This window comes from Phascolarctos cinereus, unplaced genomic scaffold, assembly GCF_003287225.1.
Source record: "Phascolarctos cinereus isolate Bilbo 61053 unplaced genomic scaffold, phaCin_HiC Scaffold_1;HRSCAF=81, whole genome shotgun sequence".
NCBI classification, from domain to species: domain Eukaryota; kingdom Metazoa; phylum Chordata; class Mammalia; order Diprotodontia; family Phascolarctidae; genus Phascolarctos; species Phascolarctos cinereus.
This window is the reverse complement of record NW_027555514.1, coordinates 70,974,070-72,127,502: the sequence shown is the minus strand read 5'-3', so window position 1 is coordinate 72,127,502 and position 1,153,433 is coordinate 70,974,070. Positions and strand designations below refer to the sequence as shown.

Genomic DNA, 1,153,433 nt, shown 5'->3' with positions numbered 1-1,153,433 from the left:
AGGGGAGAGATGGGGAGAAAATTGGAGACTCAAAATATTATGCAAGTGAATGTTGAAAACTAAAAATAAATGAATAAATTTTGAAAAACAGATTTGCTCATTTTAAAATTCAATGTGTTGGTCTTCAAAGGCAAGTCTTGGTTTTATCACCTCATTTCTAATAATCTAACCTATTAGCTTAGTCATTTCTCTTTTTCTGTATACTTTTGTTTTGTTGCTTTGTTCCTTTTAGTTTAGCTCCTTTGGTTCTCTTAACTTTTTTTTTTAAAAGCCAACTATAACCCACTAAATTTTTCTTTCTTGGTCATACAAAGCTATAAAATTGAACCTAAATACTGCTTCAGCGGTATCTCAGAGCTTTTGCTATAAGGCATCTATATTGTTATTATCTATGATGTCATTGCTATATATTTTTTTAAAAATTTCCTTTTCCACCCAGGAGCTACTTAGCTATTGTCTTTTAGCCACATTCATCATCTGCTATTTATTGTTTCATTTCTTTTTTGACTACAAACTTGATTGAAAGCTGATCTGTGCATGTGGTATATAAAATGTTTTGTCTTTCTATATTTATCTAGATCTTTTTTATGACAGCATAGGATTGTTTTTATGTACATTCCACATGGGATTGAAAAAAAAACTATACTTTGCTTTGCCTTTGAATTCTCCTTGTTTATCTCTTAGCTGTTCAGTCATAATCCCCCAGATGGTCACTTTAGTTCTTCAGACAAGCATGTATACCAAATGTCAGAGCTGGCTGGTGGCTCCTTGATATCATGCAGGATTGCTATGGTAACAGCTGTGTCAAGGGCTGACTCAGTAGATCACAGTGAGGTGACCTCTCTACTCTGAATGAAATTCCAATGTAAGGGTACAGCTGTCTACATGTGATATAGCACCAGGTTCTTCAGGAATTTGTAATGAGTCAGAAGGATCCTGGGAAAGGCAACTCCATTTCCTGACTGTCTTGTCTTGAGAAGCTTCAGCTTCTGCACTGACAGACGTGAGAGAAGCAAGGCGAAAGAGCCAGGTTGAGACCAATGAAGGCTCTTCAGCCCTGGGACTTCATACTTAGTCTTCCCCAAAATTCCTTCTATATTGCTTCATGGTGGAATTCTCACATGTAATCCTGGGCAAGTCACTCACAATAAATTGCACAACATTCTGTAATTCTTATCAAAGTTTTTGATCTGTGTACAGAGCTAGATTGCACATCTCCTTCAGTCAACTTCTCACCAGAGAATTCAATCAGAAGGCAAACGTGATTCTTTCCCAAACATCATTGGGTACAGAGCAATTACATATGCGTGCATTGGAAACACCATGTGCTGAATCCAATAAGCCTTCTGCTTAGGTCTGACTTTAGGCAATCATAAATGTGGTAAGACAGAGGTGGCAGACTGGTTGCATGAGGCTCACAATACTCCCAAGTGAGGTCTAAAGTAGGTGAAAATGTAATTGGGAAATGTGTAACAAATGTGTAACAATAAATAAAAATACCATAAAACATAGATAATATTACATTTTAAGACAAACTCGACATGTGATCTGCATGGATCCTTATGTATGGCTCAGTGGCCCCTGCTTCAATTTGAATTTGACACCACTGTGGCAAGGTATAGTATTCAACTTCCTCATTCCTGTCAAAACTAGCTCCTTTTTGAGTAGATTGCTCTCAAAACATCAACCTTGAACAGAATGAATGGATCTTGGAAGAGATTTTTTCCAATATTTTTGATTACTATCACTATGGATGAGGTGTATGTGTAACGATGGGGTTGATACTTACTCGTCACCCCACCCCACTTGAAATGAGTGATAAGATGCTAAATCAATTAAAATACCTCAAATTAAATGTCAAAAGTCTTTAAAAGTCATTGGATAAAGTAAGTGATGACAGAGAGGACTCCTGTTCCAATAGGCTGAGAAACTTGGTCATGCCTTCAGGGATCATCTACAAATTATCAAAGGAGTTGGGCAAGGATAATCTTGTGCTAAGCTTCTTCCTCAGAAGATCCTTTTATTCTTCAGGCATTGGAAAGTCACCAAAGTTAACCTTCTCTGGAGTCAACTTCAAGGTGAGGAGTTCAGCCCTTTTTTATGCTCTCTGATCCCAAAAGTTTCTGTTTTCTTGCAAGCTGTCATACATGTGGCATGATTTGTCAGAGTGTGCTGGTATTAATCACCAGTTCACTTTCTGTAATAGGCTGCCCAGTACTTTAAATATTCTGGAATTGGTCCCAATCCATACTGACACTCCAGAGATGTTTTCTGGGCTTGGACATACCAGGGCTATGGTGTCCACTTTCTTACTAAGGCCAGAATCTTCCCTAGGGAACTCCAAGCTCACTCTAATAGAACCCAAATATGGGTAGTCCTCACTCAGTCCACAGAGGCCTCGCCCCTCAATAGTCTGTAGAGTCACACGTTACAGGTATCCTCCATCAAATGACATGAATAGAATTGTCACCTAGGATCTGCTGTTCAGCAGAATGTGACACAACACCTCTTGGATCCACACTGTCACTGCTTCCTAAGGTCTGATGAGTACAAAAAGGAAAGGTTAATGGGTCAGGGATTAGGTTTTTGAAGAACTGGGATGGCCCCCATCCCAGGCCTTGGCTCCCTTTCCCAATGTCAGTCTCTTGAAATTCAGCTTTTGGCATGCCAATTCCACATTCCTCTCTCAAGTGCATCCAAGACTCATGTGTCCACAGTTGTAGCAAAATACAAAGCAACCTCTTTTGCTGTTCTCTGTTGCTTCTGTTCCCGAGGCAGCCTGCCTCAGACTCTCAATCACAGATGGAATTTGAAAAGAAATTTGAGTAGTTGTCTGTTAAACACCAAGAACCTGGCTTGTACTGTGTCTGAGTTTACAAGCTTAGCCTTTACTTAATTTCTGCGTTTATACTCAATAGATCCACCTACATGGAATCCTGAGTGGCCACTTTTGTTGTCTCAATATATGCTCTCTGTCCATATATTTTCGGTCAATCTGTTAAATCAATTGTATAACTTCTAAGGAACTAGAGCAGAGAGGGGTTAGGGGCAAGGGGAGATCATTCCCTGTGCTCATACCTTCAGCAGTCATGTAGTTCAACTTGTCCCTGAAAGGAATTATCTTCGCATGACAACCTCCAAAGGGAAAAACTTGTAATCTCTCAAAGCATCTCATTCCACATTTGGACAGCTCTAATAGTTAGGAAGTTTCTTTTCTGACATCAAGCCTAAATATACCTATTTACAACTTCCATCCATTGCTCCTGGCTGGCCTCTGGAGCCAAACAGAACAAGCTTAATCCGTCTTCTGCACAACAGGCCTTCAAATGCTAGTGATCATGTTCCTCCTTAGCTTTCTTCTCTCTAGCCTAAGCCCTTCCAAATCCTTCAAATGATACTTATATAGTATGGACTTAAGGTTCTTTACCATCTTGGTTGCTCTTTTCTGGAAATTTGCCAGCTTATGAATGCTATTCTTTAATGCTGATGCACAGAACTAAATATAATACTCTAGCTATAGTTGGACCAGGATAGAGTAAATAGGGACTATCTCCTTATTAAAAAAAAAACACCATACTTTTTTAAAATTAAAATTTCATTTTCCTTTCAAATGGAGAACTTTTCCTCTTCTACCCACCTGTCGTCCTTGTCTCCTCCCTCCACTCCTGCCATTAAGAAAGCAAAGGGAAAAAACTCGGAAACAAAAAAAAACATGCTATAAATATGAATAATGAGGCAAAACAAATACCCACATTGTTCATGTAAAAAAAACCCCACAAAACCTCAATCTGCATTTTGAGTCTATCACTCTAACAGGAGCTGAGCAGACTTTCATAATGAATCCTCTGGAATCGTGATTGGTCACCATGCTGATCAAAGTTCCCAAGTCTTTCAAAGTTCTTTGTCTTTACAATGTTATTGGTGTTCCATAAATTGGTCTCCTGGTTCTGCTCATTTCACTCTGTATCAATTTCTATAACTTTCTAGCTTTCTCAGAAGCCATCCCTTTCATCATTTCTTAAAGTACAATTTTATTCCATCACACTCGTATACCATAATTTGTTTACGCATTCCCCGATGGATACATACTGCCTCAATTTTTTAATTCTTTGCTACCATAAAAAAAGAACTACTATAAATATTTTTTGTAGTATGGCGTTTTCCCTCTTTCTTTGATCTTTTTAGCATTTTGGGCATAGTTCCAAATTGTTTTCCAAAATGGCTATACCAAAGTTCACAGTTCTACCAATAATGCATTAATTTACCTGTTTTCCCACAGCTCTTCCAGCATTTGTGGCTTTCCTTTTTTGTCAACTTTGACAATCTGAAGTGTGTAAGGTAGAACCTCAGGGTTTTTATAATTTCCATTTCCACAACAATTAATTTATAGCATTTTCCATATAAAGTATATGACATACTCATAAATTATGTAATATAAATATAAATTTTTGTTATATTATTTTATAAATTATACCTTTGTCAAAGAAACTTGCAAAGATTTTCCCCCTAATCACTTGCCTTTCTTCTGGTTTTATCTGCATTGGTTTTGTTTGTAAAAAAAAATTTTAATTTTTTGTAATCACAACATCCCATTTTATATGCTGTGATCCTTTCTATCTTTTGTTTGGTCACAAACTCTTCCCCTATCCATTGATCTGACGTGCAATTTCTTCCTTGCTCCTCTAATTTGATTATGGTATCAACCTTTATGTCTAAATTTTATGCTCATTTCGAACTTATCCTTGGTATATGCTATGAGATGTTGGTCTATGCCTGCTTTCAGCCATATGGCTTTCCAGTTTTCCCAAAAGTTTTTGATGAAGGGGCAACTAGGTGGCACAGTGGATAGAGCTGTGGCCTTGAAGTCAGGAGGACATGAGTTCAAATCCAGTCTCAGACACATGACACTTACTAGCTGTGTGACCCTGGGCAAGTCACTTAACCCTGATTGCCTCACCAAAAAACAAAAAAAAAAGTTTTTGATGAATAGTGAGTTCTTAATCCAGTATGTGGGATCTTTGGGTTTACCATTTAGTTACTGTGAAGCTAAACCATTTTTAATGCATCCCAAGTCTGTATTATTGTTTTTAACTGATATACCATACTGTCAACTCACAGTGAATCTTTGATCGAATAAAACCTCAACTTTCTTTTTTCTAGAACAACTGCTGTTGAACCCATGCCTCCCTCATCCAGTAATTGTGAAGCTGATTTTTGAACCCCAGTCTGAAACATTTGTTTCTGTTGCATTTAATCTTATTAGATTTGATTCAATGCTTTAACCTGTTGAGATCTTTCTAAACACTTGAATCAGCCTTTGTGTTTTAGTGGTAGTGGATCCCTGATCATAACGCCAGTATACAGCAGTAACTCCAGCATTAGCAGAAGGTCAGAGGCTTTCTTTCCCACTGGTCGGGAAATAATTAGGAACCTCCCACCAGTATCATCAGTGTTTCCAGAAATATCTGTAACAGTTGATTAGAAGAGCTCCTGATCAATTTGCTGTATTTCTTCCACCCCAATCAATTTGATGAATGCAGAGTTTATTATAGGCATAAGAAGAACATCTCCCATGGATGTTGATTTGCTCACTGACACCTTACTGATCAGATGTCAAAGATTTGGACTGTCTCCTGATGACTGGTTGGTTGAGGCTCAGTAAGATGGATTCTTGTTGAAAGAACTTCTTCCTCTGCAATCTATAAAAGAGAGAGGAGAAATGGTCTCCCCCTTGTTCTTTTCTCATGCCTTTATTTCTTGGACTTCCAGACAAGTGCAACAAGAGGGAGCAGGGATTTCTCTCTTCTCCTCCCCCTGTATCTCCAGCCACAAGCATAAAATGATAATGAGTAGGAGAAACACTGCACTTGCCTAGGAAAGCCTAAGACATGAGTTTCTAGAAGTATTCTGCCTCTGTTTCCTTTCTGAGTTCAGACTAGCAATCTTGGAAATGAGTATGTCTAGCCTTGGAGTTTATCTCAGGTGTAACCTTGAATTTGAGAGTTCCCAAGTTCTAATGTTCCCAAGAGACTGAAAGTTCTTAGTTTGAGTATTTAGACATTGGTACCCAGAAGGAAAAGATTTCCTTAAAAATTTACTTCTTAGAAAAGAAGAGGATGCTTCACAGTACTGAAGGACTAAAGTCACATCATAATTAAGTTGGTAGATCTGGACTTATTGGTCTGAGTTGAATAAGGAATATTTGCTCAACAGTCCCACAAAGTGTCTATTTTCCACGATAAATCAAATCTAACGAGTTTCATGGATCACATAGGTGCCCTATATTTTTCTATTTGACCATTGACTCCTGTGAGCCCTTTACATCTTAGGCATTTTCTGTGGTGGGTGAAATAAAAGTTATCCCACACTTGATATTAGTATTGTAAGAATATGTGGAAGAGCTGGAGATCTGGTTATTCACCTTTTGGGAATACTAAAGTATTTAATACTAAAATTTTATTCAGATTTCTCTAGTTTTATTCCAGTGAGAGCTTAAGCGTGATAAAGGCATGCCCTTTTTTGTGCTTTGCTTTATTGTGCTTTGCAAATATTATATATAAATGTATACACATGTTTTATATATGTGTGTTTACATGTATATATATATATGTATATGTATATGTATGTATTACAAATTGAAAGCATGTGGCAACTCTGCATTGAGAGCAGCACCATTTTCCCAACAGCATGTGTTCCCATTGTGTTTGTTACATTTTGGTAATTCCTGCAATAATTTTAACTTTTTCATCATTATTATTATTATTATTATATCTGTTATGGTGATCTGTGATCAGTGGTCTTTGATGTTACCATTGTAATTGTTTTGGGGCACCGTAACTATGCCCACATAAGACAGAGAAATTAATCGATAAATATTGCATGCGTTCTTACTGCTCCACCAACTAGTCATTCCCCCCATCTCTCTCCCTCTCCTCAGACTTCCCTATTCCCTGAGACCCAGCAATATTGAAATTAGTCCAATTAATAACCCTACAATGGCCTTTATGCGTTCCAGTGAAAAGAAGAGTCAATTGAGGCAAACTTCATTGTTGTCTTATTTTAAGACACAGCAACATCCACCCTAACCTTCAGCAACCACCACCATGATTAGTTAGTAGCCATCAATATTCAAGGCAAGACCAACCACACAGAAAGATTATGATATGTTGAAGGCTCAGATGATGGTTAGCATTTTTTTTAGCAATAAAATATTTTTAATTAAGGTAGATACAACTTTTTAGACACAATCCTTGTACTAGGAAACCAAAAAATTTGTGTGACTCACTTCATTGTGTTATTCACTTTATTGTGGTAGTCTAGAATCAGACTTGCAATATCTCGAAGATATGCCTGTACTGACCCCTTCAGATTAGTGAGTCCCTCAGTAAACATTTACTGAGTGCCTACTGTGTGCTAGACACTGTGCTAAGGGTTACGGATACAAAGAAAGGGAGGATAACCAGTCCCTGCTCTCAAGGAACTTATAATTTAGTAAAGACAAACACACCAAGGGAAGTTGAAAGGGGAGGGTGTTTATCTAGCCTGGGCGCGTGTTGGAGAAATCCAAAGTAGTGTTATAGGGTGGGAAATAAAGAGATGGCTGGCCTTGGTGCTCTTTTTTTTTTTAAACATAAATTTATTTATTTTTAGTTTTCAATATTCACTTCCACAAGTTTTTGAGTTCCGAATTTCTCACCCCTCCCACCACCCTAAGATGGCATGCATTCTGAATACCCCTTCTCCTGGTCTTCCTTCTCTTCTATCTTTCCCCCCTCCTTTCTCTTATCCCCTTCCCCTTCTATTTTCCTATACAGCAGGATAGACTTCTGTACCCCATTTCTTGTATTTCTTATTTCCCAGTTGCATGTAAAAACATTTTTTTTAAAACATGTGTTTTTAAAACTTTGAGTTCCAAATTTTCTCCCTTCCTCCCTCATTGAAAAGGCAAGCAACTCAATATAGGTTGTACATGTGCAGTCATGCAAAACACTTCCTTAGTAGACATGTTGTGAAAAACTAACTCTGTTTCCCTTAATCCTATCCTGCCCTCCCATTTATTCTATTCTTTCTTTTGACCCTGTCCCTCCTCAGAAGTATTTGCTTCTGATTACCCTCTTTCCCAATCTGCCCTCCTCTCTATCATCCCCCTGCTCTCTTGTCCCCTTCTCCCCCTATTTTCCTGTAGGGTAAGACAGATTTCCATACCCAATTGAATGTGTATGTTATTCTCTCCTTAAGCCAAATCCTATGAGAATAAGATTCCCTCATTCCCTCTCACCTTCCCCTGTTTCCCCTCCACTGTGAGAGACTTTTCTTTTCTGTTTTTTTTTTGTGAGATAATTTACCCCATTCTACCTCTCCCTTTCTTCTCGAGTATCATCCTCTCTCATCCCTTAATTTTATTCTCCAGATATGACCCCTTAATCTTCAACTCACCCTGTGCCCTCTATCTATCTATCTATCTATCTATCTATCTATCTATCTATCTATCTATCTATCTATCCATACATATAATTTTTTCCTTCAACTACCCTAATACTGACAAAGTTCTCATGAGTTACAAATATCATCTTTCCATGCAGGAATGTAAACAGTTCAATCTTAATAAGTCTCTTATGATTTCTCTTTCCTGTTTACCTCTTCATGTTCCACTTGAGTCCTGTATTTGAAAGTCAAATTTTCTTAGCTCTGGTCTTTTCATCAAGAATGCTTGAAAGTCCTCTATTTCACTGAATGACCATTTTTCCCCTGAAGGATTATACTCAGTTTTGCTGGGTAGGTGATTCTTGGTTGTAATCCTATCTCCTTTGCCCTCTGGAATATTATATTCCATGCCCTGCGGTCCTTTAATGTAGAAGCTGCTAAATCTTGTGTTATCCTGATTGTGTTTCCACAGTACTTGAATTGTTTCCTTCTGGCAGCTTGTAATATTTTCTCCTTGACCTGGGAACTCTGGAATTTGGCTACAATATTCCTAGGAGTTTTCCTTTGGGGATCTCTTTCAGGAGGAGATCTGTGGATTCTTTCAATTTCTATTTTGCCCTCTGGTTCAACTATATCAGGGCAGTTTTCCTTGATAATTTCTTGAAAGATGATGTCTAGGTTCTTTTTTTGATCATGGCTTTCAGATAGTCCAATAATTTTAAATTCTCTCTCCTGGATCTATTTTCCAGGTCAGTTGTTTTTCCAATGAGATATTTCACATTGTTTTCTAATTTTTCATTCTTTTGGATTTGTTTTACAGTGTCTTGATTTCTCATAAAGTCACTATCTTCCAATTGCTCTATTCTAATTTTTAAGGAAGTATTTTCTTCAGTAATCTTTTGGACTTCCTTTTCCATTTGGCCAATTTTTCTTTTTAGGGCATTTTCTCCTCATTGGCTTTTTGGACCTCTTTTGCCATTTGGGTTAGGCTGTTTTTTAAGGTGTTATTTTCTTCAGTATTTTTTTGGGTCTCCTTTAGCAAGCTGTTGACTTGTTTTTCATGATTTTCTTGCATCACTCTCATTTCTCTTCCCAGTTTTTCCTCTACTTCCCTTACTTGCTTCTCAAATCCCTTTTGAGCTCTTCCAAGGCCTGGGACTGATTCATATTTTTCTTGGAGGCTTTGGATGTAGGAGCTTTGACTTTGTTGTCTTCTTCTGGTTGTATATTTTGATCTTCTTTTTCACCAAAGTAAGATAATGTAGTCTGACTCTTTTTGCGCTGCTTGCTCATGATCCCGGCCAATTACTTGAGTTTTAAACTCTTTGTTAAGGTAAGAGTCTGCTTCCAATGTGGAGAGTGTACTGTCCCAAGCTTCGGGGGTTTATACAGCTGTTTTCAGAGATACTTGTAGGGACCTGTAAATTTTCAGTTCTTCCAAGGTGGTATGATAAGGGGAGAGGTGTTTACTCCTTTCCTGGCCTGTGACCACAAGTATTCCTTTCTGTCCTGTAACTGTGAGGAGGGGTTCTCCTCCACAGCCACTACAAGCTACACCAGGCCAGAGCTCCTCCTCACCCCAGCACTGCCGCCCAGAACTGTGACCCAGATCCAAATATGGGCAAAGCAAGGGATTCCTGCCTCAGCATTGGCAAAGAGATCCCTGCAGTCCGTCTCTGATCAGTCCCTGGATTCCCCCTCAGTCTGTGGGCTGGAAGCTCGGGAAGCAGCTGCCCCCCTCCCCAGGGCCATGCTCTTGGGGAATGGAGCTGAAACCCCACCTTACTCTCTGAGCACCAACAGAAATAGAATTTTCCCACTGACCTTCTAAGTTGTCTTTGGCATTCATGGATTGAGGAGTCTGGAAACCTCCGCAGCTGCCCGTGATTCAGTCCTCTGAGGCCTGCTCCAGGTTTGCTGCGGCCCGTGTGCCCACGCAGCACTGTGCTGCGCTCCCAGCCTGGTGCAATACACCTTTCTGATCAATCATCCAGGTTGTCTTGGGCTGGAAATTTGTTTCACTCTGTCTTTTTGTGGGTTCTGCTGCTTCAGAATTTGTTTAGAGCCATTTTTTTTTTTGTGTATTTGGAGGGATTTGGGGGAGAGCTCAAGCAAGTCACTGCTTTTACTCCACCATCTTGGCTCCGCCCCACCTTGGTGCTCTTCTTAAATAGAGATTATAAGAGGAGCTCTTGGCTCCCCATTCTCTATCTTCCAATCAGAGAGAGGGAGGGGCTTCAGGGGCAGAAATCACTGGCGATTGTTAATCCCAAGGTTGATGGATGAAGAGGTTCCTGAGGCATGATGGAAAAAACCAGAGTATTCAGCCCACTCTGTGTGAGCTCAGAGTGAGGGAGGTGCAGAGTAGGGGTGGGAGGCAGGACCTGGTTATAAGACAATATATTAACTATTCGGCATCTGCAGACATTTAGACACTCTAACCAGAATGTTACAGCTTGAAAGCATGTACAACATTAATAGCAAGGTCCTCGAGAAACTTTTCTAATAATCGATCACATCTATATGTATTATATATCACATGTATGGGATGAGATTAACAGAGATAATAGTATCGAAGTTTACCCAATTGGTAGGCAACAATACCTCCCTGAGAAGGACTGTAATTTTCTGTGATGAGTTCCATATTTCAGTGCTATTCCACTGAATTAGTCCACCCTCTGTGAGTCCTTGTCACTACAAGTTCTCTGGTTGCTTAGCAAGTCATAAACATCAGGTCACTGATTGGTGAGGAAGGGGCTGCTCCTCTTGAATGATAAGCTGCTGAGATTGGGGTTGCCATGTAGTCATTGGTCTCTAAATCATTTGTGGACACCACGTCACGGACAGTTGGGCATGGTGTTGCCGAGATTGGTGTCCAACCCCCACTCTACCCCAGATCCAGCTGGCCTATTATATAGTCTTCACTTAATCCTTCTTTCGCCAGGAAGCTTGTAAACTTTCTCATTATTTCTTAGTCAACAACAAGGAATTTAATAACTAATTTCCAAATATTCCCATTGACAGTTACTCTTTAGTGAGGATAGAATGTCTCACCATTTCAGGTAGTTTACATAACCCAGTCCTTTCTTCTTCATTCCTGCATACCTTAGCCAGTGCTTCACATGCCACCCAATGTTTTCACAACGATGTGTAAAGCTTTCACGATATCATTAAAATCATGGCAGTCAATGGGTATCTTTACAATCTGTAGTCCCTGATGAGGATCAAGTCCTATTGCTGCTCATTGCACCAATTTCCCAATAATTGCATAACCATCGCAATTATTCAACCCCAGTATTCAAGTATGCGATGTATAATAACAATTCAACAAAGTCACTTCAGCAATAAACTTCATTGCAAATATGACACACAACAGTTTAACAGTCATGTGAATCAAGTTGCCTATAACAAAGTTGACATTGGAGAACTTGCTGTCAAATATAAAAAAATTTGCCTTAATAAAAAATCCACAAAATGGAAACAGCATGAAAAATACTAATGTGCATGAGGGTAAGCACCTTACACCTTGAAGTATTAATACCTTGACCTCCCTTTGCCTCAACTCATTTTATGGATTCCTACATTTCTAAAACAATTAGTCTTACCTTGACCCACTAATCCACAGTAGCCATAATTCAAACCATAAACTTGATTCCGGATGAACCCTCCAAAAATATAAACTGGGTCTCTCCCAAAGGAAACCTGATGTGCATCCCTCAGACCTAGCCCCTTATACAAATCTGTAGAAAGCATGACACATAAGATTCAAGTAGATCAGATCTTTGCAAGAGCCTTTATAGATGAAAATGGGAGACCAAATAATGAAAAATGAAACAAATATGCCAATAAGGCATAAAAAGTAGTGAAGTATGCTCATGAAAAGTATTTACTCTGCCATGAAAGATGCTTGTGGAAATTGTGAAGAGACGAAGCATTCTTTTTTTATATTAATGGGAATGGTCCTCCCAATTGCAGCCTCGCTCATCTGATGTGATTCCCTGTACTCCAGACTCATCTGTTGGCAAATGACATTTTGGTGATCACATTAAACCTTAGAATACTACAGGAACTCATCAACAAATTTCATGATTCCTAGAAATATATCAACATAAGCAATCCACATAGAAAGAACTAATGGGATAGAGAATGCTTTTTGTTCAAACTGTCAGAAAATTGGCTATGCAACCTATCAGATTAGTCCATGAGTACACCTTGGACGAGTCCTGCACATTGGCAATGAATGGGTTCCAGAAATGATTAGGAGGAAAAGAATAGTCTGGACTGCATTTTGGAAAGTGTGCTATGATTCTAAAGTCAGGAGGAAAGCAGAAAATTGGGGGGAGGAGGTATGGAATTTATAGATAGTTTCTCAGATAAAGGTCTCATATCTCGAAATACATAAAGAACTTTGTCAAATCTATATGAATATGAGTCATTCTCCAATGTATAAATGGTCAAAGGATATGAAATGGAAGTTTTACAATGAAGAAATCAATTTATAGTCATATTAAAAATGCTCTAAATCATTCTTGATTAGAGAAATCCAAATGAAAACAACCTTGAGATATAACTTTACACCTACCAGATTGGCTAAAATGATAGAAGGTGAAAGTGACAAATGTTGTAGGAGATGTGGAAAAATTAGGACACTAATCCACTGTTGGTGGAACTGTGAACTGATCCAACCATTTTGGAGAGCAATCTGGAATTCTGCACAAAGAGTTATTAAACTACCTATACCCTTTGACCTAGCAATACCACTATTAGGTCTGTTTCTCAAGATGATTAGGGAAAAGGAAAAGAACCTATGTTCTAAAATATTTAGAGCAGCTCTCATTGAGGTACCAAATAACTGGAAATTGTGGGGATGTATGTCAGTTGGGGAATGGCTAAACAAGTTATGGCATATGATTGTAATAGATAACTGCTGTGCTGTAAGAATTGATAACCTCATTGATTTTTTAAAAAACGTAGGACTTACATGAAATAACAAAGAGTGAAATGAGCAGAACCAAGAGAATACTGTACACAGTAACAGCAATATTGTTTTAAGAACAACTTTGAATAACCAAGTCACGTCAACTATTATAAATGCCCAAGTTAACTACTAAGGACCTATGAAGAAAGATGCTATCTGTCTCTAGAGAAAGAATTGATAAATAGAAGCATATATAGTATGGTTTTACATACGCACACACACACATTTATGTCCAATGGTAGCCATTTTTAGGGTGATGGGAGGGAGAGGGGGAAAAAGTCCATAGTAGAGAATAAAAGAAAATGTAAAAGGAAGCATAGACAGCAGAGTAGCTTTGTAAATGATGAGTAGTACTTATATAGTTTTTAAGAAATTAAACAGAGGCAGCTAGGTGGTGCAGCGGATAGAGCACCAGCCCTGGAGTCAGGAAGACCTGAGTTCAAATCTAGCCTCAGGCACTTGGCACTTACTAGCTGTGTGACCCTAGGAAAGTCACTTAACCTCAATTGCCACACACATACACAAAAAAGTAAACAGTGTGAAATGTGAATTCATGGTTTTATAGTGAATCCTCTTTTTAGATTGAGCTACATACATGGAAATGTTCTTTTTTTTGTCTATGTATTTAAGTTCAAAGTGAATTAAAAATTTTTTAAAAAGGAATTGTATGATAAGATGAAAAGATAGGTTGGTCATATGGAAAAAAATGAGGGATGGCAGGGGGCCATCCAGAATGTTTCATTGGTACCCTCAAATTGTGGAGAAATCCAGAAAAAAAACCTCAAGGCCATTGGGGAAATATTCTCTCTTCCCTTTCAATGAATTTTTGGGAGGACATGGATAAAAGTTGTACAGAAGGTGCAGTCGTGGACAAGTTGTAGGATCTGTATCTTTGGAAGGAGCTAATTAATTGATGACATCACAAATTCATTTGAGTATTTGAGTAATGCCCTTGCTTATTACTTTCAATGTTTCCTAGTTTGAATTTGATTATTTTAAATATCATCAGGGCTACTCTTGCTTTTCATGAATTCATTTAAAAAATAACATTAATATATAGAGTAATGTTTTATTTTGAATCTATTCAAATCTTTTTGGTGTATATAGATTTCTTGTAAATAACATATTGCTAGATTCTTCTTTTTAATACATTAAGAAATTTTTTCTTTTTATTGGCAAAATCAACACTAAAATTTTTAATTAGTATTTTCTTCTATCATTTTATTAACTTTTTTTGAGTTGTTGGAAGGAAAAAATATTTCTTACAACCCTTATCAGCCCAAACTAAAAATTAAACAAAATTTGTCTGCTAAAGATTTAACTATATAAGTTTCTTTAACTCATAATTTCCCTTACTTAAAAGATAGGAACTTCCCTTTGGAACTACTTTGTCTCAATGCACCTTTCACCTGTTTTTTTTTTATCTTCTTTATTATTTTTATCTTTGTGAAAAAATTTTGCAATTTTTTAAATCAGTTTAACCAATCAAAAAACTCTTAAGGTTTTCATATTTAGTTAGCAACTGGCTTATATTTATTTGAAAAAGTTGAGTTATTTTAAAAACTTATCTTTTGGTCTTGAGGGCTTCATTTTTGTTTAACAACTTTGAAGTTCACATATGCCTTTTCAAATTTGCCAGAATCTAAATGCTTTGGAAATGTCCATCTATTGCCTTCATACAGAATACTGTTTTCTGGGGCAAATGATTCAGGGTTCGTTGCCTATCCTTCTTATTTTGTATACTTCATATTCCAAATCCTCATTCACTGTTTGTTTTCTTTGAAAAGTTTGCTATGATCGTGATAAGTGTCCATTGGCATGTTCTTTCTATTTTCTTATATAGTACAGGCTTTTTACTTACCGTTTTAGTATTCAACTATACTTCTATTCAGTTTGTTAAATTGAATTTCATTTTCCTTGTCAGTGTACTGTTGGAGGTTATGTATAGTATATCTAACAGAGTTGAATGTGGAATTTTCCCCCCCTAAACAATCTTGTGAAATATAAATATGGTTTTATTTTTCTGGGATATCAATTATCTTTGACTTATTTTCCAGGTATGTCACCTGTATCTGCATATTTTTAATCTCTTTAATAGTTTTTTTCTTGTTCTCTTGTTTCTTGCATCATCCATAATGTATTTGATTTTATTTTCTTTTACAGTAAATGTTATACTGTAGTGAATTAGGTTTTTTGTTTTTAGGGTTTCTATTATATTCTTCCTAATGGTTATTTTTTCCATTATTTCTTCCTGGTATTTATAGGATTCAATTCAGTTCAATAAATATTTATTAAGCATCAACTATATGCTAGGCACTATGCTAAATCCTGGAGATACAAAAAAAGACAAAAGACAGTCCCTGCCCTCAAGGAGCCTATAATCTAATGGATAGGATAACAGATTTAAAATTAGGAGGGACTTTGAAGATTATCTAGCTGAGAAACTGAAGTCTAGATAAGTTAAGTGACTAATTCAAGGTCACACAGTAAGTAGCAGGTTAAAATTTTAACTCTTTTTAATATTTCTATTCATTCCAAGATCTTCCCTTTCAATTATTCTACATTTTATTATGCTAACATTTTTAATTCATTTTTTTTATTTTGCTGAATTTTTATCTCGTGTGGGGTTTTTTAAATCATTTTTATTCTCTTTGGTTTTGTTTTGTTTTTAGGGTACATGGGAAGGCTGACTTCTCTGAATCTCTCACTCTGCCATCTTGATGATGAATTTCTTTAATTCCCTTATCAAGAAATGTTGTTCTTTAAAGGTATAGTACCTACCCTCCACAAAAGCCCTGCTCTGAAGCATATTGTATGTGGCAAGGGTCTCACTTGACTGGATCCCAAGTTGTTCTGGGTAATCACAATTATCCATGTGTGACTGCCTTACCTTCTTCCTCTTAGAATCTTTAGTTTCTTCAAAACTCAGCTTAAACGTTACTTCCTGAATAAAGCTTTTCTGATCTACCAAGCTAGTACTTCTCATTCCAAGTTACCTTGTATTAATTTTATTAATATGCTCATTTTGCTTATACCTATATGTGTATGTGTTGTCTCCCTCCTACAGATTGTAAACTCCTTGAGGGAAGGGATTATTTCATTTTTAACCTTATTTCCCAACACCTAGCACAAGGCCTAGCACATAGTAGGTACTTAACAAATGCTATTGATTGATGGATTCATTGCTTGAAGTGCCCACTAAGAGACCAGCCAGGAACTGTTAGTAAATAACAAAGTATTTCATTAGGCAGAACAGCAAAGTGCATAACAAAGGAAAACTCTCAGTGTTTCAATTTCACCAGTCACTTTGTTTTCACACAAGATCACAGGAACCTTCAAGCCTTGATAGAATTATAGCTTTAGAGCCGGAAGGGACCTTGTTCAACCATCTTATTTTACAGAAAAGGAAACTGAGCTCCAGGGAAGTTGAAGGACTTACCTAAGAGCAAACAGTAAGCAAAATCATTCTTGGCACCTCCTCCTAAGGGAAAGTAGACTCTCAGGTCAGACAACTCAGTTGCTTAGGGTTATGTAGCAGGTGAACACCTCTTACGGCTGCAACTTCTTGAGTCTTACTGTTGTTTTATTCTCCCTTTCCATAATAATTATAGCTAACTTTTATATAGTGCTTATGTGTCAGGCCCTCTACTAAGCACTTTACAATTATTATTTCATTTGATTCTCGAAACAACTGTGAGAGACTGATTTTTTTTACCCTCATTTTACAGATGAAGAAACTAAGGTGAATAGGCGTTAACTGACTTGCCCAGGGTCACACAGCTAGTGAATGGTCTAAGCTCAAATTTGAAATCAGGTCTTCTTGATTCCAGCACTCTATTTACTGCTTCACCTGGCTCTCTACAGTGGTCATTCCTCTCTGCCTCCAAACCTGACATTTGCGGTCTTCCTGCCAAACTGCTTCTGCCATATTCTAGACCTGGCATCTTCTGCTGAAGCTTCTTCCTCAAGGGGAGTATTTTCTCCTTTTTTGTAGAACTGTCTTGGCCAGTGTGCTTGAAGACTAATCGACAAATTTTTCAGTCAGTCAAGCACAGAAGAAGAAAGTGTGCCTTGGATAGCTGTATCTTTTTCTGATTTCAGTCACACCCACAACTTGCCTCCCCAGAAAGTTCCCAAGGCCCCTATCTTAGCTGGATTAGGGTGAATTAATTTATTTCAACTCCTATCATGCCTTTTCCAGGCAGTGCTTGAGTCATGCTAATTACCTTGAATGTAATAAACTTCAATGAAGCACTTAATATTAGAGTGGACAAAGTAGATCATAGGATCATTGATGTAGAGCTGGAAGAGACATCAAAGGTCATCTAGTACAATTCTCTCATTTTACAGACGAGGAAATGAAAGCCCAGAGAGGCTAGATGAATTACCCAAGGTCATCCCAATAATAGGCATCAAAAGTGGGGTTTGAACCTTGGTACCCTAACTCCAGAACTAATGCTCTGTCTGCTGTACCCTGCTTAGCATACATTCTTCCACTACAACTAGATTTCTTCCTTCCTCCTTACATATTTAAGAAGTGCAGTAAAATACATCACCAAGGAAATACATGTTCAGAAGAGGAAGGAACAGGCACTGACAGCTAAAGAGGCTGAGAAAGATATTCTAAGAGGTGGAGGTGAGGAGGGCAAATTCACTTTAGGAATGGCAAGACAGCTTATGCAAAGCCATAGAGACTAGTGATAGGAATAACAAATTTAGAGACTAGAAAGTAAATTGTCTTGGCTGGAATACAGAGCATTTGAAACTAAATTATACACAATGAGCCTATTTTGTAGGTATATTAGACCCAGATTTTGAAGATGTTAAGGTGAGAAATGTGTATTTTTCCCCTAGAGACAATAGGGAGCCATTGAAAATTTTTGAGCAGGAGAATGAAACAATCAGATTGGTTCCTTGGGAAATTTATTTTGGTAGCTGAATAGATGATGGGTAAGGGGAAAGGCTGAAAGTGAGAGTAAAATTAGAAGGTTGTATTAATAGTTCAATAGTGCCTAAACTAGGCTTGTGGCCTAATGAATGGAGAGAAGATGACAGATATGAGTGATGTTATAAAAGCAGAACCAACAAAATTCGGCAACTCATTGGATGTGGGGGGATGTGGTGAGGGAGAGGGAAGAGTCAAGGTGGCTATAAGGATGGCTGCTGCCCTCAACAGAAAGAAGGGAGAGAAGAAGAGGTGGATTTTGAGGGGAATATAATGAGTCCTGTTTTTGACATGTTGCGTTTGGGGTGCCTTTGGGACATCCAGGTAGAGATGTACAACAGGTAATTAAGTTGTGATGCAGGCCTGGAGGTCCGGACTATGACTTGGCTTGACATATAGATATGAGAATCTTCTGTAGAGAAATGATCATTGAACCTGTTGGAGCCAATGAGGTTGCCAAAAGAGGGTGTAGAGAGAGAAAGGGGCCTAGGATAGAGCATTGGGGATAAACCTATGCATAAGGGGAGAGACATGGATAATGATAAAGCAAAGAAGACAGTGCCTATTTTTCTTGCCTATTTGGCTCGTGTTTTCTACCTGAAAATGGCATTGGATTCTAGTCAGGCTGGTTCAGTTGGCATCTTCAGACAGGGTGATGTTAAATATCCTTGTTTCATAATTCTTACATTCCTTAGTTTGCATATTGACCTTAAGTATGCCATGGCAGCCTAGGGCCTGAATAACTAGGCATTCTACTATTGTTTATTGATGGCTTGTTGATAATAAAAAATGCCAATTGACACTTATTCTCTTAACTGGAAAGTAATTAGACAAACAGGGAGGACCTTGAGAGTAGGGCTAAGAAAGCTGAGAGAGAAGATCATGTCCAGGAAGAGAGGGTTGTCAATAATGTCAAATATTTCAAAAAGGTCAAGAGATGAGTCTATAATTTTCTTTCCAATCCTGGGAAATCAGAGATTTGGAGTCAGAGGAGTTTGATTCAGGTGGTTCTGACATCAATGTACGGGTGTTGACTGTCATCCATTTGCAATAACTACCTATTGATATGTGAGACAGGGCAAAGAGTGCTATGCTTGGAGTTATAGGACCAGTATCACCTTAAGTGAGTCACTTAACTTTTCTGGGCCTCAGTTTCTCCATCTATAAAATAAAGGGGTTGGACTACATGACTTTCGGGTTCCCTTACAAATCTAAATCCTAGATTCTATGGCCTTTAGAATACACTTATCACGTATGATTTTCTATTATACTGATTTGAAATATATGATGCATTCCTAAATTATATGTAAGTTTTATGAGAACAGGAAGAGTGTCTTACTTAAACAAAGTCTCTAGTTCCTTCTCAACAGCAACAACTAATAAGGTAAAAATGTGATTTTCTTTTTCTTATCTATTTGGCTCTTTCTTTTTTAGTTCTTGGAAATGGCATTGGATTCTAGCCAAGCTGCTTAACTTGGCATCCTCAGATAGGTTGATATTAAATATCCTTGGTTTATAATTCTTATATTCCTTATTTTGTACCTTGTCCCAGAGCACATCTTGATAGTCTAATGCCTGGTTGAGTAGGCAATTAGCTAATATGTATTGATGGCTTGTGTAAATAAGCAACAAATCCCAATTGACATTTATTCTATCAATTGGCCTTGAGATCATGTGTATTTGTCCCTTTCTGTTGACCGTCTCCTTCAGAAATTAGTATAATCAAATTTTATTAGTCCTACCATCTTTCTCCCATTTTTACTTTCCCCTGGTTGAAGACCTCAGAGCTAATATTGGGGAACTATTTGCCCTAACTTCCCAAACCAGAAACAAAAGTTGTTTGGGCAACAAAAATTGTAATCTCTTCTTAACACCACAGATTCTTTTCCTATTAATTAAAGAAAACAGCATCTCCCCTAGGTTACTTTTGTTTTCTTTCATTACATAATCCAAATCCCTTCCAAATTGGATCTCCTTTGGCTGAGAAAACTCTGGCTGAACACATCACACCCTCAGATGAATTTTTGGTATAGTTCTTAAAAACTGTTGTTCATACAGTCAAATTTGACCTTGTTGAATTACTTTTACTAACACAACTACAAAGTAAACATAAAAATCTCAGGTGGGCAGATAATCCAGTTTGACCTACAAGTAAATTTTCTGACGACGTAGACAAGTTTTGGTTCAGCTTTAACCAAAAGCTTTTCTTTTTCACAGGAAAAGAACAGCATAGCTTATTAATTTGGTTCCAACTTCCTGAACTAAGACTTTGGGGCCCCACCCTTACTTTTCTGAGTCAGTTGCACCTCTGACCTTTTCTTTTGTTTTTAAAGTGAAACAGCATGTTTTACAAGTATAAAGCATGCAGTTGTCAAAGTCCTGCCTTCCTTTCCTGATATGTTGAATGGCATGGTATCAGAAATAAAGGTAAGGAGGTATTTAATAAGAGACCTACCCAGGCATTATAAATTTATAGAAAAGATTAAAGAAAAAATCTAGAGAGGCAAATGCTACAAACACAGAAACAGATAATATTAGGTTTGGAAAACTTAGTCTTTGAAAGTTATATACACACATACATATGTACATATATATCTATATTTATGGTATAAATATGCACATTGAAACTAATGACAATAGATTAATAGTTAGATAGTAAGAAAATTAATCTGGCACAGTAGATAGAGAACTAGTCTCGAAACCAATAAAACCTGGATTCAAGTCCTGTCTCTGATGCATATTATCTGTGTGATTCTGTGCAGATCAATTAACCTCTTAGCACTTTAAATAACTTTCTAAAATTCCAGTTGTAAGGTGTTGACTTGTATTGGGGAAGGGATAAACCTCACTGAGAGTTCCCTACTACAATGAAATTATAGGCTCAATCCCTTTCTTTACCCCTGCTTTATTCAGTGATTTCTCTATTGAAGTTTTGAAACATTTTAGCTGAACATGATTTTCAAATATTTTCCTCTTGGACTAAATTTTTATACGATAAGGCAAATTGACTCAAGGAAGTTTAAATAAGATTAATAATGCTATTTAGAAATGCAAATTATGGTTTCATTTGGATGACTCAGAAGCTTTTTAAAAAATTCTTAATCGTACTTATTATTGTTGCTAAACTGGGGGCAGGAGAAAAGTAGGTGTTGAGCGCTGGTATTAGATGAAGCACATGGAGTTAAAATGAAAATTTTGGATGTTTGGCTAATATGGCAATATGTTTTGCATGAGTTCATATGTAAAATCAATATTATATTGCCTGTCTTCTCAAGGGGTAAGGGAAGTAAAGGAGGCAGAGAATTTGGAACTCAAAGTTGTAAAAAAATGAATGTTAAAAATTTTTAAAGTATAATTGGGAAATATTTAACAAAAGAAAATTTTAAAATAGTTAAAAGGGAACTGTGGATGTTGCAATTGCAGACTAATGTGATGTTCAAAAAATACTCAAGGGTACACATATCCTGCAAGGATGCAGTTAGGTGGCACAGTGGATAAAGTACTAGAGCTGGAGTCAGGAAGATCAGAGTTCAAATTCAGACTCAGACACTTATGAACTGTGCTTGCCAAGAAAGTCACTTAACCTCTCTGTGCTTCAGTATCCCCATCTGTAAAATGGGAATCATAATAATACCTAACTCCCAGCATTGTTGTGAGGAGCAAATGAAATAATATTTATAAAGCACTTTGCAAACTTTAAAGTGCTATATAAGTCCTAGCTGTTGCTCTTGTTATTATTACCAATAATTATTATTGGTAACCAATATTATTACCAATTATATTATTGGGAACCAATATCATTACCAATAATAATAATCTCAATTTGGTTTAAATGGAGTATTTACCCATTTAGAAATATAATTTCCATAAAAAGTTTAGTTGGTATAAAGGTTTTGCAGGTCCTCTGAACATAGCATGGTATGTCAGTCTTTCAGAGCTTGCCATCCAATAACAGTCTAGAGAGGGGATAAAGTAAGAAGTAAGTAAGAAAAGGTAAGGGTTGGGAACAGCTAGATTCAGTGGATAGCATACCGGCCCTGGAGTCAGAAGGACCTGAGTTCAAATCCAGCCTCAGACACTTGACACTTACTAGCTGTGTGACCCTGGGCAAGTCACTTAACCCTATTGCCTAGCCCCCCCAAAAAAACTTTTTTTTAAAATGTAAGGGTTTTAAGAGTTAGAGGAACATTTTTTCCCATCTAGTCATCATGGTAGAAGCTTCGCTGCCATCTCATCATCACATCTTCCCATAAGACTCTCAGAATGAAGAGTTTCCTTACCAAGAAACAGATATAAAATTGTTCCATTCCTCACTGGATTCAAATGAAAACAAGATGTAGTTGTTTGTCCTTTGTTTTTGAAGAGGATCAATGACATTGCAAGGTGATGTCTTGACTCATATGTGAATGGGATTTAAGTGAGGCAGAGTTGCACAAAGTTGTCAGCCTCTCTCTTTCTTCCAGTCACTAAGTCCAGTGGTAAAACAAAAGTCAGGACAACTGGCAACGTCCCGGGATGCAGTGGATGACCTTGACATCTTTGATGTCTGACCAAGCTCTAAGCACTCCACAGCACCTGCTTCAGTTACCTTTGTGGCCATTGTAATAAATTTTTCTCATCTACCCATTCCATCAGGGGAAGTCTTCACATGTTTGGGGGTGACACCACATTAACTCACTGACGGGTTGGTGGCCCATCAGTTACCCTCAACCTGGCTTAGCCCATTTGCTGAGATGACTTACCAGGGTATGACCACTACATGTACTACAGCTTGTTGAAGCCACAGATGAGAGATGAATATCAGGTAGACACCAAAAGTGGGTGAGTAGCCCTGGAAAGGACTTAGCAAGCCCCCTCACACCAGAGGTGCTAGTCTTCCTTGAACACCCATATACCCCAATAAGATAAAGTACAACTCAAAGAGGAGATAGTGGAGAAAGGACCAAAATCGATTTATAGAGAATGGCTGGCACAATGATATATATCTTCTATAACCAATCCAGACCCCTTACCATGCCATCCACTCATCCGTCATCCTTAACAAGAAGTAAGTGCTATTGCTCTCACATTTTGGAAGTTGCCTGCTAAGTTGCAAGTATTGTTTTAAATTATACTTTACTATCTATAGTCATATGAAAAAAATGCTCTAATTGATTAGAGAAATGCAAATCAGAACAACTCTGAGGTACCACATCACAGCTACCGGTGTGGCCAATGTGAAAAAACAGAAAAATGATAAATGTTGGAGAAGATGTGGGAAAACTGGAATACTAATGCATTGTTGGTGGAGTTGTGAAGTGATCCAACCATTCTGGAGAGCAATTTGGAACTATGCCCAAAGGGCTATAAAATGTGCATACCCTTTGATCCAGCAATAGAATTTCTAGGGCTGCATCCCAAAGAGATCATATGAATGGGAAAAGGACCCACATGGACAAAAACATTTATAGCAGCTCTTTCTGTGGTGGTAAAGAATTGAAAATTGAGAGGACGCCCATCAATTGGGGAATGGCTGAACAAGTTGTGATATATGAATGTAATGGAATGCTATTATGCTATAAGAAATGATGAGCAAGTGGACTTCAGAAAAACCTGGAAAGACTTGTATGGACTGATGCTGAGTGAAGTGAGCAAAACCTGGAGAACACCATACACAGTAACAGCCATGTTGTGTGATGACTAACTTTGATAGATCTTCTCAGCCATACAAGGACCTAAGACATTTCCAAAAGTCTCGTGATGGAAACTGCTATCCACATCCAGAGAAAGAACTATGGAGTTTGAATGCAGATTGAAGCATACTATTTGTTCTTTATTTTTTTTTCTGTTTTGTTTTGTCTCCTCTTTCTTGCGGTTCCTCCTATTGGTTTTAATTCTTCCTTATAATATGACTAATGTGAAAATATGTTCAATAGGAATGTATATGTAAAGCCTCTATCAGATTGTACACCATCTTGGGGAGGGAAGTGGGGAAGGAGGGGGAGAAAAATTTAAAAGTCAAAAGCTTATGGAAATAGTTATTGAAAACTAAAAATAAATTAATAAAAAATATATTTTAAGAGTTTGTTCCTGTCTTTATGTTATCATAGATTGATTTACTGAATTTATTAATAAATAAGTACATGATATCTTAAAGATGACTGCCATCTATTTCCCTGTTTGTGTAGTAACCATATGTTTGACACTGACACTATTAGAGGCACTGTCCATAATGAAACAAGTTACTATACTTAAATCAAGAAGACCTGTATTCATATCCTGCCTCAAACAACCTAAAAATCAAAAGTCATTTAAACTACCTGAGTTCACTTCCTGCTGTATAAAAATGGAGCTAAAAGAGAACACTTACTCCACAGCCTTGTTGTAGGCATTAAATAAGATATTACATAACATGATTTGCAAATGTTCGGTATAAGCCTTTGGTACTACATGATTGGGAGCTGTCTCAGCCAGATTACGTGAGGCTGACACTGTGTAAAGATAGGAACAGTCAGACGTAATCAGTCTACCCACTGCTTTGCCGGGAGGTTGTGATTCTTAAATGTTGGCAACTTTGAAGTTGTATGTTCAGGAGAACTCAACCTTTGTAGGAAGTGGGTCAGGGCAAATGCTTTCACGAGTTGTTTGTTGAAGATGTAATTCTGCTAATAAAAGTCTTTTATTAAAAAAAAGAGTTAAGTGAAAAAACAGTGAGAAATTAAGAAAATATTGGAGAAACGTATATAACAAACACTAAATAAGCAAGTATTTATTGAGTACTTACTATGTACATGGCATTGTGCCAAGTCTCTGTGGTTGGTTCCACATAATTACATGGCATGGTCACACCCACCAAGTAGCTTCCTGTGTTAGAGGGAGACAAGGCAAGATACACGAAACAATTAGAAAACGAGGCAATATCTGATTTACATGCCAAATTGAAAATAATCATTTGCTAACATGTGGTTACAAACAATCAGTACTGTGGAGCCAGGACTAAATTCCTGTCAATTTTAATGATGACAGTACAGTTCTTGGAGGAGGCAGGGCTGGAGAGAGATTCTGAAGAATTGTTAAAATTTTGAGGTGGGGAATAAACAGAGCCATGGCTAGGATATTTATCGCTTGGGTCTCATTTATTAAGCATTATGCATAAGCATTATACACTGTGCAAGCATTACAGATAAAAAGAAAGAGAAAAACATGGTCTCAGACCTCATGGTTCTTATTCTAATGGGAGAGATAACATGCAAATATATATGTATATATATATATATATATGTGTGTGTGTGTGTGTATACATATATATGTATACACACACACATACACAAGATATATAAGGTAAACAGAAGGTTATCTCAGAGGGAAGACACTAGCAGTGGAGGGGACTTGGGAAGGCCTCTTGTAGGAGGTGAGATTTGAGCTGAATCTTGAAGGAAGTCAAGATTAAAAGTGAGGAGGGGCACCTTTCCTTTCAGGTATGAGGGGCACCCAGTGAAAAGGCACAGAGTCAGAAAACATCCTGTTCTAGAAACAGCAAGTATAGTTAAATCATAGACTATGTGAGAGAGAGTAAGGTATATCAAGACTGGAAATGTAGGAAAGGTCCAAGTTCTGATGGACTTTAAACAGCAAGCAGAGGGTTTTACCTTTTAACCTGGAGATAATAGGGAACCACTCAAGTTTACTTATGTGTGACATGATCAGATCAGAGTTTTAGGAAAATCCCTTTGGTAGCTGAGTAGAGCATGGATTGAAGTAGAGAGAGATTTTAGGCAGGGAGACCAAATAGAAGGGTATTGCAATAGTACAGGCTAGAGGTGATGAGAGTGATAGTTGTGTTAAGTAAAAAAAAAAAAAGAGGGGACACATAAAAGAGATGCTCTGAAGGTAGAAAGGATAATACTTAAAAACAAATTGTACATGTAGAATGAGGCTGAGTAAGGAATTGAGACTGACACTAATTTTGTGAGACTAGGTGGCCAGGAGAATGATGATGCCCTCAACAGTAATAGGAAAATTGAGAAGAGAGGAAGGTTTGGGGTTTGGAGGGCTTATAGGATACTCATTTCAAGATGTCCAAAGGCAGTTGGTGTTGCTAGACTGTAATGGGCTGGATATGTAGATATGGGAATCATCTGCATAGAGATGATAATTGAACTTACTGGAGCTGCTGAGGTCACTAAGCAAGACAGTCTAGAGGGAGAAGAGTCCAAGAAAGAGCCTTGAGGAACAACCAAGGTTTATCACCATAAGTACCCTGGATGAAGATCCAGCAAAAGAGATTGAGAACAGTCAGATAGGTAGAAAGAGAACCAGGAGAGAGCAGTCGTGAAAAATTAGAGAGGAGAGAGTATCTAAGAGGAAAGGGAAAGTGACAATATCAAATACCACAGAGAGGTCAAGAAAGGTAAGAATTGAGAAAAGACCATTAGGTATGGCAACTAAAATGTAAAATGGTGACTTTGGAGAGAGTAGAATCCATCAAATGATGAGGTTGGAAGTCAAATTGTAAAGTGTTTAGAAGTGAATGAGAGGAGAGGAAGTGGAGTCAACTAATGTAGATTGCTTTCTCCAGGAGTTTAGCAGAGAGGAGGAGAGGAGGATAGTTACAGGGTAGGAGCTGTCAGGGATGATTAAATTAAATGAGGGTTTTTATTTGTTTGTTTTTTAAGAATAGGGAGACGTGGGTATGTTTATATCTGGCCAAGAAGCAGTCAATAGATGGAGACTGAAGATTAAAGATCACGAGGAGGAGAGAAGGGCATAATGTGCTAAACAAGATGGGAAGGGGATGGGATCAAGGGTGCACACTGAAGGATTTTCTTTGGCAACAAAAAGAGCCAGCTCTTTATGTGAAAGAAGGGTCACAGAGGGGAATGGTGGGGAAGATTTCTAAGTGATGTGGAATTAGAAGGAGGAAAGAATAAGAATGATTTTTTATTATTTTTCCGTTTAGTGTTAGGCAAGGTACTTAGCTGAAAGAGTGAACAGGTTTTGTAGGATGAATGCTTGGAATAGCCATTGTGGTGAGTGGGATAGTGCATTGATTAGGAGTTGTATAAAGATTGCCTTGTTGCAGTTAACTTTGATACAAATTTGTAGTGGACTCAGACAGCGTGGTGTTGTGATTTCCCTTAACTCCTTTCTGCTATGTGTGAACAGGAGCAAAGGAGGCAGATGGTGAGAGTAATCTAAGGCTGGGATTTGACAAGGCATGATTGGTGTTGGAGGCAAGATGTTCAAGTCTAGAGGACAGTATACAGTTGAGCTGATTTGTCAAAATAGGGAAGGGAAGACAGTGTGACCAGTACAGGGATGATGGCCTGTGGAAGACATGAAAGGTAGAGAGGTGTGCCATGAGAAAGGGAAGTCTACATCCCTGAGGCACAGCTAATGGTCTCCTATCTTCTACCCTTCAGATGGAGATGGAGAGGAAGTAAAGTGAAATGTGAGGGTGAGTGGGGAGGGATTGTGGAAATCCTATCCCTGAAGAGGAGTCCAATAGCAACAGGACCCTGGCAGGAGAATGGGGGGTGCAGTTAGGGACCGCTAGTCATGTTAATGGTGCTTCTTGGAGCATAATCTAGAGGATTACTGCAAGGAGGAAGCATGTTACCATCTCCACCCTAGGACAAAGCTCTAGCTACATTACTTATAGCTATGGGCAAGGTTCTGGACTTTGGAGGCTAGGAGCAACCTGGTGAAGTCACGAATTTGAAGACTAAATTACTTCTAAGTTACTTCTGATATTGCTTTAAGGGGCAAATAGAGTAAAGGACCTCTAAGAGTAATTGTTCTCTTAGGGGCACCATGGAAGTAATGAGATTAGGGACATTATATAATGAAAAGAATACTGGCCTTGAAAACAGTCTTGTCTGGTACTTACTAGTTAGTCTAGTTAGTTACTTAACCTTACCTATTACTCAGTGTAGTATCCTTTTGGAGTCTCAGTTTCCACCTCTGTGAAATGGGGGTAGAACCAACCTTAGGAAGCTGAAAATCTGGGGGGTGAGGGGAGGAAGGGAACAGAGGAAAAGATGTTCTTTGCATGTGGTCATGATGGATAAAGAAGTCCAGTGAGTCAGGATCAGAGCCAAGAGGAAAAAAAAGTTGTGAACATGGCTGGCTTGGGCTTTTCCTTAAAATGGAGGTTCAGAAATCTTGGAGTTTACTAAGGGGTTAACTCCTTAAAGTTAAGCCAGTTATTCTGGATACACTTTTTTTGTATTGTAGGTGAAATATATAGATCATATGTAAATATATAGCATATAACCTTACATTTTGTGGTTTGTACTACAGTTATCCATTCTATGGCATGACTTTCCCCATCATAGTTTTGATGTATTGTGGGTTGGCATAAGAAATTAAATGAGACTTTTTGGGAGTTTTGCAGAAGCTACAGATGACATGCAAAGGCCAGTATGTTTAGAAAAAGTTTAGGAACTCAGAAATGCATAAAATATTTGTATAGTATTGTATAACATCAACATATTTATCCTTTCATACCATAATAATTCAGACTTCTTTTCTGGTACAAAGGGAGGGCCAAAAAATTTTGCACCCCATAGTGGGGTGCTGCACCCCTAACCCTGGAGATGTGGAAGGGATAACTATGTAAAGCTATGCTGCATGGAAAGTAATAGATACTTAATTATGTTTACTGTCAGTTGTACTATATATACATGGTGTGATTTGCAGAATTAAAGTTGTTGTTTTAAAGTGGGGGAAGTATCAAGAGGACATGGCTGAGGAGAGAAGTCTCTAGGATTTATTTCCCATGATACTTTGGACCCAGAAAGCATCTCTTATTAGAAGAAATTCCCAGGACTTTTAATTTCCCAGGAAGGTGTATGTCAACAGTCATGTTTGGGTCCAGAAGGATGTCATTACAAGGTAAAGTATGTCATTAGTAGGGAGTCTCCAGAGAGGTAAGAGATATAAAAATCGGTATGGCTATTGAATAGCCTTCTCATGGTGGAGGATTCCTCTGCCTCTGCAGCCTTTTCCTTGGATTAGTCCTTCATCCCTTTCTGTGCTCTGATCCTGACTCTTCAGACTTCTTTCTCCACCATATTCCATGGAGGCATCTCATTTCCTACCTTCCTTTTCTGTTTCCTTTTATGTGTTGTCTTCTCCCATTAAGCTGTTAAATTCCTTGAGGACAGGTATTGAATTTCTTTTTGTTTGTATTTGTATTCCCACCACTTAGCACAGTGCCTAGCACTTAGTAAGTGCTTAATTAACACTTGTTGAATTGAATTGAATTGGATAGTTCCTCCAGGAACTTCCGTTCTAGGGAAAGGCCCAGGTCAGTCACGCTCAGTCTTCCTTCTTCTCTGGGCCCAATTACTTGACCTTATATCTATATAACAGGTGTTATATATCTAATATATCTATCGGTTACATCTAATCTGTCTCTATATCTACATATAAATTAATATTTAATTCTATTTATAATCTGGAGACATACATACATATAACATAAATACACATATATATGTATAGATACATATGTAGTATATCTGTATATATAGACATATATACATGTTGCTTGTCCCTTCTACTCCCCTTCAGTAAAAAAAATACCAAATGCCAAGTCATGTAAATACTGTCACATTCACGGCATAAATATAATATATGCATTGCACACAAATATGTATACATGTATGTATGTCTATTAAGCCTGTGGCCCCAGAGATTGTGGTTCTTGATTCAATCTTGGGTACTAAAACCACATCAAGTTTCTGAAGCTCTCCTGGTTATACCTTCTGTATATTGTAGACCAAAATATATGGCTAAGATAGAAATCCACAGTATGTGACATCATATATTATAGTTTTGTACCAAGTACCCAATACATACACACCTTCAATGGGCACCATCTGGTTACATTTGTATGTTATTAAGGAATGAAGACCAGTCAAAGAGAGGAGTAAAGCTTAAACAAAAGGTTGGTCTAGGCTTAGGAGATAAGGAGAGGACCCCACAATGTAATATATAATTAACCTAGCTAGTTAGATGTTCAAGATAGGCTATCTAAAAATATGCCATCTTTAGGATACAAGTGTGACAGGATGAGAAAGAGAAATAGAGTCTTTATCTTAGGTGTTAACACGTGGAAGGCCAGACACCTGCAAAGAGGATGTTAATGAAGAGATGTTTCCCTGAACCCATGTTGTCTGTTCCTTTTTTTTTTTTTCTTTGCTGATTTTAAGTGAATGTGTATCCAGGGATGGATTAGAACATGTTATCACCTTGTGAGTTTCAAAAGGTTTGAAATGCTATCAAAGGTCCAGCCATAGGAACTAGTAGCAGGATCTTCTAATAAAGGAAGAGCTAAGTTTTTTGAGGCACCAGCCCTGAGTAATGATACAAATGATGTATCCTAGAAGTTAATCAATCCAGCATAGGAGAACCATGTCCTGCAAGCAAGTGACCGCCTCCTTCATTTTTATGCAGCACTTGTCTGTGAACTTCATGGGACCCCCAAAATGAAGAAAAGGATGCAAGTGCCAGAAAGTATTCCTCTCACTAAGGAAATGAGTGAAATGTTTTATTTCAACCACTTTAAGTTTGAGCTCACTCTTCCTAAGGGTTGTATAGGAGGAAGAGAAGAAAATATAAGCATTTATATAGCACTGTGCTAAGCACTTTTTACAAATATTGTCTCATTTGATTCTCACAGCAACCTTGCAAGTGAAGTGCTATTATATTCCCCCATTTAACAGTTGAGAAAACTGAGGCAAACAGGTTAAGGAACTTGCTTACCATCATGTGACTAGTAAGTGTCTGAGACTGGATTTGAACTCACGTCTTAGTCTAGGCTCTGCACTCTCTCCATTGCACCATCAGTTCCTTGTAACAGGTGCAGGTGAGGTAAAGAGAGTGTACTTCCCAGTTTAGGGGGATATTTTTGTACTTTTGTCCTTACCATAGCTTCTTAGTAAATATCCCTTTATAAAAGCCAATTAATGTCAGCTGATTAATTGAAATTGATGAGATGTCAACTATTAATTGCTCTTGAGGAAGCACACTGAATGAGGGTTTGTGAAGGATAGCACTAAAATAAATAATCCCTCAAGGTTACCCCTAGAATCCTAAGGGTAGCAGTGGTCATTGCCCTCTGGAGAGTCAACCTGCTTATGCAGCTTGGGAGAATGAACCCAGATAGGGGCCCAAAACTTAAAAACTAAGATTTTATAACCAGACCCAATACACAGGCTGTGGCTCCTAATAGCACTTTAGCACCATTCATCTCTGAGTTCTTCTGAACTGAAATCATGACTAGATAGTAGGATTCCTTCTAGTGATCTCAACCAAGAGATGAATTAGTCTTATATGTCCATCTTTGTTTAATCTTCTGAAATTCCAAAGCACAGATTAATAGGCACCTGTGGCCCTAGCCCAAATGGCAGTAGGTATGGAGTACTGCCCATTATGTTGTTCATGATGGCAGTAAAAGCATTGATCAGAAAGGTTACTTGATGACACTACTGAAATTTAATAAACTAATGGTCATTATAACTGGAATGCTGTGATATGGAGTGAACAGTTCCTACCAGTGAAAGTACCTTTATTTCACATGTAATAGATGCAGGTGTCTGGATAAATCCTTACACTATAGCCCCTTGACTAGGGTGATCTGCTCTTTCTCTAGGCTAGCTCTCTCACCCTAACTTGTCCTAACACTATAAATTCTGGGTTCCTAGAGAAGTACCACAACCAAGTGGCTACAACTTAAACTCTCTGGTGGTACTAAGAGTAAATCTGTTGTGCAGGGAATGAGGGATAAATACCCTCTACTTGTTACTGTAGTTCATTAGCCTTCACCACTGTGATTCCCATCTACACAAAATAAATCTATCACAATGATGACACCATTAACCCTTTAACATAAAACATTTATTTAATGAGAAAGCAAAAAAAATAATAATTAATACTTGCAGTTACTTAGTATAAGGTAATGCATGAATAATCAATACATCAAAATTAACTCATAAGCTTGAGTAATATTCTTCCACTACTACTCATAGTGTTCGTGGGAAAGAGTAGGCACATAATAACAGAAACCTAGCAGAGAGACACATGAGTGAGGACAGCCATATGCTTGGGGCAACTTGAAATTCTGGACTGCCAGCCTTGATGTTCTTGATCTTTTAAGGATCAATCTGGCTCACAAAAAGATACTTTTGCAAATGATTCTCCTTCTGGTCCCTATCACTGAGCAAATATTCTCCTCGTTTACTTTGGAATTGATGAAACAATGACAAGCTCCTTCAATTCACAATCACCCCTTAAAAAAGACACTGAGAAAGTATCATGCAAGCATCATAAAGTCTAAAGACAAGCAGTTCTCTTTCAGTCAGAAAACTGCAAAGCTCCACACTTTGGATCTCTAGGCAATGCAAACAAGCCCAGTCTATCCTTTTTTCCACAAAGTGTTGCATTTTCCTATTATCATCGAGTCTCTTTTTCTGCCCACCAGAGATGGAGGAGAAACTAGCTGGACCTTCAGAGAAGTTTCACCTCTTTCTAGCTGTAGATGGCAATAGAGAGCAAGAGCTAAAACTACAGTCTAGTTCAGCTCTCCTCCAATCAGAAGGCTCCCAGTCTTCAGCCAGTTCTGCAAAGTAGGTTCTAATACTAACCCTGAGAGACTGTGAACCCCAAGTGATGTGTACCTCAACAGGAATTAACCACTAGTACTCTAATAGCTTCTAAAAAGGGCATTTACTGATAAGATACAGCAAGAAGTTACAAAGCATTCTTCCACCCCAACTCCCAAACCTGGGGACGTACTTTCCCCTTGCATGTTTTTCTCTCTGGAGAGAGGGAGTTCAAACTCTCAAGGGAATGGGGCACAATAATAATGATGATAATTAACCCTTATATAGTGCTTACTTCGTGCCAGGCACTGTGCAAAGTGCTTTACAATTATTATCTCATTTGATCCTCACAACAATCCTGGGAGGTTGGAGCTATTATTCCCTTCATTTTACCGATGAAGAAACTGAGACAGGCAGAAATTAAGTGACTCACCCAAGGTCACACAGCTAATACAAGTGTCATAGGCCAGATTTGAACCCAGGTTTTCCTGACTTCAGGCCCAGTGCTCTATCCACTGTGCCACCTAGCTGCCAAAGTAAGTGTAGAGAACATATGGGATCCTTCCTATCTCCAGAAATCTGTACTACTCTGGCAGGTTCTGTTGTTGACTCTGGTTGCCAGTGAGACCCCCTCTAATTGTTCTGATGGACATCTCCAATTTATAGTTCACTGAGAGATTCCCATCTCAAGAGATTCATTCATCAAAGATCAGGAAAGAAACAGAAGTCTTACTATTCTGGGAGGGGTAATAAAGAGCCAGTTATCTCTTGCTTGGTCATCCCCACTACCAATCAGCTTAAAGAAATCCTCCTTATTTAAAAACCATCAAGGAAGAGAGAAAGATCTGCTGCACTAAGTTCTGATGTATACTCCCCTGAGTCATCTATCCCTCTGGTTTTTCAGTCAATGAGAAGACTGTCACCATATAGGACTTGCCACCCATGTCTGGAAACTAGCTCCCATAAGTTCCATATGTTAGACTGGAATTAGGCAAGAAATATCTATGCCTGTTCTATGTAATTCACCAGGAAGGGAAAATCCAAACCATGATTAAGAAAGGGTCCTTACTGGCCAGTCCCCCAATTACATAATACAAATAATTTAGTAATACACATATATTTTAAAGCTAGGTCTACTATGTTTTTGACCTGTCATCTGTAGAGGAAATTCAGCATTTTAAATTACATTTAAAGAAGTATTTGTGCCAGAAATGCTTGCCTTTAATCTTGCTCTGCCCTTGAGTCTCTTAACTACTTTTCTAACTCCTTTTCAGGGACCTTCTCATGTTGCAGACCCCTTTATCCCTGTGGCCTCTTCCTCTTATGGGTTCTCTTGGGACCCTCCATTTGAGGGGGTGCCTACCAATGTCAGCCATGGGTTGTCTTCCCCTATTAAAGTGTAAGATTATTGAAGGAAGAGACCACTTTTTTTTTTGGCTTTTATTTGTATCCCCAGGGCTTAGCACAGTTCCTGGTACGGGGTAAACATTTAATAAATGCTTTGTCTAAGATAAATTTTAATGGGAAAACTTCATGCTGTTTAAGCACCAAATTTTTACAAATTGAGATTCACTGCAGATTCAGTGTATTTAGGATACACCTGGCCCTGTGGATTAGGACTGCAAGGTAATATTGGAGAAGACCGATTGTGAAAAGCAGGTGGCAGCCAAGAACAAGTGTCATGATTGGGTTAGAGTCTCCTCGGGGTTCTCTAAAGATTAACAAAGAGGGACTATAAAATTTAGACCCAGAAGAGACCTGCAAATCCAATCTCCTCATTTTACAGATGAAAAAACATGGAGACTGTGAGAGTTAAGCGACTAGCCCAGATTCCCTTATTCCTTTGCTCAAGAGTTAAATGAAGAAGTTACATTATATATAGCATGCATGCCAATTATATTGGTGAAAGGGGGAAGAACTGCTATCTTTTGGCTGTGGGCATCAGGCTATATCTGTATGTAGTTTTATATTTGGGAAAGAGCTTGTTGGCATGATTTTGTCATTAAGTATATAAGAATGCATGTAATGATGTTAAAGTGAGAAACATTAGGTATGAAAATTCATATAAAGTTTGTGAAGATTGCTTTTTAATTTATTTTAAAAACTTAAAGAAATAGTTGTTCCCTTAGAAGGCATATACACTCCCAGCAGGTAGAAACAATGACGAGACGTACTCATGAAAAGAGGGCTGGACTTGAAGTCAAGAGTACCTGTGTTTCAAAACTGTACCCATTTTGCCAAGTCATTTCCCCTGCCGTGGGCCTCAGTCTTTCATCTGTAAAAAGGGAGGCTTGGATTAGATGATTTCTAAGAAACCATCCGTCCAGATCTGATCTAAGATTCCAGAACTGATTCTAAAAATAAAGGTAGCCATGCTTCGATGTCTTCTTTAAGATAATATTTGGAAAGCGCTTAATGGCTGGCAGAGAGGAGGCGCTTAATAAATGTTTATTCCTTCCCCTTTCACGGTGGGTACCAAATCACCCCAAGTTCTGCGAACTGTGTTTGCCCCCGTTCTGGGGCAGTGAGGATGGGGAGTCCACGCTGCAGGTGTTTTTGGAGGTGAGAGAGAGGGACCTTTGCAGGTTTTGGGAGTTGGTGAGTTTCAGTGCGTGTGTGTGTGTGAGGGGGGCGGGGTACGGTGCAGGAGATGCAAGGTCCCCCCCACCCATGTGGGATCGCTGACTTGGGGTCTTAATAGGGCGTCTCTAACTTCCGGAACCCTAAAGCCCTGAGTCATGGGCTTGTAGAGCGTGTGGGGGGCCCGGGGGCTGGGGAGTGGGAGGAGGGCAGCGGGAGACACCCCCCCGCCCCCTTTCCGGTCTAGGCCCGCTAGGGACGCCTCGCTCCCTCCGGCTCCCTCGGTCGGGACAGCCGTCTCACACCTCAGTTTCTCGTTATTTATTTATTTATTTACTTAGGGCGGCCTTTTGCAATCGCACTAAGTTGCTCCCTCCTCGCTCGCCGTACCTCGGATTCTACCATCGCCTGGAGAGCCGGGAGGGAGGTCGGAGTCGGGAGAGACGACGGGGGTGGGGGGGTAAGAGAGGAGGAGGAGGAGGAGGACGAGGACAGCGACCAGCCGACCCAGCCCGCGGCGGGTCCTCCCCTTCTCCCTTCCCCCTTCCCCTCCCCCTCTCCGCGCCGGGGGCATCCTCGGACCGTGGAGACCCGCATCTAGTCCCTGTGCCCGCGCGGGAGGCCTGGTGAGTGGCGGGCGCGCGGGGGGCGCCCCGACCCCGGCGGGCCGCCGGCCGCCTGCCCCCTCCCCTGGCACCAGATCCCCCCTGCCCCGGGGGGCCCCCTCCCCACCCCCTTGCTCGCGGGCCCGGGCCTCCGGGGCAGCGCAGTCACGGCAGCGCCGTGACGAGGGGGCCGAGCTGACAGCCCGGCCCCGGCCTGGCCCGGCCCGGCCTTCCCGGCTCCCCGCCCCTCGCCCGGCCTTTCCAGACAGGTAACCCTGCCGAGGGCCTGGCCCTGCGGCGCAGCCGAGCCGGCCTTCCCGGGCGGCGGCGGCGGCGGCCGCGGCGGCGGCGGCGGCGGCGGCGAGGTTCTGGGAGGGGGCCCTTGAAACCGCCCGGGCCCAGGCCCCAGGCCCCAGGCCTCCCCCGGCCGGCGGCCTTGGCCGCCCCTTCCTTGGCCCCATTTCCTCCGGAGGGAGGGAGGGGGAGGAGGAAGGAGAGGGTGTGGGGTATAAATAAAACGCGCATCTGTGTGCATGTGTGTAACATACACATGTGTGTGTGTGGGGGGGTGCCCCGAGGTCATCTTCTTAATGAGCCCCGCGGCAGGCAACGTTTTCACTTTGTTCCCTCGAGCGCCCCAAGAAGATGGGGCGCTCCTCATCCTCCTCTGCATCCAGGCTCCAAGGAAATGCACGGCACCTGGGGGCTGCACCCCATTTCCTCCCCCTAACACAGCAGAGGTACCCACAAGATGTCTATCTGTGCACGAGACTTGCCCAGTCACTCATTCGCCTCAGTTTGAGGACCCACAAAGTGGGCTTTGCTGGGTTAGGCTTCTGCCCTCTGGAAATTTACATTGTCCGAAGGCTGTATTAAATTACTGCCGCCCCCCTCCTTTCAAATTTAGCATTCATGTGTGCCTCTGGCATACCCAAAACACGGAGTCAGATTAAGTACCAGGCACTGTGCTAAGTGGTGGGGGTACCAAGAAAGGCAAAAACAGCCCCTGATATCAGGAAATTCACAGTCTAATCGGGAGAGACACCTTGCAAACAACTGTGTACAGACCAGATAGAAACTGGATAAATTTGAAGGAAATCTCAGAGCTATGCACTTAAATTGAGGAGGACCAGGAAAAGGCTTTCTATAGAAAGCGGGGTTTTTAGTTGAGACTTGAAGGAGGCCAGGAGAAAATGAAGACCAATAGAATTCCAGGCATGATGGACAACTATTGAAAAGGCACTGAGTCTGAAGATGGGGTGTCTTATTTAGGAACAGCCAAGAGGTCAGAGTCTGTATTGTAGAGTAAGTGGAGGGGAGAAATAACCTTGTTATTGTACAAGCACAACATTGAGCATATGCTGGATATTGGAAGACATGTCTTACTTGGTTTATTGAAATGTAGATTTTGTATTCCTTAAATAGAATCTACTTTGTGAGAAGGGCCTTTTTTAAAAAAATTAGATCTATGTATCACCATTATCTAAGACGGTACTTGCAGCACATAGTAGGTGCTTTATAAATTGTTTGCTGAATTGCATTGAATTACAATAACGTCCAAATTTTGAAAGATTATGCCTTTTACTTCAATTGAAATAAATTTCTCCAAGAAAGAATGAAGTGTAGGCAAAATATTAGACTCTATCCCTAAGACAGTCACAGTTCTTTGAGGAATATATATTTACTGATGGTCAGTAGAGGCTTGTGAAAGAACATTCTACAGCATGCACACAGTATTTTTTTTTAAATTCTCTTTCCTATTTGTATTTCTACATGTATGATATAGTCATACATGTCTCTGGCCCTTGTGAGACTTTTAAAATTAACTACCAGGCATCTATATACCATTTATTTCCATATATATATGGAACATAGCAATATATATGGAATATATACATACCAACACATCAGTGAGTGTGACTCTTGTATATCTTTATTTCCATAAATGTCTTTTACTTGATGCCTACATTACTACTTGAAAAGCTGCTATATTTACTGATGCTTTTTAGCTAGTTGTTACAGTGTTCAACCTTTTTTTCCCCCTAGTCTCTGTATCTTTTAACAAGTGAATATACTCTCTAGACTGATTAGATGGAAGGTCAGATGGACAAAATAACTTTAAACTGTATATGCTTTTGGTTCAAGGTTAAAGTATTTTGATAGGTTAAAAAATTAAGTAGATTTTGAAATATCTATACCAAGATTAATAAATAGCTTAAGTGATTTTTAAGAAATTACCTATTGTCTTTAACAGGTTATTTGGAAGACATTTTTATTCGTTGTTATTTCAGGTAATGATTTAATTTGGCATTATTGGCCTCAAGATTGGTCCTCTAAATCTTATAGTAGGCATACTTCTGGCTATTGTTAACTCTTGAAAGAAGCAGCAGACATCTGAAATATTTTCAGTAAATTAGCACTGTTGTTGACCAAAGATTACTAGCATTTGAAATGGGTGGTTGATAACCTCTTTAACCACAATTAATGATCCACATTTTTGTTCAGAATTCTCTAGCTACATTAAAGAAAACAATTTATGCTTTAACTTAAGTACATAGGTTGTTCTCCATAGTTAGTTTAATGCTTGAAGATTTATTATTGATTCCTGCTTTTATTACTACTTTAAACTTTGTTTTGAATTGGAAATGATCTATTGTAGAATGTTGGACATCATAGATCCCCTTATTAAGTTATAACACACTGACGAGGAGACTGTAATTATGGACATGTGAAACTTTTTGGGATGATTTTAAATTAAACCTTTGATTATATAACTTGAAGGTGATATTTCTTGAAGTTGCTCTGGAATAGTTTTTGAAGACGGTTCCTTATTCAGGGAAAATAGTCCTGAAATTATGAAATAAAACTGAGGGTTAAAAATTATTATTTGTCATATCTGGTACAGTTCAGGTGGAGTTGTTACTAGTTGTTTGATGCTTACAATTTTCCTTTGACTATATTAGATGGTAGGTTTTTTAGATCACTATCAGGGTCGTAATATATTTATCTGTGATTTAGTTCAATTACTTGGTTTTTCATCTTAATTAGCTGTTAATTTTTCTTGCTTATATTGACTGGCTACTCTGTACAGCTTGTGTCCTTTTTACAGAAATATTGATCTTTGATAGAAAATGAGTACCTTTTGAACTGTAATTTATTGCATCTTTGCTACAATGTTTGGAGACCCACATTATTTTAGTAAACTTAGAGTAGGCTTAAAGGAATGGATAATGTTCTGATTATCTTACCCTTCTTACTATTCATTTCAAATATTTTAATATAGAAGATAATGAGGTTCATTGTGGTACAGTAGAAAGTGGAAGTGATTTGGAATCAGAGGATCTGGGTTCAAATTTTGACCTCAGTTAACCTCATCTGCAAAATGGAAGTGTTAGGCTAGATCAGTGGTTCTCAAACTTTTTGTTCTAAAGACCACTTTATAATTTTAAAAATTATGAAGGACTGCTCCCAGAGACTTTTGTTTACATGGGATATATCTATTGATATTTACCCTATTAGAAATTAAAGCATCTTAATAGTATTATGAAAACAGTTTTGACCTCATGGACCCCCAACAGAGCTCCTAAACCATACTCTAGATCAGTTGTTCTTAACCTTTTTTGCGTCATGTAGAGTTTGCGTCAAACTACTCTTTGGTAGTCTGGTGAAGCCTATGGACCTCTTCTCACAATAATGTTTTTAATTTCATAAAATAAAATACACAGGATTAAAATGGAAGTTAATTATATTGAAATACAGTTGTCAAAATATTGAAAATTTAAGTACATGAGATTAATAACACCTAGTGTAGATGGTCTTTGAGGAGGTCTCTTCTAGCTTTAAATTTATTATCCTTTCTTACTGGTATTATTCAGTTGTTACATTACTGGTTGATCTTTCTTGTTTATTGCATGATCTTATCAAAACCAACAACAACAACAAAAATGTCCTCATTAATTAGTTGTAAGTGGAATTTTTATTCTACTTACTTCTTCCTTAGATCTTCTTAATTCACTGAAGCAGAAGTAAAACATTTACATTTCTAATAGCGATCTCGTTTTAGAGAAAGTTATACGAATGTTGAATTGGGTGGCTAAATAGGGGGAAATCATCTTATAAATAGATATTAGCTAAACATTAACATAAAAAAAACTAGTTCCCCCAAATTTCTTTGTTTCATTTTCTAAAAATATACCTCTGAACTTTGGACAAGGAAAACTTGGGTTCAAGGCCCATTTCTGATACATACAGGCTATTTGACCCTGGGCAAGTCACTTAAATTCCCAAGACTATACCATCTCTGTAATACTATACTGTAAATTGCAGCAGAAGTGCTGATTTGTTTTGGTAGAGGGAGTCTCATCATTCATGTCTTCCCTGTTTCAGTGAAGTTCCAGGGTCGGTATTCCTTAAGAAATGACCATAAGAATTCAGAGAAATTTGGAAAGATTTGTATGAATTAATTCAGAACAAAATAGACAGAAACAAGGCTGCAATTAAATGATTACCACAATGATATAAGGGGGGGGAAGTCTGAATAACTTCAAAACTGATCAATTCAGAAATGAATCATGACTTTGAAAATGGCATTCCTCCAGTTTCTCAACAGAGGGTTGACTAGAAGTTTGGAATAAGGTATAGATTTTCAGAACTGGTCAAAGCCGTGATTTGCTTTGCTAGACTTTATTGATTATAGGAGAGGGCTTTATTTGGGAGGGAGAAAAAAGTGGGAAATGACAACGATTTAAGAAATGGAAAAAATATAAATAAAACATTTTTAAAAGAAAAAATAATATACTTACGCCAAAATGACACATGACATTTTCCTATTTTAGCTAGTATTACCATTAAAAAAAATTTCTAGAAAAAGACTGCACAGAAATTTTAATAGCATTTATAAGAAATTTGTTGTCTCCTCTTATTAGAATGTAGACACTTTGAGGTCAGGGACTGTCTTTCCTTTTGTATTTATATCTACAAGGATTGGAAAATAAGAAGTGTTTAATGTTTTTTTTTCTTTTATTCATTCCCTGGGACCTAAATTATAAGGATTTAGGGAGGCATCTTTTACCTTAATTATTAATGGAATGTTTTATGTTGTTCATATTCATTGTTATCTTACATGTACATACTAAAAGATCTTACTGGATCTGTGATTTTGTATATATGGGTATCTGGGGACAAATACCAACCCATCCATCTGTACCTTCTAATCCTATATGTTTCTTATCTATATTCTCACATATATCTTCTACAGAGCTTTATTTACTTAGTGTACTAGAGGCCTTCCTTTACATATTTTAGCATTTTTTAGCCACTAGTGTAGAAACAAGGATTTTCTATAAGCAGACCACATCTTTCCAGTCACACTCTTGATTGAAAAGTTTAGCAAATGGTACTACTGTCTTTATTTATAGAAGAAGGCATTATAAGGGTGGGTAAAAGCCCGAGACCTCCCTGGAGTATTAACTCTACCCTGGCAAGGTGAAATCATTTAACAGGTGAGCACTGTCTTGATTGTTTACTAGATAGGGACCCACTGAGGTGCTGAAAGTTTATTGAGCTTAATTGGAAGATTTGATTTTGCCCTCCAGGACCTTTATAAAACCACTGGGCTAGTTGGAATCAGAAAGTTGATTGCCTGGCTGTGGCTGGGAGTGTTCTAGCTAAACTTCTGAGAAGGAATCGCTTCGGGGGAGGAAGGGAAAGTGTCCTAATCCCTTTCGCCCTCCCACATGTCCTTTGTTTGGAGGAAGACCTTATAATATTTAAAGGGGCTGAAGAATTTTGGACTTCCCATCAGTATCCTAATAAGGTCCCTGGGATAGCTGGTGTTAAGGCCTGCATCGGGAGCCAAAGAAAGAATGGAAGCAGAAGAACTTCCCCATGCCTAAGGATATTATTCTGAGGACTCCAGCAAAAGAATCCCAGGAGTTGTGTCACCTCTTTGGTCATATGTATTCTCCAGACTTCAGCCCACTTTTTCTTGGACTTTAGGTACTAGGGGGAAAGTATGTCATTTTTTTGAAGGGCTTATTTTTGCCAGTTATTCATGCTGTAAAAATTACCCTTTCTAAAAGCTAGTTGGGTAGCTGGCAGTGCAGTGAATATAGTGCCAGGCCTGAAGCGAGGAAGACTCAAATCTCTGAGTTCAAATCTAGTCTCAGACATTTATTAGCTGTGTGACCTTGGGCAAGTCACTTAACTCTGCCTCACTTTCCTCATCTGTAAAATGAGGTGAACAAGGACATGGGAAACCTCTCCAATATCTTTGCCAAGAAAACCCCAAATGGGGTCCCAAAGAATTGGACAGGACTGAAATGACTCAGCAACAACAAAAGCTAGTTAAAGCAGACTAATTGATTTCACTAGTAATCATTGTAGGAAGCCTTGTGAGCTATAGATTTAAAAAGACAAGCCCTGACCCCCCAGGAGTAACCCTAGAGCCTTGAGGGGATATGGTAGCCATACACTGGGGATCCAGTTCCTTTTTTTGAGTTGAGGTGGCAACTCTAGAGCTTTCCACTGAGCCCAGCTTCCCACAAACTCCTGTCACTGGGCTCCTGGTGGCTCCCTCTTTCACCCTTTTGAAGCCCACAAAGTCATAGCCTGGTGCATCAGTCCTCCTTCACTTATGACAGGGAATAATAGACACTACTTACATAAGCAACAGCAGGGCCACCTGCTTATGATTTCATGTTGATTTGGGTGAGGGTAATGGGATTCTTGTGCTCTCTTTATCTGAAAGCTGTGTCTCCATACTTGCACATAACCTAGCAGAAAGCTGATCACAGTTGAGTTAATGGGGTCTTGTATTTATGCCCAAGTCCAGCTCAGAAGCCAATTGAAAAGCCTTTCTTTCATTGCATGGCAAGTTGATGCCAAACAATCATGGAATACCTGCTTCTGCTCTGAATTCCACAGGAGGGATTGCATCACACTTAGCACCCTGTGTATGCTCCTAAAAGCTGGGCTCTCACTGGCCATTTTCCTGTTATGTATAATCGTGAGCACTTAGTAAGAACATGGACTGATGGGCAGAGTCCTTCATTTCCCACCAGCTGCTCGGCTTGGTTTTGATTCCATGAACTTATTGTTCTGGAGGTGGGTATCCGCTGGCTGCCCTTCCCTTTCTGGTTTTTCTGCTCTTTGTGTATTATCTTCCCCCATTAGATTGTAAACTCCTTGAGGGCAAGGACTGTCTTCTTTTTTAAAAGAGTTGTGTAGCACTTAATCTTTATTGACCAAGACTGAAAGGGCATTTACTAAGTGCTTGGGATACTGGGGAGACCACATTTAGGGGAGTGGTGGTGTAAAAGGGTGTTTTGGTCTAGGAAGTCATAAGGGTGTTCTGTGACTCAGTAGAGCAATGACTGTTGACCTACCCTTTTCAGAAGTAGTAGTTGTGTTTAATTATAGTTTGCATTGCAAGAAGTTGAAAAAATGAGCTGGCTGTACTCAAAAACCTTGGAGATCTCTTCAACTCTAAATCTGTAGTCCTATAAAAAAGCATGATCTAGTTTAGGGAGAGCCACAGATAGTATGAGGTGTCTCCAAACTGGATAGTTGGTGAGACTTTCAAAGTTCCAGGGGTAGGGGCTCTCAACTTGAGATCTGTGAACTCTTTAAAAAATTTTTTTTATAAGTGTTTCAATATAATTAATTTCCTTTGTAATACTATGTATTTTAAAACATTATTCTGAGAAGGGATCCCATAGGCTTCATCAGATGGTCAAAGTGGTCTGTGACTCAAAAAAGGTTAAGAATCCCTACTCCTAGGGCAAAGGTCCCTGGAGTTCTGGTGGGAGAAGCAAGCATCTCTAATGGCAAGTCAGAAAATGGAGAGTAATGAGCAGTTTTGGGAATGTTGAAGACAGCAAAATTGTAAAATCTGTCTATTGAGAAAGATTGTATACAATGTAACAACATATTTGTATAATGCTTTTAAGATTTCCAAAGCCCAATAAATACTATCTAATTTGATGATAGCAACTCAGTGAATGAATGAAAAGCAAATGGAAGATAATTACCAACTTCCAAACTACGTACACACTTTCTCATCAATGTTAATGAATGATTAAAAGAAAGCTTCTATTAGGTGTGTACCAGGTACCAAATAACTGTGGTACCACTAGAGATGCAAACTAGGTCTTGATTAGTACTAATAATGAACTTCTTGAAGTAGTTGCATATATTTAAAATTGCATTGTATTTTTCCATTGGGCTGCTTTTTATGTGATTATAACTTCAAAGAATACAAATTAAAATACAACCCACTTCATAGGATTTATTATTTACACTAATCTTTATACTAGTTTTAAAAGCAAAAACAGTCTCTGTCCTCAAGAATCTTATGTTTTATAAGAATTCTTATATTCTAATGGCATAATAAGACAATACATATAGGGGGATGGTGATACCATTTCATCTGGATAAGTAAATGGGGCCATATCAGGATAGATTGACACATCCTTTCCAGGAGCAGTGGAAGAGGTGATTTGATCATGATTCTAGAACTAGAAGGGTGGGGGTGCTAATCAAGGCACCTCTTGAAAAGATGGCCAAGGAATTAGGAGTGAAGTGAAGCCTGGCTGTGGACTGTCTAAAAGGCTATGGCAGGGGTGGGGAACCTGCAACCTCGAGGCTACATGTGGCCCTCTGACTAAATCCAAACTTCACAGAATAAATCCCCTCAGTAAAAGGACTTGTTCTGTAAAACTTGGACTCAGTCAAAAGGCCACACCCAAAGACCTAGAAGGTCACACGTGGCCTCGAGGCCTCAGATTGTCTGCCCCTGCAGGACAGTGGAGCCTGAGGACAGGAGCTCCAGAGGTAAAAGGGTTAAAACTTGTTATCTACATTTTACAGATAAGGAAACTAAGTTTCAGAAAACTTAGAAGAATTACTCATGGTTCAGAGAGGAATTAAGTGTTGGAGGCAATATTTGAATCTAGGGCTTCCTGATTCCAAGTCTAGCACCTTATTTACTATGGTATGCTCTATCATCATCAAATAGCTTTCTTACATTACATATTGAACAGTATTTGGCACTTAGGGATTTAATAAAATGAATTTAAATTGAGTCGAGAAGATAATATAACCTAAGTCCTAGGGCCTGGATTTTTTAGAAGTGACAAAATAAAGTTTTCTGATTTTTCATTCTTATAGAGAAGTACAGACCAGCAAATTTCAGTGAACATTCAATAAACACATACTGTGTTCAAAGGACTGTACTGGGCTGTGTAGATACAAACAAGAAAAACAACTTTAGAGTTTCAAGGAATTTACAATCAATTTGAGGAGAGTGTCAGATATGATATACAAAATAACTATGATGTGTAGAATGTGATCAAGGGCAGAGATCCACCCATTGTTAAAAAAAAATTGAAAAGGGAAACATTCCTTTGAATTTGGAAGATTGGAGAAAACTTCATGGAGGAGTTAGTACCTGAACTGACACTGAAAGGAAAAGAATTTCAGCAGGTAGAGATTCTGTAGAAATGGATTCTAGTCTTTGGGGAAAGCCTGCTTAGATATCAGATAGTACCTAGTGGAGTCAGTATGGAAAGCTAAATTGGAATCACACAATAAAGGGCTTTAAATGCCAGACTAGTTCACTGGAATTTTTAGTCATGTCCTATTCTTCATGACCTCATTTGGGGTTTTCTTAGCCAAGATACTGGAATGGTTTGCCTTTACCTTCTCCAACTCATTTTATAGATGAGGAAACTGAGGTAAACAGAGTTAAGTGACTTGCCCAGGGTAACACAGCTAATAAGTATCTGAAGCCAGATTTGAACTCAGGGAGATTGTCTTCCTGACTCTTGGCTTAGCACTGTATCCTCTGTGCTACATGCCAAGCAAAGGCGACCATATATTACACTTGAGGCAGTGTGTAGTCATTTGAGGTTTTGAGCAGGGAAGTGACATGGTCAGACCTATGAGATTTTTTAGCAGTTTCATAAAAGAAGGGATTGGAAAGTACAGAGACTAAAGGCAAAGAAATCAGGATATTCATGGAATGTGAGTTGGAAGGGACCATGTAGGTCTTCCAGTCCAAGCTGTCCCTAAATAGGGAACCCCTCTGCCACATGATAAATTGTCCCACACCTGTTTCTGGAAACCTCCATTATGTCATAATGCACTACATTTAAAGGCTTTTCACTTTCAGGCAGCTTTAATTGAGAAGTTTTTCTTTACTTTGAGCTTTTCTAAAACTTCTGCTCCTTGCTTCTGCTTGTACTTGTGGGCCAAGCAAAAGTCCCACCTTTCATATTTTCTTTAAGCACCTTGTTTCTTCTTTGTCCTTACTACATTTGACATTGTATACTTCTCTTCTGTATGTGTCTTATACTTACTAATAGATTATAAGATCTTTGAAGATAGTGACTGTTGTTTTTCATCTTCAGTAACTAGCAGAATGCCTTAGACTGCTTTTCAGAAATTGAAGACAGCTTTGTGTCCCATTCAAATCTTCCTTATACTAAACATCCCTAGTTTCCTTTAAGTGAAACTTGTATGACATGGTTCTATTCCCCCTTACCAAAATGCAGTTAACCAATGTTAATTCCACTTTGACATGCTGTAGCTTCTCTGTGCCCTTACAATATTCATTGAATTGAATATACGTCAGATCTGGAATGACTAGGACAGCATACAGGATTCATTCTAGCCACTAAGTCTCAGTCCTAACGTTGTGTTAGCTTTTTTCACTCCTTTATCGCACGTAAGTATCACACTGTATCACACTTGACTTGTGTCAAACTTGCCATCTACCAAAAGCTGTAAACCTTTTTTTTTCATAATCTCTTTCTTGTTTCTAAACTCAAGTATAGGGCTCTATGGTTATTTCTTTATTATAGTAGTTCAGGCCAAAAATGTCAGTTTGAGTGGCATCAGTTTGAGTGAGAAGAGAAGACAGATATTTGAGGGAGGGAAGGAGAAAGAACATTAAATGGATAAGACTTGGAGAGTGATTAGATTGAGGTTCCCAAATTTATTTGGCCTACTGCCCTCTTTAAAAAAAAAATTACTTAGCACCCCCCTGGAGATCTTTAACCCTTTTAAAAAAAATACATCGCTTCAAAAAAAATGTAAAAATTTTAAATAATGCATCTTAAATGTAATAATTTATTGTAAAATGAGGATTTTTTCCTGCATTGAAATTTTGATGATGCAATATTACATCATGTGACTATATAGTATCGTATTATAAACAAGTCATTACATGTACGTATTCCTGCCAATGCATGCTGGACTTTCTAAGACTGTATGACAAGCTCACCTGCCAACACTTGATTGTTAAGACCTGTCAGCAGACTTGACCTCTGATCAGTTATAACTTGCATTTTGTGTGTTTATTTGGAAAATAATGTAATCACCATGATTTTAATTCTGTTGCACAACAGATAAAGCACGTATGAATGGTTTTTCAAAATTTTTCATATCTTCTATTTCTTTATGCTTCTACCACCTCTTTATTTTTATTCAATGCTCCCCCAATTGTACTTGAGGCTACTACTGCTCCCCTGGATCATTCTAGGGCCACTCTAGGGGTGATATTGCCCACTTTGGGAACCTCTGGATTAGATGTAGAAAGTGAAGGAAAAGGAAAATTGAAAAATCAGGTTTGTTTGACTGGGGATGGGGTGAGGATGGTGGTGCTATCAATAGGAATTCGGAAGTTGAGAGGAGGGGAGAAGATAATGTGATCAGTTTTGGACATGGTGGGTTTGAGATGGTGTTAAACATTTAGATGTAGGTGTCCAGGAGCCATATGGAAATGTGTTACTGTTGTTCAGAAGTTTTATGGATGATGAGATTATGTGTGTTACATGCATATCTGTACCCATACATATACACATGTGTGTATGTATATATTAGTATCTATGTATACATGTACTTGAGAGTCATCTGCATGAAGGTGATCATTGAAGCCGTGGGAGTGAATGAGGCCATTAAGTTAAAGATGGTAGCAAAGAAAAGGACAGAATACTGAAGCCTCCCCTCTTAGGCTTAGAAAAGGAAGATGAATAGTCAAGGAGAATTGGAGCAGGCAGACAGTTTGAAGGAAAAATCAATATTGAGTAATAAAAGAAAATAGGAGAGAATAATCAACTGTGTCAGTTAGTATAAAAAAGTCAAAGAAAATGAGGACTAAAAAAAGGTTGTTGGTTTTGTTAATTAAGAGATCACTGGTGACGCTGGGAGAGAGAAAGTTCAGTAGAATGATGGGAATATAAGACCATTAGAAGGCGGGCTGATCATGTAGCCAGGACGGCTAGGTTGATAGAGTCCTGGGCCTGGAGTCAGGAACACCTGAGTTCAAATGTGACCTCAAACACTTAATAGCTCTGTGACCCTGGGCAAGTCACTTTACCTCAGTTTCCTCATCTGTAAAATGAGGTGAACAAGGAAATGGCAGACCACTCCAGTATCTGCCAAGAAAACCTGAAATGGGGTCACAAAGAGTCAGACTCAACTGAAACGACTCAACAACAAGATCATGTAGCCAGATTGAGGGATAGCAGACATATTATCTCTATGCTCCATTGGTACTCATGTGTTATTGTGAACAGAGCTAGAGAAGACCTCTAGCATTCTGTATAGACCTTTTGGAAATGATTTTATAAAAAGTTTTATTGATACATTTTATTTTTACATTGCACATATTTACAGATTACTCCTGCTTAATGAGAGAGCTCTTGTAACAAAGTTAAAGTTAAGTAAAACTACTAATAAAGTAACTTCATCTGAAAGTTCATGCAACATTTCAGTTCTGTAGTACCTCCCTACCTCTTTATTTTTTTTTAATTGGCAGAAATCTATTTTCTTTCCTGCCTCATTACCAAAAAAAAAGGAAAAAAATTTCTTCAAAAATATACATAGTTAAGCAAAATAAATTTCCTCAGTGACTGTGTACAAAAACACACATGTATGTATACATACATGCATATTTATGTGTGTAAATATATATACACACACACACACACATAATTCTGTTATATTTCTCTAATGGATAGTATGTTTCATCATCAGCCCTTTGGAATTCTGAGATTAAGTCCCCCAAATTATTTATTTTATAATACAAGGTATCCCAAAAATTTTAGTGAAGTTCTAAGCTTTAACAGCTTAAGATAGTATTAAGAATTTTGAAGGAAAAAAAAGATTTTTGGAACATTCAGTATTGTTGTTAAATAAATGGTTCTTGTGATTCTGCTTTGCTTTGTATCACTTTATATATGTTTTTTGCATGTATTTTTGAAATCATGGTACTACATCATATTCACATGCCACAACTTATTCAGTCATTCCTCAATTGTTGGACATTCTCTTAGTTTCCAGTTTTTTGCCACCACAAAAAGAGCTGCTGTAAATATTTTTGCACACAGAGGACCTTTTTCTCTTTATTATCTTTTGGCTAAATGCCTAGCAGTGGTATAGCAGGGTAAAAGGGCAGGTACTGTCTATAATTCCCTTTTGCTTTTCAGAATGATTTTTTTCTGTTCACAGGACCACATAATGCATTATTGTGCCTACTTTCCCATAGTTACAAAAGTATTTGTCACTTTCCTTTTTCATCATCTTAGCCACTCTGATGTGTATGAAATGGAATCTCAGAATTACTTTAATTTTCATTTTTCTAATTAGTGAGTAGAAGTATTTTTATATGCTATAAATAGCCTGGGTTTCTTCCTTTGAAAACTGTCTGTTCATATCCTTAGACCATTTATCAGTTGATGAATGGATCTTTTTCTAATAAATTTGAGTATATATCTTTCTTATATTCTTATATCATTTCTTATATCTTGCAAATGAGACCTTTATCAGAGAAACTTGCTGCAAAGATTTTTTTCATACTTGTGTTTCCGCTTTAGTCTTAGCTTTATTTGATTTGTGCAAAACCTTTTAAATTTTACGTAATCAGTATTATACATTTTTCTTATGTGATTTTCTCTATTCCTTGTTTGTTTATAAACTTTTCTCCTATCCATTGACCTGATAAGGTAATTTTTTCTGTATTTCTCTAATTTATTTGTGATGTGACCTTTTCTATCTAGGTCATGTGCCCATTTGGAGCTTATCTTTTGTACAAGGTGTGAGACATTGATCTAAATCTAATTTTTTCCATACTGCTATCCAGTTTTTGTGGCAGTTTCTGTCAAAATAGTAAGTCCTTTGCTTCTGTATGTTGTGTGCCTAATCTGTTCCACTGATCAATCTATTTTTTAATCAGTACCAAATTTTTTTTTTTTTAACAATTACTACTTTATAATATAATTTGAGATCTGGCACTGGTAGGCCCCCTTCATTCCCATTTCTTTTCTTTATTTCTCTTGAGATCCTTGACCTTTTGAAAAATATGTAGAAATTTTATTATTTTTTCATGGTCTATAAAGTAGTCTTTTGGTAGTTTGATTGGTATGGCATTGAATAAGTAAATGAATTTAAGTAGTATTGTTGCCTTTATTAGCTGTTTCTATCTATGAGCAATTATATTTTTCTAGTTATTTAGATCTGGCTTTTATTGTAAATAGTGGTTTGTAGTTGCTTTCATATACTTCTCATGTGTTTTTTGGTAGGTAGAATTCCAATTATTTTGTATATTCTGTAGTGATTTTAAGTGGAATTTCTCTTTCTATCTCTTCCTGCTAGGTGTTCTTGGTATTATATAAAAATGCTGGTGATTTTGTGGCTTTATTTTCTGTCTTGTAGATTTGGTAAGATTATTGGTTCAGTTTTTTCATTTACTCTTCAGGGTGACAGTGCTAGAATTGCTTGCTATATAATACAAGAAAAATAAAATGAAGGAATAACTTTTTTGCAGGTAATATGATGGTGTATACTTGTGAAGGTTTTATGGGAGAGTATGGACAATATTTAAATAATTTAGGAAAGAATAGATGGGTTGCAGTCTGTGTATGATTGAATACTTGAATGGAGTGCCCGCATGGATGCATCTAAGTATTGAGAAATTGTGATTTTGAGATAGGAAGGACAAGATATTTTTTTTATTTAAATTTTTTTTTTGAGGAACAAAAATCTATTTTCTTCCCCTGCTACCTCCCCCACCTTTTTTTTTTCTGGCTAGGCAATGGGGTTAAGCGACTTGCCCAAGGTCACACAGCTATTAAGTTATGCGTCTGAGGCATCTCCAGAGGCCTCGGGATGGAAAATGCTGTGGAAAGAAAGAACTGTGGAAGTCAAATCGCTATCGCTTATTTTTACCTTCTGTTGAGTTTTGTTTCATCTTTATGATGGTTCCTCCTGTTGGTTTTAATTTTTACTTAACAGCTTCACTAATGTGAAAATATATTTAATGGGTATGTAAATGTAAAGCCTATATCAGATTGTGCGCTGTCTTGGGGAGGGTGGGGGGGAGGAAGGGGGAGAAAAATTTTCAACTCAAAAGCATATGGAAGTGATTGTTGATAAATCAAAATAAATTAATTTTAAAAAAAAGAAAAAAAGTACCTTGAAAAAAAAATGTTATGCGTCTGAGGCCGGATTTGAACTCAGGTACTCCTGACTTCAGAGTCAGTGCTCTATCCACTGCGCCACCTAGCTGCCTCTCTCCCCCACCTTTTTGACAAACAAACAGAAAACTAAAATCAACACTGCTAACAGCAAACCAAAACCAAAATCCTTGTTTTGCATAGCCAAGCAAAACAATTGGTCAAGTCCAAAAAAGTAGCTCTCATTTTGTACCTTTCTCTCAGGAGTGGGTAATACTTTTCATCATTGGTCTTCTGGACTCTAGTTGGTGATTGTATTGATCAAAGTTCTCAAGTCTTTCAAAGTTGTTTGTCTTTACACTGTTATTTTACAGCTTCTTCTGAACCTGCTCACTTCAGTCTGCATTAGTTCATACAACTCTTCTAGGTTTCTCTGGAAACATCTGTTTTATCATTTTTTACGTCACAGTAATATTCCATCACTTTCATAAACTGTAATTTGTCCAGCCATTCCCTAATTGATAAATGTCTGTTACCAGTTCTTTGCCGTTTCAAAAAGAGCTACTCTAAATATTTTTGTATATTTGGGTCCTTTTCCTCTTTCCATGGATGACCTATTTTTCTTCGAAACTTAATGTTAGAATGAGATACAGAATTGAGAGATATAATGGATCTTAGAGGTTCTCTAGTCCAGTTCCCTCATTTACTATTGGAGGGATATCTTGAAGGAGATAGTAGGGTCAAGGGAAATTTTTTTTTGAGGCTGTAAGGGGGCTTGAGTATGTCTGAAAGCAAAAGGGACGGATTAGCCTAGAGGGAAGAGATGGAAGATGGATGGGCCTGGGATATTAGTGGAACAGAATCCTAAAAGAAATAGAAGGGGCACTAATGTTAGTGATAAGCCATGGCAGCAGCAAATGCCACTTCTTCCTTAGACTTGGAAAGAAAGAAAAGATGAATAAAGAAAGATATTTTCTTGTATGAATGAGTGGAAATGAGGGAGTTCAGGTCAGATGAACACAGGATTGATATGATTATAACAGAACTGTTGATCTTTCTTAGGAATGTTGAGTTGCCCTCCAAAAGTGAATTTGAATTCTAGTATAAATCATCAAATATTTATGAATAAATGATTCGATTATGCTAAAAAGATTTCTTAGATGGCAGATCTTTTTGTTTTATTTTTTAATTATACATTATACTCAAATGGATGTGTGATCTTAATGATTTGGGCGTTCGTTTCTGTGATGCAGATTATACCTCATCCATACTCAGTCCATGACTCTATCCTTCTACAGATGTGCCACAGGGATTCTCCACAGTGTTCTGGAGGCCTTCTTCATTTTATCATGACATTGTTAGGATACCATTGGAAAATGTTTAATGGTGGTCTGTCATTCCTTATTCTTGTCATATGATCAGTGTGTCTTCTTTTCCTAATATAAGTTTTCTTTCTTATACACCTTTTATTCCTATTCTTCAGAATTCCTTGCTGGTTATATGTTGTAGCTTATTCATACCCACCATATACCTCTCCTTTGCCTTCTGTGTGATAGCAATTTTTAGTTCTTCCAAGGGAGTTGTAGTCCATGTCTCACTACCATATAGAATGACAATAGAATCTTGGGTTTGAAAAGATAGACCTTTGCTTTCCTGAAGAAATTGGGGTGAGTAAAGGAGTCTTACAATTTACTGAAAGCAGCTAAGCCAGCTTTCCTTTTCCTTTTCAACTCTGGGGCCAACTCACTGTCCATCAGTACTGTATCCCAGATATTAAAATTAATACTTCCTTAGGATTCTTAAGTCCCTTAAATTAAAATCAATAATAATTTAAAATTTGTATCATTAAAGTGATTTAGAAATCAACTATAATCTAGTTGTATATTGGTTTTTATTATTAAAATTGAGGAGTTGCCTGTATATATTTATAAAATAAATCAGCAAAAATCATCATTTAGGTTTCTTAGCTTCATAACTGCCTTAACTATTTGTTTTGCAAATTAGTTTTCTATAAATAAAATGTCAAAATATGGAATACTACCATCCCAATTTAAAACCAGTTTGTTGAATTGGATAACACTTTATCTTTTACTTTTTAATTTACTGTTAACCTTAAGATGATCATCTAGGTTTTTAACATTTTAATATTGTATTAATGACGTTCTGTACTTCTGTGAAAATCTTTGTCATGCTGAAGGAGTTTTCATCTTCAAGAGAATAGGGAAAAGAAGAGGCAGGTTTTGGCTCTTCTCTTTGTGGATGATGTGCTGATTACATTAAAAAATCAGAATATTGCAGAACCAGCTGGAAGAGATCTGGGCTTGTCTGTGCACACAAAAAAGACAGCTTGTCGCAGGATTGCATTCCCTCATCTCCATAGAGGTGATAATTGATGCCATGGTTGAGCTTTCTAAGGAAGCAAATATAGAGAGGGAAGAGAAGAGAACCAAGGTTGGAACCATAGGGGTTATCCTTTCTTAAAAGAGGTGGAAGGAAGAAGATGAATTACGAGATTCATCAACAGGTCAAAAATTAACATTTTCAGACTTTTCAATTTTTAGAATCATAAGTTCCAGAAAAACTTCCCTTCATTGAAGAATTAATTGCTATAAAAAAAATTTAGGGGAATATAGACAATTACTTGATGATTTAAAAATTGCTAATCATTATTTTTCAAGTGACAAAAAATATCAAGTGACAGTTAAAGTTGTCATAGATAAAAATAATTGGCACTATTGTGCTTTTTAGATCAAATCTAATCATTTTGAATAGAAGACAGTCAAACTTAAGCATCTAAAAAGGAATTTAATTGATTTTTTAAAAGTCACTGAGTGAATATTTAAAAAGTTGTTTGAGTTTTTCGGTCGAATGGTTATTACATTTAGGTTTGGCTACTAATTAAAATGCAAATACAAGTAATTCATATGTTTCTGGCTTGCCATCTATTCAGTATGAGAGAATATTTCAGTGAAATGGTTAATTATATAAACTGTGAGCATTTTAATTTTCTCACCAATTTATAGCTCATTCTCCCAACTATTAAATATCTTTTGAAATTTGGCCCAAAGAGAGAACTGCTTAGTGTTCTAAGTGTAGGAACTGACAGCAAATGCTTCACATCTTTAGAGATGATTATGGATTTAAAGCTCTAATTGACCTTAAGGTAGAGTTTGTCGTCCTAATTTTATAGACAAGGATGCTGGAGTCTAAAGAAGTGAAGTGTAGGATAGCTAGAAATCAGACTTAGGCTCCAGGATACTAGAACTTGAAATTGCAGCCCCCACAACTCCTACTTCTTTTCCTCAAGTCCAACCACCCCTCCCCCATCTTTACTTGTGAAAATGAGGAAAATCTGCAATGATCACTTCGTTTGGTGCCTGAAGTATGCTTTGTTTTTGTTGATTACTTCACAGTACCTGACATTTAATTACTTTGTATTTTGTTGTATTTTTCCACTTTATATTTATTCTGTATATACTAATATGTTTATTTGTCTTCCCTATTAGAATGTAAATTCTCTTTGATTTGGAATTAGTTCTTCCTATTTGTATCTCCATTGCCTAGCATAGTGCCTGGCATGCAGTAGGTACTTCATATGTGCTTTTTGGTTGATTGACTGATTTGTAGGACCTGCTAAGAGCTTATGTTCTGCTGGCATAAGAGGCAAGGTCCATTTGACAGGTAATACATCAGAATATTAATTTGGCGAATGTAGAGATCGTATAGACCATATAAATTGAAAAGGTTTAGTGAAACTTGATTCTTCTTTCAAGCGACCAGCTTTAAACTCTTCTTTTTTCTGAGTACAGAGGCAAAGATTGGCTTCTTTTGCCTGAAAGCCACAATTTATTTATTTTTATGTATAACCAAGTTGTCTTGGATTGGGTTTTTAGTTCTGGTTAAAAGTGTAGGAATTTTAGTCAAGTGAGTATTTTAACAATGAAGAATACTTGATATTTATTCACATAGGTTGGAAAAAGTGCTTCATCAGTCATTAAAGATTTTTTTAGTATTGTTTTATTGTTACTGGAGTGAAACTTACATAAGAGAAATACTGTAGTATTTGTTGGAACACTGCTCTTACATCCGCACCCCTGCCTCTTTTTTCTGCTTTTTTTTCTTTTTTTTTCTGGGTGGTGAGAATAGCATGTCCTAGTAGTTAAAGAGACTGCCATTTTGTTATTGGTGGTCAGTTATTTCAGTCTTATCTAATTCTCTGTGAACCCATTTGAGGTTTTCTTGGAAGAGATATTGGAGTGGTTTGCCATTTCCTTCTCCAACTTATTTTGCAGATGAGAAAACTGAGGCAAACAGGGTTAAGTAACTTGCCCAGGGTCACACAGCCAGTAAGATTTGAACTCAGGGAGATTGTCTTCCTGACTCTAGAGGGCTTAGCACTCTATTCATTGTGCCATCTAGTTGTCCAAGAGCCTGTCTAGGAGTGTGGAATACCTGGATTCAAGTCCTTCCTCTGACACCTATGGGCTGTGTGACCCTGGAGAAAGTCACTCAAACTCATTGCTCCTAGGCAGTTCACACTATTTGAAGAAGTTTTCTCACTGGGAATTCCCTGTGTCAGTGATTATCACTTCCAGACTAAAAGCAAAAATAACAAAGAAAAAACCTGAAACCTTAGGCCCCTCAATTATTGTTTTTAAATCTAGTACATAGTTTTTTTTTTTAAAGGCAATTGGGGTTAAGTGACTTGTCCAGGGTCACACAGCTAGTAAGTGTCAAGTGTTTGGTCTGAGGCTGGATTTGAACTCGGGTCCTCCTGACTTCAGGGCCGGTGCTCTATCCACTGCGCCACCTAGCTGCCCCTACATAGTTCTTCTAGCGTAATTGAAATGAAAAACATGTAAAGTTAGAATTTTCTCCCCTAAAGCATTTTTTTCAGTTCCTATTTTTATTTTCCATTTTTTCCCTCCCCTCCTCCCCTCCTGCCTTAGAGATGGGAATGGCTGAAGAAGTTGTGATGGAATGCTACTGTACTGTGGGAAGTGGTAGTCGCTGATTTTATCTATATTAAGAGAAAGAACTGATAAATAGAAGTATGTATGGAATAATTTTACACATATGTATATCTACAAGAATTTGCTTCTTGAGGAGAAAATAAATATGTTTGTTTTCCCCTTTTGGTGTAATTTATCCTCTGATGAGCTGTGTTTGTTTGGTGGGAAACTCCCTGAAAATTTTTAAAGAACATAGATAACAATAAGACAATTTGATTAATTAAGATATCCAAAATATCACTTTCAAAATATATATTTAGAGACAATATACTCTTCATGGTAAATATTTGAACTGAAAGCATATCATTATATAGGGGTTTGTATTTGAGGAATGTAAACATTGATTTGGAAATTTCTTGGAATTTTAATTGGAAATTCCAGACAGTACTTAACAGAAGATAAGCCGTTTGAATTAAGGGTGAAGTTTAAAATGAGAGGTAAATTATCAAGTGTCCTGAAGGATAAAAAATTCAAATAGATGGATTTGCACAATACAAAGTCATCCTCCATCTTGTTAAAAAAACAAAACAAAACAGTGGGGTTGATCCTAACGTTGTTATTTATTCTTTTAACAGATTTCAACACTAAACTCCCACAATGTCCCTGAAACCAAGAGTAGTGGATTTTGATGAAACATGGAACAAACTCTTAACGACAATCAAAGCTGTTGTCATGTTGGATTATGTTGAAAGAGCAACTTGGAATGATCGTTTTTCGTATCCTTTAATTAGAAGATTGACTTTATTCGTTCGGAATATTAAGCATGCATATATAGTTTAGAACAGGTTCTAAATTTTTTAAAAAGGTCAAGTATAATTGCTTACTGTAAAGGTTCACAGGTTTTATTTTCAATTTACAAATGCTTTTTTAGTATATTTACTTAGTATTTTATTATATTTACTTATATTTTGTTTATTTGCTAAGTTTATCACATGGATGAATGAATGAATGAATGAACAGAAAAGCAATGTGCCAGACCCTTTGCTAAGTGCCAGAGTTACAGATGTAAAATTCCCTCAAGGAGCTAACATTCTAATGTGGGAGAGTACTGGTTTGGGAGCAGTGCTTTGAGCTGGGAAATTAATGTAATATAATGTATATGGATGTTATGTCATCACTTATGGTGAGCGAGGCCAGAGGGCGATAGATTGATGTTCCTCACCCGGGAACAGTGGCAGAGTTTTGATCATGGTTCGTGGTTCTGGGTTTTTGTTGGGTGGGTGTCATGGCAAAATCAGCCTGTTTCATTGCCTTTGATAGAAGTTGTTGGATTTCTTTCTGTCCTCTCAGAAATGTGAGTTTAGGAATTGTTTGCAAACTTGACCCCATTAATTATTAACGGACTAAAAGGCTTTTATGCTAAAATATATTCACTTTTCTCAACAGTTTTTCCCATTTATTCCAAAGAATGAGAAAAACTTAAATATTGAATGCAGTAGCAGTATTCATAATTTTTATTTTTTTTTCAAAGCAGTTAAAGCTTTCTACCATAAAATCATTTCTTTTTTAAAGAAGGCTAATTGACTTAAAAGGTCAGGAGAATGTTGTAGATATAGTCTACCAAGATTTTAACAAAACATTTGGCAATCTGTTATTCTGATCTGATAGACAAGATAAATAGATGTGGAGCAGGTGATGGTACAGTTAGATGTATGATGAATGATTGAATGACCAGTCTCAGAGAATAATCATTAATAATTTCATTACCTTGGGAAGTTCCTGTTATAGTAGAAAACTCCAGGGATCTATTCTTGATCTAGTACTGTTTAACGTTTTGATGAACTATTTGGTTAAAAGTATAAATGGCATGCTTATCAAATTTAAAGATGATATAAAAATAAGGATAACTAATATGTTGGATGACAGAATTGGAATCCAGAAAGATCTTGACAAAACATTGGACCAAATCTTTTCAAATGAAATTTAAAAAGGATAAGTAAGCTTGAAATTAAAAAAACAAAAAACAACCGTAAAGGTATAAGATTGTGGAGATGTGGTTTTACATAGCCATTAATTTGAAAAGGATTTGTGTTTTGTGGCAGTCTAGAAGACTTGTGAGATCTTAGGTTGTTAAGATGTTAGGATGTAGCCAGGATGGCCAGTTCTAGAGTACTGTGTACAATCCTGAGCACCATATTTTAGAAAGAACGTTAATATACCGGAGAGTATTTAGGAGAGGGCAAGCGGTATATTGAAGGGCTTTATGATTATACTTTATAAGGTTTGATTGGAGGCATTGTGGATATTTAAACTGGAGAAGAGAAGACTTGGGGAGGATGTGATCACTATTTTAAAGTATTTGAAAGGATATCAACTTGAAGGGAGATTAGACTTGTTCTAGACCCCACAGGGCAGAACTAAGATCAAGGGTTAGAAAAGGCAAATTTGCACCTGATATAAGGAGAAATCTAATGACAAGTAGAGCTATTTCAAAGTAGAATTGGCTTCTTTGGAAAGTAGTGGGTTCCCCCATACTTGAGACCTTCAATAAAGGCTGAATGTCTACTTTTTAGGAACATTATAAAGGGATATTCTTTCTTAGATGTGAGATGGACGGGTCAGCCTCTCAGGTCCCTTCTACTGAAATTCTGTGATTATTTTATTTGAGATATATGAAAACACAAATGTAAGCATAGTGGAAAGTAAATTGGACATAGTGTCAGAAGACCTGGCTTTACTACTTCTTGTCTGGCTAGTTATTTTACCAATCTGACCTAGTTTCTCTCTCTACAAAATAAAGATGATGATTCCTACACTACTTAGCAGTGTCATTTTGAGGATCCAGTATAATAATAAACGTAAAACACTTAGCAATGATAATAACTCACATCTATGTAGCATTTTAAGGTTTGCAGAGTAATTTATTATCTTATTTGTTCCTCACCTTTGTGAACTTTTGGTGCTATGATTATCCTCATTTTATAAATGATAAACTAAGTCTCTGGGAGGTTGGGTGACTGCCCAGAATCACAGAGTTCCTATGTATATGAAGTGGCATTCACATTCAGGTTTTATTAGCTCTAAGTCAGAACTCTCTGCCAGACCAACTCCCCTAACTTAAAAGTTGTATAGGAGAGTTATTTTCCTAGTTTCTAATTGCTTTCACATTGCCTCTCCATTTCTATAAACTAGAGAGCATTTTAACATCCTTATACTTCTTTTTCTAGAATACCTAGTGCACTTCCACAAAAGTCTGAGTTCCCCAAGGACAGGGTCTGTGTCTGCCTTCTCTGTACTTGTCTTCAGGGTCTAATGTAGTGATTGCTACAATAAATTATTAATTATAAGTAGAATATCTATATTATAGATATATGATAACCCAATCCACTATGCCACCTACCTGTCTATTAAAGAAATATTAATAAATATTTCCCTATTTGTCTTCCTTAAGCCCTAAACGCATAATAAAAAAGTGACTTTGATTCTGGGGACCTTAGATCTTAGTTTCATAAGTCAAATCTGTTCTAAATGTTTGGATTAAATAAAATCATTTGCTAAAAATGAAAACTCATCTGTCTACATAGAAAACATTTTTAAAGTAAAGAAATCATAAAGGTAACTGTCATCAAAATAAGTAGAGCTAGAATAAAAAATAAAAAAGCAAAGAGAAAAAAGAATATGTTATAAAATTAAAATCAATAAAAGATACCTGTCCAACAATTAAACTTCAAGAAATGTTTGAAAATAATTTCCATCAAGACTCAGATTTTAAATCAGAGATACTGCAGAAATACCACTTTTTTAAATCTGTGACTGTTTATCTATAGTTTAAGAAGATTAATTTTGACAACTGAATAGTGAACAAACTGGAGTGGAGAGAGATGTAAAGCAGGGAGACCAACCTTCTGGCTGTTGTACTAGTCTATGCATGAAGAATTGATGGAGGGCTGGCACCTAGGTGGTGGCAGTGTCAGAGGAGAGAAGAAGGCCTATATGAAATTGTTTCAAAGATAAAATTGACAGGACTTGGTAACAAATTGGATGTGGAGCATTGAGAGAGATTGAGGAGTCAAGATTGGAACCCACATTGTAAACCTGAGTACCTTCAATAGTAATAGGGAAATTTGGAAAGGGAAAGTGTTTGGGAGGAAAGATGAGTTCAGTTTTGAACGTACTGAGTTGAAGATGTTTACAGGACATCCAGTTGAAGATCCAAGTCTAGAAGTTAGAAAAGCATTTAAGTTGGTATAAATAAATCTGAGAATCATTAATATAGAGATAACTAAAACTGGGAGTGAAATTGTGTAAAGAGTGTGACCTGGATAAAGATCCAGCTAATGAGACTGAGAAAGAGCCTTTGGAGGGGTAGGAGCAGAGGGAAGATAAAGTAGTGTCTAGAGAAAAAACATTATCAAGAAGAGGATGATCAACAGTGGTGGAGGCTGCAGAGAGGCCAAGAAGTATAAAGGTTGGAAAAATAAGAGGTTCAGTAGTCAGGAATACTCCTCAACTAGCCTGTGATGTGGTACACTTAAATATACATATTGCCTATTGGTAGATTAGGTTGTTGGCTTACTCCTTTAGTCAAAACTTCAGAGAGAATGATTTTATCCTTTGTTGTTTACGAAGTAAACATCCCAATCTTCCCTTGTGATCCAGGGACTAATTGAAGTGATTATTTGCAAAGCTTCATATTGACTATTATTAATATGTGAATGCAGTACTTTTTGTAAAGTTAACCTTTTTATACGAAGAATACCTAAACTGTAGTCATTAACACACATTTCTCTTTCTAGGAACCCAGACTCTTTAAACAATTGAACATTATAATTTTCTATTGTTACTTTCCAAGTGTAGGTTAACTCTCTTCTCAGCAGAGGTTTCTCTAAGCAAAAGAAACCCCGAGAGCATATTAAAAGAGTAGTCACAGGAAGAAACATGCATGGTGAGTGCAGACTGAAATATATACACGTATATGTATATGTATTTTGGGCATGGGTAATGTGGGAATGTATTTTGCTTTACTCCGTATGTTTGTAATACATTATATATTCTTGCTATCTCAAGAGAGGTAGAGGGGAGGAAGAGAATGCAGACCCGAAAATAAAATAAAATTGAATAAGAAAAGAATGGTCTATTTTTGCTACTTGCTACTGTGTGGAATTGGGGGAGGAAGAAAACTTTCTCTCCCTCTTTAAATGATCTGTATATTCCTTTAATTGATGCTGAGCTGCAAAAGGAAGGCTGTTAGAATCTCTGCTGCATCTTTGTTGAAGTCAGTGTCCTTAAGCCTGAAACTTGAGACTTAAAGTAAATGTCTGAATATGAAGAATCTCCTTTGCAAATTAACTGTTTCCTTGTCTCTGCCATATGTAGAATCTTTGCCCAAAGTGATATGTTTCTGGACACTCTTCATAAATTCAAGAACCTAGTGATGGGAAAAATGTCTCAGTATATCAGTTCAAATTGAATTTGCCTTAGTTGCTGGGTAACTAGATGAATCCCTGTCCTCAGTAAATAGGAGTAAAAATTCCCAATATGAATGATTTGCCAGTATTAGGGCCAAGATACTCTTTTGATTCTTCCCCTACCTTACTTTTTGTAGAAAATATTTTAGATGAGAGAGAAATTATATGATTAAATACACTTCTTCAATGTACTATATGTAAAATATGTGTGCATTTTTTGGTTTATTTTTTAGAGGTAAACTAGTCATCCCATACTTAATAATGAGCAAAAAATATTATCTCTGTGAACTTTCTTTTAAATTTTCATTAAATTTCATATTTCACTTTTAGCCTGGTCTCTTTTAGAGTAAAACGGTCTTTTTTGGCTCTAGAGCTATAGGTCTAAGATAATCATTATCAATATATGAGGACTTCTATTGTTTATCACATTTATATAGAACAAATGTTTTTAATTGCCTAAAATGGAAATATAATAATATAATATAATCCCATACAATATAATATAATATAATATAATAATCTATATAGCTTATCTGAACCATTATTATTTGTGACTGATGCTTGTTCTAATGACATGGTTTATTTTGAATTTGTCATGGCCTGTCTATTTTTTTTTCTAACTTGTGATATCTAGTTAGATTGCCCAAAGTTTAATTGGCAGCCTTATATCTAATTGTTTTTTAAAGTTTTTCTTAGAGATACTATTTAGTACCTTGATATTACTCATTTTTATCACATGACCAGTACAATGAATCTGTCTTTGTAGTTATCAAGAAAGCATTCTTGTTAGGGACTTTGGGCGTTTTATTGGATGTTCGGGTTGAGAAATTATGGTGACTTCCCTAGTCAAATACTTATAATGGCATTGTGACTAAGAATTACTTCTATTTTTCATTCCAGATTTATTTCCTTTTGTTGAAGAATATATTCTTTATTTTTGCAGCTCTTCAGTGGTTAACTATGCCTTCCATATAATAGGAATTTAATAAATTGAATAAATGTTTTTCTTTGGATAGATTTTTTTTTTCATTTGGGTAAGTAGCATTCTTCATTTAAAGAAATCTTTATGTAAAGAAATGTCTCTCTAAAATTGGGTTACCATTTGTTTTTCTAGAATTTAGAGAAGGTGGTGCAGTGGATAGAATGCTGGACCTGGAGTCAGGAGGAGCAAAGTTCAAATCCGGCCTCAGACACTTGACACTTAACACTTACTAGCTGTGTGAACCTGGACAAGTCACTTAACCCCATTGCCTAGGGCCTCCCCCCCTCCAAAAAAAAAAGACTATAAAGAGGCAGCTAGGTGGTGCAGTGGATAGAGCTCTGGCCTTGGAGTCAGGAGGACCTGGGTTCAAATGTGGCCTCAGACACTTGACACTTAAACACTTACTAGTTGTGTGACCCTGGGCAAGTCACTTAACCCCAGTTGCCCCACCAAAAAAAAAAAAGGCAATAAATAAATGCTTATTCCTTATAATTACAATGTATTAGGGACACAAAATATTAATGATTTTTTTACATTAAAATATGATATTAATGTAGCCTAAGTTGAGCCAGGTATGTAAATGTTATTTTCATTATTAACATATTGTGTTTATAATGCTGGTCCCAGTCTTACACAATTTTGATTTGGTTAACTCTTTCTTATCAGATTGAGAGGCAACATACTGTAGTAGGAAGAATATTGAGCTTGGAGTTATGAGAGACCTAGATTTGAATTCTTCCTGTAGCACATAACTAGTTATATGACTCTGGACCAGTTAACAGCCCTTTTCAGCATCAGTTTCCTCATCTGTAAAATGAGAATAATATGCCTGTAGTGACTAGCTTACAGGACTGTGAGGGTCAAATGAGATAATGTATATAAATTGTTTTGAAAACTTTAAAATGGGCTATAGAAATGTCTATTAATAGTAATAATAATGATAACTCTTAATCCATCTTATAAATGAGGAAACCAAGACATAAAGTAATAGGAGGACTTCCTTTTTGGAAAAAGGCATCATAATTAAGTCTTGCAAATAACTATTAACACTTAGTATTTATCTCCGTATTGGCTTGGTTTTGTAAACATGGCAGCCATTTCTGAGGAGACGTGCAGAGAGAAAAAGTAAAATTAGTAACTTCGTACTTACTCAGCATCAGTTTATACAAATTTAGGGATTCTTCACCAGAGTTTTGCTCCACAGTTTAATCATGATGTGGAGTGACCTGTGCTTCTTAAAGATTGTGCCAGCACAATACAAACTCTGGCACATCATCCTAAGCTGGAAAGGCCTTAAATCATGAATAGAAATTTTTTAAGAGAAAAAAAAACAGAAATAAAAGATTCAAGTATGGTGCTATGTCTGTAGGCTGGGGATGAACCTCACCGAATTGGGAGAGACATGACTAGGTTAGCTGCAGTATGAGATCTGAGCGTTTTTCTTAACTGCTCAAGAAGATTCAATGGCTCCTTCCCACTTTTAAAATGCTGGTTGTGGTGTTTTTTTTTTTCCCCAGTTTGGGCATTTAATCGTTCTGACTCCAGCCAACCCTTGCAGGCTTATAGTATGCTACTCTACTTACATCCTCTCTTTGCATCACAGAGATTTCTTTGCTCTCTTCCTATAAGTGACATTTCATCTCCTATCGCTGTACCTTTGCACAAGCCATCTTACTTTCCTGGAATGCTCTTGTTTTCCACTCCTTCACCTCTAAAAATCTCTGGCTTCCTTCAAAGATTAATTGGAGGGGCAAGTCCTGGAGGGAGCCTGACCTGATCTCTCAGGAGAGATCCCTACCCTCACATACACATACTACTGGAAATAGTGTGTATCTACCATGTATATATTTTGTATTTATTTTTCTTTGTGTAAATTGTTTCTCCCTCGGGGCAAATGCTGTCTTACTTTTGTCTTTGAATCCCCAGAGCCTAGCACAGTACCCACCATATTAAGCCCTTAGTCAGTGCTTGTTGAGTGAATGCTGAATTGAAGACCTTGCACTAAATTTTAGAAGGGTTGCATAGGTACAGGTAGCCCTTGAAGGTTAAATATCCAGGGGTGTTTATAAGGACATTTTATTTAATAGATGCTTATCTAATTTAACAAGAATTGAGATATTGAAAACAATTTGATAAATTTGAGATACTGTGAATTCTCATATTAAGGTCTTGTAGGAGAGGAGAGTGGGAATTAGATGTTGCTCTATTTAAATCATGAACCAACTTTAACTAAAAAGCTTGAGAGCCTTCTTTGAATCAAACGTCTTTTATCTCGGATTACATGACATGTACTCTGTAGTTGGTGAAATAAGCAGTATTTGTTATTCAATGACTGTTGTTTCCATCTCTATCATAGGTCTTAGGAATACAAATACCAAAATGAGATAGTCCCTGTCCTCAAGGATCTTACATACCATTTAGGGTGATACAATATATTCACAGATAAATAAAGAACATATATGTCTGGAGAGAGTAAGATAGAAGACTGGATATGCAAGAAGGGAGTAGATTTTGGAGGGCTTTGAAAACCAGCCAGAAGATTTTATATTTGATTCAAGAAATGATAGGAAACCATTAGAGTTTATTGAATAGAGGAGTGACGTGGTCAGACTTGTACCTTAGAAAGATCAGTCTGATAGCTGAGGGGAGGATGGGCTGTAATGGAGAGACATGAAGCATGGAGACCAAACAGTAGGGTATTGTAGTAGGACAGGAGGAAGGTGACAAGTGCCTGCCCTAAGATGCTGGCAAGGAGAGAATGGGACACATATAAAATGTAATGAAGGTAGAATTTACAGGACTTTAGAACAGATTAGATATTGGGGGATGGTGGGCGAGAATGAGGAAAATACCTAGGTTATGAGCTTACTATAGAGGAAGTTGGTGCAAGTGACAGTAGGAAAATTCATAAGGATCAGGTGGTGAGGGTGGGGAGGAGATAAATTAGTTCAGTTTTGTACATATTGAATTTAAGGTATCTTTGAGACACACAGTTCAAGATGTCCAATAGGCAGTTGCAGATACAAGACTAGAGTTTATCAGAGAAATGAGGGCTGGATAAGTAGATCTGGGAATTATCAGCATAGAGATGATAATTAAATCCATGGAAACCAGTGAGATCACCAGCAATATAATATATAGAGAGAAGAGGACCCAACACAGAATCCTGAGAGACATCCATATTAATGGGTGGGATATGGATGAATAACCACTAAAGGAGACCAAGAAGGAGAAAGAGCAAGGAGGAGAACTAGGAGAGAAAACATAAAAGTGAGTATTAAGAAGAGGCTGATGGAGTGTCAAAGGCTGCATAGAAGTCAAGGATGAGGATTGAGAAAAAGGCCTTTAGATTTGCCGCTAAGAGACTTGGTAACTTTAGAGCTGTTTTGGTTGAATGATGGGGTCAGAAACCAGACTGCATAGAATTAAGGAGAAAATGAGAAGTAGAAGCATTTATTTTAGATGACCTTGATGGAGCTTTCAATTGGCCTCTCCTTTATGATAAGCAAATTGGAATTATGTGAGGAAAGTGACAAATGTTCATTCTCTTTGATCCAGAAATTTCACTGTTAGGCATACACCCCAGTCAGGTCACTTAGAAAAAGATGGGCAGTATATACAAAAGATGGGCAGTATTTGTAATAGCAAAGAACTGGAAACAGTAGATGCCCATTGATTGTAGAGAAAGTAGAAATAGAAGTTAGGAAGACAAAGTCAATATAATTGGCTAGACCAGACCAATTACAGAGGGAAAATCCCTGCTGAAAGAGCTGTCTTAAACATATTGAAGAATTCTTTTGTAATGTATCTCCAGGACAGAAAGATATCCCCCCCCCAAAACAAAAGGAAAAAATGTATGAGAAAAAGGTGATCAGGAATATATTTTAACAGCTGCCTCATATATCTAATTTCTCATTTCTTTAAGATGTTCATGGGAATGATCTTTTCATCTTTCTTTCTGCCTTCATGTCCTTATCCCATGTGATCTCCATTCTTCCAAACTTTAATCTCCATTTCAGCCCCCCTCCCCCCATTGGCTACACTTCATTCCTTTCCCTATGTTACCACTTGGTGAACCAGCTCAGCTGTACAGTACCCTTTTTTTTTTGGAAATCCCTTGTCCTCTACTTTTATCACTGATCACACCTTGCCAAACCCCAGTCCTTGATTATGTGTGCCCTTTTCTTCTGTATGCCCCTTTTCACCCTTTTCACATGCTGCCGAACTGAGCTAGAGTGAATCGTAAAACTAGACTGACTGGATTCACTACAGATTTGTTACCTAATCTTACTTGGCCCTCTGTGCAGCATGGCAGTTGTTGTACTCATCCCTAATTGGGATTGCTACCCTACTCAGCATAGCAGCTGCAAATCTCATCTCTCTCTCCTAGGCTCTGATAACACATCCTTGCCTCCTAACTCCTCCCAGCCTCATAGTTGAAGACCTTGTTTCATGCGTCCATAAAAAATGGAGGCTATTTGCCGTAATCTGTGCCTTTTTATCTCCTCATCTCACTTTGCTCAAGTATCTCCTTCCCTTCTGTCTTAGATGAAGAGGTGACCCATCTTGCTAAGGCAAAGCTCTCTACATGTGTCTTTGATCCCATCAATTTCTGTTTTCTCCAACAGATTTCCTCTACTGTCATCTTTACTCAAACCCTGACATAAGCCTGCTGTCCCCTTTAGCCATTTTCTTGTAGCTTTCCTCCCCTTCTTGGCTAAATTTCTTGAGAGTTGCATTTATACTTGGTATTTCCACTTCCTTTCCTCTTACTTCCTTCCAGCACCTCTGTGGTATGATTTCTAATCTTATTATTTAACTGAAACTACTCCACAGTTTCCTGTGATTTCTTAATTGCCTTATCTAATGGCTTTTTCTGAGTCCTCATCTTTTTTTTTTTTTCCTGAGTCCTCATCTTACTTGACCTCTTTGAAGAATTAGACATGGTTGATCACCATCTTCTGTCTGGATTCTCTTTCCTTTCTGGGTTTTCATAACAGTACTTTCTTTTGATTTACCTCTTACCTGTCTCACTGCTCTGTTTCAGTCTCCTTTGCAGGAGCTTCATCCAGGGCATGCCCACTAACCATGAGTATACTTCAAGGGTCTGACCAAGACTCTCTTCTCTTTTTAATCTAGACTATTTCACTTGGAGATCTCAACAGCTAATATGGATACAATTTTACAATTATCTCTATGCAGACGATTCCCATATCTACATATTGAGCCCTAGTCTCCTCAGCTACACTGACATTTGCCTTTTGGACATCTCAAATTGGATATCCTGTAGCACGTACCAAACACCACACATCCTTAAATTTTTTTTTTCTGTCTACCTTTTCTTCCTCCCACTCCCCCCCCCCAATTGAGGACAAAAGAAAAACAAAGCTTGTGTTTATTTTTCCTTCCTTTGACCAGTTCAGATGGGAGTAAAGGTCAAGTGTCAGCGACTCTATTCACACTGTGATTATGTAAGACAATTTCTCCCCCTCCTCCCTGTAATATATTTCTCTTTCCCTCTCTTTCTCTTCTTCTAAGTTCGTAAGACATAACAAAACCACTCCCAGGCCTTGTCTAATTAGACTGTTTTATTTCACCAGCCTCCCAGTCATCCTGGCTCCCAACACCAATGTAATCCTTAAGTCATGTTCACCCTATATATGCAATCCATTTCCAAATCTTGTTTCTGTCTTTACAATTCCTCTTTTATACATCTCTCTTCACTCAATACAGCCACCACCTCTCACCTGGACAGTACCATAACCTAAATGGCCTTCCTGCTTCAAGTCTTTTCCACATTCTTTTCCATCCTCCATTCTGTTCCTAAGGAGATTTTTCTAAAGCATAGGTCTGACTATATTACCCCCCCCCCAAGTCCTCTTTTTAATAAAACTCCAGTGGCTTCCTGTTATCTTCAGGATCAAATTTAAAGTCCTTTGGCATTTAAAGTTCTTCATAACTTAGCCTTCTACTTTTCTAGTCTCATTACAGTTTGTTCCCTTCCATGTTCATTACATTCTAGCCACACTACCGTATTTGCTGTTCTTTGTACATGACACTTTATCTCCAGTCCCTCTGCCTTTTCACTAACTGCCCCCTGTACTTGGCATGCTCTGCTGCCTCACTTCCACCTCTTAGCTTTTCTGACTTCCGTCAAAACTCAGCTCAAATTCCACTTTCTGTTAAGAAGGCTTTCATGGTCTTTCTAGCTGTTAGTCTTCCATTCTGAAATTATCTTCCGTAATTTGTATGTACCTAGTTATCTCCATGTTGTCTCCCTCAGAATGTGAGCTTCTTGGGAGGCATGGGCTGTTTTTGCTTTTCTTCGTGTCTTCAGAGCATAGCACAATGTCTGGCTCATAGTAAACCCTTAGTAAATGCTTATTGACTTGTGACATGTTGACATGTGATCTGTACATGTGTTGAAGGTATGTTTGAAGATTTGAGAGTATAACAGAAACAATGTCTTGCAGCAGCTCACACAATCACACAGTGGACTAAAAGATACAAAGGATTTAAGATCCTGATTTTTTTTTAATTGATTATCTCACCCTTCCAAATTGACTTGGTTAAGCGAAAGGTAGCCTTGAAACCTTCCTAACATGGAGTCCTTTTTGCATATGTTAAGTTCACACAAAATTCCTTGATAAATACAATCACAGAGATAACTCCATTTATTGGTGCCCTGATTACTAACATCAAGCAAAGCATAGAAAAGGAGGATATGTTTACCAACATTGATTGCCAAAATGGAAGAATTCTTTATAGGCTGTGAGCTTCTCCAGATGTTCATTCATGTTGACAGAGTACTTTGTGCTGAGTTTTATCAATTCCTGAAATATTATAGGGCCTCTCTAGTGACTGATGATTCCTCATAAGATAATGTCCCAATAAGCCATACAGGCTGGATAGCAAAATATACTTAGTCATTTGAATTGAGCATTTGGTAGAACTTGTGGAATGTTTTTATGGGTGTATTTTGTTTTCATTGGTAATTTTGTTTTCATATTATTTTGATTTTAGAATCTATCTTTTGTATTCCCATTGAGTTGTCTCACGTAAACAGATTTTAAAAGATTTTTTAAAATTCCAGTAAACCAACCAACACATCAACTGTGTCTGCCAATATTTTCACTGTTCTATTCCTGTAGTTGTCTCCCACCTTTTCAGGGAAGGGGAATTCATTTTCTCAGCTCTTCTCCAGGGTCAGACTTGATCAACATAATTACATAGAATTACATTGGTTTTATTTTTTCTCTATATATTGTTGTAGTTATTGTGCATTTTTTCTCCTAGTTCTGCTTATTTCACTCTCAGTTCTTATAGCTATTCCCATATCCCTGAATTCTTCTGATTCATTTCTTATAGTGTAGTAATACGTGAATGAATTTTAAATTGGATAGATTCTTATATTCCTGGCAAACTTCTAGAACACAGTATTAAGAGATTAAATGTTAGCTTTTTGAAAGAGAAGGAAATACAGGAAACACTTCCTTTTAGTAAGGAAACTTAATAAAAACCATTCATCAAGAAAAGATCATGCCAAACTAATGTCACTTCCTTTTTTTGATACAGAGATTAGATTGAAAAAAACTTTGCCAGAATCTTTCATACTATTTTCCCCATGAAGTAGAAAGATGTGGTCTTGATCCTGGTGACGTTAGGTAGTTCTGGAATTGGTTGGGTGACTTGGCCCAAAGAATAGTCATGGCAAAATGGTATAAACTTATACCATAACTGTGCTATTTGGTAAGTCTAAGTAATTAAGTAGCATGTTGATGGTATAAATATGTTTTATAATTATTTTCCAGAGTAAAGTTTTTTAGTACAACTTGTATGGGTTTTAAGTGATAAATTAAAAAAATAGGTATACTTTTGGAAAGGAGAATTGTATGAAGAGTAAGTTAACATCATAAAATGGAAAGAAAATGGGTAAATATGCTTGAGGGAAGTCTCTAATGGAGTACCTCAGGAATTTGCCCTTTGTGCTATGCTGTTCACCATTTTTATCGCTGACTTGGATAAAGGCGTACAATGTAAGATATGCTTATGTAGTTTACAGATGATATTGAAGATAAGAATAGGTCACATATTGGATAAATCAGTATCCATAAAGATCAAGGATCCCTAGGACTGATTGTGTAAGATGAAATTTAATAGAGAAAAGTGTCAATTTCTACATTTGGATTTGAAAAATTAACTTCATAAATATAGGCCAGTGGGGAGAGGTTCAGGCAACGGTTCACTTGGAAAAGTTCTGAGGATTTTAGCATACTGCAAACGCAATAGAAGTAAACAATGTGTCATAGTGCCCCCCAAAACTAATGTTGTCCTAGGCTGCTACCTTAAGAATAGATAGAATAAGGGAACTGTCTTTTTATTCTGTCCTAATCTGATCAGTTTTAGGTGATTAATTTTAGGAAGACTATTGACAATCTGACAAGATGCCTAGAAGAGAGCATCTGGGGTGGTGAGAGGACTGTAGATCATGCCATATGAGTGTTGATGGAAAGAACCTAGGATATGTAACTTGGCAAAAAAGAGAAGTTAGGGGCAGCGTGTAGATGTGTTCAAGTATTTGAAGAGGGGTTGGACTTCTGCTTGGCTCCAGATGACGGAACTTGGATCAGTGGAATAGAAGTTGCAGACAGTCAGATTTAGGCATTTGGTAAGAAAATTTCATAATAACTACAGCTGTTTCAAAGTGGAATAGTTTGCATGATGAGGTAGCTTCTCATTAGAGACTTTCATATAGAGTCCAGATGGTTGTCTACTGAGCATTTTGTAAGGGGGATTATTATTGAGGTACTGGTTGGGCTGGGTGGCCACTGAGATACCGTCCAACTCTTGTATTATGTGATTTGCTGTAGTTTAAGATGTGAGCCGGTATGGGGTAGACGACATTTTAGGGTCCTTTTTAGTCTAAAGATTTTTTTTCCTGCCCTGACGGTAGTTGCTGTACCTCTAGCCTGGGCAAGACAGGGAGGGGAGAAAAAAGATTAAAAGAATTGTATATACATGCCACTAATTTTCTTTGAATACTATATGTTCATCCTGTTTTCTTATGTTGATTTAAGTAGGTTAGATTTCCTTGGTGAATTTTCAGTTTAAACTCATTTTATTTTTTCATCACAGATTTGAGCACTATATTTCCATTACTTGCGTGTAATTCCAATGAAGCCAAGATAATTGATTCTAGTTCTCTATTTGCGGCATTACTTGTTTACAGTGATTGTTATTTGACCATCTAAAGATAAGGTGAAATCCTATCAACATGCTAGCTGGAAGTGATTTTTCCTTTCACTGAATTCCCTGTAGCTCTCTGTTAATGAAACTTTAATAGTACTAATCACTCACTACCTTGTAGTATAGTTGTCAGTGTACATGTTTTATAGTTACTATACTGCTAGCCCCTTTAGGGCAGGTCCTGTTGTCTTGTTAATTTTTTTGTGTTTCTTTCACTGAATGAATCTTGTAATAATTTCCTTTAATAAGCTTGGCTAATGTGTTTTATATTTTTCAGTGAGAAGCAAAAGTATCAATTTTTCTTATAGTGAAAAAGCTAAACATATAAATGTATTAAATTTATTATACATATACAAAGATTGCCTTTAAAAAAAAGTATTTACAACGAATATGAAAAACCTTGACAACAGATTTAGAGACATCTATGCTTTATGTGTGGCCTATCCTGAACCTCTTGGTGAAAGACTTTACACAGAGACTAAAATTTTTTTGGAAAATCACGTACGTCATTTGCACAAGGTAATTAAGTAGCATGTTGGTGGTATGAGTATGTTTTGAAACTACTTTCCAGATTAAAGTTTTTCAATACAACTTGAATGGGTAGTAATCAATTAGTGTTTTAAAAACAGGATATATTGTTGGGAAGGAGGTTGTTTGAAGAGTAAAATTAACTGATTAAATGAAAAATTATAATATTAGTAGCCAAGGCTGAAGATATTTTTCTATAGGACTGTGTAATACAAAATATAATTTTAAAAAGTGCTCAGCATCCTCATCCTATAGAGGGAGAGTAGTACAGTAGAGAGATTACTGCACTTGAAATTGGGAGACTTGGGATTCTGTCCTGGCTCTGACAGTTACTGGGTACATGATCCTAGGTAAGACACTTAACTTCCCAGAGCCCCGTTTCCTTACCTGTGAAATGATGATGATAACATGTGCACTTACCAACTCATAGGGTTGTTGTGAGGAAAACACTTTGTGAATCTTAGATTGTTATGTAAATGTGAGTAGTTATTATCCTACACTTTTAAAATTATGAACTTTTGTATTTCTTTTACATTTCTTTTCTATTTACAGTTGCTTTCTGGGTTGAAAGAAATAACAAAAAGATATCCTGGACAGTTGGTTGTGAGGAAGTAGCAGTGAGAACCTTCTCTTCCCTGACCTTTTTAGCTAAAGCCAGTGTGAAGTAGCACCAGTCTGGGTGGTAGTTCTTAAATTCTCGCGGTGTTATTTAACCTTGAAATAGATTGGCTGAATAAAATATTTATTTAATTTGTGAACTAAAATGTGTTTTGACTTCTGATTCTCACCTTTATTTTTCGGTGATTCTTAAATAGTCAGCCACTACTTGTCTCACCTAAAGATTTTTCCGGCTGTGTCTGGTGAGTTCTTTTGATGGGAACATGATTTGAATGCAGCTAGCGCCCTTGGTTACTGCAGATGAGAAAGTAAACTTCTTGTAATGAGCAAGATTGAAGTCTCTTTCATCCATAAGAAAAAAATTCATTTTGCTTTTGAATACCACTTGTAGATTGTAGGTTATTTCTATTAAATCTGACCTTCAAGTTGCTTGAGTTAAAAATTAGGTTAAAAATTTAGAAATCTCCAAGGATTTATGGATTGCCTGTTATCTAACTCATAAGAAATTTTATGAAGAACAGTAGGTCCATATTAATGATAAACTTAGACAAGCAAGTATATTTTATTGTTATTCAGTTTGACAAAGTGAAATGTGGAAATTTGAGAAAAATAATTATTTTTGTGATGAGTGAAGATTTGTTACGTGATGTTACTTTACATATAGTTTCTAATCTAAGGCTATTTTTCATACATGTAGGAGTATGTTATCAACTATGGTAAGATTATAAAAGCAACAAATACATCCCTTTTTTAAAAGGAAAAACAAAGTATTTTGAGTTCATCAGTATTAAGCATTTATTAAGCATATACTGTGTTCCAGATATATTGTTGATTGCAAATATATGAAATATTTTGGGTTCTAGAAATTGGATGATTTAGTAGAAAGTCCTGATGTAGAGACTGAACTTATTTGATGTTACAAAGTTTTGGAGTGGCCTTTGTTAACCTTGACTGACACCTTAGTTTTTACTTAAAATTACTTTAAGGAAATGGCAACTCGAGAGAAAAGCGTCAGTCTAGGTAACTAACTTGGGGTTAGTAGAGCTAGGTAATGATGTTATTTACTTATTATTAAATCTTTATGTGTATATATAAATGTAAAATATTAAAAAGTATGCAGTACTGCTTTAAAATTTCTGTTAGAAGGATTGAGTTCCTGTCTCTCATCCATTCTTCCTTTACCATGATTATCAATTAATTTTTCACTTTCTGGAAAATAGGTACTAAATTAATTTGAAGAAACTTTACTTTTTTTTTTAATTTAAAATTTTAGCTGATCAGTATTCCTAATTATAAATAATTTTTATATGAGATACAGTTACAACTTACTTTCATGAGGAGCTATATATGCAGTTGATCAAAAATTGATTCATAAGAGCAAATTTTTACTTTTTATCCTTTTTAAAAACTGATTTCAATAAAAATCCTAGCTGAGGAACAACAGTGCCTTGTATTATATTTACTGTTTGGGAATTATTCAATTTAGTTTCTTTAAAACATTTCACTAATTTTTGAGCTAAGTCAGAGTTTAGAGGGGTTTTTTTGAGCACTTGTAAAGAAGTCTAAAAAGTAAGTGAAATGAGTATTTTTCAAAATAATTTAGAGTTATTATAATGATAAAATGATATACTTAAAAAATACTATTAAAAAAATAAGCCTTATGGTGTAAAGGAGGAAGGCCTGGATTGAAAGTCAAAATCCTGGAATTCTGGTTCCCACATTGCAGCTTGCTTGTCATGTGATCTTGGACCAGTCACTTCACTTTTATATACCCCAGTTTTCTTAACAGCACAATAGAGGAAGTGATATTTTGTCTGCCTCCTTACAGGGTGACTGTGAATGTCAAATATAGAAGTGAACTCTATTCAAATATGAAGTAGTACTACTTGTATGAAAATAATATTTTCCTTGTAAAGTGACTTTTTTTTCTTTTAGAGAGTTCTGGAGTCTGAAGAACAAGTATTGGTTATGTATCATAGGTATTGGGAAGAATATAGCAAAGGGGCAGACTATATGGACTGTTTATACAGGTAAATATACTTTTAAACTATGATCCCAGAAACTATTGCATAAATTCAAATGCTTAAGATGATGGTTTGTGTTACTTGGTACCTATGTACTAATAATACAGATAATTTTCTATAGCAAATTACCTTCTACCCATTTGGGTCAATCCTGCTTGCCAACAAATTTCTCTTTTATGGACTGAACCAGGTAGGTGGTATCAGTGTATTTTAGTAGGAAACTCACCTGTGAGAAGGGAAGAAAGAAAGCCTGTACCTGAAAGAAGGGTTTTGCTTTTTTTCAGTGTTGGGGCCATAGCACCACTGTATACAGTGATTCTTTATACTTCATAAAATGAAACTTCAGACCTGATAAAGTTTGGGAAATAATCCAAACCAATGTTTACCTTCAGTGCTGTTGATAATTGAGACTTGATTATACTTTTCATTCAAAATATAAAGAAGGGATGTACTAGATAGGTTTCTAAAAACATGATCAATAAAACCACTCTTTCAACAGAACAGAAAGTGTGGCAAATATATAAGAAAACTGCCTTCTCTCTGTTCCTTACTGTAGCACTTAACAGTCAAAATAATTCTTGCAGCTATCTCTTTATCCCACTTCCATTTTCCCCATGTTCTTAATAATCCTCTCACTTAGTCAGAGTTTTACCTTTTATTGCTCTGTAGTTATCATTAAAGAAAAGAAAGTTTACAGTGCCAATGATCTTATAAAACTCTTGATCATTTTCATAAAGAAGCTTGTTGCACAAAAATAATTTAAAATTTGTGAAATTGGAGTTTAGTGGCAGAATGTATTAAGGAACTTCAGTACTCTTACTTAGCCTGATCTGTAAAATATAGGGCTCATTTTATTTATAATGACCCAGAAGGACAATAAGTCAGTAAGGTTTTTATCAATCCTATCATAGTTTTATATGTTATATGATGGCATATTACAGCTAAAGAATTTTTTAACTTGGTGTACAGATAATCATTTGATATCTAAGTGTTAACTTTCTCAACTCTTTAGCTTCTATCAAATAGACAATAATCTTTTAAATAACTGAGAGCTTGTATAGTAATTCCTTTTGTAAATGGAAGAATACAGTTGCTCCCTAATTTATTGTTATTGTAATCTTAGGTTTTCTTATACTGCATTTTCTTAAAGTGGGGCACATCCCTATTTTCAAAAAAGCTTTGTTGTTGTTGTTCAGTTATGTGCAACTCTTTGTAACCCTACTTGGGATTTTCTTGGCAAAGATACTGCAGTGGTTTGCCATTTCCTTCTCCAGCTCATTTTATAGATGAGAAAAGTGAGGCAAGCAAGGTTAAGTGACTTGCCTAGTGTCGCACAGCTATTAAGTGTCTGAGGCCAGATTTGAACTCGGGGAGATGAGTCTTCCTGACTCCAGGCCCAGTGCTCTGTTTATTGCACCACCTAGCTGCTAAGCTCAATAAAAGTCTACATTACCTCTGTCTGTATCATACAATATGGGACCAATGATCAAAGACCATAGATAAGCTTAACTCACTATTTGTATTATAGTTATATTTGAATCTTATGTCAAATGATTTGTTAAATGATTTTGGAAAAACACCAAATCTCTAAACTTATTTTTCTTTATATAATTTAAGCCATTTTATAACATTTACGAAGACAAAATATCTCTAAAACATAAATTCTCAATTTAAGAATAATATGTAGTCTTGGGTAATAAAGTTTTGTCCTTAATATGTACAAATGCTTATGATGAATTAAAAGTTAAATTAATCTACTTCTGATCTGAAGTGAGGAAAAGATCTTCTCTAGCAATAAAAAAAATCATTTAAAATAGGTTGATGAGAAGTACATTGCACTTACAAGTATTTGTGAAGGTGTTTGTGGCCACGGGATAAAGTTAAAATGTAATTACATCCACCACATTTATTATGCACCTTCTATGTGCAAATCACTGCTAAGTGCTAGGGATCCAGTGATAAAAAATGACACAATCTGTCATGAAGGGGTTTACAGTTTTAAAAGGGGAAATATGCCATGTGCATTATCATGACACAAAGCATTATGTTATAAAGGTGAGGAAAGATTCTGACAAAATACCCAAAAACTATTGGAGGTGAAAGATACCACTTTCAGATGAGGGGTTCAGCGAAGGCTTGGTAGAAGTGGCATCCTCGAGAACTTTTAAGGACAAGTAGGGTTTCAGCAAGTAGAGATGAGGAAGAAGTACTTTTCACCATAAAGTACAACCTGTGGGAATGTTGGAGGTGGAAAATCACATGTCCGTCTGGTATGTTGTAAAGTGGAATATTATGAAAACAAGGCAGGAAAAGTTGATCTGGACAGTCTTATCATACAAAAGCTGTCTTTATTAACACCATTTTGGGGGAGTGGTGTAATGTCACGTGGGTGTGAATCAACAAAGCATCATAATCTCCGAAGAATCAAAATTAAAGGTGACTCACAGGATAAATTAAGTGCTATATGATGTGCATAACTAGGCTATAACTTGAATGATCAATGATGTACCCATTCATTGATAATTAATCTACCTTCTCCATGTAGACAACCCTTTCTCCCACTTCTCCCTAACAAAAAAAAAAGTGATTTTAGTCCCTGTTGGTGAGGTAGCGATAGAGTGTTCCAAGAGTCTTTGTTAAGTAACTGTCTACTATGTTTGGATCTAACCACACCTTCCACATGGTGGGAAGAAAAACAATTGCTAATGAACTGTCATTTTAGAAAAAATAAAAGCAAAATATTATGAGTCTCTGCTGAGTAAAATACTTTTTGAGTAAGAAAAGTATTTGGGCCAATACTCTGCCAACACAAAAAAATCCTAATTTATATGAAGTGCTGACACAGAAAGATTTACATAATTTTGTAAATAATTATGTAAGTACAAAACTTTTCATATTAGTGATCATATGATTGTAATTTATGTTTTATGTGTATATTACTTTCATCTGAGGCATTCAGGAAACTCAGACATGTATGTGCGTTTCTTTTTTATAAAGTATTTAATTTCAGACCAATCATGCTAACTTTGTGACTGATCATTGTTCATAGTTGAGTCATTATCATTAAGTTAATCCTGCATTAAAGTCAGTGTCCTAGAAAAATCACCTTACTAGGTAGTCAAGTTACCTAGGATATCCCTTGTTTCTAGTAAATCTCTAGAAATTATTTTAATAGTGAAATTTGGAGAAACAGTATAATGTAACATTATCAAGAAAATTGTTTTTGTTCATTTAAAATAACTTTCATCCTGACTTGGTTCAAACACAGATTCTATCCAAATGCTTTGGGAACTTTTTGATCTTAATCCTCCATGCCAATAATCCCATTTAACTTCTTAGGAAACTGGAAAATGAAGTAGAGAACAAAGAATTCTTTCCACATGGTGAAAAGTTTTCTAAACTAGACTAAATTATTAGTGAATACTCAGAATTCCTTTCAGAGAAAACCTTCCTATATATTTTTCTCATATTTATTTTGTTTTTCCAAGGTTCCTCTTAGATTTTGTTTTCTGCACTGTTGTTATAGGAACATAGGATTTAGAGACTCAGAAGAAATGTTAGATGATCTAGTAAAAAACCCTAATTTAGATGAGAAAACTGAGGCCCCAGAAAAGTTGTGTCTTGATCTAAAGTCATAGAAGCAGTAAATAGTAGTTCCAAGATTCAGAATCAGACCCTCTGAATCCTAATTCATTGTCCTTTCTTGTACAACACAATACTTTCTCCTACACTATGACATCTCCTTAAAAGTTTTGTAATTCTGTAAAAAAAAGATATATTGTTTATTATCACACTTTCAATGCATATATACATCTACAATCCATTCAAAATCATTATTTGATTTTTATTTTTTCAGTCACAAAATTTATGTAAATATATCTGAACTTTTACCTGTACATTAGACCCTTAATTAAACCCTACTATGGTTTTGGGCTATCAGTCCAAAACCAACAATACTTCAGGGAACCATGATTTCATTGCTGTGAATATTCCTTCTCTGTAGATCACAATCTATTTATGATTAATTATTTTCAAGAAATTATTTTCAAGAAATACTATAACCAAAAAATTCATCACCTTCTATCCATTCTGGTGATGTGGCTGTACAAACTAGTCTAGGCTGATCCTCAGATCAAATATGTTTAATCACTTATATTCTCCTGGCATACTCTTTAAGAACTTAGTCAACCTACACATTAAGTGAGACATTGGAGTAGGATTTAAGTGGAGGTCTATTAATATGGAATGTCATTATTTAGATTTAGCCATTTTAATATCTTGGGATATCATTTTATTATCAGCGGTTTCTTTGTCATAAACTGGTGATCTTATCAAGACTTGATAGTCCATGTTACCTATGATTCTTATTTTCTATATTAATTGTTTTTTCTAGGGAAGGATTTCAATCAGAAATCAATTCTGTTTTCTCAGCAGTTAATAAAATTGTGATATGTTTCTATTAAAACTATAGAGAGATGCATTTTTCTCTTATAGAAGTGGAAGTAGGATAAGTTAGTGAATTGACTAAGCAGTTTTCTTATAACAAAGGTTATCTGTAAAAAAAAATCTGTAAAATTCTATGTAGGGTAACTATTGACTTATCAAGGACGTCATGATCTCAGACTATAATATCAAATCATCAGTTCCCCAAAATGAGGGGAGGAAATCATCCAATTTTTAAGTATTCATTAACCAAGCAAGAGTGTATTGAACATGAAGCTGTATCATTCCTAGCATACACAGTCACTTAGAGACTCTTATCTGCTCATCAAGAAATGAATATCAAAAGCACCAGTAGGTATTGCTCAGGTCTCTTTGATTTAAGTTGTTTTGTCTCAGTCAACTCTCCACTGGGTAGTTTCTTTTTTAAAAAACTGGTTGGATTGGGGAGAGCCTTTAGTAGTATCTTTTTCAAAATGCTTTCCTCACAACAGTTCCTTGGGTAGCAAAAACTAAAAACTAGAGATGTGATGCCCTTTACCCATGCTCGCCAAGCCATGTTGTCTTACTCCAAGAATAGTGCTCTTTACATTAGATCATACTGCATCTTTTTTTTAAACGATAAATTAGTGTTTATTGGAGAAACTTGAATACATAGTAGGAGTAGCACAATCATTGTTCAAATCACATTCTGAAATTGGAGAAAAAATTTGTTAGCTTTCCTTATATCCCTGCCTGTTGACTTTCATTTTCATTTGTTTGGTTGGAAGCTGGGCATGAATCCTGCTGTATGTTATTATTAAGTCATACTCAGGGATTATATTATAGGTATTTTTAGTGCCCCCCCCATTTAACTCATTGAAAATCTTTTAAGGTGGCTTAGTGTGGCCCATTGCAGTGGTTGGTTATATAGTCTTTTGTTCTCTTTAAATATGGTCAGATGATCTTTGACCTTCCTTCCCTCTGGATATGGTGACAACAGGTGATCTGCTAAAAGTGTAGGCCAGTTGGCCTTAGAAGAACTCTCGCAGATTAAGTGACCTACAGAAAAGAATAGGAAGCTTGCTGTTTGGTCAGAATGAATGTCCAAATAGGCTGCATGTGTCACTGAAGCATTATTTCTTCAGGTAGTGACAATCAGGTATAAAGGGTTCATGCAAACGGTTCTGTGTTCTGCAGCTAATTAAGTTTTATCCCTCAATCTCTCAGCATCTTCCTGTCACTTCCTTGTTCTGCTCTCCCAAATAGTACCATTAATATTGCCTCTGGTCTGGGTTTTTTTTTTTTTTGGTTTTGCTTTATAACCTGATTGTTACCTTTCATATAGACTAAGAGGAGCACCCTGATATATTGGAAAGATGCACATAGCATTGAGATCTAGGTTTATATTCTGCTTCTAACAGTGTGTGACCATGAATAAGTCACTTAATCTCTCAACCCTCTTTTCCTCATTTATAAAATGGGAGTGATGATATTTATAGTACCTACCTCACAGGTGTGTTGTAGAGAAAGCACTTTGTAGAACATAAAGTACTGCATCGCTATTAGCTTCTGTTATTGACTAGTGTTCACACAATTCTCACATCAGTAAAATTAAATCAGACAATCTAGCTTATGTTTTTTTCTCCATTTATTATATTCATTAATGCAGTGTTGACTTTAGTTTATTTTTACAGGTTGTTAATGTGTCAGTGGTTAAGTTATTGCCTACTATAGTAAAGCACATGGATAAAACAAAATATTTGCTAGATCTTATTTGGCCTGATTTCCTGAGCCTTGGTTTATTGATTGGGTTGCTTTAGATTCTTGGATAGAAAGACTTTGCTGGATTAAATCGTGGTGGGTTAATAGATTTTACTGTGCCAGGATATGTATTGATATTTATTTTGGAGCCAGGCAGGCAGAAATGGGGTGATTACTTTTCTTAGGGTTTTTTAAATAGGCTTATTTACTGTATTAAGATTTTCTTGTGGACTATGCTACTACTTAGCTCATTTTCACAGTTTGGTTTTGAGTTTTCAGTAAATAATTTGCTTTACCTATGGCTTTTCTGATGAGAATGTGTTTTTCTTTCAGGTATCTCAACACACAATTTATTAAGAAGAATAAATTGACGGAAGCTGACCTTCAGTATGGTTATGGTGGTGTAGATATGAATGAACCACTTATGGAAATAGGAGAGGTAGGTAATTTCTTAGTAATTATAATGTGAATATGTTTATAGAGATTAGGAAACTTATTTGGATTGAACAATCCTATTAAATATTAATTTTTAACTGAAAGATTCATTAGAATCAATATTAAAGAAATTGAATTATTTGTTCAGTAATACAAAACCAGATAAAACTTGATACGTGTGTGTGTAACATAAATATGAATAGAAAATAGATGCATTTATTTACATGAAAGGAAATCATGTCCCAAATAAATATATTAGTGTTTTTAATTGGGAAATGTAGTCAATCCTCTACTTTCCTGGGCCTAACATTTCTAGAAAACTGTGCTAAAGTCAATAGCACAAAAGTAAAAAATGTGAATGTCAATACATCGAACCTATTGGAAATAGAGGTTTAGGTTCCCATGACCACCAAAAACTGTAAACTTTTGCTAAAGATTGCTGAAAATATACTTTTCTGCATACAGTTCTTTCAGACAAAACATTAATTCTGATATGTGCTTTTCCTAACACAATAACCATGAAATAACCCATAAAATGTAGCACACAAAATAAAATTGGTAACATGCAAAACATTTTTCTCACTGATAATTCCCTAGAATTCTGTGACCTTTTGTGCCGACATCTCAATAAAAAAAAATTGATTTCAGACAATATTCACTTTTCATAACACATGAAATTCACAGTACCACAAATACTGTACAGCAGATAAAATTCTTAAAAGTAAAATATTTTTTAACCTGCATTTACCTTCCACTGTGTCAGATGGTGGTGTGAGGGCGTTGCACTGTTTACCGTATTGCCGTAAACCTCTCTGCCTTGGCTGCCCTGTGAAAACCAAGGGGAAAGTTGTTGGGACTTTAGTTGCTGCTGTCAGTATATGACTAGACTGGAAAGTTGATTCGTTAACACCAAAGTTGCTGCTGACAGCAGCTGGAGGCATGAAGTTTATCTAACACCTTTATTTTCTCACTAAGCCATGCTTGGGCTTAAAGCCCAAAGGACTCACACTATGCTTTGGGGGCATAACTGCAATACAGAACTTGAGTTTTTATAGGCAGATGATAAAAATATGCAGCAAATGCCCAGTGAGTTCTTCACAATGGTAGAGTGAAGGGCCGAGTTGGAAACCAGCCACTCTACAGACTTGAACCTGTCAAGCCTCTCATTTTCTTCCTCAACTTCACATAGCTGCAAATGTACACAGTTGCCAACATGAAAGTGAAAATGAAGTTACTAATAAGATCGTGCTAATGCTTGAAGTCACAAAAGTTAAACATGCAAATGTTGAAGTCAACTGTATGTATATGTGTGTGCATATATATATATAAGCATGCACACATATATGCATGTAATATACAAACACATACACACACATGAACTTATTTGCATTCGAAAACTAGATTTACAGTGATTTTCACTTATAATGTATATATTGTTCCTGGCAGCTAGCATTGGATATGTGGAGAAAATTGATGGTTGAGCCGCTTCAAGCAATCCTTATACGAATGCTCCTCCGAGAAATAAAAAAGTGAGTATTTATTTATTTTTTGCGTCTGTGCTATTTGTCTTAGGATATACAATATTGTTTTGAAGGGCTTAGTTGTAATAGCAAATGAATTTTTATGTAAATGATTAGCTCTAAGCCAGATTTACTTTAATGAGAACTTTTTCTGAATATTAAACATTATTGTGGTGAATGTGAAAGCACTTAATTTTTTTGAAACCTTTTACCATATACATCTTAGAATCGCAGAATTGGAACACAGACCTCAAAGCCCATCAAGTTAAACTTATACTAAGAATTCTTTCTACATCATACCTGACAAATAGTCGTCCCACCTTCACTTTGTCCTCCACCAGCTACTATCTTGTGGAGGTAGGCTGGCTCCATTGGGGGCAGTTCTAATTTTTAAGAGTTTTTTCTTTACACCAAGCCTAAATCTGCCTCTGAAATTTATACCAATTGCTCCCTTTCTGTAGTAGTTTGCTAAGGAGAACAAGTCTGATAAACATAGCACATTGATGTAGCAAAACCCCAAAGCTTACAGCCTTTTTTCTCCACAATAACTTTGTGAGGTGGTTGATACAATGTTATCATCCTCTCTTACAGGGGAGGAAATTGAGTCCCAGAGAGGGGAAATGACTTGTTCAGGATCACAGGGCTAGTAAACCTCAGAGCAAGGACTCCCACCCAGGTCTCCTGACTTGACATTCCATTACAGTACTTTGTTTCTACCTCTTTAGAAATGTAAAGGCAGCAATAACTATTGGCGTCTCCAGGGTAAATATCTCCAGTTTCCTTTGTTCTCCAGTATATCCTTAGTTATAGGATTATAAATGAGAGCTGAAAGGAGACTTAGGAACAACTTAGTCCAATACCCTTGTTTTATAGAGGGTGGCACCTTGGCATACATGGTATAACCTATTTTAACTGGATAACTGAAGTCCTTGTTATTTTCTTCATGACCCTGTGGACATAGCCTGCTGGTACTGTCCATGGGGTTTTCTTGGTAGAGATACTGGAGTAGTGTGCTATTTTCTCCAGTGGATTAAGGCAGGCAGAGGTTAAGTGACTTGCCCAGGGTCACACAGGTAGTATCTGAGGCCAGATTTGACATCAGGTCTTCCTGACTCCAGGCCCAGTTCTCTCTGCACTGAGCCACCTAGCTGCCTCTAATTGAGGTCCTAGGAAGGTAAATTAGGAGAATTAATAGTTTTGTTTTCTGAAAATACTTTTGACATTATAGAGTTCTATCTATAGAGTATATTAATTTAAACCCTGGTCAGGTACCATGGTGACTAGATTTGGAATCTGTTTGGGTTCAAATCCTAGCTCTACCTCCTTTTTATCTGCATATCCTGGATAAGACATGTAACCTCTTTTACCTTGTTTCATCATCTAAAAGGAAGATGTTGAACTAGATGATTTCTAAAGACCCTTCCAGCTCAGTCAATAAACAGTTATTAATTGCCTACTATGTCCAAAAAAATGTGTAAAGTATTAGAGATTCAGAAACAAAATTGAAGCCATCCCTGCTATCAAGGAGCTTACTTTCTATTGGGAGTGACAACATGTGTATAAATAAGTATATGCAAGGTAGATGTGAGAGAAGGGATTATAAAAGGTTCCATGTAGAATGTGTTACTTAAGTAGGGTTTTGAAGGTAACAAAGGATTCCAGGAGTTGAGGGTACATTCTAGGCATTGGAGACAGCCATTGGAAAGGCATGGAAATAGGATAAGGAATATCAGGTGTGAGAAACAGCAAGAAGGCCTGCTTGACTGGACCATAAGGTATGAAATGGGGAATAATGTGAATAAATTTGTAAAGATAGGTTGGGGCTAGGTTGTGAAAAACTTTCAAAGCTGAACAGAGGGTCTTACATTTGATCTTAGCCATGGAGTTTTTGTAGTGAATATGATCTGTAATTTAGGAAAAACACTTTGACAATTGTATTCAGGATCGATTGGAGAAAAGAGGGACTGAGGCAGGGAGGAGACCATTTAGGATGCTGTTGTGTAGTAGTCCAGTCCAGAGGTGAGGAAGACCTGAACTAGAGTTGGCCTTGTACGTAGAGAGAATAGGACTGATGTGAGGTGTACTGTGGAGGTAGTGATGACAAGCATTGGCAACTAACTAAATATATGGGATGAGGGAGAGTGAAAAATCATGGATAAAGCCATTGCAGCCTAGGTATTGGAAGGAGCTCCCTTTTGGATATGTCATTTGAGATACCTATGGGACATATAAATTGGAAGTCAGTTCAGTAGTGCTCGAGTAAATTTAATAAAGATAGACAGAGGTACAGACTCGAAGCAGGATCAGTTTATTGACAGTGGTGCTTGTAATTAACAATCCCTAGGGAAGTTTCAGTGCCTTTAGGTATTTTTGTATCCTGATGAGCCAATTCTGAGAGGCAGATAGATTTGATACCATTTGATAACTGGCATATCAGTTAGTCATTCACTGAGGAAGTGATCCTGAGTGAATCAAAGGGAGGAACTGAAAAGATCAAAAGCAAAGTCACTTCATATTTGACAAGTCTCTGATCTGAGAAGGCTTGAGTCTGGAGTAAGAGGACCTCAACTTCATGAGGACACTACACTGTCAAAGTAGAACCCCAAACCAAATCACAAGCCTGCTCCATCAAAAGAGCAGTGGTAACTATGACCCAGAGACAGGGTGGTGCTCCAGTAGTGATAGCATCCAGCTGAGCAGAATACTAGACTACTGCAGAGTGGGTCCTAGCGCTTGAGTTAGGACACCAGAAGCCAACCTTCCCCCCTTTGCTCATGTACAAAAAGAATGAGAGACTTACCATAACCTGGGAGTCCCAGTGCTGATGCAGATAGCAGGGCCGTTTTGAGCTCTGCCGGAGCTGAGATATGTTGATGATCTAGCTGCAAAGGTTCTGGAAGAAACAAGGGACTTGATAATAACTGAACAAAGGTATCCACTGTTTGCAGTGCTATGAGGATGGCACCCAGCTGCCACTTAGTGGTGAGTACAGAGAGTTGCTGGAAGGCCTGAATGAATTTAGAAGAAATAGAACAAGTCTCAGCAACCAGGATAAACCAGAAATAGTCCACCTGTGGAAGGTGCTATTGGACTTTTGCTTTAGACTTTATGGCCTCTCTGGTGAAACTTCAGCGGTAGATGATGGCTATCTTTCTGACAAATCCCAGCATCCAGTGCCCCTAGAAGGATATCATCTATGTACTGGGTCAAGGAGTCACCTTTAAAAGTGATGGAAAGGGGCAGCTAGGTGGCACAGTAGATAGACCACCAGCCCAGGAGTCAGGAGGACCTGAGTTCAAATCCAGCTTCAGACACATGATATTTACTAGCTGTGTGGCCCTAGGCAAGTCACTTAACCCCGATTGCCTCATGCCACCCCACCCAAAAATAAAGTGCATATTAAACTTTAAAATTTATCCTGCATACATTCTCCCCTTGGGGCAGCTAGGTTGTATAGTGGATAGAGCACTAGCCCTGGAGTCAGGAAGACCTGAGTTCAAATCTGGCCTCAGACATATAACTCTCACTAGCTGTGTGACTGGGCAAGTCACTTAACCTCAATTGCCTCACCAAAAAAAAAAAGGCAAAACAAAATGAAGAAGTGATGGAAAATTGAGAAAATAAAATGAAGCTTTCTACGTACTGTGAATATTTCTAGGTAAAGGCAAATAAATACTGGGACTATGGATGTATGGGGATTGAACAAAATGCTGGGCAAAAGACCCACCACAGTAAAAGAGGTTGCCTTACAAGAAATTGTGGAAATGATAGTGGCAGGGTTGGGTACCACAGGATGTCAAGGTATGGCAAAAGCATTAATTGTGTGCAAATCCTGAACAGAATGATAAACAAGCTTGCCATCAGGATCTAGCTTAGATTTTTTTAATACGGAAAATTGGCATGAGGATTTACAAGGAATAATAATACCTTGATCTTTTAATGTGTCAATAATAGATGAGATACCCTCAGTGGCTTCCCAGAACAAGGGATACTAGGAGATAGATGATGGTGGTGGTGATGGTCTTCCTTTGGTTTTAGTAGTAACAGGGGATAGCAGATTTTAGGAGACCCAAGATGAAGAGAGCTAGAGGAAGTTGGGGATATCAGAGACAATGCTGAGAATGCTCCAACTGCCTTTTTGTTGTTTTGAATAAGGATTGGGAACAAAGAGAGGGAACCTTGGGCAATTGTAGCAACAGAGTACCATTGGGGAAACAGGAAATAGTAGCCCTATGTTTACATAGGAGATCTCATCCCAGTAGGTTTACAGGGGATTTAGGCATAAGGCATAAGGAGAAAAGAATGTTCCTTAGAAAGGGACCCATGGAAACTATCTGAGACAACAGTTTAGGAACATGCTGAGGCTTCCTTGAAACCCCAACATTTAAAGACTCAGTTGAAGCAAAGTTGGAATTGGGCTAACTCATTATAGCTGAATTTGAGGCTTCACTACCTAGCAAACAATCACAGGATATGTTCCCAACCTTAAGGGTGACATGAGGTGAGGTTCACTATTTTGGGAAGAGGAATGGGTTGGGGTAACTGGGGCCAGGATATCAGGTTCTGGAAAAAGGAAAGTCCTCTTTAAGGTTCAAAGTCCTTCCCACTCCCCTGAACCTTCGTGTATTACTGCTTCTCTGGGAACCTCTAGAGTCATTCCACCTTTTATTCTTGAAGTCCCATTTTTTCCTCCTACAGTCTATGACATCATAATCCTTCCATCCACAGTAAAAGCATTAATGTGAATCTTAAGGTTTTGATATTGCCCCTGATGCTTCCTGTGCAAGGGCCTCTGAAACAGCCTGTGAACAAGTAAGAATGGTTTGAACTGAAGCTGCCTGCACTGGAGCAATGGCATTCTGTTTCTTCTCTTGCTTTTCTTTCTCCTGTTTTTCTCACTCTCTGCCTTCATAAACAAATACCCTTAAGCTGACCTATAGGCATCTCATATCAACCAGGACATCTTCTATGGAAATGCTTTCTATTTCAGACAATGATTCATTAATAAAGTGTGTGCTAATAATATGTGCATCTCATGAGTTGATGGAGTCTAATCTTGCTTATAGTTTAGCACTTTTGTATAATGTATCATAAAAATGATTAGGGACTCATTCTCCTCTTGCATTATCTCCTGGGACATATTCCAGTTCTTTGGATGTATTGTCAATCATTTATACCCTTAAGCAGAGATTGCCTGGTTTTTTGTAATCTGGCATAATCAGCATAATGATTGGGGTCCCATGTGGATCTTGTAAAGGCCAACTGGGGAGACCCTTGGGGTTGGGGACCTCCCCCTCCATTGGACCCAATCTGCTTATTGCTTTTATGATGGCTTGTCTTTCTCCCATGGAGAGAAGGGTTATCATTAAATCAGCTACATCTCCCCAAGTTGGATTATAACCTCTAAATATGGCTTGAACAAAATCTATAACTGTTTCCTGATCCTCATCAAATCTAGGAAATGGTTCTTCTCCACGTGGAGGGTCTAAATGGTTTATGTCTTCTGAGAAGAACTACATTGCTCCTGTGGTCATGACTGATAGTTTCTTGAAGTGGGAAAGTGCCTGTAGATTTCCCCTTTTCTTTGGAAGAACTTGAGCTTCCAGTTGAGATAGGAGGAGAGTGGGATGGAGATGCAGAAAGCAAAAGAAGGGAAGGAAGTGGTGAAGGAGGAGCTGCAGCTGGCAGAGAAAGTACAGAAATAGGAAAGGTAGCTGAAAGAGGTTGCACCAGGTCAGAGGATATAGAAACAGGGGGAGAAGCTGGAAAGGCAGGGTAGAGAGAGTTGAGGGTAAGAACAAAGGAGCAGGAGGGGATGAAGGAACTGGAGAGAAAGGTGTTAAGACTGGGTGTAAAGTTAGGGTGAGGACAAAGGAGTAGGACAGGAAGAAGATAAAGCAGGGTAGAGAATGGGGGGGGTTTGGTGAAAGAAAGGACACCTCGGGTGTTAGGACAGATGCTATCAGATGACTTAGATTTAAAGGATCATTTAATTTGCTCCACAAATACCAGTATGCTAGTTGCTTGTTTTTTTTTTTATCTGCTGTGACTGACTTTAAATCTTTTAATTTATGATAATCAAAGGTACCAAATTGAGCCCAAAATGATTCATAGGCTAAATTTGCCCCCATTTTAAACCAAGTATCACAAAACCTAATTGCTTGTTTTTTAGTCATCCCTGGATCAATTGACAGCTCCCTCTCATACAAAACTTTAAGGAGTTCTCAGGGAGTTCCTTTTGTAATTTTTATTTTTTATTATTTTTATTTTTATTATTTAGCAAGCTCTCTTTCTCTCTCCCCCTCTGTCTATAAATTTAAATATACACACACATATACATACTATATATGTATGTGTCTATATACATGTTTATGTTTATATTCTTAACTGTGACCAAAGAAAAATTTGTGAGACACACACGCAGGTAAACAAACGCAGGGTTAATGAACTTTTGTGGAGTATGTTTATAAGTCTCAGTTAAGACAATGAATGTGAGGTTTCCTCACTGGTGTTAGTTTGAAACTTCAGTAAAAGGCTCTGCTTCTTCCATAAAGACTAAATTTTACTTCTTGTCAAGTAAGGCACCTCTCTGTTTGAAGAAGTCAAAAAGATCTTTTACCAGTCCAATTTCCAGTTAAGATACTTGGGTGGTTAATAGAGATACACTCTTTGAGAATGCCCTTCTAAGGTTTAATCATTTTTCAGGAATCCCTTTGAAGGGCCACATGGTTTAGCTGAATGTTTAGTCACAGACCTGGATCTCAGTTTATAGGTCTTAATAAAGTTTCACGAATTTCTAGCAAGAGTCACTCTGATGTGTTCAAGCTGGAGGTCAGTTTATGTTCGTTTGTGTTTTTGTTTTGTTGCACCAGAACGGTTAGTCAGTTAATGGCTAAGGAAAAACCTGTGGGTTATTCAGAAATGTTGGTACTTCTGGTACAAGTGAATTCCTTCTGGGAGGACACATGTTTCTGCTGTTGACCCTTGCCTTCTACGTCTGGGTTCACAGTGCCATACTCCCTCAGCATAGGTGTGGCTGCCAGTAGGTTCAGTCCTTTTGTCTGGAGACTCAACTTATAAGCTAATAGAGGACAGTATTAGGGCAAAACCTATAGACTGTCTCTCTTCTTAAAGGGATGTTGTCATACAGCAAATACCAAATAGTGATGAAACTGACAACAAAAGGAAACAAAAAACAAAAGACAAGCATGTTGCTATTCCCAGTTCAGTCACTAGGTACCTCCAGAGACCATGCTACACAATATTTCCCAGACTGATCAGGCCATAGGAAGAAAACATCTTGATTAAAACAGAAATACTTAGTAATGGAGCTCCAAGGAGAATCTGTGTGCACACAGTTAAAAAAAAACCAAAAACCTTTTCAGGCCAATAGTGGGATTTAAATTAATTTGTTTTATGTTTTAGTTATCCTTTGTATGACTAGGAAGACAACTCCATCAACTCTCCAGGCTCTGAAGAGTATCCGTGGTGGGCCCCCTATGCCTACTTTCCATCTATGAAGATAGGGCTTCCTCAGTTCTTAAGGTTCTGAAGAGTCAATATGGTGTGTACTCTCTAATTACCCTCCAACCTTGATTGGAGGTCTTCATTGAGGGGAAAAAAATTCCTTCAATGGATTGTCCCCAGAGGATTTATCCAGGCTTTATATTGCCAGTTATTTCCAAATTATCACACTCAAATTAGCACCCTCAGGCAAATGTAGTCTCAAAATTGTCCCCAATGATATGCTTACCTTCTAGCTCAGAAAAGATTTGGGTTGGAGGGGAGAGCTAGGTCTCAACTACAGTTCCCTAGAAAAAGCCCTTCCTTCAGGTGAAAAGTTCTGTTGGGACCCAAAAGAAAAGAGAGAGGTTTCACTAAGCGTATCTGGGGAACTAGGCTCCCTCCTCCAATATTGGTGGGACCTCCAAAATATCTTGAGTAAATTTGATAAAGATAGACTGAGGCGCAGACCCCAAGCAAGATCAGTTTATTGACAATGATGCATATAACTGTTAACAAAGCAGATCTGACTGCCATTCTCAGCAAAGCCAGAAAGCCCAAGAGGAGGAGGGGACCCTCTTTATTGAGACACAGCAAAGAACAGATCTTGGTAGGCATGGAGAAGGTGATAGGTTGCACGGTTGGGGCAGGAACAGTAGAATTGGCTGTCCTGGGAAAGGTGGGCTGGCATTCAGGTGAAGTTAACTATGTCCCCCCAACAATTAAGGAATGATAATTGTTCCATGGGACCCACCTGCATCTTGTATTCCTTCCTAGGGAATCACTACCAACAGACTTGCTATTTCCTTGGAAGAGATTAAAAACTCACTCAACTGCACAAAAACAGGAAAGGACAGATGACAGATCTTTTGGCGATGGTAATTCTGTGAGACTTAAACAGATATCCAGGAAGTTATCCCAGGAGATACTGGCATGAGACATAACAACTTTTCTTTTGAACTAACATAAAGCTAACTCAGAGGAAAAGCTAAATTCTTGAACTCAACTCAAAGATATAGATATAGATGTAGACTCAATTATAAAATCAACACAGCATAAAATCAGTTACATTGTAGAATCAGTACAGTAGATATCCATGCAGTAGAAAGTAGAGGTGATATTACTTTTGATCTTTCCAGTAAGTAGTTGGAGAAGCAAGATTTGAATTCAAGGGAGAGTAGAGATTGATATACAGAATTGGAAGTCATCTTCATAGAGATGATAATTATACCCATGTGAGCTGATGAGGCCACCAAGTGAAGAGTGTGTAGTGACAGAATAATCTAAGAAAGAACCTTGATGGGACCTTGATGTGGAAAATGAACCAGCAGTGAGAATGAGAATGAGGAGCCAGACAAGTAGGAGAGGAGAACCAGGAGAGAGTAATGCCACAAAAACTCAGAGAAGAGAGTATGTCTAGGAGGATAGGTAGTATATAGGTCATGAGTGTTAAACACTGCAGAGAAGTTAAAAAGGATTATGAAAAAGCCATCAGGTTTGATTGATAATTAAGAAGCCAAGGTAATTTAGACAGCACAGTTTCAGTTGAATGATTATATTTGCATCCATGTTGCAAAGGATTGAGGAATAAATGAGAGGAGAAGAGAATGTGATTAAGTGTAGACAGCTTTTTCTAGGAGTTTAGCTGAGAAAGGGAAGAGAGATATAGGATAATACACTGAAGAAATGGTAAGGGATTATTTATGGATAGAGAAGAACTGAGTGCTTGTAGGCAGCAAGATAGGAACCAGCAGATGGGAGAGGAAGATTAGAGAATGAACAATTTTAAGGACAATCTGGCAGGGAAGAAGGACGGAATGACATCAAGCGTTATGTGTAGAAGTGACTCCCTTGGGAGAAATGCTGCTTCTTCATTACAGACTAGAGTAAAAGGGAAGAGAATGATGGCTAATGGTAAAGAGTTTTGTGATGTAGAGGAGAGAAAAGGGAGCTCAGGGAGAATAATTTTTTTTTCAGTAAAATATGAAGTATGGTCCTTAGCTGGATGGGAAGGCATATAGATAAAAGCATATAGATGCTTTCATAAAGAGAATATTTGGGATGGCCTCTTTGGGGAGTGGAATAAACAATCCAGAGTTGAAGGAAAAGGATCATTTTGCTGAGGTGAGGGCTCAGTTGAGATTAGATAATACAGCTTTTTAGTGTACCCAGTTGACTCAGTTGTATGATTTCCTTCTGCTCCTCCATCAATATGGGATATCTTATTTATGAGTCTTACAATCTCTGACAAGGGTAGTAATTTCACCTCTCTGGGCTTCCATCTTCTCTCATTTGTAAAGTGAAATTATGTGCAGAGGAAGCACATGATGGGAATAATCTGGAACTGGGCTGGGCAAAACGTGAGCGTCAGTTGGCCAGGGAAGCAAGGATTCGTGAATAGAAGGTGTTGTAGAGTTGTAGTGGTTCACTCTGGGGTAGAGACTGGGAAGGGAGGAAAGTCAGGCACGATCAGAGAGGGAGCCTGGGAGCACAAGTATTAAGATCCCAACGATAACAGCTGGACTGTCCCTGTAATTGATAGTTGAGGGAAGTGATGAAGGTTAAATGACTTACCCGTAGTGAACCAGATGGTAAATGTGAGAGGCGTGGTTTGGACAGAGTTCCTCCAATTCTAAAGTAAGAGCTCTTTTCACTGTACCACCTTGTCTCCCTCCTCTACTCTGCCTCTGGAGTCAGAGGGCTTAGATTAATATCTAAGTCTCTTTGCAAGGTCCTCATGGACCTCAGTGTTCTCATCTCTGAAATAAGAAGACTGAGCTAGTTGTCTCTTGAAGTCCTTTCCAGCTCAGGATCTGTTATCTTGTGATCCTCTTTTATGTGCACAGGTTGTTTCCTTCCAGTAGACTGTAAGCTCCTTGAGAATAGGAATTTTAGTTTTCATTTTTCAGTACATCCCATGTTATTAATTATCTTTGTTGAATCAGACATCCTTAATAAAATATTATATTAAAACTCTCATTTCTAATTGTCATGCCTTTTATTTTGTAATTAACTGCAATAATAGTATTTTCCAGAATTTTTCATTGTATATTTTTTAACTACATCATAAGTAATAGATTCTTGTAGAATACTGTGAGGGGAGTTATTATGGTGGGACAGTAGAAATATTTAATATTCTCATGAGAAATATACACTTAAAGGTTCAAACGTGTGATCTACAGATGCATTTATGGAATGTCATCCAGAATACAGTTTTGAGAGAGGTACAATGAAATGCTTGCAACAGAGGATTGTTTACAGAGCATGTGCACTGTTATGATCATTTCAGAGTAACAGTACCATCTCTGCCAATTTGCTGGTATAAGGTGAAACTTGAGAATTCTTTTGGTTTGTATTTTTCTCATAATTAATTATTTAAATAATTTTTTCATATATATTATAGAACTCTGAAGATCAAAGAGTCATCAAAGATCATCTAATCTAGGTTTTCCCAAGGTCATTTGGCCACAAACACTGCTGGGTTTGGAATATATTGAATAGAACTTGGAAATGCTGGGATATAGGAAAGGGAAGGGAGGTGGGAGTACCTCCAGAATAAATCAAATTAGACCAGTATTAGTAGAACAGGTAAGAAATTAAGCATATTTTCAAAGTGAAAGATTTTGTGAAGTATCTTCAATGCATAATTTCACTTTTAGTATTTTAGAGGGAAAATTATCATGATCGTAAACATTTTCTCATGGAACTCCTATTCATGTCACTCAGAAGACCCCAGGGAACAATTTAAGAAATTCTCATCTAGAATGAATGAATGAGTAAAACATTTATTAAACTTACAGTGCAAAGCACATAATTTCACTTTTCAAATGAAGGTGAAATGACTATCATAGTTAGAGATGGCAGGACTCTTAGAAATAAGTCCAATTCCCTCATTTTATGGATAAAGAAAGGGAGGCCTAGAAAGGAGAAGGAACTTTCCCATGATTTGTGCCTAAAATTACACAAATTGATAATGACAAAGCTGCCCAGGTCTTCTGTCTTCTGTTCAGTACTCTTTCACTTCATCATATTACTGATCTGTGCACTTCATAGTTTTCAAAGCCTCTTAAGTATTACTCATTTGGCCCTACAAACTATGAATTAGATAGGCCAAGTATTATTATACCTATTAAACAGGTAGTACCAAGCATACAATCTTTTTATTAAGGGGATTTGTTCTGTGAAATTTGGATTCAGTCAGAGGGTCACACTTGAGGACCTAGAGGGTCACATATGGCCTTGAGGCTACAGGTTCCCTGTCCCTGCTAGTATATCCTGAGACCTTAGGGATCTCATACAAATGATCATTTCCACGTAAGCCAAAAAATACTCAGATGTCTCTCCTGCTACTCCAAGAACTTGTTCAGAAAGCTTATAGAACTCTGTTTCTTATTGTACAGACTCTACAGGAGAAGCATGTTCTTAGTAGTTAAAAGCAGGGCTTCACTTTAAAGCCTACTTGGCTTCTTACAGGAATAGGCCAGCAGGGGACCTTGACAAAAAATGATCTGGTGGCCTTTGTTCAGTTCTATACTTAAAAGAGTAGAAAGAGCAGAGTCTATATTTTGTGATTAAGCCTATAAGCCTCATGACCATTTTTCTTGGATTGGTATCTAACTCAGCCCTTTTCCAAACTTCTCTATTTTTCTTGGTTGTACCACCATCTTGCCAGTCACTTAGGTTCACAGTCTTGGAGTCAGCCTTGACTTTTCCCTCTCCCTCACTACTCATATTCTTTTGATTCCATCATCATAACACCTGTTTATCCTACTCTTTCCATTCATAAAGTCATTACTCTAATTCAGGCCCTCATTACTTCTCATCTGGACTGTTGGCAATTACATTCTAATTGGTCTCCCTGCTTCCAGTGTCCCTCCTGTTTGTCCTTCATATAGCTGTGAAAATAATCTTCCAAAAATGTAGGTGTGACTGTCACTCACCTGCTCAAGAATCTTCAGTGGCACCATATTTATCACCTATAGATAAAATACAAACCAATTTGGTGCCTTTCACAACTTGGTTCTAGCTTTTCCATCTAGTCTTATACATTACTTTCCTTCACACCCTTTACTGGTGTGTGAACTACTTGGGACCAGCAGTATTTCTTCATTTTGTGACAGCAGTGATTGTGTGCTTCTGCCAACACTGGGCTGACTCAGAATGTCTGATCCTGACCAGATGAAATTGGATTAAGCTGGATTCTCCACCTTTAATTAGTTCTCTGTCATTCAAGTGCTGGATTTCAAGCAATACAAACATATTTCATTGCTCTCTTTTCTTAAGTTTTTAATTCTGTGGTTTCTGAGAATGGATATTACCTCTAAGATAACATGGAAAAGTTGTAGTTCTTAAAGAGCACACTTCAATGACTGTTGAAGATTTTGTATAAGCTGTGGTGGGGAACTCAAGAATTTCAAAAATCGTTAGGGGCAGCTAGGTGTTACAGACCTGAGGTCAGATCTGGCTTTAGACACTTCCTGACTGTGTGACCTGGGGCAAGTCAATATAATGTTAGCTATTAATATTATTATTCAAGCCCATAATCAAACAGGATTAGTCACTCCAAAATGCAAAGGAAGATATAGTCAAAAAGAAAGTGTGATGCCAAGAAAACTGATAAACAATTACAGCAAAACCACCTAATTATCTCTCAGAAAATAAGCAAAGACCTTCAGACTGGGAAACATGCAGCAGTTGCCTGGGGCCCAGACCATTTGATTTTAATATTAAATAATAATTTTAATCCATATTAAACTTTTGGTCTAAAGGCTATCCAGCCCTTTAAAAAAACTGGCAAACAAAATTAACCTCCTCTTTATGAGACAGCTTACTTATTCTCAGCTATATTAACTAATAAGAAATTACTTCTTTTCTGTTCATGCTGAGGCCATCACAACCTGATTTGGGACATTAGCCAAGTAGTAGGAATAGACAGTGAAATAGTAGTCTTAGTGAGCTGCTAACCTTATAAATTCAACTAGAGCTGCAGTGTTCCTGAATCAGAGTTCATTGGTAACATTTTGTAAAGATGGAGTCCCAAGAACTGTATTATCTATTCCTGGATTGATCTTTATTTCTTGAGAAACTCATAAAGGAGACCAGAATTATTCCTAGGCTTATTTATTCTGAAAATTATCTCTCTTGAAAATAAAATTTCCACCACTGTCCAGAGAAAAGGAGGGTATTTTATCCTAATGCCCAATTTTTTCTCCAGATAAGAATAGTCTATCTGTCTCACACTTGTAAATGAGTCTTTTCCTCCTTGAACAGGTAGAACCAAGAGAAGGGGAATCTTTTCATCTTTCATCCTTTGTAGGGTTCCCTTAAAGTCTCCCTATTTAAATTAATACAACTCCTAGCTTTTGAGCATTAGAGTACAGTATAAAGTCCATCTTTTAAGAATTCTGTATGGAGGAAATAATTTAAGGCTTTCCAGAATTTGCTTTTAAAATTTTTTTTATTTTATTGATTTTTAAACTGCAAACAGTTGTTAGGAAAATATTTTTTAAACATGTACTCACAAAGGAAAAAATGAAAAGTATTTGTCATGAATAGTAATGAGGAAAAGTAATAACATTCATCCTTGTTGGGGTTGGAAGATAGGGTGGGGAGAGAATTCTATTTGCACTAACTTTGGAAAATTTCACACCCAGAATACAGAACCACGTATCTGTGCTAAAAATGTCTTGAGAAGCATGTGGAAAGGCAAAGAGTTTTATTTTTTGTTTTTCCCTTCTTTAAAATTATTAAATATTTTAAAAAGTTTTCTGTCTCACATACATTCTGAGTCCTGGCTGTGTATGGTCTAACTAAAACAACAACCCTCAATATATAGTCCAGTTAAAGGGAGGAATTTCTTAAAACAAATAATCCAACAGAGTTTTTTTAATTAATTAAATTTCTTCTTAAATTTTGCTCTAAAATACTGTTAACTCTTGGTTGCTCTTGTGTGGTTGTTTGAACATGAGACTTCATTGGTATATAGAGCTTAATTTATGATTTTATTAATTATCAGATGCTATTTAACTTTGTACTTCTATCATACATGGTTTTTATGAAGAAAGATGCTTTCAATGACTATGTCTGTTTCTATATTAATAAGGAATAGCTTCCTTCACAGTAGGGAACCATTGTCCAACCTCTTGCCTTAAGTGTAAAGTCCAGGTTTTTGGATTTCTTAGAGCTACCTTAGCCAAGTTTAGGACCTATACCAGCTAGCCTCATTCTTGGAAGGAGACTTGATCAATTACTAGAATTGGATTCATTCTTATTCATTACAACACATTGACTCCAGCCATTTTTTTTTTGTGACTCAGTGTTTTCCTGACCTACCTCATGTGCTTTGGACTGCTCAAAGGATTGAATCTATGTAGTATACTAATTTGTTCAGAAATCCTCACCAGTGTGTGAATTCAGCTGGTATGTGGGTAATTTTATTGGCTAGACCTTGGTTTACAGATGTTAAAAACAACTCCATGTGTCTAAATGGCCTAGGGATCAGAACAAAGAATCTTTATAATTTAGAAAATGTTAATGTCTAAAACTAATATTAAATTTTAGAAAAACAAAAATTCACAACATTGCAAATTTGCACAATTGAAGTCCAGATATCACTAGCATTTCAAATATGTGGATGATTCCTATGTTCACTTAATCAACAAATATTCTATACCTGCTACTTACAAAGTACTGTGGGTTGAGCAAACCCTCTTCTTTTTGAAATTTGGCAAATACCCAGTTGAATCTGAAGCGTCAGTAAACTGGAAGATGAATTATAGAAAAAGGAAGTGAATTTGTGCTCAGAGTACAAGATTCAGTAGCTCTGAATGGTTGTAATATATTAACTCATGGGAGACAGTAAATATTGAAATACTTCTTGACTAAATCAAAAATGCTATTAGGATAAATGCTAAATGAAAGAATGAGAAGCGCAGTTAGTAAAAGAGAAAAGTATGGTAGTATAGATAAGAATATTCCTGTTTTTTAATATAACTGAACTTACTTGCAGTAGATTAATCAAGTAAGCCCTGAAAGCATTGCTTTAAATTTATAAAATTCAGTATGTACCTAGCAAAGGTGTGAAATGCTACAGCTTGGAAATGCTATGGTCATTGTGAAAATTTTATAGATGACTATGGACTTAAATTTTTAAAAAATTACATGTGTTTGACTTTGCTTTTTTCTCCATTGATGTCACTTTTCTTATGATATTCCACTAAGAGAACTTACCCTTATCCCAAAAAAGTAGAATTAGGCAAAGTGAACTAATACCTTTGCGTTACCCGACAGCATATACATCATTTAATTCCTAGAGTCTGCATAGAGGAGGAAGTATACTTCACTATCAGTCTTTCAAAGTCAAAGAATTCTTAGTTTAGTATGTTTTTCCAACTCAAAAGTAGACAAGAAGTTCTTTTTCTAATGTAACTGCAAATACATAAGCATAAACCCTTAAACTGTAGGTTTCATAATTTAGTAATTTTGTAACAATATATACCCTAAAAATTGGCAGGTTGCTGATTCATAATCCATATGTGTGATGGGCAAAATCTGAAGTAACTGAGGAAACAAAGGTTCAAGCTTCTGAGCATATCTGTTTATTAAGCCCTTGCATAACAAATTGGGACCAGGCTCCTCAGCTGGCATTGGACCCTAAAAACAGGGGAGACAGAGTTTTATGCATTAAAAGAAAACAATTAAGAAGATAATAAACCAGGATACAAAATTAGGTAATTTGATGTCTAATTGGAGTAAAGATTATAGACTTTCCAAGTTGGGAGAGGGATGAGTGATTCAATTCCCAGAATTAGCAAGCAGGTGGAATTTTACAGGAAAATGAAATTTAAGTTTCATAATGGAGTCAGTTTTACAAGATGGAGTCAGTTTGATTGACACAATTCTCTTAATTCCCCCACCTTTGATTCTGCCCACTCCCCCCATGAATCACTTATCTATAAGCCAAATTTGTAAGATTTTTAATGTGCTTATGCTCACCATCAATATTATATACCAAGAAGAGACCCTTGAGTAGCATCCTCTCACATAACTAAGCATAATAGCTAATTAAAAGCCTAAGAACAATAATGATGATATTGCCTAAAGAAACAAACCTTGTTTAATACATTCTATGGGTAAACTAAGTCAGGCTACAGATCACACTACTTAGAGGGCTCACAAAGGACTAATTTGGTAGGGAGATTTACATGTCACCAAGGTAACCAAGAAGACTCAGCAAACATAAATACCATGAAACAAAAGACCAAAGCAGTACAATAATGATTATTAATATTAAATATCAAGTCTCTTTGTATCCCAGTAGCCCACATCCAATGTCCATTTTATCAGCACATTTTGTCGTGAGTCCCAGATATCCCATGTAGTCTCCTAGCCCTTGAAAATATCTTCTCTTGAATATTCTGGAATAGGCCTCATTCTCAGGACAGCTATGAAGGGGGCTCTGCTCTGATTCCAAGTCGCTTGTAGAGACTGCTAGATAATTCTGCTGTAATTTACCAGTAACAAGACTTAATACAATTTAGCACAACTTACTAAATTTGATTTTCCAAACCTGAAACTTTGGAGAATTTCAGTTTTTATATACCACTTGCTATTTCTTTCTTTACCTAAATCCTGTACCTGATATAAGAACTTAAAAAAAAAATTCATGAGGGGCCTAACTTGTAAAATGAACCCTTCTGTCTTTTGAAAATATCAGTTAGATACTTTAAAATGGGAATATAATTTCACTTTCTTTATAATTATCTTTTAAAATAATTTAATATTTTATTTTCCCCCAATTACATGTAAAAACAATTTTAGCATCTCTTTTTCTAATTTTGCATTCCAAATTCTCTCCCTCCCTCCTTTCTCCCCTCCCCTCCTCATTGAGAAGACAAGCAGTCTGACATAGGTTATACATGTACAGTCATTCTTTACAATTATCAATACAATTTTATTTGTAAAATCCTTAATCCAGTTTTGAGAACTTGTTAGTAAAACATACTCAAAATCTGAATTTCCTGTAAGAAACATTTGGAAACTAGTCATATTGTCATGATTGAATTTTGACATAAGAGTAAACTGAGGTCATTCTTCAACCCAGATAACATTTATTAATAGGGACATACTGCCTGTCAATAAAGGATCAACGGCTTGTCTCCATTTGTGCCAAAGGCCCCAAGCAAAATGACAGTTCCTCTTTTATAAGTTTTAGGGAGTACAGAACAAGAACAGAACGGGATAGATAACACCATGGGATTGAGGGCAATATAATCGGTTACAGAGCTGAGGTACAGGGTACATGATTGGTTGGAAGTTTGGTAATGGGGGATAACAAGGACTACCACCCTCTTCTTCTCTCATGAGACTAACAAGTGCTCATTGTCTGAGTCCAGGTGTAAGATAATGGGCTAGACATTTGGACAGTAAGCTGAACATCTTTGAAGGATAGCTTGGTGGCATAAAGATATCAGGCCTAACTCCCTTGCATTTGCACACATTTCCTAAGGTCAGTTAAATTCCTTGAGGCAGGAGGGCTTGATTTTTAAACTTAACCTATTATAGGCCAGCAGAATTCTGCACCAAGTTCAGAGATAAAGAGCCGTGGGTAAGCAATTACAGGACATAAACAAAAAATTACTTATAAATAGGGTCAATAAGAAAATAATACAGGATCAGTCTTAATCTTTTTCAATATACATATGTATATATTCTAGTTATTAGATAAAATAGTCTAATCCTGATACTTTCTCAAAATTTGCTGTTCAATTTAATTAGAAAACTTTTACATCTTATTATTTTGTCCAGTTCCTGCTTTAGAAGTATGTTATCCCTGTATCATAATTTGACCACAGATAATTCAGATGTTTCAGTATTAATCTATTAATTAATATAATTTTTTTGAACAACAAATCTTCTTCATAGATACTTATGGAAATTTGCATTGAAAGGAAAAGAGCTATAAAAGATTGCATAGCTATAACAGTGTAAAGACAATCTGTGCCTCAAGGGCACAGATTGACTTGACGTATACCATGACAGGGGAAAAACTCCCTTAGTTCTGTTTAATTCCAGGCATGAGTCATATTTAATAGCAGTCATGTAACACAGCTCCACATTTTTCACAGAGTAGTTGGCCAGGATCAGAATCGACCAGGTGAAAAAATTTCCTGTTCAGAAGGAAATAGCTTCATGGGGAAACTGAATCAAGAGGATTCTACCTTAGGCCATGCCAAAGTTGTCCCCTCATCATTTCCCAGGGACAGACAACCACCTGTAGCAGTTCTCAGACTGCAACACGTGCCCTTTTCTCCTTGAATGGTGGACTATTGGCTTCATGACAGTTCAGACAGTCATCCCTCAAAACAATATCAAGTCTCAAGAGTCTAGAGTTATCTCAAATAGCAAAATTTCACTAATCACAGCTTATGGCTATGACATTACTATTGTTGACAATTACCATTGGAATTACCATTAAAAAATAAGCACACATAGGCCATACTAGTTGAAATCATTCTTAGACTATTGTTATTTCTTTCACATGTTCATTGTTAACTATTATTTCTCCCTTATTCCGATAACAGCCGACAATGGACACATTTAAGAACAGCTGCATTCTGGAGTTTTAAACATAAAGTGAAAATAGTTGGTTCAAAACCCCCCAGAAAATTGCTGGCTACTGTAAACCTCCAACCTATGTTGCTTGTTCCAAGTATTTCCGGATAAAAACTTGTTCTTCATTATAATAAACTTGTAAATTCCACCCCCCCCGCCCCTTTTGATAAGAAGTGGGAGAAGGGATCCTGTTTTCTCAGTCCTGGTTTCTCAAACTTCAGTATTTTCGAATTTTTACAACATGTGGTCACCAGGACTAAGATTTTATGATCCTACAGAATCTCAAAGGACCTTGTAGATAAGGATATCTTAAAGGATCTATGCAACTTTTCCCCAAAAGAGTAAATTAAAACAAAATATACCCCATTGAATATTTAAGTTTTTAAATATCTATTTTTATCACTTTTAAAAGCTCAATTCACAATCTAATAGCATGCGGATTAAAACAGAAGTTATTCATCTTAATAACATTTCTGATACAATGGTGTCTCAAGTTTCATGATATAAGAAAGATTTTAAAAACATAATAATAATGTACATAAAACCGTATTTAAAACATGAAATAAAACTTATTACTAGTGAGATGACACTAATTCAGCCAAATGAATTTCCAAATTATCTTACATAGAAAATCATTCATTTTTTTTGATCACCTTTGGCATTTTATACTAATCACATCTAAAACCTGGTATAGAGTTTTCCAGTATAGAGCAATTATATTCAATTAAAGAAATAATAACCATAGTCAACATTTATATAGTGCTTACCATATGCTCAGCACTGTGTTAAGCACTTCACAATCATTATGTCATTTTGATCCTCACAACAACCCTGAGAGGTAGGTGCTCTTTACAGAGGTTAACTGAAGTAGGCAGAGGTCAAGTAACTTGCTTAAAGTCACACAGCTAATAAATTTCTTAATGCTAAATAGCAAATGTAGTTTGTATTAGATTCAGATTTACCACAACAATTTAGTTTCAGAACAAAATTTCATCCAAATCAAATCAAGAATGTCCTTATTGCTAGTCTAGATTATTCTTATGAAGCTTCTATAGAGTTGGGAAAGTAGGTTTCTGGTTATTGATATTTTCTTAGTTGGCATTTTTTGGGTAATTAGCATAATTGACTTTTGGAGTGGGAAGAAGGAAAAAGCATTGGTAATTTTCTCAGTGATTTACTTCATTTCACATATGTAGATATATACTGAGAGTCTAGTAAATAAAAGAACAGAAGATTTTATTTAAATGTACCAAAAACAAGGCTAAAAAGAAAATTAGACATAGCGAATGATGTTTCAAAAGTTCATTAAAGTTCTATTAAGGAATTAAAGTAATGTGATCCTTAGTCATACAGGATAAAGATCTGACCATTCCTTCAAAGGAGAAAAATGCAAAGCAGCCAGGACTGGTGTTAAACATTTAAGCAAAGATAAAGTGGATTTCGACTAATATTATTTTGACCAGAAAGTGGTCTGACATAGGATCTGGGTCATAGAATCCTGAGCTAGAGTCCAGCCAGGTCGCTGAATTGCTCATGACCCTGAGAGAACCCACTTAATATCTCTGCTTCCCATTTCCATGATAGTAACAGACACCCACATTTTTACTTGATTGATTAAACTCATGTAATGATTATATAATATTTTGTATATGTAAAGAACTATAAACATTTTCGTTGTAATTCTTATCATAACGTACAGTATAAGAACAAAAAGGTGCCTTTGCGTTTCTACCCTTATGACTCTATGGAAAAGGGCAAGATAGCTGAACAGCCCTTGCAGCCTCCGGGAAAGAGGAATAACAACTATGATGAAGACAGCGATGATGGAAAGTATAACCACAACCCTGAGGAGCGATGCTGTGATGCTGCCAGTTCAGCTCCCTGACGTTCCAGCTTTTGGTGTAGGAATGTTAGCGTACTGGAAAAAGCTTTGGATTGGGGAAGCCAAATGACCTGAGTTTGCATCCCAGCCCTTCTGCTTGTGTGACCAGGGGAAAGTCACCTAAACATCCCTGGGCCTCAGTATTTTCTCTATAAATCTAGGGCATTGGACTAGGTGGTCTCTAATATCCCTTCCAAATCTAAATCTATGATTCTATGATCCTGAGGGGAAAACACTTAGTCTGCTGTATTTGTGTTGACAAGCATATTACACGTGACTAAGCAACAATATTTTTAAACTTCTTGGGAATTACTGGACTCCCAGCTACTCATCAGTGTTCATTCACGCAGATTAGGTTTGTAACGTGTGCCGTTCTTCGTCTTGGTAGTCCCTTTATAATTCTTAGTAAAATTAGATGTTTAAACAACTTACTGTTAATGGAGCTGTGTTCTATATGTAAAGGTTTAATTGTAAGCCAAACACTGACGCACACAGTACTTGATACTTCTTTTCTTAATTGAATTTAAAAAGTGTCACAGGCAGCCACAGACTTTGTTGTATTTTTTTAAAGTTATTTGCATTCTCATAAATATTTTATGCTGTTGCTTATTTTAGTGATCGCTGTGGGGAAGACCCAAATCAAAAAGTAATCCATGGGGTTATTAACTCCTTTGTTCATGTTGAACAGTATAAGAAAAAATTCCCCTTAAAGGTAAAAGACAACTCATTCCTTTTTTAAAAAAATTATGAGAACTTTAATTTAAAAAAATACTTGTTCTTGTTTTTTGCTAATATTCTTTTATTATTCTATTTAGTTTTATCAGGAAATTTTTGAGTTGTCTTTTCTGACTGAAACAGGGGAGTATTATAAACAAGAAGCTTCAAATTTGTTACAAGAATCAAACTGTTCACAATATATGGAAAAGGTAAGCATTAAAAAGTATGTTCTATTGAAGATACATTTATATAATAAATTATTACTACAAATGCCACAATTTAAATTATTCTTTTTTTTTTTGCTTCTGAGAAGAAATGTTCTATTTTGTTGTTACTCAAGGTTTGAATTAGTATCACATAGTGCTGTTACCAGTAGTATTTTTCCACTGAAAAATTTTTACTGTTTTGTCAGTGTTGATTTTTTATTGGTAAATTTTGACAATTTGGCTAATAATTATAAAAGTACCAAAAGCATATTCTTTACCAAGTAGAAAACTGTATGCTCATTTGTAGCGATGAAGACAGTCTTAAAAAGTTTTGTTTTAATACAAATAAAGGGAAAGAGGAAATTTATTGCTTTCTAGAACAAGACCTTATTTTAAGCTTGTTAAATTTTTGGAGCACTGAGATAAAAGAAGAAATGAATGGCTATTAAAAATTCGAGTCTTATTTAGTTGGTCATACAGAGTTATTCAATATGTGCCTGCTCAGTAAGGGCTATGTGTAAATTTTCACAATAGTATAAATATTGTGGTTCATTCACAAATTTCCTAATACTAATGGAATGGTCATATGTAGAGTTTTTAACTAATATTGTTCAGCTTCTGTAGATGGACATTTCAATATTGCATAAAATAATGCCTTATGCAGGTAATAAGGGGATTGGGGATTTTGTTTGAAGAAAGACTGTACAGTCTAACTTACAGTTTCATAGGAGTAGCCATTTGACATACTGAAGTGATCACTAGACTAACAGTCAGAAACGAGGCCGAATTCTAGTCCTGGCTTTACTGCTGTTGACCTGTGATAACCTTGGGCAACCATTAGTGAGAGGAGTTTCCGTGAAACATAAGTGGTAGCATAGGCAAAACTGCAAAGTTAGTGGACGTTGTATTTGGTTTCCTCATTCTTTTGCTTTTTGAACCTTTATTACACATTATAACATCCTTTTCTGCTGCTTCCCAGATTTAAAGTGCCCTTCTGTTTCACATTTATCAGTGACTCTGTGGCATTCTTGCCTTTTTACCATGTCACTCTAAGTTTCAGGGCAGTCCAGTGGGGCAAATGGAAGCTGTGGGCCTCCCCTTGTTTTTAGGGCTCTATTTTCATGAAAGGGGGAGCTGTTTCCCGTGTGGCCTCTGAGAGGTGACCAGGGCTGGCCTTAGATGCCCTTCTACCACCTTTTTGCCATAGTTGTTTTCAACTTTCTTGTATTTCCTCTCCCCCAGGCACCCAGTAATATTCCTTATCAGTGTCACGTATGTCATAACCACTAAGGATCATATAAGCTATATGATTAGAGTAAATGTAAGTGTTTTTCAGGAATGAAAGACTCATTTAAATCAGGGTCCCATATAATATGCCCATATTTGTCCAGAAGAATAATATGAGATGCTGGGTCAAATGGTTTTCTTAAAATCTAGCTAAACTATATCTATAAAATTTTCCCCAATCTATCAGTCTATTATTATTATAAAGAAAAAAGGAAATAGAAGTTAGTCTGGCATGATATTTTTTAAATTAAGTTGCCATTTGTTTTTTTCTAAGTGATACTATGTGTTTTATTCTTCATTTGTTCCTTTTTTTAAAAAAAAAAGTTCTATTGTTGCCATTGTTTTTATGTTACAATCATACCTATCCCTTTATGTATTCCCTATACACCAAAGGAAAACATTTGTACAAAACCAACTCAAATGGTGGCCAAATCTTACAGTGTATCCCATATTCCATGGCCATAGTTCTCCACCTCTTCATTGAAAGAAAAGATAGGAGTGTTTGTTTACATCACTGTGTGACTTGTTCTTTTTAAATTTATTCTGAGCTTTCAAATCAACTAAAATAAGCATTTCCATATACATAGTGTAACAGAAAAAAATCTTTATACATCCATCTGTGAATCTCTATTATGTACAGCCTGCTTTTCTTTTTAAATAATAAATTCCAGATGTAGCTTTCAAAGCTGTCTTGCTTGTCTGTGTCTTTCTGGTTTTTCTTCTGTTCTCTTTTGCACGTTTAAAAAATGCTTCAGTAATCCTTTTTAAGAAATGACTTATTGTATGTCTTGAGTCCATCACCTCTCAGCCAGGAGATGGGTAGCCTGCTTTGTCATAGTTCCTCTGGAATTGTGGTTGGTCATGGCACTAATCAGAGTTTTTAAGTGTTTCAGAGTTGTTTTGCTTTTTAATGTCTGATAAATTGTTCTTTTGGTTCTACTCATTTCACTATGCATCAATTTATACAAATATTCCCAGGTCTTACATTGTGTTGCTTCCAAATGCCATAATTTGTTCAGCCATTCCCTAGTTCATGGGCATCCCCTTAACCTGTTCTTGAGGAAGCCCTGCTGACTCTTTGTGATCACTGTTTTTGTTTCCTGGTATTCATGACCACTGGTTCTTTCAGTACCCTGAGATGTAATTATTCTAGATTTAGGGCTTGAACTCATCAGAGCAGCTAGCTACTCTCTCACAGTCTTCCTTCTTATGTGAGATATTACCTCCGTGTTAACTATTTCTGTTTTATCCTTTCCAGTCCAGGTTTTCTCTGTGGTCTGTTATCATCAGTCCACTTAAACAGAGTAGAAGTCTTAACCCTTCTTTGAGCCTTTTCTTTTCACCAGTATAGTAAAAGCAGAAGAAAATAACAGAAGCCTTTTAATTGTCCTTAACATTCCTCACCAGCCTCAACTCATTGGTAGTTTTAACACTCCTGATATTTTTCTTACAGTACTCTGCCATGCTTTTTTAGTCATGCTCTATAATTTGTCCTTGTTTTAATCTTATGTGTGTTTTTAATCTAAATGCATCAATGAATTTCTTACTAATCACATTACATTCTTTTAGATACCTCATTTTCTTCTTCACTGAAATTGTTTTTAAATCTTCAGAATTTATTTTTTTCATTCAATTTTATTTTCATTTCCAGCTTCTTCTCTCCCTCACATTTTCCCTCCCCTACCCATTGAGAAGGCAAGAAATGCAAAACCCCTTATAAATATGAAGTTGCAAAACAAATGTCTGCATTAGCCATGTTCTGAAAGATAAAAAATAAATAAGAAAAGGAAAGGGAAAAAAATATGCTTCAATCTGCGTTTTGTACCCATCAGTTCTCTCCCTGGAGGTAGATATTTTTCTTAGTGAGGCTTTTGGAATTGTTATGGGTCAGTGTGTTGATGTGAGTTACTAAGTCTTTCAAAACTGATTATCTTCGCAGTATTTCTGCTACTGTATAAATTGTTCTGGTTCTCCTCATTTCACTCTGCATCGGTTCATATAATTCTTCCCAGGTTTTTTGGAAACCATCCTCTCCATCGTTTCTTACAGCAGTAGTATTCCATCACATTCAGATAGCATATTTGTTCAGCCCTTTCCCCACTTGATAGGGATCTCCTCAGTTTTCAATTCTTTGCCACCACACACACAAAAAAAGCTGCTATAAATATTTTTGTACATATGGATTCTTTTCCTTTTTCTTTGATTTCTTTGGGAGTGTAGACCTAGGAGTGAGATTGCTAGGTGGAAGGGTATACATAGTTTGATAACCCTTTGGGCATAGTTCCAAATTGCTTTCCAGAATGGATGAACGAGTTCACAGCTCCACCTGTAGTGCATTAGTGTACATATTTTCCTACATTCCCCCTCCAGCATGTTATCTCCTTTTCTTTCATCTTAGCCAAGCTAGTAGGTGTGTGGTAGTACCTCAGAGTTGTTTTAATATGCATTTCTCTAATTGTTGGTGATTTAGAACATTTCATATGAATATTGATAGCTTTGGTTTCTTCCTCAGAATTTCATTCTCAGCGGTTTCCATCCTTCCTGTGTTGAATTTTCTTGTGGAATTTTAGTCAATGGGACCCTACCTATCTTTTTTCTTGAAGTAAATTTGGTTTATCTGTAGCATGGATATGTGAATGGTCCTTGGATTCTGTAGTCCCCGCCAAATCTCCCATTATTCCTATTTATATCCTCATACTACAGATGAGAGAATTTGCCATTCATTAGACATGACCTCTGTCCTTCCTCGATTTGCCTTTCATGCCTTTCCCTCTACCTGGAATTGCCTTCTTACTTCAATATCTACCAATCCAAATTCTACCTATTACATAAATGTGTACTGTTATTATTCATATAACATGAGGTTTGGTTAGGTACTAGTTCTAACTACGGTCATAACTTTTTAGATGAAAAGTAAATGTAAATTGGTTTTACGATCCCATATCCTTTTCCATATGTGTATGAATACTTGATAATTAATAGCTTCCTCACCTTCATTCTACCCCACCACTCTTAAAAAAAAAACTCATTTATTACCCACCTTTTATAATTATATCTCCTTTCTCTCTGTCCAAAGGCATTTGGTGTCTTTCCTACAGCATGTATATCTTAAATTAAGCTATTTATGTTCTGTCACTCCTACTAGAATAAAAGCTTCCTATAGGCTTATAAGCAGATAGAACCAGGGCCTGGAGTCAGGAAGACATGAGTTCAAATCTGTCCTCAGATACTTATTAGCTGTATGATCCTGGGCAAGTCACTTAACCATGTTTGCTTCAGTTTCCTCACCGTAAAGTGAGGTGGAGAAGGATATGCCAAACCACTCCAAGATCTTTGCCAAGAAAACCCCAAATGGGACCATGAAGTGCAGGACATGACTGACAACAGCAGCAGGCTTGTGCATAGCTATATCCCCGTCTAGAGCCCCACAGTGCCTTGCACACAGTGAGCATTTAGTGAATGTTTATAGAATTTAATGGACTGAGTGTACATTTTGAGCCTTGACTTATATGAAATAATCTGTTTGGGTTTTTAAAGAAGTGGCATTGTTTAGATTTGGTAATGTGACAGGATGGTTGTGGGGAAGTAAATGGAGATGATATTTAAAACCATCACATTGTATTTCTTTGTAAGTGGTTTGTGGCATAGTACAAAGAATGCTGGACTTGAAAGTTTGCTCTGTGAACATCGGCCAGTTACTGCCCACTCAGAACTTCAGTTTTTGCGTCTGTAAAATGTGAATATTAATAAATAACCATTTATCTCACTGGTGTTTGTGAGTTAAATGTTTTATTAACCTTAAAGTTATATATAAATGTGCACTATTATTATCCATATGACATGAGGTTTGGTAGGTTCCAGTTCTAATTCCGGTCATAACTTTTTAGATGAAAAGTAAATTTAAGTTGGTTTTAGTACCCCATATCCCTTTCCATATTTGTATGAATAGTTGATGATTGATAACTTCCTCACCTTCGTTCCATCCCGCCACTCTTAATTTAAGTTTTCCTTTATAAAGCAGAGGTCAATTTCTACGGTTCTTACTATACAAATATATTTCTCTAGGTCCTAGGTAGATTAAAAGATGAAGAAATGAGATGTAGAAAATATTTACACCCAAGTTCATATAGTAAAGTGATTCATGAATGTCAGCAGCGAATGGTGGCAGATCATTTACAGTTCCTACATGCAGAGTGTCACAACATTATACGACAAGAGAAAAGAAGTGGTAAGTAAATACCCAAAAAATGTAAGTAAAAATCAGCAAACCAAAATTAATGGTTTGTAGTTTGTAGAATTTAATGTTAATACATCTCTCATTACTTAACTTTTACATCATACATTTGCAAAATGTTCTTTAAAGTACTTCATAAATGCTTTTGCAGATATTGTAGGAAGTGTAGAGTTTTATATTGTGAGGTTGTTTTGAAAAGGTGCATTTAAAAAGCATATCTTAAATACCAGGAATTAATATATTTAACTTTTTTTTACAGACATGGCAAATATGTACACCTTGCTTCGTGCTGTGTCAAGTGGTTTACCTCATATGATTCAAGAACTACAGAACCATATTCATGATGAGGGTCTTAGAGCAACTGGTAACCTTTCTCAGGAAAATGTGAGTTTTATAAGACCCCTTGGAAAGCTTTTGTTTTGATCACATTTGTCATTGAGTCTTAATTTGCTTTCATATGTACCTTCTTCCTCATCTTGTTGCTTTTTTTAATCATTGTCATGTAATAAAAATAATATAGTAACATTATAAATATATAATAACAATAATAATGATAATAATGTATTTAGATCAATGATTTTGAACCTCTTTATAGGAAGAGTTCTCCTTTTTTAAAGAAACATTGGATGATCCAGGCTTCTTGTTAATATTGATTTGGATTTCTCAGCAACTGCTAGTCAGCTTTTGTGGAAGTAGATTAGACTTTGAATAATAGTAATAAAAAACAGGGTGAAAAGAGAACAAAGGGTTCACACTGTCACTGGTCATCTGTGCTCTGTGATCCCTTTTACCAGCATAGTGGTCCTTGTCTCTATATAGGCAACTAATAGTTCGAGAATTGTTATTTTGATTTATGCTCTCAATTTAGATAAAAGAATCATATCGTAACAATTTTCTTTGATGTTTAGGACATTGTACAAATTGTATCTACACTCTCTTCTAAGGTTTTCTTTTTTCTAGGATGTATGCTATTAGTTGATTATGGGCCCAGCTTCTAGAGACTAGGCTTGCATGATTACCAGGTTTTTGTCTATAGTAATAATATCCAGGTACTTCCTTTCTCTTATCTCTGCTTGACTCCTAGTCAGGTATCCAGCTGCCATCCTCCATCAGAACAGGAAATCTCTTCTTAAATAGCTGTAATTGAGCAGTGTTGGTCTTCTCCTGCTGATGCAGGAAATATTGAGCTGTTTTTTCCTTTTAGAAAGTATCCTTGTGAATTAGATGTTCTCTGTTCAATTTGTAAGCGCTTCTCATATTCACCATGACATTTAGGGCTTGCACTTGATGTGCATATTTAACCAAGATAATCAAGCTCTTGTGTAGTTGTGGCTATCCTAACTCCCTATACCCAGTTCCCATAGTTAGAGCTACTTATTAACCATGCCCAAGTTTCTGGAACTTTGGGCCTTAGATAGGGGAAATGTCAGAATCCATTGCGTGGTTGACTTTAACATCAGTTCAGTATTGCTGCTATATACTCTGACCTCCTTTTGTCAACCAGCCTTCTGCCTATACCACAGTACTAGTGCCTCTTTTAATAAATCTCCCTCTTATTTCCCTGTGTCGTAGTCCCTGCCCTACTTACATGCGCAGTTTCCAGTTCCTCCAATGCCTTTGGTTTAGTTCCTGATGTTTGTTGTCAGACTTCCTTAGTCCCAGCTGCCTTTCCTTCTCCTGTTTCCTACTGCCAGATTTCTCTCATGCTATGAATACCTACCTGCCTGATAAAATTTCTATTTACCAGGTCCTTTGCATTTTCCCTACAGGAAGGCTCCTAATGCCATTTCTGGCCACTTTTTTAGCCATCTTCGTGTTGCCCAGGGGATAATCAGTGGTGAACCCTCCTCTTCCTTCCATTCATAAGGTGGTGGTAGGTAAGGGTGCCCTTGGCTGAAAGATAAAGCATTAAAGTTCTAGTCCTATCTTTGTGCTCTTATCCTGCATGATTCACTCTACTTCTTAGAACGTCAGTTTCCTCTTCTGTAAAATAGTTGGTTTGGATGATGTAATCTCCAAAAATCCCTTTTGCCCTTACCTTCTGTAATTCTAAACTTCTTTGCTTACCTCATCCTATCAGATGTTGGGATTGTCATCATCCCTGGTTTGGCCCATCCAACTTAGGACAGATTCCTGGTTCGAACAGTAAGTAGTCTCCATACAAATGGCCAGCTGTCTATACATGCAGAACTTGTCTGACTCGCCCCTTGGTGGTCATCTTTTTATTGCCCTCTCTGTGAAAATAAAAGCCCTTCTCCCATTCTCCTCGTGCCTTCCTTTTTCCTGAGTGAAGTGTCTAGTTCATTTACAAAGGAAAGTTTCTGCCTCTTAAACATAGTAAACTTCTGGATTTATTCAGAAAATTATTATTCCACTTGTGGTCAAGCCTTCAGTTTACTTTTGTTCTCCCTTTTTCTTGACACCTCTTTCATCCTTGCCTCCACTCTATCAACAAGAATACAACAGCAGTAAAAACAAGCATTTACTAAGTACAGACACTCTGCTAAGCCCTGTGGATAAAAAGGCAAAACACAATCCCTACCCTTAAAGACCTCCTTCTATTGAGGAGCCCACATTCTAATTAGTTCCCTTCTGTATACTTTTTGGATATTTGGGTCAGCAAGAAACAGACTTTAGTCAGAGTATCCTCCTCCAGTGTCTCAGGCAGAGGTTCTTAACCTTTTTCATGTCATGGCCCCCTTTATCAGTCTGGTAAAGGGTTTGGACCCTTTTTCAGGATGTTTTTAAATGCATAAAATAAATGACATGGAATTTACAAGGAAAACATTTTTTGAAATGGAATTTTCAAAACACTAAAAAAAATCAGGTCTGAATGTTGCTACAGTTTACCAAACTAATTCACCTAGTATCTTCTTATACCCCCTAAACTGTTGGCACTCTTCCTTTGTTCGGATAAAACTTAATGTCACCTCTTTAAGACTGATATAATTGAGTGTCTTAGTCTTTCTCAGGGACTTTAATACTTTTTGTCCTGGATCTGCGGGAAATGGAGGCTTAGGACTGGGTTTCAGTTTCATTTCTGCCTCTTCTTGCCTGCTATGTGCAATGCACTGTATAAGTGCAAGGGATATGAATTATGAAAAAAAGATAGCGAGTCCCTGCCTTCAGAGAGTTATAACCAAATGGAGGAAGACAACACACAAAAGAAAGCTGAACAGCAGGGAGAAGGGGTGTGGGGCTAGGGTATAGGAAGTGCCTGACTGGAGGGCAAGGAGGAAAGGCCAAAGAGATCCGAAGGTACACTCCTGGAGAAGTTACAGAAGTGCAAAATGAGTGTGGCTCGGTAAGAAATGAGGCAGTATCACATGGTGACCAATGTTTGTAAAGTGTTTAGCACAGTACCTGGAACACAAGAGATACTTAATAAATGTTTGTTTCCTCCCCTTAAACAATAAGGTAGTTTATTATAACTGTAAATCTGACCTTAGGAATGCATCCACTTTATATTCAGCTTTCATTTTAATTTAATTGTGGAGAGTTCCCACATTTTGAGGAGTGAGTTGAAGGCACAATTTTAGCTTCTTTCTAGGGAACTGTCCTTTGTGAAAAATGCATTAACTCAGGTAGTAATAAGGGAGGGCTACAAGACTAAACTCTAAAAAGTTATAACCATATTCATACTTTGGCTGCTTGCTTTCCCTGACCTTGGTATAGGACTTGGTATCCTAGGAGCTGAACTCTATCTCTTTCATATGTGTACTAGGCCTTTTAAAATCTTGCTTACTTTAAGTAGCTTGTTGTCTTATTTTATGGTGATTTTTGTTGTTGTTGTTGTTCTTTTGGTGCTATAAAACTTCAAGATGCTACCCGTTAGCAAAATACTGTGCCCCTGATTTTTCAGAGAGCTTCAAATCATCCTGCTGTTCTGTATTCCATGTAGGGGCATACTGATTATATTAAGTGACAACTAGATGGCATAGTGGATAGAGGATTAGGTTTAGAGTGAGGATGACCAGAATTCAGATCTAGCCTAGGACTCTTAATAGCTATGCAACTGTGGGCAAGTCACTTAACCCGTTTTCTTCAGTTTCCTCAGCTGTAAAATGGGGATAATAATAGTGCCTACTTCCCATGGTTGTTGAAAGTATCAAATCAGATTATATTTGTAAAGTACTTAGCACATTGCCTGGACATAGTATATGCTTAATAAATCCTCCCTCCCTCCCTTCCTTCTATCCATCTATCCATCAAACAGAATTTAGAACATGGTAGTTGTTGTAGTTCAGCACTCAGTACTATTCATTCATGCAGTTGAAGTGAATTTCATAGCTTACTTTTGAAATATTTTTAAAATAGTGAGATTTATGTTATCTTTGTCATGTAAGACAGAGTTAGTAGTTATAAGTTTATACTTAGATATCCACAATGAGTAAAATGAAGGGAGGGTACAGAGGCTTCCAGTTCTTTCCCTTTATGTTCTAGGTTGATGTTGTATCTTTTTTACCTTTATCATGTAGTAAAGTCACTTATAATAGATTATCAGGTGCAGTAGGTGTTGCCATGATAACTTTATTTAACTCCTTACAGAATTCTTTTTTTCCTTCATCATTATTTGTTGTGCTTTTGGGTTTATATACACTGTAATTGGTGGGTAGCACTTCTGTCTTAAGAGTTGAATATAAAATTATCAAAAATGTCTCTGGACAAGCTTGATCCCAAATAAGAAATAAGAGAAGACAACTTCTCTCACTCTTCGCAGAAGTGGGAGGTCCACAAGTGTGGAACATTGCATATTTTTTTGATGTATTGGTTAATTTTACTAATTGCTTTTTCTGTTCATTCTTTTTTTTCTTATTATTTTTGTTGTTGTGTGGAATGGCTCTCTGGAAGGGAGTGTGAGAATTAGAGAGAAATTTCAGCTCTGTAAAAACGAAAGATAGCCATCTCTAGGGCAGGGTTGGGGAGAAGAAAAAAGAAATTTACATTATAATTTTGTTGTTTATTTGAAATGAATAGCAAGTTGTTTATAGTAGACTTGCAGTTTCATGTACAATCATCTTATTTTATGAAAATGCTTCTTTTATTCTGTAAATTAAAAATAAATTTAAAAATATATCAATAAAATTTTATTTTAAAAATGCATCTTTAGATGGGGAGACTAGAAGACAAGATCTGTAATAGTAAAACAGCTAATTTTGTGCCCTTGATTATTGTAGCTTAACACTTTATTGTATCCTCTTCTTGACCACTAATGTTAGAATCATCAAATCATAGCATTTTAACAATTCATTCAAGCATTTATTAAGTTGCCTACTATGTGTTAGGCACAGTGCTAAGGAAAGAATTTAGAAGTAATCTTGTCTAATTCACATATTTAAATTTATCAACAAATATTTGCCTAGTGCTTGCTGTGTGAAAAGCATTACACGTGTATATGGGATACAAGCCCATGTGACTTTTCTCAAATCGTATAGCTAGTTAATGGCAGAACTGATACAATAATCTTGGTCTACTGAATTATATAGTCTGATGTTCTTGCAATTAATTTATTAGTTATTATTTTATAGTATCCATAAGCATTCTTTTTTTAAAAAATATTTTATTTTTCCCCAATTATATGAAAATACAATTTTTAATATTTTTTTTAATTTGAGTTTCAAGTTCTCTTTCTCCCTCCCCTCCCCTCTTCCTGAGACATCAAGCGATCTGATATAGGTTATACATGTGCAGTCATAGAAAACATTTCCATATTAGTAATTTTGTGGAAGAAAACAAGAAAGAAAGAAGGAAGGAAGGAAAGAAAAAAGAAACGAAGGAACGGAAGGAGGGAAGAAGGAAAAATAGTATGCTTTGGATACTTTGCTCTGTATTCAGACTCCATCAGTTCTTTCTCTGGAGGCGGACGGGATTTTCACCATGAGTCCTTTGGGATTGTCTTGGATCATTTTATTGCTGAGAAGAGCTAAGTCATTCACAATTATTCATTATACAGTATTGCTGTTACTATGTACAGTGTTCTCCTGGTTCTCTTCCCTCACTTCACTCTTCGTGAGTTCATATAAGTCTTTCCGAAATCATCCTGCTCATCATTTCTTATAAGACAATAGTATTCCATTACAATCATATACCATAATTTGTTCAGCCATTTTCCAGTTGATAGGCATTCCCTCAATTTCCAGTTCTTAGCCACCATAAGAAGAGCTGCTATGAATACCCTTGTACAAATAGATCTCACCCCCCCTTTTTTAAATCTCTTTGGTTTCTGATTACCCCCTCCCCCAATCTGCCCTCCCCTCTGTCATCCCCCTTCTTTCTTGTCCCCTTCCCCCCCTATTTTCCCATAGGGTAAGATAGATTTCCATGCCCAATAGAGTGTGTATGTTATTCCCTCCTTAAGCCAAATCCTAAGAGAATGAGATTCGCTCATTCCCTCTTACCTTCCCCTGTTTCACCTCCACTGTAAGAGCCTTTTCTTTTCTGTTTTTTTTGTGAGATAATTTACCCCGGCCTACCTCTCCCTTTCTCCTTCTCCCAGTATAATCCTCTTTCACTCCTTAATTTTATTCTCCAGATATCACCCCTTTGTCTTCAACTTACCCTGTGCCCTCTGTCTGTCTGTCTGTCTATCTATCTATCTATCTATCTATCTACATATAATTTTTTCCCTCCAACTACCCTAATACTGACAAAGGTCTCATGAGTTACAAATATCATCTTTCCATGCAGGAATGTAAACAGTTCAACCTTAATAAGTCTCTTATGATTTCTCTTTCCTGTTTACCTCTTCATGTTCCACTTGAGTCTTGTATTTGAAAGTCAAATTTTCTATTCAGCTCTGGTCTTTTCTAAGAATGCTTGAAAGTCCTCTGTTTCACTTAATGTCCATTTTTTTTCCCCTGAAGGATTATACTCAGTTTTGCTGGGTAGGTGATTCTTGGTTGTAATCCTGTCTCCTTTGCCCTCTGGAATATTATATTCCATGTCCTCTGGTCCCTTAATGTAGAAGCTGCTAAATCTTGTGTTATCCTGATTGTGTTTCCACAATACCTGAATTGTTTCTTTCTGGCTGCTTGCAGTATTTTCTCCTTGACCTGGGAACTCTGGAATTTGGCTACAATATTCCTAGGAGTTTTCCTTTGGGGATCTCTTTCAGGAGGTGATCAGTGGATTCCTTCCATTTCTATTTTATTCTCTGGTTCTAAAATATCAGGGCAGCTTTCCTTCGTAATTTCTTGAGAGATGATGTCTAGGCTCTTAATTTTGATTATGGCTTTCAGATAATCCAGTAATTTTAAAATTCTCTTTCCTGGATCTATTTTCCAGGTCAGTTGTTTTTCCAATGAGATATTTCACATTGTTTTCTAATTTTTCATTCTTTTGGATTTGTTCTACTGTGTCGTGATTTCTCATAAAGTCACTAGCTTCCAATTGCTCCATTCTAATTTTTAAGGAAGTATTTTCTTCAGTAATCTTTTGGACTTTCTTTTCCATTTGGCCAATTTTGCTTTTTAAGGCATTCTTCTCCTCATTGGATTTTTGGACCTCTTTTGCCATTTGGGTTAGGCTATTTTTTTAAGGTGTTATTTTCTTCAGTATTTTTTTTGGGTCTCTTTTAGCAAGCTGTTGACTTATTTTTCATGATTTTCTCATTTGTGTTCCCAGTTTTTCCTCTACTTCTCTTACTTGTTTCTCAAACTCCTTTTTGAGCTCTCCCATGGCCTGGGACTGATTCATATTTTTCTTGGGGGCTTTGGATGTAGGAGCTTTGACTTTGTTGTCTTCTTTTGGTTGTATGTTTTGATCTTCTTTGTCACCAAAGAAAGATTCTATGGTCTAACTTTTTTTGCGCCTTTATTTGCTCCTGATCCCAGCCAATTACTTGATTTTTAAACTCTTTGTTGAGGTAGAGGTCTGTTTCCAGTGTGGAGAATGTACTGTCCCAAGCTTTAGGGGTTTTGTGCAGCTGTTTTCAGAGGTTCTAAGAACCTGTAAATTTTCAGTTCTTCCAAGGTGGTATGATAAGGGGCGAGGTGTTCACTCCTTTCCTGCCTGGCCTCTGCTCTGGTCTGTGAGTGACCGCAAGCACTCTTTTCCGTCTCGCTACCACTGCAAGCTCCACCACACCAGGGCTCCTCCTCGCCCCAGGACCGCCACCTACAACTATGACCCAGATCCAAGGACAGGCAAAGCAAGGGAATCCTGCACCAGCAGAGAGATCCCTACAATCCCCCTCTGATCAGCTACTCGATTCCCCCTCAGTTTATGCTTGGAGGCTGGGACCAGTCTCTTTCACTGCAGTCACAGACTTTTCCCACTGACCTTCTAAGTTGTCTTTGGCGTTTGTGGGTTGGGAAGTCTGGAAACTGCCACAGCTGCCTGTGATTCAGTCCTCTGAAGCCTGCTCCAGGTTTGCTGGGGCCTGTTTTGCCTGCACGCCCATGCCAAACCGTGCTCCTCTACCTGCTTGGTGCAATATACCTTTCTGATCAACCATCCAGGCTGTCTTGGGCTGTAAATTTGTTTCACTCTGTCTTTTTGTGGGTTCTGCTGCTTTAGAATTTGTTTAGAGCCATTTTTTACAGGTTTTAGGGGAGAACTCAAGCAAGTCACTGCTTTTACTCTGCTATCTTGGCTCTGCCCCTTCTTTTTAATCTTTTTGGGATACAGACCTAGGAGCACTGGATCAGAGAGTATGCATAGTTTTATAACCCTTTGGGCATAGTTCCAAATTGTCTCCAGAATGTTTGGGCAGTTTACAACTTCACCAGCAGTGCATGAGTGTCCCAATTTTCCCACATCCCCTCCAACATTAGTCATTTTCATTTTCTGTCATATTAGCCAACCTGATAGGTGGGAGGTAGTACCGCAGAGTTGTTTTAATTTCCACAAACATTCTTAATTAAGTCAGTGGTCAGTATTAATTTTATAGCCTTTGCAAAGAGGTATTTTGTCAGATACTAATGGTTTGGTGAAAATGCCTACTAGAGAAATTTTGAAGTGCTTCTCAAGTATTTTAATATATTGTTGGCTAGTCACATAAATATTGCTGAGATAATTTTTTTGGGAAATATTAATGTGTCTTTACATAATATGTTTTTATAATAGCTTGCTTAGAAAAATTTACTCTTTAAATTAGTTGACGTAGAGTCACATAAGTTTAATTTATATTTTAAGTTTTTTATATCTAATTGTTTGATTTGTATTGAATATTTATAGATGCCAACTCAATTTGTGGAATCAGTTTTGGAGGTGCATGGCAAATTTGCCCAACTTATCAACACTGTTTTGAATGGTGATCAACACTTCATGAGTGCCCTGGATAAGGTAATTTTTATAATGTATAAAACAAAATTGTATAATTTTATCATCTGTCATACTGTCCTGGAATTGTGGATTAGTGTTCATATATGGAATAGCTTGATGGTGACATTGTTATGATGTTTTGAGTAAAATGATAATGTTGATATAGTACATAATATTGAGATTACTTGGTCTGGACCGGTCATGTAAATTAACAAGTTAAAATGTTAAAAGTCAAAGAGACACTTTAACTTGTTAACTAGCTTTTAGATTTGTTCAAAGTTTAGAAACTAGAGTGATCTGTTTGACTCTAATAAATTAAATAATTCATATCAATTTTGAGTTAAAAATTCATAGTTTTTCTAAATAACTATCCGTCTGTAACTTGATAACATCAGTTTTCTTTTGGTAGCTTCCATGATTTTTCTTTGTATTTTGGGGCTTATTGTCTAGCATAAATAAATACATAAATAATAAATTTAATACATAAATAAGTTTCTGGCCAGTACATAGACCTGTGCCCATTTGTATATAGATTTGACTGTCTTCAAAATGACCAAATTTTACACTTTAATGGGATGACAATCATTTACATTTCTATAGCACTTTGAAATTTAAAAAATCTTAGAAATCCTTTGAAGAAGTATTATCCACATTTTATGGATGGGGAAACTGAAGCTCAGATAAGTTAAATGATTTGTTCGTGGTCACATAGCTAGTAAGAGTGAGATTTGAGATTTCAATTCTAGTCCCTTTAGTCCAAGGTCTTTCCATCGTGCCACACCTCCTCTTTAGTAAACCTTTGTGGAAAGGGTATAGATTTTAGATAGAATTTAGTTCATTTTTAGTGAAATATGATGTTTATGGAATTACCATAGATATGTGGCTTGAACAGTTAAATTATAATGATTTTAAATGAATAAATGAAATTTGATTTTCACTTAGGTATTGATTAGGCATATGAAAATATATAAAATGTTCTTGTAAATGTGTGCGTATGTATATATATGTACAATATGTATATATAAAGCATTTTCTTCCAGTGTTTATTGCTGGATTTGATTCCAAAGCACTGTGTAAGCTCCGTAATGCATCCATCAGCCCATCAGACAACAGGCATTTATTGAACACTTTCTATGTGGCAGACGTTGGGATATAAATACTTATAATAAAACAGATCCTATTCTCAAGCAGCTCACATTCTAACAACTCTCTTTCAGGGTCCTGGCAGTAACCCTTTTGAGGGGCATATACTTGTATTACCCACTGGTATTCACATAGCTCTTGAGATCTCCAATCACTCTACTTCCCATTTAAACAATATTCATGAATTTAAACAATAATCATGAAATATTTACTGACAGAAAGAAAACTAATAATTGTAACAGGCTACTCATGAACCTAGGTTACACTTTCCCACCAATACATGACGTGTCCTTGAGGAAGATGGGACACAAATTAGAGAAACCTAACCATGAAAGGCATGAGTAGGAGTAAGTGTGTACCTGGGGCAGCTTACCACTCTGGAAGGTAGGCCTGGGCATCCTTGTTCTCTTTAAGAAACAATGCTAAGCTATTTGCTTCTCTTCTGGGCCTTTCTACTCTCCTGCCAGACCCTGCTTCTCTGCTAGCCTCAGAAAGTGGTGCTTAGCTATTTTAGCAAATAGCATTTTCAAGCCTGGCATCTGCAAAGCTTTCCAGGTTGGCTCCTTTGGCTGTATGCTGGGGCAGCGTTACCCTTTTTTTAGTAAAGAGCAGTTCTCTAACAAGGTGTAAAGGCAAAAGTGGGCAACCGTAGGCAGACTGCTGAGGGTTTTACTCTTTCTCAAGCTGTAGATGGTGTTAGAGAGCAAGGCAACCTTTCTCCACTCAGCTCTTCACACTGCAGCGCATGCTCATTGCTCCAGCCATGTAGCCTCTCTTTCTGCGGGCAGCCAGGCTCAGTTCAAAGATGCTACTTTGGTGTCTGTCTCTACTCTGCTTTTCTGCCTTTGTTAGTTTCTGGGCTTTGGTCTTTTGGCTTCTCTATGATACTTTTTAACATTGATTTTGACCTGCTGGTTCTTTTGCCTCTCCTTTCTCTCTTGCTTTGCCTCAGAGCCTCCTCCCACATAGTGACTCACCTTTAGATTAAATTGAGAAAACCAAAGTCCAAATTTCCATCAAATATGACTCAGTCAGTATACAATTTTACTGTTGTCCCCAAACAATTCTTTGATTCATAGTCTATTGACTATAAATTTCAAAGCCCTAAAATGTCACCATCAGTAATTAATTTTATCCCTAAAAAGCTGTTTTCACTCAGATCCTTTCAGAAAATATGATATCTTTCTTCAAGTTCTTTCATCTGATGGTCTGGTTTTCTTCAATAGTCAATAAGCATTTATTAATAATCACCTAATATGTGCCAGGCACTGTGCTAAGCCCTAGAGATATAAATCTAATGGGAGAAGCTGAAAGTGTGAGTGTGTGTGGGTGTGGGTACCCAGCATGGGGGCATGCTCATGATAGAGTACCATCCAAAGGGCTGTAACTGGGTGAGAAATGAAGAGATGGCTGGCTGTGGGAGCCCTCTTAAATGAAGACTGGGAAGATCTTGTTCCTTCTTTGCTCCACCCTCTAATCAGAGGTGAAAAGGGTACTGAGAATACTGATAAGGTGGGAGTATCAAAGGTATTGCAACCTCACTGGATGATGAGGTCCCTGATGGTGGTGGAGTCTACTAGAAAGGAGTGTAGCCAAGTGGGACTTTTCAGATCTTCTTAGAGAAGACACCAGTACTTGGGATCAGTAAAATCTTCATGTGGAAGGAGTTGCTGAAGCTCCAACTTGAAGGAAGAGATGAATCCTGTGAGGCAGCAGTCAAGAGGAAGTATATTCTAGGCTTAGGGGGCAGACAGTGCAAAGGCACAGGAGTGGAAGAGGGAGTGTCATGAGTAAGAAAGAGTGAGAGGGCCAGTTTGTCCAGATTGCAAAGGGTGGGAAGGGAGGCTGAAAGGATAGGTTGGGTCAAGGTTATGTTGGGCTTTGAAAACTACAGGGAGTAGTTCATATTTTATTCCGAAAGTAATAGGAGGCTACTGGAGTTAAAGTTGGTCATGTTTAAGGAGAATAATCTAGCGGGTAGGATAAAAGGGAGTAAAGAGACCTGAGGCAGGGAGATTAGGAAGCTGCTGCAACAATCTAAGAGCCATGATGAGAGCCTAAACCACAGTTGGAGCAATGTGAGTGGACAGAAGGGCTTGGATGGAAGAGATATTGTAAAGGTAGAGACTGCGAATTTTGGTGTTTGATTGAATATGTAAGATGAGGAAGAGTAAGGAGTCGAGGATAATGCTGTTTATAAACATGAGACACACTGGAAGGATAGTAGGGCCTCTGACAGAAATAGGGAAAGTTTTGATGATATTTTTAAAAAAATTAAACATTTATTTTCTCTGTTGCCTGTAGCCTACTTCTCCTACCCCTACCCCCATATAAGAAAGAGAAAAAGAAAACCATTTTAAGGAATAGGCATCTACAGCTTGAGAAAGAGTAAACCCCTCAGCAGTCTGCCTAGGGTTGCCCACTTTTGCCTTTACACCGTGTGATGGGGAAACCCACCCGACCTGGAGAACACATCTGAATAGCTTTGCAGATCCCAAGTCTAAAAATGTGTGTCTTCTTCTGCATTTTGAATCTGTCATTTCGCAGCTGTTGGGTAGCATTCTTCATCTTTGATCCTCTGGAGTAATGGTTGGTCATTGCATTTATAAGAGTTCTCAGATCTTCCAGAGTTGTTTTCTTTGTAGTGTTATTGTTACTCTAGAAATTTTTTATTTTAATTGCCTTCTATCTGGTCTCCCTGTTTCCAGTCTTTTCTCCCCCTCCAAGCAGTCTTTTGCATAGCTGCCAACATAATCTTCCCAAGGCACAAGTCTTAACTATGTCAATCCCCAGCTCAAAATCCTTCAGTGGTATCCCATTGCCTAGAGACTAAAATACAGGCTTCTAAGTCTGACATTTCAACTTGTCTGCAGACCTCCACCTCCTCTACTTCGCCAGCCATTGTACTCCTTATGTCCCTTTCTAGTCAACCCAGGTTGCTAGTTTCTTAGCTTTATCATGCTTTCTTCTGCCTTCATCCTTTAGCAGAGGCAGTCTTGGCAGGAATAAACTCTTTCCATATCTCTGTCTATTGAGATTCTTAATGTCTTTCAAGGTACAGGTCATAGGAAGTAGTAGAGCTGGAATTTCAATCAGTCAGTCTCTAAGCACATGTTTACTAAGCACTTACCATGTGCCAGGAGCTACTGGGGACACAAGTGCCAAGAATGAAACAATTCCCACTCATGATGAGCTTACATTATAATGGGGACACAGGAGGCACATAGAAAACCATATACAGCATCAGTGTGGAGTTAATAAATATCCATCTGTGCAAAGGAACCGAATGTGGAATAGTTCAGGCAGGAGGGCCCTAGCAATTTGAGGGATTAGTAAAGACTTCATGGAGAAGGTGGTATGTGAGCTGCACCTTCAAGGGAAAGAGATACTCTGTGAGATGGCACTAAGGAGGGGGAGTGCCTTACAAACATTGGGAACATACAGCACAAAGGCACGTGGGATGTCATGAGTGAGCAACAAAGACCAGTCTGGCTGAATCAGAGAGTGTAGGAGGGGAAATAATATCCATTGAAGCTGGAAATACTAGTTGGAGTTGGGTTGTGTAGGGCCTTAAAAAAGAGCTCAACAGAGGAGTTTATGTTTGATCCTGGAGACAAGAGGAAAGCAGTGAGAGTTGAATGATTAAGGGCATCACATGGTCAGATCTGTGCTTAAGGAAAATGCCTCTGGCACCAGCATGTAAGATAGACTGGAGTGGGGAGAGACTTGAGGCAGGCAGACCAATTAGGATGCTGCTGCCGTAATCAAAAGGGATGGCGAGGAGGCAAGATTTGTCAACTGATTGGATATGTTGGGTGAAAGAGCGTGAAGTCCAGGACAGTGCTGCGGTGATGAACCTGAGATGCCAGAAAGGTGATGGTACCTTGCAGAGAAATAGGGAAGTTTGGGGGCGGGGGGCTTTAGGGGAAAGGAGATGAGTTCAGTTTTGAACATGTTGAGATTAAGATGTCTCTGGGACATTCAGTTTGAAATGTCTAGTAGGCAATTGGTGATATGTGACTGAAGCTCTAATAAGAGACCAGGGCTAGATATTTAATTCTGAGAGGCATCTGCATAGAGATATTTAAACCTGTGGGAGCTGGTGAGGTTACCAAGAAGAACCCCTCTGACACAAAGTCCAGTGCTCTTTCCAAAACACCACAGTAGTTCTGCCTTAGATTGTAAACTTTTTCATTGTTCTTTTATATTTTTATTATGATAATGAAAGCAAATAAATGTATACTTTACATGAATTTTCAAATTTCTCTGGTATTTCTCCACATGTTAATACTTGTGCATAGTGCCATTTAATCAAAGGATTGTTAAAAAGAAAACTTGATTGCAATTGCATTTAAAATTAACATGAATTTTCATCACTTTTATTCTATATTTCCATATAGGCTCTGACATCAGTAGTAAATTATAAAGAACCCAAAGCTATTTGCAAAGCACCTGAACTGGTAAGGAAGAGAATATTTCATTATGCTGAAGGCCAACAGTGTGACAAAATTTAAAATGTCAGTATTAGAAATATTAAGTTTTTTCCCATCATTTTAGCTTTTTGAGATAAAGTAATCAAGTAATACATTAAGAATAGAGACCAGGACCTATGACTTTCTTTAACCTCTTGTTCAGAGCAGATGGATTTTGATATCTATTTCATGTGCACTTCTGTGCTACTATACCATATTCACAAAAGGAAACTTAAGGTGTTTATTTTTAAAAGTAGTCCTGACTGACTTTGAATTAGTTTTTTGCATAGTCCCTTACACATAACAAACTTAGCTCAGTAAACTTATTTCATCTTAAAATTTTGAGTTATTAAAAATATGGTAAAAAAATTTGTTTATTCTTTGATTTACTTTTCAAATATGTGCTTTGGGAAAGTGAAGAACATGTTTTTCTGACTTATTTTATATTATATCCTGTATAATGCCTTCACAGTAGAATGTGTATCTCACTCATAATCTTACTTATGAATAAAATTTGATGTATGTGTTTATTTACTTAATTGAATAATAAATCATGCATTTTCAATTTCTTTTTTGAGTTGGCCAAGTACTGTGACAACTTGCTTAAAAAATCAGCAAAAGGAATGACTGAAAATGAAGTAGAAGACAAGCTCACCAGCTTCATCACTGTTTTCAAATATATTGATGATAAAGATGTTTTTCAAAAGGTGAATAACAATTTGATAGATAAAAGATTGTTGTAAAGTTTCTCTGTCATTTTTACAGTATGCAAAAATTTGAAATGACCATGAAATAACCTCTTCTTTTCCCTCCAATAGTTTTATGCCAGAATGTTGGCCAAACGTTTAATTCATGGCCTATCTATGTCTATGGATTCTGAAGAAGCCATGATCAATAAATTGAAGGTAATGTAAAAACCACCCTTTTTGAACTACGTAACAGTGCTATATTAACTATTTTGCATGTTGCCTAAAACCATTTTCAAAATGCATATATTCATGTTTGAGAAGCTAAATTGTGAAACAAATTTTAGATGTGTATTCACTTTATGTAAGACTTCTACAATCTATAAAAAAATTCACCTAAAGATTCTTTGAAATTGCCTCCTTTTAGGGTGCAATTCAGTTAATACATTTCCCCCATTCATTGCATAATCATTGCCATTGCTATTAAAAACTGATATCTTAGTTATTCACTTTTTGTTTGTAATATGTCTGAAATTTTTAAAAACAAAATTGGATGTGATAGTTTACTAACTATTTTTAATGGGATGTAAAGAATGACTTTGAAAATAGGGATTATTTCCTTCTTTGTATTTGGAACACCAGCAGCTAGCATGTAGTAGACACTTAAATCAGTGCTTGTTGATTGATTCAGTGGTAACTATTTCATAGTTAGCATTAGTCAGAATACTTTACAAAGTAGAAGAAAGTTAGAAGTGATATTTATATACCATCCTTCATGTGGAAATGCTGCTATTCATCCCATCCACATGATAGGTGTTTATTTGTTCTAGGGAACAATGGAGTTCACTTATTCATTCATTCTCATTTCATTCCTTTTTACCATTGTGGCACCTCTCTCTTAGCTTAGGGATTCAGTGGTATGGCCTCATAGTAGCTTTGAAGTTTATTGGATTTAGAACAATTTAAAACAGATTTTCTCTTCATGGCATATTGATCATGGCAGTTCTTAGTAAAAGTTACAAAAATAACCATTCCATGTAACCCAGTAATTCTGTTATGTGTTTTGTTCCCTAAGTATATTATCAAAAACAAAATGAGCTCTCTATTCAAACATTTTTAAAAGTATTATTACTAGTAATTATAACTAGATTCAATTTCAGTATCCAACAATAGAAGAACAAATAAAATGTATGTTATGGAAATCTTATAAGTCAATTAAGGTTGGCATGTATGAAGAATATTAAGAAACATTGTAAGACATTTATTAAATGGGCAAGGCAGAAAAAGCAAAGCCAGAACGAGATAAAAAGTGAATGAGAATGGATACAAAGGATTTTGATGGAATCACAGAGGGAGTGACTAAAAGATTAAGGAGTTGTGCATTGAACTTCATCAATTTAAATGGAAATTGATATAAAGCAAGTCCACTTGGTTGTATTATTTTTTAATATTAAGATCATAATAAATCATTTAAAGAATTAAAATGTTTTGCACTCTGTTTTGAAAGACATTGTCTAATGTACTTTTTTATTGACTGGAAATATGATACTTTTCCCAATTTGCTTGCGTCTATATTCAATTCAATAAACATTTTTTAAGCACCTGTATACTACAGAATATTTATTTCTCCCCGGTAATTGACATTTTTGTTGGTAATGAATGTGATAGACTGACATACTTGCTTTTTTAAAAGTATATAGTGATCTATTTCATCTATTTTTTTTTATTACATCACATTTCAATTTTGTTAGATTAGCAGAGGAAATAGTGTTTGAGAAGTAATAACCTTACATTAGTTTTGAAAATTGAGTATTTTGGTTTGAAAGCAACTAATATGGCAGTTCAGAGAATGTTTCTTTACTAGAGATATACTGTTCATCTTTATGACCTAACAGCTTTTCTTATTAATCCCACCCACATCTTTTCATGTTGAATAATATTTTTTAAATCTATCATTATAGCAAGCCTGTGGATATGAGTTTACAAGCAAACTCCATCGAATGTATACAGACATGAATGTCAGTGCTGATCTCAACAACAAATTCAACAATTTTATAAAAAATCAGGACACTGTAATTGATTTGGGAATTAGTTTTCAAATATATGTCCTACAGGTATGAATAGACTTTTAAACTGTATTAATTTAAAATATTGTGAGTGATTGCATGAATGAATGAAAAAGTATTTGTTAAGCACTTTCTATGTGTGAAGCGCTATGCTAAGCCCTGGAGATACAAATAAAAAAATGCCAGACATTTCCCTACTCTCAAGAAGTTCATATGCTAATTGAGGAAGATATCACATGTAAAATGACTCAGCTATAAGGCAGATGAAAAAGCCTGATATTCCATAGGGTAGGGTTGCAAAGGCAAATGGCAGAGGCTGGGGTCCTTAGGAGCATAAATAGGTTAGATGGCAGTGCTCAGCAGTAATCAGAGGAGTGTAGCAGGAGGGCAGATGGTGAGATCTAGTTAGTGGTCTTCCATCTTACTGAAAGGATTGTGACTCTTTTCTCATCTAAGTGGTATGAGTAACCGTGTGTGTGTGTGTGTGTGTGTGTGTGTGTGTGTGTGTGTGCGGCCAGTTAGATGCTGTTTACTTTTGAACGTAGGATGGGCCAGTGTCCCTGAGGATTGAAGTGAATTAGGGGGCTTTCTGTGTTCTCTCCCACAGGCATAATGATTGGGGGTTTGGGAATAGTGTCCAGTGGTAAAAAGGGAATGGAGGGCTTTGGGGAGAAGGGTTTCCTGAATTGTCTGCTCCAGTGGACCCTTCATCACTTATAGAATCTGGCAGCAGGCATCTTTGAGGGGGGAATGAGAAGGGCTTTTTCATGTCTAGTCATGCAACCAAGAGCAGTTATGGTGCAGAAGACTACATGCATTTAAAATCAACAGTGTATTAGTCTTTTAAATTTATGTATTCTTTATTTAGAGTGTATTATGTTGGGACAGATTTTGGCTTTTTACCTTATTTGGAAGAAATGCTTTATGGTATTAAGTAATATTATAATGTCAGGCTTTGGAAGGGAGACAATTTTGATTGCAAATTTATCTTGGCATTTACTTTAATGATAGATTACAAATCATTCAACTTTAAAGATGATTTTCTTTTTTCTTCAGGCTGGTGCATGGCCTCTTACTCAGTCTCCTTCTTCTACATTTGCCATCCCTCAGGAACTGGAAAAAAGTGTACAGATGGTAGGTTAGCCGGAAACTTGTTGGAAAACTCAGGAAGTTTTAATGATTTATACCTTTAGAGTTACTGCTCTTTTAATTTACTAGACATACTGTCTTCTGGGGAAAAAAAAGATAAATCATAATTACTGTTATAATGAGAGTAAAAAACAGCAGAGAGCTTTTTCTGAGGAATTTCTTTAATATACATACATTGTAATTTCCATGCAACTTGATTTTGATATCAAAAATTCTAAAACAAATAAACCAATGGAAATTACTACTCCTCTATGAAATCTTTCTTGTTAGGATATATACCATTTACGTTGCATATCAAACATTTAATCTGTTGAATATAAGAAAATTTCAAAAATCACAACTCATGTTTGCCTTACCTTCTGTGTTTCAGTTAGATTATCTGTACCATTTTAGGGCCTCATTTTCTCCTATTTTAGGTTATTGTATTTTATATGTTTTAATTTTTGGGTAAGTAGATATTGAGAAAGTAAAAAAGTTTTTCTTTTAATAGATTGATCAGAGCTCTTAAAACTGTTAAAATTGTTTTTAAATGCAGTTAAGAAAAGCAACTGAAACTTGGTACCTGAACAATGCATCTTGATTCCTTATTTACTTCTGGCATTGAGTGGACCTATTGAACACTCAAAGTATCAGGGAGGATCTAGGCAGTGGGCAGGTTTTGTTAGGGGAGAGGAAAGGCACCCTTCAGTGCTGGCTTCTGTTGGGCCCTCCAGTGCCCTGTGGTAGACAATGAGTTTCCCTCAGGAGACTTTGTGATGTTTAGGGAATCTTTGCAGGTCAGTGAATAATAATGTGCCTTACTGGGTACTTATATAAACTCAGCATAACTGAGCAAAGTTATCTTTTGTAGTTGCCTGTCTCAGATAAGCTCACATGAAAATTGTAATACATAAATTTAAGAGCTACCTTTTTGAGGAGAACCTTCAAGCTTCATTGTGTTTTACTCAGGAAATTTGTTTTCATTTTTAAAATCTTCAAACATTAGATGCAGCAGGTTTTTATACTTTCTATAACCTTTAGTTGGTTGTGTGACTAAAAATATGAACTATAGTAGAATATAATTTGTAAAATTCTGACTTCTCCTTCCTTATGTTTTCATTAAGGATACCATCAATGCATGTAGAAACCATTCTCTTAAAAATAATACAAAAAAGAACCCAATTGAACATTACTGTGGCTCATTAACTATAACAGTTCCCTATGTTCTGATTAAAAGATTAGTTTTAAGTATACACTTTGTGTGGGAAGGTGATGGAAAATAATAAAATGCACTAGTGGCTCCCGGTGTCTTCCTCTTCAACCCTAAATTAGACATCAATGAGATTTTATTATTCAAAGGCCTAAAATAATTGTTACTGTTCCTATTTCAGTTTCACCTGTGGCGATAATAATAAAATAAATACAGAAACAGCTCTTTAACCTTTAGACTGTGCACATGGCATAGTCCAAGCCACTTGTTTCTCTTCCTTCCACCCCACTCCTGCAACTCTGAGAAAGCACGGAGGACTTGATGCTGGTCACAGCAACCTCTACTGTAGGTGGTGGTCATTTGTTGTTTGATGTTTTTTGAGGGGTTTCATGCAACAGCGTGGGGGGAGAGTAATAGCAAATACTTTAGCAGTCATGACTGCTGTGATGTTGGAAGAGGCTGGACTGTGAAAAGGCTTCACTTTCTTGTCTATCCTAACTAAAAAAAAGATTTTCATCCTTTGATGTTTTGTGTTTCACAGTGAGGTTGCCATCTACTTTTCAGTAGTTCTTTTACTTGCCCTTCTATCAACCCTGTGTGTTATGTCCACCTATTAGAAGGTCTTTGAGGGCAGAGACTTTCTTAATAGTGTATTTTTATGCCCAGTGCCTGATACATTATCTGACACACAATGGTTGTTTGATAAATATTTGTTCATTTTAGGTAGAACAGTTCATTGCAGATGGTTGGATGTTTTTTTTTTTTTGAGGAAACATGTTGACTTACTTCCTTTATAAGAATGGAGTATATCCAAGATTGTGATAAGTTGTACATCCAGCAGTGCCGTGTGATGTAGAATGTCATGTGTAAGACAGGGGATTCGAATGTGATATTTTTGATGTCCAAAGGGAGATGCTCCTAATTAAAAATACTAAGAAAAAAATACTACTCCTAAGGGCATTTGTGGATGCCGTTAGAGAAGCTTAAATAGATGATGAAAGTACAGCCAGGTTCTGTTCTTAGAATTGACAGAGAAGAGAAATAAAGGCAGGAATCTCAAGCCTTCTCATGGACTGAGCCTAGGACCATAGACATGCCCCAGTTTTATGCTCATCTTTTAAATTTGCAGGCTTTTTTTTTCCTTTAAGAATTTATCCCACCATTACTAGATTACAGTAAAATTATTCTTCACATAATACCATATTTACTTGCAAATCTATTCCTCATATAATACTATATTTACTTGTAAATCTAATGTTTCATTTTGCAGGGGTTCTTAAACTGGAATCTTTAAAAAGTCTTTTAAAAAAGTCTTTTAAAAACTTTTTAAAAAAGTCTTAGTAACTATTTCAGTGTAATTGGTTTCCTTTTGAGTTCCTATATATTTTGATTTATGCATTTAAAGATTATTCTGAGAAGAGATCCATACTGTTAAGTAAACTGACAAAGGGGGTCCATGACACAAAAAAGATTATGAACCCCTGCTTTAGAGTTTATCAATTTTCTTGATTTCTGTATCAAAGAGTTTTGTTTTTAAACTTGAAAGAAAATTTTAGCATGAAAAAATGTAATTATGATAATTTATAATTTATCAAATACCTAGTTTATTAAGAGCACTATGCTAGTTCCAGTGAAACAGGGAGATTATACTGCATGGTAGGTAGCTTCAGGGGAGTTACAGTATACAATTTTAAACCTCCTTTTTCTCACTTAAATTATTTTTGAAGACAATGTTTTAAAATTGTCTTCAGACTTTTGATAAAGAATTCTTTGTTTTGCTAAGATTTTTTTGAAATATGTTCATTTAAGGCATTTAAATTCTTGGTGCTATAGTCAGCTTAAAAGTTTCAAGGTTAAAATGTGTCTGTTCACACTAGAATACAACATAAGTCCTTAATTGAAGGGTTACAGCTTAACTTCATCAGGACCGTTAGACATTTCTTAATGTATCATAGTCAGAGACTTGGGCAGTTTTGCAAATGTGTGATCTAGTAGAAAGCTGCTTGTCCTTGTGGTATTGATTTTCCATTTGTTGTAGAATGGGTAGGCATGCTGGTCGTTGACTTAGGATAGGAGATGGCGAATACTGCCTCAGCCAGGGGATTGGGGGCATGAAGGACTTTGGGCTGCACACTTCCATTGTGTGGTTGACTTACTGCTAAACACTTGTCAGTAACTTGAGTAAGATCGGATGGGAAAGCACACAGTTAGCTGACCCACCTACCAGTAGCATTTCTCATTTGCAGGAGAAAGCAGATTTCAGCAAGGAGCAGTCTGAGGAGAATTTGTGAGCTTGGTATTCTCAATTCTTGGAACTGGCAACTTATTCATGTTTCTGTAATGCTTTTTTGAAAGTGCAGATACTTAGCAAGCTGTACATAATAGAGATTCCAAGCTTACATATAGGCCTTTTTCTGTTGTACTTTGTATATGGAAATGTTGATACAAAGTACTTTTTTTGGTATTTGTGAAGTTCAGAATAAAGAAATATTTTTGTGTTGATAGTGATGTCTGGATTTGATTCAAGAGTAAGTGTAGGACTGGTATGTAGATTGCATTTATCACATTATTCGTGTTCAAGTAATATTGATTATATCATTGAATGTAATAATAAATCATGATTTCATGATTTTCAGTGAAATAGCAAAGATGAAATTTTGTTTTCAGAAGTTACTTACATTTCTATTTCATCTGGGTTATTAGGTGCTGTCTCATTTTTAAAAACTATACTTGCATGTTTTTTAATTGTGGTCAAGTTATTTTTAATAAGAAATATTTAAAATGTAATTTTTAATTTAAAATTTACATTCATACACTGTTACAGTTGATCTTTAACTTTAGGGTCTGTAATTTCATTGATTTGTGTACCTGATCCACAGGTGAAGGTGATAATCTCTCTGTGCCTTAATAGATGGTTTTTATAAGTTGTCCCCTGCTCCCAAAAAGAGTTATGCCAATCCTTCAACAGAAGACATAGAATCTGTTACCCATACTTATAGTTTTTGTAGCTTGATAAAACATGCCAGAGTTTATGCTACATTGATATTGCCTTCAAGAACCCATGATATGGTATTGGAATAGGACTTTATTCAAGGATAAGGTTGGTAATTCAAAATCATTGTAAAAGGAAGTATTCTGAAGCATTGGTTTCCTTTTAATAGAGATTTACTTCAGTACAGTACTGAGAAAAGCTAGGTGTTACCTTACAAGTGACACCAACTGTAGAAAAAATACGTGTAATCTTTCTAATTGTATTGATTTATATGTTATTTCTTTTTTATGCATTTTAAAAGATGAGCTGTAAACACAAAGTAATGAGAACTTAATTACAGCAGAAATATTTTAAATTTTTATTCAGTTTGTAAAAATCATTGCCTATTAGTTCTAAATTAAAGGAATAACAAAGTTTAAGACACTAATAGCAGAATGAAAATAAACTTATGTCTGTAACTTTCAGTCCCTAAAATTCACTTGAAATTTTATTTTGTTTTACAGTTTGAATTATTTTACAGTCAGCATTTCAGTGGAAGGAAGCTTACATGGTTACATTATCTTTGTACAGGTAAAGTACAAATTATTTCTGACATAACAAACTCGCAGAATCTCTGAATTGGAAGGGGCCTCAGAGGACAGTTAGTCAAACCTGTATCTAGGTGTCTGCTGCAACATCCCCAAATTGTCCTACAAACTTTACCTGAATACCTTTGAAGAGAGGGAACCTCCTGAGACATCCCATTCTCCTTCTGGATGATTCTGATAAGTTTTTCTTTACTGCTAATCTAAATCTGGCTCTTTGAAACTTCTGCCTGTTGTTCATTGTTCTCATCTCTGCTCTCTGGGGCCAAATCAACTAAGTCTTATCCTTTTCCGTGTAATAGCATTTCAGATACTTAAAGGTAGCTTAGGTCTCCCCTGAGTCTTCTATCTTTGTACTAAATATTGCCACTTCTTTCAGCACCCCCTGTTACATTATGATGTCTAGTCCTCACACCCCAGGTCATACTCCTCTGGACAGACTCCCGCTTATCATTATCCATTCCTAAATCCTTCTTCTAAACTTTAATATATATGAATGGTTTTTGTCAAGAATTTTTCCTAGATATTATCTTCAGCCAATTAATTGCCTGTGATTTTGGTGTATGTAGAAATTATTCACATTTGTAGAGTGACATTTTCATATCTGATCATAATATCCAGATTTTTCTTTAATTATCTTTTAAAATTTAATTCCTTTCAGTGAACAAAAAACTATTTTCTCTCTCACCCCTCCTCCTTTCCCACTAAACTCTAACAACAAATATTCAAGGTCAATCAAAACAAATTCCCACATTTTTCAGGTCCAGATATTTATATCTCCGTACCTTCAATCTGTCATAAAGGGTTTCCCCTTCAATTATATGTCACTTTTTCAGTAATGAAATTGAAGTATAAATATAGTCAACAAGAATTTTAAAAATAACTTTTGTATACCAGGCACTGAGCTAAGCACTAAGGATACAAAGAAAGGCAAAAACCAGCCCCTGCCTTCAAGGAGCTTACAGCCTTTTAGGGATGGGATAGGGACTGACTCTGATTTCATCAGTATTGGGAACTGCCAGATAAGGAAACTCCCTCTACCAAAGCAATTTCTTTGCAACTTACAGCCTTAGAGAGTGGCCTAGAGCAGTGATGTCAAACTCAAATTGAGTGGGATACTGACCCATCCTAAGGATCCGGCTATTGATTTAGAAAACCACACATTAACATTAACTAAATTCTATTGTATTTTTATTTGTTTTGTAAAATGTTTCCCTATTATATTTTAATCGGATTCCAGCCTTATTACAATCAATGTGTGTTTAATACCAGTGCCTTAAAGCATTAATGGTTAAGTAATTTCCCCAGGATTACACAGCCTGTGTGTGTCAGAGGAGGCACTTGAACCAAGGTCTTCCTAGTTCTGAGGCCAGCTGTCTATATACTGCAGTATGTTACAGTGGGCTCTATGAAGTGTCACGAGTGCTGATTGGCTTGTCCTCTGCCTTCCTGAAGCCTTCAAAAAAAAAGAGTGCAATATCTGAATTGCCCACTAGGTGGCACCCTCCTTAAACCAACAACCCGAGTAGCCACCTTATATTCTACTTGGCTGCCAAAGAGCATTTGCCTGCTAACTGATAATCAGCAGTTCAAACCCATGCCAGCTGGGTTCAGAGCTACCTAGGGGAAGAAATGGATATTCAACATATTAAAAATATGGAATATATCTTCAATAGTTGTAAAGCTATAACTAGCCTTTCGTCTCTGGTCATGTTGACCAAGCTCCCAACTTCTTCTCTAGCCATCTTCCTCTTCCTGGTTGCCCTCTCAGATCTTCAGTTGTGGCCAGGGTAGCTCTTGAATGACCTGTGCCTTCACATCCTGGAAAGGGAATGAGGACAGCTGTTTGTATCCCAAAACCCAGCCACTGTTCAGACTCTGAAACAGGAAAGATTAGGGGGAGATCAGTGAAAGCAAGCAGCCTTTTTGGGCTACTCACCAGCCCTGCCAGATTCATGGTAGCAGCCAGTGGCTGTTACTCTGGCATACATACGTGATTTCATTGATCCTGAGCATAACCCTAGGATGTAGGCTCAGCAAGGTTAAAGGCCATGCCAAGGACCAAACAATGAAGCAGCATTTCAAACTTAGGTCTTCCAGATTCCAAGTCCATCAGTCTACCCCCCTACTCTGTATACTGCCATTACTCCCTTACCATGTGTTAGCCACATGGAAAAGTTTTACCTTTTTTTTTTTAACCCTAAAAGTGTGTGTGCCATTTCAGCTATGTATGGTATTGTAATGGCTTGAAAAAGTGATTGCATCTTTCAGAAGTCCTTGGCTTTAGCTTTGGAAATAACAGAAAAGGTTAGGCAACCACATACATATAGCATATAATTTACAGCAGTACCTACTCTCCTTCATTCCTTCTCGCCACCAGTGGCATATATTAATTAATTAATGCATCAATGTAAATATTCATATTGACTATGTGCTTCATGTTTTCTACTTCCTCTCAAAAACCTCATCATGAGTTATTTCACCTGTTCCTTGGCTTTAGAATGCTGTTAATATTTTAGATAAAGTACATAGGTGTTCAGTAATTTGTTTGAGAATAAAATTGTGTTGGGGATCATCCATTAATTTGGAAAGGAAAGATAGAAAGGAGACTATAGTAATCGTGTCCTCTGCCTACTCCACAAGGTGTTACACAAACAGGAACACCTAGCTTCAGATGGATTCATTGGATGACATTTACTTAGCATAGAGAACCCTAAAATTAGTTCTTGTTTTGAACCACTAGGGGGCACTGCAACAACTTGTAGTTTGCCAGTCTTTAAACCACAGGTGAGAGTGATTGTTGTGACTTTGGTACTGACTCCTGGGGCTGAGTTGGTTCTGAAGTACTTGAGGCCATTGTAGGGTCCAAGGACCATTTTTTTTTTTGATACTTCTGATCAATTGTAGGCTGCCTGTAGTGATTCAGTGAGTTTGCAGTGAGTCATACAATACTGACCCAGAATTGACCCTCTGTAGAACCATAGATCTCAGAGATAATCTAGTCCCACAACCTAAATTTACAAGTGAAGAAACTGAGGCCATAGATTTGGTGAAATAATTTGCTAAAGGCCACACAGCGTCAAAGTTGGGATTTGAACTTGAGTGCTCTGACTCCAGATCCAATTATCGTTCTGCTCTGTGTTCTCTTGAAAACCCTTTATCTAGGTCACTGGATTTTTGAGGTCCAAAATGGTACTTTGACCTTGAGTTCAAACCTGTAGTCACAGTGCATCTATAGCCCAAGAACCAGTCTGCTTCTGGGGATTATAAGGGGGAAAGACCTTGTAACATCCTGGCATGTTTATGCGTTATCTTTATTTATTTGTTTGTTTATTGTGTTTGCCGCAATGAAAATTTTCAGATCAGAGTTTGTTGTAATTTTATTGTATGATTCTTCCTCCCCCTCAGGGCCCTCCACAAATATCCCTAAGACCTCTGTAATTAGTAGGAGGCTCTCATGGCCCCAGGCAACTCTCTAAAACTGTAAGTTGCAGGACAGTTGCTGATCTGTATTGGAAGAAGGGGTTTCCCTGTGTCTTTTATACCTATGAAATCATAGATCTGGATCCCACTTGTTTTCTCAAAGAAGTAATAATGAGAAAATCATCACTGATTTTGATGAGATGACCCTGAACAATGCTTTTGATACTCCAAGGGATAGCCTATGTAAATTGTTTGTTCATGATAGAAAGCAAACTTTACAGTCACAGGAGGGAAGTACAGGTGTCATCTTAAGTGTATTTTATGAATTACTTTGAACCATTCTCTTGGAATGTTTGATGGTATCTACTATTTGATGACCCTTGGGGAAAAAAACATTCTGGAGGAAGAAGTTAGCCAAATCATTATATGAAAACTATAAATTATCACTCAGTTGATTTGGGACCACTTAGTACTTCATAACAGTGATCATTTTTGATTGCAGGTGAAGTGAAAATGAATTATTTGTCCAAACCCTATGTGGCCATGGTGACGACATACCAAATGGCAGTACTACTTGCTTTTAACAATAGTGAAACCGTCAGTTTCAAAGAGCTTCATGACATCACACAGATGAATGAAAAGGAATTGGCAAAAACTATCAAATCATTACTTGATGTGAAAATGATTAACCATGATTCAGAAAAGGTATGTAATATGATAATCAAATAGTTTATTAATCTAGGTCACAGTTGCCATTTATGTCTATCTGGTCTTGTCTTTTAAAAAGCTGGAAAATTAGAATTCTTCAAAGGTGTAGATGAAGTATTATTTTTTCATAGTGTTTTCACAGGTTTTATAGCATAAAGCTTTAGTTCTCAAAATGTTGATTGGCACTTGTACATTTCATTAATATATTCATCTTACTTTGCATCCCTCTTTATTCTTGTATTTTATTGGTATTGAGTTATAAACTTTATTGATTTGCACAGTTTAGGCGCAGACTGATTGTTTTAGCCAATGGGACAGTCCCTATAGGCACTACTTTTTTGTAGTTAGCACAGTAAAAAGTCAGCAAACCAAAATGTTCAATAGCAACAACAACAACAAAATACAATAGTGAGTAAGAGTGCTGGACTTGGACTCAAGAAGGTGTGAGTTATTTACTAGCTGTGGCAAATCATTTAATCAGTCTCAGTTTCCTCATCTGTAAAGTGGGGATAATAATAGCACCTACTTCACAAGGCTGTTGTGAGGATCAAATGAGATAATATATGTAAAGTACATTAGAAACCTTAAGGTTCTATATAAATGTTAACTGTTATATTCTAGCTAATTAAATTTTATAGACAATTTAGAGCACGACCAGAAATTTTCTGTACATTTCAGACGTTGTGCATTTCTACTAAAAACTTACTTTGTTACCTCATAATTCATGTCTTATAATTTAAATGTCAGAGCAAAGTATTCTATTTAAAGAAATCATATTTGCTGTTTAAAAGAAATTACTTTTATAAGATGAGTAATCTTTTGCTAATGTAACTTTTCTGTAAGAAAAATTTCTACTAAAGTTCTACATATATGTTTCCTCATGCCATTGAGGTGCACCAGGGTTCATAAAAACTATGTCATTTGAGCACAAACTCTAGGCATATATTACCATGCTGTAATGATCTTGATATTGGACCAAAATCAAAGACCACACAGCTTTTGGCCAAAGACCTTCCTAGATAAGTTTGGAGAGACTTATCATTTGAAAGTTGGCCAACACATGATAAATTTTGGGGCACAATTACTTGCAAAAACCATTTCCAAACTGTTTCAATTTACATGTGAAGTAGAAGTAGCCATGCAGTTCTATGATAAATTGACTTTATAGGCCAATTTTAATTTGTATTCCTATTTGTATTTTGCCATACGTTATATGGCAAAGAAAGAAGATGGAGGTGAACTAGTATGTGCAAATAACTTGTAAGAAACTTAAATTGATAGTATAGCCTGCCACTCTTTTTTCCCTCACAAAAAGTAACTTCTAAGTTTAATATGATTGTGTCTTCATAGCTTGGGGGGAAATGTGATACAAGTGCTCCATTTTTATGACAAAATTAAAAGCTGAAAAATTAACTTTTCCCCTAGATGCATTTTACTGAGGTCCAGAATACTGTGATGACAGTTTGTATCAGATAGTTATGCATATCTATATAGTACACATTCTGTAATTAGAATTTTATTTTCCATAATCATAAAAATGGAGAGTGACACTTCACAACTTTAACACAGTGTCAAATATTCTACACTACTTGAAATAAAATTAATGTGAGTTGTTTCTTTTAAAATGTTCCATTGTTATTGCTGCCTTGGAATAGTATGTAAATACAGATTTTTGTTTGCTTATTAAGCATTTAAATATGATTCCAACAGTAGCTTGGCAGCACTTATAGACTCTTAATGAGAAAATTCCATCTGCTAATGCTTGTTTCCCATTTTGGCAAAAGTTTTGCTACATCAACTTGCCTTTCTTGGACTTTAAAGGGCAATTGGCATTCTCAAATTGGTTTAATGACTTTCATCTGAGAAGAGATGGCTTGTGCTTAAGCTGTTGAAAAAATGTGATGGCTGTCACCAATGAAAGGGACAGAGCATGAAGGAAAAATTCATGATGGGAAGAACCAAATTAAAGTAGAATGTGGTATTGTTTATGGGAGTATTAGTGTGCCCATATAGTTATGATTATAATTTATAGATATTTCCTTATTATAATTATTATTTAACATTTTTATGCAGCATTCAGAATGGTTGTGAAAATAAAGTTTAGATCTTTGGCATTTAATGTTTTATATGTGTCAGGTGTCTGAAAATATCTCTTACCTAAAATCCAAATGTTGGTTTTAAATTCAGTAAAAATAAAATGAGAGAATCAGCTGAAGAGAAAATGAGTTTTAAGTTAAGTCATTAAGGTATCTTGGACTGTTAGTTTTAGTGTTTTTTTTTTAAATTAGTTTTATTTGCCAGACTCTTTAAATTGACATGTAAGCACAAGAAAGAATAAATGAAATAATTTGTTAAGTTAAATAAGCTAAATAGAATTGATAACTGGAAGAGTTAAATAAATGTTATTTGGTGCTTAGTTATCATGTTTAATTTTTATGATTTTTTACCATGATTGTTATATGGTGATATTATTTGTAAATTGCCTTCTTTCTAAATACAGGAAGAGATAGATGCGGACTCTACTTTTTCATTAAATATGAACTTCAGCAGTAAAAGAACAAAATTTAAAATTACCACATCAATGCAAAAAGACACACCACAGGCAAGTGTTCTTTAATTTTTCTCAACTAGTCTGTTAATGTTGACTTTCACAAATGAAAACACAAATCATAATGCATAACCTTTTTTATTTATACTCTAAAATTGATGATACGTTAAGTACACCCTTTCTGTGTAATTAACATCATTAGCCTTATAATTTGAGCTACAAGTGAGATACAGCTGTCTCTTTTGGTAATAAATGGCTAGTTTTTTGTCACATTAAGTTTAAAAAGTGCTTGTCCTATACATTCTCCCAAGAAATTTTTGCATTTTTGGAAGAATAATTTCATAATTCATCTTCTTTATCTCTTAATCCATGTTTAATTTTATTACTCAGTTCTTTCCAAAAAGAGTTGCCACCTTTTATATTATATTTATTATATATTATACATTATATTATTATATTTATATGATACAAATGCTCTTTAATCTCTAGTAGCTACTTTTTGCTTTAAATAAAAGCATTTTGTTGAATTGCCATGTGTAAAAATCTTATTGGTTAGGCCCTGAAGACTTTAAAGAGTACATTTTTTTCCATCCCACTGATTCATGACATGTAGCTCATGAGCAAGATGTTGTTATCTAAACTGTTCAGAGAGCTCATGAGACCCAGGGAGCTTGCCATTACCACTTCTCCTGCAGTCAGCATGTCATCATACCTCACGTGACTACAAGGAAGTGGAATTCCATTGTTATAGATGAGTGCTTCTCAAAGCCAAGGTTTTGCTTTTGGATTGTGATGGAACTGTCATAAGGTCTTGGAGTCAGACCCTTGTGATTGACTTAGCCAAATGGTGCGGTAGATATAGCACTGACACTGGAGTTGGGAAGATCTGAGTTTAAATCCTGCCTCTGACACTACTGTCTGTGTGACCCTAGGCAAGTCACCCAACCCTCTCTCAGCCTCAGTTTCCTTATCTAGAATGGGGATAGTGAGGTGACCTACTAACAAGATAGAGGGAGAAATATGATCACACTGCCTACCTCCCAAGGTTTTTGTGAGGATAAAATGAGATATTTGTTATGCACTTTGCAAACCTTAAGCACTATGTAAATGCTAGTTATTATTATTATTAACAACAGTAATAATAATGGACTACAACTTGGAGCCCTTCTTAATCCCTGTTAGAATGTGAATTCCTTGAGGGTAGGAACTGTTTTTGACTTTCTTTGAAGTGCTTAGAACAGTGCCTGGCACATAGTAAGCACTTAATAAATGCTTATTGACTTAGTGCTTTCCTTTTTTCATGAACCACAACATGCCCTACTTTGGGAGAGAGTTGCAAAAGAGGTATATGTGTTGTGATGTTCAGATACTTTGTCCATTTTAGTAGGAAAGGGGAGAATGGGGTGTAAGGAGCATCTTTTAGAGCTAGCTACACCCATCTCTACATACATTCAGCCTCAACCCTACTTCAGGACCGTCTCACCTCTCACTAGGACTGTTCTGTCAGCCTCTTGATCTGTCTCCCTTTTCCCAGATGTTTCCCTCTCCAGTCTTTCCTCTGTATAGCTGTCAAATAGATATTCCTAAAATATGGATTGCACATTATCCTTTCACTCAATGATCTTCAAAGGTTCTTTACTGCCTCTGGGATAAAATGCAAACTCCTTAGCCTGACATTTAAAGCTCTGCACAAAGATTCCCACCTGTGTTTCCATTCTTATTTCATATTAGCCCCATTTCTATACTCTCCATTATAGTCAAGCTGCCCTGGTGGCTGTTCTTCCTAACATTCCATCACTCACTTCTGTACCTTTCTATAAGTGATCTTCCCTATCCAAAAACACTCCCTTTTCGTCTCTATCTTACAGAATCTCTGTATTCATTCAAAAAAGAATTTAGGTTTCATATGAGACCTTTCCTAATCTCTTACTCACCACCCCCATTATTAATACTTTTTCTCTTGAAATTATTTTGGATTTACTTGTTTGTATACAGGTTGTATCCCTCGAGTTGAATGAAAGCTTCCTGAGGTCAGGAACTATTTCATTTTCATCACTATATCTCTAATATAGTACCTGTCACATAATATGTGCTTAATGTTTGTTGAATGAAATTAAATTAAATTGAATGGATCCACCAGCAGGAAGTTGGAAAATTATTCTTCCAAGTGATAAAATACAGACGTTATCTATAGGCAGTATTTTTTGTAACCAGAGAATATGGCATTGGCAGTTTGTGGAGGCGTGTAGTAACTATTCAATAATTATTAGTCATTAATTTAAATTTTGAATTACAGTTAAATATATGTTGGAGTATTTACTGACTTTACATCTATTATCAACTTTTTTTTCCTGATGACATAGGAGATGGAGCAGACCAGAAGTGCTGTAGATGAAGACAGGAAAATGTACCTCCAGGCTGCTATAGTCCGCATCATGAAAGCTCGAAAAGTGTTGCGGCATAATGCTCTTATTCAGGAGGTAAAGAAAAATGGAAATGTATGATATAAGATTGTTGTAATATGCTAATTCATTTTCAGTAATTGCTTGGCTACAGTATAATATGACTGAATCAATTAGGTTTTCTTCTTTAAAATATTATTTGTCTCAGTAGTGTCTTATTAGCATCTTAATGAGAATAATCCTTTTTGTTCACATATATTCACAGATGCTTATTCTGAATGATCAGGATTACTATACCAATAGTCCTTAATCTCACCAAATTATATTGGTCCTTTTTGTCTGATTAATTATTTAAGGAGGGTTAACCCCATAAAGCACATTATACTAGGCCAAGTGCCAGATTTTTGTGATGGTCATGAATGATTTTTTAATCCCACTTATCTCTTCCACTTAATCCATCTTTTCAGTAGGTCTCTCTATTTCTTAACATCAAAATAATGAAATATTGCATTCATAATCATTTTGGTCTTGTTTATATGAAATTTAATTTAGAATAAATTTCACGTTTGTTTAAATGTCTGCCTAGGTATTAACAATTTTCCTAATTGGGGTCTCAGAGTCACTATGACTGAACTCATAACTATTTGTCTAAAATTAACACCCTAAACATGAAGAGGTGTGAACCAGATAGAAAATAGGACTACCCATTCCCATCATATTGCCTCCTAAACTTAAAACAAGCCAGCTACTTATGTAACAAAGTATAAAAAATTGGTTTAACTTTGTGCCATTCATTTCTGAGGTGGATAGAAAGAATGATTATTTGAAAAATAAAGTGAGATTTTTTACCAGAAGCTGAGATTTTAACAAAATAAATTTTAAAAATTTGAGACACTGTATGTTAATATGGCTAATTACCTAACTTTAAATCTTTTTTTCTTCCATAGGTCATTAGTCAGTCAAGAGCTCGGTTTAACCCAAGCATTAGCATGATCAAGAAGTGCATTGAAGTTCTGATAGACAAACAGTACATTGAAAGAAGCCAAGCATCAGCAGATGAATATAGCTATGTGGCATGATGATGCCAGCCGCCCTGCAGGTGTGCTTTTAAGAAGATCATAACAGTCACTATTTGGTGTGTTCCTGTGGGAAGAAGCAGGCTTGTGCCTCCATAGTTGGTCACTTGGCAGCCCCTGTTTTTCTGCTGTTTACAACATCACCAGTGCCACGTCATGAGCGTCAATGAAAATGCCTATAGATATTTCAAGCTCATGTCATTATGACATTTCTTAAAACTTTACTAAATGAATGAGTGAAGTATTGCTGAAATGTGGAAATTTGGTTGGGTACCATGCTTTTTTTTCTCCCTCACGTTTGCAGTTGATGTGTTTTTTTTAATGTATCTTAAAGGACATAAAGTAAAAACCTAAATATTGTAATATGACAGATAACCTAATAATTGTATCTACATTAAAATGACAAACATGATATTGCTGCTTGTCGAATAAAAAAATAAAGAAATGGAATGCCTTTTTATGTTGATGACTGCCAGGTTGACTATGGATTAATATAGAAATGTCCATGACTCTTCAGAGTATTTAATACAGCATCATTATATTTATATCATTTAGCTCACCTCTACTATATGTTCAGACTCTATCATAAAAAGAAATCCCAGATTTCCAATTCATAGGCGTTGAGACATATGTTTTGTTTTAATTGATTAGAACACTTATGAAAAGCATTTGGTGAAATTAATTAATTATATACACACACACACACACACACACACACACACACATACATATTTAAAATATTTTTAGAATAAAAACTAGGCAGCTCTGAATTAAGGGGCTATAATGTCTTCAGGAGGGTCTGATGGTGTCTGCAATCACAGAACCAAAGCTTGAGTGGTTTAGGTGCTCACCACAATGTGTCAGAGACTGATTCCATTTGTTTAAGCAATTTTGTGTTCATAAAGATCAATGTTAATCTAAATCCATACCTTTATTCTGCTTTCCTTTTTCCCCTTCTATTCTCCTCAACTGCTTAATGTTCTTACAACCTACATTTCCCTTTTTCCTTTAACATTTCAGTGGCATAAGTTCAGTCTCATATTTCATGGGTGTGTTTAGAATACGTGACATACAGAGCCTTTTCATTTTCCAATATGCTGCGTCATGTTTTAATACCAGATACCACTTCTATGTCAAGACATGAATTTCAGTCTTCCTGCATGGATTTTGTTTATTGCATGTAGTGACTAACAACTCCATTGGAATTCTGGAGGATTTTAAGTCCATGCATTTCATTTTAAGGAGTTAGTGTCTTAAGATTAACCTAGGCTATGTGTATTAATTTTTTTGGTCAATGGGTGTATTTTCAAATCCATACACTGCTAGTGTAGTTACTATCTTGTTACTAGTTTGCTCAAAAGACTTCTTAAATTATTCTATTGTATTTTTTAAGCTTACACTTTGAAATACTCTGCAATAAATTTTAATTTTCAAATTTACACTTTAAAAATATACTAGCTTCCCTCCAACATAAAAAAGAGACTAACAGACAAATTAGGTATTGCTATATGTTCATTGTTATATTTAGAGACCACTATTGTTTTCTGAGATAACTCAATGGCCAGTTTTTCCAAACTGATTCCTCTATAACATTCTTATACATATAGCTTAGAATCATAGAACTGGAGAAACCTTGCTGATCATCTTATCTAACCCCCCTGTCATTCTGCAGAGGAAACTCATTTTATATTAGGAAACTGAAGCCCAGAGCAGTGAAATAATTTTGCTGAAGTCAAACCATTCAGCACCAGAACTCAGTTCTTCACCCCTAGTCCACTACTGTCTCCAACACATCACACTTCCTGGTTGCATTACATATTTTTAAAAATGTTAAATATCATGGGGCAGCTAGGTGGCACAGTGGATAGAGCACTGGTCCTGAAGTCAGGAGGACCTGAATTCAAATCTGCCCTCAGACCAAATACTTGACATTTACTAGCTGTGTGACCCTGGGCAAGTCACTTAACCCCAATTGCCTTAAAAAAAATAAAATGTTAAATGTTTTATTGGTACAAACTGTCCTAGAAAAAGTTTAATGGAAAAATAAGTATTTAGAAATCATGCAAAAGACAAAATCTGTCCTAATGTAGAAAAATGTTTGGCAAAATTTTCACCACCCTCTTTTCTGTATTGAGGCAGTTAGGTGACATGTTGGATGAAGTGTGGACCTGGAGTCAAGAAGATGTGAGTACAAAACCAGTCTCAGACTCTTACTACTTTTGTGACCCTGGGCAAGTCATTGGTCCTCTGCCTCAGTTTCCTCAGCTATAAAATGAGAATAACAATAGCACCTACCTCACAGGGTTGTTGTGAGGATCAAATGAGATAATATGTGTAAGGTGCTTAACACAGGGCCTGGCACATAGTAGGTGCTTAATAAAGGCTTGTTCCCTTCCCCCCACCTTTCTTTGCCCAGAACAAGCACCAGATATATCTCAACTGAATGAATGATGGTTGTGAAGTTGGGGGGAAATAAGCTAGATAAGTTAAGAGCAATGTTTAGAATTAATTTCAGCACACACCCTTCCCCAAGGAAAATAGAGGGAAGAGTTGCAGCCTTGTCAAATTGGGTTAGGCAACTGAAGTCATCATTGGCAGATGGGTATGAAATACAGTTCAGTGCAAAAACCTGACTGCTGCCAAACCTGAATAGCGCTATTATGCAACTCCAGAAAGTGCTAGTGGGCAAAAAATACAAAATAGAAGGAGAAGAAAGGATTTTAAATGCTATGTATGTTAGGTACAATCTCAAAAGGTTTTCCTTCGATAATGAGGCAGTTAGTATATGTGTTTTCTAGCCAGACACCATCTGGCTTTCGTAAGCAAACAATTTATTCTGCATTTTTGTAATGATATTTTCATTGTTATTAGGGTTGCTGTTTTGCTTTAGGTTTTAGTCCAGTATTTTGTGAAACTGCTTAATATAAATCAAAATTTTATTTAATAATGACTTCCCATGTGTTGGCTTTTATAGGAATTTTGTTCTGATGCTGTGGACTTCCACGTCAAGAAATTCAGCTTTCAAATACTATATATCTGCCATAATGATAACTGTTACAATAATGTCTTTTGTTGAGAGCTGCAAGTTCAGATTTTTATCTTGTCTAATTCCTTCATAGCATTTTTGTTTTAGCCATTACTCTGAAGGATGTTTGTTGGACCAATTTTAAATATTTCAAATGATGGGAAAATATGTGGTTTATAGATTTTAGGAAAAATAAGATGTGATTGCTGAACTACTGTTGGGGATCTTTGAGGAATCATGTGGAACAGGAGAAGTATGAAACCAAAGACAGGCAGGCATCTCCTTTTTCAAAAAGGGGAAGAAGGTGGGTACCTTAAACTGCAATCCACTGAGCTTGATTCTAGGCTTTTGTACTTTGGGTCAAAATTGGAACAGGTGATATCTGAGTTTTCCATCCCGAGGTTCTAGGAATCTATGATTCTGATTTGCTACTCGTAATTTATTTTTGTCCTCAAATCATGCGCTTTGCAAGAAAATATCAAGACCTTAATTTTTTAAGTTAAGAAACTAATTCACAGAAATGTTAAAAATTCCTGGACCCAGCTCATTCATGACAAGAAGTGTTTGACAACACAATGCCTTATGTTTGATTTTTAAAATAGAGTATAAAATAAGTTTTTGTGAATATGTGATGTTTAACAGTTTGAATACTAAAAGTAATCTTGCTTTATTGATAAAATTATGAGAGCTCTTTTGTAAGCAACAGAGAGCTTGCTGAGACTTTTTTTTCACTTTAAAAGTACTTATAAAAAAGTCTCAATTGAGTCTATAGGAAAGATATAGAGTGCCTTAAGACAATGTAAAGGTATATTCCTAGAAGCTTAACACAAATTAATCTCTAAATAGGAAATAACCTATGGCAGTGATAACTATCAATTGCCAAGTCCATATCTGAATTACAAGGAAATGAAATAGAAATGTCTCTTTACCTTAAGGGTGAAGATTCATTAAGGTACGATTCATTGTGAGGGAAACTAATAAGTTGATCCAATTTTTAGATGCTAATTTCAGCTGTCTAGGGGACACTTGGATCAGGCTCTTGCTCTTCCTTATGACTTGGGAGCTAAGAACCTGACTCCAACTCCTACATAACAATGGTAAATTTGATATATAAGTGGGGTGTATATTGAGCCAGCTCTAGATCGCATGAAGCATATTTTATGAAGCATCAAGCAAGCAGTTATGTTAGTTGTGCATGTAAACTTTCTCCCAAAGCAGCCTAGCTGAAAACTAGAGTGAGTCTTCATTCCATTTACAAAGGATACTACACTTGTAGGCACACAATATGGAAAATCAGAACCGGTTCTATAAAACCATCCCATGCTTCTATTCTGGTCACTGGAAGCGTATTCAGTAATTGTATACTTTGCTTCAAAGTTCTTTAGTCCCTAAGTTCCACCCCACTCCTACCCCCAAATCGTCATCAGGGAAGTGCAATGCAATAGAATTCAAGAAAAATGTCACCTAACGACATAACTGCTTTTATTGATAGAAATTAAATATTTCTGTGGAAGAGTGAGATGTATTAGTATTGTGCATTCTCATCCTGATAGACTTTAAAATGTCCGCGTTTGGCAAAAAAAAAAAGTATAGAGAATTAAAACAGTCTCTAGAAAAGAAGTTGAATAAGAAAGGTGATTCACTCTTCTTGCTGGCTGTTATATCCCTACAGTTACTGCGGTTGAAGAACCATAGTCTGGACTTCGAAGTTAGCAACTTGTGAAGTGGTTTTATGGTAGAACTGGTAGGTCATTCATTTTATCGTGTGTGCCTGATGCTGTTGTCCTTTGGGGGTTGTTAGAACAGAAGGAAAAAATATGAGGACTCTTAGCAGCCTGCCTTAATTGACTCTACTTGAGGGAGCTGCTAGCTATGCGTGTTCCCTTGGATGAAATGAAACCATCATGGCCCTTGGCAACTTGCTGAGTGGCACCCGTACCAGGCCCCAAGTCACCTGGCTGTGCAAGGACATATTCAGTTCCAAATCCCCCGAACAGTATTTTTCTATATTCATGCTATATAAAAGCAACGACTGGGGCCTGAAGACCTGGGTTCAAATCCCAATTCTGCTATTTTCCTTTGTCTGTGACATTGTAGTCACTTAACCTTGACTTCAGTATCTTTATCTGTTAAATGACAGGTTTGGACGAGATGGTCTCTGAGGTTGCTTCCAGCCATAGATCTATGACTGTAGTCCTAGGACCTATGGAAAATGTCTTTCCTTTTTGAATTGACCCTGGATTTATCTTACTATCTTCTTCCTTTTGACCCTTGGAGAGTTTCCCTCCTCCTGGTTTTTGTTTTATATAATTTACTCAATTTCACTTTTCCTTATTCAGCACTTTGTACTTTTTGGAGGCAAGATGCTAATTAAATCTAAATACTCTGGGCCTTAGTATTGTCATCCACAAAATGAAGGGGTTGGACTATATGGTCTCTGAACTCCCTTCCACCTCTAGACCTATGATTCTTGAAAGTGTATAAGACATCTCAGAGAGAGTTCCTGCAGCAGCTAAAGTACATTGGGAAATTCAGTTTTTTTATGTGTTTTTCTTGGTTTTCTAGGGAAGAAATGATAGACATAGCTAGGAGATAGGCAAAGAACTACTTTGAGCTGAAACAAAACAGGTTTAGCATAAACCATACCAGGCATTTAGCCAGAGGAGGAGAAATGATGCAACAGAAGTACTCTGACATGAAAGGAGGTTGAAGAGCAAAATCCTTGCTTTTAGTAGCTTAGAAGTTCTTGCAGTGATTGCAAGTTATACATTCTTTTCTTAGGTGTGATAAAATGAACGTTATTCTAAATGACAATTCTTGTCATTTTAGCAGTGTATTACAATAATAATAATAGCTAACATTTCTGTAGTGGTTTTATGTGCCAGCGTTATGCTAAACACTTTACGGTTATTATCTCTTTTGATACTTACAACCACCCTAGGAGGTAGGTGCTGTAGTTTCTATTTTACAGATGAGGAAACTGAGACAAACAGAGGTTAAGTGATTTACCAAGGGTTACACAGCTAGTAAGTGTCTGAGGCTGGATTTGAACTCAGGTTTAGTCCTGACTCCAGCTAGTTAAGTGCTCTATTCATTGCTAATGAGCATGAGACACTTTCCCTAACTCCAACCACTGTGAGAGTGAGTCAGCTCAAATTTAGAGCAGTAGCTAATGGTGGAAAACTAGGGCACTACATGGCCTCTCATTCAGTTATGAAGGAGAACACAAGGTTGATCTTACCAACTCTGCTTCTTTATCAAATAGGAGGCAAGTTTAATTAAGACTGAATTTTTTCCCCCTAGGGCCTATCCTTCCTGTACATCTGCTAGTCCTCCCAAGACACATCCTTCAGTTGAGGAATTTCTTGGCCTACTGACAGTCTTAGGAGGTCCATCTCAGCCCTAGAACGTATCTCAAAAGTTTAGGTCTAATCTGAAATAAACCAAAAGGTCTGAATAGGTCTGGAAGATCTTGGATCACTTGAAACAAGTGTTAACAGTCATAATCATGGAAGGTTTTCTTGGCAGTGTTGAAAATTTTTAACAACCTCTCTGAAAAACAGGACACATTTTTAGGTTTAATCTGCATTATCAATATTTTCTCTATCACTTTCTTAAGTATGTACATAAAACAATAAATCAATCCCTCATTTGTAGCATTTGCTGATTCCCAAGGTATAAATGGTCACACTGAAAATTTAATAATCAGCTGGCTCCAGCTCGCTTCTGCGCTCTGGGAACCTTTGGATCTTGTTCTGTAATCAACAGGGTTGAGAAGGATGAGTGTCAGGGACTGGATAGATGACTATTTAGTTACTTTGTTTTGTTTCATATGAAACCATTCTTCTTCTGGAGGTTTCTCATAAACTGACAATTGCAGGGCCCAGTGAGGTATTTAATGAGGGATGCCCACCGACTGACATTCTTATGATCTCTGAAAATTATTGTGAGGGGAGTAAGTGGGAAGGCTGAATGATGCAAACTCAGATGCACTGGTGAGCTCATTCCTGCCTGAATTGTCTGCAGAGTGCATGCTACTTTAGGAATCTCCCAAACTTTCCCTCTTTTTGTTGTAATGGTATGTTTATTTGTATGAGAATCATCAGATGCTATGTGGTTATATATTGATTATTATTTATTTTTTCTTTATATGGCTATTTAAATGGGTAAGTGTAATAATCTCTGTGCAGAGGCTTTTTCATACAACCTTGTCATCTTTTTTTATGTTGGAAATTAGATTTCCTTTTGGCCCAGGATTCAGCACTACTCAAGTTTTTCCCAATATCCCTTCATAAGATTGAGACAAAGTATGCTCTTAAAGTATTATTTTCAAAGAGAAAATTGAGAAAATCATAAATAAACCAGAGGCACTGTATCTATAGACACACTATTGTTGTAACTGGTTGTCACAGTTGGACATGTGGATTCATGGATTCATTTCTGTGTTGACCTGATTAGCATCACTTTGTTCTATGACCATAGATCTTACTTCTAATTTTGCCCAGTTAAATAGATGGGTGTAGTTTTTATTTTAATTATTATCCTAAAAATGCATTCCATTGGTCTCAAGGAGCACCAAGAATGCAAAGACAAATCCATTACCTTTGCTGTTCTGATTGCATGCATGTGTGTGTGTGTGTGTGTGTGTGTGTGTATTTTATATATATATATATATATATATATATATATATATATATATATGTACACCAAAAAGTATATAGGGCATAAAACATATAAATAAATTTGTGTTACCTGTAGAGGACATCTGATCAAATATTACAATCATCATTCAATTATATTCACTAATTTGGTGCAATAACCGTCTGAGGAAGGTTATCCGTGTCATTCCCATTCTGCAATTAGGAATCACCACTGATCTGAACTTGTCTGTCGTAAAGAGGGCCCTTCTATTTGCAATGACAATTCCATGCAAAGAAATCACGACATCCTCCCCATTCAACAAGACAGAGATTAAGAATGACACAGGATCCATGAGGTCATAGCCCCCAGCAGCTTGTTCAACAGCCCTTCCCATGGACCTTCATACCTTTCAACTCTAGCCCATTGGAACGTAGAGGAAATGCATCCTCCTGGGCATAAGTAAGGCTGTCTGTGGACTGTGTGTCTCCCTCACCCCTCATTCTGATACTTTTGGTAGTGTTTTTGTTTTTAATTACTATGTCAGTCTATTTTTTGGCTTCTTTGACTCTCTTTAACTGTGCCTTTTCCTCACTACCATCCCTTGGTGATGAATGTTTGTCTCTACCAATAGCTTCTGTCAATCACCTGTTGGCTTTAATATGGGGTTTAATGATGTGACATATGAGACCTAATGCTCCCTAAGTGGCATTGTTTGTGCTCCCCTACCAGTGTATTGGTGTGTCTCTATATTGTTCCTTGTACTTAATGCATCTTTGTCATTTTTCTATGCCAGCAGTGCCAAAAAAGAGCTGACTTCTATGAAGCATAACCAAACTAAGGACATTTTCCGTCTTTATGATGAAATACAGATATATTACTTTAAGGCAAACCTTCCATTTCAAAAGATTAAACTGTGTGGTTTTTAAAAAGTCATTCCCAGCTGTTGAAACTTAAGGCATTCCATAATAGTTGAGGAAACTGAGGCAAATGGAAGCTAAGTGACTTGCCGAGGTCACACAGCTAATAAGTGGCTGAGGTCATATCTGAACTCAGATCTTCCTGAATCCAGGCCCATTAAACCACTAGCTTCCTGGAATGAAACACCAAAGGTGTTAAAAATGCATTGCTAATTGAATACTGAACTTCTAAGTTGTCATTCTATCCCCAAGTAGAAAATCAAACAAGGTCAGGGAAAGTTAGTCACTTAGAAGAAATGAATGTAAAGGTAATGAGTAAATTCATCTGTCCATAGCCATTTTAGGTTGACCTTATTGACGTCAGTACCATAGTATTCCACAGACATTTCTTGATGCCAATATCAGATGCAGAATTCTGGGCTGTATGGACTTTGGTTCTAAGTTTGCGTAGCATTTCTTATATCCTCTGTTTTCTCTGTTCCCCTGTATTTCTCTTCCTAGAAACTCTACTACTACTCTAGGCACAGAACAGAATGCCAAACAAAGACCTAGGGAAGTAGTTAAGTCCTAGGCAGACCCCATCACTTGCCTCCCTATTACAGCCATAGCTCAGTCCTCTCACTTCCTCTTGTGCTGCTAACAGATTCTGCTTTGGGCCCAGGCAAATGGGAAGTAGAAGATTTTCTCAATGGGGCAGGAAACACAGCTGATTCCTTCTAGGGATGGAAATCTGAGGCAATTCAAGCTCCATCAACCCTTTTTTCTCTCTCCTAAATATTTCTATTCCCTTCTAACTGAGATGGAGCATGTTTCAGTACATTTGTAGAGGTCATAGAGTATGTACCATCTCTCTAAATTTTCACAACTTAGGTGCCTTATTAACCCCTGCAATCTGATACTTGAGTGAGCATTGAGGTAGACTTACCTTAAAAGAGATGGGGAGAGAAATAAGAATAGTTGATATTTATACAGTACTTGAAGATTTGCAAAGTGTGTTACATATGCAAGGGCATAGAGCATAAAATCTAATTTTAGCCTTATAACCGTCCTGTGAGGTACACACCACAGAAGTTATCTCTGTTTTGTGGGTTTGGAAGTTGAGGTTCAGTGACATTCCCATTGGAAGATGGTGATTAGGTATCACAAGTAGGATTTGGCTGCAGAATTCTAAGAAGGCAATCATCTCTTCCCTCTCCTCCCCACCCTCTGGCCCTGACACCTTTCTGTTCTTCAGACTAAACATCAGCAGTTCCTTCCCTAGTCCTCTCACTTGACTTCTAGACCTCTTGAATTCTCACTTAGATAAGTAGTAACCTGCCAGTGTCCTTCAGAGCACGAACTCTTAGGATGTAAGCATAGTGTCAGTCTTACATTTTGTTGGAATCAGAAGCTGCCATCATGGTAATGTCAGTGCTTTGGAAAGCACTGAAACACCACACTGATGAAAAATCCTTGGCTTGCTAATTTACCTCAAAGCTTGAAAATGCCTCCCTAGTTACTCCTTTGGATTTAGGCATAAAGTCTTTTATGAATTTGCAAGTATGTGATCTGGGAGGGGACACAACACCGAGTTATTACCATTTTAGCCAATCAGGTATTACCAGATTAGCCTGTGGATCAGTTGATAATACCCTGAGAGAGTGACACTACAGAGGTAAATTGTGAGTGCAAAATTAGGTGAGGTCTGGAGCATGGAGAAGGGCAAGCCCTGATGTAGCATAAAGTGGGAGGCCTTGAATTTGGCATCCAAAAGGAGAAAGAGGAATGGAGGGACCTGGAAAAAAAAATAAAACCTTTATTGACTTGACAGTTTTTCCAACAGACAGCCCTAACTGGAGATAATTAGTTCTCTAAATTCTGGTACATATAACCTTTTATTTAGAAACAGCTGACTTTTTCCTTCTCTTATTGTATGATTTCCCCTTGTCTTATTTAGAAATGAATTTCTGTGTTGTTTAGTGAACTCAAGCACAGGAATGTTCTTAAGAAAGCCGAGGTGTTGAAGCCACTCATTAGAAGAGTTTAAAGTTCTGTTCTCAGATTTACTCACCACCTACTTCAGATTGAGTGATACACACCTGCCCCAGGTAGAACACAATGGTCCTTCCAGGCTCCACAATTCTGGAATAAGAACTTCTCACCCAGTGCTTTAAGGTTTATAAAATGTTTTCTCACTAACTCTGTGAAGTAGATAGTGCAATCATTTTTATCTCTGTTTTGCAGATAAGGGGCCTGAGCTCAGGAAGATGAAGTGATTTTCATAGCTAGTCAGTGTCAGAGCAAGCTAGGCCTCCTGACTTCAAGTCTGCTGTTCTTTCCACCATGCCATAATGATGCTCCAAATACATTTGGCCTTTCTGCAGTCAAAGAATGAACCTTTTTTTCCTATGCCTTTGATGGGCCCATATCTTAACTATAATAAGTAACGAGATTATATTAGGCTTGATTTTTATAAAAGTGATGGTTCTTACTAACAAAAATATCCCGCACTTGCATAGTTCTTTGCACTTCAATGTATACTATCTCATTGGAGCTTTGCAGCAAGCCTGGGATATAGGCAGGGCTGGTGTTATCACCGTTTGAGGCTCAGAGGAGTGAAATGAGTCACCAAAGCTAGTGAGGGGCAGGGCTGGAAGTTGGGCACTTGTTTCCTGACTCAGCTACCACCTTCCTCACACCTTTCTAGGTGCTTTACTAAGAACACACAATCATAAAATCCCAAGGTTGGGAGGGATCTCAGATGTCATATTGTCCATCCCATTAATCAGAACAGAACCTCCTCTACAATCTCTCTGACACAAATAGTTGAACAAGAGATCCATAAGTTTTCTTGGAATATAAAGAGGCCTCCAGGAAAGCCACCAGCATCTGGAGAGATCCTTTGTGGAGGGCACAGGGAAAAATTGCAAAGAATGAGAAGGCGTGGATGGACTGTAATTTGTGCCCATGAAGGGAATACTGCATTGGCTATAACACATACCCATCAAAGTACTAAAGAAATTGTATCTTATTAGACTCAGCACATCATTGCTGTCTTTCACAATCTTTTTGACTAAATCGTGTGTCATCCAACATATTAGCTGTCCATCTCAGCTTTATGTCGTCTACCAATTTGATCAATATGCCATATATGTGTCACTGATTGAAAGATTGCATACAGCAAGGCCAAGGATGGAACGTGACACCTTACTGGACACCCCTGACTTTATTCTTCATTGGGTCTGATTGTTCAACCAGTTCTGAATCCACCTAACTGTACTCCCAACTTCACATTTTCCTTAAGGATGTCACAAGAAACCTGTCAAATGCCTTGTTGTGATCTGGGCAACTATATCTATGGCTTACCCTGTAACCTTTTTAGTAATAATCCTGTTGAAAAAGGAAAGAGGTTTGTGGCATGTCTTAATTCTTAACTCATTTAATCTTGGTAGGCCTCAGTCTTCTCATCTATAAAATGAGAAGGTTGGATTGAGGTCTCAGCTCTAGAGCTTTAATTCTGTGTTCATCTGAACTCATACTTGTTCATAGTAATCACTGCTTTGCTTTTTAAGTTCTCACAAATTATGCAATAATAATGAATTCTAGCATTTTGCAGGAGTTAAATTTAACCTCTGTGGCCTATAGTTTGAGTAAAACTTAATTCCTCTTTGGGACCTTTACCTCTTTCCAGTCCTATAATGACCTTCATGTCCCCTGTGATTTTTCAAAGACATCCTAACTTACCAAGAACTGGGTGAAGAAAATCATACTCTGTTGCTACAATTGCTGATATTTGCCTTTCTTTCCATCTCCTTTTCAAGGCATGGAGTTATAGCTTTATGTTGTACCAAGAGACTGGGTCAAAAGTTTGCAGATCTTAAGCTTTATAAGCATCCTAGTTGTCCTTTGTCTGCACCCCTACCTTATCAGAACATTCCTGTTCTTGGTTCCTACCAGTTTTACCTGGGGCTGGCTTCATGCTTTGGAGATGAATGGAAACTATCAACATAGACACAGACACAGACACACACACATGCACATGCACACACACACACACACACACACACACACAATTTCTTCCATTTAATAAAACAACTCAGAAAGAACATGTTGGAATTCAAGCTACATCCAACAATATACTACTTATACCTTTGTTCATTTGATTTTGTCTTAAATTTTCTCCAAAGCCCATGATTATTGTACTGAGACTGAAGAGAAGGAAAAGCAAGGCCTAGATTTTAATGATGACTAAAGATTGATGTACAATAACACTGGTCAGTAAATATAGTAATGATGTTTCATATTCCCTAAGATCACGTGAGGTTATTGAGTCCTCCCAACTCTTCTTTCTGTGCTTCCATGAGCCCTTTGCTGGAAAGACCATGACCCAGCCCAGACTACTTAAATAATTGGGGCCCTACAACTAAACAAATATGTTACTATCAAGGAGAATGCAGAAGGGATAAATGAGAAACACAGACTGGAGGTGAGAAGGAAGAGGAGAAAGGAGAATGCATTTCAAGGTGAAGGGATATTAATATGAAGCAGATTAGATCTCCCAGCCCAGGATTAGGTATCCCATCTAAGGTATCCATTACTCTCCTCTCATCCTTATCTAGCTTTTATTTAAAAGAGCAACTAATGCATAAAGAGGTAAAGTGGAGGGGATTTCTCAGCTGGCAGTTCTTTCCATTCCCTTCCCCATTTAGAGAATGATAAATACTATAATTATCAGCCTCCTGATAGAAGGGAATTGCTGTAATATGCAAAAAAAACCAAAACCAAACCCCAAATCCAACTTCTTTTGTACAGCTGTAGGCAGAGGGCCAGGGATGCCAGCAATTAGCTTTTGAAATGCTTCTTCCTCTCTTACCCCTTTCCCATCTTTGAAGGTATAGCAAGTATTGAATCATTGTTTAGAGCCAAGACCCATGACTTTTGTCAGTCACCTTGATTAGGTATCTCCTACATCATTTGTTCTGAAGCCCTCAATTTTTCATATTAGATTAATTAGCAAATATTTACCAAGCACCTACTAGTTCTGGGCATTATGAGAGATTCGAAAAGAACTCGGTACATTAAAATACATTATCCTTCGGCCTTTGCAACGCTTATCTAAGATGTGTTCCTTTGCTAACTGATCTCTTCCCTTACCTGCTTCCTGGTAGGTTGTTTCACATGGGATTAGAATACCTTTTAAAGAGTGAACCAAGACCATACTATATCATTCAGGCCATTCTAGTAAAAAGATAGGGAGGAGAGAGGGTTGTAGCTAACTTCTAACATGAGGTTTAAAAGATGATTTATGGATTTTACTCATCCTTGTTGTCTCTTCCCCAGTACCACATTGGCCCAAAGAACTAAGGCGTGACCTTCTTCCTAAATCCCATGCCATGACTCATGTCTTCTTACTCTCTGAAAGATTTTCATTTCAGCCTAGAAGAACAAAGATGAAACCAAAGGCAGGGTAGAATCTGATATACCACACTTAATTGCTAGAAGACTCAGATATGCAAAAAGGTCTCTGAGTCAAGAGATCTATAAGTGATTCCGGGGACTCTCCTTGAGGTATCTTAGAGACATTTACTTTGCATATGCTGGAAGATTTAGGACATAAGGTAATTCAATCTTAAATTAAGTTATTTGACTGTTAGATAACTTTTCAATGAGCAAGTGAAGACAATGTGGTCCAAAAATAGGCCAAAATCATGAATTAGATGAATTGCCAAGTGGGTTTGGGAATCCCCAGACTCTTCCTATTGGGAAATCCAATATAATCTGGTTCCTGTTAAGGCAAGCTCCTTAGCATTGGACAATACTTCTATTGAATAACTTCTGTTGAACTATACTTTTTTTGGCTTGTAGTAGAGGTGTACCCTCTGTCATCTCTCTGTGGTATCTTTGGCATCTAAGAGAAACAAGACTAGACTTGCTTACTGCTAATGTTGGGTCACCAAAGGAACTGTTTTCTGTATCACAACTCAATGTTGCTCAAGAAAAGAGCCTTCAGTGACTCAGGGCCATTTATTTCCATGGAGAAGTAACCCAAGCCTGGAGCTACAGCAGTGCCCCTCACTAAGACCTTCATTTTTCCTATTGAGTTTTGAATTTGTGTGTCATGAAGATGCTTTGAAAGTCTTTAAAAAAAAGCAAAACAACCTTGGCACTAGGAACCAAAATGGTAAAGTAAAGGCAGCAACCCAGCCAAACTTTCCCCAATATTCCCCTCCAAACAACTTTAAAATATTGTGTGAAATCAAATTCTGGAATGGCATACCAAGAGAAGGTCAGAATGAGACATTTTTCCAGCCCAAGACAGCTTAGGAGGTTAGAAGAAGTTTGTGACACTAGGGTAGGGGCTGGCCCAGAGTATATATGGTGATAGCACCAGGGGTGGACCTTGGAGGTGGCTGTTACAACAGCAGCAGCAGCTGAAGGGGAACAGGGGCCCTCCTCAGTAAAGAACAGAACACAGACCAGGGGAGCAGTGACCACACCTCTCCCTGTAATATACCACCATGGTAGCCCTGAAAAGTTACAGAACCCCACACCTACCTCTGAAAAAAGCAGTGTGAAAAAGCCTGATGCTTAGAATAGTGCTCCACCCCCATCCCCAGGTGAGTAGAGCCCATATTTAACCTGAAGTTCAAAGTCAAGAAATGGGCTGGAATGAGCAAACAACAACAACAAAAGAACTGGGCCATTAAAAGCTATTATGGTGACAGGGAAGATCAAGACACAGAGGCAGATGACAAAGTGAAAACAGCTGTAAGCAAAGCCCCAAAGAAAAATGCAAGTTGGATACAAGCTCAACAAGGATTCCTAGAAGAGCTAAAGAAAGAGATAAGAGTGGTAGAGGAAAAATTGGGAAAAGAAATGAGAACAATGCAAGAAATTTATAAAACAGAATTAACAGTTTAGTAAAAAAAAAAAAAGCACAAAAATACTGAAGAAAAGAATTCCTTAAAAAGCAAAATTGGCCAAATGGAAAAAAGGCACAAAAATTCATTGAAAAAAAGGACTCCTTAAAAATTAGAATTGTGGGGGCATCTAGGTGGCGCAGTGGATAGTGCACCGGCCTCAGACCATACACTAGACATTTACTGGCTGTGTGACCCTGGGCAAGTCACTTAACCCCAATTGCCTAAAAAAAATTTTTTTAAAAATAGAATTGGGCAAGTGGAAGCTAATGACTCCATAAAACATCAAGAACCAATAAAACAAAGTCAAAAAGAATGAAAAAAAGACAAGAAAATGTGAAAATCTCACCAGAAGAATAATTAAATAATTTAAGATACTGGATTATGTGAAAGTCATGATTTTTTTTAAAAAAGAGCCTAAATATCATATTTCAAGAAATTATGAAGGAAAACTGCCCTGATATCTTAGAACTAGCTCCCATAGTTTCATTAGCATCTCTCATATTTACTTGACCAGCCCTAACCTCTCTCCCAGTCCCTAATCTTGCAGCTTCAACTGCCTTTTAGAAATCTCAAATTGATTTCCTGTAGACATCTTAAATTCAACATGTTCAAAACTGAATTCAGAGGGCCCGGGCACATAGTAGACACTGTATAAATGTTGTTCCCTTTCTCCATTCCCTTCCCTTTCTACCTAAAGCCTCCTAACTTTCCTATTACTGTCTAGCTATTACCATCATTCCATTCACCCAGATTTGAAACCTAGGTGTCATTGTTATCTCCTCACTCTGTCTCATACCCCATATCTAATCAGTGGTCAAATCCTGTGATTTCCACCTTCACAATATCTCTCCCCTGACAGACCCTGTCCATATCTCCTTACTCTTAGTGCCTTCCCTCAGAGACTACTCCTAATTGATCCTGTGTATATCATGTTTTTATGTATTTGTTTGCATGTTGTCTCCCCTTTGGACTTGAACTCCTTGAGAGCAGTGGGGTTTTTTTGTTTGTTTTGTTTTGTTTTTGCCATTGTATCTCCAACACTTAGCACAGTGTCTGGTACATCTTAAGATAAGGTGCCAGTTGACTGACTAACATGCCCATAGTCCCCTGTCTCACTTGTGAGAGGAGAGATTTGCATTGTGAACTCTGTTCTTTGAAATACACAATTATTCATTTCAGTATCCTGAATTTAGCTGCCTTTTAGTGATGTTTTCATTAATATTATTATAATCATTATAGGTATTATTCTCTTGGTTTAGCTTCTTCACTCTTCATCAGTACACATAAATCTTTTTCTGAGTTTTTCATGTTTGTCATTTCTTATAGTATAATAATGTTACACTACATTCATCTGCCATATTTTTTAAAACATTCCCTGATCAATGGGCACCCATTTTGTTTACTTTTTTTTTTGCCACTATAAAGAGTACTGAAAGGAGTATTCTGCCATATATGGGATTTTTCTGTCCTTGATCTTCTTGGGAGTATCTGTATCTACTAGAGATACACATGGATCAAATGGGATTAACAGTTTATTGACTTTTCTTGAGTCATTCCAATTTGTTTTACAGGTTGGTTGGACTAATTCATAGTTCCATTGTATTAGTGGAAGATAAGAGTTTAGAGTGCCTTCATAATAATTACCTCACAGCATCCCCCTCAGGGAAGTGAGCATTCATTAGCAAATATTTACTACTAAATATTTGCTATAAATATTTACTTACAGGGAAATACTAAGTGCTTGAGGGACACAGAGTTGAAAAGGAGAGAAAGGAAGAGAGAGTAAGCCCTTGCTCTCAAGGAGTGCCTTTCACATAATAGGTGCTTAACAGATGCTTACTAGATTGGAAAATATAATTGGGAAAAGAAGCCAGACTGAGATTATGGTAGAATCTCTATGTGACAGGAATAAGGATGTACAATATAAGCCATTCAGTCCAAACACACTCAATTCTAGATATCCCTGTAGGGGAACAGTTACACAGATAATTCAAAACACCAGGCATGATTTAACAGAAATAATTTTCTACTCAATTTAAAAATTATTCCTACAGTTAATGTTTGGTGATAACGTTCCTAATTATGCTTTTCTTAGGTTAAAATTCCTTGATGTTTTCCAAGTTTGTCCTAGCTGATGGGAATAGCTAGTAAAATATTATACATGGTTCCTGCCCTCAAGGAGTTTACAGTCTTGAAGGAAGATCAGCAGACTAAAAATTTCCTTTTCACTTTCTATTCTGAATCCACTTTCTCTCTAGATACAGGATTTGTCTGTAGTCAGCTGCTTTGAGGGTCTTTTTGTTTGGATACATTGCTTCAAGAAAAGCTGAGCATTTTCTGGGATCATGTGAACTGGCAAATTCCACTTTTCTTCTTTTGAAAATTCTCTATGTCATTTTCAGATTTATAAGTAACCCCAAAGTTCAATCCATGTCTGAACCAGGAACCCCTTTATAATATTCCAAACAATGAAGCAACTATTTATTTAACACATACTGAGTCCTGAGTACTGGAGATACAAAGATGGAAATGAAACAGTTCTTGTCCTCAAGGAGTTTAGATTTTAGTGAATGGAGACACATATAGGTACATACAAAATAAATACAAGATCTTTTTAGGAAGAAGGCACAAGTATCTGGGGGGGGTTAGGAAAGGATTCATCTAGATAGTAACACTTTAGGTGAGTCTTATAGGAATTTCAAGATTCTAAGACTCAGTGGTTGGGATAGGGGAGATACATTCCAGGAATCATATTTCATTACATTCATATACTACAGTTTGGTCATTCCCTATCAGTGGGCATTCCCTTTTTTTTCCCAGTGGTTTTTTGTTTTTGTCACCACAAACTGCACTCTTGTAAGTATTTTGTCATACACAGGACTTTTTTGTCATTGACCTCCTTGAGCTGTAGACACTGAATACAAATATATAGATACAGATTATTGAGTTCTCTGTGTGAAAAAGTAAGAAAGCTATTTTGGCTGGACAATAGTGTATATAAAAGGGAGCCATGTGCAACAAATCTGGAAAGCTAGGATGAGACCAGGTTATGAAGGGCATTAAATGCCCCATAGAGGGGTTCATATTTGATATAGGTAATAGGGAGCCACTAGAATTTAATGAGTGGGAGAGTAACATAGTTGGGGAAAATCCCTTTGGCAGTGGTATGGAGGATGGATGACAGTGGGGAGGCTAATTAAGAAGCAATTGTAATAATTTAGGCAAGAGGTAATAAATAAAGGCCTGAACCAGTATTATGGCCATGGGGTTAGAGAGAAAGAGACAAATGTAAGACATGTTGGAAAGGGAGAAATGGATGATTTGACAACAGATTGTTGGGGGGGAGAGAGAGAGAGAGAGAGAGAGAGAGAGAAGAGAGAGAGAGAGAGAGAGAGAGAGAGAAGTTGAGGATGATGCCAAGGTTGTGAGGGATTTACATATATATATGACAACATGTACATGTACATAGAGATTTGAGAGTCCTAAGTATAGGTGAGAACTAAGGCCACATAAGTTGCTAAGGTAACCAAGAGAAAATGTAGAGAAAGAAGAAGAGCTTTGATGAACATCCACAATTGGGGGTGGGATGTGGAAGATAATTCATCAAAGGAAACTGAGAAAGCCCAATCAGACCTGTAGGGGAGAACCAAGAGAGAGATGAACCCCCAAAGAGGAGATAGTGCATAGGAGAATGTGATCAAAAGTATAAGATTTTACAGAGAGGGCAGAAGGATGAGGATTAAGAAAGGATCATTAGATTTATTGATTAAGAGATCACTGGTGACTTTGGAGACAGCAGTTTCAGGTCAACTAGTCTCCAATTGAAAACCTACAGTGATGGGAGACTCACTACTTCCCAAGGTAATCTGTCACATTTTAAAGCTTCTTTATGGGCCAAAGTCCTTGGTCCACCTCAGTTGCACCTTGTCTAGTCATACCCTAATATAATTCACTTCTTTCCGTGGACACAAACTTAATTTTGTGATTTGTTGCAGTTTTAGTGGTCTCTTTAAAATTAATCTCAACATCTTGGATAGCCAGCGTAGACAGAGTGCTGGACTTGGAGTCAGAAAGACCTGGGCATGTATCTCACCTTAGATATCTACTAGCTTTGTAACCCTGAGTAACTTAACCTTCCTAAACCTTGTCAAACTCAGCTGCAAAATGGGGAATAAAATAGCACCTACCCCAAAGACTTGAGAAGACCAAATGAGATAATGCATGTAAAAACCCCTTTGCAAACCTTTAAGTGATACATAAGGGTAAGCTAGTGTTATTACTAGTATTATTAGTGGGCAGGAGTTCAGTATTCTCTTTCAGGGACCAGATTGTATGCATTTTTTTTTTTGTGAAGGACTTGATGAATAAACTAACTCCCTGGGAAATGTATTGTTCTTCCTTCACCCTGATCAGGTTTCTACTCTGCTTCAGTAAGGGTTTGCTGTTTCTGGGTATTCCTGCTTTAGGTGGTCAGGAGGAAGACAATGGAAGTTTTTGCTGACTGGAAGGGAGAATACAACCTGGAATTACATTTTTATTTTGAACTGTTCACCAAGTGGATAATCGATAAAGAGATAACTGTGAATTATGAGCTGAATGGTAAATTTGACTTGAGTCCTTTGAGAAGAGGGAGAATGGTGACCATTTCCTATGTTGACATTGGGCCGTGGTCACAGAAAGGACTTTGAATAGAAAGACCAGTACTGTGGTCCCTTCTCACGTGGAGAGAGGGCTTGAGGGCTATGCATAGTGATCAAGGATTGCGGACCTGGTGACTCAGGCTCCTTTGTTTCCTGTACTGTTTTTCTTCCTTCAGAGTTTGAAAACAGGCAAGGTATTGATTGAGATGAACTTAGTTTATGGGTACTACTCCAGTATTGTAAAGCTTTGGAAGGAAGAAAGCAGCAAGGATATGGTGGAGCTTCCCAATATTTGGGGCTAAGACCCCATTGAAGCACACATGGTTCTAGGATGTATCCAATCAGTTATGAAGACCTCTGTTACAGGTCCCCTCTTTTCCATTCCTACTGCCCTCGGTTAGTAAACCTCTCATTATACTCCTAGACTTATGAAAACTTCCTTACAGGTCTTCCTATCTCTGCTTTCTCCTTCTGTCAATCATTCTTCATACCATAGTGTTGGAAACTAACATTTCTTATATATTCTACATTGAGACTTTCTTAAAACTCAAACTGTTGGTACATCCCTGTGAAAATTACCTTGTATATATTTCATATGTTCTTACATATGGACATATTTTCTCTCAATCTACTAAATATATTTCTGTTATAGAGGTAATGCCTGAAGAGGTAAAGGTACTCACTCCTGTTGGTAGCCCTTCATACTTCCTCAAACTACTTTAGAGCACATTTGCTCTCTTCTCTTCTTGACTTTCCCACCTCCTTTCCTCTTTCTTATTTTTCTCTTGTCTTCTTTTCTTATCTTTCTTCCATACCACCCTTTTGAACTGCTTTCTTCTTCTCTTCACCCATACCAAAACCCAAAGTGGCTTAATAAAGACTTATTGGTTGACTGGAGTTGAGTGCTGTAGTGAGCGTTGGGATGGCACACATTATACTTCTTTTTTCCTACACTTAATCTCAAAATAGTTGCTCTGTGACTTAATTAGAGAACTTCACTTTTTAAAGTCAGTAACTTTCTAAGTTGTGAGGATTCCTTGAAGTGAGAAGGCTAAGAGAAGGGCTATTGGATTATTCTTTAGAAGTCTAGTAGAACTGTTCATGAAGGCCTCCTAACCCATATGTCCCTGACTTGTAAGGACCTCCCCAAAGCCTTAGCCCCTGTCTTAATCCATCTATGTTTATGGGGCTGTAGTGCTCTTACTCAGTAAAAACTAACCCCTGCCTGCCTCTCACAAAAGAAAGAATAAAAAAACCAAGGTAGAGGAAAAGAAGGGAGGCTTAAACTTTTAGATCTTCAAGGTTCATTCAGCTCAAGTGCTACCTCTTAAAAGATGCCTTTCCCTATTCCTCCATTTGTTAGGGCTTCTTTCCCCCCCATCCCCCACCAAAAAAAAAATCACTCTCTATGTATTTTGCAATTACTTATCTGTGTACACACTGTTTTCCACCAGTAGAATGAAAGCTCTTTGGGGACAGCTATTGTTTTGCTTTTGTTTTTGTAGCCCTAGCACCTAGCAGAATGTCTGGAACCGAAAAAAGGGATTTAATAAATGTGTGTTGACTTGAATTGAACAGCTTGTCTGCCTTGGTTTAATTTACTTGAATAACTTGTGGAATGAGCCACTTTTCTAGGATCTGGTTATTTCAAAGCAGCCAGGAAAGTTGCTTATTTTCCTGACCTTTCAGCTCCTTCACTCATTCCACGTAGAAGAATATTTTGGGTCAGATTTAACATTTTCAATCATAGCAGAGCCCAGTTTATTTCATGACCTCTTCCTTGTAATAGCTCTGGGGAAACAGCATTGGGCTTTCTCCCAAACCACATTGTTGGCTTCCCTAACTCTACTTTCAACATGGTGTCCTTGAGGTTATAATTATAAAATGTAAAATTCTTGAAAGCTACTTGGGTTTTGGTCTAGAAGAAGGAGAGGAGGGTTGCCTAGATTGATTTCTAAAGGTCTGGCAGTCCTCTCACTCTCAAGCTGTCTGAGGTAACAGTTTATTTTGCCATATTCCTCCCCGTTCAGGAAACTCTGTTCTGTACTTTCCTCCTTAGTGTTGATTTATTGGAAATTAACAGGATGTATAACATTGAAGGAGGCGTTTCCTGTGGCTCACGTGAGAGACACCTTGAAGCCCTTTATTTAGTTCAGCTACAGAGACATCTCTGAGACCCAGATCTTACCGGAGATTCAGTAATGAGCAAAGGAACATTTAAGATCAGGTTGGGTCCTGTTGTCTACAAAGTATAACTGAATTTTGTTGACAACAATGAAAACTCCCTGTATAATAATACTGGATCTGATTGAACTAATTTATATTTGGGGATGAAGGGTAGAATGTGTATATTAGTTTAATTCTGAGTCATAAATGTAATTTTCAGTGCAAACCAAAAAGAAGTTTCTGTAGGATAGAAATCAAGATCCAGATAATAGTCATTCAACAAACATTCAAGTCAAGTCAATTCAACAATAGTTTACTGAGTACCTACTGTCTACTAGGCACTGGGCTAAATGCTAGGACACAAAGAAAGGCAAAAAGCACAGTCTCTGCTCTCAAGCAGCTCATATGTGTAATATGGTAACATGGAACATTTTTGGACACTGATAGCTGGGTTCCCTAATTAAAGTGTATCATCTATAATGTTCTCCATTATCCCATATATTGATTGACGTGATAGGAATGTAGGAATATGGATTATAAAATGAACTTTATTACCTATTTATATATGGAAAATGGCATACATCAATGAGGCCCTGGTGTCATAGGTTAAGATGGTAACCAAAATTCTGAGTATTTAATGTACTACCAAAACAAAAAAAAAACCAAACCAAACCCATAACCTTATTTATTTTTGAGAAGTCCTTTGTAATCCTTAAATAGGAGTCCTGAGGAACCATTACTTTTGCTTCATTCTATGCCTCATGTTGCCCCCACTTTCAAAGACCTAGAAGAGATAAGTGGCAGGGGATGGGGATGAGTGGAAGCCAAATGTGATTTTTTTGATGCGTCATGTTCGTCTACTGGATTCCAACTCCACAAGGGTAGAGTCATATCTTAGTAACGCTTTGTATTTCCCCAAAACCCTTTTAGAGAAGATGCTTGGTAAATGTTTGGTAAATGAATGAATTAAACTAAAACATGAGTTATCTCTCTATGAAGAATAAGAACATTGGGGATAAGAGCATCTGGAAAGTCCTTAAAAACCCTGATATCCTTCCCTTGCTTTCTCCTCTAGAATCCTGTGGTAGCTTCTTCTCTTAAAGATCCATATCTGCATAAACCCATGCATCTGATTATCCTGAACACATTCATATGAAATCTGGTTTTATCCCAATGCCCAAAAGTCAACCAAGGCCATTCTTCAGGAGCGGTTTAAGTGAAAATAGCTGATGGGAGGAAGAAATTGCATTGCTCATTAACCATATACTTGCAACAGTTGAAATTGTTTTTTGTAATTCAGAACTCTGTGTTTAGTATGGAAACTTTGGTAATGAAAGAAACCTGGAGTGCTAAGGGGAGTACATAACAGGAATTGAAAGATGGGGCCATTTGTCATAGGTAGCTGTAAGCAATGGCATCAGCACAGCAGGGATCAGTGTTACCTATGAAAATGGGCATAGTCATCATTAACTGGCCACAGGCAGCCTGGAGTCCTTTCAGCTGCAAAGTCTGGCTTCCATGCCAATTGGTCTGCAGACTGAGCAGCTCTGAGGGAAAGCTCAGAAGAAGCTATAGGAAGGCACAAGAAAAAAATTAATGAAATCTGCAGAGCAAGCAGCTTAGAGAATGATTTTTCTAAGGAGATTCACATTTAATTAGGTTTTGAAAGTCATGCATTTTTTTATGGTTCAGCAATTGGTGATAAATGGGAGATGTCTTGCAGTATCAACTACATAATCTTTTTTCTTTTTGGTGGTTGTTTCTTTTAGCGGAGAATATATTTCTCCCTTTCCTCTAGGCTGAATAAATAACTCAGCCTAACTCCTTTGAGCTAACAGCTGAGAATTGCCCCCAAACAGACCCAGGGTCTGACCTCATTCCATTCCTTCTTTCATTCACAATTGAATCCTGGCAGTTTGTCACTGATGTTATTTTATCTATTGAAATGTACTTTTTGGAACAGAAGAGAATATCAGTTAAAATGGCTTCCACACAGACCATCAAAACCACTTTATGACGGAGGAAGGGAAGAAGAGTGAAAGTTAGAGGAAGTCAGTCCTGTGACTCAACTGTAGGCAAATGATGTCGCTCCCAAATCTAAGAATAAAATGGAATGACCGTGGCTTTGTGTCGAACCCAGATAGGAGCTGGCAATTAATTAGAGTATTTAAGTTGCTGTGTCAATCAAGTCACCGCATGAGCACCCAACAAAAGGACAGAATTTGGCCTGGCATTTTAAAAATGACATCAACATACTTAGTTAATTTCCATTACTGTTCAACATTGGTGAAATACTTTTGATGGCAAACTACCCCATGGGAGAGGACCACGAATGCAATGAATGTGATGAATGCACTCGATCACTGTGCTACATCTTACAATAGAATCTCAGCCCTCACAATTAAGACACCAGGCAGGTGGCATTTTGCCATTGAGAGGGAGGATGAGGAAAACTGATGAGAGGAGGGAGTCAGGGGTGGAGGAGGGGAGCAACGCTAGCAACAAAAAGTAGTCATGAATTTCTGGTACTTGGGATCCAAGAAAGAGGAATATCTCTTTGGACAAAGTGAAATATTCACATGGAAGCCAGGAATGACCAGTGTTTATTCCACTTGTCTTCCCCCAGGTATCTTTGGGTTAGGCACATTTAATTAAATTGGTTAGCTATGGTTACTGTGTTATGCTTTCCTGGGAAGCTGACCATCTATCCTACTCACTGCTGCCAAAGAGACTCTCCTTACGTGAAAATGTGGCCATGGCATTCCCCTCCACAAGTCAACTTCAGGGGTTCTGTATTGCCTCTAGTATAAAACATAAACTTCTCTGTTTGGCTTTTAAAGCCCTTCACAGCCAGGTCCCAATCCATTTCTCCAGCCTCATTGTGCATTATCCCCAGTCTCAAACTCTTGGATTCAGCCAAACTGACCTTCTCTCCGTTTTTCCCCCAAGACACACCCTAACTCCTCTCTGTGCCTTTGCATCCCCATGGCTGGAATGCACTTCCTTCTTCCCTCCACATCGCTGAGTTCCAGTCCTTCTTTAGGATGCAGCAAGCCTCTCCTAATGCCCCCAGCTGCTAGGCCCTTCCCTCCCAAACTTCCTTGGATTTAGACATTTTGCATTTCTTCTCCTTATATTTATTCTGTATGCATTTGAGTGTGTGCTTATTTCCCCTGTTTGATGAAAATTTATTGTAAGTCGGGAGTATTTGCTTCCCTAGTACCTGGTACCTAGTTGGTGCTTGCTACATACTCTTTGATTATTTGATGCATATTGTACATTAGACTATCGGCTAGGTGCAATTCAGTGAGTGCCTTTGGCATTCATTCATTATGTCCTTCTTATTGTTTGCTGTGCAGTCATTTTCAGGCATGTCCGATGGCTCATGACCCCTTTCTGGATTTTGTTTGGCAAAGATACTGGAGTGGTTTGCCATTTCCTTCTCTATTTCATTTTACATATGAGGAAACTGAGGCAAACAGGGGTAAGTGACTTGCCCAGGGTCACACAGCTAGTAAATGTCTGAGGCTGGATTTGAACTTAGGTCTTACTGACTCCAGGCCCTGTGCTCTATCCATTGCACCACTTCCCTACCCCTGTGTCCTTCTAGGTTGCTATAATTGAAGAGGAAAACAGACACTTCAATCAAGCTGGCATTGATAAACGATAAATAAATCATAATTAAATTCCTCCTCCCCCTTTCCTACCCCTCAAAAGAATTGTGAGATCATTGCTGCAGTGAAGAACTGTGACATGTCTCTCCTTACCCCACCCACCCCAAAGGAAACTTTGAAAGGAGACAGGTGATTAACTTACAGTTGTAGGTGTGTAGGCATATTTCAAGTTAGATGTTCTAGTCCTCCTGAATACCAGGTCCTATTTACACTATTATTTCCTAATGGTTGGAGTAATGATTCTGTACTCTGGTTTTGGAACACCCCAAGGTGTCTCTTAATTATTCCAAGATGTTAAGAAATTCTCATTATAGAAATAAATGAAATTGACTTCTGTTAAAAAATAAAACAATGCCATACATTCAGGGACTCTGTTCCCCAAACCTCAAATCAGGACACATTGCCTGACAAAAGGTTATTTCTTTTGCAAAACCTCATTAAAAACGTAATTTGTTTTCTTGAAATTGATACTGTCCTGAAAAATCTGTGAAGTGCCTTTCTCATAATATATGGCTACTTTGGAGTAGAATGAGGGAAAGAGTTAACTCACCCAATACTAGGATGGCCCAACTTCACCAGGTTTGGGAAAGAGCATGACAATAATAATGCTTTCTTGTGTTTATGAGACTTGCTTGATTGATTTTCACAGTTTTCAAAGCCTTTCTGATGACCAGGTTAGAGACTAACATGGGAGTTCAAGAGAAAGAAGCCTTCTCTAATGTTTCCATGTAAGCCCCTCTTGCTCTGGCTCTGGCACTAATCCTGTAGTGAGTGAGTGGCTCATCCATGAGTTTTCACTTGGAAAGAAGAGCTTGTAGCTGATGGCCCTGACAGTGGAAGGATTGTGCGGCTTGTGTGAGACTTGTCTCGGGGCCAAGCAGTTAGGTGATAAAGGACATCCCTTCCCGGTTGAAATGAAAGGAGTGGAAGGCAGCTCTGCACCGGCTTTCCTATTGAAACAGATTCATTTGGTAAAGTGAAACTCCAAAAGGGAGCACAGTTCATTTTGCCAAGTCCCAGGAGGCCTTGCATGCTACTGCAGCACAGTCGAGATGCTGCCAATGTAAATTTGGACTCTTTCTTGCCTTTTGTTTTATGATGGGGAAGGGAAGTCATCAAACTTGTATAATTAAGTGTCTCATTCAAGGACTATGACTGGCAGCACTTAACTAAACTCGGTGTTTGGGTGAATCTGTTGGTACGCTCTGCCTGTCAACCTCCTCTCACTCCCACTTCCTCAGCTGCCTGTTTACTTACATGGTTTTTATTCAGGAGGTCATTTAATCAAAGGACTTGGGAGCTAAGAGGGACTGTAGAGGTCATCTAGTTCTATCTCCTCATTTTACAATTGAGGAAACTGAGGCCATAAAGATGAAGTGACTTACCCAAGATTACACAGGCAGAAAGTGGCAGAAAACCCAAGTCACCTTGCTCCAAATCCAATGCTCTATCTATCCTCTGGCTTTGTGTATTCTATTTGTCTTTTGGATGCTGGCAGATTTGAAGTGGCAAGTGGCCCATAGCCAGGCCACATGAGAAAAAATACTTAGCACAGCACATTACCAAGCCTAGAGGAGTGGTTGTGTAGGTAAAGGAAAGAGACTGAAATCTCCTGAGAGAGAAAGCTAACAAGGAATATGAATAATGAAAATGAGGTGAAAGGTCTTGTTTCTATAACCCTAAATAACTTAGTTTATGTTTCTCATTCTAGGCATATAGAACAAAAATTGTAGTTGGTTATGGAATGAATACATATCAGATGTGACTGATGTGACTCTATGAGTGTAAGTGATTCATATGTACTATAACTAGAGTTTAAAACCCAAGGATAAAAACAATTTTGCAGACATGGAGAATGATTGTGATAGCGATAGCTAGCTTTACAAATCATCCAATTTTGCCCCCAGTATTCTGCTTACCATTTGGTTATCTGCATTTTTATGCATCTCAGTTCATTGCTATAGATGAATACATCAAAATTGCTCTTTGCACATCTGGCATCATATTGCTGTATTGCATTTCTTATTGCATCAAGGTACCCTGAGAGAGAAACGGGAGGACATAAACCACTTCTGGCACCTTGACCACCACATCCCCTCTGATCTCAATAGAGACAACCTCGGTCCCTGAACCTAAGACCCCTGGGAATAGCAGTGGCCTCAGGCCACTGACCCTGCTTCCAGCTATCATCTCAGGAAGTACCCCCTGTGGAAAAGGGTGAACCATCCCCAACAGCTATCAGCCAACTGACACTTATGATGCAGGCAAGCGAGCTGAAGAAGCAAGGTACCTTTGGGGAGAGACAGAAGGCCAGCTGTGCCAGCTGAGTCCAACCACAACTACTACCTTGACCACTGCCTCCTTTTCCTCGATGAAGGTGGTCCAGGACCTTGAATCCAGGATCCCTGGGAATCACGCTACTCCCCAGACCACTAGCCCAGCTTCTAGCCTGGGTCACATGTCCATCATTGAGGTGAGCAATCACTGTGAAGAAGGGGCTCACCTTCCTCACCCCCATCAGCACCAACATGACCAACTGCCTCTAATGGGAAAATGAATCCAAAAAATGTGGAAGTGGCAGCACACCCCTAACTACTAGTTCTGTTCAGACATAGTTATTTTCATGTTGTCTCCCTCTTTAGAGTGTGAGCTTCTTGAAGGTAGGGACTGTTTCCCTCTTCTTTCTATCCCCAGTGACTGGCAAATAGAAGACATTTAATAAATGCCTGTTACCTGGCCTTGACTTTGACCATTACCCATCTAGCCCCTGAAACCATCATCCTGGGAGTGTCAATCCCTGTATAAATAGGACTTGGTGACTGTTTCTGAGGGTACTTCAACCCATATCTTCTTCTTTTTTTTTTTTTACTTTGCTGGGCAATGGGGTTAAGTGACTTGCCCAGGGTCACATAGCTATTAAGTGTTATGTGTCTGAGGCTGGATTTGAACTCAGGTCCTCCTGAATCTAGGGCTGGTGCTCTATCCACTGCGCCACCTAGCAGCCCTTCAACCCATATCTTCTCAACCACCACAACTATTGAAGACCCTGAAAAGAAAATTCTCACCACCAAAGTCCTTGGCACTGTCAAATGGTTCCACGTCAGAAAAGGATATGATTTTATAAGTGGAAATGACAGAGAAGATACATTTCCATTTGCTTTGCTACTGTATCTTAAGGGTCTTGGGACCTTTCCTCCTGTCTTCCATGTAAAACCTCTTATAGTAATCTCCTACTAGAAAGCAAATCCCTTGAGAGCAAGGACTACTGTCTCCAATTTTTCTATTTGTACACCCAGTGTGCTTTGCAAACAGTAAGTGACTAATCAATTCTTTTGCTTTCATTTTTTTAGCTCTCAAAAATACTTAATTTTTAAGCCTTCAGAGTAGAAGAATATTTGAGAATATCTTTAATCTGTAAATATTCTAATATTTATTATATCTTGCTGTAGGCTTTAATCTGTTCTAATATTTTCACTGTGCATGGCTAGGTTAGAATGAGAAGGAGCTGTTACTCCCCAGGGCATTATACACATTAAATGAAATTACTGTCATTCTGCATGCACACTAAATATCTTCTCACCAAATGACAGGCAATTACAAACTCAGTAAAATCCAGAGCCTGAATTTTCACTTTGGGGTTTTAATGACATTATCATATAAAGCAACAGGTTTTTTTTGCTTTTAAATAATTGTATATGTTTTCTGAAAAAAAAAATGAAGAAAGTTAGATAATTCAGTGGCCATAATATGCTTCCCAACATTGAAGGAACAGCTGTACTGTGGGAGGGTGGAAAGAGCACTAAAATTAAAGTTTGAACACTTGGAATTGAATCCCAGCTCTGCCACTTTCACAAAGTCATAGAATTTCAAAATTCAGAGTGACCTTGGGGGTCATCTAGTCTAACCTATACCGGGAAAAGGATTACGTCTACAACATTCCCAACTGAATCTACAGCTTTCTAGTGATATGACCTTGGGCAGGTCATTGCCTTTCACAAAACCTCCAGTCAGGGCAGCTAGGTGGCACAGTGGAGAGGGCACTGGTCCTGGGGTCAGGAGGACCTGAGTTCAAATCCAGCCTCAGACACTTGACACCTGCTAACTGTGTGACCCTGGACAAGTCACTTAACTCTGCTTCACTAAAAAGAAAACAAACAAAAAAGGAATCCATGAACTTAAGGCAGAGAATTGGAAATTGAGAGGAATGCCCATCAATTGGGGAATGGCTGAACAAGTTGTAATATATGAATGGAATGGAATACTATTGTGTTTTAAGAAATGATGAGCAGGTGGATTTCAGAAAAACCTGGAAAGATATACATGAACCGATGCTGCGTGAAGTGAGCAGAACCAGGAGAACATTGTACACAGTAACAGCCACATTGTGTGATGACCAACTTTGATAGACTTGGCTCTTCTCAGCAATGCAAGGATTTAAGACAATTCCAAAAGACTCATGATGGAAAATGCTATCCATATCCAATGACAGAACTATAGAGTCTGAATGCACATGGAAGCATACTGTTTTCTTTTTGTTGTTGTTGTTGTTTCTTTCTCGTGGTTTTCCCCTTTTGTTCTAATTCTTCTTTCACAACATGACTAATGTGTTTAATATGATTGTACAGGTATAGCCTGTATCAGATTGCTTGCCAGCTTGTGGAGGGGGCAGGAGAGGGAAGGAGGGAGACAAAAAATTAGAACTCAAAGTGTTATAAAACTGAATGTGGAAAACTATCTTTACATGTAATTGGAAAAAATGAAATACCGCTAAGTGGGAAAAGAAAGCTCCAGTCTCCTCATGTGTAGATGTACTACCTACTTCACCAAAAGATGAGACTTGAAGGAAGCCAAGAAATCCAGTAGGTGGAGATGTGAAGGGAGAGAGTTCCAGGAATGGAGGACAGCCAGTGAAAATTCCCAGAGTCAGAAGATGGAGTGTATTGTTAAAGCAACAGCAAGGAAGCCAATGTCACAGGATCATGCAATATGTGGAGAAGAGTACAGCATAAGAAGAATGGAAAGGTTGGAAAGAGCCATGTTACGAAGGGCTTTAAAAAACAAATGGAAGATTTTTCTATTTGATCCTGGAGGTAATAGGGAGCTACTGGACTTTATTGAATTGGGAGAGGGGTAACATGATCAGACTGTGCTTCAGGAAAATCAGTTTGACAGATGAATGGAGGAATAGAATTGAAAAGCTGGATAAGACATCCTAAAGTTCCTCTTCCCCTCACAGACAGGACTGTACCTCAAGGATGACAGATGTTGCTGTATTTCATGCTTACATAAGATATGATCCATATTTTGATTTCTTTTTCCAAGATGTTCTGTTGTCTTTCATGAAAATATTCAGGAATGGAAGAAAACAGTCGTAACTGACCTGTTCAAGAGAAATACAAGTTGGGGCAGCTAGATGGTGCAGTGGATAAAGCTCTGGCCTTGGAGTCAGGAGGACCTGAGTTCGAACCTGGCGCTTAACTAGCTGTGTGACTCTGGGCAAGTCACTTAACGCCAATTGCCTCACCAAAAAAAAAAAAAGAGAGAGAGAGAGAGAGAGAGAGAGAGAGAAACATGAGTCCACCATGAGATGGAATTTATTCATCTTCTCTCCTATCAAAGGAACCAGGAACACAAGTGAACAATATTTCAGAGCACACATTACTTATCAGAGAAACAATAAAAACTTATACCAAAGATTTCAGGGGGAAAAAAATCACCTTTTGACAAAGAGAAAAATGGTGTGATTCCAAACCAAATGGAGATTTCCCTCTGAGTCATTTATGAATAATTGACAAGGGAATGAATATTAAATTAATCATCTTACCACCAATTTGAGGCTCAGTGTGGTTGTTCAAACCTCATTCAGAACCCTAATCAGGTCAAAGCCTCACCTGCAGGTTATATAAAGTTGAATCCTTAGAAATATGAAAGATAGAACTGTGTAGTCAAGCACCTTAAGAATTGCACCATGAGACTGTGTATACATATATACATATATATATATATACATATATACATATACATACATATACACACATATATATATATATATATCATAGAAAGCAAAAATTAATGTGGAAATTTTACCTGTTATTGAAATATGTAAGTTGAAAAATTACTGTTGCTTAACTTTATTTATCTTTTATTTATTTCCCTATTAAGCTTAATTGACTTGTGAATAAGGATTGTCAGTCCATATTGTCAGAGGATGATAGGGATGCTTCTTTCCATGACTTCTAGTGACATCAGAAACAATACTGTTCACTGAAAGTGCAAAGGACCAAACCAGTGAAAGGGGATTAAAATCTGCTTTGCCCATCTATGCAATTCTGCCAGGGTACAAACTAGACTGAGCCCTGGCTCCAGAGACACTGAATAGCAAAGGCTTCACACAGTAAAATGCCCTCCCAGTATTTGTCTTCTCTCTGGCTCAGGAGTTATATTAAGTGTGATAATACAGAAACAGTGTTTCTATTGTTTCTCTTTACTTGGTGGCCCTGCTTGGTCCAACGTAGGCATGAGTTTCGTGGTTTGGTTCTGGTTCCTAATTGCTTCATTTCCTTCCCTATCTCCCTCCCACCATTGCCCACTAGTCTTTTTCCCCAGTTGATATCAGCTGAGGTATCTGTACAGCACTTAGCAAGGTGCATAGTAGGTACTTAGTAAATGCTCTTTCCTCCCCCTTGCCCATGCTCACTGCCTAATCTGTTTACAACTTGATAGCCTTTATTCGAGAGGCTCAGAAGCTAAAGAATACTTGCTATTTACACTAATATAAGAGGGTGAAGCCACAGCCATGAAGGATCTCTCCCTGTGCCTAGCTAAGGCTTTTTAGCCTATTGCTTTTGTGAGGATAAATTTCCCTTAGAATTAAAAAAAAATCCATCCTTTATCGAGTCAGGGGTTATATAATCATGGGGTTGTCACGTCCTAACGGGCCAGGGGAAAGATGGGCATTCATTTGTTCATCATATGGGACATTTTCCCTTGAAACAGGGGTGGAGGGGAGAAAGCTGGAACAAAGATAATTGTATAATGGGGCTGCATGAAACCAGAACACCCACCACAGGAGCCACAAGGCTAGAGAAGTGCCATGACACTCAGCATGGGGCCCTTTTGTTACCCAATGGATTTAAAAGCCAACTTAGCATCTTTTCAACCAGTAAAGGGGCTATATCCTGTCCTGTAATTAAGCACTGGAATCATTCCAATGAAAGAGAGTTTTCACTTTCACGGGTCCTGGGGGATTGTTGTTCAAACATTTATTGAAGAAAATATTACATTTGGAGAAGGGTAGTCATTTACAAAACCTGCTGCCCTCAGATATTGACATCTCCATCCCGTCTCCTTGCCATTAGGTAGCAATTTTTTTGGTCAGGAACTGAAACCAAAATGCATAGCCAAGGGCATAGAGGGAGTTAGATGTGTCAGACAAAAACATTTTTCTTCAAAGCAGATGCCTTCTGGGTGACTGCACAAAAGCTGAGGTGCAGATTAGAACAGTCCTTGTTTGGTACCATTGCTAGTATGTGACGGGATGTACAAACATCCCTGACCCTGCTGGGCGATGGTGAACAACTAACCTCTGTTTCCTCTCTTGGAGGTCTGTGCCTTTAGGCGCAGGGCAGGAGGAGGGTAAGAGGGCAGGGACACTGCTGGGGAGGCTTTTGAAGGAGGTTCAGATCAAACTAGGTTATGCAAAGAAACCTAGAAGCCTAGTCAGGGCTTATTTCTCAAGGAGAAATAGGACAACTTTTCCCCATCACCAACTTTTTTGCTTCTCCACCACTTGAGATTAGAATTCGGGGTTGTATTCCAGATTCCTAAAGTAAAGAGTAAACTCTCTGGTTCACTCTTCGAGAGTCAGCCTCTCTATATCACCCCTTCAGGGTTCTAGGGTACCTAGGGAATTGGAGAGTATGACTTGAGCCCTGATTGCTTACTTTTGACCCCATCCTTAGAGGCCAGACAGGGACTAGCACCTCAGTTCACTTAACCACTTAACACTGATTAGCTCTATAACGGGACATTCACTTCAAAAATATAGCAAGAGAAAACATACAGAACTTTCCCCCAATACCTAGGGAGCAAACTTTCCCTCACATCTATCTCTGGTCTCTGTGGGGAGCAGGCTCAAAGCTTCAGTTTCTACTAGCATTGGTTCCACCAAGTTCACATCCTGTGATGGTATTTCTGCAGGATGAGTCTTTGCCTCTGGGGTCCCAAAGGTAACTCTTGAAAGTCACTTCTTCTTCCTCTGGGCATTGATACAATGCTAGCTCTGGCATCCAGATTGTGGAATACTAGGACACTAGAGTACCCACCTGAGAATTTATGGAATTCACACCATTGGAGGCTCCGATCTCCTTCACCAAAAAGAAGAAGGACAAATGCAGAAGTCAAGGACAGATTTTTTCACAGGACTATATAGCCCGGAAGGAGAGAACACCGCATGGCCTCTTGTCTTGCTGCATTATATCTCAGAGTGCCATGAAAAAAGGTGTCTTGGAATGAAGCTAAGAGAGGCAGCCAAAGCTAACTCGGCCTTTTTTGAAGATGCTCCTAGTTCTGTCTATGGAGCCATAGGAAACAAAGGGTTCCTCACAACCACCTGGTTAACAGACTAGAACCAGTTATAGAATACCTGCATGTACTCCATGGTCTTTCTAAAACATTTTCCTTACGTGCCATCATGACTCTCCTGGACTCGGGCTTCCCAGCGGAAGTTGCATCAATCAGGCAAGCTGACTGGGTCTGTGCCTATGCCAGTATTTACTTTATGCCAGGCTCTGTGCTAAAACGCTGAGGATACAAATACAAGCAAAAAAAAGTGCCCTCAACGAATTTATGTTCAAATAGAAGAAAATAATACATAAAAGAAATCTGAGAGTAAGGGTAGGAAGTACTTGTTCAGGGGCATGATGTTGGCCAAGTCTGGATGGTCTGAGGCCCTTCTCCAAAATAGAGATTCTAGGGGAAACTTGCAAATGAGAGAAACCCCCCCCCCACAGGAACAGTTAGGAGGCAGCTGAGACATGGTGGCTAAGTCTGGAGAATGAGGGGTGGCTGGCCTGGGGCCTTTCCCCAAAATGGAGGATCTGGGCAGAACTCAACAAGGGCAAAGAGGGTCCCTAGAAGCAGCATCAGGGGGCAACTGAGTCATGGCAGCCAGACCCCACTTACACCAAAGTTTTTTAATGTGAAGGCAGATTGTTTCAGATCATAGATCAAAGATGTAGAGTTAAAGAGAGTTCTGAGGGGTCATCTGGTCATAGAAATGCAAAATCTTAGCAGTGGACCAGAGGACCTCAAACAATATATGGACCAATCTGAACCTGAACTCAGCACCGAATTATTAGGAAGCTCTAATGGTGAGAAAGTTCTTCTGATTTAATTGCCTCGTTTCAATTTTCGCCTGTTTCTCACCTAGTTGTGTCTATTGGGTCCAAGCTGAACAAGTCTATTACTTCTCCTACATGACAGCCCTTTCAAACACCTGCAGTTAGCCATCATATTTAAGTCATCTCTTCCCTAGCCCCATCCCTGGTTCCATCAACCAATACTAATATAAAGGAATCTCAGTGCTTTTGACTGTGGTGCTTGTCTTCTTCTGAATACTCTCCACTTCATCAATATCCTTTTCTGGTCTGGTCTGCTCTGGTCTTCTCATTTTACCAACGAGGAAACAGACCCACAAAAGTTAAGTGACTTGCCCAAGGTCATGCACGTAGTAAGAATGACAGGGACAAAATAAGAAATGTCCTCAGTCATCTAAATATAAACTTTTTCCAGATAAGTCTATAACTACAATTCTGTTTTTTCTTTTCAAATATTGTTTTTCTTTTCATCACTGCCCCCAGATTCCTCCCAGATGGAAAAAGCCTGCCAATCCCTAAGTTTCTTCCTGCTGCCCAGTTAGAACCAAAATATTTGGCAAATGTAGCCAAGGTAAATATTTTTTAAAATTCGAAGATGTACCAAATAACCTATGCTTATAATTAGCCATAATCCTCCTTTACAACATCCAAGGTGTAGTAAATGGTATCTTCTTTCTAGGCTGGGCTAGATGACTTCTGAGGTCCCTTCTAACTCTGAAATTCTGTGACTATGTAATTCCATGAACAGCTGGCAAAGATTATAGTAAATCAGTCCGTCAGTAAACATTTATTAAGCACACATGATGCTTTGGGCACTGTGCTAAACACTGAGGATACAAAGAAAGGCAAAAGGCAGTCTGCTCTCAAGGATCTCACAGTCTAATGGGTAAGACAACATGCAACAACTATATGCAAACAAGTGATATACAGGATAAATCTGCAATAATCAACAGAGTGGAAGTGCTAGAATTAAAGGGGGATTGGGAAAGGCTTCCTACAGAAAGTAGGATTTTAGTTGGGATTTGAAGGAAGCCAATTAAGCAATCAATAGACATTTCTTAAGCTCATACTTTTTGCCAGGCACTCTGCTAAGGGGCTGGGGAAACAAAAAGAGGCCAAAGATAGTTTTTGCCCTCAAGGAACTTAAGAGACAATATGAAAACAAATCTACAAAGCAAGCTATATACTGGATAAGCAGGAAATAATTAACATAGAGAAAGGCACTAGAATTATTAGGGGATGGGAAAGGCTTCCAATGAAAGAAGGGACTTCAGTTGGGACTTAAAGAAATGAGGAGGGGCAGTGTTCCAGGCATAGAGACAGCCAGAGAAAATGCCCAGAGTTGAGAGATGGAGTGTTTTGTTCATGGAACAGACAAGAAGCCAGTCAAAGGATCAAAGAATATGTGTTGGGGAGTAAGGTGCAGAAAGGCTGCAAAGGTAGGAAGGGACTAGGTTATTAAGGGCTTTGAATGACAACAGAATATTTTGTATTTGTTCTTAGAGTCACTAGGGAGCCACTGGAGAGAGACAGAGATGGAGACATAGTTGGACCTGGGCTTTAGGAAAATCACTTTAGTGACTGAGTGGAGGATGGTTTGCAGTGGGGAGAGACCCATGATCAGACTTTTACAGTAGTCTAGACAAGAGATGATGAGGGCCAGGGAAGGCAGCAGGTAGAGATGAGAAGGCAGAGAATTATAGGTCACATTTTGAGTAGACGGTTTTCCCTAAACGCGTGGTGATCACATAACAATGGCCTTGAAAGCATTCCAGAAATGCTCAGTTGGCATTTAAAGAAAATTATCTTCATTTTCCTCATTTAACTTTTTTTTCCTGTGTTTTGAGTTTTTTTTGTTTTTGTCTTGGAATGCAGTTGATCCCACTGGAGTTGTTCGGAGGGGGGAAAACTCCCTTTCTTGTAATAAGGTGATAAAGATTAAGATGCTTATTAGTGTTTGCCATTTGCTGCAATCTAAAGTGCATATTGCCTGGGATTCCTTGGTGAGAAATTCGAGAAGAAAACAGCTCTTCACATACAGTCGACTTTCAGTTTTATTCAAGGTAATGGGATGCAAGGTCACCTGGGTAACTGAAATAATAACCAGCTAGCATTTACATAGAGCTTTAAGGTTTGCAAAGTGTTTTTCATGTGTTACCTACTCTGTTAGCTGGGTACTATTATCTCCATTTTAGAGATGGAGAAACTAAGACTGAAAGCATTTATCTGACTTGTCCAGAGTCACACAACTAGTTAGTGTCTGAGGCAGAATTTGAACACACTCTTTCCTAAGCCCTGCACTGTGCTGACTGCATCACCTAGATGAACACATATTCATGGAGAATCTGAATTCTTATTTTGTCTGTTAGCTTAGTTTCTTCCCAGATTCAATCTTTTAAAGGGATAATAAGAATAACAATTTTGATTTGAGTTTCTTCTCCTCTTCTAACCTGGAAGAAAAACAGTGAAATAGATAGCCAAGTGAGAAATGAGGAACCGGATAAGCCACAATTGGAGTGGAGTAGATGATGGATACCTATTATAGGTCAAGGGATAAACTAACTGAATCCTCCACCAAGGATGGGATTTATTGTTTTACACAAAATTTCCCAGACGCTATTCATCCCATAATGGGATTTGAATATAATCCTTATAAGATTAGTGTGTCTCCCTGGATGTCGTCAGAAAGGAGTCAACCTAAAATAAGGTGTAACTTTAGGAACTGTGACCTTAAAAAAAAGATGCTAGGGTATAAGAAGGGTAATGAAATGGCATACTCAGAAACAAGGTACTCAAGGAGTCTTGAAAAAGAAATGGAGAGTAAGAATTTGTCGGTATGTCCAGCACTGTTCAGAGGGAAGGGAATGCTGCAGAATTGGTCCAGTAGAAATTGTGCTTGGAGGGTATAGCTCTGGGCTAGAGAAGGGGGAAATAAGTACCACTGAAGGACAATCAACTTCATTTGTTCTGGTTTTGGATTTACCAAGCAAACTTCTGATCTTAATTTGGCTTTCTGGGTGGGTTTTCCTAAAGGACTTAAAGTGCGTTGACTGGTCAACATGTGTAACTCACAATCATTAGTAACTTGGCATTGTGAAATAATTAAGTCCTATGGGAATTTTCGAAATATGAGCCAGATTTCTTAGGGAGTGATCATCCCTGGCTAATCTGAGTTTTCAGGGATGAGGGATCCAACTGTAGACATGGGGTGACCCCACCAAAGTGAAACCACTCCATCAAATCCAAAATGACCAGCGTGTCAGTCTCTTATTTATATTAGCTCATCAGATAATTAGACCTAGTATTGATTAAGAAATCCAAGTATAATTGTTCTATAAGAAATGATGAACAGGCTGACTTCAGAAAAACCTGGGAAGACTTATATGGTCTGATGCTGAGTGAAGTGAGCAGAACCAAGAGGACTTTGTATACAATAACAGCCACGTTATGCAATGACCAAGAATGTTAAACTGAACCCTTCTCAGCATTACAAGGATCTAAGACATCTCCAGAGGCCTCGGGATGGAAAATGCTGTCCACATCCAAAGAAAGAACTATGGAAATTGAATTGCTCTCACTTATTTTTACCTTCAGTTGAGTTTTGTTTCATCTTTCTGATGGTTCCTCCTATTGGTTTTAATTTTTATTTACAACTTCACTAATGTGAAAATATGTTTAATGGGTATGTAAATGTAAAGCCTATGTCAGATTGTGCACCGTCTTGGGGGGGGGGAGAAAAAGGGAGAAAAAATTTTCAACTCAAAAGCATATGGAAAAAAAAATTTTTTAAAAAATAAAAATTTAAATTAAAAAAAAAAAGAAAAAAAAAGAAATCCAAGTATAACAGAAATAACACTGACTTTTAGGAAGGAGATCTGAATTCTAATCCTGGCTCAACTGTGTAACCTTGGGCAAACTAAACTCCTCTGGGCCTTGGTCTCCTCACTGGTAATAGTAGTAGTGGTAATAATAGCATAGATAGTTGGTAGATAGACATATAGATAGAGAAATAATATACATATACATATGTCTATATGTGCATATACACACACACACACACACACACACACATACACACACACACACATATGGTCCCTCCCTCAAGGAATTCACATTCTAATGGTAGAGACAGCATATGAACAAGTATATAGCACTTTAAGGTTTTATACATTTATTTTAATTTATCCTACCCTGTGAGAAAGGTATTATTATTATCCCCATTTAACAAATGAGGAAACTGAGGCTTAGAGAGGCTAGGTGACTTGTTTAGGGACACAAAGATAGTACATGTTTGAGACAGAATTTGAACCAGGTCTTCCTGACTCCAGGAGCAGGATTCTTTTCTACCTATCAACTTCTGCAGTCTCAGTAGAATGAAAAGGCTGGATCAAACGACCTCTGCTATCTTTTTCACTTCTAAAACTCTAGCGCTGTCCAGACTTGAGGGCAGTGATTTTGTGCTTCCATGACTATATCTGCATGACATTATCCAGCTATCTGCTTAAAGACATGCCTAACACCAGTTAGTGTGCTGTATAGGGTCAGTGACAGAGCCTTACCTGGAAGGATTTAGCTCCCTTTTCTCTGGTCTCCCCCACCTGTATGAAGCATTCTTCCTATAAAGACCGAGGAGCCACGGAAGAACTGGGAGGGAAGGGGCTCCCACTTTTCCTTCCATGTGCTATGGACAGAGCTTTGCAGCTTCTATCACCTGGCCCTTGATGATGCCTCAGCCTAGCCTTGACTGCAGCAACAGGGCACCCTGACTGGCGAGTGACCAAGGAAACCCTGTGCTCTGGTGAGAGACGAGCAGCATTTGACTCTGTGCCAGGAAGTACTTTCTGATCTTGACAACTGTGTGAGAGAAAGAACACGACCAAGAACAAAGGGCGGGAGTTAGAACAAAGGTAAAGGTATCAAGGCAAAGACACCAAAATGACGGGTTATGTATCCAACATGCCCCGTCTTCCCCTGGAATCATGTCTTCTCCAAGGCTGATGGATGACACCTGCAATTATAGCACAGCCCTTAGTGACAGCTTCAGAGACAGCGCCCTTGCTGGAAGATTTGGGGCCTTTCAGGAAGAAGGGTTCTGTACGTATTTCCAGGGCAGGCTTTGGCTGGCAGTTTAGTCCTATGAGGTCAGAAAAAAATAGCTTGTGATGAGACCACTTTTAATTATTGGTTTAAAAACTCGATTTAAGGTTAGTTTTTTTCCCCCCTGCTTAAATGTTTTAAGTGGTTTGTCCTGGAATTGATACCGGCCTTCTTAGAAAATCACTTTTGGCAAATGCTCAGACTTTCATAATTATAGGTTTCGTGTAAGAGGCAAATTGTAAAAAGTTGCTGTTTGCTAAAGAGACAATGGTATTATAATTCCTGTCCCCAGTACATCCAACTAAGGGAATTAAAAAGTTCAGATATCTCAGTTCCCTTCCCCAAAATATAAATAATCCTGAAAACGTCTGAATGAGAAAACAGTCATAGGCATGTACATTTCGGAGGATACCTCTGAGTGATTGTAAGCAAAAAAATTTTCATAGCATCTTATTTCTTTTTCTATTGCATGGGAGGAAAAAGACACCAGAAGAAACTCTGAGAGAAAGTTGAGGGGGAAGAGTTGCTATAACTTCCATTCCATGTCTTTTGAAGATCTTTTTGCTTCGCTGCCTCAGAGTCAGAAGGACTGAGATACAAGTCACAGCTGCAGCTACTTATGGAACCGTAGCAGGGAAGATCTTAATGGTGAGTGAAACTTCAGAGCTAATATTTAAACAACCCCTGGAAAAGAAAAAGAGCCAGGAGTTTCTCTCTTTAAAGGGTAAAGAAAAAAAAAAGAAAATTAACTGGTTTGCTCTTTACAGTTGAGGATTAGTGAGAAAAGTACCAAGTTGTACCTGCTTATTTATTTTCATAAATGTTGCTCTGAATGTCTGTAGTGGTTTTTATGATATCGTTCTGCTGTGATTCCAGAGCTCATTAAAGAGCATAGCCCTCTCCAGTTAGGTCATGCTTAGGAAATATGACTTGCAGTGAAAAATTAATCTAGTAAATTGTTGTACCAACTGTGTATAATCCTCTGAGACTGTACTCTAAGTCCCAATGACTCCTGTTTTCTGAGACCCCAGTGTTTTGTGGAGTAATCTACCAGGCAAAAAGACTGCTGCTCAGAGCCCCGCTCCACTGGCCCTGCTGGCTTCTGTCATCCAAAGTCCAGCCTGGATACAACAGTTTTTGGCCTGGCGGCAGGGTACCTTATTCACAAGGGAGACAGCATGGTGTGGGGAAGATATTTGTGTTCCAGATGCTTCTCTAACTCTGTGGAGGTAAACAATCGTTTGACCTCTCTGGGCCTTGATTACATCATCTGTAAAATGAGGACAGATTTCCTTATAATTTTATGTATTTACAAGCATATTTAGTCATTTAAATAGCCTTCTTTAAAACAAAAAAAAAGAATACTAGTGGAAAGTCATGCTGATTTCTTTCACTTTGCCATGTCAACAGTTAAAACCTATTTCTTGAGAATACAAAGCTGTAACTGAAATACTACCAATCACGTAATGGCAGCGTATCCCATTTGTGAAATATGTAGGAAAAAAAAGACTATTAAGTTCTACACTTGCAAGACTGTTCCTATAAAATATCACACACACACACACACACACACACGTACACACGCACACAGACAAAATCCTGCTATGAATTTCTTATTACAAAAAAAAATTGGGATTGTCTTTTTGATCATATCAGGAAAATTGAACTGAGATCATTTAAAGATATTAGTTTCAGGAGTATTTCCCCTAGGAAATCCCAGCCTCTCAACTCCTCCTGTCCAGTGACTGCAAAGACAGATTTAAGGGAAGTAGGATTCCATTCTCCTAGGGTAGGACTACTCACTCCTTCCCCACCTGCCATGACCATTTCAATTGAACTAAACAAATCCGGGTGACCACAAAACCTCAGCAACCCTTGAAAAAGTGGCTTATTGAATGTCCTATGTCCCTAAGGTCCCACTTGACTTATCCTTTGATTTTCCTTTAACCTGGAAAAATCAGTATTTAAAATGCATTTGCAATCCCAGGGCATTTCTTCCTTTATTAATCCTCTGATTGTGACCTTTTTCCTAGCTGACCGTCCCTTCCCCTCTAGTATTCTGAATGGCTGCTTCTTCATCTCCCTAATCCCCAAAGCAATACCTGATAGACTTCCTTGCTGGAGACAGTAGGTAGTATTAGGATGTCTCATACTGTCAACTTCCTGTGAAAATAGCCGTGCCTTCTGTTATCTTTGTTCTGTCCTAGAAATCTTTCAGCAAAATAGATTTAAAATGACATGATAAACACCGAGGCAGGTTTCCTTGTCTGACTGCAGACTCTATGATCTAGTCTTCCTCTGTGTCTTTCTCAAAAGGAGGCTGTCCAAATCTAGATTCTAATAATAACTAATATTCATACAATGTTTGAAGGAAGTGCTTTGTACATGTTATCTTATCTGATTTTCATAACAACCCTATCAGGTAGATGTATTTTCATCCTCATTTTACAGATGAAGAAACTGAAGCTTAGAGAATGTAAATGACTCATGGAGTATCATGCAACTATTAAGTAACTGAATCAGGATTTGAACTCAGGTCCCTGATACCAACTAAAGTGCTCTATCCTTTAGAAGGATATACCCTACTCATCAAATGGAATTCCCCACTGACCAGCATTTGCATTTAAAGACCTTGGAATTCTTATTTTTCCCATTTCTTCAATCACAATGTTGGATAAAAGGAAGATTAAAATGCTTAGCAGGATATTTTTACCATGTAACTACCTGAAACCTAATTATGGCCACCAAACCATATCATTGGTAGGCCAGCTGACTTCCAGCTGATTTAATTTGTGGGGGAGCCAAATCATTTATTGTGCAAACAGACTAGGTCAGGCCAATCTCTTCATTGTACATGCATATACCTAATCTGATACCAGGTTCACATGGCACAACCCATAGACTTAGGCAAGCACCCTGATAATTAGTGTCTAGGCTACTGCCTTACAATGAAAATTAGTGAGAGGTGGAGGAAGCCACAGCCCAATTATATTCAGGTCAGTAGAAGCCTTGAAGGCAAGTCTTCCCTGTGATCATGATTTTGGTAGAGATATTAGGGGACAAAATTTCAAAAGGTCTCTCCCTACTTCTCTGTGCATGTATATATGAACGTGAGTGTACTGATACCTAAGATTTAACACAGATCTAAAACAAAGCTTGCCTTTAGCAGTCCCTGCCCTTTGACATGTCTCCTACAGCAAGAAAAGGATTTTAGAAAATTTTTGCTAGAGAGGTTCAAATGAAAGAATCTTGAAATCGGCTTCATCAGATAGTAATAGTAAGCACCCACATTTTCGCAAAAGGATACATGTAGATAAAATGGGAGTGGTCTCTTCTAAGAGCTTGTTACTCAGTTTCTTCCCCTCCTTGAAAATTGTCATTGTTCACCTTACCTCTTACAAGTTTGACTTATTTCACCATGGTGTAGATCAGCAACTTTAAACCAGTCTTGTCTACACATTTGTTTTTCTAAATTAACGCCTTTAAATTTTTACATAAAATTCATTTCTGACTAAGGGCCCTTCCAGTTCTAAGCTTATGTGACTCTCATCCTACGAAAGATATTTGGGATGTCATTCATTTTTTCTTTCAAATGAATTAACAATAGAGTTCTCTCCCTATAGTTTGCCTTTGTTGGAATGAAAAATTAATCCTTTCCAGCAGTCAGAATATGTTGATTTTAAAAATATAGCTCTATTGGTATACTGTGCTAGTGATCCCATACAATATTGACAGTGATTCACTAATCACAATTCTTTGGGTCTATTCATTATGCCAGACCTCTGATCCCCCCAACTATAAAATAAGGTGATGTTAAAATAGTTTTTTGAACCCTCCTCCAATTAATTTCTTTTCCTTTACAGCCAATTAAATGTTGAAGGCTAGAACTGTACTATCTAGTGTAGCCTGAAACTTTATTATTTGTAGCCCTGTCAGGACTTGAGAGTAGGTCAAACTGAGTCAAGATATACAGGGCTGTGAAAAGTCACTCTTGAGAACACAGTCTCGTAGACCATCAGGGGAGAGACTTGGGAGGTATTATACCAGGACTTAGATTGCGATAGGGTAGGGCTGGCCAGAAAGGGTCAAGATTAGATTGTCATACGTGAAATATCACAGAATAGCTAGTGTCCACATTAGGTGGACTAGCAACCATGACAAGAGAAGTTGGCAAAGTTAAGAAAGAATAGATCGCTGCCGTGGATGCAAGCGAGAGGTCAAATCCAGGACAGTTGACTAGGAGAGGGAGGAGCAGCTCAAATCTAGGACAGTCAGCCAAGACATGTCTAAGCAAGCAAAGTCCAGAGTCCTGGGAGGTCGGGAAATAGGGATTAGGCACTCAAACTAGGAGGCTGAGAAATAAGGGTTCCTAGACTATGACTATGGAAGGAACAAATGAGATTTGTTATAGAAGCATGTTATAAGCTGTTATAGAAGCATGGTGTTCGAAACTGGGGAACTTACAGCCCTGCTGTCCTTAGCCCTGGTTGGGTCACTTGTTCTGTGTGCCACAGTTTAGGAAGAAGTTCACCCAGATGATCTCGGGTGAGGCAGCTAGGTGTGGCAGTGAATATAGAGCTGGGCTTGGAGCCAGGAAGACCTGAATTCAAATCTGCCTCAGGCACTTACTATCTGTGTGTCTTTGGGCAAGTCACTTAACCTCTGTTTGCCTCAGTTTCCTCAACTGTAAAATGGGGATAACAATAACACTTACCTCCCAGAGCTATTGTGAGGATCAAATGATAGATATAATATTTATAAAGCACTTAGCACAGTGTTGGCACATAGGAGGTGCTATATAAATGCTATTATTGTTACTATCATTATTATTAGGGCTACTAATATGGTAAGAAGACTTGAACCCATGCCCTACTGCTACTACCTCCTACTTAAGACCTTTCCTCATCCGCTCCCCCCTACACACAAAGTTGCTGGCACACTCCCCTTTCTCAAATAACCTGGTTTTTATTTATTGGTAGACATGGTGCAGAGGCAGTTAGGTGGAGCAGTGGGCCTGGAATCAAGAGGACCTGAGTTCAAATCTGGCCTTAGACACTTACTAACTGTGTGACCCTGGGCAAGTCACTTAACCCTGTTTGCCTCAGTTTCCTCATCTGTAAAATGAGCTGGAGAAGGAAATGGCAAACCATTCCAGTGTCTTTGCCAAGAAAACCCCAAATGGGGTCACAAAAAGTTAGACATGACTGAAAAATGACTCAATCAAAATAACAACAACAGCAAATACATGGTACACCTCCCAAAAGAATGGAAGGTACTTGAAGGCCAAAACTATTGATAAGTTTCTTTTCGTATCCTCAATGCTCAGAATAGTGCCTTGCACAGATTGTGTAGTCATCATAATAATAACATTAACAATAATCATAACTACAGTGTTTTAAAGTTTGCAAAGTGCTTTACAAATGTTAACTCACTTGATACTTAGCACAACCTTGGGAGGTAGTTGCTATTATTATCCTCATTTTGCAGATATGGAATCTGAGGCCAAGAGAGGTTAATGATTGACCAGAGTCACACAAGCAGGAAGCATCTGAGACAGGATGTGAACTCAGATCTTTTCCACTTGAGGCCCAGCACTCTGTCTAATACACTGCTGGAGTACTTCCTATTGAAACTGAAATGTATTGAAATGAATATGTAGATCAATTGAGGGAAGCAGGGCTGTCTACCCTGGAGAAGAGGATTTATGTGGCCATAGTGGCTATCTTCAACTACTGGAAATGCTGCCATATGGAAGAATTAGATTTGACTCCACAGGGCTAAATAAGGGGCAATGATATGGCAGTTACAGAAGAGCAGGTTTTTAAGAAAAATAAGAAAATACCCCCCTAACAATTAGAGTTATCCAAAAGGAAAATCACTTGTTTCTGTTGGAAGATAACTGCGCTCCCCTTCTCTAAGGGTTTCCAAGCAGGAGGCAGATGAATGCTCTCCAGGATATTGGAGTGGGGATTCCTGCTCAGGTGGCGACTGGGCTAAATAATCACCATTTTCATAGGCCTATCAAAGGCAGCCTTATTGATCATTCCTTTTTTTAAGCTTTTATCAGTCATTTAAAAATAAATGCAGAATTTTATTATTACTGCTCTCCCAAATAACACACAGCACTCTCTAGCGTAGAGTTAGAGATATATAGAGTTAGAGATAAATCATGTCTAGAAAGAGGCGTGTTGAAATGCAACTCCAACCCCAAGCTTACTGAGAAAACGGCTCATATTTTTGGGTGACACTGTTATTGCTGGCTGCAAGAGTATCTACCTCTTAATAAAGTGTTTATTACTTTTTTAAAATGATGATTCAAATGAGATGAATAGCTATCTCTTGGGTAGCATTTTAAAGAATAAACCACTCTAGGGTGTAAATGATGGTGTCATAACTCATGCTTAATATATTGTCTAGGGCAAGTCCAAAATCATAGCGAGTCTATTAGGAATGAATGATCAGAGTCTGACTCTCACCCTGGAGTCACCTTGGCTCTTTTTTCTTTCTTCTTTGTAAAATGCAGTGCACACTACCAAATCTATGAGAATGGCAAAAAATAATTGCAAGATAGAGTGAAATCCCTTTATAAAACCCTCACCAGATCACGGATTAAGTTATAGCACAGACCATGTCACAACTACTTTGGTCAGTGATGCACTATGACAAACAAAGTTTACAACGCTGTGTTATGCTCATCCTCAATGATGAATTTGCAGACATCTTTCAAGGAGGGAGATGCAATTCCCATTTAAGCCCATGTTGACACGAGAGAAAACAAATACCTGGGCAAGGCTACTTGCAATGGGCCTGGACCTTGGTCTCTTAGTGAGGAAAAGTGGATATATTCAACATATATACATACACGCATACACATATACACATGTCTATGTATATATGTGTATATATAAGTATGTATTGTGTATAATGCATTATATACATTTGTATATATATATATGTGTGTGTATACATGTGTGCTGTGTGTATTTGTAGGTATGCATTATGTATATATACATCCATACACATGCAATCAACATTCATGCATATACTACATACACATACATGTGTGCTTATATATGTATTGTACATACACTCATAAGTATGTATAGCAGCTAGGTAGTACAGTGGTTATAGAGTGCCAGGCCTGGAGTCAGGAAGACTCATATTCCTGAGTTCAAATCTGGCCTGAGATACCTACTAGCTGTGTGACCCTGGGCAAGTCACTTAACCCTGTTTACCTCAATTTTCTCATCTGTAAAATGAGCCGGAGAAGGAAATGGCAAACCACTCCAGTATCTCTGCTAAGAAAACCCCAAATGAAGAATCAGACACAACTGAAAATAACTGAACAACATATATATGTATATGTATATGCATATATGTGTATATATATATTTGTATGTGTGTGTCTATATACACACATATATGTGTACACACATACATACATACACACATTTCCCCCAAGAAGCATAATCTGCTGGATTGGAAGCAGGCTTTCAGTAAGAATGTTTTATTTGTGACTATTCAGAATAGCTGAAATGGCCTGGCAATTCATACTATTGTCCTGCTGCAGTGTGTATCCCATGAATTGAAGAGTGACTTATATAAGTTTTGCCTTGCAGACAGCAGTCTGTTGTTAAGGGGCCATTTATCATTATGACCAGACTAACAAATCAAAATTAAAAAAACAAACCCTGAGCTATTGAACCATGCCTCACTCCTCTAGATCCACTTGTATGTTAAAATATTAAAGTCAATACAGCTTGTGGGATAGATAGAAGGACCTTAGATTTAGAACTAGAAGTGACCCTAAAAGTCAGCTAGTCCAACGTCTTCATTTTGTTTTTCCACCTTGGCTCAGCTGTCTTCTCACCCTGAAACATCCCTCCTCCAAGTAAGTCCACTCCTACTGGTGAGTTCTTCCAGATAGCCTCCATTTGGGGGATGAACCTAGGCTGGCCATGCTTCATTCACCTCCCATTTGGGCTTCTGAATATTTCCAGACTTTGCCTCCATGCCCCACATCCCTCCTTCCCTGCCCCTCTGCTTTTCAGCTCTTTTATGTGTTGTCTTCCCCATTAGAATATAAGCTTCTTGAGGGTAGGGACTGCCTTTGTTTTTGCTTGTATTTGTAGCTCTTATGTTTAGCACAGTGCCAAACACACTTGTGGCCTGCCTGCCTTTACAGAGGAGTAAACTGATGCTAAAAAGGATTGAGTGCTTGCCCAAAGCCAGAGTGAAATAGGCAGGGTCAGAATTAGAACTAAGGTCCTCTTGGTGCCAAAGCTAGTACTTTTTCTGCTGTACCACACTGACTTGCAAGGGTCTACTTCAAGCACTCAACTCAAAAGAAAAAAGGTCACAGGGGAGAAAGAAACTCAGATTTTCTTTTCAAGAGCTTCAAGAATACTTTTAAATATACTGATATGGATAGAGTTACACAAGATGCATGTTCCATCTACTTTTTGTTTTGGTAAATAGAGTTCTATTTCCCTATTGATTTCTAGTATGAAGTTAAGCTTGTTCCATAGAAAATATTCCTTAATGAACTGAATTAAAAACTTCTTGTAGAGAAAGGGTTTGGTATTCTCTTATATCTGTGTACTTCCAATTGCCTGCCCTGTGGAGCAGACATGACAACTTCCCTGTTCTGATGAGCAGAAAGTCACCAAATATAATCATTCTAAGAAGATGAAGGCCCACCAGGCCTTATCATTTGCACTGCTGATATGCCCCTCAAACCCCCAGATACTACCATCTGACCTGCTAACGTAGCCAAAGATGGCACCCTGGACCTTGCCATCTACACTGTAGCTGGACCTCTTAAATGTTTTGTTTCACCCAGTGAGAGTATGAGTTCCCTGGGAGCTGGGATTGATGTTTTCCTATTTGTATCTCTGGCACTTAACACAGTGTTTGGCACAACACAAGTACTTAATAACTGCATTTTCCTGCCTTCCTTCATCTCTAATACAAATTTTCTGCCAACATGGATACTTCTAAATTTGAGGCTTCGGGAATTTCTAGAATGTTTCTATTAATTACTTCATTAATTCTACCATTGAAAAGTCAAAAAAATGAATTTAGTTAAGATGCTCTATACAAGTAACACTTTCCTTTTCCCTGCCTCCCCAAGGAAAACATTTTTCAAACAATATTATCATTGATTCTTACAACAATCCTTTCAGATAAGTTATCTCTAAGTTTCACACAGAGAAACTGAGAGGGTACTAGGAAGAGAGACAGAGAGAGGTTAAGCGGCTTCCTTAAGAGCTGGAAAATGAATCCAGAACAGTGTAGTACATTTATTAGAATCACTTTTTTTCTTTTGGCCTGTTGACCTTTCAAGCCCATGCATCATGACAGCAGCTGCAATGACGTGAAGCTGATAACCATACATCTGGGTGTTGTTAGGGCACCTGTTAACACGATGCCATAGATACTTTAATCAACTTGCCATTTTCCCATCTTTGTCTTCTAAATACCACATAGCAGGTTTAATGAGAGATCTAAGCCCGTAACTCATGCCATCACATCCAAGCTGTAGCCATCATTCATTCTTAATAACAGCTCACATTTACATAACACTTCAAGATTTACGAAGCATTTTTCTTACAACAGCCCTGTGACGATGATTTCCACATTCCTAAACTCATCTTTTTCATCCTTTCCCCTTTTGTTTTTTTTTTACTGATTTCCTTTTTTATTTTTAATATCACTATAATTTCACAAAATATTCAAATCAAGTCAATAAGCATTTATTAAATGTTTACCATGTTCCAGGCACTTTTCTAGGTAATGAAAATGCAAATAAGTAAGTGAGAAGAAAAGACAGTCAGTCCCTGTTCTCAAGGAGCTTACATTCTAATGAGGTGGGGGTGGGGGAAAGAAAACACCTAAAAGGAAGATGAAAAGGGTTGGGGAAGGGGGGGAAGATACCCACATAGTGTATAAAGAAGTCCAGAGTGTAGTGGATGGAACACTGGGCCTTAAGTCAGGAAGATCTGAGTTCAGATTGTGCTTCAGACGCTTACAAGCTGTGTGACCCTGGGCTGATAACTTAACCTCTTCCAGCCTCAGTTTCTCAGTCTGTAAATGGTAACAATAATACTATTAGCATAACTCACAGAGTTTTTGTGAGGAGCAGTTGAGGTGGTGTATGTAAAGTGCTTTGCAAACCTTAAAATGCTATATAAATGTTAGCTACTATCTTCATCTCCATTATCATGTGATAATGACTAGGATGAATGTGTAACAAGTAATAGGAGAAAAAATGAAGCCAGCTTCCCCCAGGTCATAGATTCAAAAGCTCTGATTGCTCCCCTCTCTGATTATCCTTTCCTCTTTCACTTATGCTGTTGGCCCTACTAGAGGTGAGATTCTACCATAAAGAAAAAATATAGCCACTCTGAGTCAAGTCTCTGAACTCAATATAAGATAGGCTGCCTACATTACACAACAGTTCTCTTTCTTATTTGGTTGTCCTTCCTAACCAATCTGTTCCCTGCAGTTTCCCAGCTCTCAGTAAAATAATTCCCCATATACAGCACATGAAAAACATTGACTAAACAATCTCCCTTGGATCATTCTAGCTGAATTGTTTTCTTCCCCAACAACTAATCTCTTGAAGATGTCTTTGTCTCATACTCTCTGGGAAAAGCATCATGGGTTTCCATGCACAGTTAATGACAAAATTACATGCAACAGTGGACCAAGGAATGGACCACTATACAAAGCTCCCTGTTGTTTGATTAAGACACTGCTCTCAGTGAAAATCATGCTGGGATTGAGAGGCATAGAGCCAAACTCGGTATCTTAGAGTAAAAAGGAAAAGTGCAGTAGGGAAACCTCAATGCCAGCCAGTAGGAGGAAGCACATATATGCTTAGGACAACTGTGTACCTGGGATGGAGTCTGTTCAGCACCACAAGTATTCGATCTTTGACAAATAATAGAATTTTCTTCACCTCCGAGTTGTATGAAATAAAACCCAGTTCAATGAATCAGGTCATGAGGAAAAGTACTTGTCTGGAAGTTGGGAGCCTTGGTTCTATTCCATACTCTACCCCTTCTCATGGAATGATTAGAGCAATGTACTTCATCTCAGTCTCCTCACCAGTAAAAATGTGGGAGTTGCCCGAGATGATTTTAAGGGTTTTTCCAGCTCTGTGAATGTATGACCTTAGGTCATCATTGTCTTTATCACCTCATCAAGATGCTGCATCATCTTCATGCTCTGCTATCCTTAGTTGTAAAATTAATATAAGCGTATCTGCCTTTTGTCTTACTCCGTGGTATTGCTAAAGTGGATGAATCACTGAGCTAGATTTTCCTGCATTTTAAAAGGCAGGGCCATGATTAGGGCAGGGCCATTGGGACTTTTCCCAAGGGTACCAACATCTTGGGGGGGAGGGAGGCACTTCCTCCAGAAATTCCTATACCTATGTCTCAAGATCATCAATTGGCAGACACTTCCTCATCCTCCTGTCACCATAGCACCCTCCTTTGGAACCCACCTTCTACCCAAAGTTTCAGTGGATGTATAGGTAGGTCTCTCAGGGTCAGGCCACCCCCTCTCTTAGCATGACTGCACTCTATGTTGTCACTCTCCCCACCCCACCTGACATAAAAGAAGACCCCACCATACCCCATAGCACCATGAAAACCACCTAGTTGTGGCTCAACTGAAGGGTGAACATTATTCAGCTCTTCACTATTCCCTTTAAACCAAATCTTTTGTGCTTTCCAAAATATAGTCAGATCTAGTGGCTGGGAAAAGAAGGTCTCGGTAAATGAGGGTATAATTGTTGTTTTCCATTGACATTAGAATTCTACTTTAATGTTGACAGACTGATTAGAAATTGAATTCTAGAAACCAGACCATTTTGGTTATGAACCAAATGGAGAGACGACCACATTTGGCATTCTCAGTTTAGTCAACAATAAGCTAAAATGTGACTGCAGAGCTCCTTTCGCAGATGTGCCTGTTACATAACCTCAGCCATGCCCAGACTGTGTGCAAAGCTCCTTCATGATAAAAACCCACAAGCCAGCAGGATTTGGTCCCTAATCTTCAGTATCGATCAGAATGTTCGCCAAGCCAACGCAGAGCTATCCAGGATTTGTTCTACCATGTGCACATTCAAAGAAAGAGGGGGAGAGAGACAAAAACAAACAGAAAATTGGAAACCATCCTTAGAGAGAGTGTTAGGGTGAAATTACAGTCTTCTTTGACACAGCCGTCTAGCTGTCTACTTCCCAAGCTATAATGACTGATTGGGTATTTAGAAGAGGCTGCTTTCTCTGTGTCTGGGCTGATCTAGCTACTTCAACAACCTTCCTGAAAGTGAAAGGCAAGCTTTTGGGCTGTAAATATCCTCTTGGCTGAAGAGTTCTGTTTCAAAGGACCTTCAAAAAGAAAATCAGAAAGCAAGCACTCTACTCTGATTCCCTATTTCCTCAAAGGTATCCACTGACTATGTCTTCCTATCTTCATCAAAGCCTATAATCTTGCTATTTAGGCAAATGCAATGGATTGAGCCCAGCACTTGGAGTCAGAAGGACCTGAGTTCAAATCCTGTCTCTGTCTCAGACACTCATTAGCTGTGTGACCCTGGGTAGGTCACATAGGCTGTCTGGGCCTGCATTTCCTCATCTGTAAAATGAGAAAGTATGGACTCAATGGTCTCTAAGGTCCCTTCTGGTTCTAAATTTATGATCCTAAATGTCTATCAGTAGTTTCTCTACCAGCTTGCTACAATGCCTGAAATTCCCACCATTCAAGCAACTTCTTAGAGTTAAGGCTGCGTATTCCTAAGAAGGACCCAGTTGCCAAGTGCAATGGTGCTCACGCTTGATCCCTGCCTGGGAGAGACTGAGGCTGGTGGATCACTTGAGCTTATGGGTTCTTAGTTATAGTAGGGCTAAATACATCAGGTGTCTGAACTAAGTCTAGCACCAATAGAGGGAACCTCTAGGTTGGCTGGGTGGGGGGCACCAGATTACATAAAGAGAGACAAAGGGGCCCTAGTGGGAAGCAGAGCAAGTCAAAGCTTCAGTGCTGATCAGCAGTGGGGCCAGACCCATGGGGGTTGACTACATTTCCAGATTGAGAGGGATAGGGATATCCAGTTGGGGGGTGGGGGAAAGGTCTCTGTTAAAACACAAATAGGAGTGGTTACATTAAATATTTAGGGCACATAGCACAGGTTCAGTTATTGGGTTAATCAGCCATAACTTGCAAAGCAGAAAGCAGGACCTGAGAGAATGAAATCCGTTATATACAATAAATTTTGAGGAGAAGACTGGAAACGGAAGAAAATGAAGATTCAGAGCATGGTAGGGATGGGTCTGAAGCATGCATGGATCCTGTCAACTTGCTTAGCTGATGCAACATCTCTCTGCTGGGGGTGCTGGGGAGATGGCTTCTGGGAGAATCATGATGAATGTATAAGGAAAGTGACTTGGAAAGACAGTGGAGAGTGTGTGGACATTCTGTAACTGGCTCCTGTTGGCCAGCCACGTGGTTGAGAGGTATCTTTTTTGATTGGCTATGTAGCTAGAACTATCAACGTCTTCAAAGAGGTTAAGTCAGCATTGGTTTCATGTGGTAACTCCTTCACCACAGGTTTGATGAGAGTCCATGCTATAAGGAAAAAGGTCTTAGGGTCTCCTCCCTTCCCTGAAGCCATATGGCCCTAAGAAATGGGCCTTGGTCTTTGGCCTTTTCTTTCTTTTCCATTCTAGGTAAAGAGAGTGAGTGAAGTCTCTGACCTTCCTCAGGAGAGAGGGCCATGGGAATCTGGGAGTCAGAATGCAAGCCAGTTCAGTTTAGATACCTTGAGGGGCAAGTAGTGATCTTCAGGGATGACCTTGGGAACTCCAGCCCTGGAAGTGAACTCAATGGGTCTAGTGTTTCACTCAAGAATGAGCTAAAATATAAACCTAATCCTTTCTAACCCACACTCCCCTCACCAAGGTAGCATGGGGGAGATTATGCCCCTGAAGTATAAAGAGGAAAATGTTTGCTTGTTTGTTCTTGCTATATCTTTGAAGTAAATATCCCTTTGTAAAGCCTAATTGATGTTAAGTGGGTAAAAGGAACTGGTGTGCTAGTCACTGGCCCTCTAACATTAAAGAGAATATAGACAGTCAGTGTCCAAGCCAATGGCATTAGAGAAGAGAAACACCCCAACTCTTCTGGTACCTCCAGGGGTGATATAGCAGGCCTGGCTCAGAGAGAACCAGAACACAAACATATCCCATCCCATTCCTGTTTCAAAGACTGTGTGTGATCTTGGAGGGTTTCTGGAGCCCAATGTATCAGGGAAGCAGATTACTAGAAAGCAGTTGTTTTTTCATTAGGATTTCTTGTTAAAGTGCTTCGGGTCATTCTAGTCATATTTGGTAGGTCACAGCTGCTGGCCTGTTTTCACAGTGAAGCTGAATTTATTCATTTCTTCCTAACATTCCTCACTTTCAAGGGGAATCAGTAATCAAGGTTGACTGGAGGTCAACAGGTCCTGTGAAGGGACTACTTTCCCTTTAAACCCCCCAAGCTCACTGACCTAATAAAACCTGCAGTTCTGTTTTCCAACCACTCTTGGAAGGCATTGTATTGTGTTACCTTGTGTTGGTGAGGGAATTTTGAAGGTGGAGGAATCTGGAAATACAACATCTTTATTCTCATTTTTGGGATTTGGGGAAGGGGTGGGGAATTTGGACTTTCCACATGTTTATCCTCATTTAGAAGCCTTATGTCAACTTCAGTTCCTTAGAGTCCATCTTGTTTCACAACAAGAATCTGTGTTTGTTACTCTGCCAAGCTTCAGACCTCCCCTCCCCAAAGGATGAAGTTATAAGTGGATGAGTTTCAATTTTTTTTAAAAAAGGGATTGTTTTTATGTCCCATGATACCATCTTAAATGATAAGAAGAACTTCAATTTATTAACCAGTAACCAAGCACCAAGGGAAAAAAGGCTGCTGTGCAGTAATAATAACAACCACAATAACAGTAACTGCTATTTATATAGTGCTTTAAGGTTTGCAAAGGGTTTTATAAATATTATCTCATTTTTATTCTCACAACAACCCTGAGAGGGAGGGAGGTGATGTTATCTCCATTTTACAGATGAAGAAACTGAGGTCAAAAGGTTAGGTGACTTGACTGCTTTCCAAGTGGACACATAGCAAACAGAGAAAGATGACTGATAAAAACTGTATTACAAAACAATCACCCTTTCTTCAAGTTCATGTTAATAGCTTTAAACCAAAAAATGAAATGCCTCCTTCTGCTGTGTCTTCCAAAGTAGAAGGTTTCCATTACTCAGAGGATGGATCTCCATTCCTAGAGACTACAAATATTTATCATGTGCTTCTCATATAGCACTGAACATGCTGGAGTTTGCTTTTGTTTCTGAAAAAGAAATACAGCCAAAGAGTCTGCTCTGGCAGCCACATCAAGCATCAGAAACCAATGGGTTCATGTAATTGTGCACTAGGAGTGGTATTTGCGCTATGAGGAGAGAGAAGAGTCAGAGGATACAGATGTTGTAATTAGGTATTGGGTGCTGTTCAGTTGTTTTCAGTTGTGACTGATTCTTTGTAACCCTGTTTGGGGTTTTCTTGGCAAAGATACTGGAGTGGTTTGCCATTTCCTTCTCCAGTTCATTTTACAGATGAGGAACTGAGATAAACTGGGTTAAGTGACTTGCCCAGGGTCACATAGCTAGTAAGTATCTGAGGCCAGGTTTGAACTTAGGAAGATGAGTCTTCCTGACTTCAGTCTTGGCACTCTATCCACTGTGCCACCCAGTATCCAGGTAATTAGGTATTCTAAATGAAAATTTTTTGGAGCTAGAGGAGATATATATATATAGATATAGACATAGACATAGATATAGATATAGATATAGATATAGATATAGATATAGATATAGATATAGATATAGATATAGATATAGATATAGATATAGATATAGATATAGATATAGATAGATATGGATATAGATGTAGATGTAGATATAGATATAGATGTAGATATAGATATAGATATAGATATAGCTATAGATATAGCTATAGATATAGATATAGATATATAGATATAGATATAGATGTAGATGTAGATATAGATATATAGATATAGGTATAGGTATAGATATAGATATAGATATAGACGTAGATATAGATATAGATATAGATATAGATATAGATATAGATATAGGTATAGATATAGATATAGATATAGATATAGATATAGATATAGATATAGATATAGATATAGATATAGATATAGATATAGATATAGATATAGATGTAGATATAGATGTAGATATAGATAGATATAGATAGAGATAGAGATAGAGATAGAGATAGAGATAGAGATAGAGATAGAGATAGAGATATATAGAGATAGAGATAGAGATATATAGATACAGATATATATATAGATATAGGTATAGATATAGATATAGATATAGATATAGATATAGATATAGATATAGATATAGATATAGATATAGATATAGATATAGATATAGATATAGATATAGATATAGATATAGATATAGATTTAAAAGGCTTTTCAAACTTTCAAGTACTATGCCTCATTTTCTTATTTGTTAAATGAGTGGGTTGAAATTGATGATCTCTAAGACCCCCTAACTCTAAATCTATCCTATCACTTAAGTAGCATATCAATCAGAGGGAAGATTAACCAGTTTAAACAGTTACAGCAAAACCTCCCAGGTGGATGTATATGACCCTAATAAGCATTCTGGTTTCAGAGATTCTAGGCACGAAGTGGTTATGAAGAAATGTTATGACGGTAAAATCGACAAAACTTGGCAAGAGAGTGTCAAGGTTAACACCAAGCTTGTGAGCCTGAGTGACTTGGAGGCTATTTTTTTTTAATGATGGTGCCCTCAACAATAAGAAGGAAGTTCAAAAGCAGGGAGGATTTGGCGGAAAAGAATGAGTTCAGTTTTGGACAAGTTAAGTTTAAGATGTCTGTGGGAAATCCCATTTGAGATGGCTAATAGTTGGAGATAAGATTCTGGGAGTTAGGAGAGAGGCTAGGACTGGACAAATAGATCTGAGAATTATCAACATAGAGATGATCATTGAAAGTAAGGGAGGTGATGTGAGGCTGACAAAGGTTGTGACTTGTCACAAGGGAAGTATAATTATTGGTAGGAGGCAGGATAAAAACTCAAGTCTTCTGACTCCAGAGCCAAGGGTCTTTCCACTCCTTGGATGTGACCAAAGAGGCATGAAGTCTCTCCTAACTTTAGAGGTAGTGCTGGAAGCAATCCCTTAAAGGAATTGGTAGGTAGAAGATCAGAACATAGGGAAAGGTCTTATTTCTGAGATTTCTCCCAAAGACCAAGGGTTGCATTTAACTTGCATTTAGCAAGCAGGGCTAATTTTGAAGTAGTAACCATTAATTTCATTTTTTAATTTAATTTAATTTTTTCAATGAATAAAAAAACGTTTTTTTCTCTCCCTACACCTCTCCCACATCTCCCACCCTCACTGGAAAAAAGAAAGAAAAACAAAACACTTGTGACAAATTTGCATAGTCAAATAAGACAATGAATTGGCCATGTCCAAAACGGTCTTAGTTTACACCCTGAGTCTTCTAACTGCTCTCTAACAGGAAGTGAATAGAATTCATCATTATAGGTCCTCTGGAATTATTGTTGGTCATTGGATTGATCAGAGTTCTTAAGTCTTTCAAAGTTGTGTGTCTTTACAATGTTTTTTGTTATAGTGTAAACTATTCTCCTGGTTCTGCTTACTTCATCCTTACAAGTCTTCCCAATTTTTTTTTTCAAACAGCCCCTTTCACCATTTCTTAGAGCACAATATTATTCAATTAATTTTTGTGTAACAATTTGTTTTTACCATTCCCTAACTGATGAGCACTCCCTTAGTTTCCAGTTCCTTGCTACCACAAAAAGAGTTGCTGTAAATACTGTTGTATACGTCAGTACTTTTCCTCTTTCTTTGATCTGTTTGGACATAGGCCTACTAGTGGTATTCTTGGATTTATTGTCTTTTGGGGAAAGTTCCAAATTGCTTTTCAGAATGGCTGTACCAATTCACAACTCCACCAACAATGCATCAATATGCCTATTTTCTGACAGCCCTTCTAACGCTTATGATTTTCCTTCTTTGTCACTTTTGCCAATCTAATAGATATGACGTAGAAGCTGTATTGCTTTAATTTGTATTTCACTAAACATTAGTGAATTGGAACATTTTTATATGGCTAGTGATACCTTGGATTTCTTCCTTAAAAAACTTCCTGTTCATTTCATTTCTAAATGAAATTGTTTCAAAAATCTAGAAAAGAGAACCCATCTCCCAATCATTACTCTAAATATATCCATTTGGCCTTCACTACCTAGTTATACTCCTGTGATCTTTTCAGTATTGGTATTCTCTATGCAAGCCACAATCCATTGGTGCCTATCTACTCTGGCCCATATCCTCTTGCAAATTTGCCTCAAAGAGTCCACCCAGCTGGATGGAGGACCATTCATTTATCACTTAAATTTAGAAGTTTGACCAAAGGTAGGGGGAATGGACTAACTTGGCTCATTCCTTCCCCAGCCTAAGCATCTCACTGTACAACGTGAGATAATGGATTCTGAGAACAAGATGTCAGTAGCCACCATGTGAAACTTTGGCATCAGTGGTAAGAATGCTAAATCTGGTATCAGCAGATACCTAGGATTGAATCTTCCCTTTGGTTCTTACTAGATGTGTAACTTGAGGAAAGTCATGGAACATCTCCCAGCACTTATTTCCTCATCTGTAATATGAGATTACATAATCATATCTACAGTACTCTTTTCTCAGGGTTGTTGTTGTAAAAGGCTTGGAGACCATAAAGTGCTGTAGAAATGTCAGCTTCTTACTCAGAAGAGCTCAAGCCATTTCAGTGCTGCATCCCTAACTTCCGATCGAGAATTAAATGGATGTGAATTGCTTCTCATTTGAAAAAAGCCAATGCTTCAAACTGGGGTGCCAGCTGCCATTGGTCATAATTAAAATGGAGTGTTAGAGTATTATAATTCTGCTAAATGCAAAGCAGTTTTCCAGGGACACTAAGCAAATGAAGGTTGCATCTCATTAGCCACAAGTATATCCTCCTAACACTTTATCAGATGCCACTTACTCTGCGCCTGGGAGACCTGCCCACTCTCCCTCTGATCTGTGCCACAACCTTGAAGTTGCATAAATGGGAAAAAAACCCTCAAAATCTTGTTTTCCAATCTTTTTGGGTAGTGATGTCAAGGAATAAAAAAATGAAGGAGAAACTGGAAGGGGTGTGGCCAGAGGTAGGTAGCATAAGGAAGAAAGCATTAGGCTTGAATTCAGGAAGACCTGAGTTTGCATCCTGCCTCAAATGTTAGCTGTGCTACCCTGGGTAAATCATTTAACCTCTCCTAGCCTCAGTGGCCTCATCTACAAAGTGATGGGATTATATTCAAGGGCCTCTGAGTTTTCTTCCAGATAGAAGTCTTTGATCCTAAGGTTCCAATGGCACAGCTGAGTTTCAGACCAATGAATGTTGTGGTATGGCAAGGGGTCCAACCTGAGTCCATCAATATATGACAGACTTCGTAATGATTAGGCGGGATGGCTTCTTTCACAAAAAAAAGAAGTTGGAGAGAAGCGAATGAGGATGAAAGACTCCTGCCTCGAGCCAACTGTAATGTTCATCTTGGGAGGCTGAAACTGCAGAACAGCTGATTGACAGCAGCAGAAAAGCCTCCTAAGTTCAAAGGAAACCCTTCCCCCAATAACTGCCAGCCAGTCTAGGAGCAAGGAAGGGAGGTAAGGCATTGGGCAGGGATGTGACCCAGAAGCTGCCAGGTGACAGCTGCAGCAGCCAATAAACCCTTCTCCACTCATTTGTTCGTGTGGCCCATGCTGAAAAAGTGCTGATCTGTGCCCTGATTCAGCTGTTTGGGTAATTGGGAGCATTTGGCAGCACATCTGGTGTCTGTGATTTGGTTACTGTTTTACATATTTCAATCTTTCATTCGCTATTATCTGATGTAGGCAGTTCCCCTCCCCCAAGGTGACAGGGTTTCCCAGAATGGTGGTGGGGGTGGGAATGGAGGGGGCTCTTCAGATCTGTTCTTCAAACTGCCTGTCTCAAGGTTAATATTCCACGACAGCTGTTGTCCAAATCACGTTAATTTGGGGGCACGGGTAGAGGCACGGGATATCTGAACCATCCATTTCCTGATTACTGCTGATGCTCTAGAGCTCATCGGGCCTGGCATTTAGTCTTGCACAGGCCTGGACCACCTCTGCAGGTCAAGCAATGCCGGGAAGAGCTTCTGCCAAGAGACATGTCTTCAGAAAAGAACAGGGCATTAAAACCTAAAGCTATTAACATCACTCATATAATTTAATGCTGGTTCAGAGAATTTAAGTTAAATTCACATACAGTTTAACATTTAGAAAAGGCATATGTTTGAATACAAAACAATAGGTAAGTATTCAGTGGTAGCAATGTCCACTATTTGACAAGCATTTATTAAGCACCTTCTGTATGTAGAGCATTGTAGGAGGTAAGCACTGAGGGAATGCACAAAGTTTGGATAAAACATGGCTCATATTAAATTCCATATAGAAGCAGGGTTTTTTCTTTTAATGTTTTATTTTTTTCAGTGAACAAAAACCTTCTCTCCCTTCCCTCTTATGCCCATTTAAAAAGAAAGAAAAACAAAGCCCTTGTAACAAATATTTGCAGGTGTTTTTAACCTGAGGTCCTTGAACTTGGTGGGTTTTTAAAAATATGTATTTTATAACTATGTTAGTATAATTGGTTTCTTTTGTAATCCTATGCATTTAGGGACAGTTAGGTGTGCAGTGGGTAGAGCAGTGGGCCTGGAGTCAGGAAGTCCTGAGTTCAAATCTGGCCTCAGATAGTTTTACCAGCTGTGTGATCCTGGACAAGTCACTTAACCTCTGTTTGCCTCAGTTTCCCCAACTATAAAAATGGGGATAATAGAGTCCCTAACTCTTAGGGTTATTGGAAGTAAGAGAATTATAAAGCATTTACCATAGTACCTGGCACACAGTAGGTGCTATATAAATGCTAGCTGTTATTTTATTTTATGCATTTAAAAACGTAATTCTGAGAAGGGATCTATTGGTTGCACGAGACTGCCAAAGGGGTCCCTATCAGAAAAAAAGATTAAGATTCTATGAATAAAAATATATATGTATTATGAGACTGTAAGAGATGACAGGAGGCTTGTGAAATCCCCACAATATAACTTACTTCAAACTCATTTCACAATTTAAAAAAAATACATTAAAAAAACCCAAATTCTTGAACATGTGCTTTCTGCTCCATCAGATTCATCTCCTCATAGATATCCCATGATCATTCCCATCCTGTTTTTGCTCACTTCCCTTTTCTCCCCACTTACATCTTTCCCTTATCAGAGGAGATAATACTTATAATGTGCCTGGTAGGCACTATAGAAATGCTTATTCCCTTCCTCCTATTGCCCCCCAGGTCCAACTGAAGTCGCTTCCAACCCCTTCATTTGGGTTTTCATGATTATTCCCAGGATGAAATCCTCTACTCTCTGATTTCACACTCATTCCTTTAGACAATTTGGCATTTAATTGCGTGCTGTTTGGGCACTTCTTCAACTGACTGCAAACACTCTGAGGGGCAGGGACAATGGCTTTCAGATATGATATACAGCTACGGGCTGGGTCCCAACCCAGAGCAAAAGACTGAGCCCTCCTTAGGTGCTCAGTAAATACTTGGTGATTAATCAATGGTAGGACTGAAATAATTTTCTTGATACGATGCAATAGTTTTGTAATTCTCATCTTCAGCACTGTTCTCTTTCCCAAGATAAAGCATTCATCAGCACACCCTTTAGCAAGGGTGTTGAAGTTGGCCTTCTCCAGAGAAATGTAAGGAGAGGAGAGATATGGACCACCTGCCTGCATCATAGCCTAATGTGATCTATTGATATTCTTCTTACCTGGGCTAGGAAGTGGGAGTGGAGGGGCCACGGTAACTGAACACAGAAAGAAAATGGACACTTCCTGCAGGTGGGGGCAGATACTGAGCTTGGTCAAGTTGTGAGATGAGGCCTGAGAGTACTACAGAGTTTTCTTGTTTTTCAGGAAAAGAATTGTTTTTTTCCTGGTTTTAAGTAACATTTACTAAACTCTCACAGTGTGCTGTAAACTATTTACAGGACAGCTAAAAGATCACCCTAGTTTGCCCTAGATTTAAAAACAAAACCAAAAACATTGCATTTTGATTTTTCTAGAAAATGTTGTAATTTGTATCTTATGGGTTTTAAGTAAGGGAAATAAGGCCGTTTATCAACTTCACCCCATACTCCAATTCATTCTGGGTTATCCCTACTATTAAAAGTTGTCATTTTGACATAGTGTTTTACAGTTTACAAAGCACCTTAAATTCCTCCCACTATTTAATCCTCACTGTAATTCTGTGAGGTGGGTAGAAGAAACATCTCCATTTACAAATGAGGAAACTGAGGTTAAATAACTTGTCTGTAGTCATATGGCCAGAAAATGATCGAACTTAGACAGAACCTTCGGACTCCAAAGTGAGGGCTGTTTCCATTATTACATGTTGACTCCTACTTTTGGCAAAATGCCCACCTCCAGCTTTCAGTTTTTATCTTCCTCTTCTGTCATTCCTTCTTCCCCTGAGGTCCTCAGCACCCTTGTTCTGACCCCAGGTAGCCCACAAACCCCTCACCAAATTCTCACATCCCAACTGTCCTTTCCCAATCCAACGCAAACCAGCAAGCACTTAATAAGCCCCTACTATATACACTGCAGGAATTTTCATTCTGCTGACAGGGTACAAAAGACACACAGCTAAGTAAATATATGATAATATGAGGAGGGATACAGCATTAACAGAGAGGGGGTTCAGGAGAAGCTTCTCACTGTGATGGGGTGATGGGACCTGGAGCTGCCCTGTACCCTGACATTTCAGGGTTCCCAACAACCTCAAACCACATCCATTAGGGAGAGCACATGTGTTGAACTTTTAGTAAAGTTCAGGATCCTAAAAGACAGATGTGAGGAACCCACACTCATTCCAGGCATAAGGGACAACCTGCACAAAGTCATGAGAGATTGAACACCAAGTTCAGAGGTCAGAAAGTAAGCTCATTTGGCTAGAACAGAGTTTGGGGAATAATGTGAAATATGCCTGGATAGGTTGGCTGGAACCAAACAGTGAAGGGCTATAGATATTCAGTTGAGGACTGCATTTTATCTAGAGGTAGAAGAGAGTCATTGGAAGTTCTTGGGCCAGAGAAATGCTACATGGTCATATTCGTGCTTTAGGAAGATTATTTTGGCAGTTGCGTGGGAACTGAATTAGATAAGGGAGACAGGAGCTGGGGTTCCAATTAGGCCACCATAATCCAGGAAAAAAGCGAAGAGGGCCTAAATCACGGTGGGTGACTATTTGAGTAAGCCAGATGCCAGATTACAAGGTGATGAGAAGAAAGTAGGATATGAGAAAGTGCAGGCAAGTAGAGATTTTTTTTTCTAGAAGTTGGGTTAGGAGAGGTATAGAATGTTATGTTGAGGGATAGTAGGGTCAAGTGAAGATTCTTTGTATTTGGGCAAGGAAACTTATTTGAAGGCAGAAACAAACGAAATTAGGAGAGAGTGAAAATTAGAGAAAGAAAAAAGTATAATTGAAGGGCAAGTTGGGGAAGGGGAGGGAGGGTGGTGAGCTAGGATGGGATCAAGGGCACAACGGAGGTTTTGACTTTGACAAGGAGAACCACCCCTTCGTCAGCGACAAGAGCCAAGGAGGAGAAAATAGGGTATGTTGTTAAGGGGTTTTGAAATGTAGGAGAGGGAATTCACTATTAATAGAATGCCAGATTTTGTCAGTGGAATAGAAGAGGAGGAGAGGGGAAAGGGGCACCAGAACAGGCCCTCTAGCCTTCCCCAATCAAAACTTTTCCACTGTGTATCTCATTAAGTTCATCTTAACTGGTTGTCAAAGGAAAGGGATCTGATAAACTCATTCATGCTAAGGTATCAATAACTGATAAGACTTGTTACCTAGTCCCTAAAGTATTTACCCTGCATCCAGGACACCAGCTGGTTGGGGGAAGATCTCTCTGGGGGAGGGGGGTAAGACGGGGCTCTTCCTGCCCCCACCTCCCAAATCTCAGCATTTTGTCACCCCAGCTCAGGTAACCTCAACCAAAGTTTGTCAGGCCAACACTCTTGATCTGTCATGAGCTCGTGAGCAAAGGGTGTGTGAGCGTTTGCTCCGACTGGGAAGCCACACGTGAATAAGTCATAGTGATTAAAAAAACGACAACAACAACTCTCTGAAATCGAGAAAGTCAACATACGCAGAAGCATCAACACCCCAGCTCAGAGGAACTCTCCAGCCGCATCTGAAATTGAGCTAATAAACACAGATGCTCAGTGCTGAAATATTTATTCTGTCCTGAATTTTGTATTAAAGCACCTCAACTCAGGATGGGTAAGTTTGCCACGCATGGCAAACCACGAGTAAAAGACCTAGGATCTGGAAGAGGAAAAACTTAGGAGAAGGAAGTGGATGGGACAGAGAAGGAGGAGGGTTTTTAATAAAAATTGACAATGCAATTCCAAAGCTGGCCCCTGATATGAGGGCAGCTCACTGGCATCAGGAATATTCTTGCCCTGACACTGATACGCGTGTGAAGAACTGGTCAAAATGTTTACAAGTAGAGAGGCTGTGTGTGTGTGTGAGCGCGCTTGTACATGCTATGTATAAGGAGCCTCAAGCAGGTTACATAAGGAGTCTGTTGAGTAAAAGCTCTTTAATTATCTGTGTTAAAATCTTGATTCAAGGTTGATTCAATTACAGGATAGCATAACTCACTTCACAGCCCACTATCTTTCCCAACAGCCTCTCCCTGCCTTTTCTGTCTATGTTAAGCGTACTTTTCATCCCTATCCCACTCTTTCTTGTGGTTGTTAATAATAATTATAATAATAGATAATAATAGCAATGCTAGTAAGAGACAGGACAATGGGGATGACATATACCTTATTCGGTTCCCACGTGGTTTTTTATTTTCTCCTACGTGTCTATATTTTGAAATCTTTTCAGTTGATGTTCTTTGGGAGCAACGTGAGTATTTGGCATGGCAACATCATAAAAAAACATTGTGTTTAAATCGTTTTGGATCAGTGTTATATTGGGGTGATTGGGGGAGACAGGTTTTTTTTGTAACAATGCTCTGGTTTAAGTATGGTTTCTTTATTGAATTCTCAAGGATATTTTGGGTCTATATTTGGAATATGGGGATTAATCATTCATTGTTTTCATCAAAAATGGCAAGCTTCCAGTGTATAATTCTTGCCACCAAGTTATGTCTTTCTACATATTTGGTTGGTCTTAAATTTTTGCATCCTGCAGTCACATACAAATTGTATTGTTCTTGTATGATCTTCATCAATCATGAAGCCTGGGCTCCTTAAGGAAAAGTTTTCTGTTGTTTTGAGGAGGCAATGACCTGGTCTTGAAATGCTTCTGCTATGTGAGTATTCCTACTACTACTAGTGGTGGTGGTCATTGATAGAAGCTTCCCATTTCTATGGCACTTTTTGGTTGACAGAGTGCCCCACTCTCCACAACTATGTGAACTGTGTCAAATAAGTGTTATTATTCCCAACTTACAGATAAGGGAATTAAGGCTTGCTTGACAAGCACAGAGACTTCTTATGTCAATACCCCTAGTGATAATAACTGTCATTTCTATAGCACTTTTATGGTTTGTAAAGCTCTTTTAAAAAGTTCATATGAGCCATTACCAATTTACTATTTACTTATGATACCTATATTAATCAGAATTATAAAATACAGTTTTATTTCTCTTAAATAGATACTTACATTCTAAGACAAAGGTAATAAAATGTTTTCTCTGTTTCACTCAGTTCAGATATTTTTAAATAAATGATATTAATTTCAAGAGAAGGTGAAATCAAAGATCTAATCCTCACAAGTTGACTATTATCACCGATCTGCAGAAGGCAGATAATGAAGTACAATTGTCTTGATATAGTAATGATGATTGTTAATTATTTATTTGTGATATAGGTAATATGGTGTAGTTGATAAAAATCAGGAAGATCTAAGTTCCAATCTTTCTTCTGATACATATAGTCTGTGTGATACATGCAGAGTCAAACCAAACAAATTCCTTCAATGTATGTATGTGTGTGTATACACACACACACACACACCTCTAGTAGAAAATAAGACAAAGGGGATAGCATTATCTAATTTGGTCCTAATGACAATCCTATGGGGTAGATATTGTTTTTCTCCCCTGAGTCTAGAAAGGGAAATGAGACTCAGAGATGTGACTTGCTCAAGGTCACACAGCTAATGAGAAAACCTTCAAACCTAGACCTTCTGGACTTCAGTTCCAGGGCTCTATACCATCTATCATACTAAGCTTTCTCTGAAAGCAAGATGTATTCTCGAATGCAAAGCAAAAATAATAAGGTCTTACAATTCTCTTTCTTTTTTCTCTGATTAAAGCAGCTGAAAAGAGCATCAACGCAAGCAACTCCAGAGATTTTCTTTTCTTAATGGGTGCTTCAGATGCTAGCCAGCCTGGACTAAACATTTGCTTCATTATGCATATTTTACTAGAAAGCTTTTTGCAGCTGGTATGTTGAATGTTCCCTAAGAACCAATTTGATTTTGTTTCTATGAGTAACTCATTTTTTTCAAGTGGAGAAGAGAGCACAGAAACAGCTCAGAGCCTTTAATAATCTTTTTAAAAGTATTTCATTTCTATGTGAGATCTGAAATGGTCTAGGTGCTGGGTAGTCAGCCTACATTTTGGCATGAATCAATCAGTCAATCAGCAAGTGTTCATTAAGTACATCCTATGTGCCAAGCACAGTGTTTGGCATTGGGATACAAATACAATAAATAATACAGTCCCTGGCTTCCAAAAGCTTCTATTCTCTCAGTGAAAGCAACATATCCACACATAAGGATAGTCAAGATATATACAAAATAGAATTTGATGTTGGGAGTGAGGCACTAGTGGACTGGGGATCACGATGAGCATCCTGTGGTCTTTTGTCTAAGTTTTGATGAAAACTCAGGATACTGAGAGGCAGAGGTAAAGAGGGAGAGTTTTCCAACCATAGGAGACAGATTGTACAAAGACTCGGAGACAAAAGATGGAATATTGCATATGAGACCTTTTCTAAGTATTCATTAGTAAGGGAAATAAACAATCCTTCACCAACATAGAAATAAGGGGAGCTGCCATGTGTAATTTCTATTTTCTCCATACAGACTTCTACATTTTCACACCATGACTCTAATAAAGATTCCATACTCAAAAAAGTTTATAGCTTCTTTCAGCCACAGTGCTATTTATATTTTAACTGAAGGAAAAGTATGGGGTGACTTTTTTAAGTTAAAGAGATTTTCAAAAGAAAAAGACAATCCATTGTATGGAGAAGTCAGAACTCATTCATTCTACATGCCTAAGGTTTTCACTATTGGAAAAATGGGAGCTAGTTTGAAAAATACGTTAAAATTCATGATTATAATCTTTAATTAACAAGGGAAAATGACTATTTCCTCTGTCACTCTTCCAAATTTTCACATAGACAAAACCTCAAAATGAGGGGTCAAGAAGTCTCTGACACACAAATTTGGAGCAGCAGCTTGAGATTTTAAGCCTACTTGCTAATCACAATCTCCTGCCCCTCTCCTTAGGAATTTAGTCTGAATAATGAATTAAGTGATGGGTAAACCCTTATCATTAACTGTAATAAAAAATACCTTTAAAATGGAAATATCAAGGCAATTTTCCAAACACCTGTCTTTTCTTATCATTCAGTCATGTCTGACTCTTTGTGATCTCATGTGGGTTTTCTTGGCAAAGATACTGGATTGGTTTGCCATTTCCTTCTCCAGCTCATTTTATAAATGAGGAAATGGAAGCAAACAGGGTTAAGTGACTTGTCCAGGGTCACACAGCTAGCCAGGGTTTCAGGCTATGTTTGAACTCAAGAAGATGACTCTTCAGGACTCCAGGTCGTGGCACCCTATCTGCTGGGCCACTTAGTTCTCCCTGTTCCTTTTCTGCAGATTCATTTCTTTTGTGTATGAGATGGATCTCAGTATCTTCCTGCTAAGTTCACACAAACTTTCCTCATCTGTAACCCAAACAGTGCCTCAGACTGTTTTTAGCTGACTGAGGCATGACTATGGAAAAAACAATGTCTTGCTGTCTCTGACATCTTATTTTTCCCTAAAAATATTTTGTGAACCTATAAGCTCTTCATCCTGAATGGATATGTTTCAAGCCTCAAGGAGTATACTCTATTTCTGGTATTCCAGAATTTGAGTAATAGGTCTATGCTTATCTTATCCCTTCCTAGTTTCATAAGATTTCAAACATTTACTCTAGAATGAATGATTTTTGTTTCCTTAGATTAATGAATCCCAATTTTTTTTCATCTCAATGTGGAACAATGGAAAGACCATTAGGCTTGGTTCAAATCTTGCCCCTTCCACTAACTAGCTGTGTGACCTTGGGTAAGTAATTTCTCTTCTTTGGACCTCAGTTTCATCATCTGTAAAAGAAGCAGGTTTCCCTTTGAGAAGCTTTAAGGTCCCTTCCAGCTCTGAACATCTACGAATAGTCTCTTTTTTTTTCATGTAAAAACTGCGTTCTCCTTATTCTGCATACTTTAATTTTAGAACACAAATAACAGCCCATAATACACAATATCCTACTCCCCAGATCAGGAGAGGGGGAACAGGGACCCTGTAAACCCTGCCCCCAATACACTGGAAAACAGGGCATTGGCAGATGGAGCCAGGCAAGGACAGGGCCTCTACTGCTACTGTGGGAAAACACAGGGTGTGATGCAGAGGTTCACCTAATCTACCTCCGCCATGCAGGATGCATCTTCATCTTCTTCAAGTGCAGGGAATCTCATCAGGAACAGCAGCACTGGTGCTTCTGCTGTCACCTCATCCTCATCAATGCCAAGATCTAGCTTAATCATACAGTAAATTCAATTTGAGTGAGTAGCAGCACTACCAGGTCTTTTACATCCTCGAAAAAAATTAAGATACTCAGGAATAAGCTCATCACTTTCCATCAACTGTCCATGATGAACCCACACCATACATACAGCTTAATGTTGTTCTTTTTGTTTTCAAAGAGATCAAAAAGAGCCCGGTGGGGGATGAAGAGTACAGCTTTGAATTGCAGCTGACCTTCCACAGAGAAGTGCTTTACTGCCAAGTGATCTTCCCAAACATTAGTGAGGGAAGCTCTTATAAAACTCGCCATATTCTTCTTGGCTGATGTCATCAGGATTCTGTGCCCAGATGGCCTTCGTCTTGTTCAGCTCTTCCTGATCAATGTTGATCTTCTTGGTTTCCTTCTTCTAATCCTTGCCTTCATCTTCTTCAGTCTTGGGTTTCTCCTCATCTCTGGCTGGCTCTTCCTCTTCTTTCTTTTTGTCTTCCTCTGTCTCACCATCACTGATTTCCTTCTCTCGTTCTTTCTCCAAATAAAGTGTGATGGGATAGCCAATGAACTGAGAGTTCTTCTTTACAACCTCCTTGATCTGCCTCTCTTCCAGATACTCTGTCTGGTCTTCTTTCAGATGTAAGATCACCTTGCTGCCCCTGCCAATAGGCTCACCATGGTCAGCACGGACTGTGAAAGAGCCACCAGCAGAAGACTCCCAGGCATACTGTCTATTATCATTGTGCGTGGTGATGACAACTACCTTCTCTGCCACCAAGTAAGCAGAATAGAAACCCACACCAAACTGACCAATCATGGAGATGTCTGCTCCAGCCTGCAAAGCCTCGATGAAAACATTGGTGCCAGACCTGGCAATGGTACCCAAGTTATTGATCAAATCAGCTTTTCTCATGCCAATGCCAATGTCCACCAAAATCAGAGTATGCTCCTGAGGGTTGGGGATGATGTCAATCTTCAGTTCTTTAGTGCTGTCCAATTTGGAAGGATCTGTCAGACTCTCATAGCAGATCTTGTCCAGGGCATCAGAGACATTGGACATGATCTCTCGAGGGAAGATTTCCTTATTAGAATAAAAGGCATTGATAATCAAGGACATAAGCTGGGCAATCTCTGCATGGAAGGCAAAGGTCTCCACCTTGTCCTCTCCATGCTCTCTCAGGCATCTTGAGTAGTTGTGGATAAGAAGGCTGGTTCAAGGAAGTGTTGAGCCCAGTGGCTCCAGAGACCAGGTACTGTGAGGAGCTTGGCACAAGAGAACCATCTATAAAGCTTCCCCTATGGAAACCACCTAATCTGGATCATTTTAGCTGTTCTTTGGAGAACCTCTAGCTCCATTCTATCTATCTTGAGATCACAGTGGGGAGTACCAACCAATGGACACTTAGTTGCCCTTCACTGTTCCAGAACAATAGGACTGGGGACCACACAATCTGATGAGTCATCCTTGGGTTGTCGTACAACCTTGGGTCAATTTTGGAGGTCTTCGGGGCTGTAGATCTTGTATGAAGCCATTTCTGCTTCAGTAGAATAATCACTCTGAAGCAATTTTGATTCTTAAAGAAAAGGCACACAGGAAATTTGCAGCTCAGGGAAGAGTCCACTGATGGCCTGATGTCATGCCACAGTTAAGAATATACTCTATGCTTTTCAGTGACCTGTTATGGAATGGAGCCAGCTATAGAGATGCTTAACTAATGGTTCCATCCGATGTGATGTGCCGCTCACAGCGGGATTCCTGAAGGCAACAGCTCCTCAGTGCTCCATTTTGCATTTCTAGGCACTATCATTCTCATCATCATCACCATCGTTGTTATTGACTGAAATTCATACATATAGTGATATCTAGTTTATTGTGCATCTTAGATAAATTATTTCCTTTGGCCCTCACCACAACACTGTGGGTTACAAAGGACAATTTAATAGTTGTACTTAAAAGTAAGTAGATGAGGAGACTTGGGCTCAGAAGAGTTAATTGACTCGCCTTAGGTCACAGCTATTCAGTGTTGTAGCTAAGACAGGAACTCAGAGCCTAGGTCTTCTTTTAAATCTATTCAATTCAGCAAACATTAATTCAGCACCTACTGAATGTGAGGCACTACTCTAGGTCCTAGAGATCCAAAGATAAAAACAAAACAATCTCTCGCACTCAAGGAGCTTAAATTCAACTGGATGACATAACCTAGAGGTAAAAACCGGGTCTATACTGAGTAATGCAAAAGAATATCAAGAGGGACAGAGTGTGTAAATAACTCAGATCTAGAAAGGCCTGGGAATTAAAGTGTCATCTGAGCTTTGTTTTGAAGGAAACTAGAGATTTGAGAAGTAGAGGGAGAGAGAGAAGGCACTGTAAATTCTGGGGCCCAATTTTACCCTAATTCTAAGGTACAAGGGCAGGAGATAGACTATTCATTAGGGGGACAACTAGTAGGCTGGTTTCACTGCGACAGAAAGTATAGAAAGGGATGTGACAGGATTAAGAACTGGGCGCATAAAGGTCCTCCACAAATGCTGTTGTTTGATAGGGTGAATAAGCTGCCAGGCCAAACTTGGCTTCTCAAACCAAATTGACTTTACCCCCTTCAGAGGAAGCAGTAGACTAGCAGGTCCATGTAAGGAGGGAGGGTGGGGTGCAATCCCGGAATCCCAGGCACAGCTGAGCTTGAACCTGCTGGTAGTTACTTCAGAACCCAAGTCTAAAGAACCAGGTAAAGATTCCAAGAGAGCCTGCCCCTCAGACCCTGAGATTCAGATGATTAAATCCAAGAGGAGATTTGAAAATCTCAAGGCCTCAGGATCAAAATGCTCAAGGGGGGGAAAAGAGTTCGCTTGCAGGAGCTCCCAAGCCGCTAGACAATTTTGTGTGGGTCAAGGCCATGCATGACTAAACAAAACCAAGTGTTATGGGCCTGGCTAGTCTCTTCTGGATTTAGGATTCAGAACTATGCCTGTTCGTGTTCTCCGTGTCTCTCTCCTCTCTCTTCTCTGTCCCTCTCTCTCTCTCCTGCCCTCCCTCACTCTTTCCCCTTCCCTCTCTCTCCCTTTCTCCCTCAACTCCATAGGCTTCCGCACAAACATATGAGCAAATATGTGCATTAAGAGGGCCAAAAAGAATGTGGTTGCATTGGTCTTTTCTAAAAAGGCAAAGCTTTCCTCCCATATGTAGGTCTGACTTTGAATAGAGAGTGGCAGGATGCTATTATGAGTCAAAGGCATTTCCATCTGCATTGCCTCTACCTATTTGTATGTATTTAGTTGTTTTTTAGTCATGTCTGACTCTTTGTGACCCCATTTGGGGTTTTCTTGGCAAAGACACTGGAGTGGTTTGCCATTTCCTTCTCCAGCTCATTTTGCAAATGAGGAAACTGAGGCAAACAGGGTTAAATGACTTGCCCAGGGTCATACAGTGTCTGAGGCCAGATTTGAACTCATAAAGACAAATCTTTATGATTCCAAGCTCTCTCGGCTGCACCACCTAGCTGCCCCTTGCAATATGTAATAGGTACTTAAGTATAGGGTATTGTATTTCTACATTCACTGCTCTCAGGAAAAGTAACCTAACAGAACATATAGACTACATTATGACTTTTCTTAGGTAATGAAAGGTAATTTTGTCTGTGCTAATTGCTGAACTGAGCCACATGCCTACCCATGCTCACTAGGATATTATACACGTCTGTAAACATTTGCAAAGCACCTACTCAACACTGGAAAAATTAAGCCCGAAACAATCCCAGTCCTCAAAATAATTTCAATTCTGCTGGTCTATCAACATACAGAGGCAGAGGGCTCTGTACTGGAAAGGATACTGGATTTCAATGACAGGCCTTGAGTTTGTATTCTGATGCTGCTACTTATTTATTACCTGGATGATTTTGGGTAAGTCACTTAACTTCTCTGGCCTTCAGCTCCTCATCTGAACATTCGGGGGTAAGATCAGGGGGCCCTGATCTCTTCTAGCTCTACAGAGAGGATCCTATGACCCTACTAGAACATACTGCCATGCAAGCTTCTCTGCTTCCCTGGTTGGTAGCTTTGTGTCCTGGGGCAACTCAGTTCTTCTCGCTAATCTCAGTACCCTCTCCTATAAAATGAAGGGTATGAAAAAAAGGACAGAACATTGGTCCATGTGATCATTGATAAAGGAAAGTCTACCAGCTGCTAAAGTTACTGACCATCCAGCTAGAAAAGGACAGATTATGGCCTAAGTATAGATCTCCTTTTAGCTGAAATCCTACAATTTTGTGGTCAGTGAATTTTAGGGTAGGAACAAATCAGGAAAATGGTTTGGGCTGTAATGTAATTTTAGTGATAAGGGAACTGCAAGTTAGAAACCTTAGCTACTCACTCAAATCTAGCTTTCAAGGCATGAAGTGTCGGGAGATGACTTTTCTGGATTGTTTAATAAAACTAAGCACATGCCCTCTATTTGCCAATGAAAAGAAAAATACCCAAGCCCAGAAGGCACAGGCCTATGTTTGTAAGCAAAGCACATGGACATGCTTTAATCCTACATGTGCATTTCCTTTGTTGGCAATTCCAAACCCTGCATTTCACACACCTGAAAAATGCATGTGTCTGCTTGGCGGATTTCCTTTTGTGATAATGAAAAGATCTGCTAACTTCTCTGTTTCGTTATTGGCATGAGCCTGGTTGCATTCTAATCAAATCAAGAAGGCATCTGTTAACAATTTATTCCAGTGAGCTGGTGTCTCAGAGTGGCCAGCTGCTTTTGAGGCCTTCATTGGAAAACATACTTGACCCATTAAAAACATTAGCCAGCATAAAGGAGGGGGAGCAACCATCTAGATCTCGAGTGGGGGAACTGTAATGCAGCCCAGCAAAGTTAGAGAGAATTTGGTTCCCGAAACCATAGGAATAGGATGTCATGTGTTCAGGCTTGCCAGAAGCCTCTGGTGCCTGTGGGATGATTGCAGAGACAGGTGGGGACATTAACACTGCAGAGAGAGCTGATGGCTGGGCCTTATAGTAGACAGCTTGATACAATGGAAAGAGGGCAGGATTGAAGTCCGAGGACACAGATTTGAATCTTGCCTCTGTCACTTACTTCCTGTCACCTTGGACAAGACACAGAACCTCTTTGGCTTCTGTTTCTACCTTTGTAAAATAAAGGAGTTGGTAAAAAGTTTTCTTTGGTTGCTTCTAATTCTAATTCATGCTCTTGTGTAGGAAGATATTTAGCTAATTTTCTTATCTTCCTTCCACGAGGCTGCACGCATAAGTGGAAAATATTTATGATATGCCAACGATAAAGTAGAATATTGGATTCAGTGGACTTGGAATCTGAGGAGCTGGGTTCAGATCTGAGCTCTGCTGTTTACTTCCTCTGTGACCATGGGCAGCTGCTGCACCTCTCTGGGCTCCATCTTCATCTGTAAAATGAAGGAGCTGGATTCTATCGCCTCACAGGCTCCGTGAAGTTCTAGGTCAGGTCAGTGCTGCTGCTATGATCTGGCTGGGCCTTCTGTCCTCTCTTCCCTCAGGAAGGAGCATGTTCAGTTTGGGTGCAAGAACATCCCTCAAGGCAGAAAACAAAAGGCAGATGGTCTTAATGATGTCAACCTGGGGAAGGTTTCCCCTTAGCGATAGAGAAGGCTAGAAGAGGAACAAGTCTGGGAATGATGAGGCTGCTTTGGGGACAGAGAGCACTTCACCTTTCTAGGCATGGATGCTGTCGTCTGCCATGTGAAGTTTGGAACTGGATAAATGCTAAGGTCTTTTCCAAGCAAAGCTGGGTTGGGCATAGGTGCAGGGAGGTATCTGAAATTTTCTCTCAGGGGTTTCATGTATGTTTTATATTTCTCTTATCTCCCAACAATGCCTAGCACAGTGCTGTGTCAAGAGAATAGGTTGAATGAATCTTTTTGATTAGTTATAAAAAGAAAAAATTAAAGTAGTGTTTTTGCTCAGTTGTTTAGTCATGTTTGACTCTACATAATGCCACAGACATGGTTTTGTTGTTTTTTGTTTGTTTGTTTGTTTCTTTTTTCAGCAAAGCTACTGGAGTGGCTTGTAATTTCCTTCTCCAGCTCATTTTACAGATGACTAGGTTAAGTGACTCGCCCAGGGTCACACAGCTAGTAAGTGCTTGAGGTCACATTTGAACTCAGATCTTCCTGGCTCCAGGCCCAGTACTCTATCCACTACCCCACCTAACTATCCATTATTAAAGAATAGACTTCCAAAATGAAAATAGGAACTAATATCAGTTTAGCCCTAATCAATCCCTACCTCCTTCCCAAATAAACATACCTGATTTTTTGAAAAGGAGAAACAGTCCTCAATCATCTACATTTTAATTATGCTGCAGTAGTTTTCTGTAAGGAATTGAGATGAAACCTTAAAAGTAGCCAGTGACTCGTTATGGTCCTGCTTATAGGCATCTTTCTTCCTCCTCCCTTTCCCAGAGAGGTAGCGTATATGGCTGTGTGTGAGTGTGAGTTTGGGGGGGGGGGGTGGAGGTTGGTCTTGACATTTTCCTTATAGAAGCTGAATATGGGCTGAACACAGCTGATCTCTCAAACCTTCTTGTAGTGAAACGGTGCTGGGAGAAAACTTTGCCATCAAAAAGATGGATGTTTAATGGAGGTCTTTCCTCAGATTCATCACCACATGGGGTGGAGAGCCAAGGAGAACACTACATCAAAGGCCTAGCAAACAGTGAGTAATGCCTGAGACAAGGCAAGCTGGGATCTGCACGGGGAATGGTACATCTGCTAACCTCTGGGAAAGAAATGGGTTACAGTCTGGGCAAGATGGGCAGAGGGGTGGGAGGACGCAGATAATGCTGAAACACACTCAGCCTTTCACTGAGGAATTCTGACTCTATTAAGACTTAGGACCCCTAGAAGGATACTCTAGCTATGAAGAGAAACTTGGACCCCTGTCCAAGAGGAGCTGACTTCCTAAGGTGTTCTAGAGGGGAAGGCTAGGACACCATGCATTCAGAAAGGCGTGTTCATGTTGTTTTGTTGTATTCATAGTTATTTCTGTCCTAAATAAATGCTTTACGTGACGACACTCCCCAGACACAAGGCATTGGAGAACACTTCATGACGTGGAGTTAGATTTGGTTGACAGGCCTGAAAAACAGTGGTGATGTTGGTGCTTTGAAGTAAAATAGACGGGATTGGGCACAATAGCATCTGAGGTGACAGTTGTAACCTTGCTGCTGCTGCTGGCAGTAGTTTCGTGACAGGTCATTCCATGTGGATGTCAGCTTCTGGGGGCACTAGAGCTGCATCCCATTTCGGTGCTAGAGATATAGGGACAATCAAAAATACAGGACACTATAGAACAACGTTCCTAGGAGCCTCTACCCTGCCGTCCTATTTACCTAATAGCCATGACCATGAGAATCACTGTAATTTTTACACTCCTTAATAAACTACGTATGAGTTAACTGAACGTTTCTCCTTTTCACGAGGAAATAAGAAGTCTAGATCAAGACAGTGAATTTCCAGGTTAGCTATTTTCTCAGGTCCTTCATTGTGGCTAGGAAACAAGAAAGAGAGACCAACTCCAGCCTAAAAGAGGTTTCTGACTCTGAGAGGTGCTGGGTTCAGGGATCACCCAGAATATACATTTGAATAATGTTTCTTGCTACTGTTCAGTCATTTTAGTCATATCCGACTCTTCATGACCCCATTTGAGGTTTTCTTGGCAAAAATGCTGGAGTGGTTTACTGTTTCCTTCCCCAGCTCATTTTTTACAGATAAGGAAACAGGCAAACAGGGTTTAAGTGACTTGCCCAGGGTCACACAGCTATTAAGTGTTTGAGGCCATATTAGAACTGAGGTCTTCCTGACTCCAAGCCTGGCATTCTATCCACTGCTGGCCTAACTCAGCTGCCAATACTTCTTTTTTTATCTAATCAGATTAAACAGTTTACTAAGATAATGCCACGGGCTCATTCCTTTAGAATATGGAGTAATCCCACATGGGGGCCAGAGACACTGTCTCCCTGAAGCTTCTGACTGAGAGGAATAATCTCTGTGAGGAGCACCCTTTTGTAGTTACATACTGTTTGATCGGTGCTTGCTTACCTGAGTGTAGGCAGACTAAGTAACTGCACACCTGGATGTGAATTCATTTCAGGTATTTCCGGATTTTTTAAAACTAGATTGGAGAGTACAGCCTCCTCAGTTCTGTAACTGGTCCGAAGCTGCCAGCATCCAAGGGCCAATTAAAATGTCAGGCAAAGGCACTGCGGTTCTTGTCTACTGAGGAGAGGCCTGGACATATCCTGTATCATGGTGTGGCTCAAGGAGAAGGGCTATGATGTTATTGCCAACCTGGTCAACATTGGACAAAAGGAGGACTTTGGAGAGGCCAGTAAGAAAGCATTGAAGCTTGGGACCATAAAGGTTTTCATCAAGGACATTAATTAGGAATTTGTAGAGAGGGAGTTCCGACCAGTTCTTCAGTTTAGCGCCCTGTATGAGGACTGCTTTGTCACTAGTAGAAGAGGTCAACAAGGAGGTGGGGACAGGGTGGGATAGGAGCAGAAATTACAATGACAATAGCAACAACAATAATAAAAGGCTACTTGGGGGAGAAAAGAACTAGATGAGAGAAAATGAGCCAAGAAAGGTAGACTTACCGTCAGTAGTACCCAGGATTCTGAGAGGTGGGGTTCTACGGACACAAGAGCTATGTTTTCACATGGGTCAGAACCCAGAGCCTTAGCCTTATTCAGGAGGAAGAGCAGCATATCTGCTGCTCTTTTCCCAAGAGGAACATCCTCCATTTCTCACAGCCTCATGTTTGTCCTGAACACAGGCACATTTCCTGCCGAGAGGCAGAGATTACCAGAGGTGGAAGGACCTTAGAAGTCATCTAACCCAACCTAGCCATTGTGGGAATCCCTATTATAATGGTAGACTAAGAGATTGCAATGTGGTCTGATACTAAGACTGTTAGGTTTGGAGTTAGAATCCTATGTCTGGCACTTACTATCTCTGTGACCTTGGGCAAATCATTTAACCTCTCTGGATCTCCATTTCTTCATCTCTAAAATGAGGATATTAGACTAGACGTCCTCCGAGTTGGCTTGGAGATCCAAATCTGTGGCAATCGTGACGCATCGCTATAGAGCACATATACAGTATATGCTATAGAGCTATAGAGTAGAATGTAAGTTCCTTGAGGGCAGAGCCTATTTCAGTTTTCTCTCTGTATCTCATGGCCTAGTGCATAGTAGGTATTTCATAAACGCTTCTTAAATTGAATAAACGTGGCTCCCTAGAACATAATAGATACAGTAGAAATGCATATTCCCTCCCCCCCAACTTCTACCAAGAAGTCACTGTCCTTCCCTCTGGTATAATAAATTAACCAACCCTTCTCTCCCATGACAATTTTTGAAATACTCATCAACTTACATATCACCTTTAATTCTTCCTTTATTCAGGCTTGCCATATGCAGTTCTTTCAAGTCCTCTTAATAAGGCATGGAACCCAGATCCTCTCCTTACCCCAGCAGCCTTCCTTGGTATACAGTCCAGTATGTCGATGCCCCTTGTAAATCACGGCCCCTCTAACTGAAGAAAAGTGGTTTCACCCTTACAGAGCAATACAACAATTGCTTCCTTGTTCTGGATACTCTGAACCTAATCATGCCTCCACAAAGTACATGAGTTTTTTGGGCAGGCATGCCAAATTATTGGTTCATATGGAGTTTGCATCAACCAAAGCTCTTTAGGCTTTTTTCACCTAAACATCTGCCAAGCAAGTCTTTCCCATCTGGTACTTATATAGTTAATGCCTGGAACTCAAGTGTGGGACTTTACATTTATCCCTATTACAATTCATATGATCATCGGATTTGGAACTGGAAGGCACCTTAGAAGTCATGTCATCTCATTTTATAGTTGAGGAAACTGAGGTGCAGAGGGGACTCACTTTGCCCTCCAGGCACCTGTGGTTGGAGTCTAAGACTGGTTTGCCAGTAGAGGGAGGAAGACAAGTTGGAGGACTGACAACTATACATAAAAATATAATAAATAATAATAAATTAAAATATAACAAATGAACTCACTCTCTCTCTCTCTCTCTCTCTCTCTCTCTCTCTCTCTCTCTCTCTCCCTCCCTCTCCCCCTCTCCCCCTCTCCCTCTCCCTCCCTCCCTCTCTGAGGATTTATAATGGAGAGAAAAAACAACCACCTCTACCATAGTCTAGTTATATATGTAAGCATTCAATATTTTCCCTGTAAGTAGCATAATGATGTTTTTATTCTTGTTCCATTCAAATATTAACATTTGATATCATTAATAAATTCAATTTGCCTTTTGAAAAAGGAAAAAAAAAACTTGCCCAAGGCCACTCAAATAGATGAAATAAATAGCAGAACCAGGATTTGCATCAAGGTCTTTCTGGCTGTAACTCTAGTGATCTTGATGACTTTTGAAAAATTGCGGCTTGTTTGTTTGGCCCATTTTTCCAGCCTGGTGAGATCTTTTGGAATCTGGCTTCTTTGGTCAGCCAGAGCTACCCCTTCTTGCTTTAGTGACCTGTAAATCTGGAGTAATTAAAATATTCACTAAGAAAAGGTCAAGGATAGAGCCCTGTGGCACCTCATTAGGAAACCTCTCCAGGCTGATGATGATTTCATCAATCAGAGTTCTTAGACTATGTTTCTTCTAGCTATAACAATTAATCAACCAACCAAGAATATATAACATGCTTTGTGCCGTGCTAGGGGCTGAGGTAGACAGAACAAAAGAGAAAGAGAAAATTTAAATGGTCTCTATACTCAAGTAAGTTATCCTATATCAGGGAGGCAGCTTGTAAGTGAAAAAAAGTATATATAACATAAACACAACATAATTGAGGCAGCTAAGTAGATAGTCTGGATAGAGTGCCTGGCCTAGAGTCAGGAAAATCAGAATTCATATCTGGCCTTAGACACTTAATAGTTGTGTGACCCTAGGCAACTTACTTAACCTCTGTCTTCCTCAGTTTCCTCAACTGTAAAATGGGATAATACCAGCACCTATGTCACAGGGTTGTTGTGAGGATCAAATAAGATAATATTTGTAAAATGCTTAGCGTGATGCCTGGCAGATAAGAGGCATAATAGAACTGGAGCAATTAGGGGGAGATTGGGAAAGATCTTTTGGAGAAGGTGGCATTTGATCTTAGCTTTGAAATAAACTTGAGATTCTAAGAAGCAGAGGTGAGGAGGGGTTGCATTCCAAGCATAGAAGACAGACAGTGCAAAAACACAGACACAGAAGACAGAATGTCCTGTGTAATGAATAGCAAGAAGCCAAGTCTGGCTAGACCATACAACAAGTGACTGGATGTAATGTATGTTGAGGTTGGAGCCAGGTTGTGAAATGTTTCAGTGCCATTGAGAAGAATTTGTATCTGATCCTTGAACTACTGGAAGTAATTGAGTAGGGGAGTGACAGGGTCAGGCCTGCGCTAAACAAATATCCCTTTGGTGGCTTCGTGGTAGATGGAACACAAAAGGCCTGAGGCAGGAGAGGCTAATTAGGAGGCTATTGCTATAGTCCAGGCAAGATGTGATGAAGGCTTACACTAGAGTGTTGGTCACGTGAGTAGAGGGAAGGGGATAGTTGTGGAAGACACTGTGGAGTAAAAGTTGATAAAAGTTGTCAGTTGATCGGATATATTGGATGAAGATTTGAGGATGATTCTAAGGCTGCAATCCTGAGTGCTTAGAAGGATGGGCAGTAATGCCTTGGACAGATGTAGAGAAGTTTGGAAGAAGGGTGGGATCTTGGGAAAAGATCATGAGTTCTATTTTTTTTAGAACAGAATCATCCATTTTATTTTCTGTGATTCTCTCTGTGACTTGTTATTTTTTTTAATTTTTAATTAATTTATTTTGGAGTATCAACAATCATGTCCATAAGCTTTTGAGTTTTAAATTTTTCCATGAGCTCTATTTTGAACGTATTGGCTTTTAGATGCCTATAGGGCATCCAATTTGAAATTTCTGATAGATTATTGTTGACTCAGGATTGTAAGTAAAGAGAAAAACTAGGGCTGGACATAATGGAAGTGAGAGTCATCTGCAGAGAGATTATAATTGAACCCATGAGAGCCACTAAGGTTACTGAGAGTATAAGAGAGAAGAGAGGAAGTCCAGGAAAGAGCCTGAGGGTATACAACCCCTTGGGAGGGGGCAATATAGGTGAAATCAAGGGAAGGAGCCTGGGAAGGAACTGTCAGACAGGTAGGAGGAAAAACAATTATGAAAACCTAGAGCACAGAGAGTACCCAGGTTAAGAGTGGTCAGTAGTATCGTATGCTACAGAGAGGTCAAGAAGAAAGAAAACCAAGAAAAGCCTATCAGACTAGCCCATTAAGAGATGACTAGTAACTTGGGAGAGAACAATTTCACTTGGGTGACGAGGTCAGAAGCCAGACTGCAAAGGGTTGGGAAGACAGTGAGATGAGAGGAGGTGAAGGCAGTAAGAGCAGACACGTTTTCCTAGGCATGTGGCTTTGAAAGGTAGGAGATATATAGGTGAGTAATTTGAGGGCTGGTAGGGTCAAATAAGATTGTGTGTGTTTTAAAAAAAATTTATTTGTTTTAGTTAGGGGACACTTGGATATGTTTATAGACAGCAAGGAAGGCAACAGTAGATGGGGAGAAATTAAAAGGGAGAAAAAGAGAGAGGGAGAAAGAAAAGAGAGAGAGAGAGAGAGAGAGAGAGAGAGAGAGAGAGAGAGAGAGAGAGAGAGAATTGTGGGAACAATCTGTCAGAGGATATGGGAAGGCATGCAATCAGATGTACAAGTGGATGGGCTGGTCTTGGAAAGAAGAAGGGCCACCTCCCCTTCCAAGCCTCCACCTAACTGTATTATTACCTAAGTAATAGGCTACAGTGTCTTCCCCAAATCCAGACACAGTACATCAACATTCTGCGTGTGGCAGCCTAGTGACCCAATTGAAGATCATAGGATTATAGATTAAAGCTGGACAAGAGCGTAGAGAGCATCTCATCCAACTCTCATTTGCCAGATGAGGAAACTGAGGCCCAGAAAGGTGAAATTGCCAAAGGTAGCACTGGGAGCACCAGGGGCAGGATTTGATTTGAACTCTGTTCTCTAACTCCAAAGGCAACCCTCAAAACAGCAAGCCCTCACACTGGAGTGTAAAGCCACCGGAACGAGGCTGCCTCGGTACCTAAGATACGAATCAACATTTACAGGAAAATATTTTTGTCTTTTGAATACTATTCCCACCTCTATCACATGCTGAGTAGCCTTAGCAAGTCATTTAGGGACAAACATTGAAAAAAAAATTGGCCCAGCTTCCTTGTGTTTGCAAAGATGTTGAAGAAAATATGCAAGCGTACTTGACTGGTGCCTGGCGTCTTGATCTATGCCCAAAATAAATAGCAGTAACTCACATTTCTATAGCACTTTCTGGTTTCTAAAGCAATCTCTCCATAACATCCCAGAGCACATGTTGTATAAGTGCTGTTGACTTTATTTTACTAAGGAGAAAACCGAGGCTCAAAAAAGTTAAGCAACTTGTATATCATTATAGACGGTTAGTGTGGGGGCCAGTATTTGAATCCAAATCTCTTGACTCCAGATCCAGTAGAAGGCTGCCCCTATGTTTGTCCTTTGGTCCTATGGTATACTGATGGAATTTAGTCCAAGGCACTCATATTAAATCTCAAGGTTTGGAAGAAGACTCAGGTACAAAGTTTGGCATTCTTGATGTCCGGGTCAGAAGGTTAGGGGAGGGTTTCTAGGATACAGCTTGGTTTGGAAAGCTTCATGAAATTCTGTAATGATGGAAGATTAAACCATAAAAGCATCAGAAGGTCATCACCTCATTTGAAGTTTATTTCCTTTTTTTTTTTTTTGGTTGGCCTTTGATTTGCCAAGTCGATGTTCTGCTTAGTTCAGCTTTACAAGTTCTGATAGAATTAAATCATCCAGAAATGTTTTGGAAGATTTACTTTTCTCTCAGTCCGTCCTCTTTTTTTCTATCCCATTCCCACATCCCCAAGTTTCCTCCTGGAGGCAGCCCCACTTGCTTCTCAGCTCTGCAGATCTCATCAGCATGAAGAGAGAGATTCCCACTTTGGAAAGCAAGTGGAAACCTGCATGATTCAAAGTGGTTTTGGTAATGGTTCCTTCACCTTTTCTTTGCCCCTGCAGTCATGAGTGCACCTTACCCTCCCCCCCTTGCACCAGGTATATGTCTGCTATCTTAAGAGACATTAAAGGAGACACTTTTTCCCACAGCAAGCCTGAAAACAGCCCAGATCTGTGCCTTCTGTCTAGTTCTTCATCACAAATTGTGTGCTTTGATTTTTCATTCTTGTAACTTTCCCATGTAACCACACCCCTGCTCCACCCTGTTTTTGGCACATGTCATTTTCTTCTTGCCTATGAATTGCCATATCCCTACATGAACAGGTGAAAGAAATGAATAGAATACCTAAAAATAGCTCCAAGTGGTGATTATTTCAAGATAGACAGTTTTCCACACCCAAGACTTGGCAGAAGGTATAAGCACTGGGGAGTGTCTAGAGCAGTTTAGTGAATGCTTGAGAACCTTGGGTAGGGATCAGAGTTGACAACAGTTCTCTGAAGGGTGATCTGACCCAGCTCAAGTAGAGAAAGGTACCTACCATATACCAGTAGGCATTCATTAAATGTTGAATGAATGCCTCATGCAGTGAGGAGTGAATGGGGAAGAACTATGACTGTAAAGCAAGGGTTACCTGATTTTAGAAGGGGAACACATTCTGATTACTTGCAGGTCAGGAAGAGAGAGTATGTTGGGAGTCCCAATAAGCCTTGGTGGTATCTGACTGGGCTCAAATATAGAAACGTTATGTAATTGGACAGAGATGAACACATACAAAACAATTGAGTATGTGCTGAAAGTCTGGCAACTCTCTATTACTGGAGTGTGTCCCAGAATATTCTTAATTTTTTGCCAAATATCCCATCCTGAGACAATAGCTAAAATATATAAAGCCACAGAAGATTAGAAGTGGAAGGGATGTGAGAGATCGTCTAATTCCCTTCATTTTACATAGGAGGAAACTGAGGAGGTTCATAGAGGTCATGTGAATTGCCCAAGGTCACACAGCAAAGGAAGTAGCAGAGCAAAGACTCAAATTCAGGTCTTCTGATTTCTAGTTCAGTAGTCTCCACCACCTCAGACTGCTCCACAGCCCAGTGCTACCAGGCAGAGCTCATCCTACACACTTAAGGAAGTCACCAATGTGGTATGATATGAGGGGCTTCAAAGGGTTCATCCCTGGTGCAATTTTGAAATAAAAACATTTTGCATCAATGCTTTTATATAGATATAACTTAAGAGAGAGTTTTCTGGTATGACAGTCCTAGGCCAATAGATGTCTTATTGACATGAGATTTGGGATTATTGCATTATTTATATTTTTATCCTCAGAGCCTAGCTCCTAGTAGCTAATAAATAAATCCATAATAAGTGAATTAACATAGATTCTTAAGTTTAAACCAGGCCTGCCTCTCCAAAGAATTTTGGGCTACCTTTGAAAAATGCAGACATTTTTTGCTGGCCACCTGAAATCCTTTGGCGAGCCATAGGTTGTGCAGACCTGGTTTAAATCATGTGTAGGTATCATACGGATACGTGTTTGCATATGTATATATAATATACACACAAAATACAAGTTTGTGTGTATTAGGCATGCACAAAGACATGATCACACATCATGAATGTATAGACACAGAAGTTCAGAAAACTGAGTCTAGGTATTATTTAGCAAAACTATACCTAGCAAGTCTGACACAATTTTGTGGGACAAATACCACAAAATGCATCCCCCTCCTCAATAAACAGAACAAAAATGTACCCTCAAAGAACTTTTTATTACAAATTCTCTTAGAGAAGAGGAAATGGAATTTAACTTAAGGAGAGGACTCCAGGTCTGATGAGAAAGAGGCCATGGAACAATAAGAGGCCATTGCTTGGGAGGCTAATACAGAGGCTCTCTTTCTCTCTATTCTCTCAGCTGAGAACTTTGCCTCAGATTTCACTGAAAAATAATTGAGATTATTTGCTAAGAGCTCCCTCTTCTCCTGTCCTCCTCCTCTTACATCACAGATGTCTTTTGTGGCTGTCTCCTCCTTCATCCATGTCACATGAAGAGGTGGTCCTTCTTCTTGCCAACGCAAACTCCTCTGTGATACACAGATGATCCCATTCCATCCCCTCTTCCCCAGCAGATTGCCTCCTCCATCATCCCCACTATCTTATCAGTCTTCAAACTCTCCCTCTACTGATTTCTTGTTGCTTTCCTTGTGACCACAAATATGCCTATGTCTCCTCCATCTTCAAAAAACCCTTACTTGATCTATCCATGCCCCCTAGCTTTCCTCTGTCTCTCCTACCTTTCAAGCAAAACTCCTCGTGAAGACTGTGCATAATAGGTGCTTCTAATTCCTTTCCTCTCAATCTCTTCTTAACTCTCTGAAGTCTGGCTTCCAACTTCATCATTCCACCGAGATTGCTCTCTCCAAAGTTACCAGTGATCTCATAACTGCCAAATCTAATATCCTTTTCTGAATGCTCATCCGTCTTGACCTCTTGGTAGCCTTTGGCATTGTCAATCACCCTCTTCTCCTTGATACTCTCTTCTCTCAAGGTTTTTGTGACACTGTATGTTGGACATCTTGTCTTGAAGGCATCTTAAACTCAACATGTCCAAAACTTAATTCAGTTTTATTTTCTCCCCCTCAACCCTCTTCCCAAACTCCCCCGTTACCCTGAAGGGCATCACCACCCCCCAATTATTCACACTCCTAATTTAAGTGGTGTCCTTGACTCTTCAATCTCTCTATCCACCCACCCCCATATCCAATCTGTTGCTCAGGTCTATTTTGCCTTAGTCACATTTCTTTAATGCTCCCCCTTCTCTTCTCTGACACTGTCACCATCCTGTTGAAAGCCCCTTATCACCTAACTTGTCAGACTGTTACAACATCTGCTAGCTGATCACCCTGCCACAAGCCTCTTCCCTACTTCTAGACTGTCTTCCATTCAGTTGTCAAAATGATCTCCCTAAAGCTTGAGTCCGACCGTGCCATCTCCCCTACTCAGCAGGGCTCCCTATCACCTCCTGGATGAAATATAAAGGGTCTTTTAAGTGTTTAGTATGTACACTATTGTTTACAGCTAGGTTGTATTCTATAGGCCTGTTGGTAGGGTTATTATAGCAGCTAGCTAGCTTTGCTCTGCTACTTATCCACACTTACTGCTTTTGATCGATTGCTGTATGCTACAGCTATGCTTACGCTTTTGAAATATACATGTGTTACGTCCTGCATGAAGTTAGGCATGTTGTCACTGTAGTATCCTCCCAGATGATGATACCATGTCTACTGCATGTACTGTTACTATGCATTTGTTTTATTTCAGTTTCAGTGGTACCAAAGTGTGGTATGCCAGGAAAATAGATCTTGTTTTAAAGCAATGATGCTTTTATTTATTTGGCATATTTATAGGTTTTTGACTTGCTCCAGCTGATCTTTGTAAGGGATTGAAAAGAGTTTAACCCAGGGGAGGAATGTAACCCCAGTCCCAAAGCCCACTGGTATGAGATTCTCTCTTTATTGATGGAGATCAATGTCCCGCTCCTGTGTGAAGGATAGGGCAGAGTTGCTGAGTGTGGGAAAGAAGAGAGATCTTCAGTTTTCTTCAGGTACTTTTGGCTTATGGATGATGCCAACCTTACTTCAGAATGCTGAAGGAAGGGCAGTTAGGTGGTGCAGTGGATAGAGCACCAGCCCTGAAGTCAGGAGGACCTGAGTTCAAATCTGGCTTCAGACCAAACACTTGCCACTTACTATCTGTGTGACCCTGGGCAAGTCACTTAACCCCAATAACCTAAAAAAAAAACCCAAACAAACAAACAAAAAAATCAGAATGCTGAAGGAAGAGATTCTGGGAAGAAGCCAAGATTGCAAGAGCTGGCAGTTGTCATCATGTTCCTATCCCCAGCTCGCTGTATGAGAAACTTCAGGGAAATTCTCCATGGGTAAGATCTAGAATTCTCTCTCTTGGTTAAGCTGAGTTGTTCAGTCATTTTTTCAGTCATGTCTGACTCTTTGTGACCTTGTCTAGGATTTTCTTGACAAAGATATTGGAGTGGTTTGCCATTTCCTTCTCCAGCTCATTTTACAGATGAGGAAACTGAGGCAAACAGGACTAAGTGACTTGCCCAGGGTCACACAGTTAATAAGTGTCTGAGGCCATATTTGAACTCAGGAAGATGAGTCTTTCTGACTCTAGGCCCAGCATTCTATCCATTGCTCTACCTAGCTGCCCCATGAGCTAAATTACTTCACTCCCAATGGGAGAACTCCTTCACTCTATATTATCTGATATATATTCTTCTATAAAAACTTTCTCAGACTTCTGTTTTGCTATTGAATTGGATAAATGGTTTTCTTTGATTGAAAAAAATCCTCTGTTTGGCGTTCAGAGTTCTCAACAACCTTGCCCCTTCATACCTTTCTAGTCTGCCTGTGGTTTATACCTACTTTATACTCTCCTTTCTCCCTGCCCCATCTCCCAACTCTGGGCATTTTTCCTGGCTGTCCCCTGATGCCTGGAGTGCTCTCCCTTTCATCTCTGCATCCTATCTTCCCTGGCTTCCTTCAAACCTCACCTACCATCCCACTTTCTGAAAGAAGCCATTCCTAGTTCCTCATAATCTTTGCGCCTTTCTTCTGAGACTATCCCCGATTTATCCTGGACATATCTTATTTGTACATAGTTATTTGCGTACTTTCTTCTCCATTAGGCATCGAGAGCCGTGGTTGGGGTTGGGGGAGGGTGGATTTCTTTTAACCTTTCTTTGTGTCCATAACTCTTAGCCCATGCCTGGACTTAGAAGACAATTAATTAATGCTTATTGACTAGCTGACTGAGGTAGCAGGGTAGGTAGGGGCAGGCAATGGAGCAGCTCACCTGTGGGAAGCATGAAATCGAAGAGGATGGGAAATTATGGCTGGGATTAACTGTAGCACTGGATAGTTTCTTATTTGAAATAATTCAGCCAATAGGTATTTATTAAGCACCTACCATGTACCAGGTACTGTGTTAGGTATTGAGAGCACGACAATAGAAATGAAGCAATCCCTGCCTTCAAGGAGCTTCCATTCTGTGGCGGAAGTGGCAGGGAACATTCACGCGTATAAGTGGATACAAAATATACACAGTGTAAATACAGAGTGATTTTTGGCAGGGACGTCCCACCGGGGAGGTGACCGGTGGTGGTCAGGAAAGGTCCCGTGCTGGCAAATGGTGCTTGATCTAAGGTTAATGAAAGCTAAGGGTTACAAGAGGCAAAGGTGAGGAGGGAGTGAATCCTTGGCATAGAGGACTGTGCAAAGGGACAGAGACAGGAGACTGAATGTTGTGGGGGAAGTACAAGCAGGCCAGTTAGGATTCTTGTTAATTAGGTGCTAGATGTAGTTGTTGTTTCACTATTGAAAGAGGACGCTCGCTAAATTTCTACACCCTAGAACAAAGTCCCAGACACCCTGCCCTAGTTAGGCATTGCCCTGTTGTTAGGCATTGAAATAGAAGGCTGATTCTACTTGGGGAGCACAGCGACTCTGGACCCTGCAAACAGAGCTAAAGCTTTTAAGGATGATGGAAGAAAACAGAACCCAGAAGCCCTAAGCCCCAAGGGAGTTAGCATTGCCACATCTAAGGGGGCAGAGAAGAGTTGCAACTAATGTGAGGAGTGGCAGAATCAGAGGAGGGGCCTTTGGAATGCTTCTGTAGTCACAGGATGCTAAAGCTACAAAGGGACCTTAGAGATTAATCGAATACCCTCATTTTTACGGAGGAAGACATTGAAGAGGAAAAGTGTCCTTTTCCATGACTTGTGTAAGGTCATGTAATTAGTTAGTGGAGCCCCTGACCCCTTCTTGTTCTTTGTCTATCCTACCAACTTACAGACAGTAAATATAAACTGAATATCAATTGGGAATGTTGTTGTTCAGTCATTTTCCAGTTGTGTCTGACTCTTCATGACCCCATTTAGGGTTTTCTTTGCAGAGATGCTGGAGTGATTTGCCATTTCCTTCTCTAACTGGGAAACTGAGGCAAACAGGGTTAAATGACTTGCCCAGGGTCACACAGTTAGGAAGTGACTGAGGCTAGATTTAAACTGAGGTCTTCCTGACACCAGGCCTGGCATTTTATCCCCTGTGCCGTTATTAGTTTTTTTCACTTTTCCTGATTGGAGTGTGTGAATAAATTCCCCATGATCACATTCACCGTCCAGTTACTTTCCTGACCAAACTTCCTTCCTTTACCACCTTCTCCATGTGTATTGCTTCCCCCATTAGAATACAAATTCCTGAGGCAGCTAGGTGGCACAGTGGATAGAGCACCGGCTCTGGATTCAGGAGGACCTGAGTTCAAATCCGACCTCAGACACGTAACACTTACTAGCTTGTATGACCCTAGGCAAGTTACTTAACCCCACTGCCTAAAAAACAACAAACAAACACAAACAAAAGAATATAAATTCTTCGAAGGCAGGAATTGTCTTTGCTTTTGTATTTTCAGAAACTGTTGGATTTGACATTAGTGTGCTAGAGCCAACCAATATCAGAGAACTGATAGTTAAAATTTCAATGTCAGCCTTTAAATCTTGAAAATCAGCAAACATACAAATCAAGTCTTGATTTATTGTTTTATTAATTGTCTGGATTTTATAAAGAGCTGAAGAAGATGTTAATAATGAAGATTAAACTTAAAAATGTGTCATGCCAACATGAATTGAAAAGGGCCTTAGGTAATGCCTCAAACATCTGGAAATCTCAAGGAGTATATCATTCTGGACGGGTGAGTTTCTTAAATAGCTGAAGGTTTATTCTATTATATACTAAAATTTTGTGAATTATATTATCTACTTCCCTTCCTTAAATATGTAAAATGATTTGCAAACCCTAAAAAGCACTATGTAAATGTTAGCTGTGTTCACAAATAAAATATGTATATATTTTTTAAAAGTGTGTCATGAATACATTCCCCACCCCACTGAGAGTTGGTTGTTAAACATTTGCCAGCACAACACTGATATGACATTTACAAAGTCAGTGGTAACATTAAAGTTTGGGCAGACCACGTTTTGGAGTTTTGCATGATGCAAGATCATTTGACAAACCTTCTATTAACATCTCTAGCTCTAGAGAAATTTAAAATAGTTCCCATTTATTTGGTTAGTGAGACACCACAGTAGTTATTGGCTTGGTGAATAATTTTGTTGTGTGGAAATCCTGAAAATTTACTTCTTTTACTCTGATTCTCTTTCTACAAGAACCCTCAGAGTGAAAGTATTCATGAGTTTCCAGGTTAGACAATAGGGTTTAAAAAGTCGAAGAGATTCGTGGCATGATTCCTTTTTTCCATTGAGTCTGTCCTTCTGGCAGGGACTAGAAAAAGTAAGCCAAGAGGGAGGGCTGGTCTTTGTTGTAATCTTGGACTTGTCTCATTTATTCTCTATAACCCTCAGTTTCCTTATTTGTAAAAGGGAAATAATAACACACTACCTAGCTCACAGGGTTGTTGAAAGTGCTTTGTTACCCAGCTCATCAGGCTGTTGAGAGTAAAGTGCCTTGTTAAATCTTCAAGCTTATAAGTAAATGTGAGCTACACACATATTTTATTAGTATATGTTGTTATTTTACTGTGGGAGAGACAGTCTGCAATAGATGGTAGAAGACTGATGCTGGAGTCAGGAAGAGTTGAGATCAAGTCCTTCCTTTAATAATGCTAGAAACTTAGACAAATCATTTCACCTCCTAGTGACCCAGACAACTCTGAGACCAAGTCACCCAGAATGGGAAGATCTCTGACATCAGAGGACATCTCCCATGCCTATGAAAGCACAGGTTGGGATTTCAGACCCATACTAACCCTACTGTAAACAACAACAACAACAATTCTTCTGCAACTGGTTGGGGGTGGGGGGGAGTGGTAAACAGAGAGGACCTGAGACACTGAGGTAGGTGGGCAACCCAGAACTTTTCAGTGGCATATGAGTATCTGGAACATTTTTTTTTCTTTTTGTAAATTGCTTGGCTTCAGAGAAAAGCTTACCATAATGTAGCATCTAAAACATCTGTTTTTCATTACTGGAACCATTGTACATGTAATTACAGCATCAGTCAACATGATAATGAAAGAGAGAAATTCTAGACTTTTGAAGTCTCTAGGAGGAAGACAGAATCATCTGCTCTTAGGTAAAGTTGGCCACTCCGTGGCCAAGAACTGGTCTGCTTTCTCCAGCTACACAAGGATGTGGCAATTGGAGTTTTACTCAAGGAAGAAAGGAAATTTGACCTTGACTTGGGGCATGTATGACCTCGGGCAATTCATTTAGCCTCTTGTCTTCTTTATCAGTACAAATGTAATCCAAGTGGTTATTGTGTGGTTAACCTAATTAAGGCTACTAAGGCACCAGCTAAGATCTTGTTTTTTGTGCCTCTTTCCTATTGGCTCCTTTTTCTCTATTTCCTTTGTAACTAGCCAGGCCCTTATTAGCACCTGCTAGAGTATTTCAGTAGTATCCTAATAGGTCAATTTCATTTCATTCAGCCCCCTACGAAGTGCAAAGAACTGTACTAGCTGCTGGAGATAAAAAAATGGTGTTTTGTTTTGTTTTTAAATGACACAATCCCCACCTTAAAGGAACTTTCGTTTTATTGAGGAAATCTGACAAATATCTTACAAAATAGGATGTGATAGAATTCATGGAAAGATCCAAAGTACTGGGAAATTTGGAGGAAAAAGAGCACTTGTATCTGGAGGAAAGAGGGAAAGGCTTCATTGAGAGCCCTGAAGGAAGATTCAACTTGATTTAATTCAATGAACATTTGTCAAATGCCTGTTACATGCCATGCAGGGTGGCATATATTGGGAAAGCAAAGAAAAAATTATCCACGGTCTCTGCTATCTGAGAGCTCATATCTTTCTGGGGAGAGGCAACACAAACATAGGCAAATAAATATAAAATGAGTTAAAGAAAATAAAAGTAATTAGTAGCACTGGTAACAGCTAGGGAGATCAGGAAAGGCCTCAAGTAGGAAGGGGCAGTTGAGCTAACCTTTGAACAGAGGTCAGAGCTCCAAGAGGTGAGGATGACCAGGGAGGACATTCCAGGCAACAGGAACAGCCTGTGCGTGCAAAGGCAGAGGTGGAAGATGAAATGTTTTCTATCCAGAGCAAGGAGTAGGCCAGTTATTAGATTGTAATAATAATAACAATAACATTTATACAGCACTACTATGGTCTAGGCACTATGCTAAATGCTTTACAATTATCTCCTTTGATCCTCACAACCCTAGGAAGCAGATGCTAGGATTATCCCCATTTTACAGATGAGGAAACTGAGGCAAACAGAGGTTAAGTGATTTGCCCAGGGTCACACAGCTAGTAAATGTCTGAGGCTGGATTTGAACTCAGGTCTTCCTGTCTCCAAATCCAGCACTGTGTCCACCTACTTGCTCCTAGAAGTCAGCCCTGGGTCCTATGGACTGAAAACTGCATGAGGGCACACCCAAAAGGCAGAAAAGGTCTCTTAGAGGGGACTTTGCTAAAGACAGCTTCCATTCCCTACTTTTGCTTAGCCTGATCTTGATGCTGTCTACCAATCTCCTTTCAGCTCCTCCTCCTCCAGCATATCTCCCCAGACTCCCATCTCCTGAGAACTTTCTTCTTGCATATGTTTTAAAGAACACTTTCCCTTTTCTCATTGTTATGCCAGCCATCTAATGCTCATTGAATGTCCATACCATCCTTGTGGAACACTTTACCACTTTGAAAAATATGAATCATTTACTCTAGGAATGCTATTATGTGACCATAAAACCATATGGATTCAGGTAGTTCATTTTTATCCTAAAAGGCATAGCAAACTTAAAAATGATCCCTTTGTAAATTCCTCTTTCGATCCCTAGCTGCTCTCTGAGTTGCTTTCATCAATCAACAAACATTTATTAAGGACCTACTACGTGCTAGGCACATAGTGTGCTAACCACCAGGCACTGTGCTTTCCAAAAAATACAACACAGCAGCCATTTATTAATTTCCTCCAGTATCCAAGGCACTGTTCTAAGGGCACTTAGCAAGATGCAAAAGTTTAGATCAGACTTGACTTCTTGCCTTCAAGGAGCTCACAGTCTATCGAGGGGATAAGATACCAATTCGAACAGCTATAAAACGCAGCATTGCACTATAAGTACACCAGAGAGTTATAAAACAAAGCTCTTTATGAGATAAAAGACTTAGCCAAATACTTATGCTAATTCCCTTTCCTTATTTAGTTTTCAAATACCACTTTTTTCCCCCTGTGATTACTTTCCCTAGATTGAAAGCTTACTGGGGTTAGGAAGCATCTATGGCTATAAAGCTACAAGACTGGTCTCAAGAGTATAAAATTTGGAGCCAGGAGGGCCATTAGAGGTCATCTGTTCCAATATCCACACTTTTCAGGAGAATGAGAAAAAAGAACACATAGTAGTACTTACCATGTGCCAAGCACAGAGACGAGCACTGGGGATCTAAATAGCCTAAGAAACCCGAAGAGGCTGACTGGCCCAAGGACACACAGGTAGTAAGTGGCAGAGTCATTTTTGAACCTGGGTCCTCTAACTCTGAACCTAGCCCTCTTTCCATATCACCATACTCCTTTGACTTGGTTTTTAGACAACTGTTTTGAAAGGCTCTTGGTGTCAGAAAGACCCAGATTCAAGTTCTGCCTCTGATGTATGATGACTGTGTGACTCTGGGCAAGTTAATTAATGTCTCAGTGCCCTAAACACTCTTTAAGATCATCAACTGTAGACTGTTTGCCAATTGGAATTGGTAAAGAAATTCTACAAACTCAAACAGAATTCCCATACCCTAAAGATCTGGATTTCCCCCACCTCCCCCACTCCCATAAGAAAATTATTTTGTGAATTTGTCGCAAATGAAAATTTTATTTGTGTCCCTGCCCCCATAGTTGATAACAGAGTACTATCTACATGCATAGTAAGTTCTCTTGGAATGAATATTGGATGCCTTTCTCTAAGTTTATAAGAAATCAACAAAAGCATGGGACTGGGACTTAGAGCTGGTTCTACATCCCAACTACCATAATCTATTGAGTGATTCTGGGTCAGTCACTTTGAGGCTTAGTTCTCCTCCTACTTGCCTGACTACTCCTAAGTTTTCTTTGTGGCATCTTCACGTAACTCATGTCCATTAATCATGGGTGTTCACTATTTCATGCAAGTCTTTCCATGTTTTCCTACGATCATTGAGCTCATCATTGCATATAGCACAGTAGTACTCCTTCACAATCATATACCACAACTTGTTCTGCCATTCCTCAATTGATGCAATTTCCAGTTCTTTGTCACCACAAAGAGAGCTGCTATAAACATTTTTAGAATACATGGGTTCTTTTCCTTTTTCCCCAATCATTTTTGGAAATAGACCTAGTAGTGATATTGCTGGGTCAAAGGGTATCAACAGTTTAATAACTCTTTGGACATAATTCTAGATTGCTCTCCAAAATATTTTATTCCATAAACTAAAAATAAAATGAATAAAATTTTTAAAAGCATAAGTGTTCCCAAAGGCTCTCTAGAAATGAAAAATATTTATTTTCTAAAATTTAATACAAAATGACATATGCTGAGATTACCTCTTCTCCCTCTACACTAGTTCATTTGGTGATTTAATCAGCTCCTTTGGATTCGATTATTATCTCTATTGTCATGATTCTTAGATCTCTTTATCCAGCCCTTACCTCTTCCTGAGGTCCAGTCTCACATAACTAACTACCTACTGGACATATGGAACTAGATGTCCCACAGAGCCTTCAAACTCAACATGTCCAAAATAGATCTCATTATCTTTCCCCTTCAAACCCTCAACTCTTCCGAACTTCCCTATTACTTTTCAGGGCACCACCCTCATCCAAGTCTCCCAGGCTCATAACCTAGAAGTCATCCTTAATTCTTTATTTCCAATCAATCTGTTGCCAGTCACCACCCCGGTGGAAGCCCTCACTCATCACCTCATGCTCAGATTATTGCAATAGCCTCCTGATTGGTCTCTGCCTTGGGTCTCTCCCTGTTCTAGTCCATCCTCTTCTCCACTGCCAGGTCTAAAGCATAGGTCTCACTATGTCACCCCTCTACTCGGTAAACTTCTGTGGCTTTTTGTTAGCTCCAGGATTAAGTATAAAATCCTCTGTTTAGCTTTAAAGAAAAAAAAAACCTCTTCATACAGAAGGAACATGAATTGTGGAAATTAACTGATTGTTGTTGTATTCTGATATTTTTTCCATTTCTATTACACTTGGAAAATGGGCAAAATGTAAATGTGATGTCTAAGGAAAAAAAAATAACTTTGTAATCTAGCCACTGAGCTCCCAGTAACTCAAATCTGCAACTCCAAACTAACACTGGTTTTTATCCAAACCCAAGCTTCCAAGTGCCTCAACCAATCTGACCAGATTTCCTTCTTGCTTCTCATTGAAATGCCTTTAAATGACTGATTGGTCCAATGAAAGCATGCAGGACTTATTTCTACCTATTCCTTTCCTTCGATCATTACATTACACCAGGCAGCAAGGTTACACCATCTCCTCTGCTTCCTCCTCTAGCCAGGGTGTCACTTTGTGGAGGGGGTACAGGGAAGAAGGAGGGGGGCACAGAGGCTAGAGCAGAAGGACTTCAGCATTGGCAGCCGTGATGGCAATGACCATGTGTTTTGGAAGGACTCAGATGGTCCTACAGTGCAGAGATAGGAATATGCAAGTTTCCAACCTCATCGAGCAAGGGATGACTGGTTACAAGAAGGCCATGGCCAACAATCCACATGACTGGATCCAAGTTCATTGTCTGGAGCATAGTGATGGCAGATCCTCAACCTTGATAACCTTCTGTGATGTAGCTGATGATAAAGACAGAGAACTTAATCATTGGGAAATCTCATTACCCCACAAGATTAAATCTTCCTGGTACTCATCTCATTGGTACTCTTGGCCCCTCTGATTGGAGGGCAGGGCCTCTAAGAAAGGGGCTCAGCAGAGTTTTCTCCTCATTTCCCACCAGCTGTTACTAATTTTGGACTTCTCTGGGTTTCTTCATCATCCTCTGAAAGGGATACCTCTGCCTCCTTCTCCCTCTCCTCTTTCAGCTGTGTTTTGTCTTCTCCCATTAGATCGTAATCTACTTGGGGCTGGGGCTGTCTTTTTTTTTTTCTGACTTGCATTTATATCCTCAGCACTTAGCACAGCGCCTAGCACACACATAGTAGGTGTTTAATAAATGTTTGTTGACTATTTGTTGACTCTGATCAATCAATTCAATAAAAATGTATTCTCATCTTATAAAACTATTATGGTTGAGTGGGGATGGCTTGGGGTGATTGACAACTGATATCCACACTTAAACTTAACTTTATGGTTTGTTGGTTTTGCCTAAGTAAACCTTTTAACTGAGTAGACTGCTAGAGGTGGTCTCAGTACATAAGGACAGACATGTATCACTTTGTATTGCATTTCAGAAAATAATTTTTTTTTTCCATTTCTGGAGGCAATGGAGCAGGCTTTCTCTCCTAAAAAGTTACTGAGGGTTGCTGCTCAACATGTGGTCCAGAAAATCCATGTCTCAACCAGGCCATCAGGCAAGTGCCACTATCACTGAGCCACTAAGACTCATCAATTGGAAATGCAGGCAGCCTAAGGAAGGGTGAATATTTCAGGGCAAGGATTACAAAATAAGCCACAGGAGTGTGACCATCAGACTGGAGTGACCCAAAGGTGTAGGTTGTCATTTTTTCTTTCCCACCTGTTAAATCATTTCTAACTTCTTCCCCTTCCCTTTGCTAATTTCATTTGGTAATAAATACATTAAATTATACTTTAGTACTTGCTATAGATTTATTGTTTTTGGTTGGGACCTTTAATTAAATTGATTTAATAAATTTATTATATAAGTTATATATTATATAAATTTATTATAGTTAGTGCCTGGTATGTACTAGCTGTGATCCTGGGCAAGTCTCTCCTTCTGATAGACTGAAATTGTCCAAGAAATTCTATTTTAAGGATAAGGCCCAGGTAGCATCTTCATTCCTCTCCAGGCTATACTCCTTCCTGATTCTTCTGGACTTTCTCTACTAAGGTCCAGAAACTTCTTTATCTATCTCTGATCCCCGTCATTTCCAGCTCCCTTTTCTGTGTTATCTTCCCCCATTTGAATATAAACTCCTTGAGGGAAAGAGTTGTCTTCCATTCTGTTTATGTAGCCAGGTTCCAATTAATATGAGTAATGAAATGACCGAGCTGCATATTTCCATTGGGGTGGAACCCATGTCTATATTTTACATAATACTAACTTCAAATAACTCGAATTCCAATACTTGTAACCACTATCTTGGGATCCTTATTCTCACTAATTAGGACTTGACTGTTTTGTTTGTTTGTTTGTTTTTTTGGCTAGGCAATGGGGTTAAGTGACTTCTCCAGGGTCACACTGCTAGCAAGTGTCAAGTGTCTGATGCCAGATTTGAACTTAGGTCCTCTTGACTCCAGGGCCAGTGCTGTATCCATGGTGCCACTTAGCTGCCCCTCTGACTGTTTTTTTATTCCCAGAGCTAGGCCTGACACATAGTAAGCGCTTACATTAATGCTGTCTGATTTGACATCCTATGTTACTGGTCAGAGGAGGGCTTGAACCCAGCTCTTTCTGACTTCAATGCTAGACCTTAAGCCACTGTGTTATGCTGCCTTTCGCTTAGATTCATATCTATGAATAAATGAAAAGTATAGATATAGTATTATAAAGTATTTGCTCATCTTTTTTGACCCAAAGAATGGTCCTTAAATCGCCACTATGTCATGTTGCCTTTCATTTACATTCAAATCGATGAATAAATAAAAAAATATAGTTACAGTACTTATTTGCCTTTTGTGAACACACTGTAACCCTCTAGTAGTGCCCTTCCAGAGGTACTAGACAGCCTAGTGTGAATTACTGTATGTCTCATTTTTATAATTATATTACACGAGCTTAACATAGAACCTGGCACATAGGAACTGCTTAATAAATGCTTGCTTGTTTGAGTAGAAGCACTAGATATAATTTTGCCTACTTTCTACATTTTTTTGGTAATAAAAAAAGTGTTGTAGGGTTTTTTTTAACTTTAGAATGGAATAAAAAAGTTTCATGAGGCGTTATAGCTTTTTTAGAGTTGGTTGAGTTTGAGAGTGATATTTTCTCCCAATTCCTAAATGTGTAATTCAAATTATGCCATCTGTTATACTACATATACTTTTCGCGATACTATTATCAAAATTAGAGATGGAAGGGGTTATAATGGTATCTGTCACAACCTCCAGTCTTCATGGTACAGCAGTGCTCAGAATACCACGCGCTTCACTCTTGGGAGTTTTAAATCTCCTCGGCAATTGGCCCACCCTCTCCATCCCTGGGGATACTATTTTACTATCTTCTTTTCCAGTTCTAAGTACTAGGAAGCAGTTTTCTTTTCTCAGTGATCCATCAGCTGCCTCATCTTGCTTCTCTGCTTGCACTTAACCACGTGCAGAATGTGATGCTTGCAAATGTTTATGCTTTTGAAATGTATTTTTTAAGTGACTATGTTAGTCTGTCAGCTAGAGGCTTCAGGGAGCATTAGCTGCAAAATTATCTGCTTCCTCCTCAAAAAGTGTTATCTAGTGATATTAATATTAGTATTATTTTATAAACTATAGCATTCTTGATATGCTAGAGTATGTATGGATTTAAAAAAATACTTAAACATTCATTACTCCAGCAAGCTCTACCTTTTCAAAGTAATTAAGTGTTATAGAATCAGGAATCAAAATGAACGAACACTAATTTGCATGCACTATCGCTAAATCTGGTTTGGTGGATAAAGGGATGGCTTTGGGGCATGGAAAACCTGAGTTCAAATCCTGAAACCTAACACATTTTTATAGCGGATAGGGTCATAGATTTAGAATTGGAAAGGACATTAGAGCTCATCTAACCAGCCCTCCAGCCACTCTGCACTGAGGGGCTCCACTCAGTTCTAGAACCTGCCCTGAGCAAGCTTGACAGAGCTCCCCTAGATAGGAGGGTGAGTCAGTCTTCACCCAGTCCTTCTATTTCTAGTCAGCCCCAGACTCCCAGATCACATTTCATCCAATCTAACCATCCATAAGACGCTAGACAGACAGACAGGTTGGGGCATCTTGCCATCTGCCCTTTCTTGTCACGCCCCTGCTTCAACTCTGGCTCAAAACAAAAACTGAATCAATATTAGCATTGCTACTCCAAAGGAGATGCCAGCCCATTCTGCCAATGAATCCTCATGATTGTCAAAACCAAAGCCCCCCTTTCCTGGCCCCCACTCTTCTTTGTGTGTTGCATTCTCCAGTAGCATGTAAATTCCAGGAAAGCAGAGACTGCCTCACTTTTGTGTTTCTATCCCTAACGCTTAGCACAGTTTGAAGAAGAAGAAGAAGAAGAAGAAGAAGAAAAGCTAACATTTATATAGAGCTTACTATGAGCCAGGCACTGTACTCTGTGCTTTACAATTATTATCTTGTTCGCTCCTCACAACAACCATAGGTGCTACTATTGTCTCTATTTTACAGATGAGGAAACTGAGGCAAACAGAGGTTAAACGTCTTGCCCAGGATCATACAGCTAGTACATAGCAAGTACTAGCTATAATAAATTTACATAATACATAATTTGTGTAATAATTTAAATTTGTTGATTATAAAATCAATTAATTAAAAATAAAATAATAAATAAAATTGATTGGTTAATTAAACTTGTATGATATGTAATAAATTGCCATTGATCGGTTGACTTAGTCCCACCCCCTCATTTTACAACTGAGAAAGCTGAGGTCCAGAGAAATGAAGTGACCTGTAACCAACCAGCAAGTCACAGAACCAAGATTCAAACCCAGGTCCTCTCCGGCCAAAGCTTGTGCTCTTTCTAGATGAGCTGGGTGAAGCTGAATGAGTCCCTTCACTTCTCATTAACCCATGGAACACTCTAAGACTACTAGTTGCCACCTAGGGACTTCCCTATACCCATTAAATGACAAGGCTGGTCACTTCCCCAGCCCCAATGCCCCAACCCCTCAACAGATATATTGCTAGTATGTTAACAAAGTCTGCAGCACACCTAACCAGAACAAAACCAGTGTGTTTTGGGAAACTATTATCCAGCAACAAAGAGAATGGATCTGCTTTTTCTTTTTCTTCCCTTTCTTCTTTTTCTTCCATACCAGATTTATTCTCTCCACTTCTCTTTCATCTGCTTCCCCTGGGCTTTTCTAAATGGAGCAGCATTTCCCAGCACTACCTGGAAAGCAAGCAGCCTTTGTTAAACCCACTGCCACCGGGATGATCTTCTTCATAAAGCATCAAATAGCACTGGCCTCCCTGGCTGCCCCACTCACTGCTCATGTTGCAACTCTAAAACCAGCCCTTGAGGGCCAACTGAAGAGGTTTAGGAAGACACTTAGGACACTATTTAGGAAGACAATGGTTGTGCAATGTTAATCAAATGCTTTGGCAAGAGGAAAGCCAGGGCAAATGGTTGTGAGTCCCAATGGGTACTGACCCCACTAACTTTTTCATCTGTCTCAGGGTGAATCTTTTGGACACAAATCTTGGGTGGTCCAGGGAGAAAGCAGGTGGTGGGAAAATCAAATTCTGTAAACTATCAGTGCTCAATACTGCACTCCCTTAAAACAATGACCTGAGTCAATATTCAAGTGTTTTTCTCCTCCCTCTCACTCCCCTCCAATCTTAGTGATTTTGCTCCCTGCTTTTAAAGTCTTGAACTGAAAGAAGAAATCAAGTTAACAGTATCTGTCCCACGAGCCCCAAACCCTCATGCAGGTCTCTTTGATTAATGAGGCAGAGAAACAAGACCAGACCTGAGCTGGTCCCAGCCTCTTGGCGCTACATGCCTGCTTTCAACTCGGATCCCCTCACGACTTAAGAAAGTTCTTGGAGCATGAAGCATGTGGCTCTTTAAACACATCAACAAAATAAATGCACTTCTTTGCTGCCTTTGGAGTTCAGCTCCTTAAAAGCCTATGTCCTCGCTGGCATTGGCATGACCAGGTTTTAAATACCTGAGAATTATTCTGCTAATGGGAGCTCACTGAAATGTGCAGGATGTTGTAGTCTGTTTGGAAAAACTGTCAGACCAGTGCATAGTAGGGGGTTCATTGAAGTTTGTTGACTGCATCCTCAGCTCTAACCGTCTCTAATGTTGCTGCACCATCCATCTTAAAACCCTCATCTTTCTTTGTTGCTGCATCATAATTCATATTTCCTATGTATGCCTTTTGCTTTTGTACCATCATTTCTGAATATATCCTTCCCCCATTCACACTCAGGAAACCATTTCTTGTAATTAAAATGTTAAAAGAAAGAAGGGGAAAAAAAGCAGTTTAGCAAATCTAAGCAATACATAAGCCCATTGTGACACTCCATTCAATACAACTCACGTTTTGGACTCTAGCAAGGACTTTCTGGAAACTTCTTTCTGTTAGATCCATCCTCTCCTGTTTCCAGACTTTCCTGTGTAGCCCTATCTGTGACTAAGAATTCTTTTCTATCTTGTTTTTGTCTTTAAGATTGCAGAACAAGTTCCTGAGTGACTTTTCACTCCCACAAAGCCCTGCACCTTCTCCTTCAGAGAGAACACCATGGGGTGGGGGGGGCGGGGAGGCAGCTAGGTGGCATAGTGGATAGAGCTCTGGCCTTGGAGTCAGGAGGACCCGAGTTCAAATCCAGTCTCAGACACTTGACACTTACTAGCTGTGTGACCCTGGGCAAGTCACTTAACCCCATTGCCTTACCCCCCCCCCAAAAAAAAAGAATACCATGTTCAGTGTGGCCTAGGGGTTAGGCTTAGTGGAGATGTGTATGCTATCTGTGAGGGAAGCAGGGATGGCTTACCCAGTACATTCACCATCAATAGCAGACAAATTAGTTAAATAATTTGGACTATAGCAGAAAAATATTTTAACTAGCAAACCCTCCTGTACTATCAATCAATAAGAATTTATTAAGCACCTACTATGTACTAAATGGGGCAGCTAGATAGAGCACTAGGCTTGGAATCAGGAAGACTCTTCTTCATGAGTTCAAATCCAGCCTCAGACACTTACTTCCTAGCTGTGTGACTGGGGGGAGGGAAAGTCACTTAACCCTATTTGCATCAGTTTCCTCATCTGTAAAATGGGCTGGAGAAGGAAATGGCAAACCACTCCAGTATCTTTGCCTACAAAACCCCAAATGGGGGACAAAAAATTGAACACAACTGAAACAACAACAAAATGTACAAAACACTGGGGATACAAAGACAGAAGTGAAACAATCTTTGCCTGCCCTCAAGGAGCTTACATTTTTTGGGAAAGAGACATCATGTACATATCTAAGTATATATATAAAAGACATAAAAATACTAAGGAATTTGGTGGGAAGGCTGCTAGCAGGTGAAGGGATTTGGAACCTGTAGAAGGGGATATTTCAGGAGGAGGAGGAGACTGATTGTAGGTAGAGAAGGGTGATGGACTGTCACAGATAATGAACAATTAGAAGGCTGGTCTGAGTAGATGGCTGAATTCAGGAAAAGGAGTCATATATAACAAGGTTGGAAAAATAGTTTGAGGTCAGATTACTAGGTGGCTTTAAAAGTCAAACACAGGAGTTTACATTTGATTCAAAAGACAAGAGGAAGGCACTATGGTAGAGTGAAACAAAGCATTGAATATGGAGGGGAAAAAATCTGGGTTCCATTCCTGACTCCTCTTCTGAACGGTAAGTGTGTCTTGAACAAGCTGTTTTTCCATTCTGAGTCTTGGTTACTTCAAATAATAAATGGAAATAGTAATACTTACCAAGATCACAGGATCATTGAGGATACAAAAAGATAACATATATGACATGTTTTGAGAGCTTTAAAAATGTCAGTTATTATTATTAGCAATGAAGAACCTTTTCACTAAAGTTTGCTTCATCAAATATCTGGGCTCTTATCTTTCTCCCTCCCATGAGCTGCTTCGGGCCATTTTCACAGCTTATAACCAAATCTGTTCCAACTTGTTCTCAGCTGTTATTTAGAATACAGCTGTGATTGCCTCTGTGTAGGCAATGCCCCAAAGAGATTTTTAGGTTTTTTTCTCAGCTTCGAAATTGCTTCTCCCTGCCTCTGATGACTTCAAACCTCCTCTGCCCCTTCTCTTCTTCTCTCATTCTGGAATGGATCTGAATAGTTTTTTTTTAAAGAATCTGCATGTCACACCAGCATCTCCCTTACCCCCAACACATCCTACTTGTTTTTTTCAGAGCTACTCTCTCTGGGTGAATGATGCCATCTGGCTTTTGGACCTTTTCCAACCCCGTTGGAACCTTTTCGTTCCCATGGTTTTGATCTTTCCAAGTCACTCTGTTCATACTATTGGAATTGGTTTCATGTATACTGGGGCATCAGTAATATTTGTGTCTTTAGTGTTTTTATATGCTATCTTTGTTGTCTGTCCTAGAAGCCTTTTCTCTTGACTGGATTGCAAACTACTCAAGGGAGGACCAGGTTGGGAATATCACCTCGCTATTTAATCACCTGCTTGACCCTTGTTATCCCTGTTTCCTTCTGTAAGTGAATGGTTTCCTCCTCCTGGGGCTACTAACAAAATGATTACTGGGTAGCTTGTGAGATGCTGTGAACATCACATGAAAGGTCCTATTTAGGACAAAAATGCCATTTTGAATGGTTGCTAAGGGGAACCCTGAGATTCATGCTGTTAAAATTCTGTATTTCAAAAATTGTGTATTTACCAGCTTATCAAATGCTGTCCTGCTTTTTGATTTTTGGAGTCCATCCCATCGTTCCTTTTGTGAGCTATGACATCAATAACTGTTCTATATGAAAATTAAGAGGAGACCTCAATTCAGCTTAGCACTGCTTCAAGATCTTTCTTTGCTTGTTAGACTGAAAAAGAAAACTAGACATTAATAATAATAATAATAATAGCTAGTATTTGTATAGCATTTAAAGGTTTGCAAAGCATTCTACGAAGCTCTTTTTTTTTAAACTTCCCAATAACCCTGGGAGATAGGTGCTATTATTACCTCCATTTTACATGTGAGGAAACTGAGGCAGGCAGAGGTTGACTGGCCTATGGTCACATAGCTTGTTAAGTATCAAAGGCAGGATTTAAACTCAGGTCTTCCTGAGAGTCCAAGATTCTATGTACCATACTACCTAACAGTCAAAAGAAGGAAATGAGTCAGGGAAAGAGAGAAAAGGAGGAAATGAAACTTTTTGTAGAGAAAAAGTGAGAAAGGTAGGGTTATCTATTATCTTTTTTTCATAAGATTTAGGATTCAGTACTCCAATGCTCTTATTGGGTCTTTGTTTTTACCCATACTGGTATTCCTTCCAACCAAGCAGATCACAACTCATCAATACCTACCCACACTCCTGTTCATGTCATCTCATAAGTTTAAGGAATTATGGAAGAGAAACAGTATAAAGGATGCCATCAATAAAATGTATGCTTCCCATTCCATCCAGCTCTGTACCCCAGCCATCTTCTTGCCATCTTCCCTTCAACTGCATCCTCCAGACCATCAGACCTCCAGACATCATTCCTTGAAGAACTTAATCTACTAAATTTTGGAACTCCCACTTGACCTGTCCTGATTGATGAGTCAGTGAGCATAAATTTACATATCACAGTTGTTCAGCTTAGTCCTCTGGTAGTTTAGGTATAATACTGAAACAAAATGAGATACTCCTAGGCCATTCAGTATTTAACAAAATGAAATTGTTTTAATCAAAGTAGGAGGAAGACATTCAACAGCGATTGGCATTGAGGAGCCCTTAAGTTGAGTTAGCTAAGCAAGTCTCCTAACACAGTCCACCAGCCAAGCTTCTGAGAGTCCCTCTAACTAGATCCCCATGGCTGCTTTGTATTCAGGTGATGAGGAAGTGACATCAATAGTCTAAACCCTTCCTCCTTTGAACCAACTAAGTCTTGAGGAATGACTCAATGCCTTTAAAGGAAAAACTAGCCTGACCTGCATGGGGAGAGGGGTTAGGGTATTGTCCCTATCACAGCACTATATCTTGCTGGCAACTCTCTAAGTCTAAAGATTTAAGAGATTAAATTAAAAAGTGAGTTACTAATTTACATAGTAGGCATTTAAATGGATTAGATTAAAGATTTGGGAAGGAGAGAAAAAGGAAATTTAATGGAAATGATAAGAATCAGAAAGCAAAAATAAAAGGAATGGAAAGGAGATTAAATAAAGGAGACTATTATAAATACTCAAATTAACTACAAAGGACCTATAAAGGAAATGCTACCTATATTCAGAAAAAAAACCTGATAATTAGAAGTATATATAGAATGATTTTTACATACATAAATATATACATACCTATATGTGTGTATACATATATACACACACACACACACATACATATACATATTTGTGTCTAATGCTGGGGGGAGGGGAGGAAGAAAAAAAATTTACATGAAAACTTAATCATATATTTAAAAAGAATATCCTTGCAGTTTCATATGTAATCGTGTTTTTTATTATACTATGTTATGGAAATGCTTATCTTATTCCAGAAATTAAAAATAAAATACATTCTTTAAAAAAAGAAAAAATAAATAGGGGGAGAAGGACAAAGCAGTAATTACAAGAAGAAGTGGTATAAAAGTAGTAAAATGAAAGGATAATAAACCCTTTACTTTTCTGTTTTAGATTCTCTCTCCCCCCTCCCTTTTCTAGTCTTTTGCTCAAAATTCTAAAGGGAGGATTATCAGTCAGAAAATAAAGTTGAAGGAGACTAAGGCCACCACCAGGTGGCAAATAGCAATGAAATTGACCTTGCCAAAACAACTAAAGACTTGGAATGATGTTTTATTGGATTACTGTGTTGAGGCGGGATGACAAGGGGGAGCTGACCAAGTTAGGATATGAAGAAGAGTGTTCATTAAGGATGTGTCATGAAGCAGGAGCCATGACGGCTGTGTCAGATCATTATGAAAATTCTGCTAATACCTACACTAATGCTTCTTTTTACCTTACCACCTGCTGGAGGGCAAGTCAAGGTATTTCAGAAATATTCTCTGGCACAAATATTTACACAGGAGTACCTGTGTTTACATTGTGTGGCTTTGGGTTTTGGCGAGCCTATTCCCGCCTCCCAGGACGAGTAAGCACAGAATATATGCTTGACACACCCATGAAAAGGGATCACTCAGGAAAACAGTGACATTCACAAATAACTGGAACTATCTTCTGCCCTTCAAGTAGGATTAAGAGCTGATGCCTTTATTCTGATGAGACATTAAATTGTCAAGGTTTTAGGTTGGCCCCATGCATGGCAGATGTTTTTAGTATGCATCCAATTAGAGAATTCCATTTTCCCGGAGCCCCAGAAATGTAGTGCTTGGGTTTTTCCAACTGTTACCTTTAATGTGATAATGATGCTTTGTTTCATATGACAAAGAAAGTACCTTTTAAGCCTGAGGTTGTTTCTATTCTTCACATCCATGCAGGTCTCTGCTTCTTGTTCCTTTTGGGAAACCTTTGAAGTCTGTCACAATCTAGCCCTCATCACTCTTGCCAACGAGGGATTGGAAAGAACTATCTCCTATGGTGCCTTCTGAAGTTGAGGTCATGGCTGCATACCATTAAGGCTGATTCTTCATAATTAGGTGCCAGAGATAGTACCTATCTGGATGTTTTCCATTTATTAAAATGATGCATGATTTTCTGTGAAGATGAGATGCGAACCAAAGAACCCAGAAGATGAACTTGTATAGAGGAAAGACAAAGAAAGCAATAAACAGGAATATAAATGATAATATTTTTGTCCAGGAAGTTTCCCTGAGCCTAAAAAATGAACTGGATGTTTCATGGGGCCCAGAACAGAACTATTTTCCTTAAGGTTCTTTATTATAGTAATGATGCAGGAAAAATTTTGACCTAGCTGCTGCTTGAAGAAAAGCATCAGAGAATGTCTCCTTCCTTCCTCATGCACTCACATCAGTAGATCAGGTCAACCCTAAGTAATCGAGGGCAACTAAGCTTGAGGGACAAGCAGCGAAATGGACAAAAGCCCTAAAGATTTTCTCAACTTGTGGCCTGATTTGAGGCTTCTTGCAGACAGGAAACAGATCCTCTGGACTGTGGTTGAAAAGCTATTCTGGTATACTTTAGTTGTGGCTTGGAAGGAAGGAAAGAGAACCAAGTGAGAGACTGTGGTCCCCTATCTTAACCAAGCTGCAAACAAAGGTGCCTCTCATGAGTTGGATTGCACTACTCCTTGGCGTGGGAGCTTTGACCCACTCCATTTCTAACCTGGAATGGTTTGCTGTCAGCCTGGTGCACCCCACTTCTGCTTTCTGGGGTTTATCATATTGGTGCTAGACTTAGTGTGGACACCCAATCAGTTCAGCATTGCAGCTCAGAACTCCTGAACTCCGGTGACCCTTTGGCCTCAGCTTCGGCAGTAGCAGGAGTCACAGCTATACACAGTTGTACACTGTGAGACTTGGTGTTCTGATATGCCCACGTGGCTTTTGCTCTATGTCTCCATGTTACCATGATTCTTATCCTTCTATCTCTCCCTGTGTCTGTAAGGAAGTGAATGATGGGTCCCTGGAGAAGTCTTGTAACTTGTAGTTTTGCATTCTGAAAATGCCTGAGGTCTGGGGCACAGGGAATGCCAAAGGTTTGGGGCAGTGATGAATCTGTGTCACATGGTCACCCACAGCTGCTTCTTGGACATTACCTTCTGAGACTTCCCTCATTCTTTTGGTCAGGCCCATGTCAGAGGTGGCTAGACCCTGACAGACAGAGTCTTTGAAATTAGATTAAAAAATGAGGCCTTGGGTCCCCTCACCAGGTGATGGGGAATCTCTGTAGCCCTTCTCCCATAGGCAAAAGATACCAAGACATTGTGTTATATCAGCTGTCTCAGAACCCTGACCTAGGTTCTGAAGAGGTTGCACTGTTTTCTGAAAGATGATTATTTCCCCTCTCCTCCCTCAGTCCTCCCCAAAGTTTCACATTATAATGGATTATATTATAGCAAAGCTCCACTGTTTTTCTTAAAGCTTTCCTTATCATTGGTTTATTTTATAAGAATTTAAATAAAACTTACTCTGTATGTTATTGCTATACTTCAAATAGTGATACATATAGCGTATGAATATCTGTTTTGCTGTGTGCTGTAGTTGAGCCCTTTGTGATGGAAAAACTGCCTCTAGAAATAGGGGAAAGGCGCCACATTTGATTTTCCTAAAGAATTGTATTAGCAATAACTACTACTACCATTCACATTTACCATATAGAGTATTTTAAGGTTTAAAAAGAGCTTTCCTGGCAGCAACCCCTTGAGGTAAGTAGTACAAATATTATTGTCCCAGTTCTATGATTTAGAAGACTGAGGGTCAGAGAATAGATAATATTTTATACAATCTCATAAAAGTTTTGTATCATTTTAAATTTAAAACTTTATATTATAAAATCTTAAGGTTTGCAAAACATTATACTTTATCTCATTTGTTTCTCACAGTAAGCCTCTGAGGTTAAGTGCTGATTGCTATCTCCATTTTACAGGTGAGGACAGTGTGGCTGAGAAAGGTCAAGTGACCTGCCCAAGATTACACAACCGGTAAGCATAGATGGTAGGATTGAAACTCCAAGGCCAGGGCGCTATCCACTGTGCCAGTTGGCTTCATCGGAGAAATGAAGCAACTCCTCCACAGTGTCAGAGCCAGGCTTCTTCCTCACCGAAGACACAAAGTTGTAATAGCCTTTGAATTTTGCTGATGTGAGTCGGAGTTAATTCAATAATTGACTTAGAATTTTCGGACTGGAACCTAAAGTCATACTGTTCTCAAGGTGCTGAGAGATTGAGTTGTCCTCTTTGGTTTTCAATCGTACTATCACCATTTATTTCTTAAGGAAGCTTAACTGATGGGAATTAGTCACCACAACAAAGAGACCAAAGAACATAGAAACCGCCTCAGCCAGAAAATTCTCCTTCTCCTGGCCAAGTAAAGAGACATGATAGCCAAAGGAAACACTGGGTTTAGAATACATTCATTTGTAAAATCTTAACAAGGGGGATGATAGATTTTAAACAGTATCACCTCATAAAATAGCAAGAAGCAGTGGAGGGAAAAACCAGTTTACTGAAAGCTTGATAAAAGACCTAATTAAAACAGGCACTCCCAAGAATATTTGAGGATAAAAACAAGAGGAGGATCGCAAACGTTAAAAAAAAATGTAAAAGATCTGTTGAGGTTGCTAAAATGAACTTTTTCTCTATTGATCACAGTGGAGTCAACACATTTGGTTTTTTTATTTGTTTGGTTTTTGGGTTTTTTTGGCTAGGCAGTGGGATTAAGTGACTTGCCCAGGGTCACCCCTCTAGTAAGTGTTATGTGTCTGAGGCTGCATTTGAACTCAGGTCCTCCTGAATCCAGGGCTGTTGCTCTATCCACTGCACCACCTAGCTGCCCCCAGTCAGCCCATTTGTACTCCAGCATCATAGTTCCTGTTATGCTGAAAGAGGAAGTAAAAATGACATTAAGGAAAAAAAAACAGGAAAAGTACTAGACCAAGTATATTCGGAAGAAAGGTAAGATGGAGGCAGCACAATTTTTACAAATGTAAATACCTTTTTATTTGTTTTGTTAAAAAATTTCCCAATTGCATTTAACAATTATTGACATTCATTTTAAAAAAATTTAAGTTCCAAATTGTCTGCCTCCTTTTCACCCCTCCCCTTAACCTCACCCCTTCAGAAGGCAGATGTTAATTATATACGTGAAGTCATGTAAAAGATTTCCATATCAGCCATGTTGCAAAAGGAAAAACATACATGCAAACAAGAAAAATAAAGAAAATGAAAAAGGATGTTTCAATCTGCATTGAGTTCATCAGTTCTTTCTCTCTCTGTAGGTGGATAGCGTTTTTCATCATGAGTCCTTTAGAATTGTCTTAGATCATTATCTTGATTAAAATAGCGAATTCTTTCATAGTTGATCACAGTCACAATAGCACAGCACAGTTATTTTTAAAAGACATTAAGAGTGATTCTGAAGGTATCTAAAAGAGCAGAGGATACTAAATGCTTAGGAGAAATAATGCAGTTATTATTATTATTATTATTATTATTATTCCATCCTAAAGATGACATAATATCAATAACTACCAACCCATATGTTTACTTTCCCGTCACTGCAAAAATCACAGGATCTTAGACATAGCTGGAAATTATTTCAGAGGTCTCCCCCCACTCTGCTTTTTTTTTTTTACGAGTAAGAAAAAGAGACCAAGAATGATTTGTGTTTCATCCAAGGCCATATTCATAAGAGACACAGCTGGGATTTCAACCCCAGTCTTCTGACCGCAAAGGGAGTATACCTCTCATGAAACACTTTTCTTCTTTATGACATTAACAATCACAATAATTGAAGGCATCCTTGGTGACAGAATGAAAAGAGAACAGGTAAGTTTTTTCAAGCAGTAGTCCCCAGCAGATCACATATTTATAGACACTTAAATGACTTAAAGTGACCCAAATTACAAAATTCTTTTATTTATTGTTTATTAATTATAAAAAATAATATGATTTGGTAGAACAAGATGCTACTTTAAAGACTCTTCCATCAAGGTACATCCCATGTACAAGTCAAAATCATACAGGAATTCTTCAAAGAGGTAACAGCAGAGATAACCTTGTGTGATGATCTCCTAAGATCAAGCAAGGCATAAGACAGTAACAGCATCCTGACAAAGGATTTTTGCCACTCTCATGGAGGACAATCCTATGCAGAATTCAGATGAAAGGCTTACTTAGAGACAGCCTCAAAGGCCAGTCTTTAAAGCATTCACAGACATCTGTCTGGTTTTAGTCCTTTACACGTGTACAGATATTATTTGCCTTCTTCCAATCCAACCACATGGAAACTTTGGTGAGGCAATTTCTAGTCATGATGATTCAGGGGTCAGCACTATAGGATGCTTTTTAAAAAGTCTTCTAATTGGCTATGGAAGCAGAAGAAATGATAACTCAGGAGTTGCTGAACTGGGACTGCGTGACAAGACAACAGGTGTGATGGGCCTGATTCTCAATCTTTTTTTCTTTGGATGAGATTTAGAGTAAGGAGAGTTGTTTTGAACTTCCAGGTGGGGGGGGAAGCAGTGATCCCATCTCTTACCTTATGACTTTGCGTCCATGCCCACATGGCACCTCTATTTCTTGTGAGTTTATTTTTTCCTGTTTTGGAGTGAATTAGTATTTCAAGATGGAAGTGCTGAGCAACTTGGTAAGGTCAAGAGATCCAAAGTCTCCATCAGGGGACCCACTGGTCATTGAAGTCAATAGTGGAGCCTGTAGCAGTGGCAACTGGAGCAGTAGTGACTATGGGCAGTGGGAAAGGGGCCTGGTCCCTGAAGTAGCCAATCAATAAAATTTTTTATTAAGTACTTACCTTGTGCCAGGCACTGTGCTAAGTGCAAGATACGAAAAGTGGCAAAAGACAGTCCTTGCTCTCAAGGAGCGCACAATCTAATGGAGAACACAATAAGCAAACAAGTACGTACAAAACAAGCTATATGCAGAATAAGTAGGAAATAATCAGAAGAGGGAAGGAACTGGAATTAGGAGGGGTTGGGAAAGGCTTCCTATTGAAGATGGAATTTTATTTGGGACTTGAAGGAAACCAGGAAAGCTAGGAGGTTGAGATGAAGAGGCATGAGGATCAGCCACTGAAGATGCCCAGAGTCAAGAGAAGGAATGTCTTGTTCATGGAACAGCAAAGAGGCTAGTATCACTGAGGACACTAGCAGGGCACATGGCAGGAGTGAGGTAAAAGAAGACTGGAAAGGTAAGAGGGGGATAGGTTATGAGGGGCTTTGAATTCCAAACACAGGATTTTGTATTTAATCATGGAGGCAATAGGGAGCCACTGGGGTTTACTGAGTAGAGGGGACTGACATGGTTGGATCTGCTCTTTGGAAAAATCACTTGGTGGCTGAGTGGAGGATGGATTGAAATAGAGAGAGATTTGAGGTAGGCAGACCCACTTCAGGCATGAAGTGATGAGGCCCTGTAGCAGAATGATAGTAGTGTCAGAAAAAAGAAGGGGGCATATTTGGGATGTTACAAAGGGAAAATCGGCAGGCCTTGACAACAGATTGGCTAGGGGAGGTGAGAACAACCTAGGTTTTGATCCTGAGGGACTGAGAGGATAGTGTGGCCTTCTACAGTAATAAGGAAGGTAGGAGGGGAGAACTTAGGGAGAAAGATAATGATTTTGGCTTTGGACATGTTGAGTTTAAGATGCCTAGTGGACATCTACTGTGAGATATCTGAAAGGCAGTTAGAGATGAGAGATTGGAGGTCAGCCCACACTAGGACAGAATAGGTAGATTTGAGAATCATAAGCATGGAGATGGGAATTAACTCTGTGAAAGATGAGGTTACCAAGTGAAGTTGTTGCTTGTCCTCCGTTCTAGAAGAGGACCATGATGTCATTAAGGTGATGCCATGACTTGCAAGTGAATTGGATTGAAGTGAGGGAGAATTGTACAAGGTCACCAGCCTCACTTTCTCCTCTACAGCCATCTGGGTCCAATGACAAGATATAGATCAGGATGCTTGGAGATGGCCGCCAGCACAAGTGAAGAAGGCCCAGGAGAGAACCCTTTGGGACACTTACAGTTAGAGGTCATGGTCTGGAAGAGGATACAGTAAAGGAGACCTAGAAGGAGTGGTCAGTTAGGTAGGAAAAGAACCAGGAAAGAATGGTGTCCCAAAAGCCTGGAAAGAAGAGAGTATCAAGGAGGGGATGATCTACAGGGTCAAAACTGAAGAGAGGTCAAAGAGAATGAGGACTGGCCACTATGAGATCATTAGTAACTTTGGAGAGAGCAGTTTTGGTGGAATGATGAGGTTCAAAACTGAATGGTAAGGGTTTTAGAAGAGAATGAGAGGGGCAGCTAGGTGGTGCAGTGGATAGAGCACCGGCCCTGAAGTCAGGAGGACCTGAGTTCGAATGTGACCTCAGACCAAACACTTGACACTTACTAGCTGTGTGACCCTGGGCAAGTCACTTAACCCCAACTGCCTTAAAAAAAAAAGAAGAGAATGAGAGGGGAGAAAATGGAGGCGCCCATTGTAGATGACCTTTTCAAAGAGCTTAGCCACAAAGTGCAGAAGAGATATAAGACAATAGTGGTGATGGAAGAACCAAGTGAGGGTTTTTTTGAGGCTGGGGAAAACATGTATGTGTTTGTAGGCAGCACGGAATGAGCTAGACTGTCTGCACATGCTTCAAGAACTGGGATAGGCAAAGAACATCTTGCATGCTTCAAGGACTGGCCTTTATAATCCAATCCACCCACTTTACAGATGATGAGGGCTGTCAGATATATCTGATTACACATGATATTTCATGGATTTAATTAAGTCCTAGAACAGCGCAGAGCCTCCCACCTGAGCCCTGTAGTCATTCAAGAAACTGTGAGCTAACCACACAGAACAGAAACATCCAAGTAAATGAAGAATGCTTATTATCCAGACTCTACCGTGGAATATAGAGATAGAACAGTACAGAGGAAAGAGTGCTGAATTTGGAGTCATAGAATCTAAGTTCAAATCCCAATAGACATATTGGAATGTTTTTTACCTACTCAACTCACCTTCCCTAGTTGCGTCTTTTTGTAAGAGATAGAGTAGGAAGAGAGACAAGGAGTACACACAGAATGTTCTGTGACTGATATGGAACTGGTAAAAAAAAGAAAGGAAGGAAGGAAGGAAGGAAGGAAGGAAGGAAGGAAGGAAGGAAGGAAGGAAGGAAGGAAGGAAGGGAGAAAGAAAAAGAAAGAAAGAAAGAAAGAAAGAAAGAAAGAAAGAAAGAAAGAAAGAAAGAAAGAAAGAAAGAAAGAAAGACAGACAGGAAGGAAGAAAGAAAGAAAGAAAGAAAGAAAGAGAGAGAGAGAGAGAGAAAGAAAGAAAGAAAGAAAGAAAGAAAGAAAGAAAGAAAGAAAGACAGGAAGAAAGAAAGAAAAAGAAAGGAAGAAAGGAAGGAAGGAAGGAAGGAAGGAAGAAAAGGGAAGAGAGAAAGAAAGAAGGGAAGAGAGAAAGAAAGAGAGAAAGAAAGAGAGAAAGAAAGGAAGGAAGAAAGAAAGAAAGAAAGAAAGAAGAGAAGAAAGAAAGAAAGAAAGAAAGAAGGAAAGAAAGAAAGAAAGAAAGAAGAAAGAAAGAAGAAAGAAGAAGAAAGAAAGAAAGAAAGAAGAAGAAGGAAAGAAGGAAAGAAAGAAAGAAAGAAGGAAAGAAAGAAAGAAAAAGAAAGAAAGAAAGAAAGAAAGAAAGAAAGAAAGAAAGAAAGAAAGAAAGCAAGCTACTTACTGTGAAGATGAGGCTGTTTGGCTTGATTTGGAAGAAGGAAGCCCTGAGATAAGGTCCAACTCTAAATTAGCCCTTATAATGGTTGACACTGGACAATAGAAGAGCTGGGAATGCTATTGGTACTGTCTAATTTTTTCACCCTAGGGGAAAATTCTGTGGTCCTACCCCAGTTAAAGCTCTACTCATTATTGTCCTAAAAAATGCTTCCTGTTCAAAAACCTATGGAAATCTTGGTTCACTTGCAGGAAGAATTTAAATCTGGCCTCAGGCATTTACAAGCTGTATGAGCTTGGTCAAGTCTCATAACCTCTGTTGGCCTCAGTTTTTTCATCTGTAAAATGGAAATGATAATAGCGCCTACTTCCCAGGGTTGTTGTGAAGATCAAATGAGATAATATTTGTAGAATGCTTAGGCCAGTGTCTGACACATAATAGGCACTATATAAAAATGTTAGCTATTAATTATTATTACCTCTAAGGGTAAGTTAAAATGAGTAATATTATTAGAATTTTTCTCAGTAAGAGATTCTGGTTTAGAGGTAGGAACTAAAGAGATGAGCTATTATTGATAATCCCCAACACAGAACTTAGTCCAGCTGTCAAAAATAGAGAGGTTTAAGGGGCTCCCTTGACACATTCTGGTTAACTTCTATCTATCTATCTATCTATCTATCTATCTATCTATCTATCTATCTATCTATCTATCTACCTACCTACCTGCCTGCCTAGCTATCTGTGCACCTATCTATCTGTATTTATATTTATGCTTTATATAATTTTCAAAGTGCTTTCATATGTGCAGTCTCAATCCTTGCAAGAATATAGGCAGGCAGTCCCCATTTCACAGATGATAAAATTGAGGATCAGAGAGATTAAATGATTTACTAAGGTTCACTTAACTCCCACCCCATTTCCGCCTCTCCTATGGTTCAATAAATATTCACTGAGTATTTAATAATTTTTCCACTTAAAAAAAGAGAGGATTTCATTATAAAGTATGTCCTGTTAAAGGCAGGAATTTGCCACTGATTAGCAATATGACCTTAGGCAGTATACCTTATTTAGGCCTCAGTTTCCTCATTTGTAAAATAAACAAGCTGTACCAGATGATCTATAAGGTCCTTTTTGGATCTAATAGTACAGAGATTCTTTTTTTGTTGTAATCGGCAGAAGCTGGAAACATATTTTTCTTATCCCACGATAAATGAGAGAAATTGAAAATGGCCTGTGCAAATAGCAAGAATACTGCTTGTATATGGGCCAAAATCTTTTCCTTTCTTTTTTTTTTTTAATTCTGAATTTTAAATGTCTTTTTGGCTGACTCCTTTTGGCTTAATTCTTTCTTTCTTTCTTTTTTTTTTTTTTTGGTTAGGCAACGGGGTTGAGTGACTTGCCCAGGGTCACACAGCTAGTAAGTGTTATATGTCTGAGGTCAGATTTGAACTCAGGTCCTCCTGAAACCAGGGATGGTGCTTTCTTCACTGTGCCACCTAGCTGCCCCCTCCTTTTGGCTTAAGTAGCCTGGGGGCATGAACTGTGACTGCCATTTGGTTAACATCAAGAGAATCTTTAGCTAATGATTTTGAGTTTTAATTGCTGAGTCTCCCTCTCCCTTGATGTGTGACTACATACAGTTTCATAAAAATTCTGACTGGCCTGTGTATTTTGTAGCTTGTTTTTGAAATGAGCCTTTTCAAGTTGCAAGAGTTCTGCTTCGGGGTGGATATTGTGATTCACAGTTTCAAAAGAAGAAAAGGAATACAGATCTCAGCCAAGCAATTTGTAAAACTGATGCTTTGACAAAAATCCAGGAAGGCAGGAAAACAGCCCTGCAAAAAGGCCTCATCTAACATCTTGATATAACAGAAGTTAACACAGTGAAACAAGTCCCAGAGTGAAGTCAACTTATGATATTGAGGAGGTAAAGGGATTTAAAGAAGTCAGTCTTATCTCGAAAAGCTAAATTAGAATGAACAATCGAGTTTTAAAAATACTTAGCTTGGCTGGATTTAGCATCTTGTCTGACATTCTGGTAAATTAGCTCACATTATCTCTTCTTATTGTAGGTCTGTTTAACAATGGGAAAGAGGAACAACAAATTTCCTGTAAATGGAATTTCATACTTTAATTAATTTCCTTGGTTCAATTAAATTCTGTGGCATCACTTAGCATTGTTCCAGACATATGTTTACCTGTATGTGCATGTAAAGATCCACATAATTTCCCCTTCATTAACAATAAAGAAAACCTTAATTAAAAGGGAATTGATTGTCAGTTTTTGAGTGGAAGGTTCAGCCATCTTGTTTTAAATTTTTCAATACGTTCTCCAACTTATGCTGACATTCTATTTACATGCAAAAGAAAACCATTTCTTACATTTTATCTCCATTTATACAGTTTATACCAAAGCTCCCAGGATGTAAGGAGTGCTCAGAAGGACTAGCATCTCTGATGTGAGGGTTTGCTGAGCTCTTTTCAGGGCTACTCATTCACACTTGGCGTCTGCACTGCACTCAGCTCTCGCCTGTGGCTCCAAGAAGCTGTAGCATTGCACAGCAGCCATATCCCAGTAAACTGATGGGCTAAACTAGGTTGAGTGTAACTGAGAGGTCTCAAATCCATCAGTGAGTTAGGGGATGTCTACCCCAAGCATGTGAAACTTTTCCTGGTGGAATAAGTTGCTAAGAATAATTTATTCCAATGGCCATGAAGGCAGCTGAAGCAGGCACTATGGAGTGCTTAGAGCTTGGTAGGCATCAAAGATGTCAAGGTCATCTACTGCATCCTGGGTCATCAGCAGGCATCTTGACTTTTATCTTGCCACTGGACTTCAGTGACACTGGAAGAAAGAGTGAGGCTGACAACTTTGTACAACTCTGCCTCGCTTAAAGCCAATTCATTTGCAAGTCAAGACAGCACTCTGTGATGTTATTGGTCCTCTTCAAAAATGAAGGATGAACAACAATACTAACCAAAGCTTCCTTAATTAGTTTGAAAAATTAAAAAAATTAAATGACCGGTGAAGGGAGGATTAACTTTGATGGGAAGTGCAACGTTGTAAAGTGGAGGGATCCCACAATTTGGAGTGAGAGGACCTCGATTTTAAGACCAGCTCTGTAACTGCCTACCAGTGTGAACTTAGGTTAGTAATTTTAGATCTCTGGACCTCAGTTTTTTCTTTGAACCATGAAAGGGTTGGACTAGGTGGTTGTAAAGGTCCCTTCTGGAATAAAATCTGTATTATTAGATTTAAATCTAAAGCTATGCATAACTCCTTTTGATGACAATTGGCTAACATATAGTGACTTTTACTCATGGTTACCAAATGGATATACAAACAAAAATTATTAGCTTTTTATTGTGTTGACAAAAGAAATTACAACTAAATGGAAGGATGGTTAACAATTTCTCCTTAGAGAGACAGAAAAATGAAAGAAGATGGCAGAGTTGGCCTTGCTGTGTGTCCAAAGACAATGCAAAACATATTTTCATGGGACATTTGATCACTTCATTTTGTAATACTCATGATGAACACAAGGAAAAAGAGCACCATGGAACTGACTGCAGATAATGTTCCAACATCTGTTGGAAGAGGTAGAAAAAAATCTGTGAAATCATACCCTTTGATGAATTGATCCCATTACTTGGCATGCCCAGGTAGGTCAATGACAGAAAGTAAAGCTTCATGTATATTAAAATATTCATAGCCGCACTTTTTGGAGGAATAAAAAACTGGAATCAAAATAAATTCCCATCAATTTGTGAATGACTAAGTGAATTGTGGTATATGAATGTAATAGAATATTGCTGTACCATATCAAGTGATGAACATAAAGAAATCAGAGAAACATGTGAAGACTTAAATGTGTGGAATGTTTGGTAAATTTTTTTTAATAAGAGAGGCTTCTATGTGTGTGAATAGGGTTGGGCATTGGCAAGTGATGAGTAGAAAAAAATTTCAATCAAATATTTTTTAAAAAGAAAATTGTTGGCAAATATGACTTAAGTTTAAGAAACAAGAGGCCAAAAGTTTGGAGACCATTCAGAAGACCCATACCTATATATTATGATTACTTTCTTCTAGAAGAGAGTCAGAAAGGTCTGGGCAGGGCAAATACCAAAAATATTTTTTAAAAAAATGAAATTCACCATATTTTAAAAGATAGGAAATGACTATTTACTGATATGGGAATTGTGTTAAAATTAGTTGTCTGGATGCAATCAGACCATGGATTAGTTAGAACAAAGGTCAAAATCCATATTTGTTCATGTTGTTCAGTCATGTCTGACTCTTTGTGACTCCTATTTAGGGTATTCTTAGCAATTATACTGGAGTGATTTGCCATTTCCTTGCCAGCTCATTTTACAGATGAGGAAATGGAGGCAAGCAGGGTTAAAGGACTTGATTGGGTATAGTCAGTACATACATAGTAATACAGCTATTAAGTGTTTGAGGCCAGATTTGAATTCAGGAAGATGAGATTTCTTGATTCCAGGCCTAGCACTCTAAATGCCCCCAAAATCAACATAAAATGAAAATAAAGGTTAACATCATAGACTGTATCCATATTGATCTAGACTACATGTCTCTAGTCCCTCAGCTGTGCATTGAACTCTCTTACACCACCTTTTCAACTTCTAGAGGAACAGTACAGGTCCAAGCCCCTGAACACTTAGCTTCCTACTAGATGCTATGGCTGCTGAGGTGGGGAGAGTAGAGAAAGAGCACCCCTGGTCCCATATAGATCTATCTCAACTACTCCCACTTTTGAACTGCTGAATTACCTCCTTTTTTAAAATATAGGACCAAGAGGAATGACTGACTCTCTTCCTTTTTGTCATCAGTTGCCTTCATTCAATGGCCAAAGTCCCATAATTTGATCAAGTTGGTTTAGGAACTCCATCACAACCTGTAGGATTATAGGAAAGCTCCTTAGCATTTTCTTTACCTACAGATGATTAACTAAGGACTGGAGAGTGAGTAGCCCACGGTCACATAACAAATGCCAGAGGTCTCTAAGCCCAGAGCCAGTGATCTTTCCATTACAGCAAACTGCCTCCCCCCAAAACAGTCCTTATTAAGGCTCAGAGAACTTACATTCTGCTAAGGGATATAGTATGCAAATCTTTTGTTTAGTGAACCCATGGTTTTATTGGTGTAGAAAATTCTTGTTGAGAAAATTTCTATTTCACCATCAGAGAAAGAGAAACCACAATATTTGGACCCTTGTATCTCAGTCTCTGGTATGTTATATAAAGAAATTAAAACGGTACTGGTGAAGATGAAGCTGGTATTAGTATCTAGACCAAATCAAGGAAACACTAAAGAAGTCTGGGTTTGAGCAGAAGTGATTTTGAGCATGTTGAAGTATTATTTTACAATCTCGGGAAGAGGAAACTATCAAAATAATGGGGGAAAATGTCATAGGCCACTCAGTAAACATCAATAACTACTGTTCCAATTCCATGTCTACTTTTTCATCTTTAGAAAATCTTTGAAAAGCAGCATGGCATAGTTTTGGGCTGAGAATCAGGAAAGTCCATGTCCACATCCCATCTCTGATATACTCTCTGTGGCCAGAGACAAGTCATTTAATCTCTCATTGCTCCTAGGACACTCTCCAAGGCTATAATTTGTAGGCAAGTGCCTAATCTAAAACAGCAGGGGAAATTTTCCTCCTGGGAATTCCCCATGTTGATGAACTTAGAGGTCTGGACCAAGAAGAAATAATTACAATCTTTATGAGAATGGTCTACCTTTCTATCAAGGCCATTTTTGGATGAAAATACAAGAATGGAACAAGCAGACCTTTGCAAACAGTTCTTTGTGTCAGACCACATCTTTTAAGTCATACAACTGAGTGAAAGATACAAAGAGCACATGATCCAACCATACTTGATATTTGTTAACTGTAAAAGTAAAAATTAACTTATTAGAGTTTTAAAGGAACCCTTCCAGCAAGGATCCTCACACATCTGTTAAAGTTACAGAAGATTCTTTGATGAATATGACCACAGGGATAACTGTTCAATAACCCTTAAATTGTAAATGCCAAACAAAGCATAAAACAGGGAATAGCCTAGTTAAAGTTACTCAGCATTGCCATTGAGGATGTCTTGCACAAGGTCCAAATGGAGAAAGGATTCTCTAAAGATAATGAAGTCTTCCTGGTTCTCCTGTTTGTGAATATTATTGTGCTGATTTCATTAGGTTCCAAACAAGATAAAGTATCCTTGGTGAGATCCGTGATTACTTAAAAGTAATAACAAAATAACATATCACAACAACAAAACTAAGCAGAGAAAAAATGGCTACTGTCAAAGCTATAATATGCAGCCAAATGAACAATGCATTGAGTTAGTTCATCAGTATGTATATTTGGGAGAGATATTGCAAGTGGAAAATGAGTTGGATCAAGAATTGAAGAGGAGGATGAGAACAAGGTCAATTTCATTTGGGAAATTGCTCAGTGCTTTTAATGATCCCAAGTTGCTCCCTGTTGCAAAAATGCATCTTTTCAACACAAATCTTCTCATGGCAATGTCCTATAACTGCAAGTTTTGAACCATGACCATATTTGAGGAATTAAATTTGCAAATAACCCACAAGGCAAATGCTAAGGCACAAGTAAGCAGTAGCATGTGTCCAATGCTGACCCATACTCAAGAAATAGTATAAGGGGATATCAATAAGGAAATGTATACATTGAAAAGGAAGTAGATCAGTCATGTGGTGCAAGTGAGAGAGGATAGATGAACAATCCACATGCTCCCTTTGTACGTTCAAAATGTAAAAAACCGAAGCAAAACACAAAAACCCACATTAGAGAAAGACCACCAGCACAATGAGTTGATCTTCTTTGTAGTTTCTAGAAAGCCATGAATGCATTGGGATCCACAAGATCATATATCCATAAATGCAATGATGTGTTATTACAGATAGACAAAATAAGGCAAAAGTTGCTCAAAATCAAATACAAATCTAGGCTCGTAGACCCATCAGTCCTTTATGTAGCCTAACTTAGGGCAATTCAGCACCTGTTCCACCCCCAATAGGCTTTAATAAAGAGGAGAAAGTCTATCAGTATAATGGTTAATTGTGGCCACTTTTGATCATTAGGCCAAGGAAAATTAAGCAATCATCATTCAACAGTCACCTTCTGGGTCAAAAAAATCCAGATGCTATCTCAAATTCAATTTTATAGACATTAACATTTAGTATAAAATCTTCAAATATGATAATGCAACTCGGGCTCAATTAGTATGACTAATGAATCCTCCTACAATGGTATATTATTTAAATTCTCACTGTATTTTTCCACTGGGATGAAAACAATTATCATATTTGACAAAATTATAACTTCAAATAGTGAAAATGTGAGTACATGCGGCCACTTTGGGTGAATTCAGAATTTGAAATTGGTTAGGACCTAGCTATACTGATCTATACTTCTTCATCCTACTCCTAGTCATCTCCCAACACTGATACCCTTCATATCCATTTCACACCACCCTCTGGTGCTCCTGCCATATCCTCCAGATGGGACGTTAATATAGCCCTTTAGTGAAGATTTGGGTGTAGATGTTAGAGCATGGGAGCTTGCTATCTCAGTAAATCAATTCCCATGTCTCCTCAATTCCCATGTCTCTTGACTATGGAAGGGGGAGGGAATAGATATTTATTTAGTGCCTACTATATTCCAGGCATTGTGCTAAGTGCTTTAAAAATATTGTCTCATTTGATCCTCACAACAACCTTGTGAGATATCATCTTCCTGACGTCATGGTCCTCTTCAAGAAAGAAGGACAAACAATGAATGAATGAACAAATGAATAACAACCCTGTGGAGGGTTTATCCCCATTTTATAGTGAAGGAGACTGAGGCAAACAGCAATTACATGACTAAGGTAGTGCCTAAGGATGTATCTGAACTTGAGTCTTCCTAACTCCAGACCCAGGGCTGAGCTACCTAGATGCCTACACAGAGATTCTTACCCTAGGGTCCATAAACTTAAAAAAAATTAATGACTAAATTTCAATATTATTGGTTTCCTTTGCAATCCTGTATATTTTATTTTATGCATTTAAAAACAGCTTTTTGAGAAGGGTGCATCTGTAGGCTTCGCCACACTGCCAAAGGTACCCATGACACAAAAAAGTTAAGAACTTGGGCTCCAGAGGTATTTTTTAAAGTTTTCCAAGGAGCAGCAAGCACCTGTGCCATCTTAAGAGGCACCACAGCATAGTAATAGAGTGACTTGTCTGGAATCAGGAAGATCTGAGTTCATGTCTTACTTCAGGCATTTACTAACTGTGTGTGTCACCCTAGGTAAGCACCTCTCTGCTTCAGTTTCCTCGTAAGTGAAATGACGGTCTTGGACTCAGTGGCCTCAAGCTATCTTCTAGTTCTGATTCTATTATGCTATCTATGAGCCTGTGAGTTCCCATGAGCATCAGATAAGACAATGTATATAAACTACTTTATAAACTTTTAAACACAGTGCAAATCAGTTAAAATTATAATCATTATTATTATTATCTTAGCCTCACTATTATTAATGGAACTTCTGAAAAAGTAAACTGATTTATCAATGTTTATTCTAACCTAAGCTAGGGAACTGACCAGAAATGTTGCCTTTCCTTAGCTATGCCTTAACACATTAGCCCATTAGCTATTTTAGCAATTTCCTTACTGAAAAACTATGCCATATATATCTGCTTACTCCTTACCAAACTCTATTAGTAAACAAACATAGCAATAATTTACTTTTGTAGGCTTTTTTTTCTCCATCATCTCTCCTATAGGACCTATAGAACCTCTCCTATAATTTTATGACAAGCAACAAAGCCAAAAAAAGTTGGTATTATTTGTTTCCATCTCAAATTGAAAAATTTAAGAGGATAAATTAACTGAATCAATGGGTGAAATCCTTACTGAGTTATGTAAGATAATTTTTCCTTCGGGTAAATCTCCCCACTTGATTAGATGTTCTGAAAATGCAAATGTGAACTGTTAATCTGATTCCAATCTTTGGAGAAGAGGCCATGAATACATCATATCCCATAGCATACAATTATATTTTTGATTTACAATTCCTACACAGTAACTTGGAAACATCACCTATGAGAAGGAAGTTTATCTCCAGTCTAATTTTATCAAATATGTGTCATTAACCTCAATAGATGACTCATATGTAGTTTTAGGAACATGTTTTTCACATTTACTGATTTTTTGTTGATGTAGAATGCTTACAGCAAAATAAAGAGATTTGTCTAGGAATTTTTATTCTATTTTTAATCAGACAACTTCAAAAATGTGTTTAATATTCCCTTTACTGTGCTCTTGAATATTCAACTTCAAAATATAGAATATAGGGATTTTATTAGACTTAATTTTCAATTGGATAATTTTATTTTCCTTGGTCTATGCCAATTAACATGTCATTGTATACAGATCACATTTTCTAATTCAATTTTCACTTGTCATTTTTTGTAGGAATGCCCTACTCCCTTAATGTAATTCTATGATTGCATGCTCAACTCTATCATCTCTTGTATGGAACAGTTTTATGGTTTTGTCAACAGTTTTTCACTTTAAGGAATCATCTTATTAATCTGTTAGGATGCTGGTACAACAACTGATATTTATTTACCCTTGTATATTTATAATTAGGAATGGAAACTTTGAGTCCTGCACGAATTCTTGATAATCAAGGCATTTTTTTTCCATTTGGCATATTTTCACCAGTTACTGATTAGTAGATTCTCCCTGATCTATGTACTTACTTTTCTTTTTTTTTTTTTTGACTTAAAAAGGTTACTATAAACTTAATACTTATTGACAAAAATGAGTATGATCAAATGAATTGTGTTGAATAAAGAATAAAATCTGACACAAAGTTCTTACCATTTGACAAAATAGTCCTTAGTTTTAAAAAAGTATTTAACTAGACACATGAACAGGTAATAAAAGCACCATAAAGGCCTGGTTCCCTTTCCTATAAAAATGTTTTTTATCTGTCTCTTTTATTTTACATCACCTACATTTCTTAGTATATCTCTCCCTTTCCCTCTTCTAGAACCATTCCTTATAACAAAGAATTTTTTAAAAGGTAAAACAAGTTTTTCAAAACTAACCAATGTTTTGAAAAAATCTGGCTTATATTACTTTTCAAAGGTCTTTGAAATTGAAATTCGGGAGGGAGGGAGTGAAGGAGGGAGGAAGAGAGAAGAGGGAAGAGGGGAGGAAGAGAAGGAAGGATAGATAAGGGAGAGGGAGAGATGGAGAAATAGATAGGTAGATGACAGATGAATATCATTTATAGATGGATAATTTTCCAGCTCATCAGATAGGTGAACAGATAGATTATAGATAGATATATAGGTAGATGGTAGGTCAGATAGATGACATATCAATAGATAGATGATAGATGAATAGATGATAGCTAGATAGGTGAATATATGTGTACTCAATGTACATACAGTTATGGTTCCATTTTCTAGCAATTTGTGGAGATCTTTCTACATTTACCTATGTGGTTCATATTTAACATTTTAATAGCACTATAATATTGCATTAATATATCATCAATCATTTTCCAACTGTTGGACATCTAGATTGTTTTCAGTGCTTGCTATTACAGATCAAGGAGCTATTAACATTTTTTGTGCCAATTCTAAGTTTTCAATGGACTTTATTATCTCATCAAGGTTGGTATGCCCTACAATGATGTAAGTTGGAACCTATCCGTACCTGCCTATTCTGTGTGAATCTTGTTCCATATGCCCTGGGGTCTCCCTCACTTTCTGTTAACATTACAAAGATACTAGTGGAACATATAGGCTGTTCATGATTATCCCTTGCTTTCACTACGTGACTGACTTCTTTCTGGGGTCTTTTCATCACTCTAATGACATCCTTTATCCCACCACTCATGCTTAGTTCCTTGTGATGCATTGTAGCCTGCTCATGCTTACCATGCACCTCTTCACTCGCCTTAAGGTGATTATCAACTTCGGAGATTGTAGTGTCCAACCTTTCACAGCTATACAATATTTTTTTTTAAAAAAAAGTCCTTTTTTCCCCCTTTTATGATATCTTTAATATATAGTTTTAGCAAAGGAAATTTTAAGTCAAAAACATGATCAGTTTTGAAATTCTTATTATATGCTTTGGTCTTTGGACTTTTGTGATACTAGTATAATAGTGGAGCTTCATTTCTTATCCCAACTTAAAAGTAATTGCCTTTGTCAGGTAATAATAGTCTTTGATTGAATCAGACAACCATCACCAAGTGTAAATAGGGCCTGTATATTTACCTGCATCAATCAAAGCCATTGTGTGAGAGACTGAGTAAACTGTTAGAAATTTATATAAATGGAAGAAACTACCTTAAGATCAAGGGGAGAGAATCTGCAAGTCTGGAGGAAGCGTGACATTCTGGTATTCTCCTGAGCAGCAAAGAGAGGACAAAGCTATTGCAGAGAAGGAAGATTTAGAGGATAATCATTAACTCTACAGGTGCCTCAAAGCAGATGACACAGACTGAGGAAAGAGAATGTTCCTCTTTGCCAAAAGATTTGCTAAATTAAGGAGAACAAATATTAAAGCTGGGAAGGGTAGCGGGGGTGGGACAGGGGAAAGTATAAAAGTGGGGTCAAAATTAGCCACCCCATTTTAGCCTCTTAACTAGATTAGAACACATCGCAATCAATTAATCAATCTACCAAAGTGGGTTAATAAACCCACTTCATCACATTTGAAGGAGTAAGATGACTCCAGACAACAGGTCTGTTCCAACTGGTGGTAGGACTTTGTTTTGACCTCTGGGTCCAGTATAAAAACATCACATTAGTTGGAATAGTAAACTTGTTCAGAAATGGGAATGTGTGGCTTCCTAGCACATTCCTAAGAAGGAACTGCCTGAGTGAGAAGCTTCAGCTTCAGCCAGGTCTCTTATCTTTCCCACCCCATCCTTTGATCAGAGGTGGAATTTCTAGCTTCAGAAGGGTCCAGGCAGGGGTAGGGAACCTGGATGTGGCTTCAAGGCCACATATAGCCCTCTAGGTCCTCAACTGCCCTTTGACTGAATCCAAACTTCACAGAACAAATCCCTTTAATAAAAGGCCACACTCAAGGACCTAGAAGGCCACATGTGGCCTGGAGGCTGCAGGTTCCCCACCCCTGGTCCAGAGGATGTTGGACTTCCTGTAAGTAACCTAAATAGCATCCATTGATCAGTTGGTGGAATCTACATCATTGGTAGCCAAAGAGAATCTTGACTCACAGCTCTAGAGGAGTCCAGCAAAGAAAGAACACCATTTCTAAAGGGAAATTCATGAGCACTCCACAAATGAGATAAAAGGACTTCCAGAAACTAATTAGCGTGAGCCCACTTTTCCCTGGATTCTGTGTATACTTGTGAGACAGTGTGTCACAGATGTTTGGGGGAATGTTTTGTACTAGCTATGCTTGCTTTGGTGAGTATTCTTTTCTAAAAGCTTCTTAAGGCTGGCTGACTAAATCATTTTTAACTGATTATCTGGGGGGGGGACACTAAAGGGGGCTCAAGCTCCTGGTGTTAGAGGCCTCTTAGGACCACCCCTGAGGGGCAGTTGTAACCAGCCTAACTCCAGGAACCCAACATGTTAGAGTAGGAGTTGGAAGAAGAATGTGTGTCTGTGGGCTACCCTAGAAAACTGCGTCCTTAAAGTACCCATAACTTTACCGTGGCTCATTTTAAATCACAAAAGCTCAAGAAGTCTTCAATTAAATGAAGTCTGTTTCTGAAGTTCTTAGGGATGCTTAATGGCTTAGTGAGCTGCCAAAGAGCTAGGGGTTCTATTTCTGCTTCTCTAAACCTGCTCTGGTTTATAATGAACTCTTTCTTCTTTAGTTTCCCTTGGGCAAAATAGATAACAATACTTCTTAGGCTTCATTTTCCACAGCTAGTATGAAAATTCATCAATTAAATTCTGTAAATGCTGTACTTTGAAAAGCAACTACTATATCGTCCTGCAGGCAGTGGTTTTGAAAATAAGAAATGGTGATGACAATGATTGCAGTATTGGAATACAAATGACAGGTTTCAAACAAAATTCCTTCTATGAATGAGGAAATCAGCCCAGGATTTCTCATATGCCAATACTTCAGTAATATGTAATTTTGTTGGTATGGCCTCCACACAGATTTCAACCCTTCTATAACTCAGCAGGCAATCCTTAAGAATTATATGGACAAAAAATTAACCACCCTACAGCTAACCTGATGGTGAACCTCTCTGAACCTAGCTAGGCTATTTCTCAAGCAATGGACATACAGTCCACTACCATGTCTGTACCTGAGATATCTGCCAGCCCTTGTGCTCTACTGATATAATCTTCAAAGACCCGAGGTTAGCTCCATGCCCCCACAAGGTATCAGGCAAGGAAGTTAATGGAAGGTAGTTTATCAAAGTTATGCTAATGTACCCATTCACTGTTTAAAATCTTTTTTACTTAATCAGTATGACCTATCAATCAATTGACCAACAAGGAAATAAAGGCAGTGTGGAGTAGTGGGTAGGAGACCAGGCTTGGAGTCAAGAAACCCTACTTTTTTTTTGTTTTTGTTTTTAGCTAGGCAATGGGGTTAAGTGATTTGCCCAGGGTCACACAGCTAGTAAGCGAGTCTGAGGCCGGATTTGTACTCAGGTCTATCCTGAATCCAGGGCTGGTGCTCTATCCACTGTGCCACCTAGCTGTCCCAGGGAATTCTACTTCTAACACTTACTAGCTGTGTGACCCTGGGTAATTCACTTCACCTCTGTGCTTCATTTTCCTCATCTATTAATGAAGGAGTAAGCGGTCTCTGAGGCCCTTTCCAGCTTGAGATCATAGACCCTAGTTGTCCTGATCCATATGTGGCCACTGGACCCAGACGGCTCAGGAGAAAAAGTGAGGCTGATGATTTTGTACAGCCCTCTCTCACTTAAATTTAATTCGCATGCAAGTCATTGCATCACCTTCCTGATATCATGGTCCTCTTTGAGAAAGAAGGACAAACCCCGTAATGACACGATGAACAAGGATTCCTTATATGCTGACCATTTATCTAGCACTGAGTTAATAGAGGGGAGCAGAGGCAAAGATAATCCCAGAAAAACAGAGGGATCCTACCACATCTGGATGTGGTACCACAGTGGGGGACAGGGTCAGGATTCAAAAAGACCTTAATGGGCTAGGACCCTGCTGAATTAAATAAGATGAAATGTAATAGGAACAAATAAAAAGTCTTACCCTTGGGTTACAAAAACCAATTTCACAAGGGGAAGAGGGGAGATCCAGTTAGACATTTGAAGGTGTTAGTGGACTACAAACTCAAAGTGAGTCAACAGTGGGATATAGTAGCCAAGAAAACGAATGCTGTCATAAGCTGCATTGAGAGGCATAGCTCCCAGGATTATTATTGCCTACAGTACTGAGAGAGCCTTCTGATTGCCTCTCTACCCTCAGCCTCTCACCACTCCATTGTGCCCACTGTTGCCAAAGTGTTTTTTTCCTTAAGTGAAGATCTAAACACGGCACTCACCTATTCAATCAATTTCAGTGTCTCCTTACTGCATTTAGAATAACATATTAACACTTTACCTTTTAAAGCTCTATACAAGCTGGCCCCAGCCTATCTGTCCAGCCTCATTGGAGCCTCCCCCTCCCATGCTTTGTGATCTAGCCACACTAGCTGTCTTTGTGCTCCATCTCCCTTCTCTGTGACTTTCCACCGGCTGTCCCTCAGGCCTGGCCTGCTCTCCCATCTCAGTCTGGCTCCACAGAATCCCTCAACTGCTTCAAGACACAGTTCAGGCATGAAAACTTTCCTGATTTGCCCACCTGCTAGCACCTTCTCCCTCAAATGACCTTGTATTTAACTATTTGTATTTATTCTCTTCACATTTATTCTATACACACATATACGCTTATTGTCTTCCCCAGTAAAGTATAATCCCCTTTTGAGTAGAGATGATTTCTTCATTGAATTTGTATACCCAACGCCTAGCACAGCCCTTGGCACAAAGGAGATTCTTAACAAATGCCTGATTATTGATTGGCTAGGGAGGTGAGAGATCTACAATTCTTTTTCCTGGTCAGACCATTTCTGGAGACTTGTGTTCTGTTCTGGGTACCACATTTTAGGATGCGATAAGCAGTGGGGGGGCGGTGTCCAGTGAGACAAACATAATGGGGAAAGCCCTCAAGATCATGTAATGGGAGGATCATTTAAAGGAACTGGCCTTGTTTAATGTGGAGGAAAAAAGGTTTGAGGGGACATGATAGCTGTCTTTAAGTATTTGGAGGGTGTTCATGCGCAAGAGAGATCAGGCTTGTTCAGCTTTACCCCAGAAGGCAGAAATAGGAGCAGTAGATAGAAACTGCAGAGAAGTGGATTTACCCTTGGCATAAGGAAAAACAATTAGCAGCAATGCCAAAGTGGGACTGGCTATATGCCTTGGGGGACTTACTCTCATCAGAAGTGTTTAAGCATGTGTTTGACTCCCTTGTGCCAGTTAAATTGTAGAGGGGACTCTCTTTCCAGCAGTAGTTGGGTTAAGATGGCCTCTGCCATCCGTTCCAATTCTGAAATTCCATGAAATAGTAAAAAATTCAGGAATCATTTACATTTGACATGGGGCAATGAGGAGACGATGAAGGAACAACATATATTAAATGAGTTTGCATTAACCTAGTCACTGCTGCATGAAGCTGATCCCACCCAGGTGCATGCAGTATAGCAAGTGAATATTAACCTCAAAAGTGAAGCAGTTTTAAGATTTTATCCAAAACATAGGTTTATTTTTATCATCGCATTAAAATGTGATTTAGAAAGCTCTTATTCAGATGCCTCTGCACCAGCTGTTTTTCGTATCCAAATGCAGCCCAAACTCTTAATGCATTATACACCTGCACACCAATGTGAGTGAGATTAGAGGGTCAAGAAGAGCATTCAGGTGCACTGTCTCTCAGGATTTGAAGAACTGTCTTCAAACCAACCTTCTTCCCCCCCATCCCCCACCCTCACTCCACCCCCTCCAGGCCCAGCCACTGCTGCTCCTAACTTTCCAAACTGCAAAACTAAGCCTCTGTTGCTTTCTTCTGGAAATTCCCTTGGCCTCCTCACCCTAGAACATTCCACCCCCTTCTCCCATTGGTGAATTCCTGCTGGGGCCTTCATTTTGTGGAGTGGCCCAGGCCAGGCAGCCTTCATTCAAGCTCTGTTTCTGGCTTGGTTGTTGCTTTTCAGTCATATCTGACTCTTCATGACCCCATTTGGGGTTTTCTTGGCAGAGATACTGGAGTGGTTTGTCATTTTCTTTTCCAGATTTTACAGATGGGGAAATTGAGGCAAACAGAGTGAAATGACTTGCCCAGGATCACACAGCTAGTAAGTGTCTGAGGCCAGATTTGAACTCAAGAAGATGAATTTTCCTAACTCCAGGCCCAACACTCTATCCACTGAGTGACCCCATTTCTGGCTTTCCAGGCTTCAAAACCATACCTATACCCTGGGGGTATCTTCATCCCTCCTCCCTTCTCCGCTCTCTTTTGGGTTGTTGTCTTTCCATATTAGAATGTAAGCTCCTTGAGGGCAAGAACTTTCTTTCCTTTTGTTTGCATTTGAAACCCCAGTACTTAGCAATGATTAACATAACACATAACACATTTTTTTTAAAGGAGCCATTCTAATTTCTTAAAAAGGGCCTAATCTAATCATTGAATTGGCTTGCCTCAGTCAAATTGAGAACTCAGTTTAAAAAACTTAGCTTAAAAAGGCCAAGGTCTCCCACTGCATCCAGGGCCATCTCCAGTCATCCTGATCTATATCTGGCCACTGGACTCAGATGGCTCTGGAGGAGAAAGTGAGGCTGGAGACTTTGCACAGCACTCCCTCACCTAAATCAAAGTTAATTGCAAGTCATGTCATCATCTTCCTGATGTCATGGATCTCTTTGAGAACAAAGGACAAACCACACAATTGGTGCTTAATAAATGCTTGTTTTCTTCCTTCCTCCCATCTGAATGGCTTTGACCTTGTGTTCACATCTAGAAGTTTCACTATGTCACTTGTGTCTGAGGATTTCACTTGATTTGGGAGTATTTTTTGAAGGGTTTCTGACCTCTCAGACTCTTGATTTGGGAACTTTATGACACCACTCAGTATTGTTGGGCAGTTAGGTGCCCTGGGCTCTGTTGAGCATTTCAGAATTCCCCTTCTTGAGACCAATACCAGACCAGTGTGTCTTCGCTCTAAAGTTCATTTCTTGTATTACACTTTCCACTGACTTCTGGCCTCGTGCAAAAAATGTGTCTTGGAGTCCAGAATATACCTTGACACTCTGCTCTTTGAACTGATCTGTGTCACTGATGCCAGCTTTGAACATGGTTACTCCACACTCTGTTGTCTAGTTTTTGTGCTTCCCACTTGTAAATTAGGAGTTTAGAAGGGTGACAAAAACATCCCAGTTTTGACCCTGTCTGCCAAGTACCTCTGGGGATTACTTCCTATCACCTCCAACATCACCTTATGCTGGGAAAGTGACAGGAGGGGAGAAAAATGAACAGTCATAACAATACTTACTTTTTGGAATTGAAATGATTAAAATTTCACTCACTGTGTCTAAAGTGACAGCCTACTATTTTTCCTAGGTGCTATTATAAGCATATATTCACTTTCATTTTCAATTTGTCTTCCTTTGCCTGAAAAAAGAATACTGCCACAAGCCCATTTTCCTCTGTAGTCTGTATGAGTAAAATATAAACTCCTTGAGGGCAAGGACTGTCCTGCCTTTTTATCTTTTTATCCCTAGCACTTAGCACATTACCTTGCACATCTAATTTTTTTTTAAGGCAATTGGGGTTACGTGACTTGCCCAGGGTCACATAGCTAGTAAATGTCAAGCGTTTGGTCTGAGGCCGGATTTGAACTCAGGTCCTCCTGACTTCAGGGCTGGTGCTGTATCCACTGTGCCACCTAACTGCCCCTTGTACACGGTAATCTTAACTTTATTCATTCATGCCAGTGTGAAATTGTGCCCCACATTTGTACCAACTGTTCTTACTATAGCACTTTGATGAATAATACTGGTTTATAAAAGCTAATTAATTCTGGCTGGCTAATTGATATCAATTGTCAGTGGGGCAGCCCCTCAATGGAAGCTCATGAAATATTTGGCCAGATAATCCCTCCCAAAATCCCTCCTGGTTACCCTTAGTACCCTGCAGGATGAAGTAGATAGCCTGCCTCTGAAATCCAAACAGCCAAAGAAAATGGGGTTTGGAAGAGTAATCCCAGAATCTGTGCTACACATATATGCAACACCAGAAATGAGTGGGAAGCAAGTTTCCTGTCCTACGATGCTTTTGAACCCTAAAAAAATGGCATGATTTGTGTACAATCCCCAGCCCCCAAAAGTAGTAGGATTGCATCCCACTTAATTCCCCATTCCATGAAGTGAACTCTGTACCAATGGAAGAAGGGTGTGGACCAGCAAAGAAGCTGCTCTAATCAGAGTTCTACAGGGAATGCAGTCCTACTACCTCCAGGGCTGCCACTGCCCACCACCCATGGCTATCATTTCTGCCTATTCCCATGCCCATCCCCACACCCACTGAATACTTTGCCAGCACCGATGAAGGCCAGCAGCTAAGCTGACATTACTATGATTACAACACAGCCAGGTAGTTCTAACCATGTAATTATGAGGAAATGTAGTTTTGCATCAATATTATATGTGCTCTCTGAACTTATTATAATTGCTCGTTGGTTTCTCAAGGAAGAAGATATTTATTTAGTACCTACTATGTGCCAGGAATTGTGCTAAGTGTTTTACAAATATGATCTCATTTAATCCTCTCAATGACTCTAGGAGGTAGGTACTATTATTATCCCCACTTTACTACTGAGGAAACTGAGGCAGAGGTTAAGTGATTTAAGAAGAGTCACAGAGCTAGTAAGTATCTGAGTCCAAATTTGAACTCAGGTCTTCTGGACTCCAGGCTTAGCACTATATCCACTGTGTCATCTAACTGCCTCTCTAAGATATAAGCAATAAATTTGAGGAGAGAAAAAGAAAATAAAATTGTAGGTATTATTAAGTAGTCAAAAATCTGTTCCTGAACAATTCCCGATGAGGGACACTTTGGTGACTTAATGGAAACAAGATAACAAATATTGATGAATTAGTAGTTCCTGGCTTCAGTATTTCTTCCTTCAAAGATGGTTGTAGTTCCTCCCATTCTAGGACTATATTCCTACAAAGATGACTTTTACTTTACTTCTTGAACACAATGCATGTTTGGTAATATGCTATAGTTTATTTAATAAAGTCTAATACGTGTCCCTTTTTTCAATGCCCTTTGGGTTATCAGTTTTGATTGTTTGGAGATGGATATGCTTTATCAGTAGTGTTAATAAAAAAAAAGATGGGTGTTTATAACAGCAAGTAGCTTTGGATCAAAGAAAACATGGTACCATTTCCCAAATGCAATCCTGCCTGACGGCTTCCTATGAAAATGTGGGCCCAGTTAATTGTCCTTCTATAAAATCAGACCAAGATGTCTTTGTGTGTGTGTTGAGGGACTTATTGAGTAGATAGCCATTCAACTGCTTGTCAAGGTGTTAGAAATATGATTTTTCATCCACTTTGTTTTTTCCCTGTGGATGATCCAGTCTCTCACTTTAGCATTGCTATGGAGACCAATGAGTTTTGGAGGTTCCGCACAATTAGTGCAGTGGCATCTTTTAATTGAGAAAATTTGAACAACTTTGACATAGAGGATTCTTCTTTTGTTCGTGCCCTGTGTAGGACATCCTCCAGGTCAGGGCTGAATGCTTTAGTTGAATTTATGTCTCCCTGATTGATGGCTCATTTAATGTCAATATGTAACAGATCATTGGACATCCCGTTTTACTGATAAGGAAAATGAGATTGAGCGGTTAGGTGAGCTGCTCAGGTTCACACATTTAGTAAGTGTCTGAGGTAGAATTTAATTCAGCTCTTCCTATAGCTCTGTCCAGCCCTCTACCCTGCACCCTCCCACTGCCTACTCAAGGGAGACACTTTATTTGAGGAGAACTTTCAAGGCTGTATTTTGTTTTTACCAAATCAAATGCTTTGAAGGAAGGGGAAGGAAATGGCACCAGCATTTATGAAGCACCTGCTATGTTCTAGGCCCTAAATATAAATGCATAATAGAGACATCAGGATCTTATTCCCATTGTTATGATTACACAACTGAGTAACAGGTATAGAGAATACAAAATCATGCAACCATGACAATATAGACTGTATTAGCAATTTTTGTTGTTGTTGTTCAGTCTTTTTATTCCTGTCCAACTCTTCATGACCCCTTTTGGGGTCATGGCAAAGATACTAGAGTGGTTGACCATTTACTTCTCCAGCTCATTTTACAGATGAGGAAACTGAGGCAAACAGGGTTAAGTGACTTGCCCAGGATCACACAGCTAAGTGTCTGAGACCAGATTTGAACTCAGGAAGATGAGTCTTTGTGTCTCCAGGCCCAGTGCTCTATCTACTGTGCTTCTTAGCTGCCCTATATTAGCAGTGCTATCATATATTTACATGACACTTTTATCTAACCCTTCTTCTAAGTATAATTTATACTGTGCTTTCCCTATTGATAATATAATACTTTTATCTTTAACAGGGAAAAATTATGCATGAAGGTGCACATACTCCCAGCCTGTCTTTAGCTCTTTGTTCTTCTGCACTATTTCCTTGTCTGCTGGTTTCTTCTATCACTTCTATGCAAATCCCCAAATCTGCTTCTTCATCTGGAACTTGTCTCCTGAGTTAAAATCCTGAAATTCCAGTTGCTTTGCTGGAGGCACTGTGGAAAGGATATTGAACTAGCAAGTGTAGAGACTTGGGTGCTAGCCTTCCCATTACTTAGCAGTCTGACTGTATGTAAGCTATTTACTTATTTTCTTCATTTGTAAAGTTAGGAATTAGACTAACTAACCTCTAAGGTCCTTTTGTGGGGGTAGGTGGGAGGTGGCCTAGTGGATAGAGTGCTCAGATAATTCTACTCATAAGATTTTGTGACAACTGCAAATTGTGTAAAAAAAAAATTAACTTGGCCTCTCCTACCAAAAAACAAGCAAACCCCACACTAGCTCCAGCTCTTGACTTCTGTAGTTTTACAAGTTTTCTTAGACATTCATGCTTGCAGTTGGAATTATCCTTTACATAATAATAGTAAATGATATTTATCATGCTTTTTGATTTTAGGAGTGCTTAACATTCATGATTTCATTTGATTCTCACAGCAACTTTATGAGATATTCTATAAATACTATAATCCCCATATTTCAGATGAATTAATTCAGGTTTAATGAAGTTAACTGAGAGTGCAGATCAGAGGCAGAATTGGGGCGCTGGTCTCCCCTGACTCTAATTCTAGTACTCTTTCTACTGAACTACTTTCCCCTCTCTATTGGTTGTATATCCATTCACCAAATTCTGTTGATACTTCTCTTTCCACACCACCATGCTCTGTAATATCAGTTCCCTTCCATTCATATAGCCCAGCCAAATCCTCACCATGATACCCTATGCTCCAACCAACATCCTAATCTACCCCATCAGCAACTTTGGTCTCTGTCCCAGGTCCCCTGGCTCTAATTCCTGGCTACCATGTACTCTAAAGCTTTCTACTTGTTTACCAAAGAAAATATAAATATTTTGTCCTGATATCCAAGATCCTTAACAGTCTATCCCTTACCTAAATTTCTAAACTTATATCCCAGTCTTCCCCAATAACAATCCTATAATTCAGCCAGACTAATCTAGCTTATTATTCCCTCTTCCCCAGACAAGGCCTATGCATTCTCATTTCTGTGCCTGGTATCATGTTATTACTCTAATTTGTAGAAAGCTCTTGAAGCCCTATGCAGAGTACAGAAAATCAGGGTGATTTCCCTGAACTCCTCACCTTGGGCCTGGCAGAAGGTAGGAAGGGAAAAAAGAAAAAAAATGTTGCTCAGCAGTGTTTTGTTTTGTTTTGTTTTTAAAAAGGCATGAATTTCACATCCCTAGGAAGGAGGGCAATTCCACACCCCCACATTAATAATTACAGAAAGCCAAGACTTCTCCATCAAATTGATCAATCAGAGGTATGAACTATGTGTGAACAAAAAACTAGACATCTGAATTAAATCAATCAATCAGTCAATCAAAGGCATAAGCAAGGTGCCAACAATCAATCCAAGTAGAAATGAGATGTTCTGGAGTCATTTGAGGAAAGCAAATTATACCACATGGAAAATGTCTTCGTGTTAGGAGAATCAGTTGTAGCCTCTGGGGCTTGGCTAAAAACATTAAGCTGGTTCACAATCCTCAGATTCGGGTAGCTGTAGGAGAAGTGGAGTAGCTTCAACCAAGCCCCTGAACAGGAATTCCTTTGGAAGAGGAGTGTCTTATTTTCCCCTCCCCCATGATCCTTCCCATCAGGGGATGACTTTGTTTACCATGAAAGATCAAAAGATTCGGGTTTCCCATAAGGTATCCCCAGAACAGCAGAGGCCTGAAAACAAACTAGACTACCTGAATAGAGATAGTTTCAGGATTCTGAATATCAACAGTTACATGTCACAATGGATGGAGTGCCAGTCCTGGAGTCAGGAAGACCTTGGAGTTCAAAGCTAACCTCAGACATTTTACTTGCTTTGTGAAAACTGGAAAAAGCACTTCACACTGTTGCCTCAGTTCCTCATCTGTAAAATGAGCTGGAGAATGAAAAGGCCAATCACTCCAGTATTTCTGCCAAGAAAATCTCAAATGGGGTCATGAACAGTTGGACATGACTGAAATGATTCAACAACAGCTTGAACAGCAAACCAAACACATCAGAACTTCCTGAGTACTCCACAAAAAAGGAGAAAAGGACAAGCATTCATCCAGGAGCTATGAGTCACCCCTCTGCCTCATGTGCTCCCTAAGGGTGAGCCCACTTTTCCCTGACTCTGAGTGCAGTTGTGGGAGAGTGTGTCCCAGGTTTTCAGAAACATTTCCGTACCAACTGGTTTTATTATACTGCACTAGTAAAAACCCATTCTAAAAGCTACTGATATCAACTGATATCAGTATCAATGGGGATCAATGAGGAGCAGTACTAGAACCCCCCCTCCAAATCCTTAGAGTTACACCTAAAACCCTGAGGGGAAAAGTAGTTAGCCACCCTCCAAGGACCTAAGGTGCAGGAAATGAGGTGAGCCAAGACCTGTGTGAATCATCAGTCTATTGTCACCAAAGAAAAATGGATCAACTCCTCCACAATTCTAAAAAAAAAAGTCTTTAGCTGCCCTTCATGTTTGTTTAAACATAACTTGACCTGTTTTAAAAGGTTTAGGGAGGCGATTCCCTATTTTACAAACTGCCCTTGTGTTTGCACTTCCCTAAGAAAGTGATTGTACTTGCAGCAGATTCTAATTCTGCTCCACCTATCTGAATCTTACCCACCTTTCACTGCCTGGCTTAAGCCAGGACACCTTCCTTCACTAAACTAATCCACAGTGTTCTCCTCTAAAAGCCTATAGAGGTTTTTGTTGATAGCATTTATTCAGCACCTATCAAATACAGCCTTATCTCATTAGTTATCTTTTCATGTATGTAACTGGGGGTTACAAAGAACCTTTCCAGAGGTCGGCATTGAAGAGTGCTTTGAGGATGATATAAAGCAAATTGTCCATTGAGCAGAAAATGCTCGATACTCAGAGGAACTTTAGAAGGGAGAGACCTACTCTCAATTGCCTTTAACTCTTCACATCTGCAAAATCTAACTGGAACCTTGGAGCCTCTTCCTGAGACGGATGGTAGTGAAGGCAGACATACGATCATGAACATATATCAAAGCAAAAACATGTGTCTTGCTTATGTAAGTGAGCCCTAGCTGGCTCTTCTGCTTTGTGTTTCTTTACCTGATCATAAATGACTGATCTGTGATCTTGATCTGGACATGTCCAACCTGGGAAGTAAGTGAGTTCAGTGGGTTGAAGATCCTAGATCTATTGGGTGAAGCTAACTAATAGAAAAGATTTTTTGTTTGTTTTTTAACCCATTTCATTTCTTTAGGAGGATACAACAGGACTAATGTCTTTTTAAAAAGGCACATACATACATACATATATATATGTTGTATCTATGTGTGTGTATTCCACTTATCAAGCATTTTTTTCCCTCCCACCTTCACCCCACCCACTGGGGGAAAAAAAAGAAATACAAAACTCTTATAATATATGAATATTGTCAAGCAAAAAAAAAATTCCCACTTTGGCCACATCCAAAAATGTACGTCTCATCTTTCATATATTAGCCCATCATCTCTCTTTCTCTTGAGGGCAGCAGTCTTCATCACTGCTCTTCTAGAATCATGGTTGATCATTATATTGATTGGAGTTCTCAAGTCTTTCAGAATTGTTCATTTACTACAATATTGACATCATAGTATAAACTATAAATAAGCAAGACACTTGTTCTAGTTCTGCTTACTTCAGCCCTGCATTCATTTGTATAGGTCTTCCCAGCTTTCTTTGAAATCATTCCTTTCCTCATTTCTTACGGCACAACAGTAGTCTATAACTTTCATACAACATAATTTGTCCAGACATTTACCCAATTGACAGGCATCTGACAGGACATTTCTACATCAGAAAAGATAACCAGTGTCAGGAGATTGAGCCTAGGACCTAGCTTGACTTGCCAGAAGACAGATATCTGGAGTTACTTAAATAAGTGTTCTCATATTTACATCTCAACTTTTTGGCATAGTATAACTAGTTAGTATTGCCATTCATCTAACTTGTTTAAGTTACTGTGTATAATAGTAGGCAGAAGTTACTGAATCCTGTTTTAAATCATTCTGTCAATGTGAGCTGGTGAGAGCATATTGTATGTAGCATTTCTTTTGTGTGTGGAAAATAAGTACCTGTCCAATATCTGTATATTGTACAGAGTACCTTTCTATTCCCCAGTAGAAATATCCTAAACATAAGCCAAAATGTAATATTTTAGTAATTTCCCCCAAGGACACTGGTTTTGGAGTGTAGCAAGCCAAAGAGTTGGAGGTCTTGAACCTTCATATTAGGTGGTCAGTTTTCCCAATTCTGAATTTCATCTGATTGCCATGCATGCGTAGGTCCAAAGTAGAAGGTCCCTTGGTCGAGAAGGAGAGGGCACAGTGCCTTACTTAGCCCCTTTGGCCCAGCAATGATTATAACTTTTGGATGTGGTGACTTCCTCTGATGTTTGAGGAGCTGAATCCAAACAACCCTGAGTGCTTAATCCTGAAGGAGCCCTCTGAATGATCCATACATAGGACATGTAGTAGCTCTGTGGGTTGGCTATTAAAAAAAAAGGATGATTAGGAAAGGTACTCAGTCTTAGGTGGCTCCCACATTTGGAAATAGTATTGCTGGTCTTTTCTAGCCACTCCCTTTCTCCTCCTACCAGGGTGACCTATTTTCTAGTCATCATCCTTGGCTCCACCTCCTATGTGCTCTTTGTGAACATGAATGGAAGGGTACCATGGGGAAAGGCAACTTGGTTGATGTGGTGGCCCAGCATGGTTTTCTCCTCTGGGAAGAAGGATCAAATGCACATGGTTTAATCTCTCTCTGCATCTGAGAAGTTTGTCAAGTATAACAATTGATAAGATTCTTTTATAGTGCCTGAGTCCCCAGTTAGGAAGAGGAAAGAAAAACTCTGGCCTGATAATTCAAATAGCTTATCTGTTCTCTGTTTCTTCTGAATCTCTGTCAAATGCCTGCTACCATCCTCCTTCTTTTTTCCTCCAATTCTTTTTTAACATTTTTATTTAAAGTTTTGAGTTCCAAATTCTATCCTTCCCTCCTTTCCCTTCCCTGTCCCAAGACAATAAGAAATCAGATATAGGTTATACATGTGCAATTATGTAAAACATTCTTATATTAGTCCTTTTGTGCAAGAAGATTTGGATGAAAGAAATAGAAAAATAGCATGCTTCAGTCTGTATTCAATCAATGTCAGTTCTTTCTCTGGAGGCAGATAATATGTTTCATCATTAGTTCTTTGGATTTGTCTTGGATCATTGTATTGCTGAGAATAGCTAAATCATTCACAGTTCCTCATTGAACAATATTGCTGTTATCGTGTACAATATTCTCCTGATTCTGCTCACTCCACTAAGCATCAGTTCATGTAAGTCTTCATAGGTTTTTCTGAAGTCAACCTGCATCTAATTTCTTATAGCATAATAATATTCCATTTTAATTATATACCATTGCTTGTTTAGCCATTCCCCAATTCATGAACATCTTTGATTTCCAATTCTTAGCCACCACAAAAAGATTTGCTATAAATATTTTTTGCACAAATAGATCCTTTTCCCTTTTTGGGATGTTTTTGGGATGTTTTTGGGATGTAGACTTAGCAGTGGATTAAAGGTAAGCACAATTTTATAGCCCTTTGGGCATAGTTCCAAACTGCCTTCCAGAATGGTTGGATCAGTTCACAACTTCACCAACCGCAATTCTTGTCCCAATTTTCCCATATCCCCTCCAACATCCAACATTTTCCTTTTTTGTCACATTAGCCACTCTGATAGGTGTTAGGTGGTACCTCAGAGTTGCTTTAATTTGCATTTCTCTGATCAATAGTGATTTAGAGCATTTTTTCATAGGCCTATAGATAGCTTTGATTTCTTTGTCTGAAAAATGCCTGTTCATTTTCCTTTTTTTTTAAAAAAAAAACTCATCAGTGATAAATAAAGCACACAAACCAGTAGTTATGATCAACCAGCTCTATATCTAAGCCAGTCATGATGCTAAGTAAAAGAGGAAGGATATCTGAATTTTTTAAAAATTAGGAAAACTCTAGAATCAACCTGTACCCCCTTGGACTAAGAGAGGGAATGATAAAACTTCCTCATCTGCCTGCATTCTCAGAAGGGAGAAGTTCAGCCCAACAAGACCTGCCTCCTTAGTTAGCTCAAGGCATATTCCATCTTACTTCCGCAAGTGATGTGGCATATGTTTCCCAGAAGCCCCAGTTGCCACCTCTATACCTCACTTCTGTCTCTTCAGGTCTCTTTCCCCTTCATCACTCAAATCATGCTGCCTCTTTCCACCTTACTCAACTTGCCAAAATGAAACCTGAACCTCTACTGCTCCTGCTGCTGTGCTAAGTCCTCTAGTTCAAACTGTTGTACCTTTTCTCACTTCTCACTCTACATGACAGTTCTCCCTCTCCCTTGCAGTTAAGGTGGTGTGGTAGACAGAGAAAGACCTGAATTCAAATTCAGACTCAACACATACTAGCTATGTGACCCAGGCAAGTCACTTAACCTCTGTTTCTATTTCCTCAACTACAAAAATGGGGATTAGTAATAGCACCTACCTCCCTGGGTTGTTGGTGAGGAACTAGTGAAATAATAATTGTAAAGCTATTAAGTACAGCACTTGGCCCATAGTAGGTGCTTAATAAATGCTTATTCCCTCCCTCCCTTCCCCTTCTCTTTCTTCTTCCTTTAAGAGGAGAAAAAATGAGACTATCTTTTCCTAGGACAGTGACAGCTTAGCTATTTCCAGCAGACTGACACTGAAGACCTTACTTCTTTCAATAGAAACTGGTTTCTAAATACTCTGCTACATGTTTCATTTCCCCAATGAGATTATAATCTCCGTAAAGGCAGGGACTATGAGTTATCTTTCTTTGTATCCAGCATAGTAGTGCCTGAGTCTATAATCTTACTGGTTTAACTCATTCATGGACATATCAGCAAAGGGAAAGGAAAGCTTTCAGTAGCCATAAAAAGACTAAAAGCTTTGGGGAGTTAGGTTAATTTAGAGAAAATGGTCAACTCCTCAAAATAGTCTGAGTCTTTCCCCTTAATCCAATACTGACCTCCCTTCCTCATTCTCCATTCTTAGAACTGACTGTTTGTGGCTCAAGCCTTGGGTTTTGACACACTGAAGAAAACCTGGCACCAGTGAGGACTGTCCTTTTGTTTTTTGCTTATTCAGATACTGAGTCAGGCCCTCCCTCCCACCCACCCCCATTACCCCTCCCTCCCACTCACCCCCATTATCCCTCCCCTTTAGCTCTTGATCTTTTCTGTGAGTGGCATATGATTGTAAAACATTTAGCAAATATTTGTTGATTGGTTAATGCTATCTTTCCTTCCCCACTCTACCCCACCCCCATGTGAAAGTGGTGTCCCTGATCTAAGGTCAATGTTATGTAGGCTTTGAATTGGTATGGGTTATGAATGTGAACAAAGCCTTTCATTCATTCATGTGTCTTATCCTCTACTCCCTAGCCCCACCCCAGTGCTTGTGATCAAGGGTACATATTTGAGAGAAAGACTAGCTCAAGTTAAGATTAGAGTCTGTGACTCGTATTTAGTAGGTTTTCCCCCCCTCGTTGTGAAGGGGGATAAAAACATTTAGAAGAACTTGTAAGAGTTAAATAGTTAACTGTGTGACCTTAGTGACACTTGACTTACCTGAGCCTTTGATTCTCTAAAATAAAGAGACTGGACTAAATTTTCTCTGAGAACCTTTTCAGTTGTTCTATGAACCTGCTGTATGTCTTATGAAATAATCGTTAAGTTACTTGGGAAAAATGCAGGAGAAAATAATCATGACAGCTGGATTCTTTAGTTTTTAGTTCAATATACCTAAGTTTCTTCATTCAGATGATTTCATGATGACCTTGGGTGGTCAGGACCTTGGGGTCAGGTTTCATTGGAAAGTCAATGCCTCCAGCCCCAGAGAATCTTCCAACATTATTCTGCAAGTCTCTGTGCTGACTGACTCATAGAAGTGGACTCAATACCTGAGTCACTCCCTCACTTCCTGTAGGTTGAGGTGCTTCCTGGACAATCCTACTCTAGCAAGGACCAGAGTGTGTACAGCCTGGGAGACCTCGGAACAAATGAGCAGGACTGGTTTTTTAATGCTTTTTTAATTGCTTCCCACTGTCCCAGCTAAGCTTTAGGGGACTTTTGCATTACTAATCCCAATTGTTTTAAGAATTTAGAGATTTCAGTCATTTGGAACTGCATCAGGGCAGGAAGTATGGCATTGCAATTATCAGCTTTAATGAATTTTTACTCCCTGGGCTGAAAGTGCTTGTTCAAATCCATTTGTGTTTATTGGTGATCTGATCAGCCTAAATCCCTTTATTTCTTAGCTTGAGCTAATCATTCAGATCAGGTGAATTGTTTTTCCTCAGTTGTGTGGGTATCCCTCTAACAATGCAAATCAGGACTTAGTTCTATTCCATTCTCATCCACATCTTTCATGAAGGACTGTTCTGTTGTTCTAAAAGCCCATCTCTAGTTCTTTTGTTTCTTGGAAAATAGTACAGCATGAGCTGTGCATCTCTTCACCTTCCCTTTCTATGCAGTGCTGGCCCACTTTCCTTTCTGGTCACATATTCTTGATGATGTCACTTCCGCTACATAAATCATCATTATAGCAACGTAAAAGCAGCTAGGTAGTACAGTGGACAGAGTACTGGGTGTGGAATCAGGAAGACCTGAGTTCAGATCCAGCCTTAAACACTTACTAGTGCTGTGATCCAGGGCAAGTCACTTAACATCTGTTTGCTCCAGTTACTTTGTCTGTAAAATTGGGGTAACATAGTACCTACTTCTCTAGGGTTGTTGTGAGGTTAAAAGGAGCTATATGAGTAAAATACTTAACATAGTATCTGGCACATAACAGGTACTACCTAAATATTTGCTATTATTACGTTAATGTGCTGCCATCTACTTAGACCTGCCCTAGATCTTTCCATTAACTCTTTGATTCATATGCATTGGTGACTTTTCCAAGATTTAAGGGGTTTCAAGACTAGGATTCAACTAGTATCACTAAGAGAATATATTTTGCCAATCTGTCCTTGACACTCTCCAACTTCAAATATCAGCTCCCATGAGTCCAATTATCAACTAGGACAGGTCATTACAACATCTGCCACAAGTGGTCATCTAACTTCTAAACACAATGGTCTCCAGTATTGAGGAATCCATTATTTCCAAGAGCATCCATTCCACTTCTGTACAGTTCTGACTGCTTACAAGGGTTTTCAGAGTCAATGAGTAAAAACATGTAGCCAATACAGATTTGAAGAGATAATGCCCTATAGCCTGATCTATAATCTATTATATTCTAGCATTTTAAGAATGCTATGCTGATTTGTTACAACAAAAATGTTACCATGGACATGGAGGACGTTCTAATCACAAAACCATACAGAGCATTGCACATGCATCATCCACACCTAAACCTTTCTTTCTTTGTGGAAACAATTATTTCAGTATTATTCTCGATACAATGATCATTTAAATCCAAAATATGTTGTCAGGGGGCAGCTGGGTGGTGCAGGTCATAGAGCACTGGCCCTGAAGTCAGGAGGACCTGAGTTCAAATCCAGCCTCAGACCAAACATTTGACACTTACTGGCTGTGCGACCCTAGGGAAGTCACTTAACCCCAATTGCCTAAAAAAAAAAATTAGAACAAAATATGTTGTCAGATCTACCTACCAGTAATTGATCATTAGGAATAATTATACCTGACCTAATTAAATTAGTTAGCTCTGGATTGAGAATTATTGTCAACAGAAGTAGACATTTGTTGGAAGATGCCCAGGGAAGATGCCCAATTCCAATAATAGAAGAACATTAGAAATTATCCTCTTTTAAAGATGCCACAGAGTACCATAGGCAGTGACCCTCTTTTTCTTACATTTTGATTTTTAAAATTGTATTGTTCAGATTGCAGCTAGCATAGCATTAGGAGCTGTTTGAAGTGTAAAGCACAGTGAGCCAAGTATTGATACTTATAGTCCCCAAGAGGTTGACTTTTTCTCTTTTTTTGGTGCTAACAGGGTGAGTATAGGTTGGATTCCCAATGTTGAGATTCTATGATTTCACGATTCTATGAGTACATAGCAAGACAGGATGTCATAATGGATAGAATCAGTCTCAGAGACCTGGGTTCAAGTCTTGCTTTTGACATATCCTGGCTGTGTGACCTTGGGCAAATATCTACCTCTCGATATAACAGACAACTTTAAGACTCTAAAGATACAGGAAGCTTCCTACCTGAGGGTTCCCTATAACAATAAAATTCCAGGTTCAGTCACTCTCTTCCCCCTCTTCTGATTTTTTTTTTGCAAATCTTCACAATATTATATTTCCCTGTTACATGGATTTGGCCTGGGTAAAGAGTACCAATTCTGAATTGTAATGGCTTTGATTCCTCAATAATTTATGTAGAGCCTCAGCCCTATCTCCTTTTTTTTGGCTTAAGAAAAAAACCAGAATACTGGTTGGGAATCTAGATAGAGAAAGAAAATTCTGCAGGCTTTCTTTAAAGAACCTGGATAATGCATTTCATTCTTTCTCATTCAAAGCAAAAATGTGCTCCCATAACTAGGTACTCTTCCTGGAATTGAGACAATGGCACCATTGTACTGTTTGTGTGACAGTAATTGCTTGACTTTTTTTTTTTTAACTGAAAACTTCCTGTGGATCTTCATAGGTACCATGGCTACTTCTATAATCAAGTACTATGTGTCTGATCACTGCTGTGCCTGTGTGATCAGTGACAGGGAACAACTAAATTGAGTTCAAGAGGAACTAGGTGGTACAGTGGTTATGGGGTGTTAGGCCCGGACTCAGGAAGATTCTTCTTCCTGAGTTCAAATTTGACTTCAGACACTTACTATCTATGTGAACCTGGGCAAGTCACTTAACCCTGTTTGCCTCAATTTCCTCATCTGAAAAGTGAGCTGGAGAAGGAAATGGCAAACCTCTCTGTATCTTTGCCAAGAAAACCTCAAAAGCGGTGGTGAAGAATTAGACACAACTGAACGACAGCAGCAACAAAGTCTCATTTATTGATTTCCCACCAGGTTATCTTTTGTAGCCAAGGCAACCACAGCATCATGTTAAGTTTTTCAATGAATAAAAATGTATTTTCTTTCCTCCTACATCCTTCTACCCTCTGCCCCTCAAAGAAAAACAAAACCTTAGCAATAAATATCCAAACAAAACATATTGCTACATTGGTCATGTCCAAAAACATTTTTCTCTCTCAATCTGTACCCTGAGTCCATCACCTCCCTGTCAGGAGTTAGGTAGCACATTTCATCATGGATCTTCTAGAATTAAAATTGGTCATTGAGTTGATTTGAAGTCTTTCAAAATTATTCATGTTTGTCATGTTGTTATTGTATAAAGTGCTCTCAGCTCTGCTTCCTCTACTCTGCATCAGTTCATACTAGTCTTCCCAAGTTTCTCTGAAATGGCTCCCTTTATCATTCTTTTAGAATGTTAGTATCCCATTGCATTAATGTGCCATAATTTGTAGTCATTCCACAATTGTTGGGCACCCCTCCTTAGTTTTTATTTCTTTGCCACAACAGAAAAGAGCAACTATAATTTGTTTCATACATTTAAGTTCTTTACTCTTTCTGTTAATTATTTTACATATAGGGTAGAAGTGGTATTGTTGTGTCAAAGTATATATACAGTTTAACGTACATCTTTTGTGCATAGTCCCAAATTGCTTTCCAGAATGACTGGACCAATTCACTGCTCGTTCAGTAATAATGTGTCAATCTCCCTGTTTTCATGCATCCCCTCTCACATTTGTTGTTTTCTCTTTTGTTAATTTTGCCAGTCTGATAGGTATGAAGTGGATCATGTTTAATTTGCATTTTTCTAATTATCAGAAGATTTTGGAGAATTTTTTTCATATAGCTATAGATAACTTTGATTTCTTAGAAAACTGTCTGTTCATACCTTTTACTAATTATCAATTGCAGAATATCTTCTAGTCCTAACATTTTGAATTAGTTCCCTATATATTTGGAAATGATATCCTTATCACAGAAACTTACTGCAAAGATTCTCCCCTCCCCATTATGTTTGCCTTCTAATTACAGCTGCATTGGTTTTGCTTGTGCAAAAACCTTCTTTATATTATCAAAATTTTATATTTTATATAATCAAAATTGTCCATGTTATCTTTTGTGATGCTTTCTATTCCTCATTTGGTCATGAACTCTTTCCATATCTATAGATCTGCTAATCTCTTTTCTGGATGACACTCTTTTAAATAATCATTGCCATATTTCATCTTTTCTCTGACCAAGTCTTCTTTGGTCCATTTCTTTTATCTAGTACTTATATGGCATAGATTTGAGTTGCCTAAAAATTCTGGCTACTCTCTATTGGATGTATTCCATATTATTAAAGATCTTCCTAGAATGTGATCTCTGGAAGGGTGGGCAATAAAGGAAATGATTTCAACAGGACAAAGTCCAGCAAGGTGGTCACCTCACTCATTCTGAACATCATACTTCCATTGATGAAGTTTAAGACTACTTTTACTTTTGACCCCTATATTTCAGTGTTGAGTAATCTGGGGCTTCCTTTTACTGGCCTTTCAAAATCTTTTGCAAAAAGGGCAAATTCCCGGAACCTCAATTGTGGGGCCTACAACACAGTTACTGGGAGTCTGGGAATCTTACTGCTTCAGGTCCCCTGGATGTCCATGACAGTGCCAGCAGCGCATTAAATCTGGAGCAGGGAGATAATGGATAGATGAATCTGAACACTCTACTGTGGGATCTAGGTGTCCACATCCTGCAAAGGAGCATAAGAAGTGAATTAGATCTGCAACAGTTGCAGCAGCCAGCAGAAATTATCAGAGTCCTTCTGGAGCAGCAAATTGAGATTGTTATTGTTAATAATTAGATGGGGTATATCAAACCAGAAGATAAAACCTATAGCATATTGTCCTGGATCATTGAGGAAGGAATAGGGATATCCAGTCAAGTTCAGTATTCATGAATCTTTATGGGAGGAGAGTGCTAAATATGAGAGAGGTAGGTAATAAAATGGCTTAAAATCTCAAGTTCATTGGTGTTTTGGTAAAGCAGAATCCAGTAACATGGTGTCCAACTAGAGATGAATGAGCCAAATGTAAGGAACAAGATTCAGTTCTGGAGTTGGAGAAGTATCCTGGATCAAAATCATGGAGGAACTGAATAAATGATGTGTTTTATTGCAACTAAGGTAGACTTATATGATGATGTCACTGTGGAATTTGCAGAGTCCTTTTGCCTTGGTTGGTAGCATGGCAATTCTGTCCCTATGGACATATTAAAAGTTCTACATGTCCATGAGTCTGTGTCCAAGAGTCTATTCCCTGACCCTGAACTTGTCCAGATAATCCTTCTCCCCATTATGTTTGGGGATTATGAACTATGAATTTCACTCTCTGGCTTGATATTTCCCCTCCATCTGTCAGTGGGAGCTAACCAGTGAACCCTGTATTGTTTCTGGTCCTCATTGTTTCCCTATTTCTTTTAGCACCTATTGTTCTCAGTTTCTTTTAAGAGATTGACAGGCCATGTGGAGAAGGACATAAAGTCCATTCTTGATATTTTCTCATTCCTAAAGGCAGAGACACTTGGAGAGCTTCTCCAACTACACTGGTTCTAGATCTGGTAGCCTCTAAAGAAGAAAAACCCAAGTTCACTAGATTGCTCTTTCCTAGCTCTTCACCTGTTGACCTCTTTAGGTCTGGCCTTTCTCTATTCAGTAAACTTGTCATTGAGATGAATTATCATCTTGTTGAGATAGTATAAGATGGGAAGAAGAGGATACCCATTTCAATAGACCTTCTGTTCCTTGTTCAACCATCCTGGAAAATGACCTGTCCAGGCATAGAGAAGGTCATTGCTTCTTGACCAGAAACACAAGGACTAGCCTAAGAGAAAGGAGGAAAAACAGGACCTAGTCACTCATTCCACACAGAACATATCTAAATACAAGGTGCCCTGAGATTTTCTTTCTCAGAGGCACTATGACATCCAATACCTAGCACAGTATCTTAATAAATGCTTGTTGATTGATTATTTCTGGTTCAGATGTATTGGGTCTTTGTGACAGTGAATCAGAACTCTTAAGCCTGCTGCTGGTCTCTTTGCAAAGACAAGTAAGACTTACTCGTCCAGGAGCAGCTCAAGGACTTGCCAGTGGCAGCCTTCATCCCACATAAGAAAGCACCCTACGCCACTGCATTTCCATAGCAAGGCAGTTTTCCCTTCTCATCTGGAAGTTGTGGCATGACAGCAACATACATGTCAACATAAGACAGTCTTTGTCTTTTGTGCTCTTAATAAAGAACCCAGCCTACTCTTGTCCATTGAAGAGGACCAACAAAGGCTTGTGTGCCTGATCCTGGAGCCAAAAGCAACCTTAGGCAGAAGTTCTTTAAGCTGGGATGCAAGAAATGGACTCTTGCTAGATTCTACATACTTAAAAGGAAGACCCAGCATAAATTAGGCTGCTTTGTAAGGTGATCCTGTTCAATAACATGCCTAGCTCTTTAGACCTTGGCTTCTCTTATCTGTCTTAGAATTCTCAGATTTGTAGGCTATTTTTAGCTACTCACTGTTGAGAGCTCCCTGCCCAGATCTGAACTTTGGGAAAGCACTGCATACTTTAGCTTTCTTCTCCTTGCCTTTCTTTCCCTGCTCTGGTCTCCGTGGATACAGCTTCTTTATACAGCACCTTCAGGGACTCCTAGCCTTGTGGTTCACCTTCCCAAAAGGATAGCTGTGCTGCCATTAACCTGTTATATTCTAGGGTGTAGACATGGAATGTCACAGTGCCTTTGATAAAGAAAATCTCAGGGCACCTTCTATTTAATCCTTTAAGAAGATTTTTAAAAAGATAGCGAACTTTGTTATGCTTCTTTCCCCCTGCTCCCACCCCATGTCTTGGGAATGTCATAATTTTCCCTTAATTTTCCAAGGTGGGCTGAGGGTGGGAAAGAAGATGTAATCACTGTTTGCCTGTGGCAGTGAGAACATATACTTGTGTAGGTGGGTATAAGACTAGATCTCAAAGCTCTGGCAGCCTCTTTTGATTTTTGTTTCTTTCTCTAAGCACAGATGATTAAGCAGCAACCCTCAGATGAAAGTTTCTAGTTTCTAGGAGAAACCTGAGTTTAAGAGGTCCACATCTCTATGTTGGCTGACCAGCAGGAAGTAATCTCTTAAAACAACTTATTAGAGTTCTGGAGAGTGACTTGGAACCATACCTCAAAATTCTCTAAACTCTGTATACTATTTGACTCCCAAATACTACTACTAAGCATATAATTCAAGAAGATGAAAGAATGAGGGTGAGTATATACATGCACAAAAATATTCAGAGCAAAAGCCTTTCTAGAAAAGTTCCATCTAGCTTTTCTAGAAGTTAATCCCATTTGGGAAGACCCTAGAAATGACTCAAAGTTTAAGCTTTAAGAGCTTGTCATAGCAAAGAGCTGTAAACTAAGGAGGGTGTCCATCAACTGGGCAATGGCTAAACAAATTATGGCATGTGAAAGCTGTAGGATAATATTATACTATAAGAAATGATGAAAGAGATAGTCTCAGAGAAATCTGGGAAGACTTGTATGATTTGATGTAGAGTGAAGTAAACAGGATAGCAACTTATATAATGACTATAACTATTGTGAATATTAAATGAATGAATGAATATAGTGAATATAAATACTGTGGGGGAAAAAACCCTGAGAGACTTAAGAACTGTGTTCAATGAATTAACCAAACATAAATTCAGAGGACCAAGGATGAAGCATGCTAACTAACCCCTGACACAGAGGTGAATTTCTAGAATGAATTGGCTTTAAGATATTTTTTCCGGGGGCATAGTAAGCCAGAGAGCAAAAGTATTTGGGTCCTCAACCAGGATATGACCTCTGGGTGATCCTATGTGATTGCCATCTGATCCTAGAGCCGCGACCTCTTAAGTAGACCCCATCCCCTTGTTTGGGCTTTACATAATGGATTCGGGTTCCTGCTTGTTGAGGCAGGGGGGATTTTCTGGTAAGCATATTTCTTGTGACTCATGCTTCCATCCATGTTTAGACCCCAAGCCCTTTAAAATCAATTTAGATCAAGATAGTCACTACTGTGCTGTGGTATGGAAACACCATGTGGTATGTCTGAGTTTAAAAAAAAGGGAGAGAGAGAAATGTCTGAGTAAAAATTTTCAGGAAAAACATAAATTACTAAATAAGGAGGAGGAGGAAGAGACACATAGTTTTCCACAGCTGGATGAGGGAAAATGATATATTCTAGTAGTTGAAGAAGGATGAGGCCCAGCAGGAAATGAAGAATGTCTGGAAAAAGGAGAGAAAGACCAGGATGTCCCAGCAAAGCAGAAAACTAAAGGAAAGTTTCAGAAACCACATGAGGAGCTATTGTAGATGAGAACAATATAACCTCATTAGGGGCAGTGCTATCAAGTTTTACCCCATAGTAAGGGTGTTGGAAAATGGCCTGGAACGCAAATCTATGTTTTTTAAAAAGGTTATTTTATTGCTGACTTCCATTTCTATACATTTGTCTTCCAAGTCCACCTATTAAGTCCTTATCTCTGTCCTGTGTTCCAGTCCCCCGTCACCAACTGCTGGCTGAGCATTTTCCCTTGGATGTCCCATACGCCTCTCAAACTCAACTCCTAAATGAAAGTCTCCACCCCCTTCCTAACTTTCCTATTTAGGGAAAGGCATTGCCATTTTTCTCCTTACACAAGTTTCCAACCTTAAATATCCTTAATTCTTCTTATCTCTCACATCCAATAAATGGCCAGGTTGGATTTTTTTTTATTCCTCCATCTCCATCTCTCTCTTTTCTCATGACCATCATCCTAGCTATTAGCTGTCACTAGGACTATTGCAAAAGCTTCCCTGTCAAAAGCCTTTCTCTTCTCCAATCCATCTCCGACATAGCTGCTAAACTGAAATTCCTAAAGCAAAGGGGTTTTTTGTTTTGTTTGTCATTCTCCTACTCAAGAATTTTCAATGACTATCACTTCTACTGTGGGGATCCATAAATAGATTTAAGGTGGTCTGTAAACTATTATATGGGGAAAAAATTACACTTTTATTTTCACTAACCTCTCATGAAATGTAGAATTTTATTCTATCATGAATGCAGGCAACAAGCCATTATTCTTAGAAAGTCTTATTCACCATATGGCCAAACTTGTCTCTGACCCACACACACAAAAATTAAGAACCACTGCTTTAGGATAAAAGACAAACTTCTCATTTGGCATTCAGAGCCCACATTAATCCTCCTTGTACACTATGTTCATGTTCATATTTTCTGTTCCCCATACATGACGTCTCACTTCCCAAAAACTGGAAAAGATAGTCGTACCAGTTTTCATAAGAGTGGAAACAAACAGACTCAGTAAAGTATAGAATGCTGAACTTGGCTTTGACACCTGGAAAAATTTAAGGATGTTTTATTATAAGGTTGGTTAGTGAGGGGCAGCTAGGTGGCATAGTGGATAGAGCACCAGCCCTGGAGTCAGGAGGAAGTGAGTTCAAATTTGGTCTCAGACCAGTCACTTGACACTTACTAGATATGTGACCCTGGGCAAGTTACTTAACCCCAATTGCCTTGCAAAACAAACAACAACAAAAAATAACAAAAACAAAAAGAAGGTTGGTTAGTGGACATCTAGGAAGGGAAATGCTGGTCACCGAGGCTTACTATGACTTTATCAAGGCCAATGTATAAGACTGACTTAATTTCTTTCTTTCTTTCTTTTTTTTTACAAGCTTATTAGACTGATGATCAGCAGAATTTGTAGATATAATTAATTATCAGATGGCATTGATAGTTACTCATTGGGGAGCCCCACATTCATCCTGGTAATTTGCTTATTCCCCTGGGGTAGCAGTGCTAAGTGCCACACTCTCCATAGTTACCAGATTGTTTGAGAATTTCTAACTCTCAGCTCCAGTTCTTACTCTGGGGCAGCAACACTCTGGGGATCTCACCAGCCAAAACTCAGTTCCAAGATCCCATTCACTGGCTAACCCCACCTCCCTTTTGAATGTACTATATTTCAATGTGCACTAGTCATGTCCTTGGCATGATAGAGTTGTTTTCCCCCACACAGACACACCTGATGGAATGCTGTACAGAACATTTTTACATTTTGCATATAATCAATATGTAAACAAACAGTATTTGATAACAGAATGGTGGTTGTTGTTCAGCCAATTCAGTCGTGTCCCCATTTGGGATTTTCTTGGCAAAGATACCGGAATGGTTTGCCATTTCCTTGTCCAACTTATTTTACAGATGAGGACATTGAGGCAGACAGGGTTAAGTGACTTGCCCAGTGTCACACAGCTGGTAAGTGTCTGACGCCAGAATAGGAGTCAGGTCTTCCTCAGGCCTGGCACTCTATCCACTATCCTAGCTGCCCTTGATAACAGGGACACAATGCAAAATAGTAAGCAATAAATACCTACTGTTAAGTCTGCCACTCTCAAGATGCCTGGTATCTCTCAAACATGGGATCAATTAGGATTTAGGAATTCTAGTACACATATCTCTTTAGTGATCCCTTAGTAGACAACTAAGCAAGACCTTCCAGAGCTTCAGCTTATATATCCTTTAGTCCTAGACATCACATATAGATGCAGAAACTGTGGAGTTAGAGTCTTGGCTTCCTCGTGGCACAGGAACATGGAATGTGGCATCTGGTGCAAAATGAGACTCAGGAGGGTCAGTGGTTTGGTCTCTGGTTGGGACCTCTGACCTCAACTGCCCTCAGCTCACCATTGGCAAGAGGTTCCCTCCAGGAGCATTGCTACCACTGTCTTTTCATCCATTTCTCCTTGAACATGTCATAATATGCCTTGTGGCAGTTTCACTCAGTTTTTCCTTATTTTCATTTACTACTCTTCACTCAGCCCCAATTCCCAGTTCTCTGAGGGTGGGAGTGGGGAGAGAGAAGCAGAAAGAGAAAGGGGTACTACATATAGTTTCCCTAGGTTTTTAGCAATGCATTTGACAAAAATCTCTCATTCCATTCTTGTGGATAAGACTAGTACAGTTAGATAGGTTTACAAATGATTAAATTGTCTCAACCAAGGAGTTAATTAATAGAGAACTGGGAACTTGGAAGAAGGTCTCTGGCAGAATACCCCAGGGATCTGTACTTGATTTTGGGTCATTTGACAATTTTATCAATTACTTGAATACAGACACAGACGGAAAACATTTAACTTACAGATGACTGAAAGATAGCATGGTGAATGGTATTGTTATACTTTTTTTTTTTAAAAATCTTTACCTGCTAGAAATCTGGGCCTGCTCTGTTCGGATTTTTTTTTTCTTTAGTGGGGATAAATGTTGAATTTTGTACTTGCAGCTAGATGGCACAGTGGATAGAGCATTAGTCAGGAAGAATCCTCTTCCTGAGTTCAAATCTGGCCTCAGACACTTACTAGCTATGTGACTCAAGGCAAGTCACTTAACCCTATTTGCCTCAGTTCCTCATATGTAAAAGGAGCTGGGGAAGGAAATGGCAGACCATTCCAGTACCTCTGCCAAGGAAACTCCAAATGGGGTCACAAAGAGTCAGATACAACTGATAAGAATGAGCAACAACAAACTCACACTTGAGTTCAAAAAATCAGCCTCATATTAGGTCAGGAAGGAATGGCTAGAATACTTTGGAAAAGATCTGGCGGTTTTAATGAACAGAAAACTCAGTCAGTCAACAGTGTGATATGGCAAGCCCCAAAACCAGGCGTGGGGAACCTGTGGCCTGAAGGCCACATGTGGTCCTTGGGTTCTGCCTTTTGACTGAGTCCATGTTCTACAAGAAGAAATCCTTTTGATTAAGGGGATTTGTTCTGTGAAGTTTGGATTCAGTTAAAGGGCCACACTTGAGGACCTAGAGGGCCACATGTGGCCTTGAGGCCACAGGTTCCCTACCACTGCAAGCAAATGAAATGCATAATGGCCAGGACTAGGGAAATAACATTCCTACTGCACTCTGCCCTAGTCAGACCACACCTGGAGCATTTCATTCTGTTCTATAGACCATATTTTAGGAATCATATTCATAAGCTAGATAGTATACAGGGCAGGTTGACTAAAATGATAAAGGGCCTCCAGATTATACTATAGGAGGATCAGTTGAAGAAATTGGAGCTGTTTAGCTTGAAAAGAAGGTAGGGAGGATATGATAACTGCCTTCAAGTATCTGAAGCACCCAATGTAGAACAGAGATTAGATTTTTTTTTTCTTGTCCTCTGAGGCCGGACCAGGAGGAATTAGCCAGAAATCTCAGAAAGGCAGATTAAGACCCATAAAGAAATACTTCCAAACAGCTGTCTTAAAGCGGAATGGACTACTTTTGTAAGTACCAGATTACTCCTTACTAGACATCTTCAAGGAAAGGCTGAATGAGTACTTGGTTTTTTTTTTTTTTTTGGCTAGGCAATGGGATTAAGTGACTTGCCTAGGGTCACACAGCTAATAAGCGTTATGTGTCTGAGGCCAGATTTGAACTCAGGTTTTCCTGAATCCAGGGCCGGTGCTCTATCCACTGTGCCATTTAGGTGTCTGGGAATGAGCACTTGTTGAGGGATACTGTAGAGGGAATTTTTATTCAGGTATGGGTTGGACTAAATGACCCCAGTTCCTTTTTAACTCCATGACACTAGGATATTATCTGTGACGTTTCTGTTTGTAGCTTCATAAGGTTGTCCTGATAGGATAATAAGAGAACTGGCTATATTGTCATGCAACAACTCCTCCTGGCATCTTTCAGCCGACAGGAGGGGTTTCTGAAGGCACTATTCTTGTATACAGCTTTTGCTGAGCCTGAAGCTACAGACTCATCAGGGGCCACTCCCTACTGTATTAATTGTCCCAGAACCTTGAGGCTGTTTAGCAATATAGCTACAGCTGCAGAAGACACACACAGAACACTCCCTCCTGTATTCCTCTCAGGAAGGGGTTGCATGCCAGAAGGACACCCAAATACACATGTGAAGGAAAATATCTAGGGACCCCAAATCACTGACAGCTGTGTTTCCTTGTCACAATAAGTCTTAACTAATTCTTTTAAAAATATTCCTGGCAAAATTTTGTAAAGTATTTTAAGATTAATTTTTATGGATATCTTTAGCTTCTATATCAATGATGTCTCTCAGTGTACAACCTCCTTACCCACCCCAACCATCCCTTATAACAAAGAATTAAAAAGTGGAGGGGGGGGTAGAAGTTCTGTAAAACCAAACCAGGTATCAAAAAAAGTCTGACATTACAGAAAGTGCTCCTTATCCATATCAATATCCAAGCCCCATCAACCCCCCTACAGAAAAGCAGGATGAGGTGCCTTCTCATATCTATTTTTTGGAGCAAAGCTTGGTTATTATAATTTCAAACATTCAATTTCAATTGTTTTGTTGTCGTTCTTTTCATTTCCATTGTTGTAGTCATTTCACATGTTGTTTTCCTGGTTCTGCTTTACTTTACTTTACACCAGTTCATACAAGTCTACAAGTCTTCCCATGTTTCTCTGTGTTCATTATATTCATCCTTTCTTACATCAAAGTAATATTCTATTACTGTACATTCATGTACTGCAGTTTAGTTAGCCTTTCCTCACTGGCAAGCAATAACTTTGTTTCTAATTTTTTGTTTCATTTTGTTACTTCAAAAGGTGCTGCTATAAAAAATTTTGGGGCCTTTCTTTTTGTCATTGACCTCCTTGGGTATATGTCTCACAATGAAACCTCAAATGGTATGGACATTTCAGTTACTTTTTAAGCATAATTCCAAATTGTTTTCTAGAATGGTTGAACTAATTCATCATTCTGCCGATAGTGCATTAGTGTGCATATGTTTTCCTAGGGATGGGGGTAGGGGAGGGGGGCTCTTAAGTACACCAGCAGTAGCTGCACTGCCTCTTTTTTGGCTAAACTCTTCAATTTCCTCCCTCTCCAGCCTCCAGTGTTTCTGAGCCTGTTTATGGACCCCCTGGCACAAAGGACTGTCATCTGCTCAATTACAATCCTCTAGTGTTACTGTTTGTCTTCTCTGCTATATTAATAAACATGAGTGTGATTGTATGTGTTTAAATTATGACCCACATTTGGACAACTGCCCATTTGCAGATGGGCTGAAATGTACAGAAGGTCTTTGGTTAGTTTGGAGAACATTAACTTTCTGATCATTAAAAATCGATTGGAGTATCAACATTCACGAGATTTTGCAAGAGGGCCTGCAATAATGTAGATGTCAAATAACCTTTGACTTGAGATAAGAAGAATTTTTAAAAATCATTTAAAGTCATAGGTGCAGTATTCAAGGTTAGGGAACTCGGATTTAATGCCTTTGAATGGCCAAATTGCTGAGACAATTGCAGTCTTCTGGGACTTGTTTTTTCTGCTTATCTAGTCAGAGATATTGGTGGTGGTGGTTAAGCTTTACATTTTATAGACCAGGGGGTTCACTGGAATGAAACTGGGTTTACTGATGAAAAGTGAGGAATGGAGTATGATTTTGATTTATTGTACCCAACGAACTTTTATAAGACTAGTTTTATTCAAGATGTTTGAAAGTGCCTAATATTTTACGAGATGCAATGTAGTATGATAAAGAAAGCATTGGTTTAAGGGTCAGAAATGCTGGGTTTCAGTTTACCATGTGCTGGCTGTTTGACCTTGGACAAATCAAGTTTTCCTTTTGTTTCCTAATCTGTAAAGTGTGGACAACAATATCTGTTTCTTCTGCCTGATATAGTTTTTGTGAGGATCAAATGAAATTGTTTTAAAGTGTTCTGCAAATATTATTACTAAAATGAATTAGAATTAGAGAACTTTTTTAAGTAAGTGAAAGATTTTGTTATATATGTAAAGACAGGTTGTATTCCTAATGTCTTTTGCTCTGGTTAAACCAAATATAGAGTATGTGTTGAGTTCAGGGTACATTTTATGAATGATGTTGACAAGCTAGAATATGCCCAGATTACACTGATCAGGATGGTGAGGGCACTGAAGATCTTGCCAGGTGGGGCAGGAGAGGGTTAGTTTGAAAAAGAGAAGACTTTGGGGATGAGTGGATGGGAAATGACACAACAGAAATGTACTGTCATGAGGAAAGAGGGTTTGACTTGCTCTTCTCTCTAGAGGAAAAATAAGAAGCAATGGGTAAAAATAGAAGAGAAGCAAATGTTGATTTAATATAAGGAAAAATTCCCTGTCAATGAAAGTGGAATGGGCTGTGCTGCTTACTTTCTGTGTGACCTTAGGCAAATCCCTTTCCTTCTCAGGAGCTCTGTACATTGGATTAGATGGCAAAACCAAGCTGATCATGAATGGCATGGCCTAGACGATCTCTATAGACTCTTCTTGCTCTGTAAAATCTGTGATCTGGTAACCTGGGAGGTCATTGGTTCCTCCTCATTGGAAGTTTTAAAACAGCACATGGATGATCTTTTATTGATGATATTGTGGAACAAATTTTTGAGTAAACTAGATAGCCACTGAGGTCCTGCCATCCCTAGAGTCTGGGGTGTGTGTGTGTGTGTGTGTGTGTGTGTGTGTGTGTGTGTGTGTGTGTGTGTGTACGTGGTTTTTTTTTGTTTTTGTTTTTGTTGATTATTAGGAGAGGTACCAGAACAGGAATAGAAAATCTGGTTTCTAATCTTGGGCAAATTGCTTAATTTCCTTGTGCCTCAGTTTCCTTCTCTATAAAAGGGTGCTGACTACATGATCACTAGCATCTAATCCATCCATCTAATGGTGCTTAAACTATCTGGCATGTGGTTCTGCTTTATTGATTTAGTCTTCATGATATCCTGTGACTTTAAAAGATCATCTAGTGGCCAACTTTCTGGTGATGAACCTCTCTGAACTTAGCTGGGCCGGTTCTTAGACAACAAACATTTAGTCTGTCACCAGGCCAATGCTAGAAACCTCTCCAGCTTGGTAGGATATGCCAGAGCTTGTTTTCTGCTGGTCTAGCCTTTGAAAATCCAGGGTCACCTTTATTCTATGATGAAGTATCTTCATTAATCAAGGCTGAATATAATGTTTGGTGAAAGAACCTAAATCTGAACCGGGACATTCCCCCCAAACTTACTGAAGAACAAAACAAAACAAAAGAAAGGGGATAATAATCACAAGCAATTGAGAACTATGGTTTCTCTCAAATTCTGCACTGCCTCTAGTTTATTAGGTTATTTCTACTGTAGGTGCAGCCTCGACAAATCAGCTATAGGAGAAACAAGAACATTTTCTCTGTAAGGTCTGTGTCATGCCCAATGCATTAAAAAATTTCGTTGTTAGAGATGTTTAATGTTGCAGGCAAATAAGAGAGTAATGCAAATGAACCTTTTCTGTGTCTAGATGGTAGGAAACCTGGATTCTATTTCTGTCTCTGCCTCTAGCTTTTTTTGTGACCTTGAGTAAGTTATTTAACCTCTCTGGTAATGCCTATATGAAATCATGATGATATATCTCTAGAAGTTAATATGAAAATAAATGAGTATGTTGGTAAAGAGCTGTAAAATTAGATGTAATATCCTGAAGTTGCAAAATTATTTTTATTTTCATATTGAATATTCTTATTTTCATGCAGTAGCTTCATGGAAGTGAGAATTCCCTAGACATTTGCCAGTAACGAATGGCTAAAATGAAATTATAATAGCTTCTGACAGACAAAAAAAAGCCTCCTCTGGCATATTTGCCTTTCCTTAAACAAAATACTCTTTATTAAGAAATTCTAGCCCATGTCTAAGTCTGAAAGATGAGCTTTATACAATGTTTCCATATATTCTTGAATGTGTTCCATGCTCTTTAAAAAGTTTCAATATCACTGAGTAACATATTACATTAGTTCTTGTCCCTTCCAGACTTCTAAGTGGCTAGGAGAAGATTTAGCAGAGCATTTGGATGGCTTTGCACATCTTCTCCCTAAAGGCACTTCAAGTACATTTGGTTCATAGATTTGTACTTGGATTGTTTATATTGCAGTCAAAAAAAAAGCATTGGAATTGTTGACGTTGACTATCTTACGTATTAAAGTTGGGTAAAAGGGTCAAGGCAGGGTCACTGGAAACTTTTAAGTTAAATAGTAACCTCAGGAAAAGACTTGGGCAGTATAGAATCTTCCAATGCCTCCCCTAACAGAAATCATAGAAGACTGGTTTTTGCTTTCCTAGCATAACTGCCTCCTAGGGCCTTGCACTGAAGCGGCAGGATTGCCGATGAAAGACTTAGTCTCAGACGTGACTACTCGTGGGTACTGAGGAAAGAACCCCAGTGTGAGGAAGAAAGGTCTGTGCAACATAGTTAAGCATCTCTGCTCTGATCCACTGGAGAGAACTTGTTTTAAAATCATTCTCTCCTGTAGAATACAATATATGTGTGTGTGTACACACACACACACTTAAAGAGACACAGGGCATTTCATCATGAAACACCCGGTTCCTGGAAGAGATTTAAAAGTGGCAAAATAAAGATATGCTGATGGTGGATTTCAGCTGGGAATGGGTGGCCTGGGCAACCAGGAAGAGGAAAAAATTCCCTAAGGGAGCCGAGCTTCAAAAATCCCTCGGAGAGGAGAGAGAAAGGTGGGTCGGGCTGGGGTGACGGCTAAAAGAGGGGTCTTGGAGTCAGGCTCCAGGATCTGTAGGAAGTTCCAGCTTGGACCGGTAATCCTTTTAGTTAGATCCCTAGTTGGTACCTCTGTCTTCTAGGTGCAGCTGTGGTTTCCCCCACTTCCCAACTCTGCAGAGAGAGAGTTAAAGGGGAAAAAAGGAGAAAAGGAGGCTACAATTTCCCAAGCACCCCATCCACTCCCTTCCACCCTCCTCTCCTGCCCTGAAGGGGTGCTGGAGGAAAGCGGGAACTCAGCCTAGCAGGGGCCGAAGCAATGCACTCTTTCTCCATGGCGGGGAGTCAGTGGCTCTGGTCTCTTCCCTTCTGCATGTGAGCGAGTGTTTTGTGCCTCTCGTCCCTCCTCCTCCTGCTTCTCCTCCTCCTCCCCCCCCATTCTCCATTCCCTCCCTCCTCGCCGAGCAGCAGTGGGTGCGAGCAGCAGTAAGGAGCAGCCGCCGCCTAGAAGGAGCGCGCAGGAGACACCGAACAGGTGGCTAGAGGCAGGGAGAGCGAGCCTCCCGGGGCTAGGGAGTCAGCGAGTGGGAGAGAGGCAGCCGCCGCCGCCGGCGCCGCGGCGCGGAGCATGCCAGCCTAGGGGCCGCTCGCGCCGGCCGCGTCTCCGCCGCTCCAGCGCGCTCGCCGGCTCTCCCCGCTGAGCTCAGGAAGCGCCTGTTGTGCAGCCTCCCCCACCCCCACCCAGTCTCACCCGACCCCTCCTCTCCCCCAGGCTCAGCCCCGCAGCTCTCGCTCTCTTTCTCTCTCTCTCTCTCTCACACACACACACACACACTCACACACACACCGTGCAACTGTGTGCCACAACATTGCACTGGGCGGCGACGTTACACCGCCTCCTCCTTTTCCTCCTCCTCCAGCCGGGGTGTCGCTTTGGGGAGGGGGTCTGGGGAGGAGGGAGGGGGACCCAGAGACCGGAGCAGAGGGATCGCGGCGGCGGCTGCGACAGCGGCAGTATGAAAGTGACCGTGTGTTTCGGGCGGACCCGGGTGGTCGTGCCGTGTGGAGATGGGAATATGAAAGTTTCCAGCCTCATCGAGCAAGCGGTGACTCGTTACAAGAAGGCCATCGCCAAGGTGAGGCTGGGCCGGGCGGCGGGGAAGGAGGGAGGCTCGCCCGAGGGCTGGGTGTATGAGTGGAGCTGGAGGAGAGGAGGGAGAGAAAGGAAGGGGGGAGGGAGAGGGAGGAGGAAGACGCAGGAGAGGGCGCCCGGGATCAATATGGCGCTTCCTGGAAAGGGGAAGGAGGGGGGAAACCGAGGAGAGGCAGGGAAAGTGCAGGGTCCGGGGGAAGAGGATGGGGCAGCCGGGAAAGCCCGGGGGCGAGAGGAGGAGTGGAGACTCTGGAGTCGCTCCTACCTACGTGCTCCTTCCTTCTGCCTCCACCACCTCCTCCTCGGCTCCCCAGAGTTGCCTGACACACTGGAAAGTTTCAAGTGCTGCTGGGCTGTCCCGGCCTGGGGGCAGGGAGTGTGTGTGTGCATTTGTGTGTGTGTGTGTGTGTGTGTGTGTGTGTATGTTCGTGTGCCTGCCTCAGAGAGGAGCCTGGTTTTGGAGAGCCTTCACCGAATATGGCTGCGGCTGCTGCTGCTGTTGCACTCTTACCATCCAGCTGGGCGTTTTTTTTTCCGCTTGTGTATTGGGGGGGGTGTTACTCGTTGTGGGGAAAGCTGAGAGCTTGGGGAGTTTAAGCCTGAACTCTTTGTCATTTCCTTGCTCTGTGTGTGTGTGTGTGTGTGTGTGTATGTGTGTATGTATGTGTGTGTGTGTGGGGCTCCCCTCCTTCCCCAGCTGTTCAGTTTCTTTGTAGGAAGAAAGTTAGGATTACTCCTTTCTACCCACCCCACCCCCACCTCTCTTTAAAGGGCGGAGGTGGAGGGCTGAGTGTGAGTCTCTGATTTTTCCTTCTCAGTACTGATTACACACAGCCACAATAGTATGCCGCAACCTGCGGTGTGCAACATGGCTGTATGAGTGTGTGTGTGTGTGTGTGTGTGTGTGTGTGTATGTATGTATGTGTATGTGTATGCTCGCGCGCGCGCCCCTGGGTTACTGGGATTGTTGTGGAAAGATGTGTTTCACCTCGTGCTCAGGTTCTTTCAACTAATTTCTAGAGCGCCATAAAGCCAAGTTGGGATTAAAAAAAAAAGGGGGAGGAAGAGTACCAAATTAAATACTGCCATGAAAGCTTTCACTTTGATTACTCTTTCCTGGGAAATAGTTATTGCAAACAGTTGAAATCCAGCCCCAGGCCTCCCACTTCTTCCAGGCCCTGGAGGCAGAGAGAGTGAAATGTGGACTTTATGTGTGTGTAGAGTTGAATTCTTGTGTATAAAAGAATGTCATAGATTTCTTTCTGGACTGTGGTTCTCTTTTCGAAAAATGAATTTTTTCAAATGTATATGAATTGGGTTGAATTGAAAAACCTTTTTTTTTACCCCCCTCCTCCTTCTGGAGATGGGGGAGGGGGCGGGTTTTGAGTGTTTTGGGCCCTCTTGATTGGGTGATGGGTTAATCACAAGCAGATTTGCCCCTTGAGTCAGTGTCCTCTCTGTCAGAAGTGCTTGCTACAAATATAGAGACACGGGCTTCTAGAACAGTTCAAAAGATGTTTCGTTGGGCAGAAAGCCCCAAGATTGATTATGACTATCTCTATTGGAGTGTTACTTTAAAAACTTAAATAATTTACTTGCTAAAAAAAAGTTCTTCCATGAAGCCATTTCAACTATTTACTTTCCTGGAACCATTTCCATATGGTATCTGACTGCCTTGCTTAGGAGTTAGATTTCCCTTTTCTTTGGTTGTGATGAGACATTATTCCAAATAAACTACATTTCTTAAGACTGTATCAGGAAAGTCGTTTTGTTATATTGTTTAGAGTGTCTGTGTCTATTTAAGATGGAATTCACAATGGGTTTTACCTTGAACATTTGAGGATATGTCTTCTAAAACAGATCAAGTCATTCAATGGAGAAATTTTTATTAGCAATTGTTTCTAGCAATATTTATTTCTTTAGGATTTTGTGAAATTATACCTACTTGTAGCTTCTATTTAATTTTGGGGGTGGTAGGCAAAGAACAGGAAGAATTCAATCAAAGCTTAGATGCTATAGAATTCTAGTTGGGTCAGTCAGCCAACAACGTTTTAAAACTCCCCCTCAACTAGTACTAGCGATTGTGCTAAGAGCTGGGGATACAATGAATTTCAAAAGATAAACCCTGTACTCTAGGAGTTCACAATCTAATGGAGACAGCATACAAACAGCTAGCTACGAACTATACATAGGACCAAAGGAGGAGATGAGGTCATTTGCCCTTATTTTAAAAATGATTTCTATTGATATCAAATTTATAATGAAGACAAAAATCCCTCAAATCACAGTATAATCATATAAGAACTATTGTTTCTTCCTTACATTTTCTAAAATTTATTAAAAGATCATTTTACTCAATAGGGATAGGAGCTAGACCTGTGATTTTATTAGTATTGGGAATTTCTGGATGAAGACCCTCTACTAATGTAGGTGGGCCTTCTCAGCAACTTAGTCTTGGAGAGTTTCAAAACACCATTATGCCTGACTTCTCTTTTAATATATATATATTTAAAGACATGTAAGATTATCATGACATGTATCTCACTGTTTTCATAGTTGTAAAAATTTAGGGGGGAAATAACACACTGATAATTGATAAATGTTTTGCTGATATTTGATTAAAATGACATTTTATTAAAATGTCTGAGGTCTTGAGTCTTGAATCTATCCTGTAAATTTTTTTTTTAAGTGGGATGTGTGTGTGTGCAAATGGATAGATAAATGCAATTCGAGGTTAACAGATTTCCTTCCTTTTTCAAAGACCAGCATTCATTAAGCTGTTTAGATAATATTTAACACAATTTATATTGCTTTTGAAATGAATCACTGACATTTAGATTTGGGTAATAGAAACATGGCATTAGCCATGCTGTTGCCCCAAATCTCTGAAGAATACCCATTAATGTCAGTCTTCTATTAGAAATCAAATAGTGTTGGGGGATTGTACAAATGTTTGCTTTACAAAGCAAAGCTACTGATGAAAAGAACTCTTTGCCCTGAACCTCATACTACATTTTTTGGGGCATGGTTATGAATGAAAATTAATAAAGTTTTAACACTCAGAACTAGTAGCCTTGAAGGGCAAGTAACAGACTATGAAACAAAATTTTTTAAAGTTGAAGGAGTGAGATATGTTAGTTTAAAAAAAAAGATTCATTAAAGTGCTCAGGTTTCTGAATGGTCAGTGTACTCTTCTTATTATAAATCTTTGTGATTAGTGAGAAATGTTTTTTTTCATTACTCTTTGTAACAGCTCTTTAATACCCAAGTGAACTGCAGTTTGTTTTGCAATATGTGAAGTGTAGCCATTGCAGTACAAAATTCTGATTAGAGACTATTTCAGGAGCCTGAGTAATTTCCATAAGTCTTCTAAGTTTTCTTTAACATTTTATTTAAAAATTAAGAATTAAGTTTTAGTGCTTATTTGCTTATCTCCCATTCTTCTTCTTATTTTCTTCATTTTCCTTAAAAATATGTCAGAAAAGTATACTCTTTACTTTTCTTCTGTCCTTATATACTGCCCTTCATCTTATTGTTGAGTAGCAAAACTAAGTCAGGTCTGTCCCTACATGGTAACTGAATATCTGGATTTGCAGAAATTGACTTTCATGTTCCCTGGATGACATATTATGTTTTCCCATCTGATTTGGACTATTTTCATAACTTAACAAAATTCCAAACCTTTAAGATTTCTTAAACTTAAAAAAATATTGTAAAGAATTAGCACAAAAATTTTAAAGAATTTTGTAAGGAAAAAAAGTACATGGTTCTCAGTAGAATAACATAATGATTGCCCTAATTAGTTCTATTGAAGCAAATCCTTAATGGAACTATTATTTCAGCTTTAAGTACTGACTATAGATCAGCTATAAGTAATCAGTCAATAAGTGTTTACTACTCTGTATTAGACACTGTCCTAAGAGTTAGGAATACAAAGACAAAAGTGATACAATCTCTTCCCTAAAGGAGCAGAATTCAAATCCTTGCTCTGCTACTCACTGACCTTGAGCAAGTCAGTTTCTCTGAGCCTCAGTTTCCTCATCTGCAAAATGTGGACATTGGATTAGATTGCCTCTGAACTTTCTTCTGCCTCTCTGACCCTAGAAATCATTGATGCCTGAATACTGAGATTATCATATTTTATTAATTTGATGGAATTCAGTCAGTCTATATACTTCTTCCCCTGATGAAGATAGAAATCTGTATCTCTAAGAGGTACCATGGTGATAAGATTCTTTAAACCAGGGTGTATTTCTCTGTCTCTCTCTCTCTGTCTCTCTCTGTCTCTCTGTGTATATACTCCATGGGAATTCTTGTGAAGCGTATGGGGCCCTTTTTAGAATTCATCTTTTTAAACACATAAAATACATTGGATTATAAAGGAAACCAATTCTATTTAAATTTGGTTATCAGAATACAACTTTAAAAAAATCAGACAAGTTCCTGGAGTACAGGTTAAGAGCCCCAGTCTAAACACAGCTAAGCTGGGCCTCTAAAGACAGTTCTAATGTGGTACAATGGAAAGAGCCCTGGCTCTGAAGTCTGAAGACCTGAGTTCAATGCCTGTCTCTAGTGCTTACTACAGTGTGTAATCTTAGGCAGGTCACTTATCCCCTCTGAATGTCAGCTAGGGGGTTGGACTAGGTCCTCTAAGGTCCCTTAGATGTCAGCTCTAAGTCTGTGATCATATTATGATATTTAACCTGGCCTGCGCTCAAAGACTTTCTAACTTGATAGGACCTGCTAGAGTTTGCATTCTGCTCCCACATGTCCAGAGAACCTAAGATCACTTCTATGGCATAAGTACTGAAGTAGAGGATATTCAGTTGTATCCAGCAATTTCTTGCCCTAACAGAAATGCAGTAGAAACATGAAAAATATTTTGGTTGCTTGTTTTCTCCTGTTTGCTTTCATCAACAAAAATTTGTTGCATTCCTACTATGCAATTTGGACATATGTGAAAGGGAGACATGGTTCTTGACCTTCAGATGTATCTCAGAAGACCAAATGGATGTATGTCCCTGTTTCACTTCCTCTTGCTTCTTGTGCCCCTGTACTACTGGATTGATTCTTATTTCATGGACTTGGTTCCGTCACCTTCTATTAAAGTCAGCAAACTTTAGAAAGCATTGAGTATTTGAGAAATATTGTGCTAAATCCTAGAGGTACAAAGAGTTATAAAGCAATTTTTCCCCTTAAGAGACCTACTTGGGGTATGTATGGTAGAACACACATTTAAAAAGAAAAGAATCAATACAGGGGAGCACATGCTCAGTGTGAAATAAATGACATAATTGAACATGGTATGTTTCAGAGAAGGATTGGAGTGATGAGAAATAACTTCATAGAGACTGTGTCTTCATAGAGACTTGTGAAGGTCCGTGGAGGGTCACAATAAGAGGACATTTCAGGTAGCAGCAGTCATGTTCATAAAGATGAGGATTTGGTCACAGTGAATACCAGCGAGAGCAGAGGAAAGTGGAAATCAGATTATGAAGAGTCTTGAATCACTATGAAGAGTCTTGAATCACGCAGGGTTAGGGTTACTGTAGGAGCCATTGCAAGTTTTTGATCAGGGAGGTGACTGGTGCAAAGATTCTTTATTCATCTGTGGTAGATGTGGAGAGACAGGAGTGATGGAGATATTCAATTGATGTTAGCCAGTGTAGACATGAGGTGATGAAGATGAGAGTTAGATGGGGGGGAAGAAAAGAAGGTACAGATTTGAGCAACATTGTTAAGAATGGATAGGATTTTTAGTTGATGTGGATAAGGGAGTATTCAAGATGACTCACTTTTGGACTTGATTTGGGGGTAGGAAAGTGTAGTCACGAATGAATCACCACTGTAGCCATTCTCTCAAACCCCAATCTACCCACAACTGTAAGGGAACCCCCACCAGATGACTGGGTAACTGGGAAGTGACTAGTTTAAGAGGACAGTCAATGCATGTTCACTTGCTACTTGTTTACTGAGAGGCTAAGGGAGACCTGATTTAGCTGTATGAAAGAAGGAGAAGGGGAAATGGGTGAAGGAAGGGAGTCTCTTGTATCTTTTCTGATGGCTATTGTCCCAATGCAGAAGGGAAAGTGGTAGCCAGTATTTACAGCCTGTCAAACGAAGACTTTTTTTTTTTTAGCATGTGTGATGACATCACGCATAATAGCAAAGATATGACTGTATATAAGCCTATGGTGCAGATCTTTTGACTTATAAGATGCATTTGCTCATTCAGCTGATTTGCTGAGCCTTTGTTTTGGTCCCCTGCAGATTTGGTTTTATAACTAATGGTAGATATTTATACAACCTTAATGTTACACTTCTCTCTGAGAACTTTGTAAGTCTGTGGTTATTATAAAGTGATTTGTGGTTTTAGGTGTAAATTATGGAATAAGATAAACTCCATTTTGCCTGAGTATTATTCCTCCCCAGAAGGAAGGTGAGGGCTATCTTCAAGGACCTTCAAAGGAAATGAATAGCTGCCAAGAATATGTGGGAAGAAATAAATTGAAAATGAGATGAGGAGGACAGATAAAGTGATGAGAGTGCTAATATAGCAAAGTTGTCATTAATCTTTGTTTACATTGACCGTTTTGTGTATTATTGACAAAAAATAAATTTAACTTCAAGCCAACTTCTCCATATGTTCAGGCATTATTAGGCAGTCTCTTCATTAATGTACAATTAAAGAATGAAAAATAATTTTAATATTATTACAAGCCACAGATTCATAGGAAGGTAAACTTGTTGGAGAGAAACATACTACATTTTTTAAAAAAGACTCACTTGATGTTTAGAATTGTCTGTCATTGTTCCCATTTGTCACTGAAAATACAATATGAAAGAATTTATTGAAAAATTGCATTAAAGCTGAATAAAACAGTGGTAAGACAGAACTTTTACCTTACATAGTATCATATATGTAGTAAGACAGCAATTCACCAGGAGATATTTTTGGAAAGAGATGTAGCATACACGTTATTTTTTCTCTCATGATTTGGAGAACAAAACACATTGTGGCTAATGTTTCTTATTGCAGAGTTATTTAAGACGAGTTCAAATTATGCCTCAGATATGAATTGGCTGTATAACCCTGAGTAAGTCAGAAAGATAGGAGGACCAGTAGGGGAGAACAGTGTCATGAAAACTTAGAGAGGAGAGAGTGTCTAGGAGAAAAGGTATCAGCTGCAGAGAAGTCAAGAAGGATGGTGATTGAGCAAAGGTCATTCCAGAATTGACTCTGAAAAGATCATTAGTATCCTTGGAGAGAGCAATTTAAGTTGAGGTTGGAGGGATGAGATTGGAAGCCAGATTGCAGAAGCTTTACAAGAGTGAGAGGAGAGGATAGGCACTATGGTTTTCTTAAGGAATTTAGCAGTTAAAGGAAGAGGTATAGGATGATAGGGAAAGGTTATGTTCGGATTAAAGAAGAGGATTTTTTTTTAAGAGGATGGGATAGACATAGTTATACTTGTAGGCAGTAGGGAAGCAGCAGATGAGGATAGCTTGAAGATTAGTGAGAGTGGGAATGCTTTAAATGATGAGATGGAATAGGTTCAAGAGTACATATAAAGGGGATTTCCTCATCCGTAAAATGGGGATAATAGTAACTACTTGATAGGGTTGTTGTCAAGTTCAACTGAGATTATATGTACACATATAATACATCCATTTGGATGTATATGCTACTTCACAAACCTTAAAGCACTTATAAATGTTAGGTGCTACTATGACTATTAAATTAATGTTATAACTCTGGTTTATGGACCTTTGTGTTCAAAAGGATTATATTCCCAGAAATTGTGATGGTTTGTCTTTCTTAGATGGATTAGTCTTTTTTTTTTTTAAGAGAATGCTTATGGGCTAACACATGCAAATTATATCTGTTCTTAACATGCTTCTGGTTATGATAATTACTGAAATGTGAACTAATGTATTGACTATCTACAAAGCTAATAAACTAGAAAAAATTGAGAAAATAGATCAATATTTTGGGAAAAATTTAGTTCAAACAGAAGCATAAAAACTAGGATAGTGGAAGAAAGGAATTAAGTGTATTTCTGCCCCCATCCATTAAAAAAAATAACTCTTCGAAAGAGAAATTGGTAAAAATGCACCTCCATTGATTTACAAACAATTAGGAGAAGTGTATGCAGTCCTTCCAAATTTTTAAAGTAATTTTGGGCTCTTCATGTATTTGGAATAGCCACATATGAAATCTCTACAAATATTCATTTAGATTCCAACTAGGTTGGCATATCTGAGAACTTTTTGGAAAAAGGAGATGGGGGCTCAAGCTATATACAACTGATATTAAAGGTAATGGGGAAAGGGTCATAACCACGTGAGGATTAAAGCAGATCTCCCAGGGCAGTATGGGAAGATGACCTATAAAGTGCTAATACTTATACCTACGTTCATCTTGTAATCCTTAATTCTGTCAATTGGGAATCTTGTATATGTTGCAGAGTTAAATAAAAATGTTATTGAAAACCAAGTCTTCTGAAGTGCCATATGTTTGCACAGCTGTTAGTCTTCCTTTCCACTTAGAAGCGTAACACTGCCTATGTCTAAGGACCTTTGAAGTACTAAGATTCTATAGGCTCCTGGTTATTCCTTGAAGTGTCAACCAGAGTGCACATAATCAGTCACGCTGCCAGTAGTGCTTATTACATATGTTGTTTCTATTTTGCTTTAGAACACTATTGGGATTTTTGCCATGGTTAATATCTCATATACTAATTACAATATATCTAGCTATCTCCTTGAATATTTTTCTTTGTGAATTCTTGAACAAAGATGGGGAACTGCAATATACAAGCCATGAGGTAATATTACCTGTGAACAAAAGTACTGGATTTTTGCTAACTTGGTTGTTTTGTTATTTATGCAACTCAACAGACCTGCATACTGACAGGTGAGCGAAGGATGGACTGGAATGGGGAGGCTGGTGGAAGACTGACCAATGAACAGACTATTGCAATAATCCAGGCTTGAAGCATGGGGTGGGGAGTGGGGAGAGAATGAATTCCACTTTTGGGGTGTATGCCTAGTAGTGGAATCCCTGGATCAAATGGTATAGACATTTTAGTAATTTTATTTGCATAATTCCAAATTAGTTTCCAAAATGATTGTATTGATTCACAGTTCTATCAACATTTCACTAGTGTGCTTATCTTCCCACATCTCCTCTGACATGGATTAGTCACATCTTTTATCATCTGTGATAATTTGCTAGATATTCTTTCCTATGACTGGTGATGGTTTGCCAATTCTTTCTAGAAACATTTGCCTATATACTTTGACTACTTGTCTGTTGGGAAATGGCTTTTGGTCTTATATATTGTTGTCTATAGATTTTGGATACCAAATCTGAGAATTTATCTGAGAAATTTGATTTAAAGGTTTTTTTCCTATTTGTTTGATATAATTTCCCAACTCCCATTCAACCACTTTTCTTCTTAGCATAGATTTTGTTTATATAGATGCTTTTCAATTTCATATAATCAAAATTATCCTTTAATTTTTTAAAATTACCTCTACCCCTGTTTGGTTAATAATGTAACTCCTATCCACAGCTGTGAAAGGTTTATCATCTGCTTCTTTTCTATTTAAAAAAAATGGTATGATCTTTAATATTAAGATCATGTATCCACCTTGAATTAATTATTAAATTTATTCATTGGGGAAGCTAGGTGGCTGGAGTCTGGAAGATCTGAATTACAATCTTACCTCAGACACTTACTAGCTTTGTAACCCTGGGCAAGTCACTTAATCTTTGTATGCCTCAGTTTCCTTATATGTTAACTGGAGGTAATTATAACATCTACCTCCCAGGGTTGTTGTAAGTATCAAATGGATAATTGTAAATTGCTTAACACAGTGCCTGGCACATAGTAAGTTGAGTATAAATGTTGGCTATTATGATGATTATTGATAATGATGAAATATGGGGTAAGATGTTGGTTTAAACCTAATTTCTGCTAGATTCCTTTTTCACTTTTTTCAGCAATTTTAATCAAAGAGGGAGTTCTTTCCTATGGTATCTCTTAATATTAAACACACAGGCAGTAAAATACTTCATTTTAGTAAACATCATTATTTATTCTAAGTGGCTAATTCAGGCTTTCTCCTTGCCCCAAGATGAATTTTTCTGTAAATAGTTGATAGCCTAGAAACAGAAAATTAGACCAAACTCTATATTTGAATCTTAAATTGAAAAATATTTTTTTTGTACATGGTTATATACATTTAAATGATGATTTGGGAGTTTATAACTTAGTGACCAATTTGTTTATTTCATATACTCTTGATCTTTAGCTAACTATTCATCACCCATAAAAGCACTTCTAAGAATAATTACTCAGGCAAAAAATAATTTTTGCCCTTCTAGTATGTTTTCTTTGCTTTTGTAATTTGTACCATGTGCTTTTAAAAGGTTATGATGGTCTTTATAAAAAAGTGTGACCTAATACTTTTTATTTTATGAAAGATGGTTATATATTTGGCAGAATAATGAAACAATTATATTCCCTGCTCTTTGGGCACATTTAGGCTGTTGGTAGGGTGGAGGCCCATTAAAAGTCTGCCTCTCTCTCTCTCTCTCTCTCTCTCTCTCTCTCTCTCTCTCTCTCTCTCTCTCTCTTTCCACATACATACATACATATACATAAATATATGGCAGAGTCTGATAAGTTTTCAAGTCCATAGTGATTTAACACTCCTGCTATCTTACTTTAGTCTATCAGAAGGATGGTGGCTCTACTGGAAAAATAATTAGATTGGGTTTAAGTCCCAATTCTGACATTTATTGGCTATATTGCATAGGCTAATCATATAACCTCTCTTTCTTTCTTTGTTTCTTCATCTGTAAAATGAGAATAATACTCACATGATCATTGACAACAAATAAGACAGTATATATTAAAATACTTCATAACTGTAAGGCACTTTGTAAACTTTTTATTATCAATACTAGTGAATTTGTTTAAACAGTACAAAGTTCTTTTACAGATATTATTTAATTTTATCCTCACAACAACCCTGGGAGGTAGGTATTGTTTTCCTCATTTTACAGATGAGGAAACTGAGGCAGACAGAGTTTAAATAATTTTCCTAGGGTAAAACAACTAGTAATTTTTTGAGACTGGATTTGAATTCAGGCCTTACTTACTCCAGATCCAGTTCTCTATCTATGGTACCACCTAGGTATATACAAAGCCATATATCTTAGGGTGATGTTTGGGGGAAATGCTTAACACTATCTTTTGATTTTTTTGTTTTTTTTGGTCTGGACCTCTGATTTTCATCATGTAAGAAATTCTTCATCAATATAGGTCAGCAACTGCTCTGCATTTTATAGCATAATTGAGTTGCCTGGAGGCACTGAAAGGTTAAGTGATTTGTCCAGACTCACTCCTTCTTTTATGCTAAAGCTGACCTTGAACTCAGGTTATTTTGACTAACTTTTCAGCAAGGCTGCCTCTCTCTTTTTTTGTATGTATGATCCTTAAAAATAAAAGTCATCTTTTTGCTCCCTGGAAGACTTTTGAAAGCAATTAAAAAAAAACCTCTTAATTAACCTAGACACCAAAATGACTAAAATTGCAAGGAAATCCAAATAGGTCATTTTTCTGTCTTACCATTGCCTTGATTATTTTTATTCCAGTTATTATAATAAAATAGTAGATGCTAGAGTAGAAGTCAACAAGAAGTTTTTAGCTTCACTCTGAATGACATTTTGGAGTCAATAATAGCTGAGTTGCTTAGACAATGGTTATAGTGTTAGGAAATGTTTGGTAACAGTAGCAGTGGATTCAATGGTTTCTGCTAGCTGGTTCACTGGAATATTGAGCATGAATTGTACTAGTCCTTTTAAGTATGCATGGTATTTGTGTGAGGTGGTGGTGGTGGTGGTGGTAGTAGTAGTAGTAGTAGTAGTAGTAGTTGTCTTTGGGTTTCTTCAGCAGCACACAGTAAAGAGTGCTCTTGTTTTCAGTACAAAGAATTGTTTCTCATCCTGTGATGTGTAGAAATACCTTCTGTTCCGAGGATGGTGGTGGTTAAATATGTTTGGGGTTTATTGTTGAATTCACGTATTGGCTTTTATTCAGAGGTAAAAAGTGTATCAAGGTCATGCCTCAGGAATCATACATATTTTGTAAATGGTTGGTACATTTTACTTTTCTTTAAGGAGATAGTACACTGGCATATTGGCTCCTGCTTTAACATTTTCATTTCACACTTTTTAATGGAACTCATTTCTAATATAAATTTGAATTTTTTAAAATCAACATTTCTTATCTTCAATCAATACATGAGTTCTAGCTCACCATGCTTTTCCCCCAGCAAGTTTGTCCTCTACTCCAAGTAGAATTTTCTCTTTTTAGACCAGAAACACCTACATATGAGAAGGTGAAATGTCTAGGATATTGGTTCCTGATGTATTCTTGCACAGGATATGAAGAATATGAAAATCCATTAAAGCTGGATATTGGTTTTGGTACCTCTTCTTCATTACAGGTCTAGAAAAATGCTGTTCAGACAAAAGAAGTAGATATGAAGGAATGTATATTGGCTTTTTATTGGATTGGTTAATATTTAAACAGTATGTCTGAAAGGTGGCTGATACTTCAGTATTTGGTTTGAGGAAAGTTGAATGATTAACTTGTATTTAATTAGGACAATACACCCATGCTATTGTGGGATGAGTTCTACAAAATAACTGGAGGGTTAAAGATTGATCATGGGAATAAAATTCAGTGTCCTTCATTGGGATATTTCATCTTCACAGCCTGGTAGGAATGCCTTGGGATGCCTCTGTGTTTCCAGCCTCAGATTTTGAACAGTGCAGAGTCAGATAGTCACCACATAGGTCCTCCTTACTAAGGGTCACAGATTTCTTTCATGCCTGTACTAGCATATATTTTCTTGAGTCCTTATAAGTACTTATAAGAAGAAATTCTAATGAAAAATATCAGATGATAATTTTTTTTTAAAGAAAATCACTTGATGATTATTTTTTCCCCTGACAATTTAAGAAATTTTTTGGGGGACAAAAATGGAAATATTTATAGTCAGAATTTTGTAGCATTAAATTCAGCAGTTTCAAATAAAATCAGATTGCCCTCTGGTAGCTCTTCTAGTGTTGACCAAGAAAACAGATTTAATGCTCTAAAGGTCCTTTGAGGTCGTCTAGTCCAACTCTCTCATGTTATAAATGAGGAGATTGAGGCTGCGAGAGAAGTGATTTTCCCAAGGTCATATAGGTAACATGTGGCACAGGTGGGATTCAAACCCAGAGCCTTTACTTACAAATCCAGATCACTTTCCAGTGCAGCAGGGGGGACGTTTCTAGGATAGCAATAGTTACTCTGTTAACCTGGAAGAAAAAAATCTATTTAGTCTTGCCAAATTACACTATCTACCCTAACTAGTGAAAAGGGCATATATACTTAAAGAAATACATACTAAATGGGTCACAGGATCCTTAGATGTTTGTATGCATTAAGCCAGTTGGATATAAGATGATAAGAATTCTTGGATTGGCCAGAAATGTAAAATTTCAAAAGTCAAATCAGATTTTTATACTCATCAAATTTAATTGTTTTTGGGAAAATGTTTTTGCTATGATAGATTATTCCACTGGTAGCCATCACTATTTTTTTGCGGGGAGGGCTAGGCAATGGGGTTGTGACTTTCCCAGGGTCACACAGCTAGTAAGTGTCAAGTGTCTGAGGCCAGATTTGAACTCAGGTCCTCCTGACTCCAGGGTGCCACCTAGCTGCCCCCTGCCCATCACTATTTAAAAAAATATTACTGTATATGTTGGACCAAAAAAATTATGAGTTTTTTTTAATGAACTTCTAGTGTCTCAACAACTCTACGTATTTTGTGTATGTATGTATAAATTTGGATATTGCATTTCTGTGCTTGAGGAAAGCAAACCAGACCCTATTTAGTGAAGAATCATTGATGTTTATGAATTATGACATGTATCTTGCACAGAAGACGTTGATAGCATAAACATTGATTACCTATTAAGAGCTAATTTTGGCAAAAATGAGAAAGTTTAAATTTTTCTGTATTCTATCACCATTTATTACATATGTACCTGTATTTGACTACCATGTAACACTTCTTTCCTTTTATCTGGATCATAATATGGGGCTTGTGATTTGTGGAATATGTGGAACTTAATGCTCTAGTTCAGATAAATGCACCCACTGTCTCATTAATACTTAACATGAATCTATTTATCTTATTAGAATGTTTAAGGTGTCATTATAAAGGTAGTAATATGAGATTGCCAAATCTTTAACAAATAATGACCTATTCCCGAAGTTTCCTCCTCTGTAAAATGAGAGGGTGAGACAAGAAGACCCTTTATGTTAAATAAAATGTGGTTGTTCCACTAACAGTGATGGTGAGATTAAATAAATATAGAAACACTGGCAAGTTTATTTCATTTTGATACATTTGCTATTCTCCTTCCAGTTTTACCCACAGACGTTCTTGGGATCTGGCCTAGTTAGATTTCATGCTTTCTCTGCAGGGTCATTTTCCCCTCTATTCCTTCTGTGAGGTAATACTACTTGCAAATAAATTAGTACCATAATCAACTGGCATTGCCTTTGGCTGCTGTCTCTCTGTGTTTGGCAAAGAGATTAAGCTTGTTATTTGAGGTGGTTCCAGGGTGCTTTTCAGTCTTCTTGTAGTGATTTTTATATCAGTTAAACAAGAAATGGTGATAATTAATGTCAATGTCCTTGCTTTTAATTTTTGACTTTTAGAGTTAAGCTTGTTGAAATAAGTCAATGCTATTGTGATTTCATGAAATATATTGTTGCATTTTAATTTTTTTAACCCACTTTAGTATTGATTTTAACCTTTGCATTAAGTAGTTGATAGTATGAGCACACACAAATAGCATATTTGGTAAGGGTGCTCATGCCAGTGACCAGTTGTTTCCTCTCTCTTGAGGTATAATCAATTATATATTTTTGGTATATATTGTTGAGTATTGGCCAAATCTCTTAAATGTAGTTAGAGCATTACAAGTGTAAGCTTTCTGGTAATCAAGCTTCTAGTTGTTACTTTTCTCAATTCCTGGATCGAATTATCTAACAGTTTCATTGTTTTGCTGTTTCTCCCTTTATTTTGAAGGCAATGAATGTCGAAATATCTGTAGAGTTGGTTTGGTGGATCTCCTCAAGTTCTTAGAATTTTGCTACTTCATCATCTCCAGTAGATGTTGGCACATCTTTTTTTGTTTTTACTTAGCAGGGGTAACACAAGAGAAGATGACCAAGTATTTAATAAAATGTACCCTTGGGCATAGGATGAAAAATATTTTGGCAGTTCCTTTATTTGCAGACAAGAAGTGGCATAAATTGTGTTATCAGGGAAGTATATGATCCTAAAAGCTGGTTCAATGGCCATATATTGACGGTGGCATTGGACGATGCTGGACCCAATTGGAGTCAGGAAGACTTGAGTTAGAAATTGGCCTCTGCCATTTACTGTCAGTGTTTGTTACTCTGGCCCAGTCATTTAACCTCTCTGAGCTTCAGTGTCCTTATTTGTAAAGTGTGGTTAATGCAGCACTTAACTTCACAGGTTTTTTGGTGAGGATCATTTGGGATAACATATCCAAAGTGTTGTGCAAACCATAAATTGTTACCTAAATGTCAGCTGTTATTTTTGCTATTATAACAGCAGTTGGACAGGCTGAATGCTATTAATTCCATCCAGAACATGTGGATGGGTGGATTTTGTTGGGGGAAATACCCACATCCATGAGATCATAGATTTGTAGAAGCAATGATACGCTATTGAAATAAAAGCAAAACCTTCTCGCCATCTTGTTGCCTGAAGAGGCAGCTCATTAGTGACTGAAGGAACATGGTATCAGATTGTTTATGCTTCTCTTCACAAGTTTGATGCTTCCTGATATTTCCTTTATAAAGTGTATTTCTTTGAAATGAGTGCAATGTTTTTGAAATTTGATACTTACATTTCAAGTAACACTGATTCCTTCTTTTTTATTTGTGAGAAAAGGATACAATGTAGAGTATGTACATTTGGAATTTATTTATCTCTCCTACTGCTGTTTTCACTTTACTTTCTCCACGCAGTCCAAAAGACACCCAAAGATGTAAGAAGCCAGTAGCAACTAGGATCATGCAACACATCACTTGTCCTTGCTCAAAAGAAAAAAAAAATTAACCTTCAAGGTTTACAAAGTGCTTTTCTCATGACAGCTCAGTGATATAAGTAGAGCAAAGGAAGGGAAGGAAATAAGGATTTATAAAGCTCCTACTGTGTGCCAGGAACTGTGCTAAATGCTTTACAAATGTCTCATTTGATCCTCAGTACAATGCTACAAGGTAGCTGCAATTATTGTCCCCATTTTACAGTTGTGGAAACTGAGGCAAACATTATGTCTTGCCCAGGGTCACATAGCAAAATAATTTTATTTGGGATTCTAATCTAGGACTTTTGATTTTTAAGACCAATGCCTTCAGATTGCTTACAGATTATTTTAGAACAATGTCTTTATTTTAATTTCTGGAATTAATTGAGTTATGAAGCAGCATTATTCCTCCTATTTAATTATTTTTTTTCTTTTGAGGAAGGACAAGTGATGGGTTGCCTGATCCTAGTTGCTACTGGCTGCTTGCATCTTTGAGTGTCTTTTGGACTGTTAGGGGAAATTGTTGCAACGAAACTGTTGTCGGCTTTAAAGCCCTACACAGATATGAGATATTGATAATGAAAGCACTAAAAAGTCAGAGATGAGAAACAGGAGAGGAAAGAGTATGAACAGCCAATGGTCATAAGAAGGATAAATAAATTTGAGGGCTGCTTTTCTAAAATTGTTAAAATTACAAAGCTTTGGTCATTCTGTGGGTCAGGTCAAGTTGCCTGTAAACACAATGTTAGTGCATCTTTTTTTCTCTATATTATATAGAAAATTTGCTACACAAGTAACATGCTTGTTCATTAATAACTATTTAGATTAGGCTTTCATTGCACTTAATTTTTTTCTTTTTTTTTATCAACTTAACTGTCATAAAAATGCAAACATTTCATTGTACAAAGAACAGAGGGAGGACTGTATAAGTATTTTACTGTATTTTAAAATGGATTTAGAAAGACAATTGAATGCTGAGGTTTGAGTAAGTCTTTCTAGAGGCTGGATAGTAGTCTTAATGCCTTCTTTAGTTTTAGTGGAATTCTGAGATCCTGTGACTTTGGATATGTGACAAACGATTTGTATCAGAAGAAAGGATGGTATGGTGTCAAAAGCTATAAACAGAGGAGGCCACCAGCAAATTTGGATGGAGTTTTAAGATTAGGAAAGTCTAGTCTTTCCTCACTTTGTCTCCTACTCCATCTTTGCTCATATTCTCACTTAACTTTCTTTGAAGCCTTTCTTACCCCAATACATACTGGCCATGAAGCATTGTATTAATATCAATCCATGCACTTGGAAAATTAGTACCTATCCTGTACAGAAGCTGACAGTTTTATAAAACAATGAGTAGAAATAGCATTGGACATGGTGTCTGAAAGCCTGGGTTCAGGTCTCTTCCTTCCCACTTATCAGGTGTGTGATATTGGGCAAATCCTAACCTCTTTGAAACTTATTCTTCTCGCTTGAAAAATAAGGGAATTGGATTTGATGATCTTTAAGGTCCCATCCATCTCTAAAATGATGATGATGATGATGATGATGATGATATACATAATTGGAATACATACCTGTACAACCTACCTTAAAGGGTGGTTGTGATGAAGTTGTTTTTGTAGATTGTAAAACAGTGTAGAAATGTGAGAGGAGATAACCATTATTTACTATGGATGAGCATCAGTGCAGTCCTTCTCATATAAAAAGATTATGATGATGCCCCTTCCAACATAGCTTGGTTGTCATAGGATCATAACTTTCCTCTGCTTTCTATGTGGTGTGCTTGGAAAAACAACTATTACTCCAGGTGGGACCTGGTGTAAGGGTAGAGATGATGCTAGATAAGAAGATCAGCTGTCGTTGAAAATATGTATAGTATTTGTTAGTCTCCACTTAAAGAATAAGATTTATTCTTCTAGAGGCTATGAAAAATCCATGTGTTTCCTCAAGTCTTATGCTGGAGTTTGCAAAATGCTGGTGTGGGATTACTATTATGGTTAGAATAATGTTGCCTACCAATCCTAAACATACATATTGTTGTTGTTCGTCTTTTGTTTTTGTTTTTGTTTTTGTTTTTGGCTAGGTAATGGGGTTAAGTGACTTGCCCAGGGTCACACAGCTAGTAAGTGTTATGTGTCTAAGGCAGGATTTGAACTCAGGTCCTCCTGACTCCAGGGCCAATGCTCTATCCACTGCACCACCTAGCTGCCCCATATCTTTTGTTTTTGAAGATGATCAATGACATCATGATGGCTTGACTTGTGTGTGAATTGGAATTAAGTGAGGCAGAGCTGGCGTACATAAATGATAAGAAAAAGAAGTTCAGTGAATTTCACAAATGGCAGAATTTGCTGTTTTATTTATGTTTTTGGAATGATCTAATGTGTAATATTTCTACTTAAGATAATTTTCTGTTTGTTTGCAAGTATAATTTGAAAAGGATACTTAACCAATATGTTGTGATTGATACAAAGTTAAATGTTTGGAAATAATGAAATACCCATTTATATGGGCAGCTAGGTGGCACAGTGGATAGAGTGCCAGACCTGAAGTCAGAAGACTTATCTTTATGAGTTCAAATCTGTAAAATGAACTGGAGAAGGAAATGGCAAAGCACTCCAGTATCTTTGCCAAGAAAACTCCAAATGAGGTCATGAAGAGTCAGACATGATGGAAAAATCACTGTTTGGGGTTTGCTTGGCAAAGATATTGGAGTGGTTTGTCATTTCCTTCTCCAGCTTATTTTACAGATGAGGAAACTGAGGCAAACAGGGTTAAGTTTCTTATCCAGGGTCATACAAATAGTGTCTGAGGACAGATTTAAACTCAGGTCTTCCTGATTGTAGTCCTCGCACTTTATGCACTGCACAAACTAGCTGCCCAACTTTAAGTTTAGCAAAATGCTTTACAAATATCGTTTTATTTTATCCTCATAGCAACTCTGGGGGGTAGGTACTATTTATTGATCTCTCCATTTTACTGATGAGGAAACAGAGAAAGAGGTTGGAGAACTTAACACACAGACAGTAAGTGTTTGGGGCTGAATTTACACTCAAATGCCCTTGACTCCAGGTCCAGCACTTTATACCATGCCTAAGGGCAAACTTAGGTATACTATAACTATACCTAGATAAAAACTAAACTTAACCAGAAGATTCATTCTGATTACTTTCTTGGCTATTCATATTTTGTGTTGACTGTTTATTACTGATGTAATAAAGACTCTTTATTCCTCTTGATCTCTTTGAGGGCATTTAAAGCTTGTCTCAACTCTAAAAATGAATAGATTCAAGGAATTGTTTGTGTTCCTCTTTACTGTAGTTACAAGATGTTTCCCGCCAGGTTTCCCAGACTGTGTGGTAGAAAGAGATAATGATAATAATACCTTATGTTTACATAGTGTCTTCTTCTAAGAACTTCAAAGTGTTTTGCAGACAGCGTTTCTTTAATAGAACATTAGATGAGGTGAATAAGGTCATAGTATCAACATTTTATAGCTAGACAGAATGAGCTAAAATGAGGTTAAGTCATTCCATCACCACCTGAAATAGGACCAGAAGGCTAGTCTTTTAATTCATTATCTATTTAATCTCAGTATGCAAGTATAAGCATACCTCATGGATATGTTTCTGAAAAATGGTGTATAAATTGAATTTTTATGATTCAAATAGTATGTTAGATACACTAAAGAAGCTTTTTATTTTAAGAAATGTTTGAGATGAATTCTTTAGCAATGCAGATAATAACACTGTAGGTTTATAGGATCAGAGATTTAGAGCTGAAAAAAACTTTATAGATCATCTAGTCCAACTCTATTATTTTACAGAGAAAAATCAAGCCCACTGAAATGAAATGAGGTCATATCTTTTTTTTTTAAGGCAGTGGGGTTAAGTGACTTGCCCAGGGTCACACAGCTAGTAAATGTTATGTGTCCGAAGCCGGATTTGAACTCAGGTCCTCCTGAATCCAAGGCCGGGGCTCTATCCACTGTGCCACCTAGCTGCCCCCTGAAATGAGGTCATAGAGAGAGCAGAGCCGGGATTTGAACCCAAGTCTTTGTTCAGTCCAAGTCAAGGACTCTTTTTACTACAATACACTGGCTATCTCCTTGTGTCACTTTTAATATGTGTTCACTGCCATAAAAACACATTTTTAAAAATACCATGATGCTTTATGGGTGAGATGTTATGGACAGTCCGAAGGGCAATGAACATTACCTGGTGATCAAAAGCCAGTTACATCCTGTTATTAACAATGGCTCGTCGGTGAAAAGCGGTAGACAAGGCTTTATTGAGGGACCCGTATTTAGAAAAGGAAGGAAGTGGGCCAGTCTTGTAGTGGGAATGAGAGATAACAGATGGGTAGCTAGGGGATGCTGATACTTTCCTTCTATTAAAGTTATGAGAAGGTAGTCTCCAGCTTGATCATGGGAGCTCTCAATGGAGGATTTATGGAAAGACATTGACAAGAATCCCACAGAATGAGAACATTTAGAAGGGTTGTGTCCCTACCTATGAAATCGCTGATCCATGATCAGTAAGTTTATTCTCATATGTTATACTTTAGAGGCATAGAGTTTTGGAGCTGTGGGGGAACTTAAAGATAATTTTGCTTGTATCTTAAAAATCTAAGTTATTTTTCCTTTTTATTCAGTTAACAAGCATTTATTTTCTCTTACCTGCAGTATGTCCACTGTCTCCATTGTGGGAAAAAAAAGAAAAATAAAACCCTGTAACACATATGGATAGTCAAGAAAAACACATTTCCTTATTGTTCGTGTCCAATAATTCTCTTCTCATTTTACATCTTGAATTCATTACTTTGGTGTCAGGTGGTAGGCAGTATAGTTCATCAGTCCTCTGGAATCATTTTATTCATTGCATTGATCACAGCTTTTAAGCCTTTCCTGTTTGTAGTTATTTTAAGATGACTGAATATTTACAAGAAAATAAGTTGCTAACAGTTCATAAATTTTTCTTTTCATCCTAAGTCTTTAATAGGAAGACAGTTAGCAAGACCTTCAGAAATGTTACTTTCAAAATTTATATTCATTCTTGCAGTGAACCCTCTCCTTCCTATCCCTATGAGAGGATAATGCAATTCTTTGTCTGACATGGCTGGCCATGTTGACTTGACTGACTTAGATAGCCTTTGCCCAGCTGCCACAATAAAGACTGTGGGTGCATCTGCAACTGTCAAGTGGGAGGATGTCTTGTCCACAAGGAAAGAAAGAAAGGAATAGAAAGGGAAGAAATGCTTTCTTTGATGGTAGGACAGAGTGAATACCTTAAGCTGAAGGGTAACTGAATAATGCTGTAGTTAAGAAATCTCTTCCTGAAGCTATGACAGCAATATGATCTTTCACCATTTTATGAGGAAACATGAATAAATGATGAGATTTATATCAGGCATTAACTAACTGCACCCTAGTGGATTATCCCTATGATATTTTCTGCTCAGAATATATATATTTAGACAACATTAATATTTCACATAATACACAGCATATATGGACTAACTAGATGGGAGGGAAGGGGACTGGAAATCCTGACTTTGTCTAACAAGCCTTTTTCTGACTCCTAAGATTCAGGTAGAACACTTACTGTTTCTAGAGCTTTAATGACAGTATTTCCCAGGATCTCTCTTACTGGTATTGTGAGTCACTGATGTTTAGGAAAAGCTTAAATGAGATCAGTTTGTAATGAATACTTTCTTTTCTTCAGGAGTTCAAGTTTTGTTAATACCAAGACTAATCCCCATGCTTTTAGGAAGTCTTTTGATATGTCAATGTATTTCATGATTTTTGGATTCATCATCTTTCCAGTTCAGAAGTTCAGAAAACCTGAGTATAGTTGTATAGACAGAAAAAAGAATGAGGAGTTATATGTTTATAGACTTAGCATGTTTTATATCTGGGAAGATAGTCTGAAACCTTCGGAGACCAATCAAATAAGCTTCTGAAAGGGAAATTCCTGGTTGAGTTAAGATTCATCCTTGGGCTTTTGATTCTTATTCTAGTACAATTAGGCATTATGGTTTTCTACAGCAAGTGATTCAACTTTGTTTGAAAAACAACTGTTTCCTTTAAATCAGAGTATGTCATTGATTTAGACTGCAGCATCCGGCCTCAGATATCAGATCTGTGGTAATGTGCAGTCTGAAAGATAGCAGAGGATCTGAGGAAATCTATAGTACTGTCATTGCTTCGAGTATGTAATGTGGATGCTGAAGTTTGCTTGGAAACTTTGTAAGCCGTGGTCTGGAGGGGGATTTGTGGTACTTGAAGGGATGTGTGTTCTAGTAGAAACTATAGCTCAGCTATGTCCACCAATGCCAGTGGTAGGTCAAATTGAACATTGGCAGGTGGGAAATCTCCTATTTAACTGCTGTTCTGTGTTGACAGGTACAGATTTTGTTTTCTTATATAACATTTATTTACTGGTAGGCACAAAAAAATGGAATGAGACTATCTAGCCAATCTGGAAACAAGGGAGATGGAATTCTGAATGGGAAGTTGTGAATTTAAAGACTGGCAGGAGCTTTGTCTAGTATTTGAGGCAGCTTTGTCCTAGCAGAAAAGTCTGTTAACTGTTATTGTCTTAAAAGCAGGGATGTTAGATTTTGTATGTATGTGTCTTTGCTTAAAAAACTGATCTATTACTTTTGAGATGCTTATCACCCCAAGTAAGAGGTTATTATTGAACTATTGGAAATTGAATTCTTTGGGGTTTTCCTCAAATAATGTGGGATTTATCTATAATGTCACATAAACTGATTAAAAGATTAGTTATAATTTTGTGTCTTGGTGCTTTCCAATGAATAAGTCTATTAGGTAATAACACAAACTTTTTAGATAACTTGATAAATGTGAAAGTATCTATCAATATTAGCATTTTTATAGTCAGAATGTATAGAAAAGTGCACAAAATTATTTGGGACTTTTTCAAAGTTTTTTAATTGGCTTATTTATAATTAACATTTCTCCTGATTCATTTTAAAGGAGTTAGTCATTCTGCGACCTTTTTTTTCTCTGCTTCTTTCTTATGTTTTCTTGGTAAGCAAACTTGCCAAGCAAGATGAAGTTAGAAAGAGTCATTGCTGAAGCCAGTAAGACTTGGGTTCAAGTTCTGAGGCATACTGGCTGTATAATCAAGAACAAGTCACTTAAGCTCTCAGGCAATTCTAGATTATAATTTGTACATGAGCTGCTGACACACATTGGTTGAAAGAATTTCCACATTGCTCTCCCCCAATGAAATTGCAAGTTTGGATGGAACCCAGCTTCACCTTCGTGCCCCTAATTCTCAAGTACTGTTAGCTGTTGTATTGCATAAATGCTGATTCTGCAAAAGGCATGAACCTGCAAAGGAGGATATTTAAATTAGGAAAAAGAAAAGTTTTATGGAAACCTCAGAGCATCCCTGCCACAAGGAGAAGTGTCTTGTCAGTTTATTCTCAGCATTTCCCAGTTAATGTGTTAGCTTCAGTTAAAGCCAGTGAAATCATTTTAGCATCTTAATTTTCACTTGTTTATGTACCAGCATCATTACTGCTCATCCCTCCTTTGGGATTTAGTTGATTACTGAATTAGTGCCAACAGAGGAAGCAGAAAATAATGTCTGGGGTATGTAATATTTGAATAAGTATCATTTACTTTTTTTGTGTGTATCTAGAAACAAAATGATCTACCTCAATCTGAAACTCAAGGACAGTTTTCATAAAGTTACAGTTTTCATTGTGTTAATATTTTAAGGCCTCAGATAACTTCTCTTGAAAGCATTATTTAGGTTTTTATTGAATGGAACAATTTTCAGGTTCATCAATACTGAGGTAGGATTTTGCAGTTTTATCTAAAGCTTGATGTTGTACTGTTTGATTAGAAGGAGTTCTAAATGCTTTGACTTGCAGCTTCCTTTTTAAAATTACATTTTAATTTTTCAATGAACAAGCATTTATTTTCTTTCTAGTCTGCTTCCCTTCTTCATACTTGAGAAAACCAGATCAAAACCCTTATAACAAATTTGCATAGTCAAGTGAAACAAACGTCCATATTGGCAGTGCCCAGAAATGTGTATCTCATTTGCCCCATCCTTGGGTGCAGATGTCTCTCTGATTGACTCAGATAAGTGAGGTCACTAAATTGGAGCAATAGGTTCTTATCTAGCTTCTGAATCAGAAAGGAGATTAGAAAGACATTGAGGCAAGTTAGGGCAATGTTATTTCTTGGACCACTTCCTGTTCACTTGCCTCTTTGCTCTCTTATTCTAGCTTGGGTTCCACCCTGGAACAGGGTTTTGATATGTGGGGAAAGAGAATGGCTTGTGAAGGGTAGTAAGAGCCTTTGTTAGTCTGGTGCCAGACATCAGGAAAGAACACTGATTTGGGAGTCAGGAAACTTGGGTTCATGGTCTGCTTCTACTCCTAATTTGCTCTGTAATCTCAAGTCACCTGCCCTCTTCTAAGCTTTTGCTTGTTGTTTTTTAGTGGTTTTTTTCAGTCAGCATTGACTCTTTGAGGTCCCATTTGGGTTTTTCTTGGCAAAGATATTGGAGTGGTTTGCCATTTCCTTCTCCAGCTCATTTTACAGATGAGGAAACTGAGGCAAATAGGGTTAAGTGACTTGCCCAGAGTCACACAACCAGTAAGTGTCTGAAGCCAGATTTGAACTCAGGAAGCTGAGTCTTCTTGACTTCAGGCTTGGCACTCTGTCCATTGCCACCTCGATGCTCCAGGTCTTTGTTTACTAACCAGTGAAATGAGAAGAGTGGGCTAAGTGATTACTAAGGTTCCTTTCACTCCTGATATCATTTGATGGAACATTGAAGGAAGGGGCTTGAGGTGTTGCGGTAGAGAAAAATTAAACATGCCCATCAGCTGTGATAATTTTGATAGTCTCTATTACCAGCTTTATGGAATTTGGGTTCTGTATGGCAGTTAGAAAACTGCACTAGGATACAAATAAAGGGAAAGACATGGCCCCTGCTCTCAGGGAGATCACATTCTAATGAGAGACACACAATGCAAGCAACTGTCAAGGTTTATCATGTAAATACATATGGGTATGTATGCATACATATTAACATACGACATGATATGATAATGTGATATACATATTAATAAAAGGGGCAGGTAAATTCAGAGGGAAGGCATTAGCATTGAGGCAGACCTGAAAAGGCTTTTTCCAGAAAGTAGAATTTTAGCTTGCACTTGAAGGAAGCCAGGGAAACCAGGAAACAGAAGTGCGGAGAGAGCTTTCATTCCAGGAATGGGGAACAGCAAGTGAAAATGAGCAGAGTTGGATTTTGGAGTATCTTCTGTGAGAAACAGGAAGGGGAGACCATTGTCACTGATCACAGAATGTGTGGAAGGGAGGGAAATGTAAGAAGATTGTAAAGGTAGCAACTGGCCAGGTTATGAAAGACCTTAAAAGCCAATCAGGGGGGCAGCTAGGTTGGCGCAGTGGATAGAGCACCGGCCCTGAAGTCAGGAGGACCTGAGTTCAAATCTGGCCTCAGACCAAACACTTGACACTAGCTGTGTGACCCTGGGCAAGTCAATTGCCTAAAAGTAAAAAACAAAACACAAAACAAAACAAAACAAAAATCCAATCGACATTTTATATTTGATTTTTGTAGGTAATAGAAAATGACTGGTGTTTATTGTATAGGAGGGTGATGTGGGCTGACCCCCTCCTTTTTTTTTTTTTTTGAAAATTACTTTGGCAGCTGAGAGTACTGGAGCAGGGTGAGACCAGGCAGGGGGACCAACCAACAGGCTATTGGAATGGTCCAGGTGTGAGGTAATAGGACCAGGGTGGCAGCAGTGTCAGAAGATAGAAGGGCCCTATACTAGAGGAGTGGAGAAGGAAGAATCAGGCAACAGTTTGGATATGTGGGTTGAGAGTAAGAAATTGAGGATGATACCAAAGTTGTGAGCCTGGATGACTTGGAGGGTGGTGGTGTCCTCAACAGTAATGGGAACTTAGGAAGAGGTGAGGATTTGAGACGAATGATGATGAGTCACATTTTGGACATGTTGAATTCAAGAGCTCTATGATATATCCAGTTTGAGATGTCCAACGAGCAGCTGGCCCACATACTGGCCCCTTCCTGCCTTTTCAGTATGTCTAACAAACAGGTAGAGTTGTGAGACTGGAGGTTGGGAAAGAGGTTAAAGCTGTATAAATAGATCTATGAATCATTTGTATTGTGATAATTGAATCCATGGGAGCTGATGAGATTAACCAGGAAACCAATATAGAGAGAAGAGAAGATAGTCCAAGACAGAGCCTTGGGGGATGCCCAGAGTTAATCACCCGCTATGGATTAAGATCTCATGAAAAAGACTCAGAGGGAGTCATCAGATAAGTAGGAACAGAAGCAGAAGAGCAGTGTCATGAAAGCCCAGAGAGAAGAGAGAATCAAGAAGGGAGTAGTTGACAGTGTTAAAGACTACAGAAAGGTCAAGAAAGATGAGGATTGAGATTTGGCAATTAAGAGATCAGTGATAACTTTGGAGAGAGCAGTTTGAGGGGAATGATTACATTGGAAGCCATACTGCTGAGATTTCAGAAGAGTGAGAGGAGTGTAGACAGATTATAGAAGGCTTTATCAAGGAATTTAGCTGCAAAAGAGAGGAGAGATAGAAGACTTAAGGTATCAGAGATGAATACATCAAAGTGTGTTTGTGGGCAGCAGGGAAGTAGTCCAGAGACAAGGAGAAGTTAAAGATTAGTTATTTTACACTATTTTATGGGATAGAAACCATAGTTTTCCTTAGTTCAGAGAATCTAAGAGTTGGAAGGGACATTAGCAGTCATGCTTTAATAAGAATTCCCCTCTATAATCAGAGGTGATAAGTCTTGTTTGAATACTGATTATGAAGAGCTCACTAATTCCTATGATAGGCCATTTCACTTTAATTCCTGTCATTCTTAGGGATTTTCCCACATGTCAGGTGAGAATCTGCATCTACTGCTTCCTTCTTCACCTTCTCAAACAGTTGCTTTTTCATGGGAGAAATCAAAGTTGTTCCAGGAGAAGGAAGTGTGGTATGGTGGAAAAAGCACTGAATTTGGACTCAAAGGACCTGGGTTCTTATCCCAAGTACCAATTATGGCTTGTATAATCTTGGGAAAATATAAGGTTTCTGGGACATGGTCACCTTATTGTAAAATGAGAGGGGTTTGGACTCAGTAACTTCTATGGTTCTTGTTGTTCAGTTACTTTCAGTTGTGTCCAACTCTTTGTCACCTCATTTGGGGTTTTGTCGGCAAAGATCTTGGACTGGTTTGTCATTTCCTTCTCCAGCTCATTTAGCAGATGAGAAAACTGAGACAAACAGGCTTAAGTGACTTGCTCAGGGTCCCACAGCTAGTATCTGAGGCCAGATTTGAACTCAGGAAGATGAGTGTTCCTGACTCCAGGTCCAGAACTCTATTAACTTTGCCACCTAGCTGCCCTGAGGTTCTGTCTAACTGTAAATTTATGGTCTTATGATCCCATGTTAATAATTTGTGCTTCACAGATTAAGGCAGCTTGCCATGAAAGTGCATTCTTCCAAGAGGGTTAGGTTAATAATAATCATCTTCACAACAAAAACAGCAAACATTTATATAGCTTAAAGTTTGCAAAGTGCTTTTACATGCTAATTCATTTGATCCTGATCTAATCTTAGTTTTGTTACTGATTTGCTGTGTAACCCTGTGTAAGCCTGGGCAAATTAAGGTTTTATCGAGCTCCAAGATTCTGTGATGAAAAGTCATTTTCATCCTATCTTTGTCCTGTATCTTGATTGTTCTGCAATCCCTGTACTCCCTCACCTCTGCCTGGGACTTCTCAATAAATCTGGCTTGTAACTATTAGTTATTCTTTCATGGCTTTTAAAAGATACCCATTTCATTTACTCTTTTTTTCAGTCTACAAGAATTGTCCTTCTTTTTTCAAGTGTTCTCAGAAATGTCTACCATCTATCATGATTGTTCAAGGATGTTTGAGTGGAGCTATTTTGCTTATATGCATTTTTAATATATAGGAGTTTGCATGAATTTCCTTCCTAATTCTTAAATGACTATCATCTTATCAAAAATTGAGCTCTCTCTGTGTGTATTTCTTTGTTTTCCCAGTTCACATGGTACAAATGGAAAAAGTATAGCACATGAACATAGGAGAGACCCGAGTTTGATCCATGTCTCCAACATTAACTAGCTGAGTGATATTGATGCATGAATTCATATATTATTGGTACATCAACCTCTCTGAGTCTCTATTTATTTCCTCATCTGTAAACTGGTGATATAAATACCTGTCATACTTTCCTCCTAGTGTTGCTGCAGAGGTGAAATGAATATATTTGCAAAGTACTTTTCAACATTAAAGTGCTCTATAAGTGCCAGGTAACAATGACAATGACAAAACTAGATTCTGTTTTTTGGGAGTCATCCATTATCAGTTTCCTTTCCCCATCTGTCGTATGCCATGTTATCTTTGTGTGTGTGTGCGTGTGTGTGTGTGTGTGTGTGTGTGTGTGTGTATATCTGAGATATTTGAAGTATTGTCTTGTTACCTTTTTTTGTGTCATCATCAGGAACTATGTGATATAGTAGGAAGAGCACTGGGTTTTGAATCAGAAGGCCTGGTTTCCAATCAAACAAGATTATGCAGACAAAGTGATCGACAAACATCAAAACACTATGTAAATGTCAACTGCTGCTGCTCCCTCTGTAATACTGTGAACTATGTAACTGCGGGAAAGCCTCTTCACCCCTCTGCATCTCAATTTCTCACACATTGAGGTTCATTGGACAGACCCTCAGTTCTCAAACTTTGGTCTTAGAAGACCCCTTTATGTTCTTAAAAATTATCCAGGACTCCCCCCCATTTATTTATGTGGGTTATATCTATCAATCTTTACCACATTGGAAATGAAATTGTCTATTAGTATGAAAACAATTTTGACCTTGTAGACCCCTGAAAAGGTCTCAAATACTCCCAGAGGACCTCAGGCCACACTTTGAGAACCCTTGGGCCAGATAATTCTCTCCCTGCTTTTCAGACCCAGGTATTCATGTCCTGTGTGTATCTTGGCTTTTACTTGATGCAAAGGAATTGTGCTCCCTCTTTGGATTTCTCAGCTTTATTTTATGCCTCTAAATTCACTGTAGAGATTAAATGACTGGAGGGAATCACTGGGTAAAACTCAAGATATTCCTTTGGAAAAAAAATCTAGAAGTTTTTTGAAGGTTTTGCTCTAAAATGGATGGATCCTTGGCTAAGAATTTTCAAGCTTCAAAAATCATTATTTTGGAAGTAGTAGTCATCAGAGTTGGGCAAACTATTTACCTGTATGTTTTCTGATCTTTTTTTTCTTTTCTTTTTTTCTTTTTTGGTGAGGCAATTGGGGTTAAGTGACTTGCCCAGCATCACACAGCTAGTAAGTGTTATGTGTCTGAGGCTGGATTTGAACTCAGGTCGTCCTAACTCCAGGGCCAGTGTACTATCCACTGTGCCCCCTAGCTGCCCCTGTTTTCTGATCTTTTAAGGTATTGGTGATGCACAGTATTTTGGCTCTTTGATTTTGCTGAATTAACAACCACATGTCTCTACTGCTTACTTTTAAAACAAATTGTAAATAGCAAAATGATGTCCACAGATCTTAAGAAAAGCATCTAGGATCATGAAATTGAAATTTCAGTTTTCAAAACTTGTATACAATGTTTCAGAAGAACATATTTCCTTTTCTTGATTTTTTTTGCTTTTATATCTTTTGTTTTTCATCATCCATTTTTGAAGGTTGCCCTCCCATACACTGTGAACCATTCCCTGTAATAATAAATTAAAAAAAGGGGAGAAAAAAAAAGCATTTTTGAAAAAAAAAAACTAACCAACACACCAATAGACACACACACACACACACACACACACACACACACACGCACGCAAATTATCAAATAATTTAAGGCCATTCACTGAGAACTACCCCTTCATGCTTTTTTATCTTATATCATTCACACATTTCCCTCCACTATTTCCTCCTTTTTTCCAGTCTCTTATTGTGGGAGGCAATTCTCCTCACCAAAAGCAACCCCTGTCTAGGCACCCTTGATTCCATTGTCATTTCCCAACAGATTGCCCTTATCTCTCCTCTGTCCTTAATTTTCAACCTCTCTCTCCCTCTCTCCCTATCTGTTAACTCCTTCCAGCCACCTAGAAACATGCCCAAATTCCCTCTTTCCTCAAAAACCATCACTTGATCCTACCTTCTGCAATACTTTCATTCTGTAATTTCTGTTTCCCTCTAGGCTGAACACTTTGAGAAAGCCACCTTATACCAGGTACCTCTGCTTTCTTGCTTCTCACTTATAGTCTACCTCTTCTATTTCCATCTTGCATCCTACTTCTTCATTCAACTGAAAACCCTTTTCCCACAGCTGCTAATACACAATCTAATGGCCTTCATTCCTTTTTGACCTCTTTGCAGTATTTGCCCCATTTGACCACCCTTTCCTCCTGGAAACTCTTGGTATCTGTATCTGACATTATTTCTCCTTCTGTCACTCTAACCACCTCTCAGTTTCCTTTGCTAGATCATCATTCATATCATGCCCTCTAACTGAACGTACTCCCCAAGACTTTGTCATGGACTTTCTCCCCTCTACCTTTCACTTTAGCAGTTCCCATAGGATTTAAATAGCATCTCTGCAGAGGACTCCCAGATCTTTATATCCAGTCCCAATCACTTTCTTGAGTTTCTCCCCCATAATACCAGCTGCCTATTAGACACTTCAAATTTAGGCATCTCTGTCTTTAGAACAGACCCATTCTTGTTCCTCCCAAACCTCCCTTTTCCAAACTTACCTATGACTGTCAGCATCACAACCCAATTCTCCTAGTCACCTAGGTTCATAAGCTTGGTGTAATTTTTGTCTTCTCCCTTTTGCTCAATCTGCACATCCAATTTGTGGCCAAATCTTGTAATTTTTGTCTTTGTATTATCCCTCATACTTATTCCCTTCTCTTCTTTTCACATAGCTGCCTAGTTCAGGCCCTTATCACAGCTAGCCTCGACCATTGCAGTTTTGTTCAGTTGTTTGCATCGTGTCTGATTCTCTGTGACTCCATTCGAGGTGGTGTTTTTTTTTTTTTGGCAAAGGTCCTGTAGTGCTTTGCCATTTCCTTCTCCAGCTCATTTTACAGATGAGGAAACTGAGAGAAACAGGGTTAAGTGACTTGCCCAAGGTCATCCAGCAAGTTTCTGAGGCCGGTTTTGAACTCAGAAAGATGAATGATTTCGACTTCAGGCCCATGCTCTGTCCATTGTGCCACCTAGCTGCCTGCATTGTTGCAGTAGCCCTCTGAGTCTTCACTGTCTCAAATTTCCTTGCACTCCAAACTATTCTCCATTCAGCTGCCAAGGTAATTTTTCTGAAGTGTGGGTTTAACCATGTCACTCTCTGGTCAGTGAGTTCTAGCACTTTCCAATGCAATTTCCCCTTTTTACCTTACTTTATTTCCCTCTACATACTATGCTTTTGGGTGCATAACCCATTTACAGTTTCTCCAACATGACACTCCATCTTCCAATTCTGTGCCTTTGTTCTGACTGTTTCCCATTAGTTTATTTTTCTGTCCTCCCCTCCCCCCCACATTAATTTTCTTGCCTTTTAAGATTTAAATGCTATCTTCCGAAGGAGGCCTTTTCTGCTTCCCCTGTTGCCTTTTCTCAGATGACCTTCCATTTATTCTCTATCTTGTATGTACCTAGTTATTTACATGTTGTCTCCCCCATTTTGATGCAAGCTTTGAGGACGTGGGTGTCTTTTGGCTTTCTTTATATCTAGCTTAACATAGTTCCTGGTACATAGTAGTTGCTACTAACTTGACTCTATTTCATACTCAGTTCCCTACCTCTCCGGTGAAGGCAGGAAGGTACTCTTTCTGAGAAGAGATTTAATTCACAGTTCCTAAATGAATTTGGCCACAGATCACTTTGAAACTTGACATATATTTGTAGAGACTATCAATGATGTTCAGGCTGGGGAAGGAGCATTCTGGGCATATGCTAAAGAAGAAAAGGGACATGAGGGACATTTTGGACCTAGATGAAGTATGCTTATTCTCATACTGAAAAAGAAATGAAATAAGTTCATATTCATACTGGAAAATTGCTGATTGTAATATATATATATATATCTATATATGTGTATATATTTGATATAAGTCAGAATAATGCTATGCTTTTGCTCAGGGAAGCATAGTTTTCTCTTGCTGCGTGGAGGTCTATGATATGTGACTCTGCTTAGACCACACGAAGGGAAGGGTCTCACCATTGTGCACTATTTTTCTCCTTTGGATTCAACCTCAGCTTTTTTGGCACCTTTTTTCTCTTTCCCTTCCCTGATTTTGTCTCTCTGTAAAACTCTCAGGTTTGTTCAGAGCAGACTAGACTTATTCCAATATTATTCCCTCATCTTTACTCACTATTACACTATCTAACCTTAGTTCCATTCAGGCCATACCTCTGGCTGGCATGCTTCTAGCCGCCCCAGAACCTCTTCCCCCTACTGGAATCATCCATGCAAGACCACTCGCTAGCTGTCTGTTGTCTTATATGCATAGTTTACACCCCAGCCCTAACCTCTCCACTCTCAGTAGATTCTGCCAATTTCTAAAATGTGGGAACAAGAGAGCTTTCTCTCTTCTCATGCTTGTGGATAATTATAACTAACTTCAGAGTTTTCCCATGGAGGATGGCACAGAGGGATAATAGTTGGGTAGCTCAATGCTGCTCTCATGGAGAGGGGAAAAAAACCTGGACAAAGTCCTCCATCACATTGGGTGCATCCTCTGTGGAGGATCTATGGGAGAGATAATATATTTAGGATAGGATAGCTATTTTTTTTAAAGGCAATTGGAGTTAAGTGACTTGCCCAGGGTCACACAGCTAGTAAGTGTGAAGTGTTTGGTCTCAGGTCAGATTGAACTCAGGTCCTCCTGACTTCAGGGCCGGTGCTCTATCTACTGCACCACCTAGCTGCCACCTAGCTGCCCCTGGGATAGCTATTTTCCAATATTTGAGGAGCTGTCATGTGGAAGAAGGAGTAAAGGCAGAGTAGTATGGTGGACAGAGTCCTCTATTTGTAATTTGTAGTACCTGGGTTCAAATCCTATCTCTTCTCCTTACTGCTTATGTGACCTTGAGCAAGTCACTTAGCCTACCAGTCTTTATGTAAAGGGAGGTTGGACTAAGATTACATATAATTTGCCTTTCATCTCTGGATTATCTATCCTGTGACTTGGCTCTAGATAGTAGAAGTAGGGGCCTTGGATGCAAATTAAAAGGAGTGATGGCAGTGATAGTAGCAGTGGGTAGAACAAATTTCAACTTGAAAGAAGGAAACCCTTACCAAGTTATTGTAAAGTGGAATGGGCTGTATTGGCAAGAAGGGGATTTTCACCTCTTTGAAGTGCTTCAGGTAAAGGCTAGATGACACACCATGTTGAGTGTGTTATAGAGAGCATTCTTATGGAGGTATGGGTTGGACTGAATGGCCTCTGGGGCAGGTGCCTTCCGACTTCACTGTTCTGGACTTCTGTGAGAGAGTGCCAGATTTAGAGTCAGAGAAACTAAGTTTGCACACTGACTCTGCTACTAACTACCTTGTGTGACTTTGGGCAGGCCATTTCATTTCCTGGGCCTGCATTTCCTCATCTGTAAAGTGCAGGGGTTGGGCTAAGTGGATTTTCAGGTCTCTTTCCAGCTTTAGATAGTATTAACAGCTTACCAGTTATAAGCAGTAAACAGCTCGGGAAATACTACCTTAGTCTATTTTATTTAAGCAGCAAAGAAAGGTTAAATGGGGAATGTTGATTAATTGTGGTGAATCAAGGGAAGGGATGGATTTTTGCATGCATGCTGGGAGCCCTGATTCAGAACTGTAACAGGCACTGGATATTTTAGGTGCCAAATTGTTGAAATGGATCTAAAAGTTAGGTGTTATATTTGGTAGTTCTCAGAAGCATTTCTAACCAGTTCTCTAGAAAGGTTAGGAGTTAGGCTATTTCTGATTTGGAACTAGTTTATTTCTGAAAGACAAATTCATGAATACTTTTATATAAGAAGTAAACTAGCATGCAGTTGGCACTTAGTAGGGTGAAGAAGATTAAACGTATTTTAATATGAAATGCAAATACTTATTCTGAATAACATTTTTTTCCCTCATGATATTCACTGTCAATATAGGAAAATTTAATACAGCATACAAATAATGTTAGAAATCTAATATTTGCAACTTAAGGTTTACATGATCAAAATGTTGAGAATTTGATATATTCAGGTTTTTTGGTGAAATTTAGATAATTACTAATATTTGTTCAAAAAGTATTATTTTACTGAAAATACTTGTTTAAAGTCTGATTTAATTAGTAAATAATTTCATTGAATCTTGGGGCCATAATATTCTATGGAGGGATGAAACTTGTAATTTTAAATAGGAAGTTAGCAGGAATTCTTTTTCCACAAATGACAGTTTACTTTTTACTATTTTGCCAAAGGCTAAAGCTCCATTATTTGAGATACCTCTAGCCCCATGTCAATTTGTTGAATCTCATTCAACCTATAATATCTTGTCTATATCCTAAAGAAAATTATTTTTTCCTTGTTCTAACCTTTTTTTTTTAAAGAATACAGTATCACTGACAAAAAGTGCTTCTGATAAAAACCAAACAAAACACCCATTCTATGTTTTAGACCTAGCAAACAATTTGTGATAATGTATCCTGGTTTGGGGGTGAGATTAGGAAAGGGAGTCCTTGAGAAGGTAAAACCCGTATTTTATGTTTAGTAAAAGGAATTCCTAATTCAAAGATGTCTTTAAGTTACACTTGAGTGCTAATGATGATGCCTTTTTAACAATACCATTGAGAAGGAAAGTTTTTTTCTTTATTTTTTTAAGTTCTGAACTTAATAAAAGGTCTCGTTTTAAAGAAACTTACAAATAAGCATTCCTGCCTTTTTAACGAAATGTGCAGTTTTTTGCATTATTCCTAAATTTTATAGAACACAAACTAAAAATGAAGTTATCTGATCCATTTTCAAGTTAACTAGAGGATGACAAGAAACAATGTTTCCTGGGACAGTTACAAAAGGATAAGTGTATTTTTTTTTTGGTACAGACTTTGCTAAGCAGTTTTTAAAGAAGAATCTTGCTCACAGAAAAAGTGTAGTTTGTATTCCACAGTCCACAGATAATAAATTTGATTTTTCTACTCCCATATATTCAGATTATTGAGATTTTTTTTTTTGCTGGAGATTTCCATTTGTACTCCAGAATTAATAGAGCTGATAATTGTGGAAAAACTATTTATAATGAAGATTTATCAGTTGACTGATGTGCATTTCCCTTTTCTACTTCCCTCACAAGTTAAAAATAGATTAAAATTTCAGCACCAGATATCACAATTTCTCACCTGACTAGATATAGCTATCACCCTCACAATGTTTTAGCACTGGGAGGGAAAATTCCATTAATAGTCCATTTCCCTTCTACCACAGGGTTCAGAGCATTTTTTTGGTAGATATTTTGTCATAATTTTCTGAACACACACTTTATGGTACTCTGTGTTGTACACTGTAGCATATTATTTTCCTACTGTTTCTTTTTTTTTTTATAAGCCCTTTCTCCCAAACTACTTTGTAAAATTCTCAACGGCAGGAAAGAATAGCCTTCATAACATCCAATGCTGTCTTGGGCAAAAAATTGTTGTTCAGTCATTTCAGTCGTGTTGGACTCTTTGTGATCCCATTTGAGGTTTTCTAGGTAAAGATACTAGAGTGGTTTGCCATTTCCTTCTCTAGCTCATTTTACAGATGAGAAAATTGAGGCAAACAGGATTAAGTAACTTGCTGAGGGTCACACAGCTGTTAAGTGTCTGAGGTCACATTTGAATTCAAGTCTTCCTGACTGCAGGCCCTGTGCTCTATCCACTGGAGCAAACTGGTAGCCTACAAATCTTTTAGTAACTCTGGGAAAGCTCTCTGGGTCTGTTCGGTTCCAAAAGGCATAATAAAGTTTTCTCATTTGTAAAATGAGGGTATTGGATAGACGATCTTGAAGATTGCTTCCAATTTAGAAATACAAGTCTCCAAATATTTGGTAGATTTTTTTTTAATTGAAGAAACTAATCTTGCAACCACTACTGTGTCATGGAAAAAGATAATTTCACTCTTGATAGGTCTATTGCTCAGCTAAAGCTCTGTTCACTGCTGCTGTTCTTACAGTGAGTTGCCTTTTTGCCTGGCTAAATTAAATGATTTTGTAAGCTTTCTCAGTTTTATCCCAGAAGAAATTATAAACTTTTAACAATAGGGTTTTGAAAACTTGTGACTGAACAGATTTCTCTTCTTTAATAATGACCAAAAGAAAAAGTGAGAGCCACCAAGAAGCAGCTCAATAAAATGAAAGGGAAGCTATTTAAGAACAAACAGGAAATACCACTTCCCATAGGCCAGTTGTAGAGTTCATCTGCAGAGTCCACTGGTGCAGGTCAGAAAGTCAAATAAAATAACATGACTGTTCTAAAAAGGGATGCCTGCCTCTTTTAATGGGACAGGGAACATCTGCAGCTGTGCAGATTGTCAGGAAGATTAGTGACATCCCCATTTTCAGATTCGTGTCAGTGGAGCCTCTCTGAGGATGGCATGACGCAGGTGGGCTGGGAGGAGGAGATGTCCCCTCTATTCTGCCTCCCATGGGCTGGATGTGGAATTTGGGGGGAACTTAGTAACTTTATGAAGGATTAACCGAGTTAAAGTCGCAGAATGGAACAGTGGTATGCGGTGGCATTCCAGCTCCAACCAAAATATAGTGCAAAAGCTGAAATACTGTGGCCCTCTGGTAGCCTTGCTGTTTTCTCTCCACAGCTGTGCAAAAGAAGGTTAGACTGGAACTGTGAATTTAACTTTTGCTCCTGTGTCACAACTTGAAAGTTCCAACACAGTTTTCTCTACTTATCTTCTCTTATTGCAGGGTGTGTATGTATTAGACATCTGCACTGATTATTCTTTGATAGTTCAAAAGACTTATTTTCCTCAGAGAAACAAAACTGGCAAATAACAGCAATTTTGAATTGCCGTTTTCCTTCCTTTTATTAAAAAAGAACAGCTTCTGTTTTAAAAAAAGCTGTTGTAGAAAAAGAGAAGAGGCGGATTGTTGTCCTTTGTCTAAAATATAGATGAGCCCAAAGACAGCCAGTTTCCCACTCTGTAACAGAATTAATGAGTCCCATTAGACACTCAACAATAGTACCAGAACTTCAAAGGTATCTTTTTTTTCCTCTTCAAAGGTAGATTTTTCAGGATAAGAATTGGATGATACCCTTCTGGTTGAAAGCTTTCAAAAATTAGATGCTTAGCATCTGAAGAAGTGAATTACTACAAAAAAAGAAAAGTGATCTTACTGTTCATCAAGCGGAAAATTCTTCCAGACAGGAACACTTAGATGGAACAGCTTCTGTAGTAAGGAGCCTCAAAGCCTCTTAAAGATAGCCTGCCTATATGCATATGTCTAGTTTTGTTATAAAAAGTAATTTTGTGAAAGGTGACAGTGGGAAACTAGACTGGTATACATTAAAGACTGTCAGTCAAGAAGCATTTATTATGTGTGTTCTGTGTGCCAGGCACTGTGCTAAAACCTGAAAAAACAAGTACAAATAGAAAGACAGACAATCTCTGCCCTCAAGGAGTTTACACTGTAATGGGGACATCATCCTCTTTGTTGTCATAGTCCTCTGTTTTTCAGTTGTTTTTTTTTCCAGTTGTGTTGGACTTTTCATGACCTGGTAAAAATACTGAAGTGGTTTATCATTTCCTTCTCCAGCTCATTTTATAGATGAGGTAACTGAGGCAAATAGCATTAACTGACTTGCTCTGGGTCCCACAACTAGTAAGTGTCTAAGGCCAAATTTGAACTAGAAAGTTGAGTCTTCCTGACTCCAGACCTGGTAGTCTCCCCACTGTTCCACCTTGCTGTCCCCATGGGAGAAGAACACGCATAAAAGGAAGCTGAAAAGAGGTTGGGGGAAGAGTGGGTGGGGTGAGGAAGACTACAAGTCTGGAGTGCTTCCTGGAAAGGAATGAGACTTTAAGATTATGTCTGGCCATGTTCCAAAGTGCCACTCGACAAGTATTTATCACCTTAATTCTAATGTGTTCACTCTGTTGATTCTTTCCAGTATTTTCTGTATCTACCTTGTTTGTTATTTCCATGTTGTCTCCCCCATTAGACTGGGAGCTCCATGATGATGATGATGATGATGGTGGTGGTAGCTATCATTTTTACAGTGCCTACTTATACCAGGCACTTCTACTAAGCACTTTACAGTTACCTCATTTGATCCTCATAACAACTCTAGGAGGTAGGTACTATTACCATATCAACTTTATAAATTACAAAACTGAGGCAAACAGGGGTTAAATGATTTACCTAGGGTCACACAGTTACTAAGCATCTGAGGCCATATTTAAACTCTGTTCTTCCTAACTCTAGGCCTGGCATTGTTTGCTGTGCCATCCAGCTGCCTCTCCTTGTTAGCAATGACTGCCTTTTAATTTTTGTAGCCTCAGCCCTTTAGGACAATGCCCAATACATAGTAGGTGTTTAATGTTTATTGACTGACACCTGTTTTGTGCCAGTCTTTGTCCTAGGTACTCAGGATATAAAGGTAAAAAATGGGAAACAATTCCTGCCAATTTATGTGAGCAGAGAGGAGGGGTGCAGCAACATAGTATACATACACATTAGAAGTTAAATACAAAGTAATTTCCAGGAAATCAGGATAAATTTCTTTTAAAAGTTTCCTAAATTAAACTTTAAAAGTAGCAAGGAATTCTTTGGGTGAGGGATGCATTTCAGGTAGGCAGGGGAGAGCCTGTGCAAAGGCATAGAGATGGGAGATGGAAAGTCATGTTTAAGAAACAGCAAGCATCTGTAGTCTTACAAGAGTACCCTGGACTATCAGGAACTTTCATGTAGCAGATATAAAAGTTTAAATGTCTGTCTTTAATACCTCCAAGGAGATAGAAATGAGAGACAGAAATAAGAGGGAGACAGGGAAAAGAAATAGCTATATGTAATAGAGAATTGTTAGTGCAAAGACACCCTGAGTGACTGCCACCTGCCAGCTCTCAGGAAGTCACAGAGAACCAAGGAAACTCCAAGGAAATCTGCTAGTGTGTTTATCTTGCTATGAGATTGTTACATGACTAATTGTAAAGTGGAAAAGCCTTGTTAATTGATTTTCTTCACACACAAAGTTAATACTGACAGTGTTTTACAGTTTTAAATTCATTAATTCAAGAATTACAATAGTCTTACCTCATCTCTCTTGCCAATTTTATGTGGATCAGTGTTTGTCTTTATAGACAAAGCCCCAAAATCAGTAGTAGGGTTGGAGGGGACTTCCTGTAGCCACCTAAACTAGCTGGCTTGGGCAGCTTTTTGAGGCTGACTAAGGCAGGCATGCCTGTGTTGGAGACAACTTGAGCTATAATCCAGTCTGCATGTTGCTAACTTGGCCGTAAGGATACCCAAGGAGATTTTTGTCAAGCATTTCATTCTAGTAAAAAAAAATTTGTCATGTTCTCTCATTCTTCTGATTGATCAGCCCACTAACTATGACAAAAGCAAATGGCTAAGTTTGGTTGGTTTGTTTTTTAGTGAAACAGCATTGTTGGGGCAGCTGGGTGGCACAGTGGATAGAGCACTGGTCCTGGATTCAGGAGGACCTGAGTTCAAATGTGGCCTCAGACACATAACACTTACTAGCTGTGTGACCCTGGGCAAGTCACTTAACCCCATTGCCTAAAACAACAAAAAACAAACAAACAAACAAACAGAAGAAACAGTATTGTTTTATTAGCTGTATCAATTCCAGGAAGTCATTTGACTTATTTGAACTTCATTTTCAACATCATAAAATGAGAATGTTAATATCTTACTTCAGTGTTGTAAGGAACTAATAAGGTTATGTATGAGAAAACAGTTTGAGAATTCATTGATATGAAATATACAGTAGTGTCATCATCGAATCAATCAATAAACATTTATTAAGTGCCTCCTATGGTCAAGAAAGGGCAGCTAGGTGGCAGAATGGAAAGAGTGCTGGGCCTGAAGACTCATCTTCCTGAGTTCAAATACAGCCTCAGATGCTTACTAGTTGTCTTACCCTGGGCAAGTCAGTTAACCCTGGTTGCCTCATTTTCCTCATCTGTAATATGAGCTGGAGAAGGAAATGGCAAACCACTTCAGCATCTTTGCCATGAAAATCTCAAAAATGAGGTGAAGACATGAGTCTTGACAAGACCAGAGTCAGACATGACTGAACATCAACAAATATTTGAGATACTGTGTTAAGTACTTGGATAGAAAAAGAAGCAAAAGACAGTCCATGCCCTCAAGGAGTTTGTGATCTAATGGGGAGAAAACATTCAAACAAACATATGCAAAGCAAGTTGTATACAGGATAAATAGGAGATAATAGAGTGAAGGCACTGAAATGAAGAGGTATTGGGGAAGACTTTTTGTAGAAGGTGGGATTTTACTTGGGACTTACAGCAAGTCAAGGAAGGTCAGTAGTCAATTGGAGGAGGGAGAGTTATGAATTTCTTGCCAAGCAAAATTGACGGTGCTTATATGGTTCTCTTTATAGCTTCAGTTTATTTCATATAATGACTGTAGAGACTTGAGTAGTTATTGAATATACAAAATATAATAGAATGCAGTTGGTTTTTTTCCTTTCCTTTATTTTTTATTCTGACCTTAGATACCAAATAAAAGGGCATTCGTATATACAAAGTAGAACAGAAAAAATCGGTTTGTACATGAAATCATATCTTTATTACATATAACTAAATTTTCCTTCAAAGTAGATAATAAATAAGTGGCTTTAAAAGTTGTCCTTTTCTTTTGGTTCTTTTTTCTTTTGCCAATTCTAATATGATTCTTCCCTCAGCTTCCTTACCTCCACAACTCAAAAAAAGAAAATGGAAAACCTCATACCAAACATGCATATTCCAGCAAAGCAAATTCCACATCGGCAATGTCCAAAAGTGTTTGTCTTGTTCCACTTGAGCTCATCACCCTTCTTTATCAGTTATTTGGAATTATGCTTGGTCATTGAATTGAACTTGACCCTTAAGTTTTAGAAGGTAGGTAGTTCTTTATTTTTATTTTTTCCTACTTAATAGTGTTTTATTTTTTTCTAATTATATGGAAAGATAGTTTTCAACATTCATTTTATAAGATTTTGAGTCCCAAATTGTTCTCCTTTCTCCCTTCCCTTCCCTCCTCCCTCTCCAAGACAGTAAACAATCTGATATAGTTTATACGTGTGCAATCATGTTAAACATATTTCCACATTAGTCATGTTGTGAAAGAAGAATCAGAACAAAAGGGAAAAAACATGAGAAAGGAAAACCAAAAACCGGTGAAAATAGTATGCTTTGATCTACATTCAGACTCTGTAGTTCTTTCTTTGGATGTGGATGGCATTTTCCATCATGAGTCTTTTGGAATTATCTTAGATCATTGCATTGCTGAGAAGAGCTAAGTCTGTCAGAGTTAGTCATTGTGCAGTGCGGCTGGTTCTGCTCACTTCACTCAGCATCGGTTCATGTTAGAAAATAGGTAGTTCTTTATATTGTTACTATGTACATTTTTCTCTGGTTTTGGTCACTTAACTCTGCCTTAGTTCATACAAATATTTCTATGTGTCTCTGACACCATTCCCTTTATTATTCCATAGGGTACAATAATATTCCTTTACATTCATATCCTACTGCTTGTTCAGCCATTCTCCAGTCGATGGGTACTTGTTTAATTTCCAGTTGTTTGTTACAACAAAAACACCAGTTACATTGTGCACAGGTAGAATTAGAGTTATTCTATTGATGTGTGTATTTGTGAAAACTCAGAGTTGTGCATCAGAACAGACAGATGAAAAGTACTTGTGTGCATTTGTTTAAGCAGTTATGATCACTCCTTTGTAACAACCACAAAGAAGTTAAGCAAAACTAAGTGTTACAGCAACCACAAATGACGGAATGTGAAACATTACGCACCCCTATTTCCCTACCTGTCCAAGGGTATACATTTCCTTATCTCTGGCAAAGATTGTTGTTGTTGTTGTTGAGTCATTTTTTTCAGTCTTCTCTGACTTCATGACCCTATTTGGGGTTTTCCTGGCAAAGATACTGGAATGGTTTGCCAATTTCTCCTCCAGCTCATTTTACAGATGGGGAACTGAGTCAAACAGGATTAAGTGATTTGCCCAGGGTCACACAGCTAGTAAGTGTCTGAGGCCAGATTTGAACTCAGGAAGATGAGTTTTCCTGCCTTCAGACAGGGTGTTCTATCCAATGTGCCACCTAGCTACCCCTTTGCCAAGATTAGTCATTGTAATTTTCACGGTATTTGGTTTCATTTTATTACTCAGTTTATTAACATTATTATAGTCATCTTATGTATTGTTTTTTGGTTCTACTTCTCTGCATTAGAGCAGATCTTCCTATGTTTCTCTGAGTTGGTCATTTCTTCCTGCACAACAATATTCAATTATATTTATGTACCATGATTTGTTCAAGTGTGTCTACTCTCTTAGTTTCCAGTTGTTGACTGTAACAGGAAAGAGCTATTACAAATTTTTTTGTACATATGGCTTTCTTCAGAAAATGTGGAGAACATGTGGCCCTTCCTGCTGGATTGTATAGAGTGTGCACAATTTTATTTTTCTTCTGCCAATCTAACATTTGGAGCCTTGGTGGCCCTTGTTTAGGCCCTGGGTGATTGAGTGGCTAGGAAGAGCTAGGATTGCTGATGAAGCCTGACTGAGTCTGCATACAAAATGATCAATAAGTTCCTTTCTCAGTCCTTTTTGTCTTCCCTGGCAGCTTCCTTAAAGAGGTTTCTCTGGGTTCCTGGGTGACTGAAAGTTTTGTAACTGATGCCTACAGCACACTGTAGGCAACCCAGGGTTGACTCTCTTCCCTGCATACACACAAAGTCCTTGGAGAGGGTGAGCATGGATTTCTAAGTCCCAAGGCACTATGGCACACCTGTAGGAAGCAGTTGGGTTGGAGGATACCTTTGAATTTTTCTTGGCTAGCCGGGGTTTCCTTCTGGGTGTAGTGTTGCTACCAGGCAAAGTTTCTCACTTGTTCCCCTGGCTTAGCTCCTAGAAGGATTTGGAGTTTTGGCTGCTGAGTCTGTCCACTTCTGGTCTGGGTCAGGCAGGCAGAGTTGCTCCTCAGGACTGGCTCCTCACCAGACTCAGCTTTTGCTGCTGCCAGTTCTCTGCTGCAAACTCCTGATGCTGAGGGGACCTCTCTGATGGTTCTTTAAACCTTTCAAAACTCAAAAGTCATAGCCTGCCTTGTCCATTCTGTTTCTGAGTATTCATTTACCTGAGATCAAGAAAGAATAAACTGAAAAAGACACCATGTATTCAGGGACACATGGAGGCTGGTGGGATATAGGGCAGCTTACTTCTTTCCCACTTAGAGGCTCATAGTAACCTTCCTCCCAAAAAAGGAGGAGGGAGGAGGCAGATTCATCCTTTTGTATGTAAACTCAGTTCCAGCTTCATCACCAGTCCTTCTTGTTCCAAAATCCAACTGGAAAACTTGTCAATACAGTACAAATCTCTTAGTCACCTAGGTCCAGAAGAAAGGTCCACAAATTGGATCAGCAGCAGGCGTGCTCTACACAACTCACCAGGAAGGACCAATCTGATGATGCTGTAAGGAGGGTCCTCATTGGCCAGTCCTTTATTACATATGTTATTAGGTAAGCCATCTAGTGTTGCATTTTCCACACGTTTAGGAGTTTGCCTTTTATGTCCTCCAAATTACTATAAAAAATCATCAACTTTTCGTGCCCAAGTACAGAGATTGGCCCAAGGCATTCTACTAGTTTTACAATTCTCTAGGTTGACAGCAAATATTTAATTAAAATCTCTTAAGCAGGGTTGAATTATTTTCTAATCTACCTAACTGTACAAGCAACCTACAATTTATAAATGAATTAAGTTCCTGAAATTTATTAAGAGAGTAGCTAGGAACGCAGACTTCTTTTTCATGTAGAAACAATGTTATACTCAGTATGTAGCCTCCCAGGCAGCCCACAAAAGTCCATCTAATGCCTCCTGTACCTAAAACATAGTAACCACCGTGTATCACAATGTTTCTGTGTATTCACAGTTACAATTTGTATTGTGTAGGAAATTGAAGACTTCACCTTTCTTTTTCGTCCCTACTTGTAGAATCATGGGAGTAGCAATTCTCCTCAACCTAACCCATTAGTAATAGTTGTCATTTCATAGGCGTAGGAGTTTTGGAAGGAATTGAGAGGAGTGTGAGTTGGATATAATGTCATTAAGAGTGAGGAGTGGGGAACTGGGGCTATTGGGCTTCCCACTAGTATAGTACAAAAGTGTACTTGTTGACTCCTGACTGGCTCCTCAGTGCTCTTCCTTGGGCTTAATTTTTCTGATGCTTTATCAAGTAACCTATTAATTCTACCATCACAAAAGGAAATTAGGCTAGTTCATCATGCCATGTTTTCAGTGTGTACCTGATGGATACTGGTGATTACTGCATGCTATCCTAAATGCTCACACATGATTAGTTTCAAAATTTTATTGGAATCACTATCAAGTTTACCAGTCTTATTTAATTCAATGTTCCCTTTGCCCCTTTGAAAAATAAAGGCAGATTTGCCCATCTCTACTCTTCTGGCATCTCATCCATTCTCTTTCATTCCCAAATAGAACTAGTGGAAGCTTTCATTTTTTTCCATACAGATCTTGAATTGCAATTTCCTTTTAATGTTTGTTATATACTTCCCAGTTTAAAGAGATTTCTCCTGAAGGAGAGAACATAACATGAGTTGAGTATTTCTACCAGTGGCAGCTTTTTAACATTATACCTTTTTAGCCTTTTCTGGCTCTTCTTTCTTCTTAAAATGTAGCTTTAGAAAGTTCCCCCCCCCCAATCTCTTTAGACTGTTCTGTGAGTCTTAGCTCATTTTGGGCTTTAGTTTACCTGTGAAATTTATTTTCACATGCTGAGAAACTTCATGGTGTAGTGGATAGGGAGTCAAGACATTTGGTTTTAAATCTTGCCTCAGACACTTAGGTGATAGCTCTGAGACCAGGGACAAGTTACTCAACCTCTCAGGAGCTCAATTGATAAAGATAATATTCTGGTTTGTTCAGAACAATAATTCAGATACATTTATGCTGATATAATTAAATGCATGGTACTAAAATACATCTTTTAATATCGAACATCTTGTAATTAAAGGCCTCTGCCAGATAGTACAAAGAACCTGTGGCGTCTTAAGCCATTGGCCACAATTCATGTTAATGATGAAGAGATCCTGTAATGTAATTGAAAACAGAGATTTTTATTTCTGGCTCCCATGATAATGGAAATAGTTCTTGCCTTTAATTCCACATTACTTACCATTTTCCTTTAGGCCACTTACATTAGTTCTCTAGTTTTTCTAATACAGTTGCATGTGCCAGTACAAATTGTTCTGGCCAATCTGGATAACTAATCTGAATCAGTATTCATTTTAGGAACTTGGTAAAGCAAAAAGCAAAACAAGATGGTTTATGTCATAAAACTGAGGTAAGACTGGTGTATATGCACACATGTGTGTGTATGTGTGTGACACCATATTTACCTGACACCTTTTTGGTTCTGTTGATTTGATGGGTTATTGAATCATATCAAATTTAGCTTATTACTTCAGAGAATGAGATACTTGAATCATGAAATGTTCTTGTTTTTTTTCTTTTGTTCCTTTGTTTTAGTGTATTAATTCAGTCAACAAACATTTATTAAACATCTATCATGTGCCAGGCACTACGTGAGACATTGGAACTTGTCATTACCTGTCAGTATTGCTACTACCAAGACAGAAGTGAAGCAATCTCTGTTCTTAAAAATCTTACCTTCTATCAGGGGAAATACTGTGTATAAATATAAGTAAATAGAGAATAAATATATTCACAAAAACCATAAAATAGGTAGAATGTACTTAAATGCAAGTTAGGGAGGGAGGGCAATAACAGGAATCAGGAAGGGCATCGTGCCTTCAATCTGTGTCTTGAAGGCAATAAGGGATTTGCTGCAGATGTGGTGTGGAGGGAGTGCATTTTGGTATGAGGGAGGGCCAATGCCAATGTAGGGTTATGGGAGATGGGATACCACATATGGGAAATAGAGAAAGAGCAGTTGGATTGGATTGTAAAGTGCAGGAAGGGGAGGAAAGCATATGGGTATAAAGATAAGTTGGGGCCAAATTAAGAAGGACTCTAAAAACAAATGGGCATTTGTTCATATTTTATCCTAGAAGCAATAGGGAACCACAGGAGTTTATTGAATAGAGAAGTGATATAGTGAGATCTGAATTTAAGGAAAACTTCTTTGGCAGCTATGTGGCATTTTTGAACAAAGAAGTAACATCTTGAGACCTAAACTTAAGGAAAACCACACTAATGTGTAGACATTAGACTGGAGTGGGGAGAGAGAGTTGAGGCAGGGAGATAGATTAGGAGGCCATTGCAGTAATCCAGGTGAGATCCTTTCCATTCAGTTGTAAGTTAGAGTAGAGAATTCACTTTTTGTACCTTATTGGGTTTGTCAGCTGCCATCTATAGTCATTAGGTTTGCTAGATAAGTTAATGAATCACCAGTAAAGAAAAACAATATTCACTGTTACTTCAGTAATAGCAGTGTGTCATTTAACTTTTCAGATGTGTTTGCTTTCTTTGCCAAAATGATATAGGTTACAGAAGAAATGAATGAAAAATACACAAATTGTTATTCTTTTCTGTATCAGGATTGCTTCCACATGATGGATATTCACCATGTATTTGTGGAGTGAATAAATGAATGTGAGGCCTATAGGCTATAGGTTTAAAAATTTTTTTTATAAGCTTAGATGGCAAATTTTGACTCTAGAAGAAAGTGTCCTTATGCAGATTTATTTAATCAAGAAAACTTTTCATTCTGCTTCCAAGTTTAGAGTGAATCAGGGTCATATAATTTATTCAATGAGAATACTAATATGACTATGTGGTTTAAAAGAAATAGCAGTTATTAACATCTAACTGAAAATAAAAAGATAGTTTGTCACATTTTAAAAAGTATCATTGCCCTATTTTCCTCTCTTCTTGCAAGATTTGTTTTACCATTTTCTAAATTGATTGATTCTTATATCTTTAAACAAAAAAAACCCAAATAACAAATTTAATTTTACTTTCACAGCACCTAAGCCAGATCTTTATAATTTCAAACTGGTGATTATTTGCCTAAAAATTTGTGACAAACTCGTAAGTAGGGTTATTTCCAAGCTTTGATTCATATTAAAAAAAATTAAAGCCCCTTTCCTTCTTCTACTGTTTCTTTCCCCCAGTGTTAGCTTAATGAAGTGGTCTAATTTTCCATGCATCATGTGAAGGACTAAATTCATAGCTTCTTTAGGGAATGGTCAGGCATCTTCACCAATCCCCTGAGCATGGGCACTAATGAGTACAGTAAATGGAAAGATCATTCTGGGAGTATCTAATTATGATCCAAATCAAAAGTTAAGCACACTTTGCCTAATGCTGTCCACATCCACTTCCCACAAGTTCTCCCTTTAAATTGCTGTGCTGAGATACTCAAGATGCAGAACCATAAATAGCTACTTAGTAAAACAGTGGCTAAAAGAAGTGTAAAAATGTCTTCATATTCTGCTCTAGCTCCAATTTTCTCTTTCTGGTATTTTAAAAGTAATCTACTTTGGGATCTTCTCCTGCTACATTAGACTGAACATGTTCAAAATGGAATTCATTCTAACTTCTCCCTAAAAGTCCTTGGAAGCGCAGAAGACTGGCTCACCCTGTATGTCCTCAGATGCTGAAGTTCATTGCTGCTAAGAGTTTTTGTTTCTAAACCCTCTCCACTTTCTGCTCTTCAGCCTTATGATTCTACATGGTCTGTTTTTTTGTTTAAAGATTTCCTTTGAGGTACCAGTTCTTGACCTAACTTAAAATCTAAAGTCAAAACATACCTTATGAGTAAACCTTAAAACAGAGTGAAGTTCAAATAACTTGGGACAGAGTAAAATAGTTCAATGTATCGACATACAAGAAACCTACCTTTTTTTTTTTTTAAAAAACATGTTTAGGTAAATATGCTTTGCTTTTGTTGTAGTCACTTCTTTTCTGTGATTTTACATTCATACAAGATTCTGATAGTCTTTAATTCTTCATGAAACTGCACTTATATCATATTGGATAATGTGTTGCTTTGAAGTTTATATTTCCAAATTTAGCCTTGATTATAATCATTAGATTTTTGACGGGGTTTAAACCAGATTTCCCAAGCAATCAAAGCTTGTTTAGATTCATCTTTTTGGAGAAATTTCTTAACTTTTTATTATATAAGGTAGTATTCTTTCTCTGGAGCTTTCTCTAATTCTAGAACAATTCTTCATCTCAGCACTGAATTTACTGAAGTTTATTTTCTCTTCAATGAGAATAAGACTTCCAAGTCCATTGGAAATAAAAAAATCTCCCAACTCATCTGTAACTGAGCCAGAGAATATTAATCATCTTTGGCCCTGATAGGTCAGGTGACTTGCCTGTGGTCACATAGCTTTTATGTTTCTGAGCCAAGACTTGAATCAGTTACTTATTCTTTAATGTTTCTTGTTTGAGTATTATTGTGTATATTAATATAGTGTCTGTAATCTCCATAAAGTTAGGGACTGAGTCTTATGTCACCTTTGTGTTCTCCTTGGTGCATAGCTTAATGCTGTTTACATTGGATGTGTGTATGTGTGCACACACAAGTCAAATTGAATTGAATTGAATTACAGAATTCAATTCCATAGGAACAAGTTTATAAATGAGTACATACTAAAAATGACATTATTATGAGGTTTGTCGATGTTGGTATTCTATTATTATTACTTATTATTTTAATACTGATTTAGGACAATTACAATGTTATTGGAGTATGTTTATATTTCTAATTATATTTCTAATAATTTCTGTATTGACACCAAATTGAATTCTGGTTGTTTTATGTAAGCTTTAAGCTTTACTAAAGCTTAAAATTGCACTAAGATTTTTGGGATATTCTGTATTTAGAATGAATCATGTGTGCCTCATTTATATTCAGCATTAATGATGATGTTTCTTATTTGTGTTTTTGAATTCAACTCCATGGTAGGCAAATATTTCCTAATCTCAGGCTATAGCTTAGAAGTAGAAACAGGAAAGTGCATGATTGTCTTGCTGTAACATTTTTATGGAGAAATGTATAGAATTGACTATTTTGATAGAATAGGAAATGCATGAAAAGAATGGCATCCAGGGGAGCAGGTTTTATGTAAGCATGGTGTTTTTTCAGATATCACAGATTTCTGGTTGTGTAGTGTTTTGTGTGTGTGTGTGTGTGTGTGTGTGTGTGTGTGTGTGTGTGTGTGTACATACTACTAATATCACATTGAGAAAATATAAAATTCTCTTTAATTACCTGAAGCTTTTTCATGAAATGAAGCCCCATCTTTTAAAAATACTATTATCCGCCTCTAATATTGTATGATTGAGTCATAGAACACTTTGCCCTCCAACGACTTCAAGTTGTCTATCACCCAAAGGTTAGTGGAAAGGAGCATAATTGGCATGAGTGGGCTGCAGTGAGTTCTAAAAGAAGTGGTATAGTGTCATAAAGAAGCTTGTTAAGTACAAGAAAAAATAGGCTGGTGATGTGATAGTATTGAAGCCTTTGGATGGCCTTTCTATTTTGTTGGTATCCTCTAGGAACCCTCCAGCAGGTTGGGTGGACACCCTGTGGCAAACTCATGGGAAGGACCCGGATGTATGGCATCTCTGGAAGGAAACCCATGTGCATCAGATCACAGAGCCATTTGAGTGCCTGAGAAAGTAGCTCATATTGTCATTAGGTCTATTGTATAGAATGTGGTATGTTGGCTTAATTTTTATAAAATGGAAGTGTGTTGTTTCTTGACAGGTATGACACTTTAAAAGAAAAGCTTCAAACACCATCACTTCTATTTCTCTCTTCCAGAGATAAATTAAATATTAAACATATCTAGATTGATTAGATATGTCCTATATACTTTGGTGAAGATTGCATAGTAATTTTAAATATAGTATATCAGTTGTTGAAATTTTTCACAGTAAGATGATTGTTCTGTAACACTGAATCTCAGCCAGGGGTGGGACATTTTTTTGAACACGTGTGGACAATTTGCTGGCATTTTTGTCTGTGTCCCTTTTCTACAATTGTAATAGTTCAAAAATACATATTTTTGACAGATGTACTTTATACTCTTATGAATTATATTTAGGATTTCATCAGAGATAATACCCTAGCTGAGTCTAGATTTGGCTGCTTTATTTCCTTGAGCAACAAATATTTTCAATTTCAGAAGCTCATCCTATGGAAATATGATATGTTGTAAGCTCTGAATAGCTGCTTATTCACCAGACTTTTAAAAGATGATGATGATGATGATTATGATGATGATGATGATGATGATTTGCCTAACTGTCCAGGAGACCAGATGCAGACTTTTTAATATGAATTGTTACAGCCACATTTGCCTCCAGTTGGGATTGTTTTTAGTGATCCCTGTGTGCTACAGATCTGCTTGCAAGGGTGAGGTGTGGTATACTAAAACTATTCAGCCCATATATGCCTTCTGAATGAGTTTGGGAGTGGGACAGTAGGTCTAACTGTGTAACCATTTAGGCTAGCAGAGGCTTTGTTGAAAACACTGCCCTTATCAGTCAGAGATTTATTTGGGAAAGTTGCATCTTTTGGGTTGGAAATGCCCCTTGGGAGGATTAAACCTGTTCATCCAAACCTTAGTACCGCTTGTTTCATTAAATTGATTCCTTTGGTTTAACAGCTGAATGTGGTGGTGGAGGATGGGGGTGGAGATGAGAGAGGGAAAACTCCGACGAGGAGATTTGAGACTGGAGAGGGAAAAATAATAATACATAAATACCCATTCTGATACTTGCTCTCATTTTTCCTTCTTCCTTTTGCCTTCCTCTATCCCTTTCTTTTCTTCTCCTTGACTATGGTGGGGGTCTAGAAATGAGTTGGGTGTAGATATGTGAATAATAATTGTAAGACAAATGTTCAAGACCAGGAGTTCATAAGGAGAGAGAGGGACCACTGTGGACTATATTCTACAAGATTTCAGAAAGGTATTCAAAATGGTCTTGAATAATGATTAACTTTTATTTACATAATACTTTATGATTACAAAGCACTTTGCCATTCATTTCCTCATTTGATCCTACTGCATAATGAAGAAAGAAAGCACAACCATTGCCATTATTTAAAAACAAGGAAACTAAAGTTTAAGGAAGTTATGGGACTTCCATAAGGTCACACTGGTCTGGTCTTTTGGCTATCAGCTCAATTGCTCTCTGTCAAATTATGTGTAGGTGCTTGCTTGCTTGGGACCTAGAAACAGATGTTTTAAAATGAAAATCGTTCTTTCACAGTTTGAGAGATAAGCTTATGTTAGGTGGATATGTAAGTATCTGAGCCCTCTCTTAGCCTGGTTTCTTGTGATTTAAGATCGGTAACTTTAGAATCAACAAAAGAATACTGGGTTCAAATCCTATTTATCATCAGTAGATGACCTTGGGCAAGCTGCTTCCCCGCTCTCATTTTGTCTCATTTAAAAAAAAAATGTGAACTGGGATAATACTACTGCTCTCTAAGAATTTTTATGGAGAAAGTCAAATCAAGCCAACAAGCATTTCTTAAGTACCCCCTATGGACTAGGCACTGTGCTAAGCACTTATGATACAAAGAAAGGCCAAAACCAGACCCTATGTTCAAGGGGCTCATAGTTTAATGCATAGAAACAACATGCAAACAACTGTGTGCAAACAAGATGAGGAACCAAGAGGTTAGGGTATCTGAAGGGATATTAACAGATTTGTTCAAGTCTCCTACACGAGGGCAGGAATTGGGGAAGAGAGAAAGGTTGTGAGCCAGGCACAAAACTTATTGAACAAAGGAGAGTGGCTCAGAAGTCAGAGATAATGGCTCTCAGAATCTTGTATAGGTGATAAATATGGACTGAATGAACCTCAAAGGAAGACAAGTTACTGAGTGATGATGATAGAGAGAGAGAGCCTGAAGTAGCCATGGGGAGCAAAAAGTATTCAAACTCTCCCACTGTGACCAGTGACTATGTGTGGAGGGGGATAAATGAAAATGGAAAGAGTGGCAAAGGCAAGCTCTGTCATCAGCAGGCAGCTGAATCTTAATGAGTTCTAGAAGATGGAATAAGTGCAAAAGGAAAAGTTTTAAGATGAAGACAAACTTGTTACCTATGGAGGAGGCATTTCAGAGAGTGCAGTGGAAAGAGGTGTAAGTAGCGTTAAAGTGGGCCTTTGGTGAGGGGGTTGTTGAATTGAAGGGGATAGGAATAAGGCAGTAGGCATTTGGAGGACAGAGAATGAGTTTTGAACAGTGAGATGGGATTCAAATCACTGAGACGGGTAGAGTATGACAGGGAGGGATTATGTTAACCACTGAGGATTGAGTTCAGGTAGGTTTCATCATCCCTAAGAGTTTAGCTTTTGGGTCCAATCATCTCACAGTGTCAGACAGGGGTCATGGCTGGAAAAGGGGGAGTATCCAAGTTGGAGGCAGGCCCAGGTGAGGCAACTGATGTGGAGGTGGAATTGTAGGAGGCCACTTCTAGAAAGGAGGGGGATGGAATGCCTGGTCTAGGGAGGCTAGAATGTTCCCATTCTTCCCTGGAAGATGCTTCCCTCCTTCCTCAGCAAGCATAAGTGAGGAATTGAAAAAAAATACTTGGTAAATTTTGAATTACAATTTGTCTGTCTGTCTGTCTGTCTATCTGTCTGTCTTGCTAGCTAGATGGCTCAGTGGATGGAGAGCTGGGCTTGGAATCAGGAAGACTTAAGTTCGAATCTGGCCTCAGACACTTACTATCTGTGTGAAGCAGGGCAAGTCACTTACCCTTATTTGCTTTAATCCACTGGAGAAGGAAATGGCAAACCATTTCAGTATCTATGCCAGGGAAACCCCACCTGGGGTCATGAAGGGTAGGAGAAACTGAACATCCATCCATCTATCTATCTATCTATCTATCTATCTATCTATCTATCTATCTATCTATCCAGATGTCCATATATCTATCCATCTATCTGAGCCAATATTTCTGTTAATGAATTTAAGCATCTGCTAATGCATAGCAGAACCTTCCCTTCACCAAAACAATTACTACATTATACAGATAAGGAACTGCAGGATCTGTGTTGCCCAGCAGGTCCTTTGAGTAACATTGATGAACTGGTGCCATTTCTGTTCCTTTGTATTTGATTAAGCCCCTTATTGTTGGGTTATAGGAAGATAAGTTCAGATCTTTGTATACTCTCTGGGCTGATATGGTATTGAATTTGAATGAGTAGCTGGACTCAGTTTTGCCAAGACTCTACTATAGAATAGTGCAAGTAGGGCTAATATTTCAGGTCCTCCTTTATGATGTTTGTACCATCCAACAGGAAAACAGCTGGATTACTGAAGAGCTTTGATTGGGATTAGCTTTTACGAAATGGGTTCATGGTATACTCCCCACCCTCTGCTGAGAGAGCACTAGGAGCTAAAGTAGAGAAATTAGCAGTATTCTTTCTGAGTTTATTTTAGGTATGGACCAGCCTTGCTTTGGTGATCTTGTAGCGTACAGTGTTGCTTAAATGTGATCTAGTTCTTGGGTCTTGGCTAAAATAACACTATGGCTCACACTGCTGAAAAACTTTTGTCTCTGCTTTAAGGACAGGATGTTTGTTTTTATCAGATTCTTACTTTTAAATTTGCCAGCCCAGACATGCATGTCCTAAGATCTCATTGCTTCATACACCCTGTCACAAAGTTAGTGAATACTGCTATTCCTCATCTGGCTGTCATACAAGTCTTCTGAGAAAAGCCAGAAGTCCTTATATTGTACTGGTGTGCTGGACTGTTAGACTTTATTCTGCCTTTTAGTGTTTTCTGGTTGATATCTGGTTGATACTTCAAAAAGTGTTTCTGTAGCCTCCCATTAGTACGATGTTATCAGAGTTACTAATAGGTATTTTGAAGGCAATCATAGCCTTAGGATAATGGGGCATGATGTAGTGGAGAGCCAGAGGGAAGAGAAGTGAATCACAGCTGCAGTAAATTGTTGTGATTGCCACATGTGGGTATTACCCCAATGGAGTAATCCAATGGCAATCCTGTGAATTTAGTTCTAAGATGTAGCTGGGGAGGCATGGAAATGGAAGTTCTGAGTTCTTTTAGTCTCCAGGTTAGCAATTCATTCTTTTTTAGTAGGTTACTTTGAAGTTTAGAGGGCATGAATTTAAAAGTCATTAAGTCCATTAGTATCAGCTATTTAAAGAGGGTTTGTAGATCTCTAATATTGCCATGCCTCCCCTGTACCATGTTATAGGTGATAAAACTGGGACTCAGGCTCTGTCACTGGCTCTGTAACATTAAGCAAATATTCTCATTTATAAAATGAGGAGAATAGACTAGTTTCATGGATTCATCAAATATTTAATAAGCAGTCAAAATGGATCATGCATTGTGCTGGAAGAAATATGAAGTTTGGATAAGCCATGATCCTTCCCCTCATAGAACTTGGCCTAGTAGGGAGTTAGATATCTATGCAACACAGAATGCATAATATTACACCTGTGCATTAGAGGGTACAAAACCAAGTCCTGTCTCTTCTAAGGTCCTTTCATCTCTAATGCATTCTATGATGTTTACGAATGAAGGAGTGAATAATCTGTAGTGATTTACAAAACTTGTAGGGTAAAAAAGAATAGGTAAAATATCTGGGCCATCTACATAAGACACACATAAAGTTTAGACTACTTAAAAGATGCTGAATAGGCCAGTTTCCCTAATGGCAGGCACAAAGTACAATTTACAGAAATGGCAGATTAGTGCAATTTGTATTTTGTAATTGAAACTCATCTCCAAGATTCAAGCTAGAAAATAGGTGTTGGATAATATAGTAAAGTAAAGCGTAGCAACACTTTTAGTGGTTGCCATCTCTCTTATGTAGTATTTAGTTGACATCTCCTACTTAGAAGCATACTTCGTTTATATGTAAAACATCAGAATAAATGTGGCTTTTGTCATAGTGTGTATCCAATCAAACAAAAGATCATCCTTGTCATCTCTATGACCCATGGTGATTGTGGAGAAAACCAGGCAATAACAAAATTAGAATTCACAATTGAAAGAGAAGGCAATTTTAGAAGAATAAAATACAACTGTTAATAATTATAGTTATCCCTTCTACATTGTGATATTCCCCATTGTGATATATTGGGGGTCAGCATAAGAAATTAAATGGAAATTTTTGGGTAGTTGTAGATAATAGGTGAAGGCCAGAAGGTGACACAGAACAAGTTTAGAAATTCAGAAATGCATAAAATATATGTATGGTATTGTATAACATCATCATTTTATCTTTTAATACCGTAATAATTCAGACTTCCTTTCTGTTACAAACGGAGGCCAAAAATTTTTATGTGGATTTTCCAGATCACAGGGATACCATGCTCCTAATCCTCATGATGTGGAAGGGATAACTGTACTTGAAAAGATGCACAAATTCCTTAATAAACAGAGAAATGCAAATCAAGGTGATTTTTAGATGTTGCCTTATTATACACAGTAGGATGGCATAAACTACCAAAATTGATACAATTTGATATTTTTGAGGGTGGGGGAAATGTTCTCTAATATATAATTTATGATACTGTAAAGTCATACACATATTTACATATCTATTTTGGTGAGCTCACACATATAATTGAAGCCTTTTTAAAAAAAAATTCAGACATTTTCTGATTCCTGCCTTCCCACCATACATGCTTTCTTGGAACTCGTTTGTGCCACAGAGGGGAAAAGAAAACATTTAAGCATAATTATTTCAAACAGCTACCATATACATAGTATACACAATGTCTTTTGTTGTTTTTTGTCCTTCATTCTCAAAGAGGACTATTACCTCTTGGCTGACAGAAGCAAGATACATTTTGTTATCTGTTTTTTAGTACTAACATTGTCGATTGCTTTTAATGTAAGTCCAACTTCCTCTTACTATTCTTTTGTGCTATTATAGTTTTATATTTTTCTCATTTGTAAAATGAGGATAATAATAGCACCTCGCTCCCAGAGTCATTGTGGGGGTCAAATGAGATAATAAATGTAAAGTGCTTAGCACAGCGTCTGACGCATAGTAACTGCTGTATAAATATTAGCTATCATCATCATTGTTATTAATTATATTTATACCTGCTTTACGTGTTACAGCAAAAAAAATGTGAACAACCTTTGTGACCAATTATTGAAGGAAGGCCTTCAATAATAATGGATATGATAATTATGATAGAGATAATAGTTGTCATGACACATTGAAGAATGGAATATTGCAGTCTCATAAACATTTAATGCAGAATATGAATACATATGGAAAGATATGAGATAGGTATAAAGCAAGATCATAAGATCATACATTTAGAGCTGGAAAAGCCTTTAAGGCCTTTCATTCTTTTTTTTAAAAATTTATTATTTTTTTAATTTAAATTTTTTTATTTTTTCCATATGCTTTTGAGTTGAAAATTTTTCTCCCTTTTCCTCCCCCCACACTCCCCAAGACAGCACACAATCTGATATAGGCTTTACATTTACATACCCATTAAACATATTTTCACATTAGTGAAGCTGTAAGTGAAAATTAAAACCAATACGAGGAACCATCAGAAAGAGGAAACAAAACTCAACAGAAGGTAAAAATAAGTGATAGCGATTCGACTTCCATAGTTCTTTCTTTGAATGTGAACAGTATTATCCATCCCAAGGCCTCTGGAAATGTCTTAGATCCTCATAATGCAGAGAAAGGTTCAGTTTAACAATCTTAGTCATTTCATAACGTGGCTGTTATTGTGCAGAAAGTCCTCTTGGTTCTGCTCACTTCACTCAGCATCAGACCATATAAGTCTTTCCAGGTTTTTCTGAAGTCAGCCTGTTCATCGTTTCTTATAGCACAATAGTATTCCATTACATTCATATACCACAACTTGCTCAGCCATTCCCCAATGGATGGGCATCCTCTCAATTTCCAATTCTTTGCCACCACAAAAAGAGCTGCTATGTATATTTTTGTACATGTGGTCCTTTTCCCATTTGTTTGATCTCTTTGGGATATAGCCCTAGAAGTGCTATTGCTGGATCAAAGGGTATGCACATTTTTGTAGCCCTTTGGGCATAGTTCCAAATTGTTCTCCAAAATGGTTGGATCATTTCACAACTCCACCAACAACGTATTAGCGTTCCAATTTTCCCACATCCTCTCCAACATTTATCATTTTCCTGTTTTGTCATGTTGGCCAATCTGATAGGTGTGATGTGGTACCTCAGAGTTGTTTTGATTTGCATTTCTCTAATCAATAAAGATTTAGAGCATTTTTTCATATGACTATAGATGGCTTTAATTTCTTCATCTGAGAACTGTCTGTTCATATCCTTTGACCATTTATCAGTTGGGGAATGGCTTGTGTTCTTATAAATTTGTCTTAATTCTCTATATATTTTAGAAATGAGAAGGCCTTTCATTCTTGAAGAAGACCAATGACATCATAATGTTGGGGTCAAGGTACAGTGTGTCTGACTGGCTGATCAGTTTTTAAATTTATTGGAGTGTCTCTAGATTTATACATCTCGTGTTTCCTTTGAGTGATTGCAGTTCTGCTTTGTTCATAGACCACAGTGCCTTCTTTGATAGTCATGCCATGCTTAGTGGTTCTATGTCAGCATCTCCCATGTCTCACAATTGATACTAAAGTTCTTCAGGAAGACCTTGAAGAGTGTCATTGTAACACTTCTTTTGATCTCAGTGTGAGTACTTGTCTTCTTTGAGTTCCCTATAAAACAGTCTTTTAGGTAAAGGCACATTTGGCATTTGGCTACATGGCCAGCCCAGCCCATCAGAGTTGTACTTTCTTCAGTACAGCTTGAATTCTTGGCAGTTCAGCTTGAAAGAAGAGTTAAGTGTTCAGTGTCTTATCTTGCCAGGTGATTTTTTTTTTAGGCAATTGGGATTTGCCAGGTGATCTTAAGGCAATTCAAATGGAAGCAGTTTAATTTTCTGCCAGAAAATTTGAGGACTAATAGTAATAATGGTAACAATAGTTCTTTGTATTGCTTTTTAAGGTTTGTAAAGTGCTTTACAAATATTATCTCATTTTATCCTCATGACCACCCTGGGATGTAGGAGCTATTTTTCCATTTTACAGATGAAGAAACTGATACACAAGGTTAAGTGATTCACCTAGGTTAATAATAATAATAAGTGGCATTTGTGAATCTCTTTAAAGTTTTTAAACTGCTTTGTGTGGCACATCTCATTTGATGATGAACACCAACTCTCTCATTTTGCTATTGAGGAAAATGAGGCCCAGACAAAGGATGGCATTTCCCCAAAGACATTCAGGGAACTGGCAGGGTCAGAATTCGAATCCAAGTTCTTTCACTCCCAATCTAGCAGGTTTTCTGTTGCACTGCAACATTATCTATATCATTGGCTAAAACTATGAAACAGAAATAAAAGAAGTGATATATAAGTTTGGGAAGAAAACAAAGCAAATGCATTTTTGTTGTCATATTAATATATTTGATGGTATGCCTTTGTTTAAATACTAAGGTATTTTTTTAAAAGGTAAAAAACACTATTTTCAATTTTCTGTTTTCCATGTTTATTTGATTATTTTTCATTTTTGATGTACTTATTTTTGGCTGTTAGAGTCACACTTCCTCGATTGGACTGATTTCCCAAGTTACTCCCATATCATTACATGTTCTAGCAAAAACACATACACTACAATATTTTTACAAGCATCTACTAGAGGGGGAAGAGTTTTCAGTTATTGCACGAGGTTTTCTTGATGAACTGGATTCTGGAGTAAGTACTCAGGAAGAGTTTATTTTCACACACTTAGTGCTGTGTAAGAAACCTTCCAGATACAATTAGAGTGAAAGTATTTATTGAGAACTGGGGGCATAGTGCTATATTTGGTACTTTGGTACTTTGGGGAAAGGTAAATAAAATTAGCTGTGTTCCTTGAACTGAAGAAATTTTAATAGAATAGTAAAGAACACAAAACAAATCAACACCCTTCAAAGTAATTACCAGAATGGTCTGGGAAAGAAATAGAGTTCTGGATTATTTAGGCTGTTTGAAAAATGGTTGATGTTAAAACAAAACAAAACAAAACAAAACAAAACAAGGGGGCAGCTAGGTAGTGCAGTGGATAGAGTACCGGCCCTGGATTCAGCAGGACCTGAGTTCAAATCCAGCCTCAGACACGTAACACTTAACTAGCTGTGTGACCCTTGGCAAGTCACTTAACCCCATTGCCTAACCAAAAAACCCCCCACAAAACCCCCTCAAAAATGGTTGATGGTAATTGTGGGGGGTGGGGTGCAGAGGGAAATCTTTAGGGAGGAGGGTCCTTGTGCACCAATTTAATGAAGACTTGGCAGAAATGAAGGGTGTGAACTATACAGGAGAATGGAAGGGAGGAGTAGATTGAAACTGTGGAGCAGGCTGAGGAAGAGTTCATATAGAGAAATATGTATTGTAATACCAGAGTGAGATGCTAGGCTTTTTCTGGGCAACAAACAGTTAAGAATATTGTTGAAGAAGTATTAAGAATGATGATGATAATGAGGAAATACCTAACATTTATATAACACTTATTATGTGCCAGATGCTGTGTTTAGCCCTTTACAAATATTATCTCATTTGATTCTCATTAACAACCCTGGGATGTAGTGTTTTTGTTATCCCCATTTTGCAGATGAGGAAACTGAGGCAAACAGAGGTGAAGTGACTTGCCCAGGGTCATCCAGTTAGTGAATGTCCAGAGGTTGAACTCAGGTCTATTGCTGTCTCCATTGTGCCATCTAGTCCAGTCAAAGATGCTGATAGCTATGGGAATGTGAGGAATAGTCAAAAAGCAAACAAAAAATATGATGGTTTAGATTCAGGGCAGTATTGGAGCCAGTTGGAGTTCAGGAGAGCCTATTGTTATAGATCTGGGTTTGACTTATTGTGTTGCTGATTGTCTCCTCTAGCCTTAAGAAAGTGATGAGGAAAATATTAATGACAGACTGAATTTAAAAGTGTCCTGGGAACATTTATTTTTCTGGAGAGCTGGTTGTTAAAACTTGCAAGCACATCCCTACCTGGGGTCTGTCTCACTGTTTCTCAACTGTCTGTCCAAATTTTCTTGGCCTGCAAAGCTTCTGTTACCAAAGCATCTTATTATTTTAAAACCTACTTAATCCTCGTGCCTTCATTTGGTTAATTATTTCCTATTTATCCTGTATATCGCTTGCTTTGTGTATATTAGTTTGCATATTATTTCTCCTCATTAGATAGGTGGCTCCTCAAGGGCAGGGCCTCTCTTGTGCCTCTTTTTGTTATCTCCAGCACTTAGCACAGGGCTTGCCACATAGTAGACCCTTAATAAATGTTGACTGATTGATTGATCATCCTAGATCAGACCTGCACAACTCGGTAGTAGGTAGGGGCCAGAATTAAAATAGGCTAAACTTCTTTGGGCTGCAGATAGTTTTTTAGCAGCTCACTTTCTAAGTAAAGGCATAATTAATGATTAAATTCTTTTGCAAATAAACCATATTTAAAAAAGGGAAATTTCAATTAATATCAATTAATTACACTAATTAATTAATTAATTATTACTTAAGATTTTTATTTATCATGAAATTGCTCCTCTCAGACTAGAGACAGACTGATGGTTGGTTGCATGACAAACAGGAGAGAAAGCGCAGTGGCAACCCACCCGACAAGTTACTCGATGGGCACGATAGATGGGCACGATAGTGACTAGCGGAAGGTGGGTTAAGCGGGGCATGGACAAAGTTACCTCTTTACTTTCTTTTACATTCTCTACATCCTCTACATTTTCCAAGGGCAGCCCAAAATCCTTTGGTGGGTTGCATGTTGTGCAGGCCTGTCCTAGGTCTTCCTTTCTGAAATCTGCTCCTGATACTCATGGCTTCTTTCCATGGGCAGATTTCATGGATAATTAAGGTGTTTTGCCAGGATTCTGCAGTTTTGAGGTTAGGAAACACTGCTCTTAGCTAGTTATAGGGACAGAGGGGTATTTTTTTTAAACACTTGGAAGAGGTAGTTGTTAATGTTATCTTGAGGTTTTGGAGGGAGTTCCACAGTTATGGTTTCTTCTGGGGTATCTCTTTGTGGTAGCTCTCTCTATAGATGATGCAATTCTATTATCTGTCTGTGATTCATATTAGAGAGTCACTTAGGGTGCTCATAGGTTAAGTGGCTTTCTTATAGTCACATAGCTATTATATGTGTCAATGGCAGGACTTGGACCTAGGACTTCCTATGGCTCTCCTCTCTGCCTTGCTTTCTCTCAACTAGTGTTTTTGGGATGTGAAAGGTTACTGGGGATCATTGGGAAGCTTTTGCCTTGGGAAGTGGATAGGAAACAGGTGTCCCCTAGGCTGAGGGGAATGGAGGCAGAAGACAAGTGACTCTCATTTTCTATGTATGAAGTTTGATTTTGTGAGATCTAGGACTTTGATGGAAAAAAGTCTCTTTCTTCTGAAGTGTTGCACTTGGTAGCAGAATTTAGCACTTCATTGCTTCTGTGTTTTTGTACTGTGGTTAACAGCAAATATGAAAGTGGGGGGGGAAGGAAAGGGAAAAAGAGAGAAAAGGGGGAGGAAAGTAAGTAGGGGAGGAAATCACTTGGGAATATTTAGACCCAAGTGAACAGCAAACCAGCAAAGTTCTGTCACTGTGTGTTGGAGGTTGGACCACACCCTGTTTATGCTACTTACAGGCTTGACTGGTGCTAACCTGTTACACAGGGCTTCAGCCAGAGCTGGAGGCCAGAGACTAAACAATTTACCTGGCTCCAGCAATTCTAGTGTATTAAGTTTAAAATAGGGCAAGGGCCAAATCAGTCTTTTTTCTTTTGAGTAACACTTCTACTACCTGTGCTGCTGGCGTGGACCCGAGAAGTAGAGCATTAAAAAAGCTATTCAATGAAGGTATTGAATCACAGATTTTCAGAATTGGTAAAGATTTCTGAGGTCATTTAGCCCTCCACCTTCTCAGTTCAGAGATCCCTCCTATGATAGCAATAGCAATTGGTCATCCAGCCATTTGCTTGAAGATTAAGACTTGAAGACATCCATTGATATGGAACCTACTAACCTGTGGCAGCACATTTCACTTCTGTTTAGCTTTAATTGTTAGCACCTGTGAAATCACATGTTAATTCTCCCCAAATGTTAGGAACTTTCTCTCAATATCAAGACTAAAGATGCCTTCCTGCAACTTCTACCCATGTCTTTGGGCTTGTCCTCAGAGAGCAGTTGTAAGTCTAATGTATCTTCTATATAATAGAATTTCAAATACTTGAAGGCAGCTCCCATGTTCTCTCCCTCCCTCCCAATCCCCAATATTCTTTTTAACTTCAATATATCTAAGTGTCTTTATGTGCTTCCCTATATTATCCATTAGATTGTAAGCTCCTTGAAGGCAAGGACTCTCTTTTGCCTCTTTTTTTTTATATATTCACTCAGAACAAATTTCCCCATTGGCTATGTCCATAAAAAAAAGTCCCATTCTCATTTTTTTGCTCCTTCAAAAGAGCTAAAAATTTAATGTTCTGGAAGTTTTCATTTTGGGGTTTCTTTCAGGAGATAACAGTGTTTTTTCTATTTCTACTTTGTCCTCTGGTTCTAGAAGACCTGGGAAGTTTTCTCTTATGATTTTTTGAAATATAATATCTAGGCTCTTTTTAAAAATTGTAACTTTAAGGTAGTACAATGATCCTTAATTTTTTTTTCTTGAGGTGTTTTTCAGGTCAGTTGTTTTTGTTTTTGCTAATAGATACTTAATTTTTTTTTTGTCTCTTGACTTTGTTTTGATATTTTTTGTTGTCTCATGAAGTCATTGACTTCTATTTGGTCCATTCTAATTTTAAGGGAGTGTGTTGGGTAAGATTTTGCATTTCTTGTGCCAAGCTGTTATTTCTTTTTCCAGTTCTTTCTATCATAGCTCTCAATTCTTTATTAATTTTTCCTCAACACTCTCATTTTATTTACAAAAACTTGTTTTAGCTCTTTAAAAATTCTTACTCTATCTCTTTTAGGAGTTCTAGTTGAATTTATACCCAAGCCATGTTTTTTCTTTGAGGCTTTGTCTCTTCTTCTGGGTTTGTGTCTTGAACATCCCTGTCACCATAATAGCTTTTTGTGGTAGGCATCTTTTTTTTGCTTATTCTTCCAGCCTACTTTCTGACTTACGATTTTATGTTTTGTCCAGGGTCTGTAGAATTCTAGATAGAAGTCCAGGCTGGTCCTGCTAATACCTTCTTGGACTATTGAGTGTTGTGTTAGTTTAGATTCTTAGGGACAGCTCAAACTGGGGACCTGCAGTCTTTCAGGGCTCCTCAGATGGTCTGACCCAGAGCAAGTTTAATCATTTCCTCATGGGTCTGAGCTCTGCAAGTTCCTGCTCTGTTTGAGTTTGAGCAGCAGGCATGAGAATGTGCCTCCTTTCAGTTTTAATAGACTTCTGTTGGACTAGCTAATATCAGCCAGCTTTAAAACACTCCTAATTCAGAGTGACTAAAATTTTTGCCCTCGTGATTTCTTCGCAAACTTCATCCTGGGCTACATGTTAGAACTGCAACCCTCCCTGCTCCCTTCCTGGATTAGAACCACACAGCTATTCTTTGCTTCTGAACTTATTCCTAGCTCACTAGACAGGGCCTGAGACCAATGGCTGCAGGTCCTTTCTTCAGTTCACTCAGGATATGTGACCAGGAGGTAGGTAGTGAGCAACAAACCTGCCAGCTGGCACTTGGTTCTACACCCTGCGTGTGCAGTGGCCTGGTGTGAGTCTGGGACCTTGTTTAGCCTTGGTGCACAGCCTCAGACCTCTTTCCATCCCTTTCCATCCCCATTTATTGGAAATAAATTAAAATTAATTTATTTTTAGTTTTCAACAATCACTTCTATACACTTTTGAGTTTGAAATTTTTCTCCCCCTCCCTCCTTCCATCCTTCCTCCCCAAGACAGCGTGCAATCTGATATAGGCTCTATATGTGCATTCCTATTAAACATTTTCACATTAGTTATGTTGTAAAGAAGAATTAGAACCAATAGGAGGAACCACAAGAAAGAGGAAACAAAACAAAACAGAAGAGAAAAAAAGAGCAAATTGTATGTTTCGATCTGCATTCTATCTCCATAGTTCTTTTTCTGGGTGTGGATAGCATTTTCCGCCATAAGACTTTTGGAGATGTCTTAGATCCTTGCATTGCTGAGAAGGGTTAAGTCTATCAAAGTTAGTCATTGCACAATGTGGCTGTTACTGTGTACAAGGTTCTCCTGGTTCTGCTCACTTCACTCAGCATCAGTCCATACAAGTCTTGAGGAAGTTATTTTTGATTTAGGCTTTCATTCACTCTGTTACTGGAAATAAATAAAAAATGTTTTGCAGTAGTACCTATTAATGCTAGTCTTTCCCCCTGAAATTATCTTTAATTTATCCTGTGTGTATCTTGTTTCTACAGCTGTCTGTACAGAGTTGCTCGAATGTTGCTTCCCGCCATTAGACTGTGAGCTCCTTGAGTTCAGGGACTGTTTTTGCCTTTCTTGTATGATGATGATGATAGTAAATGCTTGTTGACTTGAAGGAGGGACAGTGAATCTATTCCACACCTTGACATTTTTCTGGTGTAAGAATGATTCCTTTTAGAGCATTTTTATGTCAACAAAGACTTACTGAAAGCTAGGTTTATTTTGTTTTTTTACCAGAGTTCCCAAGAAAATAATTAGGCACCATCGTATATGTTCGTCATAAATTTGGTAGAATTTTGTTCTTCCTCATAAATTAATTTGATAGAATTTTGAAATTATAAATTTGACAAAGGGAATTATTTGCTTAACTTATTTTTAATTTAGTCTATTTTTTTTGAAGAGGGACAGCATAGTATAGTGGAAAGGACACTGCATTTGGAAGAGGGCCTAAATTAAAATCCTGCCTCTGCTACTTCTACCTGTGTGAACAAATTACTTATCTTTTCTGGGCCTTGGTTTTCTTATCTGTAAAATTTAGATGTCAGATATAATGAATTCAAAGTTCTTTTCCAGTTCTAAATCCTATGATCCTAGGAAAATACTAGTATGGCATAAACATCGTTTTAGTATGTCCCGGAAGGGAACAAGGAGAGCATATGTTCTTAAAAAATATTATATTAAAATGTCATGGAGCCATGGTAAGGTGGGATGCATAGCTCCCATTCACCGTAACGCTACTGGTATATCATGATATCCAATATGCCTTGGGGTTGGTTATCATTTCTTCCTTGAGAAACATTCTCCATTCTGTTCATTGGAGGTTTATTTTTTCCCTGAAAAAATGCACTGTGAATACCTGTATTGTGGTTTTCACATTAAGTTCTGTGCCAAGAATTTTGGGTAAACTCTGCAAGTATTTAGGGTTAGTAGCAAATGCAGATAATTTTTCCCTGTTTAGGAGTCAGATTTGACACTTCCTCTTCAAGTGGTTTGCTGTCATGAACAGATGGTTTGCTTATTGCAGAACAGATGTCAGGGTTGAATCAGCAAGATGCTACCCATTCTCATACTAGAAAGTGTTTCCCTAGGCAAATATACACTTCTGACCTGGTCTCCATCCCCCTCCCTCTCCTATCCTCCGAACTCTGATTTTGGTGCTTTTCCAAAATGTGGGCTGGCACAGAACCTTTGTTTTGGATTTTTAGTAAAACATGGCTGATTCATTATTAGTTCATCTAAAATAACGTATAATTCAAAGCACATGTAATTCCTTAGTTGATCAAGTAGCTAATTCTTACATAAAACAAATAAATAAAACTTCGTCTTAACCTGGTAAAGAGTAACAGTAGTTGGCATACAGTGCTTTAAGGTTTGCTTATGGTATACTTTGCATACGTTTTTTAATTTAAACCTCACAAGAGTCTTGAGAGGTAGGTATTATATGATCATCTTCAACACCCTCATTTTACATAAAAAGAAACTGAATTTCAGAAAAAAATTAAGTGACTTGCCCACATTGCATATGATTGCATAGTTATCAAGTGTTAGAAATAAGATGCATATCCATTGTACTTTCTACTGTGCCATTTTTGCCTTTATTTCTCCTTGATACATAGCATTTAGAATTACACAAGTTTTTACTCTGATTTCCTTGGTTTGTAGCAAGTTAAAGAGATTTCCTCTCTCCTTTTATTTCTTAACTGTAGAAACTATAAAATGCACAATATACTTTAATTAAAGATTTTCTAAATTGAGCATCAGCTTAAATCATTGCAATTTCTTTCTAGTCTGGGGAGGACTTGGAGAAAAGCCTTTTTTACCCCATTAGTAAAGTCCTAGTTTATTTAGATGTTTTTTTGTAGCCCTGAAAATAAACCTTATGGCCTTTGACTTTATCTCATGTAATAATTTGGAAGAGTACTGTGTTTTGAAGAATTGATTTAGACTCAGGCCTGCTTCCTTAATTGGATATTATTTTCCTGGTATGAGAATAAGCATTCTGATTAAACAGTGAACCACTGTTTGGAAAATGAACTATGCTTCTGTCATAGTAAAGTTCCTCTGTAGATTCCAGAGGAAGGGCAGCATGGGAGAAAGAGCCCTGGGTTAAATAAGAGTTAGGAAATGTGAATTTCAGTCCCAACTTTACTACTTGCTTTCTGTATTACCATGGGAAAGTTGTTAACCTCTCAGTTTCTTCACTATAAACAAGGGGTTGGGACTAGATCTTGAGTTTTTAATCTGGGGTCCATGGATAGATGGAATCTTTATAAAATTTTATAACAAAAAATAAACCTGTTTATCTCCACTAGTCTATGAAATTAAGCATTTCCATTAATTATTTAAAAACATAATTCTGAGAAAGGGCCCATATGCTTCACAACACACAAGCAAATAAGAAAACCCTTTGATTTAACCTGCATTCTCCAGCTCTCTGAGCTTGTGTGCATATACAATTCTGTCTAGCTCTTCTGCATTGTTAAATCATAACAGCTTTTCATTTCAACATGAACTTGTGCTGGCATGCCTAAGGGACACTAAGGGACTTTGAAAAATAGAAGACAGTATTACCATCCTTGTACAGAATCCAGAACACATCTCAAAGAAGAAATATTGTATACAGATAGATATAAGAGGAAAGTCCCCAATGGATTCTTTCCAGATTTCATTTCCTTTAGAAGTGGAAGTAGAAGGAGGTTACACACAAATTCTCAAATGTGTCTAGCAGAACACTGGTGTTCTTCTGGTAGCCCTGTGGGGTACTCCCTTGTGATAATGTTTATGATGTAACTATTTCTGGAATAAATTAATCATAAATACAGTCACTCACTAATGTCTTTCATTAGTTTTGGTGTCTTTTGTTTGTTTCTTTGCTTTTGTGAATGATAAAATGGGTGGGCATTTGCAGGCGGTCTCATATAAGAAATGGCCCTTGATTTTTCAGATGTACTATGGTGCTTAAAAGGAAAGGGAGAGATATAAACAAATTCCGCAGTTTTTCTCGTAAGTGCTTAAAAGGCCTTGAAGTCATAAGATTTGAGGTGGTTGAGTGGCTCACCATTTTTCTGGCTCATCTTGCAGGTCATTCTAAGTAAGGATTGTATATAGGTTTGTTTCATTTCACAGGTGTAAAAATTCAGATTTATTCTAAATCCAAATCTAGAAAATATGAGATGTATCTGCAGCCTATAGTTCTTAAGAAAAGTCCCATTCACATTTTGGGGTACTTGTCAGCAAGAAAATTATAGAGCATCTAATTGTTTTAAGCATTAGTTTCCCCTCCTAAAACCTTACCAAATTACTAATCTTATAGGCAGAGAGAGAAAGAGATTTCCAAGCTTCAGTTGTTCTCCTATTTCAAGCAAAATGACAAAATAGAAAAATTAGAACAATATTTTCAAGTAGGGTTTATCTGAACTCTTACATGCCTGATGTTTGCTAAAGATCTATGGGAGTGTGAAATAATTGATTTTCATTTTTGTTGTAAATTTAAGGATGGTATATCAATATCCAGTTCCCTTTCTTCTCTAGCTCCAAATCACTTTCTTACATACAACCTATCATGGTGCTTTCGTTCCTAAGTGCAATTGAGGATCTTTCAGTTTTGAAAGTAAATAGTATAAATAGTCCTATGGGGAAGCAGAAAGTGTATTGCCTTTGTTTTCCTTGTGACTCAGAGAAAGAATGGATAGAAAGGAAAGATCATGAAATTATTTATGTATCCCCAACATTTAGCATATTGCCTGGTACATAATTTGTTGTTGTTTAGGTCTTTTTTCAGGTGTGTCTGGCTTCATGACATTTTGAGATTTTCTTGGCAAGGATACTGGAGTGTCTTGCCATTTCCTTCTCCAGCTCATTTTACAGATGAAGGAAATTGAGGCAAACAAGGTTAAATGAGTTGCCCAGGTCACACTGCCAGATTTAAACTCAAGAAGATGAGTCTTCCTGACTGTAGGCTTGAAACTCTATCTGCTGTGTCACCTAGCTGGCATTTATTAAATGTTTATTAATTGACTCACTAATCCTGGGATATCCCCAGCATTACTACTTTGATATTTACTTATTTCATTATCATTTTAGCCTCATCCCCAACATTGGCTATTATCTAAAAACAAGCACACATTTTTGTTTTATTACAAGTTGTTTATGTAACTTAAAAAAATTTGTTGACTGGGATTATGTGATTTTTTTTAAACTTTAAAATGCTCTTTAAAAAGTTTGAAGATTTACACCTTAAAATTCTTTACAATGAAGTTTGATCTTTAGGTATAATATCATATTGCATAAATGTCACTTTTGGATTTTTATTCTTGAAGTAAAATTAGAAGAAAAATTACAAGTATGAAATGACTTTATCTTTGTTAAAGAAAGGTAAATTAAAAAATAGTTCTACCTTTCAATTTGCAATAAGGACGTTAGCATCCTTCTAAACAGTTGCTCAAGTAAGTTAGGATAAAAATTCCTCCACTAAGATTATTGGGAATGCCATAAAATGAAGTAAAACTACATTTAATTATTAAAAGGTAGGGAAATGGTACCTTTCTCTTCTCTGTAGCTATTTGCATTTGGTAATGGAATTATTTCAACCTTGTTCAACACTTTGAATGTGCTGCATCTGTTCTAATCAAATGAGTCTTCTTGCTGTCCTGTAAAAGCCAGGCCATACTCATGTCAGCCTTTTTGTCTTCATACTCTGCTCATTCAGGAAGCTTTTATCTCAGTCTGTTTGCTCATCCTATGGACTTTGGATGCAAGTTTTTTTTTTAAACCAATAACAAAACAGGACAGAACAAAAAAAACACAGGCAGAGTATTTAACAACATGCAAAGTGTAAATTGAGTAACACAATTTACAAATATAAATTAGGTTCTGTTACCTACTCCACAAAACCATCTTGCTTCTCCTGAATTATCCTGAGTGTCTTTTTATAGCACTGCCTTTTTGTAGCATTCAGTTTAATTCTCTGTTATAGCTTTTTAAAAAAAATTAGTATTTTGTTTTTCCCCAGTTACATGTAAAAACAATTTTTGACATTTGTTTTTAAAACTTTGAGTTCCAAATTCTCTCCCTTCCTCCCTCCCCACCCCACCTAATTGAGAAGGCAAGCAATTCAATATAGGTTATACATGTGCAGTCATGCAAAACATGTCCATAACAGTCATGTTGTAAAAGGAAACAAACAAAAAAACCCTCAAGAAAAGTAAAGAAAGTTTAAAAAAAAAGTATGCTTCAATCTGTATTCAGACCACCAGTTCTTTCTCTGGGGATGGGTAATGTTTTTTTTTTTTTATCATAAGTCCTTTAGAATTGTCTTGGATCATTGTATTGCTGGTAATAGCTAAGGCATTCACCGGTGACCATCTTACAATATGGCTGTTAATTTGTACACAGTACATGTCACTTTGCATCAGCCCATGTGCAAGTCTTTCCAGGTTTTTCTGAGAGCATCCTGCTCATCATTTCTTATAGTACAATAGTATTCCATCATAATCACATACCACAACTTGTTCAGTCATCCATCCCCAATCGATGGTCATCCCTTCAACTCTGTTGTATCTTAATGTTACATTTGATCTTTCATATACATATTAATAGTGAGTTCATTGATAGTAGTGCTGAGCACACTGTAATTATTCAAATAATGGCTAGATTTTGTTAGACTTTTACTCTCACTGGGGGTATAAGGGAGGGGGAATAAAGAGGGGGATTTGGAAACCTGTATATTCACCTTTTCAAGTTAGTCTGTCAGTTCTGAGTACATGGTTAGAATTGTATTCTTGGAACAGGGATTCTCAGTGCTAGATGATTCATTCAACAAATACTGATGTGTGCAGAGCTTTATGCCAAGTTCTTGGTGCAGAACAGAGGGGTAGGGGTGGAGAAATGCAAAATTTTGCAAACTTTGCCTCTTTTTTTGGAGTTTGGAATATATTGGGCAAAGACTAGGTTCATTAGTGTGAGGGATAGAGGTGGAATAATCAGAGGTTTTGTTAGAAATGTGGAGTTTCAAAGTTCTGGACATTGAAAGTGGTTTAGTCCCAAGGATGGCAAGGTCCAGTGTATGAGCAGGTTGTGGGTTGTTTATACAATAGTGAAAAAAAATAGACCATTGTAGTAGAGGTTAAGAAACTTGAAATTTTCAGAATATTCAAGTCCCTGTGAGTAATGGCAGGAGAATGGGGCCAAAGAGTAGGTGTGAGCCTCAGGGTGAGAAAAGCGTGGTAGGACTGACTACAAACATGAACAGGGGTTTTGGAGGAGCTGCTGCAGCATCTTCCCTGTAGCTAGTGACTGGGTGCCTGAATTCAGGGAGTTACTAGCTAGATTTGTTTGCTATACCTATAGCTTGACTTAACCAGCAGACCCCTTGCAGAGGTATGCAACCCTCTGGAATTCAAAATAGAATTTGGATACTAGTATTTTGAAAAACTTCTGCTAAGTTTTCATTCTTCACATGTGCTGCTGGTAAACCTTAGTGGGAGGAACAGATTGGGAACCTTTTCTTGATGAGATTGTTAAACAATCTATAAAATGGATAATTTTCAATTGGTCATTTTTCAACTCTAAATCTTTGGTCTTATGATTATCAAAGTAATACTTTAAGAGGGTTTGTCTAATTTTAATCTCAGCATCATATAGCTATCCAAATAGACTTTAGAAATGTTTTTTCAAAATGACATTTTAGTTAAAAAGATTGACAAGTCTGGGACTTGTGAAAGTATCTTGTATAAGGTTTCTTGTTCAAAGAATTTGTTGTGTCCACATTACCAAAACAAATGTCTAAGATGCAAAAATATTGTTATTCTTCAATTGAGCACTTATTTTATAAGAAAGGGATAGGGACTGGACTTCAGATTTCTCTAGTATGGGGAACTCCCAAGTGCAGAAATTCCCTCTACCAATGTAGGATGGCTCTTTCCCCGTACACAACTTAAAGTCTTAGATAATTGCCCAAAGCAAAGGTGTCAGGCATGCTGGTGCAGGGATCCTTATGTATGGTGTAGTGGCCTTGTTTCTATTTGAGTTTAACACCACTGGCCTAGAACACTGGGAGGTTAAGGGACTCACCCAGGGTCACAGAGCAAGGAAGTGTCAGAGGGTCTGATCCCACTCTTCCTGGCACCAATGCCAGTCCTCTCCACTACACAATGTTCCCTCTCAAACATTTATTCATAGTGCTTACAAACTAGATATTATGCTATTTGTCAAGGAAGAATTCTACTTATGTGACTTTAATCTTCTTATGTTCAACGTTATTTTCTGGCTTCCAAAAATTATATAAAGCAGACATATAAATATATATACTATACTTGCAGATAATAACATTGAGTTGTGCATAGCTATAATATACTATGTGTTCCTTAATTATAATGCATATAAGATTGTATATAGGTGTGAAATCTGAACTACATGAATTTATCTAAATCCAAAATAATTCAATCAAATGAGAAAATATATGTGTGTGTATATATAGGTATACATTACTTTACAAACTTTAAAATGCTATATGAATGTTAGCTTTTACTATTAACGGTACTAATAAGCATCTTATACTCAATATGCCACAATCTTTCCATTATTTCATTTACCAAGAAAAATGTAATTCTTTTGGTGGCAGGGCTAGAAATAGACTTTTCTCCATTTAGAAATGTCCTCTCTTTCCGTAAGCGCAAACTAATAGCTTTTTCATTGGAGAAGAGTGCTGAGCTATAGAACATAAAATACCACAAGAAGATAATAGAAGGGAAGGCATTAGTTGAGCTTCACATTGATTCTTATGGGCAATTGATTTATTTTAAGCTTCCTGGGGGAATTAACTGGAAGCTGTGAATGTGACCCAGAAAAAGAAATCTTGGGTAAGTTTTTAATAGGACTCTAGTACAAACAATATAATGGGTAATATTTCCAAAGTATTGTGTTTTGAAGGTTTTCCAAAGCAAAGGACTCAAAGCCATAATTTCCTCATTCAAATCAGCCCAAAGATCTGAAAAGGTTTTTGAAACACTTAGAATTTTAAAGATTAAGGTTCAAAGTCAAATCCAAATGATGTTTATACCTTTTGTGTCAAGCTTATGTTTGAAATGGTTATGTTTGTTTACATAATACAAAACTGCTAAGTCCTGAAATTATAGTGAGCTTGTTGACACATGTATAATGTTGTAGCATGGTTGTCTTTTTTGGCAGAGAAAACTCTTAGATGAGAGAGGAGAGAAGGTTGTCCTCTTCAGAGAACCTAACCAATGAAAGTTGTGTCCTCTTCAACAAACTTAAAAACAAATGTGCAAAGAATCCACTTTACAATTGTATGGTTTGAAATGGACTGCATTCATTAGTTTCTAATTAGCCAAGTATGAGAAAGACATCTAAAGCTGTGGCCTGTGCAGAAGTCTAAATTTACCTGAAAACTGAACTCTATAGTATCTTTTTGTTCAGAGTTCTTGGTAGTAACATTTGCAAGCTGCCACAGTGTGAGTCTTCCTCAACTAATTCTTATTATCAATTTTTGCCTCAGCAATATTATACTGGCCTCAATCCCTTTTTGCTTAATACTGTTCCTGTCCAAAAGATCTGGCATCATAGGTGTGAAGTTGTTAGTCATCCATCCTTCAATTAAAATTTTTCTTTTACTTTTGATAATGGTTACTTTTTAGATGGTATTTATTTATTTCTCCTGCTTTAATTGGGAGTCCAAAATGAACTGGCAGCCTTTTAATTTCCTCAAAACTTTTTATAAGTAGTTGTCTAGTCTTGGCTGAAATCCCATATCACTGCCTTTTGCAGCAATATTCTGGAAAGATTCTCACAAGATAAATCCTTTCTGGAAGAAAGGCACTCAATAAAGATTTTCCTTTGATTTGAAAGTGCTCTTTCCTTGAAGGTGATAGGATACTCAAATAATCACCACTGTTACTTTTAGGTCATCTAGTAAATCAGATAGATAATCCTGACTGCAAGTAGTGCTGTTCCTGAAACTCCCTGAAGGTATAAGTTATTTTTGAGGGAGAGTCTTTCCTATATAACTTTACTTGTGAAGTTTTTTATTATTCTCCTTTTCTGCCATGCTTGCTTGTTGATTAATGGGAGTCATACTAACTTTCTTTGACTTGTTCACTTTTTTAACTTTTCATCCAACTCTCATTTACCAGTGATGTTGCATTTTGGGTGTTTGTTTTGTGGTCTTGCCAGGCTGAGTACAGTTGCAAAAGCCATTTTTTTCCTTTTGCATATAACCCTTGTACCCTAAACAATTGACTAAACACTTGTGTCCTATGAGACATTTTGGTAGTATAATTGTCTTAGTTGTTTCAGTCACAAACTCATTATAATACACAATAGGGGATTGCCAGCATTTTCTGATCCTTCCCTGTCCCTCACTCTCCTACATGATAACCCCTATAGGGCTATTATTCGTGTCTTTCCAGGTACTAATTTGAGCTCTAGTGACTACAGATTTTGCAGTACATCAGCATATGAACATCATTAAAATAAGAATATTTCTCTCAGAGTCTGTTTTTTTCTCCAAAAAATAAGTAATTTCATTTGAATCTAAACTTAACTCTTCCTTGATTAGAATGCATTTCCAGGTAGTGTGTGTCCCTTTTCAACCACTGTCTCGTGTCCAGAGATGTTGAGTATCTTCAAAACTATTAAATGTATCATATCAATGGCAGCTCCTCTAGTAGCATAACCAAATAAAGGTCATCAGAAAAGAAAATTGGAATTGAGAACACTGTGACCCCCTCTTCACAATTTAGTTGCTGCCTTTGTGAGCTAACTTTATATTATTGAGATACTTTTCCAGCTTTTGGTTGTTTTTATTCTCTGACATTTTCTATGGGATGATAGCATCAGCTGCTTGAGATCCATTATATTTAATTAGCGTTATCCTTTAACTCTTTTTCGTTATTTACCTGAATAGATATTCAGTTGTTAGGTATTGTTGTCAATTATTTGAAATTAAAGATTGCTTACATAATTTTCAACATACTGAATAAAAAGGTAAAACATTACAGTGAGGTTACATATTTATATCGTATTGTGGTAAAAAATAGTACTGTTTTGGGTGAGAGGAAGGGTGAGCATAATTGAGTAGAAATGAAAGAGCAACTTTAGGAGCTCTTTGCCTGTTAATAAGGATAATCAACAATATAGTATCTTCTGTCCATCCTGGGAAGGGACCCCAACTGCCATCTAGTCAAACCCCCATATTTTACAGATGAGGAAACCAAAGCCCATCATGAGGCATTGTGACTTGCTCAAGGATTACCTACATCAGATAGAGTGTACCATCATAGGCAGGGTTCTTCAGCTATAGCCATTGGCTCACACTGTGACAACCTGCAAAGTTACTTTCAAAGAGTTTATATGATATAGTTCAATAGGACAACTTTATCTTTATAAGATTAGTTTTTGAAAAGTAGAAGAGAAGCATCTCACCAGCCATAGGGATGTAAGACAGCTCAACGTCCTGTGTGGCGAGCTGAATGTGTGACTCTGAGGCAAGTCATTTCATCTCTCATTGCCCCAGTCAACTCTCTAAGGCTATAAGTTGCAGAGAAGGTGCTGATATGTGTCAGCAGATGATCTCTAGTATGGTTTAAAAAAAGTAGAGACAATAATATTTGACATATCTACTTTACAGTGTGGTTGTGAAGAAAGTGTTTGTAAGCCTTAAGCTGTATGTAAATGTGAATAACTGTTATTTTCTGTGGGGCAAGATTGATTTGTAAGGACAGATCAAGAATAATTTAATCTGCTTTTTGTTAATACAGTGTCTGTAAATTTACGATTATGAAGTTTTACACTTATTCTGTGAAATATGTAAGAATTAAAAAGAATGTGGCCACAACAGGCAAAACTTGAATGAGCAATTCTTTTTCTCAGCCACATTTACTTTCAGCGTGACCTTTGGCAAGTCAACTAATTTCTCTGGATCTCAGTTTCCTTAACTGTAAAATGAGGGACTGAAAGTGGATGTCTTCTCTGGCTCCTTTGTCTAAAGGAATGATTGAATGATTTCACCCGCAGGGGAAAGGGAATAATGAAAGAGTGAACAAAGGAGTACAGGATGAAGGCAGAGGAATTGTTAATTATTATTATTATCATTAGGCCCTGAATGCTATTTTAAGTTTTTGATAACTACTTATTGAATGAGTATATAAATCTTAGTTTTTTGGTTACAATAAAGAATTAGTCTAAGTGTTGACCGTGAACTAATATGTCAATATATACTTAGCACCTGTTTGGCCCAGACTGCTAACTAAATGAAAGCATGTACAGATTTTTTTTTCTGAAGTCAGGAGTTTTCAGTTTAAGGGCAAGTAGATTTGAGGGACCCTAGCAAGGGAAAGGATTAAAAATGAAGTCTTAGTCTTTCTTCCTGATGAAACTGGCAATAGAACAAAGAAGCTTTTGTGGACATAAAAGAAAATAAACAGAAATTTCCTTCCACATATAATCAAACACTCATACTATTTACCTCCTACCAAAGAATCCACTTTAAGAAACCACAATATGTTTATTGCAACCTTAGATTGAAGCCTGAACTGATATAACCTTATAATGGAAAGGACAGGAAATTTTAAGATGAAGAAGTAGTAATTGAGAGACCCCTTTTGAAAGAAGGTTCTTGCCTGTGTTCTTAATTTAAACTTCTTTAAAGTACTTGTAGCTTTGCTTCTTTCAACTTGTGCTAGATTTGAAACGACACAGGTTGGAAAAATGCATTGGTTATTTAATGCCAAAGACAATTATAGATAAACTTAAGAGTGTCTGCCTGCACAGGGACTTGGAACAACATAAGCAGATATTCTGTTAAATTTGCCTATTATCTCACCATGAGTTTAATGCTGAATTTCTCTGCCTGGTTAAAGGCCCGTATTTCTAGAGAAGGGCACAGGTTATGCCAGAGCACCCAGCTTGTGCTTTTGATACCCTGTTCTCATTTGGGCAGGTGCTGGACTCCTTTGTTATGGAGGCAATCTAAGCTGCTGGAGGATGGAGACTTTGGATTTTTTGTCTTTGCAGTCCTTATACGTAGCACAGTCTTTGGCACATATTAGGCATTCAATGAATGGTTTTTTTTTTTAATTGATTGTGCCTTAGTGGCTTCTAATGGAGCATAGATGTGATAATTTTCATTCCATAAAAGGTGTTTGAGGGTAAAAGTGTGTTTGAGGATAAATGTGTGTTTGTGAATATTTTGCAATTTTAGGATAAAGATTTGCATTTGACTGCTTCTGTTTATATGGTTTGTGACAAGTTTCATTGTCCCATAGAACTGGCTAGGGTTTGTAAGAAGATAGTCAATGTTGATAATGTCATAGAGTGCTTTTTCATGAGGGGATCTGGTGAATTCTCCATTCTTTTCCCTTTCACAGTTCTCTGCTTATTTAATCCCTGACAACTCATCTGCTATAGCAGAGGTGTCAAACTCATGTTGCAGCTTGTGGCCTTCAAAACTCCTGGGTGCAGGCTGAACCAGATTAAAATGTAATTGGAAAATAGTTAACAAAATAAATAAAAATATAATACAACATAGATCACATTAATTTGTGGTTTTCTAAATCAACGTGTTTGATGATGTTATGAGGTGATGAGTCATGAAGCCAAAGAGCACAATACAACAATGTCGTGTGTGTGTGTGTGTGTGTGTGTGTGTGTGTGTGTGTGTGTGTGTGTGTGCTGCAGGCATTGTGCTGTAAACACAAAAAATGGAGCTTTTGGATTTGGAGGTAGAAAAGTCATACTTTTCATGTGATATACCTGCAGTTAAATTCTTATAGATTTAATTCATTTAAAAAACAAAACAAAATAGGCATCAGAGATCTGGATCAGTTAATAAAAGCTTTGCTTAACACTATGATGGGAGCTAAAATTAGTTTTGATATTTGAACATAAATTCTAAGTGTCTACAATGACCATTTCATTTTCTCCTGCAAGGGAAAACATATAGGAGTTGTCATCGTTACAATTAGGAAAACTTTTTTCTTTTTATCAGCATGGTAGAGGATAATTAAACATTCTTATTTTCCTCCTCTTGCTAAAATGGTATAGCTTCAGGGGCCTGCATATTTCTTTTTAATTCTATTTTCTTTGCTTATCTTTTCAAATTTATTTCTTTTGTTTTTGTGTCTCCTTTCAGATTTCCTTCTCTCTCTTTCAACTCACCCCCTCCATTATTCCAACAAAATGAGGAAATCAGAAACTAATATATAGTCTCTAAGTTGCAAAATACTTTAAAAAAATTCACTCAAGTTCCTCAAGTAATTTTATGGGAGGATAGATTTAAGATGAGGTAGGAAGCAGAAAAAGCCCTTTCAGGGAAATCAAATGTTTTTTTTTTCTTCCGGATTCACAATCATCCCATGGCATTGTAAAGGTTGGATTCTTGTGGTAGAAGATGTTTCATGAACTACATATAGCACAGAACAGCAGGAAAAGACGGTTCCACTGGGATTTAAGACCAATAAAAATCAGCATGTGGAAAAGAAAAGTAACATAAATTCATTGGAAATATCTAGCCTTTCCTATTTGTCTATAATTTGTGCTTTACATCCTTTTACTGTGCTCATTATACTCTGACTGGTATTCCATCTCATTAGCTAACAAAATGTTTTCTTCTGTTCATATGTCTCTGGCTGATTTCTGCTCACAGGTATAAAACAAAATCATTTGTATTGTCAAACTAAGGAGCACAAATCTGTAGCTTTATAGTTGTAGTCACAATTCTGTTTGAGGATGAGTGGAATTTTTAGGGCTATGAGATAAACTCTTTGATTAGATACATGTCTCTGACATATATCTGACATTTTTAATGTACTAGTGTTATCATCATATCTAGACGTAGGCTGCCATTGAACCAAAGTACCACCTCTAAAATAAAAATCACTTGCAAAGGGAGAAAAACACATAGGCACATGCTGCGGACCCAGGGCCAAAGTATAGGGCACGCTCAGGTTTTCTATATTCAGGGGAACACAGGGTATCCTATATTCAGCTTAGTATAGAATGAAGTCAAAGACCTGGTAATTCTGACTTGTCGTTTATGCAAAGACCAACCACGATTCCAGATGCCTAATGATGTCCTCTACCACTCATGTCCTGATAGAAGGGTGGTGGATTCAAAATGAATAATAAGAGTGCATTTTTAGACACAATGTGGGAATTTGTTTTGCTTGGGTATATATTTATTAAGAAGAGTTTCGTTTTCTTTTAGATAAGGAGGGGTAGGAGGGAGAGAAAATAAATGCTTGTTAATTGGTAGATAAAATGAAAGAAAAATAAAAATAGATTAAAACTAAATGAATACTTAGTCAGACTTATTGGTGAAAATGGTAGAACTTCTTAGAGGAGCTGATTGTGGCACTTGGTAGGAAGACGCATTGGATGCCATCCATACTTCTAGCTCTGAAGGAAGCTTGATGCCATACTATGTCTCCCATCCTTCCAACAGATATATTGGTCTTTTTGATTTGTTTTCCCATCTTTGTGTGTCACTACATACAGGAAATTTGCATTAATTTTGTTTAACAGATGTGAAGAGTGGGGTACAACAGGGATCCCAAACAACTCTTTTATGATGAGTTAAAGTGGTTCAATTCCAAGTAGGGGGGAAAAAGAAATGGTGCCTCGTGTCTCACTCAGAGGAGCCTCTCCAAGCAGCCTGGCAAACAGATGCCCTCAGTATACAGTAAAGAAGGACAAACTGTCTTAGCACAAAAGCTTCAGGATACTTGAAAGTCTGAGGTGGAGTCTTCTATAGCTCCTGCCTCTGCAAAAGGAGACAGTGGCCACAAATCAAGGAATAGTCTTTAAGTGTGACCAATGTATATTGGTGTATTGGTGTATTGCACAGCTGTCTTTAGCCACAGCTGTACACACATAGATAGCAACTATTCTCTGTGTCATCCTCTGATTATAGGGATGAAAACAGTGTATGCTGCCATTAAAGTAAAAAGTTAGAAATTCTTTTCCACTGAATAGTGTAAGGAAATACACAGTGTTGGGTTTTTTTTGAATGACCATCCTTGATTACTTAAAATTTGAAAATCCTGGCTATTGCCTTCACAATATTATGACCTTTTCCAAATCAAGCAGCTTAAACTTCACTACAGAATTTTGCAAGAATTTTTATTAACTTTTGCTATGGTTACAAGAGCATACAAATGACATTGCTTTAGAGCTACCAGAGTGTGCTCATAACATAAATGGGTTATTTATTTTGTCCTGTAACACTTCTATGCTTACTGGTAAATAGGTATAGTATGCACATCCTGGCAGGTTGTGTCTCATTTGTGTCTTTTTCTAAGGTAGCATTGGGACCATCCTGTTCTTGCATACTCCATTGTGAGTAACATCTGTGTTTGGAAAATGAGTTCAACTCCTCTTCCTTAGGCTTAGTTTTCTCTTTACTATATACATTATACTTGGGTAGGTGTTAACAGATGCCTTTTGAAAGGCTGAATTTCTTTTGCCTATACCCCACAGAATGCTCCTAACTCTTAATGTTGTGAATTGTTTTCATTATATCATTCTGATTCTCACCTGAGCCTTCTTGGGATGCCCTGAAGTATCTGAGGGGATCTTTAGCACCTGTTTTCTCTTTCATTGCTAAATGTTGGATTAAATATAGTTTAAAAAATTAGTTTAATCTATCTGCTTGATGGCTAATTTCATAATTATCAATCTGCAAATGCTGCTAGAGGCAATCACAGTTATCTTTCTTCAAGCAAGGATGTGTCCATTTATCTATATCATGTTCCTGTCCTAGCTAATACCCTCTTCGTTGATCTGACAAAGGATCAAAATTATGTTTCTTAGCTGAATTTTATAGAGATGAAAATCTGACATGAAGTCATAAACTATAGACCTGGCAATACCTCTACTGAATTTAACTTTTCTCTAGTGAGAGAGAACAATTTTACCATTAACATCTCTTAGGGAATCAGTATTGTTGAAATCTTGTATGAGTTAATTCCTACTTATCAATCTATATTTAAGGTTCTTAAATACACTACCCATCTTAGTAGGGACATGCCAACCTGTTCTCTGAATCCAAGAAATTTGTGCCATGGGAGAATAAGTACAGGTTTGCTCCTGTTTTACTATTGCTTCAATACTGTCCATTTTTTCTGTTCCATTAAGGTAAAGTCAAAAATACTTATTTAAATCATGTCATCTAATGAATGTGTTATAGACCAGCTGAGCATCACTTTATTCAATTTAATGAATTCCTTTTGGAGCCATTTGGATCTGTGGAAACTGATCTAAGCCGATCTAAAAAAGCCAAGCTCCTTCCATACCACACAAAAACAAAAGCACCATAGAAAACAAAAATAATACACACTCACACATACAACTAATCAAAGTATGAAACCAGCAGACTACTGATATAAATTTAAAATACCATAGAACAACTCATTGTAAATGCTATGAAAACAACAACAAAAAATTAAAAAAACCAGAAAGACAGACAATGTAAAATAGCCTGGAGACATTTCTCAAGTTGATAAACAGCACATTCAAATAAATTAGCAAGAATCAGCAATTCTGAGACCAGACTAGATTGGTTAATAGATAGGATTTCAGACTTTTAGAACCAGAATGAACCTTAGACATCATCTAGTTGGTGTCAGCCTGTGCCTGTGAACTAAGAATGGTTTTTACATTTTAAAATATAGTTTTATTGTATTTAAAAATGTAAAAACCATTCTTTGGGCAGGGCCATACAAAACCTGGCTGTTTGCTCTGCCACTGAATTCTAGTATGACCTCGGAATTTTACATAACAGGATGCTGAGGATCAGAGGGTTAAATGGCTTGCCAGTGGTCATGGGGGCACCAACTAATGTGGCCAGGATTTGGGCTCTGGTCCTCTGACTCCAAATCCAATGTTCTTTCCTCTGCACTAGGAATGGCTAAAGTGGGAATGGAGAGGAGGAGAAGACTAGATGAGATCTTTTCAGGACTTGGCAAATGATTGTTTTTATCTTTAAATAGGTACATGTGCAGTTATTTTTGAGAACTTTTTCCCCTTCATGGACTTTAAACAAATGAATTTTGCTGCCAGTGATTTAAAAATAACCTTAATGTCTAGGAAGTTATTCTAGGTAGTTTAGTTATTATTTTAAGACTGCTTGTATTCCTTGAGTCTTTACATGAATAAGTCAGTTGCTCCCATAAAATATACCCACCTCATTTCATCTTGGGATTACTCTGCTTTAATCTTTCCAAGGAGAAAAAGTTGAGGAAAAGTTTGCTTCAGTTTGAAACTACTGATTGTGTGGGTGGGAAGAGTGCTTTCTTTTAGAGTACTTTCATATGGAGTATTTCTGAAGCTCACTAAACTGAGTTTACCTGGTTGTATTTCTTACTGTACTCAGAGAAAATTGTTTAGTGAAGAACTTTGAATCTATAAAACTGATATGTGGTTGTAATTTCCTAAAAAATATTTAAACATTTTTAAGTAATATTTATGGAAAATTGCTGAATAACGGTTATACTAACAGTATGAAATGGGATATCCCTTATTATAAAGGTACTATAATAAGACTGTAAGAAACAAATTATGCAATAGTTAATATATGTTAGGAATCTGAGTTTTGCTTCTCCTAACTGGGAATATGCATTGCCAACAGTGAAGTCATTTTATTACTAACAGGTTCTTTAAAACCCTCTACTCTGTATTTTTGTGGATAGAAACCTTTGATACTTAAAGAAATTTTTGTCACTTTATAATAATTTTAGGGATGGCATTGTGTTTTTAATTTCATTACTATTTAAATGCCTAAAATTATTACACAATTTAGTGATTGTTCCAGAAGTACTGAAATCTCCACAAAAGATTTAATTAGAAATCTGGTATTTTTGTAGTTGTTATGATCAAAGCAGCATACTGCAGTAGATGGAGAACTGTCCTCAAAGTCAGGAAGACCTGAGTCCAAATTGTGCCTGTAGTGCATACTGGCTATGGGATTCTGAGCAAGTCAATTAATGTCTCAGTGCCTCAGGCAGCTTTGCAATATATAATTTGCAGAGCAGGTGCTGAACTCCATTGGTAGAGGAAATTTTCTCAATGGGAGTTCAATATACAAATTTAATCGTGGATCTAATTTCTCCCTAATTCCCCCCAAAGTTGGAGTGATTTAATGCATTCCAATATAGTGGGGGGATGTTTGTGTCCAAACATTTGACCCCTTTTACTTTTTTGAAGATGAGTTATGTGAATTTCATGAGATGATTCATGTTGAGATGAGGGATAACAGCCAATAGGTGACTTTCTGTCTTTGAAGTGGGGTATTGGTATTTGTAACACTGAGGATGGAGAGAATTGGGGCAGGTTTAAAAGACAAATGTTTTCTTACAAAGTAATAAAGGAGGCAGTATTTCAAAGATAAATGGTTGATGTGGTTACATGACCATTGAGTTGGAATCATGGGGTGATAAACTGAGATCTGGCTGCGGAGCCAGAAGGACCTCAATTGAGATTCTGCTTCTGACACATCCTGGCTGTGTGACTCTGGGCAAGTCACTTAACCTCTCAGTGTTTACCCAAAGCTCTCAAACAATTGAAGAGAAAGTGCCAATCTGCTTTGATGGAGTTGCCTTCTTGAGGGGTTTTCCTATAGCAGGAGAATGCCAGGCCCAGGAATTAAGAGTCACTTTCTCCTGAACCTTAATACTTAATGAGGAAAGCTCCATCAGATTGTCCTTGGAAAGGGGTGAACAGTGGGCAAAGGGAACAATTTTTGGAGATCTTGGTAAGTACTTAGGGAAGGAAGGAGGAAGGTCATGGCTTCTTGTACTTGCTTTGTGAATTCACTCATTTTGAGCCAGTTTTGAGTTTTGTGTCTCCATCAGTATGGAGTGCAGTGGATTTGGGGAGATCTCTTCCATCTCTTTTCTTGGAGACTGTTGGATGAAGCCTCATTTTTCTTTTTTTAGGTCTTCCTAACAATAGAGAAAAGGAGAATAGGAAATGGGGCCTTTTCACTTGGGTTCCTAGGAATGTGTGAATGCTTTGGAGATAAGATACTTCAGGTTGCTTTTTGGCTGTGTAAAGAGAGTGATAAGGCCTTATAATTACCTGAGCCTGTTGCTTTCAGTTCCATCTGAAATTTGCTTGAACTCAGGTGGACCAAGTGAGAAGCAATATGGCATCTTGGAAAGAGTAGAGGTCTTGGAATCAAGAGACATGGATTTGAAACCAGCCTCTGATGCTTGCCAGCTTTGTGACTCTTTGAAATGAACGTGATGGCACCTGTAATACTGATGTTATAAGGTTTTGGCAAGGGAAATGCTTTGTAAGCTTCAGAGTGCTACGTGGATGAGAAATTATAGTTATCCCAGTAGCTATTTGAAACAAAAAAGCCAACTGTAACAGAATCAATTATTATTTATTAAGTACCTAGTATGTACCAGGCACTATGATAAGTGTGCTAAGTAAAAGGCAGTCCCTGCCCTCAAGAGTTTACAATCTAATGGGGAGACAGCGTACAAACAAATAAATACAAAGCAAACTATGTACAGGATAAAAGGAAATGATTAAGAGAGGGAAGGTGCTGTAATTAAGAGGGATTGGGCAAGGCTTCCTATTGAAGGTGGGATTTTAGTGAAGATTTAAAGGAAGCCAAGGGAGGTCAGTAGTCAGATTGGAGGAGGGAAAGCATTCTAGCACAAGCAGAGAAATCTCCAGGAGCTAAGAGAGGAATGTTAGTGGACCAGACAGGAAGCCAACATCATTGGACCAAAGAGTATGTGTTGGGGAATAAGGTGAAATAAGGTAGGAAGGGTTAGGTTGTGAAGGGCTTTGAATGTGAAACTGAGCATCTTGTATTTGCTCCTGAAGGCAACAGAAAGCCACTGGATTGTGTTGCCTGGGGGGGGGTGAGGTGATCTGACTTGAATTTTAGGAAAATCACCTGGTGGCTGATTGAAGAATGGATTGGAATGATGAGGGAATAGAGGTAGGCAGACCCACTAGCATGCTATCTCAGTAAATCCTAGAGTGGTGGCAGTGTCAGAGGAGAGAAGGAGACAATACCAAGAGATGTTGCAAAGGTGAAACTGGCAGGTCTTGGCAACAGCTTGGAAAAGGGGGGGGGAGCCACTAGGTTGGGAGCCTGAGGAACTAGGAGGATGGTGTTGCCCTTTATTGGAATGTGTTTGGAACCTCAATCATGTTTTCCTTTGGAGGAAAAGCAGAACAATGATTTTGCCTTTATGCCCTGAAAGGTCTACCCAAATCTAGACTGTTGAATTTGCTTTAATTTTTATTATACTCACTTTGGGGGTGTTGTTACTGTTGAATTTCTTTTAAGGTTGAAAATAAGCATTTTTTACCTCACACAAATAGATCAGATTATATATTGCTGACACAAAAAGGCCACATCAAACATTGGAGCTTTTTGCCTTCAAATGCAAAATGTACCTGTATTTGCATTGTTTATAACAATAATGGGAGAAGAGCTTATCATCACAGCACAGTAGGTGCAGAGAGATTTTTGGATCTTCTAGTCTGAACAGATGAAATTTCCTGCTGCTCTGTCAGTCACAGGGATGGCTCTATCTCTAGCTGTTTTTTACTTCTTTCTTATGACATTGCCAATTTCTGACTAGCACAGGCATGCCGGTAACTCAGAGATATTTTTATAAGAGGCAAGGGAGCTCTTAGGGTTCCTCCTCCAGATCTCCAATGCTGCTATATATGGCAGGGACCGAACAGCATCAGGGAGGTACCAGGATGCTCCCAGGGACAGGAAGTCAGTCTCTAGTACTTGAGAATGAACTCCACTTTATTCTCTTTACTCATCTTCAGCTTCAAATCACTTGTTTTTCTTGTCTCATCTGGACACATGTCTTTCATTTGGCTGGGCTGATAATATTGCACTTTCAAAGTAAATGAAACAAATTGATTTAATTCTGATAATATATGTAGCAGGGCTAGTCTATTAGGCATAGTTAGCACTTAGAGTAGCAGGTTTTATAGGAGGAAAAATTTTGCATTTTTGGGATCCTTAATTTTTTTTTTCCTAATGGGTGATTTCAGAACATGAAATTTTAGATAGATTTTTAGGTCTACTTGAAGATAAAGGGGGAGGCTATAGGTATAATTCACTTTGAGGGAAGTTTTGCTGATCAGACTGATGTAATGTTCTGTGCCTATGGCTCCTTGAGTTCCAAAGAACCTTCTATGTTACAGGTGCTGGGGAAGCAAGGAAAAAATGGGACTTGTTCTCAAAGAGCTTAAATTATACTTTGAGATGGTGGGAGATTAAAATATTAAACACTTTTTCAGGGTCTGGACCAGCGATTTCATTGGTATAGATCTTTCCAAGGGTTGGTATAGACATTGATTGATATAGACAACTCTTATTCTCCTCCACCAGTGCACATGAGCTGTTTGTGTATAATTCATTTCATGCTTGGGTATGGGAGTACATATTGGTAGTCCCTGTTACGGAGGAGGCTGAGGCTGGTGAATCACATGAATTCCAGAGAGTACTCTGCAGTAGGATTAAAGATGATCAGATATTTACAATAAAGCTGACACCAATAGAGTGAGCCCTGAGAAGGGTATATATTGGGGAGGGCAGCTACCAAAGAAGGCTAAACTTCTGTGCTGATCAGCAATGAGATTGGCCCTGGAATGGCCTGGGAAGGAAAGGGAGACCTATTCTTTTTTTTGGTGAGGCAATTGGGGTTAAATGACTTGTCCAGAGTCATACATATAGTGAGTATCATGTGTCTGAGGTCGTATTTGAACTCAGGTCCTCCTGACTACAGGGCTGATGCTCTATCCACTGTGCCATCTAGCTGCCCCAAGACCTTTTCTCAAAAAAACAAAATAATACCTCTCCCCTCCCTCCATCAATTTGTGAATTAAAAAGTTGCTTTAGCATACTGAGAAGTTAAGTGATTAGGCCAGCGGTAGGACTTGAAGCCAGGTCTTCCTGGATGACTGGTAGGTCATACTCTATCTAGCATATCAAAATCCTCATTTAAACAAATACAGGTTGTTTTTCATCCTTCGTTCTAGCATAATTCAAGGAAGAAGACAACCACTAGGAAAAGTTATGTCCCAGAAGAGGTGGCACATGAGTCTGTGCTTGGGAATTAAGGCTTTTTAGGGTCAGAGGAGAGGAAGGAAAGTAATCTAGGTTTGGGGACAGCCTTTGGCAACAGAGGCAGGCGATGGAATGCCCCCTTTGGAGAAAAGGAAGTAGGCCAGGCATCTGAAAATGAGGAGAAACATTTAAATCAACTTATTTGAATACACTCAAATTAATCATAGAATCATAGCTTAAGGTCCTTTCTATTATTTTTAGAGTCTATCTTGTTGCATTTTAAATTTGTTGAAGTCAGGTCTTGGGGAACTTAATTTCTTTCCTGTAGTGGTGTTGATTTTCTCTAATTTATATTGCAAAGAGGATGTTGCCATTTTTTTTAGTCTAATCATGTTCAACTGACATCTACTTTAAAAAAAATTCCTATAGTCTATATTGGTGCAGAGAATCACAATTTTGCTTTCATTTGGGTAATGAGATGAGATAAGGCTTTTAAGGGACGTTTAATAAAGCAAAGAAACAGGTAGAACCCCTTTTCTTCTCATTAGAAAGAAAAAAAGTTTGCTCTTTAATAGATAAGGAAATAATACTAAGGATATAACTCGATGAATTTCATTTAGATGTGTGGAATCCTACCTTCTTTCCATACAGATAGATTCCACACGTATTATTTATTTTCACTTGCTTAGTACTACCTAAGTATAGATTTATTCAGGCAGGATTTCAAAAGGTGATAGGAATAGCAACCAGAATCTGGAGATCTGGGTTCTAGTCATAGCAGACCCTGAGCTCTCTTCTTGAGTCTCCTCTTACACAATATTAGGCATCCCATTTAAAAGCCTTTGGCACTTCAGTATCCTCATCTGCTGACACATTTAAAGGTGCTTTTTACATATGTGTTCTTTTTTAGTATCTTGAGAAGAATCATCTTGAATTGAAATAAAAATATTTTTTAGAAAACAATTTAGGTTTCATTTTGTAAAACATTCAACATTTGTGTTACTTTTAATGTTTCACTATTGTCCTTATAAAGCCATAAAATATGTCTTTGGAGAATCAGGTTACTGGTGAATTGCCCTCTATTTCTTGCATACATACTTGCATATCCTGATAAGAATTTTATTTAAATATATAGGATTGGAGAAACCTTAAATCTTCTGTATCCACCCATTTGGTGATGTGCTGGGTTTTATTTCCACCTTTCCTAGCTCATATATCTAGATGTTTCTATGGCTACATTTACAAACCCGATGTGTTTTGAATCAGCTTTTCCCCATTTAGTGTAATTTGTAAACTCAATTGGTTTTACTTCACTGCTTGAAGGCAGGAATAGTATAATTACTTCTAGATAATTTCCCTGTGTATTTAGAGAATAAGCCCTTGAATTTGTAAGGAAGAAACTTAGGAAGTAACTGCAAAGCCTATTGCCCCTAAGGCTTAAAAAAAGAAAGATGACAAAAATAAATTACTAGTAAAAAATTTAAGTTATATTGGAGAAACCAAAACAGACTTCATTTTTTCTTTTTTTAAGCTTAATTTTACTTTTTTCATGAATGAAAATCCACCTCTCTTTTAAAGCCCTTTATAACCCAGCACTTTCATACATTTCCAGTCTTCTTACTCTTCTATACAATACTCTGTGGTTCAATGACACTGGCTTCCTTGCTGTTTTTTATGAAACACACTTCATCTCCTGACCTCAGTGTACTGGAATTCTGTCCCTCCTCATTTCAATTTCCTGACTTCCCTGGTTTTCTTTAAGACCCAGCTAAAATCACATCTTCTATAGGAAAACTTTTCAGGGTCCTTCTTAATGCTAATACCTTCCCTCTGTTGCTTTTCTTTGAATCCACAATGGTTAGCACGGTGCCTAGCACATAGTAGGCTCTTAATAAATGTTTGTTGACTTGATTTATCCTCACTTCGTCTCCTCTCTCCTCAATAAAAAAGAAAGACAACCAAAACCCTTGTAACAAATATACATTGTGAAGCAAAAACAAATTTCCATATTGGCCATGTCCAAAAAAAAATTGTGTCTCAATTTATTACCTGAGTCCATCATCTCTCTGCCATAAGGTAGGTGGCCTTATCTATCATGAGTTCTCTGATATTGTGGTTAATCATTGTATTGATCTGGTTTCTGAACTCTTTCAAAGTTGTTTGTCTTTACAATATTGTTTTTGTTATATGAATTGTTCCCCTGGTTCTAGTTGCTTCACCCTGCATCAATTTGCATGTCTTCCCAGGTTTTTCTCAAAACCATTCTCTTCATCTTTTCTTAAAGCACAGTAGTATTCTATCAGATATTTCATTAATTTTCATTAATTTTGGAAATTTGAATCACAATTGAATTATTTCTTAAATTCTCTAACTTATTTGTATATGTAGTTTTGTACTTCTTATTATAAAATCCATTAGAAAAAAATACTATGTAACTTAAATATTTTTGTATATTCCTCTGTTCTGTTGTCTAGCAGAGTGCTATGTATATATAGTCATTTAACACATGGTCTTTGAGTGAATGCACAAATGTTAGTGACCAAGTTAATGGATAGTGATGTATAATTGGATCATTTTGTTACATTGATATTGATGATTACTTATCCAATTATAAGCTTGCAAAGAGGTTACTGCCTCAAAAAATGGTGATTTGAATTTAATTCAAGTCAATATTTATTATGTGCAAAACATTGTGATGGGCACTGGAGATACAAAGGCAAAAATGAAATGGCTTCTTCCTTAAGAGGCTTATCCTCTAACATGGTACTATATCTGCACAGCTACATAAATGTAAGATCATTTTAAGGGGTTAAGGAGACTAAGGTGATAGACAAAATATTAAATAAACAAGTTCCTTTAGCAACCTGTGATGTTTTCATCATTTATAAAAAACAACTTGTTTTTGGAGAAGGAAATGGTAAACCACTTCAGTATCTTTGAATATCAAAACCCCATGGACAGTATTGGCATGCTATAGTCCATTGGGGTCATGAAGAGTTGGATACAACTGAATGGCTAAGCAACCACCATCACCTGTGCCCTGAGGTTTTCATAATTGGAGGCTGAATCTCCTGGCATTTGTTGCTTTTACTAATAATTCAAAAAGCAATAATCAAATGCTCACTAAGTGGAAAAGTGTGTTTTGGGTGTTAAAAAAAATTGGTCTGTTTTGGATGTGTTCTATTGGTGATGCATATGGGACATCTAGGCGGAGACGTCCAGCCCACAGTTGGTGATCTAGGATTAGAAATTCAGAGCATGACTAGGGCTGGCTGTATAAATGTGAGTCATGTTGGAATAGAGTGGAACTCAAGGGAGTTGATGGAATATTAACTGTAGAAAGGGGAAAAAGGAGGGCCCAGAACAGCATCCTGAATTGCAATTTACAATTTACAATACAAGTAATCACCCACAATTCAGGAGTGTTAGATGGATGATTCACCCAAAGAGGCAGAAGAGTCAGGAGAGAAGAGAATAATGGAAGTTGACAGAAGGATGGTCAATAGTATCAAAAGTATACAGAATGATCAAGAAGTATGAAGACTGAGAAAAGGCCAGCAGAAATAGCATCTGAGAGACCTTTGGTAATCCTCAAAAGAAGTTTCATTCAAATAAATATAAGGGATTTAGAATCTGGGCAGATTTTAGGAGGCGAGAAAGCAATTTTAATGAGTACCATGATTATGTCTAATTATAATGAATTCTCTGCCCTGGCTGATAGCCCACACTAACACTTTTGCTAATGTGGTTACAAAGTAAATTCAAGTGAAGTTGAATGACAGATGTGTTTGCCAAGGCCTTTCCATTTAGCAGTCCATGGAATGTTGTTTTGAAGTACAGTTATAACAAGATGAATACGTTAATTAGTAATATTTTCTATTCTAAAACATTACTTTTTGTAGTAATCCCAGATATTATTACTTACAAAGAGAATGCACTCCAAAAGTTTATTAAACAAATTAACAGTAAGGTGTTAGGTTGTAGCAATAAGCTTCCAATTTCATGAGGATGGGCTTCTCGTTATAATTTCAAGCGTATTAAAATGGCATTCCACCTATCTGGCCAGATGGAAATAGTACCAGCTTTCCCACTGACATTTAATGCTTTTGAAAGCCTCATCATACATTCCAGCTTTTCAACTATCACAATTTTGTGCAGCTGTTATGTTCTTGTTTTCTTTTTATTTGTTCTAAGCCCTTCATTTTAAGAATGAGGGGGAAAAAAAACTCAGGCAAGTTAAGTGACTTGCATAAGGTTATATACTTAATGGCAAGGCTTGAATTAAAACCCAGGCAATCTGTGTTAATTGTGGTCATGTGTATAAAGTGAGGACAGGAAATAAAAATCTTGGACTGTGGGTAAATATGGCACCTTGGTGAGACTGTTCTCAATTCTTATTTATCTGAGTCTGAAGTGAAGAAAGAAACTGGTAATTGGAACACTTGATTTCGAGTTTGGCTTTCAACCTGTCTCTTGGATCTAATAAGATTAATTGCTCCACCCCCAAGTCATTGATGATTTTCCTTTATTTCCTCTTTCTTTCTTCATCTTCTGATGGAAAATGCTTCCTTTCATCAATATTGAATTAACTAAAAGTGTCTTAAAAGAGAGACTGGAAACAGCAACAGCCAGTAGAATTTGCCAACCAGAATATTAGTCATTGACTAACATAATTATCTATAACAGCATATTTTGCACATGGTGAAATATTTGAGAAGCAATTTAGCTTTGTTTCAGTAGCACAGTATGGCAGATGTCCCCTTTGTAAGTTGTCTTCTTAAGTTCAGGCTAGGACAGATGGAAATGTTTTGTGCCATATCTAAGTTAGATGTCCACTTTCTATGTCTTCCTTAACAACCATCCATCATGACAGCAAATAATCCTAACCAATTTTCACTGGAATTCATGGCATAGAAAAGCACAAATAAAATTACCTTTCCAGAATTGTAGATCATTCACTGTAGGAAAATCATAGATTGTTAGAAGCTTTAGAGATGATCTATTCCAACCCCTTCTTTTAATAGATCAGGGAAAAAAATGTAGGTGAAGAAAATGACTAGTTGGGGGGGGGATTTGCCATTTTCTTCTCCAACTCATTTTAGAGGTAAGGAAACTGAGGCAAACAGGGTTAAGTGACTTGCCTGGGTTCACACAGCTCGTAAGTGTCTAAGGCCAGATTTGAACTCAGGTCTTCCTCATTCCAGGCCCAGGACTCTATCCACTGTGCCACCTAGCTGCCCTCCAAAATAAATGAATGAATAAATGAAAATACATTATTAAACAATTTATTGTGTGGTCATTTCAGTCATGTCCAATTCTTCACGACCCAATTTACAGTTTTCTTGGTAAAGATACTGGAGTGGTTTGACATTTCTTTCTTCAGCTTATTTTACAGATTTTTTTTTTTGTGGGGGGGTTAGGCAGTGGTGGGGTTAAGTGACTTGACCAGGGTCACTCAACTAGTGTTATATATCTGAGACTGAATTTGAACTCAGGTCCTTCTGAATCCAGGGCCAGTGCTGTATCCACTGTATCACCTAGCTGCCCCTCATTTTACAGATGAAGAAACTGAGGCAAACAGGGTTAAGCGATTTGCCCAGGGTCACACAGCTAGTAAGTGTCTGAGGGCAGATTTGAACTCAGGTCTTCCTGATTCCAGGCCCAGCACTCTATCCACTGTGCCACCTGGCTGCCCTGAGTAACTGTCAGAGACAGGATTAGAACCCAGATAGTTGGTCTCCTAGTCCAGCATGACTTTTTCATTGTGTCACACATGACTTGACTTCCTCTATGTGTTACCCTCTATTCATACTATTTTATTTTATAGGAAATGAAACATTTTGTGTCCCTGCTGTTTGTGTGTATGTCATAATTACCTACTAAGCTCTCTGTGAGGGCAGGAATTGTGTTTTATTTGAATATATCTCTCTTATCATCTGTCATATCATAGATGTCTAATAAATGTTTATCAAATTAAATTCTCTGAGGAAACTGAAGCTTAGATTAAATGACTGAGTCATGAACCTAGTAGGTGTTGGAACTGGGATTTGAACATGCACATATCTTGATTTCAGATTCATCTTTCTTTTCACTGTATCAGAGAGGCTTTTTCATGTTCTTTGCAGTCACTGATGGAAACCGAAGTTTACTGCACTAGTTCACTAGATCTTAAAAGCAAAGTCCAATAGAGGCTTACTGAGAAGTTTCCCCTATTTGTTGTGTGATAACATGGTAGTGATGGAAAATTCTTTGTGCCTGAACAGATAATCACAGAGTAAATGTTGATTTCTGTTAAAAAGTGAAAAGACAAATTGTATTAATGAGATAATTTGGCCTGACCTGCTGTTAGCTCAACCACCCTAAATAAACATATGATATAATTAATCTTGGGAAGCAAATAAACATTGTCTCCTCCTCCTTCCTCTCTCCCTTCTGCCCACCTCTTTTACTTCAACCATTTATGTTTCTGTAGATGTTGACCTTGAAATTGTTTTTTGTAGCTTTCATGGAATGTCTGCAATAGACTAGTGTGAGAAAGGGCAGCCTATTTGAGGCTTTTTATTTCTATGACATCCTGAGAGCTCTGCAGAAGAACAAAGATCTTGACAATAAACTTACTATCCTTGAATCGCTGAAGATTGTCTCACTTCCCTCACCTCTGATTGCTTTTTCTAACTATAAAAAGTTCGTTTGTATTCAGACTTAACTGTATTCTTGGAAAATTAAGTATAAATTGAGTTTGGTGATCTTGCTATTTTAAATACACAAAGACATTCCAATCTTTAAAAGCAGTAAATCCCTTCAATAGAGCACAGAATTCTTTAGTGATATGAATAATTGCTCCCTTATATCTATTTTATATATTTGAATTTTGGAATATCATGTTTTCTTACAGTGGTACACACTGTAATGAACAAGTAGGATTTGGCTGGCTCTATGTACACATATTATATGCAGTGTGTGCATGTGTGTGTGTGTGTGTGTGTGTGTGTATGTATGTTAGCTAGGTGTCACAGTACATAGAACACTGGGCTTAGAATCAGGAAGACATTTTCCTGGGTTCAAATCTGGCCTCAGACACTTACTAGTTGTGTGACCCTGGGAAAGTCACTTAACCCTGTTTTACTCAGTTCCTCATCTGTAAAATGAGCTGGAGAAGAAAATAGCAAACTACTGCAGTATCTTGGCCAGGAAATCCCCAAATGGAGTCATGAAGAGTTGGACACAGCTGAAATGACTGAACTACAACAACGACAACTATCCTTACTATGTGCCAGGCACTGTGCTAAATGCTTTGTAACTATGGTTTCATTTAATCCTCACAACAACCCTGGCAGGTAGATTGAGGAGGTAGGGATTATCATCCCTATTTTAGAGATGAAGAAACTGAGCCAGACAGAAGTTAGGTGATTTGCCCAGGGTCACAGACTGGATTTGAACTCAGGTCTTCTCGACTCCATTTATGAGTCAATCAACAAGCATTGATTAAGCAAATCTCTACTATGTGCTAGGTACTGTGCACAAGTGTGCATGCTGTTTGTGCAGGATATGATTATTAACATCAAGAGGGTGACTTGAGTATGATCAGAGATAATTTATTTTTGGGGTAAAGAGTGGAGAGATATTTGGGGAGGAAAGCAGTGGGTTTGGGTCATTTTGGCAGAAGCCATCTGAGGAGAGGCCAGATTATTCTTCTTGGGCCATTTTCTGTCATATTAATTGTTAGTAAATCTCAAGGATTTATTGAATACCTTGTTTCAGTTACTGATGATTTTGCTTACCCATATGTTCCTAAGATTGAATATATTTAAACTGTTCTATAATATTGACTTTCTCTTGAAAACCAGAACTGTCAGAGTGCTTGTCACTGTAATTTTTTCCTCCACTTAGCAATAGTGACAAGAGAAGAGATTCTAGTATTACTTCTCCAGAATGAGAGCTTGTTGTTAAGTTTTCCTTAACAGTTATTTTTTTCCCAAGGCTTAGTCTGGTTGAAAAATTATTCTCCCTTTTGCTCCTTTCTTATCAGGTCTGAGTAGCCAGTAAGCAAATTTGAGGACAACTTCTATTGCATGTTTCCCCATTTTCTCTCTCTCTTTTGAATCTTGTTCTTAATGTTTTTCAAAGTGGTGAACAAATTTAATACAAATGCATCCTGAATTGTTACTTGGAACAGCATTTAAATGTAGTATTAAAGAAACACTACATTTAATATTTAGTTATGTTTTGTATTTATGTATGTATATTTAGTTTAGCATTTATGTTAGCGGAAAACATACAGGACTAGGGGTGTCCAAATTTCAGTTCTGGCTCTGATATTATATAATTCAATGTGTGACCATGGACAAATCATTTTATCTTTCTAAGTTTCAGTTTACTCATCTGTAAGAGGTGAGAACTTAGTAGTTATCTTCAATTTCAACCCTAAAATATGTGATTCTAACTGTACAATCTTTGGGCAGTGCAAGGTGAAACATAATTTTTCATTCAACAAATAGTAAACATTTTTTAAAGGCCTTCTGTTTGCAGAACACTGTACTAGCTGGTACAGAAAAAAAATTAGGTAAGACATGGCCCCAACCTTCTGTCAAGAACCTATATAATGCAAGCTGTTTAATGGTAGAGAATGCCTTTCTTCCCCAGGTGTTTATAACAGTGGTGGGCACATAGTAAACATTTAATAAATGTTTATTATTTGAATAGAATATTAGTTATGTATAATACTACATATTACTCTGAGAAGCCAGTCAAGTTTGGGACGACAGTAGAGTATATTTTGGCCTACCAGACTAAATGCCATAACCCCCCCATTCCCAAGTATCTCATTGTATCCTGGGGTCTGGGAGATCCCACCTCTAGTTGTTAGTTTAGGGAGTTCAGGTAATGAGTTGTTCTGTGAGGTATAAATGGCTCTCCAGACATGGGATGAGATATGCAGGATGAGCTATGTTGCTTCTGCTTGCTGTACTATACCCTACTTTGAGTAGCTCACTTATTAGAAAAAAAAGTATATTTTTATTCTGAAAATTCCAATAATTATTATATTTATTGTTAGCAAACAACAGATAAAGTGGGCATTTCTATATACATAGCAGAAGAGAAAAAGGGGCTTGTACTTAAAGCTGTGAATCTCTGTTATACATAACTTTTTTCTTTATATACAATAAAGACAGACTGTAGCTTTCAAAGCTCTCCTGATTGCCTATGATCTTTCCTGGCTTTCCTTCTTTTCTCTTCGGCATTAAAAAAATGCCTCAATGGCTCTCCTTTCTACCCTGTGCCCACCCTCCCCACCCCCATTGGAGAAATAAAAGAAAAAGGAAAAAAGAAAAGCCCTCATAACAAGTATGCATTTGCAAGCAAAACAGATATCCACATTGACTCTGTTCAAAAATATTTGTCTTATTCTGCATCTTGAGTCCATTACTGTTGTGTTAGGAGGTGGGAAGCATGCTTCATCATCAGTTCTCTGGAACGTGGTTAGTCACTGACTGGCCAGTTCTCAAGTCTTTCAAAGTCATTCTTTTGAATTCTGCCTCTGTTCACGTAAGTCTTTCAGGTTTTTCCTCAAACTTCCCCCTTCATTTTTTGTTTTGATACAATAATATTGTTACATCTCTGTATCATAACTTATTTAGGCATTTCCCAGTTCTTTGCCATTGCAAAAAGAGCTGCTGCAAATATTTAGAGTGATTTACTTCAGAAATATCACCTCTGGGTGAGCTCCTCCCTGGCCTAGCCTGCTCTTTCCCCTTGAGCAGCCTCACTCTGCTTCCTTCTCCTCAGGAAGGCATCATCCTTTGATAAGTCCCTTAAGTCTCCTCCCTGTTCCCCTCCCACTTTGTGACACCAGATTGTGTTTCTGTTGACAGAGTACTGGGCTCTGAGTAAGTGGCATCCTCTCTCAACCTTGGGTTTTGTTTATATCTATAAATTAGGGTTATCAATATCTGCACTGGGTTATTGTGAGGATCAAACAAAGTGGTGAGGATCAAACAAAGTGGTGTAGGTTAAGTGCTTTGTAAATGTTAAAGTGCTATCTAAGCATCAATAGCCTTGCCCAGTTCTATGTGTCTACCTTGAAAGACAGTGGGTCATTTTCATAACTGTCACTGACTTCCATAATGTTATTGGAATCTTTTTTCTCATGTTCAATAATAAATGTTCAATGGCAAGAGCATTGGACTTGGAGTGCAGAGACCTGTTTCATCCCATTTTTTTACCTTTTTTTTTTTTTGAGAAACATGATTATTAAGTAAGATAAGTCTTTATTAGGAAGAATTTCTTCCACATGGCAGAAGAAAATAGACCTGGGTTTTGTAGCATAAGTCTACTCATTATTATTTATTCTTCCCTTTTCCTATATATGAATGAATCTGGGTAATAGTTTGATTCCTTTATACTTGCTTAAAATTCCACTGTTGAATTAAAGTGGGCATGGGAAGACTGGGAGTTAGGATGACTTAGGCCAAAGATGCTTCTGCATCTTTGGCAAGCTAGAGAGTCTTGGAGATGAACCTTCTTGGAGAACATCAGAATTGTCACGTACTTAACCATCCCATTTCCTCATTTGCATATTGGGTAACAAAATTTTACTCAGAAATGCAAATAGCCTCAACTACTTACTCACTAGTGGGGCCAGGAATTAAATATTTGTTTGACATTTTAGCTATCCATTACACTGTATGGCTCTATTGACTGAATAGGGGAATTTACATGAAAATTGATCACTCATTAACTTTGTTGGATCATCTCTATTACTGAAGAGTTTGAAATGTTTCTGCAAAATGCTGCTGCGAATCTACCTTTTAATGTTTTTAAAGAAGAACCAGTTAGTCCTAAAGGAAGTTATTTTCCATTTGCTCATTTGTTTTTTATTTTCCATTGTTGAATATATGTGCTTTTATTAATTTATCTTAAAAGATTTCATTTTTTAAAAAGTTAAAAGATTAAAGAGCTGATTGGTAGCTTGTCTCAGTAGTACCACATACCTCCTGAAATCACCTTGGTATATTTGTGGTTACTCTTATTACAAGATGCACAGTGAATGCAAAGCACTCATTTTGGGTTGAAATTTCGCACTGAGTAAGCACTTTCTTTGGTATTGTAGGAAAGAGCATAAAACTGTGTGGTGCTATCTTGTTACTAAATCAATAATGCCTAATGTAGTCAGTCTGGAAAAATTATTCTCCAGAACCTTTTCCGTCTTCTCCCCCCACCCCTTAACTCACTTTCTCCCCTAGGGACTGATACATGGGCAATCATACAAAAGCTGGCAAGGGAAATGCAGTGAACTACTTAGAAGGCTGTCAGACTACTTTCCAGTTACTTTGCACAATAAAGTTAATTTGTTGTATGCAGCTTCCTTAGTTTATTTTTAATTAAGTGGATTTGAGTGAGTGTGTCCACTTTTCAGCCAAATATACTTATTTGCTTGCTGTAGACTTCTAATTTAAATGCAGTTGTACAATTTAAATCTCTTTGCTTATGGGACTTATACCTTAAGCCCTATCTCTCCACAGAGGCACTTACTTTTAGGATGAATTGTTAGTCAGTGAAGCAGGCTTCCTGCGGTATTTTATGGTTTTGTGTATGACGATGATAACTTCTGAGGGGGATTTTTATACACCAGGCAATTATTTGCATTATAGAGTCCAGTTAATGCATTAGCTTGTGGAAACTGAGAGCAGTGTGCAAGACTACAGCAACATGGAAGAAGTTATCTGTGATCTTCTTTGTTTTCCACAAATTCTCATTTTTAGTTATTTCTTATAAGTAATAAATTATATTAACAGAATTGCAGATAAGGAAGATGAAAAAAAAAGGAGTGATTATACATGTACTGCTAGAGAAGGAGGTGAGACTTTGTGACTGTGGCCAAGTCATTTGACCTCTTTGGGGCCTCCATGGCTCAAATGTGAAATGACCAGATTATACTGGATGAGTTTAGGGTCTTGCTCAACTCTAAGTTGGTGTTCCCATGTTCTAGAAGATTTCTCTTATAGTGCTAAATACTTCAATCTCATCAGTTGTTGTTATACCACTCTGACAGTAGATTGCAGTGATATCTTCATCAAGCAGCCACAGTATATGTTTTTAAACTAGTTAGGATATTAAGGAGAGGTAATTAAAAAAAAATGAAGGTACATTAAAGTATCCAATTAAATAAAATGTATATTCATGCATGTACATATATGTTTATATGTGTATAGATATATATGCATGTGCATGTATATATGATATGTGTATACATGCATGCATATACATTTACATATACACGTATGCACATACTGTCAAAGAGTGAGTTTTATGGCATCAAAAGGTTCAGAGTCTCTGGCTAGAGTGAGATGTTATTCTGTCATTCAGTTGTGTCTGATTCTTCATAATCCCGTGGATCATAGCACATCAATGCTGTTCATAGGATTTTCTTTTCAAAGTTACCAGAGTGGCTTTCCCTTTCCTTCTCTGGAGTCTAAATCTCACTTCTGAGTAATCACCCTATTCCATGTGCTGCTATTTGAGTTGGTCCTGGAAGGATGGCTAGGATTCTGGAAAGTGAGGATGAGGAGGCAATTCTAAAAAAAAAAAAAAGGAACAGTATGAACAAAGGCTTACAAGTAGAAAAGTGTGGAAGCGTGTTTGGGGGACAGCTTAATTTGGCTAGAAGGTAGAATGTGTGGATGGGAGTGTTGTGAGATGACAGATTGGGATCAGATCATAGAGATGGTTGAATAATAGATTAAGGAGTTGATACAATAGTAGGCTTTGGGGAGTCACTATGTTTTTTGAGTGTGGGATGTACACAATTACTTAGCTAACAATAGACAGAGTGGCTTGGAGAGTTGAGAGAATTCAGGTGTGAAGACTTGTTAGAGGGCCATTGCCGTAATCCAGAGGGTTTTTGAGGGCTTGAACTAGGCTGGTGATAGAGGGAATGGAAAGGAGGTGATTGAGGAGAGATTCAGTGGTATAATTGGCTAGACTTGGTGACTGGATGAGACATGGAATCATAGTGTTACATTTTGGAGCCTGAGTTATTGGAAAAGTAGTGGTACACGGGTGGATTAGGGGTTAAAGGGTAAGATCTAGTTTGGGCACATGGAATCTGAAGATCTGAAAGAAATTCAACTGGATTTGTCTAGCAGGGGGTTTGAAATATGGTGATGGAATTTAAGTTTCCTGAATGAAATGAAATACAAATTCTCCTTTGGTATCCCTGTGCTGAATAATGTCTGATATAGTGTTGACAGAAGTTTAATGGTAGGAGTGCTGTCTCATGATTCAATAACTATTCTAGACTGTGATGACTTACAGAAACAGCATTGTTAGAATCTTTCGAAAAGCTTTCTGCTCAGAGATAGTGCATGTTTTTTTTTTCTGGAAGATTCCCCAAAATTTTTTGAGGAAGACAGCATGACAGTCTATTTTGTTCTTTCCTATTCAAGTGTTCTGACATGTACTTCTCCTAATTTTAATGTTTATAATAAAAACAGTCAGAGATCCTTAGCTTCTGGCAAATCCATTTTTATGCTTGCTAGTGCCTCACCTATGTCAGACATATCTAGTAGGTCGCAGTCTGAACACAGGGCTGCAGTCAGGAAAACTCAGATACTTATTAGCTGTGTGACCCTGGGCAAGTCACTTATACTGTTTGCCTCAATCTCCTCAATTGGAAAATGGGAACAATAACAGCATCTGCCTTGCAGGGTTGTTATGAAGATTAAATGAGATGCTATGTGGAAGTGCTTAGTGCAGTGTTTGGCCTGTAGTAGGTGCAGTATAAGTGCATTTATTCCCCCTTTCCTAACTGTCCTCTCTCACCTTCCTTGGTCAGGGTATGGGGTATTCATAATATTTCTATGAGTATTTTAGTTAATTGACACTCTCGGTGGTTAATTGACACAGTGTGTGTGTGTGTGTGTGTGTGTGTGTGTGTGTGTGTGTGTGTGTGTGTGTGTAAGTAAACATGCATGCTGCCAGTTTTCAATGATTTGCAATACAATCAAATGTACTTGAATAGGAGGAAGAGAGCAGTGGGAAATTGAACAGTGCCTTTGATGACTCCACGCCAATCACCAGCACAAAGAATCACCTCTTTTTAGACACTAGCTCAATGTTGTGCAATGTACAAATCTTGTAACATTTTAATGTTACATGTCCCCGAAGAATTAAAGTTGCAGCTGACTCAAAGGGCAAAAGAGAAAGACCTACGGTGAAGAGTTTCTGATGATCAACTCACACCAAGGAGTGAAATAAGGGATCTTGGTATCATAATGGGTGATCAGCAAAGGTGCTCATGGAGTGGTCATGAAGCTTATTGGAGGGATGACACAGTTTCATTGGGATGCACTGGTACCCACAACACATGAAGAGGGGAAAGCCTTTTATTGTGTTGAATGGATTCTCAGCAGAGACCTCTGGGAGAGTTGAACAAGATGAGAAGGCATAGGTGAGCTGTCATCTGCACCAATGGAAAGAAGACCCATATGAATGATATGGATCCATTAAAATCTTTTAAAAATATTTTAGCTGTATGGAATGTAACTTTTGTTTCTGAAGGTGCTTTCGGGTCTTGCACATACTACATCGGGGTCATAATTTTTTTTCCCATTTGTTGTTGCAATATTGTATGAGTCATTATACCACAGAGGTGACTGCCTGTTGTAGCTACACATAACTCCAACCTTTTCAGAGAATAATAAGAAATGAGGTTAGGCAGGCCAAGGGGCCCAATTAGTATTTTAATGCCTGGCTGAAGAGTTTACATTTGAAATGACAGGCAAGAAGGAAACCACTCTGTTTTTGAAGAAGGGAGTGACACACTGAAAATGGATGCTTGAGTGTTTTTCTAGCAGCGTTGAATAGGATGTAGATTGGACAGGCAAAGAACAGAAGCGCAGAGAGCAATTCAGAGAGATTCTTCAAAAGTACTTTGACGTTTGCATATTTATAAATCTGGATAGATTGGGGATGAGAAAGAAATCATTCAATCTCTATACCCTTGCCACAGTTCAGAACCTGATTTTAGTCAAATGATTTTCTCCTCACTTAGTGTTAAGACTGCAGTGGCTTGAGGAAATGCTAGAATAAATAGAAATTCTTTGGATTTATCCACTATCGTTTAAATAAATGCTACACTGTATTAAAAGGCTTACTGCTTTTAGGATTCATTTACCAGTTTAAAAGAAAATAGGTAAAAAAAACCACCACTCTGCTCTAGCTTTTCTCCCTCTCCTTTCTCCTTTCTTTTGCATGAGTAGCACCACCTGGTGGTTATAAGCATGCATGAGGTATGGTTTGGTGACCCTGTAAAGAGCCTGGACATCACACTAAGGTTTTTTGTTAGAAGACCTGCCTTTGATGTAGGTGATGGGAGAGAGTTAATTTGGCCATAATTTTGTGCAAGAGAAGAATTGAAAAAAATAGTTTTTTTCATCAAGCTTACAAGAAAGCAAAGCTTTTATATTAAGACATTATTTAATATATTTATTCTGAACATGTATAAGACTAATTGTAACTGATTTTCTTTGTAAATCAGTTGTTGTTATTGTTGTTGAGTTGTATTGGACCCTATCCACTGTGCCACTTAACTACTGTAAATCATACCCAGTGTTATAGCTAGAGTAACTGATATGGGTGGTGGCTTCTTATATTAGTTGAAGATGAATTGCTGATGGTTGATTCGTTGTCTAACCCCTTAATTGATAGATGAAAAGGACCTTCAGAGGTCATCTCTTCTCCCTGCCCCCCTCTGACCAGGAATGCCACATGTAGGTATTACATTCATTTCAGGCCACCTTGGTAAAGGGATTGAATTTAAGGCAGACTTCACTTGGCACAATAGACTTCAGCTTTTTACCAGTCTTATTACCTTTTTAAGTATAGGAGGGGAAAGACAAGAATAGTCTACCACAGTGTGAGTTTCCAACAAATTTTTTTTTTGCTTGCTATAATAATTACGGATTCCTTGTTTAAAAAGAGGCCTTATTGAATGTGATTAAGGACCCTGCAACTTACTATGCATAATGCATTTTTTGTTATCAAATTTAGGAATAAAATGAGCTGTTTTTGCAAGTTACATAAGAAGAGGCAGGGAGAGGGGAAATGCAGTAGTGCCTCAGATTGTGTGGTTTTGTAAAACAATTTTCATTGTATTAAAAATCCATAAATTTTTATGATCATGTTCCTCTAAGCAGCTTCTAATTCTAATGTATCAATTTTTAAATGAAAAATATTTTATATACAGAAGAGTGAATTTAACAATTTACTGCTTTGGCCTTATAATCTGTTTTGTAACTTATGTAAAAATGGTGTGGTTTCAACTGGCATAAAGATTTAAATAAAAGTTTACTGCAGAGCTGACTACATCAAACTGTTTCTGGGTAGGATATAGAGATTTATTCAGAGTGTTTGTATTTTTTTCCCTCATCATTTAAGTGAGGAAGTGTTGGAACTGCCTTTTGCAGGGACCACTTCTCAAACTGCTGATAGAGTGCACTCTGCTGGTCAGTTTGGATTTTGATAATAAAGTACTTCCCAGAATTAGTATTTTAGAATCACAGGCTTTAGGCCTCAGAAATCTTCTAGTTCAACTTTTTTTTTTTATGAGAAAAAGAAGGCACACATAAAGTTGCAGCAGTTTGGCTAAGGACATTTGGCTTATTGGTGATAGAATCCATTTTCTTAATTCATAGTTCAGTGCTTTCTTTTCTACCCTACAGGGCCTTAACATCCAGCATGTCTCCTGTGCTTTAGATTCCCCATAGTATCCTGGAGTAAAACGTTGACCCCACAATGGACCACAAAGGTCCAATTTTATTATGTATGCTTATAACAGCAGCATATGACAGTTATGAAGCAAGCTTTTTTTGAGGTTTGTCAAGGGGGAAAATGTTGAATGTCACATTTAATAGATTCACTATAATAATGAAATATAAGCATTTATATAGTGTCTTATGATTTGAAAAGCAGTTTGCCTCACAACCCTGCAGATGGATAATGCAAGGAAATTATCTCCATTTTTTTTAACCTCAGAGAAGTTAGGTGATCACACAGCTGAAAGGTGTTTGAAGCAAGGAAATTATCCAGGTTTCTGGACTGCAAGCTCAGCTTGGAGTTTACTGTTTACCCTGCAAAGCAGCTAATGAATGTTGAGCCCTTTACATACATTAAAGAATTTTGCTTACCTGTAAAGGGGAATTGTTGTTATAATCACCCCATCCTGCCTCTCTAAAAGAATTTGCCTTTAGTTCCCTCAAAACTCCTAGTTATCCGGATTTCAAAATAGCTTGTCAAATGTGACAGAAACTGATTTTTAAAATTTTGAGGGGAAAATAAGATAAAGTTATAATATCCCAATAGAAAAAGAAAAAAAAACCTTGTAGGATTGGTGTGGTTTTATTATTATTTTTTTCCTGTCTTCCTAGCTATTGTCTTATGTGACTCTCATATTTATTTCTTTTTATTTGTGGGTTAAAACTCCACACATTTCTTTAAGTTTTATAAAATTTCACTGCACTAGACTTATCCACAGTACTTGCCCTCACCTTATGCCCTTATCCGTTATTTTCAGAGGAATCAGTTTGTCATAAGTGAGAAGGCACATTGGAAAAATCTTTTAGAAAGTTGAGTTCATCATAGATAGAAGCATACTATTTGCTTTTTTCCCTTTCTGTTTTGTTTTGTTTCCATTTTCTTGTGGTTCCTCCTATTGGTTCTAATTCTTCTTTACAACATGACTAATGTGAAAATATGTTTAATAGGAATGTATATGTAGAGCCTATATCAGATTACATGCTGTTTAGAGGAGGGAGGAGAGAAGGAGGTGGGGAGGGAGGGGGAAAAATTTAAAACTCAAAAACTTATGGAAGTGTTTGTAGAAAACTAAAAATGAATTAATTAAAAAAAAGTTGAATTCATTTGTCTGTTGTATGCAGACTTGGTTAACAAAATAGTTAAAATATTCTAAGGCTACAAGCAAAAATGTTTATAAAGTTGAAGAGAAAATCACTTTCACAATGCAGGTAAGGGGAACATACACAGGAAATATCAGACCTGACTTGCTCTGACATGAAGAATGTGATGCAATGACTGCATGAATATATTACTGTATTGAATATCAAGTTTAACATTAACTCTGCCTTGAAATTAGAAGAAGTGACCAGGCTGGTTCTTCAGTATTTGCTACTAATTAAAATGTCTGCATTGTTCTTATGAAGTAATTGTAGCTTACGTAGACCCTTCCCAAAAGACCTAAAGGGATTATAGTAGCCAGCTTGTTGTACTAACTAGAAATAGCATGAGCATAAATGACAAAAACAATGTCCCTTCATTTTTTGGAGAAATGTAAAGAAGTAATTTAAAATGAGGTAATGAATTTAGACAAGTACCATAGCCCAGTGGATGGGTGGCTGGCCCCAGAGTCCTGAAGATCTGGATCTAAGTCTCATCTCTGATACATCTGACTATGTGACCCTGGGCAAGTCACTTCACTTGTCAGTGCTGCAGGAAAATCTCTAAGAACCTAAGTTGCAAAGTGAGTGTTAAATCTATATTGATAGAAAGACTTTCCTCATGAGGAATTTCCTGTGTTAATAAAATAATTGTTTTTCAGGCATTTCAGTTGTGACCCCATTTGGGATTCCCTTGGCAAAGATACTTCAGTGGTTTGCTGTTTCCTTCTCCAACTCATTTTACAGGTGAGGAAACTGAGGCAAACAAGGGTTAAGTGACTTGTCACATAGCTAGTAAATATCTGAGGCCACATTTGAACTCATGAAGTTGAGTCTTCCTGACTCCAGGCCTGGCACTTTATCTACTAGGCCACCTATACATATCTGGTAAGAAAAAAATAACTTAAAAAAAATGGCACTCTGTCTCCATTTGGGTGTAGAGATTGCACTAATTTTAACCCTGCCTTGAACATTTGCTAGCTGTGACCCTGAGCAAGTCATCTAATCACTCTCAGCCTTAGTTGCCTCATTTATCCAATGGGGCTAATAACTGCAGTTATGGGGGATGGGATTGTTAAGGGGTGGGGCCTGCACTGGTACAGGGAATTACCTGGTGAAGAAATTCTCTCTCCTGTTGGAGACTGGCCCTTGAGCTGAAGTTTTTGGTCATTCCAAGTTTAGCACTGAGAAAGGAAATGATTTTCCCAGTCACCCAGACAGTTTGTATCAGAGGGATTCAATCGATAAACACATTTTAAGCACCCACTATTAGCCAAGGGCTGTCTGACCACTGGGGTGCTATGCTAATCACCTGTAGGTTATGAACCTAGATCTTCCTGGCTTCAGGCAAACTCTGTAACCCTTCCTCACAGGATTATGGAGAGGGTCAAATGAGAGAAAATGTATAAGACACCCTGGTGGCTATCATAATGGTGTAAAACCCATTGTAGTACGATACACTGCAACGTGTGTTTGGCTTTGTCACTTTTTGGGGGAGGGGGAGGCAATGGGGTTTAAGTGACTTGCTCAGGGTCACACAGCTAGCTAGTAAGTGTCTAAGGCCGGATTTGAACTCAAGTCTCCTGACTCCAGGGCCGGTGCTGTATCCACTGCACCACATAGCTGTCCCTGCTTTGCCACTTGTTAAATAATTCTTTGTGGAGCAGCATGGAATAGTTGATGGTGGGATGACTGACTTTGGTTATGGGCAGGTCCTTTCATCCTGGAGTGTTCCAGGCAACTCTAAGATGGAGCTGATCTGCGTCAGAGGCAGACATTTCTGAGCTGGGAATTCTCCATGAGGAAGAAATAAAGTTTGAACCAGGGAGAAAAAAATCACACACACAATATAATCTATGCACATAAATGTTCAAAAGAAGCAAGGATGCTAATAATACAGAATGGTTCATATCTGACTACCTGTAATCTCCAGTACAGCTGACATTATTTCTCATACCTACTTTCTCTTAATTGGTCAAGGCTTAATGTCCAATCCTTCATGTGAATTTTTTTTCTCCCATTTTTGTCTATACAGAACACACCTACACCCACCCACACCCACACACAGAATATGTAGATGAACATTTGAGGCCATCTTTAAAAAGAACTCTTCCTGGTGGCTTGATATCATGAGAATTTGGCTTACCTGTGGGTAGTATAGTCTCTTAAGATTTCTCCTGTACACAGTCCTCATCCTCACTTCTGTTACTTAGCATGCTCCCAGTTGTGGACACTACTACAAGGTGCACAATACATATGTCAGCTGAAATGAGTCCAGAGAAAACAGGGCCAGCTAGTCCCATCACCTGTGTTGTGTAGCTTTTGAGTACTTCCCCCTCCCAATACAATGTGAGGACTTAGGATGCATTTATCATATGCTGTATTTGAAGGGTTCTTCGTTGAAACATCTATACACAAGATGAAAGCCAATAATATTTGTTTGGGTTTCTGATGTTGTGCAAGTTTCACAGATACCAGAACTTTTTCCTGCCCCTCCTTCCTTTATGTGGGGGTGTGACTGGATGCTCAGAATTTTTATTGCAAATATAGAATTAAGTAATTGCCATCCCTGTAATGATTTTGTTTCCTTTCTGGTCTTGACTCAGTGAAATATTACTAGGACTTCCCCAATTCTCCAGTCTCACTGTGAGTGTTTTCTTTCAGGCTATGATACCATGATGTTTCTCCGAATTATAATTATTCTTGGGGGAAGAAAAATTACTCTGTATCAATTGCTCAGTAGATTAGAGTTTAGTAGGTAATTTGTGAATGTTTTAAAAGGTTCTGGCGGCAAAAAATGGCAACATATTTTTAAATCTTTTAAGCAACTTTTGGAGAAAAAACATTTGAACACATGATAATGTAGCCCCTAGTAATCTTTATTTTTTTCCCCTAGTAGTCTTTAAAATACATTGTCAAACATATCCACATTGGGTTTTTTTTTTTATTGCATGTTCATTACTTATAGTATTGAAAATTGTATACTATTTGTATACTATTGTATATACTACTGAAAATTAGTGTAACAAATCCCATAAGCCCAACTTGTTTTGATGCCATTAAGACTGTACTTGGATCCAGCAGGACATGTTCTTGCAAGAATCCTGGAAGTTCATGGTTCAGGTCTATGTAGGAATAAAACTCAAGTGCTTGCATCACAAGAAAATTCTCATAAAGACTATATCAGCCCTGCTTAATTAATAGGTTTATACTATGGATTGTCAGTGAGGAATGAACGCAAAACTTATGCTTTATGTATGTATGCATTCATAATATCAGTATTAATTAAAATTCATTAGCACTGTTACCCAAGTGTAATGGGGATAGGCAAAGTCCTATTCTTAAGGATTGCCCAAATATGCTAATTTAGACTATTGCTAGGTCCTGAAAAGGAAAGAACAGCCAGGACAAAACTGTATAATGTGAGGGTCATGTAGGAAGCATGATTCCTATGTAATATGGGGCAGAGTTAAATAGATTGCTCTGTTACTTACCTTAGCAGATTTGTGACCTCAGTTGTCAAACGAGTTTTGTGTCTTCCTTGTCTAGTCTTGTTGATCTACCATGTGTATGTCAAGGCTTCTGTAAACAGGAAGAACTTCTGGAGACCAGACATTGGTATATGGGGCAAATAATCAAACTTTGGGGAGGGTTCTATTGTTTCTCTGAGACAAATTCCTTGTTTCATTGGATTCTTTCTTTAAAAATAAAAACCCTCAAGTTCTTGTGGAGTTTATTTTTTTGAAAAGTTTTTAATGGCAGATTTCTCTTTAGTTAATGTTGTCTTTTGAAATTGTATTTGCTTATACATATCACAAGTTTGGATCCGTATTTCTGTGGCATTACTGTTAGCTCCTCATATTCAGGTATATTTAAACAAAATGGGTGATGTTAGTAGGCATAAAGGATACCAGGACACAATATTGAGTAGTACTGTGGACTACGCTACTATGAGAATGTGAGAAAAAAACCAGTGTCACAGTTGTCAAGGACTACTCTGGCTTTCTTGTTTTGTTTTCTATTTTGCTGTGGCAGTGGTTTGTTGTGATTGTATGCTGAGAGGAAAAGATTCTTAATCATTACAAAATTAGATAATACAATAGTGGCATAATTTTTTAAAAAAATAAACAGCTTTGAAAAGCATACCCACTTTTAATTTTATGTTTATTAAATCTTATTTTTCAATAAACAAGCATTTATATTCTCTCCCTTCTGCTTCTTCCAATCCACTGGGAGGAAAACTCAGCAAAACTCCCTGAAACAAATATACTTAGTCGGTCAAAAGATTAAAAACAAATATAGCACCTTCTACGTGCCAGGTACTGTGCAAAACACTGCAATTATTATCTCATTTGATGCTCACAATGACCCTGTGAGGTAGGTGCTATTATTATCCCCATTTTACAGATGAGGTTAAGTGATGGCAAAAACAACCTCCCACATTTTCCATGTCTAAAAATGTGTTTGAACCTTTTTAAAAGCTACAAGATTATGCCCCTCTTTGAAACTGTTTATTCCTTACCATGTTTTATGTTGTTTTCTCTCCTCCCCCTTTTAAACTTCCCATTAACATTTTATTCCTGCTTGATATATTCTATTCCACACATTAATTAAAGATTGTGTAATGATGCTTTGATTGAATTCCCTTGATATCAGTTTCACTTAGTCTATATGTTGTTTTTTATAAGGGAAACTTTACTTTTTAATAACTTTTAAATGCTATTAAAATGTTAATATGGTTTTGTATTAATAGGAATGATATTATTCTGGTGGAATTATTATGCAGCAAAACTATTCAATGCTTTATTTTGAGGGGGCATGGTACTGAAATATCTCAACATAACTTAGCAAATGAAGTGGAAAACTATGAAGAAATAGATACCAGGCATTTTGGAGTACTAGAGAAAGAAGTGGTTTTGGTGGTAGAGGACCTTGGTTCAAATACTGGCTATTGCTTGCTATCTCTGTGACCTTAGTCAAGTTACATAATTTTTCTGAGCCTCAGTTTTCTCATCTCTAACATGAGGGGTTTAGATTAGAAGACCTTGGAGGTCCATTCAAGCTCTAAATCTAAGGTCCTGTTATCCCTTGTCAGGCCATTTCAAAATGATGAGATTCTTTAAGGGCCATTTAGAAGCGTAGTATTAAGACAGATTAGAAGAAGGATATTTGTAATCCAGATGTCAATTTATCTGGTTTTAGGTGAAACCAAGTCATATAACCAACATATATATTGCTGTCAGTGGAAGAGGTCTGGTTGTGGAGTTGGAGACTTGGAATCTCATTTTTGGTTCATATCCTGGTAGTGCTTGCTTCTGTGCTTTGGATCAAGTCACTGGCTCTCTCTATTGTTCCCCTCAGGATCCCTTGAGCAATGTGTGTGTTTGGGGGTAGGGTGCAGTCCTTGCAGTCAAGGAGATTACAATTTAGTTGGCTGTGATGACAGTAAAACAACAACACAGCGTTATAAATTATGAATGACAAGTATTACTGACAAGAACTATCAAAGGAATTCAGCAGGGAAGACAGGTCATTGGTTGAAGTGGTTAAGAAAGGCTTTGAGATGGATAGAAGACTTTAGCTGAGTGTTGGAATGTGGGGTGGGCTTAGCATTGGGTGGGGGGAAAGGAGGAGTGAATTTCAGACATTTTTCCCCATCTTCCATGTTGTGCGTTTCAGAAATATATCATAGAGTAAACTAGTTTTACCATTTCTTCTGTTGTTGGAATCTTTATGGCACTTGCGATTTTATCACAAATAGTCACTGTTTATATGAATTCTGGTCTTACTTGAGCTGCATTTAGCTCTTGGCAAATCTTTTGAAGATACAATCATAGAATCCTCCCTTGATGGTGATAGGAGCACTTTGGAAAGGAGAAGGTAGCCCCACCTCTGACATGAGCAGGTTTTGAGGTGAAGTCAGGGAGCTGGTTCCTTCCACCCTCTCAAGTAACTCTGACCTCGTATTCCATATCAATGGAAATAGTTGTTTAGTGACCACTGACCCTTGGCTAGATCTCAGCTTTGTGATGTTATGTTGCTGTGGGACTCTGACCAGGACATCTGGGAATACTGGATGTGATGGATGTGAATATAGGGTCCATCACATGCAGCTGGAGAGCTTCCTTCCCACCATTTCCCAAAGGACCTTTGAGGTAGGCAGAAGTCTCATACTTTGCTATTTTGTTAATTGGATTCAAGGGAGGATTAGAGGTGAATTCTGTTTCTCATTATTCACTGTTCTATCTGTCTCTCTGCCATCTAACTGGTAGAATTTCACACCACCTTTGCCATTTTGTTGGTACAGGTAGCTAGCTTCCTGCATTGATGCATAACTTACATATAGTTTAGGGTCTTTACCTTACCAGTGATCACATAGTTGTCAAAGAGCAGAGAGAACAGTTGAAGTCTAGTCTTCATAACTGCAAGGCTAGTTAGTCCCTTATCTGTGAAAATCCATTAGAATTGCTTCTGATGTTTTTTAGTTTGGAGTATCCAGGTGCAAGAGATGAGTCATGAGCACACCTATGAAAGGAGGCCTTTTTGAATAGGAAATGGTGGGGAAGGAGATGCTTGTTGGATTTTTTTTTTAAACTTTCATAGAGAGCTACTTGTAATTTACCATGTTTCACTGAGGTTTGCTTTCTATGCCAAAAAATTCCTTTTGGTACTTAAGTCAGACTCTGGTGTTGTGTATTATTTATAAAGTAAATATGTAAAGGTATGTTTTCTTTTGACTGTGTGCCTGGGTTAGATGGTGAATAACCTAAGGGAGTTGATTATTTAGGGTTATTTCTTTTCTAAATGTTAGGTCAAACATTAAACTTTTATTGTTTAATAAAAAAAACCCATCTTATAACACTTCCACCATCATGTTCCTGACTATGCATGGACACATAACCCTAGGTAATAGAATAATTGTGATCTGATGAGATTTTTTGCTCTTCATTGGGAGAGATCTTGGCTGGTGTTAATTTTCTATTCTCAGCACACAGCACAATGCTGGCACATAGTAGATTTTCTCCACCACACAGATGTGGTCATTTTGCGAAAGAGAGTAACACTGCTGGTAGCAATGAAAGATATGCAGCTCAACTAATTTCCTGGGAAACTAAGTTAGAACCAGCCTCCTGGGGCAGGGCATAAGCACCCCAGATTCTCTCTATCTGCCACTCTCATCCAGGCATCTCTTTACCTATATCTGCGTGGAATTGAGTGCTACCAGGAACACAGACCTGGGGTTGGACTCCTGCCCGATCTCTAATTCATTTTCTCCTTTCTTATTCCTTGAATTCTGTTTGATTTTGGCGTTGATCTCCTTCTAATCTGGACATTGCTTTCTGTTTCTGTGCTCTCAATTTAGCTTCCTGTATCCTAGGCAAGGACCTTCAGTTATAGTGTCACTCTCCCTCACTCCACAGACTGGAAGGCTTCAAGTGGGTCCCATAAGAGGTACTAAGCACCAACCTATTCCAGGTCATCTCCTTATTCCCATAACTGAGCAGGGCCAAGAAGAATGGCATTGTGGATACTAAACAAAATATTCATTTGAATTTATACTTCCTTTTGGGACCTTTGTCTAGAATAATTAAAAATTACATATTATTTATACTTCTTCAAGTTAATAAAAAAGTTAAATGGACAGTTAGTCACTATTTTCCTTTATTTTCCTAGTTGACTACAGCTTCTATTTTGGACTCCAAACCTATTGTCCCTTTTTCTACAGATCCTTTAGCCATTGCTACTGTGGAGGAGAGACAGGGCAGCACAATGGAAAAAGCCCTGGCTCTGGAGTCAGAAGAACTCGGTTCAAATCCCATCTCCAGATGGGCAAGTTACTTAACTACTGTGGGCTTCAGTTTCCTCATTTGTAAATGAGGGGGGTCGGACCAGATGGCTTCTGAAGTCTATCAGTTTACTGTCATCCTGAGTGGGTGGGGAGAGATGAGGACCAGTTGCATGGTTTTTTTGTAGTGTGAGATAGAGAAGTTTGTGCCCAAAGCTGTCTGTACATCTAGGGAATAAGTGCAAAATTCTTTTAAAAATTGGTTTTGGATGGATTGTGTGGCAGTGCTTTGTAGCTATACATCATATCATGATTTAAGAATGTGAATCTTATGGCACATCTGCCCATCTTTTACCCAAGGACTCCTTTTCCTTATTGGTAAAATAGGTTGTTTTTAAACTTTTATTTTAATCAGGCAATATCTCTTGCATCTGTCCCATCTTTTCCTCTCCAACTGCCATCATCATTGTTCAATCCCTACTTACTTCTTTGGGCTGTAGTTATAGCTTCATAATTAGTCTCCTAATGTCCACCCTACACTGCCATAGGCATCTTTGGAATTTCCTTGTTAAAAACAAAGTGACTTTCTGTTATCTCTGGGTAAGATACAAACTAGTTAGACGGGCTCTCAATAATTCACCTCCAATCTGTCCAGTCTTATTTCATTTTCTTTCCCTTCACACTCTACATTTTAGCCAAGCTGCAATATGCTCCCTGATATCTTCCTGTATTAAATCAAATGTAATTCTATCTTCCTTGTTGTTGAAAGAGTCAGTTTTGATATGGTAGAAAGTGTCCTGGCCCTGAAGTCACTGATTCAGGTGTAAGTCCTGCATCTGACACTAATGGACAAGTCACACAACCTTTATGAGCTTAAATTTCCTCATCTATAAAATGCAGGTAATATTGGCTTGAATAATTATTATACAACATTTCTGACATGTGAATTGGGCACATGTATAAAGTACCTTGTAAAATGATAAGCAAAGGGCAGCTGTTATTATTCAATCTACATTCACAGGGTTGTTAAGAAAGTACTTTGCCTATTTTAAATCCTTATACTTATGAGATTATTATTATGATTGTTGTTATTAATAATTATTATTGAGATCAGTCCTTGTCTTTAAGGTCCAATTGGTTGTTCAGTTGTTTTTCAGCCATGTCTGACTCTTCATGACCCCATTTGGGGTTTTCTTGGCAGAGATACTGGAATGGTTTGCCATTTCCTTCTCCAGCTCATTTTACATATGAGGAACTAAGGCTAACAGGGTTAAGTGACTTTCCCAGAGTCACACAATTAGTAAATGTCTGAGGCCGGCTTTGAACTCAGGAAGATGAGTCTTCCAGACTCCAGGCCTGGTGCTTTATTCATTGCACCACCTAGCTTCCCCAAGGTCCAGATTAAGTGCCACTGTTTCAAATTCCATGAAAGCTTCCATGATAACCTTTCTAAAAATGATTTATCTCTTCTCCTATTTTTAATTTCACTTAGTCTCTACCTCACCACTGTACTTACTACATTTTGTCTTGTGAACAGGCCTTATTTATATTGGATTCTAAGCTCTTTGAGAGGACTATTTCTTTTCTATTGTACCTCTTTCAGTGTTCCATTCCACAGGCACTGAAATGTTTGTGGAATTAAACTGAGTTAGTGGTGTGGATGAACATCTACACAAAAGTCAGATTTACCAGATTGATCAGTGACATAGAGCTGGTGTGATAAACTCAGATATTAAATGGCAGAATTGGGATCTCTAGATATCTTCGCATGAAGGGTGGAATCTAGAAAGGTGCATTTTAATTGGATAAATGCAATGTTCCACTCTTAATTTCAAAACATCCATTGTGGAATTTCAAGATAGGTAAGGAGTGTCTTAATAGCAATCTATGTACAGGACTTCTGGGTTTAAGTGGATGGTAAGGGCATTAAGTCAGCACTGTAATATAGCAACCAAATCAATTAATTTGGAGCTAGTTGTGTTAATTGAAGATTAGTGTCCAGCCAAGTCAAGTCAACAAGCATTTATTAAGCTTTTGTGCACTGTGTCCAGAATGAGGTAGGTAATAGAGTTTCTGTAATTCTTCATTGGTTATGCCATGTTTGTAGTATGTTCCTTTTTAGGTGCTACATCTTAAAAAACCCCCCCAAAACCAAATCTATAGTTTATCTATATGAAGGCAACCACAGCGGAGAGAAATTATTTTAGGAGCAATTGAGGCAACTGAAGATGTTTAACCTTAGGAAAAGAAGATTCAGGGAGATGAGGAAATTTGGTTTTCAAGTGCCTACGGAGCTATTGTGTGCTCCTTTAATTTCTTCCTGTTCTTCCTGTTGCATTTGTTCTGGTTTTGTTTAACCTTCTTACTCAGTACTTCTTACTTTTTACTTCATGGCCTTCCACTTCAAAGGTATACCAACCACCACCCTACAGTTGTTTATCCTTTTCACCTTCTGTCAGTCCCTCTTGGCTAATCACCAATCTTGGGTAATTCCCAGTACCCCCTTTCTCGATTCTTGCTCTCATACTGGAGAAAGTCACAAAAAATCAAATAGATTTTTCCATTCTAAATTAAGGCTAAATGAATGCCAGCTGAGCCCTCACTGTTGCTCAGCTGCCTTTTTAGTCATCCTTAATGGATTTTAATCATCTTCCCTATTGCAGCCCCATTCAACCCTCCACTTTCCTCAGTGTCCCCCAACCCTATGTCTAGTCTCCTCTTATCCTTAGTGAAACAGTCCTTTAGAGGGAATGCATGTCCCAAATTAGAAATGTATACAATGATCATTAGCTGCAATGTTAATGATTGATTGAACTTGATACTTTAAGATTTTAGCAAATATACCTTTTTAAAAAGTAATCTGAGTCAACATTCAAATATTTATTGGTTAATGAATTAAAAAAACCCCCAATGTTTAAAAATCCATTTTTTTTTTGGTTTTTAGCATGAGAAAGTGAGATGCTTCCTAAAAGAATCAACAGAGTGGTGTACTTCCTTTGATTTTTTAAAACAGGAAATGTTTCTTTTCTTATGCTTTTGGAATGATTCTAAAAATGTTAATAGGGCTTTGAAAACTTTCTGTAACAATTAAAGCTATTCCTTTGTTTATAATAATTGATGTCAGAATTTGGGGTAAATTATAATAACTATTCTCATCTTTAAAAAAATACCAACATGTTGAGTTTTAGAGCACATTAGAGAATTAGGACAAAATTTGGGCAAAAGTGGTAGTCTCAAAATATGGGGGCACAAGTACAGTCCTCCTGGTTAGCAAATGTTGATGCTCTCTTCCAACCCTTTTCCCTTTTCTTTTTTTCAGAGGGGAAAGTACTAAGTATTTCTTCTCCAGGTCTTCCTCCATTTTTTCAGTTTTAGTTTGAAAACTGCTCACAGTATTCCAGTGTGGGAAAATGTTTAGGGTTAGGAATTAGGGCAGAATTAGTACAGCTTCCTTAAACAGATTACAGGAATGTGCTAATGAAATGCAGTTCACATTTTCTGTCTTATATGCCATTTAAAAAATGTCATTTGCTCTGTAGGTCATAAGGATACTTTCAGGCAATTACAGCTCATTTTCTCTAAAAGATATTCTAATAGCTTTCACAAAATTCAGCTTAAACTAAGGGAGAATTATGCATGCTGGGAAATTCTGGTCTGACAAATAATTCCCTAGCACACTAAGAGATTGTGTGGTCCTTGTGGTTTAGAGACTTGGTAGATTCCATTTCTTATGTCATATTCAGTTTTAGATGGCATTGGATGATAATCGTTACAGCTACATTTTCTGTCTCAGATAATGATAATAGTGAGCATTTACATAGTGCATTAAGGTTTACAAAATGATTTATAAATGTCTCATTTAGTCAAGTTGTCACTTGATAATGATAGTCGTCAGAGTAGGTCATTGGAGAACGATATAGCTGTCTTTTTTGATTTCCTTAAAACAATATACTTTTTTCTCTAATTACTTGGAGTGCAATTAATTTAAACCTGTTTGTGTATAAGATTTCATAATTTTGCGCAATGAAGTAATGCTTCCTTTTGTTTCACATTTACTTCTCAGGCTCTCCCCATTTGTATAGTTTGAAATTTTATGAACAAGTCCCTTTTCACCCTTCCTATATAGCAGGGGTTGGGAGAAATAGCCTACATGGAGTCTGGGTTGGGTATGGGATGATCATTGCTCTTTTTAGCTGCTAGTATGTCATTTTCCTTATTGATTCTCATCTGTAAGTTTTAAGGCAAACAAAGGGTATGTTCTCATATTTTTTCAAGATTAATAGAAATGCACAATCTCTTATTAACCTCAAATCTGCCACTCCAATTTGTTAAGTAAAATAGAGAAACTTTCCCCATGACCTTTGATTTCTTTCTCAATATTAAGCTCTCTAGTCTCATAGGCTTCAATAACCATCCATCTTACTGGCTACTCATTTTATTGACTCTGCAGTAAACAACAGAAGAAATGATTAAATATTTCATTGATGTATCACAGTGAAAAACATTACTCTCAATCAACTTTAACTATCCTCAATAATATCTGACTACTCTAGAAATGGGAAACACAGTCCTTTCATTTACTCTCTCAGGAGGGTGAAGTCTCAAAAACAGTTTTCAAGACATCTTCTCTGCAGGGTATTAGTTGAACTCAGTCCTAGGCAAGATTTGAAATTGGACATTTTGTTGGTCTCCATAGCTACATCTTCTCAGAGCTCTGGGCACTCTGGTTCACTTATATTTCTTTTAGCTGTAGCAATTCTAGTTCTGTTTTCTCATTTTCTTTATTGTAGCTAGATCTTAAGTAGGTGTTAGAAACGAAAGTACTTATTCACACTTAGTATATGTGATGCCTCCTAAGAACATTTTCATTTTCCAAAGAGGAATTTAGTTATCTAAATAATTGGTGAAATTGTTGCAGTTTGACTAAATAAATAATTTTTGGTTAGGAGAACATTTTTGGGATAAGATATTTTCTTGGAGTCCTGCCAGGAGACCAAGTCTATCTTCCTAGAATCCTCAGAAAACTTTCTGCCCCAATTCCTGGCCTCCCCTATCCAATAGCTAACCCCCAAAATTTCTCCAATTTTAACACCTGTGGGTGCAGCAGAACTGCTCTTCCTTTGGTCTCCTGGAGTTGAGCAGTCATTTAGTCACTGGTCTTTGTACTAATCAGAGACATGTCTACATTCCTGACCAGGAATTTGAGAACTGATGTGAGGCCAAAAGAGCTGGACTGTGAACATAGGTGACCCTTCTTGGGGCCACTGATCTGTGTTTACATAAGCTGAGTATTCATAGTTGATTGTTTACATAGTGAGGTTACCTGCTCCAGGCAAGCTTATCTACTAATAACTTAAAAAGACAGAACTTTATTAGTCCCTCAGTAAATCTTTCTGTCTCAGTCCTATGTGTGAAAAGTAGAGTGGGTTGCCTTAAGGAGATGGTATGTCCCCCATTGTTAGATGTCTTCCAGAGGTAGCTAAATAACTATTTGTTGAGGATTCCTTAGAATGAATTCCTTACTTAGTCGTACATTGTACAGATGATCTCTGAGTTTTCTTCCAACTCTGATATTGTGATTCTATATGTTGTCTTAATTAGTCTTTTAAAATGAATAGTTCTTTAGTACTTTTGAAACATTTATTTTATCACAATTCTGGGCATACGTCTTACTAAATCTCATACTAGACCTCATAAATTATAGGATAATTATAGAGAGTGGACTAGTGATTGGTGTAGCAGGAGAAAACTCCTCCAATCAAGCAATTTAAGGTCAGACAACCCTTTTACATCAAAGATGGCAGTTGAACTCAGGTATTCTTAGCTCTGGAGAAGGAGATGGCAAACCACTCCTATGTCTTTGCCAAGGAAACCCCAAATGGCATCACAAAGAGTTGGACACTCCTGAAATTACTCAGCAACAACAACAACATTCTTAGCTCTGAGGACTGCTGTCTACTGCTCTGATGCCTCTCCTAGATAATGATGATGATAAATAACAGATGGATATTCAGAGGATCACAAATGTAAAATTGGAAGGGAAGTTAGAGATTATTCATTTTATCAGTGAGGAACTTGGGGTCTGGAGATGTAAAGTGATTTGTACAAGATCACACAGAGGTAGTAAGTTTCAGAGCTAGGATTTGAACTTCAATCCTCTTACTCCAAATCCATTATTATTTCCATTGTGTTACCCTGTTGGCTTTTTGAAGCCTGTAAGCTGCTTGAGGGCAGGGATTGTTTTTTATTTTTATGTATTTATTCTTAGCAGTAATACAGTTCTTCATCCATATCTGGAAGTTAATAATAGGTTGTTGAATTGAAGTTATTTCCCCCAACCTGCCAATAGCTAAGAATGTCTTTTGGTCTATCTTTCTGCTGTTATCATTTCAATCTTTTCAAAGCATTCCTCCTCAAAGTAAAATATCAACAAGCATTCTTCAACTTTCTGGAAAACAATTTTGCATAATCAGATATTTGGCTTTTCTTGTAAAACACAAGCAGGTCCTTTGTTCATTGTAAGCGAACTATGTTTATGAAAGCCCACAGATATTCTCTTGAGAGATCAGTGTTCCATGAAGCAGTGTTCTCAGTAACATGGAAATCTATCAGATTTTTCTATTGCTCATGTGTCCTAGGCATGGGTGGGGCAGTAGATTTAAAAAGACCCTATTTGGTTGCTGTTTTTTTTCCTGTAGATCGTTACCATATGCAATATTTCTGCCTGTGTTTGGTGTAGAATCTCACCAGCTAATTCCAAAATGGGCCACAGGAGCAGAAGCTGCTGAACTCTCCCAAACACAGTTCAAGAAAGATGCTATGTGATCTTCCAATCTTTGACTCTTTTCCATCATCAGTAGATACCGTTTTTATGACTGATGGTAGAATACTGAAGTATTGAAAAGCTAAAATGGTGGCCAAGAAGAAAGAGTGAAGCTCTATCATTACACAAATGTGATTTTGGTATGGGAAATACTGCTTTTAGGACACTGTATATCAGAGATGTTTATCAAATATTGAAATAAGTAGATCCTGAAGAGACCTTAGGAATCTTGTAGATCAGATTTCTCTTTTTACAGATAAGGAAATGAGTGAGCAAGTGACTTTCCCAAGATAACTCAACTAGTTACTTTTTGGATATTTGAAGGGAATGTACATTATGACAAAGACCTCAGAGTTTAACTTTATTCAACAAATACTTGAGTGTCAGCAGTGTGGAGAGACACTGTTAAGTAGTGGACAAGTAAGTGGACTAGGGATCAAGGAAACCTGGATTCAAATTCTACACCCAATATTTCATCACCTCATAGATTTGGAGTTGGAAGGACCTTATAGGCCATCTAGTTCAATGTCTTCCCTGTACTGAAGAAGAAATAGAGGCTCAAAGAATTTATAATTTGTTCAAAATTATATAACTTATAAAATAAATAACTGGGATTAAAATTCAGGGCCTCTCTTACTGAAGTCCATTGGTCGTTACTCTACATCATGCTCACTTCTAGTTATGTGACCCTGGACAAATAAACCTCAATTTTTTCATCTGTCAAATGGGGATAGTAATAGTACTTAGCTCATAGAATGGTTGTGAGTATCTAAGAAGATGCTATATGCAAAGAATTTTGCAAACTGTAAAAACTAATATATAAATACCAGATATCATCATCATCATCATTACTGTCACAGTTTTTATTAAAGTGCTAAGTGTGTCCTCTGGTAGTGGTGGTATACACAGATACAAAAAATGGAACCTGCCCTCTAGCATCAAGGGTGTAAGTGGGCAATAAAGTGGAGGGAAGACATCAAAGCTGGGGAAAACCTATGCAAAATCTCTAGTGCCACACAATACACATTTGAGTTCCTGATATTTGGGAAAAGCAAGTATATCAATACTGCTATAAGTAGCAATGGGAAAAATTCACTTTGGAAGAACTGCCTCTTAATCTCAGAGTACTGTTGGGGATGAATTGTGGAAGAATGGGAAGCAAAGGAATAACTCATATAAAAAATACTGATGGTGATAATGATAGTTAACATTTATGTGCTAATTTAAGATTTGCACAGAACTTTTATCATCACCACATTTTATCATTCACAAGAACCATAGCAGAGATAAGGGCTATTTTTGTTTGTTTGTTTCCATTTTACAAATGAGGAAACCAAAGTAGAGAGTAGTTGTGTGTTGCCTGGGGTCACATACTGCTAGCCAGCGTTTGATCTGGATTTAAACTCATATCTATCTGACTACAAGTCTAATACTCTATCCTCTGCACACCTACTTAATGATAACATTATTAGCAAGAGAAAGCAACCTTTGTTCTTGGTTAAAAGTGGTTTCCTGAGACAAATATTCTCATTGTTGCCTGGTACTTCTTTGGAAATGACTTCAGTGAAAGTAGAGTGCTCTAAAATAAAATGCAAATGGAGCAACATTGGGATTCCCCTCATAAGACAGAGACAGAGCCTGAGAAGTATAAAGGAACTTATAGAACTGTTGCTTTAGGCCAACTTCCATTTGGGTTAAAATAATTTAAAAGGGTGGTGAAGTTCAGATCCAGAATAAAGTCGAATAAGATTTTTACATTTGACCTCATTCTGGAGCTTGTTTGGACATTGCATGAGGGAAAGACTTCTGGAAAGCCATAGCAGCCAGCCTATTTAAGGACAATCCCTTGTCCTGCTCACCTCTGTGAAGTAGGTTGTTCTTGGTACCCTCAGGGGTACCTTAGTTGGCTGTTGAAGAAAGAGAGATGCTAAGCATGTAGTTCCACTTAAGACTCCCCCCGCCCTAGTAATTTATGATCTACTCAATGTCAACGGAACCCTAGACATGGATAATCTATTTCACACTGTGAACATTATATAGACAGAAGCTGATTCCTTGGACTACTTGAAAACCAGTAGGCTTAAAGAAGAATTAGATTGATTTTAGGAGTGCAGTGAACACTGATGAACAAAAGTGCCAGTCAAATACTTACATTACTCTCTGTGCATAAATTAGGTGATGACTTAAACTTAGATATTGCTTTTCACAAGAGTAAATGGTATCCATTACTGAAGGGTATATGCATCTTTCATTGTTCATTGTTTCAATAAGAATAGGTGGCTCTGCCCACGATAAACTAAAAGATGTTGCTTCTGTATATTGTGTTGCTTCAGACCCGAAGTAAAAGCACTATCATGTGATAGGCTTTAGAAGTATTAACACACAAACTGAAATAGAAACCCGTGTTTGGAGAACTCTTGTCAAAAAAATTATAGGCAGAGGACTATGGGGTGTCTACATATCAGATTTGCCCACTAGTATTAAATTTGATTTAAAGGTACAGAAGTAAGCCTTATGTTTTACTTATTTATTCTTTAAATTTGATTTTTGCTGATAAATTTTGTAGTAACAAAGATACATAAAAAAGAGGATTCAGCAAAATCAGTCAACATGTAATAGCATCTCACTGTGTAGGCATTATTGCTCACTTCTTGTCTGCTACCTCTGAAAAGAGGGGAAGGAGGAGATTTTGTCAGTTTGTCTCCGGAACCAGCTTGATCATTGCAATTTTACAGTGCAGTTTCATTCTTGTTTTATTGTTCCCATATACCTTGTCATAGTCATTGGTTTTGTATTAGTTCATATAAATCTTCTCATGATTCCCTGAATTATTCATATTTGTCACTTTTTTATGGTGTACTAATAGTCTGCACACAAATACACCATGATTTATTTAGCCATTTCCCAATTGTATGTCTTTGTTTCCAGTTCTATACTGCCACAAAGTTGGGTTGTAATTAATTTTTTTTTCACTATATGGGACCTTTCTTTCTGCCTGGAGTATAAACCTAGCAGTGGACCCTTGTGTTTTATGATGATTGTTAAAAGCATAGAAATATGTAAAAAACATTTGATGACAAAAAATCTATAATCCCTTCTCCTTGATTTTTCATCTCATTTTCCCTGCCCTATCACAACCCGACAAATAAATCCCAAACCAAACAGCACCTTGACTTAAATGTGAGGAATATTTATTTTGTAATTTTAAAGAGTTCAAAATGATAAGTGTATTGTTCATATTAATTTCTAGAAGAATATTTCATAACATGACAATCATATATTTTGAAAGTTAAAAAATGAAAACAACTAATACCTTTTCCTGAGATTTTGCATGTTTCTTATGTATCTGAGTCATTTAAATGAAGCAATCATTTATTTAGCACCTACTGAGTTCAGAGAACTTGTACGTAACTCTAGGCATACAAAGACAAAAATGAAGCAGTAGCAAGACAAGCTCCAGTGGGTATTTTGAAGCACACAAAGAAGTAGAATATTAAGTAGGGAGTTACGGGAGCAGAGGACAGAGACAAATAAAAGGTTCTCTGAGAAAATTTTAGGAAGATATAGGAAGACTACACTGAAGGAGATAGCACCTCAGTAAAGCCTTAACAAGATGTAACAATTCAGATTGGGAGCCAGTAAACCCCCACACCCCTAGCACTTTGCTGCATTTAGTGAACAAATAAATAAAGGGGAATGCAGTGAATTTCATGGATATAAAGATGCTTGAAGTTTTGGTGATTTATAAGTATGACAGCCTATTTCCTTTTTAAAAGTAGGACATTTTATTTTTCCCCTCATCTGATTTGTTAAATGGCCTTATAGCATGTCCTCCCAAAGATATTAATTATTTGTGTTCTTTTTTGTAGGATCCAAATTATTGGATAAAAGTTCATCGTTTGGAGCATGGTGATGGTGGGATCCTTGACCTGGATGACACCCTCTGTGATGTAGCTGATGACAAAGACAGAGTGAGTATGAAGTGAAAGAAAGTATGGTGAACTGACTCTTGTGTTAGCCACAGAGGACATGAAATAAGGTTGTGATTATTCATAGTCTCGTGACCTGTTTGTACCAATCACAGCAAAACAAACCCTGCTTAGAGAATGCACCAACCTGAATGGCTGAATTTTTCAGCTTTTTGAGAACTATCTGTCTAAGTATTGCAACTTGTATTTCATTTTTTAAAAAATACTGCAACTTACTTGAGTATTGTTCATTTGCCTGACTTCTTCAACGGAATATGTTGAACATAATTTAAACTTCTTTTGGAAATTTAGGGTTGTTCTCTGATCTCTGCTCCTATAACTCCCTACTTAATATTCTATTTGTATATGGAATGTAATCCAATTATTGTTGTTGTGGAAAGATGTGATTGTAGCTTTAAATTGTGACACCAACGGCTCAATGCATGCTGCCCCCAACAAAGAAGTTGGACCCCTAACTATTGAGATAGATTCCCTGATGTCAGTTTGATTTTTATCTTTCTCTCATAAAGGGGATGAAGTGAGGAAGGTGTGGTTACTGTTTTGAATAGTGCAACCAACACTTGTCTTTCTGCAAACTTAATTAATGAATCAAAGGCTGAAGCAGTCTTTTCTAACATGCTTTGCCTAACTTCCAGAAAATGGCTATAATTTCTTCCGTTGCTGTTAGCATATTTGACTTGTTGGCAGCATTTAAATTATCTATGAGATTATAAATTCCCTGAAGTCATGGCTTATTCATCTATATATCCATGAGAGTGCCTTAACTGAGTAGGTCTTATTTGCTAAATTAAACACACACCTCAATATCATCTGCTTTAAAAGGACTGCTCACTGTTTGTTTCATCAGTGAATTTCTGTATTATGAATACAGTGGTCCACAGACAAGGTCCTGTCAGTTTGTGCCTCTTTTTTTCTCTCATTTCATTGTGTTTGTTGATGGGATGTGAAGGAGTAGCCCCAATGTCAAGAATTTGTTTTGGGTAGGGCATTGGAGTAGCTGACTTCAAAGCCTGCACATTCTTCTTCATCATCAACAGCAGATAAGATGATGATGATAATGATACATTAAGAAATGGAAGCAGGCCACAAGCTTTTCATAATGTTGTGTTTTGGATAGAATTCTAGGTGTAAACAACATTAAGCATTGAATCTTTGCTCTTGCAAGGAGATGAAAATCTTGTCTAATGTTTATAAGACAGATCAACTTTCTTAGGAAATATCTTTCTGTAATAACATGTTTTCTTCAGAATAACACTGGTCTATGGATGGAGTCAGTGAAATAAAACTGTTAGGCTGCACAGCAAGGAAGTGAAGGAGGCAGAAAGATGATAATTTTATCTCCAATACTAATACTGTTAACTCAAGCAGAGCTCTCTAGTTGACCAAGTATTGAATAGCGCTGCTCCAAGTATTGAATAGCTTTGCTATCCTCAGGTGATCCTCTGGTACTAAAATGAAACTTTTTCTGAAGCTACAGAACTAGTCAGCAAAAATTTTTAGCCTATTGAAGCTTTAGCTTGCAAGCCTGCAAATAACATGCAAGCCACATGATGTTTTTGAAAGCCCTGGAGCTTTGATATTTACCAAATCACTTATTCTATAAGAGAATATATAAGTAAAAAAAAATCGATTTATCTCAGTTCTTAGGAGATTTGATTTGCTCATGCCTGCCAGGATAGGATTTGGTATAAACATTGTCAGAATTGATGTTTCCTTATTATTGCGAAATTGTTTAGGAGATATATTCTAGTAAAAAATCTCCCCTCCCTTCCAAAATGTAGCATGTGATTGGGGATTATTCACTGGCTGCATCTTGCCTTCTGGTCTATGACTCATGGATAAATACTAAGGTCACGCTTGAGAAAATGTTGTTTAGTCAACTTTCTTCTGTTACACTGAGCTTTGGGCCAGGGATGGGAGCACCCTCACTTCTTTTCACTGCAGTTTATTCAGAAAGGACACAGCACATGTAGATCATATTAGACTCACCTGAAACTGGAGATACTTTAAGGCATGTAAGGTCCTACAGTACTAAATACTTGAATGGATCATTTATCTCAGTGATGTGGGTTCTCTCCACCCATGCTTTTCCATTTTATGTGTTTATTGTTTGTCTTCCCATAAAACCTCCACAGAGCATATATTCAGTGTCCTTTCTCTATGTCTTTTAATATTTGGGAAGGAGGAGGGGAATATTGGCACTTGGCAAATTTGAGATGTAATTCAAATTCAGTTGCCCTGGGGAAATGAAATAGCAAAATATCATAAACATTAAAAAAAACCCCTTCAAACATTTCAAGTCTTTTAACCCTGGAAGAGCTAGGCATGTAACTACTTTGTAGTTGCTATCATTTTAATGGTACAGTCTTACTAACTTTATTATAAACTTTTTAGACATAAACATTTAGAATAAATGATTAAAAGTTCAGAAATTATCTAACTACCTGAAATGAATTGTGTAGCCCCTAGATAGATAGCAATAAAGTGGGAGAAGAGTATCTGCATTCTGAGGATCTTGGAAGAATTCAACTTTTAAAACACGGGCTTTTGAAATTTAATGAAATTGAAACTCTAGTATCATAGTATTTGGGAATGGGACAATATAGAATATAATTTGGAGTCTACCCTATCTGCTTCCAAGTGACATTCTCTCTAAATCATGTAAGCCAGATCCAACTTTTTATTATTTTTAAAAGATTATGACTGGGTCACTCTTCCCAGGAACATATGCAGTATTCAACAACCTTCCCAGTTAGTAATTTCTTCCTTGTATTTATAGCTACCTCCTGGTCATCTGTGATAACAGGAAGAACATGATGATTAAAACGAACATATCATCAAATAGTAGTACAGGTTGTCAAATTTGATAATGGTTGCTCAATAATATATGAATTGATCACATTAAATACATCTTTTCTGCCTTTTTTTTTTCCGGTTGTAGTATAGATGAGAAGCACATATATATACTGCAGTTGAATTCTTTCCCTCTGCAAAGAATGCCAGTTTTTAGTCCTTTCCTCCTAAGGTCTTATTCTTAAAACCTTCACTTATGTTTGTGACTTTTCTTTGAATTTAATCCAGTATTATAGAGCCCAGAAAGGAAAACAGTTTTATATCATTCAATAAGTATCTGAGCATTATGGTTGCTACTTTGATGCTTCTTAATCTCTAAATGTTTACTGAACACATACTGTGTATGAAGCATTGTGGTGGAGGGACACAAAGAAATGAGACTGTTTCTTTCAATGAAGGTCTTATTTAATACTGAACTGCACTTTTAGGCTTTTAGTTTATATTCCACATGTTTGTTGATATTAAGTAGTTGCATCTTGTTTCCAGTTTCAAATCTGTTTTCATTGACTTGTAGGTTTTGGCTTCTCTGTTAGCATAGACTAATTGCAAATATTTAATCTTGCTTCAGGAAAGGAGAAATATTCAAGGAGTATTTGGGTATTGGAGCCAGCCCTCTATTTTCAAGCTTTATGAGATAGAGTTATGCAGTCACCTGGAATGATTATCTTTTGTTTCGCACGGGGTTATAGAACTACTAATGAACTAGAACAATTTGCCATCATAAAGAGAACTTTTTCTCTTATTTCTGTACAAGATAAATCCCAGTGGAAAGTCAGAGGCCCTGTGCAGTACATCTTGGGTGATCTCGGGGAAGTCATTCAGCCACTTGCAGCCCTATCTCTTTCTCATTAAATGAAGAAGTTAGACTAACTGACACCTAACTTTGCCTCCAGTTTTTAATCTTATGAGCCTATGTTGTACTCTTGTGGATTTGGTGGCTTAGTACTTTTGAAATTGGAATGAAAAAAAAATGACTCAGTAGATTTAAGGGAACTATATGATTGCCTATTCAAAAAATTGCTGGTTGTAACTTCTTATTACAGATTCCTGTGATGACTGCAGGGCAGTTATTCATTTTAAGAATAATCACTGATTATCTATGCTGCTCTAGGGCAGCTAGGTGGTACAGTGGATAGAGCACCAGCCCTGCAGTCAGAAAGACCTGACCTCAGACACACTTACTAGCTGTGTGACCCTGACCAAGTCACTTAACCTGTTTACCTCAGTTCCTCATCTGTGAAATGAGCTGGAGAAGGAAATGGCAAACCACTCCAGTATCCTTTACCAAGAAAACCCTAAATAGAGTCAGGAAGAGTTGGCCATGGTGAAATGACAGAACAACAAATTGCTTAATAAATGCATTTTCTGATTCAACCGTTTTGGAGAGCAATTTGGAACTATGCCCAAAGGGCTGTAAAAATGTGCATACCCTTTGACCCAGCAATACCACCACTAGGTCTGTATGCCAAAGAGATCATACAAATGGGAAAAGGACCCACATGTACAAAAATACTTATAGCAGCTCTTTTTGTGGTGGCCAAGAATTGGAAATTGAGGGGATGCCCATCCATTGGGGAATGGCTGAACAAGTTGTGGTATATGATTGTAATGGAATACTATTGTGCTATAAGAAATGATGAACAGGCTGACTTCAGAAAAAACCTGGAAAGACTTGTATGGACTGATACTGAATGAAGTGAGCAGAAAGAACCAAGAGAACCTTGTACATAGTAACAGCCATGTTGTGCGATGACTAACTTTGATAGACTTAGCCCTTCTCAGCGATGCAAGGATCTAAGACATCTGTAAAAGTCTCAAGATGGAAAATGCTATCCACATCCAAAGAAAGAACCATGAAGTTTGAATGCAGATAGACGCATATCATTTGCTCTTTTTTTCTTCTGTTTTGTTTTGTTTCCTTTTTTCTTATGGTTCCTTCTATTGGCTCTAATTCTTCCTACAACATGACTAATACGAAAATTTTTAAAAATGCATTTTCATTTATTTATTAATTTATTTTTGGGGGGCATCTAGGTGGCACAGTGGATAGAGCCCTGGGCCTGGAGTCAGGAAGACCTGAGTTCAAATCTGGCCTCAGACACAAACTAGCTATGTTTGGGCAAGTCACTTAACCTTGTTGGCCTCAATTTCCTCATCTGGAGAAGGAAATAGCAAACCACTCCAGTACCTATTCTAAGAAAACCCCAAATTGGGTCATGAAGATTTGGACACAACTGAAACATGATTGAACCACAACAACTGAGTCTACTCTGTGCAAAATATAAGTGAAAATTTCTCTCTCTCTCTCTCTCTCTCTCTCTCTCTCTCTCTCTCTCTCTCTGTCTCTCTTACTATCTCTGGTCTCATTTTCTCAGATTTCACTTCTGTAAATTCTCTTTCAGGTCTTAATCTGTGAGATTAAGTGCCTCCCTCAAATTAAAGATAAGACAATATTATTATATTATTACCATTTTACAGGAAATTGATGCTCAGAGAAATTTAGTCACATGGCTAGAAAATGGTAGATCTGGATTTACTTATTGCTTGTCTGGTGCCTTTTTTCAACCAAATAAGTGATGCAGAAAGGTTCTAAAAAATTACTCTGGGAAATCAGAAATAGTAAGATGGCTTCCACCTGGATAAGGTTTTATGTAGAAAGTGACATTGGAGCTCCACCATGAAGGATTTGGACAGGTGTTGATGAAAGGCAGAGACAATAACATGAGCAAAGGCAGAGAGCTGTTTTCAGAGAAGAGCGACTAGTCCAGTTTGTCTGGACATTGGGGGAGTATACAAGATTAGTGAGAAATAAGCCCATGAGTGAGAAATGGGCTCGCTTGAAGCCTGAGCTTCAAGGTTATACAACCTTGAATATCAGGTTATGGAATCATAACATGCAATACTATTTCCTGATCTAATCCAGGTTACTGAGGTTGGAGTAGAGCTTGCTAAGACCTGTCTCTGGTGCCTCTGTGGGAAACTGCATTTACTAAGGCGGAGACTGCCTCCTAGTGTGATTGAAAACATAATGGCCTATGGACTTGTTTCTTCATGATTTATACTAAATGGGCTATGTTATTTCTCTCCTTTTGAAATCTTAGCATTTGGCGGGGGGTGGGAGGAGAAGGAGAGCAAATCTGGAGTTCTTAAACATAAACCTCTCAGGCATGCATTAGGATCTAAAAATGGCAGACCTAATAAATTGTCTTTCCATGTTAATTATTTCAGAAACAAGTACATGGTTTCACACGGGTATTTTCGAGAATTATTCTCCCACTTACCCAGATGCTTTGTTAAAGCTGGCTTAAGAAAAAAAAAATTTGGTTGGTTTTGGGTTACCTGGTTCTTTCACACATGAGGAATGTACTAGTTATTCTGGCTGTCATGCTTTCATATTGATTTTCCAAGTGGTAATGCCAGATATTCTGAGACTAATCTCTCCGCTGGCAGCATTGAATGTTTTTTCCTTATTCTCTGCTATTGCTCCTGAGTTAATAAAAACTTGCTTTCTTAAATTCATCAAGGGCCTGGTTTTTAATGATGGTTTCACATTATACCCATGAGGTAATCTTAGGAGATGGGACAGATTCTCAGAAATAATGCTGTGGACAGTGAAAAGAAATCAAAAGCTGAGATTTCCCTGGAGCCTAACTTCTAAATATAGGCTATATTCCACAGTGGCAAGTACACTAATGAAACAATTTGAGCTATGTGGTTATTGCTGAGAACATCTTCACACGGTCCCTGAAACACGTACCTAAGGAGATTTAATGACTATAGTCTGGGCTCTGAGATGAGCACTGTCAACACCTTTGTTCTATCATGTTAGGGCTCATTTTTTATTCCCTTTAATTGTCTTCTCCTCATATTATTCAACCAGCATCTATTAAGTGCCTACTATGTGCCAGGCATTCTGATAGGTGCTGGACATACAAAGACTGAAATAAGGCAGTCCCTATAAGAAGCGGATATGTCCTGACATGGACACAGATAAGATAAATATAAAATAAATACAATGTAACTAATACATGTCAGTTATTCTGGGAGTGGGAAGGGCACTGGCAACTGAGGGTTCAGGATGGAGCTTGTGTAGGAGGTTGCATTTGATCTGAGCCTTGAGGGAAGCCACAGAGTCCAAGAAATAGATGTGAGAGAGGAGTTCATTTCAGGCATGGCAGCCCACATGTACAGAGGCATCAAGACTGGAGATGGAATGTTGGGTCTGGAGAACAGCAAGTAGGTCACTTCGACTGGAAGGAGTTTGGCTCTGTTATTTAATTTCATGCCATAACAAGCCAAAAGCAAGAAAAGCTTCTTCCTGTGTGGGGTGTGTTATGAAGCAAACAAACAATGATATAAAAAGTAGGTCCTCATAGAACTGAGTTATAGCTTTGGAAATTCATAATAATTCTAAGAATATTTTATTATGCATTTTTTCTAATAAATTGATAAACAAAACCATTTCCCCCTTTGGAAACACAACCCTTTAAAGCTGAGTGCTTTTGAGTACTCAGTCCTGGGAAAATAGCTTCAAATTATGCTACTTAAATGTCTGAAGAATCAGTGTTTTAGAAGTTGTCTCAGACATTTTTAATATGAAGAAATTTTCATAGAAAAATATTCACCATCTCCTATCTTGTTCAATTATCTGCTAAAGGCAAAACAGCCTTTCTGAGGATTACTCTTTAGATTGTAATGAATATTCTCTTGGGGGGGGAAATATTTTTGGCATTGTCATTTGCATTAAATCAATCTAATGGAGTGTAGTGACTTAATTAATTTGGAGGTCTCTCCACTATGAATCTTGGAAGGCAATAGTGTTTTTGGTCTTGTTCTGATATACAGTATTTTTGGGGAAGACTTCTAACCGTTTGGGGTAGTTGTTCCTAAGAAAAAAAATGCCCCACATCTACTTATGAGTCTTTAGGCTGGTTTGTAGTGATTCAGCTTTACCAAATAGTTACAATTTCAGTCAGATTAAACATGGAAAAGAGGAATATATTGCACATGTATACATCATGGGTTTCCAATATATAATAAAATCTATATTTAATACCTTTTGGGCTATTAATGTGAAGCTCCCAGAGCCATATTTCAAATGATAAAAATTAAGATAACACTCTAATCATATTGACCATTACCTTTCAATATTGATCTTATTGTAAAGATTGATATTATAAGTGAAGAGCTCATTTTGAGGGCTGATGTAGCTACTGATTCTTTGGGTATTCCAATTTTCCAGAAATGTCTATATTGTTGTATTGAGAGTACCAAGTAGATCTAGCTTCTTACTTGATTAAGGGAAATTTGGTCTCAAGTTGTGTGAGTGATATGTATTTTTTGAATCCTACTGTATAATTTAAAAAAAAATATTTTCTAGTACCTGTATTTCCAGATGCTGTCGTCTTCTCTCTCTATCTTTCTTTCATTCTTTCTCCCTCTTCTTCCTCTTGTTCTCTCTCCCTCTCATTCTCTCTCCCTACCTCTCTTTCTCTCTGCCTCTTTCCCTGTCTTTTTCTTACTCCTTCAATCTCTCTCTCTCTCTCTCTCTCTCTCTCTCTCTCTCTCTCTCTCTCTCTCTCTCTCTCTCTCTCTCCCTGTCTCCTCTGTCTCTCTTTCTCTTCCCCCCTACCCCCAGCTGAAAAAGTCGATTAAACCTGTCCTTGCTTGGTTTCTTAAAAGTGTCCAGTGTGTGAAAATATTGCTGGCTTATCAACAAGTCTGGTGTATCCCTTCTGATGTTTAGCATGTTGTAGCTTCTTTTAACCCAGGCAAGTGAAGATGTCATGGCCACTACATTATGTATACTTTCTTCTCTTTCCTCATTAAAAGAAAAAAAAATAGGAAAAGTCAAATACATCAAGTCTTTTCAAAGGTGCCTCAATTCTTATTCCCACAATAGTTTTTCTCTACTTGTTGAGAATACTCCCTTCCACTGCTGTGTGCATTGCAGCAAATTTAACCCCTCATACCTTTCCACTCCCCATTTCCCTTCAGCCAGCTTTAGCTTAGTCAAAAGAGAAGCAGTGGAGAATCAGAGAAGGTGGGCCAAAGACAGGAAATAGGAAACAATTTGGAGCCTTTAGAATGCCCTTAAACTTGAGAAGAGGTGTAGCTCTTTGGCAGTGGGAGGGTCAAAGAGTGATGTTCTGTTTTGGTATTTACATTCCAGAAGCCTATTTCCATTTAATTGTATTGATTCTTCTGATTGGAACAGAGACCAACCCCTGATTGAGGGCATAGGAGATTGCACTGCTGTCATCTGTTGGTATTAAACAGTGAATATGGAATCTACCCAGTTTAGTTTGCTAAGTTTTACCAGCATTCCATTGATTTTGACAAGAACGAGAAACCTCTTTGGCTGTCTCAGTTACTGACTTGGTTGAAGAGCATAACTAAAAATGTCGGGAATCTGAAATTGATTTGGTCCCACTGTAAGGAAAATGGAGCACTGAAATTTTTGCTTTGCTCCTTTATTTAACATTTAGTAGGAGAGAGTTTCTCCTCCTCAGATTTAGCAGGTCAGAGAGAGTGTGGACAGATCTGAGACTTTGGGAGGAATAGATTTCTTGGATGGGCACCCTGAGGAACACATGTTTAGTGTTGGTGGGAAGGTGGAATCAGACATAATAAACACAATGACTGAAGGGTTACAGGACCCAGGGAGTATCGTGGAGGCTCAAAGGAATATAGCAATTTGGTCTCAGTCTCTTTTATTATTGTCATGCTGGGGCAGAGAACTCACTTGGAGTTTGTTATGAATTCACATCAGACCTTCAACTTTTATAACTTATGCCTGTGACCATGCTGTTTCTTCTTATGTCAGTAAAGTTACTGCCCTCTCTTGTTTTTTTTTCTTTCTAGTACTTCCATAAACATATATGATTAATTTTTATTTACAAAATAGTACAGCATCCATGAATAATTTTCTATTGTCTGCATAAACATTTCTCAGGAGTATAGTTAAAAAAAATATTTCCACTTGACTACTTTTCTTAAGACTCAGCCTTTTTCTTTTTTTTTCCCTGTGTAACACCTTATAATTTATTTATATGCTAGGCTACGCAAAATGAGGCAGTATTATCCAAGTGCAGTTATGATGATTTCTGCTGCCAAGACTTGTTAGTTAATATATGTACATTTTTGGTGGAGTTGTAGGGTCTGTGTCAGAGATTTCGTACAGAGAGTAAAGGAAAGACCCTATATTAATTTGTACTTGATTTAGAGACAGTCTGAAATTCCTAGAAAGGAAGTTGGAGCTTATTGTGTTGTCTGAGACAGGGTTTGTGAAAACTAGAGCTCATTTGTTGGAGTGATATTGAAATGAAGTTCATAAAACATTCATAAACTCTGCTATGTTAAGGGATCAAATTGCTGCTGAAATTTCCAGACATAGAGAACAGCTTGCATTTGACACAAATCTCATAGTTAATCCCTTTCAAGACTCTTTATCCCCTTAATTAATGCCTGGCTATGTATATGCCCAGCACTGGAAAAAATGGAAAGAAATTTTTTTCAGTTACATGGAGGTGAAATAGCTTAATAATAAAGAAGACATGGGGGTCAGTAATTTTTAGAATGTAAGTGTTTCAGATTGATTATAGGATTGTAATTCAATTGTAAGTCATCCCTTCCCATTCATTTGTATGTGTGTGTGTGTGTGTGTGTGTGTGTGTGCGCGCGCGCGCGCGCACTCCTCCCCTCCCCCTCCCTCCAAGCATATTTTAGTCCATACTGAGAATATTCTGCCCTCCATGTGGCTTCCTCCTTGTTTTGAGACCTGAAGTTTCACCAGAAAAGATGATTTTTGTTAGGTGATTATATTTGAATGTGTTATCTTTTTATTCTAGGTATTTGAGGATTTCATGAGAAACTTGGAAGGGCTATTAGAAAATTCATTGATTAGGTTTCTATTACAGTTCTACTCAATTTGGCGATTGTGTAGGGCTCTGGAAACACACACACACAATTAGGAGCTTGTATTTTCTTATAATAGTGACACTTATAGTATTTTAAAGTTTGCAAAATACTGTATATGATTATCTTATTTGAATCCTCTACTGGCCCTTTAAATAAGGTGCTCCAGTAATTATCTTTGCTATGCAGATGAGGTTGAAGTCTCCTGTCCTGTGTCATGCACCTTCTATATGTTGAAGGTCAGATTTGACCTCAGGGCCTGATATCTGATGACTCTGCTTGAATCCCATGTTGCTTCTCTTATAATAAGCTACTGAAGTTTTTTGAGCAAGCAGAGTGACATGGTTAATGACTGTGAATTAAGAAGAATATTTTGGCTGCTGGGTGAAGGTCAGATTGGAGACGAGGCAATCTGGGGTCTGTTAGAATAGTCCAAGAAGAAATAATAGTGTGGTAGAGGTGTGATTAGAGGGAAGTGGATGAAGGGGAGAGAAGTAATTGAATGGCAACTGATTGGATGTAGTTGGGGGACTTTAAGAGGGAGAGTGAGGAGTCAAAAGAGACTTTCCATTTATAAAAGACAATAATTGTCTATCTTAGGACTCTGTTATCTTCCTTTGCACTGTCACTATGTACAAATATTGGCTTCTGACCTGCCTAGGGATGCTGGTCAGCTCTAGCTGTTAAATGCACTTCACAATGGTGAACTTAGAGTGTCTGAGGAATACTCACTGTAACAGAACAGGGGGAGCTCAGCTCAAATAAACAAATGATTTTAACAGACAGTAGAAGTGTGAACATGAGCTTAATTAATGAATGTTTATAGTCATCAGCCCCAATTACATCTTTATTTTTAATACATATAAGGGATATACTGAGAGAGAGCCAGATACATTTATAATTATGGACTATAAGATAGCATATGTTCTAAATTATATACTGCACGCGCGCGTGCGCGCACACACACACACACATTTTAAAAAAATACTTTATAAGAAACATTTTGTTAGACTTTGAGAAGATGTATACCTCAGCCATATTTTCTCTTGTGTACTCTTGTGTCCATTTCATACCAAGTTGTTGATTTGAGCAAACTTCTAGCTTCATTTTTATAAAATAAGCCACTATAAAATCTGCCTTGTGGGGTTATGGAATTAATTCTGCTAATATATTATTGCAAGAGAGAAACTTGTGCTTTGAATCCCATGGGAAGAATACTGAAATCCTGGTAAAGCTGAATTTTAATGTGGCAGCATAAATAAATCCTGTATGAAAAACTGAAGAAACATCACAGAATATTAAAGTTATATCAGAGATTTACAGATGATCTGGTCCAAGTCATCCCATTTTTTACATGAGGAAACTGATCTCCAAAAAGCTGAAGTGATTTGCCAAAATATTTCATTTTAAGAATAAATAAGCCACAGAAATTATCTGTTGATAAAAATCACTTTAACACCTGCTGAAATAGTTTTCCATCATTTAGATCAATTTGAATAGGTATGAGATTAAAAAGCTTAGAAAAACATAGCCGAGGTAGAAATTTTCTATATTTTAGAGGTGTATTAAAGATAAGGAGTACTTGATTTTAAAGAAAACTCTTTAAATTAGGGGTATTTCATATAAAAAAGGAACGTGTAGGATTCTTCTTTAAGAAAGACAATGACTAGTCCTTCTTAGTCAAAATGTGTTTTATATATAATTTTTTACATTTCCATTTTCCATGTCTTCTTCTTTATTCCCCCCTACAGCCAATAAAAATATATAATTAAAAGACTTTTGCATGAACAAAATTATTGGAGTTAAAATGAGAATGACAACATGTAGCTGGGGAAAAAATTGTAGCAAGTTTCTTTGATAAAGATCTCAGGTCCAGGATGTATAAGGAACTGATTCAAATTTACAAGAATAACAGCCAATATCCAGTAGATAAAATATCAAAGAATATGGAAAGGAAGTTTTCAAAGGAAGACTGCCAACTATCAACAATGAAATGAGAAAATGTTCCAAATCACAGATAATTAGAAAAAACCAATGAAAGAAACTCTGAGGTTTTACCTTATACCCATCAGAATGGGGGGAAAAAGGCACAAAAAAAGGAAAAATGGTCATTGTTGGAATGACTGTTGGTAAACAAGCACACTGATGGTGGAGCTGTAAACTGGTGGTCCAGTCTTTCTGGAAAGCAATGTGGAATTATGTACAGAAAGTCATTAAAATAGGTATATCCTTTGAACCAGTGATACCACCATGAGGCCTATACCCCAAAGAAATTAAAGAAAGAGGAAAAGAATCCATATGTACAGAAAGCATTCCTAGCAGTTCTTTTCATAGTAGTTCTAAAGTGGAAACTTGAAGGCAAGTCCATCTGCTGGAAGATGGCTAAACAAAATAGGGCTTATACATGTAATGGGATAATATTTTACTATTACTACCCAGCAGCAGCACAGCAGCAACAACAAAACAATGATTAAAGAGATGGTTTCTGAGAAATCTGGGAAGATTTTAATGAACAGATGAAGAATAATGACAACATCATAAAGAAAAACAACTTTGAAAGACTTAAGAACATTAACCAGTGCGATGACCAACCACAGTTCCCAGAAGACTTATGGTGAAACATGTGATCTATCTCTTGCTAGAGCAGTGATGAACTCAAGTTGTAGAGTAAGAAATATACTCTTCTTATTCCCTGTTGAGGGCTTGCACTGATGGGTTTGAGGATATAGGTCAGGTCGGGTTGTTCCTGTTCCTGTCCATTATCTAAGAGCCATCTAGGTCAGAATGTAGGCTCTCCAACCTCTTCCAGGTGCTGTCTGTCCCTTGAGAGGATGAAGGATTTTCATTAAACCTTGAAAGATAATTGGGAAGCGAGGAGACGACTCTGGGAGGAAACTCCCCCCAGTTTCTGTTACCATGAGAAAAATTAATTGTTGATACTTGGCTTTTTCCACTCTGGGTTCAGTTCCCACCAATGGGGTATAATAACCCTAACCCTCAGATCAATAAATGGAGCTTGTTCATAACTTGCTACCCCCTGCTCCGCATGATTTCTCTCTCTCTCTCTCTCTCTCTCTCTCTCTCTCTCTCTCTCTCTCTCTCTCTCTCTCTCCTCCCTCCGGAGATTAAACATAGTACTGGACGCAGGCGTCTGCTACTGTTCTCTTCCCTTTCCCCTTTCCATTTCCCCTCTCTTCTTCTTTTCTTTACTTTTTCCTTTCTCCTTCTCCCTTCCATAATATAGGAAGAGGGAACAGAGAAAAAGTAGCAAAAAGAAAAAAAAAAGAGGGTCATCAATGGATCTTTTTGAAAAATGCAGAGGAGAGTAGAAGGCCAGAAAGAAGCATGGAAAAACAAGACAGCTTTGAAATCCAGAGGTTGAATTTATTATATTCTTTTTATAAGAAAGTAAATTGTACATAATAGAGATTACAGTTTCAAATACAACCTTTTTTTCCCTGTTATATTTATATGGAAATACACATTTTATTTGGTGTTAAATGGTACAAAGTAGTATATAATTGAGTAAAAAATTTAATTTAAGAAATTAGATAATTCTGAGTATATAAAATAATTATTTTACCATCTCCAGTCAGTTCAGACAGAGCATGATCTAATTGAATCTGAGAATCTGATTTTTGATTAATTTTAAAAAGTGGCTTACAGACCTACATGAATGAGTTCCCTTTGCTATATAAATAAGTTGATTATAGTTTTTTTAATTTTCCAAAGACTGCATTTTATTTTTTTTTTTGAAATTAGGTTCTGAGAGAAGACATTAATGAAAGTTAGGAGGCATGAAGGCTAATTAGATAATTTAATGTGTTATATCATTTTTCCATATTTAAAAAAGTATGGCCACAGATCAATCATCGAGTCTCTTTGAAGTTAGTTTCCTTATTTACAAATGGAGTTTTACAGAATGATTTTTGAGGACCTTTTTGCTTTAAAATTCTTTTATTCAAGGAGTACAAGCAAAATCTAGTTTAATTGGATAAGCAGACATTTATTAAGTTATAGAAGACTGGGGGAAGGAAGGTTAGCTAAGATAATTAAAATTATAATTATGAAATAATTATAATACCAAAAATATAATGCATACTACATAAAAGAGTTTTAAAGTGTTATATGAGATATAGGAAGATGTTGTTTTCCAAAGGTTCTTAAGTCAGTTCACAGCAGGAATGCATGTTCCTATAAATATTACAAATGGTGGCTGGTTTCAGAGACTTGCCTAGGATATTTGATTTAATCTATTTTATGCCTGAAAGTTAGAATTACTACTGGTTAAAAAATGTCCTACCATCCTTTATAACATTGTTTGCATGGGGAAATGTTTTTGATTCCCGACTTTGGTAATGGGAGCAGAACTCTAGTGTATTCAACGTTAGGGTGGCAGTAGACAGAGTAGTAAACAGCTGTTTGTATGTAAAAGTCAATTGTAAGACCAAAAATGTAAGACCAAACCACCTACATGGTTTAGTGGATGAAACACTGGACTCTTGGAGTTGAGAAGACCTGAGTTCAAATTCTGCCTCTGTCAATAACTATCTGATCCTATACAAGTCATTTAACGTCTCCTGGCCTCAGTTTCATCTGTACAATGGAGATAATAGTCTTACAATACCTCATGGGATTATTGTGATGATAAAATTAGACAACATATCTAAAGTGCTTTGCAAATCTTAAAGACCTTTATAAATACTAGCTATTAGTGTAATTATTATTATTGTTATAATTATTAAAATTATTCTAAAAGTTCCTCTGGAGAGAGAGGTTAGTACTTTGTAGTGGCCTTTTCCAAAGTGACACAGTGAGTTAAAGACAAAATATAGAAGAGAAAATACCAAGAATTAGAATATGAGTAGGAATTTTAAGAAGAAAGATAGGCATACAAAGTTTTTGAGTCTGATCTGCTTTCTATCACTTTACCTTTTATTAATTTCTGTGTTTCATGTTGATAACACTTTCTACTTTTACATTGTTTTTGTATACTGTTGGTTAGGTTGGTCAGGATGTACAACATATTTTTTTAATTTAAAAATTTAAAAATTGACTTTATTTTAGCAAAACAAACATTACATATGAAACACTCAAACCAGTTGCAACCTCTAAAATAATTAAGCAGAACATCCATTGTAGAGTGATTGTGATTGATGATACATATAAAAGCTGTTTTAATAAAAAATGATTCAGTTTCCAAGGGAACATGAACTACTAGTATATGTGTTTATATCACAGTCTAATTGAGTTTGTGTGCTTTGGAACATGGAGATTGTTGACTTTTCTGAAAAACAAAACAAAACAAAACAAAATGTGATGTTTATCTTCAGAGAACTTAACCATTTTCCCTTACAGTTTTTTCTCTCATTTCTAACATTTTGAAAGCAATATTGTTCAAGAAGGAAGAGTGGGGAAGAAAGAATGACACTGCTATTATTTCTCTCCCCAGAAATATAATTTATTAAATGATCCCAGGATTTGAGAATGTGTATTTATCTGAACCAGAAAAGAGATGAAGGAAACATTATTCATTTCTCAACATTGTCCAAGTCACCAATAATTGTAGAAAAGGAAATTAAAGCAACTCTGAGATTTTACCTCATAGCCACCACAGTGGCAAGGATGAATAAAAAGAAAATGAAAAATATTGGAGAGGTTGTGGAAAAACAGGCATATGTATGCTTGATTTGGCAGACCTGACAATAGGTACAAGCATTCTAGAAAGTAATTTATGCTTTTACATGAAAAGTTCATAAAAAGAATATGCCCCTGGATCCTATACCACTGCTAGGCCTATGACCAAAAGAGATCAAAGAGGAAAATGTCCTTAATGGACACAAATATTTATAGCAGCTTTTTTTTGGGGGTGGCAAGAACTGGAAATTAAGATAGTGTTCAACAATTGATGAATGGCTTAATAAGTTGTGGCATATGTATGTGAGAGAAGAGAAATGAGGGAATAGATTTCAAAAAAAACATGGAAAGATTTATATTAACTGATACAGAGTGAAGTGAAAATGCTAGAAGGACAATTTATGCTGTAATATCAGTATTATACAACTGAATAATTTTGAGAACTTTTGTAAACTAACAAAGAATGAAATGAGCAGAAACAAGAAAACAAATTACGTGACAACAGCTATAAACATCTTTGAAAGCTGTAAGAATTAAGATCAGTGCAATGGCTGTTTGTGATTCCAGAGGACTGATTATAGATAAGAGATGGTTTTGTGTTTGGAATTTTACACACACACACACACACACACACACACACACACACACACACACACACACACACTCACACACGTATAGCCATTGGAAGAATTTGTTTTTGCCTATGTGTATCTGTTGCAGGAATTTTTTTTCTTTTCCAATGTGTTAATAATACATATTAATCTTAAAAATGTGTCCTGAAGATGCTCTCTGCACCCAAAGAACTGATAAATGGAAGTATGTGTAGAATGATTTTACATATTTATGTATATATATATATATATATATATTATATATATATATATATATATATATATATGCATATTTGTGTCTAATGGTACCCATCTCTAGGCAGAGGGGAGGGATTAATACAAGGGGAAAAAAAGAAAGTTACATGATAACTTTATTACATGTTTAAAAGGAATAGCAAGTTGTGCATAATAGATTTGCAGTTTCATGTTCAATCACTTTTTTTCTCTTCTATGTTATGGGTATGCATGTTTTATTTCTTAAGTTCAGAATGAAATAAATAAAATAAAAATAAAAATATTTCTCCCCTTAGAGAAACTGTTGTTGAACATTTACCAGCACACTCCTAGACGTACAAGAGACCTCTCCCAAAGTAGGGGTAATCCCTAAATGTTTGTAATGTAAAATCAAAACACATCAATAAAACTGAAAGCATAAATACTCTTAAAAAAGTCAATGTAGTCTCCAGTTACTAGAATGTTGGACAAAAAATAGCCTCTGATTTCTTAACCAGAACTTTTCATAACTGTGGAAACTCTTCTCTTGGCTAGGAATAAAGTCCTGTCTTTGGTAAGAGGAGTTGGGAAACTATGTGGAAAGCAAGAAAAGGAATTTCCTCCCTCTCCCCCTAGATTTAGCAGGAAAACAAGTGAAGCGAGTAAGTCACAAAAATACAGTTGCCACTCAGGGATTTTCTCTGGATTCTCTAAGTGGTTTGCAAACTAGACAGTAGCAAACACCTGCTTGTATCAAAAAGTATTTGAATTAGCTAAAAGTTCTTCTTGAACTAGTTTGCACTTGGTCATATTTAATTTTTCTTGTTACAGGACAGTGTGTTGAACTGTGAATGGCAAAATGTTATCTAAGTTTTGTTCTTTAACATATTTTTCTGTTTTGTTGACTTCTTCATATTTGTTAACGTCCATTTCAAACTAAAGGTATAGCACTGTTTGATCAAATGTTGAGCAAGTCTTCCAATTTCAGTTGCAGATGTTTGAACTTTTGGAGAATAGTTCTGATTTAGTTTTATCCTTTTCTGCATTATGTGTGTGTGTGTATATACCTGAAACTTAACGCTGAAGGGAATGGAAGTTGTGCTATTAAATTTGTACAGGGTAACATATTCTCACAACAACCCTGTGCACTTCTCCAGGATGAGGGTGATAGATATGAGTCAATATTAACTACTGTGAAGAATGTATAAACTAAGGCATACCTCTTCTCATAAGATACCAGTAGTACCTAATTTAAATATGCAGAACACTGAATCTAGAGTTTTATGTGCAACTTAAAAAATATGTATGGTTCCAGTAGGGAAAGGTTTATTCTTGTGTCTTCCTCACCCTGACACTGGGCTGTGTATGTAATAAGGACTTACTAAGTATTTGTTGAATACAGTTTAACTGTATAGATATTACAATATCATTGTATTACACTGTCACTCAGGAAACAGTTTATTCTGCACTCTAGAGTAGTGCATGGAGAAGCAATAATGGAAGCTGTGGTCACCATTTAAGTATTTCAATGATTTGCAGAATCCTAATTGGTTCTTCTTCTGTGAAGAGATGGGCTTGTGTAAAGATATTGATCATTTGATGATAAATCATACTGACTAAGTTTTATTGCTAGTTGTTATGATCTTAGCTATTTTGGGATGGGGGGGTAGAGCTAGACAAAAGTGATGTCTTAACTTTTGCTTTTGTGATTGCACTGTTTTGTAATGGAAACTTGAGTGTTATTTTTTTATTTTTAGACATAGTGGTAGAATAAGCCTCTTCTCTCTGTCTGTCTGTCTGTCTGTGTCTCTCTCTCTCTCTCTCTCTCTCTCTCTCTCTCACACACACACACACACACACACACACACACACACACACACATGCCATGTGGCCTTGAGTAAATCACCTAATCTCTCATTGTCCTAAGACAGTAAGTTGTAGACATATTGCCAATATACAACAATGATGGCAGCTTCCTACATGGACAAAACCACAGGTTTGGACTTATAAAAAAAAGGCTTAAGTGACCCCAAAATGCTTTCTAACTAAGATATATCCAATTTTTAAGATAAGAAAGCAAGCCCAGGTTGACAGAGTTGGTGAGTAACCTAAATGGCATTTTTGCATAAATAATAAGTTTGTGAGTTTAGCCACTTTATCACATTTACTTTATCACTAATGTACTTTTCTCACAGCTGTTTTCTTTATATAATGGTGTCCCAATTTCTGGGCTAGTATAGCTTAAAATTGCACTAAGACTTTTGATACACCTTTTAGAGTTCTGTAGAGTTTTATCATACTTAGTTATGGTTCTTCCCACTCTCAGTTAAATAATATTTCTTATTTTTAGCACATTTATCATGTAGCTCTTTTTTTGGTGGTGTGAAATTGCAACTTTTACTTATCTATTATTTTTGCTAATTGGCCTTTACATATGGCTTTACATCCTTGGGACAGTTACATCCATTATAATCCCTTATTTCATTGGTGTGGGCACAATCTACTTGGATGCATATAGGAATCTCACTATGTCATACTTAGATGGTGTTCTTTTAGTGTGTGTAATACCTCTTCCATCCCAACTTCGTCAACCAGTGGCCAACTTACATTCATGGAACATCTCTGAATTTCTATCTAGGCCTTTTCTCCAAAGATGGACGTGTAATCCATTTCCAGGTCTATATTCAAAGCCTTTCCTATTTGGTGGAACCATCAGAGATTGGTCTGGCTGTTTTGATCTTGAGAATTCAGGGTTACCCCTATGTCGAGATGAGGCATCAGAGTTAGAATTGAGTGGAGGCAGGTGAGATTGAAAATTTAAAATATATTCATTTGTTTCCTTGCAAATGTCCTAGTATAAAATTGAGACAGTTTCTGTAAGTCATAGTGTAGAAGACTGTGAAATTTAATTTGCTTTTACACATTGGGTAGTGCTTGATTGGTTGCCAAGACATACTGCTGTCTTCTGGGATGATCATATGGATTCATGTCACCTGCATCCACTTCCTTTTTCTTCTTGTCTAATGCCCTCTCATTTGGTATTTTCCTCATCTTTAGTACACAACCTTATAGAACCTCAGAGATTGACGTGAGGCAAAATAAAGGAAAGCAATGAATGAATGAAAAGATATAAGTGAGTGAATTAACTTCCCCAGTGATTGGAAACATAGATTCTGAAAGTCTAGGTCTGGTATGCTGAGCACAAGCTGGGAGGAAGAATGCTTTTTTTTTTTTTAGAGGGACGTGGTATATCCAACTCCCTTCCTTTGTGGGCAAATGAGTTATGAAAAAGTCTGAAAACAATTTCTGTAATTCTATTGTGGTTTTTAATCTTTATGAAGTTTTTCCATCTTGATGAAAATGCTTTCACTTTAATTTTCTTAAAGGATTTTAACTCCTTGAAGGAAAGCTCAGAGGCTGAGAAAAATCTCACTGTACTGAAAAAATGTACTTTGGTATGATTATGCTGACTTTTGACTCTTTCCTGTACATTACATGCATATTCTGGTAAGAAGAAAATTAGAGGCTGTTGTGGGTCTGAGGTATTTGCCCACACCCTGTAACCATCAAGTTTTGCTGGTATACCCTGTTTTACTCAGCTTCATCTACTTTTCATTCTCCTTTTATGAGCTTAACAGGATGGGTCACTCTTTTGTTTGTTTCCTTGATTGACATCATAGTCTGACCTGTCCAACTAGAGGTATTCTGTTAATGTGGTGAACAGTGAGGTGCACATGCTCTTCTCATCCTATAGAGCTCATCAGTATAATTACTCAAAATGTGTTGGCATTTATCTCTCCACCCCCCCCCATCTTTTTAAAGTTGCTGTTTTACAGTACTGATCAAACTTTACTTAAGATCTCTATGTAATTATCAATGATTCCTTGAAGCCTGCACATTGGGTGTTATTTAGTTCATTTTCTGGCCTAGTTTTGGGATATTGGCTGTCCTGTAATTGTTCTTTTCTGCTGGATTGAGATGGCAGATAAAGTGAAGAGGAAACTTGACAAAAGGTTTTCCTCTTTTTCTGGCAATTCTGTGAAAGACTCAGTGAAAGCCTTGGGATATTCTAGGTCACTGAACAGCAAAAGATACACTTTGGGTATCCAGAAAAGGGAAATTGGTGTTGCATGTCAGCCCACTTTTCCTTTAGGTGATCAGAACATAATTGACTTTCAAGATTTAAAGCAACCCCTGGGAAGTAAGTTCATGGATTTTGTTTTTCTGGTTGAACTAGTGAACAAGACCATATTTTCATTGAAGATGTTGCTTTACCAATATTTAGTTTCTCTAGAGCATCAAAAACATCTTTCTTCTTTATGTTGCTAATCAAGTGAAAAAGGCTATTTCAACCTTTCTTCTTGGATTTTTGGGGCAGGGCTTTTGGCATATTACTATATAAACAAACTAGGTAACTTCATGTCTTTAGATACTGATTCTATACATTTAATGTGCCGTATGTTTATAAATATAGAGTTATGGATAGGGTCGCTGAGTTAATGAATTGTCAAATTAGATGAGCACATTAATTTTTTATATGGTCACACATTATTTACAAAATGTAAATTAGTATTTATGTTGCTTTACTCTTAGGAACACTGTTTAGGATTGGTTAATATTATAATAGTAATAGAAATAGGAATGGGATTTGTGATTTCGTTGGGATAGGGAACTTCTCAGTGTGGAAATTCCCTCTACCAGTGCAAAGCTACTTGTTTTCTGGGAGTTTTAGTCTTACAGAATTGCATAGACTCTTCAGAGGTTAACTTGTCCACCATCACAAAGTCAGTATGTGTCAGAACTGGGAAGTGAACACCATTCTTCCAGGCTTGGAGACTGGCTCTCTAGTCACTATGCCAGGGCGTTTATCACTCTAAGTATATTCAGATAATTATTTCTTTGATTTCAAAAGGGGGGAAGAGGGATCACTTTATGATAATGAATAATATAAAAATAGGATGTTTTCCATAAACCCAAATGACTTTCGTTTTCCACCTGAAACACTGTATTGTTCAAAACCAAAGGTTTTGGCCCTATATGGGACAGTCTTAGAAATGTGTGCAGAAGGCAATTTTGTAGCGTTCACATGGTGACTATATGAAATAGCTAATAGCTCAGATTAAAATTTATGAAAAGAACAGGCTTTCATCCCTTTCCCCTTTTTTAAGGTAGTTCAATTTTTTTTTAAACAAGACAACATTTTTAATGCATTAGCCCTTTTTTGGGGGAATGGCTGGTGATAGTTTCAAGTAATTACAAAAACTACTCAGTGAAAATGCCAGTTTCCATAATTCTTTCTTGGCTGACTGCCATGGATTTTGTATGCCCCCTAGTGGTCTTTCCATAATGGTGGGGGCTTTTTGATTTGTTTGCAGGCAAATAGAATACTGAATCCTAACATTGTAAGGATTTGTGGGGTCATCACATCCATGCCCCTGCCTAAAGCAGGATTACAGCTAAACATTCTCGATAAATCAAGTTGGACTATTTTTCTCTAATGGAACTTAATGGATTCATATTTCTTCTGCCTAGATACTGATATAATAGTAGTAGTGGTGGCATAGTGACTCCATGATATTGGGATTTTAGCTAACATTTTACAAATATGACTTTGCTTAGAGTGGTGTTTGTTTTTTATCTCCCTTTATTTTTGAGGGGCATGTGTATGTAGTAGCATGAGTTGATGCAATATTTAGAGCTATTGAAGGAGACCCGAAGGACTAGAATGAATAATTCCCTAAAAAACCCGAAAACATTCAGTGGTAGAACTCATCACCATAAAAATAAGACACACTGTCAGCTTATCAGTGCTTGCTCCAAACAGCCCTGGTGGTAGGCAGTGTAGGTATTATTATCTCTAGTCCTTTTACAAGTGAGGAAAGTGAGGTATAAAGCAGATATGTAACTTGCTCAGTTATCAGATTAGTTAGTGTCAGAACTAGGGACTTGAAGCTAGGTGTTTTAAAAAAAATTCAAAACTGGATACTTTTTCTTATGCCATGAATAGTAAGTATTTGTTCCAAACATTCAACATCTATGAATTATTCTAACATGATGTGGGTTATTGTATTTACAAATACATTTCAAATGATTTATTTTAAGTTGTATACATGCAGAAGGTGGGCAACTAGGTGACACAGTGGATAGAACACTGTGCCTGGAGTCAAGAAAGACTCATCTTCCTGATCTCAGACATTTATTAGCTGTGTGACCCTGAGCAAGTCACTTAATCCTGTTTTCCCCAGTTTCCTCATCTGTAAAATGAGATGGAGAAGGAAATGGCAAACCACTCCAGGGTCTTTGCCAAGAAAATCCCAAATGGGGTCATGAAGAGTCAGATGTGACTGAAAAATTGCTGAATAACAACAAATGCAGAAAAAAATTTGGTCCCAAAGGCCAAGTAATAAAGTAATAAAGAGGCGAGGTGAAGATCCTACCTCAAAGTAGTGTTGTGGGTTCAGAAGGTAAAACTTTTACTATTCCTGAGCTTGAAGGGGAGGGCCTAATGTCCTTGCATATGTTGGTTGAGAGGTCAAAAACCCTGAGCCTGACATCTCAATTTTTCATTAAAAATATCATGACCCAATTTGTCATTAAAACTGTCATGACACATTTGCAGAAGCAGGGCTGTTAACCCTGAGGATTGTTTGCCAGAGTCTAATTAATTTGATTAAATTCTGCTGAATGTTCTTCACTTCCTGCTCAAAATTGCTTTGTAATTGCTAGTAGTAGTAATAATCACAACTGTGTTCTGTTCTTTAATAAATGCTTTCAGGATATTGATTTAACTTCTAAACAGTACTGTGGGGCAGGAATAGTTTTCAGTCTTAAAGATGAGATCGAGTGCCTTCTCTGAGAATTCACAACAAAATTGCTGGAATTGAAGAAAGGAACCAGAGGTGCTAACTGGATGAAGTTGCTCTGTCAGGTTATTTATAGCAACATGAAACTCTGACAAAGGAGTAAGAAGAAATTATCACATACCAGAAATGTGATACAGTAATCTCTCTTTCTCCTTTCCAAACCCACTGAAATTAGCATCATTGCACTATTTAGTATATGATGATAGGGAAGGTTTCTAATGTTAGTCACCCTTAACGATAACCCTGACAATCTGGAAGATCATGAATCATAGAAACATTAAATGATGTCAATCTACCATATTTATTTTAATATTTCAAGGATCTGTACTTCAATAATAACCTCTCCTGATTTGAGTTTGTCTTTACTTGAGTCTTTTAAGAGTTTCTGTGGCAGGGGCAGCTAGGTGGTGCAGTGGATAGAGCATTGGCCCTGGATTCAGGAGGACCTGAGTTCAAATTTGCCCTCAGACACATAGCACTTAGTAGCTATGTGACCCTGGGCAAGTCACTTAACCCCATTGCCTAGCCTCAAAAAAAAGAGTTGCTGTGGCCAAGAAATTAATCACAGTGAAATGATACGAGCCAGAGGTGTTGGATAAAATTGTTTTGTAGAAGTTATTTATAGTCAAATTCAGATCTGATAAGCAGAAACAGCCAATCTGGTGATGAGCCCCACTAAACTTAGATAGGTTGGTCATCAAACAATAGACATCCATATGGAGTACGTAAAGCTAAGTGAAAGTTGCTAGACATTATAATTTTCTGGCAGAGCCTTTCATGATTCAAGGTCACTTTCATGTTTAGAAAAAGCATTGTGTTAAACTTGTTAATTTAAAAATCATGGGGCAGATAGGTAGTGCAGTGGATAGAGCACCAGCCCTGAAGTCAGAAGGACCTGAGTTCAAATGTGGCCTCAGAACAAAGAGTTAACACACTTACTAGTTGTGTGACCCTGGGCAAGTCACTTAACCCCAATTGCCTAAAAATAAAAATTAAAAATTAAAAAAAATATATAAAAATAATTAAAAATCATGAGTTAATTTCATTAATAAAAAAAAGCCCTTTAATATACCTTTCCATTATGTAGGTAGGTCTGATGTACCTTTTTCTTTTTTCCCCTTCAGGAAGCATCATTAAGCCTGTCATATGCTAGAGAACCTCACCTTTAGCTATAACACACAGTGCCTAGCATAATGAACATGAAGTAGCATGCTGCTGGTGAAAATGATGTCGGCCCCAGATTCCTACAGATATTCAGGAAATGCTTATGCAGGAGAAGCGTGTTGCTATCTGATAGCATCATTGGGAGAGGAGTTTCCGATTGCGGACTCAGGTGGCACAATGTATCCATAAAGTGTGCTGGGCCTGACATCAGGCAGTTCACTTCAATCATTTCAGTCATATCGGACTCTCTGTGACTTTGTTTGGGGTTTTCTTGGCAAAGACACTGGAGTAATTGGCTGTTTCTTTCTCCAGCTCATTTTATAGATGAGGAAACTGAGGCAAACAGGGTTAAGTGACTTGCTCAGGGTCATATAGCTGGTAAGTGTCTGAGGTCAGATTTGAACTTAGGAAGATGAGTCTTCCTGACTCCAGGCCCAGCACTCTATCCACTGCACCACCTAGCTACCCCTAAGAGGAAGTCAGGAAGACCTGAGTTTAAATGCGTCCCCACACACTTACTAGCTGTGTGACCCTGGGCAAAACACTTTATTTTTGTCTACCTCCATTTTCCCAGCTATGAAATGAGGATAATAATAGCACCTAAATCCTAGGATAATTGTGGGGATGAAATGTGATAATATTTGTAAAATTCTTAGCACACGGACTGGCACATGGTAGACACTTAAATGTTTATTCTTCACGAAGAAATACCTGCTGCTAATGCAGATCTTCATTTTCTCTGCAATTTATGATCTTAACAAATTGTCGGGGACACTGAGAGATTGAAAACTTGCCCCGGGTCACACGGCCAGTATGGGTCCATCTCCTTTCCCTTCTCTTTCCTGATTCCAGGCCCAAGACTCTTATCTACTGCTGACCACTACCTAGCTGACAAGTCTGACAGAAGTGGTGAGATTGACACCTCGATCCCTGGCCAGTCATCTTGAATGGATAAAAAGAAATTAAGCGCTTATTATGTGCCAACATTTGTAAACATTGATAAAAATGGTGACTAGGTATGAATTTGGATGGATAGGCATAGATCTATTACTGGCAGAGGCCGGTAGCATAATTCTTGCCCTTGAAAGATAACGCGATCCTGCTTTGTATTAGCATAAGTACATTTCGTGCTACTCTTTGTGATGGAAAGAAGCTAGATAATTAAAAAAAATCACTTATATTTGCTTTTGGAATAAAGTACATAACTTTTTTTTTTGAAGGACAGCAGATTTATCATCTTTCAAAGTTTTTTGCATAATCTTTTAAAAAATAGTAATAGAGCTCTGGCCTTGGAGTCAGGAGGACCTGAGTACAAATCCAGCCTCAGATGCTTAACACTTACTAGCTGCGTGATCCTGGGCAAGTCACTTAACCCCATTCACCTCACCAAAAAAGCAAAAAAAATTATAAGTTTGGTATATGTATGTGTTTCAAAATACCTCTGATTGGCATCTAGCTAATAAAATTGTCATTTAAAATATAGATTGGAACTTTGTCTATAAAAAGGACAAGCTTCATTTAGATGTGTCTTGACAAACATTTTAAAAATTAAAATAAGTTTTACTGAAATAGCTTCTGTGAATCATAACATATTTTACAAATGTAATATAAAGTAGTGAATTTCAGCCTTATCATCAATTTCTCTGTCAGGTTAGCCATAAATCGATAATAGAAGCAATAAGAAACAGAGAAAACCTAATGGGAACTGTGTTATTTCATATATGTTGCTGTTCAAGCACTTATTTTCTTTTTGATTTGCAGACCATAATTTTCACCGACAGCATTAGTAGCTTTTAGCAGTGCTGCCACTGACAGGTGACATCCATCTAGCCAGATGCTGCCTCATCTGACTTTGCTTAACGACTCCAGTGTCTGTCTGGCTTGAAGCATAGTAAATCCTAATAGTTGTCCATGTATTATTTAATACAAACAAGTATAAAAATGAAAATGACATAATGCCTCTTCATACGTTTCTTGCTAGAGGAATTTCTTCATCTCAGTTACATAAAGCTTAAACTTGCTGATATTTACTTTGGTTTTCACTTCTCTGTGTCTTTATATACAATTGAAATTAAAGTACTGAAATTAAAATGAGGAAGAATATTTTTGGCCAAAAGGCTTAGGTTTCATTCTCTGGTGTCCTATGCTACTTTTTTTTTTGCTGTGTGTTTGGTGTAACAGTAGATTGCATTGCAGGTGGGCTAAAAAGAGGTAGGGCACAACATTTAGTTTTTTTTTCTTTAAAGTCTGGTTTACGGTTTACTATTACCAAATGCTAAAATTTCATCTTGTTCTTTTAGGAACTGGTATTAGGTTACAGTGTGACTCACCGTTGCCTTGTAATATTGGTGCAGCCTGCCAGAGACTCATGTTACAATGAGAAGGGGCGTTCTTACATATACTCATCACTAACCTGTCTCCCCAATACAACCTATAGTTATTTACTCAAGAACCATTGAGTAAAAATTAACTTCTCTAGGATAAGAAACAAGAATGTAGGTTGTTTTTTCTTAGGGTGCATTGTGCTGATTAGCTAGTTAAAAGTTTTTAGAAGTCAACTTGTTTTAGATACATTCAATCCATTCAAGCTATTGTAGTTTCTTCCTCACCCTTCCCCCCAACTTATATAATTTCTATAAATTAGCTCTTTTCATGGACCCACTCAAGTTAACACTGCAGGTAGAGAGGATTGCTAAGTAACATCTGATAAGTTTTGTTTATCCAGAAGCTTGGCTGAAATATTATATAAAATATAAAAATCTTGGGTAAAATATTTCTCAAATTTGTGAACATCAAAGCTGAAACAGATGACTTTTTAAAAAGCTCTACATAGGTAGAAGAATTGGCTGAACCTAATAAAATGAAATCTACTCTAAAGTACTAAAACTTGGGTTAAAAAAGTCAACTATACAAGAATTGAGAAGGCATGACTAGATAGCAGCTTGGATGGGTAAAATCAAGGGTATCAGTGAACTAACAATAATTTTCTCACTAGGAGTCAACGGTGTGACATGGCGGCCCTCAACAGCTAAAGTGAGCTATGATTATAGTTAAGAAGCCTGGTGTCTAGGAGTAGAAGGGACAGTCCCACTTTACTGTTTACTGGCCAGACCAAGTCTAGAACAGCATGTTTAATTCTAGGTTCCCCATTTCAGGAAGGCTAGTGGCAAGCTGCATTCAGAAGAGGGTGACCAAGTTGATGGGAAAACCAAAGACCACACCCTACAAGGGACCATTAAAGGAGCTTCAGGTGTATAATTTTGAGAAGGGAAGGCTTCATAGGGGCACGAGAGCTGTCTTCAAGTAGTTGAAGAGCTGTAATGTACGAGAGGGATTAGAGTTGTTCTGATTGGTACCAGAAGGCAAAATTACAAGCTGTGGGTGGAAGTTGTGAAATGGCACTCGTTGGTTCAGTATGAAGAGAAAAGCTTTTTTAACCACTAGAGCTGTTGAGATGCAGTCTTGATTCCATTGGGTTCCTTTGGCACTAGAGGTTTTGAATTCAAGGCTGCAGGAACACTGGTCATAGATATTCTATAGGTTTCTGTTCAGGTGTGTATGTGTTGGAACACATGGATTCTGATGACCATTCAATCAACCAACATAAGTTTATTAGGTACTCGCCATGTGTAAGGCGCTGTGCTTGGTGCTGAGGAAAGCTCACAAGATTTGTATGCACTTATAAAGGCATTTACAAAATAAATACAAGTTAATTATGGGGAGGCAGGCAGTATCAAGAAAGACTTCATATGATAGTGCTGGAACTGAGTCTTGGGAGACCAGGGATTCTGAGCAGCAGAGCTTTCAGGAAGGAGTCATTTTAGGTGTGGTGGCGAGGATACCCAGGGGAAAGAGATGTAGATAGGGTGTGGAGTGTCATGCATGAGAAACTGTAAGAAGTTCAATTAATTTAGACGGACCTTAGAGTGTATAAGAGAAAGTAATGCATCGAAAACTAGAAGAGTAGCATTAGTGCCAGGATGTGAAGGGCTTTAAATGCCGAATAGGAGCTTATATTTGATCTTAGAGCTTGGATTGCGTTGGTAACTCTAAGGTTCTGTGATCCTTTTATCTTGTCCTCAAGTAGAAATTCTCTTCCCATTTCAAATATTGGAAGCCATTTAAAGAATGCACACATTTATTCACACTAGCCCAAAGCAAATAGATGAAAAGAGTGGAAGAGGCACTGGCAGTAGCATGAATGTGACACATCCCTTCTCTTGTTCAATGTAGAACACTTCTTTTTACTAGCCTTAGTGCCATAATGATGCCACATCTTAGCTATGTGTCATTTCTATGTGCTGAGTGAGTTCTTCAGCCTGGCAGTGTTGTTTTCAACATTCTAGGCCATGTCTTCTTTGTTAAGTGAATGAAGTATATTTGCCATAAAGGCATTTTATCTGTGGTGTTACCATCTTCTTAATTATACAGTACTGAGATCTTTAAATAAATACTTAATAATCTGTAAAATAAGGGTAGCTTCTTCATTTTTATTCTACTTTGAGTCCAGTAAAATGGGAGTGTGATGAAAAGATCAATTCCATCTGTCCCCTGGTCTACTTGCCTTGTTTCTTTGTCCTTTTTATGGTAAAAATCTTCACAGATGTAGTCACCGAAAACTCCCTTTTTTACCTTTCCACCTCCATTGTAGGCTACTGTTACTATAGATTTTTTTAAGTCTTAGCAACTAGTTTTCAAATTATTTTTATCATAATACATTTTGTAGTGCCACGTGCCATCAAGTTAAGTATCTTATTTTGTGTAGTGTATTCATGATGTTGTGATAAATGATAAGCCCAATAGTCTTTCCGCAAATTATTTTATGACTCTAAGTAGGTACAGTAGAAGTGAATGCAGATGTTGAACAATGACCATCCATCTTCTTCCTATCAAGTCTCTGCACCTGTAAGTTTTGACAGAAGAAGTTAAGAATACTAGCTCCTACGGACATTGACAAATGCGGTTTATGAGAAATAACCTCAGAGTGATACCCTTTTATTTCACTTCTTTTCCTGCCTTGAAGGGAAATGATTTGCTTTTGATCTGTAAAAGGATTTTTAAATGAAAATTGCTTCTTCCATGGTTTGTCCCTGATGGTTTAGTCATTTTAATATTTGAGTTTAAGTTTGGGGATTCCAAGATCAATTTCTAGTGCCTCCTATCAAAAGCACATTATTATTAATGATTAGCTAACAGTATTCATAAAAGTTCTTGAAAGGGTAAAGATCTGTAAGGTAATTTTTTTTCACTTTGTGAGGAAGTTGGTTAATGACTGGCCCAAAAGTTTAGAGATTTGATGTCAATGCATAAAATATATGGTTGTAACTTTTAGGGAAAAGAAACTATTAATGAGGTAAGAGAGCAAAGAGCAACAGAGGTAGGAAAAAAAAGTGTCATTTTCTTTTTAACCAAAATCCACTGAATGGAGAAAAGACCATTGACAAGTCCATATCTATGTAGCTCTTTAAACTACAAAGTATTAAAACATTCTTACTTAATTCCTAGAGTGCCATCTAGAGTCAGGGAAAAGTATTGATCAGATATTTGAGATTCAAAGAAAAGTGACAAGTACCATAATTTTTTTTAAATTACAAAGTCTTATAAGTCTTTTATAACTTTTATAACAACTGAAATTTATATAAAACATAATAATGAGAGTCAAAGACTTTTCCTTCTTAATTTTGTTACTTACACATGAGTGTATATATATCTTCTCCGGAGTTGCCTCTACTCTGATGATCCAGTTAAAGATGAAATCAGTGTTGTATTATTTTTGGTTACAGCAATACAGACTTTATTATCAAGGCTCTGTGCCCTTCCCTTCCATCTTCCCTCACAATCTGTTCCCACCCTGCCTTTCCAGCCTTGCAATGCTCTTAACATTACATACTCTGCTATAACCCAACTGAAATACAGTCTTACCTTCCCCCCATACTTACTCTGTGTATATTTACTTGATTGTAAATTACTAGAATCTAAACATGATGAGTGTAAGGACAGCCTCTATTTAAACTTAGGAACATTCATCAATCCCAGTCAATTGCCTAGCATTGTACAATGCATGTATTGGGCCTTTAATTAATATATTTTTGATTTAATGAATGTGTTTTTTATCTTCATCTTTTCTTGTTGTTTGTATTTTTGTTTCATATTTTCTCATTTTATTCAGGTTTGACATTTAAACCATCTTTATAAAGAATTTTTTGTTTAAAGTTTTTAGAGAATTTCAAGAATTTTTTTTTTTGTAAAAGGGTTCTATCCTCTTCAACCTTTCTCTTTATGTAGCTTTAGCCATTTAGTCAAAGGAGGAGGTATTGATCAAAATGAAATATCATGATGTGAGAGAAATTCAGGAATATCTAAACAGTGAAAATTCTAATCTGAGAGTCTTCCTTAAAATGCTATAACATCCCTGAGTCCCACCCCTACTTTGGTTTAAAGAACTATCTCCTTCTTTATTGAGATGTTCATCTTTTTTTAAGCTTTTATTTAGTATTTTCTTTTCCCTCCAGTTACATGTAACAACAATTTTTAACATTTGTTTTTAAAACTCTGAGTTCCAAATTTTCTCCCTTCCTCCCTTCCCATCCCCTTTCATTGAGAAGGCAAGCAATTCCATATAGGTTATACATGTGTAGTCCTGCAAAACATATTCATAATAGTCATGTTGTGAAAGAAAACATAGACAAGGAAAAAAAACCTCAAGAAAAACAAAGAAAGTTTAAAAAAATGTATGCCTCAATCTGTATTCAGACACCATTCGTTCTTTCTCTGGGAATGGATAGCATTTTTCACCATAAGTCCTTCAGAGTTGTCTTGGATTGTTGTATTGATGAGAATAGCTAAATCGTTTACAATTGATCATCTTAAAATATTAAAAATGACAGTTTTGTACACAGTACATTTCACTTTGCATCAGCCCATGCAAGACTTTCCAGGTTTTTCCGAGAGCATCCTGCTCATTATTTCTTAGAGTACAATAATATTACGACATAATCACATACCACAGCTTGTTCAGCCATTCCCCAATTGATGGACATCCCCTCAACCTGTAATTCTTTACCTGAGATGTTTATCTTGCCATTATGAACTCATTTCTAATTTTATGATTATGCTTTTTCAAAAAGTCACACATGATATTTGCAATATTTAATTGGTACCAGCACCCATTTAATAACTGTTAAGAAAAAGCTTTTTTTTAAACATTTGTTTTTGATAAAAATTTTGACAGAAATGAATACAGTCAAAAAAAGAATTCTTTGTGAAGTGAGAGTGAAAAAGCCCCATGGACATATATGCACGTCACAGATCCTCCTGAAAGAACAGCTGCCACATCTGCAACTAGGAACCGTACTCCCTGTGTTTGTTGTCCTCTATTGTCGCAGTCATTTTTACAGATTTGGGCATCCTGGCTACGTGTTTGTTAAATCTTGTCTCTTTGTGGGAGAATAACAATGAGAAAGATGCAGTGGGTTTATGAGAAGGAACAAGTTAAGCAATAGCACAGTTGTCCTGGAGTGTAGGATAACAAAGTGACATCTTAATTTAGCTCTGGGCATTGCTAAAGAGCACTTGCTTTCTTTAAAAGACTCATTTGGTTTGGCTCTACGTGTGACCTCAGTATGATTAACTCCCTGGAGTACCACATATCACATCTGGCCATGCCTTCTTCTTCTTCTTCTTCTTCTTTTTCTTCTTCTTCTTCTTCTTCTTCTTCTTCTTCTTCTTCTTCTTCTTCTTCTTCTTCTTCTTCTTCTTCTTCTTCTTCTTCTTCTTCTTCTTCTTCTTCTTCTTCTTCTTCTTCTTCTTCTCCTTCTTCTTCTTTTTTTCTAGGCCATGGGGTTAAGTGACTTTCCCAGGGTCACACAGTAAGTGTTATGTGTCTGAGGCCAAATTTGAACTCAGGTCCTCCTGAATCCAGTGCTGGTGCTCTATCCACTGCACCACCTAGCTGCCCCCTGGCTATGCCTTCTTGTCTAATTTTTTTTTATATGCTCTGATGAGTCTGTGATTTTACTGATAAAGTTGGAGAAGTTGCTATCCTTTTGTGCCTCGGTGTGAATTGTCCATGCTTGTCCTATAAATACAGGGAGTTTGCCTACTCAACTAGGAGCCTCCCTCAACATTTCTAAACCTTGTGTTAATAGCGAGTAGGGCATGTGACTGCCCATCAGTTATCCCTCCTCACTACACTACAAAGGAGCCTACTGCTTTCAGGTCATGCATTTCTCTGGTCAGTCCACCCACAGATCCTCCACAGAGTATGTACTCAGTGGCCTGAATCCATTCTTCTAGATCTTTTACTGTTTGGGGGAGTACCAGTGCAGAACTCTGCTAACCATTAGTTCTTCCCCGTTTTTACTTCCTGGCTTGCCTTTCTACCTCTTCCTAGCTTAATTTCCAGACTTTTTCACTTCCTTACTTGCTGCCTTTCCTCCCCTAACTTTCTACTTCCCCTTTATGTCTTATTTCCCGTTATTAGAATGTAACTTCCTTGAAGGGAGAGACTGCCTTCTTTGTATTTCTATCCCCAACGCTTAACATATTGTCTAACATAGTAAGAGCTTAATAAATTCTTGGCCCGACTATTTCTATTTGATCAAATGTTTCTTTAAAGGGCAGCTAGATGGCACAGTGGATAGAGCACTGGCCCTAGAGTCAGGAGGACCTGAGTTCAAATGCGGCCTCATACACATGATACTCACTAGATATTGACCCTGGGCAAGTCACTTAACCCTGATTGCCTTCCCCCCCCAAAAAAAAAAATGTTTCTTTAATGGTCATTCCATGTGCTACTTCTTTTATGCTACTAGTCATTGTTGGTAACGCATTTCAGTTTTTTGAAGTTAGGAAGATGTGAGTTTAAATCTGATACTTGCTATTTGTATAACCCTGGGCAAGTCATTTGTCTTCCTTAGTTTTCTTAACTGTAAACTAGAGATAATATGGGATCAAATGATATAATATTTATGAAGTTTTTAGCACAATGCTGGGGACATAGTAGGTACTTAATAGATGTTTATTCTTATCTCCTTTCCCTTTGTATCTCCCAGGAGATACAAATACAACCAAGTAAGATAGTCCTTGCCTTCAAGAAGCTGTCACTCCAATAGGGAAGACCACACATAAAAGAGTATGGGAAGGAAGGTTGAGATGGCATGAAAATGGTGGTGATGAGGGAGCGAGGTGTGGGCCTGGTTCCAGGCAAATTAAGGTAAAAGCTTGCCATAACTCCAAATCCCAAGGGTGGAGTTCATGGTTTAGATAGGGGAAGATGAGTATGATGGCCTGTGTACAGGCAGGATAGTATGGAAATAATGATCAATAACTGATGTGGATGTCTCTTTGTGTTTATGCTATTTTTGAATTTCTTTTATAATCTAATGTATCACACATGTTTCAATGTCAGCTTAGTTTATATATTTGCCATTTTTCATTTCTGTAGAGTGTTCTTTCAATTCCATGCAACTTGGTTTGCTTTGCCATTCCCTTATTATTGAAAAGCTCGGCTTTTAAAGAAAGAGCAGAGTCTATCCAGGAATATTGCCGAACTTAGTGAGGGTAACAGTGTTATTTCATTGGACAGTTTTATCTTTTACCAAATATCTCTGGAGGTAGCTTTCCGACTCTCAGATAACTTTCCAAGTTAAAACTTGAAGCGTACATTTCACGTACTGGGACACACATCAAAGGCAACAAGTCTGGCTGTCTCTCTAGAGTGCTTATCACTGTAGTATCTGAATGCTTGGCCTTTCTTTCTAAACAGGATTTTCAGGTTGGAAACCCACTTGTTTCTTTGACTGCTGTGTTAGTTTCTTGGGTAGGTGACTGTCTAGAGCACCAACTCAATGAACGTTTGGGGATCATTTGTCAAAATTTTAAAGTCAATTATAAATGGGTAGGTAAAGGATAATGTATTTTTACCCTCAAAGAGCTAGTTCTCAGCCCTTCTCTCTGTCCCATTTTCTCCTACTTAATACTATTTTTCCTCATAATAATATTTTATACTTTTGTGACATGGTCCTTACAACAAATTTCCATGATATTATTAACTCCATTTTACAGATGAGGAAAGAGATATTATATTCATTTTACAGATGACATTTAATGAAGATAAGCAGCTTTACGAGGGTCATTCAGCTAGCATAACTGTATGAGATGAAGCTCTCCTGACTCAAAATCCATCACTCTTGATGGGATCACAAGATCTAAAATGGAAAGAGATCTTGCAGATCATTTAGTCATCACTAAATCATTTTACACATGAGGAAATTGAGAGCCCTCCCAGAGAGGGGAAGTGAGGTGTCACAAGATGGCATAAGAATGGGGCCTGATGGAAGCATTGAAGGAGCTAGGGATTCCAAGAAACAGGGAGAATACATTCCAGAGATGGAAGACAACCTGTGCAAATGGGAGGAATGGAATCTTGAGTTTGGGGAATAACCGCTAAGCTGGTATCTCTGGGAAAAAAGTGGGTGAAGGGAAATAGTACTGAAAAAAGTATGGAAGGGCAAGTGGAAACCAGACCTTGGCATCCTTTGATACGAACCTGAGAAGTTTGTATTTTACCTTTGAGAAATTAGGGAGCCACTGAGAATTTTTAAGAATGGGAATGCCGTGATTAGTCCTGTTCCTTAGGAATATCAAATTGGCAGCTGTACGCAGCATGGGTGGTAGGAAGAAGAGACGGTAGAAGGAACCAATTTATTGGTCTCTGTTGTTCAGTTGTGTGCATTTGGGGTTTTCTTGGCAAACATACCAAGTGTTCTGCCACTTCCTTCTCTCTTCCTTCTTCTCTTCCTTCTCTCATTTTACAGGTGAGGAACTGAGGTAAACGGGGTTAAGCGACTTGCTCAGAGTCCCACAGCTAATGTATCTGGGGGCTTGATTTGAACTCAGTTCTTCCTGATTCCAGGGCTGGCATTCTGTCCACTGTTCCACTTAGCTGCCCAGTAGTGTTATTGCAGTAGTGCATGTAGGCCACTTGGCAGCAAAGTGGTTAGAATACTGGACCTGGAGTAAGGAAGACTTGAGTTCAAATACCTTAGACATTTGCTAGCTGTCTGACCTGGGTAAGTTGATTAGGCTTTATTTGTAGAATGGGATAATAGCACCTGACTCCCAGGGTTGTTGAGGGGATCAAATGAGATAATATTTGTAAAGTGCTTTGTAAACCATAACACCACCACCGAAGATGATGATGATGATGAGAATAGTAATAATAATATTTGGCATTTATATAATACTTCTTATGTTCCAGTACCGTGCTAAACACTTTACAAATGCTAGCTATTTCAAAATGCTAGATAAATGCTAGTGGTAGAAGTAGTAGTAGAGGTGATGCTGGTGGTGGTCGTTGTTATTCAGAGGAGAACTGATGAGGGCCATAACTAGGAGATAACACTCTGTTTGAGAGAGATATTGAGATGAGCAAGGCTTCCTAAGAGTTTTGAGCTCTTAAAAAATATATGTAATCTATAATGATAAGTACTTTTTTTCACACTTAGAAGCATACTATTATTTCATAACAATTTTTTCCTAAGGGAGACAAGCTTTATTTGGCGTATGACAAGATTTTGCCCTGGGCAGGGGTGGAGAGGGGAACACATTCCTTTAGGCCCAGGTAGGGGATCTTTTATCTTATGTTATTCAGATGGGATAATAACAGCTTCAATTGAATAGCATTATGTTTAGGCTTTTCCTTGTGTCTCTAAGAACTGCTTTATGCAGATAGCTAAACTCTTGTCAGCAACAGAAAATCCTCATGTGTTCCAATTGTGTCATAATCACAAACCTTCTGCTACATGCTGTAAAGGGTGACTTTTGAGAGGTAATCTACTCCCTTTGGGGAAAGAGCAATAGTTAATTTAATTTGAAAAAGTAACTCTATTCAGTTAGATTTCTACTTTGGTAGAACAGTTTTGATAGAGTTCAGTACTTAGGTACACAAATCTAATGACAGAGATGAATATAGATACAGGGGTTTTGGAAGTTGGCAATAGGATATGTTTCCTCTGTGTCAGGTGCTGAAATATATTCCAGGCTGGAAGCAACTGAAATATAGCTTCACCTGATAGGTGTCTGACCTGTGTAGGAAGAACTAATGGACTCCATTCAATTCTTGTTGGGCAGGTGTTCCTATTACAGTTATTACTAATTGGTACTTCTGTGAGCAGTTTCAGCAAGAGGTATGCTGACTAGGTGCTGAACTTAGCAACTTTGAAACGTAAAGGATTGCCTATCCTGACAAGGTCTGAGGCTCCCTCTGTGAATATGAGCTGGAAAAAAAATGGTATCTGCTTAATTCTCATACCCAGATTTATCATCATTTTGGATGGACTTTCTGTGACCTAAAACAGAACCAATACAGCCAGCCTATGGCTATTTAAAAGATTATCTACAAATAATCAGGCAGGAGAATACCATTTGTTCTACCCTTCTTCTGCAGTTGCATGTTTCAAAATGTGTATCTGTTTCTTTTAGGGAAATCATGTTTGTGATACAGAGTGGAAAGCTGTTATATAGAACAGTTATATAGAAATTGCCTTTGGTTTTCTACTCCAATCTGACAGGCACTTATCAAGTGACAACTGTATGCAAGAACTCTACTGGGTGTTAGAAGTAGAGAGCTCTAGTAAGATTTCCCAAAACAATTTTTATTTTTGATTGGGATTAGGGGGATGAGGGAGCTGTGAAGGGAGAATGGTTATGCTGTGTGATAACAGAATCCTGCCTGATTAAAGTTGACTCTGAATACATTTCTAGGAAATCTTCTCATTGAAGATACTATAGTCTCTGAAAGTGTGTGTGTGTGTGTGTGTGTGTGTGTGTGTGTGTGTGTGTGTACGCGCGCGCGTGTGCGTGTGTGTTTGAGAGACAGCATGAACATGTATGTGTGTAATGTGATATTTCTTTACCAAAATTTGAATTGTCTTTACTTGGAATTGTGGAATTCATAGATTATTTTAATGATTAGAAGGTGGATTAAGATATGGTTACTTTCATTCTTTTTTGTAAGAAAGTGTTTAATTATTTTGGAATTTCACCTCATTGAATTTATGAAGATAATTTAGTTGATTGAAGCGATTAACATTAGAGTATACCCCCAAGAGATGAATTTGCCTATACGGACAGAGTAGAGCAGGGTGTTTTTTGTTTTTTTGTTTTTTTTTCTTTAAGTTTTGTTTTATATCCTCTAGATGGCGTAGCCTGTTTAATGTAAAGTATTGGAATTTGTAGGCTGTAGCTGGGTGAAATAGGTGGACACAGTGTTGCATCTTACATTATAAAGTAAGAATTTAGTTATACCTTTTTAATGACAGTTTGAAGCTTGAAATAGGTAACACGAACAAGTAGTACAGATGAAGCTGTTTTCATTGTATTTTATAAATATTCAACATAATGTAAAGTATGAGGGAATAGGGAGGAAGAATGTTCTAAAATCATACTTATGTCATGATTGTTGCTTCATTCACCCAAAGTATTATATTTCTGTTTACTTTTAAAGAATATGTTGTTAATACAATGTGGTCTTTTCTAAGAATATGCTAGTTCTAAGAATATACCAGTTGTTCCTAGAAATACAGGATCAAAGCTAGAAGGGAAATTACATTAGGCATCATCCACTATGACTTCCTTATTTTACAGAAGAGAACCCTGACATCAAGAGGTATTGAGTTATCCAAAGTCATACAGCTGGTTAGTGGCAGAAGCTGGGTTAGAATTCAAATAATCATTAGGATCATTAGTGTAGTACTTTTTCTTCTAGGTCATTTTGTCTGTTAGTTCTGTCTTCTTAGGCTGATTTGATAAAGCCTTAGGAAGGTAATTTAATATCATTTTGATGGATTACTGTTGAATACCATGCTATGTTCTTAACAAAATTTAGTGCTTTATACCTATGCACAATGAAACTTCATTAAATGAATTGATCAATCCTAACCAAGCCAGTCTATAGGTGGGTCCTAAGTCCTTCTACCTTTTTAGGAAATGTTTAAGATAATTTGATGAATGGCGCTCTCAAGGTAATCTAGTACAATTCTTCTCATTTTACAGATTAAGAAACTGAGGCCTGGAGCCATTAAGTAATTTAATTTTCTCCCTACTGTGCTTTTTCCAAGCTATTAAAGACCTGGACATTACTTTCAGAGTCTTTGGGGTCAGAGGTGTACATCAGAGTATAATTCGACAATAGTTAACTATAGAAACAGAGACAGCTTGGGTATTTTTCTTAAGACACTGTTTTAATGTTTAATAAAAGCCTATCTCTTCACAACATGTTTACATCAAGCATGCATGCATTCTCCCACTCAATGCTTCTGAAATTTTTATGTAGCATCTGTTCCCAAATCTGAGAGCGTTAACAAGGCCTTAATACAGATAGCAGTCAGTACAGCAGGGAGTTGCTCATGTCATTTTCTGACTTCTCCCGCAGACTTGAGTTATTATTCATAACGTAAATTCTCTCTCTGTTCCCAGCATGTACATAATTAATGGAAAATGCTACCCAAGGAAGCTCTGCAGCCTCAAATAGGTCACCATTACCAGATGTTTAATTATTGTCATTAGGAAGCATTTGGAAATACCTGGCGTGCACTTTAAAAACAACACAGTAAGCAAATCCCTTTGGATTTTGAGGGACTGGTTGCATTGTATTAGATGATGATTAAAATGATTAGGTGTACAATGCTGGAGCATTCATCTTCTGAACATCTTTATCAAAAAATGGTAATAATTGTGCCACACTTGACATGAGCTACACCTCATACCCTTTGCATTTGTTCCCTGATTTTCTGCAACTGGGCCAAGTTTTAATTAATGTACTTGAATAGTATGAAAACTTGTGCATCTATAATTACATCTTTGGTAGCAATATTTTTAAGCTTTGCAGACAGTGTATTTATCATAATAAAATTGTCTGGAATTAGGGTCAGCTGTCTGGAGCCCCAAGAGAATATTGGAATTAAATATTATGCAGATGGTTTTCTATCATGAAAAGGAAATAAAATATGAACTGAAGTAAAAACCTTATACTATTGGGGCAAGAGTTGGGGATTCACTGTCATTCTTCTAATAATTGCTTTCTTGTTACGACAATTAAATAGTTGTAATGAAGAGAATGAAGGGCTCATCTCTAATTCTCCAATTTGTGCATAAGTAAAGGCAAGCATCATAAATTCTAACTAATGTGACTGTATGGGTAGATGCTTTCAGTGGAAGGGCATCTAGGTGGTGCCATAGTGCATAGAGAGCTGGGTCTGCTCTTCCTGAGTTCAAATCTGGCTTCAGGCACATACTAGCTGTGTGACCCTGGGCAAGTCACTTCACCCTGTTTGCCTCAGTTTCCTCATCTGTAAAATGAGCTGGAGAGGAAAATGGCAAACCAGTCCAGTATCTTTACCAAGAAAACCTCGAATGGAGTCACGAAGAATCAGACATGACTGAAAAGTCAGGAAAACAACAACAGGTTCATTATATGTTTGTTAAATTGAGCAGACTGGAATAGAAATCTTTCCTATTTTTCAAGACCCAATTCAGGCTTTATTCCCTTGTATGAAAACGTCCCTGAAATCCTCCGCACCCCCCCCCCCACCTCCTTCAACTATTTAATGGTATATTAAGCTTTTCTTTTGTACACTGCTTATTCTGATTTGAAGGAATCATCATTTTTTGTCTTGGAATTCATAATGATTGTAAACTTTTGAGGAATATAGGGATGTTTTAGCCTGTATCTTCACCACTAAGTACCTATTATGGTATCTAATCTTGTGGTTGCTTGATAGTCAGTAACTCAGTACATATATATTAAGCACTTTCTACCTGCCAGGCACTGTGTGTGCCAAGCCCTTGGGATACAAATACAGAAAAAAGAAAGACAGTTTCTACCATCAAGGTGTTTGCCATATAATTTGGAAATACGAAATGAAAAAGGTAGTAGAAATATACCTAGTGAGGGGGGATGGTCAGTCAGAAAAGTCCCAAGGAAGTGTAGCCAGGTGTGAAAGGAATATATATGGGGGCCAAGAATAGAATCATTTGGATCTTTCACTGGGGTGAAGAAGTTAGAAATGGGGGAGGGAGGGAGAAGGAAGAACAATCAGTGAGGAAGGGGGAAAACTTCATTATTTTGGTGTCAGCAGGTAAAGTGAAGGATTGGTTAAGTCTTATATTGCAATAGTGGGGTCAAAAAGAATAGTCCTTTTGGTCAGTGAATTAGTGCCAAAGTAACTATAAATTTTTGGGAACTCTGAGTTCATGATTACTATATAGTCTTGTGTTTTTCCTAAGTTCCTCACAGCTTGATTTTCTGTTGTGGTAGTAGCCACATTTCAATAAAGTACCCTTATTTCCATCTGGAAGTGTTTTTTTTTTTAAACCAAATTGCCAAAATGGCTAGGCAATTTTCTTGGTAACTTAAATTATTTTTCTGGGCCATAAGATTTACTTTTGGTAAAGGTTCCCCAAAATTACCATATACTTCTTTGTATTAGGAAATTTCAGTAGAAAGGGGCTCTACTTCCCGAGGCACAGGACTTGGACTGGAGCCACAGGACTGAGAAAAATGATCTAGTCTTCCTGGGTCTCAGTTTTCTCATCTGTAAAATGAGGGTTTGGACCATTGCTTTCTGATATGCCTTCTGAATCTTCATCTGTGATCCTATGATCTAAGCTTGAAATGAGATGAACATCCTGTTCTTTTCTCAGACAGTGATGAAGCATTTATGTAGTGCTTAGTATATGCCAAGACTTGCCTAGGAAGATGTGTTTATGTAACATTTTCATTATAAAATACTTGTGTAAACAATCGTTACAAAAAACTCGACCCAAACCCCATTCAGTTTAAAATGTTTTAAAATATTACACAGATGCCTAGACTTTGACTCAGAACAGCAAGGACTGATATATCTTATTTCAACTCAAAATACTGTATGCCACAGAGCTGATTTGATTTTTGATATTGTGAAGTATATGTTCGTAGCATTTTTGTGGAGGCTCAGAAATGGAATTGTTATGGTGTTTCTAAAAGTGTTTATTTTTTTGACATTTCACTGGCATTAAAATTGTTTATCCTCATGTAATCCCCATTAGAGCCATGTGAACAGAAGCATAATTTCTTTTTAAGGATGTCAGAGGAATACCAAAATAATTAAAAAAGACAAGGTGTGAATTACTGTATTAACTCTTTCCATCTGTGTTGTTCAAAATTTTTTAGCATATTAAGGGACAGCAGGCATTTAGCTCACAATATCCCAGTGGACTGGGTAGTGCAAGTATTTTTTCTCAGCATTTCTTAAACAGATGAGAAAAAACTGAAGTTAGTTATTATATACACCCAAATAAGGTCTGTATTTACTGATTTACCTCAATGTAGGTGATCTTAGAGTCTCAGTATTTATGTCATGGAGCTGTCTGGAGTATAGCCCGTAACTGTGTTTTTGGTAAGACAAACCATAACAAAAATAAAGATAAAATGGGGAGGGGGAAGGTAATTGAATTGAAAGAAATGTTAAAAAAAATCCAAACTTTTCACAGTAAATTTTATAGGATAATTAAGTATAAATATTTTTCATTATATATCTAAATGTTGCCTGTTTTTAAAGAGATCTCATTTTAGTACTGTGCTCTGTATTTTGAGGCAGCCTATATTTGGACCAAAATAGTCATTTAAATTTATGAAACCTTTTCCCATTCCCGTGCACTAACTACCTCGTCGGATTGTACCCTTTAAAAAGAAAAAAAACAACATTGATTTGCAAGTGAATTATAATTAACCTTATACCTACAATCTTCCTTTAATTAGCTATCCCCATTGGGCCTCTGGTCTATCAGAATGTAAATCCCTGAAGGGAAATGACTCTGTTAAACTTATTTTGTACAGTTGAATTCAAATCTATGGCATGGGAAACTGATATTCAAGTGTTAAGCCCCTTTATAAGGGGATAGCTAGGGAAGAGGTCTTGTAGATTCTTGGCCTTTGACTTGTAGTTACTTGTTTGTGAGTTTTTTTTTTCCTTTGAGGGATCTGATGGTAACCACAAGGTGTACTTTTGGTTTTATCAGAGTCATAACAACTTTTCTAACATCTGGAGCAATTTTTGTTATGTGTTTTAGGATGAAATACATGAATATTAAAAATAAACTATAAAACATTCATGAAAGTTTTTAGAGTTTCTTTTAAGTATGACTTTGAAGGCTGACTTAATATCATTGCATTTATTGCATTTACTGTACAATTCAACTTTGCTTTATAGGTTTTAATCTTCAGTTCACATATGTATTTTTAAGATATAGTATTACATGCAGTTCCAATCTGTTTGTTAAAAAACAAAGTTCAATTTAGAACCATGTGCATGCCACATGGCAGTATTGTTGCATAGAACACATTCCTATCCTATTTATTAACAAATCATTATGAGTATTTTAAATTTCATTTGTATTGTTTATATTTTGAATACAATAGCAGTGAGTAGAGGAGGACCAACTAAATTCATATATAATGGTGTGTATATATATTTATACATATACATACACCTCTTTCAGAGTTCACAAAGCATTGATCCACTATTTTTTCATTTTAAAAGTGGATAGAAATCAACTTCAAGCATTTATTAAGCTAATCTTTTGCAAAATATTTTTGCATCCCAGTAAATTCTCGAGCCAACAACTAATTGGATTCAGGATTCAACAGCTCATCATTTTACTTTAATAACAATAATTGAGGGGGCAGCTTGGTGGAGCAGTGGAGAGAGCACCAGCCCTGAAGTCAGGAGGACCTGAGTTCAAATGTGGCCTCAGACCAAACACTTGACACTTACTAGCTGTGTGACCCTGGGCAAGTCACTTAACCCCAATTGCCTAAAAATGAAAAAATTTTTTTTTAAAAACCCCAATAATTGATATTTAAGACATAGTCAATAGTGGTCTGGTCTTGGAATCAGGATGACTGGGAAGTGGAAACATCTCTAGGTCACAGAGGGCCTGGGTTCAGATCCTGGTTCTGTGACTTAATGCCTGTGTGACTTGGCAAGTAACTTTATCTCTATGGGTCTCAATGGATATGTAAAATAAGATGGTTGGACTACATGGTTTCTGAGGTCTCCTGGCTGCAAAGCTATTATCCTGTCTCTGATTTATTCCAGCCATATGACCATGGGTAAGCAGCTTAATTTGTCAGTGCCTCAGAAAACTACCCTAGTATGGAAAGTTACTAAGAACTGAAGAAAGAAAGAACTCTCTACTGCAGTGGTATCTTCACACCAAAAACTAAAAATCCTTCCTGCTCTATTAATATGCATACGATGCTCTAAGGTGTATAAAATGCTTTCTGTCCCTTTCATGTTGTTGCATCTGTCCTCACAGCTACTCTCTTACATCAGGCATAGCTCCATTTTACAGATGAGGAAGCAGGTTCAGAAAAGTGACTTGTCCGTGGTCATGCCAGTGGTGTCTGAGGTGACTTTGAATATGCACTTTTCTCAGACTCAAGGATCATCCATTTAGTTGTGGAAGGGATCTTAGAAACCATGGACTCGTTTGAAATATGAGGATAAGGAGGTCCAGAGAGATGTATTTGAGGTAGATCTCAAACTCGAGTCTCCTGGGTTCATTGCTGTCATGACTAGGACCCCTAGCTGACTGTTTAGCGCTGTCTAAATCTGTGGCTGCTTAACAGAATATTATTAGAAAGTCAAAGATATTTTTTGGTACTTACTTCAACTCCAACACTGATTAAACACCTGTTGTGTACAAGGCAAGGTGTTTAAGCCTAAAATAACATATTATTTAAATACTTCAGAGATTCATGATTTTTTTTTTTTGGCGCCTCTACTCCCTCCACCAATGCAGGGCAAAATATCCAGAGTTGCTGTGACCAAAAAAAAAAAAAATACCACCTTACATACATTTTATCTAGACTGGGCAACAGACTCATGCTTGCTTGTTGTACCCAAACTCAAAGTGTTTCCAGTTTGATAAAAGCTTGTCTCATGAAGTGGTAGCCATCAGTAAATGTTTGTAATGTAAAAACAAAACACATCAATAAAGCTTAAAAAAGAAAAAAAAAGCTTGTTCTCTGTTGGAATAACTTTGAAGTAACTTTTTCAAGCTTTCCAGATGCATCAGAGTAGACCTTTTAGTGGAGGACTAAAGAAATTCTAGCAATTAAAAACCAAATCAAACCCAAGGCTTACTACTTTGATTTTTTGGTATTTAAAAGATCCACTTTTCAAAATTCCTGACATTTCCATTCATATGTTTTTTTAAAAAGACTTATGCATGGACTGGCAAGCTTCAAACATAGATTGCTTTCTCCCTCAGTGTGTAATTACTTAGGACACTAATTAAGCACTTGCTATGTGCTAGGCACTGTGCTAAGCACTGGGAATACAAGTACAAAGAAAAAAAAAGACTGTCCTCACCTTCCAATAACTTATATTCTAATAGGTGAGAATAACGCATAAAAGGGAAAGGCCATTGGAGGAGGGGGCAAGGTGATAATGTCCAGAGGAGAAGTGTGGTGATTTGGGAGCTGGAGCCATGAGAGTGGAGTGAATGCTTCTAATAGGTTATATTCCCAAAGTCCACTATGTAATTATAGGAACTTTGGGGTATATATGAGGCAGAACTGACTTATTGCCCACTTCTTAAATAGTGATAACTTTCTTTTTTTTGTTTTTTTTGTGATAACTTTCAAAGCAAATTACTTATAGTAAGTTACACAATAAACAGTACTATAGGAATTAATTCATGTTTATAGCAATTCATATTTTCATACATTAGTTAATAACATTTATTATTAAGGGCAGCGAGGTGGCACAATGGATAGAGTGCCGGGCCTGGAGTCAGGAAGAGTCATCTACTTGAGTTCAAATCTGGCCTCAGACACTTATTAGCTGTGTGACCCTAGGCAGGTCACTTTACCCTGTTTGCTTTAGTTTCCTCATCTGTAAAATGAGCTGGAGAAGTTAATGGCAAACCATTCCAGTATCTTTGCCAAGAAAACCCCAAATGAGATCACAAAGAATCGGACATGACTGAGAAAAACAACTGAAGAACAACAAACATTTATTAAGTACCTGCTTTGTGTCACTGTGCTAAGCACTGGGGATACAAATAAAAAGCTAATTCCAGTCCTCAAGGAGCTTAAACTATCATGGTATCTGGCTCACCTTTTAAAATTTTCTCTTCTCTTCTCTTCTCTTCTCTTCTCTTCTGTTCTCTTCTCTTCTCTTCTCTTCTCTTCTCTTCTCTTCTCTTCTCTTCTCTTCTCTTCTCTTCTCTTCTCTTCTCTTCTCTTCTCTTCTCTTCTCTTCTCTTCTCTTCTCTTTTTTGTTTTAGGCAATTGGGGTTAAGTGACTTGCCCAGGGCCACACAGCTAGCAAGTGTCAAGTGTTTTATCTGATGCCGAATTTGAACTCAGGTCTTCCTGACTTCAGGGCCAGTGCTGCATCCACTGCGCCACCTAGCTGCCCCCTAAAATTTTCTTATTGGTGATATGTTGCTGTCTAACCCCAATGTACTCTCTACTTTCTTTTGGGATATATTCAACATTAATTCTTCGAAGACTGTAATATTTTTTTCATCCTATAATTAAATTAAAAAAGAATGTGACATAGGTCAATGGACCAGTGTCTCAACATTAAATTTTAAAATAAATATCCTGCTTTCCTTTTGGACATCCTTTTCATTTTACCTGTATAAACTGTATATACCTGTATATACTGTAGAAACTAAGGTGTTTGAGAGATTTCACAGCTCTGTCCTTAAATAAAGTTTAACAGTTCAACTACCTTAAAAAATAAAACTAAGTGAGTCATTGTGCCTTAGAAGGTGAAAATGAATCTTGAATCCATTATGGGAAACTTGAAATAGGAAAATGTCATTAAGAAAGGAGGATGCAATTATTAAATGAGAGATGTGACATGGGAAATGTGCCCATCTAAATAATGACGAAAATGTGCTTGCTTGAAGACTGTTCCATTATAGGCATCGAGGCTGAAGCGGTAGTACTCTTTCGGGTTATTAGAAGATGATAATCATTCTTTGTTTTATTGCCAAATTATTATTATGCTCTCTGAGGTATGAAGTGATATTAATGACCATTTTCAATAAGAGATAACACTTTATGGCACTGCTATCATTTAAACATATTAAAATAAGTTGTAATGCTGAAGAAAACCCTAGGGGAGGGAGATGAAAACTTAGGAGTTTAATTTTGAAATGCAATTGGGAAATTATTTGGACATTCAAGAAAGCTTTAGGGTAAAATTTCATTAATAAAGTATATTGTTTTCTGAGCTATTCATGAGGAGTGAGAAATTACTTTTCATGTTGTTGAATCTAATTGTGCTTACCAAAAAAGGTTCTGTAGCTAATTTTTTAACTTTGTTTACCAAACTGTGAAGGCCAAAGTAATGAAAATTGCAAAGAAAAAATGATTATAAAATGGTTATGTAGCTATTTAGATAATTTTATTTTTCAGAATGTAAGCATAAACATACTATGTAGTGATTACACATAATGTTCTAAATATTTATGGACACAAATGTTAATCTGACAGTCTACAAGTTACAATGAGCATTCTTTTATGTAGACATATGTATACATATCCATGTATATATAGTCACATGTGTGTGTGTGTCTATAAATATATATATATATATATATATATATACATATATAAGTCCATTTGTATATGCACATAGTTATGAAAACTCTGTAGTCTGCATTTTAGGCACAGGTCCATAAGAAACACTTTTTATTATTGTAATTTAAGCATTCAGGCTTGGGGTGGGGGGGTGGGGGTGGGGGTGGGGTGGAGAGGACAATAAAGATGAGCGTAGTTATCCTACAGCTCTGAGATTCTCTCTCCGACACAAATTTATGGCATTCATGAACAATGGATGATATTCCACAAGGAGATAAAGCAACAGTCACATATCCCAGGGCAGAGTTCAATTAAGATTTCCCTGCACCAAGAGAACATTTGTCAGTTAACTCTCTGGCTACACCCTTGGAGAAGAATTTTCCTAAAATCATTCATTCACTTCTCAAACCTTTTCTTTGGGGATGCTGGAGTGGTTTGCCATTCCTTTCTCCAGCTCGTTTTACAGATGAAGAAACTGAGGCAAACAGGGTTAAGTGACTTGCCTAGGGTCATACAGCTCATAAGTGTCCCGGGGCAGGATTTGAATTCAGGAAGATGAGTCCTCTGGACTGCACTCTGTGGTGCCACATAGCTGTCACTGTTTGGGATTAGGCAATGAATGACTGACTGTTGAGGTATTTCCTATTCTAAGTCAGGTTGCCCATCCATAATCTATTTACTGAGACCTTTTATGCATTTTCTTAAGAGAAAGTGGTTAGTCTGTGGAGCAGGTCAGTTTGATGAGAATAGGGACAGTGTGAATAATATGAAATAAAACGGAGAAGTAGGTTGGAGTTTGTTAAAGAACTTAACTCTGGGCTGAGGAGTTTGTATTTTATTTTTGAAGCAATAGGGAATCATTATCCTGTTTGAACATAGTTGTTTGCACGTTGTCTCCCCCATTAAACTAAGCTTCTTTAGAGTAGGGATTGTTGGGTTGGGGGGGGCATGGTTCTTTGCATTTTCATAGTGAAGCACAATGCCTGGCACATGGTGAGTGCTTAATAAATGCTACAAACGTAAATAACATCCTGCTGCAGAAAAAAAAATCATTGCATTAAAAATTCTTTGTGCCTGTTAGTAACAATAACATATATATTTATATACATATGTTATATATACCCATACACATATATAAAAAATGGCTGTATATATATTTTATATTTATATGTATATATACATATTTTATATATGTATATGTATATATATACTTCTTTAAGGCTTGCACCAAAATATTTTCAACAATATCAGTCAGGCGATATCTGATATAACAAGATTCCAATACACCAAAAGAAATGATGTAGTTGTAATCTCATTTTAACCTGTACTCCTGTGCTTTTGACAGCAAACTAGACAAGAATATATTTTTGAATCATATTTTGTAAGATTATGCGTAAAAACAATTCTTGAAAGTCCTGTTATAGCACTTACCAAATTAGACCTCTACAAAGTGACCAAGCTCTTTAATTCTTCTTTGGTTATATTGCCATCCCAGCTTTTCCTGGGTCCTGACCCAAGGTGATGGACCTGTTTAGGTCTGTCATAGTCTCAAACTGCAGAAGCATCGAATTTGACCCATAGGATTGAGCTGCTTCTCCTATGAAACAGTTTTCAAATATAAAGCTTGGAAAGTTCCTCCTGAGCAGCATGAGGCTTTCTGTTCTTTGGGCAAGTATTGGTGCTGCCTAAGATTTCCTGCTACAGGACAGGTGCTTCCCTTGGCTAGTGGTGTTGGCCATCTGGCAGTTTGGGAGTTACATACACAAAGTAAGAGAAAAAGTGATTTTTTTTTGTTGTTGTCACTCTCTAGGTGGTCAATCTGTGTACTTACTTGTAGAATTGTAGCTTTAGCGCTAGAATGGGGGCTTCTCAGTCATCTAATCCAATGGGTGAAGAAGTGGAGGCCCAGAGACAAATGGGAATTTTCCGAGATTGTACTGTGGCAAAACTGGGAATTCTCTCTTTCCAAATGCAGCATTCCTTCTGATATAATATAGGTTATAGAAATTTATGTAGAAACTAAGTGGAACAAAAATTCAAAATTCCTGTATTTTATTTTTAATGTTCTATGTTTATTATTTTTATATATTCTCTGTCTTTCTATATACTACATAGTATATATACATACTATAAAAATATACTATTTTAGTTTAATTGATTGGTTTTTAAAGTCAATCATTTAAAAATATTCAATGAGCAATTGAATTGACTTTGTTATAATTTTGTTTTTGATTTTGATTTTTTTTGGGGGGGTTAACACATGTATTAAAGAATATCTTCTTCTGGCCAGCTTGCGAACATATAGTGTTGTTTCATCTTTAAATGTGCTTTTTAAAAAAAGTTATCTCCTTTGTATATTGTTGGAGTTTAAAAAATTTTGCCACAAATAAAACTCTACAGTGTCCATAGCAATAATTGAAGGTAACAAAAGTACATTTTTTGGGGTACTCTGTAATGCTCCAAGTCTTTTGTGGGTCTTGATGTTGTTAGAGTCCCCAGTTTATATTTTTTGGTAGATAAAAAGTTATGTCTTTTTTTTTTACCCCCAAATGCTGCATTTTAATGAATGTATGCCATGGGAAAAATATTCTCCTTTGTAAATTGCACATAGTAATGTTGTGACATCATGCAGTTCTCTTATTTTTTATATGATAATGTATATTTAAAGTAGTTCTTTCATCTATGAAGCTCATTTGATCTACCACTGAAAGACCACCACTGCTTGGCCAAGATATGCATATTGGAGGTTTAGAATAGCATGTGGCAAAGAATTCACTTTTAGCAGTCACTTTTGTTGATTTTTGATTCTAGCTTTTAAGAAAGTCAAATTAATTACAACCTTGTACTTTTGCCAAATAAGCATATCTTTAAAAGGCATGTGTTCCCTGATAGTATGTAAGTTCATCAGTTTGGGACTGACTTACAAGACCTTTCGCAGAATTTTCAGTTGCAATTGCCCAAGTGTCTACTGTTGAACTTCTGTGGTTGACAGCCCTTCCAAATCAAGTTGGAATTCCATGCCTGACATTTCCTACATTAAAATGAAATGGAATTTAGAAATTGGTGAATTTGGAATCATTGATCCTTGTGTCTGTGCCTCTGTAGCAAAAGAACTGAATTATATTAATGGTAGTGGACGTTATTTAGGTGATTGATCCAACCATTGGTAGAAAGATGAGGGGTAGAAATGAGGTTTTTGACCCAGATCTTTGTGATTCCAAATGCTTTGCACTGTTCCGTAGTTTCTCTTCATGACACATGTATCATAACACCCTAAATTCATGGCTGAGAATTTGTATGTCATGAAGGCAACTCCCTTTATCACTTCTTTATCCTTCCTTCTGTTCTCTCCACCCTCTCACACATACGCCTTAGTAGATGATCTTTGAGTTACTATTACTGAAAAAAAAATTAAGCAGGACTAAAGATCCCAAAATGAGCATCCCAGAGAACTCACAAGGGTTGGAAGGCTACAGAGTGATACTTTCATCTGCCAGATGCCAAAAGAACTACCTGCTCCAAATAGCACCCAGTTTCAACATCAGATAATGCTACATTCCTTTGATGATGTTCTTGAATTTTTTAGATAGGATTTTCTTTACTTGTATACATCCTGCTTTGCCAGTAGCTTCTCAAACTTTCTCATTTGTGATGTCATATCCTTGCAATGCTGGATTTCCAGTGATTATTATGATAAAAAATGGGAAATCAGTGTAGAAATGTCAATGAGGGTGGTGTCAAATCTGATTCCTAGGTCTGAGAAATTGTGTATACTCATCCCGTTATTAAGTAATGATTGGCATTTAGGAATGAAATAAATTTTTTTTCTTTCAATTTCTGTGTATTATCTTTTTCAAATGGCTGCTAAGTTGTTGGCTAGCTGAGGTGACACAGTGGATAGAGCACTGGGCCTTGGAGACAAAGAAGACTCATCTTCCTGAATTCGAATCTGACTTCAGACACTTACTGGCTGTGTGACTCTGGGCAAGTCACTTAACTCTGTTTGCCTCAGTTTACTTATCTGTATGACCTGGAGAAGGAAAGGGTAAGCCACTCCAATATCTTTGCCAAGAAAAAACCTAAATGGGGTCAAAAAGAGTTGGACACAACTGAAAAATGACTGAACAACAGAAACTGAGTTGTTAGGACACAAATACTTAGTAATTTGTTTGGATCTAATTATTTAGTAAATGGAGGTGTTAGATATTTCTTTTGGCATAGAGTTGCAGTGAAAAAAATTATTGAGCACCGTGGGCATTGTGAACCAAAAAAAAATTGGAAACTTCTGCCTTTTCATGATGAACATGCTAAATTGAGCAATGCTGGTCGTAATTATGTGATGGTCATCATATTCAGGCTTACACTTGAAGAGTTTATGACAATGTAGTGTAATGCATAGAGGGCTGGCTTCAGTTCAGCATTAATGGTACCTATAGTACATAGTTCACAGTTATATCAAATGAGATGTATATAAAAAACACTTGGTGTTTTGTAGAATATTCATTGTTATTGGGAGGAGTAGGACCTGCTTGAGCTTCTCATAGTTTTTGAGAACCCAAGATTACTGAAGAGCAAGACTTCGTATGAGATATGATGAAGGTAGTAGAAAAATCTTTCCTATACAATAAAAATGGCTTTAAGGATTTCCTTTGAAATTGTTAAGAAATACAATTTTATTTTCCTTATAGCATAGAAATAGAAATTACATAAGCATATATGAGCACAAAGATGATTGTGGATTATTAAACTACGAGTTTATAGCTGAATAAATAGTAGGCCGTGACATCCTGACTGTTGAATGTGGTTGCTCTGTTGTTGTTGTTGTTGTTGTTGTTGTTTTCTTTTCTTTTTCAATCCTAGTTACTAGTCCTACTTATGGTAAAATATACTGATTGTTCAGCAGAGGTCACTCTAAGTTTGAAATTGAGGATTTTTGATGTGAGTCTTGAATCACATAATGATACATCTAAGTGGGAATTCTTTGTACCACAGTTAATTTTAATAGTTGATACCTGACATAATTTTATTGTAAAAATGGAACTATGTCATAGTAAAGCTTTTATAGAATTAAACATAGGTTGGATTTTGTTCTAATACTTGGAATGGAGTGCCTAACCCTTTTTAGTTCCCTCCTTTGACTAGTTTGGTGACATCATTTGGAAGGAAAAAACTCTCTCATTTCTAACCCTGACCTTTCTCCTTTACCAATCATTTGAATTTAAGTACTCCTTTCTGCCTTTTCTGCCCCTCAAGGGAAACATTATAGATATTCAAACAAGGACTATTTTCTCCTTACCTAAAAAATAATGGTATGAAAAATTATGCGTATTCAAACTTAAATTCGAATCATTAGAAATATGGGTGGAGTAATTCAGAATGTATTTGTGTTTTAGAATCTAGTTCAGTTTGTATTAACTTTGGCATTTGATGTCTATACTGATAGCAGTTGTTTTCTCTCCACATTTATTTACCCTTCCCTCCCCCTGTTCCTTCAGCTCTCCTTCCTCTGTTAGTCAGATCTTTTCTCTATAATATTAGAAGAACGTAATCCTGAGTGACATGTACTTTTAATTTTCCCTACTCTAATTTGCTTGTAAGAATTACTCCTCTAGCTTTTTTTATCCACTAGAGGGCAGCACAGTTGCATAGAGATAAGTAGAAATATCAGCTTTCTATGTCTGTTGGCAGGTGCGAGGGGGAACTTGTGAGAACAAAGCACATTATTACTAAATGCTGAAAACCCCTAGTGACATAGTATTGTAGTAAATTCAAATACATGATCCAGGAAATTCTCACAGCAGCATTGACTGGCCTCCACACACAGCCTGATATACATGATCACTTGTAATTAAAACTAACACGTGCAGAGTGGGTGAGCTAATATGATCGGAAATTTCGAATTGTCTAACTTTAAAAACATGTGGAAAGCCCAACTTGGTATGTTGTTTCCCCAAGTTCTATTTAGTAATTGTGAAAGAAAAATGAAAACTTAGTCCAGCAATTTAAAGAAAGTAATTTACTATTATTAATTCATTGGGGGATTTTGAGCTCTTAGTCCATAGCAACTGTTTGCTCAAAGCAAGGAAAGAATAGGAAAGATTCTTAAACAAAGATGGACTCCTGTTTCTCTGTACCTAATGGTGTTAACAGTCTTAGGTTGGGTTCTGCTTTTTGTAAGGCTTCAGACTCATATAATGCGCTTTAAAAAAAAAAAGATAAAAAACCCTAGACTTTACATTCAAGTCTATCAGAAGGGACCTTAATATCATATAACTATTAAGCTGTTTCTTTAAATGAAAGAATATTGTCTTCAAATGTTTTATTATTGTTTTAATTTTCACATTTTGGGGGTCTCTAATTAGACTGTAAGCTTTCTTTAGGGTAGGGAGTATTTCTTATACTACTATCCAGTCCAATCCACTATGCATTTATTAAGTGCAAACTGTGCAAGGCCTTGTACTACAGTCTAGAAGTAAAAAAGAAAAACTCAGTCTTTCTGCCCTTAAGTAGCTTACATTGTACTGAGGGAGGGTGACATACAGCATTTATACAAATAATGACATACAAAATTATACAAGTAGGTTACCTTACCCCATAAAGGATATAAATCTTGTCTCCTGCAGGCTACGAACTCAAATATTTGAGATCATTTTGTTTTTAGATACAATCTGTGATTTCATACCTCTGTCTATATCTATCTAGCAATATATGTACACACATATATGTATGTGTATATATATATACATATATATATACACACACACACTTATATACATACATACATGCACACATATGTTCTTGTTAAGGAATTTCTTTTAGTAATATGGTTGAGTACTTTCTTTTTGCCTTAATGTTTTAGAGTGCTGTCTATTGGTTCTGAGAGGTTGAATGACTTTTCTATTCTCAGGCTGTGTCGGCTCCTCCTGACGCAGAGGCCTCTATCCAGTATGTTGTGGTGCCTCTGTCAAATATTTGTTGATTCCCATGCTTTGTATTCTGTCTCAGTGAGATATCCATTTCTTCCCTTCACATGTTGAATGTCCAAGCCCTTGTGGTTTTGTCAGTTCTTTCTCCTCTTTTCTCTACCTCCTTCCTCCAATGTAAAAGAAGAGGAATGGTAGAAAGAAAGTGTGAGGCCAGAGAACTGATGTCAGAGACTATGATTTTTCATTTTTCTGTCTCTGACATCTAGGTTGATGCTTTGTATGTATTAGTAAATGTTTGTGGAGGGGAATTGTTTGTTTAAAAACCTCAGCTCTGTGTAGATAATTACGATAGATACTCCTTTAAATTTGAGCATATGCTAATTCTGTGAACGTTCATACATTGTTAGGTTTATTTTTGAGAGATGACTATTACAAAGTGTATTTTTAGTTTCTCTGATAAGATTTTTTTTTATTGACAAAAGGTTTTAATTGACAAAATGTGCATTTCTAGCTCATTTCTAAATTTGTCATGGTAGTAGCATTTCTGAGTTTCATCTAGCTTGGTCTGTGGGCTGAAAGAAGCAATGTTTGTAGCACATCCAGAAACGAACCCTAGGTTATCCAGCAGCAAATCAGATTACAAAGTCCTCTATGAGTAACAGTTCACTATTCCTCATTTACTTTTACTCCACCTTGTAAACCCCAGGTCAATAGAAAGCATTTGATTTAGAAAGAAGGCTGCTTCTGCCCCCTCTCCCTCCTTATTCTTTAACTTTCTGTTGGTCTGAAAGGTAACTTATTGTTCTCCAATACAGAATATAGAATTAGTATTTTTTTTTCTCAGTAGGAATGACAATACATGATAAACAGATATGTTTCTACCACCTTTATATGCATGGATTCACAAGGCCTGGCCTCCTTATTTTATTTGAAGTATGGTGAAATCCCATAATATTTCGTATAGCCATATCTATCTGTGGATTCATAATACACTTTTTTTTTCTGTCAAGCATTCCTAGAATGTGGCAGATGAAGGCAGTTGTCTAAGACCCTAGGTTCTAGAGTGTTCCTGCCCTGTTTGGGGGACCAGATACATGAGACAGTAGGCCAAGGACAAAAAGGCGATATTGCCAGTTAGTGCTTTAAAAGCAAATTAACCCCCTTCCCTTTGGGCCATTTTAATTTAATTTAATTTAATTTTTTGCTGGGCAATGGGGTTAAATGACTTGCCCAGGGTCACACAGCTAGTAAGTGTTATGTGTCTGAGGCCGGATTTAAGCTCAGGTCCTCCTGAATCCAGGGCTGGTGCTCTATCCACTGCGCCACCTAGCTGCCCATTTCAGGCCATTTTTATATAAAATCAGTTTAAAAATCACCCAGGTAACCCTACCTATGTCGTAGGGCATCTGGGAGCAACAAACCCCATTCTCTATTCATCCCTAAATCCAAATGATGCCTTTTTGTGACTTCTTTTCTTCATCTATACCCTGGTATAGATTCTGCTGGTATAAAAACATGTAATAATCACCGTAGCTGATATTTATCATATAGTTTGAGGTTTGCAAAGTGATTTCCAAACACCTTTTTTGGAGCCTTCATAAATAGCCCTGCAAGGTCGGTACTTTTATTTATCCCATTTTATAAATGAGGAAACTGAAGCTCTGAACAGTGAAGTGATTTATTCATGGTCATATTGCAAGTAAATGTCAGGGGTAGGATCTGAACCCAAGTGTCTGCCCAATTCCAAGTTTGGTTTTTTTCTAAGACATCAGGATACCTCTGCCCACACTGGGTGATTTCATTTTCATTTTCTCACCTTTCTGGTGGCTATTCACACCTTTCTCAGCTCACAGAGTTGCATCCTACTCTGATCTCCAATATTCCTTCACCTAAGGCAGGAAAAGATAGATATGCCAGGGATGGACACCAACAGGGCCATGTGCTTATGGCTTCATCTGGGATGCAGTAGGGGTGCTTGGTAAGCCACTGCTGGTGGTACCGCTCTCAACAATCGTAGGGTTTCATGCTGGAGTGAGAGAGGTCCTAAGGTCTCTTCCCCATGTGGATGACCACAGCAGCCTGTCTTCCTCATTTAACACAGGCCATACTGTAATTTTTTTCCTTATAGGAATCATGTTTCCCTTGGGCAAATAAGATGATTTTCTAAATTCTAAGGTGTCAGAGATGTAAAAGACCTATGTTATCATAGTTCATTTTGCTTCTTTTATTCAGCCTTTCCTCCCTCTGTATATAGTCTGGTGATGTAGACAGTGTAGTTGTATTATAGACCTTAAGTACCCAGTCTGAACCCTCTGGAGATTTTTTTTTAAACACTGTTTGCATGAATACTGGAAGCTAGAGATGTGTAAGTCTGTTCTGTTATATCCATTCTGGTCCATTCTGATCTGAGTGTATTACGGTGTTTGAACTCCACTGTTCACAGAGCTGTTGTTTTAAGATGCATGATTCCATGAAACAGTTGAAAGCTATAATGTCTATAGCAGGGAGGCTGTTTTCCCCACAACTTCCCCAGCTTCCAGTGCTCATGGAACCAGCTCCTAGCTGTCTGAGCTCAGCGCCATGCCTTTTATAATATACCATAGATTTGCACTGGTGTGCTTGCTATCTCAGCAATGGGATTATCAGGCAACTGGCACAGTACCAAGAACTGGCGGGACCTTGAGGCCATCTGTTCATTGTGAACCGACACTAGCACTTACATTTTTAGCTTTCTTGGTGGGTTAGTCCTTTTGTCTTCCTTTTCTCCCTGGCTTGCTCCTGTCAAAGATTTCGTTCTTGGTGTTCAGTCATTCAGTCACGACCAACTCTTCGTAACCTATGGACCATAGCACGCCGGGCCTTCCTATCCTGCTCTATCTCTCGAAGTCTGTTCCAGTTCCTGTTTGTTATTTCTATGATACTGTCTATCCGTCTCATCCTCTGCCATCCCCTTTCCTTTTGCTTTCAATCTTTCCCAACTTCAGGGACAGAGAGGTTATTTTCCAACATTACACTCATAGTTCTGGATTTTTTTAAACATAAAAAAGGAATACAATAACCCATTTCCAATAGTTAGCTACCTTTCCCATTACTGCTGCTGTGTGGGATTGTGTATTCTGTTATATTATCTAGGACCAATGTAAATCTTGAATAAATAAAACCTTAAATGTCTTTAGAACTATATTGTAGTCTTTGATAGGAATGTGATCTAGTTAAACTCAGTCAACTACTTTCAGATGGCAGAGCAGATTGGTATACATGCCAGCTTCTCATTGTGCCAAATTTTCTTTGACTAACCAAAGTTTTGAACAAATATATACCAAGGGCTATTATATCTCAAAAAGTGAGTGTTAATACCTCAAAGAGGTTACATATTGCTTTTAAAGGCTTGCACTCTAGAACTAGTCCTAAGGAGGACCATCAGCTCATTCTATTAGTTCACTAATCAGTGTTTCTGATCAACCTTAGTATAAAACCAATGTACCATTTTTAATCTGACCCCCTTTTTTATATGAATGAATGAAATAATAAAGCATTTATTAAGTGCTTGCTAGAGATACAAACAGAAAAGTAATCTAGTCTCTGCAAAAAGCTAACATTCTAATGTAGGAGATAACACATTGAAGAGTTCTACTGCGAGTCAGATGGAAAAGTCCCATGGTCTTTAAGGTACAGTGGCAAAGCAGATGTTAATGCTTCTCATAGGGTCTATCTAATGCAATGAAATAGTATTTCCCCTCTATATTTTAGTTTGTCTTATGCCCATCTCTGAATGTTTGTCCATGATAAATGGAATAAGTGTCATACTGACAAACAGGAACTGTTAATCTGTATCTTCAGTCATCTTTCACGGGATAATAAATTTGGAATTCTAGTCTTAAGCCCCTCATTTTTCTAGATGAGGAAACTATAAATCAAATAGTTCCATTTGAGTATTTGTTGAAGGAACTAGGAATCTTTAACCTGCAGAAACTAAACTCGTGTGGGATGTGATAGATGTCTTCATATATTTTGCAGGGTTGTCACGTGGAAGAAGGTTAGGTGTGATTTGAGTTGATCTCCAGAGGACAAAACTAAGAAATTGGTAAAAGATGCAAAGGGGCAAATTTAGGCTTGATCAAAGGTTAAAACTTATTAGAAATCAGAGCTATCCAAAAGTAAGGCAGGCCTCTTTAGAAGGTATTGCATTTGGAGATCAGGTAAAGGCTAGATTTGTCATTTTCTGGTTTGTTGCTTGCTGAAGTACCTTCCAGCTCTGAAATTCCACGATGTGGCCTAGAGTTATCTAGGTGAGCCAAGGTCACATAGACAGTAAATGAGAGAGCTAGAATTTGTTCCTAGGCAGGTCTTTTCACTCCAGAACCAGCACTTTTCCCTCTACACCACAGTCTTTCTTTGTGGATGAATGGAGTAGTTGCTTCCAGAGTAGTACAGGCATTTTACTAAGTGTCAGTCTTGCTTTTTTGACCCTTACTTTTTTTTTTAATTGAAAGGAGGAAGGGCAGGAGAAATCTTGTTGGGTGTTTTTTTTTCTTTTTTTCTTTTTGATGACTGCTTTGTGTATGCACAGACTGATAGACTTCCTCTCTTTTCTTGGCACAGGCTATAAAGAGAGATCACATTAGTATAACCTTTGCCTCTAAAGGTGTGGATGAGAGAGTTGTGGTTGGAATTTAATTTTAACAGGTTCTATCAAACTGCTAAAAGATATTGAAAATGCTTAATATATAAGGCTTGGGCAGTAAATCACTTACAGACTTGTTAAAAAAAAAGACATCCACAGTGTATGTGTGGATGAAGCATGTGTTTCTTCACGGGGACTTTTCATTACTACACCAATCAAGTATATTATTCTCACCTCATAACTCCACAATATTAGATGGCTGGCATAGATTGTGGTGAAGTAAGGATTTGACACTTTTGGGGCCTTTATGAAACCTATTCTTTTACCTATTTGTAGGTCATTGGGTTTTTGACAGAGCTTAAGCTTGGATTTTAGTCTTATTTGGAGGGGATAGAATTGGGTGGGGGGCGGCAAAAGACAGAATGTGTAATATGTGTCCAGACCAGTAATAATGTCACTAAGGCTCTTGTTGACCTAAGTGGTGGTAGTGAAACACCCTCATTATTTGCAGGACCCCCCCCTTTTTAAAAAATCTTTCTCTATTTCCTACAAGTTAAACTACTTTGGATTTCTCTGAGTTTCTCCACCATGTCCCCCAAGAGACTGCCTTTACTCCCCCCTCCCCATGCTTATCAGCTTCCTTTGGTGTATTTTCTTCCCACCTTAGAATGTAAGCTCCTCGGGGGCAAGGAGACAATTGAACCAAGCACCTGTTAGGTGGCCACTACAATAACTGTAATGCTTGGTAGTGGTGGGAATAGAGAAAAAGGGGATGGGTGTGAGAGTCATTAGATTTCGTATTTAGTTAGATAATATTATATATAATATATAATAATGTAAAATAAATATTTGATTAATAAGAAATTGGGGATCCTCTTCCTTAGAGATAGGGAAGAAAGGAGAAAATGGATGATGGTGGTGATGATTCTGATGAGTGCTGAGCAGTCAGCAGAGGAGGAACAAGAGTTTACATAGTACTTAACTATATGCCAAGCATATATAATCTCACTGGATCCTTAGAAAAAACTTACAAGGTAGGTGCCATGAAGAGCCTCATTTTGCAGTTGAAAGGAGGGTTGGAACTCCTCAGGAATTGGTGTAAATCTCGCCCAAGGTGTTACCAGCTCTTTGTATATGTTCTGCTTAGGACATCTGTTAAGTATGCATGCATGATCCATACAGATATGTGTATTTTTGTGTGTATGTTGTCCCATAATGTGGTGAAAATACAGCAGCATTCTATGAAGGTGCAGAAGTTACCAGTACTGTTTAGATAGATGTCAAATGAGAAGAGTAGCTGCACTTGAGAAAAATAGGTGGTTGATAGAAGTCTTGATGAAAATCCCTCATCTAATTAGTCTATTAAAGATGCTGTATAAATCTGAGGTCAAGCAGGACAAAAACTAGCTTGAATCAGGGCAACCAGGGGCAGAACTATGAAGAGAGGTGGTAGTATGCTTAGCTTGGTTTATACACCATTTCTGAAGCTATTAAAAAAAAAAGTACGGATGTGTATTTCTTCCAGGACTCCTCTGAGATTAATCAGACTATTTATACATCTTGAAGCATTTAAAAAGTACTTTAGCCAGTGTGCATATGTGGATATCTTAACTCAGTGTATTTCAAAGGGAAATTTGGCTTCAGATGTGTCCTTTGTAAAACATGGTTGAAATTATGACCAGGGCAAGAAAAGATGAGGAATATCTCATCCAGTGGGACTGAAGTATCCATTGTGGGCTTCCTGGTTCTTTGGAGTGATGCAGAATGGTAAATGAAATGCTTTGACATTTTGCTTTGAATAAAAAGGTACATATATTACATATGTGTGTATATGTACATACATATATACATTCTTTTTTGGGTTATTGTTTAGAAGAAGGGGATCAAAATTGAAAGCTTGCCCTCACACTGACAGTCCACAGGAAAGCATGCCAGATTTAACAAGACATGCATGCATACTCTGCATACTTCTAAGGAGCTTGGTGGTCACCTTGGCTGGTTCTTGTGGATTTGTGTCCAAACATGAGTTGGTGCCTAGGTAACAAATCAGCATTTTTTTCTTTGTTCTTACACTGAGGTCAGAACAAATATATTGTGAAATCTTTTTAGCTATTTTCCAGGGCAATATGTTGTAAAAATCAGACTACTGCAAATCGCATAAGATGTGAAGTGTATTTCTTTTATACCCATTTCTCATCATGGTATAATGCCATACTTGGACACCTCCAATTGTACCTTGTCTCTGACACTCATTAGCTATTTGGCCATAGGCAAATCCCTTAATCTCTGTGAACCTCGGTTTCCATATCTGGAAAATGGGGTGCTGAATTGCTAGGAGGAAATAATTTTGTAAGTCTTGAAGTGCTGTATTAAATGTGAGTTATATTTTAATTTTAATTCCTTTTCACTGAGTTCCATTTTATCCCTATTTCTCTGTTTTTGAACCTTCTAGAATGTTGATGGCAATCAGCAAAAAGTCATAATAAGTTGTGTTGGGATGTGGAGACCTGTTAATAACATTCCTAAATTAAAATAATGAACTTGCCATTTTATTGTTTGTACTGTGTCTCCATATTAAATGATCTTGTGGAAAAAAATAATGAGCCGGGAGACAGATCTGTGTTCTTTCCCAAGTTTGCATGCTAAATGATTGTATATCCCTGTTTCTCCATTTCCCCATTTGTAAAATTGGCAGTTAAACCCTTTCACAACCTTGGCCCCCTTCATGTACTCTGCATTCCAGCCAAAGTAACCTTTTTACTCATGCAGGCCACTCCCATCCTCCATCTCTGTGCCTTTGCCTCTACTGTCCCCCTGCCCGGAAGGGGTTCCTGCTTCATCTCCATCTTTCATATGCCTCGGTTACTCTTATCATTGAGCCCAAATGCCTCCTCTTCCATGAGTCCTTTCTGATCCCCTGAGCTTCTAGTTCCTCCTAATTTATTACACATATATTTTATAGGTTATTTTGTTTATATTTATGTATGTGTCTTATTTCTCCTGGTAGAATGTACCTTTACTAGGGCAAAGATTTTAGTTTTTGTCTTTGTATCCCTAGTCCTTAGTACAGTCACTTAGTGTAGTACAACTTCAGCAGAGTTGATGCTTAAACGTGCTTTTTTTTTTAATAGGTTGATTGAATGCACATTTCTCAAATCATTTGAATATTTTCAAAGCAAATACATCTGTTCTTCTTTCCTTATAGGATTGGTGAGAAGATAAAATAGAAATATGGGCCATCTTTGACTTAGAAACATCTAAGAATGAATGACCTTTGTCACCCCTGGGCTTCCTACTATCAGAGCCACAGCTCGAGCCCCATGACAGGACCTTCAATGGAAGATGATCTCTTCTTGTAGAGATGGTAGTGGTGGCAGTGCTGGTGGGAGAGGGAAAGCTGGATATAGGCAGCCCCCAAACTACCTTTGCCAATGCTTTTGTGGTGGGAACAGTGAGAGAAGATGAAAAAGAGGTGAATCCTTTGGGTTCCTTCAAATTCAGGACAGTTGCTCATAGAAACAATGTTGTAACTAAATGGTGGTTGCAGGGGTGGGGTTATTACTAATAGCTGTGAAGGTAGCTGGGCTTTTATGCGCTAACTGGGAACATAACTGCCATTAACAATGTGGTTTCCAGGGAAAACATGTTTGGGAATTTGATCAGTTCATACTTTGGAGACTGCCTATGATATGGATTGAAAAGTCATAGAAGCTCCGTGAGGGCAGTTAGATTCTATTTTGTGTCCCTTCGTGTCCCTAGCAGCCAGCATAGTAAAGTGTTAAAGAAATGTTTATTCAAATCCAAATTCAATTTGAATTTAACAACTGTCTTAGTATTATAGATTGAAAAGGAACATAGGACACATAAAGTTCCTGCTCTTGAGCTATTTTTTCTATTGAGGAGATGACATTTGTTAAGTAAACAAAGATTTCACATATACTATCTCATTTGAACCTCACAAGCAACCCTGGGAGGTAGGACTAGCAAATTATGGACTTTAGAGCTGAAAGGAACCCCATAAATGATAAATCCGTTCACTTTTTGGAAGAGGAAACAGTCCCAGAGAATCTAAGCAACTTCCTCAGGGTCACACAGGTAGGAAGTTCCTGAGCTCTTTTGATTACATCATGCTGCTGCTAAGTGTGACAGGTACTGGTATCATGGTTCACTAGACAGGAATGGGGAGGCTCTCAGACAGTATGGGATTTGCCTAAGTCACCCAGCTAAAAAGTGGACATTTTGGAGTAAAATAGAGGTCTCCTGACAGGCTTTAGCTTTTCCTGTGACTCTACATTGCCTCACATAGGCACATGACACACCCTGATACATATGAGAAATGGAATTTTAAATATGTGGAACAGACAACGACTGTTTTTAGGAGGTCAGTCAAAAGAGAGGGGTCAGGGTGAGCTGGAGTAATTTTAGGCAAGTCTTTATTGGTTGTGGGAATAGAACTTGGGCTAGGAAAAGTAATTATTGGTAGATAGGTAAACTACCCTTTCCCCTTTATTTTTAGATCCAAAGCATTCTTAAACCATATTGTTGATACTGTTAGTTGCTCAGTAGTCTTTTCTTTTACCAGTAGGTATGGTAGCAAGAAGGTGAAACTGTATCAAACAATTTGTGTAAGCCTTTAGCTTGGTCCATTCATTCGTTCATTCATTCCATTCATTCATTAATTCATTCATCTATTCATTCATTCATTCACTTATTTATTTATTTTTTGTGTGTTCAATTTAAGGCTGCAAATTGCATGGACTCAATGTAATTGTTTAGGGAAAAATAGTTTTGCATTTCACCATTCAATAATAACAATATAGACAGTGTAGCAGAATGAGTAGAATGCTATATTTGGAGTCAGGAAGATGGGTCAAATGCTGCATCTAATACTAGCTGTATGACCACAGACGAGACAAAACGTTTCTGAGTCTAGAGAGATTCTTAACTTGGCTCCTGTGAGGATTGTGGATAGATTTAATAGGGTCTAAGAACTTGGATTGGGAAAAAAAATTACACCTTTGCTTTCAATAACCTTTGGTTTTCTTTGTAATCCCATGTATTTTATACTTTTAAAAACATGATTCTGAAAATGGATGTATAAGGCTTCTAAAAGGACCCATGACACACACAAAGGCCAAGAACCTTGTCTATAAGACAATGGTATAAATGGGTTTTGTCTTCTGCTTTGGTAGGGGGAATTTTTACAAGAAGCACTCATGGGGACCCTGCATAGTGACATGTGGTTGTGTGAGAGTGCTTCTTGGTGTAGTGCTAATCAGGGTATATTTAAGATGAGAGATCCTGGGTTCAAATCCCAGTTCTGACAGTGTAAATGTGATCCTGGGCAAGCTTCTCACCTACTCTCGATTTTAGCTTCCTCATGTGTGAAATAAAGGTGTTTGACCAGATCACCCCTGAGATCCCTTCCCATTGTAGGTCTATCAGCCCATGAGGGTTATTTATTTATGTAATCATTTATTTATTTCTACCATTTTATAAATGATGATGGAGCTCAGATAGGCTGACTTGCCCACGGACACATGGCTAGTAAGTATTTGAGGCAGGATCTAAAACCAGGTCTTCTGACTCAAAGGTCCTGTGACATTGTTGAAGAATAGGTCTGGTTCTAACAATGGCATTGACTAGTTCATGACCAGTATGTATGAATTATTATATGTCTAGAAAAATCCAGAAAAATCAGAATATTGTCAGGAAGTAGTGAAATGCAATTTCTACACAGGTAGAACTCAGCCTGCTAGGCTCTGTGCTTCTATTGTATGTGTTAGAGACAGTGCTGACACAAGCTTCACTTTTCCCTTTCAGACCCTTGTGGCCTAGCTTCACACTCCTATGTGTTTTTGCATGGTTTTGTATTGTACCTTCTAGGGTGGATTTGGTGGGGGGGGTACTTTCCTTTTCCGTCCTCCCCAGTCTTCAGGGGTCAGAATGCTGATATTTCACATGTGACCTTTCATATGCAAACCCTTAAATCTTTCATATGTGGTTGAAAAATTGGGTGGAGAAAACAATTTCAGGGAAGTATATACATGGAGAAAGTCCTTTGACAGTGGACTCAATCAGGAAAAGGATTAAAAAGTCCACATGGAAATCAATTATGCAGATGGAAAAATGTGTAAACTGTGAGCTATCAACTGAAGACTAGATCTCTACCCTAGTGATTAAATTGATTGCTTCCACCCTCTACCTTTAATCTAGCCTTAAAAAACAAGACAAAACAAAACCCAAGACTGTGGCATAATAGTTTTTCCCCCAAGAGAGTTGATATTCTCTCAAAGAAATAAAGAATATACTCAAAGTTATTCGTAGCTACTCTCTAAATAAATATTTATCATCCAAATGACTGAATGGCAAGGAAACCTGTACTTTCATTTCTGTGCTGACATGCAGATATTTCTTAAATTACATGACAAATACTAGTAATTCCTTCTTTGTTTTTTCCTTCCTTCCTTGCTCCATTTCTTTCCACCCTTCCTTGCCTGCTTCCTTTCTTTTCTTCCTTTTTTCCCTCCTTTCCTCTTCCCCCTCCCTTCTCAGCTGTTGTTAATTTTAGAAGTAAGAAATCTAGAATAAGGTAATTTGTGAGTAAGTTTGCTTGAATGATCAAACGTCTATTTTTTTTACCCTTTTGATTTTAACCTGTTCATATTTAATTTTAAATATTTTCATAATTTATATGTGGAGGCTTTGAATGATCAGTTTGGTTTAGAAACTATTTGGGCTACAGGTCCATACTCTAGCTTCTCTAAATGTTGATTTAGGGAAATCAGAATAAATGGATTTGTTCAGACTATTTGGCTATTTTGAAATTCTGTTTATATGGCAAATAATAATTGCATTTTTATTTTCATGCATTTTCTGTTAGATGTATGAAGCCATGGTTTAATTTTTGCTTATTAACTTGAGGAAAATCCTGTTTTGAAGGGAATGAACTTATTCCTCAGTGTCTCGAGCGCCTGTATCCGTGGCCGTGGTCTGATTCCGGCAGAGTGTGAAGAGAGAAAAGAATCACGGGCCAGGTGGAAGATGTGAAGAACAAACTCTGTTTATTGATCTGAGGGCTCAGGCTTATATAGTAATGGATCAAACAATAGTAACATTATTTTCCATAAAAAGCACAAACCTAATTAAGTGATTTCCTCACTTCCTTGTACCTTGTCTGTTACATTCTTTCCTGCGTCCTGTCCTGTACTCTATCCATTTCCTCCCTTCCTGCATCCTGTTCTCAAGAGAAGGAACAGGGGGGTGGTGAGCTGACATCCTGAGTTTCACAGCTGTTGGGCTTAGTGCAATCTACAGGTAAGATCCGGGCTGGCCTAAGCCCTCCAACTCCCCAGAGCCGGCCTTCTACACCTTAGGGTGATGAATCCAGGGAATATGTTGGAATTAGAGGTCAAGCACCTACTTGACTCCAGGCCCAGCACTCTATCCACTGAGTCACCTACCTGCTTCTGAACCAGCTAGGTGCTATTGTGTGAAACTTGGAATTGAAAACAAATTTAGGAGTCACAAGTTACTGACAGTCATTAGTTCTCCATATTAGGATTTGAGAAAATTTTACAGTACAAAGCAATTAAATCATTGTTTGAACACTTGTTAGCATGTATATAGCACTTTAAGGTTTGCAAAATGTGATCTGTATGCTGTCATTAGATCTTCCCAATAGAGCCGTGAGGTAGGTGCTATTTGTTATTCCATTTCCCAGATGATAATGAAACCTGTTCTCAGGGTCACACAGCTAATAAGTCTGAGACATGATTCAGATTCAGATTTTCCTCATTCTAATTCCCAGGTTATCCACTGAGCCATTTGTATTTTGATTGAGATTCGTGGTTTTTTGTTCGTTTGTTTTGTTTTGTTTTGTTTTTGGTTACCCAACAATATAGTGTGGCAGACTTGTTTATTGCACTAATATTTTATATTTAAATGCCAGTTAGGAATCTTTGGGAATAGATATTAGCCATCAACCTTTAATAAGGAACTTTAGTCAAGTCAGGTCAACTAGCATTTATTAAGCACAAATTAGGTGTTAGAACTTAGATGCTGGGGGTTATGAGAAAAGGCAAAGCCATTCCCTTTTCTCAAGAGTTCACAAGTGAATGGCAAAACAACATGCAAGCAAAATATATGTACTAGCAAGATATGACACTAACATTAAGGAGGATTGGGAAAGGCTTCTTGAAGAAGGTAAGGTCTTAGTTGAGATTTTGCCACAGGTTTAGTTTATAAAAACACTTCTCTTATCTCTAGGAGGGGCAGCTTGGCTTAATCAATCAAACCGTGAATTTAGAACTGGAAGAACTGAGTTCAAATTCTGCTTTGTGTACTTGTTATCTCTGTGACCCTTGACATGTCACTTAACCTTTTTCTCAGTTCTCTCATTGGTAAGATAAGGGTAATGAAAGTACCTACCTCAGGGTTGTTTTGAGGTTCAGATGAGATAGTATATATAAAGTAATTTGCTAACTTTAAAGCATTGAATAAATTAGTGTTTTTTTTATATTAGTATATTCAGAGTTCATAAACTTCTAGAAAATGTCAAAATGCAAAAATAGATGTTTGACATAAAGATTTGTACAATTCAATTTTAGTTCACGGCAAGTCAGTGTGCTAGGCACCTGGAGATAAAAAAAGCTTTAAAAAATGATGCAGCTATTGCCTTTAAGAAGGGTAAATTCTACTGTGGAGTGAAATAGATAGCAAACGTGTCCATAGATAGGTAAGGAAGGATGAGGCCAAGGAGAGGTCATTCAAAATACTCAAATATGTGAGGAGAGAGAGAATACTTTCAGCTAGCTAGGAGAATTAGAGCACCTATTAGGGATAAATTACATTTTGGGGAGTGGAGAGGCCATTTTTAAAAGAACTTGAATTTGTGTATATAGTGGTCAGTCAGTCAATAAACATTTTTAATGCCTTCTCTGTACCAGACGGTGTTAGAATTTTGGGGATACCAAAATGAAGCAAAACAGTCTGGTCTCTGCCCTCAAGGAACTAACAATATAATGGGGAGGCAATAAGCAAACAAATATGTGCGAACAAGCTATATAAGGATGAATAGGAAATAATTAGAAGAGGGAAGGCATTAGAATTTAGAGGGGCTGGGAAAGGCTTCCTAACTCCTAGTTAATGGGATTTTAGTTGGGACTTAAAGAAGCCAGAGAAGCCAGTAGAGATGAGGAGGGAGAGCTTTCCAGGCATGGGAGAAAGCCAGAGAAAATGCCCAAAGCTGAGACATGGAATGTCTTGTTCTCGTAATAGAGAGGAAGCCACTGTCAGTAGAAGGAAGAGTACTTGGTGGGGGGAATAAGGTATAAAAAGACTGGAAAGGTAGGAGGCAACTAGGTCATGAAGGGCTTTGAATGCCAAACAGGATTTTGTATTTGATCCCAAAAGTGATAGGGAGCCATGGGAGTTTGAGTGGGGAGGGGGGTAATAGGTAAAGTAACATGGTCAAACCCGAGCTTTAGGAAGATTGCTTTGGTGGCTGAATAGGCAGAATGGGGAGGGACTTGAGTCAGGCACACTCACCAACCAGCAGGCTATTGCAATAGTGCAGGAGTAAGATGATGAGGTCCTGTAACAGAATGAGGGCAGTGTCAGAGGAGAGAAGGAGGCATATTTGAGAGAAATTGACAGGCCTTTACAACAGATTGGAAATGAAAGGTGAGAGTAAGTAATCGAGGATGATGCTTAGTTTGAGAACCTGAGGGACTGAGAGGATGGAGTTACCTTAAACAGTAATATTCAAAAGTACCAAAAAATAATAGATCACTTTTTCCTAGAATCAGAATTTTATACTTGGAAAGGAATTTAGAGTTAATCTAAACCATTTATTTAATTTAATTTATTTTTTAATTAAAAAATTTCTATAGAGGTTGTGTCAAAGGTCACACTGATGATTAGTGACTAGTTTTATCAATGTATGTGGAGTTAGTGGTTGTAAGCCTACTCATTACAATTGGTGTTAACTCTTCAGGCTACCTACTTCATGGTGGTTTGAAGGTTCACACTGCTCTCCTTTTTTGTCTCTCCTCCCAAGAACAGCCAAGTCTTAAAAGCAGATTATTATTATTTTTTTTTGGCGAGGCAATTGGGGTTAAGTGACTGGCCCAGAGTCACACAGCTAGTAAGTGTTATGTGTCTGAAGCCAGATTTGAACTCAGGACCTCTTGACTCCAGGGCTGGTACTCTACCCACTGAGCCACTTAGCTGCCCCCAGATAATTTTTTAAATGCTTAATAAACTATAGTAATTTACTTTCTCATTGCTGTGATTATTTCAATCTCCTTGGCAAAGCATCCTGCCTTTACTATGTATCTTAATGCCTGTTTACACATTTGGTGCTCTTTCTGGTGACATGAAGAAAAAATTACAGCTGATATATTTTGCCTTTGAACTGAGAGCCGTGGTGGATCCCATCCACCATGGGAGTTTTCATTTATTTTTAAATATAGCTTTAGCCCAGAGTTGGTGTAAGTTTAGTGAAATTGTAACATTTCTCTCCTTTTTAAGGCGTGATATCACGTGTTTTTTTTTTTAATAATAAGGTCAGGGATCATATAGCTTTATTTCTTTGCTGCCTTTTACAGTGCTTCATTGAGTAAGTCTTCAATGCAGGATGACTTTCCAGATTGTCCTAGTTAGTAGTTCCTTTATCTGCATTTACCTTGTATTCATTTTTATACACTTAATAATAATAGCTTATATCATGATTGTTTTAAGTTTTGTGAAGTGCATTACATCCATTTTTTCATTTGATCTTCAAAATAACCCTGTGAGGTAGGTGCTATTATCCCCTCTCCTTGGTTGGGATCACTCTGCCTGTGCACTTGGAAGGAGCTGCCTGAGCTGGCTGACTGAGGTCCCTGCCTATGGGACTCTGCCCATGACAAAGGACTCATGTAGGCTTGTGGGTGATGAATGGTTGGGATATGATCTTGGAGCATCTTATAGATGGCAAAACTGAAGCTGGATTCAAATCTGGGTCTTCCCGACTCCATCTTTGACTCTGCAGCCGCTGCTCAAAGTTTCTTTCCTTATATCGTTATATACAGTCTGCTATATAATGTAAGCTCCTTGAAGACAGTTTGTGCCTGAATGTGGGTAGGTGCTTTTTAATAAATACCTGTTGATTGCTTGATAATAATGATCAAAACCTACAGCCCGATTTTTAAAAAATACTTGCAGAAAATTCGGGTAAAATTTATTTAGTTAGCATGCTTTCAAGTTGGATATGTTTTATCATTGGAATAACATTCTCTAACTTGGCAGATGAACAGAGAACATATTTTGCTTTCTTATTTAAATGACAATAGAATTTATACATAATCCACTTCTTTCCTCTTTGTCTCCTTATTTTTTTTCTTTTCCACCAAGACAGTCTGCTACTTTTTAGGATAGTGATGTTTGAGACATTTAAACAAGTCAAAATAGTGAAAAGTTTTCTGTTGGGAGATATGAATTTCCTAGTTGGTAAACTGTCAGAGGCAGAAAAAAATGCAAAAGGTTTATGCCAGTGTAGAGATTCAACTGGATCATCAAAAACAATTTTGAGAAGGAAAAAAAAGTTAACCAAGGGAATTATTATTTAGTCAGAGCTGTGAGCATAATATAGTTGCTTTGAGAACTTTTTTTTTACAGTCCCTGTCAGCATTAACCATTCATTGAATACATATTTTAAAGCACCTGCTATGTATTGTATTATGCCAGATAATACGGAGGATACAAGGATACATAAAGCACCTGGAAATTTAAATGTGAAATGAATAGTGCCAGATAATTAATATTATGGAATTCAGAGGAAGGAAAATCACTTCAAGTTGGAATGGTTAGTGAAGAATTCAAAGAGGATAGTGATAGGATTTGTGTAGGTAGAAAAGAGAAGTAGAACATTTCTAGACAGAAGTATGAACAAAGTTTTTATGGCAGGAATGAACAAACACTGTTCTCAGGATACAGTCAGTGAACCAGCCTGGCTGGATTAAAGTTCAAGATAGTATAATGGCAGAAAGCAATAGACAAATGGGGACAGGATGCTACAGATGTGGCATCTGGCATGTATTTTCAGGTGAAATCTATTTTTTTTTAACAGATCTCATTTACTCAACTATTTTTTATTTGCAGTTAATTATTTAACTGCTTTACTTTGTCACAAGAGGTCTCTCTAAATGATAGTAACCTGCAAATTTTTGTAATGTAAAAACAAGATATATTAATAAAACACACATTCTTTCCCCTCCCCCCTCAAAAAAAAAATAAAGAGAACAAGGAAAAAGAGAGTAGTGTGAGAGGAAATGGTCATCTGTGTGAATGCTGCAGGGACATCAGGGAGATGGAGGCCTGAGAAACAGAATATCATTGTCTTGTGAAAAAGTGATGTAAAAAGGGTAGGGTTTCAAAGAACCTTGGAAGATTTGAATGTACTAATGCATAGTGAAGTGAACAGAGCTAGGAGAACAATGTACACAGTAACAACAAAGTAGTAAAAACAAGTGACTTTAAAAGATTGAAATACTCTGATTAACACAATTACCAGGTATGATTACATGGGTTACATAATGAAACATGCTACCCACCTCCTGACAGAGAGGTGATAGATTCAGAGTACCTACACCGACACACAGACACACATAGACACCCCCCCCCATGATGGAATTGTTTTTTCTTGACTAAATGTACTTGTGTAAAGGCTCTTCCCTCCTCTTTCAGTTGAGGTGTGGTTGGGAGAGAGAGAGAAGAAAGATTTTAGTTGATTAAAAAATGAGTTTAATTTAAAAAAGTAAAGCTGAAAAAGTAGTCATTAATAAATTAATATTTACTTAAATTAATTAATTTATTAGATTAATGAATAAATTAATAAATAAATTATTAAATGAAAGTTATGTTGTAGAGGGCCCTGATTGGTGTTTGGGGAGAGTGACTCAAGAGACTAGTGATCTGTAAACTTGGGGACAGGGAGAATTATTTTTACCAGTGACAGAAGTAAAGGGAGCTGATTTGTTAAGCTAGAGATAAGCTTGATTTTAGACCTGGAATTTTATATGGTGACAAGGCTTCTAAGTGGAAATATCTGGCAGACAGTTGGAGGTGAGAGAGTAGAGTTTAGAGGAGAGATCTGGCTTAGGGCTGTAGATAAACCAGGTTCTGCATAAAGGTGATGGCCAAAGTGATGAGAGTAGATAAGCTTTGGAAGCAGAGAGGAATGCAAAGGGTTGGTTCTGAGCATATACCTATATAATCCACACAGAGAAAAAGTGAACATTTTTCCTTTTTTTCCCCCATTTTACAAGATACTTTGTTAAATCAGTGCTGCTGCTGTGCCATTCCTGCTGTGTCACACACACAGACACACACACACACACACCTAGTAGTATTGGTTCATTTGATTACCATTATTTAGTACTTTCCACATACTGGCTTCACTAGTGAAAGATAACGCTTAGGTGTAGCAAGATTTGAGAAAAGGTATTTCAAGTGGTGTCAGAGAAGAATCCATGTGAAGCTGTACATGATGTTAGAATGCTATAGACCTGCATTGTGTAAAATTTCCTTCTGATAGGGCATTTTTGTTTCCTGTCCAGAAATCCTCGGAGAAAAGGACATGACCTGGTTTGCTTTTTCTGTGAATCTGTTTAATGATAGATAATTGTTGGTGGAGCGAGCATAAAGGAGCACTTACTAAAAATAACTGTAAAGCTGGGGCTGTGAAAATTGTTGCTTATTAGACAAGTGCTGGCTTGGTTTATTTAGAGTTTGTATTTACTTAAAAGAAGGATTTGGGAAACTACATTGTTTTATTTTATAAGCAAAGAGAAACCAGGGTTTGACTAGTTAGCCTGAAGCTCACTCACTGTGAATGGGATCGAAAAGATCTCCTGGCAACTTTTGCGTAGCCTTGATTCACATAATTTACTTTTAAACCAACCAGCAATTATAATTATTCAGAGAGAGGGTATAGTTGATTAGATTTTCTTATATACTAGAGTTTCTATATTGCAAACATTCCCTAAAAGTTTGATTGGTTAAGTTTTATGTAAAACAAAAAAGGAAAAGTTTAAAGGAAGGAAATCTTTATTTTTGTATTTGTGACTTGTCTATTTAAAGTATATTTCACACTTCTTTAACTTTCCCACTCAGACCCGAGTGATACAACTCTCACCATAAATGCATCTTGACAGCAGATCTCGAAATTTAATATTAACCATTCAATTTGAGGGTATATAAGTTTAAGCTGAACTTTAGTGTATTGAGTTACTTTTCTGTGGAAGGCACACTTCCTTAACAGCTCCTAAGTCCCAGTAGACCAATACAGGCAGAGAGGCTTAGGGGGATATTGCTCATCCTCTGCCAATATGACACTTACTCATTTCATAGAATATTCCCACACACTTCTGCCCAGGAGGAACATGATAAATCTTTGCCACATGGATGCAGTTTACTTTCTTCATTTTCATAGTGTTGCTGTAGTCAATAGCCAGCTGCCAGACATCTGGGTGAAGTACTCGCCAACTGTGAATTGCAGAGGAATCGACTTTTTTTTCTTGCTCTCTTGCTCTCTGGAAAGAATGGAAATAGAACAGAAGCCTGGATGCATGCACATACTTGGATGCATGAACAAATGTGGGAAGGGCAATATGATTTACAAACTTCTAGTGTTTCCTTGAGACATGAGATTTTGCAAGTCAAAGCAAAACTTGCACATGAATGAGTTAATATTGTCTGGAATTGATGGAAAAAATAGCTAAAATTTCTTTGTGGCTAGAATGGCAAATTTTACTACTTTTCCTCCTTTGGAACTCAGCCCTTTAGCTGTCAGAATGTGATTTTCTAGTTCTCATTCTCTCTGGATATTTGTTGTCTGTAATTCATCTTATTTTACTTTACACTGTTATTTATATGGTCAATTTATATATAGCTTAGGCTTTGTAAGACTGGCCCTTTCAAAAACTGTTTATCCCTTTTTAGGCCCTTTGCTTCAATTAGGGTAGCTTGACACTAGGTGGTGCTTTGGTGATACTATATTTTTAACTCAAGATCCAAAACAACTGAGTTTGCCTTAAGTGTGTTTGAGAGGGACACTATCATGCCTTTTAACAATCGAAAAAAAAAATAGAACTCAATAAAAATAGGTAAACATGAATATTAACTAGGATCATTTCTAGTTTCTAAAAGATGGTATACAATTTGAGCAAGAATTAAAGAAATAAAAATATTAGTCAGAATTGGATATATTACTAATTTCTATCTATAACCCTATTCAAATTTTGTTGGATCTGAATGGAAGGCTTCTTTTAATCTCATCTAAATCAATGAAAAGATAAAAGCCCTTGTCATTGTTCTCAGTCTGATCTTCTGAGTGTCAGAGTATATATGTCAGAGAAGTTATGACTTCTCACCACTATCATCTGGGTATTTCAGCTTAGTGGACCATTTCTATTTCTTTTGTTCCTCAAAGTCTACATCAAAAGCAGCTCCTCAGAATTGCTTCCTACTGCCAGCTTCGTGTTCATTAATTGATGGTGAATTCTTTAGGTCCCTTGTCAAGAGACAGAGAGCAAGAAGAACCATATCTAACCATGGTTTTTCAATGAAATATGAAATATGAAATATTATTATGAAATGATGATTTTTTCCAATACAAAGGAGTATTTTTCCCTTCTCTTAAAGAGAGATCTTTTCACTCCCTACCACAGTCTTTACCCATTTAAACTTGAATTTGTTATTCCTTCCTCCTGTATAATGATAATGCTCTAGTTCCATTCTCCTAAGGCCAGTAAAGTCACTACATTTGCCTCTCAGCATTCTCAGGTATTCTGAGTAGGTTTTGTGGTTTATTTTCTTCCATTGGCATAAACTGTCATTGGCTATGCTTCTTCCTTATTTTGGTCCAGTCACTAGTACCCTCAGTTCTATTTAGCCCCTTAACATTAGGTTCACAGGATTATTTACAAACATATGAACATTTTCCTTAATATCTCAGGGGTACATCCTCCTCTATGTGACCTTAGTCTCTGGGGAGAGGGCCTGAGGGAGAGAATTGGCTCAAAATATAACTCAGTTTGTGTGCAGCATTGGCCCCACTAAGCTCCCATCCATATGTGGTATGGCTGCTGAATGAATCCTTCTACTAGACTCAAGTCCTGAAGGTCATTCCAAAGATCACCTCTTGATACTTAGGGCACTGATGCTGTGCTAACTGTGAAACCTGAACTCTGGAATGAGGCTTCCTTTCCTTTCCTTTCCTTTCCATCTCACAGTATGCATGCTAAGGCAAACAGCCCATAACTGAAGTTAACATAACCTTTTGAATTCCTCTAGTCAAGCAGAGTCTCCTTTTCAATAAATCGCTGATTGACTGGAAACAATTACAGAATGTTTATAAATGCTTAGTAGTAGTAGTAGTAGTAGTAGTGGTAGTAACAGCAGCAGCAGCAGTAGTAGTAGTCATTGTTAACATTTATATAGCGTTTGCTATCTGCCAGGTGCTGGGCTAAGTACTTTACAATTATTTTCTCATTTGAGTCTCACCATTCTTTTCCTCATTTTACAGATGAAGAAACTGAAGCAACCAGATTAAGTGACTTGCCCAGGGTCAAATAGCTACTAATTGTCCATTCCTCCAAGGTACTTCTTTTACATGTCTTCATGATTCTCTTAGAAGGAGCTCCCTAGCTTCCTCCATATGAAGAGACACCATCTACTCCCTAGCATTCGACATATGAAGACCCCATCTGAGAAAGCTGGATATGTACTAGACCCCCATTATACTGCTTTAAAAAAACAGCAAAACCAACTGTCTCTTCCCTCTCCCCATCCTCATCCCCATTGTCCTAATAGCTTTTATAATATTTACAAATATTACATTTTCACCCAGGTGTAAAGTACTTGGTTAAACAATGAGATTTAGAATAGTTTTCTAAAGGAATTTGAAGTCACAAAATCTTTTGTTATGTGCCAGAAACACTTTTGAATAAGACCTAATAAAGGGTTAAAACTAACATAAAGTCTTTCATCTCTTATCTAGTGCTTTGTAAAATTTTCTCAGTAGCTGTGCAGGAAAGTATTTGTAAAGTCTTGAAACTAGGCTTTAAACTCACATCCTCTGGATTTTACCTCTAGTGCTCTTTCTGCTAAAACATGATGCACTCTCTCCACCCCAACGCCCATATTTATGGAAAATAATGCCCCCATTACTTGCAAAATTAAAAATTGGCTGTGCTGGGGAAAAAAAAATTGAACAGTTCTGTTATTTTCAACCTTCCCTATCTCCCCTGTTCCCCCATCTTGAACAGGAAATGAATTTATCTCCTTTTTCCTGTGTTGCTATATTGTAAAAATTTCTTCCTGTTCTTATAATAGCTCGGTTGATAACCAGAATAGAGACTAAACAACAAATACATAAAAGACCACATATTTTGTAATCATCTTGATTGCTCTGTATGGTGCTAGGCTGTAGGTTTGACTAATTAAGATTAATTGTAACTCAGACAATGTGCATTGTCATATAGAGTGGGCTGTAATTAAATAAAATGTAATGATTTTTAACATTGTGCTGCTAATATGTATTTGAGATAGATAGTGCTCTCCAAAAGACTCTTATTCCCCAAAGTAATTAGGACATTCAGATAGCCTTTGTAGCTCCACAGATGTTGCTAAGCTCAAGTTTCAAACCATAAAAACATGTTTTAGGATTGTTTTGCCATAATTGTAGGGATTGATATATCCCTGTATTTCATAAAGCATTAATAGTAGATAGGTGAAAGCTGAATGGAAAGGAAACCAGGTGGTCAGCAAAATATTGTTTCTATAATTACCAAACAAGACTGCCTTTTTCTTCCTAATCACTTTGTATGTATTTCCTGCCCCCCCCACAAAAAAAGAATGTATAGGATACATTTCTATTAATGCTTTCAAATACTTTATGATAACTGAATAATTACTGGCCACTTCTGAAACATAGCTTTGCTTTATAATACATACACACATACACATATATGCATATATACATACATGCATATGTATATACACACATACACACATTATATATTATACTTGGGCTTTCTATGATTCTGTAGAAGAGGACTTTGGTGTTATAAGTTTAAAAAAAATGGGCAATTTCACCTAATGTGTGATTAGTTGCCTTAATGTAATTTCTCTATGTATATGTATATTGAGGGTATGTATATTGTAGATATTTACATGTTGTATTTGCACTCATGTATATTGGATAAAGCACTGGACTGGTTACGAGGAGATCCAAATCATAGTCAAGAATGTACAGCTAGAAGCCATTGAAGACAGGTAGTGTAATTCCTTCATTTTTACAGGTGAGGGAACTGCTGCTGAGGGAGGCTGAGTGACTGATCTAAGATCACAGAGGTGGTAAACACCAGGTCTTCTGACTCCCGAACCATTGCCCTTCCAAGATCCCCTCCAATTCTAAGGTCACTCAACAAGATTTTGTAGGATAAAATATCTATTTAAATGTCTATTAGAGTAAATTATCAGAAATATTGAACACATTGATGGGACTGAAATGTGATTGATTTTTGTCTTTTAAATACTTTAGGCATCATTTTCTAATGACCAATTTCATTATTTTTTCATATGATGAAACTGAGGCCAATAGAAGTTAAGATACTTGTCTAAAGTCATAGAGAGAGTGTCAGAGATGGTATTTAAACCCGTGTCTCTTTCATATGTGAAGATAAGAGAACACATGATGTGATACAGACATGCTTTTATCTTCGTATAGAGTTATGTTCTCATAAATATGGACACTCTAATGATATAGATGTCACTTTTTTCATTCTCTATGAATTTGTCCATGTCCTCCCATAAATCCTCAATAGTGTATAGCTAGGAGTGGGTTCTCTGTTGATCTCTTGGAATTTCATGGGAGGCAGTGGAGCTCATAGGCTGTCCAATGGCTGTTTCCTCCTCATTATGGAACCAGTCCCTCCTTTTAATTATTTTTAAAATTCTTAATTTAATTATACTATGTAATATAAATTATATAATAAGTAAATATAATATAAATTAATATGACACCTTTTACCTTGGTTAATTCTTGACTAGTGATATGTCACAACATTCCCACATCCATCACATACCTCCCTGTTGATTTTTAACTTTCTTAATTCTTTAGAGATTCAGAAGGTCTGGCCTTCCATTTATACTGTACATATTTTATATTTGGAATTTTTAAAAATATTGTCTTCCCTATTCAAATGTGAGCATCTTGAGGCCAGGAAAGAGGTTTTGACTTTCAATGTATCTCCAGTCATGAGCACAAAACTTGGGCACATTTTAAGTGTTTAATAAATGTGTCTGTTATCTCACTGATGGGGTTTGAATCCAGCCTCTACCACTGACTGCTGTGTGACTTTGGCAAGCCACAACCTCTCTGAGCCTTTGTTTGCTCATCAGTAACATGGTGGGAATAAACTGCATCATATTGGAGATCCATTTGAAGAAGAAAGCTGTGATCCAGTGCTTCTGTGGGCTTGTTGCCAGCATCAACTTCATTAAGTGTGAAGGCCATACATACTTATAAATTAATTCTTTTATGAATCATAGTAACCAAAATCCTGTGTTGTGTTTTTTCTCCCGGCTATGGACTAATAATGCTTTATTGTTGTTCAGTCATGTCTGATTCTGTGACCCCATTTGGGGTTTTCTTGGCAAAGATATTGGAGTGGTTTGCCATTTTCTTCTCCAGCTCATTTTACAGATGAAGAAATTGAGGCAAACAGGATTAAGTGACTAGCTCAGGCTCACACAGTAAGTGTCTGAGGCTAGAATTGAACTTGGGAAGATGAGTGTTGCTGACTACAGGCCCGGCACTCTATTCACTGCACCACTTAGCTGCCCATGCTTTACTAATTGACATTTGACTACCTGACTAATGCATTACTAATAACATTTTCAACAGTTACTTTTTGGGGGTACTATTTTAGCCTTTAATTTAACTGTAGAAATGTTCTTGGTTTCCACCTAACATTGACTTTTAAAATACTGAAATCACAATTTGCATGCTGACTGCTTAGGCTAAAAAGCCATTTTATCCATGCTGATTCTGGATTACTGACTCCAGTCTGTTTGTGTAGACTTAGAAAAGTGGTTAGTGATAATAGTTCTGTCATTCACTCAAATGCAGAATTTGTCTCACATTCAAACATCTAGGGAAGATGTAGTATTTTTAAAAATGTTTAATTAGAAAGTATACTTGTAGAATGTTTAGAAAATCAAGGGAAATTAAACCACAATAAGTTGTATTCAGTTCTCTTTGATATAAAGTAAAAAGACTAAAGCAGGAACTTTCTCAAGATGTTGTCTTTTCATTAAATTGTGTTTTACTTTAGAGATGGCTGCTGTTTTATTTGTTTTAATAAGTGGGTTTTATTGGCTAAAAGAATATTACAAATTTTCACATGCTCTTTTTCAAGAAAGTCAAATGTCAGTGATATGTTTATACCCTTAGAGGGCTCTAATCATCAGCTTTACTTCATTGAAATGGATGCCATGTCATCCAGATCAACATTAATTGTATTTTAAAGCAAATTTAATCAGCTTATTGTTTATAAATATAAAGAAAGCTGAGGTTATTTTTTGGCATGAGCAAAATGATGGAAACTCAGAACTTTTACATTTTAATTCCAACTTTGGAATCTCCTGGGTTTTATTTGAACATTTCTTTGTGGCCAACTCTAATGCCCTGAGGCACTCTGTGTGTGTGTGTGTGTGTGTGTGTGTGTGTGTGTGTGTGTGTACACCCACACAGCATGCACACACAGATTTATTGTGTGTTTCCTACATAATAGCTCTTACATTCATGCCCTTTTCCCCCATTTACAGGGCTGCCACTCTTGTTCATTCCTTCATTGCTTTTTACTAGACTTTATGCTATACTAATCTAATTATTACCTCTTCAGTGCATCTTCTACACCGCTATCATTAATATTCTTAAGATATAAGACTGACTAAGTTGTTTCCCTAGTTAGAAATCTTTGCTATCTTCTCATTGTCTCTGATAAAATGCAAACTCCTTGACTAAGACACTTTGGCATTCGAAGCCTTGCACAATCTTCATCCATTTCCAAAAATTTCACTTTATTTCCCTTCTTGCACACATTAAGGCAAACTGACCTAGTAGCTGTTCTCCAAACTTGATATTCTTTCTTACTTCTCCGTGCCTTGGCATAGGCTAATGCCCTATACGTGGAATGCCAGCTCTCTTAACTTTTACGTAAGGCTCAGCCTAGTTTCCATCTCCTATGGGAAATCTTCCTCTAAACTCTCCAGTTTCTGTAATGTTCTCTCCTCTTTAGAGTACCTTGTGTTTATAAAATATGTATATGGTATATCTTCCAGTACAGTAAAAATTACCTGAGGCTGGATTGTTGTGTTCCTGCTTTGTATCACTGGTACAAAGGGATACATTACCTACAAAGTAGGTCCTTAAAACATTCTTCTTGAATTCAATTGTAGATGATGTTTTGGAGACATGAAGGTGATGTACAGAGCTTAATTTTTAGGTGGTATATGTTGGAACAAGTTTTCTTTTATAGCGAGTTTTAGAAACCTAAAGAAAAATAACTCCTCACTTCAGAACTTCTCGATCTTTGCTCAGCACTATTCCTGTCTCAGAGGATAGGGTAGAAGTGAGTATGTTTGTAGGTAGTCAGACCTCCTTTTCTTGGCTCAGAGGAAAAGCACAACACTTTTGTATTTGGAATAATTCCTGCTTTACTAAAATAGACTGCCTTTACTTTTCTCAAGGTTGAGCTCTTAACAGTGACCAATAGTAGATCAGCTTGGTGGATCAAAGTGTTTTTGGATAGAGATCCTGGTAGAATGTCTATCAAAGGGACTTGTTTTTGATCCTATTCTCTTAAGCATTTTTATTGATGACTTACATGAAGGCATACATGCCATGCTTATTAAATATGCAGATGATACAAAGCTGAGAGGGATAATTATAATATTCTAGATGATAGAATTGGGATCCAAAAAGATCTTGAGAGCCTGGAACAACAGGATGCATGAAAGAAATTGAAATTTAATAGGGAAAATGTAATATCCCATTCTTGGCATTAAAAAAATGTTACAAAAGGACAAGATTGGGAACCTATGGACAGTGACTCTTTGAATAAAAAAAATTAAAAGCTTTTGTTTTTATTTAATCTATATTTTATATTCACTTACCTCCCATAGAACTGTCCCTTAAAACCAAGAATACAAAGAGGGGAAAAAACAGTTTAGAAAAACTAACCAATACATTAGCCAAATCTGTTGTTGCTTAAGTATAGTATATTCAGTAGTTTATGTGCAAAAGACCTGCATGTTTTCGTGGACTTTAAGTTTACCATGTGTTAGTGTGACTTTTTATCTAAAATAGCCAATGTGATCTTAGATTGCATTACAGTTGAACTGTATTACCTATTTAGAACACATCTGCAATATTGCAGTTGCCCCATTTCAAGAAGGACATTGGCAAGTTGAAGTCTATCCACAAGAAAGAGACCATTAAGAACTGATCACATTCTATATGATGGCTAGCTGAGGAAATCGAGATATTCCACCTGGAGGAGACTTATTGGTAAGGGACTTGAGAGCCATCTTAAATTGTGTCAAAGGTTATACAGAAAAGATATTTGACTTTAATTGTCCCCAAAGTATAGAATTAAAGTCAAAGTTGCAGATAGGTAGATATTAACTTGTTAGAAGGACAGACAAAAATGACCATTGTCCAAGAGTGAAATGGATTGCTGGAGGCAGCATCAAGTTCCCCATCATTGAAGATCTTCAAGTACAAGCTAGAAAATATATAAAGGATTTCCATCCAGCTACAACTTGGACTAGATAACCGCTGTATTTCCTTCCTAGTCTTAGCTTATATTAAACATTTATGGAGCAGCAAGATGGTACAGTGGATACATCACTGGCCCTGAAATCAGGAGGACCTGAGTTCAAATCCAGCCTCAGACATTTGACCCTTACTAACTGTGTGATCCAGGGCAAATCACTTAACCCTGATTGCCTCTTAAAACAAACAAATAAAAAGAATTTATTAAATTCTGAATTCATGGAGCTCCCAGTCAAATATGATCAGTTGTATTTATTTATTAAAGACTATTGTCTTTTCCTTAAACCAGGGATGAAAGTGATTAGGGTGATAGGATTTTAGTGCATGAAAATTTCTTAAAAGTCATTTAGTGCAACCCCCACAATTTCCTCATGAGAAACTAGACATAGAATGGTTAAGTGACTTGCTCATAGTCACACAGGTAGCAAGTAATAGCTGCAATTTGAATCCAGTGCTCTATCCACTTCATTAAGGCTTTCTAATTTTTTCTTTCTAAAAACAGCTAATTTAAAACTTTACATAGTAAAGTATAGTTAAATATTTGTAAAATATAGAAAGAGCAGGGGCATGGGGACAGAGATTTGGCTGTCTACACCACACACACACACGCGCGCGCGCGCGCGCACACACACACACACACACACACACACACACAATTTGAGCTCCTTGATGGAAAGGACTGTTTTCATTTTTGTCTTTATTCCCAGTACTTAACATACTTCCTAACTACGTAGGCCCCTAATACATGCTTATTGATCTATTTTAGGCTACTTTAAGCTTTATTTTAATCTATTAAAAATTACATCAGGGCTGACACTTATTTCTGATTTTTCCCTAGACTTTTTTGTTTCATGTCTATAATGTGGGCATATATCTGAAGGGGTCCAGTCCAAAAGGAAGCCACATATATTATAGGCAACCTCAGCTTACCTGGATGGTTTGTTGGGAACTTGGGAACACAACTCAAGGGCTTCCTATTCTTTAGCGCATATATCCTGGACCATTTCTCTTGCGCTATTCCTAATTCCTGGTAGCCACATGTGGAAAAGACTAGCATATGGGAAGCACTGGCATATGATTCAGTCTTAGATGACCAGAACTTTAATAAACAAGGGACTTGTATCACATTTTGTACTTGGAAACACATTACTGAAATTGGTCATGTATTTATTTATTTTTGCAGCATCCAACTTTGTTAATTCAGTAAAAAAACAAAGCATGCAATTTATATGAAAGAGTTTCAGTTTATTTCTCACTGCCAAATCCAAATGCTCTTTATTTAAAGCAATAAAAGGGTTTTCAAACACCTTTCAGGAAGCTCCTGTCTTATTGAATGTCTTCAACTAGTGTCTTCCAGCTGGCCTGTAGTGCAACAAAGGTATCAAGTACCAGGCATTACGTTCCAAACTTCAGAGAACCTCTCAAGTTCTTATTAAATGCTGCCAAAAGAATGAAACAAAATTCAAGTCAATTGGGCACTTGAACTTTTTTTTCATATTCTCTTCTTCCCAACTTGTTCAAAATGATAGACTTTTTGCAGAGATCTTCGGAGTAGAATTTTACAAATACCCTGTCATGGCTGAAAAGAGATGAGTTTTCTCAGCCTGTAATAATTCTTCTTAGCTCCAGTGTGTCCTTATTTGTAAGTGGTCTCTTTTTTAAAGCTACTTTTGCAAACTACCACATGTGTCCTAGTTTGAGGATCATTTTACTTCTGAAATTCTACTCTTTGCTTGTAGGTAATGTCTCCATGTTTGGTTACAGAGAAACTTTGGTCATGATATTGAATTTGTGCCTCCTGTTTTGCAGAGAAATAATGCATAAAGCACCAAATTTATTATATAAAGGGATTCATAATTTTGCAGCTTGATTTTTATCAATGCTAGTAAACATTTATTTAAAAATTTATACCTAGATGTATAAACTTTCAATAAGCTGTTAACATGAAATTTGACAAGTAATTTCTGCTTTAAAACGTGCATTCCATAACTTGAGTCAAAATTCTGTATTAAGGAAAAAAATGTTTCATTACAAATAAGTGAATCATGCTGTATAATTGGGATATGTAAGTTCTACAAATATCCTGATGTAAGGGGCCTTTTGAAAGTGTGAATCTGAACTCTGGTAATAGGGATACCTATCCCCTTTAGCTGTGTCTAAGAGACGTCAATTTGGAGGTTACTGCTAGATGTTTCTTTGGAGTAGTTCAAGACATTTGACTGTCCATGTAATGTATTCATTCTCTAAGGAAGGAGATACCATTTCAGATTTTTCTTCCTTACCTATAATGAGAAATGGAAAAGGTATGGTGATTTTCCTACTCACCTCCCAATAGGTGGTTGTTAGGGGACAGAGATAAGTAAAACTTATTTTCTACACATGTTAACTTCTGAAAGTAAGAGAGACAAATGATTGGAGGAAGGAGCTTCTGATTTTTTAGTTAACTGCCTTATTCCATGGTAGGTAGTACATGGAGTCAATCCTTCATTCTTGTTCTTTCCATATTTGAAAAAGAAGGAAAAATGCATTGGCCCAACACAAAATATGCAAATGTATTTTCTTTCAAAAGAAATGAAAAACAAAAGCATGGAAACATATTTTCCACTCATCCTTATACCACTCTTTTATCTTGCTTCTACCTTTTTTTTTTGATCTTTATTATTATTGACTCTTCTAGGGTTCTTTTAGCTTTGCCATGTTACACTACCCAGGAATTCCCATTGCTTCAAATGAGCTCTATTGGGTACAGAATAACACAAAATTCAATGCATCACATATGTCAGAAAGAGTAGTCTATGTCAATGGTGTCAAACTCAAAGAGAAACACAGGCCTACCAACCTGTACATGAGAATCCCTGAGAGTCACCTATTGACTTAGAAAACCACATATTAACATCACCTATATTCTATCTATTTTTATTTATTTTGATAACTATTTCCTATTTATATCTTGATCTGTTTTGACCTGCACTCTGGAGTATTGCAGGCTACGAACCATGTGTTTGATACTTCTGTTCTACATATGATCTTATAAAAAAAAAGCAATGTGCTTAGGAGGGGAACCAAAGAACCTCATGGTGATCATAAAAACAGACGGCACCCATGGTAGCTTATGTTCCTGAAATGTTGGAAAAATTAATGGAATTTATGTAAAACATAGGAACTCTTTTTTCCCCTCATTTAATAACTACCATAACTTCTTCTCTTTCCCTGCTTCATTCAGCGTCTTCTTTGTGTTATCCTAGGGTATTATTTAATTATTTAACTGTTCTTCTGCTAGCTGTTATACATTATAGACTTCTATTATTGGCACAAAACTCATTAGTTAAAACCCATCTTGGGAACACTATCATCTTTATTATTTGTGATATGACTATGAAATGTTGCAGTTGTGAGCACATTTGCATGTACCCAGGAGGATTATTTACAAATATGGATCACATGTATTGTGCATTTATCCATAAAATGATGAAGATTATTATGGTTTTAATGTATGTTGGGTAATAGCTTTGTGGGTAGAAGAGGGTGAAATCAAGAAAATATGGTACCGCCTCACAGACCTTCAGTTGTCCCCAAAAGGGGCTATTTTGTGTAGCAGCCCTTTTCCTTTGTTTTTTTCTTAACAATATAAATAGTTCATCATCCTCAAGATATGTAACATTCTGTGCATCCTGAGGCTTCTAGTCTTACTCTATTTGCCATGTAATTAAAAAAAACCACCACCACAACAAAACTGCATACACCATTCAACATGGAGGAACCTGATGTGTTGCCATGTAATAAAATATACCTCTGTGGTATGAAAGTACCATTGAAAGCATGTTGGACCATAAGCCAAATTTTAAAGTCTTAGAAACTATCTAACTAGCCATCTTTTCTATGTGCCAGATATTGTGGTAGGTGTTGGGAATAGAAATATAATAAGTGAAACTGTTTCTACTTTCAAGATTATCCTTTTCCTTCCCCTGTGTTCATACCTTCACTCATTCACCCTTACATTTAGGCAACATTGTAATAAGAGAAGAGGCTGGGATTAGGACTCAAATGAACTGGGTTCAAATCTTTGTTTTGCTGTTAGTGGGACTTAGTAGGACTCTTTGGGCAAATATGTTTCTTGATTTATAAAAATAGAAGGTTGGACTAAGTGATTTCTGGATAATAGTATCATTATTAATAGTATCATTCAGAACTAGCAGGAAAATTAGAGCTGGATTATGACTTGGTGCTCATCTAATTCAACTCCCTCACTTTACAGATGAGGCCACTGAGGCTTAGAGCAGTGGTAACTTGTGTGTCACACCTCAGGGGACATTTGAGCCCTTGTCTTCTGATTCCGTTTTCAAGACTCCATTCTATCCAGTCTTCTTGAGACTCTTCTAGCGTTCTCTGGTCTAGTTCTCAATCTCATGATCTTAGGGCTACATTTCAGAAGCCTGCTTGGTACCCTTTTGTTCTGGTGCCAGCAATTCCTTGTAGCAATAACAATAATGAAAATATTTAACATAGTGCTTTGTGTATTTTGTTGTTGTTCAGTTACGTCCAACTCTTTATGACTCCGAGTACTACACTGTCCTTGGGTTTCCTGGAGAGATACTGGAGTGGTTTGTCATTTCTTTTTCTACTAGATCTTTAAAAATGGTAGTGGAGCTTTGGTCCCAGAGGACTCATGATCATAGATTTAGATCTGGAAGGGACCTTTATTAATAATTGCTAGCAATTATATAGCTCTTTGAAATTTGCAAAGTACATTATGAATATTTTCTTACTTTATTTTCACAAGAACTCTGGGAAGTAGGTACTTTTATTACCCTTATTTTATGGATGAGGAAACTGAGGCAGATAGAGGTTAAGTGACTTACCCAATGTCACATAGTTGGCCAGTGGCTGAAGCTGCCTTTGAACTCAGGTCTGATTCCAGGCCCAGGGCACTATCAAGGACACCATATTGTTGGCTCCTTGGATCACTCTGCTAATCCAATGCCTTCTTTTTTCAGTGAAGGAAACGGAGGCCTACACATGTTTAATGACTTAAATGGGTTCACATGAGCGGTAAATGGCCAAAGTGGGATTTGAACGGAATCATTTTGACTCTTTTCACTGTGTTGTAGCTTGCTCAAAAACAAAGCCATAAAGTTATAGAACATAAAAATCCTTGAAGTCCAAGTTGCCAGAGTCTGGACTTTAACCCAAATTTCCTGGTTCTGAAATTGTTGCTCTTTTCAGGGCAGTATGCTGCCCTCCTTCCTTAAAACAAGGTACTTAAACGTATGAAGTATTTGGTCCTCTAAAATTAGCCTGAAATTCCTGCTCATGAGCCAGAGCCTGAACTGCACTACACTTTATGCCTCTTGCTGGGTGACTGCTGCCTCTCCGCCTGCCTTGTGTTACCATTGTTTTTGAAAGAATAGGGGAACATTTTTGGCAGATTAAATGCCTGCAAGTTAATATTGTCATTGGGCATAGGATATTAACCCCTGGAGTTCCTGGAATGTGTCAGGCTGTTCATTGCCAAAAGCAAGATGCAATCAAGGACAAGGATGTGCTCTTATGGGAAACAAAGGCTGCACCTTTATTAACACTAGAGCGGCACAACACTAGGCAGGTGGTCTTGGCTAATTTAAACTTGCAACCCGCTCAGGATCTATTATTTCACTTTGGGACATTTGACAATCTGCCAGGGAAGAGTCATTTTCAAAGCACAACACTAATTTTTTTTTTCAGATATGCTCCCTCAGGCCCTATAAACTGCTTAATTTTGATAGCCATTTTCTGCTCTAGTACTTCATGATTCTTTTCTTCCTTTCCATTAATGCCCCTTTACCAAACTAACCTTCAGCTTGGGGTATAATGCATAGGCAAATCCTAAAGCTGGAAACCAGTGCTTTCCTGAAAATTTACCAATAGTAACTCTAGGCTTTTCACCCATGATCTTGGGCATGGAACTGGAAAAATTACTCCTGAGCTTTATTTTCTTCTTTTTAAAAATCTATACCTATTTGATTTAAAAATAGACACGTACAGAAGTCTTACATGGTGCTTTGTGGTCAGAAAGCACTTTTCATGTGTGTGTGTGTGTGTGTGTGGTGTGTGTGTGGTGTGTGTGTGTGTAATATTATATTTTATTTGCTCCTCAAAATAAACCCTTGAAGATAGGTATTACTACCCCCACCCCATCCCTTTTGTATCTCCAGAGCTTAGCATGGTAATTGGCACAAGTAGATTCTTAAAAGTGCTTGTTGAATCAATTAAGGCAGACAGAAGTGTTCAGATTCCATAGTTGAATGAAAAGAAGAAAAAGTATTGAATACTATATTCTTACATACTTACTATATTCCAAGCACAGTGCTTGCTTTGGGGATGCCAAGATTAAAGAGGGTCCCAGATTTCAGGGAGCTTGCATTCTAACATGGAAAGGCAAAACATGAAGGCAATAGATGGCTGGTGAAGGGGATTTTTGTTTGAAAATTATAGGGATGATGAGGGGAGCCATGGCAAAGTATATTGAGATATGTTTTCAGCTACCAATGGCAAAATGTGTGTGTGTGTGTGTGTGTGTGTGTGTGTGTGTGTGTGTGTATTAATCATTTTCTATGTGCTACACACCATGCTAAGTGCTAGTAGAGAATTGTTGTTAGGACTTTTTGTGGTCTTTTCACTCTACAAGAACCTTCCAGATCTTCTGTTCCACTGGCTTAACTTTGGAGACCATAGAGTCACCTTCATCTTGTTAAGGCATTGAAACAGGACTTGTGGGGAGAGTTATAAATACATAAAAAATAAATATATGTGTGTGTATGATTTATTAAACGTTGTCTATGTGTCAGTTACTGTGCTAAGTTCTAGGAAAGAAGGAAATAAGCATTTATTAAATGCCTACTATGTGCCAAGTATTATTCTAAGCACTTTGCAAATCTCTTATTTGATCCTTACACTAACCTTAAGATGTAGGTGCTGTTATTATCCACATTTTCTGGCCAAAGAAACTGAGGCAGACAAGTTAAGTGACTTTCCCAGCATCACAGAACTGCAAGTCAGATTTGAACTCAGGTCTTTTTAACTCTAGATCAGCACTCTATCCACTGAGTCAATCATAGCTGCCTTTGTACAAATTCAAGCAAGCAAAACATTTCCTGCCATCAAGGAGGTTACATTCTAACTGGGGAATGCACCCTATAGGGGAGAGTTGGAGAAGAGTAGGGGAGGTATATTCCTGGTAGCAAGACTTAGAGAAGGCCCGGAAGTGGTATGCTGGCCTAGTTCTGGGCAAGAGAAGGAGAAAGCTTAGCAGAGCCTTTAGTCCTTGGATGGAGTTCAAGGTTCTGGAGTGAAGGAGATGGGTGGCGATCATAGTGCTAGTGGCATGGTGAGATGACCAGTATTTGATTATGGTTCCAGAACTGGAAGCCAGGCTTGGATGGGGCAGTACTGAGAGTACTAGTGTTGGCAAGGTGGCATTAACAGATGGCCAGGGAGTAGAGGGAAGATAGGTAACAAAGCCAAAACATGGAGAAGTTAATTAATTGACTTACCCCAAATTGTCTAATTACTGAACCCTGCTGTCTTTCAGTTAGATTCATAGGACTTTGGTCCACCATGCTAAGAAATATATCTTCATAAATCCACTCAAATGAAGCTGTATGTTGGCAAGCCATTCTCTTCCAAATTTTAGTTAAATGTGGACCAACTAGAAGTCTTATTGTTTGTAAAATAATAACTACTGCTAAGGACTTTTTCATGTATTTAAAATCATCTTCATAATTCCTCCTTCAATGTTTTAACAATATGTAGGTGGTCCTATGGTTCTGAAAGTGAACCAGTGGAGTATAAGGTCTGGCACATTTTTACAAAATGGAAAGGACTCAAAGTCCTCCCAACAATTCTCTGTTGAAGACCAGGCTAGGTTAATTATGGCACCAGGGGCTTATTACAGTGTTTGGTCATAGTTCATTGAAATGTATTTCTCTCCTTTTGCATGAGAGAATTGAATCTCTGAGCTCATCATTTGCCTCTTTCTAAATAACTAGGAAGTTTGGCTTTGAGCTCCAGTTTTATTTCTTTATTTTTTTGGCCAGTGTCCTTAACACTGTACCATGCTGGTCCTTTTGAACTACTTTTAGTTTACCGTGTGCTCAAAGAACTTACACCCTACATATTCACATAGTTTGGGCATCATTAAATCAATCTTATGGTTTGCCGGTACTTCCTAGTTGTCTTGTCCTGATTTGGAGTTTGGGATTAAAAGGGGGGGCAGCTGTGCTTTGTGCCTCTATGGTCCTAAGTCATTCTCTCTTTCCCTCCCTGAGTCCATTTTATTTTTCTCTGGGAAGGAAGTTTTGTTTATGAAATAATTTTTATTGTTTTATTTTGTTTTCATTTACTGTTTTATTTTGAATGCATAGTGTTTTTTTGTTTATGGACTTTTCTTTTAAGAGCAGGTAACCAGTTGTACCAGCATCTCTTCATTATTAGCATATTTCATATTATTAGGAAATTGTAGAAACTCATTCTTGAGTTCAAAACTGGCTTCAGACACTTACTGGCTGTGTGACCCTGGGCAAATCACTTAACCCTGTTTGACTCACTTTCCTCTTATATAAAATGAACTGGAGAAGGAAATGGAAAACTACCAAGAAAACCCTAAATGAGATCTGAAGAGTTGGACAATACTGAAACAACTGCAGTTTTAGAACTGGAGACCTTAGACATTTCCTAGCCCAAACTCCTCATTTTAGGGGAAGAAAAATGAGACCTAGGGAAGTTAAATGATGCTGTGGCTCTTCTCTCCCCCTTCCTTTCCCCTTCCCCACATAAGTAGTACATATTTAACATATAAAGTAGTTAACTACTCACCATTAGGAAAGATAAGTAATGGGGCATTTGATGATAATATCAAGAAACATGGCATGCTGTATGAATAGGAATATGTTATATTGTGTGTGTGTGTGTGTGTGTGTGTGTGTGTATACACACATAATATTGTATTATATAATATTGTATTTATTATATATATATAATGTTAGGTGAAGTGTGAAGTCACAGGACCATTACAGGATCATAGATTTAGCTGACCTCTTCATTTTATGGATGATGAAACTGAGACAAAGAAAAGTTGTATCTTATCTAGGGTCATACAACAAATGTCTGAGGCAGGATCTGAACTTGGATCTTTTTGCTTCTCCATCCAATGCCATTTCCATTATGTCATGCTGCCTCTTAATAAAATATAATAATGATGATAAAGGTGATGTTATAGCTAAGATGGTAAACCCTTTGGAATGTCATTTTCTTGGGCATATGATGGAGGTTAAGAGAAGTAGTCAGATGTAGTGAATGGAGAGCTAGCACTTATGTTCAGTTTTGTTCTCTGACATATGCTGGTGGTGTGATGCTGAGCACGGTACTTAACTTTAGGCAAAGTTCTATGACTACAAGTTAAAGAAGAAGGTACTTACTCATATTGGTAGAGGGAGTTTCTTCATCTGGGAGTGCACTATACCAATTAAATTACAGATTCAATTCTTGTCCCTATGATAGAGATTATAGGTTGTGCATATCTCATGCCAATTTTCTATTCCAACCATGGACTTATATTCACTATTCTGATTTCCCATAATATTTTATTTTTATCACAAATGTATCTTCTTTATGATCTTTCTCTCAATAGGCAATATTTATTAAAGATTTACCTTTCGTGGAGTGAAGCCCAAAGACTTTTTCTTGTCTTTTTAGAGGCAGTAATATATTGGAATTTGTTCTGTTCTCAGTCTGAATAGATTATAGGAATATGTGTATAATCAGATCTTTTGAGCTTAGCTAAGGATTCTTCAACTCTTGTACTCATGCATGGATAATAATTGTTCCCCCTTGACTCATTTTGTTAGTAGCTGGATATCTTCTAGGGTGTGGTGTGATGAAAAAATATTCTAGAATTCTTGCGCTCAGATTCTTTGTAACACATTATGATTTCTAGTAGATGTTCTTAGACAATATAGGCCTGGATATTCTGGGCACATTGGATTTAAATTTTTTAAAATGTATGAATTAACAATAATGACAAGTCAGTATCATTAAAAACAATTAAAAGCAAGTGCTTTAATAAATTCCTGTATCATTGAAAGTGAAATACATACATTCTTTGATTTAACACCCTGCTTATGAAAAAGTTGCTGGAACGCCTATAATAAATTTTCCAAAATACGAACCAGGATTTAGTTTAGATAAATTATTTATTGTATACTTGAAAGTCCAAGACATCAAATAACAAGCCTGGTCATATGTGCAGATTAAGTTATATGTTAGTGGCTTCAAAATCACTAGACCCAATAAACCACATAAATGTTTATTAGTGGATGGATGTTGATATGGAGGGAGGTCTTTTTAGTGATGCACTAGAAGAGTTTGTCCTTATTCCTAGTCAATTCAGCATTTTTTATTAATAAAGTGGATGGAGGTATGGATGTGGCATGCTAAGAGATTTTCTGTTGACATCAAGCTAGTGAAGAGAGATAATACATTAGATGTCAACCAAAAAAGACTTCAGCAAACTTGAATAGAGGGGCTGAAGGTAACAAGATGAAGTTTAATATGAGTAAATCTTAAATTCCATACTTAATTTAAAAAATAGCTATGTAAGTGAAGGGGGGATTTGTCTAGAAGATCATTAATGTGAAAGTCCTATAAAGTTACAGGGCTTTTAGCTGGTTTGAAGACTTAATATGGCTCTCTAGTTTGATATGGCAAACATGTAAACTAATTTAACCTGTCATCGATATAAACTTGGTTTTCAGAGCAAGAAAGGTAATAGCACTGCTATAGCCTGTCATATTCAGATTACGTTTAGTATATTTTGTCCAGCTTTATTCCCTGTAGTAAGAAGGAAAACTTATAAATAGTATATCCAGAGGATAGAAATCAGGAAAGTAAGGGGGCTTTGAGCATATAATCATCTGCCAAAGGACCTAGGAATATTCAGCCTGTAGAAGTGAAGATGAAGTGTTACGATCAAAGTTTTCAGCTATTTGAAGGGTTATCTTATTGAAGAGATTCGTGCAGTTTGCTCCCAACTGGGCAGACCTAGAACAAGTGGATGGAAGTTACTGGTAGGCTCTGTATAAGGAAAAATGTGGTAATAAAGTGGTCTGCAAATAAAAGAGATAGATCTGTGAGTGAAAGAGCCCTTGGGAAAGTCTTTAAGCCGAGATTGAATGACAATTTATTAGGGGGTATGTAAATAGGAGAATAAATAACTCTTATGTGCATAATGCTTTAACAAGAAAAGGGCTCTTCTCACAGCCTTGAGGAGTATGTAGCATTATGCCCATTTTATAGAAGAGGAAACTGAAGTTGTGGAAATTAGGTAACTTGCCCATGATCACAGAGCAAGGTGATATCTGAGACAGGATTTAGACTCATGATCTTTGTCTTCAAGTTGAGACCTCTACCATTATGCTGTTTTTCACCATAGCATTCTTACTTGGTAGGTGTTAGATTAAAAGTCCTCTGAAGTCCCTCTGAACTCTGTAATAATAAATATACCCAACAAAGGACAATATAATTATGAACTTTGACTCTAAACTCTGGACACCCTAAAGGTATGGAAATGGAATTTCATATTTAATGATTGGGAACTAGTCCTCAGAAGGTAGGTGGAATAAATGTTTGATAGCTGTATTTATATGTGATATTGATTCTAATGCTTATTTAAAATGGAGTAAATTTGTGACTGGGATTTCTAAATTTCCATATTGCATTACAATTGTGATTTGATTTAATTTAATCTGAAATTCATTTTCATGGCTTCCTTAACTAGTACTGGAAAGAACATTTGAGTCACCCGTAGTATTCCTAGAAAGGAAATTGTCTTTACCCCTAAATGTTTGGGCAATTTCGGGTATTTGGAGAGCTGTCATGCAAAAGAAAGATTTGTTCTGATACGTTTCAAGGGTGGAACTAGAAGCAATGTGTAGAAGTATCAGTGAGTTAGATTTCTGTTTGATGAAAGGGAAAACTTTCTAACAATTAGTCCTATCCCAAAATGAAATGGGGTACCCTAGAACATGGTGGCTTCCCCATCACTGTCCAAGCCAAGGATGGATAACCTTTTGTCAGGGTGTTGTAGCTTAGATGATCTCTGAAGTCCCTTCCAGTTATGGGAACCTATGACTTTAGTTTTGAAGTTGGGATACAGTTTCTAATATTGTTTCATTACCGCTGTTTGAAGTTCTTATTAAGGAGAAGGATCTTTGTAATTTCAGAGGTCCAAAAAGTGGTTTGATTGTGGCTACAAGATAATAGCCATATGGATTGGGTGGCCATTTTTTCACTTCCTGAACCTACCTTCAATGCTTTCGTTTGTCTTCAATTTTTACAGTATGTTCAGTATGTTACAAATGAGTTTGAAAACAGAGCCCTTCAGAAAATTCCCCATTATATTTCTAGCTACTCATCCCTCCCAACACACACACACACACACACACACACACACACACACACACACACACACACATACACACATTGTCACTACTAAATAAATACTTAGTAGTGGTGCCTACTAACTTATTTTTGTATGTGGGAATGTCCATGTAGAGAGAATCTTGAAATGAAAAAGATTGAAAATCATAGATTTAATTCATTTTTAGTAAGGAGGAAAATGAAGGAAAGTGTGTAGTTTTAGTAAGGCAGGCCTGTTAGGTGGAAATAGGTGTATGAATGGAATAACCATTGAGTTAAGTGTGAACTCCACAAATCAAACATTAATTTAGTGAAACAGTGGCAGGAAAACAGTTTATCACAATCTACATTGTTCACATGGAGTACTTTAATAGAACAAAAAGCTTTTACTAACTGAGCATTTACCAACATTTTTTTGTGTTTCTCCTCAGGGCTCACTATTGACTGTAGATTTAATAAATCCTATTTGTCTGGTACAACAGTGGTTAAAGATTTTGTAGTTTGAAGCTTCTAGATTAGGGATGAAGAAACATAAGCCATAAATGCAGACTATGGTAAATGTAGCTCATGAAAAACTGTTTCTATTTAAACAACTGAGTGGCAGGGGCTTGTGCAGCCCTGCTCCAATATTCTTCTTAGGAGACCTGGCTGAACAAGTATGATCCATCTTCTTTGGGAGTGAGGGTTCTAGGGCTTTTTAAAATCTAGGTTTCTTGGCTATTACCAGGAGTACAATATGAAGCTCTAATGGAGAAACATGAACATTCAAGTAAGTTTAGTTTTTTTCCCACTTCATTCTACACAATTCATGAATAATGACAACTCTCTAAATTCTTCATGTGATCACTAGTAGCCTTGCACCAACATCCTAAATTCTAAATGGCAGGCTCTGTGTTCCCTGTCTGTTTTATCTCTGAAAAAACATTAATCATCTCAAGGTTCTAGTCAAATCCATTGACAGAAATTGTGAAATGTAATTTAGCTTTGGGAATTGAATTAATGTTTTCTAATAGCTCTGAGCTTTTTCATGATTTATTGGTTCCATTGCTTGAGGGATTTTATAATCTAAATAGGTGATTATAAATGATACCCAAGATCCATTGTATATCATAAATACAATCAGTATAACTGGTAAATAGCATAATGGGCTTGTGGGGGTTGTTTTTTGGCTAATGCTATGCACATTACCACAGTTAAATGGGCTTTTATTTATTATTATCCCATAAAATAGAAAACTTTAGATTCCGTCCTAATTTGCTCATTTAGAGTATTTCAGTAAAACAAGTATTTTTAACTTACTGCCCTTCAGAAAACTCCCCATTATATTTCTAGCTACTCATCCCTCCCAACACACACACACACACACACACACACACACACACACACTCACTCACTCACTCACTCACTCACTCACTCATGCACTTTCTATTGTTTGGCTACCTGTCCCTTTAACAGCAGTCACTATAAAGCAACAGTGTTGGAAGGTAGGAAACTAGGGTATCCAGTGGTTCCAGGATTATCATTTGAGGAGAACTTTGGCTGTCCCCATGGAGCAGGTTTGTTCTCTTAGGAAGAAGGCCACTGTCAGAAGTGTATCTATCTGTATTGACATCTGATTTGTTGGAGCAACCAGGAACCCTTTTGGGAGTTAGGAATGGTTCTTCAGCTATTGTAGGAAGCCCTGAACTCCATCCTGAGTGAGACAGCTGAGTATGACAGAAAAAGTAATAATTTAGAAGTTTGGAGATCTGAGTTTTCATTTCTTTGTAAAAATGAGTGGGCTGCACGAGGTCATTGCTAATGGCTCTTCAAGCCTTAAAATTAGTGCTTGGCTGTCAGCTCTTTATGATCCTATTTATAGGTAAGATACCTATATTGAGTTTGTAACTACTCTCCATGACTGATTTGTCATATTTCACAGCAAATTAATAACAATTTCAAATGTTTGATTGCAATAACTGTGATAGTGATTTTACTGTTCATTTCAATGGAGTAATTTCATGATTGAGATTTCTAAGTGTTTCTATCACATATAATAGTTATTTAAGTGAAAGAATCCAAAATTTAGCTTCCCAGTATGGCTCCCTTCATTAATATTGTAAGAAGATATGGCGGTCTTTCATAGCACTGGTAAGAAATTAGGATGTTAGGATGTCTTTTTTTCATTCTTCAAGATGAAGCCTTCTTCACAAAGCGTTTTCTGATTGCATCAACTACTAAGGTCCTCTTCAAACTACGTTTTTCTTTTTTACCACCTTTGGTTTTTTATTTTTTATTTGTATTGTTGTCTTTATATTTCTGCTATATATACTACTATATTTATTTGTTGTCTCTCCTATTTGAATGTAACGTTCTAATATACTTCTTGCATGTTAAGGACTGTCTCATTCGTTGTCTTTGTAGCCTAAGTTCCTAGCATAGTAACGTACATGAACATAGTAGGCACTTAAATGTTCATTGATTGATTGATTTATACTTTGCATAATCACGGTGTTTGAAATATGAAACTTAAAAAGAAGGTAGAGATTTATATAGAAAGTGGAAATGAAAATATGTTGTCTTTTTGTTGGATATGTTTGGATTATTTTTTTCTAAATTCTGGAGCAGAGCCTTACTTTACAGTACAGAAAGTTCCAGCTGTACATGACTCCAGGTTCAGCGCTTTATCCACAATATGCATTGTTGCTCAAATCAAACCCTGATTTATCACATTGGCAAGTTTTCAATGTATACATGCTTATTCTAAAAATTAAACAACTGGCTTTCACAAAGCTGAGTAGATCTGGCTCCAGTACAGCTCTGGGTGAGGGTGAGTAGGTGCCCAAGTACTGTGAAGGGAAGTAGACTGGGGCCTAGGAATAGACCATTTTTAGGTTTGGAGACCCCAATTTTATTGGCTCTGCCCTTTCTTCATTTCCCTCTTAACTCTTCCAGTTATACAACCCTGCCAACCCTGCTCTGGGCTGAGCCTAGAGTCAGGGTGGGTCATGAGGGTGATGCATGACAGTGGTTCAGAGGAGTAGTAGTGACTAGGAAAGTGAGAGAAAAGAAAGAAAAGAAATTCTTAATGGTGTCAGTGGTCATGGGACAACACACCTAAAGAGCATGTGCATTGCTTTTTTGGGAGAAGGCAGAGAATAATGAGGGGGAGGCTTCAATGTCTTTATATGAGTATATGAAAATTGCTAGGGATCAACTGTGAAAGACATGGCTTCTCTGATCAATAAGTGATCCAAGACAATTCCAAAAGACTCATGATGAAAAAATGCTATTCACCTCCAGAGAGAGAACTGATGAACTCTCAGTGCAAATTAAAGTATATTTTCTCACTTTATTTTTCTTGCTTTTTTGGGGGGAAATATGGCTACTATGGAAATATGTTTTGCATGATTTCGCATGTATAATTGATATCGTGTTGCTTGCCTTCACAGTGGGTGGGGGAGGGAATGGGATTGAGGGAGATAATTTGGAACTCAAAATTTAAAAAGAAAAGAATGCCAAAAATAAAGGATAAAATGAAAAAGGCTAGATTTGGCGTCACTGCAATATGTACTTTAATAATAATTTTGCACAAAGACATGCTATGCTTTCTAGCTTAATGAAGCAGCACGTAGTCTTGCTGTACTTGAGAAATATATATTTAAACATGGTGCTAAAGTCTCTGTGATCTTGGTAAAGTGTTTGACTGAGCCTTAATTTCCTCATTTATTAAATAAATACAATACTTCTTTCATTAATTACAGAGGATTCTTCTGAGAAAGTATTTTGTAAACCTTAAATCAACATAGAAAGGAAGTCCTTTAATATTTATAACAGCTTTCTAAGATAAGTAGGTAGAAGAGACAGTATACTTCAACATTTCAAGGAGACATGCATTCATCAACATGTAGTCCTTCCATCAAAATTGCACCCCGTCTATGCTTTTAGACAGCTTCTGTGATTTTCTGTGTCCGAAGAATATGACTGTAAAAAAGAACTTTCTGCAGATGACTCGCTCACGTCACGGGGAGTCCAGTTTCAAAGGGGAGAAATAGAATTCCTCACCTGGCCCTTACCCTTTCAGTATTGGTGGTACCTACTCGCTTTGCTCCCTCTTCAGTGTTTCTGGTCTCACCGGTGTGGATGCTCTTTACGTTAGATATGATCTTTTCGTCATGTTAATGTTTCAATCATTAGGCATCAGTGTACATTTTGACTTTATTCAGAAGATCTTGTTAGTTTATTTGGTGAATTGCTTATATTCTGCAAAATGATGGCACAGCCTTCAATTTCCCAGGCTAATCTCCATCCAACGAGGAGAACTTTAGAAATACTTCAACAGAGGTGGCTTTTCACCTCTGGGAAGCATATGGCTTCCCAATTTTGTAGATTATGAAAGTGAAGCTCTTATATATTGTGACTAGTTCATAGTCATAGAGCCAGTAAGTGAGAGGTTGAATTTGAATCTAAGTGTCCTGACTCCAAGTCTAGTGTTTGCCTAGAGCAGCTGTTTCCTAGAATCTATAAATTATACATTGCATTTAAATAGAAACTTGACCAGCAGTTTTTATTCTTGGCACCATACCAATCATTTGCTGAAAAATTGGCTGATGGGGAATATTCCACATCTGTTTGACCTCCCTTTATATTTCTATGTACCCATTGCTGTGGAATAATTAAAGGAGCAATGAACGAGGATGGAGATATTAAAGGAGTTTCAACTGTATCCAGTTTCCCTTATGAGCCTATGTTTATGGGCAGTCCCTGGTATGATTTACATCTAAGGCTCAACCCTTTGAGGATGGTTATTTTCTTATTTTTTTCTTTCTTTCTTTTTTTTTTTGCAAGGCAGTTGAGGTGAAGTGACTTGCCTGGGGTCACATAGCTAGTAAGAGTTAATTGTCTGAGGTCAGATTTGAACTCAGGTCCTCCGGACTCCAGGGCCGATGCTCAATGCTCTGCGCCACCTAGTTGTCCCAAGGGTGGTTATTTTCAAGGTCTGAAATTATTTCAGAGTTTAGTTCTTGATTATTCAAGTCTCTTCTGTCTTTCAAGGTAGCAGATAGCAGCACTGTGTTCTTGGTAATTATTCCATAATTTAGTAATATACACAATTGAGATTTGGTTATTCTTTTAAAGTTTGCAATGTGCTTAACATAGCTTATTGCTTTAGCACCTCAGAGCAGCCCTATAGTTAGGTAATATGGTTGCTAGAGGTATTACTATCCCTATTTTTAAAATGAGGCAATTAAGGTTAGTCACATAGCTAATAAATGTTTCAAGGTAGACTTGAATTATGATCTTCCTGTTGCCAAGTCCAGCAGACTCTAAAGTCTTTCCCAGCTGTTTCCTCATGCAACTTAAAAGACACAGTCTCTTGTGTTGTAGTGGATCAATGTGGACTAAAATAAGTTATTTCCTTATAATTATTAAGATGTACTATTTTTTTTAAAAGAAGCCATGAGTCATAAGAAGAAATTGGTGAAATGATAGAATTTCTTTAAAAAAAAAAGAATGCATTTGCCGAGTCACATCTGATTTACTAAGACTGTAAGACCTTGTCAAAAGAAGTACTGAATCTTTCTCCTCCTTGTGCAATAATTTTAAATTAGATTTGTCTGGAGCAGTAGTTGCTGAATAGCTCTTAATTGCCACGTACAGATGAGCTTCTCCGGCTAATCTTATCCTGCTTGCCATCTACAGTGCCTGAAAGAGAAGAGACGAACAGAGGACTTGAAAACGTGATGGTTTTGAGATCATTTTTCATATGAGGTGTAATTATATCCAAGTGCTTTCTAAAACAGAAGGAGAAAGCAGCAATTGGTTTTCACTGAAAGGTACCTGTATAAGGATTCTGGTTAAGAGCTATTTCCCATCTTTGTATAAACAAAGTAAATAGAAGTCAATGTTTGGCTACACTAAAGACAATGAAAGAGTATCTCATTCTCTCCGTCCTCCATTTCCAGCCTGTGAATTGTAGCAAGTTTAACCATAGGTATTTTTATGAAAATATGTTATATACCTACTATTAAAGTATTAACTTTGCCTTTTTGGGAAAACTGCTGTCTGGTCAAATGTAAAGCCAACATGTAGCACTAGCTGGTTTCCTCCTCCTACCCCAAGTAACTAAACTGAAGACTGAAAAGTTCCTATAGCCTCCCTAGCACAAAGATTTACATAAATAAAGGAACTTTGAAGAGAATTAATGGCTTTTAAAATTTTTCTTCAAATTTCACATTTTCAGAGACTTAAGATTACATGAATAGGAATATAAATAGGAATATAAACTTTTTCTGAAAAGCTAGAAAGAACAATATTTTTTGCCTAGTGAAATATCTTTTGTTGACTTTAACTGAATTAAAAAATATCATCTTTTCTAACTTTGTTCAAACTCATCATTTTGTTGAATTTTATTTTTGTCATGGGGCTGTGGCGTAACATCTTCCAGGTAGCTTATAGTTTGATTGAAGTAGACTCTATGAAAAGGAGTCTAAGACTTTAGTATCAAGTGATTTACATATTATTCTTTTTTTTTTTTTAGAAATTTGGGATTAAGTGACTTGCCCAGGGTCACACAGCTAGTGAGTATCATGTGTCTGAGGCCAGATTTGAACTCAGGTTCTCCTAACTCTAGGGCTGGTGCTCTATCCACTGTACCACCTAGCTGCCCCCTGAATATTTTTTAATGCTATTAATCTTTTATTGATTTGGTATGACTGAACCATGGAAACCTTCGGAATTAAAATTGTTATCTCCTAGAGATGTGTGGTGGCTGTGAACAGGCTAATACAGATAACAAATAAAGGATTTTAAGGAAAAGTGGTGAAAAGGATGTCATCAAAGAACTACATGATAAAAAAGACAATAAGTGGGCCATAAAATGAGTCATAGATTACTCCATTGGTATCAATGCTGTCAAGAAAATGTGATGAAAGCCCCTATATTGTTGGACCCCTATGGTGAACTTATTGAAAGGCATTCATAAGAGTTTCATGAGATACACAGGCTAATAAAGTGTTATTTACAATCTTTAGATACCTGCATTGATGACCTCTCATAACCATTGGATTATAAATATAAGCAGTAAGATGAAACTCATAAAAACATCCACATTGCATCTGAAGTACTGAGTACAACTTCTTTTCAGGTATATGTATTTACATATGAATGGAAAGGTCCCTATCAGAGCTCAGAGTCTCTCTGGATGATTAATTCCAGGTTTTGGTGGGAGGAACTGAGGATAACCAGAATCTAGGTATCGTGTTTTGGAAATGGTAGGAATGTGTAGGTAACTGTTCGTGGCTTTATCCAAACCTGTTGATTTTGAATGGTTGAAAGGACCGTAAATAGCTAACTTATTCTATATACAAAATCATGATGATATTTATGTGTCGTTCTTTATGTATACAGTGGATGCTACTTTAAAGCCAATTTTAACCCTCCAAAAAAAAATCTACACCTGCCTGTTCAGTCAGTCAGTGAACATTTATTCAGCAACTACCATGTGGCACCCTCCTCTTATTATTACGGAAGGCCTCAGTAGTATACTAACTAGTTTCATTACTTCTAATATTTTTTATGTAGTCCTTCTTGTATTCCACTGACAAATTATTTTTTCCAAAGTGCTGTACTCAAAATCCTTTAATAACTTTGTCAGTAATATTCCATATAACAAGTACATATACAAAAAACATACATCTGTTCTTTACTTATTCTGTCCACTAGCTAGCTTACCATGTGCCAGGTACTGGGGATAAAAAGAAAGCCAAAAAATCTATGCACATGATTCACATTATTGGGTGAGAAAATTTGAAAATCGGTAGGTATATATAAGCTACACACACACACACACACACACACACACACACACACACACACACACACACACACACACACACACACACACACACCAGTTTATCCGAAAAGGAAGGTTCTTGAAGCTGGAGAGCACTGAGCAGAAGGGCCCCTCCAGAAACTGGGATATGACCTGAGACCTGAAGGAAGCCAGGGAAATGGAAGAAGCAAGGTGAGGAAGGAGAACATTGCAAGGTTAGGGAGGATCCAGAGCAAAGCCATGGTGATAGGAGAGAGAATCTCCTGTATAAGGAGTACAAATGCATGGATGGTAGTAAACTGCAACCACAAGGAAAAGTAGGAAGGGATCTGATTTTGAAGAGCTTTAAATACCAAACAGGACTTTATTCCTGGAGTTAAAGAAGAGAGCCAGACATCATATGAAGTGGGGTTTATGAAGTGATTTAGGGGATGAATAGACTTAATTTCTGAAGCAATGTAGTATTAGAATTGCCATCTCATTGGGAGAACTATCTTCTCTGATAGCTACAACTGTCTTCTCTGATAGCTACATGTATATACACACATGCGTTTACATGTAGCTTTTAATGTATTTTACGTAATATTTACTTCCATGTGGCATATAGGGGTAAGGTTAGAGACTGATTGGACCTTTGATTTAATTGGTATAGGAAAATCCCAGGTGAGGAAACTCTTTTTACTAATGTTGTTCAGAGCTACTCAGCTACTTGCTCTCTTAGAGAATCTAATCCAAGCCATCCTGTTGTATTGTAATGTATACATTCCTTTGTATTGTGCCACACTGTGTTATATAGGCAGATATATTTGATTTATATAAATATATTGAAATTATTGGCCTTAAGATTTAGATTGATGTTTTATAATTGATGTGTCTCAGAAAGAAAGAAATTGAGTGGAGTAGAATGCTCCAGCTATTAGATCTGCAGACAACTGTATATATGTCTAAAAGGTACCAAGCATTTTAGTGTATGTAGTGAATGGCTTGTTTAAAGTGTCTCCAAAGAAAGTCAAATTTGGGGACTAGGGAGAATGTCAGGAGAACAACTTGCTTTTTTAAATTCTTTGATTCAAATAAGTTACGAGCTTATTCCACAAAAGAGTAATGGGACCTTTGGAAAACTGAAACCTTAAGGGCAGAAGACATCTCTGGACCTTTGAGAACACAAACTTTGAGCTGTGTGACTGGAAAATAGACAACCTAGGATGGTTGTGGTCTATGTAACATAGATGTAGCCATGCTCTTCCTGATTTCCTTGTCATCTCAGTTCCTTTAAGCTGACAGTGAAATGAGATGGATTTGAATGTTACTTAAAGCATTTCAGAGAGCAGAATCCTTGTTATCTAGAAGTCTTGATTGTTCCTTTGTCTATTGGAATGTAACTTTGAACACTAGGTTTTTCTGCAATACTGGTTCTGTTCATTGAAAGTTACAAGTCCCAGCCTAATTTAAGGAGCCATTAGGAAAAACAGAAATGGGTAAGAAGAAATCTAATTAGGAACTTTCATCAACTCTAGACATCATTGCAGTATTTATTCTAATGATAAATTATAATGGTCAAAATAGGGGGCTTTTTTCTTTCTTACAAAGAAAAGAAAGTGTTAAACAAAATCCTCTATCTCACTTAATAATCATAATTTCCCCTAAAATGTGTATTGAGGCAATCCCACTGTACTTATGGACGTAAGGGTGAGAATATTAATTCTATGTTGACTTTAGATTCAGGATACTCCTTGCCTTCCCTTTGGAATTATCTCTCATTTGCATTGTTTATATTGTGTATGTTGTTTGTATGCTGCCCTCCCCAATTAGAATATGAGTACCCTGAGGGCAGGGATTGAGTTTTTGCCTTTCTTTGTGTCCCCAACACTTAGCAGGAACTGTGGTTCCTGAAGAATTATTGCTTAAAACATGCTTGTTGACTGATTCAAATTAAATTAGTTTCATGTGATCTGTGGTACAAAAATTCTTGCTCCCTCTACACTCACTAAACCCAACCAACCATTTGAAAACTACCAACCTCTCCTCGTTACCTTCACTTTTTTTTTTTATTATGGGTTCTTTTATTTCCATTCTATTCATGGAGTTCAGTACAGGTGAATCATTGCCTTGAGAGGATATTCAGAGCAAAGGAGAGTGATTCAAATTGCATGTTCCACATGGATCATTCTACTCTTGAAATGGATTGAAAAAAGCAATGCTGTGCTATCCCTGGGACTCATGTCTTTTTCATTTGATTGTGGCTTTTTATGCCCTCAGGAAGCGTGTGTAGTAAGCAAGCCAATGGATACACGGATTTGGTGGAGGTAAAGGTAGTACCAATCTTGTGGACAAATTGAAGAGGCACAAACATCATTTCCTGATTGTCCTAGTGTAGTCTTTATTTCTGCTAGTTCTCTGCATTTTTTCTTTCATTTATTCAGCCTTGAGGTACACTTTTGATTTCTCCTTATTGCTACAAATCTTATCCACCCCCCTTCTGAGCTCCTTCAATGATTTGTGGATGTTATGATGATAATTAGTATTCCAAAATTTAAAAGATTTTCAAATGATCTCCTAGGCTTATTTGCTTTTCTGTTGTGTGCCTCTACTTATGCTTGGCCCAAGTTACTTTCAGCATTTACTGCTTACTAGGTTTCTTTCTTCCTGAAATGTGTTTGATTATTTAGGGTCGTAGTTTCATGGGTTTAGAGTACATGTAATATGTAGAGTACATATAGTACAATCAACCTCATTTTTGGGGGGGGGTTGAGGAAATGGGGTTAAGTGACTTGCCCAGGGTCACACAGCTAGTAAATGTTATAAATCTGAGGCCAGATTTGAACTCAGGTCCTCCTGAATCCAGGGCCAGTGCTCCCACCTAGCTGCCCCTATTTTTAATGAGACAATTGAGACTCAGAGAGGTTAATCTACGTGTTCATGGTTCAAGAGGTAGTAACAGAACTGAGATTTGAACACAGGTCATATGACTACAGATCTGGCATTGTTGCCACTGTACTAGAATGCCTACTGTAGCCCTGTTATTAGGTTGAATTTTCTCTGGCTGATGCTATCTCCCCCCCCCCCCCAAAGTTTTTGTAGTATCCAGGTGTGGTACAGTTTCTCTATTCTCACTGGGATGTGTTTAAAAAAACAAAACAAAACAAAACACACACTCAGTTCAGTATTCACTTCAAGTTTCATTAGCATACTGCCTAGCCAACACTCCTACATCATTAGATAACTGAAATAAGCCATAAACTAACCTGTTTGGTCTCTCAAGTCCCTAAACTATATGATCTTTATGATTCTCCTCAATTTTATATGTTTTTAGTAATCATCCTCTCTTCTCTCATACATTTGGCCATTAAAAAAAAAACTAAACTCACTTGAATCCAATCCAATTTGAGTTAATTTGGTGAATGAGGTTTCATGAGAAATTGCTTTAAATTCCTTCCCAAAATCAAGATATTTAACATCTATTGCTTTCTTTAATCAAATAATTCTATAAAGCCATCAAGGAAAGCAATCAGGTTTTTTCCCCCCCATCATGATTATGGCTTTAAACTCTTTGGTTTTGGTTCTATTATTTTATAGATGTTTACATGTTCCTATTAGTGCTTGTATATTCCTTTTATTAGGAATTGAAATTAAGCTAATGGCGTAATAATTTCTCTCCTTTAAAAGTCACAACTATATCATTTCCCCTAATTTTCTGCTACTGTTTTCCTAACTTAATGTCTTAGTACTTACTCCCTCCTTATTTTCTTTGTAGAACGGTAAATGTTGGACCAGCTGAGTTGTTGGACCAGGCCATCTGCTGGGAAATATTAAGAAACTTTCTATGATTCCATTATTGTAGATTTATTCCTCTGGGTCTTATAGGTCTTTTGAACTTTAAAATGACTTCTTAAGATTTCTTCATTAACATACAGGTAATCTAAAGATAGTCTTTGCTTATTGTTGTTTAGTCATTTTGCAGTCCTGTGTGACTTCCTCGTGACCCCATTTGGATTTTTCCTTGGCAAAATTGCTGGAGTGGTTTGCCATTTCCTTCTCCAGCTCATTTTACAGATAAGGTAACTGAGGCAAACAGGGTCAAGTGATTTGCCCAAGGTCACACAGCTAATAAGTGTCTGAGGCCACATTTGAACTCAGGAAGATGAGTCTTCCTGACTTCATGCCTGACACTCCATCAATTGTGCCACCTAGCTGCCCTGCTTTTGCTTAAATTTCAGCTAATGTGTTAGTGGAGAATTGTTGATAGCCTTCAGAGAATAAATAATACTCCTGCATGAAAGAGATACCTATCCTGTAAAGGATAGACACCTAGAACTAAAGGTGAGGGAATGTGATCAGGAAGGAGTTGATTGGAGGGTGCAAAGGACCAGTTTAGCTTATAATATTGTTTGCTGGATAACATCTTAAAAAAGGCATTGATTTTCATTATCTGATGTACAGAGCTGTATGGGACCTTGCCATCACCAGGTTTCTTGTATTTCCCTAATCCTTTAGCTACCACTATGCCTGACTTTTTCCTACTACTTTGAACCTACTACTGCTATTTCAACCTCTTATAATTGAAGGTCCTTTAATTCTCTTGGATTGCTTAGGTATTTGCATATTTAAATAAAATAAAAAGATTGATCACACACTGGATAACACCACTTTGTGGTGGACTCAGCTTCTCAGGCTCATTCCACTTCGATGGAACCTGGGATGGATGTGTGGCAAGTTGTGTGCCATGTATAGGATAAGAGGGCAAAAGGTGAACAGAACACGAGCAGAACAAAGTCCAAATGCATAAATGTGAATTGAAGTGTATATATTGTCATGGTTTATTAGTAATACGTGGATTCTTCATCATATATTTTATTGATCATAGTGATCCCAGAATCAAGGCATAGGATTATAGATTTAGAGTGAAAAGGGACTTTAGAGGTGATCTCATCTAATTTTCTGATTTTACCAATAAATTGAGATTTAGAGAAGTTAAATGGCTAAGGTGACAAAAGCAGTAAGAGACAGAAGTGAGATTTGAACTCATGGATCTCTAAACTCAAAATTCCATTGTTCTCTTCATGTCATGATCTAGTATTTGCCGAAAGGACTCATTTAATTGTAATATTGCTATCCAAAGTTTTATTTCTCCCCAGGAAGACATAAACTATGTGGAGCTCTCTGAACTTAGGAGAAGTCACTGATTCATAGACTTCAGGTGTCTGCAGTTTTGAGATCTTGTCTAACAGATAGCTAGTTAATATTCTATATCCCTTTAAGATTATGATGTGTGTTCACACGAATCATTTCATTTGATCCACATCATCCCTGTGTGGTAGATAAGGCAGCAGTATTATCACCATTTTACATTTGTAAAAACTGAGCCTCAAAGAGTTTTGTAATTTGTTTAAGATCACTTAGCTAATAAGCTGCAGAAACAGGCCTCGAATACAGGTTCTCAACTTATGCTATGATGCTCTTTATTAATATTTTCATTAGCATATCATTTATGGGATTTGAGAATACTAATAGAACATATTTTGAATATATTAAATTAGTTAATAAGTCATACTTATGTTTGTTCTTTATTAATTGTTCAGTTTTAAAATAGTTCCTTTGATGTTTTCAGTCTCCTAATGAGATCAACTATCAAAATATTAGATGGAAAAAAAAGAAGAGACCCAACTCCCAGGAATAATCTACTATATTCAACACTCCTTCATTCAGAATGTTTAAGGGATAGCAAGTTGGTTAGTTTAATATTTTGGCTGAGAGTTGTCTTGTGCATAGTCAAATAATTTAATTGCAAAAACTATTCTTAGTTCTAAAATTGTGTGGGCAATTGAAGGATGCTCCATCATTTTGAAGTATGTCAGATATGTTATTTGGTGGTGTGGGTGTTTTGGTTTTTTTTTTTGTGAGTCAATTGGGGTTAAGTGACTTGCCCAGGGTCACATAGCTAGTAAGTACCAAGTGTCTGAGACCAGATTTGACCTGAGGTCCTCCTGACTCCAAGGCTGGAGCTCTATCCACTGCGCCACCTAGCTGCCCCATCAGATCTGTTATTTGAAGTTAACTACGATTTACCAGATAGAAAATATAGAAAATATGGAAATTAGGTTGATTTTGTACTAATCTTATTCCATATGAGGCAGCTAGTTTATGGGCCATAGTGCTGTGCCTGGAGTCAGAAAGACTTGAGTTCAAATCCTTCCTCAGACACTTGCAAGCCTTGTGACCCTGGGCGGGCCACTTAATATCTGTCTTCCTAAGTTTTCTTAACTGTAAATGGGATTAATAAAAGCACCTAATCTCCAGGGTTGTCATGAGGATTAAGTGAGATAACATTTTAAAAGTACTTAGCACAGTGCCTTCCTTTTTCCCATCTTCTCTTCCTCTGGTCCTTTCCTCCTTTCTTCCTTCTTCCCTCCCTCCCTCATGCAAAATTGAATAGCATACATGATTTTCAACCTGTTTATTTGTCATTTCTCCTTTTCTTATGACAGCAAAAAACACTCTTTGTTTGAATTTTCTGATTCTGTGGAATCTGGATAAAAAGTTATTTGATATATTTTGTTGGTCTTCAAATAAGAATTTAAGAAATAAAAAGAGAACTGTCAATGGCATGTGCTCACAATCCATTTTATAAATGAAGAAACAGATTCTGACATGGTAAATGGTTTGCCTACCATCTCACAACTTATTAGTTGCAGGACTGTGACTAGAGCATAGATCTTCTGACTCTGCCTTACATGCTTTCCACTTCCCTTGCTGAAGACCTTCAACCTGGCATTGGAAAAAGTCATTCTGTGGTTTTCATTTATATCCAGTAATTCAAATTGGAACTAACTGTTTTTGAGTAGGTTACAGTTTGACCTGACTTTATTTATGGATTTTAATAAATTATAATTAACATTAATTGTATTCAAATGGCAGCTGTCAAAATCCTTTACTATTTGCTTTAAGTAGGCTCTGCATATGTCATGATCTTTTATCAAGTATTAATTTGCTTAGTAAGTTCTTTTTCTGTTTTGCAAAGGACTACTTCACCATGCTTTTTCTCTGAATTATCACTAATTACAAATTAGGTTCAAATTAATGGAGTTTGAATATCAGTTGATAAATGTGCAGCCAAGGTCATTGTTAAACTTCTTGAGTATGACTATCTTGGACATGGGTGAGTACTAGAGTTCCCTCAAGGATCGAATAGGTTTTGAGAATTCAGATATTAGGATGTGTGCTTTGTTGTGTTCTAACAGGACAGCTACATGCCAGAAATAAATATATTTTAAAATTTTGATATTATGTTGTCATATAGTTTAATGTATGTGACTATAAAGGTCTCATAGGCAGTGATACTAATTTAAAAATGTTGTCAGCCTAAGCACTCCTAAGAGGATTAAAAATTCCAAGGCTAATAAATGAATCTGTGTAAATCTTACAGGCTAAGATGTGTGAAATGGACATGTTTGGAAGATTTATGTATGTCTCTTGGAATTACTAGGAAAAAATAATTTGTTAACCTCCATCTAAATATATAAATGTGCTTATCGCAGTTATGGAAAGGACAGTTATTGAGGAGACTTTAAATATTGGCCTAAATTCAGTTGAATAAATTGCGCATTAGGTTTTAATTTGAATTTATTTATAGCTAGATGCTATGCCTTTATTTTTCATTTCAAAGTCTGTAATGAAGTGCTCTTCTTTGGCAGTCATTAGTATTCAGAGCTCTATCAGACTGCAGTTCAAACTCTCTCACTTGCTTTTGTCAGAGAAGATGATGGAGCAAGGTTGCTTAGAAACACTTAGCCACACTCTCAGCGGGAATTATCAATCTGTTCTGTATGTTCACCTCCACACACAGGGGAGAAAATTGAGTTTCACTGCTGACAACGTTAATTGATTGCAAGTTGTTTTAGTGGGAGGTTGATGTTGAAAGTGAGATTTCCTTTAACTTTCATGCATTGAGATGCAGAGAAACTATACCATGAAATATTGACTCCTTGTACTATAACTAAAATTGTCTTGAACATGTGGTTCTAAATTTGGTTTTGTAAATTCTTGCATTTGTCCCAAGCCAGGTCAGCTAATAGGATTATTTGAAATATTGGAAACTCCTTCTGAAGTGACTTTTTTTTCTTTGAGCAGTAAATTTAGTCAGTTTATTCACTCAACAGTATATCATGTGGCAATAGAGTTCTTTCTGGTCAGAAAAAAACATCTTTAGTTTGTCAAATACTTGGGCAGCTAATAAGCAGTTTGATCCTAAAATATTTATTTCTTTTCTCTTTATTTTTCTTCATCTTCTTTCTCAAAATACTAGAGACACTAATGTCTTAAAATTAAGAATAATGAACATGATTTCCTCATGGACATGATTTAATTAGTGTTGGATTTAAGTATAAAAAAATCCATCTCTAATTTGGTTATTAATAGATTTTATAAACCCACATTTTGGAGCACTGTGAATGCTGAGGAAAATCTCTAAAAATATTTTCAAATCAAGCATAGTTGAGTTAAATTGAGTTAAACAGAGAAATTCGTGTGGGAGGGAGAACTTGGGATACTGTTAGCTATATGCCTCAATTTATGTTATTTTAGAACCTGAAGGTGATGAACTTCACAGTTCCTGTGGGAAATACGTTATTTGAAGCACAGTGTTCCCTTTATAATATTTTCACTTGGAGTATCCCTAGGTGGTACTCCCATTGGAAACGGTGCTTTCTATTACTTATTTGGCCATTCTTGAGTTTGAGAAACTTTTCCTTTTGTATCCCATTTGCAAAGACTTTTTGAGCATGAAAAATCGGAGATGAGTATAATAATAGCTAGCATATATAATTGTGCAAAGTGCCTTACAAACACTATCTTACTTGATCTTCATAGCAACCCTGGGAGGTAGTTTCACTTTACAGATGAGAAAATGGAGGCAGTCAGAGGTTAAGTGACTTGCCCAGGGTTACTCAGGAAAGATATTAATAACAGAAGAGAAAATGGTCTCTAGGTCAGGGAAAAGAGTACAGACATTTATGAATAAATATTGCAAGACTAAGGAAAATGAATCAACACTTGATGAAGAAGAGAACTCTGTGGATTCCCAAGAAAGCATGGAACCAGGATGTTCCTGGATGATTTAAAAGAGAACAATTTTGAAAGCAGAATTTATGGCCTGTACCACAGAAATAATTTTCAGAATAAAAAACTTGAATCTATAATGATATGTTTCACCTAAGAAACAAAAGAACCATCTAGAAGAAGATAAAAAAAATAAAAGAAAGCATGTGATCCACATAAGTAAAACATTTCAATCTCAAAGATAGAACAGATGACTGGAGCATTATAGGGCTCCCAGAAGAACACAGTCAAAAAACCTAATGCAAGAAATAAAACAAGAAAGCTTCCCAGAACTTCTGAACAGAGAAGAAAAACAAGTACCTATTGAAACAATCTGCAGATTTTTTTTCCAGAAAAATAATTCTATGCTACAAATTACAACACATATAGTAGCTAAATCTAGCAGTTTCCTTGATAAAACAACATTTTTGCAAGTGACTAGGAGAAAGACCTTTAAACATAAAGGAAAGGAAATTTGAACAACAGAAGACTATTCAGTACCCACAAGAAATTGCTATAGAGAATGGAATAATATGTTTCAAAGAGCAGAGGAACTCAAGCTACAGCCCAGGGTGGCCTTTCTTAAAAAATCTGAACCTATCTATTAATGGGGGAAAAAAAGATGGATATTCATTTAAAAAGGGGCATTCAAAATATTGCTTTAAAGATAATCAGATATTATTTGCTTCCCCAACCCACTAGCCAACAGAAATTACATCAATGAAGAAGAAAATTCATTGAGATTTCTTTTTTTAAATTTATGATCATTTTTTTCATTTTATTTTTTCTCAATTACATGTAAATTTTTTTTAACATTCGTATTCTTAAATTTTGAGTTCCAAGTTCTCTGCCTCTCTTCCTCCCCTTCGCCTACTTTGAGAAGTCAAGTGATTTAATATGGATTATGCATGTGCAGTTAAGTGACACAGTGATATCAGGCCCTGAAATCAGGAAGACCTGAGTTCATATCTGGCCTCAGACACTTACTAGCTATGTGACCCAGGGCAAGTCACTTAATCCTATTTGCTTAGGTTTCCTCATCTGTAAAATGAGCTAGAGAAGGAAATGGCAAACCACTCTAGTATCTCTGCCAAGAAAACCCCAAATGAGCTCACATAGAATCAGATACTACTTAACAACAACAACAACAACATACATATGAAGTCATGCAAAACATGTTTCCATATTAGTAATGTTATAAAAGAAAACACAGACTAAAAAAAAGTATGCTTCAGTTTGCATTCAGACTCCATCAGTTCTTTCTCTGGAGGTGAATATTATTTTTCATCAATCAGTCCTTCAGAATTGTCTTGGATCATTGTATTGCTGAGAATAGTTAAGTCATTCATAGTTGTTCATTGTACAAAACAGTGTTCTCCTGATTTTACTTACTTTACTTTGTATCAGTTCATGCAAATTTTTGGCTGTATACAGTAGAGTGCATGGAGTGGAAACAGAAGAGAAGAACTATTAGTTTATGGAAATTGTACTCAATTTTGAGTCACAGTACATTTGGTTCTAGTGGTGCAGTGGATAGAGTGCCAGGCCTGGAGTCAGAAAGACTCATCTGTCTTCCTGAATTCAAATCTGACCTCAGACACTTACTAGCTCTGTGACCCTATGCAAGGCACTTAACCCTGTTTGCCTTGGTTTCCATCTCTAAAATGAGCTGGAGAAGGAAACGGCAAACTGCTCCAGTATCTGCCAAGAATACCCTAAATGGGGCCTTGAAGAGTTGGACACGACTAAAATAACTGAACAACATTGATTTCAAACTTATTCTTATAAAGTGATACTTGTGTATCTCTGGGCAAACCTCTTATCTTCTCTGGGATTCAGATTCCTCATTTGTGAAATGGAATATTGGGTGAGATAACTTCTGTGGTCCCTTTAAGTATAAGATCCTTTATAGTTTTTGATTGTTGTGATAAGAGTGCTTGGCAAAATTTAAGATGATATCTCTACACATATGAATGGTTGTCCTTGTTGTTGGCCATCATTATCATATTGCACAGGCTTCCAGAACAAAATTTCAGAACCAAAAATATTAGAAGGGAATCATTTTATATTTAGGGAATCTTATTCTCTCTTATGTCTTCTTGATGATGACAATCTGATTGCTAACCCTGACTAGTTCAACTTTGCTCAAACGATAGAAAATGAATTAATTAGAAACTAAGAAATAATCATTTACAGATCTCTAAGTACCATAAGAGTCAAATTGAAAAGAATATGAGGCTGTTTCATTAAATCCCTTCATTTGTAAATGAGGAAACTTGAGACTCTGGGAGTTTAAAGACTTGCCCAAAGCCACACCTTGTAGCAAACTTTGGAATTTTAGCCCAAGACCAGTGTTCTCAGATCCATTGCTCTTTCCTTTGTACTATGCTTCCTGCTTAATCATAGTGTCAGAGAGCTATCGTTGTAAGGGACCTTAGAGGCCATCTAGTAATTTTAAAGATGAAATAACTGAAGCCTAGAGACATTGTCATTTACTTAAGGTAAAGAGTATTTTAGGAACAAACTTGAATTAACCATATACGATGGGTTGAATCATCTTTCCTCATTGGGATGAACGATTTCATTTTCTTGAAAGAAGCCCTTTGACTTCCAAGTGTAAATTATATCTTTATTAAGTTACTGGCTTCTCTCTTGGAAATAATTTAATTCTAATCCATTGTTTTGTTTTTAGTACAAAATCTCAAATAAAGCCGTGAACACCAAACCATTTACATTTAGGAAGGAAAATATAAAATTAGAAAATTATAGTTTTGTCTCCTTTGTTAAAATTGCTCTCTTTACTCTTGATGTCTTCCATTTCTGTAGTTTTGTTTCTGTAATATTTTATATAGGGTTCATGCCATTCCTTTAATTCTTTCTTCCCTTTACTTCATATTGCTTTTTCCTGTGTTCTTTTTGTGCTTCTTCCAAGTTCAGCAATTTCATAGATGTGGGGGCTCTATATACTAATGTACATGGAAGTTCCCATACAATTTAGTAGATGGTGCTCTCCAGTTGCTGTGTCTGAAAAAGTCACCATCTTATAGCCAGTGTTGTAAAGGCATTCATGCAACTTAGGCTGCTAGAGCTGACGTACAGTTGCTCAAAGATAATAACTAGCATTTATGTGCAAATTTTAAGGTTAGCAAAGTGCTTTGCAAATATATCTTTTGATCCTTATAACAACCCTGGTTGGTAGGTACTATTATTAACCTCTGCCTGCTTCAGTTTCCTTATTTGTAAATGGGTCTAATAATAGCACCTACCACCCATAGTTGTTATAAGGATCAAATGAGAGAATTTGTGCAAAACTTCAAGTACTGCATAAATGCTGTTATTATTATTAACACATGGATTATTTCTAGTTCACATCACTGATATAAGTTACAAATAATTTTGTAAAGATAGAGCTTTTAATTTTTAATATTATTCTGAGGTTTTGTTCTAGAACTAGGGTCAGTAGAATAAAGCATGTGATCAAGTTCTCATCTCTTACAGCATATTGCTTAATTGCCCTCCGAAAAGAAATATGTTGGTTTACAGTTCTCTTAGTAATGAGTTAGTACCTGTTTTCCCCAAAATAAATTCCCCACCCCCCACACAAGCTTTACATTTTATAATTTTAACAGCTTTAAGGGTGTAATGGTACTTCAAGGTTGTTTTATATATATTTTCCTAATATTAAAGTGTTTGAACATTTTTTTTGCAAATGAATATTAAAAATTAGCTTCTTTCCTTCTAGTGTTCTGCATTTGTATCCTTAAATATTTTTTTCCCTAGGAGGAAATAGGTTTTATTTCATGTAAATGTGTTTTCCCTCCTTATTTATCCTAGGATGTCAATTTTTTTCATAAAGTTTTTCTTTTTATTTTGGAAGCTTTGCATTACATTGTCACAACTTTAAAAAAAATTCACATAATTGAATCTATGTGTTTTTTGCCTGCAATAATTTCTTCTATTTATTTGACTTACACTTTTCTTATCATAGTTGACATGAATCTATTATTCCATTTTCCCTTAATATTCTATGCTTAAAAAGTTTTTGCTCACTGAATTGCAGTTTGTCATAGTACACAGTGTGAGAAGTATGTCAAAAACTATTTTTGATTATACTGCTAGTTGGTGTTCCCAACAATTTTTATTCTTTCACTTTTACTCAATGTTTTGAATTCTTGATTTTATGAAACACTCTTACATTAGACACATTTGGAGCTATTTTGGGGTTGCTCTAGTTATTTTTTCCAATATCAAGTAATTTTTATTTCACTCCTTAAAATAAAAGTTTTTACACCTACGTGTATTTGTATGCATATATACCCTAAGGTAATGTGAGTCTAAAGAGACTCTCTTTTTTTTCTCATAAATCTAGAGATAGGAAAATGAGATTTTTTTTAAAGCAAGTCAAACCTCACCTGAGAGAAATGAATGTTTTATTTTCATCAAGTTTTTTCATTCTTTTCTAAAAAGTGTTAGTTCGTCCAGAAGAAGTCTTTAATCCTTCTCAGGTTCTCTTACAGGTCAGAATGATATACTTCTCTCTGAAATGTTAAAGTCTTGAGAACTTTTTAGTCATTTACTCATCATAATTGCCTGATTAAAATTTCATATTACAGATGTAAGGGTGTGTGTTTTATCTGAAATTCATTTACATGTAAATTACACATTTGTTGCTTAGACACTGTATATAGGCTGTAATATTAAGAAGGTGATTTAGCATTGAGGAAAAGGAGAACAAATCAAATGATGAAGCAAAAGGAAAACAATAGATGGATTGGTTGCATAAGAAAAAAGCAGCATAAATGTAAAGGAATGAATCCATTGGTGAGTTTGAAAATTGAAACATTACTATCTTTACTTTTGCCTATTTGGAAGTTTTGTCCCTCCCCTCCCCCATTTTCTTTTTATATATAGTTATACAGGTACTAATTATAAAGCCAAAGTAGCTATAATTATCCCAGGGTTAATGAGCATCAACATGAATTAAAATGTCTTGAAAAAATCAGTTAGGCATTTCAGCGGCAGAAATTGGTTAATCTCTTCTCCAGTGAAGAAAAATCACATGAACAGGAATTAATGTCCTTTTGAATTGCATGACGCCATTTTAAAAGCAAAAATAATGAGTGCTAGGCTGAGATCTAGTTTGGGGCAGTGGCCATTTGTGTGCGTGTGTGTTGGGATGGATCGTAGACTTAGAGATACAAGAAACTTCTAATCTACCCTTTTAGATTATAGACAGGCAGACTAAGCAAGACCCAGTGAAGGGATCCAACCCAATAATTATTGTTGTCGCTCAGTGGATAGAGGGCTGGGCTGGGAATCAGGAAGACCCAGTTTCAAATCTGGCCTCAAACACTTAGCAGCTGTTTGCCTCAGTTTTCTTATCTGTAAAGTGAGCTGGGGAAGGAAATGGGAAACCATGTGAGTATCTTTGCCAAGAAAACACCAAAAGAGGTCACAAAGAGTCAGCCGTGACTGAGAAAATGGCTGAACAAAAGCATCTTCCCTATAGGCAGCAGCTCTGGTTATTTCTCCACTTTCTTTCTTGTAACTTCGCACACCTCTTAGATACATGTTGTCAGTGAAAGGGCCATTATTGTCAACAAATTGGTAACGGGCTTCTGCAACATAAATATGTGGGATGCTGCTGCTCATCAACAGAAACTTGTCACAGGACAGTCTTCAAAAAATGAAGTAGCATCATTTAAAAAAAATCATCAGATCCATTCAGCAGTGTTATTACATATGCCTTACAGGACGTTTGATGACCAATGAAATTATGATACTTTGCACATGCAATGGTAATTCCCGTTAATATACTTTAAAAGATGACTTCATGTTTTCTGGTTTAAGAAGAACCTGGTCTAAGGAAGGGCTTCATAGACACCAACTGTGGCTTGTTCTTAGACAGTGCTTTGAAAAAAAGGAACTCAGAGGAACTTTATGGCAAGTAAAAAAAGCATTTAAAAAATTATTATTATTTCCACTGCCTTTTTACCTTGATTACATTTAAAAAATCTTTCAAATTTTTCAAAGAATATTCTAATATATTTGCTGCTTACTTCATTAAGTCTGTTACATACTCACTGTACCAGTTATTGCCATTAATGTTCTCTACATGTGAGATGTTTAGAATGGTCATGGGAATTGGTGTTAGAGGATGTGAGTTGGACTTCTAACCCCATCAAATCTGTGTGATGGAAGCAAGCAATTTAGTGACCACGGTGGTCTTCAGTTGCCCCATCTGTAAAAAAAGGGAATGACCATATTCGTATGCCCACCTCACAGGGTTGTTTTAAGCATTAAATAAAATAACATTTATAGAGTACTTACTAGCTATTAAGTTGTGTGTGTGTGTGTGTGTGTGTGTGTGTGTGTGTGTGTGTGTGTGTGTGTATGCTGCTGTGTCACTAAGCCTCAAATTCTTTTTTTGTTTTCTTTCTTAACTGGGTCTGAATTTCAAGGAATAAATCACCTAGATTTTATTGCTCCATGTTGGGCTATGTTCCCATGAAATCAGACTCTTGCAAAATAAATAAATCATACAGAATGTTACATCCTTCATATTTTTCCATTTATTCATATGTTCACTAAGAATATGTAAATTCACCATGAGCTAGGTCTGTTAAATATTGTTTTGTTAATTTATTAATTAAAGGTGTTTAAGAATAAAAGATTCTTTTTCTTTTCTTTCAGCCAAAGATAAGGTTTATTACAACATCCCTCATATTGTGCAGACTCTTAAAGAGTCTGAACGTTAGTGAGCTATTGGCTAGATTTTAATTATCTGAGCATTTGATTAGATTATAAGAATCTGAGCCAGTAAAAAAGATTCTTAAAGAAATTTCATAATACATGGTAGGTAAAAAAGTATTTTTATAATTACTCAGTCTGAAATAGTTACTTTTCTTCCAGATGTGCCCAGAGTCTCTAAGTATTGGTGACCACATTACAGTAGTTGTGATTTGAGTTAATGTCTCTTCTTTCACTTCACTTATTTAATCATGGAGTTAACACTCACTTTTCTGGTGTAAGAGGATAAGGATAAGGATACATCACATATTTATGAGTAAGATTAAGATAGGAATTCAGTTTTTACTTAGTAATAGACAGAGGTCCTTTCTACTTTTATTTGGATCAGAACATTTCATTTTAGAGTTCTTTAGAGGTCTTTGTAGTCAAGTAAGAGTATAATAAAAAGAATGTTAGACTGGTAGGCAGTTCTGGGTTCTGATCCAGGTCCTGCAATTAATTAGCTGCATGACCTTAGACAACTCATTTATCCTCTCTGGAGCCCCTGTTTTCCTTATTCATCAAATGAGTAACTTAGACTAGGTGGGCTCACAGTTTCTTCAAGGTTCAATGCTCTATAATGCTATTTCTTTTGAACAAAGGCTTCTTGAGATTGGAAGTGATTTTACATCACTGTTAAATAACATACATGTAACGAAAGCACAAAGTCAGCAGTTTTATATAACTCAGGGGAGAATTAGTAATGTTTCTGTACTGTCCAAACTATTGGTGGGTGACAGGACATTATTGTAGAGTCAGTAGATGCCTGCTGTAGTTATTCATACCCCTCCCCCAGTGTGTTCACATTCATCATATCAAAGATTGTAGTCTGGCTCTGTAGCAATTCAATTTTAGAGTGGGTACCTCTTGGGGGAAAACATGTGCCAAGTAACATGATGTTGTATGCAACTAATGACTTTTTATAGGACATGTTTAAGTGAGAATTGGGTGTTGTCTCTCCTCTTAGACTGTGAAGTTTATACACAGTCACAATCTAGTTTATTCTCCCTTTTAGTAACTTCTCTTAGCAAGTGTTTTTGTTTACATTAATGAATAACCTTGCACAAATGATGCAGATCAAATTGATCCCAACATGAAAATGTTATATCCAGTAAAATAGTAATTTCACAACTCAGTGTTCCAAAACCTTGAATTGTTTGTTCAGTGACATCAGGGACATTAACAGCTCTAATCTAATCAATCATTGGTTTCTTCATAAGAAGTTCCAATTCCATCTGTTCGTTTAGTTTTATTGTTCTTTGGTGATTTGTTCTCTCTATTTCCCAAATAGGGTTTTTGTTTTCATTCCAAATGACTTCTTGTGTTTGCTTCCTCTCGTACTGAATGTAGGGGTATATTCTTTATGTAGCTGCTTTATAATACTTAGCCTTGTTTTTAATACATTATAATGTGTGTCTTGGTTTCTGACCCCAAGCAAATTAAAGTTATAGTTCCAGACATAAATCTCTATGTGTAGGTATTTCTATGGGAGTCTAGAAGCTCCAAGGCTACTTGTAAGGATTTTGCAATTCTAAAAAATTAGTTTTGTTGGGTTTTTCTTCATATTGAACTGTGAGCTCTTTCCCAGCAAGGGCTATTTTCTTTTCTTTTTCTTTCTTTCTTTTTTTTTTTGCATTTCTTAATAAATGCTTGTTAGTTTAAATTTATATGTATGGAACCACTTGTGACAGCTTTTGGCAGCTGGGGTGAGGGAGTTGCTTTGAGAAAGTAGATTTTTTTAAAAAAGGTACATAGATAGTAAGTATCTAGTTATTTGAGCAAAAGTATTAGAAACTGGTTTGAACCTGGAATGAGCTCTGAGTGTCTTCATATGTCTTTCATCCTTAACAACTAGAGAATCAGAATATAGAGCATTAGACCCCCCTGGAAATAATCTCTCCACTATAACTGTCTCATTGCTCTTTGTTTGGACTTCCTTAATACATCTGTAGTACAATTTGTATTAGAGATTTTTTTCATATGTCATTTATAGTCATCATCATTAGCATCAAGGGCTCATTTTATATTTCTGTACCAGGTAAAGAGAAGGTGAGGCAGTCAATCATTAAACATTCAACTCCTGTTTTGTGCCAGGCACTAAACCAAGCTTTGAGGAAACCAAATAGGGCAAAAGACAGTTCTTGCTGGGGCAGCTCGGTGGTGCAGTGGATAGAGCTCCAGCCTTAGAGTCAGGAGGACCTGAGGTCAAATCTGGACTCAGACACTTGACACTTAGTAGCTGTGTGACCTTGATTGCCTCACCAAAAAAAAAAAGAAGAAAAAGAAAAGAAAGAAAGAAAAAAGAAAAAAAAGACAGTTTTTGCTCTTAAGGAAGTCAGTAATGGTGGAGACAACATGCAAATAGCTATGTAAAAATAAGCAGTATACGGGAGGAATTGGATGTAAATCAACAGAGTGAAAGCACTAGAATCAAGGGGATTAGGCAGCAGAGTTTAGTGGACAGAGAACTTACTTAGCAGCTACAAAGTCCTATCTCTGAAAACATAGTGGTCATATAGACTCATAAGGCAGTGTGGAATAGTGGATAGAGGTCTTGAATTGATGCCAAGAAGAGCTGGGTTCAGGTTCCACCTATGATACATACTGGCTCTAGGACTCTGTGCAAGTAACTTAACCTCTTTGTGCTCTAGGCGATTCTGTTAGTCTATAGGTTGCAGAGAAGAGCAGACTTGCATTGGTAGAGTTTCTTCATCTAGGAGTTCCATAAACACACAAAATCATAGATATCATTGCAGTCTGCTACTCCCTCTCACTCTCCCCTATCCAAGGCCAAGCAGACTATACAGTATACAGAGAGAAACTTAAAAAATACTTGGTGAATACGTAGATGAGTGAAACCATGGATTTCTTTACATTTAGAACTCAAAGGAGCCCAAGTTATGGTCTGGTCCAGTTCCTTCATTTTGTGACTATTTAAAATTCTACTTTGTACAGGCAGCTTTTCCAAATCCTCCTTAATTCACCTTTCTGACTTTGATTATCTCCAATTTATCCCCTATCACAACTTGTTTATATATAGTGGTTTGCAAAATATAAGAGCAAGGACTGTCTTTTGTCTTTCTTTATATCCCCAGGGTTTGGCATATAGTAGTCACTTAATATTGCTTATTGACTGACTGAATGCCTGAGATTAAATGATTTATTCTCGATGAAACTGATATTAGAGCAGGGTTTAGGGTCAGTTCCTCTAACTTCAAATCTAGTGTTCTTTGTGTTATATCACATTGCCCTGCGTGTTACTGACTTGAAGCATGCATGGCCAAGTCATCATTTTCCCAAAATATGGAACAACGAACCCTCCTTCAAGCCCCTGATGGAATGAGAAACAGTGTAGTATATAACAAAACCTACTTCAGATAGGGAGTTAGAAATCATGAGTTAACAGTGATGGCTCTGTCACTGACTCCTGTGATCTCTGGAAAGTTGTTAAGTGTTCTCTGGGCTTCAGCTCATTCACCTGTAACATGCAGGAGGTAGATAAAATGATCTCTAAGGTTGTGTTCATTTTGGTGGTTCCATTATTTGAAGTCTTGATATCTGAACCTGGATGCTCACTCTGAGCCTTCCCCCTCCCCTTTTTGAGTAATGTCAGTACCATTATGTGTACAGTTAGGGGAGGTACGAGCATCTGGATGGACAGGAATTCGAAACTAGTATTTTGAATAGTAGAAATATGAGTTGAAACAGAATTGTAAGGCTAGTGTAAAAGAAAAAAATAAGGGTGTCATATTGAGAGATTTTATCCCTAGTTCCGCTCTACGGCTGAGCTATCTTAGCTTCAGCTGGATGGTTTTAGTTTAACATATATGCCTAATGATATTCCCTATAGGACTAAATGCAGTTTTTGTGATTAATGTATGTGTGTGCATTTTCGAATATATGTATAACTATAATAATCCATATCTTCTATGTTTTTATCACATATAATCTATATCTATTCATGTGACCATTTACCACCTCCCACCCACATATGACAGAGGTAGATTTTTTACCCTCAGTAGTTAGTTACCCATTGGAGACTACTAAATATGAGATGAACCTTATTTGATTACCTAGGAAGAAGAGAAAAGCATGGTGGAAGAAAGACTATTGATTTTCTTCCTCCTTCTTTGCCCATCCTAGCAGTCATTTTCCAGTTGACAGAACTCAATTATATTATGTTGGATATAGGACTTGGTAACATGTGCCTTTTAGCAAAGCGATTGTGGTTGCTAGTATTTTGAATCCTACAGCAATTACAGCCATAAAATGATTCTGAAGACAGATGGTTAGAACATAAATTTGAAAATGTTAATGTTAAGTATATTATACAAGGCTTTTCTTTAAAATATTGGTAGCTTAGAGTCCAGATGTAACTGGTGACTTGTAATGGTCTTCCCCCTTCTTATTGTGTTACTGAATAAAGGCATTACTACTTTAATGATACAGAAAAGCTTTAAATTAGATCAAATTGTAAGCAACTGTATAAACCTGAAATTTAAATCTTTACTTAGACTAATTAGTGAGTAGTCAAACTGCCCCACACTAGGTCTGTCTTGAAAATGTGACAGGAACTTTTATTTAATTATAAGACAAATACAGTGTCACAATCAGAGGAAAAAACATAGCAAGGTCTACTTTTCTTAAAAGGCAAGAAGCAATGTTATTTATAAGGTGCTAATTCATTAATTAGCTCAAAAATAAAAAAAAATTCAATTCCAGGAGTAATGCTGTACATTTGCTAATGTATATCTTAGCATATATTAAGGTTCTGAAGAAATTTTCTGATCTATTAACACATTTATTTATTTTTAACATCTTAATATTTTTCACTAGCTTATGTGCTGTGTTCAGATGTTGTATGTTTTATTTTTATGCAGGCTAATGGACACTAAATATCTTGTCCCTACCTCCCCTCCCCTGTTTCTGGTGTGTATACTAGACAAGTAGCTAGATTGAAAAAAAAAAGTTGATAATTCTCTGGCTATGCTCAGTGAATTGGAATTAAAGTGCTAGAAAAGGCTTTTCCTTTTTTTTTTTAAACTTATTGACTGATTTTGCATGTGCAATAACTAGCAGCCATGCTTCTACATGTTTGGAACTAGATCTAATTCACTTTGTGTTCCTTCCTGGCATGCGTTGCAGTTAATGATTATAAAGTGCATTTTAAGATTCTCACTTCCTCTTATTTTCTTTCTTAAGCACCCAATAACACTTCCATTTCTAGATATTTAAGGAAAAGGTAGACATCAGCTGATAACAATTATAGTTTGACTTGATCATAAAATATAATATCCTTTTTTAATTGGAAATCTCTTAATAATGGCTTTCTGACCTCACTTTCCTCAAGGACAGTGCATGTTTCACTATAAAAATATTCTAAAAATTGTAATGTTGGTAAAGCAAAAATTTCCATTTTTCTTTTTACAGTATTGCTGTTTCCAGTCCCACGTTCAACATATTTACATGAAAATATGAATGAACAATTTCAGCAACATTTTCTCATTAATACTTAATAGATCATTTGCATTTGGACTATCTGAGCCTATTTGAAGAGTTCTGAGAAAATACCCAGAGCAAGTGCTTAATAAGTGGAATTGTAGGTTGTTTCATTTCAACCAGGAGCATAAGAACCCAGGACAGTAGTAACGGGTAAAGTAAGCAGCCATGAATAAAGAAATAGGAGATGTAGCAATACTGAATTTCAAAGCTTTGTGTTTTCTGTCTCTCTTCTTTCAGCTCATTAGAAAGTTATTTATATTTATTCTTTATAGAGGGGGCCACTAGGTGGCTCAGTGGACAGAGCACTGGCCCTGGATTCAGGAGGACCTGTGTTCAAATCCAGCCTCAGACACATAATACTTACTAGCTGTGTGACTCTGGGCAAGTCACTTAACCCCATTGCCTGGCCAAAAAATAAAATAAAATAAAATACTGAATAGAAATTAGTTTTATTTTCTCATGTTTTATTTCACATTTGGTTAATGCTACTGGTGATTGGCCTTGTTATGAATTTGATAAATTTTAGCATGGACTATGGGCAGCTAGGTGGCAGGCACAGTGGATAGAGTGCCAGGTCTGGAGTCAGGAAAGCTCATCTTCCTAAGTTCAAATCTGGCCTAAGTCACTTACTAGCCATGTGACCTTGAGCAGGTCACTTCACACTCTTTGCCTAGATTTCCTTATCTGTAAAATGAGCTGGAGAAGGAAATGGCAAACCACTCCAGTATCTTTGCCAAGAAAATCCCAAATAGGATCATGAAGAGTTGGGCATGACTGAAAATGACTGACAACAACAATGAAAGTATAGACTGTTAGATTTGCTAGACTACAGTGTTTTAGTGGGTGAAGTGCTAGATATTTCAGCATTCATCATACAAAATACCTGCAAGTGGAGAGGAAACCAGATATGTGAATATTTTAAAATAGAGTACAAATCAGAGCTTGTTAGAGACTTCGGAATTTGTTATATTTTGCTTAGGACTTTTTAAATTCTTTCATTTAATCAGTTTCCCTAAAGACTGAAAGATTTTGAGAAAAAGCCAAGGAGGGTAAGAGGGTCGGGATGGGGTAAGAGAAAAGATGATATGGAAGCATGCTTTGCTTAATTATTAGGTTAACCTGCCATATATTATCCAAAAGAGTGACCAACTTAATTCACACAGATAATTGAGAAGTCATAGGATTAAATTGGTTATACCTGAACATTAAAATAAAAAAAATATTCTGTAAGGGTTTTCTTATAACTATAAACCATCATGACATTGTCATATAACATATTATCTTTTTTGGGCACGGCCTTACTTTTTTGAGTCCCCCAGTGAATGCATCTATGTATAGTTTACATAGAAAGATTCTTTTTTCCTTATAGCCTTCAACACATTTCTAAAATAGAGGGAATTTATTATGTTCTAAACTAGACAAATGAATGTCTTTCAGACAGTAGGCTTAAATTAATTTTCGTTTTATCTTAGTATATCTAAGTGGTGACCCTTCAGTGCTGCGCTAATATTTTGGCCATTCTCTGTCTTCTGGGCTATCACCCCTGAATTTTTGGTTAGGTAACCTTGCTTTCATTTCCTACAAATCTCAACCCAAACCAAGATATCTCATCTAATGCATTTCTTACATATTTCAGTTATTTTGCCTGCAGGAGCAGGTTTTGTAATCATATGACAGCATTCAGGTTATCAGTACATTTGAAGGATCAAGCCAAATGTTTCCTTGACCTCTTTTGCAATGACTTGAATTTGTTTTTTTGAATTTGTTGCAAAGTTTAGAAGTCCTCAGATTAAGAGTACAGAAATGCAAGCGTCTTGTAGTTGCTTGGAAAGTGCTTTCAAGGTCATTGGCTAAAATGCCCTATGGAAGTGCAAAGTGGGGTTATTTTGCTTGCCTGAGTAGACATGCTCAATGTGACAGTCTTTTTAAAAATGTTTCAAAGTGGCACTGTACAGAGCAGATTAAGAAAATGGATTGTGTCAGTATGTACTCTGGTTGCTGTGGGAGTGCTGGGAATTACTTTCTTATTCGGAAAAAATGACTGACTTTAAGTGTAGTGTTTGCATGGGATACTGAATATTAGCTCCAGTGAAATCTTTGTGTGACCTCTCTGTGACCTTAAATCTTAACCAGAGCCATTATGGCAATTCAGTTTGATTGTTGAGGAATCAATTGGATCATCAGTGAGTGGTCAGTCTATTTGGTAGTAGTGACTGGAAAAAAAGGGACTGCTTTTTGAGTTATTAATATGGATTAATCATCATGAGGATTTGTAATCTGATTTCTTGCTTCATGTTATGGCTATAACCAGTTTGACTTGAAAATAGCAGAATCAAAGCTTTGCTAGAGGGCAGATTTTCAGAGGTTTTTGAAGGGATTTATGTCCTTCTTCGAATGGTAACCTTGCCTCATATTCCACTATGTCATATGGCATCCAAAATAGATTTCAGAAAGCCTTGTGTTTTCCTCAGTTTTCTTTAAATTCAAGTGCAGCAAAAACAAGTATTCATGTCTATTAAGAGTGAAAATCAGATGCAAATCCTAAAGAGGTTAAAATAACTGAGTTGTTTATGAAATTAAAAAAGTTGTAATTAATACTCATATTTCTCATAGCTTTTGTACAATTTGAAAGTCTTCCATGGTGACCAGAAACAAATGTCCTTTGACAATTAAAAAACAAAAAAAACCAAACCAAATTTGGTATAATCAAACAGTGAATTATATTATGTTTGTGTCTAATAACTAATGTTACTCATTCCAATGACTTTTTTGTCACAAGTTTTGAAATGTTATTCTATATGAACATTGTACAAATAGTATACAGAATATATTGTACGCATACATACACACATATATATATACACATACATATACATACACATATGTGTCCATGTATATATTTGCCTCATCAACTTTTGTCTATGTACTCATATATTCCAATGGATCTGAGATCTTACTGGGGTATTAACTTCTAGTGATGGAGATGACAGCTCATCTGTGCTGGCCTAACACATATGACTCTTTTCAATGGAGAGGATCCACCTAAGTTGCTGGAGACCTTCCACATTTCCTTGTGACTTGAAGAGCATGCCGCTGGGGTTCATGGACTATTCGCTGTGTCAGCAACCCATCTTGTTTTGCTTCATTTTTTTTTTTTTATCAAGTCATATAAAATATGACTAAAATAAACTTTGTTTTTATTCTTGATATGCTCTCATTGGTTTTAGGAGTTTTTGGTGTAGAAATATGGCCTATCAATGCAGCTCTATAACTGTTGAACAATTGAGGGTCTTTGAGAGTAATCTGGGTATGCTAAGAGTTTAAGTGGCTTGTACAAGGTCAAATAGCCAGCATGTGTCAGAGACAGGACAAAAACATTGCAAAAATATACTTGGAAGAATTCTCAATTACTTGTATAATATAGTTTTTTTCCCCCTAAGGAGGTGGAAAGTTTTTTTTTTTTAAATATTGCACCTACTGTGTGTCAGGTACTATCCTAAGTGCTTTACAAATATTAACTTATTTGATCCTCACAGCAACCTTGGGAGATAGGTGCTATTATTATTTCCATTTTACAGTTGAGAAAGCTGAGACAAACAGAGGTCATTTGATCTGCCCGGGGTCACACAGCTAATAAGTGTCTGAAGCTATATTTGAATTTCAGTTTTCCTGACTCCGACCCAGTGCTCTATCCACTGTGCTGCTTGGCTGCCGGAAGCATTTTATAATTTACAACGTGCTTCCCAGAAAATCCTGTTAGCAAGGTAGTACAAATGTTGTTTCCCCATTTTGGAGATGCAACTGAAGTTCAGTTTAGTTCATAGACCATAGTTGGAAAGGACTGCAGAGACCTTGTAGTCCAAATCTCTTCTTTAACAGATGGGAAAACTGAGCCTGAGAGAGGTTAAGTGACTTGATCCTTGTGATCATCCAGCATCAGAAACAAAGGTTAAACCTAGACCCTGCGACTCCAGGACCCCAGCACTCTTTTGCTGTATCCCAGTGTCTTTAATATAACTAATAAATGCTACAGCTGGGTGTCTTCTGTGACTGCTTCTTTATGTTGCAACAGGCTGCCTCTTAATTTGCTAACTACGAGTAGGTTGCATGATTTTCTTTATTTCATTTGTGGTAAAAATTCAATCCAATCTGCTCCAACACTCCTTTATTAAGCACTTCTGTGCAGGGCACTGAGGATATAAGGACAAAAGGAGAAAGTCACTGCACTCTAAGAGCTTACATACAACTGGGGCAATACAACATTTTATGCAGATAAGTAAATGTGTGACAGTTTGAGGAGGGAGAAATATTCATCACCATTATCTGTTGAGTACACATAAACTCCCTTTTATAAGTGAAATGATTCTGCATCTGTGCAATGTATAAAAATCTCCTAGTAGAAAAATTTTACTTTAATAAAATACATAATCGCTGTTAAACTCATTTGGAAATCTGCATTGAGAATATTACTTATGATATACTTTAATCATCCATATAAACTCAGTGCTGTCTTATAAAATTGTTTCAACTTTTTAGGATCATTGGGCACCATTTATTTTTATGCATAGATCTACTTGTGTTCTTACTCTACTCAGAAAATTTCAGTATTTCCCTCCTGCCTCCCAAGTATATTTCAATTTTTTTTTGTAGCATTCAGAATTAAAGCAGAAATTTTGACTGCGAACAGCTTAATGACACCTTGGTTGTTTGCTGACCTTGTTTGAAGCCCCTTTTCCAAGCTTCTCAGGCAAATTGCTTTTTGGGTGGATACTTCTGCTAGGTTGTGGGAAATTTACAGATAAATGTTACACTGAGGCCTCTAAATTTTTTGAAATAGCCCCAATTTATTCACAGAGTCAGTTCTTTCCAGAAGTACTCCATCATCTCTGGGGGTATTACTTTCTTCTCTCCTCCTTTTAGAACCCTTGCTTTCTGACAGTTCTCTGGTGCCACATTACTTGTGCCCCCTATTAAAGGAGATGAATAAAGCAGAATTGCAGTAACTCAAAATAAAACTGAGATTTGCAAATTTAGAGTGGGAAGGAGGGAGGGGGAGAATTTGGAGTTGAAAATTTAAGAAGAAATGTTACAAATTGTTTTTACATATAATTAGGGAAATAAAATATTAAATAAATATTAAAAAGAGAAAAATGAACGTATAAGTAGAGGTAACTGTTAAGGTTAATTCAAATAAAACCTGTCTTCGAAAGAAATATTTTGAAAGCTAAAAAAGTTAAGCACAAGAAAAATGTATACAAAGTCTGATGTGTATGTAAGTGAGTAGTTCTCCAGTAGTGCTTACTTATGGATAACATAAAAACTTAGGTGAATGTGGTGATAGAAAAAGCAACAGACTTTAATCAGCTTCTCTACATGTGTTTCATCGATCACCAGAAACCTTTTGACTTTGCCTGATGCACATAGATGTTGAAAATGAAATTTTACTCTAGCTTTCCCAGTGTACTCAGCAATGTTAAGTGAGCTTCTGTGTAAGGATAAACAGAAATTGGAACTGACACAAGCAAATACTGGTTTGGGGTTGTTAGTAGAAATTCAAAAGGGAGTGGAGGTTTCTGCAATGGCATTGTCATTTAAGTTGACATTGCAATGCAGACTGCACAAGACCTTATCCAATATAAAGGCTTTTGTGGTAAAAGCTACTCTGGCTGGAAAGGAAGAGAAATTAGATATGGTGGTTTATGGATGCTTTCAAATATATTCAACCTTAGTTGTTTTATTCATGCCAGTTTGGAATAGAGAAATAATACTCTTTTAATTAAAAAAAATCAAAAACTTCTTTTTTGGCTTTTTATAAATAAAATTCTAAATTAAGTGGTTACATGCTGTTATAAAAATGAACTTGTTTTAAGCCTGAGTGCTCTATAATGGTCCCTCAGGTCCATATAATTCTTTTCTCTGCCACTTTAAGAATTTCTGTTGAACTAGAAGTTAGAAGTAAAATCATAATCATTCTGAGCCCCTATTTAGGGAAATTTACTACTTTTATGCCTAAGTTTGCCTTTCTGCCATAATATATCCTTTCCCCCCCTCAACTGTCCTACCATCTCTGTTCTCTTTTGTTTTTCTCACCTCCTATTCCTTCAACTCTTATCCTTTCCTTTCCTGCCTTCCCTTCAACTCTCCTCCCTCCTTTTTTTTTTTTTTGTTTAGGCAATGGGGTTAAGTGACTTGCCCAGAGTCACACAGCTAGTAAGTATTATGTGCCTGAGGCCAGATTTAAACTCGGGTCCTCCAGAATAGGGCTGGTGCTCTATCCACTTAGCCACCTAGCTGCCTCCTCCCTCCTTCTTTACTACCCTCTCCTTTTACCCTCTACATATACATATACATATACATATACATATACATATACATATACATATACATATACATATACATATACATATACATATACATATACATATACATATACATATACATATACATACACACACACACACATACATATGTACCTAATTTGCCTAATCTCTCTCTCTCTCTCTCTCTCTCTCTCTCTCTCTCTCTCTCTCTCTCTCTCTCTTTCTCTCTCTCTTCCCTTCCCCCCCTCCCCCCCCATCCAAGAAACAAGCAATAGTACATTGTCTATGAATATGCTGGTACTTGGAAGGGAAGTTGGAGGAAAGAGTAAACATTTTCTTAGAACTTTTCTCATTCCTTGGGGACAGAGGTACAAAGTCATGCAATCAGCCTCAGTACTCTGCTCTGAGACACTTCTAGGACCACTGTTCCTCCTTTGCCTCTTCCTTATCTTCCTTAGCTACAGCTCATTTTGTCTGTTGTCCTTACAATGAATATTCTTTCTAGCTCAGCCCTAGATGTCCGTGTTCATTCTTCTGTTCTGCCAGACGCTTAAAATCTTTCTGGCTCTGAGATTCTGGTTCTCAGAATCAGACTCAAATTATATGAGTTCATTAGGGTTTGACCAAGTTCCTTTCCAAATAAGAATAGACTTCCTATGTCACATGACTGTACTGAAAGACTTTTTCTACCTTTTGCTAAAGTTTTGATTAATTGAGATATGTTCTCACATCTTACTCGGGGGTAGGTTGATTCCAACACCACCCTTAGAGACTCAAATTTGTTTTTAATTTTTTGAAGCTCTCCTTTCTGTGCCTTTTGTCCTTCTTTATCAGTCCTCTAACCATGAGGGACCCTTGTTCTCTTTCCTAAAATCTATTAGAAGTTGTAAATTTAAGGTGAATGGCAAATATACCGGCTTTTCAAAGATTTTGTTGCATGTAGTATACATGACATCTGACATTTCCAGTTCGCTAAGCCAATGGAATTAAATCAGTCTCTAAATATGGACTTTTAAGCATCACTGAGGTATAAGGGAAATGTAGGGAGGACATCTTTGCCAATTAGGCAGCTAATTGTTGTAGTAGATAAGAGGGATGGATCTGGATTCAGGAAGATCTGATTTAAAACCCTGCCTCTGACACTTAACTAACTGTGTCTTTAGGCATTTGAAAACCATTTACTGGTTCCACTGCTAAAGGCAATTAAAGTGAGTAGCAACAGAATTCTTAAACTATACTATTTGTTTTTATTATATTATTTCTTAACAACAAAAAAATTTTAATAAACTTTTTTTTTTTGCTTTTTTTGGTGAGGCAATTGGGGTTAAGTGACTTGCCCAGGGTCACAAAGCTAGTAAGTGTCAAGTGTCTGCGGTTGGATTTGAACTCAGGTCCTCCTGACTCTAAGGCTGGAGCTTTATCCGCTTCTAGTTGCCCCTTAATACATTTTTAAAAGCATGATATAGTTCTACAATTAAAATATTATTAATTGATTTGAAGACTGATTAGCCTTCACAAAAAAGATTTTTGAATTGTGATTTGAGAAATGAGCTCATGATGTATCCAAGCTGTGATAGTGGAGAGGAATGATCCTTTTATCCTTGGTGCATAGTGATATAATTTGAGCACATGGGTGATTTAATAACATTGAGATTGGTTCCATGAGTTTACTAATAAAATGAAACATAAAGCTGCTGTGTGGCAAGAAAATATTAAATAACTTAAAATCATTAATGCCATTTTCAGATGCTTTGTAGTATACAATCCACATTTGTTATTCTACAGTGACTGTGATTCGTGATGACCACTCTTCCATCATGGTCTGTTAAAGTGCATTAGCACAAAATCATAGACTTAGAACTGGAAAGGAATTTGGAGGTCATCTTGTCCAACTTTTTCACTTTACAACTGAGTAAATAAGTCCAGAGAGTAGAAGTAACTTGTCTGTAGCCAAACCAGTAATAAGGGAAGAAGCTTTATCATTATTTGTTTTTAATATTTACTTTATTAATTTAACTATTAGTTGCCTATGTGGCAAAGATCTGTAAACTTTTTTTTTTATATTTTAGATGACATAACATATGCATGCTGTAATCCTAATGCTGAGGGAAGGTTGATAACTATATAGTATATTTAAAACATGATGCTCTATATTTATTAACCACATTACCTATATACATATATGTACTTATATATTTATTAACCACATAAAATTGTTAGAAATTTGGAAGATTGGTCGGTAATGCCCCTTTGGAAAGATAATTTATGCCTTAAATATTATGTCTGTGGTGCAGAGAATTAAAAAGAAACAAAACACACAGTTCCTGCCCTAAAGGGAAGGCATTATCTAATGGGCGAAACACATACCCGAAGAAAATGTTAAATGACAATAGAAGACATATGTAATGACCTAAGAGGACCACAGAAGAGATGTAACAAGATACGGTATTTTTAAGTGCAAAATGAGTGATGTAGACAATAACTGCTTTAGACAGCCCTGAAATTCTATTAATCTTTAAGTTCAGAGTCCTGGAGACCTGACTACAGGCTTCAGTAATCACAGAAAGTTTCATTGAGGGGGTGTGGAAATTGAGCCAGGCCCGCACATAGAAGTAGATTTATGAGAGACAGGAAGGGTAGGAGAGATAGCTCACTAATCTTGGCCATTTAAACATAGGCCAGAACATTGTGATATACCTATGGGATGTCAAGTGTGTATCTAGGAGTAATGTTATGGAAGTGATGTTTTAAGGAGACAAAAATATGGCAGTTTTGTATAGAATTTATTATTGAGAGGAAAAAGAATGGAGATAGGGACATGTTTTAGAGACTATGATAGTATTTTAAGAAGAAGCTTATTAGAGGCTTCATTAGCCCAGTGGTAGAAGACAGAAATTATGGATGCAATAACTTATTTTTCTTTAGTATCTCATGCAATTTTGCTTTGATATCTCAGTTGTTTTGTGAGAGAGATTTCTAGTTTGTCAAGCATAGGCCATTTTCTTCTTAAACTGGAATAGTCATCATTTCTTGCCTTGCTAGAGTTAGTTAGCTTACTAAGTATTGAAGGGCAGGGACTGTTTTGTTTTGATTTTTGGTCTTTGTATCACCCAGCTCCTAGGACAGTAGCTTTGTTTGCATGGTTGTTTGCATGGTTGTGTATGGTTGTGCATGATAGATTCTTCAGGAGTTGAATTGAAAAGGGGGTATTTTGTAATATAAAACAGTGGCTGTAATGTAGATTTTGTCAATCCTCCAATATAATGTGGCTCTGGCTAGGCAGAAGCCAACTTTGCTTTTTGGAGCCAATTAAGGTCATTTTTCTCATCGGCAAGATTCTTTCATTGGACAGACTTGTCCATTCCAGTGGCATTATTGTGAATTGAAAATGAATGAATTGCTAAAATGAAAGTGTTTCTTGATATACCATGTCACACATATTGAAGTTTTCATTTAGTGTATTGGAATCCTCTCATGCCATAAAGATTTGCTGGGTTTCCTTTTTTTCTTTTGCCAGTTTAGAATCCAAAGAATAGAGATGGGACTACTTTCTTTCCTCTGGGCTCTGCCAATTTCAATTCAATAAAATGTTATGAATGCATACAGTGTGCCAGGCTTAGTGCTCTGCTCCCAGAAGATGAGACTGGAGAGTACATAGAATCTACTAGCATTCCCTCTAGGGCTTTTTCTCCTTAGTTGTGGTCCCCATTTGCCTCCTTCTACACCTTCAGGCTAATTGCCTCCACTTTTTCCTGCTTTCTCTTTTTCTGTTCCTCTTATCTTTTGCCTCATCCCTTAGAGTTCATCCATTCTTCTAAGGTGTCAGTTACTGCAGGTGGTAAACTCATTGTACTCCTCGGTATACTATTCCCAGCTCGTTCACCATGGACCAGGTTCTCCCTCTTCCCCCCACCCATTCTCCCGTTGTTTAGTTTTCCCCAAACCTCCCAGTTTGTTGCAGGGCTCTGCATGTACTTCCTTTGTTCCTCCTCCTCGTTCTGCTCCTTACTTCCTGTGGACTTTCAAACCTTGTCCTTGGCCTGAGTAACTTCTCCAACTCTACCTCAACCCTTTTAGCTGCCTTTTTTGTCTTGTCTTCCTATTTGAATGTAAACTTATAAGAACAAGGTGTTCTCGTTCTCTCTCTCTCTCTCTCTCTCTCTCTCTCTCTCTCTCTCTCTCTCTCTCTCTCTCTCTCTCTCTCTCTCTCTCTCGCCCTCCTTTCCTCCCTCCCTCTCTCCATTTTTCTTCCCCTCTCCCCTTTTCTCCTCCCTTTCAAATACTTATTTCCTTCCTTTATTCCTACTAATATACTAAGGGAAGAAGTTTTAGGGACCTCCTCAGTCTAGTTATAAGGTGCACATGTACTACGTAACAAAGTTCCTTTGGATAGGAGAATCAATTGTTATTTGGCTTCTCTATTAAATTAGTGGATAAATGAAATATTATGTATGACTACATAAATGAAGTGTATAATGTATAAATGAAAATGAAATAATAAAATATATCAACCAATAAAAACAATAATAACAGCTAACATGCAGCACTTACTATGTGCCAAGCACTGTGCTAACTGCTTTACAATTATTATCTCATCAGACTACTATGCACAAGGTGGATATTAAACCTCTGATGTCAACTGGAGGATAAAGGATATTAAGTAGATTGTGTTTATGGAAAAAAAATTACTCTAAAATATTAGAAAAATGGTTGCTGATCCCCAGGGGGTAGAAAGATACCTTCAGATGTGTCCCTGAAAGTTCATGAGTCTGACACAGATTGAAAAAAGGTTAGGAAAAACTGCCTAGATAATAAGTTATCCTTATACATGTGGAATTCTCTTAAGTACATTTCTATTCATACCACCCACAGAAAAATCCACTCACTGCATTAATAAAACTCATGGCTCCTACCCAGATGCTGCTTTGTATGTTTCACACATTCTGTATAAGCAGTGCACAGTAAAGCAATCATATTGTGTTATACTGTTTTCAGAACTTCCAGAGAAGATTTTAACAGACCACTGAGGTGCCCTGTCAGTATTGAATATGTTAAAATACAGGACTTATGACAGCAGAATATTTGATCTAAAAGCTGAATAAGAGGATTGTGGTAACTAAAACAAATATGTCTGATATCTAAAGAATAAACGGTATTGAATTTAGATGCATTTTGTTATTCTTGCAGGTTTTCCCAAAGCCTCACTTTATTTTCACACAGGTAATAATAAAAAAATTTACATTCCTGTTGTGATTAAAAAACCAAACCAAAACAAAACTATATGTAGATTGAGCGGTTGATTAATTTTAGTTGCATTGTGAATAATTAGATGCTCTTTTGATACAGTATTTATATAGACACTCTAAACACTTCTCATACTTTTAGCACATTCCGAAGTGATCTAGCATTTAGTTCTTATGGTCATTGATTTAAAGAGAAATGTCAATATGCTACCTGTGACTTTACCTTTCTTTGGCAAGCTGCTTTCTCTCCAGAATTCATTTCTGAAAGGCTACTTTTTTATATTTAGGCATCCACTCTTCATTTCTAAGGATGGCTTTCTCTTCCCTGAACACACACTCCCAACTGTCAAATTTATGTGCTCCTGCTCAGACTGTTGCTTTCACCTCCTTTTCACCTGTTGAGTTGATGGTCATCCTTTAAAATCCAACTCAAATGCTACCTTTTCCCGGTGACTTTTCCTAAACCCTTAGTTGCTAATTTGTGACCATTGCCCTCTGACTTCTCATAGCACTTGATTTTGTGAATTCTATAATAAGCTCACCATAAGGTCCTTAATGAAAAAAACAAGTTCAACTCTTCCTCAGCCTAGCTCAGTGCTTTGGACACAGTATTTAATAATTATATTAAAAAATCTAAAACAAAAAGGAAGATCTAGCTCCTCCTCCTCAGTTCCTGATCTCTTATGGCTTTGTTGGACACATATGGACACATATCTTATGGCTAGTTATATTATCAAATGTTTTCAGTGTAAGGTAACCCAAGGGAAACTGCATCAATTCGATTCAACTGTTATTTATTAATTGACTTAACGGATGTTTTTCATCTGCTTACTCTGTGCCATGCACAGTGGATTTAAAGGCAAGAATGTAACAGTTCTTGCCTTAAGGAACTTACATTCTAATGAGGGCTAGGGTCATGGGTAAGAGGTACAATATAAATATTGACAAATAATTTAAAAATTAAATACCAAGTAGTCTCAGGAGGGAGAGAGTTTATATAACTGGGCATACCAGGAGGACCTGAAGGCTTCAGTTAGCAGACCTGCATTGCAGCTTGAAGGAATCCATGGAGTGTAATAATGGAAGAAGGAAATCCTCCTTTCCTCCCTGCACTCTTGTTATAATCACTTCTTAATTGATCTCCCTGAGTCCATTGTTACCTCTCTCCAATCTTTCACACAGCTGCCAAATAGATATTACTAAAGCATGTCACTCTTACACTCAAGAAGCCTCAGTGGCTCCCCATTACCTTGATTTGTCACTTGAAGTCCTTCACATCCTTGCTTCAGTCTGTTCAGGCTGATTACATATTACTCTCCTTCAAGTACTTGACTGTACTTCAGGCAAACTGTCCTATTGCTTTCCTTCAAGTAAGCCTTTCTGTCTTCTGCCTTTGAATAGCCTATTTTCTATGCCTGGAATGCTCTTTTTTCTCTTCACTTCCTCTTGGAAGGAAGAATCCTGTTCCAGTTCCATCTCCTTTGAGCTCTTTCTTGATTCCACTATTTGTTAAAACTCACTCCTATCAAACATTAGTTTGTGATTACTTTGTACATACTTAGTCACTTCTGTGTGAACATATTCTAGCCCGTTCATTAGAATATATTAATATGTTACCTGAAGGCAAGGCCTGTTTTACTTCTCTTTCTCTCTCTCTCTCTCTCTCTCTCTCTCCTCTCTCCTCTTCTCTCTCTCTCTCCCCCCCCCTTTTCCTTTCTCTTCTCTCTCATCCTCTCCCCTTCCTGTGCTAGAACAGTGCCTGGCACATAGAAGTTAAGTAAATTCTTGTTAATCGAAAACAATGCATTCCAGGCAGAGGACAGCTTGTGCAAAGGAAGGGTGGGTATATGGGGGAACAGGGGTCCCATTCCCTACAATATTGGTGATATAATCAAAGGAGCAGCCTTGGCCTTCAAATACTTGTACATGAATCACATTTTACCAATTTACTATTACAATTTTACCATTTACTATGGCTTCCTAGAAGTCATAATATAAACTTTTAAGATGTGGTTTTTAAAAGTTTTTTTTCCCCAACCAAATTTTTAGTGCCTCTCACAGATGTAAAGGCCTAATTGTTAATTTTAGAAGGGCAGTTTGAAAATACTTTTCCCATGTAGAAATGAGAACAAACTTAAAAAAAAGTTTCTGATATGTTAAAAATGATAATGAATTTGTCTCATTTTGTTTTGTTAAAAATATGCAGCACGTAGTGTTCTTGTCTGCAGAGTTTTTTGTAACTCACAATTTATTGTCATAGACTTTAAGAATCACAATAGCCACAACAAAAACTAAGGACAACTAGAATTCAAAGTTTGAGGAAAAAGTCTGAAGTCCTTTGGGAGGCTCTGCTTACTTGTGCAAGAATGATGTTTCAGGCAGGTTTCTCTTTTTTGATCTCTGAAGATTAAACCATTTCACTTTGCTTGGAAGCCAAAAGTTTGCTGATTAGCGATTTGTGGAATTTGCTGTGCATAATGGATGCTTTATTATGATGTTGATAAGTTACACATATGTGTCTCTCCTAAGAAAATATTATTACCAGTTTTTTTAAAAAAAACATTGTAGTCATTCTGGAAATAAACCCCTCCCTTCTTATCCCTAGGCCCAGAAATTCAACTCTGTTTTAATAACAAAGAAAAACAGGCCAAAAGCTGAGAGAGGAACTTCATTTAACAGTATATGCAATGTTCAGTCTTCATTCTCCTGCCTTTCTTCTAAGAGGAGAGAAATATTAGACACACACTCTTATGGTAGCACCACTATTTGGTAAAGAGCTACTGTAATTAAGAATTATTTTAAAATATTTCAACTTTTTCCTAAGGTATTGGGTTTTTTCATGATTTTTTAAAAAACTGTCTTCACTGACTCATTTCAAATGTCTGTTTTATATAACACACACAACTTTATTTGACCTCTTGGGATAGTTTAAAGTAACAGTGATAGTATTTCTCTTCACCTCAACAAGTGTGGTAGCTTAAACCTCAGAAATAAGTACATTTTTGTTGTTATATTCTTAGGTATCCTAAGTGAATGAGTACGATCAAATTATATTGCTATTCTGGGAGTCATCCTTTTCATCACTGACTGTGTGTCTTTCTCTTAGGTGAGAAACTCCATTTATTAAACTTTGGAATCATGATTTACAGGAATTTGTGGTTTATCAAGTAGTAGGCATTCGTTTAAGGAATGTAGATATGTTGAATTGTTAAAAGGTAGCAATCTTGTCTTGTCTATTCAGTTGGCAATATGTCTACTATCCTGAGTGCTAACTTGTGACATATGGGCTAAATTGACTATTTCCACAATTTCTATGGAAACAACGAATACAGCTTTTGTTTATAGAACGAAAAAGAAAATCTCATAAGCAAAATGTGAAATGGGTACATGTCACAAAGCTATGAATACTTCAATAAAACTAAACTCAGTGAGCATTAGTCTGTTTTGTGCGGTGACTATCCATTGGTGAGGATAGTTTTGTAGTACCTCTACTGAAGTAGATTGCAACTCATCCACATACTCTCATCCCATGTGGTTCTTGTGCATGATTTAATGTAAATGCTCCACAGGTGTTATTCACGTTTGTTTTTTCTTGCTATATCTTCAGCCTAATTATTTTTCTGGTCCTGTATATACTCAGTAAGTTGTCCAAGCTGGCAGATTTTCAAACAATAGTTTAGCTAATTTCCTAATTTATTAGCATTTAGATTGTGTGTGTGTGTGGGGGGGGAGAGTTTTTTCTTTGGATCAAAGGCTTGTTGAACAATATAGTGGGAAGAGATTTTGACACCTTTTAATCCTGATTTCTATTCTTACTCTCTTGTGTTTCATGGACAAGTTATTTAAATTTTGTGATCCTTCATTTCTTTATATTTGTTGTTATAATTCCACATTTATTTAATTCTTTAAGGTTTACAAAACATTTTAACAATCATGTTGTGAATATTAATAATTATGGCTAGGATTTATATAGCACTTTAAGGTTTGCATAGCACTTTACAAATATTATCTATTTTTATCTATACAATAACCCTCAGACATAGGTGCTATCTTTATTTCCATTTTATAACCAGGGAAACTGAGGTACAGCAAGGTTAAGTAATTTGCCTAGGGTCGTACAGTTGCCACATGTCTGAGGATGAATCTGAACTTGGGTCTTGTGGATTCTGGGTACAGTGCTCTATCCAGTGCAATATTGCTAGCTACCTCAAAAAAAAAAGGGTGGGGTGATAAAGGGATGCTGATCTGTCAAAGGAGAATAAAAATTGTTCTTCTTGTCTGAGGATTGCTCTGGGTGAAGCATTTTGTAAACCTTGAAGTTTGTTTTATGCCTGAACTATTGCCATAGTCTGCTTCAAGGCTCTCCCCACTTCAGTCCATGCTCTCAGCTATCAAAGTGATCTTCCGGAAGGGCATTTCTGGTCTTGTCCCTTCCTATCACTTCTAGGATCTATTTGTCTTTTACAGCCCCTTAAAACCTAGCCTGCTCCTACCTTTCTAGTCTTCTTACACCTTAATCTCCTTCAAATGCTTTGCATTTCAGTGACACTAGCCTCCTTTCTCTCAGTCAATAAGCCAGGCAATAAACACTTCATAAGTACGTATTATATGCAAGACACTGTTCCTTTTACTAGGTGCTCCATTTTCCACTGGGATTTAATTCTTATGATGGAATATTGTTATTTTTAGGGCAGGAGGTGTCTTTTGCCTCTTTTTGCATCCCCAGTGCTTAGCACAGTGCCTGATAGTAGGTACTTAGTAAATGTTTATTGAATTGAATTTTTGATGATGATGTGTGGTACACTGGGATATAGTTGGGAGAACGAATAGATTTGGAACCCTGGGATAAGGGTCAGAATGTCTTCTGTTGCTTACTAGGTTTATGACCTTCAGCAAGTCACTTATCTGAGCCTAACACTATACTCTAGACAGGGCTGTTGTGAGAAGAGAATGAATGGGGCAATGTTTGTAAAGCAGTTTGAAGACCTTAAGGTAATTTAGAGCAGTGCTTCTTAAACTGTGAGTCCTGACTCCATATGGGGTTGCATAACTGAGTTGGGGGGGGCGGTCATGAAAAATTTGGCAGCAGTAAAAGGTCTCTGAACATGCAATGACCAAAAATTAATTCGAAATCAAATGTGTGACGAATCCGAGGTGTTTCTGGCAGCTCTTGCTGGTGTTGCATCATGCAACTTCACTGCAACCTTGGTTCTGAACACACAACATGCATACTTTGCACTGCATGCACCATCAAGCCATGCAACACCAACGAACACTGCCAGAAACACCTCCGCTCAGATTCGAGACTATTGTATGTTATGAATCGCAGTGTTTTTCCTGTACATACAAAGTTGTTAAATGAATTTTGACTTGAGATTAGGACAGAATTTCCAACAATTACTGAAATGGCCCTAAATGTACTACTTCTGCATTTTGTACTACATATTTATGTGAAGGAGTGTTCTCAGCATTAATGGTTATAAAATCAAAATATCATTTGACTCTAAAACATGTTGAAGATGCTCTATATCCTGTAGTATCAAATATTCTGTCAAGATTTAATTCTTTATGTAAAAATAAACAAGCACATCCATCTCATTAGTATGCAGATTTGCTTTCATCTTTAATAAATGGTAAAACTACATGTATACCAAAGAATTGTTTTAAAATAAGTTTCTTTATGATTTATTATCAGTAAATGTTTGATTTGTATACCTATATTATATACCTTTATTCCTGGGGTCAAGTAAAAATTTCTTGAGTCGAGTAGAAAAAAGTTTAAGAAGTTCTAGAGTACACATAGCAGCAGCAGCAGCAGCAATGTAGATAGGAGAGAGGAGGGTTTCTTCTAGGTAGGAAGAATCATGAGAGAACAGTTCCAAATAGTTGCTGATGTGCAGTAGATGTAACATTTTCTAGACATCTTTTAGCAAAGGTGTAAGGCCACTGAGCAAAGAAGAGATTTTGCTAGCAATGGTTGGGGTGGAAGAAGGCAGTTCAGAATTAACTCCTTACATCATTTACTTTTCCTTCCTCCTGCAGACTTTAGTTTGGAAAGGAGCCTTTCAACCAAAAGTACTTAGTATCTTTTTCATTAGGTAAAAAGTGAAAAACCAGTAAATGAGAAAACTTGGAGAAAGAGGTCACTGTATCTTTATCAGGGACTTTGTATCATTCTAGGAAAGTGATGCTTTCCATTTCTAGCATGTGCTATGGAAGAGAGAAGTAGTTAATCTTTTGAGCAAGGCTAGAATAGCATTTATTGAAGAAAATGTAAGAATATGAGACAACTTAAGGAATGCCTGAGATCATGTCCAGTGTCTAAGGAAGCCATTTTGTAGTGGCTGCTAGTGTCTCAGGAAGCTGTTTAGAACTCAAAGATCATTGGAGGAACTTGCAGTAATTTGATACTGGATAGCTTGTCTCAAAGTTAAATTGAATTTTCCAGCTCCTTTCAAAGCTTAAAGTGAATGTTTTTATCCTGATTTCATTTAGGGAAAGGATTGTGGGAGAGTTTTATCTGTGGGATGGAAGGCAACATTGTTTTGGGTACATGAGCTTCAATGATCTAACTTGTAAACTGTCTGGGATGCTGTTCTAATCACAATATGTGAATCAGATGGTAGGCGTTTCATTATTGTTCGGAGATAATATGGTGGACATAACCAGATAGGCAATATGTTATAGGAGATTGAAAGCCCACTTTGGAGTCAGGAAATGATGGGCTCAATTCTTGCTTCTGACACTTGCTATTTGTGTGACCTTGGGCATGCAACCTGTTGTCTTAGGTTCCCCAAACAACTCCATGATGCTAATACGAAAACAACAATACCTGGCATTTATGTAGTACTTTAAGATTTGCAAAGCATTTTGAACCTCACAACAACTTTGTGAGATATGTGCTGCTTATTATCCTCATTTTGCACATGAGGAAACTGAGCTATAAAGAGGCCAGGTGACTTGCCCAAGGATGCATTAGTAAGTGTCTGAGATAGGTCCTTGCCAGGTGGCACAGTGGAGACAATCCTTGGAGTCACAAAGACTTGAATTTGATCCTAAGTTGCAGATCTGCCTTGTTAGAGGAAATTTCCTTATGGAGTGATTCCTTCACCAATGGAATCACAGGTTTGGATCCATCTCTCCCAAAGGTGAAGGATAGTCAGTGCTTTCCTTGCAGGAAACTTTGGTGGAATAAGACATGTGTGTGTGTGTGTGTGTGTGTGTGTGTGTGTGTGTGTGTTGGGTGAGTGGAGCTATCTTGAGAGTTTTGATATAAGCAGGGTGATTGACCAGAGAGCTAGAATGAGCAAATAATATTTAGCCTAGTTCAGATAACCGAGTCAGTTACCAAAGAACCTTTCTTTGTTTCTATTTCTCTAAGTGAACCAAATGTCTGTCATTACCCATAAACATTGTCTATTAGCACATTTGCATGAATATGTGGGTATGAGTTTGTGGAGTGAAATACTTTGGTTCTGACATAAACATTATACTCGATGCAGATATATGCTTCATAATCCAGATCCTTGTAGTTAATTTTCTCTCTTCTAATAGGACAGTGAAATTTTCTAATTGTAAGAATACATACATGTTTAATTAACAGAGATTCTGTGGTAATTTCTATGTTAGTTCTTCTGTGATACTCCAGTAACTTCCAAAGATCTCTTTCTGCAAATATATATATATATATATTTTTATTATTAACCAGAGTTGAAAAATTGAAAATCCTTTTTTTTTTTGAGCTACGATATTTTAGTATCTTGGAAACTTCCCCTCCATTCTCATCCAGGACATGGTGTAGTACAGTGGACAATAGTAATGACTCCTAAGTTAGAGCACAAGTATTGATTTTTGTCTCTGTTACATGTCACCCTATCACCTTGGGCAAGTCACTTAACTTTTCTTGTAAATGAAGGGTTTGGAATAGGTGACTTCTAAGTTCTCTCTCAACTCTGTATATATGATCCTATGATCTATTTTAATTACATCAGTTTTCTCTATTTTTTTTCTTATAAGGATTAGGTGTTAATTTTCTTCTCTTAAATGAAACATTGAAGTATTAATGTCTATTATGAGAGTTGGTTGAATTATTTTTGATAGGCACTTCTAATACCCATTGAAAGGATACTGGGTTGAGATTGGTTCTAATTGTAGTTGTAGGGCAAATCATTTTGCTTGCAGCCCATTTGACATTTCCGTGACATTTATAAACATTATTTCTCTTTAATTGTTGGGAATAACTATGTTTTCCATGATAAGCCATTGAAGAATGATTCTGGAGCTTAATGCATCTAAATGAGATGCTAGAGTTGACACGAAAGACCGTCCATTCCAATGCATTGCCCGATGAATGAATCCCTTCTGATGATCTTCCACTTATAGAAAGTGAATATATGAAAAGCTGATTTTAGACCAAAAAATCCAACTTACCTTTGTTTTGGATTTTTTCACATTCTTAGGGCATGAAAGACAGTTGTCAACACTTCATTACTGGTGTGGAATACAAGCTAATGATGCACAAAGTTAAAAACATCTTCTTTTCCATTAGGAGATCTCTTAGCTTTGAAAGCAGTAAATAATAATTGGCATGTGCTGAATTTTAAATAGCACCTACAAATTGTATTTTTATGTTAAAGAGGATGTACTATGCTTGCTTCACTGTGAAAACTTGATGTTCTCAGAAGTTGGTTAACTTTTGGCATTTAACCCAGTTTCTTCCTGGTTTTATGTGGAATATTTCCTCTGTTTAATTGCTAACATGTTTTTTGAAATATTTCCATGCTGTTCTTAAGGTGCTAATTAGCAGCAGAATAGCTGATGGATGGCAAACTGTTGAAATCAATGTTAACTTAGAATCCATCCATAGTAAATTTTTGTATTCTGCTCTGGGGTAAGCGGCATTTGTGGTTTCAGTGCATCACCACTTTACCAAGTAAAATACATAAAACAGCAGTGGGAATTTTGTGTATTTACCTAATCAGAGCTTCTGTGTGTCGGTCTCTGGCTTTTCTTTTGGCAGAATTTTGTAGAGTGCTTTTGCTGCATTAAGTAAGAGTTATGGCAGAATTCTCTTGGTGATCCTTTTGAGCACAAATGTTGCTTTTGAAGCCTGTTCATTTGTAATGGCTGGTGCCAGTATAGTTTTTAAAACCATTCCTCCTAAACCTGTTTTAATGGGTTGTTAATACAGGTTTCTGTAGTCTGGTTTGGTTTTTACTCAACATTCTTTTTAACTTTGCTATTATATCTCTTTTCCAGTTAGATAACATTTTATGATTTCTAGAAAGTCAATTAATTAGAAACCTCAAAAAACAATCATAACCCATGACTCATACATTCCAAAATTTTGAGTACTCTGCTATGGTCCCTTAGTGCTAGATGGGGTCCCTAAATTTCTGAGTAGGCCCAATACAAATTAATGCCATCTAATCTTAGGGCCCCAGCTACTACATGGCAATCTTTTTATTCAGTGTTGATTTACTCTTATAACTCTACATAAAACAGCAATTCTGCACCTTATTTTTCTTCAAGACCCTAATTTCACTACTATGACCATTTTTTGAAGTTGAATTCACTTATGCTACTTATGAGAAGAATGAAATCCTTTGTTTCCTCTCCTTCATACATTATAATTTCTCCCTCTTTCATGCATTAGAATCTGTCCCCCCTTCAATTTTGGCTCAGAGGATGAGGTTGCCTTCCTCCTTGCTAAGCCTAGCTTCTCAAGTACCCCTGGTCTCAATATCATTTTCTCTCTCTCTCTCTCTCTCTCCCCCTCCCTCCCTCTCTCCTCTCCCTCCCTCCCTCTCTCTCCCTTTTTTCCAATCCTGCTTTTCTCTCTTCACCCTTTCTTTCTGATGGTGGGTGTTGGGTGGAGAAGACCACAAAAACTCCATATTTCCAAATGAAATTGGAATTTCTCTACTGAGAGATATTGGAATAAGATAGTCAAGCATTAGTCTCAGGGTAGAGGTAATAGCTTGTTTGTAGTGCCTTATTTTTCTGGTATGTTATTTAAATAATTCAAGGTTCTGTGATTTCAGTGACTGCATGCTCCATTCATTTATTCTAATCACACACTTTGTGTGCCCTAGTAGACTACCTTGATAAGTTGCTCTTGCTAGAAAAATTGGTCGTTTGGTGGAGTCCTCTAGGCTGGTCTTTTAGATGGCAAACAAGACCATTTCCATGTCATGATGAGGTATAGAAACAGGACATATACATATATATACATATATATATTTACAACTTTTTTTTCCTAATAATGACATGTGTAAACTTGTTCATCTGTGCACTTTGGCCTTGATACTAAACTCTAGTGTGAATCAAAGAAGAATGAAGGTCTCAATTATTTTAGAAAGCTATTCTTACTTGACCTTATTGCAAATCCCTCTCATGCTGTGTGCCAACTTTCTTTTCCCCAAATTTGTTTCCATAGTCTGTAACTACAAACCAGGAGTGTGAAGTCAATGTTATATTTCATGCTTTATATTTTTTAGTTTTCATTCAAGTCCTGCATTTTGCCCATTATATTATGTAGTGATCAGCCAAAGAAAATAACATTTTTCCCTCATCAGCCAAAAAAATAACCTTTTTCCCTATGATTAGTTGGCACGTAACATGGTTTGTGAAACATTTGGAGTAACAAACTTTAGAAATCTGTGATCTCTCTCTCTCTCTCTCTCTCTCTCTCTCTCTCTCTCTCTCTCTCTCTCTCTCTCTCTCTCTCTCTCTCCCTCTCTCCCTCTCCTCCCCTCTCCTCTCCTCTCCTCTTCCTCTCTGCCTTTCTACTCTCTATTCTCTCTTTCTTTCCCCGTTCTTAAACACACCTTTATAAGGAAAAAAAAATTCCTTGTATTTTTATAGACTGCTTACAACCCTGTTAGTCATATTACTTCACTTCTCTGGTAGTTTGTGAAATTTAATGGAGCTTCTATTTTGAAACCAGAGTATAGTTTTCCTAACTTTAACCTTGTTTTTCAGCCCTGCTCATGAACATTCCTTTAAAAATCAAAGGCAATTATAGCTATGATTAAAAGCTTTGAATTTCTGAAAACTCATGTTAGGTTTTGATGGCCATAGGTGCGTTGGGTACTTTCTCTTGACAGCTGATTTGTGAAATAGAATAAACAGTCACTGGTGGGATTATGGGTGAGAAGCAGCATAGATAAGATCATTAAAATGAGATTGGGATTCCAGTCTTGGCCACAGCACCTGGAGCCTCAGTTTTCTTATTTGTCAAATATTTACAGCTAGGTGGCACAGTGGACAGAGTGCTGGGCTTAGAGTCAGGAAGACCTGAGTTCAAATCCAGCCTCAGCCTTTTACTAGCTGTGTGACCCTGGACAAGTCACCCTCACTTTTCTTATCTGTAAAATGGCAAACCACTCCAGTATCTTTGCCAAGAAAACCCCAAATGGAGGCATGAAGAGTTGGACTTCAGTGAAAAGACTGAACAACAACAACATATCTGTAATATCACTTTGTCTTCTTACCTCATTTAATCTTGTCATTCTTCGTTATTGAAAATGCTATATAAATAATCATAAGACAAAGGAGGGGCAATGTTCCTTCCCTAGTTTATCACATCTGTACTAAGGTTCTGGATTCATTTCTGGATATTACACTTAGGTGGGTTATTCAGAGCAGGGGAAATATATTGGTCAGGGGAGGAAACTGGAAATCATGCCATTTAAAGATTATTTGAAGGACCTGGGGTCTTTAGCTTGAAGAGAAGGCGGAAGATAAGGGCTATTTGTGTTGTCTTCAAATATCTGATGGAATAGGGAAGTGGGATTAAACTTTTTTTTTTAACTGGGCCCCACAAGACAGAATTAAGACAAACAGGTGGAACTATGAGGAACACAGCTTTCAGAAGGCCAGTGGAAACAAAAACTGTCTAACAATTAGGAAGGCAAAACCTGCCTAAGTGGATATTGATTTCTCCAACACTGGAGGTCTTGTCAAGAGTGTGGTGGAGAGGATCCATGCTTCTTGGTTGGATACCATAATCTCTGAGCTCCTTTCTTGTTCTCATTCTAAGACTCAGTGATTTTCCAACATTGGTCCCTGTGTTTGGGCTTACAATAGAGTTGGTTAAAAGTTTAAAAAAAAAAAAGAAAAAAATTTCCTGGCTTTTATGGCACTAAAAAAGATAATATTCTACATGAGTAGATTATTTTTATTCTAAAATAAGTGGCATGTTTTTGTTGTTAACATAAGTAGAATCCCTTTGAAAGGGCTTTTTGTATAAGCCCTTTCTTCAACAATAATGAATAATTGAATAGTAAGATTTTTTTCCCTAATAATGAAAGACAGGAACATTTTAGAAGCTAAACATTTTAATGTGCTCCTTTTGTTTTATATTAACCCTAAATAGTTGAGTCAGAAATCCATTTGCTGCTTTACTGAACAAGCCAAGCCCCCTAGTGATATCCAAATATGGAATGACTACATAATTTATATGACTTGAGCAGAGAAGCTTTTGATACATACATATATGTTTTCTTGAAATATATGCCATTCTGTTAGTTTTCTACTCAAGATGATTTTTGTAAGTATATTTTTATATTAGCAACTCAAATCCTTTTAAAGTGATTTATCTACTCGTTTTTTAGTAATGGAAAACTTAAGCTGTATATGGATATGTGTAATACACATACATACATACATACACATTTGTGTGTGTGCATACGCAAAAAATTTGGGTAGAACAAATTGACACATGCTGGGTGGGGGTGAGATTTTTGCTCATCAGCTCTGCCTATGTGTTGGCTGCAGCTGAAGAGGGAGGAAGAAGCTCATTTAAGTCATTTAAAAGTGCCTGGGGCCATCTGTCTGAATGAAGAGCCCTACTCCTAGGATTTGCATGGTCTAGTCTTCTTGGAGTGGAAGAGATGCTGACTATCTTCTTCATCAAACAACAACAGTAATGACAATTAGCATTTATATAGCACATTAGGGTTTACCATGTGCTTTACAAATAATACCTTATTTTATCCTCACCACAACTCCTAAGAGGTAGTCACTTTTATTATCCTCATTTTGTAGATGAATAAACTGAGGCAGTCAGAAGTTATTTGACTTGCCCTATGTCACACAGCTAGAAAGTATTTAAGGTGGAACTGAAATCCAGTCTTCCCACCTTTAGGTCTAGCACTCTGTCCATCTCACCATTTTTAGCTGTAGGGGATCATCCTGAGAATAATGGAAACCATCACTATCACTACTTTCTAGGACTAAGTCCATTCTTCCTGAAGGAGAGAGGGAAAGAAAAGGCTGGCCATAAAGGCACACTAAGGAAAAAAAAAATTAAAATCTGCAAAGCCATCCCTATTGGCTCCCATATTCTGTGTCTCTCTTTTGTTGCTGAATTTCTGACAATAGGGTGTCATTGAAATTCATCCTCTTTGTTAGGAGGGGAGTTATAATTTGAAAAGATAACTTTGTTTAGGAGATTATATAACTTTCAGGTTGCAGATTCTTGGAAATGTTTACTTGTTACTAATCTGACAGCAAATTCTTTGAAAAGATAAGAGCACAATTCCTGGGAAAGTGCAGATACTTGGTCAATGCTGGTTGATGGGCTGAAGACTCTAGAGGAATGTCTTGGTATGAACATAGAAAAGGAATAGAATTGGTACATGCTGACTTTAATATTTAAAAAGAACTGTTTTGTTTTGTTTTGTTTATTTGTTTGTTTTTGGTGGTGACGGAGCAAAGGAAAATAAGAGATTGTAACTCCCCATTTGAAGGCAGAGGGAAGGAACTAGAAAGCCTTCTGGTCATTTCTTATTTAAGTCCATTAGGTGCTTCAAAAGATTTTAAATTAAGAAGAGACAATGGAGACAACAGAGAAAAGTAACAAGGCCTTAGTACTGATTGATTTTCTCAAATCAACAATTATTATTAAAGGCTTATATTTTTGATTGGTGAAACTGTTAGTGCTGGCTGGGGCAGCTAGGTGAAGTGGTGTATAGAGTGCTTTTTCCTAGAGTCAAGATGACTCATCTTGCTGAGTTCAAATCTGACCTCAGACACTTATTAGTTGAGTGACCTTTGGCAAATCCCTTCATGTAATTTGCCTCAGTTTCCTCATCTGTGAAATGAACTGGAGAAGAAAATAGCAAACCACTCTAGTATCTCTGCCAAATGGGGTCATGAAGAGCCAAACATGACTGAAAATGAAGAACAGTACAAAAGCTGGCTTAGGAAGTAGGGAGACCTGGGTTCAAGTCCCAGCTCTAACACATATTTGCTGGGTGACTCTGGGCAAGTCTTGACACTTAAAGGACTCTGGGCAAATTTCCAAGGTTCTAAGTTTCAGAGAAGGTGCTAATCTGTGATAGGCACTCTTCATTTAAGAATTTCCTATATTATTGAAAACACAAGTTCAATCCCACTCTCAAACAATCTATTCTGCTTATTAATCCCTTGAATTTCTAGTTTTAGAAATGAACAATCTTGGAAATCATTTCAAAATTTGTGTAGCTTAGGAGACCCTCTGTGATTATCCCAGTCTAATATGCTTTTAATTCACTTCTATTCTAATATGCAAATTAGCAGCTTTTCAGATCATCTCAAAGTTAAAAGAAACACCATGATCACAATATAGTCGAAGTGCACCTGGTTAAATGGACTTCTTTTGTTGCTCTGAGCTGCAGAAAGTGTTCAAATATTTGAACTTGCTGATGTGGCTGTCTCTATATTTAGATTTTGTTTTTGTGATATTCCTCTTAACCAGCCCTTGGGTAATTTCTAATAAGCAATTCATTGATAGCTCTTGGTTAAGTCAACGAGGCAATTAAAGATTCAAGATTGTTCTCCAAATAATCCATCTCTAAACAACTGAGAATTGATAAAGTGGTCACTCTTGTATTTTTTTGGTCATTGTTTATGGAATGAATATGAGATAGGGACAGAGAAGAAAAAAATCTGGATTAAACATGACTGACATTTTACTAAAAAAAAAACTTGAAAAAAAAGTTGGAGTATTTTTGGTTTTGGCCTCTTCCACCTCTGCTGTGGGATGAAAGTGTGAAGACAACCCCCCCCCCCCTTGTTGCCTCTAGTGGTGAGACCAATAATATAGCAGGTAACATTGTATAGGAATAACTTTGACTAAGGTCTCATTGAATTGTAATTTCTCAGTGCCTGCTTTGAATGGAGCAGTTCTAGTGCAGATTTGGAGGAGTATGATATAATGGAACAAGCCCAGCTTTTCAACTTGTTAGCCATGTATTCTTAGAAAGCTTTGCTTTTCTTTTACATGAAAAAAAGGAAAAGGATGATCTTTTAAACTTTAAAGATTCTTTTCATCTCTAACATGTGATGAATCTATACTTTTGGTGATTAGAAGACTGTGTGTGTGTGTGCACATGTGTGCGTGTATATCTCTGTTAGAGATGCTTCAGCTACTTTAGATATTATGTAGAAAACAGATGTGAATAAAAAAGAAGAAGTATAGAAAGGGATTACTTCTGCTCAATGACTTTTGTGAAGGCTTCGCCAACATGCTTATCAAAATTGTAGAAAGTATGAACCTGAAAGAGAATACCTACATTCTGAAAACAGTATCTTTACAAAATAATTTTGGCAAGTAAAGTGGTGGATAGAATCTAATGAAATGAAAATTAATAAGGATAAATAAATTCTACATCAGTAGTGAAAGTGAAGGGCAACTAGATAATGTGGATAGAGCACCTGGGCCTGGAGTCAGGGAAGACTCTGTGAAGGTTTAAATCTGGCTTCAGATACTTCCTAGCTTTGTGACCCTAGGCAAGTCACTTAACCCTGTTTTCCTCAGTTTCCTCATCTGTAAAATAAACTGGAGAAGGAAATGTCAAATCACTTCAGTATCTTTGCCAAGAAAACCCCAGTTGGGGTCATAAGGAGTCAGACACAACTGAAAAACCACCCAACAACAATAGTGCATGTCAAAGATGGAAGAAGGTTTGGGTAGATAACATTTCAGTGAAAGAATCTTGACATATGTTGAGGAAGTTAACCAGCATTTTGAGAGGACTGGAGACTATAGCAATGAGGGACCATCGTTAAAACAGTGGGTGTTTTGCCTGCAGAAAAGACAATTTAGGAGAAATACTTGTTTGAATGAACATCATGTGGAAGGGAAGTTAGAGGTTTGGATTCAAGTAGTTTGTTGTGTGAAAAAAAGTTCTGTACTCTGCATTTCGGAGACAAGACTGCTGGAAGCATTCTTTTTATTCATTTATTATTCATTATTCATTATCAATCTAAACTTTTTTTTAACTCATAAAGAAAAATGTTCAAACTGATGGTTTATACCTGCCCTCAGACCTCTCTCTACCTGGTCATTTTGAAATTGAAATTAATAGAATTCTTGAATATTGACTTACTATTAGGATCAAGCCATAGTTCAGAGTTTAGGTAAGAGTTCATTTGACTACTTACTTCATCAAGCAGACCAATATTCATTTTAATTTCTAAATTTAATCCCTTTTTGACCATCCTCTTCAAGGGTTTTTGTTTTCTAGCTGGTCAAAGGTTGTCTCACTAGATATTTCTGTTGAGCGATAATCAAACAACTTCTTCCTTCTGATCATTAACCCTAATCTCTTCTGGGCCTGGGGAATCTGGATCTAGCCAGGCTTGATTAGTCACCACTGTCACGACTGCAAGAATGGAATGTCCTTCTGGTAGGCCAAGGGAGAATATTGTTTCAGAAGTTGTAAGTTTAAAAAAACCAAACAAACTCATAAGGTTTCTTTTTTAGATTTGCCCAAAGGTTTTAGGCTAGGATCATTTGAAATTAAAAAAACAAACAACTGGGGTTAAGTGACTTGCCCAGAGTCACACAGTAAGTGTCTGATGCCAGATTTGAACTCAGGTACTCCTGTCTCCAGGGCCGATGCTCTATCACCTTGCTACACCTTAAAATGCATTGTTAAAAGAGGTTGAGGGCATTGCTTTGGTTTATTTCTACAGCTGGATATAAGGAACAATGTCTTGACAGTTGTCTAATTATCTAAGGCAACTGGAGATCTTGAAGTGGAGGCTATAGGATTGCCAGTCAAGGATGAGGAAGGAAGGAAGGAAGGAATTAGCATTTAAAAAAAGCATTTATTAAGCACTTTACTTATGCTAAGCCATGGGCATATAAAGCCAAGAGTAAAACAATTCTACTCTATTGTAGGTGAGAGAGACGACACATATAAGGTAGTAGAGGGTGGCTAGATTGGAGTATTTGGTTTGGAGAGCTGCAGGGATTTTGAGTAGAGTCTCTGGGATAGCATATTAACAAATCCTTCCCAGCTGGTTTAGTAGTCTTTGATTTTGATTCTAGAAGTGGAAATTGCAGAAACATGAAGTGGGAAAACGAAGAGGTCATTCTTTTTGCTCCCACCCCTACACACGCGCTGTTCTCTGGTCTGGGAGTAAGTCAGTTAGTGAGTAGATTGTGGGAGAAGTAAAGTGAGACATGACTGGAGAAGTGGGTCTGATATAGAGAAGAAATGATTATGGTTTAGCTACATATAGGTTGATTAGATAGCCTTTGAAATCCCTTCCTTCTCTAAGATATCATGTTACTTGATCCTAAATGTAAATGAATTCAATTAATTTTTGACTCTACATGTTAAATTTTGAAATGTAAATGTTGTAGATGAAAAAAAGGTTGTACTGAGTGAATGAACCTGGTTACATGTCATGCATTTGACCTAGACCCCCTACTTTTGTGTTTTTAAAAATAATAGCATTAGTATTAAGGACTAAGGCTAAACAGATGATTCTGTTTCTAAATATATCCTCTTTAAGAATTAGTGGCATTTGTTAATAATGTTGATATGACCTATTGATGAAGACTGGCTACCATCAGGTATCCTTCCCTTAATTTTTGTGATTGTATCTTTTACCATTCTGTTTTTTTCCCCCCTGCTAGGCAATGGGGTTAAGTGACTTGCCCAGGGTCACACAGCTAGTAAGTGTTATGTTTCTGAGGCCAGATTTGAACTCAGGTCTTCCTGAATCCAGGGCTGGTGCTCTATCCACTGCACTACCTAGCTGCCCCTGTCTTTTACCTTTCTGAAAACCTGCTTTATCCGTATTGCATATCACTCTTGCCATTCTCCATGAGGACTTAAATATTATACTAGCATTATGGGGCTCAATAATTTCTAAATTCTTTTATGTCAAATCTTCAGTATCCCAAATATTTCAGATTGAAGATAACCTGGTAAATGAAGAAAGTTTGATTTCCCCCTCCCTCATTTTCTATTCCCAGCTTTTGTGTGTTTGAAAACGAAACAGCAGGGTAATAATTCCTTGCCTTTTCAGAATATTTCATTTGAGTTCTGACAGTAATAACTGTGTTTTATCTGGCTGTCAGTGGTCCTTCTAGGATGGACTTAAATTGTAATGTGCTCATTCATTGTATAGTGAGGAAAGAATACATTAAATGTCAAAAACAATAGGGAAAAAAGAGCAAAACTGACTCAGTTAATTCCAGTGAAAATAAAAGCAATACATTTATTCTCAGTGGAATGTTAAAAGACCCTGATGAAATGGGTATCAGTAATTGCAGTGATTTGAGAACTGTTTTTTTTCTTTGCACTAAAATACGTTCATCATTGAGTATTCTGAAACAGTGATTCTGAGCAAAATGTCATACTTTTCATGATACACGAAGTAAGGTGTGTTTTTATGCAATGTCATTATTTTAACATTCACATTTGATTGATAACCTCATTTTGCTAGTGACTAAACTCTGTAAAGCTTTTGCTAAAGAAAATATTTTTCAGAAAACAGAGACCATATACCCAGAGTTCATTCTGTTACTTTGTTAATATGTTTTTAGAGTTATTACCTTGTATATATACTTATTAATGGCATCTTGACCACTAATCCACCTCTTACAGAATGCTTTTGGGGTATAAACCCACAGTTCCTGCAGGCCAGCTTGCTTCAGTCACACCTGTGTGATTTTTCTCATAGCTGTCACATCCCAAGAGTCTGAGAAAGGTCTAGCCCAGCTTTACGTCTGAGATATTGGAAAAGGGATCATTTTCCAAATGCCATTTCCCTGAGGATATCTCTCTGCTTCCTACCTCCATTTAAGGGAACAGAGTATTTTTTCACTTGTGAAGAGTTGCTTTACTCAAGGATGGGTGAAATGAATGAATGAAAAAGCATTTAAGTGCTCAGTATATGCAAAGCATTATGGTGAAATAAGGTTTCTCTGAGAGGTACTTTGCAACCTTTCTGCTAAATGGTCATTGTGAATATATAACAAAAATTATCTTTTTCACATTTGGCATTGGTGAAGCACTTTTAATTTTCTATTAGAACTTTAAACAGAAGATGAGTGGTTGTGAAAGTGGTTTCAAAGTAAGTTACAGGGCACTAAATATGCCTTGTGTAGGAAGAGTGGGGAGTAGCTGATGTACTATCTTTAGGATATAGGTGAGGGTGGCATATTATATTAGTAAACAGTTTATCTCTCCAACCATCAAAGTAAACAAATGTGTATACTTTGTGTGTATTAGTAGTGGCTCTAGTCATTTAAAAAAAATTTTTTTTTTTTTAGTGAGGCAGTCGGGGTTAAGTGACTTGCCCAAGGTCACACAGCTAGCACATGGCACGTGTTTGGTCTGAAGCCAGATTTGGACTCAGGTCCTCCTGACTTCAGGGCCGGTGCTCTATCCACTGCACCACCTAGCTGCCCCAGTCATTTTTTTTAAAGGGATGTACTCCAAATTGTATTTTGAAATGACAGCCTTTATTAAATATAGCCCATCTGATTTTACAGAATTGTCCTCATTATAAAAAAAAATAATACCAGACTCGTGGATATTGGTCCATTTGGCTGCTTTGTTAAAGAAATCTGGGAAAGCAAGGCTGTCTTTTTAATGGCATAATTTCTTACCAGATGGCAAAACAACTGGAATTGCCAGTCATGTACTGTTCTGCATTGTTCTAAGAGTGTTCCTATTTCACTTCTGCAAATTCATGACAGGGGTAAGCCCTTAATTCTGATATATAGAAAATAATATTTACTCCAGAGAGATATGACATTTGATATTTATTAGACTTTAAAGAAAAACTCTCTTTGCTATACTTTCTGAGATGTAGATTTTAGGTTGATTCTAAAATCAGGCACCAAGGTGGCATGATGCATAGTATTGGACCTGGAGTCAGGAGGCCTTGGATTCAAAGCCAACATCAGACACTTATTAGCTGTGTAACTATTAACAAATCACTGAACCTTTGCCTCCTTTCCCTCATTTCTAAAATGAAGGTAATAATATAATAATAGCACCTACCTCTCAGGGTTATTGTGGGGAGCAGATGAGATTATAGTTGTCAAGACCTTCACAAACTTTAAAGTGCTATCTAAATACTAGTTATTATTACTGTTGTTTGTGACATTAAAAAAATCAGACATCATTTTCACAGAGATCTTATGCTCTTTCAGTAAAAGCAGTTCTTCTTTATGCTGTGTTTCTAATGGCTTAAGTTCTTATTTGACTCTTAAGTATATAGTTGAAGTATATATACTTCTGGTATCCCTCATCAAAACATGGAATAGACTTTTCATTCTCAAAGGCTGTCCCACTGGAATATAAGCTTTTGCTGGTTCTGCAGGCTAGAAAGGCATTGAACATGGATGTGTCAATGGACAGTGTGTCTGCAATTTAAGTATAATTCAGCTGAGTTTGATTTAATCATTACCATTTGGATGATGATAAGGAAGAAGGAAGGAGGAGGAAGATTTATTATTATTATTATTATTATTGTTAATATAACAGATATAGAGATAGGAGCAAATGAGCTCCTAGACACAGTGGGACCTATCACTCAAATGCTGGAGAAAAGAAGACACTAATAAGGATAGCCCTTGTGAGCCTACATGGAATGGTGTAGAGGCCTGCTTATGAAAAAAAATATTATTTTGGAGTCATACTAATTCTTGAAGAATGTTTGTTCGTATATGGAGGAGGTTGTGATCACATCTGTCTTAGCAAGTAGTAAGTATAGATAAAAACACAGGTCCTTAAATTCTTGAAATATAGTTGTCTCTTAAGTAGTAATGAGATGTCTCATCTTTCCTCTTCCTCTCCCTCTCCTCTTCCTTTCCTCTCTCTTCTTCTTCTCCCTCTCCCTCTCCCTCTTTGTCATGCGACATATACTCCATTGGGTTTTCTTAAAGAGAAACATACCTAGGTTGTTGGCACTCTAACTTCTGGAATGATTCTTGATCTGCCTTTAACAGTGTTTTTGAAAAAAGGCATGTTTTTTCCACACACATTGTCCCTTTTGCCTTGCTTTTTTGTGATGTGATATGCTCTACAGGAGAATCATGTTTTGTCACTGAAGTGTTTGATTTTTTTCATGAAAAGGATGACTCTTACTTTGAAGCAGGATATTTGTATATTACTTCAAGCTGAGATGTCTTGTGCTTTTGTAATTTGGTTATTGAACTACCTAAAGTGAGAAAATTTAAACATCCCGTGGAGGAATAGAATGAGAAGTCAAGGGATGTGATTAAAAATGATCCTTGAATCCCAGAAGACTTGGGTTCCTACTTAGTATCTGACACATTACCTGGACAGGTAAGTCATTTATCCTCTGTGTTGTCAGCATGTTTCTAAGATTATGAGTTTCAGAAACTGTGCAATACTACATTGGTAGAAGGACTTTCTTCTCCTCTGGGAGCTTCCTTACCAATGAAATAACCCAGTTCCTATCCCCAGGTACTGTCTTATACCTTCAGAAATTGAGATGAGGTTTCATGGCATAAAGAACATTCTGAAAACTGCAGATTGTATGTGAGGTTTTATTTCATCCTGTTCTTGAAGCATAGATTTAAAAGTGGTAGTTGTTAAAAACAATTCCTTTACTGCTATTTGTAACTATTTAATGGGCTGTATAGATTATTAATTTACTATTATGATTCTTATTAAAAAGGAAACATAGCAGAGTGGGTAGTGAGCTGTCCTTGGAGTAAGGACACACACACTGGCTGTGTGATTCAGACAACTCTCTAAGATTATGAATTACAATTTAGGTGATGATCTGCATTAGTAGAGGAAATTTCCTTGTGGGAGTTCCCCATATGGACTCTAGATCTATGATCTTATGATGATAAATAATCAAATTTGATTTCCTGTGCTCTAGTGAAATTTTCTGTGCTATATGCTACAAATCTTACATGTCCAGAAATGGAATGCTGTTTTCAATCTTTATTACACAAAGCTTTGGCTTTCTGATTTGTCCTAAAAAATTCCCACAGTGGCAACAGAGTAGCAAGAATTTTTCTACTTGTTTAAATTCTATTGAATCTCAGTTTCCTCAGTTGCAACACAAAGGTGTTGGAGAAAATAACCTCTGAATTCCTTTCCAATTCTAAATTCCTAAATTCTTCTCTGAAGGCAATTGAAACATCTGTCACTATTGTCATTTGATATGTGGCAACCACATACAGCCAATATATTTTTACAAGCATTTACCAATGTAACAATTGATTATTTTCCAACAGTTCACTTGTAAATCAATTGTTTTAGTTTGGGAACTCTCAACTAATCTGGCCATCAAGAAAATGTTATCTAGAATTGCCTTGAAAAGGCTCTTACTGAGAAGACTTAATATTGGTGCTATATATTTGAAATAAAAAACAACAACAAAAGTAATAGAAAGTAATACTGTTTTCAAATTAATAATTAAGCACACCATTTTTAAAAAGCCACAAAATAAAATGATTTGTTATTATAGTGACAACACAGTTATGCTTAAATGACCAGCTAGTCCATTGGGCCAATGGATTACTTTATTTTAGAGTATACTCTGTGTGTATGTGTGTGTGTGTGGTCTTGCACAAGCATGCCCATGCAACTATGGAGATAAACTTTGAGGTAGTAGGTGAATTCCAGGGTAGACTAAATTTGAAAATCAAGGCTGGATGGACAGAGCAGAAAGATCCTCTTTATAAGTATTTATAAGTTGAGTGGACAAATGTAAACCAGTTCCTGGAAAATGGAAGGAAGATACAGAATAGGAAAAGGGATGAGAAAAACCTCCTTGGTTGGCAGTGAAATTGCTATATTAGGTGACTCGCCTTTTTCCTCCACCCCCTTGCTCCTTTTGTTGGAGGGAATTTAGTTGGGGCGACCATAGAGAAGAGCTTGAATATCCACTTTGCACTGCAAACCATTTGGAATCGCCAATGCTTGGATGGGGCATCCAGGAAAGAGTGTCTCCTTATGGTACTTATCATTCACAGGTACAGGTGTTTCTTTGTAAGGTTGGGATTGCCTCTAAAGGTACTTGTAAATAGATTCAATTTTTGTGTTATCTGCCTTCATGCTGACTTATCACCAATAAAGAAATAATTGATGTTAAAAATCATAATTACATATTTGAAGAATTTAATAAATTCTACTGATTTCTCTGTGACATTGGATTATCTAATTATTTAAGGAAATAAACTCCATTTAAAAATCTGTGTATTCTCCAGCAGTGTAGAACCAAGTTAAAAAAAAGAGGGGGTCAGTACTTGGTTTTATAGGAAAAGAATTTACATTAAAATATATTCTTTATGCAAAATTATGCTTCCCCTTTTCAAATCCACTGGAACTTAATTTTATTATGTACTCATGATAAGGAAAGCCTAAATAGCAAATCATTACATCTTTTAGGTTTGTCTCATCCTGCCAGGAGTATTTATTTAAAAAGAAAACAATATCAGTAACAAAAATGCAAATTATTTTGTTTCCTGTACTCAAAGGTCCTTTTTAAAATATTTGCCTCTATTTAAACAATATTAAGAGAGCCTCAGGAACTAATTCCATTAAAACCAACCAATTTTCTAGAGGCACCTATACAGCTCAGTGGATAGGGTGCTGGGCCTGGAGTCAGAAAGGCCAGTTCAAATTGGGTCTTAGACACTTAACCTCTGCCTGTGGTGAAGGAAATAGCAAACCACTACATTATCCTTGCCAAGAAAACTACTTAACCTGAGCAAGTAACTTAGCTTCTGTTTGTGTCTGGTGAAGGAAATGGCAAACCACTCCAGTATCCTTGCCAAGAAAGCCCCATGAATAGTACTGGTATGATATGGTCTATGGTGTCACAAAGAGTCAGACATAACTTAAATGAATTTCCTATTTAATAAGGCTAGCAAGAGGCAGTGGTTAGTTTTTACTCCTTTACCCAACTATATATTTTTTTAAAAATTCTTGAATTTCAAAATCAAAAAGTTTTATTTTTCTGTATTTGTTGTATTTTTAGTGACTGAACTTTTGTAAAATCTTGTTTCTAGATGTGTCCCATTTTAAAGGTGGCACAGTGAATGGAGTACTGGGCTTGAAATTAGGAAGATAACTTCCTGACTTCAAATCTGACCTTAGACTCTTGCCAGCTATGTGATCCTAGGCAAGTCACTTAACTCTGTTTACCTCAGTTTCTCATCTATAAAATGAACTGGAGAAGTAAATGGTAAACCACTCCAATATCTTTGCCAAGAAAACTCCCAAAAGGAGTCATGAAGACTGAAACTGACAACTAAAACTATTGAACAACAACAACAACAAAAAAGTCAGTCTTTGGGTTCTTTTTCAGCCAAAATATAATTGTCACTATCTCAGGCAAAGACTTAACTACATAGTTGCTTTGTTTTTATATGTTCATTTGTTCCCTTATTTATAATACTTCCTATAGGATGAAAGAAAGATTGGTCCAACCTGTGATGTGATTTAAAGGAAAGTATGCTGCAACAATGTACATAATGTGCATGAATCAGATGATGATTCTGAGAATGGGATTTGCATTAAATCTTTGGAAGGAGATGACAGTTTACATAGAATTTCTTACAAGATGCCTAGTCATTTGGAGTAACTTATTTTAATTAATATAGGCTTGATTAACTCCATACTGGAGTTTTTTCCCTTAAAAAAAAATCCATAGAACAAATCATTAGGTTTTATAAAATTATCCTCATGATTATTTGTTCCTGAATCTTCAGCTGTTTAAAGGTTGTGTTATTACCTTTTTTAATCTTAATAGTTATCAAGATTTTTTTTCAGGTTCAAGCTAATCCAAGCGTTGATGTGATTTGTAAAGCCTTTGTGGGTAGGTTAAGCTTTGTACCCCGTAAGTCCATACTATTTAGAGGTTTTGAAGATCAGGAAGCTCATCAGCAATATAGGCTTATAACCTGTCATTTGTGAATAAAGTTGGGCTTGCTGCAAAGCCACCATTTCACTTAGATTTTTTAAAAATATGCTATTGCTGTACTGTTGTTATTGCTTCTTTGTGTTCTGCCTTCTCTTTTGCCAGTCTTCTGCATTCTTTGATCCCAGCTGCTTCCCTGATATAGTCATCAGAGAAAATAGGTTGAAAATGAGAGGAGTCCAATGAAAATGACCATTTTCCCTTTCTACTTTCCTTTAAAACTAGCCTTAACAACCAACTTCCCTGTCTGGCTAGTGTTCTAAATAAACTACCTGTTAATCACTGGTCTGTTATTCTAGGGTTTTTTTTTCTCTTCTTCCTTAATATGCTATTGTTTAATTCCTTGCTAACTTATGCTGCTTTTCACTTCTATGCTCATGAGAATGTCAACTGCGCCAGAACTGGCCTTTAACCTGTGAATGGCTGGAACTGAGCAGAGAAGGCTAGAGACAGGAGAATCAGGAATCACATAGAAGTTTTTTTCAGAGTGAAGAAATCACTTGCAAGCAGAAGCCCCACTTCCTGAGAAGGAGTGCTTAACATGCTGGGGCAAAAGCAGGACTTATATACATGAAAGCAACTGGACCACAACACAATCATTCTTAGGTTTTGAGTAAGCAAGTTCCCAAGGTTGACATGGGCATGGGTCCTGTAGGAACAATCTTTAAAGTCTAAGGGTTGTTGAGCCTTGTGATTGATTGTTCAGCGGGGTACAGAAGCAGAGTTAGCAAGGTGGGAACAGGAGCGTAGTACTTGTTTTGGTTCATATGGCAGTTCACAGGGATTGTGAGCGTGTCAAGAGATGTTATAAATGGCTTTGGGCTGCAGCATGTCACCTGCTTCTGGTTCTCAGGTCCCCGGGAAATAGGGAGAGCTTCAACAAATCTAAGCAATTATTGATCAATATAAAAATCATAAATTTCTCAGTGAATACCTGGTGCTAGTCAAAGCAATACACTTTGCCAGAAGGCAAGATCATTCCGAGCATAAAGGATTATTGTTATGCCAAGCTGAGGGCATAGCCTGCTTGCTGGGCCTTAGCTCTGGGAAACAGAGGATTTCCAAATATTTTGATAAGAGTAAATTGAAACATGAATAAAGGCCTAAGACTTTCCTAGAGGGAATGAGCAATAACTTGGAGACCTAAGGAAGGCCTGTAGGTTTCCAAATGAATGAATCCATGAATAAAGTATTTATTAAACACATACTATGTTCATAGCACTGAGCTAAGAGCTGAGGATGCAAATGCAGGATAAAATCTTCTAAAGTATTCAAATCCTCTCATATTGTTCAATGTCTGCCATAATTACCATTCTATTTTTTTTTTACAGTTTTACAGATTTTCCTGAAAAAAAAAAAAGTAAGGTGACATCCTATTCTTTGTCTAACATGGTTATTTATTCTTCTGTAGAATATTTTCATATATTGTCTTTGATGCCTTTCTTGTTCAAGCCATTTGGAAAATGTGACAAAGGAGAATATGTAGCAACAAGAATGCATCCAATTGGCATATTTGATGTAGTATTTATATTTTGGAAATATTATTAGAAACTGGTTTCCCCATTCTCCAGCACTCTGGTCCCTCATCTTTGGGTGAAAGCTTCAGGCTTTCCCTTCCTTTGATAGGTTACTTGCTTTCACAAGACATGAGGTGCTTTGCTGTATATCCAAGGGCAGAGACTACATAAATACCTATTTCAAATATTTCACAAATGTTTTCTGATTCAGTGAACCCTTTTGGGTATATGAAGCCATTAATAAAAAGATTTTAAAGGTTTGCAGTTTATGATTTTCTTTCATTAAGTTGTTTTATTCTGAAGTGAGGATACATGAGTACATAATGAATGGTTTGTGCAGTTCTTTTCCCCCCCTCTGAATTAGATTCATTGTGGACAAAACTAGTTTAATTACTCATTCTGTGCTTTTGTTGGTAGCATCACTTAGTATGTAGAGTATTCACTTTTTTGTAGATCTGTAAACACTTTCTCTATTCCTGAATTTTTGGGTCAGACTGTGCTTTTGGGGTATTATGTGAAAAATCCTGGGTCTAACGTATTAGATGGAAAAACTGAATTACAAATTTTTATGTAGTTTTTGTTTGCTATTTAATACTGTGGAAATGAGTATATAGAAAGAGATGAAATGGCCAGAGAAAACCTTGATGAGTGTTCACCTTCCAGGGTTGAAAAAAAAAAGAGTGGTAGGCAGAGAGGAAGAAGGACCAGATTTGTGTGATATGTCTAAAGTCAAAGGAAGTTTGGGATGGTTGGTAGTGTCAAATGTTCTAGAGAATACAGAAGGATAAGGGCTGAAAAAAGAATCATTGGGTTTGATAAGAGATTATTGGTGACCTTGAGAAAATCGGTTTCAGAAGAGTGGTAAGGGAACAGAACATTGGTATCAGGGGTTGAAAGATGGTGAAAAAGTAGAAACAATAGGTATAGAGAAATTTTTCCAAGAAAGATGTTGGGCAGGGTGGGAGATGTTGGCTGACCTAGTGTAAAACAGTCAAGGGGGAAATGATTTTTTTTCTTTTCTTTTCTTTTTTCTTTGGTTTGGAGAAGCCTAAAGATGTTTGAAGAAATAGGGATAAAGCTCTGGGAGAAGGAATCATATACTGTACTTCAAGGATTTAAGCATGATGTCTACAGCTGGATCCTTAAATGAACTATGAGAAGGAATTTAATTTAAATAATTTAAATTTATAAATAAATTTGATTTAATTTAAATTTAGAAAAATTTGATTTGAGTAAGATGAGAAATCCCTTTCCCTCAGAGCACTGAGAGTTCCACTGAGGTTGTTTTGAACCTATAATTTTATTGGTTATAAGGAACCTCCAGGTGAGGAAATTCTTTTTATGAATTCCAATTAGCAACTCTTCTGCAGCCTAAGCTTAGAGTTCCTTTGAACCCTGAGCGTTAATGTGAATTATATTGTTGTTATTTAGTTGTTTCAGTCCTGTCCAATTCTTCATGACCCCATTTGAGGTTTTCTTGGCCAAGATCCTGGAGAAGTATGCAGTTTCTTTAACTAATTTTAGATGAGAAAACTGAGGCAAACAGTGTTATGTGATTTGTCCAGTGTCTCACATCTAGTAAGTTGTCTAAGGTCAGATTTGACTCAGAAAGATGAGTCTTCCTGACTCCAGGCCTGGCACTCTCTTTACTGTGAAAGGCTTCTTTCCCCTCCAGCCAGTGGAGTGGACTTCCAGGATGTTGTGCCTATTTGTTTTGATCACATTGTAGCTTGTTCTTCCTTGTATATTCTTAGTAATGTAAGGGTATTGTGTCCTTTGACTGTCTCCATAATTGAATGTTAAAACCAGGTGTTAAGTTATGATGGTTTTGTTGAACTCATTCACTTCAAAAACCCATGTGGGTAGGCATCTTGGAGAAAGTATCAACTTTTTCTTCTGTCCTCAGTGGACAAGGGAGTTTCTCCTCTATCAGAGCTGTCAGTTTAAGAACTGCTCTCTGACACCTGACTATAGTAATACAGGATTATTTTGTGATGGCCAAACTTGCAGACAACAACACAAAATTTTATGTCTCATCAATGGTACTAACTTGTAGATAGAAAGATTGACATAACAAGGAATGTAGCTTAACACATCACTCCCAGTCACACCTCTAGGTATATGACAGGATTGTTGAGTTATTCCCATCCTGGTGAATTTCTTTAACATATCTCCCAGTGTGTTGTTACTGCAGATGCTTCTCTTTATTTTAATTCTGGAAAGATATATTTAGTGCTTAATCTATGCAAGGTGTGAGATACAGAGGTATAAAACAATACAAGAATGTTTTGTAATAGTTCAGCATGATGCTCAATAAATATTATTGGAGCAAAAGATAGTGGATCGTTTAATTTCCTTAAGCAGTTATGTTAATCAAGAGTAAGGTACATGTGTTAATTTCAACCTCCAATACAATGATCAAAAAGCTGTTGTTAATATTAAAAATGTACAATTAATGTTATATGTATTTGGAATTGAGTTCACCATTTGGTTCTTCAGTATTTAAGACACTATGATATTATAGAATCCTTTTGAACTGTTTCAACACAGTTTTTATTGAAAATGAATTCTCTGAGAGAAGGTGTGTGGCATGTACTGTTTCCTGTGTTACTGTAGATGTTACTACAACCAATGGAATAGATACAAACTGCTGGTATTTATAATAGTATCAATTATATATTCATACAATGCTTTCAACATATAAGGACTCCAGAATAATTACCAGTTCTATGAAATAAATCAAAGGTCATTAATGACCTTTCTAATTGGGCAAAAGAATCAGAGGTTGTGATTTTCTTAGGATTCATCTGACTGCAGAAGTAGAAATGCCTAACCCTTTGTTCTTTGCTCAGTCTAATTAGATGGGACTCATTTTTTTTTAAAAAGGTATTTACACTAAATTTCAGGTATTTTTTTAAAATTCAATTTCTCATCACTATTTCCTGAACCTTTCAAATATGTTTGACAATGGAGGAGGAAATAGAATAGATTTTATACAAGATAATTAGTATTATTTATTTTACAATCTGATTTAAAAAAAACATTGATAAACAAGTTATAATAATAAACCGTTCTAGAATTTTATTATTTAGTTACCTTTTGAATACATTCTGCCAGTTGATTAAAATGAATGTAATTTAATCAGTATTGTATTGCACACTGAGAATAATTTAGGCTAATATCAAGGACAAGTGTTATCTATTCTATGATTGTAGTGAGATTGGAATAATGAGTGGAACAGAAGCAAATCAGAAAATATTTCAAGTTTTTCATCTTATTGTCTAGATATTTTAAAATCATATGCCTTTCACATTTAAAATAAACTCGGTGTTACACATTAATGGTTACAGTTTCCCTCTCTTAATTGCCCATCTGTTGCTAATATCTTCTTGTGTGGTTATGCTTCAACTTGTGGTTATTTATTTTGAAATTGAATTTTCATTCAGAACTTTAGATAAGTTGTAGGGTAGGACTGAATGAACTAATTGATAAAATCCATGTTTTGTGCAGCCCTTTCGATTTCCTGCATCTTTGCTTTCCTTTTAGATTAAGTAACTTCTTTCTCATATACTGTTGGCTTATGCAGTTGATAATGGAATTAATGCTTCTGTAACCATTTGAAGTTCTTTTTATCATTTTGGTGGTTTGAAACATTTCTCTCCACCCCCACCCATCTCTGTAAACACTAGAAATTATTATTTGCTTGTCTTCTGCAAAAAAGGACATTTCTTCCTTCTTATCCTCTTTGCTTGCCTCTAACAAAGTAAAAACAACAATTATTTTCTTAGGTCAGTGTAAAATAAGCCACTTAAGTACTATCTTATTTGGATGGGTTACCACGAGGGTTGTTTTCTGCTGTTAATTTTTCCATTTGGGAAGTTGATAGGGATAGAATATAGGGAAATTTAGCACCATTTTGAGGTAAGTGTACAAAAGTAAAGTAGGTGTGCCCTGAAATCTTCACCGGCCTTCATTAGATCATTCTACCTCAAGGCATTTGCTGATACCTTAAGAAGAAATTCTTCCATTGTGTGGAAGAGATTTTATTTACTAGCTTAAAAGAAACTTTTATTAATACCTTTTGTTTATAACACTTGTTTTCTTGGTATGTGCTTCCCTTACCCAAAGAGATATCTTTTGTAAGAAAGAATAAAAAAGGAAGAGGAGGAAAAAAGCAGTTTAGTGCAAGTAGTGAATCTGTAAGTATATGCAGTGTTTCACAATCCCCAAAGAGAAAGGGGATATATTCTTATACTTGTTGGTCATTATAATTACACAGCTTTCCGAGTTGTTGGGTTTTTTTTTTTTTTTGGTTCTTTCCAGTTACACACACACACACACACACACACACATTTATTAATTTATGCTAATTTTACTTTGTATCATTTTATGAAAATCTGTCCATGCTTCTCTGTATTCTTGACATTTATTGTTTGACAGTACAGTAACATCCCAGTATACTCATGTACCACAATTTGTTTAGCCATTCTTGATTAATGCAAATCTACTTTTTCAAAAATAAAATTTTATTTATTTTTTCCATCTCCTACTTTTCTCACAAAGTCCCTACCATCCTGTAAGGGACAAGGTATCATGCTCCCACAATTTAAGATAACCTTTGACATCTTACAACATCAGCAAAGAATATGGTAAATACAAGTTCTTTTGAAATAGACTCCAAAGTTCTTAGAGGGCAGAACTAGGAGACATCTCAGATATCATCTAATCCAACCTCATTTTACAGATGAACTCAGAGAGATGAAATGATGGGTTCAGGGTCACAAATATAGCAACAGAGCAAGGATTTGCACCTAGGTCTTTGAAATCTAGATCGTCATCTCTCCAGATTGTCATCCTTCCAGAACTTTAATGTTAATGGAGTTCTATTGTTTGATTCTTATTAATGATGATTTCTATACAGAATATGGTAAAAAATAAAGTTGGCTACAGTTCCCAGTGATCTATAAATTCCATTTTCCTTTCACTCTCATTATATAAGATGGACTTCTCTTTGGACATTAGTGGGTACAGGAGAGCCATATTATGGGAATGTGAGTACCTGAGGCAGGGCTCGTCACAGCCACCTGGGCCACTTAAGGCTGAAGCTATATATCAGAAGCTTGGAGTAGAGGGATTTTAGCTGTCCTTGGCCTAACAATAGAAAGGCTCCTGCTGACCTTTCCAGTTTGGTTCTTAAGAGTTAAGATTCGCTCATACCCTGGCATGCTGAATTTCAGCTTTGTAAATCAAGCAGGAGCTAATCAATATATCCATCTGCTTTAGATTCCTTCATGATTCTGAAAGTTTTTTCTCCTTTGGAAAATTCATTTTTTTTTTTTAGTGAGTTTGTGGTTGTGGTGGGGGAGGGTTAATCAAGCCACTTTGGTGGAAATGTGTTACTTTACTAAGTGTTCACTTAGTCCAATGAAACAGTAGCTCTATTTAAATGAGTTTTTAATGAACCATGTCAGCAAGTAAGGCTCATAGAATGATTAAGTATTTAGTGCTGTCTCCATGTCATTAAAGTAAGTTCAGTCATCAGAAAGCTTACAAATTGATTTCATAGTTACTTCTTTCATGTCCAAATGATAATTTGCTGCTACCTCATTAATTTGCTCTTGGATTCTATACTGCTTCGATGATGGCTTTACACTGGTCACTTATAAGAAAACAACACTTGATCATCCTTAGGCTCTAATTAGTTCCCTCCTCCCATTTTTGAATTAGGTCATCTATTTGTGATTAGCCAATTTCAAAATTGCTTTTCTTTATCTTACTAGGTAAGCTCCAATTTTTAATCTGTATTTTAGCAGCAGGAGCATAACATATATAGTTGTACCTCAAGAATGGGTATAGATAGTGCTGCAGCCTTCATGATAGTAGGGAAACCCTCATTATATCTGCTATGGTGTTGACAAGTGGGTCAGTTCCCTTCTGGCTATAATCATTTGCATATTTTCACTGTGGTATGGGGTTGACATACTCATGGCTATTAGCTGAACACAAATCTTAAAGCGGGAATCTAATTAGTCTGAAGGCGCAGCAGTGAAACAGCACGTGTCACCCTGGGGGATATCAGAGTGCAAGTCCAGATTTTGAATTTAAACAGGGCAGCCTAGGAGTGTCACAGGTGAATGTCTATCTCTTCAGTACCTAACCATAGCATAACGTCACGTACCTGTGATTAAGAAATAGTGCTTTCTTGTAGGATCCTATTAGCTCTTGTGGGAACAATGACCTCTGACTGAAGATACTCGGGTTGTTTTTTTTTTTTTTGCTGATTGAAAGACTGGGCACTTGCCTACTTAGTGGGATTTGAGATTTTTGGGAATCTTCAATCACCTGTCTGTGTGCGTGTTGAATACACATGCATGTATGTACACAATATAGCATCCTCATCTATACTCTTGTACCTGAAATTACCATGAATAAAGATGAATTTGAATAGTTTTCTTTTCCTCTGGATAGCTTTAAAAACTGGGGGAGGGAAAAAGGGGTAAATGTTAATTAAACCAACATTTCTTTAGCTTAGTATTGTTACCATTTAAAGAAGTCTTCACTTATGTAATTGTAGCAATTCTATGTATTGTTATTTTGGTTTTTTTATTCACTTCTAAAAACATTAATTTTTTCAATTAACAAAAGTTGTTCTTTTTCTCTCTTCTCTAACCCTCTTTGGGGAGAAAAACAAAACCCCTGTAACAGGGTATATATAGTCAAGCAAAATCAAGTTCTACTTTTTCCACATCTTCCTAAAATGGCTCCATTGTACAGAGTCCTCTCTGTTAGGAGATGGGTATCATGTTTCATTTTCAGTCCTATGGAATCCTGGTTGGTCCTTGTGTTGGTTTGGGTTCTTAAATCTTTCAATCAGTCAGTCAACCAATATTTATTAAGCATCTCCTACTATGTGCCTGGGTACTGTGCTAATCCCTGGGGTATCCAACTGAAGGCCAAAAGCAATCCCTGCCCTCAAAAAGTTCACAATCTACTAGAGGAGACAACAAAGGAGCAGATACAAGATAAATAGGAAGCAATTACCAAAGGGAAGGTGCTAGAATTAAGAGTCATTCATAAAGGCTTCCTGTAGAAAATGGCATTTTACAGGGACTTAAAGGAAGCCAGGGAAGTCAAAAGGCAAAGATGAGGAAGGAGAACATTCCAGACAAATTTCAGAGTTGTTTGTGTTTTTTTTAAAAAATTAAAAAAATTTTTTTAAGGCAATTGGGGTTAAGTGACTTGCCCAGGGTCACACAGCTAGCAAGTGTCAAGTGTTTGGTCTGAGGCCGGATTTGAACTCAGGTCCTCCTGACTTCAGGGCCAGTGCTCTATCCACTGCACCACCTAGCTGCCCCCCCCTTTTTAAATTTTAAAATTAATTAATTTATTTTTAGTTTTCAACATTCACTTCCATAAGCTTTTGAGTTTTAAGTTTTCTCCATCTCCCTCCTCAAGATGACATGCAATCTGATATAGGCTTGACTTACACATTCTTATTAAACATATTTTCATGTTGTAAAGTCATGTTGTAAAGAAGAATTAGAACAAATGGGAGTAACCACAAGAAAGAAGAAACAAAACAAAGCAAAACAAGTGAACAAATGGTATGTTTTGATCTGCATTCAGACTCCATAATTCTTTCTCTGGATGTGGATAGCATTTTCCATCATGAGTCTTTTGGAGTTGTCTTAGATCCTTCTATCGCTGAGAAGAGCTAAATCTATCAAAGTTAGTCATCACACGATATGGGTGTTACTGTGTACAATGTTCTCCTGGTTCTGCTCACTTCACTTAGCATCAGTTCGTATAAGTCTTTATTATTCGTCTTTTTAATATTATCTTTATTGTGCAGTGTCTCAAAAGTCTTAGTGCATTCATCAGCTTTACTACCTTAAATCTGTACTTATACTTCTGTGACACACTATATAAATTGTTCTTCTGATTCTTGATTCTTTTTTTGGACACTTTATATCACTTAGTTCAGGTCTAACCATATTTTAGAATTTTTCACTTGTATGATCCTTTATGGAATAATGATATTTTACTATATTCATGTACCTAACTTTATTCTGACATTCCTCAATTCTTGGGCACACTGTTTCAACTTTTGCTATTATGAATAGTGCTGCTATGAATACTTTCAATATATAATTCTTTTCTAATAGCCAATTCCTGGGGTATAAACTCCTTTGATCAAAGAGTATGAACAATATTCTAACTTGCTTATTTCCAAATGGCTTTCCAGAACACTTAGACTAATTCAGAGATCCATCAGTAGTGAATCATTATTCTTGTTTCTCCCATATTCCCACCAATACAGAATTTTTAAAAACATTTTTTTGATCATCAATTAATTTTATGAGGATTAGGTGATAGCTCTGGATTTTTAAAACGTGCATTTCTTTGATGATTCTGATTATTTTCATTTTGGGTCACTTTTTTACATGATTATATATGGTTTGTCCTTCTTTTATAAGTAGTTCCTATTTTTAAATCATATATCTATCGTGGTATTAATCATATATACTTTTATCAATTCCTTCTAGATTTTGAGTCAGCCCTTTCCAAGGAACAAGTCTGAAATTATTTTTCTCAAATCATACCTTCATTTATTTTATTCATGAAAAAGCTCTTGATTTTTATAAAACTGAAGTATTTAGTTTTGATTTGAATAATATTCTCTGTGGTGGGTTTGGAAATCATCTGTCCATACCTGCTTTTCCATCTCCTGAGCGGCAGTTTGTTATAGTGCCTATAGAGCTGGCCTGGGGGATCAGGAAGACCAAGTTTAATTCCTGCCCCTGAAACATACTGAGTGACTATTGTCAATTTACTTAATGTCTTGGCAACTAGGCAGCAGATCTCTAAAACTTTCAATCACTGAAGAGATGCTAACCTGGGTAGGTGAAAGTCATCTCCACAATAGCAATTCCCTATATGGATTAAATCAGAGATTCAATCCCTCCTCCTCCCACAAACTCCCACAATCTATTTGCAATTTATTGTGGCCTATAAAATAAGATGGTAGTCTAAAATTATTTTCGGCTAAACTGGTTTCCAGTTTTCTTAGCAGTTGTCACTGAATAGAATTCTTTCTTGAATACTTTGCAATTGTGGATTTGTTGAAGATTAGACTGCTCTATACACTTTTTGAGGATATTTAAGATTTAAAAAAATTTACTATAATACTGTGCTCTTTCAGATGCAATATCTTATTGTGTAGTCTATTAAGAAAAACATATGGGAGTCTAGCTGCCTTTCTCAGATACTTGGGCAAGTCCACCCATGAAAATGCTATGACTAGATACACATTATGACTTCTCGTCTCTTTCTCTCTCTTAGTCTCTGTCTTCTGTATAAATTATATCTTTAATTTTGTCATGTGATTGGTTTGGCATAGCACTACTGACCTTAGAAGATTGAAATATATGGCAAGTATGGAGAATTTCCTATCAAACCTACTGTGGAGTGAATTTAATACCAGCTCTTCCAGCTGGTTTCATTTTCACATTGTAAAGAAAATGAGACAATAGAGTATGATATGCCTTGGTTCTAGGTTGATCATTTTAGGTTAAGAAAGGGGGTGACTGTCAGGAAGAATATTCAGGATCACACCTGTTTATTAACATTTTCCCTTATGCTTTGGATTTTCTTAATGGCTAAAATTCAGGAATGTGATTATAGGTGAATTCCATGTTTGTATTCTAACATTAAACCATTTCTTGCATTGGTTTATGTAAAAGTTCACTGTTTTTTTTTTAATAGAAGGCTGTACAGGTCTGTTAGTTAACCTTTGTCTTCACAGTCATTGAACCTGAGGAAATAGATGTAAATTAAGATACTGTTAGGTTTGTAAACTGTGAAATCAGCTGCTCAGGGAGGCTGTATAGTCTCTGTCTTTAGTATTCTTCATGAAGAGTAACATGTTTCTAAGTGCAGAAAGAGAAGTGAGAGTGAGGAGAGGCTATGTGGAGTTGCCACTGGATTGCCTTTGGCAGCATGGGCCAGGCTTCAATTTTCTCTATCAATAAAATAGGGCTGCTAATTGCCATTTTCCTTTCTGCCTACTGGGAAAAATTATTAGGTAATGTTAGCAACTATCTTTTGTTGGAAAATGGCTCCATCTACCATAGTGGGTTTATGGAAAATTCTTATTTAAGAATGATTAACATTGGTAAACAATGGTAAAATACACTACCAAATTATGTGGCCAAGTCAATGCTGGAGTTTTTTTTTTCTTGCCCACTAGTTACTAGTAGGTCACACCTGGGTTAAATTATAGGTACTTCACTTTCATCTGCAATTTCAGACTGGCCCATTATTGAGTAAATCAAGAAACAAGAGTGTGAAGTTCCATTGCAAAGGTATCAGCAGTCTAGTGAATTGCCAAGAAATGCTGGGTAGGATTGTTTTCCTCTGAGGCTTCATCATTACTCCAAATGACCGCTTGGATAAATTGAAAGAAGAAAGTCATCATAGTTACTTTAAGTCACTTAAAAACATACATAGCCCTGCCCGTCCTAAAGGACACACTTGACAAAGAAAATAAAGTACAGAGGAATCCTGATAACCAGATTGAGAAGATTCAAAATCTGGAAGTATGCCCTGAAACATGTGTGGAAGTGAATGTCTCATTTTCCCCTGCTCAACAAGGGAGAATAAGACAGTTGGAGAGAGGGATGAAATAGAATCATCTGGATTAAAAAAAAATAGAACGATCTTTCTGGATGACATCTATCTGGGTATCCTATGAGGGGAAGAAACCACTGGATGATTGGTCTCTTTCTTTTGGTTCTCCACACACCAAGTAAGTTCTGCTTATTTCTTTCAGAGAATGTATGCAAGACTTTTTATTAGTGTCATTTAATGTGATATGTGTGGGCAAAATAGTGACTGGATCTGGATGTTTGTTTTTCCCCCACAAAGGTGGCATTTAGTAGGTACTGCTAAGTGCTCGATTTCATATATGGTTTTGCCAAAGATTTCAAAATGCTTTTCAGGCATTTATTGTTGACAATTATTTGACTTGTTTTCTGCTAAGAGCCCTAAGTTTTATAGAGGTTAAATGACATGTCCAAGAGGTTGACAGAAAATCTATGGCACAGTTCAGAGGTCTTAGCCAAGTTATTTGCAAGTGGCGTGTCACAGGAGTTGTGTTCAGTTCATGGGGCTTTTGAATTGCCTGACTGACAGACAGGACCAAAGACCACCCAGTAACCACTGAAAGAGCAAAATATGTATGGATCTCTTAATTTAGCTATTTGGTAGTCCTGAGAAAGCCCTCTGTTTGAATATGAATTGTAGTCACACAAAAATTAAAGGTGGACATTACCTTCATAATGTGAAAGCCATGATAGTGTATGTAATGTAAGGTACAATAAAGCAGGCTTATGAAGGATTTTAAATGTTAAAAAGTGAAGACCTGTTCTTTAGGAACATCTCTTTGGCACAGGTATGAAAGATTGTTTGGAAAAGGGAGGGACTGGAGACAAGAAAACCAGGTAGAGCGCTCCTACAGTTTTCTCTGGAGAGGCAGTGAAGAGAGCCTGAACTAAGGTGGTGGCCATGTGAGGAGAGAGAAAGGCATAGACACGAGAGAAGTGGTGGATGTAGAATTGACAACTGATTAGATGTGGTAGAGAGGATGAAGAATCAATCAGTAATGATTAAGATTTAGAAGTAACATGTATCACCAATAAGTCATATTCTTAAAGTCTTTCAGTGTTTATCACATGTGATCTTATGGACATGCATTATTGAACATAAAAATGTAATATTCAAGCATTGAAATGCATTTGAGAATGATTGTTTCTTTGTTTTAGTTCAGCAATGTTAACATTTGTATGTAATCAGACTGGCATGCAACATGAACAATTCTTGTGAAAATGAGTAAACCATAATAATAATCCCTATTAAGTATCTACCATGTTTTTATTATACTTCATTTTAAATAAAAATATAGGAATTGATAGTGATTCATTTTCAGGGTTTTTTCATTTATTTTAAACAAAAAATTCTCAGAAATTATTTCTGAAAGAAATTTCATATTTCAATTGGGAGAAAAGACTCTAAAGGCAGACCATTATTAGTAAAATGTCAAGGGGTGACTGTTCGCGTAGATATGCCAAAGGTCCTTTCTTGGTATGAGACATCATACTTCAAATTGTTCTGGTTTGAGTTAATATGCCTTCATTTAGTTTTTGCGGATAGAATCTTGTTTTTCTGTGCTTGAGAGTTGGTTAGGATTGCCAAGTGGCGAAATTAACATAAAATAATGGAATCAGTATATTTAGTTCTTCCAGGAGTAGGATAATAAAGATAAATACAAGTATAAATTGCTAACGGAAAGAAGCAGAGAAATCATCAAATGCACCTTTTTTCTAGAGGCAGCTGGTGGTGCAGTGTGTGCTGTATCTAGAGTCAGGAAGACCTGACATCAAATCTGGCCTCAGACGCTTTCCAGCTGTGTGACTCTGGATAAGTCACTCAACCTCTGTTTGCCTCAGTTTCCTAAACTGTAAAATGGAGATAATAATAGTAATAAATGCTAGTATCTATAAAGCATTTAGCACAGTGCCTAACTATATAAATTCTTGTTCTCTTCCCCATTCCGTTTTATAGATTAGAAACCAAGATCTTGCAAGGTCAATTATATTCTAAGTGGCAGAGATGGGATTCAAAATTTGGTTTTCTGAACCAAAGTTCAGCACTCTTGACTGTACATGAGGAATCCTTACACCATATAGGAAAAGACATCAGAAATTAGAATTCTGCTTTGTATGGTGGCTCTTTCTTTGGATCTAAAAACCTCACTTTCTGCAAAACATGTAGGTTTTAGAGTCTAAAATATACTTTCCACTATATTTTTAATTTATTACATAGTATTTAGGCCACTATGTATTTAATTAAAAATATAATGGAAAGTATATTTGATTACTTACTAGAGTTCTGGGTTCTGATCCAGACCCTGTTTTAAATTCATTAAGTGAATTCAGATCTGTGATGACATCTAAATAACTTATAGGCCTTAGCATTTCCCCCATAATTTGGGTTTGGTCTAGACCTGAGGTTTTTAACCTGGATCAAAGCATCTATGGATAGACATCAAGGAGTCCTTGAACTTAGATGGGAAAAACAATTACATCTCTCTTTTCACTAATCCCTAATTGAAATTGCTCATTTTGCATCCTTACATCTCTGTTTTCACTAATATCTAACAGAAATTTATCATTTCCCTTACTTATATAAAACATTTTTCTGAGAAGATGTCAATAATCTTCCCTAGACTGCCAATTGAATTTATGGCACAAAAGTAAAGAAATGATGGTAATAACCTTTAGAGGTTCCATTCTACTATAACATGAGAGGAAACTGTAAGCTGGTAGAGTTGTCTTCTCTTCTCCCCCTCCCCCCCCCATTTACTGGAAGCATGACCTTCAATGAATTATGTCATTGTTCTGAACCTGTTGTCCTATCTTTCACATGGGAATAATGACATTTCTATCTTTCCCCCCCTCCATATTTATCATGAAGATCAAATTAATAACTAAAGTCTTCATAAGCATTATTTATTAAATAGCAGCTAACACCAATTCTGATTCTGTACATGGATGGGAAAAACAATTTCTTTTTGGTACCCATTCATTTGACTTTATTTAACTGTAGATTTTCTTGTTTTGAACAGCTGGTTGCTATATTTGATGAACAAGATCCACATCATGGAGGTGATGGCACCAGCGCCAGTTCTACTGGCACTCAGAGTCCAGAGATTTTTGGCAGTGAGCTTAGCGCCAACAATGTTTCAGCCTTTCAGCCCTACCAAGCAGCAAGTGAAATTGAGGTCACGCCTTCCGTTCTTCGTGCAAGTAAGTGAAAGCTCTCGTTGCTCTGCACATTTCATCTTAATTTACAGGGAACCCAACTTTTGTTACCCTTTCATGCTACTGTGAATGGAATTCACAGTCTGTGTTTATCAGAAGCTGATTAAAGAGCAGAGCCTGAACAAATGCCTCTTGCAAGGGAGGTAAATAAGCTTATTTTTCATCTTAATAGTTTGGATAGACTTGACTTTATCCTGATAGGACCTTTTAATTGCATACCCAAATTTAAATTATGATCTTATTGCAGGCAAAATTACAAGTATGGTTATTTACTTTAGTGTCCTATTTGACACGATACAATGAAATTGAACACAAAGTATGTGTAGTGGGAAAAGGCAAAGGAACAAAGTTAATTAGTAAGTAAACCCTATAAACAACTTTTATGGCATAGTTCTTTTGCTGTTTCTCTTGTCAACCAAGGGTCAGATTAACAGGGGAAAAGGAACAGTTTTGTTTCAAAAATACACCTGGTCTCATCTCTTCAGTTAACTGGAAGAAAGGTCATCAGGGTGAAGAACTGACACTTTGAATTAGGAGACAATCGTGATAACTGGTATAGTTTCCTCAGAGTAGGTAAGACAACATGGTTTAGTTGACAGAGCGTGGCATTAGGGGACAGGGAGAATTGGATTAAATCTCACCTCAATTATTTGCCAGCTATGTGATCATGGGCAAATTGCTTAACCTCTCTGTGCCTCAGTTTCCTTAATTATAAAATAAAATAAAATGTTGGATTTGCTTGCTTCTATGATCTTTTCCAACTCTAAATCTATGATCTCATGATATTGTTCATCCAAAAGCACATTGAGTACCTTGAAATTTACAGGTGAGTTGGTTGAAAGATAGACAGTATGCTGATATCACATTTTGAGGTGCTACAAAACTATAATGTTATAGTTGCTAAATGGGAATCATTGGATCATAGATTTTGAGATAGAAGGGACCTTAGAGGCCGTGAAGTTCAGTACCCTCACTTTGGATCCATGTTGTTTCATTGGTACCATTAGGTAGCTCTGCGTGAGTAGAGTTTTATTTTCTCTACTTTGTTCCCTGTAAATTAGTATGTCCCTCCCTCTTTTGTTGATTGGGGATTATTGCACTTTAGTGACTTGGCTGGTACAATGAAGTAATCTTCATAGACATGCAGAAACTGTTTTTCATTTTTATGTCCCTCCAAGGTAGGGGGAAATAAGCAGAAATATGAAAAAAAAATGATGATGTTGGCTTCAACTGTGAACAAACCTGTCACCTCCTTAGAAATTTTCAGCCAAGTGTCATTTCTAGAGGAGCATAGAATTTAGGAGGCACACACTGCATGATGGGATATGTAAGTGATGCCCTGGAGGATCATGTGTGGATGCAAACCAATTAAGTTAACCACTTACTGAAATTGCTTTCTATCATCTGGACAAGAAGCAATCACAAGTGAGACAAAGGCATAAAGTGGAAAGTGAAAAGGCTTATGTAGAAACCAGACCAGAAGCTGTACTATAGGACATGCCAGTTCGATTCTTCTTTGTAAGTGTGTGCTACAAGTTTGGCCATGTATGTAATTTACTGAGATATCTCATTTTATAGAGGAGATAACTGGCACCTTGATAAAATTCTTATCTATCGAAATTTTATTAATCACATTATCATGTGCTGGAAGTAGGATAACTGGCTGAAAAATTACTCCTTAATTTGGATTTTTATGCACATTTTTTTTGGCCTTAGGTAGAATTTGAATTTGGTCATCTCCTTCAGTGGGAAGGCGATGTATTGCCATAGTCGAAACAGAATTTTCTATAATTTTTGTCCTTCCAACTCTTCCATTTTGAATCTTTCACAGTCCTTTTCATTTCACCTGCTTTTAGCACAAAAAAACCCACCACTAAACCTTGATCGAACCTTGCTTTTGAAATCCAGGCCATGGTTTGGGCTTCATCATCCGTATTGCCTGCTTCCCAAAGAGATCTGAAAGTTGCAACATAGCTGAAATGGGGTTTTGCAGCTACTCCTGAGAGATGAGAGATTGTGAATCCCACTTTCTTGTTTTGCTTTTATAATCAATATCTTTTGAAGTCTTAGCAGTCAATGAACAAATATGTTCAATGCCCACTGTGTACAAAGTGACATTCATGATTTATGTCTTTTTAGGTTGATTACTTGTGCTCAGTAAGCTCAAAAACTTAACTGGCTTACCTACTTCAGACAAATCTAGAGGGCTCCAACTGGAAAAAAAAAAACATTTTAAAAACAATTCCACACATACTAAAGGTCTATTATCTTCAGAGACCAAAATAAGGAAGAAAGATCTTTGTCTTTAAGGCACTTAAAATAGAATATGGGACATAAAACATGTCTTCATATAAGACAAAATAGAAACTTAATGAATATATTGGAAAGGTATAAAGTAAATACTGCCATAGTTCCATGGAGGACAAGGTCACTCTTTATTGGGGGAATTTGAAAGCCTTCTCCAAGGAGTATTCATTTGAAGTAGGCTGTTGGACCTTGGCTCTGTCAGATACATCCCAATGAATGTTCAAGCTTGCTTTATGTAAATCAAAATGGAATAAGTCACAGAGAAATGGTACCTGGAAGCATTTAGGAGTCTTTTAATTAGACATCACATTTGTAAGCCCAGCTCTGCCACAAACTCCCTTTGTTGCCTTGGACAAGTTTATTTCACTTCCCTAATTCTTTGGGCCTCAGTTTCCACATATTTAAAATGAATGAGTAAGACTACATAACTGCTGGCGTCCTTGTAGCTCAAAATTCTAGGCCTTACTACAGATACTGAATGTAGCAAGAACAAAAATAATTCATAATGGGCTCTCTTCTTTTTAAAAGTTTTTAAATACGTCACAAACATCCATGGTATTTTCAAGTTAACTGCCATTTAAAGGTCATAAGAAGAAAAATACTTAATGTATTCTTGCTAGGTGATATAGTGATGCTAGTTAATTTAAATTATATGTATATAATATACAAACACAAATATTTGTGTATATGTGTGTATATTTATGCATATATATGTATATCTTAGAGTAAAAATTTTTAACAATACTAGAACAATATTCAGTAATGGATGTAGAAGTCTATGTGAAATGTGATTATTATCTCCCTTCCAGATTTCTTAGTTTTAATATTTCTTTTGCTTAAAAAAATTTACCTAGGATACATTTTCTATTTGAAAAAGATCCAAGATCAGTGTCGGTATCCATCCTCTTAACATTAACTGGTATTAGACATACCATTTCAAGTATTTGATTTAAATATATATTGGAAATAGAAATAAGATCTCTATTGTATTTCTTTTTAACTTGCGAAGTGGAGCGTGGCATACAAATAGTATTCTCAGTATTTCAAATAATTACCTTCTTACTGCGCAAGTTCTATTCAGCATATAAAACCCATCCAGTTTTGTTATAGATGCAATCTGATTATTATGTGTTGACAAGGTCATATATCTATTAATTGGATTGGAGATGGGATACAAAATTGCTGTAATTATTGTAATTTTCTAGCTAATTGCAGGGTTGGTAGTGAATATTTTACTTCTGTAAAATGAAAAACAGTATTCCATCTGAAGTTGTTTGGTGGAGTTTTAGGCATTTTGTTTTATATCTCTGGTGCTTTTTGCCCACAAAGAGTTTCTCCATTTTTCTGTAATTGACTCTTGGCAATAACTAAGGCCCCTGGGCAAAGGTGGAGGGCTTTGATAGTACTTTGACCTACTTATTTGTTTTGGCTGCCATGTTGGTTCTATTGTTTGTTTGTAAATTATTACACTATTCTTTTTTTCCTAAAATCTAGATGGGTCCCACCCATTTGGAAAAGAGATTTCTTTTCCTTTAGCTACATGTACCCTGTTCTGAAATTTAAAAAAAAAAAAATTAATATTCTGGTAGTTTGATCTTGTAATCTCTTCTATGAGATATTAAATTGAGTGAATAATAAGATCACTGACTCTTTTAATAAAAGCTTTGGTATAGGTAATGTGTTATAACTTAGTATGGTTGTAAGTAATGGAATACTGAAATATATGGAAGCTGTGCGAGCTTCCCATACAGTAGTTAGATTTCATCAGTTGGGTGAGCATTTTAAAAACAGACATACATAGCATGAGATTTTTTTTAGTGGGGGGCAGGAGGAGGAAGATGGGGGTGACTCGGCTTCCAATGAGAGGTTGGAAGCTATCTGCAGAAGATTGTTAAAGCAGACTGATGTTTATTCCCTGCTGAAATATAAACTGGAGGCGCAGGTGAAAATTGCCAAACCTAATGAGCAATTTGGCAGATAAGACAGGATGTCAAGGCGACAGCAGTTCAGCAGCGGGGGCACTGTCTGTGAACCAACTTGTTTGTTCCACAGAACTGCATTTAAATAACACAAATAAAAGACCTTTTTAAAAAACTGATATACAGCATCAGGAAGAAGTCTCTTATTTCTTTAGATTTTTAAAATTTACTTAAACAGCATTGCCATTAAAAGAATTTGGTTTTAAAATTCATTTGTAAGTAACTTTTGATATTTAGGCAGTATATAGAAATAAAAGAGTACATTTCCTTCCAAAGGAATATTAAGTAATAAATGAAGTATTAATACATAGCAACAAAATGATATTGGTCCCTCGGTTCACTAGATCTCAAAATTTGAACTATAGTTAATAGTCTTTGTGGTAGAACACTGAATTAACACAAAAAGCTTCTAAATGAGAAATAACTTCTTTTTTTCAAGCAAGTATGTGAAATACTTCGCACAAGGTTGATTCTTCCCTATTGAAGATTTATAATATCTTGGTTATGTTAGTTGAGTGTTCTGTTAAAAGTAGTCATTAAGGATAATGTTACGTGCGAGCACACACACACACACACACACACACACACACACACACGAGTAACACTAAACAGCTAGCATTTATATAGTACTTTAAGAGGGCAAAGCCCTCTATATATGTTAGGCAGCTTGATGGTACAATGATCAGAGTTGCAGTCAGAAAGTCCTGAGTACAAATCCACTCTCATACACTTAATAGCTCCATGGCCCCGGGCAAGTCCCTCCACTTCTGTTTGCCTCGGTTTCCTCATCTGAGAAATGGGGATAACCACAGCACTTACTTCCCAGAGTGGTTATGAGGATAAAACATAATGATATTTGAAAAGAGCTCTGCAAACTTGAAAGCATTATACAAATGTTAGCTATTAGCTATTATCTCGTTTGATCCTCACAACAACCCTGTGATATGGGTGCTATGATTATTCCCATTTTGCAGATGAAGAAGCTAAGACAGAGAGGGTTAATAACTTGCCTATGGACATACAGTGTTTTATCTGATATTTGAATTAGAATATTCCTGACTCCATATCCAATGCTTTTACCTTCTGTAACACCTCTCTGTCTTGCCTCTCAGATCATACTTTATCTGTTCCTTTCTTTGCGATATATGTTTAAAGATAGCTGACAATGTATGAATACAAAGAATGAGGCTGAAGAAGTATATCTAGGTAGCTCAGCAGATAGAGTGCAGCCTCTGGAATCAGGGAGACTTGAGTGGAAATCTGGACTCAGACATACGTTAGCTTTGTGACCTTGGGCAAGTCATTTAACTTCTGTCTGTCTCAGTTTGTTCGTCTGTCTGCCTCAGTTTCCTCATTCTTAAAATGGAGAGAAAAATAGTACCCATCTCCCAGGGTTGTTGTGAGGATCAAATAAGGTAATATTTGTGAAACATTTTGCAAGTCTGAAAGAGCTATTAAAAAGCTAGTTATGTTGATGTTGATGATGATGATGTCCCTCTGTTTTACAGAAGCTCTGTGTTCATCTAGAACATGATAGAGTTGGATGAGATGGCTTCTAAAGCGCTTTCTGCTCATCCATGATGCTGTATAACACCCTCTTTATATCAGAGCAACTATTCTTATCAATAAGCAAATATTGAAGTGTACCATGTACATCAATAAAATCTTACTACTCTTAGGAATTTAAAACAAACAAACTTGTTATGGTGTATGGCATTTCCCATTCAATTTGTATTGTTGATAGCAGAAGTAAAAGATTTTGAGATATTTAAGTCCTCCCAAATGAGATGCAGGTGTTTTGTTTTTTTTTTCTTTTTAAGAAATAAATAAGCCATTATAACTAGGAATATAACCCTCTCTCCAGCCCCCCAACAAGTCTGCTTTCAGTTCTTATGGCATATAATGGTATGAGTGTGTAAAAATCTTTTCAGTGTGGAGGATCGGAATACTTCTAGGTAATGAAAAATAATAGTGATTTGCAGTGATAAAATGCTTTATATTTGCAACATACTTTACAACTTTTGTCTCATTTCATTCTCCTAATAACTAAGAGAGGTAGTATAATTATTTCCCCTATTTCATTTGTGAGTAAAGTCATTGTCCCAGAGGAGTGACTTTTCCAAGAAGATACAACTCATGAGTGCCTGAGCTGAGCCCCTAAACTGGTCTTCTGACTCTTTGACGATGTTGGACATTTGTTCTTAGCAGATATGAGGTTAAAACATTGTGTTGAAGTGTTCTCACTTATTATCAACCACAGCCTGTTCAAAGCAGTAGTACAAAGCATGTGTTTACCCAATTCTGCCTTAGATTTTTAATTTTCCGAGGCCCCTCTGGGACCATACCAACCTGCAGCATTCTCTTCATCCTTCAAACTGATCATGGCCCACTGTTCATATCAGTCACTTGGCATCGATCATCAACTGTCTCATGCTGGCAATTACTGCTCTGTGCCTACTGCTGTTTGATTGCGAGTCAGACAACAAGGCCTGCACCCTGAATTTGCTGCCCCCCTAGCATACTTTTGGGTCCATGAGATGCGCTTAAGAAATGCTTGTTGACTGATCAGTTCATGGCGGAGTGGGTGATAGAAGTTCTATTGAAGTCTCTTTCTGGTGGTTTTGGAGAGGCGACCTTGGGTTCTCAGAGGTTCAGCCACTGTAGTGTATAATCTGACAGGTCCTACTAAAGTGTGAAGACTGCAAGGCTGGAGATTTAACTATCTGGCCAAATTAAAAGAAGGTGATCATCACGTTGCTGATAAGGTGATTTATTTTTCACTTATAGTAACTCAAGGTGACCACCCACTAATTTACAGAGGGGTTCTGATGTGCATTGGAGGAGGCAGTCCTAATACCAAATCAATGGATAATAGAATCATCGATTTTACCTTGGATAGGACCTTAGAAACCATCTAATCCAATGCCATAACTTGACAACTGAATACGAAACTGGGGCCTGGGGAGATGAAGTGATTCAAGGACACATCTGTAATTACGTGGCGGTCGGGGCTTAAACTGGGGTCTTCTGACTCCCAATCCAGAGCTATTTTCTACCATGCCATAGGGCTTTCTTCCCTGTCCTTGAGGTACAGAAGTTTGAAAGACCCAAGAGAGAGTTAAAATAGAAATACTGATTTCCAAAAAGCAAGAGTAATTTGATATGTGAGAAATATGTTGAATAAAGAAAATCATTATATGAAAATGCTTTTGCATTCCAGTAAGTAATGATAGGGTGCTTTGGTGGATCACTTTAAAGTTTTCTTTCCAGCTAAAAAGCAGATTTTCTTTTTTTTACTCTTTTACTCTCATCTTCTTTTCCACCCGGGTGTCTGGATGCTTTTTTCTATCAGCAAGTATCACAGAGGTGCCCCTATATTGTGGATCATTTTGTCAGCATGAAAGCCTGGCAGATAAAATTCTTCCTTCTCTTCTTGCTGTACTTGATCAGATCTCTTTGTTTACTTCTCTAGAATGTGTTTATTTTTTTCATTTCCTTTAATGTCAGAAATGGCTTTGCGCTCCTAGTGTTGTTTACTCCTGTCTGCCTCCTGTACCCAGCTGGAGGTTGGCTTCATATCTTGGAATCATCATGTCAATTCCAAATGATGAAGTACTCAAAGGACTACACAGAAGGGAGCAAGATGCTAGCTCCTTGGTCAATGGGAAGCTGTTTTTTTTTTTAATTCCTCTATTCTTATTCCTGTTTCTTATTTCTTTCTCTTCACATTGAAAAGTGTCCTACGTGATCTCTCCATTTTTAAGCAAAGCCCAACCACAAAAACAACATCTCCTTTTTAAAAAATTTCTGTAAATATCAGAATATTGTGTTAAATAGAGGATAATGAATAGAGAAAATTAGTGTATGTCTAAGAATGTACTTAATGCCTCTTGCTCTAAGTAGTATTTGGAAATACACTTTCTATTTTATTAAAAACTTTTTTTTCCCTCATATCTACTTGCTTGCTTCCTGGCTTTTTTGCATTTGTGCTGTTTGGTGTTTGGGTCCCCTGGAAAGTGAAGAGCCAAATACAATGCCGATGGCTCATATCCTCCTGAAAATGGGGATTTTGCTTTCCACCATCCCTTCCCCATTTTCTTTTTCTGTTTGAGAGGATGGAGTATCGGAAAATCTTAAGTCATAGCATTGTTATACTCTTTAAAACTACTGCTGTATGTTTGCTCCTAGCATAGGCTCTGCCTTTCCATTTGTGCCCCTTAAAAGCAGTCAAAGAATTTCTGTGCTCCCTGTTTTCCATCTACTGTGTGGGTTAAGCAGTCAGAATCCATGTCCTTTCAGCTCCTGTTTGCCAGGTGAAAGATAAATACAACAATCATGGTAAATTGTGGCCTGTGCAGTAAATGTGCACCCACCAAATCACTCCAAGTATGCTTTTCATCTCAGTGCAGAAGGTGTGCCCTGCCCATAATGCATATTTTTTACTCTAAAGGTGACATTTGTGGAAGTTATGGACTTAGTGAGATTTGACAGCATTATCTAGCTGTGTGTGAGGAAACAAAGACATTTAACATTTCTTTTTCCTTTTTAAGTGAAGCCTATACTCGTAGGTGTGAAATTATGGTAAATTTATGATGGAAGTGCCAGGCCAACCATCTTGTCAATCAAGCACCTGGAAAGGGAGTTTTATGTTTTCACTAGACTGCTGCATCTGCCATTACCTTTCATACTAATATCTGTGTGGTAACATGGATGACAGTTGTTCATTTTTCTAAAACCATTGCAAAGCCTTTTATTTTTGAAGAAGCTTTGTGTTAAGAAATTGGAAAGGAATGAATAGGTCAGAGTTTTCAGAGACACAAATATTTCCGAAACTTCTTAATTAATGTCTTAGAACAGGAGTTCTTAGCTCTTTGTGTGTGTGTGTGTGTGTGTGTGTGTGTGTGTTGGACTTCATTGGCAGACAAGTGAGGCCTTTGGAATATTTTTCAGAATTTATATATACATAAATATATATGCACATATACGCACATATTTAATGCATAAAACAAAATACTAAGGATTACAAAGGAATCCAATGATATTGAGATATAGTTATCAAACTAATAAAAAAAATTTGAGTTTACAAACCCCAAGTTAAGAACTGCTGTGCACTTATATCTTCATTAAATGTGAGAAGAAAAGAATAGTGACAATCAGCATGACGTGATTGCTTGTCTCTTTGGGTATTGATTAGGCATTTACTGCCATGGATAGACTACATTATATCTATGTGTATGGTACACATTTTTGGGATTCAATTTTTATTCATTTAAATGGCTTCAAAATGTAAATTCCTCAAGAGTGGTCATTGTCTGCATTTGTGTCCTGTGTGCCTAGCACAGTGCCTAACTTTCAGTGGTTGTTGATTAATTGATTAGCATGAGGTGGTGGAGCTAGAATTCGAGTGAGAAGGTGGGTGTGGGCTAGAGCAGAGATGTCAAACACAGCCCCCTGGGCACGTGGCCCACGACATTCCTGAGTGCAGCTAGAACCAGATGAAAAGTGTAACTGGGAAATATTTGATGAAATAAATAAAAAAACAATAAAAGCATACGTAATGTTAATTTGTGGTTCTTTAAATTAATGTAAGACTCACAGGGATCCTCATGTGTGATGAAATTGCCCCCATTTCTACTTGTTGGACACCACTGGGTTTGAATCCCAGTCTTCCAGTCATTAATTGTGTGACCTTGCACAAGTTGCTTATCTTTTCTGAGTCTCAGTTTCCTCATCTAGAAAACACAGCAGAGGGGCAGCTAGGTGGCGCAGTGGATAGAGCCTGGCCCTAGAGTCAGGAGGACCTGAGTTCAAATTTGGCCTCAGACACTTAACACTTACTAGCTGTGTGATCTTGGGCAAGTCACCACATTGCCTAGCCCTCCATTAAATGCTGCCTAAGAGCTCTTCTTATTTTAAATCCGACACCTTTAATGCATTTAACTACTTACGCTTTTTTTTTTTTTTGGTGATGCTATTAGGGTTAAGTGACTTGCCTAGGGTTACACAGCTAGTAAGTGTCAAGTGCTTGAAGTCAAATTTGAACTCGGGTCCTCCTGACTCCAAGGCCAGAGCTGTAGCCACTGTGCCACCTAGCTGCCCCACCTACCTAGACTTTTGAGCAACTCTTCTTCCCCATGACAATGTTTCTAAAACTTGAAAACTATGATCATCTCTTTTCACCCTGCCCTGTTTTCTCTTTTCCAGGCTAAGCATTTTCAATTGCTTCAATCCATCCTTATATGGAATGACTCCATTCCAGTCTTTAGACTGGTGATATTCTGTCCTCAAGCTTATTTTTCTTTGCCCTAAAATGTGGTGACTAGAACTGAACACAGGCCTCTATAACTAATCTGATTTTCCTCCTGAGATATTTGGTATGTTGGATGTTTCATAGGTAGCAATCTTTCTGTATTATGGCTTTTTGTATTTATGTCTTAGCTCTTGCTAATAGATCGTAAGGCTTTGAGGACAGGGATGATGTCTTATTCACTTTTATATCCTCAAACCTATAATAGATTTATATGTTGCTGTGCTACATATAACTCAAAATTTAAATCAATTTTATACCTGTTGCAAATCCTTAATTGAAGAATTACTATTTTAGAATAGGGTGAAAAAATTAGCATTCTCTTGCCTTTATGTAGTAAAGTGAAAGGTTTACCTCTATTCTATTGCCTAGTATGCTTTGGGATGTAGAGTGAGGCATCTGACTAATATATAAGTATGTGAAGAGGGTTACCTTACATGATAGTTTTATTACTCTTCTTTAATGAGACCCACAAATTCCCTAGATTCTCTTTTTCATCTAGTATATGCCTTCAGGTGAATCAAATGAGGTAATATTTGGAATTACAAAATCTCAGGTTGTTTGTAAACTAATTCTGTTTCCTTCTTCCTTGATGTCTGAACAGAGGCTAAAACCCTATCTACCCCGAGATTTAGAAGAGATTTTATAATTATTTATCTCCTTAAAATGATTATTTTTGATGATATCAAAAGTATGACTCTTCAGTAGGAAAAATGTTGTGCAATTTTTGAAGGCTTAGAAAACTTCCTTTGAATTTATAGATATTTCTCTCAGCCTCTTTAAATAAGAAAGTTAGTTTGGTTTAATTGGCATTATGACATTGGATCAGAATCCATTTGTCTCCATAGGGCTGTTCTCATTGTTTGGAATCTAAGCAGACCTACTTTGGATTGATTCTTCAGAAGTATGATCTTTTGACTTATACTAGACAGCCTTTGGCTCTCTATCCTGGATAAAGCAGTTTCTAACTTTTGCAAATATTGCTTTTAATAATAATAATAATAATAACAACAACAACAACAACAATAATAGGAGTAATAAAGATCAAACCACTCTGAAATAGGTATCAGCCTCTCTAAATGTTTCTTTATAAAACACGGGGATTGATCATTTTCCCCTGTCCCCCTTCTATTTCAGTGTATTCCCAAACCTATTATTTCACAATCATCTTTGGAAGTGGACAACCATTTTTGTAAAGTAGATCTGTATTAATTGGGGGGGGGTCCTGGCATGTGTTTGCTTTTTGAAGGAAGAAAAACAGGATGGATAGAATAACAGATGGTTGCTCATTGAACAGACATTTTTTTCTTAGTTGTCTTCCAGGTTTTGTTTACTTCTCTCTCCTCCTTCCTAACAATATTCATATCCTTATTATTCTTATTCTCTAATTCTTTCTCCACCTCTTTTCCTTCTCTCTCTCTCTCTCCAGATAACATGTGAATAAAGCAAAATCTTTATTTACATAAAGAAATATTCTCTGATTTTATTTCTTCTGTTGAAAATGATAACCTGGTAAGACTAATAAATTTTACATGTAATTTTATGAGTTCTATTTTTTTCTTTCTTGAATTATATGAATTTGAATTACTATTGTCTAGGTATAAATACATGCAATCTTGTTATAAATTCATTTGTAATTTATTGCTAAATGGGATATAGCAAAGCCTTCCACTAGATATAGGCTTTAAATTGAATATTGCATTTTCCAAATGCTTATCACAAAACCATTCTGATACAAGACTTTTACCCTGTCAAATAATAACCAGTTTTAATTTTAATTCTTTAAGGTTTTCAATGTGCCTTACTTAGAATATCTTACTGGAATTTCATAATGGTCCTGCGAAATATATACTACAAATATTTTTTACTGTCATTTACAGATGAGGAAATAAGGCTCAAAGAGGTCTGATAATTTGTTGGCAGCAGTGTCAGAGGCAGAATTTGAAATCAGTTGTCTTCTGATTCCAAGTGCAGCAAAAAAGGATATATAAAAATATAGAAATGCTCTTTGAGAGCATTTTGCTTTGTGAATTTGTATCATTTGTACATAACATAGTGCCAAGCATATCTTCTCATTCCTTTTCTCATTTTCATTCTTTTTCTCAACAAAGAGTAGAACAGTACAAAGCACAATGTTCCTAGATTCTAGGTGGCTATCTTTCCCTACCTATTAGACATTTCTACTCACATGTTCTACTGTCTCCTCAGACTTAACATGTTGAAAATAAAATATTCTATCTTCCTTCCAAATACTGTTGCTCCTGCTGAATTTCTCATGCCTGTATGTGGTATTATTCTCCCAGTCAACTAGGATGAAAATCATAGTACCATATTGGATTTCCTCCTTTTTCTCTGTTTCCATTCTCATTAAATTATCAAGATTTGTTGATTCCTTCCTTGGTATTTTCTTGCATGTATGCTTTCCTTTTAATTTATATTGCCACTATCCTAGTACAGACTCTTATTATCTCACAACTAGACTATTGAAATTTCTTTTTGCCCAAACACCCTTTATTTCTTCATCTCACCTTTTATGCCATCATCATTCTACTTGTTTAAAATGCAGATGTCATCATTCATTCATTCACTCATTGATCAAGGGATTTTCCTGCCCCTAAATTCCCCATGTAGAAACCTTATTCACTCCATTTTACATGCATGCTAATATTTCAACTGGACTTTGCATACCAGGTCCTCCACCATCTGGTCCTAACTTATATTTTCTGCCTTAAGTCCAGTCCTGCTACTTGAAGTGGTGTGATATAATAGAAAGTGGGTTTTGGTCCTGGTCTTCTTAATCTCTCTCTAGCCAAGGACAAACCTCTTAACCTGAATCAATCTCAGTTTCCTATCAGTAATTTTTTTTCTTTCAAAAACCATTAAATGGTTATGGACAAGGCACAGTGTGAGGTTCTGGTGCTGAAATGAAATAAGATTTGAGTCTTCTCTTTAATGATAGTTAATACAGGACAAAAGGTAAAACCTGCACACATCAACAAATACAATACAAATTAGAGTATCATAAGCATAGCGTATTGTTTGTTTAGTATTTTAAGGTTTTCAAAACTCTTTGCATACTTTATTTGATTCTCACAGCAGTCTTTTGAGATAGGTCCTATTATTGCTCCAATTTTATAAAAGAAGAAATTGAAACTGGGAGACTTTCCAGAGGTCACATGGCCAAAATGTATCAGGAATTGGACTTGAACGCACAACTGCCTGATCGTATAACACTCTACTATGTTATATTGAGGCACCAAAGAGTGATGGGAGATCAAAAACAGGAAAAAGAAATCTTCTAGTTTGGAAAGAGAAAGTTTTTTTTTTGTCTTTTTGTTTTTTGTTGCGATGTCATTTGAATAGTGGAGAGGTAAGGAAGATTTCACACTAAACAATGAGAAGTAGCGCTGTACAATAGAAACACTCCCAAATATGCAGTGGACAACTTGAGTTCAAATATGACTTTTAACACTTAATACCTGTTTGACCTTGGGCGAATCAGTGAACCTCTCAGTCTGCCTTTTTTTTAATCTGTAAAATGGACTAGCTGTCCTCAAAGCCCAATGCAACTTAATATTGATTTATTAAGCGCCTGCTATGTGCCAGGCATTGTGCTAAGCATTGGAGATACGATTAATAAAAAGAAAGACAGTTCCTGTCCTCACGTACCTTATGATATAAAAGGGGAGACAACTCACAGGGGGTAGGATGGAGCATAGGACACAACGCGATATCCAGGCATGAGGATATCTTGCTCTGTGGAGTTGAAACCAGGCAGGACAGCAGATGCAAAAAGGAGTGATCTGAGAGTCCTGCTTCTGCCCTCTATAGAGGAAGGAATTGGGAGGATTTTTTACTCTACCCTGTAGCCCTCTAATCAGAGGGGGAGAGGACACTGAGGGAGGTGGTTTTAGTTAAGGGTTGAGTTAGCAATGTGGTGGAGGTTTAGGAGTCATGAGCTTGTCCTGGGAGGAGCATTTCTCTGGAATTGAACTCAGGCAGGGTGGCAGAGGCAAAGTGGAATGTGAGCCCCTTCCAGTTCTAATTCTGAGAGGCTTTGATTCTATGCTGTGAGCAAAGGCATGTAGGGAGGAGGAGCGAAGGGCATGTTTATAGTACAGCAATTATTCTGGTTTACTGAGAACATAAAGTATGCAAACGTGAGTGTTTAGTATGTAAAAACTCTGGAAACGTTAGTTGGAATGAAAGGCGAAAGGAATTTGAATTTCAGGCTGAAGAGTTTGGATTAGATTTGTTAGTTAATAAGTAGTCATAAAAGATTTCTGAGCTATGGAGTGACATACATCATTAGAGATATATAATTAGGAAGAAAAATCTTGACAGCATGCATAGGGTGGTGTGGAGTAAGGCTTAGGCAGTCAATAATCCACCTGAGAAATAAGGACAACCTGAACTATGTGGGTGGTTGTAGGAATAGTTAGGAGACATAGCAAGGTAACAACATTTTAGATTGTTATTGAAAAATGAGCGTGCACTCTCCTTCATTCCCTTCCCCTGTCTCTGTTTTTTAAAACCTACTTTACAAATACCCAGTCTGTTTGCCAGGTAGATGCATCAGTCAGTGCTTAGATTAAAATTATAATGTGTGAGAAATATCTTACTCAGAGACAAGGCTAGAGATATTTATGGAAGGACAAGCAGGATTAGATGGAATTCTAATGGTAGGGAACTACCCCACCATTGCTGTCCTGGAGTCTTCTCTTTCTCTACTCAAGAAGGCTGTGGACACACTGATCACTAGTGCATAGCAATAAATGGGACATTAACCTCCTCAAAAGGAGAGATGTTTATATCCCAAAGGTTATATAAAAAAGAACTTGATTGCAAAAATACTGCTCTTATTACTTTCCCTTGGAAAACCCTTTTTTAAGGAACTTTAGAGGAACATAGGGGAAATGGAGAAATTTAGTGACATTATGGAGTTGACTTCACATATTTCTGTAAAGATCCTACAGAGGATCAATGATGCAGATGTGGTACAATGGAGAGTATGAACTTGGGTCTTCCCATTGTATGACGTGCTAGACTTTATTTTGTTACAAATTGTATTACTATCTTAAGCTCCCCAAAGTCCCTTGCATATCTGAATCCTATGATCTTCTATGAACCTTCTGCTTTAGCCCTACCTATTTGCTGTCCCATGGTATGTCTTGTGGTCTCTCATTTCCATTATTATTATTATTTTTTTGCCATCTCCCATTCCCATCTTACATCTGTAATGCTTTCACCTCTCATTTATGCTTTTTCAAATACTACTTAATTTTTAACACTCAAACCAAATCTCATCTTTTCTGTGACATCTTTCCTCACTGCACATTCTGTCTTCGATGAACCTTAGTGGCCCCCCTGTCCAATTTGTACCTTATGAGCTAGCCCATCTATAATATTTTAAGAAGTAATCATCCAATCTACAGTGGAAATGTTCAAAGCTTCCCTTGAACTATCTTGTATTGGCATTACTTAATTCTTGTGTTACTGTTTAATGTTTTTACATACGTGTTGTGGAAGGGGAAGGTACTGTTTGTAGTAAATGATCAATGTCCACATTATCTCCAGAAACAAAAGATAGTGATAAATACACTGCTATTCATGTATCCATTAAAATTTTTGAATTCATCCTTATAGTATATAAGTAGCTTTGAGTTCTTAATATTACAACACTTGACATGTGATTTTGGGTTTTCCAAACTGGAAGTACTGCAAGTACTGGCCTGGTACCATACTATAACCAGGTTTACCCAGGTTTGAAAAGTATCATTGCTAGGTTTTTCATAGATTGATGGACTTTTTGGTTACAAGTCTAAGAGGCTGTTTGTAAAGCTCTCCGAAGGTTACAATCAGCATTGATAGCATTCCCACAAAAATAAAATCAAAGATCAAATATACATATATGTATATATGTATGTATGTATATATGTATATATACACACACATACACATACACACACATACACATACATATATGTATATATAGATACACATACATACATACATGTGGGTATATATAGCACATATATTTTTCTATATACACAGTTATTTGGATTGATTTTAAATAGGATGAAATTGGGGTTGAGAGAAGTTAACTGACTTGCCCATTGTCTCACACAATTAACAAGTTTCTGAAACGAGTTGAATTCAGGTCTTCCTAACTTCAAGTGCAATGCTTTATCCACTCCACCATACAGCTGTCTAAGCCTTCCTTCTCCTCCTTGGTGATTTCCTAGTCTGGACCACTATTTTAGGAAAGGCTCAGCTTTGCTGCACTTACTCACACCTGGTCTTTTCAGAATCTTCCTGTTCCTCAGATGCATTGTACCCTTTCCCCTTATTGTACCCCCTTTATGTTCTATTTTCCCTTGTTAGAATTTAAGCTCCCTGAGGGTAGGGAATGCCTTACTTTCATGCATTTGTATCTCTACTGCTTAGCCCAGTTATGTGTCTGTCTTGAGGAGTATCTTTTTTGGGGGGTGGGGGGACACATGTTTCATTTTCATATTCATATTCCATATTCATATTCTTCAGTGGGTCTTAAAGATTTATTATCTAGTATAAGAAGTTCTCCTTAGTTTGTCTTAGCGTGTACCTTTTAGTAGAGTTCTTGTGATTATCTCTCACACATATGTGTGAATTACTTGTCTTGTATTACTAGCAAGGGCACAGCATGTATTTGTTTAATGACGCTTTCCAGCAAAATAGCCTGTCAACTTAACAAAGACTTTCCTCCACAATTGAACTTAGTTAGCCAATTAATGTGTTTGTTAATAGTTGTTCCTTGTTTATAAACACTCACCCAGATTTGGATCTTTAACCCAAAGCTATTCAGTCTTTGTCTTGAAAATGAAGAAAATTTAGTAAATTACAAACGAGGTATTTGTTTATTTATTTAGCTATCAGATTGTTTCTTGCTCATAGGTCATCATTAGTAAATGAAAACTGCGATTTGTGTAGTCCAGCATTTTCATTCCAAAAAGCCCAACATAGTTAACACTTGCATACAGAAGTACCTGTGACAGTGGGAGTAAAAGAAAATATCATTTACATTTTAGATATGAAATATCAACTGAAGGATGTTATAAGAAAAGAAATTTCCCTGTCAGAGACCTCATTGAGATTGTATTGGATCCTGTTCGGGCATTAGCTGACAGAGATTGCATACAGCTCTGGTTCTTGTGTGGTAAATGGGAATAGCAGTGGTAACAGAAAGAGTTGACTCATGGCAATTAGCAGCATTTATTAAGCTTCAGTTATATGCTAGGTGATGTGTTGGGGGTTGTAGCGAAGAAAGGTAAATACAAGTTTTGTTCCAACTCTATTTTTATCCAAGTGGATCTATGTACTCTGTAGTTTTATAATCTGCTTTTTAAAAAATAATTTGTATTGATATATTTCATTATATTTTCCCCATATCTCTCCCTGTTGCCCTTTCCAGGAAATGCACCCATATAACAAATAATATTTTTAAAGAAGAGAAAAAAATTAGCAAAACTGATCAGTACATTGAAAAAGTCTGAAAACATGTGCTATGCACTACAACCCTTGCCCTTTCCCCAGCCCTCTTCCCTACCCCACAAAAGTGTGGAATCTTCTCACATCTGTTTTTTGGAGCCATACTGCTTCTTTGTAATTTTGCATCATTGACTTTTGATGATTATGTGGTTGTTCTTTCTGTTTACATTTTTGTAGTCATTGTGTATATTGTTTTCTTGGCTCTGTTTGCTTTTTTTCTGTATCAAGAGAATAAACATTTATATAGCACCTACTACATACCAGGCATTGAGTTCAGAGCTTTACAGTTATTATCTCATTTGATCCTTACTACAACCCTGGGAGGGAGGAGTGATGTGCTGTTATAATACCCATTTTACAGTTGAGGAAACTGAGGCAAACAGAGGGTAAGTGACTTGCCCCGAATCACACCACTGGTGTCTGAGACCAGCTTTAAATTCAGGCCTTCCTTACTACAGATCTAGCACTCTATTTCAGCACCCAACTACCTTGTTCATTTCAATCTTTCCATGCCACTGTGCTAAAAGAAAGGACCAAAATGTTGGTCATTTCTTGCAGTATAGTTATGTTCCATTACATTCATGTACAATAGTTTATTTAGTTGTTCCTCAGTTGATTTGTTTCCAGTTCTTTGCTGTTACAAAAAAAGTTATATTATAAATATTTTGGTACATATGGGGATTGTCTTCTAACCAGTGGCCTCCTTGGGGTTAGTGGAATTTCTGGGTATGTGTATTTTAACCACTTTATTTAATTCTTTACAAATTGCTTTCCAAAATGGCTATACTGATTCAAAACTCCACCAACAAAGCTTCTCTGGATGAAGGTACTCCCTCACCCCCATCTCATTCTAGAAAAGATTCTGGGCAGTAGTTCATCAAATTTTGCCAACTACCATGGTCTCAGAGCCCCACCAAATCTAAGAAATCCAGACTCCACCCTGGAACTTTTTATGCTCCTAGATGCTGGCTTCTGAGGTTCCTTAAAGCTCTAAATCTTTTATCCTAAGATACTATATGTTATGTTTTTTGTCTTTTTAAGAATGGTAAGTTTACCATTTCTTATAAGTAGTTTAAATACTTTGGTATAATTTATTTTTCAATCTTCAAGTCTTCTAATTTTTTTCTTTGGAAGAGACCTTAGAGGGTATTCCAACCCTTACTGATACTAGTATTCCCTTCCATAATATTTCCACCATATGGTCACCCAGCTTAAACAACTCCAGAGAGGCAATAGGCTGCCCATGAAGTAGTGGAGCTTCACTATTTTTAGATCAGATTGTTGAGGCTTTCATTGAGACAAAAAAATCATCCTTGAAATTTAGGATAATAAGTCATGTATTTAAGGCTGAAAGGAACCTTAGATGTTATCTCTTGTGATGCTGTCATTTTACTGAGACTGACATGACTTGTCAAAGTCACAAACTAAGTGAGCCAGGATTTGATCTCAGATTTTCTCTCACTTTACTCAGTGGTATTTTTATTGTACTCTTCTAATGATTCTGTTTCGATTCTCAAAAATCAGGTAGAAAAAAATGTTTGCCCTTTTCCCTGTGTTTGTAAAGGTACTATACAGTGTATATGTGTCTCCCTTTAATAGAATAGTTACTTCTTGAAAGCAAAGACTTTGAATGCTCTTTTATTTGTATGTCTCCCAGTGCATAGCACAATGATTTGGGCACAGTAAATAATAAACATTCATTCATTCATTCATTCATTCATTCATTCTCATTCATTCATTCATTCTCATTCATTTCTAGATGTCTTGTTCTGCTAGGTTTTTATATTGGTTTAGAGAGGATGACATTGATCTTATATGCAGTAGTAATTTTTCATGTGTATCTTTGCCTCAGCTTTTGTATTTGTGTGTGTTTCTGTATTTTTGTGTGTTTTTTCTTTTGACTGTCAAATTTCAGTAATGTTTACTTTGATCTAGTTTTTAGGGTTTTTTTTCCACCCAAGACTGAATTTAATTCTTTTTGTCAAATATTATTTTCTAAGTATATTTTATGATGGCGAGTGATTCATAGAGAGTTCTTTCTTCTGAGAACATGCTGTGATCCCATTATAATTTTTAGTTACAGCAGTAGATTTTTTATTTTTATTTTTTGCTTCTACTCTCCAATATTGGCTCCATATTGCTTCATTGTATCTCTTGATAAATATTTTGAGTGATTCATTATAGACTTAAACATCAATAGAATCAAGTAAACTTTTGTAGGCATTTATATTTAAATAAATTTCAATATATGAAGTGTCATAACTTCTTGTGCTCTCTTAAATCTCCATCAGCATTATTTGTCCATTCTTTCTCATTTGCTTCAGTTCCTCTGGTTTCCATTTCCTTTTTTGTTATCATTATTTCATCAAGGTCTTTCCATATTTGTTTATGTTCTTCCTCATGTTTATCTTAATTGCATTATAGAATTCCATTACAATAATGTACCACAATTTATTTAACCATACCCTTATTATTAAACACTTAAGTTGCTTCCATTTTTTCCATTACAAATAATGCTGCTACAAAAATCTATGAAGAGATACCTCTTTTGTTTTGTTTTTGTTAGCATTATCAGGATGTATTGTCAACAGTGGAATTATTGAGTCAAAGGGTATGATTATTGTTATAATTTCTATTGCATGCTAACAGATTGCATTCTAAAAATATTTCTTTTCTCCTATTCTTTTTACAAAACCTAATCTACCTCATAGAGTCATTAAGGTGGAAAGTAAATTTTGAAGACTATATATATGTACATTTGCATATATTTCTTCTGTATATGTATATACATATAGTTCTATATTTATTGCATATATCTCTTTTTGTGGGTGCCTTTTCTTTTGACTGCTTGTCAATTTTCAGTTATATTCACTTTGGGTCTAGAGTTTTTAGGTTTTTTGTTTTGTTTGTTTTGTTTTTTTGCCACTCAGGTCTGAATCTGATTTTTTTCTTTGTCAAATATTATTTTCTAAGTATTTTTTTTTTGGTGGGCGTGATTCATGGAGAGTTCTTTCCTTCAAGAACATGCTGTGATCCCATTGTAATTTTTAGTTACAGCATTAGATATTTTTTCATTCTACTCTCCAATATTTGCCCCTTATTGTTTCATTGTATTCATCCATCCATCCATCCATCTATCTATCTATCTATCTATCTATCTATCTATCTATCTATCTATCTATCTATCTATCTACTATATATTGCTTCATTGCACAACATGGATTGATAGATAGGTAATGATTGCTCCCATGCTCTAAGTGGAATGCAGCCACTTGATAGCAGTAATATGATTATGATTATAGATATGATTAATTTTCTTTTTGAACAATGCTTGAAATTTTAATCATTAGTTATGGTTGTGGTATCTCTTTGTTTCTTAAGCCGCACAGAACTAAACAGGGTTTAACACCTTTCTAGATATGCTAATCCTGACTTTAAATTTCATGTTGAGTCTTAAAAGTGATTTGTGCTTTAAGAAATAGTATTTAAGGACATGTGCTCTAGCAAGTCATTTAGTAAGTCTAAACCTCTCCTAAGTAAGTTGAATAGTTTTAAATTTTAGACATAGCATCTGTACTGTGGTCTAAAGATATTCTTTCCATATAAATATAAAATGTTATATAATTCATTAGGATTCATGCATGAGCATATAATATGGGGAATAATGTTTTTTCATCAATAAGGTATTTGACACTTTCTATTTGTCCTCATGAATATATGTTTTATTAGACTGTTTATTATGCCAATGATAATTAATTAGAGAATGCTTCTTTTGAACATTGCCTTGTAAATGACATACTAGAAACACTGGGACCATTGTATATTCTGATAATCATAGACCTTTCAAATTTGAAGGGAACTTAATAGAGTTCATCTTCTTCAAGCACCTCAACTCACTGAAAGAACCCTTTCTAGTGTGGGAAAAGTTAGTGATGCAATGGAAAGAGCAACCACATTAGCAGTAGAAAAGAACTGCCACACTCTATTGATCAATTTCCTCATTTGTAAAATGATAAAAATAGCACCAATCCTACTCACCTTAGTAGACTATTGTGAGAATCTAATGTAATGTGTGAGCATTTTTAAAAACTTTGAAATATTCTACAAATGTCAGCTGATACTGCTGCTACTAACTGCTACTGCTGCTACCGCCATCAGCAGCAACACCACCACTACCGCCACTGTCATCAACAATATAACAGCAACACAAACAACAACAGCAATAACATTTGTCATCAGTGGTCATTCAACTCTTCATTTTCAGCTTATCCTTGGAAGTGGAATACTTGTTTCCACATATCCAAAGCCATTGTTTTTTGCCTCTTTCTCTCCGCGCAGCGCGCCCCCCCCCCACTGCCTAGCACAGTGCCTGGCACAAAGTAACCACTTAATAAGTGACTGACTATAATTAGATAACTAAAGGTTGGAAGATACCTCAAAGACAGTCTATTCTAAGCCTGAACAAGAATTCCCCCTCCAACATACCCACCAAGTGGCTATCCATTCTTTCCTTGAAGACCTCTAATGATGAGGAGACAATCTATTCTTTCAGTTTGTTCTTATTAGCCAGTTTTGCCCCAATTATGTCCTCATGCTAATTCTCAGTAAATGAGACAGTGACGAAGCATCAAAGGGAGACTGGTTAGAGTGGCCAGAGGGATCCTCTAGGAGCTGAGATCTTATTTGACAGTTGACAGAAGGCTATGATAGGCAGCTGTAGTTTGGCTCCAGGGAGCCTCAGTTTTGTTGTTTTCTGAGCTTCCAAGCTGTCTTATTACTTTTTCAATATATGTATATAAAGACTCAGAGGGAAATAATCAAATGGTGTGTTTCTTAGGACAAAAAAGTAATGTTTAGTAATATAGTTACTTCATATTTGGTGAGAAAAGGATGCTATCTCAGTTCTTGGATTCTTTATTTGATATTTGCCCCTTTGTTAAAATTTGATGAGGTTAAAATTAGTACTCTGCATGAATATGTTGATTGATGTCAATGGTCAGCATGGAATGAATAGACTTACGTGGAAGAATATTTCTTACTTTTTTCTCTTTTTTATTTTCATGCATTTGAAAAATATGTGTCAACAAATATGTGTTAACAAATATGAACCTTTATTTGGAGAAAAAGAGGGTTATATATAATACCATGAATGTCCATTAGGTATAGATTAGATATTTTTTAAGGTATAAAATTTCACATAGTTATAGCACTGTCCTACAAAGTCTGTTTTCCTTCATAAACTTCCTTTTGTTCTGTCTCACATATTTTAAAAATATTTCATTGATGGTCTTCTCTTTTTCCTTAAAAACAAATTTTGATATCATCAACTGATGAATCCACTGTATCCTAAAATCCACTCCCCCTCTCCAAAAAATGGAAAATCTATCTTTGTGTCAGATAATTATAGTCAAGCAAAACAAATTGACACATTGACCCTATCTGAAAGTATGTGTCTGATTTTGGCCCATCTAGTTCTATTTCATCAAATTTTAACAAGCTTTAAGACAGTCTGGTACTCCTGCTTATTTTTTGTATCTCTCTTTTAATGCACAAAAACTTAGGGTGCCAACAGTCTAGAAGATTCTGTTTGTTTTGATTATACACACACACACACACACACACACACACACATACTATATATGTTTATGTATATATCAGGAAAACCATAGGTGATTATTTCATAATAAAGATCTTTTTCTGTCTCCCCCTTATTGTCTCTGCCTCCCTCCTCATCTCTGTCTTTGGTTTTGTCTCCGGAAGTCTTTTTTTATCGACTGTCTTCCTTTGTATCTATCTTTGTGTCTCTGTGTGCCTACTGTGTCTTTTTTATTTCTCTGTTTCTCTCTTTTTTTTCTGACTAGATTAGGTAATTGAAGTGCATGGCAGAATATGAAGTTAATTAGCCCAATTGGTGAAGAAGTTTTGTTTATACGCATTCCCAGTAACACTTTGGTGTTCTTTTATTTTATTGGGTACTAGTTCAGGATAAAAGCCAATCTTTACAAAAAGACATATGAAGCATTATGTTGGAGTCAATAGCACCAAAGGATTTTTTTGTTGTTGTTGTTGATGGGAACAAATAGCCTTCAAGATTCTAACCTGAAAACAAATAAATAAAAATCTTACATATCTCTAGAATACCAGAGAGAAGAGCATGACTAAATTCTATAACCAATAAGTAACAAATATCATTTTTGAGCAATTGAGGCAGAACCTGAACCCATTTCTTCCAGATGGTAATCCAGCTCTAGTGCATTATGCTATGCTACTTCTGATAAACAAATTTCGTCACCCATTAAATTAATTGTCCTAAAATTTGCCTCCCAGATGATGTGAGCAGTGCTCCCTTATTTATAACAAAATGTTGTTCACTCTCAATTGTTTAATTTTTTGATCATTATCGCCACTGTTAAATAATATTGATGACCCTGTAGAATGTTGTCTGAAGAGCTTATGTTTAAAGTATATTAGTATCCAAATATGGCCCTCAGGTGATAAATAAGTTGCTGTAAGGCACTATAAAAGTGAAGAGGAAAGCATATTTAAATGAATCCCCAATTAATTTCTAAAAATGTCATACTAGCATATGCGCCAACACTCTTGGGGAGTCAGTCTTCTTTTCATGGCTAATTACAACCTTACTCTTCTCCAACCTGCTTCTATAGTCATTCATGGCTGCCTCTCCTAGCTTTTGTATGAGAGCACATATGTTCAAAAATATGAAAGTGCGTGCAAATGCAAGTAGATACTCAATTAGCCCCATTTTAGAAGTGCAATTAATACACAGAATGGTGAAGATTTGTCTAATGTAGTTCATTTGCAGGTGGTGTACTCTGTGAGAAAGTGATAATATCTTCTTGTTTTGTGTAGAAGTTGAATGAATGAAATTGTGTATGAAAAGTAAACATTTTCTTTGGCATAAGGTCTTCAAATTCATGTGATTTTCATTGTCTTTATTTACCTAATTCCACAGAGGTGGATAGTAAGAAGAGTACATGGTTTGTACGGATGGTCTGGTGGATGGGTGGGGGGGAGGGGAGAGAGATTTCTTTCATACCATTTCAATGACATAATAATAATAAAATAACCTACATTTGTTTAGTGCTTTTAAGTTTACAAAGCTTTTTACAAGTTATTGGATTCTCACAACAACCTTGTAGAGATTCATGTTATTTTCATCTCCATTTCATAGATGTTTTGAACTAGGACTCAGAGCACTTATGTGGTGTGTACATTGTTTTAGGGAAAGGGTTTGAACCCAGGTCTTCATGACTCCAAATGCAATTTGCTGTCCATCTCTCTAAAATGTTCATCTTTCACATATCTGTTAATCCAAGTCAGTGCTATTGCCATAGAAATAAGAGCAAATGCCATCAGAGTTCCAAAGGCAGGGGTCATTTAAAGAGTGTAGTAGTCATTTCCTAGTATATTTCCTTTATTTCTTCCTAAAGGTTAACTGTCATTGTTTAACTGCTGGGAAAAAAATAAAAAATAAAAAAGAAACAGTGCTTGTGGAAAAAGTAACACCTCCATTTTCTACCTTATCACCACTCTTCTTATAGATCGTTAGAGATGTAAACAAACGATATTGAGCATCTCATCCTTTCTGCACATTTTATAGACGAAGCAGTTGAGAAAAGAGATGACTTACCTAAGGTTGTCTTAGTGAACAAATATTTATCTAATGACATCATGAGGTGAGGGTGGCTTTTTATTTTGGTTAATATGTATGTGAATCTACTTGTCTACCTAGACATACTAATCAGCCCAGGTAGCTCTCATACTTATTCCTTGTTTCTGCTTTAAAATCTTATTTTGAAAAATCCAAAGAAGAGCATTTAGAGATATGACTAGTTCTTAAAAGATATTTTCCCCCCAAACAATGAATGTTATTGATTACATTACCTTCATTGCTTATTCCAAAGTAGATTAAGGTGAATTTCATTTTTATATCCGTCCATACTTCATTTGCACTAATAAAAATGACATCCTACTCTGGACCATTTTCATTAAAATGACTTTCTGTATTGTGTTTGTGACATTTTGCCAATTAAAATGCATTTTTTAAGCCCACTGAAAATACTGCAATACTTGTTTTTGTTTTTGTTCTTCTGGCTTTGGCTATACTTGTTACCTAGGAAACAGCAATTGGGTTGAATTTTATTTGCTTGGTTGTCAGGCTGTCAGAGTTATGGATAAAGTTCTTAACTGTCAGATTGTGCAAGTGTTCCTTAAAGATAGGGAATATTTCAGCAATGCTTAAGTAGTCTTCTTCCCATTCTCCAGTAAATAGATTTTGTGATTTCAGAGTCAATCTGGTAGAATGGATTTGAGATTTAGAGCAAGCCTGGAATCAAGAAGACCTGGGTTCAAGTGTCTCTTCAGACACACATTCATTTTCTAAGTTAAAAGAGAAGATACTGGATCCTCATAGGTGGAAGTCCTCATGCCAAAGAAATAATACAGCCAGACCCAACCTGAATGAACCTCTCTTAGACTTCAGCCATGCCAGCAAAGTCGGGAAGTATTACATGACTAGATGAATAGCTAGGTGGCGCCATAGCGCATAGAGCATGGGACCTGAAGCTGGGAAGACTCAACTTACTGAGTTTAAATCCATCCTCAGACACTCACTAGCTGTGTGACTCTGGGCAAGTCATTTAGCCCTATTTGCCTCAGTTTTTCATTTGGAAAATGAGCTGGAGAAAGAAAAACAAACCATGCCAGTATCTCTGCCAAGAAAACGTCAAATGGGGTCATGGAGATTTGAACTTAACTGAAACGACTCAACAGCAACAGAGAGGACATATGTCATGCTAAGTGTAGGTCCAAAGAGAATACTTTCAATGGGGGCAACATTATTTGAAATATTTTTTTTTCCTTTGAAAAGTAATGGGCATCCATTAGCATTCCCAAAGTGTCTCTTTCCACTGAGCAAAGGGGAAAGGAACTATCTTAAGAAGAAAAGTCTTTGTGATCTTCTCTGGAGGTGACTTAAAATGTCATCTAGGACAGTCCCTTTCATTTTACAGAGGAAGAAACTGAAAGCCAGAAAAGTACAATGGTTGTCCAATGATGTGGGCAGTAAAGGACAGAGTTGGGATTTGAACTCAACTCTTCTCACTTCAAATTTAGATTTTTTTTTTTAGTGGCCAATGTGATTGTCTCTTTAAATAAATGAATAATTGGCTTCATAACTGACCAATTCTGCATCTGTCACCCCAAAGTTTCAAAAACTAGTTATAAAGAAGTTTATCTAATGCTGATTTGAGATGGGAATAATGAAGCTTATTTCAATGATGTCTCTTATCTAACTAAATACATCATCTTAAAGATATAATAAACTTTTTAAATAAACTTTTAAAAAATGAATTTTATTGAATTCTGTGTAACTGTTAAGCAGCTCAGTTCAAAACATAAGTAATTTATACGTCAATCCCACATCAAAGTCAAGACAAATGGGATTTTAATAAAACTAGTAAGTTTAAGCACATTTCAGATTAATCCTAATAGGTATATATAGTAATTTAAAAAAATTAGAAATTTTAAAAAGTCCCCACTGGACCTGGTTGTTTTTGCTAAAAAAAAAGTGATTTATAGATTTAATTGTACTTTCAGTTTGTTTTTGGAAACATGACCACATAGACCCATCCTACTGCTCATGATAATTTAATATTTTTATAAAATCTCACTTCCCCAGATTTATTCTTGTCTCCTACCAGCTCTCCTCTTCCTTACCCTGTCACATGTAACCTACAAGTGCTCCATCGCCATGTTTGTGGACCAGAGGTGTGAAACACATTGAACACATTGCCACATTGCACTTTACAAAGCTACCAAGTGCTGCTCAGACCAGATTAAAAGGGAATTGGGAAATAGTTAACAAAATAAATAAAAATGCAATATAACATAATGTTAACATGTGGTTTTCTGAGTCAACATGTGGCCGGCATTCTTATATATGGGGATTCTTATATATGGTTTAGTTTCTTTGTTTGAGTTAAATACTACTGCAGTACACCTTCTAAAAGAACCTAATTTGTTAGCATGAATCATTGGAATGCTATTCCATAACCAGGAAACAGAGAAGTAATTTGGAGAACTACTATTACAAGGGTTAGTGGGGAGAAAGAATGAAATCTAATGATGATGAAATAATTTTTCTGTATCTAGAAGATGAGGGAAATGTTGATGGAACCTTTTTTTTTTTATAACTTTGGGGTAATAAAATGTAAGGTGTAAACACCTACCACTGAAGAATGTTTATTAATAGACAACATATACAAAGTAGTTTGTTGTAGAATTCAACTGCAAAAGAGAGAAACAAAGAGTGAAAGGTGGCTACTGAGGTTTGTTATATCTCAATCCATTAAAACTGTAGAGATAGGCTGTAGGGGCTAACAGAAGAAACATGTTTATTTCGAGAAATAAGATAGAATAATAGCATCTTAGTACTTAAAGGGCAGTTCATAGACATCATCACCCAAAAAAGACATAAGAAGGATAAAGCTATTTAGCAAATAAAGAAGAAAATGGAATTTGTCTTGATGTCTACAAAGGGAATAAAAGAAAAAAATATTAATACCTAGAAGCTAATGAAAGCTATCTCTGTATAAAGTACTGTAGTTGTGGTTAAGCAGATAAAGTAATAATTATAAAAATTAAATATATGCAAATTAAGGGGTCTGGGTAATGTGCTTCTTAGCTTCTTGGGGGAATTAGCTAATGAGCTTACTGAACTGGCACTTAGTTTTAAAAAGGGATAGAGTAGCCATTAAATACCAGAGCTGCAGAAAAAGAAAATGGTTATGAAGTGCTAAATTGGCACTATTCCAGAAATAGAACTTCAATCCCTCATACACTTTTGAAGCCAAATATTAAAGGCAATTTAATAAGCATCCATGATATCCTACATGTGATCAATAAGCTATGCACATGCAAGAAAAATAAATCATAATGTTGAGGCTGAGGCAGATTGTTTTAAAATTTTAATTCTGTGACTGTTGAGGCAAAAGGATCAAGTACATAACATGTGAGGGATCTGATGCAGGGCACCACAAAATTGATGGGAGGAAGTAAGATTGACTGGGCAACAGTTACAACTGAAGGAAGTAACAACAGAGTAAAAGACAGTAAAGCAAAGTTTTTGGTAAAAATTAAAAGTTCCTGTGGCCCTCCACTGGCAAAGATGTTTGTTTGTATTTAATCAGGCCCACAAACTCCAATGGGAAAGGACAGCAGCTACTCATATTCCCTGTATTGATACCTTGTAACTTGCTGGACAGCCTCCTCATTCATCACTAGAAAACAAACAACACTAAAAATGAAAAGCTATCAAGCAGGATGCCATGGTTTTTGTTAAGAGTGAGAGTATTGAGGAAGCAGGGCAGATGTGGACACAGATTCATGAATTCCTGAGTTCAAATCCAACCTCAGGCCCTTACTGGTTGTGCAGCCCTTGGCAAAGTCTCTGTCAGTTCACTCGTTTATAAAGTTAGGAAAAGTAATAGCACCTACCTCCCTGAATTGTTGTAAAGATAAAATGACAATATTTGTCATGCTTTGTAAAGCATAAAGTGTTATGTGAATGCTAGCTATTTATTATTAGTTCTTCCTCTTCCTCCTCCTATTTTTGCTTAGTCAGTTGTGTTGACTTGTGATTCTGTTCCCACACTTCTGTGGGAATCCACAAACTGCCATTATAATTATTCTTCATTTTGGTGGGAAAATTTAAACCAGTGAAACGTTAAGATATGAAAATCTTAAGAAAAACAAAGCATATGAAAAAAATGCCTTCTCTTTAGACTATGTTGTACAGTGGGATGGACAGATGGTACAGTGTATCTTGCTGGTGTATCTGTATTGGGCAGGCAATGTAAATAGATAGTAAGCTGAACCCAACATTTTAAAAAAGGAAAGTGGGTGGATATCTTAGGGAAATTCCAAAGTTCTTTTAATGAACCCATCATTCTCCCTGAAACAGAGGTCCATCTTGTTCATAACATTCTTCTGGTGAGTTGTGAAGCACTGCAGTCTTGGGGAAGCAATGAAGTTGAAAATCACCTAAGGGGCAATGGAGAGGAGGGGTATAGGCCTAATGATGTAACACAACAGAGGAAGAATTATGTAGAAGTAGTGTAAAAAAGTCATCAACAAAAGCATTATAGAAAAAAGATGATCATATAGTGAGGGAGGGACAAGCAACGTATAGCTTACTTTGTCCATGAGTATTCTTGAGATGTCAAGAGAATGTGAGGAAGTCTCCTGGTGTGCCTGGTTAAATCCCTTTGGTGAACTTATGATGGATTTGGACTTTATCTTTATGCCTGGAGGCAACATCCACCTGGATGAGTTCACCGATCCATTGGAGTTAGAAATATATGATAGCAGAACAAAAGCACAGATTTTAGAAATGAATTGGACTTGGGGCCACCCAATGCAAACTTCTCCTTATATGCAAGAGAAAACAGACCGATAGCACCCAAATTTTTCTTACTGTCTCTTATAACTACTTAGTGTCTGATCTAGAATTAGACCCAGGTCTTCTGACTCAGAGGAAATTATCAGTCACCAACATTTGTATGTAGAATATAAACCAATATGTCTATCTTAATATATGTTTTGCTTGACTTGCTTTATAAAAACAACCAACAAACAAATAAAATAATCATCAGAGTCAGAGATAGATATTGGGAAACCAACTGGCTAAGATGCTCATTGCTGTAATCTTAAGTAATATATAAATATTAAATAGTATGAAAAATTCTAGTTATACTAAGAAGTTTGTAGGGGAGCAGATTTGGGCTATTTAACAGTCAAAATGTACCTGTCTGTTATTTAACTCTTTTTCTAATTCATGCTACAACTTATTTAACAGGCATCTTACCTGCAGAGGCAAATCAATATTTACAGTACATTAGTGCCACAGAGAATTTGGAGTCTTGCGATTAGGGTTTATTACTGTTTTATCTACTCTTCAAAGTAAGCACAGACATCAAACACCCTCAGCTGTCATCCTAGATTCAGTGACATTGCTCTAGTCCCATGTGCGCTTCATCCAGAGGTTTAATTATTTAACATCCTTGTCTTTGTATTTTGTTTTAATATTTCAGGGGACATACTTTGGAAATCTATATATTAAATAAACCAAAAGATTCTTGTTAAGAATATTCAATTAGTGCATATCTCTAAATCTATTTTTTTTTACTAAAATTAGAGAGATGCATTTGCTCTTCTAATTCTCTGATTGCTAGGAAGTCATTTTTCATTATTATAGAGGACATGAGGCTAACTCTGTCATAAATACCTTTCATTTTGGCTTCTCTGGCAACAGTAGGTTGGCAAATTGTGCATAGGTGAGAAGGCTACATCAACCTTATTCTGGTGTAGAAATGGCTTCATTTGTGCAACCTTTTGTTTGAGTGGACAAGTGATCTCAGGAATATGGCAGTTAGACACAGTTGTGCCTCATGACTCATTCTGTTGATAAGGTCAAGAAATTAATGGTAATCCTTTACCTGAGATGGGCTTCAAGCCTGTGCTGAAAGACATCATGCTGTCCTTGGGTATTGGTGCCCATTAGATAGGAGTGTCAAGTCCTAATGGCTTTGGAATGCTTTTATAATAACTAAAACTTAGCTTTGAGAGTTTAGAGTTGAGTTATAGTATAACACTGGTTCTGTAGTCCGAACCAGTCAGAACCTGGGTTCAAATACTGCCTTTGATTCTTACTTCCTTTGTGACCTTCAAGTCAGTTCACAAGATTAAAGAATTTGAGGTGTTTGTTTTTTTTTCCAATTCAATTCAATTAACATTTATTAAAAGCCTACTATATACCAGGTAGTACTAAGTGCTGGGGATAAAATAATATCTATGGATTCAAAATCAAGCATAACTGCTAATGGAAAATAGTTATCTGTAAAGTTCTTTAAGTTCGAACACCTGTATAAAGGAAGGCTTTGAGCAGAGTTTATTGCTCTACCTGCTAGCCCCCTAGTCATAGGGGAGGGACTACTAAGGGAATTTTGAAAGCAGTCCTCAGTGGTCATAGAAATCCATACACAAAGTGAAATCCCCGTTATAAAATACCAGCTGAGTGGTTGTCTATATTTGATTGAAAACCATAAGGAGGGAGAACTTCAACCCCCTTTGTGGTCAGCCTATTCCACTTTTGAATAGCACTAATTATTAAGAAGTTTTTACTGACATCAAGCTTAAATTTGTTTATAACTTCCACTCACTGCCTTGGTTCTGCCTTCTTGGTCAGAACAAACTAAGTCTATACCCTTCTCCAGATGTTCATTCTTCAACCCTTCTAGCTGCCAATTCTGAGCCCTATCTTCCATATTCCCCTATATTTAGTACACTACATTGCTAAGGAATTTTATAGTTAATAATGAGACTGAGTTGGTCTTTTTACCTGTGTGCATCTTCTGTTTAGCACATCAGTAGATTTAATTGCTTTGGAAATTATAGTCATGTTTAGGTACTGATGCTACATATCCAGTAACTCAGAATTAGGTATGCTGCATCTTCTGCTAAGCATCTTTTCCAAAGGGAGCTGAATGATTGTTTTCTAAGCTGCACTGCTTATTCTGCACCCACTTGTGGGCAAGCAAATCCAAGAGAATCATGTTTGCTGTTTGAATTTGTCCTGCGGCTGAAATCCTATATTAATATGGTCACTTTATTATGCTCTCTGGCTACTGCTGCTGATGGGTACAGCTGTGTCCTTTGTTATTCATATCTCCAGGGGTCTGACCAAGCTTCTGTTTGTTAAGCTTACTGTCTCTAGGATATGAGATGCTTTATTCCTCTATTCCATAGCTGCACAGTAGAGTTCTCGAAGACCCTTTAATATGAAAACAAAGATACAATAACATGTTGCTATTGTGTCTGCTCACAAATGTACTTAACGTATTTTCATCTATGAGGTTCAGTTAGACCAACTTATTATACTATCATAGAGGAATTAATTTATCTTTTGTGATGTTTCATTTTTACTAAGTATTAATAGTCGAACTTACTTCTGCCTTGAAATATTGTGTGATAGAATCTCTTTCAACTCTGCTATCCTATGATTCTTACAGCATAATTAATACAATTTTTCCATTTAACCAAACAAGGAAAAAACAACCCGGGATAATAATTTACATTTGTAGAACTTATTTCCTTTGAAGAGCCCCAAATGAGCTGAGTTTAGTGATATGTGAAGACTGTTTATTAAGCTTTTCTCTAAGCTTTTAGTGAGGAAAAGGGAAAAAAATCCATTAGGCATGCCAAAGTGAATCTTCTATTTTCTGTAAAGCTAATACAATAAATTGGATATATCTATATTAAGACATAAATTTGTGTATACTCTTTATAAATGTAACTTAGGTTTTTTGCAGGTTGATTTATTTGATTCTTTTTCCTCTGTGTTTCCTTTTTTCTTATTCTTATTTCACTGGGTTTCAGCTTTCACTGAGTTTTTATGATGGCAAAATCTAGTTATAGGAGGTAATCCAGATCTCTCTGAGTTGGTTTGGCCATAGCTGTAAGAACAAATTGCAATGTAGAATCCTTTATTTGCACACATTCCAGGTGCAAGCAACATTTAATGCTGTAATGTGATGGCTGTTGTACACATTCACACATATGTTGAGAAAAAGCACAGTATGAATTTTATTTTTATAGGTAGTACCCATGTAAATATCATACATATATGACTTATTGCTCTACCAACTTATACTATGAACTTTTCTTCCAGGAACTTTTTTGTGATTATGATATTTTAACTTCTAGAAGCTTCTCAAATATATATACATATACATATACATATATATGTATATATCCATTAGTTCTTCACTTATTTGGCGTTACTAGGAAGTGAAATGTTCTATCAGTTTTCAAGTATGGAACCAATGTTGTAGTTAATATCTCTCTTCTGATGCCAAATTTAGTTAATTTCACAGAGCCTTATCACCAGATTAGGCACAGAATATTGACTTTGGGGTGGAGGTGGGCATACCAACTTTGTATATAGTTGTGACAGAGGTTGCAGTCTACATTGGTGGAGGGAGTCCTTACATTGATGAAATTACAGACAATTCATAGAAGTTCTTCTATAGAAGTTGTGTGCATGTCACCAGAAACATTGGGTTTAAAACTTTTTTTAGTGGTATACTAAATTTAATGAATATGAAAGAGTATCATAGCTATGAAATGTCAATTTGTCTTTAACCATAGAACATAAGCAAGTGAAGGAAAAACTCCTTTGTATCACATCCTTTCAGTAAGCCATTTTAATATTGTTATTTTTATTCATGGATTCTTTAAAATAAACTACTTTGGTGTAATTTTTAAAAGAACATGTACACATCTCTACTTTCAGATATGCCTCTTCACGTACGACGAAGCAGTGACCCTGCATTAATTGGCCTTGCAACCTCTGTCAGTGATAATAATTTTTCTTCTGAAGAGCCATCACGGAAAAACCCCACACGGTGGTCCACAACAGCTGGTTTCCTCAAGCAAAATACTTCTGGGAGTCCTAATACTCGTGATCGGAAGGTAAATACCCTATCTGTTTATTGTGCTAATCAAGCTTTTCTCTTGGATATTCATATTTGATCTGTGGCTTTGGATAAGTCATATTCTTCTTAGTTTTTATGAAGGCCTTTTTGCACCAAAAGCCTGTATTTCGTGTTATTAAAAAAAAAGATTATTTGTTAAGTTGAAGCAGTTACCCTATTTTGCATAATTCTTATGTTTTGTCTTAATGTTATCAGTTCAATTCAATTAACATTTACTTAGTTCCTACTGTTTCCAGAGCATGGAAATTGAGACTGAGAGAGACACAGAGTTAAGTGAAGACAGAATTTCTGCTGTCATGGAACTTATGTCCAATAAGGAACTACACATGGATAATGATGGTACAGGATTGACACTTTGGAAATGTGGGAGGCCAGCAGCCTGTGAAATCAAGAGAGGAAAAAGAATACTACTAAGGGAAGGATCTGGGGTGTCTTCACAGACGATGTGGCATTTGAATGATCAGGCAAAGAAGTTTTGGGAACTACAGACAAAACAGGATGAGCTCAGATAAAGAAGAAAGTGCTCAGATAGAATTGGTTAATTTGCCTGGAGCATAATGAATATGGTAGAGTCCTATAAAAGGAAAACACTTCCAGATTGTGGAGGGCTTTAAGTGGCAGGAAAAGGAGCTTGAATATAACTTGCTATGCAAACTTTGTGTCTCTTTATAATGAAAAAAGTTTATGAGCACAATTTTTGGGAGTTTCTTTTCAAGATTGCTCTGGAATTGTTTAGTTCTCTCATAGTTTACTTGTGTTTTAGTGTAGTCAGAGCACGTAAACTGAATTCTTAGTTTTAGCAACTGTGTTCTGCAAGTCACATCTTTGTTTTCAGTAAAATGTGGTGAATGATTGCACTATCTGCCTCAGAGTTGTGAGGCACAAGTGACATAATATTTAGAAGATGTTTTGCAAGCTACATTAACGACCACTCTTACTAGTTTTATTAGTTGATTTATTTGAGTCATTTGTCACTTAAGAGTATGTGTACCATGTAGCTGTGAGATCCTGGGCTTAACCAACCTTTGTCTCACTTTTTTCATCTGTAAAATAGAGAGAATAATAGAACCCACTTTCCAGGGTTTTTGTGAGGATGAAGTGACATAATAATTGTAAAGTGCTTAGCATAGTACCTGGCACATAGTCAGCACTATACAAATGTTAGCTATTATTATTATTATTATTATTATTATTATTATGCAAGGAGACATAAGATTTATTTAATTACCATATTAAATGTATGTTAACATACTAACAGGTAATTTGATATTAGATTTATCCTGAGTATATTTGCAAAAAAAAGTGTATCTTATTGGTTATTTGGTTTCTCATACAATTATACAGTATTTGAATCTTTCAAGGCAAAGGATAAGTCTAAGAGAACTGCTGTGAGGAATTTGGAAGACCACAGCAGATTATTTTTACCTAGAGAAGGCTCAGAGGCAGAGAACTATTATGGTTTAGTGAGTAGAATACCATAGTAGGTTTTAGGAAGGTATAATATTGCCCCCTCATTCTTGTCATGTGACTGTACAATCACTTAACCTCTTTGAGATTCATTTAGTGGTTATCACTTAGCAACTAAATTCATAGATGGGGTTATGATCTTAATTGGTGGAAAGAATTTACCCAAGCATGAAATCAGAGATCCTGGTCATATGAATGAATGAATAAAGAATCTGTAAAGTGTTTACTATGTGAAAAGTACATATTGACATATATGGCTAGCGAAAGTCTCATGTGGATTCATGCAACTGAAGTGTGCTATTGAGAAATTTCAATAGATAACAAAGTTGCATTTTTCTTAATAGTTTTAGTTTATCAATGGACTCTTTAAACATTGGAAAGAAGCTATGATTCTTTAGTATAGTTTACTCTGAGTTTGAGCCTTAAAGAATTTCATTAAACAGGCCCATACAACTATAAATGTGGGAAATTTCTGAAATGTGGGGAAAAAAAACCTTGATTCATAACTTTTTTTAAAAGTTGTTTTTAAAAGTGATTTCAGTGCATGAAAATATTTTAAAGGATGGCTCAGTTAAATGTTTTGAAGATTAATTTTTAGCTAATTTGCAATTTACCAATGGTGTTTTGTTTTATAATTAACTAGGAAAGTAAAAAGGATCCAAGGATTTAAAGCTAGACGAGATCTTACAGGTAATCCAGTCTGACTGTTTCATTGACTACTGAGACAGCTGAGTGAAAAGATGTATCCATTATACAACTGCTAAGTAGCAGAAGGAAGGATTTAAAGCCAGGTCATATGAGTCTCCAAATCCAGGGCTTTTTCCTCTACACCAGTGGAATCAAACTCTAATAGAAACAGATATGTTACAAACTTCAAATTGACTTAGAAAACTACAAATTAACATTACCTATGCTGTGCTATATTTTTATATATTTTGTTAAACATTTCCCAATTACATTTTTTTTTTTTTGGCTAGGCAGTGGGGTTAAGTGACTTGCCCAGGGTCACACAGCAGGTAAGTGTTATGTGTCTGAGTCCACATTTGAACTCAGGTCCTCCTGAATCCAGGGCCAGTGCTCTATCCACTGCACCACCTAGCTGCCCCTTTTTTCTTTTCTTTTTTTCTTTTTTTTCCCAATTACATTTTAATTCAGGAGTTTGAACACCCTCTGATTTATAACATCTCATCCCATTCCAAAACATTTTGAATTTGAATCATCAACCTTTTGATTAATAGCCAAGAAATGAAAACTGTCACATCACAGATGTATTACTTTAGGTGACTATTTAAAAAGAAAAAAAAACCTTTTAAAGTATTTATTCAAAACCTATTCTGGTTTTCACTAGCACATTTCATTCTTTTATTTTTTTAAATTCTTTTTGTGGATGCCAAGAGTAGCTTAGTTCTGTTATGGAAGTTTCTGCATACATGTACACACCTAGACACTTATATCCTTAAACAAAACACTATTTGCAACAGGTCTTTTCTTTAGAAAGTTTTTTATTCTTTATTCTTTTCACTTGTTGATTTATTAAGCATACCAGACCAATACACCCTACCACTTAAATTTGGTTATAAACTTTAAAAAAAATACAAGTTTAAATGATCACTTTCACTATTGCTTTATATTTAGTAATAAAAAAGATATTCTTCCTGCCTGTTCAGTATTCATATACTATCTTTTCAGAGAATCACATTTGCTGATAAAGCACAAGGTATTAAACTTATTTATTCCCATAGAGGACATGGCATGTTACCTTCCCTTAGAGCCTTTTTCTTTCCCCCAAATGTTCTATCTAAAACCAAGGAAACAAACTAAATTACCCTAAAGGTCCTATATCCCTGGTGTTTCCTTTTCTACCACAATAACATGAAGGATCTTGAATAACTTTGGAACTTAATTGCATTATCTATTTCCAAGCTGAAGAAGGAATCTTGTTATAATTAATGGACTAGATTTAAATCTTGCTTTTTCATTACTCTCCATTGACATATATTCATATAGTGCTATCTCATGCAAGGACTTGTGTTCGTTCATTAAACATTTACAAAGTTCCTGTTATGTATAGTGGACCATACTAAGGCCTGGTGGAGGTACAAAGCTCACTAAGGAATATTTGTCCTTACAAAGTTATAACATTTTTCAGGGTGGTAATTGTATATGATGAATACATGAGAGAAATGCAGACATCCCTATAAATGAAGTCAGAAGATCAATGGAGGTTTCATGGAAAGAAGATTGGCGTTTCAGATGGATATTATAGTAGGGTGGTAGATTTTCATGAGGTAGGGGTGGAGATGCATTTCATGCTTAAGGTTAGTCATGGTCAAAGACACAGAAACAGGTAGGAATCAGAAGTGTTGGTGTGTGTCCATGTGTAGGGGAATAGGGACAATGAATTCCAGGTTGGCTGGAGGATAGGCTGATTATGTAAGGCAGAGTTGTGCTAGCAAAAGCTGGAAAGATAATTTGGAGCCAGACTATCAGCCAATCAATAAGTATTAAGTCCTTAGTATGTCCTAGGTACTATGTTAGACTCTAGTGATACAAGTATAAGGAATGACACAGTCCTTGCCCAAAAGAACCTAAAACTTGCATTCTAATTGGAGAGAAAAATAGGTACATATATAAGTGTATGAGCATGAAGTAGTATGAGGATGAAGCAATGGCAAATTTAGACAAAGTAGATAGAAGGCAGTTTGGGAGTGAAGATACTAGCACTTGAGTGGGGGGGATCAGGAAAGGCTTCATATAGATGGTGCTTGCACTGAGTCTTAATAGTGCTTAGAGACTCTCCAAGCTACAGGTAGTGCATTCCAGGTATGTGGGATGACCATTGCAGTAGTGTAGATCCGAGAGACATAGTGGCAAGTGTGAGGAACAGATAGAAGGCCAGTTTGGCTAGACCACGGATTATGGGAGGGAATTTGGCTGGAAAGGGAGGTTGCGGCCAGGTACTTTGGAACCTTAAAAACTACACAGACGAGTTTATATTTTATGTTAAATGCAGAAGGAAGCCACTGGAATTGACTGAATCACACAATTAGATCTGCCCTTATGGAAAATTACTTTGGCAACAATGTGTAGGCTGGACTAGAATAGGGAGAGACCTGAGGCAGGGAGGCCAATTAGGAGGCTGTTGCAATAAAAGTAAGTGAAAGGTGAGGAAGACTTGGACTGAGATGATACCTTTGTGAGTAGAGAGCAAGAGATAATGTGAAAGTAGAAATGTAAGATTTGGCAGGTGACAGGATAATCAGCTGAGTGAGTGAGGAGTTTAGGATAATGCCAAGATTACAAACCTGGGAGCCTAGAGAGATAGTACTGCAATATTAAATTGTTGTAGGCATAAGTTTAAGATGTCTCTGAGACCTTGAGTTTTAAATGTAGAATTGGCGATATGGGACTGAAGCTCAAGGGAAAGACTGTAGATGGAGCTACAGATCTATGAGTCATCAGCACAGAGATGACATTTAAACTCAGGGGAGATGATGCTATAGAATGAGAAGAGAAGAGACCTTAGGACAGGTGAAAATCTATTCATGAATAGCAGTTTATTTTAATCAAAAAAGAAAATCAAAGATAATAGAGTTACATATTTGGAAGAAACTTTATTATCTAGTCTAGTCTTTTTTTTTCTGAATGTATATTGAAATATATTAGAATACTCACACATCAATGATATGTTGAAAACGAACTCTTCTTACTCCAAAGTGTAGGCAGCCTGCTCATTAAATGAGATTCTCCAAAGAACATCAGAACCTCCTTGACCTGGCATTGCACCACCCAATCAATGGCTAACTTGATGGTCCATAAGAATATGAGCATGTCAAGCTGTGATATCTTTTCATTTGATATTTTGAAAAAAGATGAAGCGTTTGCTGCATTTCAGAATTCCCGACTCTATTTGTTAATGCTAATGATGATTCAGAGCTACTCTTTCCCTTTTAAAATAGACTAGCAGAGTATACAGTTTAAAAAAATGATGATGAGAAAGTTTTTGTTACCCTGACTACCTAATAGTCTCCATTCCTTCACTTGAGTTTCAGCATATATTTTGCATCTACTTAAAAGAGTTACTCTTATTAAAAGTTTTCACTCTAATCAAAATTTCATCTGGGAAAAAAATATTTCTATCAATCTGAATATTTTCAATCATCTTTACCACCTCTTTGGTCAACCTTCTTACATCAATGTCACTGTAAATGAAGAGAGACATTTTGGCAGGTGAGGAGCTTTAAGCCATCATTTTAAAAATGGAAGACTCAAAACACTAATTGAATGCAGTTTACTGTGAAATTCCAAGGTGAAAACCTTTGCTTATGTCATTTGCTGTTGTATATATATGAGAATGTGGTCAGGCACAGATTCCTTTCAAATGAATGATAAATTACTTTTATTAGTGTGTGCATTTTAAGGTACAATTGTGCAGAATTTGTATAGAAAAAATTTACCATGTCAATGACTTTTTGACTAGCTGCCAAGAGGAACATGAATCTGGTTAGGAAGTGTCTGGAGAAAAAAATAGTGCCTTGTATTCCTTCCTTCCTTCCTTCCTTCCTTCCTTCCTTCCTTCCTTCCTTCCTTCCTTCCTTCCTTCCTTCCTTCCTTCCTTCCTTCTTCCTTCCTTCTTCCTTCCTTCCTTCCTTCCTTTCTTCTTCTTCTTCTTCTTCTTCTTCTTCTTCTTCTTCTTCTTCTTCTTCTTCTTCTTCTTCTTCTTCTTCTTCTTCTTCTTCTTCTTCTTCTTCTTCTTCTTCTTCTTCTTCTTCTTCACCTTGGAATGTTTCTTACCCCCTGGGTTTATTGTTTCTGTTTTCCTTTGTTTCTTGGCATGTTTAGTGTCTTACCAGTACCCTTGATACATTCAGGCACGTGGCAGAGATGCTTTTCTAATTAAGTCTTTGTCACTTCCTTCTCCATTCCACTAGAGAGTTTATTGCCTTAGTTTTCCCCATCTAGCAATTTTTTTCATAAGATAAAAAAAATATAAGACAAAACTGACTCAAACCTACATGGACGTAAAATTTCCTTCCTTATTTGTCTCCCAGGTCATATGTGAAGCATTTGAACTATTATAGTCTTGAATGGTAGTAGTTTAGAAATAGTTTCAATAATATTTGCCTTTTGCAAGCACTGTGCCAGGCATTATGGGTAATCCAGAAGAAGCATAACACACGATTCCTGTCTACTTGGAATTTATAAGCTAGATGACTTTTCATGATTGAATTTATATCCAAAAATAGAATGGAGGTTGCTTTTGGGATAACTTTCCTATTTTTCTTAAGAACAATTTGTGCTGTATTTGCAAAATACTGTCTTAAAAAATGACAATGATTCCAAATCTTCTTGCATTTTTGACATGCTATGATTGATCTTATATCTTGAGCCAAAACCAGGGGATAGACATCATAGCTGCCATGGGCAATGAGGGCTTGAATATTTCAAAAGCCCAACAGTGGGAAGTTTTTAATGGTGCTTTTTGTACATGTACATATTTTAGTGTAAGAAAATGATGCAATTTGTGTTGGTTATTTATTTTGTGATAATTGGCTTGTCTTATTAGAGTGAAGGCTTAAAGCCTCCAGTGAACATTTAACATATAATTGGAGATGATGTTCAAATTCCTTTTTCTTCAGGTCTACTTATGTTCCCCTCTGGCCTTCTACCAGTCCAATATGGTGTTTTTATTTTTAATTGTTTTTTCTCTCTAATGTGTGCCTCCACACAAAAACACATGCATCCTATAAAGTCATTTTAATATTAACATGAATATATTTTTTTGTTTGTTTTGAGAACTTTATGACACTCTTTTCAGATGATAATGGCTGGAGATATTCCAAACTGCTGTCAGTAATCTTCAAGATTACAGAAGCTGTGATTAAATAGATATCATGAAGAAATGAGTGCCTCAGTAGCGTTTATTTATACTTTTCTCTTCCTTGTCAAAAAATGTTTTGAGTCTGTAATCATAATAATAATTACATTAATTCATGTTTATATAGTGCTATACATTTTACAAAGCACTTTATTCAAAATAAGAGTGGTAGTAAAGAAATGATCTCCATCTTATACATGAAGAAATAAAGCCTCAGACCAGCCTAAGTGGAAACCTTATTGAAGCTGGGATTCCAACCCAAATCTGACTCAGTCTATTACCCTATTCTGCCTCTGTATGCCATGCTAGGAATATTAGAGTTATTGGTGACCAGGATTAAAGACATTTCTATAGAGCATCTACTTCATTTTCTATTGATGATTAGGCAGTTCCATTAATTAGAAATAGAGACATAAAGTTAACCCTATCCATGAATACTAACCCTTTGCCACTCTCCTAACTAAAATAACTTTTAGCAGAGGTTCACTTGCTACCTGCTTTTCCATTGATTCTTACAGCAAATTGTACCATTTGTGAAGCAAGCTAAAGCATTGCATTATCCATAGGGTATCAGGTTTCTAAAGTGTCTCATTATTCTATGGAAACTTTTGGTACATTTTTGGAATACTTCTCTAATTTTCCAGAGCTCTCTTGGCAAGAAGCTATTGATATATATATCCCTTATGTGTTCTTTAATTGCTATACTCTCCATTGTATTATTTTGCTTCTTTCCTACTCTCTAATCCTCCTTTCCTCTGCTTTTATCTTTTGCCCTCTTCTTTTAGCTTTTTCTCATAATGTGTATGATAAACCAGTAAAGTACTAATGAGTTCAAAATTTCCATTTTACTATTGACTTACAAATAATATATCACCAGTTGGCTGCCAAAAAGATAATACATGTATTTGTGAGGCTAGCATAGCTGCCAGCCATAGTGATCATCAGAATCATAAGATGGAAAGAAGCCACCTGCTTTAGAATGACATATTGTCTTTGGAAGGGATATTTTTGCTGAGTTTAATTTCATGAGGATAGATTTAAGGAAAACTTTGCTGAGAAGTGGATTTGTAGTTAACCCTGCATTGTTTGACTTTTATATGATAGATGTCCAGAAAACAAATTTTATCCTTTTGTTTTTGTATGATGAGATTGTAATTCTACTTAAGATCATTAAGGGAAGTTAAGTAAGTGATACTTCTATTACTAGGGAGGCAGTATGGTTATAGTGAAGAGAGAAATGGTTTGGAAGCCAGGAAGACCTGTATTCAATTCCATCTCTGATGCATTGGTGGTATGTCCTTGGTTAAGTCAAATAACTTTTCAGTACCCCAGGGAACTCTCAAGGATATAAATTGTAGAACATGTGCCAGTTTGAATTGGTAGAGCTGGGTTCTCCATTGGGAGTTATGAACATCAATAAAATCATGGGTGAAGTCTAAAAACGCAACAAAAAGTTTTTGTTCCATTTCTCTTATCGTCTACCTTGAAGTCTACAATAACTGTTAATTGCCTCTTTAGGTCTTTGCTTTTTCTGCAATAATTTCCAGAATTTCATCAGTTTTTGTGGTTTTAAATACAAAAATTTATGCTTATGAGTTTGACCTTCTCAGGTATTATTCATTGGGCTTATTGTGGGAGCCTGTTTTTTATATTCCTAAGGTTATAACTGTGTCCCCTTTACACAGATGAAAGCTACATGGATTTTGTGTATTATTACATGAAATTAATTTATGTATCATTTGAACATTTGGGGCAATGCAGGGAAAAATAAGGCACACATGTCTACATTCTATTTTGGGAGGATGTTGACATAGGGTAGCACAAGAGTAATTGATTGACTCATCATGTATACAAAGCACTTTGTAAATCATAAAGCACTATTTCAGTTACAATAGGAAAAGAAACCAGATCAGTGATTTGACGAACATAGGATGGGGAATTACCTGGGAAGGAAACTCCTCTACTAAGTCAGGTTAGTAACTTGAAGTCTAAGATGGTTCTTTTGCTTCCCTAAGGTCCCATGGCCAAGATACATCAGAGATGGGGTCTGGATTCCCAGGTCTTCTGTTTCAGAGGCCACTTCTCTGTCTGTTGTGCCATATTGTCTAATATCAGCTGTAATAATGATATTGTTTAGATGGAATGGTAGCACATAGACAGCAAATATCATCCTTGGTTATTTAGTACCATCTACTTTGTTCCTCTTTTCATTGTTTCCTTTTATTTGCTCATTTCAGTCTAGATCTTAGTGGCAGTTGCTAGTTTGAGGATCTGTGAGCTATGCTCATTACTTGTGTGCTCAGGGATGCCACAGAACTGAAATAAATCATGTTCTGACCTAGAAACTACTTTATAGAGATGAGAGAGGAACAGACTAGGCTGGTGTTTCTCTGTGTTATTACTCTTACTAATGGCAAGAGCACTAGTAGGATAGGGAGTCTGGTGGGTTGGTGTTGCTTTTTTTGTTGTATTTGTGAATCATGTGGAACACTTGCTTCAAATACATCCAGGATTCTATAATATAGAGCCCTGAGCCTCAAAGTCTTCAGAGAGACATGTTCTTGGATTCTACTCGCCTTGTTGTGTCTTATGTCCTTTAACAGAAGTTACTTCAGTTTTTCCTATCAATGAGTCATGGCGCCTGCTGTTCTTGGATTTTGCAAAGTCTTTTTGAATTTTCAAGCATGATGTGTTGCCACTCAACTGCCTTTTCCCCCCTGCACTTTTGTTCTAGTCATTAATTTTAAACTTGCTGTGGCTATTATATTGCCTCTTAGAAATTATGACATATATTAGTATTTTTGAAAAAAAATCTGTCATGCTGACAAAGAGAACTATATTCTTCTTGATTGAAAGTATTCCAGTTTTGTTATTATTACCTGGTAACATTATGTATTAATTAAGGTATTACACTGACATTAATGTAGTTCAGTTTTGGTTTTGAAACGAGTTATGTGAATACTTTTTCTATTACTTTTAAAATTTTTGTGGTATAAATTACTGATTCAATGACATCATGCTTTCCTCTTATTAATAAAAATTTGAGAAATTTCCAATGATTTCTTTATTAAATTTTCTGAACACTTTTTTCTTACTATAACTAAATTTTTTATTATTAATTGCTGGATCCAATTATCAATCATGGTATGGTGAAGGAGTCCTATTTGTATTTTCATTCACCGAGATTTCTTCCTGGTCTTTTACTAGAGATTTCTCAAACAAGTTTCTTAGCTATGTTTTCAGAAATTATTTGGAATCACAATTTATTAAGTTTCGAAAAGCTCAGCATGAATAAAATGATTCTGCCCAGAAATCATTCTTCTAGAATTGGCAAATATGATGTAATATTCTGGGTGATGAGATGGGGTTTTGAAGCTGGTTGTGGAAAGGGGCAGGGTGTTGGCTTAATGCTCTTAGAAGGTTGTGTTAGTATTTTCTTTAATTTTATGATAGATGGTCCTTTAAGTCAATTTCTTTATGTGTATGAAGATAGATTAGTGTAGTGGTGGGGAAGAAACTGGACTGGAAACCAAGCATCTGTTCCTGGCTCAGCCATTGGATATAAAGGGATTTTGACTAGATGGTCTCCAAGGTTTCCTCCAGCTCTAATATGTTATGCTGCTAGTTGAATATAAAGAAGGAGGACTTTCCATGAGTGAGTCATATTGAAAGATAAGCTAATTACTAAGGCAAATTTAAATTTTGAAGAGGTAGTGAATGATTTTTTTTCCTAAAGGTAAATATGTCTGTACACACCCAAAATTGAACCTGCAAACATAATATAACTAAGGAAGTGTACTAATTTAAAGGGAAGATTTGAATGAAGTTTAATTATTAATATAGTTTTCAGATCTTTATACTAAAGTATTTTTATACTAAGCCAGTAAGAATTTCCACAAAAACATCACACTGGAACTGCCAGGCCATTTCTTCCATTTGAAATTACAGTTCTGTAATAAAACAAAACAAAACAAACAAAAAAAAGAAGAAAAAAACAGGGACAATGAGAATAGAAGCACTTACGTTTGTAGCTAGACTGGTTATTTTGAAGAGCCTGTTTATTTCCTTGGCTTGGTTTGAAGATAAAATTGATATTTATTGTCTTGACAAAAATCTGAGGTGAGAAATCTTTGGAATGGAAAAATGAAAAGATAGGTAGAATAGGTATATAAAAGAATGATATTATAGTGAGTTGTCATTAGGAGTAGATAAATGTGTGAATTTCTTTCCTTCTTCCTTTCCATCTCTAGAAATATTTTGATCCAGCCTTTACACTATGAAATGTGTTGCTGAATCTGGAGGAGACTACCTCTAGAAATATAGAAAAAAGAAGAGAAAATTTTGGCAGCATGCATTGGTTATGTGTTTAAAACATGAAATGAGATTTTTTTTTAATAGGTCATCTAACTTCACAACCAGAAAGACAGAACAGTTTTCAAAATGTTATTTTCCATATTTGTGCCTCAGATAGGTCCCTTGTAGGCATTAGCTTATTATTCAAGCCTTGGCCCTATTCTCTATAAATTGGGGGGGGAGGATCACTGTGCCCTTCAAAAATTAATTTAGTGTTACAAATTTGCAGATGTCTTACTCTCTTTGACCTGATGGGAAATAGGGACACAAAGAGAGGCTTATTCCCTTTTTACTTTGTGTGGTACCTCCATGCCATCACCATAAGATTTTCTCTCAAGTGGCAAGCCTAGGTCTTGGCTCATTCACTCACCCATGTGCCCTTCGGGTTTCAAGGTGCCATGACTTTGTCATTCTTCCTGCATTACTCAAATCTCATGTCTTTCATAAAAGACACAGACTTGCATCACCCCACCTTTGAATTATCTTAGTGTGAGAAGGATTTACTATGAAGTAGTATAAGGAAACTTTATGGAAGGAAGTTTTATAGTTTACCAAGATTTGAGACTTGAATTCTGGTCCTTTGTCAGCTATTGGGCTTTCATTTTCTCTCCTTAGCCCCTTTCTGACTAAAATTTATATCAATTTTAGTTCCATGCCTATTGAACTGAAAGGTGATAAACTTCATAAAGTCAATAAACAATACAATACAAGAAATGCCTATTATGTTCCAGGCACTGTGCCAGGCTCTGGGGATACAATTCAGAAAGAGAAAGATATTCCATGCCTTCAAAGAACTTACATTCTAATGGGGGGAGACAATATACAAGAGGAAGCTGAAAAGGGGGAGGGGTGTTAGAGGTTACCTGACTTGTGAGGTATGATGTTTCCTAGAGTCAAAACCAAGGAGAGCTGCTTATTGTGAAATTCTGAGCACTATAAAGGGAGGCTTTGGGAAAAGGCTTTTGCTCCATTCTCCAGCCCTCCAGTCGTGGGGGAGAGGCAATTGAGGGGGTGTTGAGTACCAAAGCTGAAGCAATCTCCTTGACAATGTTTTCTAGTGAGGGGAAAACATGATTCCGGGGCTAATGATGAAACATGCTGTCCACCTCATGATAGAGGAGTGAAGGACTTAGAAATGAGGATGAGATATTCTTTGTCTCTGTCTCTGTGTGATAGAGCCAATGTGGAAATTTCTTTTGACTGACTAATCATGCTTATAATAGGTTTTGGTTTTTTATTCTTTTTTATTCTTTTATTTATTTTATTCTCAATTGGAGTGGGAGGGTGAGAAGGTAGGTTTTGTATGATTGAAATTTTTTTTTAATGTCCAGATCTTAGTAATCATGTGGTCCTGGGACCTAATGAAGTCTGATGTGCCCTTGTGTATCTATAGTGGGATGGAGAAGGACATTGTCATGACCTGTGAAGGGTTTGATGATCTACATAAATATTTAAGTTTCTGAGGAAGATGACAAAGGATGGATTGGAAAGGATGTCTGTTAGTTTAGTGCTAAAATTGATGAGGAAGTTGAGAGAGTGGTCCGGAAGGAGGCAGATGTCTGTAATAATAATGGGAAAGGGCTACAAATCATTTTTGTGAACTTCCAAAGAAGAAATGTTATTGAGGAATAGAGGTAGAAGGATGGTCTGAAAGACAGCATGGAAGGCATCTTCCTCTTGACTGTCAGGGAAGAGTTGACTTGAGTCAGAGGAAATGAAGGAAAGAAATGAAGAGGACTGCTTGAGAGAGTCTCAGGGCCAGGCCAGATTTCAACAAATATGGAATTTGAGACCAGGGCAAGAATTTCAAAAATCAACCTGAAATACATTAGGAAATAGAAAAGCAAGGTTAGGGAGGAATAGAGATGATATTGGAGGTGATAAGAACGAATGATTAGCATTAGGGTGTTAGTATGATGGGAGATAGAATAGAGTAGCATTTTGTCAGTATTTGCTAGCAGGGGAGTATTGCTCAATTACTTCCTAATAAAAAAAAAGACTACAAACAAAGAAGTTTGTGAGTATAAGGTTGGAATCAAAGGGCCAATCAGTATATAAGCATTTTTTTTAAACACTTGCTACGTGCCAGGCATCCTGCTAAATGCTGGGGATACTAAAAAGTAAAGATGAGACACGTTGAAGTAATGAGTTTCAATCAGGAAATAAGGGCTCTAGAGAAGGCTCTGCCACGAATTAACTGGCCAGATGATTCTAGTAAGTTTTCTAGAGTTACTTAACTTCTCTGGAAATCAGTTTCTTTATTTGAAAAATGAGTGAGTTGGACCAGATATTCTCTGAGGTCTATATTCTTCTAACCATAAGATTCTGTGACTGCAAAACACGGTAGAAATGAGCCTGGATCTTTCTGGAGCCTTGGGCACTTCCAGATCTATTGACCGCTGACATTTCTAGTCTGATTGGGTTACCTCTTCTTTTCTTGGAAGATGGAGTTGAGTCAATGAAATTATTCTGAGGGGATCTTAGGAAATTTATTTTGAGAGGAAATCTTAGAATCAATGAGGTTATTTTACTTCAAATCACTTGGACCTCTGTTTTGGGTTTTTTTTTTTCAGCTGACTAGAACCCTGCCAAAGAGACTGGACTAAAATATCCTAATGTGTGGAGAGGTCTTTTTAAGTATACCACCTTCATCCAGAACCACATTCCTGGGCACAATGGCTGACCATGTCAACCAGTAGGTCATATCAACTTGTGAAATAACACCCAGATGGCCTGATTCTACTATTGTGACACATTAAGATGAAATTTTCATGTTGTGAAGCATAGCAACAGGAAACTTATTCCTAGAATTCATTGTAATTCTCCCTGTGCACCTGTGCATACTAGGAGGTTTCAAATTGAATGCTTATTTCTGGCAGGATCAGTACTCCTGAGTCTCTCACTAATCTAAAAGTAATTCCATGATCTACAAGTCACTGAGCATGTATAATAAAGGAGGTAAATGGGAAACAAGTTTTAGTTTAAAGCTCTCATGACAAAAGTGACTTCTCAAAAGTATGTAAAAACACTTTGAACATTACACTATAACATAATGATTAAAAACTCCAGCCTCAAATCTTGGGAAAAAAAATTTCTACCTACAATGGTTGATGTAAAGAGTACTTGCCTGGATAAACATTTTTCTGCATTTCTCTTTGATTATAGCATTTTCATAAGTTTAAGCTCTCTTTGCAAACAAAAAAGAATTTTATTATGCTTAAAAGAAAATCAAGCTGGTGAAACAGTAGAATGACAGGCCTGGTGATGGAAATCTGTAATTCATCATTGGTATTTTTTTCAAAACCTCAAATTATTTATTAAGATAATCATTATTTGTGGTGGTGCTGGTCACTGTCCTAAAAGTTCTACTAAATTTCATTTTATTAGCTCATTGGCTGCTTCTCCTCAGTGAGAATCATTGTTTTGGTCATTGTTTTCCCTGGATTGATTGATTAGTAGAATTTTCCCCTTATATGACATTAGCATTCTACCTAAATCAAGGAGGGAGAGAGGGAGAGGGAAGGAGGGGAAGAGAGAGAGAGAGAGAGAGAGAGAGAGAGAGAGAGAGAGAGAGAGAGAGAGAGAGAGAGAGAGAGAGAGAGAGAGAGAGAGAGAGAGAGAGAGAGAGAAAGTGTATGGGTATGTATAATTATATATGTTGTTGTAGTTCAGTCATTTCAATCTTGACCAATTTTTTGTGACCCCATTTGGGGTTTTCTTGGTAAAGAAATGAGTGGTTTGCTATTTCTTTCTCCATCTCATTTTACAGAAACTGAAGCTAACGGGGTGAAATGACTTGCCCAGGGTCACACTAGTGTCTGAGGCCAGATTTGAACTGAGGAAGATGAATCTTCCTTGACCTTATATTACTTCAGCCAAGTTCATAACTACCTTCCCTGTCTCTTCAAAGAAGTGAGGGGAGGTATATTTTATATTCTTTCTTTGTGGCCAAGCTTAGTTGTTAAAATTTCACAAAATTTTAATTTTAGTTGTTTTAAGGGAGCATTTTTAAGTAAGCATTTTATAGATATTTTTTAAAAAAAGAAAACTTAGTTTCCCCCCCTTTTTTCTTTAGTGTATACTTTAGCATAATTCTTTCTAAAATAACAAATTACACGAATTACCTGTAAAAAATTTTAGGGAAAAGCAAGATATTTCAGAAAAATTGGTATTTCTTATCTTTGCCCACGAATGCACAAAAGTAGGAGCTTTGGAGAGACCTCAAACCTGTTATTTAGACTGCTTAGAGTGTTGTTCTTCAACTATTAATATGTGTGGATATCACTAAATTAACTGCAAAATACTGTGTTCATCATTCTGGGCTTCAATAATAGTTTCATTTGGTCATGTAGTCTTGTAATGATGATGTATTAAATAGATTACGTAAAATAGAATTGCTGAATTTTGGGACTTTGTATGCATGAGGTTATTGAGATGAAATATAACTGCCTTTTAGCTTTTTCTCACCTTTTTCCCTGAATTGATAGTGACTCTCTAGATAAGCTTCATTCATTGAACTTCAGGGGTGGTCATTTTCAGAAGGCTCTAATCAAAGTAAGTAATGTCAGTGTCCATTATGATGTCTAAATTTTGGAGCAGTAAGTGAATGAAAATGACCTGTCACTCCTATTCTGTGCAGTCATTTAATCAGTAAGTATCTGTTAAGCACACGCAGTATGTATGACAGTGCATAAAACTTTCGGAGCATTAGATTGGAGCCCAGTGTAATTCAATGTTAGTTAATAATGAAGGCATTCTTTCTTCTCTTATCTTATGGGCTTATGAAAATAGTTTAAAATCAATCTCCTTGAAAATATTCACATGTCCATGGTAAATGAAGATTTAAGCAGCACGTGGGATAATATTTAAAATACTGGGTTAGTTCTATTGATGCATTTTTTTTTAATGAGTAGGTTGCTGGACTGGTTTAAGAAAAAAACGATGTGGGCCAGTAAACTTCTAAGTATCATTTGAAATCCATTTTTAGGACAATGTCTTTTGACCTTGATTCTTCCTTTTTAGAGGGCTTTGATTTATAGATCAGCAAAGGACATTTAAAATAATCTACCTAGCAAAATGTATTTTCTGTTTGTCTTAAGTCGGATCAGTTTTAGTATTTGGAATGTTTTCAAGTCCATGCTGTAGGTATTTGAAGATGGATAAACTACAATATTTCCTTTCAGAAGATAAGGCTAGCCTCAACAGGTAGGAAAGTGATGTAATGCAGTATCTAGGGCTTCATTGAATCCATAATGTAATTTTGGTTTATTTTGAAGATTTCTGTTTAGTGTGCAGATGGATTTTTATGTGTGTGTATGTGAGCCATAGTTACCAATTTAAACTCTCTTTTTTAGTATAGACTCTGAAATAACATCTACTTCACTGGGGACTTTTCTGGAGCAAAAATGAACATAGAAATGGAAAATAGAAAATGGAATTCTTTTCCATGAATTCTCACTGATCATAATTGCAAAGTTTTAAAAAAGGGTTTAATTTCAAAATCCTAACAACATAGATGTATGAATACAATGAAATATATATGAGGTATAGCAAATAATATTCATGTGCATCATACTGGTGTACTTTTTAAAAATTTTATGCAGCATAGCTGGTTTTTAAATTGATGGATGAGTTGAATTCCAAAAACTTGTTTGTAAGTTGACCATTTGTAAATTAGAATTTATTTTCTCTTAGATTTCATGTGAATAACGGCAGTTAGGTTTCCTTGGCTAGCACAAATGCTTATTTAAGCCATTAAATGTTTTTTTTAAAGTATTATATTTCAGTTATATTTCTACTGTTGTTTCTATAGTTAAAATATACATTTAAACTCAGGGTGCTAGTAATATCTCCTTTCCCCCTCCCTTAACACATACCATCAAGTGGACCTTGGAGTAGGAGGAAAATATTATTATCTTTCTTATAGTATGATGGGAAAGGACCATTGTTGTTAGATGGGGCAGGATGTAATCCCTACCCATAATTTCCTTGCAGCCATGCATAATGGCATATTAGACTAAAACTCAGGGGGATTCAATGTTCACGAATAATGAGGTTAGTCCTGCTTCTTCTGATAATTTTATAAAAAAATGCTTTAGCATTTTGTACTTGTATGTAGCCACATGTCCATGTGTAACTAATGATTTATGCTGTAATGTGGTCCTGTACAAACATACGGCACTTAAGAGTTACAACAGTTGGGTATCATCTCTTTGCAAGCTGTGTCGTCATACCCAAGTGACTTTTTCTCTCTGAACCTCCATTTCTTCATCTATAAAATGGGAATAAGAATGGTCATATTTTCCTTCCTTACCAGGTTTTTGTTTTTATTTTAATGAACAGCGAGACCTAAAAAATATAGCATCAATAGTAGTCCTCGTTGTTTTAGTGGTTGATTATTCTGCTGCCCTTGAGTGCCCTTGAGATGCCCCCTCTCTCCCTAGTAAGTCATTTGTTACTCGGGGGAATGTATGATGTTTCTAAGCCAAGGCTGGTATTTCCTCCATGGGAAGAAAGGGAATTTTCCCTTTAGTCACGTCTGCATGCTCAGCTGGAGTATACAAGGAAACCTTTACTTCTTAATAAGCCCGGTCTTTGTGGTTCTGTGTTTTACTGCTACACATTCTGAGAGCCTTGTGAATTTAAGATATTTTGACGTGTCTATATTAAGTTTTGGGGGGATTGTACCAAGCACCTGGTGCATACACATGCATGTGAGCACGTACACACAATTCTCTGACGTAGAGATGTGTGATTATTGAACACATACAAAAAAGCATATATTAGCTACTTTTGTAAATCTTTACCGAAAAATATGGAAAAGTTTGTGTGTAATGGTGGTGATAGGTTGAGGGTGGGAACATTAGTCCAACTCGTAATGATTTTGCATATAAAAGTCAGTGTGAATACATTCTAAGACTACTTCCCAAAACACTGAAGGAAAGAAGGCAACACACCAGGAAGGCGGCTAAGACTGGTTCATGATCTAAGTAGAAGGGACTTTTCGCTGTGAGCTGCTTGGCTTCGTTTTGCCTCCAGAATAAGCTCATCGCCTGAAATCTCAACATCGTGGGAATGGATTCAGTTTTGAGACTCAGCGTCACTGCAGCACCTTCAGTTGTCTCTCTCCTCTGATTGGAAGGCTGGAGGGTGGAATCATAAGCTCCTCCCAAAACTTCCTTTTATGGAGGGCTTAGGCATTTAAGAGAGTAAAGTCATTTCTCATGGGCTGCTCTACTTGGTTTTGACTCCCCGAGTGACTGGAAGGTCTCCTTCTGTCCCTTTTTTTGCTCTCTTTTGGTGTTTTGTCTTCCTCTGTTAGAATACAAGCTTCTTGCGGGCAAGGACTGCCTTTCTTTTTTTATTTGTGGCCCTGTAGCTCAGCACCATGCCCGGCTCATGCGAGATGCTTGATGTGGTTCAGTCTTTTCAGTTGTACCTGACTCTCCATGACCAGCTTTGGGATTTTCTTGGCAGAGATACTGGAGGGGTTTGCCATTGCCTTCTCCAATTCATTGTATAGGTGAGGAAACTTGAGGCAAACAGGGTTAAGTGATTTGCCCAGCATCACAGAGCTAATGAATATCTAAATCTTTATTGTCTATTGATTGAAGGCCCCAGGCCTTGTGAGACTAAGAAATGAGAAGTACAAAGGGTTCTGTTTCATGTGTGTAATTTTAAAGGTGCTGGAAAAACTATGTAGTAGGGAAAACATGGAGTATTAGAGCAAATACTTTGGAGTGAATAAGACCTGGGTTCAAGTCCTGCATATGACATTATATTAACTGTTCATGAATTAAATATTTAGCCTCTCACTGCTGTAGGCAACTCTTTATATTATAGATGGATTGCCACTCTTTATCGATGGAGGGAATTTGAACACTAGGAGTTCCTTATATCAATAAAATCACAAGTCTGTGTCTCCCCTTACCCCTCCCTCCCACCCCCATCACTCTCCTTACCACCCCCACCCCCCAAAAAAGACAGTGGCAGACTGTAGCAGCTGTTGTGTCATTGTTAGGAAGGAAGAAGATAGAGGGGACACACACACACACACACACACACACACATTTGGGGTATATTGATATTCCTAGTCAGACTCAGAGTAGAGGGGGAACCCTAACCAAGGCTAGCCAGAGGAAAGCACATTCTGGAAGTGGTTATCCAGAGGAGAGGGTGGAAAATACCACTACAAATGCAAAGAATGAAGGGAAGATTGGAGCAGCAAATCCCAAGGTTTTTAGTGACCAGTTCACTAATGGATGCTTTTTTGCCCCTCCAAAATGACGAAAATGTCCTAGAGGTTATTCTAATTCTCTTCCATTTAACATTTCCTATATTCCCTTTCTGTTTTAATGTCCTAAGTTGAAAACATACTTTGTTACACATTATGTTAGAAATTCTGAATATATTAACAGGATGAAGTTATTCCATGCTCATTTTTTAAAGCTAGTATGGTAAGAAGTGCTGAGTTAAATCTTTAAAATGTTTTTTTACTGTTGCCTCTGAATTAGGAATATAAGATGGCACAGATGAGATAGAAGCAATGCTGTCTAAAAATTATGTCCATGAATTATCTCTGTTGCTTGTGACCATTTAAATTTTCCTAATTCATGCCCTTGGAATGAGGAAAACAAAAAGTAAGCAGAACTATTTTATCAATCTGAACATTTTAAACAGAGACAAACATTGACGTTCGCTGAACTACTTGCAAGCATTTTTTTGCACAAAATGTAATAAAAATAAATGTCATTGTGCATTGATGTAAAACTGTTAAGATTTGAAACAAGCCTGATCAATAAATGCTTTTAACAAGTGGCAAGGCTGGCAGTATAAACTAGAGGGTATTATTCAGCATAAAGGTGGGACACTTTCCAGTATCCTTTTTTCTACATGTAAATATTTTTTGTACTAGAAAATTCTACTCACCTTGGCATTGAACTATATATTTTGTGATGTCTCAGGTGTCTAAATTCTCAAAGCCATCACCAAAATGTCAAAGGACATCACCAAAATGCTAGGCCCTGAAATAATGTTAAAATGTGATATATGAAGTTACTAAAAGAAAAAAAAACATCTTTGCCACATAAGTCTCAATAGTTCTTAACCTCCTTATCAAAAAAAAAAGGCCTAACAAAATGAGTCAACATTTCTTGTGTTCTAAATATTCATGATAAAGTACAGCACTTAGCTTCAGTCTCCTAGTAACCACAGTTCATGACTCATAATTAACAACAATAACACGGTGCTATTTGGTTTAGAAAGTGCTTTCATATTATTGTGCTATAAGACATGATGAGCAAGCAGATTTCAGAAAAACCTGGGAAGACTTACATGAACTGATGGTTAGTGAAGTGAGTAGAACCAGAAGAATATTGTACACAGTAACAGCAACATTGTGTGATGATCAGCTATGATTGCCAAGCTCTTCTCAGCAATACAGTAATCCAAGACAATTCAAAAGGCTCGTGATGGAAAATGCTATCCACATCCAGAGAAAGAACTATGGCATTTGAATGCAGATCAAAGCATTCTCTTTTCACTTTTTTTTTGTTTTTCATGGCTTTTCCATTTTGTTTTGTTCTTCTTTCATTACATGACCAATGTGGTAATATGTTTACACGATTGTACATGTAAAACCTATATCAGATTGCTTGCCATCTGGGGGAAGGGGGTATAGGAAGAAGGGAGAAAATTTTGGAACTCAAAATTTTATAAAAACATGAATGTTGAATACTATCTTTATGAGTAATTGGAAAAAATTAAATACTATTTCAAAAAAAAAAAGAAACACAAGAAAGTGCTTTCATATCCATTATCTCATTTGTTCCTTTTACCAGTCTTATGAAGTAAGCAACTGAAGTATTATTATTCCCAGTTTAAAAATGAGAACACTGAGATTAAAAAAAGTCGCTTTTCCAAGGTCAAGTGGTTAATGAATGTTTTTAGTAAGTCTTAGCAGAACTAGGACTTTAAGGAGATCTATGTATATCTATATCATCTATACCTATATTTATATCCCCCCCCCTTGCTCTCTCCCTTTCTGTCTCTTTATATTTACTGGTCCTTATAATACATTATCTTCAAACACTGTACCACTCAAAACTCTACCTTACCCCTGCCCTTCTGGTCATGGCTCACAGTATATGGATGAAAAATAACCATCCATTAATTGCTTACTATATTCTAAATGCCAGGGAAACAAATAGAAAAGTAAAGGCCTAAGTCCATGGAGCTTGTATTTCAGTAGAGAAAATACATACACATGATGTCCAGGCAGGGACAATTTAATCTTGAAAGCAGTGGTAAGAGTGGCCATAGAGGGGTAGCAAGACACTCTCTAGTCTTGAACAATGTCAGAGTTGATTGGATTTTGGTTCATAGTTCCAGAAAATGGAGGGAGGTGGGGGGAAAAGAAAGAGAACCTATTCAGCAGTCAGGAGGAGGGGCAGGGGTTCATGAAGAGGCTATATAGGAGATCAGAGATGAGAGTAAAGTGAAGCATGGCTTCTGCTTTCCTGAAGGTAGTGTTCCAACATATACATCATGGGGTGATATATTCCATCATCATCAGTGTTTCCTGGTCAAGACTGGCCATTACAATGATTTGAGTTCTGATTTTTTAAACTTTTTTTTTTTTGCATTACATTTTTTGATTCATTGCATTTCACCACTTTACATTTGTCATATGTATTATTGAACTAGGGCTTCTTATTCTATGTCTGGTCCTCATGCTGTAATATCATGTTCTTTCTATGAGCAAGAGAGTCCTAGTAAGTCCCAAATTACTCTAGAGTTAAAGAAGGCACAGTACATTTGATTAAGAATATAGTCAATACTGCCACTGGGTGGAACCATTTTCTTATCCAGCTCAGTATTCTGTGGTGTTTGTCTCTGGTTCCATATTATAATATATGCTACAGGAAGAAATGATTATTAAAGATTTGACATAGACTGATCCTGTCAGTATCCTTTTATATCTCCATCATGAATACATTTTTCCATACTTTTGGTCCATTTATATTTCTTTCTGGTCCTATGCATTTTGGTTATTAACTTCCTTAAAGTTGTTACTCTCCATTCAATGGAAAAAAAACTGAACTTATAATAGTAAGAAGTTATACTTTAACCTCAGCTTTCTCTCTTACTGGAAATGTGAATACAGAGAAGCCATTTACGCTTCTGAGGTGTTTACTCATCTATCAAGTAGGGATGATAATAATTACACTATCTACCTCATAAAAGTATTGTCTAAGCATAGACTGCAAAGTGGTATCTTGGTGTTCTAGAATCTGTTCAATTCAAGCATACTACTGCACTAAAGCCCATTTAAACACATTACTCCTTACCTTATTTTTTTCATCTTTGAAGTCTTTGTTTACATAGCTCAAACTTGATTCAAAAAGTGCTATGACTTCCAACAAGGATATTACCAATCATTTCCCAGTAACAGATCTCTCATGTGGGAATTTTTTGACTGGGAAATTGTATAGCCAATGGTTTTCTCTACTGCACTGCAGGCAAAATTCAGGTTTAGTCATTGTACCCTTGCAATATGCCCTGATTTTAGTTTCCTTCAGAATAATGAAAATTAGCTTTCAGTGCTTGGTATTCAATATGAGTCCTGATTCCGAGAAATTTATAGGATTTATTGGTTGTATTGGGGGCATGAAAGAATATGTAAATTTTCTTATATGCCGAAGCACTTACTGATAATTAAATAGTCTTCTACAGAATGCTACATCTCATCATCTAAATTAGTTCCTCTGCTAAGGAAGATACTATTCATGACTGTTCCCCAAAATGTGCTGCTCATATATATGACAAGAAAAAAATGTAGACATGCTTACAAATGCCTCAGGGCCTAATTATGGTTCTGAAATGGGAAACAAAATCATGGCTTTAGAGATGGAAGAGACCTTCTAAATGATTAAATTAAATGCCTTCATTTTGTGAGTAGACTCTGACCCCGAGATCAAGTGATTTGTCAAAGATCACAGAGTAGAAGAGAAATAATCAATGAGAAGAAATGGGGGGAATATTGTAAATGATGATTTTTCTTTTCTTCATAAATATTTTTAAAGAAACTATGAAGGACAAGATTGAATTTAGTAGGATTTTAATGTGTCTTTTTAATTGATTGTGTTTGTTGGGTGCATATACCTAATAATGCGCACTAGTATGTACAGCTATTGGGACAACTTTCTGTTGTGATAGATACCATCTGATGATTCTGCGGTCTTCTTACAACTTGAGAAGAAGTAAGCAGAGAATGCTATATTATATAGGTATCTAAGAACTCTTAATAGCTAATTAAGACAAATGGATCCCAATTATGGAAGTAACTTAGAAGATCTTATTTCTTGATTTTGTGTGATCTTTTAATCCATATTTTGTATTTGTGGAGTTTTGTGTGTGAGCTATCAAAACCAAACCAAACCAAAACAAAAACCAGTTGCAGTATTAATTTGCAAGACCTGGTTTATTACAAGACACTTTTTGTTTCTTTTGGAATAGAAAGATGAAAACTACCGAAGCCTCCCACGGGATACTAATAACTGGAATAACCAGTTTCAGAGAGATAATGCTCGCTCATCATTGAGTGCCAGTCATCCCATGGTGGACAAGTGGCTGGAAAGGCAAGAACAGGTAATAAATGTTATTATAGGTGTGTGAACATACACAAATATAAACTGTTATATTTATATATAATATCTTATTAGTTTGATAACTTACCCCATATCTTTAAATGTAGTACTTTTCCATTTGTCAAAGAAATAAGCTTTGTATTAGAATTTGTTGTTAGCATGTAATATTTAGGTTTTATAAATAAATTCCAGAGGGTAATTATCACATAGATTTTGATTTCTCACCAGTCTAACTTACTTTTGTATGCTGGGCAGTGATGGAAATAAATGGAATTATGATTCTCTGCTATTCATGAGGCATAGGTGACTACTTGTCTCAGAGTTAATGGCTATTTTCAAGGCTGTAATGTTATCACTAAAAGTAGAAAGTGACTTTTTTTTTCTAATACCTGCCATTCAGGCCAAATGTCTTATTTCTGAAGTAAGATATTAATAATATTGTTTTTAAAACTATTCTTGATTTTTCATGAGGAGCCAGAGTTTTTGTTGTACTTGCAATCCACAATAACAGAATATGTAAATATTGAATATACAATATTGAGGTGTCTTCCCCTTATTATGTAGTAAATTCTACTTATGAGAATATAGCTTGAGTTCCCTTTAAAAGAAACTTCTGGTTCATAAGTGTATTGGAATTATTCTTGTCTTGAATTTGGATTAATGATTAGTGTAGTAAAAAATATGAGTGGTTTTCCTATTTTGCCTTGCCTTGTGCTTAGATCTATAACCATATCACTTCCCTTTCTATTGTTATTACAGATGTTGTTGTTTGTCCTTCAGTCTCCATCCTGGAGCTGTTCTTCCCCCTTTAAAATAGCCTAGTAGAGGGGGCCATCACCAGTCTTGACTTTTGTCTTATTACAAATGACAATTAAACTAAAGGAGTAGTTGACTTCTACTGTCATTACTATTTAAGTTTTATTCTGTTGAATTTTCTTAGGATAAGTGTACTAACTGCACAATGGTAAGTTGTTAGAAAAAGGGGAAATGTGTATAAAAATGTGTATAAAATGTGGTTATAAAATTTAATGTTCTAGGTAACAAGATTTAAACCCATTTGGCACATTTATTTTACTTGTAGTTTTCAAATGGAGTCTTTTTCAGAATGATAAAGCTTGTAATATTTTAAAAAAACTATTTCAGCAGCTCCAAATTTTGAAAATATGCCATATTTAATTATCTTTTGAAGGCTTAACATAATTCACTATTGTAGTATTTCTTCTTTTGAGCAAATCTTGACCTAGTGCAGTTTCTGTTTGTAATTTGGTCATTAATAGAACAGTTATTCTAAGCAAAAGGCACTAAATTAGGGCTTCATACTAAGCAAACCTTTCAAAAAGGCTATGTCCCTTAGTGTTTGATTTTCCTTTTTTAAAGTGATTTTCTCTTTTTTTTTTTCAAAATACATATTCTTATAGTTAACGAAACATGTGTTCACACCTTGTCACATAGTATTTCAATGATATTAGCTGATTGATTCCAAAACCTGAAACCATCATATTTCTTTAGATTTATTTAAAATGATAATCCATTCATTAAGTTTAATGCTGATGAGCCTATGTGTACCTGGAAGAGCAGTAGCTTTTTGTGATTTCATACCAGGGTAATTAATTAGACTGAAAACTCTTTAATAGGGCATGAACAGCGGAAGGAAACTCATAATAAGGGGCCTGGAATGAAGCAGAGCACTTCTGTATGTTGAGGGTAGCAGTGGAGTAGTTGGTTATATTGATGGTCAACTTCCATTTTTGTCAGTAATCTAATTTTGGTTCTCCTCTCCTAATATTTAAGTATGAAAAAATGTATTTAGGAAATTATTCAGTACATTTCTGGAGAAAGCTCTTTACTTTTTATCCCCCAGAATTTATCAATGTACAACTGAGAGTCATCTCTTTTTAATTGTGCCATTCAGATTGAAGGGGTCAGTGGTCTCCAAGATGTTATATGCTTTCAGTGCTTGTGGTTCTAGCCCCCCTTCCCCCATTTCCTGCTAGAGTACTTGTCTCTATTTTTTTCTTTTTGAAGACAGTTATGACCGTATTATATGACCATTATTACCAATAGGTATCAACACTAGGACCGAAAAGGACAATAAACATTTAAACTGGAAAGGCTGTGTTAATAGGTCCAGTATGTGAGCCCAAGGTCTCTTATTCTTTGTGCAGGACTGAAATTGAAAGTCAGGTTGAATCTTCTTTCAGAATACTGGCCACTAATTTTCATTCTTATACCAAAGGACAGCTTTCGAACCTGGTAAGAAATCTGGTAGTTTGTGAAGGAGATGCCAAGTAGCCACTTGGGGAAAGTCCAATATGATTGTTAGAAAATGCACTTTTTTCTTCTTCCTTCTCCCTCCCTCCTTCATCTTTTCCCCCCATTCCTCCATTCTCCCACTTCTTTCCTTCTCTCCCTGTACTTTGGTCTATTGAGTTTAGTTTACATTGGATGTTACTAACTATGCTAGGGACCAGAATCAGGTGATTCTCCTGGAAAGAGTTTACTGGGCATGTTTGAAAGAGTTTTCAGCTGCAAATGCTATGACTTCTCCAAGTAAATAGCAGGGTGCCCCAAGCATTGCTGAATATCCTCAAAGAAGTTAGACTAAATGACTTGTTATCCAAGATAGGAATTACAATGGAAAAACATGCTAGTGGATAAAACTGATTCCAGGAACTAAGAAATAACCAAAATTCTGACAATTTTTGCTGTGTTGGAATCTCTTTGTGGGTTTGAATTCCATTCAGTGATTCCCACACACTCAGCTCAGGATTGGACCATCACTTATTGGCAGGTAACAGAGCATAAGCAGACTTTGTTTACGTACCTCTGAAACTTTATTGTCTGCTAAAGCCAACTAATGAACCACACAGAAAGAGAAGGCAGCAAATTTATAATACTAAATTAGAGGAATTTAGTACTAGAAAAAGGAGGGACCTTTAGGGAAGTCTGGGACATCTGAGAGAATAAATGTTCAGTTAATTGGGAGCCTGCCCTTTTCAATACCTCCTGCACATTATCAGACCCTGTACTCAATTAGGAGGAGGATGTACAAGAGATGAAAGGATTTCCCCATTTCTCTTTTCTTTGAGGTATGTTATAGGGGAATTACTGCTCTGACCGTTAGAGGAAAATCCCTGTTTTAGGTTTGGGTCCTTCATGGCAAAAATTCATTCTAATTGGCAAATGATGCTATAGAAGTTAAACTGTGAAAATAATGGCCATAAAGTCTTCACTGCTGAGTCTAAATACGACATTGCTTCCCCTTCTACTTCCACTTCCCTTGGTTTAAGGGATGTTTTCATTAGCAAAAAAGTTAGTCTCACATTTCAGCTTTATGATTTCCAAGTCTCAGCACTATATCCAGGACACCAAGACAAAGGAGAGTGATTCAACAGGGGTGGTTGTAATTATACTTCACCTCTTATCATGCAATTCTAAACTATGGAATTGGAAGTACCTCAATCCTTCCAAGAATAGAAACAATCATTTATTAAATGCCTACTATGCACCTGGCAAGTGATATGTCAGGCTTGGGGATACAAATAAAAGAAGTGAAATTTTCCTTTCTTCCCATGGAGCTTAAATTCTAAGTCTACTAATAGACATAGTTTATTTTCATTTAAGAGACTTAATTGTTTTGAAAAAAAAACATCCTTTATTCTCTATACTTGGCTACTATCTTTCATCTTCCTCTCTCTCTGCTCTTGTGCACCTTTTCTCCTATTGGGGGTGAGTTCTTCCATGAACATTTCTTTTGAGGAAGGGCCCATACCATTCATCCTTCATTCTCTGTATTTCATAGCCATGCCTCCACAGCCATACCTTCTTCTACTTTCCCCTCTTCCATGAACATTTCTTTTGAGGAAGGGCCCATACCATTCATCCTTCATTCTCTGTATTTCATAGCCATGCCTCCACAGCCATACCTTCTTCTACCTTTCCCCTCTTTTACACTCCTTTTTATGTGTTATCTTTCACATTAGAATGTAAGCCCCTTGAGATCAGGGACTGTCTTTCGCTTTGATTGTATTTGTATTCCCAGCACTTAGCATAGTCCCTTTAACAGTGAATGCTTAATAGATGCTTGTTGACTGACTTAAGTTAAAAATGAATGTACTACTGAACTCTAGTTTTAAATATAATATAAACAGAGGCTACAAATATTTATTTTAAAATTGACCCTCTTGTCTTTTCCCTCATAGACATTACTATTTCATGTTTCATTTGTGTTCCAGCAGTAAGCTTCCATTATTTATGTAGTTTGCAAAAGATCCACCTAATTCTGATGCTGCATGTTATAGTGGAAAGAAGACTGAACAATGGTGACAATATTTCTGTTCTCTCACATCCTCCCCCTGCCCCCTCCCCTATTTTTGATATGAAATCGCACTTACTTTTCTCTTGAAATGCCCTGAACAACTCTACTTTTTATATGATGTCCAGATATTTGTCTCACTCTACCCCATTTTACTCAAATAGATAAAGCTTGGTGCCATCCAAGTTGAATGCTTTATAAATACATGATGAATTCTATTTATTCATCAGATTAAATAAAAAAAATAGATGTTGAAATGATATTTTTGCATTTGAGAACATAGATCTGGTAGTTTTTTTAGATCAGATCCTGTTTTTCACATGATAGGTGCCTAAAATAATTGATTGATTTAGATAAAATAAAGCCTTTCATTTCACATTTGAAATAAAAACTTGAATTAATAGCAGTGGTTTCCTTGCAAGTTAGATAGAGATGTTAATGGTATATTAAGGCAAATGCTTATTTTCTTTATTTAATAATATAAAAGTCATATGATTTGTGAAGTACTGCTAGAAATTCTTAAAGTATATAAGATGCTTATCCATCATTTCCCACACCTTATCAGTTTTTTCCAAGTATTGTAACATGGGTTATTTAGAGTTGGATGGGATCTTAAAGATAATTTATTATAATAGTCTCATTTCACAGATGAGGAAACTGAGGTTTTTGTGACATCCTTGTCTCATGGTCCTTTTCCTATCTGTTTATCTTCTTCTCAGTCTCCTTTGCTGGATCTTCATCTGGGTTTCACCCATAACTGTCACCATGGTTTTTCCCTCAAGCCTCGTCCTGGGCCCACTTTTCTTTTCCCTCTAACCTAATTGTGTCAAACCCAGGTAAAGAAAGATTTCAAGCAGGTGGCATTTTGACTTAGGAAAAAAGTAGATAAGTTAACATTATCTATATTATATTGTATTTTAAAGTATTTTCTTAAACATTTCCCAATTACATTTTATTCTGGTTTAAGCTATGCTTTGGAGTTTGGTGGGCAGTCTGTGACACCTCTGCTCTAAATTCTTTCACTCTGTGATCTCATCAGCTCTCATGGATTCGGTTATCAACTCTATGCTAATGATTCTCAGAGAAATTTGTTCAGCCCTAACCCTTCTCCGTATCTGAAATCTCACATAACCAACTGCCTGTTAGACATTTCAAGCTGGATCTCATGTAGAAATCTAAAAGTCAATATGTCCAAAATTGAATTCACTATCTTTCCCCCACAAGCTTTCCTCTCTTCCTAACTTACCTATTGAGTACTATTGAGTACTATAATCCTCCTATTCATCCAGGTTTACATCCTAAATGTAATCTCTCACTTCTCACTGTCTCACCCCACCGTCCAATCTGTTGCCAAATTCTAATGATTTTTACCTTCGTAATATCTTATATATGCTCCCTTTTCTCCTCTGACACCACCACCACCACCACCACCATGATGTATGCAGGTCCCCATAACTCCTAGATTATTTCAATAGCCTGCTGGTTCATCTCGCTGCCCCAAGTTTCTCACTACACCAGCCATCCTCCATTTAACTGTCAAGTTGATATTCCTAAAGTTCTAGGCTGATCACATGATCTTTTTCAATAAAATTTTAGTTTCTTCCTATCAGCTCCAGGATGAAATATAAAATCCTCCATTTGTTTTTCAAAGCCCTTCACAACCTAGCCCCTTTATACCTTTCCAGTCTCCCTACACCTTACTCCCCTCCACCTGCTCTGCTATGCAGTAATACCAGCCTCCTTACCATTTATCCTATCAGACAATTCATCTCCTTAAAATCCTTTGTACCCAAAATGCTGTCCTTTATGTTCGCTTCCTGGCCTCCCTGATTTCTTTCAAGTCAGCTAAAGTTCCACCTTCTACAGAGAACCTTTCCAATCCTTTTTTAAAATTTATTTTATTTTTAATTTATGGAATAAAACAAGCATTTCTGTAACATAGTTTAATAAAAATGATGATTGCACATAAAACTGCAAATCTACTGTGTACAACTTGCTTTTCCTTTTATTTTTTTGACTTACTTTTTTTAATTTAAATTTTTTTATTTTTTCCATATGCTTTTGAGTTGAAAATTTTTCTCCCTTTTCCTCCCCCCCCTCCCCAAGATGGCGCACAATCTGATATAGGCTTTACATTTACATACCCATTAAACATATTTTCACATTAGTGAAGTTGTAAGTAAAAATTAAAACCAATATGAGGAACCATCAGAAAGATGAAACAAAACTCAACAGAAGGTAAAAATAAGTGATAGCGATTCGACTTCCATAGTTCTTTCTTTGAATGTGAACAGCATTATCCATCCCGAGGCCTCTGGAAATGTCTTAGATCCTCTATTCCTTTTAAATATACAACAAAGTTATCATGTAAATTTCTTTTTCTTCTTTTTTCTCTTTTTACCCCCCCTCCCCATCCTAGAGATGGCCACCATTAGACACAAGTCGGTATAGATATATGTAAAATTATTCTATACATTCTTCTATTTACCAGTTCTTTCTTGGATGCAGATAGTGTCTTTCAAATTTGGTTATTCATAATAGTCAAAATGACTTATTTGTTCAGATGACCTACCCATGTCAAATAATAAACATAACAGCTGTGATGGTAAGGTATTCTCAATTCAACTGTAGGGCTCTTCTCACTGTACTATATATACCTCACCTCTCAACTATGTGGAATATTATGTTCTTCAGTTGGAAAAAAGGATATGAGACCAAAAGTTATTGGACTTGAGGAAAAACTTTATAGAACTGATTAGAATCCTGTCTGCCATAGTCTCTATGGGAAGAATTGAAAGTCCTGTGCCAGTTCTCAAACATCAGCAGTTTACAGATTTATGTTTTACCAAACATAAGTTTGTCAGCTGCTGACGTGGTGAAGCTGTTTAAATGATAATCAGATGAAACATGGCATGGGTATATTAAAATTCAATTTAATACAAATGCTAAAGGACACTGTACCGTGATGTTCAGTGAGTCCATCATCAGTCAAAATCAAATTATTGACAATCTAGTGAGAAGAGAAAAATCTACGATTAGGGCTTAGACTGTTTACACACATAATAATTGCTGAAAATCTCATGAAGCCTTCAGATTACATATGTACTCAGTACTAAAAAAAAATCCCAATGGAGATGAAAAGATTAAATCAATAAATAATGATGTTTCTCCTTTTAATTTAGTATTATCAAAATGCCTAGCTGAAACCCTAGAGCCATCATGTAAAACCGAGTCTTGTAGCGCAGAGTATTGCAAAATATGTCAAGCATTGAGTCATTCAAGTATTTAAGTGCTTATCTGTTCTGTTCTTAGCTCTGCTAGGTGCTTGGATGGTTATGAAGTTTTAAATAACAAATAACTCCTGTTTTTATATAGAATAGATAAGATTCAAATATGAATAACTAAATGATACATGATCTGTTGAAGTCCTAACTCTGATATGTGTTTGTTGTGTGCTCCCAGTTAAGTCATTTAACTTCTCAGTACCCAGAGACAAATTTGTAATAGGTTTGTGGCTGTGCATACTTGGAGATCATTACAAGAGTAGAAAACACTTATGGGTAAAGATTAAAATAGAGAACATATAATTATTTTAGAGAGTCATGAAGCAAAATACCTGGTAATATCTGAGTGATCAAAGACTTTCTAGAGTAGTGGTTGAATTGAGCTTTAAAGAAATGGGTAGGAATTCAGTAAGAAGAGCGTTAAGAGGGACATGTCTGGGGTAAGAAACAATATAAACAAAGGCATGGAAATAGATAAGCATGTGGCACTTTTCTTTTTGAGGGGGGGAAGCAGGTTGGTGAGAGACACAGGATAGATCCATTTGGCTATGGGATAGAAAGCATGAAAAGGATTAATATGATACAAGGCTGGAAAAAGGAGAGTGGCACCACATTGTGAAAAAACTTGAATATTAGATAAGGGAATTTGCTCTTTGCATACTAGAAGATAGGGAACCATTGAGAATTTTTGAGTATAAGTTTACCGTAACCTGAGCTATGCATAAACATGGGACTGGCATGTAGGGAAATGGGGAAAGACATAGTAAAGCTGAGAACACATACAAAAAGCAGTAAGAAGCTACTAGACTGTAAGATCTCTGAGGGCAGAGGCAATGTCTTGCCCAAACTTGCATTTCTCTCATTGCCTTGAACAGTGCTACGCACACTCTAAGTGCAATACATTTGCCCAGAAGACTATTGTAATGGTGAGTTTTCTTTTACAACAGAATAAGTCTAGTACCTTGTATTTATATAATGCCTTCTATTTTTCAAGACTATGAGTAGTTTTACATACAGAGAACACAAGTGCTTTGATTGGGCAAGGTCACTTGGCTTGTTAGTGGGAGACCTAGAATTTAAACTCAAAGTTTATCTACTCTTTGTTCTTTCTCTTAGAGTAGACTATATAGAGCTTCTAACTGATACTCTGATAAAACAGACTAGAAATCACTTAGAATGGTATTTTTAATTATAGAGAACAATCAAAATTTGGTTTTACCTTTCTCTGTCCTCAGAACTAATCAGAATTGATAGACTCAGGAATGAAGATTATAGATTTATAGCCAAAGGGACCATAAAAGCCATTGAATCCAAACCTGTCCTTTTAGACTTTGAACCTAGCTTCTGTCCTTTAGAAATACATTGCTAAAACAATGGTCTGTATTTTAGTTCCTAATTGAAAAAATTTAAAGCAACTCTCCAATGGCTTCCCTAGTAAAAATATGTAATAAAAAGCTTTTATTTTAAAATATGTACTTCATACTTAAAGTACCTGATGTTTTTGGTCATGCAGATTTATTTTAAGTGTTCTTAACAACTTTTAATTCAATTACTGTCATGCTTCTGTGGCATCTTATCCAAATTTGAATAAAGATTAAATTTTTTTTTGTCATATCTGGTTCCCTTAGAGGAAGAAAATTTGACATGAAAATGATATTAGTGTTCAATATCAGCATCTGTTTCTAGTTTCTGCTGTCTCTTTTATTTTCAGCAAACATCTTCATTTTTTAAATACAATTAAAATGTTAAGAGTACCATTTAGAGATGTTAAGATTCTTTATAAGATTCAGAATTGGACACTGGGCTTCTGTGTAGCTAACCAAAAATCAGAATCTTCCTGTGATGTGAAAGGAAAGACAACACAACATTCTTCTTGGAACTGGCTATCTTTGGAGTTGGGCTCTCCACATTCTCCTCCTTCTTTTTTGGCTAACTTCATTTATTGTTTCTTTATCCTATGGAACTAAAGGTTTGGAAGCCTCGGGTTGCTGAGGGAGAGTTGTGTATATTAACTTTTATGGGGAATCAGGATGTTCAATTTTCCTTCCCCATAAATGGAACTGTTAGAATTTAAAATCGAGAAGTTCAGCAATTCTTTCTGTGGTTAGAGCTTATACTCCATTTTTAGTTGAAGATGGGTCTCATTCTTAGCTCATGTTTTTAGTGTCAGTGTTTTTTTAAAGTAGAGAAAGTGTTGAAGAAAATATTGTTCAGTTGTACATTTAAATATGCATGCAAGGGGGAGGGATGTATTGCACAGTGTTTTCCCTCCACTCCTAAATATTCAGATATATCATCTGTGTTGGAAGGTCCAGTCTTTACATATGTGTGACACATAACGTGCAATGGGCCTACTGGGCTAAAAAAATCTTGGTAAAAGGTATTGCATGAAAGTTTCCAGTCTCTGGTATGCAGTTTTCACTAATAATTTAATACAGTCTGGGGACAGAGATTGGGTCATTCATAAAACATGTTATATTTGTCAGCCTCTTATACAGATTTTTTGCATAAAAATTTAACTCAAGTTTTTGCTAGATTTCTTGAAAATGGTTCTTACAGAGTCCTAATGTGTTCTATCTTTGGTGCTAAGGAATTCAGCCCCAAATTTCAAACTGTATACACAAAGGGCTCTTTGTACTTGCTAATATTCTCTGTTAATTATATAAATGTGTGGGCAAATGTATTGCTTCTTCTTGGTATCTTACTTTCTTCTGGGATTCAGATAGCATTAAAATTGAGTTTTTCCTAATAGCTCAACAAATTAGCAACAATTAAATTTCTTGTAATGCATATGTAGTTTCATTAAAATGAGCACTTAGCTCTCCCCCTTTTTTAAATTCAAGTTAACAAATTCTATAAGGGTAAACAACATGAGTTAGGAGCCATGAATTCTGCTCCTAGCTCAGCCACTAATTAGCTGTATAATCATGGGTAAGTTATTTAATGTCTCCTTGCCTCATTTTCTTCATCTATAAGAAGAGTGTTTTCGTTTGTCTGTTTTTACTATATTCTTTCTCAGGCTCCTTCCAAGTCTTTCTTTGTCATACACTGCCTCATTACTTGACTAGTATTCCAATTACATTGACTCTTAAATTATGAACATAACTTCCTTAGTGCAATAGAAATAACATAGCATTTGAAGTCAGAGGTCCTGAGTTTCATTCCCAGTTCTGCACCTTACCACTGGTGTGGTGTTATATTAGATATTTAACTTCTCTGACCTCAGTGTCCTTACTGTAAAATTAGTTAGTGCTTGGACTAAGTGATCTTCAAGGTCCTCTCTAGTTCCTCATCTGTGATCCTGTTTACTGCTTACTTGGATACTAACCAAGCATAGTAACTTTATTTTGCTCAGAAACCTTCAGTGAGTTTCCCCTTGACATTTTAAGCCCTTCACTGTCTGACTTCAGCCTATCTTTCCTGGCTGATTTAGGAACCCTCTAACACCTTCAAGAAGCTTTTCCTGATTCTTCCAATATGAGCCCCACCTACTGATTAGCATGGTATGTGTATACACACACACACACACACACACACACACACACACACACTAAACATGTTACATTCCTCTTAGTATGCCCCTTGAAAGCTGAGGGTGAAAAGGGCAGAAACTGTGATATGATGGTACTCCCCAACCCTCACTCCCAAACTCACCCAATACAAGCATAGTAGATACTTAACACTGCTCTAATTGATTAGATTTTCAGTTCTCTTTGATGTGAATGTTAACTTGTATTATGAATGAAACTTGAATGCATGTTGAGAGAATAAATTTGCTATGCAATATGATTTTTAAGGCAATCACTTATTTAATTTTATTCAAATATTTTAAAGTCTGAAAGGTTTCAATACCCTTTATAGCTTCCCCTTGTTCAGATACCTTTTGAATACCTCACCATGCTAGTAATTCTGGCCTCTAGCACCAGTGCTTCCTATATATTCTTGGTATAATATGGCTGCATTTCCATATTTTTTCTTCTTTGGTGACATTTCTACCTCTTTTATAAACATAACCAGGACCATTGTGTCAAACGTGGTGGCTCTTTGTGGTTCTTAATAATGAAAACATATTGTTATAAGAATCTTTGTGGAAGTTTTCCTTCCCCCCACCCTTTTGTCAATATGAAACCCAGGTTATTAAAGTCTTTGTGTACATGTTTTTACTTCTACCAGTTGGTAAATCTCTTTGAGAAGAAGGTTCATTTTATATACATTTTTATCCACAATGGCTTGACTATAATGGGCTTCCCCATTCCTTTTGTGGAGAGGGATAGGGAACTCCATACTTGTGCTTTTGAATGTGTGCTGGACTCTACTTATTGGTAAGTTTTAGTCATAGAGGGGGCAGCTAGGGAGTACCAGACCTACAGTCAGGTAAACTCCTCTTCCTGAGTTCAGATCCTGCCTCAGATACTTACTAGCTGTGACTTAACCCTGTCTGCCTCAGTTTCCTCATTTGTAAAAGGAGCTGGAGAAGGAAATGGCAAACCACTCCAGTATCTTCACTAAGAAAATTAAAAAAGGGAGTCACAAATGACTGAACAACAACAACAACAACAACAACAACAACAACAACAACACTCATACTTGGTTTTGTAGAGGTTTATATAATGTTTCTCCCCTTCCCAAATGTTTGTCAAAGAATGCTAGAGAATTTCCTGCAGCACTGTGAGCTTAAGGAACTCTCCCATGATCACATTAGCTGGTGTCAGAGACAGCACCAGAGCCCAGGTCTGTGACTCTGAATCTTGTCCTCAAACCACTTAGGCCATCCTGCATCTCTATAAGAAAGCTCTTAATAAATGTTGATTGAATCACAATTGAAATGTTTGTTCCTTTGTGTGGAGCTACAATGTATAATCATGTTTGCATTCCATATAGTTGTCCCTGACCAGCATAAATTATAGACTCAGAGGTGCAGGTTAACTGCAGGTAAATCAATAGGCCAGATGCTATCGAATCTAAGAGCAAGACCATGTATATAGGAAAGCAAATTATCTTTACACTCATATAGCCACTGTACATTTGAGTCCCTATCACATTATTAAAGGATAGCTCAGCGCCTGGTCTTATTATTGGAAAATGATTCCTGGCTTCATTAGTCAAAGATGGAAAAGAGAGATACTTAAAGAAAACCCTTCAGATCAGGTTAAAACAATGGTCACATTTGGGGAAGAGTAAAACTTGATCAATGTTACTGTAGAGAAGCCTTTCTACAGTGTGAAGAGCTGTTTATTTGTTAATCATTTCTGACCTTTCTCTTAAAATGTCTTATGACTGGATACGTATTTAGAGTATTTAGTGAGGGAGTTGTCAGTTTACACCAACACTCATAGATTCTATGAAATAATGATTTGTGTTGTGCCATTATTGGTAGCAGTATCAGTGACAATATCAAAACAGAAGCTCTCTTTGCATGGTTCATGGTATAAAAGTAGTGAGAAGAAGAATGCAAGATGCATGATCTACATATTGAGTTTAAGGTCAGAAACTAAGCTGTCCTCTGTGATGCAAATGTGCTCCCTTCTTGCTCTGCCCCTAAAGACTAGGGGACTATTCTAGGTTCTTGAGTCCCTGGTTTCTTTTAAAGGTCACCTCAAAAGCCACCTTTTAAAAGAACCCTCTATGATTCCCTTAGCTTCTAGTGCTTCCCCTCCCCCAAATTATTTTATATATGTTTTTTATTTACATACATAAGTACATGTTGTCTCCATTCAAAGGAAGCTCATTTAACTTTTTTTCATCTATCTGTACCTCTTAACACAAAATCTGACACATAGTAAGTTGGTTAATTTGTTATTGTCATTTCAGTTGTGTCTGACTCTTCATGACCCCATTTGGTGTTTTCTTGGCAGAGATACTGGAATGGTTTGCCATTTCCTTCTCCAGTTCATTTTATAGATGAGGAAACAGAAGCAAAGACAGTTAAGTGACTTGCCCAGGGTCACACAGCTAGGAAGTGTCTGAAGCCAGATTTGAACTCATCCAGATAAGTCTTCCTGACTCCAAGCCCCACGCTTTATCCACTGCACCACCTAGCTGCCCATGTGTTTAATAAAAGCTTGTTGATTGAGGAACCCTGTAATAAGGAGGAAAAAAATAGAGACATTTCTAGATTATTTTACAATCTGCTAGTCTAAAATATTTTCAAATTAGAGCTGTCATTTATAGGTTATAAGTATTCTGGTCTCCTGTTTGCAGGGAAGGTAATTGAATGCAACATTTAACCAGATTGCAGAACTTATACAAAGTTACTGTTAAGCCAATATTTTAAAAACAACAGCAACAGTAATAGTGTTAGATTTCTTTCAAAGTCACCATTTCTACACTTCTGTGTAGAATATTTCCTCACAATGTTCTGAATTCTTTCAATATGATGCCAAAAATATGTGGACAGTGTAAGAAATTGCTGTGTGACTTCACTGAGCTCTCTCCCCCCGGCCCTTTACCCCGCAATGACAGCTGTCAAGTGGAGCTTACGTGACCATTTATCAGGATATTTTGGGGATGCTAATGCTTTAAACTGGAATTGGACCATATGATCTCTAAAAGACCTTCCAAACCTATGATGATATATATAAACAAAACTTTGGAATAATGGTATTTTGCAAAGTTCACTTTCAAAGGTTAATCACTCTTTCATGAGAATTATTTATTCTACTTATTTATTGAGCCATCATTTTATAGCTGCTGTTTGGTTTTGTGGAGTTCAGAGGTCTTTGTTTATGTTACTGTGAAAATAAACTTCTTTCTACTGGTTAAGGGGCCTCAAGAAGAGTTCACTGCCTTCATATGCTAGCACATATTGGCATCTATTTTCTTTTCCTTTGGAAGTAAATTTCATTCCATAATGGAAAAACAGACCTTGTGTATTCACATATTCAGTATTTCAAATTGTAAATAAAATTAGGTTTTTTGAAGTCATTTCCCTTATCAAATTGCATTGATCTTAATCTTGAGTAGTTATACATATTTCATATGAGTGTATAATCGAAACTTGTAAAAATTATTTTGTGATCCTAATTATTTCCAAATAAAAATATTCTTTATTATTTATTGTTGCAAACTGGCTAGATATAGCATTCTTGCTTAAGGGAATAATGGTAAAATTCTTTTGTCCCCTTATGAAAATGATGACCCATGTTGTTGTAGGGTGTATGATGATTTTGGATTGTGCCTCATCCCTGTCAATATTGGAACTTGCGGTGTCACCTACACAGTTTCCTTCCCAGAGCTTACAGATTTCTTATTGTCTGTCATAGGGCAAAACAAAGGTAACATTCAGCCCATGAACTAAGCCTCAAACAGTGTTCTACTTACAAATGGAACCAAATTGATTAAATCCTCCTGAGAAACTTGTCCAGTCTGACTGACTTTAAAAAACCAGAATTTCAGATGAAGGGGTATGAATATAAAGAAATGATAGTCATTCCTAGTGGCTTCAATTGTGATTCTCCTGCCCTGCCCTGCCTGCTCTCAGCCAGATTTAGACTACTCTGGGGTCATACAAATTGTTTTCCATTCCCTCATCTTTCTTCTTTTCCCCTCTACCTACACGTAGGTCAAATTTACTTTCTCTCTATGAGCCCCAAATGGAAGAGAGCTAAGATAGGATGGTTAGAATTGAGGTTTGGAGAGAAGGAATACTAAGTCTAGTTCCTTTCTCCTTCATGTCAGACTGTGCATATAATATATTCCCAACTTTGAAAACTCCCTGTACCAGCCCCACCTAATTTTAAATTACTGCTGTGCCAAGACAAAGATGAAGTGAAACACATTAGCAAAATTAAAACTTGCCTGAAGTATCTTGGCACTCAATATAGTTAAAGAACATAGGTTTGACCAGAGTAAGAGCATTTATTTCTTGGATTATAACATGAAGAATTCTTGAGTTTATCTTTGCAAAAAAGTAAATAGATATGTTTTATATAAACTAAAAATAAGTATATCTAAGACTTTTGGAAAGCATTAATATTGCTTTTTCTGGTGCTATAAAAAAAAGTAGCTTTACTTCAGTAATGTTTTCAGATTTGCAAAATGTATGTTCTGTATAGTTTCATTATGAACTCAAAGCATTGATGTAGCATTTAAGAGATAAAATTAAATTATGAAATGTCAGATATTTGGAACAATAGCCTGAATGTTCTTATTTTGGGTTCACATATTTCTTTTGAGTATAGGAATTATGAGTTACAAAGCAGTCCCTTACACAGAGTGGGCAGAATTTAGTTCCATTCTTCAAACAATTTATGAAGTGTATTTCATTTACCATTACATGGCCTTTGCTAGGTATAGGTAGTATAAAGAATTGACATTTTTAGGGTCATGAACATAAGTGGCAGTCTCATTAGACCTAAGGACACCTTCTTAGAATAATGTTTTTAAAAGGAAGCTTGATAGCGTAGAGGATAGAGCATTGGACCAGGAGTCAGAAAAATTTGAGTTCAAACACAGCATCAGACACTTACCAGTTGTGTGATTATAGGCAAGTAACTTAACCCCTGTCTGCTTCAGTTTCCTTAAGTATAAAATGATGATTAATCATAGCACTCATTTCCCAGAATTGTTGTGAGGATCAAGGGAGATACTATTTGTAAAGCACTGAGCATAGTGTCTGGCTCATAGTAGGTGCTTATTGAATGCTCAGTTCCTTCTTCCCTTAAAACAAATAGGATTATAGAGAAACTAATGATATTGAAATATGAAATTATATTTTTAAAAAATCTGTTGGCTCTAGGGTAAGAACTCTTATCACAAAAGGAAGATTTCAAGCAGAGATTGAGAAGATGGGAACCTATAACATATATGTGAGACAAAGGCAGAGAGGGATGAATGGGGAGGATACATTTGGGGAATTGTGAAGGATCTGGTTCGACTCAAATATAAAGTTGAGAAAGGGGGAACAGCATACAGTAGTGCTGGAAAGCTACATTGTAATTGCATGGAATAGGAAATGGATAACTTGGTTAAGGAGTTTTCATTTTATTTAGTAAGCAAAAATCTCCCTTGGCTGGGGGTCTGAAGCATTCTATCTGACCCTCACATTCTGAAGATTGTTCTGGTAATGGATTAGACAGGTGAAGAGATTATTTCCAGCAATCTAAATAAGAAATTAGGTCCTACATTAGGATGCTCACAGTTAAAATTAAAAAGAGGCTGTATATAAAATGAGATTGCAGAGTAGAATCTATGAAAGTTGGCCATCAATTGTATTTGGTTGGTCAGACAGAGGGAAGAGGAAAAGGTGCTACTCTTTTTAAGCATGGACAACTGGTAGAATGGTGGTATTCCATTTATTAATGAATGAATAAAGAAATATTTATTGACTAATTACTATGTTCTAGACTCTGTGCCAAGAAGACGCAGATATGTACAAGGAAGACAGTCCCTGCCTTCTTTGTAATTGTATTGTAATAGAGGAAGCCAGCACATAAAGAGTGGTGGTCTGGCTGGAGTGTTTTGGACAGGGAATTCACAGGAATGGTCATTGCTGTCATTGGGCGGTTGTTTGACACATCCCTTCCAGGAAGAGTAATGTTGGTTGGATGATTATTCTCAAATCTAGCCAGGACTGGAGGAATGGAGAGAGAAAGGGTATCCTCAGTGATATAGCAAGAAGATGACCGTGAGGTAACATGGGGGGTCTAGGTAATGGTAATAGTAACAGCTAGCATTCAGCTAGTGCTAAGGTTTGAAAGCACTTTACACATATTATCTCATTTGATCCTCACAGCAATGCTGGGACGTAGGTACTTTTATAATCCCTCTTTTATGGTTGGGAAAACTGAGGCAGTATGAGGTTGAGTGATTTGCTCAAGGTCACACAGCTATTAAGTGTCTGAGGCAACTGGGCTCTTCCTGACTCCAGGCCTAGCACTTCAGGCTGTGTCTCTGGATCACTTTGCTGTGCCTCTTGAAACTGGGCCAATGACTACTAATCTGTACCTCAAAGGCCCAGGGAGGAGTTTTAGCTTTCCCTCCGAGATGGCGGTGAGAACACTGCGGTGGCAACTTGAAGATAACATGGTGGTAGTGTGGTGTCTAAGGGTCCAGCTTAGAAATTGCTATCTGTGGAAATAGGGAAATGTGGAGGAAGGACAGGTTATGTGCTAAAGATGAACTTAGTTTTGAATAAATAGAGTTTAAGGGGACAAAAGTACATCAGGGTTCGCAAAAGATAGGAATGGAAGTCTAAGGAAAAATCAGGGCTGGAGATATATATTTACATCAATCAGCATTTGCTGGTTATTTAAGATTATAGATGTATGCAATTTGTAGAGTTAACAATTAATTGCCTTTGAGGCATGACTTTGCTCTTGAAGCTTTAAAGTGAGTGTTTCTTCTTCACTACTCCAGTTCCTTAGCTTTATAATATTATTAAATGTGTGGGTGGGTTTTGGAGTTTTCTTTCTTGTTCACAGACTTGAGGAGTTTGGGGTTTTCACACATTAAGCTGTTCTACAGAGAGTTGTTTTCTAGTTTTCTCTCTTGTAAGATCACTCTTATAGCCCTCCCTTAGGGGACATAATCTTCTTTGTCCCTTTGACACATCATGGAGTCTTGTGTTTCTTACACAAGAAAGTCAAAGGTTGGTTAGGTCAGAATTACAGTATGGGCTAGAAAAATCTCTGTGTATCCCTAAAGGAGCAATATTTTAAAGTCATTACATCTGTTGGTACTTGAAAATATGGCTTTGGTACCCTCTTTTTTGGCCAGATTTTACCATCTGTCTTTTTTTCTTTTGGCAAGATTTTTTTTTTCTAGTTACATTGGGATTTTTCTCATTGAACATGTAATTGCATTTTGGCCCAACCATAAATGTGTATAACTGAAGAAATGATTTGTTACTGTTAAATGTTAACATTCTTGGGCTTCTGAATTTGAAGACACTCCTTGAAGAAAATGTCTTTAGCTAAAATTTTTTGAGCCTAAAAGATCTCAATAATTAGATAGTATATTTTTCCTTTACTTAAACATTTAATATTCCTTTTGTTAACCTTAGATTAAATTAGAGGATTTGGAGGGGGAAATGTTAGTTTGATCATATCAAGAGATTGCTAGAATTTTAGACTTATTCATTCTTTTAAAGCCCCTGAGGGAGTAATTTTCTTGAGAAATTTGTGTTGTAATGATAAACAGACATAATTCAGTAATACTTTCAAGATACACTGGCTGAGGCTTTGGCATTAATGACCTGAACTTTTGAAAGCAGAAACATATTTTTGAAGGAAGTCCAAGAAAAATAGTAATAAATTTGAATAAAAATACAATAGTGTTTTACAAATATTTTCGATTGAAAAATGCCAGTTCTACATTGTATTTAATATAAACATCCCCTGCTCTCTACTCACATGGCCACTGTACTCATTTAGACTCTTCTCACTTTTGCTGAGACAATAGCCTCCTATTGATCTACTTGTTTCAATAGTCACTTCCCTTTCCTTTCCTTTCTTTGGATTTTAGTGGATTATAAACTCAATATGAATTCACTATGTGATTTGTTGTTTGTTTTTGTTGAGTCATTTCAGTTATGTCCAACTCTTTGTGACCCCATTTGAGGTTTTCTTGATAAAGATACTGAAATGGTTTGCTATTTCCTTCTCTAGCTTATTTCACAGATGAGGAACTGAGGCAAACATGGTTAAATCACTTGCCCAGGATCACACAGCTAGTAAGTGTCTGATGCCAAATTTGAACTCATGAAGATAAGTCTTCTTTATTCCAAGCCCAGTCCTCCATTTGCTTTACCACCTAGCTGCCCTTCACTGTGTGGTAAATAAGACTAGTGAATAACAAGAATTTATTAAGCTCCTACTCTGAAACTGGCTCTGTCCTAACAGTCGAAGATGCAAAGAAAGGCAGTACACTGCCTGCCCTCCAGGAGTTCACAGTCTAGTGGAGTAGACAACATGTCAACAACTGTGTACAAGGAAGATATATGTTCAGGGTAAATAAGGATTAATTTCAGAGAACAGGTACTAGCATTAAAGGGTCATTAGGAAGGGTGTCTTGCAGAAGGTAGTATTTTAGCTGGACTCGAAGGAAGGCAGGGAAGTCAGAAAAAAGACTGATTTTTTTTTGTCTTCATCAAAAGGCATGATATCTACATCTGGGGAGATGACAGTCTTCCCTTCTTTGCACTAGCTTTCCTCTCCCTTCTCTCTTCAATTTGATTCTACCTTAGAGATGTCATTCTCTCTTCTGCAGGGGCCCACAAATCTCTGTGTAGTCAGAACAAGATTAAAATATAATTGGGAAATGTTTAGCAAAATAAATAAAAATAGAACTCAACATAGATAACATTAATTTGTAGTTTTCTAAGTCAATATGTGGCTGTGGGAGAATCTATTTTCAGTTTGAATTTCACTGAACTATCTATCCTATCACCTCTGCCTTCTAGTTTCCCTGATTTCCTTATATAAATGCTACCTACTCCAACACCACCATTTTCTCAGACCTCCCCCACCCTCTAGATGTCAGATTGCATTCCTTCCTCTCTCTCTCTCTCTCTCTCTCTCTCTCTCTCTCTCTCTCTCTCTCTCTCCCTCCCTCAATCGATCCCCACCTCTCCCTCTCTCTCCCCCTCTCCCTTTCTCTCTCTCCCTCCCTCCTTTACACATTTTCTTTCCCATTACATTGTAAGCTCCATGATAGAAGGGAAAACTTTGTTTGTTTTTTGCCTTTCTTTTTTTAACCCAGAATTTAGTATACTATCTGACAAATAGTAAGCATTTAGTAAATGTGTGTTCACTTGACATCTACCACTTTGCTGTTTGTTCGTCACACACATCACTCTATTTCCCAGTTCTGACCATTTTTACTGGTTGCAATCTAGGCTGGAACTGTCTCTCTTCCTCCTCTCTGTCTCCTAGCTTCTCTGGGTTCCTTCAAGTCTCAGTTATAAGTCCTATCTCCTTCCTTTCCCAGTCCTACATCTACATCTATATATGCATATACATATACGTACACATATGTTGTTTGCCTGTTATCTCCCTCATAGACTGGGGGCTACTTGAGAATAGGGGCCTCTTCCCCTAAGCCCCCATCACAGAGAGCAAAGAAACTTCTCAATGACTAGAACTGTCCAAAAATAGAATTATGTGCTTATGGATATCTTCAAACAAATTTGGAAGACTGTTCTTGACTATGCTGTAAAGGAAGTTTTTGTTCAGGAATGCATTGGATTAGCTCAAAGATTCTTAGCTATTTTTGTGTCATTGACCTCTTTGTCAGTCTAGTGAGGCCTATGGATTCCTTCTCATTAAAAAAATGGTTTTTTAATGTATGAAATAAAATACATAGGAAAATAAATCACAATAGAAACCAATTATATTGATATGCAGTTATAAAAATATTTAAAAGTACCTAACTGAAGTTTTGAAAACATCTGCATTGGATAGTTTCTAAAGTCCCTTCCAATTCATATTCATTACTTCTCTAACTTTGTATAATTTTTAAGACTTATTAAATTCTAAATTGTATTATCCCTCTCTGTCTTATTTAATTATAAGCTCCTAAGGAAGGGACTATTTCTTATTTGTCTTTGTACCCCCTCATATCCTCAATAAATATCAACTGTTAAATCGAAGGCAGATTTGTTTTTGAGAATCAATTTTAAAAAGTGTGTAGGAAACTTTATCTTGCACCTGTTCTTCAATATATGCTTTTGATATCCCTCTCTTTTAAAATTACTCTTCCTTAATCACATCATTAACTTTTGTGAAGGTTTTCTGCTAGAAAAGAACAGTGCACTTACATTCAGTTGTTATTTCAGTGAATTATTTAGAACTCCATGCAGTTAGATTTTTTTAAAAAATTGTCTTTTGTATGTTTCTCTGTGATAGAGTAAAGAGATTGATTTGAACACAGCATTGTGGTATCTTCGTAAAACTTTGAAGGGAATTTAATTATGTAAGAATTCTATTTTCCATACACACTAGTCTGAAAAAAGATATAGCCATTTTGTTCTTGCCATAAAACAAAGGTTTAATTCCTTGTGTTTTCTCCCATTTTGAATAATTCCTCCTTCATGCTCCAGTATTTTTCTTTAGATTTTCTGTAGTTACAATGAACAGAGCAAAATGCAGTGGAAATCTTGCTTGTGTTGTGATGTTAGATTAATTACTAACAGTATTTCGGTCAAGAGAACCCCAAATGGGGGTTATAAAGAGTTGTACTCAATGAAATCACTAAACAACAACAAAATTTCATAATCACTTCTTTCACCACCCACTTATTCCTTGACTTTTCTCAATCTACCTTCTATCCTCACTCTAGCGAAACCGCCTTCTCAAAAATCATGAAGCTCCAGTTAGAACATGAGTAACTGTATGAGAAGGGGCTGTAGTGGTCTCAGAGAATCAAGAAAGAATTAAGTGAAGGAATCAGAGAGGAAGAGGCACCTTTGCTACCTTAAAGGAAGAGAGGGTTGTAGTCAGCAGAGATTAATGGTTGGGACATCTCAAGCATTGAAGTCCACTGGACTTCATGGGAGAGAGCTAGATGGTCCTCATTCACTTAAGGGACATTTAGTAAGCATCTGTTTTACAGCAGAGCACTGTGCTAGATGTTGCAAAAGATACAAAGCTTATATTAGACTTGGTCTATGCAAATATTAGTCTATGGGAGGAATAGACATAAACAGATCAATGTAGTATGCAGTACTGTTAATCAATAAACATTTAATAGGGCCTTCCTATGTGCCAGGCACTGTGCTAAGTGTTGGGGATACAAAAAGAAGCAAAAGATAGTCCCCGACCTCAAGGAGCTCCCAATAAAATGGGGGAGACCATAAGCAACTACATATATACACATAAGCTATATACAGGAAAAATAAGAAATAATTGAAAAAGAGAAAGCACTAGAATTAAGAGAAGTTAGGAATTTCTACCTGTAGAAGATGGGTTTTCAGTTGAGACTTGCAGTAAACCAGAGGAACTAGTAGGCAGAGTTAAGAGAGCTATCATGGGGTCCAGCCCAAGGAATGCCAAGAGATGGAGCGTGGTGTTCACTGAGCAGCGATGAGACTAGTTTCGCTATCATTATGTGTGTAGCAAGTAATTCCTGGTTCTTGAGGAGCTCAATAGGATATGCCCGTGTTTGTCACTGGACAATATCCTCCCACAGAATGTTGTCATTGTTTTGTTGTACAGTTGTGTCTGACTGTGACCCCATTTGGGATTTTCTTGGCAAAGATACTGGAGCAGTTTGCCATTTTCTTCTCTGGCTCATTTTACAGATGAAGAATTGAGGCAAGCAGGGTTAAGTGACTCGCCCAGGGTCACACGGCTAGGAGTGTCTGAGGTCAGATTTGAACTCATGAATATGAGTCATCCTGATTCCAACCCCAGTGCTGTATCCACTGTGTCACCTCGCTGCCCCTCAGGTAGATGATAGAATTGGAGGAAAACCTCAACTTTTGGCCATGATTGAAGGGTAGATTGTGGCAAAGGACATCAACTATTATGGACTCCAGGAATTTTGTTTTTTAATATTTGTGTTGAATAAATTATGCTTGATGTTAGGGAAAACTATCAGGGTTCATGCTTATAGATAATAGAAAACTGAAAAGAAGAGAAAAATGTAAAAGTTGGCAGGGCTAATAAAAGTAATACTAATTATAGTAATTTTCATCAACAGTTTACCATTAATATGTAATTTCAGGTATGCCACAATAGCAATTTTGTGTAATATTAAATATGTCACATTAGTACAGGGAAAGTTTGATTATAGGAGTAAACTTTTTTCACATCTGCTCATCATTCATTGTTGCTTATGCAGCACATGGTTGTCTCTTCAAAACATAGAAGCAACATTGATTACCTTGCATTAATAAGGTAAATTTCATCAGCCAGTACATGTTATATTAAATTGGTTCATTCTGGAGCCTTTTAAAGACCTTCTTGGATTTTACTGATGTAAGTGGGTTTCTTTGTACAGACTATTTCAACACCTTGCAATTTGCTCCCTCTTTCAGATCATTAAAAGTCTATTAAATAACATTGGTCCTGATTCTCACAACAGGAGATCCCTGTTATTAACATGTCTTTTCACTCTTAAACAACTTTTAATGTACATTTGTTAGAAAATGTGGCTAATAGCTCTTCCTTCTGCATGCATAGTTTTGTGTAATGAAAAACAACACGTTAATTTTATAGCTTTTTTTTCCCTTTTGCTTTTAACGCTTTTCTACTGTAGTGTTACTGTTGTGTAGAGGCCTTGATGTTGAAGTCTAAAATAATGGAACATGGAAAAACTATAATTCCAGAGAGCAGTGGCCAATAATATCATAAAATGGAGTTAGTTAAGTGTTATTCTCCAATCTTGGTGAGCCTTACTGTAGCAATCATGCAATGATCTGTTGCTTGAGGACTGTCTTTGTGTTTGAAGATGGAATTCAACCAGTGCCTCGTTTTCCATTTTCCATGTGTTTGTGGATTTTTTTCAATGAATCGAGTTTTGGAGAGGCTTGTTGATTTCCTTCTGTGAGCAGCAAATTCTTCATAAAAGTGTGCCTTTAATGGTAATTCAGCAGCTACACCCAAGCAACAACATCAAAATCTGTGTTCAAAATTTATTTCTATGGAGCCAGATTTTGGAGCGTGGTTGGCTATTCCTTGCTCTAATAATGGGGAAGAGTGCTTTCATTCTTTCCCTCTCCCTTTCTCTCCTTCTCCCTCTCCCTCCCTCTCTGTCTCTCTCTCTCCCTCCCTCTCTCTCTCTCCTCCCCTTCCTCCGTTGCCTCTTTCTACCTCACAGCACCATTTTTGAATTGTTAGGATTAACACATATCCAGGTCTACATTCTTAATAGAGATAGTGATGTTCTGTTTGTAAAATCAAAACCACACCTTTTCTCAGTGATTATCCTAGAAGGAGAGAGAGACAATTGCTGACAACTTCCTTAGCACATGAGAGCAGGAGAGGTTACAAATAGTGTTGGGTTTGGAGTTTGAAGATCTAGTTTTGGCATATACTATTTGTCACTGCTGTTGTACCCTTTTAGTTATGTCTTACTCTTCATGACCCCATTTCGGGTTTTATTGGCAAAGATGCTGGACTGGTTAGCCATTTCTTTCTCCAACTCATTTTGCAGATGAGGAGACTGAGGCAAACAGGGTTAAGTGACTTGCCCAGGGTCACACAGCTAGGAAGTATCTAAGGACAGATTTGAACTCATGAGGATGAGTCTTCCTGATGCCAGGCCCAGTACTCTATCCACTGTACCACCAAGCTGCCCTTAGGAAGTCATTTAACCTCAGCTTCCTCATCTATAAAATGACAGGAATTGGACTATATCTCCTCTAATGATCCTTTATAGCTCAAAATTTATGTTCGTGTGAGCCATTCTCTCAAGATGATTATTTCAAATAACTGAATATGTAATTTGCTGTTGAGAAAGGAGAAGCCACAGAATGTACCTTTCACTGCTGCTTTTAAGAAAGTCCAAGTGGGTCTGGAATTCAAGGAGAAGTGGCAGTTTTGAAACCTGCTACCTGACGTGATAAAAATGTATATATAGGGAAGTGTTTCTGTATTTATTATCAAATTATAGAGGCTCATTTTAATGTTCCAAATAAGGTGTTTTAAATCCTTTATAGGTCACAGATAATTTTTATGAAAATCTAAGAAAAGTGAACCAGCATTTTCAAATTATTAAACATTTCAACTTGGTGGTTCTGTGCTCTGAAAACATTCCATTGTGAATTTATGAGGAATGCAAAATCTGGACAGTTCCCCAGTATAATTTTTATATTGTACTTCAATGATAGATATGAACAGGACTTTGAAGATTATCTAGTGCAGTCTTCTCATGTTACAGATGAAAAAAATTGAGGCTGAGGCTGGGAAAGCATTTTGCCCAGAGTCACACAGTTTGTGGTAGAGTTGGGGCTTTCCCATTATATAAAATAGCAGTAATTCATATGCATTTCTGAAACTAATATTGTCCTTTAGATCCCTGATCGAGGGCTTTTGCTGACGTACGGTATATAACAGAATTATCTGACTGTGCCTCTATGTTGACTCAGGGTGAGGGATGAAGGATAAAAATTCCAATTTCATTCTTTTGTATTCCTTTTGGTTGTCTTTTTAGGAAAAGTTCTTTGTAAATCTCAAATGTATTTATTTTTCTTTGTGTTTCAGTTAATCTGTACTTTAGTGTGCTTTTCCTGTTCTTGTTGACTTTGGTACTCAGGACCTCTAAAACTTCCCTGTTGAGATTTTTTGTGTGTGATGACTCAGCCCTTAATATTTAATATTATTTGGAACAAAACATAATCCTACTTGTTATACAAAAGGCCTAATAGCTAATTACTGTATACTGTCATTAAGTATGTTCAGTTTCTCCCATTATAAAATGAACACAGTGCCTACAGACCTTATAGGATGAGTAAATTTCTCTATTATACATAAATCAAATTTAGCTAAGCTCTAACTCCATATTTATATTAACTTCCAATTAAAAAGTGGCCAGATAATAGTTTGTATTTATAATTCAAAGGATATAAAGTGATTCTTACTCTTAAAATCTCTTCATATAAATTTTAAAAATAAACATCCACAAAATTTTAATTATTAGTTACATAAGCTAATTTAAAAGCATGTGTTGATTTTCTTAAATTGCATTTATTAATAAAGATTTGATCATAAAGCAAACATATATTGATAAACATATACATAAATGTGATTTAATCTGCTAGTAGCAGACAATTTTAAAAATGGTGATTATACACAAAAAAGTCAATTCGTCTCCCTTGAGAATCATGAAAATTATCTTAAATTTCAGTGTGATGGGTTTTCTTGAGACATAGGGTCTCCTGATAATGAAGATAAATCAATATTGCTCTTCTCTCTTGTCTGCTTCTTCTTAAGAGATGACCAGATCTAAGCCTTCCAAATTCCTTGTCTTGTCTTACTTAATAATAAAGAAAGAAAGGAAATCAGGAAGAAAAGGAAAGAAGGAAGAAAGGAAATGTCACATTATAGCATGATGTTCTGCTTCTGTGAATTCATTTCAGGAAGGATTTCCTGAACAATTACCATGTGCTGTGTGCTGGCAATACAAAGACAGAATAGTTCCTGCTCACAAGCACCTTATTTTCTTCTGGAAAGGGAGTAGCAACTTGAACACAGATTCATACATATCAAATACATGGAGTAAATAGAAACTAATTTCAATTGGACTTGGTGAGAGTATAGCACCAATAATTAGAAATATCTGGAAAAGTTTCTTTTGGAATTGATACCTCAGTTGAGATTTGAAGAAAGGTGAGGATGATGAGGGAAAACTTTTCTTCTCAGGGGGACGGCCTGTTAGGTACAGGTTGAACTGAATGGTCATTGAGCTTCCTAATACCTCTGACATTCTGTGATTATTGTAGCCAAAACAAATATTTTTCACCTGTTGGTCAACTGTATGGCGATGAAACTCTCTCAGTTAGCCAGGGTGGTCTTCAGTTTATTGCTGAGCTCATACAAAGCCTTTTTGTCTTAATGTAGGATGTGCCAGACAATTTTTTTCCTTGGCATAGTCTTCCAGAATCTTTATGCTGTTATGAGAGCTCTAGTGAGATCTCCACTTTCTTACCCTACAACTACAGTTAATATACAGTGAACATACAGTGACTCATAATCATATATGCATTTCCAATAAAATTCACCTGAAATATTTTGAATATTTTTAAAAACAGTCCTCATATTCTCTCCTCCCTTTCCCTGCCCCACCCCTTCCCTTAATCATCATTTTCATAATTTTCCTCTTTGGTCAGTGAGTTCATATTTTTCACAACCCTATGAAAGACATAGAACTACAAAGGGCATTTCTTGGGGTCATAGATTTTTGACTGGAAGGAATCTTAGAAAGACATCTAGTATCTACCCCCTCTCCACTTGCCCTCCCTTTTACAAATAAAGAAGCTGGAGACTTGATTGGATAAGTGACTTGTTTGTGGTCACACAGGTGGGAGGAGTACCCACTTCCTTCTACATTTTAGTTAGCATTTTTTCCTCTGAACCACTTTGCCTCTCATCCCCTTCTGGCCAGTGGACCTAGAAGTTTCTCTCTTGGCCTTCCTCTGGCTAAGCTCTTTGATCAGTCTTTTATTCCTCAATTAGCCCTTTAAGGAGATCTAGAATGTGCTGGGGTTTGCTCACCTAGCTACTTTTATTCCTCTGTAGGTTCTGAAGTCTTATGATTAGCATGTTTTGTTCAGATTCATCTTATCCATCCCCCCAATCTCAATAAACGAGTAGAATTGTGGTGCCAACAAAAACATATAAATATAAAAACATAAACATGCAAATATTGCATTCACACATATCCATATATACATATATATATACACACACACACACATATATATATACATACACACACACACACACATATATATATATACATATATATACACACACACACATATATATAATACATACACACACACACACACACACACACACACACACACACACACACACACACACACACATATATATATATGAAGAAACAAGCTGTATACCAGAGATCACCATTGTATTCTATTCTTCTTTCCCTAGAACTGGATAGTCTATGTAGAGTTATTTTGATAATTGGATACTTTAGAACAAAAAACAACTTTCTCTTTAAAAATTATAACTTTTTATCTAGCAGTGTCTCTTATCTTCCGTTACCTCATTTAAAAAAAATACTCATTCTAGAACTACAGCATGAGAACTAGTGATGGAATTTCTAGTTCCTTTATGAATAAAGGCTTCAAATCCTTTCAAAATTTATTTCAGTAAAATAGTAAAGATCATCTAGTGAAAGTCCATTGTTTTACTGATGAGAAAACTGACCACTAAAATGACTTGCTCAAGATAGCAAAGTTAGTGGGTTAGAACCCAAGTCCCCTGATCTAGTACTCTTTTAAATATATCACACTTCTTTTAATCACAAGAAGTTTTTTAATGGAGAGTGCTGGACTCTTCCAAATGAAACAAGTTCTTTTTATAGTGAGGCAAGGAAGTGAAAATTTATAAGTTCATACATAATATTTTACTCTAGCACTGTGTTAAATGCTAAAAGGAATCCGTAATGAATAGAAGTCTGAGGACTCTGACATGTGTCATTAAATGCTAAAATGAGTGATAGCATTTGGCTATATCTTTGAGGTCAGATTTACTGAAGTTTCAAGATTTTTTTTCTATTCTTTTTTTGAGTCTCTAAAGTACTACTTGGCTAACTGATGTTGGCAGGGCTTTTTATTCCAGTACTTGAGAATATGTGTTGTCTACTTCATTGCTTTGGAGGACAATTTGTTTCATTGATTTTTGTCTTTAAAACCCTGTGTGATTTAAGTCCTGGTAACCTTAGATATCAGGTCCCTTTCTAAGAATCCTTTGGAGAACAGAGGTTAGTGGCTGTGTTTCATGCCTTGGGTTTTTTTAGGTTACATTTTTCAAATTCCTACTGTTTCACTCCCCCAATTTTCCTACCTCAAGGGCATGGTACAAAACTGATCTTTTAAAACTTTCTTATGCTACCATGGTGGCAAGGCAAGATTGCTTTTCTTTCAAGTGTTTTATTACCTAAGGTACCATAGGGTTGCAGTGTGTTGAGGGGACACCTGCATGTTTGCAGTTCTATCTTTGTGCATGTGGTAGGAAAAAAAAATTAAGTATGATTTGTATCTTGACATTGTAACTTTAAACTGTCAAAAGAAATGAAACTTAGAGTTAAATTGGATCTTTGACCCAGGCAAAAATCTTACCTTTGACCGAACTACTGCCAGACCTTTCCTTTAAAAAAAAAAAGACTAACATATTTTTTTCATAGTTTAATGACTCTTTTGAAAAGTAATGACTTTAAAAACTTGCACAGGCATAAGAAAAATTCACAACTGAAGTTCTGTGTGTTAAAAAAAACTAGCATGTGGAAGGTGATTTTCAAAGTGATAGAGAACAGAACACAATCTGTGTAACCATATCAGGCTTGGCTTTTCCATTTAGCATCCAAGGGATCAAACTGAGCCTGAGTCTGCCAAAGCCAGTTGAAACCTTACATGGTGATACAGATCTGCAAATCAGGCAACCAGGGACTGTTAGAGATAAAAAAGAATAAGGATGAAAGCACTAGGAGACTTATTTTGGAAATTGCCTAATGACAGATTCAGGTTTCTGAATAGGAAATGGTATTTGGTATTCAAAAGACTTCTCAAATAAGGGGAAAAAAAGAGATAGCTTTGGTCCTTGAAAAGCTGATATGAATAACAAAGGGAAAGTGTGAGGCTGCTTCAAAATGTACTTCCTTTCCCTTTGTCTTTATATCAGGGCTATAAGACATTGTTCATGCACAAATACATTTACTCAACTCTATATTTTATCTTAAATGGATGAGGGTTGGTGTAGAATATTCCTGTTTTATGTTCTCAACATTGTTTTCTCTCCAGTCACCACTGCCTCTATGGGTATTTTTTTTTTCACCTCATAGATACGTCCTGCTAGGTAGAATTAAAAACAAGCAAGAATATTTTTTTTTCTCTGTTAAGATTGTAATTGGTCAGTTATGAGGGGTCTATTTTTAGTGGAAATTATGGACAGATAACTTGACCTACTTCTCTTTATTTCAAGAGAAATCTGATTACTTTTGAATATGGCTTAAATTGTTTCCTTCTTTTAATCCTTATAAACTGTTAGTGATGTAATTAGTATGATGTCATATATCTATATACTCATACATATATAATACACATGTACATTATATATATATATATGTATGTTCTTACTTGATGATATACCATATCATTTTGTTCAGTTTTTATACTGGAAATTATGATGAGTTTTATTCCCTGTACTTGCCTTTCTACCTTGTAAATATTGATAAGGTAATCTTTTATGTGAAATTAGCTGGGTTTTCTTGTCCATTCACAAATAATGAATTCCTTATTTAATTAAACCCCAGGAGAACAACCTGAGTAAACCAAAAGTAAGAACATAATTGGAAAAGAATTGTGTAATCAACAGTAAATGATAAAGTTATTAAATATAATTAAATTGTTTTCTAAATATATTTTATATTTTTAATTTAAGAAATTTTAGTATTAAGCTAATAAAAAGGACGTGTTAAGTGATGTCTAACTTTTTGACCAGATGCTGGTCTGAGACCTTGAGGAGAAGTCTTAGAGCAGAATTCCTGACTCACTGTGGTCCTGTAGACCTGACCAAGCCTGCTGTAAATTTGTGAAAGCAGACATTAATAGAGCTGATGAATAAGCTCACAAAGAATGGCAAGGGTCTTTATTAGAGGTCTTCATTAGGCAGAATTATGTTCAAAGACATTCCAGATTATCATGCAAAGGCAAAGAGGGAGAATTCCTATATAAAAATGTTCTGATTTTCTCTTTCCACTTGCCTATTTTTTAAGTAAGTTAAGCAAATCATGAGACAACAAAAGCTCATAGTGACTGTGTCACCTTTAATAACACTCTAGTTTCCTGGATATGGTCATAATCATTTTAATTTGGCTTTGGTCCTAAACATAGAAAATTAGAAACAATTCGTCAGTTCACAAATGATAGATTTTATTAATATATTTATCTTCAGTACTACCTAATTAAGATAAATTTAATTTTTGAAAACAGAGTTTAGCCTTAAACATTCAAAGTAATCATTAACTCCAAATGCTCTGACTCAAAAAGATGAATTCAATTCAATAAACACTTATAAGTGCTTATTTTGTAAAAGATTCTCCGCTAGGCACTGAGGTTTCAAAGACATTGACTCTTGCCCCCAAGGAGTTTATGTTCTACTTGGGGTTGGTGGGACAGATACAACATGTATTCAAATACGAAAAGATTAAAAAATACATAAAGTAAACACAAAGTAACTTGAGGTGGCACTAACACATGGAGTGAGTGGGGAATCAGATCAAGAAAGGCCTGATACAGGAAAAGCCCCATGAGCTGGACTTTGAAGACAGCTAGGGACTGTTGGACTAGATGCTACCATGTAGTGTAAAGTCCCTCTCATTTCTAAAGGTCTTTAAGCCTTACTCTGAAATGTGCTCATCAACTTAGGTATGCTTAGGTTATTGAATGATTTTGTGAGCCTGTCTTTGGCGAGTATTCTGCATTCTCTTAATGACCTTTGCTTATTGGATCACATACACCCAAACAGTGAATAGTCAGAGGCCTGTTTACTGTTCCCAGTACACGGCATTCCATCTCCTACCTGCTTGCCTCTGCGTAGGTCTGTCCACCTTGACTGAAATGTTGTCTCCCTCTACCTCAGTCTCTTGGAATCCCTGTCTCTATCTGGTCTTTGGAGCCAACCATGCTTGATTCCGCTTTCATGTGACAGCAGTCCTTCAAATATTTGAAAATGGCCATCTCCTTTGTGCTTTGCTCGTCTTCTCCCGACACTACAACCCTAGCTTGTCACACATCTTTTGAAAAATATGATGTTTCAGTCTAGAAATGATATTCCAGATATGATCTGATCATGCCAAAGCTTCCCTTGTAAATTCCTAAAGATTTTTAGTTTTAAATGTGACCAAGTGCTAATAACCATTTGAAAGACATTTAAGAAAAAAATTTCCCTTTAATGTTTAAGAATGGCTACATTTTTTACATTCTTTGAAAGAGCCCTAGATTTGGGGGCAGAGGACTTTGGTTTGAATCCTATACTGCTGTGAATACATAACTATGTGACTTTGGGCAAATTGCTTAAACTCTCTGGACCTCAGTTTTTTTCAACTATAAAATGAGGAGTTGTGATGTAGATAGCATTTAAGGTCTCCTCTGTTTAAATCTATTCTCTCATGTCTTTGTGAGAAAAAATAAATAAACCAAAGCATATTGTAGTGTGGCTTACTGTAGGTCTCTTATAAATATCAGATGTGCAAGCTATGTCATCTGGGTTGAAGTTAGGAACATTACCCATGTATTTTTCTCTGAAGCGCCATGAAATAGCATAAATTTTTGATATGATATAAAGAGCACATGTATTTCCAGGCTTTTTCATGTTTTTGTGCCTGAATTTGGCTGTAGACGGGAGAGGGCAGTGTAGACCTAACTTGTGTGTCTCCTTAGCCAGCATAGAGAACTCCCTTTCTACTTCAGCAAATCCCAAAGCTCTTTCTTATTCCCTCCTTACATATGGAGACTTAGATTCAGTTGTATTAATCAGATGAGTTTGCTCATGCTCACTAGACAGAACAGGCTTGGCTCACAAAATACAGCTTTTTTTCCTTTGCACTAAAGGTGAAATATAGAATGGTCTAACCAGTGAGAACAGGTTTCCAGTATTTTAGCACAAATCCATTTCTAAATAATTTCTGAGGTTCTCTAGTTTTGAAGGAAGACTCACCAGATTTCACACTTTTAAAACAATAGCAGCATTTTATTGATATAAAGAATTATTGTTATATACTAAGGGCCAGATAGTTTGTCTCCATTTTGAACATTTTATAAAAAACTTTATTGTCTACTTTCTTCTGTTTTAGATTTCCTGATTTATGAGGACAGAGGTTGTCTTTTAAAAAAGAAGCGTCAAGTATTCAGTCTATACTGTTAAGCACATTAATATTAATCTTACAGTTCTTGGCACACTTTCAGATTTCTAAGAGTTTCAGTAAATGTTGTTGTTGTTCAGTAGTTCTGGTCAGTTGTGTTTGACTCTTCGTGATCCCATCTGGGATTTTCTTGGCAAAGATATTAGTGTTGTTTGCCATTTCCTTCTCCAGCTTATTTTACAGATAAGGAAGCTGAGGCAAGCAGGATTCAGTGGCTTGCTCAAGTCAAACAGGTGGTAAGTGTCAGGTTACATTTAAACTCAGGTCTTCCTGTGATTCAGGGCCTGGCACTTTATCCACTATGTCACCTAGCTGCCCTTCAGCAAATATTATTATAAAATAAATTAGAAATAAGATAGTCTATTTTCCCTGTCCCAAAGTTATGAGTGCTTTTTTGAAATCCTCCATGAAGCTCAGGACATGATTTTTGCTGCTCCCATGTTTGCACTGAACACATCTGGGTGGTGAGATTTGAGAGTTTGGGGAGAAGGAGGTCCTAGGGCTTGGTGGAAACACAGTCCAACCCTTATTTATTAGAAAGATTCTAAATATTTTGTCATGTCTCTTGTAATTTTTATAAGTGCCTGTTCTTGCCTTTAAAAACAATAAGTGAGATTTACATTTTTTCGCAATGAGATGTTTTATGAGGTGATTTCCTCTTATCCTGATTCACTGACGATTTCATTGCATGACTTTGTTGCCTGGGTTTTGGGTACATTTTAAAAACAATAGTGAATTGTAACAAGAATAACAATAATTATCACTTTTCATTTCTGTAGTGATTTCAGGCTTACAAAGTGCTGTGCTCGCAGTGACCCTTTAAGGTGAACTGTCATTCTCTACCACAGACACAGAGTAGGTTTTCCTGCCTGTAAGATGATTGTTTAAGGAAATAAGTCACCATTCCCTCATCTCTCCCCCTTCCCCCCCCCCAAGAATTTTACACAGTTGTTTCCTAAGAAATTAAGAGTTATGTTGTGGGGGGGGACCCATTTAGGATTGGATTATCTGGACTGAGCTTCTTTCCAACTCTGAGATTCTGTTAATCCAGTAAAATATTTATTAAGCTCTATGACCTGTGCCCAGATTTTACATTTTGTAGCCTGAGTGAAGTGAAATTTGACATCTAATTCTTCAGCCTCCACTTTGCATGTACTAGGTATATAAATCTACACTCTTCTACTATTTTCTTCTTCCTCTTCTAAAGAGTTTTAACTTGAGTTGGATTGTGTGGGATCATTTTGTGTACTTTAAGGAATAGGGAGCATTTTATTTCCTGACCTTAATTTCTTTAGAGAAAATGGAAACATATGGATTGTACCTATCCATTTTAGCTCCTATTAATGTCTTCATATAAATTCATCACAGGGTTTCCAACCAATATTGGGTTAGAAGATTTCTTCTCATCTTTTGAGGGTACTGGAGAGCATTAGTTGTCTCTCATTCTTGTGGTATGACCAACCCATTTTTTTTTTACAGGAGTCATACATATTTTTGATGATGTCCTTTGTAAGTACAGTCTGGCATCAGTAAGAGCTCACTCCCTCTGTGTGTGTGTGTGTGTGTGTGTGTGTGTGTGTGTGTGTGTGCGTGTGTGCGTGCGCGTGCATGAGAGAGACAGAGACAGAGAGTGAGCGCTGGCCTTGTACTCAGAAAGACCTGGGTTTAAGTCCCATCTATGGCTATGTGACCACTGGCAAATTATTGAACCTCTCTGAGATCCAGGCAATTCTCTTAAAAGGATGCATTCACTTGCCTTGGTATCGGAAGTTTCCTTCTGAGAGTTTCTCTGGTCTAGCCCCTATTCCTACCCTTCTCACTACTTCTCTTGTTATGAGTATCAGGCTGATCCTGCCCATCAAAGGCATCTGGACTGTCTTTTATTGTATCTTTACCTTCTAGTCTTCATAGAATATAGTATTACATGACTTTTACAGTTTTACTAGGACCGTAATAGTGTTTGGGAGTCAGTGGAGATCATTAAAAACTGCTGTTTCCCAACTTTTACTAAATTCTCCTGTTTACTAAATTGCCAGTCCAACTTTTACTAAATTCTCCTGTTCAGTGCTGGGCCCAGCTCATTGTCCTGTTTCAGTGGCTGTCCCTGTCTCTAATGGATGACATCTGTAGGTTACCTATCCAACTCTGTATTATAGTCTGGGCAATATTATGGAGTCATTTCATTTGTGATTTTGCACTACCTTTTGGATGCAAACAATACTTTTTCTGAGATTTATTGGAATGTTGATAACCTCATCTGCATAGGAACACATCTGGTGGACCTCTCTGTAGAAAATGCTTCAGTCACAGCAGACACACAATAATAAGCAACACTTATATTAGTACATTAAGGTTTGAAAAGGTTTGATATACACAAGCTTATTAACATAGTCCCTAGCATATATTATATAAATGTCTATTGACTGACAAGCTGTAATATTGAACAAAGGAGTAATTTGTCATATGCTATGTTGGACCATATAGATGCATGACCTGGAATAGACCTCAGAGGCCATCCAATCTATCCTGTTTGCTCACACTATAGATTAGGAAACTGAAGTGACTTGTTCAAGATCACATAGTAAGTCTCAGAGGTGAGGTTTAAATTCTGGTCCTCTGACTCAAGAGCCATTGATTTTTCCAAGGCCTACTTTCCCCAAAACCTGGTCCACTGACCAGGAATCATGGTTTCCATGTAGAAAAGATTAAGACACAATCCTTGATTTGTAATCTAAGAATTCAGAGGTAGGATATAGAAACATGTTAACATGCCAGCAATTTATTATCATGTGGATAAACAGTTTTCAAAAGAAGAATTGCAGACTATTAGCTATATGAAATAATGCCCTAAACTACTACTGATAAGAGAAATTCAAGTAAAAGCCCTCAGGTCATCACCTCACAAGCAACCGATCTGCAAAGATAAGAGATGGGAACAGTCCATGTAGGATGGGTTGTACAAAGATGGGTACACGAATATATTATTGGTGGAGTTGGGAGATTATGGAAAACAACATGAAATTTTACAAGGAAAGTGACTAAAATGTCCATACTTTTTGTGGTAGTGATCAAGAAGGTCATTCCAGAATATTTATAACATCACTTTTTGTCGTAGTGATGAAATGGGGAAAAAAAATTCCCATAACTTGGGAAATAACCAAACAAATTCTGATGCAAAAATGAAATGGAATAATCCTAAGCTATAAAAAAGTGATATATGTGATTAACATGGAAAAGCATAAAAAGACTTCCCCAAACTCAAGGAAAATGAAGAAGATACAAGAAAACATTATGCAAAGACTATAGCAATGAAAATAGAAAAAAAAAGATGAAAACAAAATTGAAAACAAGTCCTGTGAAATTATAATGATTAAGCTTGGCCCCAGTGAAGAAATATAAGAAGACGCCTCCTCCCTGTTTCTCTCCACCCACTTCTTTGCATATGTGGGGGTCCATGGATGTGGAACACTCCATATAACTTCAGGCTTGATTAGTTTGGCATTTTTAACTTTTTTCTTGCTCTTTACTCTTTATTATTATTTTCTGATTCTTTCCTATGAAGAATGGTTTTCGGAGGAACTGGGGAGAGTGATATAGTAGTGGGAAATGTAGATACAAAACCAAAATATATTAATCAAATTTGTTATAAAAATGAAAAATCACTATATAGCTCTGGAGGCTGATAGAATCTTTATATATTTTCTAGAATTTAGATGATTATGTGAAGTGTCATATAATAATAAAAAGAATAGCTCAATAAATTCTGGCATATGAGTGAAATGTAATATTATTGTGCTATAAGAAATAATGAATATGATTAATGTGGAAAGGCTTATGTAAACCAAAGCAAAGCAAAATAAGTAGACTCAGGAAAACAACATGTTCAATAAATTAACATTTATCTAGCACCTGCTCTGTCCCAGACATCTAGCACCTGCTCTGTCCCAGACACTGTGCTAAATGCCTTACAGTTGTCTCATGTGATTCTCAAAATAATTGTGGGAGTTAGATGCAATTATTACATTTTACAGATGAGGAAATTGAGACAAACAAGTGTTAAGTGACTTGCCCAGGGTCACCCAACTAGTAAATATCTGAGCCTAGATTAGAACTTATGTCTTCTGGGGCAGCTAGGTGGTGCAGTGGATAGAGCACCATCCCTGAAGTTAGAAGGACCTGAGTTTAAATCCAGCCTCAGACCAAACACTTGACACGTACTAGCTGTGTGACCCTGGGCAAGTCACTTACCCCTAATTGCCTAAAAATAAAAAATCCCCCCAAAACAAAAAAGAAACTTAGATCTTCTTAATTCCAGGCCTGACACTCTATACACTCCAGCAGGTCTGCTGGTGTATTTTCTGTTTGCTCAAGAGTTTCCTGTACCAATTCAATTATGGGTGAGGACAACAAAGAAAATTTAAAGAAGCTAGGCTTAAATATACACCTTTCATTGTAAGTGACTACATGTTCAGTCACATCTCTCTTAAAAAAAAATCCTAAGTGCCAGACATCCCAGTAAGGCAAGCAGTAGGGCTGATGCTATTTACACATCCCAAAGTCAGGAAATTCAGAGTTCTGGTTCTCATAGCAACTGTAGCTCAGCCTCAGGCTAGTAAATGTTAAGCTACTCAATTGAGCACCCTACTTAGACATGTGGAATCCTACTACACAAGCTCATGGGAACCTGATATTAGATGTGGGAACAGCTTATCTGTAAATGATCGCTCATTATTTGATCACAGTAGTTTTGGACGTTTCATTTTTATTGCTATATCCTGAGTGGCTCTTCGGGGTTTCATCCGGTTCAAAGGTGACTGTAGTAAATGCTTGCATGTTTGTCAATAATGTTTCTGGGAGACATGGATTATTAATGTAACCTGTTACCAAATTTCTTTAGCTTGCTAAACCATCTTTTATGTCTGGTTTATAAACAACTCTGCTTTCCCCCTCACATTTAGGGTTCTTGTTTACATTCATAATGTCAGTCTTAGGCAGGTTCAAGATGCTGGTTAACCTTTGAAATGTATTTCTTGTGAGTTGTTTAAATGAGATAAATGACTAAGAAGTGCATATTAGAGCCTCTCAGAACACAGGATTATCAGTCCTCAAAGAGGCTGGCTTCGTGTGGAGCCTTGCCATGGCGGGGAAGGCAGGGACATTGCGTATCTATACTGGTTAGAAATCTTCTTGCATACAACCTCCTTTTTTTTTCCCCAAATGCTCAGAGGAAATGTCAATTGGATGTTATTGACGGCCTCTGCCTTGCTTTAATATCCCTTCAACAATGAAATATATTGTTTGACACGGTACTGAACTCATAGCTGATGACATACATAATTAAATGTATAAATTCACATTAAACAATAGAGTGTTACTCTTTTTAGAAATAGTTTAAATAATATAGATGTAAATTTGAAAATATATTCCCAAGTTGTGCATAAAAAATAAGCCTAACAAGTAATATGTATGTATGTACATGCATGTGTGTGTGTGTATGTAAGTGTTTGTGTTTCCATTCTGAGCTTACCTGGAAATAGAACAAATCAATTATTATATAATTATCTTCACAGCCTGTCTCACCTTTATGATAAGGTTCTGTTGAACATTGTATTTTGCAAACTGAATATATTCCAGTTATTGTCATGCATTACATGAGCTATCTTAACATTAATCCAATAGCAACAGCTGACATTTAAATAGGTTAGCACAGTGCCTGGCACTTACTATTATGTGCTTGGCATTCTGCTAAGCAAATTTTACATATTATCCCATTTGATCTCATTTGATCCTTACAACAGCCTTATGAAGTAGGTACTATTATTATCTCTATTTCATCTTAGGAAACTGAGGCATACAGAGGTTAAGTGATTTGCTTAGGGTAATACAGTAGTGAGTGTCAGAGGCTGAATTTGAACTCAGGTCATCCTGACTTCAGCCTTGGCACCCTATCCTCTATGCCACTTAGCTGCCATTTTTAGTGATATACTTCTCATATTGATTTCATGTAGTACTGAGATATCTCTATGGAGGCTGTCATTTGGGGAAGAGATAAAAAATTTACTCAGTTTCTGCAATATGATGAAAAATTTAGCCTTGTATTTATCTTAGTTGTAAATGGTTCATTTTTGCCAAGATGATCTGCTACCTCCAATATGGTACTGATAATATGAAGAACTCTACTGACAAAATTTCTCAGAATCAAAATTATTCTGACTTTGATGGATTGAACAATATTTCTACACAACTATTAAGGAAATTGTACAGTTCATTTGAAATTTGATAGGATAACCATTTGGATTTAGAGCAGATTTCTTATATTTGGTAGGCAAAAGATGCTGGAACTAAGAAACGTGCACTGAACAAAATGGGAGAACATTTTGTCCTCATCCCCATTTTATTATTGAAGACTGGTTTGTCTTGATATACTGTACAGATATCCTCCTAGTACTTACTGAATTAAGGTTTTGTGGGGTTCAAACTGTGAATCATGGAATTCATGCTTGTAATTTAAGTGATGTACCTCCAATCTATTTGTCTCTCCAGGATGAAGATGGGACAGAGGAGGACAATAGCCGTGTAGAACCAGTTGGACATGCTGATACTGGTTTGGAGAATACCACTAATCTTTCCCTGGAGTAAGTAACTAATGCCATTAATTGTATAGAATATACCTAGCATCATTCATATCAGTGTATCACTTGCAAAAAGTATTGCATGAAATTTATTTTGTTTTCATGAGAAATAGATGAATCATTTATTTTCTTAAAGTGCATTTCTTTGTTTATAGAATTCTCTCATTGTTGGTATCAAAAATGTGAATTGAATGTAGTATAATAGTCATGAATATTCATATATATATATAGTCTTCAGATATACATACTCTTCATATATTAACAAATATTTTTATTGACATGTAATAGTATTTGCTTCAAAGTTATTAGTCATATTAACATATATCCTATTCTAAACTGATTTGGTACCATTATGTTATAATTTTCTCCTTTTGCTTCCCCCCATTAAACTGTATAAAAGCCTTTGAATACATCACCACTGTACATGCAAGATATGATAGTTTTAATGTAATTAGTGATTCAGCTTGAATTCTTCTTCTGCTTCCCAAATCTGGGGAAACTGTATATCCCTAGGATTTTCAGTAGGTGAGTGGGGAGAAAAGATATCACCTGATTTATGATTTAATTAATAACAGGGATTGTAAGCTAATTTGTGATAGAAGCTAGTACCTTCATGGTAGTATCATACTTTTGTGACATTGATATTTTATGTGATTTAAGCTCAGATTATACATATTATCTGGTTTGATGTCACTTGGGACAATTTACTATGTTGAGGTATATAGCAAGCAATCCTTTGTAGTAAACATCAGATGGGAATAAAGGATATTCCATGATGAATCACAAATAATTGGTTTCACTGAATTTTTAATTTTCCAACTGTATATTTTTTTAATCATATGGAAGAAAGTGTCTTCTGAGTTAGTATATCTATATGTGTTTATATAGTTGTAAATATAGGCAATCACAAGGCAATAATTAAACAACAGAGGATATCATACCAATTATTTAGTCCAAACACAGCCAAAATGTGTTAAGTATAGAAGTAGTTTAATACAAAAATCATAGGAATGAGTGCTTTATCATGGTGATCAATGAAAGGAGTACATTAAGGTTAAGAACTCTCTTCTTAACTTAATAGTTACCTAATATAGTAAAGCAGATTTTGAATAGTGATTATATAAGAATATCATATATGTGTATTTCTTTCAATGAAAGAAAATTAAGAGTTTCTCAGAAATTAAAATACATTATGGAAAATCACCTATAAAATATATCTTATCAAGAGTGAGTAAAATCTTTTGATTTAATGTTAGATAAAATTATGTTCTCTTGGCTTTAAGAATTAAGGTAATTTATAGAAATAAAATGTATGTGTGTATATATATATATATATATATATATATATATATATAGAGAGAGAGAGAGAGAGAGAGAGAGAGAGAGAGAGAGAGAGAGAGAGAGAGAGAGAGAGAGAGGAGATACCCCCTTTTTTTAAATTAATTTGGACTCCAACATTTTAAGCTAATTATTCTCTTCATTGTAGAGAGCAAATTTTATGTTTGTGTTTCAGTCTTCATAAATGGAAGATGAATTTAATAATTTGCATGCATAAATATATCTCCTATACATAATATAAGTATTCAAATGCTCGCCTAAGTTACGCACTTATGTTTATTATATTAGTATATTTACAATATTAGTATACAGTTTGTATATTATAAACTTAAGACTATTTTAAACTTTTAGAAACTATGAAAATCAAAAGGAAGGGAATTTACATTTCAAAGCCTAATGCTAAATTGTATGACCATTGCCAAATTCATGGAATCATCCATTGGAAGAATCCACTATGGTCATCTATCTATTCACTTCTGTACTACTAGTTCTTAATAAGAAAAGTCTTTCCTATTTTTGGAGCTGAAATCTGTTTCCCTGCAACTTGCAGCCATTGTTTTGAGTTCTCTCTTAGAGAACCAAACATATAAAGTCCAAGCTCTAATCTGCCTGATTGTCTTCAATGATCTCTGATTTCATGGGCATAGGTACTGTATCCACCAATGCAGCTTGGGATGCTTTTGTAGGTTAGCGTATAGTCTTTTTTCGAGTTGCTATAGCCAAAAATTCTGCAAAATAGTCATTAGATATTTAGAGATATTAATCTTGTCCTTTCTAAATCATACCCTTTTCAGACTAAAACCCACAAATTCCCTCCTGTGGTGTGATTTCAAGTCCTGTTACCACCTTAATACCTGTATATCATATTTTCCATTCCAGCTGAGAATGTTAGTGTGGTTCAACACTCCCCTTCATTTTCCTGTATGTTATACTTCTATTAACACAAATTAATGTCACATTAGTTTTTATTAAATGACCATTTTAAGTTCTTCAAAATATTTGGGTAAAGTGTAAATTGTAGCATTTCATGTCAATGTTAGTTTAAAAACAGCATCACTTAGGACCCCTTTATAACAGTAATTTTAAAAAAAAATCCCTAAATAACCTTCAGGGGGAAAAGATATGAAGAAATTGAAGAGACAAATGCAAGCAGACTTCAAAAGGAGAATGAAAGACTGATTTAATAAGTATTATGGAGAAGTCCCCATTTTACCTCCTAATGAATTAAGCTTACAGTGAAGCTTATATACTAATAATATATTAGTAAGGGTAATAGCTTAAATGACTTAAATATTGTCATTATCAAAATAGAGCTAGAAATTGAATTGACCTTAAAGATGAACAAATTTCTCATTTTACAGATGAACACTGAGGCCCACAGAGATTGTGACTTACCTAGGACTGATAGACATTAAATCATAATCCTGGATGGCTATTCAATTCAAAGTTGAACCCTAATTTTTTTTGTGTGTGTGTAACCTGCCACAATCTATGTTTTGCTGCCATTGTGTTAAGTGGGGGTAAATATTTTGACAAATTTAAGAGACTGGAGAGTACTTTCACCTGCATGGGGTAGTGGTAAGGTGGACGTGGGAGTTTTTGTGGATGAAAGAGGATCTAAATTGACTCTTGTAGTAATTGAGAAGCTTAAAAGAGTTGAGGGTTAGGGGAGAAGAGGAAAGATACATTCTAGGTATTGGGGTAGTGTGAGCTAAAGGGAAGAAACAGAAGACAGAGGATAGTCCGGTTTTTCTGCAATGTAGCACAATATGAAAAGGAGTAATAGTATAAGAAATGGCTGGCCAGATAAAGTGATTACATTCATCTCAGAAACAAGTCAATTTCTGGGTCTTATCTTTTCTGTTTCAAAATATCTGCTGTTTGGTATGAAGGAGCAGAAAGAGTCAAAAAGTACTTAAATGTTCTGAACTAGAGATAATGGAAGGATAGGTGCTTTTAAATAGGAATAGAGAAATTAAAGGGAACAGTGGTTCTAGATATGATCACAATAATTCAGATTAGAATAGCTTATCTGGAGTATGACATAGGATATATGATATCTGGAAGGAAGATGGAAAATGTGTTTGGAACTATCAAGAGATGTTGGTGTAATAGAAAGATTTGGGAGTCAAATATATAGAGATGCCACCTGAAGTCATGTGAGTTTTTGAGATAAGCAAGAAAAAGGACACTGAGACAGAAGAGGGATGTTAAAGAACCCTGAGGGTCATCCACCTCTAAGGAGCCAGGGGAGCATGATAAACCAGCAAAAGTTTTACATCATCAAAATCTATATATATATTTTTAACCCTTGAAATTTGTCTAGCTAGTGGCAGCAACATTTCATTAGTAGTAGTCCTGGATATGGGTTCAAATCCTAGCTTATAAGGTTTATGACCATAGACAAATCACTCTATTTCTTTGATTTTTTTTTAATCCATAAATGGGTACAATAAAAATTATATGACCTGCTTCATAAGGCTATTGTAGAGAAAATGTTTTATAAAGTTTAAAGCATTTTATAAATATTGTTGCTATTACTTTATGGATGAGAAGACTTATGGGACAATGAATAGAGTTAGTTCCAACTTAAGGGAGAGTTATGTGCAGTTCTTACCCTTGACATTGATTGGCTGTGTTTTTGCAGGCAAACCACTTAACATCTCTGTGCTCTAGGTAACTCCGTAAAGCTATATCCTGCTAAAGAAGGTGCCAAACTGCATTGGTAGAGAGAATTAACCCTATATAAGTGAAATCACAGGTCCTATTCCAGTCTCTATCCCTGCTCAAAATATACATTGATAAAGAATTTGTGTCAAAAGCAACATCAAACCTTCTGAAGCTTATTTCTTTAATATTTTTTAAAGGCTACACTAGGCCATTTCTTTAGAGTATGAGGTAGCCTTGTAAGTCAATACCTATGTTTGTTATATTGTTTCCTGTGGGAAAAGTAACATGTGCACTTGGAGCAATTTGGGAGATAAAGTCTTAAAAATTCTAAACGCTCTTGAAAATGGCCAAAGTAGCCACATAGGCTGGTAAATTGGGTTGAAATCCACTATTGGTTCAGGGTAGTGTAATTTCTTTCATTATTCCCAGACAGGATAAAATCCATCAGAAATATTAGTTTGGCATTATTTAATATAGTTATTTCTGATGATTGCTCTTCTTTCATGCCATCAGACTAATATTCAGGTATGTAGTGTTTACTGTTGCCTTCATCACCATTGCTCACGTTCTGGAATATTGATGTTGTATGTTTGGTGGGTATCTTTGTTGTGTTGTGGTTTGCTTTTCTTTTCTTTTTTTCCTTTTCCTTTTTTTGTTTTGTGTTTTTTTTTTGGTTTGTTTACAGTACATGTTCATGTTCCCTCATTCATCATTGTCTCACAGTGATATGGTAAAGCTCGTAGAAGTCTCCAACGATGGAGGGCCTCTGGGAATCCATGTAGTGCCTTTCAGTGCTCGAGGCGGAAGGTAATGTATTGTGTAGGATTTTAATTGAATCATAACATGAAGTGTTTTATCTTAGCTTATGCTAAAATGTATGGAGTTGGTTTAGCATGTTCTTAATATAAACCATTTAAATTTTGTGGCCACTGTTAATCTATTCCTGTATGTACATCATAATTAGGGAATGCATTTAGGCATGATTTGCAGGTACACAAGCTCATCATGCATTTCCTTCAAATTATACTAATGAATTTATTGTTCATTATAATTTCTACAAACATTCTACATAACTGATGGAATATTTTCTGCTAAATTGACAATAGATGTGAAAATCAGAACTCCAGACGGACTGGCAAAGTGATGTAAAGAAATTAGACAATTACCTAGAAGAATTTAGCCAACAAAAACACTTTTCCCTAAAGTATTCCCCAAATTGAGTTAAATTCTTTTAAAAAAATGTTATCTGGTTAATTATTCCAGTTCTTTACTCTTTTTTTCTATAATTGATTTTAAGGATCAAAACCAAGTCACCTGTATTACTAATGTCCTTAACATCATGGAACATACTCTATGGTCTTCCCTTACCTCCAATCTCACAATTTTATACAATGGTAATTGATGTTAGTTTATTACCTAATTTCTTAATCAGTGAAAAGTAAGTTCATGAAAATGACAGATACTAAGCACTTAGTGAATGTTTATTGACATGGTTTTCGAAACATTCTGAATTCTTTCTTGCTGTTCACAGAATTTTCCAAAAACACAAGTGAGTTTAAATTTTTAAAAAATCTTTATCAAATACTATTGATAAATATTCTGTGCTAGGTGGATTTTATAAAGACATTTAAACCTGTTGTGCCCCTTCACTCTAGCATTTTCTCCCTAGAGGAACTACCTCAATGCAGACAAAGGACATGTTTTGACTGATTTAAGTTTAGTGATTCTCCCTTTGCACACTTTAGCTCTCAAGAGGAATATATTGTATAATTTTTATACATGAATATGTAAGTCAGATAGTTGGTACAGCTTATTGACTCTTGAACTTAGAGTTTTTATCCTTGAACTTAGAGTCACATCATCTCCTAGCCTCAGTTTCCTCATTTTGAAATGGGGACAATAATAGCACTTACCTCCGAGGGCTGCTGTGAGGCTCAAGTGAGTTAATGAATAAAGCCCTTTGCAAGCCTTAAATTGCTATATAAATGCTAGCTATTATTAGCTATTACGTATAAGAAACATAGTTTATGGTTTGTAATCACATTTTAATAAAAAAAATTTCCTTAATTTCTTTTTCTCCCCTATTTCCTACCTCAGAAGAAAAATAATATTACTTTAAGTGCTTCTGAGTCATGAGAATTATAGTTCAATCTGTTGTTGGGCGATGAAAATAAAAATAGTATCAGAGGCTTTGTAGGAAAGAGCTGAAACATCAGACAAATTTTCATAATATTCACATAATTCATGCTCATTTATGCTTCCTAATTGCTTAAAAAAGAATTTAAAAATATTCCTGAATAATTACCATGATCTCTAGAAGCAATGTATTTGACATGGTAAATATAATTTTTAGTCCCTTGGAAAGTAGAATTCATTATATAATTTTATTATAGCTTTACCCAAGGTTGGGTTGTCTGTTCTGGATTCTCTAGCTTAGATAGTAGATAGAAATATCATGTTTTCCTGGATATAGTAGAGAATAGAGAAGGTATGGTGATACTGTAATATTTACAGTGTGGTAACGGCTTTGATTTTTTTTTTCATAATTAGCTGATAAAGTTATGTTTGGAAATCATTTGGATTGACCAAGAGCAGAGTAATACAAGAAATCTTTTTTTTTACATGGAAGGATATAGATTAATCTTTTAAGAAACTCTGCTAAATTTGGGCTAGATTTATGGCTATTCTCTATATTTCCCCTAATATTTTCTATTCCTTTCATGGATAGAATAAAATTAATGCAGATCAGTGGGGAAGGGAAAAGCAGCTTGTCTAATCCTTATTTGACCATACCAACTAGTAAAACAAATTATTGCTAATCTTAAAAATCCCATCTAAATTAAGTCAGTATGTGCCAGACCCAAACAGGGATTTTACAGTGCAAAATACTGTTCTGCTTGCCCAACACATTGTCTTATTGGTGAGCCAATCTCATTATTTATAATTTCAAGTACCCTTTGGCAGAGCTAAAAATAAGATAACTTAAATTTTACATTGCCTGTTTGAGATGTACTAAAGAGATTATTGTGTCACATTTAGAATCACAAAATATAAGAACTTAAAACACCTCTTTTTTTCTTGTTGCTGTTTCTTGATTTCTCATTAAAGATAAAAAATATTCATTACTTATTACTTTATAGTTATACCATGCTCATTTTTCCAAGGACTCAGTCCTGTTCTTGTGGATATTATGATCATTGTTTTCTTGGGGTTACAAAGTCCTTAAGGTTATGGACAGTGGTAATGTCTAAGGAAGTAAGTAAAAAACATAGCCCTCAGTCACTGTGACTATACCAAACCATTGTTGGATAATCTATGGCCTTGAGTATTAATAAAAAAAGAAATTGAGGAAATCCCAGAGGAAAGAGGGAAGTAGAGCTTCCCTCAAAATCTAACATGTCATCCTGCTTTCTAGATTAAAAGAAACTAAGACACAAATGTCTGTCTTTGACCTAACACAATAGCCTCTGATAGACCTTATCAATCAGCCCATTATTGATAGCTAATAGACATAGTGTGACACATACTTCCTTTTGTTTGTCTGTTTTACCGATACCTCCGTTATTTAATCACTTGCTAAATATATATTTCCTCCTTAAACCTTCACCTGGAACAAAAAATAAAATAAAACTAAGAAAATTCAACCAACCGAACATCCATATTTTACAGAATATGTAACATTCAGCATCCATAGTTCCATATCTCATCAGTGGGGTGTGTGTTTGGAGGGAGGGATGCAGATGGATGGATGATGTTGGTCTTTTCAGTGGATCTAAGTTTGACTCTCTTTTACTGTTATTCTTATTTGTAGTATTATTGTCATGGAAATATTTTCATTTTTCTCTAAATTCCTCATGCATTTCTTATAACAATAATTTTCCATTATATTCATCTTGCCCTACATCTTCCTACCTCTTCCCAGTAAAAGCAACAAGGTCTGTCTTAACCCTTGTTCTTAGACATATTCTGCTTCAAATATTGGTCTTTGATCTTCCTTCAAAATTGTGATATCAAATGTGTTCCAGGCCTCACCTGCTAACTTTCTGACTTATGATGTCCAAGATTCATATAAAACAAAGAAATATTTTTTGCCATCTATAGATATGAATTTTAAAATAACCAGGTACCCATAATTATAACATTCTATTACCATCTTTTTCTTTAAAGGAAGTGGCAAGTTAGAAATAGTTTTAAACAGAAAAGTGTTAGCGAAGTGCTCTTAGTGAGAATTAGTAAATACTGACTGTATTTTAGTGAAGGCCATGAAGACCTGAGAAAAACATTATCAATAAAGGTCTGACGAAGGTTTTCAAAACACTGTCAGTATATATTGAACAGTCTATATTTTGGTCTATACATTTCAAACGATCACTGAAGGCAAGCCTCTGGGTAAAGGAAGCAACTTTCTTAAAAGTGAAGTACCCAGATACATGCAAAACGTTGCTGGTGATAAATGGATAAGCCACAAACCATCTTAACTGCCTTGTGGTGTTGCAAGATAGAATATAGCTGAGAGAAACAGGTTCAGACAATTGTTACAAGGCCCTTTCAGGGAAACTTGGTTAATTGTTAGTTTCTATCACTGTATCTCCTTGTAATAATGTTACCTTTAATAAAACATTGAATATTGTGACCTCTCTGTAGTTCAGATTGGACGCGCTTCTCATAGATTAAGGATAATTTTGAGAATATTTTCCAGGTTGAAGTTTGCATTGTACTTCCCCCCTCCCGCCCTTTACTTTTTAAGTTAAGTTCACCTCTAAAATTTGAGACATCATGAAACACTCATCAGCTTCTACTGATAGTTGTTTTCTTGTTGTTGTTGTTGTTTTTTTTGTTGTTGTTGTTCTCCTCCTCCTCCTTCTCTTCCTCCTCCTTCTCTTCCTCCTCCTTCTCTTCCTCCTCCTCCTCCTCCTCCTTCTCTTCCTCCTCCTTCTCCTCCTCCTCCTCCTCCTTCTCCTCCTCCTTCTCTTCCTCCTCCTTCTCCTCCTCCTCCTTCTCCTCCTCCTCCTCCTTCTTCTCCTCCTCCTTCCTCTCCCTCCTCCCTCCTTCCTCCTTCTTCTTTCTCTTCCTCTTTCCTCTCCTCCTTCTCTTCCTTCTTCCTCTTTTTTTTTTTGAGACTGGGTCTGTCTATCCTACCCGGACTGGGAGTATAACATCCACTCATAGGCCAATTCTAATATTGATCAGCAAGAAAGCTGGAACTTATTCCTTAGGAAATCTGGTGACCCCTCACTTCTAAGTGCTTATACTTAGTAGGGACATGCCTGCTTGGTTTTAGGTCTCTTGCACCTCAGAACTTTTGAGTTCAAGGGATCCATCCGTCTCGTTCTCTATGTGTGCAACCACAGCTGGCTCCTAGTTACTTTTGTATTCTTTGCTACCATTCTCAAATTAGGAAGTTCCTTTTGGATATCATGTACTATGAATATTTATTCTCTCATTCTCATTAGTTAGGGGACATTCTCTGCTTCTCTTACAATGAATTGCTTTTTTTATTGTTTTTCTATTTTTGTACTCTGAGGAAGTGTTTAATACTCACTTTAAAGAGTCTGTTCTCCCCACCCCTAACTTTTTTTCTTTTTCCTAAGCTGTTCACAGAATAAAATTTGATGCATATTTTCTTTCACCATTCCTCTTTTCTCTTGTACTGTCTGTAGGAGGTTGAGCCTGAAGCTATCTACCCACATAGGGAGAAAAGACTGAAATAATCACTTTCTTACAGGGTATTTTACTTGACAGGAAATGCTGTTTTTCCACAACTGATCCCATCTCACTGTTATTCCTAACATTCTTTGGAAGATTTCTTTTATTTGAAATTTTTTCTGTAGTTGATCTACTATGTTCTTTAAAAGTTCAAAATAAATCCAGAAAACCATTAAAATATTTTCCCCTAAATGTATACCCATTATGCTTGCTAATACAATGGCAGACTTGAACTGTATTAGAGATATGTTTGGGTTGAAGTGCATACCTGTGCTTTATTAAATTGCACAGATTTTCAGAAGCCTGTTTTTCAAATGAAATAAAAATGTTGATCCCATCAGTAAACATTCACAGTGCTTCCTATATGTTCTCTGCTCCTCCTCTGATGCTCCATTGTGGCCCAGAGTGGACCCTGCTTTTGTTGACAGCCGTAACATCAGCCTGCTTGCCTCACTAGGTCCTACCACACTGGAATGGCTTAAAGCTCAGACTGTGTGATAGTGCTCAGGACCAGCACATCTAAGTAAGAAAAGCTTTTGGCCAGGTTGGCTAAAGGGTGATGGAATTTGTCAACACTAGCTACTCTGTCTGTCTGTCCATATCTGTCAGTGCCTCAACATACCTATTTTCTAAAGGAGGGAGAGCTATATTGTATAATTTGGGCTAATATATCTCTTTAATTAAATAGGTTTGACGTTTATCTTATATGGTTCAATCTTAACAAATTGTGTATTGTTTCTCTTCTTTTTGTTTCCTTGTTCATTTACTTCTTTGTGAGTAATGAATAATTTTGGAAAACTTTTGTTTCATTATTTCCTAGAATTCCCTTGAAGTGTTCCATTTCTTTAGTCCCTGTCATATATAATAGTGACTGTATTCATTCATGGTCAGATTTAGTGACTTACCCAGGCTCCCTGTGTGAAGTGTTCTGTGCACTGTTCCATGGTTACTGAATGCCATTCTGGCCTATTCAGAGTTCTGCTTTTAGACATTTGTGATGTTTATACTCTGTCAGCTTTTATTAAGATAAATTATGATCATTTCCATACAGCTGGGTGGCAGTTGTGGTGAGTTTACATTATCAAAGAAAAACTCAGACTAACTCAGTCAATTTAGATGTCAATAAAACATTTGTTACTTATTTTCAGTTTTATCATTGGTTGTAATTTATACTTAGGATTGAAAATGTTAACATGTGTGACTGAGTTTGTTTTAATTAAGTGTATAATTAGGCTAATGAACCTTGTAAAAATATAGTGGTACAAGCCTTAATATAATCTAAGCAGTTAAATTTCTAATTATGCATCCAAAATAGTACAAAAATTCAGCATCTCAATGGTCTGCTTTTTGTGGGATGATTTTTTTTTTGTTTGTGTGAAGAAACATGCCTTATAAATTAAAAAAAAAGAAATTGAGGAAAATACATGCATATTGAAATGACTACATTAATATATTTTATGATCATTCATGCTGAAGTGAAAATAACAAGGGCATATAGGATGTTTTGCCCTCATGTTGTGTGTGTATGTTTGTGTATGTTTTTGAGGGCTTTTAACCCATTTTAGCAAAACTAGTAAAAATTCACATTTCTTTAGTACTTTGCCATTTTCAAAGTGCTTTCTTGTATTGTCTAGGTAGATTCTTACAATAATCTTGAGGTGTAATGTAATACAAGAATTACAATTCCCATTTTCATATAAGGAAACTGAGGCACTGAGCTGATTAGTGGCCTTTCCTGTTCAGCCAGCTATTATTTATAAAAGCCAGATTATGATTGCAGGTCTTCTTGACTTCAAATCCTATGTTCTTATTAACATGATGTCTCCATATACTTATGTACCAAAATAATTTTGGAATATGTACTTGCTGGGCAGACATTCTGACAGGTCTTGAAAGGATAAAAATAGTCTTCTTCCTCAGGCTGGATGGGAACACAAAGGGTCTCTTTTTTCCTTTCCCATCTCCAGCTTCATGGTGCAGTTTTCACTAGCAGCCAATCAGTCAATCATCAAATATTAAGAATGGAATTTATGAAATATGTGCTATATGCCAGGCACTTTGCATGGCATGGTATCAGTGTGGTTCTCTATACAAAACAGGTACTTAAGAAATGCTTCTTAAATGGATGGCTTTTTTTTTTTGGCCCTTAGTTGCTTTGATATTTTATTTTAGAGTTAACTGACCACATGCCTCTACTATATCATCTTTCCATCTTTTACATTCTATTTATGTTTTTAAAAATCTTTTATTTTCCTACATCTTTACCATTTTAGTCATTTGGATTGGCCTGCTATGCCAATCGTATTCTAGCTAGGTTCTTTTATCAAAAAGTCAATCAATAAACATTTAGCAAGCCAGACACTGACCTAGACCACTAGGAATAAAAAGTCAAAAGTGAACCTTCATGCCCTCAAGGAGCTCTGACAAGAAAGACAACACACATAAAAGATATATCAAGAATACGCCTAATGGTGTGTAATTGAAGAGGTTTCCCAAAGAAAGTGATTTATTTTTACTCTTTATGTTTTTATTTTTTAGCGGTTTTTCCTTTTGTGATGTTAAATCTGGAGACTCTGGAGACTACAACAGAAACAAAGAGAATAATGAAAAAGTTAGAACCAAGTATGAGGGGCTTTGTAATGCTTTGAAAAACAGAACAAAGAAAACACTGAACTTAGAGTACTCTAAATTCCTGCTCTGCCATTTTGGGCAAGTCACTAAACCTATGACCCCCAATTTCTTTATCTGTAAAATTGGTCTGATAATTCTTTTGCTATCTTCCTCATAATCCTAATATGAGAATACAAATGCTTTGTAAACTATAAAGTGGTATTTAAATGTAAGCAATTATAATTGGGGACTGACTTTTCAATTTATATTGGAGAGGATCAAGTTCCTTTTATGTGAATTTTGAGTAGTGGGATTTGTATATATTTGTTTCCCCTCAAACCACCACCTCCAAAAATAAGCATATTTGTTTCATTTGTTGGGAGAAAATGTGCAAAATCGAGGCACCTAACATATCTGGCTGAATTTCTAAAATTAGTCCTTGTAGATTCCACTAGTAAGCAGAACAACTGAGATGGAAAACAGGAGATAAGGAAATATCTGCTCACTTCAGATCCTCATTTTTTGGCTTGGTAATCTCATTTCACCTAGTAAAAAAGGGGGGAGGGCAGCTAGGTGGCACAGTGGATAGAGCACCAGCCCTGAAGTCAGGAAGACCTGAGTTCAAATGCGGCCTCAGACCAAATACTTGGCGCATACTGACTGTGTGACCCTGGGCAAGTCACTTAACCCCAACTGCCTAAAAATTAAAAAAAAAGAGTTAAAAAAACAAGGGGGGGGTAATTTCATAGATTGTAGTCATTTATTTTTAAATTTATTCTGTTTTTGAGAGACTGTATCTAATGGTGTTGTCAAGTATTTAGATATCAGTAGGCTGCTAGCTTAAGCTTCATTCATTCTACCTAGTTACACTCGGAGCATGTGAAGTGTCCCTTGGGGATCAGTCTACCTGTAAAATTGGGTCAGTTTTGAGATCTCAGAGAAATGCTGCAGCATTTGAGATGATGACTTTGGACAATAAACACAATGGATTTTGTGAATTGTATTTAATGAGGGATAAGGTAGGTTTGACTTGTAGTTAATTTCTATGTTATGGTGTTTTTACCAGAGGTTAGGATTAATAATATTCTAGTCTTGACATATGAGGGCTTATTTAGATTAGTCAGAAAGATAAATTATCGAAGAAGTGAAATATAGCTTATAACTTTGTTTAATCATTTTTGAAATGATATCAAACAATATGATGAGATTTATAAAAGTTTTGTAATAGTGGCAATTAAGCAATCACTTAATAAATGGATTTATTGATCTAGTATATTGATATTGCATAGCCCTCAAAAGGATTATGATGTTACTATATCATGAAAATGATTGTTCAAAATTTAGTTTGAAAGATCATGTTTTAGCTAAATAGTAAAAGGACTTCTAGGAGATGGATTTTCTGAAGTTAAACAAAGTAGTACTATGATCACTGAGGTTGATTTTAAGTACCCCCTCTCATTAATGATTCATCTCAGCACAAACTCCATTATGATGATCACTGTCAGTGGAACACTAAATGATTTCTATTATAAACACATTGTTTGCACTCCTCTAAAATCATGTTATAGAAAATGAAGAATAAGATGATGTAGATAAAATATTTTCAAGAAGATTTTAAAAAATTCTACCAGTGTTGAAATCCTTGCAATAAATGGTTGCTTACATGTAAAGTATCTTATTTTGGTTTTAAAGAAAAAATGTTGGGGCAGCTAAGTGGGGCAATGGATAGAGCTGCAGCCTTCGAGTTCCGAGGAGCCAACTTCAAATTTGCCCTGATACTTGACACTTAGAGCTGTGTGATCCTGGGCAAGACACTTAAACCCAATTGCCTTACCAAAAAGAAAAAGAAAAAAAGGAAAAAAATGTTTTAATAGCTGGGTACTATGGCCCAAACTCATCATTTCTCACGTGATTACTCTGTTCTTCATTTTCTCCAGAAACTCATTTCTTGAAGATAATCTCAATCCTAAAACTCACACCTCCTTAGCAGCTTAGTACCCCCCATCCCTATCAGTTCTCTTTGATTAGAGAGGTTAGGGGCTGGACATTGGAGTGCTTCTCTCAGATTCTCCATTTAAGAAGGGGAACCAAAGCAGCCACCTCATAATTTCCATTCTGCTGTAGGATTTCATCATGCCTCATGCCTGAAACTTCTCTCCTTCCAACTCTTTCTTTTCAGCTTCTTTTTAGGCATAGTCTTTCCTCATTAGATTGTGAGCTCCTTGAGGGCAGGGACTGTGTTTTGCCTTTCTTTGTATCCTCAGTGGTTAGCATAGTGCCTGGCACATAGTAGGAGCTTAATAAATATTTATTGATTTACTAAACTCAACAGTTGGGGCAGGTAGGTGGCACAGTGGATTAGAGTGTGGGGCCTGGGGTCAGGAATATTCATCTTCATGAGTTCAAATCTGGCCTCACATACTTACTAGCTGTGTGACCCTGGGCAAGTCACTTAATACTGTTTGTCTCAGTTTCCTCATCTGTAAAATGAGCTGAAGAAGAAAATGGCAAACTGCTTCAGTATTTTTGCCCAGAAATCCTTGAATGAGGTCGTGAAGAATCAGATATGACTGAAAATGACTTAACAACTGTAACAAATTCAAAAGTATTTAAATATACAAGACTTAGAAAGCTGATTATGTAGCTTTTAATATCTTATAAATTCATGCTATGGCTTTAGGCATTTATAAGCGTAGTAATCTCTATACATTGGGGAACAAGAAGCCTACAATTTGAATGGTTCTGTTATAATTTTCCTTTTTCACATGACCTGTTTACTGATTGTGTCATCGTTTCTCTGTAGTTGCCATTCAGTGTTTTTATAAAAGACTATGTAGAAGCAAAGCAGTATCTAATATGCTAGTTTTATTTTTCAAATTCTCCACTTCGTTTTTCATAGAATCATAGCTTAGGTCTGAAGGTCACTTTCCTTGATTTATACCAGGACCACTTACTTAAATCAATTTTATGAGAATCTGTTCTTTTTGGGTACTGGAGAGATGACTGATTTATTTATTTATTTTTATTCTCCAAAAATGAATTCAGCACTAAGAAACTTGCCTGGTAATTTGTGAATATCTTTCTAGAATCCTACCAATTACATAATTTATTTAGTGGTTATTCAAGTTAACACTCACTTTTGTCCTTTCCCTTGAGATGTTCCATTTTCAATCCTGGTCCTATCCGTGAATGATTCTAGCAATGTTTACATTTATCATTAAATTCACTGAAAATTATCTATAATACTTGAATTCTTAAAATGGTTGTTTTGTGAAATCAATAAAATCACAGAAGATCTGCCCATTTGAAAATATTTTTATCAGTTATAATTATCTTTTAATATATGGCAATGGATTAGCAAGGTGATTTTTAATTAACTTTTAGTAAAGTTCAAAATTTTATCAAAATTGGACCATGGCTTTATTAGTTATTGTGATATAAATAGCCAACAAAATGAGAAATTCTGTTGAAATGGATCTCTCTTATTTGAACTAATTAGGACTCATCTTTGATGTGACTTTCATGGACTAGAATCTCAACATGAAATCCCTGTCAACAGTGATCAATTTATCTCAATGTGGTCAATAGACAACATTGTTTGACTTAGCTAGATAAATAAAATATTTACTAAGTGCTTACCCTATTCCAAGAACTTCCCTAAACTTGTTTTTTCATTCAGTTACCATTTATTGAATGTTTAATCCTATTCTTCGATGAGTAAAGGACAGACTCTGACCTTAAAGAGCCTGGAATTTAAAAGAGAAATAAGGTTCTATGATGCACATAAGTATTAAGCAAAATTGACTGTGAAAAGTGCCATGGAGGATATAAACAAAGAGTTATGAGAATGAGCAGTGGAGAAGAGATCACTAGAATCCATGTTCATCAAAGAAAAGATCCCCAAAGGCAAAACCTTAGATGAAATATTATTTCATTTTAAGATAGTTTTCTACTGGAGAACTTCCTGACTTCTAAGAGGTTCCAATAACTTCCATATCACTTTGCAACATTACCAATTTGAGTATTTAGATTGATTATCTGAAATATAATTGAAACAGGAAAGGTAATACTGGCATACAATATTTTCACAAATTATGAAAATAATAATAAAAAATTTTATTTTTTAAAATTCCCACATAGGAATGATACTTTTTTTTAGTAAATATGTAATTAAATCAATGCAAAAATAGACAAAAATGCCAACTAGGCAAATAATACTGTTAGTTATCAAATGGCAAAGTTGTCAAAAAGGAATCTTCCGTGTGTCTCAGCACTCAGAAAGCTATTAGATGAGTGAAGAATTCATAGAATTGTACATTTTGAGCTGGAAGAGATCTTAAAGTCTAACTTCCCCTATTTTACAGATGAGGAAATTGAGGCTGAGGGAAGTTAAGTACTTGCCCTGGGTCACATAGCTAATAAGTCAGTATTTGAGGCAGAATTTGAACTCAGGTCTTCTGATTCTATGTTCAACAGTTACTATGCTATGTAGCTACTCAGTGCTGCACACCATATGCTTTTAATTCATGCTTTACTTTTCTTAGTAAGTTCCAGATACATCTTTCAAAGCTTTACCCAACTTTTTTTGGGTGCTTGGGAGGCATGTTAAGGTAATTTGAATAGTGATTGGAGGGAAAGATCATTAGGCCTCCTATCAGCCACTGCCTTAAAATCCTTAGCTTGATTCTGTCACCTCTTCGAATAGAAATACAAATATTAGCCTAGTTAATGTTTCAAGAAATAAAGTGTTTTGAAATGCAGAAAGTAAAGCATGTAGTGAATGTAAATGCTAACTCAGGAAATTATTTCTTCTTTATATCTCTGAATTCATCTCAGATAGGAAAACCCAATAGTTGAGTAAGCTATGTATGTTTCTCCCAGCTATTCCTGTTAACTAGAGGCTGCTGAAGTCAGAAGTACCTGATTATCTTTTTTTTTCTCTCTAATAGAGGCATCCCCACTCAGCATGGCATGAAATTGGCTTACAGCAAAAATCCTGCCAAAAGTGTTGACAAAAACATGCTTCTCACATGTTGCGCACTGTGACATTCACTGAGCCATCAGGCTAGCTCTTTTTCAAGCAGTTGTCCATTGTAGACAGAATGTTATAGTTTGTTTCCAAAATTTGTTACTCTGATATGTCAGAAAATGACTTCTTCCATTCTTAGCAATGGGTTCTGTTCATGATGGAGATAACAAGTTCTTCTGGATGTTGTTACACTACTTACCTGAAGTAATGAGATGGCAGTCCCATTTGAAAAATCACTAGTAGTGGGTTAATGACATCCCACCTTCTGTTGAAAAGCTTTGTGAATTTCATAGTGGTTTTAAATGAGTAGGATCATATGAACCAAGGAGATATTGCATGTATAATCATTGCATTCTTAATATTCCAGAACCCTGGGGTTATTAGTGAAACGACTGGAAAAAGGCGGTAAGGCTGAACAAGAAAACCTTTTTCATGAGAATGATTGCATTGTCAGGATTAATGATGGAGACCTTCGAAACAGAAGATTTGAACAGTAAGTATACCTGCTATAAGACATCTACCCTTTCAAGCTTTAGATATCCTGCAGGGCAGGTATTTAAACCTTTACAGCAAAATGACTAAGTATGTCTTCCTGATAACAATGCTTTTCCCTTACCTGCCTTTAAAAATTTTAGTTAATTAAACTACTATATAATCAGGGCAGCTAAATTGCCTTAGTGGATAGAGTGCTGGTCCAAGAGTGAGGAATACCTGAGTTCAAATCTGGCTTCAGATACTTATTAGCTGTGTTACCCTAGGCAAATCAATTAATGTCTTAGCATTAATCCACTGGAAAAGGAAATGGCAGATGACTTCAGTGTCTGCCAATAAAACTCCATGGATCGTGTGCTCCACAGGGTCATGAAGAGTCACACACAACTGAGCAACAATGACAGTAATTGTATAATCACCACCATTAGACTACATGTGAAATGTCCTTTGACTGGCAGGGCTCATTTCTTAAATCCAATATGGGCCCATTTCACTTTTACTCCTCTGCTACTTGTTTACTATTCTTGCTACTATCTTGGGAAAATCCACCATTCTTCTAGTTTTCACAATATCTGTTACTTAAGGAGTTTCCATGCTATTTTTAAAGGTTATTCTTAAGAAAAGAAAAACTCCTGTGGATCCTAGTATGAAAGAGCTGCTCTGTAGGCTGTCTGAGTTTTCCTACTTTGGTGCAGCCCAATATAGAAAAGCTTAAAGCCTAAATTCCAGGGGATCTTTGCTATAGTTTTGTAAGTAATGTCTAAAAGAGAAAACATTTCCTCCTCTTTGGTGCTTTTCAGGGTGGGCAGTGGAGTGGAAGGCTTAGGTAAATATTAGACACTTCAATTTGAAGAGTTAGAGTGAGGTACTATAATTTGTTTAAATATAACCATACCATGTAATGAAAATGGAACCCACTACTTTTAGTGTTTTAAATTATGTGACAAATAACAGTTGCCCTGGATCTGTACGTACAAGAATCAAAAGTAGATGTACGCTTAGATTTTTTATGACTTTTTCCATGTATTTACAGCATGCAAAAGGAAGTCAACTGAGAGTTATCATTTAAATTTCTAAATAAATTTGTACAAAATTTTATTCCTTGGAATACTTACAAATTTACTGTTAAGTATTCGAAAATTGTTTTGGAAAATATGGATAATGATATTTAATTCCATTGAAGATGATATTTAACTTCATTGGAGGTTTAGTGATGTACATAAAGCTGTTAATTAATATGGCCCATAGTCAAGAGCTAGTGTATAATATACTTCAGTTATAGTTAATTTTATTCTTTATTTTTTCCAAAGAATGACATGTAATTCATATCTGGTGCAGCATCTTTGCCTTCATCGAAAGGTATGAGGTTGATTGATCAATAGGTTATTGGTATTTTAGTTTTCATTTTAATTTCAGCAATATCTGTCAGTTCTTGTTGCTTAATTAGTCTACTTAATTATGCTCATAATGCTCCTCATCTGCCAGTCTTAATTTGCTAATTTTCATTCGTTTTGAAACCCAGAGCACAACATATGTTTCGCCAAGCCATGCGTACACCCATCATTTGGTTCCATGTGGTCCCTGCGGCGAAAAAAGAACAGTATGAACAACTCTCTCAAAGTGAGAAGAACAATTACTATTCTAACCGCTTCAACCCCGACCCACAGTATATGGATAACAAGAGTGTTAATAGTGCAGGACTTCCTGTACTCCAAAGAATACCCCGGCTGAATCATCAGGCTGACCAAGCAGACTCTTACTCACAACTACCTCATAGTGCCAACGTGGCAGGGAAACTGCCACCAACTGTGTCTCCCTCACAGCAAAATGTCCTTAGTCCAACTCCAAGCAGTGGTTATAACACCAAAAAAATAGGAAAGAGGCTTAATATCCAGCTTAAGAAAGGTAAGACCCATTCAGTTCTTATGGTGTACTATTTTAATGTTTTAGAAACTATTTTTTTCCATTATATTGTGAGCCATCTTCAAACCTTTGAACCCTAAATCAATACATATGAGGTGTTTAAAAATCATTAAACATGTAAATATCAGTATATGTTTTCACATTATTTTGCTTCCATAGTTCCTGTTTGTAGACCTTATTCTTGATAGCAATTTTATTAGGGTTCTCCTGAAAATTGTGAGGAAAAAACAAAACTTGAAGATCCTAGTAGGTAAAAGAAGCTTCTAGATATGCTGTAATCCAGTGGAAAATCGGCAATTATAGTGTAATAGAAAATTTGGTGGAGAGGTGGATTCAGAGAGGGAGGAAAGATAATGAGTTCGTTTTTTGGACATATTGAATTTGAGGTGCCTATCCAGTTTGAGATGTTCAAAAAGCAGTTGGAACATTAGGACTCAGGAGAGAGTTTATTGCTGGATGTGTGAATTTGGGAGTCATCTTTCTAGAGATGTTAATTGAGCCTGTGGGAATCAGATCACCAAGTGAGATGGTATAATGTAAGAAGACAAGAAGGCCAAGGATAGAGTCTTGGGAACACCTATGTTTAATGCATATGATCTGGGTGATGATATAGCATATATTTCTCACGGACCTAGTCAACACAGTTCTATGAATTCTTCCAGCTCCATTTGGCAGCCCAGGAAGAGAAGTGAAGGAAGCAGATGGAGAATGTGATCCACAGTTGGGCTTTGAAAAAATGTAATTGAGAAAGGACAAGGGAGCAATGGATTTGAGAGTGGAGATAATTGGAGGCAGTTTTGATTCAACAAGGGCCCTTGATGAGGAAGAAATGGAAGTGTGGCCAGTGTAAGGGAGACAGATTGAGAAAGGATGGTAGAAGGAATGAAGGCCCTGGTGAAGACAAAAAATGGCAAGAGGTTACAAGGCATAGAGAAAGATGAAATGATAAAAGATTATGATCAGAAAAAATAATTTCAGAGATCATGAATATAGACATGTGATACTTCTGAGTGATGGCAATTTCAAGGAAGGATATAACGTCTCTGCGTATAGCTGAAGATGAATTGGGTAGTAAGTCATACATACCAGTGAGTGAGACGGAAGAGCTGGGAGAGTAGGGTATTTCAGGGGAACATCAGCATTTACGTAGGAATGCCCTACTATGGAAGTGTGATAGAAAGACTGTTAATCAGAAAGGCACTGACGTAATCAAGAAAGGAAAGAATGTCCTGGGCAAAATGTCCACCAGGATCTGGATCAAGTGATAACTGTGGATAGCCTGAATCTCAGATAAGGAGATGCTGCTAAGTTATGAGGGTATCTCAAACTGAGTCATCATCGCTTTGCTGCCAGTGATGTGTTAATACCACCTTCAACTTAATTATGGCTGCAATGTATTTTTTTTTACTAACCCAACTGATCAATTCAGTGAAACAATTGATTTGCCTTTATTTAAAAACTGAATTGATGAGTTGTTTCAATTTACCAGCTCAAATAATTGCTTTTCTAATATGTCTCCATAGGTTTATTATTATATTTGAAAACAGACATGTTCAAGTGAATTAGAAGATAGAAAAGTAGGTGCTCAGGAATGATTTGTGGAATAAAGTATGTCTCAATCTAGAAACAAATGAAAATGTGTCATTTGAAAAAAAATCACAACCCTTATAGTTTATTTCACATATGACAACATTATTGTTTTGCACTCATTTCTCTTTATCTATCAATCATTGAATTATATAAGTTTTCACTTGGTAAGGTATCCTGCCTCATTTGTAAAACAGGAAAACTGATGCCCAAAGCAGATGTCAGGCATCAGATTTAGACCTCAAATCTCATTCCTCTACCAAGGCTTTATTTTATACTTTGAGTACAGAGTTGGAGGAGCTTTGAATATAAAGTATTTATCTCCTTTCTAAAACTGTGTTAGCACTGTGAACTTCCCATGAACACCACATTGCTTGTTTCTGGTTTCTGAATTTTCAGCTCTATAAACCTCCCTGACAGAAGCTAGAGTTGACAGCTTGTCTGCAATGGATTTTCCTCCAACAAGACTTAAGGGCATCAGCATAAATCTGATTGTGGCTCTTTCAGTTATGTTTTATGTTCACTGAATGACACTCCTCATTTAGAAAGAATATAATAAAATAACTTAATAAAATGTCCATAGAAAATTGACCAAAAATATGCCTCGGGCTTCTCATGGTGACAAATTTCCCAATTTTATGTCTGACTTTCACTGGAACTATTCATGTAAAAGTTACTGGTTTTCTAAATATCCTTGGTCTTTTAAGCAGCTCCAAATCGTTAATTTAGAAAATTACCATTTTTTTCACAAAGTAATTTTTTTAGTAAGTATATCTGAAAAATTCTAGCATGGTAGTTAAACTTTGGTGATGATTTGAAAATGTACTTGTCATCAAGAAAATTTTTTTATATTCAGAAAGTATAGTTAGTCATTTCTAATGAAATATTTATTTTACTTAAAAAGCCTTAGAGAGTAGGCAATGTATTTTTAGCAATGTTTAATACTTAATTTTTGTTTCTTAGATTAGAAAACAACAGAAGAAATAAGTAACAGCTTCCTTTTTTAGCTTTTTTTTTTTACATTTCTTAATACCAACATGCACAGTGGAGATCCATCTCCCTAATGCTATTTTCATTTAATTACTGGGGTATCATTCATGTGGAGCAATAAATGAAGCAAGACGTTTAAGCATACCCCCAAGTAATGTATTACAAGTATGAATAGAATGAAGATTTTGATTGTCCTTGATTATCTGTAATGAAGGATGCCATAAGAAAAGAGGCTTTTTAAGAACCTAACAAATACAATTTCGGTAACAGGCAATGGTTATTTTGCTAATTGGTATCATTAGGTTAAAATTTCTTTGTAGGTTTCATGAAAGCATAACATGTCCAAGACTTCAAATTCCAACTAGCATATCCTAAATAATAGTGATTTATTACAAGGAAATCATCTATCTGTCTTTATCTGATAAAAAGTGAGACATTCTTCATTGAAGTGATTCTTTGACATATTTTTGGAACTATCCAGAATGACAAAATTCAGATAGCCCACAAGTCTTTGCTTCTATAATTATGATTTCTTAATAGTTATTGCCATTTTGGCATTTTCAAATACTCTGATCTTTCACAGGAATTAGCTTTTTAATAAAGTCAGAGGAGAAGGTCAGTAATATGTTTCAGTCAGGACAGAATGTTTTGTTGGCTTTTCTAAATGAAAATTGATATCTATTTATCTTTCTTTTAAAGGTCATTGCCTGAACTTTTAGCATACAGATTTAGGGGTTATTGGTGATATTTTAATAATATTGAGGTTCACACAACAGTCAGTCTTCATAGTTCATATAAATTAAGATAGCAAAGTGAGAAGAGTTTAGATTCGCCCCCTTATTAAAATGATATTGTAAGTCACTAGGGTCCCATTAAAACAGATGTGTGGGAAAATTCCAGCAGAAAATTTTGAAAGGAATATCATGGAGATAGTGTGTTATGCTTGTGATCCTAGCAAATAGCTTAAAATATGAGCAATTATGAGCACATTAAATTATTCCATTGAAACTGACCAATCTTGAAAAAAAAGTGTTCATTTTCTTTTACTGAACAAATTCAGTGCTTTGGAGTTGTAATAAGTAAAATTTTTTTCTAGATGTAAATCTATTTACAAACTTTTCAGGGTGGAGGGGAGGGAGGGTATTTTGTGTGTTGTGATTTCTCTCATGTCCTATTGTCCTTTCTCCATAATTCTTCCGATAATTCTCAAGTTATTCATGTAAAACTTATTTACTAAGAGGTCCTGTTTGCAGAGTATAACATAGCATGGTTCCAGGCTGGAGGTAGGAGTTGGGAGAGAGGGTGGAAAATAGGAGAAGGAGAAAATGCAAAAAAAGTTAGGTTCTCTTGTCCTCATGGAATTTCAAGGCAAGTGTATTGGTGAGGGAGGGAAAGGGTAAATCACAAACTGATAGATTTAATAAACAATATTACATGGTAAATATATTTGGGAGATGGAAAGGTCCAAGGGGTAAAGATGTTATCAACCAACCAGGGAGATCAGAGAGTTCTTCAGGTGGCATTTCAGTTCATTTTTAAAACATGAATAGTTATTCCACTGGCAGAGAAGATTGGAGAAGACAATTTAGATGTAGGCAACAATGTGAGGACAAAGGCATAGAGGTGGGAAATGGGTGAGAACAAGCAAAAGGCAATCTGCTTAAGTAAGGGTTTACATTATGAGGGTTAAAACATCAACATAAAGGTAACCCTCAGAATGCCTATCGTATGCTTAAAAAAACAAACTGATGTAATGATTATTTTTCTCATCTGTAAAATAAGACAGTTGGGTTAGATCACCTCTAAGGCCTTTTCCAGTTCTGGATCTATGGTCCTTTGAGCATTTTTTTAAATATAGTTGTCTTTCTATGTGTCATATGTACCTATCAGATAAACTCTATGAGGGAAAGCACTTGGCTTTGTGCTCACCACACAGTAGGTAGTTAATACATGTTTCTTGAGTTAAATTGACCTGAGTTTCAACTAAATGAGTTTCTTTCACTTTGATTTAAGCTAATATTTACTAAAACTGTAACCTCAAAATTACATATTCCTTTAAAGTTTATAGAACCCTTCCTCATCACAATTTTGTGAAGTAGGTAATTGAAGAATAGTTTTATGGATCAGGAAACTGAGGTAGAGAGATTATAATTATCTTGTGATCACATTGCTAATAAGCTTATATCTTTAAATGTTAAACTTTAAAACTTGTTTATGTATTTATAACCTGTAATATTTCTTTTATATATGACTTGTCATGATTTAATGATATCCATATAACACAGAGTCCTCTTTATCAAGTGTGTCCAAGATAGCATTTTAAACTGAAATAAAATCTAATATCTTCAGAAGTAATTTTTGAAACCAAAGTAGAAATTTGTCATACTATAATTGACAAATTATTATCTTTAGATTTTACCTTGCTTTGTTTTGAGTTATTTTTTGTCAGTTCTGGATACACATAACCTTCTTCCTACATTATATTCAACATATGATACTGCACATCAGAAAATCCTGCCAAAAACTTAAGAATTGAAAGTATTTAAATCAGTCCTATTTTAATGCTTCATTGATTTCATCTCAATTAAATGTAATTTGATCATTTTTTGAGATGGTAGCCAGAAAGTAAGATGATTTTTTTTAATCCAGTAATTATTTTTTGTCTTAGATAGCACTATCCAGTTTATAGTTTGAGAAATAAACATATGAACATTTAGCTAGAATGTAAGAGTACCAAATGAAGGTGATAAAATTCAGTCACTGTCAGTAAATGCCATAATTTAAGTTTTAGGAATTTCTTTATTTTCTAACTGCAATGCTGTTTACTCTCCTGACTTCCCTTAACTTTATTAATTCTGTCTCAGAAAATCTGAACCTGTAGAATTGATACAGAACAAGAATGCCCACGTGCAGAGTCTGGTGGGATCATTAATAAATCATTTAAAGGCAAAGCACTTTCAAATGGTGAAAATTTCAATCATTTCTATTATTTGCCCAGGTTCAGAAGGTTTGGGTTTTAGCATCACTTCCAGAGATGTTCCAGTTGGTGGCTCCGCTCCAATTTATGTGAAAAATATCCTTCCCAGAGGGGCTGCTATTCAAGATGGTAGACTAAAAGCAGGAGATAGGCTTGTGGAGGTAAGTGACTTATTCTTTTAATCTTTAAAATGAAACCCAAACCCATAAATCATTTTGGGGAATTACATGACTGCTTCTTTTATGCTTCCTTGTACAGATAGATGCTCAGTGTGAAACAGTAAATTCTGCTTTGCAGCAGAGTACATAGAACACAGTTCAATTAGTGTAATGTTTTTCTCTCAGTGTGGGGTTGTGTCTACATGATGACAAAACATCTAATCAGTCCATTCATTTCAGTCAAAAATTAAGGTAGTCATTTTGATAGTTGGTTTTCATAATGTCAAACATTCGGATTGATGGAATTTTTTAAAAAAATATTTTGTTGAAATTTTGAGTGGATTAATAAAGCATTTTGGTAATATATAGATTTCACCCTTGTTGGATTTATTGCTTGATTAGGAGTTTATCTGAGGAAACAGGAATTCTCTATATCTTTTGACTGTAAAATATAAAAATGAAGCAAATGAAAAGCAGTTCACAAGAAAAGAACTGGGACCAAAAAATAGCAGCAGTGGAATAAACACAATGAATTGAGACAAAAAATTTAATGCCAATAAAGATATCTTTGGATAGATTATATCTTGCATATTTATGAATTTCTATCATACTTCCTTTGAAATCAACTCTAATAGTTTATAGAGGAAAAAAAATAAGCTTTTGTCATTTCTCTATTAAGCTGTTTCTTTAGAAAACATCCAGTCTTTCTATCAGCAGAATTGCCTATCCTTCAATTATTGAGAGCCAGTGGACCAATTATGAACATTAATATAAATGTTGAATGTGTTGCTGTTCTGTGGTCTCTATGTATTTCCATTGATGTTTTTGCTTTTTCATGGCTGTATTTTCCAAATGCTAAATTCTTGCCACAAAGGCAGGACAATATATTTTATATTCCGCTCTTTCACACTTCTTCTTCTTCTTCTTCTTTTTTTTTTTCAGGAAATTAGGGTTCAGTGACTTGCCCAGGGTCACACAGCTAGTAAGTGTCAAGTGTTTGGTCTGAGGTCGGATTTGAATTCAGGTCCTCCTGTGTTCAGGGCCAGTGCTCTATCCACTGTGCCACCTAGCTGCCCCACTAACTACATTTTAAAAGATTGATGTCAATGCATTAGTTGCACCCAGTCATATCCATCTCCACAGATACCCATCATGTCTTGGAAGTGTAGCTGAGTTTTTTAGGACTGCCAGAAGACCCAACAGCAGTCTGCATGCCTATTTGTCTGAGGACCAGCTGACCTAAATTCAGAGAGGCTCATCTCTACAGCTTTGGTTATTAGACCATGCATTGTTTTTTCGGCCACAGAAGCTGTACCAACGTGTGGAAAGCTCTGATCTGTGTCAGTGGAGGGAGTTTGCACATTGCTTTAATCCCAGATTTTATGAGTCACTGGATAATATGTTGAATAGTTTTAACTTCAGCTGCACCATTTGTCTTGCATCTTGTATAGTCTAACAGGCTTTTTCAATGCTCTATTTGTTTTAGGTAAATGGAGTAGATTTAACAGGCAGAACCCAAGAGGAAGTCGTCTCCTTGCTTAGAAGTACCAAGATGGGAGGAACTGTGAGCCTTCTTGTCATTCGCCAGGAAGAAGCCTTCCATCCAAGGGAAATGGTGTGTAAGATAGAGGGCTGTTAAAATTTTCAGATTAACGTGAGTCATAGAGCTGGTTTAGCTACATGCTGAGAAGTTTGTCTTGGAACTACCATTTGTGTATTTGTTTACATTTTTCCTTTCCCTGTAACTTCTCATCCTTTTTCAGTTCTCAAAGGCTGACCTGAACCACTGAGAAAAAGTGGCATTCCTTTCTATTTCCATTCTATTTCCAGATAGACAGCAAATATCACTTATCTAAAATTTGATTTTTTTTATTATGCTATGTCATGGAAATGTTTGCTTTATTGTATGAATTAAAAATAAAATAAATAAAATTAAAAGAAAAGAAAGATGACCTGCTGGAATATAACTTCTTGCAGGTCACACTAAAGTGGACAGGGCTTTCAGGGAGGTATAGTGTGCCTTTCAGTTAATCATCAGAAAGGTGGATGCCAAGGGATGGTATTTTTAGGTCACAGAAACTCATGAAAAAGTTTGCTAAGGGTTTCAGTCTGCATTGGTGGAACAGGAATGTCCTTTTTTAAATTTTTTTTTTTTTGGAAATATCTATTCTTACAGAGTCATTATTCTTTGAAATATTTAAGTAATCTATTTAAGCTTTTAAAAATTATCCCTCTACTTTGTTTGAAAAATAGATAGTTGTTGTAAGGTCCATGTAGGCATAATTAAAAATTAGTTTATAAAGAAGGAGTTTTTAACTTTTTTTGTTTCATGGATCCCTGGAGGAGTCTGATGAAGCCCATTGACCCCTTTTAAATGCATTAAAAAATTCACAGGATTTCAAAGGAAACTATGTTGAAATGTAGTCTGTGTGTGTGTGTATGTGTACACGCACACAAATGAAGTCCACTGACTCTGTGTTAGAAACCTCTGTTATAGAGGGAGTTTCTCTCTCCCTCTCTCTCTCTCTCTCTCTCTCTCTCTCTCTCTCTCTCTCTCTCACTCACTCTCTCTCTCTCTCTCTCTCCTCCCCACCCCCCCTCATTCCCCCCCATCCTCCCTTCCCCCCCCCCTCTTCTTATCCCTCCCTCCTTCCTCCACCCCTAAGTTATAGTAAATGGTAATTAATATAAAGCTGCTGCATGGTCTGAGCTTGAGGCCAAACACATGAGTGAGTTATTTCATAGATGTCACATTTTAAGAAACCTGCCCTTGGCAAACTTGCCATTTTTCCCACTGCTTGACCACAGATCTTTCATTGCATTTATAACTGATGAAATCAAGAAGCTTTAATCTTGTTGTGTGGAAAGAAGTAATTTACAATAAAAATAAATGATGGTGATAATTTTAAAATTAAAAAGAACTAGTGTAGAGCAGACATCCCACAGCTCCTAATTAGCAATACATTGAATGTTATGTAGAATGACTCAAGTGAAATGAAATAACCTTTGTCAATTCCCCTTTCTACTTGTAACAAGTTCATAAATATTTCCAAGTATTGTACAGGAATTTTCATCATAATGATATTCTTCAAAGTAAGCAAGGGCATGTTGGGAAAAGGGTTTTATAGTAAACTGTTCATTGGAACTTGCTTATAAAAATGACATACTTGGAGAACTGACTAATGCCTATGCCTTTTGATATGATACAAATTGTTTAACTGAACATACATGGTGTCAAGAATGTTTTAAAATTCATTTTATTCTAGCTATTTTAGAGTATTTAATATCAATCACAGTTTGCATTTGTTTTTCAAAACAATAGTTAGACTGAATGACATCTGTAGTGATGGTGAGGTTGCAAATAAAGTAAAATCATGTTTGCTTAATCTCCTTGGATATAACTTTAGTTACCCATGGATGTTGGTTTGGGAAAGACTGGATACATTTCAGCAGTGTGGGAATCACATCATTTTGTCTGAATTCTCTGTAAACTTGGATGAATGTTTTAATTTAGCTTTCTGGGCTCCTCTGTTATAGTTCTCAGCAATATTTGAATAATGTTTTGTTCTTTTCCTTCACTTAATTTAGTGATTTAGTTTCTTCACTATTCTATCTCACAATTCCTCTCTGGGTCAGGTCTAAAGCTCTCCCCTAAATAGTGAATATCTTCTAGGCATCTGGAAACTCGATGCTTTGATTCCTTTACATGCAATCTCAGCCTAGAAATTGTTTAGTAGTAGTAGTAGTAATAATAATAATAAGAGTAGTAGTAGTAGTAGTAGTAGCAGCAGCAGTAGTAACAGTAATAGCAGTAGTAATGATGATAATAATGATAATAGTTGCATTAATGTAGTGTTTTAAGGTTTTACAAAAAATTGTACACATACCTGATCCTCAACAACTCTGCAAGGTACGTGCTATTATTATCCCTATTTTATGGATGTGGAAACTGAGGTAGGCAGAAGTTAATTGGCTTGCCTACAGTCACACAGCTAGTGAGTTAGTATATTAGATCACATTTGAATTGCAGACCACCTGATTCCAGGTCCAGTTCTCTAACCACAGTCCCACCTAGCTACTCCATTGTATCAGCACACTTTCCCAGATTTTATACCAAAATATAGAGGACTTTTGACTTTTGGATTTTATTTTCTAGGTTCTTCTCCCTTATTCTGGAAACTTATTTAAAAACATCAGTTTATTCCATGTGTGCATTCCTTTAGGGAATGAATTGTTTCAAGGAGGTGGGGATGACATTAAAATGTTTTTAATTTAATTTTTAATTTATGGAATGAAACAAACATTTCCATAACATAGTATAATGAAAAAGATGATTGCACATGAAACTGCAAGTCTGTTATGAACAACTTACTATTCTTTTTAAATATACTATAAAATTATCATGTAAATTTCTTTTTTTTCTTTTTTTCCTTCCTTCCTGTCCCTGTACTAGAGGTAGCTACCATTAGACACAAATATGTGTGTGTGTGTGTGTGTGTGTGTGTATAAAATTATTCCATACATACTTGTATTTATCATTTTTTTCTCTAGATGCAGATAGCCTCTTCATAAGTTCTTTGTAGTTAATTTGGGTATTTATAGTAGTGAAAATGACTTATTCACTCAAAGTTGTTCTTGAAAGTAATATTGCTGTTTTCTTGGTTCTGCTCATTTCGTTCTTTGTTATTTCATACAAGTCTATTTATCTTTTTCTAAAATGGCTTATGTATTAATCTAGGTTACTATATATTGTCATATTTGCTTGTGAAGGGTATGCATTTTTAATTAGCCCTACTTCCTTTTTATCTTACTGTGGAGCTCCAAATTCATTGAAAACAATTAAGTATGAAAAAGTAAAATGTTATATAACAACAAAATATTGCAGTTAATTTAAGATTATGTTGTAATTCGATACGTTCCCCAAAGCTCCTTTTTTGTCATTAATATCCTTTTTATATATGTACATAGTCTAAGAATCAAGTAATTCTGTTTATGGATTTTAGCTTTTAAGAAAAATGTAAATGAAGTTTTTCGTTCTGATTCACAAAAGTTCCAGCTCCTAAAGCTACCTATTGTTAATATTTATGCTTTTTTAAATTTAGACCAGTGCTACTTATATGTTCATTGACTGGGCAAGCATATTTTATTCTTTAGCTTAAATTTCAATACTTTGATTTTTAAGGACTCATTTTAGAAATAAATTTTATTTCTTTTAAATGTCTCCTTATGCTGAAAAATACTGAAAAATACTATTGGTCATGCTAAATTTGTATTTTTCTTTGATTCTTATAGAATGCAGAACCAAGCCAGATGCAGATTCCCAAAGAAACGGTAAGAATTTTATGTTTTTTTTGCAGAATGTAGTGATCTTGGGAAGATATATGAGTCTAATGTTTTTTATTAATTGTCTTTTTACTAATCACACTTGAATTTTATTTTCTTCTCATATCTTATTGTGTTTCATAGATTTATAATATAGTTTACAAAGCAGTTAGATCTTCTCCCCAAAAACAGTGAATATCTTCTAGGCACCTGAGTGAGAGATACCTTGAAACATTTCTAAAATTACATACAAAATTAGGATATTGCAATAGCTTTCTATTTCTTTCCACAATGAAGAAGGAATAAGCATGGAGGAGCACTTTCATTGGCTTGAGAAATTGTCTGCTTTGAAACAAATTAAGGCACCACCATCTGCTCATTGTGTGGGAAATGATCCCTCTCCAAAATGGCAACAATTTCTTTTTGACTAGAATTAGATGATTTTGCCCTAGTTAGAAGGAATTATGGGACATTTTAAGTAAAATTTTATGAGTTTATGAGGACAGATAGATGTCTCTGAGAAAAATACCATCCTAAAGAGCCAACAGGCTGGACCTTGTAGAAGACCAACTATAGCTATCAGTTGGGCACCTTCATATGATGAAGGAAAATCCAAAGAAGGAAATAAAATTCTGAATCTAGGTTGGCAAATGGATATCATTTATTGTCTTCCGTTCTTCTGTTGGGCTTTGGGAGATTCTCACAGAGTAAACACTGCCCACTCTTTAAAAATTCTTCTTTAGTTCCATGATACTTAAGAAATACTTATAATTATTTAACAAAATACATTTTGTTTTAATGCTTGGCAAAATTAGGAGAAATCAAAAATCTTAGATTTGAGTTTATCCTAATTTGAATTGTTTGCAATCTCTATTTGTTCAAAGAAAGCATAATTAAAATAATCAAAAAATTGTTTATGGGATTTGTGGGTGTTTGGTCAGATTCCATAAATAATGATTCTGAGTCAGTTAGAAATGCTCCTGTTGTTAACTTGAGTAGACAGAAACTTCATTTTTTGATCTTGACAAACTATTGCTGTAGACAGGTAGTATATATCAATCCTTATGTAGATTAAGAATCCATGTGGAAGTATTTATTCTTGCTAACAGAAAGCATGTTGACAATTTTTTTTGTTCTTAGTAGGAATGGCTTCTATTGTACTTTTCAATGCAAAATCATGATTATGTTGATAGCATTATAGAAAATTAGTTTAAGAAAGCAGTTACTTTTGTTATTGTAGTAGTAGTATTTAAAAGTCTTGAAATAAGGAAAATCACTAGAAATGAAGTAATTCTACTTTTCTAGTTTAGTACTTGGTGGGGAGGAAGCACAAAAATAATCTGCATCTAATATATGAAAGATTTCTAGTTATACTAGGATCAAAACAAAAGCAAACCAAATTTTCAAAAATATTTAGATTTTGTTTCTATTATTTAGCAGCTGGTATTTGAGTTGTCAAACAGCTTAATTATTGCCAGATGTGACATATTAGCTTAGCTAATAAGAATAATGAACCTCAGCATATATGTACAAATAAGATTCATTAGTGTTTATCTAACATATGGGGGAAATTAAAATACTTAACCTAGAAACAACATGGGGGGAGGGTTTTTTAAAGTTTTGATTTAAAATTAAGATGAGCTCATTTTATTTTCTGTCCCTTTATTTCTTCCAAAGCATTTTGCTTTTCTGGGACTAACAGAGTTTTGTTTTTTTGTTTTTTTTTTTCTTATCATCACAGTTAAAATGCATGCTCCATATTTCTTTCCCCCAAGACACATAGGAATCAAATTACAGGTGTATACTGCAGAACACTCAATGTGTTGTGAACACTGAAATATGCTAAATCATATTCATGCAAATACTCAGTAGTTTTGCTTCAGTGTCTCTGCTTACCTCATGTATTGTAATGGTAGATGTTTGCGTAATCTAGATCATGATAAATTATATATTTTTGCATACATCTCCCATTACAATATTTAGGGGAGAAATATTGTTGATATATCTACTTCGCTTAATATTAACACAAATTTGATGAAAAAAATTTCCCTGTAGTAGCATTTACCAAAAAATTTCAATTGAACATAACATTTGTATTGGAGACTCCTTGCTGGTGAAAAGAATTTAAGGCTCAGTTTTGTGCCTTCGTGTTGAAGCTTTTTTTTTTTTAAAAAAAATAATCAAAGATCAGCATCTTTCAGCTTAATATGACTAGAAAGATATGGTCTACTGTTGAGGATTGTCTGTGGATTCCTGTCTATTCCCTTCACATATCATCAAGGGTACCCTTGACATGTAATGTAGATTATTCTCATCAAGATTTTATAAAGGTGAGAAAGTAAGCCTATGGGTTGGTCAGTCAGTCACTAAATATTTAACAAGTGATTTCTATGTGCTAAAACACTTCTTGTTCTTTTGATGCCTTTGGGGATATTAATATCCTCTACCATCTATGGTTCTCTGCCTCCTCCCTGCCCCCATTCTTTTCACATCTTTCCCTCTCAGAGAGAGTTTGTAAAATGATCCTTCCATGCCATCAACATTTTGTCACTTGTAGCTCTTTTAAAATTTTTTTTTTACTAAATTGCTGTCATTTATAAGCACTAACAAAGTGATCATTCTATTGTGCTTCTGTTATTCTTTACATATTTTAGATTAGCTTCTGAGTTAGATTTGTATGCTCGCTCTCTCTCTCCTTCCCCCTCCCTCTTCCCTTTCCCTTTTTCCCTCTTTACGTTTCCCCCTCTCCTGTCACAAGACTTCATTTAGCCTTTCTCTACACTCAGTAGATTTTTAGAGATGAGTAATAGTGATCATGAATAGGAAGTAAGGAAAAGGAAGAGGTACAGCATTGAGGGGGTAGGAATGGGGGCATCTGTAGTGTTCTTATAGAGAACCATAACATGAAAATTTAAGAACTGGAAGACACCTTAGAGACCATGAAGTCTAAACCCCCTTATTTTACAGATGATGACAGGAAAGCTGAGAAAGGTTAAATATTTGATCTGGGTCACATGACTATTAAATGCTTGAGGTAAAATTCAAACTCAAGTCTTCTTTATACCAGTTCCCATGTTCTATCCATTGCACCACCTAGCTGAGATGCTGGGCAGAAGAAGGAAAGTTAAGAAAAGTATTGAGCTTTATTAGAATAGAATTACCTGAGCATTATTAATAATTTCCATTTTCATGCTATTTCAAGGTCTCCAATGTTCTTTTTTCTCACAATATTCCTGTCAAGTAAGTAGTAGAAGTGTTATCATCCCCATTTTTCAGATGAGAAAATGGAGACTATGGGAGATACTTGTAAATCAAATAAGTATCCTAGTCAGGACTAAAAGTACTCACCTTGATCAGCATTAGAAGCAGCAGAAGGTTAACCTTTGATGGACTGAAATGTGCTCACTAGACTCATTTATCAGTACAGAGAGTTTAGAGTTATTTATAATAAAATGTATGGCCCAAACTTTTTTGAGAGGAATTCCTCAATAACTTGATATGAATAATATAGCCATAAAACAGTAATTGATTTTAGGTACCTGTGCCCGGACCTGAATGGATGTATAATAAAAACATTTTATGTAAAGTGCAGTTTATCCTTTAAATATTTTTAATGATAATGAAGACAAGCCATGTTGAGAAGAAAACAAGTCCTATTTCTACAACAAATAAAACCTGGGGATGGTTGATCTTGCCCTCTCTAAAGCTGAATCATAAATGGGCCTGTCAGATTATCCTAACTTTATTGAAAAATACAATTTTTCTCATATATCTGACAACTTTTCTCATTTTTTTCAAGTGGAAGTGATATGGGAACCTCAATGAAGGTACCAGTGCAAATGCTATTTAAGGAAGTTACTTTTAAAGATAGTTTTGTTTTTCTTTAAATCATAATTCAATATATTCCCCTAAGTTACTGATTTTCTGTGGGTCTGCGTTTAGGTCAGTTTTCTTCTTCTTCTTCTTCTTCTTCTTCTTCTTCTTCTTCTTCTTCTTCTTCTTCGTGAGGCAATTGGAGTTAAGTGACTTTCCCAGGGTCACACAGCTAGTAAGTGTCAATTGTCTGAGGCCGGATTTGAACTAAGATCCTCCTAACTCTGAGACCAGGGCTCTATCCACTGCACCGCCTAGCTCCCCCTAGGTCAGTTTTCTCTATGGAAATGACAGGACTAAACATATCTGAAAGTCGTATATGATATGTCATGCCGCTACTCTTCATATCAACATTCATGGGGCACACTTTCTAGAATGGGATGGGGTATTCACATTTATCTGGAAACTATTTCTTGTTTCTTGTAGACTTTGCTGATACTTCCACTGGGGTAGGAAGAGCTAGATCCTTGGAACCAGTAGGGAATTGGGGAATCACAGCATAGTAGAGGATAAGGAAATTAGGAGAGGGATGTCATTCTCTTCTCTTGCTAAAACATCCTTGATCCTGAGATTTATTTCCCTCTCCTTGAAGATACAGCCTTTGTTGCTGGATTTCTTGGGGCCCTGTTTAAGTCCCTCTCTTTCCAACTTGAACAAGATACAAAGAAACACACCCTCTCCAGGATGCTTAATAAATATTTGCTGGCTTCTCTTCCTGGTGAGGACCTTGAAAGCACCCTTTCTCTTGGCAGCTCAAAGTCTACAGAAACTCTTCCTCCTCTTTGAGGAGGCCCTTGTCTTCGGAGGGTCTATGACCTTAAATTCTACCAGCTCCCAACCTGCTTCTGTTCATGTCTTCTGCACTACTGTTTTCCCACTTATCCCACTCTGCAGCAGTCAGAAGTAAAAATCAACAAAAACAAACAACCTAGTTTTGCCTCTTCAGCCAATGAATTATGTAATGGTCCCGTGTGCCATTATCTACATCATTTTAGGGTGGGGGAAAGCTTCAAAGATTATTCATCCTGCCGTGTTTGATTTCTAAAGAGTATATTATCTTTAAATAGTTGTACTATACTTATGTCATATCTCTATAGTGTAAAAATACATTGCTATGATTTTAATGTGTCTAGATATTACCTAGGACCTAAAGGAGAGGGCCAAGAATCACCTTATCAGCCATCCCATTTTTATTACAAATTACATACTTGAGTAGCTTCATTCATTTAGCTGAAGTAATTTAAAATGACCTTTACTTCAAGAAATCAGTTTTGAATAAGAGTGTTTTCTCTAATTGTTTCAAAAGTAAGTTGATTTTTATTTCTTAAGCCTCCTAGTACATATATCTTCTTATGAATATTTTTGTTTTATTCAGTTGTTTGAAGGTAATTTACTTTTCCAATATGTGAATAGCAGCAGCATGGTGTGGTGGATGGAGAGCTATCCTTGGAACCAGGAAGACCTGGGTTCAAGCCACACACTGACTCCTACTGGCTGTGTGACCCTGGGCAAATCACTTTACACTTCTGTGCTCCTGACAAATTTTGAAGACTATAAGTTCAATTCATTAAGTATATATTAAGAACTTACTGCATGCCATGCACTGTGCTAATTGTTGGGGATACAAATAAGAAAAAAAAAGTCCCTGCTCTCGAGGAAAACAACAAGACAAAGAGAAGTTACACAGAAGGTGTCCCCGACCTTGGGAGAAGTTTTCTTATTTTACAGCTCTCTGTTGTTGCTGTTCAGTTTTTTCAGTCATGTCTGACTCTCCTTGACCCCATCTGGGGTTTTCTTGGCAAGGATACTAGAGTGGTTTGCCATTTCCTTCTCCAGCTCATTTTTGAGGATGAGGAAACTGAGGAAAACAGGGTAAATTGACTTGCCCAGGGTCACACAGCTCATAAGTGTCTGAGGCCACATTTGAACCCAAGCCCTCATTCCATGGCAGGTGCCCTTAGAGTTCCCTACACTAATGAAATCATAGGCCTAATACTGTGCCCTAATATGTGAACAAATCCCTGCATTTCTTTTGACCTGGAACTTTCCTTTTAGGCACAGCCAAATCCAAGGAAGATTTTTTTTTCCAATTAAACTCCTTTCCTTTTCATTTTCTGTTGAAAGTATGATGTTTTGAATAGCTAACTTCCTTAACAAATTGTGTTTTTGTATTTTATTCTTTTTTTTTTTGTTACTGTGAAAACCTGTTAGAGTTCTCAGCCAGAAACCACACTAGTGAAGTTTGACGGTGAATTGTATTGTGCTTTCGACTAGAAGTTAGTTGTGGGAGGTTTGGCTTAGAAAGTACTGTCATTGAAACCTAAACCTAGATATTAATTTAAGGGAAATTTTATCTTAAGATCACAATATATTAGAACTTTAGAAGGTGAAAAGTTTCTTAGTTCATATAGAGGTCATCTATTCTCTCCCTTGCTTAAGACCGTTGGAAATCATCCAAGATGAATTTCTGTATTATTTTTTAAAACCCCAGGAAGAGAATAATTGAATTTTAGAATGAGAAAAGATCTCAAAGATTATGAAATCCCCTAATTTTGTTGCTGAGCAAAGTCTGCCTTAGTAAGATAAATGAACTTGGTCAAGGTCACACAACTAGTTAATGACAGAGGTAGGTATCCAACCCAGTATCCTTTCCACTGTGCTACTTGACAAATATATTCTTGTTCTAACATAGCATAGGAAAATAATAGATTTAGACCTGGCAGGGATCATGGGCCATTGCATCTGATCCCCTTATGTTATAAATGAGCAAACTGGGGCCCAGGAAATTCAAGCGACTTGCCTGAAGTCAAAGTAGTTGAGGCAGAGTTTGATCCCAGATCTTGCTGTCCAGAGAGTCTTATTATAACAGCCTAACAATCTAATTGCTTCCGGATAGGTTATTTCTTCTTTTCTTTTTAATTTTCTCCTGAATTTGGGAATCAGCAACTGTTCTTCTATGTGATCAACTTTTGTATATTTGAAGTCTACTTATGACCTTATGTTATTTGAATCATCTCCTCTCATTCTCTCATCCATTGTCAATAAATTTCCTGACTGCTAAACTGTCAGTATAGGTCGCTCAGTTATTCTCATGTTTACTATGTGAATATCACAAGCCTTGGAGGACATAGGACAGCATATTGCTAGTAATTATTGCAGTTTGCGTTGGTCTTCACTATGTTCACATAGGTGTGAAAAGTGAAATCAGTTGAATAATGCAGCCAATGTGTTGGAATGGCAGTGTGAAATTCATAGCATATATTTATATACATTTTTTCCCTTGCATCTTGACAACAGCGTTGCATTGAGTATGCAGAACACCCCTTATACTTGTGTGACAAATTAATCTAATAAGATTCAGAGAAATTTAGGCATTTGAACAAAGCTTAACTCAAATCTTTCGGTTCCAAATCCACTATTGTTCCCATTATACCCCATTTCCCATTTTGTTTTTGTCTTTTGATGACCATGAATAATCTAGCCTTCACCATTAGTAATTGAGACTAAACTATCTTGATTCTGTTATTTAAGAACACCATGAGCTCCTAATACAGGAATTGGACCAAATGAGTAATTTTATTTATTTATCTGGATTCCTGCTGTTTCTGTTTTCCTCCTGTGGCTTAGAAGGCATAAACAGATGAAGAAATTACTTTTCAAAACCATAGGAGTCCAGAACTAAGGAATTAAAGGGTCTTCAATGCTTCCAGTACATTTGGTGTTATTCTCATAATCTGGTTCAGATTTGTTTCAATACTGAAACAAGTATCGCTTATAAATATTAACATCTGGCTCCAGGAATCATCTGGTAGAGGGCATGCACATTATTAATGTGGATCTTTTCATGGAACTTCTGTGGAAACACTGTGGATATTGCAATCAAGGAACCCTTTGTTAGCAGGCTCTAAACAAGATAATGGGCTAAAAAGAAACATTTCAAAATAATGTTGTGTTCTGTGTGTATATTTTTCCCCCCTCTTAATAGAAAGCAGAAGATGAGGATCTTGTTCTTACACCTGATGGCACTAGGGAATTTCTGACATTCGAAGTTCCCCTTAATGACTCTGGATCTGCTGGACTTGGAGTCAGTGTTAAAGGCAACCGGTCAAAAGAAAACCATGCAGATTTGGGGATCTTTGTCAAGTCAATTATTAATGGAGGAGCAGCATCCAAGGTAAGCATAATATCTCCATCCCACACTCTATCCCCTAATTAAAATTATTTTTAGGGTGATTTACAATTTTCACTTTATATATTTTTAAAATCAGTTATTTGTGGTTCATTCAGTATTTGGTTTAGAAGGACACTTGAGGAATTGGTTGCATTGTTGTACATATTAAGACCTAGTTATATAACATAGAAATTTAGAAATGCGCACACGCCCGCGTGTGTGTGTGTGTGTGTGTGTGTGTGTGTGTGTGTGTGTGTGTGTGTGTGTGTGTGTGTGTGACAAAATCAGGTCCTCTAGAAAGATGATGCAAGGGGCCATGCTGTGGATCCCTAATGGAGAGGGATACAAAGATAGTCATTCCATCAGCAAAATGTTGCTAATACTGTCTGATGTTTCATGCCCAGGAACCAAAAGTTTATTGAAATTGGGTAATTCCACTGACATTTTCTACTTTTGTACCCCAGTAAGCACAAGAAGCTTTAGCTATGAGATTAACTTAACAAGTATTTGTTAAGCAACTAGGGATACAAAGGCAAAAAAAAAAGTTATTCAAAGAGTGTATTTTTGCTGCTCCTCCTGGAGAACACTACATTTTCCATCTGCTGTTCTCCTTCACCTCCACTTCTAAATTTCCTGGACTTAATTCAATACTTTGCTTAAATCCCATTTCCTTCAGGAGGCTTTTCCTGGTCCCCTTGACTGTTTCTGCCTTCTCTTTTGAGATTATCTTTTATCTCTTCTCTATATATCCAATCTACACCAGATTATTTGTATGCTATTTTTAAAAAAATTATTGTTATTATTAGAATATTAGTTCCCTGAAGGCAAGGGATGCTTTTATGTCTTTTGCCCAATGTTTGGCATAATGCCAAACATCGTAAAAATTTAATAGATGCTTGTTTATTTATTAATTATTTATTGATGCTATCAAGGAAGATAACTAGCTCGTATGTGTATACAAAAATATATGTGCACATATATATATGTATGTACACACAAACACACATACACACACACACAAAAAATAAAGAATGAAAAATATATACTGGGGGAAGGGAAAGAGGGCCAATTAGATCTATCCTAGAGATTTGTTCGAGTCATTAAAAGGTTAAGTGACTTGCCCAGGATCAAATTTAGGTTAGACTTGAAACCAGGTCTTGCTGACTCCAAACCTAGCACGGCATTGTGCTGTCTCTTCCCTTAATATCTATGTTGACTGTGTTTTCTGAACCAAAAAACCATGACACATTCTGAAGAAGACATTCTTTCTGCAAGGAAAATCAGCTTAAAATTGCACTTTCCTTAAAATTGTAAATGTGAAAAATCCTGGAAGTAGGGTGGCTATATAAGGCCACATAGCCTGATGATAGACAGCCTGAGTGACAATGTTGTTCTCTGGCAAATAGAGCTTCAGTAACATGTGCCATTTCTCCATAGAAAAATTTCATGGCTCCATTTGAAAAGACTGTGCTGTTGCAGGTTAAGATATTAGTCAGACTCAAATATTTCCCTCTATAGGAGTCTCTGGAAGCAAGAAAATAATCATATTGTGTTGTTTGAATCAGTATGCTGTTTGGGAAAACAGATTATGCTAATGACTTGATTTACAAATGTATAAATCATTGGAATAGACACAATCTTCAATGGCTGCCTAGATGTTATTATATGAGAGTTCAATTGAGCATAATCTATTAGGATTAAAAAAAAGTGTTTTTGTTTTTGTTTCCTTACTGAAGGCAAACTTCATTTTGTAACAGTGTTTAACTATTATAAAAGCAAGTACTTCCTTATTTATCGGCCTTGCTATTATCTCTTTTTCATCCCAGGATGGAAGACTTCGAGTGAATGATCAACTGATAGCAGTAAATGGAGAATCCCTGTTGGGCAAGACAAACCAAGATGCCATGGAAACACTAAGAAGGTCCATGTCTACGGAGGGAAACAAGAGAGGAATGATTCAGCTTATTGTAGCAAGAAGAATAAGCAAATGCAATGAGGTAAGAAGAGAAAAAGGGGGCATTTCGTTGAACCCTTTGATATTCAGTATTTCAATTAGGCTAACATTCCATCATGATTCTTAGTTGGGGGACTTAATTAAATTTAGAAAATATATTTTGAGACCTGGTATCTGTAGTAATCAATTCCAGATCCATTTGAATGTAGTTTTTATCATTTGTGTTACAATGTCGATGTCATTTAAAAAAAATTACTACAGTATGCCAGCTAGAAGTATGTGTATTTGTGGGGGAATTTCATCTCTATTTTCTTGAATTTTGTATAATTCTGTGCACTCCTTTTCTAAATATTCACTAATAGTTAATCTCATTATTTTTAATGTTTATGTTTAGCTCTTTTACTTTTTGATACACTGCTGCCCTAAGTATAGAGGAAAGAGTAGCTTCCTTGGGCACTTGCCCTGTTCAGTATTCTCTCCTCTAGGAGGGTGATCTCTTCATTGGAAGGTAGAATTATGGAGAGAAGCAGCTATCTGCCTTTCCCCACCTACTCAGAGGAGGCAACTTCTAGGGACTGGATTTTCCCTTCCTTGGCACTGGCTCCATTTGAAAGACACTGCTGTAGGTCTGCACAATGGCTGTCAGATTTGTCCCTCTTGAAGGCTTCGGATAGTGAGATTGTGTATGTCGGTGTATGTCTGTGTAGGAAAAGTTTAAGAGCAGTGATTCTTCTTCTGAATGAAGATGGATAAAGATGCCCAGATCATCCTCGTGTATCCTTGTGTTATTTCCCCATCCCCTGCATACAAGTGGAAAGTGTTTTGTTTAGCTGAGGATGTAAAGAGTAACATGAATTATACATTTAGTTAAAACTCCAATAAAAAATTAATATTTTTTAAAAATTTAGATAAAACTTCAGTATTAATGGTGTCATAATAAGTGGCTTTAATAAAGAAGTGAGTAAAGGGGACCATGATTTCCAATTATGGAAAATGCAGTTGGAAATACATTAATAAGATAACAAAGCCATTTAAGGTATTTATAGGCTTCATTATTCATCTTTTTTAGGTAGGTAGCATGGGGGAATTGAAGAGAGCTGGTGTTGAAGCCAGCTAAAGCTGAGCTCATGTCCTGCCAAAGACATATACTGGCTCAGTGGCCCTGGGCAAATCGTGTAACCTCTCAGCGTTCTAGGCAGCTCTCTAGGACTTTACATTGCAGAGAAAATGCTAAACTGGTTTGGGAGAGGAACTTGATCTGGGAATTCTCTACACCAGGGAAATCCCAGTCCTAGCCTCTGCATATTTTTTCCTTTAAGAAAAGAGGTACAAGGCGCAACATATGGCATTCACTTAATAATCTCATAAAAATATCAAATTCAGTGTCTTTATAGCCTGGAAGTGACACTAGGCCTTAGAGAGTTATTCCAAAATTTTGTTTAGTTAGATCATCTACTAATTAATAACAAGAGTCAAAATAAATACACTATGAGAAAACAGTTGTGTGAGCTGAAAATCATACTATTTTTAAAAATTGTCCACTTTGAAAAATGGGAATGCAGTGGATATTGACTCATCAGTTGGGTGGATGGCAGAGTTGATAGAGTTCTGGCCCTAGAGTCAGGAAGATTCGGGTTCAAATCTAGCCTCATAGATTTACTAATTGTTCGGCCTGAGCAAGTCACTTAACCTGCTGTCTGCCTTTGTTTCCTTATCTGTAGCATGGGAATAATAATTGTATCTACCTCTCAGGTTTTTTTGTGAGGATGAAATGAGATAATATTGCAAATATCTTTTCAAACATTAATGTTTTATATAAATGCTAGCTGTTAGTGTTATTTATTTGAATGTGTACTGGTAATATGCATGCCAAAATTAAAAGATGACCAAAAAAAATCATTCAGCCAGTAAACATTCTTTTTATTAAATGAATGAGATATGGCAGCCAAGGGTAACACTAATTGAGAACATGAACTTATTTAAGAAATACTAAGAGTAAAGGTGATGGAAGACCACTGTTTCACTGCCAATATCACCTCACAAAAGAGTAACACTATTTGAGAATAAGCCAAACCTGCAGAGAATTTGATGTGACTTTTTGCCGGATTATGAAGTATAACTCATGCAAAGCCATATGTGGAAGAAACCAGGAGACTAAAACCAAACATGAAATGAAGGCAATCTGGTATTTTTGTGATTTCTTTTCATAAATGACGACAGTGGAACCATCACATTTGGACTTCATCAACTTTAAACCTCATGCATTATGTGGGGAAGTAGTAATAGCATCAGGATCACAGGATTTTTGATCTAGAATGGGAAGACACTCTAGAGGTCATCTATCTAATCCAAAGTCCTGGTTTTATAGATAAGGAAACTGAGAGGCCTGAGGAGAGTAAGTGACTTGGTTACAGAAAGTAATAAGTAGCATGTCTGGGATGGGTTGTCAGGTCCTTTGGCTCTAAATTCAGTCCTTTGCTCCCTGGGTATCATACAACTTCTCCAGAAGCCTTAAGACCCAGAAAGAACAATTGGGATTGATTAAATCCATTTAAAAAAAAAGATTTGTGCTAAAGGGGAGAGAATTTAAAGACACCCCGGAATTGATTTTCCATATAAAGAAGATTCCAAAGAAAATATCACAGACAGAACTTTTATTCAAACATGAAATTTATTGAAAAATCAGCCACTCCCAACCTAAATTCCTACTTTTTAAAAAAATAATCTGTCAATGCTTCATGAGAATGATTTATGTGCACATCGTGGATATCCATAATGAGTATATGTAGAGGCAAAATTCAGATGTATGCAAGTCATTTTCTATAGTATGGTGCCTTTGAAAAATAACCACATAGTGCACAGGTATAGAAAAATATGATTTTGCTCTGTTTTTCCTTTGTTAATTTTTTAAAAAAGCATTTAATTTAGTAATTTCAATAATGATATAAATGTAGCCCTGAAGTCTCTCCTCAAACAAGATGTTCAACCCATATGTTGAAATGATCTACTGATGACTGACGCATCCACAGAGGTAACTTGGCTCAATGTTCTGGGAAAGACTGACATCAAGAGAAACTTTAAGCAGAAAGACATCTGCTCACCTATTGTGTTCTCCAGTGCCATGCAATCTAAAATTGCATCGGATTATCCAGTCACTTTTTTTATGTTTTGATCATTGTCCACTTAAATGATTGTTATATATTTCTCCTTTCTGGAATTTTATGGTGATACCACCCTACGTTGGCTATAGAAGACACCTACAGGTGCCTTTGGGATTTACCTTTTATAGGTTTCTCTTTTTTTCCCCCGTCAATTATTTTCCATCTTGTCCAAGCCTGTAAAAAAAAAATCTGTAACTATTTGGGGGTCTTGTTTGTTCAGACTTTTTCAGTGAATATTAATTTATTTTTGCCAATATGTTTTTGAAAGCTGCAACCCCAGAGGTGGCAGGAATAATTTTAGACACTTTTAGCATTGAACTTTTCTGTGGAGTCTAAAGCAGAAAGAATAATTTTATGTGACAGAAACCAACGCTGATTTCACAAAGTTAGGAAAAGATAGTAGATAATGTTATACACAAAAAATTGACTCTCTTGACTCACTGTCTGCAGGATGTATGTTTTGAGTTGCTTTTCCAGCAGTGCCTTGCAACTAGTGGGAGCTCAACAAATGTGTGTTGATGTAACTTAATTGTGCAAATGGATTATTTCTGTTCTTTCACCTCACACTCTTCACTCCCATATCACCAACTACCTTTTTAACGCCTCAAACTGGATATCTTATAGACATCTCCAACTCAACATATCTAAAACAAAACTCCTTATCTTTCCTTCCATATCCTCACTTCTGAACTTCCTTATATCTATGGTTCATAGACAAAACTGGAGGATATCTCTCTTTCAATAAAACTAGGAGGGGTACTGATGGGGACAGGATCTGAAGCCCTAAAAAGAAAGGACCATGTCTTTGAAAGCAACCCAGTCCCTGAATTTTCCCATACATTTCAGTAGCCCAGATCACTGGTGCTTTGCCTGAGGCATCTGGCCCACCTCAGCCCACCTTGATTACTTAATTAGCTTACTTGCCACTCCTTAATCCCATCCAGATATTCACACAGACTTTCTGTATAAAAATATCAATATTACTCCCATTAAATTGTACAGATTCTTAGACTCTGGCCAGCTTGTATTGGCATCACAAATATGGCATCACAAATTCCTCACTAGGAATCTCACCCAACCAGCCTGTGTCTTAACAAACTCCCTACTCTGACTGAAAGAAGGCATGAGTGGTCAAATTCTTTCTAGGCAGACTTGCCCTGTACCCTTGCATTTTGGGGTTCTTAGCACCCCTAGATCGCATCAGTACTATACAAGTACATACAGTACACTACAATATCAATAGAGGGGAATGGATTTCTTTTGACTCAGAGTAAAAAAAAATAAAGCTTATGGCATAAAGCATTTTACAGAATCATTTATACAATTATCATTTGAAAAGCAAAAGGCATCACTTCTTCATGGAGGAAAAAAAATTCAGTCGAGTCTCTAGTGAGAAGAAAAGTGCATTGCACAGAGTCTATGCCTATAGAATAGAATTTGCATGAAATAGTTCTTTGTGAGAATTTTCATTCTGCCTTTTTTTCTTTTAATGCTTCACTTAGTTTCCTCATCTGAAACTTGAGGTTGTTGGACTAGATGGCCTCCAGGGTTCCTTCCCATTCTAGCTCTATAATTTTGCAAGGAGGAAAAAAGTATTCTTTCCAAGATTGGCATCTGCTGTGTCCAGCAGAATTGCTGAGAACAGCTATGACTGAAATAAGGTGATTTGGAGAAAATGGTGGCATTGCTTTATCTCTTAGCAGAGGCTGGTGTTTACAGTGGTTCTCTTTTATCTCTTAATAAAGTTTAATAACAAATTTAATGAAACTACCTGTAAAGGGACTGTAATAACCATGGGTAAAATGAAAAGAGCTTAATTGCTTCTGTAGCATTTTCTCACTTTTCCTGACTTTGTTTTACTTTGACATTTGCTCCAACTTGATGTCTCTGTCTTCTTTTCAACTCAAATTTTCTTTAAACAAAATTCATCAAAAGGTTTAAAACAACCTTGGTAGCCTTCCACCAATTTTTTCTTAGAAATTAAAAGATAATTGTATCTTTTGTTAAATATTTATGCAGTTGACTATTGATGTCTTCATTTAAATCTGCCTTTTGAGATGCTAATTAGAAATGATGGGGAAAGGAATCTTTCCTGTGAAAATGTTAAAAGTACTTAGCTCCTTTTCAGAGCATATCTATTAGAAGAGGGCAATAGTTGTTTTTCTCAGGTTGAGGCAGTGGATGCTATTTTCTTTTGTGTCTATTTCAGTATGGTTTTCTAAAATAAAGAAACTTAGCTATCAACTTCAAAAAAGTGTCAAATTGCTGAGTTACCAGATGCATTGGAGTAATGCATTTGTTTAACAAACTGGAGTCTATGCTGCTCTTTCCTGGGAAAATCAATTTTTGTGTTGCACAGGGCTGCTAATCTCCTTAATGTATGCACCCATTTACAATACATTGGAGTAGTTGTTCTTTGAGGGTCCTGGGAATGTTGGTTTCATAAATTGTTTTCATTTCTTCATAGAATCTTTGAACTTAACAGTCAAATTCTCCCTAAATTTTTCTTTGATTTCTTTACATCAGAGGACTTGAATATTGTTTAATTTACTTTTCAGTAAAGCTTCCACTTGTAATCTGCAATTAAAAAAAAACCTAATAAAACAAATCCTCTTTTTACAATTTAAACCTTATTGAGTCTAATTCACTTGCACTGCAAGTTTATTATTCTCCTGCAGCTTGACGTGCCTCCAATTGTAATTGTGTTGACCCTTCAGTGCAGTAAATCTCCCCAGTGCTTATCATACTGGGAGAGATAAGTCTACAATTCGGAACTTCATTAAATATCTCATTTATATTAAACAGACGATAGCTGCTAACAGAAATAATCATTTTTACTGACTATGCAACCCCTCTCAATTGTGTCCTCATCTGCTTGGAATGCTGTGAATCCCCTCCCTTGCCCATCCCCCACCCCCCAAAGCCTGGCAATAAGCCAGCATCAAAATGTCATAAGATGTTAGTCCATTGGGGTGACTTCAAAGCTCCTGTTGTGAGTATTGCATTTAGGAGTACTTTGTTACCTCCTGAAGGATTTTTAAAAGGCTTTAATAGCCTGAATTCTGTTGTCATGCTAGACCTACGAATAGTATGAATTATAAGAGGCAGCTGTTTAAAAGAACATGTAGCATACTATTTTAGTTCACCATAGTGTGAATTGACTCTTCCTTCTTGAATTTACTATATTCTCTAAATTTGAGAATTATTGATATGTTAAATGGCCTCTTTCCTTGTATATTACTTGCAATAGTACAGTAAAGTTTACAACTTGCTATCATATGCTATATCTCATTTGATTGTTCACATCAACCCTGCAAAGTGGATAGATGGATGTTATGATCCTTATTTTACACAAAAGAAAATTGAGGCTGTGTGGCTTCCTGAGTTTCCCAGGGTCTCATGTGGGAAAAAACTGGTAGAACTGGGACTCTAATTCAGGTCTTTGGACAGCAAAACTAATGTTTTTTTTCCAGTAGACCAAGCTACCTCTCTTCTAAATATTCACTTGGGTTCCAAAAAAGAAATATATTTTCAAGTATAATATGGCAGGCCATGTTGCGGTGGTTTTCTGGAAAGAATATCTTAGGGCTCACATATACTACCACTTCAACAGGTGTTTTCAGGATCATTTAACAGCCAAAAAAACCCCAAATCAAACCAAACCAAACAAAAAAATCTAGTCAGATTTTTGGTTACATTAAGAGAGGAATTATGTCTCAAAGGATGGCCTCAATTTGCCTTTGCTTTAGTAATAAGTTACTGGCTTTCAGTGAAAACATATATATATATATATATATATATATATATATATATATATATATATACACACACACACACACACACATACATACATACATACATACATACATACATACATACATACATACATACTTTAAATATTTACCAAGTGGCATTTAATCTGAATGTCACCCACTAATCACATAAACACATAGAAAGAAGCATGTTTATATTATTATTATATCCTAACTTTCAGAATATTTTTTAAAATGATCCCAGTTGAGCATAGAAATGTCTAATTTTTGGTCTGTATAATTTTAAGTAAATAAATTCATACTGTTATGGGATGATCATGGGGAAACTGGCTTAGAAGCCAAACAATATATATATATATTTTAAAAATCTAACCCATGTCATCCTTCATTATGAAAGATCTTGCCCCAAGATAGTCTCCTAAAGCAGTATAAACTAAATTAAGATGAGAAAGCTAGCTGTTTGAAGAAATAAGCTGTAATGCATGATGAAAATAAACAAATATGTACATATAGACACATACATACATAAACACACACATATTTAAATGTAAAGTTAAATATATGTACATACAGGCATACTTCATCTACAGGGGCTGAAATCTGACAGGACTTCATAGCAGCAACAATATTAGGTGACATGGAGCTCATTGTTCAACAGAGCTATCATCACAAATTATGGTGGTCCAGAGTGACAAATTCTAGTTCATTTGGTAACCAGCTATGTACATGCTTTGGGCAAGTTGTTTTGGTTCTCCTGGAGCTGAATGCTGATAAATAGATCTTTAAATCTGATTCTCTTTCTATATAGGCGAAGTCACCTGGGAGCCCCTCGGGGCCAGAACTACCTATTGAAACTGTGCTGGATGACAGGGAAAGAAGAATTTCCCACTCCCTCTACAGTGGGATTGAGAGTCTTGATGAGTCTCCCACAAGAAATGTTGCACTCAGTAGGATAATGGGTGAGTCATTTCAAAATCTTATTTACCACCACTTAATTTTGTCCCTTCCTCTTTGTTTGTGTCCCCTAGAGGTTTATTAGCATAAAACTCATAAGGGACATGTGTAACAGGAAAGCAGTAGTGACTGTTTTTTAAGTAATGCCCACTTTTCTAACTGTGATTAAAAGATAAGAGGTTCCCTGTAAGCATTTAAGAAAAGCTAATGTGAAGAAAGTAAATCAATAAATTGATTTTGTTAAGTGAGTTTTAAATCCCCAACCAGGTGAGAGAAAATGATGGGATAATTTAAAAAAATATATATTTTCCGGCAACTGAAGTGTTCTTAGTCTGTTTGGAATGGCTAAAGAAGCATTGTTAAAAATGAAAAGTCAGCTTAGTGGACAATGCCAGCAAGGATTGACAAGTTGTGCCGGGGCATATTTAAGCTTTACCCGAAGTGGGGGGAAATGTAGTTTAATAGTAACTGTCACCGGGTTTGTGCTTAACGGGATGTTCTCTATTTCAATTGTATTTGTATTTTTCTTCTCTCATGACACTAGTTTTCAAATCTTACAACTAATTTTCTGCATCCTTTGTTTGGATTCAGCACCATACTGTCTGTATGGCCCCAGTGGGTAATGACGTTATTAGCACTTGCTCGGCAGCAATTCAGTTTCTCACTAACAGATCCAGTTAATAAAGACTTGCCTTGCCATTGGAGTGGTCGGATTTACTGAGTTGCTCTTCGTGGGATTAGATTGTGAGGGTTTTCAGATTTAAAACACAAGAAGCTGTTTGATTAGAACAGGACCTGATATAAACCACTTTTATTGCTGAAATGTTTTGCAAGCTCTCATCTAAAGAATAGCTTTTAAAATCAGCTCTGTTTCAGTTCATGCCTATAAAATTCAAGGTTTCTTGATGGAATTTGGTGAAAACAAGAATGAATTTCATTTATTCTACAGACTTTTATTCAATGACTAAAATGTCCAACGGCCCTCTTGGGGACATATGGAAATGAATACATTTTAGTCCCTGCTCTCTAGGAGCTTACAGTCTTATATGGGAGATCAGATATATTACAATTCGGCATGGATTTCTCTTAGGAAACTTTTTAGTGTCAGAAGCTCCCAAATCCTCATTTTCTTATCTTGTAGCAAATATGATTTCATTCTGTTTCTCTGTTGGTGCTGACAAATATTTTCTTTTTTCTTTTTTTCTTTTTTTGCCCTTTGAAATGGTGCCATACAATGAGGTTTTTAAAATTATGATAGTTTTCTGTCCTTTCATTATTATTGGATTTTATATACTGGCTTGACATTGATGTGAATGAACATTACCATGTTAAAACCATTTTCTTTTGAAGGAAGATCAGCCCCTGAAAGAGAGAGACAGAGAGAATGTCTGTGTGTCTGTGTATACAAAGTGATATACTGTAATTTCCCCTTTATTATAGGAACATAGGATTTGCCATACTGGATCAGGCCATTGGTCCATCAGTTCCGGTAACCTGCATCCTGCTTCCAATCCCTGATGCTTCAGAGGAAGGCGAAAAATAAAACCCAATTTATTCATCTAGTGGCATTTTGCAGTGCTGTACATAGGGGTTGGGGATTCCTTCCTTTTCCTCATGAGCTGTTGTCCAGGCTTCATTAGTCAAGGCTTCATCAGTCATTTTTTATTTTGTCTTATACTTCATGTTCCTACCCCTGGCTCCTGTGTCTGTAATGAACTTTTCTAAAAATTCAGATATTTCCTATGGCAATAAGTCTTCTCAGCTATCTTTGTGCTGTGTGATATAATATGCTTCTCTTTATTTCTTTAAAATTTTGTTGACAGTACAATTTCTGCTTTTTTCTCCTAGGTTGAAGAAATATGTATGTTTTCATGTTAAATAAAACTGGCATTAAGAAGTTTTGGTATTTTCTTAGGCCAGTTTTTAGAAGTGAATTACACTTGATACTGGAGATTACAAGTATATTTTGCTTTAAAAATTTCATTTACTTCTTTGTTATTACCTTTTCACTGTAAACTTGGAGTTCTTTCAGTCCTAAGCTCACGTCTATCCTAATATCAGATGCCTTCAGATACCATTGCCATTCAAATGGGGAGTACTACCATAGAATAATATCATGGTTATTAATTTAATACTCAGTGCTTGGGTATTTGTATAATGCCCAAAGAGGAGTACAAATAGTGAAAGCTGTTAAAGCAAAGAAAGCCAATATCTGAATGAAAAATTAAAATGTATCTTTCCCCCAAGCTGCTGTGAAGCTTTTACTTCCAACTAGGGATTGCCTCATTTATTGCATTATATCCCAAGTGCCTAGCACAGTGCCTGACCCATAGCAAGCACTTAATAAATATTTGTCGATTGAATGGAACTCTTGGAAATTAATCAACAGCTAGATCTTACTTGGATAATGGTTTTGTCCTGCTCTTTGTAGAATAGTTTCCTGGAAGTATCCAGTGGTGCTGTTTTCCAGGGGCCATATCTCAGTTGCATTACATTGAAAAGCTAGTTGCCCATTGAGAGTTTCATCAATTCAAGAGGGATTGGGAAATTTTTCTCACTGAGCACTTTCCATGGCCTGTCATTTGAAAGTAATCTAAAATTTCTCAATCAAAAGAAGAACCTACCTCCAAGAACGAATGACCAATTTCTCCAAATGCATACATATACAAATATGCAGCTGTGGAAAGACCTGTAGAACACAACATAGAATTGTGGAACTGGAAATGGCCTTAGAGATCATTTAGCCATGCACCTTCATTTCATAGCTGAGGACAAGAGGAGTTAGCTGACTTGCTCAAGGTCACTTCTAATTTAGATGGAGATAAAATTTGTTTATTCCCAAGGCAAATTTTATTTATTAATAATAATCCTTCTCAATGCCAATGCTTCCTAGGAAGACAAGGCTGCACTTACTGTTTAGCAAATTTCATCAAAAAAAATCTGGATGGAAAAGTAGAAAACCTATGACTTTTCCCTGTTTTATGATTATATGCAACTTATACATATGTTTAGAACCACTTCTGTAGCTTTCTTAATTATTGTTTAGTATTATTTAATAATCTTAATTATTGTTTAGTATCCTAACCAAAGGTCTACATATTATTTAGAACTAGAATGGACTTTAGAGGTCACTTCATAAATCTTTTGTTTTATATATGGGAAAACTAAGGACCAGAGAGGCTATCTGACCTCATTATCTCAGGTTGACCAGGGCAAAAATAGTAATGTCAGGATTCAAATACAGGATCTTGGCCTCTTAGTCCAGGGATATTTCCACAAGTTTTCTCAAGGGAAGTCATAATTAGCATTCCAATCATATCTTAGATGTTGGAGAAGTAAGTAGCTCTATTCATCTCCCTTAAGGTTAGTCACAGCTAACATAGTGTTGATCTCTTCTGAAATCAATACACATGTAACCTGGGTTGCTGGCCTGAAAATAAAAAAATGATTTCTTTTTTGATGTACACAAGCAGTAATAAGCAACAAGTGCATTAATTGCATGAACCATCATCAAGCTTTGGATGATTAGAGCAGTTTATGCAAATTAACCCATTTTCTAAGGTCTAATAAGTTAGAGGACCCTAGAATTTTGGTAACTTATTTGTTTCAAAAATGACTCTGTTTTACACAAAAATAATTTGTAATATTCAATTTAGTAACTCATTTTGTTAGTAACTGCATTTATACAATCATGGTGAATTTGAAAAGTAATTTTCTTCAACATATTTTCGTATGGTAAATAATGGAAATATAAAAGGAGATTAATGTACTTGTTTGCTTTTTAAGTATGATCAAAAATCAATACAACTTAAGAGGTATTGTTACATTTTTAGTTCAGCTTCTTTTATTATGTACAATATTATTTTCTATGTAAATTATTTTCAGTGAATAAACATTTAGGAGAACATAATTTTGTAATTCTCTGTTTCACTTGTACTCCAAATGAAGTTGATAAATCACAATCTTAAAATCTATGGGGTTTGTGATAATTAATGATTTTGTGAGACATTATCCATCATTTCAAAAGCTCTTAAGACAACTGTTGGTAAATTCCATTTCAACTGCAAAATTTAACTTTAAAAAGATCTGTATAAATTCATATTTTTCCATAATTTTACCTGAAGTGTATTTATTTTTCTTTGTATTATATGTTTTGCTAGCTGTTCCGTTTGTTTAAATCTGTTATAAAAGAAGTACAGAAAAAAAGAAATTCCCTTTCATTACTAAGGTGAACCAGGATGAGTGGACTTGAAACCATTATATTAATCAGTCAACATATCGAATTTTTATTATGTGCCTACTATGTTCAAGGCACAAAAGATACAAATACAAAGGAAGAAACAATCCCTACTCAAAAGAGCCATTTTTAAAGGAGAGAAAAGTTTGCGTGTTATTTGTACATATATGTAGTTTTATATATAGCAAAAATATAAAGGAAATAAATTCAAGTGTAGACAAAGTAGTTAAGTATGACATAATTTGGAAGGATCAGGAAAGGTTCACACAGAGGATGTGACTTGTTTTACATCTCAAAAGCAGAGGCAGAATTAAAGAGGGAGAGTATCCCAGGAGAGGAAGATAACATAGTTGGAGTGACCTGTGTGTGAATAATAGAAAGAAGGACATTTTAACTGCATCACACAGTGTGACAGGGGCAGTAATTTCCAGTGAAGCTCAAATAATGAGTTGTGTCCAGGTTGTATAGGGCAAAAATAAAGCAGTTTTTATCTGATCCTAGAGGCAAGAGGAAGCCACTGAATTTGTCTGAGAAGAGGAATCATGTGGCTAAATCTCCCCTTATTGGAAATTTGTTTGGTAACATCCTGGAGGGTGGACTGGAATGGAGGGGGGTGGGGGAAGATAGAGAAAGAGATATGAGGCAGTAACTAAAATTATAAAAGAAAATAATTATTGAGTGAGATGATCAGAGCTCGAGCTAACATAATGATTGTGTCAGTGGAGAAGAAAAGTTACATGCAAAAGATGTTGTAAAAGTTAAAATGGTAAGAGTTGATCACATAGGTGGAGTAAATAAGGGTGAAGAATCTGAGATAATGTTAAAATTACAAAACTGGGAGAATGGAAAGATGGTAGTGCCTTTGACAGAAATAGGGAAATTTTGAAGAGGAAAGGATTTAGGAAATATAATGATTTCTGTTTTCAATTCATTGAGTTTTGATGTCTCCAGGACGTTGAAGATGAAATGTCCAGTGGGTCATTATTAATATAGTACCACAACTCAAGGGAATCATGACTGGATATATTGAGTCAACTGCATAGAAAGTTAAACCTATGGGATGTGATTTTGATGTGGCTTCCAAGAGAGAGCATGAAACAGGTTTTGTGAACTTTTTAGATAAGATAGATAACTGTTTCTCTGTAATTGCTTTCTTTTGTATTTTATGTATTTAATTTTAATTATTTAATATATTTATATTAGATATATTTAATGTATGTATTTTATTTTATGTATTTAAAAACATTCTGAGATGAGGCTCATTGACTTGCCCACATTGCCAAAGGAGGCAATGGCATAAAAATCTCTGGACAGAACCTTGGGGAACACTTACAGCTGGGAACCACCATGTAGATAGTGAACCAGCAAAGGTGACTGAGAAGTAGTGACCAGATAAGTGAATGGGAGAGTGTAGTGTTATCAATACTCAGAAACAAGAAATTATTCAAGGGAAGAGGATGGTCAGCAAATAAATTGAGAATGATTAAGACTGAGCAAAGCCCATCAGACTTGGCATTTCAAAGATCATTGGCAACTTTGGAGAGAGTGGAAACTATTGAGTACTGAAGTAAAAATCCAAATTGCAAAGAGGTCAGGAGTGAGTGAGAGAACAGGAAGTGGAGACAATGAATGTAGATGATTATGCCCAGAGTTTAGTTGAGAAAGAGAGGAAAGATACAGAGCAATAGCTTCAGTGAAACCTAGCGAGTGTTCCTTCCTTCCTTCCTTCCTTCCTTCCTTCCTTCCTTCCTTCCTTCCTTCTTTCCTTCTCTCTCTCTCTCTCTCTCTCTCTCTCTCTCTCTCTCTCTCTCTCTCTCTCTCTCTCTCTCTCTTCCCCTTTCTCTTCCTTCCTCCCTCACTTCTTCCTTCCTTCCTTCCTTCCTTCCTTCCTTCCTTCCTTCCTTCCTTCCTTCCTTCCTTCCTTCTTTCTTTTTTCTTTCTTTCTTTCTTTCTTTCTTTCTTTCTTTCTTTCTTTCTTTCTTTCTTTCTTTCTTTCTTTCTTTCTTTCTTTCTTTCTTTCTTTCTTTCTTTCTTTCTTTCTTTCTTTCTTTCTTTCTTTCTTTCCTTCTTTCTTTCTTTCCTTCTTTCTCTTCTCTCTCTCTCTCTCTCTCTCTCTCTCTCTCTCTCATAAGTAAAATTTGGTCATATTTGAAATCAGGTTGAAGGCTTGAAAGGAAGTAGGAGGGGATATGATCTAATATAGAAGATGGGAAGAATTTGGATCAAGTGCCCATGTAATGATGGCAACCTCTTTGTCAGAAACTAAGAAGGAAAGAAATAAAAAGTGCAAGCTGATGTCAAAGGATTTTCAGGTGAAGAGAATGGAGAAGCTCATGTGAGAGAGGACCTCAGTTTTCTTAGTAGAGTAAAAGGCAGCTTTCTTTAAAGACAAGAGGAAATCAATTGGGGAGCAACAAAATGCCTGCCTTGCTGCAGTGAGAGCTCAGTTGGGGTTGGATAGCATGAATTTGTAATGTACCCATTACATGTGTGAATTACATGCCATGTAAGGATTTATTGAAAAAATTGGTTGTTTAGTTTGGAGAAGCATTGGGGGATATGATTGCTTTGTAAGATATGTGAAGTGATGTCATACACTTGATGGATTAGATTTGATTTGCTTGATCCTAAGGAGCAAAACTAAGGACAGAGGATGGATGTTGCTGCCATAGACTTCAAGAACCCAGGGTCATGTTGATACTTCAGTATGACATTTGAGAAGAAGTGGTAGCTATTGAGGAAAAGGTGCCTATAGTACGTTATCATTCTTATAGATGAACAAATTGCCTACTTGTCAGCGGAAGCCCTGGCACAAAGATATTTAAGGATTCAAGTCCTTTTGCATTTCAGAAGTTGAAAGATATTAAAGTTCTTCTCTAGAGACTACTATTCTTAATTCTACTGACCCTTCCCATTATCTTCCCAAGCCCTTGTTCTGTACTTCTTATGGTCAGAACAGAAACCACTCACACCTGTTGGAAATGTTGCTTAATTAACGTTTGAATGGAGGATGGGTCCATATGAATAGCGCCTGAATGAACATGTATAGCCCATGTCAACATGCTTTTTTTTTTATTGCATACTGACATTAGCATTCAGCTTCGAGAGGGAAGAAAGGAGCTCAGTGCCCTGGCCCTGACATTTTTTAGCTTTTTAATTACCAAGTAACTTAACTCAGAATCTCAGTTTCCTTATTCATAAAATATGGATAATAATACCTAGGCTACCCATCTCATAAGTTTTCTGTGAGGAAAGAGTTTTAGAAACCTTTTAGCATAGTGGACTAATGGATAGGTACTGAATGTTTTTATTTCGTTGGTACATGGAACACCAAAGTGAGGAAACTCCAATGCAGGTCAGCTGCTTCTTGAAACTCAGTCTTTAAGAGTTGCCTCAAACACAGATGTAAAGCCCATAACCTAGAGTGGCCCAAGCCAATTTAAAATGTATTTTGGAAATGTTTTAAGAAATAAATAAACATACAATACAACATGGAAGATGTTGATTTGTAGTTTTCTAAGTCAACATGGGGCCTGGAGAGATTGTTGGCATAGGACAGTTAGAGATTCAGTGACTTGCCCAGAGTCACACTGTCTTTGTGTGTCAGAGTTTGAGCCATATGAATATTTCAAAAGAAAACAAGTTAAGAGTTGATGGCCAATGATTTTCTGGGCTTATCTATAATTTTACTGGAAAAACTCATCAGGAAGTGTCAGCCATGTGTTTTTGCCCTGTTCATCAATAAAACTTGGTACCACTCAAAGGCATTTATTTCATCATCCCCAGCCACCCATGGTCATGGCTTATTCTTTATCTTCTTTTCTTTCTTTTTTTTTCCAAAATTTTTTTTTTAGGCAATTGGGGTTAAGTGACTTGCCCAGGGTCACACTGCTAGTAAGTGTCGAGTGTTTGGTGTGAGGCAGGATTTGAACTCAGGTCCTCCTGACTTCAGGGCTGGTGCTTTATCTACTGCACCACCTAGCTGCCCGTCTTTATCTTCTTTTCATCTTGCACAAATGAATATACATGCCACTAACAGTCAACTCATCTAACACAATGCATTGAACACAGTAGGAGCTTAATAAACTTTTGTGAATACATAAATATGATGTAAAAGAATTTCTTGGTTTTGATTAGATCTAACCTTTGTGTATTAAGTTTTGTTCATACATTAAAACTATTCTAACACTCTGGGCCCAGAAAAGGAAATTTGAAATGCCACTCAGAGGTTCCTGTTCAGATATGTTAAATGAAAGACAAGAACAATTTGAATTGATAAGCATCTGGTTAAGCAAAAAGTTCTTCATGAAATACACAGATTCTTTTGGGGACAGGGCCTAATCTGCTCATCCTATTCAGGGTCACAATAACTTTTTAAAAAGCAATGCTTGCCTAGAAGAAAATCATTTCAGAACTGCAAATGCATGTGAGTGCACATTTTAAAAATGATAGAAATGAATTAACTTTCTAAAAATTGTTTTTCTATGGAATTAGGATTAGATTTAATTCTACCTCACAGCATTATTTTGAGGCTCAAATCCCACAATTATTATTATTATCAACAACAGCAGTATTTAGCATTTATATAATACTTTAAAGTTTGCAAAGGGTTTTATTAATGTTATCTCATTTCATCCTTACAACAACCCTAGGGAATAATAGTGGTACCCCTTATAATATTATTATTTCACCCATTTTACAGATGAGGATACTGAAGCATGCAGAAGTCCTGACTTGCTTAGGGTCACACAGCTAGTAAGTGTGTAAGGCTGGATTTGAACTGAGGTCCTCCTGATTGCAGATTCTGTGCTCTATCTACTGCCACCTACCTGCCTATGTCAAGTATTTTGCAAAAATTAAAATCCTGTATAAACAGCAGATATTAGTATTATGAGTCTTTCCCCATTTCTAGTTCTTGTGTTTAAATCACCTATTCTTCTTATTCTTATCTTGCCCTTAGACTATGAGCCCAAATGCTGATTAGTTAAAATAATTTGAGTAAATTTAAGGACAATATTCTACTTCTCCTTCTCAAGGCATAACTTTTTTTAAAAAGTGAAAATTATTCCAAGAATAGGGTGCTGCTTGGCAAACAACTCATCACTGTCAGAATTGCCTGTCATTTGTGTTAACAGGCCATTCTTTACCCAGCTCAAATTTCTTTGATGGAAAGGTTAATGTTTAGACTATTAATGTACTCATTTTCAAACATAAAACCTACAAGACTGTTAACTCTTAGGTTCACATAGAATATTCTAGGAAAAGATCCATGAAGCCATATGTAACCTTAAATGTTTCTTCTTATAATGAATCTGTAACATCGTATAATTATTCTTTGTAGATGCCTCCTGTTGTACTGAATCCAATTTTTCCCATGAATCACTAGTAGAATGTATTCCTAACAGTGAACACAGTAATTTACCAGTTTTTTTTTCAGATTCTTCTGCAAATTGAAGATGTCCCGTCATTGACCTATTCCATTTGCCTTTTCTTTTCCTTCCCCTGCATACTTGACTTCAAGATATGCATGTAGTCTGTTGCTTAAAGTGAGCTGAGATTTGAACAAAGTGATCCTCTGTTCTTGGAACTGAACATTCAATTGTTCACCCCCTCTGACCAAAACTTTGACCTTACATTGCCTTTAGCCTATTACTTCCTACCTCAACCACTGCCTCCTCTTTTTCTCCAAGGATTGGGAAGGACCATTTTGATATAGGTGGAAGTGTTTGGGATGTGTGAGGTAGTTTAATGATATAGGGAGTTCAAGCATCAGTCAATGATGGGGGTAGGGAGGGAAGGAGGCTTAGCTCCTTATTCCCTGCCTTCAGTTTAACACATAAACAATTTCTAATAAAGAAACAACTTGCTGCATGGGATTTTTTGTAATATGGAATTGGTTGTTGACACATTAGTAAAGCAACATTTCCTTGGGACGTTGTAATCGCTTCATTTCATAGAGTTCTTTTTAGTAGCTGTGTATGTCATATGAGTCTTAATGCTGAGAATAGCCATCTGATTCACCATATACTAGAAATGTGACCTTGTCTAACACCATCGGTCATCTAACCTACTTTTGGGAGTGCTTGAATGATGTAAAACTTAAATAACTTTTAGCAACTACTCATTCTACTTTGGGAATTTTCAGGAAGCTTTCCCTTATTTTAATCTGAAATCTGCCTCTATCTAATTTTTATTCTCTAGTCCTGGTTATACCCTGAGGGGCTCAACAGGACAAGGCGTAATACCTCTTGCATGATAACATTTCAAATCTTCCTAAGTCTCCTTTTCATTCAGCTCCTTTTTTTTTCAGCCGGTCTGTTTAGGTCCCCTCACCATACCAGCCAATCAGCTAGGTGGTACAGTGGTTTGAGTTCCAGGTGTGGAGTCAGGAAAACTAATCTTAGTCCAGATCTGGCCTCACTCACTTACTAACTCATTCACTTAATGCTGCTTGCCTCAGTTTCCTCATTTGTAAAAGCTGGAGAAGAAAATGGCAGACTATTCTACACTCTTTGCCAAAAATAACCCAAATGGGGTCACAAAGAGTTGGGCATGACTAAAACACAAAAACAACACCATCCCATTCACCATCCTCTTATAATAGGACTTTTTTTTGGGGGGGAGAGGATATTTTCTTAGCAAATCAAAAAGAAATAAACCACCTAAGTATAAGTATAGAGGAGTTTTGATTTACATTTGTTTTAAAGTACCTGTGTTGATGAAATAAAACTCTTAAAATATTGAAGTATTAGCTAAATAGTAAAATTTGAAAAATTAAATTTTGAAGTATCCTTGCTCAGTAAAACAAAGCTTTAGGTTAAATACCCCAGGTGTAGTTCTGTAGCATTTACAAATCTCTTGACAAGAGACCTTATTGTTTCAAGATAGAAGAGGTACAAAGTACAGCTACTAATGTGCTCATCCCATGTGACTCCCACTCAGGTCTTCCCCAAGTTCTAGGTAAAATTTACAATGTAATATTCAAGTACGGATGGGAGGACACGAGATCATACAAGGAAGTGACTCAACTGATCAGTCTGCTACTTTGCAGAGAAGGAAACTACACTGAAGCCTGAAGACATTATGAAATTATATGGCTAGTAACTGAGGCAGAACCAAATGTCATATGACAACTTTAGGGTGGGGTTGGGGAGCAGAAACAAACCTTCATCCATTATCAGCTTTTCTCATTCTACATTTTAAAACGAGAAATAGGTGAAATGAATCAAAAGTTTAGTGCTTGTAAAACTATGATTCAGTAATGTTCCTTGTAGCTAAATTACATTTTTGTGTCATTTAAATTTCTGTTAAAGAAAGAAAAGATTCCTGATATATGTGTGGATTTTCAAGAATTTATGTATCTCACCACAACTATTTAATGATTATTTCTTCATCTCCTAAATTTTAGGACCTAAAGCAATAGTTGCAACATATTTTTGGCGCCTTCTTTAGCTACAAATCATTAGGCTTGTTAAATAAAGTCATTCTTAGGAGCTATGCTTTAACTATATGATGAGAACGTGTTTTCTTGTGCATCCAGTGCTGGGTTTTTTTCCATCTACAAAATATGTTATGAAGACAACAACATTTTAAATTTTGTCTTCTATCAGGTTGATTAAATGCATGGCAATTTTGACACTTCATATATACATATATATATATTTAAGAAAGCCACCTTATGATATCTAAATAATATGATATTCTAGCCTATATTTACACTTTATCACCCCTTTTTTTTTGTTGTTCAGGTAAATACCAGCTGTCTCCAACAGTGAACATGCCCCAAGATGACACTGTTATCATAGAAGATGACAGACTGCCAGTACTCCCTCCTCATCTTTCGGACCAATCATCCTCTAGCTCCCATGATGATGTGGGATTTGCCATAACAGATGCTGGAGCATGGGCTAAAGCCACAATTAGTGATTCAGCAGACTGGTAAGATCACAGTTCCAGGCTTGAAAACAATGGCTAATTGCAATTACATTTTCTTGTACTTTTTAAATGGTTGATCACAGTGCATATTTAATCACAGAATTTTTTTTAAAGCAGTATTCAGCCTTCACTATTTTCACACCCTTAATTATCACCCTTTTAATAAAAGAAACTTTTCATGTAAACTTATTGATTTTTATTAGCCTTTCAGCGGGTATTCTAAACAATTTAAGGTGAAAATTTATTTGTTTTTATGGTTTTCCAATGGCTGTTAAGTACTAACTATCATATGCAGCTTTGCTATTTTCATTAAGCATTTTAAAATGTAATTTAGCCATATAAGCGTCCTCCCACACCTCCTTCCGCACCTTGACTCTCAAGGTCTTTTGAATAAAGGTATGATGATATTATAGATAAACTTAATATTCCTGGTGCTTAAGCTTTGGAAAGCAGGTTCTTTTGTAGGTTGATTTGATTCTACTGTTTGGGTTTATTATTTATACCAAATCAGTCGATTCTTTGGGCAGGCAGTGTTTTATTAATATGTTTTCTTTTGTCTGTGAAAAGAAAATAGTGCATGATGTTATCGAACAGATATTTAGTGTTTGAATGTGGAATTGTATGCTAATTTGCAAGTTTAGTAATTATATACATCAATAAGCAAAATAAAAAGTCCCTTTGAGGGCCCCCCCTTAGGTTGTAATGATAATTAACACCAACAGTATGAAGTATTATAGGGGAATTTTCTCATTTCCCTCTCTCTAGGGTCTTTAAGGAGTACATCAGCAAAATCCTATTTAGATGGTGGTAGCATCACTCCTTTTATTTGTCCCAGTCTGCCATTTCTTTAAAAAGAAATCCTTCTCTTTCTAATTCTCCCTTTCTTTCTCTTTCTCCCTGCCTTTCCTACTTCTTCTTCTCCTCCTCATCTCTCACCCCTCCTCTTTGTGTTTGTTAATCCAAACTTGATGTATAAGGAATTGATGTTACTGGTTCTGAACATTATTTTCATGAGCTTAAAAAGTACATTTGTCTCCTTCTACTTGTTTCTCTGTTAATGCTGCAGCTGTTCTTGGAATAATTTTTCCTGTTATTTGGGTCTTTGAAAACTCCATCTGTAGCTTTAAGAAATGGGGATGGGGGAAGGACACAAGTGAAGTTCTCCAGTAGAAAATATGAGAATTTTCAAATCAAGCCACACTCAAGACTGAATGATAATAGCTTGTCTCTGAATGAATTTTTCAGTTGGCTGTAGTGGGAAAAGCCACTGTACAAAATGAAACATATTTGAAATCTGCAAATGCTGTTACATTTGCTGGTGTAGTTCATATGTCTTTCAGAAAACAAAACCAACAGCAATGATTACAAGGCTTAAACATTCCCAGTATTCATCTTGTGGGGCAGACTATTGCAATCTCCACCTTTATATGGAATTATTGAGGTCTTTCAGTAAAGCATTAGCCGTAGGACCAGCATACTATAGTGCCTCTGATGTACTGTCTGGAAAAATAAATAAATAAATCTCAGAAATAGATTGTTGCATTCATTTCCTGCTGCTAATGGAGGGAGAGAGTCTTGGAAAATGGAGGCGCCTTCTGTGATTTTTTTTTTTCTAGAAGGAGCATAGGGTAACGTTAAGAATATGGACGAAGGGTTATCCAAACAATAATGGCAGCTGTTCTGAATCACAGTAGAAAATGTAAGCTTTCCAGCCTGACAATGTCTCTCTAATCCTTGATGAAAATGTTATGAAAACAAAAGGGCAATAAGACAGGATTAATAACTGGAATTTTAATAACATTGAGGGTCAAAATACGGTTACATTCTTTAAAGAGTCCATTGTTGTTCTAGCAGTCTTACTTGTTAAGCATGTTGATGTATCACCCACTGCATACATTAATTTAATGGGTTATATTGATAGGAGCCCAGTAATAATGATGCAGTTAAAAGACCTTCACTTTTTAGTTACTTTTAGTAACACATTTAAGCTCATTTGATTTTTTTTAAACTGAGTTTTTCTGCGATTCACTTGCAAATTGTAGAAGCCTGGCTGTGTCAAATGGATATGTCCAATTAAAAGTTTTAGTTTACTGATGAGCAAAGTATGCTTTTCTTAATCCATTAATTTATAGCACATTAACGATAACGTTGCTGATAAAAATGATGGCATAACATGAGCCTTTTATCTTAGTGACAACATAATTTCCAAGGAAATAAAAATAATGTAAAATTATATTAGCAAGTCACTAATTTTTAAATCTCTACTCTCACATCAACAGTTATCTTTTATTCCCTTCTAGATTTTCAAGTTCTACACAGTTCACAGAAAAGACTAAGGATAAGAAACACATGCCAAAAGGTGGATGAGCTCAGCAAAATGAGCAAAGATGTTCTATATTCATACTAGTCACCATCATCAGTAACATGCCACTCAGAGTTTTCTCTTGAAAATATATAGTTTATAGTCTGGCTGTCATTCCTGGGTGACAACGTTGTTCAACTTAAGAATTCTTCTATACCCACCGAGCATCTGGCTCCACAAGGAACTTAAGGGTTCTTTAGCACATTTTGAGAATTGATGCTTGTGTACATACGTTATATATTGTTTTAGGAATTTAAGATATCTGGTAATTCCACCCCACTGATGCTCAGGCACACTGAAGGCAGTCACTGATTTATGTCTTTTCGGTCAAATATCTGATTTACTTTTAGTACAATAAAAGCAATGCCAAATTTGAGACCTTTACATGGTGCACATTTTATTTCTCATGAGACCCTGAAAAATTAGAGAAGTTTAATTTACTTTTTATAAAAGAATTGTGTTCTATAAAATGGAATTCCTAAGATAGGCCAATGAATCTTGTCATGGCACTTTGCTCAAAAATCTTCAGGGGCTATTTATTCTCTATGGAATCAAGTGCAAATTCCATTGTCTAGCCTTCACTTGCACACTATCCTCACTTTTCAACTTTATCTCACATTACCCTTGCTCTGTGCTTTGGCCAAACTGGACTAGTCTCTGTCCCCTAAAAAAGCATGCCACATACTTTCCTACCTATTGGCCTTTACTCACACATTTTTTTTTCATTATTCCTAGAATCTCTTCAATCTCCTTGTCTTCTGTTGCATCCCTACCTATCTCATAGCCTACACTGTCTTACCTTCATGCATCTTCAGCTTGCTTAAGAATGGCCTTCCCCTGGGTCCTCACATGGCACTTTGTCATGTACTTGGCATATATTACTATGTATCTGTGGCTTGAACTCCATGAAGGTTCGTGTTTTCTTTAGGCTTTGTGTCATCCTTAATGCATAGCAGGTGTCCCTGCACATAGTAGGCATTTAATAGATATTTCTGAATTTGATGTTGAATTTCAGTTGTTCAGTATGGTCAAAGGGTCTTTTCTGGGCATGAGGTAAGATAGTCAGAGACTAATAATGATAAAAATCTGCTGGCAGATTCGATGAATTACCATGATACAGTGGAGGCAGTACTGATTCTGGAGTCAGAGAACCTGGGTTCAAATTCCATGCCTGACACTACATATGGTACGGTATATGAGAAGGTTGGATTGGATGACCTCTGAGGTTCTTTCCAGCTCTAGATATAGAGTGCCTATTCTCATGATCATGATGAGTAAATACAGATTTTACATGCATACACATGCACACAGAAATACCATTTATAGTGATTTAGAACGGGGGGGGGCACTAAAAAAGGGGAGTCAGGAAAGATTTCTTTTTTTAAAATTTTTTTTAAGGCAATTGGGGTTAAGTGAATTGCCCAGGATCACACAGCTAGTAAGTGTCAAGCGTTTGGTCTGAGGCCAGATTTGAACTCAGGTCCTCCTTACTTCAGGGCTGGTGCTGTATCCACTGCGCCACAAGAAAGATTTCTTGAAGGAGGAACACGAATTGAGAGCCTCAAATGAAGCCAAATAGCATTAAAGACTGAAGTGTTTAATTTGGACTAGGCTTGTTTCAACTAGTAGACATGGATTTAACTTACATGGGATATATTCTTAAGAACCATTTTTTATATGTGTTTGCTCCCCCAGTTCTTTGAGTCCAGATGTTGATCCTGTTCTTGCTTTTCAACGAGAAGGATTTGGACGCCAGAGTATGTCAGAAAAACGCACAAAACAATTTTCAGATGCCAGTCAATTGGATTTCGTTAAAACACGAAAATCAAAAAGCATGGATTTAGGTAGTGAGTACAATCTCCATGAATCTCTATCTGAATGTGGTTTAGATGCTATCAAGATAAAAAGTCTGATGCCAAGCCAAGCACATATATGTGTCTATTTACTTTGGGAGAGGGAGAGGGAATGATTTGGCACAAATTTGTATTTCTGTGAGTTTATGATAACCATATTACTCACGAGTGGCATATTTACATAACAGGCAATATGCTAATGTATATATGTTTGCTTATGGGAAAAGAAACACACATGTGCATTCATGCTACATTCATGTATTTCTGGGGGGAAATGAATTTAGAATGAACTCAACAGTGATTCAGCTGTTTTAAAAAAAGTTTGTTGATGGATGATATGGTTGGAAAAGGGAGGTGAGGCTTAAAAGTTACGAGAAAAAAGGGTTTGGAGAGAAACCATTATCTCAATCCATGTCTAGAAATTGGTTACTTTGTGATATCTTCTTCTCATTGCTACTCTTTAAGCTTAGTTTTATAGAAATTCATTCACTGATAATCAAGGGATTTAACTAAAGCTAAAGTAATGGTTTGAGAGTATAGCTAGGAGAAATTATTTTAAAGCAATTGAGAAGAGGAAAATAAAATCTGTAATTGTTTAGTCATATATCAATCAGGTAGCATCTCTTCAAAATCTGAACCCTCTAAAGTAGAGTGGAATAATCTCAGAAATAATCTATCTATATACTCCTTGGGTGATTTAAAAAACCTTTGTTAATCAGCTGTATCTTGTGAATGCTGTTCTTTGGTGGCTGTATATCCTTCAAAACTAAAAGCATTAATTCATCACATGCGTACCAAAAGTAAAATCTGGCGATGACTTGCCTTGGCTAATTATAATATGCTAACGTGTAAATAACACATGTGCCTGTGATGTGAAATGACTAACAAGTTGTGTGGTGAGCTGCTTTTTTGGATTTAAGGTTATGCTTGATGTTATGTGATTGCATGGAATGTGACCTCAGACATGCTACCTAACTGAGACCATTGGAATGGTTGAAGCATGTGAATGTGGGCACTAACTGGGCTAACCATTATACATTTACCTTTTAACAGTAGCTGACGAGACTAAACTCAATACTGTGGATGACCAGAAAACAGGTAAGAATGGACAGTAAGGCTGTTGCCATAGAAACCTTGGTCCAAGACACTTACCACAATTATAGAACTGCCAATCAAATTGCATGAAAACATGCCTATTCCAATACTTGCATGGCTGTTTTTACTTTAAGTAATGAAGTTATATAGAAAAAAAAGAGAAATCACTAGTGTGAAAGATGATTCAAGACAGCATGCTTAAAATAATAATATAATAACATGCCTAAAAAGATATGCGAATAACCTAATATACATGCATACAGGATCACTATGTAGCAGTAAGTTAAAAAAATTAAATAGCAGAATGCTGAATTCCTCAGCTAGTTCTTGATAAGGCTGCATTTTTTTTTGAATGATTACCATTTCATCGAACATGATCTAGGTGAAGTTTGACATGAATGGTTTTTTAAGTGATCTTTTCTTGTTAGAAAATACACAATGAATGGATTGTCAAGTGTTCTTTTGACTATCAACACAAAAAATAAAATAACTCAGGCTAAAGAAATATCAGCTCAAGGTCAGACTGAAATGGGTTAGGACACATCATGCATACATATGTAACTTTTTGTACCTGTATTAAAAACATTACTACCCTGGGTTTTTCCTTCATGTGCTACATAAATCATTCCATTAAAACAATAGGATTTATTCAAATGATTTAGTTGGTATAGTGTACAAGATGGCTGATTTAATTCATATTATTCTTATATTTAACATATTATTCTTGTCCAGAGGATTTTGTTTATTAAGTAATTATAGTAATATATTTCAAACAATTGAACCTTTAAGATGTATTCATGCAAGTTTGCTTTCACTCTCTGGATTGCTATTTTAATTATTTTAGATCTAGTACATACATAGAGGTTATATTACTCAGCACTAATTAAGTGTGATTCACCCCTTCAACCTGTAATAACTAGTTTTTAGCATGCTCCTAAATTCGAAATCTCATATACACATATAAAAATTGTTATAGAAATGCCTCTGGGTTATAATATTTTATAGAGTGAGTGATAGATTACATAAAAATTATTTCCAGTGAATCATAAGATTAACTTTTGTGTAAGACAATTCCCTCCTGCTCTCAGCCCTGGCTAATGAGTTATCAACTTATTAGACATAAATTTCAAATGACCTATTAGCTTGTTTCTGAAGCAGTGCTATGGACAAACATAATTTGATAATTCATATCTGAGTAGTAGACATCCACATTTGCAATCAGTGATGTATAGCAGTCTGAGTTTTTATTTTCAAGATGTATTTTCTGCCCTTGCTAATGTCCATGACAACAATATTGAGTCACGTAGGTTAAAGGCATGACCTTAAGAACCATACCACCTGGGTGAAATAAGGTAAATATACCAACTGAGAAAAAGGAGGGGACAATTTATCATGATAATTTTTGCATAATGATTGCCAGATTTCAAAATGTAAGCAATTGCTCGCTTTCCTGGTAAGGACAGATTTATAATTCAATTGAAAAACTTGTTTTTGGTAATGTTCTTAATTCTAGATGAAAAAGGACAGTTCTTGCATGTTGTGCATGATGACCAACTGAATTCAATTAGGAAACATACCATAAGGAATTTTATATGATTAAAACTAATTTGGGCAAACTTTGGGTGCCATTGAGTCTGTGTGCATAAGAAAATATTTAAAATAGGCCTTTTCCTCTTAGTAGACCATGACTAGATGTTCAATTATCTTTCTCTTTTACTTCACTTGAGCTGCCAGATTGTCATGATTTTACAATTCAGTTCAAAGGTTAGTCGTATATTCCGTGGCAATTTAGTGTGGTTCATTTGCCTTAGTGACAGTTGGTGATCATAGCTAGATGCCATGTTTTTCTGTGCTCCTCTTTAAGGCTAAGACACATTCAAGACTTCTTCCATAAGGTTTTTTTGTTTGTTTAAAGAAAAATAGCATCAGAATTAAGGAAAGTTCTATGTGTAATTTTTCTGCATCTATATTGGGTTTTGGTGTGTTATACCTTCTTTTGATGGGAAATTTGATTTGATTGAATTCTTGAAAGGGACATGATATGAGTATTTGGGTTCTTGACAATTTCATTCTTAAAAATAAATTATATAGTCTTCCTAAAGAACTAAAGTATCTTGTAAAAGTAAAACAATGGGATGCATTAGAATTAATTGATTTTAATCATACATTTCTGATGTTAAATCAATTTAGCATGAATTTTATATTGTGAGTAATGTTTTCAGTTGAATTTAGGATTTAATGTGCTTCTAAGTTGAGCGTGTACATTGCTTATTATACGTAGTAACAAAATTTGTTTCTTGTAACAAATGGAGCTGTTTTAGTCAGATTTTTATTTTGTAAGACATTTGCATTCTGTTTCAAATGAGGAACAACCTTACATTTGGAAACAACTGTAACTGTGATATGGTCACTGAAACAAGCAAGAACAACAAAAAATGTCATCAGAATAGAAATCATATAGTTCCACAGAAGGAATTTCAAGGTCATCTGATTGAACTCCTCTTCAATGTCCAAAATGTGTTTGTCTTGCTTTAGCTCCTAGACCTCTAGGGAGGGAGAACCTTTACCACTTGCTAGAGCAACCAATACTTCTGGATAGCTCTAATTCTTAGAAATGTTTTTTTCCATATTTCTAGCTAAGATACGTAAGCAGTTGTTCCTATGTCTGCCCTCTAGGGCCAGGTATTAATGAAGTGCATACTGCTTACATAGTGATTCTTTCTTGTCTACAACCTTTTCCACCTTCATGTTGAAGGCCACCCAACTTTCAATACTAAAATGCTCCTACCATTTCTGAAATCCACTATTTGTTTTATACTACTTTGAGAATATTGTCACTTCCAAACTAGGTTTTCCTTAGGGAAAGTAGATAGATATGAATATTTTTCTCACAGTGATTCATATTGGCATTTTAAAGACTTCTTTTTTTATCTTAAGTAGGCATAATATGCCTCCTTTATAATTATTCTTTGCAAACTTTCAATTGCCTTACAACACTGATAAAAATAGAAAGGAACATTTTATTCAGAGAGTTAGAAGTTAAGTATCCATGCCCAGTAGTGGTAACCATTTCCTTTCATTGATTCGTGACTTTTGATCCCTTTTGGTAATGTTTTGGCATGAAACTTAACTTTACTTTCTTTCCTATGACTTATGAATATTTATTAAATTCTCTCTTATTAGCAGTTGTAGAGGGGAAATTCTAAGATTGAGCATTCATTGAAAAATAATATATAGGGTGTATCAAAGTTCTTAGGGAAGTATTAAATTATTAAAGGTATTAAACTTTTAAGCTACTAAAGCTCAAATTGCACTCTGACTTTTGGGACATTGTCTATGTGAAATATGGTCTTAAAATGAATACATGCATATATAATACATATACATATGTACACATGTATATGTATAGGCACATACTAATGATCGTATAAAGTGAGATTGATAAATCAACTTTTTCCCCACGCCAGAATTCCAAGGATACCACTTTTTCATTAGATTCATATTTTTGATTGGTATGATCTATATCTTTTTTATATATCCGAATTTGAATTATGCTCCCCTCACTTATAAATTAGACAAAACAAATAAAATAAATGATTACACATTTTGTAAAGCATAGTTTCAAAGTGAGAATTTAACTTTCACTGTCCAATATGAGTTCCACATTCCCCTGGCCTTCTGGTCTCAGACCTTGAAGCCTTGTGTTATAGTTATCTATCTTTTTGATAATGACATGAAAAGTTACTCTTTAATTATTGATCAGCATATGCACTGCTGAACCCATAAAGGGTTAGAGCATTTCATTTCTCCTCCATGCACTGAATTTATAACATTTGAATAAGAGATTGATTATTTAAACTGGCTCATCCAGGGGACAGTACAGATCACATATCACTGTGATCCACAGTGTACATTGGTCTAAGATTCAAATAGTAGCTGAAATCAGGATGGATGAAACTTTCTCATCTAGTTCTGATCAGTTTTAATGTCCTTCTGAATGGTGAACTTTTCCCACCCATCAAGAAGAGAACTAGAATTTTAATTCCTAAATATTTCACCTTCCATTCCATTGAATCTTTCCTTGTAATTGCTGTTATTCATCCCTACCTTCTCTTTTTCCTTCTTTCATTCTGGGCCTGGTGAACTTCAAATATGCATATAGCTTCAAGTCTCTCTCCTTGGCATCTCTGAAATAGTGATTTCTTACAAGACCATCCTCTCTATAAGCCATACCAATCTTTATAAGCGATTCTTCTTTCCAATGTAATCCTTGGTAAAATAATAATAATAAAAAACCCAAATAGATTCCCTGCTCAATCCTGCTCTACTTTTAAAAGGGAAATGGAATCCCTTGTATCCTGTTCTCTTGAGTTTTATATTTTTATATTTTTCTGTTTTCTACAATGAGAAGACTACTTGATGAAGCATATTAATATGAATATTGACTTTTCCTGCAAACCATTTGAAGTAGACCTAAAGGTTGAAGCAAAGTATAAAAGTTAATGGTTCATCTAGTTCTTTTGATTTCCTGCTATCTCTAATTAGGATCTGCTTTTTAACTGTACTTGTTGGTTATTATGGTCCATTGAGATTATTTAGATGCTACCAGGACCAGGTATCTAAAATGTCTTGGAAGATATTACTTCTTACCTGTCTTTCTCAAAGAAATTTGGGTGATGTTAAAATAAAAACTATCAAGAATAAATTCTTTCTTCTTTTCTTTTTAGGCAAGTAGACATTGCTTTATGGATGTCGCAAATAATTTTTTAAGAAATTAGACAAGGTTGTCTTATTTTCATTTCCATGTTTCTTCATGTTGTCAGCCTTAAAGTGAATTTAACATATACCAATGAAATTTTTGTTAATATTTGAAAAGGAGACCTTTTTACAAATGGAAAAAAAAATTGCAAATGACAATACTTTTGGCAGCAAGACTAGTTAGGTAAGCAAGCTATAGTAAAAACCTATCATGAAAGGAAAAACTCTTTCGTTGCCCTAGCCAACAAAGAACAAAGAAATGCTGTTAAGTATATCCCTATAGAATCCAGAGGAATAATCAAGCATGCAATTCTTGGCACTAATTCTAATTACCTTTTTTTTTTTTAAACCATTAAGGTTCCCCCAGCAGAGATGTAGGACCTTCATTAGGCTTGAAAAAATCCAGCTCATTAGAGAGTCTTCAGACAGCAGTTGCTGAGGTGACTTTGAATGGTGACATTCCTTTTCATCGTCCTCGCCCACGGATAATCCGAGGACGTGGCTGCAATGAGAGCTTCAGAGCAGCAATTGACAAATCCTATGATAAGCCTGCTGCTGATGAAGATGATGAAGGCATGGAGACTTGTAAGTTCATAACAGAATAAAAAGAATACATGTGATTCTTTGGCACCCCTTGTGTGACAAGATTTATTGCTAATCTGGGTCTTTATTTTTTTAATATTAATTCCTATTTTCCTCAAATATGTTGAACTTATGGAGGAAGCTCCATTCCACTCATCTTCAATGTTGTTGACAATTGACAATCAACATTGTGAAGTCATTTCTTTTTGAGAATCTCCAGTGAGGCATTATTGTATAGGAGATAGATGGTCAGGCTTAGGCTTTGGGAAAACCTGAGGCTAAGGCTTCTTGACATCCCAGCATCACAGGTAATTCCTTAAGGATATAATTTATAGGTGTGTTATCAATCTGCATTGGTAGAAGTTTCCCCTCTGTCCTAATGAAATCACAGGTTCTGACAAAAAAAAATTCCCTAAAAAATAAGTTTAATCCATATTGAATTTAATTAAATTAGAATTGCCTACTCTTCTGTGGCAAAGGAGCTAAAGAATTATTGTCAACTTAGCTGAAAGAGATCTTGTTAATTTTTACAATGTAGCTGCAATAATTTGAAAAGCTGTATCTATGGTAGGTTATGTATAGTTAAATTTAGTATAAAATATTTACAGTACAGCAGACAACCACATTTTTTTTAAAAACTGCAATATTCATGACATATTGTAGAGCAGGAGGTGTTTTCAGAGACATAATAAACAGTAAAATTAGAACTTCCTTTGTATCTGTTAATAGCCACCAATTTGCCCTTTTAGTGCTTTAACTTTGGATATAGTCTAATGTGTGATAATGTCATTAACATGAGAGAGATATTTGAAAGATAATCTTATCACTATTGAAAGGTTTGTTGAAGTGACAGCCTTGTGTAAAAAAGAAAAAGCAGCCAGAGATAATTTATGTGGATTGTCATTAAACTTAAATTTATCATTACTTTTATGTTTGACTAGAGATCTTGGGCTATATATGACTATATAAAGATGGGAGTGGGATGAATTATTAATTAAAAAATTTGTTTTCCAAAGAACCTTCACTATATGGTTAGCCAATGTAAAGGTCTTTGAAGAGGGCATGTACTTTACCAGTATCCAAATGAATATTTGAATATATTCGACATGCAGTGTTTCATGGTAGCTTAAGAGGAAATGACTAGCTTCTTCCATCCTTTTGATCTTCCAATGTCACTTTCTTCTGTCCAGTTCTCTCTTATTTTCTACCTCCTTTGGAGGTAATATGTTTTCCTATGTTGTGTGGCCCGTTCTTAGTATAGATTGCAAACTCCTTTTACCAATGTATATGGAGAACTGAGAAATACTTTTTAAAAAAAATACCTGGTTGTTAAACATAGTCCCCAAGATCCTCAACCGTGCAAATTTTCTACATAGTTCATTTGTCTTTATTTTATTGATACAGCAGTGCCAACTTCAGCCATGAATTTGAATTGTAGAGCCCCTTTAAGGGCAGGTGTCCTGTTCCTCACAGATACTTCTATCACTCAGTAATTGCATCATACTTAGTTAGCAGTTTGGTATTTTGGCCATTCACTGATTTTTCTAATATACACTATGTAAGGTTATAGATACTTTTCCTTTTTCTAGTCTTATGATTCTACCCTATCTTGTTTTTGTCCTATAAATGGTATTTTTTCCCCTAAAATCTTATGAATTTTTAAATAAAACATATGAGAAAATTTTTTTTTCTTAATGTTTAAAATAAATATACTTCCCTGCCTCCATTCACCATAATGCAGAAATTAAATATACTTTTATTAAATTTATATTGCTATAAACCAAAATGTAACTCACTTGTCATTGCTGGATTCCACCTATTTCTTCAATCACCTATGATGAAAAAACGCTTATTAAATACTTACTATACTTGTGTAAAGAGTGGTGCTAAGTGCCTGAGGTCCAAATGTAAAATAATAAAAAAAGGTCTGTCTACTGAGCTTAAATTCTAATACAGGGAGGTAACACAGGAAGTTCACGGTCTCTGGAAGTCCAGTAGTCCAGAGGGTGCAGTGGTAGGTCAGATGATAATGTCTGTTGATCCAGGCAGATTGTGTAGAGAGCAGAGCAGATGTAAAAAAAAGATGGCCCTGGTAGGCTGAGAATAACAAATGAACAGCACTAGATATGGTAGGCCATTTCTGATTGAGACCAGGGATTCCTGTCGTCACTGTTCTAGATACAGATCAAGGTAGTCATGGATAAGTTAGTTATCAGTATATAGGATTATAATCCTAATGTATTTTATAAAAACATTTTTTAGAAGGGGTCCATAGCTTTACCAGTCTGCCAAAGGGGTCTATGTCACAAGAAAAGGTTGAGAACCGCCAAACTAACTAAGGACCTAAATGAGTGACTTAGAGTGGCTTTGGGGTCTAGAGAGGGACTTAGAAATTCCTGGTTTATTCTGTTGTAGTTATCTCTTTGCCACTAAATCACTGTTTGAACTTTGACTTGAGAAATATTTATTCTGTACCTGGCCTATGCTAAGAATTTTACTAAGAAATTTACCATGGATACAAGAATGAAAATGACGCCGAAGGAAGGTACACCCTATTTCTCCCTTTCTTGACATTATTATGCCCTTTTAGAATAGGCCTCTATCTCTTTTTAATTGGGCAATTTCACGTAACCCTGTGTTTTGCCTTCATGTACCCCAGTTCATATACAAGGCAAGCCAAAAAATGAGCAGAATTTCTACTGTCTCCAACAGCAAAGGTGAGGTCAAATCATTGGTTTAGAAATTATCTATAACCCCTCCCTTGAAACACAACAAACTGCCACCAAGGATAGGGACTACTGCCATGTTGGAAATCCAGCATAAGGAGGTCTCCCCATGGAAAGGTTACCTATGTGGAAGCCCACTTACCCCATGGAGATGCAACAAGTGTTTCTCCTGTGCCTAGGCTTGTAACAATGTACGGAATACATTTTTTTTACTGACCTGTATTTGAATCTGAATTTGAAGTGGATTTTCTTGCTAGGACAAAAGCAGTTCCACAGTTTTTTATAAAGAAGTCCTCTTTTTTGTGTGTGAAAGGCACTGTGCTAAGTATAGGGAAAACAAAAACAAAATGAAAACCAGCCCTCCCTCTCAAAGAATATACATGATACTGGGGGATAGAACATTTGCACAGAGAAGGCAATGCAAGAAAACACCAGGAAGGAGAGCGCATTGACATCCAGAGGAATCTGGAAAGGCTTCTTGTAGAAGGTACCACTTGAGCCTTGAAGGAAGATAGGAATTCAAAGAGGAAGAGGTAGGGAGACAGCATGGGAGATAACCAGGACAAAGGCACATCTTGGAAACATTAATCTCTGAGTTCAGGGAATATCAAATCAGCCATCTTAACTGGATTGTAGTGTTTATAAAAAGAAATGATATAACATGAGCTCATAAGAGTAGACGGGAGCCAGATTATAAAAAGGCTGAGATCTTTGTGGTTTTTCTTAATGGTGATATAGAACTTCTGAAAGCTCATGAGCAAGGTATGGCCTAGTCCAATTTTTGGCTGCAATGTGAGGAAGATTTGGAAAGGAGAGAACCAAGGAGTCCAGTGAAGGAAGCTATTGCAGAACTCCAAGCAACATGTCGTGTGAATGTTGGCTGTGCAATAAATAGATGTGAAAGAATTTGTTAAAGGATAATGAGATTTGGGAATTGATGGGATATGAAAGAAGTAAGAGAGGTGGCTATGTAGGAGTGTGGAAAGAGAAGCAGTTTCTTTATTAGATTATAAACTCATGAAGGAAGGACCATCTCTTCTATGCATTTTTGTTTCTCACAATCAGTCAACACCTATTTATTAAGCACCTGTTGTGTCCAAGGTGCTGGGCTTTGGGGATCAGAAAATGAAACCTTCCCTGCTCTCTTTGCATATAGTAAGTATTCAGCGAGCCTTTGTTGAATCAATGAATGAATGACTCTCAAGGATGATGTTAGTGTACCCATCCTCTGTGTTTGTGGTTATGGCTGAAGAGACTTTGTGTGTACTTGCTATGGAAAAGACTGCTGACTTTTCAGAAACTGTAAATATTTAGCAATATAGTCGTATTCTAAACCATCATTTCCAAATATGGTTTCATTATTCATCAAATTTTTCTGAGCATCTTTTAAAGGAACTTAGACTTGCTAGTGCTGTGACAGAACTCTAGTTTTGAATCGAGTTAGAAGACCTGGGTTCAATTTCAGGGAGATAAGTTGTAGTGATCCTCCATAATTGAGAAACATTAGTCTTTGTTCTAGCTGCACAATGATGCAACATACTTAAGACACCTAACCATCTGTGCCATTTAAACTTTTCCATTTTCAGCATCCTTTCAGTTCTGACTGAAATTTTCTTCCCATGGGACATTTTAAGAGGCAATGTGGTATAGTGCCTTTGAATTCAGGAGGACTTGGGTTCTAGTTTCACTTCTAACACATGTATTTCCTACAAGTCTTTTAAGACTTTAGATTACAGAGCAGGTGCCCATCTCCAGTGGTAGAGTGAGTTTTCTCATTGCAAATACCTTGTATCAATGAAATCACAAGTCCAATCCCCTGCTTGTGTGTGTGTGTGTGTGTGTGTGTGTGTGTGTGTGTATTATTTGACTTTTAAATAGTAAATTGGATATACCAGTAGTAGTCATTTTCTGTGGTTCTGCATAGGCCGGGCTTCAATAATATTAAAACAATGAAATGTGGATAACCAAGAGGCCAGGAAACCATGTGAGCCAGATCCCTGGTGTAGTCACTCTCTGTCCCCTTCTGTAACACTTATGCTCTTCCCATGGAGAGCCCACGATTTGTGTCTCTCATTTAATCCATCTGTTTCTCCATATTGAATATGTCTGTCTGGAGTAAGATGGAGTCATGTGGTCTGGGAGCCAGCTTCTTCAAGTCCCTACCTATGTTTGACAGGTCAGGGCAGCTACAATCTGCTCCCTGCTCTATGCAAATCAAGTACACTGACTGTTTCTCAGCAGGCTGTTCCTATATCCCATAAATTAATGAGTGTTGGATGCTAAAATACACATAACAATAGGGCTTTATTTTCAGAAATAATTCTGAGCAGTTCACATTTTCCCTTTCAAGCTCCCTGTTAAATAGGAAGTGTATAATTTTATCTTGACCAATAGCAAGAGTAGTCAGCAGTATGGGGCTAGAAGAAAGAATACCTAAAGGTTGAAATTGTTTATCCTAACAATTTAGTTAATGTGAAAGCTTTTGGGAGAGTAATTTTACCATTGTGTAACATGAAATTCAACTCATTTTTACTAGGGTCTTGTCATGTTGCCAATTTTATAGCTTCCAAATTGATGCTTTTCATACTTTGTCCGTTTTCCAGTTTTAATTTTCCATTAATCTGTATATGTATATGATTTTCTGTATGTTTATTATATACTTAGAAAATTAATTGGGACAGATTTTTTTTTAATAACCTCATGGAATCTCATGATCTAGAGATGAAAGGAACCCCCCAAATTGACTCATTTAATATCATTTTACAGTGGAGGAAACTGGAGCCCAAGAATGATGTGACCTATCCAGGGCTATTAACATTACACCATGCTATAACTAAATAGAAGTTCCTTTAGATGAAGCTAAGTTGATTTGTACTATTAAATGAAACCCATTATCCATCCCACCTATCCAAATTAAACCTGGGTTCTATTCAGTCACATAACTTTTCTTACTATCCATCTCATGTACAGTATGCTCAAACAGGCCAAACTAAGATTTTAGTATTTTATTAAACAAAACAATAAATCTACCACTGCAGAAATGAATCATGAACTGAATTTCAAGATAAACAATTTAAAAATTATCACTAGTTTGGTATTTTCCATATCCGTGGATATTTTGCATGTTAAATATAAAAATGTTTCTTTAATTTGTTGGAACTAACAATACATTCTATACTCATAGTTTTACTCTGCACAATAATATTCAGGGTGATGGTACCTGGTCATTTCACTTGAATACAATTTGGAGATATATGCATGCAAATGTTAACTTTTTCATTAATGCGCTTTTCCTTGATGAATAGTACCTTGAGTATATCTGTGATCTCATCAGTGTGGAAGCTTCATCTCTCAGTGACAATTTTGATCCTTCCCCCTTTCCTATAGGTTGAGGGTCTCCCTCTATATCCCTTGACATTGTATGGTGACCCATGAATTATGGGAGTCTGTCCATAAGCAATACAAGTCAAATCAACAAGTATTGACTAAGTGCTTGCTTATGTGCCAGGCACCGCTAATAGCTGGGGGTGCAAAGAAAGGGAAAAAATTAGTGCTTGTCCTCAGGGAGCTCATAATCTAGTGAAGAAGACAACAATACAAACGACTGTGTGCAAGTAAGATACATACAGATTAAATTGGAGATAGTCCCAGAGGGAAGACACTAACGTTAATTAACTGGATAATCCCTCACTATTGATGTATGTCTGGTTCATTTCTCTAATGAAATGATGATATGAATAATACCTTACTCTAATATGCTTTCTATTATTCTTTCCACCCTGTTTGTAATATTTTCCATATAGGCTCTTTCTTTGCATGGACATAATTCTTCTAATCCTTTTATTTAGACCTAGTTTTTTTTTTAAACAAGGTATTTTTTTCATTGTTCTTATTCTAGTCATTATTTCCGTACTACTAAATCATCATCACTCACATTTGTACGGCAGTTTAAGCATGATAAGCTATAATCACTTTAAGCGTGTATAGCACTTTATCTATGTTATCTCATGTGACTATGTTATCTCATTTGAGCCTCAAAATAATCTTAGGGAGTAGGTGCTACTATTATCCTCACTTTAAAGAGGAGGAAACTGAAACTTGGAGGTCACACAGTTGTCATATGAGATTCCAGCACAGGTCTTTCTGACTCCAACTCTAATACATTGCTCACCCAAACCACCTACCTGCCTGCCATCACAACAATGGGAGTAAAAATGTCAAGTTAACTTTATAACCCATACTTTGTGGATTAGTATCAGGCACAAATATTGTTTTATATCATATTCTCTATTTTCTCTTTTTTATATATTTATTTTATTTTTATGAAATAAAACAAGGATTTCTATAACATAGTAGAATTTTAAAAAGATGATCTACATGAAACTGCAAATCTATTATATACAACTTCAGAATTATTAATTTTGATCACTATTATTCATTCTGTATCATATTTGCAATCCTTCATAGTATCTTGTACCATTTTATTTTAGTTACTCAGTAAACATTGGTAAACACCTACTATGTGTCAGGCACTGAGTTAACTGTTATGGATACAAAGAAAGACAAAAGACCATTCCTGCTTTTCAGGAACTCATAGTCTATTTGATTGTTTTTTCCTTCCTCCTTCACTTCTTAGAATAAAGACTTCTTAAACTGTTTGTTAAATGTCTTGCCAAAAGTACTCTTCATGGTCCTTCTGAGAAGCCCTCCATTTATTTTTAAGACCTTATTGTTCTGGTAAACTACCATTAAGAAGAACAAATCCTGTAGTTTTGTATCATCCAAGTAGCCTACTGTTTACTTTGCATATCTTCCTTAGTCTTCCGAAGTCATAATTTTCAACTTAAATAAGGAATACAAATTATATTCATGGTGCCAAGTCCATCTTTCCTCCCTAGATCTTCAAAGTTACTAGACATAAATTTCTGCTTTCAATTAACTAGTATCTGTTCCCATAAACAGATAGCTTAGTGGATAGAAAACCAGCCTTGAAGCCAGGAAGACCTGACCTCAAGTCACTCCTCTGATACACACTGAATATGTGACTCTGGGCAAATCCCTTAACTTTTCAGTGCTTTAAGCTACTCTCCAAGCCTAAATTACAAAGGAGGTGCTGACCTACAGTGGAAGACAAAGTTTTCTTATCCAGGGTGTTCCCTACACTAGAGATATTATAGTCAGTGTCTCTTTGTCTGTTCCCATGGGCATCAGTAAAAAGAAATAGTGGTGAATGTATTTGGTAATTCTTGTCAATCTCTTTTGCGTCTCAAATACATGCTTTCAGAACTTAACACACCTCCCCATTATCTATGTGAGTTTGACGTGTTGCATTTTCTGTTGCATTCAGCAGATAGGAACCACTACATGAATCCTTAGGCTAATAACTGCTTTCTTTTACTTGCTAACACTTATAAATATTCTTTGGAACATCTTATGTTCCTGCTTCTTCAGAAATTCCAGATTCATCTTGCATAGGGATCCAAGTAAGGTTATCACTTAGATTGTTTGCTCCGTGATATCAGATATAAAATTTATCTTCTGCAGCATCAGTTTTTTTTAAGTCTCTCCCTTCTCCCCACTTCCTCCCCCCCTTTTTTTAGTTTTCCCTATACAGTCTTCAAATATTTCTTTTTGGCTTCCTTTGAGGATTATTTCATCATGCCTTATTAATCCTTTATTGACTCTAGGAAACTAGTAGGTAAGAAAGATATTCCTCCAGATTTTTCATCCTTTTCTTCTTATAGGAAGATGACTTGTACTCAGTGAATGAAAACTGGTGACTAAGGCAGGAGTTAAAACATGGCAAATACCTGGAAGGGCACCTTCATTTTCATATGTCCTGCAGCAAAAGCTAGTCTGTTCTCCTTTGTGCCTTTCCTGGAGACCCCTCCTTATAATCTACCTTGCAGCATATACATTTGCTTTGTAATCTATACTGCAGTGCTCTCAACATTGCAAGGCACCTTAAATGTCACATGTTATCCTTACAACAATAACTGGAAGTAAAGCCAATATTCTTAACTCCATTTTGCATGGAACTGGAGCTGAGAAAATTTAGGCCAACATACCCAGGTTTACACAGCTCCTAAGTCTCTGATTCAAACCCCAAGTCTTCCCTATTCCAGATCCAACACATTGCCCACTACATCTCTTGAATAAATGGCTTGAAAAAAGAACAGCCTGTCTCACAGAAGTGTGACCTTAGAAGCATAGTTGTCCTTGTATGAACATAGGACTTCGAGTCATGAGGAACAATATTTTTGATAGTAAAATAAGTGTATAGTATGGGTGGTGAAGGGAAAAGAAGGCTTTATAGCCTTTAGTTTGTACTGAAACACCAAGAAGTTTTCTCCATATTGTTTGAAACACAAAAGCCAAAATCTCCTTTCAACTTCTTGGTGAGCTAGTGCTGTGGCTGGCCCACTGACGCATTCACAAGCTTCATTTGTAGCATGGACTTGAATTTTAATCAAGCTACATTTGCATCTGGTGAAAACATAGTAATTAGGTATATCTTAATTACAGAATGACTGTACTGCATGATAGAGGTGCAAGTTTCTTCATGTCATACCTTCTTTAAAAAAAAGCAACTTGAAATCTACTAATTTATGTAATCACATGAAAAAAATGCCTCGTAGTTCAGTGAGCTGAAGAGGTTAGAGATATTAATCAAAAACAAGACTCTGTGCTTGTATGAAAAGAAACATAGTTTTTTATTTGCAGGCTAGCTGTGAAAATAAAAACATGTATAAAGAATAAGCAAAAAATGGGAAAGGAGAATAGGAGCTTATAAAAATGTATCAGTTCAACAGAGTAAAAACTTTGCATAGTCATCCTAAATTAATTCTATGTATTATAATTTCATCTAAGAACATCAATAGGTCAAATCAATTTGCTCCTACATCATTACTAATGGATTGTTAGGTAAATATGTTTTATGGGAATACTTTTCTATATTTTATTGAGCGACTGAAAATATTTTTTCTTATACTTTAATTATAAAATCTCCACAAAATTCTATAAGATGATTCTTTAAAGTCATAATAACTGTCCTTCCTAAAATTTTATTTTATTATTGTGTTATCAACAGAAGGGATTAAGAAACATGCCTGTTTTTTGTACTGTTAAGTTAAAGTTTTTAACAGTCATGATGCCATTGAACTTATTCATCAATATGGCAAGAGTATGAAGAGGAAACATTCAGATTTTCCCATTAGATGCTTTTCTTGTTTAAAACTTTTTTTTTCACCCTAACCTGTGATTTAATTGCTATGGGGAATTGGAGAATTCATTGCAGGTCAGCAATCATCGCAGTTCTTCAAGCTTAAGGAGCTGCCTTAGGCACTTAGAGGTCAGGTGATTTGCTCATTCTCACACAACCAGGATGTGTCAAGTACAGAACCTGAGCCCAGGTGTTCTGTCTCTGAGGCCAGTTATTTATCCACCACTCCTTGGTGCCTAGCTATTTGAAGCACTTCTAATCCAAATTTTAAATGAACATCTTATGTTTGTATGCACAGACTGAAAAGTAAAGCCACATATTGTTAAATGCTATTTTTTTAATTAGTTGGCATTCAAATGGATTAGTTAAATCACTTCTCCCCCCAGAAGACTTTCTATGATAATGCATTATCTAAATTAGAAAGCTTAAAAAAAGCACAAACAGTCTTCAAAAAATGCAAGGATCATTGGAAAGAGTGCTTCCTTAGAGGAATAAAATTGGCCCACTGATATTTGATTTTTATCAGAAATATTAAAAGAAAAAAATGTCACTTTCGGTGACATTTGACAAAATACTAAAGTTCAACCTTTCTCTTTTACTTCTTATAGAAAATAGCAAATGTACTATGTGTACCAGCATAACTGTAAAATACATATGTATATTCATTTATATGCATATATAGACATACACACACAAAAACAAAAGCACATATTTTAGCATTTGCCAATATACATCATTCATGTACACTCACTTGTGAAAACAATCTCTTAATTCTGTGACAGAGCCAAGATCAAGCATATGGCCCCTCCCCCCCAACCCACCCTCATACTACTGCCAAAACTATTGTACAGAAAGCTAGAAGATTACTCTGTTGCTATGGATTGAAAATTGATCATGTTGCATTTCTGTTTAAATGCTAAAGGACCATCTTGAGGGGTCAGTGATTAGTCTAATATTTGGCACCCAGTCCAATCAGAAAGATTTGGTCCCTGCTTCCAATTGAAGACATGAAGATATAGTCATATTAAGAAACCTGTAACAGGTTTTGGGGAAAGGGAGGTGCCTGTCTCATTGTTTTGGGAAATTCCCTCTCACAATGCAACTCATCCTTAAGTTATTGTTCTAGAGAACTGCCTATTTGTGGCTTACCCACTTGAAAGAAATCCCTAACTTACTATAACTGACCAAAGTACAAAAATGTAGCCTGTGTGGTTTTGTTGAGAAAAAACACAGAGGTTCAGAGAATGGAGAAGTTTAGACATACTTTAGGGGTTGCAAGAAGTAGTAAATAGGTTTGTTTAACTGGATAGAAATCATGAGTCAAAGTCTACCCTTACATTTACCCCATGTTGAGCTTGTAAATTTATCAGTAGACCTGGGCTTTTGATTCCTTGGCTCTTTTAAGATAGTGGTATTGAGTCAAAAATGCAGTTGATTCACTTTCCAATAGAATGTGATGATTGATAATGATGATGAGGAGGAGAAAAAGGATAGGTGAGTGGAGGTTTGTAACAAGTTAAGTCCAATTCAGTTTACTCTGTAAAGCCTCATTGAATGGCACCACAAAGGATATGGAAGTTGGTATTAGAATATGCTTTAATTTCCTGTAGCATTTATGTGAAGATTCTGTAAACAATAGAATTCTTCGGATTTTCATTTGGAAGGTTCGATTTGCTTACCAAACGCATCATAACTCATATTTGTATAGTAGTTTAAGATTTGCAGACTTACAATAGCACTAAATGTAGGAATTATCTGCATTTTCCAGTTGTTGAAACAGCCTCTGAGATTTTAAGTTATTTACCCATGATCTCACAGTTACAAAGTGCCTGATTCAAGACCAAGTCTACTCCCTCCAAGTTCACGGCTGTATACCTGTATACACATTTGACCTGTAAAAGATAGTGGATCATTCTAAACAGTGAGTTCTGTGGCTCTTCAGGAAACTTCATTTCAGAGAGGAGAAAACCAAGGTGGAGAGGTTTTGACTTGCCCAGTGTCATGAAGTTATTTAGTTGGGAAATTGAGACTAGAAGACAGGTCTCCTAGCTCCTATTTGAGAGTTGTTCTTAAATATTTTAAAATTCAAGGGGTTCTCAGTAACCATCTCATCCAGTTCATATGTGAAAGGATCCTCCATTATCATATACCAGACAAGTGGTTGTCCAGTGTCTGCAGGAAGACCTGCAGTGAAGTTGAGTTAGCACCTGTCAGCACAGCTCATTCCACTATTGGACTTCTCTAATAGGGCATTTTTCTCAATATCATGTCCAAAAGGTTCCCAAATAATGCTTATTACTATTAAAATAGCAAGGTACAATTAATTACCAGGTAATAATTATACTACCTTGTAATTGAATAGTGCTTTCTACTTTATAAGTAGTTTTCTGTTCATTATCTTATTTGATCCTGATAATAATCCCATGAGGTTTGTATATAAACAGGCATCATCATTATCATTTTATAGATGACCAAGAACATAGAGCTTATAAATAGTAGAACTGGCATTAGAATCTGAATCTTCTAAGTTTTGGCCAATAGTCCTACTATTCTGGGGATGATAGATGTGTTTTTTTCCTGGCCTAGGTATCTGCGGAAAATAGATGATAGGTGTTTTAGCTAGCTACAATATGGTGAATTCAAATGGAGACAACTCCAAATTAAATTAAGCAAAGAAGTATTCAGAGTACTGACCTGGATGGATTCGTAGGGCTGGAGTTCCCACTCTACATTGATACAATACGTTGGCCAAAGAACTTCACCTTGCTGGGTATTAGCTTCCTCATCTGTACAAGAAGGGATTAGATGTAAACAATCACAAACGTATTAAGCAGTTGTTATGTGTCAAGCGCTGCAAATAAGAACTGGGGATTCAAACCTTGATTTCATGGATTCTTTCTAGGGAAAGTATTAGCGATTTCATAGTTTTTATTGTTAGCTAAGTTGTCTTGTCCTGCTCTGATACTAGTTGGCTTTCTTTTTAAACCACATGTGTCTCATGTCTAAGGGGTAATGTGGCATAACAGAGAGCCTGAAAAGACATTCTTATTCTGTGAACCTGGCATAGCACTTAACCTACCATCCTTCATTCCTCAACAAGAAATTTCTTATGACAGTGAAATTACAGGTCTTGTCTCTATCCTTAAATTTCTTGACCAGCATAGTTATATGATAACTCAGTAGTTAGAAATGCAAAACCCAATTCCAAATCTGAATGGGTAAATTCTTTGCCTTGGGTCTCAATAAACGAAGTCATCTAATCATTTGATGACCTCTGGTCAAAGCAGCCCCAGTTCCATAAATATTGAAAATTATTTTTTCTTCATCTTTTTCTTTTCTAATTCACCATTGCCAGAACTGTATTTATCATCCTTTATTTGAGGATTCTTTTTAAACCTATGAATTGTCAAGGAGAGATTTAGGCAGTTCTCTTGATGTTTATTTGAGATGTGGTTTAAAAAAAATGATTCATGGATTAGTTTTTGACATTAATCAAAAAGTAACCTCAGTGCTCTAGTGCTAATGTTTCATCTTGCTTTTTTCTTTTCTTTTCTTTCTTTTTCTTTAAACACAGTGAGTGCCTTGGAGCATTTGGAGTTAGTTCTGGGCCTTTGCTGTCATTTTTCCCAATAAAGAAATCTATTTAAGGGCCCTGAAATAGGCCTTTAATGTTGTATTTCTTCAAGGTTAAATCCTGGACTGAGAGTGTTTCTGTTACGTCCATGACTTGGTTAACTCCATGCAGAAGCCTGAAATGTTGTGCCCATAATCCCTCCACAAGTTAATCGATTTATAGATGTACATAAGTCATCTTTGCAATCATTTGTATTTCTAGGTCTCTGTTCATTTGCCACTATGTAGATGGCCTTAGATCAACTGTTAAGGACTGAGACGTGGAAATGAAACAGGAAGATTGGCAGGGTTTTGTGGCAGAAAGAGAAAAGAGTCTTATGCTCTGTAGACTCCTGCTCCAGCTTCAGCTTTGTGACTAGTATCACTGTGTACACTGTGTGTAGAAGCATCCGAGCCAGCAGGGAAGAAATAGCTCATCACAGAACCCTGGGCCCAGGTTCCATTTACCAGTGACTGGCAAAGTTAGCCCAACAGTGAGGGATGAGAATAGGAGTCTACCATTCATGAAAAATCACTGTACATGTTATGGCCCTCAGTGACAAGTTGAGGCACTGCTTTGAAAGAACCAGAATGTACTTCCTTTTTTTCTTGTTTTGACACACTCACAAGGGCAGTACCCAGGAGTCATTATAGTGGTCTTGGTTTCTCAGTGATTCATGCTGTGGAACTGTGTTATTCTGTACATAAAAGGAAGTCAGCATCATGCTTTCAATCACAAATCATCTCTTTCTATACTACAATAAAGGACAGTAACTCCCATTTATATAGCAGTTTAAGATCTACAAAGTTCTTTATTCATAATAACCCTGTAATTGAAGCCAGAAAGGTCAAATAAATTAAGGTAGAGTCACACAGCTAATAAGCATCCGAGATCAGATTTGAACTAGACCTCTCTAGACCCCAATACTAGCTTTCTCTTTTTCCATATTGACTCCCATTAGCACAGTGAAGCAACATTCTTCTTCATTACTGACAGTATTATCTATTTGCACATTAGCTTATACACATACACATACATGTATAGTAGGCATACACAACTCATAGGTTCTTATTGCCCAATATATCTTGTCTTCCTCTATTAAAATGTAAGTTCCTTGAGGGCAGAAACTGTCTAGCTTGCTTGTAGATGTATTATTAGTGCTTACACAGAGTCTGGCATTCAGTAAGTGTGTAATAATTGATTTTTCATTCAGTTGTTCCACATGGGGGGAAATGGCAGTATGATGTGTGTCTACTGACAAGTCCATAAACTAGAGCAGCAGTTTTGTCTGAAATGATTTGACCAACTTGCTAAATAAAAGGAAACATTTTCATGGTTGTTTTCAACCTGTCTATCTTTTGTATTCTCTTTTCATAATAACCCTTTGCCTGGGCTCTGATCCTTTACTGTGTTTTCTTTCCTTTTTTTTTTTCTCCCCAGTGGAAGAAGACACAGAAGAAAGTTCAAGATCAGGAAGAGAATCTGTTTCAACATCAAGTGACCAGCCATCCCACTCTCTGGAGAGACAAATGAATGGAAACCAAGAGAAAGGAGATAAGACTGATAGGAAAAAAGAGAAAACTGGAAAAGAGAAAAAGAAAGACAGGGATAAAGAAAAGGACAAAATGAAGGTCAAGAAAGGGATGCTGAAGGGTTTAGGAGACATGTTCAGGTAGGTACTATCCTAATAAGGACCAGGACAACACTGATAGGGCATGAATGCTACGCTAATGAGAAAATCCTCCTCACTGTTATATGGAAAATATTATCCGTGCAGTCAGATTGTGGTGCTTCTGTCATTCTTATTCCCAGCTCTTGTCTTTTCCTTTCACCATCTTAAGGATTCTACCTCACTTCCCCGAGACAGTTTGAGTAACTTGAAAGATGCCATGTTGCCAGCCTTGGTAAGTTCCTGCTAGGAGAGAGGAGGGACAAATCCATATCTGAGTTAGGAAAGAACAAAAAAGTTCTTTGGAGACAAAGGTCTACTAAGGCATAATTTGTTCTTTCCCATGTGAACAATGGCTCATTATCTAAGTTTGGCAGACAACTTAAGTTAGTGGTTGCATTTAAAGCTACATTAATAACAGGTTTAATAAAAAGGTGCAAATAAGACTTTAATTAAGCTGTTGATTAATTTAATGGCTTAAAAAGTAAGTTCTGGCTGTTCCTTGATGGCTGTTTTTGTGACCTTGAATTATGTGGTCAGATTAGTTAGCATATCATTTTTTACAAATCACTGCTCAACAGTAAAAGTGACAAGTTGTTCAGAAGTTGCATGGAAACTCTGTCCCCATAAATGTTCATCCAAGGCAATTTATAATAGCCAACCATTTTATGTTAAATATAAAACTCACTTGATTGTTCCAATAAATTAAGCTCCTAAATGTAGCAAGATAATGTTTTAAAACAAAAAACATACAGTGTCGCCTTTTCAGCTCTTTAGAGTAGCTACCCTGCATTATGATTTTATTTCAGGTAACTTTTCTCTTTTTAACATTGTGAGCATGAGTTCTTATTTCTATGGAGTTTCTTTATGTTTTGTCCCAAGCCTGGCTTCTGTTATGTTTGCAAATTATTGATTTGTCCTATTGAAAGGACAGATCCTGGTGCAACAGAGGAGGCAATAGGCAGATCACCCTTAGATTGGATGTGTTCTGATAATTAAGTAATGCTCATGTGTGAAGTGATCCTCCTGAAAAGTTGATAGCATGCATCCTTGCCTAATATTAGCACTTACATCATAAATTTAAGTATTATTAGTATTTCATTTACTTTTCTAATGCTTCAGAGCATTCATATTTTAATTTTTTTTTCAGCTAAGATTTTCTCACTCCCATGCTGCTTCCCCTGAATGTATTTTCAGACAAATAATCTTTCTTCATTATACCACATGACCAAGAACACTTATGGGATGGAATTGCTGTAACTCACACTTGATTTCAGTTTCTCTCTTTTAGCCAAGGGGCTTTTCATTTCATATATGCAAACTGACATCTCATAAACCGGCACCTACATAATGCACAGGAATAAGGCTGCTTTCCATCAATTAAAATCTAAAGAATTTGTACTGGGATCTTCATTAAATTGCAGCATAAAATAAAAAGCTCCCACTAGAGAGCATACATTTCTCTTTCTTCAAAACAGACTCATTATTTCCAAAGATTTCCCTGAAGATTCTTGTCAAAATGTAAAGGTATATATATGAAGATATAAAAGTGTTGGTTTATGGTATTACTGTTCTAGAAATAAAGGAAAGCTCTGAATTTTCTCCAACTCAGAATTACAGAATGAATTAGAGATGAAGTTTGGTGATGACTTATCACCTGATTTGGGATATGTAGCTTAAATGCAGCTCTCTACTTAAAGGGGCAACAATTTGAAAAGTCCTTGAATATTTTAAAACACCTGTGGGTAGCCAGAATTAAACGGCTCTTTTCTCCCTACTAAATATTACGTAAGAAAATGTGCTATGTGAATAATATGCCAACTTATGTTATATATAGCTAGAATCAGAGCTACATTCATTAAAAGAAAAAAAATTGTCCTACTCACTGCATTGGGGACCAATAAATCCCTGATAAACCAGCTATTGGGTCCAGGTTTAGAAACTAGAGGTTTAGTTCTGATAAATTCTGCTGTTGTTTTGCTTCCATTTAAGGCTGACTGCTAAGAATTCACAGAAAATCATACATTTTGGGCTTTATAAAATTATAAGAACTTTCATGCTGTGCAAAATATTATTTTTTTGGAAATGAACTCAGAACGATACATTAAACATAAAAAGGACATTTCATCTTATGAGGAAACTGCAACTTCTGTTCTTTATCATTTGGCACTACTAATTGAGAAACTTAGGTAAAGCAAATTTAAGTTTGGCAAAAAACTTTTATCACTATTGTCCTGATCAGTAATGAGGTGTCATTATATATAGCAGAAGTTTTCATAGGCGCATCCAATTACATGAGAACTGACAAATATTGTGCTCTGTATTCTTAGGTTAGTGTGCTTACATTTCCTATCAAAGGAGTAGAATATATATAGTGTGCCTAAAAATGATTTTTGTCTTTTCCTTCTTGTTTGCCACTTTAACAAGGCTTAGATGTGATCTTGTTAGCACATTAAAAATAGTCCTTTAATCATATAATTGCTTTAAACTCCTATGTAGATACCGAAGTATAGTTTTTTTGTGACACTGGGCAAAGGCATTCTCTCTGAGGATGATTCAAAGGTCTCGTGTTTATGGTACCAGGGACAGAAGAGGAGAAGGGGGCAGTGAGGATGAATCTGGGCATCGTAGCTGCCTAATCCAATTTACCAAGATGTGCATTAGCTGTTTATTCTGCCTGAGTCAGCCTAACCATGAGAAATTCCGTCTCCTTCATTGTAAATTGGTTCCTTTTCTAAGCTCTTATAGATTGTTAGAGGGAGGAAGTCAGTTGTTTTTGGTTGAATCTGGTGAGAAACGAACTGCAGGCCAAATGGATGTTTTACTGCAGATGGAAATTGGATCAGAGGGAAAAATATGGTACATTCAAGAGGTTTATGCCTGGTTTATATAGAAAACATGTTTTCCTCCTTCACACGTTGAATGGTATTCACAGAAAACGACTTAATTATTGATAAACAGCTCTAGGAAAGAATGTTGTGAGTCATATGAATCATTCGTCTGTTTATAAATTATAGAGGTTATGAAATGCAAAAACCTGACATAATACAATTTTTAAATCTACAGCTGAAACCCATAAGGCAAGCTATATAAAACATAAAGTACACCATATCTGTGTTAATTTATTTGTGTACGTACAGAATCTTTAGCTGCATAAGGTGCTGATATTGCCTTCATTACAATTATTTTGTATATGAGGCCTGCTGTATGACCATCATGTAAGTTAGACAGTAATCATTAATCCAATAATTGGAATGTTCAGTAGAGTGAGGTAATTGGTGAATTTTCACATATGTTTGATTTTTTTTTACTTACATTCCTTATTATTTGGTATTCTAATTTTTTCAAATAAAAGAAGATTCTCTTTTTAACAAATTGAAATGTTTATATGAAAGGAAATGTATCACTTTTGGAAATACTTTGAATTTTGCCACAATTTAGAAATTTCATTAAAGTACGAACTAAATGTATCCTTTAAGGATCAGCTCATATATCATGTCTTCAAAGTGTGCTTACTAATGTGTAATTACTACTAATAACCTAATTATTAACATTTTTTATGTAACAAATTTTTAGTTACTCTACTCATTCAAACTACAGAGCAGAGAATCAATTCATTTGTTTAACACAAAATAATCTCTTCTCCTTCCTCCACCCCCTTCCATCCCTTTCTCTTGTCTGGAAACCATGATGTTCTTTGTATGGGAAATTTGAAAATTTAGAATTTAACTATTTAGATTGTCTTCTCCAATAAGAAACTAACATCTCCACTAGGGAAAAAAATAACCTTGCTGTTTCAATCTCATTTGTACTCCCTTCTATGATACAAATAGGTTAAAAAAAAAACACATCACAGAGGAAAGCCAATGCAAATGCAATCTGTCCATATTACTATTAAGATTGGATCCTGCAATTACATTTAAAATGATTATTAGAGACCTTGAATCATTTCATACAGTTCTGTAAGAGGAAATAGATAATTCAGTCTGAAAACTTGTTTAGTTGAAATCAGATCTACTATTATCTTTTCTTTCCATTTTTAAACACAATGCATGTAGTATATATTATCACATTCAAAGACTTGGTCTATATAACTTTGAATTAGATATTTTAACATATGACTGGGCATTTGGGAAAATAGCATACACAAATGACAGTTGTCCTTCTTACTTCTCATACTTACTAATTGTGTGTCTGTACCATGTTTCTCATCTAGCATTGCCAAACTGACGCCTGAGAAGAGATGAACAACAAACGAGATTCCAAAATGTCTTGAACAGCACATATTGCACAGACTTTTTTTTTTCAGAAAAGAGAAACAACAATAAATCTACTTTTAATGAATTTTTAGTGGCTGTTTACTAATTTTGTTACGACATCAGCCGTCTTCATGGTTTAATGATTTCCATGCTTACCAAATCTATTTGGGACTTTTTTAAATCTTGATTTTAAGATTTGGGGGATGATTGAGTTGATGCTCAAAAAAAGTAGCTATGCTTTTTACTCCCATTTTTATCAGTCCTCTTTCATGGTGGAAAATGAAAATATCCTGACTACTAACATCTTTAGGAATTAACCCAAATTTTTCCATAGTTAGTAATGACATTACTAAAATTTTGTTGTTGATTATATTGTTGAAAACTAACCTCTAAGTTTCCTTAGGTAACACTTTCACAAAAAGGGAAATTAGAGATGCTAGGTAAGTGGGAGCTCGAGTTTACAGTGATGATTAAAGCTCTGAAACTTAAAAAAATAAAGACATGTAGATCAGAAGTTCTTAGCATATTGAGGGTCATATACCCCTTTAAGAATCTGGTGATACCTATGGACCAGTTCTCAGAATAATGTGTTTAAATACATAAAATACATAAAATTATAAAGGAAACCAATTATACTGAAATAGTTATTAAGTGATTTTTTAAAAAAGTTCATAGACCACAGGTTTAGAATACCTAGTGAAGACCTCCTGTGGAATTATGCATTTAGGCTTAGGTTTGGATACCTCCTTGTCCTGAAATGCACTGAGGATTAGACCATGATATTTACATGTTATACACTGAAAGTAAAAGAAATGGGGCAGGGTGGGTATGGTATAATTATTCAGCAGATCAATTAGTGACAAGCGTAGAATGTAAAGAGTCTTTCTGGCAGAGTGAATGAAGACTCTTGTCATTGATGAAAGTCAGGGACCTGTAAGAAAGCTCTAACAATCAGGTGCATCAGAGCAATGAATATCTTGGGCTGAGAAAAGTTGGATTAGCAGGTTCTCTGAAGGGGGAATTACCATGAAAGGTACTACTACTCCATGAGGGGTAGATTACCATGGCCCCAAGGCTTTCCAGGGCCATGTGAAGTAAGGACGTAAACTTTTTTTTTAACCACTGTTTCTAAGAAGTGACTACTTTGCCAAATGTTTTAAACATTGTTCCAAGCAATACTAGGGCAAGCAGACCCCATTCTGTTCTTGTGGAAGACTGAAGCTCACTGCCTTGCCATAAGAAGCCTTTGAAGAAGAAGGTATGAGCCTACACATTATTTATTACCATTCTGGATTTGGGACAGAGACATTGAGCTGTCTCCATCTCCTGAGCTCTAGAATGTACACAGAAGTATTTGCTAATTAAATGAAAAAAGTAACAGTCTAATAAAGAGTATAATGGAACTGAGTTGTGGTCCTGTGAAAAGTGTTTGTCCCCACAGTGGCACAAAAGTAGTTCTCCTCAGTCCTCCCCAAGTGAAACCCCTAAATGTACTGCAGAAAACAGGCATTAACATAATGGTGTTTAATTGTTCATTTCTGGAAACATCAGGAGTTATAGTTATTTATGACTCAGACCTAATTACTGTGTATGTGGTCTTAACATGATAAGTTCCTCATTGTTAACTAAGTGGCATCACATGGAAGGCAGCAGTGATTTAAGGAATGCAGTTAAAGTAAGTAGGTAGTAAACCATGTGCCTTTTCAAATGAAATACTGAACAACAAACTATGTCATTGTAAAGGATGAAGTTAAAGTGAGGTGTTTTTTTTAAACATAATCTTACATGCCTCCTAGTTTGTCAATCTGAGAGAAGACATTACTACCTTCTATGTATCTTCAACGCTGGATTTTCCTAGAGTAATTCTTGGAATTGTAAATATAAAATAGACTTATTGTATGTTTTCTTTTAATTTGAACTGAAACAGGACTTCCTGTTTGCTACATCTAGAAATGTGTCAGACTGACCAGTTAGTGAAGGCAAGTCCGTGGGAGACAATAACATTCTCCTACTAGTCTTCTTTTCCTTGTTAGTAGTTTTAAATAGACAACCTCTGACATCTTCCGTCCTGTAGCTGACTGCAATGCAAGCCAAAGAGGCACAAAGCATGACAACTGAGCTTTCTAAGATCTTTTCTGACATTCCTTAATGTTTTTTAACATTTCTTTTCCATAGACCTGAAGCATGAATATAGAATGCTGGTGTCAAAGATGACACCTTCTTTATAGTCTCTGTAAAGCAAACCTTTTTGTAAAAGAAATTTTTGACAGTTCTGTGATTCTAAGTCAATTTCAATTCTAGACCGTATGGAAAATGGGAACTTTTATTTTTCAGTAATTGACATGAAAATTGAAGGCTAGTGACTATTCACTCTCTCTAACAAAATAAAGCAAATAAATGCTATCACATCACCAAAAGAGCTACTTGATGAAAGGTTCTGTTAATGACAATCAACACAACATACACAAGAAACACTCTTCTCTGTATTTTTATTTGTTTGTACTAGTGGCAAAAAGGCCAATATACGGTATTGCTGCTAAATGCATTTTCCCCATAGCCACAAATTCTTTCAATTCAAAGAATATTTGTTTACTACCCATTTCATGCCATTTTGCTATTTTTAAACATCCACTTTATACTTGATGTAGCCAATGGAGAGCTGCCCTTGAAGCAAAAAAGACCTGAGTTCAGTTTTACCTCAGACACAGACCGTCTTTGTGACTCATGGCAAATCAGTTAATCTCTCAGTGCACTGACTCTTTCAGGCTTTAACATGCAGAGTGGTTGCCCATCTCCATTAGTGGATGGAGTTTCCTCGCTTGGGAATTCTCTAAATCAGTAAAAATCACAGGTCCAGCCCCTATCCCTAATTGCTTCCCTCCCCTCCGCCCTTCATAATAACGATAATCTTTTTTTTAAAGAATTCTTTTGCCATAGTTGAACATTGAGCTTGCTTTAATTTGACAGCTGTAAAAAACTGACCAAATCATAAGTGAAGATTTCATTAATCATTGATCAAAACTTGAAGTGATAAGCAATTGACTCCACAGGAATGCCTAATTTAAAACAAAAACAAAAGCAAACAGTCTATGGTTTTCAAACATGCAAATTCACAGTTAACTCTTGGAGTCACCTTGTATTTCACTTTAAGTTCTCACAATGGACTTTCTATTGTGTTCCCTTTGTATTGAAGGGGCATCACTAACAGTGAATGATACCTGTGTTTAGAGCTAGGACTATAGGAGACTGAAGAATGATCGATTTTAAACTAGCTACCCCTAATGATTGTTCTTTGGCTTGGGGCTAAAGCTACTGTATGCTACACATACTGCTGCTCATATTGCACTGATATTAAAATTCTCCATACCCTTAGTCTGGATTACTTTAAATATGTGGAAATTAAAGACATAATCCTGAATTATCCCTTTCCCTGCTTCTATACATTTAAAGTCCCAAAGTGATAATTTGGTGGAATTTGGGTGGGGCAAGCAGGCAAATGTCCTTTAAGTGTTCATTGAATTTATGTAGGCCTGAATTGGGAGGTCAGTCTCTATAGTTGTATGCTTGAGAGGTTTGTCCCTTAAGATTCTAAAGCAGAGCTTTCTTACATGATTGAAGATCTTGTTAGAAATTACTTTGGGGAAAATTGAGGCTCCTAAAAGTCATTGCTAAAGTACATTACTAATTTCTACTTTATGAAAACATATCCTCTTGTGCCATCTTCTCTATGTCATCTAACTCATGAATTTTTTAAGGTTTTCTTTTTTCCACTCATGTAAGGACGAAACTGCTTAATAGCAAAACAGAGTGATAGAAGCTTAGCACTGGAGACCTTGGAACATTGACTTTAGTACCTAGGATTTAAATATACAGAATTATTAAATGCATTTCTTTTTTTAATGGATGCTCAGAAATTCTATCCCTGAGGAAAATTGCTAGTTAATTTACTTGCCCATGTCCCATCCTAGGACTCAGCAAAGTTTTGAGTCAATCTTAAGCATTCATACACAGTATCATAGAATTTATTGTTAGAGACCTTGGAGATTATCTCACTCAACTTCCTTGCTTTATAATTGAAGACACTAAACCCCAGAATGGTCAATAAGTTACTTAAGGTTACCTTTGAAATAAAGGACATATCTGAATATTTTTTCTGTGTTAATTTTCCTAGTTGGTTCCTTCCCACCAGCATTTTTTTTGGATTGCAAGAAAATGATTTGCCAGTCAGTTTGGCCACCTTCATGAGACATACTCCTAAGTATAACAGTTATTTAGACCTCTGGGTCATTCTCTTTTGATAGAATCTTCAAAAAGACTAGATTGCTCTAAGAGATGAATTACTTAGACTGAAGTTGTTAGTTGTAGGAACTGAGAAAATCTGCAGTGCCTATTGCCCTCAGTGGTACCCATTGCTTGGCTGTAATATTTTTCCTGCTCACTTTTTAGAAGCTGATACTTCTCAATTTTGATTCGTGACTCCTTATCAATTTTTACAATCTTTTCTTTCCCATCCTCAAAGCTGTTTCTTTAGGGTCCACAGAACCCTTTACTCTTACCAAAAAAAAAAATATCCTTTTTACTTTGCCTGACAATTTAAGACATATTTTATGGCAGTTGTCTCATATCTTAAAGAAAGAAAACATTTCTTTTTTATTTGTTGTTGTTGTTGTTAATATTGTGTTTCCCTATCTTTTCCAGGCCATCTGCATGGAAGCTTTATCTTGTGCCATTTATGAATTGGGTCAGTTGCCCCCCTGAGGCAAACTAGTGGTTTTCTCTTTCTGGGGTCCTCTATATTGGAACCAGATACCTGATAAGCTTTAGCCCTATTGCAGCTCAGAACTCCCAGACTCAAATAATCCACCATCCTCATTCTATCTCTGCTTTCCACTTCCTCAACAAGCGGCAGAGAATCAGGTGCCATCACACCTGGCTTCCTGTTGTTTCTAAATGGATACCTTTTTTCTTTTTTCTCGTCTTTTTTTCTCACAATGTAACTATTCCATTTCCTTTCCCTCACAGTGCCTAACACAGATTAGGAGTTTGATAAGACCCCATTTTTACAACTTCAAAATTTTTTATCCTCTACAACTGTCCCAGTGGAATTTTTAAAAAAAATTACTCTATGTCTTTAACATGTAAACAATTCCCAGCATCATTCCATCACTTACTTGGAGTAGGTTTTATAAAACTTAAGTCACAAACACTACAATTTGGAACAGAAATAACCCTTCTCTGTTTCTTCCTTCTATATCTCTACTCTAACCATACTATCTTCAGGAGACACTTTTAAGTTTTAATTCTGGAATTACTAAGAATGTTCTGGGAATGTTCCTGATATGTTATATTCTTAACACAGATGGTTATTCCTATTGTTTGAGAAAATGAGAGTGTGTATTTGACTTAAACCATCCCTTTTTCTTTCTGCTAGTTGAATATTCACATAAAGTGAGATTTGTTCTAGCCATATCATCAGAAAAAGAGGGTCCCAGGTTCAGCTCTGGAATTCTTAGAATTTTCTTGGAATGTAGCTGATATTGGGATTTCCTTTCTCACATTAGATTTACCATTTGGAACACGAGCAATTTTTAGTGATTGAGTGGATTTTCTGCCAACAAGCTTTTGTTAAACCCTCACTATGTATGTACAAGTCATTATGCTAAGAACTGAACACAAAGGCAAGCAAAAACTTGACCACCTTCCTAAAGGAGCTTGAGTATTGATGTGGAAGACCACATACAAATAACTGCAGAACCAATAACAACCAATAACAACCAAATGTCTGTAGAGAAGACATAGGCACTATATATATGTATGTATATAGTGTATATATCTACATAGAAGATATATACAGTGTAAACTGAAGGTAGTCTTAGAAGGAAGGGTGAGGAAGGTTAAAGGAGACCAGGAAATGCTTCCTGCAGAAGATGTGTTTTGAGCTGAAAGGTAGGTTTTTAACTGAGTAGGAAGCCAGGGACACTAGGAGTCAGAGGTGAGCAGAGAAACAGAGAGCATTCCAAACATGGTGGATACACAGGGCAAATGCACAGAATCAGTAAAATAGGAAGAAGCCTGCTTGGGAAGGGCTTTAAATGTACAACAGAGAAGTTCATATTTGATGTTAGGGGTAATAGAGAGCCATTGAGGGGTGATGTGGAGCATGGCCAGAGCTTTGCTTTAGCAAAATCACTTTCTCTGAGAAAAGAGGAGCATGTGCTTGATTTAATCCACTGATTTTGGTGTTGATTATTAGGCAGTTATATCAAAGTGAGGTTTTGACCCACTATTATAGGTACAAAAACGAGAAGAGGAAAACCAATCCTCTGTTATTTCTGGAATGTAGCAGCAGTCACTCAGTACAAAATGGTGCAGTGGTATGGTGTGTGTTAGTCATTTCAGCGGAGAACACTGTTCTGTGCTCATCAGAGAGTTATCCCTGCAGCGCCAGCTTAAGGGTGAATGCCCTCTGATAGGCTTTATTTGACTAGTAGGCAGCATTCTTTCATGATATTCAGGTAAGTATATTTGCAAACTAGCAGTAAAACCTCCTGATGGGCAATAATATTTCAGCACTTAATGATGAGTATAACATTAAAGATTAGCTTTTACAGCTCCTCTGCAAATTTGCTCACACAAGCTATAGGTACAGAGCCAGAGAATGCTTCAGCTTATGAAGTGAACCTTGATGAAGTGCATTCCCTAGATAGGTGCTTCTGGCAGCAAAGGCAGTTACCTGATGCAGGGGTGACTTTTGTGTGCTTCCTATCCATGATTGCTTCTCAAGGGAGCAACTTCATTCTCTTAACGTAAGCCCCTTCCTGCTCCCATACTGCCCTGTCAACAACAGTGTTAGGTAGCCTTGAAAATAAGCACCGTAAATATACCAGTCCCCATAAAATGTTACCAGTCCTACACACGAGTCACATGGGCAATAAAATAAATGCAGTTGGCACTTTATTACTCATCTGACCAAAAAAAATTATTTTAAACTACAGGCCAGAGGTTGTTTTCAGGGCTAGCAAAGTAGGTTGTACAATTTTTTTTTTAAAGCATTGTGGGCTGATAACACACTCACTAAAAAAAAAAAAGTCCATGTAACGCATACTCAAAGACCCAATTCTTTTTGCAAATATCATGGAATTATCATGTACTGACTCCAGTTTTAAAAAGCAAGCTTTTTTTCCACTTTTGTTTGGGGAAGAATTATTCAGTAAAGAAAGCTTCATAATTTTGAGTATTTATATGTATAATAACAAATGTTAGGGTAGAAGTGACTCGTGTGTGGCATTTTTATTGCATATATTATCAATTATAGATTTTCATATTTTGCTAATTATGAAGGATCATTAGGGATCATTGTCTTTGAGAGTAGGGACTTTCTTTTGACTCTTTTTTGTATCCCCAGAAAGTGGCACTGAGTACGCACTTAATAAATATTTATTGATTGATTAGAAACTACAGCAGAGTTGAGTTTTTGGTTAGCTATTACCAGAACAAACTGTAATGCCAAACTCTCATATTCTTGGTTTTGCTCTAGCTCCTTCATCTTGTTCCTTTCCTAAGCTACAAGATTATTGTTTACCTTGTGGTGAAATTCTTGACCAGGCATTGTATTATTTCCTATTTTATTGATTCTAACATACAATGTTATGTAGTTTGCAGGGCTCTCCCAAGATAGGGATGAGGATGATGGGCCTTGATGACATTTGTTACTCTAAACCATCTATCCCATTCTAGTTTCCTGTGTGTAACACTTCAAAAGTACTTGAGTCAAATGAGTCACTTGTTTGGTTTGAACATCAACTTTTGAATTATCTTTTTTTAAAAAAAAATCTTATAAAGCAGCAAATCTATTTATTGCTTTTTTTATTTATTTCCCAGGGCCTATATGATATAAGGGTATATGGGTGTTACCAGTTTTGTACTTCCTTTTAAAATAATCAGCTCTGGTTTGCAGAATTCTAAACTTGAATATTTTCATGGCATTCACCTTTTATAATATGAACGTGCATTAGTATAAAAATTGGCAAAATAGGGAGTAAAACAAAACTATTTTTTTAATTAATTTTTTTTTCATTAATAAGCATGTATTTTCTCTTCCTATCTCCTCCTCCCATTGAGGGAAAAACAAGTCTGGCAAGGCAAATGCCCTACATTGTCTGTTCCAAAATATGTGTTTTGTTCTGCATATTTAGTCCATCACCTCTCTTTCAGGAGGTGGGTAGCATTCTTCATCATGTGTCCTTTGGAATCATGGTTGGTCATTGCATTAGTCAGAGTTCTTCAGTCTTTAAAGTTTTGTGGTTTTTGTTTTTTTTTTTGTAGTGTTATTGCAGTATAAAATGTTGTCCTGGTTCTGTTTAGTTTATTCTGCTTCAATTCAAACATGTTTTTCCAGGTTTCTCTAAAACTAACCCTTTCATCATTTCTTCTGGTGCAATAGTACCATTAAATTTATATACCATAATTTGATCAGCCATCCACCAATGGATGGCCACTCCCTTAGTCTCCAGGTATTTGCCACCACTAACTGAACACACACACACACAATACATATATATATATATATATATATATATACATATATATATATATATATATATGTGTGTGTGTGTGTACATACATACATACATATATACATATACATATATATGTACATACATACATACATACACATACATATATATACATATACATGTGTGTGTGTGTGTGTATATTATATATAATATATATGGACAGTTGTATGTATACCTCTATCTCTACCTATACAATGTGTTAATGTGTGTGTACTTGCACATATAGAGGTCCTTTGCCTCTTTCTTTGATCTCTTTGGAGGTATAAAGCCCATCTCTTTAACAACAATATTCTTTTGGTGATGGCTGCTTGTCTTGGAATATCAAAGTATCTGAAGGATTAAAGTTATAGTCATCTGATGCCCAGTGGATGGGCACATAAGGACCATGAGTAGGTAGCAGTAAATTGCCAGTATCAAAGTGCATAAGAGAAGTGGCCTTTAGAGCCCTGGAACAATGTACTCTAATAGATGAGTTTTCACCTTATCTGCCCTGAAACCAAATCACCAAGCTCCTTCACTGCCAGCTCCAAATACTCCCTGTAGAAAGATATAGATAAGAAGTTCAGAAAATAGGAAAGGGGTTGTTATCTACCCTGCTGGGGGGAATACCTACATTAGCAACAATAGATTGGCTAGATGGCATTATAGATAGAGCACTGGGCCTGAAGTCTGGAAGATCTGAGTTCAAATCCAGCCATGGACACTATCAGGCCCTGGGTAAGTCACTTAACCTCTCTTTGCCTCAGTTTCCTCATCTGTAAAACTGGAATAATAATAGCACTGACATGACAGAGTAATCAAATGAGATAATGGTTGTAAAGCACTCAGCACTGTGCTTGGCTCATACTAAGTGCTATATAAATGTTAGCTAATATTATTATTAACTGTTATTACATTCATGGAATTAATGAAGTTCTTTTAGGCTATTGGCAGAAATAACCTTTTGTGACTTGGCATGCAGAAAACTCCCATAATTTCAGTTCACTGACCTCTCCTGAAACTTCCAATACCATGTTACCTCTTATAAGCTCGTTTAGTATTGCTATCTACTGTGTCTAAGATCCTTTTTGAGGTCATTTCTGAACCGAGAAGTTATTTATACTGCAGGTGACAACATTAAAATGAATAACTTAGAACATATAAAGTAATGGAGGAGTATATCCTGTTTTAAGAAGGACATGGCAAATTTACAATGGGTTTAGTAATATTTTTGATTCAGAAAGAAAATTGGCTAGTTATCACTATGTGGTCATAGAGATTAATTCTATTATTTAAAATGAGTGAACACTAAGATTTTAAACAGATCTACTCATGTTAGTATGTTTAATAATTATGTATGACAGACAAAATATGGTTTATGGAAAACTTTTAATGAAAAGTCATAGATTCATTATCTTGTCCTCATACAGCCAACCTTCTTTTTTTGTCCTTCCTGGAAAACATACCCTGTACTTTGTCTAGTATATAGAAGTTACTTGACCAGAATTTTAATATTAGGCTTCTGTCTGACCTCACCTTTTCTCAGTATACTTCTGTAGTTCATTTCTAATAATGCCCCTTCTGTCTTTTTCCTTTAAAAATGTCCTCCATGGTTCTGAGTGGATGATGCATAGGCAGCTGATAGAAAAGCAAGCATAATTAAAGAGAAGGACCTTATTAGCTGCAAAAATGAGAATAGAAAGGGTATAAAGCAAGTCTCCATTTATCAACTGGAAAGGACCCAAATAGCATCAGAAACAATGAAGAGAAAATGAAAATCCTCTTCAGCTCTTGGGTTTTTATTTTCCTATTGTTTCTAATGCTTTTAGTCCATTTTAGCTCATCTGTCAGCATTGGCTCAAATGGATAGCATCACTTTTTAGTTGTTTAATTTCACTTGGCTGATTTAGCTATTGCTTTTGCATTTAGCATTTGTTCCACTGACTTTGAACTAACCGTGTATGGTTTTGAACATTTGGTTGTCATCCCGACACTTGAAAAGCCCCCTCACTGCTTGAGTCCAGTGAAAGACTAGGGAGAAAAAAGTGGTACTATTAAGGAGGAGGACTTATCGGTACTCTCAGAATATAAATGAGTAGGAAAAGCATCATGTAGACTTAATGCATAATACTTCCAACTCACCTTTGGGAATAGTGCTTAAAAGCTCTCTATACCACGTTCAAACAATCCAGCTAAATAACACAGCTCCTCTCTTTATTCAGGAGATTGGAGCAGAACGTAGCAAAGAGATGGCTACTTGTCATTTTCAGACTCTATAACTTCTTTATGCAGTGTATTATTCAAGGTCTCTCTAATTGCAATTAAGATTATGGTTTGACAGGTCAAGGTTGGTCTTTACTATACTGGCCACTTTTTGCCAGGAACTCTTGCTGCTTTGAGTCTTAGAATCATCAAGTTATAATTAGATGGTAACTAGCCATACGTTCCAACTTCCTCATTTTGTAGATAAGGAAACAGGGGCCCAGAGAAGTTAAATACCCATGTTCACCTTGGTAGTACATGTTAGAGGCAAGATTTGAACCCTCATCCTCAGACTCTAGAACTATAGCTGTTTCTACTGTACTACACTGCTTAATGCAAAGGATTAGAGAGTGGCCCTTAGCTGGTGAAAAATGCTAATCATGTTGCCAAGAGAACCTAGATCAAAGGTTCCTAAATTTACTTGGCTTACCGCCCCCTTTGGAAAAAAAAATTACTCAACACCCCTCTGGAATTCTACTTTCTTTAACTCTTTAATTTTTTTAATATGCATAATTTAAAAAAAATATTTTTTAAAATGTGACACATCTTAAATTTAATAACTTCATTAAAATTTGTGGATTTTTTCCTGCATTGTAATTTTGATGATGGATTATTGCATCATGTAACTATATAGTATCATATTGTAAACAAATCATTACACACACATGTTTTCCTGCTGATGCATGCTGAACAATGTGTAGCACACTTGCCTGCCAACACTTGCTTGTTAAGGCCTCTTGGTGTACTTAACCACTAATTGGTTATAACTTGCATTTTGTGTGTTTATTTGGAATATAATGTAATCACTACAACTTTAACTCTGTTACATAATAGCCTGCCAACACTTGCTTGTTAAGGCCTCTTGGTGTACTTAACCACTAATTGGTTATAACTTGCATTTTGTGTGTTTATTTGGAATATAATGTAATCACTACAACTTTAACTCTGTTACACAATAGATGAAACATGCATGAATAATTTTTCAATATTTTTTTATCTTTACTTATCCTTCCATTGACCCCTTATTTTTATTTGATGCCCCCAATTGAACCTGAGGCTACTACCACCCCCCTGGATCATTCCAGCACCTCACATTTTGGGAACCTATGAATTCTAAATGAATATACTTTGTCTAGCTCTTACCCAGAAATGGCAGCTCAGAATGGCTGTCTTGGAGTTGGAGGAAGGATAACCTGAAGGAAGTTTGTAGTGTCCCTAACTTTGTTGTTAGTTTATGAACATTATCTGAACTTTTTTCATACACTTATTTTGAAGTCACATTCCTAGGTCTTAATGGTTTTGAGTTTAGTTTTTGCCTGTTTATTTTGGGCAGGGTAAGAGCTATGGGACAGCATGAGCCAGGCTTATGAAATAACTGTTTATCTCTAGGAGCAGGAAATGCCAATAACTAACCATAGTGGGTAGCTGGAAACTCCCCTTCCACTTAGAGGAACCACCTACCTTTTCATTGTGAAATGGAAAAGATCTATGTTACTTCAGTTAGTTTCTAATTATGTGGATCAATGAATTGAATATCTCCTCCCCCAACTGGTTCATTTGAATGAATGCAGCTAGATCCTATTCCTTCTTATTATGGAATCCATCTGTGACTGAGGATCCATGGTTTTCAGAACCCTTATCTTCTTTTAAAATCTAGCTTGGGTGCTTCCTCTTCCTCAAAGCCTTCTCCATTCTCCCAGTTTTCATACTCCTACTTAAAATTTCCTTGTAATTATTTATTGTTTACATACTGCACCATCCCTTTCCCCTTATAATTTAAATTTTCAGAGAAAAGGGACAGGTTCATCTCTGTTGCTGTGTCCTCAGAAAAAGCACTAGCTCAGTGTCTTGAATAAATAGTAAAATTATTGAAACAAAAACGTAGTGCTAAAAGGGACCTTAGTAAGTTCAACCTTCTGATTTTTACAGATGAGATAATACATTTTTGTGAAATTGAGCTGAATTGTAGACAGGACATCCTTTTCATTAAGGACCCTGAAAAAAGTACCTTGTGTCTCAGCTCCGTACTCTGCCACACCAGTAGTAGACTTGCCTAAGGTTTGCCAGCTTCAAAGTCTGTCACCCATATCTGCCTTGAATCTTTTTCCATGACCAAGCTAAGTAGGCAAATGCTTTCTCCATCTATCATAGAAGGCAATACAGATGTCCATGGCACAGATTGGAGGATGGGAATCAATATGCCTGCCACTGATTCATCATCTTTTTTCTGTAATCTTGGCTTGATGACCCAAAAATCTTGAATCCTCATCCCTCCCACCGTTCACTTAAAGAAAGAAACAAAAGTTCCTTCCACCATGCTTTGGCCACTTTAATTCAATATCTGAACCTAAAATATTTCCTTAAAAGCTTTTGGTGCTTTGTTTCATTGTATCTGTAGAGGTCAGTTGGTAAATACTATTTGCTTATTGCTCACTGAGCAGAGGACTCTGCACTAGGGGGACAAGAATAGAAATGGAAAAGCATCTAAGAAACAAAGTTGCTCCTAATTTCAAGTAATTTCCAGTTTTGTTGAAAGTACATACCCATGTATGTATTTTAAAAATACCCAGAAAGTAATATAAATGAATGCAAATTGATGCAGTATAAAAAAGTACACAAGAGCAGTTTATGAATCAGGAAAAGCTTTGTCAGCAGTCTCCGGTAAGCTGATGCTTCCTGAATTATTGCATTGAGAAAGCGCTTTGAGCTCCTAGGATAAAAAGTTGTGTGTTGTTTCAATCTTTCTTGACTTCAGATATAAAAACTATGCCTTGAAGCAACTGGGGTTATTAAGTTTGGACATTGGTTCAAACTGCAACCAGGACAAAGGGACATAACTGCATCCATCAAAAGAAACCCTAACGAGTAAGGGCTCAGACCACTCATATCAGTTTAAATTTGACCTGCAGTTTCCAACTGAGTCTGTTTGGTGTTCCCTTTTTAAATCTGTTTATTTGTTTTAAACAAACTCCCACTTTCTTTTGTGCTTCCAAGTTCCCTGGGGTTGCAGAGACCACACAAGAAGGAGGGTCAGGAGTGACAGTTAGTAGGAGATGGCATTAGAGGGCTGGCTGAGAGGGATTCTAAGCTAGCGCTCAAAGGAAGGAGGCATGTATTAGAAACACTTAGTGAATTATTTAAAGTCCATTAAGGAGAAACATGGAGAGATGACATTTGTGGGATCTAATGTTCCTTTTCTTTTACAGGGATATGTTAATAGGAGAGAGTACAATAGGGTGACTCCATTCCGACCCTTTGCTGCTGTTTCTTTGTTAGCATCCCAGTGGTGAGAATCTTCATGGCTGACTGCAGTGCTGGCCACCATTGTGTGAAGAACAATATTCATTCTTATAATTTCTCATATGAAAAAGAAGGGTTCACAATGCCTTTCTCAGGAGAGGGGCCATTGCACTGTCATTTTCTGTGCCCTATCATCTCCTGGACAGATTTAAGTCGACAGGACCCAAGGGTGCCAAAAATGCAGTTTGCTCCTACATCCTCTATTTGACCTTACATGGCCCCAAGCTTTAAGAAGGAAGTTGTTGTCCAGAAAATTTGTGGAAATCAAATACAAGGTTCCATCAAAACTGTTTTACTGACTAGAGCTAGTTGTGTCTATGGGCTCTACCTGCACATAAACACGGAGCAAACCTGCCTTTCCTTCACCATTATGTGATGACCTCCGAGCCCCTGGCACTTTGCCAGTGCAATCCTCTGGGGGAACTTAGGACGCTGAGATGTCTGAATGTAAAAATTGAATATGCAAATCAATTTTAATGAAAAGAATGAAAATGAAAAATGAAATAATATTACAAAGCGCTTAATTTACTCTTCAGAGGGCTTTCTCTAGGAAACAGGAATCATCAAAGATCATTTCCTAGTATCAACAGAAAAAAGTGCTGACAAACTAACTCTTTTAGATAATGAGATCTTTAGGGAAGTTTTAATCTTTCAGAATTTCTAGGAGAAATGCTGGGAAAGAGTACATGTTTTAAATCCCAGTGACTATGACTTAATCCTTTTTGACTCTTCAATGTGGTTCTGTAAACACAAAGGATAAGGGAAGCATTTGAGATTTGTCATGAGCTGACTAATACTAACTTTTAATATCTATGGTTGTTGGTAGTTATTAGCACTCTTCCTCTCTTGAGGCAGGAAGGTGACACAGTACATAGAGCGTGGGACCTGGACAGAATGGCCTGACTTCCAATCTTGCCTCAGACACTTATTAGCTGTGTGACCCTGGGAAAGCATTTAACCTCTATTGGTCTCAATTTCCTTAGCTATAAAATGGGATAATAATAGCACCTACCTCCCAGGTTTGTTGTGAGGATAAAATGAGATGCCATTTTTGCCTTTGTTTCTGTAATTCTTAGCTTAGTGCTTGGCACTTTGTTATAATCCTGCTTATTACATACTTTTTTGTTGCAGGATAGCAGTCGTACTTTTAAGGAAGTTTTTTGCTTATTAATGAACCTAGTGCAACATGTGCTTGGCTTGCAGTTAACCATTTATATGGCAAATGCACATTTGCATACAGACTGGTTCAATTTTACCACATAGGTGTTGGGGACCACCGCTGCTTTGGAATGCACCTTCCTAATGGGAAAAGGTATGCAGTTAAATGTCATTCTAACTTTTATCTTTTCCTCTTTCAAGAGCTAGTGTAAATGGATGTGTTTTTATGACCCAGGTCTCATTAGCATTTCTTATAGGTCTGCCTTTGGGCAGTACCATTTACTGAATTGTTTCGATGCCTTGGGAAGACTAAAACCATGGTAACCAGAGGTAGTATGATTATTTGCCTCTGACCTGGCAAAGTGTTGAGTTTAACAAAAGAAGCTTAATAGGAAGTGTTCAAATTGACCCCCTCATCATTTGGGCTGCTTAGAGCTCAATCAATCTCTCATTATTATCAGAGGTATTTGAGCAAAGGCAGCAGTGATCATATTTTTCATAATCACTCCTTGAGCCAGATGTAATTTGCAATTTGTAGTATTGTATTATGAAACAATAATGCATTAAAATGCACAGAGCAGGAATTAGGAGTAATGTAGTCAAGCAGGGTGACACAGAGGAGGAGCTGCTGTGTAAAATATTCTTTCAAAAACATGTTAAGTGGACGCTGATGATTTTAAAGCCCAAATTGTTAAGCATCTGGAAAAATCAGAATTGCATGTTGTCTTTGCTGGCTTTAACTTCTTATTTTTATTGATAATGGAGTCAGTCTAGCCAAAGGGGTGGGGAGTGGGGGAAGTCTGTATGTCTAATGATCTGAATTCTCATGTGGATATAATCTGAATAAACTAAAGTATATGAGGATTTGCAAGACAAAACAATATAGAATGGGAATTGTTCATTGACCTCCTTTTGCAAATAGAGAGTTTATTTATCAAAGAAAAACGGCATGGGTGAATGAACCAAATGATGCCATGAATAGATCGGATATGGTCATTTAGATACATATCTGCTAATCTTCTGCTACTTAAATTGAGTATACATGTAATAACTAAAATGCTACTTTATTTTTAAAAGTTTTTTTTTAATTTTTAAGGAGAAGTAAATCTGTGCTAGGTCACTTTGTTGAACTCCTGATGGATGATATTAGAAACCCAGTGTTTTCATCTTGGGAGGTACAATCACCCTTTCTTACATAGTGAAAATTTAATCTGCAGCTGTGGTGAGGTTTTTTCCTCCCTATTTACAGTTGTTTATTAGTTGTTATAACAACTCCATGTTCAAATCCTTACTGGACTCCTAAAGTGTCATGTTACTGAGCATATCAGTGAATCCTTGATTAGATAATTCTGGCTATGTGAGCAGAAAGAAAGCATTCATTGGTATGGTAAATGGTGGTAGTGGAAAGGAGATGTGCTTCCATTAAGTATATGTTACACATTAAAAGGCTCTGTTAGCTTGGTTAACTACAACCTATTTTTAAAAAATTCTCTTCTCTGTTCTTAGATGCCAAGTAGCACAAATTTAGTTTATTAACTCTAATCAGACTAGCACTGATGAAAACTGCACCCAATCAAATAATGGTCCTCAAGTTTGAGAATTTCCTTTTAAAGAGAATCCCTCCTAAACTTAGGCAACTGAAACTGCATCCCATTAAAAAAAAACCCAACAGTGATGTACCCTTTTCTAAGGCTCCCTCCTCATCTTTGCTGATTACCAAGTTGTTTTTTTGTGTAAATAAGAACTTTCTGCCACTTTTCATAATCAGCTTCCTCTTGCCTGATTCATTCAGTGATGTCATGATCCACTGCTACCCAAATCAATTCTCTCCCATGGCAGTAATTAAATTTCTAACATCTCTAAATTTTGTGAGATCCTCCACAGGGAAAAAAGTATGTCAAATATGATAGTTTTTCTTTTTTTTTTTCTGTAAAATGGGGGTGACTCCTAGGGGCCAGAAATTATGAAGACTAATAAAAATAGGGATACAATATTTTTAAAAATTTCTAATATGTAATATTACATAAATGGAAGTAATCAAAAACATATCAACTAAAGGAAAATATCTCTAATGGGTCCCTAGCCATCTGTCCATCGGATTGGGTGGGAGTAGTTTGTAGAAATGCTGTCTTTGTTGGCTGAAAGTTTTTGCATATGTCAGTACAGATGACTGTGGCATTTGGTGTGTATCTTGGTGTAGAAAAAAATGCCCACTGACCTGTGAATTTGTAGGGGGAGGGAGCTTTTTAAAAAGCTTAATTTGCATCTTTTGTTTTCATTTCATCTTCTTTTCCAACTATATCCCTCCTAATTCCCTCACTCAGAAAGCAGACTCATAAAGAAGAACAAAAAGAGGGAGAAAAAAAGCGTTTCAGCAAAGCTAACCCAACACATCAGTCAAGTCTGACAGTCTATGCTGTGTTCCATCTCCAGAGTCCCTCACCTCTGCAAAAAAGAGAGGGAGGTACATTTTTATATCTGGTCATTTTCAATCTACCAGTCAATCAATAAGCGCTTACCAAGGCTAGCTGCGTGGCACAGTGGATAGAGTGCTGGGCCTGGAGTCAGGAAGACTCATCTTGTGGAGTTCAAATCTGGCCTCAGATGCTTACTAGCTGTGTGACCCTGGGCAAGTCACTTAACCCCGATTGCCTATCCCCCAAAAATTATTCCTATGAACATTGGGGGGGTACAGTTTATCTTTCTATCCTTGACATTGTTGGAGTTTAATCTAGCAGAGGGAGTTCTAGGTCAAAAAGTATAAACATTTTAATCACTTTCTTAGCATAATTCCCAGAATACTTTGACCAATAAGCTTCTAAACCTGTCATATATTTATCAGCATGTCTTCATACACCCCCCTCCCAATATTGATTATCACTCTTTTTATGTCATCTTTGCCAGTCTTCTTGGGGTGAGGTACAACCATAGAGTTACTTTGATTTGCATTTCTGTTATTTTTAGTGCTCTGAAACAGGGTTTTAAAGAATCGTTAATGGTTTGCAATTTTTTAAAAGACATTTTTGTTGATATCTTTTCAACAGTTAACCATTGGGGAATGGCTTTTGGTGTTACATATTTATTTAATTCCCTAGGGGCGATTAGGTGACACAGTGGATAGAGTGCAGGGCTTGGAGTCGGAAGATCTGAATTCAAATCTAGCCTCAGATGCTTATTAGCTATGTGACCCTGGGCAAATAATTTAAACCTCTATCTCACTTTCCCCATCTGTAGAAGGAGGAAAATAATAGTACCTACTTTCCAGCAATTCTTATATGGGTACAGTGAGACAATATTTGTAAAGTGCTTAGCATATTACCTGGCATATTGTAGGTTCTGTTTATTATTTTTAATATTAATAATATTGAGCACCAGACCTTTATCAGAGATATTTGATGCAAGCCCTCCCCATTTACTGCTCCACTTCTTATCCTAGTAGCATTGATTTTATAGGTACAAAAGCTTTTCAATTTCATATAATCACATTTATTTTATCTTTTATAAGCACTTGTATTCCTTCTTTGTCGGAGGTCTTTTTCCATAGCCATAATTTTGAAAAATAACTGATCTGGTTTTTTTCTAATATTTTATGGTATGATATTTAATTCTTCGGTCCTGTATTCTTTTGGGCTTACCATTCTGTATGCTATAAAGTGTTGATTTAAACCAGGTTTCTTCTAAATCTCTTTTCAGCAACTGTTCTTGTCAAAGAAAGTTCTTCTGCAAGTATTTTATGTTGTTGGGTTTATTAAACAGTGGGTTAATGTAATTCATCCTTATCTCATTTATTTCACTGATCTATCCTTTTTTATTTAACTAGCACCAAATAATGTTGATGATTATTGCCTAATAGTATACTTTGAGGTTTAGAAGTGCTGCTGGCCATTCATTCCAACTGTTTTTCATTGAGAATCCACACCTCCAAATGAATTTTGGTACTATTGTGCCTAGTTTTTGCTTATTATATTGATAGTACAATGTGGCTAGTACTTAATTTGTGAGTTAATGTAGTTAGTATTAATTTTCATATAGTCATGGATCATCTCTAAGCCTTCCAGTTAGTTAAGTTTTTTTATTTCTTTAAAGACTACTTTGTAGTTGTACAGGCCCTGACTGTTCCATGGTAGATATCCATCTAACAGTTATTTTGAAGGGGACTTTCCTTTCTATTAATTTCTCATGAGATTTGTTATTCCTATGTAGAAATGCTTTTGATTTTTGTATGCTTCTCTTGTGACCTACTATTTTACTTACATCATTGATTGTCTCAGTTTCTTTGCTGATTTTATGTACCATTAAATTGGCAAATGGGAGTAATTTTCTCTCCTTTTTGTCTTTGTTTATGACTTTAAATTCTTTCTTTTGTTTTATTGTTATCATCACATGCATTTCTAAACAATGTCAAGTAATCTTAGCCTGAAAAGAGCTATCCTTGTTTTACTCTTTTGGGGAAAGCTTCTAGTGTTTGAGGGAAGCTTTTTTGTGCTCTCTCTTTCTGATAGGAACCCTTCTTGACTTTCAGTAACCAGAACATAACTAGAACATATTCACGGCCCATCAATTAGGAAATGCAAATCAAAGTAACTCTGTGGTTGCACCTCACCCCCCAGAAGACTGGCAAAGAGGATATAAAAAGAGTGATACTTAATATTGAGCAATTACTACCATTATAGCCACCAGACGATGCAAGTTTCGCTTATTTTGTTCAATAAGCATTAATCAGCTTTTGTATTGTAAAACAATAGGATGGCTTCCTTTAATTAGTTAACTAGTTGATTAGTTAATGAAACAGAAATCCATTATTTACCAAAAAAAAGTGTGCTTAATTTTACATGACACTTGGCTAGGCACTATGCAAAATGGATTTCAAAAACATAGCGCAGGGTAGAGAACCTAGGGCCTGGAGGCCATATGTAGGCTTCTATGTCCTCAAGTGCAGCCCTTTGACTGAATCCAAACTTCACAGAACAAATTTGGGCCATACTTGAGGACCTAGAGAGCCACATGTGGCCTCGTGGCTGCAGGTTCCCCACCCCTGAATCACAGTGCCTTCTCTTTAGGAGTTTTCAGAGCAAGACAGACAAGCTGAAATGGACAAAATGTTTGATAACAGACCACAAACCTTAGACGCAAAACATTAGTCCAGTACACAGATGAGTCTATTTAAAACATAACACCACTTCAGGATAACTACATATTAGGGGCTGAAAACAAGAGCTTATATATAATTTTGGTGGTGATCCCATAGAAGTGCTAAGAGGGTTCCATATCAATCAATAAAATATTTTTAAGCACCCTGCTATGTCCCCATCTCTGTGCTAAGAGCTGGAGATGTAATACACAAAAGAAAGACAGTCTCCTGACCTGAAAGGAGCTCAGGTTCTAATGGGGATGGGTGGGTGACTGGAAGACAGCACACACAAGAAAGTTCCAGGCTGCTGGAAACTTGCAATAGCATGAGGTTTTCCCAATAATGAGCTTCCTGGGGTGTGGTGGAAATACAGGCAGGCAGATGCAGCAGCTGTGAAAAGAAGCCGATTTTTGGATCAAGCCTAAAAGGCTTACTAGAGGGAAGAATAGGAGCTCTTTGAACATCTGGGAAATTGGGCCATGGTAAACTGTGCAGTAGGGTCAATCTTTGAAGTAAAACTTGCAAATCAAACAATGGGGGTAGTATCTGAAGTACAGAATAGGTTAAGTTGTGAATCTGGAGAAGACAAAGCAAATGCAGTTTGTTTTCAGTACATCCCAATGAAGGGTTTCAAAATAAAAATGTATAATTCTAGAATCTTAACAGGTCAACTGCGACATCAGTTGGTCTGTTTCCTGTACTTTATCTCTGAAGACTTCATTCATTTGGCAATGGAAAACTACTATAATTTTTTAAGAGGAGGGAATGTGTACAATCAGTACAATGGCCAAAGTAGGCAATGCTTCTGAGGCTGTCATTGGGAAGTGGAGTCAGCCTTGTTTTTCTAAGTCTAGAGGTCAGAACAAGCAATAATTAGTGCTAGCTGCACAGAGTTAGATTTTCATTTGACATAAGGAAACATGGCCCAACAATCCAAAAATCCAAAGTATCCTAAAGTACATTGGGAAATACTTAATTTCCCAATGCTGATGGCCTTTGAGCAGAGACTACAAGACCTCTTTTCAGGGATATTGTGAGACAGGATTGTTGTTGAGGTGTGGAGTATATTAGATGACTTTGGAAATTCTTGACAATGCTGAGGGTCTACCATTCTGATGCTAGGGAATAGGGGGACATTGGTGAGGAAGGTTGGAATGCCAAAGAATCTTAACATTATAGATTTAGAGTTGGAAGAGAACTTAGAAGTCCTCAAGGCCAATACCCTCATTTTAAAGATGAGGAAACTGAGACCCAATGAAGTTCAGGGACTTGGCCAGGTTCACACAGTAAGTTATCTGAGGCAGAATTTGAATAAAGGTCTTCCTGACTCCGAGTTCAGGATTCTGTCAAATATACCACAGTGACTAATAAGAGTCTATGCCAAGGGGTGATTAATTATTAGCCTAGAGCATTTGTACTGTGGGCAGAGAAATGTTGGAAAATATAAGAGATGGAAAGAAGTAACAAAACTAGGCAAGTGATTTAAGATAAAGAGATAAATTGAAGATGACTGATGTGGGGTATTAGGTAAAAGCTTTTCCCAAAATGATGGAGAAGTCTGGCATTGGGGAGGATGACAGAAGGAAGACAAGTTACTCTAGTGGTGGTCGGCATTTTTATTTTATCTGTTCTAAATTCTCTAAAGCAGTGTCACTTAACCTCAAAGTTTCCGTAAGGGTAAATATTCATACAGGAATTTCAGTCAAGCTTCTACAAAGATATAGATACCTTGATAATTATTAGCAAAGAGGAAAGAAAAATTACTGGATATCTAAATGACAGTTCAATGGGGATTGCTTTAGAATGTTATAGTTAATTTTTTTTTCCTCTACAAAGCTCAGAAGATAATTGGTTTAGGATATTCTGTTCATCTATTTTTAAATATGGCAGAAGATTTCTTAGACTTTTTTCTTTGCTGTACAGCATTTCTTAATATGACATTAATAAAAACCCTCTCATTACAACACCAATTATATTTTGATTTTTATTTATAATAGGATGCTATGTTGTCATTCAGCATAATTTTCTAAAGATCTCTAATTTTACTAAATGAAAATATTATATCTGAAATATTGAAGTATTTCAGCAGCATTTTTCCTTGGCAGAAGCATTACTATTGTTGAAGGATTATTCTTCCTGTCTTAAAATCTAAATCATGATCAAGTGGACCTAGTCATACTTTCTCATTTGTTGATTTTAAATCAGAGTCCTTTTGCTATTTTAGTACACAATTCTACAGAATTTTTGTCTTTATCCATTTTTTTTCTTCATTAATCAACTAATGTATGTTTCTTCCGTGGCTCTTTATTCTAATGAAATATGTGGCTGATTTGCCAGACAGCAATGATCTCAACAGTAACGCATCATAGTAAAACCCATTTAGCAGATTACATTGAAATTACTTTAGTTGCATGAAGAAATTGATATGTTGCTCTATGAAAAAGCCACGTGGGAGGAAAAAACTAAATCTAGTTAACATCACATTTATTCCAAAAATATAAGAAAAACCTTAATATAACCATTGAGTTCTTCTCATGTTTGTCCTATGTACCTACACCATTGAAGGACTATTTTTCCTACTGTTCTATCACTTTAAAAAAATGCTTTTATTCTTTCTTTTTTTAAATTCAACAGAAGCATTCTTCTTACAAATTCATGTCACTGTAGAAAGATTTGGGCAACAGAAGATTCCCTGAGGGCTAGAATATATGGCCATGAACAATTCACTTTCTTTCACCACTCACAATTGATGAGCTTCCTCTGTTTGGAGGTCAGAGTTCAAAAGTGGGGGCATCAGTTCACAAACCCCTGTCTCTCTGGTAGTAGTGGCTGGTCCCTTGAACATGCCATTAGTAGAAACATGCCTTCAGATGCGCAGTTCCCAAGAAAGGTGACCTGCCTGAAAGCAGCAGTGGCTTTTTGAAGATAATAAAAGAAACATAATTGATCCTTTCCAAATTTTTAAGTGTCGTGACATTAAATGATTGTCTTCATGGGTTATGTAAGGTGTAGAAATGTGAATCTGACTTTGAAAGTTCACTTACAGCTGAAACTTTCTTTGACCCCTGTTGCAGAGGGGGGAAAAAAATTAAGCAGTTATAAATTAAGTAGAACCCCTGGAGTATCTTGGCAATTAGAGTGAACAGGACTTGAGTTACTCTCTTCCTTTACTTTCTCACTCTCCAAGAAAGATGGGATATTTTTCACTTATGGCCCTTATTTCAGTCTGTCATAAAAAAATTATAGCTGAGTTATCTGTTTGTGCTCCAATTATCAAGCCATATGCTATACTCTTAAAGAATGCCTTGACGAAATCTTAAGATTTACTTATCTAAAGCTTACTAAGTAACAAGGGGGGAATGTCTGCCTGCTAATGTACAGACGTTTTGCCTGTGCAGTTTTTTCTTATGCATATATTAATCTTGAGCTCAAACTTTTTTTTTAAAATTGGATGGAATATGTAATTTCAGTTTGGTAATGGATCACCTAGGTCAGATCTTAATAAGCTTGTGGAATTACCTGGTGACTTCAGTACAATCTAAAATGCCAGTTAATATTTCTATTCTAAAATCACTAGAAAAAGTGTGGTGATGGGGATTGAACTTTGTATCATCATTTTATCATTCATCATTTCCTAAATTTGTGAATCACACTTTATACAGACAAAATAAAATACTGTATTTACAGGTTAGTACATAGCATTTTGGGCAGATAGGTGGCGCACGGATAGAGCAGTAGGCTTTAAATCAAGAAGACTCATCTTCTTGAGTTCAAATCTGGCTTCAGACACTCACTAGCTCTGTAAACCTGGGCAAGTCACTAAACCCTGTTTGCCTCAGTTTCCTTATCTACAAAATGGGCTGGAAAAGGACATGGTAAATCACTCCAATATCTTTGCTAAGAAAGCTCCAAATGGAATCATGAAGAATTGGACATGACTGAAAAAACTGAACAACAATAACATAGCATTTTGTTGCCAAGTTAACCTGACTGAAATAATTTTGTTAAAGTACAAGATTATTCTTTGACGTCGGGTAGCTTGTTGATAGAAAAATCTAGGTTTAAGGCCTGAAATGTCTAAATTAATTCATAAGAAAAGAGCTTAGTTTCTTTCTTTCTTTTTTGCTACCTAGGCAAATATAGAATTTTATCAGTTTATCCTAGGAGAAAGGCCAATATTTTCCTGAAAAGGATATGATGACATGCTATCATCCTGAGAAAATTTGTAAAAGGGGAAAATGGCACCTTTGGAAAGGTTGCCAATGCAAATGACCCACTGTAAATAAATTTGATAGATAGAGTTTTGAACTTTGTAGAATTGGGGGGGGGGCTAACACATTTTATATAGCATAAAATCTCAAAGTTAGAGATTTTTCAGATGCGAATACATGATATTTTTATTATAGTAATAATTTTTGCAGCTCAGCCTTGAGGCAATAAAAGTTCCTTGACAAAAGAATAGGAAAAAGAGCAAAGTATTGCTGTAGTAGCAAAATCTATTGGATTGAACCATTAGTGCCAATGAGTTGTTTGGGGGAATATTTCTGTTGTGATGTACCTCTTTGGAAATGAAGGGTATAGAAATTACATGTATTTTGTTCAAATTAATTTTAGCATCAGACTGAACAACTTGCTGTTCACTGACTGTAATAGTCCTCCTCCTACCACCACACATTTGTACAACTCTGTTCCTGTGCCTAGAAATCACTCCCTCACCCATTTGTTCCCTATATCAATCAAATCATAGATCTAGGGCTTAAATGTGAAGAGATGCATCTCACTGGAAGAAATGATATAATGATTGAATTTCCAGTTTGTGTCAGATCAACAAACATTTTTCCTAATACGTACTAGGCACTGGGCATAAAAAGAAACAGTCCTTGGTCCCAAGCAACTTCTATTTAATTAATCATGTACAGAGATAAGTAAAATAATACAAGGTGGAAAGTCGAGATTAAGTATAGTATGATAGATTAAAAGGACTGACCTCCAAATCAGAAAGACCTGGGTTCAAATCCTATCTGGCACATACTTGCTGTGTGTCCATGGGTAAGGTACTCAACTGATCAGTATTCCCTAGGCAATTCAATAAAACTTGAGAAGGTACAGACCAGTTGCCTTTTTGCATTGATGGAGGGGGTTTCTCCCCTGGGAATTCAGTAACTGATGAAATCATGAGTCTAAAGTCTTACACACACACACACACACACACACACACACACACACACACACGGTAGAAATCAGTGATAGCAAAGAAGACATCGAAAAAAACACCTCAGGAATCTTTGAAGAGGAATTCAGGAAAGAATATTTTCAGAAGAGGTTGTACCTGAGCTATGCCAGGAAGGAAACCAGGAGTCAGAAAGTCCTAATGAAGAAATGGCCTCTACCAGTGTAGGTCAGTAATTATTCTGCAGTTCATAGTCCTAGAAAGCTGTCTACAACAATGAGAACATCAGTGACTTGCCCAGGGTCACATAGCCAATGTGTGTCAGAGGCATATCTTGAACTCAAATTTTCCTGGCCCAGAGGTCAGCTCTTTATCCTCTATGCTATGCTGCAAAGGTATGTGTCCAAACGTACATAGACATTCATGTGTATGAATGCATTTACATATGACCTAAACAATGAGTGGCTCAGATGACAGTACATAATTTAATCCTTATTAAATGAAAATTATTATTAAAATTAGAAATTATAATTATAAGATTAAAACAGAGTAGGGAAAACAGAAGAATGTACCTCAAAATCATAACAACAAATATTTATGTATTAAATGTCTTCTAAATTCTAGGCAATGGTCTAAGTTCCAGTGCTACAGAAACAAAAGTCTGTGTTCACTCTCAAAAGCTTACATTTTAGTGGAGGAGACAGCATGGACATGTACAGGGTGTCCCAAAAAAGTCTTAGTGCAGTTTTAAGTTTCTGAGCTTCATCAACTTAAAACTACAGTCACACTTTAGGGATATCCTGCCCGCTCCTATAAAATGTGAGCTTCTTGAGGGCAAACACTGATTTACTTTTGTTTTTGTTGCTTAAGACTGCTCTAAGACTTTTGGAACATCCAATATAGTTGCATATAAAATGTAAAGAAAGGTACTATAGATGTGATTTCTTTGGTAGGGGGAACTCCTAGGTGAGGAATTTCCTCAGCAGTAATGCAGGCTTGCACCTTCTCTCCAACCTATAGTCAGAACACTGAGAAGGTGACTTGCAAAGGGTCTCAACCAGTAGATTTCAGAAATGAGACTTGAATCCAGGTCTTCCTGGCTTCAGATCCAGCTTCCTCCCCATCATACATACAGTGCTGCTCTTCTTCAGTCGTTTCAGTCATGTCTGACTCTTCATGACCCCAGGTAGGGGGTTTGGCAAAGATACTGGAGTGATTTACCATTTCACTTTCCAGCTCATTTTACAGGTGAAGAAAATGAAGCAAACAAGGTTAAGTGACTTGTCCAGGGTCACGCAGTTAGTAAATATTTGAGGCTGGATTTGAACTCAGGTCATCCTGACTCCAGGCTTGGCACTCTATCTACTGTACCACCCAATTGTCCTATTACACAGTGCTGCCTTTCTGCGTAATATATCAGCAATTAAAATACAAACTCAACTCAAAGGGAAAGGGATGAGTAGGTATGGACACAAGGAAAGCCTTCCCTCAGAATATGGCCCTTGCATTGAGTCCGGAAGGAAATAAAAGATTTGCACAGGATGGAATGCATTCCAGGCATGATGCATGTAGAGACAGGAGAGTTGGGTGTGAGAAGGAGAAAGTAAGCCTGTATGACTAAACAGTAGAGGATAGCAATGCATAAGTAGACTAGAAAGGTAGGAAAGGCTCTGGTTGTGAGCAGCTTTATATCAAAAAGAAGATATTTAAAACTCAACTTGTGTCACCTCCTATAGGAGGTAGTACTCAGTTTGCCCAATTTCTAGTGCCTTCTCATCTAAAATTACCTTCTGTCTATTCTGTATGTTTATACATATTTATATGGAGAAGGAGATTACAGGGTTCCCTTTGCTGGCATTGGGTGGAAGATTGTGTTGCATTGCCCATACTTAGATCTGGGTAGCAGTCCTGGTTCTCAGTCCCAGGGTAAAATGGAGCACCAGCATACCAGAGCTTGCTGCCACTGTGGAGTGGGAACTCTGGTCACAGTTTCAGGGCAGAAAAGAATGTTTCTGGTTGCTCACAGACCAGAGCACAAGCCAGGGGAGTAGTAAAAACACCTCTCCTTAAATCATACCACCTTGGAAGAACTGAAAGCTTACAGACTCCCACAACTCACTCTGAAAACAACTGCACAAAAACCTGAAGCTTGGGAAAGTGCCACCTTCAACGGCGAGCAGAGCTCAACTTTAATATAAAGTTAAAAGTCAAGAAATAGGTTGGAAAAATGAATAAACAACAAAAAAAGATCCTGACCATAGAAAGTTATATGGTGACAAGGAAGATCAAAACACAAATTCAAAAGAAGACAACAAAGTCAAAACTGCTACACTTCAAAGAAAAATATTAATTGGTCTCAGGCCCAAAAGAAATTCCTAGAATAGCTTGAAAAAGATTTTAAAAATTAAATAAGAGAAGTAGAAGAAAAATTGGGAAAAGAAATTACAGTGATGCAAGACAATAATGAAAAAAAGAATAAAAGATTGGTAAAGGAGATGCACATGAACAAATACTGAAGAAAACAACACTTTAAAAAACAGAATAGGCCAAATGGTTTAAAAAAAAAGATGCAACAATCCAATGAAGAGAATACCTTACAAAGTAGAATTGGCCAGATGGAAAAAGATACACAAAAATTCACTAAAGAAAAGAATGCCTTAAAAATAGAATTGGTGAAGTGGAAAATGAGGTACAAAAGCCTGGATATTATATTTCAAGAAATTATCAAGGAAAATTGTCCTGATAGAAATTGAAAGAATCCAGACATCCCAAAATGAAAACTTTCCAAAATATGATAGCCAAATTCCAGAGCTCCCAAGTCACAGAGAAAATTTTGCAAGCAGCTAGAAAGAAACAATCCATATACCATGGAGCCACAGTCAGGATAATACAAGACTTAGCAGCTTCTACTTGAGAGGATTGGTGAGCTTGAAATATGTTATTCCAAATGGCAAAGGAGTTAGGATTACAACCAAGAATCACCTACCCAGAAAAACTCAGTGTAATCCTCCAGGGGGAAAAATGGATTTTCAATAAAATAGAGAACTTTCAAGCATTCCTGTTGAAAAGACCAGAGCTGAATAGAAAATTTGATTTTCAAATACAAGACTCAAGAGAGACATAAAAAGATTATCAGAAAAGAGAAATCATAAGGGATTCAATGAGATTAAACTGTTCATATTCCTACATGGGATGATACTTTTAACTCCTAACAATTTTCTCATTGTTAGGACAATTAGAAGGAATATGCATAGATAGAGGGCATGGCTGTATATTGAGTATGATGGGATGATTATCTAAAAAAAAAAATTAAGTAGTGAGAAAAGGGAATACACTGGGAGAAGGGGAAAATTTTACACAAGATCATCTCACAGAAAAGAGGTGGAAAACAGCTTTTACTATAGAGGTGAAGATAGGGAGGTGGGAGAGGGATTTATGAACCTTACTGTCATTGCAATTGGTTTAAAGAGGGAGTAACATACATGCTCAGTTGGGCATAGAAATCTATCTTAACCTACAAGAAGGCTGTATAGGAAGGGGACAAGACAGCAGTGGGTTTAATAAAATGGAGGACGAATTGAGGGAGGTGTTAGAAGGAAAATACTTTTGAGGATGGACAAGGTGAAAAGAGATAAGAGAGTGAGGAGGATAAACAGAGGGAAATATAGTTAATAATATAACTGTGAAAAAATTATGTTTCTCTGATAAAAGCTTCATTTCTCAAATATATAGAGATCTGAATCAAATTTATAAAAAGGTGAGTCATTCCCCAAATGATAAATGGTCAAAGGATATTAACAGGCAGTTTTCAAAGAAAGCAATCAAACCTATCTATAGTCATATGTAAAATGCTTTACATCACTATTGATTAAAGAAATGAACATTTTAAAACTCTAAGGTATCACCCCACACTTATCAGATTGGCTAATATGACAGAAAAGGAAAATGACAAGTCTTGGAGGGGATGTGGGAAAATTGAGACACTAATTGTAGAATTTGGGAAATCATTCAACCACTCTGTAGAGCAATTTGGAACTACAAAGAGCTATAAAACCTCATATACCCTTTAACTCAGCAATACCACTACTAAGTCTGTATCCCAGAGAGATATAACATCAGAAAGGAAAAGGACTTATATGTACAAAAATATTTATAGCAGCTCTTCTGTGGTGTTAAAGAATTGGAAATTGAGGGGATGCCCATCAGTGGGGAATGGCTGAACAAGCTGTGGCATATGATTGTGATGGAATATTACTGTGTTATTAGAAATGGTGAAAGGATACTCTCAGAAAAACCTGGAAAGATTTACATGAACTGATGCAAAGTGAATGACTAGAACCAGGCAAAGAACACTGTATACAGTAAAAGACAGTATTGTATGATGATCAACTGTAAATAGCTTAGCTATTCTCAGCAATATAATGATCTAAAACATTTCAAAGGACTTATGATAAAAAGAGCTATCTGCCTGCAGGGAAAGAACTGATGGAGTCTGAATGCAGATCAGAGAATACTATTTTTTATTTTTGAGTGTGTGTTTTTTTTTTGGTCTATGTTTTCTTTTACAACATGACTAATATGGAATTATTGCATGACTGCACATGTATAACATACCTGATTGCATGCCTTCTCAATGAGAGGGGAGGGGAAGGAAGGAGGAGGAGAATTTGGAACTCAGAATTTTTTTAAATGTTAAAAATTGTTTTTACATGTAATGGGGGAAATATTAAATAAAAAATAAAAATAGAAGAAAGTAATTTTAATTGAGTGATGATATCAAAAACTGCATTGCAGAGGCTTGAGAAAAGAATAAGGGCAAAGGAAATGGTTGGTTTTCTCAAATAGTTTGTTTGAGAAAGGGGAATGTGATAATGGGTGGTCACTAGTAGAGATGGTAGGATCTAGTAAAGCTTTTCTTTAATGTTGGAGACTTAGATATGTTTCTAAACCACAGGCTATGAAATAGTTGATAGGGAGAGATTGAATGAGATAGAGAAATCAAAGGAAAGAAAGAGACACACAGATAGATAATGTGTGTAATTTACTGGAGATGAAACGAAATGAAGGAGATGGAATTATAGGTACATGTGAAGAGGTTGGCCTTGGTAAAGAGTTAGCCTACCTCTTCATCAGGGCAGCTAGGTGGTACAACAGATAGAGCAATGGGCTTGGAATCAGGAAAACTTATCTTCTTGAGTGCAAATCCAACCTCAGACCCTTACTAGCTGTGACTCTGGGCAAGTCACTAAATTCTATTTGCCTCAGTTCCTCATCTAAAATGAGCTGGAGAAGAAAATGGCAAACCACTCCAGTATCTTTGCCAAGAAAACCCCAAGTGGGGTCATGAAGAGTCAGACATGACTGAGAAATGACTATTCAACAACTTCATCAGAAACAGGAATAAAGGTGGAAGTAGTGGATGTTGAACTTAAATTGTAGAATAAGGAAGAGAGGAGAAGATAGCTTTGATTTTCTGTATAAAGTAGAATGTCGGATCCTAAGCTGAAAAGGCATGTGTTTGTAAAAGTAGGGTTTTCAATTCTCCTTTTTCTATTTTAGTCTTAGAATTTGTTATTCTTTTGCTTATCTTGACACTTTTGAAGATTACATTTTTCACTAACGTACGAATTCATACAATGATTAAAAACAATCAGCACACTTCAGCATTGGTATGTAGACTGTATTTAAAACCAGATTTATATTACAATGGATTGGATTACATGCTACCTTCAGAGCTACTCTTTATTAAAGTGTTCACGTTCCATTTTTTAACTGCCTTGGTTCCTCCCCCTTTTCTAATGCCTTCTTCCCACTTCACTCTTCCTGCTTTTCCCTTTCTCAATGACTAATGGTGAGTGTAACCTTTTAAGTTCTAGAAAACCTAAGAAACATGCCGCCTAATGAAAGTGCTCACCACACTGCATGTATTTACAGGTGTTTATTAAATAACCGTTCTCAGAACAGGAATTTCCTCTCTATTTTTGGCAACATTATCTGTTGACAATGACTATAGATCAATATTATTGGAGGGTTTATATTGCAAGAATTTTGGATATGTTTTTTGCTTTGAATGAGAGAAAGCAAAAGAGCCAAGGAAAGGCATTTCTAAAATATTTAGGAGGTTTCAGAGTTTGTTGGGATGCACAAACTCAGCTTGCTCTTAAGCAGTTTTCATTTCAGGCAGCCATCTATAAAAGCTCAGGCTGACCAATTTGAGTCATGTGCCTTGTCATTGCCTTCATTAGTAAACTCAGTGGTTTTCTTCAGACTTGAGTTTCCATGTCAAAGATGCCACCATTGGTGATCTCTTTTCATCAGATTTCAGAGAACATTTGATGAGAATGCCTTAAAACTTCCAATTTAATAAGCACAAGGTATTAAAGCAATGTAAATTACCTTTTGTACTTTAAACTTTACAAACATGGCCTTGTTTGTCAGTTTTTCAACTATGATGAATGTGTCTAATAAATTTGGCTATGGAAATAAAGAAGACTGGCTATTTATGAGGAGATTAAATAGATGAGTATGGATTATCTTTTGTAGCTCCTAAGTGAGGAAAAAAGGCCCGCCAATTTAACTTTCATTTCCATCTTCCAATAGCAGAACTGTTTAGAACACATATACGTTAATTAAATATTTAATAAATATGACCTGATTTTTTTTTTTTACTCATGACAAAAACTGTGAATACCATATACTCCAAAATGGTTGTCTTAGGAAGATTCTTTATTAAAAATGAAGGGAAAGAATCTGAATGAGACATATCAGCACAGAATAACACTGCAGGAGGTTTGAGCATCTCTATCCTCCCCCTTAAGAGGTAGCTCATATTACAACGAGTGCATATATCTTTATGAAAGGAGAAAGAAAACTCATTTTGGTTGAATTGACAAGTTAGATTTTTTGTTATTAACAGGTTTGGCAAACATCGAAAAGATGACAAGATTGAGAAATCGGGTAAAATAAAAGTACAGGAAGCCCTTACTTCAGAAGAGGAGAGAATACGAATGAAGCAAGAACAGGAGAGGTAGATTGAAGTATTTGATTAAACCTCTTTAGCAGGAGGTTTCTTTGTTGTTTTCTTCTTTAAACACACACACACACACACACACACACACACACACACACAAGGGATTTGCTTTCAAACAAATTTCATATATGCTTCTGCTGCCTGATAATTCAGACACTGATGCTTGTAGAATCAGTATGTCAAGAAAGACAGAAATACTGAATTCAACTGAGGAATCAAAGATAGTTTGGGGGTCTCTCTTAAAGCTCTTTTACAGAGAAGGTAATAGTAGGTAGTAGTTTTGTGAGCAAATCTGAACAATTAAATGGATTATGGATTCTAGACAATTTTAAAAGCCACAAAAATATTTTAAGCTTTGCCTAAGTAATTGAAAAGCATAGTTTATTGCATACCTTTTTATAGGACTTAAGTTTTTTTGGTAATTTTTACTAAATTTTATATTTTTAAATGTTTCACATTTTAATTTATGCATTTTAAGTTTTAAATGTTTTATATTTAAAAATGTTAATTTATAAAGAAAGTATGACATCACTCTTGTTCATCTTTCTACCTTTCCTGCATTTTAAATCCCTAATTTTTTTAAAAAATTACCTATATCTCAGTTTTTAGCGCTGTTGCTATTTTAACTAAAATTTGATGTTTTTCCTATTCATATTAGTAGGCAGGAATATTATAATTTGTTTTTGAATAGCTTTGAAGTTATGATACTAAAGAAATCAAAATTATTTCTTTAAAGTATCTCTAAATAGATGCATTCGAAAATTCTCAGTGATTCCAAACTTTCCCATGGTAGTAATAGGGAAACAAGAAACTCTGTTCTGGGCATTTTTCCATGTGGGTGGGAGTGTTTTCAACTTTCTTTTTAAAGAAGCATGGGGAAATTAAATAGCATAAATATTAAATACCACCTTTCTTCCGGAAGTTTCAGACTATTCTATTTTAATTTTTTCTTCTTCTTTGTAATGTCTCTCAGAATAGGATAGAATAACTACAGTCCATTTTAAAAAGAGAAATGCAGGTAGCTTGAATCAGAGCTAGGTAGTATATAACAAAGCCAAGACTAGACCTAAGACCAGTGTAGTATTTACATGACTCATTTTAGGAAGAACAATTGGAAATTCATTACCCTGAAGTGAGAGTCATAACATAAACATTTAAATTTAGTAAGCATTTATTAAATACCTACTCTTTGTCAGGCAATGTACTAGGTGCTGGGGAATAAATAAATAAAAGAAAAAGCAAATAGTCCCTGCCTTCAAGGATATTACATTCAACTGGGTAAATCAATAAACATTTATTAAATACCTACTGTATGCCAGACACTGTGCTAAATGCGGGGAACACAAAAAATGAGGCAAAAGTTAGTCTTTGCCCATAAGCAGCTTACAATCTAACATGTACCATGTACAATCTAACATGTAAATACAGAACAAGTAAGTTAGGGTGAGGTGGTACAAAGAACAGTAATGAATGGGTATCAGAAAGGGCTTCATGTAGATGATTTCAAGAGACAGGGCAGAAAACATTCTAGGCATATAGAAGAAAGATGAAATGTCTTGTATGACAACATTCAATTAATTAATAAACATGTATTAAGTTCTTACTGTGCCAAGCACCAGGGATGCAAAGAAATGCGGGGGAGAAAAAGACTCCCTGACTTTACATTCTAATGGGAGACCACATGAAAGTTAGCATTTGTATAACTATACACACATGTATGTATACACACATCCATGCATATACAGTGCAAGTAGACAATAATCATGAGGGGAGAGAGGAACCACTAAATGCCACTTGAGTACAGGAAGACAAGAAATAATCCAGAATGCAGAATTCATGAAACATAACATAGTCATGGTTGTTTTTAATAGAGATGGGAACAAGATTGTGAAGGCATTTAAATGCCAATGAGAGATGAGTTTGTATTTTATCCTAGAAGAAATAGGGGGCCACTGAAACATCCTAAGCAGAATAGTGACATGGACATATGTGTTTCAGGAATGTCACTGTTGTAGTTGTATGGAAAGTAGATTCAAGAAAGGAGAGATGAGAAACATAATTAACAGCCTATTTCAATAACCCAGGAGGGAGAATATATTGCTAGAGGTGGGGGGTGAGGGTGGGTCCATTACTTCCTTATCTCAATTTTCAGAAGGGTTTTAATAGAAATTTGTCTTGTTAACCTGATAACCTTGACATTATAGTAAAGTTGCAAAAGATGATCAGTCCCATTTTACAGATGGAAGAAATTAAATATGCAACATTTAAATATCTTACAAGTTATATATACAGGGCTTGAATTTATTATCTGAGTCTGTATTGATTTTTACTAGTTCTTTCCAACTGTCTAGTCATGAGCCATTTTGTGTTTCCTTCATTTTACCAGTATACATGCCTACCTCCTGATAATTTTTAGTCAGTTTATATATAGGAGCATTTTATTGACTTAAATTAGAGGTTGCTACCCTGAAGAGAATTATCTTTTTCATAGCACAAGAAGGATGTATACTGTGAATGCATAAGCATGTATCTCTCTTGGTATATGCAAATTTGTAGTTATCAGCATATCATTTGGAAAGAATGCAATCTCATCACAATAGAGAAGCAGTCAAAAGAAGTGATGTCCACTCCCCAGTCTTGACGGCTATTTCCAAAGGAGAACTCTTTTCTAAACTATACCATTCTTTACCCTTTTGATATGTTACCTCATATCTTTTCATAAGAGCTGTGCTTCAGTATACTTTAAGCATTTTAATAAAAAATTTAAAACAATTTCAGAGAACAGAGTAAAATATTTCCTGCCAACTATGGTTTCTTCCTCATGGTTCTAGCTATAACATTTACTGGTCTGCAGCATGGTTCATTTCATCCCTCTTTGGTTCGAAATCTCTAGCTTGTCACCTCTAATGATGCAATACTTCTGGGAACTCGATTGGTCATAATGAATCTATGTATAAAAAGCTTAAAATCAAAATCCTTGGGGGGTCAGAGAACAAATGAGTGGTCCATTAAAAAATCAATTATGCCCATAATTTAAGAATTATTATACTTTGACTTTGTATTTAAATAACATTTTGCAAGAATATTTTCTCTAAACTCTCATAGATTTTGCAAGATATATCATCCAAATAATGTATTGGACTTTATCACTTATTGAACCAGGTAATAATATTATTAGTATTTATGTTTTAATTTCTTTAATATTTTAAATCTCAGCTTAAATGCACTCATCTCTCTGCTATGATGTTGACTTGAATTAATATTGCTGCATCTGAGATGGAATCTATACTTTTTCTTCATGAATGACCAAGGAAAACTAAGTTGGTTGATAAAAGAACTAAAAATAGACTGTCATTTTTCCAAGGCACGGGCTATTCTTGTTTAATACTGATTGCCAGTGAACTATCTCCTATTTCTTGATTCATCATTACAGTTTCCTATGATTTTGGAAACTATTTTTGAAGAGTTAAATTTTTTGTTAAGTTAAATTTACTTTCTCCTATTTTATGAGTAATGATGGCCCCTGAAACTTTCATCATCTGGTGGACAGCTTACTGGTTTTTGTGCCTCTTGGTGATTAGTCGAACTGGTCTTCAGAAAATTCTGTTTGCTCCTAGAGCCAAACTCAAGAGCGTTCTAGAATGGTAGAACTGTCAAACTTTTGCTCCTCTGCCATAGCATCAAAGAACAGTCACTTTCATGACATAATGAGGTACCAGAGTAGAAGTTTGGTGAAGGTTTCTGGAACATTAGAGACAAAATTTGGGGAGGACAGAGGATGGGTTATAATTTACACCAATGGAGGGAATGCCAGAGGTAATGACAACTCAGACCATTTGAATATTTACAAAAACAAAACAAAATGACTGAATCATTCATATATGTAGATGTCTCTCAAATTCTCTTTCACCTTTCTTCTCCCCACTCTGTGTGTATGTGTGTACACACACACACACACACACACACACACACACACACACACACACACACACATATATATATATGCTGACATATACATATTTTTACTTGGGGGGGAATAGAATGAGATAGAGAGAAGAAAAGAGACAGAAAGACACAGAATGCAAGAGCTCATTTGCTCTGGCCTCTTCAAATCCCTTTTCCATCTGTGCAGTGAGTTTTGCTTTTGTTTTTCTTGTGCAGTTAAGGTATGTTTCTAATTCTGCTGTGTTCATTTTCTATTTCTATTATTTTTCATTTTAATGGTACAGTCATATTCTGTCATATTGAGAGCCCACATCACGTTCAGCCAATCCCCAGATGCTAAAGATAGGTTGTTTCGAGTTTTCTTTTGTTTTGCTATTACAAATAAATCAACAATGACTATTTTTTTTGTCCTGATAGGTCTTTATTCTTTTAATTACATCCTTAGGGTACAGTTCTCATAAAGGGCTCACTGGGTCATAAGATATGATTATTTTTATAACTTTCTTATATATTCAGATTGTGTGTGGTTCAAAAAAATTGCCAAGACATCCACCAACAGTGTAATAGAGTGCCTACCACTATGATGGGTCTGAGGAGTTGAATCTAGAGGCTTGGCATAGGGGGACAATGCTTAGGCTTGGAATCAGGGAGAACTAGGCTCAACTCACAAGCTGTGTGATGTTAGTGCAAGTCACTTAACCTCTCCTGTCTTGTAAAATGGGAATAAAAGCATATGACGCATAAGGTTGCTGTGAGTATCAGAGATAATGAATGTATGTAAAGTGCTTTGCAAACCCTAGAGCATTATGTAAATGCCAGGTTATGACTGTCATTAATAAGCTCTCAATCCAACATGATTTGTTTCTTATCACACTCTTCAAGTCTGGATTGCCTTATAAACCTTGAAAAGCTGAGAAGACTTTTAATATAATTGAATTGTCTCTTTTACAGTGGGAATTCCAAAATTTACCTGCCTCTTACCTATAATGCCTAGATTTTCTGCCTACAACATTGGTATTGTTTTGGTATAGCTATAATTCCTCCTCCTGATTTCAACTGGATTTTCATATTTTAGATGCAATTATGTCCCAGAATCATTTACATGGACCTCTAAAACCTTTTCTAGCTCTCGATTGTTTATAAGATTTGATAAAGAATAAATGGTCTAGATTAGAAACATGTTTCAGGGAATATTTATCTGATCAGTAGATTTCACTTCCTGTCAACTTTTCCTACTGCTTCTGTGATATTGAATTCCCGTTCAAATATTTGAATATATTGTCAACATAAGAAATTCAGTTTAGGTCTTGAATCTGAAAGGATTTGCTCATTTTTTCCCTAGGAATTCTACACAGGCATCTAAGTGATAGTCCACACTTTGTGATAGCAGCCTTGGCTTGCTTAGGAGGGAAAGTTGAAGGGATTATTAGTTGAGCTCCAGCCTTTCTGTTGTCTGATATTTGTGTATGTATTCCACAGGAACAGGATGTATGGAGTAGTCAATAAATTGATGAAAAGTTGTTAGTAAATAATATCATTCCTTCCAGGTGACTTATGCTAAACCCCACTCCACTACAAATTTCAGCAATGCTCAGTGATTTTCCAAAATACTATTTTATAAATACAGGAATTAGAAGTTGATAGACTAAGGAATTACAGATACAAGAGAATTTAAGATTTTCATTGTCAAAGCTAAACTGCTGGATGATAATGTGACTTAAAAATTTTTTTTCCAAAAGATTTGTTAATGAAGAAGAAGCCTAGATACTGTTTAACATATCTGGCATTCCATAATCCAAAAAAAAAATTGAATTATTTTTATCTTATTAGCTTAATATATACATATAATCTTACTCCATATAACTTTCCCCAACATAGAACATGCTTGGGGCATTTTTCCTACTACATTAATGTTCAGCAAATGCACATTTTAAAAATTACCTTAATCAAGTTCCATTGTCTTAAGGCTTCCCCACCAAGTGTCTTTACTACTGTGTGTGATGCTGTTTCATGGCTTTGTATGGGAGGGTACTTGGTATGTAACTCGGTAATTAAAAATATCCTCCTCCCCCCCATCTCTGAGGAGTTAGATCTCTCTGTAGTTAAGAGTTTCACATTTCATACCCTTCTTAAGGGTTTGAGGACTCATACCTCATAGTCATAATAAACTTCTTTTCATCTTTTTCTAGTGGCTCTAGAGCTAAGAGCCATTTGTTGTAAAAGCAAAAATCCTAATGAATAGAAATGTTACAAGAACAGAAGTCTTGTGTTTTCTCTTTATCATGCATCATCCATTTTAATTAGAGGAAAGGGTGGTGAACACTGTGACAAGAGTCTGGAATTAAAATCATTAATTGATGTCAAGCTGAAGAGAGACTGTTAGCATGAATTTAGTGACAGCAGGAAAGAAATTAACCTTATTGCTTTATTTAGTATATTACATTATTTTGTGTATTATTTTCCATGCAGGTTCAAGGCAATTTCATTATCATAATGGAAGGGACAAATACTTGGTTAAAAAAAAAAGGAAATGTGTGAATATTTATTTCCTGGCAATTAAGTGAAATGATAAATTCTTTAATAACTTTAAAAAAAACTAGATAAAATGTTCCAAATTTTGTCACTTCCAAATCTAACATATTCAAAGTTAAGGAAGTGGTACATAATGCAGATAGATGGTATAGCTGGCGGAAATTATTTAAACCAGGCTTCTTTTCTAGAAGGCAATGATCAGCTAAATTTAATGTGAGGATTTGACCTAAGGAAAATGGGGCTATATATAATTCTTAGCAGCTCCCTTACTGTTAAGAAAGACGAGGAACTCCAGTATTGTAGAGATATTTTGTGATCTGGGGATAGAGGGGGAGGTCACAATAAAAGAATAGAGAGGGTGTCATCTTGCAATGCTGACCATCTGGAGCCATTAAAGTATCAGCTGGAGTATGGATTGGACAGTGGGATATTCTCTTAATACCTTTAAAGAGTTCTCATTAGAGACCATAGTATTTTTATTAGAAAACGCCACAATTTTTCTCCCCTGGGCCAAATATTTGCTTCCCTATGAAAAATTAAGATGTATGTTATACAAACAGAAACTGTTGGTTCTATCACTCTTTCCACCATTTATAATAGATACATTCATGTATAACAGAAAATAACAAAGGCTATCTTTTCTGTGCTTTCATTCCTTTTGCCTAAGAATTGCTGCTAAAATTAAATAAGTCCACAAAACCTTCTATGTCTTTGCAGTCCCACTCCTGCTATTGCTGTTTGAACAAGAAACTTCATTAACACGAATTTCCAAAGTGGACTTTAAAAAGAACATTAGCTGAGCTTAGTAACCACATTCTTTAGCCTTTTGCAGTAAGAATGCTACCTTTGTGACTCCGTTTATGCTGCACTTTTAAGGTTCTGATGTTTTCATTATAAGTGTGGGCCACAGAGGGGAAAAGCGCTGACAGCTTTCATAACTTTTGGCATAAAACACATTGGTGGCTATGAGATAAGCAGTTAAAAATGTAATTTCTTATATTAGTGGTGCTTAGAGGGGAAACCAATGGTTTTTAAGAGACACAATAGAGGTGGCTGTTATGTTTATTGGGTCTTATGTGAGTCGCTTTTAGTAATAATGGCCAGATGTTGGTAAAAGAGATAAAGATATGGGCTTTATGAGTATTACCTTATAATCTACTCCTGTCACTGAACAATTTCTTCAAGGAATTGATTCAAGTTATGTAATATATGTTTATTCTAGTGTGTATTGTCTTTCTGTAATTAGGGACTGAAGTGTCTCGAAATCTGGGATCCCATCAGTAATAAAACAGAAATGAAATATAGCAGAAATTGGGGAGGACTATTTAGGCCTATGCTTCCTTTGGGGATAATTCTTTCATAGCAGTTTACATAGGTACGCTCAAATAATTTTCTTTTTAATAAACTGAATGTTACAGACATCATGTCTTATGTGCAGGCTACGTGCACTCATTTTTAAACCAACTGACGCCTTTTCTTATAGTAGCAAGCACTGATTGTAGCCTAATAAATCAGCAACATATACATTCCTCCATTCTCTCAAATTCAGAATTTTCATTCAGACTCCTTACCAAAGTGTCCTTCCAAAGGACTGAGATGTTGTCAGGGCCTGGTATAAATGCTCAATCACTCCAGCTATTATGGTTGGTTAGATATTTCTTTGCTAATGATCAGCAGTGCTATAGTTAAGTGGGTTGTCACATAAGTGGGCATAATTAGGCTTCAAATTAACACCCTACTGAGTTGAAAGGTTGAACTCATGCCTCTCTATGTGCTATTCTTTCTGGATGAATACAGAGTCATAAAGACAACCCAGCACAAAATATGAAGGCTCCCTCTCTACTTGAGTCACCTTTCTTTTACAGATCTCAAAGTACTTAACGTGAATCATTTTTAATAAGTCATATGTGGCAAAATTTCTATTTAGCAAATGAATAAACAGATTTAAAATTGTAAGAAAACTTAAGTTGATAAAAGAATGTGAGGTCTTCCTCTTATCCATGATGATATTCATGAAATTTAACTTTCCTTTGAGATATATGACATTTCTGGCTTTTCTTCTGAGCGAGGTAGAAGGTAATATTCCCATTTTCTAAATAGAAAATCAAAGAAATAAGGTGAAGGTGTACCTGGTTAGTCCAAGATCAACCAATAAATCTTGACAAAAATCTGGAATGATAGTAAAGAGCCCTTGTCTTCTAGAATTGGGAAAAAGTACTAAACCACTAAGACCTCTTCCAACCCTGAAAGCAACAAATAATTGTCTTTTTTATGATGGAAAATTTATTTTCTCATAGGACATATTTTGCTTTCTTGCTTCTTTGGATTCTATACTGTAATCACTTTTCACTAAGTTTGAAAAATAAAGGGAAACTAAATTAAAATCACTGTAAAGGAGCAAGTTTATCAAAAAATTTATAAAATTTCATTTCTATATGTTTTTAAATGGTAGACATATCATTGTGTGTGTGTCTGTCTTTACCCAGGTCTGTAATTTCATCCATGTATCAACTTGGAAAGTCATTTGCAAGTTATTATCTTAGAAACTGTCTAAAGCACATCAAAGTTAATAGGCTTGCCCAGAGTCATAAATTAACATAGCATAGAAGATAAAATGCTGGATTTGGAGTCAGGAAGATCTAGGTTCAAATCCCACCTCAGACACTTACTAGCTGTGTGATTCTGGTCAAGTCATTTAACGTATCTGTGCATCAGTTTCCTAATATATAAAATGATGGAATTGGATTCATTGGACTTCAAGGGCCCGGTAAGCTGTAAACCTATGATCCCTTTTAGTTTCAGAGGCAGACTCTGAACCAAGATTTTCTGGATCCCCATTGCCAGACCTCTATCCTTTCCTCAGTGTTGACTTTCATCATTTTGACATGTATACAACCATATGCATATCTATGTCAAATCACCAAATTTCTTCATGATGATTGAAATCATTCTTACAATTGAGGTCAATTAAGAATACAAATCAATAAAAAACATTTCAGTATGAAGATAACATTGCATCATAATAGCATGTTAAATACCACCTAGACTATTTTTTAAAAAATCTATATATATTAGCCTAAAATATTTCCCTTTCTGTAATACAAGGTAGTTTTTTGAAAATAGACTCATACCTTCTCTGACCTTAACTATGGGATTGCCCAGTTCTTTAAACATTGCATAAAAAAGCAAATAGATCATATATAATTCAACAAAGGGCTTCTTTTACTGTTAATAAAGAATTTATGATGTAGACTCATGTTTAAGCTACATATTATAATGGATATTCATAACTAAATTATCATGGTTAGTGTATAGCAACCAATTGTGAATTATATTCTAATATCCATTTGTAATACTAGTTTTAACAATTCTTAGCTACTTAAAGCTGATAGATGAATGCCAAGCAGATGCTTCCCCTCCCCCCCAAAAAAAAATCTGTCCCTGATGATTTCCTAGTTCACTTCATTAGTAATATTTCTACTCTGAGAGTTTGAATTGTGGATATAGTGGAATCTTAGAAAATAGGTATCTGACATAACCATTCTCAGGTTGTCTATCAGTATATGTCTATCAGATGTTATCATGATAGGCTAACTTAAAGATAACAATATTCATTCCAAAAATCTTTCTCCTGTCTACTTGAACTGAAGTGGTTTATGCAGGATTTTGGGTGGGGGAGGGAGAGAACAAAAGTGTAAATGTCTAAATGTACATCAGAGGGAAGAGAAATCTTATGGTATTCCATCTTTGTTTTAATTTTACAGGATTCAAGCCAAAACTCGAGAATTTCGAGAAAGACAAGCTCGAGAGCGTGACTATGCTGAAATCCATGATTTTAATCGAACTCTTGGTGGTGAAGGTGACTCATCATATGCTGGAATGTCTTCCTATGAAACTTCTATGAACAGTGGGGCAATGACTTTCAATGCCAGGCCCCAGAGCCCCAGAGAAGGACAAATCACGGACGGTTTATACGCCCAAGTAAAGAAGCCTCGAAATTCCAAACCTTCAACAGTAGACAGGTAGGCACCAGATATCAATCAATATCTGGCTAAAAAATTCAGTTCCCTGTAGTTTTTTATAAGGGAGTTGATTGTTCATCAATTCTAAACAGTCCTGCATTTTATTAATGGTTTTTAAAAAGCCTTTGAGTTAGAAAAAATAGTGAGTTCACACAAATCATCTTAATGGAATGAGCAGCACATGTTTTGATGGCTTTTCTAATGATTCACACATATTTAATTTTATTCCTAAAATGGTTTTGGACCTGAGATTCAACCTTTAGTTTATCACTCTAATAAAACCCAACATAATAATTACTACTCTGCTTATCAGGTATTTCATTTTATTGCTAGGAGGAAGAAATAGCTTTGAATTCTGTTTGGAGCAATTAGTTAAGAAATCAGAAAAATGGCAGTACTTGTTTCAGCTCTTATTAGGTAGTACATTTGTTAATGTAATGTGATTTGCTCTATAGGAATTAGTAACTAAAAGGTAGAAGGCAACCTACTTTTAAACTGCAGGTGATAATATAACATGGTAGACTGTTGGGTGTTTAAAGCCTTGGGTACCATTTTGGTATGAACTTCAGTGGCTACATATTTCTTTCCAGCTTTAAATAGATCATCTTTAAAATAAACTGCCACGCCTTTGTATATTCATTCCTTCACCAGCATGGTAGCTCCTGGAGGAGGAGTCTTTATTTCTTGTTCCTTGCCATTGTTATCAACAATGTACCTAAGCCATCACTTATTTTTTATAATGGTAACTTTACATACGAGCTGGTCTTTGAACTTTAAATTTGCTTGTTGCACTCAAAACTAACACATTGAAATTCACTGTTCTACATTATGAGAGTTATATTTAATCACTACATGTTGCACACTTCACCTGTGTTTTAGTCAGCTGCTTCCAGCTATTTTTAATTAAGGTTTGGAAACTGCTGCAGCTAACCCTCTGGCAAACCCAGAAAGAAGCATTTTAAAACATAGTTATGTCAAAACAGCTCTCAAAAGAAAAAAATAAAAAAAACCAACAACTCCCAAACTGACAGAAGAATTTCAGTTTATTCTTCATTTTGACTTTCATTTTTCTCCTCTGGTTTATCTCTTTAATACACTTAAACACATTATCATTAATTTTATCAAGAAGATAACATGTAAAGGTTGAAGACTCCTTATGTGGTAAGTATCCTTTGGTATGACCACTTGGCTGGCTCATTTTGCTGTATTAACTATGGCAGATGTATCAAGATATGAAGAAAGTAGTTTTCAAGGAAAATTAAAAAAGCAAACAATTTGGTTTGTTATGGACTTGTTTTGGGAACAGCAACATAGGACTAAGGATAACATTTCAATTCTACAAATATTAGGTCAAATGTTTCCTTGGAAGAAAGAAGGATTGGCATTCTTTGAGTGAAGTTAAAACTTTTTAGAGGAAACTAGGAAATGATCAGTGTTTCGGGTTTTTAGCAACCAAGTACACATTGATTATGTAAGAAGTTTTATTTTCAGCTCATTCAAGAAGTCCAATCATAGGGGTAAGCAGAATACTGGGAAACAGCCTTGTATTAGCTCATGCAGACCCAGTTGGGAGATGATCATTGGCTTTGATCCCCTCTTCTCTCAAAAGAGAGAGGCCATTGGTAATGGGAAAGTTCTAGTACAGAAGTGGTTAATGCAATTCAGTTTAACATTTATTAAGTGTTTAACTGTTCATCAGTCTCAGTGCTAAGTGCTTTGCCTATGTAAGTAAAAATTTTTTAAAAGGTATCTATCCTGAAGGAACTTGCATTTTATTGGGACACCACTCATTTCTGTGAATAGAACGACATGGTTGATTAGATGGAAAGGGCCAGAAGTAGAAGTAGAGTCAATACCAAAGAGTTTATAGCCTGTTCCAGAGCAATGGTGGTAGTGGTTGTGGGAGAAACCAGCTTCAAGTGTCAGGATACAGCGATTAATGGGAGGGAATGAGCAAAATCAGAACTTTAAATGAAGTTTGTCCCACTCAAGGCCGCTTGATTGCTTGCAAGGTTAAGCCTGACTTGACCCCATCTCCCAGCACCTGTGTAAGCTGGTGAATATCTCTTCCTTTTATTTCCATAGAAATGATAAAGGAGTGTATTTCTCTGGCTATGAAGACTTTATGGGATGACAGTCATCACTGCCTGACTTTTTCCCTGGACTATCTTCCCTAAACAACTCAGGCATTTCACATTTTTTCTTTTGTCACCTTAAAGGTAGAATACATAATGGAAAGAGCACTCATTGGTTGTGGCATCCTAACACCTTAGTCTTGAACACTTAGTTCAAGAGCTGACTCTGGTACTGCTTATGTGACTCTTAGGAAGTCACTTAGCTTCATTCAGTTAAGTGACTTAAACTTATCCTTCGTTTCCTTCTCTGTAAAGTGGAGTGATACTTGTACAACACACTACCTTGTGAAGAAAATACTTTGCAAACCTTGAAGAAGTAAATAAATGTAAGCTCTTACTTTTGATAACTTGGCTAGTTTAACTTTTTCTAGATTAAATCTTCAAATAGCTAAGAGATTTGTCAACCAAAAGTCTGTCATCTTTCTTCATTCTTCTCAACCTCTAGGGCTCTATCCCACCCCAAAATATAAAGCACTTACTTTGCAAATGTAGCTTCAATCTCAGAGTAATACAGAGTGGCTACACAGATGTCAGGCCAAAGAGGGAAATCAAATGGAACTGAATAAAGTTTTTCTCTCTGATTTTGACTTGCATATAGAAATTTGAGGCTTCAATTCTCCTCTACCACTTCAATCAAGGAAGATTGGTCTATAAATATTCTCTATACAATCATATCAGTTCCATGAGCTGGTTCTCGAAAGAAATTAGGCCTTGTCATTATTCAGATTCGTCATGAGAGATTTGAAATTGCTTCTATGGTGCAAACATGGGGCAGAACAGCAGTTGGGTTAAAATAAAGTCTGTGATGAGAATAGTGAAATAACTGGTAAGAAGGGGAGGGAAAGCAGCCCCCCAAAATAGGATCCCGTCAATCAAATCAAAACCGTACTTTAATAATTTAAAGTTCTTCATTTTATACTTGCCCAACATCCTTGAAGATCCCAAATCTTGATGCCATAGGAGCATAATGAGACTCAGATTTTTCAAACACTGTTAAACCTTGATCATTCTGATCACATCAAGTGATTATCTTCAGTGAGGAGGAGAGGGAAAAAGGATGTCTTCCTATCTTGATCTTCCCCTCCCCACTATGGCTCAACTTTTAAAATTATAGCAAAAAGATGCAGTTGTCTAGAGGAGGTTGGTTGACAGTCCAGCTATGAAATCTGTCATTACTGTTTTCATTTTTGCCAAAGTTATGCCTTGGCAGTCCCCAATGTACCATTTATTCAACTAATAATTCTGTTTAAATACTTCTTTTGTTGAAAAGGTGAGGATGCTGCCCCTGAAGTTCATCACACTATGCCAATCTGGCCACATGTTGAGCATTTTTTCTTTTGTTGTTGTTTTTGTTATTGTTTTTTTTTCTGGAAAGTTAATATTTTAGGTACATTAGGGAGTATAATATGCTTTGGATGCTAATTGATGATTTTTAATTTACATGAGGAGACTGAATAATTCATATTTGTGTGACCAAGGAATGGAATCTATAGTTAAAAGATCCCACTGAAAAGTGGTTTTAATGGATATTTGCTGACTGTCACAATGCAATCATTTGTCACCAATAGTGCACTGTCCTCAAATATAATTGAATTGAAATGGGCACTGTGCTGCTGTAAATCTAAATAGCAGGGAAATAGTAGGCTAGACTCCTCCAACTTGCTGAGGACACTTTAATGGAAACATAAATACCATAATCATATGCTTTTTGCATGCATTTTACCACTAAAGAGGGAAATGCTCATTTTAAAAGGAGAGACCTCTATGAACTGACTCTTTTTCCCATTAAAATTGGAATCCAGTTGTGTCAAAAGATGATCTTGTGGGGGTGAAACAAAACTAATTTTGTCTTAGAGATGTTACGAGGCATGCACTATCTTTGAAATGTAGGATCTTACAATAGAATTGTGTACGTGCTGCTCTTAGTCAAAATATCAAATGCCACTTTAGTTAGAAATTGTTTTATTTATTTAGTAATATTTACTTCCGCTTTACTTGAAAAGTAAGAAATTAAAATTTATTCATAGTAAGACTCACAGTAAAGTAATATAGAAGTGTTTTAAGAAGTGTTGAACATAAAATAGAATAAAGAAGTCCTAAATAAGGAATGATTTTGTCTCATGCGGGTATAAAATAGACTTTCTTTACAATGATATGAAATATTTGATTTCAATTCCCATTAAGCTCCTGGTGAATAAGAAATGTTTCATTCACTATATTTGTATCCCTAGTATTTGGAACAGGGCCTGGCATATAGTACATGTTTAATAATCCTTGTGAACTGCTGTGTCTATGTGTGTGCGTGTGTGTGCATATGCTAAAGGGAGCCCTTGTTATTGCACTGAAAGTACTGAATACTTTAAAAGATTTGTGCTTTTACCAGTGTGGGTACTCCCTTTACCTTCACAGATTGTAACCCAGCCATGATTATGTCTTCTTCAAGAGTTGCTATGACCAATTTCCTGTGTGAACCTTTCTAGACCTGTTCGGCTGATCTTCAGATGACAGACAGACCCCACTGTCAGCTGACATTCAAGGTCTTTCCAACTTGGTTTACAACCTGCCAGAGCTCTTGCTCCTCTGGCTCAATTATTGAGAGCCCAGACTTTATGTTCCATTGTAGCCATAGGAAAGGATGTCCAAGTGTTTACAATAATTATAATATCATGAGTCTCAGCGATTTCTATCAGAATTTAAAGTTTGAGGTATTTCAAATTAATTCAACTCTTAAACACAGACTCCACACAATGCATGTTGCTAGAGATAAAAAGTATAAAGAAACCAAAAATACCTGCCTCTGTTCTCAAGAAGCTTATATTATACTTGGTGAGAGAGGATATGGTACATATGCAGATAAGTGAATACAAAGTTCACGCAAAATAATTTCAAGAGGGAGAGAATATAAATGAGCAGGATCATCAGGAAAGACCTAATATATAGAAAGTGGCAGCTGAGCTACACTTTTCAAGTCAGCTAAGAATCCTATGAGAAAGGGGCAGGTAAGGTATGTATAGCACATATGGAGGATCATATATGCAAAGGCATGAAGGTGGGAGATGGGATGTCACATACAGGGAATGTCAAGAAGGCCAGGTTGACTGCGCAGGGAGTGTATCAAGAAGGAGGTAAAATAATATGAAGTGAAATGAGACTGAAAAGGTGAATGAGAATTATATTCTGGAAGATTTCAAATGCCAAGATGAGAAATAAGTATTTTATCTTTGAGACCATAGTAAGCCAATGCAGACTTTTTTATTAGGAAAGTGAGATATTCAGATTTCTGTTTTATAAATATCAATTTAAAAGCTGGATAGAGGATGGATTTGAGAGGGGAAGAGACTGGAGGCTAATTAGGATGTTATTGCAATAGTCCAAGTAAGAGGTTACTAAGGCCTAAACCAGGGTAAAGGCTGAGTGAAGAGAAGGGGACAGATTCAAGAGATAATCTTGGAGTAGAATTAATAAGATGTGGCAATTTATTGGGGTGGGTGGCAAAGGAAGGAAGGGACCTTCAGCAGTATGAGCAAGAGGGGAAAGTAAAGGATGTCTCAAAGGTTGCTAAGCTGAGTGACTGAGGACAGTGGTGCTCTCAACAGGAATAAGGAAGTTTGGAGAAAGAATTGATATGAGGAGAAAGCTGAGTTTCATCTCAGATATGTTGAGATTGAGAAACCTGACGTTCAGATAGAGATACCAATAGAGAGTAGATAAAGCAAGGCTGAAGTTAAGGAGAGATATTAGAGTTGGATACACACACACACACACACACACACACACACACACACACACAATTTGTGTATAGTAAAACCATATCTACAATAATAGGTTCTCTGTTAGATTTTTTTTTTCAGGTAAAACAAATTCATTTCCCTTCCTTTGGTTGTTTTGAGGTATTTAGAGGTGCTATTGTGAAATTAAGGTTGAAATAGCAAAAACAGCCTTGCCAATGGAATCTCAAAAGCAATTAGGTCAACATTAAGATCAAAGTCAATTTTAATGACTTCTTGCTTGGTTCTTTTTTGTTAATTAACATTACCTGAAAATATAATTTATTTAGAGAAATAATATGTAATAGTTATGATGTTTTCCTCATCATTCAGAATGGTTCCTCAATTAAATGTGCTATAAAAACCCAGGGATACAAGAATACTATTTTGGTTTTCAAGTACTGAGTAAACAGAAAAGTGTCTATGTAAATGGTCCAGCTTTTTCCTCCTTTAGTTCTTTTCCCCCCATGCTTTTGATGAAAAGCTGGCCATTTCATTAGTTTATCATTATCTGAGAAAAACAAAATCTTACTTTACATACAATTCAATTTGTCCCTTAACTTTTTAATTGTGTCCTACTTGTCTGCTTCCCTCTCTCTCTCAAATGATCTAAGAATAATTTGTTGTGAGGAGGGTCTGTGACTCCAAGAACCAATTGTTTAGTCATTTACTAGTCTTGGGTTGATTTTTTCCTACTTATGCACATATTCTTGGCTCATAATGGAATATGACACAGCTTTTAATATAAATTCATGAGGATTTCTGTACAGTCCTGTTATAAGGTATTTGCCACTGCATTTTAAGGTGTTTAGGTTATAGTTTTGGGGGGAAATTTGCCAAGAGCTCAGTCTAAAACCTATTCCTTTTAAATTCAGCAGGTCTACTAGAACCTGTTTACCCTGAACCTGTATCCTAGATTTGGATAACTGCTTGGTTGTTTTGTTTTGGCCACCTTATACAAATTCCTGCCATTTTACTCTTTAGGTGACTTTTTAGGTATTTCTAAAAGTCAGGAGTGGGAAGAGAGATCAGTTGCTTTCATCAAACTTCCTATCAAGCTTAAACAGTTTTTTGATCCAAGACAATAGACACCAAAATCTGGATTTTAGATGTGCTTCTTCTGAGGGGGAGTGGAAGGCAATTGTAGAGATGCATACTATACGTATATGTTTGTGTACATACACATACATATATGTGTGTATATGTATCTGTGTGTATGTGTATATGTATATGTATATAAATGTGTCCCCTCTTGGATCACTGTCTCATCCTGACCAAAAAAAAATGTCATTCCTAGTAGGGTGTTGGAATGCTAAAGTGTGAAATCAAAAGATAATTGGAATAACTAGCAAGTTTGTCCTTGGAATACAAAATGAAATAGAACAGTGACTAATAGAGTCTTGTCTAGATAACTTGCTGGTCACAGCAAATACTCTTTTTCAACAACCCCAAAAGGTGACTCTGTACATGGACATCACCAAATGGTCAATATTGAAATCAGATTGATTATATACTATCACACTGTATAAATATGACCTAAATAATATCCCTTATGAATATGAAGTGGAGGTAAGGAATCAGTTTAAGAGACTGGATTTGGTTGATAGAGTCCCTCAAAAACTATGGACAGAGGTTCACAATATTATACAGGAGGCAGCAACAAAAAAAAAAATCTCAAAGAAAAAGAAGAGCAAGAAGCAAAATTGTTGTCTGATAAGGCTTTACAAAATGCTAAAGAAAGAAGGGAAAGGAAAGGGAAGGGAGAGAGGAAAAGATCTACCCAATTGAATGCATAATTCCAGAGAATAGCAAAGAGAGCTAAATAAGCAAGGCAAAGAAATAGAAGAAGAAAACAATAGAATGAGAAATACAAGATATCTCTAAGTTATTAGAGATATGCAAAAATAGGCATGATAAAAGTCAAAAATGGTAGGAACTTAACAGAAGTAGAAGAGATTAAGAAGAAGCAGCAAAAATATACAGAACAGCAAAAATATACAGAACTATACAGGAAAAATCTTAATGTCACCAATAACCACAACAGTGTGGTTACTGTTCTAGAGCCATGCATCTTGTAGAATGAAGTCAAGTTGGTCTTAGGAATCATAGCGAACAATAAGACTGGCTGAGGTAATGCAATTACAGACAAACTATTTAAAATTCTAAAAAGATGATACTGTTAACATGTTGTATTCAATATGCCAGCAAACTTGGAAAACTGAACAGTGGCCACTGGATTGGAAAAGTTCAGTTTACATCCCAATCCTACAAAAGGGCAATGCCAAAGAATGTTCAAATTGCTGAACAATTACACTCATTTCATTAAGATTACCAGGAGAAATATCAACAATCACAGATATGCAGATGATACCACTCTAATGGCAGAAAGTAAAAAATTAAGAAGCCTCTTGATGAGAGTAAAAGAGGAGAGTGTAAAAGCTGACTTGAAGCTTAACATTAAAAACAAACAAACAAACCCTAAGATCATGGCAACTTGTCCCATCACTTACTGGTAAATAGAGGGAGAAGAGATGGAAGCAGTGTCAGATTTTATGTCCTTGGTCTCAAAGATTACTACAGATGGTGACTGTAGCCGTGAAATTAAAAGATGCTTGCTCCTTGGAATGAAAGCTATAGCAAATCTGAACAGTATACTAAAAAGCAGAGACATCACCTTGCTGATGAACGTCTGTATAGGCAAAGCTATGGTTTTTCCAGTAGCAGTGATGGCTATGAAAGTTAGACTATAAGGAAAGCTGAGCACTTCAGAATTGACCTTTTCAAATTGTGGTGCTAGAAAAGACTTTTGAGAGTTCCTTGGACAGCGAGTAGATCAAACTAGTTAATACTTAAAAATATTATTTCAGACTACTCACTGGAAAGATAAATACTGAAGCTGAAGCTTAAATGCTTTGGCCACATAATGAGAAAACAAGACTCGTTGAAAAAGACACAGATTTGGGAAAGATCAAAGGCAAAAAGAGAAGGAGAATGGCAGAGGATGAGATGGATAGATATTGTCATGGAAGCAGCAAACATGAGCTCCGACAGGCTTTATGAGATAGTGGAGGACAGAAGGGCCTGGCATGCTGTGCTTCATGGGGGCCATAAAGACTTGTACATAACTGAACGACTGAATAGCAACAACAATTTTGCACACACACACACTTAAAATGATCCATGATCTCATCAACATCCTGCAACCCCAGTCATACGTTCTCATTTAACTGATTAAGCGCCTACTGAGTATAGGGCACTTTGCTAAGATTTGGAACATTCTGATTTATAATCATAATATTTTTAAAAAACATGATTAAACCATTAGAGATAGGCAAAGCTAGTGCTAAGTGAAATCTGAGATGGAGAAAGGTCTATCAACTGTGAGAATCAGAAAGTGTTTCCTAGAAGAGGTACTTTTTGGGTTGATAGAATTCAACCAAGGGAGAGGACTGTTTCAGTTATAAGAAATGGAGTAAGCAAAATCATAGAGAAGAGAAAGCATGGGGGACATACTAGGAGTGGTGAATGGTATATTTGTTTGGAACACAAGAGTATGGAGAAGAGAATAGTATGAGATGAGACTGGGAAAGGTAAAGTGGTACCAAATTTTATTTTCTGCCCATAAAATTTAAACTTTATTCCATAGGCAATAGGAAGCAATTGAGATAGTTTGAGTAATAATAATGTGAAATAATAATAATAATATAGCTAGCATTTATATAATACTTTAAGGTTTGCAAAACACTTTAACAAATATTATCTCATTTGAGCCTCACAACAACCCTATGAGGTAAGAACTATTATCCCCATTTTACAGATGAGGGAACTGAGGCAGAGAGATGCTAAGTGACTTATCCAGGATCCCACAGCTACTAAGGATCCGAGGCTGTAATTGAACTCAAACCTTCCTTTGCCCCTTAGCTAGTAGAGAAACAGCATTACTTCTCTGCATAAGGTATCCTGTGACAGTGGTATGAAAAATACTTTGGATGGAAGTTGAAAAAGAAAACAGTAAATCCTATTCATCTGTTGTAATATTCTTGGCATGTGAAAACAAGTACGAGTTTTAAGGAAGTCACAATAAGGAGAGGAGCAACATTGTCCATGTAGAATCAACAGACAAATCATTGTCATTGGTTGGATATGTTCAGTGAAGGTTCATAGAATCACAGTTTTACAATTGGAAGAGAATTTCAAGGTCATAGATGTCAACACCCTAATTTTACAGGTGAGAAAACTGAGGTTCTATGGTATTTAGCAAAAACAACATTAGCCACCTCCTCTAGTCATACACTTCTCCCTATTCCCTTTTCATTCTGCTACCCGTGTACAATTTAGATTGGTCAGATATTTATTAAACACTTATCATGTGCCAGGTGCCACGCTAGATCATATTTTCCGAACCAAAAGAGATCTTTTCTGGTCTAATCCTCCCAATTTACAGGTACGGAAACTAAGGGAGGCCCAGAATGACTTGCCTACCATTACATTTGTGATTGCCTTGGAATTTGACCTCTGGTCATCTGGCTCCATGTTTGATTCTCTTTCCATTGTATATGTTTTGTTATTTTTGAGTGCATCAAGTAATTCAAACTCTCCGCTAAATGTTTCCTAGCAAAAGTCCCTGAAGGCATCCTTTGAAGACAGAAAAGACTTTATTTTAAGATAGATTTGACACATTTTATTTGTAGTTAGCAACAACACCCCCCCCGTAAATCATTCTTTTGTCACAGTTTTTTTAAAATTGCCTCTGCAACCTAATTTTTACTTTTAATTTGCTCATTAAATACACTTAAGTTCAAAATCAAATTCAGCAACCATTTATTAAGCATTAGCCTCTGCTATATATAATATGATGTGATATAACATAACATTATGTTATATAATTGTACGATATACAATTAATGCAATAATACATCAATATGGGATACATTATAGTATCCAATGTGTTATATATTAATATATTGTATATGATGTATATTAATAATTGTTCTAGACTTGTCTGTTATTGTTGTTATTAACATTAATATAGCACTTACTATAGCTTTACACTTATTATCTCATTTGATCCTCACAACAATCACCCAAGCCCAGGGACTCCAGGTGTGTCACTCTATTCCCTGTGCCACCTAGCTGCCCCTGTATCATCCAAATCAGTAGAGCAAAGTTTAGTTTCATTTTGTTTCTATGCTTAGGTCAGAAAAAAAGAATAGGTCTCATTCTGCGTTTCAGTCCTCAGCTCCAGAGGGATGGGGGTTGGGAGCGGGAGTTGGAGAGGAGGCTCCAAGAATGAAAAATATGTGATGTGTATTATGTATGAATCAAAATTCAATTGAGAAGGAAGACCACTACCATTTCTGAATTTGCTGATTATCGTAACCTAAAAATACAACACACCAAAAGAATCCACAAATCAGAAAAAACAATAAGCACTTTTCACTTTCCAGGGCTGTGCTCTGTTGGGGAAGTTTAAGGGGGCTTTCACATTGAGAAAAGCAAATGTTAAGGGCTAAGTCTGAAAGGCAAGAGCTGTTTCATCTTGAAGAAAATGTTATATTCTTTCTGTTATGGACTGCTAATCCCTGTTCTCTTCTGCCTCTCTTGGCCTAAATATGTACCTAGGATCTGATTATGTAGTGTAATGCCCTTGAGGACCAGTTGTGAAGCATTGCTTTAACTCTGCTTCTTTTTTCTCCAATTCTGATGGATACCTCCTAGGGTTTCTACACAGAATTAAGTGGAGAGGGGTGGTGGTGGCAGTGAATTGGGAGTGTAGAAGGCAATCCAGCAAGGTGAAAAGCTTATTGAGTTAGAATTTAGTGATGGAAGACTTTCCCTCTAGCCCTGTAAATCTTAACTTAATCAAGATAATTTACAATATTATGAATAAGACTATGTGTAGATTATGGGAAGAAATAAGCAGGAAGTGTGTTTCCAACTTTTCCCATTTCCCCCTTATTTTCCTTCCTTTCAGCATGGTGGTCCAAGTCCCCTGAAATATTCAGGAATCGATAGTCTCTGAACGAGCTCAGGCATCTTGTAAATTGACAGATAATAGGCCAGCATGAAACAGACAAAGTATACTACCTATATGAAGAAATTCAGGTCATCTGGTTTGGTTGCTTTTCAGAGAAGCTAAAATTCTGTGGTTATTTTGGGTGTGTTAATTAAATGAGTGAACAGAAGATAGGCTGGCATGAGAGAGAGAGAGAGAGAGAGAGAGAGAGAGAGAAAGAGAAAGAGAAAGAGAGGGTACATGTTGTTTCGTTGATTTTCAAAGAAGTTGAAATTCAGCTCTAGTTTCAGTATGGTAACCAAAAGACTTTTGGGATTGGGATGTTGGCAAGGAACAGGTATTACTACAAAATTTCTAATATGAAAAGGATAATTTTAAACTTGATGAATATTGCATTAGTTTTATTTTGAGGCCATACTTCCTCCTAGCTCCCAAATCTGGGCTGGCCTCTATAAAACCTTTCTTGTGCCTTGTAATTAGTTTTAGTTTTCCATGTATACTTATGTAGTTTTTTTTCCTTTCAAATATGTCATTTTAGGAGAGCAATCTATGTTTGAATTAATGAGGTATAATTAAGTATTTTAGGAGGTAGCTTTGTGATGTATCCAGAGTCAAGAAGACCTGGGTTTACATTCTGCCTTTAAATTTCTAATTGTGAAATCCTGGGCAAGTCATTTAACCTCAGTATACCTCAGGGAACACCCTAAGACATGTCTACTCAGTCATAGGTCAGTTGTGATCTGCTCTGCTTTGGTGGAGGGTGTTCACTATGCTGTTAGAAATCCCTCAAGTATTCAGGATAAGACAAGTAACTAATATGACTGATGGGAAATGGATACTATAGTCTGGAATGTGGTTTGGAGATCTTTCAGAGAAGTGTCATTTGGGTTTCATAAATTGAGGTAGAAGTGCAGGAGAAATGGGGCAATGAAGTAAACAGACTATCTTCAGAAATCTTTCTACTCCTAAATTCTGACTTCAGAGTCAGAAGAACTAAAGTCTTTGCTTTGCCACTTACTAGGTATAACCTTGGGCAAATCATTTAAACTTGCTGAGCCTCCATTTTCCCACCTATAAGAATAATGCTGGTATTACCTACCTATAAATGGTTGCTGTAAGGAAATTGCTAATCCTCAATACCCTTAATAAATGTGAATTATTAGAGTGTGAGATATCATGATGGTAGTGGAAGAAGGAGCATTGTGTTTTTTGAAGAGCAAAGCACTTAAAAAATAAAATCTATTACTTATTAGTCATGCACAATAAAGGTTTGATAAAATTTGCATCTGGTAACATATTTCAATATTAATATAACCTTCAATTGTTATCCATTAAGTAAAACTGTCAGAGGGGATGCCAACCCTACCATTTTGTTTTTTATCTTGAGCACGGGTGAACTTTAGCTGATGTAATTCAATTGTCCCATCACTTCCTTAATGTTTTGAAACCTCAGTCTTTAATAGCGTTCCTCTCTTCCCCACCATGTATCCTTGTGGCTGGCCTTTCTTTTGTTTCCTTCATAGGATCATAGATTTGGAGCTAGAAAGGATCTTAAATGTAATGGAGTCCAGCTGAGTCATTTTACAGATGAAGAAAGTGAGGCTCGGAGAGATTGATTGATTAGACCAGGATTACACGGCTAGCAAGTATTTGATGGGAGATTTAAACCCAGGTCTTCCTGCCTCCAATTCTCCTGCTCTATGCATTGTACCTCGCTGTCTCTCCCCAAAATTCTTTGATACTGCACATTTGTGTCCCAGAGACTCTGACTTGGAAGGGACCCAAGAGTTCATTTGGAGCATTGTGTTCCTGCACAGGAATCCCCTTCATTTATCACTAGCAAATGACCATCCAGCCTGTACTTAGTGAGAAGGCATCACAAAATAGTAAGAAAAACACTGGAACCGGGTTCAGTAAAACCTGGGTTTAAATCCTGGCTGTACTTCTTACTAGCTATGTAATCTTGAATGATTTTTTTTTTCTGTGATCAAAATGAGGATGTAGCTTAGGATCCCCCAATGGGTCCTTGGATGGATTTCAAAAGTGGGGAGTGTCTATGAATTTTTATTTGATGGATGTAGCTCAATATAATTGGTTTCCTTTGTAAGCTTATTCTTTCTTTTTTATGCATTTAAAACATTATTCTGAGGAAGGGTCCATAGGCTCCAGCAGTGTGCCAAGGAAGCCCTTCTCACACACACACACACACACACACACACACACACACACACACACACACACTTTGACCTCTAAAAGTCACTTCCAGCTCTAAAGTCACTACCTACTGAGGAAGTCTATTCCCTTTCTAGACAACATTGTTGTTAGGAAGATATTCCTTATATTGAACTTAATCTAATTTTCTATGACTTCTACCCATCACTCCTAGTTTTACCCTCTAGCTCAAGCAAAACAAGCCTAGTCCCTATGGAACAAATAATTGAAGACAGGTTGTATATTCTCATATTATTTTAAAGCCAAGACCATTGTGAAGTAATTTTATGCTTCCTAGATTTAAGTTTAACAAAACCAGAGAGGGACTAAGTAAATTTCCCTGAAATATTTTGATTTCATATGTTATCATAAAATCATCCATTTAGAGGTAAAATGGAAATTAGAGGCTGTCTGTACCAATTCATTCATTTTATTGATGAGGAACCGAGACCAGGTAAGGTCAGTTGTTTGCCCATAGTCATACAAGTAGGAAGTATCAAAGTTATGGTTGGAATCTATGCCCTCTGTCTCCAAGAACAGAATGTTTTCCCCACAGCCATGCTGCATAGACACTCTTAAAGATTTACACAAAGTCATGAGCAAGAATTACACATGGTGAGAAGGCATGGGAAATTACAGTCCCTACTGTAGAGAGGAATTACAGCTGTAACAGTCTATTGAGACCTTATTGTGTACATAACATTGGATCCCAGCAATTCTTACCTACATTTTCAAAGGGGTTAAACTGAGAATTAGAGGAACGAGTGGCATCACGCGAGACTAGGGCTCAAATCCTGCCTCTTACCTTTGTGAAGAACGTGAGCATGGAGAATGCACCAAGCATTTTTAAAGTACTAATCATGTGCTAAGCCCTGGGTTTTCAAAGGCAGAGGATAGTCCCTTTTCTCAAGGCTTTCACAAGTCTAATGGTGGAGACAGCATGCATGCAACAATATATAAGCAAAATATATATGATCAACAAACAATTATTAAATGCCATATGCCAAGCATTTTGCTAAGAACTAGGGATTCAGATAAGAAGCAAAAAAGAAAGACAGACCCTGCTGTCAAGGAGCTTCCATTCTAATGGGAAAGACAAGGCACAAAAGAGAGCTGTAAGGGGAGGAAGGGAGGGAGAAAACATGAAGCTATCCTGGCCAGGGCATGTTTTTGACGTCCAGAAAGTCAAAATCACACGGGGAGAAAAATGTAGGTTGGCCAACTTGGGCCCCTCCTTAAAATGAAGGCATTGGGAGAAATTCACCAATGGGAGAAGGGGGCCTTCATGGCAGAGGGACATTTCTGGATCAGAGGAGGAGATGGATGGATGTTCCAGGGTTAGAAAGCCCCAGCATTAGGGAGGTTCCAGGGTAAGACTATAACTGTAGTATGCTGTTGAAGTCCATAGTTAGAAGTAGACCTGGAAGTTGATGTAGAAAGGATGAGGTATCTCAGGATGGTAGAAGACAAAAGAAAAGATAAATCTCTTAATTTCTTCAAGACTCAGTTTGTAAAATGACAATAGTAATACCTGTACTATTTATGTAAAGCTTAGCAAACCTCCAGGTTCCATCTAAATGTCAGTTATCACTGTCGGCATCAATATCATCATTATCTTTGACCTGTGATGTTATCATTGTCCACCTCTGCAGCTTACATTCTTGAGAGAGTTGCCAGGGCACTGAGAAATTAAGTGAGTAAGTGTCTGTTATTATCTCACAGGTAGCTTGGATCACAGTCAATATTTGAACCCAAGTCTCCCTGAGTCCAAGGCTGTTCCTTTAGCCACTGTGCCATGCATTCTTTCATCATCCTCATAACCAATGAGATCATGACTTGGCCACTGTGTTCCCACCAATGATATTTCACTTACCTGCTTTTACCTGACTTTAAAACTTTTAGATTACTAAAGTCCACAGCACACTGCTTGAGAATCTGGTTTTGCAGAAAATCAATTCCTTTGTCCACTTTCTTGGGAACCCCCTAGACAACTCACAGGCCTAATTACAACTCAAAACACACTCTACTTAATTGCAGTGTTTGCTCCTAATGACAGATTTGTTTGACCTAAAAGGTATGTCCTGATGAATAGAAACAGCATTTTCAGTGATTTGTGAAGGTTATTTAGAACTGTTAGACAGGAAAATAATAACAGTGATTGTCTTTTCTCTTAATATTTCCTTGTAAATGATTGCATATTTTTAGATTCATAGAAGAAAATGACTAGATAGTCCTACAAAGTAAATGACATTGCATATATGGTTATACTCATTTCATTATTATTATTATTATTATTATTATTATTATTATTATTATTATTATTAACATGAGTAATAATAACCATTTACGTACTGCTTTAAGATTTACCATGCAGTTCACACGTTAATCTCATTTAATCATCATTTGGTTAATTTTTTTTTCCTCTTTTTTATCCGTTATTTAAAGGGATGATTCTCTGTGATAGGTGTTGGGAAAGGATATATTTGGAAATGAAGGAAAGGATAGGTAGCTATGTCTAATGGATAAGTCATAGAATTTAGAATCAGGACAATATGGGTTCAAATTTTATCTTAGACACTTAACATCTGTATGTCCTTGGGCAAGTCACTTATCCTTTGTCTCCTTCAATTGCCTCATGGAAAATGGAGATAATAATAGTGCCTAACTCCCTGAGTTTTTGTGAGGATAAAATGACTTATTTCTAAAAATTCTTTGTAAACCTTAAAAGGCTATATAAATGCTAAATGCTAGCTATCTATGATTCTATGTATAAACAAAAGATAACAATGTTTTTGAAAGGCAAATGAAGTGCCTGTGTATGACTTAAATTAATTTTGTTTGGTAGCAAAAATCCCATTGTCCATTATTCTTCAGGGATTAATAAATTATGCAGAATATTGAAATTTCATTCTACAACTCGGACAATGACAGTTTTAGATATTAAAAAGTTTTCTGCTTGATCTGTTTTTGCGTGGCTCTGATTTTGGAGAAATTCACATGCCTTGAGTTATTAGTCTTCCTCTCTCATAATTTCCCATCTCTAAAAATACCACTCTGATTTTAGGTTTCGCAGCCTTTTATTGGGTTGTGGGATTTGGCTATTATAACCCTTTCCTGTATATTCTGGGTGTCTAAAATGTTGATATGACCATTAAATCAAACATTTATAATTAGAAAGCAATTTAGTCTGCGGTAATTTGGTATGTTATTTAATTGGAAATAGCTACAGTTTAATTCCCCAAACAAAAGAAGAGTATTGGTGGGTTTTAATATTAGGAGAGGAAATAAGAATGGAGGGAGTCAGGGATTAGGGAACTGGGGGCTGGGCTCTCAAACTCTTGCTCTGTTAGTAATATAGCCTGGGGGAAATCTCCGCCCTCTTTTGACTCTTGGCTGCAAGTGATAATACCTTAGTACTGAGTTGGCTAGAGAATGGTGTGGAATAATGAGGTAATTTATTTTTAAAGAGCAAGAGAGATGTAAGATCCTGGAATAAAAACCATACTTTAATTGCTAGGCATTAGTATTATTAATGCTTTGGGTTCATTACATGACCATTGATTACAATAGGGATCATATGGTCTAACATATTGTAGATTTTTTTTAATGACAAACAAGGATCATTCCAGAGTGATTTCTCTCAAACTTGGGGTGATAAATCTAGTATAATATATGCTCTAGGTTTTTTTCTCTTATTAATACATCATTTTCAGGTATACTTTGTCCACTTGCCTGAGAGCAACTGGATACATAGCTCATAAAATGAAGTCTCATTATATACCCAAGGATTGCTAAATGCCCATCAAGGAATAAATGAATGCATTTGAGTTGTTTTAATTAGCTAGGTGTGATTTAAAGGTTGCTGAAATCAAAAAGGCTTATTCATTTTTCATCAATAATCACTTACCTTAATATTTCATTAGAACCTGCTGATTTGCAGACCACCTTCTGGGCTTTGATTCATTATGACTACAGACATAATTTAACTTTTCCTCTTTTTCCCTTTCAGTGTTATGCTCTTTCATCTCTGAGACACTGTTAAGATGTTTCCAACACTCACAGACTGCTAATTGATCCAATTTTTTTTTTCCAAAACTGTGCTTAAAGCTAAGAGTTCTAGGCTATGGAGAGCTGATTTAGTATGAGTCTTCTTTCATCATTTGTACATCTGACAATAATGTTTAATATTTTGTTTCATGTCTTCTGAGGTTAAAGATTAACCTATAATATCTAGAAGGCAGAACGTAAATAGCTCTCAATATGAGTTAAACACATTCTAGACTCTGACACATATTTACTCTAACATAAAGTTCTTTGGTCTTACTGGTGTCGCCTAGCAGGTGACAGATATGACATATTTATATACCTGTCATGTAGACCTGTAGAAAGAATGATTCATTGGTCATTTTTTAGGCATTGACTTTTATACTTGACTTCAGATAGGCTCCTGTGAATTCAGGTCCGTTTCCTGGGTATACAAGTCAACATCTCAGAATGGCCATGTTCAGAATGCTGCCATCTAGTGACTGCTTTTATATCTACCACTTTGCAGTTGCAACTGAAAATGCCTCTAAATATGTAAATATGACGCATAGCCAGAGTTTAACCCAAACCCTTCCCCCCACCTCCACCCTAGCCCCACAGATTCCCTTTTCAGTAGCATTTATTGAACTCTGAAAATGACAGAAGCTTAAAGAAGATCAGATTTGGGGGGTGGGGCTGGGGATGGGGGAGTGGTAGGAAGCAAAAATAAACAAACAACCAACAACAACAACAACCCTGATTGGCAACTCTTAGGAGGACAAGTTGCAAGTTCCAAGATATTAATTCTCTTTAAAGAGATCATCCTTTCCCTGGTCTTTCATGAGCATATGATTTAAAAAGTGGGGATGTGACATCCATCCTTCTTAGGCTGAGATTTCAGGCAGTTACTATTGGAAGTGTGAAGAGAAGGTTCCATGTTAGTGGCATTGGGATTTTTGTTTTGTTCATTTCTGACTGAAATATATTCACCCAAAGTTGGGGAACTGGTGCATGTTTATGATTGAGCACAGAACCATCTTTTTCTTTTAGTATGCATGTTGATTTCTCTGGACCTGCTCTAATTTGAATTTCAAAAACTGTCCTGAAAGTCTTGCTTAGATAGTCAGAGCTAAGTTGTCTGTCTTCTAAAGCCACATTAAATAGTTCTTGGAAAATGAACTTCGTTAGCTTTCATTAGTCCTTCCACTTTTGAAGGTGGCTAAAAAAATGTCACTTGTCCCTAGAAACCATGATTTGAGTGCTTAATGGAAAGATGGGTAGATTGTAGAGAGAATTTACCATTTTATGAATAACTTTTCTTAGCCAAGTTTCTTTTTGTGTTTGTAATATTTCTTAGACAATTGAGTGCTAACATCCCTCTTGCCCTAGATTTTTGTTCCCAAATCATTTCTTAAAAGCCAATGAAATACCAAAGAAGATATAAATATCTGCTTATGGAGGACTGGAAGAATGTTTTCATGGTTTGAGATATTGGCCACCCTGAAAAATTTTAATTTATTGTTTATGCAGAGCTCTTCTTGACAGTTTGCTTAGCTTTGGAGTTTTTACTGATATTGCATTTCCATAAAATAAATATTTTGTTCATACATATTTCATAGTTAGGTTTAACATATGACTTGTTTTGTTTTTTTGTTTTTAATAAATCTGTTCTCTCCTCCTCAAATTATTCAATTCTCCTGGAAGGGGTTTTGAGATCAAGCTTGGCATGACATTTCACTGAATTTCTTATTCCAACCAAGATGAGATCTTCTCTTTCTTTTGGAGGTCTTAGGCTGTCTTTTCTGTTTTACAATTTTCTAACTTACATAGATGCATATGCACATGTGTCAGATATTGCATGAATATACAGTGGACAAATTTTAGCCCAAGAAATTTTAGGAAAAACTAAGTAAAAATTCAATTCTATTCAACTAACAATTATTCCTATAAAATTCTAGTAAATTCTTTCAATTTCATGTGTGTATATACCTATATAATATATATGTATATGTATACATTATACAATTGAAAAACTTTATGGGGATTTTATGGGAATAATTATTTTTTATATATGTATATGAGTGTATTTGTGTGTCAGAGAGAGAAACAGAGACAGAGTAAAGCAATGGATAAGGGATTCAATGTCAGAAATCACTTAAAATTTTCAAACTTAATTGAAAAAGACCAGGTGGGCATGGAGCCAAAAGATCTGGGTTTTCAAGGTCTCACTCTGCCCCTTACTACCTTTGTGACTTTGGATTGACCCTCTGAACCTGAGACATTTTTTCATTTGTCAAAAACTCTTCTCGGACTGAACATCTCTTCTTGCTTCCACTGTTCATCTTAGGACCTGATATTGGGGCCCTTCCTTCACCATCTTGGTCCACCTTTTTGAACTCTTTCCAGCTTTTCAATCAATATAATTTTTACTGCCTGGCCAACCATGTCCCTAGAGAATTTAATAATGTAGGAGAGGTTGGCTGTGAGGTATTGGACCTCAGCTCATAACTTGCTGTGTTTCTTTGAGCAAATTTATCTCTGTTTCCTCACATATTCCCTTTGCTTATCTTTATCATAGTCCAGAACTATGCTGATGCAGTTTAGGGGTTCAGGGGTCCAGGGAACCCAAAATCACAACATGAGGGTCCTACCAGAAAGAATTCAACCCAAGACTTCTTTCAGCCAAAGAGAAGGTTTATTAGAACATCCATCATACTGTGCAAATTCTTAAGGAGTCTGAACATGGTTAAGCAGTGGCTAGATTATAAGAATCTGAGCCATGGCTAGATTATAACAACCTAAGCATCTTAATGGAGACAAGATGGACCTTATATACAGAAAGCCTGTGGGAGGGATCTAGGAGTGGCCAGTAAGCTGGAGTGAACAGAACTCCTGGGACCTGGACCTCTGGCCAAAGAAGAATGGAGCCTAGCTAGGATTAAGGGAGGGAAATGGCCAGGGGCCATAGAGAGGTAAAACACTGGAGGGGAGGTGTAGCCACAATGAAAGGCCAGTTGATGGGATTACAGCCTCAGGTGACCCCCAGAATTTTGCCATGTGGAAAGTCCAGGGTTTTCCTTTCTGGGACCCAGATCCCAACCCCATCAATGCCACTTTTAAAATATGAGGTTTGAAATTCTATTTTCTGAATACATTAAATTAAAGAATTCAACAAGTATTAACTGCCTCCTATGTACAAGGCATAATGCTAAGCACATTGGGAATACAAAGATGCATGACACAGTCCTGACCCATCAGTGAGATAACTTGCATAGAATGTGAGACTATAGAAAAAATACAGCACTTAGAATCAGAAGAATGGGATTAAGTTCAGGCTCCACCACTTAATAGCAGCATGATTTGAACACAATACTTGATCTCCCTGAGTCTCAGTTTACTTACTTGTTACAAGGGAATAATACTTACATTACCTACCTCAAGAGTTGTTGGGAGGCAGATGTTTTGTAAACTGTACTGCATTGTATATACAATTATTATAGCCTATAATCCAAAGATTAAAATAACCAAAAGTACTAGGTTAACTTTTAAAATCCCATAGCCAAGAGTATAGACTGTCTGTTAAATGAGGTATATTGCCAAAATAACTATGCTATGAATTAGATAGACTTTGATAAGTGTGTAAAAGAGACAAAGAAGACAGATGGGGCAAAGATCAATCAATCCCAGTTGGAGGATCAATCAGCTCCCAGGGAGTATGTATAAAATGAATAAATTGGTTAATTTGGTAAGAAGTCAAAGGCTTAGGACCCAAACTTGATGATAGCTCCCCTCTCCCATTTTCCCCTTCCTAAGGGCCTTGGACTAGACATCCCCTCAAGAATAGAGATGCCACCAGTAAATTTCTTTGCCTATAATAAGCACTTAATAAATTTCATTTGAATTTTTTTTCATTATTTTTGGATACTACTATAAGCAAAAATAGCTGAATGCCAGAAGCTCTAAATCCAATCAGTCAAGAAGCTTCTATTTAATAAGTATATGTCTACATGTGACATTGGGAAAGATTGCTGAACACACTTTTTATTTTGCTATGATCCTTGACTTCAAGGATGACAATTTTAGTGTTCTTACTGCTTCCTGATCACATGAGCAACATGATAGGGGACTAGACATTTTCTCTGATCCTCACAAATTCTCAAATCTCTTCAAAGTAGACATTCTATGCCAAGAGAAAAACAACTTCAGTTATCTTCATGGTCTAGAACAGCCAGAATGTGAAAAAAGGTAAAAAAACAAAACAAAACAAAAAAAACCAAAAACTGATGCTCATTCAGTCCCTTCCCCTTCTTCTCCCTTTCCCCTACACACATCCCAGGTTACTGGCATCAAGTCTATACTAGCACACCACCTGCCACACAGGTTGGGGTTACAACAAAACCCAACTTCACATTCTGGTCTCCTCTTTCTTTCCAATTCTGTGGAGACCTCAGAACCCAGCTGTGGAGCTTTGCATGGGCAATGACAGGCAGTTAGCATGGTAGGCAGCTGTCTAGGAGAAGCAAAAGCCTGTTGGAGGCCACAATACTATAGCACTAGTACAACAAAGCTCTAAACTGCCCTACAGGGGCAGAAAACCTATAACACTAGTGCAGCAACTATCTGAACTACAAAGAGGGAGTGGGTCAAGACATCAGGACAGTGCACTCTGTGTGTGTGTGTGTGTGTGTGTGTGTTGGAAGCCTCAGATGCTATGCAGCTCTCCACTAAGCCTAAGGGAAAGAGCATAGCATCCAGCTGGGGACATTTCTCAATACTTGAGTCACTTGGGCATAAACCTAAATTGGTGAAGTATGAATTGTCCAGTGTGGGAGGAATTTGAGATACTTTGAGATCCAGCCCCCAAGAAAACCACCATCAGAGGGGCCAGAGCCAGAGAGTGAATAGGAAAAGATCGGAAGGGTTGAAATTACCAAAGATCTCAGGAAGAAGAAAAATGAAAGAGTTGAAGATACACAGATAAATCAAGAGGGAAAACATTAACTACTGAAAGAAATATGGCCTCCAGAAATAGTAAATGAGTTCAGGCATCTATGAATAAATACTGTGAAACAAAGGAAAATGATTCAATACTTGATGAGACAAAATATCCCATGGAATGTAAGAACATGGAACCATAACATAATGTTTCCAAGTGGTTCAAAAGAGAAATGAGAATTATGATAGCAGAATTTATGGCCTGCAGATAAATAATAACAGCAATATAGAAGAATTGAAATCTGTGATGGCACATCTCATGAAAGAAACAGAGGCAAGAACAATAAATTAGAAATACAAATAAACAAAAATGAGGGACAATTTAGAGGAGAAGCCAAGAAACAAGAATGGTAAAAGAAAATACTCTCACTGTGCGAGTAAAGCATACTGATCACAAAGACAAGTTATGTAAGATAACCTGAGGAAAATAGGTCTCCCAAAAGAACACAACAGGAAAAAAAACTTAACAATGTAATGCAGAAAATATAGAAAAGAACTGCCCAGAACTTCTGAAAATGTAAGAATTTACAATTTACAGATCACCGCTAGGAAGAAACAAACAAACCCATGCTACAAACTCTAAGTCACATAGTGATTAAATTTAACAATTCAGTTCAGAAACAAGTTGTGCACGTAATCAGGAGAAAGGCTTTCAAACACAAAGGAAAGAAAATTTAAACAATGCAAGATTATTCTGCCCCCACTAAAGAACACAGGAAGGAATGGAGTAATGTGTTCTGAAGAGCATTGCAGCACAGTATATAGCCAAGGGCGACCTGCCCTGCAAATCTGAGCATAACCACACATGGGGAAAAAATAGACTTCAATAATGGAGAAATTTGAAATATATTTGGAAAGAAAGCTAGAAATGAAGAGATTATTTGCTTCTTGAACACCTCAAACAACAGAAATACAGGAGGAATGAAGAAATGCAACAGCTAAGAACAGCAACAACAACAAAGTGACAGCAGAGAGACTAGTAAGAAACTAAGAGTACAGAGGGAGACAGAGGCAAACGGAGAGTCCTGTGTAGGTAAAAGTATGACTGGGGCCATTATAGACAGAACCTGGCAACACCTTGCTTATAGGTGAATCAATTTTTTTTTTGAAGTGGGATGACATTACAACATGGGAGCACACATTAAAGGGATTGAGGAGCATAGCAGGGGAAAGAGAGGTATATGTGTGGTGCCAGAGTCAAATTTAGGGCTAATGATGAGGGAAAGATGACCCCTGTGGTCTCAGAAAGAGAAGAGTCTTCAGTGAAGTGAGTAAAGAAGAGAGAAGAATTGAAAAAGAGGAGAAAGGAAGTCTTGCTTTGTTGGAGGGAAGGGGTTTCACTGAGGAATGTTTCTATGGGTGAAGAGAGATCTGTCAAAGAAGATGTGGACCTTGCTTGGGGGAATGGTACCCATGAAGGAGAAATGGGAAAAAAATGTAATGACGGGAAGGTTCAGTGATGAGCTACATAGTCAGGGACAGGGTAGGGTAGGGGTCCTACCATGTAGCAGTGCTCTATCTGACATCTACAATAATTGGAAGTGAGGCAGAATGGAAAAGTAGAATTTATGGGGCCAAGTTCTGTATGGAAGTGGCAGAAAGCCTAGGTGAAAGCCTAGAATGTTACCTTGGAAGTTTTGATTGCATCAAGAATATAGGGAAAAGAAAGAGAACAGATAATAGTTCATGAAATAGAGGATTTAGATCTAGGGTAGACAGAAAGAGAGAATGAATAATGAGGAGAGTGAGAAAAGTCCTTTATTAGAAAGGGGTACAAAAGTAGAATTAAAAAACCTAATAAACAAGATTACTTGAAATGCAAGAAAGGAAGGGGAAATCTTTAACTGAGAGGGGACAAGGTGTGGGGCAAGAATTATATAACCAGATAAAAGCAGGAGGAGGGAAAGGAATTAATAAGCAAAGCATCAAAAGGAACAAGGTAATAAATAAGAAGTGGGGACCAGAGTTAAGGGGAAGACTAGGGACAGGGACACCAAAAAAAAAATTAAGGTTAAGTAATTGAAGGAACATGAAACTGTATTTATAGCAGAAGAGGAAAAAAAATCATAACTTGCAAAAAACACCAATATTTAAGGTAAATATATATATATACCTAACTCATAACTTTAAATGTGAATAAATTAGGAAAATCTAATAAAACAAAAACATGACAGAATGGATAAGAAACCAAAACTCTACAATCTGCTGGGTTTACAAAAAATGCATGCATAAGACATACACAAAATAAAACTGAGAAGACAGGGAAAAAAATTACAATGCATCAAATGAACACCAAAAAATGCAGGAGTTACAATCACAAAACAAAAATGAACAAGGAAACTATATTATGCTGAAAGGAACCATAGACAATAAATCAATATCAGTATATATGCTCCAAATGCCTTAGCATTCAGATTCATAAAGGAAACATCTGAACTATAAGATTACATAGACAATAAACACAATAGTGACAGGAGACTTCAATATCCTTCTCTCAGTTTTGGATAAGTCTAAGAGAACGATAAACAAGGGAGTGGAGCCAAGATGGCAGAGTGAAAGCAGTGACTTGCTTTAGCTCTCCCCCAAACCCCTCCAAATACCTGTAAAGAATAGCTCCAAACAAATTCTGAAGCAGTAGAACCCACAAAAAGACAGAGTGAAGCAAATTTCCAACCCAAGACAACCTGGATGGTTGATCAGAAAGGTATGTCATGCCAGGCAGGGAAAGGAGCCCAGTGCGGCATGGGCGCACAGGCTGCAGCGAACCTGGAGCATGCCTCAGAGGACTGAATCGCAAGCAGCTGTGGAGGTTTCCAGACTTCTCAACCCATGAACACCATAGACAACTGAGAAGGTCTGTGGGAAAAGTCTGTTTCTGTGGTGCTGAGAGTAGAGCACAGGGTCTCAGATCCAGTTCCCCAAGAGCACTGAGCACGGGCCCAGGCAGCAGTGGCTGCCTCCTGAGCTTCTGGCCCACAGACTGAGGGGGAATCGAGTGGCTGATCAGAGGGAGATTGCAGGGATCTCTTTGCCAGTGCTGAGGCAGGAATCTCTCACTTTGCCCTTGCTTGGATCTGGGTCACAGTTTTGGGTGGTGGTCCTGGGGCGAAGAGGAGTGCTGGCGTGGTGGAGCTTGTAGTGGCTGTAGAGAAGAAACCCTCCTCACAGGTTCAGCACAGAAAAGAGTGCTTGTGGTCACTAATAGACCAGAGCACAGGCCAAGAAAGGAGTAAACACCTCACCCCTTATCATACCACCTTGGAAGACCTGAAAATTTACAGGTCCCTACAAGTATCTCTGAAAATAGCTGTACAAACCCCCAAAGCTTGGGACAGTACATTCTCCACATTGGAAGTAGACTCTTACCTTAACAAAGAGTTTAAAACTCAAGTACTTGGCTGGGATCATGAGCAAGCAGCTCAAAAAGAGTCAGACTATATTATCTTACTTTGGTGACAAAGAAGATCAAAACATACAACCAGAAGAAGACAACAAAGTCAAAGCTCCTACATCCAAAGCCTCCAAGAAAAATATGAATCAGTCAGGCTTTGGGAGAGCTCAAAAAGGATTTTGAGGAGCAAGTAAGAGAAGTAGAGGAAAAACTGGAAAGAGAAATGAGAGTGATGCAAGAAAATCATGAAAAACAAGTTAACAGCTTGCTAAAGGAGACCCAAAAATACTGAAGAAAATAACACCTTAAAAAATAGTCTGACCCAAATGGCAAAAGAGGTCCAAAAAGTCAATGAGGAGAAGAATGACCTAAAAAGAAAAATTGGCCAAATGGAAAAGGAAGTCCAAAAGATTACTGAAGAAAATACTTCCTTAAAAATTAGTAGAGCAATTGGAAGCTAGTGACTTTATGAGAAATCAAGACACTGTAAAACAAATCCAAAAGAATGAAAAATAGAAACAATGTGAAATATCTCATTGGAAAAACAACTGACCTGGAAAATAGATCCAGGAGAGAGAATTTAAAATTATTGGACTATCTGAAAGCCATGATAAAAAAAGAGCCTAGACATCATCTTTCAAGAAATTATCAAGGAAAACTGCCCTGATATTTTAGAACCAGAGGCAAAATAGAAATGAAAGAATCCACAGATCTCCTCCTGAAAGAGATCCCCAAAGGAAAACTCCTAGGAATATTGTAGCCAAATTCCAGAGTTCCCAGGTCAAGGAGAAAATATTACAAGCTGCCAGAAAAACAATTCAAGTACTGGGAACACAATCAGGATAACACAAGATTTAGCAGCTTCTACATTAAAGGACCGCAGGGCATGGAATATAATATTCCAGAGGGCAAAGGAGATAGGATTACAACCAAGAATCACCTACCCAGCAAAACTGAGTATAATCCTTCAGGGGAAAAATGGTCATTCAGTGAAATAGAGGACTTTCAAGCATTCTTGATGAAAAGACCAGAGCTGAATAGAAAATTTGACTTTCAAATAAGACTCAAGTGGAACATGAAGAGGTAAACAGGAAAGAGAAATCATAACAGACTTATTAAGGTTGAACTGTTTTCATTCCTGCATGGAAAGATGATATTTATAACTCATGTTATATGTATGGATAGATAGATAGATAGATAGATAGATAGATAGATAGATAGATAGATAGATAGATAGATAGAGGGCACAAGGTGAGTTGAAGATTAAGGGGTCATATCTGGAGAATAAAATTAAGGGATGAGAGGATTATACTAGGAGAAGAAGAAAGGGGAGGTAGAATGGGGTAAATTATCTCACAAAAAAAAACAAAAAGAAAAGCTTACAGTGGGGGAAAATGGGGGAAGGTGAGAGAATGAGTGAATCTTATTCTCATAGGATTTGGCTTAAGGAGGGAATAACATACACATTCAATTGGGTATGGAAATCTGTCTTACCCTACAGGAAAATAGGGGGAGAAGGGGACAAGAGAGCAGGGGGATGATAGAGAGGAGGGCAGATTGGGAAAGGGGGTAATCAGAAGCAAATACTTCTGAGGAGGGACAGGGTCAAAAGAAAGAATAGAATAAATGGGGGGGCAGGATAGGATTAAGGGAAATAGTTTTTCACAACATGTCTACCATGGAAGTGTTTTGCATAACTGCACATGTATAACCTATATTGACTTGCCTTTTCAACGAGGGTGGGTGGGGAGGGAGGAAGCGAGAAAATTTGGAACCCAAAGTTTTAAAAACACATGTTTAAAAAAATGTTTTCACATGCAACTGGGAAAAAAGAAATACAGGAAATGGGGTACAGGAGCCTATCCTGCCCTACAGGAAAATAGAAGGGGAAGGGGATAAGAGAAGGCAGGGGGGAGAGATAGAAGAGAGGGCAGACTAGGGGAATGGATATTCAGAATGCATGCCATCTTGGGGTGAGGGGAAGGACAAGATGGGGAGAAAATTTGGAACTCAAAATTTTGTGGAGGTAAATGTTGGAAACTAAAAATCAATAAATTTATATTAAAAAAAGATAAAAAAGAAAGAACTGAACAAACTACTGAAGAAATTAGAGCTAAAAGACATGGTAGTTTCTAAATAGGATAGCAAAACATTATACACATTTTTCAACGCCACGTGAAACTTTTACAAAAATTGATCATGTACTAGGGCACAGGGATATTTCAAACATATATAAAAGGAGGAATAGTTAATATATACTTTACGTGCTATAGTACAATAAAAATATTAATTGGTTCAGGACCACAAACAAAACTTGACAATGACATCCTAAATAATGAGTGGGTAAAAGAACAAATCCTATGAACAATAACTACATAAAAAAATGATAATGATGAAGCAATATACAAAATGTGTGAAAGAAATCACAGCAAAACCAGAAGAAATAAAAAAGAATAATCAGGACCTAGTAGGCACAATTACGTGCTAATGCAAATGGGAACACAAAAGAAATACAACAGTCTTCAAAAATATAAATGGCTCACTTTATTGGGAGTGTAGTTAGAGATCTCAAATAATCCAGTCTCAGAAAAGGAAATAGATCTAGCTATAAAGGAACTACCAAAGCAGGCGGGTTGTATCAAGCTTTTAGAGAACAGTTAGTAGCCATACTACACAAATTATTTTCAAAATTTTTGAAAGGCAGTATCTTAGTTGAATCCTCTTATAAGAGAAATAGAGTACCAATAACTAAACCAGGGAAAGATAAAATACAGAAAGAAATTAAAGAATAATATTAATGAACATTGACTCAAAAATTTTAAACAAAATCCTATCAGACTATAGTGATTTATGAAATAAATCATTCATTACAACATATTCATATTATATACAAGTCAATGGCTTATTAGAGTCAGTGTGGTCAGGTGGATTTATAATTAGGAAAGCCTGGGTTCACTTCCCAACTCTGATTAATAAACTGTGGTACCATGGACAAATTATTTAATAACCAAATGTCTCATTTTTTTCAACTGTAAAGTAATGGTAACATCTACCCGCTTTAAATTGTTATCCTGAGGATCAAATGGAAAAATTTAATTCAGTTCAAAAAATTTATTAAGTATCTACTTTGTGGAAGGAACTCCACTAGGTGCTTTATATATGAAAATATCCAAAAAGGAACAGTCTTTGACTTTAAGGAACTTATATTCTACAGAGATATGATTGGTAAAGAATTCTGCTAACCTTAATTGCTGGAGGCAGCTAGGTAGCTCAATGGATAGAGCATTGAGCCTAGAGTCAGGAGAACCTCCAGCCTCAGACACTTACTAGCTGTGTGACCCTGGGTAAGTCACTTAACATCCATTTGCCTTAATCTACTGGAAAAGGAAGTGGCAAACCACTCCAGTATCTTTGCCAAGAATACCCCCAATGGACAGTGCAGGTGTGCTATGGTCCATGGGGTCATGAAGAGTCATATGCAACTGATTGACTGAACAACAGTCTTAAGTGCCATATAAATGTTTGCTATCATATGGTTTGTGTGGGTCAACTATTTGTGATTTGTTCCTAGAAGTCAAGGAAGGTCTCATGCTGAAGAGTTTTAGGATCAATAAAACTTTTTTTTAAAGGAAATACTAAATCAAAATAAGGGATAAGGCTTGATGATCTGGGTAAATAAGTAAGGCATTCTAGATCCAGGATGAAGCCAGAGATCAGAATAGAAAAGGGAATGGGGACTTAAAGTGCTTAAAGAATGAAGGGAGAAGTGGAGGGACCAGTCTTCCCAGTTTTTGCTCTATTTTAAGTCTCATGGAATCTGTTCCTCTCCTGTTTAACATTAGCCCTCATTAACACCTGTCTGCCACTAAAAGCCTATTAGCTAGCTGTTTGTTTGTTCCCTCCTGCCCCCACCTTTAGTTTCATGGATTTCATTGTCATCTCTATGAGGATGCCCTCAAGATCTGCATCCCCTGACCTACATTCTCATATTACCTGCTGCCTATTGGGCATTTCTAACTGCATGTCCTGCCAGCATCTTTAAGTCAACATGTCCAAAACAGAACACATTATCTTTCCCTCCAAACCTTTCCCTCTTCTGAACTTCCTTATGTCTGCAAGAAGCATTCAGATTCATAACCTCAGCATTATTCTTGATTCCTTGTTCTCCCCTTTCCCACATATCCGGTGTGTTGACCAACCTTATCAGTTCCCTTTTACAAGATCCCCCTTTCCTTACTTATACTGCATCCACCCTAGCTGTCTTGCTTTGATGACTGTAATATATTTTTAGTTGGTCTCCGTGACTCCACTCTACATTCATTCTCTGTTGTTGCTATTGTTCAGTCGTTTTTCAGTCATGACTGACTCATGGTGATCTCATTTGGGGTTTTCTTGGCAAAGATACTGGAATGGTTTGCCATTTCCTTTTCCAGCTTATTTTACAGATGAGGAACTGAAACAAACAAGGATAAGTGACTTGCCCAGGATCACACAGCTGGGAAGTGTCTGAGGTCAGATTTGAACTCAGGAAGATGAGGTACTCTATTTACTACACCAAAGTAATTTTCTTAAAGCATGATTCTAATCATATCACTCTTCTGCTCATTAAATTCAAGTAGTTCCTTATTACTTTTAGGACTAAATATAGACTCTTCTGTTTGACATTTAAAGTCCTTCACAGCTGGGTTTCAACTGACCTTTCCAGACTTATTATACATTACTCCTCTTCACGTACTGCTCAGGTCAGTCAAACTGGCCTTTCTGCTGTCTCACACCCAGAGCTATTTCTCATCTCTTTCTATTATACTTCTGTATTCTCTCTCTCTCTCTCTCTCTCTCTCTCTCTCTCTCTCTCTCTCTCTCTCTCTCTCTTCATATATATGTATAATAGAAAATAGAAAAAGTATATATTATATACTTTTCTATTTTCTCTATATTACCCCATCTGTATCTCACTCATACACTTATATTCTCTTTCATATAATATTGCTGTGTATGGGAAATCCCTCTACTAATTCCAGTATCAGAGGGGACATATCTTCTCTACTTCTCTATACTTCTTTTGTTTCTCCATACTCTATTTCTCATCTCAGTGCCTTTGTACAAGCTGCCCACCATGCCTGGAATGCACTACCTCTTTATCAGCACCTCCTAAGATCTCTTGTTTCTAGGAATGGTGCAGGCACCACCTTCTACATGAGATTTCTCCTTATAATGGCTATTATCTCCTTCCAAGAATTATCTTATATTCATTTTGTAACTATATTTTCTATGCTTTTATACTGAGTGTCCCCAAGGTTCTTGAACAGTGTTTAACTTTAATAGCTTACATCCTAATTAAACTGAACCATCCACCCTCTCTCCCCTTTGCCTAAATACCTTAAATATCTTCCTGTTTAAATCTTACCTCTCTTTCAAGAGCTAATTCCCAAAACCACCTCCTCAAGGAAGGCTTCCTCAACCAAAAATGATCATTCCTTCTTCGCACCCTGCTACCAATCTGTACCTCACTTATGTACTTATATTCTCTTTCATATAATATTTCTATATATGGGGAATCCCTCTACTAATTCCAGGATCAGAGGGAATATCTTATTTAATCTTTGTATCTCCTTGAGCACCTGACTCTAAAGTAGGTACTTATTTGAATTAAGTGGCTATGGCATAGTCAGTAGGACCCTAGACTTGGAGTCAGAAAGACCTCGTTTCAGATTCTGACTCCCATACTTATTTAATCTGTGAGACCCTGGAAAGACATTTGTCAACTCTATGTCCCTCAATTTCCTCAGTTAAATGATGGGTTAGATTCAATGGCCTTTATATTTCCTTCCAGCTCTCTAAATCTACAGTCCTATGACCGGAATCTTACGAGTTGAGGTAATTTGGAAATGCTCTGAGCAGAAATTGGCCAAATGCATGTTTTCTGTAGCAGAATGAGAGGCCATCTTTCCTCAGGGTCTGGGCTAAGGAAAAAAGATTTATCGGATAATCATAGTGATGAATAGAGAACATTGACTTTCTAGACAATATTAATCCCAGGGTAAATAATAGTGATGATAATAATAATTGATATTTATATAATACTTTAAAAATTATGAAATCATTTGTAAATAGTGTTACATTTTCTTAGGTTCAGCCTTCTATTATGCCATGCTGCAATAGAGAAAGCAGCCAAAAATCAGGGATATATGTTTGTGTGTGTGTGTATATATATATATATATGTATGTATGTATTATCTGTATGTGTGTGTATATATATATTTGTGTATGTATGTATGTATTATCTATATGTGTGTGTATATATATGTATATACACATACATATATATGGAGAAAAAGAAAATATTTGGAAAATATTTTATGGGAGAAAGTGGCATGATTTTGTAATAGATTAGATGTCCAGGAGTAGAGAATGATGAGAAGAAATCAAGAATAGGTCCAAGGTCTTTTTTTATGGGAGGTGAGTACTGTTAACATTTTGACAGGAAAACTAGGTACAGAGAAAATAGGCAGCTCAGTCTTAATTTAAGGTGCTGACAGGTCATCAAATAATAGAAGTGGCAGGGAAAAACCTACTAGGCAGTTAAGGACAGAGATCTTAACCACCACAGGTGGTATAAGAGAGAGAGACAGAAAGAGAGAGACAGAGAGGGGAAGAGAGAGAGAGAGAGAGAGAGAGAGAGAGAGAGAGAGAGAGAGAGAGAGGAGGAGAGAAGAGAGAGAGAGAGTGCCTATGAAAACTGGGAGGAGTTAAGACAGGAAGGAGCACTTACTGAGCTGAAAATGACTCCATTGATTACCTTGGGAATTCTTGTGTGGTACCATGGAAAGAGCCCTGGCTTTAGAGACAGAGGACTTGGGTTCAAAAACTGCTTCTGATGCTTATTACCTGTGTGAACTTGGGTAAGTCACTTAAGTTCCCCAGGCCTCAGTTTCTTCCTCTGTAAAATGAAAGAGTCGGGCTAGAAGGCCTTTGACACCTTTTCTAACTCTAAATCTGTGATCTTGTGATTTTGCCTTTTAAGAAACAAACTTCCCAAGTTATTTTGTTACTAAGATTTTTTAGAGGAAGGGAGAAGAGGGGGCAGAGGGGGTGATTACCTGACTGGGGATACTAATATGAAGTGTTAGCTGAGGTTTGTAGAGCGCTTCCTCACAACAGTCCTGTGAAATAGACAATGCACATTTTCAATTCGACAAACATTTATTCGGCACCTGCTGTGTTCTGAGCCCTGTGCACTATCATCACCATAGGGCAGATGAGAAAGCCGAGGCTCAGTGACTAGCCATTTACCCTGGGGCTGGGAAGCAGCGTATAAACTTTAGTTTTCTGCCTCCACGGCCGTGTTATGTCGCATGCTCCATTGGCCATCTCTGCCCCCTACCAACAATGTAAATATGGGCACGTTACTTAACCTTCAGCTTTCTCCTCTAAAACGAGAAAGTTTGGGTTAGACTATCTCTGAGGCCTGAATTTCATTGTTCTTTAATATTATCACCTGGGAAAAAAAATGTAGGGGGATTTTACAGTACTTGTTAAAGAAGTCACATCTGTATTTTTCTCTGAAGTACACAATCATACAAAGCATCTATAGATGCTTTAACAACTGGGAATATTTAAAACCAGCAAGCCTTAGCAGTTAAAATTAATGCCATGCTTTAAATACAAAAGTCAGTCTAGTGCCATTGGCTAAAGAGCAAGTGTGAGTGGGAGTTTTGTTATTTTTTTTTGTCAGTCATTAGCGATGACTAGTAGCCATCCCTACTCTGATGTATACACTGTCAACTGGTTTTGCAAAAGAGTTGAATCGCTTTTCAAATCCCTTGCAACCTAGTTTCCAGCCCAATCTTATTACTGAGAGTGTTGTCTCCAAGGTTACCAATGCTCTCTTCATTTCTACATCTGATGGTCTTTTCTGATTCCTTATCTTTCTTGACTTGTTTATACCTCTTAACTATCTGCTTCTCCTAGATCAATAGTTCTTTAAATGGGGTCCATGAATAGATTCCAGGGAGTTCATGAACTTCAATAGGAGTCTTTATTTTCACTAACTTTCAGTTTCCTTTGTCACTCTATGTATTTTATATGTAAAAAAAAATCTTTCTGAGGAGTCCTTGATTTCACTAGTTTACCAAAGGAGTCCAGGACACAAAAAAGGTTAAAAACCTTTCTCCTACACTAATGCACTGTTGGTGGAATTGAGAACTCATCCAACCTTCTGGAGAGCAATTTGGAACTATATTCAAAGGGATATAAAACTGAGCATACCCTTTGACCTAGAAATACTGTTACTAGGTTTATATCCCAGAAGGATCAAGAAAAGTGAAGAGAACCTGTGTGTACAAAAATATTTATAGCAGTGTTTTGTTGTGCTTGCAAAGAATTGGAAATTGAGGGGATGCCAATGAATTGGGGAATGAATGAAAAAGTTGTATATAATTGGGATGGAATACTTTTGTCCTGTAAAAAATTACAAAAGAGGTGATTTTAGAAAAACTTGGTAAGACTTACATGAACTAATGCAAAGTGAAGTGAGCAGAATCAAGAAAACACTGTACATAGTAACAGAAATCAAACTAAAGACTTAGCTACTTTGATTAGGAGAATGATTCATGACAATTCCAAAGGACTCATAATGAAAAATGCTACCCACAGTCAGAGAGAAAAATGATAAACTCTGAGTGCAGATTGAAGCATATTTTTCACTTTATTTTTCTTGTTTTTATTTTTTTGATGTTGTTTTGCAACATGCCTAATATGAAAATATGTTCTGCATGACTTCACATATTGCTTCCCTTCTCAATGGTGGGGAAGGGCTGGAAGAAGGAGAACATTTTTAAAGTCAAATTAAAAAAAAATGAATGTTAAAAAACTGTAAAGATATAATCCCCCAAAAAGAATGCTTGTCAGATTTCTACACACATCTGTCATTCAGTTCTTCTCTGACCTCTTTGATAGCTTCTCAGTTTCTTTTGCTGAGTTATCACCCATCCTCCTTCCCTTAATCATGTCTCACCTTTCTTTATTTCCTTGCTATCATCTTCCACAGGTTCAATTATCATCTTTACACAGAAGATTTTTGATATTTATTTCGTTTCCCTTTCACAAATTCTAAGTCTCAGTCAAACTATTTCCCAAACTTAACATTGCATTTTCTGCTTCTATGCTTAGAATGTACTTCTTCCTCACCTGCTTCTTAGAAAAAGCTTTTCCTAAAGTTCAGGATCCTTCCCCTAAGGAAATTGCCACCTGCTTTTTAGTGTCCCCACATATTTATCATTTATTTATTAGTTTCCATGTCATATCCCACAAGAGAATGTAAGTTCCTTGAGGGCAGGAATTTTTATTGTGTTTATTTCCTCTGCACCCAGAGCACCAACTTTCATGTAACATGGTAGGACCTTAATAAATGTTTGTTGAACTGAGTTAAATTGATTAGAAATGTAGCCCATGGGCAGAGAGTAGAATTATCCTGTCTGTGATATTCTGTGTTTTGAATGAGGATCAAAGCTAACGCCTTTATCTAATTACCATCCCAGACTAGCCAGATAATAAGAACCTCTTCAGAATTCTACTCCTCTACCACAGTTCAGTTGGTTTTATATAAAGATATAATTAGAACATCCTTTTGGCCTATGCAGTGAGGTTGCTGAAGATTTTGTGACTCCTCAAATAGTGCTCCATACTTGCTTCTTTCTGAAACAAATACAATGGTTATGATCATTAGCCACAATCTGTGGCATAGATTTTTTTTAGAGTGATTCATATTTTATTTTTTCAATTTCATGTAAAAACAAATTTAATCCTTGTTTTTTTTTCCAAATTCTCTCCCCTCACTCTTTCCCCCCTCATTGAGAAGGGAAGCAATTTGATAAAAGTTATACATGTGTAGTCACATAAAACATATTTCCACATTAGTCACATTGTGTAAAAAAAAATACAGACCAAAAAAACAAGATCCAAGAAAAACAAAGTGGAAAATAGTATACTTCAATCTGCATTCAGATTTCGATCAGTTCTTTCTCTGGAGGCAAATAGCATTTTTCATCATAGGTCCTTCAGAATTATCATGGACCTTTGTATTTTTGCATAGATTTCTGTAGGCATTAGGGTATTCGGCAGTCAGGCACAAGTGTTGGACTTTGAAGTGTACTAGCAAAGTACTATATGCCTAATTTAAGTCATTGTGTATTGCAGAACACTGGTGAGAATGGTAATAATCCTGAAGAGCTAGAACTAATATAGAGGTGGTTGGGTCTTTGACCCAGATCATTGACACCTATTGGAAGGTGGGGCTTCCTCCCCAAGAAGGTTGCCCTTCACGTGCCCCAAAGCTTGTAGGCATCACCCTCTCAGGGGTATGTTGCTATCAGTCCCCTCTCCCTGGTTCTGCCTGCCTAACTACTTTCACTGACATTCTGTTGTACAGACACCTAATGGGATTGATTGCTGTGTTATGCTAATGGAGTTAAACAGCTAGAGCCTATAGGATGCCTATACTCTGTAGGGGTGCAGTACGTGCTTGTCTCTGTAGCAAGCATCAGGCCAGGGGTTTCTGACCATAACTTACGACTGAATTGGCCTAGGTGCCAGCATTCCTAATTAAGACCCTCAATCCTGGACAAATAGTGTTTTTTTCCCCAGAAAAAAACAAAACATATTAAATATATAGCATTGTAAAGTTTACACAGAGCTTTCTTGGAAACATGTAATATAGGTAACATATGTATTATTACTGTCATTTTGCAGATTTGGAAATTGAGGCTCCAAGAGGTTAAAAGATTTATATGGTCACCTAGTAAATGTCACCACCATTTTTCAAAGTCTGTTCTGTTTACCCCCCAAGCCCAATATTCTTTCACCCACAGTAGTTCCACTCGGGGGCTGCTTCTGTTTTCAAGAATAGGTGTCAGGCTGAAACAAAGAGTGTAAGTTATTTTAGGGGCTTTTACTTTTTCTAGTTTTCCATGTGTTCTTCCTATTTAGATATTCAAGAACCACTGGGCACTCTGCTTAACTAGACACAACATTTTGCTGATTTCCTTTAAATGTTTCCTGAGTAAGAAACATATTATCCCTTAATCAGCTTCTTTTGAGATGTCTATTTACACTAAACAAAGTCGTATTCCAATTAGTTTTAAATCGTAAGCAATAACATTAGGTAATTAAACATTGTCTGAAGGACTATCCTGTTACTGTACAGTAGTGTTTAAGCTGAAGCTCAGTGGAAACAGCATTTTAAAGACATTGGCAGTTTTATGAACGCATCAGCCTTCTTTCTTTCTCCAGTGTACAAACTACTGCACATCCTTCTCACTTCATTTGCACCCATACTTAAGAAATTGAGTCATACATGCAACAAACATTTAGTAAATGCTAACTGTATGCAATTAACTGTGCTAACTGCTGGGTGAGATACAAAGATTAGTCAGATAACATGTAGTTCCTGCTCTCATGGAGCTTATAGACTCGTGCGGGTTACAAGACACTAATATAGAGAAAAATATAATATGTAATGCAGTAAGGGCATTATACAGTTGCAAACTATATGAAGTTTGAGGAGGAAGGTCATTGCTGGTCCTGGGAATCCAGGAAGGCTTCAGAGAGAAAGAGGTATGAGTTGAACTTTTCAAAACAGGTGAATGGTGGGTGTATTTTAGACACCTGCATTAGAAGGCTTCTTTCTTCCCCAAATCTAAGTGTATAATAAATGTACATTTTTCGACAACAATAACAACAGATTGCTAAGCTCCAGAACAATAACTTTAAAGTATATTCAGTTCTAGTACAAGTGAAAATTTGGGGCTATACAATGACTTTTACTGTCAGTGGCATCTGACTGCCCTATTGGAAGATGAATAAGGATAGGGAGTTCTCTCTGTGTCTATAGCTGAAGACAAATTTACTTGAAATAGATGCCATGCACATGTTCAAATGGTGATTTGGAATCTGAAAAAAAATTTCAATTTTTCTATGTGTACACTTTTTCTTCCCCTGTGTAGTAAATATGGGTATCAGCCACAGTGATGTCTATTCCATTGAACTCTTTGAACTGGAACAAGCATGTCAAGCGATGAACCACTGAGTCGTTAATTGGCTATAGAAGGTATTTCATCGCACAGGATCTCATGCAGCAGGATAACAGGCTATTTTTAGGTTCCCAATGTAAAATTGTTTTCTCACTCAATGATTATAATTGGCTCTGTGTATAACACACATTTTAAATATTTTATGTTATTAGTAACACCAGCGTAACACAAGAATTAACATGATAGAAATGCAAATGGATTTTTCCCATTTCCTAAACTGTGGCTGCAAATGGAGAATTAGTTTCTAAGTGATTTTCAATGTGTACACTTTTTAACAAGGTCCTTCAAGGGATAATCATTCTTCAATATCCAAGCACTGAGCAGCAGTGAGGTTGGCTTGCTTATTGTTGAGGAAGCTTGGAGTCAATATTTCTTCATTTTAAAAATCTCTTTGTTTATAGTCATACTATCATAGGAAGTTAACACATGAAGAAGTGTCATAGATTATCTCATTCATTGCCCTTCATTATAAAGATGAAAAAGGGAGCAGACAAATTGGGATGGGAATCCAAATTTTTTTTTATAGTTCATTGTTTTCTCCATTAAAACTACGTTGCTGGTAGTCTTTAGCAACCCTTTAAGTGCTGATATTGTTCTTCTATAGCTTGATTTCTGTTTTTACCTGATGCGATTTTTAAGACTGTGTTTGCAGTTTTTAGTAGCAGGCTATATCTCCTTGGAATGTATTTCCTCCCCCTTTCCATTATTTATCAAATATCCATTATCACTGCTATGTCAGGAGTTGATTTCATTTTTAGCTCTTCAGAATGTCTGTATAAATAGTCCCATTCCCAGTTTTTCCTCCTACTGTAGATTTTGGGAGATCTGTGTCTCACTGAGTGAAAATAAATTTAAGCCACTTGGTCTCACTTCCTGAGAAAGCTTCTCATTAGAAAACCCTGCAACTAGCTCCCTGAGCAGCCAATTGCCAACAGGGAGCTAGAAGTCAACTCTCTGAAGGTTGCTGGGAAGCTAACTTATAGCCATACCCACTTCAGAGTTACACTGCCTCTAAGGAAGTAGTGATGTGCTCATTCAAAGCTTCAAAAGAAGGTGGAATCTTGCTTTTCCTTTCATACCATGCCACTGGGCTCCTTCTTCCTATCAAGTCAGCATCTCCTTATGTTCTAGGTTGTAAATTCAATTAAAGAAACATTTGTTAAATACCTACTATGTAAAAGGCACTGTGATAAATTTTTAAGGTACATGACAATAGTATTTGCCCTTGAGGAACCTACAGTCTAGTAAGGGAAAAAATATGTTTGTGTATTTTAGTATAGGTTCAAAATACGTGTTTTATCCATCATTTTAGAAGAAATAAGTGGCAGTAATATCAATAAGCTGTGCATTGAGCTGTTTTCTAGTATAGGTCTTATGCTGCCAATGCTGGGATCAAACCTATAACCTTGGTTTTATTACCAATATATTCTTTCCAACTCATCTGGCAGGCATACAATCAAATAAAGCAAGACACATGCATGTTTTATACCTACCTACATGCATACATACACACATATATAGGCATAGCACTTAATAGCTCAGAGTATCTCATCTTTGTATGGTTGAAATTTAATGAAATTAAGAGCTTATACAAATACCATTTCCCCTTTCCCATCAGGTAACTGTTCTCCCATATTTGTATTTTTTGCTTTTAAATGTGTGTTATATTGGTCAAATAGCTTCCTCTCTGCGAAGCAATGAGAGAGGATATCACAGAGTTAGGCTGTTGAGTGGCTAGCATATGCTTGTTTTCATGACTAATATAATATAGCTCATGGCTGTTCCATCTGGACTTCTATTTCATAGACGAGTGGCTCACTAGTAGGAAAGATGTTAGTGGACTGAGCTTAAAATACCTGCCTTTGGCCAGAATCAAAATAAATTTATAGCCTTTGAGCTGTTACTACCATCATGCAGAATTTTTAAAATGAGCATAATTTGAGAGCTGTTGAACTCCTTTTCTTGCTGTATGTTTTTCTAAGAAAACTTAGACCCTGATGACCTAAATTCCCACCCCACTCCCTATTTAGATGTGCTCATGTGTTCAAAGCATTTATGTGGAGAAATTTTTCATGTCCCTTAGATAAAACATAATTTAAAGGATAACAGATAATAGGGTAGAGGCCCATCTAACTTGTCCTGTTGTATCTATTTCTACATTTATAGAGGCAGGGTTGCAGATGGAAAGACTGAACAAATTGAGTCAGGAAAGTTATGAATTCGAATACCACCTCTGATTTTTGCTAGTTAACCAGCTCTGTAACCATTTGTCAAATAACAACACCAAGCATCCATGTCTTCAGATGTAAAATGGAGATAATGATACTCCCAGTACCTTTGTTTCATGGTTGTTGGAAGAATCATATGATTTCTGCTGTTTGTTTTTTAAAGTTTTGAATTCTAAATTCTCTCCTGCCTCTCCCTTACCCCTTGAGAAGGCAAGCAATTTGATATAGATTATACAAACAAAATCATACAAAACATTTCCGTATTAGCTATGTTACAAAAGAAAACACAGAAATAGAGAAAAATCAAGAAAGTGAAAGAAAAAGTATGCTTCAGTCTGCATCATGAGCTCCTTGGAATTGTCTTGGATCATTGTTTTGATCAGAGTAGCTAAGTCTTTCTCAGTTGATCATTCTTACACTATTGCTGTTACTGTGTATATTGTTCTCCTGGTTCTGCTTCCTTCATTTGCATCAGTTCATGTAAGTCTTTCCAGGTTTTTCTGAAACCATCCTACTCATCACTTCTTATATCATAATAATAATTCATCACAATCATATGCTACAACTTGTCTAGCCATTCCCCAATTCATGGGCATCCCCTGAATTTACAATTCTTTTCCAGAGAAAAATCATGTGAGATAATGTATATATATTACTTTGTAAACCTGAAAGTTTATATAGATGTTAGACATTCCTATTATTACTGTAATCCTTTTTTAGAGGTCCTTTCTTTACATCATTTTTATTTAGGAGTGAAGGATAGATAAAGTTCTTTTTTCCTACTCCTTCCTGCTCTCCAAATTATAGGCTGTGATTTTTTTTTTCTTTCCTCATAAAAATTTAGTCCATCTTGTTTTTGTTTTTGGCCATGATGAATTTCCATTGTGGGGGAAGATGATACATGTTGTGATGAAATATCACAAATAAAACTCCTATGTCTTTGGGGACACTGCTTAGGGATCTTCAAAAGCTTCTGGCTTCAGTCTGGCTCATATTTCCAGTGAGGCCACAGTAGTGTAGTGCATTTTAATCCAGAAGGCTTACGTTTCAGTACTTAATAATAATAGCTGGCATTTACATAACATTTTAAAGTTTCAAAGCTCTTTTTATCCTCACAACCACTATGGGAGAAAGGTGCTATTATTTTCCAATTTTATAGATGAGTAAACTGAGGAAAATAGAGGTCAAGTAATTTGCCCAGAGTCACACAGCTAGTAATTGTCTGAAACTAAATTTGAACTCAGATCTTCTGGACTCTAGGTTCAAAGCTCTTCACCGCACTGCCTAGTTGCCTCATTTATTGGATGCTGTAACCTTGGGCAAAAAACATCTAGCCTTCCTGGGGCTGTTTCTCATCTGTAAAATGAGTTATGAGAGAAATGATTATTAATAATAAATGATTTGGGAAGATCCAGGGTTCCTCCCCTTTTTCTAAAGTCCTGATTCTAAAAGTTCAGTCTCTTGAAAGACATTGCTATGAGTGATATTGGACTAACTTTTTTGTTCAGGCCCCACACAGGTAGGGTAGTTATTGTGTTCTTCTCAGACTTGGGTGGGGCATAAAAGGCTTTGAATAGATTGCCCAAGTCTGGGGTTAACTTAAGAAGTAAATGACTTGGGGCAGCTAGGTGATGTAGTGGATAGAGCTCTGGACTTGGAGTCAGGAGGACCTGAGTTCAAATACAGCCTCAGACACTTGATACTTAACTAGCTGTGTGACCTTGGGCAAGTCACTTAACCCTGATTGCCTTGCAAAAGCAAAAACAACAAAAAAACCCATAAATGACTTAAAGTTCAGGTCCAGCCCCTCATTGTAATATTCATTCTCTCATTAATTGTTAGCCAGTCAGGGTTGATTGCCACCCTGTCAACACTCCTCTTCCAAAAGGATATGTAAACCCTGAGCCCACCACTATGATTGTCTTTGATCTGAGAGAGAGATGGCCAAATGACCATTCTTTTATTAAAATGTTGGCATCACTAATAAAAGGATTAAATTACCCAGAAATTATGTCTCTAGAACCTTTTAAACTCCAGGTAGTAATACTTACCTGTACTACTCTCACTGGGTTGTTGTTAAGATCAGTTGAGATAATGTCTTACAAAGTGCTTTGTAAACAATTAAGAGTCATAGAGACCTCAATATATTTACTATTTCTCAGACTGATCCAAACCAAAGCCCACTATTATCTTTATTCCATCTCAAGTGTTTGGATTCTTACAGCAAAAGTGAGGAGGATATAGTATTTGCGTCACGTTATAAAGCACTATGTGTTTTTTGAGACAAACTTTCCTGTACATAGCTATTCGAGGTCCCGACCAAATAATAAAATCTGGGCACCCCTTGTAACTGAGCCTGATTCTATGAGGCTGAAAGATGCAACAAGGGCTCAGAGAAAAAAGTGAACAAATATCTCATTTTAATTACTCATTTGGGATATTACAATCTGTTGCCAAAGCCAGTTATCATCAGCTTTGATTAGAAATCAGGGAAGACAGCTGCTGAAACAGGGAGTGAAAAGGATTGTATTGGATTAGAAAGGAGTTCTTTTGAATTTGAAAGAGAAAGGAGGCATCCTTGGAAAACATCTGAATATGCATTTATTTTAATATGAGTGGCTAGAGGTGCTGCTGCTGAGTATTATAGGTTTGAGTCATTTTAATTATTAAATTGTCTTTGTTCCCTTGGTCCCCACAGTCTTTTTCCTGTTTGAGGTCCATTTCCATGTGGTGTGGCACCCCAAATTGGGTATTGAACTAGGTCAGAATTTATAAGGTAAATTCATGAATGAACCACCTTCCTAATCATTTGGCCTTATTTTACAAATGTGAGGCCTGAAGCATGGGAAAATAATACATGTAATTTCTAAGCATTCAAGGATGGTGTTCTTTTATTCCTGTTCCAGCCACCGTGGGGAAGTGCTACTTTCAGTTGGAGCATTTTTGTAATAATGGCTGATTCTAAATCAAAATCATTTCAAGCCCAAATTAGCATAAATAAATCAGAATTTTAAGCAGTACATTTTCCTTGAATTGCTCCTAGTTTGGCAGTGGGGGGGGGAGGAGAGGGGAGGTAAATCAAGAGAAATGTGGTCAGGAAATTGTGCCTTTGGCTTTTTTTAATGGCTTTATTTTCTTTCTAATTAGCTTTGTACTGAACATCACTGTTTCCATTGTTACTATAGTCTGCTTATGGTGTCCCTTAAATAAGAAAACCAAGCATAGATATGGGTAATTGAGTAGACAAATTTCAGAAAATAAGATCTTCACAAGCATATAAATCCGCTAAGAATGTGTTATCAAGTTGTTGTCTTTTCTTTTCATGTGGGCCAGCTTCAGAGTTGGAAAACTCACAACTGTCACCCTAGCACTATTGCTCTAGTCAGTGTGATGCTTTAACCAAACAAAGATAACATTCTGTAACCACACAATGGATCAAACCAGTTTCCTTCAGCCCCCAGTTTGGACCATCTGTTTTAAAGAAACCCAAAACCCTGAGGAAGCAAGACTCTAATCTGTGAGTAAGAGTTTAAAAACACACACGCACATTCTCACAACACAGAAATGTGTAGAGAGGGCTGTAATCACTTTTGTATTAGCTGTAAAGGTTGGATGGATTGACCTTAGCATCTGTCAGATATGTCCTCTTTATTCCTAAGCAAAAAAATATGTATATATATATATTTTTTCTTCTTAAGGTGGGTAATTCTATTTTATTCTAAAGTTATCTTTACAAGATACTGAGAATAATCATTTTAAGTAGCTAAATCATTCTTTGTTAAAGTTGCCGTGTACTAAAAAAAAAAATCTTCTCCCCCCCCTTGCTGAAAGCAGACACACAGGGGGTGCCTATAACATATTCTGCAATAGAATTCATTCAGTCTAAATTTATGCCTCATTGCATTTTTTTTTTTGGAAAAAGAAGTTGTGAAGGATTTTATATAGTTCTCCAGTCAATCCAACTAAGTATTTTTTAAATGTGACCTTAGCTTTGAGATTTTTATATGATTTAGTTGCATTTTAATTCTTTGAGTAACAATCTATAAGTTGCATTGCTACAAAGGGCCCCAAAAGTTTTTTTTTTCTGGTGAAGCAAATGGGGTTAAGTGACTTACCAACGGTCACGCAGCTAGTGAGTGTTATGTGTCTGAGGTTGGATTTGAACTTGGGTCCTCCTGACTGACTCCAGAGCTGGTGCTCTATCCACTGCACCACCTAGCTGCCCTGACCCAAAAGTCATTTTCAAAAGATTGTGTCACTACTTCATTCCCAAAGAGAGACAGAATTTTTGTTGAGTTTAGTACCTTCTGTCCCAGAAAAAAAAAATCTCTATTTTGAGGTGGCATGAGCTGTTTCTCTATGTTAGAAGCTTTTAGTCATTTCAGAATGTATTAGAAGAGAGCTTAATGATATTAGTCTTTTATTATTGTTATTATTATCTGGGAAAACTGTCCTTACTTCTGTTGAGGACATAACATCCTTCTAGTCACACAGATGTGTAATCTTGATGTTATCCTCATCTCTTCTGTCTCTGTCATTGCCCACATCCAACCACTTGCAAAGTCCTATCTATTCTACCTTTATTACATGTATCATAGCTGTCACTTCTCTTGACTCACATGACTGCCATTCTAGTTCCGAGCCTTAACGTTCCTTGCCCAGACCATTGCAGTAGCCCTGTTAATTGCAATGACCTGCCTCAAGTCATTCCCCTCCACACACCATCTCCTATACACCTGTCGTATTGAGATGACTAAATCTCAGGTCTAACCAACCACATCCCTCCTTTGCTCAGTAAACTCCAATGACTTCCTATTACCTAGAGGATCAAAAATAAACTCTTTTTTTTTTTATTTAAAGTGCATTGGAATCTTATCCCAGGCTATCTTTATAGACAGTTTTTACATTAGCCTACCTGCTCTTGCTTATGCATAGCCTTCCATCTTCTTCTTGCCTTTACACAGGCTGGTCCCCAAAGTCTAGAATGTGTTTGCCCCCCCACCTCCATTTCTGCTTCTTAGAAGCTTGACTCTTTGCACCTGAGGTCTTCTCATTGCCCCAGTAGTTAATTTCTGCCACCTTCCTCTATATCACAAAATATGTATTTTTCTTTGGGTTTACTTTTCAATGCTCCCTATTGACTTTGAACTCATAGTGATTTTCAAATAGTTTCTAATGTTAAAGAAGCCTTCGTGTTTACAAAGACTAGAGAATGTACCGTACCTGGAATCACATGAAGGATATTTAGGTTACAGAAGAGAAGACTTGGGAGGAGTGAAAGGGACAGTGATGACTGTATTCAAGTGTTTAAAAGGAAGTCATATGGAAAACAGATTATACTTGTTCTGATTGGCCCCAGAGGGAAGAGCTAGCAGTAATGAGTAGACAGCACAGAGAGGCTGATTTCAGCTCATTTTAAGAAAAAAAAAACTTCCTACTATGTAGAAGCATCCAAAAGTAGAACGGGCTGCCTTAGAAAGCTGTGGGTCCCTTGTCACTAAGTCCCTAAGCAGAGAATAGCTATCTGGTTATCAGAAATGTTTATATGAGGTATAGAGATATGAGAAAGAGGACTCTTGGTCAGGTCTGAGTGGCTTTGTTATTCTTTGGTACGCTGTGTCTTTATGATTTAAACAAAAACACTCTATAGCACTATTTCCTTAATTGTAAGGGAAACCCATGTTGTGACTTTTTGTTATGTTTTCGTAACTGTACTGACAAGGGCCAGCTTGAGATTTCAGAGCACATAGACACAAGGAAGGGCAAAATTTTCTTAGAGTTATACTTCTGTCTTTGAATAGAGTTAGAGCTGCCTTTGCCCAATCAATATAGTGGATAATTCTGCTGATTGAGCTCCCAGAAGCTAAGGCATTATAAGTTTTGTCAGGCTACAACTGTCATATATGAATTTTTAAAAAATCGGTTCACATTTTGTATGCTGACTTCTAGAAATCTATTGGGAATGCTATGGCTGTCATCCTTGGCTAGGCTTTAGGGAAGGGGGTCTTGGATAAGCCTCTAAACACTTATAACAGTTCTGTTAAATGTCCAGTTTTCATTGAGTAAGCGGTTTCCAAATGCATTTCAGTCTTTAGGCTCATGTATGAGTTATCTTACAGTTTGTCTTTGCTATCATAATGAGGGAGGTAAAAATAGAAATCCTGTTTCTTGGTAAAAGTGCTATTTTTATAACAGGACAAAATATGTATTGTTTTTACTTTACTTATCAACAGGCAGCACTGTTATTCACTCAGGTTGTGTTTAATAAGTAGATTCTCTTGGGCCAAAAAGTCAAATATATCCCTCATGAGTTCAGTAACATCACTAAGGGTGCTTCTATTCCTTCCCAATAGTCTGCATTGTCTGAGTATAGCACATTAGCTTTAGTAGCAGCCCAGACGCCAAGGTCAGGACGTTAACAAGCAGGAGAGCTTTCAGAAAAATAAAGATTTAAAGCTGAATCTACGCATGGCAGAGAACAATGACTTGCTGTGTGAGGAGATTGGGAGAGAGACTGCCTCTAAAAATCACTTTGCCTTGGAAAAGTTATGTTTTCTTTGCATCTTTACTCTAGGAAAGTTCTGTAAGTTAATAATGGTCCTGAAATTTGATCCCACTTGAATAAGGATTGCAACTTTCTAAATCAAGTTATCAAATAAAGCTGCAGAGAGCACCAGCATCTTAAAACAGATGGAAACTGTATGACCTTTATGAGTCTTTTGTTGTTGTTCAGTCGCTTTCAGTCGTGGCCGACTCTAATGACCCCATTTGAGGTTTTCTTGGCAAGCATACTGGAGTGGTTTGCCATTTCCTCCTCCAGATGAGGAAATTGAGACAAAGAGGATTAAGTGACTTGCCTAGGGCCACACAGCTAGTTAGTGAATGAGGCCAGATTTGAACTCAGGAAGATGAATCTTCTTGGCTCCAAGCCCTGCATTTTATCTGCTGTGCCAACTAGCTACCATTAAAAGTTTAGCAAAGGTATTATGTAATGTAGTATGTTTTCTGAAATAATATAATTCAGTGAGCAAAAATTAATTTACAAACAATAAAGGATTGCTTATAACAATATAGTTTTAAAATATAGGGGTTTTTATTGATTAATTTATTTTTAGTTTTCAACGATCACTTCCATTAGCTTTTGAGTTTTAATTTTTCTCCACTTCCCTTCCCTCACTGCCCCCCCCAAGACAGTGCAATCTGATATAGGCTCTACATATACATTCCTATTGAACACATTTTCACATTAGTCATGCTGTAAAGAAGAATTAGAACCAATAGGAGGAACCACAAGAAAGAGAAAACAAAACAGAAGAAAAAAATAGCAAATAGTATGCTTCGATATGCATTCAAACTCCATAGTTCTTTCTCTGGATGTGGATAGCATTTTCCATCATGAGGCTTTTGGAGTTGTCTTAGATATTTTGCATTGCTGAGAAGAGCTAAGTCTATCAAAGTTAGTCATTGAACAACATGGCTGTTACTGTGTACAATGTTCTCCTGGTTTTGCTCACTTCACTCAGCAGCCATCCAAGTCTTTCCAGGTTTTTCTGAAGTCTGCCTGCTCATCGTTTCTTATAGCACAGCAGTATTCCATTACACACATATACCACAACTTGTTTAGCCATTCCCAAATTGATGGACATCCCCTCAATTTCCAATTCTTTGCCAACACAAAAGGAGCTGCTATAAATATGTTTGTACATGTGGGTGCTTTTCCCTTTTTCATGATCTCTTTGGGATACAGCCCTAGAAGTGCTACTGCTGGGTCAAAGGATATACACATCTTTATAGCCTTTTGGGCATAGTTCCAAATTGCTCTCTAAAATGGTTGGATCAGTTCACAACTCCACCGACCACGCATTAAAGTTCCAATTTTCCCACATCTTCTCTAACAGTTGTCATTGTCCTGTTTTGTCATGTTAGCCAATCTGATAGGTGTGATGTGGTACCTCAGAGTTGTTTTGATTTGTGTTTCTCTAATCAATAGTTATTTAGAGCATTTTTTCATATGATTATAGATAGCTTTAATTTCTTCATCTAAAAACTGCCTGTTCATATCCTTTGACCATTTATCAATTGGAGAATGAATTGTATTCTTATAAATTTGACTTAATTCCCTATATATTTTAGAAATGAGGCCCTTATCAGAGACACTGGCTGTAAAAATTCTTTTCCAGTTTTCTGCTTCCCTCCTAATCTTGGTTGCATTGGCTTTGTGCAAAAACTTATCAATTTAATATAATCAAAATTATCCATTTTGCAAAAAATGTAGGTTTTAAATGGCCAAGCACTATATATATATATATATAAACACAATTAATGAAATTACATTCATTTACGCCTCCTTGTCTTCTGAGCAAAACACGTTATTTCACCATTACACAAAATCAGCTAGTAATAAAGGATTTTTGGTTGTGTTACTAGGCTTTTTGTATGTTTGCTTTTCAATTTTTTCAATTTGCATTTTAATTTTTAGTTCTTGTAAAGTTATATCTGTGCCTTAATATATATATGTGTGTATACACACACACACACACACACACACACATATAAAACAGTTATTTCTGAAAATGCCATTCCCCTACCCTTAGTAGACAAGGGGGAAAAACAATAATTAAGTAAAACCAAACTACATAAAAGCTATGTCAGACAGTGTACGCAATATTCCACAACCATAATAACTCACCTTTGCAAAGAAGGGAGTTGAGATTCATCATCTCCTCTCTTCTCTAGGACAAATCTTAGTCATTAAAATTGCAATGCATTAAATTCTGTATTGTTCTTTTCATAAACATTGCTGTGGTCCTTGAATTTATTGTTTTCCTTGTTATGCTTCACTCTACATAAGTTCATATGTAATTTTCTAAATTCTTCATTGTGTCTTAGAGTGCAGTAATATTTTGTTACATTCATATCCTGCAGTTTGTTTGACTATTTGCCAATCAGTGCGCACCCACTCTGTTTCCAGATCTTTGTTATTGTAGAAAGTGTTGCAATCAATATCTTGGTATGCTGTTTTAAAAATCAGACTTGAAAATAATAGCTAACTTCTGTTGATGGGATGAACCTTATTCTTCTACATATAACTAAAACTGAGTCAGGAACTGAGATGTTGTGGAGAAGAGCCAGGTTTTGAGAGAGAGAGAGAGAGAGAGAGAGAGAGAGAGAGAGAGAGAGAGAGAGAGAGAGAGAGAGAGAGAGAGAGAGAAAGACAGACAGACAGAGAAAGAGAGAGACAGACAGAGAGAGCATTCATATTTCTTACCTCTGCCATCATAGTAAGAAACTGAAAAAGAGACCTTGTTTTCCAGATGACTGGTTTGTGTTTGGAGGTACAGGGCACAATAGGTTAAGACAGCCCCTATGTTAGGATGATTAAAGAAAAAAACAATTTGAAGAGCAGAGAGAGAGTACTTCAAGTGCCTGAGGGGGTCTCTAGACATGGAACACATCCAATCTGTTTTTCCCCTCAAAGAACACCCTATATATTAGTTTTATCGAAATGTCTTTCACTATTACTTTGCAGCTGTTAAATTTAAAAATGCTCAGCCCTTCAAATGTAGACCATGTTTTTTAATCATCTATTTCCATGAAGGATTTTAGGGCAAAAAAAGAAAGAGAACCCTCTACTCTGCCCCTGATTATTCAATAAGGATAGTGATTGTAGGAAGAGAAGCAGGACATGGCGACTGTTCTCTCTGCTCCTTACGATTACTGTAAAAAGCCTACAAAGTTAGGACTTCTCTGGTTTCTATGGCTTTTGTAAATGACTGCTATGAATTGTGGGCTATCCCATGTATTAAAGTAGAGCTTATTGTTGTTCAGCCACAACCGACTCTTTGTAATCCCATTTGGGGGTTTCTTGGCAGAGATACTGGAGTGGTTTGCCATTTCCTTTTCCAGCTCATTTTACAGATGAGGAAACTGAGGCAAGCAGGGTTAAGTGACTTGCCCAGGGTCACACAGCTAGTGTTTGAGGCTGGATTTGAACTCAGGTCTTCCTGACTTCAGATCACCACCTATCCACTGCATATCTAGCTGTCCCCAAAGTAGAGTCTAAGGTCCGTCTGTTCTCCCTCTATTGTTGCCCCACCCAGAACCAGCCACAGTGAAGGGGTTTGGGTTTCCTGTTTTCACACCTCAACTGATGAAAGGCAGAAATAGAGCCAAAGCTACTATTTAAAACTTTACATACACAGCTAGAACCATGAAATGATTTTATAATAGATACCCAATGAATAAAGCCTAATGGCTAACTGTTCAGTGAATTAGGTTAGAAAGAGAGGACAAGGATTTCTCCCCAATTGGGGGGTTTAATGGACAGAGTGCTGAATTTGGAATTGAAACCTAGGTTTAAATCTTAACTTCTGACACTTAGGAGCTGTGTGACTCTGGGAAAGTCATTTAACTTTTCTGTATCTCAGACTCCTCATCTGTAAAGTGGGAATAATAGTATTTTATCATCTTCTTCAGTGATATGAGAAAAGTACTTTTTAAACTATAAAGTATTATATTAATGGAAATAACAATAAAAACAATTATTATTATACTATCTATATTATGTGTATTATTATACTATACTAGATTATAAGCTTCTTGAAGACAAGGGTGATTTTTAATTTATCTTGTATATCCTAGAACTGTCCGATTCAGTGGGTGCTCAATAGATATTTATGGAACAAATTCATGGGAAGTGAAAAATGCAGTCAGTCAGTGGGGTTGCTTTGTCCACATGATGCCAAACACAAGTTTGGTGGATATTTTCCCAATGGAGTAGACCTGGACCATTATTGTGTAGATAGTGTTAACATGGCTATTTTTACATTGTAGTGACTGACTAACAGTCATTTATGCTGACATTGATTGACTCTTTGTCATAAGCTTAAATTTTTAGTACATGATTTATGCTACAGAATACTACTCATAATGGATGCTTTAAACTTCAGAGAAAGAAATACTTTTTTGCTGAACTTTGATAGCTCTAAGTAGATTATGAATGAATGAATGAAAATGCATTTATTAATCATTTACTACATACAAAGTCCTATACTAAGAGCTAGAGATGCAAATAGAAGAGCAAAACAATCCCTTCACTCAAGGAGCTCATATTTTAAAAAGGGAGACTCCACCTATTGGGTGTTTTAGCTTCCAATCAGAGGGAAAGACCACTGGGTCCTTAGGGTGCATCACCAAAACAAATAGTGCTACATTTTCTGTAATGTTATTTCCACTGAAAAGTCAATATCTGTTTATGCACTTGAACTGTTCAATATCACAAAGATTTTGGTAGTGAGAACTTTCATTCCCAGACCCTCATAAGCCATAGCTGCTGAGGAAGCAGGGGCTATAGCACCTGTAGAGGCATTGGCCAGGTCACACAAGGGTTGATAGCAATAATGATTGCTTCAGGGGCTGGGTTGGGAGGCAGGGCTGGTGGTATGGGAGATGCTACTATCTGAGGACTCTTGGGCTTAGGGCCCTAGGTTCCCTTCACTTAGGAATGAGGAGAAATGATAGTAGTGGTTTGGTGTGCCTCCTCTGGGCTGTCTTTCAGGGTGCCTTGCTGATTCAGCTAGGCTGGCTTGCCTGGTCAGTGGGCAGCAATTGGTTGATGATTGATGGAGAGGGGTAGCTTCTTCTCCATAGGGGTTGCTCCCCTGGGTAAGGGTGGAAGTGACTGGGCTTGAAGCAAGTTCAGTGGCTAGGGGACACTGTTATTTCCAGGATTTTGGGGTACAGGGTCCTAGGCTATTTCCCTGGTGATCTGATGTGGCGGTTTGATGGCTACTTCCTGTCTCTTCCTCAGAGTACCTTGATGCTTCACTTAGGCTGGCTTGCCTATCCTGTGGGTGGCAGTTGGAGCATGAGTTGGAGCCACTGGAACTCCTTACAGTGCCACAAAAAAGGGGGCAATTTCCACATCCACTCACACTTTAGCATTTCCTTTTTCAATGACTTCTGTAGCCTGGTACAGTACAGAGAGTGATTTGGAGTGAGCAAACTTGGGTTTACATCCTGGCTCTGCTATTTCCTGCATGTGTCCACTTCAGCAGTCCATGTAACCTCTATGGGTCTCATATAAACATCTGTGGTTGGACTAGATGGCAGCTAGGTGACACAGTGGGTAGACTGATAGCTCTGGACTCAAGAAGAACTGAGTTAAATCCAGATTCAGTCACTTGGTGGTTGTTTGACTCCAGGCAAGTCACTTGACTTTTCTAAGCTTCAGATTCTTCACCTGTAAAATGGGAATAATAATATCACCTACCTGCTAGAGTTGTTGTGAAGATAAAATGAGCTAATTATGAAGTGCTTTGCAAACTTTAAAGCACTATGGAAGTCTAATAACAATTACTATTACTAATACTGACTGCCTCCATCTCTAAATCTGTGATTCTATATGTATGTGTTTGCATACACATACATACACACAGATGTGTGAGAAATTTACTCAAGATGCAGAACTCTGGATAATAGAAAATATCAATATCAAATATCAAAATATCAGTTATTTCCTGACTTTCACAGAATCAGGGCCATTAAAGACCAGCATTTCAAGCAGGAAACTGATGAACTGCATCCAGTTCATAAACAAAACTCTTAGTCTGATGTTAAGGAGTATAGATTGTAGCTGTCACATATTTCATGTATATTCACATCCTGTTATCAGGCCTCATGGATAAGACATCGAGAAATAGATTTAGACTCTTTTGTAAAGAAAATCTCATTCTTTTCTTTCCTTTTCTCCCATTTGGTAGTCCCTTCTATTTATGCTTCTTTCATTTGGCCTGCCAATATTGACATCCCAGCCATACATTTTCATCCAATATGATTTTTGCTAGAATTTCTCACTAGACTGTCCCAAACCATGGACATACTATTATGCTTCCAGCACTCACTCAACGCTCTACCACCATAGGTCAGTAAGCACGGTATAGTGGAAAGAACATTAATGTGCATTCCCGCTTTGGGCAGAGAAGTGACACATTAGGTATTGAATGAGGCTTTACACTGTCAGGCAGGGCCAAAATGTTGACTAGTTTTTATTCACTTCTTTGTTTTGGCTCGGGACAGTCACCCATTAGAATGATGCCAATGAAAAAAAATCAGCAAAATATTTTTTTTTAATGATCTTTAAAAACAGCATTAGAGTTAGAGTCAGTAAAGCTTGACTCTACTCCTAGCAAGTCACCTCAGGTCTTTGGGTCTTGGTTTTACTCACCTGGAAAATGAGGGGGTTAGATTAAATGACTTCCCAATTCCTTTCACCTCTTAAGATTCTATAAGAAACCACACTTAGTGAATTGGTGACCTATCAAGAGAGCAGAAAATCTTTAGCTGCCATCAAGGGCTTCTTGTTTTTCCTTCTTGAAGCATCTTCAAGTAAATGGATGTTCCTCTTCAAATTTGCTTTATTCTATCTCCTCACTAATCCATCCCAACCATGGTCTGACATCTCTTTTACCCAGCCTATTATGACGTCTAGGAAAACAAATCTGCTTTTTTCTAGTGGTCTGGACCTGCCATTTCCTACTTCTCCACTCCATCTTTTAAGAAGTCAGGAAACCAAGAACCTGAAGTGGTAGGATTAGGAAAATGGCCCAAGGGACCTTTTTAAAAATAACTGAAGAAAAAGAATGGGATCTTTTGGGACTGGGAGATGGTAGATATTTGTAAAGCAAGAGACTATAAGTTCATAGCGTTTCTCCATCTCACTCTCCCGACTAGGTTCTAGCCCAGTATGATTCTGGACTGGGGAGAGGAAGATGCTGACAGTACAAGACACTAATGTAGGTAAGAGGGAAGCCTATTGGCCACACTGCCCCCTACAAGGGAGTCCCCTATGTCAAAAGCAGGGGTGTGGCAAGCATGATAAAAGTTTGTTGAGGGTGATGAAGAAGGAAGAGCAAAAGAAAACAATTTATTGGATTTTTAATATTTACTAGTGGATATTAATCTGTTGGGCATTCCCTTCCTGTGAACCCTAAAGAGATCATTGTTGCTAGAAAAATCAAACATATTAATGTTCTAAAATAAAAGAACTAAAACCTCCCAAGAAAGATTTGTCGAACTTTATTCAACAAAAATAATAAATAATTCCAGCTGACACTGACCAGATTCCTCCCGAGTTTCTTTGTAGTTTTTTTGTGATATACATACAAAAAAGTACAATGATTTGATGGTTCTTGAACTGAATGACAGATATCTGAACAGTCCTAATGAAATAGCCTATCTAAGGAAAAACCTGGAGATTGTCAGACCACATCAGATTTGACACCAACGCAACTCAATTTTTATTATTTCCTCTCAGTTACTCTACACTCTTCTGCTTAAGGCTTGTATTGCCTATCATGGATCACAAATATGTATCCTTTCTCTTAGAGCTTTGTCCTCCTTACTTCTTATTGTTGTACCTGAACCATATTTTTTTAACTTTGTAAGATGTAATAATAACCAGCATTTCCTTCCCTTCCTTTTCTTTTCCTTCCTTCCTTCTTTTTCTTCCTTCCTTCTTGTCTTCCATCCTCCTTTCCTTCCTTCCTTCCATGTAGTGTAGGCTTTGTTTCTTTTCTTTGCCATAGGTAAAAATTGTATCTTTTTTTGTAATACCAAAGAATGGAATTTGGTCCATGTTTCCCATGAAATCTTCCCTAAATATTGTGAAAATTACCCTAGTCCAACTAAGTAGTAACCTTTCCATAATATCAGACTTCAAACTGGAAACCAGACTGACCTTGTGGATTAGAGGGCTGGCCTTTGAGTCAGGAAGTCCAGTGGGTTTCCAGACTGGCTTCAGTCCTGCCTCTAATGTGAAATAGCACTGGACCCTAGGTATCACTGAAATCCCAAGTGCCCATGTTGTTGGCATTTACCAATCCACCTTGTAGAGCAGGGTTTCTCACCTATCAGTTCTCCACAAGTCTGCTGCAAAGATAAACAAATGAATAAATGAATGAATGAATAAATTAACAAACCAAAACTAATGCAACTGAGATGATTTCATTTAATGTCTCATGAATAACTTTAAAGAGCAGCAGCAGCAGCATGACATTTATATAGCGCTTTTAAAATTTGCAAAAAATACATTGTAATCTCATTTGAGCTCCACAACAACCCTGATAAAGGAACTACAGATGTTATTATCACCTTTTTACAAATGATAAAGAAAAAGAATTCTAGTTGAAGTTCATTATCTTTAAAGAAAGAAAATAAAAGTAAGAATGATAATAGAGGTTTACAGTGGGTTTCCAGAAATTCATTCCCCTCCGGAGGATACCATCCAATCTAAGAATGTGAATGGTTTCAGCCCAGTGAGAGGACTCCTGAATATGTGGGAACAGATCCCATAAATTCCATATTATTCTCCCCTACTTTTCAAAGTCATTTCATTGTCATTAAGAGCACATGCTTGATAATGTTTAAAGATAGTTATTCTATAAGGAAATCCCTGCTTCTTGTTGTATGAACCAAATATTTCAAGCTCTTATCCAAACTTGGGATGGGAAGAAACTTGCCCTGTCATTAATTTTCAGCTCTGCAAATAGAGGAAAATCCTCAACTCATTCTTACTAAGTTGTGTAAATTAAATGTTTAGTAACCCTTTGTGATATATTACTTTCCTTTCCTAAGCAGGTTTCCCCATTAAGTTGGTTTAGGTGGCTGATTCCTAGACACATTTAAGAGAATTTTTATTATAGTTTCATCTGTTAATTGCTGAAGTTTTACCTGCCATTGAATTACAGGGTTAGAAGGCACCTAAAAAGCACATCTGATTATCCTTTCTTCAAGCAGGACTATATTTAAACCATTCCAGGGACATGAAAACCTTTTCTGTCTTAAAAGGCACAAGAGGAGATTCCACATTCTTCATTAGCTATGTTGAAGTTTGGAGTGAACAGACAGCAAAGGTGAAAGGAGAAATCAATGAAGAATGGTGGTGGGAGGGGAAAATGTCTTAGATGATAAGAAAGAAAGCAGCCCCAAACCCTTTAGTAGCTGTGTGACCAAAGGCAAGTTACTTAAGGCTCTGAGTCAGTCAACGTGTGTGAATTAAGTGCTTGTTGTGGTCAGGCTCTGTGGTCAAGTGGAATTCTGGGGATAAAACAAAAGGCAAAAACTAATCTTTGCCCCTCAGTTTCCAAACCTGTAAAATGGGGATTATAATAGTACATAGCTCACAGGCATGTTATGAGGCTCTAATGTCTTAATGTCTGAAAAACTATTTGCAAATCTTCCAGGGCTATGTAAATGTCAGCTAAAGACAAAAGGAGGATGAAACAGGGCAAAATAATAGAGTCCAGCCTCAGTCCCAGTAAGTGAAGGAATGCTAGATGAGTCTTGCTACCTGTTACTAGGACCAGTGTAGTCTCTGCCCAGGTCCAAGCTGAATCCCAGATGTGAGTCAGGTAGGCAGGCTCTCACCAGATTCTCTTTCCTCTTTCTACCAGCAGGTGGATCTCTGCCTCTCTTTATTGTTCTGGTAACGATGTCTGTAAGCGAATGCTGGCTTCCCTTTATTTTCATCTGCAGGGGACAGTATCATTTTTTTCTGAGGCCCAGCAGCTTATATGGGGGAAGAGTGGCTGAGATCTAACCAGAATAATAATGATAATAATTCCAATTTATATAGCATTTTAAGGTTTACAAAGTTGTTTCCTCACAACAGCCTGTGAGGAATTGCTAAGATCCCTTCCACCTCCAACAATCTATACCACTATCTATAAATTGAAGTAAATAGCACAAGTTTTATTTAATTTGTTATGCAGGTGGGGAAGCTGGTGAGGCTAAGGAAAGTTAGCAATCACATGTTAAAGTAGAAAAAGTATTGGTCTCATAGTCAGAATTATTGGGCTTGTAGAAAAATATTGGGGCTGTCAGAAAATTGGGAATACAATTGGGCAGCTGGGTTCAAGCCCTAGGTCCATTATCTGCTGTGTTATATATTATTATAGGCAAATCCCTTCAACCCCTAAGCTTCAGTTTCTTTCCATGTATAAAATGTGGAGATATTAACCCTTATAGTACCCAACATTGCAGGAGGTAAATATAAGTTATCATTGTCATCACTGTTAACTGGCTTACCCATTACCATGGAGCAATGGAAAATTCATATGGTCAGGCCTGTCCATTATGATGATCTGTTTTGGTACAGTCTAAGTCCACCCGACTTTAAATCCTTACCCTTTCCTACCTTAATATATTCATATTTTTCAGAAAGAAATTTCTCTTTGTGCATGGATTGACTACATAGTAAAAAATTTTTTGGTGGTAGTTCTTATCTGAGGTTTTAAAAAAAAGGAAAATACATAAATTTTCAGTAGACCATGTTCTGTGTGTGATACACCAGGTGTAAGCACACTGAGAAAAAAAAGTATTCTTTATTCTGAAAGTCGCAAATGGATTTTAAAGGTGGGAATCTACTTTTTGGTTACTTCTGAAGATGAAAGTGCTCAATTTTCACAACACATTAAAAAGAGGGGCTGTCAGAAGTTTCAAATTTTAAAAATGCATTATGTGGCTTCCCATCATCTGTAGCTCCCCTGGGGATGAAAATTTTAATCAGCTGTTTTTGTACTTTAAAGATTTTCATTTGATTTACAACTTGTAGGAGTGGAGTTTCCATGAGTAATCACGGAGAATGCCATAAAGAGGACAAAGAGAAGGTGAAACACAGCGTTAATAATTTAGTTTCAATAACCTTAAAAGGTTTACTGTTCACTTTTAACCTTGTAGCCCAAAAAGCAAGCTACTGCCGTGAATCATAAAAATGTTTCTTTTAATTTGCGAGTCATTTATCTACGTCCAGTTACGAGGGGCCTGATGCATGCGTTAAGCCCAAAGGTCAGAACACCTCAGCAGCTGGGCGGTTGGAAGTTGTCCATCTAAGTGGTTTGCTTTCCTTTGGGGTTGGAAACATTCTAGAGCTTAAAGCTCAATAGAAGAGGTTGCTTTTTAATTTGTGGGACATAGTGCCAAATTAGTAATTTCCATGAAAAACGAAGCCAGTCCTGACCAAATCAAGCAGTTCACACTGGCACCTCACTTAGGGATTTTTGGGAGAAACACCCTCATGAAGGTTTGCTGATAATATTTAAAACCTCTTGTCAAAACTAGGGGGCAGGCTGGGGTCATGATTGGGGAAGAAATTTTAAAACACCTGCATACTAGGGTTTTGACATCTCAGGAGGCCTGCTAAATTAACAGGGAGATTTTTTTTACCCAGATCTCATTACCAGCCCTATTAAAACAATCCCTTTTGAATATCATACTTCTCCATTGCATAGGAAATCACCAGATGCATAAAGATATACTTTGTCTCACAGGTAGGTGAGGGATGCACATTCAGCTCAAGTGAAGGATCCTAGGATCTGTTTCATAAGGCTTGTTCCTTATTGTTAAATAATGTATAGATGAACCTGAGTTTCTTTTCCTAGAATTGTTACTCCATATATTTTTCCCCCTTTACTCTGTATTTTTTAGAGTATGTTAACAGGGCAGAATGAAATAGTGGCTAAGGACTCAGTCTTGGAGCTTGGGAAAATCTGACTGGGTGACCCTGAACAGATTATTTAACCTCTCAGGTTTCTAGGTAGATAACTCTCTCATGCTATGAGTTAAGAAAAGGTGATACTCTGAATTGGTAGAAGGGGTTTAGGGTAGCTAGGTGATACAGTGGATAAAGACCTGGGCTTGGAATCAGGAAGACTCATCTTGAGTTCCAATATGGCCTCAGACACTTACTAGTTGTGTGACCCTGGGAAAGTCACTTGACCTGTTTACCTCAGTTTCCTCACCTGTAAAATGATCTGGAGAAGAAAATAGCAGACCATTCCAGTGTCTTTGCCAAGAAAACCCCAAATGGGGTTATGGAGAGAGTTGGACACAACTGAATGACAACAAGAGGCAGTTTGCCTAACCAGGAGTTTCCTATGTGATGAAATCAGAGGTCCAGTCCTTGTCCCTAGTCCATATAGAAATTGTTAGTATTAAGTTTTCTAGCCTTCCACTGTGAAACAATATATCTCTCCCTAGATTCTCTCCCAACCCCTCAACTCCACCTCCTTCAGCCTCTGACATCTCCCCATACACACAACAGAATCATAGAATTGCAGATTAATTTGTAGATTAACTTTGGAGAGCAAGAAAGATCAAAGTCAAGTGAAGTCCAGAGTCCTGGCTATTAGATTCCATCATTTCATTTTTAATGTCTTAAATTTGTGCAAACAGGAGTGAGAAAAATAAAACTATTAATTCATAAAAATTCAGTGACTTTTGATGTTTTAATGTGACTGTTTAAAGCAGGATGTTTTCCTCTCCATGAATATTATGATTAATTTAAATCTATCACCATAATTCTCTTTTAGAACAACTTCAGGAGGTTTGGTTCACGTTGACTGGTGATACTCGAAGTACGTAACCTGGAAATCCTAAATGATGTGATGAAGTTAATGAGATTTGAGGCAGGCAACCCAGGCTTTGGATTCTGTCATTTAGACCCAGTTCCCAGAACGAGCTCATGCTTGTGTTGGTATTCCCTTTGCATCTAGTATTCCACCTCTAAGGTATTGGGCCCCAAGTCATATTTGCTATGCCTATTCTAAGGGCAGCCTGAGAGAAAGGCCATCCTTTTCCAGCTTCTTACTTCTTCAATCCCATTATAGCTGAATTTAAGAATGAGGCATTAAATAATACCAACGTATGCCTTATTCTCTTAAGGACAATTTAAAGGCAAGGTCAAAGTATTATAACGGGAACTCCAAAGTTTTAGGGAAGCATATTCAAATCTGGTATCTTTACTGTAGGGATGAGATAGGTGAGGGGACTGAAATATTGGATGGTTCTAAGACAGAAATGAGAAAGTTGTGTTTTGGTGAGAAAAGGAGCTTGAGTGTGTATAAAAGGATGAAGAACTAGCCAGGGAGGCAGGGAGGCCATGCAGTGTATGAGATTGAGGTTAGAGATTTGGCTCTGAGCCCCAGTTCTTTCCCACACCCACTCCGTGAACCTGAGTAATTAATTTCCTCTTTCTGTGTGCGATGTTTCGGTTCTGTGGCTGGGTGACCCCTGAGGTCTCTTCCAGCTCTCACATTCTAGGACACTGTAACCTGCTTGTTGTGTTACTGATACTACCACAGACACTTGCAATGATCACGAGGCTGATGGTATTTAGCATTTATTACAAAGTGTTTTACAAACGTTATCTCATTTTATCTTCACAACAACTCTGAGAGGTAGGTGCTATTATTATCCCCATTTTATACATGACAAAACTGAGGCAGACAGAGATTAAGTCATTTGCCTGGGGTCATACATTAAGTGTTTAAGGCCAGATTTGAATTCATATCTTCCTGACCCCATGTCTAGTGCTCTGTCCATTGCATCACCTAACTGCCTATGGTGACTAAAATATCTACCATTGCATTTTTCATGGTGGAAGTTGTCAACCTGTCAGCCTAACCTTCTTTTTTGGGACATTGCAACAAATGTAGAATATATAAAGTTCTGGATTAAAACCCTTTTTATAATAAAACCCAAGAACCTGTTAGGAAAGCAAAGAAACCAAGATACCATGGCTTCTAGAGCCTTTGGTCTTATCCATAATTTGATTGGACATTTTGTCGCCTGAAAACCTCTTTTCCCATGTGAATTGTAGATAGATGTCAGAGCAAGCTATTAGGCACAATTCCAAAATTTGTTTTGACTATATAGTTTCTTATTGGTAAAGTCAGCATCGTAGTATGTGTTTTGTGTACATTACATCATTATCATGAAGATCAGTTGATGTAATTCATGTTAAAACACTTCAGAAACCTTAAATTATAGACATGCTAACTATTTTTTTTGAACATTACTTTGTTCCATTGGACTCAAATTTGAGGAGTTACTATATATGCCCTAGCCCTAAGCACATGTCTATTCCTGAAAGTCCATAGAGCCGTATAACTAAGCTAGCTTTGTCGTTTTCAGGTAAGTATTCAAGCTCCAAATTGCAGGGATAGCACAACTTCACTACATAAGCTGCCCCTTCAGTTTGCATTTGACACTGGAAACTTTCATCTTCCTGAGTAAAGACCCCTTCTGGCTGGCTTAAAGTGGGTGGAGTTCCTCATTTCCTTTCTACTTACAGACCTGTTCTTAAGCATTTTGAAGAAGTTATGATGTTTAGATGCTCTTAACCTTGATTAGGAAGCAAACCACCAGCTTTTTTCTTCCTATTGGTTGGCAATAGGCATCATGCCTTGGAATATTTGGTATTATGAAATCCTAGAGCATAGGCTCCTAAAGTGGGTGATACCACCCTGGGTGATATCGGGCGCTGGAACAATCTGGAGGGGGGGTGAAAGTAGCCTTGGGTGCAATTGGGGTGGGCATTGAATAAAAATAGGGGAGTAGTAGAAGCATAAGGAAAGAAGAGAAGAAAATTTTGAAAAGCTGTTCATACATGTTTCATCTGTTGTATTACAGAGTTAAATTCATAGTAATTACATTATTTTCCAAATGAACACACAAAATGCAACTTATAACCCATCAGTGGTCAAGTCTGCCAACAGGTGTTGGCAGGCAAGTGTGTCGCTCACTGTTGGGAAGTCCAGCATGCCTCTGCAGGAATAGATATGTGTAATGACTTGTTTACAATACGATATTACATAGTTACATGATGCAATATTGCATCATCAAAATTCATTGCAGGAAAAAAACACAGATTTACAATAAATTATTAAATTTTAGATGCATCATTTTAAAAAGAATTATATATATATATATATATATATTTTTGAAATGATGCAAATTTAAAAAAAAACTGTTACAGGGTTAAAGAGAGTACATATTCGGGGGAGTACTGAATAATTTTTTTAAAAGGGGCAGGTAGGCCAAATAAGTTTGGGAACTTCTGCCCTAGAGGACAATCTGATCTTACTTCAGATTAAATGGAAACTACAGGCATATCTAGACCTAGATTACTGTCACTGAATTTTTCTGGGCTCCTTCATCAGAAAATATTTATGTGGCTACCTGCAGGGTGCAGAAGATGCTCTGAAGAATATCTTTGACAGTGTTGTATCATGGATGTGTTGTTGTACAATCATTGCACCATATGGTAGTCATGTATTTCGAATAGATGTGGTGGTCCTGTGTAGTAGAAACAGGACCAGACCAAGAGAGAGAAGACATGGGTTTAAGCCACACTCCACTGATAATTTGCTGCACATCTTTGGATAAGTGGCTTTACTTCCTTACGTCCCAAATCCTTTATTCATAAAATTCTCATAAAATCCTGGAATTGAGAGAGATTTTAAAAGTTGTATCTGTAAAATAAGAATGGTAATACCACACTATCTGCCTCAAGTCAACAAGCATTTACTATGTGGTAAGTGTCTCATTCGGTCATTGTGAGATTCAGTTGATATAACAGATGGTAGAAGTGCTCTGAAAAATTAAAGAATGTTATATATATGTAAGGAGGTAGCATTACAAGTGTGGATAATGATCTTTGTTGCATTTTCTTCTTCTTTTGATAACTGAAAGATAGCATCTGCCAGTCCTGTTATTGACCTCCACGTTCTTAGCCCTTAGACTCTTCTAAGTCATTATATTCCATGCCTTCCTAATATAGGTTAAATTTGATTAGATACATACTTAGTAAGGACCTATGATGCATTAGTTATCAAGTTGGCATTAAGAATAAGCAACAAAAAGCAAACAATCCCTGCCCTCAAAGATGTTGAGGAATTGGAAGAGGCTTTTCCAGGGTTGGAAAGGACAACATACTTTAAAGCCAAAATGAGAATTCAAGAATTCTGAGTGTATACCACCAGTTTATTCTCAAACTAACTCTCCAATGTCACTCTTAACACCATTTTTAAGGAATGGCACTTTAATAGTGTAATCATTTGGGGTTTATGTTTATTTGGAGAAGTCATTTCTTCAAGATGAATTCAAGAGACAAATATTTACTTATATTGAAGTTTCTTTTTTTCTGGCCAGAATAATTCCCTTAGAAGAGAAGTAGGAATTGACTTGGTTTAAAGTTTATGTTAGATCAGTTCATTTGCACCAATGTAATTTACTATGAAGTGTAATTGGCTGTAGTGTTAAGCTCCATGTCTTCAGCCAAGGAAATCACCATTATAGCCTTCACATGTAAGGGAACTCCAAAGTGCCTCGTTTACGTTGCTGCCATTTATAAAACATTTAAAGCAGCCATTGTGCTGAATAAACATTTGAGAGCCTGAAGGATGAGCATATCACTTAAACTTCTTAAGACTAAACTTTCCAAACCATTTCCTGCCAGAGGGACCCAACAGTAAAATTGCAAACTGTGTTCCAAGATGAGATAGGCAGAATTAGATTAAGCAGCTTACTGTTGACATGTCTATTGATCTGGGTTCAGTGCAGTTTCCTGTCTCTGCTAGCAGTCAGATTGTTGTATACAATAACACAGTGGCCTGGTTTATGTGAAATTGGGGACTCCGAGCATCAATTACTCCAGGAAGGCAGTGGCACTAGGAGATAAGGTTAAGCTGCTTGCAGTGTTTAAGTCTGCTAAAACCCAAGCAACATATTTGCTGTCTAAAATGTTGCTTATAAATTTGACAGTGTTCCATTTATGAGTTTCCCAAAGCGATCATCCAATGTTATTCTCTGAAGGTAGCAGTTCCATTAGCATCAATATCCATTGTTAGCATTCTATCTCTCCCCCTCCTTTCCCCTTGCTAAATTTCATGCATGTTCCTTGAATATCTCTATAAAGACATTGAACTAGGTAGGAGGGTAGCAGAAACATTGTGGGAGCCACCTTTGGCCATACTCAACAAGTTGTCATTCAGATCTGTGATTTCTGATTCATAGGGAAATGGTGTATTATCATGCAATCTTGGTATTGTGATGCCCTAGGCATCTTTTCAGGGGATAGAAAGAAAAATAACTTCTCCCCCAGGTCTTACTTTGACTAGATTCGAAACATTTTCTCATTTCTTTTAACACCATTTGTCCATGTTCTTTTTTTTAACCCTTTGATTTAAGTAGAAATGCTGAGTTGAAAGAAATTTAGAATTTGTCTTGAACCTAGTCATTGTGTAATAAATGTTTATTTAATCAGAGGGGTCTACCTTTTGTTTGAGTTGTTCTGAGCATTTGCAAAACGGATCTGAATTGAGCCTATATTTGTATTTCATGGAAGACACCAGCAAAAGTGTTATTATGCCTTGCAGATGTTGTTACCTTGAAAGTTCCTTCTGGGTCAGCACCTCAGGTCTGTAGACTTGTCTAAGCTTAATGTTTAAAATGCAAGTCCTCATTGTGATAAAGATGCTTCCTAGACCAAAGTTCAAGCTGCATAAGAGTACATCAGTATTGTGAAGCTGATAAAAAAAAAGACTCAAAGAGCTGGCATTTCAGTTTGCCCATCGTGACATTTTATGGACTTTTCAATACATGTTTATCTCAGGAATATCTCCCTTACTTTTATTACAGGTAGAAATAGATTTTCAAGTAAAACTTGAGCAACTTCCCCAAATTGAGTCCTGCTAGGAACCAGAAGGAGAAATTTGACAAACTCTGGCATAACGTAATAATTTAATAATATTTTCCAGGCTGACCTCACATAATTACTATTATCCCTGATAAAGCTTTGCAACATTTGCAACATTCTTTTTCATTTTCTACCATCCAAATGTGATGCAAAATGAATGTGCTTAAAATGTATTTTAGTATTTTATTGGCATAGTTTTAGTTTTTATCTTTTAATGAGATTTTAATTGGTTTTATTGCCGGATTTATGCACAGTGCCTGGAATGCCAATGGCAGAGAGGCACCTAATAAATTAAATGGATTATTCCTATTAATACTAATATTAAAATCATCCAGACACAAAGGTTCTGATAGTGTCTGACTCCCCAGAATAACACTTTGTACAGTTAAGGTTTATCACGGTTCCCAGAATTTTCCAAAGTGCTGAAAAGAAATATGATATTTTTGGATTTATTTCCTGTTCCATTCTCACAATGGACAGATTTTCTCTCCTCTTAACTTATTCCTCCCTCCTGGTCTATCTCTTTTTTTTCCTGTTACCATTTTCTAGCTTGACTGTAAGTTTCTTGAGGGTAAGTATCATTTGTATCTTATTTGTATTTATATTTCTTCAGTTCCTATTCCAGCATCCCAAATACAAACATGCATTTGTATTTGCATTTCTTCAGCTCCTATCCCAGTACTTTGGACAGAGGAATTGTTTAATTTTTTTTTCAATTTGATGAAGAAACAGAGATTATGTTTATCTGAATTTCAGTTAGCAGTATGATACAGCAAGAGCCCAAAGTTTTTTCAATTATGAAATTATTACATTGTTAATTCAAATTGAATTAGGGCCTTAGGAAATCACCCAAATTTAGTATTGCTAGAAAGTTAGAGTATTATTTTAATTAAGAAATTATTATTGCATTGTTAATTCAGGCTGGATTAACAATGTAATAACAATTTCTTAATTAAAATAATACTCTGGGCTCTTATCAGTATCATATTACTAACTGAAATTGAGATAGTTTTAGCTTGTACTTAGGTTAACATAGGAAGTTGATTTTGCCTTCTTGAAAATTAAAAGAATGAATGATGAATCTGGAAAAGGATAATGGTTGGTAACCACTCATTTAAAATATAAACTGAAAAGAGTTAATAGTGATGATAATATTTATACGTGATCACGTATCATTTTATGATTATAAGGTTCTTTCTATATATTCCCCAAACACTAGGAGGATCATCATGCAAATATCATTAGTCTTATTTTGCAGAAGATGAAACTGAGGCACAGAGAGGTTAGTTAAGTGACAGCTTAGTGGGATGCAGAGCCAGGACTCAAACCCATACTGTCTAATGAATATCCATCGCTCTCTTTTCTCTTATTTAAAGAATTTCTGTGATACTTTCTGTTTTTCTGTTCTATAGACACAACCTCAAAACTCTCTCCTCCTCTCCACAATCACCAAGATCTCTCCCATATGGTAAAGAAAAATAATTAAGCAAAGCCAACAAATTCCTCCATCTCTTAATTATTTTTTAAAATGTGTTCATTTTAGTTTTTAACATTCGCTTTTATAAGATTTTGAGTTCTAAATTTTCACCCTTTCTTCCCCTTTCCCCTCCCCAAGATGGCATGCAATCTGATATAGGCTATACATGTACAATCATATTAAACATATTTCCACATTCATCACGTTGCAAAAGAAGAATCAGAACAAAAGGGGAAAACCACAAGAAAGAAAAGAACTACAAAAAAAGAGAAAATAGTATGTTTTGATCTGTAGTCAGACTCTATAGTTCTTTCTCTGGATATAGATAGCATTTTCCATCATAAGTCTTTTGGAATTGTCTTAGATCATTGCATTGCTGTGAAGAGCTAAGTCTATCAAAGCTGGTCATCGCACAGTGTTACTGTTCTGTGTATAATGTTCTCCTGGTTCTGCTCAGTTCACTCAGCATCAGTTCATGTAAGTCTTTCCAGGTTTTTCTGAAATTTGCCTGCTCATTATTTTTTATGGAACATTAGTATTCCATTACATTTGTATACCATGACTTGTTCAGCCATTCCCCAATTGATGGACATCCCCTCAATTTCCAATTCTTTGTCACCACAAAAAAATGCTAGAAATATTTTCGTACATGCTCCACCTCTTAATTCTGTCCTTTGTAACCAAAGTTGGTCTTCTAGTGCCCTTTTGGCTACATCATGCTTGGTTCTCTTGGATGATAACAGTCAGGGTACCATAATGTTCAGAAACATTTCAAAGGTGTTAAACTTGACTAGCATAACCTTAAGGAACACAAAAAACCCAGGATCTCAGATGTGATGGGATTTTAGAAACTGTTTAGGCTTATTGGTACATAAAGAATCCTTTCTACAATATCCCCAGCTGGTCATCAGTATAGCCTTCACTTTACTTAGCTTCAGCACCACACTACAGTGAACATTGGAGCAGAATAAGTGAAGGGGCATCATTGAATTCAGCCTCTAGAAATATCAGGAGTTCTGCTGGATCATCTAGAGAATGAACTTTAAAAGAAATTGGCTTAAATTCCTTTGTGTTCATACTTTAAGGCAAACAACACTGGCATAGGCAGACACCAGTAGATAATAATAAAACAAGTAGAGTATACAAAGAAAATGATGTGTAACAAATAATGAAATAAATGAAGTTAAACATTTTCACTCTATTTAGGAAGTGATGCAAGTCCAAGATATGTCCTTTAAATTAAAAAGTTACAAAAACCTCATTTACACTTGGTTAAAAAGAGCTTATGGATAATAGTAGCCATGTATTTTTTTTAAAGGATTGTCTGTAATAACAACAGCAATAACAATAACACCCTGACATTTTGAAAAAGTCTCCAGAGGATAGTAGATTGTCCTATTTTACCAAGTAGAGACAGGAATAAAATCTCATATCTCATAAAAATTGGTCTGGAACGAAACAGTGGCCCCCTTTTCAATTTTATAAATCTGTTCAACATTAGGATTCTAGTGATTTTTGAAAGATGGAAGGAGAAAGAAAGGGGAGTTGCTTGGTGTTTTGATTAGTTGCAGCATATTTAGATTGGTAGCCACATTGTTTAGGTGTCATTGGAGGTGAATGGCCCATTGACTCAGTAATTTGGTCTAGGATAGGTTCAAGGTGGACAATTGAGCCTATCATTGAGTAGGAGGAAGATCATGAGATCTTAGATTTAGAGCTAGAAAGGACCTTAGAAGTCATCTAGTCCAGCCCTCTAATTTTACAAGTGAAGAAAATGAGTATAAAAAAAGTTCAATGACGTAACAACGTCATAGACTTAGCAAATGTTAATTGGGGTTCTCCAACATCAGATTGAACCCAACTGGACTACATTTGAAAAGGTGTGTAGTGATGCCAAGCTGTTCCACCCCCTCACCTCACCCTACCCCCCCCACATCATATCTTTTTTTCTTATATGTTAATACTCTTCTGTTGATGCTATCTGGTTTCGACTCATGGAACATCACAATTTCCTAAAGATGAGAGAGTGGAGAAATGCATGGTGGGCATAAGTAGTTTGCACAATGACTTGCAAACAAGAAATGGTGTCAAAGATATCATGTAGGGAGGGTATGGCTAGTGTGTCCCAGCATTCAGCCAACACAAATGCTGTGCCTGGCACTGAGGAGATGCTTAATAAATGCTTGCTGGTTATCTCCCACTTCTCTCCTCCAGGAATCCTCCATGTCAGCCAGATTTGAGCATATCTGACACTCTGCACTTTTGTTCCTGCCTTTTCCCCAGCTGAGAGACCTTTATACTTGTTTTCCTCTCTCTTCCATCTATCAAAATTCTAGCCGTCTGTGAGGACTTTTTTCAAGCCCCACCCTTACTACTTTTACACATGGGTATATTTCCTTCCTCTCCTCTCCTAAAGAGCATACCATGTATTACCGCTGATTTTTAGTTATCTTTTTAAGTGCATACAACTCTTTACAACTAGATTATAAACTCCCTAAGGAGGGACTGGATCCTTCTGTCTTTGTATCCCCCCTCAGTGCATTGTAAATTGACACTCAGTAAATATTGATTGATTAAAATAGAGCTATAAACAAAAACATAGAAATATGGCAAAGTGGATATGGGTTTTGAGACATCATAGCCTCTTACCATTAGACACAGGGACTGCTGTAGAAGAAATGGGAAGAGAATTGTAGAAACTTAGCTAATGGACATGGGGTGGCTCAGAACAATGAAGCAAAAGAATAAGGCTTGGGCTGTGTACATTAGAAGATTATTGTTGACTTTTACTAAATCAGTTGCACTACAATTTCAGGTGGAGCTGCTGAATTAGTGGCTAATAAGAAAAGAGTTGGGGAGTATGTACAAAATGTAGCAATGAATGTGGGTGGCATTCTACAGGAGCATTCATTCATTTATTATGTATTTATTAAGCACCTACTTTTTGCAAGTCACCATGGGAAGTAAAAGGAGAAATAAAGTGTAGTCCCCAGCCCCTTTTTTGCCCAGAAGTTCTAAATAAAATGTTTATTGAATTGTTCTGAATAATAGGAGGGTGTAATAATTCACATGAGAGTGATAGAGATCTATCCATGCCTGCTTAAATATAGAAAAGGAAGATCTGAAAGAATGGTTGATTATAAAGGGTAGGCAGAAGGGCTGTCTTGTTGAAATGAGGAAAGATGGCCTAGGTCAAAGGTTTGCAATCTGGGATAGACTTACCCCTCTCCTTTCCCAAGAGGTATGAGAAGCTTGTCAAGGGGGTACAGGGAATGTTTTGATATGATTTTTAACATTTGATTTCCAATCAGTGAAGTTACAAATTTTTGGTATAGCTTGGAGAAGCATATCCCATTTTTTATGAAAAATTAATCTTTTTTTCTTAAGTGCATTTACACAGTAAACTCTCAATTTTTTTTCTTTCTTTTCATATTGCTTAGGAGTTATCAGAAGGGTTACTGAAAATCTAAACGGTATAGGGTGGAAATGGGTTGGGAAACCCTAGCTGAGCTCATGATCTCCTTTCATATACTATCTCATAGAGTATATCAGAAGAAGCCTCATCTGTTGCTTTGACCTTGGGAAAGATGGGAGGTACAGCGATCCAAGATTCTTGGCAATAGCTGCTAAATGAGTAGTGTTGGGAATAGAAAGTAAAGGAGTCAGGAGGAAACAGTTAAAGAAAATGAGGCACTGAGGGAGATGGAAAGACAGCTGTACTCCAGTGATTTTCCAAGCACCGTTCATCTCCCTAAGTGCCCTTTTCTCCCTGTCTGCTTTTACTCCATCCTTTGCCTCTTCTATCCCTGCTAGCTTAGTCCCCAGATCCAGAGTATTTTCCAAATGTATAGGAGTTTCCCAGTTGTCCAAACACTGGCCTTAAAGGAACAGACACTTTTTTTTTCTTTCAGTTTGTCACCCTATTTTGGGTAGTTAGCCGTAGCCATCAAAGAACAGATGTAAACCATTCCCTTGTCACCTTCTCCTGATAGAGGAGATAACATAGGGGTTCACTAATCTGGCTTGTCCCAGAATTGTTCAAAAAAAAAGTTGAAAAAAACTATCTGTATCTCTGCAAAGCCACTGTAAACTGAATTCTCATATTCTTAGAAATCAGGTAGGTGAGATCATCCCAGGTCACATCATTTCCAGGGAAATGAGTTCAGTCTGTACTGAGGATGGTAATTATGTGGCAAATGCCTTCCATCTGGGTCACAGCACTGGCGCTTATTCCGTTTTCAAATCAGAGGCATCTTCACAGGTAGCAAATTCAAGATAATTAATATCTATTGCGTCAGTCAGGAGAGAATGAGGAATTATTTCCACTTTGGTACCATTGGGTGCTTTTATTTCTTTTTCTAGTTGAATACAGAAAAGTTGAAAAGACTTGAGCTGTTCCAGATGCTCCAAAGGCCATCATATTTTCAACTGAGAAAGCAGCATCCTGTAAGGAAATATCTGTTTCCTACCTTCTGGATCTCATTGAATAACTTATTTCAAAAGGTGGCCACAATATGTGTGGCAATCTCCACTGGGGGTAAAAAAATCCCTGCTCTATACTTGCATTTACCTACAGAAGCAGTCACGATTTTGATTGAAAAATTTTGGGGGGGAACACTTAAACCCTATGCTCCCCTACACTATATACACACACACACACCTTATAGATTCTTTTTTCTTTCTTTCTTATGGGGTAAATTTGGAGGGAGAGAGAATTAGTAACAGTGTAAATTTAGAATTAAAAAGAAAAATTTCTAAAAATGTTATTCCTTTTAGGTGTCTGATCGGTTCTGTTTTCCTAGCTTTGGAGAATTATATTTTTAAAGTATAGAAAATGCTAGACCATAATGGTATTGCCCTATAATCATCCTATCTTGAGTCAAACTATTTTTCCAGGATACAAAAATATTCATTATTTTGAATTTTTAGTAAAAATTACCATAGACCTATGAATTCTAGTAAATCATCTCACCAATGGTTAGAATATGAAGGGAAGGAACTACAATAACCTATAACTGTCTCTTCTATTGAAGGTATAGTCAGTGTAATTGTCAATATGTTGATGAATCTTGACAATAGTCAAGCTTAGTACTTCCATTAGCTTTTCATTCATTTCAGATACCAACTTGTCATCACAACACTTGTGAGTGAAGCAGAAACTTGAATAGCCACCACTTTAATCATAAAGAGAACTGAGGCACTTTACAGATGGTTTTCCCATTCACAAAAGATAGAAGTTTCTGAATTCCAAGTTCCCAATACTGCACTGATACTTCTCCCATTATATTAGTGGTTATTGTTACTCTCTAACACAAGAACCAAGAGCTTTTCAAACTGTTTCCAACATCATTTCTCCATTCAGTACAACCCAACACTAGTACTGATTAACTCTCCTTGTCATCTCCTCTCTTTTTATGGCTAGTTTACTTAACAACATAGTTTTCATGTAAGGTTAAGTAGTGCATAATTCTTGACATTCCTCCTTTCCCCTCCTTCACAACACATCAAATATTCCTGCTGAATCTAAATATTTTCCTTGACTTTCAAGAGGGAAAAACTTGCCTATATAATGAATCTCATTTCTCATTAAAACAACCAATTCATCCATATGTTGTTCATCTCTTGGCCTGGGAAATTCAATATAGAGAAATGAAGTATTGCTAAGGTACTGATGTAGAAAAAGATTCTAAAGCCAGAATTTATTTACTTTTACCTCTAGTCAATTCAAAATGTCAGCATTAAAATTGGTTTGTTTTCCTAAAAGAATTTCCCCTCCTGGTCAGAATCCCATATGTCAGGATTTAGGTTGAAATGAACAGCTATAGCTAAATAATAGCATGTTATCCCTTGCATTGTAGTAATATTAGTGAGTGGTAGACAAGTCTTATTTCTATAGATTTAAAGAGCTTGGGGTATTCAAACACCAAAGCAGTGTTTAGGATGTTTGCCTTATTTGGAGCTCTTTAATTCCCATATTTATTGAATTCCTTGGGCTTCCTTTATTAAAACAAGCAAAAGACAGACCTTTTTTTTTTTATGGTAGCCTCATAAATAGATATGGGAGAGCTCCTCCTGAACCATATGGAAACAAAACAGTTGAGGATTCTCACGGACATTGACCAATCTAGGTTTGTGCATGGAGCTCTGATGTGGGCACTGGTAAAATCTCCCTGTGTCAATAAAGGACTGATTACTTGGTCACATCGCTGCTATTTACCACTTGGTTGCCATGGCGCAGCAATACCAGGGAACTGTTGCATCATTCATAACGCATCCTAGCTGCTGTCCTTTGCTATCTCTTTCTCCTGCTTTATCCAACCACTTTCTTTCACCTCATGCAAAGTAAGAAAACTAAGAAGTAGGCTCTAAAGTTGCCTTTTCCATAGAGCATGTTATAATAGGAAATAAAATTTATCCAACCTGGCTGTTGTTGTGAAAGCCCTGTTTACACTGGCAAGGATATTCAAGATGGCGTGTGGAAAGGATATTATCAGTAACGTTTGATAAGAAGTCACTAATATCGCTATTCTCATATTGAATAACTGAATAAATAGTCATCCACAGTTTGGTTCTGAGTCTTACATTAGGGCCACCTGCAGGCAATCTTCACTTATACGTCATCCTTATTGTCAATTACTTTTCTTTGCTAAAATACTTCTTTAATGAATGCTATTATTTGCACTTTAGAGAGAGGCTCATTATTCTTCATTTGACTTGTGTCCATGACAGAAAGTGAATAATAAAAAAAAAAGACTTGTAGGAGGAGTGAAAAAAGAAAGAGAACCTTTTGTTTGTGCTTATGTTTCTTTGATAAATACTGTTCTGCTGAATTATAGCTGAAAGCCCCTCATTAATTAGCAGCAATACTTACAATTTTTAACACCATAGAGAATACGTAAGCTTTGAAGAATTGGGAAGGTGCAGTATTTGCACGATAAGCCCAGGCATATTTTGTCCAGAGAGAGCTCATTACTTTTTTCTCTTTCAAAGAAAGTTAGCTGGCTGCCTCTCTCAAGGTAAACATTTTTTATTTTTTGAAAATGAGCAGAAGTCAAATATTTATTATTTTTTAAACCAGCAGTTTTCTAGCTTATAAAAAAAGCTCTAATTTTTGGCAGTGTGAAGAAGTCATAATATTTCTTTTGTATCTATAGACATTTTGGTTATTATTCTTAGGGTGGGAGCTAACGTGAGACTTGTTTGATAAATATTGGCAGTTGGGAGGTCTCTTGAGGTCCACTATGTTTGTCTAATTTGAGACTTGAAAAAGAAGCAAAGATTTTTTTCCCCCTTTTCATGAGAAATGGTATTTCCATTTAACTCTTCAATGACCGCACCTTATTTATTTATGTAACTTCCTTGGCTATGGAATTACTGCAATTCTATCTTCAATGTCCCAGGCGGCTGTGACCTGTGACACACCCTCTGATACCAGGAAGTCACTCGTTCTTAGTGTGTCAGGCTTTTCCACACGTAATTGTTAATGCGTTTACCAGTAACTGCCAGGTGTGGATTTTCCCTTTTTGCTATGGCCTGCCACGTCTTTACATTGCGTTAGACCATAGATCAGCTCCACTCTCCCTCACGGCAAGTCTGTGTCGGGCTTGCAGATTGATGTCTGAGAGAATACACAAGTTGGCTTGGTGGGAGGGGGTACAAGACAAGATTCTAACTCCTTAAGAGGAGGAAGTAAGTCTGCATCATGCGGTCACCAAACTTGAGGTAGAGAGGATTATATTTTAGGAGCGGCATGTTAATGAAGGCTAGCCATGTATTTTCTCCCAACTAGATTATTAACTTCACATTTTCTTTATCTCTCTTCCCTATCTCCCATGACACCAAGCCAGCACTATAGATGCTCAATAAATGCTTGTTGATTAATGGGTTGCTTACATTGAAGGTCCATCTGTATGTGAAGCAGGACCAGCCTTAAGTGTAAGTAAAGCAGATGGTTGCCAGGATGAGAAGGGCAGATGGTTACAGTGCCAGAAATTCTGCCATCAGATCCTCTTTTCTTTTTATCTTCCAGGGTTGTTGGTTTTTTCCCCTCTAATCTTTGAGTTCTATGTGACTTTTGGCAAGCTTCATAACTCTCAGTGCCCCCCGGCATCTCTAAGACTAAAAGATTCAGAATAAGTAATCTTTATTGGTAGAGGTGGTCTTCTGCACAGAAAAAAGTCCTCTAAACTAGAGGGAGGTGGAGTTGTTTCAAGCTCAAATAGAAACTGGAGGGGAGACACTAAATCATACATAAGGATCCCTTGGCCTCTGAGTATTGACTTAGAAAACCACATATTGATATTACCTGTGTCCTATTGTCTTTTTATATATTTTGTTAAATATTTTTCAATTACATTTTAAGCTGGTACCCTGGCAGCACCAGGGGCAGTGTGTTTGGCACCTCTGCACTATACCAGTGACATCCTCCAAGGTTCCCTCCTCTAAGCCCCTGATATGTGAGGGCCTGGCCTTGTGGTGCTGGAGATAGGAAGACAAAATCAAAGCAGCCCTTTCCCTCCTGCAGCTTACAATTGTCCCTATGGAAGAACAACAAAGCTTTGAGGTCAAAGGACCTGGGTTCAGGTCCATGCTTCTCAGGCAAGTCACTCCATTCCTCTTGGTCTCAGGTTCCTCAATTTGAGGGGGGTTTAGACTAGATGATTTATAAAACCCCTTGCAGCTCTAAATCTCCGCTCTACCGTGAAGCCTGTTTAAACTCTGAATTCTCAGAATATTGGTTTTGAGACCCTGCTCCCTCCACACGTGTGGCTTTTCCCCCATCTTGCCTGTCATTTGTCAGTTATCTTTTCCACCTGTTTTGATCTCTCTGTATAGGTTCCTTCCTCATACTCTACCTGTCCAGCTCCCTTCCCCCCACAGTTCTTGAGTGCCCCTCCTCCCAGCTGTGACAGCATATCTTTCCCAGCACATGGTCAGATGGGGTTTGATGGGAGGCAGTATCATTTAGATGCCCAGCTCAAGGAAGGGACATTTCTTCAATTCAACCTCATAGAACACAAGTGCCTATGACTCTGGCTGGTATCAGGAGCAATGATGGTAGGTTTGGGGAGAGCCCTAGTCTTACGTCAGAAGTTTGAAATTTACTGTCATTGTCAAACCCCGGATACTGTAAGACTAAGAGACAGCAGAAATAGTGCACTTATGGGTGAGTCCTTACTTGTCTCTAAGTCTCCTCTTTGGCTGTTTAGTTGCTCTCTTTCACCTCAGGCTGCTTTGGTTCTGTTTACTCCCTACTGCTTTGCTGCTATCTCTATCAGTGGCTTCTTTCCTCCTATACTTGATCCAAAACTCAACCTGCCTCTGTGTGCTCCATCCTTTTCTTGTTTGTCCAAACACTTGGGTTTTTAAAACAAGCATATGACTGATATACGTTTGATTTTACACCTTGAATATTGATAAAGAAGCAAGCTTCCAGGGGGACAAAGATTTCCTGAAAATAAATACATTAGTTAATTTCAATTTCATTATTTTATATAATTTTTAATGCATGTAAGGCTTTTCTTTATTTCTAACTTGCCTTTAAACAAGCAGTTTAAGAAGAATTAATCTAGTGCTGGCATATTTTTTTTTAAATTAAGTAAAGAATTTCATACATGTGACTAAAGGTAGTCCATTCAGGCCAATTTAACAAGCAGGTGTTAGAGATCCTGCTTGGATCCTGCTGATTCTCACCTGAATGTTCTGTATCAGATGTCTCTGTTCAGAAATACAAAAGCAAAGTGTTTCCCATTGACAGATCCGTGGCACACATAATTGATTTCACCAGGGCCCTCAGGCGGCTGTTGATGAAATTGTGCTTATGATGCAAAGATTTACAGGGCGTTGTTTTCTGTCTCTCTTTTTTTTTCTTTTTGAGCTCCTTGTCCCCAGACTCAAATTACCCTCAACATTTGCTGTAATGATGCAGGTACAATAGTTTTGCTTAATTACAGTTGGCTGTCTAAAACAACCTTTCCCTTGAGTCATTGAAAGTTTTATTGCAGCTTTTTAATACGATTACCAAAATTAATGGACTTGTAATTAGGCATAGGTGAAACAAATCATAAGTTTGCCAAACACATACTTAACGGTTCTACTCAGTGAATTGAATATGAGATTAAGTATATATGACATGAGCTTAAGACAACATACAAGCTAATACCAACACCAATATAGAACAATTAACAAATTAATCAGTTAGCTTGCAGTTGACACTTTTATGGTCAGATCTAATCATTTATTTTAATTAAGATCTTTTGCTGTCATTAGAAGCATGTGTTTACCAGTAAATGATAATGTGTTTGAATTTCCACATATCTTGCATTTTTCTTAACAGAGACTACAGGCTCAGTCAATATTTTGACATATTGATACTTGTAATAAAGTCACAAGATCTTATTTAAGCTAACAAATGGTTTTCTTTTACGGTAGAAGTCTAGACATAACTGATTCATTAATTTTCTACTTTTCTTCTCTGATACATACAGATTACCTACCATTTGTCTTGTAGTGCGCACATATGTGTGTGTGTGTGTGTGTGTGTACGTGTGTGCATGTATGAAAAGGAAGGTGAGAAAGAGAGAATTGATGTAGGAGATATCTTCTTTCAAAGCATTTAAAATATTTGACACAAGTGATGTGACATCTTCCCAATATTCCTAGATAAAGAGTAATAACATAGACTTTCTTTATAGTCAGAAGTTAACTCAGTGATTACCACAAGGTGTTTCTGAATTTTTGACAATAGTTTAGTTAGAAGACTGCCACTTTTTTATTTTTCTTTTTTAAAATCTATTTATTTTAGCATTCTTTTAAAAAAATTTTTAGTTCCAAGTTCTTTCCCTTTCACCCCCCCATTGTGAAAGAAATTAATATGATGTCAATAATACATGTGAAATCATGCAAAATATATTTACATATTAGCCATGTAGTAAAAAAAAATAAAAAGCAAGAAGCTAAAGAAAGTGAAAAAGTATGCTTCAGTCTGCACTCAGAGTTCATCAGTTCCTCTGTGGAGGTTGTCAGCATTTTTTATTATGGCTCCAGTTCCAAAGAATTGGCTTGGATCATTTTCTTGATCAGAGTAGCTAAGTCTTTCATTGTTGATCATCATTACAATATTGGGATCACTATGTACAATGCTCTCTTGGTTCTGCTTATTTCACTTTGCATCAGTTCATATAAGACTTCCTAAGTTTTTCTGAAACCATCCTCCTCATCATTACTTATATATATATAGTACAGTAGTATTCCATCACAATCATATACCACAACTTGTTCAGCTGTTCTCCAATTGACGGGCATCCCCTCAATTTCCAATTCCTTTCCACCACCAAAAGAGCTGCCATAAATATTTTTATCCATGTAAGTCTTTTTTTCCCCTTTTCTTTGATCTCTTTGGCATACAAACCCAGTAGTGGTATTGTTGTATCAAAGAGTATGTACAGTTTTATAGCCCTTTGGGCATAGCTCCAAATTGTTGGAGTTTTCCACTACTCCACAAAAATGAGGTGATATGTCAGAGTTGTTTTATTTTGCATTTCTCTAATCAACAGTGATTTAGATCATTTTTTCATGTGACTATTGATAACTTTGACTCCTTGTTCTGAAAATTCCTTGTTCACAGCCTTTGACCATTTTTCAATTAGGGAATGCTCTTATATTTATAAATATAATTAAGTTCTCTACATATTTGAGAAATAAGACCTTCATCAAAAAAATTTGCTATAAAATTTTCCCCCAGTTTTCTGCTATCTAATTTTGGCTCTATTGGTTTTGTTTCCACAGAGACTTTTTAATCCCATGTAATCAAAATAATTTTACTTCCTTTGATCCTCTTTATCTCCTGTGTGGTCATAAACTCTTCCCTCAACTATCCACTCATTTCTTAATATTTTGGTAAAACTTGTTCCATAGTTCTTACATAAAATTTGAAAAGACTTGGAATTAGCAGGAGCTTTCAAAATCTCAGGAAAGAATTCCATTTGGTCAGTGTCTGGGATAAGATTTTTCCCTGTACGAACTACTGGTGATTAATCCATTTTGCTACCATTCTTCAGTCACTCAGCACACAGAATGAAGCATTTGACCATTCTCATTACTGCCTGAAACAAAGAAAAATATAGCCCTCTCTTACAGTATATCCATGCCCCTAAGTGCTGGTAAAAATACCTTCAGAATTAAAATGTCATCTTGTCTCAGCATGTTCAGTGGGAGAAGTGGAATGGGAAGGGAAGAACTAGTTTGGCAGCTGGCAATGATGCTTATGAGGACTGTCTTGACACGTCTGTTTAGTTACATCTAACTGCAGACAAAGGTCCTTAGACTTAGGCTCTGGACCTTTTAAACTGCAGTTATCTTGTAGCCTGTTAGAGTCACATTCAGTTGATTGTTAGCTGAGTGACTTGATGTTTCTGTTTTTTGCATTTTAGAGAATATAGTGCTTTTTCATTATTGAAGCACATATGAAAGAGATACATGCAATATTCCTGCCTCAAAGTGATTTAGAGTACCATGAATTATAATTTAACCCCACTGTAGAATTGGATATATTTTCCTTCAGGGAAAAATTGCTTTAGCTGAATAGTATAATTAAATCACATTGAATTAGTAATATGGAATTACCAAATGTCCAGTATGTACAAGGTGCTGAGGGGACAAGGAGCTTCGTCTTGTTGAGGCTACAGGTGTCAAAAATGAAAATATATATAAATTTTGGATATCCTTTTCATCCTATTTTTGTGACCTTGGACAATTCATTGAAACTGTCTGAGCCTCAGTTTCCTCTTCTATAAAATAGGGAAGATGAACTTATTGGACCTAATCTCTAATGTTCCTTTAAGCTCCAAAACTCTGCAGTTCTTTCTTTTTCTTCTTACTAAACCTTGACACACTATAAAACCTTATAAAGGTTTCTTCACCCTTCCTTTCCAAATCACTTCTCATCTTTAAAATGCAAGAAGGTAAAGTTTTGTTGCTTGAAAAGTTGTGTAAAATTCTATTACATCATGGTAATCTATAGGCTTGGTAATCTTACATCAAGGAATGGTAATCTTTCAGATTCTTTCATCCTCCCCTTTGGAAGATGCAATACCAAAGAACTGATCATTGAACTAGCTCCTCTGATTTTTTTTCCCTAAGTATCTCCTAGTCCTCTTAAGATAGTTTCTCATCACTTAATAATTGATGCGTGATTTTTTATTTTTTTTAATTTTATTTTGACTATTCCTTTGAGGTCCTCCACCCAAGATTTATGAGTGTGGGCTCATCATAGTCATTTGCCAACATACCCCTCCCTCAGCTGCTGAACCCTCTGTTGCCACATAGAAAAGTAATTTAAACAAAACCAACCAACATAACAATTGTGCCTGATAGCAAATACGAGTTTTGATGCCTATAGTTCCCTGCTTCTCTATTGAGATGATGAAATCAATTAACCAATCAAGAAGCATATATATATATATATATATATATATACATATATATGTATATATACATACACACGTATATATATATACATATATATATACATGTATATGTATATATATACATATATATGTATATATATACATACATGTATATATATACATATATGTATATATACATGTATATGTATATACATGTATATATATATATATATATATATATATATATATGGAAAGTGTATTTTTTAATCTTTTACTGCAGCAAGATTAATCATGACAATTAATTAGAGTTAAGCTGGCCTTCAGGGTAGTTTTTATTTAGATTATTGTAGATACATTATTTTCATTGTTTTATTTACTTTATTTTTACTTTTTTAAACTTTTTAAAAATTTACTTTATTTACTTCAGGCAGTACTTGTTCATTCTGTTCATCCCTTTAAAAATGATGTACTGGTACTGTGCTCATTCATTCGGGTCAGCCCTAAATGAACTACTACAGTACTAGTACAATTTAAAAAAAATAAGCACCTCTATTTGCTGACACCATTACAAAAACTGGTAACTTAAGCAACAACAAAAAATGTTTTACTTGAAGTTGAATTCAGGGGCTGCTACTACCCAAAATGTTAAGTAAAAAAGTATATAATATTCATGTTAAAATGTTAGATTTTTTGAGGCGAGCTTCTCTGAATCCTTATAATAATCATTTCTTACAGTACAGCAACATTCTCTTGTGTTCATGTGATACAATGTGTTTGTTTATAGTCCCCTCACCCCAATCAGTTGGCACCCACTTTGTATTTTAGTTTTAAAAGAGATAAGCACCTATGGTAGGGCCTATTGTAAGTGGGATCTCCCCTCTTTTTCATATTCTGAGTTTCCATATAATGAGAGTTGCCTGTGTCTATTTTTTGCCTTTTTTTGCCCTAAGATGTCAGTTATTTAAGTTATTTTTATTTTATTATTTAAGTTATAAGCAGTTATTTAAGTACCTACTATGTGCAGGAACTGTGTGCTAAGTCTAATGGAACAACCCTCACAGTGAAAATAACATGTTTCTGTCATGTATCTAACTAGACATGTCTATCTTCATATTTAGTTGGAAACAACAAAGATTATCATCATTCCTGAGAAGTAGAACACATACAGTTAATTACTTTTTTTGCATGTGTGCGTGCGTGTGTGTGTGTGTGTGTGTGTGTGTGTGTGTGTGTGTGTGTGCATACATGCAAGGGGCTAGATCAGGGTAGAGGGAGGAGACCAAAAAAAAGAATGCCAGAGTTTGGTCCACATGTGCCTTACGTCTACAATCCCAGTATCTGCTCCAAGAACAGCCACCGATATTCATCAGGATGCCTGTGGTGACCACCACAGCCCAGCTGAAAAACCATCTGCTATTGTAGCATTGGTTTCTGTGTGTGAGCTTTTGTTTGGGAATGCAGCAATGTTCCCAGACTCCAAAGAGCCAGTAGCCTAGTAACTGCTGTTTTGTCTGCTCCCTCCTGATTGTAACTGCTTCATACCTCATGCTGCTTCCTGTCACCCAGCTCACCTTTGTCTCTTGGACCACTCTCTAGCTCAGAGACTGATATGGTACCCATGAGCTTCCATGGATTCATGGGCGCTCAGAATGTATTAAATAATGTGATAGAAGAGAAAAATGCTCATTCTCTGTTGAAATTTGAAATTCTTTAACTAGGGTTAAGACTCATCTGCAGGCAGACCCCAGCTGCTGTCATTAATTTATTTCCTAAATCTCATTTCTTTCCTCTCCTGAGGGTTTGTCAGTTCCTCAGTCATTGGCAGAACCCTGTTCTTTTCAGAGATGACTTCTTATAGCATCTTGTTCTCCTTTCCCCAGCCTCCTGCTAACCTTGGCTAGTAATCGCTACATATCCTTCAACATATTACACTATCATCAAGACATTCCTGGTACATTTGTTTCTTTTTATAGAAAAGGGGTCCATGTGATCATAGCACTCAAAGCATTTGTAGATATCCACTTCCGTGGACTACCACCCTCACTCTCCACGTCATTGATCCCAACTATTTTCTGGCTACTTTAATCATGATGGTTTTTTTTTCCATCAGTATAAGGAAATCCCTCCACCAATGCAAATCAAAACTCTTATGCCTTATTGTTCTGTCTGATTATTTTCCTATATATCTCCACAGAAGCTTTCTCCAGCTTGCTGGGATTTTTCACTGCCCTTTGGGTTATTTGTAATCTTAAATATTTTAAGATTATATTTTTCTATAATTTGCAGCCATTTAATATCACTAGGGGAACAGTGAGGAGGAAGAGACGGGCTTTTGCAGCAATGAGAAGTCTGGCATCACTGAAATCCCTGTGCAGTTTCCCACATTCAGTCCAATCCAATCTCTTCTTTGTACTCAATTTGAGACCCAGCTGATTTTCTAGCTTGTAACACCAGTTTAAAATACACGTAGCAGTAGGCTAACTTGATAGGTAGGTAGTCTGTCTAGCTACAATGGAACATTTGTTTTTGCCCACTTTGTTTTTCTATTTTCCCATTATTTTTTTTTTTCTGATTTGTCTAGGTTAGGCCAGTCTCTTTCATGACTATGGATTTCACTAAGGAGTCTCTCTACCATCTGGGGCTTTATGAAATTAGCAATGACTTCTGTGAATAAAAGGAGTGCTGAGGAACCTTGCCATCAAAAGGGAATCCTTCCTTTGGACTTTAAGTAGGACACCTTTATTGATGCTGACAAATGTCTTTGATCATGCATCTCTCTGTTTAATGCCTCACTTGATCAAGATGACATTGCCATACCATATTCTGATAAATCTCCATGCTACATGGAGCAAAAGATTTTAGAAGTATAGCGATTGGGGGCAGCTAGGTGGCATAGAGGATAGAGTACTAGCCCTGGAGTCAGGAGGACCTGAGTTCAAATCTAGCCTCAGACACATGATACTTACTACCTGTGTGACCCTGGCCACGTCACTTAACCTCAATTGCCTCACCAAAGGGGGGAAAAAGAAAAGAAGAAGAAGAAGGATAGTAATCTGGCCAAGGAGATAAAAATCTCAAGGAAAATAGGATGAAGTGTGCAGCATTCTCATTGTTTATCTGTTACTGGAGTTGTACCAAACATGCTTTTAGTGAGCCTGAAGAACATGAGATTACATCCTAATATTTTTATCCAACAACACAAATAACGTTAATGTTTCAATAGCCTATACAACACTGAATATAAGAGAGTAGTTGGAGGATAATATGTGTCCCAGCCTTGTTAGATTATGTGCTCCTTGAGGGAGGGACTGTCTTTTGCCTCTTTTTTTTTTTATCCCTAGCACTTAGCACAGTAGCTGGCACATAGTAGATGCTTAATAAAAGTTCACTAAATGAACTTCATCAAAAAAGATGAGAAGAATGAGACAATACCAACAGCAGTCATATTGAACAGCTCCCATTTACATAGTACTTAAAGCTTTGCAAAGTGCATTGATGTCAGCACACTCTCTGGGTCACTGGAAGATTGATTGTTGACTGATATGAATTAAAAGTCCTGGAAAGTTCTTTGCTCTGCTTCATTGGGCTGTGACTTGGATTCAAATCTCCACCCTGAAAATTACTACCTAGTTGACTTTGAGGAAGTCAACTTCCTTTGGGCCACAAGTTTCCTCATCTGTAAAAAGAGGGGCTTGCCCTATATGACCTCCAAGGTCCCCTTCTGGTTCTAAGTCTCTGGGTCACAATCCTACAACTTGCACTCTCTATCTTCACACTTTTGTCCTGAGAGAACTCTCTAGAGACGGGAGGAGATGTTTAGTGAAAAAGGCAATACTTGGCAGGTGAAACAGAATATTGAAGCAATTAACGGGTTAATTCTAGGGCTAGGGGAGAAGGGTTAGCTATCTGCTGGAGTCATTGTCTCCATTCTCCAGTTCACTTAGTCACTGTACACCTGGCCCAAATGAGACAGAATGATTAAAGCCAACTTTTGATTTCCAAGTAAATTAAATGAAAACAAATGATGTTTACATTGTTAAAGCTCTGACAAATGAAGCACCAACTGTGTGAAGTATTGAAGAGTTTTGATGATTTGGGCTTTTCTGAGAGAAAAGCAACACACAGTGTCAAGAGTTAAAACTGAGTTATAGGAATTCCTGAAAGAAAGAAAAAAAAGAGTCTGGAGACTTAGCGTTAGTTTTGTTCCAACTCTAGCTTACACAAAATGAGCATTTAAAACGTTAGGAGCATCTGTGAACACTCACAGCCTAACTGGATCACGAAAAAGAAGCATTGTCAGCTTCTAAAAAACACATTATTCAATAATTTTGATATTTTTCTACAATGACAAGTTTGCCAGCTGAATGTATTGAGAGAATTGGTGTGAGGATTGCATTGGAACTATATTCAGTGTTTCATGCCTGCTTCAGTCATCAAATTAATTTCAATTTCACTTGGATGTACGTACTTTCTCATTGACTGAACACTGACTGTGAACCCACAGAGAGAAGTGATAAAGTCTAATAGATGGCAAGGTTACAAACGCACCCAGAAATTTCACATGGTGAGAGAACAAAGCTCCTGTTGAATGGAATAACAACAGCTCTAGAGGGTAGAAGGCATCCCATGGAATGTTATTCTATCTGATTCAATTCAACAAGCAATTATTAAGCACCTATTATGAGTAAGGCATTGTGCCAGCATTTGGGGATACAAAGACACAAATGAAATAAATGGCCACTTAAATGAAAATCTACATGCCAAATTTTTTCTAATCCCCAGTGGATTGCTTATGTATTTCAAACAGTGACCTATATAAAAAGAAAATTTTAATAGTCCCTTGGAGGCTTGACAAATACACAGAGTGGCCAGAGAATACTAGAGGAAGACTCAGAAAATAGGAATATAGTTTAATTTTTTAAAAAAGTGAATATTGAGTTTGATAAGACAAAAAATGGCCGATGTAATTTAACTCTCAGGCATTATGTCACTAAGTTAGGATGTAACCATTATTTCCCATATGACCCTATCAAGACCTGAAATACAAGGCCTTGTCTTGGTACTTATTTCCAGAAAGAAATAAATGAGGGAGTTCAGAGAAGAGCAAAGTCAGGGAGACTGATTTACGAGAATAAATTAAATTAAATAAATGTGAATAACTTGGCTCAGGGAAGAAGAGATAAATTTTATGTAAATTTCTACCTCTAGTTAAAGCAATGGTTATCAGCCTTTTGAATGTAAGGATTCCTTTTTTCGCACAAAAAAGTTCCATAGCCCTGATCCCTTATCATCACCATTGTCACTGTGATGTTTACAAATGACATGGCATCTTTTTCACCTTCCAGTCTCATGACCTCCCTATTGAAATTGATCCTACAGACTCTCTTGGTCCTGCTTTACAGATAAAGAAACAGAGATTCAATTGAAGTGACTGACATGTTCACATTTGCACAGCTAGTGTGTCCTGACTCGAAGTCCAGGACTCTACCCATGATGCCAGGCTGCCTTTCTTATGTCACACCACCCCTTTCAATTCATTTGCTCATTCACTCAACAAGACTTTAAATGTCTTTAATGTGCTAGATGCTGGGGATATAAAGACAAAAGACAACCTAGTTCTTGCCCTCAGTGAGCTTATATTCTCTTCAGAGGAAGCAAATTTTAAATAGAAAATTAAATTTAAAATATGTATAAAGTCACTTCTGGGGGTAGGGCACAAGTAACTGTGGAGATCGGGATAGATTTCTTTCCTATGGGAGTTGGTGTATGAGGTGAGCTTTGAAGGGGGCTAGGGTTTTTCTGAAACAGGTAGCTGTCTTCATACTGCATATTTTGTTAGAACTAAATGGCAATGCTTAACACACATATGGTAACTCAACAGTATTCAAGGGGTTAAGAAGTTAGGAATCATTGAGTAAATATAACAGTTCTGCCATTGCTTGCTCTTCAGCCTTTCTTTAGTCTACGCGTATGTGTAAATAACAAAACAACAATAATACAATAATAATAAGATCTAGCATTTGTAGTTTTTATTTAAGCTTTACAAATACAATCTCATTTTATTTTCATAAGAACCCTAGGAGATGTGCCATTAATATCCACATTTTACAAATAAAGAAACTAAGGCAGACAGTGATTAAGTGACTTGCCTAGGCTCACACAACTAATAGGTATCTGAGGTCAGATTTGAACTCCCATCTTTCTGCATCCAAGTCCAACATTCAAGAAACTTCTAATTCTACTATATCAAATAAGCTAACATTGGGAAAGCACTTAGCACAGTGTCTGGCATATAGTAGATGCTTAGTAAATGATCATTTCCATCCCATGTAACCCCTATTGCTAGTTCAACTCCTTTGGCAATAAACATATGCCACTTTGTATTTTTATGTCTTAGAAATCCCATCTAAGGTTAGGGAATCATCTTTTTATCCATAATGCCTTACAGTTAATTAGAATTATAATTATTACCTACATATTTGGTGCTTTAAGGTTTACAAAGCACATAATTCCCCATAGATCTGTGAGGTAGAAAGTAAGAGTGTTAGTATTCCCATTTCTCAGATTCTAAAACTTTCCTAGGGTCAAAGAATGGAAACGTGTCTGAATCAGACCCTGAATCCAGAAAGGCTCTCTTAATGTCAAGTCCAGGGTTCTTGCTTATGTCCTCCATACTTGCTGCTAAACACAGAGACCATCTCTGTTAAAATGCCTCTGAGTCCCAAGAGAGAGCCAGAGCAGTGTAGTGGAGATAACAACTCTGACCTTTACATGATTCAAACAAGGAAGATGCAGTATGTCCATTATTTCATTTGGTTGGTTGTTGTCCTTCATTGTCAAAGAGGACCGCAATGGCCTCACCGTGCTAGAATCAACAGTGTGGCCGACTGTGGCTGATCAGACCAATACAAGGTCAGAATGCCCTACTACAAGTCGGGCACAAATAGTCCATGTGAACATGTGGGGTGGGTTCTCTAACTCGTGCCTCTCACAGTTCTTTTGAGCTACTTCAATTCTGCTTTGGTCACAGAGCACAGCACCTTCTCTCTGGTGCTGGGCAGTTCTGTGCCAGTGTCTCCCATGTCACAGAATCAATTCCGAAGTTCTTGAGAGAGATCTCAAGAGTGTCCTTGTATCGCTTCTTCTGACCACCATGTAAACGTTTGCCCTCTGTGAGTTCTCCATAAAATAGTCTTTTTGGCAAGCATACGTTTGACATTCGAATAACATGGCCAAACCATTGGAGTTGTGCTCTCTGCAGTAGAGTTTGAATGCCTGACAGTTTAATTCTAGAAAGGACCTCAGTGTCTGGTATCTTATCCTGCCAGGGGATCTACAGAATCTTCCTAAGACAATTCAAATGGAAGTGATTCAGTTTCCTGGCATGGCATTGGTATACTGTCCAGGTTTCACAGCCAAACAACAATGAGGTCAGTATAAGGACTCTCCTTCTATAAATGCTAAGTGGAATGTTTGTCTGTAAAATTAAAATTAAATTAATCATATAATGATTAATATATAATATTATATGGTAAAAATAAACTAATAAAAATTTGTTCAAAATTTTGAAAAATGTTGATATTCTTTGAAAAAAATGGAAAACCCTGTGATATCATAGAGCTAATTTTCAGGGCATCATAGATTTAGAGTGGGACAGGATCTTAGAAGTCATATAGTGCAAGGCCCTTATTTTATTGATGAAGAATGGAGCCTCAGAGGTGTTGTTGTAGTTGATTTACCCAAGGTTACACAAGTGACGGGCAGAATCAGAGCTTAAACCAAGGTCCTCCCCCACCCCCTTAAAGCTACTGGCTTGTTTTGTTTTTCTATTGCATCATGACTTGAGACCCACTGAGGGAGACTAAAATGAAGGAAACCGGGTAGGGCATCAAGCCTGTGTTAAAGTCATTAACTTAATCCAAGTAGGGTTGCCATCTCAAATTTAGGGGCTTCTCCTCCCATTTAAAATGTGTTCCTGTTTAAAAAGAAAAAAGCTTTTGAAATGCTAAGATAGACACTTCTTGTCTGTTAAGGACTGTTAAGGAGTGCCTGAACTTGTCCAACTTTACCAGAAAACTCATGATTACTATGAGGGGTTTATAGGTGATGGTTTCTATCATTACATCTCACTTTGACCTGCAGTGATCACCTGGCAATATTCCAAGAGAGAAGGAGAAAATATCCTATTTAAAAAAAAACACACTATTTTTTGGCAGGTCACATGATTCAGTAATTTCTTGAGTTGGGTTCAGCAACTTTGTTCACAGTTATTTCCAGAGACCACATATGAGGTATAAATTTCCTAATTTGTTTACTTAAGAAAGATCCTATCCAGTGCAGCATCTGTTTTTGCTTTTTCTGAGAGCTCTTGATTTTGTATCATGGGGGCTGAAACACAGAGAAATCATGTGACTGACTTAGGACCACACAATGAGTTGTTAGCTCTACTCCTATATTCTATCTATCCCCTGCCTTCTGTGTCAGTGATTTCCTCTAAATAATAGAGTCCATGCAATTTTGCATTACCAAGCTAGCTATGCAACATCAATATGTATCTTTTCAACCATTTTTTACCACATATAAACTCCATCTGTTTGATAGCGTTATTTTACAGCTAGAAGAATAAGAAACTTCATTATTTTACAGCTAGAAGAATAAGAAACTTCAAAACGCACCCGTCTTCCTTATACTGAATAAGCAACATTTGTCCATAGAGTTCAAAGCTGTAACCTAACATTATTTTAAATTGAGAGGGGGTGTGGGAAAGGAGAGAAAATCTTCTGAAAATGCTGTGGCTATTTATGAATGTCTGGAGAGGAGACTTGGAAAGTAGAGAGAAAAATACCCTGCCATATCCTAGTGAAATTCAGGAGATAAAATTTTAATGTTGGAGGCATTTAAAAAAAAAGTGTTTTCAACTGTTTAGCTCCCTCTGCATTCTGTGTGGAAAAACTATTGATGAAGAAAACCTATTTCCAGAGCTATGTGAAAACCAAGCCCAAGGTCACAGTAAGAGGTGCCTCTTCCCCACAATTTGGGATGTTAGGAGAAATGCAAGGCTATGAAAAATGGGGCTGTATCTCCAATCTCCATCTCTGAAAAATAACCAGCTGAATTTTCTGACATAAATAGTGACCAAAACTGGCCTCTAACACCAGGCTAGCATACTGGGAAGAAATGTTCCTGTTTATTGTGACTCCAAATACAGCCTCCAACAACAACAAAAAATACTGAGAAAATCCAATTAAATGCAGTGAAAGTAATACAGAATAAACTACCCTAAGCAAAGAGGAATAGTTTTAAAATTGGATGAATGTTTAGGGCAAGATTGATAATATGCCTTCATTGTGTAAGGAGATGCAATGTTCAAATCATTTTCCTCAACATTATCTGCTTCAAAATGTTTCATGTTCTTATTAAGAAGGCGATTAGAAGTTTAGGAATCTTTTTCATTTATTATTATTATTGTTAATTTGGTAGGGAAAAAAAATCCTAGTCTAGTATTCAATAAATGGCTTTCTTTGTACATGCACATATTAAAAGGGGTCTTGTAAAGACTGTAGGTAAGCAAAGAAAAAATGCATGGTTTGTTTCCTCACAGAATTGACATTTTGATTTAGGAGAAAAATTCATGAATTTACAATCTTTCCCTTTCTAGGTTTTTCAACATTTCCTGCAAATTGTATGTAAATGAATGCAAATAAGCAATCCTCACTACCAAGCTGTTTAAAAGTATAAAATGCATAAAATTAAGATGCCAGAGAGAAATGTGCATCTAATTAAGGTAGCATGTAAAGAAATGTTTACATTCAAATTAGATATTTCATTGGAAAGAATTACTTGTTCAATTCAAAAGGTGTTTTGTATATTTCAAGGAAGACCTGTCTTCACTGATGTTTCCATTTGCTTTCAAATCATTTTTAAGGAGCCTCCCTGAGACACACTTAAACTCTGAAAGAGCCTCTGACCTAAGAAACAGTGTCATCAGTGAAGAGTAATGAGTATGCATATCTACTTTTACCACTTGGGGTTCTGTGTGGCTAAGCTGTCTGGAGTGGTGATGACACTAACTGAATCACATCTGGCCGCCTTTCCACCACAAGTGGAGGTTATGGAGATAGAGCCTTCTGCTACACTTCATGTACTGATTGACTAAAATGCTTAGCGATACAGAAGTAGTAGTCCTAAATGTATCCCACTGAGGAACCTTGTCTGACTAAGCACACAGGCGTATGGAGGAAAAAACTAAGTGGGTCACAGTCTGAAGAATTGCATCATTGAAGCTTAGACCTAAGTCTATTATGGGATGGAAGATGGAAGGGAACCTGGAGATCATTTAGCAAACACTCTCACATGACAGGAGAGGAAACTGAAGCCCGGGGAAATGGATGAGTGATCGCCAAGGCCTCTGGTGTGAGTCATTCCTTTTTGGGTTTTGTTGTTGTTTTTCTGGCTTAGATGCAGAGAGACTGTTTCCTACCCGAGCCTAGGATTGTGCAAAAGGAAATCTGTTTAGTATGCAACATGAAGGATTTAGATTAGGTCCAGGGGAAGAATTTTCTGTCAAAGAGTAAAGAAGAAAAGTTACTGAAAGAGGTTCAGGAATCTCTTTTTTTTTTGATGAGCTCTATTGACAGATCCTGAAGGTTACCTCACCTAAAGACCACCACAACCTAAAGGAGCTAGGGCACACAGAAAGACAGAGGTTTCTTTAAATGCTCACAAGTGGGTCTTATGATTAAAATGATGTATCCCTCTTTGGACAATGCCCCCATGGAAAGCATGCCTGACTAAGAGGTATGGGACTGTAGGTGCTGATGGGATAGTTGAATGGAGGGAGGAAGCCAGAAAGGAGAGAGATAGGCCACCAGAGAACTCTGGGTAAGGTCCTCTGAAAACTCTACCAAGAAATATCTCCTGAGTACCTACTATCAGCACTTCACTGTGTTGAGCCTATAAAGGCCATGAAACTCTGCCTTAAAGCTATTCCCAAACTTCTAAACCAAGAGTCCTGAAAGTCACTAGCTGGTTGTTGTACTTCATTCTCAAAGAGGACCAAAATGACATCACTCTGTTAGTTATGTGACCATGGGCAAGTCAATGAATCTCTCTATGCCTCACATTCCTCCTCAGTAAAATCAGGATAATAATACGTATAGCAAGATGTGGAGACGCCCAAATGAGATCATGTCTATACAGTTCTTGGCCAACTTTAAGATGCCCTCTAAATGTAAGTTATTATAATTATGGAAAGTATTTATCCCAGGATTCCAGTGTTGGGGTGGGCCTCAGGGGCTGTCTCTAGTCCAACCCATATTCAGAAATAAACCCTTTCTACAACATGCCTGACCGGTGATCATCTGGCCTTTGGTGGAAGACCTCTAATGAAGGGGGACACCTCTTAATGTAGCCCGTTCCACTCTTGGAAAGCTCTAATTGCGAGCCTAAATTTGCCTCATTTTCAATTTGTCCATTGCTCCTAATTGTTCTCCCTGGGGCCAAACCAAACAGTTCTAATCCCTTTTCTGTATGACAAGTCTTCAGTTACTTGAGGACATCTGTCATGTTCCCTACTCCACCCTAACCCCCAACCAATTTTTTCTTCAATGGAGAAGGTTCCCCACTTCCTCATGTGGTGTGGAATAAAGGCTCTTCACTATCCTGATTGCCTTCCTCCATATATTTTTAGTTTATCTGGATTTCTTCAAGACTTAGCTCAAATCTTACCTTTTGCTGACCATTCCCAGTCTTCCCAGCTGCTAATTCCTTCCCTTCTCAGATTACTTTCCATCTACCCTGTATACATCTTCAAGAAACCTAGTTATTTTCAAGATGTACCCCCAAGTAGAATGTGAGTTCCTTACTAGTAGGGTTATATTTGCCTTCTTTGCATCCCTAGCACAATGCTTGGCAGTTAACTAGTGATTAATAATTGTTTGTTGACTGACTAATCTCCAGCTTATCAGTGTCTTTCCTAAACTGTAGTTTGCAGAACTGAAGACCAATTCCACATTTTTTCTGACCAGTTCCTTTTCCTGGAAGCTATACCTCTCAATGTGGTTCAAGATTGCAATAGTTTTTTTGACTACCGTTATCACCTTGCTGACTCACTGAGCAAAAAATCAGAACCCTAGATCTTTTTTACACACACACACATATGCACACATATACACAAATGTCTCAATATAAAAATATGTACATATTATTGCTTTTATCATCTCCCAATTCATTACTTTGGCTATTTGTCTTTTTATTATCAGCAGCAGCATATTTCTTGGAATATGTAATTTATCATGCATCTTATAAGTGAAAAATATTTGTTTACCATGGTGAACTCCTACATATTCAAAGCCTGGGAGACTTGTTAAATAGTTAAAAGGTCTGGGTCAATATGATATTCAAAAACAATCTGAAATCATTCTAACCTAGCCAGTGGAATTTGTTTAGGAGTCTAAACAAGAATTCTGACTCTCTGGTGATCTCTTATAGAATACTGAGCAAAGACAATGAATCTTAAAATTCAGTTGATCCTATTGTGATTGATCTAAGCAGATTTTTGAGGTAATTGATGGTATTGCCTTAGTTGAGTCTGTTAGTGCAAATAATTATTAATCAATATGCTCTCAGCTCTTACTTTAGAAGATAATTTTAACACATGATTTATTTTGAACATTTCAATTGAGCTACCTCTACAAGGAGAAAATCAATTGGCTGGTGGTCTAAAGCACTTTAATTATCTGTAGCCTTGTGCTCTTTCCCTAGGCATGTTTCCCAATATGACATACTGTCCTATGCTGGCCCTGGCGACAGGAAGTTTTTCATTGCTATGGTAGAGAAATAGTACACTCTCTTCTATATCGACTGATTTTATTTAAAGTGATTTAGTTTAGTGCCTTAAAAACAATACATTCAGGTTCACTTTGTAGACTATAATTAGCATCATCCTAAAAGAAGAAAAACATTGCTTGGGAAACAGCTTTACTCTCACCACCTGACCTGTGACACTGTGTTTTGGTCTTTCTATCAGCTTATGTGGAAAATCACGCTTGATTTGATGGGACACCGGTATCAAGAAGGAGAAAAGGTGCGAAACATTTGAGAGCATAGTTGTCATCTTCTTTGTGGTGTTGGTCAGACTTTGTTTTTTCCCTATGCTAAAGTTCTCCCATAGGAGGTAAATCCTTTGAGAATTTTAAGCAATATTTTGACAATTTCTCTTGATGGATACCGGAGTTTGCTACCATTGTCACAGGGAGATAAAATCAAGAAAGGGCTAAGGACCAGGAATGCTTCACTGAGCTGAAGCAGGGCTTGCCAGGCTCTGTTTTCACTGTGCCTATTGAGGTGATAAGGTTTTGTGGGTGTGGGGGATGGGATTTTTAATTTTGATTATCACACCCAGCAATATGCCAGGTAATGGTTTCAGAGTGAGCTTCTGCTGGATTTTCATCATAGGGCTGACTGAGGACACCCCTCTCCCCCCAAAAAAGAAGTCTTCCTTCGTAATACCGAATAAACCAAATACTGAATAAATCAAACTGTAATACTGTATAAACCAAACTACTTGGCATGAGACTGTACCTGATGATACAGACAGCATTACATAGCACACCCATAGCTTCTCTACTGAGAGGAGGGAAATGTGTCTTATCACTGGTCTTCTCTACAGTGTAACTATACAGTGGGTATAAGAGATTTTGTCCAGGGCCTTTGTGGAGTCCTTGAAATCTTTTTTTTTTCCAGAGAGTTGGCTTCTACTTATAGTTAAGCTTACTCTTCAACTTAGCCATTAAGGTTCCTGGAGGGAAGGGTAAATATTTCTGAAAGAAACTTTCCTACATAGGCTTTGGAAGAGGATCATTGTAAATCAGGGATGAGTCATTGAAACACATGAAAGTAGATGGACATGGACATCAGAATACAGTGTCAAGTATTCTATTGGAAGATATCAGGGTCTCCTGGCCTATGTGGGAAAAAAAGGAAGATGGTTCCCACTGTAATCTTTTATTATTACTTTGTTAGTGATAACTAGGTATAGTGGAGAGAAGACTGTATTAGTATTCAGGTCAGAGCTAGGTTCAAATCTCAATGCTGACCTTTATTGTAGTTATTTTAGTTCTGGACTCATTATTTTAGTTCTCTGAGTCTTAATTTTCTCTGTGAAATGGGGATAATAATAAACATAAAAACTGAAAGTTATTATAAAGACTAAAGGTGGGTCATATATGTTAAGCATCTCATGTACATGTCAATAATTCTTATTATCTGGTCCTGATAGACCATTCTGGACCAAGTGAAAAGAATTATGAAGAAAAGACATTCAAGTTGAAAGAAGTTAAGATCTCATGTGGTGAATCCTTCTGGATTTATGTTAAAGTTTTTGGGCTTAACAAAGTAGAGAAGAACTTGCAGAGAGTGGGAGTCAGTCCAGATAAGGAATAATTTGAATTTTATAAACTTTATTTTAATTTCAATATTACCATCACTGAAGCCTTTCTGGTGGCTGGTTGAGATAGTTTGAGGAAAGGAGGATGTGAGAAGAGTAAAAGTATTTATTAAGCACCTATTAATGCACCAGGTACTATGCTAAGTGCTTTGCAAATACTTTCTCATTTGATCCTCACACCAATCCAGTAAGGTTGGTGCTGTTATTATTCCCATTTTTATTTGAGAAAACCAAGGCAGACAGAGGCTAATTGACTTGCCTATGATCACAGAACTAGTGTGAGGTCAGATTTGAACTCAGGTAATCCTGACATCAGACCAAGTGAGCAATCACTGCTCCACCTAGTAGAGAACACTTGGGCAGGTCCGCAATATCTTGAGCTGAGACTTGAAGACAGAATTCTGAAAGGTAGAAATAGCTGCAAGCAATCCATTCCAGGTATAAGAGATATCCTACATAAAGTATGGAGCAGTTGATGGAATGCCAAGTAACACTGGCTAGGATGTAAAGGAGCATGAAGGCAAGTAATATGGAATGAGGTTGATGACACAGGTTAGAACTCAGTTGTGAGAACTTAAAATGCCCAGCTAAGGAGTTTGCAGCTTATCCTGGAAGCAATAGGGATCCACCGGAGATTATTGATGTCAGACCTGTCCCTCAGGTCTATTTTGGCAGTTATATTGGAGATGGATTAGAGAAGGTAAAGGCTAAGAAAGAACTGTTAAGATACTACTGCAATTACCTTGGTAAGAGGTGACAAGTTTCTGAACTAAGGTGGGAGCATTGTAAATAGAAAGAAAGAATGAAAGGGCTGTGCAAAAATAGATACATTAACACATTGTGGGTAGAGTTATAAACAGGTCTAGCCATTCCGGAAAACAGCTTGGAACTATGTCCCAAAAGCTATTAAGCAGTACCTGCCTTTTCAATCCAGTGATGGCCAATATTGAGTCTATATCCCAAAGATATAGAAGAAAGAGGAAAATAACCTTAATGTACAAAATATTTGTAACAGCTCCTTTTGGATGGCAAAGAATTAGAAACTGAGGTGGTCATCCATCGGGAAATAGCTGAACAAGTTATGGCGTATGCATATGACTGAAGTTTCAAAGTTGGATAACCAGAAGGTTGGTGAAACTCTCACGAAATTTGGCAGTTTGGAGGTTGAGCAGGTTTGGGGAGGAAGATGTTGAGCTCTTTTCGGATATTTGAGTTTGAGGTGCTGATGTGATATTTAAGGAACATTCAATGACAGTGATATGAGATTGGAATTCCAGAGGGAGAGTTAAACCTGGAACTTAGACTTCGGAGTCATTTGACTGGATACAACTTAAGTTTCTTGTCCCAAGCACTGGTTTAGGCCTTGGCCTACTTCCTTTACCGGTTTCTTTCCCTCCATGTATAGTTCTTCTCACAAACACATTTTAAGAATGCTCAAAATTCCTCCCATCACTACTTTTTTTATTTTCTGTTTTGAAATAGCTTTCAACAAAAGCTTCTCTAAATACAGCAAACTTTATTCTTACCAGGGCAAAGTGTGAAGTTAAAGGAACAACCAGCTGTTTGTCATGGCCTAGGGTAGAGGGAGGGGAGAGCTAGTCAGCAATTTACTTTTTTCTTTTTTCTCAAACCATCTGTCTCTTAGTCCCTTCCTGCTTATCTCAGTTTCCCTTCTATTCCCTCTGGGACCTACCCATGCACCTGCAATTCTGCACCAGTAGGAAAATGTTACAGTGAGCTGGGCCTATCATTGCCTCTTTATCCTTCTTCCTCTGACCCAGAAGGGCTTAAAATACCCAAACCTGAAACTTGTAGAGAAAGGAAATTCTAAGTAAGTAAATATTTTTGCGCGATTGAATCAACTGAAAAAAAATTTCCTACAATCAATGATCTTTCTCTTGAAACATTGAAATGACCAGGAGAATGTTGGGTGGTTCAGATTCCAATTAGTTTTGCCACTGATGCTGTATGGTGAGGAACAAGGCATTTATCTTTAATAAATGAAGATTAAAATCTCAGGGATGCATAAGGATGCCAAAGGTGGCTACGGGCTAGGACCCAGCTTTAGGATACATAAAAATCTCCTCTCCTTTCCCTATGTGACACCTCTAAATGTTTTTTCTTTCTTTATTTGTTTTGAGACTGGGTCTCTACTGGGTCTGGCTGAAAGTGCAATAGCCATAAAGGGTGGCTGAGTTGCCTATCACTGTTAAACTTCATAGAATTCTGGGGATTGTAGTTCCCAAAGAAAATATTGTTGTGCTGTTGGCAACAGCCTGTATGCCTATTTAAAAGTGAGAGTATATGACAAATGAAGGGTAGCATTTGAGAACCAATATGAAAGCTAAATATCAAATCAATTCTACATTAAAAGAAAATAAACTAAAATTCTCTTCTTAATGGAGTAGCCTGAGTGTCCCCACCCTTCTGTGCACCATTGCAAAGGGATTGAGGATATAACAGGTGGAACACAGAGTTGGTTTTACCAGTGCAGAGAAACATTACAAAACATTCAAGGTCAGGAAGTTGCCGTAAATACTGAGTCCAAGTGGAGCAGCAGGGGTACTTGAGGTGAGCAGAATGTAATTACTCAAAGCGGAATTTGGCCAGGGCCTCAGGAGCCCGACAAAGTGTCACAATGAACTTTGTAAGAAGTCAAGACCTTGTCTTATCTCATCCAAAGCATGTGAAAATAAGATTTTGAGGCCCCTTCCTGGAGATGGGGATTTTATTTTAATCTGTTAGCCTCTGATCTATTTCACAGGCCTTGAAAGGGAGAACTGAATGCACAAATAAATCTGTGGACACAGGACACACAGGATGGTTGAAGACACCGGTCATCAAGGGCTGTAGATTGAAATAGTTTGCCACTGGCAGACCTAGGAAAGCAGCTTTTGATATTCTAAAGCAATGTCTAGGCAATCTTCCTCCTTGGCAAACAGAGTAACACCCATAATTTGCATTTGTACATTGCCCCTTAGCCTGTGTGGATCTATAAGCACTTTGCAAACATTAATTAATTCCCTAAATACTCTTGTGAGCCACCAGGAACCATCAACAACTAGTCTTGCAAGAGGGCCACTGATACTTGCCAAAGTAGTTGTGCGAGTCATGGAGAGCTTGCTGCAGGCTAGGAGCATAGGGTAGATTAAAGAACTTAAATTTTTACATACTTGTAAGTGTTGGAGCCAGCACTCAAACATAGAAGTCCAATTCTGGGTCACTTCACACTCTTTTGTGCTGTATATCCACTTAGTGCTGTGGTCTATTTCCATCACACTCATCCCCATATTCTGTGTCTTGTTGAGGACATTCACCTGACATAGCCAACTGACTAAGATCCAGTGATTTTGTGATTGGCTTTTAAAAGGATTGAAAGATCCCAGGAGAGACAGACAGAGAAACTGACTCCTTCATTTTCTATTTATCCATGAATCAGATTTTCATCATTTACATTAACCAAGGCAATGTATTGCAACAGAGTGAATGCAGAAGCAGATATGAGAATCCAGCTGTCTTCTATTATGCCAACATTAAAGAGATTTGCAAAAATATGCTTTAAAATGCACTCGTCCCACTATTTTTTTTGTTTGGGAAAATATTATTTATCACAAAATATTAAGTATTAATATTAAAATTAAATTAACATAAAAGGTTAATGCAAAAAGGGTTCATTATTTTTGACAAATTAATATTTTAAAATTTTATCACTTTTGATTTATAATATGGTAAATGTTGATATATGTGTGTTTAGATATGGGTAGATACCTAGATCTTTCATAAACAAAAGTTCTTTGGTTTACTGCTGGCTTCTAAAATAGTAACAAAGGGATCTTTGGGAGAAAATGACCCCACCAATTTAGAGTTTGTAATAGGTAAGGAAGGTAAAGTTAAGCATAGTCTGACAAGCACCCTGGATTTGAGTAGATTTCAAAATATTGAATAGATAGGATCCTATATCAACTATTAAATAAGCTTATCCTAAAATTCTCCATGCTAAGCTGGTCTGAGATGGATGGAATACTTTCAGGAACAGAATTTTGATACTAACACAAATAGTTACTTAATTAAGAAAAAATGAATTGCTTTTATTTTATTTTCAGTTTAATGAAACCCCAAAAGAACATTTCCATATACAAAGCAGAACAGAAAAAAATAAGATTATATGCAAAACCATTAATTTCTTACATGTAGTTTACTTTTAAAAAAGTAATAAATTCAAGATAATTACTTTTAAAGCTGTCTCGCTTGTCTATACTTTCCTCAGAACTTTCTTTTGGTATCTTCTGTGCATTTTTAAGATGCTTTAATCTTTAAATTTCTTTTTTTTTTCAAGACTACTGCCTGCTCCTCTCTTCTTCCAAGATCTCCATCACCCCCTATAAAAAAAGAAGAAGAAAAACAATCCTTGTAACAAATCAGCATAGTCAAGCAAAAGAAATCCCCACCTTGGTTCTGTCTAAAAATGTATGTCTTATTCTGTACCTTTGGTCCATGACCCCTTTGCCAGAGGTAGCTTACTTCATCATAGGTCTTCTAGAGTCATTGTTGGTCATTATGTTGATTAGAGTTAAGTCCTTAAAAGTTGTTGTCTTTAGATTACTGTTGTTATTGTACAAATTGTCCTGCTTATTTTACTCTGTATCAATTAATACAATTCTTCTTAACTTTCTCTGAAACTACATTTTTTGACATTTCTTATGGTTCAATAATATTCCATTGCACCCATATGCCATCACCTATTAAACCAATTTGTCAAAATCTTTCTCTGTAGCTATTGATATAATCATGTGATTTTGGTTGTTTTTAATATTTATAATTTTCCTAACATTGAACCAACATATATTCTGTTCTGTATCCCACATTGTCATAATTTTACAATTTCTTTGATGTGTTGCTATAGCTTCTTTGCTAATATTTTATTAGCACATTTTTATGGCTTGATACCCCATAATTTAGGTGCCAAGATCATATTCATATTGTAAAAGGAATTTGATAGGATCCCTTTTGCAAGTAGTTTATGTGATCTTGGTATTTATTGTTCTTTAGATGTTTGATAGAATTCACTGGTAAATCCATTTGGTTTCATAGTTTTATTATTTGGGAGTTAATTCATGTCTTGTTAAATTTCTTATTCTGCGATTGGATTATATTGATCATTTATTTCTTATTATGTTTTTGCAGATATTCATCCATTTCATTTAATTGATAGTTTATTGGAATGTAATTTGGCAAAACAGTGTCTAATAATTTCTTTTATTTCTTCTCCATTTGTTGTGTTTTCCTATTTATTATTTTTGTTACTATCAGTTTGGTTTTCCTCCTTTTAAAGCAGACTAACCAAGTATTGCTCAGTAGTGTTCCTTTTAAGAAGCATATCAATCTTGTTCCCCATTTCCCCAGTGGAGCCTCTACTATATGCAAGGCACTAGATACATCTTAAGCATCATTTTACATGTGTATTTTCATGTTTGGATGAATATTGTACTTTTTAAATGTTTAGGATTATTGAAAAAAATATGCTTACTTATGTAGTCTAAACAATTCCCTGAGACTGTTTACACAACTAATTTGCTCAGCAAACCCTTTCTTTATAGATAGCAAAAATGTAAACTTCCATCTAGCACCACACAATTTATATGAGTTAATGTAGTATTAATTATTGAGGTTGTACTGGAATATATTTCAATACCCGTATAACTAGATATATCCATCACAAATTATGTCAAAGAAGAGATTAAAGATTAAATCTTTTTTATGTGTCTTTCCAGTTAGAGGGATGATTTGTAAGTGGGGCAATTTAAAGGTAAGATTTCTTTTTTTATTTTAAATGATCGTACCAGAACAAAGCAAGACATCTTTGCTACTATTCTAGTAGAACTAGTATATGGTGGAATAGTTCGTGGATCTAACAGTGCAGAGGACAGGTCGGAAGAAGCAGAAAGATCTATTTGGTATGTGTGAAAGATCAAACAAGCAAACTTCTGGGATTCCTCCCAGCAAGACATACTCTTCCTTTCAGGCTGTTGCCAGCTCGTTTTACTGTGCACTAGTACTAAAGCTTCACAGATTGAAAACATCTGGCTCTCTATCAATTGTATACTCAGAAGAAGAACAATGTTTAGGAGAATGAATTCACCAAATTCTTATCTGACAGATTTTGTTGATCCTAATGTGATGGGTTGGAGCCTCTCTCTGGTTTCTCATTGTGTATAATTTGCTTCCTCGAAAGGGCTATTCTTTCCAATCTGTGCTTTGTCCTTTAGAAGCATCTTTAATTCAAAGGTGTATTATGCCATTATTTGGGGATGTACCATCATACCAGCTGTGATTTCTGCTTCTACTAGGGGGGTCATTTGCATAGAGGTCAAACAAGATATTTCCTGCAGGAACTTCCTGAATGACAAAGTCCTTAAAGCACAATGTGCATTTCATGACAAATTTATGCATTCTTATGTCAGCAGGTTGGCAAAGATAACTTGCTACCTGTTGATATTGGGAGCAAAAGGCCATTAAAATCAAGTGAATTCTAGAAATGCAGACATCTCATAAACTGAGTGGAAAAGCTGAAGTTTGTACCATACAAGCCTACTGGAAAAACCAACCCAAAGTAGGGTAATGCAAATTTTTTTCCATTGCTTTTGCCTTTTGAAGATAACATTTAAGAGACCCTAATTGATTAATATTTTACTGTTCACTAACAGCTTCCTTCCAGAGCACTTAGAATCATAGCCTTAGAGCTGGAAAGGGCCTCAGAAGTCATCTACTCCAACCCCATAATTTTACAGAGAAAACTGCATGTGCTTGGCATGCAAAAGTTATAATCTTGATATAATAGGAATCTTAAAATAGCTATCCTCCTGAATCTGGGTGATTTAATCCAAATCAGTAAACATTTATTAGGCTCTTAGAATGGCACCAGTGTGATGCCTAGCAAAGGATATGGTGGTGCTAGGGATGCCAAGAGAAAAAGGCCACAATTCCTGCCCCTAGAGAGCTTGTTGTCTACTAAGGGAGATAGGGCATGGTCTGGAATAAGTAAAACTCAAGGTAGTTACCATGATAAAACACAGACAAAAGAGAGATCCAGACACAATGTTATTATACCTTTAAGAAGGGAAAGAACATCATTAGCTGAGTTGATCAGGGAAGTTATTATGTAGGAGGTGATATCTGAACTGATCCTGGAAAGAAGATGATTTTTTTAAAATTGAAGATGATCTTATTTCAAACTCAGAGGGTAGCCCTTGGGAATCCATGGGGACGATGGGTAAGAGCAAGGAACAGTCTGGTTAGAACACGAGGTATAGGAAGGAGAGTAATAACATATGACTAAACAGATAGTTTGGAGTCACACTGTAGGTAGGGGCCAGGCTCAGAAGTTTGTATTTAATTTTTTTTTTCTTTTTGGCGAGGCAGTTGAGGTTGAGTGATTTGCCCGGGTCACACAGCTAGGAAGTGTCAAGTGTCTGAGGCTGGATTTGAACTCAGGTCCTCCTGACTCCAAGGTTGTGCCACCTAGCTGCTCCTAGTTTGTATTTAATCTTACAGGCACTAGGAGCCACTGTGAATATTGAGAGTGGAGTGACATAGTTAGGCCTTAGATTATTTTGGCACCTGTATGAAGGATGAAGGGAAGAGAGGAAACAGGGAGTCCAGTTAAGATGCTGTATTAATAGTCCAAAGGAAAAGTGATGATTAAAAGAGTGGAGACCAGAGAAGTGTTAGAGAGGTCAGTAAGAGTGAGAGATTGTGGATATAGAGACCACAGGAATCCACAATTGGCTGTCAATAAACATTAAGTGCCTACTATGTGCTAGGCATTGTGCTGAAGGGGGCGGGGTAGAGAATACAAAGAAAGGTTATCTTTTCAAGGAGCCTACAGCAATGGGAGAGAAAATATACAAACAGCTAGGCCAAAACAAGATTTACTTGGGATAAGTAAGAAATCATCCACAGAGGAAAGGCACTAGAATTAAGAGAAATCAGAAAAGGTTTCTGGCAGAAGATGAGATTTTAGTTGAGACTTGATGGAAGCCACGAAGGGCAGATAAAGAGGGGCAGAGCATTGGCTGTGGGGAGGGAGAGAGAGGGAAGGTTCTGAGGCTTTGAGACTGATTGACTAGAAGCATAGTTGCACCCTGGGAAAAAAATTCAGCCAATTGGGAGGAAGGGGAATGTTTATGGGAAAGAGTGAGGGGGTGATACATCCCAGTGTTAGATATTTTGAGTTTGAGGTCCCGGAGGTATATCCAAGTGGAGATAAATATTCAGCAGGCAGCTGAAGTTGTGGAGTTGGAACTCTGGGGAGCTAGGCGCTGGACGAAGAATAGCTAAGTCTTTGTGAATGTTGTCCACGGCTTTTAGCTCGTTCGCTAGATTTGGATAACTCCAGGCCAGAAGTTAATGACTGGTTAACAAATATTTACAGGTAGCTAGATGGCGAAGTGGATTGAGTGCCAGGCCTGGAGTCTGGAAGACTCTCCTTGAGTTCAAATCTGGTCTCAGATATTTACTATCTGTGTTACCTAGGAAAGTCACTGAACCCCGTTTACCTCAGTTTCCTCATCTGTAAAATGAGCTGGAGAAGGAAATGGCAAGCCACTCCAAGTATCTTTGCCAAGAAAACCCCAAAAAGGGTCACAAAGAGACTGAAAAAAGGCTTAACAACCTGACAGATAGTTATAGGTACTAGTATCCTTGTATATCTGCAGCTCCCCGACTTGTTTGTTTTGTAAATCTGGATTGTTGTGTGCTAGATCTTTCCCTTGAGGGAGGCTCTGGGTGACAGGTTCACCTTCTTGGTCCCTTTTTTAGAAAGTTCTCTGGAGGGCTTCCACCTTATGCTACCATATCATTTGTCCTCACAATGTTCCTCTGAGTTAGAAGTGGCCAGGTAGGTGTATTTACATTATAAGGATTATAAAACTAGAGGACGGTGAATTTATGTGTCATTTCCGGGTCAGTTTCTTAGTCACAGAGAGAACCTTTTTCAATATCAATTTGCTTCCTCTGTAACCAGGGTTCTTAACCTGGGATCTGTAGATAGGTTCCAACAGGTCCATGACTTTGGAATGAGGAAAAAAAATGACACCTTTATTTTCATTATCTTTTGGTTTCCTTTGTAATCCTCTGTATTTTATTTTATGCATCTTGAAGTGTTATTCTGAGGATGGGTGCATAGGCCAACTTGGTCTTTCTCTAACCAGGATTAAAGCATTGCTACCTTTTTGGTGCATTTTAACCCATGTCTCACCTAAATCCTTCCTTCTGCGATTTAAGCTGGTGTCTTTCCTCTTTTTTTTTCTTATATAAAGGAAGAGCTTAGGAAATATTTTCTAAAGGAGAAAAAGTAATGTGATTTAGTTTAACTATGGATTGCTTAATTTTAATTATTTATTTATACTAGATTTTTGTGTTAGAGAAGCCTGGATACTTGTGCTGTATTGAGGTATCCTGGGTTAGTATTAGATAACTAGTGAAAAGATAAATCCACTTAGTACAAATACATCTGAGTGTATGATATTTCATGTGAGTTATGTGGGAAAAGCCATTAGGTTATGAAAAAAATGAGTCTTACATTTCATTTTTTAGAGGTGGAATGTTTGTTTATCTTGGATTGTTACAGAGATTTTCTGGAATATTTTTGTACAATTACCTTGATTAATATTTGAGTAGTATGTTTATATTGTGAGCTGATTTATAGAAAGTTTTGCTTCCTATGCTGAAAACTAGAGTTTTCCATCCTGTGGCTGAAATGATAGAAACCACTCTTAGACTCCTGCTTTTATAGTCCAAGGCATTCCACAACTGAAAAATATAAGTGAATTTCTAATTCCTCTGGGAAACGGAGATGCTTGTACCACTTGTATGTTGTTCACAGAGAGGCTTTCACTCCAGAGTCTCCTCTGCCCCCCCCTTTTTTCCCAGTGGGGAAACTGAGGCTAATGTTTAATGCTGAAATGTTCTCTCTAAACCTGATTGTCCTTGGTGACTGGATGCATAGACTAATGTGCTCCTTTCTTCACTAGCCTAAAGTCATTTTCTTGATTTTCTTGTTAATAGGGTTGGAGGAGACCTTGTCCTAACCTGGTTCTTTCTTGAGAAATTCTAAGTCGTTGGAACTCAATACTTTCAAAAAAGAAAACAATTTAAGTCACTAAAGTGGGATCCTTAAGAAAAGTATTTGGGGGGGAGGGGTTCCATCTCTTTGGGTATATACTTCCAGAGACTATAGGCTGTGTTTATTAATTTCTTAGATTCTCAAACCTGGTTTTAACTGGGCCTTAGAAAAGACTACTGGACACGCTAAATCATTCTATTTTCTGAATGGATTGTACCTGCCCCTTCAATCCAAACCAAAAGTCCCTTACATGAGCCCTACAAATGAAAAAGATGACCTATAGTTTCCATTATCACCAGTTAATTAATCAATCAATCAATCAATCAGGGATTTCTTGAGATCCTCACTATGTGCCAGACATTGTGCTTAGCTTTTAAGATTTAAAAAAAACAAAAACAAAACAGGAAACACTCTTAAAAAGCATCATTACAGTTATCCCTTCTATATAGAGGGGCTTAGAAGGGCATGGCTCCCTCGAAATCCGGAAAATCTGGATAAAATTTTTTGGCCTTCCCTTTGTACCAGAGAAGATGTCTGAGTTATTATGATATTAAAAGATAAATATGTTGATACTATACAATACTATACATATATTTTATGCATTTCTGAGTTTCTAAACTTTTTCTGTGTGAGCTGCTGGCCTTTGTGTGTTATCTGGCTTCTGCAAAACTCACAAGAAATTCCCATTTAATTTCTTATGCCAACCCACAATATATTGAAACCATGTTGTGGAAAGTCATGATGATATGGAAGGGATAACTGTATTCCAAAGTTTTCATATGTTTCTGTACCAGACCTTGCTTTATTCCCATCTGAGACCTTTTCCTGACTTTTCACACTGCAAAATCATGTCATTCTAAGCCACGTCAGGTACCTTCATCTTAAACACACACACACACACACACACACACACACACACACACACACACACACACACACACACACATGCACACACACACATACACACACATGCACACACATACACACACATGCACACACACACATACATACACACACACACACACACACACACACACACACACACACACACACACACACACACACCCAACAGGCACCTTCAAACTCATGAGCTCTTAGGCTTCTAGAAGACTGCATTGTTCAGTTTATACTCTTCCTTAGATAAGGCAAGGTAACAGATATTTAACAATAAATATAAGCTAAGAGTTTAGCTGTGTTAAATACTGCGTATACAAAGACAAGCAGAAAGTTGCTGCCCTCAAGGAGATTACATTCTCATGAGGAAAGACAACATATAAAAGGGAACCGAAAAGAGTTTGTGGATGGCTCTGTAAGGTACCTGAGCTTTGGTAGAATCACACGCACAGCAAGAGAAGAATGATGTGTGGCTGGCCTGGGCCACTCCCCACAATGAAGGACCCTTGGAAGGAGCTCACCAAAGAAAGAAGGGAGACTTTTTGGCAAAGGCATGATCGGAGTGAAAAGGAAAGATTTTTTTAAGCTAAAGCTAGGTTATGACCAATATCATACCTCAAAGGTTTCCCTTTTTTGAGGTCTTGCTTCCTAGGAATTATTTTTCTTTTTTAATTGCTAATTACTTCGGGTTGGTTGAACTGCAGGTCCCCAGGAGCATTTCTTTATATGCCTTCGCCATCATTCTCTCACAAATACATAAGTGGCTCTTTTTTTCCCCTGCCAGTTACCCCTCGAAGGTTGCTTACCATGAAAGTCTAGTCTTTTTCTTAAAAGCCTCTTTCTTTGCCGCTTACAGCACCCATTTCACAGATGTGGCCTAGGTATTTATTGGCCTGTGGTTTTTACTGTTTCACCAAAAAAAAGATAATTTAACCCCACCCCCCATTCTACTGAATTCTTTGCATCTACATTGTTAAACTCGGATTTATGAATAAACGAAGCAACTTAGCTCTGGCTAATTATGGTATGGGAAGGTTTATTAACATCTTTGTTCAATTTTATCAGAGAAGGCCCAGATTATTAGCTATGCATCTTTTATCCCTCTGCCACTATAAATACATGATTCACTGTGATTTATAGCCAATAAATCCATTGTTCTAACTAGATCACTTGTCATACATAAAAAAAATAATAATTGCTGTACCATCTTTCAGTATAAAGTCAGTAGAATAATACTTCATGGTGGGGGCTAGGATCTATGTGCATTTGGAATCTATATTAATTTTTTTTTCAGTTGGTTTGTGTATCCATTTGAGTTTTTATTAACTTGTACAGAAATGTTTTACAGGGCCTGAGTCACTTTGAAAAATTTGAATGGAAATGGAACACAAATGTCTGTTGGGGAAGGAAAAATGCTTTTTGTAGTGGATTAAGTTCTGAGTACCCAAGAAAAATTAGAGTTCCCTAGCCCTCTCTTTCAGTCTTTTCTTTCCTCCCTCCCTCCCTCCCTCCCTCCTTCCCTCTGTCTTTTCTGGTGTCAGAATGTTAAATAGAAAGGCGGAATGTGACTGAGGTTTTTCCACTGCCAATCATTAAAGCCACTCTGATGTTCACTAGGCTAGCACAGATTCCCTGCAGTTTCAAGGGAGCTGCGTGATCATGCCATTCTCCTGAAATGAGGTAGCTGAAGAGCAATCCTTGAGCTCTGCTTAATTGCCCAGTGGGCTAAGGTTTGCTAACTGTAAATGGATACTCAGAAAGAGTAGAACATTAAAGCTGCCAACCCAGGGTGTGAGGGGAATTTAAAACCAAGAGGGATGAATGCTATTGGCCATTCAAAGAAAAATCATTTCTTCTAAATTAAAATGGTTCTTTCTCAAACATTTTGAAACCGAGCTGATGAATACAGGTCATGTTAGTTTAATAGGACTTGTTGGAACTGCCCTATATTTTATTCCTTTGGAAGACATGAGGAAATCTCTGTTTCTAAAAAAAGGGTTTATATCTGTGTGTTCCTCAAAGGAGAATAGCATATGAACTGGCTAGGTAATGAGGGAGGGAAGCTGAAAAAGGGAGTGAGGAGCAGGAATAGGAGACATATCAGGTTGTCTCTCCCACTACATTGTAAATTCCTCAGGGCTAGAGACTGTCTTTTGCCTCTTTTTGTATCCCCAGTGCTTAGCATACTATTTGTCACATAGTAGGCACTTAATAAATGTTTATTGAATTGAATTATTTTCAAATGAAGCTTCCTGTTGCAAACTCCTGCACTGGTTCCTTGTGCCATTATGGGATTTTTAAACATTCATTTTTTTTTTAATTGCAAATGTTTTTCTACTTTCCCACCCTCCTTGGTATACGCATATTCCAAGCTGTATTTAGAGCCTAAGAGTGAGACATTCACATTCAGGAAAAAAACACAAAGCAGTATAGGCTCCCTTAATAGCAGTTAAGAATCAGTCAACCCAAACTGAAATGCAGGTAATGTGATTATGGAACAGACCTGGTACAATTACAATGGACAGTGAACCCTCAGTGTAAGCCGGGGCTGGAGGTAATCCATCAATCAACAAACAACAAGCCTTTATTAAGACTTACTATATGGGAGGTACTCTGCTGAGTGCTAGAGATTCCAAGAAAGGCAAAAACATGGTCCATGCTGCTAAGGAGCTCTCATTCTAATGGTGGTGGGGGGGCAACATGCAAACACTTATGTATGAGATAGATAGATAGATCTATTGATAGATATGAGTGTGAATATACTGTTGTACGTGTATATGTATGCATATGTATATACACATATAGTAAATGGTAGTTAATTTCAAGAGAGGCTTCAGAGAGTTAGAGTAGGAGGACCTGATAAATCCTCTTGTAGATGGTGGGATTTGCACTGAGTCTTGGAGGAAGCCCAGAGACCAAAGTGAGGAAGAAGAACACACCAGGTAAAAACGGCTTTGCACACATGGAAGATTTATTAAGAGGAAAAGAACCCTTGGTTGTGCTAACTTACTTCTCACTTCCTATTGACTAGTCACAATTGTGTGGTTCAGTGAGAAGAAGCCTTGCATTTGGAGTCAGAGGGCCTGGATTCAAATTCAGCCTGGTATTTTGCTATCTATCTTACCTTGGGCAAGTTGAAGTCACTTGCCCACCCATCTATGAAAAGAAGGGGTAGGAGTGGATCGCCTCAGAGGTTCCTTCCAGCTATATAGAGCTATGACCTTAGGAGGTTTATATATTCTGTTTGATAAGTTATTGAGTGATACCGAATCCAAAGAAAACCTAGCTTTCATCCCAAAGTTGGCCTCACTCATCCTTTTGTTCCCACTTACCTTCTTGAAGTTGTCGTTTTTGAAACCTTTCCAGTGATTATTCACCAAACCTTTGTCCTTTCCTGGAAGTTTGTCTCCTAGGTGTCCTCTGAGGCCACTGATAAGACTATGGAGCTGATTGGCAAGGCAGGGAACAGGTGTGGTGGGGGGTGCTAGTAAGTGGTACAGGTGGCTAGAGCTGCCCTGGAGACAGAGCACAGCACCACTGTGCCTATTATTTTGGTTGGAAATGCGTAACAGAACCTTTCCCCAAAGTGACAACAATAAACAAATTACACCACTTCCGCCGTCAGCAATTTTAAATGCTAATTGTGGCTGTTTCCAGACAAACAGGTGGATTTTCTAACAAGTCTATAATTCATCACTTTAAAAAAAAGAAGAAAGAAACTTAATCTTCAGAGTTTTTCTGTCTTCTCTTGTTGGTTTTACACAATCCTTCTGCTTCTTCTAATGATAGGATTCATCAGTTTTTCTTTTCTAGTGTCCCTGGTTCTTGCAAATACTCCTTTCAGAAGCCCAAGGCTACAACTTTATCTAAGGGCTCAGTGTTAGGTTTTTGTCTTTGTTTTTGTTTGCCCATAGGAATGAAAGCCTAGGGGAGATCACCTTTGTGTTTATTTTCTCTGCTCTAACAAATCAACATTTCTAAAGAGATATCCACCAGAGCCTGTCCCCACTTAAGACAGCCCTCATCTGACAACATCATTCATTATTCATTATTTCTGAGTTACCTCGTTCATAATAACGATTGTTTTAAATCATATGAAACTGGAAGCTTTAATTTCTAGACAGAAGCTTCCATTACGTAAAGGCTCAAAAGAAGTTATCTGTCATAGCACCAAACACAGTGGCAGGCATGTAGTAGGCTGGCCCTTAGTGATTTTTTTTTTTAGGGATTTGTGACTTCTGATTTGCATCATTGGTGGGAGAATCCACATCCATGGGATCACATGTCAAATAATATATTAGTATAAATCACTTATTAAAATGTGAATTAGTCTACAGTCAGTCACATATGAACACATATGCACACAGCTATACTTACAAGTATACAATCTGAGAAGGAAGTGAAGAAATAGTCATTTCAGGGAAGTCACTTGTCATTGCCCAGTGAACAAGGTCACCATTTATTTAGATGAGTGTCTAAATCCAGTAGGAGGAAGAGAATGAGAGGAGTGTGACAGATGTGTTATAAGAACTCAAGCACCTGTTTTCTGTTGGGCTATTTGAAGGAAGGAGGAAGAATCAACCTTGTCGGCATTTAACACTTATGCTACAAATGTAATTTTGCTTTAAAATTCTCAATCATCTCATAAAAATTGATCGTTTTGAAACCCTCTTCCTTTGTACAAACTATATATTTTCCTTCCGGCACAGGGAAACTAATGGCTTTATTAGACTTTTTAAAATTCAGAAGGTTTGTTTATTGTAAATTGTTTGATACTTGAATATCTAATGAAGTATCCCATTGTTTGCCTGAGGAGTGTTTTTCCCCAGGTGAAAATATATATTACTTTATATTGTTGTGATGATGAGATTGTTTACTACACTTACTGATACACAAATTCATGTAGACTATTTAAATGTGCGAGTTCATGATTGTGTCTCAAGGGTCCAAGCTGTGGCATATGGAAGCATATTGAAGTTTACTTTTAATTTCCTTTATGACTGGCATGGTTCTCCAGGTTCACACAAAATGGAGCAGAAAGCGCAAGCTGTGCTTTTTGATGGCCGTGATCCTGACTGCCAGGTGTGCAAAATGCACACCAGAATCGTCCATGAGGTTCCAAAATGGAAGTGAATCTGTTTCTGTAAACGTGTCGAGCAGAATAGCTGCACATCATCTGGTAACCCTTCCCGATGCTAAACTCTGGTTGGAGCTAATGGGCGCTTTGTGTGTGTTAAGACTGTGCGACTGGGAAGAGCTAAGCACGTCTATTCTGCTGATGTGCAATCAGGTCTCGTAATAGTGCATGTTCAGATTTAATTAGTTCTCATCATATAATGGGATGCAGCAAGATTGGTATAATTAATAATAATAATAATGATAGCAATAATACTTTGCCATCATATACGCAAGGAGCTCAAAGCGTCAAATTAAGCGTTAGGATTGTTTTTAAAATATAATGAATTTTAAATTAATTTTTTGAAATGAATTTGGATTACAAATAGGATATTCCAAACTAGTTTAACAAATGCCTCCTTTTCCTGCAATAACTAACAAAATAGCTTCCCATTAAGAAGAGGCAGCATGGTAGAAAGTGCTGAGTCTGGAGCCAGAAGATTTGCTTTCAAATCCCCCTTCTGCTATCATTCTACCTGTATGTCTGATCTCTGCCTCTCCGGCTCTCAGTTCTTTTATCTTTTATCATATCTAAGAAGAAGAAGATGGACAAATTAATTTCTGAATTCCCTACCAGCTCTAAACTGTATCAGCGTTACTACATGATAAAGTCCAAACTTCTTAGGATAGTTACCATTCAAAGCCATTGGTATGCACTCCACAATACAACCCTAACCTACCTTTCTAGTTTTTTAACTATTATTTATCATGATTATTCTTGCTATATTATTAGTTATTTATTAAAGCTTTCTTCTCTGCACTATCCTATATATAGCTTGCTTTGTATATATTAGTTTTCATGTTTTTTCCCTCATTAGATTGTAAGCTACTTGAGGGCAGGGACTGTCTTTTGTCTCTTTCTGTATCCACAGTACTTAGTCCAGTATCAGGCACATAGTAAACACTTAATAAACGTTGATTGATTGATTTTGTATACTACATTTTAATATCTCTTGTTATATAATTCGTATATATTATGTCTTTTCTCCCCAACTAGATAGGAAAACATGAAGGAAAACACTATATTATTCTAGGTGTGGAAATTCCCTTCACAGGTGCAGATGGACAATTGATCTGCATTTTGTAGTCTTAAAGAGTTGGTGGGGGAACTAAATGTAAGTGATTTGCCTGTGACAGCATCAACTTTTAAATTTGAAAAGATAATAGAGTGAGAGATGGGAAACTGATACATTAAGTTCTCACCTGGCCAAATGGACAGCAATGTGCCAGCCCCATCACAGCATCAGGGCTATGATGTATGTGTGGTCTGGCATACACAAAGGAAGGAAGCTCTAGTTATAAGCTTTAGTTTAACCAGGAGCAAAATGTTAGCACTTCTTATCTTCATAAGATTCCCATAAAGTTACTTGTATAAGAATATAGTCCATTAAAATTCTGGGAAATAGGAAGGAAGTTAGAGCTATTTCACTCATGTTTGTGGAGCGATAAGCACTTAGCATTTTCCCATTCTTTCCCTTACCCCCCCAAAAATATTTCTAACCCCACTTTCCAAAAGGAGATCCAAGTTGTACAATCAAAGAAGTATGGATTTTTTTTTAAACACCTGATCTTACTGCTCTCTACAAAGATTCCTATTTGCAAGGCTACAATTACTGTGGACCCAAGGGTTATTTTTTTTTCTCCCTACATGGTTCCATAGGGATATGTAACTTGTTCTGTAAAAATATTTGTAAATAATTCCTGTGTGCCCAGCATAGTGCTAGATTTTAGGACCCATACAGGGAAATATAAGGCATTCTTCCTTACTTTTCATCATAGAGCTTTCAGTCCAGCTGGAGAGAGGAGGCATAACTATGTAAAGACAACTGAATGATGAGAGAGACGTCAGGAAGTGGCTCAGGATTGATTGCCCAATAAGATGCTGCATTGTGCACCAAGAATTCAGAAAACTAGAGATCACTTTTGAGTGACCTGAAATTAAAGTGTTCAGTGAGGAGCTCAGATCTCAGGGGAAGGTAGCTAGTTGTATAGGGGATTAATATAGCCACTAGAGTTGTCATGAATATTTACTCTTTCTTATTTGTTTTCTCATTGTTCGTGTATAATAATGAATATATTTCTTCTAATCAGTGGATATTGTCATTTAAATTTCACAGCAATTAACTGTATCTTCTAAGCAGGACATTTTAATTCTCATTTATGTAATTTTGCTTGAATCTTATTGTTGTGGCCAAACAAAAAGGAACCTTTATTAAACCCAAGAGGTGCCTAAAAACTCTCTCCTATACTTTCATTAATGGATTTGACAGTAGTGACCTCGTATGGCACCAGAATGCTTAGTCATTCTATCATTTAGGAGTAGCTTGTTCTATGCCTTATTTGCTATAGATTTCTCTTTCAATTAACAGGTATTTATTTTCTCTTTTTTCTACACCCAAACCATCACTGAAAAATTAAAACAAAGAAAATCCTTATAACAAATGTGCATAATCAAGCAAAACAAACCCCCCACATTAACCATGTCCAAAAAAATTTATGTCTCATTCCACATATTGAGTCCATCACCTGTTGGTCTGGAGGTGAGTAACATTGTTCATTGTCAGTACTCTGGAATCATGGTAGGTCATTTATTTGCTATATGTTATCTGCAATATGTAGATAGTGGTTAATTGCTGTATTTTGTAGCTCTTTCTGAGCATCATATGTTATCATCTGACTAAAGTGAAGGAGCTTTTTGGTTGGGGATTCATGAAGTATTTTATTGAATACCTAAACTAGTTTACCAGCAGGTTTTTTTCCTTCAAAAACTCAAGCCATGTTTTGAAAAAAACACACTTTTCCCTTTTGTATTCCAGTCCATGTGTATTCAATTCTGTGGGAAATTTAAGCCACATGTTTCTGATTCATTTACACTTAACCCCACACAAGGTTCTGTTCTAACAACTCTTACCTGTCGAAAAAAATCTTATCAGTCTTTTTAGTAACTCCTTCATTGAGGCTGAGGAAAGGGAGGATTGGAGAGTGGTGGTTATGTAGTAAGGAGAGTTCATGTTTATTCAAAAGTCAGGGAACTTAACCCTTTAAAAGTTGTACTTGGGTTTAATATTCTGAATTAGTAAGGTGAGTGTGGGTTCTAAAGTAGGTAGACACCTACATAGAGCATCTTAGAAAGTCAGACTTCAGTGATAGGATGTCAGGTGATGATGCAATAGGATACTGGACACTGCAGTAAGCACACGTACAGAATAGACATGGCAAATAACATTGGCAAAATATTTTTTACAAATACACATCCCATTCTACTCCTTTTACTCAGCAAACGGTGCTGGTGAAGCTTGCTACAGTAATGGCTTCCACAGAGTCAGTACTAAATGACAGAGGATATGTTTAATGGTGTAAACAAAGGTATAGAAGGATACATTTTTCCCATGAGTGAGAAAGAGAATTTTTAGAGTAGGAAAAAAAAAACTGAAGGCCAATATTGGTTGTCTTAAATAGAAGTATGTAAATTTGTACTGACTTAGAATTGTCAAACTTTCTTGTATTTTTTTTCCCATGGAAAAGCTAGTTGCTCTAGTTCTAGTTTATAGAATCATATTTTCAGTATGACAGCTTTGATTTCTTTTGACTTTTTTGATGGATAAATATTCATGAATAGTATACATATATACATAGTGACTAAAATGAATACTATCCAGTGTTTACTTTGGGGAAGAAAAATAAGCAATTTTATTTTGTTTCTGTTTACACTTCTATTTCCAAATTCAACTGCTTTGTTTAAATAAAGTCTCTTTCCTTGATTATAGCTGCCAGTGATTTTTGGTAAATGAAAGTTGGGCTTGACTTCCCACAAGTCTTGAATATTATACTAGAGAGCCAAGAAATGTATGCACTTGTAATAACTACTCTAAGTAAGGCTAAAGGTTTCACTTAAACAAAATTACAATTAGTGTTAATAATTCCTCGGCTAAAATGAAATACAGAAAAAAAATAAAATAAAATGAAACACAGATCATGATTCTGGCCATTATATTCCCTTCTTGAGGTTGTTGGGCCATGGTTAGCCATAGCTATAACAGAATGACTAAATACTAACTAGTATTTTTTAAAAATCAGCTTATAAACTTGTATGATTTAAATATCCAATTGGTTAGCTCGCTTAGTGAGAGCATGGTACTAGTGTGGTTATTCTTAGAAACTAACTTTAGTAGAGTGAGAAAAGGAACCTTTGTTGTGTGATTGTGAACTATGCTTATAATCCTAGGCTAGTCATCTCAAAAATGTATGTCATTGTTCACAAGGGAAACTCTATGGATAAACAGATAAATCACTTTGCTTTGTCTTAAAAAGGGGGGGGGAAAGCTATTGACTAAAGGGGAAAATTTCATCAAACATTTCTAATATCCAAAAAATATTGGGAATTAGCACAAATATGTAAGAAGAAAAGCAATTCCTCAATTGATCAATAAGCCAGACAATTTTCAAAAAAGAATCACCAACCATTATCAGAGATTATTCGGAATCACTAATAATAAGAGAAAGGAAAACCTGAACAATTCTGAGTTTCAACTAACAAATTGACCCAAAAAAAAGACAAAATACAAAAATAGACAATATTGGAGGGGCTGCTGGAAGACAGACACAGAAATATACTGTTGGTGGAGCTGTGAATGGGTCCAACCATTCTAGAAAACAATTTGAAATTATGTTAAACATGATGAACACATTCACAGTCTTTGACTCAAAGATCACACTGCCATACATAGATCCCCTATCAATCAATTACTTAAATCGATTAGCATTTATTAAGCACATATGTTATATGCCAAGCACAGTAGTAAACACTGGGGATACAAAGACAAAAGTGGAACAATTAATGCCCTCAAGATGAAATGAATATAAGGTACTTTAAGACAGAGGGCACTTTCAGTTTTGGAGATCAGGAAAGCAGTGGTGTAGAAGGTGGCAACTGAGACAAGTATTAAAAGAAACCAAGAATTCCAAGTGGAAGGTGAGGAAAAAGGGCATTTTAGGAATGGGAGAAATCCAGAGGAAAGTCACGGACAAAGAAAATGTAACATAATCTGTACAAAAAAGCAAGGATGGGTAGATCTTTAAACCTAAAACCAGATGGGTAGATCATAGAGTTACTGGAGGGGAGTAATAAATATGTAAAGAAACTCAAAAGGTAACAAAGACCCACATTTTGAACAGTTTTACGCACCAAACCCAAGAGTCTGTATTTGATCCTAGAAGTAATAAAGAGCCTCTGGAGTTTGAGGAGGGGGTGTCATGGCTAAACCTACACTTTTAGGCAATCATTCAAGTGTCTTGGTGAAGAATGGATTAGAGTGGGAAGCGACAAGGCAGTGATCCCAGGAAGGAGGCTATTGTCATTGTCCAGGGTGATAAGGGCTTTATCTAGCATGGTGGCTCTGTGAGGGGTAAGGAGGGAATATATGAAAGAGATATAATGTAGAAGGAGGCCAAAGACAGAAAGAGCTCCTGTACACCAGAATATTCCCAGAAACTTTTTTTGGGGGTGGTACTAAAGAGCTAGAAAAATAGTAGATGGCCAAGGAATAGAGAATGGCTAAGCATAGTGTTGTACATGCAAGTAATATTGTGTTACTACGTATGCAGTGAGAAATGATACATTTGAAAGTTTTCAGAGAAACTTACAAAGCATTTGTCATATGAACTGATATAGGGTAAAGTTAGCAGAAGCAGGAAGATAGCTTCACCAACAGCCAAAAATCCCCTGAATGCTATGTACTTATAATGACCAAGCTGCATTCCTGGGGAAATGTACCTACTCGCTTTGTAGAGGTAGGGTACTATGGGAGTAGAATACAGCACAAATACCCAGTTGGATTTTGAAGAAATGTTGGTTAGTTTTGCTAAACTGCCTTTTAAAAAAATTATTCATCAAAAGGGATGGCCCACTGGGGAAGGAAGTGGAAAAGAATCTATTCAGAAATGAAGGTGAGGTAAAAAAAATCTGTAGTTTTTTGTTTTTGTTTTTAAAATAGGAAATTTTTCCTAGGTGGCCTTACCAGCTCTAAGGCTATGATCCTATAGCTATCTCCTCACCGTCTCTTACTACTAGAAAGTCAGTTTGGCATAGTGGATAGAGTACTGGGCTTGGGTCACAAAGATCTAGTTTTAGATTCCGTCTCTGACACTTAATGAGGCATCTGGGTGATACAATGGTTAGAGTGCCGAACCTGGAGCAAAAAATAACCTAAGGTCAAACGTAGCCTCAGATACTTACTAGTTAGGTGGCTCTGGGCAAGTCATGTAACCTCTGTTTGCCTCAGTTTCCTCAGCAATAAAGTGGGGGTAATAACAGCACCTACCTCCCAGGGTTGTTGCGAAGATCAAAAGAGGTAGATAACAATTTTAAAGCACTCAGCACAATGCCTAGCATATACTAAGTGCTAACTTATAAGTGTTAGTTAGTATTATTACTAGCCATATGACCATGAGAAGGCCACTTATTACCTATTTCCCAGAGTTGTCCGATACGCAAATGATATAAGTAAAGCAATTAGTACACTTTAAAGTAATATATACCTGTCACTTATTGGGGGGAAAAAATCAAAATAGATGAATTCAGAAACAGAGTTTTCACATCAGACCACATCATCTCTAATGTCTCCGTATACTATCTATAAGCATAGTCCTCTTCATAAAGTCTGGGAGCTGGGAGATACCTTAGGAAGTCTTTATCCCCATTGCCTGGATTAGGCCTGAGCAGACACTTGAACATTTACTCTAATGTAAATGACAAAATATGACTATTTCCTTCAGTAACCTCTCCCTGCCCCAGTCAATTTAGCAAGTATTTATTAAGAACTTACCTCGTGCCAGGCACTGTGCTAACCTGTAGGGATATAAATACAAATGGGGGGGGAAAGATGGTTCCCAACCTCAAGAAGCTTATATTCTAATGGGGGAAGTGCACATTAAAGGGAACAGAAAATAAAGAGTGAAGCCTGTCTGGTCTGGCCACTTCCTCAAAATGGAGGTTCAGGGAAGAACTCACCAATGGGAGAAGAAGACCATGGGAGTGGAAAAAGGCAGATGAAGCATGGTAGCAAAGTCCTGAAAATGAATTAAAATTACATCTTTATTTTCATGAACCTCTAACTCAGATTTATCATGTCTTTCCCTCCAATAATTATCTAAAAAGCTTCATTATCAGAAATGTATTCCTGGTCTATCTAGCGTCAATCTCTTATGCCCATTTTCTTTTCTCTTGTCCCCAATGGAGATGGAAGACAGATGGCTACATCAGTGCGACTGTCAAAATTGTCCTCTCCACCCATCACTTTGATCGTGCATATTCCTGCTTAGGGGCTTGTAGAGACTTTCCATCACACTACGGAATGGGCCCAAGATTCTCATTAACTGCCTTCAAGACCATCACCATTGGGCTTCATACCATCCCACTTTATCTACCTCTAGTTCCTAGTCATCTCTTCCAGCTTAGTTTACTAACTATCCATCTCAAGTCCCACCTTGTTATTTTTTTTAAATGTTTAATGCTCCCATTATCTACTAGAGCTTCCCCTTTTCACTAAATAGCTTCTTTTTTAATCCCTTAATATTGTCAAATCATAGAATTTAAAGATGGGAGGGATCTTAGAGAGATATCATTTCTTAACCATGAGATTCTTGGTTCCCAGGGGGTCTGTGGATAGATTTCAAGTGGTCCCTGAACTTGGATGTTAAAAAAAAATGCATCTCTATTTTTATTAATGTCTAACAGAAATTTACTATTTCATTGGATTATGAATTTAAAAAGCAAATATCATTCTAAAGAGTCCATAGACTTCACCATACTGCCAAAATGCTTTCAAGACACAAAAAAAGTTGAGCCCTTTTTTAGTCCAAGTCACCTGGTCTTTAGGTGACTAAGCTATACCTTAAAGAATTCCAGTGACTTGCCCAGAATCACACAAATAATAAGTAATAAAACTGGGGTTTGCATCCAAGTCTTGTGACTTCAAACATATGCTCTTTTGACTATACTGATTCTTTTGCCACCTCTCTGCATGTCTGTGTATGTGTATGTGTGTCTCTGTCTGTCTGTCTTCTTGACCTTCCGGCTAGAATCAAATATATGATCTACAGTTTAGGACAAAGCAGTACACAAGAATTCACCCGTATGTATTCATAATTCCCAGTCCTAACTCCTCTAAATCCAGTACTTATTCCATGATGCAAAGATGCCTTTTATTCAATTGAAATAACCTGAGATTAGAACTACTAGGTGTTAAAAGGAGAAATTGTTGGCTACTAGAATCATATATTCAGAGCTGAAAAGGAATTCCCTCATTTTACAGATGAAGAAACTGAGGCCTAGAGAAGTCAAGAGTTTGCCCAAGGTCATAGTAAGTAAACAGCAAAGGTTAAGCAACTTTCCCAGAGTCACACAACTAGTAAATGTCTGAGGAAGGTCTTCCTGACTCCAAGTCCAGCACTCTGTTGAGTATACCACCAAGCTGCCTTTACAAGGTTATTTTAAAGAAAGCTAACTGTAAACATTAGGAGAGGTGTCGCTTTTATGAATAAAATCATTATGGTAGTATTGTTCTTTGCCCTGGTCAGATAACATATATTGAGTTCCCGGTACCACAATGTTGGAATGAGATTGATAAGCTGGCAAGTGTCCAGAGGAGGGAAACCACAATGATATAGGTCCTTGTGTACATGGAATATGAAAATTAATTGAAATTACTGATGCTGTTTTTACTGTAGAAGAGAATACAGGGAGAACATGAAAGCTATTTTCAAGTACTTGAAAAACTATCATTAGACAGAAGAAATAGATTTATTTTGTTTGATTCCAGGCAGCAGATTTAGATGGACATTGAAAAGAAGCAAAATTAGACTTATCTCCCAAAACTCATTATTTTATTCCTCCCCCCAAAAAAAAACCCAACTCACCTCTTTTGCAAACCTGCTTATTATTGTTGAGGACATTACTCTCCTCCCAGTCATCCAGGCTCACAACCGCAGTGTCATCTCTTGACTCTTGACTCACATTCACCCCACATCTGTCTCCAAGGTTTATTATGGGTTTTTTTTTTTAGGCAATTGTGGTTAAGTGACTTGCCCAAGGTCACACAGCTAGTAAGTGTCAAGTGTTTGATGTGAGGCTGGATTTGAACTCAGGTTCTCCTGACTTCAGGGCTGGTGCTCTATCCACTGTGCCACCTACCTGCCCCTCAAGGTTTATTGTTTCTACCTTCATTTGTATATATCCCTTTCTTTCTCTGAATCTCAAGTGTCCTCCCCTTTCTCCCTCCCCCAACTCCAAACCATACTCCATTGAGCTTCCAAAGTGATTTTCCTAAAGCATTGCTTTAGCCATATAATCCCTCCTTCATTCCACCCCCAATTCAGTGACATCTATTATCTTCAGGACCAAATACAAAATCTTCCGTTTAAGATTTAAAGCTCGACCCCTTCCTACTTTTTTCTATCTTTTTACACTTTCTACCCCTCCACTAGTCTGATATAGATATAAATTTGATAGATAGCCCTATGGCAACTTTGGCCTTCTTGCTGTTCCCTGCCAAGAACATTCCATTTCCCACTTTGTGCCTCTTCACTGGCTATTTCCCAACCCTGGAAATATTTCCTCTTTACCTCTACTTCCTGGCTTTTCTCAAATCCCACCTTCTGCAAGAGGCCTTTCCTGATCACCTGCCATTGCTAGGTCTTTCCCTCTAAGATCACCTTCCATTTACTGCAAATATCATTAAATGCCATTGTTCATGTGTTATCCACCCTATTGGAATGTGAGCTCCTTGGGGGCATGTTTTTGCTTTTCTTGGTACCCCAGTGTCTGGCACATAGTTCAGTACTTGATAAATGCTTGTTGAATGGCTAAGCCTCATTTTAAAACAATTTTGCCCTACTTTGCTTTCTCATGTAATTATCCTATGATCATAGATTCACGTCAAGGTTTAAACCTAATCTTCAGGGCCTTGATAGGAGATATAAGAAACTGTTTCTGTTATATTAGATTCAATCTTTAAGTAATGAGAATGATTACATCAGTATGGATACTTCCTCCCTGGACATAGACATAACCCTTTCCAAGTCTGGTTGAAAAGGTTGGTTTCATTGTTCTATTTGGACAGGCAGAGACAGGAAGTGCATTCTCAGTAGACAGACAACAATAAGCAAATGTACAGGGATAGGAAGACATGAGGTATGTTCAAAACATGGTAATCCAGTTTGCCTGGAACCCAAGATCCAGGTGTTTGATAATAATAATCATAATAACTTGCATTTATATAGTGCTTTAAAGCCTGCACAGTCCTTTAAATACATAATCTCACTTGATTCTCCCAACAAGCCTGTAAGAAAGAAGACTAGATAGATACATTGGGGACTTGGTGAATTATAGTCTGAGAGCCCATTAAGATAGTTTTTTGGGCAAGGATATGATATGATCAGAACTAGGCTTTAGAAAGATTAATTGGCAGCAACATAAAGAATGAATTGGAGCAGAGACTTTAAACATGGGGAGACCAGATAGAAGGCTGTCTAGGCAATGTTAATGAGGCCTGGAACTAAGGTGGTGGCCACAAGAATGGAAAGGACCGAACAAATTTTAGACGGTGGTGCTGATAAGATTGAGACTCCAGTTCTTCCTGATGTTCACTGGTTTGTCTCACAAGATGGAAAGAATACTTTCTAGGAAACCCTTACAAGCCACACACGCACAGCACAGATCTCTCTCTGATCACCCTATTTCATTGTCCTCTCAATTCTTTTGATTATATCAGAAAAGTAACCGTTAGTAGCCAATAATCTCGTTTTCTCCATTGCAGCTTCAATCCCAGGTGAAGTTCAGTGAGAAAGGTACTTCTGTTGTAGGCACTAATGTCTTTTATTAACACCTCGTAATTTCTCGTTTTAAATGTTTCTGTACCTACCTACATTTACAATACAGTATCTTTCAGAAGTGTCAAGGATAGCCTTTGTACCTCCCAGGTGTCACCTAAAGAATGGGTACAAGCAAACCAAAACTCTGAATGATAAGGATGATGCCAGGTCAGCAATGAAATGGAGTTCTAAAATCATAGCCACTCTATATGAAATATCCAACCTAAACTTGTCCTAAATTGACATTGTAAGGGTATGAGGAAAAACAAATTTGGTAATTTGTAAGTAAAATAAGTATTTGTAAAGTAAGTAAAATGGATAAAGGGGGGGAAAGCAAATTTCTAAGGTAACTAGGACCAAAACTTTGAAGTTTCAGAGAATAGAGCAGGAATCTGGGAGTTGGAAGGTGGAAGTGTATAGGTTAGCAATATAGATTTAGGAGTATTCTATTTAAGAGTTCTACATTTTTAAATAGACAAGCTATCCTCAGCACTGTTTGAAACTTCTAGGTAATTTTAAAACATATTCCATTCCATGAATTTTTGTGGTTTGATCCAATACAGGGAATAGATTGCTATTATTACCAATAATTAGGATAGCAATAGCATCAATAATCACCATGAAAGGATTTTGTATGGTACAATTAGTACACCCAAACAGTTGCCACATTCTTGGATAAAACCATAGAAATGGGAAGTTTCTGTGTTTAAAAGACAAATGCAAACTGCATTTGAATGATATTACCAAACATCATGTTTTATATGCACAGATTGGCAAAACATCAGGACACAGCTGTTGATTATAGATGTTCTTTTCAGTCACAGCTATGGAGCCAGTGAACCCAGTGGGAGGGAATGCATGTCAGGATGAATCAGAACAAAGCTCATCATTCCCTTGGTTACTTACAAAGCTGTCAGGTCTGGCCTGGAGATTTTCTTGCCCCCTCAATGTCTAGACCAAACCACATAGATACAATACCCAGGTTTTAGAACTTGTCATCAGAGTATTTCTGCTCTGTAATCCATAAGACTTGGCTAGATTGGAAGAGTTTAGAGGGAGTACTGCACTATGAATGTATTGTTAGCTTTGGGGATTTAGAAGAAAAAAAAATCAAAATCCAATCAACATGCAACCTGTTATGGGGGCTGCATTTGGACCAGAAGCTCTTTTTAAAATTAGGGTTCATTATGACATGCTTTATACTATCATAATTCATGAGGAAAGATCCCATCTTAACTCAAAATATGTGGCATGGGAGTCATTTACTAGGGTTTTGTACCAAGCACAAAAATTCTACTAAATAACTATTTCTAAAACTCAGTATGTGATACATCATATTTTAAATTATTAACATATCTGCGAGAGAAGCTTCTTCATCAAATATTTAAGCCACACATCGCAAAACTCTGTTTCCAAAGCTAATACCAAAGATAGGAAAAGAAAGCTTGCAAGTTGTGTTTTCACAACATTTGGACTTTTTAATTTAAAAAAAAATTGATTCATTAGTACAATGACATGACCCTTGTGAGCCAAAGCCTATGTTTCAACATCACACTAAAGGAGCCCCAAGAGAGTGGTTGGGGTCAGAGGGCAGGCCCTTTTATAAAATAACTTGAGAGCATAAGGTCTCATGGATATTTCAGTTAGTAACTTCTGGTACAAAAAGACAAACTTGTCTTTAAAAAAAAAAGGCTGGGAGGTGCGGGGGAGTAAATACAAGCAAAATAAAAAGGACATGTTAAAAAATTCTGTCCAAAACATCTGGTTTTCTATGACATTTCTGTGACGGAAACACATTCAAATACTACCCCAACAAAGAATTCTTCTGTGACACACGTGATCCTTAAAAGATGCACTTATTATTTTTACCCAGAGCCAAATTCAGGAATTTTGTGCTAATAGAAAAACTAAAAAGGGAGAGAACACTAATTCTGGAGGGATCAGAGAGGGCTCCACAGAGAGGATAGAAGCTGAACTGAACCTTGAAGAAAGACACTGATTTTATGAGAAAGATGGGGAGGGAACGCTTTCCAGGCACAAAGGTGCTACTACTACTGTTGTAGAGGTAAAGGCTCTGGATTAAGGACCCGTGAACGCTCTACCACTGCCTTTGGCTGCTGCCATGTCTAGGCTGAGGGGATTATTTATATTGTGCTTTGAGATTTGCGAAGCATTTTTCTATTTAAACCAGGTTGCTGTTGCAGCTCAGTCTTTTCAGTTGTATCTGACTCTCTGTAACCCCATTTGGGGTTTTCATGGCAAAGATGCTAGAGTGGTTTGCCATTTCTTTCTCCATATCATTTTATAAATGAGGAAACTGAGGCAGATGAGGTGAATGGTTTGCCCACGGTCATCCAGCTAGTGAGTGTCTGAGACCAGATTTGAACTCAGGAAGATGAGTCTCCCTGATTCTAAACCCAGTACTCTATCCACTGTGCCAATTAGCTGCCCATTTGAACCAGATACTAGTAGAAAAAGCATCATTTTAGAGATAATGAGATGATGTTTGGAGAGAAGTTTAGTGATTTGACCACTCATATAGCTAGTAAATGAAAGATGTGGGCCTCGGTCTTGTTATTCAGTCGTGTCTGACTCTTCGTTTGAGATTTTCTTGGCAAAGATACTGCAGTGGTTTGCCATTTCCTTCTCCATATCATTTTACAGATGAGGAAATTGAGGCAAAGTTAAGTGACTTGCCCAGATAGTCCATGGTTTCTTGACTCCAAAGCCAGGGTTTTGCTTTTCATTTTTGTTTTAACTGTAAAATATAACATCCACCCTTTTTTGTTAGAAAAGCACTTTCTTTTTATGTGTCATATTTCTTCATATTTTTAACTAACACATTTTCTCTCCTCCCTCTCCCCATTAAAAAAGATAAATAAAAAAAACCCTTACTGGAAATACGTATAATCTAATTCCAACTATGATTCCAGAGAACTGAGGATGAAGAAGGCTGCCCAGCTCCTGAACTGGAGTTCTGACAAGAGGAGCCCCCAGTGTGTTTATAGTTTCAGGGAGAATCTTTTCAGTGCTAAGTGTTTACAGCAGACACCCTGACTTGGTTTTAAAAAAGAGGGGGAAGGGGAAGTTTTGCCCACAAGCTTTGGAGGATTTTTTTTTCTTGCTTTGATTTACAATATTCATCAGACCTGAACCAGAATTGTTTGTTTGTTTGCTTGTTTTAGGGCTGGGAAGGGTATTGTTTGTTTGTTTGTTTAGTTTGAAAACTGGGTCCTTTTCCAGAAGAATGAGGGAGCCTCAGGCTAATCCATACTTTGGCTTACAGTTGTTTAGACTATTTTAGCTTTTCTCAATACAAGTAGGAATTCTAGGGTTTCTCTATTCCATCTGTCAGGGTCAAAATGAAATTTTATCATGAGACACAAGGAAAGAATTAACATTCATCAATACCTCTTAGGGAAAAAATAGTCATCAGTAGTGGATATGTTTTTGAAAACACCAGACTTTCTGTCTACTTAAATTTCATTTTGTTTTCCATGTCCTTTTCTTAATGGGGCTTCTGTTTTTCAAAGGCTGGTATTTTACAAGTGATAAGTAAAGTACCCTAATTTCCGCTTTATTCATATGAACTCTGAACAAGACCAGCTCTAGTTCCATTTTCTACTCTATGTAGCTATATATAACATTAAAATGCAGTGAGCCAAGTTCCCTAAGAATGTTGGATTTGCTAAGAATAGAGAAGGCTAGATTTTCATTAGGAAGGTTAGTGAGTCTCTAGGTTGGGGGTTTGGGTTGTTATTTTTTAAATTTTTATGTTTCTTATTTCCATTCCTATTATAACTCAGGTCTTCTTTCCCAAACTTTGATGGAAGAGCTCTAATCTGTCATAGATAGTGAGCATGTGAGATCCTAAGGCAGGGCTGTAGAACCTGCCCCAAGGTGATGACGGTTTGTCAGTCTTTCTATTCTTTGAATTTTATTGCACTTATGGGTTTCTTTTGTTCTTAATTATTTTGTTCATATGTTTGCTCTCTACAGCTAGATTGCAAGCTCATTGTGGGCAGAGACCATGTCATCTACTTATTCTGTGTCCTGGTCATATTGCTGGTCATAAGATTTATTTATTTATTTTTACTTATCTAGTGCTTACTATGTGCCAGGCACTGTGCTAAGCAGTTTATAATTATTATTTCATTTGATTCTCGCAACAACCCTGGGAGGTATTATTATTCCTATTTTATCCACATTTTGCAGTTGAGGAAACTGAGGTAAAAGAGGTTAAGTGACTTGCCCAAGCTAGTAAGTGTCTGAGGCTGCATTTCAACTCAGGTCTTCCTGACTCCATATCTGGTACTCTATTCTCTGTGCCACCTAACTACTCCAACATTTGAGTTGGAAGTGAACCGATGAGAGGCTCTAATCCGCTTTGGTAATGAAGAAAATAAGGGACCTAGAGTCATTTTTGCATAGTCACACAAGTACCCAAGTAAAGAATTCCTAAGTTCAAATTCAGGTTGTCTCATTTTCTTTCTAACATCAGTACATCTTGCTTCCAGTGCTAGTTGCATCTAGGTTTTAAGTAAATATTCATTGTCTAACTTTAAATATTTCTACTTTTCTTAATACCTAGGCAAGAACATTTTGACACGCTAGAGTTGTGAGGGGATGCCCACATAAAATTTGATACACTTCAAAAGGGTAGCCACTTTGGACCCCATTTCTCATCCTTAAAATATAGTTTGGCTAGGGACAATGGTCCTATGAAATCCAGACGATTCAGAGAAGAGTAATAAAAAATAATATTTAAAGGTTCAAAGAGAACAGAATTGTTCTTTTGTCCCGGAGAGGTGGAAGTTAAACAGCTACTTAATTAGGGTCTTCACATGTCTGGAAGGTTTTTACAGAGTATACTTATTACGGTAGATCAATATATCTCTGATCCTTTCAATGTGCAGTAGCTGCTTTTTCCAGTGGTACAGACTGAAACTCCTTCATACCTCATCCTTTATGTGTCTTGTCCTTATTCTTCTGTATTCCTCCAAAGATGAGCTACCCAAAATCCTGGGAGCCTTCCTCTAACTCTCTTAAATTGTATGAATATCAGTACGCCAGGAGTGTACACACTGCCCATCAGTTATCCTTCATTCTTCCCACACAACTGGTTTTTCCCCCTTTTCAAGACATACATCACACCTTTTATGCCTTTTTCTATTCAATTTATAGGATCATTGATTTAGATCTGGAAGAGGCCTTAGTGGTCATTTGCTTCAACCCCTTCATTTTACACATTAGGAAACTGAGACCCAGAAAGGTTAAGGGACTTACTTGAGGTAACCAGATTCCGAACCAAAATCATATGAATCTTATTGTACTGTTCTTTCCATTATATCAGTTCTTCACTGAAAAATTAGTTTAGCCATTGTGAGACTCTCTCTCCACTGCCCTTTGGGTAAATCTAAAACTTTAGTTCTTCAGATATGGTAGAATTTTGTGTTTTTCAGCCAATATAGCATCCCAATAAGAATACTGACATTAAAGAGATTGGCTTTTGTTTCAGGAAGAAACTTAGAGACATTAAAGGCACTGCACAGTTTCCCTAAAGCAATCTAGTCTTCATTCAATTAATGATCCAGTATACTGTTCACCTACAGAGTCTGTTCAGGATGTATATACTGATGGACCAATGGGGAAGCTACCAAAGACTTGGAAAAGATCGTGGAACTTATTACCTAAAAAAGATGACTGGGAAACCTTCAATGACTATGAACCCACATACCTACTTTTCCAACTTTCAGAAATCTTTATGAGAATATTGTAAATGTATATCCAGGGCACTCTTGATTAAGGTTTGAGAAGAGAACAAGCAGGCTTTCACAAACTATCTGAAAGGGATAGTCTGTCTGGCCGTGGAAGACCAAACAAAGAGAAATAAGCTTCAATTATCACAGGAGAAAATTTGGTTGAACATAAAGAGAAACTTTTTAAAATGATGTTTTTATTTTATTTTTTCTCAATTACATGTAAAAACAATTTTTAATATTCATTTTTTGTAATTTCTGAGTTCCAAAATCCCTCCCTCCCTACCCACTGCTTGAAAAGGCAAGCACTCTGATATAGATTATACATGTGCAGTCATGCAGAACATATTTCCATATTAGTCATAGTGTGAAAGAAACACGGAGACCAATAATAATAATAAAGAAAGTTTTAAAAATGTTTCAGTCTTCATTCAGTTCTTTTTCTGGAGATGGACATCATTTTTCATCATAAGTCCTTTGGAATTGTCTTGTGTCATTGTATTGCTGAGAATAGATAAGTCATTCACAGTTACAATATTGCTGTTGCTGTGTACAATGATCTCTTGTCTGTATTCACTTCACTTTTCATCAGTTCATATAAGTCTTTCCAGGTTTTTCTGAAACCATCATGCTCATCATTTCATAGTATTCCATCCCAATTATATACCACAACTTGTTCAGCTATTTCCCTGTGGATGGGCATCCCCTCAATTTCCGGTTCTTTGCCACCACAAAGAGCTGCTATAAATATTTTTGTACATATAGGACCTTTTCCATTTCTTTGTTCTCTTTGGGATACAGACCTAGTAGTGGCATTACTAGGTCAAAGAGTAGGCACAATTTTATAGCTCTTTGGGCATTGTTCCAAATTGCTCCCCAAAATTGTTGGATCGGTACACAATTCTACCAATAGTTTATTAGTGTCCCAATTTTTCTACTTCTCTTCCAGCATTTGTCATGTTCCTTTTCTGTCACATTGGCCAATATCTGATAGGTGTGAAGTGGTGTGTCACAGTTGTTTTAATTTGCATTTCTCTAGTCAATAATAATTTAGAGCATTTTTTATATAACTATAGATAACTTTGATTTCTCTGAAAACTGCTTGTTGGGGGCAGCTAGGTAGCGCAGTGGATAGAGCACCAGCCCTGAAGTCAGGAGGACCTGAGTTCAAATCTGACCTCAGACCAAATACTTGACACTAGCTGTGTGACCCTGGGCAAGTCACTTAACCCCAAATGCCTTAAAAAAAACCCAACTGCTTGTTCATATCCTTTGACCATTTATCAACAAGACTTGTATTCTTGTAAATTTGACTCATTTCTCTATATATTTGAGAATTGAGGCCTTTATCAGAGAAACTTTTCCCCCTAGTTTCCTGCTAAGAACTTTACATAACATGAGAATGGGTTTCCAAGGGAAGATTGTGTAGAGTCTCTTTGAGAAGAGAGTAGTCATCTGTTCCACATCATTTACACATTCATTTGACTGAAAACAAGGGGTTGACCAGATGATCTGTTAGGATCCCTTCCAACTGTGATTCTGTGATTTCTGTGAATTAATTCAGTCTGCTTTAGTAAATGCTAGAGATTTTTATAAAATGTATGAAATATATAGCATTTTTAAGTCTGAATTTGAAACTACTCATTTTCTTTGACTCCAATAAGAAGAGACACCAAATGTAGTGGTTTCAATTTTTTTAAACTAACATCACTTCCAGCTCGAAAGTTTTTAAGTTATGCTAAATTAGATTGTTTTCATATAGTAAAAAGTAAAAAGTTGTCTTCTGTCTTCCCAATAAATATCTTTGTAAAAGTTGTCCTCTGGGATTTGTTTAACCTCTTCTTAGGGAAGAAAGCTGACCAGTCTCTAGGTCCATTTACACAGCCCTCAGTTTATATTTGACAGTGCTGTATGAAGATGTCATATGTCTTATTCTCTAGCAAGAACATTTTAATATTTTCAAAGCCTTCTTTCAACATCTCAGTTTCCCTTTCTCCCTGTTGTTGTTGAGTCATTTCAGTCATGTCTGACTCTCTGTGACCCTTTTAGGGTTTTCTTGACAAAGACACTAGAGTAATTTGTCATTTCCTTCTCTAGCTCATCATATATACGAGGAAGTGAGAAAACAGGGTTAAGTGATTTGTCCAGGGTCACACAGCTAGTAAATGTTTGAGATTGTATTTGAACTCAGGAACTTCCTAGAGCACTTCCAGTGCTCCATCCACTATGCTACCTAGCTGTACCCCTTTTTCTCCCTACAAATAAGTAAAACTTTAACAATGGATACATATAGATGAGCATGCAAACACAGGGGAAATGAGATTAGAAGTGTTTTCTTGCCCTTAGGTTGTTGAGTGACCTAGTATACTTGAATTCTAGATTTATGATAGGAGTTCTTGGAATCTTCAGGCCACTGCCCAATCCTGGCATTGTATGTGCAATTCCATTTGTACCCCCAGTGTTCCAGGCATGAAAATACTGTGGTTCTCTATCACAGAGTTAGCCCCATCGCTGTTTAACATTAGGTGAAATAACACACAATCTGGATAACCAGAAAAGCTTTCCATTAGTCCTCAGGGTTTCATTACAATGGTAACATTGCTCTTATCTCTCCCTTCCTTCATTTTTAATGGCAACTGACTACTTTTCTTCTAACAAGCCATTCTTGTCCACTTTCATTGCTTCTTACAAATCAACCAGGTCCTTGTAAATGACACTATTATATTTACTCAACAGTTTTAAAAAAGTGTGATAACACTACAATGGAGGTGATTCTCTTTGTTAAATTTGTTCTTCTCCATTCAAGTTTTTATTGCTTTGAGCATCTTTTGGTTTTTACGATGGAGCTCCATTGCTTTGGAGTCTTTGGATAACTTCATAGTACTACATAAGAAAATTATTTCCTTTCCCACTTGTAGTGCTCTCTCTATTGAGCTCTAACCTCTGATTCAGCTGAGCTGTCACCCTTCTGCACCTTTGTTTCTCCCTATCATGTGAAAGTGAACACATTTTCTCTGTTCCTTCCTATTGCACACAAAAAAAATCACAAAGGAAAATGCCATTAAGATGTGGGATAATCAAGTTAGTTTTGACCCTTCTGTTCTTCTCCAGATGGGTACAGGCACCAAACTCAAGCTCCAAAAGGCCTTACCCACCATTTGAGGATGAAGGTCATAGTGAGTTAATCACTATACTGTCCCTTTATCCAGCTGGCCAATAACTTTATGTGATAAAAGGTCAGAGCTTACATACTGCCTAGGAGTCTGGGTGGAGGGACCATTGTTCTCTTGCTTGCTTTTCCCATTGAAAAGTAATTGCTTTGAACAACCAAAAAAAAAAAGCAATTACAAAAGATTACACCTCTTCAAGGCAATTTCTGAATCTTGCTCAGTGGATGGACACCATGTATAAAATGAAATGGAACTGAGCAGTTGCTTGCTTTGTTGTATCTAATTTCAGAACGCTTAAATTAACCACTATTTTGGCATAATCTTTTCATATACCCAGCACCTGCAAGGAAAGCAGTCCTTTCTTTGTATTTGCCCTGCACAGATTACATAAAGAGCTAATATTAATTTTAATTGTAATTTCTAGGAGGACAGAGATGATGCATTTTCTAATTTCCAGAAGGTCTCTATAATATCAGATTTAGAAATTATCTAGTCCAACTCCCTTACTTTACGGATGAGGAAACTGAGGGGAAACGAAAGGAAGTAACTTGCTGAAGTTGGTTTCCTAATTCCAAACTAAGAACTTTTTTCACTGTACTCTGAGCTGAGAGGGTCAGAATGACTTGCAATTTATCCTGATGGAGGGAAGATCCACAGCAATGAGGTCAGAAATCCATTTCTGTCTGAGGTACAGTGATTTCTTGGTTATTCAGGGAATCAACTCCTCTGCATTAGTATATTTTTCATATAACTGAAGCTTTCCCCTTGGTGAATCGTTTTTGATATAAATATTCTTATAATGCATTTGCCACTTTCCTTTGTAAATGGATATCCCAGGCTGAAATAGAACAGCATTCCCTGCTGGAACCTGGACTTTCCTCCTCGAGGTTTTACTTACTCTCTATTAAGCCTGTGCCCCACGGCAGTTGAGTTAGAGGGCTAATTTTTGCATCTCCCTTCCTACAGCCATCAGTTTTTGGTCCCCAGGGTAGGTCAAGTCCACCAGATGTCTAAGAAGTTCCTCAGTTCATCTGAGGCTAAAAAAAAAAAATAGGTTTTTCAAAAAGGGTAAGGTACAACATGAAAAAACAAAGCACAGTGTACAGAATAGATGAATTTGCAGATCACAAAAAATCTTTTCCTAAAATATATAAAACTGTAAGACGCGAGTTCAAATCCAAACTCAGGCACCTGATGGCTCTCAGGCTCAGACTCTCCACATCTGTAAAATGGGGATAATGATAGCCTCTATACCTCACAGCATTACGAGGACGGAAACAATTTTTAAACCAGAAGAAGAAGAAATAAGAAAAATCTAAGCATGCTAACTGACCCCATTTAACCAAACCTTGACCCTCTTGATCAGTGTTTCTCGTGTATTGTCTATGCTTTTGTTCCCTTTGATAAAGCAATGGCCCTTCACTTGCCATAATCCTCAGAAATGGCTCCTGTGTGACTGACCATTGGCACCTAAAACTAACTCCTTATCTTTTAAAAATTGTTATGCTTTATTTGGACACAACAAACAATTCCTCCCAGTCACTCAAAGAAACCTTCCCACCAAGAATGTTCCTCAACAGAAGTCCAACGCAGCATCGCTTAATACTCAATTAATGAGGCCCACTGATAAACCACATCATTTCCCACATCTTGTAATGTGGGCTTTTTAACAGAAAGGATGTGTATTTTTCCTTTAAAAGCCTGGTACCAACATTGTCCATTGTATTTGTTGGTTTTTTTAGTGTTGCCTTTATTTACATTGTTGTGTTTATTCTTCTGCTTAACTTTCTTCACTCTGTTTTGCTTTGTACATTTCTTTGCCCACTTCTCTGAATTCTTCATAGTTATGATTCTGTATAATGCAGCAATATTCTATTACGTGCATATATCCACAATCTGTTCAGTCATTCTTAAATCATTGAGCTTATATTGTGTTTCCAGCTTTGTGTTATTGACAAGAGGCACTGCTCTGAAGATTTCTGGACAGATAGGAATGTTGTCTGTAACTCCCTCAAGATCTTTGGTTCAAATGCTCAAATAAGTTTATGGAACTTTACTTCATTTCCTTCCATAATCCCAATTTTTTTTTAAATGGTTGGACTATTTCACAATTCCACATGTAGTAAAAGAATTGTTTTCCTGAATTCCTGACAGCACTGCATTTTGCCATCTTTGTCAATTTAATGAGTGAGTTAATATCTTAGAGTTTTAAAAATGTACATTTCTTTCATTTTTGGTGAATTGGACAGATGATTGTTTACATCTTGCATTTCTTTCTAAAGCTTTTCATATCCTTAAACCACTCATCTATTGGAAGAATAGTTCTCAATATGATAGGGTTTTGGATGTCAGAATTTTATAAGAGATCATAGGATCGTAGATCCAGAGCTGGACAGGACCCGAGGTGACAACCCTCTCATTTTACAAATAAAAGAACTCAGATACTTTGTACAAAATATTTTTTTTCCTAGTTTGTGTCTTTTTCTTCTTTGTCTAGCTCCAATGTATTTATGTAAGAGCCTTTTCTTTTTTTATAATCAAAGTAGTCTGTTTTGTCATTTCAGTTCTTCTTAATGGAAGATCAATAATTTTCAGACTCTTCCAATGAGCTCTGTTTGCTATGTAGGGATAAGAGGGCTTCCATTTTTGCTATTTTAAAATTTTGGGGTTTTTGTTAGTGCTTTCATCTCTCCTAATTTCATTCATCCCAAACCCATCAAGGAGTCTGCTGCTTCATTTTGATTTTCCATCATCTTTCCTGCATTATTACTTCTCATATTTGTCTTCTTGAATTATTCCTTCATTGATCTTGCTTCCAACTGTAGAGATGCCAGACCTTCCTTTATGTTCTTACTGTGATTCTAAACCACTCTAGATTTTCTTGTATGATGACTGTTTTCTCTTTTTAACAATTTTTCTGAAGATGTTTTTTCATACAAAAGACATTTCCTAATGGCCCTCCACTGTCTCTGTCTGTCTCTCAATCACACACACACACACACACACACACACACACACACACACACACACACACACAGCCCAAACAGTTAATAAAAATATCTGATTTTATAGCAACATTTGGCACTTATAGTCACTTACTCACTTCTCTATGAAGAGGACAGTAATTGTGTTTCACCAGCTGTCCTCTGGAGCCAATAATGGTCATTACTTTTAATCTGAGTTCAGTTGTCATTTGTTATAGTTATTGTGTTTATTCTCTTATATCTGTTTTCCTTTTTAAAATATTTTTATTATTTTTATATCTATTTTCTAAATTTATCTGGACCAGTGATTCTCAGAGTCCTGTCTACTCTCTCTTCAAGGTTAGTTGCTTTGTTTTGTGTGTACAGGTGTCAAGTATGATCCTAATTTTGCTGTCCTCTGATTATGCCCTGACATTTGTTGTTTCATCTATTTTATTCTCTCTCTGCTATTATCTTTTTCAGAGTATCTACTGCTTTGTTAAGGTTTTCCATTATTTTTTCTAATTGTGCATTTTCCTGTTTTCATTTTTGAAATTTTCTTTAAGAACTCTAATTTCCTTCTTTATAGCTTCTTTAATTCTTTTATTGAGCTTTTCACACACTCTGGAGGCTCATGTAGTAGTTATTTTTAAATTTTCTTTGGTCTAATTAATATTTTAGTTTTATTCCTCCTTCTGGAGATTCTTTTTTTATTGTATTTTGTTCTATAGTATCTATTCACTATCTGAAAACCTCTTTAATTGATTCATTTCATCCATCTTTGCTGGCTTTTCCACAGAAATTGGGTGTTAATAGCTCTTTTTCTTCTTCTTTCCCCTTTATTGTTCTTTTCCTTTATTAGATAGAAGGGTTTTTGTTTGTTTGTCTTGGGGGTTTTTTTTGTTTGCTTGTTTGTTTTTGCGAGGCAATCAGGGTTTAATGACCTCCCCAAGGTTGCACAGTTAATGGATTTGAACTCAGGTCCTCCAGACTCCAGGGCTGGTGCTCTATCCACTGCACCACCTAGCTGCCCCTGAATGCAGTTTTTAACATTTTTTTTTTAAGGTCATGAAGCAGTGCTAGGTTAAGGCATAACAAGCCATTCAACGAACTTAATCAAAAGTCCCGATTCCCTATCTTCCAATACTGTGATGTATTTTAGCATACTTCTTTGAACTTGACATAAACACACATATATATCCACATATATATGTGTGTGTGTGTGCGCACGCGCTTGCTTATGTTTTGAATTCCCCAATAGAATTTGAGCTTCTCGAAGGCAGGGATTTCTTTTAGTCTTTGTATCCACAATGCCTTATACATTGTAGATGTTTTGTATTTTTTTTTGTAGAATCGAATTGAATAAAAATCAGCATCATTGTTTCCTGTGCAGACTAACCATGTACCTATGAGTCATGTAATCTGTCAGTTTCCTTAGCTCTAAAATGGTGATGGTAATATTTAGCCCCACAACCTCACACGGTTGTATTGAAAGTGCTTTGTAAATATTATGTAATTTTTGTCTTACAGAGCAAACACATATATTCCCTGCCTACTTCTGACACAGCACATTTGTGACTCAGCATTTAGATGCATCAGAGATGAGAGACTGATTGGCTGCTTTTGGCCATAGCAACATCCAGTGCTGACAGGACAAGATTCTTTTTTTTTTTTTGCAATGATATGTCAAACCCCAAAGGATTCCTTTGCCCTTCCTCTGTCTTACTGTAGTGGCAGGGGTTTGGGGTGCTATGTCAGTTAAAAGAAGTTAGACTCCTATTTCTACTTTCCTACGTGGCAAGTAGTGTGATCTTTTTCTAGACTCTCAGGGAGTCTAGAATGCTGCTATGTACTAATCTACTATCTAATGCACATGTAGCATTAGTGGACCCCTGGCTGCCTTTCTACCTTGTGTCTTCTTTCCTGAGTACGTGACCTACCTTAAAGTAGGTCCAGGTATAGAGAGGACCTTGTAAATTGAGAAGTCTATAAGTCTTGGATCCTATGAGTGGAGCTGGTCAATGTCCAAAGGGAAGCTTATCAGAGAGGCTGGTCTCCCCCAAAAAAGTATTGGCCCTAGTCTAGCCCATTTTACCAGCAAACATGGAGCAGAAGTTGTATGAACAGTGCAGGACCAAGATAGATTGTAAAAAAATTAATAATCAGCAACCCCACAAGCTGCTCTAAGTTCTGATGAGGTTCAAGTATCAGCCTCCCGGATGTTAACAGTAGTTATATTAGCTTACCTAATTCTGTTTTTTAAGTCATTCTATCGCTGTTCTGGGTCTTCTATGTATAGTTTCTTTTATCCGTTGGAATATCTGTATCACATCTGATTCATATCGTTCAAGTCCCTTTTTACTTCTTGATTTGGGGAGATGTGGGCACAAACCAAAAACCTGATCTTTAACTGCTCTGTTCTCAGAGGTCTGGGGTGGGTGGGGGGGTGGGGGCTAACAAGTTGATGAGTGTGAGAAAAGAGAGCCTAGCCTCAGTCTTATGTGCATGGGTCCAGAGTAGGAGAGTAAGTGGGGGCAGTTCCCCAGCCCCTTGGGCCTGGCAGTGGATAAGCAATGTAGAAATGTAGTCACTCACCTGATATGAGTGGTATTCAACCTAGGAAGGAGACTGCAGGTTTTCTTGGTAGAACTAGTGATGTTCATAGCCTTTCATTCTGTCAGGGCATAAAGCAGGTTCTCTCAGTTTCCTGAAAACCCTGCAAGTTTTATTCCAACTCGGAGACTTAAGCTTTTGTCTTCACAGAAGTCTTTAGCATCTATAAGAGATCACAGACGGAGAATGAGCTGACATAGAAATCTTCATGTGCTTAGTGATACCTTGTGTACATTTACATTTACATTTGTGCACTCTGTAGGGAGCCACAGACATATGTAACTTGTCAAACTCACTAGGATCAGGAACAGGATGAAGCTGTAAGACTTACGATGTAGGATCTAGAATTTTGCTTCCAAGGAATCCCATCTATCTGGCATTCCAGGAAAAACCAGCATGGTACTATTTCAGACCATCGCTGCCACATAACCGCCTCCACTCCGAAGGCCTTTGCGTACAACTGAGCATTCCGTCTGCATCTGTCTGAGAAACATGGTGATACATAGTTCATATTCTCATGTGATTCGCCTCCACCTTACAGAATGTCTTACCACCATTGACACTTAGCTTAAGCACTACGTTGTACATAAAACCTTTTCTCCTCTCTTGATATTCTAATCCCCATCATCCTTAACCGCCTTGGATTTATCTATTCTGTCTATATTTATATACAACGTGTCCCAAAAGTTTTAGTGCTCTTTAAAGCTTCAGCAGCTTAAAGCAGCTTTAAACATTTATAGCTTAAAATGTGCCATAAGACTTTGGGGACACCCTGTATGTACATATTGTCTCTCCAAACAGAACGTACGGTTTTTAAGGCCAGGGACCATTTCATTGGTGTCTTTGTAGCCTCAGTGGCTAGCACATAAGAGGCTTTTAATGCATGCTTGTGGGCTGATTTATTAATACATCCCCAAATGCGGAATAGAGGTAGTGATAGCTGGAGAAAATAACACTTTTTTGAAATTTCAGGTGCTGCTCCTCAGGTTTTTTTTGCCCCCATCTTCACTTCCTCTCAGATCTCTGACTCAACCTATACTCTATGGCAGATAGCACCTCCGAGTCCTGGAGGAAAGAAACTTCCTATGCCTTAGCTAATACAAATTTGTACCCTAGAGAGACTGCATCTGTTGCTCTGCCCAGTTATAGCATTAGGTAGTGGTAGAGAGAGGCCATTTGTTTGCATGAAATTATATACAAGTATACCACTTGGGCCAGATGTAGGATGGCCCATAAGACCCCTGCCAGCTCTAAATCTATGAGCAGGTGAACTTAAAATTTCCCCCAATTCTTACCCCAAAGTTCCTGGCCATATGCAATTCAGCCTCCAGAAGAGTTTGCAATAAAGACTTATTAATCAATAAGTATTTGTCAAGTGTTTTTCTATTCTGGAAATACAAGTACAGAGATACTTAAATGAACCAATACACACACTTCGCTAGCCTTGTAATTCTTTCATCTATTCTGAAAATGAAAATAGTTAATAGTGATAGAAGGAGTAGGAGTAGGAGTAGTAATAATAATAACAATAACAATAATAATAATAATGTGGAGGAGAAAAAAATTATAAAAGACCTTACAACTCTGAGGTTTGCTCCAAAGCAGGTATCATGTTTACCAGTGTGAATGTTGAAACATGCCTCCCATTTTTTGGCAGACACGCATTCTCAGATGTGGTTAATGTGTTGATTTGTTTTGCTTGACTATCATCTATCTATCTCTGTCTTCTGTCTATCTGTCCTCTCTGTCTCTCTGTCTCTGTCTATCTGTCCTCTCTGTCTCTCTGTCTCTTTGTCTCTCTGTCTCTCTCTGTCTCTCTCTCTGTGTCTCTGTCTCTGTCTCTCTCTCTCTCCCACACATACATACCTTCATCTCTTTCTTCCTCTCTCTTCTCTTCTGACATGGCATGCATCAGGGCTTCTGTACTGATCAGCCATGGAATCAGGCATGGGAATGACTACTGCCCTTTCAGCCTGGGTAAGAAAAGGAGATTGAGTTTCCAAAACTAATGAATAAATAAATACATATATTTTTTAAAGACTGTACATTGGTGAAAGTTTATACTTATTTATATGATTACCTTCCCTATTATTCAAGTCTTGGAATTATTGTGACTGTTGATCACTGATGATTCACAGTTACAAAAAAGAAAGACTTTATAAAAGTAATAATAGCTGGCTTTCACATAGCATTTTAAGGTTTGGAAGGTACTCTTTTCACATAATCTCAGTTAAGCTTTATGGCAACCCTATGAGATAGATACTATAGATATTCTCGGTCCTGTCTTACAGATGAGGAAACTGAGGTTTAGAGAAGTTGACCTACCCGAGGTCACCAGGTAGTAAAGGTTGGGAGCAGGATTCAAATCCAAGCCTTCCCAGCTCCAGTCTAGCAATTTAGCCACTCTGACAGATTGTTTCTTTATAGAGGACTTCAAAGGTTGCAAAGCACTTTGCATTCAATCTTACTTGATAGTGTTAAGTAGAAGTTTGGGGACAGTGGTTTCTTTGAGATTGCATGGAAGATGTCCATGGTTAGTTGTGCTTTCTTACACAAACCTGGTCTGCCCCAAGGCACCAAAAGCACTCTGAGAAATTCATCACTTTATTGCTAATTTCACTGTATGTCCAAATGATATGAGGCCATGAGGAGCAGTGAAAAGAGTGCTGATTTGGGGTCATGGAATCTGGGTTTGAATCTCTGCCCTTCTATTTGACACCTATATGACCTTTGGTGATCATTCAATCAATAAACAAATATTTATTAAGTGCCTGCTGTGTGCAAAGCCCTGTGCTGAATGCTGGGGATGCAAAGACAAAGATGAAGCAGTCCATGCTTGGGAAGTCTCTTAACTGCTTTGGGTATCAGTTTCCCTGTCTGTAAAATCATTTGATTGGGCTAAATTACCTCAAGAGTGCCCTCAAGCTCTGAATTTATGGTCTGATAATCCAAAGCCAATGCTAATTTTCATATACATCACCCTTGTGGCCAGACTGTAAACCACAAATAAGTGTAGACAGCAGTTCTAGATACCAAGAAGTAATTCACTGGCTGCCCATGAAAGCTGATCTGTGTCTCCTGGGTAGGGAAGAGGATCAGGGAGTTCCTCATTACTGTAAAGTTTACAGTATTTATCTAAATGATATCCATACATCCAAAAGAAGGTGATCAGTGCTCAGTAAACCTCACGGCTTATATACGGATCCCACTGTATTCCACATCACCCACTTCTTTGGCAAGACAGTGTGTCAGAAAGCAGCCCTCCCTAATTGCTTTATGTGTGAGAACATTAAACTGCAATAAATTTATGTATGCAGCTGCGCCATTACTGGAGAACAAGTTTTATCTCCTAATAAATTGATGTTTCTTTTTAGTGTCAACTCCAACCAAAATTTAAACCCGAGCAAGTGAACCTTAACACTAAATAATTGCTTCCCTGCCACTAGTGGGGGGAACTGAAGGCGCTGCACAATTGGACAAGAGGTCTGCGTGAGGAAACATTTTTTTCATTTGTTAATTGTTTCTTGAAAGCATAATTGTGCAATAGCTTTAATTGAAATAGGAAAAGAAACTCTGCCCTTTTAAAGCAGATACTGTAAATACCGTGTCATCATTTGGTATGAGTTACACCATAAGGGAAAAGACTAAAAGCCTTATTTATTTTGAAGGGGGAAAAGGGTTTGCTTTGGTGGTTTGTCTGGAGGTGCATTTAGGTTAATGGGAGAGAAGCTTAGAATGCTCTGGACTTTGATTAATATTTAATTCATCTTCACTAGAAGTCTCTGAGTTTGAATTAAACGGGGTACTAATAAAATAATTCATTCACCAAAGGGATTACATAAATTTGACCTTCTATTAGGATCTAGATTAAAATAGCCAGAGGTATATTTTTTGCTCATTTTTTTGCTTATTCTAGATCAACTATAATTTATTTGGTATAATAAAGTATGAAAAATATTTCACTTGTAGTAGAAAGGTTCCATCTTGAACCAATAGTGTGCTGCCTACTTGACATCAAGAAAATTTTCTAAATGGTTGCTGTATGTCATGCCTTCCAATTCACATGCAGGACTGATTAGAGTACTTCTTACATTTCTATGCAAGAATGGGGAATATTGAAGAGCTAGAAACATGGTATAATAAAAAAGAACACTGGGTAGGGAGTAAGATGGCTTCCAGTTCTACTCCATGACCTTGAACCTCAGTTTCCCCATGTACTAAATGAAGGTTTCTAAATGAGGGTACTAGTTGGCTTCTGAGGTCCTCAAAGAGGAATGGGCTGCCTTGGGAAGTGGTGGCGTTCTTTACTGGGTCTTCAGTAATGGTGGCTACTCGGGAAACAAAACATTAGGAGAAACAGTCAGTTTCTCCTTTGGTCTTTAGCCTTTAAACTTATCTTGTTCAATGAAAACCCCGTTTCAGGTTTGGATTTACTTTTAAGAACTGGTAAAGTATTCTGAAAAGTTATCAGGGAAAAAATGGACTGAAGGTAAAGTTTGTGGAGCTTAATTGTTCTGTAATATAATTGAAGAAAATACAACACAATGACCATAGCTTGCTTTATGGTTATAAAGTACCTTACTTATGTAAATCTTAGTTGTGTAGACAGTCTTGACATGTACAAAGTATATAACGTGCCGCATAAATAATGAAATGGTATTGTTCTTCTGCTGACAACTAGTCTGTCTACATTTTATGACTCTGATAGGACATGGGGACATAGCAGAATTCTGTTCTTTCCTCTGCTGTCAATTACATGGGTCTTCAGTCATATACTGAGGCCTTTGAACAGAAACCTGGACATGGCTTTATAATGTGACATTAAGTAATCAGTCCTCTGAAGGAAGGGCATGATGGAGCTAGGAATCATCAGGAAACAACTCCTCTTGCCTGTCATATTCAGTTAATTTAAATAAACATTTAATTCACTTTAGAGCTTCCCCTAACAAGTTAATTTTAGTGCTCAAGAAAGAACCGCCTTGATGGCCCTGAAAAGAGGTTGATCTTTGTCACTAGAGTGGATATATGATATAAGGAGTCATTTTGTACCATCTTCTCCACTCAACTCTGCCAAGCCTGGGATAGCAGGCTGATTCACAGGACAGGCCTCTGAGGTATTAGCTGAAATGAGCTTTCAGTCACACGGGCTTAACAGAAAGAAGATGAATCTAATCTGCTGGACTAACATGTTGGCCTATATTTGAATCAGATCCATATCACTCAAAAGATCTTGAAACTCCTTATCTGTTTCCTAAGCAACCTTATTTTCCAAACTAAACTTCCTTCTTTGTTTCTCATTGTCACTAGGCTCAGATCTTACCACCAACAGTTCTTAAGAAGTCATATTGTCTTCAAATATTGATTCCAGGTTTCCTTTGTAATTTATCCAACCTACATTGAGGGCCAGTGTGGGCTCAGCATTGTGCTGGGTATTGAAAGTGTTATAGAAGAAGTACAGGGCATTGGCCAGGCCTTTGACAAACTTACAATCTAATTGTAAGAAAAAGGCAGTGTGATGTAGTAGGAATATAAGGAGTTGGCCTCAGAGCCAGGAAAACCTAGGTTCAAGTCCAAACTCCAACACATACAGGCTGTATGACTCTGGGCAAATCATATCACCTCTCAGTACTGCAGGTAGGCATGTAAGATTGTAAACTTCAACTAGGTGCCAACCTGCATTGTTGGCAGGGGTGTCCTCACCTGGGAATTCCCTATGCTAATGAAATCGCAGTTCTAGTTGGTCCTTATCCCTATCCTATAATTTAATTGAGAATATAATGCTAATATAAACACATAACATTTAAGTAACAGTCCAAGATTAAATGAGTGTCAAAGACAAAGTTCTCAGAGGAGTTCAATGTGGTCTGAGATATTTGAGAAATGTGCATGAAACAGGAAGAACTAGGTCTAGGCCTTGAAACATGGGGACACAAGAAGATGAGAGCATTATCTTCAAAAGAAAAAAAAATCTCAGAGAACTTGTGCGTCCCAAGCTGATTGGCCTCGTAGATGAGTTTTGAAAATGGGATGATGTAAAAGTTCATGAAGAGAGTAGGGAAGAGAACCAGGAAAGAGAAAATCTTTCTTTGCTTTTGTTGGAGAACTCCTTCATAGATTTACAGATTTATACCTTTATAGATTCTTGGACCTTTTCTGCAAGCCCTCTCTAGAAACTTGATTTTTGTCCTGTGATATATAGCCAAAAGAACTACTACCACTTCATCTTTTCACTGGTGTGTTTGTGTGTGTGTGTGTGTGTGTGTGTGTGTGTATTTTATAGATACTGTTTTTGAATTACTGGAATGAGTTTTAATCCAGGCTCACATTCCTGAAATCCAGACACGGTCAGTTGAAGACATGGCCAAAGGCTTCAGTTGGTGGCAGGGGGTTGAGGATTCCTTATCTCAAGTTTTTGAAGTGGAAAGGCACTAATCAGCTGACACTTTCTTGGCAGATCAAGGCTTAAGCACATTAGCTTGTTCCGTAGTACTAAAGCCCTGTGACTTGAAGAAAACTATTTTCAAATGTCTGTATCAGACATATACATGTGTATACCTCATGACCATGCCTGAGTTATTCTATACTTGCCAAATTGGTGTCGAATTACTAAAAACATTTTTATGGACCTCATGCCTCCTCATAAAGTTCTCAAGACAGTGTCAGTGCCAAGTCCACAGAGATGACATTTTGATGTCAAAACAAAATAATGCAGCATATTATTGCAGCACAAACCTATAGAAGTAATGTTACAGTGACAAAATGAAATGTCAATGGAGGTCTGTTGTCACATAATGTCAAAACAAAATGTCAAGCAGAATCCACAGAGACACTCTTATGATATCAAAATGAAACAATATCTGTGCCAGTCTTAGGAGAAATTACAATATGAGATAAGGCAAGACAAAATGATAGTAGTACAGGTCTGCGACATTATAGTGTCAAGGCAGAACAGGGTCCAAGAGTTGGCCCAGGGGATGGATGCCTACATGTCTAATGTTTTCATATATGATTTTTAACGCATTTCTTTTTTTCAAAAAGAAATTCCAGTTGTATTACCATAAAATTTTTATTAAACTACTAACTTTTTTGTGCTTAATGACTAGGTTAAAATATTGTAGAAATATGTATTAAAACATTCAGATGTTCTGGGCCTCTCTTGCCACCTAATGCATAATTAGTTCCATTTGGTTTTGGCATTGCATCCCTCCACCCTGGGTACTTGGGTGTCAGTTCGAGGTATAAGATACAGTAAATGTAGTGTTACAATCTGTTTGTAAAGAACCATGCTGGGCTTTAACAGATGCTTTGCTCCTTCCCTTTCTCATCTGTCATCACGTAGATGCTGGCACAGCCACCACCATGGTGAGCCTTCAGGCATTAATGCTGCGCTTGAAATGTGCACCTGAGTTCCTATTTCTTTACCCTCACTTCTCACTTCTCAGTAATACCTTGGCTGGCTATCCAGTCTAGCCGGGTGCAGAAAGTTGTTTTCCAGCCCTTTGAAATTTATTGCAACACCAAAGTTCTTTGTACATGGCAGAAGCACAAATACTTATTAAAGGCTTTAAATGTGCCAAATTGGGATTTTCAAAGGAAAGTCATTTCTAAGTTAGTTAAGTGCCAAGTGAAGGCCTTTGAAAAACATCTTGGGGGTGAAAGGAAGAAGGCTTTCATCACATAGACTAAAAAAAGGTCAAATGGTTCCTTTCCATATTTTAAACAATTCATCTTTGGGATTTCAACATTCACTAAAAAAAAAGTTACAGATCTCTGAAAATGTTCAATAAAAACTAGAACTAGAGAAAAAGAGAATCAGTTTCATGGAGATGACACTCATTAAAGAGCAGACTGGTTAGTTAGTCCCCTTACCCTATTTTAGTTCACTACAATAGGACTTTTTTTAAGAAAAACTAAATCTTAGTCAATAATAGATACGGTTAAGCCAAACAAATCCCCACACGATGATGGTATCCCAAAATGTACATCTTGTTCTGCAACTTGAGTCTGGCACCTCTCCATCAGAATATAGGTACCATGTTTTGTCAGTCTTCTGGAATGGTCATTTGGTGATTGCATTGGCCAGAGTCCTTAAGTCTTTCAAAGTTGTATTTTCAATGTTGTTATTGTGTAAATTGTTCTCCTCCTGTTCTGCTCACTTCCCTCTGTATCAATTCATACAAGTCTTTCCAGGTTTCTCTGAGACTATCCCTTTCTTCATTTCCTACACCACAGTAGTATTCCATGACTCTGTGTGTGTGTGTGTGTGTGTGTGTGTAATTTCTTCCATTCTCTGATGGGCACCCCCTTACCTTTTAGTTCTTCCCCTACAAATATTACTGCTATTAGCATCTTCATACACATGTGTACTTTTTCTTCAGCTTTGATCTCTTTGGAGTATATCTAGTAGTGGCCAAAGAGTATTCTCATTTGTGTGACTTTTTGAGCTTAGTTCCAAACTTCTTTTCCAGAGCTATCAATCCATAGCTCTATCAATAGTGCACTGATGTATCTTTTTTTTTCTTTCCCACAGCCCCTCCAACATTTGTCATTTTCTGGTTTTGGTCATCTTTGACAGTCAGATGGATTTCAGGTTTTCAGTATTGCTCTAATTTTCATTTCTGTAATAATTTGGAGAACTTTTCATGTGGTTGTTGATAGCTCAGATTTCTCCCTTTAAAAATTTCCTTTTCATATCCTTTGACCATTTATCAATTAGGGAGTGATTTTTATTCTTATAAATTTGAATCAATTCCTCATATAGCTTGGAAATGAAATCTTTATCAGAGAAATTTTCTGCAGTGATTATTTTTCCTATCTAACTGTTTCCATTCTAGTTTTGTTTGCTATAACATAATTTTCAAACCATGTTTGCTAAAAAAAAAAACAATAATACTTTAACTAGGAAACAGCCAAACAGAGCCCATGATTAATTAACCAGATTTATTTATGCATTCATTTTCTCACTGTATTTTAAAGAGATAATCACAAATGACATAAAAAATAAGGGATAAGGATTTTTTAAAAAGCAACTTCTAGGGGATATCCTAAAATTACTTCTGATTAAGATGAATATCTTACACCATCAGAATAAACAAGATATATTAAAGCTTCAACTATGCAAGGATTTTTGGAACACTCAATAATGTTCTATAATGAAAAGTAATGCTCAAAGTAAGATCATAAGATTTATACTTTAAGACTTTAAATAATTGAAGAGAGCTTAAGTATACTCTCTTTATTAAGGCAGGGAAGTGGACTATTTACTTTAGGAAAAAATGTTTAACTCTCAGATTTGAAAGAAAAAGATATATAAATTAAATATTTCAATCTAGTCAACCAATTCATCAATAAAAATTTATTAGCATCTATGATGCGCAAGGCACCAGGACTACAAAGACAAAACATGAAATAATTCCGGCTTTCAAGAAGCTTACATTATGTCCATAACCCATTTGCCAAATATCCTGATTAATTAGAGGTTTACTGTACTGCATTTCCTTTTACTTCTAATTACATCTGTTTGGTAATACATGTAGTTCCACTAATATACGCACCTACGTGTTACATAGAGCTACTGTATGATATCAGCTTGCATAATAATGACAGCAGCAACAATGACACGGTAATAATGTAGGACAGCTTGTCTCAAAGAAGCTCTTGTGGTAAAACTTAGGACTACAGAAATGTGATGTAGGAAGAAAGAGGACTGATGGGATAAGCTCGAAATAGCAATGGGACATGTTAACTATTTGGCAGAAAAAAAAAAAGTTTTGACAATACCATAATTGGTAGAGTGAAATCCAACCAACACTAATGATCCTACCTTACCATTAGAGAATAAATGGAACTGTGTAATGAAAATCAGAAAAAGATGGTTAATTTAGACACATGACAAAGAAAAGGCCCCTGCTTGGGGTCAATTCCAAAAAAGGACTCGACTAACTAAAATTATATTAGGAGGCTTATTCAGGTTGGAAGTTTTGGAAAGTATAAAGTAAATATTCATTTAAAAAATAGCATTTTAACTTTACTCTTGAATAAATATTGATTTATTTTCCTAAGACCATGGATTCAGAGCTAATTGGCCCTTAATGTCCAATAATCCCCTCCCACACCATTTTGCTGATAAGGAAGCTGAGCAATAGAGGTAAAGATGGAAGATGGGACAGGAATAATACAGAGAATGGAAATCTACAGCCATTCTAAACCAGCAGCCAGGAACTGCTAAAAACATTGATGTCAACCAGTCTCATTTCTATCTCATTTTATTTTTATCTCTATATCCTGATAAAAGTGGGGACATGGCCAAATTGTGAGCAAAAGAAAGATAAGGATTCCAATAATCACCAAGTGTAATAATCAATTATGATGTTAAAAAAAATTAGGAAACACTGACGCAAGTGATTGCTTTATGTGGCTACATCTCTGTTTTTCACTTTTGAGAAAAAAACTAATTAGTGAATTAGTGAATTCATTTTTAATGATAATATTCTAATATTAAAATATATTTTCAGAATTGGATCCAAAAGAAGGCATTCATGAAAGAGGCAGACAACATATTTTCCCAATTGCATTAGTTGAATCAAGTAGGTAATGGAAGTTTTAATCAAGTGGTGATAGAAAGACATGATCATTGCACATAGCATTGCATGGGCGTATTTCATTTTTTTGAAAAAAACTCTCACATGGTTGAGTTTTCATATAGTATTTTGCAATTAAGCTGTCATTAAAGACAGAAAGAATGCAAAAACAAAGAAAATGTTAACCTTGAAATCTGTATAATAGTCCCATGATTAAAGAATTAAAATAATTGTGCCATAATTACTTTCTGTGCTAGGGTGATAAAAAAAACCTCCCTAATATGAAAAAGAACATGTTAACTCTTTTTTATTTTGGCATCAACTCTTTAAACCCATTAGGTCTTACAATTTCATCTCCATTGCTTTTTTATTTCAATGTTTCCATACTTTGGCAGTGATTTGCTCCTTTCTGCATGTTTCATTTCTTTGAAATTTTCTCTGTATTGAATTTCATTTACTTTCTACTCAGCCACATAAGTATATATTTTTAGTTTAAAGCATGGATTTTTTTTTTAGCTGTGCACCATAACTGGTTAACCTTTAGGTCCCCAGTGGTTTTTAGGGAATGAATAATATAAACCATAAAAACTTACTTCAACTCCTTAACCCTCTTGAATGCCTTATTTTTTCTCACCATTTATTAGACACACTCAGAAACTCATGTTACCTGTGAAAAGCAAATGTACTTTTGGCACAAGTCCCAAAACCATCCCCTCAGTGAACAATTTGCAAAGAAAAATGCCACAGAGGGTGTCTTGCTTGAAAGCAGTAAAATCCCATCTTGAAAATGAAAGGTAGCCATTTGAAGGTAGTCATTTGAATTATACATTAAATGTACAATTAGAACTCATTTTTTCCCCCTTACTAATGTCTTCTATTTTTAGACACTTGGATCAGCAACATTGCCTATTTAGTGTCCTGGAAGACTTCTTGATGCTTGCATGACACCCCTCGTTAGGTCATGTTTTCTATATTGTTACAGGAGTAAAAGTAGCTGTTTCCCAAACTGTCCTGTTTCCTAAACTACAGGATACAATTATTTTTAAATATACTCATGCTATGCTTTCATGCACACACAATCACACACACACATACAACTTAAAGATTTTGTTTTAAATAGTCTTAACATTACATTTCAAAAAAAAATCACAAAATTTTGCTCCCCCCAACCTATACCAGATAATGTTTACTTTTGTATTGATTTGAAAACAGACTAAATCATTGAGAATGTATTTGTTGTAGACATAGCATCACATTCAGTTAGAAACTGGCTGATAATATTTTTGTGAAATTTAACAACAGCCAGGAAGAGTTTCCTTCAATACCAGCCTCAGACTGTCTGTTTTCACATGTTTATTGCTGGGCCCTAAAATATTTGTTTTTCCTTTGTAGCTGGAGGAATTCCCCTGAAAAGTAAAGCTTAATGTCTCTTGCTCTTGCATGAGATCAGTGACAGGCTAATAAGGAAGAGTGATGGCAGCAATAAAAGGGTCTGGGGTGCATTCCGGCAAGTTTGCTGGTTATAAAATGATGGCCCTGTTACAGAACGACCACAAAGGGACTGAGAGTGAAATCTGGTCTTAAGAGTTTGAGGTATCTAATGTCATGAAGTGACCTCCCCATCTTCCAAAGCCTTTGGAGGGCTAGGGTGATCACACTCAAGGCAGGCGCTTGTATTAACAGCTTCAGCAACCACCTTTTTAACCCAGAGAATATAGCTGTATGTTTTTAATTTGTTATGATTTATTGCACTGAAATTGGTGTGAAATGGACAACAAATCATGGGTGTCAGAATCTGGAAATGAATTTTATCAGCTGGAGAAAGTGAGTGCCTTTGGGATTTGCATAAGTTTCTCATAATTCTTTTCATGTTACAGATGATGAGGGAAACTGTGAAAATAAACTGGAAATGACATAAAATTTACTAAATAGCGAATTTCACACATATACCATAGGTACAACTCCTTGCTTAAGTTTTTTTTTAAATACAAGCTAAATGTGAGCATTTATCCCAATATTGTGTTTAACAACACCTGTTTCTGAGGGCTCCCTTCTCCCCCCATACTGAAAGCTATTTGTCAGACTGTTGATCTTTGCATTTAATGGGGTAGGGAATGGTGGTATAGGAATTAAAAGAAGATACTTTATATCTTCAATTTTTCAATGGACAAATTGGTGAGAGGTTTTATGCTTTTATGTCCGCAGAAGTAGACTAAGATTGAAAAAGCTCTGTGGCAAGAATTTCAAATGCCATATCTACCCTTCAGTAAAGAAGAAGCTGCCCTTGTTAGGAACTAACTTTGCATGCATAATTAATTTGAGCAGCACATTCCAACTCCACAACAAGAGGAGAAATTGAATTCAGGTGTTTGGTGAACATATGGGGGATTTACTGTGAATTTATGACCTGTGGTTTGAGTGTAAAACCCCAAGATACTGGCTGATAAAACTTAATGAAGCTTGGGCAAAGAAGTTATTTTTATTTGTAGTTTAGTAATTGATACATTTCTTGGTTTAACCCTCCCACCTCTTCCCCACTCATTCCTCATAAATCTTGCAACTTGAGGAAAAGAGCAGCAGAAGAATGAGAAAGATCCATCCTTCTGAGCCTACTCGGGCTAATACTTTTGCCTCATTTCATGGTTTGGAGTTTACTTTTCTACAGTGTTTTCTGCTATTCTCTCCTTTTTCTTTTGAACTTGACAATTCATGTTTCTTCACCTGTCCAAATGATAGTAGTCAAGCTCATCTGCTTGGAGCCAGCACCATGGAAGAAAGTACAAGATTCCATCAAACCCCTTGGTTTCAGTGCCTTAGAGCAGATGTGGATTTTTTGTGCCTTCTAAGGAAAGTATAGCTGCAAACTTGGCCAGAAAGATCCTTGGCTGCTTAAAACTTTTCTTGTCAGAATGAACATGTCTTCAAGAGTTAGGTGCTCGCTAGTATACCTCCCATACCCACGAGTTTCAGAAGAATACTCTTGATTTGAAGTACCTTCCACTATAAGGGATTTAATGCGTTTGATGAGGAGTCTGTGTTTGCTCACTAATTTACAGCAATTAAGAACTCTGTTTTGACATCTGTAGGTTAGAACTATTTGGTGATCCCAAGATCAGGAATATTTGATGAAATTGCTGTCCAGTTGGAAAGAAAGGTGCCTGTCACTTCCTGGCATTATTATTAGGGTCCCTACCCGTTCCTCTCCAGGCTAATGACATTTTTTCCCTCCATCCTTTCAGTCATCTCTGTTCAAGAGCTTGTTTGTAGCTACTTTATCACACTGACAATCTGGTTTTTTCTTTTCTTTTCTTTTCTTTTTCAATCTGTCTGTTTTGAAAGGATGGCAGCTCTGAACATCAGTGCATGACATCACAGTGAGACATTGCTTAATGATCTGAGATGCTGATGGTCATTGCTGGCTGCTTGTTACTAAAGCTATGTGACAGGTCTGCCCTCTATGTGCCTTGCTTTCAGGGGCATTTATAGCCCATGCTGATCCTGGTGTCTGTTTTAAGTGACACTCATGGAGTAGCTGATTTTCGGATTTACCATTTACACAAAAGAAAAGGACTAAAAGCCTTTCCTTTGATGTTTATGCAACAACAATTAGTAATTGGGGGAGGAAAGGGGAAAGTGCTCTAATTTGCTTCTACTGGCAAGCTTTAAAAAGAAAAAGCTTGAGTACCGGCGGGTGGGTGTTTTACATAATAGACAGGAGTCCTTAGCCCTTCTGTCTGCATAACTCCCTTGGAAGTCAATAAAGAAATACATTTCCCTGTAATGGCTGAACTAAAACACTAGCATCCTACTGTGTAGATTGCATCTGTTTCCCAAAGAATTTAAACAGGCCTTGAAAAAATTGAGAGTCCAGGAAACCAAGATTTCTGAGAGGGCAAGAAGAGCACCAGCTCCTTAAAAGGTGCACTGTGAAAGCTGCCAGAGGAAACTTCCAACAGGAAGAATTCAACCAGAAGTGTTGAATGTAAAAAGCTCAGGCTGGGAAGGCCTTTGAAGTACTGGCAGGTGGACAGAAAAAAAGTTCCATCCACCTGAAGAATTTTCCAGTGAGCTGATTGGAGTGCTTTGTCCCCTTGGTGTGTGTGCCAGAGATACCTAGGAGAGCTAGAGATGCATTAACAGCAAAATTTGCCAGAGAGGGGGAATCTCATTATTTTCAAGATCCCCAAATTGCTTTGGAAATAGAGTTTTTAGATGCTGGATGAGAAAAGAATGATGTTTTATTAACCCTTTTGCACCCGAAATAATGTGATGCCAAATGTGGATGTTAAATCCACCAACATTTGAATTGAAGTGTTTGCCCTCCTAAAAAGTAAATTGCGTAGAACTGAGCAATATACAGGCAAAATGAAAGTGTCTCGAAGTAGAATTTTTGGTGATTGAGACCAAATTTTTAACAGGTACCTATGCTTTTGCACAGTCACATAAAAAAATAAATAAAAATTAAAAAAATTCATATTCATATAACTTGAGGGATATAAGTCTAGACTTTAGGAAAAGTAAATCAAATTTAAATCAGAAGTGAGATGTGACACTTTTACTTGAACCTCAGGATTCCCAGCCTGAAAGAGAATGTAGGCATGGATCATCATCAGAATTAAGTACTATTGGATAGCCTGTCTTGGAATTGAAATTTCAGGTGTGCCCCCCCTCCCCATGGATAAGGGTCTCATTAGCAATTTTCCAGGGAATGGTCCAAATTCCGATATTATTTTCTCATGCAGGCAGATGTCCAAGGATAAGAATGCCACCTTACCCTCTATATAGTATTTTACAGTTTTCAAAGCTCTTACTCCTTGATTTATGTTCCAATTCAGCCACCCTTCATGGCAGGCACCAAGGTTGAAAGGAGGAGAAGAGCACTCATTGCAGATCTATCTAGATCCATCACTTACTGTAGCTCCAACATCAAGGTTGATTAATCATTGGTAAGTTCCTTGAACCCTCAGCTCAGTTGCTTCCCCTATTAAATGAAAAAATAATATTTGTACTACCTACCTTGAGAGACAGTATGCCATAATGAATAGAGGAGTAGCTTCAGAACCCAGAAGACCTCAATTCAAGTCCAATTTCCTACACATACTAACTATGAGATGCTAGGCAAATCATAACTTCTCTGTGCCCCCAGGTAAGTCTCTAAGACTCCATGCTACTGAAAAGGTCCTGCCTTGCATTGATATGGAAAATTCTTCACCAGCGGCTCTCCATACAGATTAAATCACAGATGTTTTCAAAAATGAAAAGAAAAAGCCAACCCCCCTACCTTTCAAAATTTATATGAGGAAAATACTTTGTAATCCTCTAAGTTCTATGTTAATGTGAGTTATTATTATTATTATTATTGGTGGGGATAACCTATCACTTGAATTTATTCTATATCTAAGATCCTGAACTCAAGTTCTAAATATTTCTTGTCCTTCAAATTCATTTACTTCTTTATCCTTTTTTTATCTTTTTTTTTTTTTGGCTTTCACTGTGACTCTGCGTTTTTTGATTTCTCTCTGTTCTTCTAGTCTATCAATTCTTTTGGTCATATGCTATTCTACACCCTTGAATCCCTTACTGACCTCGGGTTATTCCTTGAACATCCACTCATGGCAACTCTTCTCACTTGTCTTCTGCTCCTAATCTTGAACAGCTGAAAACTTCTATAAGGAATTCATGATATGATGCTAAATGGGTCAACTGTATGACAAGTTTTATATTCATCACTTTTTTATTCATCTCATTCTTTTTTTTTTTACCTTATCCTATTCTTACAATGTCAGTTTCAAATCTTCTCTTCATTTTGCAACACCTCATATCCATCTTCTCTCCCTTCATTCTCTGTGGTGACCTCAGGTTCCTTTCTTATGGAGAAAATTGAGGCCATTCCATATGATCTCATTCAACTCTCCTCTGCTACTCTGAATGTCCTCACTGAGCCTTTCCACCATTCCTCCAGACCCAGAAGATAAGATAGCCCTATTCCAGGTCTGGGCTAATCATTCTATGTGTTCCATCAATCTCTCCCTCGATAATGACTCCTCTTCTTCAGCTGACCAAGAAGCTACAGTCTCACCATCCTACAAATAAACCTTTCTTCAGCTTTATCATCTTCTCTCCTTCATGTAAGGTTTATTCCAGCCCATCTGTACTGCTCTGTGTCCATTATGTCTGCTGACCCCATCCTGTCTCCATGTTTTTCTTATGACTTCCACTCTGTATGGAATTTACTCTGTAGGCTTTTACTCCATTGCTTTCTATTGAGGTGCCCACCTTCCTAAGTACCTAAGTCCTCCTCTCTCACCTAGCTGTGTATGAGCTCTGCCTCCTCAAATTTCCCATAATAATCTGCCTTGGGCTTTCCCTTGTGCTTATCGCATTCTCCCTTCTAGCATGGTTATTTGCATAGAATTATTTTCTTCATATTAGGATGTAAGCTCCTTGAGAACATGGTCATAGGATATGAACCTGGAAGAAAACTTCAAGATTTCCTGCTCCATCTTCTTCAGTTCCAAATGTCCTTCTATCTGTTTTTCCCTCATGATCTGTATAGTAGCTAGAAGAGTGGATTGTCCATTGAAGGTACTTGACAAATATGTGTTGAATTAGATTATTGAAGTTTTTATTACACATTTCTGTCTAGCGCTGTGCTAGATGCTGCCAAGGGACATTTTCAAAATGACATAATCCTTGCCTTCAAGAAGCAGAAACAGGGGGAGGAGAGTATATGTAATAACTAAAGAATCAGAACAGTTAAATAAAGAATAAATAAAGAAAAAATAATTAAATGTTATATTGTGTGGTTCAGACTATCAATATTCTTCAAGTTTGCAGAATGGGGAGGTTAAAATGGGCTGTAGTAATTGGGGAAAACATGACAGAGATGAGACCTGAATTGAGCCCTGACATATGGGTGGGATTTAGATAGTAATGAAGAGGAAAGGGAAAGCATTCTAGGTAAGAGTAGCAGAATAAACTTTTCTTATACACTTCTCTGTTAGATACTCCTCCCTTCAACCGATACCTTGTTCTGTTCTCTCCTTAATAATACTATCAGTCTTGTCAGATTTGTTTGTTTAATGGAAGACAGGATGGGAAAGTTTTAGACTAACATATACTGTCTCCCAGAATTAGACCTTCTTACTGAAATATGTATGACTATTTTCCCTGATTGATTTTTGATTCTTAAAGCTATGTCCCATGATTTGGGGCCTCAAGATTCCATTTACATAATTAAAAATGCAAATTTTAAAATATTTTAAATCCATAAAAAATTCATTAGTCGTGTCATAACTTTTATCTGTCAGGGCATGGCAAGGCTCAAAAGCAAGGTCAGACATGGGGCCCTGAAGGCCACTGTACTTGGCTCATCAGGATAAGCAGGTGCTTTCAAAGATGCTAGCTTAAATAGAAAATATCCCTTTGTGGTTTCCGGAAATGTGATCCTTAGGATTTGTTGTAGGAAAACACTGGGCCAGCTTCATTACAGGGAGAAGCAATATTTGGAGTAGCCAAAGTCCCTGAACAGCACAGCCTTTAAGGTTTAAAGTCAACACATTACATTGCACTCAAGAAGGAAATGGTCAGATTAGTGCATACATCTACTGCAGGTGCAGAAAGCTCCCTGAGGCTCACACCTGTAAATAGGCTGGTGGCTGCATTCTGCATGATTTGAGGTTTCCAGCTGGTCTTAAAGAGGAACTTTCTGTAAAGCACTTTCCAACAATTCAGCCTGAAAGGGACCAAGGCATGAAGTCTGTGTTGCATTCTGGATCTGAAGGGAGAGATTGTAATCTCCATATTAATTACAGGTGGAAAGGTGATTTCTAGCCACAGTTACTTGCAACTGTTCTGATTCATTATCTGCTTACAATTTCCATAGCACAGGTCCATGGCATCCTTTATCACCAGCGTCAATATAAACCAAACCCTAAATTGTACTGAATCTTAGCATTCTGATTTTCGTTGACTCGTGTATGTTATGAAATCTGGAGCAGAGAGAACCTTATCGATTTTTCAGTCCAACTCCTTTATTTCACATAGGTGGGGACTATGGCCCAGAGACATCTATGTGGCTCATAGACTTATAGCTGGAAAAGGAATAAGGGATTAAGCATTTATGTAATGCCTACTATGTGCCAGGAATTAACTACTTTTTATAAATATTTTCTTATTTGATCCTTGCAACAACCATGAGAGGAAAGTATTAGTATCCCCATTTTACAGTTGAGGAAACTGAGATAAATAGAGGTTGAGAGCTAGTAAGAACCTGGATTTGAACTCAGGTCTTCCTGTCTCCTGACCCAATGTTATCTACTACACTACCAGCTGCCTCTTATATCTCTATAAGAGAACCCATAGGTCATCCAGTCATCTTTTTTGTGTATGAGGAGACTTGGGTTAAGTGACTTGGCCAAGGACACATAGTTAAATGGCAAAGCTGGGATTTGAATACTGGTCCTCTAAATCAGAGCTCTTTCCACTCTATCATTCCCAGCATCATGGAGCTAGTTGATGAATAGGTGGGCTAGAACCCAGGTCTCCTAATGCACTGGGGCTAATGAGATCAAGAACTAACTTCAGGGTACCTGGCTCTCATTTCTTCTGCAACACCCTGCACAGGAGTCCTCTGTTACTTTCTCCACAGTTTTACCCAATAGAGAACTTTTTCTGTGACAGAAAGGCACATTGATTCCCTCCAATCTTATTGGTTTAATGCCTTAGGTGGTATCATTAGGCTCTTTCTCACCAATACTAATGAGCAGCCTGACTTTGGCAGTCCACATAAATGCGGCCCAATTGAGTTAGGCAAATAGTAGTCACATTTGCTAACAAATAATAACAATAATCCTTTTGGCTTTCTTGATTGTGGAGCTGAGTGACTTCAGAAGGCCAAAAGTGGACCAGGATAATGAGAGAGAATGAAACTTTTGTAACATTTACATCCCTTCTAGCCAGCTAAGCACCGAGTGGAGAGAGTGCTGGAGCTGGAGTGAGAAGATTCAAATTCAAATCTTCACTCAGACACTTCATAGCTATGTGCCCCTGAGCAAGTCACTTAACCTCTGTCTGCCTCAATTGCCTCACCTGTAAAATGGGAATAATATTAGCACCCACCTCTTAGAGATATCATGAGGATAAAAGTAAGTATATTTATAAAGTACATTACAAACCTAGAAGTGCTTTATAAATGCTAGCTATTAATTTCACCCACAGGGAGCTGATCTGCCTGTCAAGGATCCAGGCCTTGGGAGTCCTCTTTAATCCCTAAAACCCCATCAGCTTCTCTTTCCAATTCTGGCTTGAAAATGGCATCATTAGCCTCAGGAAAGTCAACGGACTTTGCTTGGGCAATTGAAAGAAAGTTAGTCTTTCTGCTTGTTAAATAGCAAGGCTTTCTGCGCATTGGGGAAGAGAGAGGTATAGCAATGATTTCATAACTAAGAAAGGAGTAACTTCTAGGGTTCATCCTACCCTTGGGGTCATGTGAGGATTTTCAGGGAAGGAATTTCATTTAGTACCTAAATTAGGAGCATTTGGTTCATCTTTGTGAGCCTGGATTTCTCTAATGTGTTGGGAGTTTTTATGAGAGATTTGGGGTTTGAGAAGACAAAAATCACAGGATTAAAGAAATCTACAATAACATGCTAAAAATGAAGAAAAAAATGCTTCTGGTTAGACTTGATGTAAAATATTTGTTTGTCAGGCTTCCTACAATGCTCACCTTAAAATCTATGAAGTATGCCTGAAACAAACAACAACAAAAAAAGGCACAGCTGGAAAGACAGCAATGAGATTAATGAACATTCACTTTCCTATCTCTTTGTCTTAGGAAATTAGCCATTCTTGTGCATATTTCATTACCGTTTCCCATAAAAAGGGGACAAAGGGTTCTGTAGATTAGGTATTACCTGGGGTAGCCATTACAACAAATTTATGTTTTAGAAAGAACAGTTCAGGATGCTATGTATGATTTTAAATAACAAAGGACAATAGCATTATTGTGCCTTACAGAAAAGTAGAAGGAAGCTACTCTGGTAGTAAAGCCATAACCAAATCTTGCTCCAAAGCTCTATTGTCAAAAACACATTTTACACATCCATTAACTGTTAATGCTCTTGGGCTGATCAGTTTAAAAGATTTGTCAGAAACTGAACAAAGGGATGACAGGCTCTTATGGACTTGGGAAAATAATGAAGTTGAGTATATTGATATAATATCCAAGAGCCCCTAATGAAATTGTTTAAAATTAGGAACTGGAAGGAGACCTGGTAGATTAAATAATGGAAGAATAGGGTTCATATTTTTTAATGTTGCTGTTCATCAGGGGATAGTGCCCTAAACATGAATGTTTTTCTATATGAATTCTTGTATCTCCAGGATCCATTAATGTACACATCTGTATAGGTCTATGCTGAAGCCAGTTCTACCCTGGCTTATGGCAAGCTTGCCTCTCATCCTGTGTTGCTTTTGGATAATCAAATTAGCTAGGGTCTGCCTGCTATGTGAGGAGAACTTTGAACAACAAGGGGATAGACCCTTTTTCAGTGAAATTGAAGGCATCTCCACCTAGTACATAGTAGGTGCTTAACAGATGCTTGTTAACTTGACCTGATAGATTAAGTATCCTCTTAATATGCTGAGGCCATTCTTCTAGTTGTCTTGACAGTGTGCAGATATCAGGGGAGAATAAAGGATGTCCATGGGTTAATCCTTTTCTTTCATTGGAGGACTAGCTGGATGTTCCTATAGATTTTTTTCAAAAATATTTCAAAATATATTTTCATTATTTTCCTATGTTTATCTCATTGGATCCTGTGAGGTAGATAGAATGCCTATTTTTATAGATGAAGAAAATGAATTTAATCTCAGTTATATTACAATGTAAAGAAACATTTGATTAAGTCCTAAAATGACTGGTATAAACCATAAGTGCTTTAGGCTGGGACTTTGATTTGTTCTTATGACTGATCTTCATTTGCCTTGGGCATATTATACTTTTAAACTTACAAAGATGCCTGGAGGAGTTTGGGGGCACATATGTGCATGTTAGTGAAGAAACAGATCTGACTACTCATTTGGTTCTTACATTTGTGATATGTTGATTTTCTTTGGTGTAAAGCATCATCTTGGATAATGGTTACTCAAGGATGCCAATTGGTTTGGAAAATGCTAGGCTTTTAAATGATTATTATTTTTTAAATCTGCTAAAAGACTTCTCAGTTCACTGGGTATTTGTCTTAAATAATTTAAATAAGCTTTAATTATAATAAGAAAATGAAAAACATATTTTAAATGCTCACAGATTGTTTTAAAATTCTTACACTCTTTCTAAAGTAGTGTCATTTCACAGCAAGCTGCCATTTTCCCTTAGCAACTGCAATTTACAGATTACAGTTCTCAAGTGTCTTCTTTGCCCCCCTTTCTCTATTTTAGCAACAGATTGACTCCTAGCAACCATGATCGGATACAGCGTCTAAGGCAAGAATTTCAGCAAGCAAAGCAAGATGAAGATGTCGAAGATCGAAGACGTACCTATAGTTTTGAACAGCCCTGGGTGAGTGTGTACTTCTTTCATTCATTGAAGAGCCTTGCTACTTCTCCCTACGAAAGGCCATGCAGCTATGACTCATGCAATATGGAATCATTTTCCTTTGACCTTTAACATCTTGAACTTCCTATCTCCATCTGTGTTCCATCTTTGCTAATTTAATTTTATATCTTGTTTAGCCATCTGTCCATCACTTAAAGGTATCATCTGCTTTGTGACAAGCCATAGCAAAAGTCATGTGGACCAATATGCATTGTTTATGCTGCTTGATAAGGAATTGGACGTGCTTCTCAAAAACATGAAACCAAAATAAAGTGATTTGAAAAGTATTTTATATCAGTTAGTCAATTGATGAGTATTTATTAAGCACCTACCACGTACTAGGGTCTGTGCTGGGCAATAGAGATACAAAGACAAAAAAGAAATAACCCTTCCCCTCAAGGAAAACAGTATGTACACACACACACACACACACACACACAACACACACACACACACACACCCCAAATAAGTAAATTTCTATGCACAAATCTTTTTGCAAGGGCTAGGGAAACATATATACAAAAAAGTAAAGTTACAACTCCCTGCCCTCTAAGAGCTTGTGATCAAGATTTAAGAAATTATATTAATGAGTGAATATAAGGCAATACAGAATTAAGCTTCAAGGCATGTGGTACAAATCAGTAAATCTTTACTAAGAAAGGAAAGATCATTACATGCTGAACTTGTCAGAGAAGGCCTCCTGCAGAAGCTGGTACTTAAGCTACATCCTAAAGGATGCTTAGGGGTTTGGGTAGCAGAAGGCTTGAGGGCTATTTGTGGGAAAGAAAAGGAAGAGCAAGTTAAAGGAAGGAGAGAACAATTACGCAAAATCTTGGCGACTGAAATAAACATTCTTTATTACAGGGATAGTTAAAGGGACATTCTTGACTTGAGTCAGATAATTGATGTTGAGGAGTAATAAAAGACAAAACTGAAAAGGTACCTTAAAGTTAGTTTGTGGAAAGCCTTGAACACCAGCAAAAATTTCAACTTAATGCACTAGACAATGGGGTACCATTGAAGATTTTTGGCTAAGGGAATGACATAAGCAGACTTGAGCTTTTGGAAAAATAGTGTAGCAATAGCATATAGGTTCTATTCCTACTGTGTTTCCTAAGTATAGATTCTTTTGGTAAACATTTTCATCCAGTTCAATTTTGAGCAAAGAAAAGGAACAATGAGCAAAATGGGTGACCTACAGAGGAAAGCAACACTTTTTTCATGAAAGTGGTTAATGGGAAACAATATGTCCAACTTGAAGCTGCATGAAGGGGTTTGCTGCCTGGAGCAGTTTTCTTGATTTTGAGATGTCATAAAGGGTTACTTGTGAAAGTGAATATTGCTTTACCACTGTTGGACCTTTATTTCTTTGACCCAGAACCCCAGAAGAAATGAATTCAACAAGTAGCTTCCCAAGCTTATAGATTTAGAACCATAGAAGATCTTGGAGATAATCTTGTCTGGCTCTTCTGTTTATAGATGAGGAAATAGATCTGGGGAGGTGAAAAAGCTTGCCTAGAGTATAGCATCTAGGGCTAGAGCCAGGAGAGTTCCCATGAAACACATCTGGAGTTCAGAGAATTGTTTAGTCATGAGTATCTTGCTTTAGGAAGGATTCTGATAAAGTGGTGTACTTCCAGAGCAGGATAGCCAGGATAGTAAAGGGCCCCAAGATCATGCTGTATCTTAGAAAGGAAAAAAATATTTAGTTGGGTAGGGAGAAGGACAGTTGTCACCATGCAACTGAAGAGCTGCCATGAGGAAGAAAAGAGAATGAGTCTTGTACTGCATGGCCACAAAGCTAGGAGAAATGGAGGAATTTGCAAAGAGGTAAATTTAAGCTTGTTAAGGAAAATCTTCCTAACAATTAGAACTGGAGTAGGTCTCCTGTAAAGGTTGTAGTTTCTCCCACTTTGGAGATCTTCAGGCAAAGGCCAAATGGTCATTTGCTGGGAATGCCATAGGAAGGAGTTTTGCTTAAGTGTCAGTAAGACAAATTACCTCAAAGAGCCAGTCCAACTCCAAGATTCTCTGATCCTTCAAGTAGAAGGTCATGCCTTATATTCCCAAAGCATTATACTAATAGTAAGTGCTCCTTTAAAATCACCTTGAAGATATAATACATTGTAATATGTAGGTTGGAGAAGTAGAGCCCTGAACAGGCTAAGATGTGTGAGCACTGGAGGACTGATTGCCCATGCATAATTTAATCTTCAGTTTGGTTTTCTTATAAGATTTTTTTTTAATGGGATAGAGGTGTCTGGCATAATTTCTATATAATCTAATGCTTACTCCAAATATGGGAGATGGGAAAAATGTTTGAGAAAAGCTTGAACTCTTGTAGACTTGGGAATTCAACTACTGAAGGTCATGGGCCAAATTGTTGTATATCAAAACTCCATAGCAACTTTAGTCAGACAACTTGGCTTGTATTATCATTTTCTGTAATGAGTGACCAGGGAATTGTTTGGATGACAAGCTGATTACCTTAGGAATGGAATAATTTCCTAAATTGTGGGTCAGAACAATGACCTTTTCTTTTTTCTTTTCTTTTTTTTTCTTTTTCATTTTCAAACAATTGATATCTTGCAGAGTACTTCCCATTCTACTGAGCATGTAAATGAGTTCAAAGTGACTGTAATTCCTTTTAATGTATTAATTTTAGTTCTGATGCTCATGGGTGCCTTAATAAGAGCTGCTCAGTTGTTCAGACTGCACCTTGGCGTGTGGCTTTTGTTGGCTATCTGCTTTACCAAATGAGCCCTGAATACCTTGGAATGATTGTTTCCCTTATGTATTCTGACCTTGAAAGATCACTGTGCTTGGAAAGGATAAAGCCATGATCTCACCCATTGGAAGGATTTATAATCATTTTAGTGTTAAGGAACCATAAACTTCTTTTTGAGCTGTGGTGTACAACTTAGAACATATTGGCCTGGAATTGTAGAGCTTATAAGAAGTGCCCTATGCAAAATGCATCCAGATGTAGCACATAGAAATGAACCTGAAAAATTATGTAAGCTGATTACTTTACGTGAGTAGGAGAATGCAGCAGAAAATTCATCAAAGTGCCCTTTTCGATTCACCTCATCTCCAAATGTTCTCTGTAAACTCTGGGGGTAAGGAGCCACCTGTTTTAGGGTTTTTGTTTAAAATCTCACTTGGGCCCTGGGGGAATTGTTTTGGAGCACAAAAGGTCCTCAGGTAGACAAAGGTTCCAGAAAATTTCCTGAGTTCCATGATTCGAAATGAACCCAGACTTTTAGTAAAGAAAGCTAAAATTTCCTTTAACTGCCCACCCATGTCCTACCTGGCTAGGCACAGCATAAATAAAATGATCAGTGGCATAAATCTTTAAGATTAAGATGCAAAAACTGAGGGTAGGGTTAACATCCAGAATTCTATGGATGGGCCACTGTTTTGCTTTTAAAAGAATTAAATTGCAAGCTGCCAACATAAGTACAGTATGCTCTTAAAACTTTGTAGATATCTGAGTGGTACCCACAAGGAGACTTGTTGGCTGAGGGGATTGATAAATGGGATAATGGAGCCTTTAATAGCTAAATGGCTAAATCCATTCAATTTCAGGTTGCTTGTGACTAAAGGTAGTTCAGTACTTCAAAAAGAAAATTGATACTCAGCAGTAAAAATGTTCTCTTCTGCCAAGCCTTCTACCCGGTTGTCTGTCTTTACAGATGATGATGATGAGATGGTGGTGGTGGTGGTGGTGGTGGTGGTGATGATGATGATGATAGCAACTACAATAATACATTCTATCCTTTACTTTTTTTTTCTCTCTTGGACTTTCAATACTTCCTTTCTTTTTTTTGACATTTCCTTCTTGTGATGCCTCATCTATATAAAGTAGAATGCCCATCTATAGTAAAGGACTAACTTGTACTAGTACTTTGGTACAGGTTAGCAAATGTTCAACAAATGAAGATCATTCTTTTAAAAAGTGTATATGGAGTTACCTATGAAATAAAAAAAAAAACTTTGCTCAAAATGATGCCAACGAGGCAGCATAAGTATTATTAGCCCAGTTTTATGGGTGAGAAAACAGAGGCTTAGAGAATTTAAGTGCCTTGCCCTGAGGTCACACAGAGTGAGTACCAGAGCTCAGATCACAAAAAGACAACTCATTATTAGGATCTTCCAGTCTTTTAGGCTGTAGACTTTCTTCCTTCTTAGATAGGAAGAACATATTTACTGGCTAAGACCAGGTCTCTAATAACAGAGATGGATAGATATAGATGGGAAATATCAGAAGTAGATAAGAAATAGTGGGGTTCTTGCCCAACATTAAGACATGGGAGAAGGCACTTTCCCATCCACTGTTTATCCAAGTTATTTTGCAGGACATTCACATTCATTTTTGATGAGCCTCATGTTTTGAAATGTTAAAACATTAAATGTGAATGCTAGTCAGTAAAAGTAGATGATGACAAATACTGTTTTGAGACAAAAACAGGCTTTTATAAAAATTTGATGAGGGTTATTTGTATGCTCTGCAGATTTTTCAACCATTGCTAACATCATTAGCAGCAATTAAGCTTTTCAACCTTGGAGGCCCACAAGAGTTCAATCGATATTTTCTCTAGCGTCTGATAAGTTGCAGAGGGTGGGGGAGAGGGGGGATAGAGTGCCAAAAAGTGAACTTTATCACAGTCTTGATTAGAATCTAAAGCTGTTGTAATTTATCAAATATTGAATAAATACCATCAGCTGGACTTTAAAATGTAAAATGTTTTGAGTATTTAACGGCAGCTTCATATGATCATAGGTGAGGACGTCTGAGTTGCTAAAGCAGGCTCTTAAAATCTCAGAGGGCCTGTGGTTGTCCTGCCGCTATTAACAGTAATAACAACAGTAATATCTTTTCATCTACTTGGAAATGCACAATTCTCTTGTACTTTACTTTCAGCATGCCACACATCCTCTACAGAGGGAAATATGTAAAAAGACCAGAGCTTTTCATCATGTGTGTTTTGAGTTGCCTACCAACAATTACCTTTTACAGGAAAATTGCTATATATTCTCTTTTCCATAGCAATGTAAAGACAGAGAGTGAGAGGGACATTTTGGGACTACTGCATATTTTATATGGTTGTAATTTCTGATATATACAGTAATGAATTTCATCTCATACATGTCAAGCATTCTTTTATATAAAACAGAAAAGGTCACAAAGTCTTACCTAGTTCTAATTAGTACTGAAACTTGGTACTCGGTGTGTTTATTTTTGTTCTTTGGGTCTATTAACCGACTGCACATTCGCCATAACCTTTGCGTGAAATCTGAAATCCAGACTGGAAAATGCAAGCTAATTTATTTTGGTAAAATGAGAATGATTTCATTTAATTGAAAAAATGTTTAATTAAGGAATTTATTTAGCAAAACACTATATGCAATGTGATGCCATTTCAATTTTATGTAACACCAATAATTGATACCAAAAGTGTGGAGCTCTCACTTTCCAAATTTTAATTCATGTATCTTTAAAAAGAAGACAAAAATCCAACTTCCTTGCATCTCAGTTGAAAACCCTCTATAGTTTTCATATGTGGCTTGAGAAACAAACGGTGAGAAGACTCAAGTGTCATGGCCCGGCTGGGCCGTGTGTTGTGTAATGTATGAGCATGTATTTATTTCTATCATACAGCCTCCTTTGTTAACATGGCCTCAGCTGCTTTTTTGATTGAAAAGGTCAGTGCTTGTCACATATCTCCTTACAAACGAGGCCAGAGTTCTTGTTAAAACAGAGCTGTTGCCATGTATATTTGGTGGCCTTACAGGATTATTACGATTAGGCCCAAACTTGTAGATTGTGCAGATGTCAAGTTGGGCTCCTGATTCAGTTGTTGTTATTTTAGCTCAAACATACACTTCTTTCAAGATTTGCAAATTATCTTTTCACCCTTATTATTTTCTGTTACTTTTAAAACACATTTTGTGTTTCTGGAGTCACAATTGAAGTTTTTTGTGCTTTGCTTTAGAGATGGAGACCAGAGTGCTCCACAGCTATGATTAGTCAGTCTAACATTACCACCACAATTTACATTTTTATGAGGTCCTCATTGAAATTGTGAATTAGTGAAGTATAACCCTTCAGTTACCTTGTGTACAGGTAAAATAGAAAACATGCCAGCTCGTACCTATTTACATATTGCTGTGAATGAGCCTTGTGTATCATTTCCACAGATACCTAGTGACCCATGACATTTTTATCTAAACCACATGGATAAAATAGACACAACCACAGACACTATCTCAAAAATTTGGCATCCCTTTCAAGTCAGAAACAATGCAAAACAGCAGTAATGGGACTGATGTTTCTATTTGGTAGCAGGAGGCCTCATTTTATAAAAGCTTCACTCTCTCATTTTAAAGCTTCAGAACGTATTTCATGATAAATCCATGATTGCCAGATTGTAAAGACTCTAAGATGAAAAATGGCCATGGTTGGAAGAATTTGGGGAGAGCAGTGTCAGAAAATAAATACTGTAAGAAACAAAAGACTCTCAATTTTTTTCCCCATCTGTCAGAAGTGAGTTTTCAGGCCTCTGGGAAAAACAATTTTAAAAATACACCTGAAATTCCTTCACAGTATTGCATTTTCTTTTCACTTCTCTAGCAGGCAGTGACACAGAGCAGCATGAGCTCAAAGGGCTGGTTACTAAAAACCTGTTACAGAATGGCAGAGCTTTCAAGACTGCTTGACACATGTGTGTAGCTATACTGAGTGGAAAGAAGAAAGGAGATGTGATTCTAGTTTTTTTTTTTTTTAATGGAAGAAAAAATCCTTTAGCATTTTCTTGTTGGGTCTTCCACTGTTCTCCCATTTCTTACTGCTCACCATGCCAAGAAAAAAAAAAAAGACAACCTTACCCCCAAAGCCAGCCCAGAACATTATTCTTGAAGGATGCCCACATCCAGGGTATAAGAAGAAAATGCCTTTCTCTCCAAATGTGTTTGTATAAGCCGGACTCGTTGGGTTTAGTGTTTTTCTTGCTGAACCTTCCACCAATGTGTTATGTGAACTTTGTTGTGAGGCTGATCTCTTAACACACATTTGTTCCAGGGAGTTTGGTTATGAGCATTCACTAGTGGAGACTGGGGGATAGTAAAGCCTAATCTCTTTGTGGTAGATTTTTGTACTGGGATGTTTTTTAATATGCTTACTGCTTATACCCATATGCTTTAAAGTTTGCCCGGAAAATCACTGTATTATTGCATCCGCCAACAATCAGAGAATGCCAATTGTATTCATCCACACCCTAAGCAAAAGATGACATCCAACTTGGAAGAAAGCTCTCTTCCTTGTAGAAGAAGCCCACTTCTATTAGGTCCTGATGCTTAAAGGAAACATCTCCGTGCCCTGGGGCCGGCTCTTCCCCGTGCCTGGAGTGCCCACCTGCCTCACCTCTACCTCTTAGAATCCCTAGCTTCCTCCAGCTGCTGTTCTTTATGCAGGATGTGCCACCTTCCATCCCGTGCCTGCAATGCTGTCCTTTCTCACCTCTACTTTGTAAAAGTCCTAGTTTTCTTCAAGACTCAGGTCAAATACCACCTACGGTCAGAAGTCTTTCCCCGTCCCTCAGCTGCTAGCGTCTTCCCTCCAAGGTTACCTTACATGTGCTCCATGTGTGTCTTCTGTGTGCATGCATGTACACATGTGTACAAATATTTGCGTGTATTTAGACACATTAATATTAACCAAATAATCAATATATCGACATTAAATAATTTATATTATATTAATAGTTGAATGGTGAATTAATGATAATGGGGAAATTAATTGATAGTGCTTGTCATTGATTACATTTATGTGTGTATAAGTACATGGGTACGTATGTACATCTATGTGTTTGTGTGTGTATGTGTTGTCTCCTCCTTTAGAGTGTAAGCTTCTTGAGGGCAGGGACTGCTTTTGCTCTTTATTTGTATCCCCAGAGCTTAGTACAGTACTCGGCCCATAGGAAGCACTTAATAAATGCTTGCTCATTAATTAATATGCATCAAAGAAATCACAGGTACAGAATAATAAGATAGTGTATATACTTACATATTGTTTCCCCTGATACTTTTGTAACTTCTTTGCAGGCAGAGACTGGTTCGTATACCTAGCACAGAACCTCACACACACTAGGTGCTTGATGATTACTGTGGATTGATAGTTACCATCCATGTCATTGCCTTTCAGTTCTGAAGGCACTTCAGGGACCTTGGCTCCTTAGACATTTGTCAGGCACAGTGTACCCTCTTCCACATTTTTGCATAATAAGAATAGCTGGGTAGCACAGGCCAGAGGGAAATTAATTAACAGTTCATGTCACTGACAATATGATGAACAATTGCTTAATGCTTCATTAAACCAAAGCCACAGCCCTCTGCTCCAAGCAGAGCTGCTTTTGTTTCCAACAACCAGAGTTGGAAAGCAGCCGGACAACTTGTAAGTGAAAAGTTGAAATGTTCAGTGGCCTAGCTTTGAGGAAACATAAGGGCCTGTCCTCTCTTGTATATGTACTCTAAGTCAGATTTTGTTGAGCACTACGTCTGATGGCCTTAAGCTTTTAGATTTTGTTGCTGTTCAGTCATTTCAGTCCTGTTGGACTCTTTGTGATCCCATTTGGGGTTTTCTTAGCAAAATTGCTGGAGTGGTTTGCCGCTTCCTTCTCCATTTTACAGATGAGGAAACAGAGACAGACAGGGTTAAGTGACTTGCCCGGAGTCACACAGCTAATAAGTGTCGGAGGCCAGATTTGAACTCGGGGAGATGAGTCTTGTGGACTCCAAGTCTGGAACTTTATCTACTGTATCACCTAGCTTACCTAAACTTTTAGATAGTTTGATTCAAAATAACTTAGCTTCAAAATAATTTGCAATGCTCTGATTAACCAAGCCAAAATACTATATTAGGCTGACAACTAGAAATTTAAATAATATAATTATATTATGGATCAGGATGAAATTTAGACACATATGTGTGTGTATGTATGTATAGAGTGGGATTGCAGCCATTTCTTAGAAAAGAGATGTAAAAGCACAAAAAAGGAGTGGCTGGACACATAGGTTCATTTTAATGTTCATAGATAATGATATAGATAACAGATAATGTTCATAGATAATGACATAATGATGTCATAAATATGACATGTCAGTATGAGCACAAGACAGGCACATTACCGTTTATCTGCTGTGGCTGTTGAGAAAAATGTAATTGCCATTTAAAAAATATAACATACACAGGCAATTCTTAGTTCTCCACTTGCGGATTTTTTCTACTTTGTAAATTGTGGTAGATTTTTCCTAGGTCAGTTTCTACCTTGTTGTCTAATCTTTTTGAACCACCACCCTCTACTTGGTAGTTGAATTATTTTGTTTTGTTTGGGGAAATTCTGGGTTAAATTACTAGTTGATATTTATGCAGCAATACAACCCAGTTTTGATATTAATATATGTAAAGCATAATCAAATTGGCAAATCTGTACATGTCCCACCCTGAAAAAAAATGTTTTAAAAACTTGTGATACATTCCAAAGCCAAGAAATGTGTAATTTCTTTATTATCCATTATTAAGGGATAGTCCATTGTACGCTTTCATTTTCAAGGATATTTGTGAAATAATATTGAAGGAAAATAATGGTTTGAATAATTTGTAAATACTTTAAAATGAATCTACAAGGGTGCCCCAAGGTAATTGAACTCATTATGCTCTTTAAGTCGTTCTGTTCTCCCATGTTTGTCTTACATTTTTCTCTTTTAGCCAAACACTAAAGTATACTCGCAGAGTGGAAGACATTCAGTTTCTGTGGAAGTGCAGATGCAGAGGCAGAGACAAGAAGAGAGAGAGAGCTTTCAGCAAGCCCAGCGTCAATACAGCTCATTACCGAGGTATGACGATTCTTTTATGATGCTCCACATCTCCTAGACTTAGGGAAACCTCTTGGGTGGCTCTCATGTCAAACAGAAGGAGGAAAGACCTCAAAATTAGCAATGACTTCTCCAAATAGCCGAAGGGTAGTCACTGGGGAACTGGAAACCAAAAGAGTTTGGAGTTAGGACATCTATCCCCAGTAGTTTAGATCACTGCTATACCACTTGGCCAGATGTTAGTTGGTGGTCTTCCATACATTGGCAGGCTTCAGTTCAATTCAAGCCAATTTCTGTAAGAGCTACATTCAATGCTGAGACTGCAGAAATGTAAACAATACAGTCACTGTCTTCAAGGACTTCTATATTACTGGAGGCTACAGCATATATGCAGATAAGTAAAGACAAGATATATATGCAATCAAAAACAAAACAATTTCAGGATGGGGGCCCTAACAGCTAGGTGAATCAGAAAAGGCCTCTTTTAAAAGATGCTGCTTGATCTGAGTCATAAAAATAGAGTTTCAAGAGGAAGAGGTAAGAAGGGAGAACATTCCAGAAATGAGATGGTTTGTTATGTACAAGGAATAAGAAGCAGACCAGTTTGAATGGAACATTGAGTATCTTTTTTTTTAACAATGGGTCTTTAAGAGGGGGGAGTAAAGTGTAATCAGCCTTGAAAAAATAGATTAGAGCCAGATACTCAAGATCTGGAGCAGGAGAGAGATATGATCATCTCTGTGCTTTAGACAGATCAATTTGGCTGCTGTATAGAGGCGGAATTAGAGAAGAGGTTGGATACAGGGAGATCAATTAAGAGTCTACTGTAAAAGTCCATGTGATAGGTGACAACAGACTGAATTAACCAGAAACAGCTTAGAATAACAGGGAAAATATTTTGATACACATTATTTTCAATGTTAGAACTGCTTAAAGGAAGTATCCTATTACCTGTCCCTAAATCTTTTTCCCTACCCTTCTTGTTAGTTGATATGCAAGTCATAGAAATGAGGTAACAAGGGGCAGCTAGGTGGCACAGTGGATACAGCACTGGCCCTGGAGTCAGGAGGACTTGAGTTCAAATCCGGCCTCAGACACATAACACTTACTAGCTGTGTGACTCTGGGCAGGTCACTTAACCCCAATTGCCCTCACCAAAAAAAAGAAAAGAGAAAGAGAGAGAAATGAGGTAACACCAGCCTGCTTTCTTGACAGATAATGAGGGAACTTCTATGAAGCTCTTCTTGAGATGGATAGGGTTGGGGAATTGAGAGACCTTCCAAAAGGAGGTAATCTCTCTGCATATTAAGACCATGTGGCACCTAGTTCATTCTATGGATTATTCCTTATCAATCAAAGCATTTCTTGCCATCAGACTTAATAGTTTGCTGTCCTTCCCTTTACTCTCCTCTTTTATCTCACTGCCACAATTTGCCTTTTCTCTTTCTCTAGGGTATACCAGTCACTCAATCAATAAACATTGATTACTTGCCTGCTATGTGCTAGGCATTGTGCTAAGTTCTGAGGATACAAAAAGAGGCACAAGGCAGTTTCTGCCCTTAGGAGCTCACAATCTAATGGGGGAGACATTAAGCAAACAAATACGTACAAACAAGTTATATATATAGGATGAATAGGGAAAAAGTATGCAAGGAGAGATGCAAGAATTAACAGGGTTGGGAAAGGCTTCCTGTAGAAGAGGGCATTTTAGTTGGGCCTTAAAGGAAGCCAGTAGGCCGAGATGAAGAGGGAAAACATTCAGGAAGATGACCAGCCAGAGAAAATGTCCAGAGCTAAGAGCTGGAGTATTTGGTTGAAGGAATGGCCAGCAGGCCAATGTCAGTGTGTGGGTGAAGTGTAAGAAGACTGGAAAAGTAGGAGAGGACTAGGTTATGAAGGCCTTTTGACCCTAAGGGCAATAGGGAGCCACTGGAGTTTATTGAGTAGAGGAGGGACGTGGTCAGACCTATACTTTAGGAATGGAGGATTGATTGGCATGAGGAGAGACTCCAAGAGTCTGTTGTAATAGTATAGACATACGGTGATGAGTGCCTGGACCAGAGATGTGGCAGTTTCAGAGGAAAGAAGGGAGCATAACTGAGAGATATGGAGATAGGAAGAGTTGAGGACAATGCCTAGGTTGAGAGGCTGAGGGACTAGGAGGATGGTGTCGCCTTTACCAGTAATTGTGAAGTTAGGAGGTAGGGGAGGGTTTAGAGGGAAAGATAATGAGCTCCATTTTGGACATGTTGAGTTTAAGAAAGCCTACTGGACATGGAGTTTGAGATGTCTGAGAGGCAGTTGGAGATGTGAGATTGAAGGGTAGCTGAGAGGTCAGGGCAGGACAGGTAGTTTTGAGTATCTGTTGTTGTTTAGTCATTGCCATAGCTAATTGTTAGTGACCCCATATGTGGTTCTCTTGACAAAGATATGAAAGTGATGTGTCATTTCCTTCTCTAGTTCATCCATCTTACAGATGAGGAAACTGAGGCAGACAGGGTTAAGCAACTTGCCCAGACTTGCCCAGGGTCACACAATTAGTAAGTGTCTGAGACTAGATTTGAACTCGGGTCTTCCTGACTCCAGGCCCAACACTCTTATCTGCTGTGCCACCTAGCTGCCCTAAGTTATATAGTGATGGTAATAATATCTCAAGGACCTGTCATTTCATCACTGTGGGTATTCACTCTATTAATGTAGATAGTAACCTCTTCTTGTGTTCTTGTGGCCAAAACATTTCTTGGTTTCCAACTTTCTGATGATGAGCCTCTCTGAACTCTGCCATGCTGGTCCTTAGAGGACAGCTGTTGGGTCCCTTCACTAAACCTTTTCTGCTCATTATCACCTGCCAGTGATTGCCCTCTCTACCCATAGCCTTAAGGAACACATGCCAAATCATTATGAGGCATTTAAGGAAGGTTTTGGTGGAGTTATTATTATTATGTAAGTATTATCATCTTTCCTCTTTAACAAAAGGGACAAGTGACATTGGGCAGGGGTTGGGAGAGTGTCTTTGTTATAGTCACACAGCTAGTCATTTGCGGAAATGGAACTAGAACTGGGGTCCCCTGGCCCCTACTCCTGTACTTTTCCTGGTATAGCTTGCTCATGCCCCTGGTTTCAGGTTTCCAATTTTCTAAGAGAAGGGATGTTAATGAAGGAACTGGTGAGGTTGAGCCTGAGGAAGAAGAGGGGATATGATGATTGGCTTTTCACATCTGAGGGCTTCTTACGTGGAAGCGTCTTGCTCTGCTTGATTCCAAAGGACAGAGCTGGGGGAATATGGGTAAATAGTATTTTCTCTAGGTTCATAGGATTTTTTTCTTTTGAAAGGAAAAGAAGAATTAGTTCAGTTCTCTACTCACTTTAGTTCCTAAAATTGCTTCCAAATGATTCCCCAAATGAAGTATTCTGTGATAGGTTAGTGTCCATGCTAAAAAATGATAGAGAGAAAGTTTCCAATTAAAGGTTACATATCCAGAGGAGACTTCTATAAAGATATTCCTTTTTAAATTTTTTAAAAAATTAATTAATTTAGTTTTAATTTTCAACATTCACTTCCATAAGCTTTTGAATTTTAAATTTTTCTCTCCCTCCCTTCCCACCTCCCTCCTCAAGATGTCATGCAATCTGATATAGGCTCTACATAAATATTCCTATTAAACATATTTTCACATTAGTCATGTTGTAGAGAAGAATTAGAACTAATAAGAACCACAAGAAAGAAGAAACAAAACAAAACAGAAGAAAAAATAGCAGATAATATGCTTCCATCCTCATTCAGACTCCGTAGTTCTTTCTCTGGATGTGAATAACATTTTCCATCATGAGACCTTTGGAGATGTCTTAGATCCTGGCATTGCTGAGAAGAGCTAAGTCTGTTAAAGTTACTCATCACACAGCATGGCTGTTACTGTGTACAACATTCTCCTGGTTCTGCTCACTTCACTCAGCATCACTCCATACAAGTCTTTCCAGGTTTTTCTGAAGTCTGCCTGTTCATCATTTCTTATAGCACAATAGTATTCCATTACATTCATATACCACAACTTGTTCAGCTATTCCCCAATTGATGGGCATTTCCTCAATTTCCAATTCTTTGCCACCGCAGAAAGAGCTGCTGTGAATATTTTTGTACCTATTGGTCCTTTTCCCATTTTAATAATCTCTTTGGGATACAGCCCTAGAAGTGCTATTGCTGGGTCAAAGGGCATGCACATTTTTATAGCCCTTTGGGCAAAAGGATTCTTTATAGCCAACCAAGGCTCCAAGAGGGCTGGAATCCAGGGGTATACTACAAGTCTCTATCCAGCACATTTAATAGTGAGGGGTGGAGAAGAAGGAAGAAGGGGAACAGTATCAGCTCCAAGCTTCTCACCTTTCCCCTTCTATACAACAAGGACCTATCTCTGACAAGTGTTAAGGAACCACCCTTAGTGTTACTACCGTCCCAGAGGTTCTACAGTAGTGGTGTTTGGTGGGGGGGAGCAAACATATCTTCTATTTCCTTCACTTCCAGAATTCCACTTTGGGTACTTTGAGCTCTGTAATTGGATGAGGAGGAGAAGGAGGTCCACATGCAGTGGCAGGGTGGCCTGTGAAATGTGACCAAAGCCAGTTAGATAGAGTGGGCTATGCTAGTTTATTTTCCTGCATTCACTGGTCAGAATTTAGCAAAGCCCAAGGATTGAGTGGATTGAGGATTATGTCACCCAGGGCATGGTTTCTGGAGGGAATAGCAGCAGAACCAGTGGCAAGAAAACAGCTGGGCTTCGTGACCAGAAGGCAATTGCCTGGCTTTAGAATAGGTCCTAAGGCAAAAGGAAGGAAAAAAAGAAGAGGAGATCATCTTACTGGGGAAAAACCTTTATAATGACTAGAAGCATCTAAAATTAGGATGGTAGTAGGCTACCCATCTCTGGAAATCTTAACAGAGACACTGGATTACCGCTTCTGAGGGATGTTATAATGGGAATTCCTGTTTAAGTACTGGTTCAATTATATAAACCTGTGAGTTGTCTTCTGACTCTTTCATTCTGAGAGACAAACACACTAGGGAAATAGATGGCACATTCATGGCCACTTTCCCTGCTCTCCAGAGCTGTGAAGTCTGTATCCTAAGGGAGATGTGGTATGTATCAAGCTGGATAGATTAACATACCTGAAAGCCTCTTACCAAAAATCATTAGAGAATTCCTCTGTTGCTATTGTAAGAGCTGTTTGGTTTAATATATTTTATTTTGTGATTAGAGAGATGACAAGGGAAAATGAGTAAAGGGGGGAGGGGAGAATAGATTGAGGAGGGGGATCAGTCTAGAGAAAGGAGGAGAAGCAATGAAAAACAATGGGAAAGTCTCAGAGATTATATGATGAAAACAACAATCCACAACAGAAGGAAAATGGGGTAGAGAAGACAGATGGAGAATGTCATGAATTTCATTAATTAAATTTTATTAATAATAGCTAGCATCCATATAATGCTTTAAGGCTTGCAAAGTGCTTTACATAAATTATCTCATTTGATCCTCACAACAATCCGGTAAGGTAGGTGCTGTTATTATCCTTATTTTACAGTCAAGGCTGAGAGAGGTTAATTGATACTAGTAGTATCAATTAGTGTTAATTATACTAGTGGTATAAACTTTGGCCAGGCTTATATTACTAGTAAAGGTCAGAAAAAGCCTTCAAACTCAAGTCTTCCTGATCACAAGTCCAGCACTTAATCTTTTTTTCTTTTCTTTTCTTTTCTTTTGCAACTTGGCCACTCCCACAGTGGCAGCATCATCTAGCCAGATGCTTTGGCAGTCCAAACACCCCCCAAAAGAGCTCCTGTCTTAGTCCTTAGTTTTTCAGCAGAGCAACAGCTCTTCATGCTCCAAAAATGCATGATTTGGGGGCAGCTAGGTGGTGCAGTGGATAGAGCTCTGGCCTTGGAGTTAGGAGGAGCTGAGTTCAAATTCGGCCTCAGACACTTGACACTTACTAGCTAGGTGACCCTGGGCAGGTCACTTAACCACAATTGCCTCACTAAAAAGCCAAAAAAACCCCATACTTTAGTCCTGTGAAAAGTTCCAATTGCTGAAAAGGACCCATTAGATCATAAGCTCCTAGTGGGCAGGGACTATCTTTTGCCTCTTTTTTGTTTTCCTAGAATTCAGCATGGTAAGGTCATGTGATAGGTACTTAAGAAATGTTTATTGAATTGAACTGACCCCTAAACAATAATTGAATGTTTCTATGTTAGGCTTTACAGTATACAGAGCAATTTTTACATGCTTGATGTTTTTTAGTAACCTGCTAAAATGCTACTGATATCCACAACTTCAACTCCAGTTCTTCTGTGCCCAAACCCAGGGTTGTTTCTCCCATGGTACCATCCTACCTCTTAAAGCTTTCATTCTTGGGTTGGTTGTGGTGCCATTACTGTTAAGGATTTTGATTCTTTGTGAATATATAGAAAAATAGATCGTAGCTTTGCCTGACAATTAGAGATTCTGAATTCCTTGGTATTTGAAGAGGAAAAATAAGTCCCAAGTTAGTTATCTTAACCCTAAATAGAATCTTTTTAGACTGTCGGGACTTGGTGGGCTAAAAAATTGTCTAGATGATGTCCGTACTTTTATTTGCTAGCGAATATTACTCTTTATAATATTTCTAGGTTTCATCAATATTAATATTAAAGTTTACTTTTCATTTGATCTCTTATGAAACAATTCACTGAAAGGTAGTACTGTATATAAAAATTTGAAGCTAAAGAAACCAAGAAGACGGATATTAAAGCAACTAGGGCAAAAAATACAAAGGCAGACCATGTCCAATTTTCTGCCATGTGATTTTCTTCAAAGACACAGGGTCTTTAATTTTAGGATGTTGACAATTAGCAGAGTTTTGTCTAAACAAGTTGGTTTGGTATTTGAAACCAAAAAGATTTCACCAAAGTGAAAAGCAAGTCCAGGTCATTGCCAAGTTGAACATAAAATAAAACAAATGGCCATGTCTTTTATCCAACTTCTCCTGTGCTAACATTAGATGGTGGTTTGAATTAGAGCCTTATATGGGAACCAGGGTGGTTTGCAAATTCTAGCAGTAATTAAGAAAATCTTTAGCTGGATTACAGTTACATCTTAAAATGTCAAATAAGAAACATTAGCCAGCTGGCAATTGATTCAGGATATGCATGAGATCTAGGAGGGAAGGGAACCCAAGTAGACCCCCACACATCCCCTAATTAGTGAGAATCCCTTTATTCCCAATTCCCAAATTAATCTCACTACCTTTTACCTTTCTTTTCCTGAAAAGAAGCTCCCTTTCCCCAACCTCAAGAAGTAGAAGCCTTTTCAATCATGTCTCTTGACCTTAGAATTTTCTTAAAAGTTTCTTTCTCTCAACTCCTCCATTGTTATTTCTTCCCTGCCCTTTATCCCCTTATTTCCTTTGCCTGCCTTCTCTCTCTCCTTAGTTTTTCCATCTGTCCTTTGTTCCATTTCTTTTACTGTCCTAGTGTCTTCTTCATTGTCTTTGGATTTATAGACTATTTTTTGCCTTTTCCTTAGGTTTATGCATGGGCCAAATTTTTATGGTTTATATTTAGTCATAGCGAAAGTCTTGATTCTCAGCTTTGGGATAGTATATCTTTCTTCTTTCTTCATTTTCTCCCTCACTTTGAGCTATACTATTTTCTTTATCTTGGGAGGCCTAAAGGTTAAGATTTGTTTTCCTCATGACAATAATAGCAATACTTATTTTTCAAATACCTGCTGTGTGCAAAGCCCTGTGTTGGAGGAGTTAAAAAGGCATGTCCCTTGCCCTCTTATGCTTTCAGTCTGCAAATGCTCTGCAGAAGAAAATGCAACAAAAAGATAGTATTTGAAAGATTGTTCTTGCCAAAGCAGTATGTTTATTCCAATGAATGGATTGAGAAACTCCTCTTGGGCTTATTACCAACAGATCAACAAAATATTGTTTATAAAGAAAAACAAAGGGAAATAGAGCCCATAGTTACCTGTATATAGTTGGTACCTAATTGTTGTTTATTTATTTGAACTGAATCTTCCATTGTCAGGTTCTCTATATCTAGTTTGACTTACCTGGAGTATGTTGGATTTCCAAGGAGTGATCCTTAGACACTGGTTATTTTCTCTTAGTCATTATGCCTATAATTCCAGTAGCTAGCACCTGATAGTGACGTTTCTAGCTGAGTTGATGGATCCACCCCCGATTTTTTCCCCTTAGTCATGCTCAGTGACATAATAAACATTTGTCACACAAATATGCCTTTATTCAAATATATAATAAATATATATGACAAATAAGTTAAAAAGCTTTATCAGAGATAAATAAATATAGAAATACACTGAGAAGCAAGATCTTAAAACATAAATCCCCATTCACAATGGGTTGCCCTGATGATTCCAAAAGCCATCAACCTCTACTTGACTGACTTCTGGCTTACTAGTCATCCATGTGTGAAATCTTCTGACTTGAAAATCCCAGCTTGGGCAGGTATATTTCTCTTCCTTTATTAATTGAGTTACCAGTCCAGGAATGCTTCCTTCATGTGTTCAACCATTCCTTTGACTCTAGTAATTTCTCTATCTCTAGTTCCACTTAAGAAGAATGTAGGATTTAGTTTCTTTATTGATCAGAACATGCAGCCAATACCTTTTCTTCTCATGACCTCACCTTCTGGTGTAACTAGGGTTTAAATCCTCTCAATTCTCTAGAGCAAGGGTTGGCAAACTACAACTTTATTTAAAATTATAAAACTATTCTTATTTTTTTAAATATAAATTTATTTATTTTTAGTTTTCAACATTTACTTCCACAAGATTTTGAGTTCCAAATTTTCACCCCATCTTGCCCCTCCCCCCACCTCAAGATGGCATGCATTCTGAATACCCCTTCCCCTAGTCTGCCCTCTCTTCTCTCTCTCTCCCCCCCTTCTCTTATCCCCTTCTCCTTCTATTTTCCTGTAGGGCAGGATAGACTTCTATACCCCATTTCCTGTATTTCTTATTTCCCAGTTGCATGTGAGAACTTTTTTTTTCAAACATGTGTTTTTAAAACTTTGGGTTCCAAATTTTCTCCCTTCCTCCCTCCCCACCCATGCTCATTGAAAAGGCAAGCAACTCAATATAGGTTATACATGTTCAGTTATGCAAAACACTTCCATAGTAGACATGTTGTGAAAAACTAACTATTTCCCTTAATCTTATCCTACGCCCCCCATTTATTCTATTCTTTCTTTTGACCCTGTCCCTCCTCAGAAGTATTTGCTTCTGATTACCCCCTTTCCCAATCTGCCCTCCTGTCTATCATCTGCCTGCTCTCTTGTCCCCTTCTCCCCCTATTTTCCTGTAGGATAAGACAGATTTCTACACCCAGTTGAATGTGTATGTTATTCCCTCCTTAAGCCAAATCCTATGAGAATAAGATTCACTCATTCCCTCTCACCTTTCCCCGTTTCCCCTCCATTGTAAGAGCCTTTTCTTTTCTGTGTAAAACCATTCTTAGTTTGAAAGCAATGCAAAAACAGGCTGAGGGGCAGTTTGTTGACTTTTGTTCTATAGTCCTTTCCTTCCTTTTCTGATCAATAATTATGTTAAATAACTGCTTTAATGAAATAGGCACTTCTAACAGTTAGATAACTTCTATTCCAAACCTCAGACCAGCCCATCCCTATCCCCCACCAAAAAAAAAATCATTTAAAAACATTTTTAGGACCCTGGACAGAAGTTTTAAACACAGTGTTTTCCTCTCATTTAGACAGTAAGGGATTATGTTATCTCTGTATATTAATTTGTTTGAAAACCCTTCAAACCAAAGTAATTCTATCTACTGATCAGAAGGCACTGTTTATAAATGGTCTTTGAAGTCACATCATCCTCATCATTGTCATCATAATGAGCAAGCCGTTAGTGAGCTCCTCTAAGTACAGAACACTGTACAAGGCTGTCTTCTGGGTACGATTTCAAATTCAACTCAAGCTGCAGGATTTCCTTATAGCTAAAGCTTCAGGCTTCATGGGGAGAGTGTGTCTTGGTAGCCAGAGATGAAAAGAACCATCAGCTCTGCAGCCTATTTTTGATTGCTCTGAATTTGATAACCAACCTATCAAAAGAGCCCACAGTTGCTAATGTAACATCAGTACCAAGATCAGTGTTTTAATTAAAGTTTTATGATCAATGTTAATTCACCGATTTCATGCAGGCACTTTCTGTTGTTCATGTCTTTGGGCAGATTAATTTATGACTTTTTAAGTGCAAATAATCAGTGCTTTAGGCAAATAGGCTATTCCATCATATTTAAGGATTCTACTTAGACCAGTAGTATAAATGGTCCAGCTTCCATTAAAGCAGGGCCAGGGAGAGATAATGAAGAATATTCAATTAATCACTGTCATATCAGAGGATGATGCCGAAATTTACGTGGGTTTTTCCTGGCTGAAAACATACCCAACTACATTTCATACTTTATTGAAAATATTTCTAAGCCTATTTCATCTCAAGCCATACGGATGGCAGTTCTGAATATACAGAAGATGAAATTGCTCCTTTCAATGGGTGAAAAAGTGGCTTCATGGACCTCCTTAAGTTATCTCCCTCCCTACTTCCCCCAAAAGTCCAGGATATGAAAATCGAACCATGTTGTATGTATGCACTGATGGTAAAAGGCTGAGCAATATATACTGTAGCTAAATTTTTTTCTTATTGATGAATGAAGCAATATATTTTGTTTTATTGCTTAATTCTCTTCCCCCTGCCCTATTTTAAAGGCAAGAATTAGTGAATGTCTTCCTTTCTGGCACAAAAATTGTTTTACTGTATCATCACTGATCTTATTGTAAATTCATAAAAGCATCTAGAGATTTGATAGTAAATTAAAGATGTTTCCAAACAATAAAGTTTCCTTGGGATGATATGCCATTTTATTGCAGAAAGAGATAAGAATTTGAAATCTCTCTATGATTCTGCTTCACTTTCCTCTCCCGAGGTTACTTCGAGTGAGTTGAGTAGGTTATCCCGGCCTTTGGGGAAGGTACAGTGTGCAAGAAAATACTGCTTAGTCTACAGAACTTCCTCATACTGAAAGCCGAAGAAGCACATCCTCTGAAGAGTGTCAGCTGCTGACACACGACTTCCACAGCCAGTGCTTTAAGGGTCTGCCTGGTGCATTTTTAATCATAAAAGAGTCTAGACTTAAATCTTTCATAACAGAACTCATACTTAATCCGTTACTTGCACTCCAAGTTAGCTCGCATCCCTGGCGTTGCGGTGGCAGCTGGGTAAAATATTTGTTTTGCTTGTTTAGAATTGAATAGTAGCCTCTTAAAGCTGACAATTATTGCCCTAGCACAGGCTGCCAAAATCTGAATATTTCCCTCCAGCATCTCACCAGCACCATGACATTGCAGGCCCCATTGTTACCCAAAGCAGAGCAGCCAACACAGCCACCCAGAGTGACAGAGGGAGGGACATATTGATGGACCAGTTGCTGAAGCAGAATCATCACCTGGCTCGTGGGAAGTTGTGAGAAGGTTGCACATGTTAAAGGAAAAGATGGTTCTAGTTTCTCTAAAATGTCTTTCAGATGAAGTAGAGAGAGTGACAAGAAGTTAAGGTTGAAATGTACTTTTTTCCTTCTCTCCCAGAAACCCTAAACCAATCTGTGTGCTTCGATTTTCAGGCAAAGCAGAAAGAATGCCAGCTCTGTGTCTCAAGATTCCTGGGAACAGAACTACTCTCCTGGAGAAGGCTTCCAGAGTGCAAAGGAGAATCCCAGATACTCCAGCTACCAGGGCTCAAGAAACGGCTACATGGGAGGGCATGGCTTTAATGCCAGGGTGATGTTGGAAACCCAGGAACTTCTTCGCCAGGAACAGAGGCGGAAAGAGCAGCAGCTAAAAAAAAAGCCACCTTCTGATGGACCTAACAACTATGACTCCTACAAGAAAGTCCAGGACCCCAATTATGGCCCTCCCAAAGGGCCTTTCCGGCAAGATGTGCCCCCCTCCCCATCACAGGTAGCCAGGTTAAACAGATTGCAAACCCCAGAAAAAGGAAGACCGTTTTATTCTTGAGTAGGTGAAGGGGCACATCTCCATGCAATGCAATAAAGGACATTTTCCTTTGAAGACTTGTATTTTGGAAAGTTTTTAAAAAACTCGATGGTACTATGGAATATCTCTGTTGTCTGAATCAGTGCCTTTAGCAATTTGGGCAAAGGAGTGGTGGGCCTTAATGTCTTTGCCACTGTGTCTCAAGTGTTATTTTTGTGGAAGGATTTTCCCTCACCCGCCAATCGACAATCGTCCTGTTAAATACGCTCAGCATCTCCCCTGAGTACTGACCATCTTTGCCCAGTCCATTAGCTGTCAATGACTCATTATTAGGGTTTGCAGCAGTGTGTTTCGCTCTGCAGTGGATTTTTAATACAACAGCCTATCTAGCCTTGCAGAATAAAATGAACCTGAAATTGGAGACGGCATTTCTCCATCCTTCTTTCTGTTAACTCCTCTTGGGTGATAGGGGAGCCCAAAACAGCAAGATCTACCAGAAATCACAGTTTTAAGATGTTTCCAAGTAGGATCATTTATGGTACTTTTTGATCAATATTTAAGTATTGAAATATGGTTTTCCCTTCTTTATCTAACATTCTTTTCAAAGATGAATCTCCTTCATTCTAATACAAAATCACACTGTGACACTTTTCAGTTATCCTAAGGTTCCTTTTATATTTACTTTATATCAACTAGGATCTTATCAAGAAGGGAAGCATCAAAGACCATATATATTTATAAATACAACTTCCCAATCAAATCCACAGCGACAGTTTGCTTTTTCCCTGTCATTTATCATAGGGAAGAGGGGGGAGGTGGAAGGGATTGTTGGAGGAGGGGTAGGCACATCTACCTCCAAATTTTTTTGTTGTGTGAAAATGGTATCAGGAAAAAAAGGAGAAAGAATTCTCTTAGAATGAGTCCAGAGTCCAATACATGGTGGTAATTACTTTAATTAGTTTTTGTTTTGACAGGTCTGGGAGGGAGGGTGAAGAGCAGGACAAAAAGAAAGCAGATAGTCGCTTCAGAGATCTAAAAGCTAATATGTTTTTTACCTTTTTTTCCTGAAGTCTTGTTATAACTGACATTTGGTCTGTACTTCCTTATTAAAAAAAATCTATATTGTGATACCACATTTAAAAAATTTTACACATATGAAGAAAATAAAGGATATGTGGAAGGAAATTATTGCATATCCTACCAAATGCACATCAGTGTCCAAAAAAAAATCTTAAAAACAACATGATTGCTCTTAACAGCATAATTTTTCATGTGCACAATGAGGAGAATCTCTAGCGCAACAGCTGTTTTCATATTTGTGGGTCTGATCTTCATGTATGTAAAACAGAGCTGGGTTGCTAAAGTGCCTGCAAATCCTGGTGTAGAGGAAGGGAAAGCCTGAGGTTAAAGCTCAGTGTATCATGTACAAAAGAAAAAGAAAAAGGGGGGGGGGATAAAAAGCAGAATCATGTGTTGTGGAATCTAAAATATGCCTATTTTTTTTTACTGGCACATTTTATTTTTGTGGCGTTTTTTTTCCCAAACCTATGTGAAACTATGTGAAGCCAGCTTTGTGTACCTGTGTCTTTTATGCCTAATTGTTAATGGTTCTGTTTGTTAATAATGTGCAACAGTGTTTAAAAGGTGTCACTAATATAAACATGGTGACAGCGGCTCTTTCACACAGCCATTGTGCTGCTGTGGGAAACAGCGTTCCCTGTACATATGAGACTTATAATAAAAGGCTTATTTCTGTTCCTTTGTAGTACCTGTAGTATTCCTGTGGAGCCTCCTTAAGCTGTCTTATGAACATATCTTTATTTGTGTTATACATATATATGTACCATACACACATATGTGAAATAGATGTTTTTATTTAATATTATACAGAGCTGAAAATCCCCACATGTCACTCAGCTTGCAAATCTGGAAACACATGATCATTTGCCCAGTTGAGCTCCACTAAAGGTACAGTGACAGCAGCAGAGGAAAAGGAATGTTAGTGAAACCCCTGTGATTCTTTGGGAGATCTAGGACTCAGTAAAGAAGCTGGAAGAGTTTTTTTTCCCCCAAAAAGAATCCTCCATATTTTTTTCACCTTAAAATGATTGAAAAGAAACTAATGTTATACAGTGTGTCCAGCTCCCTCTTTCATTCCTCTCCTCCACTCAATAGTGTGAACCTAAAGAAAAGCCCTAATTCTAAGCCAGGCTCTGATGCCCACCCACCCATTGAAAGTGAAGGCAGTGGCATTTCTTAGACAGGCATGGCGTGGTGACTCATTAATGTTTGTGCAGTGCTTTGAAGATGAAAAGGGCAGCCTAAATTCCTGGTTATATTGTGATGAGCTGTCTCCTGTACACACGTGGAGGAAGATAGGGTCCCCACCCAGTGGGAGAGCTTTGCACAAACCTACAGTACAAGTCCTTGTAATCCTGTGCTCAACATCAGTCGGTTGCCATAGCAGTGGGCATCCTGTCGCAAATTCTAGATTCTATCACTACAGCATTAACAGGAAAAGTATGGCATGTCAAATAAATATCAACTGTTTGACTTTCACATACTTGGCATAGTTAGAAAAAGAGCTCATAGGAAAGCCAGATAGATTTGCCTATTTATCTGAATTTTTTTAAACTTGCTTATCTAAACTGTCACTGATGAGCAAAGAGAAAGAGTGATTTTGAAGATGACAGAGACCTCCATTCAACAGGGCTTCTTAAAATAAAACGACTTTTTGAACTGCCTTGCCCTGAGAAGTGGAGAGGTAATGGAAATAGACCAGAACAGAGGTGCCACCATGTTCTCTGAAACCATCTTTTCTGCAACTTCTTCTTTTTTTCTTTTTGGCCTGCAAAAGCATCTCCAGTAAAACTGAGGAGTGATCTCAGGGTGGCTTATATAGAGATGAGAGTGATGCAGATATTGACAAGACCTATACTGCTCTGCTGATGGCTTATCCAAAGAGAAACTATTATTACCACCATTAGCCCAGATGGCAATTAGGAGAATTAAGATTCTCCTAATCTTAGAAACTCTCTAAACCTGAGAGCAATTTTGATGGATGGATTGACAAAGTAGTCCTAACTAGCTCTTCTGCAGAGCCCCTCAACCTGACCATATTTTGTATCCTGAATGTGAAAAGTAGCAGAAGAGAACCCCTTGACCCCCATTAAGGTATGGAATAAAAAGTACTCAAGCTTATGTATAGAGGAAAGATAACCCTTGTGGGAGCTTTTCTCATCACTAGGATCATAAAGGGCTCTTACTTTTGATCAAGATTCAAAACCCTGGTGCCAAGGGCAGCTCAGAGTTTTAAAGGCTTGGACCAGACCAGGCTAGGGAAGATACATGGGGTCTGACCCTTACTATCACTGTCAAGGAAGTCAGATATGAGAAAACCACCTCAGGCAAGTTGTGATGGTAGAAGCCATCTTTATCCTATTTGGATTTGGCGATTACAAATTCAATGGCTCTATAGTTTGGCCCACTAGTGAGAATAGCCAGTGATGGATATGGGAAGAATTTTAGTCAAAACCCATTTTGCAAAAGGGATAAATGAGGGAAGAGGAAGGAAACAAGCATTTATTAAGTGCCTACTATGTGCCAAGCACTGTGCTAATTGCTTTCCAAATATTTTCTTATTTAATCAAGAAACTAGATGATTCTAAGTGGAACAAGGTGCTTAGCCACAATATTCTTAATAGTGATTCCCCCAAGTCAAGTCTGGGATTTTTAAAAGCAAAAAAGCCAATGTCAACAGAGTGTTCCAAGTATCCTATTGTCCATCTCTATCGAGCCCACGTGCCTTCCATTCTTCCTAAAAATGATCACTTATCTCAGCATTGAATGATAGCCTCCTAGAATGTTATAGCTGGAAGGGGCCTGAAAAATCATCTAGTCTTCATTATAAAGATGAAGCAACTGTTGTTCTTGTCTACCATCCTTCAGTTGCAGAGCTGATTGTCGGAAAGAAGGGAAGTCAGGAGAGATCCAAGTTCATGGCAGTCTTCGTAGTGTCTGGGGCTCATTTGTTCTCAAATGGCTTTCTCTATCTATCTCTGTGATCCTCTTCATCCTGCTGAGAAGTCTTATGTGCCAGGCTGTATTATAAGCTACCTGATGTCTTGGGCAAAGAGAACACAGAAGGGTTGAGACAATAAGTCACAAGATCATTGAAATCTATACCCTTGATAGCACCTTCTAAGTCCTTCCCTATTTTCTGCAACATGACAATTCCAGAAGTTATGGGACTTGTTCGTTTGGGTCCAATTCTTCATGTCCCCATTTGGGGTTTTCTTGGCAAAGATACTGGAATGATTTGCCATTTCCTTGTCCAACTCATTTTACAGATACAGAGGAAATGGAGGCAAACAGGGTTAAGTAACTTGCCCAAAGTCACACAGCTTGTTAGCGTCTGAGGCTGGATTTAAACTCACAAAGGTGAGTCTTCCTGACTCCAGGCCCAGCACTCTATATACCTTGTCACCTTGCTACCTATGAGACTTCACAGCTAAGGCAAATAAAGGTAAAGTAACTTCTGAGATCACACGGCTAGTTAGCAAGCATTGGTAAGACTGCAGTCTATTTCTTCTGACTCCCCATTTCCTGGTCACCTCATTTCCATTTGTTGCCATCTGCACATAACACAGTATATAAATATAAAAGACATGTATATACATACTGTAACTGCAAAACTTATTTAAAATTTTCTAAGATTTACTATAAAACGTTCATCATTATTTCTGTCTGACAGTGTGTTCCTTATTTGCCCATCACAAGGCCACAGGCCACTCACTATCAGACAACCTGGTGTTAAACCATAAGGTTCTTTAATGTCGAGACAGCTGTCTACTTATTTGAATTCATGAGGTCTGCTTGTCTACATATGGATTGACCATATAATGAAAACCCCTCCTTGGATATTAACACAATGCCCCATAATTGTAAATGTTTATTAAAAAGGCAGGAACAATTTCAGTGGCAACTTGACAGGTAAGGAGATGTTCTTTTCTAACTTCAGAAACTGGATAACCCCTTCATTTAGAAGCTAATATTAACTTTCACAAGTCAGAAAGTGTGAGAGACAGATGATTTAATGAAAAATGACCTTCAGCTTGTGACTAATGACTAGCTCACAAAAGCAGTTTGATCTAAGTATACTCTTAGAACAAGTTTGTGTGTTTTGGGAGGTGGGAGGAGTGGGGAATTGCATGGGTGTGATTCTAAGTATACATATCCTTGTTTTACTCAATGGAGCTATTCTTGCAAAGTTGAATTCAGATTTTTCAATATGATTGGAGTTAAAGGACTTTAGTGTGGTAAGGGAAGCCACCTTGGAATGCATCTTGTAAAGTAATACTTTGGTAAAGCAAATAATCACTCCCTAATCCCTCCCCCCTTTTTATCTGTTTAGATATTTATATACAGACAGTTCATGACTTTCAAGCGGATTTATGTTCTAATGGTTCATTTTTTTTGTTGGGGGTTATGAGCTTGGAACTTATTTCCCATAGAAAGGATGATAAACGTGGTGCATATGTTCCCAAGCCAGCCCAGAGGGATCTGCAAATAATATCTACAAATTTTCATCCTAATACTACAGAAATCTAACCACCATGTGAAAAATATGTCCATGGAAACATACATTCTAAATGAAAACCTGGGACTCCAGGAAAACCTCTTCTTCCCATTATCCTTCAACCCAACTTCTCACCTAACATGGGCACTTACCTGTCCAGCTCCAAGTGACTGGTGGTGATTCCCAGCATCTGCAGGAGAGGCTCCAATCAAAGACAGGGGAGGCAAATTGATGAGCAACAGCGACAGGGTTGCTTAAGAGCAAGAATATGGACTTTGAGAATAAAAAGACTAAAACAAGAGTCAATCCATTAATAATAATAGCTAATAGCGAACGTTTATATAGTGCTTACTATGTGCCAGGTACTGTGCTAGGCATTCTGTGATTATTTTCTCATTTGATCTCCCAACAATCCTGGGAGGGAGGTGCTATTATTATTCCCATTTTACAGATGATGAAACTCAAGCAAACAGAGGTTATGTGATTAGCCCAGGGTCACACTGCTAGTAAGTGTCTGAGGCTGAATTTGAACTAAGATCTTCCTGACTCTTGGCCCAGCACTCTATCCAGTGCCTAGCTGCTGTATCTTCTGATTAAGTTATTCAAAAGACATTAATTACATATTTAACTAGATGCAAAACCTGGGCAAAGGACCAAACATTTTTCAAATGAAACACTCCCAATATTCATGGAACTTACATTCTTCTTTGGCCTACTTCAGAACAGAATAGCTACATTACTTTTCTTGACAAATTTGGGCAGGGCCTTTCATCCTTCCAGGCCTCTGTTTCCTCATCTTTAACATGAAGGGGTTGGAATAGATGATATCTCAGATCCCTTGACAGTCAAAGAATCTACAATGTTATGATTTCTGAAGCAAATACAAGTTGTTTCATGGTTTCCCTTCTTTTCTTTTTTCCTCCCTCCCTTCTCTCTCTTCCTTCCCTCCCTCTCTCCTTTCTTTCCCTCCCTCCCTCTCTCCCTTCCTTCCTTCTCTCTTTTCCTTTATTCCTTCTCTTCCTTCCTTCCTTCCTTCCTTCTTCCTTCCTTCCTTCCTTCCTTCCTTCCTTCCTTCCTTCCTTCCTTCCTTCCTTCCTTCCTTCCTTCCTTCCTTCCTTCCTACTTTCCCTTTCTTCCTCTTTTCTATTTTGTTCTTTCCTTCCTTCACCATTTTAGTTCTCTCCTTGGTTCCTTTCTCTTACCCTCCTCTCCCTACCCAGGGGTGAGCTGGTAAAGGTCTAACAATAGGCTCACCAAACAATGTAGCACACTTTTAAATTTAATCTGCATAATTGATGTTTTCTCCATCACCATCTTAAGTCCAGAAAATCAAAAAAATAATCAAGCTTGGATTTGTAGCATTTACTGATTTCTGATGTACAAAGGCTCACACTAAAAACTGAACAGTTTTTCTAAGCCCGAATGAGCTGCCTCTACCCTTCTCCCTCCCTCCCTTCTTTCCCTTTTCTCACATAACCCTTGGTGAGATTATGATGGGTCATGATGGAAACAAAAAGAACTGAGTTCAGATTCAGGTTCACTTCAGAAGGATATGCAGACTAAAGCTCCTTGAGTCTGTCATTGTAACTGTATTGGGAGCCCTAAGTAAGCAGGGGGGTGGGAGGCACCATATTGAAAAGAGATCTGGTTTTGGAGTCAGAAAACTTGAGCTAAAATCCTGACTGCCGACTTACAATCTATGTGAGTCACTTCACCTATCTATCTCACTTTTAGTGGCCTACTGTTAAAAATGAGAACGTGAAAATGGGAGATCCTATGATCTTTTTCTACATTTGAACCCTAAGGGAGCTTTGTTTGTAGCAGAGGGCAGAAAAGAGCAGGCTCAGTTTCCTCTTTGCCTCCATACTCACCTGTTTACCACAAGCCATAGGGCAAGCCTGGGGATGAGGGACAGGCATTAGTTCCAGATGGCCAGAGATCTAAGGGAGAAGGAGAAAGAATGAAAAAAAGGTAGGCCACATCTATGGCCAATGGACCAGTTTGTTGGGGCAGCTGTTCCCTGGGTTTACCGCTAAGGAATATATGTAAATTGGAAACCAAATGAATTGGGTTTTCTTAAACAGCTGCCTCTGTCTGCCTCTCTCTCTGTACACACAGGACCTAATGGAGGGAACACTTCAACAAAGTCATCCTATTGAAGAGTTGAACAAAATCCTCATCTTTGATGCTTCCTTGCTCACGGGAACAATTAAATGTGTGAAAAAAACACCACGTTTGGAATTGCACAGCTAACCTATCTGCCGAGGCACCTCTTCTCATCATTGGCTTAATAAGCCATTTGGATTTGATTCCGAGATGCTCGCGCAATGATATGATTAACTTCCAAGTATTTCATCAAAGCAATTTTTAACCCTGTTAATCCAATAGATGATGATGTTATCGGAACGCTTTGTTGTCTCTCTAGAGGAATGCTTCCCCGCTCTCTACAGGCCCTCCCTCCGCAAAACTGAAGCTTGGCCGCAGCCAGAGACTTTTATGGTGCAAATATTTAAAGTACAACTTTGAAGATTTTGCCATTCAAAACAGTCACACATGGCTCTGGGCCCACTGAACACAAGCTCCAACGGGGAAGAACGCCGTATATTGTTGGCAAATGACAACAAGCAAAACAAAACACATTTCTGAACCAATTGCGACCTCGGTTCATTCTTGCTTCAGGGTCTGACCAGGATTTGCAGCCTCCCAGCTCTCCCTGTTACAGACATAGGCCTGATTGCCACTGTTTAGATGGGGATGAACAGAAGAAAACATCTGGCAAGCAAGTCAGAGATGTGGCAGGTTAGGCCTCACAGATGGGTACAAGATATTTCGGAGTTACGCAGACCTTTGAATTTGGGAATCGAGTCACCCTTCTGAGACTGTATAGGAAGTTTGTACTAAAGGAGGCCTATAAACTGTTACAGGATATATAGAAATGTGAGTAATTGGGGAGCATGGATTTCCTGTCGGGTCTCAGATTTGCCCAACTACCCCAATGTGGCTATTCTCCTGTCTACATAGTCCCAGAGGAATAACTCTGATCGCAGAATATTCCCCAATGTTAAGTCCTTTGACACTTCTCCCTATCAGACTGAACAAGGCTCCCTCTGGTTCTAAAAATTCAACAGCAGAGCCATAACTAGGGTGAGGTGATCAGAGCTCTGATTCCAGGCATCAACGTGGGGAGGGTGCTAATAACCCTTAGACTCCTTCAGCAGCTAGTCCAGCAGGATTTGAAACCTAGTTAGCAAAATAAATTAAAATAGGAAGCTAGCAGATGGTGCTTACTCCTCTGCCTGCTGTTACAGCCCAGGTGAGCTTTCTCTTCCACCCAGCAGTAGAGTGACCTTGCTATGTCCCAGGGTCTTTTCCCATGGGGGCTAGTATCCTGGGTTCTTTGTCTCTCCCTACCCCCCCCAATGAAGTTTGACACAGGTCTAAAAATTTCTGGTTACATTTCTGCCTAAGAGACCAAACCAAGTTCAGAGAGTTTTCAGTCTGGCTCTGTTCCCCTACTTCTGTCGGATGATTCATTTTCTGTGAGCTTCCTGCTATGTCAAAGCAAAAGGCCCTGTACTTCATTATTTAAAACTCCTGGGTGTAAATTTCCAAGCCAGACATTGGTGCTGTGAACAGAAAAAGTGAAAACAAGGTTGAAGAAGGTGGAAACAAGCAAACGAGCAAAATCAGAACCCTGAAGAAAGCCCTGAGGCCTCAGGACACTGACCCAAGACCTAATGAAAACTCAGGCCAGGCCAGGCTGCTGAGTTGTGAAAGCTGATGCAAGACAGATACAGGCTGGATATCTGGAACAGATGAGATCCCAGGAAGGCTGTGAAGCAATTTGCATCACATCATCAGCTGCTCCCTCACGTAGAGGAAAAGATGTTCTGGGACATTTGCAGAGGTTCTCGAGCTGGACAATCAATGTGAGAAATTCTGAAGCATTTTAGATCGAGGATTTTTGAAAACATAAATAAGTCTAAATGACTCTCTTTTCCCCCACCCACCACACTCCCATTTCATTTCTCCTTTTGCGGTATTTTATTTGGGGGCTAAGGAGATAATGAGTTTAGGGGATAGAACTGCCTGTGTGACTCTGGGAAAGTCACAACCTCTCACTGCCTCAGGTAATTCTCTAGGAATATAAATTTCAGGGAAAGGTGACAATCTGCATTAGTAGGGAAGCATTTTACCAGGAGGTCCCTGTACCAATGACATGAAAGATCTGGTAAAAGAGTGAGAGAGAGAGACAGACAGACAGACAGACAGAGACAGAGAAAGAGACAGGCAGACAGAAATAGAGACACAGAGAGAAGAGACAGAGACAGACAGAGACACACACACACACACACACACACAGACAGATGGAAATAGAGACAGAAACAGAGACAGATAGATAGACAGACAGAGATAGAGACAGAAATGACAATACCAGCCAGAAGGCAAGATTTATTGAGAATTTAAAAAGCAAGATTGATTTTAGGGATTAAGCCTTAATTCTTCTGGGAAAGGAACTTTTAGCTTTGTGACATTAACCAGTCTAATATGGGGCTTATTTCACTGAAGTCATTGTCAAACAATTCCAAAGCCTCAGAAGGAAACAGCACCAGCCACTGGGTTTGGAAGAGTTTTCTGGTCCATTTCCAGAACAGGCCCAGAAGGAGGAGTCTGAGATTTCTGAATCCCTCAGAGTAACCCCTGTAATCTTTTTAGGTTGCTTTGTGCAGATTAAGCCCTGCCCATAATTTCACGAGTCCATCTTCTACCCTTGTTTTCCCAACCATCCCTCCTTTAAACGGGCAGGGTGTGAGCACTGAAGCCAGGTCCATCACTTTGTCATTCAGTCACTGATATTTTTAGGGGCCAAGAATCCCTCCTATCTCTTCCTTTGGTTCTAGGGTCACCTCCCTCTCCCCAGCAGTGCTGAAGAGGGAGCCTCACTCCTGCAAACTCCTAGTGTTTGAAGGAACTGGCTGGCCCAGGGAAATGAGTTTCCAATATCTAATTCAGCTGAACAAGGCTTGCCATCAGTTCTGATTCTCCTTCCCGTAAGCCAGGAAATGGACTCCCCATTCATTAGGAGACGAATTGATTCTCATTTCTACCTGGCTATTCCACACACTCTGCTGAACATCTCAATTCCCTTTATGTTATCCCTCCGGACTAGTTAAAAACCACGGGCATCCTTGGATAGCTTGTGCAAAGTGAAAGTAAGGCAGAGAGAAGACCAATGCTCATTATTAAAGGGACATTGAACGTGGCTGTTGGAATCAGGTTTTTTTTTTTTTAATAGCTATCTGATATGGATAGAAATCCTTATAGCCTGGAGAATCTGAGATTTCTACCCCCACTTACATTATGCCCCATGTGTGCTTCTGGGTACATTCCCAAAGCAGCATGGCATCTAGCTGAGAAAAATCATCTAATCTGCCTATTACACCTTAACTAGCCAGGCAATAAGCACTTATTAAGTAACTGCTATGTGCCAGGCACTGTACTAAGCATTGAACATACAAAGAAAAGAAAAAAAAAGTCCCAGCTAGAAAATAGAAAATAGAAACATAGAGTTAGAAAAAATAAGAAGAAGATTCATTTGGAAGAACAAAAGGTCCAGAATATCAAGGGAACTAATGAAAAGAAACGCAGGGGAAGGTGGCCTAGCCATACCAGATCTTAAATTGTGTTATAAAGCAGCAATCATGAAAAATACTTGGTACTGGCTAAGAAAAAAGAGTGGTGAATCAGTGCAATAGGTTAAGCATGCAAGACACAGTAGTCAATGATTATAGTAATCTGCTATTTGATAAACCCAAAGACCCCAGCTTCTGGGATAAGAACTCACTATTTGACAAAAATTGCTGGGAAAACGGAAAAGAGTATGGCAGAAACTAGGCATAGACCAAAATCTCACACCATATGCCAAAATAAAGTCAAAATGGGTTCATGATCTAGACATAAAGGCTGATACTTTTAAGCAAACTGGGAGAGCAAGGAATAGTTTACCTATCAGATTTATGGAGAACAGAAGAATTCATGACCAAACAGGGGATAGAGAACATTACAAAATGCAAAATGGATAACTTTGATTACATTAAATTGAAAAGTTTTTACATAAACAAAGCCAATGCAACCAAGATTAGAAGGAAAGTAGAAAATTGGGAAAGAACTTTTACAATCAGTGTCTCTGATATGGCCTTCATTTCTAAAATATATAGAGAATTAAGTCAAATTTATAAGAATACAAATAACTCCCCAACTGATAAATGGTCAAAGGATATGAATAGGCAGTTCTCAGATGAAGAAATTAAAGCCATCTATAGTCATATGAAAAAATGCCTTAAATCACTATTGATTAGAGAAATGCAAAACAAAACAACTCTGAGGTACTACGACACACCCATCAGATTGGTCAACACGACAAAACAGGAAAATGATAAATGTTGGAGAAGATGTGGGAAAATTGGAACACTAATGCAATGTTGGTGGAGTTGTGAAATGATCCAACCATTTTGGAGAACAATTTGGAACTATGCCCAAAGGGCTATAAAAATGTGCATACCCTTTGACCCAACAATAGCACTTCTAGGGCTGTATCCCAAAGAGATCGTACAAATGGGAAAAGCACCCACATGTACAAAAATATTTATAGCAGCTTTTTTTGTGGTGGCAAAGAATTGGAAATTGAGGGGGATGCCCATCAATTGGGGAATGGCTGAACAAGTTGTGGCATATGGGTTTATTGGAACACTATTGTGCTATAAGAAATGATGAGAAGGCAGACTTAAAAACCTGGAAAGATTTTTGCATGGTCTGATGCTGAGCGAGGTGAGCAGAACTAGGAGAACATTGTACACAGTAGCAGCCATGTTGTTCAATGATCAATGTTGATGGACTTAGCCCTTGTCAGCAATGCAAGGATCTAGGACATCTCTAAAGACCTCATGATGGAAAATGCTATCCACATCCAAAGAAAGAACTATGGAGTTTGAATGCAGATCAAAGCATACTATTTGCTATTTTTTTCTTCTGTTGTGTTTTGTTTCCTCTTTCTGCTGGTTCCTCCTATTGGTTCTAATTCTTCTTACAACATCACTAATGTGAAAATATGTTAATAGGAATGTATACGTATAGTCTATATCAGATTATGTGCCACCTGGGGAGGGAGGTGGGGGAGGAGGGGAAGAAAAATTAAAAACACAAAAGCTTGTGAAAGTGATTATTGATAAATCAAAATAAATTAATTAAAAAACATTAAAAAAGAAACTAAATTTTAAAAAAAATTAAAAAAATACACTATCTGCCCTCAAGGAGCTCCCAGTCTAACGCAGGAGACAACATGCAAACAACTATGTACAAACAAAGTATAGACAGGATAAATAGGAAATAATCACTAGAGAGAAGGCACTCCACCTCCAAGCTTCCTTTTGCCCCAATTGTGTTATACGATTATTTAGTTAATCAGCAAACAAATATATAATGAACATTTAGGATTAGAGAATTTTGATCTTAGAATTATAGCAGTTAGAGTGCTAGGCCTGGAGTCAGGAAGACCTGAATTCAAATCCTATCTTATATACATACTCTTTAGTGGTGTCATTTCAATGCTGTCTGCTTCAGTTTCCTCATCCAGGAAATGGGAATAGTAAGTACTAACCTCAGGATAGTTGTAAGGATCAAATGAAACCATACGTGTAAAGCGTTTTGAAAATCTTAACTGCTAACTATTTATTATTATTGTTCTTATTATTATCAAGAACTGAAAGGAAGCTGAGAGATTCTCTCCTCTGTCCCCTCATTTTCCGGATGAGAATAATGAGGATCAGGAAGACAATGTGCTTGTCCAAGGTCACCTGAGCAGTAAGTGGCAAAGCCAGGGTCAAACCCAGGTCTGCTGACTCTGCTTCCTCTGCGTGTGCTGCTTTCTTTTCAAGGTTTAAGCAAAATCAGATTAATAAAGGAGCACCCCACTTGATAACATCAGTACATCTTTCTATCAGATTTACTTCCAATGAATAATGCCAGTGCTGACCAAGAATGGTTCTCAAATAAGTCTAATTGTTTCTTGGGTACCTTAGTAAATGCCAGAAGTACCAGGATATGTCTTTTCCAAAGTCAGACAACTCTCTAACAAGAAGAGATGGGAAGAGAAATGGAAGAAGGAAATGTGAAGGTCAAATAGCTCACAGGAAATCCCTGAAGGCCTCAGGACTTTGTGTTGGGTATAATGGGTATCCTCTATGGGGCTGAAGGTCATCATGCACAATGCCAAAAGTGTGAAGGGGTGGAAATGATAATATTCTATTTTGTAATCGACTTCATACCATACTTCACACTGTCTTGTTTCATTCTCCTTTTTAGTTCACCCCTAATAACTTGATGGATGAAAAATTAGATCAAAAATAACTTGTTCTTTTTTTTGTTGAAATTTATTAGAAATTCTAAGATTAAACACTGAAGGAAGAGAACATTTCCATAAACAGGGCAGAACACAAAAAGAGGGTAGTCTAAAACCATCCCTATTGAGCCCTGTTTGCTTTTAATAATAATGATGATAATAATAATAGCTAACATTTAGGTAGCACTTACTGTGTGCCAGGTACTATGCCAAGCTCTTTGTAATTATTATCTCGTTTGACCCTTATAAAAACCTTGGGATATAAATGCTATTATTATCCCCACTTTACAGATGAGGAAAATGAGGCAAACATGGGTTAAATGACTTGCCCAAGGTTGTACAGTCCTGTAAATGTCTAAGGCCACATTTGAACTCAGTTTTTCCTGACTGCAGACCCAGCCTCTATCAACTGTGTCATCTAGCTTTTCTAAAAAGTATAAGACATGTAATGTCTTTTAAGCCACATAATGCTGCCATCACTGTTAAACTTCTTGAAAAAATGTTGTTGTCCAGTTGTTTTCATCATATTCAACTCTTCATGACCCCACTTGGGGTTTTCTTGGTGAAGATACTGGAGTTCATTGCCATTTCCTTCTCCATCTCATTTTACAGGTGAGGAAACTGAGGCAAGCAGAGTTAAGTGACTTGCCCAAGGTCACAGAGTTAATAAGTGTCTGAGGCTGGATTTGAACTCAGGTCTTCCTGACTTCAGGGCTGGTGCTCTATCCCCTGTGCCATCCTCAATGCCTCCACTTTTCATTATCAACTTTCTCGCCTAACTCTTGGAATATGATGTCCTCCCCCACTGCTCTGCTGATGCTGCACTCACCAATGATCTCCAAATGTGACCAGATCCAATGTCCTCTTTTTCAGACATCATCCTTTCTGATCTTTCTGTCGCTTTAGACACTGATGATCACTCCCTTCTACTGCATAATCTCTCTTCCTTAGAAACATGACACAATCCTTGGTTTTCTTCTCTTACTATCCCTGATGAATCTTTCACATCTGCTTCTTAACCTCTTCTCTGTTAAAGTTCATTTAGACAAGTAATCTTAATTTATTGATGAGGAAAAGAAGGCTCTTAGATGCCATCTTGTCCCTACAGAAGTATGGAAGTGGTAAAGCTGGTCTATGAACCCAGGTCTTCCGGTTTAAAGTCCAGCTTTCTTTTACTATAGGATGCTACACTGTCTTTTCTTTCTGGGTGATTCTCATCCATACAAGGGGAGGAGAGGCATCATTTAGTGAGCAAAGGAAAACATAGAGAAAAATTAGAAAACCGTTCTGACATTGGGTGTTGCAGTTGGACCATGGGATCACAGTCCTGGAACTAGAAAAGACCTCACAGGATCGTATAGCCCAACTCAGTCACTTTAGAGATGAACGAAACTGAGGCTCAGAGAGGTTAATTTATCAGCCTAAGGGCAAATAGGTAGGAAGTAGCAGAATTGGGACCTGAAACCGAGTCCCCTGACTCCAAACACACTGCTTTTTCTACTAAGTTGCCTGGACCTGAAGAAATTCTGCCTGATTTTCTGGAGGACATCCTGATTCCTGACAGTGAAAGATTCATTATATGCCCTAGATTCTAAGGCCTAGAGGGTTAGAAGGAGCCTTGTTTTCTCCTCCTTCCCTTCTTCAGCTCTACTAGTTCCCTGTCATCATTATCATCATCATCATCATCATCATCATCATCACCCCTATATCTTCATCATCATCTTCTTCATCATTATCACCATCATCATGACCACCACCACCCCACATTTTCATCATCCTTTTCATCATCATCTTCATAATCATCACAACCACCACCACCGCCACCCCACATCATCATCTTCATCATCATCACCGTGAAGTCCTGGACAATATGGAGTTCACAGCAGTTAGATGAAATGATGTCTTTTTACATAGTTTTTTTTTAACCATCTTGGGAGGATTTTATGATTCTCCCAAGGTGCTGGAATAGAGCCAGGCATTCATTCCACCAGAAACTTTAACCTCAGATTGACATCTCCAAGAGCAGAAGACTGAGTCTCCCATATCAGGCAGTCATGAATGAAAACAAATGTCTTTATAAAGTGTCCACTATGTGCCTGGCACCATACTAAGCAGTAAGGATACAAAAACAAATAAGCGAGACAGTACCTGCCCTTAAAAGCTTACCTTCTAATGAGAAAAGAAAACACACAAGGGAAACTAGAAGGGGAACATGAGGTGAAGCTGGTAGTGGGCATGACTTCATGGTGTGGAAATGGGTAGGAGAATGGATATGGAGGCTTGGTTTCAGACAAGATAAGTCAAAAGCTTGGTTGAAGTGCTGGTGGGAGGAGGATGAGCTGCATGGGCAGATTTAAGGTAGTTTGATTTGGAAATGTCTGGGAATAAAACAAAATAGACTACGTACTCTGTAGTCTACTACATTTATACGTGCATGTGGTAGCTAAGCAATGACTGGGTCATACCCCCATCCTATGATAGTTTTGCCCCTCTTTCATTCTCCAATAGCCAATAACAATCTCTTGGGAAACTTCACGCTTGCTGAGATTTCCTAGGATAAGACCTAGGAGTAACATGGTACAGTTGGAAGAACAATGGATTTTGAAATTCAGGTCATACCTGTGTGACCTTGTGCTAATCACTTCATTTCTAAGGTTGTCTTTTATATCTACTACCTCTCTCTCTCTCTCTCTCTCTCTCTCTCTCTCTCTCTCTCTCTCTCTCTCTCTCTCTCTCTTTCTCTCTCTCTCTCTCTTTCTCTCTCTCAGTGAGTGTCTTTCCCCCTAGAATATAAGCTCCTCAAGGGCAGGGACTGTTCTCCTTTTGTATTTGTACATTCCCAGAGCTTGGCATAGTGCTTGATGCATAGTAGGTCCTTAATAAATATTTACTGATTAATGTATCGTACAATGCCAACATCTCAGTTTTCAGGTACTTTGTATTCATGTAGCCTATGTCTTTTGCAGGTCATTGTGACCCATGGACCCACTGATCAATAAAGAAGATCTTGTGAGCTGCTTTTCCATTTGTGGTGAGACATTTCCACTGAGCCAACCACCATTTTTCAATTGGTGCCCCTAACAGTGGTCTAATCATAATCTCTCAACCCTGTCCCCTTTAACAAAAACATACATTTTCAGGGAAACCATTGTAGTGTGACTTTGAAAAAGAACCAAGCTATTGAATCCATATAAAAGTCACAGATTTAGAGTCAGAAGGAACTATCTAGTCGAACTTCCATATTTTGAAGCTGAATAGACTGAGGCCCAGAGGGGTACAGCGACATGCCCACAGTTATATACAAATAGTGAGTGGCTGAACTGGGAAATGAACCTAGGTCCTCTAATTCCAGAGATAACTACAACATGATAATCAAAACCATGACCTTGGCTGTATTAATATAGTGGTACAATCAGCTGAGCTATTTATCTCCTTATGTGGGGGGAAGAGAATAAGTATTTATATAGCACCTACTCAGTACCAGGCACTGTGCTTTACAAATATTATCTCATTTGATTCTCACAACAACCTTGCAATGTGGGTGCTATTTTTATCTCCATTTTACAGTTGAGGAAACTGAGGCAAGCAGAGGTTAAGATACTTGCCTAGAGTCACACAGCTAGCAAATGTCTGAAGCTGGATTTGAACCCAAGTTTCTCCTGACTTCAGGTCTAGCACTCTATCCACTGTGCCACCTGGCTCCCCTGTGCTAGTTCACTAATAATTTCAAGATCTTCTTTACTGATCCTCTATGGGTCACAATGACCTGTAAAGGACAACATGGGCTACATGAATACAAAGTACCTGAAAACTAAGATGTTGGCATTGTACGATACATTAATCAGTAAATATTTATTAAGGACCTACCTTGCAGCAGGTACTATGCTAGGCTCTGGGAATATACAAAGAGAAAAGGAGAACAGTCCCTGCCCTTGAGGAGCTTACATTCCAAGGGGAATCACTCAAATCTAGTAATAGCTTCTGTAGGCATATATTCAATTGATAACTATTTCACATTCAAAATGGACAAATACAAATAAGATTTATTTCAACTGTTGTCCAAATGCACTTGTCTCAGAGGGAATTCACTAATACTGATTGGTGGTTAGGCTGGGAAATGTGGGTTTCTTTTTTTTTTCCAAAAAAACTGCATCAGATTAGGAGGAATCTTGAAAAGTTTTAGGCTAGTTCAAAGTACTAATAGGTGCCATTCATAGCTCTTTCTCTTCCCTGATCTTTCTCTATTGAGTTAGTAGCCACGACAAGTGAAAATCTTTTCAAGATTTTTCCTTTGAAATGATCCATCTGGCAGGTGTTTTGGAAAGAATCTGGGAGGGTTAAGGGAGAAATAGAGTTGGTTTAAAGAACTGTTTTTTTTTTTATTAAAGTAGCAAAGATAAGGGTAACAAAAATGGGGTGTCTCATATCTTCCAGGAGCTCTAGAAGGGAAGGAAGATTCCAATACTCTGTCAATAATTACCAGCTGATTCAACACAATACCAGGGCAGGATAAAGTAGAGCTAAATAGGCATCTTCCTTGGTTTTCTACTCCAGATTATTTCTTACAATAGGGTGGTGATGATCCTGGGAAACTTGGTGAGGTGAGGTTCATCTTCCCCCAAGAACAGGACAATTTTGACAATAAAACTTTTCTAGGAAGAATTTACCAGATTGTCATTTTCTCATAGGAGCTAAAGAATAGAGCTACTGTGTAGAAGGTGTGCCGTAGAATAATAGGGAAGGCCAATGGGGCATGTAACCTATGGGGTCAGCATTTCTGAACTCATCCCTGAACTGCTACACCTACTTGTCTTAGTCTATTTGTGAAGTCTAGAATCCAGGACCCCTCCTTTGAGGGTACATGATTGATACATTGGGGTTTATGCAGCATTTGGAATCTTGGACTGACAGGTCCCCAAGAAGCACCAACTCATCTGATTATTATTTAATAGTGTGGGCCATTAGGAGATCATCAAGGATTTAAGACATGCTCAAAGTTGCCAACTTTTCTTTTGAACCCTTAATCAGACAGACAGAAATGCTGGCCCCATCCGACAGCCTCCTCTGGGGCTCTCCTGGTGGGTATTGATTGCCCTAGGAGAGAAGAAAATGCTATCCTCCCCCTTTGATTAAAAGTCTCTAACAAAGAGGGACTGGAGCCCACATTGGTTGGTATGGTAATTGCCTACATTAAGAAGACCTCTATGTTAAGGAGTACATGCTGCCAGAAATTACACTTTGATTGGTGGTGTTGTGTTTCTGGGAGCGCTCGCTCTCTCTCTCTTTCTCTCTCTCTCTCTCTCTCTCTCTCTCTCTCTCTCTCTCTCTCTCTCTCTTTCTCTCTCTCTCTCTCTCTTTCTCTCTCATTCTTTCCTTATCAGGTGAAATACCTCCTTATTCAGTCTACAATATTCTTTATCCATTGTCCTCTCTCTTCATCTTCTGTCTATGGAACCTATGGTCCTTTCATGAATACTGTAAAACTCCATCAGAATCGAATGACAGAGATAACTCATTTGACTTAGTAAGATAATAAGAGGTATAAGGCAGAATTTCATTTTAATGAGCTTGAATTCCTAACCACAGGGACCTAAAAGAATCATGGAATCGCAGAATTTGAGAGTGGTAAGGGACCTCAGATGTCCAACCAACACATGAAAAAAATCCTTATCCCACCCCCAAAATGATCATCACTTGAAGACTGCCAAGGAAGGGGGAATTTACCACTTCTCAAGACAGTTCATTCCACTTTTGGACAGTTCTAATTTTTAAAAGCTGTTTGTTCTTACACCTAGAATTTGCCTCTTTGAAACTTCTGTCCGTTACTCCTGGTTCTGCCTTCTTGGGTCAGACAGACTGATTCTTTTTCCATATGAAGCACTTCAAATACTTAAAGATAACTACCATGCTTCCTCCTGAGTCTATTCTTCTCCAGGCTAAACATCTCCAGTTCCTTCAATTGATCTCCGTGATATGTAATCAAGGCCTTTTGGTTGCCCTGCTCTGTACCCTCTCTAGCTCAGGGGTTCTTAATACTTTTTGTGTCCTTAATACTTTTTGTGTCATGGACCTCTCTAAGAGTGGAGTAAAACCCATGGACCCCTTCTCAGAATAATATTTTTCAATGAAGATAATGAAATACATAGGATAACCAAAAAAAAAACCAAATTAAAATGAAATACGGTTATCAAAATATTTGTAAAAACAAGGACATAGACCTCATGTTAAGAACCCCTTGTTAGCTCCTCATCATTATTCAATTGTGGTAGCAGGAATTAAAAACAATAGTTGATATGTAGTCTGTTAAGGGCAAAGCAGAAGAATTTAATGATTCAATTAAGTTTGACAAACATTTATTAAAGCATTATTAAAGATATGGTGGATACAAAGATTTCCCCTCTTAAAAAAACTGTATGTGTTCTCAATGAATTTACAAAATTTGTTCCAATGACCATGGCCGCAAAGGCAACTGAAGCAAGTGTTGTAGAGCACTGAGAACCTGGTGAGACATCAAAGACACCAAGGTTATCCACTGCATCCTGCACTATTGATAGTTGTCTTGACTTTTGTCTTGCCACTGGACTACTCTAAAAGAGAGTGAGGATGATATTTTGTGAAACTCTGCCTCGCTCATTTATGATGCCATTGGTCTTCTTCAAAAATGAAGGAGAAACAACAATATTCTACCAGGTCGGTACAGTACTCACACAGATAAGGAAATGCATGTATATGCTACATATTCCAAGTCACAGAATGTATCACCAGCTTGCAAGAGCAGGGTGGTGGTAGGAGATCCAGAAAGGTCTTGTGTAGGAAGAAACATCACAGCTACGCTTTGAAGAAAGATAGCAATTATAGGAGGTGAAGATGAGGAAGGAATGCATTCCAGACTTGGGAGACAGCCTAGACAAAGAGGTGTGTGTGGGGGGTGGAATATTGTGTTCACAGAACAATTTAACTGGAATGGAGAGTGTGTGAAGGGAAGTAATGTGAAATGACCCCGGAAAAGTGTATGGGAAATAGACTGTGGAAGACCAAATACCAGGCTAATCAATTTGTATTTCATCCTAGAGGCAATAGGAGACACTGAAGACTTTTGAATAGGAAAGTGAAAGGGTCAAATATATTTTGGTAATAAAAATTTAATAGCTGTGTATAGACTAGAAAGAGGAAGAAACTGGAAATTGGGGGACACCATTAAGTGTCTTATTGGTAGGTTTTCAAAAAAAACCCTTCTCTTTAACAATTGTGAATCTTCCTTTTTCATTGATGACATGGACAGTTCAGTAAGGAGTATACTGCAATAGTTCAGATGAGCTGAGATGAATGCCTCAACTAAAGAGATAAAGCTATGTGAGTGGGGAAAGTGGAATGTGAGTAAAAAAAAAGGTGTGAAAAGTGTTATGGAAGCCTAAGTGACAAAATTTGGCAACTAATTGGCTGTAGGGGAAGGAGTGAATAAGAGAAAGGATTAGAAGATAAATCAGTGCTCTGGGTGACTGAAAGCTTCATGACACCCTCAAGAGAAATAGAGACTTTGGAAGAATGATAGGTTTGGGGGGAAATGTAATGATTTTTATTTTGGGCATGCTAAGTGTGAAGTGTCTATGACACTTCTAGGTAGAAATGTGGTGGTTGGCCAGCAAGACTAGAGCTCAGGAAAGAGTTTAGGGCTGTGTATGTAGATTTAGAAGTTGTCTGTGAAGAGATGGTCATTGACCCCACGGAACCTAAAGCAATCACTAGAGGAGAAGCTCTAAAGAGAGAGGACATCCCCAAACTGAACCTTGGTGGATAGCCACAATTAATGGGTACGAGGAGGAGGAGACTGAGGAAGAGCATTCAGACAGGTAGGAAGAGAACCAAGAGGATAGTGTCAAGGAAGCCAGTGGAGAGGGGTTTGGTGACAGCATCAAAATCTGCAGACTGAGAAAACGTCATTGGAGTTAGCAGCTAAACACTATTATGTCTGCATTTGTGATAGAGCTGTGAATTGGTTCAACCATTCTGGAAAGCAAATTTGGAATTACGCTTTAAAATATCCCTCACATTTTGATCCAGTATATCAAATCAGAAAGGTTCTGTATATGCCAGGGCATTCATAGGATCACTTTGAGTGTGTGTATGTGTGTGTGTGTTTTGTGTGTGTGTGTGTGTGTGTGTGTGTGTGTGTATGTGTGTTAGCAAAATGTTTCAAAGTAGATACCCATCAATCGGAAACTGGCTAAACAAATTGTGGTACACAAATGTAACGGGATATTGTTGTAGTTGTTCAGTCATGTCTGACACTTCATGGTGCAGGAGGCCATACTACCCACGGGGTTTTCTTGGCAAAAATACTAGAGTGGTTTGCTGTTTCCTCTTCTAGGGGGTTAAGGCAAACAGAGGTTGAGTGACTTGCCCAGGGTCACACAGCTAGTAATTATCTAAGGCTGGATTTGAACTCAGGTTTTCCTGACTTGAGACTCAGTGCTCTATCCAATGAGCCATCTAGTTGCCTCAATGAGATGTTCGTGTGTTTTAATACAATGTAGAGAATTCAGAGAAGTATGGAAAGTAAAGAGGTCATATTATGTGGATGTAGAATGAAACAGAGCTAGAAAAATAGTGTAAATGGTGATTACAACAATATAAATTGAAAGAACAATTTAAATAATAATAACTAGCATTTATCTAGGGTTTTTAGGATTGTAAAGCACTTTCCATGTTATCTCATTTGATCTTACAACTCTGAATGCTGTATTGATGGTGACCAAGGTTAGCCCTGGGGAAAAAAACAAAAAGATGAAAAGGCACACTTCCTTCTTTCATTGGTGAGTCGGAGGATGTGTATGATACCATTTGGAATAACTGTCATTGATTTTGCTGAACTTTAAAAAAAATCTGTTATGTTCACTGTATGAAAAAGATGGATGGGGTAAATTCACAAATTAGTGAGTTGTGGCTGGGAGCTGAGAGAGGAGGTTAGTAGAACATATCTGTAATCCCCACTATTAGGGGAGGCTGAGGATGGTGGGTTTACTGAGATCAGGAGTTCTGGGTTGCACCTGGGCTAAAGTAATTGAGTGCCTGCGCTAAGTCTGGCACTAATACAGTGAACCTTAGGGATGGGGCGTGGGGTGGATCAGGCTACCTAAAGAAGGGCAAACTGACAAAGTTAGAAAGGGAGCAGGTCAAAGCTTCTGTGGATCCTGGCAGTGGGGTTGAACCCCAGTGGCCACTGTACTTCTGGCATGGGTGAGATAAGGAGACCCAGTTTCAAAACACAAACAAAAAAACCCTAAACAAATAAAAAAACACAAAAAAGTAAACAAACAAAACATGACAAAAATCCCACCAGATTAATGTGTTGTAAAAACAGAAGGGGCCAACGAAAGCTAACAAGAATACTGTTAAATCATTCTGCTATGACTAAAGGATGCTTTTATCACACGCAGCTAGGTGATACAGTGAATAGAGCTTTGATTGGATATGGAATCAGGAGGTCAGTCTTCAGTTCAAATTCTGCCTCAGACACTTACTATCTGTGTGACCCTGGACGAGCCACTTAACTTCTAATTGCCTCAGTTTCCTCACCTGTAAAATAGGGGCATCTAGGTAGTGCAGTGGACAGAGTGCCTGGCCTGGAGTTAGGAAGACTCATATTCATGAGTTCAAATCCGGCCTAGGACACGTACTAGTTGTATGACCCTGGGCAAATCACTTCACCCTGTTTGCCTCATTTTCCTCATCTGTAAAATGAGCTGGAGAAGGAAATGGCAAAGCACTCCAGTATCTCTGCCAAGAAAACCCCAAATGGGGCCACAAAGAGTTGGACGTGACTGAAACAACACCAAAAATAGGGACAATAATAAATAGCACCTACCTCCCAGGGTTGTTGTGAGGATAAAATATTTGCAAAGCACTTTGCAACACTTAATACATTTAGCTAGCAAGTACATGCTTCTCAAAAATATCGTGGTATATTTTGATATGTCCGGGAGCTGATGTTAGAACTTTTGGGTATGGAGTATGGCTTGGCTATCCACGTTCAGACTGGTAGGGCTTATAAAATAAGCAAGCCCCATATATGATCACTTTCTAATTTAGTGGTTGAACTAAGCTGGTAATGTGGTAGTCTAGATCTGCATCTTTTGTCCTTAATTGTAAAATGGGCCAAATAATATCACTTTCCTCCTAGGGTTGTTATGAAGATAAAATGAGACAATATTTGTAAAATGCTTAGCACTGTGCCTGGAACATAGTAGGTGCTATACTGTTAGTTATTTTTATTGTAATCATCATTATTAATATTGTTTTTACCTTAGATCTCTACAAAGCATTTTACTGCCCTTCGTGAATTGTCTCCACCATGACCTTCATTAAAATTTATATTAAGCCAAGCACCAAATAGCCAGGAAATAGGTTTCACTACGAGAAGAATAAAAGAAATGGTTTTTAAAACGCCCCTGAATCACCAAAGTAAAACTTGAAAACCTTCCAGTTACAATAAGAGTATTTTAAAAGCTCAAATAACTGTCAGCCCCTACTACGTGCATGGCATTGCACACTGGCTAATGTCAGTGACAATCAACTAACAGATATTATCCAGAGGGCTCTGGCTAATGTCAATATTTTAGCAAGGCTACAATCTGGGCTGCAGTGAGAATGGTTTAATTTTTTTTTTTCAGTAAAGTCCTGCAAAGTGCTAATGTTGACGTGATCTATGAGGTGTAGCTTTAAAGTAATGAAACCAATTTTTAGGCACCTATTACTTATAGAAACTGTCTCATTACTTTATGGTCATAGTTCCCATAAGTAGTCAAATTATGTGTAATATTAGGAAATGTGTCCCTGAAAAATACCATGCAATTAGGAACTGGGTAAGTAGAGGTATTAAGTATATGGGCTCATTTGATCCTCAGCTATATGCATGTAACATGATATAGGTGTTCATTCAATTCCATAAATACTGAATTCCTACTATATGCTATTTGGGTATATATATATCTTTGTTATGGGGAATACAAAGAAGAAATTGAGACAGTCACTGCTATCAAATATCATATTATCAAATGAGATAATATTTGTAAAGTGCTTAGTGCAGTATCTGGCATATAGTAGACACTTAATAAATGCTTATTTCTCTCCTTACCCTCCTACCCCCCCGCCATAGAGAAGTTTACTCTTTAATAGGTAAAATCAGGAATGTAAACAAATGACTATATTAACAAGCTGGAATTTCACAAGTATCATAAAAGATGGATGAACAATGAGTTATGGCAGATAAGAAGAGGAAGAGATATTTATAACTGCAGGCCAATGGGGGTAGTATTTGGCTTGGGCCTGAAGGCAGGTTATGATTTCAAGAAGCATCTGAAGGGAAGGGCGTTGCTTTGCAAAAACCAAGCCCTCTCCTCTAGCCCATCCAATTACAAAATCTTGTTGATGCTATGTCCAAAATATCTCTTACCTCCATCCCTGCCTCTTCACTCATACCACAACCACCTTAGTTCAGGTTCTCATCGTGTAGAAGACTTTTCACCTAGAAGACTTCTGTGGACATGTAAATGATCTCTTCCCTCCACACTCTCCCTTTCCTAATCCATAATCCATGTAGCTTCCATATTCAAACCATTGAAGTACAGGTCTGACCTTGTCCATAGTAAGCCTGTAGAATAAAATAAAAATTTTGTTTGGCACTTGATACCCTGGTACCAACATATGTTTTATCTTCCCCCCCCCCTTTTTCCAATTACATGTAAAGATACCTTTCAACATTCATTTTTATAAGATTTTGAGATCCAAATTTTTCTCCCTCCCCCTTTACCCTTACAGCAAAGAATCTGATATATGTTTTACATATACAATTCTGTACATATTTTCACCTTAGTCATGTTGTGAAAGAAGAATCAGAACAAAAGGGAAAAACCATGAGAAAGAAAAAAAAAGAAAATAATAATGCTTTGATCTGCATTCAGACTTCAAAGTTCTTTCTCTGGATGTGGATAGCATTTTCCATCATAAGTCTTTTGGAATTGTCTTAGATCATTGTATTGCTGAGAGGAGCTAAGTCTATCACAGGTGATCATCACAAAATGTTGCTGTTACTGCTTATGACGTTCTCCTGATTCTGATAATCTCACTCAGCATCAGTTCATGTAAGTCTTTCCAGGTTTTTCTGAAATCTGCCTGCTCATCTTTCTTATAGCACAATAGCATTCCATTGCATTCATATACCACAACTTGTTCATCCATTTCCCCAATTGATGGACATCCTTTCAATGTCCAATTCTTGGCCACCACAAAAAAAGCCGCTACAAGTATTTTTGTACATGTGGGTCCTTTCCCATTTTTTATGATCTCTTAGGGGATATAGACCTAGTGTTGTTGGGTTAAAGGGTATGAATGGTTTTATAGCCCTTTGGTCATAGTTTCAAATTGCTCTTCAAAAGGGTTGAATCAGTTTACAACTCCACTAACAATGCATTACTGTTCCAATTTTCCCACATCTTGTCCAATATTTATCATTTTCCTTTTCTGTCATATTAGCCAATCTAATAGGTTGAGGTGGTACCTCAGAGTTGTTTTAATTTGTATTTCTCTAATCAATAGTGACTTAGAGCATTTTTTCATATGACTATAGATAGCTTCAATTTCTTCATCTGAAAACTTTGTTCACATTCTTTGACCATTCATCAATTGAGGAATGACTTGTATTTTTATAGATTTGACTCAGTTCGCTATGTATTTGAAACATGAGGCCTTTATCAGAAATACTGGCAGTAAAAATTGTTTCCAGGCTTTCTGCTTTCCTTCTGAACTTGGTTGCATTGGTTTTGTTTGTGCAAGGACTTTTTAATTTAATGTAATTAAAATTATCCTTTTTGCACTTCACAATGTACTTTGTTTCTTATTTGGTCATAAATTCTTCCCTTCTCCATAGATCTGACAAGTAAACTATTCCTTACTCTCCTAATTTGCTTAAGGTATTATCCTTTATGTCTAAATCATGTACCAATTTTGACCTCATCTTGTTATATGGTATGAGATATTGGTCTATGTCTAGTTTCTGCCATACTGTTTTCCAGTTTTCCCAGCAATTTTTGTCAAATAATGAGTTCTTATACTAGAAGCTGGAGTCTTTGGGTTTATCAAACAGTCATTTGTTACTGTGTCTTGTGTATCTAACCCATTCCACAGATCCACCACTCTATTTCTTAGCCAGTACCAAATAGCTTTGATGATTACCACTTTAAAAATATTTTTAGATATGGTATGGCTAGGTGACCTTGCTTTGCATTTTTTTTTTCCACTGAATTCCCTTGATATTCTTGACCTTTTGTTTTCCCAGATGAATTTTGTTATTACCTTCTCCAGCTCTTTAAACTAATTTTTTGTCAGTTTGATTAGTATGACACTGAATAAGTAAATTAATTTAGGTAGAATCATCATTTTTATTATATTAGCTTGGCCTACCCATGAGTAATCAATATTTTCCCAATTGTTTAGATCTGATTTTATTTGTGTGAAAAGTGTTTTGTAGTTGTATTCATATAGTTCCTGGGTTTGTCTTGGCAGATAGACTCTCAAATATTTTATATTGTCTGCAATTATTTTAAAAGGAATTTCTCTTTATATCTCTTTCTTCTGGGCTTTGTTGATAATGCTGATGGTTTATTTTATATCCTGCAATTTTGCTAAAGTTGTTAATTTTTCAAGTAGTTTTTTTAGTTGATTTTCTTTCTCTAAGTATACCATCATATCATCTGTAAAGAGTGATAGTTTTGTGTCCTCATCACCTATTCTAATTCCTTCAATTTCTTTTTCTTCTCTTATTGCTAAGGCTAACATTTCTAGTACAATATTGAATAATAGTGGTGATAATGGGCATCCTTGATTCACCCTTGCTCTTACTGGGAAAGCTTCTAGCTTATCCCCGTTACATATAATGCTTCTGATGGTTTTAGATACTACTTATTATTTTAAGGAAAACTCCATTTATTCCTATGCTCTCTAGTGTTTTGAATAGGAATGGGTGTTGTATTTTCTCAAAAGCTTTTTCTGCACTTATTAAGATAATCATATGAATTCTGTTAGTTTTGTTATTGGTATGGTCAATTATGCTGATAGTTTTCCTAATGTTGAACCAGCTCTGCATTCCTGCTATAAATTCCACCTGGTCTTAGTGTATTATAATAAATTGCTATAATCTCTTTGCTAATATATTTTTTAAAATTTCTGTATCAATATTCATCAGAGAAATTTGTCTATAATGTTCTTTCTTTGTTTTGGCTCTTCCTGGTTTAGGTATCAGCACCCTATTTGTGTCATAAAAGGAATGTTGTAGGACCCCTTCTTTGCCTATTTTTCCAAATTCCTCATATGGTACTGGAATTAATTATTCTTTCAATGTTTGGTAGAGTTTACTTGTAAATCCATCTGGCTCTGGAGATTTTTTCTTAGGGAGCTCATTGATGACTTGTTCAATTTCTTTTTCTGAAATGGGGTTATTTCAGTATTTTTTCCTCTTCTGTTAACCTGGGAAATTTATATTTTTGTAAATATTCACCCATTTCACTTAGACTGTCAGATTTATTGCCATACTGTTGGGAAAAATTGCTCCAAATTATTGCTTTAATTTTCTCTTTACTGGTGGTGAATGCACCTTTTTTCATTTTTGATACTGGTAATTTGGTTTTCTTCCCTTTTTAAAAAATCAAATTAACTAAAGGCCTACCTATTTTATTGGCTTTCTCATAAAACCCGCTCTCAGTTTTATTTATTAGTTCAATAATTTTCTTACTTTCAGTTTTATTAATCTCTCTTTTATTTTCAGAATTTCTAATTTGGTATTTAATTGGGGATATTTAATTTGTTTTTTTTCTGGCTTTTTTAATTGCATGACCAATTCATTGATCTGCTCTTCATCTATTTAATTCTTGTAAGCATTTAGAGATATAAAATTTCTCCTAAGAACTGCTTTGGCTACATCCCATAAATTTTGATATGTGGTTTCATTATTGTCATTCTCCTTGATGAAATTATTGTTTCTATGATTTGTTGTTCGATCTACTCATTCTTAAGGATTAGATTATTTAGTTTCCAATTAATTTTTAGGCTGTCTTTCCATGGCTCTTTATTATACATAATTGTTATTGTATCATGATCTGAAAAGGATGCATTTAATATTTCTTCCTTTCTGCATTTGATTATGAGGTTTTTATGATGTAATACATGGTCAATTTTTGCATAGGTGCCATGTACTGCTGAGAAAAAGTTATATTCTTTTCCATCCTCATTCAGTTTTCTCCAGAGGTCTATCATATCTAACTTTTCTAAAATTCTATTCAACTCCTTAACTTCTTTCTTGTTTATTTTGTGGTTAGATTTATATAGTTCTGAGACGGGGAGGCTGAGGCCCCTGACTAGTATCATTTTGTTGTCTACTTCTTCCTGTAACTCACTTAATTTCTCCTCTAAGAATTTGGATTCTATACCACTTGGTGTATGAATGGTTAGTATTGATATTACTTCATTGTCTATGGTACCTTTTAGCAAGATGTATTTTCCTTCCTTATCACTTTTAATTAGGTCTATTTTTGCTTTTGCTTTCTCTGAGATCAGGATTGCTACCCCTGCTTTTAAGTTTTTTTTTTTACTTTAGCTTAAATATAATATATTCTGCTCCAGCCTTTTACCTTTACTCTGTGCATATGTCTCTGCTTCTAAAGTGTTTCTTGTAAACAACACACTGTAGGATTCTGGTTTTTAATCCACTGTATTATCCATTTCCATTTTATGGTAGAATTCATCCTATTGACATTGACAGTTATAATTACTGTGTATTTCCCTTCATCTTATTTTCTCCGTTTACCCTTTTCTCTCTCCTTTCAATCTGTCCCTCCTCACCAGTGTTTTGCTTCTGATCACTGCCTCCCTCCGTCTGCTCTACCTTCTTTACCCCCAACCCTGCTTCCTTTTCTTTCCCCTTTCCCCTTCTACTTCTCTATAGGGGAAGATAAATTTCTATACCCAACTGAGTGCAATTCCTGTTTGAGCCAAATCCAACGTGAGTAAGGTTCAAACAATGCTTACCCCCTTCCTTCTTTCCCCCTATGGTAATAGGTCTTTTGTGCCTTTTCATGTGATGTAATTTAGCCTATTCTGCCTCTCCTTTTCCTCTTCTCCCAGGACAATCCTTTTTTTCACTCACTAATTAGTTTGTTTTTATAATGTCACATGAAAGTTATTATATACACACAGCCTCTGTCTACATACACTTCTACTAACTGCCCTAATAGAGATACAGTTCTCAAGAGCTACAAGTATCATTTTCCTGTGTAGGGATTTAAACAGTTTAACCTTATTGAAAAACATGGTTTTTTTTTCTTTCTTGTTTACCTTTTTATGCTTCTCTTAAGTCTTGTATTTGAAGATCAAATTTTCTATTCAGTTGTGGTCTTATCATTAGAAAAGTTTGAGAGTCCCCTATTTCATTGAATGTCCATCTTTCCTCCCTGAAATATTATGCTCAGGTTTGCTGGGTAGTTGATTCTTGTTTGTAATCCAAGCTCTTTGTCTTCCAGATTATCATATTCCAAGCCCTCCAATCATTTAATGTAGAACCTGCTAAGTCCTATGTAATCCTGACTGTGGCTCCTTAATATCTGAATTGTTTCTTTTTGGCTGCTTGCATTATTTTCTCCTTAACCTGATAATTCTGGAATTTGGTTGTAATATTCCTTGGCATTTTCATTTTAGGATCTCTTTCAGGAGGTAATCAGTGGATTCTTTCAATAACTATTTTCCCTTCTTGTTCTAGGATATCAAGGCAGTTTTACTTGATAATTTCTTGAAAGATGCTGTTGGAACTCTTTTTTTTTTTATCATGGCTTTCAGGTAGTCCAATAATTCTTAAATTGTTTCTCCTGGATCTATTTTCCAGGTCAGTTGTTTTTCCAATGAAATATTTTGCATTTTCTTCTATTTTTTTCATTCTTTTGATTTTATTGGACTGATTCTTGATGTCTCATGGAGTCATTAGCTTCCACTAGCCCAATTCTAATTTTTAAATAATTATTTTTCCTCAGCTAGCTTTTGTACCTCCTTTTCCATTTGGCCAATTCTACTTTTTGTTTTCTTCAGTGGATTTTTTTTTTAATTTGGCCAATTGTGTTTTTAAAGGGATTATTTTCTTCAGTCAATTTTTGTCCTTCGTTTTCCAGGCTGTTGACTCTCTCTTGTGTAACTCTCATTTCTTTTCCCAATTTTTCTTCTACCTCTCTTATTTGATTTTTAAAATACTTTTTGAGCTCTTCTAAGAAGGATTTTTGGGCTTGATACCATTTTACATTCCCTTTTGAGGCTTCACATGCAGGCATTTTGACATTGTTGTACTCTTCTGCTTATGTTTTGTTCTTCCCTGTTGCCATGGCAGCTTTCTATGGTTAGGGCTCTTTTCTGTTTTCTTTACTCATTTTTTAGCCTGTTTCATGACTTTTAAAGTTGAGCTCTGCTCCTGGGGCACAGGGGAAGCTGTCCCAAGTTTCTTGCATTGGGTATCATGGGCCTGGTTACTGGCTTTCTGCGCTGGGGCTTCAGGTACTGGCGGCTTGCCTACTTGTGCTAAGGTAGACATGCCTGTTGTGCCAGGGTTCTGTGGCTGGCAGTTTGCTTTCTGCACTGGGGCTAGAGACCTCATAGCTGGCCTGCTGTGCCACTTGTCTGCTGAGCCAGGACTGAGGGGCCTCAGTTGCTGATCTGTGCTGTGGCTAAGAGCCTCCTCCACGCTTACTGGACGCTCTCTGTGCTGGGCTGTACTCGCTTTTACGCAAGTGAGACAAACTTTTCTTGAAGTCCTTCTAAGTTATCTTAAGCTGGGAAATTATTTCACTCCATCTTTTTGTGGATTCTGTCACTCCAGAATCCATTTAGAGGCTTCATTTAATGTCCTTTCTGAAGAAAATGGAAAGAGCTCAGGCAACTTCCTGGCTTTTCTCTGCCATCTAGACTCTACCCACCTCCCCCCCTGCCCTCAACCTATCTTTTCAAATTTATTTAATATTATTCTCCCCAATGTACTGTGCATTCCAGTCAAATTGGCTTACTTTCAATTCCATGTATACAGTATTTCATTTTGACTTCCATGACTTTACACAGCTGTCCCTCACGTCTGAAATGTGTTTCCTCCTCACCATCCTCTTAGGGTCTCTAGCTTCATTGAAGACTCAGTTCAAGAGCCACTTCATAAATAATGCCTTGACAGCCTCCCCCACCTCACATTTTTAGCTCTCCACCACCACTGAAATCACTTTATATTTACTTATCTGTGTACATGTTGTTTTCCCAGAATAGAATATAAGCTCCTAAGAGGCAGGGCTTAATTTTGTTTTCTATCTTTGTTTTTCTAGGTACTTGGTTTCTCTAGGTACTTCCCTTGAACTTAGTAGGAATTCAATAAATACATGTTGAAATGAATTGATGTGAATTACAGGAAGCAGAATTGGGTGAGCAAAGGCATAAAGATTGAGGAATGAAGGATAAATCTGGGGTCTGATAACTAATACAGTGTGGCTGAAACATCAGGTAGAGTTTGAGTGGGAAAATTAGCTGAAAAGTAAAATGGGGGGGCTAAATGGAGGGCCTTGATTATAGGGGAAGGAGTATGGACTTTATTCAATAATAGCATTTATATAGTGCTTTAAGGTTTATAAAGCACATCACATATCAAAACAAAAAATCAACTCTATATTTATGGCTTAATTTTTTTTGTGCCAAATTTCCCTAGGATCTCACCATTTAGGGTATAAAAAAAATTAAAAGCCCATGCATATACACTGACAACAGGTATACTATATTTTAGCAGTCCCCTATGGTTCTAAGGTACTCTTAAGGGGGTTGAGAGTGTCTGGCTCTCTGGCTCCAGTCCCCACCAGTGGTGTTCTGTCTGATCTAGGGGAAAGGTCTCCAGCGCTTTAGTTCCATTTAACCTTTAACAGTCAAATTAGCTTGTACAAAGGAATACTCACTTCAAAAGGTATAATCAGAAATATACAAATTTGTACCTCACCACATGGGATGCATAATCCCTCACCCCTCCTCTTTGCCCCACTTCGGCCTCTGGGGAGCCAAGGGTCAGGGACTGGGTTCATAGGTGCGAGGATCAACACCTGTGTTGCAAACTGAGGCCAAACAACACAGAAGTGAAACTAACATCCCCAAGCCCACTTGCCAAAGACAGGGTAAAAGAGTGAATGCTTTGGGGAAGGTAGTCCTTCCCCTCCCGTTGTCCCTTCAACGTGGGTGAATTGTGATCTTCACTCTGGACACGGCGGAGGAGAGCCAGAAAGTGGTTCGTGTCGGCGTGGCTGCAGCCTGCTTATTAAGTAGCCAATTAAAGGAGGCTACAGCCCCTCACGTGGTAGAGGAGGAAGGAACCCCCTCCCCCCCCGTGTTAGATGATTTGGGCATGCGTCAAGAGTAATACTAGTTGGGAGAGTGGGGAAGGCACAGACTGTCTTTACCGTTTGAAGCATTCCTGATAAAAAAGGACAGAGTGCGAAGAAACATCGAAGTGCAGAAACAGGAGTCCAGAGAAACGTAAAAAGGTAAACATGTGGAAGCAACTATAAGGGACTAAAGAAAGAGAACCTGTTTTTACTGTAATATGGAGAGTTGTGTCTGCTCTGAACCCATCATCATTGGAGATCATGCAGGGAGTCTAAGCAGACAGAAGACCAGGGAGTGGCTTCACTTCTGTCTTGATGAGATTAAGAGAAAAATGGAAAAGGAGGAGACGAGGAATACACCAGAGGGGAAAGAGAGAGGAAGGATGGGGAAAATGATCTTACATAAACAGGATAGTCAGGTAGACAAGTCTATAGAAAGGAAGAAGGGATGGATAGGGGGAGCAGGTGACCTTTGAACCTCGCTCTCCTCTGAAATTGTCAAAGGAGGGAAGAAGACACACACAGAGGTGGGTACAGAAATACATTTTACTGAGTAAGGAAACAGGAGGAAGAGAAAGCGGAGACTAAGGTACAATAAACAAACTCTAAGGGTATTAAAACAAATCGTAGCAGATTTTTTGTAGTGACAGAATAGGAAATTGAAGAGGTTCATATCAGTTGGGGAATGGCTGAACCAGTTATGGTGTATGAGTGTGACTGAATATTATTGCGCTGTAAGAAACGAGGAAGGGGATAGTTCTAGAGAAACCTGGGAAGACTTATATAAACCTATGCGGAGTAAAAGGAGCAGGACCAGGGGAACGCTTTCTGTAATGACAACCATATTGCAAAGAATTAGGAACTCTGGGCTCAGCATGATGACCAACCACCATTCCAGAGGACTCATAATGAAACTTGCTACCTATTTCATGAGAGAGAGGAGAAGGACTCAAGGTGCAAGTGATGGATGGATGGATGGATAGATAGATGGAAAGAAAAATATAAGTATACTTTGAAATCTAACAATGTTCTCTCCCTATTCCCATTACAAACATGTATAGATAAGCAAAATAAATTCTCCCGTTGACCATGTTAAAATATGTGTGTGTGTGTGTATATACACATATATGTACATACATAAATATACTTGCATATATATATGTATATGTGTGGGCAGCTAGGTGGCACAGAGGATTAAGTACTGGGCCTGGAGTCAGGAAGACTCATCTTCCTGAGTTCTAACCTGGCCTCAGACACTGAGTAGCTGTGCAAGTCACTTCATCTTGTTTGCCTCAGTTTCCTCATCTGTAAAATTAGTTGGACAAGGAAATGGCAAACCACTTCAATATCTTTGCCAAGAAAATGCCAAACAGGGTCACGAAGAGTCAGATGTGACTGAAAATGACTGAGTAACAACACCTGTACGTACACATGCGCATGCACATACACATACATATACATATATATTTTGCTTGTCTACACGTTTGTAATGGAGGTGGGGAGAACATCTTTAGATTTCAAATTATTTGCTCTAGGGTCTTTGGGATACATTCCCTATGCAGGATTTCTCATTCAACAGAATTAATGGTTTCCATATCAATGAAACAGTGTTCATGAGGATATTCTAACAGGGCCTAAAAACTGCCTCTTTAGGGCAGTTATAGATTAAAACTGGAATTCCTTTTGTGGTATTATAGAGGCAGAATAGTCCAGCATTAGGAGTCCTGGCCCTGGAACCAGAAGGCCTGTGTTCATATCCCACTTCTGATGTTTACTCTCTGTGTGACCTTGGGCAAACCATGAAATCTTACAGGGCCTCACTTTCCTCTTCTGTAAAATAGGGGGTTGGATTGGATGGCTTCTGTGGTCCCTCTCAAACCTAGATCTGTTATCCTATTCGTCGCATTAACTCTTCCCTGAAGAAGGCCACACTTTGTATGGCCACTTCGGTGGGCCCATCTGGCCCTTTGGGGTGTGCTGCTGGCCTTCTTTTCTCGCTCACTTTCTCAGAATCAGGTTGTGCTGCTCAGGATGTTTATTTTGGCCGCCTTTGGGGAGTTTTGTTTCACAACTCCATAAATCCCCCTCCAAGCTTCTGCAGTGGTTACATAAGCACTTTCAAAATCATAATTTGTTCCTTAAGCTTATTTTTCTTTTTAAGTTCCTTAAATTATTAAGATTATCTGCTTTTCTGGGAAGTATTTGTGCTTTAAAGTAATTTAATTGTATACTGCGGGGAACGATCCAGGACTGTCTAGGGGACAGACTTAAAAAACCTATTAAGGCTTTTCCCTCTTTAATTTCCATGAGTCTGCATTTCAGGGAAGAGAAAATCCCAGGTAAGAGAAAATGTGTCCATTCCCCAGTTTACACAGATGTTGTGAGAATTCACAGAAGACTCTTTCTTACAGTGCTCAGAGTTCCCTCCAAGAAAAGCATATGCTTTTTTGCAGAAATTCAGCAGAGTCTCATGGGAAAGGCAAGTACTCTGTGCATTTCGACACTAACAGGTAGCGTGACGCACTGAAAGGCCACCAGGCTCTTGTTCCCGCACTGCTACGTGCCCTAAACCAGCTGGCCGGCTTCTCCAGTAGCGCTGTGGACCTTTGGTAGCTGATGAATCTTTCTGAAACACAGCTTTCATCGTGCAGCTTTTCTTCTCTGAAACACTCAATGGTTTCTCATGGCCTCTGGGATAAAATTCCAAGTCCTTAAGCAGAGTCATAACAATAACAATAATAATATCTAACATTTTTATGATGCTTCAGAGTTTGCTATGCAAACTTCCATATATTACATATATTATCTGATTTTATCTTCACAATAACCTTGAGGGGTAGCTCTTGTACTGTTGCTATTCCCATTTCATAGGTGAGGAAACTGAGGCAGGCAAGATTTGAATCCAGGTTTAATTCCAAGACCAATGATTCTAACTAAGAATCCTGGCACTTGGGACAGATTCATGTTAATGAGATGCAGAAGTGCAGTGTAATTACAGTGGAGGGGGTGATCTGCCCCTCAGAGAGTCCTTACTTGTGTAGGGATCAGAGGGGAATGCAAGAAGAAGTTCATCATGAGCCCCTTGGTGTGGAGGGGCCTGGTGTGGTTGTACTATCTGGTGGTGTGGGCTGGTAGGGTAACACAAAGTGAGGTGACTATGTATACAGGGAGTAAACGTGCCCTGGGGCGTATCTTTGTTTGACATGTTCTAGTTAAGACTTTGTCATTAGGTTAACACTCAAGATCCTCTACGTGCCATTCACCAATCTTTCTTTCTAATCTTATTTTCTACCTCCATCCCCCCACATGATTCTTATTTCTCTTTGGTCTAATCACTGTCCTCCAAATGAACCTTGCTCATTTCCACTTCTGTTCCACTGTGTAGCTTATCCCTGGACTTTAAATGCCATCTGGTCATCTCTCCATGCATTGGGATCCTTCAGCCCTCAGGGTTCATCCCAGCTCTCTATCCCCTGGAAACCTTCTGTGACTGTTCTAATATCTTGTAGGCCTTCTAGGTCTTTGGGTGCAGCTTTTTGAATGAGTCCAAGTTTTGTACAACAAATCCTTTTATTAAAGGGATTTGTTTTATGAAGTTTGGATTCAAAGGGCCACATTTGAGGACCTAGAGGAACACATATGGCCTTGAGGCCTCAGGTTCCCCACCCCTGATTCTGTTTCCTTGACCCTTAGATGTGTTGTGTTATATTTTAGTTAATTATCTTTTTGCATGTGTATGTGTGTGTGTTTGGGCGTGTACATGCCTTCCCTGTTTAACAAGAATGTAAACCTTCTGAAGGCAGGAGCAATATTTCGTCCTATTGGTACCCTCTAGAATTCCTAACCGATCAATCAGCAATTACTAAGCACCTACTATGTGTCATGCATTGTGTTAGGTGCTATGACTACAAAGTCAAAAATGAAATAGTCACTACCTCCAAGGAACTGACAGTCTCACGGGGAAGGGAAAACAAACCATGTAAATAAGTATATGTGAGACAAATTTGCAAGGGACATTTATTTGTAGCCGGGGGATCAGGGATGGCTTCATGTAGAAGGTAGCATTTGAACTATATTTTGAAGACAAATATTGATTCTATGAGGCATAAAAAGGTCACTGTACATTGTAGGAATGAGAGACAGCCAGTGCAAAAGTAGGGAATGGGAGATGTTATGTTTTACATGAAGAACAGAAAGGACATTTTGGCTGAATTATCATGTGAGGGAGGAAAATAATACATAATAAACTTGGAAAGGTAGGATGGGACCAGGTTTTTCAGGGCTTTCAAACCCAAAGAGAGGTGTTTTTCTTGATCCTAGGGACCATAGGGAGCCATTGATGTTTAAATAGAAGAGTGACATGGATAGACCAAAGAGGATGGATGGGAAAGGATCAAAAGACTTCTGAAAGAAGAAAGGCTGTTGCAATAATACAGGCAACAAATAATGAGGGCTGAAGTAGGGTGCTGACCATGTGAGTTCAGGATGCCAGAGATGTTGTGGCTGTAAAAAGTGACAAGATTTGGTAATGGATCCTGTTTGTGGGGTGAGGGAGAGTAAAGAATGGAGGATGGCACTAGAGTTGGCTAGTAGGAAGGATGGTGACAACTTCAACAAAAACAAGGCATTTCAAGAGAAGGGAAGTTGGGTGGGCGAGTAATGGGATCTTGGCACAAAGCAGAATGGAGAGGACGTCTCTCCTCCCCAGCCCTTGCTTTCTCTAGGTTTTCAGGCTTGTGACCAGCCAGGAGACTTCAGGAGAATTGACTAGCCTTTGTCATGGCCATACCCCAAGCTTCATGGGACAGCTAAGAACCACCAGTTTTACCCACAAGTGATAAGACAGCTTATCCTAAGGGAACCATGGGATTGCATGAGCTGTGATAACAGTGAGTTCCACAGAGTGTCTCCTTCCCACATGTCTCTGACCTACCCTCTGCTCCATAACCTCCCTGAAGAGTGTCCTGGGCAACGTTGCCTTCATCTTTACATTTTTCAGAGACAAGAATCAGGCTCAGTGTTTTCTCGATTCTTTGCCCACCTCTTGGCCTCACGTATGACTAAAAGACAGCATGATTCAGCAGAAAGCTTTGGAGTCAAAAGATATTGACCTTGCCTCTGTCGTTTGCTACCTGTAGAACCTTAGATAAGTGACCTAACATCTCTGGGCCTAAAGTTTCCTCATGAGGGGCTTGGACTCTCTAGCTTCTGATATCTCCTCAAGGTCTGAGTCCTTGATTGTACAAGTCGTTCTTCTGCCTTTGTTCTCAGGACCAGGTGGAGCTCTTGAATGGATCTCCCAAAGAGTTGGACTACTGCTTGATCCTTCTTGTGAATACTAGCAGTTGCTCAGGGTCTTTTGATACTGGATATAGAGTTCAAGGACCTGAAGATTCAAGAAGATACCATTCCATTTTTTTTTTCTAACTTTTTAGTCCATATTTACATTCAGGGTCTTTCTCTATCCCCCAATTCAAGTTGACAAACATTTATTAAGCAGCTTCACAGTGCTAAATGGGGTGACTTTTTTTTTTAATCCTTTGCACCAGTAGGGGGAATTCCTAGTGAGATAATCCTCTTTACCAAAACATATCTGCTGTTGTTCTTCACCTAACAGTCTTAGAGAGTTGCTAGGGAACACGGGAAGGTTGTAAGACTTACCCTTGCTAAGAGGTTAAGTGATGGAGAGATTGTGACTAAGCCAGTGTGTATTACAGGTGGGACTTTCTGACTTCAAGGATAAATTCAAAGTAATGCCTGTGCTCCAGGACCTTCTGGTCTACTGCTGTTCTCTGTTATCCAAGCTTGGCTAACCCCATGTCTACAGGCTGACCTTGGTTGTTTTAGTCCATCATTGATCAATATTTATTGAGTATGCAGTAGGTTCGCCTTGGCAGTTGGCCTGGCTGCTGAGAAGGGAAATGCCAGCAGGAGTGCTTGACAATCAGGAGGTCTGATAACACGAATACTGGTACTAGTCCAACTTGGGAGGAAGTTTCAGCCCCTTGTCTGATCCAACAAGGGGGGAATTCTTCATAAGAGAATTTTTCTGTGCTCCCTGGTCAGTAGTAGAGGGCTGCTCACTGCCCCCATCTGCTGCAACTAAGATTGATAAATGAGGCCCCAGCATCTGCCATGGAAGTCATCATGCTTTTTGCTGCTGACATATTAAGGAGAATATCAATGTAATGCCCTCATTCACTTGGGTGCCTCAGGATAATGAGGTCCTCTTCCTTGCAGTCTGAAGACAACAGAGGGGCTGCTTTCAAAGAAACCATCAGTCTCTATAATTTAGGAAAGCATGATATCCATGTATGCTAATGAGTAGAGATGGCATGGCATTCTTTCCTCATAAGCTCACCCTCAGTTTGTCAGCTACAGCCATCATCAAGAAAATCCATCTACTTTTGATAGCGGGCAAAATATACCATTTAACTCGTGACAAGTGCAACCAACCAAGGTCTTTAAGGCAAATTTCCTTATCCCTGGATAAAAGAACATTTGACAGAATGATGCTTTCATAAGGCATTCAAATCTCTGTTGTCAGGTTGACCTTACCCTGTAAGATGAACAGAGAGGTTTAGCACAGTCTAAAAAATTATACACCACCAAATTGTGCAAAACTGTAGAGAAAGGTTCTATATAATAATTCTCTAGAACATTAATGATGTTAGGACTCCTGATAAATGAGTGAGTGAATTAGGGTTTATCTGTCCTAGGCTCTAACCAAAAGTACAAAGAAATTCTTTTGTGAATAGCCATTCACAAAATTTAACAATTGTTCATTCTTGGTTTTAAAAGTCTGCTTGCATGAATAATTTTCTCATCTTTATGCAGAATTTTTCCACATTTTTGTTGACTAAAATATTACTAATCTAATTTCCTATTAAAAAACTCATTTCCAGCATTGCAGAGCTGAAAGGTGCTACCAACCATTTACTCTTCAATTTACATACAACAAATCCTGTAATCTGATGGGGGCTTTCACACAAGGGTGGCTGCAAGCAATTACACGGGCAAAGAAATATTTTAGTCCAAGGCTCTGACTGTTCTAATTTCATCTGTTGAACTCCCATTGAGATTTTGCCTATTCTTAAATTGCCTATTGATGTGGATTTAGAGAAGGAAGTCCACCAAATAGCACAATTCAATGTTTTAAGGCTGTTTGTGCTCTAATATTTTCTTTTTAATTATGATTTGGGAAATTGGGGTTTATTAGAAAGAAACAAAGGCACTGGCCTGGAATAATTTATTTTGTTCTCCCCTCCCCCAGTCCCACTCAGCACCCTGACAACACAGAACATTCTTCAAGTGAATTCTTAAGTTTTTAGCAACCTGGGGATCCATGGGATATCACAACTAGACCCCAACTCTTACTAATGGATGTTGAGCTTTGCTGGACTGGGATTAGTATGTTTGAAGGAGAGCTGAGTGATAGTTGGAGGGTAAATGAGAGGGGAGCAGCCGTGGTAAGAGGACATACAACTTCAAATAATGAAAGTTTAGCTGTGATCTAGAGGGTAAATACGCATTAAGTACCCTGCTGGGTCCCTGGCATTGTGCATAAATTCTTCCTTACACTTATAATGGAGGCAAGATTAATTTTCCTGAGGCTCCAAGACTAGATACTCAAAGTTCTCTTATGGCTGTGGCACACATGCACTCACACACATGTACACACTCACAGAACACACGAGCCCCTACCACTATATTTACTTTTATTATTCAACCAGAGTATGCTGTTTTTCAAAGGAAAGCCATATGTGTGTGTGTGTGTGTGTGTATATATATATATATACACATATATATATGTATATATATTTAAAATTGTACATGTAGGTCCTGATTCGTTCAAATAATAAATCCCCCCAAAGTGATTGCATGTAATTGAATGAATTCACACTATTCAAAGTGAAAATTATGTAAAATATGGTAGTTGGCTCCAGCCCAATAGAAATATTCTATGCAAAATTGGAAATAATGGGATCTCTTTAGGGGATTCATTATTTATACTAATTGGGACCTAGCTATATGAAAGTAGGCATAGCACATTTTACACATAATCCTGGGGCACACTCTTCCACATATACGCATATTATCAGTGGGAAGAGTGGACACACCTACGTGTAGAGGAGCACACTCAGAGAGGACACATGCAGAAGTGTTCAGTAGTAATTCATGCCGTTGACACTGCAGGCCACCGGTGTCTTCTGGGGATGTCGTTGCATGGCTCCCACCAGAACTGCACTCTGCTGGTCTTGTGCTGTGCGTAGGCTCTGAGGGGTGGGCTCCACTGGCCTCCTGGTTGCTGGTAGTCAGTGGTTTTCTGGAAATGGAGTGGCTAGACTTCTTTTTGCTGCTAGCTTCTGGCATTAGCTAAGATCATCATCTGAGATTCTACTTCTTCCCTGCAAGAGGAGTAGGCTCCGACCTCTCTATTTTTAGCTCATATGGCAAAGGCATGATTTTTTGCTCTTTTAGTGAAAAAGTTAGACCCTTGCACATATCCTCTTCAGGCCAGGGAAAAATCCTTCAGCTTCTTTGTCTCCAAAATTAAAGTAATCAATCAGTTCTTGGGGCAGAATCTTTGTTATACATTTTTTTTTCTCTCCAGAAGAACTTTGCCTCTAGAGCCTAGCACTTTGGAACACAGAACAGCCAGCCAACCATGAGGAGCCCTCAGACATCTAATATGTTTTTTAACCTCTTTCCTCCTGTACATGAGGACCAACATTTCTCCCTTAATCCGCTATATGACTTAAAGTTAGAAAGTCCCCTTTATTTCCACCAGTTCCTAATCACCAACCTACCTGCACCTTTCAACACCAGGATGTCTTTCAATAAATTGCCACAGCCTGTCTGGTTCTAAGGCTCTGTCCTCTAACCTTTTCAAGATCCTCTGGATCTCCTACGCAATTAAAAGTGTGTGGGGATACAGGGAGGCTAGAACAATAACAATGCCAAACCCTCCCCCCCACAAATGCCAAGTATAACCATAGAGTTAATTAGCGAGCTTGAGTTTGCTAAGCTCATACTACATGCTAGCCGCTGTACTAAGCACTGAGAAAGAAGCAGCCCTCTCTTTGTTCCGGCTTCCTGCCTTTAGTTTATAAAAAAACACACAACACATACACATGTCATATATGAACGCACACACGTGTATGCATGTATGTTTATGTGGTCAGCAATAATCCTTTCAGGTTTTTAGCTGACTTATGTTTGTACATGTAATAACATATGAACTTTCTACTTCAGGCCAAATTTCCACACCATCCCTAAGCCTCTCCTTGCTTCTTCTTGACCCCATTCTTTTCTTTCTTCATGTTGTTTTTTCCTATCCTCCCACTGGCCCCTTTTCGGAGACACCCAACACTTTTCTGTCTTCCCATCATCTTCCAAAGTCTACTTCAACTTGCATTGATTGGTTCTCTGAAACTTTTCTTTCCTATTTTATTATATGCTGTTCTCTCATGCCTCTGAATTCCTAGACTCTGGCCTGCAGTGCTACAGAAGAGCTGAGGTCTCACTGGTGAGGGTGAGCCCTGTACCTCTGCGTTTTACCTCCTCTTTGATACCTTGCATGGTTTCATGAGTTTGCTAGGACACTGTAATCTATTGCCTGATGGGAAGTCTTATGGTAATGAAGGAGGGAAAGGAAGGGAACAAGCATTTATTGAGCACTTACTGTGTGCTTAGGCAGGCAGCTAGGTGCTACGGTGGATAGAATGTTGGCCCTGGAGTCAGGAAGACCTGAATTCCAATCCAGCCTCAGATGCTTAATAACTGTGTGACCCTGGGCAAATCACGTAATTGGATATGGATGTGGATGTGGACCAGAATGACTAACAAATATGCTAGGCCTTGTGCTTTATAAAGAGTATTTCATTTAATCCTCACAATAACCCTATGAAGTAGATGCCATTATTATTCCCATTTTATAGATGAAGAGATTGAGATACAGTGAGGCTAAGTGGCCTCCCCAGGGTCACACAGCTAGGAAGTGTCTGAGCTGGATTTTAACTTGGGTCTTCTTGATTTCTCTCCCAGTCATCTATCCACTGTATCACTTAGCTGCCAAGCTAGTCACTGAATAGATGAACCTATTCAATTCAACTATTAATGTGCCGGGCATTAAACTATGTCTCAGTGCTCTAACATTTAGCTAGGTTGACTTTCCCCTTTAAATTGTAAACTCCTTGAGGGCAGGAACTGTCTTTTGCCTCTTTCTGTATTCCTAGTGCTTAGCACATTACTTTGTACATAGTAGGCACTTAATAAATGTTTATTCGTATAGCAGATGTCATACATCAAGTTCATACTTTTCCACTAAGTAGGAATTGTCAGAAGTCACACTTTTCTGGAACCATCTTCAAGAATGCAAGCTGATTCCAAGGCAGGATGTAACATTAGAGAAGAACATTAATGGAAGACATAATTATGTTTACCGAAAGGAAAAAGAAATTAAGAAACATGCCAAGCAGTATGTATTATTAACACTGCCATATCTCAGACTAATTGTTTGGCTTCTTGGATAGAGAATATTAAAGCCAGGGCACAGCTCTATCAATTCTGTGTTTATATTGGTGCCAATAGAGAGATACCCGTTTCTGTAGCTGTCTACATTGGATCAGTGTTGACAGGATGTGATTTGTAGGGTGCTAGGAGGGCCCCTCTGCCCAAAATACCTCCCCTGTAAGTCTCTTTTCTGTGGGTCTATGCCTGATGTATCCCTGTTACACATTCATTCTTTGGGATATTTCAAATTTTCAAAAAATCCCTATTAAAAGAGGACATTTTTGGCTCACAAGTAATAAAGCAAAGCAAAACAAAAATGACCTTCTTTCCTCACAACTGGAGCTTTCCAAAAGTCAATTGGGCCAATTTGGGGGGAGGTAGATGCTTCCTCCACTCCACCCCCCCACCCCACCTCCCATTGGAGATCTCCAAGTAGAGATGGCATGGCTGCTTCTCAGGTATGATGTAGAAGAGATTCCCATTCACTTAAGGATTGGATTAGATGGCCTCTGGGGTCCCTCTAGCTCTGAAATGTATATTCCCCTGGGAATATTGATCAGTAGCTAAGGCTTGTCATCAGATAGATTTCTAGCCTTGACATTTAGATGAGGACAATGCCTTGAGACACAGGAAAAAATAGTACCTGGGTCCACTATGTGTGTGATGCAGGGGGCCTGGGAGGGAAGGGTGTTGTGGGAGGGATAAAAGGACCAAAGGCAAACTGTGTATTGGGGGAGATTCCAGGGAGCCTAAGTTCTTTGTGTTCAGATATAAATATGGGGTCCAGTTTTTCAAAGTGTTACAGAAATCTGTGGAAGGTTCTTTGAAAATGCAGGTGTGAATTCGGTGGCCTTGAAGGAGCTAATGTAGGGCAATAGGATTGCATTCAAGAGGCCTAGGAGTTGGGAACCATCAGGAGAGATAAGGTGTGGGTGAGGGAATTCCTTCAGAGTGTGGCAAAGGTCAGGGTTGGAAGAATATCCCTGACATTTACTCCTGGGGTAGTAGCAATGGCAAGAGGAACTCCAATCCATCTGAAAAGCACTATATGCATGTTATGAATGTGGAATTATAATGCTTCTAGGTTGAAAACCAAAGTTCTATTTCTTTTTGGGGGGGGCAGTTAATCTTTCTATTTCATCTTTATTTTAAAAAATGATTTGTCATTTTTATTCAGTTGTTTTTAGTTGTGTCCAACTCTTTGTGACCCCATTTGGGGTTTTCTTGGCAAAGATACTGGAGTGGTTTGCAATTTCCTCCTCCAGCTCATTTTACAGATGAGGAAACTGAGGCAAACAGGGTTAAGTGACTTGCCCAGGGTTACACAGTTAGTGTCTGAGGCCATATATGAATTCAGAAATATGAGTCTTCCTGACTTCAGGCCCAGAGCTCTATCCATTGTGCCACAATGTTTTAATAATGCTTAAAAAAAAAAACCCTGCTTTCATTTCCAGTCTCTCCCTCCCCCCCATCTCTTGAAAGGAAGAGTAGTTATTGCAAACCTGAAGCATTATCTCTTCATAGCCTCAGGTAATTCTATACAGTATTATTTAGAATACCTTCCACTTATGCCCTTTCCATGTACATGATTAAACTTCATTGCTCTTCACGTAAGGGTAAGTAAGGCAGACATTAATAAGCCATTTTGTAGATGAGGAAACTGAGATTCCCTAGAGGTGAAGGAACTTTGGGAGGAGGAGTCACTCATTGAGTCCTCTGCCAGGGAACAAGGACTAGAATGCCATTGCTCGGACCACCCTGCACCTTGCCTTTTTCCTTTTGCTCAGTTTTATAGAGGAGAAAACTAGACCAGACGTTAGCTTGGGTTTCAAAGTCCTGCTGAGAATCACAAAGCCAGGGGACATGGGGATCTTACACTCTACTATGAAGAACACAGACTGCCATTTCTGTTAAACATCTCTTCCTAGAAATGCTGGCCAAAGGTATACATTGTTCCTTTATCATTTTTTTCCTCATGAGAGGTTTCAATTCCATCTACCCCATGGGGCTGAAATCCATCCCTAGTGTATGAGTTTGACAGTGAGGAGAATTACTGGAAATCGCTCAGACAGTGACCAAAAGCCTTTCTAGCATGTTTTCCCCCCTTAAAGCTCCAGCCCCCCCCTGCCCTTGCATTATCAAAAAGCTAAATTCCATATCCAACCACACAATCTAACAGCAGTGGCCGCATAAAGCCACCTCAGCTATTTCCCTTTGACCAGACTTCATTTTGGGAACACTTTAACCTATTTTTTTTTTCTGACATTTCTCAGAGGATCTGGAAGATGCCACAATGGAGCAGACCAAATCGTTCCTTGCAAAACAGCCTTGAAAGGGAACATTTAGAGTTCTTTCTTTTTAATCCCTGCCATCATCCTCTGACCTGAAGGGAAGGAGCAGGCAAATGCTAAAGAAAGATGAACAAGAAAACATTGGAATTCCAGACAGCTCTGTCCAGAACCCTTTAAGGCTGGATTTGCTGGTTGGATACTGGATCCAAATTCACCCCTGGGCTACAGACATCTCTCCAAGCATGAAACCTGGACTGGGCTTTTGTATTTTCTTTTCACTATTGCATCAGACAAAGCCTATCACTCTGGCTTGGTTTCTCTGAAGTACAGTCCCATGGCTTCCTTCTTTCTTTACTGGGGAATTTTGGCTTCCCTTGCTGGACTTAATATCATGGAAATGTAGAATTTGTTTCTGTACACATGCCTGGGAGCCTTTGGGAACTACGCTCATGAGTAGCATGACAACAGAGGAAATCAGGAAAAATGATAGAAAATGTTGGCAGCCCAAGAGACACTTTTCCTGAAGTTCACATGAAGAAGTAACCATTAGAGAGAGATGGTGAGGAGGAGGCTCAGCACAGCACTGACGTGACCAGCAGGCCCATCACAGTCCAGATTGAAGAGGTTGGGGACTTGCTTCCCACAACCCTGTTCCTGAGGCAATAGGAGCTAAGCCAGGAATCTGAAGGGCTAGACTTCCAGGAATACATGGATGGAGACCAGGAAGAATAGGGCTGAACCTGAGAGCTCATGAGGATGTACTGTGCAGACTGAAGCACCCCTCCCTCTAGGGCTCTAGTTTCTATCCACATCTTTCTCTTCCAAAGAAGCCTGGTATAAAAAAAAATAGATTCTGATCTTTGATCAGAAACTTTTTAAAAGGTCCCTCCATAGCTTCTGAGAAGGATCATTGTCTGTATATGGAATGCAACAATCCAATCTCCACTCCAGAGCTGAAGGGGATCAAGAAGAGAGTGGGGACAGGAGCTAGGTTTAGAAAGAGTCCTCAATTCAATTCAACATAAATTTCCATTCCTACTATGTGCATGGCACTGTGCCAAGTGTGGGAAAACAAAGGCAAAGACAACTCCTGGTCCTCTAGGAGTTTATGGGAGGAATGCAGCTCGTGCACAAATGGGTTCCCTGTGCTCCAGTTTCAATACCAAAGGGGTCAGGTTTTTCTTGCATTCTCTGGCTCATTGTCCCTACTCTGCAGTTCTGATGAAACACTTTAATAAAGCCTGAGTCTGGCTCAAAACTAAAAATGTTCTCCCCCAAAAGATTGGCAGGGTCATCTCTAGGCAAGGTGCTCTACAGACAAAGTAGCTTTTTATTTCTTTCACCACAATACATATGCTTAAAACAATCTATAAATGCACATTAACAACTATTTAACATGTGAAATTAATACAACACCTCTTCTACTCTCTTGGTGGTAAAGACAACCTTCTAGGACTGTTCAACAGATATTTCACATTCACTTTGGGGCTGTACCTTTTTTTTTTATTTTTAACAAATGACAAGGTGCAGATGGATCTCTTGGCCAGCTGGAGTGTGCCTTGAGCTTTCTTAGTGCTTTTGGCCAGGTCCTTTCACCCTCCCGGCCATGGTGCTCTTCTCTTCCTAGAAGCTATTGTGGAAATCACCTTGGTCTAAGCAACAGCTATAATTCAACTCAGGCACCCTCAGTCTCTGTGACTGCCAAGACTTAAAGCATCCCAAACTCAGGATCTCTGTTCAGTCACCTGTGGTCAGGGACAGAAAGCAGAAGCAGCATCCAGGCACTGGAAGGACCAATCTTATGCTAACTTAGACAGGAACTGGTTTGGCTTGTCACGCTCAAGCAGCTTCTCTCCCTCCATACACCATGGCGCACTTATACTTTAGAACCCAACTCATTTCCCCTCTAAGCCTTCTTCAAAGGGAGGAGAGTTCATAGGCATCATACATCTATTTACATCCCCTCACTGGGCAGATCTGTTTACATGTGGATATGTTTGTTAATATGATGGATAAGGAGTGACTGGGAAGCAACAGAATGGAGATATCTATATCTATATCTATCTATCTATCTATCTATCTATCTATCTATCTATCTATATATATATATATAGATATATAGATATATATCTATATATATCTATATTAGCAAAACATGCCAGAGCTTAAGCATCCACCTGAGTGTTGTCCTCCAAAGCCCTCATCCTGGGAAGCTGCAGAAATTTCTCCAGCTGGGCTGCTATTGCTCAAAACATGTCCAGGGCTCCTATTTTGCAATTGCCTTCAACTTCAAGCTTATGAGGAGCACGAGAAAATTGGTCTCATTATGCCTTAGGCACACATCATTCTCCTCTCCCAGTCCCCAAATGGCATGGCCCAGTTTGATCATCCACTTTATTCACAGGCTTGATTACAAATGACTTCTAGCTGCTTTCCAAAATCAAAGTCATCTTCAAAGAATGACGCTGAGCTACCACTGAGCAGAGTCAAAACAATAGACTGCAGGCTTGGCAAGCAAGTTGAGAAGAGGCATTTCCCAGATGTTGGGAGCAGTGGTGGGAATGTTGGAGCAGGATGCTGCTGTAGGATGGTGCAACAGGCATGCTTGTGGATGGCTCTGTTTGAAATCTCAGGAGGAGACAAAGCAGACCCTTATACAAAGTGTGGTTGTAAAGAAAGGATGTTGCAAGGTTTGCTTTTTTTTTTTTTAAACAAACACAAGCAATCAGTCAATAAGCATTTATTTAGTACCTACTACGTTCTGGCTTCATATATCCAAATGATTGTTGTCAACAGCAACGTCATTCAAAACTCAACCTATCAATCCATGTCATCCATGGGAGGTGGGTCGGGGCAGGGATATGCCATCGGCAAAGAAGGGGAATGAGAACTGGGGGGTGTATAAAAGATAACCCTCATTAATGGTGTACTGGATCTATTAAAAACATTCTCAGGACATACTTTTAAGTTTAATCTCCATTACTAATATTTTCTTCATCACTTTTTTTAAATCTAGAAAATCAAGCTCTAAATTATAGTGTTTATTGATTACCCCAGGTGTAAATTCTTACAACAAAAATTTAACAGTTGGCTCCCCTGAGTGGGATTGACCTGGCTCCAGCACACCCCTCCCTCCATCCCTTGATGATTTCTTCCAGACTCTCCCATGTTCTGGTTGTACTTTCTTTGCTCTGGCTCCAGCATGGCTCTCTCTGAAATAGTAATGAATTAGATTGGTGATACCACTAGTTGGTTTAGCAGTCTGGTTAGTATAGTGTAACTGTTCAAAGAAATTGTTGGAGTGGCATAGGGCTGTGGGCTGGCTTTGCCTGATACCATCCTGATGATCAGCTTGACAAGGAAGACAGAAGCACAAGTAGTGGTATGGTACCATAGGAAGGCAAGATACTTGGAACAAATTGGAAATACTAACATTCCCCTGAGGAGATGCTTCAGTGAAGATGTCTGGCATCTTCCTCAGGGCAAACCTACCACAATGAGTGTTTATGAAATGGACTGAAGATAGGATATAAGACTGGTACACAATGAATGGATTCCTAGCAAAACTAGAAACAATAGAGGGATAGTAACTTGTCCCAGGACCATTTCTGACTTCCATTGGAAACAATGACAAGAGGGAGATGCATAACCATAATCTATCATATTTATGTCATGCTTTAAAGTTTACAAAGTGTTTCAAATACATGGGACATCGTGACCAGCATTTGGTCCTATTCAGCAGACAGGACCATTACATTACTGTCAGTCATGGCCTTGACCCCACTAGGTCCTCCACAAGTTTATGTTGTCTAATCACGATTGGCCTCTCTTTAGCAAGGCAATCTTTTTACTTCTGCCTAATAGATTATCCTATTTGCCACAGCAGCTATTCCATCTGTCTATTTCATTCCTCAGTCCTTCCACAACACCCTTTTCCCTACTCCCTTTTCCTTTTTTCTCTTAGTTTCATCTCTTAACTTCTATCCCCCATAATTTCCTCCTTTATTCTAATCTTTGATCAAGAGATAGTCAATATCAGTTTTTCCCCGTGTACCCTTGCTCCCAACACCACATTTCTGGTCTTTTCCAGAAGATTGCCTCACTCTGCCCTTCCCCCAATATTAATTTTCTCCCTATGTACTAAGTCCTTCCCTGCACCCCCAAATTCCCTCATCTTTAAGAAATTCTTAAGGACCCTACCTGTTGTCTTCTCTTTTTCAGCCATACTTCTTGAATGAGCTGTCTCCACTGATTTCTTCCACTTCTCCTTTTACACTCTTCTAAATGCTCTGCAGTGTGACTTCCAATCTCATCACTATCTTCTCTCTTGATTTTCTTGCCATCCTGCTCTCTTGGTTATCCTTCTACCTCTCTAACCAGCCCTTCTCAGTCTCCGTTGCTGAATCTTCATTCACATTGTACTGTGCTCCCTAGCTGTGGGTGTACCCTAAAGCTATGTCCTGTGCCCTTTTCTCATTTCTTGCTATAAACTCCAAGTTGGTGACATCAGCCCTCATTAGTTTCATTATCATCTTTATGTAGATGGCTGCAGGATCTACATATCCAGCCTTAATTTTCCTCCCAATCTCCAGTCCAATATTACCAGCTAACTGTCTATTGGGCATTCTGGGCTGGCTGAGCCATAACGTTTCAAACTTGACAACAAGACACATTTTTTTTGCCGTCCCCCTGCCCCAAACTTCCCTATTTCCATTGAGGACACCGCCATCCTTGTTGTTACCTCAGTTTCAAACTTGGTGTTATCCTCAACTCCTACCTCTCATTCCACTCCTACCTAGTCTGCCAATTGCCAGATCTTGCCATTTCTACCTCTGTGTTATCTTTTGCATTTCTCTCCTCTCCACTCACATAGCCACTCCTCTTCCCTCTTCACCTTTGTTCCCCTTTATCACATTGGCCTCCTAATTGGTCTCTATGCCTACAGACTCTTCTCACTAATTCCTCCTCCACAAAATTGCCAATAGAATTTTTTGACCAAGTCAGTCCCATCCCCCCAAAAAAAATCTAAATAAACTCCAGGAGCTTCTATACCTCTAGGATCAAACACGACCTCCTCTTTTTAGTATATAAAGCTTTTCAAAACCTGGTCCTTTCTCTCTCCTCCAGATGCTACTGATCTTGCTGTCTTTAGTCATGGCACTCCGCCTCCTATTGGTGTGCCTCTACATTGGAATCCCTGGTTTCCTTCATGTTTTACCTCCTTCAGCAGGAAGTCTTTGCTGTCCTGTCCACCTGAACTCCATTCTCTCAGTTCCTCGTGCCTTCCTTGCTCTGGTTGCCTTAAATTTCTATTTTATTTTATTTATTCTGAACTTAAGAAATAAAACAAACATTCCTATAACATTGCACTTGGAACTGCAAATCTATTATGTACAACTTGCTATTCCTTTTAAATATGTAATGAAGTTATCATGTAACTTTCCTTTTTTGCTTTGTATGTATTTTTCATGTTCATATAATATGTGCCATCCTCTCTGTGTTCAAATTTAAGCTCCTTGTGGGCAAATATAGTTTTACTTTAATTTTTGTATCCCTAGCTCCTAGCATAGGGAAGGATGGGGTGTTTAGGGAGGGCTAGCACCTCTGGTATGAGGGCTTGCAGAATCCTTTTCACGGTGGCTTGTCCACTTAAGTATCCACCTTCTCACTCAACTCTCATCTGTGGCTCCAAGAAACTGTAGCATGCACAGTGACCACAAAGTAAACAGTTTCAGCAGATGGCTAAACCAGGGTGAGGGTAGTCGACAGGCCCCAAACCCATTGGTGAGTTAGGTGGGTGTCTACTCTAAGTATGTGAAGACTTTTCCCCAAAGAATGGGCAGACCAGAACAATTTGTTCCAATAGCCATGAAGGCTACTGAAGCAGTCACTGTGGAGAGCTTAGAGCTTGGTCAGACATAAAGACACCAATGCCATCCACCTGCATCCTGGGCTGTTGTCAGTCATTGTGACTTTTGTCCTACTAATTGACTTCAATGATACTGGAAGAGAGAGTGAGGTGATGACTTTGTACAACTCTGCCTCACTTAAATCCAATTCACACACAAGTCAAGACATCACTCTGTGATGTGATGTTAATTGGTCCTCTTTTGAAAACAAAGGACAAACATCAGCACCTAGCATACTACCTAGTGCTTAATAAGTGATGATTGACTAATTGATTGGTTCCAACCAGCATGCCACATTGCCCCTCAAGATAAAAAAAAATGTGTATACACACATAATAAAATAATTTGGGGACAAGGGCTGAGGAGGGAAAACATTAATCAGGAAAGGTCTGGGAGATGGCATCTGAACTGAGCCTTAAAGTATTTTTTTCTTGAGAACATTTCTAATTTAAGAGTAAGGAGTGAGAGTGACAGGAAGTTCTGATTCAGACTTGGAATCTGGATTTTCTGCTAATCTCGTGGTTTCCCTCAGACTCCACAATAATATTGTTTTAGTTGCTAAGAAACCCTCCTTTAATTGAACATTGGGTCAAAAAGCTATAGTACGATAATATACCATGCAGATGCTGGAAAAATAGCACAATGCCCCAGTAATGATCAAGTCATTTATTTTATAACAGATACATCATAGTGCAATTAACATGTTACTAGATTTCTCACTAAGTTTGCACTGATTGCTGATTCCAGATCTAAGGCCCTTTCTAGTTTATGACAGAGCCACGCAGCTTGATTCCTATAAATACCCATACACAGCTTTTAAAATGTACTGATATTTTGTGGACTATTAGTAAATGTATAACTCTTCTACCTATCCCCTAAAACCTATACTTTCCTGTTTTCTCTCTCTATACCTGTCTCAGTCTCTTTCTGCTGCATCTCTTTGCCTCTTTCTGCCTCTTTGCCTCTGTTTCTGTCTGTCTCTCTTCTCTCTGTCTCACACACACACACACACACACACACACACACACACACACACACACACACACCCCTTTAAGCACTCCATCTAATCTTCAGTTTCTTCTTTAATCTCTCCCCTAATACCTCATTCTAAAAAACTAATCTAGGTCTCCTTGCCCTAAAATAATAGCGGACTTAGAACCAACGGGACCTGAGAGGTCCCTTTCATTTTTACACACCAGGAAACTAAGCCTCAGGGAAGTTATTTGACTTGGCCAAGGCCACAGAGCATCAGACATGAGATTCAGACCCAGGTTCTCAAGATCTAGAGTCAGTGCTCCTGTTCTTCTGTGCCTCCCTTGTGTGTGACGCTTCCTTAAACTGCTATTTCTCTTCCCCTTCACTGCCAAATATCAAGAAAGAGCAAGCAACCCTTGATGCCTCCTCTTCCAGGCCATCCCTTTTCTTTCTCTGCAATTTGACTTCTCAACCAGTCTACTCAGAGTTCTTTTTTTTCTTCAAATACCAACTACCCCCTAGCTCACAATTTCATAGGCCTTTCTCAGTCATTATAGTACTTGACCCTTCTGTAGAATCTGACACTGAAGACCACCCATCCTTGATGATAACTCCCTCTTCTCATGGCTCCTACTTCTTCTTAGTGTCTGTCACGGGCCCTTCTCCTCTAGATGCCTCCCAAGCCTTAGTCACTTAACCTCTGTCTGTTGTTCTTGTTTATTTGGGGTTTTCTTGGCAAAGATACTGGAGTGGTTTGTCATTTCCTTCTCCAGTTCATTTTACAGATGAGGAAACTGAGGCAATTAGTGTTAAGTGACTTGCCCAGGGTCACACAGCAAAACCTCTGTCTACCTCAGTTTTAATAGCATCGACCTCACAGGGGTGTTGTGAGGATCAAATGAGATAATACTTGTGAAGAGCTTAACATAGTCTTTGGCACACAGTAGGTACTTAATGACTGCTTGGTTCCTCATGTTTCCCTACATGTATCAAACTTCCTGTATTTTTGTAAGCTCCTTTATATCTCTCACACTGAGTACATTTATGTTCTTTTGGGGCCTAAACCTTTAATGTCATTAATGTTGGGAAAGTCCCTCCTCTTCAGTGGCAGATCAGAGGCAGAGATACTTGGGACGTTCGGAAGTCAAGTGTTTTTCCCATGGATAATCAGTCTATCTCATGGCCTCAGAATTTGAACTCAGGTCTTCTAGGTTGCAGGGACAGCCCCTCTGCTTTATGCCAGTCTGCCTATTATCTTAGACGGACGCTCAGGATCATAGGTTTAGAGCCAGGAAGGAACCTCAGATATTCTAGTGTCCAATCTGCTCATTTTACATATCAGGACTGTGAGGTCTGTGGAGTGCAAGCGACCCACCCAAGCTTACATAAGTCATAAGTAACAGTGTTGGAATTCAAACCCAGGTTCTGTAACTGCATCCCAGGTACTAGAAGCTTAATAAATGTTGGCTGAATTGAATTAAATAACCTACCATATTAATGTAAGATAATCCAAATACCATGTTAGTTTTTTGCAGAGTATTGAAATATTGCCACCTCAAACAGACTATCCCCTTATTATGGATCTTATCTCTTAATCCTTATTTAAAAGAAGCATCCTTGGTTTTTTTTTTTGGTAGTAAAACAAAGGTCCTGATTGAAGATCTGTTAAGAAAAAGGACCTTTCCATTACTTGAAAAGTAAAGATTAAAATTTAATAATCCTAATAGCCATCGCTTCCCTTGTTTTTCAAGATTGAGAGAGGGTGTCTGGCTGAATCTCTAGGGCATGAGAGGGAAACTGGAAAAGAAAATAATCCTAGCCTTGAATGTTCTGATAAAATTAATGTGTTCTCTTTCTTTAAAGACAGGAGGAGGCTCCTGCATTGTTTGTTATCCAATTTGCTACCAAGAAATAAAGGAAGAGTCTAGATTGGGTTCAAATCCATTTGTTAAGGAATCACATAAGACAAGAGTCTAGGGCAACTGGAGAGCATTGATTAGAAGGAGGCCCCAAGCGACTGTGCTGTTTTTCACCTTGGTTGTCTGATTTCCAGTTGGAAAATAAGGCAAAGTAAACAACAACAATGAAGTAGACTAATCATTGGGTTTCTTGAAGTGGGGGCCACCCCACCATGGAGAGCCTCAGGTATATCTGCTGACCTCATCTAACCTGGTAGGCAGAGTCAAAGGCAAAGACCCCAGGTAGGCCTAGGGCTCTGCCCTTAGCTACCAAGTATTCTTATTTGAACAATCCCACCTCTTAATTGTTCTCCCCGCCTTCAGTCTCTCCCCACTCTAGTCCACCCTACACAATGCTGCCAAAGTAATTTTTCTTAAGTGCAGATCTGGCCAGGTGATTCCTCTGTCTACCAAATCTAGTAACTTCCTATTATTTCTAGGATAAAATAGAAACTCCTCTTCGAAAAAACCTTTCAAATACTATAAATCCTGGCTCCAACCTACCTTTCTAGTCTAAATGGACATTATTTTCTCTTTGACACACTGTGATCCAGCCGTACCTACATTTTCTCTGTTGTTCTCACAGGACCCATCATCTCCTATCTCTGGGCCATTTTACTTGTCATTCTCCATGCCTGGAATGAACTTACTCTTTACCTCCATCTCCCTTCTCTTCCTTTAAGATAGCATGGTGCCTGGCACTTAGTAAGTGCTTAGGAAATGCTTTATCCATCTATGCTTTAAGATTCAACTCAGGTACCATCTTCTGTATGAAGCCTTTCTTTATCCCCTCAATGGCTAGTACCCTCCCTCCCAGCCTACCTTGTATTTAGCTTCTCTCTCTCTCTCTCCCTCTCCGCTTCCTCTCCCTCTCCCTCTCCCTCTCTTCTCTCTCTCCCTCTCTTCTCCCTCTCCCTCTCCCTCTCTCCCTTTCCCTCTCTCCCTTTCCCTCTCCTTCCCTCCCCCCTCCTTTTCCCTCTCTCCCTTCCTCCATCTCCCCCTTCCCCCTTTCCCCTTCTTCTCCTTCCCTCTCCTTCCCTCTCTGTCTCTCTGCTCCCTCCTTCTCCTTTTGTCTCTCTCTCCCTTCCTTCCTCTCCCTCCCCATCCTCCTATCTCCCCCCTTACTTCCTCCCCTCTCTCCCCTCCTTCTCCCACCATCTCTCCTCCTTCTCCCCCTCTTCCTTTCCTACCCTCCACACTCCCTTTCTGTTTGTTTTTTACCTCTTCTTTATAATTTTTTAAATAAAATTTTAATGTTTGCTTTCTCTATTAAAATACAAGCTCATTGTGAGTAGGGACTGTTTCATTCTTTCTACTTGTATCCCCAGTAACAAGCAGAGTGCCTGACACACAATAAATAGTGATTTGACAAACATTTATTAATCACCTACTACAACTGCTAGACACTGGAGATGTAAAGAAAATGAATGTGAATGAGTGAATGTGCAATGAGTCCTTTCCCTTAAGAGCACACAGTCTAGGAAAGGGAGATAAAACAGAATCTCATGTAACTATAATGCTGATGAGAATATAAGTTCATAGGAGCAACCTATGAAAAGCACTATCAGAAATTCAAGGATAAAAGCTGGTGTTTATATAGCTATTTAAGGCTTGAAAAATGTTTTACTCTCATTGATCCTCCCAACAGCCTTCTTAGGGAGGTGTTGTCATTATTCCTGTTTCACAGATGGATAAACAGAGGTTTCCAGGGTCTAAGTAACTAACTCATTAACGGTCACACAGCTCACAAATATCTGAAGCTGGATTCCAAGCAGTCTTCTTGACTACCCCAAGTCCAATGTTTTATGCACCCAATCATATTCCTAGAAGTCCTAATGATTTGTCTTCTTTCTAGATCTTAGTAATAAGTAATACTATTTGCATAGCCCAACCCCCAAGTCCAGTCCAACTCTTCCTGCCAGCAATGAATGCCCTGCCTTACTGGTGTATATATTTTAAAAATCTACCATAAGTATTCCACGTATGAATAGAAAAAAATTAATAGGAACATAGCTGGAAAGATGCCAGATTTTACACAAGCTGTGAGGGGGAAGGGTAACATTTTGCTCCAATCAGTTTTACTGTTTAATCAATTTAGAATTTAAAACAAAGACACCTGGTTGTGCATCCACATAAACATTTCCATATGAATATATACAAATTTTGCTATTTTGAGCTTTACATGGGGTCAGAAAACACAAGTGGTCATCTACTTCCCCAGACTGAGGCTCCTAAGCAAATGTCTAATTGACTTCAAGTAATCTGACCATGGGAGCCAGTTTCAAGAGGGTTAGGAAGCTGATAATGTGCACATATCCTTTGCCCTTTGAACAAAGGGTAGCTCCCACTTAGGAGGCCATCCCATTCCTTTTCCCTCACACTTTTTCTTTCTTAATTCTGGTCAACTCATGCGTTGATTTTAGTCTCCCTGCTGTGTCCTTGACCCCTTCTCTTTCTGGATAGCACATTGGCTAGCCCCTTTGAAATTTCTTGGTTAGAGAGGGGCTAAAAAAAGGTTAAAGTATGTATGGAGGTTGATGTGGGATGTTCACGAGCTTGAAAATTTTCTGAGGAAGAGGTCAGAGGAAACAAAAGTCTTTGAAGACAGAGAAACACAGTTGGATTGGATTTGAGGAGACCTGGGCTCAGATACTAGTGGGGTATGAAGTTGGGCATGTCACTTTATACAATCAAAAAATATTTGGATTAGAAGGGAGATCTGAGGTGATTTAGTCCAACTCTTACCTGAACAAGAATTCCCTCTACATCATACCTGAAATGTGGTTATCCAGTTTTTAATTAATGACCTCCAATGACCTACCATTTCATCTCAATTTCCTCTTATGTAAAAGGAAGAAAATAAAATCTGTCTCATCTCATGAGAATTAAATGAACTAATGCATGTACTTTGTAAACCATAGGCACTAATAATAATAGTGGTAGTAGTAGCTAATATTGATATAGCTCTTTAACATTTGTATGGATGATAGGTGCTATTATTAGCCCCATTTTATAGGGGAGGTAACTGAAGCTGGGAGAGATTAAGCCCCTTACCAAGGGTCACATAGTGTCTGAGGCAGGATTTGGATGCAGGTCTTCCAGACTCCAAATTCAATACTCCATCCATTGCATTACCTGGCCTTAGTTTCTCCTTCAATAACCTACTGACATGCCTGAACGTACATGTTTATGTTACTTCATATCCTCTTGTCTTTCAGTTTTTAGTCTTTTCAGCTCCCGTGATCTTTGCCTTTACTCCATCCATTCCAGCCACATCCAGAAATGCTCATGCCTTCAATCTCACCATCATCCGCAGGTGTTCCACTTCTGTGATGAAAAATTCTAGACTTCCTCTGACTATAATTGCCTATAATTCTATCTTTTCCTGTGCCTTACTCCTGAACCTATTCTTCATCCTCACCTTAGCCTCTAATCCTTTTCCCCATTCAGCAGTGTGCTAGTAAATGTTTAATAATCAGCTCTCTGGGGGAAAAAAGATAGGCAAAATATTTCCAAGTTTGATCTGTATTATTAACATTTCATTCATCACTTTCTTAAGTTTCAATAACCAATAAAACAATAAGCCAAGTCCTGATTTGTAGCAGGTGCTGATTTTTCCAACTGTAAATTGTTACACTTAAAATTTTACAATCAGCTCTTGGAAGCTGATTTGAACTGGCTACAGCACGCACTTTGCTCTGTCAGTGCTCACTACCAGGCTATCACCACATTTTGATTTCACTTTCTTCTTTTCCTAAACTTGACCCTATAATTAACCAGTTCAACACTATGTTGTCTTTTGCTCTTGAATCTCTTGCCCCCTTAGTGTAGTCTTCCTCCTGTCTTGCCATCCCCACCGGTGTTCTCCATTAATATCTGTGTGATATCAAGATAATATAAGGAATGGCTTCAGTGGCAAATGTTTGGGAGGACCTGGACAAGAGACACACAGCAGGGACAAGTGTGGGTGAATTCTGATCTGCCAAATGTCCACATCAATTATATGACATGTATTGGACAAATATGAACATGGCACGACCGCAAAGGTTACATAAGCCACAATGTGTAGACCAAAACCCAGAATCCAAGAATTTAGGGCTAATTTTAGAGTTAAAGGGACCTCAGGGGACATGTCAACCAACCTATGCCTGAAAAAGAATCACTTCTACTATATATCTAACAAGTGGTTATCTAGCTTTTGTTTGAAGACCTCCAGCCAGGGAGAAACCCATTGCCTCTTCAGGTAACCCAGACCACTTTTGGACAACTCCAAGGGTCAGGAAAATTTTCTTTACATCAAGTATAAATCTGCCTCTTTACAATTCCAACAATGGACATATGTATGGCCCATCTGGTAGAAGTTCTGGGAAATTATATTTCTGTTATAGAAATTTCCTTTTTCTTTAAAACCACAAAGTATATTTCTTACTCCTTATCCATAAAAGGAGATTGTTCTTTTTCAAGAAAGAGACCCGACTGAAAACATGTGAATTTTATCACCTAGACCTAATGCACCTGTCTTAGAATGGCAGCCTCTGTAGACAAACTCAGTTAAAAGTCCCTAGATCCATTTATTCCTTTGGAGAACAAGCTGATCTTAAGTAAGGGAGGAGGGGAGCAGAGGAGGACTATGCTAAAAGTCCATATGAAAATTACACTGAAACCCCACAGCACTCAGAATATTTCACAGTGAAACTGGATCTTCCTCCTTCCTTCATCCCAGTCTGTCCAAGAGATGGGAAACCCATTTGGATTTAATAAAATCCCAAATGCCAAGAGAGAAGTCATCTCGATTGGCAACACTATTAATTCCTTACAGCTGCACACTCTGTCCAGCTGCTGGAAGCCGGGGTTTGCCCCTTGGGATGAGAACTGAAGGGTGATATGTAGTGTCAAACATATAGCCCTTTTGTAATCAGGAATCCTTATAATCTCATCTTCATTGGTAGCTTCAGTTTCCTTCTTTACAAACAAATCTATACCTAAGTTGCTAACAAGTAACTGTATTTTCTGTTCCAATTCAGTTATTTGGTCATCATCAATTCACTTCTTTTTTCCTCCCCCAAGGCCCTATTCTTACTGAACCATGTGAGTTCTTTTATTTGGGAATTGATGGTGTTTTTCACGCAGAGAAATAGTTAGAGATGAGTGGGAGGAAAATGAAGTAAAGGCTGCTTCCTGTGGGAAGAAGGTTCCACTATTCCCATGGCTGACCAAATGGTTCTTATGCAGCCAATGTATGTGGGAAGTAGAATATGAGCTAGAAAACCTCTGGGAGGATCAGAGACCTACTCTTCCAACACTAAGGTAAGACTCATTATGCACTACGGCTTGCTACACAAGGAACAGCTGGACTCCCCACAGACCAGTTGGCATGCAGACTACCCCTATGAGAAGGGAGGCTACCAGTTTGGTGGAGTGGAGACAATTTCCCAAACTTGGAACTGAACATCGAATTTAAGTCATACTTAGAGGTCCTCCTTCAACAGGTCTTTAATAGGTGAGGAAACATGATGTTGGAATAAATGGTTATTGGCTGTGGGGTAGGCACCCCAAGACTTCTAACATATTCTTGGCATCATGTGAACCTGAGACCGTCTGGGAACCAAAGGTGTGATTTGTATATGCTTTGTCCTTCAGCATCCCTCTGGGATGTCAGGAATCTCCCCTTTCCAATACTTCAAAGATGGAAACATCCAATCCTGAGAGTGGTGACTGCACTGTTTCCAGACCTTGATATCTACTAACTTGGAAGTTACTGTAACAACATAAAGAAGGCCCCCTGTGGTAAAGTTATGGAAGGACAAGAATACTTTCTTGTCTTATTTATAGGTCTGTCCATCACACTCTGCTTAAGTGCTAATTTCCTCAATCTAATCAAGTGAGAGGTAGGTGGGCAGGCAGGAAGCCTTGACAGGACTCCTTCTGAGAGAAGGCATTTCCAAATGGAAACGTCTAGGATAAATCACAGGTCTGGAAAAATAGCAGAAATGGCTGCTTGTCTAGACTCCCTTTGCTTCCTGAGAGGTTCTCTCATAATTGGTGACCATGTTGTTGATTTTCATTTCTCCATTTAACAGGGACCAGTTCGGTTTGTGAGTGAGCTTGGGTTCCCTTGAACCCTCTTGCCTGCCATGACAGATAATGGAGATTCATCTTCGAAGCCTTGGGGATGTCTGAATGAAAATTTTCAGAATGTGAAATATTGCTCCCTGCAGGAGTTTAGTTGGTAACACTCAGTGTGCTTCTCTTGGCAAATAAGCCAATTCGATAGGATCCTGATGATAGCACATCAGTTCTTTGTATTAAGCATCTCTACCATCAGAGAAGCAGCAATTTGGACATAATCAGACTTTGCTTACCATTACAAGGAGATGCCTGAAATGCATCCCAGATTCTACTGAAAGTCCTACTCTGCCATGAAAAATGATGTGAATATAGAATGGCAACTTACTGAGAGTTTTCTTTCCTAATCCTATGTCATTTCATCCTGGTTCAGTCAAGGGCCCTTGATTCAGCTAGTGGATTTCCTTTCCCTTTCCACTCAGCCCTTAAGAAAGAAAGGCAATCACAGCTTTGCCTGGAAGGGCTTGTTAAATCTGAAACATCAGGCATTGCTAATGTTTGCTAAATAAATCCCTTGTTTTGTCAAAGAATGGCCGTTCTGTATCATTGATCTTCACAACCTCCCCTCTCCCTACCAACCACCAGATGCTTAACAGGTTGGAATTGTACAACTACTTTGGGAGAGAATCTACAGCTGAGGACTCAGGACTCCTCAATTCTGAGTAGTTGAGAAACTGGGATTTCAGTTTCCCTTTTTGTTCTTCCCTCTTCCTCACCTTGAAGAAAGTGCTCATAAGTAATGGAAAAGGAGAAAACCCTGTGACATAATTGAAAGGAAATTGAATTTGGAGTCAGATCATTCCAGCTCTGCCACCAATTACTTGTATGAATTTGGGCAAATTACTTTGCTCATCAGACCTTAATTTCCTCATTTGCAAGATAAGGAGATTGGACTAGATCAGGGGTTTTTAACCTGGTATTTGTAAATTTTTAAATTGATAATTGTATTTTAATATAATTGATTTCCTTTTTTAATCTATGCATTTTACTTTATACATTTAAAAACATTATTCTATAGGCAAAGAAGAAACAAAGCTATCACTCTTTGCAGATGATATGATGATATACTTAGAGAACCCTAGACAATCAAGTAAAAAAAAACTACTTGAAATCATAAACAACTTTAGCAAAGTTGCAGGCTATAAAATAAACCCACATAAATCATCGGCATTTCTATATATTACCAACAAAGCCCAACAGCAAGAGATAGAGAAATTCCATTTAAAGTTACTGTAGACTTTATAAAATATTTAGGAGTCTACCTACTGAAACAAACCCAGGAACTCTATGAACACAATTACAAAACACTTTTCACACAAATAAAGGCAGATCTAAATAATTGGAAAAACATTAGTTGCTCATGGGTAGGCCAAGCGAATATAATAAAAATGACAATTCTACCTAAGCTAATTTACTAATTCAGTGCCATACCAATCAAACTACCAAAAATTATTTTATAGAGCTAGAAAAAAATAATAACAAGATTCATTTGGAATAACAAAAGGTCCAGAACATCAAGGGAACTAATGAAAAGAAACGCAGGGGAAGGTAGCCTAGCCATTCCAGATCTTAAATTGTATTATAAAGCAGCAATCATCAAAACTACTTGGTACTGGCTGGTGGATCAGTAGAATAGGTTAGGTATACAAGACGCAGTAGTCAATGACTATAGTAATCTACTATTTGATAAACCCAAAGACCCCAGCTTCTGTGATAAGAACTCACTATTTGACAAAAACTGCTGGGAAAACTGGAAAAGAGTATGGCAGAAACTAGGCATAGACCAAAATCTCACACAAACTGGGAGAGCAAGGAATAGTTTATCTGTCAGATTTATGGAGAACAGAAGAATTCATGACCAAACAGGAGATAGAGAACATTATGAAATGGAAAATGGATAACTTTGATTACATTAAATTGAAAAGTTTTTGCATAAACAAAGCCAATACAACCAAGATTAGGAGAGAAGTAGAAAACTGGGAAAGAATTTTTACAACCAATGTCTCTGATAAGGGCCTCATTTCTAAAATATAGAGAGACTTAAGTCAAATTTATAAGAATACAAGTCTTTCCCCAATTGATAAATAGTCAAAGGCTGTGAACAGGCAGTACTCAGATGAAATTAAAGCCATCTATAGCCATGAAAAAATGCTCTAAATCACTATTGATTAAAGAAATGCAAATCAAAACAAATCTGAGGTACCACATCACACCTATCAGATTGGCCAACACGACAAAACAGGAAAATGATAAATGTTGGAGAAGATGTGGGAAAATTGGAACACTAATGCATTGTTGGTGGAGTTATACAATGATCCAGTCATTTTGGAGAGTAATTTGGAACTATGCCCAAAGGGCTATAAAAATGTGCATGCCCTTTGACCCAGCAATAGCACTCTTGGGCTGTATCCCAAAGAGATCACAAAAAATGGGAAAAGGACCCACATATAGAAAAATATTTATAGCAGCTCTTTTTGTGGTGGCCAAGATTTGGAAAATGAGGGGATGCCCATCAATTGGGGAATAGTTGAACAAGTTGTGGTATATGAATATGTGGAATACTACTGCGCTATAAGAAATGATGAGCAGGCAGACTTCAGAAAAACCTGGAAAGACTTGTATGGACTGATACTGAGTGAAGTGAGTAGAACCAGGAGAATGTTGTACACAGTAACAGCTGCATTGTGTGATGACTAACATTGATAGACTTAGCTTAGCAATGCAAGGATATAAGACATCTCTAAAGACCTCATGATGGAAAATGATATCCACATCCAAAGAAAGAACTATGGAGTTAGAATGCAGATCGAAGCATATTATTTGCTATTTTTTCTTCTGTTTTGTTTTGTTTCCTCTTTCTTGTGCTTCTTTCTATTGGTTCTAATTCTTCCTTACAACATGACTAATGTGAAAATATGTTTAATAGGATTATATATTTATAGCCTATATCAGATTGCATGCCTTCTTGAGGAAGGAGGTGAAAAGGGAGGGGGAGAAAAATTTAAAATGCAAAAGCTTATGGAAATGATTGTTGATAAATAAAAATAAATTAATGAAAAAGATTAAAAATTTAAAAAAGCCCCATCATTCTGGAAAAGGAGTACCTAGGCTTCATTAGACTGTGAATGAGGTCTATGACACCAAAAAAAGTAAGAAAAAAAGGTTAAGGTCTCGATGATCTTTCAGTCTCTTCCCAGTTCTAAAGCCTATTCTGTCCCTTATGATCAGTTCTCTCCAGTATTTAGTAACCTCCTACTATGTGCTAGGCACTAAAATAAAAATTAAAATAGTCCCTGACCTCAAGGAGTTTACATTCTATTAAGTAAATATAAAGGAGAGGAAACTGGAGAAGAAGAAGACCCAGATCCTTATGGGGTCTGGTCATCAAGGTTTTGAACATGGTACTCAATATGAAAATATTGTTTCAATGAACAAATAATTGGTTGATTGATCATCCTTGGACCATCAGCCTGTGAAAGCTGTACCACTTTGCCCTGCTTCACATTTCACTACACTGCTCATTCATCACTGCGTAATGAACACCTAGCCATCATTTCACATTGCCTATGTGATTTCTGAACACACAGAGGCAATAGCCGATATATACAGTATTCTACCTTACTGGCATCCATCTTAAGACATTTGAAAGACATTGTCTTTCAAAGGAGAGCTGCTAGCATACAGTAATCACTATATCCCTACCACCATCTCTGCTCTAGTACAGACCCATTTTTTCCTTATTTTATAATAACATAGTGAATCCATTTAGACTATGGGTTCTTAAGTAAGGTATCCACAGACTGGGGTCTATGAATTGATTTCAGGGCATCCATGAACTCAGATGGAAAAAGAGTTTCACCTTTATTTATTTTATTTTTTTGTTAAACTCTAATTGAAATTTAGCTTTTACTTTAATTATAAATTTGAAAAAATATTCTGAGAAGGGGTCCGTAAGCTTCACCAGATTCCCAAAAGGATTATGACACAAAAGGGTTATGAACCCTTTTTCTAGACATAGTTCATGTGCTGAATTAAATGGAAGTATAATCTCTAGAATGAGGAAAATTATAATTCATTTGTAGCCTACTGCTACCAGAATACATCTGGAATCTTGTGCCCAGTTATGAATACCATATTTTTGAAGGCATATTGATATCCTGGAACAGGCCATGAAGAGAGCGACCCAATTATGAGAGCCTTCAGCCCATACTAAACCAGAATGATTGGAGGAACTATGGATGTTTAGTTTTGACAAAGAAAGATCAAGGAGAGCTATGATACCAGTCTTCAATACTGTAGGGTTGCCATGTAGATAAATGATTTTTTTATACTTTGCCCTGAAAAGACAGAAGTAGGAGCAGTGAATAACAGTTGCAGACAGGCAGCTTTGGACCAATAGAAAGAAAAACTTTCTATATATTAGAGCTGTCCCAAAATGGAATGGGCTGTTCTTGAGGTCATAAAAAGTTCCCTGTCATGGAAGGTCTTTAGTTGGAAGCTGTGTGACAACTTGCAGGCAATGTCCAAAGAATCATGGATACCGAAGGGGCCTTAGAGACCTAGTACAACCTCTTCATTTTACAGATGAACAGATGGAGGCCCAAGAGTTGAAATGACTTGCTCTGTATCAAACAAGTAGCAAGTGGGATTCAAAGAAGTCTTCTGACATCCAAATCCATCACTTCTCCTCATGCTTAGAAGGGAAGATCAAAGTAGGTACTCTGTTCCAGTTTTCTATGATATTAGGAATTCTTGCTTAATTTCTTCCTAATTTCTCTCCAAAGTGCTTTCCAAAGGTTGTGTCTTAGTGTTGATGTAGGCAGTGCCACTTGAAGTAGGAGGAATGGTATTTACAGAATCCTCTTAGCTGTTGACTTGAGCTTTCTGGACTTTTTTTTCTCCCTTCAAATAAACCTTAATGGAAAAAATGACATGACAAAACACTCTGAGAGCATCTGAAACTTAAAGTCCGCCCCCACACTCCTCCAAATATCATTTCAATGGCTTTGAATGCTTATTTTCAGTAGGTGACTTCAAAGCTGATTCAGAGTTGCACTGAGATCAAGGCCGCTGGAGCTGATTCACAACACGAATTCTTTCCTTTGCTTGATGTCATCAGGCAAGGGCAAACAAGGCCCCTCTCCAGTGTTCTGAGCCTCTAGAACTTTCTTCCAATTGCTTATGGGTTCACTTTTTGAATGGAGCCTCGTGGGTGGATTCCACCAAATGAGATTGACATTTATTTTCCTGCTATTCTTTGGAATTTTTAAGAAGCTCTATCCAATCATAGTATAAAAAGAAGTCATTTTTAAGAAAATAACTCATATTTCATTAGCATTTTACAGTCTATAAAGGACTCTCCTTACTCCATTCTCATCCCATGAGAATATAAGCTCCTTGAGGCCACGGGTGATTTCATTTTTGTCTTTGGATTACCAGTGCTCTTAAATGTTTGGCTCAAATCCTAGAATTGAGAGAGGTAATTCAGGTATGAAGAACCAGACAAAGATCAGGAAAGTTAAATGGTTTTCTCATTTAGGAGGTGGCAAGTGCCAGGCATAACAAACCACCACTACCACCTTGACTACCACCTCCTCTCAGATCTTGATGGAGTCAACCTTGAGCCCAAGAGCTTTGTCCCCCAAACCACTAGACCTGCTTCCAGTGATCATTGGGGAGGGGAGATATCATCATGAAGAAGGGGTCCACTTTCCTCATCACCACCAGCAGCAGCTGCTGACCAGCTCACCAATGGGAAGATAAACACAGGAGCCCTGGGAATGGCAACATGTCCCCAGACAGATCTTGTTTCCAGCCCTCACAGTTGCCTCAGGGTGGGGGCAACCCATTTGGAGAAAAGGTCAGCTATTCTGAACAACTGACTGCCACTCACAGGGCAGGCAAGCTAGCTTAGCAGAAGTGGTAAGGCACCCTGGAGGAGTCATAAGAAACATCACGGCCTGGGCAGGTTGGGCTACCACTACTATCTTAATCATCGTCCCCTCTCAGACTGATGGATACACCCAGAATCCTGAAGCCAAAAGCCTGGGGAATGGCAGTGCTTCCAGCCCAGTTGCCCTGAGACATCTTCCTCTGTGGAGATGAAGCCTGGTAACTGTTCCCACTCATGCGACAGCCAGAGCTACTGAAGATCCAGAGAAGGAAGTTCTTGTCGCCAAAGTCCTTGGTATTGTCACGTAGTTCATCATCAGAAACCGATAGGATTTGTCCATGTAAATTATGATAATGGATAAATAATACATTATAATAATAAATTATAATAAAGAAGTGTGACCATCTGCTTTGCCACTTCTGGCATTTCAAGTACCTCTCATTGACTCTTCCTACCTTTCTGACCTTCTTATACTTCACTACCCTCCTTGATCTAGTTATACTGGCTTCTCTGTAGATCCTCAAATCTGACACCTCATCTCTCATCTCCAAGCCTTTGTACTGGTCATCCACCATATTTACAATGCTCTGCTACCTCACCTCTGCCTCTCCATTTCTTTGGCTTCCTTTGAGACTCAGCCCAAATCCAGCCTTCTGCTGGAGGCCTTTCTTGGCCTCCCTCCTTCTCCCACCCAGCTGCTCAATAAATGTCTTCCCATTTCAGATCACCTTCATATGATCTGTATGTATTTTATATGTATTGAGTTACTTACATGTCATCTCTCCCAACAGAATGTGAGCTCCTTGATGGAAGGGACTATTCTGAGTGTTTTGCTTTTTTCGTAGCCCTGCTTGACACATAGTAAGTGCATAATAAATGTTTAATGACTAACTGACCCAGCTAAGCTCAGCAAATATAGCCAAGGGCTACCTTGGTTGGGTCATGAGTCATTGAAAAAAATCATGGAAGTGAATGAATGAATGAAAAAGTGTTTACTAAGTGTTTATTATGTGCCAAGCATCATAGGAAAAGGGCCACATAATCTTTAAACCACTTTATCTTGCCTTTGTCTTTAGCTGGGGAGCTTACTTTCCAGATCACATAAGAAATTGCTTGGCAAACACTGTGTGGTCTTAGGAACTCCGCTGGTTTTTCCTTGGTGGTCAGAGGGAATAGCGCAGGGGAACAAGGCTGATACTATGGGTAGTGTGTACGCAGTGGCTGCAGAGGAAAGGAGAGGAGAAGAAGAGGAGGAGGAGGCAGGGATGAGAGGAGAGTTTGCTTTCCCCAAAGCCTCTCCTTGAGCCAGGGAAGCACAGGGCATCAGAAACATAAGCGCTCTGGGATTCCTTTGGGAAGCAAAGGCCTTAATGTCATAATTTTCATGAAACTGAACTGATAGGATCTTCAGAGAGCAGAGTACTTAAATTAAATCCGGCTCACTCAAGTGTGTCTAGAGCATTCCTTGAAGAGATGCTGGGGCGGGATGAGGGGTGGGGGTGGGGGAGGTGATCCATAGGGCCTGATCATGATTCTCAGCAGCAGCTGAGAGGTGGGCAGTTGCACTGAGTAGAGTGATGAAGCTTCAAAGCTTCACTCTGAATAAAAGGCCTGTCTTTTTGTCTGAGGATGCTGCTACTGCTGGCTGAGATGGGCTGCCTGGGTTCAGACTTGTGCAGAGTAGTAACTAACAACTTCTGCCCCTGGGACAAGTTGGGGAGGGTGTGAGTAGGCTTACCAGAGGTGTGACTGCAGGGGAAGAAGGGTACCCCAGGGCAACAAGAGACCTCTAAGCTACTGAAAGGATAGAAAAGCCTTTGGAATGAGGCTGCTACTGCAGCTGGAATGTAGGCAGGGAAGGAAGAGGATTCCCTGCCAGCTGGCACCCTTTGAGTATACTGGCCTGGGGCAAATCTCTGGTTGCCCCACCCTAGTTATTGGTCCAGCACTACAGGGGAAAAACATTAACCTCTGGCTGCTTGTCCTTTTCACTCAGCAGAAGCTAGCATGTTAGACTAGGAGGCAGGGGGCCTTTTCAGGGTTTCAATACAAACCCAAAGTGTAACCAACAAGGACCAGTCCTTCTTCAAATTATCGGTCTTCCTCAGTGTTAACAGGAAATTGTTATTTGTGCTCAGGTCAGCAGCTGTGCTGCATTAAACTGCATTACATGCTACCTGGCATAAAAGATTATTTCTCTACCATCACAAGCAGAACCACAAAAGAAGCAATATCTCCACTTACCTCCCACTTTCTCTGCTCTGGTTTTTCCCTCTGGCTCCTTCCAACATCTCAGTGAACTGTGACTATGCTCAGATTTGTCCCATTGGTTTGATTAATGAGCAGGGAATATAACAGCCTAATGGTAAACCTGTTAATCACCTGAGGTCCTTTCTCACTCCCATATCTCTGGCTCCGCCATTGTTTATTGACACGAATGGAATTAAGAGGTAGAGCTCAATAATTTGTCCCTCATCCTAACCATAGTCAAGAAGATCAAGATCTGTGGGGAAGGAAAACAACCCTTATTGCTAATAGTTGCAGGGCACCAAACTCATTCTTCCTCTGAGCAGCACATGAAATCAGGAAGAGCCCGACTCCACGGGTCGCTCATTGCACTCTGGCAGTTGAGCTGTGGGACGGGGAAAGATGGAGAAGACAAGAGTCATGTGGGCCCTCTTAGTGGCTGAGCAGAGCAGCTCTGGGGTATGTGGTTTTCCTGAGTGGCTTTTCTTGTGTGTCTGAGCTTATATTCTCCTGTATTTCATGTATTGCTAGGGAAGGCCTTATGTATTAGACTGTGAAGGTGCCAGAGTGAAGATGGGGGACTCTTGCTTGGTGACAGTCTTTTCCCTCTCAGACCTCATTTGGCCATTTATTTCATTCCTCCCTAATGAGCTTAGTTTGTAGTTAGATTTCATTGACATAAGGATCTCCCAGGGAAGAAACTCCCTTTACCAATGATTGCTAATAATAATAAACATGTACATAGTGCTTAAAGTTTGCGAAGCACTTTACATATGCATGTATTTACCTCAGCTTGTTGTGAAACAACTTGTATTTATGCACAAGGTCCTAAAAGTCTTAGTTCAGTAAGCCTTTTGTGCCCCTGAACACTTAGAGTCTCAGTGCTTGGGGCCCTAAGTGGTTAAGTGACTTGTCCAAAGTCACATAACCGGTGAGCCCAGGTCTTCTTGACCATGCTGACTCCTCTAACATATTTATCATATATTACTATTATTTTGTACTCTAGTTCTCTTTCCTAGCTTTCTACTAGATTATAAACTCCATGAGCTCAGGGACTATGTCCTAGATAAATTTTGTATTGGATACCAGGCTCTAGAACAGGGGTGAGGAACCTGTAGCCTCGATGCCACATGAGGCCCCATCCTTGCTCTAGAACAATGCTCCAGGCACCCTTGCTCTAGATCAACGCTCCAGACATAAAATGAGTTCAATAAATGTTTTTCGAATTGAACTGGAGGGATGGCACGAGGACGTTGATGTGAGAAATGAAAGAGAAGTTGAGACTGGCACCCAAAAGAAGTAAGGATAGACATTGAGAGAAAACTTGTCCAGATTCCCATTTTTTCCCCAGTACTATGTCTCTTTTCAGAAGCTCTAGAATGGAAGCTCCTTATGCTAAAAGAATCTGGCCAACATTTGGCTTCCTAGATATAACTGCATGGCAATAGTGCTTTTCCAAACATGAAGAAATCCAGTTGCAAATAAAAAAGGCCCCTACTGGGGTGGCATAGGCAAGACCAGACTTCTGACCCTGGCTCCTCGTCTCCTGTACTGCCACTTTCCCCATGAACTCCTCCCTCCTACTTCCCCAAGTCAGATCTCAGAGTGATTAGTGATGGATGGAGTATACTTTGGAAGTGCTTAGAAATATACACGATCTTGAGGTTTTTAATCTTGAACAGGAAATGAGAGCTAAGCAGGGCGATGAAAGCTCTTCTGGAAGGAGCAAATGTGACGCGGCGGCAGGCCAGTACCTGCCAAACCGAATCCAGTGCTCAGATGCCATGACAGCCCAGCCACTGCATGGAGCTCTCTGCACTTAGGCTGAACTCCCAGCAGAAGAGGCTGCTATGGATCTGAGAGTAGGAATTTGGTAACGTTTTGTCCTTAGGGGTTTGAGTGAAGGAAAAAAAAGTCATACAAAGTCTTCCTCCCCCCCCCTTTTCCTTGAGCTTTAATTTCTGTGGTTCTATGGAAATAAGGCAGCAGCACACAGAATCTGAGGGAATTGGGGACCAGGGAGAGCTTTGGGGGGGTGGGGTGAGCAGGGTTGGAGATAATAGAGTTTATTTGGTATTAATACTTGGCTGTGCTCTTTTCTGTCCCTGGGCTCTAAAGTAGGGATTACTTCAATGAGATGGTGATTTGGATGGAGGAAGAATTAGTAGTTATGTTTAGAGAACAACTTTTTAACAAAAGGGAGAGATTCTGTCTGGATGTTCCATTATCTAGGCACTTCCAGCATTGCCCAATTTAATTAAGAATGCTTTGGGATCGCCCCTCTCCCCCTCCCCGGAATGGTAGATCAGGCGTTATTTACTTTGAATTGTGATTTTTGTCTCCTTATGTGCTAACATGATGGGAAAGCCCCAACGGTCATGAAGTTCACTTCCAGTATTGCGTGTCTGAGTCTGAGCCTATGCCACAGAGTCCGTGGGGCTTACCCCATGGCTCTCTATAAGCTGCATACAGTACAGTTGAGACACAGGCTAGAATTGTGCCAGATGGCCAGATGGCACTCAAATTTCAGGGCAAGTCTAGTGATGTTTACATACACATAAACATGTTCATAGCAGCTGTCTGCCCTGGCATTCACCTGGCATTGCTGGAAGCCTAGCTCCCTAGGTCAAGGGCCCTGGGCCATTGAACTCACTCTAGCTAGAATGCTGTACAAATGTTACCATCAAGGTAGAAAGAACTATAAGGCTTACCTCTTTGCTAGAATGGTTCTAACTCATTCTAAGGGTTCTGGAAGCCATTATCTATGACAGGTTCCCAGCCTATAGGTTATCAATCACACTACATTCCAGTGGGGGAGGGAGAGATAGGGGGCTGTTATCCAGCACTGGAGATGACTCAAACTGGAGAAATTTGAAGATCTTTGGAAGAGAGCCAGATGTTCGCCATACGTCACAATGCTGTGAACCTGTGAAGGATAGCTAAATTGCTATGAGGCTAAATAGACTGTGTAAAAGAAATAAATAAAATGATATGAGAAGCTGAGAAGAAAGGGAATATTTTCCCTTGAATGCATAAGTAATACAAATCAACAGGGGTATCGCTTGTGTCTTTAATGAGCTCCAACTAGTACTTGTTATCAGAAATCTATTTAACAAGGAGTCTGTCATCATCGCCTGCATCATCATCATTATCATCACCTCCATCATCATCATTATCATCACCTTCATCATCATCATTATCATCACCATCAAGAAGCATGTATTAAGTGGCCCCTTGTAGATGCCACTCTGGCTGCTAAACAAAGCAAGTTAAATGATCCCCCTCAGAAATGCATAACCTCAGGCTGACAATATTCATGCAAACAAACATACAACACCATGTTCATAATTATAATAAAACAGTAGCTCCATATGTGAGAGTGAATAAATCATAGCCATTGGGAGTAAGAAATGGAACAAATAATGTTAGCAGCATAGAATAATATTAGTGGCGACCAAGTAGATAGAGTAATCAGGAAAACCTAAGGTTCAAAGTCCCACTTACTAGCTGCATAACATGGGTCATTTAACACCTTTGAATCTTAATTTCTTCATCTGTAATGTTGGAATAATAGAAGTAAATACATCAAAGGATTGCTGTGAAGTTCAATTGAGATAACCTATTTAAAATGCTTTGTAAATCTTAAATTATTAGATAAACAGATTATTGTTGTTATTATATCATACTTATATTTTTTGATGGAGTATGGCTAGAAAAAGTCCTGGGACAAATCTTTATTTTATGTTTTTGAGATTTAATTTTCTGTAGATTATTGCACAGGTAGAAAAATGCCTGCATTTTTGTAATTGAATAAAAGTATTGGGCTGGAAGCTCATCTTCTGTAGGCTCACTGAAAGCATCCTCGTGACAACCCCAGGAGCAGACAAATGTGACAGGGATAAAATATACCTCATTCTATGCTCCCACGGTTTTGATCTCTTCTGCTATACTGATATATTGTGAAATCTCTCATTCCATGAGTCTCAGGCTTGATGAGTATTTGGGGAAAAGAACAGGAAAGGAATAAGCATGTATAGAGTGTCTACCATGTGCTACACCCCGCTAAGTACTTTTCACTTAGCTTCATTTGATCTTTGCAACGATTCTGTGAGGCAGATGTTATTATCCCTATACTTGGGCCCAGAAAAAATCTTGGTTCAAATCCTGCCAGAGGATCCTAATTGTGTAACCCTGCTGAAGTTGCTTGATGACTCTGCCTCAGTTTCCTCTTCTATAAAAGGATGGGATTAGAATCGAGGGTCGTCTAAGCTCTCATTCCAGCTCTATGTCTGTCGTTCTGTGGTTATGTTGCCTAGTTAACTTCTCAGGGCTGCTGAGGAGGTGCACGTAATAGTAACTCTAGGAACTGATGTGGCAAAGAATGCTCTGGATGTTGACATTATAAATGGTGTTTCTTGGGAACCCTTGCTGTTTTTGTTCTGTTGGGTTTGACTCTGTGACCTCACTTGGATTTTTCTTGGTAGAGATACTGGAGTGGTTTGCCATTTTCCTTCTCTAGCTCATTTTACAGATAAGGAAGCTGAGGCAAACCGGGGTAAGTGACTTGCCCAGGGTCACCCAGCTGGTAAGCGTCCGAGGCTGGATTTGAATGCACATCTTTCTGACTGCAGTCTGGTGCTCTATCTACTGTACCAGCTAGCTGCCCTTGGGAATTGTAGGTCCTCCCTTTTTGGAAGGTGGTCTCTACCTTCTTTCTATCTAAAAGATGTTTCTTGATAGCTGTCATTTATAGAATACTTTAAAGTTTGCAAAGTACTTTACAAATATTATCTCGTTTTATCTTTACAACTTATTTTTCTTCCTGTTTTAGAGTCAGAGAAAGTGAGGAAGAGAGAAGTTAAATGACTCACCCAAAGTCACACAGCTAGTAAGTGTCTGACTCTGGACTTGAACTCAGGCCTTTTATTTCCAGCTCTAGTGCTCTATCCATTACACCATCTAGCTGCCTCTAGCTTTTTGGCCCTGGGAGAGTGTGCTTCCCTTGTTGGGATCTGCATGACCATACTGCATCTGCGCATTATCCTTGGCGTATGGAAGCAGCTATCGACCACATCAGTATGGGGGGGGGGGGTGAAGGGAAAACTGGAAAGAACAAACATTTTAGTTTTGTTTTGTTTTATAGTGTTATAGGACTGTTAGAACAAGGGGATACTGATAGACAGAGTTTGCTTAGATTCCAGCAACACATTCGACAAAGTTTTCCATACTATTTCTATAGAGAAAAATGGAGGGATATGTTGTGAGTGAAAGGCTCTTAACTTAAGATCCATAGGAATATTGGTGAGGGGGAAATTACATCCTTATTTTCACCAGCTTCTAACTGAATTTTAGCATTTCCTTCAATTATGAATTTTAAAATATATTCTGAGAAGCCGTCACAAGACCACTAGTGGGATCTGTGACACAAAAAAGCTTAAGAACCCATGGGCTAGACCTAGGTGATCATGCACTCAAGGAAATTCAGAACTGATTGAATGATGTATTTAAGTAAACAAAAGATTTCACAATAAGATGTTAACTGAAAGAGAGGAAGCTAAATGGCATGCCTCGAGAATCAACTTCTGGTCTTTTTTTTTTAATTTTTAGTCAAATTTTTATCATTTTTATCAATGATTTGGATGAAAGCCTAGTTGGTGTGCTTATCAAATTTGTATATAAGAACTCTGATAAAAGGTTGGCTGGCCTCCAAAACCAAAGAAAACAAAAAACAAGCTGGGATTTGTATATATATATTTCTTCCAAGTTTGAGAAGAGAGGAAACCAATATGAGATCATCCATCAGACAGCAGGGTGAATGCTCTTCATGCACAGCAGCTCTGGGAGGAGTTTTGGGACTCTTGGGAAAGAACAAGCAGAGAAGGGAGAGGTTGCGACATGGCAGCCATTGTCTGCCATATCTGCAGTTCCCTCCTTTAGAAGCAAGATAGCTTCTAAATGGGTGAACTAGGAGGTGTTCAGCTTGGTGTTTTTATTCTAGGCACCCACTCATTTAGCAAGACAGCCAAGAAAAACAAACCAGCAAGAGAGGAATGAATAGGCAGTCCCTGCCCTGTTTCAGTCTTACTTCCATTTAATTGTGTTTTTTTTAATTTTATTTTTAATTATGGAATAAAACAAGCATTTCCATAACATAGAATAATAAAAAAGCTGATTGTACATGAAACTGCAAGTCTACTATGCACAGCTTGCTATTCCTTTCAAATATACAACAACATTATTATGTAAATTTATTTTTTTCTTCCCTCCCTCCTCACCCTAGAGATGGCTACCATTAGACACAAATATACACACCCATATATACATATATGGGTATGTTTATGTATATGTGTATGTGTGTGTGTGTGTGTGTGTGTATATTATATATATATATATGTAAAATTATTCTGTACATACTTCTATTCATCAGTTCTTTCTTTGGATGCAGATAGTATCTTTCTTCATAGGTCCTTTATAGTTAATTTGGGTATTTATAAAAGACACAATAACTTACTCGATTTTTTTGTTTTTGTGAGGCAATTGGGGTTAAGTGACTTGCCCAGAGTCACACAGCTAGTGAGTGTTATGTGTCTGAGGCCACATTTGAACTCAAGTCTTCCTGACTTTAGGGCTGGTGCTCTATCCACTGCGTCACCTAGCTGCCCCAAATTTGTTTTTAAAACAATGTTGCTGTTACTGTATACATTGTTCTCTTGGTTCTGCTCATTTCACTCTTCATTATTTCATGCAAGTCTTTCCATGTTTTTCTAAAATACAATAGTATTCCATCACAATCATATACCACAACTTGTTCAGCCATTCCCCAATTGATGAGCATCCCCTCAATTTCTCGCTCTTTGCCACCACAAAGAGAGCTGCTTTAAATATTTTAGAACATACAGGTTCTTTTCCTTTTTCCATAATGATCTTTGGGAACAGACAAAATAGTGGTATTGCTGGGTCAAAGGGTATATAGGTAGTTTAATAAGTCTTTGGGGGTAATTCCAGATTGCTCTCCTAAATGGTTGGATCATTTTACAATTCTACCAACAATGAATTAGTGTCCCAATTTTTCCACATCCTCTCCAACATTTGTTACTTTCCCCTTTTATCGTTTTAGCCAATTTGGTAGGTGTAAAATGAGATCTCAAGAGCATTTTTATATGACTATAAGTTGTGTTGATTAATTGTGTTTTTAAAAATTTATTCTGTTAAAGAATACATTTTCTTGTTTTTATCTTATTTCTCATGATACTTTTGGTCAAACAAACCCTTTCTTTATGCTAGTGGGTGGCCCTTTCTTTGTGGCCTGAGAATGCCAGATGAGACCCACACAGGAGAGAGTGACTTTTACTAGTAGAGGGCTAGGAGCTCAAACCCTAGGCTGTTGTTTTGCTCTCTAAGTGGGAGCAGAAACTCAAGACATTTCATAATCGGCCTTCTAAGTGCAGGATTACTAATGTGGACCATGTTTAATAAATCTGCCTCCAAGCTGTGAGTCAAGGTAGACATAGGACAAGGTAGATGATAGGGTGGCCATCCCTGAGAACTAAAGGGAAGAGGGATTGGTCGATCCTTTAGCTTCCAAGGGCAGAACTATGAGAGAAGGGGAAAACATTGCTAAGAGGCAAGTGTGCAGAAGCTTCCTAGCAATTAGAACTATCCCAAAGTGGAAAAATTTGCCTCAGGGGATTTCCTCTAATAAAAGGTCTTTAAGTCAAAGTTGGTGAAAGATTTTTGGATTAAAGAAGGCGTTTTGGTATATTGGAAAGAACATTGTGTTTGGAGTCAGGGGCCCAGGGTTCAAATCCCAGCTCTGTTTTCTCATTACCTTTGTGACCATAAATCACAAGTCACTTCTTTGTAGGCCTCATTTTCTACATTTATAAAATGAAGGGATTGATCCAGATGGTTCCTAAGGCCTTCTTAGCTCTAAATAAATCTATGGTCTGATGACCTCGCTTTGAATTCTAGCCCTCTACTGACTACTTGTGTGACCCTGGGCACTATGGGCCTCCATTTCTTCACCTGTCAAATGCAGAAATGAGCTCTGAGGTCCCTTTCACATTGTGTCTATGATCTTTTGCTATAGATTGGGTTCTTGGTTGAATATAGGTTGGACTGGATGGCTTTTGGAGGCTCCTTCCAAACCTGTGATTCTGTAATGTGAATTGCCTGTACACGCATGGGAAGCACTGAACAGTGTTATATGTCAGGCATTATGCTAGGTAATGTAGCTACAAAGAAAAAGACAACCTTCCTAGAGTAGATTGGACAAGTCACATATTGTCATGTTGTCACTGTGAAGACTGAACAATGTCTGAATGATCCTCAGGCACTTTGAACCACACTTTGACCACATCTTGTGGGGACAACTTGAATTTTCTGTTTGTTTGCTTATTTTTTCCCTTGGGGGCAAGGATGAGAAAAGAAGGTATAGTAGTGGTGTGACATTTTGCCTAATGGCAGGGTAGATTGGGAGCTGGTTCAAGCCTGCTTGGTGGAAGTCTTCTGAAAGGTCACTAAAATTCATCTCTCTAGCTGGGAACACCTAAGCACAGCATCAGTCCTGTAGAGAGCCAGATATCACACCTAGAGCCATGCTGTTAAGGACCCAGCAAATGTGTTTAAATGAGAAGTGAATGTTTATGAGCAACCATGGTCTACTTAATGTGAAACTCTGAATTAGAGAGAAGGGAATACTAATTCTTTAGTCCTTTCTTTTTCTTTCTTGTGATTTCATAAAACATTATTTGCACAATTGATCAGGGTAGCAATGGAGCTGAAGGAGGAGCAGCCAGCTGGTTGTGAACTAGCAATGACTACATTCAAGTTTTAGTTGCATGGGAATGTAATTATATTAATTAAAATGAAGATGTAGTTACTAGTGTCCAGTGGTCTATAAATATCTTGCTCCATTGACCTGGAGAAGTTTAAAGTCCGTGACGTATAAATGTTATAAGGTGTTGGCTGAATCACAGAAATGTATTTTTCAAAGCAGGTAATAAAAAGCTACACAGGTACAATCTCATTATAACTATTTCCATGGGGCTTCCAGATTGTTTGGTTGTAGAGTAATTTTGTTAGGAATGCATGGATAGAAATTCCATTCCCAGTTGTCAGAAACTGGAGATGAAGAGATCATAGGTCCCTCTATAGAAAATCAGCAAATGAAAAGTGTTTTTCTGACTAGGGTTGGCCTTCATCTGTAACCAATGTAGGTGGTCCAGTACAATACTGTGACTGGAATATTGCCAAGATGTCCCTCTATCCCAGGATTCTCCCTGACTGGCCTGTCACTGATGCCTGAAGTTACACTATTAACAATTTATTCCTTTGGGTAGATATAAAAAAATCCCAATTTTCTCTTAGTACATGTAGTCACTAATGGGAATTAATTTACCTATCACTGTGATAGGTTGTTGTTATTTTTGTCCTACGTTTTTGAAGAGGACCAGTGACCTCACAGGGTGATGTCTTCAGTCATGCATGAATAGGATTTAAGTGAGGCAGTTGCACAAAATTGTTAGCCTCACTCTGTCTTCCGGAGTCATTGAAGTCCAGTGGCAAGACAAAACTCGGAACTGGCAATGGCCTGGGTTGCAATGGATGACCAAGCTCTGCGTGCTCCTCCTTCATGGCTGTGGAACAAATTGTTCTCATCCACCCACTCTGCTGGGGAAATCTTCACATGCTTGGGGTAGGTACCCTCCTCAACTCACCAATGGATTTGAGACTTCCTGGTGACCCTCAGTCTGGTTTAGCCTGTCTGCTGAGACCAGGGTGTGGCCACCATGCCTGCTACAGCTTCTTGGAGCCATGGGTAAAAGTAGAGTGCCAGGAAGACACCGAAGGTAGATGAGCAGCCTTGAAAAGAATTCTGCAAGTTTCTTCCTATGTAACAGGAGGGGTTTGGATTAATCCCTTCTGTCACTGAATCCTGTCACTAGCTCTCTGGGCTGCTAGGATCCCACTTTTACTGCTTACTTATTCTAGGAGCTCTGGGGCAAGGCATGATGGAAGGAGGAAAGGGTCATCAAAAGAGGGGGTAAGGTCCTTCAGGACAAATTCTGTCTTCTTTATGATTTTTTCTATGGCCAGTCCTGGCTCTGAGCCAGCAGGGGAGAAAGGGATGTGTCATGCAGATTCTAACTTCCAACTTTTCTTCTAGTGAGGAAGAGATTGGCTTTTGGACCATCACTTCTAGGGCTTTGGATCTGATGGGAGGCACTTGGAAAGGCAGGTTTGCTTTTTGTTCTTTTTGTTTTTTTCTAGTAGAGGTGGTTAGGATGTTTGAGGTCGATAAGTGTAAGGGGAATTGAAGGGTTAATTGTTACTTGACAAGAAATAGCAGAGCCAATGAACTGGAAAATGTTCAGCTCAGCTCAACTCCGCTTTCCTCTTACCCTCCCCACATACAGTGCGCAGAGCTCACAAATCAAGCACTTTTATTGTAGAGAGTGACTGTTACATGGATAGAGGCCAGAGAGAGCATTTGTTGTTCAGAAAATAGAATTATTCATTGTAGAGAATTCATTGTAACTCAATCAACACAGCACCATTTCTATGGGCCATCCTCTGGGGCCAGGAAATAGCTTTGTTGTAAAGAAGCCTTCTTTGTAATGGTATTTCCTATCAAGGGATATATTTTTTTTTCACCTGTGAATTGAAATATGACAATTAGAATCTCAGTGTTGGAAGGGTCCTCAGATGTCATCTAGTGCAAACCCTACCAAAACTATGTATGGTCTTCTATTAAAATGTATACTCCTTGAGGGTAGGAAAAGGAGTGTTTGTTTTAGCTCATTGTCCAGCACATAGTGAATGCTTAATGCTGGCTCTCTCTCCTCTCTCTTTTCTCTCCTCTCTCTCTCTCTCTCTCTCTCTCTCTCTCTCTCTCTCTCTCTCTCTCTCTCTCTCTCTCTCTCTCTCTCTCTCTTTCCCCTCCCACTCTTCTCCCCCTCCCCTTCTCTCCTCCCGTCTCTTTCGGTCTGTCTCTTGCTCTGTCTGCCTCCCTCCCTCCCCTCCTCCCTTTCTCCAGGCTTTTAGTCCTGCCTCGCTATCTGGTTTTACATTTATCCTCATTAAATTTCATTTTGTCAATGTCAGTACAGCGTTCTAACCTACTGAGATCTTTGTGGATACTTGTTCTGTCATCTGACTTATTAGTTCTCTGTTTCAGATTTGCATTATGTCATCAGAAATTTTATGTGTGCCTTCTATATCTTCATCCAAGTTCATTGACAAAAATGCTGATCTCAACTAGGGCAGCTGGGTGGTACAAGGGATAGTGTTGGACCTGGAGTCAGGAAGACATGAGTTAAAATCTGAACTGGGTACTCACTATGTGACCTTGGGCTTAACCTCTCTTTCCTCAGTTTCTTAATGGGGAGGGGAAGGGAATAAGCATTTATAAAATACCTGCTCTGAGCCAGGTACTGTGCCTTTACAAATATTATCTCATTTGATCCTCATGACAACCCCGTGAGATAGGTGCCTTTATTAATAATAACATCCACTTCACAAGGTTGATAATACCTAAACAGATAATACATAAAGCACTTTGCAAACTTTAAAGTGCTATACAAATACTAGTCAATAATAATAATAATAACAGGGTTAAAGATGTAGCCCTGGGTAACTCCACCAGAAATTTCCCGTCTGGTTAACTTCAATAGATTCATTGGCACTCTTTGGTTTCAGACAGTCAACTACAGTTTTGAATCCCATCAACTGTACTATCATCCAGTCTGTATCTGGGCTTAGATAATCATTGTAACTAGAAGATTTTCAAAGTGCTTCCTATAAACGCTCTGAAGTGAAGTTGGTACAAGTATTACTCCAGTATGACAAAGGGCCTTTTATTTCATCAATGTGGGTACTCCCTCCACTGAAACAGGTTGCAGCCCTTCTATTATTATGTAGAACCAGAGGATCTTAACTTTTTTGTTTCATGGACCCCTTTGGTGACAGTCTGGTGAAGCCTATGCTTCTGTTTTGTGAGTAGTCACTTTAAATAATTGAAAAAAATACTAAATTTGAGTTAGAGGTTAGTGAAAATAAAGATCCAAATTCTTTCCCCCCTCATCCCAAGTTCAAATATTCCCAGAAATCTATCCATTGGAAAGTTCATTGGATCTCAGGTTAAGAACTTCTGGTGTAGAAGGTCTTTAAAGAGTTGCTGGGGAAGGGCTGTCATCATCCTGTAACTATATTGGTGACTGACCTCACTTAGTTTAACCAGATTAGTCTTGTTCAAAACATACACAGTCTATGATCTTACACCACGGACTTCCCAGCCTGGGAGGCCTTGGAAGAGCTTGTCTTCTTTGGGAAAAGCTTTTGAGAACCCCAGGCCATTTCCACCCATCCAGGATGGAGGAGCCATTAAGGCAGGACTTGAGTGAAATATTATTTTACTCTTTTTACAGATGAGAAAACTGAGGCTCAGAGATGCTGTTCCTTGTCTAGAGTCCCACAGCAAATGAGGGTCAGAGCGAAGATTTGAACTGAGGTCCCTTGACTCCCATTTTTTACTCCTTCCCCTACATTATGTTGCCTGCCTGTTTAGGTAAAAGGTAGAATGGTCAAATAATTAATAGGAGTTCATTGAATGCCTGCACTGTTCTAGGCACTTATTTTGCAAAGACAAAATTGAAATAGCCATGAAAAATTTTATGGGGAAGGAGGAGGATGTGGGAAAGAGGAACAACTCTCACTTCCTAATGACCTTGTCACCAGGTACCATCATATTCTGTTTAGACTTCCATAAGTACGCTTTCTCCTCCAAAAGAGTGTCAACTCCTTGAGGGTAGGGAGGGTTTCATTCTTTGTATTTGTATCTCCAGCACCAAGCATGGTGCCTGGGCTTGCTGAGTATGGATTGACGGAGAGGTGATTTTGGGGAGAAAGTTTAGCAGCTGGAGGAATCAGCAAAGTCTTCATGTAGAAGCTGGCCCTTGAGCCCAGAAGGAAATTCATTCTGAGAGATGGAGGTAAGTTGCTGAGTAAGTGCTACCATCAGAGTTCTCACTGCTTTCCTTCCATTTAGTGCCCAAGGTGTGCAAGGGGAATGAATGGACAAGGGCCCAGTCGCTGTCTGAGAACTGGATCTGACCAAAAAGATCCCCAGGTGAGAAGGAGTTGGGCCACTCTCCAGGGAAAGATAAGGAACCCATCAGGCAGAAATCTGTGACTGTTGGCAGGATAAGAAGATTGAGCAACAGCAAATGGCTTCCTGTTTCTGAATGGAAGGTCATTTGGGGGTGGAATGAGGATTTATATGGGCAGCTGAGAAGAAGGAAGCCTCCAGCATCCTGGGCTTGGCATGAGCTCCCTAGAAGAAATGGACGTTCCAGCTCCTTTCCCTGAAATCTGATTGAGTCATTTTTGGCCAGAGGCACACTCCCTCTGTAGCAGGGGAACTTTTGGCAAACTTTCTTGCTCTTTTGCCATGGATAGGAGACACATTTCTGGAGTACTGAAGGACAAAGGTACATTGCCTTTCTGGGTCCATGGTTAAAATATGTGACCATTGCCTCCCCCACCTCAGTTCTCCTTCCTCTCCTTTGCCTTGCCTTCTCCCTTTCCATGGTGTGATAAAGGAGAAGGGCAGGTTTACATGTCCATGTTAGCTTTCTGCTTTTGCAGCTCAGAGAGGCTGTAGGTGATTCGGAGAGCTTCCTTCATTCTTCCCCACTAGCCACCATTGCAAATCAGGATTCCTGGGCTAGAATCCTGGGCTTGGGCTTAAGGGTTTTAGATCCTGAAGCAGGGCTCATCCACTTTCCCAGCTTTGCCCAATCCTTCATTCTTCCCCATTAGCCACCAGTGCATACCAGTTAAGCTGGTACCCCAGGGCAGATAACTTGTGGCATAGGCCATATTTGCTACAATTTTGGCACAGCTTGTCCAGGGAGAAGGTTTGCTCCATGTAACTCAGTGGGCAAACACATCTGAGCAGCTCTGGGCTGCTATAAGCAAGGAAGAGGGGTGGGGCTTCCAAAGCAATTGAGTCTCCTGGAAAGTGTCATAGAACCAGGAGCTCTGGTCCAACCTCTTACTCTTCTATATAGCCATCAATAACTTCTCTAGGTGATTGGGGCAAGAGATACACTGGCCTTATAGGAACCCCCTACTTCCAGGGAAACAGGGATAAGTCCACTAAAACTACCTGTATTACAAAATGCCTTGCGATACTAAGGCTTCATTTATTTAGTAGGGGCAAATTATTTCTGCCCCTCTCTTACTATAAAACAGAAAGTTAATAAAATGTGGGTGTTATTCAGAGGCAGTTGGTGGCATAGCACATCATGCTTTGGACTTGGAACCAAGACCTGAGTTTTAATCCAGCCACAGACTCTTATTAGCTAGGTGATTCTGGGCAAGTCACTTAACTTTTGTGAGCCTCAGTTTCCTCATCTGTTAAAGTGCTGCCTGACCACACAGTGCTGTTGTAAGGATCAAATGAGATAAGATATGCAATGCACTATGCAAACCATTAAAGTGCTATATAAATGCTAGCTATTCTTATTTCTTGGCACCAGCATTGTCATTGTGTTTTCTTGCATTATGAGTTGCATGTCCTTAGTCATCCAGGATGCCTGGGCAACTGCTCGTTTGACCTTCTTTTGTTCCCTTTTAATTTTTTCCCCATTTTTTCCCCTTTCTTTTCTTAAGTTTTTAGAATTGTAAAGGGCTAGAAAAGACCTTGGAATTGTCCAAAATGGTTCTGCTTTTTTCTTTTTCCAAAAATTGTTAGTTCCACAAGTAGCCTAATTATGGGGTGGGGCCTGGCTTATCTCACCTCTATCAGACTTGGTTTGTTTTCTTGCTTCCACACTACCTTCCCACTGTATGCACTCCTTGATGGAATTGAGAAATGATGCCTCTATTGTGTCTGGCTGGGGCTAGAAAAAGAATGAAGAGCAGATCAAGACAAAAATGGGTATAAGAACTTTTATAAATGGTTGATTAATTGATAAATCATCATTTACCTCAATCACCTCAAATTGTAATCTTCAGCACTTCAAAATGTCCATGATTTATTTCATCAATATGGGTGCGCATAAAGTCCTTGAATCTGAATTAGATGGAACTTTAGAGATCAACTCAGTCCAACCATACCTGAAGAGGAATCCTCTATCCAACACCCCTTATAAGACCTCCAGTGACAAGGAACTCACTACCTTTCTGGGAATTACTGTGTCTTTTCATTGACATTGAAGTTGAAGGTCATCCCAAGGGCCATGGTGCCCATGGTAGATGTGAGAAGGCTGGAGCAATTTAGAAGCAAGGAACCAGAAAGGTCATGTGAAAAAATGGTAAGTAACCAATGGACAGTCCTCATGTTCCACTGGCATCTTGGTGATATCAAGAAGGCTTTATGACTCTTCCCTTCCCTAAAGGAAGATATAGCCAAAGTCCTAGAAGATAAGCATTGGATTGTGACCTGCATGATTAAATTCATATCCACCTATTAGAGTGTGTGTACTAGCTACCATCTACCATGTCTGGTTTGATGAATATATATATGTATATATATACACACATACATACACACACATATATATACATATATGTATGTGTTTGTGTGTGCATATGTGTATATATGTATATGTATGCATATGTATATATGTGTATATATGTATGTATATGTATATATGTGTGCGTATATTCATATATTCAATTTTCTTCCTTCTCTTACATTTTCAGTTTAAAGCCCTCCTGTTCTGATATGCAAATGAGCCACAAAATGTATTTTTACTAGTCCTATTTGAGATTCGCTCAATTTAAACCTAGGCCTAGAAATTAAAATCTCATTTGCCATCCACAGGTTTCCTGTGTGTGTGTGTATGTGTGTGTGTGTGTGTGTGTGTGTGTGTGTGTGTGTGTGTGTGTGTGTGTTGGGAATCTAGATCTGTGATTTCATTGGTGTAGGACAGTGGTCTCCAAAGTGAAGGTTGTAGGCCCTTGGGGAGCTATGGCATGACCCTAACATGTATGTGTTCACCCAATCAGAGGATGGGAAGGTTAGTTGAATCCTATCATCCTCACTGTGGTTTAAAAAAAGAAAGTGGCTAATGTTCATATAACACTTTGAAAAACTATATAGATATATATGTATATATGTATGTATATACATATACACATATGTATTATATATCTATATATATATAATATATATGTATATATGTATGTATATACATATACACATATGTATTATATATCTATATATCTATATATCTATATCTATATCTATATCTATATCTATATCTATATCTATATCTATATATATATATATATATATCATTTGATCCTTATAACAACCCTGTGTAGTAGATGCTATTATTGTCCTCCAATTTACATATGAGGAAAATGAGGTTGAGAGAAAGTGATCACACGGCCAGTAAGTGGCTGATACAGGATTAGAACTCAGACCTTTCTGACTCCAACTCAAGCAGTCTTACTCACCTTACCACCGAACTGCTTCTTAATGATAATAATAGACAATTAGAACACTTTTCTCCAACATAGCTCTACTCACCCTTTCCCATTATAGCTGAACACTCCCGACTTTATCCTCTCCCACTGCCATGAAAGTTCCTAGCTCTCCCCCTTCTGTGTTGGACGTTGGTCTTTGAGGTCAGTTATAGGCTAATCTTTTCCCAGGAGACCCACAGCAGTGTTTGTGAGGGTACCCTTGGGAAGGTCCCCACTGCCAACTCCTTGCCCAGCACATTTACCCTCTACCTCCCAAATCATCCTATGGTTACAGCAGGTGCCCTTGGTAGAAGCACGCAGTGCTCCAGAGCAGTGTGCCCTGAGTACAGGAAGAGCCTCCCATCTCCAACCCCCTCCCCAACCGCTCACCTCCTCTGCTTACCATTTTGGAGGGGACAGAGTGACTGTCACAGGGTCAGCAGGCATCTGCTCTGCCTCAAAAAATTCATTGCATTATCTTTCCCCCCAAATTCAGGCCTTTCCTAAACATCTCCATTTCTATGGAGAGCCCCATCATCCTTCCAGTCATATGGGTTTGTATCCCAAGTCCTCATTTAACTCACCCCACACGTCCATGCAGTTGCTAAATCTTATTTCTCTCTCTACAGGAGATTTTTTATCTGTCCCCTTTTCTCCACTCATGGGCTGCCATCCTATTTCAGGCCAGTATCACCTCAAAGCTAGACTACAATAAAAAACCTTCTGGGTTCCCCACTCCAATCCATTCACCACTGAGCTGCCAAAGAGATTTCCCTAAAGCACAGGTTCTACCATGCCATAGTCAGCTTTATCACCTCCCTTTTAGCTCTGGGTCAAAATATAAACTCTGTCTGGCACTTAGGACCCCTAACAAAATGATCCCAACCTATGTTTCCAGCCTTATTCTATGTCATTCTCTTGCTTGTTCTCTAGGGTTCAGTCAAACTGGACTTCTTGCTGTTTCTCACACATACAAAAGCAAAGCAAAATATCCAAGCATGAATAACCCTAATAACTAGCCCTTAAGTAGCACTTTTAAGGTTTGCAAAATATATCACTTTATCCTAATAACAGCCTTGAAAAGTAGGTGCTATTATCATCTCCATTTTTACATATGAGGAAACTGAGGCTGGCAAAGTGACTTGCCAAAGGTCACATGGCTAGTTAGTATCCCAGGCTGGATTTGAATTCAGGTCTTCCTGACTCTAGGTTCAGGTCTCTATTCCCTGTGTCACCTCATTGCCTGTGAGTTGGGAAGAGGAAATTAAGGTGTGATACCATTTGTATAGCAAGAACCATGCCACAAAAAAGAATGGGTTCATACTGAAAAATTTTTCTGCTGAGTTTAAATGAGATAATTCACTTCTACTTGCTTTTTTTTGCATTATATATAGAGGCTATCAACATAGACAGAAACATGACTTTCACTGAAATGTTATGTTCGGTGACAATTAGGACTTATGTTTGATTTTTGGATTGTGTATGCTTCCAGAAGAGAGAGACAGAGAGAGAGAGAGAGAGAGAGAGAGAGAGAGAGAGAGAGAGAGAGAGGAGAGAGAGAGAGAGACAGAGACAGAGAGAGAGAGACAGAGAGAGAGAGGGAGGGAGGGAGAGAGAGAGACAGAGAGAGAGACAGAGAGAGACAGAGAGAGGGAGGGAGAGACAGAGAGAGAAATTCCCCTCATTGGTTAGTTCCATTCATCAAATGAACTGAATAATTGATTCCTAACGAATATTTATTATTTCTTTCAAGACTGTTCTATTCCCCAGGACATAACAGAGGTATTGTTTGACAATAATGAAATGAATAATAACCTTGCCCTCAAGATCAAAAACTTTTCTTGCACTATTAATAAATACCACTAAAATACTTAAAAATAGTATTTATTTCACTTTTAGCTCATCCTTTTGGACTTTCTATTTTTCCATATATTTTAAAATATACAAAATATATTAGTGTAATAGCACATATATGCATAGTGCATCTGCTGTATAACTATACATTGTGGTGGGGAGTGCTAATAAAAAAAAATAGAGACCATTGGTATAGAAAGCTCCCTCTTCTAAAGTAGACCTGAGTATTGGAGTCTACTGGGCCACTAAAACACTGAGTGACTTCCCCGGAGTGACAAACTGGTGAGTGTCAGAGGCAAGATTTTGGGCCAGTTCTCTCTTTACTATGATGCTTCTTAAGAACACACACATGCGTATATACATATATATTATGTTTATGTATCTACATAGATGGATATAGATACCTATTTGGCCCCTTTAAGATTCACTCTATTTCAACCAAAAATCTTTGATGGCTTTATTTTAATCCTGGGTCTAGAACCCCAGATCACACCTACATATAACACTTTTTAAACTAGTGATTGACTTCCTAAATCCACCCCCCCCCCCCCAAAGTCCCTGTCTTTAATTGGCAACACCGAAGAAAACACTACCTGTACTTCTGAGACCTTTAGTTTCTTGCCCAAGGCTTCAGAATTCCTAGGAATATTTTCTGGGTTCCACCTGGTTGTATGATTTGTTTCCACACTAATCACCAGAAGTGGGTAATGATCATTAAATTTAACCATTTGGGGAAGTTTATTATGTTGCAGATATATGTTGTGGGAAGCCAACATGTTTCCCAATTACCCAGATTGGGCCAACATATGGCCGCCTTATTAGCCCCTGTGTGGTTGTCAACCACCGTAATTCATTTCTTTTTCCTCTTTCTGGTATTGGATTGCCTCTCTATGAGAGCTACCTTCTTAGGGTTTAACCTCTACTCTGTGTAAGAAGAATATCTAATCTTTGCTGTGTCTCCAAAATTTAGTGATCTTTCCTCTCTTCTTTTTTTCTGTGACACATACTTCCAATAGGTTTGAATTTCATTCTTCTACCTCACAATCTTGGTTTTCTCCTTGAAGCCCTTTTTTCATTTTTTTTTTTGTTTTTTGTTTGTTTTTTTAGGCAATTGGGGTTAAGTGACTTGCCCAGGGTCACACAGCTAGTTAAGTGTCTAGTGTTTGGTCTGAGGCTGGATTTGAACTCAGGTCTTTCTGACTTCAGGGCCAGTGCTCTATCCACTGAGCCACCTAACTGCCCCCCCTTTTTTCATTTTTTAAAGGAACACTTTCTTCTAAACTGGAAAGTAGAGAGATATTACTACACCCACCATTTTACCTCATCTTCTGGTAGGGAGATAACCTTCATTTTGTGCATATAAAGTCATTGTTTGACATCGATGGAAACATCAACATAACACAATTTCTGTAAGTCACTACTGTGATCACTCTCCACACTTTAGAAGCTAAGCTCCTCAATTCCCTTTACTCTTGCTGCTAGGTCTTGGACCAAACTTAAATGGCACATTACCTTTCACTCATGGATAGGCCCTGAGCAAACCTTTATTTATGATAGAGCTTTCCTGTCCTTTTCTTTTCTTCAGGAAAGAGTTCTAACTAGCCACAACTAATTCCTGTTAAGGTCCTACTGCAAACAGTAATTGTCTAAAGAATTTGTCTTTAGAAAGGTCTTATGTAGAAATCCATCTCTCAGTTGCTTTTCTCCTCTTATTATATCACATATTGTCTTGCTTCTTTGCTATTTCATTTTTTTCGCCACCAAAGTCCTTGGCACTGTCAGATGGTTTAGCATCAGAAACTGATATGATTTTGTCAGTAGAAATGATATTAAAGAATGTACATTGCTGTCTACTTTGCCACTTCACCCTAAGGACCTTGGAGACTTTCCATCTGACCCTTCCCTGATGCTTCTGTATGTTGTCTCTCCCATTAGAATGTGATGCCCTTGAAAGCAGGGATTGTCTTCCTTTTCTCTTTGTATCCCCTGTGTTTGACACAGTGCTTTCCACAGAATAATTGCTAAACAAATGTTTTCACAGTCATCCATCCATTCATTCTTCCTTACATAGACTTTCTAACATTTTAGGGTCTTTCTCTTTCTTATGTTAAACATCTTGTTCAAGTTCTGCCACATTCGGGTTGATGGTTTTCATGGGTTGCTCTGATGGCCGTCTGGGGACCACACTTCTGATAATGTACCTGCCCTGTTCAGCAGTCAACAGACACATGGTCTCTCACTTGGTCTATACCAGTAGCCTTTCCAGTTTGGTGGGACCTACCAGAGCTTATGCCCCACTGGCATAATGTTGACTAACCCAAGGTCATTTTTGTGACACAGTGAAGCATCTAAAAAGGGATTTTAGTAGAGGTGGTTTTATATCTATATATCTACACACACACACACATATTCACACACATGTATACATATATATGCACGTATATGTGTGTGTGTGTGTGTGTGTGTGTGTGTGTGTGTGTGTGTGTGTGTGTGTGAGATCAAATATTTTATTCAGTGCAAACATTCAACCTCAGGTTAAATCAAATAAACCCAGCACCTGACATCTAGAAATTTGTTCTGCATGCTCCTCTTCCAGAAGCTAGAAAACACTGTTCATTTGTCTAGAGATTTTAATTTTCTTTCCACAAAGCATTTTCATACCTGTCATTTTACTTCACCCTCATGGCAACCTTGGGTAGTAGGTAGGAAAGGGACTTTTATTTCCACTTAATAGCTGGCAGATTTGGGTTCCATAGAGGCCCCCATATAGACATCCAATTGGTGAAGTGTTAACTAGTTTAGAACCTAGGGCAGTGGTGGGGAATCTGCAGCCTTGAGACCACATGTGGCCCTCTAGGTCCTCAAGGTGGCTTCAGTCTGGTGCTTCTCCCTCTCTCCCCCCCAGGAGACCTCAGTACCTCTTGTGTTCTGCAGTCTTCCCAATAATTTGTTTTAGTTGCTATTTATTTCCAGGGAGACTACTTCAGAGGTAGTTAACTTTGTTTTGACTCAAAATGTTGAGCATACAGAAGCTTTGCAAGGGTACGGCAAGTGTCGGTTCATAATCCTTCTCAATCTTGTGAACCAGATATGGCAGCTCCCAAGCAGAGCCATTAATATGTTGATTTACTTTCCTAACATAATAATCCGTTGGCAGCCGGAGCTTTACTCATTGATACTCGACCTATTAAAGCTGATCTGGATAATCTTCTCCTGTCTCCTAAGACCTTATTTTAAATGTTGGGATCTTTCTACTAATGAGAAAGTTTAGTATCTTGGTATCTTAACTGTAGCCTACTTGTCAACCTCTTTACTAGAGTCTGGCTAATGTAAGCATCTCCAATTATAGATTGTGTTGGGAAATACTGCCTTAAGCCCTTGAACCTTTTAACTCAAGTGAAGTCCAATGTGGCAGATGGATTGTAGTTCCTTACCCACTGGGGCGTGTGGTTGGGTAGGGGGTGTATTAGGTTAATGTGAAGTTTGCCCAAGCTAACAAGAAAGAAAGCAGTAAAAATCCAACCACCAGAAAAAGGAAACTGGCAAACAATTAAAAAATGGCAGGAAGGTTTCTAACCCATCTGTGATAGATTTTAACAATGGGAACCATTCTTTAGGATGTTTTTCCTGTGCTTGCTTTAGCCTCTGTTCCTGCTAGGAAGATGGTGGTGGGGGTGGGTAGCATTGCAAACTCCTGGAATTTCTTTTTAGGATCTTGCTGGTTTTTGCAGTAAGAACTGGGGATAGCAAGAAGCATTGATCCTTTTTCCATGAAGCTGTTTTTCTAAAGATGATATGTGCTTCTGAATTAAAATTATGACCTGTGGGTAGATGAATAAATATATGTTTTTCATGTGAAACTTTCTAAATTCATGTTTCTAGGGCAAAGGGGTAAACAATCTGGATTTTCTTTAATGGAAAGAGAAAATCAAGTCCTTTGAAATTTCTCCTGGTGTAGAGATATTGAAGGAACTTGCATCTTGCCTAATTGACTTCTATGGTTTAACACAAAATTAAGGCAAACAGTAGATTGAACTTTCAGCACCAGAGTGATTTCTGCAAAATCCATCCAAGTTTAGTAAATACCATAGGATTTCAGTTATTAAAGGAGTATTGGATGAAGCAAAACTCAGATAACTGAGAAATTTAAATGCTGGGGAAATTTACCATTTCCCCACCAGCTGCTGCTCAACCCTTTCACCTCTGTGTAAGGGAAAAGAATTCTAGAGATTGGAGATGATGTTTAATGGTGGTGAGATGGGGGAGGAGAGAAAACCCAGGCCAAAATGGAATGGCAGTACACCATCTGTAACTGATTTTAACATTGGGAACCATTTCCTAGGATATTTTTCCTGTGTTCCTTTTCAGCCTTTATGTCTATTAGGAAGAACTCAATTTTGAAGTTGAAGAAATGATTGAATAAAATAATTTCCTTGTTTTCTAGCACTGTCATTTTAAAACTTAAGCTCTGGACAGTTAATACTCTCTCAGACTCAGTGTAGCCTCCCTCAAAATATGACCCTGAAAGTTATGTCTAGATTTAAGGAACACCATGGGTCAACATTTATTTAAAACTTCAATCTGATGATGAGATCTCTTTGCCACTGACGTTACTCTGAACACAAAATCCCAGATATGGCTTTCCCTCTGAAGGGCAAAAAGGTATAGGCAGTTCTGCTATAACTCAACATATGTTCCCCCAAAATACCATTCCCCAAAATTACCATGCAAAATTGAGCAATAAAAATCATAGAACTTTTGGGAAAAATAGGTCTGGTGAACAATGCTTAAAAACTTCATCGGTGACACAGAAAGGATAGGAACCTAGTAAAAATGGAAGCACAGTTTTATATATATTAAATTGACAGGACATACATAGACATTGCAATAAATACTGAACATTGGCTGCTTTGGGCTGCTGTTCTATCCAAATCTCAGGCTATATGAGCATGTTGGGTAGGCTGTAACTCAAGGCAGGAGGCCATGGTGGAAGGAAGTAGGGTCAATGGGAACTAGCCCCTCTCTTCTCACAGCTCCTATTGCACCAAAAGATACATAACAAATATGGCACTTTACCTTAACAAAGACCTGAAGTTTGCTTGTGGAAGTGGGCATCAGAAGGGTTGCAACTTATGAGCTGTTGTGAAATGGTACAGTTTTCTACATTCCTACTGTTTCTCATGGAAGAAAGTAGGCAGAATCAAACTTGAAATTTGTGTTATGCTCAAAATGTTCCCTAATATGTCAATCACATTGGAACAAATTTGTGTTTTCAAAACACAAGTTAACAGCAGAATCGACTGTACTCTCAATTCTCTCATTCTAGATATTATACTTAATTCAATCAAGGATCAAATGAGCATTTCTGGCTACCATATCACCTACATGATTCATATGAAGCTTACTGTCCACAAATACCCCCAGGATATTTTCAAATGAACTAGCCATATTGTTCTTGTACAGTTGATTTTGTTTTGAACCACATGTACAGAACTTTACATTCATCCTAATTAAATAATATCTCATAGATCAGCTGTATGATTATAACCTATTTAGGTCTTTTGATAGTTTTCAGTTTCTTGTCATCACTACTTCGATAAACATAAACAAGTTTTCATCCACATCATTGATAAAAATATTGAACAGAACAAGTTTAAGGATAGAATCCTCCAGCATTTTGGTAGATATTACTCCCATTCACTCCAACACCCCATGCCAAGTTGGCATAGGTCCATTAGTCAACACTCATTGGGTAGGGTTGTTCAGCCAATTCCAAATCTACCTAAATGTATAATTATCCCACCTGTCTCTCCATCCTGACCATTGGATACTGCGAATTCTTTTTCAAACATCTAGTAACCTTGTCCAAAAAAAGGAGGCAATGAGTTTAATATCTTTAAAACATTTTATTGAATTTTTTGTTTCTACAAAATGTTTCATTCATTTTCAAATATATTCTCCTCCTTCCCCTACTGAGAAAGCAATCTTTTATGACAAAGAATTAACAATAAAGGGATTCTTTAAAAATCAGTTCAGTAAAACTAAGCTGCAGAATAATTGCAATCTTCCACACCCATAGCACTTTCCCCGGCTCTGTAAAGAAGGATTAGGGGTACAATTTGTCTTCTCCAGGCAAAGCATGTTGGTTATTATTATTATTACACAGAATATAGTTTTTGTTGTCTTCCTTTCCATTTACATTGTGGTAGTCATGGTGTATGTTGTTTTTCTGGTTTTACTTACTCTACTTTGCAGAAACTCATATATGTCTTCCAGTGCTTCTCTGTGTCTCTGTATTATTTCTTACGGTACATTAATATTCCATTTCATTCAGTATGTACATTCATTTAGCTATTCCCTAATTAACAGCTTATCTGCTTTATTTACAATTCTTTGCTACTACAAAAAGTGAAACTATAAATATTTTGGTGTATGTGGGTCCTTTCTTTCTATCTTTGACCTCTTTGGGGTATATTCCTAGAAGCAAAATTTGTGCATCAAACGATATGGACATTTTAGTCACTTTCTTAGAATGCAGTAATTACTAATTGCTTTCCAGAATGATTAGACCAATTGATTGTTCCATCAAGAGTGTATGTGTATCTGTTTTTCCACAACTCCTCCAACATTGCTTCTTTTATATTTTTTGCTAGTTTGTTGGGTGTGAGGTGAAACCTTGAAGTTGTTAATATTTGTAATTCTCTAATTACTACTGATTCAGAACTATTGCTCATAGAGTTGTTCAAAGTTTTCAGGTATTTTGAGCACAGTTTGTTTATATTCATTCATATTTGTTCATTTCCCTATATATCTTGGATATCAAGAACCTCATCGAAGATTTTTCTCATTTAGAAAGATCATTTTTTCCCAATTGGTACCTTCTCTTCTGAACCCAGTTGCACTGATTTTGTTCATTCAACAAATTCTCAATTTCATGTGATAGAAATTCTGTTTTATTTTTATGATCACCTCCCTAACCATAAATGGAAATATACCTAATTTGCTCCTCTACTATTTCTTTTTTGTGGTATGGTCTTTATATTCAGGTTGTGCATTTGTTTTGAGTTTTTATAGTTTATTATGTAAAATGTTTGTCTAAATCTAATTTTTCCAAACTGCTTTCTCAAAAACTACAATAACTTTTTCCAGCCCTTCATATAAAATAGGAGATTCTTCCCCATGTAGTTTGTTTTTTACTTTATCAAACACATATATGCATACATACGTATATATACATACACACACGTGTGTGTGTGTATGTATATATATATATGTATATATATATATGTAATCTCTTCTCTCTGAGCCTCACTTACCTCATCTTAAAATGAGCACATTAGACTAGTGTCAGAAGTTCTTAATCTTAATGAACTTAAAAATTTTTTTTGTAAGTTCATGTTCCAATGTAATTAGTTTCTTTGTAATTCTATTTTATTTTATACGTTTTAAAACTTGATTCTCACAAGGGTTCCATGGACTTCATGAGCTTGCCAAGGGGGTGCTTCTGGTTCTTGCTTCTGTATTCTCTTCTATCTACTTTTTATATTATTTTAAAAATAGTACAAAAGAAATTTGATGATTATTGCTTTATAATATGACCTGAGTTCTGGAAGTGCTATTCTCCCTTCATTCCTATATTTTCTCCCCTATTATTTTCCTTGAGATTCCAGATCTTTGGTGTTTCTAATGAATTTTGTTATCCTATGATTTATTCTCAGTAAATCAATGCTGCCCCTTACTGAACAGTGCTTCTCTTTATGAGCACTCATAAGACATCCATTTCAAGATCTAGCCTAGAATTTTACCAGAAAGTGACAAATTTTCACTGGCCTATAGTTTATATAATTAATTTTCTTATATACATGACATCTTTTTGAATTTATAAAGAAAAGGAAGGATCTCTCCCTCTTTCTCTGCCTTTCTGTGTGCCTCTCTTTCCCCAGCACATGCAAAAATTTATCTTTTCATTCATACTCTCAGCTCAATCTGATTTATTATATATAATGTGTTCATGCATGCAAACACACATGTACATGTACACAAACATGCCAGCTCTCTCTTCTCCTCACTTCCATCCTTCTGGGAAAAAAAAATGTCAAGGAAGACTGCCAGCAAACCATAAGAAGATTCCTTTGCAGCTAGTTTTCCTAAGATTCCTTCTACCATCAGGAGATGTAAGTCTATGTTTATCTGACTTATTCATTAAACTCATATTATGCCAAAGTGTACTTCTAAATTGTAAGGAAAGCATATCTTTTTTTTTTCTTTAGATCTTACATTTTAAAAGCAATTAAATTGAACAGACTCCATTTAAAAACAGGCATATGTCAAGGCCATCTTCTAATTGCACTGATGACTTACTGGGCTAAGAAATAGTCCCTCCAGTATTCCCAAGCTTCAAATGCCTGGAACAAGATCTCTTGTTTTCAAGGTCATCTTGAATTTCTTGAGGAGATAGAGAGTGCTATGTCTCCCTCTCCAACCTGAAAATTCTTCTTCATCCTTGAACATAGGTCAGGAATTCCTTTCCCTTTGCCTCACAGAAGTAGATGGCGACTAGCACGTTCTCAGCTATTTCCATCCAACACTGCTTGACTGGGAACAGGCTCTCTTCTTTCCACCTGTCAGGGAAATGCCTTTGCCAGAGAACTGTGTCTATTCTCTGCCCCTGAGCTCTTCCCAACCAGCTGTTTTCAGTTATCACCTAACATCATAGAATGTTAGAGCTGGAAGAGAATGGAAAGAAAGATTATCTTCAGGGGTTCTTAACCTTCTTTGCATCATGCACTCCCTTGGCAAGCTCATGAAGTCCATGGAACCCTTGTGAGAATCAAGTTTTAAAACGTATAAAATAAAATAGAATTACAAAGAAACTAATTACATTGGAATATGAACTTACAAAAAATTTTTTTAAGTCACAGATCCCTGATTAAGAACTTCTGACACTAGTCTAATGTGCTCATTTTAAGATGAGGAAAGTGAGGCTCAGAGAGAAGAGATTTTATATATATATATATATATATATATATATATATATATATATATATATGTATATATGTATATATATGTATATATATATATGTATATATGTATATATATATGTATATATGTATATATGTGTGTATGTGTGTATGTATGTATATGTATGTATATGTGTGTATGTACATGTATGTATGTATGTATATATGGGTATGTATATAGACTATATGTGTGTGTGTGTATAGTCTCCTCTCTGAGCCTCACTTTCCATATGTGTGTGTGTGTGTGTGTGTGTGTATATATATATATACACACACACACATACATAACACACACACACACATATATACACCTTCCTAACATACATACACACGTGCATATTTGTATATGTATGTATGTATGAATACACATACACACATATGCATGGATAGATAGATAGATAGATAGATAGATAGATAGATAGATAGATAGATAGATAGACAGACAGACATAGCCATAGACCTTCAGTTAGTGAAGATCCAATAATGCCACCCTCTTTACCAGGCCCTTTGACTATCTGTCTTCATTGTTCCTTCATCTCTGGCAGCTGTCTTGGTTTCTGACTTCTTTTTTTTTTATGGGAATTTTTGATCTTCTGCTTTGATCTGTCTATTGCTTTCGGTATCATCTTAATTTCTACTTCTCAGTCAGTGCTGACATGACTACTCATGTTTTTGTACGTGCGTGGCTTCTCCTGTTCTGGCTACTTGTCCAAGTCACATTACCTGATGTCACCTGAGATCCAGCCAAACAGAGTTTGAGTAAGTCACTTAACAGGGTAGTCTGTGATGCTAGATATTGGGAATTGGGCAGGTTGTTTAGAGGAATACTAACAGTGAGTGGCTGAAAAGCTGGGTTTCCTTTTCAAAGGGAATGGATAATTAATTTAATTGAGATCTAGTGATAAGTAAGAGAAAATGAAAAAATTTCCCTACTTAAAAATTAGAGGTAGAACAGTAATAAATACATTTCTATAGAATTTTTAGAATTTACAAGGTACTTTTCTTATAACTCTGTGGTGCAAATATTATTCTTATTTCATAGATGAGAAAACTGGAGCCTTGAGAAATTCAGCAATTTATCCATGATCATACAGATAAATAAGTACCAAAGCTGGGGCGTAAACTTTTTTTTTTTACTTTAAAACTAGTGCCTTTTCCATTGTTCCTCAGATAAGGGGGATGTAGCAACTGGGTGGATTAGAGTGGCTAATGCCTGGCAAGGGCAACTAGGTGGCTCAATGGATAGAGTGATGGGCCTGGAATCAGGAGAATTATCTTCCTGAGCTCAAATCCCACCTTAGATACTTCCTAGCTGTGTGATCCTGGGCAAGCCACTTAACCCTGTTTGTCTCAATTCTTCATCTGTAAAATGAGCTGGAGAAGGAAATGGTAAACTACTCCAGCATCTTTGCCAAGAAAACCCCAAATGGGAACACAAAGAGTCAGACTCAACTGAAATGACTGAACGACAAAATAGCTGGGGAGAGACTTGAGGACTGCAGGCAGACTTAGAGAGGGACTGATTTTCAATGTCTCAAAGCCCTGTAGGCGAAGGAAATTGAAAGCCTAGAGCTACTTTTATCATAGATTTAAATTAATTTAATTGGACTCAAGCCGTTGTGCTGATTCTTTTCTTTTAAAAAATAGTATCTCACTTTTCTATAATTATCATAAAGCATAAAGAGATGCCTTTATGCTTTAACAAGTTTATATTTAAGGAAAAGGATTGAGTAATGGATTATCCTAGCCGCCATTACATGGATGTGTGCTTTTATGCTAGTAGCATGCTTTCTTGCAGCTACCCAAATTGTAGTTAAGTGTCTCAACTAGAAGCTGCCAACTAAGGGTATGACTAGCTAATTAAGCCATATTTTAATGACAACAAGTATCACATCCTCTTAATATGTAGTATAAAGCAATGTTTGAGATCCCCTCCTCTTTTCTTTCTTCTCTTGTACTTAGAGCAAGTAGTTTTAGACTGTACCCTGCATTGGACTAAAAAAGTCCTCATTCAGTCAAATATTTAATGCTGAGTTATTAGCCAAGTCTGGCTTTTAGAAATACAAACTGATTGTGTTCCTAAGCACAGAGATTGAAGAAATGGGTGTTTTCCATTCAAGGAACAGCAGATAGATTTTATTCAGTCTTTGGAGCCCCTGGGGAGCCCCACCCATCAACATCATCAGACTCTTTGGCACTGGCTTTTGGAAAGGCTGCCTCCCAGTTCTAAGAAATGAAAGGTGACATCTCTAAACTTAGTTCTTGAGATAATCTCTTTCAAAATTAAAGCTGGTAAAGGTCTCCAAAAAACTATCAATGCAACTTTATGACAGAGATGAATGTAAGCAATACCCTGTTAAGTATATCCATTAATCACTATTTTTAGATGCTTTCTGCGAATAAAAAAAATTCTCTCTCTCCTTTTGGTAGATTTTTGCCTGTAGATAGAGCTAGCTTGTTAACCATTTAAGTAAAAAAATGGATGGTGGATGATATTAAATTTTTGTTTCGAGTGGATCTAATCTACATTTCACAAGACATTTAGCACATAAGAAGGACGCACGCTAGGAGCATTGTTATTCTCGCATCGAGAAGCTGAATTCATCTAGTGATTTTAGTGTGATGTTTTTGGTCACAATTACCAAAGAACATTTAATAAGCATAGCCATCACTTACTAGAGGAAACAAAGGAAGCTTTGACTTCTAGAATCTGTTCTTCCTACTTGGAAAATTTTGGAGGAAAGTGGGAGCATTCTGAAAATAGAGTCTAATGGGACGAAATGACAGATATCCTCTAGCTGGGATTGTGCTGTCTTTCAATGCTTTATCTCACCAAGGATGTGTCAGTGTGGGATTATCCCAAGTTTGAGGCTAGAACCATGAAATGTTGATGTATTTCCCAGGTAATCCCAACCAACCGATTTCTCTGTTCCTGTCCCTGAACAATTGCATGTTTCTGGGGAAAGTCACAAAATCAAGTTGATTTTATCCACTGCAAATTTATGGTCTGTAACTGCAGCCTGATCTTAACTGCTTCCTGGCAGATCTTTTTACCCTGCCCTTGTTGATTCCCTATCTCATTCCCCACAAAGATCGTTCCAGATTTTCATTCATTTCCATCCTGCTCATACTTAGAGGACAAACTAAGCTTCCAGCTTTGCTGAGAAGATTCAAGCCCATCTGAGTGAACTGCCTCAAGTGTCATCTTCCTTTCTTCCTCCTGCAGCAGAACAGATCTCCTTACTATTGTCTGTGCCTAACCTCTGTAACAGTATCCAGAGTCCATTCACTGTCACTTGCTCTATTATCTTACTCTTATAGTCAAAGAGATCTCTCTTGTTTATCTTCAAACCTCTTCCTTTCTTTTGGCACTCTTCTATCTACTAGAAACATAATCAGCTTTCCCCATCCCTCCAAAACCTTTCCTAGTCTATTTTGCTACTGTCCTATTTCTATCCTCCATTTCACTGTTAAATCTCTTGAAAAAGTTTTCTCCACCTATTGTTTTCTTTTCTGGTTTTCTTTTTCCACACTATTCTATTAAAACTTCTTTCTCTAAGATTACTCATGACCTAATCCCTAGCCCTCTGGCCCCCAGTGCTCATCCTTTAATTATCTGCAGCTCTTGACAATGTCGACCAACCCCTCTTAAAGTCTTTTCTTTGTCTCTTGTCTTCAGAGACACTGTGCTCTCCTGGCTCATCTTCTGTCTCCCCCTTCTCATTCCCCACCTCCACCAGGTGTTCCTCACTTCTTAGTGTGGTTTATGGCTAAAAGGTTTGTCCTGAGCCATCTGTGAAATCTATAAGTATTTGGCATTAGTGGTGTCTTTCCTCCCAAACCATATTTTCCCATATGTTGTACCACACACATACACCCATCCTCACCTTTTTCACCATTGCTTTGAAGTCACCAAGTATCAGACTAGATATTGTTTTGATTTGGAGGATTGTATTGATTTGATTTTGATCTTAGTTATCAAGGATACAATTTCTCTTTACTTCATGCACAGTGATTGATGGGGGTGTGTACTTTCATGGAACTCTTTTACAAATATTTAATCTTGGTACTGCAGTATTTGATGACCAAATATTTCTGAAATAATATAAAATCCACCCTGGCAATTAGTTTTTGTCTCTTCCTGAAATACCTTTTGGCCATTGTGCTGTAGAGCTACAACTTTCTTCTAGCTTGGGTTGTATCAATAATGTCAAGATTAATAGGATTCGGCTCCTCCAGCAAAAGTCCACTCTGGTCACTGGATGAGGATTTCACATGAAGAGTAGCAGCAGTCACATTAAATTAGTTTAGTAGTCTAAAAATCATGCAATGCTTACAGTTGTCAGTCACTACAGAAAGAGAAGTGGACCACACAGCACTGAAGGCCGTTCCAAATTTTTCTTTTTAACATGGATTACTTCGGGCAAAGAAGTTTCATCGCCACATGTCCAGACTACTGGTGATATGCCTCTCCATGATTACCTATAGAGAAAACAGACTTTAATCTGTTCCGAAGGCCATGCTGCAAGTTTTTCCAGCATGTGAGAACCTGACCAAGCTTCTGAAATGAAGAACCCAGGGTCACTTCCAGACCACAGGAAGGCATCAAAGTAGAACATTTTTGGAGGAGAGCATAGGACAAGCAGATATAATTTAATAATCATTACAATCTCTGAAAGCCACAACAAAACAGAAAACCTGGATGTCACATTTCTTTTAAGGTTTATTGGTGTTTTCTTTTTACATAATAAACATTTACTATTACTCCCACTTTGTGAGAGATCTCTAATAGCAAAGTAAAACAACTAAGTAAAGCTAATAAGAGATGAAGGAAACAAGTACTTATTAAGTACTTACTATGTGTCAGGTACTGTGCTAAGCACTTAATGAATATTTCATTTGATTTTCATAACAACCCTGGGAGGTAGACAGAGGTTAAATGACTTGACCAGGGTCATATAGTTAGTAAATGTCTAAGGCTGATTTTTAATTCCTACCATTCTGACTTTAGGCCCAGTGCTGGATTGATCTCTCTAGTACCTACATGCCTCTGCCACTGTAATAATAACAGTGACCTCATTTGAAAGCGCTTACCACATTTCACATCTATAGCAACCTCTCACTTCTCTATTCTTTAAATTTTTAAAAAATCTTTTTTATCTGTCCTACCACAACATGCCAGTAAAGGGAAAAAAAGAAAGAAAAACATTTCTTGTATCAAATATACAGTAAAGCAAAACTGGTTTTCTATAAAAATATATATATTTCATTTCATACCCTAAATCCATCCCCTTTCTGTAATAAATAGTTTGTTTCATCATCAGTCCTCTGAAATTACATATGGTAATTTTATTAATTGTTATATTGATTTGTTTGCATTTTTTTGATCATTGTTTCAAAATTTTTTATAGTTTTGTTATTATTGTACAAATTATTGTCCTGGTTCTGCTCATTTCATTCTTTATCAATTTTTTAAAAATGTATTCAAAATTATTATTCTATAATACTGATATAATATTATAAATTATTCTTAAGATTGCTTCACTTTGCATCAGTTCATAAAAGTTCGTGTCTTTTTGAAATCACCTTTTTTTTTCATTTCTTACAGTACAATAGTACTCCATCACATTCATATATTTAGTCAGTCATTCCTCTATTGATGGACATCCCCTTAGTTTACACTTTTTTTGCCACCACGAAAAGTTTCTGTAAATATTTTTTTTCTACAGACAGGACCTTTTCCTCTTTCTCTTATCTCTTTTGGGTATAGGGCTGGTAGTGAAATAGCTGGGTTAAAGGGCAAACACTATTTAGTAAATTTTTGTGTCTAATTCCCAATTGATTTCCAGAATGATTGTACCCATTCACAGCACCACCAGCAGCCTATCAGTATGCCTGTTTTCCCCTAGCTTCTCCAACATATAACAATTTATTTTTTTTTGTCATCTTTGCCACTCTAATGGGTAAAACACATTTTAAGAAATCATAAAAAAAACCCAGACGTACCAATAAATATAGGAATCAGAGGGTAAAAATATACAGAATCCTCAGATAACCACCTGAAATAAACCTTAAATTTAATCATTTAGAAATGTCACTGCTGAACTCCAGAGCTTGCTTGTTAAAGAAAAATATATCATAGGCAGTTAGGAATGAAGATTAAAAAAAGGAAGGAATCAAAGTTAGATCATACAAGATTATGCAGCAAATATTAAAAGGAAAGAAAGTTTTAGAAGATCTTATACCAAAAAGCAAACAGCTACAACCCAGAATAATGTAATCTGAATTGCTGAGTGTGATCCTATAGTGAAAAAAAAAAGAAGTCATTTAACTGAATTGATGCCTGTAATCACTCTAGTTAAGAAAACTAAATCTGGGTAAAAGTGTTGAAATGCAAATGTAAGAGATAAGTGAAACCTAAAAATGTAAACAAGTTTGAGTATTTTGAAAGGGCTAAAGGTCAATGAAGTGTTTACATGCTAAGGTGGGAAAGAGAAAGTATTGACCCTTGAGAATATCACCATCATCAAGAGCAAAAGATGTAATGAGGAAACATCAAGAGGAAAAGGGAGAGAGATAGACAAAAAGTGATGGAGAATAAGAGAGAGAAGAGAGAGAGAGAGAGAGAGAGAGAGAGAGAGAGAGAGAGAGAGAGAGAGAGAGAGAGAGAGAGAACTTATATTAGGCAAGGGGAGATTTTTTAAAAAGAATGTAGTGAAGATATGTAATAAAGTAAATAAACAACTAAGTGGGGAAAGGGAGAGGCAAGAAAAAGTTTAAGAAAGAAGATCAAGTTCGGGAGCAAAAAGTCACAGCAAAATAAACTTTGACTATGGAAGGCTGGTTATGAAGAAGAGATTATAAGGACAAGTATAAAGGATAAGACCCAGTGGTAGGGGATAGGTAAAAGAAGAGCAGGAAAAGATTGGGATTAGACATTTCCAACTATGACTTTCTAGTTATATTTTCATTCTCTCTCTCTCTCTTTTTTTTTTGTCCTGTAAAAAGAGACAAGGGTAAAGAGCGGAATCATTATAATAGCATATGATGCAGAGAAAAACTGTCCTAACAATCATAATCATGACTCTAAATGGGGTTAACTTTCCTACAAAGAAGAAGAATGTGACAGAATAGATCAGAAAGCAACAGACTGTGTCTGAGGACCACCCTATCTCAGTACAAAGTGTGTCAGATGACTATGGTAGTCAAAGAAATAAATAAACACACAAAATGCCTCTTATGCCTATGTGATAGATTTTTTATTCTTTGGAGATGGTGGTGTAATGTCAGAAAACAGTACCAAGAATCACACAATTCTAAGGCTTTCTATAAATATGAATTTAAATATTGCTTCTCAATGTATGATTGTAGAGTCGATATGGAAAACTGAACCAGATCCATATTTTTTTTCTATTTTTTCTAAAAATAAAACCAGAAGAAATACACTTCTCTTTTGTAAATGATCATTCACAGGTTCTCCTTGGAGAGGAAAATGAATTGGCAGAGTTTCACTTGTTCTTATCAGCTCCCATGAATTTCGTTATCATCTATGCTGATGATTCTCAAATCTACTTATTCACCTTCAGCCCTTCTCTGCTCACCCCTCCTCACATCTCCAACGGCCAATTAGACATCTCAAACTGGTTGTCCCCTAGACATCTTAAACTGAACATGTCCAAAACCTGAACTCATTAACTTCCCCCTTGAATTCTCCCACCTTCCTATATTCTCTATTACTGTCAAAGGTAGCGCTAGCATCCCAGTTGTCCAGGCTCCCAATGTAGATGTCAATTTCTCTCGCCCCCGATATCCAATCTTTTGCCAAGGCCTGTCAATTTTACCTTCATAAAATCTTCCATATATGTTTCCTTTTCTCCTCTAACATTGCCTCTTCCTTGTAACAAGTTCTCATCATCTCACACCTAGACAATTGCCATAGTTTGTTGGTTGGCAATCTCTTCCCACTCTAGTATATCATGCACTCAGCTATCAAAGTCATCTTTCTAAAGCACAGGTCTGACTGTGTCACCCAACAAAATGAAGCATAATTTTTATGGCATAATTTAATAAACATTTTAGTAAGCAATTACTTTGATTCCTTTATGCAAGGCACTATTTTAGACACTATAAAAAATTTTTTTAAAAAGTCTGTCCTTAAAGGGATTACTTTACTGAGAGTTGAATACATAATGGATAAATACATATGTAGCATTCATGCTCTGACTTACTGTCACAGCCAGCCTAGCCATATTTCCCTACAAAGTTCTAAGGGTACCCTAAGAGTTTGAGCTATCTCTTGAATACCTTTGGCTAGAACTTCCGTTCCAGATGTATTCTTTCATGTCACCCCACTACTGTAATTAGCAACTAGTTATTGGCCCTAGTTCCATTTAACTACTTAACATCAATTAATTTTTACAAAGGAATATTTACTTTGAAGATGAGGAAAAAAATAGAAATACACCCTCCCCACCCCCCTGATAAAATTAATTTATCAGATAACCTAGCCAACCTAGCAAAGTCCTAATAGAATGAGTGGGGAGAGGATCATAGTCCTGAATTATGCATAGAGTTAGAAAGGGAAGTTGATGGTTGTGAATAACCTCTTCCCCACCCCCAGGCTAAGAAGTAGTAGGTATGGCAACATCAACCCTTGGGGATGTGGAGTAGTGGTGTGTGGAGAAGGAAATGTGGATGGGGAACCATTGGTATAATTGGAATGCTTAGTGGTGTGAGTCAGAGAGAGGGAATAAATGGAGAATAATGGGACTGTGAAAGGTTGAGAGACAAGTGCACGGGGTGGAGGTTGTTCTGTTGTAGACCCCTGGGCAGTTCAAGGTGGGTCAGATTGTGGATTTATGATGGTTTTGGGGTTCCTCTGGGTATGGATTTTGGGAATATTGGAGCCTCCCTCTGGATTAGCCTTGATTTGTGGGATTATGATAAGAGTGAAAGATGGCATATGGAGGCAGAATCCCTTGATGGCCACTCTATAATAATTAATGTACAGTAGGCCTAGTGGTTCCCCACTGAAAGATTTTACCATCTGGGGACAGGGACAATAAGTTTTGACAGATGCATTTTCCATGTCTTAGTTCTGAGCCCTCAGTGGTCTCTCTATAGGAAAAATTAGCTGGTGGATGGTGGTAGATTATGGATACATGGACATGGCACTTTCGTGGTCCCAGGTAGAGTGTTGTAGTAGGGTGTTCTGAGGGAGAGCATTGAACACGTGAAAAATCAAGATTTAAAGTGAATGAAAGGAAAGAGGGAGTGCTAAAAATCAATACCAACTACTTCACCATTTGAGCCTAGAGCTAACTTTGGTTATTGGAAATAGAGATTAAACATATTTCCTGATTATAAGGAACTGTAGAAGCTGGTTTAGGAGATGAGATCTATTGCTATACAGTGAGCAAAAATAATTTTTTCTCCATTTGAGGGACGATGACCTGGACAGAGTCTAAACACAAAGACTTCCTAATATATCACTATTCTCTGAAGTTGCTAATTCACAGCTGATGCTGTACTTGATTGCACTGAACCCTTACTACAAAGCCTAATCAGTGAAATCCAAAGCCTCATGGAAATGAATAGTTTTTATTTATCCACACTGGACAACCACAGTGGGTATCAATTCATAAGGTCCTGACTTTGAGAGGTAGATTCGAATTGCAGCTGGATGGGAAATCTTTAGTCTACAATTCTCTATAACTTAGACATTGTAAATTAATAATGACTACAAGGCCAGAATTTACTAGCAGGAGGATGTTGGACTGGAACACATTTGGGACTTTGTACAGTCTTTTCTCTGCTCCCAAATGTCTTGCTATTCAACAGTCAAACACTCAAATGCCAAAATTCACTCAGCGTTGCTATGTGGCAGTATATCATTAAATAATTGTTCTATCATTGACTGTGCCAGGCACCCTGCTTGATGTTGGAGACAAAAACAAAAATGCAATAATAGTCTCGGCCCTCAGGAAGCTTACATGCTCTCAAGATAGAAAACATGCACATACATGTATTTATGTAAATTTATGAAATATACTTTATGTGTGCACACATCTATGTATGTTATATGTACATGCATGTACTATATACTACGTCTCTGTGTATATATGTATGTATTTATATATGTATGTGTGTGTATATATGTATGTGTATGTGTTTGTGTGTAGATAGATAGATAGATAAAATCTCACTACAATCCAAAAACTTCAGGTGATCCAAAAAACAATTATGGGACTCATAGTGGAAACAAGTGGGTGGGTAGCATGTTAATAACCTGTATTTTAGAAGTGGAATGAAATGTATTACCAAGAACATGTATACCAGGAAGTGGAATTATCTGCTGAGAATGAGAAACAGAGAAACAAAAGACAGGCAGCTCAGGTGGAACATTGCTATCTGATGTGTATTATATATGTGTGTGTGTGTGTGTGTGTGTGTGTATGTATGTGTATGTATGTATGTATGTATATGGTGTGTATGCATATATCTACCTACCTACCTACCTATCATCTCTACACACGTAGTATAGCTAAGGAAAGCTAATAAAAGCCATCCAGAATACCTCCAGACTAAGATTGTCTATTTTTTGAATAACCTTTCTCTGGTACTAATTCAAAGTCCATTGGCCAAAACAACTATTTGATTTTGCATTTAAAAAACTCCTTGTTGGGGCAGCTAGGTGGCACAGTGTATACAGCACCAGCCTTGGAGTCAGGAAGGCCTGAGTTCAAATCCGGCCTCAGGCACTTACTAGTTGTGTGTCCCTGGGCAAATCACTTAACCCTGATCGCCTCCAAAAAAGAAAGAAAGAAAACTCCCTGTTAACTTTCATTTAACCTCGTTTAGGGGCATTTGGGAATACTGTCCAAAAAAAAAATCTACAGGAGCTATGTAAAGTCTGAGACTGTAAGACCTGCTTTGCTTCCAAGGTCTTCCCCCATTGCTTTGTTGCATTACAATGCATTGCATTGTAAATGAAATTGAGCAAGAATAAAATCTTAGTGAAAAAGTAAGGCAATTTAAAATACAAAACGTGAAACCCTAGGTATTAATTAGGTGAGAGATTATGGAACTGAAAAGAAAAACCCTCCCATCCACATTTCTCTCCCCTTTAATTTGTATTTCCCAGCAGCAACAATAACAGAAACCCTTGCTTTTCCCGCTGTATTCTGGCTAGGGTGTCTCTCCCCATTTGTAAAGCGCTTGGCAGACTTGAAAGTGCTACATAAGTTCATTGTTATTATTGAGTTGTCTGTATCATCAATATTTCTTCCTCTGGTTACATATTTCCTCTGAAATTCAAATATACAACCCCTCCTTCCCAGGAGGTGATGAAGTAATGTTTCAATAGCATTTCGATGTGGCACCATGAGCTAGAAGAAGGGTTCTGATGGAAAGATGGTTAAGAATGCACAAAATGATGTTTGAATGCTTTGTGGAAAGCTTCATCCTGTCAAACGAGGTAGCAGGCAGACATTAAGATGCTAAGAGAGTAAAATGTTCTTCTGTTTATAATGGAACAGAAAAACCTTAATTACATTTTTCATTTTACCTATTAACCCCAGGTCTTTTTTTTTTCAAAGTTGAGTACCTGGATCCTTTGACAAGTCGGTTCTATCTTTTCAGTTGTTGACCTCTTCCCTCCTACTTTCTTCTCATCAGTCAGAGCTAGGATTGTATTCTCAAGGAAAGCAATTTAAAGAATATCCATCATATCATAGTTTCAATTTACAAGGTACGTGACTTGGCTATTTTGATGGTTTTTCATCTCTGGAGACCCTCCTCAACAAGCTAGAGGGTATGAATTTGGAGGTAAACTCGACCACATTTTCTCCCCTCCTGTCATTTTACAACTGAGTGGCCTGTGATTTGGGGGAATGAGTGCATGATTTTCTAAAGGTTATACATCCTTTGCATGAGAACTACAAAATGTCAGGAGCTTATTTGTAGGTACAAAGACAGCAGAATTCCTTTAGGGGAAATTGAGATTTTAATTATTGACTTCTTAGTAATACAATTTGCCAGGATTTCTCCCGTCCAGCCATCAAATCCCAAGCCTGTGTTATTGTATCAGCTGTTTCTTTTCTGAAATCGCCAAATCATACCTTACCTTCTTACGAATGTACTTCTTATAAGCAGCCACATTAAATCAATTACTTAACCTGTGCAAGGTAAAACTTGATTAGAGGATGCAGACTGGTACCTGGGTATCTCTAACTGCTATCTTGTTGATTAGACAGCTAAGCTAACCAGTCTGCTTACCCCCCTTCCCCTTTTCTGGGTTCTCATTTTAGGATTGAAATAAGGCATTGGATTTAGGAGGTATCTCGGTTCTGCAGGATGGCAGGATCGAAATATGTTTACAGAAAAGCGCTGAACTCTGAAAGCAAGTGGACGCCTCCTGCCTGTCAGCTCAGTGGTGATGTCAAATCCATCATGTGTTTCCCAAGAGTTAATACTCACCAAAGGTCAGGCAGACTTGCTCAAGGAAACTACCCTTCCCCCATTCCTCCCCCAACCACCACCACATTTTTTTTAAGTGGCACATTATGAACTGGTAGTGGAACAGGAATTAGAATTTAAAAAAAAAATTTTTAATTTGTGAATAAAACAAAATAGAATAAACGCCTTCTCTTAAATACTTCCATATGATTAGAAAAAAAATTACAGAATCTCTGTACTTTATATATAGAATACAAGAAAGAGATAATCATCAAAGTAGTTTTCTTTAAAATGTGTTATGCTACTGGTTCCATCTAAAATGGAACCTGGTATCTGAGAAGGCTAAAACCAATCTTTCCATTAAGGTCTTCTTTCCATGGAAGGCCTTTTCGGAGCTAGCTCTTTATTAAGTCTTGGGTGGGGCGGAGGGGGGGGGCGGGATTTGCATGAAAGGGAAAGGCCTATCTTTACATTTCTGATATTCTATGTATTGTGCTGTGAGGCTGACATTGCTGATCCAAGGTTTTGATATTGTGCCTTGAGGTGTTTTTTTAGCAGTGACACTGGATGGGTGTTGTACCATTGTTCTTTTTCAGAACCAGCATGAGGTAACTGAGGCTTTGCCTGATAGTACAGAAAATGAGGGCAGAGAAAGGGACACATTTCCTCCTTCTGGGTGCTGACATCTGGGCTGTGCACTTCCTCTCAGCGTTCTAGGTTACACTATATATCATGAAAACACTACAGGAACATGAGGCAAGGAAGATTGCCCCAAGAAGTGTTTCCTTTCCTTTACTTGGCTTAGGTGTTGGGGGAATGTCTCTTTTTGGTTCCATTAACCATATTCATCTGCCTCCACTAGTGTGTCTGTATTCAACAGGTAAGAAAAGTCTAAATGCTGTCCACCCAAGAGATCCACCCCAAATGAGTGTCCCAGATCATTGGCAGTGATGAGAAGTTCTGGTATTAGAGTGTTCCAGGGTCTCTCTGCCTCCTCAACTGCTTATCCCTCTGAATTTGCCCCAGATTATGCAATCTCCAGTTATAGCTCTACTTTCTTCATGACCAAAGGCATGTATTTGTGTAACTCAGAGCTATGGTTGATTGTCATGGAACTGAGTTTCTCTGTTCAAAGTTAATGTATCAACTTTCTTCCAAGATGGCTGCCTGAACAGAGGCAGTCATCTTATCTCCCACGTGCCTACTCCATCAAAAACTTTAAAGTGGCACCAGATTGAATATAATCAAGAAAGAAATTCATTGAGAAACTTTACTAAGTGATTTCTCTCACCCTGAACTTTATCCAGAAGCCCACTGGTGAGAAGAAAGAGAACCCACTAACGAAGCCAGCATGACAAAGGCAAAGTAGCCAGAAGGCTCCCAGCATCAAGCCCAGGAAAGAGATGACAGTAAGTTGCAGGACTCTGAATCCAGATGCAATAAGAGCTGAGAGTCCCCATGAAAAAGACCAAGAAGCCCAGGGCATGTATCTTGGCAACAAATGGAAGTGGCATGTATTAGTCCAAGGCAGCACCACTCAGACTCAGGGGAGTGGGGACAGTCAGACATCTTTAGCACTCTGTCCTTGGATGCCATAGAGTACATCAAAGATCTATTAGAAGACCCCAAGGCACACCAGCACTCTTAGTGTAGACATATCTCAGGAGGCAGAGGTAGGAGCTGGAACCCAGGTGAGCCAGGTCAAGACCACGCAGGGCTAACTACCTTACCCCAAAACACAGAATGGGGCAAAACCTGGTTCTGAAACAAATTGCCATTCAGAAACTAAGGCTGGAGAGATGGGTAAGCAGAAAATATTGATTTCCATAAAGAATTATTATAAATCCAGAGATACCCCAAATTTTAACTAAGAAAAGAGTAACTCCATGAGAACTTCTAGCAGAGGCTCAAGGGATAATTAGATTTTCTATAATGATTACATGAATACCTAGAAGTGAAGCAAAAGGTTTTTTTAAATGAAATAGTCTGGAGAAAAAAATAAAAGTAGAATAAAGAGCTTAGAACAGAGAAAATTGTAAACCTTATCCCAGTTGCGGAAGCCCTGAATATTAGAACAAGCTCCAGCCCCCCCAAAAAATCAGTAACTTCATGAGACAGCAAGAAATATTAGAGCAAAGTCAAAAGATTGGGAAAAAAAAGAAAATATAAGGTATCTGATTTTAAAATATCCAGATGCTACATTTCAAGAAATCCTAAACAAAAAAATACAGAGATATATTAGAAAGAGAGGGCAAAGTAGAAATAGAAAGGCTTCACATCTCTTGAAACTCCAAATGTTTCAGGAATGTCATAGCCAAAATCCAGAGCTTCCACGTCAAAGAAGAAAAAATGTTTCCAGCAGCCATAGTGTTAAAATACTATAGTACCACAGTCAGGATCACATAAGACCTAGCCAATTCTACTATCATGAAAGAAAATATTGGAATAAATATTCCAAAAGGCAAAAGGTATGGGCTTAAAATCATGAATAGCTTAACTATGCAAAACTGAGTATGACTTAATGGAAGGAGAATGAGGGCACATAAATGTTTTTTTTTTATGGAATAGTAGCTTTTTAAATGTTCCTCAAAAGAAGACCAGAGCTAAGTAGGAACTTTGAAATGAAAACCCAAAGGCTAAGGTGAAATCCAGGAAAAAAAATCTATTTATTTTAGCAATGGAGAAAAGAGAAATCTAGATTCAGAACCTTAATATCTTCAATGAATATTAAGGGAGTTAAATAAGAAAAACAGAGCACCTTGGGATGCATGGATTTTGTTCTGAATGTTTGAAGAGAAGAATGAAAAAGGAGGGTAAAAGGAATACAAGCACATAAAGGAGGAAGAAGGGGTTGGAACTTGCTATTTTTCATAATTGAGGTAGATGAGAAGAAGAATATACAGGCATGAAGGAAGAGGTGGGGAAAAGTGGGCATCGAATCAACCTCACTCTGGTCTGAAATGGACAAAGAAGTGTAGAAGAGTTCCACACAGATGCCTACACACTCACATACAAGAGCTTACTATTGAAATGCATCAAACTCAGTAGATACGTGGGGCAGGGAGAGGGTGAGGGTTGGGTAATGATAATAATGGTTGGCACTATATAGCACTTTAAGGTTTTCAAAAAAGCTTTACAAATATGATTTTATTTTATCCTCACAACAATTCAGGAAAGAAGGTATTATTATTATTATCCCCATTTTATAGATGAGGAAACTGAAGAAGACCAATTAAGTAATTTGTCCAGAGCCATATAACTAGTAATAATAATAACAACAACAACAATAATAACAATAAATTAACATATAGCATTTACTATTGCTAGACACTGTGCTAAGCACGTTACAATTACTGTTTCATTTTATCCTCACAACAAGCCGGGGAAGTAGATATTATTATTATCCCCATTTTACAGATGAGGAGATTGAAGTAGACTGATTAAATGACTTGCCTAGGGCCACATGACTAGTCATAATACCAATAATAAACAACTAACATTTATGTGGCGCTTACTATGTGCCAGGCACTGTGCTAAGCACGTTACAATTATCATCTCATTTTATCCTCATAAGAACTCTGAGAGACAGGTGTTATTATTATTTCCATTTTACAGATGAGGAAACTGAGATAAACAAAAGCCAAGTGATTTGCCCAGAGTCACGCATCTAGTAAGTTTCTGAGGCCGAATTTGATCTCGGATCTTCCTGACTCCAGATCCTGCCAGTACTTTACTTACTATGCCACCTAGCTGCCTATATAAGGGAGAGGATAACACTTAGCTCAGCTCCTTTTTGATCCTGAAGAAGATGTTAAAAGGAAAAAGCAAAGAACTACAAACTTGGGAATTGCTGAGCAAATTGTGGTGTGTGAATGTTGTTACTTGTTGCCTTCATTTTTTTTTTTTGGTGAAGCAATGGGAGTTAAGTGACTTGCCCAGGGTCACACAACTAGTAAGTGTTATGTGTCTGAGGCCAGATTTGAACTCAGGTCCTCCAGACTTCAGAGCCGATGTTCTATCCACTGTGCCACATAGCTGCCCCTGTTTCCTTCATTCTTGAAGGGGACCATGACATCAGGAAGGTGATGTCATGACTTGCAAGTGAATTGGATTTAAGTGAGGGAGAGCTGTGCAAAGTCACCAGCTCACTTTCTCCTCTGGACTGTATGAAATGACTTCCCACAAAATCCTGAGCAGAACCAGAGAATAAGTTTTATCATGACACCACTCAGGAAGAAAAAATAAAACTACCTTGAATGTCTTAAGAAAGCAATAACCAGCCATGCCTGCAGAGGACCTGTGGTGTAGAATGTGATCTACCCTCCCGACAAATAGATGATGGAGTCAAAGTGGGAAGGAAGACACATATTTTTGGACACATTCATTATTTGGGTTGGTTTTGCTTGAATGGGCTTCTTTTTACAAGACATTATTATTACCATTATTATTATTATTTGCTCTTTTTAATTGAAGTGAGATGGAGAAAAAGGAGAGTATTGATGGGGATGCCAAAAAAAAAAAGGAAGATAAAAACATTCTTACAAGTACACAGAGGATAGCAGAAGGAACTGTGAAAGGAAGAACAGATGAGCAGCACACTTTTGAAAATAAAATGCTGACTTTATTGCATACATTAACAAGAAGTGACATATATGAAATAGAAACTCAAAATTGTATGTATAATCTTTTTTGTTTATTAGTTTGTATATGGAAATGATCAGGGTTTTAAAATTTTTCTTTGTTTTGGTTTTTAAGTTCAGAAGAGAAATTTAAAATTAATAAAATTAATTAAAATTAATTTAAAAAATTAAAGTTTTAAAAGTTAAAATGAAGATTTGTTCTATAACTGGTCTCATTAGAACCTTGTTTTAACCAACCAACTAAACCATCTAGCCACCAAGGTGGCTGTTTTCAGGTGTGTTTAGCTCTCCAGGAGAGTGATTTCCAACCAATTGCTCATGCATTATGATTTGCTTGTCCAGGTAAAAGGATGATGTTATCTGTCTGAGACACTGATTTATCTGAGAAATCTGTAATGATATTAGAGCAAGGATTCAGGGCTCGTCTTGAGTCAGCCTCGAGCCTTTGTAATGCTTGGCTGGCAAGATTAGAGATTTCATCTGATTCCTGATCAATTACACCATCATTGAGGGTGAGTTCCAACTACTTTTTTTTTTTTACCACTTATGACCTTCCTATAATTTTATCCTCTTCTTTCAGGGTCATTTAGTTTTGTAGAATTTGAGAATCATTTTCAGGCTGGATATAAAATATCAGAGGCAGCTCAGATGGAATGGATAGAGACCCAGACTTGAAGTCAGCAAGACCCTGCCTCTGACACATATTGACTGTGTGACCCTGGGCAAGTCACATATCTTTTTACTGCACCAGGTGGCTCAAGTCTAACGGTTGTGGAGTAAATACTGATCTGAATCAGTAGAAGGTGTTTCTTTATGAAGAGTTTCCTCTGTGAATGAAATCCAAGACAGATTTGGTTTTTAAAAACACCATCCCGTATTAACCTTTTTGTGCATTGTTGTAATTACATGAATATGTGAAGTACTTCGTCAACTTGAGAACTTCCTCCTCTGGTGCAGATCATGGCATATCTATGAGTTAGTAGATAAATCCGAAGGAATTGTCTGAGGTATACAGAGGTGAAATGAAAGCTATTAAGGGTCAGAACTGGAATTTGATCCCATATTTTTCCTCACTCAAGGGCAGCTAGGTGCACAGTGCATAGAGCACCAGGCCTGGAGTTAGGAAAAGTCCTCTTCCTGAATTTCAGTCTAGCCTCAGATACTCACTAGCTGTGTGACCCTGGGCAAGCCACTTAACCCAGTTTGCCTCACTTTCCTCATCTGTAAAATGAGCTGGAAAAGGAATGGCAAACCATTCCAGTGTGTCTGCCAAGAAAGCCCCAAATGGAGTCACGAAGACTCAGATATGACTGAAAAAAGCCCTGAACAACAACTTTCTCACTGCAGGCATGGTACTCAATGCTAGGCTACCTTCTGCCTTGCTGTAGTCCATATAATTCAATTGCTTTACAAGAAGGCTTTCTAAACCGGATCGTTCAAATACCCATTCTTAAAACTTTAAGGCTGATGTCGTTGTCTGAAATGAACAAAATAGTCAGAGGCACTTGTTTAAGAAAGGGAGCTTTAAGTATTCATCCCTTTCATTCTGTTGAGGGTTTTATATGAGAGACAGCAATGATTCGCTGTGCCCTGAGATAAACCTCTACAGAACAGCAGCCAGAGACATGAGAGCAGGGAAATGGTGGGGAAGCCAAGGTCAAGGGCACTGAGAGAAACCTCTATCCTTTTAAGGATCATGTTGTGATCTATAGAGCTTTCAAAGAGCAGTTTCAAGGTCACAGTATAAAGAGCCTGTGAGTCAGGTGCAATGTGGTTCCAAGCATATATTTCCCTGGGGATAAGTACTAGTCAACCATGGCCTTGAAAAGGCACCAGTTTACCAAAGGGCCCTTGCTCACCTCTAGACAACATTGCATTGTATCCACAAGGCTGTGGTTTGGAGCCTACTCTTCCAGGAAACTATAGGTATTCAGACCTCCTATTCCCTTCTGCTTCTGAGAGAGTCCATTTGCTCAGTGATGAATCATTCCCTGCCAAATTACAGATGCTCTCGACATTTCAGCCAAGCCCAGTTGATTTTTTCCGGCTGGCCACATTCTCTTTATCTCATCCACTGATCTGAGTGGCAGCAGTATTCCAGTTTATCATATGCTGTTCTGTGCTGTCATTTAGAAATACACACATGCTCGCCCAGTGAATATTGATAAGATACCTTTGGAATGTGATAAAATGTGGCAAAGGAAGGATATCTTTCGAATGTGATAAAGACTTTAGAAGCTGGAATAAAATGTGATAAAAGCACACTGCCAGGCCATTACTGAGAGTGATTCCTCTGTGGGTACCCTGTGTTTGGGGGCTGTGGGGGAATCATTGTCTGTTCCTACTCTTTCAAAGGTTTGGGTCTTTTAGTCTGTGTTTCTAAAGGGAAAAAAAAGCCCTTTGAAGGTCATGTTTGATTTCAAAGCTGTAGTTATTGTCTGTTTTTCCATGTTATCTACATTAGAGTTGCATATCGTATTTGGGAACCCTTAGGAAGTAGTTTCTAATTCCACTTTTATCCTACCCTCTGGTGCGGTTTTTGTCGGTGCGTGTTTGCATCTGCAGGTGCTGATAAGGTAGAAAGTGCTACCTGACTAACATTATTAGTGTCTCCCCTTCCCCCTGCCCCCTCCGAGGTAGTTTGAAATGATTATTGCCTCTGGACTCTAGTCAGTGGCTCAAAGATAGCACAGCCACTGTGGGGAGTGCCTCCCTTATCCCTTTGAAGTCATGGTGGCTGCTGTGATTACCAGGTGGTGAGAACTTTCAGTGGTAGAGGGAAAGTGATGGAGGGGCATTTGGGGGGATGAAGAGATAGGGAAATGCTGTGGTGAGATCAGTGCAGAAGCTATTGTTTTAGGGCCAAAGCCTGCAGTTCCCTCCCTGTGCCTTGCTCAGGGCAGGCAATTAATCTCCCAAGGTTTGAGAGCGTTATTAACCATAACCATTGCCCTATAGGGCTGGCTAGCATGGAAGGTACAGTAATAAAGGCATAGATCAAACCCTGAGATAGCATCCTTCATGCTTCACTTCATTAGAAAAACTTTTGCCCTCTATGATGGGGAGGCATTATCAAAGAGTTGGGAGGATTCTGTATGCTCCAGCTGAATCTTTGAGAAGAGGCATTCACTCTTTCCATCAAACATGATATTGGGGTCTCTTATGGCAGAGCCACAACTAGACAGGGGCTACGGCAGCTTGTGCTCAGGCTGTTAAATTTAGAGGATGCTGACAGCACTTAAAATCCCTCCACAGTTAGAAAGAACAGAGCTTAGTACCTAGTGAGAATAATTAGTCAATTGTCAACAAACATTTATTAATTGCTTGCTGTGTGCCTGGCACTGTACTAAGCACTGGGGATATAAATACAAGCAAAAAGAAAGATAGCCAGTCCTTGCCCTCAAGGAGCTTAGATTCTAGTGGGGGAAGATAACACATTAGAGAGGAACTGAAAAGCAAGGGGGAGGACCTGCATATGGCATGGTGCTTAACTTGGGAGCATGAAGGAAGGCTGGTCTTGGCCATTCCCCCAAATGGAGATTTGGGGAAGAATTCACCAATGATAAAAGAGGCTTGTCGGAGCAGTCAGGAGGTAGCTGAAATATGGTGGTATAGTCTTGAGAATTAAAGATGGCTGGTTTGAGGCTCCTTCGCAAAATGGAGGTCCTGGGAAGGACTCACAGTGGGAAGAGGGGCCTGCCTGCAAAAGGTGTCCCCACTCCCTAGTGGAGAGCTCACTTAATGCCACTTCCTCCAGCTATGCATTCTGCGTTGTAACTCTGCTCAATGGTATACTCTTCAGTGTCTTCTTGCCTGGAAGAGACCTTGTAACTTTCGATAGATGCCTTGCTTGAATCCAGATTGCTGTTTTATAGGTCTGTGATATCTGAACATTTACATGAGAAGTCACACAGGAAGGTTGTCATATGAAGGCTCAATGCCTACCTTTATTGTTGTACCGGTCACCCCAGAAAGCCCCATAGGGGATTAGATACAATTTGTACCATCTCTAAATCTAGGGAAATAATCCCATGCTCCAAAAATTCCATAGTGACCACTGGCTAATAATTTCTGAAGCCACCTTATCTCCAAGTGATGAAAAAACAAAACAAAACTTGTGGACTGGCAGTCTGATATCTTTTAGCAGATGACTACACATAAACACTGATACAGTCATGTTCAAAGCCAACACAGGACAGATCTTCCAAGAACCAAGTTCCTTTCAAATACCCATTTTTCTCCCAGGTATTTTCACTCATAAGCAGAGTGCCTTGCCTTTATGACCAACATGCATTTTGAGGATTTTTTTTCAAAGAAACAGTTATCCTGTTTGTTTAGGTCAAGTTAGATTTTAAGATTCTACTCCCAATTGCCATGTAGCTAGATCATAGATGCTGCATACTCCCTTGATAAGGGTACATGCCTACATTTAAAATAGAATCCACAGGCATATGTGAAGAAAACTTCATGAAAAGGAGATTTTCATAATTTTAATTTATGGAGAGCTACAACTCGGCACGTCAGATGTATTTTGTAGTTTCCAGATCTCCTGTCTGGCTTGGGATGAGTTTGGCTTTGGTCTGTACTGCAGGCAGGAGGTAGCTTACTACGGTTTTTTTTCCCTATCCTTTTCTAGGCTTTCAACTCAAAGACATCATAGCCCTCAATGAAAAAGAAGCAAATCAGCAAAGGAGTATGTTCCTTCCAAAACATACATCCATTGTCATCTTTGGCCTGAACACACAGATCTCATCTTGTTTGATGGACCAAAGGAACTTACTGAATGTGGAAAACTCACCAAGAGTAAAGATCTTCCAAGGAAAGTCAGATCTCAACTGGATTCAAAAGATCACAATACTCAAATCTGTGTGTGCTCTCATCTATGACTGTCCTTTCAACACTGAACATTGCAGCCCACCTGTGCTTGCTTCACCTGTGCGACTCATGTCCGCATACTTCTGTAAGTTCACTATAAGGTTTTCTCCCAATGTGCTTCCTTATCCTCTCTTTATTTTTGTGGGGCTACTAGTGGAACATGAAGCTCATCCATCGGTTGTTGAAACTTAGGAATAAAGGGTGAAAAGCAAGGTGACAAATAGTACTTGGGTTCTCATGTCATTTTGGGGTTTTATTCCTTTTCTTCTGACTAATTTTCCTATGTAGTGTATCTTTTTTTCTCATTTGCTTTGAGTCAAGACTACTAGATGTAAGGCCAGATAGAAATGCAAAATATTTATTATTAATGATGATTATTGTTATTAGGTTTTTTGTTCCCTTTGAAGCATTCATTCTGTTTACGTATTTCCTTTTGTTAGTTCATTTTTGCTTTAATGGCAATTTTATTTCATAACTTTAAGTTCCCCCTGATCTTTGCTGCTTAATGGGTTACTCTAATGAAAAATGGAAATAATTATTGCCCTTGCCTCAAGAAAATATTCTTTATTTCATTCAGAGCTGCCACTTTTGCCTGTAAGATAAGACTCGTTTAAATGGAATGAAATGCTGTAAACCTGACTGCACTAAGAAATGCTGAAATGCAGTGGAGAGAAGAGACTTCTATTTCTGATTGACATCAAAACACAGAGCATATATTTTACCAGCCTTGCAAATAATTTAAAAAAAAATACCAATCCGCACAATTTTCACTCCCCCTTCTTTCCACTGAATCTATTTTTATTCTTTGGGTTGATGACACTGTGGCCCAGAATTCTTAGTAATGTTCTTTTTTGTATGTAAATATCCATAAATGCTCTTACCATTGAATCACATCAGGGAAATTAAAGACAATATAGGCTTTTGTTAGTACACCACCTAAATGTTCATCATTCTGGTTAAAAACAAAAGAGATTTATTCTCCTTTACTTAATTTATTTCCTTTGTGTTATTTATACCTTTTCTATGACTGGTAGAAGGCAAGGACTATCTAAAAACAGCATTGGCACAGTGCCTCAAATTTTATATAAAAGCCATTTCAATATTTCTTCATAGAAATATAAGCATACGGAAGAGATAGAGTAGGCCCAATAAGTCAACCCTAATTTTAGGGTGGTGGCTCGTTAATAGCTTAAGTATAATATAAATGTAATATAATTAATATAAATATATAAATATAATTATGTATTAAATATATAACTATTAAATATAATATAAAATAAATATAATAACTTAAATAGCTATAATAGAAGAGATTGTGACCTTGAATATCCCTTTGCCTCTCTGGGTGTCAGATTGTTCACCTGTAAAATAAAGAAGTCAGACTGGGTAACTTTTAAGGGCCTTGCCAGTTCTAAATCGACATTCCTCTTACCATAGGAGGCATATTCTTGGGAATGAGTTTAAAATGGTGGTTTTTATCCACAGAACCTACCATTCAGCATTTTGAAAGGAGTGCTTTTTTAAAAATTAATTTATTTTTAGTTTTCAACATTCACAAGAAGTGCCTTTTTAAACTAAGTTGAAAATGTCCTAAAACAATTTTTGGATTAGGTGGGAGACTGGTATAGATAACTCTAATGGTCCCTTCAAAATCTAAGCCAATTTCATTCAATTCATATCAACAAACACATGTAAGGTGCTGGGGATTAAAAAAATAATGATAAAGATAAAATTCAAACAGTCCCTGCCTTCAAGGAACTTACATTCTACTTGGTTGAAGGTGAGGAGGAGAATGGACAAGATGAACATAAGTGAGAAAATACAAACAACATACAAATAACACAAGAAAATTTCAGAAGGGAGAGAACTCTAATAACTAGGAGAAATAAGGAAAGGCCTCGTTTAGCAGGTAGAATCCAAGGCATGCTTTGAAGGAAGCTAGGGGCTAGCTAGGTGATGCAGTGAATAGAGTGCTAGGCCTGGAGTCCAGAGGACCTGAGTTCAAATCAGGCCATAGACACTTACTAGCTGTGTGACCTTGCAAAAGTCACTTAACCTTATTTGCCTCAGTTTCCTCATCTATAAAAATGAGGTGGAGAAGGAAATGGCAAAGCACTCCAGGGTCTTTTTCAAGAAAACCCCAAAATGGGTCACAAAGAGTTGGACACAACTGAACAACCATAACAAAGGTTTATTTTTAGGGCAGGTAGATGGGGCAGTGGATAGAGTGCCAAGCCTGTAGTCAGGAAGACCTGAGTTCAAATCTGGCCTCAGACACTCACTAGCTGTGTGACCCTGGGCAAGTCACTTAACCCCGTTTGCCTCAGTTCCTCATCTGTAAAATAAACCGGAGAAGGAAATGGCAAACTACTCCAATGTCTTTGCCGAGAAAACCACAAATGGGGTCACAGAGTCAGACACAACTCCACAACACCACCAAAGGAATTCTATGAGGCAGAGATGGCAGAGGGTGGGCATTCTAGTCATGAGCACCAGCTGTATGTCTGAAAGGATAGGGGCAGGAGACAGAATGTTGTATACAGGCAACAATCATCAAGTCATTTTGGCATAAAGAGCATGAAGAAGCGTTCTGTGACTGAAATCAGACTGGAGGGGTAGGGGAGAGCTATTTTCTGGAGGTCTTTAAAGGCTAGCCTGAACATTTTGCGTTTTATCCTACAGCCAACAAGGAACAACAAGACTTTTGAATAGGGGTATGACATCATCAGCTCTGTGATTCTCAGTTTCTGTGAATCAGAGACCCCCTCCACCCCTTTATATTTTTCTTCTCTCTCCTCTGCCTCTAGCTCCTCCTATTCATTATCCTTATGTTCTTTCCTGCTCCCGTTTACGCTTCCATCCTCGTGATTGGAGGAGAAACAACTAAACATGGTGAGTGCCTTGCCCACTTTGGGTTCTCGTTGAAACCAGACTTCTTCACAGCTGCCCCTGGGCAGTTTCCTCTCTCCTATTCACCACCACCAGACATAAAGGAAAGCACTTTGTTTCCTGGAGAGGGTTTTGTTTACCCAAGGATCAAAGCCCAAGGATATTACATACATCGTTTCTCTCGTGCATTTCATGCTTTTTCAGTTACATTAAGGCCTGAGTGCAATTTGGAGACTTTATATAGCATATTTACAGAAGCTGGTATTTGTTAATCTGCCACTCAGTTCCCCTTTGGTGGAAAGGCATCCTGTTGGTTCCTGGCATGGCATGGTGTGGAAACAGGCTTGCTACTTCATCTTCTTGGACTGGAATAGGGAACTGAGAAAGGAAAGAGTCTTATGGTTTGGTATCACAGGGAATTCCTAGAAATGAACCTCATCATTTAGCCCTTATTCAGGTCCCTCAGGCTTATGCTACATGCCATTCACAGAACTGTACCCATTTCTGAGTTGGAAGAGATCTTAGAGACTGCCTAATCCAAATGGTACATGAAAAAGGTTCCCCTCTATGATATACCTGGCAAGTAGGCATCCAGCCTGTGCTTGGAGTCTTCAAGCAAGGGGAACCCCGTACCTAAATCATTCTTTCCAAGTCAAGTAAGATAATCTAGTCAAAGTACTTTGTGAAGTGCTTTCTTGAACTGCTAAATAGCACCAGATAAATATGAATTATTATTATTTGTTATTTTTTCCATAGCAAGGAAAACACCAAATGCAGTAGAATGTGAGTTCCATGAACAGGAATTATCTTATCTTGTCTTTGTATTCCCAGAATTAGCACAGAGTACACATACAACAAATCGTTGTTGAATGAATGAGATGAAGGAAAGAATGAATGAAAAAAATCTTTTTTTTTTTTAAGGCTGCTATGTGCCAGGAACTGTGCTAGCTAAGCACACAAATACTTACATTTACAAGCAAGCAAGACAGTCTTTGCCCACAATGGGGGAAGATAATATAGAAAGAGGACACAGCCCCATTCTTGGGTTTGGAAATGGTTGGGAAATGGCATGGTAGGTTGGTTGTAGGCAAGATAAGGTAAAATTTTACCTGTCAGAGCATGGGGCTCCAGGGGCAGAATCTGAGTTCTGTTGGGATAGGGGATGAGGAAGATGGCCAGAGTACAGGTAGCATGATGAAAATGTTTGGGAAGACATATTGATAAGACTGATTAAGAGAAAGAAATGATCAATTAAGAATAAGGGAAATGAAATTTGTTGTTTTTCCCCTCTACACTTTTATGTAGATCTTTTAACTGTTATTGAGAAGAGAGTGTTGATTTTCTTTTGAATTAAGTGCTTATGGTGTATTTATGGATACTTGGAGTAACTTCCTGATGGGTTGGCCCCTCTTATTATACTCCTCACCTAATGGTATTCTAAAATATCCCTTTGTCTCTGGAGTTAGAAAATCCAGTTCACTGTATAGACTGAATATAAACGCAAATAAGCACATTGATTTCCGCATTTCATCACCTCTAGAGAACAATTCATAAGGCATGGAAGTTCTAACTAGTCAATCAATACTCCCTACTTAAGTCAGAGACACAAAGAGGGGCCGATGATTATTAAAAGTGTTCTTCTGAAGATGATGTTAAATGAAAACAGAGGAACTGATCCAACTTGGGATTAGTATTTAGTCTCCGGGAGAGAAGCCTGGAGGAAACAGACCTTCTCAACCAAGCTCGGAGCTGTTCCTGTTTTTGTTCCTGCCCACAGCGAGGGGTAAGGAAAACACAAATTCTAAGAACAGCTTTGCCATGAAGTAAGCATTTCGTGGAAACCAGGCTAAAGAGTGCTACTGACAAGGTTTCTTACCCTCTCTTCCCATAGTGATTGCACAAACCCAAATTGGTGTTGGGCTGTCTGTCTCGCTCTGGCCTATTCTTGGCTGCAGCATAAATAAAGATCTGTATGAATGATCCATTGCATAGGCCGAGTCTACCAGACTCATTAATTATTGGAAATGCTATTATCTTACTCATTTCGTAATCCTATTTCAGGGGTTGGTTACGTAATTTCATCTGACAGAGAAAAGGAAACTTTGACCTGAATCACATTAAAATGGGCCTTTCACCAAATCAGGAAGAGAAGGTCTCCCCCCCACCCCCTGGCTTTTTCCCCTGCTAACCAGTGGGTCATAATTGGAGAGCTGGATTAGGTACACGTGTGAAGATGAATGAGGAAGAGGAAATGGGGATGCCTTTTGTGATTTCACATAATCAAGTTATTTTAAAATTATTTTCTGTTCTTCCTAATCAGAGTTTAAATTGGGTGGGAATTCAGATCTGTCTTTGTGTTTTTCTGAAGAGACATCAGACTGGGAAATGCATAAACGGCTGTGGTGGAGGGTCAGAGCCTGTGGGGCAAAATTTTAAAGCATGAAACCTCTGCTAGCTCTTCCTTTTCAGGAGATATTTATTAATTTGCCCTACAAGTAAGAAAGCAAATTATTTTACTTATCATATATCCTTACATATATGTATATACTCACGAACATATACATATTGTGAGCATGGGCACATTAGTTATTTTACTTACCATATATCCTTACATATATGTATATACTCACAAACGTACACATGTTGTGGGCATGGGCACATGAGCTTCCCTGGCTTCAAAATTCTGCTCAAACCTTCTGCAAGAGGTCTTTCCCAGTGTCACCCCCACCTCTCACTGCTAATGGCTTCTGAGGTGATCCCCACCCCCCATGATCTCAGATGAGGTAATATTTGTAAAGGGTTTAACACAGTGCCTGGAACATAGTAGGTGTTATAGAAGTTCCAATTGTTTTTGTATTACTAATTCACCCTGTGTATGACTTGTAGGTACATAGCTGTTCCCATGTTGTTTCCCTTATTAGAATGTGAGCTCCTTGAGGGAAGGCACTATTTTTGCTTTTCTTCATATTACTAAACATAGTTCTTGGAACATAGTAAGTATTTAATAAATGCTCATTGATTGACTGACTAAAGCACATGAAATGCTGAAAAGCTAACAGTACTGCAGAGCTGAGCTGAACTAGGAAGAATGCAAACAAAGCAATGTTGAAAGGATACAATTCATAGAGCATTGTTAATTGGACGCCCTGGTGTCCCAGCTGATGGTCTCCGCCAGGCCTCAGCCAAGAATTCATGCACCACTATCTGAGGTTCCAGCTGGCCTGTCTGTGCAGGTGTAGTTAAGTTATCTTTGAATTGGTTGAGTTTTAAGGCCTGGAATCACAAAAGCTGTCTCAATGGCTCCCCTGGGCACCAGTGAAGCTGGGTTTTTATGCTTTCCCTGCAGGCCAAGGCAACCTAATTCCAACTCTCAAACCTTGCAGTTTATTCATTTGTTGACATAGTTCAACTTGTCTTTATAGAATTTCTTTATTATAAAATTCCAGTGATTACACCTGCCTAATCAAGTGGGTATAAGGAAAAGGTTTGGGGGGGGGTTGATACTTGTGGGGGGGAATTCCCCTATTGGTCAAATTGACCTTATGACTGTTACTCACTCTGTAGCAATAGGTGACTTCTATGTGTTCATTTTGTCCGTTCCTTTAGAATCTAAACCCATTAAGGACATGTTCTGTGTTATGTCTGCCTTTGTGTTCCAGCACCTAGCATGGGGCTTGGCACAGAGTAAGCACTTAACTAATGCTTGTTGATTGATAAAGGTTGAATTTATTGCAGACTAAGTTAGTTTATCTGCCCCCCAAAAGGTATGTATGTTGAAGTATCTACTTATATAATCTAGGGTGGAGTATCACTTAATTCATGTGACTTCTTTCCTTTGTAGAAGCATCCATTAGGAATAGACAAGTCTGAAAAAGAAATGAATGAACTGCCCCATGACATGGTGTACATGGCCATTACTGGATATAGTCAACAAATAATGGTTAATGTTTTCATAGTGCTTTGCAGTTTATAAAGTGTTGACTTACTTTCCAATGAAGTTGAGAATATAGGGATGATTAGCTCCATTTTACTTATGAGGCTACCAATAATCTGAAATTGTCAAGGGCATCTTACCGAGTTGTGGAGTGGATTCATCCATTGGAAAAGTGGTCAGACTAAAATTCTTTTGAGTGATTACAGATCTCTTTTTAGAGGCTTGGTCGTATTCTGAGAGTTGATTCAATCAATCCAAGGTTATCTATTAAGAGGATTATCTTGGGGACCTCGTGATCTATGTGGAATCTCTCTCCAACTTGGATTTTGTGCTAGATCTCTTCCATGGTGCTGAAGAAGACATGTCAATATATACCTTAGGTGAACATGTATTTCTTTTGTTTTATTTCTTACTTGATGTTAACAATCTAAGGGTTTTTGAAAAAGATTATCTCTGCTCTTATATATTTTAAGGAATTTTGTATACTTTTTACATATATATATATATATATATGTGTGTGTGTGTGTGTGTGTGTGTATATATATATATATATATATAATATATATATATATATATATATATATATATATCATAGAACTTTGAAGAAAGATTTTAAAATGGTAGTTGGGTCTTCTGGTCATCTATGATTGTGGGTAATGTCATACGACCATCCCTAAAGAATTGAATCTGAAGATCACTCAAAGAGGGGGAAGAAAGGAAATAAGCATTTATGTAACACCTACTATGTGTCAGGCACTTTACAAATATTATCTCATTTTACCCTCCCAATAACCCTGTGAGATAAGTACTGAGATTATCCCCATTTTACAGTTGAGGAAACTGAGGCAAAGAGAGTTAGTGACTTGCCCAGGGTCACACAGTTAGCATGTATCTGAAGCCAGATTTGAACTCAAGTATTCCTGACTCCAGGCCCAGTGTTCTATCCTTGGTGTCATCTGCTCCTCAAAGGAGAGGTGCATGGTGGATAGGAGCATTACATAGCACATTGCAAACTAAAAATTATGCAGGGGAAATGGAGGAAAGGATGTGATCAAGGAATTCACAGGATCACAGATTTAGAGCTGGAAGGGACTTTCGAGGAGAAAGTTCAACTCTCTCATTTTTCAGATAGGGAAATCAAGGCCCAGAGAGGCTTAATTTGCTCAGGGTCACACAGTCTAAGCCAGGATTTGAACACAGATCTTCCTGACCTCAAGTCTAGCACTGTATTTGCTACAACATGCTGCATTTCATGTTTGATTAAAAAATAAGATGGGCTGATCACTTGGTAAGAATAAAGAATAAAGGATGGATGCCTCATGAGTTGAGAGAATATGCAAAAGGCCATAATATATTGGATGGTACCCTCTGTGACAATCTTATGGGAAGACATGGACAAGAGCCATAGACCATGGACCCATATGAATGGATTGTAATCTGTGTCATTGAAAGGAATACTGCCACTGATGATATTACAGATCCCAGGAGTGTTAGGAGCAAAATTAAGCATAATAAGAGTAGCTGGAAGCATGTGTTTTGCCAAAAGAGAAGCAATCAAAAGTCAAACTCTGTCCCCAAATTATTTTCCTCACTGAACTGTTGTGGGTCTTGAGGTAATCACATTTTTTGGGGGTACAGACAAAAGTCCCCTGTTAAAGATACAAATATCCCTTGTAGGGTTAGTACATTAATCAATCCATTGTTAGCTATTAAGATCTTAGTAATAATTAGTTTCTGAGGCCCCATATCTCAAGACACAAATAACTTTGGGGTTGGGGTGGCAAAGAAAGAAACACTGAGAATTTGGCCCTGCCAGGAGGTCAGGCATGGATGGAAGAATACCAAACACAGATCATCTATTTAACTACTTTGCCTAAGGGCTATCCCTGATTATTACTATGAACAATAAAAAAAAATGGCTCAAATTCCATTAGTACCTTGGCTCTAGCCAGTAAAGAGAGTGAGTTGTAGAGGGGGAAGCCATTATAAGTCATTATGTTTTATGTTCAGAAAATGAATACATTGATGTTTGTAGCAAAGGGGAGTGCAAGCCAACTCTGACTGGTCCTCCTGAGGAAAATAATGAACTGATATTCATTCAGAAAGTGCGAAATGTCCTCAGAATCTAGCCATTAAGATCGCCTCCCAAGTATATGTGTGTAAATGGAGCACTTTCCAGAAACAAGTCTATATCGTTTTCATGGGATTCTAAGCTCGAAGGGACCTCAAAGGTCATCTGGTCCAATTCCTTCCTTTGATCAAGGAAGAAATGGAGGCTAAGGAACAGTGAGGTATAGTGGTTGGACTTGGCATCCAAGGACCTACGCTTGGATCCCGGCCCCCCCTACTCACTACCTGTGTGACATGGAACAAATCACAGAACTTGTCTTGGAGTCACATTTACTCATCTGTCCATCTGAAGAGGTTGGATGAGGTGATGATTGCCAAGCAACCTTGTAGTTTTAAATTTATGTTCTTATGTTCCTAAGGGCTTCTGCTAAGTTCATATAAATAGTAAGTAGAACCAGGATTTGAACCTACGTCACCATTCCAAAACCAGTGCTCTTCTGAGGTGTCATTCAAAAGCCTCTTCTTGTTAATCTGTATCCCCATCACTACTCTGCACTAGACTTGGAAAAATTGGGAGAGCAGGCTAACCCCAGATAGGGAGACTCTGGACATGATTTACTCTTCTAGGAGCTTTATTTTTTTCTTTTGGAGTTTATAATTTTCCTGTTTATTTTTATGTGCCAAGAAAGATTCATTTCAAACCATGATGAAATCTATACTTTTTTTCTAGCAGCTTAGGAAATATTCTTGTGTATTGGAAGTCTACTTATCCTCTGACAGTCTCCTGGGTCTAGGTCTATTGGCTAAAACCGTTTCTTTTTTTCTTCCCCTTTTTAAAATAAAATTTTCTTTTTTTTTTATTGTGAACTTAACAACCACCAAGAAGCACAAATATTTTAATATACAGAGAACAAGAAAGCAGACTGTATAAGAAACTATTGTGGATGAAACAAGAGAATGTGTTTATTTGAAAGGGGAAATGATGGAAGACCAATGTATAGATGTGGACCCTGCAGATTGGAATTGTTCCCCTATAGCTATGGCTACTTGCCAGTGGGCAACAATATGAATCACTGGGTACCTCAGACCATGAAGTTGATGTTGGCTGATAAATATATGCTTTCTGGGTTATTTCTCTCCATTTCCATATTGTTCGTTCTAGCCACAGGACCTAGGAGGTAATACAAGGGCTTTCAAAACTACCTAACTTTGATATCTGCTTTAATTCCACAAATATCTAGTAAGCACCTATGTATGAGTTATTCTGCTAGGTACTGACAATACAAAGAAAAAACACAAAAGAGACCTTGCCCTCAAGGAGTTTACATTCTCTAAGAATTTCTCAAATGCACTACAAATACACAAAAATGCCAAGGTAAGAAACTTGTGATGAGACATGTGTAAGTAAATCATTAATTTTTGAGACCTGTAAGTGATACTTCTTAATTAAAGGGATTTTCTTATTGCCTATGACTTCACATTACTTACTGACAAATACGTTCCTGCTTTCATCTGAAACATTTCCTGAAACCTTTCTTCCCTTGTCTCTTGTCTCTTAGTCTCTTGTCTCCATCCTTTCCTGACCCCCTCAGGTCTCAGTTTTCACCTAGTTATCACATTGGAAAGGTGGCTAATAAATTAATTCTCTTGAAACCAATAACTAATAACAGTTTGATGTGCTATCCCTCCAAGGGCTTTTTCTTTAAACAATGGAAAAACATGGAAAAGATCTGAGGATTTTTGCGACAAACTTTTTTCTCAACCATTGGAAGAGGAGTCACTACATTTGGACTGCATAGCAAGTTCCTGTTGTGTTATGCAAGAAATGAGAAATGGTACTACAGAACACCAAGATTGAAAGTGCAGCCACACCATGCCCAGTATACAGCAAAGTGTATGCTGAAGGTGACATAATTTTAAAGGTGTTGAGAGATCTGTCCTTACTATATATATGAAACAGGGGAAACTGCCAAAAATTTGAGGAAAATCATGGTCATTATTATTATTATTGTTAATACTATTAATTTGGGTAAACCTGTGATTTAATTAACATAGGGCTTTCCCAGTAAAGAACTCTCCCTACTCATAAGAGTTAAGGACCTGATCTATGACTTACATACTTAGAGGGTTGTCAGGGGCACAAAGAAGTATTTACCTTAGGCCATGTGGCCAGTAGGTATCATAGGCAGGACACAGGCTTAGGTTTTCCTGGCTCTGAGTCCAGTACTCTGATCACTACATAGCACTGTCTCTAATGGATATTAATCCTACCAAAAATGTGATCAAAATCTCAATAACTACCTACTCATATGCCTGCTTTCCCATCTCTACAAAATCTTGGTGAGAATAAATTACACACGTATTGAGGTCATTATTAATAAAGATATGAGAAAAGAACATTCTAGCTCATTCACAAACAGTAATCTATGGCTGATCATATCTTTACTGTCATTCAGTTGACTGGAAAAGTGTAGAGAATGCAACACTACTGTGTCTATTGTTTGTGGACTATAAAAACAAAACAAAACAAACAAACAAAAAAACCATTTGTTTCTGTTAGAGGCCCTCTTCCACCAAGGTGTGTCCACTGCATATGTTAAGTTCATAAGGTATTTTGTTAAATACGCAGCAAAGATAACAGTTTGGTCACTTGATTATTAATATCAAATGAAACATAAAACAGCAATCTTTCCAAAGGTGTCATTGTCTGGGTTGTTCTCTCATTCCTATTTGCCCCTCACCCTACTATTGACTTGTTTCCCAGATGGATTTCTTGGTAGAAATGTTCCTTTTCCACTCTGGGAGGTAGTATATAGAGTTCTATAATTCTCTTTACCTTTTTGTGAGCTCTAAGTACCCATCTAGAGACAACACTTCTGGCAAAATCCCTATGTTGGATCTGTCAATATATCTTCTCTGAAGATGTTTCCCTCTCAGTTGATTCTTCCCAACTGTTCCCAATTAATATATCTCACCTAGAAATGCAAATGTTTATTACTATTTATAAAATCAGAGTAAACATTTAAAACAAGTAAAGAGTACCCCTTCTCTTACCCAGTGGAAAGCGTACCCCTTCTCATACCCGTGAAGAAACTCAGGGGGAGGAAAGTGATATAGGATTTCCTCACTGGGGTCTATGTTGGAATAGAGAGGGTTTCAATCAAACACAGCATCTGTCTTGAAATACCTGATATGCAATTGGCCCAAGCATCCTACATCCAAGAACCTTGGTCCTTCTTTTGTGGTGATCATCTCTGCCTGTGCTCCAATACTCTCAGATCCCTGTGGCTTTCCACAGCTCCTTTTTGTCTAACTCTCTGTGGCTTCCATTTCTTTCCTTTTTTCCAGCTCTACATTTCTTTTACTCATCTTGTCAGGGGCTGTGTTCTTGAGTCACTCTCCTGATTCAATGAAACAACTCAATTTCACTCTGTGTCTGCTGCCATTTCACCATCCAAACCAGACATCCAGAGACCATGCCTGGGAGGAGCTGAGTCACTTGCATCAGCACACCTTGAGACTATATTGCTTCGTCTGGTGATTTTCTACTATTGTGCCATTTACACTAACCAGACCTTAATGACTATGCCTAGGAACATGTAGCTAAATCATTCAGCTTTATGCTCCCTGGGACCACTTAGCATTAACTTCATCTTTTCTTCCCTGTTCCTGCCTTTGTATTTGTATTCCTATGCTTAGCACAATGCTTGGCACAGCGTTAATACTTAATAAATGCCTTTCATTGATTCAGGGAGGATATCCAACAGGGAGTACAAATGGAAAAGACAATCTCTGCATATAGCGAGATTCTTCAGATTTTCCTGTAGGTGGATAATATTGTGCTAATTTTATCAGGTCCCAGAGCATTATAGATTCTCCTGTATCTGATCCATATTCATTTAAAAGAGTAAGGTTGGATTATTGATACATGCACAAATCAAATGGATGAGGAAAAATGGTTATTGTTCAGTGTACACTACACAGTGGTTTAGAGAATCTCTAGAGCTGACAATCGGCAAGCACGTATTAAAAAACCTGCTACATGTGCTATATGTGCTGGACTCTGAGGAAGCGTATACCTACTGTGTGCCAGATATTAGGCCAGCTTCTATTCAAAACAGAAAATGAAATAGTCTTTACTCTAGAGGAGCTTATATTCCATGGAGAGTGACATGGATATTGATAATTCTACATAGAATAAATGCTAAATAAATACAGTGTCATTAAATATGAAGTAATTTAAGAAAGAAGGCATTAGTAGAGGGAGATACTATTCCTACAGCAAGTGGTGCTTGAATTATGTCTTTAAGAAAGAGAGAGAGATTTTCTGAGGTGGTAGTGCAGATGGAAGGCCTCCCAGGCGTAAGATATGACTAGTCCAAAGTTATGTGGGCAAAAGGGGCGTCATGTGTGAAGAAGAGCAAGAAATAAGCCCTTTTGGGTCAGATGGAGTAATGTCAGAGTTTTCAGTTAAGGATGAGGAGCAATTTTTGAGTAATGATGAGATCCATGGTCAATTAGTAGTGGTTGTCCTCTGTTCTCAAAGAGGACCAAAATGACATCACTACATTGGGTCAATATACAGTGTGTCTGAGTGTGGCTGATCAGACCAATGTGTGCTCTGAAGTTGGGCACAAATAGTTCATATGATGGAGAAGGACATAGGATTTAAGGATATTAAGGCACTAGTGAATAAGGGTATTTGAAAGACCATCAACAGGAATGTTGAATTCTCTCAGTGAGTCAGGAGTTGGAGAGGGAGAGGAAAACTAGAAGCCAGTTGCTGAACTCCTTGAGAAAGGTGGGAGATTGACCTCGGTTTGGCGGACAATAGCCACCACGTTCTGTATGGAGTAAACATTTTAATAAAATTAACTTCAAAGGAGCTTGAGCAATAGGGGCAAAGGGAGAGCCTGGAATTGGTAGTACTAACCCAATGACTGGTCAGTACATATCTCTCGAAAGACATGGCTGAACTTAGTCCTATACTAAATAGGAGGAAGAGAATGTGCTGCATTGCATTTGTGACATTTCATAGTTCTTTTAGGGACCTCAAGCTTCTCTTTGAAACAAAACCCCATCTTTTCAGTACCAGTATTCTTCGGATGATGTTATATGGCTGAGAATTACAGAATACCACAGGCTCCAAAGAATCAAAATTGCAGGTCATCCAAAGGGCAACGGAAAGATGCATGGTGGGCATAAACAGGCTGTCGCATATCACCCAGAAATGAATTGTGCAGAAGTAACAGCGTCAACGATATCATCAAAGAGATGTATGACCAGAAACTGAGATAGGCCAGTCACGTAGTGAAAGGAAGGAGTAATAGATGGAAAGCCGTATGCTACATTAGTGCCTGTGTAATGCAGAGAGAATTAGAGGGAGGCTAGCTGCTGGAGGATTTATGGGAGGACATGAATGAGAGCCA

At 37.3% G+C, this 1,153,433-nt stretch overlaps 3 protein-coding genes across 19 annotated transcripts; 2 read left to right on the top strand and 1 right to left on the bottom strand.

The window, feature by feature from the left end:
* The first annotated feature begins 35,205 nt into the window (after window positions 1-35,205).
* Window positions 35,206-145,125, top strand: CUL2 (cullin 2). 4 transcript variants are annotated; one of them, XM_078152296.1, is made up of 21 exons: window positions 35,206-35,301; window positions 57,163-57,303; window positions 72,640-72,742; window positions 75,305-75,399; window positions 81,910-82,015; window positions 83,458-83,540; window positions 105,145-105,241; window positions 105,345-105,455; window positions 110,805-110,967; window positions 111,233-111,357; window positions 120,151-120,258; window positions 125,781-125,840; window positions 126,431-126,559; window positions 126,671-126,757; window positions 128,500-128,652; window positions 129,661-129,738; window positions 134,438-134,504; window positions 138,444-138,646; window positions 141,150-141,251; window positions 143,561-143,677; window positions 144,547-145,125. In XM_078152296.1, exons 2-21 carry the CDS (start codon window positions 57,185-57,187, stop codon window positions 144,676-144,678), a joined length of 2,238 nt encoding a protein of 745 aa, XP_078008422.1. In that variant the 5' UTR covers window positions 35,206-35,301; window positions 57,163-57,184; the 3' UTR covers window positions 144,679-145,125. The 4 variants fall into 4 exon arrangements, with proteins under 4 accessions (XP_078008422.1, XP_020846089.1, XP_020846088.1 ...); XM_020990430.2 differs by lacking the exon at window positions 35,206-35,301 and adding an exon at window positions 35,356-35,497; XM_020990429.2 differs by lacking the exon at window positions 35,206-35,301 and adding an exon at window positions 35,841-36,141.
* Window positions 145,126-214,226: 69,101 nt separating this feature from the next.
* On the bottom strand, window positions 214,227-222,977 carry LOC110211183 (heat shock protein 83-like). Its single transcript, XM_078149717.1, is given in 5 exon segments — window positions 214,227-214,313; window positions 214,316-214,489; window positions 214,491-215,373; window positions 222,274-222,392; window positions 222,831-222,977. Coding segments are annotated over 5 exon segments (1,410 nt in total).
* An 83,704-nt stretch (window positions 222,978-306,681) lies between these two features.
* On the top strand, window positions 306,682-1,022,225 carry PARD3 (par-3 family cell polarity regulator). Of its 14 annotated transcripts, none has more exons than XM_020990435.2 (25): window positions 306,682-307,388; window positions 430,883-430,984; window positions 606,958-607,138; window positions 641,646-641,824; window positions 666,062-666,193; window positions 705,883-705,974; window positions 710,703-710,786; window positions 723,692-723,817; window positions 725,339-725,721; window positions 731,315-731,454; window positions 732,938-733,066; window positions 736,744-736,782; window positions 744,632-744,820; window positions 746,644-746,814; window positions 754,514-754,664; window positions 766,645-766,834; window positions 770,889-770,950; window positions 772,100-772,144; window positions 777,257-777,484; window positions 792,483-792,714; window positions 829,463-829,573; window positions 839,818-840,075; window positions 998,380-998,500; window positions 1,008,303-1,008,430; window positions 1,020,095-1,022,225. In XM_020990435.2, the coding sequence occupies exons 1-25, from the start codon at window positions 307,269-307,271 to the stop codon at window positions 1,020,486-1,020,488; spliced, it is 3,987 nt and encodes a 1,328-aa protein (XP_020846094.1). In that variant the 5' UTR covers window positions 306,682-307,268; the 3' UTR covers window positions 1,020,489-1,022,225. The 14 variants fall into 14 exon arrangements, with proteins under 14 accessions (XP_020846094.1, XP_020846091.1, XP_020846090.1 ...); XM_020990432.2 differs by having other exon boundaries at window positions 770,889-771,037; XM_020990431.2 differs by having other exon boundaries at window positions 770,889-771,040.
* Window positions 1,022,226-1,153,433: the final 131,208 nt, after the last annotated feature.

Coding starts and splice junctions, on each gene's coding strand:
- CUL2 (XM_078152296.1), top strand. CDS start 57,185: ATGTCCCTGAAACCAAGAGTAGTGGATTTTGATGAAACATGGAACAAA. Junction 126,758..128,499: donor CCATGATCAATAAATTGAAG/GTAATGTAAAAA, acceptor CTATCATTATAG/CAAGCCTGTGGATATGAGTT. Junction 129,739..134,437: donor TGGAAAAAAGTGTACAGATG/GTAGGTTAGCCG, acceptor TTTGTTTTACAG/TTTGAATTATTTTACAGTCA.
- PARD3 (XM_020990431.2), top strand. CDS start 307,269: ATGAAAGTGACCGTGTGTTTCGGGCGGACCCGGGTGGTCGTGCCGTGT. Junction 666,194..705,882: donor GGCTGGAAAGGCAAGAACAG/GTAATAAATGTT, acceptor TTGTCTCTCCAG/GATGAAGATGGGACAGAGGA. Junction 829,574..839,817: donor ATGAAGCAAGAACAGGAGAG/GTAGATTGAAGT, acceptor TTAATTTTACAG/GATTCAAGCCAAAACTCGAG.